This window comes from Mauremys mutica, chromosome 12, assembly GCF_020497125.1.
Source record: "Mauremys mutica isolate MM-2020 ecotype Southern chromosome 12, ASM2049712v1, whole genome shotgun sequence".
NCBI classification, from domain to species: Eukaryota; Metazoa; Chordata; order Testudines; family Geoemydidae; genus Mauremys; species Mauremys mutica.
In genome coordinates, this window is record NC_059083.1 from 63,154,779 (window position 1) to 64,308,211 (window position 1,153,433).

A 1,153,433-nucleotide genomic window follows, 5' to 3' on the forward strand; every position below is an offset into this window, starting at 1 on the left:
ATTTGTTTAACCACTTTGGCTGACTCTGGGTGGTTTGGTGCCATGACCTGGGACACAGAGATAGGACAAGACAGTTTAGAGGCCTCGGCCAGCAAGCACACACCAGCCCACTAAAAAGATGCCCCTCACAGCACCTGCATAATTGGACTCACAAGCATGGACTCCCCACATAGTCCAGTGGACCCCTACACACAGACAGATTTGTGACAGGCAAATGAAATAATGAATGGCATAGAGACGCTAAATCAGATTATCCTATTTACCTCTTCTCATAGAACAGGGGCAAAAGGGGGTCTCCAATGGATGAAATGCAACAACTGCAGAACAAATGGCCAAAGGAAATACTGTTGTGACACAGCTATTTCATAATTAACCTTTGGAACCTACTGCCACAAGATGCCTTCTGTGTACCTTAGATACTTGATGGCACCCATTTCCATCATATCTGAGCACCTCACAATCCTTAACATATTTATCCTCACCGTGCCCCCAAGAGGTAGGGCTGTGCTATTATCCCCAGCTGTAAGATGCAGAAGCGAAGCACAGAGCAACCAAGTGACGCCCCAAGTCACACGGGAAGTCTGTGGTGCAGCAAGGAATTGAACATAGATCTCCCAAAGTCTATCTGACTGTAACTGAAGCTAAACAGATCAGGAGGATGGGAACATAGATGGGGGAGCCCCTGCATCTACAGCTAAGAACACCCACGCTTGCATAATGAGGATAAAATAATGGACAAGGGAAATTCATGCTTGGAGATAGACCCCAAACACTAACTGGGGAGTGTTAGGAAGAAATTGCCTCTATGCACATGTTATTATAGGACTACCTACTGCAGGGGTTCTTCCATTTTTGTCTGAACCAGCTGGTTCAGGTCATTGTCATGACAGGATGCAAGCCTATATGGACATCTGCTCTGATCCAGACTGGGAATTTCTATAGTCCAATAAGATATCCTTTGGGTCTTTGAATTTTTCAGTTTAGCATTCCAAGAAGTTATCAAGTGAGTGGGAACTCTGTTTCTGCAAGGTTGTCCTGATTGGTTTCTAGCACCCTGTAATGCATTGCTTGCTTGATATTGGCGATTACATTTCATATTTGAACATTACTCTGAAATTTGATATTTTGCTTAATGAAAAAAATGGTACTTTTTTCTGGAGGAAAAAAAGGTACCCTACTAATGAGATAATCATCTCAGCTGGCAACCTGAGCTGGGGCTAATATTTTATTTGTCACTTTGCTTGACTTTTTTTTTTTTCCGGTAGCCAGAACTTAGATTTTTGTGAAAAATTTGCAAAAAAGGCAACCTGGGTTAATTGATCCTCTTCCCATTGTAATCAAAAGTAAAACTTTAACTGACTTCAATGCGAGTGTAGTGGGGTGGTCACCTGCTCCTGCCCTGAAGGGCTTGAAATCAGCCCTGGGACAGGGCTGAGGCTGCGTGAGGGCTGCTGCTAGGGAGAGCAGCAAGCCTCGGCTGATTGGGGAAACAGCCACCGCTGTGGCCACGCCCCAATCAGACCGTAGCTGGCCTTATAAAGGCCAGGGAAGCCAGGAGCTGAGGGAGAAGGGTCTGGCTGCCTGCCTGGAAGCTCACAAAGGTACCTAGAGTGGAGCAGGGCTGGGGAGAGGCTAGAGGAGCTGGGGAGCTCTGGCCTGGAGAACCCCCAGGCTGCGGCCTTGATAAAGGCCAGAACTGGTACTGGGGCTACAGAGGGGTAGCCTCGGGTAGGCAAAGGCAGCAGGTCCAAACCCCACTTTTCCAGTGATGAATGGCGTACACTGTAGTCCGCCCCAGTGATCAGGGGCTAGATGGTTACTGGCAGTAGCCATATATTGAGGTGAGGTGGGGGATAGGGGTTTGGGGGTTCCCTGGGGAGAGGATACCCAGATCTGTAGGGGTACTGCCAGGGGGCAGCACCCAACGTAAAGGGGCACTGGGGTCCGGGAGGGACACAGGGGCCAGCGGCAAGCAGGACATCGGCCAGCAGAGGGTGCTCCGGAGCTGGAAAAGCTTATTCCCTTGACAACCAGCAGGACGTTCCGTGCCGGTGTATCCTTAGTTTAGCATCCCTAAATGTGCATGGCATACAGCTAAACTGATTTACACCAGCTGATGATCTGGCCCACAGTAAGGGAATGAGCTGGACAATGACCCTCAACCACTGGAGGGAATGGGATGGATCAATGATCAGAGGCACTAACAGGTTCCAAAGGAACCATGTACAGATCTCCTAGGCCCATAAGATAGCAACTGCAAAGGCGGAGAGCTGAGTGTGCAAACAGGGGGTCTTCTGGGTTTCGAGTGTGGTACCACTCATCCTGCCTTTTAAGGGTTGTCCTTTGTGCTGTGTTTGGTAGCTTGTGGTTCATACCCAGTAAGGAACTATTAAGAAGCACTGGATCAGAAAAAATGGAGGGCCAGATTCTATGCTGATGTAAATTGCTGTCATTCTGTTCAAGTCCACAGAGCAAAATCAGTTTACACCCGCTGAGGATCTGGCCCCAGGCTTTAGAGCAACACTGCATGGGGTCGCGTGCTGCAGAACAAAGGCAGGATTTGGTAGCACGGGTCAAGCGTTGCTAGAAATCAGCTCACTCCCTCCTTTTTCATGGATTTGCCCTTTCTTTCTTTGAGATGCAGGTGGTCACCCTGCCTTTAACAGGAAGGGGGAAGGCCCACAGAGGTGAGGGAATTGGTGAAACTCAATCCGCACAGTACACAGAGCTGTGCACTAAAAGTTTGCTCCCTTCCCATTTATCAAGCATTATAACATCTACAAAGGTATTTTCCGGAAGGCTGGGAAATGCATCTCCTGTGAAAGCCATTGAGAATAAAGCCCCACACTGATAACTACCCCTCTCCCACCGTGCCCATATTAAACGGAGACTGTAGTCATCTGCAATCCATTTGGATGATGGCTGCCCTCTCTGTGGAGGAGCACAGCAGCTGCCACAGGCAACATAGCTTTGGCTGATGTAAATGTGAATCTCTGCTGACACCTTGTGGTGAATATGCATAGGATAATTGAGTTTGATTTCAAGTCTGCTAGGCCTTTCTCCCATACCCAGTAGCATCTCCAAATGAGATGGGTGTAGATTCATTAGAAAGGAGTGTCTTTGCTGTCATGGGTTTGTGTCCCAAACTTAGGAACATTCCTGGGTCATCATAAGATGTTAGATGCATTATTTCGAGATGCTCAAAGTGTTCAGGCAGAGCTTTTACTCTATACTCTGCATTAAATCCTGGCTCCATGGAAGTCAATGAGAGTTTCTTCACTGACTTTCATGGGGCCAGGATTTCATCCTCTCTGTCTGGGTTTCTCTTGATGGTTGCTCTTCAGGGATTCTCTGGGGTAAACACTGGTTGTTCCTGGGATTGCATATTTCCATGTAGATCAATATGAAAATGTGTGATCCCAGAAATGTTTGCAAAAGACAATAGTCCATAGCTTTGCAGCATCCAAATCCAGATGTTTTTGGTGAGAAAGAAATAGATGACCTGGGAATTAAACCCAGGCCCCTTGGCTCTCCTCCAGATGTTCTACCAGCTGCTCACACCAAGTCCCCTCTGGTCAATTACTTTACTTGATGCTTCTAATCAACAATATTATATATGTGATGCTATAAACTTTTGTATTTAATATTAGCTCATAACTCAGCATCCAAAACCAGATGTTTTTGGTGAGAAAGAAATTGATGACTTATCAGAGGATTGAACCCAGGCCCCTTGATTAACTTCCAGATGGTCTACCAGCTGAACTGCAAAGCTAACTGGTTACCGCCTCCTCCCTCTGGTCAATTTCTCTTCATGAAAAGAAAAAAAGGCTTTCAGATCTCCCAACCCAACTTACAAAAATATGTGAGAAAAGTTTTTATAATCACTTCTAGAAACAGGAAAACATGGAGTTGTGTTGAGGCAGCACAAGGCATCACCCTTTGAGAAGACCATTTCAGTCCATCACATCCCCTTCCTTAGTGCCTTAATTTCCAGGCAGTGTGGAGGTTTCATATAGACATGTGACCTGGAAAAGCATAATGTAAGATTAACTTGAACCTTACCATGCTGCTTAATCAGCATCTCTTTGCTCAACTGTATAGTTACAAGGCTCTCCATAAAGCTGTTGTTGGGAGCCCAGCGATATGCATGATACAGCAAAGTAAAGTACATCTACTACTACAGGCTTTAGACTGGACTTCTGTGGAGCTGGAGCACAGAATGCCGTAGCTTTAGATCTAGAGGAATATTACAAGCCCCAGTTCAGCAAAGCACGTAAGCACTTGTTTAACTTTAAGCAAATAAATACTCCCATTGAAATCAATGAGCCTGCTCATAGGCTTAAAGTTAAGCACATTCTTAAGGGCTTTGCTGGATTGGTCCACAAAGAGGGAATGCTGTGCAGGCTCTTCTCATAGCATTGCACTGTTGCTGTGGTTTAGAGTCTCACATATGTTGCTGTATCATAGATGTATCCATCAGTTTGTTCCGGGATACATAACAGATTTCACATGGGGTGGGTTGGTTTTTAAATCATAGATGCAAAAATTTGGTCAAAACCTTCCATGCCAGGAAAGGCCAAAGCACCAGAGTCTTAAAAGCCTTCTTCAGCATTAAAGGGGCATCATCCACCTCAAAATCTCATCTGTCTCTAAAAATGGTTGCCCACTATTATTAAAGACAACACTTAAAAGTATTATCTCTTGAAGAAATTAAATTGAAAGATTTTTTTCTTTATTTCTAGTGTTTCTTTTGGGCATTTGAGAGAGCTTTATAAATAATCAATTCATGGTTTCCCTGACTAGCTAGTCAGTTTGTATGCATGTTCCACGGGACAAACAGGGAAAGAAAAACATTTTTTAAAAAACAGCAAAATGTGATTGTAAAAGTATAAGAATTGGCAGTGCGGACTCAGGGACAGACATATGACCTAAAATAACTTTAAATTAATTTTGTCATTTAATTGACTGGATTTCAAGATGACAGTGTCTCTTTAAATTAATTTAATTAAAAAAAAAAAAGAGGATCCTGAATCTGTTTTTGTAAACTTCAGGTAGATGTGACAATTCCTCTCAATTCAGTACTCTTGAGGCCATGTCTGGAGTATTGCATCCAGTTTTGGGCCCCCCACTACTGGAGAGAGTCCAGCAGAGGGCAACGAAAATGATTAGGGGGCTGGAGCACATGACTTATGAGGAGAGGCTGAGGGAACTGGGATTATTTAGTCTGCAGAAGAGAAGAGTGAGGGGGGATTTGATAGCAGCCTTCAACTACCTGAAGGGGTGTTCCAAAGAGGATGGAGCTTGGCTGTTCTCAGTGGAGGCAAATGACATAACGAGGAGCAATAGTCTCAAGTTGCAGAGGGGGAGGTCTAGGTTGGATATTAGGAAAAACTATTTCACTAGGAGGGTGGTGAAGCACTGGAATGGGTTACCTAGGGATAGGGTGACCAGATGTCCCGATTTTATAGGGACAGTCCTGATTTTTGGGTCTTTTTCTTATATAGGCTTTTATTACCCCCCCACCCAGTCCCAATTTTTCACATTTGCTGTCTGGTCACCCAACCTCGGGAGGTGGTGGAATCTCCTTCCTTAGAGGTTTTTAAGTCCTGGCTTGAAAAAGCCCTGGCTGGGATGATTTAGTTGGGGATTGGTCCTGCTTTGAGCAGGGGGTTGGACTAGATGACCTCCTGAGATCTCTTCCAACCCTAATCTTCTATGATTCTATGAATTGTGTGTGAAAGCACCAGATTCCTGCTACCATCAGGAATTTGTTTGGCCTGAACCCTATCAAAACTAAACCTAGTCAAAAAAATTGAAGGTCTGTCTCATGGTAAATCCAAGATTTTAAATGTTGGTTTCATTCCAATTTGGAAAGTCAAAATCTCAGAATTTTTTGCAAATATCCCAATATATTTCGTTTTGTCCCTATTGAAATGTCTCAATTTGACTTTATCATTTCAATTTTTGTTATGTTGTATTATTTTTGGAACATTCAAAATAACAAAGTCAAAACTAAAACACTACAATAATTTCTCATAGAAAATTTCAAACACCATCAATACATTCCTCTGAAACATTTTGATTTGGCAGAATCAGCACTTTCCAGAACATTGTCCCATTGGAAAATTTTCATTCAGCTCTAATGAAAACATTCTCCAAAATCCCACTGAGCAGTTTGTGATCACACATCTTAGCAAGCGTGTTTACTGAGCGGAGAGGTGAGAGAGGAAGCCTGCTGGTCAAGGGGTGATGGAAGAAGGGACAGGCTGGTGAGCTTAGAAGAAAAAGAGACCAAGACAAATACCAGCAGGAACAAAAGGTCAGAGAAAAGCCCATTGAGGCCACATGCCCAGATCCAGCTCACTTAATCAGTGTCTCAGGTTGCGACAGATCACAGGCAGAGCAAGAGTGAAAGCTCTGTGAGTTGCATAGTATCATACACATTTATTCTTTTAATAGTTACAGAAATCACAATGGGCATGTGTCATAAACAGATAGTTAAGGGTTAATGTCTTTTTTACCTGTAAAGGGTTAAAAAGCTCAGTAAACCTGGCTGACACCTGACCAGAGGACCAATAAGGGGACAAGATACTTTCAAATCTTGGTGGAAGGAAGTCTTTTGTTTGTGCTCTTTGTTTGGGGGTCATTCGCTCTCGGGACTGAGGGACGGGACATCAATCCAGGCTCTCCAAATCTTTCTAAATCAGTCTCTCGTGTTTCAAACTTGTAAGTAACTAACCAGGCAAGGCGTGTTAGTCTTATTTTTGTTTTCTCAACCTGTAAATGTTTCTTTTTGCTGGAAGGATTTTTACCTCTGTTTGCTGTAACTTTGAACCTGAGGCTAGAGGGGGTTTCCTCTGGGCTATATGAATCTAAGTACCTGTAAAGCATTTTCCACCCTGATTTTACAGAGATAATTTTTACCTTTTCTTCCTTTAATTAAAAGCTTTTATTTTTTAAGAACCTGATTGATTTTTCCTTGTTTTAAGATCCAAGGGGATTGGGTCTGAACTCACCAGGGATTTGTGAGGGGGGATGGTTAATTTTTCCTTGTTTTTAGATCCAAGGGGTTTGGATCTGTGTTCCCCAGGGAAGGTTTTGCGGGGACAGAAAACGTGCCAGACACTAATTTCTGGCTGGTGGCAGCATTACCAGATCTAAGCTAGTAATTAAGCTTAGATGTGTTCATGCAGGTCCCCACATTTGTACTCTAAAGTTCAAAGTGGGGGAGGAAACCTTGACAGCATGATCCTGTGAAGTGCTGAGCACCACTGAAGTTAATGAGCGCTGAGGCTCCTTGGCGCTTCATAGGTTCACTCAGCACCTGGCAGGATTAGGTGCAGCATGAATACCGTCCAAACAGCTAAACTGTCTCAAACACAATGTAGCAATAGGACTATAGTTATGGGGCCCGACATGCCAGGACACAACCAGAGACTGGAAGAGAGAGAGAGAGAGAGCATGAGCACTAACTGGAGTCCACTGGGGAAAAGAGGAAAATGTGTAGTGTAGATAGAATGACATAGCAAACACATTGATTGAGTTGGCGTGTGAAGTTCACCCCCAAAGCCAATGGATACACAGGGCCATCCACATGGAACAAAAAGTCACTAGATGGTTCCCAAGACATTGGGAAACATGAACCTGATTTCCCTGACCAGACCAATTGTCTGCACAGGGAATATGGTTTCAAAAACACAGCGAGCTTGGTTCTCCTAACACTTACGCTTTTGTAACTCTATTGACATCAGTGAAGAGACTCCTGATTTGCATTGGTATAAGAGATTTTAGCCAAGTATTCCTTAAAGAATTACACCAACAGCAAGCATGGTGGTCAGAAGCTCATAGTTAAGGCTAAGATTTTGTCAGGGATATTTTTAGTAAAAGTCAGGGACAGGTCATGAGCAATAATGAAAAATTCATGGAAGTCAGGACCTGTCCCTGACTTTTACTAAAAATATCCCTGACAAAATAGGGAGCTCAGCTGCGGGTCCCCACACCACCTTCAGAGGTTGGGCAGCTGCAGGGGCCACTCTGAGCTCTGGGGGCCCCTCTCACCACCTGCAGGGGCTTGGAGCTCCATGGTCCCCTGGCTCAGAGCTCTGGGATACCTCCACCACCCACGGCACCCGGGAGCTTTGAAGGACCGCCACCCCTGCCGCAGCTCAGAGCTCCGGGGGCCCCGCCGCACTTGGCGGCTCAGTGCTCCGGGGTACGCCCGTGGCGGCTCAGTGCTCCCAGTTTCCCCACCCCCCATGGCAGCCAGGAGCTCCAGGGGACCCCTGCTGACCACAGTGACCAGGAGCTTCAGGGGGGCCTCGCTGCCCACAGCAGCTCAGAGCTGCAGGGGGGCTCCCACTGCCTGAGGCGGCTGGGAACTGCGGCCCCACCACCTGCATTGCCCAGAAGCTGCAGGAGGGGACCCCACCACCCACCACAGCTCAGAGCTACGGGGGGCCCCCACTGCCTGTGAGAGCTGGGAGCAGGCAGCAGGGGGCCCCTGCAGCTCCCGCCCAACAGGGCTGAATTCACAGAAGTCACTGGAAGTCACAGATTCTGTGACTTCCACAACCTCTGTGAAAAAAATCGTAGCCTTATTCATAGTCAACAGTGCCTTTCAATTCCCACTGCTCCTATTCCTGACCTAGTCTGACAGATGCCAGCCAGGCTCAAACTGTCCTGTTTTAAACAAAGTCAAGTCAATGGAACTATGCCCAATTTTAATACAAGTATGTGGCCCTATATTTTACTGGTATACCACAACATTGCTGGAATTCTTCTCTCCAAAAAAAAAAAAAAAACCCAACAAAAGACAAAAAGAGGCCATAAGAAAGTTGTCGAAGAGTTGACTCCCTGCACTCCCTGCTGAGGGTCATTCCAGTCCCACCATCACCTGCCTCATCTCACAACTCAAACTTCTGTTCAGGTCGTGTTTTAGTCCCACCCTTCCCAGCGTAACAAAGTCCTACACAACCAAAGTCCAGTGTCCTTTTGTAACTCTGGGTCCCATGGCCTTCATACCCTTCTCTCAGGATTTTAACTCACCTTCTCAGGGGGCTCACACCACCTTCCCTAGTGGCTGGTAGGGGAACCCAGCCCATCCACTACAATGTGCTCCAGGGATCCTATAACCACCAGCCAAGGGCTGCTCCACCAGACTCCTTGCTGCTGCCTCCCTGAACTACTTCCTACCATAGCCTGTCAGCAGGCCTCTCCCACAGCCTCTCAAAGCTCATCCTTCTCTCAGGGCCAGGACTCACAGGGCTGTCCCCTGGGGTCCCCTGTCAAAATCCCTAATTAAAAGTACAAATTGAATCCAACTGCTGCCCTCCTCAGGCCTGACCTTTCAACCCGCTTTGTTCCTCCACTGAATCCCTCTCAGGGCTCTCCCCCCAGCAGTTTAGATGTTGCCCTTTTATCAGGGCTCACCATCTGCACTTACTCCTTGTCTCTTCTGGTCTTCTGCCAGATTCCGCTCCTCAAGAGAGGGCCCCAGGGCAGGCCAACTCTCCCTCTGGACTTCCTCCTTGATGCCTCAAGCCTCTCAGTTCCCCAGTGCCAAGAGAGGGACTGCAGAGTTCTTCCCTCTCTCTCACCAGCCCCCTTCTGCTCCCAACTACCTCTCTTTCTAGCAACCACCCAGAAGGGCCTACTCCGTAACTGGACATGGCTCATCCTCCAGGGTCAGCCAGGTGAATTAATTGACTTCTCCCACTCTAGTTAGCTCTTTCAGAGCCAGGACAGGGTATACATCACAGAAATCTAATCCAGGGTGCACCCAATCAGTGGCGTGGTCAAATGGTTAGAGCAGTGAGCAGCAGCCTTGGCTCCATTTTCATTTCTGCCACTGACTAACTGGTTCAGCTCTCAATCTCTCTCTGCCTCAGTTTTGCAGTATGGTAAAATGAATATAATAACTCTTATCTCCTAGGGGAGTTGTGACTCTGGGTTAATTCATTGTTTGTAAAGCTGTTCAGGTGCATCTTCACTGCAGAATTAACTCAAGCGATCCACACTCAAGTCACCTCCCTTGTGGTGCGGACTACCAACCCTCATTGTTGTGCCACAGCACGAGCCCGAATCCACACCACAGCGTGGTCCTGTTAGCAGCTGACAAGGTGAGCTGACTTCACGCCTGTGCTATCCCCCTTCATGCTGGCCAACTCGCCTTACTACCACCACACATGAGTAAGAGGGCTTTGTGTGGAGATGGGTTCAAGGTAATGGCTATAAGACATGGTAATTCACTAGTGAAGCCAAGCCTTCGGAGTTCCACGTGCAGAACGCTCTATAGAAGTACACAGGTACCAGGTCACAGTGGGCAGGTCTTTATTTGCTGCATGCACCAACAGGAGTGAAGTAGTTAAAGCAAACTTGAACCTTTTTCGGTTGCCTTTGGAGCATGGCACCTTGCAGTTGATTAGCATTTTGCCCTCACCAGTACTTCCAGATTAATCTGCTAAAATTGTTGCAGGAGCTGGGAACATGTGGATAGTTCAGCCAGCCAGAAAGACATAAAGAGAATTCAAGAGAGAAATCACGCTGCTGGTAAACTTTGTTAGCATCCAAAAGCAGGCAGGCCCTGTCCAATCTACGCAAAGGCCTCTGTTGAGCTCAGTCATTCAAAGCCCATCAACAATATGTTTCACTGTTCTCTTCGGAAATGCTGCACTTCCCCGTGGTGGTGTTAATATCTCTACGTCCAGGGGATTCTCTCACTGTGGGGGGGGCACTCTGCAAAATGATGATCCCGCCATACCTGAGGCTCAGCTCTCTGCTGGCATAACTCCGTTGAAGTCAGTCTTCCACAGCAGCAGAAAATTAGGCTCTTCTTCATCTTTGCCTTTACATTGCTTTGGGCGGTGGCTTCATTTTCCTCATGCACTGACCTGGAACTTGGAGACTTCCTCAGTGACCACAAATGGAACAAACTTTTGCTCAGAAATACTATCCCCAACTAGACTCAGCTTCCGCATTATGGTCAGACCCAGGGATATCAATCCACACAGGCCTCCTGCATCACTATGTCCAATGATTAAATTTCCCACATTCCTTATGGTGTCTGACAGGTTCTTTTTGTTTTTCATCAGGCCTTTGAGGAATATAAGAAACATGGGATGTTGCTCTCCTAGATTAGACCATTGGTCATCAAGATCTTGCAATAGTGGCCATACTCCTGGTGCTTCAGAAGAAAAAACATGTACCTAGCCAATTGAGCAATGCTGGGAAAGGGAGATATTTCTTCCTGACCATCAATGTGTAATCAGCTGATGCCTCAAAGCATGAGATCTGACTGTCCTGGTGATGCTTTGGGGTTCAACCCACACCAGGGTTGTTACCACCTGCCCTGCAGCTCTGGGTGCCTTTAATGCTATGCAGCTGTAGCTCATAGCCCTGACACCAACAGCCAGCCTACAAGCATGCATGTCACACCCTGGCATCCACTGCCCAGGGTTTTTTGGGGTTTTTTTTGTTTTGTTTTGTTTTGCAGCATGACCCCAACACTCTCCCAGTCCAATTTCTCCCAGTCTGCCCTGTGATGTCCATCCCTCTCCTGGAACACTCTTTGCTGAATCATCTGCTAAGCAAACGTCACCAGCTGCTGGACCCAGCTCAGTGGTTTTCTCCTAATGATGCTCACCCAGCGTGGGCCTGCAGCATGGGTAGGACCATCTGGAGTTGCTTGCACTGCCACACCCCATGATGGCTGCAGACCAGAAACACAGAGGCATAGCTGCCGGCCCATATGCTTGCTGACACTTCTGTGCCTTGCTGGCCTGCACTAACTTCCCCGGCCCTGCTCTTCTGAATGGCAGATCCTGAAACTTGGATTGCTTGGCGCACAGCAAGGCAAAGAAACAGGACTTTTCGGGAGGACTCCATCCCCTCTTCTTTCATGCACTGTGTCCCTTTCCTCAGTGTCGTAACAAGGGCGAGGCGAGTGAGGCACTTGCCTTGGGCATGCAAAGCGGAGGGGCGCAGACCTACCACAATCGGCGGCACTTTGGCAGCAGCTCTATCGCCGCCACTTCTTCTGCGGCAATTCAGCGGCGGGTCCCTGAGTTCCTGTTGGACGGAAGCACCTGCCGCCGCATTGCCAGCGCCACTTCATTCATTCTTCGGCAGCAATTCAGCAGCGGGTCCTTCTTTCCATGAGGGACTCAGGGACCCACCACCGAATTGCTGCCGAAGAATGAATGAAGCAGTGGCGGCAATTCAGCGGCAGGTCCTTCCCTCCGACAGAGACTCAGGGACCCGCCGCCAAATTGCCATAAAAAAGCCTGGAGCCAGCCCTTGCCTCGGGCGCAAAAATTCCTTGTTACGACTCTGCCTCCTACACGGTGCTGCTGATGCTTCTTGCAGGCACTGCTACTGTCACTCCCATCAGTGTTGCCAGCTGCCCTGGCCTGTGGTCCTGCATTCTCTGCAAGTTGATATTTGCACTTGCCCTCCTCCCGTTCTTCTATCCCATCATGGGGCACAGTAACGTCCATGCCACTAAGACAAGAATCAAAGATGCCTGCTCCAGGCACAAGCTGCATAAATAAAAATACTTGGCCCTTGTACAGCGAGATTGTATCTTTGCAGTCTGCTCTGACTAAGGACAGCATGGAGCTGTGCTGCCCAGGGAGAAGACTGAGGGTGTGCCTGTATCACAAGCCCTGCTGTGCTTCCTCCTAAAGCCAGGGCTCCTCTCACTCCCTGTATGCCCTACACACTTTCTCATAGCAGGAAGTAGTACCTGCTCTGGCCAACACAACCAGAGCCACAATCGAAGCAGGGAAGGTCTGTCCCTCATTCCCCAGTGCAGCAGAGTAACAGTTGTTTGTGCCTTTCATATGAGGACTGCAAAGCTCTTTGCAATACACCTGTTAGGTAGAGCAGTATTATCTCCATTCTAGAGATGGGGGGAATTGAGGCACAAAAAGATAAGTGACATACCTGAGACCAAACAGGAAGTCACTAGCAGAACTGGGAACAGACCCAAGGAGAGCTGATACCGCTTTGTGTGCTTGAGCCATGTCTCCACATTCTCTCTTTGGTTGAGTGAGACCTACAGTTTTACAAAACACTGCATGGCCTTGTTTAACTACAAGGAAATACTTTCTCAGATGAAGACAAGAGTCTGCACAGTTGACCAAAGCTCTGCTATATGAAGGGAATGTCTAATGAAAATCAAAGAGCTGGCTCCATTCTAACCAGAAGGAGCTTAGCTGCAGCTTCTGGTTGCAGAAAGATGATACGCAGCAATGAAAACAAGCAAATGGAACAGGATGAGACTTGGAAACCAACCAGGAGATGTCTGAAGGGGGGAAAAATGGGCAGCTATAGGGGATTAAAATATGGACAGGTTGGCAGCTGCAATTTAAAAGCAGAGATATGCAGACACTTAAGACCTGGGTTCTATTCTTCCCTCTGCCACTAATCAGTTGTGTGACACGGGGCAAGTAATTTCACCTCTACTTCCCTTTTTCTGTTTAGACTCTAGACTGTTAGGGGCAGGAATAGTCCTTTATGATGTGTCTGTACAGCCCCTAATGCAATAGGACCCTACCCTCAGTGAGGCCTCTAGGCGCTAACTGCAATACATATTGGTAATAATAATAATTTGGGAATGGGAAAAGCAGGAGGAAAATGCACTGGGCTCCAGTCCCCCCAGTCTAACTCCTCCGAAGGCATAGGATAAAAGCACCTACTTGGCTTAGGAGCTTAAGTCCCATGGACTTTCATGGGACCCAGGCTCCTGAATGCCTATGTCTCTTTGGACAATAGGACTTAGGTTCTTCAGCCAGTCAGCTGGGCCCTACCTGTGGCACTGCGATTCCATCAGAGTTGCACCAGGGATTAGTTTGACTTGCTTGCTTAACCGAGCTGGTAATTTTAAAAAAGGAAAGAAGCAAAGAGTGGGGAAGCAGCATTCTGATGAAACAAGGAGAACCAGGCACGTGTTGTGCCTCATTTTGCCGTAGCGCTGCTGCCCACTCCTGAATCCAAGAGAAGAGCTCAGAGTGAGAATGGCAAGAAACAGTAACTTCTTCATGACATCGAAGTGCTGGGGTGATTTAAAAAAACCATCAATAAAGGAGAGAAGCAGCTACTTCTCTGGCATGCTAGAAGATCGTATTTTTGACCCCTGACACAGGCAGCGATAGATTAACCATTTGATTGCCCTGGCCCAATTGAAGTGTCCCCATGACTACCCACACCAGCCAATCGAAAAACTTGTAAGAAAAATCTCACACTCTATACCCCAGGTGACCTTGCCTCCAAGTTCTCGGACAGCCTGGTCCCAAACCATCCAGGACTTCGTAGATCAAAGTCAATATCTTGAGTCACACCAGGAAGTGAAAAGGAAACTTGCTCATTCACTAAAGAACTGGTATAATTTGTTCACTGAGATTAATTCATCATACTTATATTATTTACATTACATTCCTGTCCAACTTTTCTAGGCACTGTCCAAGCATAACTCCGGTGGCTAACCTACCTAACAGGTAGGGCAGCTGAATCCTGTCCCAGCTGGTGCTTCTGTGTGAGTCTTCAAGTGTAGCTCCATATAGAGTGTATTGCAATAGTCTGGAGTTCATAAAGCATGGCTCTCAACAGTGGGGTTTTCCAAGGGAGAGGGTACTTGACTGACCATCAGGAGTCATTGGGTCTGTTCCCAGCTCTGTCCCCACTATATTGTGTGGCCCCAGACAGATCACTTCACCATTGGGCATCGGTTTCTCCCTGTCTGAAAGGGATGTTTCTCTTCCTTTGTAAAGCACAGATGCAGTCTCTGGTTTACTCTTGTCATGGCTTTGGCCCATTCTATCCATGGGTTAATACATCACTGGGTAAGGGTGTCATAGTTCAGGGCAACCGCACCTGTATTTCCCCTCAGTGGTACAGCCAGTGGATCCACACTCAGCTTCCAGCTGCCCAGATGTTGCCTCTCTCAAATGTCTCTCTTCCTTCTGACCAGGGTATTTCCAGGCTGGACAGCAGCCTTTCCTTCACTGTGTCATTCCCAGCATACCCAGGTTGCCCTAGGACACCTGCTTGCTACCTTTTCAGAGTCAGATTACAGTGCAATTGCTACAGACAGAACTCACCATACAACTCTTTCTAAGCAAGCCGACTTTATTCCTAAGCATCACAGAGAAAATATTAAAAACAATAAAAGAACCTGCACACATGCTAATAAACTTACCAGAGTTCATCTCAATTCTCCCATGGGCTCTGGCAGGAGCAGTCTTTTAATACCCTACCCTTGGGGCATCCTTATGGTTACAAGTTCATCAAAACCTCAGCTCAGAACAAGCCCCCAGTCTGATGAGGCCCCAATAGGCCAAGTTCTGAGATCATCCATGGGACAGGAGACCTGTCCATTCGCTGCACCAGGAAGAAGGCCCTGAGGCAGGTTCAACCCCAGACTTTGCACCTGCCTCCCTGGAACGATACACAAACACTAGTTCAAACTGGAGTCTCCAGACACCAGCAGACTTGTAACCATAAGGATGCCCCAAGGGTAGGGGCAAGGGTTTAACTTAAATCAGTAAAGTTTATCTTACTTCCCTAACGTTTGTTCAGTATATTACAGGATGTTGCCAGTCTGTCACAAAGGGCAGTTTGGAAGAAGTTTATGGTGTGTCTCTGATCCCGTTTCAGTAAAACATCTTTATTTGAGGTTTTCTAAAACAAAAGTGGCAGTACTACCCCTGTTCCCCATGGGGACTGTAAAGGCTTTTCCATGGATACCTCAGTCAGGAAAGCTACCACTCCATGGACTATTACACTGAAAATACGCACAGAGACAGAAACTCAGGCAAGCCGTATGCTAAGCCCAGCAGCCCAGTTAACTCATTCATACATCCTCCTTCCACACCTCTGAAACATACCCCCAAACACCTGCTCTCTTAAAGGTCTCACCTCAGGTCTGTGGTCTACAGATGCAGCCTGGACCAAATAATCAAATCCGCTTGGTGCTTTATAATCCCTTGAATTTTTATCATTCGCAGCAAGGACACCGGCCAGAGAAGAACAGCTGGAGACACAGCTGCAAAGCTTCGTTCATGTGACGCCGCATAATCATAGTTGATATATCAGAAGTATTCTTTGGAGAAAGAAATCATTTTGGGAGATGTGTCCTAATTGAGTGGGGCTCAGCACTTCCAGATTGCTAGCATTCACTGAGAGCTTCTTCCTCTTCGTACGCTTTCATTTGGTGAGCTACTGCTGAGAACTGGAAGTAGACTCTTTCACCCAGAGAAATGAATTAACATGATGGGAGGACCCTTTAAAAGACTGGAGAGTCCTGGAAGCCCAGACATTAAAAGGACAAATGTGCAGCTTATGTAAATGGGTGAAGCTCCATGGGACTCCATTTTGTCCATTGTTTGTGTGTTAGAATGAGACCAGCTCATGTGCAAGAGACACTAAAATAGAAACACTGATCTCAGAGCAGGCCTAAGTCCAAACTTTGCTGCATCAGGGCTGCAATGGCAACTTCCCAGGAGCCTGAGGGAAATGTACAACTTGCATATAATTTACATAAATAATTCCGAAAGGCATGTAACCATCCTTTTTACTTGGGCTTGCTTGTTCCTTGGATAGAAATTACTTGTTGTTGGAGTTTACCAACAATAAATAAAGATGTGCTTTTGGCAATTTTGTCCTCATTCTGCACTTACAGGGAAAGCATGCACCAGTGGGCTGCATTTTAGGGAGTCTGGATCTCAGACCCCAGTTTTGGTATCCCTCTCTTCGTGGGGGGGGGGCTGTCTTCCCTAACAGAGATGACCTCAGCTGCAAAGTTTAGATCTATGTCTGAATGTTCCCAGATTTGGGGAGTACTTGGAGATGTCCTTCTGGGTGTCAACAATTATGTAACGTTGTTATATAAATATGTACATGGGAAACATACATTTAATAATGGGCTCTTCAATCTAGCAGAGAAAGGTCTAATACAGGGGTAGGCAACCTATGGCATGCGTGACAAAGGCGGCACGCGAGCTGATTTTCAGTGGCACCCATGCTGCCTGGGTCCTGGCCATCAGTCTGGGGGGCTCTGCATTTTAATTTCATTTTAAATGAAGCTTCTTAATAATAGGTAATAATAATAATAATTGGAGACATACCAATCTCCTAGAACTGGAAGGGACCTTGAAAAGTCAATGAGTCCAGCCCCCTACCTTCACTAGCAGGACCAATTTTTGCCCTAGATCCCTAAGTGGCCCCCCTCAAGGATTGAACTCACAACCCTGGGTTTAGCAGGCCAATGCTCAAACCACCGAGCTATCCCTCCCCCAAGGGACATTTTTAAAACCTTATTTACTTTACATATAATATATAACTAAACTATTTTTGTAGACTTATAGAAAGAGACCTTCTAAAAACGTTAACATGTATGACTGGCACATGAAACCTTAAATGAGAGTGAATAAATGAAGACTCGGCGCACCACTTCTGAAAGGTTGCCCATCCCTGGGCTAATACAATCCAATGGCTGGAAGTTGAAGCTAAACAAATTCAGACTGGAAATAAGACATACATTTTTAACAGGGAGAGTAAATAACCATTGGAACAATTTTACCCAGGGTTGTGGTGGAGTCTCCATCACTGACAATTTTTAATCGGGACAGGATGTTTTTCTAAAAGCTCTGCTCTAGGAATTATTTGGGGGACATTCTCTGGCCTGTGTTATACAGATGTCAGACTAGATGACCACAATGGTTCCTTCAGGCCTAAGAATCTATGAATATAGACTATCATATCAAAATGTGGGTATCTGCAAAATATGGATCTATGGTTTAGGTTAGGGTCCAGGCTTACGTATATACCTGCATACACATATGCACAAAATCTATACTTGTATGCTTATTTTAAACTGTTCCAAGGACATCAGAAAAAAGAATCTGCCTAAATATTGCATTATGATGATTTGAAGTGTTGGCCTCCATGAAAACAGATTCCACTTCTCCCACCAAGAGACAACCCCGGGCACAGCAATTTGTTCAAGAACAAAAGGGATAGGAAGGTGAGGTAGCAATTAGAACATTCGCCTAATCCGTATTGTGATGGCTGGAGCCAAGCCAGGATGCAACACAATGGCAGCTACAGCAGAAGAGAGCAAATGCATGGTGAAGAGAAGAGAACATGGCTTCGAGGAAAGGCTCTGCTGTAACTCACCATTCCCTGATTTGAGAGAGCAAATTCCATTGAGATTACTGGCACTGCTTGCCTGGAGAGACAATGAAAGCAGAGCTGAAGTGTAACCCTTTGTAGGAATTCAACTGTTCTGTGGCTCCCAGTTCTGAAGGCTGCATTCGAAGGAGAAATGAAGCTTTAACAGGTGAAAGAAGGAAGATCACATGATATCTCTGTGCCAGGTTAAGAGACAACATACCACGCACACTCTGCTTTTCGTGAAGAAACTCAGCTTCCCAGGGCATTGATGGGATGTTCATCTAAGGTACTTATCTGGCCCCCATTACCCTCGTAACTGAGCATCTCACAATCTTTAATTCATTTATCCTCACAATACCCCTACATAGTAGGACAATGCTATTATCCCAATAGGGAGCTAAGGCACAGAGAGATGAAGTGATTTGCCCAAGAACGCACAAGAAGCCTGTGTCAGAGCAGGGAACTGAATCCAGGTCTCTTGGGTCCTAGTGCTCTAACCATTGGGGCAGCCTTGCTCCCTGTTCAAAAGCATTAATGTTTATTTTATGTTATTGGAACCTGATCCAAACATGGAAACAGTCCCATCAACTCCAGTGGGCTTGGGACCAAGCCCTTAAGCCATCTATTGCCTGTCTTTAAATGACTCATGCAATCCATGAAAATAGGCACCAATTTTGGAGAATTACCTTCTCTGAAGGGCCCAGTTGCAGGTTAATTTTTTTGGGGGGGGGGGGGGGGGAAGGCTGCAGCGGGGAAATCTGCTGGGGGGTAATAAAATTGAAGTTTGCCAAGCCATGGATGCCGGGAGTTTTATGACTGAAGGTGGGCAGATAAGCTGCAGTGAATTGTTTGCTAGCAGAACGTAACCTCTTTCCTGTCCAATGTCTGTGGGTAGCCTGTGATTTCCTTTGGATTTAGTCCTTATTTGAATGTAGGCTACCCATGTTTTGCAAGTTTTTGTTGGTGATGTCATTAAGCACTGGCTCTTGCTGTGCATTGTTTATGCAGGGGGCGAAATGTGTGTGATTAGTGTGAGGATATGTGTAATGTTTCTTTAAACCTAACGAAAAGCTAGACTGAAGGGAGCTGGGAAGAAGCTGCACAGTGAAGCAGGGAGAGACAGAGTAGTTTCTAGGGAGAACACTGGCTGTTCTCCACGTAGTAAAAAATCTCCTGGTTCAGCATTAGAAGAAAGCAACCTCTTTGTGATTCTTGACCATTGTCACGTGGCACAAAGGGCGGAGAAAGGGGGTGACACTAAAATTCAATTTACAGGAGTTTCCAGCTGGAATAAGCTTGTAGTGAGGATGTTTTCAGCAGCAAAGCAGGTAGGGGAAATCCCCACTTAGACTGGGCACGGATGTCTGCAAGCAGACCGTTTCATTCCCTCTAGACTCCTTATCATCAGCCCAGCGCGCTGATGAAAGAGCTCCTTGTGCTTTGCGACTGCTTTTTTTTAAAAAAAACTTGTGTAAAAAAAAAAGTACATTTGTTCCTCAGAAGCCTCTGAACATCAGATGGAACCAATTAAAACTAGGTGGGCTCCAGGGGGTGCGGAGAGAAGAAACACAATTTGGTTTTCAACTTCAAAGTGGTTTAGAAAAATTAAAAAGCCCAGGCCCTCGAATACAAGTGTATCCCTAGTAGGGGGAGGGCAGAGAGGGGGCACTTCTAGCATTCTCAAGTGCCCCTTTTCTTCTCCCACTTCATTCGCCTGACTCAAAAGGAGCTGTGTTTGGAGCCCCTGCCAGCTGATTAGGCGATGAAATGAAGGTTAATTGCCACGATTCTTTGTGTGCCCTCCCATCAGTTATCTAAAAAGGTGGCACTGGGGGTGGCATCTGGCGAGGCATCAGCGGCAAGAGCCCCGCTGGCGCGTGTCACACGGCTACACACTCACTCCCACACAATCCCTGCAAACTGCCTCTTGTGCCTGCCATGCTGTCTTTTCAAGCTTGCTGTTCCATTGAAAAACACAATCTCAGGAGACAAAACCATGCTCGCACAAAGGGATTTAGGAGCTTACAAGTCACAAGCAGATCGGCTGTGGCAGCCAATCCAACGAGTATCACACTGGAGTGGAAACACCGGTCCTCAGACCCTTCTCTTGGGCCCTGCAACCAGAATGATGCAGAGGTCTCATACACAGGCCAGTGGCCCTGTGCCTGATGTACTGAGGGTATTACAGCTGTTACAGACCCAGCGAGAGAGCCCGGCTTGGTAGCTCCAGCTGTAGCAGTTTGTGCTTTTTATTTATTTATTTAAGCTCTGGAGGTCCCTGGTTTAATTCCTGGCGTGCCAACCAAGGTGGCAGCTGTTACAGGGGCACACAGGCTGCAGCATGCCACATAGCTGATTGCTGCAGGCAGCCTCATAGGATGGGCTTGGATTTGTCGGACGGGGGAGACAGGCCAAGGATGTGCAGGAGCAACAAATAGCCAAGTATCCATCCAAAGGGATGGGTGGGAGGATCTGTCCCAAGTGGTACTGGTGGGAATGGGGTTTGGGTCAGTGCTCATTTGACCCAAACTGATCTGCCCTTCAGAGAAGGCCACAAACAAATACAGCTGTGAGTGGCACTCAGCTGCAAGCACCGCTTCGGGTAATGGCAAATCTCCCCTGGACCCTGCCTGTGGACTCAGAGCCCTGTGTCTCTTTGACAGATGCATTCCCTGCAGTTTGGGAGCTAGTGGCAGTAGGAAGGAGCCTTGTCATTGGGTGTTTTTTGTTTTAGGGAGATTTTCAAAGCACCCGCAGGATTCGGGAGCACAAGTGTCATTGATTTTCTTGGTGGCAGAATGAGAAGCCAATTTTAGGATTAGAACAATTTCCTGCCCCTGGCGGTCAGGCCTGAACTAATTTGGGGACCTTTTTCTTATGAGAAATCAAAGGGTTTTTAGACCTATTTCAACTTTTCTTTAAATGTGCAACACGTCCCATTGCCCATGAAAACACGAGGCTGTGAGCATTGTCTTAAACCACATACACTGCAGAGACTTGTCAGTCAAGCTTCTCCCATACCGCTCTGCTGATTCCCAGCACCCTTTGCTCCTGCAATCACAGGCCCTTTGGTGACATGGACTAATGGGGACCAGCTTTGAAACTGCCACATTTATTTTCACTTGTGACCGTGTTTGAACTCCTCATTCTCCTGAGATGTTCATCCAATTCTTGGCCTCTCTGCTGAAGCTCCCAGCGGGGTTGATGGTTTATGCAATGTGGATACTTGTCTGGTAGGGACTGGACCTGGAACACCAACTCATTTCACACAGGTCACCAAACAGCCACCTGCCGGTAATGACTTTCAGCCACTACTAGATGTGAACCAGTGACCTGGGGGTGAAATGCTAGTCCTAAATCATGCTCCCTTGAGCTATCCCGTCTCCCATTCACCTGGCACTGGCTTTGTTTGTTCTTTTGTAATTTCATGTTGTTGGGGGAATGAGGGAGGGAATCAATAAAAAAATAAATACTGAACATAAATAAGAAATCACTTGGCTGCTTCAAAATGGCATCAAATAAAGTACCCCACAATGGCCTGTAAAGGATCTCTGGGCACATCATCCATCACTGATCCAACAAGTCCTACCTCTCAGCCTAATATACTCACTATTTTAAAAGACATAAAACCAGACTTGCAAATTGAGGGGAAAAGATGAGTTGCATTTTCAATGAGGATTCTAATGGGCCTGATGCTGCTTTGCTTTTTGGTTGGGCTGAAGCTGTTGGAGCCAAACAGAGCTGGATGAGACGCAGGAGAATTCAGGTTCCTCCAACTCTGATTTTGGGTTGTTAAGACAGAGGAGCCCTAGGCATCTGAACTTAAGGTCTCTGTGATCTCTGTCAGGACATATGCCCAAGTCAATATGGTGAAGGGGGGGATCATTAGAGTCATTATGGACTTTTATTTACCTGATTGCTCTCAGTCACCTATTGCTGCTGTCCTCAGAGAATTACCTGTCTGCATCTCCCTGGCTACACATGCGCCGCACGCTCTGAACATACCATATTAGGGGACAGGAGCCTCCTGTATGGTTGCTTCACAGCCAGACACGAGCACTGAGGTGCATTATCAGAATGGAGTGAGAACCCAAGCATGGAAAAGCAAGAAGCACTGCAGGTTAGGATTGAGGCGCGTTAGTGCACCTAGGTGAGGTCCAAGACTGCAACAGCTAAGAGCCCTCCAGGTCAAGTTTGAGGAGCATTACTGGAGCTGCATGGGTTAGCATCACCAAACATCTCCACGAGCACTAAATCTACCTGCCTCATCAGCAGAAAATCAGACACTATGCTTTGTGGAGGAGAAACCAATCACATTGGAGAGTAAAGCCTCCAACAGGCCAATTCATGAAGGAAAGAGCAGCAATGTCTTGTCACATTCCCAAGCTCAATGTAGGCAAAGCTAAATCATCTCCAGCTTTGAGTCTCCCAGGTCCACGTATCTTCCCAGTACCTGCTATTTTCTGTGCATCCCTTGTGTGTTCCTTTCCTGCCACTAGTCTCCTGAGACTGCTAGCATTCATCCAGAGGGCCCTTTGATTGTCCACAGTTAGGCTTGTAGCTCCTCCAGGGTTCTCCCTTGCCCAAACAGCCTTCCCGAGTTTCCAAGCCACGCACTTCCTTGTCAACAGTCAGCTTCTAAATTAAGCTGCCCAAGCGTCAATGGGATGAAAGGAGCATGTAAGTCAATAGGGTAAATTAATTGCAGCTTTCTTCAAAGATTGTGTGTTGGACAATGTGAGTTTTGATGGCAATTTACAAATGTTCAACACAGTGCTTCTCAGTCATAGTCCATTGACCACCTGTGTGCCATGGGACCCACAAAACCCATCAGTACTGACAGGCACTGTCATTCCATGTCAGCCCTGTTGCCAAGTTAGCTACCTCAGGCTGGGATCTTCCCAGTTCTTGAGACCAAGGACACCTGCAGTCAAGTAAATGTATACATTGCCATGTCCAGTGCCAACAAGTGCACCAAGGCCCCATTCATTGCCAGAGTAAGCAGCTATTACTAGGCAGACTTCAGGGGAACTGCCTCCACTTACACCAATGATTAATTTAGCACTCAATCTCTGTGCTAAATGCAGAGAAATCTACCTGAAGCCTTCATATAGAGAATCACAGGACACTTCATGGGCAGAAGTGTGACACTGCACCCCATATTCTTCATAGTGATATTAGTATGATACAATTATATCATAATGATGATGTATCTCATGCAAGATAAGGCATGTGAGGTGTCATTGGAAAGGTTGAGGTTTACTGAATAGGATTATCCTATTTATATGCATGTATCATTTTTATTTCCAAAGCTATGAATATTGACTCTGTATCTATTTCACATAGATACAAAACCCACTAGGTAAAATGCTCTCTGTCTAGATGGCTGGCTGGGAAAGGCCAATTCAGGTTAAAGAGGCATTGGGAAGAAACAATAGGCCTTAGGAGAAGCTTAGCTCCCACCTGGTGAACCTTCCTGTGAACGTTCCAAACAGCCCATGGGGGATGGCTGCTGTGACTCTACTGAGACACATGACCAGGTCACCTGGTGCTGGACTCCATCTTGAGATGTCAGCATATTTTCCACAGACTGATCTGGGAACCAAGCTTTGAAACAAAGGGTTCCCACCATATGCAAAAGCTATATAAGGCAGGGGAGTGACATAATCTGGGTTCTTCACTGACAACCCACCCAAAAAGATTCCTGGAAACACCTGAGGAACAAAGACTGAACTGGGGGAAGTGCTGGACCCAGGCTAAAGGGATTTCTAGCTTGTGTATGAAACACCTGAGGATTCCAAGCAGTAAGCAAATGCAGCTTGCCCCTTAAGACTCTGCAGCCTGCTTGTATCATCACTTAGGGTGAGAATCGGCTATTCATATCCAATCTATTTAGTATATTAAGCTTAGTTTGTGTTTTTTGTTTATTTGCTAGATAATCTGCTTTGATCTGTTTGCTATCCCTTATAGTCACTTAAAATCCATCTTTTGTTAATAATTTTTTTTTTGCTTTGTCTAAACCAATGTGTGAGAATCATAGCTCTGGGGCAGAAAGCTGTTGCATATTCTTCTCCACACTGAGAGAGGGTGAATTTTATGAGCTTATGCTGTACAGTTCCCTGTGCAGCACAAGATGGCATAATTTTGGTTATTAGGGAGCTGGGAGGTGCCCTAGCTGAAACCTTCCCATGCAGGGGGTGGTCAGAGAGCCTGCCTGCATGTAAATGCAGCTGGGTATGTCCCTACCTGTATGTATGCTGGTGAAAGTGCAGGCAAGACCGGGCTTTGCAGCTTGTCACAGCAGTACAGTGTGAACGGGAGCCCAGGCTGGTGGGTCAGGGGGGCACAGTGGTACCCCAGTTCCAGGTGGCACCCCGGGGGGAAACCCATCATACCAGCATTCCATTTATTCCAGAAATATTCCTTCCCCCCAAGGAGGTCCTGAGTGGCCCTATTAAACCACTACAAGAGTATCCTATTCCCCCCACTACACACCCCTCTCCTAACCAAGGCCAAGCAACACGGCTACCCTGCCTTTGTTTTTTTAGGGATAAGGAAGTGAGGCACATAGGCAGAGCTGTGAGAGGACTGACCAAGACTTCTTTGGGGATTTTCCAATGCAATTACTCAGATGCGAGGGTTTCTACTGAGCAACACAAGGACCTCCATCTCCCTGTTAGCCCCATGAGCTAAGCAGGCAACTACCAGAGCACTCCTAGCAGGGGCAGCTCCAGGCCCCAGCACGCCAAGCACGTGCTTGGGGCGGCATGCCGCGGGGGGCGCTCTGCCGGTTGCTGGGAGGGCGGCAGGCAAGCGGCCTTCGGCGGCATGCCTGCAGAGGATCCGCTGGTCCCGCAGCTCCAGTGGACCTTGTGCAGGCGTGCTTGTGGAGGGTCCTCTGGTCCCGCGGCTCCACCGAAGCCGGGGACCAGCGGACCCTCCACAGGCACGCCTGCAGGAGGTCCACCGGAGCCGCGGGACCGGCGACCGGCAGAGCGCCCCCCACGGCATGCCGCCATGCTTGGGGCGGCGAAATGTCTAGAGCTGTCCCTGACTCCTAGTGTCTGTCTCTCTGCTGTGTACAGTAGCAGCTATTAGAAAAGCAGCACATCTTTCACCCCAGCAGCAAATAGGGTAGGGAAAGGTTGACTACACACTCACAGGAAGTGGGGGGTGGGGTAAGACCATAAATAAAGATGAGCATAAGTGTGCCTGGTTAATAACCTTCTCGTTTTACTCCTCTGGTTCTGCACACTATCACTTGTAGCTGCTGCATGAGCAAAAATTCCAAGCACGGAACCTCGTTGGCCAAAAGAGCACAAGCCCTAATCAAGTGATTTACTGGGATGGTTACAGCTGCTTTCATTGCAAATTGAAATACTCCTTTGGGTGTAGGAGAGATTGCTGGGGAGCACAGAGCTCTGGGCAGAGTGGAAAGCGGCACCTCGTGCCACTCCCAGCATCGACCAGATGCAGAAAATAAATGGGTTACACAGCCCTAAATGCTCTACTGGTCTTTGAGCCAGCAAGGATGAAGGAGGTGAGTAGTGTTATCCCAGAAAGAGGAAGGCCAACATTTCCCAACTGGGATGCCTAATGGGAGGTACCTGCATCCATATAACAGCACCTATATGTGGACTGTTTCTTTCCAGAGATGCAGAGCATCCTCACTTCCTGTGCAAGGCTGGTCAGTGCCATCAAACTTTGCTCCATGTGACTGGCTCCAAGGCCAGAGAGTGAGTCAGAGCCAGGATTAGAACTCAGGGGTTTCTAGCTCTCACTCCAATAGTTTGGCTTCCTAAGGGTCAATGCAACATGCACCTCCCAGTGCACAGGGAGAGTGGGTAGCACTTCCTGTTCATCCCATAATTATCCCCTCTGGAACTCCCCCTGGGGTGGCCCAATTCTCTACCACATCACATGCATGAGCCAGGTCAGTCACATATTCTGCCCCTCTGAGTTATTATTTCCCCTTCCCTTGACATTATAGTAAGTCCTTTCCCTCCCCAAGATAAAGAAATTAGGGCACTACTAATTCAGCTGGGCCTGGGTGTTTAGAGAGCTGGTCAGGAAATTACTCCCCCACCCCAACACACACACACACTCTCCCTCCTCCCCAGTCAAATTTTGCTTCGCAATTTAGTAAGAAAAAAGATCTGATTTTTTTGTTATGCGAATGGACATTTGCTACCAGCTCTAGTTGGGTAGAGGTGCTGCTGGTTTATAACTGTGCAGTGCATTAGCCTGCATTTCTCTCTCTGGGATTCATTATTTCAGCTCCTGCGACTGCATCTTTAAGATCTGACCTGCCCCTTTAAATCCATGCTGCTCACTTTCCCATTGGTCGACACTTCTACATACAGCACATTGTTCTGGTAACTCAATCTCCGCCAGCACAAACAACTTTTCTTTTTTAATTTATGGAGGGTCAGGCTTGTAATTGTGCCCCCTTCTTTATTCCTTCCTACAGATAAATCATGTACATGACAGTTTAGCAGAATGCTGGCAAATTGGACATGACATTCTTATCACCACCGGTTTAATAATGTAACTCAAAGGGGGAGTTGCTGTATTGCATCCTGGGAGTTATAGGAAGTACAGTAAGGACACCCTTTTCTAGCAGAGTCATTCTGAATGCGACAGGCACGTTGCACAGCCAGCCTTGCATTCTTGACTTTTGTTTTTTAATGTAAATATTAATTTGTGCTCATAAAAGTGCCAGATCAATTCCCTCATTTCCCCCACCCCCACAGAAGAAAAGCCTGCTTGGCCAGTAAAAGGGTAAATATGAGCACACGTCAATTACTTCAATTACTTGGGCCTCGGACCCCAGTTCCACAATGGGAGGACTCCAACAACCTCACTGAAGTCAATAAGGCTCCATGTGGGGCATCTATACAGACTTCATTGCAGGGTCGCGGCCTTACACTGGGGTGGAAGCAGGGGCGGCTCTACAAATTTGGCCGCCCCAAGCAATCATGCCCGGGAGGCGCCCCCGAGCCGCGGGAGCAGCGGACCTCCCGCGGGCATGATTGCGGAGGGTCCGCTGGTCACGCGGCTCGGCTGGACCTCCCGCAGCTGCGGGCGGTTCGCTGGTCCGGCGGTTCCGGTTGAGCTGCCGCAGGCATGCCTGCGGGAGGTCCAGCCTAGCCGCGGGAGCAGCGAACCGTCCGCAGTCATGCCTGCAGGAGGTCCACTGGAGCCGCGGGCTGAGCGTCCCCTCCGCAGTCATGCCTGCGGCAGGTCCGCCGGCCCAGCCTGCCACCCCCCCCCCCCCCGGGAAAGGGCCGCCCCAGGCGGGTGCTTGCCCCGCTGGGCTCTGGAGCCGGCCCTGGGTGGAAGCGGCATTGTAGTATTCTTGACCCTACGCTGGAGGGACAATCTAAAGGCAAGGGGAGATGAAGGTGCTCAGCACCTTGCAGGAACATGCCCATTGTTACCATCTGATGGCTCTTCAGATGAGTTGTTGGTTTCAGCGCAGTTACCAGTGGACATCACCACCCTCATGCCTTCTCCTATAGCCACCAACTGGCATCGTCATTAGCGCACAAGGCAAGGAGACTCACCCTCTCGCTGCAGGAGGTGGTGCTTCTAGGCCAGGTGATTCACAGTGTGAGGCGTTGCTTCCTGTGGCTCAGCAGAGGTCGCTGTCTGGAGCTCTCCATCCGGCACTTTTGCCAGCACCGAATTGCTCTGTTAAAAAAAGCAAACCAGACTTTCACAGGTGACACTTCAGAGCACACTCCCTCCCCAGTCCAGCACAGCTGCTCCCTAGCAGTCGGATCCAAAGCAATGGGAACCTTTCCAATCATGTCAAGTATCAGAGGGGTAGCCGTGTTAGTCTGGTTCTGTAGAAGCAGCAAAGAATCCTGTGGCACCTTATAGACTGTTAGTCTATAAGGTGCCACAGGATTCTTTGCTGCTTTCCAATCATGAGCTTTCGTGGGTGAATACCCACTTCGTCGGATGCATGTAGTGGAAATTTCCACCTGCCTCTGGAAATTCCCACTACATGCATCCGACGAAGTGGGTATTCACCCACAAAAGCTCATGCTCCAATATGTCTATTAGTCTATAAGGTGCCACCGGACTCTTTGCTGCTTTTACAGATCCAGACTAACACGGCTCCCCCTCTGATACTTTCCAATCATGTCAGCAGACTTGTAAAAGAAGACACGCTTTGTGGCTGGGCATGGCATAGCAGGCTCTCCTCTCCTTGTCTAGTGCCCCCTGCTGACAGCTGGTCCGGCCCTGCAGTGGTCTGCCTCATCTCGTAGCTCAGCCTGGCAGACAGGTCACGTTTAGTCCCACCCCTCCCAGAGTAACGGAGAGTCCAATATGCTAAACTCAATCAAACATAACTCATCACCCCTACTTGTGCTCTGCAGGGTTGTCCTCCTGCCCTCGTACAGGGCAACAGCTCTCAGGGCTTTCTCCCTGGAGACCTGGCTCTAAACTCAGTAGTCCTCCCCCTTATTTCAGGGGGTTTCCTCACCACATTTGCCAGAGCCCTCCCACTCCTCTGAGCTCCAGGCCAGCAACCCTTTAGTGAGCAGCTCAGATCTGCTCCCCAGGCTCCTCACTGTCTCCGTGTACGTTGGCCTTCCTTCAAGCCCTTCCCCCAGCCCCACCTTGGGCTTATGATATGCCTGCCTCTCTCTAGGCCTTTCCTCCACTCTCCAACAACCAGAGACGGACTGTAGTGTTCTTCTCCCTCCAGCCCCTTCACCTCAGGGCTTCCTCCCTTTATACCCACCACCCAGCTCCTCCCCCAGCTGGGCTTCATCTTCAGTTGGGCCTCACCTACCCTCCAGGTGCCTTAACTGAGCTCCAGTTAACCCTTTTACTGCCAGGGTGGGGTATATGCCCCACCACAGGGTCCCTGGAAGGTTAGGGCTCAGAGTCTAGTTAAAGATTGGGGGAAAATCTTCAGCACCTGCCATAACATCAGCCATGTCCAGTGCCAGGTGGACATGATCCTTGTTTCAGCTCAGGTCATTGTGCTGTTCATGTCACAGTTTAAATTAATTTTATTTTTATTAGTTTACCCATTGGAAAGAAAATGGTTCTTTGCCTTTCTGTGAGCATAAAGACAACTGGGGTTGTGACAAGAACATCATCAATGAAGGGGCAGCTGGAGGTCAGATTTGACACACAGCTCATTGCATCCCTATAGTCTCACACTGAGTGTTGTCCACATGATCCTTGGGGGCACTTCATATCCCAATAGGGGGCGCCGTGGTAGGGAGCAGAAGGTCACACAGATGTCAGGAGACAAATCAGAAGAAAAGCACCACAGATAATTTGCTGCAAATAGGTGAAAATTGCCCATCTGTGTGTCTCCAAGTTCTCTCCTTGTGTATTATGTCCCTGAGCTCAGATCCAATTAGCTGTGAAAAACATTTGTTTCACGTGAGAGACTTTGTGAAAGGGAATATAGAGAAGAAGTTAAAATAAAATACATGGAATCCAGGATTGAAAAAGAAAAAAAAGTAGTGTGTGAGTGCACGTGTGGGCGGGCACATGCATGTTAATGTGTGTGTGTGCGCGCGCGCGCATGAGCATGTGTGCCCACACACTGCCTGTGCCCCCTGTTTTTCCTCAGGCACTGTTGGTGGAGGGGAGGTGATGCACAGATGGACTAAGATGACAGGAATTTCATGGTTGTTGTTCGAGGAATGGGGACTTTTAGGCTATGGCAACACGACAAGGCTTTTAGCAACCCGGCTGTGCCACTACAGCCGTGCCGCTAAAAGGCACACAGTGTAGCTGCTGTTTGTCGGCAGGAGAGAGCTCTCTGGCTCACAAAAAAATTCCACCCCCACGAGCAGCAGGGGGGTTGATGGCAGGAGAGCGCTCCTGCCAACAAAGCACTGTTCGCACTGGTGCTTTTATCATTCGGCGGGGTGTGGGGGGGTGTTTTTAACACCCCTGAACAACAAAAGTTTTGCCGACCAAGTGCCAGTGTAGACAAACCCTTAGCGTTTATTTAAAAGACAGAGGCTGTGAGATGTTTTTTGGGGCTGTCTTCATACTGAGTGTTTTGACAATGAGCATCTTAGGGTTTGTAAAGTGCTTAGAGCCCTCAATATGTGGCTTTTAAATTTAAATGTGAAGGAAGATGTTAATAAAATACCTAAGGGGTCCCAGGGCTCCAGCCCTCCCCAGTGGCCCTCCATCCACACTCACCTGTATGGAGCTCAGCTGCTTGGCAAAGGTTCTGTGCCAGGAAGACGGAGCTGCATGTTGGAAGCATTCGCTCCAAGGATACATTTAAGGAGCTAACCATGCCCAAGTAGGAGAGAAACATGAGTTTAATGGGGATTGAAGGAATGTGGGTGCAGCAGAGGAGGGGAGGAAGGACATTGGAAACATACTGGGAAGGCAAATGAGTGACCATTATCTTATGGCACTGAGTACGTCTACATTGCAATTAAAACCCCCTGGCAGGCCTGAGCCAGCTGACTTGTGCTCAGGTTAAGGGGCTCTTTAATTGCGATACAGACATTCAGGCTCCAGCTGGAGCCCAGGTTCTAGGACCCTCCAACTCGAGCTCTAGCACCCTGCAAGGTAGGCAGGTCCCAGAGATCAGGCTTCAGCCTGAGCCCAAATTTCCACACCACAGTTAAAAAGCCCCTTAGCCCGAGCCCCACCCCAAGCCCAAGTCAGCAGGTGTCTAATTGCAGTGTAGACACACTCTTAGTTGTCCTCTCCCTGCCATCGCACAGTGTTAGTAACAAGGCTGGTACAGGATGGCACATGGGCAAACTGTCCATTAGGTGGCACAAGCTGTTCAAGGATGGAAGGAGTATGTGAAAGGGTAACAAAGCAGAGTTGTCACCTCCTCCCCATCACCAGGACAGTGATGATCTCCGAGCCCCAGTCATGTGCCCCTCAGGAAAAACTGCCCCAAGCAGCAATTTATTAAGGTGATTTTTCAACATCCAGGAAATTTGCTCAGACTACTTCTTAGAGCACCCAAAATCATAATCTAAGGGACTCCAAGGAACCCCTTTGCATTTTGCAGCCGATAATTGTCCTGCAACAAAGCCATATGTCCTATAGCCTTCCAAGCAGGATGTATTTTGGCAGGCAGAGAACAGAAACTGTACTTTTCTAGCAGAGGCCAAGGGATTTTAACAACTTGTGAAATGAGCAGTTCAAAAAATGGCAGCTAGACAACTGAATTCCACTGCAGAGAGCAAGAAGCCCCAGTGCTCAACACCCTCTGAAGCATGGAATCCAAGATTTGGCAAGCTTCAGAGATGAACAAAGATCAGTCTGTCTGTGGGATATGTACGGCCAGCATCAGTCATGCAGACATCCTTTTACTTTGAAAGACACATGAGAGGAGAGGCAGCTAGAGTTCTGGTCTATCAACAAGGGGCCACAGACAGACAACATCCTACATGTGGAGTTTCAACAGATCCCACACTACAGCTGATGAGTCTCTGATGAACCAGGCAAAGCCTCCTATGGGCTTACCATAAGAACATAAGAATGGTCATGCTGGGTCAGACCAAGGGTCCATCTAGCTCAGTATCCTGTCTTCTGACAGTGGCCAATGCCAGGTGCCCCAAAGGGAATGAACAGAATGGGCAATCACTAAGTGATCCATCCTCTGTTGCCCATTCTCAGCTTCTGGAAAACAAAGGCTGGGGACACCATCCCTGCCCATCCTGGCTAATAGCCATTGATGGACCTATCCTCCATGAACTTATCTAGTTCTTTTTTTTGAACCCTGTTATAGCCTTGGCCTTCACAATATCCTCTGGCCTTCCCAACATCTTTTACTACTCACTCTGCTGTTGGGATATGGGAACAATTGGAAAGAGAGACAGAGAGAGAGAGAACTATGTTATAAGAATGTTAAGGTTGCAAATTTAAGCACTCAAAAGATAGGAAATGCCAGAATTAGGATCGCTTGTGCAACCTCAGTTCTGCCCCACTGTGTATGTACATTCTGATACAGTCTTTTGTTACAGGATCAAAGTGGACAAAAGTTTGTTTTTTTTTAAAGTTAGAGAATGTGGATATTTTTCCTCCACCAAAAGGAAACTTTGAAAATCAAATTGAAAATTTTCATTTAAAAAAAATGACCAAAACAATTTTTTGTGAAAATTTAATTTTGGTTGAAAAGGCATTTTTCTGTCTTAAAATATGATTTATTCAAAATATTTGATCAGCCCTTAAGTCAAGAGACCTGGGCTTTAGTCCTGTCTCTGCCACTAACCTCTTCTGTGACCTTGGGCATGTCACTTCACCTCTCTGAGCCAGTCCCACCTTCATCCTATCCTGCCTTTGTAACTTGTAAACTCTTTGGCCCCAGCACTGTCTTTTACTCTGTGTTTGCACAGTCTCTAGCACAATGGGGCCCTGATTTCAACTGGGACCTTTAAGCACTAGTCATGTAAACAATAACTTTGGAGTGTGCACAATCCTCTCTGAATTTTACATTTCCAGCAGTGCTCTGGTATGTTCAACAATGGACATACGAGAGGAATAAAATAACCATCTTCTTGGGTGGTTGTAGGGACCTGAACTTTGGCCTCCTAGCTCCTGATGCTTTTGAATCCTACTGGTCCCCCTGGTATAATCACACACCTTGCCATGTGTTATTGCTGCCCTGTACCACTGCCACAAAGACATGTCAGCAGAGAGGCACGCATTACAAATGAGGTGAAAAAAGAGCCAAAGAGTCTTTCACTGGATTACTGCCGCCTTCTGCTGATTAGGTGAGAGGTGGTAAAACAAGCCCCAGCTATCGGCAAAGCCAAGGGAATGTAAATATTTGCAGGTCTAGGTCACTGGATCATTATTTACTGCTCAGTCAAATGCCCCAAGTTTTGACTGAAGCCTCATTTCGCTCTGAGTGTCACTTGCTTTCTTGTCAATGAGGTAACTGCAGAAGGGAGGGCAGCTCTTTAAATATCCCACACATGCCAAACAATGATGCTACTATGAACCTGGCTCATTAATTACAGATTGCTGGGTGACACGAGGTGTTGGGTGCTATGAACCAGAAAGAAGTGGCCGTGCTTTCTGAGCTCCCGCCTTGCGCATATACACCTCCTTCACGAGGCAGAGCTGCCCACTCTCTGCTATTATCATTAATGATGGGACAGACATCAGCTTCGCCTACTGATGAAAATCTAGGTGAGGGTAAGAGAGACATCTACTGGCAGAGCCAGGCAACTTCTCTCTGAGGCTCAGCTTCGGGAGCCACAAGCTGGCTGTGATCTGATCTCTGAAGGGCTCCTGTCCTGATATTCAAATTCACACACTTACCTTCCCTATAATTTTCAACCCCCTTCAGTGGTTTATTCCTTTGCCTTCTATTCTCTCTTAAACAGCAACCGAAAACAGCTTGGATGCAGAGCTGTAGCCAGCCCAGTTTTTGCCCGGGAGGAGGAGATGAAGTTTAATCTAACTAATATTCATTCTACATTAAGGGGACACGTAACCGTTCTGGTGACCACAGGCCATATTCAACCCTGATGTCACCAGGTACAATCCTGTTGGCCTCCCTGATCTTCCATCCACTTATAGCAGAAATGAATTTGGCCCAGATTTGCATCAAAAGAAACAAGATGCACCCCATAGACCCAGGAGAGTGAAAACCAAAGCTCCAAGCCTCGCTGTGGAACCAGGAAACTAGAATCAGAAGCAGCCAGAGATTTGGAAATGCAGAAACAGAAATGCCCTATAAAACTGGGAAAGGGGAAACAAAAGCCCCTTATGGAAATTATAGCCCCTACCCCACCCCATAGGCTCAGGTGTTTTGAACCAAGAGTCCTGTAGAGAAGCAGAATCATAAGCCCTTCTAGAAGAAGGGCTTAATTTATACTGCCTGGAAAAAGAGAAGATTAAGTGGGTGGCCTGATAACTCTATAAATACCTTCAAAGGAGGAATGGGGATTATTCAAATGATCTGTAAGTGGTAAAACAAGGAGCACTGTGGCCTGAAGCTATGAATGGAAATGTTCAGGCAAGACATTAAGAACGAGTATTTTAGCAATAAGGGAGATTAGGCACTGGAGCAGGTAAGGCCTTATCAGTGCAGGTATTTGAAGAGATGTGCATTAGTGGGAAGGATGAAGGGAAATGTCCGAGGAAGGGGGTCAGATTAAATGACCTAAAACAGGCCTTGGGCAGCCCTGACAGCTAGATTCCATGTTCTCTCTCATAGAGATCACTTGCCCCTTTAAAGCCTACAAGCAGGGCTGCTAGCTAAACATTTTTTAAAATCTCATATATAGGGCCTTATCAAAGTCATAGCAATGAAAATTGTGTCACAGACGGTTAAATCCAATCTCCCCTGTGAAATCTGGCTAGTGTAGGGGAGGGTCAGGGCTGGAGGCTCTTACCATGTGCTGGTCTCCAGATGCTCATCCCAGCTGGACTGGGGAGGGACAGGACTTCCTCTTCCCCCACAGGGGCCGTTCCTAGGGCTGGGTCAGACCCATCTCCAGAAACCTTCCCCATCTGCAGGTAGCTCCACAGCTGCTGGCTGGGAGCCCAGCTCTGAAGGCAGCGCCACCGCTAGCAGCAGTGCAAAACTAAGCGTGGTAATACCACGACTCCCCTACAATAGTCTTGTGATACCCCCTCCAGCCCCCTTGTGCGTCAGGATCCCCCTTGGTTACACCATGAAATTTCAGATTTAAATATCTGAAATTGTGAAATTTATGATTTTTTAAATCCTATGACCAAGAAATTCACAGTCCATTTTGGTCAATTTGATAGTGTCCTACTCATATAGTTTTTAATCAGTCACCAATCATTTGCACACCAGGCAGCCCTCTAATATCCTGCTGACTGAACAGCAGCAGTGTTACCTAGTGGTCTGAGCACAGCGCAAGACACTTCTGAGTTCTAATCCTGCCTCTGCTACTGAGTCCATATGTGAGTTTGGGTAGGTCACGAAACCACTCCCATCTTAAAAGATGGCTAATAACCCTTCCCTGACCCACAGGGGTGCTGACACAACGGATCAGGTGCTGCTCTTCCATTGCATTGTAATGGAGCGTGTGCTGAGGGTGCAGGCATTAGCTAGAGAGATGTCCAGAGCCCCAAAACTCAGAATTTGAGGTGTTTTTAATCCAGCCATTGGACTTGATCCAAGTTTTAATGCTCTTGGTTAGTACTTTTTTTCCCTGTTTTCATGTGCCAGAGCTACTTGCCAGGTCAGAAGACACAGGGAGAGGGGTTGGATTGTTACCTGCCCCCCGCCTCAAAACTCCAGGACCCCTCTCTCTTATGGTCCCAGCCCAGCTTCCATTGCAGTCAAGAGGGCTTTTGTCATTAACGTCACTGACAGCAGGAGCTGGCTCTTAAAGTGACAGGCAGTAAAAACTGCTGATCGGAGCTGAAGCTCCAAACCTCTCTGGAAGTTCAGCTGTCACTGGACCGGCTCGCTCTGGTGTTCAAATACAACTCATTCATAATCAAGACTTCATGTATCAAGCCCGTAGAGTTCTAGGCTCAGCATCATCTTCTGCAACAACCCCAGGCCATAGGTGCTGGAGCCAAGGGTGCGGGGGGGGGTTCTGCTGCACCCCCTGACTTGAAGTAGTTTCCATTAGATACAGGGTTTACAGTTTGGTTCAGTGGCTCTCAGGCTAGCACCCCCACTCTACAAATTGTTCCAGCACCCCTGCCCAAGGCCCAGTTCAGCCCCAGTGTAACTTCACTGACCGTGATGGAGTTACACCATCACATATTCTCTCTGTCTCAAACTTCCTATTACTAACAGCCTGGGATATCATCCAGTTTGTGACATCAGCATCTCTCACTAAGTACCGGCTCGGTGTGTATTATAGCACCACACGAGGCCGCAGAAGCCCTTGACCAACAGCTTTGTGTTATGCAGAGCTGAGCCGGAAACAGTTTTCTCATCCCATGAAAATTTTCAAGATTTTGAAAACATTCCTGTCCCAAATCGGGACAAAAAGTCAAAATCTCAAAAAAATTTCATGAACCAAAAAACAGGAAGAAAAAAAACCAACCCAGTTTGGGCCAATTGAAATGTTTCATTTCAATAATTTTGAAATATTTCATTTTGATTACTATTGTTTTAATTTAAAAAAGAATTATTTTACTAGTTAGCTTACTCTTCAAAAGAAAAGTCATTTCAAAGCAGAAAACCAAAATTTTGTTTTGAAAATGTCAATCATCAAGATGAAACATTTTTTGATACTTTTTTTGGGACCTGAAAAAAGTTGGAAATAAATGTTGGTTTAGATGAATCTGCATTTTCCAATGAAAAAATGTTTTTCAAAAAATTCCCAACCAGCTCTAGTGTTATGTAGCCTTGTATCAGGGCTGGCTCCAGGCACCAGCATTCCAAGCAGGTGCTTGGGGCGGCAATCTGCAAGGGGCAGCAGTCTGTGTGTTTTTGCCCCCAAGCAGCGTGACAAATTGCCACCGCGGATGGCAGGGGCAGTCCGTGTGCCCTTAGGGCGGCACACGTGTTTCTGCGGTGGCAGCAATTCAGCAGCAGCTTCTATGTTCAGTGGTCTGCGGCGGCGCAGCTTCTGTCTTCTGGCTGAAGACAGAAGCTGCCGCCGAATTGCCACCACCGCGGAAACACGCGTGCCGCCCTAAGGGCACATGGACTGCCCCCACCATCTGTGGCAGCAATTTGGCACGCTGCTTCAGGTGGCAAAAAACAGTAGAGCCGGCCCTGCCTTGTATTAAAACAATCCACCCTACATGAATAATCAAGTCTGTTTGCCTGCCTGGTCAGGGCAACTAAGAACAGCAGCACTGGTTGATTGAGGCCTATTTATATTCTGGCTCATCTTGGCTTACTCAGCAGTTCTTGACTTTCCCCAAGATCCTGGTTTGCAGTTTGATAGCATGTAAACTGTAATGTTGTTATGAATCCATCCTAGGTTTGTTACCACCACCACCCTCTCTCTCCTCCTTTAGCTCTTCTTCCTCATCCACTCTCCTTACCTCCAACATAGCAAAACAAAAGCCTCTTAAGCTATGTGCAGATTGTTTTCCTTATCCAGTGTGTCATTCCACAAAAAAATATTTCAGCTGGCTCACGACTGTATGACTTGGCAGGACAGGGCAGCCAGTTGATGAGTAAAACTGAAGCTGGCTGTGTGTAATTAAAAGCAATATATTTTTATATATAAACGGTGTGTTTTCCATCCCAAAGGCTGATAAATGTCTGAATAAAAGTCTTCTGCAATCATGTTTTATGTAGCAGTAGAGGGGAGGTGGGAGGGAGGAAAATTACAGGTTTTCCCTTCTATTTAACAGGCAAATAATGTAAACACTTTTCTGCTAAGAGGAAAATTCCATTTGATTTGCACTAAATCCTCAATGTTAAAAGCCATCAGCTCCATCCAGGAGGCCCAGATACTGACATGGACTACAGCACCTGTTCTGGGAATCTCCCGCTATAGATTGCAAGGCAAATCAAAACAAAAAAAGAGCAGGAGCCAAAGAGCCATGACTTTCCCTCGCATAGGCAGCCATCAATCAATCACAGTATCATGTGTTTGCTAACCAGAACAGCCATGGGCTGAAGTCCTGTGACAAAGTTCACAATATTTTTTTGGGAAACGTTCTTTTCCATTTTTTTGACACACACAAAACTAAACCCCCAAAAACCTTTATATTCAAACAATTTTGACCTGTTCTCATTTGGACACTAAAGTTAGGTGAAGAAAAAGCATCAGAAGGATATGAACTCTTAAGAAGCTGTGGTAATCCTGTGTCCATGCAGAAGTCTTTGGCCAGAAAGAAAGTCACAGAACAAAATCCCTTCTGAAGAGAAGGGATATGTCCCCAAGATTTCTGCAGTGCCTCAGCAGCTCTTTGAAGTGCTACCAGATGTTCTTATTGGGTTACATATGGCAGAAACAGAGCCTTTAATTTGTAGGAAGCTCACTCTATCCATGCCAAGATTTTGGTTCAAAATGTTTACACTTGAGCATCAATTTGCCACTCTGCTGTGAATGGCACAACATGGCTATTTGCTGTCAGCACAGCTGCAGCCAAGCTGGTGTCACCAGACCAGAATTGAGTTACTGATGATTAATTACTAGTTAAAGGACATATGCTGCAAACCCAGGTGCTACAGATCCCTCCTCCCAGTCTCCAAAGGTTAAAGCAACTGTGTAACTTGAATTTGGGCTGGGCATTTAGTCATGTCAGCCATCCTCACTTGCCCCTCTGTGTACTCAGTCTTGTTCCTCAGTTTGAAGTTACATGGAATGGTCAGTCTGTGGAAAAGTGAGTGTCTTATCGCAGAGAGAGTCCATTTTGCATGAAGCATGTGGTGCTTTTAAACATTTGTTGTTTACATTTTTATTGAAGACATTATATGGAAAGTGTTATTGACATGCTTCTCCAAAAATATTGATTTACTACTTCAATAACATTTTCAACTGAAAAAATAAATCCAAAATAAAGTTGGTGAGAAATTGTGAAATGAGTCATTTTCAAACACTGCAATGTGAAAACATTCAAAATGTTGACTTTTTTGGCAAATACAGGTTTTTGTTTTTAAATCATCTCTAAAGCTAACTACAGTTTGTACTGTTGTGTGTGCTTAGCTGAACTTGGCTCTGAAAAATCTTAAGTGGCTATTTTTTCCTGTGGCCAGCCTTAATAAATGCAATACAGTACCCGCCTACCTGATCTCTAGTTCCCTGAAACTCTGTAACTGAAGCCTGGTTGTGTCTCCTGTAGTGTTTAGGGATCAATCAGTGCTTGCAAGAGAGCTGCTTGATTCTGTGTCTGATTCCAACTGACTGTGCATAACAGCAAGACCTTCATAGCCCCACCTAGACACTGTCTGAGATCTGGGAAGCTTATCCCTTAAAGGCACAGACTTTCCCCATACCACATCCCCTGACAGCAATTTGTAGCATACATTACTCCCTGTATTATCAAGCTCTGCAGGGCACTGTGGTCTAGTAGTCCAAGCACAAGCTGCAGCACCAGCAACTCCTCAGTTCTAATCCTGGTGTGGGTGCTAACTCTGTCTATGGCAGTAACTTCTCTATGCCTTAGTTTCCTTATCTGGATAATAAAATTCACTCTCCTTCTAGGGGAGCATTGCTTAAAGGGCTCATGCTCTGCACCAGCTGTGCTCCCACCCCAGTGCAGCACCACTGCAGGTGTGCTGCCTGGGACTTGCCAGCATGCCTTGGAAGGAACCACCCCTTAAGGGTGGTTTCCCTGCACAGAGGGACTTCTTCAGCTGCTGGCAGTCTGAATTTTCCTGAGTACTCTCTGTAGGGTCATTGTGAGGATGAAGCATGTTTTGGAGAGGCAGCTGTTCCCCCACTTACACCCAGGCAGAGGGAGATCTTCTCTGCACATGAGCCTGGGGGGAACAATAGGGTCCATTTTCAGTGAAGGTCAGTTCATGATAGCAAGCCTGAAAATGCAGTGAGCCACAGCAATCTGCACCGACTTCCTCCTCTCGCCAGGCTGTGGAGCACATAAAGGAGTCCAGGCTCTCCTTTTCCCCACCCCCCAATGATTGTTGCCCCATGCTGGGTTTGTTGGGCTATCATTCTGGGACATCACAGCCACTGGGGAATTCTGCTGTAGCCCATAACACCCATAGGGCCCCAGGGAAGTCATGGGCTTCTTCTGTCTACTAACAGCCTGTACTGCAGTCACTGGGAGAACCCCATTGGCCCCGGATCAGACCTATGGGGTGGTTTTCAGCTGCTCTCTCCTCATTACTAAATGTATAACTGCCTGGTGTAGTGGGGGACTCGCTGCAAGGTTTATGAGGTTACCCCACTAAGAGCTCACTTCATGGCTCAACCTCCGCTGAGCAGATGTATGTACCTCATGGGTTAGCTGTTCCCCCTGGGTACACCGATTGCTGATGGGCCCAAATTCCATCCTCACTACACCAGGATGAAGCAGGAACACCTCTGCTGACTGCAGTAGGAACCTGAAGATATCAAGGGGAGCTGGGAAAATAATTTGAGCATTTTTTGCTATAAATATTAATACCTTCATGTATATCATTTTTCATTAGTACATCTCAAAGCACTTTGCAAAGGAGGTAAGGATAATTAAAACCCCTGTTTTATAGGTGGGGAAACTGAGGCACAGAGTAGGGAAGTGACTTGCCTAAGGTCACTCAGGAGGCTAGTGGCAGAGCTGGGAATAGACCCCCCATCTTCTGAGTCCCAGTCCAGTGCACTAGAAACCAGCTTCTGAGTCCCACTAGGCCCTAGTGCCAACCTGAGTTAACTGATAGTATTATCCTGTCCATTTTGTACAGTGCTTAACACAGTCCTGTTCCTTCAAGGATTGTCACAGCTTTGGTCAAGAACATCATGGTTCCCTGGGGGCCTTAAACTCAACATGCACATGGACATAAGGGGCTCGGAGATGTGGACACAGCGTTGTCTGTTCTAAACTGCCGATGCCGTGCAGGAATTAAATCACCAGTTTCCACCTCCTCAACCCCACCAAGCTGTATATCTAATATTGTTCCTTCTTATCTCCATTTTTCAGCCTGGCATATAGTAAGTGCTCAGTCTGCCTGTCTTGCATTTCTCCCTAGAAACCTGGATGGCAGGTTAAATCGTTGTTACTATTTATCTGCTGCAGTACGCTATCCAAACCATGCTTCCCTCCCAAGCACAACACTGGCTGCTTTTAAGATGCCCACATATGAGGTGACGTGTATTTTCACCCTTGTGTTTCTATTAGACACTAACAGCAGCATTTGGAGAATACGGCACAATCATTTCCTTAGAAGAATCAAAATGACTTCAGAGATACCTCCCTAGTTCTGTAAAACAGAGACAAAGTTGTACCCCATCCTCTAATCAGATGGACAAAAGAGAGATCACTGCTACACACTCCTTCATACCTCTGGCTCTCTGTCTAGAAGATTGTTATTAGTTAGTTGTATTTACAGGCCCCAAGGGAGATCAGAGCCCCATCATGTTAGGTGTGAGCATACACATTGTAGGAGGCAGTGCTTGTCCCACAGAGTTTACAGTCTGAACAAAGAAAGGAAGTGTCATCCCCATTTTACAGATGGGGAACTGAGTCAGAGAGGGCTAAAGTGATTTCCCCAAGGTTACTTAAGCAGCCGGTGACAGAGCCAGGAATTGATCCCACCTCTCTCAAGGGCTGTGGCTGCAAGACCATTCTTCTCAACAGTGACAAGCCACAAATCCCTCCTTAAAATGGACCAGTGTTCCATCTGGCCTGGGATTGACACTTTGGCCAGGTCCATAAGACGACATACCCCCACCCCCACCCAAGCACCTAGGTACATTATTCTATATTAGCTTGGAGGAGATTTCTTCCTGACTGCCACGGCTGATCATCTTATGCCTTGAATCAGTAGGAATGATAGATCCTGTCATTTTCATTTCCCTTGTGAAACGGCAGCAAATGCTAACCCTGGCCAGCTGCAGCAAATACAGCAATTTTTTTTGCACAACACAATCCTTTGTCAAGTGCGTCTGCACCTATTGCATTGCCCAACCATGATTGCAGCAGTGCATTCTGGGAAAAATTGGACAGTTTTACCCTAGTGCTTCAGCAGGATAGAGAGTGCACAGGGGGCATGCAATGCACTCTGGGAGATCCTAATGAGATGAGAGCAAGTAGGAAGGCATCCTAGTGAAACAGTGCACAGACATGGTTTGGTGTCCCATTGGTACATCAAAAAATGGTGTTAGGACCTAGTCAAAGGAAGCTAGAAGCTGGTAGTCTTGAGCCGAAATAGCTGGCTCCCACACCGCCTTCCCCCCATTGCAGGGGGCACACTGGGAGCAATGAGGAATACCCAGAGGCAGGGTAATTTCCAGCTGGCACAGGTTAAAGGCAGGGTGACCAGACAGCAAGTGTAAAAAATTGGGATGGGGGTGAGGAGTAATTGGTGCCTACATAAGACAAAGCCCCAAATCTCAGGACAGTCCCTATAAAATCGGGACATCTGGTCACCCTAGTTAAAGCAGCCCTGGGCTGCTCTAAATTGCAGTGGGGCTGAGCAAAGAATGGAAGAGTTGTGACCATGCCCCAATGCTCTCCCCTTTCCTGTGCTGAGCAGATCTCAGTGCCGGAGAGGATCAGGGCCATAGACAGCTATTTAAGCGTCATTATACCATGTATGTGTGTACCTGTGTTGTTGTACCCTGCAGCTGAGTAATAGCTCTTCAGGCCACTGTGGATAAATGGAAGAGTCATTGGAGCAGGGGTGTTGCCCTCCATTTGAGGGCTGTTTGTACCCCCAGAAAGTGATCATGCAAATCGCAGCCATATTATGTGCATTCAGCCACCATAAGTTAATAAAATAGAACACCCCGTAGTTAAGAGTTAATTTGGAGACAGGCTTTCAGAAGCAAGGTCAAAATATAGTTGGGGCAATTTCTGCTAATCAGAATGGGAGGAGGGAACAAACAAGTAAACAAGATGAAAAACCTTGGTGGAGGGAAGACCTGAAGTCTGGGCTCCTCTAATATTAATTTTTAATAAATGTTGAATAAAGTAATAATCCTGTAGAGGTCATTATATCCTGTGTTTTATAAAAATGAGTTCTAAAAAGTTAGCCGATAAAGTGCACTTTGAAGCAGTCCTCTAAAGCCATCTTAAGAGACTTTTTCCTGACACCTTTTCTCCTCGGCAGATGAGCAACTGGACACTGCGAACCTACTGTTAATTACTCAATACCTTTCCAAAGGTTAGGTTTAGAACATTTCAGATATTTACCTATTGCTTATGTACGCATGTGCTTAAATCTAAAACTGCAGTGTTAGACAAGGGCACACTTACTTGCATTTAATCCTTCATCAAACAAAATTGCTGTGTTCCTATTAATTTATTCCTGACACCGCCTAAAGTAAAATAGTTAAGTTACCCCAGTTGGGAATTCTAAAAGCCTCAGGTAACTGGGGACTGGAGCCTGGATCTTCATGTCCTCCGTGCCCTACCAACTGGATCTAGAGTCTCTCTCTCCCTCTGGCAAGAAACATTTTAGGTGTCTAAGCCACCTGCTAGAGGTCCCTGTTTGAGGATCACTAGCAGGGACAGGCGCCTCCCTGCAGCTCAGACTTGGGTGCCTACTTCCAAGAGAGGGACAGGGCTTAGCACACACCCCCATCAGCAGCATCTCCCCTTGGCTAGTTTAGGCAGTTCCCCACCTAGCAGGCTGGCTTTGTGGACCTCATTCTTAGGCACCTCTCTCTCCCTGTTCATTGTACAGGGAGCTGAAGCACCTAACCCAGGCCTTGTGGATTGTAGTGATGTCCCTGTGATTTTTGTAGGTGCTGTGATGCTGAGTGTTGGGATGCCTAAGACCTGCAACCACTTGTGCTCATGAAAGATCCCACAGCACTTTTCAAAAGGAACAGGGTATTATTAACCTCAATGCTGAGGCCGCATTCCAACAAGGCAATCTTCCCCTGCACTTTCAACTGGAGACAGTATTCTTCACTTTCTGCCCTAGCTTGTTAACCAGGCCAGGAGGTGAGAGCATCTGGTGGACTGTTAAACAGTCAGCATTCCACCCCAGAGCAAGCTGCCTTTCAGAGGTGAGTCAAGTGATCCCATGAAGGACCATATCAAACGTGAGCTATTCTAGGATGACTTTATCATGCTACTGAACAGCAGCTGCCTTATCCCCTTTCTGCCTGAATAGGGCATGCATGCTTCAAAAATCAGAGAAGAAGTGACCTCCAGACATAAGCCTCTTTACTCCGTGTGTATGACACCAGTGGTAATCCAGTTGACAGCACATTTAGCAAGCCACGAGTCTGCACCCACATCTCCTGAGGCAGAGAAGCTGGGAAAGGAAGGGGTTGCTGGGATTGGGGTGGGGGGAATGGTTACAAAACAAAACCTCACTGAAGGGGTAAGAAATCAAACTGGGCCCTGTAATGGGGATTCCACTCACCACCAGCACAGCTCCTTGTGTCTGGGAATTCATTCGCACTGCATCGGGACCCGCTTGCTCTGCAATAGTTTTTCTTGTGGTAACTTGGCCTCTGGCCAGGTCACTATTTAGTCCACCCCTTCCAGGGGTGCAGAGTCCAATAAGACATTTCTCCAAATGCTATTGCCAGACAGTGTTTGGCCCCAGCTCAGGCCCTGTGTCCCTAGACCAGTGGCTGGCAGGGGCACTGGGCCCACCCAGTGCACCAGGTTCTATCCCAGGGACCTTATAACCAGCAATCCCAGTCTGTCTAGTCCCTGTTGCTGTTTTCCTGGGCTCCTTCCCACCAAGCCTTTCTATCTTTTCATACCTGCTTCGGGGGTCACTATGGGTGCCTACTCTACCCCTCATAGCAACTTCACCTCAGAGCTATCCTCTTACCACCCTCCTCACTCCAGGTCAGGGTCCCAGGGCCTACTCTCCCCGTGGGTTCCCACCTTCCCAGGAAATAACAAGCAGACTCTATCCCCTGCCATTCCTTTTGCTTGCAGCTTCCTGGTTTTATAGAGTTGTCCCAACCCTCCCCCAGCTGGACTTCATTCTCAATTAACCTTGGCCCGCCTTCTCTCAGGTGATGCCAGGTGTCCTAACTGGCCTCCCAGGTCCTTGTTAAACCTCTCAGGGTTGATGTGGGCACAACCCATCACAGGCCTAAAGCAGCCAAGTTTGATTTCAGCCCTAGAATGGAATTATGACCCCCTCAAAGGCATTTGGTGGTGTGCAGATCCAGGGGTTCAGTTTAGCCTGTATGAAAGGACAGGCTGGTAGTTAGGGAACTAGCCTGAGACTTAGGAGACCTCATTTCAATTCAACACTCCATCACAGCCTGCCTGTGTGACCCAAAAACCGCAAGAGAGCCCACTTCAATAAGGGGGGGGACCCTCTAATCACACAGCCCTAGTTGTCACCTATCACCCTATCACCCCACACTGGAACCCATATGGGGTACCATTCTCAATGGGGACCACATCCTGAAAGAAATCTTCCCTGAACTCCATCTTCTGGCCTTCAAACAACCCCCAACCTCGCCAAGCTCATCATCAGAAGCAAGCGCCCCCTGGACCAGGACACACCAACTCAAAGTGGCACCAGACCCTGCCAGAAGAACAGATGCAAAACCTGCAGACATAGCTCCAATGTGACAATGATCAACACCCCCCACAACACCCACAGGTCCTATGCACACCTATCACTACATGGGGTGTACCTCATCCAGTCACTAAATGCCCCAATAACAATGATGGGGGTGAAACCAGACAATCACTACGCTCTCAAATGAACTCACACAGAAATACGATAAAAGACCAAAACACCCTATCACCTGTGGGCGAACACTTTTCACAAAGCAATCACTCCACATCTGGCCTCTCAGTCCTCATCCTCAAAAGAAACCTGCACAAGACTTTCAAAACCTACTGATGCTAAACAATCTCTTTCACCTTGTGTTTGGTTGTAAATAGGATCCGGTGAGGTGGGAGGTCCCAGAGCTCAGTCTGCAGCTCGGGCAATTGAACAGCCCCTTAGCCTGAGCCCTGCAAGCCTAAGTCAACTGGCACGGGCCAGCCACAGGTGTTTAATTGCAGTGTAGACATGCTCAAAGTCTCTGGCCCAGACCCACAAAGGCACTTAGGTTCCTAACTTCCACTGATTTCCTAAATACGTTTGTGGATCTAGGTCTTGGAGCCTGGGTTCCCCATGCCCGACTTCACTGGGGTGTTGTGTGGATAAATACACTAAAACATATGAAGCAATCAGGTACTGTGATTAAGGGAGCACAGAAATGCAAGACCCTGATTTAAAGCTAAATGAGCCATTATCACCACGTTGTTCAGATATTACAGTAACGAGGATGGTACAAGAATTGGTACAGCATAGAATCTGCTGAGACCTCCTGTCTATCAGAGTGCTTAGCATTCCACCTGCATTGGAGAGAGCTATAATTCCCACTACTGAGAGATGCAGCAGCTGTGACATTTGGATTTGTATGTGGGTTCGGATTCACCCAAGGTTCAAGGGACTCCACACCCAGGAGTGTGGGTTAGACCCAACGCTAGTGAACAAAAGCAAAACAATAAAAGAAAAAAGGGGGAAGATGAGGAGGAGGAGGAAGGCTGTTGCTGGCCTGTCAAAGACTGTCTGACGTTTGTCCCTGGGGGGTGACTAGCTCCCTTCAGCAACAAGCTCATCATCCTGTAACGGGAACATTGCCCCAGTCCATCATATAATAGCACAAACACTCCAGCCAAGGGTGTTTCAATCAAGCTGGGATGGTAAATTACAGTTTAAATAAATAACCGAGTCAACCACTGATGAAGGCTGTTGAGGACCAAAATCCTGATTTGGCCGAGTTGTGCTTCAGAGCAGAGATTTGGCTTATACAGCATTAAAAAGCAGCTGTCTTCATAAAAGCTAATAAAATACACGGGGATAATTAAAAGCCTTAATTAAAAATGCAAGGTCCAAATAGTTTTATATTACCTACAAAATTTGTTTAGACGGCTGAAATCACTGCACAAGCTGAATTCCCTGGTATTCTCTCCGGGCCTTAGGAGTTTGGCTGAAAATGCTTCCCCTCTCAGTCCAATAGTGTGGTATTTGCAGGGGCTGTGCAGTGACACTGAGGTGGTTTGTTTTATAATTTAACTTTAAATAATTACAATCTGCCACAGCGATAGGCTCAGTTGCATGGCGATACCCAGAATGCTTTTTGTGAACACATAGCAGGGATCCATTGTCCTTGCATTCTGGGAATAAAGAGATTTCTATGCACAGGCAGCAGAGCAGAAATTAGAGATGAGCACCAAACTGAAACTTTCAGATTGAGTCTAGGGTGCAGATTTGACTCCACAAAGTCAGAGATGTTCAGAGTCAAGATTCCATTATAGAAACACAGCTCCATTGAGCTCAATGAGACTGCACCCTGGGATAAAGTGGGGACAGAACTGAGCCCATAAATCCTGGGTTCAAGTCTAGATCTGGGTTCAGGTTTAGGTTTTAACCCAAGTTCTGGCCTATCTGGATTTGGGCCTCTCGCTGCAATAGCACTTTCCATTGCTGAAGTAGTAGGGAAGGGTTTGCTGCATCTCAGTTGCCACACCTTCTTCTCAGTGTCTGAGTGGAACCTTCATTCTGTCATCAACTAAATGAAATTGCACTTCTCTGATGGGGAGGCTGAGGCCAAACTGGGTTAAAACCAATGATGTTGCCCAGCTGGAAACTGAGGGGGAACTAATCCCTGTGTGGTTCAGGAATAGAGGGACTTCATCCAGGGCCGTAGAGGAGGCAGTTTGCAATTTCCTAATTCTAAAGTTACAGGAGACCAGTTCAATCCCCAGTGCCGGTTCTACCCTTCCATGACCCCTGTAGGTTTTATGGCACTCGGGGAACAGATGGGGCATTGAAATGTTTTGACCACGCCCTCTCCTATGTTGAACTGGTCCCGGAACTGGGAATCCTGTGCTGGGGTCAAGCCCTGGATGGGATTTGCAATCCCTTTGCGATAGCTATGCTAAGAGTGAATAGTTCTGAGATACTATGGTGATGAACATCACAGAAATACCAGTCAGTCAATCATATCCTGAGGATTAATAGATTTTAAGGTCAGAAGGGACCATTATGATTGTGATGCTGGCAAACTAGGTGCTAGCTCATGCCAGAGCCCCAGGTATCAACTGAACACTGACAAATACAGAGCTGGAACCAGTCTAGCTCACCCATGTGTTAGTATTCTTAAAACAGGCATTAGAGTTATAAAAATGCGTTTTGTGTTTAGATTTCATGAAATGCTTGTAAGTTGCTGCCTGCAATAATCTCTCTTATAATACCTGTATCCCATGTTATAGGGCAATATTTAAGTGTTTGCTTCTGTAACTATAAATCACCTCAACACCAGATGCACCACTGTGGAACATCAGAAGATGAAAGGATTTGTGGATCGTGCCCCCCTCCCCGAAGAGGAGATGTGCAACTGAATTCCTCCCAAGAGCTGAACTTGCAACTTGAAGCAGAAGGCGAATCTGTATCTTTTATGCTGCTTGGACTCTGAGGGGCAAGGATTCCTAAGCAAACGATCCCCAGTGCTTAGCCTGGATTAGCCCTACAGGACATATAGAGCTTGCTTACTGTAGAAGCTGCTATTACCTTTTGAAACTTAAGACTGTAACTCATTGGTGTGGGTATGTTTACCTGCTTTAACCTTGTAACTAACTCTCTTATGTGCTTTTCCACGTTGAAAGATATTTAATTAATTTATTATAGGATTGGCTACAAGCGTTGTCTTTGGTGTGAGATCTAAGGTGCAACTGGTTGGGGTAAGTGACTGGTCCTTTGGGACTGGAAGTAACCCAAATATTATTGTGATTTTTGGTGTAAGGGACCCTCCATCACAAAGGCAGGCTTGCCTGGGTGACAAGATAGATGGGAGTAACCAAGGGGCCTGTCTGTGACTCCATGTTAAGGCTGTTATAATGCTTGAGGAGTTCACACTTGTTACTGGGTGGATGAAATCTAAGTATAGAACACACGGACAACTCAGGTCTGTGCCCTGCTTCTTAACAGTCTGCCCTGAGGTTGCTACTCATGCCTATGAGCCACTGCAGGACAGCTTGACAATGATCATCTAGTGCAACTTCCTGCATCACACAGGCCAAGCCATCTCACCTGAGCTAGAGCATCTTTTTTTACAAAGATAGATTTCAAGAGATGGAGCATCTACCATGTCACTTCTAAGTTGTTCCAGTTGTTAATTAACCTCAGTGTTAAAAACATGCACCTTATTTCCACTCCAAATTTATCTAGCTTCCAACCTCTGGATCTCATTATGCCTTTTTCTAAAAAGAAAGAAAAAAAGAAAAAAATTCAATTCAAAGTTAAACAAAACATTTTGTGTTTTGTTCCATTTGTTGCTCTTTGTGTGTGTGTGTGTGTGTGTGTATATACACAATTTTTTTTAAATCATGAAACATTCTGACATGAAAAAATAAGTTTTTGCAGGAGAGGGTTCAAAAATTTGCACAAAAATTAAATTCTGGTTTTTGACCTGCCCTGTTGTTAAAAGATCTGAAGTCAAGGAATTGCCACAGAGACAAGACCCTGGAGATTGTGTTCAACTACCCCCCACCCCCAGCCAGCCAGGTAGCTTCCATTCTTTTCCTTGCCTTTCCACCTTAGGTTTTGACACTCATCTTACTCGGTAAGGTGACTTAGCAGGTCAGCTCCCACGCTGGATGTTTTCAATCCAAAGAGGAGCAGAACTCTTTTCCTTCTTTTAGGCAGTGTGATCTAAAGGATAAGGCACTGGGACTCAGGAGCCCTGAGTTCTATTTTTGGCTCTGCCCCTTGCCTGCTGGGTGCCATTGGGCAAGTCACGTCCCCTTTCCGTGCCTCAGTTTTCCCAGCTGTAAAATGGAGATGATACTGACCTCCTTTGAGATAAAGAGATGAAAAGCATTAGATAACAGCTAGGTATTCCTGCTCTGCTTGTCAGGCCACATCTTCAGGTGGGGTAAAGCTGTCAGCACCGATGTCAATGGGGCTCCAAAGATTTACTCCAGCTATGGATCAGGCCCATCCATTCTGAAAAGCAGGCAGGGGGAGGGGGGACTCTCACTGCCCTTCCCGACCATTAGTGAATGGTTTTGGCCACAGGAACGAGGGGCCTTTGCCAAGCTCCCTTTACAAAAGACAAGGCCAAATTAGCACACAGCTGCTCCTGGAAAAGGCCGTCTTTGCAGGGGTCCTCCCTACACACACCTGCCCCATATGGCTTCTTATCTCTATGCTCCGAAAGCTGGGCTCAGTAATGATTCCTTAAGGCAAAGGGAAGTGGAGGGGGGAGGCTAGGTGACAGGTGGCAGGTTGAAAGATATCACTGAAGTGGAGAAAGCTGTCAGCCGGACTGCTAATTAGCATAGGGCCTCCTGCTAGGTGGGAGGGCCAGTGTGCCTCAGTCCGGCAGCCTGTCAGGAGAACAGGTTCAATTAGCCACAGAGGGAGGGGAGGTGCCAGGCTTGCTATATAATTAGAAGCTGATGTCTTTTTCCCCTGGGAGGTTTCTGGTAACCCCCCAACCCCCGCCTTGGTTCTAAAGAGTCTGAGTGTGAGGACAGGGGGCAGATAGGAAGCCCCTTTCCCAGCAGGTTTCTTCCTGTCCTCGCACACTTTAAAGGGATTGTATCATGGCACCGAGGGCTTGGGGCTCAGAGAACTGGCAGCTGCTCAGAAGGCCTCTGGGGGCATTAGAAGGCAGCCAGGGGACATCCTCAGTGTCTCGGTGTGCCTGCTCTCCCCCAGCTGATCGCCTTCATGCTCAACTGGTCCATCTAGTCTGGTATCAGATCTCCAGGAGTGGCCTTCATGATATCCGCCTGACAAATTGGGCAAGGCATAGACCATATTCCCCCCACATCAAGAGAGGCAACTGGGTTACCCCCAGAAATCTGAGACCTGCTTATCTCCATCACTGACTTTGAAGTGCTCCCTTTTAGCTCCCAGCCTTGCTGCCTTTAGCAAGTCACATTAGTAGACTGTTTTCTCTCCATCTTTCTGTGAAGGGTTTTCCCTTCCCAGGAGCATTTCAAGACCTTTTTCTGTTGTGGGAGGAAGGTTCCTATGCAATTCCCTCTCCCCAATCCTGTAGGGCTGATCCCTTCTGTGCCCACTAACTCTACTAGTTCAGCCAGAGAGGACTGCTGGGGTGTGACATAAAATGCTCGATTCCTGAGAGAGGAAGCATGTTAACTCCACAGTCCTGCCACCCCAGAGAGTGGGTATCCAGCCTCTGACCCTCTGCATGGCCTGGTCACTGGGCTGGTGCTGAATATGCCTTGGAGATGGTTTCATTTAATGAATATGCCCTCAGTTCTCTCTGACAGCAATTATAGCCCCTGTGCAACCAACACAAAAGAGAAGACTCCAGCCTTCATTTCTTCCTGCTTTCCTTGCCCCTGCCTCCTCCTTTTAGTCTCTTTGTTCATCCTTCCTTCTTCTTTCCTCTCCCCTAGTTCTCAAATGCCTCTGCATTCCCTGGGCAGGGAGTGAAGTAACATCCCAGCAGGACAACCCAGCTGTTGCTTTGCTGTGGAGCTGCGTGATGAGGTGAGGGGGCCTCGTTATAAATGCCGTGATTTCCCCCCCACACACACACACAATCTATTTCTGCTAAAATGAAGCTCTTTTGCTAATGAAAAATCGGACAGAAATGGAGAAAACGCCAGCAAGAACTGGATGCTTTGAAGAGGGAGGGAGGCACAAAGCAAATGATAAACAGTTTGGTTTTTATGTGGCACTTTGACCTGGTTGTCTTATTCCATTACTGGAGACAGCACCTAAGCTTCCTGCTGAGGTAGCCCTCACAACAGAGTCAATATTACCCACATTCAGCCTTGGCGTGACTCCACAGATACATTCGGCCACAGGGGGTCTTGCAGGGACTCCAAGGACTGCAGCATCAGGCCCTTCGGTATTGCAAATGTTAATGTACAGTAGTACCATCACTGGTCTGATGGTGCAGCAACCTCCTGGTGGGACATGAATGTATTTCGTTCAATGGGAACAGCGTACAAATAAAAACAATACTTTTTCTGGGCTTCCCTCTGCCGCTCTGCCAGTGTTTCTCAGTCCTGACCTGCAGCACCTCTGCTAGTCCCATTCTGGGGGCCCGCACAGCTCTGCTGAAGAACCTCACTTGTGACCTGCCCCACCTCCTGATACGCTAGCCCTGAGCTTCCACGCCACTCTGCGGATGCATCTTCAGTACTTCACTTCCTATCCAGGCCCTGCTCCTCTAAAGAGCAGGAATCCCCAGTGGTATCAAAGTTTACTACTTTTTTTCCCTGATGTGCTGTGATACCCCATAACTCGCAGGAGGCCTGTTTTTCATGTGGGCATGTGACCCAGATAGGAACCTCGGCCTCCACAGGCAAACGCACTGACCCAGTACTGGGGGGCTCTTCCATACAAATTCCTTCCACAGTGACAGGCTTTCTGGTGGCTTTCTTTATTTATTTTTAATCCACACAGTAACTTTCTTGCTCCCACAGCAGCAATGGCAGCTTTGTTGTGGGAGAAGAGTGCCCTCTTGTGGCACCACCTTCATTCTAATTCTTCTTTTCCACTCTCCCCCTATTAGTCAGGATCTCCTCTGCACTCCCTGCCCTTGTTTGTCATTTCCCTGGGGCAAAGGGTAGGCTTTCCTTTTCCCTCACCAGGCTTTTCTATCATCCTTGCTTTTATCGTTTATTTATACTGCTTTCCAAGATCGACGTATCCAGCGGGTCATGATTTTATCACTTGGATCCTTTTCCCTTTGAAATTCTCTTGTATTTCCTTCCCCACATTTTCACTCTGTTCCAATCATTTTCTCTTTTATTTCCTCTGCTCCCAGTTTCCCCCCCACCCCCACCCACTCTGCTCACCCAAAACCTTCTCCCCCTGCTTTTTAACCTCTCCAATTAACACTGCACATCAAATTCACTTCTTTGAGCTGCTTCTGGATTCTCCCCTCCTTTGCACCATCATCACTCCATCAGCCCCGAGCCTTGCTTCTGCTGAGCTGCACTTGGTACAGGAGTTTGAGAGGTGAGGGCACCCTTTCTGCTCCCAGACTCCAAGCACTGGCTTGATCCCCTAGGTCTGGGGGTCCTGAGACCTCTATCTAAAGAAGAGGTGCAGCAGAGGAAGTTTAATACAGGTCTCATCTGCACTGCCTCTCTCTCTGCCTCCAGCTACAGCTGCAAGGACCACTGCTTGAGCTGTGAGAGCAGGTAGTTCAGGACTCCAGTTTCAGTCAGTCCTGGCCTGTCAACCAGGATGTAATGTTGGCTTTGTGAAATGGACACTTGCCCATAGGGATAGTACAGAGACCCAGACACACATCTACCCCCATAGACCACCAAGCAGACACTAGATTCAGGCTGGCAGCCTAGGAGAGGAAGGTTATGGATTCCAGTACAGTCACCTGGAATATCCGGGCCCACAACATGAAGGGATTAAGAAATAAATCTCACACCCAGGATGCGAGTCATCCTCAAAACGCTTTCTCTGTTCAGTGGTGTTTATCCCAGGAACCAGCCTCTATCAGTCTCTGTATTTCCAGAGCTCGTTCCTTGTTTTTTATATGCAAGCCCTTTGTTCCTCGCACTATGCGGTGAATGCTTCACTGGCAGGGGACCATGGGTGCTCACCCTCCCCCGAGCCAGGTAGTGTGGTATTTACCATTCATGCCCCTATGCTATGGTATGGTCTGCTCCATCAGACACTTGCTGCCATCTCTCAGGACTCCTTCCTACCATTAGCTTTTGTGCTGAGTGTGAGGCTCCCTACAGAAATCAAGATGGCTTCCTCTTTGCCATGGTCCTGGCTGGGGCACATCCCAGGCTCCACATGCAGAAGCCAGTGTTGCCAACGCTTGTGATTTCATTGCAACTCTTGTGATTTTTAATGTTTCTCTTAAAGGCCCAGCTACTGGAAGCATGATTTGCATAAAAGCCTCAGCTTTCGTATACAAATAAAGAAGTGTCTAGCCCTGCAGTTAGCAGAGCAAAGCTTGAAAAATGTGAAGCAAGTGTACCTGAAGCATTCAGAAACCAGGAGGTCAATGAAAAGAACCCAACTTTAAAAACATGATTTTTTTTTAAGCCAGACTCATAATTTTTGAAGGTTTGTAGTTGGCAGAATGAGGAAACCCCATGTTTCCCCTAATTTAGGATCACACCCCAATATCCCTATATAGACCTGACCTCTCCCTCACCCCTCTGTCTGGAATAGGGGCAGAACAGGAAGGGAGATCAAAGGCAGTCTTACAGCTTGCTGCTGGAAGGCCAACGCAGATGGTATCACAGCGTATGTGGGAGCACTGTGCTTTGGGTTCACTAACCTTCGCTCCACTAATGCGTGTCTTGTAAAATGGCTTTGTCTATATCAGCATGTGTGCAATAGTGGACTCACCACTGGGGCTGCCCCTCACAGCTGGGCATGGGAGAGCTGCTCTGTAGTGTCCCCACAAGTGGTCCTCCTCTTCTCGTAACTCAGCACTGCAGCATGGTCACGGTTAGGGTCACCTCTTCTGGGCTAATAGAGTCCAACAAATAATTCCTTGTCAGGTCTCTGGCTCCTGACTCTGGGCCCAGTGGTTTGGAGACACTTCTCTCCAGGCTCTGACCTGTCCTTATCCCCCTACATCAGAGGGGAATCACCCCACCCTCCCACTAGCTGGTAGGGGACTCCAGTCCCACGCTGGGTTTCAGTCCAGGGACCCTAGGACAAACAAGCCAAGGTCTGCTCCATCAGACACTTGCTGCCATCTCTCAGGACTCCTTCCTACCATTAGCTTTTCTTTGGGCCTTTTTCACCAGCCTGTTCCTGGGCTCTTTGTAACAAGCAACAACCTCCCAGGGCTTCTCCCTAGAGTCCTGGTTCTTGAGTCAGGGTCAAGCGCAGGAGCTTGCCCCAGTCCTCTGTCTTCTAGGTATCTTCCCTCCTTGAGCTTCCTCCTTGCCCTGCAGGCCTCCCTGTTCCCCACAGCACCATCCCCTCTCTAAGGCCAAGAAAGTGGCTGGAGAATTCTTCCCTCATCCCCTGCAGCCCTTCACACTCCAGTCCCAGATACCCCTTAGGCTTCACTGCCTCCAGCTTCCTTCTGGCTCAGAACAACCTGCCCCAGATACCCAGGCTTCCTCCTGACTGATAACTCTCTAATTCTAGCCCCAGGCCTCTTTCTGCCTCTAGCCCAAGAGAGGAAACATCCAGCTACCCCTCTGCTGAGTATCCTCCCTAGTGTCTTTCCCACTACCCTGAGCTCCTTCCTTTATGAAAGCCCAGCTCCCTGCCAGCTGGGCTTGCTCACCAACTAGGCCTACCACCCACTCAGGTGCCACCCAGTGGCCTAATTGGGCTCAGGCTCCTGTTAACCCTTTCATTACCTGTGTAGGGTACACACCCCATCACACAGGGCTTCAAACAGTATCAGGGTCATGGAGCAAAACACATCATGGTGCTGGCCTGTGTACTGGTGCAGCCTTATTGAAGTAGTGGCATTCTAAGGGAGTCCTGGGATTACTGTGTATAAAGCACCATATATTTGCCTGGCACCCTGCAAACACAGGGTGCTTACAGTCACCAATAGAATAAAGACACAGGACAATCATTCAGGTGGAGAGATTTTTACTGAGGAAAACAAGGTAGGCAGGTTTCAGGAAGAAGAGAGTTTGAGGAGGGTTTCAAGTATTGTTGGAAGGAGGTATTTGGAGGACAGGAAGTGGAGATTTATTCCAAATGTAGGCGAGAGCATGACTGAAGGTACAAAGCTGCCAGTGAGACAGACAGAAAAGGAGCAAGGAGAAGACAGGATAGGGAGTAGATGGGTAGGGGGGTAGAAATTCAGAGATTTAGACAGGAATAGGATTATTTAAAGGCATGAAGGCAAAGACAGAGTTTAGATTAGATGCAGTATGAAACAGGAAGGCAGCACACATGGGGCTGGGGTGATGGGCTGAAGTGTAAAAGAGAAAGGTGGTTTCAGTAGAAGGCTAGATTAGGTAGAGAAGACTTGAGGGATAGAGAGGAAAAGAATAATAATATTTAGTTATATAGCAATGTGCAATGCAGCACTGCGCTCCTCTACCCTTTTTTACAATGGTGGGCAAGCATCTTTATCCCCATTTTACAGATCAATTAATGGAAGCACAAAGATGCCCAAGGTGACCCATCAACTCAGGAACAGAACTCCTCCCTGCCAGTCCAGTGTTCTACCTAAGGTGCTTAAGCACTCATCACCGTAGTCTTTGAGCATCTCAACATCTTTTGTGTGTTTATCCTCACAACACCCCTGAGAGGTAGGGCAAGGCTATTATCCCCATTCTACAGGCAGGGAACTGAGCGACTTGCCCAGCATCACACAAGGAGACTGTGGTGGTGTAGGCAAGTGAACACTGGTCCCCCCATACCCATGATAACACTCTAGCTGCTGGACCAGCCTGCCTGTCCACTGACCTACTCTGCCTCCAATGAGACCAGGTGTAACAGAATGAAACTGAGCAAAAGAAATTAGGAATATTGTCCATAGATGAGATCTTGACCTATTAGTGTCTGCTCCTCCTCTCACACAGGTTGTACACCAGTGTAACTCCACTCCAGATCTCCAGCTGGGATAAATCGTCATAGCTCCATGGAGTTCAACAGAGCTACGCTACCTGCAGATTTGGCCCCAGGCTAACTTCCATAGAGTCACACCTGGTTTATGCCACTGTAAGCGAGTGCAGAATCAGGTCCCTTGAAGCTGGAAAAGTTTCCCAAGGGAACTGGTGGAATACCCACCCATCATGTTGAAATAAGGTAAAATCCTACTGAACAAAGCATTCAAGAATATATAGCAGGAAACAATCTGCACTGACCCCTGGGAGTTGGATTACATGACCTAAAAGGACTTTTCCATCATTAAGGCATAGGAAGCTGAGAACCAGCTTCATTTATGGACTCTCTTATTAAAACCCCAGTAGCATGTATTCCCTTGCTGCCTCTGCTGCCACAATACTAATATTGATCTACAACCTAAGTACTGGCCAATGCTTCCACCTCAGACACTAAACGTGTGTTGGAAGGAGCAGCTTCCTCCGAGGAAGAAGAAAAGGCAGGAGTCTTCTCATCAGCATCCCCTGCTTTGATTATTCTGATGGAGTTTTCTTTCTTCGAAAGCCAGAAAGCAGGGTACAGCGGCTCAGCAAATTCACACTCAAACTTGTGTATCAGAGTCATGGTGTCCGAAGTGACACCATAGAAGGACAAAGTGCCCTTGGGGTAATCCAGATAGACCCCTATCCTGTTGAACGTGTCTGTTTTCAGTGGGATCTCCACATCACTGTGCCATGCAGAGAACCCCTTGCCATGCCACTGGATGCTCCAGGAGAAGTTATTCCCCGAGATGCAGCTGTTGCTTTCTGACCCCTTCCGGTCAATGCTTTTGTACGTCATACCAATGTAAATGCCGGCTCCGCTTATTTCAGCCTCAAAGTAGTAGCGACCCATGTACAAGCTGTTGTCTGACAGCACCTGGCGCCAGTGCTCAAATCTTTCAGGGTGATCTGGGTAGGAGTGTTCCCAGGGTGTGGTGTTAGTCACTTTGTGGTTGTCCTCCAAGAGCCTGAGATATCTGTGGGCTGTGACTGGGTCAAACGTTAACGGGCGTGAGTCTAAATAGAAAAGAAAATTGTTACTGAAATGGCTAAGGTGGCCTCTCCAGTGGACACTCTCCATGTTGGTTAGCCCAAGATATGAGCTATGGATCCTACTCCACTACTATACACACTCCATTACCAGAGCATCACTGGGCAACGGAATACCTTTGTACAGCCCAGGCAATTTTCACCGGGATTGAAAGAAGCTACGGCCATGCTCATGTTTCAGCCGATAACAATTAAGACAACTAAAATACCGATAATCCAAGATAAATTACAAAACCAGATCACGCTCTAGAAACTTCTTCCAAACTCCCATTCCCCTCTCCCCCAGAGCCTCATCTGCTTTAGAGTCATTAATTCCAATACTTACACTTGAGAAAGTCACTCCTAGTCTCTGGATCTGGAGCCGATATGCGGTGCCTGGATGGTACAATTGCAGACACCATTGTTTTGATCCCACAGTCCTCTTCAACAACAAAAAGACAATTAGCATTCTCAGAACTAACCCTGCGAGTTTGTTCAAGGTGGTATACCAATAGCATAGGGGAATGGAGCATATGCTCCATGCCACTGCTGTCTGACAGAGGGATAGAATATAAGAATGGCCATACTGGGGCAGACCAATGGTCCCTCTAGCCCAGTTTCCTGTCTTCCAGCAATGGCTGGTGACAGATGTTTCAGAGGGAGTGAAGAACAGAACAGGGGAATTAGCAAGTGATCCATCCCCCTCATCCAGTCCCAGCTTCTGGCAGTCAGAGGTTTAGGGACACCCAGAGCATGGTGGTGTGTCCTTGACTATCTTAGCTAATAGCCATTGATGGACCTATCCTCCATGAAGTTATTTCATTCTTTTTTGAGTCTGGTTATACTTTTGGCCTTCACAATATCCCTCAGCAATGAGTTCCACAGGTGGACTGCACACTGTGTGAAGATCTGTTCTATTACATTGTTATCAGGATTAAGAACCAGCAGTCTGGCTCCACAGGCATTTAATTTGAACAAATAGTTTCATGAGCACACAAAGACATTGGGCCCAATTCTGATCTCTCACTGCTAACTCCATCCTTTGACTCCCTGCACTTTGGGGTCAGAGCAGTGGAACAGCCCCTACCAGAACAGGACCTGGAATGGAGCCTCTAGGCATTACTACAGTGGTTTTCATTTGCAGACCCCTAAACATTTTCAAATGGAGGTGCGGACCTCCTTGGAAATCTTAGACAGTCTGACCCCCCGAGGTCCACGGACCACAGGCTGAAAACCACTGCACTGCTGTAACACAAACGACAATCAATAATAACGTCAGTGTGAAGCTGGCGTGGGTAAGATCAGGATGAGGCCCACTGAATCCTGGCCTCCTGGGACTTTGTGTAAGCAGTAAGAGGAAACACGGTGTAGAAGAGTCAAGCACAAAATGTCACCTGCTGAGCCCTGCTAGGTGGCTTGCAGAGCTACATCTGTCTCAGCTATGACCAGGGAATACTCCTGGTAAGTTACTCCAGCCTAAAGGCAGTAGCCGGATTGGGTAGTTTAGTGCCTCAAACACACGAAAAGGGCTGCACTTAACCCCACACCTCCTCAGACATGCCTAGTCTTGGTGCCTGCCTTGCCTCTTGCACTCAAGTCTTAGGGAGTAGGGACTTATTCAGTGCAATGGACAATGCCTGGTGCTTGATTGTATTTGTGCAGGCACATGCACAGCAGAGTGCAACAGCCTCACCATTCCTGCTGCACACCACCCTAGGAAGGGCACTCCTGGCTGGTGTGGCACAGTCCAGGACATTTTTAGGGCTTCGTGATGTCTCTCTGATCAGCTAAACTCAAAACACAAGACCCACTCTGTACCCTAGGCAGCTGCTTCATGTCCTTCCTTGCCAGGTGTTTCTCTGGCATAAACCCAATCATACTCAAGCGTGCAGAAACGGAAGGGAGAGCAAACCCAGAGGAGAACAGAATCAAACTGCAAAGCAACAGGTGGAGATGAGAGTCGTCAGGGCTGCAGGTCAGTCCCAATAAAAGTCCTTCATTCAGGGAGAGTCAATGAACAGCAAGATAGAAAACAGGAGAGATGAGACTATAAGAAATCAGCAAGAGCTATCAGGTTGTACCCACTAAAGGGCAGGACTGAAATCATGGGGGAATGGGAGAAGCAATAGCTTGAGATGACAGAGGTAAGTTTCCATGCTGGGGCTAGGATGGGCATCACCAGCCCTATGCCACAGGTATGAGGGAATCCCCATGTGCCTGGTTAAGCTGGCTTTCTGGCTGCTTTGCACTGCCCGAGTGTCACCAAACAGCCAGCTCATGGGAGGATAATTGTGGGCAATGTTTATAGAGCATTTGGAGATCCCTGGATGGACAGCAGTAGAGAAGGACAAAGTATTATTATTAAATTGCAGTATTCATTGATTCCAGGAAAGAAAAAAAAACGCATTTGCTGTAAATGCTACAACTCATATGGAGTTAAAACCAGCTAAATCACCATGGATTCCACAGCTCCCTCCCCTATCCATATGTTTCTCAAGGAAATAACTTCAGTCCCCAGGTGGCTGAGTTGATTCACACTGGGAAAGAGCCTGGTTTCCTTGCTGTCACCTCCAGCTCATAGCTGACTTTGTGTCAAGACTGCCAGCAAGGCAGGATTGATGCTGTGGCCTCCATACAGCACTAGCACTTAATAGCAAATAGCCTTTGCTTTGCTGGGGAAAGCAGGAGTGACTACATATAAACAAGTGGCATTGCCGAGAGCCAGCTGATAATGTTAATGCATGGGAGGGTGAGGAATTCAGCTGGATCCTGTCAGACTCATATTGCTTATCAGATTTCTATTGTGGACTTAAAAGGCATTAGGATGCAACCTAGGTAACATCCAGGCCTTTTCACATAGTAAATCATTAACTGCTGATTGCAATGGGTTGATCATTTGAAAGAAAGACTGGGACAAAGTTAAATAGTGAGGGGAGGGGGAAATAACTGGGAGGTTTATACATTCTGCTTGCTCTCTTTTCTAATCACAGTATTGTGCTTAAATAGACACATCACCCCCAACCAGGAGCAGCGCCAGAGTTTCTGGTGCCCTAGGCAGAATCGGGGGGCGGCATTTTGTGCGATCCCCATGGGGTACGCGGGAGCTTCCGGTTCCGCTCCCATCGCGGCACCGAAGAAGGACCCTCCGCCTAAATGCCGCAGGCGACAGCGGCAGTCATTGAGCTGCTCAATTGCCTGCCGCTGTTTTCCACGGCACGTTGGCAGAAGGTCCTTCTTCGGCGGCTCAACAGGAATGGAACCGGAAGCTCCCGTGCGCCCTATGGGGAGCGCACAAAATGCCACCCCCCGAATCCTGGCACCCTAGGCGACCACCTAGGGTCGCCTAATGGAAGCACCGCCCCTGCCCCCAACACACACACCCCTTAATCAACCCACTTTCCCCTCATGCTTGGACATCCAGTAAAATCACAAGCTTTACATTACAATCTGTTACCATAGGGATCAGTGTGTGATGTTGCAAATCCAGCATGATGATCTCATTGCAGACAGGAAGGATTGTCTGGTGGGTTCTATTCCTGACTCTGCCACTGTGACCTTGGGATTGGCAATTCCTGGGACCCCGGGAAGCATGCATTTTATCAGGGCCTCACTTTTGCCATTTGGTGACAGCACTAAAGCGTTCGTACGCACACACGGAGAGCTGTGCAAATGTACATTTAAACAGCTGCAAGGCAGAGGATAAGACTCACCTTCCTTTGAAAACTCCTGGAGCTTTTCCTTATAGGTGGTTTGTACAAGCTGTAGCAAGTGTTCTGTTGACTCTGAGATGACCCTTCTGATCCCTGACAGTTTATCTTTGAGTCCAATATAAACACTGGGAAGTGCATCATCCCCTGTGTTCTTCTTGAGCTCACAATATTCCTGCCAAAAAAACAATTCTATTTTTGCTCATTTTCCTCATATATTTGGCTGTTTTTGTACCAGATCCATTTCACCATGAAGTTACTAGCAAAATCCCAATTGACTTTAGTGGGAGCAGACTCTGACCCTTAACAGTCCATTGCAGGCCTGAAGAAGTTAAACTCAGCTGATACAGGAACCTGTATTTTGGGAGATATTTAAGATCAGCTGAATATGAAGTTCACCAGATAAACTTTATGATTGTAAAGCTAAAGCCGAGGAACAGCAATCTCTGGACCTCACTACAAGCTTCCCTGTACTCTGACGGCATTAGAAAAAGACGACCATGGTCATAAAATAATGAAGGAAACAACACACCCACCATTTATAATGAAATTACAATGTTGTTGGCTGTAGGCTAATAATGTATCTCAGCCAGTTCCAGAGAGAATGAAGAGAAGTCTTTGCCCTACACCTTTATCTCTAGAAGTTGCTAAGTTCTATCATCTTCACCCAGGAGTTTTGCACAGTTTAGACGCAAACAAGGTGGCCTTTAGAGGTCTGAAATGTTTTCCTTCTTTAAAAACAAAGATGAAAAAAATCTCCCTTTCTCTCTCTTCCTAGAAGATTTCAGAGAACTTTATGGCCGGGAGGCACTTTGGACAATCCCAGTCTTACACTCCACAGCCTAGGGAGGGCCAATCAGTTCTGAATTTGGAGTCAGAATCTCCATTTCAGGTTACAGGAGATGTTCTAAGGAGGCTTGGCACCATTTTTCAATTATAAAATGGCACAATGCAGTCTAATCATACTGCACACTTGACCTGAATGCCTCAAACCAAATGCTAATCTACAGACACACCATCCCCCAGGTCTTTATAATGGAAAGGCCTTGTCCATCATGGTACCTTAAGGAACAGGATGTCACTGGTGTAGAGGGCCATCTTCTCCAGCCTCAGTTTATTCTCTTCCATGACAGCACGCTTTTGCTCCAGATGGATCTTTATCCCATTGGCTTGATTCACCGCCACACGTTCCTTCTCCTCTAGAAATGCCAGTACATCCGAGTGGGCCATCTTGACGGCTTCCAACAGCTCCCCAAACTGCCCAGACACCAGGCTCTTCACTTCAGAGATAGAACTCTACAGGGACAAAAGCCACCGCTGTTGACTTTTCCAACCAGCCTCGCTGTGTCGCCACTGCACCTTCCTGGCAAATGCATCAAGATGTGCAAACAACATTTTCTAATCACTGTGGAGATGCCTCCATAGCACAAAGGCAGTGGCAGCAACAGCTAATCAGTGAATCCAAACCAAGGGACTGGAACCCATGGCCCCATTTCCAGCAGATCCTGGTCTCTTCCCCTATTCCCCAACACACCTCCACAAATGCACATACACACGCCCTGAGAGCAGTTGAGGGCTCTTGGGTTTTGACTGACTGAGGGTCATAGCCAGGGAAATACCTGTCTGTGACAGAAGGGTTAAGTGAACTTGACCTGTGGAACCACTGGATGCTGTTAAAAGAGCAACCTGTAAACCCAATCAAAGATGCAGCAGGTGTTGAGCTGACCCAGGAAGAGGATGACATTTCTTTTCAGAACAGAGAATTGGAAGGACGAAGGAAGCATGCCCATGTAGCACCGTGTCTTCCCTTTCGTTGTGTTATGGGGTTAGATCACAGTGGACCATAGGCCTGAACCAGTTATGCATTGCCCAGCTCCTGGCTATGGGGGGATTTGACACCAACAACCCAACAGCAAGCCTTCTGAATGAGTAAGGTGCAGTGCTGACACTCCAGTTAATCCCCGTCATTTCTTTGTAAGTCAGCATGGAAAGATTAGCTTTGTATTGGTAGGGGTCAGTAAAAATCGATTTTGCCATACATACCCAAACTGGTGAAAAAATATTTCCATCAACAATAATCAAAATTCACAGACAGGCACAGCAAGAAACATGCTGCCTGAGCACTTGGCAGAGTTTGAGTTGAGGCTAGTGACTTTGGCTATTTTGACATGTGATGCTGACCATTTGTGTGGTAATGGTTATCAAGCTTTAATTTGCTGAATCTCAGCATTCACTGTCATGAAATAATTATTGTTTGACCTCCCCACTGACTGACACTCCCATAACTTCCCACAACTGTAAACGTTTAAATGAATAAAAAATAAAAATGCTTAAAAATAAATCTGAACACAGTCGGCTGAAATGATAAAATAAAAATAAAATTCTGCCAAGCCTATTTATAAGGCTGGTGGCCAAGTTATAAAGCATTGAGACTTGCTGTGGAGGACTGGGGAGGTTTTTTTGGGGGGGGGAGAGGGAGGGCCTCTCAAAGTACCACCAGGGAGAGGAGAAAATCCACAGGAGGAATACCTCTGTTCCCACAATGAGCTTCCCATGTGACAAAGCAAAGTACACACAGAAACAGACATGGAAGCACTTCCAATGGATAACTGAGAAGGTAACACCGTGAGAAAACAAACAGGATCCCTTCTCATTAGTGAAGTAGGACAGGTATTGTGTGGCACAGAGGATGCAGCCCCACTTGCTCTGGGGCTGGAGCCCTGCTGCTGGAAATGGAAATAAGGCATAACTTCAATGAATCACAGGGTAAAATTCTGCCCTGATTTCTACTCAACAATCCCTGGGGGGAAAGTGCCATGTGGCCTCATGGAGAGGTTACAGGATCTCTCCAGCAAGATGGCTACAACCAGGCTGACTTGGATCCACTCCACACTTCCTTGTAAATCAAACAAAAAACCCTCATTCTCCCAGATTATCAGAGTTGAGGACCAGATCCTCAAAGTATTTAAACACCTAACTCCCATTTCAGCTCCGACTGCCTACAAAGAGGCGAGTCAGAGCCAGTGGCAGTGGAAGGTTGATCTGAAAATTCATCCAGAAATAGAAACTGGACTCAAACCAGCAAATTATCTAACAGAGGCTATCAGGAGGTAACAACTTTCCCCTAGATTTGAAGCAGCCACCTAGCAATGAAGGACTTCATAGCTCATCAGCCATGTCCTGGGGGTTGGTTCTGGAATTACCATGAATTGCCATGCAGAAAAGAAACATCAGAACAGTGCTAACCGGGGAAGCAGCTGTGGAGGCTGTCCCATGCAGTGAAGTCTGTGGGTTTACGTGAGTATTATTGCACCAGCACAGGGCAATTTCAAGAGGGTAACAATTAATACAATTAGTCACCTTTTCCAACTGTTTAAACATGGCACTGCTCTTTGGAAGCCCTGTGGAGATGACACTCACCAAAGATGCCTCGCACAGGCAGCTGGATGATATCATCAAACAAAAGTTCTGGGTGGATTCTCCACAAACAGAAGCCAGCACAAAGCTGATCCTGCCCTGGAATACTAAATCTTTTGGCACTTGCAAGTGTTCCCTCACGAGATGAACAAACCCATTCACTCAAAGGCAAAGCAGCCCAAAAATCTCCCCCACAATTCAAAACAAGCCTGAAATTCAGTGGAATTTTTCAGCTTTTGACAGTGGTGCATTTTAATTGTCATGTGGCCTCTGGACATCCTGATTCTACCCAGGCTAGGACACCACTGTCTTTTTATAGTCACTTTTCAAGTTAGAACTGCCCTTCAGGGCTGGAGGTGAGCTTGAGCTGTGACGTTGAGATGTGATCTGAGTTTGTCCAAAGAATTTGGAATTCAGTATCTCAGCGTAACCGCCAGATGAATGTTTGTTACAGGTCCCCTTCTGTGTGCAATACTCAGAGGAAATGAGTTAGTTATAGCCCCATGTAGGGAGCTTTAGTTGAGCTAGTGCAGCTCTCTGAGCTCCCAGTTCAATCTTTGGTGTCAAGCTGGTTTTTATGTAATAGTTAATGGGCTAGATTCTCAGTGGTATAAATCTCTCTATCTGAGGTAGATATCCGGCCCCCATTACTATCATGTCTGAGCACCTCACAATTTTTAACATATTGCTCCTCACAACACCTGAGAGGCAGGGCAGTATGATTCTCCCTATTGGACAGGTGGGAAGCAGAGCTAGAGGGAGACTAAGTGATTTGCCCAAGGTCACACAGGAAGACTGTGGCAGAGCAGGGAATTGACCCCAAGTCTCGGGTGAGTGTCCTACCCACCCTTCCATCCAACCTGCCCCATTAGCATGTTATTGTCCTGCTTCTCAGGGTTTTTAATGGAATGTGAGTAGCGGCTTGTGACCAGAGAGGGGAGAGCATGCCAGTGGCATGGAACAGGCATGGAGATGTCTGCGGATGACAGAGACATGGAGGCTGCATACACTTCACACATACAGGAGTGTAAGACCATTATCCAGGCTCCCATTAAATATCATACAACCATTTTCATGCCATTATTATGGGTTCAGTTTAATCTGAGGAGAAGAAATAACCCAAGTTCTGTCCTTACCACTATAGACTGTGTATTATTCTGCAACTTGACAATTGCGTTTTCAGCGGACTTCAGTTTCCAGTCGTACTCTGCTTGGGTCTGCACAAGTTCACTCTGTGAATGGATGAAGCAGGTGTTAACAATCCACTCTCTCAGTGATCAGACAGGATAGCAGAGAGGGGGTGTTTTGTGAAACTTTATAACTGATTTTTGGTTACCCAAAGCAGCCAGCTGGAACCCATGCCACTTCACACAGACAAGAGCAGGGCTCACAACACTCTGGACATTTTTATTAGCTTCTGTCTGATCTGGGGAGTGTGTCATTTTTTCCAGCAACACGATAAATTGGAAAATGCTGTCTCCGCAGCTCCTGTTACCTTCAGTACCTGGGAAAGCCTATGACGGCAACAGAATAATAAAACATCCTTGGTCACACATGGCTGCAGTAACTAAGCCCTAAGAAGCTTAGTCATCCAGAACAGTGGAAGGGAAGTGTCAGAATCCAAATCAATGAGTGGGGAAAATACAAGAGCCTGGGGTTTGGATTTTGCCTTGATCTTTCATACAAAGACTAGGAACAGCTGGAATGGTTAACAAATGTAAAACCAATCCCTCCACCCCACCCAAATCTTGGAACATTTCTAGACTCAAATTTGATGCAAAAATTTTCAAGGTTCTGAAAGAAGTTTCCCTCTCACTTCTAGGGTCTGAGTCTGCTCTCATTTATACTGGTTTTCACACTTGTTTAACTCCATTGACTTCAGTGGAGTTACTCCAGATTTACATCCATGTAGGTGAGAGAAGACCCAAGACCCTTGGTTCCACACATGGACTTGAGTCAGAATGCTAAAAATCTCACAAGAAAGATTGTTCTCATTACTTTTCCAGAGCAATTTTGAAGACCCCATAGATTCAGAGAAGGAGCCAAAATTTGGTTTATCCAGACCAATTCTAAACTCTAAATCTTCTGTGGTTCAGCCAGGACTAACAAAAACAAGAGGGTCTGATTATTTTAATGAAATGTATAATTACCTGTGGAACTCTCCACCACAAGATACCAAAGACAAAAAGCTTAGTTAAATTCAAAAGAGCATTAGACATCTATAAATAAGACCATGGGCAGTTGTTTGAGATTACTCAGTACCCAGCAGTTCCCACTGGTTCCAATGGGAGGTGTTAGGCACTTTTGAAAGTGTGACCTCTTCACTTAGGTGCCTGGATGGGATTTGAGCTCCATTGGAAATCTGATCCTATACGCCGGCAACAAAGCTGACCATTCCTCAAAGAGTACCCTGGGCGACTCAGAATTTGGTACCCCAATAAAATAAGCAATAGGGATTATTCACCAATGCATCCTGTCCTTTGAGTGTCTGCCAGGCCCTATGCATCAAAAGAGAAATATATTCCACAGCACATTCCAGGCCATGTATTTTGTCTTTGTTGCAACCAGTCCCCAGGAGGAATGGTATTGAGTGTGTGAATGGTATTGAGATTTGGGAGGCTTTAGATAAAGGAAGAGCGGGGAAAGAACCTGCTGACTGCAGGATAACAGAAAAGGGGTTAAATTCAGACTGGCTCTGAACCTTTTGAAGTCAATGGTGGAAAAGGGGAGCAGGAGAAGGGGGTTGGGGCTTGGGGCTGCTAACCGGAAACCTCTAACTTCAAGAATAGACACTGGCTGTCAGATCCCAGGATGGCATGTCAGAACAAGAGGAAAGGTTACTTCATAGATGCGGTAAGGACAACTGGGAACCATGTCTCCACCCAGTTTCTAAGCTATGATTCACTGCAACTGCCAGGACATATACTATACTCACAGCAACGGCCTAGTCACCAAGGGTGGATACAAAAGTGGGAGAGGAGAGAGGCTCCTCTGGCAGAATCAAACAGGGAAAATGGGTTCTCTTACCCACAGGTCCAATCCTTCCTCATGCAAGCTGTCTTGTATTAGTAAGGATGACACCTACAAGCAGGGACTGCAGGATCATGCCCCTTCCCCGCCTTATCCACCTAAATGTGTCATAGGGTAAATTTATCAAAAGCACCTAAGGAACTTGGGGCCCTAGGTCATAGTTTCAAAAGTGACTCATGGCCAGGTTTTGAAAGGTATTCAGGCACCTAAAGAGACAGGCAGATGCTTAGTGGAATTTTCAAAAGCATCCAGGCATCGAACGCCCACTGAAATCCCTCCCAACACCTAACTGCATCTTTAGGCCCCTAGATACCTTTTAAAATTGGGCCCTAAGTCACTTTTGAAAATGGGACTTGGGCTCCTGAATCCCATAGGTCCTTCAGAAAATTTTACCCATAACAAAAAGAGCAGAAATAGCCCATTTGATTCTCACATACCGTACCAAAGCCAGGTTGGTTGGGCGGGGGCACAGGTTATAGGCACAACTAGAATTCTCTTTATAAAGCTTACGCCACTGAGACACACCATTGGCTCATTTTAAACCAGGAAACCTTTAGCCCATTCACGGATGAATCAACAGCATTTTTAACAAACCTTCCCGTGCAAGTACTGGCAACAGCTACCTGCTCCTGGAATGGAGCCCATTTCCCCCCAGCTGGGAGTGGGAAGGGAAGGTAAACACAAGCTGCAAAGGGCACAGATTTGTATCTCACTCAGTGTAGGAAGAAAAACTCCATGTGCAGTGTAAATACTGTCTGCCCAGACTCCTCAAACCAGAGTCTTTCAGTGCTACACACTACACAGTGGTGCGCTCTAGGGTCAAATCCTGGAGCCTTTACTCCTTACTAAGTCAGTGGGCCCCGACATCCCCTCACCGGATTTCACTCCTTTGTCACTCTGTTGAGCCCAATTCTGAGCTCAGAATCAGAACAGTAGCGATTTATACCCACTTGGCACAGGGAGAAGTAGTGACACACGATCTTGAGCCCTGGAGAATCAGGCCCATTGATGTTAATGGGGTTACTCCTGCTTTACACCAGCATGAATGGCGGTTTTGACAGGGTAGAACCTGAGTAAAGACTTGAGGATCTGGCCCACAGCCAGGGACAACAAATCCCTCTTTGCTATAAAGTACAAGTAACTCATTAATGAAACCAAGAGCAGCTTCAATCAGGAGTAAACCCACTGACACCAACAGCGTAAGACCAGTGTATAAAGGCTGTGAGTGAGAAGGCCCTGGGCCCCACCCTGCCTCTATGCCCCTCTGCATCCTGGATCATTCTGTACCCACAATGAACACCAATAAATACCAGGCAGTGACATACCTCATTGTCCTTCCTGGCTGCCTCACAGGTGAGCAAGTTGTGCCCCTTGTGCTCTTCGGCCAGGCACTCCTCACAGACACACGCCAGGTCAGTCTGGCAGAACCACCCCAAGTGGCCTTTGTGAGTCTCACAGGTCTGCAGGTCAATGTCCTTTGCGGGGTTCATCAGCTTGTGGCTCCACAGCTTGCTGTTCTCCAGGTGAGGCCGGAGGTGGTCCTCACAGTAATTCACCATGCAGGTCAAACAGGACTTCACTGCCAGGACCTTCTGGGCCATGCAGAAGTCGCACAGGATCTCTTGCCCATCCTCCAGACTGTTCCCCTGCTCCAGAAGGCCAGGCTGGCCCATTGCCATCCCAGAGCCATTTACAATCAAACTGCCCTGCAGGTCAGGTCCTGGGCTAGTCGTTTCTGGGCTTTCACGGCCATTCAACTCTTCACCCTCAGTTTTCTCACCTGAGAAGTCATTGCCCTCACAGACCTGGTGCCCTTTTGCCTTAGTGACAGGGCCACCTAGTACCAATGCCTGGGGCAGCCCTTCTGGAGCAGCGGGGCCACAGTCAGCCATTTCTGAGCTCCTCTGCCTTCCAACTACACACACTGTAACTGCACAGCGCAGGGGGAATGAAAGAAAGTGACACACCTGAACTCACCCAACTGCCTGCAGCTGTTAACTCTTTCCAGTCTTTCAGGAAGTAGGAGTGCAATCAGAGCCAAGAAGCAAACAGTGAGTGAGTTCGTTCTGGGAATGACAGGCTGTGTGAGCTATAGATAAACGCTGCTCCTTACAGCTGTCAATCTTGTCTCTGTCCGTCAGTCTCATATCTACAACCTTCCACCCGGACTTGCTGTCCTCTGTACGTCCAGCTGGAGGTGGCTGGAAAGTTGTTTTTTTCACCCAAATGGAAATTTCAGATTTTCATCAGGAACCAAGAAAAATTCAGCTGAAAACTTCTGAAAATAAACAAAAATTTGGTTTTGGGGTTTCCAACAAAAAATCAAAAATTTTCAAGGAAAGGAGACCCTTTCTGCAGAAACTTCCATTTTGTCACATACCCCGATTCCCAATGAAAAAAAGTGTTGATGGAAAATTTTCAACCAGCTCTCCCTATAGCCTGAGAAAATGTACTATTAATAGTGAGCCAAACCCTAGTGTTATTCCATGGCACAGCTGTTGAAAGGTCTAAATCTTGATGCCCTGATGAGTTTTTTATTCAAATGGAATTGTGACTGAGCCAGGACTGACTAAAATCTGAGTGAGACTGCCCGGATTTGGCCCATTAATCATATTTAATTCTTGTAGGTAGGCACTTTTCATCTTGCAACCACTGAACTAGTTATCTCTGAGAGGCAGAGTTTCAGGCAGAGATTATTTAAATCCACATGCCCTTTGGAATCTTTCTGCACAAAATATTAGCTCATGTCCTTCATTTTGGCTTTTAGACCCTCCTTTGCTCATGGGCAACACAGCCAATACAGTTTAAGTCCCAGTTTTATTGTGTGAGCACTGGAGGAATTTGCTGCACTAAATGCAGATTTTTTTCCTGTGTTCCCCTTCCTCTGTTCAGAAAGGCATGGATGAAAAAATTGAAACTGGTTCTTCCAGTTGATGGTGGAGTTGTGAAATAAGGGAACTTCCACTCAGGTACCATCCCTTTTTTGGCATGGAGGAAGAAGATGGTGATAGGCATCTTTGGTGATTCCAGGATGGTTAGCATCATGCCTCTATATCTGAGGCAAAACTATTTAGGGGGTTGGGGATCATCCTTTGCTATTGTAAAAGACTCATAGACTTTAAGGTCAGAAGAGACCATCATGATCATCTAGTTTGACTTGCACATTGCAAGCCACAGCACTTCACCCACAGTACCGGGTTTACCATGGCGCCAGTGGCGCTGGGCCAACAATCAGCAGGGGCCCTGGCCAGCCAGCCTGATCTTCTGACCAGCTCAGCCGGCCAGGAAAGCTGCGCCCGCCCCTGCTCCGTTCCACCTCTTCCCCATGGCCCCTGCACCTGCTCCGCCTCTTCCCACCCCTGCTCCAGCCCAGCCCCGCACCCACTCCACCCCTTCCCCCCCAGGCCCCCGCCCCTGAGCTATGCATCCCGGGGGACTGAAGCAGGGGTCGGGCCTGCCCTGCAATCACCACGCGTCAGGAAGTGGAGCGACCCAGACCCAGCCTGCTCTGCTGGTGAGTGCTGGGAGTCGGTTTCCCCCCTGCCCCCCAAGCCTGGGAGGAGATGGAGCGGTGGGGAAGGGGCATGGGATGGTGAAGAGGAGGGGGCAGGAGGAAAAAGGCAGTGAGGACAAAAGGAGTGGGGGAGGAGGAGATGGGGCAGTGGGGAAGGGGGCGGGGGAAGTGGGGGCAGGAGGGAAGTTGTAGCCCAGCATGCGGCATCCCCTTGGCAGAAGCTGGGGCTTCCCTGCTAAGCAGGCCCATCGTACCCTCACCCTGACAAACCCCACCTCCCCTGCATCTGTACCACCCCGATGAGCCTCCCCAGACACCTTCTCCACTGAGCCCCAACCTCCTGCACCTGGACCCCCACCCAAATGAACCCCCACCTCCCCTGCACCTAGACACCCCTGCTGAGCTCCAAACACCTTCACCTGGATCCCCTGCAGAGCCCAACTGCTCCTGCACTTGAAACTTCCCAATGAGCTTCTGTGCATCCAGATCTCCCACTGAGCCACCCGTGCCCAGATTGCCCCACAGAGAACTCTCTTACCCCCACCTGGATCCCCCGACACTAAGTTCCTCTGTACTTGGATCCTGCTGCGGGGCTGAGCCTGCTCACCCACACCTGGTGTCATAAACATACAGCTAAGGGTAGCATAAAATCCCTCTTTACCCTATAAAGGGTTAATTCCTCGTTTGCCTGTAAAGGGTTAAGAAGCTCAGATAACCTGGGTGGCACCTAACCAAAAGGACCAATCAGGGGAGAAGATACTTTCAGATCTCTGGGGGAAGGTTTTTTGTCTGTGTCTCCTGGAGTCAACAAGGAAACAGGGCAGGGAAAATACATCTCCCTAAGCTGTAGAATATCAGGATTGAAGGGACCTCAGGAGGTCCAACCCCCTGCTCAAAACAGGACCAATCCCCAGACAGATTTTTGCCCTGATCACTAAATGGCCCTCTCAAGGATGGAACTCACAACCCTGAGTGTATCAAGCCAATGCTTAAACCACTGAGTTATCCCTCCCCCTATATCTAAACTAAGCATCTAGTCTTGCAAAAATAGTAAGTAATAGCAAAGCCATGCATTAGATTACTTTTGTTTTAGCTTGTGAATTTTCCCTGTGCTAAGAGGGAGGTTTATCCCTGTTTTTTTAACTTTAAAGTTTTGCCTAGAGGGGAAATCCTCTGTGTTTTTAAGTCTTTTGTTATTCTGTAAAGTACTTACCATCCTAATTTTACAGAGGTGATTCTTTTACCTTTTCTTTAATTAAAATTCTTCTTTTAAGAACCCCGATTGATTTTTCATTGTTCTTAAGATCCAAGGGGTTGGGTCTGTGTTCACCTGTACCAACTGGTGAGGATATTATTCTCAAGCCTTCCCTGGGAAAGGGGGGGGTGCAGGGTTTGGGGAATATTTTGGTGGAATAGGACTCCAAGTGGTCCTTTCCCTGATTCTTTGTCTAAATCACTTGGTGGTGGCAGCATACTGTTCAAGGCAAGGTGGGATTGGTGTCTTGGGAAAGATTTTAACATAAGCTAGTAAAAATAAGCTTAGGGGGTCTTTCATGTGGGTCCCCACATCTGTACTCCAGAGTTCAGAGTGAGGAAGGAACCTTGACACCTGGCGTGCCTGGCACAGGGAGGCAGGGCCCCCTGGTGTTTCTGGGGCAGGCCTGGCCCTTGCACTGTGTCAGGGTCGGGTGCAGCCTCACTGCCGAGTCCCTGTCCCAGGATGGAGTGGGGGGAGGCTGCAGGGTAATCTCCCACCTCCATGCAAGTGGCCTGTGCTCCCTGCTGCGATGTTGGAGCCTCCACATTTATTTATTGACAAATAAAATTTGCAGAATTTTAAAATACTGTCCACAGAATTTTTAATTTTTTGGTGCAGAATCCCCTCAGGAATATGGGGTGCTGTGCAGCTGTGATGGTGGGATTGTGAGGAAGATAGTGGGCAGTGGGGAGGTCTATGGGCGGGAGGCGCTGGGCGAGCAGTGTGGTGTGCAGCGTGCTGTGCAGTTGTGGTGGGAGGCCAGCAGGGGAGGTCTCTGGGAGGGGTGGGGGCTGGGCATAGAGATCTTCGGTGGGGGTCTCTGGATGAGGGGGCACTGGGCATAAGGGTGGAGCACTGGCAGGGGGGCAGTGTGGTGTGGGCCTACCCTCAAGGGGAAGGGGCATGCTGGCAGCACAGGGCTGGGCAGGCCAGTGTGCATCTGGCAGCTGCAGGTTTGTAAACAGTGCCCTCCTGCTGGGCTGCGCGGAGCGGGGCTGTTCCCGCCGTGCTGTGCATCATTGTCCCCACCCCGTCCTTCACTCTGGAGACTGACCATCCCGCCCCCCTGCCCCTTGCCCCATGGGGGCCCACAAATATGTTTGGCACTGGGCCAACAAAAAGTTAATCCGGCCCTGCTCACCCACTCACTCCTGCAATAGATCCCTAACCTCTGGCTGAGTTATGGTTTAATCATGGTTTAAAGATTTCAAGTTACAGAGACTCCACCATTTACACTAGTTTAAATCTGCAAGTGACCTGTGCCCCATGCTGCAGACGACAGTGAAAAAAACCCAGAATTTCTACCAATCTGACCTGGGGGAAAATTCCTTCCCAACCGCAAATATGGTGATCAGTTAGACCCTGAGCATGTGGGTGAGACCGACCAGCCAGACATCTGGAAAAGAATTCTCTGTAGTAACTCAGAGCCCTCCCATCTAGTGATGAGGGACAAACTCTCTTGGGAAGGGGAAATCATTATGGTCTGCAACCTGTTCTTTTCAAGGTTTTAGAGATTTTTTTAAAAAGATATTAAGATAATGTAGTGTGACTATAGGTGCGAGTGCTAAGATATAATATGATGCCTCTCGTAGTGGCTTGTAAATATTCTATATTAAACTTATACACAGGGATCATTCATCCATCACCAACGTGCAGCCACCTCTTGGGTGAAGCACAGCAGCTGTTTAACAGCTGCAGGCTAAGACAGGAAGGGATGAAGGATATTGAATCCTATGATAACTTCCCTGGGAGTTCCAGGAAGGAAGAATGTAGTTACCCAAGCTGGTATCTGGCTGAGACACTGGGGTTAACAACATTTCTACTCCTGAGAAAAGTGCTATGGGGCTGAGTCAGGAGCTAGGACTCAGTCCTGCCAAAGTGTGTCCAAATATGCAATACCTACTGATGGCTGAACTCCTCGAGGGATAGGTTAGACTAGAAACAGGGGGCCCTTAGGAGAGGATGAAAACAAGGCATAGCTGTGCCCACCTACCCCTATAGGGGCACAGCTTTGGATTTCCCCTGGCCCTTCTGTCCGCTGCACCTAATTCAGTGTGGGAGGGTTATGGATGGCAGTGAGGTGAGGAAAGCCACTGCGGGTTCAGGATACAGTTGTGCAGCTCATCATATACTGTGAGACTGGGACAAGACTGTGACTTTCCTTGGCTTCAGTGACTCTTTTCTTTACAGATGTTCGCTAAAGAGGCACTACAGGGGGCTCCCAGCTCAGGGAGAGCAAGAGCTGCCCTTCTTCTTCCATTTGGCCCAGGACAGAGCGAGTGAGACTCAAACCCCCTTTGCACAAGGAGATTCTCCAGGCTTTGGGGAGAGTGACCCTGCTTCCTTTTCACCCTGGGAGCTGCCGACTCTAACATGGACTCTCTTCTCCTGAGTGTTGCTCAGACCCAAAGCCCAGACTCCTGCCTCAGGGGAGGGATCAGGTGAAACGCTGGAGGAGCTGTGGTACCCCACAGAGAGACAAGCCATTGCTAGGGGTCGCTTGGGCCCAGGAATAGGCTCAGCTTTCTTGAAAAAGCTCTGGGTATGTCCACACAGCAAAAAAACCCCACGGCAGGAAGTCTCAGAGCCTGGGTAAACTGACTCAGCTCACAGGACTAACGCTGCAGGGTTAAAAATAGCAGTGTAGGCACTTGGGCTCCAAGACGATTCTCCTTGCCCGGTTTCAGAGCCCAGGCTCCATCCAAACCCAAATGTCTACATTGCTTTTTTTAGCCCTGCTGCATGAGCCCATGTCAGTTGATCCAGGCTCTGAGACTGGCTGCCGCGGGTCTTTGTCTGCTGTGTAGACGAACCCTAAGTCATGGAGCAGAAATGGGACCTTTATTGGGTCCCTGCTGCATTGAGCTGAATGGCTATATGTGCAACTCATGCCCACAGACCTGTGTGGCAACAGTGGCACTGGACTTCTTGGCCCTGCTGGCCCCTCTCAGAGGTCTCAGAGCCACCATCCTGAGGCCTGGTCTACACTACAAGGTTAAGTCGAATTTAGCTGCGTTAGGTCAATTTTAAAAGGAATGTGTCTACACAACCAACCCAGTTCCGCCGACCTAAAAGACTCTTAAAATCAACTGCTGTGCTCCTCCCTGACGAGGGGAGTAGCGCTAAAATTGACCTTCCTGGGTCAAATTTGGGGTACTGTAGACACAGCGCTGTGCAAATCGACGGTATTGGCCTCTGGGAGCTAGCCCAGAGTACTCCGATGTGACCACTCTGGACAGCACTTTCAACTCCGATGCACTAGCCAGGTACACAGGGAAGGGACTGGGAACTTTTGAATTTCATTTCCTGTTTGGTCAGCCTGGCGCGCTCAGCAGAAGAGGTGACCATGCAGTCCCAGAATCGCAAATGAGCTCCAGCATGGAGCAAACGGGAGACGCTGGATCTGATTGCTGTTTGGGGAGAAGAATCTTTGCAGGCAGAACTCCGATCCAGCAGAAGAAATGTTGATATATATGCCAAAATCGCATAGGGCATGGTGGACAGAGGCTACACCAGGGACACACTGCAGTGCCATGTGAAAATTAAGGAGCTCAGGCAAGCCTACCAAAAGACAAAGGAGGCAAATGGTCGCTCCAGGTCAGAGCCCGAGATATGCCGCTTCTATGATCAGCTGTATGGTATTCTAGGAGGGGACCCTACCATGACCCCACCACTGTCCGTGGACACCTGCAAGGTGGCAGCCTCACGCAACATGGAGGAGGATTTTATGGATGAGGAAGAGGAGGAGGAGGAGAATGCACAGCAGGAAAGCAGAGAATCCATTCTCCCCGGCAGCCAGGACCTTTTCATCACCCTGGAGCCAATACTTTCCCAGGGCGCATTGTTCCTGGACCCTAAAGGTGGAGAAGGCACCTCTGGTGAGTGCACATTTGTAACTACACTATAAGGGTTAAAAGCAATTGTGTTTAACCTTTGATTTTCCCTGAACAATTGAGATGCATTTGCAGCCAGTACAGCTACTGGAAAAGTCTGTTAACGTGTCTGGGGATGGAGCAGGACTCCTGCAGGGACATCTCCATGAAGCTCTCCTGGAGGTACTCTGAAAGCCTTTGCAGAAGATTTCTGGGGAGGGCTGCCTTATTTCGTCCTCCACGGTAGGACACTTTACCACGCCGAGCCAGTAGCAAGTAGTCTGGAATCATTGCAGCACAAAGCATGGCAGCAAATGGTCCTGGGTTTTGGTCACATTCAGTCTTTATCTTTCTGTGTCAGCCTCAGGAGAGTGATATCATTCATGGTCACCTGGTTGAAATAGGGGAATTTTTGTAAGGGAACAGTAATCCCCTCAATTTGGAGATGCCCGGCACATTAGACCCTGGTCATGCTGGGCTGTTTGCCCTTGGCTAAAAGGGAACATCCCAGAGAATAGCCACGCGGGGAAGGAGGGGTGTGCTACACATCCACCCCAAAACCACAGCCCCTCCTTTTAAATGACAAACCCAACCGTCATTGCTTGCTATGGGAAAGGAGGGTGCTGCACTTTGAAACCATTCCCACATGTTATGAACGCAGAAGAAGCCAACCCCGCATACCCTTTGGCTTACCATGTCTGCCTGGAAACTGAAGTTCATTGCCCAGTCGCGTGTGATGTGTCACCATACCGGCAGGTGCTCAATATAAAAGGCACCCTGTGGAGCTGCAGGAAAGGCAACTAGAGTACAGACCCCCACTGTGTCCACTGTGTAACTGCCTTCCCTCATCGCCAAGTTCCGTATCCTCCTCACCCAGACTCGCAAGAACACTGGGGGAGGAGGGAGAGAGGCTCCAGGTATGCAGCCACTCAACTCCAGGGGATGGCCCAAGCAACAGAAGGCTGTCATTCAAACAGCTTTGATTTGTAGTGTGGCTACAATAAGCAATGTGGCCTTGTCTGTCCCTCCTTCCTTCCTCCCACCTGGGCTACCTTTTACTTGTCAGCGTTGTCAGTGATCTCAAGTTTTTTTTAATAAATAAAGAATGAATGGATTCAGAACAATAAGGACTTTATTTCCTGTGCCAGCTGTGGTTGAAGGGGAGGAGGGGGGTTGGCTTACAGGGAAGTACCTTCACCAAAGAGGGCGGCTTTGCATCACAGAAAAACACACAACTATCACACCGTAGCCTGGTCAGCCATGAAACCGTTTTTCAAAGCCTCTCTGTTGCACAGTGCACCTCTGTGTGCTCTTCTAATCGCCCTGGTGTCTGGCAGTTCAAAACTGGCCACCAGGCGATTTGCCTCAACCTCCCACCCCACCATAAACGTCTCCCCGTTATTCTCACAGATATTATGGAGCACACAGCAAGCAGCAATAACAATGGGAATATTGCTTTCGCTGAGGTCTAACCTACTCAGCAAACAGCGCCAGTGCCCTTTTAAACATCCAAAGGCACATTCTACCACCATTCTGTACTTGCTCAGCCTATAGTTGAACTGCTCCTTACTGCTGTCCAGGCTGCCTGTGTACGGCTTCATGAGCCATCTGAGCAAGGGGTAGGCAGGGTCCCCCAGGCAGGGCCGGTGCAAGGATGTTTCATGCCCTAGGCGAAACTTCCACCTTGCACCCTCCCCCCCACCCCCCCGCCCTGAGGCACCCCCCCCGCGGCAGCTCCCCCCCTCCGCCCTGAGGTGCCCCCCCCGCCCCAGCTCACCCCTGCTCCGCGCACAAGCACGAGCACCCTGAGCATGCCATGGCTGGTTCACTTCTCCCACCTCCCAGGCTTGTGGCGCCAATCAGCTTAGGCGCCGCAAGCCTGGGAGGCGGGAGAAGTGAAGCGGCCATGGCGTGCTCAGGGAGGAGGCGGGGAAGGGGTGAGCTGGGGCGGGGAGTTCCCCTGTGTGCCGCTCCCCCCACTTACTTGCTGCAGGCGGCCCTCCCCATGCTCCCCTGCCCAGCTCCGTCCCCCTAAATGCCGGCGGCGACCAAGGCGGCCGAAGATCCCACCGCCGCCGAAGAAAATGGTGCCTCCCAAATGCCAGCACCCTAGGTGACCGCCTAGGTCGCCTAAATGGTTGCACCGACCCTGCCCCCAGGATAACTATTGGCATTTCAACATGCCCAACTGTAATTTTCTGGTCTGGGAAGAAAGTCCCTTCTTGCAACTTTTCGAACAACCCGGAGTTCCAAAAGATGTGAGCGTCATGCACCTTTCCCAACCATCCCACGCTGATGTCAGTAAAACGTCCCTTGTGATCCACCAGTGCTTGCAACACCATTGAGAAGTACTCCTTGTGGTTTATGTACTGTTTGGCAAGGTGGTCCGGTGCCAAGATAGGGATATGATTTCCGTCTATTGCCCCACCACAGTTAGGGAACCCCATTGCAGCAAAGCCATCCACTATGACCTGCACATTTCCAAGAGTCACTACCCTTGTTAGCAGAAGGTTATTAATTGCCCTGGCTACTTGGATCACAGCAGCCCCCATGGTAGATTTGCCCACTCCGAATTGATTCCTGACTGACCGGTAGCAATCAGGCATTGCAAGCAATACTATGTGGTCCCACCAGTCTGTGCTTGTTTGCCGGGCCCAGAATTGGCGTTCATCTGTATCAACCAGCTCCACTACTGCCATGATGTCCCAATTGCCACATCCCTTGCTTTCAGGAACATCTGCGTCCATGTCCTCCTCACAATGTTCCTCATCCTGGCGGCTCCTAGCTAGGCTCTGCACATAATGCAGGATAATATGCAAGGTGTTTACAATGCTCACAAAAGCAGTGTGCAGCTGAGCGGGCACCATGTTATGGCATCCGCACGGATAACCCAGGAAAAAAGGCGCAAAATGATCATTTGCCATTCCTTTCAAGGAGGTAGGGAAGGAGGGGAGACTGATGACATGTACCCAAAATCACCCGCGACAATGTTTTTGCCCCATCAGGCATTGGGAGCTTAACCCAGAATTCCAATGGACAGCGGGGACTGTGGGATAGTACCCACAGTGCACCACTCCATGAGTCGATGCTAGCCATGATATTGAGGACGCACTCCGCCAACATAATGCGCTTAGTGGGGACACACACAATCAACTGTCTAAAATCGCTTACTAAAGATCGACGTCTATAAAATTGACCTAATTTCATAGTGTAGACATGCCCTGAGGCTAGAATCAGAGACAGCAAGGCAGCTCACTCCCTCTTCCATACAGCCAAAGGCGCTATAAATTACCTCCCCAGCTTTTCAATTCTGCAGCTGGCTGCAGAGCAATGGAAGGAAGAGTTCTCAAAGATTCTACAAGCAACATACAGAAGAGCTAGGATTTAGTTTCAGGGACCAGTGCCACAGCAAGAAAATGTAATGCATTGTCTATGTCCTTACTCCCTACAGAAAGAGGAAGGCACATACCCACATCTCCCATGAGCTCTCTTCTAGATTAAGGAAAACAATGTGAAAGCACAAAAGCAAAGTTTCCATGAAAGCACATGGGGGTGGGAGGTTGTCTCCTCTAAAACAAAGTGCCATGAGTGCTGAGAACAAGATGGCTGCTGAACTCTGCACACAGAGAGCACTCAGTAATTTGAAGGATGCATTACACAGGAGACAAAAAGGCATCATTTTTTCCTAACTGCCTATATTTCAGATTACTTATTATATGGCACTCAGAATCCTTTGGGTATGAGTGTTTCAAAACCACGATTATGATTATTACAATCCATGAGAACTGCAATCAGAAGAGCAAGTACGAACAACCAAGGGGAAAATATAATGCTGGAAAAAGCTGAAGTCAGTTGCCAATAGGTGAATGACTCATTTTTCACCTCCAGAGACCTCCAGAGCATCACTTAAAAACTCCAGTGACTAGCCTACTCCACTCATAGCCTATTCCAGTTCGTGCATTCATTCAGCATTGGGAGGTGAAGAGGGGGCAGCCAGGATTTCTGTCTTCAAATCTGAACCATTCCCAGGGGATTGCGCAGTCCCCACCCACTCTCATCCATCAAGGCAGATGACAGAGATATTTGGCTAAGGCTTGTGCTGGAAGGAATTCCAATTTCTTGCCAGCTGTGTTAGCTTTAGTGCCTGCCAGATACATGGTTGTTTAATTAGGAAAAAAAAGAAGCCTTGAATAACATAGGCAGTTCTGTCTCATTTCTCAGCAGTGGGGTTCTCCAGAGGCTCCAGCCGGAGGGTTTGCCCGTATATTCCATGACCTTTACATAGGATAGAACAGAAGCTAAGTACAAACAGAGTGGGAATGTTTGTGAACGCTTAGGTGTGATCTACGATCATTACTCTCCTCACCTGTTGTAGATACACAGAGACAGATCCTTTCTACCAGGATAAATCGCTGTAGCTCCATTGGCTTCACCAGTGGAGAGTCTCTGGCCCATGTGCTACAGATGGCCAGGAGCCATTTGATAAAGACAAGAAGAAACACTTTTGTGATTATTTGTTCCTGGATCAAGCACAATGAGAGAGAAGTTCTGAATCCCTCCTAAAGAAACCACTAGGCGCTCAGGGGGAGGGATAGCTTAGTGGTTTGAGCATTGGCCTGCTAAACCCAAAGTTGTGAGTTAAATCCTTGAGGTGGGGCATTTAGGGATCTGGGGCAAAAATCTGTCTGGGGATTGGTCTTGCTTTGAGCAGGGGGTTGGACTAGATGACTTCCTGAGGCCCCTTCCAAATCCTGATATTCTATGATTCTCCTTTGCACTATCCCTGCTGCCCCCCAATTATTTGTTCTGGTTCACCAAGGCCTGGCAATTGCTATTAGCCAATATCTACGGATAGAGTGCAAGAAGGAATCAATAATATCAGTGTAACACACTCAGCAAGTGTGTCCTTGTCCAGCTCCAGTGCCTAGGCCACGTGGATAGTTGACATGTCCACTCCTGCCTTTAAGCTAAGGGATCTGGTTCTTTAGTAGAGCTGGGTGACACACAGAATTTCACTTCCACAGAAAATCTTGACATTTTGAAATTTCTATTTGCCCCATACTGGAACCAAAAAAAAAATAATCAAAATTTCCTGCTGAATGCGATTTTCAAACCAAGCGAATTTCAGAAATAGCTGAATGACTTTAGCAAAATGTTTCATTTCAGTGAAGCCAAAGCACTTTGTATATTATATTTATTCTATTATAAGCATGTCATAAAAAAGTCAAAGTGATAAAATCTAAACAATGTCAAACCAAAGTGCTTCGACTGTATCAAAACAAAATGTTTCAATAATTGTTAATTGAAAATGTTGATGAAATCAGTATGTTCCTGTGAAATGTTTCAATTTCATCCAATCAGCATTTTGCTAAAGAAAACTGTCCCACTGGAAAATTTCTGACCAGCTCTGTTCTTTGGCTCAGGTAGGGGAGGTTCATGTTGAAGATCCACAAACAGGCTACACAACGTTCATACCTGAAATGTTTGGATGGAAACTCTGCCAACTCCATCCTCTACATCCGTAAACTTTTCCACAAATATCTTGTGCTGGGGAAAAGGAAAAGTTTCCCATGCAAAGCAAACCAAATGGTGCAAAGGGTACAATCAATGAAAACTTCCCTTACACTTGGTCTGATATTCCCCAAGCACAAAATGGACTAATACCCCATTCATTTAATACATAGCAGATGGTCATCCAGGTTTGGATCATCCTGTACTTGACTCCACCGCTCATCTGGGAGTTCATTCTGTCTACTCTCTCCTCTCTGTGAAATGACTCTTTCTAAAATTCTCATTATATATGTACTCTCATAACATCAAGTCCCCCTCATTCTCGTCTATCCAACAATCTGAAATAGGTCAGTGACCTTAACTGTAGGGGCCCCATGGGAGTTTTGCTATTAACTTTATTGGGAGTAGGGCAAAAAGCTAAAGAGTGCTTCTAGAATATGCAGCCTGAGTTACTCCAGACAATCAACAGAAGATTCCAGGGCACCTGCCCATTCAGTTTCACAACTCTCCGTTAGGCAGGTGCAGTGTCCAGGAGGGGAAGGTGATGGGAGAGGGATGGGATCTGTAGAGCACAAGGGGAAAATCTGTATACAAACCTCCTGCTTGTGCTTCATTTCAGAATATGTTACCCTTTGTTTGCAAATGAGAGAGCCATATCCCTTGTCAGCCCCTCCACCCCACGCTGCCCAGTCCACGCACGCGTTTGGGAAGAGGGAGGACATGCCCAGCACACGGGCCCTCCTAAGTGCCCTACCCCTCTTTATAGATATCTTTCAAGAGGATTTTAATTCTGATTTAGCTGCCACTTGGGATTTCATGTACAGTTCTTACCTAACAGCAAGTGTGGTGTGAAAACTGGAATTAGCATTGCGGCATGCTCCACGCCCAGCCCTGAGCCTTGCAACTGTCCGCAAGTTCCTATTATTTCCACTGAAAACTCAGGCTCTCAAATCGCTCACAGAGCTCTCACTAATAAATAACAGCCCTTCACGTTTACTGCAGAGGGAAAGTTCTGTGTACTTTACAATCCTGGATTCATTAACCCTTGCAACTCCCCTCTGAGGTAGATGAGTATGGCAACACTCATTCTACTGATGGGTAAGTTGAGGTACAGCAGGCAAGTGACTTGCTTGAGAGTATACAACAAGTCAATGGCAGAGCCAGGAATAGAAGCTGGGAATCCCAGTCGACAGCTCTAACTATCAGACCATGCTTCTTCCCTTCAACCCGTGAACACAGCCCAGCACTCACATGCAACTCTCTTTTTAAAACACCATTTGTTTTAATTTTTCCCTTATATACTTTTCATATGTTTCGGTTCACATGCCAGAGCAAAAGAACAGGTTCAGGACAGGGCCAGCTTCAGGGGTTTAGCCACCCCAAGCAGCCAAAAAAAAAAGAAAGAAAAAGCCATGATCATGATCGCGATCTGCAGCAATTCAGCGGGAGGCCCTTCGCTCCAAGCGGGAGTGAGGGACCCTCCGCCGAATTGCTGCCGAATACCTAAAAGTGCCGCCCCGCTCCGGAGTTGCCACCCCAAGCACCTGCTTGATAAGCTGGTGCCTGGAGCCTGCCCTGGTTCAGGAGTAGTTGGTCAACATAATCCTTCATTCTTGCAGCCTTGCGAGTATACATTTATGCCTCTTCTTCATTCGTACCACTAGGTGTCAGCATAGCAACACGTTTGGCATTATGTACTATTGCCCGCCATGCAAAGTTTGGAGGTGGCAGTTTCCTGTCTCCTACCTGTGGTAAATTACAGTAGCGGGGAGGATGCCATTGTAGTTTCCCTTCCTCCCACTGTACACTAGCATAGTTTCATGCATGCATGTGTTGTACATTCCTGCCTGATAGCCTCCAGCCTGACAGCACAGCCCCAGAGGAGGTGAAGATCTTTGGAGGGCGTATGGGAAACTGAACTAAACTCAAGCACTCAGCCCCGTGCTGGATGATGCTAGACCTACTCCTAGAGCTCCGTTTATCCAGTGATCTCAGTGTGCTTTACATGGGGGGAGATGGTTTTACGGATGGGGAAAGAGGGAAAGTGACTTGTCCAAGGCCATGTAGCAATCAGTAGCTGTCAGGAAGGGAACCCATCTCTGCTTTAGCCAGTAGGCCCCACTGCTTCTCATCAGCCAGATCCTCAGCTGGTATAAATCATCACAGCTTCACTGAAATCAATGGCACTATGCCCATTAGCACCAGGGGAGGCTCTGGCCCAGTCTGTGTCGGAATGTTCTGTAACTTGAGTTTTGAGATCCTCATGGAGCCAAGATCACGACCTTTTCCCAGGTCAACTCCTTTGCATGGCATTCCTTTGAAAGGCTCACATTTTAAGTCACCACTGTCGGATCTAGGGGGTTGGAGCCAGCGCTGGGCACAATATTTGCATCAGATTAAGCCAGTGTTTGAGATTTAGTATGTGCCCAGACTGGGTCACACAGCACATCTTCAAACAGCGGTCCCTCCAGGTGGCCTCTCTCCTAGGCCTCATGTGCTCTCCCATATCTCACATCCCTTTAAGAAGGAGGCCAGGGCTCACTACAGTGGAGAGGGGAGAGATGTTTGTCAAACTGGTTTGCAAAAATTAGGTCACTTTTGATCCATGCGAAGCCAACTGCACTGCAAGATGCAATTAATTCACAATACCCACTGCAAACCAAGCCCTGCAATGTTTCCACAGCCCTGGTGTTAACCTCTCACATTAACACACATACACTTCTCCACTGTGCTCTTAGGACATGTTTGTCTTCAAAGTAGCCACCCCACCCTTCCCAAAAATCACATCCCACTGCCAATATAAACCAGTCTGTTCCTTTATCAGTTCCCTTAGGCGTCTGAGGAGGCTGCACTGTATGTGAAACAAGTCAATGGGTGGAGTGAGCTTTTAATCTTCATTTTGACTGGAAACTGATGATGGACCCCCTCCCATTACAATGCCCTGTACTAGCTACGCTGGTTTCATTGCTAAAAGAGGCACTTCTCCTTGGGTGGAGCTTGTCCTGTCTCCACTGAAGGTCTCACGAGACCCTAAATCTGGCGCTGTTCTCCCACTGCCTTGGCAGCGCCGCCATCCTTGTGCCCACCTGATGTTACAAGTGTCACCCAGACAGGGAGCTAATGAATTGGAGCATTTAGTGTCACCTGCCGTGCTGCTGGAAGTGAAAAGGGTTCAGATGCAGCCAGCAGAGCGGGCAGATAGCTGCAAAATTCATAGTATTTTCAGGTTTCTGAACAAATGCTTCAAAACGTGTTTTTCCAGATGTGGAAACACAGCTAACCCACTACCTGTGAGACCCGAATTAGGAGGCTGTGGGTCATTGTTCCTTCTAGTGACTGCATCATATGAAAGGACAAGAGCCTACTAGGGCCAGCCAGAGTGAATTAAGCAAAACCAAATTAAGGCCACTTTAATTCTGACTGAGAGCATCCTCAAAGGGGTTTAACGCTGTTTAACTAAGCTACTTTAAGAGTTAACTTGCATTAACTTTCCTGAGGATACCCATGTAGATAAGCCCTGGGGTATGTCTAGCAGCTGAGAGCAAGCCTGCAGGCTTCAGCTTCACATTAGCAAGTTTCAGAGTAGCAGCTGTGTTAGTCTGCATCCGCAAAAAGAACAGGAGTACTTGTGGCACCTAAAGGTATGTCTATACTACTCACTGGATCGGCGGGTAGTGTTCGATGTGTCGGGGATCAATTTATCATGTCTTGTCTGGACGCGATAAATCGATCCGCTAATCGACGCCCGTACTCCACCTCGGCAGGAGGAGTAAGCAGCATTGACGGGGGAGCCGCGGCAGTCAACTTGCCGCCGTGAGGACGGCCAGGTAAGTCAAACTAAGATACTTCGACTTCAGCTACGCAAATAGCATAGCTGCAGTTGCATATCTTAGTTGGAACACCACCACCACCACCCCGTGTAGACCAGCCCTTAGAGACTAACAAATTCACATTAGCAAGGCTCCAGCTAGTGCACTAATAAAAATAGCAGTGTGGATGTGGCAGCTTGGGCTCTCAAGCCACCCAACCCCCTGGGTCTGAGTTCGGGTGACGAACTCGAACCTCTGCCAGAGCCACAGCATCCACTCAGTTACTTTTAGTGTGCTAGCTTGAGCCCTGCTAGTGCAAGTCTGTCTACCCAGACTGGGAGGCTCACCCCCAGCTGCAGCGTAGACACATCCTTAGGATACATCTATACTACCCGTCGGATCGGCGGGTAGTGATTGATGTATCAGGGATCAATTTATCACGTCTCGTCTGGATGTGATAAATTGATCCGCTAATCGACGCCCGTACTCCACCTCTGCAGGAGGAGTAAGCGGAATCGACTGGGGAGCCACGGCAGTCGACTCGCCGGCATGAGGACGGCCAAGTAAGTCAAACTAAGATACTTCGACTTCAGCTATGCTATTCACGTAGCTGAAGTTGCGTATCTTAGTTCAAATCCCCCCACTAGTGTAACCCAGGCCTTAGTGTCTTCTTTAACAGCTCGGAGTGATGTGTTGGGTGCCAGCGATCACTAGGTGCCACTAAAAGGACAAGAAAGGGACAGAAAGGAAAAACTTTTGGGCAAGTTTGACCTGGCAGTTTCCATTGTTCTAGTAAAATTCTCAGCTAGGGAACTAGATGCTGATCAATTTGCAGTTGCACCAAGCACATTAGACAGCAGAGGGCAGCAGGAAACCGCATGGAGGAAACACAAAGGAAGTTTCTCTTTGTAGCAGGGAGGCCTTCCTTACAGCATGGCTGACGCCTTGTGTGTACACAAAAGTTGTGCTGTTTTAACTATACCAATAGAGCTGAAGCAGTGCAGCTCCCATCCTGGGGGCACAGCGATACCATAGAAACGTGCTTATTCTTGTGCAGGAAAAGGCATAAACTCTCCCAGCATAAAGCACCTTTCTACCAGTATAATTGTGCCCACGTTAGGGGCTGTTCCAGTATAACTAATATTGGTAAAAAACAAATTACACTCCTAACCCACATAGTTTTAGTGATACAGACGCTGAGCACAGAGCAGGCCTAAGACTTCAAAGGGGTGTGCTCCTGTGTCAAGGTGTTACCCTGCCCGCACCTCCACCTTTCAGATGTACAGCCAAGGCCCCCCTGCTCTCTGAAGGCCCCTTTCTACCAGAGCAGGAGTGGGCATCGTGATGTCCTGGGAAAATTCCAGTTCTGCCTCCCTGAAACTGCTCCTACCCTGCATTTTCAATTGGATCTCTGTAGGGCCAGATCCTCTGCTGGTGTAACTGACATAGCTCCATTGAAATCAATAAAGTTACACCAATTTGCACCAGTGGGGGATCTGGCCCATTGGGTGTAGTCTCTCTGTTAAACAGCAGCTATGTTTCAAAATCCAAAGGTGACTGCTCTGGGCCCTGTGCGTCAGTTTGCAGAGTCTGGTGAATGCTTTGAGATCTCTGACACTGGAGAGAATAAAGATCTGTCACTGTGGCAGATATTCCTCTCAGTCAGAGGCCTAACAAACACTTGTGCACAGTACAAGGTACCACCACCATTTCAGAGATGGGTCACCAGAACATCTCCTCCATCCCTGCCCCCCGGCCTCTCCCCTTGCACTCCAAATCACCCCCAATCTGGAACTAGTGGCCAAAAACTCCTCTTCCCTCCTGACTAATCCCCTTGAGAGTGATGGTTTCTGAAGTGCATCATAACCGATACTTCTCCCAGGCAAGGGGTTTCTTCTTTCCCAGGCTCTTGGATTTCAGGCTCCCTTTCTATCCAATCCAAGGTGTCTCCTCCACACACTGACCCTCCAGGATGCAGTTCAAAGCCTCAAAACAGGATAAGCAGGAAAAGCTGCCCCGGCTCTCCCTCCGTTGACATAGTTTCGGTCTAGTTCTTGGTGTCAAAGAAGGTATTCACCTCGCCGGCAATTTACAGGCCCCATGTGCTGGCTGCTGCAGCTGCTGAGGGGCCCCAGGAGGGAAAGAGAGGAAGGAAAGCCTCTGAGATGTTCAGGTGTGGCCTCCATGGCAAACAACCCTTTTCTGTTATTCTGGAGACTGAGACCAGCTTACAGCCCTGCGCCCAATGGTAAATCACAGCCAGGCTAGGTTAGAGGGCACCATCCCTCTCCCTGGGAGAAAGGAGCTATCTAAAGGCAAATTCCATGTTTCAGTTGAGTTTGGTATTGTTGCAGCTGACTGCCAAGGTAACAGCAAGCAAACACCAAGGGATTCGGGGTTTGAAACAGAAATATCGCCTGGGATTTAGGGCCAGGATATAATGACTCAGACCAGCCGGCACATCAGTGCTTAGGAAAGCAAGCAGCCCTGTCATGCTCAGCTTCACCTACAAAGGCCCCCAGCATTGTTCCTTGGACCAGGCCCTCTCTGTAAGGCAAGATGTACATGCCAGAGGCCTGCATTGCTACACTGGCACACTCCCAGTCCGAGTGCTGAGTGAGCACTGGAGCCATGAGAGCATCCCCATTTTAAATGGCCTGTCAGGAGGGGATCGGACCTGATGGTCTCTGGGGGAGGGTTGCCAACCCTCCAGGATTGTCCTGGAGTCTCCAGGAATTAAAGATAATGTCATGTGATGAAATCTCCAGGCATTCGTCCAACTAAAGTTGGCAACCCTATTCAGGGCAGGGGGGCCTCTGGGATTCAGGATCCCCAGTTCCTTGTTCCTTCAGGTTGCTGTTACAATAGAGGCCTCATCTTGTAGGTGATGGGCCCCTCCAGCAGACTTGAGAGCAGACATTCTGCAGCTAGACCAATGCAAGGTTTAAGGAAGGAGTGTAGAATATGTATTGAGGATGCTGGGATCCTTGAGAGGAGGATGGGCAATGGAGCCCACGGGGAGGGGAAAGGCTCTGCAAGAGGACACTCCCTTAGATGGTCTCTAACCTTCTGTTTGGGCTGCTGTGTGCTACTGAAATCCTATGGGGGCATCAGTGGAAGACTGGAACTTAGCTGGTACTTCCTGAGCTCTGCCCAAGTCCTTCTCCACATGGATCTCATTATGACCCTCTCCCACTGCTGAACCCAGGCCTGTTCTATGCCCCCTCCTCTGCTTTGGACAGCATGGGCCTGTCGTTGGTATTGCTCCTCAAAGCCCCACCCAATTTCACCACCTTTCCCATCTGGTAGTCTAGCTCCCCGAGCACCCCACACCCAAGCAGTCACCTCAACTTTCCTCTCAGCCACCACCCAGCATGCCCCAGGAAACAGCCAAGCTATGGCAGACCTTGTAGGGCAGAGCAGGGAGAAATGAGCACGCACTAAGAATGCCCTGCTGCCAGCTCTCTCCGGCGTGTGGAGGAAAGAGCTGCTGGTTCAAGCAGGTGATGAGGCTAGGTGTGCTGAGGAACTGGATGCTGAGCTGCAGCCAAGAGCCAAACCTGGGTGCCAAAACCCCAGAAAGCTGGATGCAAGCAGAGGTGCACTGAGAAAGGGCTGGAGGAAATGCGAGGACTGTGTGCTAGAGAGTCCTGAATGCCAAGGCTGAGCACTGCAGCACCTGGCTGGGATGCCAGGTGACCTGAGACATGGGTCTCTGTAGTACTGGAAAGCTCCATATATGTCTCCAGTGCTGTTCATTACTAATAATATCACCTAGAAGGCACTGTGGAGGTGCCGTTCCAGACTACCCCACCAATGGCAGCAGAAGGAGCTGTATCGGACAGCCTCAGCCACATCAATGGCAGCGAAGCAGATAAGATGTAATTCACTAGTACAGGGAATATGGAGATAAACTGGAGTAGGACAGTGAGAACAGCCCCATGTTTCTTCTCCCAATAGATTGTGTCTGTGCTTTGATTTGGAAACCTGTTTCTATCCCTCAACCCTCCCACCCCCCCTCCCCCACCTCTCGCCGCCAAACCAGGTCTGTCACCACCCAGGAGAATGATGATTTCAGATATCTCTTCATTACTGTCAGCAGTAACAGTCTATTAACCTCCTGCAGCCCCACCCAGGCCTCAGGCCAAGAGGCGGGCGAGCAAGTTATCCCCAGATGAAAGGAGATTGTGTTTCACACTGAACAGGTTGGGGCTGCCCTGTGTATGTCCCTGAGGCATTGACTTGCTGGAATGCGTGGGGCAGTGTCCTCCCCAAACACCTGTAGAAGGAACATGGGGGAGGGGAGCTGGTGTTTACACTCATTTGGATGTTGCAAGAACTACGTGACAAGTGGTTGAACTGCAACTGGGTGTGAGGGAAGCCGTGAGGGGAGTGGCACTGACCATACCAAGCCATTCCTAGGGACTCATTGAGGGCGCCTCAAATAGCTCAGCTCCCAGCATTACGGCTTCACTGTGAATTTTGTGCTGGTGAAAGGTGCCAGTGTGATGGATCTGGAGCCCCTGTTTATCCCTCAGAACAGGGACAGTAAGGGCAGGCGTCCCCACTGCCCTCACGTTGCCCTATTAATTAAAGGGGGACTGAGACCACCAGCCCCTCTGACTGTGTCACTGAATACGGTAACAACCCCCACTTGTTGCCAGTCGGAGTCAACTCGTGGAGCTGAGACCTAGAGGTGATGAACTGTCTCCTAGTACCTACCCCACCATTCACCTTTTGAAAAGGAAAACAGCTACAGTACACAGGAGTTACCCACCGCCGCCGAATCCCAACCAGTCTCCTTGAACTCACTTAACTCTACTGCTCAGCCTGACCTCTAAAGACCAGCGCCAGTCCCTCCCTCATACACTCAGCATGAGATCCCATCCTGCTGTGCAGCATGCCACTGACACAAGGCATCTTCAGTCTTAGCCACAAGGACCCAGCTCGTGCTCATTAGAGATGGGCGCTCTGCAGGGCACGTGACCAGCACAGCTGCTGAGCAGAATGGCTTGAGAAGTGCCTTTGAAGAGCCTCAATCCAAGTACTAATTTTTGGCTCCCCACAGACTAAACCACAGAAAAGATTTTCTCTAACGACCTCGTCTGGCAGGATTCTCACTCTTGGTTCTTAGCTTTCTAGCCCACAACAGGGAAACTCCCTGAGTGCTAAGATTTTAACTCCCGAGGGCAGATGTAGTGTGGAATAGGGAGCAAGTTAGGCTCCTTACTGCTGAGGCTGGTGCATGCCACACCTTACCTGTCTACCAGGTACAAATTCCACCCTCTCAATGTTCTAGTCAGCTCCTTCTTGGCTGCGGGGGGGGAGGCAAAAGTCTGGATCTTCCATGACTTTAGCCCTACCAGCTCTTCCCCACTTCTCCTTTCTGTGCCCTCACTCTGTAAAGTGGCTTTGTGGGTGCTCAGAGTGTGAGGCCCTTGCCTCGGTGCAGGGGCGCATTTTTTCTTTGGTGCACTGGCATGGCCCTTAAGTGCTTCAATGCTCACCCTGCACACCAGCCTAGTGTTTTCTCCCCACACTTTGTGCCCTCTCGGTGCGCCTATGCTCGCGTCCAGCTTTCTGGTTATGCCCACACCTCGTCCACTTAGGAGTGAGCCCATAAAGGCGCAAAGCTTGTCTACAGTTGTCAGCCCCACCTGCTCAAAAAAGTGGGGACCCCCTCTGCTTCCTCCTCAATGCACCCCAACATGAGGCCAGCTCCACTGGTGCAGACTCAGCCTCCCTCTTCAGGGCGCAGCAGGACAACACCGTGAACTTTACCACCATGCGGCCTTCTTCTAGCAGAAGGGTGCCAAGAAGGGATTCACTAGCTGGCTGTGCTGTTCTGTCGGTCATAAAGTGACATTAGCAATGGCTAGTTTCTGATTCCCATGGGAACGTGTCCTCATTTTGTTTATCTTGAATGCAATAAAATTAAATTAAATTAAAAAAAAAAAGATGGGGCATTAACAGTAGAGTAAACACACCTATCTCCTGGTTCTCATCACTGTCTGCAGCTAAGCAGCTCAGCTACCAAACTGGTCATCTCAGTGGGATTAAACTCAGACTCCAACCCCAAACAAGAACTGAAACCAAAACATAGTGCTGGAGACTTTAAACAAAATCCATTCACTTGTTTCACAGTGGCTAGGGGCAGGTATTACCTTGAGACCTGGAAGGGCCCTGGCTGATATCCTTGTTCTGCCACAGACTTCCTGTGTGACCCCAGGCAAGACACTTGCTCTGTGCGCCTCAGTTCCCCAGCTGTACAAAGGGGAGAACAGCACTGCCCTACTTCACATTAAAGTGTGAGGTGCTCAGCTACTACAGGAATGGGAGCCCCATAAGTACTTAAGCTAGAGCTGCTAAAGCGGCCAGGAAAGGCTATTTTCGTGGTATTAGTCTGCCAGACTAAGGCTGTCTGCACTTTGCAGTGGAGATGTCAATTCCAGCCGGAGCAAACATTCCCACACTAGCAATGATCAAGTGAGTGCACTAAAAATAGAGCATAGCTGCAGCAGGGTGAGCAGCAGGAGGGGCTAGCCGGCCCCAGGACATACACATTCGAGACCTGGTTTTACAGGAAGGGGATCTGGTTTTGCGGGATTCGAAGCCCCCCATGTCAGATGGGGCTGGGGTAGGGAGAGATACTGAATCTGGTGTTCACACGGACCCATGCCTAATCTGAGCCTCTGGGCTCTTATCTGAGCCAAACCTCAGCTGGTTTACAGGGTAACCTGTCACTCCCAGCTGCTGTATGAGAAGGGCAGCTGGGGATTATTATTGCAGAGACGGAGAGAGGTTTTTAAAGGCAATTTATTTTAAAAAGTTTTATTGAAACCCTAGTAAATGGACCTGGTGTTCAGCTGAAAGGCTTTGTAAAAATACCCTTTAGCGTGATCTATTCTCACCACCCCACTGTGCCGGGGGTTAAAGATTAACAGAGTCGCTTTATTACAGCTACTGAAGAGCCCAGAATGGCAAATACTGTAAACATGCCCTGTGCTACACATTTGTAACCCACAGTGGCTCCCAAGGTGTTTGTATTCGCCAGCCCCTCAGCGCCGCTCACCTGCTACCGGCCTGGCGAAAGGGAGAGTTCTGGAAGAATGTTTTATGTATGGGGGAGGGGGAAAGGTAGCAGAGCTCCTTTGAAAGGCTCAGGCCACTATTCTTGAGTTGCTTTTCCAGCCGCTGACCAGCTCTAAGGACAATGCCTTGGTTTTAATTAGAATATGGTAGTCCAGTATTTCTGCTTGGTGGACGCAGGGCCGCCCAGAGGATTCAGGGGAGCTGGGGCAAAGCAATTTCAGGGGGCCCCCTTCCATAAAAAAAAGTTGCAGTACTATAGAATACTATATTCTTGTCAGGGCCCCTGCAGGACCTGGAGCCTGGGGCAAATTGCCCCACTTGCCCGCCCCCGGGCAGCCCAGGGTGGACATACTTGTATTTCAATAGCCCAGAATAAAGGCCGGTTTCTCTCATAGCGCGTTGGCTCTTGCATGGCATATTGTCGGTAACTTGCTTGACTGAACTGCAGAAACGGTTGGTCTGTGAGTCTCAAGTGGGCTAAGAGTCAAGACGGTGTAACCCACATACTTATTCTAGAGCACTGGTGTTCAAGCTCTGGGGTGTGCCCCCGGGGGGCGGGGACAATAAGATTACTGGAGGGGGGGGCAGGGAGGGAGGCACAAGGTGAAGGTGGCCAGGTATCTGGGCCAGGACAGAGCTGGGAGTTCTCTTTATTTGAACCAGAAAAAGCTTTTTGACCAAATGGAAATATTCAAGAAAAGTTTCCAGGTTTGTTCCCCCCCTTCCCCCCTGCTTCACATTGGAAAAAAAAGCTAAAATTAAAAGGGGAAGGGGGACGGGCGAGCAACCAAAAGTCAAAATGTTCCGCTGGTTTTTCATTTAAATCCCAAATCTTTAAAAGAATCACAATGTTTATGTTTTTGTCAATTTTCCACACAGGGGGAGCAGGGGAGAAAAAAACCTTTTCCAGCCAGTTCTATGCCCCTTAAACATCCTTCCCAGCAGGTGAAATGAAGGGAGAGGGCAGGCGTGGAATGGCTGGTGCCTGCCCCGAGGGAAGGAAAGTGTTCAAAAGGCCGAATACTGCTGGCACAGCAGAACCTGAAGAGCCAGTAAACCCTTCGCCAGCCCTGCTTTCAAAGGTCTATTTAAATCCATGGCAACACAATTGTACTGGATCATGTAGGGAACCTTGTAGATCATTGATTCCTTCTGCAAAACCAGCAAACATCTCCTATCACGCCACAATACTGAGGATTGAAAAACGTATTCCTGGGAGTTATGTGGAAGCCAGCCTTGTATATTAGCAATAGCAGTCAAGGTAACACCATCTCCGAAGAGTCTACAGTCTAAGGACCTAGCTTCTTCCCTGGACCATGCTGCTTCTTATGGTTTGGATTAATTCTGATGAATTCCACGTCTCCTGGAGCTTGCCCATCTCGAGTAAGGATAATTGGGGCATAACCTCCACTTGTCCAAGTCTTTAGGGAGCCTCAGTTTATTCTCCCCATGCTGGCAGGTCGGTGCTGTAACAATCACAGAAACATATTTCCACACTAATCTCCATGCTAGAGTTAATTTCCATGTCAACATTTCCCTGATGTTGCATGGAAGAAATGTGCAGGATTTTGTGTCCTTCTCGCTGCAGGGCACGTAGAGGTTGTGAGAGTGAAATCAAGCGATGCAGCAGCATGTCACACAGAGGTAATAAAAACACTCCTCTGAGAAAGGTCCACTGATCAAAACAAAAATATCATGTAAATATTAGGCTGATGAGAGCCATGGAAGTGACTCTCTGCTGATGTTTGGGCAGGTAGCAGCCTCAGGTTCCAAACTAGAGGCAGCTGAGGGAACAAGGTCCCACGGACCATTCCCCCTCATCTTGCTTTGCTGCTCTCCACAGCATCATGTTTTCCCATTTTGCCCACGGTGTTTGCACATGCAGAATCCCCGATGCTGAGTAGCACTTATGCTGCATCACCCATACAGTTTAAATTTGGTATCAGTAGCATGGTGCTGAATGTCAGAGGAGAAAACTGGGAAGCAGTCATCCACATTTGGGATAACCGCCGCCATCACCTCTTGGGCTGATTATTTAACTTCCTGATCCTCATCTCAGATCCACAGCAGGACACAAGGCTGAGCAGCAGGACTGGGCAGATGCCGAGGAGACAAGGAATCCTCCCTGAGCACAGACAGCTAGGGAGGCAACTTCAGCCCAATTACTGGGATAACCTCCATGAGCCTTATGCAGCCAGCCCTCCTGCAGACTAGAACAGGAAGATACATGGAGCAGCTGATTCTCTGAGCTTTCCCCCTCTCCCATCCTGCCCATGCCTCAACCCCAGTCCCCCCGCCCCTCTCCCCACACACACACAGCCCATGCCTCCTCCCTCCACACCAAGCTGAGCTCTGCCTCCAAGAGAGTTTCACACCACATATATGCACCCCTTTACCTCCCCCACCCACCCAAACAAATGCCCGCTGGTGCAGCAGAACCATGGCAGTGCTACATCCTGGGAAGTCTCCTCACCCTCAGAGGAAGGGTCTGGTTTTACTCCTTTATTTTTGGTCAGAAATACCTTTAACCAGAGTATCACCAGCTCTGGGATATCTGCTGCTGGATTTCATCATGTCTGCAGGGACTGAGCCGGGGATGAACTAATCTGCCCCTGTATGATTGATTTAAATTCCATCTAAAAGGAGCACGTGCAGGAACTCGCCTGGCTCTGCTGCAGCTCCAGCTCATCGGGCTGCCAGCAAAACAGCACATTAACAGGAAACACAGGAGGTCCATGCCACTTCCAAAATGAGGTTAAGGGACGATGAAAATCATTAAGGCTGCTGCCCTCAATGCAACAACTTTAATTCCATTATGGGATGTGTGCCTCTCGTGGAGGAGCTAAATCGGCGTAGTGGGGCAGCTACATTGGTGGGAGAGAAATGGAAGCATGGAGACTCCCATAGTTAGGTCAATGCAAGGCAGCTTACAATCGACCTAACTCTAGTGTAGACCAGCCCTAAGGCCCTTATATGCCCCCATTACCATGCTTGCATCCGAAGAAGTGGGTATTCACCCACGAAAGCTCATGCTGCAAAACGTCTGTTAGTCTCTAAGGTGCCACAGAATTCTTTGCTACTTCCCATTACCATAGCATCTCACAGTCTTTAGTGTATTTATCCTCACACCACTCCTTTGAGGCAGGGCAGGGCTATTATTCCCATTATGCAGACAGGGAAACTGAGGCACAGAGTGGTTAAGTGACTTTGCCCAAGTCCCATGGGAAGTCTGTGGCAGAGCAAGGAACTGACCCTACACTTCCTGGGTCTGAGGCTAGCACCCTCACCACTGGCTCATGTTTCCTACTGAGACCGAGGGCCCCCACATGGTTACACTTCCATGCTGGCTATCTTGCCTCTTGCTATTGGAGGACTGGATGAAAAGACAACCCTCTGGGACCCCTGCACTCATCCTTCATTGTCCAGGTGTGCAGCAGGGTGCCGAGGGCTAAGCGCTCCATTTCTGCAGCACTCCCAGCCCATCACTTTGTCCTCGGTAATCAAAGGCTGCAACTGACGTTTGAACCCAAGTATCCTGTCTGGAATGGAATTCGTTTTTGGAAGCAATTAGTCCAAAGTACAAGTTTTAATTTTTAGTGTAGCTCTAAGGAATACATTAGCTCCAGCAAGACTTGCATCACCTTGTGGATGAAAGAAGCATGGAAAGTAAGCATGAGGTGGGGACAGATGATTTTCCTCATTCCACTGGCCATGCTAAAGGGAGGGAGTCGTCCTGAGAAGCAGAATATAAGCATGTGAGTGAGCAATGACCCCACTGATGTTATTTGCTAAAAACAGAACCATGTTAGAACTGCATGACCGATCTGCTGGGTATCCATGCAACAGTCCTTTGCACAGCCCTTAAGGTCACGTAGCCCTGAGGCGAAGTGATGCCACACACCTACGACATGTGCCATTCCCCTTGTCTGCAAGCCACAGAGAAAGACCGAGCTATTGTTTCCCTTTCCCATGACTACGGTCCCAAGAGAATCATAGAAAATACATCCCTGATGATAATTAATGTGAAAAGAAGTTAGGGAACACCGATTAAACTTCTTCTAGCACCAGGGATCATGTTTAACTGAACAGACAGGCCGCTTTGTAAAACTGGTAGACAATCCCCTGTGCGGGCTAGAAAGAGGTCTGGGTAGAGACAGAAACAGTTTATTATGAACCATGATCTCCTCACTGGGCAGCTGACATCCAGAATTCTCCCATGCATTGTGGGCACGGTCCCAGTGCAAATAATAAATTAAGTTGTGGCTTGGGTTAAACCTTGTTCTTTGAAGTTGGATGTAAATTCCACCTTTCAGTCAGGATGAATGTAAAGAGGTGACTGAAATAATAGTCTCCACACCCAAAACACAGGCACATGTCCCCGCCCAAAACAAAGACAAACCCCAGGCTGCCCAGAATTGTGAGCTGGGGAAGATTTTGCTGGGTAGTGAACTACTGGCAGGAGGGGCTGTATAAGAGAAGCAGAAGCCGGAACACAGATGGCACGTTTACACTGTGATACAAGACTCGGGGCATGACTGTGGCTGGCTTTGCTCAGCTGACTCGGGCTTGCGGGGCTCAGGCTGTGGCGTAGGGTAGACAGTCAGGTTCGGGGCTGGAGCCTGATGATCTCTGGGACCCTGCAAGCAAGGAGGATCCTAGAGCCCAGGCTCCAGCCCAAGCATTTACATGGCTATTTTTAGCCCCGCAGCCCAAGCCTGAATGAGTTGACCCTGGTTCTGAGACTCAGTGCCGTGGGGTTTTTCGTTGCTGTGTAGACATCCCCTGAGACAGACAACCTAGACAAGCATGGTATGTGACCCTGGGAGAAGCCAGAGATGGGGCTTCTGTGTCTGGTGCTGGCTGAAGAGGCATGGGGCTGTAAGCCAAGAAACTTTCTCCTGTTCTTTGGTTCCTCCTCTATGCAGGGAAACAGGACAGCATGTACATTCTTCGTAACCACATAAGATTGCACTGCACAACATGCCTGACTATCATCAAGTTTTCCTCCTAACCGGAACAACCCGTAACACCCTGCATTTCACTTGGGGTGATCACTCAGGTCAGAGGGGTACCACCACCACTACCAACATTAAGACACACTCTTGTCCTGCTTTCAGAGCTCTCCTTCTGCAGCTTTCTACCTGACGGGCAGGGCCAGCTCCAGGTTTTCTGCCGCCCCAAGCGGGGAAAAAAAAAAAACAAAAAAAATGTGGCAGCGCGATCACACTGCTCCACTCTTCGGCAGCAATTCAGCAGCAATTGCTCCAAGAGGGACCCGCTGCCGATTTGCCGCTGAAGACCCAGACGGGCCATTCCAATATCAGCCGGAGGGCCACCCCTTGGTATTGGCCGCCCCAAGCACCTGCTTCTTTAGCTGGTGCCTGGAGCCAGCCCTGCTGATGGGGTCCCTGATTGGCCAAGGAGATGCTGGACAATGATCCACTATGACAGTACCACCCAGCAGAGTGTCTACTCTGAAAAATAAAGAGCATGAGTGGGACTTTCAAAAGCGCTCAGCATTGGCCTAACTCTGCCCCCATGAAGTGAATGGCCATAGTGGAGTGGGGGAAGAGCAGGCCAATCCTGAGATCATGTGAAAATCCCTCTTGATGTACAAAAGATGAATAATAGTAACCAAATTAACGGTAACCAATAGATCCCTTCAGAGTATCTTGTATCCACTCAGCTTCATTTTGGTGGTTGTCACACCACTGAGGTACCTACCTATCTCAGATGTGCATGTCAACTGTATTACAGACATGCAGGGTAGTGGCATGGGTATAGTTAGCCATATGAACACAAGCACAGGACCCAGACTCACACACTAAATTTATCCTACCTATGGCAGAATTTAAGGCTATTACTACCATCGACGCCTATACAAGGTTGCTTAACTTGCGAGTCAGTCAGTAGATTCTGTTGCATGCATAATTCCAGCACGGCAGATCTGCAGATGGATCTGATTATATTTATTTCTGTTGGCACATGGATGATAGTAAATATCCTTTAAGGCCATATTAAATGACACCTTTTATTAACCTCTCAACACCTGCTTGAAATATAATCTGACAAAGCCCATAAATCTCCACACTCTGTTATTGAAATAACACTTGCCATCCTTAGGAAGAGGTTTCCAAGTAGATGCTACACAAGGAGGTGCTCGGCAGATGGACAGTGGGAAATCCATGCCAGTTTAGTAGCTTGCCACACACTACATAATCCTGGAACTCAAAGAAATAGCCCACTGAAGGATAAGAGCCCTGGAATTATTCAGCAGCTGAGTAATGGGGAATGACCCCACTATACCAGAAATACAACAAATCATCTCCGGAGGAACTGAACATTAAGATCTGTCAGTAAAAAGAGTGAGGTGAGCTAAACTCTGGAAGGTCACCAAGAACCAAAATGCCAAGGCAGTGATAATGCCATGTGCTGTCTGATAGTATGGAAGAAGGACAAAAAACACAGGGAGAGTAAAGAACCCGTAACCTGAGACCTGGCATGGTGTTGGGATGCTGAAGATTTCAGTCTTTGTGCTCATGCAAGGTAAGGAGGTCAGTTCAAGCCAGTACTATGAAGGTCTTTGAAGCTGACCTTCCACAACAGCTATATTCCACTGGAACAGTCAGCCAGAAAAGCTGGACAGAATTTCCTCAGCAGCTGGCACACGAATACAGAACTTGCTACCAGAAGAAATCAGATTCCTCTAAGGAATGGGGATGGGAAGAAACTTTACTGAAGGATTTCTGGCAACTTCCTCTGAAGCAGCAGATACTGATCACTGTTGGAGAGAAGATACTGGACTAGATGGATTTGTCAGATCCAGTCTGGCATTGCCTGTGTTCCTAGGCTGATCACGGACCTCAGCACCTGCAGAGCAAAATGCAAACCCACTTTCTTGACTTGCCCTTTCCACAATAATGCCAACAAAAATTCTAGTCCAGGGAGAGAGAGAGTGAACTCTATCATTATGTGGACAGTACACATCATTTTGTGAAGCACTCAGTCATGATGGGTGCTGGATAAGAAGCTAGTTGAGTGTTTGCCCCTTCATGCAAACCTGACCTCCTGTTACAATTACATACAGAGTTTAGATCATGTCTTAGAAGAATGATCCTGTTTCCACTCTAGTAGAGTAGATTATAGATGCTTCCTTCTTCATGAAAAAGGCTACTATAGTGCCCATCTTTAAAAAAGGGAAGGAGGAGGATCTGAGGAACTACAGGCCAGTCAGCCTCACCTCAGTCCCTGGAAAAATCATGGAGCAGGTCCTCAAGGAATCAATTCTGAAGCACTTAACGGAGAGGAAAGTGATCAGGAACAGTCAGCATGGATTCACCAAGGGCAAGTCATGCCTGACTAACCTAATTGCCTTCTATGAAGAGATAACTGGGTCTGTGGATGAGGGGAAAGCAGTGAATGTGTTATTCCTTGACTTTAGCAAAGCTTTTGATACGGTCTCCCACAGTATTCTTGCCAGCAAGTTAAAGTAGTATAGGCTGGATGACTGGACTATAAGGTGGATAGAAAGCTGGCTAGATTGTCGGGCTCAACAGGTAGTGATCAACGGCTCCATGTCTAGTTGGCAGCCAGTTTCAAGTGGAGTGCTCCAAGGGTAGGTCCTGGGGCCGGTTTTGTTCAATATCTTCATTAATGATCTGGAGGATGGCGTGGACTGCACTCTCTGCAAGTTTGCAGATGACACTAAACTTGGAGGAGTGGTAGATACGCTGGAGGATAGGGATAGGATACAGCAGGACCTAGACAAATTAGAGGATTGTGCCAAAAGAAACCTGATGAGGTTCAACAAGGACAAGTGCAGAGTCCTGCACTTAGGACGGAAGAATCCCATTCACGGTTACAGACTAGGGACCGAATGGCTGGGCAGCAGTTCTGCAGAAAAGGACCTAGGGGTTACAGTGGACAAGAAGCTGGATATGAGTCAACAGTATGCCCTTGTTGCCAAGAAGGCTAACGGCATTTTGGGCTGTATAATTAGGGGCATTGCCAGCAAATCGAGGGATGTGATCATTCCCCTCTATTCGACATTGGTGAGGCCTCATCTGGAGTACTGTGTCCAGTTTTGGGCCCCACACTACAAGAAGGATGTGGAAAAATTGGAAAGAGTCCAGCGGAGGGCAACAAAAATGATTAGCAGGCTGGAGCACATGACTTATGAGGAGAGGCTGAGGGAACTGGGATTGTTTAGTCTGCAGAAGAGAAGAATGAGGGGGGATTTGATAGCTGTTTTCAACTACCTGAAAGGGGGTTCCAAAGAGGATGGATCTAGACTGTTCTCAGTGGTACCTGATGACAGAACAAGGAGTAATGGTCTCAAGTTGCAGTGGGGGAGGTTTAGGTTGGATATTATGAAAAACTTTTTCACTCAGAGTGGTGAAGCACTAGAATGGGTTACCTAGGGAGGTGGTGGAATCTCCTTCCTTAGAGGTTTTTAAGGTCAGGCTTGACAAAGCCCTGGCTGGGATGATTTAGTTGGGAATTGGTCCTGCTTTGAGCAGGGGGTTGGACTAGATGACCTCCTGAGGTCCCTTCCAACCCTGATATTCTATGATTCTATGAGTGCTGTTACTTATCTAAGATTTGGACTGTCCACTAATTTTCTGCTCAGACACACACTTCACAGCAAAGTGCTACACTGCTCCTTGTTTGCCTTCATTCTCCTTTCTCTCTTTTCTTGAAGCTGGTGGGAAGGTAAGATCTCCATATTGAAGTTTCCAGGTCATCTAGAATAATCATTATATTTATCTTCATGCTCTTTGCGATGCTCAGTTAATCTGAGCTCACTGGTGTTTTGTACCATGGTAAACTTCTCAGTGTGTAATGCCTTCCAGAAGTTGCCTTGCAAATGACGAAACATTGCTTTGAACTCATTGAAGTTGAAGACTTTTTTCCTGCATGCAGAGCCTGTTCTTATAAAAATAAATGCTGCAGAATTCTACAAAGTTGACCCAAGGGTCGACAGACTAGAGATGTGATGATATGATAGTGGGGGTTATTATGGTACAATATTAATTGAGGTGAGTTTCTAGGATGGAACATCTCACAGTGATGCTACAAGAAGGGTCAAGAGACATTTTTAGACATTTAGACTAAAGCCATTTGGCCAGATTAGCTGATCAACTGGCAGCAATAGTTTCATTCTCCCATGACAGATTCTCACATGGTGTAAGTTGATGCACTGAAGTGAATGGCGCAACACTAATTTACCTCAACCGATGATCTGCCCCATAACTTCGCTATTCCACCACAAGCACCATAGCAAGTGTCGTTGAGATTAATAGTTATGCAAACTACAAGGTATGTTAGGGATCAGAATCCAGGTGCCAATTCAGCAATCCATCCATATTTAGCAAAGCACTTAACTTTAAACACATTCTTAAAATGCTCTGCTGAACAGAGATGGGCTTGAGTATGTGCTTAAATGCTCTGCTCAGTCAGAGTCCCAGTGCTTCCTATGTTTCTTCCTGTACATCTATTTTGCTGGAGTTTGCTCTTTAGAGTATAGTATTCTTTAGCAAACAACAACAATCTGTTGGAACAAAATCTAAGCTCAGCTGCCTACCTGAGGTTTGAAGAACGCCATATGGGTACCAACACAACTTACTTTCTGATTAACTTTCCCAGTGATAGTAAATACCTGGTACTGAAGCAAACAATTAGTAACCCATCTGCAACTGCATGTAATCCTTTAAGGATAATTAGAGAATCTGCAAAGATTTCCCAGTCAATACTCTCACTGCCAAATGCCCAGAGACTATATCATCCCTGGTCTGGCTATGGTTTTAGAAGGATTTTCTTTTTTTTCTTAAAGATCAAAAGCTTAGAAACTGAAGTAGGATTAGAGGTTAGAGGGGGCGTTGTTTTAAAGCTGTGCAATCAATAGGTTTACTGAGATCAAATTTCAGTCTAATGAAATAAGGTACTCCACCGGAGCAAAAGGCACAGGTGGAGTTGATGGGGAAGCGTCAGCTGTCAACTCACCGCGGTGAGTAGATCTAAGTACGTTGTCTTCAGCTATGTTATTCACATAGTTGAAGTTGCGTAACTTAGATCTAAGTTTAGTCCAGGCCTTAATGTTAAACCTGATTATCTGACCTCTTGGGGATGCAAACTTCTAGAAACCTCACAGGCACAGGTTCACTTTCACTTGGGAATAGCCTTCACACATCACCAATTCTGTGGTCTTACCCAGAAGTACAAACCCCCAAAAATGGAGACCAGGATACATACTGATACAAATCAGTATACTTCACGTATAGGCTTGAATTTGGCTCTAGAAATGAAAGATGCTTCAGCGGGAAGAGAGTTTGGTGTCTGGGAGGATATATGTTGTGAAATGATTTGTCTATCCCTATTAGTGATTCAGGTCAGTTACTTGTGCAAAATGCATATGCACAGTGCTCCAAGGAGCCAACCCTGCTCCAACTGAAGTCAATAGGAGTTTTGCTGTTCTTGAGCAGAAGCAGGATCAGGCCTCAAGGGAGTGACTATCATGAGCACCAGGACATCTTCACTCCCCTTCCCCAGGCAGACACCCGGCACACAGCACACAGCACACTGCAAGGCCATAGGAAAGAGGAAAAGGGAAATTTTCATCAAGTGCAGTGGGGAAAAAATGTGCTGTTGCAGAAAATGCTGTAGGATATTTAATGGCCACACGCGCGGAGCGGAGGAAATCTTGGTTTCTAAGCATTCATCTACATGCCCTGCATAGAGTTACTTGACATGGAATTCAGTTTATCTGTCAATGCCACTGTAATTTGAACCTATGGTTCCCGAGTGTCCAAACATTTCAAGCCCGAGACTTGGGTTACTAAGCAATCCAAAAAAGCATAACATTGCTGTGAACTCGGCTTAACTCCTCTGGGAGATTCCCCCTGTGAAGAGGAATTCTCCAGTGACTCCTATACCATCCTCTCTTGGTTAGTGGAGGGGGCATAACTAGACAAGGGGGCATGGCCAGAGACCCCCCTCCCCCAACACCTTCAGCTGCTGGATCAGCTCCCTGGGGCCATGTTATTATTATTCTTGTTAACCTTGGGACCACTGTGACCCCTGGACAGCCCAGGAGTGGAGGAGCCGACAGGTGGCTGAAAAATCAGACACAAGGCAACTTAAGAATTAGTATAGGGGTTTTATAGGGTTATTGTTTTTGTTGTTGCTAGTTACTCAAGCACAAAACACGTTAAACACCACACGGACACACATTCTTCCCCAAAGAATTTACAGGCCAGGCTTTAGACAAGACACCTTGTGCAATGGCAGACAGACAGATGGGATGAAAACAGTGGGAGGGGAAATAGTACAAGGCTGATGAAATAATACCATGTGATTAATCATGGTTGCGCTCAGCTTGTTGTGATGATTCCAGTAACTAAGCTAGTAAGAGTGTGGGTGGATATGCAGTGTGTGGACACACATGTACACCAACTCTTGGACACCATGGCACTAGGCCTTGCACATCAGGAGAGTCACGGGGGAAGAACTATCCAGGGTTCCATTCTATAAAACCGCAGAGCTCTCTTGTCTTTTCAGAGCTGTGTCTGTGAGAGGATGTGAATGCCAGGCTGGTCTAAAGGAACCGTAAGATTAAGGTTAGATAGTAAGGACCCAAGGGACATCTCTGGCTCCAGCTGCTCAACCATTTGATGCTAATGCAGCGAGCAAGTGACTAACTCACCAAAGAGCGTGTTAGCCCCAGTTCCAATCAGATTAGTAATTTTCCTCAGCAACAGCCAAGGGCAATATTAGTATTTGGTCTGAAGTAGAAATGACTGAAGCAGCTGGGATTATTTTTAATGCACAAGAGTTTTGTGCCAGAAACAGTAGCATATTTTTGGGTAGATAAATATACAATTTCTTAGTATTAAAAAAAAAATCACAATGAAAATAATCACATAGTTCAGTTTGTGAGGAGTTGAAATCTCTTCCTTCGTGGGACATACTCTCTTCTCACTGACCCTGGTGTAAGTCAGGCAGAATCCGATTGAAGTCAGTAAATTACATTGGAAGAAGTGAGAGGAGAACCTGACCTTGTTTTTCAGTGTGATCTCTGGGCCAGAGCCTCAGCTGGAGTAAACCAGGGTAACTCTTCTCCTCTTGCTGAACTGCTGTGGTGCATCATGCAAGCCCTTGTCCACAGTGTGCCATGGGAGATGCAGTCCAGTTGAGGAACCTTGCCCACAGAGCAGAATGTTTGCGTCCCTCAATCCTCCTTCAGCTCCCCAAGGGCACTGGGATGGCATTTCCAAATTGACACTTTTCATTGTTCAGATGTTCGGCTTGTCATCGAAAAGTCCAAGCTTGCCGCAGAAAGCAAACGCTTTTCGTGAAAAAGTTTGTTTAGTCGAAAACCAAATTTTCCAGCTAAAAAGATTTTAGGTGGAACACTTTTGACCAGCCAAAGTTGAGCCAGACTTGAGCATGGGCTGAGCTCCCCCAGCTCCAGCTGAACTCAATGGAAGCTGCAGATGTTCTGAAAATCAGGCCCACAATGTCTCAAACTGGATGTGCTGAGTCAGTGGACACTTGAAAATTTAGGCCTAACAGACTTGCCAATTTCACGCAGCTAATCAATAGCAGAGTGTGGAAGAAAGCCAAGGAACCTTGACTCTCATTCCCCCACAGTTCTTCCCTTATATTGTTTTTTCTCCAGTGCTTCCTTTCACAGGGAAGCTAATATAGCTGCACAATGCGTAATATTCTCTCCTGCTCGGTGCAGAAGAGCTGCAAGGCATCAGAGAGCCAGTCCTGGTCCCAGTGGCTGAAAAGCTGCTGCCTGGCTGCTCTAAACTGTGCTGCTGATGCAGGGTCCTTGACCCTGGACCAGTGGAGGACTGCTTTAGCAGAGCAGACAGCCTCTGCCTCTAGACATTGCCTCCTCCTGTCCTCAACGTGCCCTTATGCCAGGATGTTGAGATGGGGGCAGACACAGAGACCCAGCAGTGGCACAGTGTTCCCCACAAGTGAGTTCCTCTGGGCTATGGAAATTCTATTCTGGGCATTTTCAGCCAGATTAAAGCTTCTTTACATCAACTGAGCAGCACAATGGGGCTGTAGAGAATCTGGCCAAATGACTGAACTATCAAGGCCAAATTTTCAAAGAGTTCAGTGTCCATTTAGGATCTAATTATGGGCCAGATTTTCAGGTGATTTCAGTCCCGCAGCTCTGACTGCGACAGTGATGGCCAGATTTGCAAAGAGCACAGCACACAGGGTGAAAATTGGGCCCCTGGAACTAGCTGCTTCTCCAGTATTAAGAGGAACAACTTGGAAACAGCAGCATCTGTCTGAGCAGTGAAGACAAAACACTGGCCTCTTCAACAGGAGATGAGTGCATAGGCATCACCCAGCTATGACAGAGACAATTACCCATTTGAATCACAGGACGATTTATTTACTCCAACAAACACTGCAGGGTAATCAGGCAACGAGGCTCTAATGCTGCCTACAAAACAAATTCAAACTTTCTTTTGGGTTTGTTTTTTAGGGGGCTTATTTTAATTCCAAAAATTCTCCTCTCTCGTGCATGGCATTTGTTGGTTTTGGCTTAGCCCTGGTGTACTCTCTCTTTAGGGTTTTCTACCCTTTTGGCTTTGTACCATCAAATGGTGAGGAGCGGGGGGCGGGGGGAAAGAAAAGGGTGAAAAAACAAATTGCAAAAGTGGATGCCTTGAAAATGGAGACTGGTTGGTGCTCCAAGAGCCGCAGCTAGGGACCTGAGACTCGCCAGAGGACAGAGGCAGGGTATGTAGGTTTTTCAGTCAGTCAGGTCCCCTTTCAGTCAGGAACCGAAATACCTGAAGTTTGTGACTCACCTTAGAATTTACAAGTCAATTCCTCAGCAGCCTCCTGTTCATTAAGCTCTGGCATGGCTGACAGCCCTAGGCTAGATACCCTTCCCTTGCGTGCAACCCAATTCCTGGAACAGTCTGACCAGTTCAAGGCATGCAGCAGGAACAACCCTTACCCTGTATGTATGCAAGAGAACCTTTAGCCACAGAACTCCACAGTCTGGTCTACACACAATTTTTGTACCATTATCTGTTTAGTTCCTGGGAATAAGCTAAATGCACCTTTATCCCAATAATAACTGCAATGCATCCACATTAAGGGGGGTGTATTGCTTTAACTAAGGGCTTGTCTACACTGGCACTTTACAGCGCAGTGAAAAAACACCCCCGAGCACTGCAAGTTTCAGCGCTGTAAAGTGCCAGTGTAGACAGTGCTCCCAGAGCTGGTAGCTATTCCCTTCATGGAGGTGTTTTTATAGAGCTGGGAGAGCTCTCTCCCAGCGCTGGTGCTGCGACTACACAGCCATGTTAAAGCGCTGTCAGTGCTTTAATGTTGCTAGTGAAGACATGCCCTTAGTCAGCTGCTAAGCCAGTTTTGCTGCAGTAGTACAAAACCTGTGCATTAGACCAGCCCACAGTGCCTGATTCTCCACGCCCCTGCACCTTGTGGTGTCACTTACCTCTGTGCAAAAGCTAGGTGTAAAATACAACCATTCTGATTGGCTAGCATTTTACACCCACTCTGAACAGGTGCCAGTGATGACACACGCAGAAGAATCCAGTACAACCTGCTTTACCAGCAATTAAACCTCACAACACCTCTGAGGCAGGCACAGCTCCATAGCACCTGTTCTACACAGGAATACATTGAGAGCACAGATAGCTTGTGATCTGCCCCAGGCCACACAGAAAATTAGCAGGAGAGCCAGGAAGAAAACCAGCCAGTCCTAACTACAGCATCAGCATTAGGCTGCCTGTTCTCCCTTCTGTGATGTACCAGTAAGAAGCACTGGACTGGATTCAACAAGTTAATAAAGACCTGACGTCAAAGTGAGATTGCCTAATTATCGCCCCAATAACACATCAGCTCAATGCTCATTGAGCATGGTGATTCCACCCCGCCACCCCCGCATCCTTTAACATACAGACTACAAGGGCATAGGGGCTGGAACTAGGGGTGCTGGCTTGAAGTGGTTTCCATCATATGCAGAGTTTACAGTTTGGTTCAATGGCTCTCAGCACCCCCACTACACAGATTGTTCCAGCACCCCTGTTTAGGGGGCTTTGTAAGAGGCTGGAAAGCTCCCCCTAGCTAGTCTATCAGCATTTTCCACCACCACTGCAAGACCCAGACTGGATTCCACCTCCACTGTGCACTCCCAAATGCAGGAAAGACTGTACTTGAGCTTGTGTTACTGAGCTGTTCCCAAGATGCCTGCTTGCAAAGCTAGCTGAAGGACAGTGGTCCCTAACGCGGTGCCTGCTGGGGCATCTATGTGCGCTCGTGTACTGGCTGGCGGACAAGCATCCGCCGAAATGCCACCGAAAAGCACTTCTTGACGTTGCCACTTCTCAGCGGCATTTTGGCGGATGCTTGTCCGCCGGCCATGGTCCTCGGTGGCTCGTCGTCCGGCGCCCGCCACCCGGAAAAGGTTGGGGACCACTGCTGTAGGACATTTCCCCAGAATGATCTTCCCCAAACCGGCCAGTAGGTGGGGATGAAAGAACAGCCCAAGTACTTGACCAAGCAGATTTCAGAGTAGCAGCCGTGTTAGTCTGTATCCACGAAAAGAACAGGAGGACTTGTGGCACCTTAGAGACTAAAAATGTATTTGAACGTAAGCTTTCGTGGGCTACAGCCCACTTCATCGGTTGTCTCGGTACAATCTGGCTCTCCTCTGGTCTCCCACACAATGGATCAGACCTGTCAGGAGTTAGATGGTATAATCCTGTTTCTCTGGCTGCCTAGGTATCATCTGACAATCCAAGAGCCTGGGCATGGCTTAAAGACAACAGGGATTGTGCCCCTGGGCCTCAGGTCTTCGTCCTTAGGGCACTGAATAGGTGGTAGACTCTGAACTAGTTTTATCAGGTTATCCTGTGGTCCATTTCTCAATCCTCCTGCCAATCCAGGACTGATGAGACTCAAAAGGTTAAATCCTAGAACCACTCTGCAGCTTGAGTGGCCTGTGTGTAGAGGATCACTGTGGGAGGTGGGGAAGCAGTCTTCTTGCCGCAGACAGGGGCGGCTCTAGACATTTTGCCGCCCCAAGCACGGAGGGTCCGCTGGCACGCCTACAGGAGGTCCGCCAAAGCCACGGGACCAGCGGACCCTCCGCAGGCAAGCCACGGAAGGCAGCCTGCCTGCCACCCTAGCAGCAACCGGCAGAGCGCCCCCCCGTGGCTTTCCGCCCCAGGTACGCGCTTGGAGCACTGGTGCCTGGAGCCGCCTCTGGCCACAGATCAGTTGCAGAGCTGCTGCTGCAGTGTCTGCCATGGCCAGGGTGTTCTCCCCCGCTGGGGAGAATGGCCAATGGATCCAGCTAGTCTCAGATCCCCCAGCTCACTCCTGCCTGCCCCCCAACCTGCCTTCTACCACTGGGGTGCATGGATTGCCACTGGAACAGGACTTTGTAGTAATGCAGACTTCCCAAAGGTGGTCTCTACCACTTCTAACCTCACCAGTCTCATTGGGAGAAGGCCTAAAATGGTGGGGACATAATTTAGCCCAGAAGGAAAGATTCAGACCTGGCACATCTGAGGCTGCAGTGACAACTTCTGCAGCGTCAAACATCTCTCCTGAACAGAGGGCTTCTCTGCCATTGATGATTTGCTGTGACAAATTCCCACCTGGTGTTCTTAACTGGATAAAAACAGCTAGCCACTGAGGCTAGGCCATGAGTCTTTCCAACTGACCAAGGGACTTTAATTTCTGCAAAAGTATTGGTGATTTCTGACCACATTAACAGCATACAATGGTTCCTCAGTGGGAACTCAAAAGACACTCAGAAGCTAATTTGCTTTTGCTAGTGCAAAGCAAGCAAAGAAATATGAATGAAGAAAGGATGCTGAGTGTTAATCTGTCCCCGAGCTTTGCAATGTCAGGAACCCTCATTATACTGGACCATAAAGCTCTCATGAAAACAAAAATACAGTAACAAAAGCACACAGCACTAGTATGAGCATTCACACCAGAAGCCTGACTCCTAGGCCTTGTCTGCACCAGCATGACTATAGTGACATAGCTACACTCATGCAAAGTGCAAACTTTGGTGTTAGGCACACTGCACATGGGTAAAAAGTGACTTGCCCTGGTGCAATGCACCCCAGTTTGAAATCAAGCTGAACTCAACAAGTGCACGCCACTTTTCACAACAGCTTAGTTTGCCTTGCACTGGTTCAGCTACGCTGCTGTAGTGTAGTTACACCAGTGCAGAAAACTCTGATATAAACATGGCCTAGAACTAGAGTGAACACTCATCCAAACAAGAAACAGAAACAAGACCCAGTGATTTACGGGTTTGTGTCCATTCAGACACTGAACATTTAAAAAGCTCCAACAAGGCCTGAAATATGCAGAGCTCTGAAAACGGCTGTGGTGCATCACCCTCTCATACGCTCTGCTTTGGGATTTAATATGCAAGATGAAACCTTCATGTCCCTAGACACAAATGGAACAGTTCAGAGAAGGAATGTTCCCTGGAACTTTCGCTGCTCACCACATTCTCAACATATTCGCAACTTGAGAGCAACAAAACTATTGAAGGCAGCAGCCAAAAGGTTCTAATCTTATAACAGCATGGGAGGGCTGGCGGCTGGCTGGGACGCTTGTCAGTGGGCCTGTAGCATCTCCTTCCTCCATCCCATCAGTTCAAGTCTAGACTAGCTCTTTCATTAACAAAAACTGTTATTAATATTTGTATTGCAGTAGCTCCTAAAGGCCATGACCAAATTGGACCCCTTTGTGCCAGGCACTTACAAACATACCCAAATTTCAACCAGAATAGTTTTGGTTTTCAAATCAAACATTTGAGATTTAGTGGAGTTTTGTATCAGAGGGGTAGCCATGTTAGTCTGCATCTGTAAAAGCAGCAAAGAGTCCTGTGGCTCCTTATAGACTAACAGACGTATTGGAGCATGAGCTTTCGTGGGTGAATACCCACTTCATCGGATGCATGTAGTGGAAATTTCCAGAGGCAGGTATATATATGCAAGCAAGAATCAGGCTGGAGATAACGAGGTTAGTTCAATCAGGGAGGATGAGGCCCGCTTCTAGCAGTTGAGGTGTGAACACCAAGGGAGGAGAAACTGCTTTTGTAGTTGGCTAGCCATTCACAGTCTTTGTTTAATCCTGAGCTGATGGTGTCAAATTTGCAGATGAACTGAAGCTCAGCAGTTTCTCTTTGAAGTCTGGTCCTGAAGTTTTTTTGCTGCAGGATGGCTACCTTTAAATCTGCTATTGTGTGGCCAGGGAGGTTGAAGTGTTCTCCTACAGGTTTTTGTATATTGCCATTCCTAATATCTGATTTGTGTCCATTTATCCTTTTACGTAGGGACTGTCCAGTTTGGCCGATGTACATAGCAGAGGGGCATTGCTGGCATATGATGGCGTATATTACATTGGTGGACGTGCAGGTGAATGAACCGGTGATGGTGTGGCTGATCTGGTTAGGTCCTGTGATGGTGTCGCTGGTGTAGATTTGTGGGCAGAGTTGGCATCGAGGTTTGTTGCATGGATTGGTTCCTGGGTTAGAGTTACTATGGTGCAGTGTGTAGTTACTGGTGAGAATATGCTTCAGGTTGGCTGGTTGTCTGTGGGCGAGGAATGGCCTGCCACCTAAGGTCTGTGAAAGTGAGGGATCATTGTCCAGGATGGGTTGTAGATCCCTGATGATGTGTTGGAGGGTTTTTAGCTGGGGACTGTATGTGATGGCCAGTGGAGTTCTGTTGGTTTCTTTCCTGGGCTTGTCTTGCAGTAGGAGGCTTCTGGGTACACGTCTGGCTCTGTTGATCTGTTTCCTTATTTCCTCGTGCAGGTATCATAGATTTGAGAATGTTTGGTGAAGATTTTGTAGGTGTTGGTCTCTGTCTGAGGGGTTGGAGCAGATGCGGTTGTACCTCAGTGCTTGGCTGTAGATAATGGATCATGTGGTGTGTCCGGGATGGAAGCTGGAGGCATGAAGGTAGGCATAGCGGTCGGTGGGTTTTCAGTATAGGGTGGTGTTAACGTGACCATCACTTATTTGCACCGTGGTGTCTAGGAAGTGGACCTCCCATGTAGATTGGTCCAGGCTGAGGTTGATGGTGGGGTGGAAGCTGTTGAAATCATGGTGGAATTTTTCCAAAGTCTCCTTCCCATGGGTCCAGATGATGAAGATGTCATCAATGTAGCATAGGTAGAGAAGCGGCATGAGTGGATGAGAGCTGAGGAAATGTTGTTCCAGGTCAGCCATAAAAATGTTGGCATATTGTGGGGCCATGCAGATGCCCATAGTGGTGCCACTGATCTGGAGGTATATATTGTCATCAAATTTGAAATAGTTGTGTGTGAGGATAAAGGCACAGAGCTCAGCAACCAGTTGTGCTGTGGCATCATCAGGGATACTGTTCCTGACAGCTTGTATGCCATCTGTGTGTGGGATGTTTGTGTAGAGAGCCTCTACATCTATGGTGGCTATGATGGTGTTTTCTGGAAGGTTACCAATGCATTGTAGTTTTCTCAGGAAATCAGTGGTGTCACAGAGCTAGCTGTGAGTGCTGGTGGCATAGGGTATGAGTAGAGAGTCCACATATCCAGACAGTCCTTCAGTGAGAGTGCCAATGCCCGAGATGATGGGGCATCCAGGATTTTGGATTTGTGGATCTTGGGCAGTAGATAAAATAACCCTAGTTGGGGCTCTAAGGGTATGTTGATTTGTTCCGGTGCTAGTGTAAGGAGTGTCCTGAGTAGATGGTGCAGTTTCTTAGTGTATTCCTCAGTGGGATCTGAGGGAAGTGGCCTGTAGAATTTGGTATTGGAGAGTTGTCTGGCAGCCTCCTTTTGGTAGTCAGACCTGTTCATGATGACAACATCACCTCCTTTATCAGCCTCTTTGATTATAATGTCAGGGTGGTTTCTGAGGCTGTGGATGGCATTGCGTTCTGCACGACTTAGGTTATGAGGCAAGCAATGTTGTTTTTCCACAATTTCTGCCTATGCACGTTGGCGGAAGCATTCTATGTATAGGTCCAAACTGTCATTTCGACCCTCAGGAGGAGTCCATGTGGAGTTCTTCTTCTTGTGCTGTTGACAATCTCCCTGGACACACAATAGCAGATTTAAAGGTAGCCATCCTGCAGCAAAAAAACTTCAGGACCAGACTTCAAAGAGAAACTGCTGAGCTTCAGTTCATCTGCAAATTTGACACCATCAGCTCAGGATTAAACAAAGACTGTGAATGGCTAGCCAACTACAAAAGCAGTTTCTCCTCCCTTGGTGTTCACACCTCAACTGCTAGAAGAGGGCCTCATCCTCCCTGATTGAACTAACCTCGTTATCTCCAGCCTGATTCTTGCTTGCATATATATACCTGCCTCTGGAAATTTCCACTACATGCATCCGATGAAGTGGGTATTCACCCACGAAAGCTCATGCTCCAATACGTCTGTTAGTCTATAAGGTGCCACAGGACTCTTTGCTGTTGGGGAGTTGTATTTGAAAAAAAAATTCTAAGAAAAATGTTGACAAACAATTAAAAAAAAACTGATTTTTTTTCTAGGGGGGAAAAAATTCCCAAGCAGTTCAAGAGGTTGTTTGTGGATGCGACAGTGGGACCCCTAAAAGCCATTTCACACAGGCCTCTGAAAAGCTGAAAACAACTTTTAGATTGTAAATTCTTTGGGCCAGGGACCAACATTCTGACAGGTTTAAGCAATTTGCACAATGTCACAGGGAGTTTGTAGAAGAGTTGGGAATAGAATCCAAGAGCAGAGTTGTACAAACAACAGATGTTTTAGTTTGCCGGCAGTTCCAAAAAAATTAAATTAAAAAAAATTGCTTTAGGTTGAATCAGACAACATTTTTCAAAAAATTTGGCGAATTGAAAAGTCAGAAGGAATTCGTTTTGGGTCAAACAAAACATTTTATTTAGATTTTGAGCATTTTTAACAAATTTAAAAAAATTTTAAACCAAAAAATGACAATGTTTCATTTTAAAAATGTCAAAACAAAACATTGAAACTTTTTCAGATGGGGGGGGGCGTGTTTCCGACAAACAACTCAGAAAAACTGGCACAAATTCATTAAACATTTTGGTTGCTGAATCTGCATTTTTCACCACAAAAATTTTTGGTTGAAAAAAGAAAAAAAAAGTTCAATCCGCTCTTCCCAAGAGTCCTGACAAGGTCCCAAGGCTCTTGCTGTAACCACTGGGCTTCCATGGATTCTCTCTGTAGACCCAGAGTCCTGGAACAATGTTTATAGTGGGTATATTGAGAGCCATTGAACCAAACTGTAAACCCTTGAAGCCAGGGGTGCAGTAGCACCCCCTGCATTCTGAGGTCCAGCACCTGTGCTGTAGACTCTGATTACTTGATAGATAGATGGATGCCTCTTGAGCTCCAATTTCAAGTGATTTTCTGGTGTGTTACAATAGCCCTGACTTCTATAACACTCATTTGAGTGGACACAGTAACAGGCAGTATTTTAAGTTAGCTTTACAGAAAACATTTGCTTGAAACTGGATGCTGTGTGAAACTCTTGATCTCTCCTTTGCTTTCAGAGCTCCGGGCGGGGGCTGGAGAGGGGGTGTGTGGCAAAGATAGTGAATATATATATATATATATATATATATATATATATATATATATATTTTAATTCTGCTGCAAGTGCCAGTTGCACAGCTCTGGGGTGCATTGTGGTTCAGCTGCACAAAGCCAAAGTGTGATTCAGAAGCTGACAGCCTCTGTCTCTGCACCACACCCTAGGAGCTCAAAAGCTAGAATTGGGCCAGAGCCCTTGGATCAGACCCAGAGCACAAAACCACATCTCCCATGTGTCTCTGTAGGGGAGCTGGCCCACAGGCATGATGTCCTAGTGACTCAGCCTGTGCAGAAAGCACCGGCCTTTGCACACAATGGGGAGGACTTTCCAAAGCACATTGATGTTTCTCTCTTCCCTTGCAGCTATTAAAGGGCCACACATGGCTCCTGCTCATGGTGTCAGAGGCCAGCCTCCCCCAGGGCACTAATCACACTGGTAGTGAATAGGGGCCGCATGGGGATGAATACAGATGCAAACAAAATATTTGAGAACCAAAGGCCTGATCCTGCCAGACGCTGAGTACTTCCTGAAAGCTCAGAACTGAGACCAAGGTTAAGTGACATTTGCCTAGCACATGATGCTGTATCTAAACCCTCAGGGAGCAATCTTTAAAGCTACACTGCTCATGTTCCTTTAAGATATTGCAAATCTTTGCAGCCTCAATTGGTCCTCTCTTGGTCCATTCCATACCAGTCTGGTTAGTCTCCCCTTGGTAGATTGGCACCTGCTGGGAGTCCCCTGGTCCTGACTTGGCAAAGAAACAATTCAAACCCCCTGAATGCAAAGGCCATCCCGCCCCTGTGCTCTGTTTAAAGGGTCCTGAGTGCTAAGTCAAATAGCATTTCGGGGCAACATCACCTCTAACCTTTCCACTGCCCAGCATCTTGTCAGAGTCCTGCAGAGTACAGCATCACACAGCTGCTGCTTTCTGTTTGAGCTAGTTACCAGCAAGCCCTGCTATGTGATTTATTCAGACTAATTAACTTCTCCTTCCCCCCCCAGGGCTGATTTCCTCCATGACCCAAGACACAAAAGGATCCTCTGATTTACTGAGCTTGCCACAAAACGGTCTGTTTGAGGGGCCATCTTCTCTTGCACAAGAACAGCACTGTGCCCCTTTGCAGAAGGCTGGGACAGCTTATCTGCCCAAGTTCCCTACAGGACAGATGGGCATTAACAACACAGAGCTCTGCCCCTCCATTGAGATCAGGGCTGATAAAACCCTGCATATGGGAAACTGAGAGAACGGCAAAATTGAACTCTTGCCCCTTCGAGAACTTTGTAGGGGTTTGTCACTTGTTGTGTTTGACTTTTAACAATATTAATTATGGAAACAAAGCGTTTTCCATCTGATTTGCTTTCCATCCCCCGCTTTAGTAGGTGTCGCTCCTTTCTGTGCCTCACTCGGCGTGGCTGCTGTTACCCCTGCTGCTGTTGTGCATCCTCTAAAGTATTTGCAACTCGCAAGACTCTACAGATGGGGAAACTGAGTCAAAAGACCATAAGGCCAACATTTTCATTGTCAGCCGTTGATTTGGGATGCCCAGCATGGGACACCTTGGGCCTGGTGCTTCAGCAGTGCTAAATGCCCCTGATGCCAGCAGTAGTAAGTGGGAGCTGCAGGTATGCAGCAGCTCTGAAAAGTCAGGCCCTAGTTATCTCAGGGTATGCACCCAAAATCAGCAGCCGCATTTTATGATTTGGGTCTGAGTGACTTGCTTGGGGAACACTTTGGTTTAGAACACGAAGCACATGGCTAGCAGGCAGGAGACCTGGGTTGCAGTGCTGATTTAGACATCTAGGCCCAGATCCTCAAAGGTATTTAGGCTCCTAATTTCCATTGAAATTAATGGGAGTTAGGCACCAACACACCTTTGAGAATCTGGGCCTAACTCAATATGGAGCCCTGGTCAAGTCACGTAACATCCCTGTGCATCAGTTTTCTCTCCACTGAAATGAGAATCATACCATTTGCAGGGCAGTGAAAAAGGAGAAAACAGAAATCCAGACCTTCTAGTACTCATTGCTGTAGGCCAGAAGAAGGAGAATAAGAGTAGGAGGCATTTTAGTAGAGACCCCCAACCACTATATCAGAACCATGGGAGCTCCCCAGACTGTTTCTCCTCCCTGTGGAGTTCCTCTGTGTGCAGCCATATTTAAGTTTGCATGGCAGATGCATGCACTCATGGCCCAGGTGCATGCTTCAAAAATCATGCATGGCCCCGATGCAGACTTTGAGTATGTGAAACGCTATTAACAACAAAACATGCCTCTCCAAACTAGTTACAAGCACAAGAACTCACCAAATCTAACCTAGTAAGAGTTTGGAGTTGCAAAGCAAAGTCACCTTGGAGACTTGAGGAGCCAAACAAAAGGTGTCTCAGAAATGAAACCCAGCTCAGTGATCGGTCTCACAAACCTCCTAAATGCCCGGTCCAGTTCACACCAAACCTTCCAGAAAATATCTAGCCTTGGCTTTGATCACACTTGTCAGTTTGCTTTTGGCAACATTGGCAAGGATCAAAATCCATTTTATGAAGGGAAGCAAGCTACAGAGAGACTAATATCCCTCTATATATGCACTAAACAGGACCCACTGGCATGTCCTGAGGATTTGAATGGTGTTACAGGGTGGTGATGCAGTATGGGAAACATTCCAGGCACGTTGTTTTTAATTAGCTTTATGGAAAGCAAACGTATCATCCTCACAAACACATGGTAGGCACCGGTTTGAATCCAGCCCTTGTCAATAATAACCTAAAGCTGTTCCCATCTTCTGGCGGCTAGATAACCTGGCCTGAGCACTGTTCCCAGGGGAGGAGGGACCCACATGACAGAAACCATCACCAGGAGTAGGCAACCCTTCTTAGCAGGCAGAGGGCTGAATGAGGGAACCACGCTGCTCAGAGGCAGCACAGTAGGGTGACCAGATAGCAAATGTGAAAAAAATCAGGACAGAGGGTGGGGGGTAATAGGAGCCTATATAAGAATAAGCCCCAAAAATCAGGACTGTCCCTATAAAATCAGGACATCAGTGGTCACCCTACAGCACAGGCCAGTGGATTTAGCACTGAACTGGGACTCAGAGCTGGGTTCCATTCCATCCCCACTCGCCTACTGTGTGATCTTCTGTTTCCCCTCTCACTCTTTGTCCATCTTGTGTATTTAGATCATAACTGTGGGGCAAGGCCTGCTTCTCACTCTTGTTTGTGCAGCCCCCAGCACAATGGGGCACCTCCAGGCCAGACTGAGGGGGTCCCTTGCCAAGGCAGTGCCTGTCTACACTAGCAGTGTTCTGCGTGTAGAAGATTACGGGTTCAAGAGTGCTCAGCCCAACAGCATGCACCAGCGCTAAAAATCACAATCAGATTATAGAACCCTCTCCCCAACACCCGCCATCAAATTACAATTGGGAGGGTCCCCTTTGCAACACTCACTGCAAAAGACTCTCTTTCCATTGGTTCCAACTCTCTAGGGCCCTGTCTTCACTTAGGGTTTCGTGAAAGTCTCCCACCACTGTTGTAGCACAAGGGCCATCTCACTAATCCCAGCAACACAGGGAGTGCTAGCATAGTACACCCACCAGCCTGCTGTCTATGACACAGGCAGCCCTGGCATAGATGCACTGGTCCAGGTGGAAGATTTTCACAACAAGCTCAGTGTAGACACAGCCAAGGAAGCTAGATTCCTGAGTGAGAACTGGAGCCAGCTCTGTTTACAGTTCTCAGGTGTTCCAGTGTAAACACTGCAAGCTGTCAGCAAACTGCCTGGCAGCAAAGCAAGGGATTTGGCCAGGTGGATGTGAAAGAGTGTGTCGCAGGCCGTGAGATTAACAACTTCACCTAGGCTAGAGATTTGAGGGGAGGAAAGGTCTCTGATTTATTAGGGCTTGGTGAGCACGACTACACGCTTGTTTCTAACAGCAGAGTTCAGTCACTCCTTGTTGTAAGAGCTATAAATAGCTGCGTTCACTAGGGAACCACATACTATTATCTATAAAACAACTCACCCAGGAAGTCCTGGCCTGGCTGTAGGGATCCTTATCTCAGACACGGGGCAATAGAAAAACATTACTGCATCAGCAAAGAATTCAGTTATTTGATATTGCATGTAGCGTGTTTGGTGGGGAAATACATATGGAAGAGGCTTTATGATTCACTGACTTTGACCCGAATTCACAAACAGTTTCGGTGTCCTCAGAAATGCATTTCTGGCAAGCTTACTATTCGCTGGATATTTTTTGCGCAGCTCTAACAATCGGTGTCACCAGGACTGTCCCCCTGCTGGAAGGGTTGCATTGATTCCCCTTTCCCAGCAGCTAAGAGGCCTCATCACTGAGCAAGAGCAGAAATTGCCACCGCTGCAGAATTCCCAACCCGTACGTAGCAGCTCAGAAAACTCAAAGCAAGGTCTGGGATTCCAAGCACGGCTCTCCTATTTGGTCAGGGGACAGAGCTTCGAGGCTGCCTAGCCAACCCTTTGCTTTTAAACGTATGCACCCCAATTGTCTGGTGTTTGCCTTCAGACACCTCAAAGGGCTGGAGCCTTGCTTGCTCAGAGTCCAGGGTCTCTCTCTCCATCACCTACCCCGAAAGCTGCATTCATCAGGGGCTTTACGGTTCTGCCAGTGACCACGGTGAAACTTGCAGGGGTGGGGGTGGGGCACTGACATTCTTGGCAGAAGGATCCAGAGCTTCTTCCAGGAATCAAGTGGACCAGAATACCTTCCAAACCTCACTCCTTTCCAGTAGCCTTCCCGCAATAATGACCCAGAGGAATGACTCAGTGACAAACTGCAAGGAGAAACCCAACCCTAAGCTGCAGCATCATACTTTTAAGCCTGCTTTCCCTTACTAATGACTTTACCAGCAGCAGTACGTCATCAGACCCAGCTCTGATGGCCTCCCTTTCCTACCCAATACCTGCTATTCTAAATATAACAGGAAGCCAGGCAGGGCACTTTCTGAAAGCTAAGACAAGGCAGCTGCGTGTTTGCAACATAAGTGCCTTCATTGCAGGCCAGCCACACACAAGCTATACACCCCTTTTCACTGCACTAGTCAGCTGGCAGCATCAGTGGCTGTCAGAGGCGGCTCTAGGAATCCCGCCGCCCCAAGCAGGGCGGCGCGCCGCAGGGCGCGCTCTGGCGGTGCCGGTCCCGCGGCTCCAGGGGACCTCTTGCAGACGTGCCTGTGGAGGTTCCGCTGGTCCCGCGGCTCCAGTGGACCTCCGCAGGTACGCCTGCGGGAGGTCCACCAGAGCCGCGGGACCAGCGAACCCTCCGCAGTCATGCCTGCGGGAGGTCCCCGGAAGCCGCGGCTCCAGTGGACCTCCTGCAGGCATGACTGCGGAAGGTCCGCCGGAGCCGGCTGCCGCCCTGCCGGCAAAATGCCGCCCCAAGCGCGCGCTTGGCGCACTGGGGTCTGGAGCCAGCCCTGGTGGCTGTAGATTCACTGTGCTGGAGGCACTGGGAAGAGGGAGGAGTTTGCCAGGCCCAAAGTGGGGAGCCGTGTTGAACACAATGAGCAGGAAGCAACTTGGAGCAGTGGTTCTCAGCCATGGGTACATGTATCCCTGGGGGGGTACACAGCGGTCTTCCAGGGGGTACATAGACTCATCTAGATAGTTCCCTAGTTTTACAACAGGCTACATAAAAAGCACTAGCGAAGTCAGTACAAACTAAAATTTCTTACAGACAATGACTTGTTCATATTCCTCTACATTCTCTATTATACACTGAAATGCAAGCACAATATTTTTGTAAGCAAGTTGTTTCTAAGTGAGGTGAAACTTGGGGGTACGCAAGACAAATCAGCCTCCTGAAAGGGATACGGTAGTCTGGAAAGGTTGAGAGCCACTGACTTAAAGCACCTTGGTCAGTCCCCTTTCGCTCACCCCAGCAATCTCTGGCCCAGGTCAATTATTTCCATTTGATAATGAGATGAAAGATGAAAGGATGGGGCAAGGACTCGTCTACCGAGAGGCCAAATTCATTCAGGCAGAAAAACCCAGTTCAAAGGGTCATTATTTCTAGTCTGTTGCATTAGATGCCTATGCTCCTGTATCAGCTTAGCTCCCAGAGGCTTCGTAATGGATTTCTGATCTGGTGACTGTGTTGCGGTAAAGCCCGTACAGCAGAGTAGGTGGGCTGGACTGTCCTGTAAATAGCCAATTTAATTAACATCAGTGACCAGGACAGGCATTCGGTGCAGAAAACTAAGCCATTCCAGGGCATCATAACTGGTACTGCCCTTCAGGCATGCCCAACATACACCTGAGTGGAATAGCCTTTGCTCTGGGGTTAAGACACTGACTGCACTGGGACTCAGCGGGCTGGGTTCAATTCCTGGCTCAGACACTGACTTTCAGTGTGACTGGGGCGAGCCACTGAGGGTCGGACTACACTGCACTCGGTCCAGCACAGGTAGGCCTGCTCAAGTTCACGCACTTAAAAATGGCAGGAGGAGTTTGCCAGGCCCAAAGTGGGGAGCCGTGTTGAACACAATGAGCAGGAAGCAACTTGGAGCAGTGGTTCTCAGCCATGGGTACATGTATCCCTGGGGGGGTACACAGCGGTCTTCCAGGGGGTACATAGACTCATCTAGATAGTTCCCTAGTTTTACAACAGGCTACATAAAAAGCACTAGCGAAGTCAGTACAAACTAAAATTTCTTACAGACAATGACTTGTTCATATTCCTCTACATTCTCTATTATACACTGAAATGCAAGCACAATAAAAATGGGAGGAGTTTGCCAGGCCCAAAGTGGGGAGCCGTGTTGAACACAATGAACAGGAAGCAACTTGGAGCAGTGGTTCTCAGCCATGGGTACATGTATCCCTGGGGGATACATGTACAAGACAAGCCACTGGGGGCCCTGAGCAGGACTGTCACCGAGTGACTAGCCTGTGTTGCTGCAGGCAGCTATTGTTAGTTAGTACATCTACCCACACTGCCATCACACCTCCTGAGTGCTGTGTAGACATACCCTGTCTCTCGGCGGGCGTCAGTTCCCATCTACAAAATGGAAATAATACTTCCTTCCTCCTCCCCCCCTGTCCAGGGGCGGCAGGTTTGTATAATTTTTGGTGGTGCCCAGAATGGGTCCAAGTCCTGCCCCCCTCCCCCCCCACACACACCTGCCTAAGGCTTTGGGAGGGAGTTTGGGTGTGGGAGGGGTGCGGGCTCTGGGTGGGAGTTTGGATGCTGGGTGCAGGCTCTGGGCTGGGGTAGGGGGTTGGGGTGCAGGAGGGGGTGTGAGGTGCAGTGCTTACTTCGGGTGGCTCCTGAAAGTGACCCGCGCACCCCTCTGGCAGCGGCTCCTAGGCAGGGGGGCCAGAGGTCTCCATGCGCTGCTACCTGCAGTTCCCATTGGCTGCAGCTCTAGTGGCAGAGTTGACGTTTGAGGTGGGGGCAGCGCATGGAGACACCCCCTCCCGCAGGGGTCACAGAGACATGTCGGTTGCTTCCAGGAGTGATGCGCTGCATGGAGTGAGGGTGGGCAGGAAGCCACTTTAGCCCTGCTGCGCTGCCAGGAGATTTTAAATGGCCCGGGGGCAGCATGAGGGGCTGGGAGATGCTCTGGGGGAAGTGCGTGGGGGTGGCAGGTGGGACCAGGTCTCTCGAACATTGATGGAGCTGGGCTCCTGTGCTCTGAATATTCCTGGAGCACGGGCACCACGGGCCCATACAACTCGCTGCCCCTGCCCCTGTCCATTTAGGCTATACACTCTTTGGGACAGGAGCAGTCTCTCCAATGCGAATGGATAGCACCTCGCAGGGTGAAGCCCGATCTCAACTAGGGCCTCGGAGACTCACAATCACATTCCCATTGCTCACAACTCTCAGCCGGCTCTCCTTTTATATTTGTTTGCACTTATAACACCTTCAGGACTTAGCGATTTATCTGGGTGGCACTCGATCTGCAAGGAGGCTGTGTCCCTTTGGGATCTGCCATGATGATAGTGCTGTGTTTGATTTCAACTTTGGCTACGCTGGAACGGGGGGTGCTACCCTAGTCCTTCACAGTGGACCATGTGCACCAATTTAGTTTGCACTCCCTTTGTTGTCACAGTTTCAGAGTAACTGCACCGTACTCCCCCTTGAGAACACCTACTTAAGGCTTCCAAATCCTCAACTGTCACCTCCCTTGGGTGGAGATGCACATCTCTCTCTCACTCTTGACTGGGGGCTTTAAGGCTGTACACTGCCTTGCACTGTGATATTCCCAGTGCCTGCTCTTTGCTTTCTCTCGGAGGGCTTACCAACAGCATAGGCCAGCAGCTACAAGCTACCAGCCAGCTTTTTCACATTTATTCCTAAGGTGAAAGCTTTACAGAGAAAACATGTAAAAAAATCAATAGACATTCCTATGCTCATGCTAAAAGTTACTAGAGGTCACCAATCAGTCTGATGGGGCCCTACTAGGTGAAAGACTTTCCAGCACTTCCGCAAGGGTTGGGGCCCTTGGACAGCAGCTATCGTCCATTTGCTGGATCCAAAAAAAGGTGCCAAGTCAGTTTAAATGCAGCCTTCTAATGCCAACAGCCCTTTCTTGGTCTGGTCTTCGTAGTCACTGGAAATCCAGTTTGAACCAGAATATGCAAACTTCCCCAGAGGATGGTACTTCTCCGGAGGTGTTTACAATGTGAGTGATTGACTCAATCACTCCCCACTGCTTTAACTCCTGACAGAACTGTCATAATACATACAAGCCCACTGTGATACGTAAACTTTATACAATACGTTCCCCCAAAGATACTGCAGACGGTTGCAAAATTGTGACACCTACAACTCCCATCAGCCCTCCTGCATGCAGAGAAAAAGCTTGAAAATGGGACCCGAGAGAGTGCCCTAAAGGCTCAATAAACAGAAGGTAATTAAAAAGAACTACGTTTTAAATCTCATGATTTTTTAAGCTAAATATCAGGATTGGGTGGGAGGGAAAGGGTGATTGATGGTCTTTGAACACTTGGCATTGGTGGTATTGCTGCTAGGTTTGACTTCATCAATGTGGTTAAAGCCATGTGAAGCTTTGTAGCTTCCATGAACAAAGGCTTGGGTGAATTTTGTTTAATTTCTGCGTGTGCAGGTTTACACTCTCCTCCTGAGTTTCATTGTGTTTTTGAGCACGAGGGGCATGGGAATGATGTCTCTAGAAGCCCAAAAAGCAACTGAACATCACATGGAAACATGAAATGGACTCTACTCAGTAGGTCAAGTGGGAAGATTGACAACAATGCGCTGTAGATGGAAGCTCTCACCTCTGAGTCACCTGCTCCAATCTGGCCCCAGTCTGCAGTGATCCAAAGTCACCTAGGCAAAAAGAGTTTGGGAGCTACAGAACCATTCTTAACAAACAAGCCTCCATGCCACCGAATCCACCATCACAGCTGGCAACCTCAGATTAAATTAGCATGAAAGTTGAACCACCCTCTAGCCAGCCAGGGATCATCCATCCAGGGTAGGGATCAAGCACACAAGCACCTAGGGAGCTTGCACTGTACTTGAATTCCATAACTGCCCTCTCCTGCCCCCACACTCAGGAATGGAGGATGGGAGAGGTAACTCCCCAGAGTGACGGTGATGGCACTGCAGGAGGCATCAAGCCAGGACAGAAGTGGCAAATGGAAGGGATGGAGCTGGATCTAAGAGCAGATGATACCTCATCTAGCTCCAGCTCCAGCTCCAGCTCCACACCAGCATGGGCTGAGGATTAATTAACTTGCAAACTAACGATAGTATTGACATGGCCCTGTCCACCAGGGCCGTAGCTTCTCCCCAGCTCCAAAGCATGCAGTGCCATGCCCAGTCTCAGCCAAGTAGGTTTGTTTTCATAACAGAGGTCAGCCAACAAAACAGAACACAGTCCTAATTCAGTTCTTGGCCCCAGGCTTCAGGGCCACCTGCTGGCGGCTTCCAGGATGCAGCTCAGAGTCAGGACAGGTGGGGAGCCTGCCTTAGCCCTACTGCACCGCTGACCAGGAGCCGCCCAAGGTAAGCCCGTGCCCAAACCCAGAGCCCCCTCCTGTCATGGGGCACTGGGTTCAGTCAATCCACAGAGATTATCTGAGCAGTGCTATTATCCCCATTTTGCAGATGGATAACTGAGGCACAGAGAAACTAAGGCCCAGATCCACAAAGAGTCTTAGGCACTATGATCCCCAAAACTGCCAAATAACCCTATAGGCACCTAAACTTACTTGCCATGCCAGAGAGCGACTCTGCAGTCCAGCGGCTAGGGCACCAACATGGGAGACCCAGGGTCCAGTCCCCCTGCTCCGATCACTTTTCCATTATTTATCCACAGTGGGACAGCTTCAATAGGAGAGGTTGAGAGACCCCCACATCAGACTATCCCATAGTCCAGTGGTCCCCAACGTGGTGCCCGTGGGCACCATGGCGCCCGCCGGGGCATTTATGTGTGCCCGCCTAGTGCCCAGTAGGGGAGACAAGCCGCTGCCCCGTGCCTGATGGGGACAGAGAACTCCGGGGCTGCAGGCTGTGGGCACCGGTGTTCTCTATCCTCGCGGCTTCTCTCCGGCTTCTCTCTTCTCTGGATTCATATATTCTGTTATATTAAAGATGATGTTTTTCGTATTATTTAATGTACAAATACAAAATAAGCCTTGAAAAATTGTTGGCGCCCGCCACACTCTTCTGAAAACATGAATGTGCTTCTGGCCACAGAAAGGTTGGGGACCACTGCCATAGTCTGTGGTGAGAGTACTCTCCTGAGAGGTGAGAGACCCCTGTTCAAATCCTTTCTCCCTCTCTAGCAGGGGGGAATTAAACCTGAGTCTCCCACATCCCAGGTGAAGGCTCTAACCACTAGGCTCAAAGTTACAAGGTGGGTGGCAGCAGCAGCACCACCACCTCCTGCTGCTCATCATTCTTATTGTGGAGTGAAGCTGGTGCCAAATTCATTCCCTCCAGAAGTGGCTTAGGTGCCTAAGCTGCCTTGCTCCAGGTTCCCATTCATGGATCGCTAAGTAGAGATGGCTGCCTCCCTGCAGCCTGGGCTTAGGTGCCTGTCTGAGATAGGGGCCGGGGTTAGCGCACACACCTGTCATTGGCATCTCCCATTGGCTAGCTCAGGTGGCTCCCCGCCTAGCACGCTGGCGTGGGTGGATCACATTCTTAAGCGCCTCTATGCCCCCCAGCCATTGTATAGGGCACCTAGGGGCCTAACTCAGCTTTGTGGATTGTGCTGTTGTCCCTGTGATTTTCTAGGTGCCAGGACATTCAATGTTGCAACAGCTAAGTTCCTTTCTGGATCCCACCCTAAGTGACTTGCCCAAGGTCACACAAGTAGACTGTGTCAGAGGAAGCAAACCCAGGTTTCCTGAGTCGCAGGCTAGCACCTTAACCACCGGACCTTCATTCCTCCAGCAAGCTTATATAGAGATCTTTGGATAAAGAATACTATAGAAGTGCCGAGAATTACAATTACAACTATGCTGGTCCCCATTGCTACTCTCTGAGGTCAGGGAAACTCTTAAAGAGACGATGGCCTCCCCCTCCTTTCCCATTTCTCCTCGCTGAGCTCAGAGACCTGGGCAGGGCTAGCGCCTCCTCAGCACCACTACACCCTCCGGAACCCCACGCAGTCTGTTAGCTAATCACAGAGCACTTCGGCCCCCAACAAATTACAGGGGGATGAATCACTCACTGACCTCTGCCTTCTGGAGTGTTCAGTTTCTTCTAATTTTATGGGCTGTATCAACTGGGTTATTGAATCCAGATGTCTGCAAAACGCAACTGCAAAGCACAGAAACCCCGAAGGAGTGGAGTCAGTGGCAGGAATCAGAGCTGGTAATTCATTTTTCATAAACAACGGCCTAGGAGGAAGAAAGCCACCTATTCTCCCCCACTCACTACCTTCGATCCTGAAGGAGCAAGCAGCAGGTTATTATCCCCACAAGCAATTCCAGATTTCTCTCAACAGCTATCTTGTCCACTCACCCTTTCTGAATGGCTCAAACATTGGAGGCATGAGCTGCACAGTTATTCTCAGGCTCAGGTTGTGATGGCTCCCCCCTGGATGATATCCTGAAATGGCACCAGTACAAGTGTGGACCCAGCTTGGCTTCGGTGCTTCATTAGGGGCATCAAACCTTCTACGGGGTCAGCAACTGGGCAGGAACAGAGCCTCAGGGTTCTTGAGTTGTCTCCTTCTGTACAACTAAGTCATGGTGCGAGTTGGCCAGTGACGGGTATCAGCTGACAATGCTCTAGCAGGAATACATGGTTTGGGTAGAAATGCAGCTGAGTAGGAGACAACCAGTATGTAGTTGTCACAAGGAGCCAAGAATTAATACACCTCAAGCCCTGCTTAAACTACAAATAAAAGCATGTTTGTGACCCATCTACAACATGGTTGTCCCCAGACATGGGCCAAATGTGGCACCATCTTTGTAGCACCCATGGGATCTTAACTAGGGATAGCTCAGTGGTTTGAGCATTAGCCTGCTAAATCCAGGGTTGTGAGTTCAGTTCTTGAGGGGGCCATTTAGGGATCTAGAGCAAAAAATCTCTCTGGGGATTGGTCCTGCTTTGAGCAAGGGGTCGGACTAGATGACCCCCTGAGCAGGGCCAGTTCCAGGCACCAACTTAGCAAGCAGGTGCTTGGGGTGGCCACTCTGGAGAGGGGTGGTGCGTCCAGGTATTCGGCAGCAATTCAGCAGAGGGTCCCTCGCTCCCACTTGGAGCGAAGGACCTCCCACTGAATTGCTGCGGATCGTGGGTTGTTTTTTTTTTTTAATTTTTTTGGCTGCTTGGGGCGGCAAAACCCCTGGAGTCGGCCCTGCTCCTGAGGTCCCTTCCAACCCTGATATTCTATGATTCTCTGACTATGTCCCTGACCCATCCTAAAGCCTTGGAGGATCTATTGTGGTTCAGGGACATGGTTAAGGTCCTGTCTACATGACAAAATTAAGCCATACTTTACTTGCGTCAGGAATGACCGTGCTGTAACCGAGTCCCCAGCAGAGGTGTATTTACAATGTAATGTAAAGAACTAGCTGCTTTGCTGTTCTGGAACATGGTGCCTGACTGCTGTTTGGATTCTGATTGGTAGCTCTTTTTTTTTTTTTTTTTTTAAATAGAAGGACAGGACATCATTTCACTCTGGCCCTTGTTTAAGGCAGCAAAATTACTTGGAAAATAAAGCACAAATTTTGATGGGGAGACATTATTTCTATAATAGTCGGCCCTAGGAGCTCCAGTCAAAGATCAGAACCCCATTGAGCTAGGTACGGTCAAGTAACAAAGAGGGCTCTTGCCCCAGAGAGTTCACAATCTAGGTATCAGACAGGAGGAAGCAGACGGACGAGAGGCAAATGGGAGTGAGGCTGAGATAATAAAACAGCATGAAAGAACACGTCTCAGCTCCCTTCTTGTCCAACCTAAAACAGTATTATTTAAAAAGGCCAGTACTTGGCATGGTGAGGGTCTGAATGGGAATGCGTGTACAGGGAAAGTTAAAAAGTTCCTGGCTGTATGCACCCCAACAGAGGCTCCTCTGGGGGAGGAACAGAGAGGGTACAAGAAAGGGAGGACTGAGGGAGGGAAAAACACTTATTTTTTAAATAGATCCCTGTCCTTTCCCTTATCTGAGGCTCTGGCATGGTGAGCTGCTCTGAGACTATCTTAGCTGGGGATTTCAAAGAACTGTCTACAGATTCCTTGTCCCCTGAGAGGGGATTTTTCATCTCATACGTCATTGACAACTTTCTACAGAGATGCCAGAAAGCCAGCACAGGCCGTTTTTATACTGAGGACAAAAGGAGCTTCAGGAACACTGAAGGACTTGTAATAATTGGGGCTCCAAGTTTACCCTAATTGTGAGCTCAACTGTAAAGAGTAAATGTAAGTTCATAAGATGTCACATTAACCTATAATACGTTAATAGGAGAAGGTGCACGAGTGAGACAGAAGAAGTGAATTAGTCCAAACAAAAAGGCCTACCGATGTAACTCAAGGACTGTTAAAATCATGCCCAATAAACAAAAAGAGTAGAGCACCAGAATCAATTAATCAAAATTGGTGTGTCAAAATTGGTGGTCAAAATAATAATGGGATGGGCTATTCTGCCCATCACTTCCTTTTGGGGTCCTTAAAGAAACTTTGGGAGAAAAATTGGCTACTGGAGCAAACTTCACCCATCTCCTAGGGCCCAGAGCCTTCACCACCATGATCCTGACCAGACAGGGCCAGAGAGGGACTCTGATGGCTCCAGCCGAATCCCAACCGCCACCTGGGATGAAACAGGATTGGACTTTAACACTTCTCTTTTCCCCAAAAAAGGACAAATATCTTTGATACCAACCTAAGACTGTCAAACCAAGGGGATTTTCCTTTAAAAGCAAACAAACTCTACAACTAATGGGTTTGTCCTCTCATTTTCACACACATCCCTTTTCAATGATATAACAGAAAAAGGAAAAAACAAAAGGGGGAAGCAAAAAAATGTAAATCCCTAATTTTCTATAAGAGTTTTTTGTGAAAACATTCAAACAAATAACAAAACGTTCATTTTCAAAATCTGGAGCAGGAAAATAACTTCAAGAGGTGCCAACGTTTTGGGGAATTTTTTTTCCAGTTTCTCAGCCAGATCTACTGATGTGTAAGTCCCACAGGGGACATTCATCCCTGTGCAGACACAAGACATGCACCACTGGAACCCTGATGTCTTAAGTGGGATGAAAGTGAGGCATAACACTTGGGGCTGGCTCTCTGTACAGGGGTGAATTTCCCACGTCAAGCTCCTTTTCAATTTGTTGTGTAACCTCTATGCAACGTTATAACACCGGCCATCCAAACTGTACATCAAGGAGGAGCGTCACAGGGTAAGCGCCTGTTAAATTGCTAGCTTCGCATTCAAGTTCATTCAGCACTTGCTGCTCAGAACAGATGTAAGTTGCACTGTGGTAGAGAAGCCCACAAGATGCTTCTCATTTTCTGTTCAGTCCTTGGAAAGAATAAAACATGGTATAAAAAAAATAAGGAACAATACAAGATATGACCTTTACGTTCGTACTGGAGCTCATTTTATTGTACCTGGGTGGCTGAATCATTACTGTGCTTGGCTTTTCCTTTGGCTACCTCTGCATTGTAATAATGTCCCATTGTACTGGAAACTCAATAAAGAGCACTTGAAAACGAACTTTGTATCTGAGCCGATAACTTTTGTGCAACAGCAGCATGTGCATCAAGAATGTTCTGAGGACGCTAAGGGGGAAGAGTTTTACATATGCATGTCTTCATGCCAAGTTTCAGCCTGATGTGAATTGAAACAGCTGACTTCTAACACCCCCTCGAAAGTCAGAGTTTATTGGAAGGGAATCCCTGCCAGAAGAGAAACCATAGCAACTGCTGCAATAAAATAACATTTCTACATACAGCTATTTTTACATGGCAGTACCACTCGGTTTAGAGCACCTTTCTGAGCTTTGCTACCAGGCTTAGATGGATGTTAGAGTAGAGAGACAAGGTGAGTGAAGTAATCTCCTTTATTGAACTAACTTCTGTTGGTGACAGAGACAAGCTTTCAAGTTTATACAGAGCTCTTCCTCAGGTCTGGGATATGTAGCTCTGTGTAGCTTGAAAGCTTGTTTCTCTCACCAACATAAGTTGGTCCAATAAAAGAGATTACCTCACCCTCCTTGTCTCCCTAATAGCCTGAGGCCAAAATGGCTACAATAACACTGCATACAACAATGGATAATATCATAGCAGTCAGAGGAAGAAGCAGCCTATTAGATTGTCAAATACATCCTCCTGCAAGGGTAGAAAATACTACCCAAAGAAAATGATTAATCAGACGTTAGATTTATTCTATGCTTGATTTTGCTCACAAGACAATGTGTTAGGGCCAAATTTGGAACCCTCTAAAGTCAATGGGACTTTTGCAATTGACTTCAGCTGGACTACCATAAACCACCCCACCATTGGACTTGCCCTAAAGCCTGGAGAAGAGACTTCAAGCTAGCCCAGAAGGGACTGAGAACAAGCAACAGTTATTTCAGTTCCAATACTGAGTGCATACTAGTCTATTTGTAGAGAATTATTCTTTCATGCTAATTTGACTTGCATGAACTTGGTGCCTCTGTGAATGTGTAGGGCAGATAGCACTGACTAGAACACAGCAAAGTTGCCATCCTGGTGGTGCCAATGCTCCTCAACCATGACCTAAAGCATCCCTACTATTCCAACTTTACCCTCCTGACCTATAGCTTTGCCAATTCACATCACTTGTCACCTGTGGTATTTCCTGCGAGTCTATTCTTGGGCCCAGCAGACCTCTGCCAATGTGTCTCATTCCTAATCCAGAATACTCTCTGCCTAGAACTAGGCTCCTACTTTGCCAATAAATCCTAACCTGAAGTGGCTTCTGTTACAACAGCCGCAGGCTCCAACACTACTTTGTTGGTGCACACACTGTGCTGCATGCTATTCCAGTTATGAATCCCATGCAGGGCCGGCTTTAGGAAGTGTGGGGCCCAATTCAAACAGTTTCGATGGGGCCCCGGCAGGGATGACTAAAAAAAAATAAAAATTAAAAAAAAAATGTGGGGCTTGTACTCACCGAGCGGTGCTTCGAGTCTTCGGCGGTGGGTCCTTCACTCACTCCAGGTCTTCGGTGGCACTGAAGGACCCACTGCCGAAGACCCGGAGCCAGCGAAGTACCCACCGTCAAAGTGCTGCTGAAAACCCGGAGCGCCGCCGGGTGAGTAAAAATTAAAAAGGCGCCTCTAGCCAGGGAAGAGATTCTCACTGGGCGCGGGGCCCTCTTAGGCGCGGGGCCTGATTTGGGGGAATTGGTGGAATAGGCCTAAAGCCGGCCCTGATCCCATGCACAACTCAATGCACCTTGAGTAAAATGTATCCCTGCGCTGAAAGCCAACATAAGCCTTATGCACCACTTAAGTCTCCAAAGGACAGTTTAAGTGGGACCTAAGTGTTGGATAGACCTCTGGATGGGGTGAATTTCAGCTTTATTGAAGCTATGGACTATTGTGAATTCATAGCTCTCTCCCTTTTTACTACTTATAGTACAAAATGTGTGTAAAGCCTAAAAGGAATCAAAAGGTAGCCAAACTTTGCCAAGAGATTACCCTCTCAAGAAATCCTACAAAACTCAGATTTAAAGTAAGGCACTGCTCTCCACAGTTTGCAGAATACTCTCTGTGTTTGAGATCTGAAACAAATTGAGTCCAATAAACTGCTCCTTGTGGAGTCACGTTGTCTGTAAATAAGCACACCTTAGGCAGACTGAAGTAAGCAAACCTTGTGAGCTCCTAACTTAATATTTAGAAAAGATGTATATATCCCACCCGCTTAAGCAAATCTGTGTGTCATAAGCCTTTAAGAAAATGAAAGATAGAGCTTCTCTTTGGCTAAGTATTTACCAGAGTCATTAGTGCATGACTATTACATTAGCTGCACAAACAACCAAACTCTCCAGGGATATGCAGGTAGACGATGATCCATGGGTTCAAAGTATGTGTTGATGACAGGGTTGCCAAACCCTCCAGGACTATCCGGGAGTTTCCAGGAATTAAAGATTATATCATGTGATGAAACCTCCAGGAATACATCCGACCAAAACTGGCAACCCTAGTTGATGATTCAAGCTATCCAAGACCATAGGATCCTGTAAACTTCCTGGGCCTGATCCTCCATTGCCCTGTACCTTCTGTTAACATTTATACCAGCATGAAGAGAGAGTAAAAGGCCTCCTGATCAGAAGGGAAGTATCTTGCACCCAGTGGCATTGGCATAAGTGACTGCACAAGATGCCAAGGATACCAGACTCCTGCCTCTCAGGCTAGTTTTCAGTAGGGCACTATGGCATTAAGGAAAACAATCTGATGTTTGGACATTTGACACCAGATCCAAAGGAGACTGCTCAGGTTGTCTGTGCAACTTTTACTCAACATTCCTCAGTAAATGAGTCTTAAAATTGATCTGAGGAGAGCTGGGTACTCCTGGGCATGGGTAATTGACATTGCTGACTGAAACTAAACTGGACATGTCTGAGCCACCTGACCACTGATCTACCAGTTTGCCTCTTACTGTTCTGCCAATCCATCTGTCTTAATCCAGACCTTGTTCTCCCTTTCTTGGGCTTCTCCTCAGCAGACACAAATCGTCAGGCCAAAATATTCAGCAGTGGCCTATGATTCTGGTGTCCTCGGTTTTTGGGCACCCGGCTCAACATATTTGGGCCTGATATTCAAGAGTGCCAGATCTTACTGACTTCAACTCAAGTGGCAGGTGCTCAGCCCAGCAGAAAAATCAGACTCAAAAACAGAGGCACCCAGAATTAGAGACCACTCTTGAGAAGTTTGGCCTGAATGGGAACCCAATGAAAGAGGTTAAGTAAAATGTGGATAATCAGGCTTGCCTGCTTCTCAGGGAGTTACTTTGAGGATCTTTCAGCCAGTGCTTACACAGTGCTTTGAAGAGGAAAAGTTTTATTATGTGTTAAATTGAAACATGATGCGCAAGACTTCTTGGTGAGAAGACCCAAGAGATTTAAGCTATGTATCTAGCACTATATTAATATGCTACATAACTGAGCATATAAACATCAAAATGCAAAACAAACACTGTGGGGCCAGGTCTCCAGCTGGTGTAAAACAGCAGTATCACTTCCATGGATCTCAAAGGAACTATACCAGGGTCGGGACTCCTCAGGGGGTCATGAGGTTATTACATGGGGGGTCGTGAGGTGTCAGTCTCCCCCCCAAACCCCACTTTGCATCCAGCATTTATAAATATATAATTTATAAAGGGGGTCACACTCAGAGGCTTGCTATGTCACCAGTACAAAAGTTTGAGAACCACTGAACTATACCATTGTATACCAGCCGAAGACATGGCAGTGTCCAAAAAATTGGGCCTGTAACTCTGTCTTGCTAAGGTACTTATATGGCCCCCGTTACCATTATCTGAGCACTCCCTTGAACCCTGTGAGGTGGAAACTATTATCCTATTTTACTGGGGCCGAGAGAAACTACGAAACTTGCCCAAAGTCACAGAGTCTGTGGTAGAGCAGGGATCTCTCAAACTAGCACCCTAACCACTTTCTCTCACGCGCGCGCACACACACACACACACACTCTCTCTCTCTCTCTCTGATTTTACATGGCGGTAACTTTGCTGACTGATTTTTAGGCAGGGTAGATGGGAGCAGAATGGGGCACATTGTTTCTCCATGAAATATAACTCAGCACCCAGGCAGTTGGAGTGAGAATTACATTAATCAAATTAAAGATTACAAAAGACAGCTTCAATATTGACTTACACATAGTGAAAAAGAAAAGGTGCGTCAGCCCAGAGCTCAAAAATGTGACTGCAATCGAAAGGCAATTCTCCCCGCTCCTTTCTCTACTTTTCTGTGGTTTGCAGTATATTATTTGCTGGATATTTTACCTCATTCTGTTTACCTCAGTCTGCACCTCCCTGGCCTGTGTGTGAATTACTCCCCCTCCTAGAATGTCACAGACGAACCACCTGTTTCACCCAAATTTGAGCTGAGCTCTATCCCACGATAGCCCCAAACACTTGGCAATTTCAATTCAAGAGAGGCCCAAGACTGGAACTACTAGGAAATGTTTCAAGTCAACACTATGATTTAGATTGTAAGCTCTTCAGGGCAGGGACCATCTTATGGTTCTGTGTTTGTACAGCTCATAACACAATGGGGTCCTGGGCCATGACTCGGGCTCCCAGGTGCTGTGATAATACAGATACATTATAATGACTTCTAATCAGACTAGACTGTGCTGACAGAGGTGTGTTGAGAAGGAAGTTTGCACACCTCCTGCCACATCATGTCTGGCTCTAGCCAGGGCTATTTGTCCCTCACTTTCTTGTGTGCTAAATTCACTCACTAATTTAAAAGAGGCACAAGAAACAAAGGCAGAGCTGGAGTCACCGTATCCTCCACCTGGGAGCAGCAGGGGAGCGCTGTCCTGCCAGGAATTATTTTAACCTTTAATATTTTTGGCAGCAGAATGCCAGTCAAGTATTTCCTACTTGGTTTTGAGTTCTATCGGTGTGATAAGCTGGCAGGGCCCAGGAGGATCCTATTCTGGGAGGGAGGCAGGTTTGTTTTCCATGCTAATCGGCTTTGACTAGCAGAGGGGAGAAGCAATACAAAATAATAATGCTTTCATTTCAACATCCCAGAGAGAGAGAATCTGCTGCAGAACTAGTTTAGAACACAAATATCATAGCCAGTACAGTGCTTTCAACTAGCCAGCTACCCACCCAGAGATCGGGGAACTTTCTCCCCTCCCCACACCCAACCCAAGGAACCTCCACACACAGAGTCAGGTACAGGGGGCTCAACTCTATGCTTCACTTCACAAGACGAAGGGTTGCAGCTCTGGGCCTCTGGGCTGCTCTGAGGGATCAACATGGCACCCAGTGTAAATGAGACCAATCTGATGGCTAAACGGATTGAACAGGAGAGGGAGCTCTCACCACACCAGGTGGGAGGGGCAGCTCTACCTCGGACTCTAGCAGATGAGGAGAAGCTGTGCTCACCCCATCCCGCCTCCCTCCCCTCTTATTTTATCCCTTGGAACAGCCCAGATTGCTGGCCATAGCCCAGAGTAATAGGCAGAGCCCAAAGTGTTCTGGTCATGCCCCTTTCACCCTGACCCCTCACCCAGCATGTCCCACCACTAGGTGCACATGCACCCCTGGTTGCTGGTAATAGAGGATCATGCTTGCTAGTTTTTTACAACTACATCCATCCTGACTGGAGGTCTGTATAGCACTGATGGAGGACTCCCAGTCTGCACTCAAGACACAGGTTTATCCAAGGGCTAACAGCTTAGGTTGTTCCAAAGCCTAGCTCAGGAAGCTGGAAGGGAAGGTAGGGGAATCCTTCCAGGGTGTCACATGTGTAGCTCTACAGGAGGTTTTCATCTTTAGTGGCAATGGCAGACTTACTGGAGAACGGTGCCAGCTCTTCCTGTGCCTGGGTTCACAGGATCGGGCTGGAATGTGGTTGGGGGCATGGGATGGATAACAACAATTTCAATGCATGTGAAAAATAATGAAAGTGGTTTTTTGTTTGACTGGGGGGTTTCTGGGAGGGCGGGGGCGGGCTGTTATCTCATTATTTGACTCCAGATGCTGATCTTGGCTCTGGGAAACTCATTTGTCTTGACTTCCAATTGAGGAACTTTCTGAGCCAAAGGCAAACGTCTATAGATTTATGCCATTTGGAAAAATCAAACAGTTGTGAGCCAAGCCACTTAACGATTAAAACAAAAATCAATCCTGCAGGGATAATTCAAAGCTGACTCCAGAGTTCTGAAATGCCAAGCCAGAGATGACATGAGTTGTAATTTGCACCATCTCCTTCTAGTTCACTAATGCCAGAAACTGCTGGATGCTCAGATCCATGTAGACTGTGGAACAGGGAGAAGCCAGAGGGAGACATTTCTTTGCTTTTCTCTGGGCTGCTGTTTGTGCTAAAGAAGGCAAAGGGGTCTGGCAGGGCTGGAAACAAGCTAAGTTAGCCACATGGCCAAGAGCTGCGAAGACAGCCATAGTCCCTGTTTTTTCCATCCCATTGCGCTCTGCCAAAATACCCCATAGTGCTCTCTAGAGATGAGACACAATCCAGTCTTCCCGCTACAGCAGCTCAGTTATAGGTCTTTGCTTTTCCCCCCAAAAAAACGGTGACCAGCAATGAATCATTCCAAAGTAATTAGGGCTGATCTGGTTGGTTTAGTCTCTAATCCACAAGCCTCTTAAAATTTAGGCCTGCAGGCTAACCCCACTCAACTTCCCAGAGGTAGCCCATCTGTGCAGTGTTTTTAATTTGCAAGTCTCCCTACTGGCCAGGGGACTAAATGCACCATGGCACAATGCTGGACTCAGCTTCTTCCAGCATAATCTTCCTGATGTTGGTGTTCGTTCTGTTAGCACAATTATCAACCCGGTGCAGCAAAAGACGCAGTGGATGGTGCCCTTTAAAAACTGCTGAAAAAGGCAGAGATGGTGAAAGGAAGTTGAGAGGCCAGAGACAGGTTGATTGGCTGAGTTTCTGATAAGTAGGAGAGGTGTTGGGAGCACATGACAATGCAGCATTTTACTGAAGAGATGTGGGTTTTCATGGGTGTAAGGGAACCAAGTGCTACTGAAAGATGCCACATGGTTGCCCCTGCAGTGTTCACAGTGTAGCCTCACAGAATAGCCATGGCAATTCAAGCCTCCTCGGCTGGATTCCCTACTGCCTGGCATTTGTGTTGTCATTCACACCTGTGACAAATGAGTGCAAGACCTCCATTCTGATTTGGTAGTATGTTGGACAGGTCTAAATGACGACATAAGGTGCAAAGCAGTAGAGAATCAGGCCCATTGCGCTTGACCCGTGATGGGACAACCACTTGAGGCAACAGGGGAATTTAGATTCAAGGGACCATCTTCAGTCACTGGCTTTTTTGCCCAGACTCCCAGCAGTGGGGCCAAATTAGTGAGGTTATCCCTTCTGTAGATACCCACTGACTAGGAGCCTTTTTAAAAGAATGAACCCATTCCAACTAGAATATTGACTGTCCATCAAAAGATGATGTTCTGTCAACAGTGATCTTGGCTTTACTGGAATGAATGACCTAGTAGCCAAAGGCTCCATAGCCCATTAATAAATTCCTGAGCCATCCCATCCCTATATATCATCCCCCTACGTACAATCTCTCCATCAATTCTTATTGCCCTTAAAAAAAAAGAGAGAGACCAAGTGTGAATGTGATAGAGTGACACCAACTTGGAGAAATTCTCAGGGAGGAGGGGAGCCACAGTTAGGCTGCTTCTAGCTGAAGCTGGGTCACCATAATGCAGGGCTTTGAGGAGTAGTTCTTGGATGGAACAGTGGGTCACTAGGTACCAAAATAGTTGGGAAGGCAAAAATGTGACAGATTTCCACATTGCTCTTTGCAAAGTCCATCTAACTCTCTGTGGGCCTTCTTTATATTAAGCCCTTCAATGTTAGCAGCCCAGCCTTCAGATCCCTGAGAAAAGATACTACAATTTGCTACAGTAATTGACTAGACACTGCCACATAGCTTCTGTAAGACCCACTCTATTTGCCAGTATTCTGTGGCTGTTTTGGCACAACTCCTGTGGGAAAAGCTTCCCTAAAGTGAGTGGGGCCAGCCACCACAGGATGCTCCCAGAATAGGGGAATTCCCGGGATGCACTGAGTCATGATGGCAACTCCTACACTACCACGTGACCAGGGGGCATGGGTATGGCCAAAGAAAAGGATGCCTGGGCAAGATCCCTGCATCCAACTAGTGCTCAGCTGCCAGAATGGTTCCTGGGTATCATTGGCACCCAGCATAGGTCAGAGTAGCCTTCAGGCTGCTCTAATTTACACAGGGCAACTGCCCCATTGGTCAGGGGCCTCCTAGATCCACCTCTCCAGACTTGATGAGCACTCCTCTGCCAGGCTGAAGAATCTGGGCCATAGTGTCTAGACCAACACCTTAGTACTTCCTAATAAAGGGATGAGGAACCTCATAGTATCAAACTAATGTGCACAGCTCAACACCCACAAGCATTCCCTCCCCCCAAGCCCCTGAAATAACAAGTGTGTGTGTATATGTATTCGTTCACACCCATTGGATGGAAAATAATTTAGATAAGGAATAGGTTTTCATTTCAAGTCACTAATGGCCTTCAGGATCAATAGACCTTCTAATAGAACAGTGAGCTAGCAATCTACAGCCGTAACCACTGGTTGGGATTTTTGATCATCAGCATGCAGCTCTTGAAGTTATGTTACATTACTATGCACACTTCACGCAAAGCGTGAGCGGTTGAGATCACCTCTTTGTTAATCCTCCTCTTCTCCACATAAGTCCATTAGCAGATGGTAAGAGTCTGCCTGGGTTTTGCTGATTGCTAGCGATGAGAAATTCTGAACGGCTGAGCTTGTGACCAGAGCCATTGCCAAGTAAAATATTGGATTTGATGATGTCCTGACAATACAAAGTAGTCTGCAGCATAAAATAAACAATTGCACAGAGCAAAGCGAAAGGGATTTTATAACAACTGAAGATTTCAGCAGAAGTATTACTGAGCCTGTCTGAAGTTAAAGGCATCTTTTATGACAAAAACAGGTGTGAATTGTCAATCTTTCCATCACCTCCCCAGCTCCAACCAAGAAAGGGAATTGTTAGTTGCAATCAGCCAACATAGCTGGATATTTTTTCCAGGTTTCAAAAATTGCATTTAACAGTCATAAATAATAGAAACAGTGAAAATATGTTAGAGACATTCAGAGCATCTGTAAAAGTACAAATAGTTATAAATGTGGACATGACAAACAGGAAAATTAGAGGCTGCTCATGTGTTCTGCTAATATGCCAGGAGAAAACTGTACTTTGATCGTAACTCCAAAAACTAAAATCTCCATTTCAAGAACCAGCTAAGGTTATTTAGGACAACAGTGCATTGAGTAGTCCCATCATTTACAAAACACCAGCACATAAAAAACAAGGAAATAAATACCTGAGTATGCCAAAAATCTTACACTGCCCACATAATCAACAGCAGCAGAGGATTCTCATGGGGTAGGACTTTCAAAAGGACCCAGTGCCTGGTCTATCTCTGGCTCCCATTGGAGTCAGGTAAAATTCCACCTAATTTCACTGGGAGCAGAATTGGCCGAACACTGAGCATTTTTGAAAAGACATCACAGCATAGCCACTGTAATGCTGAGTTTGTCAGCGCTAAGACAGAAATCATGGCTTCTACTGCTTTTTTTCATAGGTACACAGGAATTGCCAGACTACATCAGACCCGAGGTGCATCCAGCCCCGTGTCTTGTCTTTGACAGTGGCTGGCACCAGACGCTTTAGAGAAAAGTGTCAGAACACCATAATAGTCCTATGCAGGGATCTGGCCCCTACTGAGGTATCAGCATGGCCTCTAATCGTCAGAGATCAGCTAAAGCTCTGAAGCACAAGGTTTAATATCCCTTCCAGAATTTGTTGTAGTTAATTATGACAGCTCTTGATCTCCATAGAAATAGGCAATCCTTTTTAGAATCTTGTAGTCATACAAGGCCATTGTCTTCCTCACCCAGCCCAGCACACTACTCAACATGCCTCTATGGGTTTTTTGGTTAATTGGGCTCTCTATATAACCCGCAAAGAGGAGTACACACTTGAAATGATTGTAAACAATTTTTGCTGTAAAAGAGTATTCATCTGACTTCTCACGATTTCCTAGGAGAAACAAGATTACAGTAATGATATATTATGTCCAATGGCTACTCCTTCTTTAAAAGAAATTACATTTTTGAACCCGTGAATATTTGCCATGATTAAAATCCATCTTTTCCTATTTTTTTAGGATGACAAACTATTAACCTTATGGACAAGATGGGGGTATATTCCCCGCTCTGCTGCCAGCTCTCTATGTGATCTTCAGCCAGGTATGTGACCTTCCTATGTGACTTTCTAGATTTTATGGCCAGAATTTAAACAGAGGTCAGCAGCACCCACAACTAGGGCCAGCACCCAACATGCACTTCTGAGCCCTTTTGCAAATCTGGCCCTTATTTAGGTGCCTAAATGGGAGCTGAGCTGTTTTGAAAGTCTGGATTGAAATGTGGTTTCTCAGTACTTGAAAGTTTGGCCCTCCTAAGCTATTTTGAAAAATTGACCCTATGTTGCTCCATCAGACCGTTTGGATAATGGGAGTAGTAATTTTGCTCCTTCCCTTTGGGCGTGGTATAAGCTCTCATTAAATAAGGATTGTGAAACAGGGTACATCTAATCTGCAATAAAAGATCCACAGCAAGGCCATGGCTAGCCTGGGTCAGCAGACTTGGTTAGCGGGGCTATAAAATTGGAGTGTAGTGGTTCAGGCTCAGGCTAAAGCCCTGGATTAGAGACCCTCCCCCATGATGGTGTTTCAGAGTCTGGGCTCCAGCCCGAGCCAGAACATCTACACCAATTTTTAGCCCTGCAGCCCACACGAGTCAGCTGGCCTGGGCTCCAAGACTCATTGCTGTGGTTTTTTTATTGCAGCGTAGACCTACCCACAGAGATATTTATTCAGGCTCTTCTATTGAAAAGGTGGACCTAGAGCTCAGAACCCACACCCATTCCCCTAGGCTAAGGGGGCATTTCGGTAAGGAATGCAAGAGCAGGAGTTGTTTTGCCAGGCCTTGGAGTTCTTTTTCACTTTTGAAAAGCTGCCTAGGTTGTTTCAAAGATTGAGAGTGAAAATATTCCCCTCTCTTGCCTAGTCTGCTTGATGGCGTTACGGATACAGAATCAGGTCCAGTTTTCAAATAGCAGCAATCTTTTAAAACAAATCACTATCCTTGCCCTTGAAATCAACCTGTTGAAGAGCGGACTCACCACTGGCGCATGGTTGGGTGTGGCATAGCCTGGTGCTTTTCCTTTGGCACCACCCACCAACAGCAGCTCTAGTTCAGTGGTGATCTACTTCTCCTCATGACTGAGCCCTCTGGCCAGGCACCTGTGGCCCCCCATTCCAGGGTAACCGAACCTTGTTTATTACCCAGCAGCTTCACACGGGATCTTCAGCTAAACTACAGACTCAAGTCCTTTCCAGCCTTTATTTCCATGGCCTCAACATGATTCAGGCTGGGATGATTTAGTTGGGAGTTGGTCCTGCTTTGAGCAGGGGGTTGGACTAGATGACCTCCTGAGGTCCCTTCCAACCCTGATATTCTATGAACATCTCCTTTGTCAGGGGGCCTGTAGGGAAACCCAAGTCCTCCCTCTGCTCTGAGTTGTAGCCCAGCTACCCCATAATAAGCAGCGAAGTGCTGCCCCACTGCTTCCTACCACAGCCTGTCTCTAGGCCTTTTACAAGCCCCTTCTTGGGCACACTCCTCCACAGATTCCAAAAGGAAAGCCCCCATACTCCCAGGGAACAAAGTAGATTTAGGAGCCCCATGCCAGGCCTACCTGTCCCTAAGGAGGCTCCAGGATCTAGTCATCCTCCAGCTCCAGTGAGGCATTCCTTCAGGCAGTCCTGGGATATACCTGGCATAAGAAGACCTCCTCTCCTCCCAGCCAGCCCCCAAGAGAGCTGGGTTTTTAACCCTTCCCTCCAAGCTTGTAATTTGGAGCAGGGCTTCACAGGCTCTCATTAACCCTTTTCTGCCTAATGTAGGGTGCATCGACCCCATCCCACAGCCTCTTTCATGAGACCACATTTCACTTTCAGGTTTTGTGGTGTAAGTCAATTCCTTTTAGCAGACAGAGGGACATGAAGCCATGTTAGACCCTTTGCAAGCATTTCAAAGACAAGCCCATTTTCAAGCCCTTTAGTTTATTCAAGCCAATCATAAATTTTCAGAACACCGTTGTAGCTGGCAATTCCTGGAGTCACAAAAGAAAACAAAAATCAGCCCTCAACAGCTACCAAATGAACCACAGTCCTGCAGAGCCAAGCATGAAACCTGGATCCTGGAGCTCCACGTGCATATGCTCATAGCCTGCATAGATGACAAGTGTTTGCCAGTGCTGTAACCAGGTTAGCTCTCCAGCCACTGACCAGTAGTTCTGTTGCTGGTGAAACAGTGGGAAATCTCCCCCAAAAGATAAAGCCCCACTCACCTCCCAACCCTTCAGAACAGGTATGATGTATGTTGGTGGGTGGTCGAGATGGTGTGTGCAAAGTTTGTCCTGTCGCTGCCTTGACTGTACTTCTACATGATTTCTATTTCAAAGGCTGTCAACTTTTCATGAGCAAATTTCCAATGTCTGTTGTAAGAGCAAAGTGACAGCATGTGAGTGGCAGGTTCTGCACTGTTTACGTTCACTTGGTCTCAAATAACTGCTTTTTTCGTGCATTTCAAGATGCTTGAATTAAGCAAAAGTGTGACATATCTCAGAGTGTAAAAAGAGTAACCAGAGCTTTAAAAGGCCACGAGGAAAACAATTCAAATTGTCCCCTTTCCTGAGCTCAGGCAGCTGAGGCTGATGTTTAAAATTATGTCAGCGACCCACAAGCAGTAAACATTTCTCTGGAAGACGTAACTGCGGTTTGCAGAAAGAGAGAGATGTGTCCAGTGTAAAGCAAAGTTCACTGCTAAGTGAGCACTGGGAATGTCAAACACGCTTCACCTCCAAATCAGCAAATAAGCACATTATAAACAATATGATTAATACACGCTGCTCTTGCTTAGGACTAGCAGCCTCTGTGTTTGTTTAACATAATGCAAACTGGTTAGACTGCAAATTGTTTCATGGCCCAACAATATTAAAGCAATATGTGGAATTTATTAATATAACTTCCTACTACGCTTCCAGGACACTGCAAGTTCTAGGTGGCATAGTTACCTTCTGGAAGCAGGACAAAGTGATGCAAGCTACAGACATCTGTAGCATCATGCTTATTATTTTTAACAAATAGATCTTTATATAGTACCTTTCATCCCAACGCACTTGGCCCATATAACCACTGAAGTTGTAGGTCCCATCCGAGAGACATACCAGTTGATACTATGACACAACAGTGAAGGAGAGAGGACATTTCAGCCCAAGACACTGGGGCAAAAGTATATGAAAAGAGTCTTTAATGTCATGCAGAGAAGACAGGGCCTCAGTTTCTAAGATCTCCTCCAAAAAGACCAGTGGACCAGATTTTTACAGTGTAAATCTGGGGTGACCCCACTGACTCCAGTGGAGTTAATTTGGATGTACAGCATGACAATGACAAAACTCACATTAGTTTCGATAGTTCAGGATTAAGCCCTTATAGAGTTCAATGTAACTCAGAGCAGAATCAGGCCCCATTAAAGACTGAAAGGGCTGGTCCAGTTTGCTGTGGTGGTAGGGAATCTAATATTTCAAAGCTGATGCTCGGGCCACTAAAGCTTCCCAAGTGACCTTGCTGCAGTGATCAGAGAACCAGACACTAAGAGTAAGGAATATAGCCTGAAAAAATGCATCAGTTAATGCCAGTATAGAAGGAGAACGCACAATGGAGGGGAACAAAAATTATAAACTATCAAATAGCCTGTCTTCCTGAGCAAATGAGTAACTGATGTTGGAAAACAGAGAGATGAAGAAAAGAACCAATGAGCAAATCAACAGTAGCTCCACAGAGAGCATCAGAAGGTAGGCACTAAGAAAGAAAGATTGTCCAGTGGTTAAAGCACTACCCTAGACTTCAATAAACCTGGGTTCAAGTCACTGCCTTGGCACAGACTTCCTTTGTGACCTTAGACAAGTCACTTAGGCTCTTAACTCCCCCTGAAATCAATGGGAGTTAGCACCTAAAGAGCTATGTGACTCTCCTCTCTGGCCCAAAGTTTTCCATCTGAAAAATGGGGATAATACTTCTCTATCTCACAGGGGTGTTGTGAGGATAAATATTTTAAAGACTGTGAGGCGCTCAGCTACTGCAGTAATGGGGACCACGTTAAGTACCTAAGATATGAGAAGGATGTGAAGTTCATGGACATTTTGTGTTTCGCTGTTGATTTGATTACTTTGAAGGATTGCCCATATCTAATGAGATGCCTTCAGTTTGGATAGATCCTCTGCATCAGTAAAGTCTCTTCCTCTTATGCCCCCATGACCTCAATTTTTATCATCCTCCTTTATCTTTTAACCACAGGGGGAAAAAACCTGCAACAGACTAAACACCTCCTTAGTCACAGAGACTGAGTGCTGCAACAGGCTCACCATGAAAAAAAAGAATCTGATGCTGAGAGCATCCGAGGAAATGAAAAGCAGATGAAGCTACAGCCTCCCTAAGCATCAAATACATTCAGAAAGGCATGTGAAAGGCAGCATGATGTGGAATCTGTGAGAGAGGACAATTCTCAATAGGAACTGGGATTTATATGCCGTATATATTGCACATTATTAGAACTGAGGTCTAAAATTTCCTTTCTGCCAGTGCCATTCAGTCACTGAAATGTCCTTCTCTCAGCTCGCCATCTGCCGTTGTGCTAATAAGGAAGTTACAGGGAATGAAGTATGTGCACTGGTGTAAAGAAAATAAACAGGGGAGTGCAAAACTGCTAAAAATAATCCCAGGAACTAGGGAATTGTGGTTTATGGAGGAGAACACAGATACTTGTTCCTCCCCCTCTGTCCACCACAATCAAGGCCTTGTCTGAACAGGTGGTGGGTTTTACAGTAAATCCTTAAAAAAAAAAATTCCTTCTTAGTCACTGCACTGGTCTGTCTGTCAATTTGTATCCATCTAGGTTCTTGTTAGGGGCAGTTTAAAAGAGAAAGAAAAACTTTCAAATGTTTCCTAAACAATTTCTGTTTCATTTTTCAAGCTGCCATGCAGGGCATTTATGATAGTGATGGAAATCACCCATTCATGCAACCCTAAAAATCCAGGAAGATGGTGGGGGATTCCATGTCCCAGCAGGCAGGCAATAGGAGGGGAGACTGGTAAATGTACCAGCAGAAAGGATCGGGAAATGGAGCAGGAAGCTGTTGGGTAGGGTGCAGTCTCCTCTGCTGGGGACCTTTTATGGAGAAGACTTCACCACCAAGGTTCCAGCAAGGATGGGAGATGGGGTTGGGTTAATGGGCCCAACTGTGGAGTCCATCAGGTCAGCCAATGCACATATCAGTCAGTTTAAGCAGGGAGTGGGTAGGAGGAGGCCGTTCCTAACAGCAAGGACATCAGAAGTATTGGGAAGAGGGAGCTAAGTTAATAGGCAGCAGGTTTAAAACTAACAAAAGGAAGTATTTCTTCAGACAATGCATAGTCAACCTGTGGAACTCCTTGCCAGAGGATGTTGTGAAGGCCAAGACTATAAGAGAGTTCAAAAAAGAACTAGATAAATTCCTGGAGGATAGGTCCATCGATGGCTATTAGCCAGGATGGGCAGGTGTGGTGTCCTTAGCCTCTGTTTGCCAGAAGCTGGGAATGGGTGACAGGGGATGGCTCATTTAATGATTACCTGTTCTGTTCATTCCCTCTGGGGCACCTGGCATTGGCCACTGTCAGAAGACAGGATACTGGGCTAGATGGACCTTTGGTCTGACCTAGTATGGCTGTTCTTATGTTCTTATGAATTTGATGTGACTCCAGAGCCAGCAGAGATTCCAAGCCAGACAAGCCAACTGCTTAGAAACTTGAGCACTCTGCTGGTTTTTCTAACTCTGGATTTGAGGCTCAGTGTGGGGTAAATTTCACAGGAAATCAGAGTGATTTGTGTGTTTTAAGAAATAGCCCTTGCACTAAAATATTTCAAAGACCTCTTCTATTTGTCTGACTTCTCTTCTAATTCACATTACCAAAATCCAAATATCCCTGAGTCTTTCACAAAATAGAATTCCAGGAAAGTATTTCTCTCTCTTTTTTATTTATTTTTTTAAGTCCACACTTTTCAGATTTCTCCTTTCACGCTATTTAAGTTTGAAATTTGCTATAAGAGATTTTAAGGACTAATTTGGCATTTTTTAGCTTGTTCCCTGATATCACAAAGCAAATTCTTTTACAGAAAAAAAAAAAGACGATTAGGGATGCATTTTGGTTTTCTGTCCCTGACTTTCTAACATGCAATCTTAAGATCAGACCCAAGTGGGGTAATTCTCTACTGTCATGCCCCTGGGGTCATCATTTACTCCTCTACAAAGTGAGTGCAAGATAGGTATAAAATGCAGCCACTGTGATGTGGTAACACTTTAACCTGCTTTGCACAGGTGTACTGGACTTATACGTCATCCAAAAATGTAGGTGCTTAAAATTAGTGGACAATTTTGAAGGCTTGGGCCCAAATAGACTTGCCCAAAGCTTGTAAGTGAGCCTGGGTTCCCAGCTCTCTCTTACTTTCAATCCAAAGTTATTTTTCACATGCTTCCATGTGGAAAACCTTCCAGTCTCCCAAAATTCAACATTTAGAAGGTACATAATCACACAGCCTGAGTTAGTGGGTGAAGAATTCGTCCAGCTCAGTACCGTCCACCCAGCAAGACCTGGCTGTTATTTGCCTAGACAAATGAAAAGCAACCTGCTGTTCATATCACCATCTTCCAACACAGGTGGGGTCAGAAAAGTGACTGAAAATAGCCTAGTGTTGCCACACACATTTACTCCCTATGGGTCACTATCCATGACCTCCTTGCATGGGTTGAATCACAGAACCCCCCTTGGGAGCTGCCACCTGATGTGCCAAGACTACTTCTGCCCCTGCTTTCCTGCCCCGTCAGCTTAGGACTTCAGTGCCCTGCCTGGTTTGAGCCAGACTCGCTAACCTGCTGCAAACCCAGACCCAGGTCTGAATCACGTCCCCTAACAGCTGTAGGTTTACCTGAAAGCAGCTTACAGAAGTGTTCTTGTCTTTAACACTCAAACCCCATTGGAAGTTGGGCATCTAACCCCAAATAAATCCGTTTTACCCTGTATAAAGCTTATGCAGGGTAAACTCATAAATTGTTTGCCCTCTATAACACTGATAGAGAGAGATATGCACAGTTGTTTGTATTAATACAGGGGGTGGGGGACAAACTTTGGGTTAATTAATAAGTAAAAAGTGATTTTATTAAATATAGAAAGTAGGATTTAAGTGGTTCCAAATAGTAACAGACAGAACAAAGTAAGTCACCAAGCAAAATACAATAAAACACACAAATCTATGTCTAATCAAACAGAATACAGATAATCTCACCGTCAGAGATGCTTCAGTAAGTTTTTTCCTCAGACTGGACACCTTCCAGGCCTGGGCACAGTTCTTTCCCCTGGCACAGCTCTTGTTCCAGCTCAGGTGGTAGCTAGGGGATTCCTTCCTCATGATGCCTCCCACCTTTGTTCTGTTCCACCCATTTATATATCTTTTGCATAAGGCAGGAATACTTTGTCACTCTCAGGGTTCCCACCCCCCTCCTTCTAAATGGAAAGACACCGGAGCCAGAATTTGAAGCTCCATGAACGAGGGGAAAGGAACTATAACAGGTGGCCAGAACTCCTGAGTATGCTCCTGCTTCCCTCTTCTCCTGCAACCCTCCTTAAGGGTGTTGCTAGAAATGCCACTTGTCCTGCTCTTGGGACAAGCACATGGGGTCATATTACTTTTCCATATACCAGTATTACATCTATCCCTGTAGGATCTGAGTCCTAGATTCTCAAAAGTATTTAGGCACCCAACTCCCATTGAATCTGTCCCTGAATATCTAAAGCCTGGTCTACACTACGATTTTACCTCGATTTAAGCTTGGACCCATCCACACGATGAAGCCCTTTTTTTCAACTTAATGGGCTCTTTAAATCGATTTCTTTACTCCACCTCCGACGAGGGGATTAGCGCTGAAATCGGCCTTGCCGGGTCGAATTTGGGGTAGTGTGGACGCAATTTGATGGTATTGGCCTCCGGGAGCTATCCCAGAGTGCTCCATTGTGACCGCTCTGGACAGTGCTCTCAACTCAGATGCACTGGACAGGTAGACAGGAAAAGGCCCGCGAACTTTTAAATTTCATTTCCTGTTTGGACAGCGTGGCAAGCTGATCAGCACAGGTGACCATGCAGAGCTCATCAGCATGATGTGCACATTGCCGGGTCAATTTCTTATTTTGATCCACTCCATCTGTCTTTTACATCTTAGGCTGGCAGCAGATGGTGCAGTATGATTGCTAGCCATCATGAGCTCCTGGGTGCTCAGCAGAAGATGGGAATGACCTGGCTGAGTCACTCCCATGTCTGCTCAGGCGCCCCTGACCGACCTCACCAAGGTCAGCTAAAAGAGCACCTAGGAATATGATGACAATAGCTACCAATTGTAATGCACCATCTGGTGCCAAAAGGCAATGAGCGGCTGCTGTGTAACAATGCAGTCCCACGTCTGCCAGCACCCAGGAGACGTATGGTGACGGTGAGCTGAGTGGGCTCCATGCTTGCCGTGGTATGGTGTCTGCTCAGGTAACTTAGGAAAAAAGGCGTGAAACGATTGTCTGCTGTTGCTTTCATGGAGGGAGGGAGGGAGAGGGGGGCCTGATGACATGTACCAAGAACCACCTGCTACACTGTTTTTGCCCCATCAGGCATTGGGATCTCAACCCAGAATCCTAATGGGCAGTGGAGACTGCGGGAACTGTGGGATAGTTACCCACAGTGCAACGCTCTGGAAGTCGATGCTAGCCTCGGTACTGTGGACGCAGTCTGCTGACTTAATGCACTTAGAGCATTTTGTGTGGGGACACACACAATCGACTGTATAAAAACGATTTCTAAAAGTCCAATTCTATAAATTCAACCTAATTTCGTAGTGTAGACATACCCTAAGTGTCTGATGCAAAGTACACATCCCTGCAGCAGTGCCAGGTGACTCTAGGCCAATGGAGTCCCACCTGCTTACACCAGTTCTGAATTTTCCCCCAAGCATTTAAATGTCCCCTAAAGAAATCGCAGCTGACCCAAGCCGTGCTGGAAGAGCTAAGAAGGCCTCTGACTATTTTTATCCTTGAATTTCATGTATTTCTTCCTTTTACAAATCATCTCTCTAGTGAATCTTTAATTTTTTTATTTATAGACATGGATAAATATGGAGTCTGTTCCAGCAGCATGAAACTTTCAAAGCCATGGCCAGCCAGTCTGTTCCTTTTAGAATATACAACAAAAAGAGACCGCTCTGGTGAAGTCAATGGAGCTGCATCAATTTACGGTAAGAAAGTTGAGGGTAAGAAAGACCGTATCTGTTGCACAGTTGCTTCAATTAAACGGTTGCTTCAGTTCCTTTCCTCTTCCTGTTTAGGATAAGAGAGTGCATCTCTGTAGAGAGGTGATGGCTGCTGGGTTCCACATTAGCAGTGTTCCACGTCAAACACAGGCACACCTCCCTCGCTTGCCCTTCTCCCCCCAGAATTCACAGCACATGACTCAGAGCAAGGAAACAGACAGTACAAAATACCAAACTAATTATTTCACTGTGTCAGCTTGGTAAAAACACTGTTATTTTGGGAGGAGGCCATGTTTTCTTAAAGAAAAGCCTTGAGAAAACAAATAGGAAAATCCCCCTCCTCAGCACCCTGACCTTGCTCCACTTTAGGACTGTTGAGTCATCAAATGCACAGGTGCCGTTAGAACCCTCCCACCTACAGCCCACAGAATTTGGCTGAAGCTAGGTTTTACTCCTTCATCTTTGACTGGGTTAGAATTAGGAGCACTCCCAGGTTCAATGCCTTGCTTTTCACCACAGATAGGACTTCAGGCCAGATCCTCTGCTGGTGTAAATTGATGCAGCTCCATTGACTTCACCAGAGTGGTCTCTTTTCGTTGTATGTTCTAAAATGTCACTTCCTTTGGTACAGAGAAAGAAGATCCTTATTTGTTAGCTAGTCCACTAGATCTTGTCAGCATTTGTACATTTCCTGCCTTCCTTTACAAACATCAGGGGAAAGCAAAAATACTTCAGTGCTGGATTGGTTTTAGGTTTTGTTCCCTATCTGTGTTGATATCCATTGTCTGCCTTGCTTCTCTCATACACAAAGCTAACACAGTGTGGTCAACTCTCAAGATTATATCATGAACCTTGCAATATTTGGTGGTTTTCTTAAAGCCTAGCTTCTAGAGGCATGTGATTAGTTGAGAATCAGAACTTAAAAAAACAAAAAAGTTTCTAGCCCTCATGGCTGTGGAGAAAAGCTTGAAAATGTGACCCAAGGGCACCCTAAATACTCAAATACTAGAAGACAAATAAAAAGGACTGCAAAATTTTTTTTTATTCTTTTTTTAAAATCTCAATGCAAACAACTCCCACTCAAGTCAAATGAGAGAGTTTCTGATCTCATTTGCCCCAAAATAAACCTGGAGTAACTCCACTGGAGTTAACAGGGTTAAATGAGATCACAATATGGCTTGAATTCTGCCTGTTACAGGATTATAAATATGGCCTAGTACCACTCACTGGAGCATATAGCAGCAGGACAGAGTTTGGCTTGATGTGTAACTTACAACACTGTTCAAGCCACATCTGAATTTGGCCAAGAGAATTTAATGGAAGCTTCACTAGGTCCACCAGGAGTTGTACCTATGTATCTGAGGGTACATCTACACAGGAGCTGGAGATGTAGTTGATTGAGTGTGTTAAAAATAGAAGTGTAGCCACTGCAGTGGCATAGCCTAGCCACCAAGACTACTCACCTGGGGTTTGGGATGGGATTGTACTCATGGAGGCCGTTACACTGTTGTTTTTAGTGTGCTAGTTGGACTGCAGCTAGTGTGGGAAATTATACCTCCCGCTCCAGCGCAGATATACCCTGAAAGTATTTTTCAGTCTTAAATTAGCACTACGTCCATTTGTGTGAGCTGCCACTAGGAGCAGAACAGTTCCAGTGAGAAGCATCAGCTTTTCTTTGTAATTACCAAAGAATTTCAGGTATTAAAAGATTCACGACCCCCTTCTGGAATTCAGGGGGAGCCTACCTTATTGAGGCAAGTGGTTCAATGGAGGGTTTACTCACATAGTAAGATGCTACTCCGTGTGAGTAAGGGCAGCAGAACTGAGCCACGTAGTGACCGCTTCTGTCCAGGAGCTCAGTTAACTGGCTTCTGTTTGATGCTTGCCTAGACCCTTTAACAAAATGATCTTCCACAATGGGCGTGAACTATCCAAAACTCCAAGTGGTGATAGAACTACATAGGTCAATCAATTCATTGCCTTGTTCTGCAAGAAGCAAGGATGGGGTACCAAGCTAGAGACTGGTTTCTGTATTCTGTGAAGCGCCAAAAAGCTATGAAGCCAGCTTCTGACCTGACTTGAAGCACTGTAGATCAGAAGTAGCACCCCTGAGTCAATGGAGCTAAACTACAGTAAAGCTGGTCTACATAAACAGAGAATAAGGGCTCTGGCTCTATTTTAAATATGTTCCGGACCCACGCCCATCCTTATTAAATCATAGTGCTACGGCCAGGTGTCTTATAAAAGAAAAATGAGTTGTGAGGGGGAGGGGACTAAGCAATTTCAGGCTGACTTTCTTGATGTAAAATGGCAAATGAACTGCCAACAACATCACCAATAAAGCAAGTCATTAAATCAAGTTTAATGGGGATCTGGATACAATTTTGGAGGAGGAAGAAATCTAGAGGTCCAGCTGTACGCTAGATTTTTTTTCTTAGTTTAGAGATGAGGTAATATGGTCAAAAATGTAGCTATACAAATTATCTTCATTATTTATTCTCTTCAAGAGCTTTTGTCTCACATTTCCTCAGTTTAAAGAATTTTTTTTATATAGCAACAAAGCCAACCTGGCATAAGCCAACCAGCCGTTTTTCTTCTGCTGAGTACCTCATCATTACGAAGAGTAATGACACTGATAGACCTGCAATACAACTGCAGTGCCCTTTGATCGATGGCATTCCCACCGCCCCAGAGGAAGTTGTGATTGCAAATTGTCTCATACGTTGCTATGCGCCCTTTATCAGGCAGTTTAGCTGAGAATGCATGAAACAGCCTAAAATGCAGCTGGGTTGATTCTGCAGTGCTTGGTTTTATCAGTAAACTAAGCTGCCAAGGATGGGAAAACACACAGGGCTACATTGTGCTTATTAGCCGCAGTCCCCCATTGCGGGATGGAAACAGGGTGTGTTAGGGATGGACTGTACTTAAGAGATGCACAGACCCTACCTGACCATCCTGGCAAGCAGTCTGCACTATCTTTTAGGATTCTTCTTCCCCAGTGCAGCCAGCTTTCTCTGAGGGCCAGCGGAGAGAAGGGTCTGGACACAATCCCTATTTTCTCCTCACTCTTTTTTTAAGGTGGCATGAGTCCCTGCAGTGCATGGAAGGAGCTGTCTGCGCCCTCTCCCAAGTGCAATGGCTGCAATAATTCCTGGCCAGCCACGGGATGTGGAGTGGGGGTGGGGACAGGCTCATTGCATCCCAGGCACCTATATAATTTTATAAAAATATGCTAATGTAACTGGAATATGCTTCCTACAGAAGATCTCTTGTAAAGTATCATTATAAAGCTTATAATCTACTGAGTGTGATCATCCTATTTGTATAAATGTACCACTCTTGTATCTGAGGCCTTGGCTACACTGATGCTTTACAGCGCTGCAACTTTCTTCCTCAGGGGTGTGAAAAAACATACCCCTGAGCACAGCAAGTTACAGTGCTATAAAACGCCAGTGTAAACAGTGCCCCAGTGCCGGGAGCGCGGCTCCCAGCGCTGTAAGCTAATCCCCACGGGGAGGTGGAGTACCTGCAGCAGCTCTCCCAGCGCTCTCACTTCAAAGCGCTGCCGCGGGAGCGCTCCTGCGGCAGCGCTGTACAGCTGCAAGTGTAGCCATACCCTCAAACTAGAAATGTGAAATATTACTCTGAGGGCCTATTGTAATTATGCAAAGTGTGGGCCATTAATGGTGGTTTGGAATCTTGATGGCTCCCATCAACCAGAACAATTGACTGTGGATGGCTCTGTTTGCAGGCAGCCTTCCTGTGAGTCAGGCTGGGAGGAATGAAGGCTTGAAGTCTTGCAGTGACACGTGATCATGTCACCTGAACTGGAATCCATCTTTAACCCGGTGTCAGCACATATACCACTGGTAGGAGCTCTGAATTCCTCAGGAGTGCATTTAGCCAGGTGGCTTCAATGAAGCTGGGCCTATTTATACCAGATCCAAATGTGGCCTTAGGACTTACTGCTACTCCCAATGAAGGCAGTGTGCCTTGACATAGCTAATGAAGTGTGAGTGTAATAAATCTTCGCAGGATCAGGACCCATGGGCTTAACCGGCCCTCTGTTCTCAGATTAATATCACTTCGCATTAGTACAGATAGAGATGAGACTATTCCCCAGGAGCCGCTGGGCCTTACTCTGAAATACCTTTGAAACAAATGGAGATAAAGCCACAATGAGCTACGGAGCTGAGGCTCTCAGAGAAGTGTTTAGATTGCACAGCAGCCAAAGCAAATACATTTGCACTGCAAGTTATAGAAGGCTGTTAATCAGCCATGTAACCAATTGCTTTAAGCCAAAAATTATCTTCCTTCTGCATCCTGGAGCCAAATACCTAACATGACCCTGATCGAGCTAAGCTCTATCTAAGGAGTTACACTATAACAGAAAGGGGAAATATTTAAAAACATTACCAAAAACATGACCTGTTCACACGGCTATTTGTTTTCACCCCGATCAATATTTGCCCTTCACTATTTGGATTTGGGCCAAGTTTTCCTCACAAGAAAGTAGGGGCAGATCTGCTGCTGCACCACTGATTTCAATGGAGCTATAACAATTTATACTAGGTGAGGATCTTCCCTCTAGTTTCTGCGCAAAGCCATCAATTAGTAGAGAAGGTTCAGCCATAAACTGGACCCAGGTTCCCCAAAGGGGTTGACAAAGCCCAGCGATGCTTCCATAGCACCTTGGCTGAGTTTAAAGTTCATACCATGAGCTGAAATCAGGCTAAGCTATCTGGGCTTTGAATTTTGTAAACTAAAGATTTGTGCAGCCATAACAGAGGAGCCCAATCTACTCTCTTATTTCTAGGGATTGATCCCTCAGGGTCGGGGATAAGGTAATCAGTGAAAGGTGGTTTCAAATGCCCATGCTAAATCACTTCTGGTTCTCGGGAACGAACAGCACACCGGGGCTACAACTACACTGGAATAGAAGACCTGCAGCACAACTACGGCTGGCCCAGGTCTGCTGAATCTGGTTTGTCGGGCTTAAAAAACTGCAGTGTAGATGTTTGGGTTCAGGCTAGAGCCAGAGCTCTGGGACCCTTCCCCCTAGCAGAGTCCCAAAACTCAGGCACCAACTCAAGCCCAAATGTCTACACAGCAATGTTATAACCCCAGAGCCAGAGCCCTGAAAGCCCAAGTCAGCTGACACAGGCCAGCCACAGCTATTTAATTGCTCTGTAGATGTACCTCTAGAGACCTGGGTTCAATTCCCCTCTCTGCCACAGATTCCCTGTGTGACCTTGGACGAGTCGCTTAATCTCTCTGGACCTCAGCTCCCCGTAAAATGGGGATAATGCTACTTCCTTGGTCTGTCTTGTCTCTTAAGACTGTGAGCTCTTTGGGTCAGGGACTGCCTCTTACTCTGTGTTTGTACAGGACCATGTCCCTCAAGGTATTTAGATACCTAATTCCTATTGAAATCAATGGGAGTTTGGTGCCTAAATACCTTGGAGGGTGCAGGCCTACATTGCTTAGCACGATGCTGGATGCTGCTGTCATACAAATTATAAAAGCTTGAAAGTTTTCTGCCTCCTCTTTTTGGCCCTTTCCATTTAGCAGGTGAGCCTGACCATTTTCTCGCTGGGTTTCTAATAGAGCTGAAGCCAAGTGCTTGCAGTTCCACTTGTTTGCTCAGTTCGGTCTGCATGCAGGCACCAATAGCAGTGCCACAGCACGAACAGGCTTAGCCCAGTGGAGAGGATTTGCTGCCTCAGTTTCTCCTTTATGGAATGGGAGTAATAATACCTACCTGGCTGGGTGGTGGTGAAAAAAAATCAGTCAAGGTTTACGAAGAGGATAAGCCCTAAATGCTGTTAGTTGAATGTATCATTCACAACATTGACACTAGGCTTAAGGGACCATGGGCCAGATTCTGCACTGCATCTCCTAAAAGACATAGTGCAGGGAAGGCAGAGGGGCTGCTCCAACTTACAGCAGTCTATCCTAGGCTGCCTAGGGGCTGAGGTGTGGCCTAGAGCAGTGGTTCTCAGACTTTTGGACTGGTGACCCCTTTCACACAGGAAGCCTCTGAGCACGACGCCTCCTTATAAATTAAAAACACTTTTAATATATTTACCACCATTATAAATGCTAGAGGCAAAGCAGGGTTTGGGGTGGAGGCTGACTGCTTGCAACCCCCCCCATGTAAGAACCACATGACCCCCTGAGGGATCCCAACCCCCAGTCTGAGAACCGCTGCCTAGAGTCTCCGTAGTACCAAGCACTATGACCACTCCCCTTCTGTAGCTCCACCTCCACCTGGTCCCCTGTACCCAGGCTTGCAAGATGGCAGCATGGAGCCACTTATGTTGTCCTGCTACTGCTCCTAAACAAGGGCTGTTCTCCCTCAGGCTTTTGCAGCCAGGGCTGACCCTAGACCAAATGGCACCCCCCGTCCATTTGTTTCCCATCAAATTTGCTCCTTGCTGCAAACTAGATTGCAGTTGAGCTTTTCACTTCCTATACTGAGCTCCTGAAGGCTTCTTCGGGGGCATCTTATTTTCTATAGGGGAAAACAGACAGTAGTAGGGAGACCAAAAGCTATGTTCCGCAGTCTTAGAAAGTCATCAAACTTTACATGTTAAAAGCATGGCAAAAGAAGTAACAGTATTTCTTTTAAATTGTTGCATAGATAGGGGTTCGATAGATATCTCTGGTGTCTCCTTAAATATGTCCTTTATTAGTCGTCCCTTACACTCTTCAAGTCTTAAAACACAAGTACACTTTCACAATTTGTGCAATAAAACAAGGTTCACAAGATCACAGCTGGGCTTTCACTTTACTTCGTTCTTATATCGCAATGAATGACTGGCGACGACCCGCCCCTTATATACCCGCGAGGGCATGGCTGACAACATTCTAGGAGGTTTGAGGAAAATGTAGATCTCAGAAAGCCTGGAAGGTTTCACAAGATTCTACAAAGGTCCAGAACATTCTAGGAGGCTAGTGAAAAATGAATCTACATGCAGAATATTTGAAACATGTTACTTCAAACATTCTATTTTCCCTTTTGTCCCTAGTAACAAAAACAGCACCCCCAGCCTGGCTCCCAGCACCCCAGGTGGTTGCCTGCCACTAAATCCTGCCCTGTTTGCAGCTCATTTACAGGCCACCTATGTCACTTGACAGCATATCAGTGCCTATGAGGGGCCGTAATTGGTCCCTTGTTTTTATTGAGCACTCTGCTTGGCATTGTCGTACAGCCGGAGCCTGAAAATGCTTAATACCCAGCAGAGCGCTCTCTCCTATGAGGAGTCCCATTGAAGTCTCATCTCCTGGGTACTCAGGAGTTTCATGGGATAGGTGCTGATTTTGGAATCAAAAAGCAAACAGCGCCTGTTTCTTGTTTTACACTCAGTGCCATTTTTAGGGCTTGTCCAACCTCCAGTTTCTTTCATTCATTGTTTACAGCACTGTCCTTACAGACAGCAGTGAGAAGGCGGGCACTTTAGCTTTGTCTCCAGCTCCATCAGACTCCCAGAGGCTCCCACTGCCATGGGCGGTGGGATGCTGTTGGGGTCTATGGGACTTTGCTTGCTAGTTAGCAAGGGCTGATATCTTTTGTAAGCGTTTGCAAGTCCCTTGTTCCGAGGTCCCCCTAGTGGAAATTCCTTCTGTCCCAGAGCTTGGCTAGCATCACAGTCCCTCTTTTATCTAATACCTCTGTGTCAGTGACCCTGGAGTCACCCAGGAGGGCGGGTATCAGTGTTTGCCCTTGTAAACATGTGTAGGAAATCTCCATTCATCACTCCCACTCCCCCTCTATTATTGTGCCTGTCTTCTGATGCCCCATTCTCTAGTGTGCTGCCTTTGTCCTGTTAGCTTCTCGCTGCCAGCAACAGTGGGAAAACATTGTGGAGTTAGATGCAGCTGGAGATGGAGCTAATGATAATCTCTGTGCTTCCCTGTTTGTCTTTCCACAACCGTCTGTAAGGGTCCGTCTACTCTGCAATGAAACACCCGCTGCTGGCCTGGGTCAGCTGACTCAGGCTCACGGGGCTCGGACAGATGGCAAGGCTATAAAACTGTGGTGTAGACATTAGGGCGGGAGCCCAGGTTTTGGGACCCTCCCCTCTTGCAGGGTCCCAGAGCTTGTGCTTCAGCCTGAGAATCTACACCGCAATTTTATAGGCCCGCAGCCCAAGTCCCGTGAGCCCATGGTTGTTTAATTGCAGTGTAGTCACCCCAAGAGAATCAGTACCCAGAAGAGCAAATGAGACATGTTTTACCCTGTTGCATGGTGAGAGGGTCAAAGGCATTGATTTCCTACCCACTTCCACCCCTGCCCAGAGGCCAAGCACAATATGGCTTGGGAGAGAAGGCACTGCTCTTGGTTAACACTCTCCAGGTTAAGGTCTCCACAAGCAGGGCCAGGGCCACACACCCCTACCCAGGGCCACCCCGGGGGAGGGGGGGAGCAAGTGAGGCAATTTTCCCCAGGCCCCGGGCCCAGCAGGGGCCCCCACAAGAATATAATATTCTATAGTATTGCAACTTTTTTTTTATGGAAGGGGCCTCCAAAATTGCTTTGCCCCAGGCCACCTGAATCCTCTGTGTGGCCCTGCCCCCACCCACCCCTCCTCACAAGCCAGAAGGGAGGGGAGCATAGGCTGAGCTCTCTGCTAGGGCGACAGAGCTGACACTGCTGCTTGTTTTCCTCTGTAGCCTCAAGGAGGAGTTCCCGCCCAAATACCTTCTGGGATTCCCACTGCAGCCCAACCCCTTGTAAAGCGCCAGTGTAGCCAAGGCCTCAGTCTATTTCTCAAGGAGGTTTTCTTGAGCTGTGCCCCCTGAGGGCTGTGTCACCATATGCTTCTCCTGAACCAGGCATGCAACTTCCACTGACGCCAGTGGATGCTCTGCAGCCAGACTGAGGGCAGGGTATGGTGCAAAGTGTGCTGCAGGGATTGGGATCTGCTAAAGCCACATTGTATGCAGAAGGAGATGCATGGACTGCTTTAGAGGGAGATTACTAGTGAAGTTCCTCAGGGATCCGTTTTGGGACTAGTCTTATTTACCGGTAATCTTTTTATTACTAACTTTGGCACAAAAAGTGGGAATGTGCTAATAAAGTTTGTGAATGACACAAAGCTGGGAGGTATTGCCAATACAGAGAAGGACCGGGATATCATACAGGAAAATCTGGATGACCTTGCAAACTGGAGTAATAGTAATAGAATGAAATTTAATAGTGAAAAGTGCAAGGTCATGCATTTAGGGATTAATAAGAATTTTGGTTATAAGCTGGGGACTCATCAGTTAGAAGTAACAGAGGAGGAGAAGGACCTCAAAGTATTGGTTGATCACAAGATGACTATGAGCCGCCAATATTATATGGCTGTGAAAAAAGCTAATGCGGTCTTGGGATGCATTAGGCAAAGTATTTCCAGTAGAGATAGGGAGGTGTTAGTACCATTATACAAGGCACTGGTGAGACCTCATCTGGAATACTGTGTGTAGTTCTGGTCTCCCATGTTTAAGACGGGTGAATTCAACTGGAACAGGTTCAGAGAAGGGCTACTAGAATGATCTGAGAAATGGAAAACCTGTCTTATGAAAATGAAACACAAAGAGCTTGGCTTGTTTAGCCTAACCAAAAGAAGGTTGAGGGGGGATATGATTGCTCTTTATAAATATATCAGAGGGATAAATAGCAGGGAGGGAGAGGAATTATTTAAGCTCAGTACCAATGTGGACACAAGAACACATGGATATAAACTGGCTATCAAGAAGTTTGAAATTAGACGAAGGTTTCTAACCATCAGAGGAGTGAAGTTCTGGAACAGCCTTCCAAGGGAAGCAGTGGGGGCAAAAGACATACCTGGCTTCAAGACTAAGCTTGATAAGTTTATGGAGGGGATGGTATGCTGGGATAATTGCCAAAATTAGACTAATTGATCTTTGACTATTAGCAGTAAATATGCCCAATGGCCTGTGATGGGATGGGATCTGAATTACTACAGAGAATTCTTTCCTGGGTGTCTGGATGGAGAGTCTTGCCTATATGCTCAGGGTTTAGCTGATTGCCATATTTGGGGTCAGGAAGGAATTTTCCTCTAGGGCAGATTGACAGAGGCCCTAGGGGGTTTTCACCTTCCTCTGCAGTGTAGGGAATGGGTCACTTGGTGGAGGACTCTCTGCACCTTTAAGTCTTTAAACCATGATTTGAGGACTTCAGTGGCTAAGACATAGGTTAGGGGGTTTTGTGGGAGTGGGTGGGTGAGATTCTGTGGCCTGAGTTGTGCAGGAGGTCAGACTAGATGATCATGATGGTCCCTTCTGACCTTAAAGTCTATGACTCTATAATTGGGTGTAGCTGGAAAAGCATTAATAGTAATTGTGCTTATGACTTAGGTCTTTTATCTTCAGATTACTTAGTCACCAGTGAATCAAGTTTAACTTGTCACTCTGGCTTCTGCTCCAGGGCTGTTGGCAGTAAACTAATTATTTATTATTTGGGCTACCATAAGCCCCAACCAAGACCAGACCTCCACTGTGCTAGGTGCTGTATAAACATTAAGCCAGTCCCTGCCCCAAAGAGCTCACAGGAACAATAATGTTGCGGTATAACCGGGCTACCAGCTACAGTGGAGGATTATGACCAGAGTCACAGCTGACCTCACAAGTAGCCTACAAGCCCTGCAATCTATAAATACATATGTTGTGTCAATGGGCCTCTGATATATTTGTATAAACAATTCCTGCGCCATGTGCTACTGTAATAGCAGCCTATCTTGCGATCCTAATCTCCATCAACAAACAAGTTCTAAATGCTAATTAACATCTATGCAGAATCTTGCTCGCTGAAACCCACACTCTGTTTAATTAGTAGGCAGAGCATTTTTACATAACATGTAATGAACCTGTGGTACTCATTGCTACATGATTTTATTGAGACTAACGCTTATCAGGATTCAGAAAGGAATTTATATGGATAATAAGAACATTTGATAGGATCCAAATTTATGAGGATTGTAAACCTTCCTGGCTTCAAGGCATAAACCAGCCTCTAAGTATCTAGGATTAGGAAGAACCTTCCCCAAATGGAAGACTATTCCACAGCTGGCAGATGGGGTTTCTTTCACCTTCCTCTGAGGCATCTGGCCACTGTAAAAAATAGATGGACTAGATGGGCCCTTATTCTGATCCACTGTGTGCCTAAGGTAAGACAAGTTAAAATCACGAACTCTTAATTTTGCTCCCCTTGATGATAGGTGCAAATAAATGGCAAGTATTGCTCTACAACAGTGCAATACGCTTACCAATTATTATTTATGGACCACATAATGAGGGTTCCTAGGTGCTATGGGGATAACAATAGTGATATTCACAATAAATGTGTGTTTACTGGTATTACAGTAGTGTCTAGAGGCCCCAGCCATCCTCGTCTGAAATTTTGCTTAGAAATGTAGGGGTCTATGGGGACAGAGCTATACACAATACCCAGCATGCAAGCGAGGCGTATTGACATTTTATCCAGCTAGGAAATGCTGCTTCTAGTGCCAGGGAATAGATTGAAACTTCATAACAGAAACATATATGAATAATTAGGGGATCCCCAGTCTACAGAAAATGACACGGTCATGGAGCGTAGTCAGAGACTGACAACTGCCTATATTTTAAATGCTCATCTCGTGGAATATATCCACAGGGCTCAGACTCTATATACTTTAAAAATAGATAGGGCCAGATTCTCAGCTGGTGTAAAGCAGCATAGCTCCATTGAAGTCAATGGAGTCTTATTTTACACTTCAAGAGAGCTACGACACTTTACACCAGCTATGTCACTTTAGATCTGGCCCATTTTTTCCCCCCTTTTTTCAGTGAATTTTATATTTCTAAGGGGCTGGCCTGACAACTCAGGGGAATGAGTCATTTTGCCCATTTTGCTGTGCTGCTCTTCCCATGTGCTATTGCTTTGATCCAGCCGGAGTACTTTTAGGAGTGAGACTGAACACCAATTTCCATGGATAATTCAATCCTTGGGTCTTCTGCATAGCCTGCCAAGAAGGCACTTAATGCTAATTGTGGGGATACGGACACTTCTGTACTGGCAACTACACCGAATCTCACCAGATTTGTTTTATAAAGGCTATAAAACAGATCCCAGATGGTGATGAGTTTGGGTCATTACTGATCTGGGGCAAAATCCTGCAAACAAACATGCCAGTGAGTAGTTTTGCTTGTGGGAGTAGTCCTGTGGAACTCAGAAGGAAGGAGCCCATCAGCTCAAAATCCCAGAGAATATTATAATGCAAGTCAAACTGAGAGGATTTTAAAATATTCTTTTACGGCAACTAAATTAATGACAAATCTCAGTTAAAATGGAGGGTCCTGGTGGTTTCCTCATATGCCTTATAATGTTGCAAAACAAAGTCTCCAGCCAGGGAAAGTCTCTGTCCAGAGCAGAGCCAGAACTGAAACAGCAGTGGTTACTATAGATCAAGACTCCTTTAATTTGCTAGAGCTCTGGAGCTCAGGCATTGAATAGCAGGGATGTGCTGCAAGGCTAGAATGAGGAGCATTGCCAGAGCTGTATGTGGAAAGCTTGTTGCACAGATTAATAATTACATTTTATTACAGTAGAGTGCACAGACTACAATCAAAATCAGGGCCCAGTTGTGCTAGACACTGTAGAAACACATAGTAAGAGAATCCCTGCCCCCAAAGATCTTACAATCTAAATAGCTCTATAACGAATCATGAGGGGAAAACAGAGGGTTGACATGACTTGTTGAAAGTCACACAACTGGTCAGTGGCAGAGCCAACAATAGAAACCAGGGGCTGCATCTTCTGCCCATGCTCCTTTAGTTGCAGTGCTACTAGTCCTTTGCTTTCACAAGCACTAAATTCACACTACAGTTACAAAAATAAAAAAAAACAAAGCAATTTAACTCAAAGTAAGTACACCATTGCATTCTATGCCGTCGAGGAGGAATTTAAAGAGGGAAAAAAACTCTATAGTCATTGAGAGATAGTTAACACTCAGTGGCAGCCTGCATATCCAGAGAATGACAGAAATACCCACTGAGTACTGTACACATGTGCACAAAGGAGGAACGGGGAAAATTGCCCTACATCATAGATCGAATTTCTTCAGAGGGCAGAACAAAAATTGAGAAGTAACAACATACATCAGAAACATTTATTACAAGGTTGAAGGAGCCTCGAATTAACAAGGCAGTAGATCAGAAGAACATATATTTGATCGCCCAGAAACAGGAGATGCTTTGGCAAGTTCAAGGGAGACCCAGGGGACTTGAACACAGTCCACATAGCTCAGTAATTTAACAAGTTCCAGGGACACTACAGAACAATGTATAGAAAAGGCACTTTGACACAAGCTGCAGGGCAAGGGGGAGGAGGAGGTGTTGCACCAATTAGGTAACCCAATGAGAGAATTTAGCCTAAATGGAGGGATTACAGTTTCAAGAAAGTGGTGTTGTGCCAAGAAACTGATTGTATCTAATTGGAATATTTTAGGCAAATGAAAGAAAAATCGTATTGGGAGTTTCAGAGTGTAAAGTTATCAGACAAAAAAATTCCCATATTTTGTCTGAAGAAGTAGCAAATGAAAGGCAGCCAAAAGCAGGAGCTTTTCAAACCAAAGGCCAGATGTAATACAAATTAGGCCTGGGTTTTGAGCTACAAAAGCCAACACAGACCTTGGGAACTAGACTGTTCAGGGGACTGCACATAACACAGAGCCGTGTGCTTCTAGGTCACCAGACCTTAGTTAATAGGGACTGAAACTTGATGATCCCAGCCCAGTTCCTAGTGGACAGGTGCCTACACCATACAAACAACTATTGCAAGGGCAGTTTTGTTGACGGAAACCACAACAAGATAGACATGGCTGGGACTCAAGGTGTTGGGTTCACAACGGCTTGGATTCATCTTTTCTTCAGTTCTGGCTTGTTTGGGCTGGAACCCAAAACTCACTGGAAAATTCCATCAACAGCTCAGCATTGAACCTGGTTTCTACACAAAAGTGAGTCCCAGAGGTTCACTCCAAACTGGGCCCAGATTTCCTCAGAAGGTTTGTAATCCCCAAGGAAGCTTCCATTGAACCTAGGATGAGTTAAAGTTTGTGCCAAAATCTGGTGACTTTAATATGGTGTGTAGGCTTGTAACAAAGGAGTTTTTTTACAGCTGTGAAGTAAGTGATTATCACACATGGTGTATTCTTAAGGGACAGGCTGGTGTGGGCATAGCTTCCATCCTATACCTGTTCTGGAGGCAGAGCACCAAATGTATTCAAGCAAACCCCTGGCTAAGCCACAGCCCAAAAGCCATTGTGTACTACTGTTCTGTGAGGATTCCTTTTGTTGATTCCCTCTTGGTGTGTCATGCAGGAAAACAAGTGGGAAAGTGACTTGAGAGCAAGGATGAAAGCAGGACCAAGAATAGCTTGATTCTAATGACTTGCTGTATTGTCCATTGAGTTTTTCCAAGGCAAATGGAACTCTAGGGAGTGTTACTTTTGCAACCACACATGATCCATGAGCACAAAGCAGGACCCAGGAATGACTCATGGACACTTTTCTAAGGCATCTTGATAATGTGGGAAAATGAAAAGAAAAAACAAACAATGTCATGCCACTCAATAGTTATGCGGAACTTCTGCAAAGGCCATCCTGGCTCCAGCTCAATGTTATGAGAGATAGCTTTTTAGGATTCATGATTGCATTTCTGAAATAAGACCTCTAGCTCTGCAAAGATATATAAATGCTGAGGCTATTCGAGGATCAAGAGCAGGATATTAATACAAATCAACAGCACACAAAATAAAGGTGCAAGGAGCATCCTGCAAGCAAACAAAAACAACCAACCACAAATGTTCTATTATGAGGTCCAAGTGTGAGAGAGTCACAGTGGCAGGGATAATTCTGTCAGCCTCTTGGATGCGACCCAATGTAAAGTAGAAACTTGAGACAAACACGCCTGATTGTTTTTATACTCCCAGAGTGCGGGGTGCTGCTGCCTCTGAGAGTTTTACCAGCACAATCTGCAGGGGGCTCAGTTCAGATCTGATGGAACTGTAACTCAAACTTGCGTATACATTTCAGTTCCAGAGTGGGGTTCTTAATTTACAGAACCCGCATCAGACCCTCAGCTGTGAGAGCCAGAGTAGCTCCATACTGATTGTGTAGCTCCCAAGTGCGGTTGTGGAATCCCCATCATTGGAGGTTTTAAAGAACAGGTTACACAAACACCTATCAGGGATGGTCTAGGTTCACATGGTGCTGCCTCAGCACTAGAGGCTGGACTGGATGTCTTTGAGGTCCCCTCCAGCTGTACACTTCTATGACTCTAGGATTTCAATGAAACTGTGCAGGTTTACACCAGCTGGGGATCTGGTCCTTTAAATCCAAATTGTCTCTCTAATCTGCTCATTCTCATCCCTTACTGCCCCAAGTGGTAGCTGAAGTCCTTTAATGCTAGTGTCCACACTGGGCAGCATTGTCTCAACCATTTAGCGCTTTTTTTTTTTTCCGGCCCATCTTGCCCCTGGTAGGCATCTTGGCAGAATGAAGGAATACATGTGTTATTGCTTTTTATCATGAGGAAAATTAACATGGGCACTAATATAGCTGAGAGCCATGTAAGGCTGCTACATTCCACCCTACCACCTAGGAATCTTTCCTATGGTCAGGAGAAAGCAATTTTGCCTGAGTATTAACTACAGGACCAAGTCCTTGTTGATGTTTCTTGCTGGGAGTTTCAGTACTCTTTGAGGGAATCTCAGCAAAGACATGGCTGAAAGATAACTAGCAAAATGAAATCCACTCCCTTCATAGGCAGATCCTTTGTTCCGATTTCATTTTTATTTTTGCCATAGAAGAGGAAAATCAAAAGGGAAAACTACTGAGTTGGCTTATTAGATACAGCACTGGATTGGGACTCATGAGACCTAGTCCCATCTCTGGCCTGATGGGTGACCTTAAGCACGTCACTTCCCCTCTCTGTACCTCAATTTCCCCATCTGAAAATAGAACTAATAATAAATAAATAAATAATAACATTGACCATCAAGGGCCAGCCTGTAGCAGAGCCAATCTCCTGGCAACCTAGTGAGTGCAGCTGGACCTGATAGAAGCTGTCTGATTGCCTACACCACCTGACTGGCTGCAGGAAACAGTAAGCTAATATTTAAGCAGCAGTTCAGTGACAGCTCAATATGCTTCTTGCCTGCAACTGTGCATGATCTTGTCCCTGCCTCTGCTATCTCTAGTCCTGCTCCAGTCCCAGCCTGTATCTGCTCCTTTCCCAGCATCCAGCTCCATTCTGACTCCCGGCTCAGATCCTCAGCTAGATCTCCTGACTGTGACCCTGGTTAACCCTTTGGCTTCAGACTCTTGGCTCTGACCTTTGCCTTAACTCCAGGACCTGACTGGATTCAGCTCTAACTGGTAGGCTGGACTGTTGCTCCAACCATTAGGCCAGCCCAGCCATGGCTCAGTCACGGACACTGACCTCTTTTGTAAAGCAATTTCAGCTCCATAGATGATAAGTGATAGGTATTATAGCGAGAGTCAACTGGCTTCCACTAATGCACCCATTTGTGTATGCAAGAATCCTCTTTGAGCAGACACATGCAAATCAGGTCATTAGACACACAGTTACCCAGCTGGCATGATTGCTTATGAAGCTGCATGGGTTTAGCAACACTGAATGGATCCAACTGCAAACCAGAATATGGAGGCTGGTTTTAAAATGTTAGGGGGCAAATTTTCAATCTGCAGCATAAAGTCCACATGTCCCCTGTAAGAATTCTAAGAACTTTGAGGTGTGGTGTGGAATTGAAGTGAATTGCAAGACTCCCTCTGGGAGAGGATCAGAACTTTACTGAGAAAAGGCAAAACCTTGAGAGGTCCTGAGCAACCCTAAGCCCCACTGAAATCAATGAGTTGTGGGAGCTCAGCTCCACTCAGGATTTGACCCAATGTGGTAAAGTTTCCTCAATGATAACTGATCCAACGGTTGAAAAGATGCTTCTCCTTTCTTTCGCAAGGCAATAGAGAGGTATGATAATGTAACAGGCTGCAGATTAGACTTTCATTGTAAAGAGTATGTGATCTGGGCCTGAACATCAGACCTATGTGGCCATTTTTTGCTTGCAGTTACATTTGTGCAACCCCTTCATGATCATAAGAATCCTAATATCATTTAAGGACACACTCAAGGAGCAGTTCCTGAAGGTATTGTCTGAAGTCTGTGGATTTTGGGTCTCCACGGAGGGAAAAGAGAAAAATCATCTCTACCAGAGATTTTAATAACCGTGAGCTGGGCCCCTGCTGGCAGACACTGTTTCTATAACATAAGAGCGGAGAGCATGCATGTGTGGATGCGTGCACACATGAGCAGGTCAGACTGTTTGAGTGATCATGTTTCCTCTAGGGGGTCAGGTCTAGTTTCTGTACCAGCCAGAGAAAATCTCCTACCTCCCAGCCTGAAGGAGCAAGTTTACACATAGGTCTCCATTTCTGATGGAAAGGAAAAACATTGCAGATTCTCCTCTCATTTATACCAGTATAAATCTGGAGCAATTCCTCTGAGGTCTAAATTTACAGTGGGGTAAATGAAAACATAAATCTAATCCTTTGCATCCTCAGCAGGATTGATCTCACCTTATGATCAGGTTCCATTTATAAATAGTTTTTAAAGGGTTAATAACCAATTAGTAGATGTTTTTAATAAGTGGTTTAATCAACTTACTTATTGTTATGGAGTCCGATAAGTTGCTTATAGCCTTATAACACTTCCTTACTGAAGTGTTTATAACCATCTATAACACCCCCTTCTCATGTCTATAACATATTAATCATTTATCAATCCTTCATAAATGGAACCTTAATAAAATTGCTTACACTTTATTCTTTGGGGAAAAACAGATAACCAAGTACAATTTGGAAATGAACGGGGGTGGGGGCGGGGAAGTGGCCACACACAGAGACAGCAAGTAAAATAAATCAATCTACATAGAAACACAGGAATTGCCTGACTATCTAGACCTTTATGCTGTTCAAAGTGTAGCCAGTAAGAGCTGCTTCAGAGAACGTAATTATGAGGTATTCATGCACCAATTATGGGGCAACAACCTGAAGCACAGGAGTTGTATCTCCTGTACTTTTTATCCTCTCATATACCTTTGTTTTTCTTATTATCCATATAAAAGTATGTATCATTTTTTTGAACCCTGCTATTTAAGGAGTGTGTCCTTAAATGTTGGCCTCAGTGATACTCTGTAGCAGTGAGTTCCATGAGTTGTGTAAGCTGTCCCACACACCCCATAAAAACCAAACACCAAAACCTCATATTAACTTTTCAAATAAAGAATTAGGAAGTGCCAGATTCGGATACCCTGACTCATGGTGAGTACTATCTGACTCGTTGAGCAAATCAGTTAATTCAATGGGACTACTCAAAGAATAAGGTTCTACTTAATGTGAATAAGTGTGTCAGAATCTGGCCCTGACTACAGAAATGCATCTTATTAGCAAAATGCCATTATTCATGCATGGCTTAAACACTGGCCATAAAGATGCCAGGCATAGACCCTTAGATCTGACACCAAACATCCTGAAGACATTTATCACTCAGCACCCTTATCATGGTTTTAAATTCCTAAGGCCCAATGCAAACAACTTATTGGTTCATTTTTCCATGCTTTTGTACATTTTTGACTGCCTTTCTCTTTCCATGTATTCAACAGCCTCAATTAGTTTCTTCATTGATTCCAATCTCTGTTGCTCCTATCAGTGCCACCATTGTTTACCCACAATACCTTTGGTGTCTGCCCCATACAGGCATGTCCATGCTCGGTTCCCATCAATTCCTGTGCAACTTTAGTGGTGCCATCTCATTCACATCTTTTATGTATTCTCTGATGCAGAGGCCCTAGTGAGTGCCCTGGGATGCCTTAGCATTTTAAGCAGCTCTCCCCAGAGCTGGTCAGCTGAAAAGCCCTTGCTTCTACAAAAGAGGGATGACATCAGCTAGTGCAGAATCACCATGACAACCATCCTGAGATCAGCAGGCCCACAACATGTTGTTTGAATAAGTAAGCAAAGTTTAATTCTCAACAAGTTTTGGGCAGGGCCTCAGGCTTTAATTGGCAGCAATGGTTCTGTCTGTGTTCCCAGACATTTTGCCTCTACTCCGGTCATTATTTTTATGAATGAAAATATTTTCTTCAGGTGTGGAGAAGGGGAGAACGTTTTAAAAATGGCATTTGGAGTTCAATCTGGAGGTAAGGCTAACATGTAAGCACCAAGTTACACTGAGACGGGAGGCCAGTTCCAGAAGCCCTTACTCAGCTCTCACTCAGGCAAACTCCCATTGAAATTGCTCTTTGGAGAGTTCTGTCTGGGAGAAGCATTGTGGGTTTGGCACATAAGGCCTGGTTCGCCATTCCATTATGGAGAGTCAGACCTATAATTTATATTCATTTCATTACTTTCATCCTGGGTGATTATAATAAGCGTTAAAACACTCAGGTTCTGAAACTATTGCGAATTGATTCTGATCCACAGCAAAACTGTCTCCAAAGTGACCTTTATAGGCTAAGCATCCCACATTTTAATCACACACACAAAAAAGGAGGCTATCCTCTGATAAGCAGAATTGGGAAGGAAGATATTTTAGATCCAGGAGGGTAAGTCTCCCAATTCTTCACTTTTAAAATGTGGTTACTCTCTGGAAAGTCTCACTCTGTTGTTTGCATCATTGTTGCTTTCCAGCATATAAACTCATTATTAAATTGAGTCATGCAAGAAGATTAGCTTTCTGGATCCAGAATACCGTCCTTTCTGATTCTTCATATTGGTTAGTTATAAAACATATGTATCCCATTTGGTGTGATTTAAAGTTTGCATAATCCATGAATGCTTCATTAAAACAGCTGCTCACAATCTGTTAGTATACATATTTTCCACCCTTATACTAACCGTAAAAAGGGGCCCAGCCAAACACCCTCAAGCCAAACACCCTGCACTTTCGGGGCATTCACAACTTGGGCCTGCATCCAAGTTTTGGGTCTTGATCTTATTTTTGATGCTAATATTCCAAGTCTTGGGTCTGTGCCGGCTGCTTTGCACCACTCTGGGTCACAGGGTTTGCCCATGGAGGGGGCATCCCAAAGAGGTGAATGCAAAGGGGAGCCTCACAGAGTTTCCAGGAACCTACATGGGTTTTTGCCATGTAGGGGTTGTTCTGTGTTCAGTGTCAACTCATTATTGAAGAAGGATGGTCATGCTGGGGAAGGCTCTCAGACACACACATCTCTTCCTGGAAATACAGATCCATTAGTCCTTGCATGTGTTTGTAATAATTTCACTTGAGGTGTTGGATAATTATCTGAGATCTTTGTCATTTTCTCTGACAGCCCTATGCGCAGGGTCCTAGAATCCAGGTTCCAGCCCAAGCCCGGACATCTATACTGTATATTAAACAGCCCCTTAGCCTGAGGCCTGCAAGCTCGAGTCATCTGGCATGGGCCAGCTGCGGTTTTTTAATTGCGATGTAGACATACTCAAAGAGTCTACCCCAAAGTGTTGAAATCCCCTCCCTTCTGCCTACTCTCTTCCTCAGCACTGATCAAAGACTTGTTTGCTGGCCCGCAAGGAATGTTTGACTTGGAAAGATTCATCATGCCAGGATGTCAGCCTCCTTGGCATCAGCAGGCCTAATTCTGCCTTTAAATCACACTGGTCTAATCTGGTGTAATTCCATTGGAATCAGTGGGGTTACAACAGATTTGTACTGGTGTGACTGAGGGCAGACTTAGGCCTGCTGATGCCAAGGAGGCTGACATCCTGGCATGATGAATCTTTCCAAGTCAAAGGAAAGGATTGGAGCACCCAGGAAAAAAAATAGTGGGTGCTCAGCACCCACCAGCGGGCCCCGCCCTCTTCCGCTCAGCACCTCCTGCCCACCATTGATCAGCTGTTCAGTGGTGGGCAGGAGGTGCTGGGAGGAGAGGGACAAGAGCGGGGGCAGGAAGAGGTTGAGTGAGAGCAGGGCAGGCTCAGGGGAAGGGGCAGAACGGGGAGGAAAGAAGCAGGGCAGGGGTGGGGCCTTAAGGGAAGGGTGGACTGGGACAGGGCCTAGGGCTGAGCAAGGGGTCGAGCACCCCCGGGGAAATGAGAAAAAGTCAGTGCCTGGATGAGTCTGATATAATCTTCAGGTATCGGTTTCATTCGCATATGCTACCAGATGACTTCTCTCAGAACATGGTCACAAGCCTTCTCCAGATCAGTGCCGCTATATGCAGGGTTTTCCTCTTTTCTCTATATTCTTCCACAAGCAATCTTAATGCAAGGATAACAAAACAGACAGGAGCACATCACTAAGGTACTCTGAATGGGGTTTGGGTGGAGCAGTGGTTCTACTGGCTGACATTAGCAGGGTTACTGTAGAATGCAGTAAGCTAGCTGCCTATGGAAGCTGCCTGGCAGGAATGGGGTTCCATTGAGGGATGGCAAAAGATAAACAAGGGGAAGATTTTTTTTAAATGACTTGAATATTTGAGGGCACAGCCAGGGGCTCTTGCTGTTTTAGTTTGGAGGAATTGCTTTTTGTTGTCCACTAAGTTCTGGGTCTGGTGGGGATGTGAGGGCTGTATTTCTCAGTGGGTTCCACATGAGGCCTGAGAGCCAACAGCTGGTGCCTGCACACAACACTGCCCATATTCCCTGCTTTTCCATTTCATTACAACATCATTCACAGACTCCAATGCTAGCAGGGGTCACACAGATTCTGACTTAACCACCCTTGATACTAACAGCTAATGAGTCACTTTCTTTTAGCAGAGAGCATCGGTAGGGAGGGAGTTTGGGTGAGGAAAGCTAGTATGACCCTAAAGAATGAGCTAGCTCCTCTACGTGCGTGTGTCTCTTTCCAAGCTCTTCAGTAGCAAAGGGACATAACACTGAGATAAACGACCTCTTCTCTATCAGAGCAATGAGAAACGTGGCACATAAACTTTTGTTTAATTCCATATTGGTTCACACACGTATGCACACACACACACAGCTTCTGATTCACAAAAACCACAAAGCCCACTTTAGCCAAAGCCACCATATTTTCCTTGATTTGAAGTAAAAACTGGCAAGTTCTGCCTGTTTTCCTCCTGACACTATCCATCAGCCTCCGCTTCACTCTGCCAGCACCTCAGTTTTGCTGAAAGGTTCAGAGACCTGGCACGAGTTTTGGATTTGTGATTAAAACTGTCAGATCTCAGGTTTGATTTATGAAAATTTTCATGCAGCAACATTAGCACTTAGAACTGCTTCCCGTAGCATATGTGGCTGTGGTTCATAGTGAGAAATTGGCCAGAAGGGGCCATTATGATCTAGTCTGACTTCCTGCATAACACAGGCCAGAGAATTTCACCCCGTGATTCCTGCATTGAGTCTGTATCTTGGACCAGAGATGGATCATGTATTTTTGCTGCAACTGTTCTGAGATTACAAATTTAAAGGTGCACTACACAGAGAGCAGACTACTGCTCTCTGCAAAAGGCTGCTGCCTCTGGGGAAGCAGAGTGATGCAAATGGTCATCACGGGGAAGGACAACTGCAGAGCCGTAACAAGGAATTTTTGCGCCCGAGGCAAGGGCCGGCTCCAGGCTCTTTGACGGCAATTCGGCGGCGGGTCCCTGAGTCCCTTTCGGAGAGAAGGACCCACCACCAAAGCACCGCCGATCGCAGTACAGCTGCACCCCTCCGCTTTGCGCACCCGAGGCAAGTGCCTCACTTGCCTCACCCTTGTTATGGCACTGGACAACTGCCAGGCTTTTCCTTTCTGGGGTTAGTCATTTACTCCTCCATGGCATTTAGCAGGGATGCTAAATGTGGCTAGGAGAATGTAAGAACAGGCAGCTGTTTGTATAACTGGGCTGGGGGTATGGAAACCCCGGGATCTTGTAACTGGAAAAGGGCCTGGGCAAGACGAGCTTTTGGCTTTGAACATGTAATCATGATATAGGTTTGTTTTTTAGCTGTAGACTTTAGTTCTATTCAGTATGATCATGGCCCTTATTCATTTTAGCAACATCTCTTTCTACACATTCCCCACCTTCCCTCCCCCGAGACATGACTAGCACACAAAGACTAACAAAGGCATGATGCTACACAGGATTCCTGATGCATTAGTAGAACTCTGTTGGTTTCAGGCACCTCCCTTCTCGGGGTAGAGGTCATGAATGCTAGTGTGCTTCACCAGCATTTGGGCTAATATCCAATGCACTGCTAGAGAGGAGCTGTGTGTTATACAGTCAGAGGAGTTGTTAAATTTAGATTCTATCTGCTCATCTCTCTGCTGTCCAGGTGGCAAGTCAAAAAGCCGTAACATTACAATTTGTTTTTAAAGAATGGGGCATCCTGGCCAACATTCCTTCTGTCCATAAAGCTAGTCTCTGGAGCCAAGCTGTGCGGGAGCTATTTCTGAGCGCACTATGGCTATTCTGTTTGCCTACACAGTCACTGCAAAGCCAGGATCTAACCCATAGATATACATTTGTGCTTTTCAAAACCAAAAAAGAATAATAATAATCCCACAAGGCAAAACACTCCACTGCACACACACATCTCCGCGGGAGAGTGGAGGAAAGAAAGTTTAACACCTTTAGTCACTTCATGCACTACTGCAAAGGCACACAGTTACTGCAGTGATGAGGCGAGGATGAAAACTTATTTGGAATAAAATAGCTTTGTAAAGCAAAATGGGAAAACTTGAGCATGTGAGTGTGAACCAAATTCTGTTCTAACCATCATGCTAGGGGGAAGCACCTGATGGTTGTGTGCTGCGGAACATGCACTGCTAGGATCCTGCGTGTGGACCCCCTTCTCCTACACCCAGTCTCTGAGTGATCTCATCCACTCACATGCCTTCACCTAACAATGACTGTCCACTAGCCCAATGGCTGCATCTCTGCTCCTAACCTGTTTCTAGAGCTGGCTGAAGTTTTTTTGTTTAAGACTTTTTCCCCCTTCAAAACTTTCACAAGTATTCCATTTTTCAACATTTTGGGGAGCGGGCATAGAGGTTGGACTCACCACCATAGTGCTTCCTCCTGGTCAGGTATGGCCTAGCAGTGCTTTCGACTCTAGCGCCCCCCGCTGACAGGTGTTCCAGTCCTGCGGTGGTCTGCCTCTTCTTGTGACTCAGCCCTCCAGCCAGGTCACTTTAAAGTCTTTCCCCTTGGGGGGTAAAGAAAGGGTCCAGTGACCTAAACTCAAATGAGCATAGCTTCTTGCTCCTACATGGGCTCACTCCTCTGCTGTTTCTTCACTCCTTTCTGAGCGCTGTGGGGTTTTCCTTCTACTCTTGTGCAGGGCAATGCCTCCCAGGGCTTTCTCCCCAGAGACTGGCTCGAAATTCAATAGTCCTTTTCTCTCCTTTGTGCAATGGTATTTCCATACTGCTTTTCCCGGTATCCTGTGGGGGAACCCAGGCTGTCCCTCTCCACTCAGTTCTAAGCCAGAGACCCTATAAAGAGCAGCCAAGGTCTGCTTCATCAGACCCCTTGCTGCTGCCTCCCTATACTCCTTACCCTACCACAGGCCTGTCCCCCAGCCTCTTCCTGGGCTCTTTATAAGGATCAGCACCTCCTCAGGCTCCTCCCCAAAAATCTGGTTCTTCCCTTTGGGTCAGGGTCAGTCACAGGAGCTAATTCCAAGCCTGTGTCTTCCAGGTCTCTTCCCTCACCACCCTCTGGGCTTCTTGGAAGGCCCTGGCAGGGCCTTCCAACTCTCCATAGGTATCTCCACTCTCTAGAGCCCAGAGTGTGGCTGCAGAGTTCTTCCCTCTCTCTCTCTCACTGCAACTCCTTTCTGCTCCCCACTTCCTCTCTTTGTAACACCACCCAGTTCCTTCCCAGCTGGGCTTCATCTTTAATTAGGCCTAACCCACCCTCCAGGTGCAACCAGATGGGTTAACTGGCCTCTCAGGCCTACATTAACTCTTCCACCACCTATGTAGGAGAGACATAGGGGGTCACCAAAAAAAAAAATCATACTTTTTAATACAGCTTTTTAAAAACAAACAAAAATGTTTCAAAATTTCCCAAATGTTTCAAAATTTGACTTATTTGCATTACAGTAGCACCTAGAGGTTCCAACTAAGACTGGGACCCTAATGTGCTAGATACATACCCTAATGTACATATAGGTAATGAGAGACAGTCTGTCACAGATTATTAGCTTCATCTTATAGATGGGGAACTGAGGCACAGAGAGACAAAGTGACTTGCCTGCGGTCACAAGGGAGTCTGTGGCAAAACTGGAAATTAAACCCAGATCTCCAGAATCCTAGTCCAATTCTTTTAACACAAGGCCATTTTATCCTTCAATGTGCAGCCAAATTACACAAACTGAGATTTCTTTTATGGGTGAATGTTAGCTTCTGAGACAGATTAGGGCTAGTGCGTATGGGAAAGGAATACGAAACAGTTACCTTTTGTCTCTGCACTCCATGGCAGACATAAAACCGTTAATTTCTTGCTTTATGAAGTGGCCTTTTAAAAAATTTTAAACTAATTCCAAAGCAGTCAAAGGCCATCTGCATCAATCAAGGGCGATTTACTGCCTGGGTTTCAGGAGCTGTCCCAAAGGCCCAGTTTGCAAGTTATATCAACACATTTTATTCCCAGTGTGTAGGGAAAGGGGGTTGTTTAGTAAGAGATGGAAGTAAATGCTGGCAATGAGTCAGGTGGTGTATATTAGTGAGATAATCAGTAGAGATAACATACTTGGCAATTGTTTTGCACTGTGGCTTCAGTTTATAAAACTCAGGTTCTCCTGTTTGGATTGCATACTTTCCCATGATGCTTTGGATGTCTTACTCTAAAAGACACGTGTACCATCCCAGCATAAAAATGTAATATAGATGAGCTGAATTTTATTCTTCTACTCATTTTGGATAAAACTCCTGACTGTATTGTGCATCAGTACAAGGCCTGTGAACCATTTAAGTCCCAGCCAAATCCTAATTTGAGGCATTAGAGGGTTTTAAGTGGTGCATATGCCTAGCAGTGGCTCCCTGGAGGGGGAAAAATTTCACCCTTTCAACAGGAGGATTCAAAATGTATATATTCTTGTAGGTGGTGGTAGGAGAAATTACAGACTGGAATTTCCACACAGATTAATTTACATCACAATACATCACCTGTAGGCCCAAAATTTATTTCCTGAGAAGATGTGAAGGAACAAAACTTGTCTCCTACAAATGTTTGCCGTAATACCATCCAAGTGAATTCACGGTTTTTATTACCATGAATGTCAGACGCAAATCCCTTTTTTGCCCCACATATTTGATATAGTTCTTCTGCTAGGACACCTCCTGGTGTTTTTGCTACACAGAGTAGTGTAATATACTGACTGGGCAATATCATCTCATTGTGTTAGTGAAAAACTAGGATAACATAGCCCCCCAGAGAAATCAAGCAGTGCTCTTCATCCGCACGCCTGAGAGTTTGTTCTCAACCTGGCTACCTAGATCAGAACACCAGTGAACAGAAGAGCAAAAAGCAGCTGAAAGGAGAAATCAGGAGATCATCAGCATTTTCCCTGCACCACAAAATAATTCAAATTATGGAACAAAAGCTGAGCAGGATCATTTCCTCCCTCACACAAAAGAGTAATCATTTTTTTTAAAGAGACATGGTCCTGATGTGGCAAAACACTATGCCATCCTTATTCAGCAAAACTGGATATCATAGAATATTAGGGTTGGAAGAGACCTCAGGAGGTCATCTAGTCCAATCCCTTGCTCAAAGCAGGGCCAACCCCAACTAAATCATCCCAGCCAGGGCTTTGTTAAGCTGGGCCTTAAAAACCTCCAAGGATGGGGATTCCACCACCTCCCTAGGTAACCCATTCCAGTGCTTCACCACACTCCTAGTGAATTAGTTCCCGCCCACCAATATCCAACCTAGACCTCCCCCACTGCAATTTGAGACCATTGCTCCTTGTTCTGTCATTTAACACCACTGAGAACAGCCTAGCTCCATCCTCTTTGGAACCTCCCTTCAGGTAGTTGAAGGCCGCTATCAAATCCCCCCTTACTCTTCTCTTCTGCAGACTAAATAAACCCAGTTCCCTCAGCCTCTCCTCATAAGTCATGTGTCCCAGCCCCCTAATCATTTTAATTGTCCTCCGCTGGACTGTCTCCAATTTGTCCACATCCTTTCTGTAGTGGGGGCCCAAAACTGGATGCAATACTCCGGATGTGGCCTCACCAGTGCCGAATAGAGGGGAATAATCACTTCCCTCAATCTGCTGGCAATGTTTGTACTAATGCAGCCCAATATGCTGTTAGCCTTCTTGGCAACAAGGGCACACTGTTGACTCATATTCAGCTTCTTGTCCACTGTAATCCCCAGGTCCTTTTCTGCAGAACTGCCGCTTAGCCAGTTAGTCCCCAGCATGTAGCAGTGCATGGGATTCTTTCGTCCTAAGTGCAGGACTCTGCACTTGTCCTTGTTGAACCTCATCAGGTTTCTTTTGGCCCAATCCTCCAATTTGTCTAGGTCACTCTGGACCCTATCCCTACCCTCCAGCATATCTACCTCTCCCCCCAGTTTAGTGTCATCTGCAAACTTACTTAGGGTGCAGTCGATCCTATCATCCAGATTATTAATGAAGATGTTAAACAAAACTGGCCCCAAGACCAACACCTAGGGCACTCTGCTTGATACCAGCTGCCAATTAGACATCAAGCCATTGATCACTACTCATTGAGCCCAATGATCTAGCCAGCTTTCTATCCACCTTATAGTCCATTCAATCCATACTTTTTTAACTTGCTGGCAAGAATACTGTGGGAGACCATATCAAAAGCTTTGCTAAAGTCAAGGTATATCACATCCACCGCTTTCCCCATATCCACAGAGCCAGTTATCTCATCATAGAAGGCAATCAAGTTGGTCAAATATGACTCGCCCTTGGTGAATCCATGTTGACTGTTCCTGATCACCTTCCTCTCCTCCAAGTGCTTCAATATGGATTCCTTGATGACCTGCTCCATGATTTTTCTGGAGACTGAGGTGAGACTGATTGGTCTGTAGTTCCCCGGATTCTCCTTCATCCCTTTTTTAAAGATGGGCACTTTATTTGCCTTTTTCCAATCATCCGGGACCTTCCCCGATCACCACAAGTTTTCAAAGATAATGGCCAATGGCTCAGCAAATCACATCAGCCAACTCCATCAGCACCCTTGGATGCATTGCATCCAGCCCCATGGACTTGTGCATGTCCAGCTTGTGACGTTTCACTCCATATTCTTTATGAAAATATGTTCATGATATGAATATGACATAACTGAAATGTACTTTATGCAAGATGGGTCTTGTAAGATATCATTGGAAAAAAGTTATAATTTACTGAATGTGATTATCCAGTGTGTATGCCTGTCATTTCTGTATCTGAAGTTAGGAATATTGACTATGTATCTGTATTTCAAATATACTACTTTGGGTGACACCCACTGCTAACATTTCAGGTACAACAATGAAAAAGCCAGATGGGGCTTATGGCCCATCAGCGAGGACAATGAACTGTGAAAAGGCTTGGCCTTCCTGCAGACACGCCATACTGCCACTGACTCATGGATGTTGTGATGCTACAGAGTCAGGTGGTCTTGTCACATGATACTAAACATTACCTGGGACTTCTTGTAACTTTCCACTGGAAGGGAGGGAGAGGGTCAAATTTGAAAAACAAAGGATTCCCGCCTTATGTAAATCCTATTTAAGGGTGGGGGCGGGGACAGAAGGCACCTGAAGGGAAGGCGGGGGGAAGAGTCCAGACTGAGACAGGGGTCCAGTCTGAAAAGAAGTATTACTGGAACTCTGAACCACAGAAACTTTGCAACCTGCCTAAAATAACATTTAGGGTAACATTGCAGCTTTTTTGTTTTTTGGTTGTTGTTTTTTGGGGGGGGTCAGTAATCTGCTTTGTTCTGTCTGTTATCTCTTATATTCACTTAAAATTCACCTTTTGTAGTTAATAAACTTTTTTCTTGTTTATAATATAACCCAGTTTATGTAATTTCTGACTGTGGAGGCAAGAAGTTGTGCATATCTCCCTCCATATTGAGGGAGGGGGTAAATTACATAAAACATTTGGGTTTGTACCCCTTAAAGGGAGTGGGCAGCAGAGTGTTGGGGTGGCCCTGCCTGTGTGCTTGGCTGGAAGAGGCTTGTGAACCTAACCCAGCAAGGTCAGGTAAAGGGGACCCAGGCTGACTCAGTGGCATCCCAGCACATCAGGTGACACCCCAAAGGGCCCAAACCCATCACACAGCTTTTCTAAATAGTCCTTATCCTGTTCTTTCACCACTGAGGGTTGCTCGCCTCCTCCCCATGCTGTGCTGCCCAGTGCAGCAGTCTGAGAGCTGAACTTGTCTGTGAAGACCGAGGGGGAAAAAAAAAAAAGCATTGAGTACTTCAGCTTTTTCCACGTCATCTGTCACTAGGCTCCCTCCCACATTAGGTAAGGTACCCACACTTTCCCTGAACTACTTCTTCTTGTGAATATACCTGTAGAAACCCTTCTTGTTATTCTTCACATCCCTTGCTAGCTGCAACTCCAATTGTGCTTCGGCCTTCCTGATTACACCCCTGCATGCTCGAGCAATATTTTTGTACTCCTCCCTAGTCATCTGTCCAAGTTTCCACTTCTTGTAAGCTTCCTTTTTGTGTTTAAGCTCACTGAAGATTTCTCTGTTAAGCCAAGCTGGTCGCCTGCCATATTTACTATTCTTTCTGCACATCGGGATGGTTTGTTCCTGCGTCCTCAAAAAGGCTTCTTTAAAATACAGCCAGCTCTCCTGGACTCCTTTCTGCCTCATATTAGCCTCCTAGAGGATCTTGCCCATTGGTTCCCTGAGGGAGTCAAAGTCTGCTTTTCTGAAGTCCAGAGTCCGCATTCTGCTGCTCTCCTTTCTTCCTTTTGTCAGGATCCTGAATGTGGCCATCTCATGATCACTGCTGCCCAGGTTGCCACCCACTTCTACTTCCCCCACCAATTCCTCCCTGTTTGTGAGCAGCAGGTCAAGAGGAGCATGGCCCCTAGTTGGTTCCTCCAGAACTTGCACCAGGAAGTTGTCCCCAACACTTCCTGGATTTAGATATGATTGTAAAATATATGCTATAGCTCAAGCAGAAAATACAGAAATTATTAAGTGAGATTCTCGGGCCTTTTGTTATGCAGGAGATAAAATTAGATTATTATAATGGTCATTTTCAGCCTTATTTATGAAAACACGTAACCATGTGCTTACACTACACATGTACTGAATGCTTTTCTGCAATGGGGCCTTTTTGCATAGTTCTAACTTAGCTGTACATTGGTCCAATGTCCAGTACTTATATTCCAAGGCCCATAGCATACTCCTCATTCCTTTTGTAGCTTTCTGAACTAGCCATGAGCCAAACAATTCTACAGTGTCTATGGTTCTGTGCATAAATTGTGTTGCAAAAAAAGGCTGAGGTTGATGGATTTCTTTTTCCGTATATCCATCACCTTAAACTCTCTAGCGAGGTCATTTCTGAAGTCTGTAAAAATATAAGCAACATTTGAGGCCGGGGGTCATGTTGTAAATTATATCTCCACAAATCCAATGGAGGTCAAAAAAAGAACTTGGATTGAATTGCAGAGCATCTCTGATTCCTTGCCACACTTGTGTATCTTTGGGCTTTTAAAAATATACAACCCTGCTGTTACAAATGGAACATTCTTTTCTTAAGCCAAAGTTCTCAAAGTCTAGAAAAACATTTTTATTTATTTTTGTTATTGTTAGTAAATTTCTTATCCCAGCAATTAGGGTGAACTAAGCTGGGACAAGTGTTACTGACAAGGGCAGCATTTCACCATGGCTATTTTTATATTGTTAGAGGTTAAGAATAACATCAGTGTTACTTCCTTCGCCATCTGCTCCAGCTACACAGCACTGAGAGTCCATTGAGCAGAGTTCATCCAGGAAAAGAATAAGATCAAAATCAAAACAGGAAAATAAATGGAGATACCATGAAATGCAGAAAAAGGTTTCACTAGAGGGTTTCATGGACTTAAATGCAGGATTTGGATTACATTATACCTTTGATTCCCTTACCAGACAGAAATAGCAACCAGAAAACTGCTCAGAGATATATAAAGGGATTGTGGACCCTATATAGAGAGAGAGCTAAAATATTTTCACTTTCATCAATGTAATCCCATTGACTGCAATGGGATTTCACTGGAGTAACAGAGCAACTTAGACCATAGGAAAGTGGGTATACATTTCTATTTTTTACAAGAGCTGTTAGTTGCTTACCTCCTGTTCAGCAGAGCACTTACTTAAAGTTTGGTATCAGAGGGGTAGCCGTATTAGTCTGGATCTGTAAAAGCAGCAAAGAGTCCTGTGGCACCTTATAGACTAACAGACGTATTGGAGCATGAGCTTTCGTGGGTGAATACCCACTTCGTCTATAAGGTGCCATAGGACTCTTTGCTGCTTTTAAAGTTAGGTTTACTTGTAAATCCCACTTCAATGGGACTTACGAATGCATGTGTTTAAATGCTTTGCTGAATCAGGACCTTAGGTGTTCAAGGCAGCAACTGTATCTTCTTACATGTGTACAGTGCCTCACCTTATGGGGCTGCGATCCTGATGCTACTGCAAGATAAATAAGATCAAAACAGCTTATGGATTTCTGTCTTCATCAGGACAGTAATTCAGGCTTTGGGAGAAAAGTAAAGGATAAGTTAAGAGGCAGAAAGAATGAATTCTAAGTATACCATGGTATAAAACAGTGGCTCTCAAACTTCTGTACTGGTGACCCCTTTCACGTAGCAAGACTGAGTGCGATTTCCGCCCCCCCAAATTAAAAACACTTTATATATATTATATACGCACACAACACCATTATAAATGCTGGAGGCAAAGCGGGGTTTGGGGTGGAGGTTGACAGCTCACAACCCCCCATGTAATAATCTTGGGACCCCCTGAGGGGTCCCGACCCCCAGTTTGAGAACCCCTGGTATAAAAATACAAAGTGCTGTCAATAGTTGAGGTGCCACAAAGTTACAAGACAACAAGGTTAAGCCACAAGGTTTAGGGTACAGGGAACAGGCACCTGGCCATGACTTGTGGGTGTTTGGTAAGTGTGCAAGTCCCTCTTCCATCTCCTGCACTAGGGTGATATCTTTTATTTAACTGAGATGAATGGGGAAAACAATCAAGCCTTGGCTAGCTCTGTAGCTGAACTTACTGAGTGGATTTAATGTCAAGATTCCAACAAGGTCCTGCTTCTGGGTTCCCTCTCTCTTCATTTGTTGAAGCTGCATTGTGAGAAGCCAGGCCCGCTGTGAATAAAGTCCCTGGTTCCATTTGCCTGGATGTAGGGCAAACAGGACAGCAATCAATTTGTGCTACATACAGTGATAGTTCTCTTCCCAACCAGATGGGCTAGAAGCTTTAGCTTTTTAATGAGCTTCAGTTCTTCCAGAAATCATCAAATCTGCAAACAGAACCTATATCTGCAACACCTAGAGCACTTTTTTTTTTTTTTTTTTAAAGAGTCCTGGCAACCTGGTCCTGAACGGTGGGATTTTCACACTGGTTTGTTATTGTAGGGTTGCTTCTATGCTGTTCACGGTGGTTTGTTATTGTAGGGTTGTTCAAGAGGCTTGGCTCCTGGCATGGTCTTTGGGTTTGTTTGAGATTTTTTAGATGTGCACTGAAGCCTGAAAAGAGAGAAAGAGAAAAAAAAAAGGTGTGACTTTAGAAAGCAGATGAAAGTAGTAAAAGATTTGGTCTCTTCTCATCCTCTCAAGTGGTAGAGTAGCTGACGATTTGTAGGCAGACAACAGAAGAGCCACTGCTGTGCTTCAGCTCAATGGAATCCTTTAGGGAGAGGAATTTTAAAAGTGAAACCCCTCCTTTAAAAGCAACAAGAGGATGAACTGTGACATCTGTAGTACTGTAAGCCCTGCAAGCCCCTCTTAGCACAGGCAAGAAGTCAGTGAGATTTGCTTTGGGGCTCTGTTGAGCTGTAGCAAGCCCTGAGTAGAGCTGGCTGAACATTTTTAGTCCAAATTTTTTTTTTCCCCCAACAAAAACTGACCTATTTGCTAAATGGCACATTTCACCCCAAACTGTTGAGTTTTGATTGAAAAACTGGAAGATTTTGAAGAAAATCTAAGTTTATCTAAGTTTTTGGCAGGAAAAAATAAGTCGGTTCTATCCCTGAGACTTCACCTTACTTTGGTGTGGGGGGAGGGGTCGTACCGTCCTTTCCAGACCTGGGCTGGCTGGTCTCTCTCTCTCCACCAGCGCGCTCACACACTCCTTTTCTCAGCCTTTCCTGACCACTTCCGCCCCCTCATATTGTGACTTTTCTGCCGAAATGAGGAACAAACGAAAGAAGTTGATTTCTCCCCTTTCTGAAGAAAGAATTCAACATGAGATCAAAGTACACAGACATTTAGCCCACAGAGCAATAAACGTCAATGAGAACAATGTGCTGCTGATGGAGGATTCATGCTATACAGCAGTTCCGAAGAAAGGGAAATGAAGCCTGGAAACTATTCACTGAAACTGAAAAGATGAGGCAGCGAAAGGGGGCAGGGGATTGTGGGTTTGGGTGTTTTTTGGTTTTGGTTTGGTTTTAGAGGGAGGTTTAAAAGGAGATTTTATTTTAAAAGGGCTCATGGTTAAAAAACCACAAAACCTACAATATCAACATTTACTGGGCCAGATTTGGCAGTCCTTTACTCAAGCAAAACTCCCATTGACTTAATAGGTACTTTGCCTTCCTAAAGATTGCACACCCATTATTATGCTGTTATGCTTTTTAAAATTAGGTTTCCATTCCCTGACGCTTTCTCCCACTTCCTGGTGATTCCTATATCCTAGTCTTTTGCCCTTCATCTCAGAGGACTCCTGGGTTCTATTCTCAGCCCTTCTGGGCTGTATAAATAGGGGCATTGCCAGCAGATTGAGGGACGTGGTCATTCCCCTCTATTCGACATTGGTGAGGCCTCATCTGGAGTACTGCGTCCAGTTTTGGGCTCCTCACTACAAGAAGGATGTGGAAAAATTGGAAAGAGTCCAGCAGAGGGCAACAGAAAAGATTAGGGGGCTGGAGCACATGACTTATGAGGAGAGGCTGAGGGAACTGGGATTGTTTAGTCTGCAGAAGAGCAGAATGAGGGGGGATTTGATAGCTGCTTTCAACTACCTGAAAAGAGGTTCCAAAAACAATGGATCTAAACTGGTCTCAGTAGTACCAGATGACAGAACAAGGAGGGATGGTCTCAAGTTGCAGTGGGGGAGGTTTAGGTTGGATATTAGGGGGAAAAAATTTCACTAGGAGGGTAGTGAAGCACTGGAATGGGTTACCTAGGGAGGTGGTGGAATCTCCTTCCTGAGAGGTTTTTAAGTCCTGGGTTGACAAAGCCCTGGCTGGGATGATTTAATTGCGGATTGGTCTTGCTTGGAGCAGGGGGCTGGACTAGATGATCTCCTGAGATCCCTTCCAACCCTGATATTCTATGATTCATTCACTGTGTAGCCTTGGACAAGTTGCTTCACTTGTTTTTTCCTCAGTTTCCCCATCTCTGAAACTGACACAACAATATTTACCTATCTCACAGGACGGTTATCGTTTGGTAAAATCCTGTGCGAGCCTTGTATGGTAGGAGCCAGGGAAGTGTGATAGCCTGTATTAATGGCTACATTTCCTCTGTGTCCCCATCAGTGCCAGTAGATGGCTGGTCCATTCTGATACTCCTTTCCCTGGATCACCCCATCCTGTGGTATTTGCCTTGGGTCAATCCCCTGACCATTCCAAACTAGAATCAAATAGATTTACAGTGGCCAGAGAAGAAACTGAATGAAATCAGTTATAGTTACATAACCCGCAACACTGCCCTCCCATAGGTAAGAGAATCAAATTGCATTGCACTGTTAAAAACAACATCAAGTCAACAAAGAGAATGACTCTTCTGTCCCCATCTCCAGCAAATGGTGTCCTCTCTGCTGTAAATGGTTAACTCCAAATGACTTTATCATATCTTGGGGAGGAGGGATGATTATTTTACACTTATCAATGTAAGCTAAAGGCTGATGGGTTAACAAGCTTTCTCTGACATTGTTAGGTTGGGATAAAGAACCCAAATTAGTCTTCAGCCTGCCATAGATTCCAGAGCTTAATTGTCCCAGAGAAAGTTCTCTTGTGTTCACCTTCACACTGCAACTTGTCTTGCAGTCACTCCAAGCATGTGGGGAATGGGACAAGTAAGCAGAGCTCTTGACGGGACAGCCATAGGCTAAAGGGTGATAATTAGATCAAATTATCAGTGTGCACATTCCTCACATGGTTACGGAAACAGCTGAGGTGTTTGGAAATGAAGAGGGAAACTCTGAGATAACTCAAATATCCGTCCTATTTGGGCACAGCGAATGTTGTCTGGTGCCCTGGCGCACCACTTTTGTAGATCCAAACCAGTGGATTAAAATATATGAAATAGCTAGTGTGGTGTGTGCGTATAACTCACACTGATGAGCCAATGCAAACACTTTTTGTGCTCTGTGAAATAATCCAGAGTTCAGGTTCCAGATACCGTTGTTTTGATCGAAGATTGGAAGCACAAATACCAAACAAAACCCCATGTTTGGTTTTGTTTTTATGATTTGGATAGAATTCAAGCAATTTCCCATTACACCCATGTGGAGAGGAACAGATGATTCTGACAGCAGCTCAGCAAACCAATGCTATTGCTAATGCCACTCACGCTTTGTGATCAATGTTCGGTTCCTGGTATGGACAAAAGCATCTGCTTCTGGCTAGATCAGATGAAATAACCTGTCCAAAGTTGAACCAGGCTCAACCCAGCCCTTTTCAGAGGTTAGAAAATGTCAAGTGAACATTTCTGGCCTTGTTTTATTTCAACATTTTTGCATGTCTCTGCTTTTCTTTGGTTTTGGCCAGTACCTGAAGTAGTAAAACCACAAGAGAAGCGGTTCTCATCATATTTCCACCCTGGCCAAACCAAAGGAGTAGTGGAAATCTGACATGAGAGGAATCTAACTTTGTGACATTTCCAGATCTCTTTTCATAGTAAGAGCTTCCGATGAGTTTGGATAAACTCTGGATAACCCTTTGAACCTTCAAGTGCCTCAGTAAACTGGAAGCAAAAGGTAGATCCTGGGACTTTCAAAGGAGCCTAAAGGAGTTAGGTGCCCATGAAATTCTGTGGGAGTTGGGGACATCACACCTTTATGATCCTTTGAAAATATCAGCCTGAACCTTTGAAGCTTTATTCATCACTAGAACTGACAAGGGCAATAGGCCGATCAAGTATCTTTCCAGAAACAGTGACCCAAATTCTCCTACTATATACCAGCATAAACCTGGAGTCATTCCAATGAAGTTATACTGAAAGCAGAATGGGGCCTAATAGGTTTAAATTAGATAGAAAGTTGAATGTCGGTTCCCTTGTTGAAAGGGAAAGATATTAACTCTTCATGTAGAACTGGTTTGTGGCTTTTGTCTTTGAGCACCATAACACTGCTTAGTAACCAGGTGGTGTCTGGTTTCGGTGAGGTCATGAGGCTAAGCATGACTATGCCTGTCTATCCCCTAAAGACAAGTTTGCTATAATAGAACATGATGTCAGGATAGCGCAGGGAGATGTAGAAAAGAAAAACAAACACACTGTCATGTTGCTAATTAAGCAACAAAGCGACTCAGACTTGGACATTTTCCTGCTCGATAGCTTCAAATCCTTGTACTTTTGGGAAGAAGAAAATACCACTTCTTAGTTTTACCTCTTCTTAAAGGTCCAGGTTAATAGATAACAATACTCAACAATTGTATTCAGTTCTGTTCTAGGCACCCATCACCATTGTAGAGTGATACCAGAGAGGGAATAAGAGAAATAGACACATGTTGGAAGGGTGACAAAATTATTGGATTGTACAAACATATGATATGGGAAGATTCAGATACCACAAAGATCAGGACAGGCTACCTATATGGATTGAATCTGTACAGCTGATACTGATATCTCAGTCATGAAACAAATAATTAAATACTTCCTCTGTTAATGGCTTATCCTGTCATCCAACTGCAGAAAAGTGATAAAGGGCAACAATCATTGATCCCATCAGTCAATCAGGGGATAAAAGATTGCATAAATGAGAATGGAAGATGCAATCCAATCTCCTTTGAAGTGAATGGGAATCTTTGCGTTGAGTTCAATGGGCAGTGAATCAGGCCCTAAATGCCCAGTTCTAGGTCAATAACAGTACAGCATCCCTGCACTGTGTCTGGTTTAGACAACTGGATTTTGGTACAACTGCCAGAGACAAGGTTCTTTAGGGTTAGCCTTTGTCAGGTTAGAAAGTGTTGTAAAAATTGACAGCTATGAGTTTTCAGGACCTGCATTTAAAATCCAGTATTTTAGCTTTTTTTGCAGCAATGGCAAAGCACACAAAGTACCAGGTATACTCTGCACTGAATGCTAGTACGTTGCAAGCTTATTCTCAGAAGTGCAGAGTTAAAGACCTGTGGTGTGTTCATGGAGAATGGGCAGGTCCCAGGAAAAATGAGTTTAGCATGCCAATTAGGTGCTTAGCTAGGCACTCCCATTTTAATCCTACTAGCAGGCAAGAATAACTTTCCAGCTGTTCCACATCCCTCTTGACTCAGGATCAAGTTCCTCTGCACTCCCTGTCCTCCTTGGCTCTTTTGCCTTTATGCACAATGCTCCACACCTCAGTTGCATAGGAACAAACCCTCTGTCTGTTTTCTGTGGAATTGTTAGAGATTAGCATGCCTTGATTCATGGGCTTCTTACAGGTTGTTGGGCAAGACTGTCCTTATATTTGAAATTGGGACAAAAAGAATATGGCATCATTAATCACGGGCCTATTGTTGAGGTATTTTTCTCCTGCTTCCTAGGCGTTGCCAGCTTGGGTTTCAACAAAGAACCAAACAAATGATGTGGTGTGTAACTTTGTTTATATGCAAGAAGAATCTAAATAACCTCTTCTGTACAAAAGTGTTGCCTTATGCTTCCCCCTTCCCCATATCTGACACAGATAACCACTGACTTTCTGCCATGAGAGAGGAGGGGATCAGCAGATCAGCCTCCCAACTCCATAGAACCCATGGATTCACGGGAATTCAGCTTTATATTCAGTTTGGCATCCCAGTCCATTTACTTTACATGTTTTTTTTAAACATGCACATGAATCAAGAAAAAATTGTGTCACCAAAAAATAGAAAATTTGACTTCCCTATTTAAACATGAAAAAAAATCCATCCAGAGTTTGGCTGGCTCAGAGAACTGGCAATACAATATGGAGCTATGACCCTATTGTCACTGGTTCAAATCAAAACCTAGATTGGGAGTGACTGAAAGTTATCACCATCTGACAGATGCTTGGGGACCTTCCTGAAATGAGTTAGTGGTTTTAGCACAGTTCCTAGTATATAGGAGTCGTACATCATAACTGGCAACCTGGCGGAGAGTTTGAAGTACTTCTTAAGAGCACAGAGCCTGGACCACCCTGTGGACCTTAGCAATGTTTCCTGCAGGCCAGGATTGAAGTGTTCTGGTCCCCAGCAGTCTGGAGATGCTTGAACTGCATCTGCTGTGAACAGCAGCTTTAAGGTCTATCAATGTGACACTTTTCTCAATTCACTCTTCAGACATTCCACTTAGCCTGACTATACTACTTCTTAACTTTCAGGCCCCAGAATTTTTAAATGCCTGAAAATAAACAGGCAAACCCAGGATTTATAATGATAAAGCTTTTGGTTATGGCACTAGTAGCATGATGTCTTGAGCTATAGACACCAAGCTCTGAAAGAGAGACCTTGGCTTTCTAGTCTTAATAACAGCCTTTAAAAACCCTAGCAGCTGCTGGAGCCTTGTCTTTTCTAGCTATCCCAATGCTGCTGCTGCCACCAATGGAGCTGCCCAAGGGACAGTAAAGCTATTTTTTGCAGATCCTCAGCTGGACAGTTCCAGTGGACCTATGACAATCTGCGCCAGATGAGGCTCTGCCCCTAAACTTCCAAAGTAGACAAGCCTGCGTGAGAAAGATGAAGAAACACCTCGGAACCACATTCCACTGGAATTTTCAAACAAGTTTAAGAGAGTTAGGCACGGCTTAGCAAAGTTGTGTATAGACCTGCTTCTGCACTTCCTGCTGGCTATGTTTGTCAACTAATCAATCAATCAGTCATGATGATAAACAGGCACAGCAGTTGAAATTGCCACTCCAATTACGTGGAGTAAAGCGATGCATGGAGCACATCCATTACACTGGTAAAAGGTGGACCTTGCACTCCATCAACTTGGCCAACCCCCCACATACACACTAGCATCCTTGCATATTTCATTCTCACTGCAGAGGGTTGTGAGTTTATCAGCATCCTTAGTCACACAGTGATGCTCCTTGCCAGACGGGGGTGAGAATATACAGAAACCTGCACTAAAGCACACCTGTTTAGCTTATCAAATAGGAGATCAAGAGGTGAGTTGCTCACAGTGGATAAGTATCTTAAGTGGGGGGGAAAAAAAATACCAGCTACTAAAAGGCTCTTTAATCTAGTGGAGAAAGTGAGAACAAGAACCAGTGACTGGAAGTTAAAAAAAAAAAATCAGACAAATTCAGTTTAGAGTTCGGCACAAAATGTTAACAATGGGGCTAATCAACAACTGGAACAAACTCACAAGGAAAGAGGTGGATTCTTTCAATCAAGACTGGGTGCCTTTCTGGAAGGGGTGCTTTTGTCAAACACAAGTTTTTGGGTTCAATACAGGACATCCTCTGGATGAAATTCCCCAGCTTGTGTTATAAAGGCAGTCAGGCTAGATGATTTAATAGTCCCTTCTAGCCATTAAAAAAGTTTCTATGAAACCTGACATACTAGAAATGAGTGAATAATTTGCAGTAAGTAGTATACCCCAATGTAGTTCTTTTTTTTTTTTTTTTTTTTGCTCACAGAAAGTCCATGAACAGATGGAGTAAATCCAAAGATTCAGCATTCACAGAGATTCACCTGTTTGGTTTTTTGAAAGGCTTGTTTATCTGTGGATTTGATCATGAACAACAGGACTGGGTAAACCCCACACACAATCACCACTAGTATAGATTTGAATTAGAAGATGTATTATTTTAACCACACTCTGGTCTTTGGAACCAAACCCACTGTCATTTAAAAAGTAATTTTTTCAAATAGTTTTCATATTTTCATTTTGCTCACCTTTGCTTGGGACATGCTCTTAGAAGCTAGAACGTAAAATATTTCTGTACTGATTTCACCCTGGTCCATTTTCCAAGCATTGGTCTTTTTCTGATTTGTTAATGGAGTTCGAAATAATAATGAACATGGCTTCTTGTTTGTGTCCTTATATGTGCATTAGCAATGATGATAACACAGCTGTGGAAACAGGGTCAAGCAATTAATTGCTCCTGCAGAACCCTAAGAAAGCAACATCTCTGGTTTATGTAGGTTCTACATGAACATTGTTTTTTTTAATTATTTCATCTTTTCCAAAACTGTTTAGTGCTGAAGAAATGGACTCTATAACCAGCTTATATGGGCTGGATCCTGAGCCAGTGCAAACTGGTATAGCTTCACACCCAGCAAGGATCTGGTCCTATGTGTTTAGCTTTAAAGTCTGCTCTGATTTACACCCCAAATGAAATCAAAGGATCAAATTCATCTTCCTGCTATAAATCCAGAGTTAACTCCATTGTCACCAGGAGAGACACCCCCACAATGAATTTAGCTTGATAGGGCAGAATTTGACCCTTCAAATCTAGATGTTACTCCTCAACAGATAAAATCACATTTGTATTGGACACTATCACACCTTTGCATTTCCTGAGGCCTTGTCTACACTACAAGACTATTTCGAATCTACTTAAGTCGAATTTGTGGATTCGACCTTATGAAGTCGAATTTGTGTATCCACAGTAAATACACTAATTCGAATTTCTGAGTCCACAGTAACGGGGCTGGCGTCGACTTTGGAAGCGGTGCACTGTGGGAAGCTATCCCACAGTTCCCGCAGTCCCCGCTGCCCATTGGAATGCTGGGTAGAGCTCCCAATGCCTCCTGGGGGAAAAATGTGTCGAGGGTGCTTTTGGGTAACTGTTGTCATTGAACCGTCAATCACGCCCTCCCTTCCTGAAAGCTCCGGCGGGAAATCTGTTCGCGCCCTTCTCTTGTCGGTTACAGCGCGTACGCCACAGCACTGCGAGCATGGAGCCCGCTGCGATCATCGCTGCACTTATGGCCGTTGTCAACTCCTCGCACCTTATCGTCCACCTCTTCCACAGTCAGCTGCTGAGAAATCGTGCGAGGAGGCTCCGGCAGCGCGGTGAGGACAGGAATTCACAGAGTGGCGCAGACCTCTCACAAAGCAGGGTACGCCGCGCAGTGGAGATCATGGTGGCAATGGGTCAAGTTCATGGTGTGGAACGGCGATTCTGGGCCCGGGAAACAAGCACGGACTGGTGGGACCGCATAGTGCTGCAGGTCTGGGATGAATCACAGTGGCTGCGAAACTTCAGGATGCGTAAGGGCACTTTCCTTGAACTCTGTGACTTGCTGTCCCCTGCCCTGAAGCGCCAGGACACCCGGATGCGAGCAGCCCTGAGTGTGCAGAAGCGAGTGGCCATAGCCCTCTGGAAACTTGCAACGCCAGACAGCTACCGGTCAGTAGCGAACCACTTTGGCGTGGGCAAATCTACCATGGGGGTTGCTGTGATTGAAGTAGCCCACGCAATCGTTGAGCAACTTCTCTCAAAGGTAGTGACTCTCGGAAACGTCCAGGACATCATAGATGGCTTCGCCGCGATGGGATTCCCAAACTGCGGTGGGGCTATAGATGGGACTCACATCCCTATCCTGGCACCAGCCCAGCAGGCCAGCGAGTACATTAACCGAAAGGGCTACTTTTCAATGGTGCTGCAAGCACTGGTAGACCATAGGGGACGTTTTACCAACATCTTCGTCGGGTGGGCGGGCAAGGTTCATGACGCGCGTGTGTTCAGGAACTCTGGTCTGTTTAAACGCCTCCAGGCAGGTACTTTCTTCCCGGACCACAAAATAACGGTTGGGGATGTGCAGATGCCTACAGTGATCCTCGGGGACCCAGCCTACCCGCTAATGCCCTGGCTCATGAAGCCCTATACAGGCGCCTTGGACAGAGAGAAGGAACTCTTCAACTACCGGCTGAGCAAGTGCAGAATGGTGGTGGAGTGTGCTTTCGGACGTCTCAAGGGGAGATGGCGGAGCTTACTGACTCGCTCGGACATCAGTGAAAAGAATATCCCCGTAGTTATTGCTGCTTGCTGTGTGCTACACAATCTCTGTGAGAGCAAGGGCGAGACCTTTTTGTCCGGATGGGAGGTTGAGGCAAATCGCCTGGCTGCAGTTTACGCTCAGCCAGACACCCGTGCCGAGAGAATATCCCAGCGGGAAGCGCTGTGTATCCGGGAGGCTTTGAAAGCAAGTTTCCTCGGAGAGCAGGGTAACCTATGACTCTCCACTTGCTTTCAAGAGAAACTGACCCTGGGCCTGTGTCTGTATGTGTCGATTTCGATCTGCGGTTACATACCCCGTTCTCCAAGTTTCCCCCACTTCCAAAGCACGTTTTAAATACAATTAATTGTTACACTCATTATTAATAAATCTTTGTTTTACTTTGCATTTCTGTTCAGGTGTTGAAACATGGACGCATACTGTGCTGGGCACGGTGTGCACTGATGTACAGACCGCTTGTTCCATAGAGGAATGACATCCTCCTGCTCCTACATAGGTCTCTGGGGTGGGGGACGGTTGCAAGTGGTTGTGCATGAAGGGGAGGGTTTGCAGGAAGGGGTGGGTTTGCAGGAAGGGGCGAGTGGTGCCTTCTTTGGATAGGGGTTTGGATGACGGCAGTGGGCTGCGGGTTTGGGCGTAGGAAGGGGTGAGGGGTGTGGGGGAAGGGTGAGTATCTGTCCGTGGATGAGGACTCTTGTTGGGGCTCAGGGCAGCGGAGAGGCTCGTTGCTACGGTGGAAGTGCATGGTAAGGGCAGCGTGCCTTAACATTAAGGGGGTGGCAGGCGCTAGGATCCTGGACAAGCATACACATCACAGAATGACCCGGGGCAGCATACACCACACAGAGTGACCCTGGTGCCTACTGACTGCAGTGTGTGTGTGCCCTGCAGTTGATCATGGCCCCAAGTCTGTACCCTGGTAATGTAGGCTATACCATGCAATTATAAATCCCCTCCCCCCCATACACAAAAAAATCCTCTGACACGAAAGACGTGACCGAAACAGTGAATAACAGCAAACAGCTTTTAATAATCTAATACACACTGGGGGGATGAAACTTGGATTTGGGACTGGGTGAGCCTGTAAGGGAAGCACTTCTACAAATTTATAGCATGAGAGGTGTGTGGTACATTAGCGCTATGCAGTGGTGCAGTGACAGTTCTCACGGCCCCTACCGCCCCGCCGTCTTGTACTTTTGGGTGAGGGGGGGGCAGGACTTCTTGGCGGGGGGAGGGCGGTTGCAGATACACTGCAGGGGGGCTCTGTCCTCCTGCCTGCGGTCCTGCATAACATCAACAAGGCGCCGGAGCGTGTCCGTTTGCTCCCTCATTAGCCCAAGCAGCGTTTGAGTCGCCTGCTGGTCTTCCTGCCGCCACCTGTCCTCCCGTTCGATGTGTGTGCGATGCTGTTGACATAGGGTCTCCCTCCACTGTCTCTGCTCTGCCGCCTCGGCTCTGGAGCAAGCCATCAGTTCCGCGAACATCTCGTCCCTAGTCTTTTTCTTTCGCCGCCTAATCTGCGCCAGCCTCTGCGAGGGGGATGCCGGGGCAGTCCGGGAAAGACCCGAAGCTGTGTGATGGGAAAAGTAACTGATTTCCTTGAACAGATACATGTTTGCGAACAGTGAACACAGTCTAGTCAGTTTCTCTGAACAAGACCATACAGGGCAACAAGTCTCACGAGATCTCAGGACAAGTTCGAGATTTCAGAATACGCTCTCATTGGCTGCGGCATTGCACAGGAGAGCGGACAAGTGGGGAGAGACAGCTGAATCCGTCTAGCAGACAGTCCTGGTAAGCCTTACAGTACATTCTGCTTATCAGTTAATGGATAGCTGTGCCCTCCCGCTAAAGGCAATCTGGAAATCATATACTCTGACCCTTTTCCAGCCACTCCCGCCAGTGCACGGGAAAGATCAATGTATGCTTTTCCTATGTGGCCTACAACACGTGGCTGTTAAGCGAGGGTCATTGTTATGCAAAGTAAAAGTCAACCATTCACAACAGTAACAATACACTAATTGCCCTAATTAGATGCAGCATTTCATGAACGAGATCACCCTGATGCGGGTCCCTCGGAGTCACAAAGAGCGGATGCTAAGGGAAGCCCTGCAGAGACCAGGACCATATGCGGCCATGCTTGTGGAGGCGATGATTCCCATCTACATAAGGATGTCCTGGTGCGGAAGAGTGTGCTTCCACGGAGCACCCAACAAGGCACCTCTCCCCAGGAACCTCCTGCGGAGGCTTTTCGAGGACCTAAATGAGACCTTTCTTGAATTGTCCCTGGAGGATTATTGTTCAATCCCTATATGTGTGGACCTACTTTTCATATAGTTTTTCATTGAAAATTTTATATATAGTATTTCTATTTTTTTATACCTGTTTTATAAAAAATAAATGTTTACATGTTTATAGCACTTACCGCCTGATCCTTCCCCTGATTCAGAGTCCGGGTTAACGGCCGGGGAGGGTTGGTAGGGGATCTCTGTGAGGGTGATGAAGAGATCCTGGCTGTCAGGGAAAGCGGTATTGTGTTGGCTGTCGCCTGCGCCGTCCTCCACAGACCCTTCCTCATCTTCCACATCGGCGAACATCGAGGAGGAACTGTCCAGGTTTACTATGCCATCCACTGAGTCCACGGTCACTGGTGGGGCAGTGGTGGCAGACCCACCTAGAATGGCATGCAGTGCCTCGTAGAAGCGGCATGTCTGGGGCAGGGCTCCGGAGCGTCCATTTGCCGCTCTGACTTTTTGGTAGCCTTGTCTCAGGTCCTTGATTTTCACGCGGCACTGCATTGCATCCCGGCTGTATCCTTTCTCTATCATTGCTTTGGAGACCTTCTCGAAGGTCTTTGCATTCCGCTTGCTGGAGCGCAGCTCCGACAGCACAGACTCCTTGCCCCACACACTGATCAGATCCATGACTTCCCGGTCAGTCCATGCTGGGGACCTCTTTCTATTCTTGGATTGGCCGGACTCCTCTACTGGAGAGCTCTGCATCGTTGCAGGTGCTGCGGAGCTCGCCCCGATGTCCAGCCAGGACGTCAGATTCAAAGTGCCCAGACAGGAAAATGAATTCAAATTTTCCCGGGTCATTTCCTGTGTGGCTGGTCAGAGAATCCAAGCTCGGACTGCTGTCCAGAGCGTCAACAGAGTGGTGCACTGTGGGATAGCTCCCGGAGCTACTAAGTTCGATTTGCATCCACACCTAGCCTAATTCGAGCTAGCCATGTCGAATTTAGCGTTACTCCACCTGTCGGGGTGGAGTACCAAATTCGAACTAAAGAGCCCTCTAGTTCGAATTAAATGGCTTCCTGGTGTGGACGGTTGAGCGGTTAGTTCGAATTAACGCTGCTAAATTCGAATTAAAGTCCTAGTGTAGACCAGGCCTGAATCATTTCTCTTTCACTCTGACAAACCGTGACTCCGGATTGCAATTTACACATAAAATCCGACGTGTAAACCCACTCCTTAAGGAACGTCTTAGAGAGGGGATGCTGTTTGTTTTAGACTTGCAAATGCCATGAGGTAAGCAGGTAGCAGCAATTATTGGTTAAAAACAAGGAGCTTCACACAAGGCTATAGCGGACAGTCAAGTTTCAAAAACGGAATATGAGAGTTCTTTGCAGTAAAAAGATCAAAATGAAAACAAACAAACTCCTGTCCCATTTCTCAGTGGAAGCAAAATATTATTTTCATCCACAAAACTGGCTTAGCACCCAACATTTGAGCTTCTCTGAAAAGCTGCCCATACTTAGTTTGGTGTCTAAATGGAGCAGAGCGATTTTGCAAAACTGGCCCATACAGATCTAAATGCTGATTTCCTTGATTTGGGCAAAACTCATTATGTCACATGGAGCATTTATCCAACCTCATCTGTGAAACTGTTAAAAAAAACTTGGGTTTATTTTTTTTTCTTTATTACTCAGAATGCTGTCAAACGATTTAAATAAATGAACTGTGTGTGGACCTTCTATGGCAACAGGGTTTCCATGGAAAAGCTACAGTTTTAACAACCAGGCTCCTGAGTCACTCCTTAACTACACACAGAGCTGGCAGTTCCCCTTGGGCAGCCACAAGGAGAGTACAATCACCACTTTCTTGCTTGCCTTCCCTTTCTGATTCTTAGAGGTTTATTTTCCTTGGCCTAGCCCAAGTAGAAATCTTTCACTCCTGATGTTCTTCACACTTAGGCATTCACTCCTGCAGCTGTTAAAGGCCGGTAGGAAAACTGTATCAAGTGCCATTTCAGATGGTGAGTGCAAGAAATCAAATAGTTTTCATTGCTTGAGCTTCTCCATATGCAAAGATTTACTGCTGCTAAATACTGGCGTAAGCAGCCCACAGCCTGGCAGGTGCTTCCTGCTGAGGGCAGCACATTTTTACTATAATCTTGTTCCTTTATTAGGCTTAGAACTATGTTTAAAATCCAGCTGACATGACTCAATTATTGAATCCACGTCGAGGCGTGGATTTATAGTTTATGTTTTGAGAGCTGCAGAAGCCAAGTTTAACGTGCTTTTTAAATGTAATATATAAGAGCTTTGATGATTGCTGTAAAGCCAAAAAGTCATCTTTTCCCACTGTTTTTAAGGCAGGGAGAAAACACGGTGCATACTACATGACACCTATGAAAGAATTCATATAAGGGAACTTTAATCTCCACTCTAGACAAATGGTGAGGGCAGAATCCTCAGACCAAAGTGCTGCAGCAAGAAGATTCAAATGCAGTGGCTCTCGTGTATTCCCAGTGCACGGGGGTTCCCACACCTCTGTTTGGAGGGCTTCACCCCAGCTCACGGGATTGGAACAAAACAAAGTGAGGAAAGGGAAGAGGCTCCATTTTAGCCATGATTAGTGTAAGGCTCCACTGATCACAGAGGAAGACTCCTACCCGTCATTCACCATGGATCATGTCATAGTCCATTCACTTGGGCTCTGCCCAGGTAACTGGATTTGGCCCATGGTCAATAAAGTATTTGAGCTTTTCTTCTGCTGTCTATTGGCATAATCCTACATCACTGCTTCCTCCTCCTCCACAAGGGTCCTGACTCTCTTTGAAATTTCAGGAAGTTCTGGGTGCTCAAGAAATGCAAGATCTGGCACCAAGTCCCCTTAAGCCAAGTCCCCTTAAACTCAACAATCTGCCCTCTTCTCAGTGCAGGTGAAAAGCAACCCAGGCAGACGCCTACCCCTCACTGCTGATATCGCTGCGAAACTGAGGTCAGGAACAAAGTGGAGCACACTTGTCCTATTTCAGCAGGGATCTCACACTAACAATCCATACATTGTTCTTATATGGCAACCCCCATCAGAGGATCTCAGCACAATTGCTAAACATTTAATTCTCTTAGTCTTGCAATATCCTTCTGCGGTGGGTCAGAATTTTCATCCCCATTTTTCAGAGTCAAAATGTAGACACAAGAGAAGGAACTGACTTTCCCAAGGTCACACAGGATGTCAGTTGTTGGCAGAGCCAGGAATATAATCTGGGATCTCTTTTGACTCCCACTCCAGTGCTTAACCACAAAGCTATTCTTGCTCTGTGAGCACCCATGTCTTGTAATGCAAGTAATCAATGTCCTTTCCATGGCAAGGAATCTAAAAGTGAAAAATGGCACTTTGCAAAACCAGAGGGGAGCCAAGGCCTGGAACCAGTATTTTTGTCCTGTGTGCAGAACTTTCCACAAAGAGACCATTGGATTAGTCTTGTAACCACTGGGTTAGGTTAGCATTAGAAAGCAGCAAGAAACATTCAGCCAATAATAATAATGCTAAGCAATTATATAGTGCTTTGTGCTGAACAAACACAAGCTAATTCATCACAGCCCTAGACCAGCTAAGTCCACCTCTTCTAAAACAGAATATGAGGCGCCTCAGGCAAAGACTGACAGACTCACCCATCAGAGAAAAGGCTGGGGCTGGGGAAGGGGAAGAATTGAATAAGAATGAAGGGTTTGTATTTAAAAAAAAACAAGTCTTAAAAGCAAAAGCAGTGCAGGGCAAATCATTACTCACTCTGAACTCCCATCGCAGTCACTGGGCCAAATTCTGCTCAGTCATGCTGGTGTCAACCAGAGTAACTTAATTGACTTCAGTGTCACTGAGTGCTGACCCAATAGCAGCTTTGCCTGAATAATGACTTAAGGCCAAATTCTGTTCTCAGTTACAGCTGTGCAACTCCATTGATTTCAATAAAGTTCCACAGGAGTGAAAAGAAAATTTGGCTGTGAAGCAGAACTAGAAGCCTTTATGAACACACACACACACACACTTACTTCTCCCCAAGCCTTCTTCTGTTTTGTCAGTTTAAAGCACACGCTTTTTGGAGCAGAGACTGTCTTATTCTATGTTTGTACAGGGCCTACCACAAGGAAACCCAACCATAATCAGAGCTCCATACAATCAATGGTAGGACAAATAATAATTATTACTGTTTATATATAAAAATAATACTGCATTGGGTGAATTTCACTAAGAGTTGGGCAACTAATTCCCTTTGACACCTTTGGAAAATCCTAGCTCAATAGCACCAAACACTATATTTTGCGATAAGCTATTATTGTAGCAATTATTTTTTGATAAGGGACAAGACTTTTAATTACAGATGGAGAAATTGGTCTGGATACAGTAAAATCCTTTGCCCAACACTCAAACCAAATTATTCCTGAGACTGGAGGATGTTTGGGTCACATTTCCTCTCCCCGGCAGTTTTCATTTTGGTGACCTCTGCACTTTTCTAACTGTGATCTGAGCAGAAGCAGGAAGTTCCAGAAATCTTTTGAGGCCCTGTTTCTTGCGCGGCTTCAGATTTTGCAGACTCCAATCCCATAAGGACCAGGGATTCCGGGTGCTTATCCAAATTGCACCTCCACATATTTTGGTTCACTCATTGCAGATTTCAGTGGGATTATAACATAGTCAATGACTAACATCTGAATGATTAGGTGACTTGTTCACCTTCCAGCCACTAAGAACTATGGCTTGGCTTCGCATTGTGGTTTCATACATGCCAGCCAGAATGTTACATGGCACCTTATAACTCAGTTATGAGTACCTCCAGGAACCTAGAACTGCATATTATATGGCACAGGGAGAGTTGCTGTCCTTAACCATTTGGTTTACATCTGAGCTTCAGCTAAAACAGAAAGAGAGAATCATGGAATTTTTTATTTTATTATTCATTTGTTTTTTTAATTGCTCCTTTGGTATTTCATGTGTTTGATCATATATCTTTAAAAATAAATACACACCATCCCATGGATTTCCAGAGGAGGAGGGCACAGGGAGGAAGGGGACTATTTTCTTTCACCATATCAGTTTTCAATGTGACACACAGTTCACTGCAAGAAACAACCAGCCCTAATGAGAACACTTTCACAGCTGTTGTACCCAACGTCAGTTACTTGGCTCCTTCAACTAATCCAAACCCCACTCTGGAAGGTCAGTGTTTAAAGGGCAACTTGAATCAGGATGCTTCCTTTGTTGCTCTTAGGTCACTCCCACATCAGTAGCAAATTGTCCTTATTGAGCCATAATTTCTGCACAAACCCTGCAATTACTTTTACACAGTAAGGGACTCACTCTGATGTCACTTACATCAGTTTTACACTGGTGTAACTCCAATGACTTCTGCATTTACACTAGAGCAAATGAGATCAGAATCAGGCCTGATGTCTTTACACCTGAAACAACAGCACAGATTTGGTCCAGATAAAACCCTGTTTTCCAAACCTGGTTGATGGAAGTGACTGAAGTGACTGAAAGCTCAGGATGCAAGAACGTTAAGATCTGAGATCAGTATAGAGAGCTCTCCTCTGCCTCCATTATCCCCTGCAGCCCTGACCTTCAGTAAGACAAACTGGTGAGAGGTGACCCAGGAATTGTTCAGTGTTTGAGCTTGGTTCTTTATTGCCACTCAAAGGTTGTATGTCGATCAACCAAGGTATAGCTGGATTCTCCAAATGTGCAGAAACAGGCTGGAAATGCCATGGGAACAGTCACGTGCAGTGTGCCTGGTGTCTTGCGGTGCCAGAAAAAGCAGGAGAGAAGACTTTCTGGCTGTATTTTGGCACATTGGAACCCAAGAGTGAGAGAGCTCAGCAGCTAAACCAAAACCTAATGAAAAAATAGTTAACCAAACTTTCTCAAACCCCACCACATGTTCTATTTGGGTTGCATTTGAGTTTTGGACCAATGTTGGGTGAGGAAAGCGGGGAGGGGTTCTTGTTTTCTCTGAACCACCCACAAATGGCTTCAATGGACAGACTAATCCAAATAGCTTTGCAACCATCCCACGGGTGAGAGAGGAGTGCAGCCTCCAGGCCCCATTCATTCCTTGGTCTCACTGCTGCATCTGCCAACAAGGAGGCCAGTTCTGATCATGGCTTTTGTGCTGTGGCCCCCTTACCACTAGGACCCAGCAATGACTAACTATCATAACTGGACAAGCCTTTGTTATGGTCTCATTTTAAGTGTTAAGGCCATCTAGGGCGCACGGTCCCTTTTTGTCTTTCTTAGGAGAGTTCATGAGAGGAAGGTTGGCCAGGAGGTTACGGCATTGGGCAAGGCTGTAAAAGACCCAGGTTCAATTCCCTACTGCACTATAGACTTGACTGTGTGACCTTAGGCAAGTCACTTAGCCTTTCCGTGTCCCACCTTCAACATGGAGATAAAGCACTGCCCTACCACACAGGGTCCCAGAGAGGAAACAGTCAACTTCATGACATGACACCCCATGACCAAGTCAGTTCTGGGATACTTAGACATTAGTAGTAGTAGGGAGGCAGTGTAGAATCATCAGAAGTGGGACCAAAAAAACCCCATTAACTGTTCAGCTTCTTTCCCTCTGTTCATTTAAGAAAGGACCAGATTCACCACTGCATACCTCCAGTTTTACACCAGTGTAATTTCATTGATCTCAAAGAGTTTACATAGACTGATGTAAAATTGGAGAAACACGATAGCAAATCAGGCTCTCAAGTGACCTTTATTCCACTCACAATGAAACAGCAAAAATCCTGCTCTCAGACAGAAGTGCGCTGCTTTCAGAGAAGACTACAGGAGTCATGCATGCAAAAACAGGATCTGTCCCAAAGGGCCTCAGATGCACGTCTCTGTTTTAGAAGCCTTAACTGTAGCAACCTGCATGGAACTTGGAAGGATGCGCACAGGTTGCAGGAGGGAAGAGGTAGAGAAAGCATCAGGAAGTCAGTCTGTGTGCACATGGCTAGAATGCTAGCTGCAGCATCTCTGTCTATAGTTCTCTTAATAAAGAGCCAGTTTAGTTTTAGTAACTTGGAGTCCTCATCTGTTATTACACACAGGAAACATTCAGAAAGTTATAAGGATAATAAGAAAGAGAGAGAAAGAAGCTCTCAGGGCCCAGTTCAGCAGTCCCACCATACACCAAGGCTCTTTCTTAAGCATATCCAATTGCCATGCTAAAGTCCCATTGACATGAGAACATGCTTAAAAGCTTCACTGAATAGAGATGGATTTTAGCTGATGCTTTATTGCTTTGCTCAGTTGGGGTCTCAAAGTGGAGCAGAGCTAGGAAAGTGCAAGTTGAGGAATCGTTCAATCCTATTTTGGTCTCATATCCCTTGCAGCATTAACCTGGCTCTTAAGCCCACCATACCCTTTGGCTTTACCAGCCTAACTGACCCAAGTAAGGCAGCAGACTGGATCTCTCTTTCATTCTTGTAGCAGCAGGGTCAGAGTTCATTCGGTGCTTTTCTATGCCTTTCCTTAGACAGAGCTCTTTTCACTTTTTGGCCAATAATCCCCTGTTCTAGTTTGACTGGGCTCATCTGTTATTTCCTTATGTATCCTTGTCTTTTATTTGCCCATCAGGGAGCTGACTGTCAGATTTCAGAGTCCCCTCAAACCTGTTCCTGAGGCTTTGAGAGTCCCCATTGATTCAGGGCAGGATCCCAGGCTGGGAAGACCACAATCATATCCTCATTCTTTATCCAGTTTAATTTACTTCTGACACCAGGAGTCTTAAGCTTCTCATCTTACCCTCACTGTGGACTCTGACCACTGCAACAGCCCTCCATGGCTTTGCTTGCACTAACCGGGGGGGGGGGGGGGGGGGAAGGGGATGACATCATGAGAAGCAGTTTCCACGGAGACAGACAGTGGTCATTACTGGTTCCCATGGTACTGGTTAAGACATGCACTGGTGTGAAGAATACACACCCGCCAGGCTATTTGTATCCCATGTAATCATCTTAGAAGTTAAACAGTTTGCCTTTATTCCCTGTATTTTCAGAGTCTAACGGACACAGATGAGCTAGCAGAACCAGTGGGACTGAAGGATCCTTTCTTCCCAGTGTTTTGCTGTGCCAGCACTTGGCTATGGACAAAGAGCTGAATAATTCTGTCCTGACCAACCCTGCTGAAGACTTAATGAATTCACTAGAGTTGCTCAGGTGTGGCCAAGGGCAGAATTTGACCTAAAGGGACTCCCTTTAGCTCTGCCAACTAGACCATGAATTTAACAACCCTGTCTCCTGGCAGTGCATGCCTGGCTCCTGTAGTCTGAGAAGTTACCATGCATTAGAGTAATGTAATGGGCTGCACCCTGGGACAATTCAGAAGCTGAAGTGTGTCCAGAATGCAGCAGCCTGTTTAAGAAGCTGAACTTTTCATGGGGTTCTGTGAGGTGTAATAGTGGCCAATGGGCTTATGGGTAGAATTCCAGGTGTTGGTTCTGACCTTTAAAGTTCTAAATGGTTTGTACCCCCCGTCACCTGCAAGACAGCCTCTCTCCTCATTCCATACTACCACAGCAGCAATCTGATCAATTGTCTCAATATAGAGAGGAGGGAGCTGCTGGAAGGGCATCCTCTGGAATATACTTCCCCTAGGATCCCTCGTTGCTCAGATTTGTTCCTTCCAGCCATGTTGCAAGGCTTTCTGTTGTATACAGGTATTTGAGGTGGGAATGGATGAAGGCAGGATCGGGGGTGGGAGTGAGTTATTAATGTATGGATGGTTAAAGGTGGGTTTTGGAGGTCTAAGATAATTGCTTATTTTTGTGTTGTTTTGACTCATAAGACTGGAAGGGACCTCAAGAGGTCATCTAGTCCAGTCCCCTGCACTCAAGGCAGGACTAAGTATTATCTAGACCATCCCTGACAGGTGTTTGTCCAACCTGCTCTTAAAAATCCCCAATGATGGAGATTCCACCACCTCCCTAGACAATTTATTTCGGTGCTTAACCACCCTGACAGGAAGTTTTTCCTAATGTCCAACCTAAACCTCCCATGCTGCAATTTAAGCCCATTGCTCCTTGTCCTTTCCTCAGAGGTTAAGAAGAACAATTTCGCTCCCTTCTCCTTGTAACAACCTTTTATGTACTGTACTTGAAATAGTGGAAAGGGGTACACACTAAAGCATGAGATGGACATTCCCAGTGAGTAAGCATTAAGGATACATGGATAAATCTAGCTACCTTACTGGCAAAGGAAGCTATATTCATTCCTGCTAAGAAGCTCACCAAAGCCCCGGAGACTTTACTGTCTAGAGTGATCGGTCATAGCCTCAGATGAACAGGGATGAGATAAATACTGAGCCTGCAGAGTTCAATACCAGAGCGTTATGATAATAAATAAAGGTTTGTATTAAATTAACCTAAGAGGAATATGGCATCCCATTTACTGACCAGTTCAATTCCAGACCAGGTTGACAGCAGCTGGAAGTCATTACCATTGGGTTCCTGTTTGTTGGCCTGTATGAAATAATTGGTCTATACTAGCCTTTTTAGTTGCTTTGACTGTGCAGCCCCAATGAGTAGCAAGAGCAGGAGCGCTAGTGTAGACGAGACAGTGGTGGTTGCTGACATTTCAAATACCAGGTCATCTAGACCTGCTCTGACACAGTGATCAAAACACCAGTGGGTGCTCTATTCTAGCTCTGCCCCCATTGGGACAATGAAGGAACTGCACTGGTTCCATGGGTGATGGGAAATTTTAGGGGTGGAAAGGCCAGTGCAGACCCAGCTTTTCCTAAACCGGGAATAGGATTTGTCTTTAGGTTAAAAAGTTTTCTCCTCTAAACTGATCCCTTCCTCCTTGGATTTTCAACCTCTCATCACCCCACAGTTCTCCCCACAAGTGGTGGAAATAAGCTACATAGGCTCAGCCTACCATAATTGAGTGATGACTGCAAGAAGATTAAAAGAATTAATCCCCATAATATATGGAAAGGATCAGGAGTGTTTCATCTCCTTTTCCCTTTGCAAACAATCTCAAGTTTCTTTGGGGGAGGGGAGGATAATGGAAATTCCTGTGGATCATTCCTAGGACCAAAGGGGTTTGGAGAGATTTTTTCAGCTTCTCCTGCCCTCCCCCATTGTAAATTATGATACAAAAGAAACAATCTTTGCAGAGCATGTAACTCACAATGGGCTGAAACATTATCTCAAAAACTATTTGCCTGCTTCCTGCTAACATAAACATATTAGACATGTGTATATATATTTCTTAAGCAGCTAAAAAAAAGTAAGTGGAGGTAGATGGTCTTTCATGCTTTTGAGCAGAATAGTGTTATAAACATGGGTCATATTTACAGCGGAACACTGCATGAAAGTGTGCCCGGCTGATATACATTTGTTAGTAGGTCTAATAGTCTTTTGTTAACTGCGGCAGAAATTTGCATTCCTTTGCCTTTACCATGAGACACAACGCAGCCTTCCTGGAGAAGAAAGAAGAGGCACCCAGCGTCAGTCTGATATCTCAGCACTTAATACACTTTCACAGTACTCAGGGTCGCAGCATACAAGGAGTTAAATCCCCATCCTAGTGAGCTGTGTGGGGTTAAATCAGAGAAAGCTGAAACCAAGGTTAAGGAAATGTTTTAAACCACCATCACCACCCACACAAAAAAACCCAAAGCCACCCTAATTGTAGAATCATCTGGGCTGGAAGGGAACTCTCCTGGACCAACTCCTGTAACAGCAACACCAGCCCAATGAACTACATAATCCACTCCAGAGTTTGATTAGAATAATACCCTTCACACTCCCATGGCGCCTTTGATCCAAAGATCTCAAAGTGCTTTAACCAATGGGTTGGTGTAATTTTCCCTGTTTTACTAATGGGGAAAACTGAGATCTAGGTAAGTTAAGAGTCCTGCTCAAGGTCAACCAGTAACTCAGTATCAAAGCTGGTAATAGGTCTTCTGACTCCCAGTTCCCTACCAGACTGAAGCAGCTGCCTGGGGGAACAGAGGACCAAATGCAGATGTATGCAAACCAGTAACCAGCTCTTCCTGCAAGCCCTCAGTAAAGCATTCATGGCTCAGCGCATCTCTTGTTGCTTTCTTGAAAAGGATGTTAAATCTCCTTGCACTGTGGCAGCGCTGACTCTATGCAACATGCTGAACATGGCTCTTTGGAACCGAACATTGGCACCACAGCTGAGTGTTGGTGTTCTCCGTACCTGGCACTGGGTTGGCCCATGATATCTGATCCAAGAAGGTGTCTGTCTCTCTCTGCTCCACACAATGAAGTCCCATTAGTCCAAAGACCATGGCTTCACAGCCCTAGCCTGCACAGACGTAGTGTGAAGAGCTCAGTCATGCATATATAGTATCATTTGATATGACTGGCGGAGCAGCTCCATTAACAGATGCTATTCTGTGGTGGTTGTGAATGGGGAGTAGCAGCCTGAGGCTTTGCTAGGCTTCTCAGCCTCTGAACATGCACCTGGGTGTTTCTATGCAGCTAATTCAAGGGAGCCAGATAAATTAGAGGGTTAGGACTACATCTTGTCCCCTGGGAGATGCCTGAGAAACTCAGGGGCTGGAAGGAAGGAATTCACTACCCTTTCTCCAGGCTACTGAACAATTGCTACTGCAGCCTTAGGGAAACTCTGGTGCTCCTGCACTCTCTGTCTTAGGCCTTGTCTACACTGGCAAGTTTCTGCGCAGTAAAACAGCTTTCTGCGCTGTAACTCCCAAGGTGTACACACCGCCAAGCCACTTAGTGCGCAGAAACTGCACAGTTGCAGCGCTGTAAAACAAACACTCCGAGAGGCGTACAGCTTTCTGCACCGGGGGTACAGTGCTGCAGTGCCAGTGTAGACACCCTGGTCGATTACGGTGCTGCAATTGGCCTCCGGGAGGCCACAATGCCTGTCCCACAATGTCCCACAATGCCTGTTCTCGCCTCTCTGGTCAACAGTTTGAACTTTACTGCCCTGCCCGCAGGTGACCAACCGTCAACCCTACCCCTTAAATTCCTGGGGAATTTTGAAAGTCCCCTTCTGGTTTGCTCAGCGATACATGCAGTGGTCTCAGCACATCTTTCGAGGTGACCAGCCTGCTCCACGCACCAGACGATCCCCCGCTTGGAGCAATGCCGAGCTTCTTGACCTCATCAGCATTTGGGAAGAGTAGGCTGTCCAGTCCCAGCTGCACTCCAGCCATAGGAATTATGATACCTATGGACAAATTTCACAATACATGACAGAAAGGGGTCATGACCGGGACACACTGCAGTGCAGGGTCAAAGTGAAGGAGCTGCAGAACACCTACCACAAGGCATGGGAGGCAAACCACCGCTCCGGTGCTGCACCCACAAACTGCTGGTTCTACAAAGAGCTGGACGCGATACTCGGTGGCAATCCTACCTCCACTGCGAAGGCCACTGGGGACACTTCGGTGGCTTGCGTGCCAGTCGAGAGTGGACTGAGTCAGGAGGAGGAAATCTTGGATGAGGATGTAGAGGGGGACCCAGATGCAGAGGACAATTCAGAAATCAGAGATGCATGCAGCCAGGAGCTTTTCTCTAACCCGGAGGATGCTAGCCAGTCACAGCTGTCAGAGCTTGGTGAAGCACAAACAGGAGAGGAGGCCCCTGGTAAGAGGCTTTAATTTTGGGAATCGCTGAAGCGAGATGTTGGGGGCAGGAGGGTTGCAGAAAGCGGGCTTGTGTCTGTATGATGCATGTACCTCCACATGCCTAGTCTGAGCTGCGGAACAGGGTGTTGATTGACTCCCTCACTTCACAGGAATCTGCCTCAGAGATCTCCAGGAAATTCTCATGGAGATACTGGACAATCCACTGCTGCAGGTTCTTTGGCAGAGCTGCTTTGTTTCTTGCCCCATTAAGGGTAACTTTCCCGTGCCACTGTGCCGTCACTGGGGGGGACCATTGCTACACACAGGCGAGCCGCATAAGGGCCAGGGCGGAAGCCGCAGTCTTGGAGAAGACCCTCCCTGGATTCCCTACTCACCCTCAGCAGCAAGATAGCTTCCATAATAAACACAGCCTGTGGAAAATGTGGGGACAGTAATGATCATAATGCTCCCCCTACTGGGTGCTGGCTCGCCCCAAGAGCATGTAAATATTGGGACATCTGGTCACCCTACCTATACCCTACTTGCACTGGGGTGTGCCCTGTGTGGGCTATTTCTGCTGCACTTGGGCAGTGGTTCTCAACCTTTCCAGACTACTGTACTCCTTTCAGGAGTCTGATTTGTCTTGCGCACCCCAAGTTTCACCTCACTTAAAAACGACTTCCTTACAACAATACAAAAGTGTCCCAGCACCCTATTACTGGAAAAGTTGCTTACTTTCTCATTTTGACCATATAATTATAAAATAAATTGATTGGCATATAAATATTGTGCTTACATTTCAGTGCAATACTTGAGCCTGATTTTCACTTGTGAGCCTTGTGTGAAGCCAGAGCTCTGGTTGGTAGAGTTGAAGCCTGAGTCCTATCACATGGGGCTGAAGCATGTAATTTACCTTTGTGGGGCACCCTGTGGCATGAGGGCCTAGGCAATTGCCCTACTTGCCACCCCCTAATGCTGGCCCTTCACTTGTGACCCCTCTGGAAGTCACAACCTCCAGGTTGAGAAATACTGATCTAGATGAGTTGAGTCCCCCTAGAAGACCTCTGTGTTCCCCCATGAGTACACATACCCCTGTTTGAAAACCACCACAACTGGGGCTTTTAGCAGCCCTGACAGAGGAGGATTTGCTCCCTCAGCTTTTCTCTTGCCTGTACCATGTGTGTCTCAGACTCCCATTCATTGGCTGGGAGTTGCACAGGGAAAGCAAGAGCATTTTCTGACAGAAGACAAATTCCTTGATAGGAGTCAAATGTTGGTATCATGTGAACTATTAATAGCGCATAAACCAAGGGCCTTAACCCTGCTGCCCTTGAGTTATCCCGTTACCACAGAGGTACTGATGTGAGCTGTACTGATGTGGGCTGCTTGTGTCCGCCTCACTTTATGAAACCATTCTACTCATAAATCTTTTGGGGTTTTGCAACATTTGATGTACCACAAATTAAAGCCATAAACAAAAATTCAGAGGGAAGCCATCACTGCCAATTAGATCGTCTGGATTTCACTTTTATCCAAAACAGACTGGGATAGAGATATAACTCTGCACTCAAAGGCAAACAACACTGTGACTCTACCTCTTGCTCTACTCCAATTCCTCAGCCCGTGGCACAGCAAGGCAAGGCCTGAGTTGGCATCTTTTCAGCCAGATCTAATGTATATTAACCACTCTCTTTGGAAATAAAATACACGCCAAGGAAGCAGCCCCAAGACTCCCCCGCCAGGCCTCAGCATGCTCTCAAGCTAAGTAATTGTGATGAGTCCTTTCATACTACGTCAGTCTCCTCACTTTATTTTGCAAAGAACATTTAATACCCATAGGCCCTCTGTAAGGGCTGCTGTCCCACAAGGGAGGGGAAATGTTGAGAGTTTCCACTTGCAGAATTCTCTACAAATTCTCCTCTCAGGATTTGACCCCCTTCTTCCCACCCTATTAGACATCCCACCCAAAAACCAATGGATCCCCAAAGGCTTTGGGCTTCCACCCTGCTTCCTGGCCCCCTCTGCTATCCCAGTGCCTCCAGTCACGGCTGCCAGGGGCGCTCCTCTACTTGCTTGAAATATCCCTTTCCCCTCAGGAGGAGAATACACAGAAAGCAGGGAAGTTATTGCAGACAGGTTCAGGTTTAATTTACCTACTTGAGTCCAGAAGGTTTCCAGGGGGCAGAGAGCAGCCATCCCACCATGCACCCCAAGACACCATCCCAGGCTTCCCCCTCCTTCTGAGCGGGTTTCGAACCTCACAGAAAAGACTCCAGGGGTGTCAAAGGAAGGTAGAGAAGGTCCATGCCATGGAGACAGCACTCTTCCCGTCTTCCACACTCTCCAGCTGGAATTCATTGACTCTCCAGCCCCTCCGTTTGTGGAATCTATTACCCTATGTAGTGACACTGGGAGATGGATGATATTTTTTCTGCAAATAGTAATTTTGCCCCCAAAAAAATGCATTTTGGAAGGCAGCAAAATTATCAGTGGATATGGAAACTAGTTTTGGCTCGAAAATAAAAAGAACACAAAAATTAGAGAACGTTGATTCAAATCGACATTTCAGATCAACCGGAGGGAAATTTTTTCTGGTTTTCATTTTAGGAAGGAAAAAAGACAAAACACAATTTTTTTTTCAGTTCAGCCACCAAACGGGGGTGGGGGGAGGAAAGAGGAGACCAATCAATCAATTATTTGTTCAGCTCTAATGATACTATCATTATATAGTGACTTTGATAGACTTAAGCCAGGTGTACCTCCAAGTGTAGATGTAGCTTATCCTGGTTCACTGAGCAAAATAAGCTATCCTGGCAAAAGCACTTTTATTGAATCTAGACTAGCACTTTTGCTGGTATAGAAATGTCGACGCCCACCCCCACAAGTCACACCCCTAACCAACATTACTATACTGTCAAAAGTCTCTAAGTGTAGACCCTGGCCCATGTCATAACCTTCTCATATGTGAGTGCTAGACGATAATTTTGAACTAATATTATTCATGACAGCTAAATCCAAAGCAGCAGGCTCAGGCTAATTATTCCTATTTGGTACCTCTCAGGCCTTTCCTTGTCATTCAAACAGCTATTGGCAATTAATTATGTAAAACAAAAATCTCAGAGCTGTAGAGCATTCCTCCTAAATGTTTCAAAGGTTGCCTGTGTTGGAACTTGAGAAAGCCTCATGAGTGGTTCTGTCATTGTGAGATAAAGCCACTTGCATTATGCTTTTCCCTATCATGATAGGCAATCACAGTTTCATTGTCTGGTTTGGATGCTGATTTGAACCCATGGAATTAGCCCCTCCCCAGGCAGCTCCTTGACAAGCAGTCAGTGTGCTAAGGCAAGAATCAAACAGCTCATGGTCTGAATTTGTGTCAGGGTTCTGGGTATGGAGAAAAAGTCAGAAGAATCTGCTGTGAGCTCAGGAGCAGAATCAATCATGGCAGTTTGCTGGGGATCCACATTGTTGCCTGAACACTTCCTGCTATGTCCAGCTGACTTATATGGGGTCAAATGGGAACCTCCAGGGCAGCAGCCATTCAGGTGTCTCTGGCGCGACTTCCCATAGTGTACATCTGCTGCAGCGTGCAGATCACAGGAAATAACTGGGTTACAGCTGGTGGTGTGGTGGTGTCTATTACCTGATGGCTCTCCTGACCTGTGTTCAAATCCTGTTAATCCTTGTGCAAGCCTCTTCCCCACAATTACCAAGGTTCCCCAAATTTTCCAAACCCTTACATTTGACAATTAGTGGCAAGGCCTAGCAGGACATTTGCTGGGCTTTGCAATGGCTTCTTTCAAACTTCCCACCCCAATATCTTTCTCCCAAGCCTGTATTTAGACTTGGAGTGATTAGATTATTGGTAAATGTTGGTAAACATTGATTTCACCATACACACATAAACCAGCAAAAATATATTTCCATTGATAATGATTAAAATTTATAGTTAGGCAAAGTGAGAAAAATGCTGCTTGAGAACTTAAGAGTCAAAATCCAGGGATTTAGACTTTTAAATTAGGCTTGTTACAAATGGGCTAGCGAACGAATAGTAAAAACAGGTATGATATATTGATTTAAGGATATTTGCTCTGGATATTTTGACATGTGATGTTGGCAATTTGTGTTTCAATGGTTTGCAAAGCTCTACCTTTTTGAATCTCATGTCTACTGTCATTAAATAATTGTCTGACTTCTCCCCCACCCCATAATTTCCTGCAACTGTGAAAATATACGATTGAAAACGATATACGATTTCTATAACGATTGAAAAAACTGCTAAAAATAAACATTGATACAGGCGTGTCTCATCTTACGCTGGGGTTACGTTCTGCTGTCAGCGAGTAAAGAGAAAATCGCGTATAGTCAAAATTACATTGAGTGTAATGGCGGGCGGAATCGCCCGCACTACAGATACAGTATTTAAATTGTTATTTTTCTCTCTTTTTTTGTTTTTGCCGACCCCGCAAAGCTGAATTTGCGCATGTTAAATGCACGTAAGATGAGACGTAAGTATTAGCTGTCAAAATTATTTTAAAAAATTGAATTCTGCCACGACTATTTGTATTGCACGCCTCTGAAGAGGAGATGCAAAAGATCTGAATGCCCTTTACAGGTTACTGTAGTCTTAATTGCAGCCAGAACTGCTCAAACCACTGAAAGATGATAAGCTATTTCTGTAGACTTATACTCTTCCTAATGCTAACTCAAATGCATACTTGTGGGCTGGGTTGACTATTATAATCCAGGAGCTTGTTATCCATAATTAGCCATTCCAAGTCTCTGAAACACAATGAATGCATTAAAATTTGGGCCAGCCGCCTTGTATAACAGTCTGATTAACCTTGCACATAGCGGCGGGGTGCAGAAATGGGATTAAAGCTCTTTGCATAAGATACAGACATTTCCCACCATTCTGTATGTGTAAAATTCATGAGTTTTGGTTGAAAACATTTTATTTTATTTGTTACATAAACCAGACTTAGTCTATGACCTCCTCATCAGCTATCACATCTCCTAAGCCCACCTGCCTGCCTCTTTGAAGCTCCACATAACGCCACCTTCATCCATGTAAATGTGCTTGGGATCAAATTTCCTGCTGAGGTTGCAGAATTCCAAGGAGCCCGAAGACTGTGGAATGAAATAGAAGTTTACACTGGAGGTGTTAGATCCACCGAGCAATTTGGGACCACAGTATTTCTGTTGCCTGAAAGGACAAAAGAAGAAGCTCACCTAGAGCCAGATCCAAAGCCCACAGTAGTCAATGGGAGCCTTAAATTGGGACGATATGGGAGGCTCACCAGTGTGCATGATGGGCGGTAACTCGGAGACCTGGGTGGCGACTGTCCATTCCTTGGGCATGGGGAACTGTGGAGGGAATAGAAAGCTGATCTATGCCCTTCTCTCATTCAGTTTGCGTCACTGGGCTTTAGAAAAGGCCATGTGCCCAGTTCTGCTCTTGGTGATATGCAGGTGACCCCACCAATTGTAATTCGTCATCCACACATTGGCCAGTCTGTTTGTCTGACACTTGACCTCAGCACGGAAGCATCTGTGTAACTGAGAGCAGACCATGGCCCCCTTCCATCTCAGGCAACGCGGCAGTAGGGACTGACGGGGATAGGTGGAGGCCATAGACAAACAAGTGGGCAGATCTGACAACCCCAAGGCTGGGTTCAGTCTGGTGCAGAGAGCCAGCATGGAGCCGATGAGCCATTTACTACCCATCTCCCAGCAGAGCTTGCTCCTGTGCTGACACTAGGGCAGCAGGCAAGCTGCTGGTACATGCTCTATTCAGAGTCCCCCAGTGGCTGGATCAGCCCTTGGCACAGGCCAGGGTAATGCTGAGAGTTGTCTTAACTTGTGCCCTTACTGACACAGTCTGTATCAGGCTTGCAGCAATAGGGAGTTGCAGGACAACAGGACCTCACTAGTCACACCTCCTCCCACGCCTGGTCTGCTCCCACCCCAGAGCACTCTCTGGGTGTTTCAGCAGGCGTGGTGCAGCGCTGGTGAAATTGACTATTCAGCAAGTGGCTTTGCACCTGCACTGTGGCCCTTTGTGCCTGCACAGGCCACAGCATAATGCTGAATCTGCCCAGTGGGGCTTTGGCTTGTCTACATGCAAAAGCTGCACCAATTTAAATTAAACTATTTTAAGAACCGATGTACCTAAACTGGTGCAAACCCCTGTGTGTGCACACACTCTTATATCAGTGTAAATCTGGCTTAGATCAGGTTAGGTTGTCCCTAAGTACAGTGCACAGTAGTGGAACTGTACTCTACCCTGTACAGTAACTGGAACTGAAAGAACTACATCCGTTTTAACTCACACCTTTGGTTACTTGGTTAGTTTGCGTGGACACTCATTTCAGATAAAGATCACCCTATTGCAATATAACAGAAATCATTAAAATATCAACTTCAAATAAATTGACATATGCATCCACAGGCTTTCCCCAGAATAACTACAGGTGTGAATCACAACCCATGTAAAAGCAGCAAAGAGTCCTGTGGCACCTTATAGACTAACAGACATATTGGAGCATGAGCTTTCGTGGGTGAATACCCACTTCATCGGATGCATGAGTAATGCAACCCATGTAGTAGTCAGTTCACTTCCAGTGACCATGGAGACACACCCTCACAGGTGCAAACGAAGGGTATGTCTATATTTCCAGCACTGCAGTGGCGCAGCTGTACCGATACAGCTGTGCTGCTGCAGCACATCTGGCGAAGATGCTCTATACTGACAGGAGCAGCATAAGGTATGTCAGCAGGAGAACTCTCCCGCTGACATAGCGCTGTGCACACAAATGCTTATATTGGTGTAACTTATGACACTCAGAGGAGTGGAATAGTCACATCCCTGAGCGACACAAGTTTTGCTGACATAGGCTGTAGTGTAGACGTAGCCTAAACCAATATAAGATGGGTTTAAACTGTCATTGCCATCCACTCACAAAGTTGCACCAGTTAAACTAAATCACCTGTTTTGTTAGACTGGTGCAGTTTTGTGCATAGACCAGGCCTTAGGAAGTGCCTAGGCCTCGTGTAGGCCCTCTGAAAAGGGGTGAATTTCACTCTAAAGAAGGATCAATGCATTTGGGACCTTCTTCACTGGAGTTTTGTAGAAGGGACATTCTATGCATCCGAAGAAGTGAGCTGCAGCTCACGAAAGCTCATGCTAAAATAAATTTGTTAGTCTTTAAGGTGCCACAAGTACTCCTGTTCTTTTTGCGGATACAGACTAACACGGCTGCTACTCTGAAACCTGGAATTACCGTATCTGTTGTTCTTCTGGGGTCATTTCCTGAAGGAGTCTATTTCTAACTCCCAATGACTTCTCATGGGGAAAGCATTTTTATAAAAAGGTCGCTGCTTATAGAAGTTGACAGCGTTGGAAACAGAAACTCTGTATGTAGCAACAGGCCAGGTACCACATGGAGAGCAGCAATTGCACAGGATATAGTAACACTTGAAAAACACACAAGGAAAGGCTGTTGTTTTCCCCAACCTGAGCATGGTAGTAGGAGAAACGAGAGCCTCCAGGTTTGGGGCCCTATTCCTACTTAGTGGTCAGAGTAAGGGAACTGACTCCTGGGTTCCATTCCCTGATCTTGCTCTGACTCACTGTGTGACCTTGGGCAAGCCACTTGAACCTTTCTGTGCCTCAGTTTACCAGTCTATACAATGGCTATGATCATACTTACCCGTCTCACAGGAGCGTTCTGAGTCAATAAATGTTTGGAAAGTGTTCAGAGATTCTTGGGTGAAAGCTGTTATAGAAGGGCAAATTATTACGAATAATAATAATCAGTGAAAGGTACAGAAACTTCTTTACTACACTTTCACAGTTTCCCACAAACAAGAACACACTGTTGCAGCTTCTTCAGTTTCTTTAATCATCTTCCTAAAGAATGAACTGCTGGCATAATTCAGAAGGAGCACGCCTTGGAAAGATACAAAATGTATGGCATTGTGTCCAGCCTGTGTTTGAAATGGTAGAAGACCTTGAATAAGCTTTTTATGGTCCCCATGGCTTTGCTTGACCATAATGTCAGCTTGTAATTAGCAACAGATACCACATCTGTCACTCGAGATGTTATCATCAGTCTTCTTGTGTTTCAAAGTGAGGAGAGGCATGTAAATTATGGGCAATTAGGTCTCTGAAATAGGCTTTATGGGGTTTGAAATGTTTGCAGAGGGACTGGGATGCCTGGAGTCTGTTGCAAAGATACCAGTTGAGAAGGCAGCGAGACAGACAGAAGAGCAGCTCTGAAACTGGTGGCAGGTCTCTTATAGAAAACCTACTGCCTCCTTTTAAGCCATTAAAGTAGGATTTCTATAGCTTTGCAGGTAAGATTTAAGAGGGTCTGTACATTTTCAGAGGAGGAGTGAATGGGCTAGGAGGTAACTGTTTTTCTGATTCTGAAACATTAAGTGATTTGCCCGGATTCATTCATAAAGCAGAAATACAGAAATCAGAACTAGGAAAAGACCAATTACCTCATACAGTTGATTGCAGCCCTGGCAGCTCTGTTTTTTTATTCCACATTTTTCTAGTGCCTCGCTAGTTTTAAATATCCCAACTAGGGCCAGTTGGAAATATTCTGTCTGAAGTTTTGTCGATGGAAAATTGGATTTTCAATCAAATGAATATTTTCACAGAAAGTGTCTGCTTCCCTCAAACATTTCCAATTTTTCATCCGGAAACCAAAAACATTTGTTTTCAACCAAAAGTTTTTCTGGTTCTGGTCAAAAATGACCTGTGTTTAGCCATATATTTTAGGTTTGGGGGTTTTCTGTCTTTCAACACAGTAGAAATTTTCCACTGAAAATTTTAACAAAAACAAATAAAAATCATTTTCAGCAAAATTTTCTGCAGAAAAAGAACATTTTCTGACCAATTCTAATCACTTCCCTTGGGAGCCAATCAGATCACACTGTCAGAGTCAGGTCTGTGTATCTGATTTCACCTCATTACCATATGCTCTGTTCCTTCCTTGTCTTGGCCTCCCACAGAAGAAGTCAAGTTGTCCCCATAACATCACTTCAGTGGGACTCCCAAGATGCCAGCTAGAAGAGAATTTGGCCCCATACTGTCTGTGTGGTGTCAAATTCTCTCCTTTCATTTGTTGAAAGAATTCAGCCATTGCTCCTCTGCTGCGATAAGGCAATCCGCCACTGGTAAAAACACAGCCAAAAAGATTATCTGCCTTCAAACGAAATTAGTGTATGTTTAGAAAAGAGTTAAATTTTGTTCCCTTTATGGTTGCAACCACATCTTCCAAGCTGTTAACCTGGAGCTGAACTTCAGATAATAAAACCCTAACCTTGCTCCTTTATAAGATCCAGCAGTCAACTGCTACTTTGTGTCCTCCCCAACTCTAGGATGGCTTGTTTTTCTTTTCAAGGGGAGACAGCTACTAAATCTAAACTCCCTTCCACTCCTGAGCACTCTTGGGCTTCTCCCCAGCTGCAATGCTCTTCCATCGTCCTTGCTCTCGGTTAAATAAACATTATGACACTTACTGATTGCTTTAACAAACTTCACTGTTCCATGTTCTCAAAAAAGCATGATTATCTTTTTACAAGGAACATTCTTTTCCTGTCACTATGCCTACTTCAGCATCATCCAGCACTATAGCCAAGATCTGCAAAAGTGACTAGCGATTTTGAGTGACTCCATGCTGATCCATCTTGAAACCCCTTGAAGAGGCCTGGAGCCAAATCCTCAGCTGATGTAAATTGTCATAGCTTCATTGACTTACTGGGGTACAACAATTTACACAAGTTGAGGATATGGTCCCTGATTTTCAGAGACTGCGTGCTCAGCATTTTCTGAAAATCTCCCTTTGGGACCTGAAAATTGACAAAGAAAGAAAGAAAGAAAGAAACTCCCATTATAGTATCAAGAATAGGAAAGGAAGGTTAGTTAGTTAGTTTTGATCCCAAATCCAGGATCCAGATTTGGTTTCCTGCAATTTGCAACTAAATTGCAGAGTCCATAAATATTTCTGGCAAATAAGTTATTTTAACAACCATTCATCAACTTCATATACTATTTCCTTAAGATGATAACCTGTGTTTTTAAAATTGCATGGAGAAGGGAAACTGCAATTTGCTTTAGCCAAACCAAAATAACATTCAGCCCAGCCATTCAGCATGTTGGCTGCTTCCCTGCTGATAAGTGCTTACCAGGCCAGCCTGTGATACACAGGCTCAGAGACTGAGCGTTTTATGGTAATTTGTCTTATTATTGCAAGAAATGAGCTTATTTTGATTCCCCTAAAACATAACCACTTTTCTGTTGGTTCAAACCTGGTGATGTCTCATCTTTTCACTTTTCTATTCTGCTAATCACGTCAGAACAACATGATTTCTTTTAATGACAAAAGTCCTAAGGAATGCTTAGTTTTCTCACTTTTCTCCACTTACAATTTTATACATCACAAGCAATAAAGATTTGGTTGCTGCTTATTTAAATATTCTACTGATGATGCTCAAGCTGGAGTGGAATCTAGCCCCCTCTCCTAGGGATGTACTGGCTCTGAGCTACTTACTAAAACTTATTTTAGCCAGTGAAGTCAGCAGGACTGACACTAAATATCCACAAATTTGATTATGGATATTGATTAAGGTGTCATTTTTGCATAGTGACTCTTCGGTTACACTTTATGTTAAGATCCCATTTCTAAATGATTAAGGATTAATAAATGATTACTATATGTTTAAATAAATGGTTAATCAATTGTTACAGAGTCCAGCAGGCTAGTGGATTGCTTATAACCATCCCTTACACCTTCTATTCAAGTGTCTATAACCATCAACAACACATTCTACTGATGTCAATGGCATGCTTATCATATCTGTTGATAATTTATTAGCCCTTTGGAAACCATTTATCAATGGAATCTTAATGTAAAGTCTGATTTTCAAAAGTGAATTAGGCAGCTGGGGTGGAATTTTCAAAAGCATCCAAGTGAGTAAGGTGCCTAGCCCCCATTGGAAGTCAGTGAGATTTAGGTGCCTTGCTCATCCGCTTTTGAAAATTCCAGTAGGTGCCTCTCTGCATTGTTACATACCTTTAAAAATATGGCCCTTCCTCATTCCACCATCAGATCATTAAATTCTCCCCTTCCCCTTTTTGCCCCTCCCTTCCACCCTTGCAAATTCCTCACTTTTCTAAAATCATTTGTGCCCTCTTGTTTGTTCTGCATGTGGATGTGGAACAAAATTTGCCTTTCACTAGTTTGTTCAGTTGCCCTCACCAATTTATGTCTACACCAGGTATGAAAGATCAAAGAAAACACTGGGCTTCAACAGCTCGGCGGCATGTTGCCAAAGGACTTGAATAACACTGATTGCCATTGACAGGGCACTTGCACAGGGAAATAGAGGGCTCCAGGAAGTTTGTTTTCAAATATTCTCATTTTGAATTTCACTTAGTTAATGAAACCCCTTAAATTTTATCCAAAATGTCCTTTGAAAGATGCATTAAAGGAGATTGCAATGGCAAAGACCAAGTGTGCCGATGCTCTTGTATCCACAACTTCAGGTGAACCAGATGTTCATACCAAGCTACACCTGGTTAAGTTTCACATCTCTGCAAGTTCAGCCAATCAGGATTCCAGCATCCCATAAATCAGTCTCCCATCGAATAACCAGCTGAAAGGGCTTTTTTCCAGAACTAAAATGTGTGTGAATCAGTGCTCATAAAGGAGCCAGTTAGCAGCTCCAGAGACTGAAGTCTTCTATTTATCCCTGGAACAGACACAACATCAGCAGTAGCAAGACAAATACACCCCAGATGGCCCCACCACTGAGCCTTGACCGTGACCTGGAGGGACCATGTTTAGGACTGGGAAAGGCGTTTATTCTTCCTGTCCATGTAATCAATCACTTCTCTGCCAATATGGCACGAATAGTGGAGGTGGTGAAGTTTGGGAGGGATGTAATAGAGGTAGGACACAATGGCCTTTTGCCAACAGTGTCTCTTGGTTTAGCTTTCTTTGGGTTTGTTTAGTTTAGGCGTTGTTTTGTTCTGGGGGAGTCTTTGCACTACTATTGCACAAAGACCTAAATTCACCCATGGTGTAGCTCTACTTCTCTTCTGAGATTAATTCCCCCTCTCCCCTCAAATTTAAAGAATAAAGATGGCAAAAGAGCCACCAAACTCTTCCAGACATGGAGGGGCAGCTGCCTTTATTCCTTTTCTTAAAAACAAAACAAAAAATCAGAACCACATTTCAGAAGGCACAGAACACTAAATGATCCTTTTGGACAAAATATACAAACAGGTCAGTCTTAACACGTCTTAAAAACAACAAAGCCATATGAGAAACTGGGGGAAAGCTTAACAAATGCATAAAGAGATTGAGCAATAAATGAGGTCACATCTATGAAGCAATGGTGAACTTGGTAGAAGAAGCAGACTATTTTTTGGCTTTTCTATCTAGCAAGAAGCAGGCTGCCAGAAGAGTCATGTAAATGAAATCCCTGAAACTGAATAAAGTGGTCTACCAAATGAGAGGAAAAAGAGGCAGTTGTTTTTCAAACACAACCAACAATTGCATACCGGTGAACCTGCCCTCGACAATCAGTCCAGGAGAATTTCTGTAGAGTGAATAACTTCTCTCTGTTACAGATGCTCCAGCAGAATCTCTCAGATGCCTGAGTTCAGATTCGATGTTCCAGAAACAATTCAATCACTTCAAAAGGGACGGGGGCGGGGGAGGGGTGGTATCCAGGCCCTGACAGCTACATGTTGGATCTTTACAAATCTCTTATTCCTGGGACCAGGAGGCAGCCAGAATGGCTGATGCTGAGATTCCAAATGCCAATGGATAGAGAAAAGGTAGCTAAAGAATGAGCTATAGTGCTGCACTAGCCCCAGTAGCTGGTGGTCTTCCCTCCATGGGCAGGATGCTTGTTTGACCCACATAATGCAGCTTCATTGGCCCTGCCCCTCATTGGCTGATGCCCCTACCCTATCCTCACCCTCAGCAACATGCTGTGGCACTGGAAGCCCCAGCAGAGGAGAGCTGCATCTCCCACCAGGAGGTGAAGAATCCTTAGCAGGATTCACCAGTCCTGCTGTTCTTCTTCAAGGGGCTCACGCTGGCACCTCTGGATCAGGGACTCTGTTGTTCTGCAGCCAGGGAGGAATTTGGTCCTTTGCACAAAAGGCAATTTCTTTCATAGTAAGCCCAAAGCAAAAGAAACTGTCCACCTGCAGCAGTGCCAGGGTTATCATTACATGTACTGACGTTGGTCATAACAGACAGAGAATCTGTGTATCAAATAGAGAGACCGGCATGACAACATTAATCCCTGCTCATCCTTAGTGCTTCAGGGGCATGTTGAGGGCAGAGCCATGGACTTGTCCCCTTCTGCACCACTGCGAGTATTGGCCCCACGCACCAGGAGCACTTGCTGTACCCTATAAAAGGGTGCCAGAGGCAGCACAAGGTTGTGTGCCCCCACACCTCGCATGCCTTGGGGCTGTGCCCTATGGCAGAAATCGACCGTGTCATAAAAGCTTACATGTAAGTAATAACTGAGGGGAATGTGGCCAGCTTTAGCTCACTTGCATCAAGTGTGTAGTGAAGCACAAGCTCAAAGGACAAAAGCCTTCATCCACCCAAGAATGGCAAGTGTTCCCAAGTCGCCTTGTCTCCTAGGATGCATTATTATTGGTTTGATTACAAACACGGCTGGGGAATGAGATGGCTACAGAGCTATGTGGCTCTAATAGACACCTGCACGTACTAATGCTTTTATAGACCAGGCAGATTCCTCCTTTCCACCAACCCATTTTGCTACTGTTATAATCTACAGGCGCACTCCCCTATTAGATTATTTATTAGTAGCTGTTGCCTGCTCCATGGCAAGAAAACAAATGATAGTAATTTGGGAGGATTCTGTGGGTTTGTACACTCTTCTCAGGAGCTCCCCCTTTTTTAAGTCAATGGATGTTGAAAAAAGACTTTAGTGATTTAACTCTTTCTAATATAAACAATGCCTCATGCATCAGGAAAGGGAGCTATCAAGAGGTAACTACATATGCCTGTTCCAAAGTAGCTTCTCAATTACAATGGACATTGGACTAGAGGCCATGCTTACTACCAACCTCCTGGCTTAAGAGACCTCCCCAAAGTATCCTCGACATATGGGTTACAGTTATGTTCCATCTTTACTAGTAGAGCATCTATGTTCAACCAGTTTGAGTCCATCCATAGAAACACAGGAAATGCCAGACTGGATCAGACCTGAGATCCATCTAGTCCAGTATCTTGTTTTCCACACTGGCCAACAGCAGACATTCCAAAGGAAGATGTAAGAATGCTGCAGTAGCAGATGGGAGATAATCTGCATTCTACATTGGGTTTCATCCTATTCTCTAACAGTTAGAGACTGGCTGAAGCCCTGAAGCAGGAGATTTAATATCCCTTCCAAATTTTTTCTAGCATTAACTATCATTCCTCTTGATATTCTTTTTATCCATATAAATGTCCAACCTCTTTTTGAATCTTGCTAAGAGTAGTCCCTTGAGTAGTTACTTAAAATGGCTCTCAGTGTACTTAAAACCTCCATAAAGGGCCTCATCCCACATTCCCTGCATTCTAGTTATTTACTCACTTAGCCTTTACCCCACAAACAGACCAGGTGATATCAATGGAAATCTTCTCACTGATTTCTCTGGGAGCATAATTTACTGGGAGCAAAGACAGTCTGGGCTCCATCCTCAGATACACCAAGTTTTTGATGCCCCAGTCCTGGGCCAGCCAGGAGATTAATGGATTCATGGATTCTAGGTTTGGAAGGGACCTTGAGAGGTCATCGAGTCCAGTCCCCTGCCCTCATGGCAGGGCCAAATACTGTCTAGACCATCCCTGATAGACATTTATCTAACCTACTCTTAAATATCTCGAGATGCAGATTCCACAACCTCCCTAGTGTTTAACCACCCTGACAGTTAGGAACTTTTTCCTAAAGTCCAACCTAAACCTCCCTTGCTGCAGGTTAAGCCCATTGCTTCTTGTTCTATCCTTAGAGGCTAAGATGAACAAGTTTTCTCCCTCCTCCTTATGACACCCTTTTAGATACCTGAAAACTGCTACCATGTCCCCTCTCAGTCTTCTCTTTTCCAAACTAAACAAACCCAATTCTTTCAGCCTTCCTTCGTAGGTCATGTTCTCTAGATCTTTAATCATTCTTGTTGTTCTTCTCTGTACCCTCTCCAATTTCTCCACATCTTTCTTGAAATGCAGTGACCAGAACTGGACACAATATTCCAGTTGAGGCCTAACCAGCGCAGAGTAAAGCGGAAGAATGACTTCTCGTGTCTTGCTCACAACACACCTGTTAATGCATCCCAGAATCACGCTTGCTTTTTTTGCAACATCATCACACTGTTGACTCATATTTAGCTTGTGGTCCACTATAACCCCTAGATCCCTTTCTGCCGTACTCCTTCCTAGACAGTCTCTTCCCATTCTGTATGTGTGAAACTGATTGTTCCTTCCCTGGCACAGAAGTTAAACTAACTGGTCTGTAGTTTCCTGGATTGTTTTTATTTCCCTTTTTATAGATGGGCACTATATTTGCCCTTCTCCAGTCTTCTGGAATCTCTCCTGTCTCCCATGATTTTCCAAAGATAATAGCTAGAGGCTCAGAGCCTCCTCTATTAGCTCCTTGAGTATTCTAGGATGCATTTCATCAGGCCCTGGTGACTTGCAGGCATCTAACTTTTCTAAGTGATTTTTAACTTGTTCTTTTTTTATTTTATCTTCCAAACCTACTCCCTTCCCATTAGCATTCACTATGTTAGGCATTCCTTCAGACTTCTCAGAGAAGACCGAAACAAAGAAGTCAATGAGCATCTCTGCCATTTCCAAGATTCCTGTTACTGTTTCTCCCTCCTCACTGAGCAGTGGGCCTACCCTGTCCTTGGTCTTCCTCTTGCGTCTAATGTATTGATAAAAAGTCTTCTTGTTTCCCTTTATTCCTGGCTCATTTTGTGCCTTTACCTTTCTAATTTTGCCCCTGCATTCCTGTGTTGTTTGCCTATATTCATCCTTTGTAATTTGTCCTAGTTTCCATTTTTTATATGATTCCTTTTTATTTTTTAGATGATGCAAGATGAAATGGACACTGGCATAGTTTAGAGCAGCTCCAGGGCTGCTTTAAATTATACCATTTGAAACCAGCAACTGGAGCAGCTGAATGTCTGCAAGAGCATCATATGCTCTGCAATGCTCCTGCTTGCCTCTGGCATGCCACTTGGTGCAAGGAAAGGGTGGGTGACATTATAGCCATCTATATCAGCTTTGTACCACCCAACAATTCCCTTGTGATAGGGAGAATCCTTGCCTGCCCTTTTAAGGCAACTTTACCACTACTTTTCACAGCTTCAGAAGTATAAAGCAGCCAGAGCTGGGTCCCATCCTTAGTGCTTCAGGGGCATGTTGAGGACACGGTCCCATACCTGAATGGTATTTGGGGAATAATACAGATTATTTTTGTATGGAATAATTATTTGAAGCATTAGGCCCCATCAAATTATTTTCTCAAGTGAGACACTCCCATTTTATGTTTGTTTTTAATTTGATACAATAATGTAACCTTCACTTTCCATAGAGCAAAGTCCTCCTCTGAGAGAGAGCATCCGCACAGATCTGATAGAGTTATTGCTCTCAGGTTATGAATGTCATTGTTGCTGCAATGTCCCCTTTAGTCACTCAGAGACAAAATTGCTCTGTCACCTTTTGCCAAGCCAACAAAAATACATACAGCAAGAATGGAAATCTCTGGATGATCATGAAGCAAATACCACATGCATCTCAAAGGAAATCACATTTTACATTCTACAATAGCAGGAGGCTCACCTGGTTTTGTTTAGTCCCAGTATGACTATATGCTATTGGCTTTCCTCCAATTTATCTCTTTCGATTTTTTACTATGTGCAAGTGGTTCTCTTTACTTATCTAAAGCATTCTGCATATTTGTTTTTCATTTAGGAACCCTGTTGATTTTTTTTTTAAAACGTCTGTTGTAAAAATTGTAAGGGAACTCAGCAGTTCATGCATTCCGATCTCTGTTCCCACAACAAGGTGCTTGAGATAAAGAAATTGGCTTGATGTAATTATTTGATATGGAAATGAAAGATTATATAGGCACTGCACATCTGTATCACAGCTACAGTTGATGGCTCTGAGTGCTGATTCATGTGCCAGAAATCAGGTGCCAAGGAAAATACATCTTTTTTTTATGTATAGCCCCAACATATGCTTATACAAGCCTTACCTAGTATGCAAAGAAGATGACTTGGAAAAAAAAAAGATTACAGTGGTGGAATAACACAGGAAATTATGCAACTGATACATGAACCTGAGAGCTGCAGATCCCATCTGGTAACGTCTATCTTTTTGCAAAGCTTTGGTAAAACAAGACAAATTATCCTCGTTCTCAAATCCAAACTTGTTGCTATAGATTCAAATGGATTTTGCATTGACGCAGCACACTGCAGTCTATACAAGCTGCACAAGGCACAAGTGATTCACTCCTCATTCTTATCCATTCACACAGACTGAAATCCACCCTGGTACAAATTTCCAGCTCATGGCCTCTGCATCACACAAGACCCACTGAAATCCACAGAGCTTAAATTGGATTTAAATGGCACATATACATTGTACTGTCCTTCCGCACAAGGGTTGATTTCACCCATTTTGTTTAGCATTCAATCAGGATGGATAAACCAGGTGGGATAAAATCTAAGCTGAACTTTTGCCAAAAACTTGAACTGATCCAAAGAAAGATTGTTTTTGAGAAAAGTGCACATATTTTTCCCATGTTATTTTCCATGTTTGCCTCTGAGGTATAGGAGGGTTGCATCCCTCTCTCTCTCTCTCTCTCTCTCTTCTCCAAGGAGCAATGTCCTGTACAGTGATCTCTGATCCATGTAGGTGACAAGTGTCACAAGACCAGGACATGGGTGATAAATGCCTAGTGGTTGGAGCAAGGAATCAGAGTTCATTGGCAGAGTCAAGAGTCACAGCGAGAGTCAGGAGTCAGAGCCAGAGTCAGAGGCTAGGTGCATGGTCAAAGGGGGAGTCAGCGGCCAAGTGCCAGAACCAATGGTCACAGCCAAAGTCAGGGGTAGGGTTGCAAACTTTCCGACTGCAGAAAACCAAACACCCCTGCCCTGCCTCCTGCCCCATCCTTTCCCAAGGCCCTGCCCCTGCCACAGCCCTTCTCTGAGGCTCCACCCCTGCTCACTCCATCCCCCCTCCCTCTGTCATTCACTCTCCCCCACCCTCGCTTATTTTCACCGGGCTGGGCAGAGGGTTGGGGTGCAGGAGGGGGTGAGGGCTCCAAAGTGGGGCCAGAAATGAGGGGTTTGGCGTGTGGGAGGAGGCTCCGGGCTGGGGCAGGGGATACGAGCTCTGGGCTTGGGGAGCAGGCTCTGGGGTGGGGCCATAAATTAGGGGTTCAGGGTGTGGGGGAGACTCCGGGCTGGGGCAGAGGTGCGGTGGGGGCGGGCTCTGCTCTGGGGCTGAGGGGTTTGGAGTGCAGAACGGGGTTCAGGGTATGGACTCCAGGCAACACTCACCTTAGATGGCTCCTGGAAGTGGCCAGCATGTCAACCCTGGCTGGGATGATTTAGTTGGGGTTGGTCCTGCTTTGAAGAGGGGATTGAATTAGATGACCTCCTGAGGTCTCTTCCAACCCTAATCTTCTGTGATTCTATGAGTAAGGCAAGGCAGGAGCAGGGCTGGGACAAAGTGGGACAGGCAGGGACCAAATGGGCTCAGAAGCTGTCATGGCTGAAGGTAAATGCTTTGGGCTGATTCCTGAACTGCTGCTGGGTTTAAGAGCTGATCTGCTGACTCTTCCAACCAATCAGATGTGTGGCCAATCTGGCAGCCTGCTATAGGCCAGCCATGCTTGTTAGGTTGCCCAGAGACTGGCTCTGCTGCAGGCCCTGACTCCTGACAACAGGTTCTTTAATGGATCTGGCACCATTTCAGAAAAGTTCTAGGGAGAGCAAAGTGGTGTCAGTATGTAGAACATTATGTAAGCAGAGTCAGGATGAGCCCCAGTCCTGCAGCCTCTAGCTCAGGGGCGGCAGCCGTAGCCTATGATTGGGCAAAAGCACTGGGGCATATATTGGAAAAGATTGTGCTGGCATATGCTACGTCAAACTCGTGTCGTAAGTTAAGGTTATTTGATGGGAAAGAGGAGTTTGAGCCCTGGTTGGAGCATACCACTGAAATGCTGCGGGAGTGGGCCATACCCGATTTAGAAAAGCGAAGATGTCTAATAGAGAGCCTTAGTGGCCCAGTGTATTGAACCCGGCCCTTGCTGCTATCGTTTCGGCTCGGCAGAAGGGTTACAATTATATGTGATTATATTACATCCTGCAGAGTTGGGGGGTGGGGGTTGAGGAAGGGAGTTGGAGATATAATGGAGTATATAGACCTATTAAAAGTCAGGAGCAACTGCTCCCCTTGCCCCAGAGCAAACAATCCCCCCGGTGCCCAGAAACTAACCTGAGAAAATAAATGAAAGTCACATGACATCCACACTAGTCTACTAAAAGTCACATGATCTGCAACTAACCTTGTACCGCATGATTGTGAGGGACAATCTAGTCATGGCTAGACAAGACAAATGCAGAGCAATCCACTGCCTAAAAAGCCCACCACCTCCTACTCAGAAGACATTCATCATATGAGGGAACACACTGATAGTTCACCAAACTAGCCAAAATGTTGGAAGCTTTTTTTTTTTTAATGTTTATCATTCATTTAGTGCTTGCAAAATGTACACCAGATGGAGAAGTGAAGTTTTTTGGGTTAACACAAAAAAGCACAGTATGAGCAACACCCGTGCAACCTCCACCCCCATCCAATTATGTCCATATGTCTCACTCATGACTTAGAAGGATCAACTATAGGAGTGAGAAGGGAACTAATTTTCTTCACTGAGACAGCAATAAAGGATGCCAACTGTAACACAGATATCCGTCCTCTACAAATCATTTCACACAGGCCACTGAACAGCTGCTCAGATAGTGATTTCTGGTGGCTACCAGTCTGAGTTGGATTCAAGCCAGAAGTCTAATGGTGAAAGATGACGTAACCTGTTAGCAAGTCCTGGAGTCATCTAGTCCTCTACAGTGAGCCTACCCTGAGAAAACTGTTTTGTAATGGAAACTTCCCTGCCTCCCCCTCCTTTCCTGGATGTGGAGGATATGCCAAAAAATGTCCTCCAGCTGAGACAAGCTTAGCTGTAATGCTTCTATCGGCTTGATCAGACAGGCTTGTAAAGTTCACTTGGTAGAGCTGCTGACCATGAGAGTCTAGTTTCAGCATGAGCCTTGTCCATTCACTGGCCAGCCAACACTGCTAATGGGTTAAGTCTGCGCTAAGCATGTGGTGACCAATTGGCTGCTATAGCAGGAGGGAAAAAGAAGGAAGAGACATATGAATCTTGTGGCCCACGCATATATCAATGGGAAGGAATCAGAGAGACAGGACCAGAGGGGTCTGCTTGCCCTGAACACAGTTTTTGTCCCTGTTTCCTGAAAGAAGACATCTGCCTTCTGAATGCCTTGAACATGAGAATCCCTCCATTAATATCACTATGTAAAGGAGCCAGTCAGAACACTGGAGGTTTGCACTTTAAGGGCTTGATCCAAAGCCCACTGATGTCAGTGGGAGTTTTCTCAATGACATAAATGAGGCCCATGTCTTTAATGTTGTTTGCTAAGCATCTGGCAGGCTACATATCTTAGGTATTTATATGACTCCCCCCATTACTGTAGCACCTCAAAGTCTGTAATGTGTGTATCCTCATGACACCCCGTGAGGTAGGGAAGTGTGATTAGCCCCATTTTACAGATGGGAAACTGAGGCACAAAATAAGTCAGTGACTTCCCCAAGAAGATTGCGCAGGGAGCGTTTGGTAGAGCCGGGAATCGAATGCAGAAGGAATCCTCCTCCCTGGCTGCTGGGGCTGCCCCATGGCCCTAGAGGGGCTCCTGATCCCTTGTTCTGCAGGGAATAGGCCTAAATAATCTCTGCCCCCACCCTCATTGTCCCCAACCGTGCAGAGGCAGCCTTCAGCAGTACAAGGGCGTGCACAGCAACCCGGATCCTGCCAACCTCCAGGCCTCAGAGTGAAACCACATCAGTTTTGCACTGTCTGGGGCCCTCCACTTGCACTCAGAGAGGGAGCCAGATGGGACCCTTTATGCTACATAGACAATAATGAAGGAGTTCTGTGTGCCATCCATTCAGAGAGTCTGAAGATAATGATGTCAGCTCACGAAACAAAGCACAGACAGACCCTGGACATACTGACACCCAAGACAGAGAGAGAGCCAAGGGGTTGGGAGAATCTTCAGCCATGTCTAGGAGAGGTGAGGCAGTGCTATCTAATCAGCTATGCTGGCTCATGAAAATGGTGAACAGATGAAAAACAGCTGCATTTCACCAGCTATTCTCCCATTTAAAAATCAAAAACTCCTTGGGAAGATTCACTAATGAGCTGTTATTTGAATTTACTGCCAACATCTGACTCACAGTGGGATCTTTCCTCCTCCTGAAATTTATGACCTGGTGTCTCATCATGCCATGACATCACCCAATGCAGTGGATTTTATAAAGACACACACAGGTCTCCTTGAAAGGACATGCAGCCCGCACCCCAGCACTCGTCCCTGGACTTCTGCATTTCTGAGAAATGGGTTGGCACATCTGTGACAGATGTGACCAGAGAGAGCCATCCTCCTCCCAAGTTTGTACTGCATTTAAGGCAGCTTGAGAGGAATTTTTATACACCACCAATTAAAAACAGCATTCACCCTTGTGTCCTCATGCCCCACCCTGACTCCGCACTTTCCCTCCAAGGCAGCCAGACAGTTTTGGGCTCATAAGGATGATTGATGTTGGTTTCTTTTGGCAGTGAAATATATTAAATCCTTCAGAGACAGGGCGGGACTCAGAATTGCCTTCTCCATCACCTGATCCAAGCTCCAAATCAAAAAGCCACTGGCTGCAGCATGGAGTATCTAACATATTCCCCAGTTAAGCTTGTAGGATGGGCCTTAAATGAGACAGGTCAGTGGTGATCCAGGGAGGTCCTGGATGACTGGAAAAAGGCTAATGTAGTGCCCTTCTTTAAAAAAGGGAAGAAGGAGGATCGGGGAACTACAGGCCAGTCAGCCTCACCTCAGTCCCTGGAAAAATCATGGAGCAGGTCCTCAAATAATCAATTCTGAAGCACTTAGAGGAGAGGAAAGTGATCAGGAACAGTCAAAATGGATTCACCAAGGGCAAGTCATGCCTGACTAACCTAATTGCCTTCTATGAGGAGAGAACTGGCTCTGTGGATGAGGGGTAAGCAGTGGACGTGTTATTCCTTGACTTTAGCAAAGCTTTTGATATGGTCTCTCACAGTATTCTTGCCAGCAAATTAAAGAAGTATGGGCTGGATGAATGGACTATAAGGTGGATAGAAAGCTGGCTAGATCATCAGGCTCAACGGGTAGTGATCAATGGCTCCATGTCTAGTTGGCAGCCCCAAGTGGAGTGCCCCAAGGGTCGGTCCTGGGGCTGGTTTTGTTCAATATCTTCATTAATGATCTGGCGGATGGCGTGGACTGCACCCTCAGCAAGTTTGCAGATGACTCTAAACTGGGAGGAGTGGTAGATACGCTGGAGGGTAGGGATAGAAGACAGAGGGACCTAGACAAATTAGAGGATTGTGCCAAAAGAAACCTGATGAGGTTCAACAAGGACAAGTGCAGAGTCCTGCACTTAGGACGGAAGAATCCCATGCACTGCTACAGACTAGGGTAGGGTGACCAGATGAGAGGAAGAAAATATTGGGACAAATGCGGGGGGGTCGGGGTCAGAGCAAAAAAAAAAAGTGGAGTGCCACCGGCAGAGGAAGAAAAAAAAAAGAGTACCACAAAATATCTGGATATCAGGATATATTGCGTGGGGCAAATGCTTAAATATCGGGACAGTCCCAATTTTATCAGGACGTCTGGTCACCCTAGACTAGGGACCAAAAGGCTGGGCAGCAGTTCTGCAGAAAAGGACCTAGGGGTTACAGTGGACAACAAGCTGGATATGAGTCGACGATGTGCCCTTGTTGCCAAGAAGGCTAACAGCATTTTGGGCTGTATAACTAGGGGCAATGCCAGCAGATCGAGGGACGTGATCATTCCCCTCTATTCGACATTGGTGAGGCCTCATCTGGAGTACTGTGTCCAGTTTTGGGCCCCCACTACAAGAAGGATGTGGACAAATTGGAAAGAGTCCAGTGGAGGGCAACAACAATGATTAGGGGGCTGGAGCACATGACTTATGAGGAGAGGCTGAGGGAACTGGGATTGTTTAGTCTGCAGAAGAGAAAAATGAGGGGAGGTTTGATAGCTGCTTTCAACTCCCTGAAAGGGGATTCCAAAGAGGATGGATCTAGACTGTTCTCAGTGGTACCAGATGACAGAACAAGGACTAATGGTCTCAAGTTGCAGCGAGGGAGGTTTTTCACTAGGAGGGTGGTGAAGCACTGGAATGGGTTACCTAGGGAGGTGGTGGAATTGCCTTCCTTAAAGGTTTTTAAGGTCAGGCTTGACAAAGCCCTGGCTGGGATGATTTAGTTGGGAATTGGTCCTGCTTTGAGCAGGAGGTTGGACTAGATGACCTCCTGAGGTCCCTTCCAACCCTGATATTCTATGATTCTATGAATGGCCACTGAACTGGTCAGAAGATTGACTGTAGCTCAGTAAAGTTTTCTGTGACTTTCTGTATCTGGTACAGGGACACTGATAAAAAAAACAGTTGGAATTTTTATGTGTTTAAGGAAATATCCAGATCACTTTGGGTCCTTTTGGTTTGTCTGCCTGGAGGGATTCTGTCTAGGCTTCATTTGATATAAGCCAAAAACTGTCTTCAGAAGGGAAAATTCCATCTGAGATGGAAGGCTCAGCTTGATAGACCAGCAAATGAATGGACATAGGGACTGAACTTCCCTTCCAGGTGGTGGTGGAACCAGTGGCGACACTGTCAAAAGAGGCCAAACTTAGACACATGAGGCCTGTCTTTACTTGGGGAATTCCCCCCCCCCCAAAAAGTTCTAACTGGTTTTTAAACTGGTTCAGCTAAAATGGTCAGAAAACTGATTGGAGCCATAGCGTAGACCGGGCTTGGGTGACCCAAACCTTTTTTGCTGAGCTGTAACTGAAACTGTTGCAGTAAAAATGGGGATACCCTGAGTATCAAAGTGTCAGGGCAGATGATACTAACTGTTCTGTAGATAAATAAAAGATTAAATTCTCTAGGACCCTCAGTCAGACTTTGATCAATCAGTAATGGTGCATGCCCAGCTTTGCATAAAAGCTCTCAATAAAAATAGTTAAAAAATAAATGTTGACCAGACCACTGGGTTTATCCCTTTATTTTTTTAAAAGTACCACGTGGAATCTTTAACTTCCATTGGATATCCATCATCAGCTTAACATTCCATTTTGAACCATCTCGTCACCATCACCACTGCAACCTCACTGATCCATCAGCATTGGATCAGGGAGTGAGATTTCAATCCCGCAGCCTTCTGGCCTAAATTTAAGAATGCTACCAAGCCATTCTCTCTGAGGGTTGCTCAACAAAATAAGCCAAATTCATCCTGCTGTAATACCCCCAAAGTCAATGGAGGGGTGAATCTGACTCAATGACTTCAGCAGTCTGACAGAAATGTTTGTCACATGGAATTCCTACATAAATATATGTAACGCATCTGGAAGAATTTCAAGACCACAAAAGAGTCTTGTTCTCCAAGGTCTTCAGAATACAGAGCATGGGAAAATTCTCTTTTATTTGAAGATCTGCATGTCAGGTTCAGAATTCCCCACTCAGCTGATGAGATATAAAATGTGTCTAGGTAGAGGCCAGTCAACAAAGAATTCAAGAAGCCAGAGAGTGAATGAACCATTCTTAACCATTTCCATATCATGACTGTCATGCTGTCTGGAGTGGCTCACAACTGTGAGTGCCAACCTCAGGGCACACTGTCCTGAAGCACGGCAGAGACCCCAAACTGCCTGTATGTTCTGTAATTAGATTTCACTGACCCAGTAACAAATGTGAACTCCTAAAGCATTACAGTAGTCTTGCCATGGGGTCACAGACAGTCCCCTTGTGGATTTCAGTCTATCTTGCCACGCAGGCAAGCTTGACTTAGTGATAGTTGGTTGCTATCCACCAAAGATCACAACATATTCAGGTTGCTTCCAGACCCAAGAGACCAGTCACTTACCCCAGGTCAATTTGTACCTCAGATCTCACCAAAGACCACACTTGTAGCCAATCCTGTAATAAAATAACTAATGATTTATTAAAAAAGAAATGAGAGAGTTATTACAAGGTTAAAATAGGCAAACATATATATACAAATGCATTATAGTCTATGGTTTTAAAAGATGACAGAGTTGTAGTAATCTGAGCTCTGAATGTCTTTTTGGGCTAACCCTGGTTGACCTTGGGGATCTCTGATTCTGTTATGTAGCTCCAGCCTTGTGAGTGCAAACAGCAAAAGAGATGACAAATTTTCTTGTCTGCTATTTTTATTTCCTTCTTCCAGAATTCAGGCTTATGGGATGAGCCCTTTTGCACTTTTCATGAGTGTGAAGGGTCAATTGATAAAAATCTTTGTATTGTGATGTCCCAAAATGGCACATTTAGTTTTGAAAGGCCTTCTGGATGAGCAAGAGATGATCCCTCCTGACTAGGTTTACCATTTCAGAGCAAACATTTTTTTACAGTTATAAAGCAAAAACTTAAATGTTGCCTTATAGCATGTGACAAAGATATTATACGTGGGATTAATACATGCAGCGATTTACAAGCATTTCATAAAGTCAGACACATTGTGAGAAGATCAATACCCAGCTTAACCATTCTGACACACAGGTGAAACATACTGTTTTCCAGCAATGAATTTGTCAGTGCCTGCCAGAGGCTTAAAGCCTTGGCAACAGCTGGCACTTGGTTGGCCAGCATAACAATGACCCCCTCCCTTTTCATAAAAGGACCACCTTGGGACCCCTTCATTCTAGACAGGATCTAGCTGGGACACTCCTCCATTTAATAATATGGGGAGCACAATGCAGTCACAACCCTCTGACACCTGTTCATGACCCCCCATGTTGAGAACACCAGGCATCTCCGACCCTATGGAGAGCAGATGGACATTCTCAGAAACACATAAACCCTGGATAATGGCTTAAACTGAACTATAGGAATGTTCATGAATCCTGGGCTGCACCTTCCGGCAAAAATGGTGTTGCTGCCATCTGCTCTGTTTTGTTGGTTGGATTCCTTGGACTGAGGATCAAGACAGATGCTCTCAAGTTCTGGTGATTGTTTCTGCAGTGTATGTGACTTTGCCTCAGTGCAAGGATCTCTCTGTCCTGTCATATTTGCTGGAGAGTTTTGCAAACAACTCACAGGCCATCTTAATGCAGCCATTGCTGTACAGAAAATCCACTTTGCCTGACAACCTTCCCTTGCACAGTCCTGTCTCCATAGTCTCTTGACAAATAATGTGTGCCTGTTTGCAACCCCAGGTTTTAATAAACATCATTACATTTCAGCAGAAGAAGATCTATTTGAGTGAATTCTTAACTAGTGTTTGACCAATAGTGTGACCTAATATACTGGCATCATTTCACAAAAGTCTCATTTTCTCATAACATGTGGGGCTCAAATTCAATGGCAAGCCTCATAGTGGGTATGCACTTTGGCTTGCTCCTGAAAAAGTAAATCTCATCAATGCAAAAAAATGTAAATGTGCATTTCTCCACAGCATCTCCCACTGCCAAGCAGATAACAAGTTTATGTAGGCTCAGAAAAAATTCCCATTTGAATAATTATTGTTTTCTTATAAATTAGCTCCACAGAACTGCACCACATGCAGTAAAACAATCTTACATTACATGGGCTTAAGCGGCAGGACTAGTATAATAAATCCTATGTTGAGTCACCAAATTCCTTGCATTCTTTGACTTCCCATTCTGTGTCAAATGTCAGATTTCTTGTTGGGGTAACACAAGCTACGGCCAGAGCCAAGCAGTTGTGTGGGTTTTAATTGTAAAAGCAACATTCTCGCAGAGAATGACAAGTTCATAGCCTTAATCCATGTCTTACTTGTCCTCTGGGTGGACTGAAGTAGCTGGAAAGTCTTGTCATCTCTACACAGTCTGGTTTTGTGTTTAAGCTCCCAGAGATCTAGCTGGGGGGTCTTAAAGACATGCAGTACCCAGGACACTAGGTCCCTGATCCTGGTTGGGGCCTCTGTGTGCTACTGGAATCCAAATAAAAATATTAATAATATGTTTGAACTTACTGACCAGGATGAGAACATTCAGAAACTTGGGGGCTGATTCACCCAATCAGAATGGTAGCATCTTACCGCCACTTTGCAGTCACTTTGTACTGGTATTGAACAAAGGTGAACTTAGTCCATAAAACTAGGTTAATGAATTCCATGTTTTATTTATTTACTTATTGTGACAGTCTGCACCATTATGTTCACCCTTTTTACAAGACTATGATGAATTTTGTATGCCTTGTGAGGTATCATTTAAAAACTCATAATCTGCTGAACATTATTGTCCTGGTAAAATATGTGTGGCAACATTGTATGTAAAGTTATACGGCTCTACTGTATAACATTGCTGTAACATGTTCCAGATTTAGAAAAGCAGGTCCAAACCAGTTCTTCAGAGACAAAAGACATACTGACATCCACCCCAAGTACCAGCATAATCAAATAGACTATCAGGGACTGTCACCTAGTTAAGCAGCCATTCTTTGGGAAAAGGGTGTGAGAGAGAACTTTACATACTGACAATTGAATAACTGGGGGTTTCCGTATAAACAGACTGGCTCTTGCCTGAATCCCAGCTGGAGATAATCCTCAAAGAGGGGAGAAAGATATAAGAATGAGAAAAAGAGGCTCCCAAATCACCTCTCTCCTCTAATGTCTACTCACAGCAGCTACAACGCTTGAAAGAAAAAGAAAGCATCATTGAACTGTGTGTGGGGAGGTCCTGGCTGAAGCAATCCTGACAGACTGCTGTAAGCTTATGGTGAGAAAACCCTTTTTGCTTTTAAATTCACTTAACTTGTTAAGTTAGGTATTATCTTGTGTTTTATCTTTTTATTTTCTTTGTAACCAATCCTACTTTTATGCCTCATTAATTGCAATCCCTTAAAATCTATATTTTGTAGTTAATAAACTTGTTTTATTATTTTATCTAAACCAGTGTGTGTTTGTTTGGGAACCACCACTTGAGATTACAGGGTTTGTGCATATTCTATTTCTTTGCTGAAATGACAGACTTTCTATGAGCTTGTATTGTCCAGAAGGAGAGAGCTGGGCAGTACAAGGCACACATTTCTGGGGATAAATCTGGGACTGGGAGTTGGCTGGTGTCGCTCTGCAGTGTAATTCAGGAGTGGCTTGCTAGAAGCATTACTATAATTAAGTTGGGAGGGATTTTTCATGCTAGAGGCTGTGTGAGCAGGACCAGGAGTGGTTGCTCTCAAAGCAAAGCAGTGTAAAAGGCATCCCAAAATGGAGAACCGAAGGGACACAGCTGTTCAGCAGTCCCGATTGTACCCTGGGTAATGTCACACTTATTTATGTATTTGCACTTAGATTGTAAGTTCTTTGGGGTAGGGACCATCTTTTTGTTCTAGCACAATGCGGCCCTGGTCCATGAGCTACTGTATTACAATACAAATAACAACTTTATTATTGTTGTTGTTGTTACCACACTTTTAGATCCTCTGGATTTCTATGCTATCCTAGTCCATCTTTCCTCTGTTAAACTGCTTCGGGGACATTGAAGCCGTTCAGACCACGCAGCTTCTGACCTGTAGCTCCCTTGATACCTTTGCAGTCCTCACCCCGATATGAGCCTCATAATGGATGAAATTCACCAGTGTAGAGAGCCAAGGCAAGGGTGGCCACCGACACATTCCCAGAACACCAGACATTCTGGTACTTTCAGGAAGGACATGGGCCCATCCTACCAGAGTGATCTGACCCCCACCAGCATGACCTTGCACGCATGGTGCGTGTGATGTCACACCATACAGAGGACGCCATTTTGAAGAGCCACTCTGCCCCCTGCCAGTGTGACTTCGCACCCCAACAGGGATGGAGTGGTGCACTTTTCAAAAGAGTGCCCCCACATCTGATTTTGTCTCAGTACCGGACAGGGGACAAAACATCCAAGAAGAGGATTGTCTGGTTTAAAACCAGATGAATGGCAAGGCCTATTCCAACTTAAGTTCCACTTAAACCCCAGTTTGAGGACATAAGTAGGATGTAAGTGGTGCCTGGGCCTGTGCTGACCCCTCTGCACCTGATATAATTATTTAGTATTTATTCCTGGCAGTGCCCACAGGGTGCTAGGTGCTTTTCTTGGGATCCAAAGATCTCTACGGAGCCGATTTGTATGGCTCATTCCCCAATCTCAGTCTTGTAATGATGGAGCATGGCAGTTCAAGAAACAACATGGAAGCCTGAAGGCACAAACATTTCATGATGCTATACAGCAAGCCTGAGCTTTTGGAGAGAAGCTTCCACTGTCAGAAATTGAGATAGCACATAACTGAATTATGCTCCTATAACCACTTGGAGTTTGCCAACTCATGAACCTCTGAACTAAGCCTCTAGGACTACCCTATGGACTACAACAATAATGGCTACCAGAACCCCCTGACAACATTTCCCAGCAGGTTTGGAGCGGGTACAGAATGGATTAGAAACTCCTGCTGATGCCAGTAGGGAGGATTCTGCATGGTGTAAAGTGCACTACCGGTTTGCTAGGCCAATGATGAGCTGCTGCTGCTCAGCCCCTCAGTGGGAGGTGACAGCCTGACTTGGAGGCAAAGAGACTCATTTTAGTTTCAGTTTTGAGCTTTGAGTTTGGCTTGGGATCTGAGCAGAACAGCTCAAGGAGACTCTGATTAACTCCCCCTCCCCACAAAGGGAGTCTTTGTACTGCTGTGAGATCTAGTGCATGGGTCAGGCATTTCTAGCCCTGCAGAGACCAGAAATCTGACCCAGCATCGGCTACTGAGAGCCAGCTGAGACCCGCACAAAATTCCAGACCAGGGAGCCAGGAGTGGACCCTGCCCCACCCAGAGAAGTGACACTCTAAGATGACCCATTTTGTTTGTTTGTTTGTTTGTGCAAGAAAGTCAGCGTTCACAGCTCTGCACTACTCATCTCTGGACTCATCCTCGGGGTATCATCTGCCTGGGAAGGTAGCGAGGAAGGAGCTGGGGATTGGGAAGAGTTGTGAGTGGTGGGAAGCAGAGGATTGGTTGATTTGTTGATGGTGCTAGTATCTCTTAGTTAATGCTAACCCTTTCCTTCCCCATATTCTATTATCCTACTCCCAATAAGTATCGCCCTTGTCATTTCTGAGCGTGTCATTTCTTGGGTGGGGTTTGTGCTGATGTACTTTATTGTTTCTTGTGTACAGGGCTATATCCTCCTTGCCAGCGGTGGTAGCATTATTCATTTTCCTAAGGGACAGCACCCTGTATGTCTTGGGCACAGTGAGGAGTCACCTTGGGTGGAGGCACGAGGCATCCCACAAAAGAACCCAGACCCCAACCCATGGATAAAGGGCAGAAGCGACTGAAGTAGAAGCCCCAGGGCGTAGGCTTGAGACACACCTCAGGGGAGGGGTTAAACTCCCATGAGCTATGTCACACCCGTAAACAAAAAGCCAAATGGCTCTTAATCAGAGAGTCTGCCTTGGTTCACTTCTGCTTCTGGTTAACTTTGTTCCAGGCCTAAAATCTGCACATCATGCACACACACACATCAGCCAATCACAGACCAGGATTTTTCATGTGTCTAATGATAGAGATCGTTCAGCCAATCACAGCACTGTTAAGTTGCTTCATACTGGGAAACTGGGACTCTGCTACTATAAGACAGAAAACTAAATTTGTAATATACTGCAATTGAGTGGCTTCTGCAGGCATGAAGATACAACAATTTTCTTTTTACTTTCGTCATCCCCAGTCTAAGCACTTCCTTCTCCCAGCCATCCCTAAAGCAAAACCTCCCACTGGTTAGACTACGATTCTTTAACACCAAACTTTGAACTTAGATCACAATCTTTTTTATTAAACTGTAATAGGTAGAGCTGGTCAGAAATTTTCAGGCAGAATTTTTTTCTGTCAGGAAATGCCAGTTCATCAAAATCAGAATGTTTTGCAGGACTGTGTCAATTTTGACAAAATTCCAGTGGAAACAAGGCAGGTTTTCTGCCGCCTTGCCTCCCTGGTCCCTTGACAGCCCAGCTCTCAGACTCCCCGAGCTGCCCAGCTCCCCACCTGGCAGGCTACTGGGGCTCTGGGAAGCTCAGGGAGCCTCAGATATTTTTCGAAATGAAAACTGCGAATTCCCATGTCACAGGAAAGTTCGAGGCTTTTTCTATTTCAGAATGATTTTTTTTTTAATTTCACAATTTCTGTGGAATGGGAATTCCAGTCTCCAACCAGCTCTGGAGGTATTTAGAATGAACTATAAGATGCCTGATTCCTAATCCATCCACCAAAGAGACTAAGCACTCTCTCCCCTGATTGGTATCCAGCATATGGGGCCATTGCAAGACCTTGTAATTTAACTTTAAAGACCATGGAATCACATAGAGTGCAACAGAATGAGCTCAGAAGAGCAAGTATGACACAAAAGCCCCTTGGCAAAAGGTCCTCTGTTCTTTGGAAACATCTCTCGTCTCAGACCTGACAAACTCACTACATCAAATACATTGCTTACAAGGCATTTGTCCATAAAGAGCAACACGTAAGGTCTCTACTGAAAGCTTGCAACTTGTTGATGTTCATAATCCTGGCATGACGTGTGTATGGATGATACTTAAGGAATAATGTAACTATATTGAAGTTTATGACCCTGGAGTCACCAGGGAGTAATACTACTTGATGACGGTCTATTCATGCAGGAGGGCTTTGCCATGCTTCCCCACCCAACGCCCCGGTCAGTAGAAAGGTAATGCCAGGCTCAATTGTCAATCATTGCCCCATCACAGAACAATTCATAGAAAACCATCAAAGACAACTGGGAACAACCAAAACACCTTGGAGGTAAAAAGGAACAGTATAACCAACTGGGGATCGCCCTGCCTCTGAATAGCCAAAAGACTGATTCAGTGTATGAAAGGGCAGAGAAAGACCCTCTACATCCATTCACTGAGAAATCATCTTGTGAGCAGGGTGTTTTGCAAGAAAGATTGGATCCATCCTGTTCCCTGGGAAGCCAGCCAGATCTGCAACACATTGAACTTGGGGTGTGTGAGGAGAGAACCTACTTTACTTAGTAGGAAAGGTGACTATCAATAAATGTAGGTCCTAGTTCACGTTTTATGATTTTGTCTTGCACTGTAATAATCTGTTTCCATCACTTTCTCTTGTCTCTAGTGAAACCTCTATTCTTTCTTAATAAGCCTTCTTCTGTGTTATTACAAGTGTGGTGTGTTATACAGGAGCAGTAGTTTAAGGTAAACCTGGTAAACCAGGATACACTGCACCAGTGGGGGCAGAGGATCTGGGATTTCTGTAATTACCAGTGCCAGGGGCTGGATATCATAGGGGAATAATTCAAGTGGATCAGGTACTGTGGAGCACCTATTGTTAACCTGCAAGGCAGACACGGCTGGCACTGCCCAGAGAAGAGTGCTGGAGTGGCTGAAAGACTGCTGGTGTTTGGGAGCTAACCCCTAGGTACCCACAAGCAAGACTCCCTCATGCTGGAGGAAGGGGGTAACAATGTGACTCATAGTTCTGGGAGCTCAGAGAACCATCACAGTAAGTCATACATGCTTACCCCTGAAAAAATGCAAATTGGAAAAGAAAAATACCTTACTTAAAACTGACACTGACTGTTGAGTGTGTGTGTGTGTGCTCACATGCGTCTGTATGCGTATGCATGCGTGTGTGTGTGTGTGTGTGTGTGTGTACACAGAGATGAGCCAGAGCCAGAATAATCAGATCCAGATTCCCAGTCCTTCCAAGGACCACTAATCTAATATTCCAGTCTAGCATTTCAGAAGGTAACGTGACGCACAAAGCCCCAGTGGAAGACATGCAAATTCCACACTTGCAATCAAAGTAAAAATACCCACAGTGCTCTGGCAAAACAGCCTGTTCCATTTCAGGTTCAAGTTCTTAACTTCAAATAAAGCCCAGGGGCGCCTCTGTCTCCTCTACAGGCTGGAGGAGGGCCGTTTGCACCTGTGAACGTTTTCATTTTCATCTTAATTACATGGCCTGGCGCCTGCAGTTTTCCAATGCTGACAGAAAGTGGTTTATGATGAAAGCAAGTGGAGCAGTTACAGCAGGATCCAGCTCATTCCTCCGGTGACCTCGCTGTGGCTTGAACCTACTGTGTTGTTCCAACTGGTCTGTATTTTAGCAGCTTTGGCACCGGCTCAGGAAGGAAAAAACCTGGTATCTTCCAGACAGGAGACATTTAAAAAAACCTGTAGAGGTGTGGCCATTGTTAGTCACTTTTTCTCTCATTGTTCCTTTTCAAGGACAGGGAGATAATATGAAGGTAGTATGCCAGGTACCCTTAAGCACCATAGGCTCCTGGACTGGAGAGGATCTGTTCCCTTTCTTTTTTTGAGTTCCACTGTTCAACTGCCTATTTTGCAGAAGCAGCCAGTACTGAACTTATTCTGTACATTAGTCTGATTCTGACAAGCCAAGGAAACCACAAATAAAGCACATGGATTTTGAGTCTAAAGACTCTTCCCAACTATGACCAACAGAAAACATCTGTGGAGAGAAGGAACTGTTCATTTACTATCTGAAATGTCAGCGAAACCCAGGAGGAAAGGAACTGAATACAGCCATTCCATAGACCTTGCATAGCCCTTAGTGCAGTAATTGAATGTAGCTAATTTGCACTGATTCATGGCAGCCTTTTCATGCTAACGGAATAGAAATGTAATGAAAGCAAGGGGAAAAACATCACCCCACATAATCGTGTTCTTCAGGCAGAGAAAAAACCCAGCACCATTTGAGGAAGAATCCAGCCAAAAGTGCAGGTATTAGAACAGCTCCATCATTACACAACACACTCATGTTTCATCTGGAGAATGAATCATAAAAATAGGGCTGTCAAGCGATTAAAAAATTAATTGCAATTAATTGTGCAATTAAACAAATTAAGCACTATTAATCACACTGTTAAATAATAATAGAATACCATTTATTTAAATATTTTGGGTGGTTTTTTACATTTTCAAATATATTGATTTTCATTACAACACAGAATACGAAGTATACAGTGCTCACTTTATCTTTATTTTTGTTTACAAATATTTACACTGTGTAAAACAAAAGAAATAGTATTTTTCAATTCACCTCATACAAGTACTGCAGTGCACTTTCTTTATCATGAAAGTTAAACTTACAAATGTAGAATTATGTACAAAAAATAACTACATTCATGAACAAAACAATGTAAAACTTTAGAGCCTACAAGTCCACTCAGTCCTACTTCTTGTTCAGCCAATCACTAAGACAAACAAATTTATTTACATTTGCAGGAGATAAATGTAAAATTTATTTACATTTGCTGCCCACTTCTTGTTTACAATGTCATCTGAAAGTGATAACAGGTGTTCACATGGCACTGTTGTTGCCAGCATTGCAAGATATTTACGTGCTAGATGCGCTAAAGATTCATGCTTCAACCAGCATTCCAGGGGACCTGCGTCCATGCTGATGAGGTGTTATGCTTGATAACGATCCAAAGCAGTGTGGCCCAACCAAGTTCATTTTCACCATCTGAGTCAGATGCCACCAGCATAGGGTTACCAGATAGCAACTGTAAAAAAACTGGACGGGGGTGGGGAGTAATAGGTGCCTATATAAGAAAAAGTCCCAAAAATGGGACTGTCCCTTTAAAAACAGGACATCTGGTCACTCTACACCAGCAGAAGGTTGATTTTCTTTTTTGGTGGTTTCGGTTCTGTAGTTTCCGCATTGGAATGTTGCTTTTAAGACTTCTGAAAGCATGCTCCACACCTTATCCCTTTCAGATTTTTTAAGACACTTCAGATTCTTAAACCATGGGTTAAGTGCTGTAGCTATCTTTAGAAATCTCACATTGGTACCTTCTTTGCATTTTGTCAAATCTGCAGTGAAAGTATTCTTAAAATGAACATGTGCTGGGTCATCACCCGAGACTGCTGTAACATGAAATATATGGCAGAATGCGGGTAAAACAGAGCAAGAGACATACAATTTTCCCCCAAGGAGTTCAGTCACAAATTATTTAACAAATTTTTTTTTTAAAGTGTCATCAGCATGGAAGCATGTCCTCTGAAATGGTGGCCAAAGCATGAAGGGGCATACAAATGTTTAGCATATCTGGCATGTAAAAACCTTGCAATGCTGGGTACAAAAGTGCCATGTGAATGCCTGTTCTCACTTTCAGGTGACATTGGAAAAAAGAAGTGGGCAGCATATCTCCCGTAAATGTAAATAAACTTGTTTTTCTTAGTGATTGGCTGAACAAGAAGTAGGACTGAGTGGACTTGTTGGCTCTAAAGTTTTACATTGTTTTGTATTTCAGTGCAATTATGTAACAAAAAAATCTACATTTGTAAATTGCACTTTCACGATAAAGAGATTGCACTACAGTACTTTTAGGAGGTGAATTGAAAAATACTATTTTTTTGGTTTATCATTTTTACAGTGCAAATATTTGTAATAAAAATAATAATATAAAGTGAGCACTGTACATGTCGTATTCTATGTAGCAATAGAAATCAATATATTTGAAAATGTAGAAAAAGCATCCAAAAATATTTAACAAATTTCAATTGGTAGTCTATTGTTTAACGATTAAAACTATGATTAACCACGATTAATTTTTGTAATCATGATTGTTTTGAGTTAATCGCATGAGTTAACTGCGAGTAATTGACAGCCCTACATAAAAGATTCCCATAAAGTTCTGATTTAATAACAGCAAAACTGGGTGGCATCAAGGAGGCCTTCTGCCCTTTTACCTGTAGAAGAAACCTCCAGTTTTCACAGAGTGAGTGGAACAGCAATAACGTCTTGATGTAAACAGTGTTCTTCCTAGTGAAACTTGGCTCACAAAGTCAGCTGGAAACTGGAAACAAGCTGTTTAACCCTTTAACACAGAAACATGATGTTAGTCATTGATGTAAAAATCCATATCGAAGCCCATTGCCAGGGCACATGGGCCCTCTGCATCAATAAAACAATCAATGAAACAGCAGAGTGTAATGGAGCCCCCTGCTTATTTGAAAAAAACCCTGATTCCCTTTTATAAACATCCGGTCAAACAAGGGGCCTTACACTATGCTCTGAAGTGCATCAAAATTGGCCTGTGATGGGCCATCAGAGGGGGCAAGTCCCAGAGTTGTGGCCCTCCTGCTGAGCACATCCTGTTATCAAGCCGGGAACCCCCAGAAGGAACAGTACAGAAGACACACCAGGTGGAAAGGTTCTGAGCCACCTTGCACCTTCCAGTTCTGGGCTGTCAAGTGGACCTAGAGTGCCCATTGACAGGAGCTGTACTCAGTACCTGTGGCAGAGGGATTCTCCCCCACCTTCTGCCTCTCCAGTTAACCAGCTGTTTGTGTAGCCTCCTCTCCCCATTCCCTCCCTGCTTCTTTTCTTCCTCCAACAAATATTAAAAGATTTAAAAAGCAAACAGAAAGCCCAGCTACGCCTGGTAGCCTCCCATGAATCGTGAGCTGGGCGAGGGAGAACCTCCTCAGGGACCAGGCAAAGGGGCCTTTTTTTTTAGTTCATGCGGGAAGATTGAGGATTTTAAAAAATTTTAAAAACCTTCTGTGTCCAAGGCTCATATTTTTCAGCAGCTGTAATTGTTTCTGATTCCTAATAAATCAGGTTGTCCTGGACAGCCAAGCTGCACAGCATTATCATTGTCTCAATACGTTTGCTGAAAGAAAAATAACACTGTGGCTTTGTGGGAGGGGACAGGATCTGCTCTTCCAACAGGTTTGTTGATATTAGTCCATGGTCTTGTCAGCTTCCATGTATATTCTGGATTCTAAAAGCTTTCCTGCATTCCCATCACCAAGATACAGGGAGTCACCAAACCCAAATATTACTCCGTGCAGCTCAGACCTCGAAGGGTCTTTCTTTATTTTCCTCCCCCTTTCTGTTTTCCATCAACTCTTTCGCAGCATTTATGTACATTGAGTTTACAGAGTTAAGTAGCTGAACTCAGGTCCGGGGTGAGCTATCTCACATCCATCCAAATAACAGCAAGTGTTTGCAGTATGCACAATTTACTCCAAGAGAGATTTTCCAGGGGTACAGAAGGAACAGAGCTCTCTGGCTCAGGGGCAGTGCTGGGGGCTGTACAGATCCTGTTATGTGAATAAACAGATGAATATAAAGGTTGCTACCGCTCTATGGGGTAAGATGTGGTAGTCCTGCTTGTACATACATATCATTTATTTCTGCTGGAGCTGCTGCTCCTTCGGCTCACAACTAGGGGCAACCTCCCACTTTACAGCTGATCAACCTGAGTTCTCTCTGCAGGGATGCAGTGAGCTGACACCCATGGTGTCTATTTATCTTGATGCTGCGTTTACATCCTTAGTTACACGAGGGAATGAGTCCGGGGGTTGTTTTAATACTCCCTCTAGATTCCAGGAGCTTTCTCTAGTGTTTCCAGGAGCCATGACATTTCAAGGGAAACTGTCCCTTATGTAAGGAAAAGAAGTATGTACAAAGAAGCACCACTGAGATTAGAGAGCAGGGAGTTTGAGTGAGCATCTTTCTGCTGTGTGCATGAGTGCTGCTAATCTGGGGCAGTATTGCCCGCCAGTCTCTATTAGTTCCCATCTGCAAAGCCAGACATGTATATGGTACAACAGGTATATATTGTATACATATATATGAACCCCATATAGGGAGGTCATGAGGCCCATATGGACATGGGTTTTACTCTCCTTGTTCCCAGCCTTCCATGGATATATCTCTCTACTCAGCGAATAATGTTGTGTCAGTTTGAATTCTTTGTTGCCCCTGTTAGCCTCAATCACAAATCTTCATAGACATCACACATTCTGCAGATTTTGCAATATTTTAAGAGCTGGATCCCTCAGCTTGTCCTGCTTTGCTAAATGCAATGCCCTCATCTCTCAAAAGACCATAGTTGCATGGAAGATGAGTCAAGTGAAGGCTAAAATTTTGAAAACGAGTTTCATGAGTGTTTTGTTCTTTGAAGTGCAATACAAAGAGCAGCTTTTCTCCTTAGTTTACTCCTACTACTTCTGCAGTAACTTCCCCAAAATGGGCTAGTTACACAAGCATTGCTTAACATCATCTTCCCTTCCCCGCTCATAATATGTCCTTATGTTAAGATTCAACAGCTAGAACCAACTTCAGCCCCGATGAGAAGAGGGGGAAAACTCAACTGACCTCAGTAGAAGTTCACTCTCTAAGTAGGTATCTTTTCTAATCTGCTCTGCAGTGTCCAAACTCTCCCTTTTGCTGGGTTTTGGATTTAACAAACAAAACAACAAAATAAAATAAAGATCAAGCTTTCTCCTCTGTTCCTCTGTTAGGCCTGCTCAGCCCACACCCTAGATCCTCTCCTGGGAGAAAACCGCCCACCTCCCTTATATCCAGGTGGCGTAATAAGACATCTGCCTTGGTGCGTCAGCAGAACCCACTTAACTTTTTCCCAGTAGGATCAACACCTTCTAATAGAGTATGTATTTCAGGCAAACACAGCAGCCGCATACACATCCAATTACACTGGGGTTGAGTTTGGCTCTCTCTGTGTTTGAATAGCTCAGTGGTGTCAGGTTCCTTCACTGTTCTCCTTATTGTTATTCTTTCCTGCCTTTCCAGCTCTCCTACCCCATACTCCAGTATCTGTCATCTATCACCCAACATGTACAGGAGGAGAGTCTACAAGACACACCTATTTGCAGAGCCAAAACATGGCACAGTACCAATAATGGTTCAAGATACCCTTCATGGTGAAAGGGAGTCACAGACTGAAGCGTCCACCTGGGGGGGAAGAAAACAGTTTCAGGAAAGGTGCACATGGGCCATACTTCGACAGGACAAATTTCATTAGATAGCGCAATGGCTTGTCCTTTTGCTGGGATTTTTGAATTTAAGACTCAGCAACGTTAGAATTGAACTGAATATTGACTGATTCAGGACGAGTTCTAAGGAAAAAAATTCCATGGAAAACCAATAACACTTCATAGTCAAAAGGAAAAACATTCCCTCATCTAGGCAGAGCTGCCCCACGATCCTTGCTACAGCAGACTTTGCACTTTCCATGTGAGCTTGGAAACCACACCTATATTCATCCCTGATGCTAGAGCAAGTGCACAGGTGCCTAATGCTGGTACTAGGGCTTGTTTGTGTCAGAATGATGTCTCCCTGTGTGGGTTACAGAACAGACAATGCACACACAGAATCCAATACTGGCTTTCTGTTGTCTGCCCAATAGACAGCCTCTGTGCAAAGTTTTGACAAGTTTCTAGGGAAATGGTTAGCTTAGACCATAATTAAAAAATAAGTTTGTTTGCATCTCATCTAAGTATTTGTCCTCTGCTTCAAACCACAATATAATTAATATCTGCTAAAGGAAAGGACAGGACAAGAATAATGTGCACTATCAGTGGGGGCTGCTATAGGGACTCAAGTTCATGGCGAAGATCCCATTGGCATCACTGGGACCAGGATTTGACCTTTTGAGCAAAGGAAGGGCAAGAATGGACTGAGGGGCACTGGCAGAGGAGCGATTGCACAGTGCCCATGTGCAGAGTGCTAGAGCTGCCAGACTCTGACTTGGGTGAGCTCTAAATCCATTCCCAAATGGAAAACACTTCCCAATCACTACTCCGGGACAAGGAACTTGATCTTACTTTTTCTTTTGCTTTCCATGCAAACAGAGCATGGGTACAAACCAGCTGGACTTTGATTTGATTCAGTGCTTTCCTAATTAACCGGAGAAAGCAGTTGGTGAGTCTGCGGCCGTTCACCATGCCCCCCTTCCCCTCCACACACAAACACACCTCGATTATAGACGGTTCTCAGACATGACCACACAGGGAAGCTGATGGGCATATGACCTGCCCAACAACTTCCCTTATTCCCAGCCTTGCTCTTCTGTGTTTAGTGCGGAGGCGTGTGAGTCCTATTGTGACAGGGATGGTGGCTACTCTGAACTCTTTAGCAATCCCCTACATCAGCAGGGACTCTCGCCACCCTTTCTCTCTGACCTCATATCTGCCTCCACCCTCACACACTTGTTCCAACCCCTCCACAATCCTGGCCTGCTTGCCTGCCCCTCCCCTTGGGTGGGGTCATTGCCACATCTGGCTGGAGATCTTCCCCCTGCTGTTCAATAAGTGAAAGAGAAAAGGAAGGTTTCATCTGAGACAAAGTGGCCAAGTCTCCCCTTTCCTCTAAGCTGCACAGTCCCTCTCCCTCTTTCAGTCTTGTACTGAAACCTTCCCTTTCTCTTAACTTATTATTATGAACCATGTTTACTGCGGTAGTGCCTAGGGATCCTTTGTGTCAGGTATTGTACAGAAAGCCATAGACATTTCCTCCCACAAACAGCTTACAATCTAAGTACACAGGGCAAAGGGTAAGAGAAAGCCTCTTCTTCCTCTCCCTTCATTGCAAAGCTGCCATTGCCATCAGAAGGACTGGGATTTGGCCTTTTGTGCACAGGAGGCTCACAGGAGACAGGCTGGTCACTGCCTGCCCTAAAAAGAACAGGAGTACTTGTGGCACCTTAGAGACTAACAAATTTATTTCAGCATGAGCTTTCGTGAGCTATAGCTCACTTCTTCGGATGATAGAATGGAACACACAGACAGGAGATATTTATACATACAGAGAACATGAAAAGGTGGAAGTATGCATACCAACAGGAAGAGTCTAATCAATTGAGACTTCCACCTTTTCATGTTCTCTGTATGTATAAATATCTCCCATCTGTGTGTTCCAGTCTATGCATCCGAAGAAGTGAGCTGTAGCTCACGAAAGCTCATGCTGAAATAAATGTGTTAGTCTCTAAGGTGCCACAAGTACTCCTGTTCTTTTTGCGGATACAGACTAACATGACTGCTACTCTGAAACCTGTCATTATGCAAGGCACTGCATTTAGCCATATGGAGTGGAAATCCATCAACTTCATGAAAAAACTCGTACAGATACAGACAGACATCATCTTCCTTTCCAAATGCAAACAGATGGACATCATACCAAAAGGACTAAAGGTAAAAAATCCATTACAATCTACATATCACATAGACTATGCTGACAGATTGTGCCACACACTCTCAAAGAAACTGCAAAACCACCTGATCAACATCCTATACAGCAAACAGGGGAAGATTAAGACTGAAGCTCATCTCAATTGATTAGACTCTTCCTGTTGGTCTTTTCATGTTCTCTGTATGTATAAATATCTCCCGTCTGTATGTTCCAGTCTATGCAGCCGAAGAAGTGAGCTGTAGCTCACGAAAGCTCATGCTGAAATAAATTTGTTAGTCTCTAAGGTGCCACAAGTACTCCTGTTCTTTTTGCGGATACTGACTAACACGGCTGCTACTCTGAAAACTGCTACCTGTTCATCATAACATTGAGGATGGGCTGCCTCTGGTGCTGCAAGATGGCTCAGGAACATGCTTCCATTTTGCTTCTCAGATATCCCCCGCCTCCATTGATTTTGCACTACCGCATATTGAGGATGCTACAGCAAATAAAATGTACTGTGCTACACATGTGGAAATATGAAACCTGTGCCTGTTTCCTACTGAATCCAAAAGATCAGCACAGGCTAGGCCAGCTTGATTCCAGTTATATTTGTGGCAATAAGTTCTACATGCTGGATGTTTGTGATTATTTTTTGTGAAGGATTCAGAACATTTTGCCAAATCTTCAGTTACTGTTCCCTAAGCCTCCAACTGCCAGAAGCTGGGACTGGACAACAGGGGCTGAATCGCTTGAAACTGCCCTGTTCTGTTCACTCTCTTTGAAGCACCTGTCACTGGTAACTGTCAGAAGACAGGATACTGGGCTAGATGGACCACTGGTCTGACCCAGTATGGCCATTATTGTGTTCACTGTCATAAGATGTGTCCACTCCTCTCCTCCCACCTCCTCCTCCACCTTTCTGATTCTCTCCAGTCAAGTGGGAATATTGCCTGGGATGCCCCACTGATTTATCTAAGGACTTTCGCTTGGTTCTGACATAGTCCTGAGCTCCAGGCTAAGAAGTCCCTTCCTTCCTGAAGCAGATCATTTTGGGAGCCACTTTCTCTTACTTGAGATACAGCAGCTATGAGGGGTTTCTGAGAGGCTGCCTCCCCCCGGCCCCACTTCCATTGCTCAGGCATCCAACACTTTGCAGCCTCATGTTACAAACTGCACCAAGCCTGCGATTCATTGGGATAAAAGATAGATTGGTATTTGCAATGGAAAACAGAGCAGCCCATTAGTATTTCATGTGAGGAGACCTGGGAAGTCTGATGTTGTCTCAGAGGAACCCTGGCAGAAAGCCTTAACCAAAACCCCATGCTCAGATACCACAGGGAAAGTGGCCAGATAGATTGGACAGGTAGACCGACTGACTGATCGCTTGATCTGAACACCCCCAAACTTTGTGCAAGGAGTGTTTCCAAATCCAAACCAAGCTCCTAATCTCAGATGGCCCTTATTTTTATAACAGGAAGAACCAAAATCCCAGACCTTTGCAATGATCAGCACCCCTGAGCTTTGCAATGCAGAACCGGATCTGAATGTTGTGGCTTGGATCCATCTCCAGTAAGAGACAAGGCCCAGGAGTGTGTTTATTCCTAGGCCAGTCATCCTCTCACAACATGCTCAGTGGCTCAGACTCAGGTATTCCTACAACCCTGTAGTTTTGCTATAACACGTGCGTGACTAGTTATACTGGAAACTCTCTCATTGGGTCAGAGATGCATTGTAAATCAGAGGGAGAACCTAACGCACTGATTCACCCATTTGCTGGGGGAGGTTACTACATAGGCTGTCGTGCTGTAACACCTGACCTGCCCCAATAATTACACCCAGGTGGATGGCATGTGTTCCACAACCAGACTGTAACATCTGCATAAAGAAGCAGCCCTGAGACCTTCATTTTATTTCTCGCCTGCTCCCTTGAGGCATGCAGGAGGCAGCCAGCCAGCCAGAGAAGGATCTTTGGCTCATCCCCACTGCAGCTCCCTCTGAATCTGATGCTGATTGCAGGTTTTTCTTGTTTCTTTAGAAGGAGCTAGTAACCGGCAGAACGCCTGAGTCAGCGCTTGGCAACAGCAGGAGAAAATGTTTAGTCAGCTGCCCCGGGAGTGCAGGCTGCTGCTCCTCTTCCTCGCTTTCTCCCCTTTGAGCACTTGCAGGCAGCCTCCTCCCTGACTCCAGTATCTTTTTAAATAACAACATCGCCATTTTGGTCAGCACACAGAGAGTATGCTGACCAAACGGATATAAACTGTCAGTCAGGAAATTTAGGCTTGAAATTAGACGAAGGTTTCTAACCATCAGAGGAGTGCAATTCTGGAACAGCCTACCAAAGGAAACAGTGGGGGCGAAGGACCTCCATGACTTTAAGATTAAGCTAGATAAGCTTATGGAGGAGATGGTATGATAGGATAACGGGCTTAGTCAATAGGTCAATTAAGTGCCACACTGGTAATTAGTACAATGGGTCAATGATAGGATATTGTTAGCCTTTTTCCAGAGGGTATGGCTGGAGAGTCTTGCCCGCATGCTCGGGGTTCAGCTGACCGCCATATTTGGGGTCGGGAAGGAATTTTCCTACAGGGTAGATTGGCAGTGGCCCTGGAGGTTTTTCGCCTTCCTCCGAAGCATGGGGCAGGGGTCGCTTGCTTAAGGAGTGGGTGGATCGGCTTATGTGGCCTGCATCTTGCAGGAGGTCAGACTAGATGATCATAATGGTCCCTTCTGATCTTGAATTCTATGATTCTATGATTCTATGAGTACCAAGGTGAGTGGAGTGTCCCCGCTTCCTGGGCTCTCCATAAATCAAAAAACCCTGGACACCAAAGAGAGCCCATAGCTGTGAGCCATGATGTGCCAATGAACATGGGGACACAGGGGAACATGCATGAACCTTTTGGCGGCTTGGAATCTGTCGAAATGGCAACACTTGCTAACACAGCAACATACCAGGCCTATGGAAAGGAACTATGCTGCTCTTTTGAATTAAATAGGAAACAGGTGCAGGTTTCATATTTCCATATGTGTAGCACAGTACATTTTATTTTGCTGTAGCATCCTCAATGAGAAGGAGTAACACATGACTGGTGTGGAGAAAGTAACTAAGGAAGTGTTCTTTACTCCTCATGACACAAAAACTAGGGGTCACCAAATGAAATTAATAGGCAGCAGGTTTAAAACAAACAAAATGAAGTATTTCTTCACACACAGTCAACCTGTGGAACTCCTTGCCAGAGGATGTTGTGAAGGCCAAGACTATAATAGGGTTCGGAAAAGAACTAGATAAATTCATGGAGGATAGATCCATCAATGGCTATTAGCCAGGATGGGCAGGGATGGTATTCCTAGCCTCTCTTTGCCAAAAGCTGGGAATGGGCAACAGGGGATGGATCACTTGATGATTACCTGTTCCATTCATTCCCTCTGGGGCACCTGGCATTGGCCAATATTGGAAGACTGGATACTGGGAGTGGGCTAGATAAGGTCTGACCCAGTGTGGCCATTCTTATGTTCTTAACTGAGTGTGACCTTACTTATACACAGCAGATATTTCCCCTTTAATATCTGCTGCAACACATTTTAATGGGGAAAGGAAGGGAATACCACAAAGAACCTCCTGCTAATTCAACCCACAGCAACCCTGCTGCTTGGTTATATTAGTCAAAGAGAAAATATCACTCAGTCTGCTACACTGGCTTCCCATCCAGTTCCTCATCCACAATGAGTGCTTATTTCTGATCTTCAGATTCAAGCACATCAATCGGCAGGGGCCCGACTGCCATAGGAGCTGGCTCTGTCTCTCTATAACATCATGATAGTTGTGCTCTCCTCTAGAGGTTTGTAAATCCTCACATATGCCAAAGCTGTTTGCCAGATTATTACATAGATAAAGCCCTGTATCTCTCCCACTAGGAGGTGGGGGGGAACAGGAGAGATTTATTTTAATCAGTTGATGAATAGGTGTGGTTCTTAAAATTACCCCATGATCAGCATCCCATGAGCATGGGTGGGGAGTCATGTTCCACACCCGATGAGGCTGAGAAGAGCCATCCCTTTAAAAATCACTGATTGGTCTCAGTAGAATTACTGAGGCATTGTCAACATTACAAAACAAGCAAGCCTGGGGACAAATTCCACAGCCCTGCCAGTAAAATGCAGAACAGTGGTGACACCACTCTGCCCAACCTGTACCTCCACGTTTTGCTGCCTGACACACAGATTAACGACAGGAGGTGCTGGGCGTTTCGGCCTCAGCCTCACCCACACAAAACACTACCATGTTGGGCAGCACAGGAAAAATAGCTATGTAGGAGCCCGAGAAGCTATTTATGAGCAACCTTATTTAACTTTCTGCCATTCTGCAGCCCCTGAATGCCGCTCGGTGTATGATCAAGGTAGACGGGTCCCTGGCAGACAGGTGGATGCGAAAAAGGAAAATGTTTTTCACAAGGCTGTTTCATTTTCATCACTGTTCCATATCCAGCCAATGCTTGGATCGGTGGGTCACTGTCCCCCATAGGTGCTCCACCATGAGATCTTCCAGTCAAGCTTCCAGTTTGAGCAAGTTTATGCTTCCATTGGGAAATTGAGGATACTGCTGAAAACACCAACTGCCTGTCTACACTAGTACTGCTGCTGTCACTGCTACAAGTGGAGCTGCATGGGAAGTAGCAACAGGGTGCGGTTTTAGGAAACAAGGCCTTGTCTACACAAGAAAGTTGTATCACTTTGACTATCCTGGTATAGTTATATCAGTACAACAACCCTTCTAGTGCGGATGCAGTTATATTGGTATAAAGGTGCTTGATAGCACTATTCTCTTTTCCATATAGGACAGGGAATAAGGCACCTTTATATCAGTATAACTGCCTCCACATTGGCGCTTGTATTGGTATATTGGTAAGAAACCCTATCCCCTAACTGAAATAGTTATATTGGTACAACATTCCAGTGTACACCAGGCCTTAGTCTAGCATAGCCAAGAACTGAGAGACAAAATGTAAATGTTACTTAGGTGAAAGCTGTTGAGTTTTCTTGTCGGTATCTAGCTAGGCTCAAAAGGCATTTCAATCACACTGTTTGCAGGCACACCAGTCACAATAGCATTCCTTCGCCTTCCAAAGTGCTTGCTACTTAAAGTAAGGAACAATTGCCCTGTCTACAGCAGGCTAGGGCAGTGCAAACTTTCCCACAAACCCCTATGTTCTGCTACGCCATAATACTCCAGTTAAGGGCACCTCCACAAATCTGCCAGCCCACCTACTGCAATAAGCTCCTCATGTCTGGTTAGAGTTTTACTATATTGGGTAATAGGCTCCTGTGACCCCCAGAACCTCAGTGACAACTGGAAAAGGGCTGTAGAGTGTTACAGCCTCTCATGGGTCTGGTGCGTACATTCTTGTTCACCAATGTCATGTGAGATCTTAAATAAAAGCCGGTGTCACTCTGGTCACTATAATCATCCTACAATTTATCTACAAATATTATGTAAGGAGCTATGTGTATATAGAGAAAATACGTTTTCAGTCTGTAGGTTCTAGTCCCTTGCCAAGGCAAAAAACAGGTTTTCTATCATATGAGATGTTTATTCATCTTCTGTTCACATGTAAACGGAGCAATCTTAACAGGAAGAAGCAAGTGGAGGGAATAACCCTCGCTGGAAGGAACACTTCAAATGTTTGCTGGACTATATCTAGGGGCAGAGAAGTCATCCAGCCTCTCTCTCTCTCCCTCCTCCCACAACTGAGGGAATAAAAGGAGAGGGCTTTTACCTCATGAAAAAGTGGTCTCAGCCAGGCTTGGTTGAAAACACTGAGGAGAAGTGTTGGGTAAGATAAACCTTCTTTAGACAGGAGGTTAACCTGTTAGTTTAGTCTCTAGAGAGCATATTACAGGGTTTTTTTAATCTGTAACCATTTGGTTCCAATATTCTTACTCACTATTGCTTGCATCTTGAATCTTTGATGCTAAACATATTCTTGTTTTCACTAGACATACTCAGTGCTGTGGTGTTAAGCAAAGGGCTGGTCCTGAGCTGGATCTTACAGGCTGGTGTGCACTGTTCCTTTGGGAACAGCAGGCCTAGGAGTTCTGTGGATAACGGTCTGGACACAACAGGCCATGTTCTGAAGACTCAGAGGTTTTGCAAAGAGAGAACGAGGCCTGGAAGCCAGTGTTTGTGGTTTCAGGGAGCTGATCCTCAGAAGGCACAGAAAGCCACTCCCCACTAAGAGCAGGTGGTAATGAGGTGCATCACAACCCTGGTTCCCCTGCAGAGCGTCACACCTCCTCACCACACCCCTTTGAAGATAAAAATCAGGAACTGTGAGGGAAGCCATTGACTTAATTTTCACTTGCAACCTGAACCATGATTTAAATGTAGGTTCCAGAGTTAAGATGCAAATGCACAAACCCCCTACATCACTAGTCTTATATATTGTGGGTGCCATCAAGCTAGAACGCTCTCAGCAAAGAAACTTTGCATTCACCATTCATTTATTACTGGGAAAGCAGCCAGGGATGACCTGGGCCTGCCAATAAGTAGGGAGGGGGGAGCGGGGGAAGGGAAGGGAGACAGGCAACCAGCTTCAGCGGCATCACTGAGCACACTCAGTACAAGCCAAGCAGCAAATCTGGGGAGCACGGAGACCCCGCATGCTCCTCCCTCCCCCCATGCTTCACTTTGGACAGCAGCAATGGACTTTTGTTAGGGGCCCACTCAGTGCAACAAAAATAACCCTTTACTCACAGAACTGAGGCTGGGGAACCCGCTGCTCTATTCAGCTGCCTCACAGCAAACTCAGCTGGTGGGAAAACTCCCCCTGATAAAACAGCAAGTAGGGGAGCAGTGCAGCATGGCTTCGTCCCCAAGTACTCTGGGTAACCCAATGAACCCCATGATGACCACTTTACCGCATCACCATGGACAATTGATTCGTTACTGTACTAGGTCTAGGTAACAAGGGGCCCTGTATCTTCTCCAGCAAAATATACTGGTTGGAAAAAAAATACTTTGCAACTACCTAATTTGTCCATGTTGACCTAGTAACCTGGATCATCTTCGTCCAAATCGTCCCCATTAGGTGGCAACAAATGTACCTCTCTACATTACAATTTGGCCTATTTGGGGTTAACTCAGCAGATTCAGAACCTAAATGGTAAGAACATTAGAACTGTAATTTCAGTTTGTGAGTGGACTCCTCCCCAAAAAACCTTTACTCAGCCTTCACTGAAGAGAATACATACCTATTACACACGCCTATATACGTACGTAAGCGGCAGCAGGCCAACGGGCAGGTGGAGCAGGCTGCAATTACACATGGTATGCTGGAAAGGCTGCAGCATGACTGGCTGTCTAACCTGGGTTTAAGAGCAAAACATTGCATAGAAAGGTGTTACTCCCAAAAAGCTGGGCTTTGTACTAAGTTATTGCTCATTCAACCACTCCCTTCACCCCCTTGTAATTTTAGCTAAGCAACTCCCAGTAGTGTGATGGGCATGTGCCAACTCAAAAGGCTTTTTCTAACCAAGCGTGTCAGCAGTTTACAGGAGAGGTGAGGCACAGCACAGCAGCAGGGGCAGGGAGTGCTGTGATTTCCGCTGACACCTGTCAGTAGCAGAAGGTGCAAGGAACTTTCAGGAGAATGCACTAAGATGTTTTAACTCAGCTGATAGCAGTGCTGCAATATAAAGAGGCGATGCACTCTGCCCCCTATGCTCCCAGCTTGAGGAATGAAGTGCAAGGGTAGAGAAAGGGAACAATCTGGGTTTAAATCCAAGCATTGTAGTAGGAGGAAGAGGGAAGTGCAGGGGATTGGTCGCAAAAATTAATCCACCGCCAAAGCCATGTTTTGAATAATAAAGTCTCCGTGCCTTGGTATAGAGTTTATTTATTGTTGCTGTTCTTACAAATGCTGGCTGAACATTTGATCCAATTTTCTCTCTCTAACAAGCTGCCATAAAAAACATCTATTGACTTTTTGTTACCCTTCTGGAAAAACCCCACAGAAATGAATAGAAAGGGATAGACTCAGAGATTGTGAAACATCCTGCAGGATTTAGTAGAGAATGATTATCCCACCGTAGAATTTTATAGGTTAAGAATTACAGAAAGGATATAATTCCATATATTCTGTGGATTAGATCAAACCTCCAACAATCTATACCTAGAGAGAAACCCCCACCCATATATGGAAATAGGGTGAGGCTCAGCTGCCCTTTTCAACACAGTTTCACCTTCAGGCACTGTGTAGAGACTCATCCACGTGGTCCAGCATCTGTACTGGAGGAGGGGGAAGAGATGGGTTAGGCTGATCAGCACATCATCCTCTGCCCTCCCACAAGCTCGCAGATATATCAGAAAAAGGTAACAGCACAGAACTATTTTTTTTCCTTCACTGCCCGGGACCCCCGCCCCCCACGCAGGGATCAGTGCAGGTCTCATACAGCCAAGCAGGTAAGACTGTCTACAGCCAGAGACTGTGAAGAGGTACAGGGCCTTTGTGTGACTAGCCACAGCCTCCAGAGGATCTCTTGCCGGGGTCTTCCAAGTGTGAGTTGGGAAGTGGGCCCCATGGCTTTCTCAACAGGTAAAGGGAGCCAAAGCCTGTGACGTGAGGAGATCTCTGCAAGAGGATCCTAGTGGGGATTTCCTTTCCCAGAATCCCCTCCGTACCCTGGCCAATAATTTCAACAGAACCCCAATGACTTCATTCCTATTAAATCCTACAGGACTTTTCCATAACGATAGTGGCCCATTTTAGAACCTGGGGAGGGGGAAGAGAATCACTATTGCCCACTGTAAACATGTCCAATCTTGGCAGCTAACCCAACTTATATGCAAAGGGGCAAAGCTAAACCTTAGGGAATAGTTCCCCTAGTTAAAATGGAGGTAAAGGAGATTCGCAAGAGAGGGTGAGAGGAAGGATTCTCTCTTAATGGAAGGTTTACTCATGGAAGCATTAGTGGAAGAGAGATGGTGGTGATGGGAAATATTGGGGTTGGAACACAAACAACAGCTACGCACCCTCAAAGTGGCACCACCAGAAAAAAGAGTTGAAGCAGATATGTAGCAACAGGTTATGTGGAATGTCATCGCTGCTTCAGAGGGAGCTACTGTATTGTCATTCGGACACCACCTCACTGCAAAGGAACCAACCTCTTGTTCATTTTTAAAGGGTTTTATTTTCCAGGTGAAATTGAACAGGAGGGGATGAACCTGCCTTGGCGACACATCTTCAGATGCAAGTGTCCACGTCAGAGAGAGCTACCACAGACCAGTTGAGGCTCTTAGAGAATCGAAAGAGTGGGGAGGGGGCAGAGGCCACTCAAGACAATCTGCACCCCAGACAAAAACTTCATCGTGCTGCCCCCCCTGCTGTCCCCTAGAATGGAGGGGTTTCTGGAGGAACGCGATGAGCCTTCTGATGGTTCAGGAGTTATGGCAGAAGGGGTGGCAGGATGGGGGAAGTGCCAGGTTGTAGCGCCACTCCCTCAGGTTTGGCCCAGCTGCCCCTCTATCATGAGTGGGTCAGGACCACTCAGGCTTGGCCTCACTGCCTCTGCCACTCTAGGCAGAATCCGCTCACCTGGGCAGCTGCCCAGTTTGCCTACAGCTAGAATGTGCCCTAGGTGGAGGAAATACTTGTTTTGGACTGGTTTCCCAAGCGACCTACCAAGGGTGAAAGCAAAAGTCATTCAAAGCTTCTTGCCTGGGACATGTTTCTTTAAGAAATCTCCAAAAATAGATCCTATTCCCCCTTTGAAAACCACTGCAGTTCCCAACCCCACATAGGCACTTGGGCTTCAGCAGCCACAAAATAGGCAAGCAGTAATCTATAGCATATGGACGCTTGATCCACATGCACATCTGGAGCTATGGAGGCTACTATTATGGAGAAGGAGAATAAAAGTCGTAACAATGTGGGTCAAATCCAGGGACCTTTATTTCTCTGGAATGGAAACTATTCGCCAGCCTGAACGAAAAATTGCAGGCGGTGATTGTACATTCTTTCAAATAAAAAAGAAGATGAATTTGGCTCCATAAATTTCTGTCATAAGAAACATCTTCGAATTGTACACCAAGCTTTTTACAAAGCATCAATGTTAAGATGATTTTACCATGTTCTATCACATTCTCAACCATTTATACAGAATACGCCATACCAAATGCTACATCAGCTTAAGACATTTTAAACATTAGTATTAAAAAGATAAAAAGGCAGGTTGGTTTTCATTGGGGTTTTTTAAGACATTGGAGTTCTCTTTTGCTTGTTTTCCTAAGGAAATTGCTAAAAAAAATATAATAACTTAGTTCATAGGGACAAGATGGGTTAAAAATCCAGCCTTGGTTGCTTGGCAGCCTTTTGAGCTCGTACCTCTGTTGCTTCCATGGACACGTTCCGCGTGGCTCTCACTCTGCACACCAGATTTCTCCATACTTTTAGTTAATTACCGTTTTGTTCAGAGCGTTCACCAGGGCCAGGAATTAGTTCCGGCCAAGCACTAAGAGCAATCTTCAGCCAAATAGGAGGCGTCAGTCTGGGCCAATTTCACATGGGTTTAGCCCTTTGTCCTTTGCCTCTTTGTACATCCTTTGGAAGTCTTTAAAACGAGGGGCACAGCCTAACCTGGCCTCCCCAAATTGCATGCGTCCCGTGAAGAGGAAGTCTCCATCTCCTGGTCTCACCCCACATTCCAGTGGGGTCTTTATTTGTCCCCGCCAGCTCCCATTTTCCTCTGTGGGCTGAAAGACTTTGCTCTTCTGCCTGTAGAGTTTGTTGGCGCTGATATCTATTACAGATTCTTGCTGCTCTGCCTCATTTGTTACATCTTGGATGGAACCCCTGACAACTAGGAGACAAACAAAATAAAGGGAGAGTTACATGAAACTGCTTTGGAGGCTTGGGTCCAAGATCAGCGCCGATATAAGCAGGAGTGATGCATCCACTTACATCACCTCTGAATGTGACCCAGTAAGTTCAAATGACTAAGTGGGGTATTTATAAGCTTTGCAGCCCATCTCCTGGACTACACAGGCCCACTTGCTTCTATTACTTTAAATTCAAGCATGAGAAAGTTGCATTAAAAATACTAATGTAATAATTATAAGAAAAAAGTTACACCACAGTCAAAAGCATGTTCAGAATATTCACGTTTCTCTTGGTCAGTACATTTTGCTTGTTGCTGCCATTACAACTATTAGCTGATCATTAACTTCCCCCTTCAGAAATCTGACAAGAAAACAGCTTTGGTCTTTTGTTAGTGGCCCATTTTAGGACATCAAGGGGAAAATGCTATTGCATACCCCAAGAAACCTTTGAACTTCTACCTCTATTATTGTTGCTAGGTCTCTCTTTGGCTTTGGCTACACTTACACTTCAAAGCGCTGCCGCGGCAGCGCTTTGAAGCGCTAAGTGTAGTCAAAGCACCAGCGCTGGGAGAAAACTCTCCCAGCGCTGTCCGTACTCCACATCCCTGTGGGGAATAACGGACAGCGCTGGGAGCGCGGCTCCCAGCGCTGGGGCTCTGACTACACTGGCGCTTTGTAGCGCCGCAATTTGCAGCGCTGCAGAGGGTGTGTTTTCACACCCTGCTGCAGCGCTGCAAATTTGTAAGTGTAGCCAAGCCCTCAGTCCTCTGTAGAAAGAGCTAGCCAAGTACAATGGCTTTAATTGAGGCCCTTCATGTCTCCTCCCATAAAAATGTTCTCTCTTGGTTCTTTGTGCGTCCCTTGCCCAGTTTGTTTACAGAAACTGGCGAAAGTTCCCTGTTTGTTGCAATTTGGTGTTTAAATTTAATCATTGTTTGTGGCGGTTTCTGTAGCCAAATCCAGCAAACACCATAGTAAGGGGGAGAGGATGGGGGAGCAGCAGCAGAGAAGAAAAAAAAAAAACTCACCGAAATCACTAGTGCAGACAGCCAAAAGGACTTCTGTATCACTGCAGGGACGGCAGGGAGCTAGAAAGAAAGGGGGCAGAGATAATGAGAGACTGGAAGACAAGTTGTGGGATTGTTTGTGTTAGTAAACAAGTGGCTTGCATTCAAATGACTAAACACTCAGGGTCCAGTAACCCAACTGGCTGAGAATGCTCAACAACCCAACTGAAGCTGGTGGCAACTGACTGTGCTCACTGCTCAGCACCTTGCAGGATCAGACCTTTAAGATTAATGTATGTTCCAGGAGGAATTTTTAAGAGAGTCACTATATAGTGATTATACTGTGTATGTAGAAACCCTCTTTAAGTGTCCAGGCATGCTTTTTTATATATATATTTTTATGCCTACACACTTAAAGAGGATTTATACAATACATATATATGTGCACGTGCAATTTATTATGGGTATGTTTATAGTATGATCCATTTTAGAATTCAAAGCCCTTGTAAAAGCTTTGAAGATCACATTGGATTTAAATTATTAGGGCAAAACTTCCTTTCTATAATTTATATAAGTGTAGTTGAGTTACTTCTCAAGCCATTTAGCCTAACAACAGATCAAAGATCCAGTATGTTGGGAGGAGGGAGCATATGTTTGAGGACATCAAGACAGAATGGAAATTCAAGCCCATATCTGTTAAAACTCAAGTAGTACAAAGCCCATTTCCTGTACTGCTAGAAATATCTGAGTATCTACACTAATCTAATCAATGCAAGAATGTGGCTCCTCTTTGTACTCAGCCAGCTACTTCTGAAGAGAAGGTACTGTAGTCGCAGTACAGATGTTTCTATAATACCCTATTGAGTGAAGGAATTTGCTTACTATCAGGGTCTACACTATCTAGCAATACTAATTAAGTCTGTTTGTTGAATGCTTGAGGATCAGAGCATGTTCTTGTTGCTTGATATTATCTTAAGGTTGCACTTGAATAAGAAAAATGAAAAATTATCAACTGTGCTATTCTCTGTGGATTATTACAACTGCTAAAACAGCTAAATGGAGATCACACGAGGACATGGCTAAGTGTTAAAAAGCAAAATTTAGTTGATCAGACTATCTGAGATTAAGGCAAATTAAAGTCACCCAAAATCATCATCTGAAACATTGAATAAGAAGATCTGCCAACTTTCAACCCTGATGGCAAATTCATCCATTGCACTAAGAGGTAAATTTAGACAAATATGAACAAGGCTCCCTAGCTAAGCTATTTCCTCAATGCTTAACTTTTATCCTTTTTTATTTTAGGCAGCATAACCGTTCAACATAAGACAGAGCAAATCTGTCTTGTTTTCAAAGGTCCCATCAAAGCCGTGATCCAAAGAGAATAATTACTACTACCAGTCAGATGATTAATACATCATGTAATACACTGCTTAATAGGATTAACTGGAACACAAAATGCACATTTCTGGGTAGGAGAGATTTGAGAGAATAACTCAAAACAGGCTGTGAAATTCTTGAGAGCTACAGACTAAAAAAATAGGCAAAGTGGTTTTGATAAAATGGCCCTGACCTGAACCTTTACCCAAAGACATGAACCAAACAGAACTTCTGAGGATTACAATTAAAACAATCAAACCCACACACACTTTCTCTTATCCAGCATTTTTGTGCTATTTTATACCATTCCACTTTTCAGTCAAGTTTGGAAGCACTGTACCGAACCCAGCCAGAACCAAAAAATAGTTGAAGTCTCACAAGAAAGCGTCAATGGGAGATTTCTAACACAATTTCTTTTGATTGGTATCCAGAACCAAACTTCCAAACCTTCTGATAGCTAGCAAAACTAACACAGGCTGATTTAGCAAAGCACTTATGCATGTACTTTAATTCCGTTGATTTTAATGGAACTTAAGCATGTATTACACAGTCTGCTATGGCCCCAATTCAGTGCATGTGACAAAGTTAGGAAGTCCAGAACAAAAAAAACATTTTATTGTATTAGGTTTTACAAAATCTAATAATGGAAAAGCTGTGATGATTTTTTAAAATGTCAATGAAAACAGTTGTGTGTTTAGATCCAGTTATCTCTCTGTAGCTCTTACAAACCCAAACAAAATTATCTGCACATGAGAACAACCAGCCCATTTTAGTTCTCAAAACAGAGTGCAATACAAGTAATAGTATTAGACCTGAAAAGCAAATGATACATTAAAGGTTCTTTTCATTTTAATAGTCTGTGGATGGGGCTATGCACAGCAGAGCCGCCTGGCCGTACCTCCATGTAGGAGGTGGAGGATGGACATACAGCTGCTTCTGGAAGCCATTTGAGGTAAGTGCCCTCCGGAGCCTGCACCTCCGTGCCCCAACCCTGATCCCTCTCTCGCCCTCCAAACCCCTCGATCCCAGCCCAGAGCACCCTCCTGCACCCCAAACACATCATTCCCAGCCCCACCCCATAGCCCGCACCCCCAGCCAGAGCCCCCTCCCACATCCTGAACTCATCATTTCTGGCCCCACCCCACAACCCCAGCCAGAGCCCTCACCCACTCCTGCACCCCAACTCCAATTTGTGAGCATTCATGGCCCGCCATACAATTTCAATACCTAGATGTGGCCCTCGGGCCAAAAAGTTTGCCCACCCCTGGTATAACACGTACGATGTGTTAAATTAGCGCTGACTTACACATATTACAGTACTTAACATCTGATCCAGGCTGCTGGCTGGCCATGTTTTCCCCATCCAAGGCCACAATGCCAAGCACACCCTGGTCCCATCCTACAATGCAGACAGATATTTATTTACACCAAAAAATGTTAAACACTTATTTTGTCCCAGGAGAATTAGGATCTGATTGAAGTTATTTTATGAAGAAACCTGCACAGTTATTAGAGAAGAGCATCACATTCACAGCAGGACGATATTCTCCCTACACTCCACACTGCATCCCCTGCTTACTGACTAAATTGTGTGGCTTACTAGGTTCTCTCACTTTCAACACTGAGCTATCGGAACTAGAGACAAAAGAAACCCCAAACTTCAACCAGTTTGATTTTTTAAAACTCATTAATTCAACAAGCCTTAATTCATGCAGCAGCAGAAGAAAAAAAGCAACATTTTATTAGTTCCCTCCAAAGCCCAGATGCCGGTAACTCAACTATAGCGCTCATGGCATAATGCCTGCATTGTGCATGTCGGCTGCCAAATCTATTGGGAATTCCTCTGATGGATTTTGACAGTATCCTGACCTGAAGTAACCTGAGGTAGCCCCCCCAGCCAGTGCCTCTGAAGGCCTCTCTATTCAATTCACTGCAGAGGGGGATGTAATTACATCATTCCTCACAAGCTAGCAGTCATGTCCCAGCTGCTTTGAGCGATTTGCCCTCTGAACCTGATGTTACTGAGGAGGACATGGTGATACTAACAATAGACTGCACTTGTTGGCCAGCAGACTTGTTGAACCTGTCTCTCTGTCCTTCCCATGGGGAGAACGAAAGGGGTGGGGCAGAGAGGGGGAAATAGACGGGGTAGAGAGAGACTGCTGATAAACAGCAAATGCAGGTGATCACTGCTTGGTGTTTCTAAGCTCAACGGGCTTCCCAACAGCATGTGCTGGAAAGGAAGTAAAGATGAATGGGTTTGGAAGAGATATCATTCGACACAGAGACTAGATTCAAGTGTGATTTTAATACACCATCTTGTGATAAAGAACTGGTGTTCCCACCATTTAGGGAGCCAAGAGTTAAGGGCAGGTGCTCGGGAACAACCTAGATGAATCCCTAAGCCAGCTTTTGGGATCTTCTAAATCTACAGCTGAGGCTTCCCCTCTTCCCCTGACATGTAGCAGAGTTCCAAAATGCATATGGCCATATGTGAGCTGCTGCTATCACCTGAAATTGAGGGAGAAGATGGTTCAGAAGAGATTACATTTTAAGATGAAATCCCTAATAACTTGCTTCCCTCCAGAATCCTCACACTGGCCCTTCAGAACACATACAACCCATATTACCTACAATAACGTACCATAAGTTTTATAAGTAACTATCCTCAGCCATCTCGACTTTCCCATGCCTTGCACCATAATCCATTGTCTACACCTGGGCAAAGTAGGTGTCAAATACTACGAGATCAGAATGTCTGCTTCATACCCCTTCAATATTGGGGCAAATAACTGCACAAGAAGCAAAATCAGTCCAATGTCAGGAATTTCCAAACCAGCATGAATAAGCAGAATCTTCAGCCACACTTGTATTTTTGTCCAACCATGCATCTTTAAACATCTTGCCAAGGCCAGGTGCCCAGTAGTGAAAAATTCCAGCTTGTCATGAGACATCCCCTCAACAAGCCCAAGACGTCTGGTTTACTGAGCGCACCTCATGCCATCCCTCTGCCCTATTACCATCAACAGCCTACATGTTGAAATGTACAAGAACCCTGCTGGTAGACAGCAGGCAAACAGGGTTCCCCTTTAGGCAGAAATAGAAAGGCTTAATGCAAAGTGTCTGCAGAAAACCGCGTTACTGAGGCATATCCTTTGGTTTCTAGGAGTGCATGCCTGCGGTGCAGTGGGGGGGTGGGGGCAACGGTGGTTTGTTTGTACTTCCCATTCCCCACAGAAGATGCCATTCTCTCACATTACAATCCTTCAAAGGATTATTTATAAATCAGATGAACACTAGCTTTAACTTTAAAACCCATTGGGAGAACCCGAGCCTGGTTGAAGCTCTTATCCCTCCTAACTAAATACAGACCCCCAAAAAACTATGGAACTAACCTAACATTTGCTGCCATCACATTGGTCATCACTCTCTTTGTGTGTTAACAGCCATCTTGTGTCTGTCTGGTCTATTTAGTTCACAAACTCTTCAGGGTAGGGACTTCTCTGCTCTGTGTTTGTGAAGTGCCTAGCACAATGGGGTCCCATTCTTTGTTGGTCCTTATGTGCTACCACAATAAACATGATTCCTAATAATGCCTATTAGTCAAGCTCAGCCCAGGATAACACTGTCACAACTGCCCTCCTTGTTGGCAGTCTCAGCAAACCGAGCAAGGACTGAAGGGGCCCTGGAGACCGAACTGTCCCTTAGGGTACGTCTTCACTACCGGCTGTATCGGCAGGTAGCAATCGATTTCTCGGGAATCGATATATCACGTCTCATCTAGACGCGATATATCGATACCCGAACACGCTCCTGTCGACTCCGGAACTCCACCAACGCGAACGGCAGTAGTGGAGTCGACAGGGGGAGCCGCGGACGTCGATCCCGCGCCATGAGGACGGTAGGTAATTCGATCTAAGATACTTCGACTTCAGCTACGCTATTCACGTAGCTGAAGTTGCGTATCTTAGATCGATCCCCCCCCCTAGTGTAGACCAGCCCTTATACTCCTAGAGGTGTTTCTTCCAGGTAAGGGTTAGTGCAACTCTGCACAGCAGTAATACGCACTGTGCTTATTTTGGGGCCACACCAGAGGGCTTCAGTCTCCAGGGAATGTCAGCATCAAATTCACATGGAACAAACTGCTTCAAAATATTAATCAATGATTCTTGTGATGTAAACTTAATTTTAAAATGCACAGATGTGGCCACTGATTAATATGCATTTCTCATGGAGTCATTTCTACTTAAGACTCAGCAAAATGAGTTCTGTCCCAATGATTCTGCTGGTGGTGGAGTATTTGAGAAACAAAATATTCCTATTCCATGGCCCAATCCCACTCTTGCTGCCTCAAATCAGAGCAGGCCCTTATAAGTTAATTTTCCCAAGGCCTTCTTAGGCTTCCTTTTGGAAGAGTTCAACATCTCCCCAGGAAATGAACTTCAGTCCAAAAAGCCACTATTCTGCACCAGTGGTAGCTGAGGTATCTGGACAAGTGTTCCATTTATCAGACTATGACTGTGCCTGCATCAACCAGAACACCACCTACCTTTCATTCAGTTTGGGGAGCTCTAACACCCATCATGTAGCTTGAGGGGTGGTGGAGCAGGAACACACAGGAGGGGAAATCTAAATCACTTATCACAGAAGTCTGAAGTGCTGCTCTAGATAAGCCTTCAACTCCTCTTCTCCTCCCATCAGCGTTCTGGATCTGGATTCTAAGACCCGCCCGACCCCATCCCAAAATGCAGCCTGAAATGGCATCAATGCACCTGGACCTGAATTGTGAAAGGACAGACATCTTAAATCTGACGCAAACAGGCTAGCTGTGACCTCATGTCAACAGAACTACATCCAAGCCACCTGCACTAGAGACCATACCTCCAGCCAGAAAAATCACATTTCAATCACATGATGGAGAAAATATGGAGGTCTAATGCAGAGAGCTTCTCCACAGCTGTGGCGGAAGTTAATGACTCCTGACCACATGACACAAAGGAGCCATCGCCTCACTCCCTTGCTTTATGGCATTTTCCTGTCTCTTATTTGGATAGTATTACATGACTCTCTGCAAACACTGCAACTTTCCTATACGAATGTTTTAGTATGAAAGGTCCAAACTGTATAACAAACATACAGCAGTGGAACATGTGCTCAGCTAAATAACATCAGGATGCAGGTTTGAGAATGACTTTGTTTCTTTGACAAGCAGAAGAGAAGAATCATGCACTTGACATACTGGGAAAAACTCTTGCATACAGAACTGTACTGCAATTGCTGGAGTCACATGTGGGATAAATTCAGCTCACGGTCTTTGTTGGGAGGTATTAGTGTCATTAAGCAGGGCGAAGCTGAACAGAACAGGTAACCTCAGAGCGTATATAAATGGCAACCCAAAACAAAGATCATGAGTGAGGATACTAAACACTATGCCTCCCTGCTACAGCTGGCCTATGATAATCTAATAGTGGCACACATAGTAGGTCAATGAACCAATGGTTGGGGCCTGAATCTTGTCAATCATGACACTAAAGCAGGAGTGGGCAAACTTTTTGGCCCAAGAGCCACATCTGGATATGGAAATTGTATGGCGGGCTATGAATGCTCATGAAATTGGGGGTTGGGGTACAGGAGGGGGTGAGGGCACTGGCTGGGGGTACGAGCTCTGGGGTGCAGGAGGGTGGAACTGAGGGGTTCGGAGGGCGGGAGGGGGATCAGGGCTGGGGCAGGGAATTGGGGCACTGCAGGGGGTCAGGCATGCAGGCTCCAGGTGGCGCTTACCTCAAGCAGTTCCTGGAAGCAGTAGCATGTCCCCCCTCCAGCTCCTACATGGAGGCACAGCCAGACAGCTCTGTGCAGTGCCCTATCTGCAGACGCCGCCCCTGCAGCTCCCATTGGCTGCAGTTGCTGGCCAATGGGAGCTACAGGGGTGGCACTTGGGGTTGGGGTAGTGTGCGGAGCTTCCTGGCTGCCCCTACACGTAGGAGCCAGAGTGGGGGACATGCTGCTGTTTCTGGGAGCTGCGTGGAGCCACGGAACACATGGAGCAGGGCAAGCCCCGGACCCCGCTCCCCAGCAGGAGCTCGAGGGCCAGATTAAAACGTCGGAGGGGCCGGATGTGGCCCCCGGGCCGTAGTTTGCCCACCCCTGCACTAAAGCAGAACAGTGTCTACACAAAGGGATCACTGCCAAAAAAGCAAATTAAGACAATATCTAGCCTTGCATTAACAGAATGAAAATGAGGGCACTTATCTTCTATAACAACAAAAGTACAGCAAGACAAGGTTAAAAAAAAATCAGCTCTGATTCCCTGGCTTAGCTCGCTTTCAATGTTCAGTTCAACACACAAATCTACAAGCCTTAGGCAGGAACTGGAACTATGGTATTTAATTTTCCAAGAGTAATTTAACCTGCAAATACGTTTAATGAAATTCAGACTTTAAGATGCTGTGTCATGGATTGTGCCCAGAGGCCTGAGTTCATTCCACTTCCTTCCCAGTAAAGAGAGAAAGGGTTGGGGGAGAACAATCTAAACCTTATTGTTGGAGACACAATGACCTCTGCACTCTGAGAAATATAAAATCCATGCGAGCTCCTAAATCAGAATTTAACTTTTAATAGAAACTTCTTCCAAGAGAGCATTAAAGTTCTAAGTACTGAAGAAGCAGGTTGACATCAGCAATTCCTGATAAAGGGATTTAGCGTTAGAGGAGCCTGGTTTTTAAACATCATTTTCAAAATGAAACTTCACTTGACAGAAGACATGATGAATTTCCAGTAGTATTTATTTTTAAAATTGGCAAGCTAACCTCATTCTGCTGTTCATAGCCACAGCACTCACTCCATTAAAACAGATCAAAGGCCAGCTAGATGCACACACATGCATTTATTTAGAAAACGCAGAACAGCTCTTTTATTCAAGCAGCTTTGTATAGGGCTAAATTGCACCTTCAGGCTCAGCCCTGAGCAAGGGGTTGTACACACCCACACCAAGAGGTTGTACACACACCAGGGAAGGAGGGCAGAGATTAAACTCGAATCATTCCCTATTCCTCTCTGCCCACCTATTCCCCGGGGAACCTTCAAAGAGCAGGGGCTGTGCTGTGCGCCAGCCTCAGACCCAGGCAGGCCTGACTCAGCCAAGCAGGGGCAGGGCTTTCCTGCCTCAGCCAGGCTGAACTACAACAGGGGCGCTCATTCAGATCAGCACGCCTGCACCACCACCATTCCTGTAACTCCTATTAAACCTGCCTGCAATGAGCCCTTTGGAGCAGAGTTGGCTGCACATAATGAATATTTTTCTGTGCTTAAAATCACTTGTGCAGACTGAATTTTTAGCTAAAGCCCTTGCATTTTTCCTACCCCAGAGGGCAGGACTTACCAGAAGCTTTTTTCCACAAAGCCAATACTATTTTGTTTCATTTTGCTGTAGAGGCAAATCTTTAACAGCTATTTCTCTGCTTCTCTTCCCCACAACTCCATTAACAAGTGATCCAAGCTGGTATGAATTGTTGCGTCTGTATGTACACAAAACACTGATATGAAGCCATAACTCCCCCCCCCCCAAAAACCCCATGTGTTTATTTATCCCACAGTTCAAGCCTCTCTGCTCCCCTGTGCATAGCAGCTGCCCTCTTGCAAAAGCATCATCTCCACACAGGTGACCTAGAGCAGCCCAGGCCTCTACCAATTGAATGGACAGAGCTTGTAGCTTTTACCAGTCAAAAGGCAGTACTTGCCTGAGGTCTATAAAAATTGAAGAGGGGGTGCTCCCACCAGCAGTGAGATCCACACGCAGTGCGCTGCCGAGTAGCCCAGCTAATCTTCCAGCTGCTGGAAAACAGAAGGAACAAAGAGTCCGGTGGCACCTTAAAGGCTAACAGATTTATTTGGGCAAAATCTGATAGTCTTTAAGGTGCCACCAGACTCCTTGTAGTTTTTGTGGATACAGACTAACATGGCTACCCCCGATACTGGAAAACAGAAGGGTGCTGGGACCAGGGCCGCCCAGAGGGGGGGGCAAAGAGGGCAATTTGCCCCGGGCCCCGGGCTCCGCAGGGGCCCCCAAGAGAAGAGCGGAGGCTCCCGCCTCCGCCCCTCTCCTGGAGCCTCAGCGCATCAAGCGCCGAGTCTCTGCCGGGGCCCCTGAGCCCCACTCAGAGCCGCGTGGTGAGGGGGCGGGGCTGGGAGCTCCAACGGGGCCTGAGCCCCGCCCCGCTCAGAGCGGCGTGGTGAGGGGGCGGGGCTGGGAGCTCCAACGGGGCCTGAGCCCCGCCCCGCTCAGAGCGGCGTGGTGAGGGGGCGGGGCTGGGAGCTCCAACGGGGCCTGAGCCCCGCCCCGCTCAGAGCGGCGTGGGGAGGGGGCGGGGCAGCTGCCTCTGCTCGGCGTGGAGCTCACAGCCCCGCCCCCTCACCACGCGGCTCTGAGCGGGACGGAGCTCAGGCCCCGCCGGAGACGCGCTCGGGTAAGAGGCCAGGGCCGGGGCCGGGGCGGGGAAGCGGGACCCGCCGCCGCCGAAGCGCAGCCCGGTCTTCGGCGGCGGGGGGCCCCTTCTGTTCCGGACCCGCCGCCGAAGTGCCCCGAAGGCCCGCGGCGGGGACCCCCCCCGCCACCGAATTACCGCCGAAGACCGGGCTGCGCTTCGGCGGCGGGTCCCGCTTCGGCAGTAATTCGGTGGCGGGGGGCTCCCGCCGCGGGTCTTCGGGGCACTTCGGCGGCGGGTCCCGGAACGGAAGGGCCCCCCGCCGCCGAAGACCCCGGGCCCCCGGAATCCTCTGGGCGGCCCTGCTGGGACTTCTACAGAGTATTACCCCTGGACCCAAATGAGCAATTCCATCTTTTATATCAGCCTCTGGCTAGTAAGACTCTGAGACATTTGAAGCTCCTCCATCTTTTAGCTGCTGGAAGGGAAAAGGAACATTCCACCCATAGCATAGCATCCAGTTTTCCTTCTTGCTTTCCTATAAACAAGCTCCACCACTACTCTTACCTTCCCTGAGCAGCAGCAGTGTGATATGGACACAAATCTTGTCTGTTCTACAGATTTCTGAACAGTAATAGTGAAACTGACCAGAGTATTAACTTTGCTCTTCCTTGCTGCATAAAATAGCCATAAGCAGCATCAGCGGCATTGGAGCAGTGTGTCTTCAGACTCAGGAAGACAGCTCACAAAGTTATCTTTATCATCAGAAGGACTGGAAAACTTATTTTAAAACAAGATGAAATTCAGCAGAAATTGATGACTCAGCCACTTCCCTCCCCTAATGAGTAGGTGTTGGAACATCTTGGGAGTAGCAATACGATTCAGTTTCCCTGAATGATGTGCTAGCTACAGGCTGAGGGAAACATGAAATTATGCATAAAATATTTTTTTTAAAAGCTGTTTCAGTTAGAAAGAAAGAAATCCTCATATAGGATGTTAATCTAAAGTTGACAGGATATGACTAAGGGTTGGTCTACACTTCCAAGGTATATTGGCATAGCTACACTGGTCAGGGCTGTGAAAAAAACACAGCTCCGACTGAAACACCTATGACAACAATACCCTCAGTGTAAATGCAGGTATGTCTATGGAAGGGGACTTTTGTCGACACAGCTAATGCTATTTCAGGAGAGGGGTGTTCCTACATCAACTGAAAAACTCCATTTGTCAATATAGGCTGCATCTACACTAGGACCTATGCCATCATAGCTATGCTAGTATAGGCTCTGTAGGGTAGATGTTCCCCAATAGGTCGCCCATTTCATGCTCCTGGGTTAATGAAACTATATGGTAAATCAGATGCTCAGCTCTAGTTTCAGAATTTCCCCATTGCTCTCTGGTATCAATATAATAAAAAAATAAGAGAGCTGGTACCTATTAACACAATTTGGATGCCTGCCAGGAATTTTTCAACCACCCTCCTGCCCCCCATATGCAGCATGGATCTGAGTGGAATGAAATTAATTGACAAGAAGCTGGTTAAAGTTAAACCTGAAAGTGAGGCAGTGAAAGATCAAAGATTAAGTGAGCCTTAAAAAAAAAAAAGACATAAGAGCCCTTTTTAAGTCCTGTTTCTAGCAGTGGAATTCCTCTGTGTGAGGGAGAACTCTGAGGTCTGTGTATGGAATTAAAACAAACAAAAACAAAAGCCAACAACTAATTTTTAAGACATTTCCTGAAAGATCATTGGTCTTGATGGACACATTTATTTTCCCCTTCAAAGTTACATGCTCATTTCTGATTGCAGGGCTTGACAGATTTATATACTAGAAAACAACACAGGATTCTTCTGTGTAGTAAGATCGTGCTTCTGTGCCAGATGGGCTAGACTCTCCATGCTACCTTGCACCTCTTATAGGCATTTACACCTGGGCAAAATGGGTATAAACTGCTATCATTAACTGCACAAGTGACTGGAAGGTTTAAGGCAGTGAAAGTCAGGCCCTAAACAAATTCCACGTATTTGTACTGTATTATATTGTATATTTTGTGTTTACTGTAAATAATGTAGCAGATTAAAGCTCAAGAGGTTTTCTACACTGCAATTGATTAAAACCAGATCCCCACATGTGAAAACCTGGCCCACATTTTAGTAATCAGAGTTCCTTCCAGAGAGGGGGGGAAATGCAATCCCCCCCCCCTCCTTTCTTTTACTACAGCCTCAGGAATTAGCAAACTAAACAGTTTTGCAGAGCAAGCAAGGAGCATTATTAGAGACTGCCAAGCAACTCTGCTGGATCCCAAATCTGTTTGTGGGGCTATCTTCTGCTATATATAAAGGTCAGAGCAAACAGAACCCCAGCTGCCTGCATAATATACCTGATTGCTTATTGGTTTTGATTGCCCACTGAGTTGAGAAATAAGTTAAGTGCATTCATGGTGAGTTTAGCAAAAATAAGCTATTTTCTTCTACCCTCTCCCCCTGCAGCTGTGTATTTATCATTACAACTCTATTGTCACCTCCTCCGCTCACTGAAGAAGCAGACTGTATTGCACTGGCAACATCAAAGGGCAGCCACAGCTGTATACTACACTGGAGTACAGGGAGTAAAGAAGAAAGGGGATCCAGTACCAAATTCCCTATATATTACTCAGGAAACATGAAAGCAGGTAATGGGGTGAAGCATTCTATGGGACTTTGTTAATAAAAAATGTCACACAACCATCCTTTTTGAAACCCAGGGTCTCCCCTCCAAAGTTTTAAAGGTGTTGATGCAAACAACTTTCCATTTTCTACCTTTCACTCAGGCCCTGCGAGCCTTCCTCCGCACCGCCCAGTTTAAATAGTTTAAGACTGTATATGTTACCACTACTTTGGGGGAGATCAGTTCTCAGCAAGGGGTTCTTGTGCATTTAATACTTTGGGGGAGATCAGTTCTCAGCAAGGGGTTCTTGTGCATTCAATCTCACCATCTCTGCCAACTACTGCAAATTTGTCCCAGATTTCCAGAGAGTCACATAAATGGTTCAAACAAGTTTCTGGATTCTCAAATCTAATCCTATTGTAGCTTCCCTGCTTAGATGAGCATGTACTTTACAAATGACCAATCAAGCCAAACTAGATGCTTGCCAGTAACAACAGCTTCACTGCAGCTCACACTAAATCCTCCACCTTCCAATTTGTGTTTGACTTTTTTTTTTTTAAAGTATGTGGTATTGGATTTTGCTTCATTCTTTAGCCATTAATTTGCATCTGGCTGGTGGATCTCATCTTTTGGGCACAGGTAATAAAAACTAGTTTTATTTAAGAGTATGTCTGCGAAGGGGATGAGAAAAGGGAAGAAAGCACAATTTTGTTTTACTATTAACCTATTACTCTTATCAGAAAATCTGCCTCAAAAGCCTCACAGCTGGAGGCAGCTCACTCACAAGCAATTGTTTCTGGGTGTAGCCTTGGTTTGGCTTGAAATGCAGCTTTATTTGTTTGAAGCCCATTATGCAATCAAACAAATGACTAGTGGCTAATGAAGTGCTATGAAACATATTCCACAGCTTTGTGTGGACACAAATGGACCACAGCAAGTGGTTCTTTCTTCTTGGCAAAACTGAGGCTATGTCTACACTACCACTTATGTTGCTCAGAGATGTAGGGGGAGGGACCAAAAAACCACCCCTGAACGACATAAGTTTCACTGGCCTAAGTGGTAGTGTGCACAGCACTATGTCGGTGGAAGATGCTCTCCTGCCAACATAGCTAGCTACACGAGCGATCTTAGGGTGCCGCTGCATCAGTGCAGCTGTAAACTTGCTAGCGTAGACATGGCCTTAATCCCAGAGACAGAGAATTTTTTTAATGCTTCTATTCTGAGGGTTATTTAGTAAAAATTAACAGATCTGACAAACAGATGATTCTAGGAAGGAAGAAATAATAATAAAAAGAAAATAAATGATTGATTTACAATAGTGAATGCTTTGAAATTTGAATGATTTGAAGTGTTTGTAGGATTAAAGCCCAACAGAGCAATGTTGCTTCACCGCCAACTGCTAGGCAGTGAACAATGCAAAATGCACCTGCCCTTTTAGGCAATGAGAATCAGCAACACCACTAGTCCAAGAGGCAGAAGGCACGATTGCTCCCAAATATAGACCAGAGTCGGGGCTTGTCTACACTGGCACTTTACAGCGCTGCAACTTTCTCACTCAGGGGTGTGAAAAAACGCCCCCCTGGGCGCTGCAAGTTTCAGCGCTATAACCTGCCAGTATAAACAGTGCACCAGTGCTGGGAGCTTCGCCCCTCGCACTGGGAGCTACACCCCTCATGGAGGTGGGTATTTTAGAGTGCTGGGAGCGCTCTCTCCCAGCACTGTGCCGCAACTACACAAGCCACATTAAAGCGCTGCCGCAGCCAGTGACGATGTGCCCTAGGGCACTGCAGTAACTGAAGGCTATTAGCATTTTCATAATGCTGGGGTGGAAGGGTGACCCACTTCTAGTGTCTTCTTGTCCCCCTTATAGTGCTCAAGGGAGGCACAGGAAATAGCTGACTCGGAGTTAAGAAAGCTTCTAAATATTTGCACTGTACCAACACTTTCTACCAGCTCAAGCCAGTGAATTAACAGTTTACAGGAAGTAGCTGGATATTGTTTTCAATTAGAAAACTGGATTTATCCAATATTTTTAAAAAACATTTGAATGTTGCACCTCAGTTATCTATAAACATTCTCAGCTAGCTACCGGGCATTAATAAAGGGAACTCATAAAATGGGTAGCAGAACCTGCATTATAATGGACAGATGTCATCAAGATAAAGAACGTTTCTGTTAAAGTTTGACTTTGCTAGCACAGAACTCTTAGTCACATGAATATTTTCAGTGAACTCCAGCAATCAAGTTACAGGAACATAACATACAAACAAGCAGTGATCATACTGGCTCAAACCAATCATCCATCTAGTCAAGCATCCTGTCTTCCAACAGTGGCCAATGCCAGATGCTTCAGAAAGAATGAACAGAACAGGGCAATTATCAAGTGACCCATCCCGTTTTCCAGTCCCGGCATCTGGCAGCCAGAGATGTAGGAAACCCAGAGCATGGGGCTGCGTCCCTGTCTATTTTGGCTAATAGCCATTGATGGAGCTATCCTCCATGAACTTAACTAATTCTTTTTTCAACTAAGTTATACTTCTGGCCAACACAACATCCTATGGCAACGAGTGTCACAGGTTGACTGTGTGTTGTGTGAAGCAGTACTTCCTTTTGTTTGTTTTAAACCTGCTTCCCACTAATTTTATTGGGTAACCTCCCTTGGTGCTTGCGTTATGTGAAGTGGTAAACACTTCCTTATTCAAGTTTGACTATACAACTGACATTGGGCTAGATACCAATATAAGTGAGGTGCTTCTCAACATGCGTATGTGAATCCAAACCTGGTCCTTACTCGACAGCTGTAATAGCAACTTTTTTTCGGCTGAAAATACCTCAATTCCCCCCGCCCCCCAAAATATCCAAGATAAGTTCTATATATTTTATCACTGTAATTTCTTACTTTGGATTATTTACTAAAAATCAGAGTCCTGAGGAGTAAAATGTCCTAAATAGACCTCCGTGCTTTTGCAAACTGAATGTATTATGTTGTTATGGTAGAAAATTTAGTTTTACTACACTTAAAAACATTGACCAGCAATAGCAATGTCAGTTAGGAGCGTGGAGGGGGGAAAAAAGTCCTATGGCCTAACTGACACTGCTGCGCCAGCAAAAGCCTTAATGAAGTAGTTTTAACAGTCACAAAAATCTTTTTGCTGGCATAGGCTGCATCTCCATTAGGAAGCTTTGTCAGTATAGCTACACTGGAAAATCCTTTCTAACGTAGTCAAGGCATCTATTGTTGGGCTATCGATGCTGGAGCACCCACGGGGAAAAAAAATGGATGTTCAACACCCACCAGCCACCCGCAATTAGCTGCTCAGTGAGCCCAACTGATCCGCTTTTCGGCAGTGGGTGGGAGGCACTGCAGGGAGGGGATGGAGCAGGGGTGGGACTTTGGGGTAAGGGGAGGAGTGGGAGCGGGGCTCTGGGGCGGAGCAAGTCGGCGCCTGTGGCTATCGGGGTAAGTGTAAATATTAAAAGAATCTCATCTAACAACCCAAGCAAATGAGATTTCTCCTGCTTCTCAAAGGCCATTGGCCAGAACGTCACAGTGCATCAATTCTGCAGTTGAGCAAACAACCTTCTAAGAACATAGGACCTCATCCAAAGTCCATTAAAGTTAATGGAAGGACTCCCATTGACTTAACTGAGCTTTGGATCAGACTCAATCATCCCAATGTAAAATGGATGAAAATTGCGTATCTAGGGGCTCAAGGCAGCAATGCTGCTTCACTGCCAACTGCTAGTGAGCAAAAATGCATAATACATTTGCCCCTTTAGACTAGGAGAAACAGCAATACGCTCAGCTACTACTTGATGTATCTAGAGGAGAATGTATGAAACAAAGTCGCCAAACTTTAACAAACTACATAAGGGCCAACGTAACCTTTCTTGGGCATAGCTAATTTGCATCAGATGGAGCCACTTGTTGTAGCTAGCCTCCTCTTTAATAGTAAAACCTGCAGAGCTTACAGGTCCCAGTGTGTAATGATCCGTCTGGCCTGATCTAAACTATGGCCTCTCAACGCAAACTGGAGCATAGCACCGTGGGACCTGTAGTTTATGTAGACTGCATCCACATATTACAGACAATTGTGGGATGCATTGTTTAATAAGGTAGTCCACACTTTTAGTCAATTCTAAATTAGAAACTTGGGGTGGCCAATCTTGGAAAACCTGTTTTCCTCACTAGAAATGTGGGCTCAAATTCATCCCCGGCATAAATGCATTCAAGTCAGATGGATTTACACCATGGATGCATTTAGCCTCTTATGTGCCACTTTTTTCCATTAGTTAAAAGCTCTACGGTATTTTTACAAGTGGTCACATGATAAAAATCACTAAAACAATAAAGGCCATGCTATAAATCATCCAGTATTGAATTAATGTAATCTGGATTACAACATGTCTCTGTACAACATGGAGACTCTACAGCTCTCCAGAGCAGCCTTAGAAAATATGAATGAAGCTATCGCAGATTTACAGACAAGGAAAGGGTTGAACTCAGATTTAGGAAATCTTAAAGCACAATGTTTTTTGACTGCTTTAAGCATATTAAGAAGCCTGTTCAGAATCTACATTTTTCACTGCATTATTTGCTACATTCCAATTAAATGAGAAAGAATGACGGTAAACTAATAAAACTCTGGATCTTCTAATTAAATCACTGGCACCCTGCCAAGTACTGCTGATTTATTGATGCACCCTGCAATGTGAGGCTTCTGGGGGCACAATAGGTCACTAAAGTATTAAACAGATGACTTGTGCTCTTTAATCAGTGCTGGGATGCCAGGTTCGGAAGAGAGAATAAATTCAACGGCAGAGTACAATAATATCACCAGAAAACCACAACACTATGTAGGAAACAGTGTACAGAAATTTTAGACCACCTGATTTCATTAAATATTCTGGCTTGAGGAATGGAAAGTGCAGGATAACTGCACCTGGGTATTTGTCATTTAAGTCTTTTTTTGTTTTATTTTGTTATCGTTCTTAATCTTTTAAAATACACCGCTTAGTTTAAAGCGCCTGAAAGTGCACTGGCTGGGTCCAGGAAACGGGAAAGCTTCCCAGTACTGTTTTGCCAGTGCATCTCAGTCTTGATCTGAAATAGCTCCTCTAGTCACAGGCATTTCTTCAAGTAGATACTTTCCAACTACGTTGAACTCTGCCAGACTGCAACTAGCAGAAGATCAGATTCACTTTTCCATTTGCAACAGTCGCGCAATCAGAATCCAAGCATGTGCCAAAGTAACAAACAGTCCCTTCAGCTAGAAACAGTCCCTCAGATCAGGCTCTCAATTTATGTAAGGTAAATGCTCTGGTTGGGCCTTTTTTCTCAGCTGAAGAAACGGTAGTTGAGAAATCAACTGATTGCTTATTAGGTTTCTGTTTGACTGGAGATAAGTTTGCAATCCAGTTAGCAAGCATTCAATCAATGGTTTTATAGAAAAACAGAATCAGCTACAGAAGAATGGCTAGTCCAGGATCTGTCAAGATATTCAAGACATATTGATCCATTACAGGTGTAGGCAGCTACTTATTTGGCAACTCCACCAGACATATAGGTATTCACAAAATTTAAATCAGGTTTATTTGACTGTTGGCAGGAGCCACAGAGGGTGAACACATATGAGCAGAATGCCTCCAGGGGTTAGGGGTTCCAAAATCAGACAACAATAATTTAAAATATAACTTGACGATCACTTGAGTTTGATCTGAAGATTTTGTCATGGGATTAGCACCAAGGGAAAAAAGTTCTTCCAAATCACGCAGACACTTATTGGCCCATCTAATGCATGCACGCACATAGGCCATGTCTACACTAGCACTTCTGTCGGCAAAACTTTTGTCACTCGGGGTGTGAAAAACATCCCCCCTCCCTGAGCGACATTAGTTTTACCACCATAAGCGCTCGTGTGCACAGTGCTATGTCGTCAGGAGAAGCTATTGCCACTTGCTGAGCTGGTTTTATTATGTCAATGGAAGAGCTCTCTCCCATCGGCATAACACACCTACACAAGCCATCGTACAGCTGTGCCACTGTAAGCTTGTAAGTGTAGACATGGCCTAAAACACATACGTATCAGATTGTTCTGGAAAACAGCACTGGAATTCAACCAGTGGCTATCACAATTAAAGATGCAGTAGTCTTAGAAAAAGTGACTGTTAATATCCTTATAAAAGGAAAAGAATATGATCACATACAGTCACCGGTTTGGCTTCTGGAAAGCTCAAGATGAGATCAACTCCGAATTCCTAAATATCTCCAAGATTTTAACAAACAAAATATTTTTATTAAGAACTAATAGCACTAACATAGCTAATTCTCCAAAAATGTAGAAGTTTATGCATTTAGTATATTTGGTCCTGATTCTGCAGTTTACAATATGTGGGTGAACTGCTACTCATACAGGAAGCCCGACTTCACACAGATTCAGCAGTCTGATAGTGAATTGTAAATGGCAGGATCAGGGCAATTATTTTTCATGTTCTAACTTTGCGTACATGAAAAATTAGCTTAAAAAAAGGCATAAAATGTATGGAGTGGTTTGTTACAACTTTGATTATATTTCCCACACCCCCAATAAAGACAGAAACATTCTCAGATTCAGTGGTTTTTAAACACCAGATTTAAAGAGTATTTAGAGTTAATGTTTTCCACAGGGGGATTTTACTATGCAGTTAACATATGCTGTTTTCAGTATATCAGTCTTTGCAGAAGAGATCTTAATGGAAACAGCTCCTCTGTGTATATTTAAGTGACTACATTTGTATCACTTTTAGCAATCAAGACTCACTAGATAATTCTCTGTAGACACAATGAATCCTAGACATCCAGCTATAAAATTGCACAAGTAACATAATGAAATAAAAGCATCATTAATAAAATTGCGTTAACTTTTTTGGTTTTAATGGCAAATGCGCCACCTATCAGTTATTATGGGTGTTGCATGACTTATAAGCTTACTATACTATTAAGCTAACAATTCACTACATCATGAATAGAGTCATAAACTAACAGCTGTATTCAGAGATTCAATATGTGAACTGACATACAAATACTAGAATTACTTGACAGCATAGTAAGAATTTACACACAAAAGAAAAGCAGGAGTCTTTTCTTAGAGGGTTTTTTCCTATTTGGCATAAAATCACTGCAGAAATAAATTATAAATGCAATCTAAGAAATATGGAGAATAAGAAAATGTAAGATCATTAGCTATGCCACCACTTGTTAAGTGGTGTCCTTCACTGGGGGCACATGACACCAGTGCCTCAGAATCTGTACTGACTGCCTATTGCTCTCAGGGTTGAGTAAGTTTAAGATGAGAGTTTTAACTTGTAAAGCCCTAAGTGACTTGAGACCTGACTACTTCAGAGACACTACTCTTTTCCTATGATACTGCCATAGCAGAGATCAGTTTAAAAGAGAGGGGGCTACCGGCAGGTATTCCCCATGGAGGTCTTAACTTTGGAACTTACTTCCTCATTTGGTACAAAATAACCTATATCCGCGGTCCTCCAGGGTACACTGCAAATCTCATCTCATGGGTTTTAGAAGGACAGGGAGCTGCAATGAGTGGTCTCGGTGGCCAAGAAATACAGGACTGACTCCTAGTCCTATGCTGTAACAGCATTATAAAGGTGTTAAAGTGCCCCACCATCTCAGCGTGATTAACTCCCTGTAAATACAAAGACAATACGTACAGCTCCAACTGAGGAAGGAGTACCACTCCCCTTGTTTAAAAAAAAAAAGAGTAATTAGTTGTTTGTACTGTTGTTGTAGCCCAGTTGATCCTAGGATATTAGAGAGACAAGATGGGTGAGGTAATATCTTTTATTTAGTAGACCAACTTCTGTTGGTGAATGAGATAAGCTTCAAGTGTTCTGTGTAAGCTTGAAAACTTGTCTCTTTCACCAACAGAAGTTGATCCAATAAAAGATATTACCTCACCCACTTTCTGTCTCTGTAAAGCGTAATTAGGTCAGCAGAGTAGGAGTAGCTGCAGAAAGAAAACAAAACAAAACAAAAACAAGGCATTTCTCCTTGTTAAAATGTTTACTATTCAAAACATGCAGCACTGGAGTCAGTACAATAAAACAATAAAAGCTGGGAAATAGTGTTAAGCAAGAATCCTGGAGCCTGATTCTGACTCAGGCTGGCTTTAAATGGGTGTAACTTCATTGACTTTGTTTACCACTATGACCTGGGCTACATTTAAAATTTAGATTAACCTTGTTATGTCACTCAGGGTGTGAAAAATTCACACACCCCAAACATTATGTTAAATTGACCTAACCCCCCTCCCCAGTTTAGAGGCAGCTAAGTCAGAATTCTTCCATCGACCCAGCTGCCACTGCCAGTCAGATAGACGGATTAACTACAGGGATGGAAAAAACAATTCTGTCACAGTAGGAAGCATCTACACTACAGCTACAGTGGCAACACCACAGCTGTCCCACTGCAGTGCCCATAGTGTAGACGATATGTGAGGGGAGAATCAGTCACTCTGTGCTGTTCTGGGTCAGTTCTTTGGAATTCAATCCATGTTACTAGCTTTCACACAAAACTATTCTCCTACATAAAGAAGAATTTATTAGCATGCCCTAAAAGTGGATGAAATTCAGACCTTGATGTGTTCCCACTTATTAACTTTACCATCTGTTATATAACTAACACAGTATATGAAAATGCAGCCAACTGCTCAAAACTCACCAGAAACTGTGTGCAAATCAGATGCCGTCCCCTTGTTTATCAATTCATATTGGAATCCTGTAATTTTCCGGCTAATGTCCTGCTGAGGGGTAGCCTCAATAAACAAGCCCCCTTGATCATAACCAAAGCAATACACTTTATTGGGGCTGCGATCTCCATCTCGGACCAACAGTTTCAGTTCTCCAGTTTTTTCCAAATAAATATTTGCTCCTGCGGAGTCCTTGAAAGGCTTTATGCAAACAGTCAAGTGTTTGTAAGAGGCAGATAATGTATTGGGTCGCAGATTGACTATGAGTGCTCCTGTGGGATACATCCATTTTATTGATCCTTCAGAACAGCGGAGGTAGACCTGTTCAACATCCTTCTTGTGAGACTCATGAGTTAAGCCACTAGGGATAGAGAGAATAGGGAAATTAGATGAGTAGCAGAACTATTTAAACATTGGTCATAATCTCAGGTAAACAGATAAATCAGCAAAACTCTTTATAGCACTATCCATTGTCATGGTTGACAGAGATCATCTTGCGATCAAGATCGTGAAATGTGTTGATATTTTGGGATGGGCTTTAAAACAGCTCCAGACAAATCCATAGGAAGTTAAATCACAATTCAAAATGAATTCAGAATTAAACCTTAACTTTTTCCATTGCCTATGCAAAACACCCCACAACAAGAACTGCAGCAGAATCTAGTGACATTGGAAAGAGACAAAAGGTGACACAAAAAGGAGAACCTAGAGTTAATTTCCAGTGAAAGGTAAATAACAGACTAGTATCTCACTTGCTTGGGAGCAGGCAAAGCCTACTGTCTGATCTGAGGAGCCTCAACTGCCTGAATGGGGCCTAAACTAAGGACAGCCGTAAAAGGTATCTACCCTATGTTACTGATGTACAGTCACCTGGTCTTACTGGATATAGTGCACAATCCTGAAAACCCGTACACATGTGAGTAACTAAAGGGTTTGTAAGATATAGCCCACAATATGCAGTACATTTCCAAATTTTTCAGCATTCAAAATGGTTGCTAAGGAAGTGTGTGGTCTAGTGGGAAAAGCACTGGACGGGTAATCAGAAAATGTGGGTTCTAGTCCCAGCTCTGCCACTAACTTGCCATACAGATATGGGCAAGTCACTTCAACTCTGTGCCTGGGTTTCCCCTCCCATGCTCATAAACTGCCTCTCCCTCTGTGCTAAGCAGCCTATAAGCACAGTGGGCCCATGATCTTAGCTGGGGCCCCAAGGCTCTCCTCTAATAGAAATAATTAAAAGTTTGGCAGTGAGATTTAAGAACAAAAACCACCATCTGTGTTTAATAATGTTTATTCTAAGGCAGTACTGCATAGGCAGAAAAATACAGTGAACGATCCTGAATATGCAAGATCATGAAACATAGTAGAGATCTAGTATTGAAAAAAAAAGTTTAAGAGCTTCAGCTTTCCTGTAGAGTTTCCTCCTTGGACGCCTTAAAAAAGTCAATTTCTGCAGCACATTCCATGAGAGAATCTCAAGAGTATTTTACAAATATTAAGTAATTAAGCCTCACAACATCTCCATTTTATAGATGTGTAAACTGAGGCACAGAGACTTGTCCAAGGTCACTGGCAGAGTCAGACACAGAATTCATTTTAACATGGCATAAATTATAAACATGAAATTCTGGTCTCTCAACACATATCTCCAACACACATCTCCCTCTTCCCCACTTCTTCAGTATATTTAGGTACAGAACAAACTATGCTGGATTTAAACTCAGTCAGCATTTAGACAAGTTACGAGAAGCCATGTATAAAAAAGGAAAAAAACAAACCAACATATGGTTTGCATTTACTGTTGATGTGACTCATTATTGTTAGTGTCAATGTAACCCACTTGATAGAGGTTACACAAGGAAGCTCAGAAAAACTCAGTTTTAATAATACTGTCTGCAAACATGTGCTTTTGAATAATCTTGAAAGCCACATCAAGAGCACTAAGGATGGGGGAGAGTGACCAGTTCCTGACCTTTATTCTCTTGCCCTCAGACACACGGTAGTACTTGAGCAGCAAAGAATCCTGTGGCACCTTATAGACTAACAGACGTTTTGCAGCATGAGCTTTCGTGGGTGAATACCCACTTCTTCGGACTTCTTGCATCCGACGAAGTGGGTATTCACCCATGAAAGCTCATGCTGCAAAACGTCTGTTAGTCTATAAGGTGCCACAGGATTCTTTGCTGCTTTTACAGAACCAGACTAACACGGCTACCCCTCTGATACTTGGTAGTACTTGACATATTCAAGAAACAGAAGTTTCAATGGGATATCTCATATTGACTGCCTATTTACATCTTGTCCACAAAAATCAATTTTTCAATACTGGTTTTGTGTGATGACACTCAGCCAAAACCAGAAATGAAGAAGTTGGTCTTTTGGGCAGAAGGCTTATGCATCACAGAGATATCAAATAAACCCAGAAACTAAGACTTAGGTGAAGCATAGGACTTGTGCTGGTTCTCTGCACCGGGGTGAATTTCACCCTAGAAGGATACCGTTAAAACATATGGGGAAAGGTGAGGGGGCAGAAAAGGGAGCTCAAACACAATAAAACTGCTGCAGCTGCTGTAGGTGATCCCAATATTGAGACTGTGAATTTTTGCATGGCAAAAATTATATATATATATATATATACACACACATTCATGCTAATGTTCAAATGAAAGAAAATGGATTCCAAAATTCTTACAGGTAGCCAATTATATCCCACAGGCAACAAAGTGATGCTGTTAGACAGATACAGTGAGTACAGGGAGTGGGGCTGTCTGCCCTAAAGCACCTCTCATTGGCCACTGTTGGAAGACAGGATGCTGGGCTAGATGGACCATTGGTCTGACCCAGTATGGCCGTTCTTATGTATGGGTACCTGCTGTATACGTCAAGCTCTATTATAATGGAGGACTCAGAAACTGAGCAGATTTCAAAACCTGAGGTAAACCTGCAGAATATTAAAGACCTAGTCCAAATGAAATGGAACTTTTATAATACTGCCATCTATCACCATATTGAAAGTTTGTTCAATTTCATTTTTACTTCTCAGTACCCAGTAATAAACTGTCCTACAGGAACATAATGCAGAGGCCATAAAAGCTATTTTTAAGTTAACTTGAGGTTTTTATTTTTTAAATATATGACATAGCAAGAGGTCAGTTGTTTTATGGTTGTGTTGATGAATAAGGCATCCTCCCCCCCAGTTGTACTGTTTGTTCTAGGTGTAGGTCCTAATAAACAATACTTCCTCCTACAGATCCCAAGAGACATATGTTGAGCCACTGCACTTGTCTGCCTGATGTTTAGCCTTCCTGAAGTCTCAAAGGGCCATATAACTGCATGTCTTGAAAGATCCATTACTGCCATTTGTGAAACCAATTATATATGAGAATGCAACAGGCGATGTTTATAAGAAGAGAATGTGTCCACCATAGCTGTGGGAAAGCTGGCTGTAATAGGAGCACTTAGCTCTATAGGAGCCCCTGTAGCTCTCACAGCACTTTTAAAAATGGGAGAAAGCAACATTATCCCCATTTTACAGATGGGTAAACAGATGCCCAGAGAGGCAATGTTACTTGTCCAAGGTCACACAGCCAGTCCATGGAAGAATTGGACTGGACGGAGGTGTCTTTACTCCTAGGGTTTGTCTAAACAAACACTTATTTAGTGGCAAGCCAAGATATAAAAATGGACCTCACACAACCCTGCCATACATTGTATCTGCGAAGCATGCTGCAGCACACTAATTGTTCCCTAGTGCACTTTGAAATACCCCGCTTTGAAATGGGAGTAGATCAAAGCACGCTAGGGAACTGTTAGTGCGCAGCTGCAGGCTTCATGCAGACACTTAAAGCACAGCAGGTTAGTGTGGGGTAGATTTACATCCCCGCTTGTCAAAAACTAAATGTTCATGTAGAAAAGCCCACAGTCAGAGTTAAAGGCTACACTGGTTAGGTTTCAGTGGAATCAAAGCAGCACTTTTCACTCAAAGAAAATGGGATATCTTTAGAATAAACAAAATAATTATGAATTCTGATTGGACCACACCATGGTGTAGTTTCTAATTTCCTCAGGGGCTTGGGGTTCTCCATTAGGCCTTTTAAGACCTTGCTAAAGACACATGCAGTGTAAGTCAGAGGTCGGCAACCTCTGGCACACGGCTCACCAGGGTAAGCACCCTGGTGGGCCGGGACAGTTTGTTTACCTGCCACGTTGGCAGATTCGGCCGATCGTGGCTCCCACTGGCCACGGTTCGCCGTCCCAGGCCATTGAGGGTGATGGGAAGCCGTGGCCAGCACATCCCTCACCCGCGCTGCTTCCCGCCATCCCCAATGGCCTGGGATGGTGAACCGCGGCGAGTGGAGCTGCAGTCCGCCGAACCTGCTGACGCGGCAGGTAAACAAACTGGCCCAGCCCGCCAGGGTGCTTACCCGGGCGAGCTGCATGCCAGAGGTTGCCGACCCCTGGTGTAAGTAATCAGATCATACATTATGGCAAACTTTCCCTGGCAAATCTGAGATACTGAAAGAAATCATGGCTGAGATGTTCAAAGATGCTTAAGTTATATGGACCAGGCAATTTTCATTAATGGAAAATGGGTGTCCAAAACATTAAGTGTGTAATCTCACCAACTGCAAAAATGCCTTGACACATCAGGTCTGCTTACCTGCATCTGGCAATATCCTATAACTAGTCTGTAAGAAGAAGACTGAACCTCCAATGGCACTTAGACACAAAGATGATAGGCACCTTATAAATTGCTAATGTAGACAGACAGCTATAAAGACAACTAATTGATTGCAAAATGCTATACTTTAAACAAGGAATTCCTTCCTGACCCCAGGGAGCAAATAGCTTGTGCCTTTAAGCATGGGATTTGATTGCTCTGTCTAAAAAAAAAAGTTAGTTTCAGTATCTATTTATTCTTAAGAAGCAAAATCATTTTTATGGATAGAGTGGATGACACACAAACAGTACCCATAAAGTGACAATTAGATGATAATTGAAGGGTATCAGTCCCAGGGTCACTACCTCTTTTCAGAAGGTCTAAGAGGTCAGCTTGAATCAATATGCAATTGCCTTTGTCTCACCCTGAGCTCCAAATTAATTTGCATTCTGGATATAGTAGTGACACATAAGCTGCTCAATATGGGCAGTTCCACCTATTTTTAAGAAGTCAGCCCTTCTGCTCTTGTGCAACTGGAAGGATCACCAAGGATGTGTCATTTCCTTAATAAGCAAAAATGGGGCTGACCGGTGACAATGGGAAATTCCAAGCCCAGGTCACCAATTCAGCTCCAAACTCTCTGTAGCAAAGAATGACTCACATTTCTCTCAACTATCCCCTTTGGCTGGCAGTCAAAAAACTGAGTGGCTCAGGACAGAGTCATGTCCAACCCTGCCTTGTCAGTGGGAGGGTCACCAGCTCAGACAGGAGGAGGGCAAGAGCCCTAAAAGAACTAAACTGGATTTTTGTGTGTACACAGATGACATTGCCATCCATGTTCTAGGCCTCATTTATGCAAAGTTGAAATGCTCAGGATGGTGCAGTAGAGATGACAGGCTCTGCCCCCAAACTATAGACCCACAGAGCTATGTATGAAAAGCAGATTGTTAGGAATTTGCTACTGAAATTGACAAGCAGGGCTGCCCAGAAGATTCAGGGGGCCTGGGGCAAAGCAATTTCGGGAGCCCCTTCCATAAAAAAAGTTGCAATACTATAGAATGCTGTATTCTCATGGGGGCCCCTGCAGGGCCTGGGGCAAATTGCCCCACTTGCCGCCTCCCCCCCCCCACCCTCTGGGCAGCCCTGTTGACAGGGAACTGTAGGCTTTGTCCCATATCAGTTGTACATTGCAAACACACACACCCCCAACTGGATTTATAGTTCAACATTTTACCAATTGCCACGAGTCACTAGAAGTTCATAAATAGTTGCCAATTGTATGCATCTTTCAGATTGTACAGAATAATCTGGACCAAGAGTATATAGCATAATAAATCCACATTTCTCTGCTTTGAACAATCTCCATTCCAAAAGATCCTTCCATTTCAAGTTAAACTAAACTCTTATTTTAATCAATTCAGATTAAACAAACACATACAGTTATTACATTAACTGTATTACATTGGTACCCCATTAAAAACAGGTTTAGCCAAACCGAAAACCAAATATATGCTACATGTGTACTTAATTTAGCAACAATTTTGATTGTGAATATAAATGAGAGATTTTTTTAGATTATAAACAGTAGAAGAGGTTGCAAAACCATGAAGACACATTAAAGTTATTATAGAGGATTAAAGTTTAGGAGCCAAACATTTTGAGCGTTCAAGAGGTTTCACAACTAGGGTGATTAGAATAGTTATGGCAGCCAAAGAACAATTGCCTAGAATTTGCCTTAAATGACTTTGGTGTAATCCAGAGCTACTGCATTGAAGTTACTCCACCAGTGTAATTAAGAGCAGAATCTGGCCCAATACCTTTATATATCTGTGGGTCACTGTGGGTGACGCAGTGAGTTCCATACAGGGTGAAAACTGAATGAAGCTAGGTAAAGTGTTAATGGAAACACACAAAGCGCCTGATTCTCCTCTCACTTACACCAGTGTAACTCTATTGACTTTAGCAGAAATATCCCTGATTTCCACCAAAGTAAGTGGAGAATTGGGCCTAAAATCTTTATCCTATTACAAACTATTCAGATGCTTTAAAATAAACATGAAAAATAAACAAGGTAACCACCAACAATTAAAACAAAATATCTGAGCCAGACAATTCCTTAATTACCTCTGTGTGTGTGTATGGTATAAATAGGATAAAGATGGTATACACACACACAGTCAACTTTCACCACAAAAAGGACTTGCAGGTGTATTGCATTACAACAAAGTTAATGCCAAGTGTAGGAGGTCACCAGACATGAGTTACAAAACGGGTTATTTCGGTATTAGGTTGCACAGATGTGGAAGGTGTTGTGGTCAGTAGAAATACCCTTCCCATGCCTGCTAAGGCTACCTCCCCCTCATCTCCCCATGGCACGTCTTTGGTAATGCTGATAGTTACTCCTGGAATGTTAATCAACCCCCTCCTCTCTATCCCGCCTCAAAAAAAACAGACCAAAAGAGGGGAAAGATTTTTGCTACAACCAAATCCAGATTCCACATACACACAGATATCTGGCACAACTCCTTCCTCCTCCATCAGGGACAAAACTCCCATTGAAGTCAATGGAAGAAGGATCAGGGCCTCTACTCCGTAAAATTTCACACAAGACTATGGAGAGAGGCACCGAGAAAGTGACTGGGGACATGTAAATCCATTTTATAGCTCCACCTCACCATATCTGATCAAGACCTTCGTGCCTTTTAGTTTCAATATCAGACTGCTGACAAAACACAGATATTGAATGGCAGAGAGACGGGGGGTGGGGGTGAAGGTCCGAAAGGAGGACCCCTCCCCCCCAAAGAAATAGTGTAAATAAGGAATCGGTCCACTGAAATCAGAAAGTGACATGGGGCAAAACTGAGGCAAGGAAGGGAGAATCAAGCCCGAAAACGTAACCTTTGGCCTCGTAGCTCTTAAACAACTGCAGAGAGGCAGAGGCGTTCTATCGACACAGTAGGAATGAAAAATTATTTGGAGGGGGAGCCGAGGGGGATCTCATTAAAAGGAAAGACACTGTTCAAAATCAAGTTGTCCCTTTTCTCTCCTTCAGCCACGCGGGGGGGGGGGGGGGAAAGAGTAGAGAGGGTGAAATCCTGCCACAGAGGGAACAGAGCTATCCGGGGGGTAAAATCTGCTACGGTCGGGGGCTGCCAAATTGTGACGAGTTCAGCCAGCTTTAAAAAGCGGGGCAGACATCCCGCAAAGAGCCCCCCGCTCCCTCCCTCCCACGGATGCCGGAATGTTAAAGGCGAGCCGCACATTGCATGGCTGGGCTGGACACTGAGCTGCCCCGGAACAAACGGAGAAACTGAACGAAGCGCTTTAAGAATTTAATCCAAATCCGGGGGGGAGACGGCAGCGCTGGCTGTCTCCTTCCCCCGGAGCTCGGGACATGCCCCGCTGGGGCTCGGGACATGTCCCGCTCGGGCTCCTCCTCCTCTCCCCAAACGGCTGGCGGGGCAGGGGGGGGGTGGTTCGGTCCTTACCTCCCCTTCCAGTTGCACAGGTCGCTGGAGTACTGCCCGGCGCCCCCCCGGCACAGCAGCGCCAGCCCCAGCCCCAGGAGCAGCGGCAGCAGCCCGGGCGCTGGAGCGCTCAGCATGGTCCCTCGCAGCAGCCCCTCTGCTCTGACACGGCGCGATGCAACGGGAGGGCTGGAGGGGAGGAATCCGCGGCGTGCAAGGAGGCTTCCCTACATGGTGGGGCCAGAGGGGGGGATTGCACGGGCAGCCTGCCGCTGGGAAAGGAAGCGCAGATGCCGGCAGAGCTGCTACCCCGTGCCCATCCCGGCGGGCTGCTCCTCGCTCAGCCGCTCGGCTCCGCTCTGAAGTTTCCTTCCCCCAGCTCTCCAGACTCCCAGCTGAGGGGCGGGGAGCTGCCTCGCCTCCCGGAGCCACCCACAAAACTCGGCTCCTCCCGAACGGGGGCCTGCAGGCAAGAGCTGGCAAAACCCGGCACCGGATTCCTTCCCTCGCACACTCCTAGCACCGTTCGAGGCCTTGCAGCACATGCACCGGTCTAGTCCTCATTGTGTGGCGTCCTGGCCCCCCACAGTGCTACAGATGTGTTCCCTTCCCCTAATAGGGCACATGCCAGCCAAGGTAACCCTCCTTCAGTATCACATTCGCCCTCCTGTTGAAAAACCACAGGACAAAGAACAGCCACTGCAAAGGTATCAAAATACAACGCGTGTAAAGCATCACCTTCAGACCTCTGCCTACTGCTGCCCCTGCTCATCTCTTCCCTCATCTCCACTGGCACCCACCAGCATAAGCCTCATCACCCCGTCTTCCGTTCTGTCCATTCCCATCTCTGTCCTTGCTTTCATATTACCCATTCCCCCACACCTGGCATCGCCACCCCATTAATAAGAGCCTTTACTCTACTTAAATCCTTATGCCACACTCATCAACTGGTATTCAATGCTTGACATGGTCTGAAAAAAGTGGGGGTCTCTTTCATAATCTGGGAGCAGCAGTGGTGTAAAACAGCACTTAGCATGCACCCCTCAGTTACCCAATTTGATTTAAACAAAAGCATTGCTGTTGGGTCTGCAACCTCTTGCCCTGCCCCTCCCCTCCTCTCTTTAAAAACTGGTGGTATTAGAACACCTTCCAGAGTTAAGTACAAACACAGAGACCAGCATCTACCATCTGAGGTTTCCTCTCTGTTCCTCTCCTGAGAGGGAAAAGTTACATTCAATGTGTTTTCTCCCTCCATCCTGCCACCCCCTTTCAACGGTGGGTGTGTATGAGGTTAACACATTCCACGTTGCTTAGCAGGAAAGCAAAGTTGAAGCAGCAACGTTTACATTTCTGTTGGAAAGACAAGAGGTTTGTTGTCACTCTAAGGGCCTGTCTACATTGGGGAAGTTGGGCCATGTGCAGCTACACTGATAAAGTGTAACACCGACAGACCCCTCTCATTGACTTGAACCAGGGATCTCAGGAGCTTAGTGCATGAGCCTCTACCGAATGAGCTAAAAGCCAACTGGCTCTTAGCTAAGGCTGTAGAGCAGACTCATTTTATCTCTCTCTCTCAGTCAGTGGTTCTCAAACTTTTATACTGGTGACCCCATTCACATAGCAAGCCCCCTTACAAATTAAAAACACTTCTTAATATATTTAACACCATTATAAATGCTGGAGGCAAAGCAGGGTGGAGGGGGTGAGGCTGGCAGCTCGCAACCCCCCCCCTCCATGTAATAACCTTGTGACCCCCTGAGGGGTCCCAACTCTCAGTTTAAGAACCCCTGCTCTAAGTGGTCTTGGTGGCACTAGATGGGACAGAACACCACATGCAGGAGGTGCTTGACCCACCTCTGCCCCTGGCCCTGCCTCCTCCTGCCCCAATTCCAACCCCTTCCCCAAAGTACCTGCCCCCTTCCTGCCCCTATTACAACCCCTTCCCCAAAGTACCTGCCCCCTTCCTGCCCCTATTACAACCCCTTCCCCAAATCCCCGCCCTGGCCCCGCCTCCTCCCTCCCAGAGCTTGTTACACCCCTCAGTTTTCCCAGCCTTGGAGCACCCATGGAGTCGGTGCCTATATGTCCCAGTGCAACTTACTGTGGTACCTTATTAGAGTAAGTCACATGGTTTATATTAGGGATTTATTTGGGCCAGGGCAAGTTTCCTTAATAGAGATAGGCCCTATCTTTCTGCAGCAGCGTTCCCTTTGTCTCCACTTCCAAGGAAGTACTCAAATCCCACCTCATTTGTAAAACTTTCAAACTCTAATGAGCAGACCACACTCTGGATACCCTCTTGTCTTGTTTGTAATGTCCCTACCTGCGGTGATTTTAGATTGTAAACCCTTTCTGATAGATACCCAGTTGATATTTGGCAAGTGGCTGAGAAAGAAGCCAGCAGCAGGGAAATACATTCAAGAATTTGAACACAGTGGCAAGAGAAGAACCAGGCCTGATAAAAAAACAACCGACACAAGAGGAGAAATGAATGCAAATGGTTAGGGGGAGAAACCTGAGTCTAGCAGCAATGGGGTGCTACACAAACCACTCTTTCATTCTTGAGGCACTGCATTTCTCTTGAATGAAACAGAAGCGGAGTGGCAGAATTATAATGTACTTCTATAGATAAGAAAGGGGTTAAAATATTTCCAGATCATTGAGCTTCTTGGTCTACTGTGTCCTTTAAATTATCAGTCACACAGATTTTGTGAAGCACACTACACAAGTTTTTCTAGGCAGCAGTTCACAGATAAGCATTAAACATTCAAATCTTATTTGAAATGTGGTATATCATTATTCTAGTGCTTTATAAAGCACTCTTCACAAGTGTCAGGGTGCTGTGTAAGGGGACATCAGACACAAACCAATATATTATAGTTTTGAGGTGGTCGTTCCATTCTGCCTATGTATGAAAGGTAGAATCTTTAACAGTGCATTCCCTTCCATTTCCATTCCATGTAGTTTTTGTTTTGTAAATTAGGGGTAGTTATTGTTGATTATAAAGTATTAACATAATTATTGTAATTACATCAAATGATGAAATGCATGCCAATATGTAATTTACATGCAGGGACAACATTGAGCAATGTAATAAAACATGCCATAATGCAAAATTCTTTATTCTACTGAGCATGTGCAGTAGCACAGACTTTAAAGTTCAGAACCTCAATTTCTTCTTTATAAGAAGTTTTTGTTTGTGAGGACATTTTGATTGCAAATAGTCCTGGAAAGGAAAGCATACAAAAACAGCATTGTATTCTTTTAGTCTTAAATTTGTCCCTCTGTGTACCTCCTTACATAGCCCCATCAGGCCATCACTGTAATGCACAAGTGCCTTTGTAATACATTCATTTCAACCCAGTGTGTTGAGGAAAAAAGAAATAAGATCAGGTAGCCTGTCACATAAGAACCTGGAGTAATGAGTGCTATTTTGAAATGCCCATTAGCTCTGGCTTTCTATCTTCGCTTACTTCAAAAATTCCAGTGGCAATTAGTTCTACAGACTCAATCACACATTAAAGACACGGAGGCCCAAAGCCCCACTTCTAACGTCCACGTCTCTATGGTGTTTGTGTTGTCCCCTATTACCAGCTTCACCTCTGCCAGACCAAAGCACTACTGCATGCTGATGGACATCAAACATGGGCAAACCAAGGATCCACGACTGCAAGCCACGCCTAAGTTAAGATTTTCCCAGTTCAAAAGTGCTGCTTTTCCAGTTCAAAAGTGACTGGCAGTACTAGATATAGGAATTCTGTAACAAAGTGGGATGCTTGGTGTGTTCATTTGCATATCAAAACCCAGAATGCTCTTCCGGCTACTCACAGCTAGTCCATAGTAGTGCTGTTGGCTGAGATCTGGGAACACACTCAATGGGTGAGGCAATTTTTGGATGCACTGAGCTTTTTTGTTTGAGCTGTGAAAAGCAAATATCGTTTCAAGAGAAAACATTCTGAACACTCATTTTCGCACTTATTATTTAGAAACAGCAATAAATAAGATACATTATACAATATAATAATGAGCTATAAATATAAAATAATTCCTATGCACAGCATACCAAGTTTTCAGCCGGAGCCATTTTATTTTTGGGACTGATTTATAAAACCCTAAAAACAGAAGTTATTAAGCGAAATTTCTGTAAAACGGAACTATAGTCTCCAGGGCTGCATGTTACGGCTCCAGGCCTCAGCACGCCAAGCATGTGCTTGGGGCGGCATGCCGCGGGGGGCGCTCTGCCGGTCCCTGAGAGGGCGGCAGGCATGCTGCCTTCGGCGGCATGCCTGTGGAGGGTCCTCTGGTCCCGCGGCTCCGGTGGACCTCCCGCAAGCATGCCTGCGGAGGGTCCACTGGTCCCGCAGCTTCGGTGGAGCTGTGGGCCCAGCGGACCCTCCGCAGGCACGCCTGCAGGAGGTCCACCAGAGCCGCGGGACCGGCGACCGGCACAGCGCCCCCATCGGCATGCCGCCATGCTTGGGGCGGCGAAATGTCTAGAGCCGCCCCTGCTACCTGCAGTCAGGCACTTAAGCAGATGTAAACTCTGTAACCTTCCATTGAGGGTCCATGTATGCAGAGCAAGTAGAAGGATCGAGGCCTAGTTATTGACTGGATGATACTACATTTTATTTAGATGAACTTGCTTGAATATTCACAGTTATGTATCCATGCCAAAAAAGGATTATATTTTTAAAAGATTCAGAGAATATGAAGCTGCAGAAAGGGGGATTATCTGGGAGGAAGATAAGCAATTTGTTGCAATACTAAAAAATAAAATAAAATAAAATCCACAGTTCAATTGATTGATTGATTATTGGTGATGGGCTCACACGCCGATCTGGATTTAAACTTTCTCCAAAGGATGTTGGTGTACTAGTGGATAGAAACCATAATAAGGGCACATTCAGATCCAGGATTTTGGTTTAAGTGCATCTCAGATGAACATACAAAGCTGGTGTAAACAGCATGACAGAGTGAACTCATTGAAAGGCCTCATTCAACACTGTTATTCTGAAGGAAATACATATGTAGGAAAATCCTTGAGAGCCATACTACTGATTACATAACCAACGGGCTCCTCGGGGCCTGTGACCATGAGTTTCGCAACCCCTACAACCAGATCTTGCTCTGCTGATTTGTTTCAATCTCAGACAAGGCATGCTATTCTCATTGGAGGAGGTAAATCCAGCCTCCCTCCCTGCAGGGAGACCCTTGTGCTAACCTGCCAGATCCTCTCTGGCCACTGTGGATAATCTTCAGTCCTAGATTGGTGTGACAGAGGAGGAGACCTGAAGGGGTGACATAAAGGGGGGCTTATTTTTCAAGGAAAGAGGAAAGAACATTTTATGGAGGGTCAAGGCCAGCACATAATGGCATGGAAAGAAAGCAAGAGAGGAAGGTGCAGATAACATAAGAAGAAGAAATGATATAAAAGCTAGAAGGAGGACAGAGGATAGAAATAAAAGGAGATAAATATTAAACAAGTAGGACTTGGAGAGGACACATACAGTGCACCAATGGGCAGACACTGAGATGCCAAGAGCTGTCTGTCCTTAGAGTGAGATTTACAACCCCAAAGAGTGAAATTCAAGGCCAAAGAGTGAGATTTTCCAGGTGGTGTGTTAGGTCATTGCTTAAGTCAGGGACTCTCATCTTTGGTGCTTGGCAACATCCAGTAGTTCAGAGTTTTAATACAACCAGCACTTAATAGCTTGTTATGAAATGAAACACTTAAAAGTCCTAATTCATATTAAAGTCTAGGGCATGTGAGAATTAGATATGCAGTGCAAACCAGTGGATTTTAATAAAAACAATTATTTGCTGGTTGGAACAAAAACCTGGATAATTGAAGATCCCTGAGGACATGGATTTGTCCTGTGTGGTTTAAATTTTGAACTGTATTTTGCAGAACCTGCAAACTTTCAATCAAGTTCTGCTCGTTTTTTGGGCAAACTCATATTTTTTTGACCTTTAGGTATTCACCCCCACCCCTGGAGAGCATCTTCTCGCAAACATATACAATGCTGGCCTGTAGCTCCATGGTTACCACAGAGTCAGACGGTACAGAAGCTTGGAAAGCAGCTTTCCAGGCTCTAAGCCCTGTACCTCAGGCCTCAGATCTATTGTTGTCTCTTGCAGTACCTGAGTAAAAATATTTTAAATCTATATATATTTACTCAAAATGAGGGAGATGAGCTTAGGAATGTATGTGAGAGTGTGAGATAGCATGTTAATGAGTGAGTCTCACACCCAACGAGTGAGACTTGACATATCTGAAGACAGGAGATGGTCTGAGAATAATGGAGTAGGTGGGAGATTCAGTGTTTGAACTGAGGGATTTGGGGCAGAGCACATCCTTGAAAGAGTTAATCTGAGTGGTGGGAATGAACTCAGCCAGAATCACATCTCTTGGATTACTTCTATCTGTCCATGTCTATTAGAAGAGCCCATCACCGGGGATCTGAGTATAGATCTGGTCACTCCTAAGCCATCACTGCCCATGGCTGACTTTTACCTTGACTCAAAGGTGTTTTTTAGAGCAAACTTTTTGCCTTTGGAATGTACCAGACTGCAGTAGATGACAGGCCTTGTATTTAAAAAAAAAAAAGAAAAGAAAAAGAAAAGAAAAAAACAACCAAACAAAAAACACCCCAAACTTTCCCAGGGGAGGATATCTTGACTGAGTGTCTGAGTTTATACTGAACTCCAGTTACAGGCATCACAATTTTTGGTGCAAGGCAATCAGTTCGGACTCTGCTGTTTAACAAGAGTAAGATGGTATTCACTAAGTGTTGAGGCCAAGGGAAAAACTGCTTTGAGCTGTGCTGCCTTGTCCCCCAGAACACACAGGCAGCATTCTTAGATAAACAAACAACTACCCACTGAACTGGCAGCTCATGCAACAAGCACAATTGAACTTCCGTCTCTGGATGTTTGAATTAGGATCGCAATCAGCTACCTCTAGAATCAACGGATTTTGCTGAGGACACAAGAGTGAGGCTTGAGTTTTAAAATCCAATTCTCCAATAAACAGGAACCCCCTGAAATTTCAATGTTTGGGCAAGCAAGTTACGAGAGGTAACATACCATAAACAATGGAGACACCCAGACTTGCGATGTAATAAAACCAGATGTATCTTAAAACATACATCAGCTACCAAACATACAACCCAAATGTGAAGAGTGGCACTAAATCTGAATGAAATAAAATCAGTTTACTCTGAATTTATAAAGGCAGACAAGACAAACCATTTGTTGTTTATAGAGACAAATATCTTTTATCATCTGCCTATCTAGATATTGGCATTTATACGACCCATTACCACCACTTCCATAATATTTGAAAAGCTCAAATTATTGTCATCTCAATGGATCAGTACCTGGTTAAAAGAAAGGTAACAAAAGCTAGGAATAAATAATCAGTTTTCACAATGGAAAGTGGTAAATAGCAGGGTCCCCCAAGGATCTGTATTGGCACCTGTGCTGTTTAACATATTCATAAGTGATCTGGAAAATGGGGTAAAGAATAGGTGGCAAAGTTTGCAGACAATACAAAGTTATTCAACATAGTAAGTCCAAAGCTGATTGCAAAGAGTTACAAAAGGATCTCACAAAACTGGGTGACTGTGCAACAAAATGGCAGATGAAATTCAATATTGATAAGTACAAAGTAATGCACATTAGAAAAAATAATATCAACTATACATACAAAATGATGGGGTCTAAATTAGCTGTTACCACTCAAGAAAAAGATCTTGGAGTCATTGTGGCTATTTCTCTGAAAACATCTGCTCAATGTGCAGCGACAGTCACAAAAGCAAACAGAATGTTGGGAACCATTAGGAAAGGGATAGAAAATAAAACAGAAAATATCGTAATGATACTATATAAATCTATGGTACATCCATATACATTGAATGCTGTGTGTAGTTCTAGTCCTACCATCTCAAAAAGGTTATATTAGAATTGGAAAAGATACAGAGAAGGATAAGAAAAATGATTAGGAATATGGAACAACTTCCATACGAGGAGAGATTAAAAAGACTGGGACTGTTCATCTTAGAAAAGAGACACAACCTGTAGAACCTGTTGCCATGGGATGTTGTAATGGCCAAAAGCATAACTGGATTAAAAAAAAAAAGGCTAAATTCACAGAGGATATTGACTGTTAGCCAAGATGATCAGGGATGCAACCACATACTCTGGTTATCCCTAAACCTCTGACTGCCAAAAGCTGGGACTGGATGAGAGGATGGATCACTTGATAATTGCCCTGTTTGGTTAATTTCCTCTGAAGCATCTGGCACCAGCCACGGTCGGAAGACAGATACTGGGCTAGATGGACCATTGGTTTGTATGGCCATTCTAATATTATCCCCATTTTACAAATGAAGAGCCGTGGCAAAGAGAGGTTTCATTACTTGGACTAGGTGATAAAGAAGTCTGTGGAGGAGCAGGGAATTGAAACCAGATCTCGCTAGTCCCATTTTAGTCCCCTAACCACTGGACCATCCATCCTTCCAGACTTCAGAGAATGGCCTCCATCACTATGGTATTGGAGTGAAGGGAGAGTGACAGTTAAAAAGTGATTAAAATGGCAACATGGGACAAATCCTATCTCCAGCCAAGTCTGAGAAGCCAGGCTTGGGGTCATGAAACCTTACTGTTCTGCTCCCACCACACATTAGGTTGCTGAGCTGCTCTGTAGCATCAGAGGTACAGGCAAGCACAGAACTTGCATTCCCCAATCACACTCAGCATGAAGGAGCGGGAAAGATAGTGGCAGTTGGACCTATATTCTCACAGTCAATTGCAGCTTCTACTGAATGGATCAAAAAAGTGACCCAAAGTTCAAAGGATGGGTGAAAAACCTAGAGCACCTCCCCTCCCACACAATGACACTGCTGCAGGGAACTGGGGACCCAGGCAGAAGATTTGGTGCCTAACCCTCCAAGGGTTGCACAAATGAAAACATGCTCAGATGTCTGGGACCTTGTACTATCAAAGCAGAAAAGGAATTTTTGAGAATAGATCTCAGTATATTGTTATTTGCGGGGTAGTTCTATGCATTTCATCCATGACTTTTAGTGTTTCCTTTCCTTTCACAATAACCTAGGTCTTTAATACATTTGCCAAAAAGTTCTCAGAAACACAGCTTTCAGGAAAAATTCTTTTTAAGCTGAAACTACTGAAGAAGAACACTTGTTTATTTCTACCATCTAAAACATTAATTTCCTGTTTTAGAAAACTTTTAATTTATGCCACTGGTAAAGCTGATATTTATCTTCATGTATATCCTCTTGGCTGGCTTACTTTTTCATTTTCTCCAGCCTGCACGCACATTGCAACCTGTGGACTCAGCATGTGGAAACAGCAATACTTTAAATATTATTCAAAGGTTTCTAATACACAGCATGAGCATATGACAGCAAAAGACAGGTCCAAAGCCATCCATAGTCACTTCACATAAAAACAAAGCTAAGCACAATATTTATAACAGTTCTCTAGAAATAAGAATCTATTTTCTTTTCTGCTTCAATATTTAGACAAAATAAATGTCACACTACACTGAACAAATGCAACCCTTGCCAGTATAAACAAACATTTGTAGTGTTGTTTGCTACATGCTTGTCATGGAACTAAGGCCAGGCAATGCATTTTAATGCATCTTTACTATAAATTGTGAAAAAATAATCTTGTACTGTGTATTCATTGCTAGGTTACTGGGAGGGAAGAAGATATTTTTTGCAGACTTGAGCTAACAAGGTAAATAAATCAGCTCAATAGTTTGCAAATTTCATATGTAATTTTCAACAGCAAGTCTTTTTGAGAGCTAGGATGAGATTCTGATCTCAGTAATACTGGGGTATTTTAAGAGTAATTCAACTGAAGTAAATGGAGAACTCAGATGAGAATCTCATTCTTTATAGGCAGCTGGAGAGCTCACAGATATGTAGCTTTCAGGAAGTATCAGTATTTTTAAGTAATTTTGTTACCCAGAATTAGCTAATGATAAGATATTTTAAAATAGTGTAGTATGATGATCACCAGCCTGAGGAAAACATGACCTTTATAGTACAAGGTGTGTTTGTGTACAAAGTGACCTAAATGTTAAAATGTGTTCATAGTAACAGGAAACTTCTTTGGTTCCTGCTTTTCAAATATTGTCAACTCTTATTTCTTGTCATTCCATTGAACACTAGTATAAGGGGAGTTCAGTGCCGTCATTTACTGTGCAACTTTTCTCTGAGCTTTTTTATAAGGGCTTGTCTATACACAATTTATACACTGATTTAGTTAAACTGGAGCTCCACTCCCCCCCAGCACAGACACTCAAACTAATTTAAAAGCATCTACAAAACTGCACCTTCTTAACTAACTTACTGTTATGCCTTAATGAAACTGGTGCAACTGTGGGTGTAGACCAGCCCTTATTGTCTCACTGGGACTTCAAAACATATAAAATCTTACTCTCAACATCCTCTTTCTTTACAAGGTGCCATTTCACCTCAGTACTTTACTATAGATTCAGTTCCATGGAGTCTTAATCAGATTCTTAATTTTCATGTTAAAAAATATCACGCCTATAGGCCATTCTTAGACAAAAACTATGCTTAGATGGACTTAAAGTTGAGAGTAATTTATAGGGTAACAGGATATTGTAATTGTTCTAAAATCAAGAATTGCAAACCTGGGAAATTCAGTTAAGGTTACAATTAAAAGAAATCCAAACATGTTAAAGTACAGAAATGCATGGTTAAGGCACCCACATAACCTTAACGTTGTCCTGTAGTGACACCATACAATAACAATATGATCAGAATTAAGGCATATTAGTGGCCGTGGTCCCAGAATAGATTAAATTGATTTTTAAAGTCAGATTGTTTTTCCCATTCCCCTCACGTATAGTATCACTACATATGGAGGATGTACTGGACATGCTGGACTTTTATATATATAACATTGGATCCCTGTCTTCAGTGAAAAATAGAACTCAACCTTAATTATGGAGTCGGGCCAGCACCTCCATACAACTAATATACAAATGGCCTCTCTCCTCTGTCTTTGTCCTCCAAGGATTCTGCAGCAGTGTGTAAACACAGTTAACCTGGTCCTGAAATCTTTCCACAATCTTTGTTTGGCAAAACTCCCATTGAGTTCTGTGGAAGTTATGCTTGAGTAAGAACAGCAGGGTTTGGCCAGTTCTTTCTAGAATGTTATCAGTTGTACTTGGATTTTCATTTCTTATTAATCTCAGAGACTCATTTAAAATCCATTTACTAAATGTAGGCTTGTGGGTGGAGGGTGGTGGTGCTTTTACTGGTGACCTATTAACAAACAACATACCATTAACACAGAGTGAGAGATTAAAGATTCATAAATACATTTTACATCTACAATCCAATCTTTAGGGGATGTGATAACATTCATCTCAAGGGAAATTTTGGGATTAATGCAGTTAATTATGGTTAAAGCAGGTTTAGGAACTGTATGACCAGCCAATTTTTTTAATGGATTTTCTAATGACCCCACATGTCCTAAGGCTGTTGGATATTTATAGAGAAACTTGCAGAAAAACAATGGTCCAGATCATGTAACAATGTGCCCCAGATCTGTGCATGGAGAGGCCCCTCCACACCTGTCCATGTAAGTAAGAATATGTGGGTCATGTTTATGGTAATCTACTCCCTTCCCTCAGACCTTGCAGAGGGACCCTGGTCTGGAACCTCATGTCTAGTGAGGAAGAGGGTGGGGAGGGGAAATTAGAGGATACATATTTTCCTCCTTCCTGGCCATAAGCAGTACATCTATTGGGAAATGGATGTGACTTTCAATCATTTTGATTTGTTTTAAACCTTGTCTTACCTACAATATCTTTATTAGGCCAAATTGAGCTCTTAGTTACATAGATGCAACTTCCACTGCAGATAGTGGTCCAATGATTAAGCATGGGACTGAGAATCAGTCATCCGGGGCACTATGCCCAACTCTTCCACCAACTCATTATGTGACCTTGGGCAAGTAACTTATTCTTCGTGTTATGACGTTGAATCAGGCTAATACAAGAAATTTCAAAATTCTTGTCTAGAAAAGAGTGATGCAACATTATGGTGACTTGCCAGTATATTGTGAGAACAGTGGTAAAGACAAGGCAACATGGAAGCCTGGATAGATTATATCAGGCCTTGTTGAGGCTAAAAGAGCATTAGTTGAAATGATAATGAGATCCCCAAGGACTGTAACTAAGTCATAGAATGTATAGAATCACCTAAACTCTCTCCTTTTTGACATTTTTGGGGAACAGTTTCTGGAGCAGTGCTTAGATACCGGGTCAACAGGCACTCTGGAAGTACCTAAAGAGAGAGGGAAGTCATTCTTACTATGCTTCTTCTGCTTCCTCAGCTTGGATTGTGGATGAAAGTCTGACAAGACTAGATCACGGGAAAAAGGACAAATCATGTTACTTCATCCTATTGCACCTTGTTGAGGGCAATAATACATTCTGGTTCCGGCAAAAAAATGGAGAACCTTTCCAGGTGTGCATCAAACACACAATATCCTATATATATATATTTTTTTTTTCAATTCAACTCCCACTGGATTCCAAGCCTCATGTTGAGGTCTTTAATGTTCCAAATGACTAAAAAACTGGCAGCCAAAATAGATGTGTCCACATTGAAGCTGGCATGTGAAAAAGGGCAGGGGAGAGGGAAAAAAATGCTGGGGTTCCAGTTAGAAACCCAAGGTGCAATGAACAATCAAGACATGCCTGATACTGACTTAGACAGGAAGAAGCATTGGTGAACCTCAGAACCCAGTATGCTTAGACTTCTGTTTTCAAAACCAAGAAGTCATCCTCCTTTCCCATTTCTCACTCCCTCTGCACCCTTCTGTCCGCATTCCTTTAATACTTGCGTAGAGAGCCCTCTGATTACAAGGAGGTTAACTAGGACTCTGATCAAAAAGAGACATGTTAGTAAAACACTTAAGCAAAAGGTTCATGAATAAAGAGACTCTGAATAAACAGAAGAGTAAAAGAAATTTAGAGGGTTGATTAAAATACTGTCAAAAGTATTGATTAAAAGGGCTGTTAAGCGATTAAAAAATTAATCACAATTAATTGCGTTGTTAAACAACAATAGAATACCATTTATTTTAAATATTTTTGGATGTTTACTACATTTTCAAATATAGTAATTTCAATTACAACACAGAATACAAAGTGTACATTGCTCACTTTATATTTATTTTTATTACAAATATTTGCACTGTAAAAAAAATTATATTTTTCAATTCACCTCATACAAGTGCAATCTCTTTATCATGAAAATTGAACTTACAAATTTTGAATAATGTAAAAAAACCCTGCATTTGAAAGTAAAACAATGTAAAATTTTAGTGCCTACAGGTCCACTCAGTCCTTGTGCTTGGTCAGCCAATCACTCAGAAAAACAAGGTTGGTTACAATTTGCAGGAGATAATGCTGCCTGCTTCTAGTTTACAATGTCACCTGAAAGTGAGAACGGGTGTTCACATGGCACCATTGTAGCAAGATATTTACGTGCCAGATGCGCTAAAGATTCATATGTCCCTTCATGCTTCAACCACCATTCTAGAAGACATGCTTCCATGACGGTGATGGGCTTTGTTCAATAATGATCCAAAGCAGAGCAGACTGACGGATGTTCATTTTCATCATATGAGTCAGATGCCACCAGCAGAATGTTGATTTTCTTTTTTGGTGGTTTGGGTTCTGTAGTTTCTGCATCAGAGTGTTGCTCTTTTAAGACTTCTGAATGCATGCTCCACACTTCGTCCCTCTCAGATTTTGGACGGCACTTCAGATTCTTAAACCTTGAGTCGAATGCTATAACTATTTTTAGAAATCTCACATTGGTACCTTCTTTGTGTTTTGTCAAATCTGTTGTGAAAGCGTTCTTAAAACAAACATGTGCTGGGTCATCATCTGAGACTGCTATAACATGAAATATATGCAGAATGACGGTAAAACAGAGCAGGAAACATACAGTTCTCCCCCAAGGAGTTCAGTCATAAATTTAATTGATGCATTATATTTTTAACAAGCATCATCAGCATGGAAGCATGTCCTCTGGGGCATACGAATGTTTAGCATATCTGGCGTGTACATACCTTGCAATGCCAGCTACAAAAGTGCCATGCGAATGCCTGTTCTCACTTTCAGGTGCCATTGTAAATAAGAAGCAGGCAGCAGTATCTCCTGTCATTGTAAACAAACTTGTTTGTCTTAGCGATTAGCAGAATAAGACATAGGACTGAGTGGACTTGTAGGCTATAAAATTTTACAGTTTTGTTTTTTAGTGCAATTATGTAACCCTAAAAAATAATAATCTGCATTTGTAAGTTACACTTTCACAATAAAGAGCTTGCACTTCAGTACTAGTTTGAGGTGAATTGAAAAATGCTATTTCTTTTGTTTATCATTTTTACAGTGCATATATCTGTAATAAAAATAATAATATAAAGTGAGCATTGTGCACTTTGTATTCTGTGATGTAAATGAAATCAATATTGAAAATGTAGAAAAACATCCAAAGATATTTCAATTGGCATTCTATTGTTATAAATGCGATCAATTGCGATTAATTTTTTAAATCATGATTAAGTTTTTTGAGTTAATCGTGTGAGTTAACTGTGATTAACTGATAGCCCTATAAAATACATAAAAGTTTTTTTAATCTGTCTCAAAGTTTTTCTGTCTTCAGCGTTCCTCAAGTGCTTACAGAGATGGGCTCAGATCCCTTCAGAATACTATAATCCAACAACAACAAATTATATATAATTGCTTATTATTGAGGGATTTTTAAAAAAAAGGAAAAATATCTTCAAGTTCCATCCTTTATAGTGAATTACAACAGTATCTCTGCTTCCTCACCTTAAAATGAGATGATTGCCACCATTGTAAACTGCTTTTAATGGATGAAAAGTTTTATGTTTTAGTAAGGCTTTTGACACTCTCTCATATGAGTTTCCCTAGCTTGTTTACGACAAATATAATCTAAACTACCCAACTATAAGATGGATGCACAACTAGTTGAAAAATCATACTCAGAGAATAGTTATCAGTGATTCACAGTTAAGCTGGAAGGGCATATCAAGTGGGATCCCACAGGGATCTGTCCTGCTTCTGAATCTATTCAATGTCTTCATAAATGATTTTGATAATGGCATAGAAAGGACACTTATAAAATTTGCAGATGATACCAAGCTAGGAGGGGTTACAAGTGTTTCAGAGAACAGGATTAGAATTCAAAATGATCTTGAAAAACTAGAAAAAATAGTCTGAAATAAACAGGATTAAATTCAATAAGAACAAATGCAAAGTACTACATTTAGGAATGAATAATCAACTGCACAAATACAAAATGGGAAATGACTGCCTAAGAAGGAGTACTGTAGAAAAGGCTCTGGAGGTTATAATGGATCAGAAACTAAATATGAATCAACAATGCAATAAGGTTGCAAAAAAATGAACATCATTCTGGGACATATTGGCAGTAATGTTGTAAGCAACACACAAGAAGTAATTCTTCCACTCTACTCAGGACTGATAAGGCCTCAGGTGGAATACTGTGTCCAGTTCTGGCACCACACTTCCGGAAAGATATGACAAACTGGAGAAAGTCCAGCAGAGAGCAACACAAATTATTATAGGTCTAGAAAACATGACCTATGAGAAAAGATTGAAAAAATGGGTTTGTTTAGACTGGAGAAGAGAAGATTAAGGAAGAACATGATAACTGTCTTCAAGAACGTAAAAGGTTTTTATAGAAAGGAAGGTGATAAATTGTTCTCCTTAACCACTGAGGACAGGACAAGAAGTAATGGGCTTAAATTGCAGCAAAGGAGATTTAGGTTAACCATTAGGAAAAAGTTAGACCAGGGGTCGGCAACCTGCGGCATGCAAGCCAATTTTTAGTGGCACTCTGCTGCCAGCCAGGGTCTTGGCTGCTGGCCCCACTCAGCCCGCTGCCTGGCTGGCTGAACGGAACCCTCGGCCAGCAGCGGGCTGAGTGGGGCCGGCGGCCGGGACTCCAGCTGGCAGGAGCTGGCAGATGGAAGGGGTCCCAGCTGCCGGCCCCACTCAGCCTGCTGCTGGCCTGAGAGACCGGCCGCTGGTCCTGTTCAGCCCACAGCCTGTCTGGGGTTCTGGCCACCGGCCCCGCTCAGCCTGCTGCCAGCCTGGGATACCAGCCGCTGGCCCCGCTCACCTCACTGCACTATTATTTACTTTATATACAACAATAGTTTAGTTATATAATATAGACTTATAGAGAGCGACCTTCTAAAAACATAAAAATGTATTACTGGCACGCAAAACCTAAAATTACAGTGAATAAATGAAGACTTGGCACTCCACTTCTGAAAGGTTTCCGACCCCTGGGTTAGACAAACACTGTCAGGGGTGGTCTAGATCAGTGCTTCCCAAAGTCAGGCTGCTGCTTGTGCAGGGAAAGCCCCTGGCGGTCCTGGCCAGTTTGTTTACCTGCCGTGTCCGCAGGTTCGGCTGATTGCGGCTCCCACTGGCCGCAGTTCACCATCCCAGGCCAATGGGGGCTGCGGGAAGGGTGACCAGCACATCCCTCAGCCTGCGCCGCTTCCTGCAGCCCCCATTGGCCTGGGATGGCGAACCGTGGCCAGTGGGAGCCACGATTGGCTGAACCTTTGGACGCGGCACGTAAACAAACCGGCCCGGACCGCGAGGGGCTTTCCCTGCACAAGCGACGGACCGGCTTTAAGAAGCACTGGTCTAGATCAGTGGCTCTCAATCTTTCCAGACTACTTTACCCCTTTCAGGAGTTTGATTTGTCTTGCATGCTCCCAAGTTTCACCTCACTTGAAAACTACTTGCTTACAAAATCAGACATAGAAATGCAAAAGTGTCAGAGCACCCTCTTACTGAAAGATTACTTACTTTCTCATTTTTACCATATAATTATAAAATAAATCAACTGGAATATAAATATTGTACTTACATTTCAGTGTATAGAGCAGTATAAACAAATAACTGTCTGTATGAAATTTTTGTTTGTGCTGACTTCACTAGCGCTTTTTATGTACCCTGTTGTAAAACTAGGCAAATATCTAGATCAGAGGTCAGCAACCTTTCAGAAGTGGTGTGCCGAGTCTTCATTTATTCACTCTAATTTAAGGTTTTGTGTGCCAGTAATACATTTTAACCTTTTTAGAAGGTCTCTTTCTAGAAGTCTATAATATATAACTAAACTATTGTTGTATGTAAAGTAAATAAGATTTCAAAATGTTTAGAAGCTTCATTTAAAATTAAATTAAAATGCAGAGCCCCCGGACCAGTGGCCAGGACCCGGGCAGTGTGAGTGCCACTGAAAATCAGCTCGCATGCCACCTTCGGCACACGTGCCATAGGTTGCCTACCCCTGATCTAAATGAGTTGATGTACCTGCAGAAGACCTCTGCATAACCCCAGGGGTATGCGTACCCCTTGTTGAGAACCACTGGTCTAGATAATATAGAGTCCTGCCTCAGTGCAGGGCATTGGACTAGATGACCTATCAAGGTCCCTTCAAATCCTATAGTTCTATGATTTCTATGTACGTGCTGACTATTATTATAGAAAGCAGAATTTGGCTCATTCGTTACTACTGTACACTAGCAAAACTACTTAAATAATATCTCCCCACAGGCTTTAATATTTTCCTTCTCCCTTGGTGAACTAACTCTGTATCTGGTGTTACTTAGATCTCAGCTTACAAATCTTCTGATTAGCATAGAGAGTACCTCTCACTCATCACTTAGATCAGACACTAGTTTTACATCTCCCTCCTTTTAGACTGCAGAGGACTGTTTTCCTGTAGCTCCACATGTTTGAAGAAGTGCTATGTCAAGGTTATCCCTGCCTCTCCACCAAGTTATCAATCTCTTTGTAATTTCTTCCTGTTCCCTATGAAAAACTAGCTATTTCCATGAAAGAGATGCTACCTTTATATCTTGCTACAAATGCTTCTCTCTAGTTCTATTTTGCTTTACACCTTCCTCACTCATTTCACAGTTATATACCCTTTGAATTGCCCTCTGTGATATCCAATACTTGCACTGTTGACCATCACTCGCTTATTCATTGCTTGTTGGCTCAGCTGGGCAGTCACACAATTAAGCCTTTGTTATGCTTTCAGACAGGCTGCAAGTCACAATACTGAAGCAGCACAAGGACTGCTTCCTCTGTTGGTATTCTTCTTCCATCATATCTAGAAAGATACAGTCCTAAATAAATGACATATATATATATACACATGAAGTGCAAATGTAATAATAATCCCTATTACAACACTGATTTATCTGGCTGCACAATGAAATGCTTTTTCTAGTGAACCAACTTGCACGTGCCATACTCCAACTGAACACTCATGCTCTGAAGAGGTCAATCAGTACTGCTTTTAGTTTTTCAAGTTGGTCAACTGGGGAAAGACAGTTTGTTTACTTTGCACATTTCACCTGAGTTCAGGTTTCCTGAGCAAAGCCTTAGATGGTGGCAGGTGGTGTTTAATGAGTTAGGGTTTTCAGTTAAATTCCTCACTCCATTCCTTTCTTTGGCCAAACCAGATGTAATTCAATCGTCTCACAATTACTAAGCAATAAGAACACCACATAAATCATGGTTGAGGAGGTGGAAAGGTACGAGAATGCACACATCAATGCTCTCAGTCTGAATTGTCAAAGTTCAATTTAATATGCAGAATAACCACAACTGGCACGTGGGTTATTGATTATACCTATAACTCAGTTAGTCCCTAGTGCTGGAAACACCTACAAATGTAATTTACACATGTGGAGTCATATTTAACTCAATGGGATTATTCACATGCCTGTACAGTTACTCATGGGTGCAAATGTTTGCAGGATCAAAGCCTAGTTGAGTGACTATTATACAACAAAATGAATGTTAAAACAGAATAAATCTCCATTAATCATAATTATTGACCCCTATGGGCCAAATCCTCAGCTGCTGTAATGAGATATAGCTCCACTGAAGTCAGTGGAATCAAGTCCCCTTACACCAGCTGAAAATCTGTCTCAAAGAGCTGGTCGTTGGACAAAACACAGGAAATCAAGGGACTTGCAGTCTAAGCCAGTGGCTCTCTACCTTTTCAGACTACTGTACTTGTCAGGAGTTTGATTATCTTGTATACTTCAGGTTTCACCTCACTTAAAACTATGTGCTTACAAAATCAGACATAAAAATACAAAAGTGTCACAGCATGCTCTTACTGAAAGATTGCCCACTTTCTCATTTGTACCACATAATTATAAAATAAATCAATTGGAATATAAATATTTGTACTTACATTTCAGTGTGTGGTATATAGAGCAGTATAAACAAATCATTGTCTGTATGAAATTTTTGTTTGCACTGACCTCTCTAGTACTTTTCATATAGCTTGTTTTAAAACTAGGCAAATATCTAGATGAGTTGATGTACCCCCTGGAAGACCTCTGCATACACCCAGGGGTACACATACCTGTGGTTGAGAACCCCTGATCTAAGCTATATATTATTTATAGTTTATTTCACTTGAAGTTAAAATGAGGCTTCCAGACCCTGTGATGGTGAAATTAAATGTATCTCTTGTAGTAGAAAATAAGAAAAACTTTATTTGGGAGTTTGCTTGAGAGAAAAGTGTCTCAGTGAAAGTAGAGTAGCTGGATTGATTATGGGAGGATTAGACAGTCACAGTGGGAGTAGATGAGTATATAGTTTGTCACAGGCACGGGAGCAGAAAAACCTCATGCATATCTTGTTTTACCATGTCTCATATCCTAAAGGTTTCAGAACTATGTAACCATGGAGTATCTACATAATTCAATCAATCATTTTACTGAATTCTCCATGGACCTTCATTGAAATAGTTTTGCTAACTAAATTTCACTTAGTACTAGCCTAAAAGTGGCCCTTAATAGTGTCAGATAAAGCTTGTGTTAAAGCAATGTTGCCACTGTTTCTTCATGTCATAGAGTGAAATAGATATTAAAAAAAATAATACAGCTATTGCAAACTGATGTGTACCAACTTTCAACTGATCTTTGAAATAGTTAAGATATATTAAGAATATAAGACCAGCCATACTGGGTCAGACCCATGGTCCATTTTGTCCAGTATCCTGTCTCCCAACAGTGGCCAATGCAAGAAGCTTCAAAGGGAATGCATAGAACAGGGCAATTATGAAGTGATCTATCCCCTATCACCCATCTAGCATCAGGCAATCAGAGGCTTAAGTCTGGTCTGCACTAGGTGTTTAAACCAGTTTTAGGAGCGTAAAACCGATTTAACGCCACACCCGTCCACACTAGGAGGAACCTTATATCGATTTTAATGGCTCTTTAAATCGGTTTCTGTACTCCTCCCCGACGAGAGGAGTAGCGCTAATATCGGGATTAACATATCGGAATAGGGTTAGTGTGGCTGCAAATCGACGGTATTGGCCTTGGGGCGGTATCCCACAGTGCACCACTGTGACCGCTCTGGACAGCATTCTGAACTCTGATGCACTGGCCAGGTAGACAGGAAAAGCCCCGCGAACTTTTGAAATTCATTTCCTGCTTCCCCAGCGTGGAGAGCTCATCAGCACAGGTGACCACGCACAGCTCATCTGCACAGGTAACAATGCAGTCTCCTGAGAATCGAAAAAGAGCCCCAGCATGGACTGCACGGGAGGTACTGGATCTGATCGCTATATGGGGAGAGGATTCAGTGCTAACAGAACTGCGTTCCAAAAGAAGAAATGAAAAAGTATTTGAAAGAATTTCTAAGGCTATGACGGATAAAGGCCACAGCAGGGACTCAGTGCAGTGCAGAGTGAAAGTTAAGGAGCTCAGACAAGCCTACCAGAAAACCAAAGAAGCAAACAGTAGGTCTGGGGCAGGTCGAAAAACATGCCGCTTCTATGCTGAGCTGCATGCAATTTTAGAGGGCTGCGCCACAAGTACCCCACCCCTGACCGTGGATTCTGAGGTGGGGGTTGTAATCTCTGCCATGTCTGAGGACTTTGCGGACGGGGAAGATGAAGATGAAGAAGAGGAGGACGACCTAGCAGAGAGCACACAGCACTCCATGAGCCCCAGCAGCCAGGAGCTTTTTCTCACCCTGACGGAATTACCCTCCTCCCAGCCCTCCCAAGCAACTATCCCAGACAATGACGCCATGGAAGGGACCTCTGGTGAGTGTACCTTTGCAAATAGCAAACATTGTTTTTTAAGCAAGCGTTTTTTAATGATTGATTTGCCCTGAGGACTTGGGATGCATTCGCAGACAGTATAGTTACTTAGAAAAGTTTGTTAACATGTCCGGGGATTGAGCGGAAATCCTCCAGGGACATCTCGATGAAGCATTCCTGGAGGTACTCCAGAAGCCTTTGCAGAAGGTTTCTGGGCAAGGCAGCCTTGTTCCGCCCACCATGGTAGGACACTTTACCACGCCATGCATGTAGCAAGTAATCAGGTATCATTGCATGGCAAAGCATAGCTGCGTATGGTCCCGGTGATTGCTGGCATTCAAGAAACATCCGTTCTTTATCTCGCTGTGTTATCCTCAGCAAAGTGATATCGTTCAGGGTAACCTGGTTAAAAATCAGGAATTTAAGTAAGGGGGATGGCCATTTTCCTACTGGGTTCGTGGACTGCAGCAGCTTAAAAAAAAACCTTTCCTGCACATAGCCAAGCGGGGGGAGGGGAGGAGTGAAATGTCGATGATCTTTTTCGTGTTTGGTCAGCGGGGATCTTTCCCAAGCTACCAGCCACGCAGTGGGTGGGGGGGGGTGGGAAGGGTGTTGATTAGCAGGGAGCTAGCGTGGTATTAGCCATGCGTTGGGGGGAGGGGTAAATCACTACAGAAGCCGAAAGACAGTGGCTTACCATGGCCGCATGCAAGCTGAATTCTGATGCCCGGACCTGTGTCTGTGAGATCTGTAACTCCAGAGCTGCAGGCACTCGGTATTAAGATGAAAAATGCGACCTTGTAGGGAAATCACATGTGCTATGTAAGGTGAATAGTGCTGTTCACTGTGAAAGAGTATAACCATTGTTCTGTAAAATGTATCTTTTTAAATATTTCTCTCCCTCATGCAGCTGCAAATTTTTCAAGCGTCCCTCCTCCATCCCAAAGGCTAGCACAGATAAGGCGGAGGAAAAAGAAGATGCGAGATGAAATGTTCTCGGATATTATGGAAGTTACACGCAAGGAAAGAGCTCATCTGAATGAATGGAAGGACGTGGTATCAAATTACAGGAAAGATGCCAGTGAACATGAGGACAGGAGGGACACCCGAGATGAGAGGTGGCGGCAGGAAGACCGGCAGGAAAATCAGCCCTGTATAACCACCCTCCCTCACCATGTTCCACATCCTCCTCACCCAGACGTGTAAGAACGCGTGGGGGGAGGCTCCGTGCACCCGCCCACTCCACCCCAGTGGACAGCCCAACCAGAAGGCTGTCATTACTGTGAAATTTTTTAATGGCCTTCTCCATCCCTCCTATCCTCCTCCCAAACCACACCCTTACTTCTCTCCCTCTTTTTATAATGAATTAATAAAGAATTCATGATTTTTATACTATAGTGACTTTATTTGCATAAGTAAGCTGTACTCGAAGGGGGAGGGTGAGTTGCTTACAGGGAATGAGTCAATCAAGGGGGGGTGGGTGTTCATCAACAAACACAGCAGTCACAGTGTACCCTGGCCATTGATGAAGCTCGTTTTCAAAGCTTCTCTGATGCGTACCGCTTCCTGGTGTGCTCTTCTAATCTCCCTGGTGTCTGGCTGCGCGTAATCAGCGGCCAGGTGATTTGCCTCAGCCTCCCACCCCGCCATAAAGGTCTCCCCCTTACTCTCACAGAGATTGTGGAGAATACAGCAAGCAGCAATAACATAGGGGACATTGGTTTGGCTGAGGTCTGAGCGAGTCAGTAATGTGCACCAGCGCGCCTTTAAACGGCCAAATGCACATTCCACCACCATTCTGCACTTGCTCAGCCTGTAATTGAACAGATCCTGACCACTGTCCAGGCTGCCTGTGTATGGCTTCATGAGCCATGGCATCAAGGGGTAGGCTGGGTCCCCCAGGATAACGACAGGCATTTCAACATCCCCAACTGTTATTTTCTGGTCTGGGAAGTAATTCCCTTGCTGCAGCCATTTAAACAGAGTAGTGCTTCTGAATACGCAAGCGTCATGAACCCTCCCTGGCCATCCCACGTGGATGTTGGTGAAACGTCCCTTGTGATCCACCAGTGCTTGCAGCACCATTGAAAAGTACCCCTTCCGGTTTACGTACTGGGTGCCCTGGCGCTCCAATGCCAAGATAGGGATATGGGTTCCATCTATCGCCCCCCCACAGTTAGGGAATCCCAGTGCAGCAAAGCCATTCACTATGGCCTGCACGTTTCCCAGAGTCACAACCTTTCGTAGCAGCAGCTTAGTGATTGCTTTGGCTACTTGCATCACAGCAGCCCCCACAGTAGATTTTCCAACTCCAAATTGATTCCCGATTGACCGGTAGCTGTCTGGCGTTGCAAGCTTCCACAGGGCTATCGCCACTCGCTTCTCAACTGTGAGGGCTGCTCTCATCTTGGTATTATGGTGTTTCAGGGCAGGGGCAAGCAAGTCACAAAGTTCCATGAAAGTGCCCTTACACATGCGAAAGTTTCGCAGCCATTGGGAATCGTCCCACACCTGCAACACAATGCGGTCCCACCAGTCAGTGCTTGTTTCCCGGGCCCAAAATCGGCGTTCAATGGATAGAATCTGCCCCATTACCATCAGGATCTCCAAAGCGCAGGGGCCCGCGGTTTGAGAGAATTCTGTGTCTACGTCCTCATCACTGTCATCGCCACGCTGCCGTATCCGCCTCCTCCTCGCCTCGGTTTGAAGGTCCTGGTTCACCATATACTGCACGAGAGTGCGCGAGGTGTTTAAAACATGCACGATTGCGGTATTGAGCTGAGCAGGGTCCATGCTTGCTGTGTTATGGCGTCTGCACAGTTCACAAAGCAAAAAAGGCGTGAAATGGTTGTCTGCTGCTTTCAGGGAGGGAGGGGTGAGGCTGTACCCAGAACCAACCGCGACAATGATTTTTGCCCCATCAGGAACTGGGATCTCAACCCGGAAATTCCAAGGGGCAGGGGAGGCTGCGGGAACTATGGGATAGCTACGGAATAACTACCCACAGTGCAACGCTCCAGAAGTCGATGCTAGCCTCGGACCATGGACGCACACCACCGATTTAATGTGTTTAGTGTGGCCACGCGCACTCGATTTTATACAATCTGTTTTGCTAAACCGGTTTATGTAAAATCGGAATAATCCCGTAGTGTAGACATACCCTTAGACACAAACAGAGCATGGGGTTGCATCCCTGATCATCTTGGTTAAAACCATTGATGGAACTACTCTCCATGAACTTATCTAATTCTTTTTTGAACCTGCATATAGTTTAGGCCTTCACAACATCCCCCAGCAATGAGTTCCACAGGTTGACTGTGTGTTGTGTGAAGTAATAGTAAATATCATTTACCCAATTATGACCAAATACCCATTTACCCAGCTTGTTTGCTTATTTTCATATGGAGCTGGAGACTCACAGATTAGAACAGCACATTAGATGGCCATACATTAGATGCCACTGCATTTGTCAGAGTACTCAAAGAGCTTCTTTAAGATCAGTTATGGCTAGAAAGGAAAATATGTAAAAATGGAATAGCATCTTTTTACTGAAACAAAACAGTTTTCTGTCTCTGTTTTGCTCATATCTGCTTATTTTTGTGGCAAAAAATAACTCTTTACTCCTGTTAACAATGCAGAGCCAATATAGCTACAAGAGAATGAGCTACATTTTATTGCGGCAAAGAGTTCTGTGGAACCTTATAGACTAACAAACGTATTGGTGCATGAGCTTTCGTGGGTGAATACCCACTTCATCGGATGCTGCATTTGTTAGAACTCTTTGCCGCTTTTACAGATCTAGACTAACGCGGCTACCCCTCTGATATTCTACATTTTATTCTGGCTCATGCATTATCAACAGAATTGTTAACTTAAGTTTAGTTGCAAAATCTTTATTACTGGTTATCCACAAACCTGAAAGAAGAGGGTTTGACTGTCAGATCCCAGGATGAGTTTGAGGAACAAAACCTTTAAGACTGGGCAGATCTGATATGGAGTCAGACACAAGCACCAATTTTGCCCCTGTTTAAAGTCCCTTTTCAGGGCAGAACCACACTTTAATAATAACAGAACAGATAAGCCATATATACTGAGGTGGAAAGATTTAAACAACTTACTGTGTTCCTTTCCAAGGAAGGTGGATCAAGAGAAGGTTGTATTGGTCTCTGGGGTCAGACAGTTTTTGGAGTCTCTTCTTTAGAGATCTATGACTAACCTATAACTCAAAATGTTATTCATTTTCCTTCCTGTTCATGTGTCATAAAAAGATGTGGCATCAAATACATTGTCTTGTGGATCATTGTATATTATAGATGTTCCAGTTCCTGTTACATTTCTTTGTAAGAGTATGATTTATTTCTTTAAGCACTCTCCCATCTTAAAATGTCAGCTGTTTCCTGCACTTATACACAAAAGTGTTTAACTTCCCAAAGGTACTGAACTTCAGGAAAATTTTGACTGTATACACTACACATTTGCCAATGACTTTTTGAAAGGTATTCAACTCCACCCATTCTCCTCAGCTCTCCAGCATAACTCTATTTTATGAGTGCTTTGCACTAAGGTCATTAAGAAGATCAAAAGGATGCATGACTATGAAAAACAAAGAACACAAACTGAATTTTCTAAAGATTTATTCTTACTCAAGGAGCAGCTTTGATTCTCAAGGGTTACCACTTGTGGCACACGGGATACTTGTTGAGAATAGGGAAATGGGATTTAAAGGCTAACTTTCAGCTGTCTCCACCAGCTGAATATTGCAGCCTTTTGTAAATAACATCTTTCCAAATAATTCAACCATTAAAGGATTTTTGCTAAATTGGGGAAACACTATTTTTACTTTAGTGGATTCAAGACTAAGTACTTAAGAACAAAACTATATTGCACTACCCCAGAAGGATATCCCATAAAGTGCTATCAATAAACTGCACAAAATTCTCCAATAAAAAAAGTCTTCTTAATGTCACTGTTTTTCTTTTAAAAAAAGATTAACTAAGTTATCGTGAAGGCATGTACCGTCCATCTGGAAGAGATCAACTAAGTATTGGTACAGTCTGATCATTTGAATATCCATAAGACTCCCCCACTATGGAGGACCCTATACAAAGAAAGACCTGTGGTGCCCCAGTGTAACTCCCTCAATATATCTTAATCAAACTTTAAAATCCCAGTTCTTTGCCTGCCTCTGATGCCATGGCCTTGGTGAGGAGGTAACTCCCTTCATTTGCTTGTAAGGCTTTGAATCAGCTCCTACGTGGATGCATCAAAACATTATAAAGGGAAAAGGTAACAGCAAGGAAATATATTCAACATCTTAAACAACAACCAGCTAAGACAACAGCTAAAGTGTGACAAAGGAGAACCACCTAAAATGATAGCTGTGCAATATATATTCAGAGAAGGACAACAAGAAATGAAAGAGTACTATTAGTGGGATGGTAGTTGGTGCATCAAGAAGAGCGTGAATACGGGTACTGGAATGAGTGGGGTCCTCTCCACCCACACAGGGGCCTAAGGTCAGCACTGCCGATAGCAGCACATTCGTGACTTTTATCAGCTCATAAAAGCAACCACAATCTTTTCAGGACTGAGTCATTTTTTTAAAAAAAGAAACATGTAACTGTGATGTATTCTATTATGACAGTGTAACGTATTAAATACAATTATAAACATATTCAAGTGTGGTTCTACTCTAAAAGGTGGCACTGTCTTTGAGTGATTTCATCCAAATTAAATGTGCTCACATTACAAGCAAAAATATGATTTACTTTACCTGCCAGCCTTGCAAGTTAATATAATACAAAGTAAGTGTTATACCAACACGACATGACTCCTCTAAGAAACTGTAATTGTTGTTATGTGCAACACTGCTTCAGTACAATGTTACTGCTCCTACGGTTTTCTGAGACAGTGTTTAAAGTAAAATAGTTCCTTCACTATCAATTGCCTTAAAGCTGGGCACACTATGTACTTGAAAGAAGAACTTGATACAGTTCATTATTATACCTCACTCCACTGTGATACATTAAAATAAAAAAATAAAACAAGGATAGAGTTTAAAACTATGTAACAAAAGGCTAGATTTGTAAAGGTAATTAGGTGTCTAAAGATTCAGAGAGGTATGTAGGCCTCTCCCTGCATCTTTAGGTACCTAAATACCTTTACAAATCTGGCCCAACCTTCCAATAGTAATTATAATAATTTAATAAAATAAAAGCTTTTATTATATATTTAGAAAGGTAGTTAGTTTAGCTGCCCTCTGTAGCTACCTGTGGAATATAACTCAAAATGCATCTCCAGTTGCCTTGTTTGGGTCTTCAGTTACTTAGGTCTGGTGTATACCTAAAATTTACATTGACCTAGCTACCTCGCTTGGTGGTGTGAAAAAATTCAGACATGTGAGATGGGTAGTGAATCCAAACTAAGCCCCAGTGTAGACACCACTAGGGCAATGGAAGAATTCTTCCACCAGCCTAGCTACTAGGGTAGATTAACTACAGTGATGGGGAAAAACCCTTCCTTAGTTGTAACAAAATGTCTACACCACAGTGCTACAATGGCACTGCTGCAGTGCCATAGCTGTGCCACCATAGTGTCTATAGTGAAGAAAAGCCATTAGATTGTAAGCTCTTTGGGAGAGGAACAACCTGGTCCATATTTGCACAGCATCTAGCACAATGGTGTCCTGGTCCACGATTGGGACTCCTAGGTACTACTGCAATCCATATAAATAAATAACAAACGTCAACATCTATTCTGGATTTAAAAAAAGTCAAGAAGGCAACAAGGAAGTATAAAGTTAGTCTATGTTATCAGATGAAAAAATATTACATTTCCCAACATTGCCCACAGAGTGGGTGGGGGGAAGTTGGACAGATAATTTTAAATTAATTCCAATGATGAATTATTATTGTTTGGCTGTCTTCCCCACATCCTCCACCCCTCCATATTTGCATGCCAACAAACATTTTAAGATAACTTTGATCTGTTTGCTTGTTGAACTGACTGTTTAATAGAGTCTTTAAATAATCCAGGGACAATTGGAAGATTTAGGTTGCCAAAGATGACTTTGTATTAGGGATGTAAAAGTTTAACCGGCTAACCGATAAGCTTGATGCTTATCGGTTTCTATTAATGATTAAACTTTGCCCAGGTTCCCGGCTGCCGGACTGCATGCCCAGAGACCTGGCTGCCAGCCCCGCACCTGGGGTCCCGGCTGCTGCCATGCCTGGGGCTCTGCTGCTGCCAGTGCCCGGCATCCTGATGTGCCTGGCGTCCCAGCTGCTGCCCTGTGCAGAGCCCCAGGGGCGGGCTGGCAGCTAGGTCCTGTGGTACGGGGCCGGCAGTCAGGATCCTGGTGTGAGCAGCAGAGCCCCAGGCGTGGGGCCAGCAGCTTGGACCCTGAGCATGGGGGGCTGACAGTGGGGATCCCGGGTGTGCTGGGCACAGGGCTGGCAGCAGGGATTCCTGGACGTGGGGCTGGCACGCAGGACTCCAGGAGCACTGGGATGACAGGTGCAGGGCCGGCAGCAGGGATCCCCGGGCGTGGGGCAGGCAGCAGGGATCCCACCTTAAAGGTCGGGGTGCTACAGCACCCCCTGCACCACTTAGTTCCCCAGATAAATGTTTAACTGTGTAACCAATAGAATTTTAATCGGTTACACATTATTGTTTTTACATGTTATTTACATCCCATTATTTATTTATACATTTGTTTATAAATATTTTATATTCTAAACCGCTTGCCATATAGGTCCCAACCTTGCAATCACTTATAATTGTGAGCTATCCTACTGCATAAATGTTGGCAGGATCATTGCTTTAATCAATAAGTTATCTTTACTGATGATATCATTAAGAAAATACAGTTTAATTGTTATTTTAAATAGTGATATTGGTTGCATTTGAAATACCAGTCCTTAATGAGACACAGTAATAGACTAAAGAGACATAGGGAGTATTTTTTAATTTTAAAAAATCAGAAGTTTCAAAGTGTCAGAACTAGATAAGCGGTAGGATGATTATAGGAACCAATGTTACTATTAAAACAAACAACAACATTTACATTCACAGCCACCTAAGCTTCGTTACATCATGGAAAGTAATATGACTGGTATATTTAAAGGCGTATTGTCGGGTGAAATAGGGTCGCAAATTTAGATATTGTAAAAACAGTGTTTAACAAAGCCTAGGGCTAATGAAAACAAGAGAATGTTTCCATGAAATTAAAGCAGTTTACAGTGGAAACAGCTTTCCTTACACAAACAAACAAGTCCCCTGCCAGATACCAAAGGCAACTTGAAAATCAAGCTAGAGACAATCACCCCCTACACCCCCTCTGTCAAAACCCCAAACACCACCCAACCCTCCCCTAAATCCAAGACCCACCTCTGCTGTCAATCACCAGTGAACCACAGTCCTCCACCCCCTCCCTCACCCTAAGTCTACAACCATCCAGGGATGCTGGAACAATTTTGGGGGGGGAGGGGGCAGGGGGTTGAGAGCCATTGAACCAAACTAACAACAGGGAGTCCAGTGGCACCTTAAAGCCTAACAGATGTATTTGGGCATAAGCTTTCATGGGTAAAAAACCTCACTTCTTCAGATGCATGGAGTGAAAGTTACAGATGCAGGCATTATATGACACATGAAGAGAAGGGAGTTACCTCACAAGTGGAGAACCAGTGTTGACAGGGCCAATTTGATCAGGGTGGACATAGTCCACTCCCAATAATATATGAGGAGGTGTCAATTTCAGGAAAGGCAAAGCTCCTTTTGTAATGAGCCAGCCACTCCCAGTCCCTTTTCAAGCCCAAATTAATGGTGTTAAATTTGCAAATCCATTTTGGTTCTGCTGTTTCTCTTTGAAGTATGTTTCTGACGTTTTTTTGTTTGAGAATAGTTACTTTTAAATCTGTTATAGAATGTCCAAACTGTAAACCCTGCATATGATGGAAACCACTTCAAGCCAGAGTCAGGGGCGGCTCTAGGATTTGCGCCGCCCCAAGCAGGGCAGCACTCCGTGGGGGGCGCTCTGGCAGTCGCCGGTCCCGCAGCTCCCGTGGACCTCCCGCAGACGTGCCTGCGGAGGGTCCGCTGGTCCCACGACTCCGGTGGACCTCCCGCAGGCACGCCTGCGGATGCTCCACCAGAGCTGCGGGACCAGCGGACCCTCCGCAGGCATGCCTGCAGGAGGTCCACCGGAGCCGCCTGCCGCCCTCCCGCAGGACGCCGCCCCAAGTGCGCGCTTGGCGCGCTGGGGTCTGGAGCCGGCCCTGGCCAGAGTGCAGCAAAACCCCCAGTTCCTGCACCTAAGCAGGACCGGCTTTACGCTGATTCCACTGATTCCCCTGAATCAGGCCCTGCCCCTAAGAGGGCCCCACGCCCAAGACCCGGTACGGCGTACTGGCAAGAGCCGTACCGGGGTTGGCCTGCTTCCCCAGGGGGCACTTTAAAGGGCCTCAGGCTCCCAGCAGGGGCTGGAGCCCCAGGACCTTTAAATTGCCACCAGAGCCCCACTGCTGGAGCCCTGGGGTAGGGCTGTGGGGCTCTGGGGGCTATTTAGAAAGTCCGGGGCTCCCGTTGCTTCTACCGCCCCGGCCCTTTAAATAGCCACTGGAGCCCCACCGCTTCCCCAGGGCTCCCTTGGCTATTTAAAGGGGTAGGGCGGTAGAAGCAGGAATTTTAAAAATTCCTCCTGGGAAAATACGGACGTATGGTAACCCTATTGGTACAAAAAATACATGCTGTGGCACATCCCTTATATCAGAACTTTTTATAGGGAACCGGTTGCTAAGAAATGAAAGGCTTTTTTTAAAATATTTTTTTTTAAGTCATCCCTGCCGGGTCCCCGCTGAAAATGTTCAGACTGGGTCCTGCACTTCCTAAAGCCGGCCCTGCACCTAAGCCTCCATCCTCAACCACCCCAGGCCCCCACACCTCCATCATTCCAGCCCTGCCCTCGAGTCTGCCACGGCTCCCGAACCTCCCACCACCGCACAATCACAGCTCCCGCCCCCTCCCCTTCCAAAAAACCGCGCTCTATGGTTCCCCCAGCTCCCTAGACTGTCCCCTTGCCGCCTCTTCATCTTCACTTCCGGCCGGTCTAGCCGCCCTGTGCACTCCTCTCCCTGGCCAGCCCGCCGGGGCGGGGAGTTGGGGATTCCCCTCGCGCGGCGGAGAGCGTTGGGCAGGGGGCCTGGCTCTAGTTCGCGCTGAGCCGCGAACGCCTAGGGGGCCGCGCGCGCGGTGGGGGCCAACCGAACGTGGGGGGAAGGTTCTGTGAAGCGGCACCACCCTGAGGCGGGGGGGAGGGGTGAGAGGAGGCAGCTGAAGCACCCGGAGGGGCAGGAGAGCAGCACCTTGAGGGAGGGTGTGTAGGGGGGGAAGCAGAACACCCTGAGCGCGAGGAGAGCAGCACTTTGGGAGAGGGGAGCAGCACCTTGAGGGCGAGTGTGTGTGTGGTGGGGAAGCAGGACACCCCAAAGCAGGGAGGGGAAAACAGCACCGTGAGGGGGGAGAGGGGGAGCAACCCCCTACGTGGCAGTGATTGTGCATTTTATGGACATAGTGGGTGCACTAACCCTAAGCATGGCCTTGACCCACCCAACCCCTGGTACTTCAGCCTGAGACCTGAATATTTTGATTGGTTCAGAGGCATTTAGCAGTAAACTCTGTGGTTTTCTCACATTGGCAACTGCCTGGAATGGGGCCTTCCGTCTCTTCTGGAACATAGGCTAGAACTGGACTTGTATCCCCTCTGCTCTCACTTAGGAGCCACTCCATGGAAGCAGGAATGAAACTGTTGTTCTCATGCTCTGGTGCAGTGCAAGGGCCTCTTTTACAGTTAACCGGCTGTACCCCCTTGGTGGTATACTTTATTCCTCTCCCCAGAGCTTGCCTTATGTGTGTCCAAGGGGTGAGAAAGAGAGAAATGTCAGAAGAAGTTGGGGCTTCCAGGAGCCCCTCCTCAGCAGCTGGAGGTCAAGTCCCCTTTGTGCACGAAGAACTGTGTGACTGTGATTCTGTACCTGCCAAGTGTAAATGTCCAGCAGCTCCATCACCTCCTGTACCAGACAATCCCCAGCTGCAGTCCAGAGCTTCATTGGACTCTATAATCGGGGAAGGATGTAGAATTCAAGTGGTATGTTTCTCATTGTTACACTTACACTCTTGAGTCTTCTATCCTTGGTGGTTATCCTAAGAATTTGTAAAGAATGATTCCCTTTGTGTCCAGATCCTTCTTTGCATACTTACATCAGTTGTATCTTTGAAGGGGAGATTACTCACTTATGGAAAGCAAGCAGGATTTTGGCCCTCTCTTTTTACAACATTTGTACTTGTAGAGAAAAGGAACTGCTCTGTTATGGCTGGACATACCCCTGTCTCATCACTGAATATGAAAGGACGTTGCCCAAAGTTTCTTATAGCAATTGTTTATTTTGTATTCTGTACTCTTCGTAAGGTGTTTCTTTTGTTTGTTTTGAAGGGGGGAAAAGTATTTTCTTTTATTGACATAGCTGTTTCGGTTAAAAAATAACAGTAGTTTGTATTTTGCTCTACTGAAACAAAACACAGTGCACTGGGGAAAAAAAACAAACAAAGATCCTTAAACATCTAAAAGCTCTTCTCCCCACTGATTCTAACAATGTAAAGTCAGATCAAATGTTGGGGCCTAAAAACCTTACTAACTTAATTTGTAATAAATGGGTATCCTGTGGAAGACATTTGCCACAAGTCATGTATTCTTGCCAAGGGTGAAGAACTGAAGTGGCTTGGAATACAGAATGTGTTAAAGAAAACCCATGCTTGTTTTCAAAAATTGACATTTGTTTCTGATGGGTAAAATTTTCAAAAGTGCCTGAGTGTCACAAAGTCAGGAGCCTAAGTTCTATTAAGTCAGCTAGGCACTTTTGAATTTTTACTCTGTTTTTAAATCTCTCCTTTTAAAGAGAGGATAGGGAGGGAAAATACCGCTTTTTTAATGCAGAATCAGGGGCATTTGAACAGACTGCCATTTTTTCAGTTCCTTTGCTTATCTTTGGTTTTATAAGAGGTGTATTATTTTCAGTACTCTAATTCATGAAAACATGACTTGTTTGGTTTAGTGACATTTTGTAGAAGTAATGGGGACTTATCATAATAAACATTTCGTGTTTTTCATCCATAGATCAAAATGCATTTTACAAGGAGTTAAGTTTCATTATTTTCATTTCAGGGATAGGAAACTGAGGTTTAGAGTAGTTAGAACCCAAAACCACACAGGTCCTTTTCCAAAACTTATTAAGTCAATGGAAAAACACCTATTGTCCTAAAAAGCTCTGGATAAGTCCCACATTGTATAAGTGGCAGAACTGGGTGTGAAACTCAGGTCTCTTGACTCCCAGTCTTGTGTCATGTCCTCTGGACTTGGTGTGAAGTTTCATCAAGCTTACAGGTCCTTAAAATACTCTTTTGTTGGATTCTGCTACAAATCAATGCCAACTAATGATGATATGTGCCCCTGGAGAGATGTTACCACATAATTACTTTGAAAGTGCATATAATGTATTCCTATAGCGAGGCATGTTAGAGCCTCTGAATGAAATTTGCTGCTTTGCATGGTTATTTTCTCACTTCAACTGAAGCACTTTAACTGGAACACCTCCTTTAGCATTTGTAGTATGGGGTCATTGCCAAATACAACTTGTAAACTAAGTTAAAAACTGAGAAAAATGAACTGAGGGAAAAGTGAAAGCTTTGGATTGTGATAGTTGTAATGTTTGTCTCTGGACTTGAGTGGGTCCCGAAAACCAGCAAACTGAGTAGGGATGATAGGACCTGGAGCAATGGCACAAAACCCCAAAGTCAGCAGTCACTGTGAACTGGTTCATAATCATGTATTGTGACAGAGTTCCTCCTCTGTCTTGGTGGTTCCTGCACTTATAGGCAGATTTGCTTGCCTTAGAGATTCACGGCAGCCCTCAGTTTGGCCACTTTTGCTAGTGGCTCAAACCTGCTGTCTACTCAGCTAACCTTATCACTGGCCAGCATGGAGGAAACAGAGAACAATCCCCACACTCTCTGTGCCCCACCTAGTGGGTCAGGAACAGGCCAGATCCTTTTCCCATTTAGACCTTCCCTTCTGGTGTTTCTCACCGACCAGGTCAATTCCTCCTGTGTGCAGTCAGGAGCTGGAGGGAACCTAGGCCCACTTTCTACATCAGGTTCCAGCCCAGGGCCCTGTGGATAGCAGTTGTCTACAATGTTTCCTGTATCAGCTGCGTGACAACTCCTCCTCCCTGGGCTACTTCCCAATGGCCTTCCCCAGCACCTTCTTTATTCTTACTGCAGGATCTTCCTCCTGAAGCCTGATCACACTTGAACTCTTCATTCCTCCAACAGCATACCTTCTCACTCCTTGCGCGTGCACACACCCTACTAACTGAGGCTATGGCTAAGTGTAGTCAGAGCTCTCCCAGCGCTGGGAGAGAGCTCTCCCAGCGCTGTCCGTACTCCACCTCCCTGTGGGGAATAACGTACAGCGCTGGGGCTTTGACCACACTGGCGCTTTGCAGCGCTGGAGAGGCTGTGTTTTCACACCCTGCTGCAGCACTGCAAATTTGCAAGTGTAGCCATGGCCTGAAAGTGGTCCTTTTTAAACCAGGTGTCCTGATTAGCCTGCCATAATTGATTCTAGAAAGTTCTTAATTGGCTCCAGGTGTATTGATTAGCTTGCCTGTCCTAATTGGTTCTAGCAGGTTCCTGATTGCTCTAGGGCAGCTCCTGCTCTGGTCACTCAGGGAACAGAAAATTGTTCATACAGTGGCTAGTATATTTGCTTTCTACCAGGCTTCTGTACCCCACTGGTCTGGGTCTGTCACAGTAGGTTCTCTCTCTCTTTTCTTTCCTGAGCCTTTTGTTCAAAAGTATCCTCAGGGATTCTGTGACTGCACTTAGTTTGGCATGCATCTATCTTGCTCTTGCTGTAGTGGTTCTGAGGAGAGGAAACTTGATCACAGTGATTTTTTTTTTAAATAGTATTTTAAAAACATTATAAACTATTGTGCAGAGCTCCAAGCACCTTGACGGTGCTGGTGGTTGTTTACAAATTTTGTAATACAGGCCTCACCATGAAAATGCTGCTTTTGCAATTTTTGCCTGTTCATACTGAATGTAAGAGTGCTTGGGTAATATAACATCGTGCCTTTCTTCTTTTGTTTAAACATAAAATCCAAGGAAAATATAGACAGATTCAGCTAATGCATTTTATGTGTATTTTTTTTTAAATATTCAAATTAGTGGTGATAGAGTAGTCAGCCAAACAAATTTTGTATTGAGGTTAGTTGGTTAGAAAATGTTTGAGAACCACTGATTTGCATGGATGTATTGTGGCTAGTTAATGTGACCACTAAGCCTATCAGAAGACTTGGGGAGAGTACTTTTCCTTTTTTAAAAATATAATAGCAATGGGTTAATGTGGTGTCAAAATATGAAGTTTTATTCTAATTGCCATCTCGGGAGTACTAAAATCCTTAGTGAATTGGATGTATTGACTGAGTCAGACTGTGTAGTGTAGCATTAGCAGTTGCTTTTGAAACAATCTCAGGTTACTGCTTATGTAGTAGTCTCAAAAGTACTAATGTGAAGCAAAACTTTTTAATCTCAAAACTTCATTTCTTAATTTGCATGCCATATAATTCTTTGTCTTCTATGTGATATTATTAATAATTTTATCAAAGCAGAGAACCAAACTTATTTTTCTAAAAATTTAAGAAAAGCAGAGATGGCATTATTGTGCAAACACAGCCCTCACCACCTGTTTGAAATACCACTATTCTCTAGTACAGGGGTCGGCAACCTTTCAGAAGTGCTGTGCCGAGTCTTCATTTATTCACTCTGATTTAAGGTTCCGCGTGCCGGTAATACATTTTAACGTTTTTTGAAGGTCTCTTTCTATAAGTCTATAATATATAACTAAACAATTGTTGTATGTAAACTAATTAAGGGTTTTTAAATGCTTAAGAAGCTTCATTTAAAATTAAATTAAAATGCAGAGCCCCCCGGACCGGTGGCCAGGACCTGGGCAGTGTGAGTGCCACTGAAAATCAGCACGCGTGCCGCCTTCGGCACTCGTGCCAGAGGTTGCTTACCCCTGCCCTAGTAAAACACCCTGTTGAAAACTAGGAGGTGAGTTCATTCATTCATTGATTCTCTGGCACCTGGGAACTTAAAATTAGGTTTAGAATATAAAGTCTGAAATGAATATCACTTTGTATTTTGCTATGAAATACTGGACAACTTCATATTTGCCAATCATAATATCTGGCCATACGCTTTATCAAGCCTAAAATAGATGCATTTTGTGCATATAGAGATGTGTGTATAGATAAACCGCCCTCCGCCCCCCATACATATAACCCAGACCATTGCTAATTCCATTTTAACATTTTTCTAATGTTTTTGCTTTCTTCTTAATTCTGATATAGTGATGACATGAATTAATATTTGAAAGAAACATGGTCTTGCAGTTAAATCACAGGAGGCTGGAAATCTGGATTCTGTTCCTGGATTCTTCCACAGACTTCCTGTGGGACCTTGGAGAAGTCATTCAACCTCTTTGTTTCAGTTTCCCCATCTATAGAATGATAAAATGGTGACAATACTTATTTCCCAGGAGTGATGAGAGGATTAATTCACTTATGTGGTAAAGTTCAGTAATTTTTGTTAGGTCTGTGGAGAGAATGTGCTAGTTAAGTGCGAAGTTATAATACACATGATTGTTGTGTAGACATATATTCAAAAAAACTACTCAGAAGTTAGGAATGCCAGAGTTTATTCAGTCCTCTTGTGTGTATTGCATTACAATACAGTCTTTAATTACATGATCACATACCGTTTTTTTCCAGAGGACCCCTGTCTCATTGAGTGCACAGAGTGAATGGTAGTCACTTAATGAGTAGCTTTTCAGTAATTTTGCTCAATTACTTATTTACTGCACACTATTCAAAGCATGGTTTGAAGACAGAATTATTAATTTCCTCGTAGACTTTTCTATGATGTTATCACTATAGTATCTGAATGCTTCAGAAACCTTAATATTCACAATGCCCCTGTGAGATAAGGGGGTGGTATTATCCCCATTTTACAGGTGGGGAACTGAAGCACAGAGAGAATAAGATCAAAAGTACCCACTAATTTTGAGTGCCCACTCTGAGACACCTAGGACCTGATTTTTCAGAGTACTTAGCATATAGCAAGGGCCCTACCAAATTCACGATCCATTGTGGTCAATTTCAGGGTCATAAAAAGTGACAAGGAGTCTTGTGGCACCTTATAGACCCACTTCACCCATGAAAGCTTATGCTCCAATACTTCTATTAGTCTATAAGGTGCCACAGGACTCCTTGTTGCTTTTTACAGATCCAGACTAACACGGCTACTGCTCTGATACTTCACGGTCATAGGATTTTAAAAATAGTAAATTTCATTATTTCAGCTATTTACACCTGAAATTTCATGGTATTGTAATTGTAGGGGTCCTGACTCAAAAAGGAGTTGGGGGGTCCACAAGATTATTGTAGGGGGGGTTCACAAGATTATTGTAGGGGGGTTGTGTTACTGCTGCCCTTCTGCACTGCTCCTGGCGGCAGCACTGCCTTCAGAGCTGGGTAGCTGGAGAACAGCAGCTGCTGGCCGGGAGCCAAGCTCTGAAGGCAGCGCCGCCGCCAGCAGCAGCAGCACACAAGTAAGGATGGCATGGTATGGTATTGCCACCATTACTTCTACACTGCTGCCTGTAGATCTGGGCCCTCAGTCAGCAGCCACCACTCTTCAGCCGCCCAGCTCTGAAGGCAGCAGCGCAGGAGTAAGGGTGGCATTGTATGGTATTGCCACTCTTACTTCTGCGCTGCCTTCAGGGCTGGGCGCGCGGTCAACAGTTGCCACTCTCCGGCCACCGAGCTCTGAAGGCAGTGCAGAAGTAAGGGTGGCAATACGCAACCTTCGAACCACCCGAAACTCCCTTTTGGGCAGGACCCCCAATTTGAGAAACACTGGTCTCCCCTGTGAAATCTGTTTCATATGGGGAAAAAGCACACACAAGACCACATTTCATGGCGGGGGGAGACCAGATTTCACGGTCCGTGATGCATTTTTCATGGCCGTGAATTTGATAGGGCCCTACATATAGCACTTTATATGTTAAAAGCACAGCTCCTGTTGACTTCAGTTGCAGTTGTACAGAAGTGCATGAACAATCACACCAGATCCCAGGGTCTCACATCAGGCACCTAGAAAGTGAGGAACACAGAATTAGGGACCACATGTGAAAAGTTTAGTCCAAGTGGCTTGCCTAGCATGACGCAGGAACTCTGTGGTAAAGGCAGGAATAGAATCCAATTCTCCAGGGCAGCATTCAACTACCTTCATCTCCTTTCTCTTCCTGCAATCCTCTGCCTCATCATTATATACCTATACAATTTAATTTCTCATCATTTGTAATTCACAGATCATTTAATTTTTTTTTAAACAAGTTCTACATTTTATACATCTATGGCCCACACATATAATAGTTGGTGCAATGAGAGAGGCAATTTTGTAACTGGTGGACTGAAGAAGTCTCTTTGATATGTACTTAGAAGCAGCCTCTCTCAACAGTACATTGCCCAAATATTGCAAAGGATTTCTGAGATGAGATATGTAAGTTGCCTACTTTACAGATAAAAAATCAAACAGGGTAGCTGGGATAGAGAAAAATAGAGGACCCCTCTGAATTGAGAGAAGATGGAGGTAAAATGGTGAGGTTGAAGATAAGTTAAGAGACTGGAGATGACAATAAGTAGTGCTGTGAATAAATAACTGGTGGTGTAGACATTTTGTTTCCTTTTTGTTCAAAGAATTTTCAAAGAAATACAACCACAGAAACTAACACATAATGGGTTTTGAGGAGTAAAAAAATAATAAAGTTTGATGGAGAAGAAATACCATTTACTTGTGAAGGAAAGAGCACTTTTCTTTTTTGTAAAAGCAGCAAAGAATCCTGTGGCACCTTATAGACTAACAGACGTATTGGAGTATGAGCTTTCGTGGGTGAATACCCACTTCGTCGGATGCAAGCTCTCTTGCATCCGACGAAGTGGGTATTCACCCACGAAAGCTCATGCTGCAAAACGTCTGTTAGTCTATAAGGTGCCACAGGATTCTTTGCTGCTTTTACAGAACCAGACTAACATGGCTACCTCTCTGATACTTTTCTTTTTTATGGCCAATGTACGTATTTGGTGAAAGGGTATGAAAGGATCAGGCCCTTTCCTTTTTTTAAATGAGTATTCTTTGGATAAACAGCAAGTAAACAAGGAGAATGGATGCTTTCATGTTTTATAATGTTTTTGTGTTCTCTGTTTGTTCATTGTAGTCTGTTATTCTGCCTGTTCACAATTCTGAATGTTGGTTGGATGAATGCTTGAAGTCAGTTGTGGAGCAAGATTTTGAAGGTACCATGGAGTTGTCTGCGTTTAATGATGCTAGTAAGGTATGTATATTTTATATTTAGTTTTAAAATATTATCTAAACTAATTCTTGTAAGAATTTTTATTTACTTTAGCTTACCTTATAAGTTAAAATTGCCTCTGTCATCACTTTCTCAGGACAATTCAATTAATATAATTGAAAAATGGAAGCTCAAGTTGGAAGATGTGGGTATTCGGGTTGTCATTGGTGGTCATGATTCACCTCAACCCCAAGGAGGTATGTTGTTGAATAGTGATTTTAAAGAATGGCTAAATAATTGGTTTGGCAGGCACACTTTATTGTTAGTTTAAGAATGGTCTCTGTAGTAAGCTGGAATTGCTATAGAAAACCATTTTCTGGAGATCCACATTCAGACGCACAGCCCAAATAAAGACAGAATTTGGCCCTACTTTTTGATGTTAGTGGAAGTTGTCTATACATGCAGGAGGGTGGAATATGGCTTAATATTTATGCTTTACTCAGCAAAAGTTTTTTGTTTATAATGTATTAACAATGTTGCCAACTCCTGCAATTTTTTATAAATCTGGTGATATTTGGTGGTGTTCTTAACATGCTTGGTCCTGGATACAAATGACTACATGAAAACAATGAGTCTGGTGGCTCCTTAAAGACTAACAGATTTATTAGGGCATAAGCTTTTGTGGGTAAAAAACATCACTTCTTCAAATGCATGGAGATGATTACACGAGTATCTCAGCTTTCATAAAAAAAAGTAAGTTTCTAGGCTGCAGAGTTGCAGAGAAAACCCTGAATATGTGAACTGAGTGTACCCAAAAGGTTTAGAAACCAGAAGCAAAAGTAAAAAGGACTGCAAATTTATTAGGTTTAAAAATCATGGTATTTTAAAAACTATCTCATGTTGTTTTGCAGCCAGACTCATGATTTTTAAACACTTGGGGTTTGCAGTACTGTATACATTTAGTCAGATGCATTGGATCTTATAATGCTGGGCAGTAATAAAGTTCTTTTAGTTAATCAGTTGAACTAATTAATTTTTTCAGTATGTGTTCTTGGGAACAAAGTCTATTTTCATGTACAATGTAATTTAATTTAAAGGCTTTGTTATGGGAGGGATTTGTCCTTTTCCACAGCCTTTGTTGCAAAGCATGAAGATGCTAGGCCTACTTTGTGTGTTTCATTCCAGTACTTGAATGACTCTAAATATGGTTACATTTGGATCCAAGTCAGAAATAAAGAAGTGGCTCTGAAGTAGTCATCAATGGCTAGTAAATAACAAATTAGCCTATATTCATTCTATAGTAGTCTGAGCCCTAGTCTGCACTACAGGGTTAGGTCGATTTTTTTTTTATAATGAATGTGTCTACACAAGTAACCCTGGTCCTTCGACCCAAAGGACTCTTAAAATGCGACCTTGTACCTAAAGCACATGTGCTGTCTCACAGTGAATCAAGCAATTCACAGCAAAGAGTCCCCTTTTGTTCTCAGAAATATATCATCTTAAATTTTACTCTCCCTTTTTATCCTCCCGGAGCTGCAAATGTTTCTATGCTCCCCCTATCATCTCCGTCCCTGATGTTATCACAGATTAGAAGGCGAAAAAAATGCACTCACAATGACACGTTTTCTGAGCTCATGCAGTCCTCCCACACTGATAGGGCACAGCTGAATGCATGGAGGCATTCAGTATCAGAGTCCAGGAAAGCATTAAGTGAGCATGATGAGAAGAGGTAGGATCCAGTGCTGAGGCTAATGGAGGAGCAAATGGACATACTCAGGTGTCTGGTGGAGCTGCAGGAAAGCCAACAAGAGCACAGACCGCCGCTGCATCCACTGTACAACCGCCTGCCCTCTTCCCCAAGTTCCATATTCTCCTCACCCAGACTCCCGAGAACACAGGAGGGGAGTCTCCGGGCACCCAGCTACTGTACTCCAGAGGATGGCCCAAGCGACAGAACTGTCATTAAAACAGTTTTGATTCGTAGTGTGGCTATAATAAGCAATGTGGCCTTGTCCTTCCCTACTCCGCTCCTTCCCTGCCCCACCCGGGCTACCTTATCAGTTATCTCCCTTTTTTTAAATTAATAAAGGAAGAATATATGGTTTGAAAACAATAGTGACTTTATTTCCTTTGCCAGCTGTGATCGAAGCGGGGAGGGTGGTTGGCTTACAGTGAATTAAAGTCAACAAAGGGGGCGAGTTTGCATCAAGGAGAAATACACAACTGTCACACCGTAGCCTGGCCACTCATGAAACTGGTTTTCAAAGCCTCTGTGATGTGCAGCGTGCCTGCTTGTGATTTTCTAATCGCCCTGGTGTCTGGCTGTTCAAAACTGGCAGCCAGGCGATTTGCTTCAACCTCCCACCTGCTATAAACGTCTTCCCCCTTACTTTCACAGACATAATGGAGCACACAGCAAGCAGTAATGACAATGGGAATATTGGTTGTGCTGAGGTCTAACCTAGTCAGCAAACAGCGCCAGCGAGCTTTTAAATGTCCAAAGGCACATTCTACCACCATTCTGCACTTGCTCAGCCTATAGTTGAAATGGTCCTTACTACTGTCCAGGCTGCCTGTGTATGGCTTCCTGAGCCATGGGAGCAAGGTGTAGGCTGGGTCTCCAAGGATAACTATTGGCATTTCAACATCCCAGACCAGAAAATTACAGTTGGGGAAGTAAGTCCCTTCTTACAGCTGCTCAAACAGCTTGGAGTTCCTAAAGATGCGAGCGTCATGCACCTTTCCCAACCATCCCACACTGAAGTTGGTGAAATGTCCCTTGTGGTCGACCAGTGCTTGCAGTACCATTGAGAAGTACCCCTTGCCGTTTATATACTGTTCGGCAAGGTGTTCTGGTGCCAAGATAGGGATATGCATTCCGTCTATTGCCGCACCAAAGTTAGGGAAACCCATTGCAGCAAAGCCATCCACTCTGACCTGCACACTTCCCAGAGTCACTACCTTTGATAGCAGAAAGTCAGTGATTTGCATTGGCTACTTGAATCACAGCAGTCCCCATAGTAGATTTGCCCACTCCAAGTTGATTCACGACTGACTGGTAGCAGTCAGGAATTGCAAGCTTCCACAGGGCTATCGCCACTCGCTTCTCAACTGTCAGGGCGGCTCTCATCTTGGTCGTCTTGCGCTTCAGGGTGGGGGAAAGCAACTCAGAGTTCCAGGAAAGTTGCCTTACGCATGCGAAAGTTTCACAGCCACTGGGAAATATCCCATACCTGCAACACTATGCGGTCCCACTAGTCTGTGCTTGTTTGCCAGGCCCAGAATTGGCATTCCACTGTATCAACCAGCCCTGCTACCACCATGATGTCCCAATTGCCATATCCCGTGCTTTCAGGAATGTCTGTGTCCATGTCCTCCTCACAATCATCCTTGTGCTGCCATCTCTTAGCCAGGTTCTGTACATACTGCAGTATAATGCGTGAGGTGTTTACAATGCTTGCAACAGCAGTGGTGAGCTGAGCAGGCTCCATGCTTGCCGTGCTATGGCGTCTACATGGGTAACCCAGGAAAAAGGGTGCAAAATGATTGTCTGCAGTTGCTTTCATGGAGGGAGGGGAGACTGACGATGTGTACCCAAAACCACTGTGACAATGTTTTTGCCCCATCAGGCATTGGGAGCTTAACCCAGAATTCCAATGGGCAGCAGAGACTGTGGGAACTGTGGGATAGCTTCCCACAGTGCACTGCTCTGTGAGTCGATGCTAGCCACGGTAGTGAGGACGCACTCCGCCGACTTAATGTGCTTAGTGGGGACATACACAATCAACTGTATAAAATCGATTTCTAAAAATCAACTTCTATAAAATCGACCTAATTTTGTAGCGTAGACATACCCTTTAGGGTATGAACTGTAAAGCTTTTAAGTTGAGTTTTAGACCGAGCTTTCTTTTTCTAAGATGTGGAAGAAAAGACAGAGTAGTTACTTTCATGAGGAGGAACAGAACCAAATACCTTTTAATAAATGTCTTCTAAAATTTATCTGTTGATTTTGTTCATTAAGAAAGTTTTAACTTGTTAGTTAGGAATTCCATCTAATTTCACTAACTGTACATCTATAGCCTGTAGTGTAAATGTTTATAGGGTTACTGTGTATTCTCTGATTGATCTGCATATCTGTCTGTCATCATTGTTAACATGAATTAAATGTACACATTATGTAGGTGGGGAAGCAGTCTCCTAGTACTTTGTTTTTCTTTTACTCATACTGTTTTTTCACAGTTCAATTTTTTCCACACAATCTTACTTTTTGTCCAATTCTTATATTTTAAGCATGTTGCTGTGTGAGGCTTTTGGTGTACAGTAGAATCAAAGTTTGCTTAGCTTATCAAATACAGTTTTTAAAATTTGACGAATAATTTGTAATAAAAGTTAAGAATTAAATCCTCCTTAGGATTCCAGTTCATTGACAATATTTTCAAGATACATCTCTAACTTTCACATTTGCTGAAGAGGTTCTGTACTGCTTAGTTTGTGATGTTAAAATCCTAACATTGGTATCCACCCCCTTCCCTGTTACCCATATGCTCCCAGGTTACATCACAGTTGGAAATTAAAAGACTGTAGCTTTATTTACCGCAGACTGATGTTTTACAAGGTTTTTTAATAGAGCATTTACCCCAGTAGTGAAGTACTCAGTAGATACATAATTCATTCCTTTTGTACGGGGCAACCTTCTAGGTCCGCAGTTAACATCCAACTCTATTGAGTTGGTAAAAATTGCCATTGTTTATTTGCATGGCAAGCAGTAATGCCTTCCTCCCCCATTAATATAATTCTTAATTGGGTTTTCTTCCCTTTCCATTCTCATGTGTGATAAGTTAGCCACATTACCTGCCAAAGATAGATTGTTGTGTCACCGAGTAGAGTTTTTAAAACATCCCTATTCATTGCATCTGGATACTCTATTAGCGTATTGTGTGTTCTGTTTGGAAGAGATGCAGACACTGCTTAAGAAAGAAACAAAGTAATCCCATCTAATTATACTGTATTTAAATGTAAACGTTAATCATATCACCTGCAGATGTACCGCTCAGCCCTTCATCATCGTAGAATGAGACATTGATCCCTGCAATGCAGTTCACATCATTGTTACTCTTGGCAGTTCATTTCTCTTTCTGATCTCTTCTTCAGTTTGACTAACACACAAGAGCAGAGAACAAAGTGGAAGACTGGTCAGAAGAGCAGGGAGGAGGATGGTGTGCTGATAGTCTCTGTGGGAGCTGTATAGGCAACACCCCTGTAAGGCAGGATATAGTGACACGGTGGATGGATAGGGGGCTGGGGACAGAAAATTGACCTTAAACAAATGTCCTGCAATATACCAATAATTTGAGAGGCATAATTTTGGAACATTTTGAAACAGTTTCTACTTCCTTTGATGAAGCAACCTGTTTGCAGCCAAAAGAAACCTGTACTCATTCTAGGTGATACAGTCCAATTCAAGAAAGGCCTGATTTTATTTCAGGTAATTTTTAATTCACAAATATTTCCAAACAATTTTGGTGCCAGTATATGTAAATAAATAAAATTTTGTTTGTGCACTGAATTAATCTATGAATGACAAAAATTCCTCTAATTTTAGCAAACAAAATGTAAACAAAAGGTGTGTTCATGTGCATCACATTAAATAATAATAAACCAAAATACACTTGGTTTTAAAAAACAGGTTATTATGTAGGAATCAATGTTAGATCGCTATTCAAATAAGGACCTCTCTTGTTTTAGAGGTTGTTACATTTGGGGAGCCAGGATAGTTTGAAAACTTTATTATCCTTTTGTCTTCAGTGATTTATTTTGGTATGTTTATGAGTAGTTACAACTGGAAGGAATATTTCCTGTGAAAGAAGCTCCAAAACAGAAACAATGTGGCAGTTGGTATTCAAGTCTTGGACTATTTATATGGGATTAAAATTCATTTCTGATTCTTTCTTATCATGTAAAAGAAAAAGAGAGGGGGGAAAAAAACTAAAAAAAAGAGAGAGTCACTGGCTTAAAAAAAAAATCCTTTTTCTATCCAAGAGCAAGGAATGTTAATATCTCACTGAGGCTTAAGTTTTTACTGTTGTGACCATAGTAACAGGCTCTTTTCACCAAGTAAGCAGGCATTACAAAAGAGAGTTCTGGCACAAACATTTGATTTTCTTCAGTACAGTAATATTAAAGCAAATTCTTTGCTTATGCCAAACACAGGATTCATTGTGGGAAACCAATTTTCAATATATAGTTTCCCCAGGGAGTTAAATCTCTTCTTAAATCACAAAATTAACATACCTTTTTTATTCTTAAAAGACACTCTTGTTATAAGTAACTGTTTAATAAAATTCCAGACGTGTTTTAATCTAGAAAAAATATTTTATACCTTTTTTGACATAACATTTTATACTTCAAATTTTTTCCCTAAAAGATTTGATTTAAAAGCAGAATCTTAAAGATTTCAGAAAGTTCCTTATCTTTGAATCTTTTAACTTTCATCTTGAAGTTGAGTCATTTTGCCTTTTTTTTTTTTTCCTCCCCTTGATCACTGCTTCCTTGGACTTCACTCATTTTACAGTGATAACTGTTGAAATATCATATTAATAATGAATGAAATATGTATGTAGGCTTAGCTACAGCTGATCCTGGTAGAATAGGTATTGATCCAGTGAGGGAATTATGAGTGCAAGGTCAACTCCATCCTACTCTTTTTCCCTTTCCCTCAGGAGATAACTGTTAAAAACTATGGATTCGCCTGTTTGGCATGTCCAGACTTGCTAATTTGCTTTAGCTGTTTCTTACTGAAGCTGTGGATGCCAGAAATTCAACTCTAGTCTTGTGAGAGCTGTTGAATTTACCAACTGGTTTTGTCTTATGAGTTACTATTACATATATAAGGTGTTAAAAACAACTCATTTAGGTGTAATCTCGAGTGCTACTGTATTGTTGGTGGTTGGGCCAACGTGCTCCTAGGAGGTAGTGGAAAATGTAGACAGGAAATGATCTCTTCATCATTCTTCCTGAGCATTCAGAGTGAAGGACCTATCTGTACTGTACTATAATTGACTCATGGAAGCCTGTAAAAGCACAGTTGTTCCTTGATTGACTTTCAGTATCAATCTGTCTGTATTACTAGTTCAGAGCTCTAGCCTGGTTAGGGAAGGTATTTAAGGTCCCATAGAAAGTAATTTCTGTAAACACTGATCAAGGAACTTTATTAGAATAAGATGAGGTATTATCCTTAAAGATACTCTCTATCTGTGGTTCACTTTAAAGCTTCCCCACCCTTGCCATTACTGTCTACCTGCTGTAGATTTAAAGATAAACTACACATATCCTCTAGACTCTACGGTGACAACCATCTTATAACGAGGTTCCTGACTTAGCTGCACTTGTGACATAGATAGGGCCTAAATGACAGGTACAGTATTAAATGGGACTCGTAAAGTTTTTCAGGTTAAATTAGGTGCCTTTGTGCTTGCCTCCTATAGAACAATCTGTAGAAGGAGGAAAAGTACAGGTACCTGGCTGTTAACTTAAGCCTTGTCTACGCTGGAAAGTCATACCAGTTTAATTGAATTGGTTAAAATCACACTTCAAGTTAAACCAGTCCAACTTTCTCATGTAGACAACATCTTAGATGTTAACTCCTGGAGTTGTCACCACATTTGGCCCTTTGGGGAAAGGGTTTCCAAATGCTCAGAGACAGGCATGCAACTTTGAAACCCTATGGACTCTACTGATCTATGGAAGATCCAGTGCTATTCTTGTATCTTTCAGGGTATACGTTTTAAGCACTCCTGTGCTGTTCCTCATCCTCTCTCTTCCACCTAAGAGAGAACGCACTGAAAAGCCATGCTGTCCTTTTTTCTTCTCTCTTCTTTTCCAGGGGATGATAGAATTGATGACTATACCAGCCATTTGATGTAGCTGCTTCTTGGCTTCACCTCTTTTTTTGAAATAGTTTTGCTTATTAGTAGTACTTGTCTTCACATACAAGTGACTTATAAACAGATTTAGTTAATCCGGTGCAATAGGTTGGGTGGACACTTTTTATTCAGTTTAAAACAGGCTTATTTTGCTTTAATTTCATTCCATTAGGAATAGATTTAAGCTAAACTGAAATAAGACACTCATAAACAGAAATAAGAGTATCCACACAGGTTTTCAGTGGATTAACTAAACTGCTGAAAGTTTTTGTGTTGACAAGGCCTTAGGAAAAAATCAGTGTACGCTTTTAGAAAGAGCCTGGCTCTCCTCTCTTACAGCTGCACTGTTAAGGTGGGCACAGTGGATCCATGATATCAGCATTATAATTTGACTACACTTTTGTGTGTGTCTGTGTTTCTGTGGAGAGGTTTCCATGTAAGCATTCCATATTTATGCTCATTGTTACTATATGCCTTTTGATTTGCTCCCCTCAGCACTCCATGTAGCCCTGGATAAAGAGAATAACCAATATTATAATATTTCTTGTTGAGAGAGAGAGAGGCAGTCTGTCTGAAATAGTCTTTGCAGCACAGGAAATTTTTCTATTTATTACAGAACAGGCAGGCTTTTCTCTTATGCCTTGCTGGAGTCCTCTAAACTAAGAGCCCATACCACAGTCCAAAAAGATTGGCTGGTCTGCACATTCTTGCCCTTTTGGGGTGTGTTTTTTTGTTTTTTGTTTTTTGTCTTTGATTTATATTAGAATAGCATCTAGAGGGCCCAGATGAGAATTGAGGCCCTGTTTTGTGTAGGTTTGTAGAAACACAGTAAAAGTCAATTGCTGGTCTAAAGAACTTGCAGTATTGGTTAATGACAAAAGGCTGATGAAACAATAGGTGGGAATGGGGGAGGGAGGACAGTGTAACAATAATACCAGAGTGTTCTAGCATAGACTAGATGTGCATACAGTGTACACTTGAAGTAGTTCAGTATTTGCCTAGTTGTGATCAACTGGTGAAACTGCTAAATAAAGGTGATGTGTATATCTGTACACTAAGAACTGGACTGAGCCTACCAACCTAGTTCATGTAGGCCAGCATAAAATGGTGGTTATATGAGCCATAAAGTGGTGGTTATTTTGTACTCATTATTAATTTGCTTCTGGGTTTGAACTAGTATTGTAGCTTGACCAGTGTTTTAAACTAGTATTGTGATAGTCCATTACAGTCCCCATAGGTAGAGAGTACGCTATCCATGCTCAATCCTTTTTAAGACAAGGAAGATTATGAAAACTGTGGCTATTAAATTTTTTAATTTCTAATCAATACAACTGTAGTTTAAGTTAAAAAATCCCTGAGCATTCTTTTAACCCTTTACTGAAGAATCTAGATAGGACAGCATCAACAGTTACACTAGTTAGGAAAAAAATAGCGTTATCTTTTTCTTCAGAGCATAAGATGATCACCAGTCGGAGTCAGTAAGAAATGTTCCTCATGGTATGCTACTGTATATACTTTCTTTTGAAGCATTTGTCATTGGCTGTTGGAGGCAGATTACTGGCCTAGATGGATTAATAATCTTTTCCCGTGTGTCAATTTTTATTGTCTTAGGGTAAAGACAATGAGAGCAGCGGTTCTCAAACAGGGGTCTGGGAATCCGTGGGGTGGGGGGGAACAGGAGGGGGAAAGACTGCGAGCAGGTTTCAGGGCATCCAGCGAAATAAACCAGAGAGCAGGGCCAGCATTAGACTCAGTGGGGCCCAGGGCAGAAAGCCGAAGCCCAAGCCCCACTGCTCCGGGCTGAAGCCAAAGCCTGAGCAACTTAGCTTCGTGAGGCTCCCAGTGATGTGAGGCCCTGGACAATTGCTCTGCTTGCTACCCCTAACACTGGCCCTGGCTTTTAATCTACTGAAAAACGGTTGTTGTAGCACTAGTGGGCCATGGAATTTTTATAGCATGTTGGGGGTGGGGGGAGAAGTACCTCATAAGGAGAAAGGTTGAGAACTTCTGCTGTAGAGCAGAGTGTACATAGGCGCAAAAAGGCACCCATGTAAAATATGTAGTCAAGTTTGCATCCAAAGCTTATAATGTAAAAATAAATGTTTCTCTGCAGTCCTCTTGGTCTTCAACTTGAATAATAACTCCCCCTCCCCCCCCAAGAAATCCAGACCCCTCGAAGAGTCAAATTCCTAGCTGTCCATTTGATATTCAGAACTGCAAATTACTGTACAAACGATCCTCACCAAATCCTGAGGAAGTCACTTACACCCATAAAGGCAAAGAGTGACGTGTCAAATATTCTTCTTCCTTTAGTTGCCTTATCCTGGAGAAATATATTTTTACACACATTGGTTGACAGTCTAGCATTTGGTCATATAAACACTATAAAATACGTAATTTACAGGTGGGGGAAAAAAAGATTGCCCCACTGTTACTACTAGAGTACCTGTGGCTTGTAATTATGGAGCTGTATTGTTAACACTAGTAGTAGCAGTTTTCTCCATCAGACTAAAGAGGGATGAAATCTGTTTTAAAATGGGATGCTTCTCTAAGCAAAGGGAGCCATTCCATCACCAGAAACAGAAGGCCCAGAAGGAGGAGTGCAGGCATGAAGGACTTGGACCAAACTGTGGGCTCATTAAAGGTGGAGAGATCAAAATGAGGAGGATTGCATTCAGGAGTTTGTTTTTCATAGATGTTTTGTGTTTTTAAAGAGTAAAGTTGTGTTTGTTTAAGAAATTCCTTTGCTTTGCTTTTTGTCTCCTTGCTTTATGCCACATGGTCCATAGAGGGATTAACTAAAAACCTGAGCACTCACAGCCAGGTGGTCTCAGGGGAATGCATTCAAGCAGTTGGGGGCTTGGGTGGGCTGAGAGCTGAGCCCAGGCTTCCAGTGTCTAGGTGACCAGACTGCAGGATTCCAGTGCTCAAGAAGGATGTCATCAGGGCAGGCTTTAGGAAGTGCGGGGCCCAATTCGAACATTTTCGGCAGGGACCCAGCAGGGATGACTTTAAAAAAAAAAAAGGGGGGGGGTAAAAATGCCTTTCATTTCTTAGCAACTGGTTCCCTATAAAAAGTTCTGATTTAAGGGATGTGCCACAGTATATATTTTTTGTACCAGTAGGGTTACCATATGTCCATATTTTCCCAGGATAGCAATTTAAGAACCAAAAAGCCTGACATGTCCGGAAAATACGGGTGTATGTTAACCCTACCTAAAGTTCTTTTTAAAAAAGATGGGCCTGAACTAGAAATGAGCTCTGTTTCACGTGTGTGGATCCCCGCCACTCCCTGGGGGTGTGCTAGGGTGACCAGATGTCCCGATTTTTATGGGGACAGTCCCGATTTTTTTGGTCTTTTTCTTATTTAGGATCCTATTACCCCCTACCCCCTGTTCCAATTTTTCACACTTGCTGTCTGGTCACCCTTGGGTGTGCACATTTGTGGGACCCAGCTGCTCCCTGCCCCCCTCATTGAAGCAGGTGTGCAGGGTTACTGCCCTGGGAACTGCAGGGCACCAGTGGACATGGGGCTGGCTGGAGGCAGGGCAAGGTGTGCGGGGCTAGCTGGAGGTGGGTGTGTGGGGGGTGGGCTGGCTGGCTTCAGGCAGGGCCGCAGGGGTGTGTGGCATGGGTTGGCATGGCTGGAGACAGAGGAATGTGGGACTGGCTGGATTCAGGCAGGGGGGTGCGGCAGGGGTTGGCTTAGGGTGACGAGATAGCAAGTGTGAAAAATCAGGACAGAAGGTGGGGGGTAATAGGCACCTATGTAAGAAAACACCCCAAATATCTAGACTGGCCCTATGAAATCGGGACATCTGGTCACCCTAGGTTGGCTGGAGACAGGGCAGGGGGTGCGGGGCTGGTGCGGGCAGGGCAGGGGGTGCGGCAGGGGCTGGCTGCGGGGCTGGCTGGAGATGGGCTGGCTGCAGGCAGGGTAGGGGGTGTGGGGCTGGTGCGGGCAGGGGGTGCGGGTACAGGAGGTACTGCCCACCCTGTACGGTAAGTGCCCCCTTCTCCTCCTTCACCCACTGGGTAGCAGCAGCAACCCAGGGCTCGGGGGCTATTTAAAGGGCCCGGGGCTTGCCTGCTTCCATCGCCCCGGCTCTTTAAATAGCTGAGGGAGCTCTGGGGAAGCGGCGGGACTCTGACGGCGGCGGCAGGACTCTGGGGGCTATTTAAAGGGGCAGGGGCTCCCCTGCTTCTACCGTCCCAGCCCTTTTAAATAGCTGCAGGAGCCCTGGGAAAGCAGCGGGGTTCCAGCGGCTTTTTAAAGAGCCGGGGCGGTAGAAGCAGGGGAGCCCCGGGCTTTTTAAATAGCCCCCAGAGCCCCGCAGCCTTACCCCAGGGCTCCAGCAGTGGGGCTCTGGTGGCAATTTAAAGGGCCTGGGGCTCCAGCCCCTGCTGGGAGCCCCAGGCCCTTTAAATTGCCCCCTGGGGAAGCTGGGCCACCCCGGTACAGTGCACCGGCTCTTGCCGGTATGCCATACTGGGGCTTGGGCGTGGGGCGCTCTTAGGGGCGGGGCCTGATTCAGGGGAATTGGTTGAATCAGCCTAAAGCCGGCCCTGGATGTCAGACAGGGGGCCTGTGCCTGGGGAGTACACCTGAAGGACCCAGAACCAGGAACAGTGATCAGTCACTGCCCAGATCCAGTGATCTTAGCAGCATGTGAGATGCAGTGTTTGGATCACAGCACAACAGACTGGTGTCTGTTGAGAGAGAGCAGGACTGGACCAGGTAGCCACAATACTTCAAAGATTCCTGTTTAGGACGTGTAAAACAAAACATTTTTCATAATGTAGATCTCCACTTGTGTCTCATATTTAATCTTGACGACAGTATAATTTAAAAAATATGTTGCGATAAAAATAATTCTAAAGATGTGTAACATTATCTCTTTACTTTCTCTTCAGTTGGCTTTGCTAAAAACCAAGCAGTAATACAGAGTTCAGGGACCTACCTCTGCTTTCTGGATTCTGTAAGTTAACTCTTTACATTTTATTTAGTTTTGTCAACAAAACACTTACCGTAGATTGTTTTTAATATGGTGATTGATTTTTCTTAAGTCAAGTTGTTTAAATGTTTTCTTAAGTTGTTTCATATATGTTAAGTACTAATTACAACTTTGTATTAATCTTTCAACCTTGTATATAGCTGCAGACTTTACCTTCTTCTCTGATCCCATTAAATCCCAAGGCTGGGTCAGGTCAATATTTAGGCATTCTTTAGGAGTTCTCATGTCCCATGTGCTGCAGGAGAGATGGTATCGATGATTCAGATTGAATGTAGTCAAGTTTGCATTTGATTGAATTTGAGTTGGAACTGAACCAGGCCTTTGTGTAGTGATAGGGGCACTATGCTACTGCTGGAAGTGCAGTTTTTTGGGTACAACGTAAAATCAAAGTCCTGATTGCTTGTGGTCTTTATAAAAAGTGTCATGAGATCTTTTAAGAATGGAGATGTTAATGCTAGAGTCCTGGCTACATTTTTAACTCAGGTATTCACATTCTGATTCTATAAATTCCTCTTGCAATGTCAATTGGATGCATTTTTAAAAAATGTCTTATATTGAACTCTTCTTGCTAAATATTATTAAACAGGTGATATGTTTTACATGTGTTTATGGTCCAAGGAGTCTGCCAGTGATTTCTTCTCTCTGCCTTCCCATTCAAGAACTAAGTGTGGAATATGTTTTGCTGAAAGTAGCCTGCTTGACTAGTTGAAATATTGCTAATGCCATTAAGTACCGTATTTAGCGACATAGTTACATGTTGCCTGTTTTATTTAATTTCATTATATTAAGGTTTGTTCCAATTTCCCACCTAAATAGATTTTTTTAAAGGGAGTTTGGTACCTGAGGAAGGTTGTGGAAAGTGACTTTTCAGAATGTGCATGTCAAATATCACACATATATTCCAGAAGTGACAGTTTGAGCAGTCGGAGTTACAGATCTTATCTGAATCCTTGGGTGTTTGGAGATCTCACTTCATTCACATAGCACAAAGTTATTCATTTCAGTAGCTTGTACCCAAGTACAGTGCAAAAGTGTGTTTACCAGGTCTCAGTATTAGTTTCCTTACAGTTTCATTAGGAAGCGAATATTTAAAAAGTAAGTCTGAGGAGATAAGTTCAGTGTTCTAGATTTTGTTCACTTGCTAAACAACATTGTTTTTTAATCAGGTTATAGGTGTTTCATGTAAATTGTACTCATGAAGTGACTGATTAAGGCCTTCATCCTGCACGATTGCAGTCAATAGGAGTTTTCCAGTTGACTTTAGTGGGCTGTATGAATGTGGGCAGGTTCAATGCAAACTGCCCTATGCATAACCAAATCTTTTCCATCTTAACTCATGTGAGTAGTTCCATGAATTTGAGTCCTACTGACTTTTGGGGTTCAATGGCACTACTTGCATGAGTGAAGCAACCAAGATGTGACCCTAAGTCAGTTATTTGCAAACCCCTAGGTATTCCAGCCTTAGACAATTCCTCCATAATGTGTAGCGTGGTTAAATGCTGGGGATTTAGGATGAAAGCACCGCACCAATTTTTCTTGTGAGCTTAGCCAGCAAAAGCCCATGTCTCCAAAAGTAAAAAGTCTGTTGCACCATGTAGTGCAATGTCACGTCTGTGCAAAATACATAAATATGTGATTCATTGAAGTAAATATCAGAGAAGATTATTCTGCCTCTTCCAGTTCAGACAAATATAGTTATAAATCAGGCCATTACTTATATTTTTTATTTTCCATTGAAAAGGAGAGAAATCGTGTGTGTGTGTAGTGTGTAAATCTCTTTTAAATGTTTGAATTATTATTTACATGAGTGCATGTATATGTCGTGTACCTTTACACTGCTGTATAATTTCCCTTCACTGGTTAGCTCTAGAGGGTAAAGTAATCTGTAGCAATCATTCACAAATATTAAGGCTGAATAATATTTTTTTCCCCCAGATGTTCTAATGGATGGTTCAGATTTGGTGAAAGATTAATTTTGAAATGAATGTGTGCTGTATACATTTAGGACCATTTGAAGTGGTTCCAAACAAAACTTTTATGGTCCAAGCTTGAAAAATAATTACGTAGAGAATATTGGTTCTCTGTTTAATTTCTACATATTTGCACTAACAATTAAATGTTTCAAAAGTGAAATCATTCTGAGCTAGCAAAACTCATGTTCCTGTATCCTAGAAGTTGTACATCAAATGTGTTATTAAAGATAATGTTCTGCTATTTTTCTTTGTGGCTGCTATTGTTGGCTAAAAACCATTAATATAGAGGGGATAAAATAATTGCAGAAACGGCTACAAAACTAGGAATTGATCAGTATTCTGTCTGACAGTAGTTACTAGATACTATGCGGTAATAACCGAAACACAGATGTTTCCAGCTGTGTGACTAAGCTGTCTGTGTCTGCTTCCATATGCCCCCACACTTCTTAGGTTCAGTTCACCAGCCAAGTATCAAATTATTTAGAAAAGAATGTTGATATCAGGCATGTGGAATGAGCTGCATTATTGCCAAGAAATTGATTTTCAGATTTGCATTCATAGTTGCAGGTTCTGGGTTAATACACAGCAGGTTACATAATTCATTATGCATTTGGTGTATGTGAGGAGAGACTGTATTGTTTTTTAGGACTTCTTGCTTCTGTATCTTTGAGGAAGTATTGACTCCAGAGAGAACTGTTCACTTGCTATCTCAGCTGGAGTCAAGCTGCTTATATCTCGAAACACCAGTAGCTTTGTGATGATAGCGAATTGGGAAGAAACATGACAAAAGAGGATACAAGGCTCAAAATTTTCAGAATTTGATCAGCCCGTTCTTGTGTTTAGTGCTGGTTATTTGACTAAAAGCTAATATGTTTTTATTTTCCTCTATAACCATTGTTCTTCTTCGAGTGCTCGCTCATGTCAATTCCAAGTAGGTGTGTGTCCACTGTGTGCAGTTTCTGGAAGGTTTTTCCTTTAATGATATCTGTTGGGTTAGTCCAGGCATTCCCTGGAGTCGTGCCATCATGGCGCTGCATATATAGCCCTGCCGACCTGCTGCCTCTTCAGTTCCTTCTTACTGCCAGTGACGGTTAGCCGAAATGTCGTTTCTCTCTTGCTTCTGCAAGGGTTTCCCTAGTGGTTTACTTGTAGTTACCTGTAAATAGTTAAAATAGTTAGTTTCTTATTTAGTCTTAGTATACTTGTTAGATTAATTACAGCCCTGTTCATTGGGGGCAACCCTTCTTCCCCGGAACTGGGGTATGTCTTGGGGTTTAAACAGTACGAGGCTTGTAATAAGCCTATACCAAGGAGCTACCCTCACACTTCTTGTCTGAAGTGTCTGGGGGAATCCCATCAAAAAGAGTGCTGTAAGATCTGCAGGGGATTTTGCCCCAGAAGGAGAGGGACCAAAGATTAAAATTTCTCCTGATGGAGGCAGCCCTTTGCTCTCACTTGGAGCTGAGTTTGGCCAAACCAACACCCAGCATATCAACATCAGTGCGGCGTGCGGAGACCTCGGCACCGAGAAGGGACTCTAGCCCCAGAGTACAGCGACTCTCGGTACTGATAGGGTTGTCCGATACAGAGGAGCTCCACCCATGGCTCAGTCTGGCACTGCTCCCAGTCTCCAGTACCCTGTAAGAAATGGAAGAAGTTGGAGAGGGGGCGCTCATCCACGCCAAGAACAGGGCGAAATGCCCCGAGTGCATTGTGACCCGTGCAGGGCCACTCAGGCACTGCACTAACCAGCATGGTGCTGTTGACTGCAGCCCCAGCAAGGGGTCAGTTGAGTCAGGTGACGATGGACTCCCCTCTCTGCCTTCATGGCACCGGCTTCACCCTCCAGATGTGAGTCTGAATCGGGCCCCATGAGTGTTGGCACTGCAACCTTCCCCCCCCCCCGGCACTGTTTCATGGCAACCCAGCTATGGTGCCACGCTGGTCTCCTTCGCTATGGCACCACTCCTCAGCACGCCCGAGGTTAATTGGGCTATGGCTCAGCGATGGTTGCTTGATTGCTGGCACTGCTCCCTAGCACAGACTGGCACTGCTCCTCCCTGATAGCTGTGCAGTGAGTCCTACCAATCAGACTCGGAGCCGGAATCTTACATGTCCAGATGGAACTGACACGTATGGGAGTGGGGGCATGCAAGAATTGACATGGGTCAGCAATTCTGAACTGTGCCCTGGCCTGCGCAGTGGCAGTTACCGGTGCAGTGGCCTTTTTGGACCCCATGGACATTCCATCAAGCCCCAGGGTCTCGTTCCAGGAGGTCTCAGTTGGTGATCTCTGAGAGCAAAGCACATCCTCCGCCTCCCTCGGTGTAGGACCAGCCACACGGCACCAAACTGGCCACCATACCAGAGGAGCCGGCACTGCGAGACCCACTTGGTACAGAAGGTCAGGAGCAAGCACTTGTTCCCGTACTGACCTCATCACCAGATGAAGCTGTAGCAGGGATCTCTCTGACCCTGCACTCGAGGAGAGTAGTGTCCACCAATGGCTTTTGAGGAGAGTGGCCCAGAACCTGGTGCTCAAGGCCAAAGAAGTCACTGAGTCCTCAGACACTATGGTGGACACCCTGATTACTGGGCTTGTCCCGTATTGCTCTGCCACTAATTCAAATGATTCAGGACACCATCAAATCCCACAGACATACCCCTGCCTCACTGCCCCCGATGGCAAAGAGGACTGAGAGGAAATATTTTGTCCCCTCTAAAGGTTTGTATTAGAGCTGTCAAGCGATTAAATAAAATTAATTGTGAATCACGCGATTAATCGCACTGTTAAACAATAATAGAAGACCATTTATTTAAATATTTTGGATGTTTTCTACATTTTCAAATATATTGATTTCAATTACAGCACAGTAAGAAGTGTACAGTGCTCACTTCATATTTTTATTACAAATATTAGCACTGTAAAAAACAAAAGAAATAGTATATTTCAATTCACCGAATACAAGTACTATAGTGCAATCTCTTTATCATGAAAGCTGAACTTACAAATGTAGAATTATGTACAAAAAAATAACTGCACTCAAAAATAAAACAATGCAAAGCGTTGTTTGTCTGAGTGATTAGCTGAACAAGAAGTAGGACTGAGTGGTCTTGTAGGCTCTAAAGTTTTACATTTTGTTTTTGAGTGCAGTTATATAACACAAAAAAATCTACATTTGTAAGTTATGCTTTCACAATAAAGAGATTGCACTATATTGTATGAGGTGAAAAATGGTATTTATTTTGTTTTTACAGTGCAAATATTTGTAATAAAAAAATTATAAAGGGAGCACTATAAACTTTGTATTCTGTGTTGCAATAGAAATCAATATACTTGAAAACGTAGAAAAACATCCACAAATATTTAATAAATTTCATTTGGTATTCTATTGTTTAACAATGCGATTGATCGCAATTAATTTTTTTGAGTTAGAAATGTGAGTTAATTGCGATTAATCGACAGCCATAGTTTGAATCTTTATTTGCATCTGCCCCAAGGCTCTTTAGTGGTGGTAGCAGCAGCGAATGAATGCAAGCGTCAAGGGCAACAAGGGCCCTCACCCAAAGCCTGGGACGCTAAGAAGTTGGACCTCTCTGGGAGGAACGTCTACTCTACTGGGGTCTCCAGTTTCGGATTTCAAGTCTCAGCAGATATAGCTTCAATTCCTGGAGAGCTATGTCAAAGTTTATGGAGCTACTGCCATCAGAATCTAGGACAGAATTCTCCATCTTGGTGGAGGAGGGCAAGCTAGTGGCACGGGCCACACACTACAGGCAGCCCTGGATGTTGCCATTTCGGCTGCTTTTAGACCATGTCTTCGGCCATGGCTATGAGAAGGAGCTCTTGTCTGCAGGCCTCAGGACTCCCAAATGAGGTCCAGCAGACCACTCAGGATCTCCCATTTGAAAGCTTCTCACTCTTTTTTCTGAAAAGACAGACTCACAGCTACATCACCTTAAGGACTCAGAGGTCACACTCAAGTCCCTTGGCATGCATACCCTGGCACTGCAACGAAGGCATTTTAAGTTGCAGCCCCTGTCTTGATTTTTACCAGCCTCAGGACAAGTAGGAGTACTCTAGGAGGCCTAGCTGAAATCATAGGAGGAAGTCTCCTCCCATTATCTACTCAGGGCTCTGGCCAGGCAAAACAGCCATCCGGACAGATACAAGCCTTTTGAGGGTGCGCTCAAGGGCTGTGCACCAGTTCAAGTACCAGATTCAATTACGCCATGTTTTTCATGCTGACTATCTCATTTCTCTTCTGCCTGGGCCCAGATTATATCAGACCACTGGGTGCTCCACATGGTACAACTGGGATATTCCCTCCAACTCAGCTCTCCCCTTCCCCGGTCCCTCTTCAGGGACCCCTCTCATGAACAACATCTAATGCAAGAGGTGCAGATGCTCCGAGGAGTGGAGGAGGTTCTTCAGGAGCTATGGGGAAAGGGATTATACTCCTGTTATTTCCTAATCCCGAAAGTCAAAGGGGTTGGGGCGGTCAGCGAGCGGAGAACAGGGTGTTGAATGGGTCCCGGGGGGCCCACCAGGAATGAGAGGAAGGGTTGGATGGAGCGACGGGGGGCAGTCAGGGGCAGGGGTTCTGGAGGCAGTCAGGGGACAGGGAGAAGGGGTGGTTGGATGGGGCAGGAGTCCCGGGGTGGGGGGCGGATAGGGGGTGGGGGGGGCCTGCCCACAACCTCCTCCCCTAACTGGCTCTCCATACAATTTCCGAAACCCAATGTGGCCCTCAGGCCAAAAAGTTTGTCCGCCCCGGTTTAGAATGTAAGAGGTTAACCATATAATTTAAAACAATAAAAAAAGCAAACATTTAGTTCAACTATTTAAAATACTTTCTAATAATCTCATAGGTTTATAGATGTTTTTCAGAGCCTATATGAAGTTCAGTTTATTTTTAAGAACATATGATGAGGAGGATTTAGTTGATTTCCCCATATGCTAATTAGGCAAATTCAAACCTTATCCTAAATACTAAAATAAATGTAGGAGGCAAAACATAAAATACATTAATTAAACAAATGAAAGTAGTGGAATTTGTAAGTGACTATTTTAGCATTAACCTTTGGTTTCATTCTTAATTTAGCACTTAAAATGGAATTGTTCCTTCTTCATTAAGATTGACCTTGTATTACAAAACAGAATATATTTTACATGTTGAATTGCTATGTTCAGTCAAAAAAGTGGAGAAAAATTAAATTTTCAGGCAAATTCTTCAGCGGGTTAGCACTCTGTAGTTTAGTGCAGTTCAGACAGATTATGTATTGATGTGGCTAATAAATGCTTGTCATTATGAATTTGTCCAGACTGATTTAAGAAACAAATACTTAAACAGAGACAACTTTAAATAATGTCCTGAAGTTCAGACTTTTTCTTCTGAAGTTTTTCTTTTTTCTACCAAACAGTGAAATCAAAACATAATTCACTCAGTCAGCAATGTTTGTTTTGTTTTTAAGTGCAGTGTCTTTTTCTGTAAGGAAAACAGTTATCTGCTATAACTGGCTTTGGATATTTAGCAGCATCTGCAAGTGTTCTAAGCGTAAGAACTTGTGGAACTTGACTGAAGCAAGCCAACCTTCCTCGGAAGGGATATAGCTAATATGAGCGTGAGCAGGCAGAGTGCCTGTCTGTCTGAAAGGTGATGGAGATCATGGGCCCCCCAAAGGCAGAAACACATCTGGGCTAGTTTAGAAATCCCTGTTGGCTTTTCATGTGGAATAAAGACCTTTTCATTCTCCCATCTTTCAGCAAATTGCTTCTCTGCTTAAAATGGACTATGGAGAACAGGAAGCATGTTTGTAATCAACAAAATTCATATAAATTTTGGGTTATTTTGAGCACCTATTAAAGGATTCTATTTTTGGTTTGATGCCTTGCTTATTGCTACTTAAATAGTTATTTGATAGCATTTCTATTTTATATACCTATATATATTTACATTTACAATAAACCACATATTATCTGACATCTTTTCATTGAATTTGTCAGTTTGTTATATGTGATTCTTTTAAATAACTTTCAGATATTTATGTGAGACGTTTATTAACTTGTAGCAACCATTTTGTGAATATGTAATAGATCGAAGTATACACTATTGACATAATTGAAAGTTCAATGTCCCTCAGGGCTGGAAACTATCCTTTTTCTATTGTTTCCATTTTATTTGTTAAGAAACAATGTATAAATACTTCCCTTTTAGTGGGGAAAATTAATTTGTGAACTTTTTTCTAAAGTGTATGAAAAGCACTATTAGAATATTATGACTAATAGCTTACATTAGTAATATACATTTCATCCCAAAAGATTCCATGGTGCTTGCAAATTGGAGTTATTTAACTGAAATTCAGATCCATTCATGTAAAACGGGGCAGTTTGGTTAACGGCATGTAAGAGTTTTTAGGACAGGAAGTGAGGAATTGCACATCTGGTTGAAAGTGCAGGGAAAATTTAAATGGGTAGAATCTTAATACAAACTTTGACTATGACACTAGTTCCATTTTAGAAAAAAGAGGCTTGAGATGCTTAATGCCCACCAGTGATATTGTTGGATTTGATCACATTGGGCATCACATATCGCTTTGCTGAAGTAAAATATGACTGCAGTACAGGCAAGTCGCATCTTAGGTGCATTTAACATGCGCAAATTCAGCTTTGCACGGTCTGCAAAAACGGGGAAAAAAAGAAAAATAATAATATAAAAACTGCATCTGTAGTGCGGGCGATTCCGCCCGCCATTCAACTGAATGAGTGTTTCACTATACGCGGTTTTTGCTTTACGCGCTAACCGCGGAACAGACCCCCCGCGTAAAATGAGACTTGCCTGTATTTGCTGTGAGATTTTTCTCATAGTTAATCTACTCCTTGTGAGCCCTTACTGTTTTGAATCCATAACATGTTCTAAGGACTAATTTAATGTTTACTGTGATCTATGTATCAGTTTATGATCCAGTCCATAGCAATGAGAAGAATTTTACAGTGCTCCTAGAGCAGTATGGAGAGTCACAATCTCTCTTCCAGACTCCCCACCACTCTTTGACATGCTGGCATTACAACACTGCCAGGCGCGATGGGGAGGTAGGGTTAAAACCCCACTCCGTGCATTGCTTGCCTCCTTCTGCCCATCTTCACAAGGGAGGCCTGTGCAACTGTGCATATTCTGCTTCCTGTTGCACTCAGGAGGTGATGGTACAATGCATTGGTACAAGGAAGTAAAAGGGGTGCTTTATACCCTCTCTACTTCCTTGAACTCCTGCATGGGAGGGGCCATAATCTGGGCCAGTATCAGCAGAGAGCAGGTGAGCGGAATGCAGCGACTTGAATATGGAATGTAAACACATACATTTGGAAAGTGCAATGAAACTGTTGTCCTGGAGAGGATGAAGGTGCTTCTGTCCATTGTTAAATTAGTTTGATGTGCACAAGTCGGTTTAAAATCTTCTGGCATAATCATATAACCTAGGTTAAAACTGTTTGTTGAAAAACTGTTTTCAATGGCAACTCCAGAGGGGTAGCCTTGAAACTAGTTATCCTGTCAACAATTAGAACTGAATCACTTAGAGTATTGCATATAATTCAGGGTACCCCAGAACTGAAAAATGTCAGCAAATTGGAGGGAATTCAGAGAAATATGCTACTGAAGGGGCTACAGCAGGGGTGGGCAAACTTTTTGGCCTGAGGGTCACATCTGGGTGGGGAAATTCCATTCAGGGCTGGGGCAGGGGGTTGCGATGTGGGAGGGAGTGCGGGATGTGGGAGGGGGTACGGTGTGCAGGAAGGGGCTCAGGGGAGGAGGTTGGGGTGCAGGGAGGGGTGCGGAGTGTGGGAGGGGGGTTGGGCCTCAGGGCAGGGGGTTGGGGTACAGCAGGAGTGCGAGGTGCAGCAGAGGGCTCAGGGCAGAGTTGGGGTGCAGGGTGCAGGAGGGGTTTGGGGTGCGAGCTTTGGCCCAGCGCCACTTACCTTGAGTGGCTCTGGAGTGGCAGCGGCATGCAGTGGGGTTAAGGCAGGCTCCCTGCCTGCCCTGGTCCCGCACTGCTCCTGGAAGCGGCTGGCACCACGTCCCTGTGGCCCCTGGGGACGAGGGGGCAGAGGGTTCTGTGTGCTGCCCTCACCTGCCCCAAAGCTCCCATTGGCCATGGTTCCCCATTCCCAGCCAATGGGAGCTGCGGGGGGCGGTGCCTGCAGGCGAAGGCAGTGTGCGGAGCCCTCTGCCCCTCCCCCTCCCCCAGGGGCCACAGGGATGTGGCATCTGCTGCTTCTGGGAGCAGCGCAGGGCCAGGGCAGGAAGGGAGCCTGCCTTAACCCCACTGTGCTACGGGAGTGGCAATCCCGTGGGCTGGATCCAGCCCGTGGGCTGTAGTTTGCCCACCCCTGGGCTACAGGATTGACTTAGAAAATAAATAATGGACCATCAATGACGGATGCAGTAATGTCATTGGAAGGACATGAAAACCAGTATTTGAAGTTCGGAAACAGTCATGAGGAACAGGAATTGTTTGGAGTGATCTAGGGATATAACTAGGAGTAATGGGATGAAACTGGGCAAAGGAAATGTTAAATTGGCTGTAAAGAAAATATTTCTGAAAATGAGGTCTCAGACTGTGCAGTAATCTCTTAAGGAGTGGTCGAAGCCCCATCACTTAAGTCATTTAAATCTAAACTGGACAAACTGAAATGTACTGTAGAGAACAATCTTGCAGTGGTTGATGGATTTACAAGATGCACTGAGGAGTCTTTCCCATCTCTGCTTTCTGATCCTTTGAATGCAAATTTGGACATGATCACAAGCTCTTGGCTGCTTTAGTTGTACTTCTGAGAATCGCATAGATATCATGGTCTAGTGACTACGTAGACTAGAGAAACTAAAATATATTAAATTTTCAATTGAACTTGGTGTATGGATTAAATCAGAAAAAAACTGGTTTACTTTTTTCTGAAAAATTAGTTTGGATGCACTTTTTTTGTTTTTAATTGAAACCTGTTTAGTAATACGGATTGAATAATGTGGTCTAGTTTTTAACATAAAACATTATTTCTAAATTACACTTAAAATTATGTTTCTCAATGTCATTTATAAAATGCCCCCTGTAATGTGAAGTTAGGGTAAAAAATTAAGGCCTCTCTATTTAGTGATGTGATTTAAATTGTTATTTTTAAACAAAATGCACCTAACATAAGTGAAATATTTTCTTTAAAATATGTTTGTCCAGTCACTGCCTTTTTATTCCAAGTTTTAAGCCAAAAATAAAATAAAATCTAGTGTCTGTAGTTATAGAAACCAATCTTAAACAGCACATCTGTTATATTCATTATCTTAATTACTATATTTTTATAGGATTGTTCCATAACAATTCTGTAAATGTACAATAACTATTTTTGCATAAAGAAAATCTTTAGTATTAGGTAACTAGAATTTCCAAAGTTGCTGAAAATTCTCAGAACTTCAGTTTAGTTTCACTATTATAGTGTGTGGTACACAATGATTTCTGTTGTTTGACTGGATAGTGGAGAAAATTGAATGTATATGAACTGTGGAATAGTAAGAGAAATTTAATGTATTTAGTACTTAGTACTTTAGGTATTATTTGGACAGTAACTCATTTAAAAAAAAAAAAAAAAGAGATTGGCACTGACCAACCAAAGCACAAGGCTACCAAAATGATCCAAAGGCGTTCTTGTACTATTTTATTTTGTACTTCTCACTGCATGTTTTACGAACAAAAGATTGTACACAGTAAATGTCTAAGTGTTGAAGATGAGCAGCTGGGTTAGTTTCCTTCTCTATCTGGCCAAATACAGTCTGAAGAGGTGAATTTACAGAGAGTTCTGATGGTTCTGGTTTGGGGTTTGGTTTGTGGTTACAAATAGATGTACGTCATGTTGTTCTTTTGCTTTTTCCTGTCTGCTCTATTCTTTTGAACAGGCAAGATAATGACACGTAAAAGCCTCTTGGTCTAATTGTTTTGTGGTGTAATGCTACATTTCTGTACCTATCTCCTGTTCACAAGAACAGGGCAGGAGGGGAGAATTGAATTAAAGTGCATCATACAGCCTCATATCTGTGATAGCAAAAAACAAAACAAAACAAAAAACCCTCTTCCACTAGAGTTGTTATTGCAAGGGTCACTTAGGAGAAAAGTTTGTGTTTTAACCCTCATTTTGGAAGAATTTTTCAGCATCAGGACGGAAGTTTGAAAAAAGTGGCAGGAGTATTTTAAAATTGGGTTACAGTTTGAACCTGTCTCCCTGGGTACTGTCCCCTTTTAAACAAGCTAACATAGGCACTTTAATTAAGAATGTTGCTGACCTCTGTGAAGGCATAAGACAAAATCTGCAACCTGGTTCCTCTAACAGTGGGAAAAGGGGCACCTGAATGACATAGCTATCAGGTGAGGAACCAGTCATTTCTTGTTCTGCCACTTGTTAAACCATGCTAATACCATATATTCGTGTTGGGTTTGAAGTGATTAGTTGGGACGGACCCATTCTTCTTATGCCAACCATGTGTTTATTTTTCAAATATAAAAACTGGAAGGAATATATCAGGTCAGGTAGAGTTATGGATTTTCATTTTATTTGTCTCTTGGGTAATACTCTTGTTGGTACAGACACAAATGCTAAGACAGTAACTACATTTATATGGTTGAGATTTAGCTCATAGCATGTAACATTTGGGTACTATGGATGGGGTTTTCAAAAGCAGTCAGTGTTGGCCTAACTCTGCTCCTTTTGAAGTCAATAGGAATTTTATTATTGACTTCAGTTGGAGCAGAGAGAGGCCACCACTGAACGATTTTGAAAAACCAGCTCTATATCTGTAATTGTGCATTGTTGTAATGTTAATGAATAATTATTGCTACCACGAAGAGTCATGGAGAATACAGTAAGGATATAGACATGATGTACACCCACTTCATACAACTGTTGAGTTAGAAGTGTATGCAGGGGAATGCTATACTTGGGTTGACTGGTCCAATTCTAGCATGGGAATGGGCATGGTGGGGACACAGTGAGTGTATTTCACTGACAGAATGGCATGTGTGGCTTGACTGGAGACTGTTTCATGGCATAATTGGTAATTGGCACTTTAGTGGAAAATAGAGGACATGAGGGAATCAAGTGAGGCATTAGCCCAACAGAAACTAAGCTGGCTCTTTATATAAGCGGTGTGTGTCTGTGAGTATTGTCCTGTCAACAGTGCTAATAAAGTTGCAGCTTGTTACCTTTCCACTTATTGCACTGTATTTTTTCCTCATCTCTGGCATGAAATTGACATTAATTCAGTGCCGTTAGCAATTTAGACTGATGTGTCCCAGCAGTAATAGTATTAGTTTCAAATGTAAGAGTAGCTGAATTATTTATTGGTCCCTCCCTGCTGAATATAATCAGATTATTCATATAAAGGCACTTGGCAGTTTAACTAATTTCAGACCTGCATTTAGAATCCAAGATGTTTTTGGTATTGAAACCAAATCTCACTATGTAGACTTTAGCTGTCAAGTTATTAGTCTGATTATAAAAAGTTAAATCTAGTCATAGTTGATATATGTGCACAAGGCCATGCAATGTTTATCTGAATGGTTTTGTCCTTTGGTTTAATCGTGTTTATTTTATTTAGGTAGCCCATTTTTTCTTTTCTTTTTAATTTGAACGTAAATCAATCAATTTCTGTTAATTGTGCAGGATCCATATATAAGGAGTCACAAGCACTGAAATTGTTTAGAACAAGAGTATATGTTGAAGAGCTGAGAGAGAGAAAGACAGCACTAAAATTCCTTGCTTTTTAGTGGGTTTGTCTCTTAGCACTCTTGTTTTTCTTTTGTGTTTAACAAGTACTTAGTTAATAAGCCCTATATAATTCCAATAAGCAGTAGATTTAAAGATTAATATTTTAAAAATATCTTCTGAAGCCTCTGTAAAGTAAAATTTTGTATTAAGACCCATCTCTCTTCTTGGCATAAAGAATTAAGGTGATCGTTCTTTAGCAGATGAAATGAACAATCTAACTGAAGAGTGAACCCTGTTCTGTCATCCGTATAGTTTGCCTTGTGATTTAACAAACTTTGTTTCATGCTTGAGCCTACATTTGTTAATGTGCCTGTTTCCGCTCTCCTCCTCCCCAATTTATACCTTTTTAGTCAGGACAGTGGAGTAAAATTTTACTGGCACGCTTGCACAATAGTGTACCTGGATTCACTGGGACCACACTATATTAATACATGTGGACTAGGTGATATATAGAGCTGTCATACTTTCAAAGTATTTATGATCTATGGAGTTTCTAGTCTTCCCTATTTTTACTCCTGGAGGAATTCCTCACCACTGCGCTTGTGCAGAATGTATGCCCCCTGCAGATTTCTTTGCTTCCCTGCAGAAAAATGACTTTCTGATGGGGAAGCAAAGGGAAACCACAAGAGCAGTCATGCGACTCTCTCCCGTAGTTTTGGGTGTCAAGGGCACAGAGGTAAATCACTGTGGGGCATGGGGTGGGACTGGGGAAGACCCGGTTGGTGGCTACTATCCTGCGCCAGGATCAGCTGCTAGTCCTGGCTGGGCTGAGAAGGACAGGACTTCCTCTTCCCCTGGACAGCATCCTGGACCGTGTCCGACCCACCCTCAGATTTCTCCCCTGGCTGTAGGAAGCTCTGCAAACTGCCCTTCCCCTCTGCCCCACCCCCACCCCTGTGCTTCCTGCAACCATGGCTCCTCAGTTGCAGGGGGAGGGATCACTGTATGGGGCGTTGCTCCCCCATGCACCCAATCCCCATGCATCCAGACCCCCTCGCACCCAGACCCTCCTGCCGAGCCTCACTGCCCCTGCTACCAGAACCCCCCTGAGTCCCACTCCCTCTGCACCTGGACCACTCCAATGAGCCATACACACCCGGATCCCCACCCTACTGAGCCCCAACCAACTGTACCTGGATCCCCACCCCACTGAGCCCCACTCCCTCAGCATATGGACCCCCCACTGAACTCCCCATACCCAGACCTCCCTGCCGAGCTCTATCCTCCCACAAGCAGACCCCTCCCCTCTGAGCCCCAACCACCATCACTTGGACCGCCCTGCAGAGTCCCGTTACTGTTGCACCTAGAACCCCCTAACAAGCACCTGTGCATCCAGATCCCCCCTGCACCTGGGTCCCCTACTGAGCTGCCTGCACCCAGATTGCCTGACACAGAACCCACACCTGGATTCCCCCCACACTTAAGCCCCTCCACACTTGGATTGTGCCTTGATGAGCCTGCCTATGCACACCTGGTGCATCTGGCACAGAGGGCCAGGGCCCTTAGGTGTTTCTGGGGCAGCCCTGGTCCTTGCACTGTGTCAGGGTTGGGTGCAGCCTCACCGCTGAGTCCGTGTCCCAGGGGGAAGCTGCACAGTGATCTCCCTGTGTTCCCCAGTGCCATGCTGTAGCCTCCACATTTATTTGACAAATAAAATTTGCAGAATTTGACAGAATTTTAAAATATTGTGCACAGAATTTTTAATTTTTTGAAGCAGAATGCCTTCAGAAGTATATTTTGTACCACTTGGATTGTACTTAGAAGATTAAGAGTTTTCCCCCCAATGTCTTTTCAAATCAGCCATGTTGCCTACATGTGGTTGTAAAATATTGCCTAATGACTAAGTACAAAGAAATACAAAAAAATTTGTTAGACTCTAAGGTGCCACAAGTACTCCTGTTCTTTTTAAAGAAATACTTGTGACTTATGTATCTTATATTTTTTGGAAACCTGTGTGCATGTGATAAGAAACAGCTTCTGTTATTATTTCATTAGTTTATCTTTAACCTTGAAGTGCATTAATTAGTTGGATCCACTTCCAGGAACTTTTCAATTCTTGTTTTCATTTTTGATAAAGTACGGCATCACCCTTGTACCAAGGTTATTCAACTCCTTGGGTGTTAGTTAGATCACTCCTATTGGCATTGGTCTGACTTAAACTTTTAATGAGAAAGGAAGAAAGGTTGGTTGAATATTTGTTACTTGTTCTTAATAGAGATCTCTGAAAAATGACATTGCTGTATAGAAATGCAAGAGGATGGCAATTAGAGTTGGCCAAAACTTGAGATTACAAATTTGTTTGCATGACATTTCAATTGTGTAGGTCTGAAACAGCCCCAAATTAAACTTTTTAAAATTTCCCACGAACTGGAAACCCCCTGCCCAAATTGAGCTTAGGAAACAAAGACTGACACATGGTGTATGGGAAATAAAATATGCCACCTCAGACAGGCAGCTGTGGACTGAAACTGACATTTTTGTCAGTTTCACTGCTGAAGCCTGCCTGCAATTTGGGGAGGCTTGCTTTCAGGAGATACTTCTGGTTTGACAAACCAACATTTCTGACAAAACTCAACTTAATCAGAAAATTTCCAACAAGCTCTAATGGCAAGTTCTAGGACACAGAATAGGGATTCAGGGCTCCTCTGTTGATTCATACTTAGCTCAATTGCTAGAACTTCACATAGACAAGTGAAGTAAATACTGCTCATTCAGGGTGATAGGTGAGTGATCTCTTAGCTCCAGCCAACATATGAGAAAAGTTGGAATGTTTCTATGAAGTGAAGGGAACAAGGGGCTGGAACAGAGGAAACTCTACAGAATAGCTTATCTTGGAGAGAAAGCTCAGGCTAAAGTTTGATTTTATTAATATTTTAAAAACATTAGTACCATGCCCCAGGAAGAGGGTAAGTTTGGACTATGTAAGAGGTACTCTGTTCAGAGCAGGAAGGGAATTACCCCAGTTTTACAAGACTGCCTATCTTGTTTAAGAAAACACTGTCTCTTTATGCTAGAGTGGAAAGAAGAATGAATTCAAAATCTAAATGTATGGAGTATATTTTAAGTACAGTCTAATTGCTGATGCATTCTGTTTTAAAAGTCCTGCTAGTTAGTAATATTTTTGTAAAATAATGTTAGAGTATATGGAATGTTTGATGTTTTACAGACTCTGGGTTTCTTTTTAGTTTTCTTCAGTCTTTTTACAAACATGATTTTTTGTGATCATGAAAGATACTGCATGACAAGCTTGAAGATTGAAGTCTTTTACTTACCAACAAAACAAGTAAAGAACAAACAGGCAGCAAAGAACACTTCCTCATGCTGCCGGCATTTCTTAATTCTGACTTGCAGTGAGAGCCTCTCAGGATGAGAGGTTAGCTCATTCTCCTATTCATTCCTCTGCCTCTCTGCTGATATTCCTAATGAGGTTTCCAGTTGTAGTGGTGGTGGGTATTTTTAGGGGTGTAAGATGTGTAGGGTATCTACAGGAATTGTACTGAAGTGAAAAGACAATTTTCAGACAGTAACTTTTGGTCACTACTGACCTGGGATTCAGACTACTGACCTAGAAGTAAATAGCTTCATATCACATTATTACCACATTCCTGAATTTTGTTTTTTGTTGGGTTTTGTGTCTTTCTGAGTACTGGGAGCTTACAGACTCTGTGAAACCTCTTCACAGTTTTTTGGATTTCTCCTTCAGAATTAGATTGCTCTAGTGTTCCAGTAGAATATCCTTTGTTTGATTACACTGTGAGCAGTTTGTATTTCCATCACTGATATGTGGGTTGCATTGTACCTGTAATTATTATTCATACACACACGTTTCCTGTGATACTCCCCCCATAAGTCGATGGGAGAATAGACTCTCATACTTCTAATACTAAGAAAACAAAAGCCCTGTTCTTTGTATTTATTTGGTAACAATTCTTAGCTCACTGAGTTACTGACTTGCATGCTGAAAATACTGTAGAATTAGATTTTTTTTTTTGTAATGGGTTTTCTGGTTTTTTTTATATGAAGACTGACAGGTGCATGCTTTATATATACAAAATTTTAAAAAACCCAAGCTCCTATGTGTCATGGGACTACACTATCAACAAGGGGTTCTGTTGTTATCTTCAATTCTTGAAACCAAAGGTCAAGAGGCTTGTGTACTCACCAGACCCTCCAGGTGGAATTGTAGCTCTATGATTGCTATTTTTTTAGTAACACTCGATGATTTAGCCTTCTTTTCCCCCTTATTGCATCTGCCATGGAGTGACATCAACAGCTAGGGCACCTCAACTGGTTGAGCAGGAAGGCAGCCTTTTACTTTTATTCATAGATTCTTGTAAACCATGGGCATTTAATATTGCTGTTTTCTGCATGGGTTCTAGACTGTTTGATTCTACTCTCCATATATCTAGGGGTCTACTGTAGCTATCTATTGTACAAATATTCCTAGTATACGTGCTTACTAAGCTGATCATGGGAGTTGAAAGGAATTTTTTCAAAAAGCTTGTTTCACAAGAAAGCTGAGTTGGGTTTGCTAATAAACTTCATAAAGGTTTGAAAAGTTTGATAATATTGATTTGAAAAATTAAACAAATAAAACCACCAATTGCAAAATAGTTGCTATGGCTAAAGGCAGTCACAAAAATATTAAAGGCCAAATTCTAGACTTCTTTTCTTCTACAAAAGCAGTGCTGATTTGCACCTGCATTTTGGCCAGCCTTAGAGAACCCACGCCACCCTTTCACATCTGTCTGTGCAGAATACTCATGTCAGGAGCACAAATAATTTGACTTAAGTAAAGAGCAATAGTGTGCTAGAATCCTATGCAAAGTGTCTGTGCATTTAATGTATTATACCTACCACGTGCCCCTTGAAGAGGTAAAGCAGAAGACACACATTTTCAGGTAGTGTTCTGGGAGATTGCGTGTTTAAGCTATGGCTGGAGTCTGAGGGCTCAGAACTGTGGAGGGGCTGGTTAGTGGGGTGAATGGTCTAAATGCTCAGGAGAGGGTGGTAGATAGAGGATCTTCACTCAAGCGTGTTCCTAGAGTCACCCAAGAGAGGGATAATGCCTAAAGTCTAATTTTTAGTTCTGCAAAATTTAATTTGGTTCCTTTTAAAATACCTTTAATCTCTATGCTATAGTCCATTTAAAAAGAAACCAAACAGTGGTCAAAGTGGTTTTAATATTTGCTGCCTTTGTATTTTAAAAAAGGTTTTGTCTCAGGCCGGTGAAATGTTTGTTAACCTAACAACATATTCTAGTGTGTGTTTGAGAACTGTACTGTGACCCTTTTTCTGTTCAGTAACAGTATGCTATTTATTACAGGATGATGTGATGATGCCACAGAGGGTGAGACTGCAGTATGAAGCTGCCATTCAGCATTCAAATAGTGTGAGTACTACTTTCATTCTCATTAAAAAAAAAACAAAAAACATAAAACTGTGTGGCCAGATACATTTATTTAAAAGGATGGGAAAATTTCACTGGGCTGGTGGTGGCTAAGCATTCTCAACATACAGTTTTCCTTTAGCTAGAGCCTTGTAGGTAATAGTTACTTTGAATTTTCTTCTTATGCTTGTTTGCTGTTAGGCAAACCAAACCCCTTTTTTGACAGTAATATACTAGTTTCAAATAGGTTAGAAAGGTTTCTCCAAACTAGTATTAGAATAGAAAGTCATTTAAACTAGAATGCTTTTTAATGTAGCACACTATGTAATATGAAAAACTACAAAGGAGCATTTACAACAATGATTTAAACAACTGTGGTTAATGTTTACACGTCCTCAAACAATCAGAATGTATGTTCATTATATAAATTGTTGCACAAACCTATAGTTATATTGAAATTTGTTTTTTCCCCCAATACTGGCTCTAAAATAAAGTAGTCGTCTGTAGAACAACTGTTCTTTATTCCTGTGATATAAAATGTGTTTATTCAGTTAAATTAAGGTTTTATGAACAGTGTGGTTGTTAGAAGCAGAATTTTAAGTGTATTTCAATGGGTAGGACCAGCCGTAGAGGGCCATTTGAAGTTCTTATATATGTTCCACTTACCTTCCTGAAAATGATAAACTTGATGAACATGTTGATGTGTAATTTTATTTGTCCATATGTGGTTGACATGAAGAATTCTGCCTCTAAAAACTAGTTGTATCTCTGTCAAAAATATTTGGTAAAAATAGATTTCACAGTGCAATAAACCTCACAAGAGAAAATGTTAAAGCTTTGAAGGGAGCGTTCAAGGGATTTCTGTAAAGCGAAGGTCAATTGACTATCTGTCAAAAAGGTATTTACTAGAGGAGGTCTGGGAACAAAATAGACATTCTTAAAATTACCACTCTGAGAGTTAATCACCTTTGAACTTTCCCTCCCAAGCGCACACAGTCCAGAATAGAGAACATTGTGGTTCTTTCAGTTAAGGAATGTCTGCTAAACAACCTGTTGTTCAGTACGGGGATGTGCACCTGCTCTTCTCACCTGTGTGTGCCAAAGCTTCATGCTGTTAGATTTCTTGTGAAACATGATATTCCTTTCTATATAATTTGTGATTGGTGGGACTGCTATTGAGTAGTAGTTTGTACTACAAGCATACTTGAATAGAGATAAGTGGAAGATTGTGGGGGGAATTTGTGTTCTGATATGTAGAAATGAATATCATTTTATATTAAGATACCAGAAATTGAAAGATAAGTGTCACCTGTAAATTTGTTCTGGGCAAAGACTTATGAGAACTGTCTTGATCCTCTACTGAATAGACTTGTGCATGTTTAGACATTGATCTTTATTAGCATGATTACTGCCAAATAGTAGCTTGTAACCTAACTGTTTTTATAATCACAACACAAATTAGGAAAACAAGTCACACAAGAAAAATCAGTGTCTGAAAACATTGAAGTCTCTACAGTAGGGAGGTGCAACAGCTCTCAAAAATGAGTTGGGACAGAAGAGACAGGGCTTTTCTCATTTCTGGTCCTTTCCACTCCCCAGCCACTTGCTCTCAGGGTTTAGTATCTAGCAAGTAGACTCTGCTCTCCCTCCCCTGAGGCTGGAGTACAATCTGGACAGGGGAGTAAAAAGGCTTTGCTCCCCAGTGTTTTCATGGCTGAGCAAGGGCAGTTAATATGTGCCAGTGTCAGTCATAGCCTGTCCTTTGTAGCACAGTTACTTGCCTTTTCTCAAATGTGTATATGGTATATTTGACATTACTTATCAGGTGGCAAAACTGAATATATCGTTATCATTTTTATTTCCTCCGCAAGATTTGCAAAGTATTTTCCAGCTCTAAAAGCAAAAATTTGCCTAATTCTGTAGTTTGGACTTAGATCAAAAGTTGTAATGCCTAAAGCCATTTTTACACAATATTATCTCACTATATGAATGTGAGTGAACGCCAGCTTTATTGGTTATATGCATCTTTGATGATTGATGTAACCTTCAAATAGCTAGTGGATTGGGTGAATTAGAGTAATGCATTAGTTCATAACACCTCTGGGAAAACAGTTCATTTGTTGCTTGAACAATATTTGTTTACAGAACAGAGTTGTCTGAGCTTAATTCCTTCAGGCATGACTCCACACTGAAACATTACCATGCACAATTTGGCAAAGCATCTTTGTTCAAAAGAGGCCCACTAACAACTGAGCTCAAAAGTGAATTATTGTTTTTTATTCAGTGTTGGCAAATTTCAATGCATACATTTCTTCCTAACAGAAAATATATTGTGTAGTAGATAAATGTGTGTTCATGTTTTGCTCTGTCTAATTTTGCTTGTCTGGACCTGTTGTGTAATAGTGATATATGCCAGTAAGGATGGGATTGGCACAAAGGAAAGATTTTTTTTTTCCATGACCTTGAATGTGCCCTCATCTACTCCTTAGTCAGCAGTGTGCGTGTAGTTTGAATAATCCATGACTGACTTAAAGCTTCTCTCTCGCCTACTGCAGCAACTTTTTTCATTCCTTATCTGTGGGTAGAATTACTGGATTCCATTGCTTCTGATGTTGATCAGTTGAACATTGTAAAGGATGTTCACACTGCAGGAGAACCTCCATCTGGCTAGTTGTGGCATAACATCTCTCCCCCCCACATGGCACCATATGCTGATGCTTGCTCCATCGCTGCAGTGGTGTGTCTCTCTGTAACTTGGCCTTCTGACCAGGTCATGATTCAGTTGCCCCTTTCAAGATAACAGAAACCCCAACATAAAACAGTCAGATTTCTTGAGCCTCCCCATCTCCAGGCCCCTGGTCCTCACACCCTTGCCTTAGGGCTTTCCAATGTCCTTGTCCCATTCTCTGGACTCAGGCCACCTTCCCAGTGTCTGGTAGGGGAACCTGGGCCCATACACTACACCAGATTTCAGCCCAGGGAACCTATAACTAGCAGCCGAGGTCCACGCAGTCCTTCTCCTTGCTGCTGTTTCCCTTGGCTCCTTCTTGCCCAATATTTCTCAGGCTTGCCCTTTCAAGCTTCTTAAGTTCCCTTTACTCTGTTCCTCCACAGAACATCTTCCAGGTCTCTCTGTCCCTAGCAGTCCAAATCCTTCCCTTCTTTCAGGGTGCATCACAAGGCCTGCTGGACCCAAGTAGCTCCTTTATGTTTCCCTGGCAGTTTGCCACCCTTCTTCAGTCAGGATAGGGTCCCAGAGCTTATTCGTCTGCTTGGGTTTCCTCCTCACCACCTCTCTGTTCCCAGTGAGTGACTGCAGACACTCTCCCTGCAGCCCCTCTTCTGCTACAAGCTTTGTCTCTTTATACTAACCAGCCTGCTCCTGCTCAGCTGAGCTTCATTGTCAGTTAAGCCTGGCTCTGACTCCAGGTGCCAGGTAACATAATTGGCCTCTCAGACCCACATTAACCCATTCAGGGCCTTTGTGGGGTACACACCCTCACAAGTATCCATATAATTAATTTGATCCCACACCTGAGATTTCAAGTGAGAACTGAGGGTGAGTGAATGAAGGCAGGAAGGAAAGAGTATAAGAAGCTAACTGAATGCTGCTTCTTTGGAGATAATTAATATTAGAGCAACTTAGTGATGTGCCAAGTAGATATTAACATAAGATAGCATTTAAAAGCCCAACTTTCAATCTGGTACAGTAGAACTTTGTTTAACCGAGCCTCCATTTATCCATCTCTCCATATTAACTGAACCACCAGCCGCCCGGGGCTGACAGCAGCGGGGGCTCCCACTGTCCGGGGCTGACAGCGAGAACCCAGCCACCCATTTTTTGGTTTATCCAGATTTTTGGTTATCAGATCTGACCCTGATCCCAATTAGATCAGATAATTGGGGTTCCACTGTATTTATATGGCACTCATCACTGTAGAATCGGATCTCATCTAATTGCTTAAAATATGATGGTGTTTTCTTCCTCCTTTCCCTGCCCCTAGAAGCAGGATTAGGGGTTTTATATTTTATTTTATAATGAATGAATTTATGAGAATGAGGATACTATTGTGCAAAATACTAGGTGAACAGGTGGGGTTTACATTTTGCCCTGAATGCAGCAATATTAAGAGTCATTCTTATTTCATTTGGCAGTGAGTTCCATATTTTTGATGCACCTCTTGTGCAGGTTCTGTCTTCTGCAAACACAAACCTATTCCTTTTGGTTGGCAACATCATTATTCTAGTGAAACTCCGCTGTTGTGGGGGGACATGGTCATGGATGGAGATATGTGCTTTCAGATAGCCAGGATTGATTCTATGCAAGGTTTTGAAAATCAGAACAGTGACTTTGAACTGTATACAGTGGGGAGCCAATCCAGAGAATGGTTTGTTGGGGTCATGTGTTCCTGCTGAATAGTCAAGCTGCTGCATTCTGAACAAGCTGGAACTGTCCCAGGGCATGTAGTTTGCTTTCCAGTTATAGAGCAGTGATGCTCAACCTTTGCTTTACTGTGATTGCATGTTACAGTAGAAAAACATTTCAATATCTCCCTGCCATAGTTTCAAGACCCTGTTCCCACTAGCCACATAAAGAAAAGGAGGGACGTTGCAATCCCCAGGCTGAGAGCCACAATATCAAGAATTGCATTAGTTCAGTCCAGATGTTACAAATGTGTGAATCACTGTGGCCAGGTCTGCGTTCAATAGGCACCATTTTCTGGCCAGTCACAGATGGGTTGTTAGTGTCTTGCTGCTGTAGCTACTTGGTTATCCTAGTACCGTGCTGAGTCAAAGGGGGAAACCCAGGCTGTGACCAATATTACAGAGGAAATTTTTGATAAAAGTGATTGTTATGGAGGGGAAGAGTTCATCAAACCATTTCCCTCTTCCCACTAGCACAGGGGTGGGCAAACTACAGCCTGGGGGCCACATCTGGCCCTTCACACATTTTAATTGGCCCTCAAGCTTCTGCCAGGGATCAGGATCCAGGGCTTGCCCTGCTCCGGTGCTCTAGCCAGGGAGTGGGGTTGGGGACTTGCCCTGCTCCGTGCCTGCCGTGGCTCCACGTGGCTCCACATGGCTCCCGGCATGTCCCTCCTCCGTCTCCTACGTGGAGGCACGGCCAAATGGCTCCACATGCTGCCCCCGCCCCAAGCATCACCCCCGCAGCTTCCATTGGCCAGGAACCACGGCTAATGGGAGCTGCAAGGGTGGTGCCTGGAGACGGAGCAGCGCGCAGAGCCGTCTGGCCGTGCCTCCACATAGGAGACGGAGGAGGGACATGCCACTGCTTCCAGGAGCTGCGTGAGGTAAGTGCCACCCGGAGCCTGCACCCCTGACCACCTCCCGTGCCCCCACTCCCTGTCCCAGCCCTGATCCCCCCCCTCCTTCCCTCCAAAACCCTCAGTCCCAGCCCAGAGCACCCTCCTGCACCACCAACCCCTCATTCCCACCCCAGAGCCCGCACCCCCAGCCAGAGCGCGCGCGCGCGCACACACACACACACACACACACACACACACACACACACACACACACACACACACACACACACACACACACACACACACACACACCTACCTACCTACCTGCACCCCGGCCCCAGCCTGGAGCCCCTTCTCACACCCTGAACTCCTCATTTATGGCTCCACTGCAGAGCCTGCACTCCTAGCTATGGACCTCACCCCCTCCTGCATTTCAACCCCCAGTTTCATGAGCATTCCTTGTCCCCCATACAATTTCCATACCCAGATGTGATCCTCGGGCCAAAAAGTTTGCGCATCCCTGCACTAGCAGTTCATTCTCGTCCAGATTCATCTTCAGCCAGTTGCTCTTCATCCAGCTGAAGATCTCCAAAAGGCACTCGGAAAGCGTTGGAGATGGAGGTGTTTTCAGTTGACGTAAAGGTGATATAGAACCGGGTATTGTAAATATACTTGTGTTTTGGGTAATAATGTCTCACCAGCTCTCCCAATGGCTTCATGAAGGGAGGAAGATTTGAGGCTTGCAGGACCCCACATCTGGGGTGGGGGCGCAGAAGTCTGGAGAGGCATTTCTTTTCACTCCTGCCTACATTTAGAGCCCAAACAGAAGAGTTTGGTGGCTTCAAAGACTAGGAGAAGAACTGGCATGACAGTTCAGTGGTCCCCTGAAAGCATTTTGATTCTCCTTAACTGGTCCCAATTAGAAAAACAAAACAGAACACTTCTGACAACTTGGTATACTTCAAAATTCCTGAACTGTTTTAAAAAAATTAGCCGCCTTGTTGACAGACTGATCTCATGGACTAAAGATTGAATGGGCAAGAAGACTGCATTTCTTTTGCATTGCTAGAGAGATGTGAAATAATGCATTTGTCTGACTGCTACATCCATTTAATCTCAGATGGACAAGATTCCAAGCATTTGGAAATTGTCATGATATTATCCTAATGCGACAATCACACAGTAGAATACTGAGCAGTACCACAGAAACTTTCTCAGTGCAGCCTTCTGCTCAGCAGCTGTGTCACATTGTATCAGATGAATGTGGTATAACCTGCTTCCATTTGCATCTGTTGTTGTTGCAAGTTAATTGGAATGGAGTCAGGAGATCGTTTTATCTGCCTTGTGCCAGGCAGACAGCTTCATGGTGAAATGGAGTGTGAGATAAAAATGGGTAGAGAAGCAGAGAGTCAGGCCACCTAATGTGCTGACAACAAATAGTAATAATATTGGGGGATTTGCAGCCCAGAACCTCATTTTTTAATGATTGCATTCCACATGCCAACAGTGTGGTCACCCCAGTGTACGACTGAAAGGCTTTTGTTTGCTGTATCATATTATTACTACTCTAGCGCTAGAATAGGGCAGTAAATACAGGTCGCCATTTATGACACTCTTCTGTCTGCCCTTCAAACCACACACTACACCTCATCCATATATTTTGTCTTGGGGGCTGAAACAGTTATTACGTAGTCTGGTAATTACATTACTCTTAGACATAGATTTGCTCTAACAGTTTTCTGAACAAGGTAGCCTTGTTGCAGTGTGGTTAGAGTTGGCAAAATTGAGAATTTGTCTACCATAGCTATGTCCTGTTTTTAAAAATATCCTTCTCCTGTTTGTTCTTAATACTGAGTTGGAAGCAAGAATAGCTTTAGAACACGTGACCATATGAAGTTCCACACAGCTGGAGACTCATTTGAAAATTGAAGTCACACTTCTTCTTACCAGAAAGCATATAAAATGGCAGTTTATTAGATGTTCTAGTGTTTTATTGGTGTTACAAGACTTAAGTAAAACTTACTAAAAAACTTGAATAGTTTGAAATCTAACCATTTTGATGACCTTCTGTTCAATATGCTTGGATTTCAGTATGTTCTAAAATAGGGGCACCACTTGTGTCTCTCTTTTGTATGAAATGGCTTAAAAGCTTAGACCAGTTCTCATTTATTGACGGTAGCATGGTCCAGCAGATAGGGACCTAGACTAGGAATCAGTAGTTGTAAATTCTATTCCCAGCTCTGTGATAAATCTTCTGCGTAACCTAAGGTGGATGAGGTAATATCTTTTATTGGACCAGCTTCGGTTGGTGAAAGAGAGATGCTTTCAGGCTACACAACTCTCTTTTTCAGGCTACAACAACACTGCAAATAACCTTAGATGAGTCATTTCATCATTTTGTGACTCAGTTGGCTTATCTGTAAAATGAGGATAAGTATAATTATCCCCATTTGAAGAATGTTTTGAGATCTATGGATGAGATGTGCCGCATAGGTGCTAAGACAAGAGTTATGCCAATACCAAACTGTATATGCAACTTCCACTGAATTTCAGGGTAATTATCTAATTTTGGTTGCCAAAACATAATTGCCATACCTTGAATAGGAGAAACACCACAGGCTGCATGCAAATTGAAATACAAGATATAGTTGATCCTTACTATGGACAAATTACAGTAGAACCCCATAGTTATGTACACCTCAGTAATGGAGGTTGTCCGTAGCTCTGAAATGTTCGTAACTGAACAAAGTGCAGTTTGGGCTCCAGATCCAGCTGCTGACACGCCACACCAAGCTCTAGCAGTCTCTGAGCTCCCTACTCAGCCCCAGCATGAGTTTGCAAGTTTGTCCCCCTCCTGGCAGGGGTGTGTGTGAAAACAGCATGTCCCCCCTCCCGGGGGTGGGGGGTAAAAACAGCGCGTCCCCCTCTCAGCGGCCAGGGGCTAGGTATAGGAGAGGAGGGGTGAAAGTGGTGCAGACCCCAGCGCTGTTCCTGCTGTGCTGACTGGCTCCGGCTGCCTTGGGCTGGCAGCCCGAGTGTCTTTCTATAAGTGGGTGCCTCGCGTGTGTGGGTGGGGACAGGCAGCCCAGATGTGCCTATTTTTAAGATGTAATACAGGCACAGTATAGTATTGGGGGGGGGTGGGGAGGGGAAGGGGACTTTCTGCTGCTGCCTGATTGATTACTTCTGTTTTCACAGGTGTCCGGGTGACTGGTCAGTCCGTAACTCTGTTTTTTGTATCTTTGAGGTTCTACTGTAATGTGTTTATTGGATAGCTACCATGACTATATTGTAATGTGGCTGACTTTTTAGAATCATGTAAAAGAAAAATTTTCAAATACTGTTAGATCAAAAGATTGTTTCAGCCTTTTATTTTGGAAAATAATAAATGAAATTCAATATTTTGTATCTGACAATACACTTGTAACAAATGGTATCCTGTATACCATCTGATTCTTTCCATCTCTCCAATGGCCTTTGCCGTTCTTGAGCTGTCATTATACAAGTAATGTATCAAAGGGGTAGCCGTCTTAATCGGTGTCCACAAACACAACAAGGTGTCCAGAGGCATCTTAAAGACTAACAGATTTATTTGGGCATAAGCTTTTGTGGGTTTCTGAAGCCCAAATAAATCTGTTAGTCTTTAAGGTGCCACCGGACTCCTTGTTATATAAGTAATGAGACATCAGTTTCCTCCAAGCCTGATTTCCTTATTCCCAAGCAGTTACTCACTTTTCTGTGCCCTAGATAAGCCAGATTTTTTTTTTGTTTGGCCTAACTGAAAGAATGCAGTATCTTATGAATAACTTTATAGAAATTAAAAATGGAAGATGGATAGAAATAAGTAAGTCTATGCAAATACTATGGGAAGCATTGCCAGAGTGCCATTGAGTATAGTTATGGAGTACTGAAATATTATCTGCATTTGCAGCATGGTAGAAAAGTCCTTACTCTCCTACCTCCTAAACTTGTCCCTCTTTTCTGTGGCACAAAATGTTTGGCTGTGGGTAAACCTCCCTCATTTGTAACTTTGTTGGGTTTTTTTTATATTGAAGTCCCAATGTCCCAGGTCTCCCCTGGCACTTATTATGTCATCCTCTAATCAGTGCATACACATAAGCAGATTTTCTTTTTGCAACCTCTGTTTAGAAACAAACACAATTATAAATCTTCATGGGCTAAACCATGAGGTAATCGTTTCCATTTGAATTACTCTGTCAGCTGCCCTTTTGTCTCCCCTCCTCAGCAAGTTTTAGACAGACCTGAACATGTTATCGGGACATGTCCTGGCAGGCACTGATGTAAAGTAACATACTAAAAATTACTGGTAAGACTTATTCATATAATAGATATTGAAAGACATGAGCTAGATAATAAAAGGGCTTGAAAAAACCCACTTGTCTGCTTAACCACCGTGAGCAGAAACTTTGTCCAAGTGAATGGACTAAGTGGACCTGGGGAGCCACTGGTTTCTTCTCTTATGAGAAGAAAGTAGCAGAATGGCAGGAGTCAGTGTGCTTTTGCAGGAAGGCAGGATCAATGACACAGTTACCACTTCAAGAGGGAGGGGGGAGAGAGGGAGAAGCAGAGTGGCTAAAGCCTCTGTTTTTCCTGGAGGGGCTCTGTAAAGAACAGCATGATCTGGTATTCGCCTATTTACGAAAAGGAGAAAGAGCCCAGAATCCATTGATAGGCTGTGGAGTGAGCTCATATTTCACTGAAGAGGGGAGGAGAGCACAAAATTAATTTATTTTAGTGGGAGAATCCCAGATTTTACTAATTGGGGTGTCAGAGAATATGGGTTAGGCTGAAAATATGCACATTTCTCAGCTTGCAGAAAATCCAGTTCTTCTTCGAGTGCTGTCCCTGTGGGTGCTCCACTCTAGGTGATGGTGCGTCCCGGCGCTGTCGATCGGAGATTTTCGGTAGCAGTGCCTGGTTGGGGCGCACGCACCCAGATGGTATCTCCCGTCTAGTTGGAATCTTCCTGAGTGCGTGCGCCCCACACCCTCCTCAGTTCCTTCTCAACCGTCCTCGGCTGAAGACGGGACTCGGAGCAGTGCTGCCTTCTCTTCCCTGGTATCTATAGGAAACAGTAACAAAGAACATAGAAATAATTATTAATTACTTCCCAGTTGTTTCCCTTCCTTTAGTATAGTTACATAGTTAGTTACTTAGTTTAAAAAAAAAAAAATCACTTCAGACTTGTCTCTCACTGAGACACTCTCCCCTGCCATTTCTAATTTACAATGCCAGGGGCTTCAGGATTCAAGAGGTGTGTTTTCTGGCACGACTCCATACCAAGGTTGGATGGGCACTCACATTGTGTGAAGTACCTCGCGGAAGCCTACATCCCCGCAAAGTGCCTCTACTGTATGAGCCTCGAGTCGGGGGCTCGGCACGACAGGGACCTGCGGCTTAAAATGCTTCTCATGGAGAAATCCCCGCAGCCGCTTTCGGAGATGGGGAAAGTTAAACCCACTCCCACATCCTCCCCAGCCAGATCGAAACCGGTGGGGAGCGTTGCTTCACCCTCCCTGGAGCGGAGGCAAGAAGCAGAGCAGTCTCATAGGAGAGACTCTAACAAGGGTAAGGGGTCTCCTGGGAGATCCCTACCCTCTGTGCTGACAGCGCCCAAGCTAGGCGCCTCAGCCCCGGATCACGCCTCAACAACGGCTCCCACAGACCGTAGAGGCGAACACAGAAGGATTCCGCGGCACCAAGCGTCTCAGCGTAAAAACAGCCGCGGAGCCGGCTGCATGCTCTGTCCCGGTGCCGACAAGGACGTCGGCACCGCAAGCCTCAGGGCTAAAAATAGCCGCGAAGCCGGCTGCGCGCTCTGCCCTGGTGCCGACAAGGACGTCGGCACCGCAAGCCTTAGGGCAAAAAAAAAAAAAAAAAAAATAGCCGCGAAGCCGGCTGCGCGCTCTGCCCTGGTGCCGACAAGGACGTCGGCACCACAAGCCTGAGGACTAAAAATAGCCGCGGAGCCGGCTATGCGCTCTCCCCGGTGCCGACAAGGACGTCGGCACCGCAAGCCTCAGTGGAAAAAAAAAAAAAAAAAAAAAGCCGCGGAGCCGGCTGCGCGCTCTGCCACGGTGCCGACAAGGACGTCGGCACCGCAAACAGTGCTAAAAATAGCCACGGAGCCGGCTATGCGCTCTGCCCCGGTGCCGACAAAGCCGTCGGCACCGCAAGCCTCTGGGCGGAAGAAGGGAAAAAAAAAAAAAAAAAAAAAGCCGCAGCTCCGACCGCGTGCTCTGCCCCGGTGCCAGGTAGGACGTCGGCACCGAGCCTGCTTTCCACCCCTGCACCAACAACAGACCCCCTGCAGGGCACCAACAACCGACCCACTGCACCGCTCACACTTTCACTTTCGCTTCTTAACATGACAGCGCAGTCCCACCACCTGAACTGGCTACCTTCACTGAGCGCGAACCTGATCTACAACGGCAAGCAGAGTTCGCCACACCTCCATCTCCTCCCCCACTGGAGCCTTTTTCCACCTCAGGCTAAGGTCCGCAGCCTCCAGCCTCAGTTTCCCTACTTCGCTCCCTATAAATGAGGCACTCTTGGAACCAGCTGACGCTCCCTGCAAACTCCAGCTTCTTTATTACCAACCTGCAGAAAAGCCGAACATAGATACTATGTTCCTGCTAAGGACGCTGACTTCCTATTTTTTTTTTTCACAACTGAACTCTTTCATTATCAATGCAGTCGCACAAAGAACGAAACAGCCACAATATCAGTCCACCCCGCAGGACATGGACCGTAAACACCTTGACGTATTGTGTCGCAAGGTTCACACATCCTCCACTCTACAATTCTGGATCGCAAACTACCTTGCACTCCTTGCCAGGCATGACTTTGATGACTACAATAAACTTTTGAATTTGCCTCTTACATTCCAGAGGACAGGACACCGGGCTTTAAATCAATTCTGAGCGAGCGCCAATTGATTTCCAGAACAGCCCTACAAGCCTCTGTAGACACGACAGACACAGCAGCCATACAACTGCACCGGCTGTGATTATGCGCAGATCTTCATGGCTTTCTGCATCTGGCATCCCTAAAGACCTGCAGAACAAAGTGGAGGACCTCCCCTTTGATAAACATAAACTGTTTTCTTTAAAAAAATAAATAAATAAATAAATAAATACAAAACCACACCTGATGAACTACTTCATACGATGAAAGATTCTAGAGCGACACTGCGCATCCTGGGCATTCACCCATCTCTTCCCAGGGGTCAACGATATCAACCCAAACCTTACCACATAAATAGGAATCGCGCTAGACCCCCTAAGCGCAGACAAGATCAAGCTCAAGCAACCACTTCCCATCCATCTGGGAATAAACAATTTTAAAAGGTTGGTTCAGGATCTGTGCGACCACTCCTTGATTCCACAGCCTATTTGCCCATTTCGCCACTGCCTCCAGAGTTTCCAACATGCCTGTCAGCTAATTACACAGGACCGCTGAGTCCCCGAGATAGTTCAGTCCGGTTACTCTAGCCCATTCATATCCTATCCTCCTCCCCTTCCCCGTCCCTCTTCAGGGACCCCTCTCATGAGCACCTGCTTCGCGCAGAAGTTGCTTATCTTTTACAGCTAGGTGCAGTGGAGCCTGTGCCAATGCTACATCCAGGGAAAGATTTCTACTCCCATTACTTCCTGACCCAGAAAAGGACTGGGGGCTGGAGGCCTATACTAGACTTACGCCAACTGAACAAATTCGCGAGGATACAAAAATTCAAAATGGTCACACTGGGCACATTAATTCCTGCACTAGATCAAGGAGACTGGTTTTCAGCCCTCAACCCACAGTACGTCTCTTTTCATATATCAATTCATCCAGCTCACAGACGCTTTCTAAGCTTCACAATCGGTCACGACCATCTCCAATATGGAGTTCTTCCTTTCGGCCTCTCCACAGCGCCAGGAGTTTTTTTCCTAAATTCTAGCTGTACTCGTGGCTCACCTCCACAAACATGGGGTCACGCAGTTCCCCTACCTGGACGATTGCCTCATCAAGGGCAACTCCTATGGCGAGACACTCCAAGCTACTCTTTCACTATCGCCCTCTTTCACAGCCTAAGCCTCCAAATAAATGCCCAAAAATCCACCCTGACACCTACACAACAGATTGAGTTCCTCGGAGCTCATCTCAACTCAATCCAGAGCAGAGCCTTGCTCCCATATCACAGATTCCCCGCTATCACGCAGCTCAAACACACGCTCTCTATTCATCCAAGGACACAGGCAAGACTCTGCCTACAGCTCCTTGGTCATATGGCAGCCACTACCTTCATACTCCAGTACGCCAGGCTGCACACGAGATGTCTTCAGGGCTGGCTCAATGCCAATTTCAAACCCAACAGACACACCTTAGGGATGCTGTTAACTCCGCCTCCCAACTTTCTAGCTTCCCTACAGTGGTGGACAAGACCAGAGAACCTCTGCACTAAGGTTTCCTTCCAGAACTGATCCCCAGCACTCGTGCTCACCACGAACGCTTCCCTAATTGGTTGCGGAGCGCATTTAGAGGGACACAGGGCACAAAGCTAGTGGTCTGCATCAGAGTCGCACCTACACATAAATCTCTTATTGTTCAGAGCTGTGAGATAAGCGTGCTTTCATTTTCTTCCCCTCATAAAGAACAAATACCTGCGAGTCTTAACAGACAACATAGCATGTATTACTACATCAACAGACAAGGGGGAGCACGCTCACATTCTCTTTGCATGGAAACCATCCGTCTATGGAATTGGTGTATATAACGTCAAATACAGACCACCGCTTCCTACCTGCCAGACTGCCACAACACTACTGCCGACGCACTCGGCAGGCACTTCTCGACGGAACACGAATAGGAACTGCACCCCACAATACTTCAACAGCTCTTCTCCCTCTGGGGCACCCCGTCAGTAGACCTTTCTGCACAACCCAGAACTGAAAATGTCCCCAGTTTTGCTCCAGAGTGGGACTCAGAACTCCATCCCCAGGAGACGCATTCCTCATCCCACGGAACACCTCTCTCCTGTACGCCTTCCACCAATCCCTCTGCTACACGGGGTTCTTCGGAAGATTGTGGACCATAAGGACCGGGTCATACTTATTGCCCCGGCTTGACTGAGACAGACGTGGTATCCCTACCTACTCTGCATGTCCTCCCGTCACCCACAGGCTCTCCCCAACAGGCCAGATCTCCTTTTCCAGAACAATAGACTGGCTCTTTACCCTGAGCTCCTCAAGCTCCACCTCACAGCGTGGTTCCTTCATGGTTCCAAACCCATGAACTAGCCTGTTCTGAGCAAGTCCGATATGTCTTCCTGCACAGTAGGAAAGACTCCACTCATAAAACTTACCCACAGAAGTGGAAGAATTTCGCCCTCTGGTGCTTACGTAAGCACTTAGCGCCCAATATGGTAACCCTCCCTATCATTCTACGCTACCTCTTGGAACTAAAACAAGACAGACATTCGCTCAGCTCCACCAAAGTGTACCTGGTGGCACTTACCACCTTCCATGACCTCTTAGCAGGTTATTCACTCTTTACTCAACCTATATACTTACCTACTTTCTATCCCGAACCTCACAAGACTCCACAAGAGGCAACCCTACATACTCTCGATGTCAGGCGAGCAATTGCCTTTTATTTAGACAGGATTAAACCATTTCGCAAGTCTCCGCGACTCTTTGTTTCCATTACCGAAGAAAATCAAACGGTATGACTATCTCTAAACAACGTCTGTCCAAGTGGATCTCTGACTGCATCAGATCCTGTTACCGTGCGATGAATCTTCAACCGCCTGAAGGCGTTAGAACTCATTCCACTAGAGCCATGTCGGCATCCATTGCCTTCTTACACAATGTTCCCATTCCTGATATCTGCAAAGCGGCTACATGGTCATCTGAACACATGTTTGCAAAACACTGTGCTCTAACGCAAAACACCACGGCAGACACAATAGTAGGTCATACAGTACTATCTTCATTACTCCCTGCCGTATCTCCAAAGTCCCACCAACCGTAGTGGGTACTGCTATACATTCACCTAGAGTGGAGCACCCACAGGGACAGCACTCGAAGAAGAAGAGAAAGTTACTCACCTTGCAGTAACTGAGGTTCTTCGAGATGTGTGTCCCTGTGGGTGCTCCACTCCCCGCCCTCCTCCCCTCTACTTTGGAGTACTAAGATTACTCTCCACGGTAGAGAAGGAACTGAGGAGGGTGTGGGGCGCACGCACTCAGGAAGATTCCAACTAGACGGGAGATACCATCTGGGTGCGTGCGCCCCAACCAGGCACTGCTACCGAAAATCTCCGATCGACAGCGCCGGGACGCACCATCACCTAGAGTGGAGCACCCACAGGGACACACATCTCGAAGAACCTCAGTTACTGCAAGGTGAGTAACTTTCTCTTTTCATGCTTAATACACTGAAAAGTATTACTCAAGAATAGTTAATTTGTGTGAAAATGTTGCCCAGTAATGATGCCAAGGACAAATACGTAAATATAGGAATCAGACGAGTAAGTGCCAACCCTCAAGGATAACTTTAAGTGATGCAACTAATTTTTCCAACACTTCAATTAAAAAAAAAAATTATACGTTGCTTGTTTGAACCAGTACTCTCCCTTTTCTACCTTAAACTAGAGATGCGTATTATCCCATGTGAAACTGGAAAGTTGCCCAAATTGCTTATCAGGGTGTAGAATGAAAGCTGTTTGTACAGAAGCCCCACTTTTCAAGCTATTATAAAATCTGAGCTACACAGTTTGAATGCAGTATGTATTTAAAAAAAAAATTACAGGAAGTATAAATTGTGTGCTTTCTGGCTATTTCAGAGATTATGGCTTGGTGTACACTGAAAAAGTTTTACACCCAGTATAACTATATCAGTTAGGGGTGTGAATTTTTGAGGCAGTAATTATGCCAATGCAAATGCTTCAGTTATGCCAATATTGCTTATTACACTTACTGAACCAGAATAAGCTATATTGGTATAAGCACCTTTATAATGATATAACTACAGCCTGGTCTACACTTAAGTTTTTCTGGCATAGTTGCGTGGGTTAGGAGTGTGAAGAAAAACCCCTACCCAACATAGTTATGCCAGAAAAAGCCCCAGTGTAGATGCAGTTATAGTGGCAAAAAGTTATTTTGCTGGAATAGCTTATTTCATTTGGAGAATTGTATAAACTGGCAAAGAAACTCTTTTCCTGGTAAACTTCATCTCCACTAGGAAGGTTTTCCTGGGTAGCTATACAGTACTGGCAAACTCTTTCTAGTGTAGAGAAGGCCTGCATCCAGACGAGGTTTTAGAGGTGGTACTAGCCCATTGGGGCCCTAAGCAGGAATATTTGGAGGGCCCTCCTTACCCCGACCCACCCCCTAAAATACTAATTGCATTATTTCCACAAATCAGAAAACAAACCAGCATAATACATACTAACACACTTGTTAAAAAGTACATGTTAAATAAGATAAGTGGTAATACTAAATTGGGATCCCCTGGAGCTGCTTGGGGCTCTAAGCATTTGCTTAGTTTGCTTATGCCTGGCACCATGATTGTTAAACTAGTGTAAACAAGTCCTTATATGACTCTTTCAAGACATATATATATTTTTTAAGACTAAGGATAATCAGCTTCAGAAGTGAAGTTAATGCTGTCAGTTGTCCTTGGTCTAAGTTCAGTAGAGCTGGTATATTTAAGTTGTCTCGGTTAGCATTCTGGCTACTAGAACCTTAATTAAATGTACTTGATATTCAGTAATCACTTCTGTTATACCTCAGAGACAGACCACACTTCTATGACCTTCTTTATCTTTATCCAGCCACAGGTATACTGAGAATGTTTCTGGTGTTTCTTAAATTAAGGATATCCAGTTTGTGAAGCACCATAAGTAATAAATAACTGTGTCTGACCAGGCAAATGAATATTAGAGATTTTTAAATAATCTGTGAGGTTTCAGAAATCCTAGTTGTTGATGGTTGGAGAATGAAGCAGTGGTTATGTAAATGTGGTGTTCCAAAATGATGAGAGTGGAAAGTCATAAGAAACAGACTGATTCCTTTTTATATTCTGTAGGGCAGAGAAGGAAATACTCTCTCTGATGATGAAAGTACTGTTCTTATGACAGCTTTCATCAATTGGGCATTTATACATAAATCACTCTGGATATACTGAAGTTCAGCTGTGCCTTTGCTTTCTATTAAGCAGCTCCCTTATATATTCTTTTCAATTTAGTGTTTTTGAAAAAACGCAGTAGATTTTCGAAGCTATAGTGTTAGCTTAAGTCTGTTCTACATTTAATCAAACATCACAAATGAAAAACATCTCTACTTATACAGCTTTGTAAGTAAATGTATGTTCAGTATGGCCTCCACATGTCAACAACCACATCTAACAATCACTCTGTTATTGTGGCATGATATTTATGGATCCACAGTATCGTTGTTGTATAGACTTTAATAATATTTTATACTTTATGCAGAATAACTCTAGTCACAGTGTTAAATATTTGAAAATCAGTTTCTCTTTCTCATATATCAGACAATTAGCCATGAACAATGTAGGTAATGTGATATATTTTGCTGAAACAATGTGTGTGTAGTGTGTGTTTGTTTAGTACACACACACGAGCGCACGAGAGAGGAGAAACAGTAATACATATTTTTAATAATGAATTGTCTTGCCCCATTGCTCACTTGAGGGGCTTCCCCTACTTTGTGCAACTGAAGGGTATATTGGTATTTTGCCAGGGGCTCCAAAACCACATATAATTTGCATAAAATTGAGATTGCATTTGTCCTTATTTTTAACATATAAGTATAGCCTTTAGGTATTGCTGGTCCCAGCATGCCACAGTCTGTCTTGTTCTGAATGAAGGCTTCTCTGGTCAAGTTAGAGAATCACATTTTGGGATCTAAAGTCTTTGGAGCCTTTATGTGTGAAGAAAGGGGTAAACAGTGAGATGGCAAAGTTTGCAGATGATACTAAACTACTCAAGATAGTTAAGACCAAAGCAGATTGTGAAGAACTTCAAAAAGATCTCACAAAACTAAGTGATTGGGCAACAAAATGGCAAATGAAATTTAATGTGGATAAATGTAAAGTAATGCACATTGGAAAAAATAACCCCAACTATACATACAACATGATGGGGGCTAATTTAGCTACAACGAGTAAGGAAAAAGATCTTGGAGTCATCGTGGATAGTTCTCTGAAGATGTCCACGCAGTGTGCAGAGGCGGTCAAAAAAGCAAACAGGATGTTAGGAATCATTAAAAAGGGGATAGAGAATAAGACTGAGAATATATTATTGCCCTTATATAAATCCATGGTACGCCCACATCTCGAATACTGTGTATAGATGTGGTCTCCTCACCTCAAAAAAGATATTCTAGCACTAGAAAAGGTTCAGAAAAGGGCAACTAAAATGATTAGGGCTTTAGAGAGGGTCCCATACGAGAAAAGATTAAAGAGGCTAGGACTCTTCAGCTTGGAAAAGAGAAGACTAGGCGGGGATATGATAGAGGTATATAAAATCATGAGTGATGTTGAGAAAGTGGATAAGGAAAAGTTATTTACTTATTCCCATAATACAAGAACTAGGGGTCACCAAATGAAATTAATAGGCAGCAGGTTTAAAACAAATAAAAGGAAGTTCTTCTTCACGCAGCGCACAGTCAACTTGTGGAACTCCTTACCTGAGGAAGTTGTGAAGGCTAGGACTATAACAATGTTTAAAAGGGGACTAGATAAATTCATAGTGGCTAAGCCCATAAATGGCTATTAGCTAGGATGGGTAAGAATGGTGTCCCTAGCCTCTCTTTGTCAGAGGATGGAGATGGATGGCAGGAGAGAGATCACTTGATCATTGCCTGTTAGGTTCACTCCCTCTGGGGCACCTGGCATTGGCCACTGTCGGTAGACAGATACTGGGCTAGATGGACCTTTGGTCTGACCTGGTACGGCCGTTCTTATTGTCAAAGTTAGACTCAGGACTCACAGATTGTCAGACCACTCTGTTTTATTAGCACAGCGCTTCTGCTAATAACACCCAGATAATGTGAGCCCCATGCAAGACACAAACTATCTTATTTATACAGATAAAAGGATGAGAACTTAACAAGATAACAAAGGGAGCAGAATCAGATAAGTTTACCTGGGTTAAGCATGCATATTTTATTCCCTTACTAACTACTACCCATCTTCTGTTAATGTTTTGCCATTAGCACCATTGTTTATGCCTAATGTTTCTTTTCCTGGCACCTGTATTTCAACATTTCTTATTTCTGCTTAAAGGTACATACAACATTTCTTTAATCCATTCTTATTTTTACAATATAATTTATTCTACTTTCACAATCCCTCCTTTTGGTCAAGCTTACGCCATGACCAAAATTTTACTGGGTTTTACATATTAACCGTTTTTTTTTTATCTCTTTGTTCATTAGCAATATTTAAAATTATTGTATTAGCACTCTGTTCTGGGGCAGTTACCTGAGTAGCATGCCTTACACAATTTTGGGTACAACAGGAGACTAACTGAAAACATACAAAAATTATTAGGATTTCAAACAGGATAGTTAGGGCTTCCTGAAACAACCAGTTTCCTATACCACAGAATACTTAGCCACTTCCATAAAGAACTTGGCTTTTTATGGGGAATATATGCGATTTGTTCTAAGTGGCTAGCGTGATCTATTACCTTATTGGTATCGTCAGGTATAAACACACAACATTGTTTTTTTTTAATGAGAGCACAGGTCCCTCCTTTGGCCGCCAGCACTATGTACAATGCCTGACGTTTTTGGAGGGCCACCTGTCGGACCGCCCCTGTTTCTTTGGCCAGGGCTCTTAAAACTTTCTCCAGTTTTATTTGCCATTATTTTAACTACTTCTTTTAACCTCAGGAGCCTTTTTGCCCGGTGTATTACTCCCCCAAGTGGGTTAAAGGAACTGCCAATAGTCTCTTCCCAGGTGTCATTACTGTTCCATATTGTATTAAACGGACGAGGTCCTCCAGTGAGGTCTGGGGAATTGAGTGGGATAGCCAGGACAGGAACATCAGTTTGACAGTGGGCTGGGATGTGGCTGCAGACCCAGCATTTAGAAATATTAAGGGTCTGAGCTATCCACACTTGCTGCTGGATAAAAGAATTGTCATTGTGGACTCCCCCGACCTTCAGACACCAACAGCCGAGGAACAGGCACCACATGTTGGAGGCAGGGCCCTTCTGGTTCTGACAACCTCAACTGAGGGAACTGTAGTCAGTTTTATGTCCACCAGGCAGCAGGCGCTAGGCTCACTACTGCTTTTTCTTGGGCCTTGCTTTAGGTAGTCGTCTGCTTCTGGCAACCCTTACGAGAACGTAGATTGTAAGGTATTGCAGGCTGTTCCTCTACGTCATCTTCTGGAGTCAAAATTGACTCTGCGTGGTCCTGAGGTGATGATTGGTTCGCTGGGGTGGTGCATTCTTACACGGCAAAGCATGTATTCATGCTGCGGATGCCAGACAGTTTAACAGCAGTTTGGGTAGTAAGCAGTGCCTGATGATTCTTTGATACTCTTTAAGTCTTTTTGCTTCTTTTCTTGACTCTGGCTATAACAATGGCCTTCACACCTTATCTTTTCCTGATGCATTCATTCCTCATTCACACAAACAGATTGAGAATACAAACAGTAGTATTTTATATTGAGCAAAAAGGCATTGCAAATTAAACCTTGCTAAGTTTTACAATTAACCAAGACAATTTACATTGAGACCCAGGCCTTCAATGTTTCTCTAATTTACTTAACATAGACACAATAGAGAATCCTGTCTCTTACTACCTAAATCTTAAAACAAAGAGTTAGAGAGGGCCCAATTTGTAATGCATATGGGAAAACAGAATCTTATAGTCCCAGAGGGTCATTTCTTTCTGCTATTCAAAAAGGGTGGCTGGTAGGATGAAATCAAATTATACATTATAAAGTCCAGCTCCTACATATCCCCCTTTTGACACTAAGATTATCAATCGCCAGTGTCACTTCTTATGTAGTAAAATACTGGGAGGTGATTTGGGCCTGTGGCTTTAGCTGTGCATACATTTGTTTTATTTACCAGCATATTTTAAACATTTTAATTAAACACATACAATTTAAAACCAAAAACAATTAGGGGTAGTAACATTAGTATGCCAGTAGTTGTGGGAGACCATCCAGATAATATGAATGGTTCTGTTTCCCACATTGTTTTGTTACCTTTTTAAACAGATAATGGGTAACTGTTTGCCATTTAATGCCAAGACTGATAGAGAACTCAGCTAAATCAGTGCTTACAGTAAGCTGAGACTTTTTTGGTTGTGGCAAATAGTAAATGTGATTATTGGGAAACACAGTACTTACATTACATGTACATTTGTCTACTGGTGGGTTGCTAACACTTTTATTCTTTTAAAACACTTCTTTCCAAGAATTAACACACACATTGCCCGTTATACAATACTTTGGCCTAATTATTAATTTTATCCCACATACAGGATCCTAGTGAGGTGTCTTTACTACAGAGCTTTGGAGCAACAGGCATGGATAAGCATACCCACTTTTGAGGAGTTCACTTGGTACAACCTCTAGTGTCCAATAGTTTCCCTTCCTCCCCAGCCCACTGGCTTGAGGTTTGAGGTAGCCAGAAGGATCCCAGGTGCAATCTGTGGAGTGGGCTAACTTTTCATTTTTTTTGCTTCCAGAGCCTGTTGGTGTGCAATTTTAACAACAATTTCTTCACTTAACAAATTTTGTCTTACCGTACTGGAGACATACTGCATCCAGTTATATTGATAGGTATTAAACAATAATCTTTTCCTTTGATTTAACAGATGCATCAAAACCTTAATATTTTCTGATATTACCCAAAACATCTTATGTTCTAAATATCTGCATTTTAGTACATTTCATAGCTATTGCAGTATGTTTTTTTTTTTTTAACTTATTTGTTTTTGTAATAGGTTGTTCTGTAGCTGGTATTAGCTTTTTCTGATTTTCTGAAAGACAAAAATAACATTTTTCTACCCCTTTCAGGGTGGCATTGATTGTTGCTTAAAATATTCCTCTCTTTTACAAATACCCTTGCTGATTGCAGGCAAAACAGAGGAATTACCCCCATATTTTCCTGTGGTTTTTTTGTTCTATAGGCAGGCCAGGTTTTAATGGGTTCTACTTTTTAAGAGTTATGGGGAAATTATTCCACTGTTGAGGTATACCACCTCATGAATTTAATAACTAAAGTTTTTCTTCTTATATAGCAGACCAAGTTTGTAATGTTTTTCCTGCTGTGTTAAGCTTTAAGTTTATTCACAGGTAATAGCTGAGAAGCATTATTACCATATTACCTTCAAGGTTTTTTTTCAAAAATCATACACACTATACGTTGTTACAGGGGTACTTACTAACATTAAATTTATTTCAATGTTTAATATTAACAATAACATTTAGCATCAAATCTCTTAAAGGGATCTTGTTATACCATGTCTTTTATTTAGGCAATTTCTTTTGTGCTGGCAGTTTTTACCTTCCTTTATCAGTTAGGTAATTTGCATTAACACAGGCTTGGCTTGTGGATTCAAAGCCATTAGCAGAGCTCAGAGACTTTGTCTTAAAAGGGACACAATTAACTTCCACCAGAGTTTTAATTTCTTTCCACTTTCAACTCCTGCTTACAAAACACACAGAGATCTGAAAAAGAAAACAGTCTATTGCGGCTCTTTTTGGAGCCCTAATAGGATTTTAATTCAGTAGCATATTTCATTTGTATTTCTTTTACCCCTTTTTACAATATACACTGCACATGTCCTAGGGAAAAAGCACATTCCTTCTATATTACATCTTTTTTTTTTTTAAACATTAGCCATATCAATTTTTACATACGATGTAACTGTTTTTTTTTTTCTTACAGAGTTTTCATGTACCCTTATCAAAAGTGACAGTCTGATTACAGAGCCATTTTAAGGCTCAGTGTTTTTAACATTGCTTCTTTTTGTTTTGTGCACCTCACCTCTGCTGTTGCTTCAGAGGGGCACTGTTAAAATATTTTTTTTTTAATTCTTTCACTACAGCTCTTATCTGCTATTGTTACCAAAAAAAACCAAAAACAACCAACCAAACAAAAAGACTCCAGAATCTCTCCCTATTCTCCTGATTTTGACTGCCCTATTGCAGCCATGACTTGGTTTTTATTTAAAAAACATTTTAAATTTTATAAAGAATCAAGTTACCCCTTAAGGGTTAAATGCTAAATCCCAAAGCCAAACAACACTAATTACCTGTGTCTTGCAAAAAGGTCTGTCGGTTTTGCAACTTTGAATTAAGAGTCAAATGAATTTTTAGTGGCATTAAAAACAAAAACAAAACTAATTTATCTTACACCTACAAAACAGGAGTTTTACAAACCAGATGTGCTGGTTTAGATTCTTAGAACTTTACATATTTTCACAGACAACTAGATACATACACATTTTCTTTTTCTTAACATTCCTTTGCACTGCTTTGTTTTTACATAGCTCTATATATATTTGGATTATTTACAGGCATTCTTTTGGAAAAGGGCCCATTTTCCCTTCAGAATGGCTGCAAAGAAACCAAGAATTCTCTCTCTTTAACGTGGTCCTTTTTAACATTTTCACAAAGTTTAACTGCTTAATTCTCTCCAGCCCTTGTAGAGTTAACTTTTCACTCTCTTTCCTTAAATCACTCGTTTATCTCCCAAAATAACACCTTTATCACCTCAGATTTCACCATTTTAAGTATTGTTCCAGGGGTTCATGCCTGCACTTACTGCTTTTCTTACTCCTTACACTATGCCCTTAGGGCTTCCAACCTGTTTTTCATTTTTTTTTTGTTTTTTTTTTTTTTTTATCTGTTGCTTGCCTGCTTTTCTGGGCCCGATCCTGCTTTTTGTCCTTTTTACAATGAGATGGGAGTATTAAGGGGGTTGGATCGATCCGGAGTGGGTTTTTTTGAGAACGGGGTAAAGGGGAGCGCTCGGTCTGGTGGTGGGAGAGGAGGCTTTTAATAAAGCTTTCAACTTATTATTTGAATATTTGAGAGAGGCGAGTTTTTGATTTTGTCCAGCTACGATTTGCCTCTTCCCACCACTGAATGAAACAATTAACCTCTTCTTTAGCCAATTTAGTTTTAGGTTGGCCGAGTTTGTCCTTTAAGATGTCCACTCGGTCTTTGTTCCAAGATTTTAACAGTGGCCACTGAGTTTTGGGATCCCCCTGAGTTAGCCTAGACCATTTTTCCAGAAATTTACAGGAGTCCGGACCCTTCTTACAGGAGTCTGGACCCATCCTAAATACATAAAATGAGCCGGCGTTCGTTTAGGGAACTGTCCCTACTTAGACGTCTGGTTACCCATACAGGAGGACTTCACACACCAATCGCACAAGAAGGAAATTCGGGTTTGTCAGAGCAATGCCCAGTGCAACACACAAAAGGAGCCCACAGGCTACTGCCTCAATTGCCCTTGCTTTCACACCCAGGGTTTTACCCAAAGTGTGGTGCGGCTGCAATTGTGCAGATTCCACTCACTCAGACCGCAGGGACAGGAACCCCTTGGTTGGCCGATCCCCGGACGGAGATGGCACCCAGACTCAAACACTCCACAGGAAGACGGATAGACACAGAGACAGAACAGTCCTCAGTCCGGACAAAACACAGAAATAATTACCTGACCAGATTCCTGATGTCAGATCCCGGGATCCCTACCAGAACAGAGTGGGAACCAACAGGTTCAATGGCGTAGACTTCACTGTGGTCGTGCACCTTTCCGTTCTGGTGGAGGACCGCTCGGGCCAAATGCCCAGGTGCCGGCTTCCACGGTCGTCCTACAAAAACAGTCAGGAATCACACAGCCCCAGTGAAGACGGTTGCCGTCTCGGTGGGACCTCCAAATTGTCAAAGTTAGACTCAGGACTCACAGATTGTCAGACCACTCTGTTTTATTAGCACAGCGCTTCTGCTAATAACACCCAGATAATGTGAGCCCCATGCAAGACACAAACTATCTTATTTATACAGATAAAAGGATGAGAACTTAACAAGATAACAAAGGGAGCAGAATCAGATAAGTTTACCTGGGTTAAGCATGCATATTTTATTCCCTTACTAACTACTACCCATCTTCTGTTAATGTTTTGCCATTAGCACCATTGTTTATGCCTAATGTTTCTTTTCCTGGCACCTGTATTTCAACATTTCTTATTTCTGCTTAAAGGTACATACAACATTTCTTTAATCCATTCTTATTTTTACAATATAATTTATTCTACTTTCACATTATGTTCTTATGTTCATTTGCTGAAATGTGTAAGCTTCTGTGATTTTACCACAAATCTTGCAATATTAATATTTAGTTTATTTTTAAAGTTTCACATGGTCCCATGATTCCTGGCTTCAAAATCACAATTTTTCCTTTATTCAGGGTACTGAGCTGAAGCAAACCTGCCCACAGTTGAGATGGCCACTATTTGAATGCAGCTTGAAGCTGCCCCTAGTAAAGATGGCTGCCATCTCCCATTGTTTTAAATTAGACAGAATCCAGGGTGCCTGTTCAGAGCTAGGGACTGGATATGGAACATTGAGGCTGAAGAGGTGCATCAGGAGACAGGGAGTGCAGTGGTTGGGAGAAGGTGGAAGACTGAAGAGGCTCAGGAAGGTAGTGAGTGGTTTCAGTGGAACAGAAAGTGGCAGAGGATGTTTGTGAGCTGTAGACAACTGTAAATTAGGAGAAAAGTGTGAGCAGGTGGTTGTAAGCAGTGGGCTGGGAACAGGAGACTGTGGGAGAGTATCAAGGGAGAATAAAAGTGTAGTGGGAGAGACTGAGTTGGGTAGGGTAGGGAGGGAGATGGGAAAGAGAATTAAACAGGTTAATGGTAAGGAAGGGATGGAGGGAGAATGGCAACTCCCCAGCCCCTTAGTGAGGGTGGTTCTATATGAGCAGGGAGGCCTTCATTTCTGCATGTGTATTTAACATTGAATTTGAATCAATCATACATGCACTTTGGGGGTAGGCAGCTTTCCCCAGAAGGATTAAAGGCTAAAGGCCCTACATTAAATTGAAATGGAGAGGGGATAAGTAAAGGAAATATTTGGGAGAAGTTTTGTCTTCAGCAGTGGTTTGTTCAATTACCCTTAATGTGTGAGGGATCAAATCTGTTTAAAGATCTTGGTTAGATTATTACTGCGTGTGAGTTTCTTATGGTTTCTGATTTATGGTATGAATGCGGTGCCCAGCATATACTGAAATTCATATTCTTTGGCCATGTGTAAGGTTGCAAAATAAACCACTTTCAATCCTCCACTGCTGGAAAACAATGAATAGCTGAGTAGCAGAGGATATAGCTGCAAGAATTTTGAAAAACTGAGTAATGCCTATTGTGGATGCAATTATACTCATATAAAAGTGCTTGCTATACTGGTATAGTTAAATCCACATGCCTGTTGTTTTTAGCCAAGGATTTAGAGTAGAAACTGTGATAAATACCGGTAGTAGCAAAAATAAATAAATAAATAAGAAACTTATTTAGAAATGTATCTGTTAGTGGCTGCAGAATATTTTAGACTAGAGCTGACTGAAAAATGAAAAACTCTAGTCCCCTGAGAAACTTCAACTTTGATTTTATTTAGCGCGATCTGAAATTGAACCATTTTTGTCTTCAAAGTTTCTCATTAATTTGTTTTTCCTCCTTATCAAAAAGGTTATTGAAGGTTCACATTTACTGAAAAGTGGAAACCTAAACCCCCAATAATGTTTTTCCAGAGCAGAAAGGAGTTAAGGTAATTGGGCTGTCCACTTGGAAATTTGGGATACATTGTCTCTTCAGTTCTATGTTGATCTGTCAGTGTTTACAGCAAGGGAGAATGAGGTTAGTGCCTGCTATGGAGAACTGGCAGTTTAGTTTTTACTCTTGGTTCATCTTTTTTTCTACAGAATTCAGGTTTTAGCATGCTTCTCTCGTACTTTTATAGGGAAGAATCATAGTGAGAGCACCTGTGGTGATGCATAATTGCAAGTGTGTGTGCAAAATTGAGTATGTGAAAAATTCTTAGGGTTAACTGAAAACATCTCAGGAGCTCTGTAAATTCCTGTGAAGCCATGGGCTTTCTGAAGCTTGTTCTCATGCCCTGCCTTCTTCCAGTTCATATCTACTTAACTTCTGCTGTGAGAAGGGCTGAATACAATAACATTTAAGTGTCAGCTCAGGTATATAGTGAAAATCATGGGGGGTAATTTTGCTCTTACCACTCAGAAAGATGTGAAGCAAGCCCTATATCATGAGTTATACCAATATGTTTGAGTAATCATATACAAAGAGAAGAGGAGTTTATCCACATTTATTTAAAGCAGTTGTTAAATCAAATTCCTAATTGCAACAAACAGATGCTGAAATAACCATATTCACAAGTAGGAATTGAGCTTTTGTCACATTCTGGGGTGCAATCCAGACCAGTGAGAGATTGTCTCCACCTGCCCTGTAACCTGGGGTGCCTCACAATGCTTTTCTGTTTGGCTCACAAACAGCCAAACAACATGCAAGTCCACCCTGATTGGGGGGAGGGATAGCTCAGTGGTTTGAGCATTGGCCTTGCTAAAGCCAGGGTTGTGAGTTCAATCCTTGAGGGGGCCACTTAGGGATCTGAGGCAAAATCAGTACTTGGTCCTGCTAGTGAAGGCAGCGGGCTGGACTCAATGACCCTTCAGGATCCCTTCCAGTTCTATGAGATAGGTATAGGTATATCTCCATATATGAGTGTCTGTGTATAGCTATAGCCCTAGTCCAGCTACTCTGACCCCAGCAGCCTGTCAGCAACATTTCAGTCACACTCTGGCTTCCTTCCACCAGCCTTGGTTACAACTTGCAGGATGACTCCAGCACACTCCCAGTCCTGAATTTTCCCAAAAATGTGTTCTGCACTGTCCAGCCCTTTCCTGGACAGTTCAGATATTAGAGGTCTGTTGCCCCTGTAAAGCGTTAATATTCAACAGTTTGCTACTTTAACTGGAGTTACCAAACAGTTCAGTTCAAACCATAACACTGGATTAGTTTAGATTAAAAATAAAACAAGTTTGTTTAACTACAAAGAGAGAGGTTTTAAGTGAGTACAAGTACAAGGTATTAAAGTTGGAAGTGGTTACAAGAGAAATAGATAAACACTTTGTAGTAGCTAAAACTTAACAAGTTAGACCTATTTCCAGCAACAGGACTGACCAGATTCTCAGGTCAGGCTCTCCCCCATAGTCAAAGGGCTGGTTCCTTTGTCATCTTAGGTGAAAGAGAGAGAGAACCTGTGATATTTTTTGCCCCTCACTTTTGTAGTCCAGTCACCTTTTGAAATACATTTTCCTGAGCGTTACTCCTAGATAAAGTTCATTCCAGCTGTGAGGAAGGAGACATGGAGTCTCATGGTGAAAGAGGGTCCATGTTATTTTTTTGTTAAAATACAGATTGATCTATTCCTACCTCACCTTCGTTGCCAAAGAATGAACACTTGACAGGTGATTGCCAATCAACCTGGCTAGAGGCTTTAGCTTGTACTTTGTGTTTGCGAAACCAGTTTACTCCATCCCCAGACTTGTCTGATAAGTGCATTGTAGTCATAATTTAGGCTTATGCACATAACTCTTAATATGCACTTTGTACATACATGAGCATATTGATCAGTGTTACTAGTCTTTTCAGTGATACAAGGTATGTTTTGCACAAAGATTATTACAGTAGTTTGTAGGTGTGAATACAAAGGTGGTTTCAGTGACAGCTATAAAGTGTGGATCTGCATCCAAACCTCCCCAAAGTTTTGGATATTCATAATATGTGGTTTTGGTTCAGTCCCAGCTCTACAATCATGAACACAAAGCGTTATTCAAAATGGTCTCGGAAGGGAAGCTAGTATGTGGAAATTTTAGCACTTCCTTTAGTTTTTCTTTTGTTTTATCTTCAAGCAATACTTCTGAAACTCATTTAATTTGCATTCCATGATATTCTAATACAGTTTGCAATTTCATACTTCCCTATTGAGACTCATTGTATTGTCTCTTCAGTGATGTTACTTTACTATGGTTCCACTAAGTAGGTGGTGTTCCTGATTCATTATTTTTTTGTAGTGCAATGTTCTGTTTTTTTAGACAAACTTGAAGGCCAAATGCCCCACTGTGCACTTTTGAGTTACGATTTTATGGTTTTACATGTTTTCACAAGGTTTCATCAAATTAGAGCACTCAATTCAGTGTTTCTTAATTTTTCATTTTTTGTTTTTTTTATTTACTGAAGATACAAAATCTTGTAATGGCTCATTATTATTTCTACTGTCAACTGAATTTTTAACAGAGACTTCTTTTAATTAAAGCAAGGATTGTCCCAAGTTGAAAAAATCTGCAGAGTTGGGCATTGATTGGTGTTGAAAGACTTCTTAGAGGTCTCTGCTGCAACGTTTTCTTATGAATTTGCAAATATCTTCAAATATTCAGAGCAAATATATTATCAGAAAATATCCACTTTTGCTTGTGTGTGTGTGTGTGTAAAATATGATACACTTATTATTGCTAAATAGTGAAGGATTGAACTGGAGACTACATGCTTTTGTTAGGTGTGAAATGCTTGAGTTCATGTGGTGTTTTCCAGTGAGTACTTGTTCTCCCATTGAAGTGGAAAGAAGAGGAACTGTGTGCAGTCCTCTCTTACCACCAAAGCCATCTGTTGTGGGAGAGTGTGAACTTGTTTTGTTGAATATATTCCTTCCAGTCATCTATTTTATTTACATTGCATTAAATGATGTTCAGTATGCAGTGTTCCCTCTAATTTTTCCCACACATGTGTGGAATGAATTTTGTTATGTGCACCAATGTGGAGGTGATGTGTGACATATTGGTGCGCATAACAAAATTCATGTGGTGGGGGTGGGCCGAGGGGTTCAGAATGTGGGAGGGGGCTCAGAGCTGGGGCAGAGGGTTGGGGTGTGGGGAGGTGAGGGCACCGGCTGGGGATGAAGGGCTCAGGGCTGGGGATGAGGGGCTCTTGGCAGGGGGAGAGGGTTGGGGTTGTGTGTGGGGAGGGATGAGGGCTCTGGCTGTGGGTGCGGGCTCTGGAGTGGGGCTGGGGATGAGGGGCTCAGGGCTGTGGGAGAGGGTTGGGGTGTGTATGTGTGGGGTGAGGACTCTGGCTGTGGGTGAGGGGGCTGGGGCAGAGGGGCTCAGGGTTGGGGTGTAGGGGTTGAGGGCTCCTGCTGAGGGTGCGGGCTCTGGAGTGGGGCCGGGGATGAGGGGCAGAGGGTGTAGAATGGGGGGTTTGGGGTACAGGAGGGTGCTCCGGGGCTACAGTGGGGAGAGAGGACTCCCCTCAGCTCGCTCTCTCTCCCTGCAGCAGCACCTGTGCTGGGAGAGGGAGGGGAAGGCGCCTGTCCCTGCCGTGGCAGCTCCAGGGCTGGGGCTGCGGGATAGGTGCCCCGCCCCCAGCCGCAGCAGGTCCAGATGGGGCTGTGTTCGGGTCGCCCCTCCTCTGGCTGCGGCAGGTTCCCTGAGTGCCTGCGTGGCGGCCTGCGCCACTTACAGGGAACTTAGGTCAGTAGGATCCTGTTCAAAGCCACTTTACTATACCTTTAACCACTACCAAAATTCTCTCTTCCACACAAAAAACAAACTCTTTAGCCATTGATTGTATAAACAGATTTTAAATATGTTTGTAACTAGATTCTGAGGTTGTGCCTAGTGAAGGCACAGCCCAAAATGCTCATAGTGTGTCAGTGCAAAAGTCCCAGTGCTCAACTTCTTCTGTCTTACATAGATCTCTCTCTCTCTTCATTGGGTTCTGAGTATCTGTAGTTCAGTGGTTCTCAGACTTTTGTACTCATGACCCCTTTCACATAGCCTCTGAGTGTGACCCCTCCTTATAAATTAAAAACACTTTTAATATATTTAACACCATTATAAATGCTGGAGGCAAAGCAGGGTTTGGGGTGGAGGCTGACAGCTCGCGACCCCCTATGTAAGAACCTCATGACCCCCTGAGGGGTCCCGACCCCCAGTTTGAGAATCCCTGCTGTAGTTTTTGTTTCCTGCTGGTAACAACTGTATTCCACAAATTTTTCATTTTAGAGTTTAGGTAGTTTGTTTTACCTTACATCTTTTATTCCTAGTACATCCAAGCCGTTAATGTTTCTGAATTTAAAAAAATAATGTTGTAAATGGTTATGTTAATGTTTCCCCACCCACTAACATTATAAAAATAACTATAGGAAATCCTTCGAACAAAACGTCTGTAGTACATAAAATATGATATGGGTATAAATTGTGGGGAGAGAGAAAATAATTTTTTACTTTTGTTCTTACTATTTTCGCTTTTTGCTTCACTAAATTCCAAAATCTGTACCATAACTGGCAACTGCACATCAATAAAAGGTGTTCAGAACACTTGGAATACACCAAAAATAATATAAATAGGGTTTGAAAACAGCACAGAGATGACCCATCAGCCAAACAGGCTTTATTTTTCTCCCTCATACATCAAGTTTTAGTCAGAACTAGTCAATCCTGGATTTGAACATGTAGCATAAAAGTTAACCAACGTGGCTCAGGGCCTTTCTAACCTTGAAAATCCCCTGCTGTCTGTTTGTATTAGAATATGAAATGAAAAGATGTCTTGTGTCTCACATTATACATAATGCAAATTACTTAAATGATACAGAATTAGATTATGCATAAACAAAAGATGATTGACACAATTTTATTTATTTAATAGTTAGTGTTTTGCAAACAATTAATTCCCTTACATCCCATAGCACATCTGTGAAGAAGGCCATTAAGTAATATCTCTATTTTATGAAAATGGGAACTTAGCCGCCAAGACTTGCCCAAAAACATGCAGAGTCAGTAGCAGAGCTGGAAATACAACTCGTGAGTTCCTTCCTTTCAGACTTGTACTCAATGCATGAGGCAGTTTTAATTCTGCAACATATTTGAACAAATAACTCCCTCTTATCCTTACGTGATTTTTTTCTTAATCAACTGAAGCCAAATCTTATGTGTAGTAAAGTTGGTTCTGATCATTGTGCAGCTTTAATAAAACACAGAAATGGACCAATGGAGAAGTGCTGATTTACATCATCAAGACATATGGCCCTATACAAAGAAATCATAAATGACAGCATCTTAGTTCTGTAATCATGCTAATTAACATAATTAAGTTTTAACCCATTTCTGGTTAAATTATAAATGTACATGTAAAGGTCTGCAGAAGACTTAGAGGTAATTATAATGTTTCATATGAAAATTGAGTGATCTGACCAGTTTATGCTGAGTCACAACTGTGCTATTATAGTAAGGTAATTTGTACAAGTTTTATATCTCAAACTTATCTGAAAAGAGTTTATCATCCACCAAAAATTCCATTTGTCTGTTTTTCCTTTTATAATGACATAGATCCACTTTAAAATTACAATGAAACACATTGGGACGCTGCTGGTCCTGAATCATAGTCCTCTGTCTTGAGCTTCCAGTCTTCTCAGTAGAACTGTTGCACCATCATGCAGATTTTCATTGCTCACTTGAAGCCTGAACATTATCCTCATGCTTCTCCACCTGTCCAGCTGCTTTAGTTCAGTATGCACCTGATCTTTACCCCTTTTTTTTATTGGACAAGATTATCATGTATAGATTGAGGTTGCTACTAAGAATGCCAAGGAAGAGTTGTTCTGCTATTCAAGTATCATCTCCAGCTCCTTCACTTCCATCTTATGTTTTTCCAAATGAATGCAGAAAACCATTGAATCATATACAGTAAAAAACCACCGTCTGCAACACATTTATTAGTGAGCAATTTGTTTTTTTTAATTGATTCTTTTGATTTAAAAACATTGTATGAGGTGGGGGTGGGAAAATGCAGATATCATTTGTGTAAGTAAACAAAGACTCAATAGCAATAATTCAGAATGAGTAAGATAAGAAAATAAGGAAGGAAAAAGATATGATGGGGGTTTCCCACCCACTAACATTATAAAAGAAAATATAGGAAATCCTTTGACAAAACATCTGTAGTACATAAAATATGATATGGGTATAAATTGTGGGGAGAAAAATATTTTTTTATTTTTGTTCTTACTACTTTTGCTTTTTGCTTCACTAAATTTCAAAATCCTGTACCATAACTGGCAACTGCACATCAATAAAAGAAGTTCAGAACACTTGGAATACAACAAAAATAATAGAAATAGGGTTTGACGACAGCACAGAGATGACCCATCAGCCAACCAGGCTTTATTTTTTTCCCTCATACATCAAGTTTTAGTCAGAACTAGTCAATCCTCGATTTGAACATGTAGTATAAAAGGTAACCAACGTGGCCTATGGCCTTTCTAACCTTGAAAATTCCCTGCTGTCTGTTTGTATTAGAACACAAAATGAGAAGATGTCTTGTGTGAACAAACATGCATCAGAAATGATCTGCAGATAACACTGATGTATTCCTCTACATTATCTACTTAATGTGTGTTTACATTTGCCTAGTCTTACTCCCTATAAGACATTCAATAACCTGGGATCAGGCCTCATGATTGTGTTTGTTAAATGCTACATGCACTTACCTGGTGTATGATTAAGAGAGAGTTAATCATATACCCTTGTCGTAAATGTGCACAAATTTCCATTCTTATGTCTATTTTCAGGCTCAAAACACCAGTACACGTTTTTCAGTTAATTATGCTACAAGCTTGGCACATACACTGTGGGAAGCTTTGCTCTTATATAAAAGCCCTAGTTTCTAATTTTGCAGATCACTTAACAGTGTAGATTAGTGTAAGCATTCTGTTTTGTACAGGAGTTGTAAGTTTTTTTGTTTAAAGTAGGAGTAAATTTTCTCCCCCTCCCTGCTCTTAGTATCAATTAAAAAAATAAAGAAAAAAGGGACATCCAGAGCCATTTGAGAGAAGACTTGATTTCACTCTTTTATCTGTCATTATCTGCTTATTTAAAAAATAAAGTCAGCCAAAAAACACAAGTTGCCAGACTAGTGTGATCATGCCAGAAAAACATACTGTGTTTCCCTCAGTAGCACACAAGTATTAGGTGCGTATATGTATATCAACAACACAAAAGTTATCTTAGTCTGTGAATCCATTCCCGGTTTCTGTGGACTTTGGAGTGACTATATAAGTATAAGTTACTGTTTTGTATAATAGGTGTTTTATTTATTTTTTGTTTTGCGTTTCTCATTCATCATGAATGGACAATACCAAGTTTAATGAATGGAATAAATAAATCTATTTCCTGAAAGCCTAGCAGTGCTGTAGGTTTTCAGTATCTTAATTTAGCTTGTTTTATTATATGTGACAATAATTTAATCATTTACTTGAAGTAGTCCTGTCCCTCCCCGCACTCCTCCTAGCTATATTTTAACTCACTGGAACCTTGTGATATGACAGTGCCTATGCTACTGAAATGGAAAAAGTGGGTGTCCAAATGGAAAGGGGTGAGGCTCCAATAGGTAACCTTTGGTCTAAATTAAAGTTGGCAACCCAACCATGCACATGCTTTTACTTCTCCTAGGGCTTGTCTATACTGGCACTTTACAGCGCTGCAACTTTCTTGCTCAGGGGGGTGAAAAAACACCCCCATGAGCGCAGCAAGTTGCAGCGCTGTAAAGCGCCAGCATAGATAGTGCACCTGTGCTGGGAGCTATGCCCCTCGTGGAGGTGGTTTTTCAGAGCGCCGGGAGAGCCCTTAATCAGAGATAAACTCTGGCAGAGGAGCTGCTCAGAAGGTTTTTACTCGCCACACCACTGAAATGTGGTCAGCTACTCAATTGCCTGCTGTCCTCTAATGAGAGGAGTGCTTAGAGACTGTCTTTTTTTAAAGCCACACATGCAGTGTAAATGCATCAAGGTGTTCTTGTAGGATTCAGACATCAAGAAGAACATCAATGTGTCCATTTCTCTTTATTGACTGTAGTGTCTCCTAAGTAAAAGAACCTCTTATCAGATAAAGATATGCATTTCCAGCTTACATTTTAAAATATAAATATTCTAAAATGTTATTTGGGTAGTGCCAACACTGTTCTTGGAACTGTGTACTACCCTAAAATCCAGTCCCCATCTCACAGCACTAATAGTCTAAAGGGTGGAAACACAAGAGCCAGGACAGAAGGAAATGCAGAGGTGGAGGGATTACTGTGCATCTGCATCTTGGTTTTTAAATTAAGTGAAGCTATACATTCTTGAATGAAAAGACCATGGTGGCCTGGGAGACAGAATCAGACACTGTAGACGAGCTCAGTGCACATTACATCCAGTTGTTCAGGTTTCTTCCCAGAGCTCTGATTCCAATGCCCCAATGAAATAGCTGTGAACAGTAAAGGTATTCTGCTACTTGGATGTGCAACATGTATCCCACTTTGCATCTGGAATTTCAGTGTCCACTAAGGTCATGACCCATGGCTCTTGAAACTAAGGGAGGGTTTTCCTGGGCTGTCTGCATTTTTCACCCTGTTGGAGTTCATCTACACAACACACAAATGTGGGTTGGGATAGTTATTTGGGTCTGGAGTTGTCATAAACAGATAGTTAAGGGTTAATGTCTCTTTTACCTGTAGAGGGTTAAGAAGCTCAGTAAACCTGGCTGACACCTGACCAGAGGACCAATAAGGGGACAAGATACTTTCAAATCTTGGTGGAGGGAAGTCTTTTGTTTGTGCTCTTTGCTTGGGGGTTGTTCGCTCGTGGGACTAAGAGGGACCAGACATCAATCCAGGCTCTCCAAATCTTTCTGCATCAGTCTCTCATGTTTCAAACTGGTAAGTAATAGCCAGGCAAGGCGTGTTAGTCTTATTTTTGTTTTCTCAACTTGTAAATGTTCCTTTTTTGCTGAGAGGATTTTACCTCTGCTTGCTGTAACGTTGAACCTAAGGCTAGAGGGGGTTCCTCTGGGCTATAGGAATCTGATTACCCTGTAAAATATTTTCCATCCTGATTTTACAGAGATAATTTTTACCTTTCTTTCTTTAATTAAAAGCTTTCTTTTTAAGAACCTGATTGATTTTTTCCTTGTGTTAAGATCCAAGGGGATTGGAACTGGACTCACCAGGAATTGGTGGGGGAAGGGAGGGGGGATGGTTAAATTCTCCTTGTGTTAAGATCCAAGGGGTTGGATCGGTATTCACCAGGAACTTGGTGAAAAAGCCTCTCAAGGCTGCCCAGGGAGGGGAAGGTTTTGGGGGGACAGAAAGTGATCCAGACACTGAAATTTCTGGATGGTGGCAGTTACCAGATCTAAGCTAGTAATTAAGCTTAGAAGTGTCCATGCAGGTCCCCACATCTGTACCCTAAAGTTCAGAGTTGGGGAGGAACCTTGACAGGAGTCAATGCTTTACTTACAAATCCTCCTTGCCAGAGGATGTTGTGAAGACCAAGACTATAACTGGGTTCATAAAAGAACTAGATAAATTCATGGAGGATAGGTCCATCATTTGCTATTAGCCAGGATGGGCAGGGTGTCCCTAGCCTCTGTTTGCCAGAAGCTGGGAATGGGTGACAGGGGATGGGTCACTTGATGATTACCTGTTCTGTTCATTCCCTCTGTGGAACCTGGCATTGGCCACTGTTGGCAGACAGGATACTGGGCTAGGTGGACCTTTGGTCTGACCCAATATGGCCGTTCTTATGTTCTTAAAGGCACAGTGGCTCCAAATGGAGAGAGACTTCTGTTATTAATGCTTACAAAGCACACAACTCTGATTTAAAGCTGAACAGTAAAGCGATATGACTCAGTTTTACTTTGTCCCTTTACCATTTCACTTTTGATGCTTACTGTCTTGCTCATTTTTACTTATTGTCAGACCTAAATACTTAGTCACATGAGCGGCTCCTTTTCCTTCCTGCTTCTTACAGTCCACAAAATGGATTTCCTTCTGCCCTGTTTAGAAAGGAGGGAGAACTGCAGCACAGGCTATTGCCTTATGTGAGCTCACTATTCAGGTAAACCAAAGATCTAGTTTTCTAGTAAGGGAAATAGGAGGTTATTATTTTTTTGTTTTAAAAAAAACTTCATTTTTTTTGTAAATGGTAAAAGATGCAAACTTTAGATTTTTTTGGGTGCTTTGCTTTTTTTCATTTCACCTTAAAAGCTAGGTGCTGTGGCAACACTGGATATAGAAATGCTATAAACAAAATTGGAATTTTTATATAGTAGTCTGCATATTTTCCAAAATTGATATCTATTTCTCACAACCTTTTCAAGCTCTGGGAACAAATGGAAAGATGCAAGTTTATTTCTGTTGCAAACAAGAATACTATAGAGCTGTCCCGCTTTTCATCTTTGCAGCTGTTTTATGACTGAGTTGGACATTAAGGGCCAGATTTTCAAAAGAGCCCACCACCCTAAATCAGGGTCAGATTTTTCAAAGGGCTCAGCTCCCACTTAAGCACCAAAATAAGTGGCCAGACTTTCAAAAAAGTTCAGTATGTTGGGAACTGAGCCTTTTTGCAATCTGGCCCCAATTGTGAGTGCTGAACACTTGAAAGTCTGACCTTATCTCTTGACAATCTGGTCCCATGAGCCTAATGCTGATGTCGTTCCATGCATAGAAATCCCACTTCAGCTGACAGGTGGCTGGGTAGAGAATGCTGGCATATGACATGACCATAAGCAATAAAGTACAGATAGTTTGATAGAGCTGATGTAGTCTGTCTGTCTATCTCTGTGGTACTTATCTGACCCCTATCACTGTAGTATCTGAGTGCCTCACAATCTTTAAAGTATTTATTCTATAACACACCCTGTAAAGTACTATTGTCCACATTTTACAGATGGAGAACTGAAGCCCAGAAATGCTAAGTGCGCAGAATTCATATCTCCTGCAGATTTATTTGCTTCCCTGCAGAAAAATGACTTTGACAGAGAAGCAAAGGAAAACTGCAGGAAAAGTCACACACCACTCCCTAGCCACGCAGGCACATCATTTCAGGTACCCGGAGCAGCCAGCAGAGGCAAATCACTGCAGGGCTGGGGACACCCCAGCCAGTGGCTCCTACCCTGAGCCAGGATCAGCTGCTAATCCCGGCTGGGCTAGAGGCAGGAGAGGACAGGACTTCCTCTTCCCCTGCAAGGAGTGGCTGGGGCTGTGTCAGACCCACCCCCAGAAACCTCTCCCAGCTGCAGGAAGCCCAGCATCCTCCTCTGCTTTCTGCCCTCATAGCTCCTCAGCTGCAGGGAGAGGTGTCACTGTACAGGGATGCTGCTCCTCCATCCGCCCAACCCCCATGCATCTGGACCTCCCATACCCAGACACCCCACCAAGCCTCACCCTGTACATCCAGAACCCCCCTAGCTCTCCATACCCAAACTCTGCCTCTGGACCTCCCGCCCCCGCACCCAGACCACCCCCCACTGAACTCCCTGCACTCAAACCCCAACCCTGATGTACCCCACCCCCTGCACCACACTGAGTCCCCACATCCAAACCCCCATGCCACTGACCCCCAATTAGCTTCACCCAGACCCCCACCCCATCAAGCCCCACTCCCCCAGTACCCAGACCCCCCGCTGAGCCCCAACTACTTTCACCTGGAAGCCCCTGCAGAGCGCCATTGCTCCTGCACCTGGAACCCCTCCCCCAAATAAGCCTCTGTGCATCCAGATCCCCCACACCTAGACACCCCCCCCCCACTGAGCTGCCTTCGCCCAGATTGTCCCACATAGATTCCTCTCACCACACATCTGGATCCCCCCACAATAAGCCTCTCCTCATTTGGATCCTGTCTGGTTGAGCCTGCCTGCCCCACACCTGGTATGCCTGGCACAGAGTGGCAGGGCCCCAGGGTGTTTCTGGGGCAGCCCAGGCCTTGTGCTATGTCAGGATTGGGTGCAGCCTCACCACTGAGTCCATGTCCTCGGAGTGGGAGGTGGGGAGGCTGGAGGATGATCTCTCACCTTCATGCAGCCAGTGGCCTGTGCTCCCCACTGCCATGCTGGAGTCTCTGCATGTATTTATTGACAAATAAAACGTGCAGAATTTTACAATATTATGCACAGCATTTTTAATTTTTGGCACAGAATTTGTAATATTTTGGTGCAGAATGCTGTCAGGAGTAATTAGCCTAGGACTTGGTACACCTGGGTTCAAGTCCCTGCTCCACAACAGACTTGCTGTGTGACCTTGAGTTAGTCATTTAGTATTTCTGAAGCTCAGTTCCCCCCTCTATAAAATGTGGATGATAGAGTTGCCCTGCCTCCTGGCTGAGTTTTGAGGATAAATACATTAAAGATTGTGAGGTGCTCAGATGCTACAGTAATGGGGGCCACATAAGTACCTAAAATGGATAGACTGATTTTCCTGGTCTGTGGGGTTTTTTTTTGTAAGAAGAGAGGATTTGGCCCATAAGTTGATTCATGAGAGAGAGAGAGAGAGAGAGAGAGAAAAACATGTTTGTGCTAAAGAGAAGTGGAGCAATAAGAAATGCCACATCGGCATAATTTGTGTCATTTTTAATTGCTCAAAAGTTATCAAATGATTTAATCTTTGCTTCCTCCTACCTTGTTTTTTTTTCCACTTGAATGTGCAAGGGAAAATAAGAGCTGATACGATGAAAATCAGAAGTTACTCCCACTATGTATCATATTTTAAAAATTTCTTAGTGAACTATTGAAAAAGGTTATGGCACATAAGGCTTTAACTGTCACTGCTGAAGTGGCATATTCACCTTTATGCAAACCAAATATGCAAGGAAGTGATATAGATATACCCCTGTATTTCAATAAAATAAATTTCCGGCTTATACTGTGTGCTGTGCATTTTGTTTTTAAGCAACCTTACATAGGCAACAGCTCTTCATTCCCTGTTTTAACCCATTTTTATTTAAAGTGGAGGTCACTGAGTTAGTGGAGGCAGGTCACTTTAACCACCAGTTTTGAGTTAGCCTGGGTACTATCTTGAGCTGATGTGTGTTAGCAGCAAGTTAAGAATTTATAATACATGGACTGTGTTTACTAAGCCATAGTTACATAATTCACTGCTGTGTCTTTAGAACAGGGATGGGCAAACTATGGCCCGCGGGCCGGATCCGGCCCTTCAGGGCTTTGGATCCGGCCCGCGGGATTACCCCTGGTGGTGCTGCGGGCCTGGCGCTGCTCTCAGAAGCAGCCCCCGGGCCGGGAGGCAAAGGGCTCCATGTGCGCACGCAGAGCCCTCTGCCCCCCCCCACCCAGGGGCCGCAGCACTTCCTGGAGTGGCGTGGGGACAGGGCAGGCATGCAGGGAGCCTGCCCTGGCCCTGGTGTGCACCACTGCCACCCCGGAGCCACTTTAGGTAAGCGGCACCGGGCTGGAGCTCAAACCCCTCCTGCCCCCCGCCCCCCAACTTCCTGCCGTAAGCCCTCTGCCTGTACCTCGCACCCCTCCTGCACCCAACTCCCTGCCCTGAGCTCCTTTCTGCACTCCTGTGCTTTCCAACCACCTGCCCTGAGCTCCCTGCTGCACCCTGCACCCCGTGCACCCCAACTCCCTGCCCTGAGCCCCATCCTGCACTCCGCACCCCTCCTGTACCCCAACCCCTTTCCCTGAGCCCCCTCTTACACTCTGCACCCCTTCTCTGCCCCAATCCCTTGTCCTGAGCCCCTTCCTCCACATCCCGCACTCCACCCCCCCCTGCCCCGGCCCTGCATACAATTTCCTCACCCAGATGTGGCCCTCGCCCCAAAAAGTTTGCCCACCCCTGCTTTAGAACAATGTACTGTGACCATTTTAGAATGTTAGTACACGAAACACCTGATTCTCTACTCCATTATGTCTGTTTTAACACCACTGAAGTCAATGGAGTTGCAGTGCCATAAAACTAGGCGTAATGCAGTGGAGAATCAGATCTGTGACTTAAATTATTATCCTAATTAAAACACTTGGCCAGACTCCACTCTGTTACCCTGAAATTCAGGATTACGTCAGACCATGTAATAAGTAGGCTAGTATCTTTTCCACAAAATATGTTGCTGTTGTGTTTTTGTAGCATGAATTGGAATTTAAGATAGAACTGAATAAATATTTTGTGTCTTTAACATTTCTCACCCATCAGTTCCTCCTGTTGCTCTAAATTATAAATGATCTTTGGTGTCCTTCTGAGCTGGCATCTGCCACTTTGATGTTTAGGAGTTAAAGTACAACATAGTTGCCACCGTTTCTGCTGTAAAATGATAGATCTGGACTGTACAGTAACAGAAAAGATTTCTGTATTTTCCTTTCCTACTCAAAGTATCTTCTCTCCAACCTCTTTTCCCCATGAATTTCCATGGCCTTTTAATGTCAGCCAGCCCGATAAATGATTTGTTCCTTTTGCAGCCAACATTACTACCTCTTTGGGAAGTCAAATAATTTGTGCAGTCTAGTAAGTTTCCACCCAGGATCTGTAGTACATTGCATCTGTTATGTCTAATTCATTCTCCACTTCACTGGCAAGCCACTGGAACATAAAGTTACCATTGAAATGGTAAATAACTAAACAAATAAAATGCTTAGTCAGTTGGATTAAAGCTTGTATTTAAAAGTTTAGATTGTTGAAACTCTCATATGAATCAAACCATTTCAAGCAGGAAGGGAATGAAGTACTGTATGTGTTCTGACAATACTTAGTGGAATTAGGACTTTAAGTACTAAGACTGGTAATAATGGGTTATGTCTCTTACTTGCTGGGAGTCTAGTTGGAGGCAAACAAGGGATAGTGAGGTTATAATGGAAGGTGCCTTTTTAACACTAAGTAGTAAAAGCAGCTGTAATGAAGCAGGATTTGACTTGAATTTAACAAACTCTGAGTAAATATTCAAGGAAGTGAAAGGAGAAGAACCCTGGGGAATGCGGGGGGTGGGGGTGGAGAATATCAGTCACAAAATACTTGTATTTGATGCTGTGCAATATGATGAGGATGTAAAAGGAACAACTTATATTTTGCTTTAAATTAGCTCATTTTGATTGAATGAGAGAAAATAGTTAAATGGGCCACACTTTTTAGCAGGCAAGATAGAATGGCGGGGTTGGTTTTTCGATATCAGTATTGTTTAACTCACAGTTTATATTATTATTTTATTTATTATTTGTGTTCATCATAGCACCTAGAAGGACCCCATTGTGCTAGATGCTGTACAAACACAGAACAAAAAGACAGTCCCTCCCCCAAAGAGCTTACAGTCTAATTATGAAACAAGAAACAATAGATGGATTCAGACAGACGAAGGAGCATAATGAAACTATTGATCAGTATGGTAGGCTGTCTCAGCATACCCCAGGCCTTACCAGTGTGACATTTTTTCTTGGTGTACAAAAGGAGAGTTTTAAGGAAGGCTTTGAAGGAAGATAATGAAATAGCTTTGTAGATGCTTACGGAGTGCGAAGCATGAGCAGCAGCACGGGAGAAAGTAGAGAAGTGCATGTTTGAATATTTAACAATTGGAAATGGAGGCTGGATTCACCAGCTGATCAGAGTCAGGAGTCAATTTTTTGACAGTGAATGACAGATTGTAGGCAAGGTGGAGCTAGGCAGTGAAAGTCCTTGAAAATGAAGACAAGTAGCTTACGTTTGATGTGATAGAGAAGGGGGAGCTTGTGGAGAGATACAAAAAGAAGGGTGACATGGGTAGAGCGATAGGATAGGAAAATTATCTTTGGGGAGCTTTCTGAATGGATATGAGCAGGGCACAATTGTATTTTTCAAAGCCAAAGAAAAGGATGTTGCAGTAATTGAAATGTGAGATGATGGGAGCCTGGATGAGAGTTTTAAAAGCTGTGTGGATGAATAGGAAAGGTCTTATATTATAGATATTACGCAGAAAGAATCAGCATGATTTAGATATAGCCTGGATATGAGAATGTAGAAAGAGAAGGGGATCAAGGGCAGAGCCCTGTCGAACCCCACAGAAAGTTGGAGGGCAGATGAGGAGGATCTTCCAAAAGATACACCAGATGAGTGATTGGAGAGTTAAGAGGAGAATGAGAAGAGGACAGAGTCATAGAAGCCAAGAGAGGACAAGATTTCAAGAAGAGGAGCATGGCTGATGGTGTCAAAGGCAGCTGATAGCTCAAAGATGAGGAGGATGGAGTACTCGTTCTGAGCATTGGCTAGGAAGAGATCATAAGAGACTTTGGAAGCATGATTTGAGTGGAGTGCAAGGAGCAGAAAACAGATTGGAGGGGATTTAGGATGGGATTGGAGCAGAGGAGCTCCAGACAGACATTGTAAACAGCATATTCAATAAGCTTAGAGATGAAAGGGAAAAGGGAAATGTGGCAGTAGTTGGAGAGGCAAATAGGGGTCAAGTTTGTTTTTTTTCTTTGTTTTTTTTTCCTTGGTTTTTTTTTTTTTTAAAGATAGGAAAGACTAAGTGATGTTTGTATTGTGTGGGGAAGGAGCCAGAGGAGAGTGAAAGATTAAGAAGAGTAAAGGGGGGTGTGTGTGTGTGTGTGTGTGTGTGTGTGTGAGTGAAATCAGGAAATGAAATGGGACTGGGCAAGTTTAGAGGAGGAGAACAAACCAGAAACAGGGGAAGAGGAGGATAGAGTTGGAGGTGGGGTGAAGGTCGCAACATATTTTGTCAGCCTAGAACTAATGGCTGGGGCAGTTAGGGCAGTGGCACACTGTCATTGCAATGTCCTACTGCCAATAATGGCAATAGAAAATAGAATCTTTACGAATTAAAAGTAAAACAATAGATGCTTTGTCAGAGAGAAAAAATTACTAACCATGAAAACATTCTAAGGTTCTCTAGTTGAATGGATGCTTTTGTATAAAAATACTCTGTGCATTTTACTGACAGACACACTGCTCACCTTGGCTGTACAAAAGGAGGGCTGTGCCAGATAATAACAGGTGTCCTACCCTGAAAGGCTTATGTGGAACCTGTTATTTGTCTGGCATAAACCATTTATTGTAGAGCATGTGTACACTAGTGGCACTATATAAATAATATGACATGCTGACTCTAGGAGAGAAGTCCTGCCACAAACCTGCAATCCTTCAGCGCATGTGTGTTGTGCTACTGAGGTGACTAAGTCTCAAGTGAAGTTTTCTTTTTAAACTCTCTCAGCTTCCAGGTCTCTGTATTTAGTCTTCTGGCCAGTAGAGTTGTACTGATATGTCCAGATGAAAACACATTGGTAGGCCGGAATGTTATAAGACTAAGCTGTGACTTGCCTTTATGATGCTTTAAAATCCACAAATCTACCAACTGGTAATCATGAATTGTGAAAAGAAATCTAGAGAAGTATTCTTTACTTGAAAATCCCTTTATTAAATAAATATCCAGACAAACGCAAAATAATGGTTGTTTTTTGGTGGCCCTGTGTATTACTGTGCTGTAACCTGCAAGCTTGGAAAAATTATTTAAAGGTGATTTTTGTGAGAATTTAAGTTCTGTTTGTCTAAAAATGGTTGTCCCATTATTTTAAGCCGTAAACAATTATGAATATGCACTCTTCCCAGTGTACAGTACAGGACTCCCCTAATTTCTTCTATTGCCTCTGCTTAACCATTGAAGTATCAGGTACAAAGCAAATAAACTTTGTAGTACTTACAAAGAGAATCATTCAATTTTTAGCCTCAGACTGGACTTCTTGGTAAATCAGCCTATCCAGGATTTTTAAATGGAAGACAGCAAACTATCTAGGGAGTAACTAAGTACATCTTGTCTGCCTGGACTGGAATTCTGGTTGTCCCAAATGGTCAGATAGGATGTTTCATAGCCTAGCTTTTAGTGGTTAACTTGCCATTTCCATCTCTTTGTGAATCAGCAGTACTTCAGTTAAGTTTTTCTTGTTACACCAAGAAAACATTAAGTAGGGGAAAAAAGCAGTCTGTAAAATCAGAGATAAATTTATCATAGTAACTTCATATATTGGGTTTGCAAATTTTCTGGCAATGGAAAGGCAAAATATATTGAAATTTGCTGAATTACTTCTGAGGAGGCTACTTTGTGTATTTTCTTAAACTTCCTCACAGTGCTTGTTTAATTTTTTAAACAGGAAACCAAATATTGATTTTTTGAATACTTGCAGAGATTGAATTTATGCAGGAGATTTGTGCGGGCAGCAATATTTCATTAAGTGAGAAAGTGACCCTATGTCATATTTAAAAATGTGACTCACATTTTGGTTGACTTTAAATTCATAAGCAGAAAAAATGCAACATGAAAATTCATTGCTAAACTTGCAGCATAATTCATATTCCACAGAATTGTATCATGTCATATTTTGAAAGAAGTCTTTTTTTATCAATTCTCTCTTAGAGCAAAAGGGGAGAAAGAAAACAAATTTAATAGTTGTTTCCCCTCTTCTCCCTTTGCTTTTTGAAATTCACTATGACAGTGTTGAAGCTTAGGGATCAGATTTTCAAAATTACCGAAGTCCCATTTTCAAATCAGGCAGTCAACTTTGTCTGCAAAACTAACTGCTGTGATCACTGAGCAACACAAATAAAAGTCGTTGTGGCTTGCAGTACCATGGTTGCAGCCTGTGGGAAGCAAATCTGAGTTGTGTGTGTTAATTTTATTGTTTTTGAGGGTTTATTTACACTCTAGCAGAGGGAAAACTGAATGGAAGCTGGTATAAATTTCCTAACTTCACAATAAACTAGACATGGTTCCCTGTCTGACATCCATTTGTTTTAGATTTATGGTTGTTATTGTTCCCCCCACACACACATTTCATCGTATTCTGTGGCTTAGTTTGACATGTAGCTGCTAGTATTAACTGTAAAAGTGAGACAGTTTCATTTTGATCCACATTTATTACCTCCAATCAAAAAGTTATTGTTATTAATCTGACACCATCCTTGATAAGAAGAGGGAAAAATTGATTTCCTCTGGCTTTTAAGGGAAAAAAAGCATGAACGAGCAGTAAGGGAGGTCATAGATTCATTTTACCTTTACCAAAGTCAGTGTAGAAGGCCCTGAAGTGCTAAGGGCTTCACCATACTCTGATGATGACTTCACTCCCACTAAGGAAACTCGGTGGAACATGGAGCTGTCTGGTGTTGAGGGGATGGAATTGAGATAAGTTCAGTACATATTACAAAGTTGAGAAGGGAGAGGGATGAATGGCAAATACCTAACAATTTCCCCTCCTGATAGGTTGGTTTTGGTCATGAGCCTGGTATTGTAGTAGGTGGTGATGACAGCAGAGTATTCCAGGGGGCCATTTTCAGCTGGCACCAGAGATACCAAACTTCAAGGAACCTAAAAGTACAAAATAACTTTAAAAACAAATGAATATGCTGAATGACCCTTGCCTCTCACAATTTGAGGTGTTCATCTTAATCTTCTTCAGATAAGAGTTCTTATAATCTGATTTGCAGATCGTAATTAAGCTTGAAAGAATTAGGTTTTTATCAGTAAATGTCCATTTAACCATACACACACAAATGATGAAAAAATATATTAATCTGTAATGATCAAAATTTACAAATAGGTAAAGTAAGAAAAATGCTGCTTTAGAACTTTATTTAGAGTGAAAATCCAGTGTTTCAGACTTGTGAATTAGGATTGTTACAAATAGGCTAGTGAAGAAATAGTAAAAGCAGGTGTGATTTGTTGCTTTAAGGATATTTACTTCATGTATTTTGACATGTGATGTTGAACGATTTGTGTTTTAGGTAAGAGATTTTTCTACCTGATTCTCATTCAGGCACTGTAAATTACATTACACCCACTTTAAGGTCCCTTTCACACTCTGGCAGTGTATATAAAAAAGCCTTAGTGTAAATGACAGCCCCAGGCCCTTTGAGGATCCTGACAGGTATAATGGGGCAATGACAAATGAGAGGGGATTCAGGTAGCAGACTCAAGGCCCAGACATACATTTTAGAGCTGAACAGTTAAATTAACACTCCAAGACACATGTAAGGAAAATGCATCTTGTAAGACGTTGCTAAAATATATCTTGAGTGGTGCTGGTTCTGAAAATGAGAAGAAAGCAGGAAGTTGTGTGTGCAAAGCATTTCTGTCATGTCAGTGCAGAGAGAAGCATGAACATTTCACTTCTTACAAAATATTAACATTGTTATGAATTGGTTGTAATCATAATTCTTCTGAACATTTCCATTCTATTGTATATTGCAAGACATTTGTGAACAAAGAGGCCATACTCAACAACTGCTAGAAGAGGGCCTCATCCTCCCTGATTGAACTAACCTCATTATCTCTAGACTGATTCTTGCCTGCATATTTATACCTGCCTCTGGAAACTTCCACTACATGCATCTGATGAAGTGGGTATTCACCCACGGAAGCTTATGCTCCAATACGTCTGTTAGTCTATAACAGGGGTAGGCAACCTATGGCATGTGTGCTGAAGGCAGCACGCAAGCTGATTTTTCAGTGACACTCACACTGCCCGGATCCTGGCCACTGGTCCGGGGGGCTCTGTATTTTAATTTAATGTTAAATGAAACTTCTTAAACATTTTAAAAAATGTATTTACTTACAACAATAGTTTAGTTATATATTATAGACTTGTAGAAAGAGACATTTTAACGTTTTTAGAAGGTATTACTGGCACGCGACACCTTAAATTAGAGTGAATAAATGAAGACTCTGCACACCACTTCTGAAAGGTTTCCGACCCCTGGTCTATAAGATGCCACAGGATTCTGTCGCTTTTTACAGATCCAGACTAACATGGCTACCCCTCTGATGCTTAATTAGAGTTGTTGGTTGCCTGGCCCCGTTATAAAAAACAAACAAACAAAACACACATACACAAAACTGGACACACCTACTCTGCTGATTTAGTGAAGTGTTAATAGAAATTCCCCCATATAATTTCCTTTGCATTGGAATGATGATAAGAAAGAGCATTTTGTTCTAAGTCTTTGTAGTAGATCCACAAATAACATTTTAACTATTTTAGTTATTAAAGTAGTTATTTTCAGTCATTAAAGTAAATTTAGCTTTTGGAAAAGATGTCATATGAGCAATCATGCAAACAAGTCCTTTATCTGCAGAATGTACAGAGTATGGCCAGTGGCCCTACAAACTTTCCCCCGGTGCCCTGCCAGTATGCTTGATTCGTGATCTAGATTCTAGGGAGACTATCTCTGCAGCTAGTGCAGTCTCCAGGCAACTGCGGAGCCCCATTATATTTCATCAAAGGGGGTTAGACTAGACCAGTCGTTCCCAAACTTGTTCTGCTGCTTATGCAGAGAAAGCCCCTGGCGGGCCGGGCCGGTTTCTGTACCTGCCACGTCCGCAGGTTCGGCCGATCGCTGCTCCCAGTGGCCGCGGTTCGCTGCTCTAGGCCAATGGGAGCTGCTGGAAGCGGTGCGGGCCACTTTGTATAGTGTGGGTGCTGAGGGCCATTGAACCAAACTATAAATCCTATATATGATGGAAATCACTTCAAACCAGGGGTATGGCAGCACCCCTACTTCTAGCACTTTCATGGGTCCCTCATAGTTCTGGTGGCAGAGTCCTACTGGCCACATCTATGTAGTCTTTGGTTTCTCTACTGATTCATCAAAAAGGGTGAACTAATCTGAATTTGCTTGGAGGTGAATTTCACTAGTCTCTGAGCACTCTCTGCCATCATTAATAATGTTGGAGTAACATTGATCCATTTCATATTAATAATATAAATCTGTATTTAGTCATGAATACACTCCAGCCCATGCTAGAGAGGGGAGTAGAGATTTTTCTCCCCAGCAAATACCATGTGAGATGATTTCTAGTATAATTTCATTCATCTCTGAAATCAAGATTTTTGACAGCTTGCTTATGCATTGTGTTTAAATTCTAGTTTTAGAATATAAGAATGGCCATACTGGATCAGACCAAAAGTCCATCTAGCCCAGTATCCTGTCTTTCAACAGTGGCCAATGCCAGGTGTTTCAGAGAGAATGAACAGAACAGGAGTAATCAAATAATCCATCCCCTGTCGGTCATTCTCAGCTTCTGGCAGACAGACGCTAGGGACACTCAGAGCATGGTCTTGCTCCAGCCTCACTAGTAGTCATTGATGCACATATCCTTTTTTTTGAACCCTGTTATAGTCTTGGCCTTCACAACATCCTCTGGCAAAGAGTTCCCCAGGTTCACTGTGCATTGTGTGAAGAAATACTTCCTTTTGTTTGTTTAAAACCTGCGACGATTAATTTCATTTGGTGACCCCTAGTTTTTGTGTTATGAGAAGGAGTAAATAACACTTCCTTATTTACTTTCTCCACACCCGTCATGATTTATAAACCTGTATCGTATCCTGCCTTAGTTGTGTCTTTTCCAAGCTGAAAAGTCCCAGTCTTACTAATTTCTCCTCATATGGAAATCTGTTCCATACCCCTAATCATTTTTGTTGCCCTTTTCTGTACCTTTTCCAATTCCAGTATATCCTTTTTGAGATGGGGCGACTAGATCTGCATGCAGTATTCAAGGTGTGGGCGTACCATGGATTTATATAGAGGCTATATGATATTTTCTGTCTTATTATCTGTCCCTTTCTTAATGATGCCCAACATTCTGTTGGCTTTTTTGACTGCCACTGAACATTGAGTGGATGTTTTCAGTGAACTATCCACAGTGACTCCAAGATCTCTTTCTTGAGTGGTAACAGCTAATTTAGACCCCATAATTTTATATGTATAGTTGGGATTCTGTATTCCAATTTGCATAACTTTGCATTTATCAGTGTGGAATTTCATCTGCCATTTTGTTGCCTAATCACCTAGTTTTTTTTGTTTCACTGTGCTTTTCCTATATGAACTTAATTGCTGGAAGTTAAATTTATTTTGGTTTTTGTAAGATTTCCAGAGACTGCTAAATAGGGTTTATTTTGATTATCTGCTCATCTCCAAGAGATACTACAACTTCTCACTCCTGTTCGCTTACATGGTGCCAGATTGAGCTTGCTAAGTGGAAGTTTACTGATTTTTATGTCAGGATGTGTACCAAGGGAGTCATCTCCTAGGAGATTCTAGAGAGACTCCAGGCTAGCCTGCTGTGGCAAGTGGGGTGTGAGACTACCCCTGCCTGGGTCTAACTGTCCATGTGCATCCAGCTGATACATAAAAAGAACAGGAGTATTTGTGACACCTTAGAGACGAACAAATTTATTTGGGCATAAGCTTTCGTGAGCTACAGCTCACTTCTTCGGATGCATAGAATGGAACACACAGACAGGAGATATTTATACATACAGAGAACATGAAAAGGTGGAAGTATGCATACCAACAGGAAGAGTCTAATCAATTGAGATGAGCTATCATCAGCAGGAGAAAAAAAAACTTTTGAAGCGATAATTGAGATGACCCATAGAAGGTGTGTGGAGAACTTAACATAGGGAAATAGATTCAATTAGTGTAATGACCCAACCATTCCCAGTCTCTGTTTAAACCTAAGTTAATTGTATCTAATTTGCATATTAATTCGAGTTCAGCAGTCTCTCTTTGGAGTCTGTTTTTGAAGTTTTTTTTTTTGTTGCAAACTTGCCACCTTCAAGTCTGTCACTGAGTGGTTAAAGAGGTTGAAGTATTCTCCCACTGGTTTTTGAATGTTATGATTCCTGATGTCTGATTTGTGTCCATTTATTCTTTTGCGTAGAGATTGTCCGGTTTGGCCAATGTACATGGCAGAGGGGCATTGCTGGCACATGATGGCATATATCACGTTGGTATACATACATATATGTTAACAGTTTGTTAGGGCACTTTGAGCTAGTTCCCTTTCAAAGAGGACTAGATCAAAGTGACTTAATGAAGTGTTAACGGGCATCAGCAGGGTCTGTATGAACCGTTAGACCACGGCAGGCTAATACAGGGTAGATTTCCAGCGGTCTATTTGTTTGTGGAGACAAGACTTCTGACTTGGAAGATCTATATTGTGGGCATATAGGACAGTGAAAAGACTGTAAGATAAGCAAGTCCATCCCAGATAGCCTAGGGTATGTTTTGTCTAAATGATTAGAGTAGTAAACTCTCTTTTTAGTATGTTGGAGTTTAAAAAATTCTGATACTATTTTGTGTGTGTATTTGATTTTGAAACAAACATTTTAAAAAAACTGAATGTATCTGAACTCTGAGGCCATGTACTCTCTTTGTGGTTTAATAGTTTCAGATTTTTCTCCATGGACACAATGGAAGCAAAGAAGAAACACAAGTTGAAACAAATGTGTGAAATGGGGAAATTAAGTGATTTATACTGGAAAAGACTGACAGCTGCAAACTGTCACCTCTCCTTTACTTGGCTAAATCTGCAAAATCTGGTTCCCGTTTCTTGTTCCACTTTAGCATTGCAAAGTACAAATATTTAGTTCACAAACTGTGGCATGGGCAGGTTCCTACTAAAAATATGGGCCAAAACTTTCAAGTGACAGTGATTCTGGATGCCTCCATTTTAGGTGCCCAACTTGACAATTTAAAGAGGCTTGATTTTTCAGGGGATGAGTGATCAACGCTTTCTGAAATCAAGGCCTTGAGAAGATTGTCACCAAAAGTTGAAGCACTGTAATCTACTAGTCATTTTTGAAGCTCTTGCCCATGTTTCCGTAAAATGGCAAAGAAACTGTGGACCATTCTTTTGATTTTATAACATTTGTGATGTGTTAGATTTCTTTATGCATAGGGTTGTTTATAAATATTTAAAAATATTGTTATTAAGATGAAATAACTAAATGCCATACTCTGAGGACAGTAAAGTTCAGTATTAAGTTTGTTTTTATATGATTCTGCATGAAAAAATCTTTGAATGCTAGTATTCCATCAAATATATGCCAAGATGCTAATTTCTTATATAGATATTGCATTGCATATGGGACATATTTCTGGTACATGGTGGATGGGAAGGGATGGGAACTCAAACTGAGCCAGAAGGTGAAAGATTGGGCCGAGATAAGCAAGTTACATTGATTAATGAACACAGAATATAAGTATTTTTCAAGCACTTGGTTTGAAAGTTCAGGGAGCTGAAGTGTCATTAACCTTTTCCTCTGTATTTAAGGAAATGAGGTGGCAAAACCTTCCTTCTGCTTCGGACATGCATAGTTTTTTGTTCTAACCTTTCTTCCCAACTTCTTGAAAAAACATATAGGTTCCAGTACCATGAACATCTATCAGTAAGAGAGAGCTGTTAAGGTTTCAGCGGTCTATGTGTCAGGTTGGAGAGAGGATATTTTCTTGGGTTTTTTGGAGGTTTTTATTGGGGTTAGGTTAGAAATGAGAATTGGTTGTTGAAATACTGAGTTATCACCATATCTAAATCTTAAACGTACACACAGGACCTGCTACACTATCTGGTTTATATTTGTTAGTTTACATTTTGTTTTGGATTAACATAAACATATTGCGATAGCATAATGCATGCCCTGTTTTTACAGTCATTTTGTTAGGTGTAGTGCTTTGCTATGGATAAGGTTTAATGACTACCTGCAGCATAGTTTTCTCTTTTCTTTGTTTTTTGTATGTAAGGCTCTAAACTATTCCCGTTCCTCCATCTCTTGCAATTAGAGTAACTCCTCACTTAAAGTCGTCCCGGTTAACTTTGTTTCATTTATACGGTGCTGATCAATTAGAGAACATGCTCATTTAAAGTTGCGCAATGCTCCCTTATAATGATGTTTGGCGGCCACCTGCTTTCTTCACTGCTTGCAGGAAGAGCAGCTCGTTGGAGCTAGCTGGTGGGGGCTTGGAAGCAGGGTGGACCAGCAGCCCCCCATCACCCATCCCCACTCCCATAAGTTCCCTATGCAGCAGCCGCCCAACAGGCTATCAATTGCTGGGCAGTTCAGCTATCCCTCCCCACACTGCCATTTTCTGCTCCTGCCCTTTGCCTTGGAGTTGCTCCTGGGAGCCTCCTGCTTGCTGTGCAGGGGGGAAGGGGGAATAGGGGTGCTAATGTCAGGGTGTCTCTCTCCCCCCTGCTCCTGCCCCCCACTCCTTTACCCCATCTCCACAGAGCAGGGGGGGACACAACAGGGCTCAGGACAGACAGAGCTTACTGGCAGCAGCTGCTGTCTCAACTTGCTGATCTACTTAAAAAGGCAGTGTACTTAGAGTGGGGTCAGCATACTTAAAGGGGCAATATGCGTGTGTCTTTGTCTTTCTATGCCATGCTGCCTCCACTCGTGCTGCCTTGTAGAGTGTGAGGCTACATTAACAACGTTTTAACCCTTGAGGGCTCAGCCAAGTGCTAGTTCATCATTTAGCAGTAAGGCATTCCCTGGGAAATATCCCACCCTCTTCCACCCTCTGACTTCACCACCTCAAGCTTCATAATCATCATCATTTTGTACAGTATTAAATTGTTTAAAACTTAGTGTGTGTGTGTGTGTGTGTGTGTTTATGTATGTGTATATAAATAAATATATACATACTCTCACCCACCCACCCAGTGTGTGTGTGTGTGTGTGTGTATATATAATATATATATATATATAGTCTTTTGTCTGGCGAAAAAAATTCCCTGGAACCTAACCCCCCCTCCCATTTACATTAATTCTTATGGGGAAATTGGATTTGCTTAACATTGTTTCGCTTAAAGTAGCATTTTTCAGGAAGATAACTACAGCGTTAAGCGAGGAGTTAGCAGAACACGTGGCAGAGGATGAATTTCATATTCTGGGGCGGGTCCTGGTACCACCCATCTTGGTATGTAGGTGGGATAAGTTAACAGGGTTCAGAAGCCTGCCTTGGCCTAGATTCCTCAGCCAGACTTTGCCAATCCTTAGAACCATTCCTGAACCAAACTATTTTCAAATGAAAGTTCAAAATGTTCTGTTAAGTACAACTCTCTTGCCCATCAGGAATGAAGTAATTTGCTTTGGCAACTGTCTTTGCTTTGTTACAATAAGAAATAGTGAGCAATTCTTGAAACCTTGTTCTGTTTGTTGGGGGGATAAAGAATATTCTAGGCTAATATGATCCTTTTCATCCAAAAGGATCCAAAACATTTTACGTACCACTGAAATGGAACCAGCATTGGGGTGGGAGGAACGGCAGCAACCAACCATTGTACAGCACCCTGTATAGCAGCGTGGAAAGAAGGGGAAATTTTAGCCAGGGACACAGAGACAAACTTTCATTTTATGAAAAATGACATACATTCAAGAGAAGAGCAAATGGAGCCTCATTTTTAAAGGTTTCAATCTATGATACCTCCCCCACCCCTTCATCTCTCTCTCTCTCTCTCTCTCTCTCTCTCTCTCACACACACACACACACACACACACACACACACACACACACACACACACACACACACACACACACACACACACACTAAAGTTCATGGAACTCATTTTATCTGTCTTGGAAGAATAAAGGGCTGACGCCGTCCTGCTGAGAGTTGAGCCGGTAGTTCTGTGTAGCTTAGGGGTTTACATGTTAACCTCTCACCTTTATCTGAGAGCCTGTACCCAGCAGTGTTCCAGATTTAAGAAGCAGCCTTAAACAGACGGCACATTTGAGTGCTGCTGGTAATGGTCTGGGTGGACTGGAAGCAGTCCAAAGTGGAAATAATAAAAACAAAAAACCTGCCCTGCTCCTCTCTGAGGTTTCAGGCTGGATGGGGGAGATGACCAATTTTTCCTCTAATTGGAAACCAATCTTTTAGAAAACAAGTTTAGGCTCCCATACTAATCTCTCACCTCATGACAGCTGTTCATTAACTTGTATTTGTAGAGCTTAGGGTCAGGGTATTTGTGTATATAAGCTAAGCTTCCTTATCTTTCTGTTATGGAATACCTTTCAGAAAGGCAGGATTGTGTTAGCACAGCACTTTGCATTTTGTCAGCTTTCTTCTGAACTTCCACACACAGTTCTTACAATGCAAGAAAGATAGTCTATCTTGCCTTAATATATACTAGCAAAAGCCTCTGTAAATCATTAGCTTTAAAATAGTTTGTTTAAAAACAACCCCCTCTATAGAAAGATAGTGTGAATGTACTTCTAATCAACTTTTGTGACACATTTAAATATATGGAATGTTAAATACCAAAAAAACTTGGAAGTTAGAAAACTTCCATTCAATATTAATTTACAAAAAATTGGGATTAGCATTATTAAAATATCTAGAAATTGTAGCTTTGGTCCTCAGGACTCTTTATTTGATTGTGATTAAGGGGAAAGCTGACAGGAAGTTTTAAGCTTTATTGTGCTAAGTCAAAAGTAAAGTTGAAAAATAATTCAAATAGTTTATCTGAGCTTCTGGCCTCTCTTTCTGTGGGGTACATAAATCATGATTTTGTTACTTTAAAAAAAAATCGATTCATCACATTCTTCTGTGAATTTTATTAACTGTTGGATGATCGCCAACAGCCCTCTGAAAGTTTTCTGTGATCAACCAGTGTTGATTAGTTAAGATTGGCCAGAAAAATCACATGGTATTATTTCTGTTCTGGCTGTGCACACAAGCAATTCCAACCCAACCACTCGCATGTGTGAATTTAAAGATGTTTACATGAATATAAGAGTACCGAGTATTTAATATGGCATCAGTCCTCAATACGTACAGTTATATTTTGTTCTAGACATATAAAAAGAGAAGCGGCTTAAAAATATTCCCAGACTCAAACAAACAAAATCCTATCATCCCAACTCAATGCTTAGAATTCCTACTACAGCAATGTTGGTATTAATTTCTGGTGCAAATAATGATCACATCCACAGTGACAAGTATGTCAAAATCTGGAAAAGAAATGGTGCAGCAGATGTGGAATGTCAGCAATGTTGTTGGATACATAATTAATTAGTGGGGTAATGAGAACATTTTTGGGGGCTCAGAGGCCTACACAGATTAGTAAACTGAGAGGGCTGTCTGTCTGTCTACTTCTCCAACCTACTTGATTTTGTCAGGTTCTCTCACTGTCTTTATTTGAACAAGGATTTCTAAAGCAAACAATTTAATGATCACATGACATTCAATGGGATACACATTATTGCATGTGAAGATAATAAAAACTAAAAAGTGCCTGTAAAATTCTGCCCTCTACCTGCGCACTCAAAGCAAAATTTTTCTTGATATCAAAGAATTCTGCATACTTAACAAACTCATAGTATGCAACAGAGCTACGTAGTGGGAATCAGAGAAGAGAATGTTGTTCTAATGCTATGGGAATATTATACTTGCTTGAATTAACTGTTATAATTTATTAAAATACAGTATCTAGATTTTTTTTCTATATTGATGCTTTGATTTGCCTTGTTAAATTCACAGAGAATAGCCTCTCATTTAATATAAATCACTCTACATTACAGTATATAGGCAGGGTTAATAGCACAACCTATTATTAAGGTTGCCCAATACTCTCCATTATAAGACTCTCTTTTTGGTTGCCTATAGCTTTGGAAGACTTTAACTGTTTGGGCTGAAAGAGTTTTCTTTGAAAAATTTCAGCCAAAATTATTCAGACACGTCCAAGAATGAGGCTAGGGAAAACTGCATTGTTTTGCTTATGTAAAAAAAATGTCAGTGACTTTTTCTTTGAAAAGCTCAAGTACCCCCATGCACTGGAGCAGGAAGCTGAAATGTAGCAGGGGGTGACCTTTGTGGAAGAGCTATGTCTTTTGCCATCCCTGTGAAAATCCACCTCTATTTGGTCAACTTATAAGTAGGGCCCTGCCAAATTGACAGTCTGCTTTGGTCAATTTCATGTTCATAGGATTTTAAAATTAGTAAATTTCATGATTTCAGCTATTTAAATCTGAAATTTCACGGTGTTGTAATTTTAGGGGTCCTGACTGTTGTGTGGTTATTATAATAACTGCAAGGTTATTGTAGGGGTGCTTGCAGTACTGCTACCCTTATCTCCGCTGCTGCTGGCAGCGGTGCTGCCTTCAGAGCTGGGCAGCTGGAGAGCGGTGGCTGCTGGCTGGGAGCCCCATTCGGAAGGCAGAGCCACCGCCAGCAGCACCACAGAAGTAAGGATGATATGGTATGGTATTGCCATCCTTACTTCTGTACTGCTACTGGTGAGCCACTGCCTTCGGAGCTGGGTGCCCAGCTGATAGTTGCAACTCTCCAGCTGCCCAGATCTGAAGGCAGCACAGAAGTAAGGGTGGCAATGGTGCAACCCCCCCCCCAATAACTTTGTGACCCCCCCCTCAGCTCCCTTTTGGTCAGGACCCCCAATTTGAGAAATGCTGATCTCCCCTGTGAAATCTGTATAGTACAGGGTAAAAGCACATGAAAGACTAGATTTCACGGTCCATGACATGTTTTTCATGGCTGTGAATTTGGTAGGGCCCTATTTATCAGCCTTCGAAAAATCACAGTGTGCACATGCTCAGTAAAGACATCTTAGATTTTAACAGCTATGTTCCCCAAAGATTCTGTCCATATGGTGCAGGACTTTCCTTGCAGTTGCAGTTTTGGGCTGCTGCAAGCCATGCTTGGTCTGGGTACCTGGACTGGGAACATGGAGACTGCCTGTCCTGTGCTCTCCATGACACCCCCGCCCCGGTCCCTGCTCCCCCCGCACCACCCCCGGCCAAGCTCAGGCAGCCTGGAGGAAGAAGCTGCTTGAGTCGAATGCAGAGGGGACAAGAGCTGGACATGGGTGGGTGGGGAATAGATTGGGACAAGGAGCCTGGGAAGGAGAGGGTCTGGAAGCTGAGACTGGGACTGAGAAAAATAGTATGTGTTAACGTAAATTAAAGACTGTATCATAATGCTTACACACATGGGGGATGAATTTAGGTTGCAAGGGAACTGTAATTTTGGCATTTCCTAACTTTTGAGTGCCTGACCTTGCAACCTTAATACTGTGTAATGGAGGGATTTTTGTGTGTAATTATTTAACTTCAGGTGCTTTTACTGATGCTTGAATGTCTAAGGTTTGACAGTTTGTGATTTTTATTTTGCTTTAGATTATAGGTTGCCAAGTCAGGAGAGAGCCATTGGATTCAACTGAACGATATACTCGTTGGATCAATAATCTGACACCTGGACAACTTCTTACACAGGTATTCTTGTTTCAATTGTGATTCAATCTGTGATGCTAAAGCAGTAGACAGAGAGGCTTGTTTAGTTATGTTTTCCCATTCACTAATCATACTTGGAGCTGATCAGGGTTGTTCTTTGAGAAACTAAAGGAAAAAATACTTCAAAAAAACTCCACCAGATATTTGACTGAATGTAAATTATAGAAATATATTATTAAATCTCTTTTAATATACTCATTAAAAGTATATTAGTGCCTGTAATTGGAAAAAATTCCTTTGGAGCGTATGGTTATTGCATAGTGATGACCTTACTCTTGAGAAGGTTGAAGTTATTTCACTTTTCCTTTCCAGTATGCTTCATATTTCTCCTATACGTGTGATAGTTACACTGTGATTAACTTCATACCTTGTCATGTCCTAGTACTTAAATAAAGGGTTTTTTAGCAAACATATTTAAGTAAGAGAAAAAAATCCTCTATCCTGAAGAGATTTTAGTTGTAAACATTACTCCCTGATAATATAAATACACCGCTACCTTGATATAACGCCACCCAATATAACACGAATTTGGATATAACGTGGTAAAGCAGTGCTCCCAGGGGGGTGGGGCTGCGCACTCCGGTCAAGTTCAATATAACACGGTTTCACCTATAACACGGTAAGATTTTTTGGTTCCCAAGGACAGTGTTATATCGAGGTAGAGGTGTAATGTGTGTCTATATATATGTATGTATATATTAGTTAACTTTTGCTGGAGATATTTTAAAAATAGTATTTTTTGAAGGCTTAAACACAGGTTGCATTATCCTTGTTTTTAAGTACAACACATCTTGTGCAACTGAAGACAGCAGACTTGGCTTTAAAAGAGATTGTTTCATTAGGCGGGTGGCCAACACTGAACTAAAAGAGTCTTTGGCAAAAACAAGTTAAACTGTGGAAGAAATCAGTCCAGTCTGTAGAAGAATGTGTGCTGAGTATTATAAGAAGTCTAATGGGTGGTTAGCAAAAGATTGTCTTAGCGTGCATTAAAAAGCACATATTTTGGGCTTGGTTTTTGTGGTATTATAGCAGGAAGACATTTGTTTTTAATTTTGCTAGGTTTAAATGGCTCAAGAGATGAATACACCCTTGTTTGTTAGATTTCATATTGTAAACTCAATTGCATTCCCAACTGCCATAACCCTAAAGACAGACATACAGCGTTTGGAGTGGTAAGCATAACACAAAGAGGAATCCATAGAGCTCCTTTAAGATCTGCAGTGGAAACAGTTGAAATGCACAATAACAGATAATCATAGGTTTGAAATATGAAACAGAGTATTTTATTCTGAAGGACAATAATTTTATTATAAAGAACTACGAAGTAAAATGCCAGTGGTATCGTACATCAGCTTGTCTGAAAAAAAGATGCATGTAGATTGCTCAACTCTGTTTCGGAAGGGATGTGGTTATAGGGGTCATTCATACATGTTTGGTGGTCCTGTCCTGCAATAATAAAATGTTAGCCTCAGATTGTTAATCAAGTAAAAATGGTAAAAGAAAAACAGTTACCAATGGAATATTTGGTGTTGACGTTGGGTTTGGCAGTAGAAGAGGCTTATGGGTTGAGAAATACTGTATGCCTCTGACAGTTCAGCCACGGGATGTATGAACACAACACATAGTTGGAAATGATGGGGAAAAAGGCTCATGGCTTAAGGACTGATTCCACACCCGTTGAAATCTTTCCATGAATTTTGGATTGAATCCTTAATGAATTGGTAAAAAAGTTAAGCCCACTGCAACAGCCCAAGGAGTGTATACAGTACCATCATTTTTTTCAAGGTCTGATTGTGCTGACAGATTTTGTAACTAAATTATGATTATTGAAAATTGTGTCAAATTTCCTTTTATCTCAGGCCCTGATATTGCACCATTGACATGACTGAAATTTTTGCCATTGATTTCAATTAGAGTAAAATTAGGGCCTCAACATTTTCTCTCTTCGTATTGTTTTTGCATGAGTTTATAAGTTGGAAAAAGAAATGGGAAAAGCAAGCCAGCTCTTTTCTAATATTCACAGTATGATTCTGTTATTTATTATGGGATTTAATTTGTTATGCATGCCTTGTCTGTCTTTTGTTTTTATTTTCTTTGAAAAAGTAAATAAACTTCAAGAAAATTATAGTTTCACTTCTGGGCCTTTAGTAAGAGTTTTGTTGAATCTCTGAGATGAGCAATCCCTCAGGGAATTCAGGAAAATTGGCTTTAATTTACAGTATATTGTCTCCAGCAGTTTCCTATACTGAGGGGCTCTTTTCATCTGTGTCTGCGCTCAGTGCTCAGCACTTTTCAGCTGTTTCCGCTACACTACTGTATTTTATGGAGATGAACTAATTGGGCCATATATTGGGAAATTAAACCACTGAACTGCAAAGTGAAGGTCCATGCTGTCACTACCATGTAGTTGTCTGTATAGCATTCATGATTTTGAAAAAACAAACAAACTTCCTCTTTGAAAGCAATTGCTTTATCTACTCCAGTGCTCCACAATGATCTGAGTCCAGCTGCAAATAGATTGTAGATGTTTTATTAGGAGAATCTGACCTGGGTGGTTCAGATAAATGGTTTTGCTAGTCATGCTCATGATGAGAGAGTTGCAATTTTAATAGATTAGTTTTGTGATGGGAATTCTGAAATATGTTTCTGATCCATGCAAGCTTTGCCCATTAAAGAAATGAATCATATAGCATTCTAAATTCACGTGTTTATGTTAAAGGTCTGATTTTTAAACGGCCAAAAGCCAAGGAATTCAAGATGTAAGCTGAAATTCAAACTTCACCTCTCTCTTGTGCATGAGCATCAGCCGTTTTCATTTTGTATCATGTGAGTTAATCCCAGATTTCTGGGTTGAGTGCCCTCTCTTTTCAGTCTGATGAAGGCATTCAATTCAAAAATGCTTTTTCATTTTCATTTTTGTTTTCCTCTTTGTGATGTACTCTTGATTCACTAATTATATCCCACAGTGCATCATTTTGCGACATTCCAAATACCATAAATGTAATTGAATCCCAATATACTTCATGGTATTTATAATGTCACAGAATATATGTTCTGGGCTACTTTCAGGGAACCAGAGAGGAGTACCAAGAGAGCACAATCAATGGTGAAAAACACCTTTTAAAAGGTTAGTTAATATTTATTTCTTTGCTAATTGCCCCCACTGCCTCTTTAGTGGGGGTAGTCATCACAGAAATCTGGGATTAATTTAATTTTCATTTCTTTTTTTGTAGATCAGCATTTACTTCTGTTTAAAAGATATGTGTACTCTATTTTTAGTGTAATTTAAGGATGGAGATGGTAATTAAGGGATTAAATAGTATACTGTAGATATGCATTTTCAGACACTATTACATGGATTATAAACATTTATAGAGGGTTTTTGTAATGTTTCCTTCTGACCCAATAGACACCAAGTTTTTAAACTGTTATGGCCATATATGTAATTGCATCACACTAACAGCAACGGGATGAAACACATAAACAAATTAATATTAAAGGGACTTGGTTGTTTTAATATGCTGCTTTGGTAACAAGAAGAAATTGCAAATTAAAAAGAATCCCACAGGACCTCTAAATCTGATCCATTTATGAAATTTTATTGCAGTCTCATCTGGAGGTACATAAACTGAAAACTTTACTGAACCTTATAAGTCAAAACACCTATCTGAGTGGTTTTTACTGTTAGTTTATATTATGCAAATAGTCTAAGTAGTTTTTAAAAGTTTGTTTTTGACTCTGAGCAATATAGTTTAACTCAGATCCAAGCCTGTTCAACAATTGCCCGGTTAGATCTTTGACAGAACAAGCTATAATGGCTCAATCTCTACATGGACCCTAACAGCTCGATATTGCTCCCTGAAATATAATGCATATGGCTGCTTATTTTAGAAAATTCTTTCTGAGTTGGCTGGATTTAGAATCTTTTCAGAGATGACTGGTGGGATTGTAACTTTTAACAGTATATTCATACCACACCTGTGGGTACAATTTAGTAGTTTTCTGGTCTCTCTGGATCATCTGACAGAGGGGACGGATGTCGCACGTTGGGATTGCTTAACATACAACTGTTCCATTAGAGCCAACTGCAGGATTCACCCAACAGGTTACTAAAGCTGCCAATCTGAATCCAGAAGCTTTTTGTGCACCATCCTGCTATAGATCCTAGGGAGTTCTGAATTACTGTTGAATAAAAGTCATAGTGTGACATATTTGTGACAACTTTGATATTGGGTTGAATTAAAACATGGTGCCTTTATTTATTTAAGCCATTGTGTCTGTCTTAAATATGTTCTAGAGGTCAAGTAGTGGCTTTATTAATGATGAATGATTGCAGGTATGTCTTTAGAACCAGAATTGAAGCAAATGAGCTGAAAGCTTGAAAGAAAACATATAGCTATTCACAATAGGTGTTGCTCATCATTGCTAGTAAAGACTGAAGTGGGGTTGAGAAAGAGACTTTCTTATTGTAGATTAACAATGGTACTGTTGTTGAAAATTAGACCACTGTGACTTTCTCAGGAGAAGGCATACGTGAAGCAAAAACGTTTAACTTTGGCTTTCAGACAACTGCTATGGTTGGTCAGCTAAGGTTTTGTTTGTTTTTATTTTGTTCCACTCTGCCCTCTCCATTCTCTGATGTATCCAAAAACTAAGTTTATAGTGAAGTCCTATGAGTTTTGGCCTGGGCAAATACAGCTGAAGTTACAAACTGTATGGTTAGAATACATTGCATTAAACTGTCTGGGCCTAACTAAACATGTACAATAAAAGAAAATTATTTAGGGCATGGTTACACTTGCAGATGTAGAGCGCTGTCATTTAAACCCACCTTCGGAGACCACAGTAGGGAAAGCGATACGGTCTGTCCACACTGACAGCTGCTTGCGCACTAGCGTGGCCACATTTGCGGCACTTGAAGTGGCATTGGGAGCAGTGCATTATGGGCAGCTATCCCAGCATGCAAGTGACTGCAGCGTGCTTTTCAAATGAGGGGGGTGGGGTGGAGTATGACAGGGAGTGTGTTGTGTGTATGTGGGGGGAGAGAGAGTGGGTTTTTGAGAGCATGTCAGCAGGCTGTCTTATAAGTTCAGACAGCAGCAGACTCCCCCTCCCCCCGCCTCTCTCTCTCACACACAACATTCCACAGTAATCTGTCTCGGAGCACACTTATCTGTCTCGGAGCAGATAAGCAGCCGGCTGTCAGAAACGGAGCTTCCAAACGGCATATCCGCATTCCTACAGCGAGTTCAAAACAATGAGAAGAGTGGCCACTTGACTTAAGGGGATTATGGGATGTTTCCGGAGGCTGATCAGAGCGCAGTAATGCAACACCTCATCCACACTGGCTCCGCGGTGCTCCAGCAGGGGCGCAGCAAACATTATTCCACTCACTGAGGTGGAGTACCAGCAGCACTGTAGCCGTGGAGTCAGAGCGCTATACATGCCTTGCCAGTGTGGACGGGGAGCAAGCTAGTGCGCCTGGGACTGCTTTAATGCGCTGTAACTCGCAAGTGTAGCCAGGCCCTTACGAGCTTCATTTTTATTCTCACCTGCAGAGCAGCATGAAAAAAAGCGCACAGGATTGTCAGCGCATTTATATTTACTTCAGAAACCATACGTTCAAGGGGCTCTTAGGAGTCCTAGTGAGTGCAGAGCACGTAATGAGAAGTACTTACCCACATCTGTGGACTGAAAGCATAATTGGAGCTTCTTATTGAAGTGCTGTATAAAGGCATCTCCGGGTTAAATATTCTTGAACTTTTAGAAAGAGATCTGCAATTGCTCAAAATTATTTTTTAAATTTTCACTTAGCATTTCAGCATTTTTGCTTGGACCTAAAGATGTTCTACAGAGAAAATATGAATATTGCAAAATATTTTGCCTTTGTAAGGTTTCTTTGTTTATTGTTTAAAAGAAATCAAGTTATTTTCAGACCTGGTACAACCATTTGCAGATCCATTAACTTCAATTAGCTATCAGTTCTTAAACCAGCTTTGAATTTGATCTATAATTTAATATTTAAATGTTTATAATAGAAACATTGCACTATACTATGGAAACAACTCAATATAATCCCTTTACATTGTCTCCCCCTTCCGAAAGTTTCTTGGTAGTGGTGACATATTGGCGTGATGCATGATGTGAAGTTTCAAAGGATTATGATATGATATGATATGATATGATATATGATGGGGGAGCAGGGATAGCTCAGTGGTTTGAGCATTGGCCTGCTAAACCTAGGGTTGTGAGTTCTCTCCTTGAGGGGAGCCATTTAGGGAACTGAGATGTAAAAAAAAAATCTGTCTGGGGATTTGTCCTGCTTTGAGCAGGGGGTTGGACTAGATGATCTCCTGAGGTGCCTTCCAACCCTGATATTCTATGATTTTGTGATACTGAAATGTTCAGAGTCTATGGATCAGTTTATACCAACTGAGTGTCTGCCCTGGTATCTTCATATGTTAATCTTGCATAGTATAGAACCAAATAGGTTTACATTTTGTAGTGTTCCCCCCCCCCCACAATATTTTGGTGAATCTTTTGGAGCTGTGTTCTGGGGCAGTAGATGCTAAAAGTAAGGAGAAACAGACTAATTGTAAACTTTTCAAAAGTATCTACATCTCATTTGCCTAAATGATATGGGTGCTTAGGCTCAGTCTCAGTGAAAGTCAGTGGGACTTGGGAGCCTAAGGGCCTAAATTCTTTTAGGAAATGCAATTTAGGCTCCAAATTCACTTCTGTGGTTTTGAAAATGTAACTAAATGATTCAAAAACTGCAACAAGCTAAACTACTCTGAACATCACCTTCTAATAGGCCTAGATCTAGGAATGCATTACACCTTGGATGTTTTGTGAACTGAACTAAATAACTTACAGCTTTTGAAACATTAAATGTTACTGAGTGTTCATTTATGGTTGTTTGATCTTTCATACTTAGCTTGTTCATATGTTACCTTACAAATAGGGCTGTCAAGCATTTAAAAAAATTAATCGAGATTAATCACGTGATTAATCTCACTGTTAATCATAGAATACCATTTATTTAAATAATTTTGAATGTTTTCTACACTTTCAAATATATTGATTTCAATTACAACACAGAATACAAGTATCAGAGGGGTAGCCGTGTTAGTCTGGATCTGTAAAAGCAGCAAAGAATCCTGTGGCACCTTATAGACTAACAGACGTATTGCAGCATGAGCTTTCGTGTACTTGCATCCGACGAAGTGGGTATTCACCCACGAAAGCTCATGCTGCAATACGTCTGTTAGTCTATAAGGTGCCACAGGATTCTTTGCTGCTAACACAGAATACAAAGTTTACAGTGCTCACTTTATATTTATTTTTGATTACAAGTATTTGCACTGTAAAAAAACCCAAAATAAATAGTATTTTACAATTCACCTAATACAAGTACTATAGTGCAATCTCTTGATCATGAAAGTTGAACTTACAAATGTAGAATTATGTGTTAAAAAAAAACTGCATTCAAAAATAAAACAATGTAAAATTGTAGAGCCTGCAAGTCCACTCACTCCTACTTCTTGTTCAGCCAATCGCTAAGGCAAATAAGTTTGTTTACATTTACAAGAGATAATGCTGCCCTCTCCTTATTTACAGTGTCACCAGAAAGTGAGAACAGGTATTTGCATGGCACTTTTGTAGTTGGCATTGCAATGCATTTACGTGCCAGATATGGTAAACATTTGTATGCCCCTTCATGCTTCAGCCACCATTCCAGAGGATTTGTAGGCTCTGAAGTTTTACATTGTTTTGTTTTTGAGTGCAGTTATGTAACAAAAAAAAATACATTTGTAAGTTGCACTTTCATGACAACAAGATTGCACTACAGTACTTGAATGAGGTGAATTGAAAAATACTATTTCTTTTGTTTATCATTTTAGTGCAAATATTTGTAATAAAATAATGTACACTTTGATTTTAGTTACAACACAGACTACAATATATGTGAAAATGTAGAAAAACATCCAAAATATTTAATAAATTTCAATTGTTATTCTATTGTTTAACAGTGCGATTAAAACTGAGATTAATCACGATTAATTTTTTTGAGTTAACTGCAATTAATTGACAGACGTACTTATAAGTAAACAGACTTTAATCTTATTTTTGGGCTCTTATCCCATTGCCTCTGTAGCTTGAGGAGACTGATTTTTGCCTAACAGATAAGGAATGACTTAAAAATAAGTTTGTCTTCAAATGATAGTTGGAATAATAAAGTGATCCTAACATTTTTATCTTCAAAAGATAAAGCTATTGTAAATCCAAAAGTTGCCAAATAAACTGATGCTGTTTGGTTTTCAGTCAGTTCTCCTATGAGAGCCCAGTACAGATACACCCTAAGCTTCCTGTAATTTTCTTTCATCATGAGTTTGAAAGTCAAAATGCTGATTCCACAGATAACAGAAACAGCCTCACAGTTAATTTTAATGAAAAATGCTAGCTTCAGCCATGAGTTCACTATTTTTAATTTTATTGAAGCTCTCTATTTTAATTTGACTAAGAGGAAAAATACTTCATTCTACCTGTTGCAACCAGGCACAGTATAGTGCATTTTCTCACATTGAATAATATGCATGAATATTTAAAATAATTCGCTTTTATGAAAAATATCAGCCAAAAAACTGGTCTAGTTTCAAAGCTTCCCGCCCTCCCCGCCCCAAGGTTTCTGCATTTCAGGAGCCCAGACACCTAAGAGTTGGTTAGTGATGGTTAACTCCTTAGTGGAAGATGACTCATTTTCCATGCTTATTTAGTCTGCATTTCAGCTTCTGTTGGATAAAAATCAGTGGACCAGATTTTCAAAAGAGCTCAGTGCCTGGTACTTCCTGTATTTTTCATTAGAGCCACTGAGTGCAGTTGAAAAACTGTTCTGATGATTTTGTCAGCTCCTGCTATGTTGCTGCACAGTGTTTTTCAGCAAAGCTCACTGTTCTAAATTAAATTAGAATCACCAAACTACTTTCCTATTGAAAACAAATTTGGTATATAGAGACCTTTGTCTCAGCTTGTGTCTTCATAGATATTTAGCTTAAACTGTGGTGCCAATCACTATAATATCTGAGAGTCGGGAGCATCACTTGCCAAATTGGACAGTAGGTCAAAAAAGCAGGGATATCTGAAGTTGTTGAGTTGATTTGTAGCAAACAGTATTTTAGTTTCATACTCAAATCTTCCAAGTAGCCTCAGTTTAGCAGGTTTAATACGTGTCTTTGTAGTTCTCACTGTTTTTAATTGCTTGGCTAGTCAGGGTTGCTTTCTTTTAAGGCACAGTTACATCAATCTGTTCCTTACATCAGTAAGTACTAAGAGTTTAACGCAGTTTTTTTTTTTAAATGTACTTTTTTTTGTGTGTGGTAAAGAAAACAAGTTCTGACCCAGTCTTAACATTTTTGGGCACAAGAGCCTGGTCCTGTGGGGTGTTTTTTCAGCAACCCTAATTTCTTTCAATGTGAATGTGATCAGTACCATGCAGGGCTTGGATCAAGATTAATAGTTAAATTTCTGATTAAATGCAGCTGTGAATGCTGTGCCCTTTTTCCAAGGTGGTAGATATTTGTGTGTGTTAAAATATGTAGATAGCTTGATCTTAAGGATGATTAGCATACATTTAGTTCATCTAAAGTACAGCCTGCATATGCAGATCACATTTTGAGAACAAAGATGTCAGAGGAGGTGGGGCAGGCATGTGGTTAGCAGAAGGATAGCCAAGCCATGGCTCAAACGGAAATCTGAGCAGTTGCAGTGCATGGGGTGTATAACGAGGAAGGAAATGGTCTTGCATCTGGCTGCTAGTCTAACTCTTGATCCTTTGCCACCTCACTAGCTATGATGTGGGTGGATTTAACCTTTACATCACTTTCAATGCCTACCGCCTTCAAAGTTAAAAAAAGGAAGTGGGGAGAGAAGTGTACAACCGGCATGTTTCATTAACTTATTTTAAAAAATGATATCTTACCAAAATGGCTAATTTTGACTATGCTAAATGAAGTATCACATGTTAGTCTCTGCTGCTAGCTGCAGGGTTTTTTGTTGTTGTTAAAGATCTAGTGAAATAGAAACTCTGCAAAATGTTGAGAGTTTGTTTTTTAATTGACTGATTTAAAATGTTTTAAATAATTTCCCATGCTTTATGGCTCCAGGACCTGTTCGGCTTACTGGACTGGCCATAAAGTGCACCTGTTAACATAAAGAATGAATATTTGTAAGAGCCTATGGAAGGCTTTGTATGAGTGCAAAGTATTATTTCTTCTAGTGGGGTGTACACCCCAGTTTGCTCACAGGGTTTTCTTCACTCTTCATTATTCGCTAACTAGCTAAAGGCCTTAAAATGTGATGTTAAAACATTAAAAATTATAGTTGAATGTTTTCTACATTTTCAAATATATTGATTTCAATTACAACACAGAATACAAAGTTTACAGTACTCACTTTATATTTATTTTTTATTACAACTGATAACTGGGGAACAGGTTTCACTCCTTTGGGGGTGATGAATGGTGTGGGAGTGGGGAAGGGGAAAGTCCAAGCTTCTGGTAGTTCAGTACTTGGGCTAGACCAATTTGAGGAGACTTGGGACCTGAAGGGCAGTTGGTTTCACTATGCAAAGAGTAACTAGGCTGGCAAAAACCAGGGGTGAGACCTTTGTTTGTAGATTGGCTACTGGTGTCAAGACTCTGAGCTATAGCAGCATAGCATTAAGGCCCCCAAAGTTATACAGCTAGCCATGAGAGAACCCCTTACTGATCTGGGTAGTCCCCAAAAGTAACTCATTTTTGAAAATGGAACTTAAGCTCATAAACAACTTAAGCACATTTGAAAATTTTACCCTTTGTAATTAACCTTCTTTGACAACAGTTCCGTTCCCTAATTTTTGCTGTTGTGCTAAGTATGGGACACTAGACCTGCACTGACTTCACTTTGCCCTCCGTACCACATTTAAATTTCTCACCCTTAACCTTAAGGACCTAACATAAATGTGCTTTGGCATACTTCTTGAATCTTGTTTTTCATGTTTCCCACTCCAGTATCATTTGCTCAGCCAATGACAGCAGTCTCAGTGCCTATTTCATTTCCTCCTTTCATAAAGCTCTCTTAAGCATGGAATGAATTTGTGATCTCAGTGCAACAGAATCCCCACACTTCCATCCACATCTCTGCTAATGACCCACTTCTTCTGGGAGGACCACAAATGTAAATAATGAAATTGATTAGATTTGATGACTTAAAATTTATAATCTTAGAGTGTCTCAATCTGACAGCACACTTGAAATTAGAGAAACAGTATAGCTCCCAAGTGATAACTCTGGCAATCAGTTTTCCAGTTTTATTTCTTGTAATTTAAAGTAGAGTCACCATCCCCATGCTAGATGCCTGCCACCTGCAGTTCTACATGCTCACCCTTCAAGAGTAAGAAGTTTCTGAGTTCAGCATTGCTTCAGCTGAGCATGGATCAGTTGCAGTAACCCACAGAACTGCAGCCAGTGGCTTCTGCTACCATGGAGCTCCACCACAAATGGGTTGCCCCCGGCACTTAAAGTGTTTGAAAATGGTGATTATAGCCACTGCCAACATTTATCCAGCCACCTGATTTTAAAAGCTAGCAGCCAACAAAGCGGCTTGTCCCACCATGAATTCCATTTTTATGGTGTTTTTAAAAGAGTGTAAATCCTAACCTGTGAACAAAACGGGGTCTCTTTTAAAGTCTGCCTCAGATTACACGTGTGTAAAAAAGCTTTGGAGTCAGTAGGAGAGAATTTTTTTTGTCATAAAATTATTCATAGATCTGCACAGCAGATGTTGACAATTGTAAAGGGAACAGAGGCCGGTCTGTGGTCAGCCAGCAAGCTCTGTTTCACGTGGGTAGATCAAGGCTCAAGGCAGCAACTATTTCCTGTCAGCACGCTGGGTGACAGCAATAGCACCTTTCGTGGGTTATACCCCAGTTAACTTGTACAAAGTCACTTTTGTGAGGGTCTGGTTCTGTTTCATAGCTGAGAGGATAATAATGCTTAAAGGTTTAGTATCTCCTTTTAAAAGGTGTATGCCAACTGGTGCATAAAATATTATTGCTTTCCTCTTACTCTGTACATTTTTGTGTTTCTTTGCAAGATGACTGCTGTATGCCTTCACAAAGAGGGAGCATACTATCCTTTCATTACTATGCTAATTTAAATTCAGAGTGAAAGCCCCTTGTAGTGCAATCCAGCCAGAGCACCCCCTTTTGGTTGGACGTGGTGTGGCTGGTGAGGCCTGCCCCAAGTTCCCTCCACCAGAGTATAAACAAGTCCAGACCAGCTTCAGGTAATAAAGATCACCCTCCCTAAATGGTCTGCTTTATTGAACAGAAAATGTTCAACAGAAAACATCACACAGGCATACAGGACAGCTTTCTATCTTGACTTCCTGGCCAAGGGACTCAGTCTATCGGTCACTTGTATCGAGTTCAGTATTCTTTTCCATTGAGGCTCTCCATCTGTTGCTCTCACCTCAGGTCTCCTAATGCCATCTGAGTAGAGGCTTCCTCTGATGTTGGGGTCCATTGAGGTCTCTCAAGGGCTTCTCCAAATACTAGGCAAGCCCTGTGGGCTGTCTGTTGACAGTGACTCCACTTCTCTGAGGCATTTCTTCCCGGTTCTGTGGTATAGTAGGCTCCTCAGAGAGCTCTCTCTTTCCAGGCTCCTCCTTTAGGCTCTCTGCCCTAGGAGATTGTGTTCTGCTTAACCCAGGAGTCCTGCCCTAAGAGCGCAGCTTCTGTTGGACTCAGGCTCCCTGACTCAGGAGCACAGATTCTGCCTAGCTCAGTCTCCCTCCCTTGGGAGTACAGCTTCGTCAAATTCAGGCTCTACATCCTAGGAGCATGGCGTTTGCCTGTTTCAGGCTCTCTGGGAGCTCCCCTCCTCTGGAGTTTGCTTTCTTCTCAGGGGTCTCCCTCTAACTATGATCCGTAGCCTTTTATCGTGCCCAAGTGATTCCCTGCCTAATTAAGTGCCTTCCCTCTGACATTCCTTGTTAATTGCTTTGATTTAATCCCTATTCAGAGCACAATCTAAAATGGGGGAAAAAAACATGTTTTTAAGCAATAGCTCAAACAATGATTATTTTCTGTGAACTTAGTGCTGATTGAAGGTGATGGATTGACATGGCCTTTGGCCTTATCTATATTATCAGTTTTCTTAAAAATTCCCACTATTGCACATAACTGGTATAGCCCAACCGCTAGCAGCAAAGGCTGGGGTGCTAGTATAGGCAGCACCTCCCCACCAGTACCCTCAATTGCTGCAGGCACTTTAACCACCATGTAGTGTTGAAAGCAGAGTTAGATGGTCTGGTGTTTAGGAATGCCAGTGCATTGTCTACACTAGAATTCCTGCTTTGGTTTCTGCCCTTGGTAGTGCTGCATGGCTGGTGGTATAATGGTGGGAGATGTTATGATACTAGTGTAGACAGTGCTTTAGAAGCTGAAGTCCTTTAACAACAAGTACAAGTAGTGATGGAGGAAGCTTCCCTCACACACTGCAACCCTGCCATGGCCTTCACATGGAGAAGAGTAGAGCGGGGAAAGGTTAGTTCAGTGGAGTGGAAGGAGAGGATAGTTCAGTGTTCTTGGCCTATTCTTTCTGCTGTGACCACCAGCTAGGGTACTGATTTGTAGTGATAGGCTTGGTTAACTTTGGCAGTTTTCCCCCTCATTCTGTTTTGTTTCTTTTAAAAGGTAGTACCTCTAAAAGAAAATATTTCCTAGGTTGGGAGATATCCAGATTTAGAAAGAATGTTCTGTAGAACTGGTTGGGAATTTTCCACTGGAAAACCATTCAGATGGAAAATTGACTTTCTACAAAATTTCAGTTTTGCTGGAAAATTGATTTTTTTTTTCCATTGGAAAAACCATTTCCAGTTCTCTGGCTCCACTGCTCTTCACCAGCCCTGACTCCAGGCTCCCCTGCTCAAAGGCAGCAGGCAAGGCAGATCACATCAGTCATGGCTCCCAGCAGTTCCAGCCTCTGGGCTCATTGGCATCCTGCCAGGTGGTCTGCCCCAGGGGCAGGGCTCCCAGAGACTGGTGGGGCTGCTGGCGCTCTGAGCAACTCAGGAAGCCTTGGAAACATGTTAGAAAAGAGCTAAATGACTTGTTCAAAACAAAAAAAATGGAGTTTTGGCTCTGCAGGAAATGTTGATATTTTGTTCTGAAATTGAACTGTTTGATCAATCTACCTAGATTTTTTGCACCAAACCTATAACCATGGTATCTGAGACAATTAACTTCTGTCTAATAATTATATTAGGCTATGCATCTTTACAGTTGTGCAGAATAAGGTACCATATAGGGCAGGAAACAGTACTGATAAAATCTAGTGCAATATAAAAAGATTTCTTGTCATTTTAAATAACTGGTAGGGTATGCAGTGCCCGTGTATGAGAGTGTTGCAATAGCATGGACAGCCTCCCAGTATTCTGGGTAGCATCCACCAGGTGCTAGATATATCTCTTAAATCCTGCTGTGTTTGGGATTTTATGCTTTGGTTAACAATTGTGAATCACTTTGGGAGCTATGTAATAGAACAGGGGGCAAAAAAATTACATATTCAGTGGCAGGTATAATTTATTTATCTCACTTCCCTCAACTCCTGAGCTTCAGGTTCTACACTCAAATGGTTTAGCCTGTGAAAGATGCAGTGTAGAAGAAAGACTCATTTTGTATTAGATTTAAGGTGCTAGATAGGGGCACAAATGAACTTTCTTTTAAGTCGAAATCATTGAATGGCTACAGCCATTATGGCAAATTGCCATTGTTGTTACAAGGTTTGTACTAATTTGTCAGGAACAAAGGACAGGAAATGTTAATGTAACTTACCGTGTAAATACACAGATGCATGTGCTGGAGTGCAACGTTGGAACAGCTTACGCTGAAATGCTTACCTATAAGCCTGCTGAAAAATACTGTCATTCCAAATGTGTAGGTATATGCAGAGCTAAATATTAGACCATATTGTTGTATGTTATAGCTGACTAAAACAAAAGTTATAAACTTGTGGATAAATATTCTGATGAGTGTAACAGTGAAGACAGCACTTAGCCAAAACATTTTTCCGGAAAATTTAGTTTCTTTACCTGCATTCTTGTTGACCATTTTTAAGTGATAGCTGATACTTCTGTGTTACAGTGCTAGTTTTACAGATGAGGGAAATAAGGTAACAGAGGCTTGCCAAGGTCATAAAGCAAATCAGTGGCAGAGCTGGAACAGAGCTCAAGTTACTTGATTCCCAGTCTTCTGTTCTTCCTTCTGACATGTAGGGATCAGCTGAAAGCTGCACCAATACAGTAAGCAATGGCAATGCAGACCTGTGTATCTCAGTTTAGATTCTGCTCCAGCGTCAACCTGCTGTGAATTACACATTTAAATTTTTGGCGTCTGAGAACAGTAGGCCAGATGTCATGTTTTTGTCCTTCAGGGCTATATTGATCAAATATTTATTAAATTAATTAAAAATCATGTTTCTGGCCTCCTATTGCACTTTTTCGTTTCTTTATAATGATATTGCATAATGAACTACAGGACAGTTTTCTTTAAAATAGTTGGTAATTTTGGGCCACTTTTTTGGATAAATCTATAGCATGTGAATTTAAAATGAAAGGTACCTCTAGATATGATGAAAGAATGCCTATGGAATAATACTAATTTTTTTTTAGTGACACTATCAATTTTTGTTAAGGCAAAACATTTCTACACAATTTTAAAAATTCAGTTTTCAAACTCCAAGTATTTATTTATATTAAAAGCTTCATTTATTATGTTCTATCAATATAGCAATATCATGTACTTCATTTGAGGATCTCAAAACCCTTTACAAACAGGAATTAGGTAACTCTTCTAATACTGCTGTGATGAATTTGGGGCAATCATATTATACCAGTCTTACAGAAAGAAAAACTGAAGTACAGAGAAGTGAGGTGACTTGCCCAACAATAAACTACCACTCAGTGGGGCAACAGGAATAGCACGTTGTAGACTTAACTTTTACTCCTTAAACTTTGTGCGAGTCAGCAATTACAAGTGATATTCCAGTAACAAAATGGAAACAAGAAATCCAGTAAGTAACGTGAATGGATATTCTCAAGGTATATATTTTAAATCAAAATGTATATTTAGTGGGGTTTAAATAACTATGCACGTAAGTTATGCAGGTAACTAATGAAGGTATTGTTTATTAAATTATTTCGCGTTATTGGTGTCAAGACCTGAAGTCTTAAGGGTTCCAAACAGGCATCTGTATTTATAAACTGATTGCTACTCCCACTATTAAAAAAAACACACCCACACACACACACTCTCTCTCTCTCTCTCTCTCTCTCTCTCTCTCTCTCTCTCGGAAATGTTTTCGGTTTTGGAATACATGATGTATACCAGGGGTGGCCAACCTGAGCCTGAGAAGGAGCCAGAATTTACCAATGTACATTGCCAAAGAGCCACAGTAATACTTCAGCAGCCTCCCATTATCTCCCCCACCCTGCTCCCAGCACCTACCACCCACTGACAGCCCCGCCGATCAGCGCCTCCCCCTCCCTTCCCGCACCTCCCAATCAGCTGTTTTGTGGTGTGCAGGAGGCTCTGGGTGGAAGGCAGTGGAGTGAGGGCATGGCAGGCTCAGGGGAGGGCATAGGAAGGGTGGAGTGGGGACAGGGCCTGGGGCAGAGCCAGGGGTTGAGCAGTGAGCACCCCCCGGCACATTGGAAAGTCAGCACTTTTATCTCCAGCCCCGGAGTCGGTGCCTATACAAGGAGACGCACATTAACTTCTGAAGAGCCACACGTGTCTCCGGATGTGGCTACCCCTGATGTATACGGTTTGTAGGAAAAAGAGCAAGACTCTGTATTTACGTTTTTTAATGGTAGCACAGGATATTTGTCTGCTAATAGAATTAATCTTAGGATGAAATGCATAACTTTGGAAAGCTGCTCTGAAATGTCAGTGGAACATTATAAGGATTCTGGCATCTGTGCAAGAGGATTGATAGCTGTGACGACTTTGAGAAAGAGTTTGTGTCATTTGACTTTATATTGGTATGAGTGGGTCTTTCAGTGGCTGCCTGGGTGGAAGTGGGCTATTCTCAACAGTTGACAAGAAGGGGTGGAAATCACTTTTGTAGTGCTAATGAGGCCAATGTAATCAAGATGGCCCATTTCAAACAGTTGACAAGAAGGTGTGAGTATCAGCAGGGGGGAATTAGTTTTTGTAGTGACCCATCCACTCCCAGTCTTTATTCAGGCCTAATTTGATGGTGTCCAGTTTGCAAATTAATTCCAGTTATGCAGTGTCTATCAATTTTTTGTTGAAGATTAATTTTGTCGTATATACAGTTCCTTTGTGAAAATCCAAGGACTGTTCCTCTGAGCTGCAGAGCCTCTGGTAATAGTAAGCAGAATTGCTACTTTTCTTCCTTAACACACTATGTAATTTACCACCTTCTGTATGATCTTCTTCTTAGCATAGGCGCAACATGCTTCAGGGGGCATGCAACCAGGATTCATCACCGAATTTGGTCCACTTGTTGGATCATTATCTTCCCTGGCTTGGGCTAGGTACTGACGGGGAATGGGACATGAACGCTGTACCATGTCAAATTGCTGTGCTGTTTGCCCTTTTGAGAACTACGCATAGACAAACTTTCCAGAAAAGTTTGAATATCACCCATGTTGAGTCACTGCCAATGAAACATGCTTTCCAGGACTGTCTCTTAAAATGTGTTTTCTTTCTGCCTGCCTTAACTTGTAAGTGAGTTGTACGACTTGGTTTGCTAGTAGAAACCATGATTGTCAGTGCCTAGGAGAGTTCAGGATATTGATAACAAGGCCAAAAAAGACATAGTAGCTATAGGTGAATGTTCAGGGCTTTCAGTCCTAGAATCATGTGATTTTATCAGAATCTAAGCTTCCATTTTAAAAGGTTATGAAGAAAAATTTGAAAATGTTACCCAAGTGTAAGTACTGCTGTGATGTCTGCCTGAGTTCGCAGAAAGCGTGAAACTATAGCTCTGAAAGGTGTGAACTACCCCATTAATTTTAATGGGGATCTTACTAGCGTGGTGTGCCCTGCCAACACGACCCTCCCAGGATGAAAGGCAGGCACCTCTACTGCTATTTGAGGGTGGGGACATATGTGTTCCAGTTGCACAGTGTGTAGAGCTCAGGATTGCCTTAATTCATACCCACTGGACAGAGTGCATAGGTTTACTGTATGGAAGTCAACATTTGCTATTTCCTGCTTAAGAGATTGTGAATGGCAGGGATTTGCAAGTGATGAGAGCTCAAGGTTATTTTATTTACAGATGCACGTAGTACTGGATCCACCCACACAATCTTACATATTGTTCTTACAGGTATATTATCGTGTCTATTCTATTTTTATGTTCCTTTTTTGACCGTGAGGTTAGTGTTCATATTGTTTATTTTATGACATCATGGTGAACATAAATAAATCTTTGATGCTATTAGACTCCATTACATCTGAAGAAGTGGGTATTCACCCACAAAAGTTCATGCTGCAAAACATCTGTTAGTCTATAAGGTGCCACAGGATTCTTTGCTGCCATTACAGAACAGGCACACATTATTTGTACAGATATCAGAGGAAATCTTGATAGATGTTCTATCTCAAAAACTTTGTCACAGCTCCTTTTCCCTCGGTGAGGTCTATGATCACTGAAATAAATGTAGCTGTTTTGCTGTCTTTTTGCAATTCATTTAATTAAGTGCAACCTGTACTACTACTCTCACCGCCCCCCCCTTCTGTTTTCATGAATTTAAAGTTTTCGAGTCCAGTTTTCTAAGTGTATCAGAATGTTGAGGTGGCTTATATGTCTGTGTGGGTGGAATTTATAGAAGTTCACATGTCAGCAGCTGCTTGAAAATGAGAGAGTCTGTCTGTGAAGGGGAAAGGGTTGGCAAATAAACTGTACCAGAATGAGATTTGGAATAAATTGGAATTCCCATGCAGCCTAGACACTTATCAAACAGAGAAAAAGCAAGCTAATGTGAGTAACTTTACACAGCTGTTTCAAGTGAGATCTGTTGCCCATACAGTTCTATGTAACAAACTGATGCCAGAAGTAATCTTTAAAAAGTTTTTTATTTCTCTAGCCCGTTAAAATTAATTGAGAACATATAATCAGTTTCAGATGCTGAAAGACTTTTTCATTTAAAAACAAAGCAACCAAATGTTTGGCTCATCCTGTGCTTGCAAAATAACCTAGCTGAGTCACAAATGTATTTTCTGAATCACAGTGTAAACAAGAAGCTTATCTAGTCATAAATTGAAAGCACTGCTACTCTGCTGCCTTTTTAATTGCATGCAGGTTCATTGGTTACTGAAAAAATGGCAATTAGTACAAGCATGTTTTGTTTATTTTAAAAGATAATATATTTATATTCTCTCAATGCTAGATACGGTACAAGGTGAAAATGTCTGTTCTATGGCTCTGTTAAGCAGATATTTTGCTCCATAATACAACACACAATTTTGTTGTAGGAAGCAAAATAGTTCATTTATCACACCTGTAGATCTCTGGTTCCAGCTTTCTGCTCTGTTGTACCTATACAGAACCATGAGCTGCAATGCTCTGGCTATAGGTAACATTGATGATGATGGGATTCCAATGAGCATGTTGGAGTAGCTGTATAATGCCAGTAAGAGAATGAGTATACTGGTGAATATTGCAACAGATGCCAAACAGCTGTGGATCATCTGGAAGCTATAGTGGAAGGACTGAGAACCTCTAGGTCTCAAGTGAAGGAAGATTTTTTTTGCATAAAGCAAAATGGATTTCTTATACAGCCTTTTCCTGCATTTCAAATTACATTTGTTTAGCCAGTCAGCACTGGGTTAATAACTACCTGTTTAACTTTATATTGCCTCAGAGAATCCTGCAGATGTTGCTTTGTTGCAAATCATTGAAAACAAAGTGTAACTTGTTACTTAAATAGAGACAAAATAGGGATGTTCCTGATGTCACCTGGCATTGAGTTCACGCAAGCAGCTGACCTTTACACCTACCAGAAAGAGCAGCTTAGGTGACATACTCCAGCCTTGCATATGTAGTATAATTGGTATCGGTAGCTCCTTAACCACCAAAAAGCTGCACTCCTGCAGGAGTGCCTTTGCACCTTTTCTTGCCTTTCCTTTTCTCTCTTTCCTTTGTTCTTCTCTTGAATTAGTGGTATTAGCAGATAGGTTTGTTCCCCTTGCCCTGATGCTTCTCTTTCTTGATGCCTAGTGCTTCCTAGTTCTGACTCCTATTTTCTTCCCAATACCAAGGCCACTCCTGTTGGTTCTTTTCCATATGATTCACAGTACTTCCTGCCTGTCACCTTTCCTGTCCTTACTACTGACCTCTCTCTCTCTCTTCCCCCCCCCTCCCCCTTGTTGTGCATCCAATTTCCCTGTTTGCTGGCTGATTCTTTTCCTCCATAAGTAATGGCAGAAGAGTTTACATGTCAGCGTTTCAGCAGTCTCCACAGTGGTGACAGGTTAAGCATTTCAACAAGATATGGTAAGGCACAGGACTAATAACTTTAAAATACTTTACAATCAGCAGATCCTTTTTTACAGAATTTGGGTTAGTTAGGCAATGGAGTGGCCGAACCTCAGTCTTTCAGTGTTGGAATTAAAACAACATTTTTAAGGCTAAATATTTTCATCTTTCTCTGCAAGCATTAACAGGCTTCCTTCCCTCCCTCCCCAGCTTGGCTGATCCAATTGCAAGGTCTAGCAGTCTCTCTGCTGGGCCCAGCATGCTGTTTCAAATCCCCTGCATTAGACTTACCATAAGCACACAGACATGCTCAGGTACTTACAGTGGATGCCTCAAAGCATGTCAGATTTGAATGGAACAGTTCCTTACATCCATCAGACAGCAGAGAAACTGCCAGGTGCCAGACTAGGATAAAAAAAGTGTATATTGGGAGGGTCAGAAAAGGGGAAAAGGTTGGGGAACCTGCTGAGGAATTTGCACAGGTTTTCATATCATGTTGGGAGTTCTGGAATATAAGAATCATGTTGGGAGGGAGGAAAAAAAGAAGGATCAAAAAAGGGAATATGAATGCAACAGGATGAAGGGGTAAAATCTCCCAGTGTACTAGATAGTTTAGTTTAATCTTTGAAATCATCAGAGCTTTTCCACCCCTGTTAAGGTTTGTCTACCATGATGACTTACAAGGACTTGTTAAAATGGCATTACAGCCATGTTAGTACTCAAAGAATATATGAACTAAATGGGAAAGTGCATTGGACTGTAGCTGAAGAATATCAGTTGCCTCCAATCAAGAGGAGAAACTATAGGACTGTGTTTCATAGAATCATAGAAGAATAACAGAAGATTAGGGTTGGAAGAGACCTCAGGAGGTCATCTAGTCCAACCACCTGCTCAAAGCAGGACCAATCCCAAATAAATCATCGTAGCCAGGGCTTTGTCAAGCCAGGCCTTAAAAACCTCTAAGGATGGAGATTCCACCAGCTCCCAAGGATGCATTTAAATTTCCAGTATCAGAGGGGTAGCCTGAATCTGTTAGTCTGGATCTGTAAAAAGCGACAGAGTCCTGTGGCACCTTATAGACTAACAGACGTATTGGAGCATAAGCTTTCGTGAGTGAATACGCATGCGTCTGATGAAGTGGGTATTCACCCACGAAAGCTTATGCTCCAATATGTCTGTTAGTCTATAAAGTGCCGCAGGACTCTTTGTCGCTTTTTAAATTTCCAATCTCTCTGATTCTGTCCCTCATGAACTTCTTGAGGGTTTGGACCAAAGGACTTATGCATGAAAGAGAGATTATTGCAGTCATTGAGTTATGGTGGAATGCACTGGTTTGTGGATGGAGACCATAAGTAGTGGCCTTTATTTCAGAATTCTGCATATATAGTATTGTGATTTTTCATTTTGTTCAGGCCAAAAAACTAAGCTGAATAATTTTTTTAGTAAAGCTGGTTGAGTTTTAGGGGGTTTTTTTCCATTAATTTGGGCCCTTATAAAAACAAATATGCACAGCTGTTGCCTGTTTTATCTACTCCTGATTTTTTAATCCTATAATTTGCAAACTAGTGTCCACTCCTTTGGCAAAAATGCTCTTTATAGACCAGCCTTTATGATTTAGATCAGCAGGGAAAAAAACTGAATAGCTACTTTTGACTGTTGAAACATGCAATTTTTTATTAGGCATTGCATTTACTTAATTTCTTATGAGGTATTTAAAGAGAAATATTTATATTATGTTGCTTAGTTTGCTGAAGCCAGTAGTTTTTAATTTTGATTTTATATGTTGTCCTTGTTATGTGAGTACTAAGAATATTATAATACTAGAAAATTTCTAATAAACTTCAAAAATTGTCATCTCATAAAATAACATTTAGAAATAATTATAATGAGTCTCAGGAGTCTAGCATGGTATTATATTGCACATGCCAAGCTTAGTTAAGTCTATTTTATCTTTTTATGCTATGTAAGATTAATGTATGTATGTTGCATGTTAAAGACATACTATAGGGAAAGTTTAATTATTTGCTTACTATTATTTGCTTACTATTTATTTTTATTTGAAGATGCTGATATATTTTATATATCATATATATTTTTATATATCATTATATATATATATATATTCCATTTATCAGCATCAAACCATTAAAAATATGAGTGCATGCTTGCATGCTTTTAAATCCATTCTTATACTGCAAGTAGAGTAGTCCCTTTAGCATGTGGTAGAAAGGTTTTATTAGCACTAGATTAAGTAATTTTGAGGAAGAAATTCCACAATTGGGGGAAAATTTGGTGGTATGATAGCAGCTAAAACTGCCGGCTTTCTACTGGGAGCCCAGTCTTCACTGATTTTGTGACTTGTATAATGTGAGGACAAGAAGACTAAAATAAAAAACCTCCAATTGGAAATCCTAGAATTATTGTCAAACTACGTGTAAAAACACTCTTGAAACCAGCCTCAATTAAGCTACATTGCACATAAAAATATGATGTAAACTAGCCTCAGTATAACCAAAATGTGATTGTAGAACCATGAGAGTTACGTATATTACATAATAATATGGGGATGCCAACCTGGCCATATGGCCCACTGACCCCACAGAATTCTTCTCCACACCCGTGCCTGGTGGTGGTGTTTTGTGGAGAAGGACTAGTGTTTTGCTACACACTCTTGGAATCTTTGGTGGATGGTCCACTCACCTTTCCAGTGTCTTTGGAAAGTTTTTCAGAATTTTTTCCAGATTTTTATGAATTTTAAGAATTTCATTTGAACCAATCTTTAACAGTCCTTGGGTGAAATCCTGTCTCTGTTGAAATCAGTGGCAAAACTCTCATTGACTTCAGTGAGGCCCAGATGTCATCCAGAGTCTTTTTAATCATAGATTTCATGACTTGTCAGGAGAGGCCAGGTTATGTTTGTAAAAAAGGATGCTTAGTTGTTATCTGGTTAGAACCAAGAGATTCCCTACATCCTTCTGATAATTTGTAGTTTATGGAGAATAACACAAAAAACAGGTTATTTCAGTTCAGAGACTCTGCATGGATTAAAATGTACGTTCAAACCTGTTATGATCTATCTAAATGCGCACTCCCAGAAAGGCTTGGAGTTCACTCTACTGGGTTGCAGCAGCCTCTGCTCTTTGTCCCCAAAACATTTAGATCTCTGAAATGTGTACAGCTACCATTGGGAGCTTAATTCACACTATTACTCTCCAGCACCCGATTGGATGCTTGATATAGTGCAGGGGTAGGCAACCTATGGCATGTGTGCCGCAGGTGGCACGCGAGCTGATTCTCAGTGGCACTCTCACTGCCTGGTCCTGCCCTCCGGTCCGGGGGGCTTTGCATTTTAATTTAATTTTAAATGAAGCTTCTTAAACATTTTAAAAACCTTATTTATTTTACATACAACAATAGTTTAGTTATATATTATAGACTTATAGAAAGAGACCTTCTAAAAACGTTAAAATATATTACTGGCACGCGAAACCTTAAATTAGAGTGAATAAATGAAGACTCGGCACACCACTTCTGAAAGGTTGCTGACCCCTGATATAGTGCTTCAGTTTCTCTTCACCTGGCTCCTGAGCCACCTATCAGAGATTACTGCCATTTGCTAGTCTACCACAGTGGGGATGTTGAAAAGTAATTTAATAAAGGAGAAAATAAGATTGTTGACCCCATTGTGCTAGCATTGTACAAACACATAATAAGAAACACTTCCAGCCCCAAAGAACTTACATTCTAAATAGACAAGACAGACAAAGAGTTGGAGAAAAGAAGTATTATTAACCCATATGGTCCCTGGACAATTGTGGCATAGATTAAGTGACACATAGGAAGTGACAGAGCTAGGAATTGAATGGCCTTGAATCCACGATCTCTTCAATGGCCTTGTCTTCACTAGGAAAAAAGGTGTGTTCTTAATTTGAATTAACTAACTCAAGGTAAAATCTTAGTGTAGTCAAGACAGTTTGTAGTTTTCACACAAGTTAGCTAATTCAAATTAAGAACACACCTTTATTCCTAGGGAAGGTGCAGAAAATGGGGCAGCATCATGGCCTAAAATATTTTTAATAATAACTTTTCTCTTAGTGACATAATTTTTTTGTCACTTCAAAACAAAATTGCTTCCATGTTAACAGTGAAAAGCCTTAACAAAGGTACAGTGAACTTTTTATATGCACGGGATAAAAATTTAAAAAATAGGAGCCTGAAGTTAGCCTCCCAAACCCATATTTAGGCACCTTAGAGTGGGATTTTTGTAAGCACCTAAGGGACTGGGGAGCACGTGTCCCATTGATTCCATCCTACAAACCGTGATGATGAAGTATAGTTTGGCTGAAGCATTTAGTTTTTTTTTTTTTAACGTGTGGAGGGTCAGTATATTGGAAGGTGGTTTTGGTTGCAATGATAGTGTGATCTGTTTTCTGTAGGAGTTTGTGGTGTTAATGAGGCACTGAATGTGTCTTTTTCAGCATAGGATGGGCATTTTAAGTATGAAATTTGTTAATCTAAAAGAATCTCTGGGTAAAATCTGAAATACTAGTTACAATTAAGAAACTAATGAAAGAAACAAGTTCAAAATATCTACATCATCAATTTAGGGGAGAAAATAAAGTACTAGCAAGAAGTAAATGGAAAAAAATAAAAATTTTAGAAATCATAATTTACAGAAAAATCAATTTAAAAGTTTTTAAATCATGATTTTTGTCCATCCTGCTTAACCACAGGACCATTCTTCCACTGTCACTAGCTGGACTTCTCTGTTGCCTTTACATTGACTCTCCCTCTGTCTCCCTTCTGAATCTTTAAGCATTTGTTAGGAGGGAATGAGAAGCTGACAATTGGAAGAGAGGCAAGAGCTTTTATGCAGAGGCAACATAGAGAACTGATGTTTCTGCTAAGTAAACATCTTATCCCAGCAGACAGCTCCTCAAAATGGATGTGAAAGTGATGTTTATTAAAAAACAAAAACAAACCTCCCCCCCCGCATTATATCGAACTTGCTTTGATCCACCGGAGTGCGCAGCCCCTTCCCCCCCACACACACCCCACCCCACCCCAAGCACTGCTTTACCGCTATCGGAGAAAAACTCAGTTCTCACTTTTTGTTTGGGTGCAGCAGAGTCAGATACTTTATTATTTTTTAAGCAATTGCAATAGAGGGGGGGAGTGCCCTAGGACACAAGGTCGTCCCAGTCCCGCACAGGTCTCTCAACAGGTAAACAATTACAGCAAGCATTTATACCTTTTGTTACCATTCTGCTATCTTATTTTTCTTACTTTTATTTAAATGCCAGTCTACATATTTTGTTATTAATGCAAAATCACAACAACTTTTTACACAGTACTTTTTTACTCGCCTTACACCATCCTTTCTTCTACAAATTTCGTGTTATTAAAATTACAGCTAGCCTAACCCTTGCTAACAGCTAGCCTAACTCTTGCTAACAAACTGTCATGCATTAAAATCCCCTACAAATCCCTGTCAGTTCTTTCTTGACTTCCACACCGCGTTATATCCGAATTCGTGTTATATCGGGGTAGAGGTGTACTGACTGCACAAAAATATCATCATGGTAGGACATGGACATACCCCAGTTCATGTTGTGTACATAGCATCTGTCTGCATTCACTGTACATTGTTTTGTTATTGTAGGGCTGAATCCATTTCTCAGTCTATTTATTTTTACTATATAGTTGGCTTTGAAACTCTCATTCTCTCACTGCTGGGGTGTTTTTGCTTTTTTATTTAAATAAGAATTTTCAGCATCAGTGTATTTGTAAAAAAACTGTGACTTTTGAAGGTGCAGTGTGCCAAATTATGGGCTTACTTTATTTGAAACCATCCCTTTATAAAGGGGAACTAAATATATGCTGATGAAGGATTTGTGGACAGGAAGGAGGAACAACGGAACAGGATAAAAGTCATATTGTTTTAAATTCATGCTTATCTGTATCTTTCTTATTAAGGATGAACATTAGAGTTAACATACATCAGCCTGGTTTGAATAAAGTTTACCTAAAAGTGTGTTATTTCCTTTATATAAAACGTAATAGGTTCTTTCTGTCTTTTTGTTTACCTTCGTGTATGATGTGTCCACGCATGTGCGCTCTTTCTGTCTCTGTATGTGTATATAAATATAGTTTTTTTTTGCTTTATGTATCTCTTTATTAAACAGTCAGTGATACTAGACAGGGACCCGTTACACAGGAAAAAGAAGAGATGCCAAACCTTTGGGGTTTTAAACAATCCAACTATATTTGAACAGAAAACAAGATCTACACTTACCCATTTCAGTGTGGTGAGACTGAATTTATGGATACCTTCTACAGTTTAATGAGTTTTTGTATTTATACAAAGATGCTTTTGATAGGCTAAATTAACTCATGTAGCTGAATCTCCTAGTTGGGGGCTGCTGGTACAATACGTTGTATGGAGTCTCTGTGTCTTTATCTTTTGCGGGCATGTCTTCACTGCAGAGTTAACCCGGGTGATCAGAACCGTGGGTTAGCTAGCTTTGGTGTGAGTAGCCACACTGCAAAGCCAAACCTCAATGGTCCATGCTCTGGTGTCCCTAAACCTCTAAGTTCTAGCAGCTGGGACTAGATGACAGAGAATAGATCACTGGATAAATTGCCCTGTTCTGTTCACTCCCTCAGAAGCATCTGGTACCGGCCACTGTCAGAAGACAGGATACTGGGTGAGATGGGCCATTGGTCTGACCTATTACGGACATTCTTATCTTTTTTGTTCTTAATGATATGAGTAAAGCAATAGTAAGAATAAGGCAAATGACACAATATTCTATTCTACATGCTAGAATAGAATAGTACAGTAATATGGTCTAGTGGCTGGAATATGGGATTATCATGGTAATCAGGACTCCTGGGTCTGCTATTGTGGACTGTGTGACCTTGAGCAAAACACTTTTGTGGCTCCATTTACCTATTTCTGAAATGAGTTAATACTCATAGGGCTGTTTTTAGTACTCTGCTCTCTATACCTTATATATTTTCTTTCAAAAAGCCTTGCCCTGGTACATATTTTTTAAAAACACCTCTTCTGAGCTATAGATATGTCCAGTATTCCTGCTTCACTAATGCTACTGATGCGCTTACTTTTATCATTAGACTATGTTGCTTGCAATTCGGTCTGATAGTACGAGTACAGGAAAACATGAGCGATGTGAGATTTCAGTAAACTTCATGAATTAGTTCCATACAGCCTTTCATAAGCTTCTATTTTCATTGTATGATGTTAGAATGCTCTAGTATAACTTTGTAGACAAGTTATAGAATGACAGCTGAAACCACAGAATCCTACAACTAGTTTTCATAGAAGCATAGAAGATTAGGGTTGGAAGAAACCTCAGGAGGTCATCTAGTCCAACCCCCAACTCGAAGCAGGACCAGCCCCAACTAAATCATCCCAGCCAGGGCTTTGTCAAGCCGGGCCTTAAAAACCTCTAAGGATGGAGATTCCACCACTTCCTGAGGTAACCCATTCCAGTGCTTCACCACCCTCCTAGTGAAATAGTTTTTCCAAATATCCAACCTAGACCTCCCCCCCTGCAACGTGAGACCATCCCTCCTTGTTCTGTCTCTGCCACCACTGAGAAGAGCCTAGCTCCATCCTCTTTGGAACCCCCCTTCAGGTAGTTGAAGGCTGCTATCAAATCCCCCCCTCACTCTTTTCTCTTCTGCAAACTAAATAAGCCCAGTTCCTTCAGCCTCTCCTCGTAAGTCATGTGCCCCAGGCCCCTAATAATTTTCGTTGCCCTCTGCTGGACTCTTTCCAATTTGTCCACATCCTTTCTGTAGTGGGAGGCCCAAAACTGGATGCAGTGCTCCTGATGTTGCCTCATCAGTGCCAAATAGAGGGGAATAATCGCTTTCCTCGATCTGCTGGCAGTGCTCCTACTAATGCAGCCCAATATGCCGTTAGCCTTCTTGGCAACAAGGGCACACTGTTGACTCGTATCCAGCTTCTCGTTCACTGTAATCCCCAGGTCCTTTTCTGCAGAACTGCCGCTTAGCCAGTTGGTCCCCAGCGTGTAGCAGTGCATGGGATTCTTTTGTCCTAAGTGCAGGACTCTGCACTTGTCCTTGTTGAACCTCATCAGCTTTCTTTTGGCCCAATCCTCCAATTTGTCTAGGTCACTCTGGACCCTATCCCTGTTCTCCAGGGTATCTACCTTCCCCCAGCTTAGTGTCATCTGCAAACTTGCTGAGGGTGCAGTCCATCCCATCATCCAGATCATTAATGAAGATGATGAACAAAACTGGCTCCAGGACCGAGCCATGGGGCACTCCGCTTGATACCAGCTGCCTACTAGACATCGAGCTGTTGATCACTACCCGTTGAGTCCAACTATCTAGCCTGCTTTCTATCCACCTTATAGTCCATTCATCCAATCCATACTTTTTTAACTTGCTGGCAAGAATACTGTGGGAGACCATATCAAAAGCTTTGCTAAAGTCAAGATCTATCACATCCACTGCTTTCCCCATATCCACAGAGCCAGTTATCTCGTCATAGAAGGCAATCAGGTTGGTCAGGCATGACTTGTCCTTGGTGAATCCATGTTGCCTGTTCCTGATCACCTTCCTCTCCTCCAAATGCTTCAAAATGGATTCCTTGAGGACTTGCTCCGTGATTTTTCCAGGGACTGAGGTGTGACTGACAGGTTTGTAGTTCCTCAGATTCTCCTTCTTCCCTTTTTAAAAGATGGGCACTATATTTGCCTTTTTCCAGTTGTCCAGGACCTCCCCCGATTGCCACGAGTTTTCAAAGATAATGGCTAGTGGCTCTGCAGTCACATCAGCCAACTCCCTCAGCACCCTCGGATACATTAGATCCGGGCCCATGGGCTTGTGCATGTCCAGCTTTTCTAAATAGTCTTTAACCTGTTCTTTCACCACTGAGGGCTGCTTGCCGCCTCCTCCCCATACTGTGCTTCCCAGTGCAGCAGTCTGGGAACTGAACTTGTCTGTGAAGACTGAGGCAAAAAAAACATTGAGTATTTCAGCTTTTTCCACATCATCTGTCTCTAGGTTGCCTCCCCCATCCAGTAAGGATTCGACACTCCCTGACCACCTTCTTGTTGCTAATATACCTGTAGAACCCCTACTTGTTACCCTTGACTCCAGTTGTGCTTCGGTCTTCCTGATTACACCCCTGCATGCTCGAGCAGTATTTTTATACTCCTCCCTAGTTATCTGTCCAGGTTTTCACTTCTTGTAAGCTTCCTTTTTTGTTTAAGTTCACTGAAGATTTCTCTGTTAAGCCAAGCTGGTCGCCTGCCATATTTGCTATTATTTCTGCACGTCGGGATGGTTTGTTCCTGCGTCCTCAATAAGGCCTCTTTAAAATACAGCCAGCTCTTCTGGACTCCTTTCCCCTCATATTAGCCTCCCAGGGGATCCTGCCTATCGGTTCCTTGAGAGAGTCAATTTCTGCTTTTCTGAAATCCAGGGTCTGTATTCTGCTGCTCTCCTTTCTTCCTTTTGTCAGGATGCTGAACTCAACCATCTCATGGTCACTGGTGTCCAGGTTGCCACTCACTTCTACTTCCCCTACTAATTCTTCCCTGTTTGTGAGCAGCAGGTCAAGAAGGAGCATGGCCCCTAGTTGGTTCTTCCAGTACTTGCACCAGGAAGTTGTCCACAACACTCTCCAAAAACTTCCTGGATTGTCAGAGCAATACAGCAGTGCACACCCAGCAGATGTCAAGGTGATTGATGTCCCCCGTGAGAACCAGGGTCTATGATCTGGAAACTTCTGTTAGCTGTCCGAAGAAAGCCTTGTCTACCTCCACCTCCTGGTCTGGTGGTCGATAGCAGACGCCCACCACGACATCACCCTTGTTGCTCTAGCCTCTTAAACTTAACCCAAAGACTCTCAACAGGCTTTTCTCCAGTTTCATACTGGCGCTCTGAGCAATCATACTGCTCTTACATACATTGCAACTCATCCACTTTTTCTCCCCCACCTATCCTTCCTGAACAGTTTATGCCCATCCATGACAGTGCTCCAGTCATGTGAGTTACTCCACTAAGGCCTGGTCTACACTACAATTTTAGGTCGAATTTAGCAGCGTTACCTCGATTTAACCCTGGACCCGTCCACACGACGAAGCCCTTTTTTTTACTTAAAGGGCTCTTTAAATTTATTTCTTTACTCCACATCCGACGAGGGGATTAGCACTGAAATCGGCCTTGCTGGGTTGAATTTGGGGTAGTGTGGACACAATTCGATGGTATTGGCCTCCGGGAGCTATCCCAGAGTGCTCCATTGTGACCGCTCTGGACAGCGCTCTCAACTCAGATGCACTGGCCAGGTAGACAGGAAAAGACCTGCGAACTTTTGAATTTCATTTCCTGTTTGGCCAGCGTGGCAAGCTGATCAGCACAGGTGACCATGCAGAACTCATGCAGAGCTCATCAGCATGATGTGCACATTGCCGGGGCACATTGCCCGGCCCGTACTTTGTGAGAAGTCTATTTCCATGTCTACGTCCTCATCACTCTCGTCACCGTGCTGCCATCGCCTCCTCACCTGGTTTTGCCTTTGCAGCTTCTTGTTCTGCATATACTCCAGGATAATGCGTGTGGTGTTTACAGTGCTCATAATTGCCATGGTGATCTGAGCGGGCTCCATGATCCCAGTGTTATGGCATCTGAAACAATTGTCTGCCATTGCTCTGACGGAGAGTGGGGCAACTGACGACATGGCTTACAGGGAATTAAAATCAACAAAAGGGGTGGCTTTGCATCAAGGAGAAACACAAACAGCTGTCACACAGAATGGCCTCCTCAAGGATTGAACTCAAAACCCTGGGTTTAGCAGGCCGTTGATTTCACAAAACAAATCGGGTCAATTTCTTGTTTTGATCCACTCCATCTATCTTTTACGTCTTAGGCTGGCAGCAGACGGTGCAGTACGAGTGCTAACCATCGTCATCTCCTGGGTGCTCGGCAGAAGACGGAGCAGTACGAGTGCTAGCCATCGTCATCTCCTGCGTGCTCGGCAGAAGATGGGAATGACCTGGCTGAGTCACTTCCATGTCTGTCCAGGTGCCCCTGACCGACCTCACCGAGGTCGGCTAAAAGAGCACCCAGGAGTACAATGACGATGGCTACCAATAATAATGCACGTGCTGCCAAAAGGCAATGAGCTGCTGCTGTGTAGCAATGCAGTCCCACATCTGCCAGCACCCAGGAGACATACGGTGATGCTGAGCTGAGCGGGCTCCATGGTTGCCGTGGTATGGCGTCTGCTCAGGTAACCCAGGAAAAAAGGCGTGAAACGATTGTCTGCCATTGCTTTCACGGAGGGAGGGAGAGGGGGGCCTGACAACATGTACCCAGAACCACCTGCAACACTGTTTTTGCCCTATCAGGCATTGGGATCTCAGCCCAGTATTCCAATGGACAGCGGAGACTGCGGGAACTGTGGGATAGCTACCCACAGCTACCCACAGTGCAACGCTCTGGAAGTCGATGCTAGCCTCAGTACTGTGGACGCAGTCTGCCGACTTAATGCACTTAGAGCATTTTGTGTGGGGACGCACACAATCGACTGTATAAAAACAATTTCTAAAAAAACGACTTCTATAAATTCGACCTAATTTTGTAGTGTAGACATACCCTAAGTCTCTGTTATTCCAATTTTGTCATAGTTCCTTGACTTTGCCAGGACTTCCAGTTCTTCCTGCTTGTTTGCCAGGCTTCTTGTGTTCATGTACAGGCACCTAAGATAACTAGCCGATTGCCCTACTTTCTCAGAATGAATCAGTTTTCTTTGAATCCTCCTATCTCTCCTCCCCCTTCTCTCCCCCCAAAAAGATGCTTAGTTGGAAATATTTATAATTGGCAAAGGACATGTTTTCCCATTTGGAGCTGATGAAGGCCAGACAGAATAATCTCGATGCTTGAAACAAACTGTGTGTCAGAGGTTATATCAAATTATTTCCAAAGGAAACCTTTTCCTTTCAAATGTTTGTTTAAAAAGAAAACAGGACTTCACCCACAGAATGCTACACTGTGGTTAACAGCTGGTTGTTCTGGTGATCAGAGGAATCCTCTGCAGGTAATTTATTGTAAATCTCAGCAAAATGTATGTGTCCAAGTTAGCAGATCTGGATGTGATAAAAGAAATATCCATCAGGTAGGCCTTAGCAGCTAGTCTTAGCAGAGTCTGTCCCTTTCTGATGTAATAAATCAACAGAACCAGTCTTTCTCCCAGCCTGCTTCTGGATCCAGCCGCCCATCTTTTAGGCCCCTTTCTGGGTTGTAGTGCACTTTTCCACCCTTCTCCAGATTCTATCACTCTGTGGTCCCTCTTTCAGGGATCACTTAAGAACCTTTGAGTGACACTTGGGGGGACAGCTCCAGGCCCTTTGTCTATTGTAGGTTCCAGCCTAAAGACCCTCAGTATGCAGGGTCTTGACACCCTGGCAGTTATCTTCTTTCTTTGGGCTATTTTCTGCCTATTTTATTCACTCCCTTCCTGGTCATTAAGGGTATGTCTACTGCAATTAAAAATCTGCAGCTGGCCCATGCCAGCTGACTTGGGCTATGGGGTTGTTTAATTGCAGTGTAAACCTTTGGGGTCGGGCTAGATTCTGGCCTCTAGGACCCTTGGAGGTTGGAGGGTTTCAGAGGTCCGACTGAAGCCTGATCCAAATGTCTACACTGTAGTTAAACAGCCCCTTAGCCTGAGCCATCTGGCATGGGCCAGCCACAGGTGTCTAACTGCAGTGTAGATGTACGCTAAGGAGCACCCATACGTGGTCTTGCTTTGACTTTGGGCTCCTAGAGACTAAACTTAGAACATTTCTTAGTTATATACAGTCACATGATCTCCTAGCCACATGATCTTCTCTGATCATATGCTCCACCATTCCAGCATTCTTGGTATCAAACAGTCAAGGATCTGAACATGAGCATTTCGCAATGCGCGTGCATATCAAAGTCCAGAAACTTGTTACAGTTAGCAAAAAATATTGTTAATAAGAACATCTTAAATCAATAATAAAATTGCCTCAAAAGTGGACATTTGTGTGAAATATAGGTTGAAGTGAGCACAAAATGACGTCGGGTCTGGGATATCTAAGTCTGCTAAAAGTTACTTTGGGTGTGGTTTGGCTTTGGAAAGCCGTCATTATTTTAGGGCTAAATTAAATGGAAACAGAAAAGCAACTTCTCAGATCTGGCCAAATACAGCATAAAATAGCAGCAAGCCAACACTGGCTGAGTGGATTACATGGTTGATGTGACATTACCAGCGTAGTGCAATTCAAGTGGGACCTGCTGATCTGTGCTGGGGTTGGACCTTGCAGAACTTTAAGAAGAAAAGGCTGTGTTTTAATTTAATCACGTATAATAGTGAATGAATGCCTCTCTGGCTAGCTGTTGGTAAAGGATGTTGGAATTCTGTTAAATTCCTTTGCAAGTTATCTATCACAAGATGAGAGAGTGGGGTTGGAGAGGCAGAGAGTGATAGAATCTGTTTTAAACTGTCTATTGTCACTGCTGCACAGGAAGCCACATAGGAGTAATGGTGCTGTGATTTGCATGTTGGGTTAATTCTGAAGGATCTATCTAAACAAGGTACTTTGTAAAGGTTGGTGTACTTATTATGTTTCCTTACACATCTATTAGAAAATGTGTCAAATCCTAAAGCAAATAAAATACTTGTAGGTAAGGACATTAACTCATGCACTATAACCAGTAAGAGATCCTGAGAATTTCCTAACTTTCTTACCTTCATTGTTGCATGTGGTTAGGGTTAGAGTTAGGGTTAGGTCAAGCTGTGTGGAGTCCCTCACAAACATGGGTGCCAACATCAGAGCAGATTGCTACAAATCCCAAATTGGTTGTGTGTTCTCTACTTAGATTTCACCAACCAAGTAACAAGTGTGAACTCCTCAAGCACTATAAGAGCCTTAACAAGGACAATCCCCTTGGGCACTCAGGTCTATCTTGTCACCCAGGCAAGCCTGCTTTTGTGATAGATGGTCCCTTACACCATAAATCACAACAATATTCAGGTTGCTCCCAGTCCCAAAGTACCAATCACTTACCCCAGTTTAATTGCACCTCAGATCTCAAACCAAAGACAACACTTGTAACCAATCCTATAATAAACTAACTAAAGGTTTAATAACTAGGAAAAAGAAATGAGTCATTTATAAGGTTAAAGCAGGTAAACATACACACTCCAATGAGATACAATCTTAATTTCAGAAGATAATAAAAGCTTCTATAATAAGCAAGCTTTTATGTCCTTTAGGGCTAAACCAAGCTAAGCAACTGGGTTCTTTGATTAAGGGGCAAAGATTCCTAAACCTAGAGTCCAAACAGCATAAAGATAAAGTTCTTTCCGGTGAGACATTTTTTATTCCCTCCCCTCAGAGTTCAAACTGATGGGCAAATACTTCTACAGAGCAAATATTACTTCTAAGGTAGGATACAGATGTTATAAAGGCACATCTTCACTGGCAACGTTAAAGTGTTAAAAAAACCCACCTCCACGAGGGGTGTAGCTCCCAGCGCTGGTGAACTGTCTATACTGGCATGTTACAGCACTGAAACTTGCAGCACTCGGGGTGTTTTTCCACACCCCTGAGCGAGACAGTTGCAGCATTGTAAAGTGCCAGTGTAGACAAGCCCTAAGTGATATTAAGGCATATAGTAACTTAGAAGCATTTAATAAAGACTAAACACATTCTTATAACTCTTAATATATATTTTTACAAAAGTAACACACAGATGAATTAGACTGGTTTCCAGCTACGCAGTTTTAGTTTTCAGCGAGGCTTACAGGCCTTGGGATGAACTGTCACCTGGTTTGCCAGCATCACAACATCATATTTAATTTTGGTCATTTCCTGAGAGGGCATATGGCCCAGAGTACAATACAGCCAGAGCATTTATTGTATATGATGTACAGTGTATGTGATTATATATAGCTTCCCATTGTTACACTTTCTAGTGCAGAGACAACTGTAATTTGTTACTTTTGTAATCCATTCATGAACAGGATGGTCTTCTCAGGAGACATCTAGCTGTAGCTTGCCTCCTTAGCAGCAAAAGAGAAGAATAGTACATAAAATTTAATTCTCTTAAAATATACAGTATGTATCCTTTCATTTTTCCTGTTTCTTTCTTCTGTCAGATCCCTGCCTTCTCAGTATCAGAGAAATCTTTGTAGACAACAACTGTACTCCGTTGTATGGCCACTTTATTTATTTGTTTTCATCTTAGCAAAAGTAAAGAATGAACTTTAAACCAGAATCCAGTGCCATCTAGACTTTGGACATGATTCTCTGAATAGAGATCTAATGTTGCCAAGAAAAGAAATCTTGTAATAAATAAAAAATGGCTCACCATAGTTCACCAGTCAACCTCTCCATAATCACATAATGACTAGACACGTATAGTGTCAGAGTCAACAGGAATTTTGTACCTTATGGGATCTTTCCAAAAGTTTCCTTTCAGCTACTGCTGTGGCAATAAATAAAAAGCAAGACAACAAAGAGAAAAATAAAATGATTTACCATAAATTCTTTAATGAAATGATAAATTTATCCAGGTAAATCTGTCCAAAATAAAAGGTTAATTGAAAAAGTGAGCACCTTTAACTAAAGCAGTGGATAAAATATTCTTACCTTAAATTTTAGAAATAATATTGAAGAAGAAAAAAAATATGGTTATACTTACTGTCCATTTTGTGTTTTATTCGTCCCTTTGTGCCCTCTCTTACCTGAGTTTATTCTCTGTTCTGGAGATACCTATCATGTATCAATTAAGAGGTAATCTGTTTGGAGAAATGTGTGATAAGTCTGCAGAAAATAGTAACTATTGTACATAGGAAGAGTACAGTCTGTGCTTTCAGGGCATTTCCCAAGATAAATTTCCCTCATGAATAAGGCCTTCAGTAGTTAACTGTTAAAGGGAATCTAAAATAAAAGACTCTCAGGGTTTTCCAAGTTGAAAACTGCATCAGGGAATGCACTATTATGCATGCACATAAGATCAGCTGCTCAATGTTTAGTATTTCAGTGTCAGTGTTCTACAAGTAGTCATGTTTAGTCTTAATTCTGCCAGCTGCATAGAATTCAAAGCCAAATTAAAGATACAATGAATTTTAAGACTACAGTGGGTTTGTTCTATCTTGGGATCAGGTTTTCTGATAAATGTTGGGTGCCCTGCTTCATTCCTGTTCTACCAGCAGTTCAGAAAAGGGGTAATATAGGGAAGCTTTTATTAAAATGGAGTTCAACAGTAAGTTTTAGCCACATTCAGGCACAATACTAATTATGAAGTACGTTGATTAAGATTTTGTTTTTGGCAGTGGCACCAAGCCAGTTACTGTACACTATGTAATGAACACTGGAAAGTATGCAAGAATTTCATTTGGACTTCCATCCTTTACTTTATCTGACAGAAAGCAAATGTGATTTGTGGTATATTTTTTCCAATGACTTTCAGTTGAAAAATGATTGAGATCATACTTTTATAGCATAGACAATAACTATAAGGAAGTTTCAAGTGGAGTGACAAATATAATGAACTTCTAAACGTTTTGGCTTGTCATACCTAGGGAGCTGCTGTTACACTTCTGTTGCCTCCAGAGGAAACTGACAATAGTGGGCATTGGTTTGTCGGTAAAATACTTGTATCTATAATTAGGAAGGGAAAAAAGGAGCTTTTAGCTCAGTGTTGGGGTCCCTTGTTTTTTTTATTGTGATTTCCTGCAATGTACTCAATCATCGGTCATGTACTAATGATTTTTAAATTAATGTCATTCAGGTGCTACTTGTCAGGGCACTATCAAGACCATCTACTGGACATTTTACTGGTTAAGCGACTTCTGTGGTCAATCAGTGACTAGTGAATCAAGATCAGTTTGGTCTGTACCTTCACATACAACCAGGGGATAAATTAAGGCAGTGTTTTAGGTATGTTTTTTTTTAAAAGAGAGGAAGTATGCTAGCCTGGAGGGAGAGAGTGCTAGCATGACATTTAGGAGATCTGGGTTCAGTTGCCTGCTCTGCCACAGACTTTGTGTGTGACCTTGAAGAAGTCTCTTAGTTTCTCTGTACCTCAGTTCCCCAAAATGGAGATAAAAGTACTTCCCAACCTCACAGGGGTGTTGTGATTCTAAACACATCAGAAATTTTGAGGCACTTGGTATTATACTTTGATATTATAGTATATTGTGGTGAAGTGGTAATTTTCTGTAATATTTTTATGAATCCAAAGTGTGCCTCAGTATCCCTCTACACTTTGAATTGTTTAAAAAAAATTATTTCCTCCTAAAACACAGCTGGAGCATAGGGTATAGGTGGCACCTGGCTATTTGGGAGGAGTGAATAGAGCCATTAAACAACTGGCTGAACCGACCCAAATCAAGAGAGCATCCAGCAAGGCAAAGTGATGCCCAGTGACTAAACAATCAGCACCTAACAGCAGAAAAAACCTGGGAAGACAGGTAAGGGAGCATAGGTATTGGAACTAGGGGTTCTGGAAGTGCTGCCGCACCCCCTGACATGAAGGGGTTTCCATCATAGACAGGGTTTACAGTTTGGTTCAATGACTCTCAGCGCCACCACTATACAAGGATTAGAGAGAGGGAGCAAGGGATGTAGTCCATCACACCTTGGCTAGCTCATCAGGGCACTGGTTTGACCAGGGTGGAGTCTGGCTTAACTTCTGCCTCTCTGTGCTACAAGACCGTCCCTCATTTCTTTAAAGCAGGAAAGAGGGATTTTCTCTGTTGTTATGGAGGATGCATAGTTCTTTGAGTGCTTGCTTATGTAGATTCCATTCTAGGTGTGCGCGCCCACGCGTGCAGTCAGAGACGCCGGCTGAGGCACCCTCTAGAGTGCCGCACTCATGCCGAGGTATATCAGGCACCTCTGGCCCTGTATCCTCTCAGTTCCTTCTTAGCTCACAGGGTGGCTAGTCTCAGTGCCTCTCTCACTTGCTTCCCAAGTGGTTAGTGGTTTTTCTTGCCACCTTAAGAGCCATTTAGCCTTAGGGCTTTGTAAATATTTTAATTGTTCTTAATAGTTAGCTATAGTTGTAGATAGTTAGTAGTTAGAGTCCCAGTGGGACTTTGCCCCAGGCAGGGCATGCCCCAGTCCACGGGGTTCTAGCCCTGCACAGACTGTAACAGGCCTATGCCTGTTAGAAGGCCCCACAGCAGCTGTCTCAAGTGCTTCGGCGACTCGCACGTCAAGGAGATGTGCTGTATTTGTAAGAAGTTTCGGCCACGAACTCAGAAGGAATGGGATATCTATCTCTGAGCTCTCCTAATGGAATAGGCCCTTTGCCCGGTATCCAAACCCTCCCGCCAAGAATCAGTGAGCACCTCGGCATCCGTATGTAGTGCACTCCTGGTACCGGGCTCAGCCCGGCACCACTCAACATCTCTGGTGCCTAAGAAGAGGGCGCATTTAGCCCCTCACCCAGGTCCCACTCGTGAAATTGGGGCCCCGAGGATGCATCAAGGCCAGGTGGCCAACCCAGTAGCCTGATTGGGATACATGTGGAATGCCGGTCATGGCAATACTCCCTTCCCAGTGCTCATTGGCTGCCACCTCAGAGCAACAGCAGGCGCCCCTGGCAGCACCAGTGGCATTCATAGAATATCAGGGCTGGAAGGGACCTCAGGAGGTTATCTAGTCCAACCCCCTGCTCAAAGCATTGGTGGCACTGGTCTCGGTGTGTGCAGATTGCTCAGAGTTCAGGGTAGAGGAAGCAGTCCTCACCTCTAAACCTCCTTACCCAGTGGTGGACAAAGCCCCGGAACCCCCTCTGGTAACCCAGTCATTCTCATCATCCCTGGTCATGGTGATTGTGGGACCCTGAAGGGCCAGCCCACCAGATGACTTCAAAGGGCATCAGGCTCTGTTCCAAAGGGTGGCAGAAAATCTGGGCTTGGAAGCGGAGGAAATGGCCGATCAGACAGACTCGTTGTTTAATGTTCTCTTGGCCTCCACCCCTGCCCGCGTCGTTCTGCCAGTCCACAAAGGGGTCTTAAAGATCACCAAGGCCCTATGGCAGACCCCCTCTTCCATCCCTCCCACTTCCAAGAGGGCCAAGAGAAAGTACTTTATCCCAGCCAAAGGGTTCAAGTATCTGTATACCCACCCACCTCCGGGCTCGTTGGTTGTCTCTGCGGCCAATGAAAAAGACAACAAATTCACTCCTCCTCTGCTCCCAAGAATAAAGAAGCCAAGAGACTGGATCTGTTTGGGAGAAAGATTTATTCTACTGCCAGCCTGCAGTTCTGGGTGGCAAATCACCAGGCCCTCAAGGGCAGGTACAGTTTCAACTTGTGGGATCCTGTAGCAGGGTGGACCCCTGCTCCTGCCCTGAAGGGGTTAAAAACAGCCCTGGGAAAGGGCTGTGGCTGGAGAAAGCAGCCTTTAGGCCGGGGCAAGAAGCCTGGGCTGATGGTGGGAAAGTAGGCTCAGCTATGGCCATGCTCCAATCAGGCCCAGCTGGCCCCTTATAAGAGGCTGTGAGCCAGAAGCCCAAGGAGTCTCTCTCTAGCTGTAGAGTGAGATGGGCCTGGCTGCAGGGAGCTGGACAATAAGGTACCTGTGTGAAACAGGGCTGGGAAAAGGCAGAGGAGCTGGGGAGCTCCAGCCTAGAAAACCCCAGGCTGCGGCCTAGCAGGAGGCCAAGGGTACTAGGGGTTGCAGAGGGCAGCCCAGGGGTAGGCCAAGGCAGCAGGCCCAAACCCTCCTTTCCAGTGATGAGTAGGCTGATACTGCAGTCTGCCCCAGGGTATGGGGCTAGACAATGACTGGCAGTAGCCATATACTGAGGCAAGGTGGGGATAGAGGGTGGGGGTTCCCCAGGGAGGGGAGACCCTGAGAGAAAGGGGTTACTGCCAGGGGGCAGCACCCCATTTAAAAGGGCACCAGGTCCAGGGAGGGACACGGGGGCCAGAGGACAGGCGGATCACTGGCCTGTAGAGGGCGCTCCAGAGCTGGAACGAGCTAATTCCCAGGAGTCACCAGCAGGAGGCGCCACAGGGGTGAGTCCGGCCCGTCTACAGATCCCCTCCAGAATTTCCAGGAGTCCCTCCCACAGGGATTGGCCCAGGAGTTTGGCACCCTGGTGGAGGAGGACACCTTGGCAGCCAGGTGCTCCCTGCAAATGGTGGTCAGTGGTAAAACTCACATTGACTTCAGGGAAGCCAGAATTTCATATTATTATATACAGTCAATAGTAATTTTGTTTGAGTAAGGACTGCAGGATTGGGGCCAATGTGTTAAACCATGAAGATTTTTCTTTTAGCCTTTTTGTCCTAAATGTTCAAGCTGTTTCTACTCTTCAAACTATAGTTTAAATTTCCCCAAAAGAATAAAAAGTACCGGTAAGTAAAAATGAGGCATATGATGTTGAAAAGTAGAATAAAGAACTAGGGTAGAATAACTTTATTTCACTTTAAAAGTAATTCTCTGGCAAAGTTGTGTTGTTGGAACCACTTCTACAGTGGAAAAGAAACAGAAGATATAGTAAAGGCAACTCTTTACTCATGAAATTCCAGGAGAGACAAGTATCCATCATTTATTCTAGTGCAAAGCAAATTGATTGTCTCTATGCTCTAACTGTCTAAGTATTTCTTTGCTATTTGTATAGCACCAAGCACTGTATTGATATTATACACTACAGAAAGCAGGTTACCTTGTTTGGAAGTACGCAGAAGTACTGGGATGGTATTCAATTAATATTGGAATTAATGTGAAAACCCACAATGAAATTGTTTTGTAGTTATAAACATTGCCCTTTACAAGCGACTGTTCTTGTATACATTCAGTGTTGCTGAAGGCACAGTGCAGTTACTTGTGGTCTGCTGGCTGATATTTGCTTAAAATTAAGGATAAAGTTTTGTCTTCAGGAAATGGCTCAGAATTAGACTTCAGAATGGACGGTTTTATGAGACCTATAAGTGAATATCAGAAAAGCATGAAAAGTACTTGCAGTTTCTGAAATATGTTCAACTAAGTGTAACACTAGAGCAAAAACCTTGCCTTCAGAATGAATTTGATGCAGTTCATTCTGGTTTCCTTAAGAGAAAGTGGCTTTCACTATGAATGCGACTTGTTCTTTTAAATACCATTTATCCATTATATTTTTCCATAGTATCACTAAATTTGTTTTTTTTCCTTTGCAACTGTAATGTGCTACTGTACTTACATAGTGTGGGCTGAGCGCCAGTGATATCACTATAGAGCCAAATGTAGATCATACAAGTTAACCATTATTTTGTAGTGTACACCAAAGGCTGAATAATGAAGGATTGTTCAGATGCACTATAGTGTTCCCTTTACGTTGTTATCCAATGTAAACACTCTCTCTCTCTCTTTTTTTTTTTAATTTAAATGTATTATAAGTGGCAGAAGTATCAATGCCTACTTAAGGTTGTCTGACATGTCCCATTATAATACCCTGTTTTCAGTTGCTTATAACTTTACCAAACTTTAACCATTTAGCATTTCTGAGAACAAGGCTAGGAAAAAAATATATTGTTTTGCCTGTGATTAAAATAATAATCTTACAACTATCCCTGAAATAGGGCATACATGTCTCAGGCTGGCAAGGAGGGGTCTAATGAGGGCTTCTGGACTCTATTAGCCCCACCCTGTTATATCTGCAACAGATGTCTGGTATGGAGGGGGAAGTTAAGAGGAGAAGGCCCAGCTCAGTCCAGGAAGCCTGGTTTCAGCCAAGAGTAAGAGACAGCTTGCTCCAGGACCAACCTCCCAGTGGCTGGGCCCAGGGAGACTGGCCAAAGGACTGGCTGAAAGAAGACAAGCCTTGAGTAGAAGGGCAAAGTCCTGTCAAAGTCTGATCAGACAAATGTGCTTTTGCATTTGTAGCATTCTTGTATTTTTAGACTTGAATACCTTATAAGGGGTGGAACACAAGCATACTTATGGCAGGGCAACAGCTCACCAGCACGGTGCCTCCTGCTGGTTGTCCAGGGAATTAGCTCTTTTCCAGCTCTGGAGCACCCTCTGCCAGCCCATGTCTCGCCTGCCATTGGCCCCCGTGTCCCTTCTGGACCCCGGTGCCCTTTCTCTCGGGGTTCTGCCCTCTGCTGTACCCCCTCTGTCTGGATCTCCCCTCCCAGGGGAACCATCAACCCCCTATCCTCCCCTTGCCTCAGTGCTACTGCCAGTCATTGTCTAGCCCCCGCTTCCTGGGGCAGACTGCAGTCTATAAACCACTCATCATCAGGCAAGGGGGGTTGGACCAGCTGCCTCTGCCTATATCTGGGCTGCCCCTCTGCAGCCATAGTACCCTTTTGTGGGCCCTTAGCTTGGCCTGCGCCTGGGGCTTTGCTAGGCTGGAGCTTCCCAGCTCCCTCTGCCCTTCCCCAGCACTGCTCTACCCTAGGTACCCGCCTCAGCTTCCCAGGCAGCCAGGTCCTCCTTTCTCAAGAAAGCTAGAGAGTATCTCCTCCAGTGCCTGTTCCACAGCCCTCTTATCAGGGTCAGGTGGGCCCTGATTGAGCTGGCCGCACCTGTGGTCAGCAACATAGTCAACTTCCCCGAGCTGTTCTCACTCCCCTTATTTCCAGCTGCAGCCTTGGTGTCAGGGATATGCCTTTTGTTGTTCCCATGAAAGACTGCCCACATTTGACTAAGTTATATGCCTTTGAATAAACTGTTTGCACATGCTCTGTAGAGACTTGTTGGCCTGTGACCTTACAAAAAGGCGTGTGGGGGTTCTGACTGGAGAAGGGAGATTGAAATGGGGAGCAGGGAGATTCTGTGCCCAAGTCAGGGAGGAATTGGAGGGAACAGAGCAGAATGGGTCTGCCCGACTGCCTGATCATTTTCAGGAGCAGTAGGGGAACAGTGTTAGCAGTTTTAGGAAAGGAAATATTGGGTAAAGGAAGGAGGAAGAGCCCCATGCTACTTAGTTATTAGATTTTTATTTGGGAGGTCAGAAATGATTTTATCTGTTACCTATTTGCTAGCCTCACCCTGCCACATAGTTTGAGCACAGTCACCACTGTTCTTAGGTAACATCTATACATTGGAAATTGAAAACATGATCACAGAATCCTTTGTTCTTTACAACTTGGCTAAAATACAGTAGTGAAATATGATATTTCTGCATGTTATTGGGTAGTATCATTGTGGTATAGTGGACTATTGGGAACTTTCACTAACTATGGAAACTATCTCTAGCTGTTGTCAACTGACAAGTCATGGTGTACAAAAACTATATGACATTTAAAGTCTTCAAAAAAGCTAATGGCTGTCATCTATGCATTTGCTACCCAGAAGATAATTAGCATTATTGCTCCAGTATAGCTTGCCTGCGTTTTAGATCCCTTTTAGTCTATAGATGTGTGCGGCTTCTTCACCTGTTTTAACAATAAAGTGAAAGAAACGGGGGAGGATGCTCAGATGATTTCCAGTAAATGGTAATATTGAAACAAGCACGCAGAAAATATTCCAATCTTCACAGTTGAGTAAGTGTGAATATTGTGGGTATGACTGTTGTCTTTTTGGTTTTTGCCTTCTATTACTCAAACCAGGCAACATGTTTTTATTTTTAAGAAGCATCATTCAGCATGTTAGTGTCTTGCAACAAATATACATTTCCAGCTGACTTCAGTGAAATCTAGAGTCTGTTGCTTTAAATAGTTAATTGTTGCTTTTAAGCCTCCACTGAAGACAGATCAGAGGTGTTCAGACAATCTGACACACCCCGTTTTAGTTATCCAAGTTTGTGCAAACCCCTCTTTTCCCTGATGACTCACCAAACTGTCAGAGTGCCATTACAGCTGCCTCAAAAGGTTGCTTTCCCTTTTGATGGTTTCTCCAACTTCTCCCTCTTTCCCCCCTGCCCCCTTTAGAAAGAATCTATCTGTCCTAAATGGACATCAAGATAGGATCGATAAACTGGGGTTGGCCTGATAATTGCATTTTGACTTTCCTGTTTTGTATTTGATATTGACTATACGGCCCTTGTGCAAAAAATGACTAATACATTTAAATATAGATTTTGACTCATTATCTTATGATTGTATGGAAAGTTCTGCTTTTCTTCTTGCCTTATCTTGGTATATTGATATGTGTGGGTGGATAGCTAGGGTGAAGAGTAATCTCTGCATGGCTGAGGTACTTTCAGTTACAGAACAAATGCTATATTTACAACAAGTCCAAACCAAGCCAATTTCAAGATTTTTAACTTTTAAAATAAAATTTTAATGTTTAACAAGTAAGGGCTTGGCTACACTTACAAGTTGCAGCGCTGGGAGTTACAGCGCTGGTCATGCAGCTGTGGAAGGGCCAGCGCTGGAGTGTGGCCACACTGACAGCTACCAGCGCTGCAGTGTGGCCACACTTGCAGCACTTTCCAGCGCTGTATTGAGAGGTGCATTGTGGGCAGCTATCCCACAGAGCACCTCGTCCCGTTTTGGCGCCGTTTTGGCGCTGAGTATTGTGGGAAGGGGAAGGAAGTGTGCGGGTCATTCCGCTTCCTGTTTGCCAGCGCCCCGTGGTGCATCGCTTCACATCCCAGCATTCACTCTTTCCAGCAGCGTTTGGCGCCATTGTGAGTGTCTTTCTGTTACTCTCTGTGTGAATCGCGATTTCTGTGGCAAATGGAGCCCGATCTGCTGAGGACTCTGCTGATGAGTGTCACCAGCACAACACGTTTGGCAGTCCAGCTATTCCTTCAGCTCCAAAGTGACAGTGAGGATTCCGACGATGATATCAATATGGATTTGCCTGCCGCGTGTGACACTAAAGTGCTTGCGGCATTTACGGAAATGCTCAGCACCGTTGAACGCCGCTTTTGGGCTCGGGAAACAAGCACTGAGTGGTGGGATCACATCGTCATGGAAGTCTGGGATGACGAGCAGTGGCTGCAGAACTTTCGTATGAGAAAAGCCACTTTCATGGGACTGTGTGCTGAGCTCGCCCCCACTCTGCGGCGCAAGGACACAAGATTGAGAGCTGCCCTGACGGTGGAAAAGCGAGTGGCTATTGCAATCTGGAAGCTGGCAACTCCAGACAGCTACCGGTCGGTCGGGAACCAGTTTGGTGTGGGAAAGTCGACCGTGGGAATCGTTTTGATGCAAGTTTGCAAGGCAATTAATCGCATCCTGCTAAGAAAGACCGTGACTCTGGGGAGCGTGCAGGACATTGTGGATGGCTTTGCACACATGGGTTTCCCTAACTGTGGAGGGGCGATAGATGGGACGCATATTCCTATTCTGGCCCCCCCCCACCTGGCATCAGAGTACGTTAATCGGAAGGGGTATTTCTCTATGGTTCTCCAGGCGCTTGTGGATCACCGCGGGCGTTTCATTGACATTTACACAGGCTGGCCTGGAAAGGTGCATGATGCACGCATCTTTCGGAACAGTGGCCTGTTCAGGAAGATGCAGGCAGGGACTTTTTTCCCAGACAGGAAGATCACAGTAGGGGATGTCGAAATGCCCACTGTGATCCTTGGAGACCCCGCGTACCCGTTACTGCCTTGGCTCATGAAACCCTATACAGGGAAGCTTGACAGGAGCAAGGACCGGTTCAACTACAGGCTGAGCCGGTGCAGAATGACTGTGGAGTGTGCTTTTGGGCGTTTAAAAGCCCGCTGGCGTTGCTTGTATGGGAAGCTAGACTTGGGGGAAAGCAGCATCCCCGCGGTTATATGCGCTTGCTGTACCCTCCATAATATTTGTGAAGGGAAGGGTGAAACATTCAGTGAGGCATGGACCACCGAGGTTCAAGTCCTGGAGGCTGAATATGCACAGCCAGAGAGCAGGGCTAATAGAGAGGCCCAGCACAGGGCTACAAGGATTAGGGATGCCTTGAGGGAAGAATTTGAGGCTGAAAGCCAACAATAATGTTTGCTGCCTTGCATGGGAGTGAATTGCACTGCTTACACTGTTATTCTATTATCCATAATAATAATATGATTTGTAGTGCCTCTTTCTTTACTGGGCTAAGGTATCTTTCACTATCTGCTATAATAAAGACTGTTTTCAAAGCCAAGAATTGTTTTATTGAAAAGAAAAAAACTTCCTTGACAGACAGACAGACACACAACATTTCATGAACACAAGAGGGCAGGGGTGTGGGTTGGTGAACTGTACAGTCACAAGTTTGCATATGCCCTGTCTGGATTGCTGTTTAATGAATCCTGCACTTCAGGGTTCATATACTGCATGGTGATGGGGGTTGAATGCAGAGGGTAAGGGTGGTGGTAGGTATCAGGGCTGGTTGGGGAACATACAGGTGTTGGAGGCAGCTGGTGGTGGTAAGAACCTGGATGCTGGGGAAAGGTGGTTTGAGCTGACATTGGGGCACAAGGCACAAAGGACGGGGCGGGTGGGGGAGTAGCACGGTAGTGCTCTGCTTGCATGGCAACGAGTGACTCTATAGACTCCGCTTGGCGCTCCAGGATGCTTAGCAGCCGCTCCGTGGTTTTCCTCTTGGCCACTGCATTTCTCTTGCGTGTCCTGCTTTCTTTCTCTCGCCAATCCTTCAAGTCCTTACTCTCTCGAGCAGACTGATTAAGAACAGTTTTCAGCATGTCTTCTTTGCTCTTTCGGGGATTTTTTCTCAAATTTTGAAGCCTCTGTGATGTTGAACATCTGGGCAGTCCAGTAGTCAAGGTCACTGTAGAAACAGAAATGACAACATTTAACACGGGCAGCATTGTATCCACTATCTCCAGACATGAATTGTTACACTGAGGGAGTGAGTTCTTATTTAAGCATTCTTTTACCCACACGCATAACACTACAGAAGCCACGACATGGTGAGTGAGCAGTGCTTATATGGGGAGAAGTGGGGCTTGGGTGTAAGAGGGGAGCTGGTTGCTTCGGGTAATCTGGAGTGCTAGAGGGGTTGAGTGAAATGCAGATGCAGGGGTGATCTTATCTCCCTATCTCTTCACTAAAGAGTCTCCCAACATTTTTCACAGGACTTAATCCTGGAAGATGTTTCCCTACTGCGAGTCACTAGGGAACAGCGGGGGGCTCTTTTAGAGCAATGTGGATTCCGCCCGGGACCCTATGCGGCTTGCCTGTGTTCAGAAATGGTCCCCCCACCACTGGCAGAAGAGTGGCGCGGACGCGTCACCGTCACTGGGACAAGGGACACAGTGGCTCTGCCTATAAACCTGCGCAGGCATATTGCCCACGCTCTGGATGAAGCTTTTGCTGAGATAACTGAGGCAGATTACCGCGACGTGATAGACCACATCAACGGGCTATTCCACATCTAGAGGCTGGCATGCATGCATCCATAACCCCCCCTCCTCTCCAGAAACATTTCACCCAGACATGAAAAGCCGCTTACCGGTAACACGCTCCTCTGCTTGTCCTTCTGCAACTGCTGGCTGCTGCGATTGGGTGCTTTCCTCCTGGCTTGAGAAGAGCTCCTGGCTGCATGCCTCCAGGGAATCTGCGGTTTCTTCCCCCATGCCAGGAGCTTCACTCGCGGTTTCCTCCCCCCCCCACGCCTCCGCCTCCGCCGCCTCCTCCGCCTCCTCCTCCTGTCCCCCAGCCTGCTCAGAAGTGTCCATCGTTATCCTGGGATTGGCAGTGGGGTCACCCCCAAGTATCTCATCCATCTCCCTGTAAAAACGGCAGGTCGTGGGAGCAGCTCCGGATCGTCGATTCCCCTCTCGGGCTTTGTAATAGGCACTCCGCAGCTCTTTAATTTTCACCCTGCATTGTACTGCGTCCCGATCATGGCCCCGATCCAGCATGGCCCTTGATATCTGCTCAAAGATATCGTAATTCCTACGGCCGGAGCGCAGCTGTGCCTGAACAGATGCCTCACCCCAAACACTGATGAGGTCCTGCAATTCACCAGTGCTCCATGCTGGGGCTCGTTTGCCGCGTGGAGGCATGGTCACCTGTAACTGATTAAAACTGATTGCACTCCACACCTGGCTGCAGCAAACAGGAAGGAGATTTTTAAATTTCCCGGGGCATTTACAGGGCGGGTCACCTGAGCCAAGAGCAGTAGAGTGCAAACTGATGTGCAGAGTGGCTGAACAGGAATTCTGGGATACCTCCTTATTCCCTGGAGGACAGGTAAAGCGCTGGTGAGTGTCCACACCTGCTGGGCAGCGCTGGATCACCAGCGCTGCACTCCTTATACCCCTGCCGGGATGGGTTTTCAGCCAGCGCTGCAACCAGGGAGTTGCAGCGCTGGTTGTGCCCTGCAAGTGTGGACGGGGTGTTGTTGCAGCGCTGGAAAGCCTCCACCAGCGCTGCAACTTGTAAGTGTAGCCAAGCCCTTAGGCATCAACAACAATTCTTCTTCGAGTGGTTGTTCATGTCCATTCAAAGTAGGTGTGCGCGTGCTGCGTGCACGCCAGCCGAAAGATTTTCCCCTAGCAGCGTCTGTAGGGTCGTCCCTGGCGCCCCCTGGAGTGGTGCCACTACAGTGCCCTATAAAGGGGCCCGCCGACCCTCCACTCCCTCAGTTCCTTCTTACTGCCGGTGACAGCTAGCTGGAACTTCGCTTGCTGATAGCAAGTTTAGCAGGGTCCAAAAAAAACCCCTCGTGTATATAGTTAGTCTATCTAGATTAGTTGTACATAGTTCTTGCTGTTGGGGGCTCCCCCCCCCCCACCTACTTGTCACCCTGCCGGGGCATGCCCAGGTCTCCCGGGTTTAAACTCTGCAAGGACTGCGGAAAGTTCATGCCAAAGAGTGACGCGCACTCTGCTTGTCTGCGGTGCCTCGGGGAGAGCCACCAAAGGGACCGGTGCAGTATTTGCAGGAGCTTCCGTCCCAGAACTTTCAAAGACAGAGCACAAAGACTTAGCGTTCTTCTGATGGAGGCTGCTTTGCGGCCATCTTCGGACCCGGAGCCGGCTGACGCGGTGCCCAGCATGTCATCATTGGTGTGGAGCACCCGGCACCGGCATCAGGACTTAGGGCCCAGCCCAAATCCTCTAAAACCCGGCACCGGAGGGAGTCGGGTCATAAGAAGTCGGCCTCAGTGCGGCACCGCTCGCCCTCCCCGGTGCCAGCTAAGAAGAAGAGGTCGGTGAGGGAGCGATCGCCCCTCCAGGACCTCCACAGGCCGACGCCGTCCGCTGATACAAGTGGACAGGCTGGGCTACAGCCCCCAGCTGCTCCATCGACTCCCGCACCGGAGAGAGGGAGGTCGAGTCCGGAGCAACCATCATCCCCGGGCTTTAGCGGAGACGTGCGTCCCCCCTCGACGCCGGAGGCATTCGAGGCGGCCTCAGACCTGCTGAGACTCCCAGTACCGGCCTCTCCGCATCGTGGCAGGGAGTTGCTGACCATAGCTCGTCCCCCAGTACAGTCTAGGGGCAAGCCAGCTATGCTGTCGCCTCCCTCTCCATCCCGCGCCACCCGGGCGGCACCAGACTAGAGAGACAGCTCCCCGCCTCCGTGCCGCTCCCCCCAGGTCCTCTTATTCAGAGACCTCAGACTCAGAGGCGGACTCCTATCGCTGCAGCCGGTCGCGGAGCAGGAGATCGACTTCCGGGGTGAGCCACCAGCAGCACCCACCTCAGTGGCAGCAGCAATGGTAACCGCCCTCTCAGTGGCTGTTTTGGACCCCCTGGGCCTATCACCAGTCGGTGGGCCAGGCGTTTGGTCCTCGCTCCAGGTTGGCCTCGGTCTCCTCGGTATCGATGGCCCCGGCGCAGTTGCCTCCTCCACCGGCACCGTTGCCTCCTCCACCGGCACCGTCGCCAGGCAGGGGTGTGCTGCATCTAAGTTCAGCACCCCCTAGCCAGGCATCGACACCGGTGGCGACCACGGTTCATGCTCAACAGGTGCCGCCAGACACGCCAAGCCGTTCATTGGCGACCCCGGTACCGGCCGCGGTGCCGCATTTGGAACCAGCACCGGCCCCGCAACCTCGGTACCATGTGCCGCCGGACCTCGAAGGGCTGGGAGCACCGGAGGACGGTCCGATCCAAGTGATTTCCTCCTCTTCTTCCCCGGATGAGGTGGTCGCGGGTACGGCCACGGCACCAGCCCTGGAAGACACTAGGATCCTTCAGCAGCTGCTCAGGCGAGCAGCTCAGAGCCTCGCAATCCAGGCTGAGGAAATTGAGGTGGACGTAGATCCGGTAGTGGACATCCTGGCTCCATTGGGGCCATCCAGGGTGGCCCTACCGTTGATCAAGACCATAGAGGACACGTCCCGCACCTTATGGCAAATGCCAGCCTCATTGGCCCCTACTGCCAAGAAAACAGAGAGGCGTTATTTTGTGCCCTCGAAGGGGCATGAGCATTTGTACACCCACCCTTCCCCGGACTCCCTGGTGGTAGACGCGACCAGCCAAAGGGAGCATCAGGGGTTTCAAGGGTCGACGCCAAAGAACAGGGATGCCAAAAGGCTCAACCTCTTTGGTAGAAAGGTGTACTCCACGGCAGGCCTTCAATTACGAATAGCCAACCAACAGGCTGTCGTAAGCCGATATGATCATAACACATGTTCGGCCATGTCGAAATTTACCGAGCTCCTTCCCCAGGATTCGAGGGCAGAGTTTTCGGCCTTGGTGGAAGAGGGAAAGCTCATCTCCCGAGCCTCCTTTCAGGCTGCCCTAGATGCAGCGGACTCAGCCTCACGCTCCATGGCAACAGGTCTGGTCATGAGGCGGGGAGCCTGGCTCCAGTTCTCGGGCCTCCCCTATGAGGTCCAGCAGACTATCCAGGACTTCCCCTTTGAAGGGCAGACGCCGTTTTCGGACAAAACGGATAAGCATCTGCATAGTCTAAAGGACTCGAGGGCTATGCTTCGCTAGCTAGGCCTGCACACCCCGGCAACCCAACGTAGGCAGTTTAGGCCACAACAGCCCCGCCCCCTTACCAGCCTCAGAATCGTCCAGAGGTTGGGCGCAGACGGGGCAGGAACGGGCGGAGGCGCCACCCCTCCGGCCAGGCATCCGGCCAACCGAGGCCGTCGTTGGGGCCTAGGCCCCCTATTTGATGGTACGGTCGAGGACGGCCTACCGATCAGGACTACGGATCCTTCTTTCCCTACCTTTGGGTCACGTCTGTCCCCCTTCTACCATGCCTGGTCCCGAATCACGTCGGACAGTTGGGTGCTTCGCACGGTAGAGAGGGGATATTCTATCCAGTTCTCCTCCCTCCCGCCCCACCAGCCCCCCTCCTCGTCTCTCTTCAGGAAGCAACTTCTAATTCAGGAAGTGCGGTCCCTCCTCACAGCAGGGGCAGTGGAGGAAGTTCCTCAGGAGCCCAGGGACAGAGGCTTCTACTCCTGGTATTTTCTAATACCGAAGGCAAAAGGGGGCCTCAGACCCATCCTGGACTTGTGGTGGCTGAACAAATTTGTGAAAAAGCTCAGGTTCCGCATGGTCTCCCTGTCTTCGATCATTCCCTCCCTGGATCCAGGAGATTGGTATGCCGCCCTCGACTTAAAGGACGCATACTTCCATATTGCCATAATCCCCCGACACCGTCAGTACCTCAGGTTTGTCGTGGCCAACACCCACCTGCAGTTCTCCTGTTTGGCCTATCGGCAGCACCAAGGGTCTTCATGAAGTGCATGGCAGTAGTGGCGGCCTTTCTATGCAAGCGGGGTATCCAGGTATGCTCCTACTTGGATGATTGGCTTATAAAAGGCCGCTCCAAGCAGCAGGTGGAAGCTCAGGTGTTTTTCATCAGGCGGACCTTCCTCGAGCTCAGCCTCCTCTTAAACGAGGCCAAGTCCACCCTGTCTCCTACCCAAAGGATAGAATTTATAGGGGCGGTCCTGGACTCAACACACGCCAGAGCGTATCTTCCGGAGTCCAGGTTCCGGTCCATGTCCGAAATCATTCTTGTTCTGCACCGTGCCCCAACCACCACAGCAAGAAACTGCCTCAAGCTGCTGGGCCACATGGCGACGTGCACCTATGTGGTGAGCCATGCCAGACTCCGGCTCCGCCCACTACAATCCTGGCTAGCGACGGTATACCACCCGGCCAGGGATCCCCTGGACTCAGTGGTGACCCTTCCCCAGGTGGTGCTGAGCTCTCTCCAATGGTGGCTCGACCCACAGGAGGTGTGCTTGGGTGTTCCCTTCGCCACCCCTCAGCCCTCCCTCTCCCTGGTGACGGATGCCTCGGATCGGGGATGGGGAGCGCACTTGGGGGATCTCAGGACACAGGGCTTGTGGTCGCAGGAGGACCTCAAGTTACATATCAACGTCAGGGAGCTGAGAGCTGTTCGCCTGGCTTGTCTTACCTTCCAATCCCACCTGGCCGGCAGATGTGTCTCAGTCCTCACGTACAACACATCTGCAGTCTTCTATATCAACAAACGGGGGGGTGCTCGCTCTTCTCCCCTGTGCAGGGAAGCCCTCACGCTGTTGGACTTTTGCGTTCAGAATGCTACCCACCTGTCGGCATTCTACCTCCCGGGGGAACAGAACGGCCTGGCCGACGCCCTCAGCCGCTCTTTCCGGGGCCACGAGTGGTCCCTTCGTCGGGACATGGTGCGCTCAATCTTCTGGCTCTGGGGTCGTCCCCAGTTAGACCTGTTTGCTTCAAAGGAAAACAGGAAGTATCGGCGATTTTGCTCCCTCCGGGGCCACAGCCCGGGGTCTCGGTTGGACACCTTCCTCCTGTCGTGGAAAGAAGGGCTGCTCTACGCCTTTCCTCCATTTCCCTTGATACACAGGGTGATTCTCAAGATCCGGAGGGATCACGCCCATGTAATCCTGATAGCACTGGCGTGGCCGCGCCAACATTAGTACACATCGCTCCTGCACATGTCCGCCAGAACACCTCTGACGCTGCCCCTGCTGCCGGACCTGATCACGCAGGACCAGGGCTGCCTTCGCCACCCGAACTTGCAATCTCTCCACCTCACAGCCTGGTTGCTCCATGGTTGAACCCGGTGGAGATGCAATGCTCCCAACAGGTCAGACAAGTGCTGCTCAGTAGCAGAAAACCCTCGACCAGGGCCACCTACCTGGCCAAATGGAAACTCTTCTCCATCTGGTCCAGTCGGCAAGGGCAGGAACCATTGCGGGCCCCGATTCCCGTTATCTTAGACTATCTGCTCCACCTGAGACAGTTGGGCCTTTCCCTCTCCTCGGTTCGAGTTCACTTAGTGGCCATCTTGGCTTTCCACCGGGAGAAGGGGGCACCTCGGTGTTCGCAAACCCGCTGGTTGGTCATTTCCTTAAGGGCATGGACAGGATATTCCCACATGTCCGTCAGCCAGCTCCTACCTGGGACCTGAACCTGGTCCTCTCTGCCCTCACGGGTCCTCCCTTCGAGCCCCTGGCTTCATGCTCTCTGCTGTACCTGTCATACAAGGTCGCTTTTCTTGTAGCGATCACCTCGGCAAGGAGGGTATCAGAGCTCAGGGCACTGACATCCAAACCCGTACACTGTCTTCTATAAGGACAAGGTCCAACTTAGACCTCACCCGACTTTCCTTCCCAAGGTCGTCTCCCAATTCCATATGGGACAAGATATCTTCCTACCGGTGTTTTATCCAAAGCCACATTCTTCCAGTAAGGAGCGGAGGCTGCATTCCCTGGATGTCCGCAGGGTCCTAGCCTTTTATGTTGAACGGACAAAGCCGTTTAGACGGTCGACCCAGCTCTTCATCGTGGTGGCAAATAGAATGAAGGGGCTCCCGGTCTCCTCTCAGAGGATCTCTTTGTGGATCGCGGCCTGCATACGGGAATGCTATCGTATAGCCAAAACCCCTATTCCTCCGGTTACGGCCCACTCTACCAGGGCGCAGGCCTCCTCCGTGGCGTTCCTGGCTCAGATCCCGACTCAGGAGATTTGTAGAGCTGCCACGTGGTCCTCCATCCACACGTTCACGTCGCACTATGCCATCACGCACCAGGCTAGGGATGGTGCCACTTTCGGTCGTGCAGTATTCTAGTCAGCAGTGAACTCCGACCCCACCACCTAAGGTTAGGCTTGTGAGTCACCTACTTTGAATGGACATGAACAACCACTCGAAGAAGAAAAAACGGTTACCCACCTTTTAGTAACTGTTGTTCTTCGAGATGTGTTGTTCATGTCCATTCCAATACCCACCCTCCTGCCCCTCTGTCGGAGTGCCGGCAAGAAGGAACTGAGGGGGTGGAGGGTCAGCGGGCGCCTTTATAGGGCACCGTAGTGGTGCCGCTCCAGGGGGCGTCTGGGCTGACCCTACGGATGCTGCTAGGGGAAAATCTTCCGGCTGGTGTGCACGCGGCGCGCGCACACCTACTTTGAATGGACATGAACAACACATCTCGAAGAACAACAGTTACTAAAAGGTGGGTAACCGTTTTTTATAGGAGATCATGCCAAGCTCTATAATACCTGAAAAGACTGACCCACATCCTCATGGCTTATTTTTATTTTTTCCACAGTCTCCAAATCCTGCTCTACCACCAGTTTCAAAGGAGATAACCTTAATATATATATATCTTGCCGTGCAGCTTGGACATGGCTGAGCTACAATATTGAAGGGCTAACTTTGTTCAGTTCATTTTTGTAAATAAAATTACCTGAACAATTTTGATAATGCCAGCCTGTGAATATACTTTAAAAAACATTTAATTAAAGGATAATGGCATTTAAAAGTGTATATGAAAACCAGATTTGTTTTGGTTTGTGGGTGTTATACAAATCATAAATACATACTGTTCACATTACACCAAGCTTCTGTCAGTTACTTCCACAACAAAAGCTGCAAGAATCCTTTGCTGTAGCACAAAATTCCCAAAGTAGGAATGTGAAGCAAATCACATGAATGGAGCTGGCAGAGAGTGAAGAGCACACTGTTCAAGAGCTATCTAATTTTGGACCTACCAGTGTCCTTTTAAAGTACAGTTCCACTCCAAAAATCGACTTTATAAAAAAGATATACCGGTAGTTGTGCTCCATGTCTGTTGTCTCTCGGTGACTCCAGATCAACTGTGCTCTCTTTCCTCATGGTTTTTGTAAAACCCACAGCTGAGAACTGATCCTATACACTGTAAGAATCAAGTTAGCTTTCTGTCTCAGGCACCATAAACAGCAATAAAGGTTCTGCAGCACAATTCAGTGCTTAGTTACAACTTTGCAATACCATTTTCTTCAAATTGTTCCCTTAGTGACACCCATGCAAACCCGTTTGCCTTTAGTAGATTTTCACACGAGTTTCTGATTGGAATTTTGTAAGCAATTAAACAATGAAAGGAAAATAAAGAGGTAAAATCCCTAGTTTTGTCACTTAAGCAAGCAGATATCACTCAATTTACACAAAGAGAAGATCTATGGACTAAGAAGGTACCATATTTCCATAATCAGTTTTCAGAGTAGCGCTACAGTTCATATGCAGTCATTGTTCAACTATGTGTATTGATGGCTGTGCAATAGAATTTCCCTCTAGCATGTGATTAGAAAAAAAATCCAAGTCCAGAATGAAGACGAGAAAGGAAAATAAGGGATGAAATAACAAAAACACAGATTTTACACATACCTACCCATGGGCAAATGAGCATTTTAACTTTTTCCCTTTACACTTGTGATTCCTGCCAACATTCAGGCTACTTAACAGTTGGGCTTTAGGCTGGGGCACAGTATAGGGTCAGCCCTAGTAACACTAAAAAGTTACACCCTCATGGCAGTGGATATCAGACACATCTAGGGCTGGCCAGAAAAATGCTTTTCTTTCTGGAAACATTTCAAGGATTCAGAATTGTTTTTATTATGCTACATGGTGAGAGAGCGAATGTGTGTGCCCTAGACTGGTGGCTCAAGTCCCTGCTCAAAATCAGATTTGATCCTGCATTTGAGAAGCCTTCCCAACAGAATTGTCAGTGAAAATTTAGGTGTGACATTGCACTCTATATGATTTTATGAAAGTATGCTGATGAGTGTGAATATAATGGAACTAAAATATGCCTCATGTAAAAGCTCTCTTGTAAGGTATCATTACAAAGCTTATAATCTACTGAGTGTGGTTATCCTATTTCTATAAATGTATCTAAAACTAGAAATATGAAATATAACTGTGAGGTCCTATTGTAGTTATGCAAAGTGTGGGCCATTAGTGATGGTTTGGAATCTTGATGGCTCCCATTAACCAGGACAATTGACTGTAGAAGGCTCTGTTTTACTTGCAAGTCTTCCTGTATACCTGTGTGCTGGCAAGTGGGTAAGGAAGTCTTACAGTGATATGTGATCAGTGGTTCTCAAACTTTTGTACTGGTGACCCCTTTCACATAGCAAGCCTCTGAGTGCGACTCCCCCCTTATAAATTAAAAACACTTTAAAATATATTTAACACAATTATAAATACTGGAGGCAAAGCAGGGTTTGGGGTGGAGGCTGACAGCTTGTGACCCCCCATGTAATAACCTCGTGACCGCCTGAGGGGTCCCGACCCCCAGTTTGAGAATCCCTGCCTGTGATCATGTCACCTGAACTGGAATCCATCTTTAACTTGGTGCTGTTCCATTGTGAAGGAGGGATGGGAACCCAGAGAGGGACAAAGGATTCCCGCCTTATGCAAAAGATATATAAGTGGGTGGAACAGAACAAAGGGGGCAGCCATCATGAGAAATCCCCTAGCCACCACCTGAGCTGGAACAAGGGCTGTACCAGAGGAAAGGATTGTGCCCAGACTAGGAAGGAGTCCAGTCTGTGAAAGAAATTTATTGAAACATCTCTGAGGGTGAGATTTTATCTGTATTCAGTTTTATTACTGTACTAGGCTTAGACTTGTGGGTTTTATTTTATTTTGCTTGGTAATTCACTTTGTTCTGTCTATTATTTGGAACCACTTAAATCCTACTTTCTGTATTTAATAAAATCACTTTTTACTTATTAATTAACCCAGAGTATGTATTAATACCTGTGGGGGAGGAGCAAACAGCTGTGCATATCTCTCTATCAGTATTATAGAGGGTGAACAATTTATGAGTTTACCCTGTATAAGCTTTATACAGGGTAAAATGGATTTATTTGGGGTTTGGACTGTTAAAGACAGGAACACTTCATAAGTTGCTTTCAGTTAAGTCTGCAGCTTTGGGGCACGTGGTTCAGACCCTGGGTCTGTGTTGGAGCAGACTGGTGTGTCTGGCTCAACAAGACAGGGTGTTGGAGTCCCAAGCTGGCAGAGAAAGCAGGGGCAGAAGTAGTCTTGGCACATCAGTTGGCAGCCCCAAGGGGGTTTCTGTGATCCAACCTGTCATATTAGGTTTCAACAAATAAGAGCATTTTTAAAGGAAAAAGTTTTAGTTGAAAATATGTTGACCAGCTCTAATACATCTCAGTGCTCATACCACTATGTGGCTTTTAACAGTTATCCTGAAGGTGATACTTACCCACTTAAATGACGTAGCAGGAATCAATGGGACAGCATTACAATGGCTCCAGTCATGCCATTGGGTCCCACTCAATTTTTGCATGAGACCATTTGGAGCAGTGGAGAGACATTACAGGTTCCAAAGCCAATGATACACTGATGGGACTTGTCTGTACATCCAATTCCTCACAGATTCCATTCTTGTGATGCCTTTGGTGTAATTCATCTGTAGGTGGAAAATTAATAAATATTTGCTGTTAGTGTCTCACTATTTGAAAATGTGTTTATATTGGTTCATTAGGTGTGATTTACAGTGTTCTTTAGTAATCTATTTGTCATTTCCCCCTTACTTTGTATTTTCTTTTCTTTTACCTTGTTGACAGTATTTTCCAATGATTATCTGTATTCTCGGTAAAGAATAATGCAAAGGACATTTAAATAAACATCAAAATGAAATACTTCTCTCATTGATTTCATGTCGACGGAATGGAGAACAAAGCAAATATAAAGTGTTTGCAAATGTATTGACTAATTGCACACCAACATTTAGGTGACTGCTTTGAAAAAGCAATTGTACGATTAGACAGTTACTATACTGTCAGGCCTGTTCTGCTGTTTCTTTTCTCTTTAATATGTCCAATTATTTCTATTAAGTGCCATCTGCTGAAAAGTGTAAAACATGTACAGCTGAATTCTTATTTAGAGTTGTAATTTTTTTCACATGTGTACAACAGACCTATTTTGTAGAAAATATTGTTCTGTATCAGCTGATTTTTATTATATCATATTTCCGAGTAGCTCTGTAGCTAGCTCGATAATTTACAATGCCCTTTTCACCATAGCATTTATTTTGTAGAAAACATCTAATTATTATTACAGTTACTATTATTACATAATTGGTCCCCTATTGTATTAAGCACTTTACAGACACATAGGAGACAGTTCCTGCACCAAAGAGGTTATAACTAGTTTAACACAAAGAGATGATAAGCTGGTGTAAACAATGATTGGAGGGGTTGAGAGAGAAAGGACATGGGTAAAGTTGATTGAACTGTGGTTACATAGAGTTGCTATGTATCAAATTAGCATTGCAAATGCTTTTCAAAGATAGAAATAAGAAATTAATTCTATTAATGCAAGTATTCAAGATACTAAATTATACTGTTTAAACACCAAGACTATACTTTTGTCAAGTAGAAAGAGATGATAGAAAACTCCACAGAGAGCTTTGCTGGCAACATGTCAGTGTCTCCAGATAAAAATCAGTGAGGTCACACTGTGGAAAATGATTTGTGGTGAAGGGGCTTCAGGCTGGAATTATGGATCAATGCACAAATAGTCTAATTACTTTTCAGCTTGAATACTGGGCCAGGCATATAGGTTAGCATGAGAAAAGATGCAAAGCCAAGAATGTGAGGAAGTATGGCAAGGGGCATCTAGGAGTATAGAGGAAATAAGAGAAGAATGTATAAGTGAGGGCGCAAGTTATGGTAGTCTTGAAGGTGAGGTTGTAGAGTTTGAGTACAATACAGTCTGGGAGGTCAGATTGAAAGAGGTTACATTAATGAAGATGAGACAGTCTTAGGGTGACCAGACAGCAAGTATGAAACATTGGGATGGGATGGGGGGTAATAGGCGCCTGTATAAGACAAAGCCCCAAATATCAGGACTGTCCCTATAAAATCAGGACATCTGGTCACCCTAGACAATCTGCTTATTGCAGATAGCATACACAGTAAGCCAAAACAATGCAAAAATATTGAAGTTGGTGAAACAGAAATCCAGACTTAACAGGCTACGAGGGGATTGCACTTTTCTCAGTGGACAGGATTTTTACTTAGACTGCTGTAATCGATAAAGTAAAACACTATTAAAACTTGGATGTACAACTTTACTCACGCAAGAGGTCCCATGTACATTATCCAAAAGTTTGGTCAAGAATTTTGTCGGAGGTGCCCATTACTGTTAGAATACATGCCATGAAAGCTAAAACCCCCTCTTCTAAAGCCAATATGGGAAAATGGAGAGAGCTCCATTTAGCAGATTCTATAGACATGCTACATTCAAATTTTAATATCACTCAGTCATTCTGCCTTTGGTTGCAGACCTACTCAAAGGTTTAGGAGGTCCTTTCAGAATACTGTGAACCTCTCTGAAAAATTCAGTCCTTGGGGTCTGCAATATTGGCTGCTTTAAAGCTCAACAAAGTGTTAAGTAAAAGCTATCATAGTATTTCAGATTAATATTGCAGCAACTAATGGTGGTGTTTCTTGGAAATCCCTGTCTTGGAATATTGTATTAAAAACTAATTTTAACCAAACATAAACTTTCTATATGATCTGAAAATTTGGAAAGTGCCTGATACTTGGGTCTGTTCTAGATACTCAGAGAAAGCATGTAAAGTACTATGTTCTATACATTGTCAGGGTATTCTAATCAGATGTGCTCTAAATTCTGTATAGGTACATGTAGAAATGAGCAGACGTGAGATCTTGCAATATAAGTTATAGGAGTTTTCCTGTTCAGAAAGACAGTATGACCATGCGAAAAGAAATTTCTTTGAAGGAAGTAATATTGTTAGTGGGAATGGTGCTAGTAATGGCAGTTTACATGACAAATTAAAGGAAACTGAAAGGAAAAAAAACTACTGGGAACTATCTTTATAGCCCAGGAAAACACGTGGGAATAATACGTGCATGTATGATTAATGCCGACTAAATATAAATTTAGCTGTCCTGCTGATAGTTGGGCTTACATCAGCATTAAGAGCAGCAACCAGTGCTGAGATCTTTTTAAGATGAACTGTTTTTCTCTTGTGTAATGCATAGACTTGTCTACAATGTAGATGTCCATTTACCTGATGCAAGAATTCAAGGAAAAAATCTAGTCTAGTCCAAATGGCTTCCTTTGTGTTTTTTTTTTTTTACTTTATTTTTATTTTGAGCTTAGTTCCTACCTTTTAGGAAACTCAGACAGTTTCTTCCAAGTGTAGTTGCTGATTCTGTTCATCCTTGATTAGGAAAGATTGGGAGAGGGAGGGATAGCTCTGTGGTTTGAGCATTGGCCTGCTAAACCCAGGGTTCTGAGCTCAGTCCTTGAGGGGGCCATTTAGGGATCTGGGGCAAAATTGGTACTTGGTCCTGCTAGTGAAGGCAGGGGACTGGACTCGATGACCTTTCAAGGTCCCTTCCAGTTCTATGAGATAGGTATATCTCAATTAAAAAAACAAATAAAAAAAGAAATGCAAGGCTGCTGCTGTCTTGTGAAATCAGAGACATCCTGCTCCACTAATTGGCAGCAGACGTTGTTGCTGATATGCAGAATATGAATCCTGTAGAACATAAAAATACCACCTTCACATTGCACCAAGTTCCTGCCAGCATGAAGATTAAGAATCTTAAGGTCACTGTGAACCAGGCCATCAGACTAGTTTGCTCAGATATTATTCTGCTACATTTTTTATCAAAATTGTCAAGCTATGTACTACTCTCCTCACTTCCCACCCCCTCACAGGGTCTCAGAGCCCAGGCTCCACCCCAGGCCCGAACGTCTACATTGCAGTTTTTAGCCCCATGAGCCCCAGTCAGCTGATGTGGGCCAGCTGCGGCCATGCTGCAGGGCTTCTATTGTCTTCCAGCATTTAACAACCCTCATACTAATCTGATGCAGAAGGACTCTTATTATCAGTTACTGGGGAACAAAATAGTAAATCTGGACAATACAGACAATTGCTTTGATTTTTCCTAGAAGGGCAATAAATTACAATGGGAGCTAAAGTTCTGGAAGATAGACTAGTACACATTAGATTTGGTCTCCATTCAATATGGTATCCCTTGATGACAACAAAAGCCCTCTCTTTTAAGAAACTTCTCTCAGGGAACTTGTATAATTTAGTTTGAAATATACATTTATAAAAATTAAAAGGGGAATTCCTTAGCAACTGTGAGTCAATCCTTTGGAAAATGTAGTATCAGAGGCTAAATCCAATTCCAGATGACTGTGTCAAAAGAGCCATTATTTGTGGTGTTGGCCTTGGTTTACAGAATAATCTCACAAGCCTGGAGTGTCAGCAGAACAGAAAGCAAAATGCTGCTTGCTTCATTTTTATAACTTCATTTTAAGCACTATTTAGATGTAAAAGGGAGGTGGGGCTTCTTAATCCATCTTTCTTTGCATCATGTAATGTTTTATTTGCTGTCATTCTTACTTCATTTAGCTCTCTAAATGTTGGAATTCTTGCTGCAGCATTTTAAAGCCCCGGAAGGGAAAACATGATTACTTTACAATATAGTTTATCCTTATTCCTGCCCTGTTTGGTTTTTATTTATTTTGTTTTCTCTATAGCTCATTTCCACTGAAAATACCTGGAAAGGTCATTTTTGTGACTTGAGCTGTAGTGAAATATGTTATGTTTGCCATGAGAAGAATTCTTTCTATTAGCAAAATTCAGTATTTTACAAGTAAGTAATTCCCCCTCCCCCCCCCCAAAAAAAACAAAAAACCAACCCCCCTCCAGAATATGATTTCTTGCACATTAGAGATTAGATTGATGTTTGGACCAAATAGGAAGAAGCCTGGGGATTTCAGCCATCTCCCACAAATTTGTGAAAACATGTATCTGAATCAAATCCTGATGGAAAATATTATGAAATGGCAGTGAGTGATAGGCCTCTTAGAATGACTTTCCAAACTAGTGGTGCGCTTTGCAAATCCTAAGGCTTCCCTGGTGTCCAGAAGTTACTTGAGTCATCAATATTTCCTTTCTGTCTGTAGTTCTGCCTCACAGGTCCAGGCTGTTGAAAATAATGTTGTCCCTCTGGCCTGAACAATTATTCAGTATTTTTGACCTTGCAGGGTTGTTTATGTTAGGAGGGGAAATTGATAATATGGGTCAGGTATGTTCTTGGTGTAATATTGTTTATTTACCAAAAATGTCACAAAATCCTATTTCCCTGAACACAGTATAAAGAAACTGCATGCAGTTTCCTTGGTCAGAAATCTAATCTATAAAAAGGGGAATAAAGGCAACCCGAGGAATTACAGGCCAGACATCTTAACTTCAGTACCCGGAAAAATAATGCAGCAAAAAATTAAGTAATCAGTTTGCAAACACCTAGAAGATATTAAGTTGATAAGTAACAATCAGCATGGATTTGTCAAGAACAAATTGTGTCAAGCCAACCTAATAGCTTTCTTTGACGGGGTAACAAGCCCTGTGGATAGGGATGGGGGGAAGCGGTAGATGTGGTATATCGTGACTTTAATAATGCTTTTGATACTGTCTTCCATGACTTTCTCATAAACAAACTAGGGAAATACAACCTAGATGGAGCTACTATAGGGTGGGTGCATAACTTGTTGGAAAACCATTCCCAGAGAGTAGTTATCAGTGCATCACAGTCAAACTGGATGGGCATATTGAGTGGGGTGCTGCAGGGATTGGTCCTGAGTCCGGTTCTGTTCAATACCTTCATAAATTATTTAGATGATGGCCTAGACAGGACACTTATAATGTTTGCAGCCAATACCAAGCTAGGAGGAGTTGTAAGTGCTTTGGAGGATAGAATTAAAATTGAAAATGGTCTGGACAAATTGGAGAAATGGTCTGAAGTAAATAGGATGAAATTCATTAAGGACAATACAAAGTATTTCACTTACGAAAGAACAATCAGTTGCACACATACAAAATGGGAAATGACTGCCTAGGAAGGAGTACTACAGAAAGGGATCTGGGGGTCATAGTGGATCACAAGCTAAATATGAGTCAACAATGTAACGCTGTTGCAAAAAAAGGATATATCATTCTGGGATATATTAGCTGGAGTGTTATAAGCAAGATATAATAATTCTTCTGCTCTACTCCACACTAATAAAGCCTCAACTGGAGTATTGTGCCTAGTTCTAGGTGCCACATTTCAGGAAACATGAGGACACATAGGAGAAAGTCTAGAGGAGAGCAACAAAAATGATTAAAAGTCTAGAAAACATGACCTATGAGGAAAGATTGAAAAAATTGGATGTGTTTAGTTTGGAGAAGAGAAGACTGAGGAGGAGGACATAACAGTTTTCAAGTACATAAAAAGTTGTTACGAGGCAGAGGGAGAAAAATTGTTCTCCTTAACCTCTGTGGATGGACAAGAAGCAATGGGCTTAACTTGCAGAAATGGTGGTTTAGGTTGGACATTAGGAAAAAATTCCTAACTGTCAGGGTGGTTAAGGACTGCAATTGCCTAGGGAGGTTGTGGAATCTCTGCCATTGGAGGTTTTAAAAGGCAGGTTAGACAAACACCTGTCAGGGATGGTCTAGCTAATACTAAGTCCTGCCTTGAGTGCAGGGCACTGGACTAGAAGACGACCTGATGTCCCTTCCAGTCCTATGATTCTATGTCTGTCTGTATCAAATCCCCAACTCTGCCACTCCAGCAAGCTTTGTAATCAAGAAGCTCCATCTCTGCTTCATCTCAGGTTCCCACTCAGACCTCCTTCCCCAGGCCTTCTGCCTCTAACACATTCAGCCTGTAAACTCAAAACTCCTAGCTCCCCTGTATTTTTGAGCTGGCATACACCTCAGCCCACATGTCTTAACTCTGATCTGCCATGTGACCCATTGCCTTGGGCAGTCTCTCCCCTGCCCGCCCTTGTTTCCAGTTGTCATTACTACATAAAAGGGCTTAATTGCTCATTCCAATGAGCCTGAAAGTGAGTACTGTACTTGATACACCCATTGGCTTTAATGAGGTCTGTGATTGTTGCTGGATCAAAGACTCACTTAGTGACAGCCAATATAATCTTTCATCATAACAGTAAGTTGAAACTTTCTGTGAATGAGGCCATGAGCCCTGTACCTCCCAGTGTGTCATTTTGTGTATCTCCCCCAGTCCTACACCTCTGCTAGATTCCAATTAGTTGCTTTAGTTACTTCCTACAATGTTTCTTATTTTCTTGGACTGGTGGCGGGGTGGGATAGAGTTGTCTTAGATGAGTGATTCTCAACTGATTACACATTGTGGGCCGCAGGGGCTGGATGGCAGGGCAGCGACAGCCCTGATCCTTGTTGCGTGATCCTGCACCCCGTGTGCCAGCTAGATGCCCAAGACCGCGGAGCTCACGGGGCCAGGCGGCTGCCCTGAGCCCCGACCCTACAGGGCTGGCCAAGAGCCCCGATCTGGTGGGACTTGCTGGCAGCCCCGAAACTGGACTCCTGCCTTAAGATGAAACTTTAAACAATAAAAGTTCTCCTAGGCCACCAGGGCACACCAGGAATTTGAGGGGCCTCTAGACACCAGGTATGATCTGTGAAGAATTTATGAAGTACATACAGAAGGTGCAGCAAAGAGTCCTGTGGGATTTTTGAAGGGCTCAGGCCCTTATTCATGCTGCACACTGGGTTACTTCCAAGAGGCTACTGACTATAACCAGCCTTTATTAAATAGCTGACTGCCACTTTTAATGCTATGGCTTTTAATGTTTCAAAACTTCACTTTGTACAATCGTGATTCAATATTTAAACTAAACCATTGTTGTTGCTTGCCAAAATATGAAGTGATTGAAACAAAGAGGTTATAGAATTAGCAAGTATGTTACAGTACTCTGTGATACATATCTGTGAATAAAATACTTTTATCATTTCAAATAGCCAAGCCATTAGATAAAAAGCAAAAGTTAATTTAAATAACTTTAAAAGTATTGCAAAGGCTTGCCCCAAGGTCCCCACGTGCTTTGAATTATTTTTAGTTTATGTATTTTGTGCAGTAGACATAAAATTCTGTTAAAGTCAAGGGCAGGAAAACAACTTTCTGAAGAAAAGGCTGTATTTGGAAAATAAAGGAGGAAAAGTTATACTTTGAGAGAGGGCAGAAAGTAGCAGAAACACTACAGTTTGCATTAATAATAGGAGATATACCTATCTCCTAGAACTAGAAGGGTCCTTGAAAGTTCATCAAGTCCAGCCCCCTGATTTCACTAGCAGGACCAAGTACTGATTTTTGCCCCAGATCCCTAAGTGGCTCCCTCAAGGATTGAACTCACAACCCTGGTTTAGCAAGCCAATGCTCAAACCACTGAGCTATCCTCCCCTCCCCCATTCATGTGAAGTGTTCTTAATTATTGTATTACAAGTACTTGTATTATACAGATTTATAAGGAGAATATATAAAGATGTAAGAGAAGGAAATACGTTTTAAAAATGTCTTCGCAGCAGGGGGTCCCATTATTTTCAGTGAGACTTTGGCTCCTAAGAGCTTCTGGCCTTGTCTACACTTAAGAGTTTGTCAGTATATATGTTCTGGTAGAACTATACCAGAAAGTCTCACTAGAGGAGACACAGCTTATACCAGCAAAACAATCATTTAAAAAAAGGAAAAAGTTTAACCAAAAGAATTTTCTGAAATGACTTGAATTCACAAAACATTTTAGTCAACCCAGCTCTACTTCTGATTCACTTAGGCAGTTTTAAAAATGTTATCCCTGATCTCTTATCATGTCCCCTTTATCCTTACACTCCACCAGTTACACCAATCTCAATGGCATACTTTTCCTGTGACACTTGCAAACACTGACCTATGTGAAACCTACCTTCACTCCAGTGTTACTTTAGGTAAGAGGAGAATGAAATCAAGAAAATGAAACAAAATACAAATGACCTCTGTAAGGTGCCTAAAGGAGTTAGGCACTCAAATACCATTGAAATTCTATGGGATTTGGGTGCCTAACTCTCAGGCACCTTTGAAATCACTACCTAAATTCCTCAAGGCATGATTTAGCACTCTGCATGATAGGTTAGGTTTCTGCTGTGCTGAGACCACTGTGTATCATGCTGACTGATACTGTCTTACTGTGTTCCTTGTACTCCCCCATCTGTCTGTATCCATCTGTTATCTCTTGTTTTATTATTAGATTGTATGCTCTTTGGGGAGTGACTGTCTTTTTGCTCTGTGCTTGTAAAGTGCCTAGTACCATGGGGTCTTGGTCCATGACTGGGGCTCCTCACCACTATAGTAATACAAATAATAAATACTCATCATATAGTGGTCTATACAGCTCAGCATTGCTGATGCTTAATAATAAAAATAATCCACAGCAGGTATAATTTTGCACCTGCAGACTTGGTTTTTTTCAGAATAATTGTTGTATGACTGAAATCTTGCACCATATTTCTTGCTCTGGAGTCCCAAAATGCATATAGTTTTTATAAATAGCCCTAGAAAAACTAATAGTCATAATATTCTGATTTGGATAAGACATTGAATAGCTTAGAGAAAAAAAATAACAGAAAGTTTGATAAAATGTTACTAGCAGCACAGACAGTGATGTAGTTGTGCAAAGACCTGGATTCACATTTTGGCAAGATAAACTAATGCCTTTTTTTTGTGAGCGCTGTAGACATTGACATTGTATGAGACAATGTTGGCTAGTTAACTGAAAAAAATCCAGTAATTTCTTCATGGATTTTTAAAAAATTATTTGCTCTTTTTTCTCTCTCTCAAATAAAACTATGGGTGTTGGAGGGGAGTCCTAGTGGACTGACCAAGGGACTGGGACAACCTTCGAAGTTCTACTGCCTAAGTCTGCCAGAAACTCAGTGTGTGACCTTGGGCAACTCACTTATCCTCTGTCTGTTTCTCCATGTGTTAAAGGTGCAAAAATAGTTCCAAGGTTGTTGTGAGAATTAATCAATGTTTGTAAAGCGTTTGGAAGACATGAAGTGCTATGTACAATAAATACTAAATGTATTATACTACTGTATAAAAGGTAGCAGGATCATTTGAGTCATATTTGCTTAAATAACCTTGACAACAGGTTGGATTGAAGACCTTCATAAAACAATTGCATGATAACTGTAATCCAGTAGTTCTCAGCTGGTGGGCCACTTGTAGCCCAGTCAGTACACAGCTGCAGCCCATGTGACATCCTGAGGGTCATACAAGTAGTACATATATATAGTGTGTGGATGTGGCACACATAATGCACAGAGAGCTGCATTTGCGGCCCACAATGGTAAATATTTTGGGAACCACTGCTGTAATCCCATTTTTGGGATTTGACTGTAAATCTTGTTTTCTGAGTCTTCGGACTCAGTTGGGGATGGAGCATGCTCCAGTCCCTAGGCGTTAAGCCCTGCAATTGTTGCAAACAGCCTATGTCCATCAATGATCCACATATCAGCTGCCTAAGGTGCTTAGGCGAAGGGCACATAAGTGACAAGTGCCGTATCTGCAAGTCCTTTAAACCTAGGATGAAGAAGGAACGCGATATCCGTCTGAAAGTGCTCCTAATGAAGTCTGCACTCACTCCGGCACTGGAGCAGCAGTCCGGCTCCGCACCGAGCACGACAGCCTTCGTGTGCAGTGCTCCGCCGGCGCCATACATGAGCCGGCACCCATACCTTAGCTCCAGGGAAGAAGCCGAAAAAGACTGTGAGGGGAAAATCTCCTACCTCCCGTAAGGGACAAGAGAGGGCTGGGGGTGAGCCACAAACCCATGCCAGGCAGCTCAACACACCCTTTGGAAGTCGGGCCCCAGCTCAAGTCAAGCAGTGCAGCCCATCCCATGCTTTGCTTGCGACCCCGGGTAGAGATGCAGGCCCTAGCCAGCTTAAAGTGCCGTTGACGCCCGAAGCTCTTTGAGTGGCTGAAGAGATCCTGACGCTCCCGGTGCCGCTCTCACCGGCTCCTGTGGTACCCCAGTCTCAGGCAAAACCTTTGTTGGGACCTGTGCGTCTGTCCCCACCTCAGCGGTACCGATCCCCATCAAGAGGGACATCCCACCAGCATTTGCCTGCCTGAAGCCGTCCTGCCTCAGGACTGGAGAGGCAGGCTCAGCAGAGCCCTCTTCAGTCCCCGCACCCAGGGCACCGATCGAGGGACTCGAGGCATACCTCGCTGGTAGATTGGCACAGACCCTTTGAGGCATGTGCCACCCGGCAAGAACTCCGGGACCAGCCCCGACCATCTCCAAGGGCCCGGGACCAATCGGACACCAGAGACCGCCGATCGCTAGGCTGTCATCACCTGTCTCCAAGAAGGAGGTCGCCCTACTCAGGACGATCCTCCCGGCAACCGGCCCATAGTAGCTTCCGGTCCCGTTCCACGTCCTGGTACTGGTCGAGTGGCATGAGGCATCGATTGCCGGATATCTGACGCAGATCTGCCGAACGCCATCGGTCCCCAAGAGCCCTCCAAGACAGTCTCGCTTGGACAGCTCAATTTCGGGATGCAGTGATCAGCACTGGTTGGACAAGAGCCACTGCCCTCCCCGATCCTGGTAATCAGGGACCGACCACTCCACTGGTAGATCTGGCTCGGAGTGAGGTTCCCTGCCTGTGGGACAAGCCCTGGTACCAGCAGTACTGTCTACATTATCAGCATCAAAACCTGTCCCATGGCTCCAAGTGCAGTAGGTTGCGCCATGGTATCCGTGGAACCCTTGGGGGTTCACCCAGCCTTCCCAGGCTGCCTGATAGGTGTCAGAAGCCTCGGAGAGGCCAGTGACCTCGGTATCCTGTCCCTTCCGGTGCTCAAGGCATTGGAGAGTAAGACCCCAAAGGTCCAGGAGGACCCAGGGGAGCAAGCTGCTGGACCACCAATAGCCGTGGAAGTTCCTGCGGCACTGGCATCATCCTTGTCGTCACTGGATGAGGCTATCACGGGGCCTCCTCACCCGGTTCCTCACGATGACACCAAAGTGCTCCAGGAACTTTTGAAGAGGGTCGCTTCTAACCTGGGCCGTAAGGCAGGGGAATTGGAAGAGCCCTCGGACTCTCTGTTTAATGTTCTCTGCTCCCCGGCTCCTGCTAGGGTGGCTCTACCCTTTCATGAAGAGGTTTCCAAAATCACTAATGCCCTGTGACAGACCCCCTCTTTCCTGGCCCCCATCTCTAAAAGGGCTGAAAGCAAGTACTTCATGCCGACCAAAGGACACGAGTACTTTTACTCCCACCAAGCCCCTAATTCCCTTGTGGTTGAGGCGGTTAACCACAAGGAGAGGCAAGAGCAACCTGGGGCCACCCCCAAAAATAAAGACTCGAGGAGGCTGAATCTCTTTGGACGTAAGTCTTCAGCTGAGAGTGGCCAACCGCCAAGCCCTCCTTGGCTGATATAACTTCAATATGTGGCAAGCCATGGCCAAGTTCGAAGGGTCGCTCCCCGAGGCTTCCAAGAAGGAGTTCCGAGTGATCCTTGATGAAGGCACGACTGTGGCCAGGGTGGCCATCAAGGCAGCGTCAGCTGCTGCTGCTGCTGCTGCTCACACTACGGCTCTTGGCTCCTCCTCTCTGAGTTGTCCACCGAGGCCCAGCAGTCATTGCAGGACCTGCCCTTCGACGGCGGGGCCCTATTTGTGGAGCAAACAGACAGCAAGTTGCATGGCCTCAAGGACTGTCACACCACCCTGAAAACCCTGGGTGTCTACATCCCAGCCCCAGCGTGTAAGCAGTTCAAATCGTAGCAGCCTCAGGGCCAGGGGAGCCAGCCTTAGCAGGACCAGTCCCATAAACAGGCCAAGGGTAACTAGCGCCAGCCGAGCCACCTGCCTCCACCCGGTCGGGCTCGACCCATAATAAGCAGGGGCCAAATGGTCGTTTTGAGGGTGCACCTGCGGGCAACCTACCAGACTATTCCCCGAACCCATCTTACCCAGTGTTCTCTGGTTGCCTTTCCTCCTGGTGTGGGAGGGTTCTCAGCACATTGGAACGGGGTTATACCATCCAGTTCCTTTCTAGCTCCCCTTCCCACCCGCCTTCCCCGTCCCTCTTCAGGGACCCCTCTCACAAGAGTCTCCTCGTGCAGGCGGTGAAGGGATTACTACAGTTGGGTGTGGTGGAAGAAGTTCCTCTTGAGTAGAGGAACAAGGGGTTCTATTCCTGGTACTTTTTAATCCCAAAAGCCAAGGGCATTCTACAGCCCATCTTGGACCTGCGAGACCTCAACAGGTACCTACAGAAGGTAAAGTTCCGCATGGTCTCTCTGGCTTCTATTATCCCCTCCCTGGATCTGGGAGACTGGGGGAGGGATAGCTCAGTGGTTTGAGAATTGGCCTGCTAAACTCAGTGTTGTGAGTTCAATCCCTGAGGGGGCCACTTAGGGATCTGGGGCAAAAATTAGTAGTTGGTCCTGCTAGTGAAGGCAGGAGGCTGGACTCGATGACCTTTCAGGATCCCTTTCAATTCTATGAGATATAGATATAGATGCATACTTCTACATAGCCATCTTTCAAGGATACAGATACTTCCTCCAGTTTATGGTGAGGCCCCACCACTACCAGTTTAAGGTTCCCCCCCACCAAGTATATGTCGGTGGTGGCAGCTTACCTCAGGTGCTGGGGTATCCAAGTCTACCCATACCTGCTCATAAAGGGAAGCTCCAGGTCTCAAGTCTGAAGGGATGTTGCGGTGCTTCAAGCCGCTCTCTGGCCCTACTAGTGAACAACAAAAAGTAGACTTTAGTGCCAGTGCAGAGGATAAAGTTAATCAGAGCGGTCCTTGACTCTACCTGCGCCAGTGCGTTCCTGCCACTGGAAAGGTTTCACACAATGGCGAACCTCATCGCTGAAGTCTCCGCGTTCCCTCTGACTACAGCCAGGGTCTGCTGGGCCACATGGCAGCGTGCACTTATGCGGTCCGCCATGCTAGGCTCCAGATGCGGCCCCTGCAACAATGGCTGGGGATGGTCTATTTCCAGTCCCGAGATCCCCTGGAGAAGATCATTACCATTCCCCAGGCAATACTTACCTTGCTGAGATGGTGGAACAACCAACTGCAGGACAGTCCTGGAAGGGGTATCCCTTTCTTGTATTGGAACTAGACTCCAGTTAGGCTTAATTCAGCACTGGTCATGGCCCCATCCCACTGTGGCTATTTGCTTTACGGCTTCTCTGAGGAAGTACATGCTACACTTGTTCTACAGAAGTAATTATGCTACTAGTGTTCCTACAGCTCCAGTGTTGCTGGGCCGGTGCCCTGGGAGCCCACCCAAAACATCTAAGACTCCTGGAGCCATAATTGAGCTATCTGTGAGGGAGTACTCCCACTCAGAACTAGCCAAATTGATCCATGCTTTTCACATGTTTTAGCAGTGTTGTGTTGGTTGAAGACAAAGAGCAGACTCATGTGGGTCTCCCTCCTTTTTTCAGATAGGGCATCATAATTTTCAGGTGGGTGAAGCAGATTATCTGTTGTTGACAGAAGGACTGTACAGCGGACTTGTCCTAACAAGCAGTAATTGTGTAATTAGGGGCTTTTAATCTAGTAAAGGAATCCCAATTCAGTCTTAGTCTTCAGTTTGTTGACAGTTAATGTCATCCTCATTGAATGAAATCTATCAATAATCCTTTGTTTTTCAAGCTATTTGCAAGTTGTGGTGGTGTACTGAAGCTCTATTGTTTGTATCTGTGAAATACAAGCTGTAAAGTCTGTAACAGGTCAGAAATTATCATTCAAAAGAAAATAGAATGCTCATCTTCTGAATCCTTGTCTCAGCAAATAGCCAAGTTTATTATCCTAGCTGTATCAATCTGAAATCGTTGGTTCAGTTTGAAGGGGACAAGGCTTTATTTTATTATGCTTGGGATTGCGTCAAATGTGACTTTTGGTCCCTGGGGGTGCTGGTGTTTGTGATCAAGCCCTGTGTTGTTTTCCACCCAAATGTTATGCCTAGTGTTTGGTGTTAGTGATTTTAGTGTGCAGGAGGGGTAATTGTTTATATGAAAATGATGTTTCTGTGGATTGTTCTGTAACAACTTGTGCAAAAGAATCCTTCTTGTGTTGCAAGCTGGATGATGATTGATTGAATTTAAAGGTTTTTCATGCTAAGCAGGGAGACCCTCTTCTCTTCCCCAGTTTGCATCCTGCTTCTAACCAAGGAGGAAGGCATCCTCAGTGGCCGCTGTTTTGATGAGCCTTTTCCCAGTGTGCTAGAGAGAAGCATGCTGCCACAGACCACACAAAACAATGTGTTGGCAGCACCTGACAATTGTGCACCTGATCTGAGAGGCCGGGGCTCACACAAGGAGGTGGCACAGGACCTTGGCTCTGGCAAGGGCAAAGTTAGCTCTACTGAACTATATAAATGGGACTGTACAAAGCGGCTCATTTTCAGGCTCCTAAGTCCTTCTTGTAGAAGTAGGAAGCAGTGGAGGGAGAATCAGAAAAAGAGAATAGAAGATGGTTCCCTTTCAGAATATAGCTTGTGTCTGTATGCCAGCTAGGAGACCTAAACTTTCTGCCCTTTCTTCTTTAGTGGAAGTAGAACTCATATGATGCTTGCTATCCATCACTCTGAATACGCAGTTTGGATGACAGTTGATGTGCTTCGTCATGCAGTGTGTCTTGTCTCTTTAGATTGGAAGCCATTTAGGACACAAGCTCAGGGACAGCTCTATGTTTTTTTGCCGCCCCAAGCACGGCAGTCAGGCAGCCTTCGGTGGCGTTTCTGCAGGAGGTCTGCCCCGGTTATGCAGATTCGGTGGCAGTTCTGCGGGAGGTCCACCAGTCCCATGCCTTCAACATACCCACCGCCAAATTACCGCCGAAACTGGGGGACTGGCAAACCTCCCGCAGAATCGCCGCCCTCACAAGGACTGGCAGGCTGCCCCCCACGGCTTGCCGCCCCAGGCACGCGCTTGCTACGCTGGTGCCTGGAGCCGCCCCTGCACAAGCTGGTTTGAAGGTTTCTATCACCACCAGAATACAAATTATAAATATGTAATAATTTACTTTTGCTCAAAGTTTACATTCATCCATAGGGATTGCTGCATCTAATGCACAGAATAAAACAAGTAAGAAATTACTCTAATTACCTCTACTAGGATACTCTGTTTGTGGTTTGAACTAAATATGAGATACAATAAAGCTTGTATAGTACTGAGTTAAAAGTTTGTTATGTCTAGTTTAATACTTGACCTTGCCTGAATAAAATAAAATACTTCTGATTGAAAAATGTGGAGGGAAAGGAAGGGCAAATCTGTCACAAATGAAATATAATTAATCGTTTGTATAAAAAAGAAATAAGTACATGTATAAAACCATTACAGTTAAACATCTACACTAAAGATGATTGAAAGCACAAATGACCAGCCCAAAAATCCAGATGCTTTCACTATGATTACACTGGAGAATTATTTTAGCTCTTTTGCCAAGAACTATTATGTGTTGGATAAAAGTTTAATTATACTGTAGTTTCAGCTTTTGCTGTACATTCATTATTGCATTAGTCAAAAGCTTGCTATATATAAATTAAATCTGACAGCATTTCTAAATGTTTGAAAACATCTATGCCCTGCCATAATTCCCATGTGATCATTTTTAAGTTGTAACTGTCTTCTTATTGTTGGTGGTTGTGTTTCATTCTAATTGCTGTACTCCAATGGGTTTCTGCCATGAAATCTTCCAGTGAGAGCTGTGTGTAAGTATCTGGGGGGAAGAAAACTCCAAATTATATCTAAGTAATTTCAAGAAATTAGCAGTGTGAGAGACTGCAGTCTGAAAAGTGTATGTTATATACCTGTGTTTTATCAACTCTTCGTTTTGCCTAATAGGTGTTAAGGCAAGCCCTAAAAATTTGCTAAACTTGAGTTTGTGGTGAAAAGTGAACTAGGAACATGCATAACTTCTAGCTAAAGAAGCTGAAAGAAAGGATAAAGATTATTATTTAGGAGGTTCTGCATTCCCATCTGCATTTATAGAAGAAAGGGAAGGGAGGTTGAAAGTTGAGAGCAATTTACCAACATAGGTAAAATAATGTGGTAAAACTGACAAACAAGTACATTTTTAGTGTGAGGAGATTGGTTTGAACCAATATTGATTTGGGGCTTTTTACATAAATTCATTTTAAACACTGGAGTTGCAGAATTTTTGTACAAGCTGTAGTTCCAAAAAAAAATGTGGAAAACAGCCCCAGAAACAAAACCATTGTGAATCATTTAGAGAGGATGACTGCTTGCTAAAGAGGCTTTTGTTTGGAAGCTGATCTGAAGAATTTTGCAATTTGTCCCTTGAAATGTGTCTAATTTTAAATTAAATCCTGTCCAATTTTCAGCTAGAACCAGGATAAATAAACATATATTTGAAACTAGTATTTCTTACAACTGTTACATTTCTTGGGACTGCTGGGACTCATTTTTTCTAGGACTATATTGTGGCTTCAGAAAAAGAAATTGCATAAAACAGCTCATTCAACTTTTGAGTATCTATGTAAAATAATTAAAGGGCAACTTGTTATTGTGTATCCTTATGTTGGGATGTCTGATAGACACCTTTCCTCTGGCTGAAACAACCCTACAACTACTTCTTTGAGAGGCTCTGCATATTCCTACTTATGAGATATTGCACCAGTTTGTGGTGCCTTGTGGTAGAACCTTCTCCCAGCAGTGTCTGCTAGAGTGCTCTCACACCCTCAACCCCTCCCCTCCATGTGATTGCCATTTTGAGGGCAAGGCTATAAAGGAGCAGAGTGCCCTCACCACCTCAGTTCCTTCCCATTACATGCCACAAATGAATACGAACCTCTTTCGTCTCCCTGGAGCTTCTTCTTTCTAACTAGTGTTCACTGTTAGTTTAGTCAGCTATTTAGTGATACTTTTTTGGTTCCATGTTATGGCAGAATTGAAAAATCAGAGACAGCCAGGATTTAAGAGGTGTGCTTCCTGCCTGTCTTTCTTTCCGGCATCCAATGACCACATGTGGTGCTTCAGGTGCCTGGGAGAACATCATTCACCATCTGGGTGTTAGATCTGCCAGACCTTTACTCCCAGAGCCCTATGGATAGGGAGAGTTGCCTGTAGCTCATTCTCCTCCTGAAGGAAGCCCTGCAGACCAGACCCCCAGACAGTACTCAGATCCAAGATCAAAAAGGCCAGTTTCAGCCCCTATGGCCCCTAACAAAAAGGATCTGAGTTCCAGGGGTTCCAAGAGGCCACATCCCTGATCAGTACTGAATCCATCCCCTGTAGTTCCCTCAGCTAAGCCTCTGAGGCACCACGTGACCAAACAGAGGACCACATGGTTGGATAACACTGCCCTGGTTCTGAAGGAGAGGTCGAGAAACAGTTCGGCCCCATTCGCTGGTGTCATACCTCGTACTTCACAGCTTTCCAACCCCAGCAGAACTCCTGCAGTTGCAGGACTGGGATCAACTTCAACCTCCACTTCCAGATCTAGGAAGATGGACTTAATTGCGTCGGAACTGGTGTCGGTGGTGCTGATTGTGTCAGCACCAAAAAGAGGCATAAGGACAAAGCAGCCACTGTTAGCAGTGCTGGTTCCTATGCATCAGAACTTTTGTATCCTTTTGATTCAGACAAGGGTGCTATGGCCCCAAAGTGAAGACTAGTTCTGCACTTAGCATCAATAGTGAGGGAGCAGCAAAGAATCCTGTGGCACCTTATAGACTAACAGACGTTTTGCAGCATGAGCTTTCGTGGGTGAATACCCACTTCTTCGGATGCAAGTGGTGGAAATTACTAATAGTGAGGGAGATAGACTTGAGTGTGGCACCAGATATGACAATGTCTCAATCCTTGGATCCATTGCCAGTTCATGTTTTGGCTTCCATGTTGGTTCTGACTCCTTCCTCAGTTCCAGAGAGATCTATCACCTCTCAGTGCGACTGTGTTTATCAGAGCTGAGTGTGAAACACAAGGATACTGGGAGCCACCTCAGAAATTTTTCAACTATCCTCTGCATGGATGGTAATGTCTCATCTACTAAGGACCCAGCATCCCAGAGACTTTTGGATCTAACTCTTCCAGATCCACCAGTGTTACAGGCAATGATGCCTGAAGTTTTGTCCAAGGAAGATGATGAAGTGGGCTCTCACCTATTATTTGCATAGAACTAAGACATTTAATAAATCATTTCAACTGTTTGTATTTCATGCAAAGAACTACATGGGTTACTTGGTTTCTTTCCATCCTGTTTTTCAAACTATGTATTACTGAATGCTACTGCTAACAAAAGTTTCTGTACCTGCTGCAATTTGATCACATTCCACTAGAGATATAGCTACTTCCCTCATCAGTCTTTAGCATGTGCCAGTCACTGAAATTTACAGAGCTGCATCCAGGACTTCAGTGCATACCTTCACTAAGCACCATGGTCTAGATTTGGCCTCAAGGGCAAACATTGGTTTTGGCAAGGCAGTGCTACATCTCTGCTCAGCTGGGATTCTGTTCCTGCCTCTGGGTTAGTTTTTAGCACTGCTTATTTGTCTGTCCTATAAGTGGGAATATGCAGAGCCACTCAAAGAAGAAATGAAGGTTACTTTCCTGTAACCAAAGTTTTTCGAGATGACTTTGCATATTCACGAGATGACTCTTCCCCCTCTGTCACAGTCCTTGTTTGTTCCATGTCTCTGGCTTTGCGGTGGAAGGAACTGAGGAGGTGAGGGTGCTCTGCCCCTTTTATAGACTCACCCTCAAAAAGTCAATGACTCAGAGGGGAAGGAAGGGAAGGGGGTGCATGAGAGTGCTCTCGCTGATGCTGATAGAAGCAGATTCTACCATAATAGACCACAAGATCCCATAAGTGTGACTATACAGAGCCATCTTGAACTCCAGTTACAGGTAAGTAACCCTCATTTTTGTAATGAAGTTTATTATTTTAGCTATAATAATTGGCATAAAAACCAGAAAGAAATTCTGGTGCGTTTACCATGAGAAACATTATATGAGATATGAAGGTTATTCTTTTTTCTTGCTCATCTTCTTTTCCACCTAACAGATGAGTTACAGAAACCTGAAACTTTGAAAGCACTGAGAAATATTTTGTTACTTTATTCTTTTATTTAGGGAATGTGTAGCTGTCATGGAATGCCCTAGTTTTCATCTTTTACCCAAACATCCCCGAAGTTTGGGAAAGTTCAGATCTAAGCTTTGTAGCTCAGATCCACCTTCCACCTGAATCTGTTCCAGAATTTTTGAAAAGTACTGAATATCTGTTTAGATTCATAAGGATACTGTCCAAACAAAAATTCAAAATTTTATCTACTGGTGTTTTTCTTACAGTTGTGTCCAAATTCAAGCTGTTCTTTCTGTTACCTCTAGAAGAAATGCTTCATTGCATCGAAGTTGTTATTACAGTTTCATAGATGCAACAGTGTTTTACGGACATGTAAGAAGATAGAAGAGTCTTTGGCTTGATCCTGCCTTCAGTTGTGTTCCACATTGATTCAGAATTCTGTTCATGCCCAAGAAATTGTAGGATCAGGACCCAAATAAGCATTGCCCAATGAAGGGAGGGCATGGAGGGAACCAACACAAGATAACTTTTTATTTAATCCTTTCCTATGTTCTATTTTTTGGGGTTGTTTATGGTTTTTAGCTTGATTGCTGCCTATTTGCCAATGTATTGTGTAACACCTGCTCAGATGCATGTTGTTAAATATGGGGATAGTTAATCTTATTGTACGTAACACTTTCAATCCTCACCAGCTTGCTCATTTTTTAACGTTTGTCCATTTTTCGTGTTGCCCCAGCCCTATGTGCTGTTTTTATTTTTATTTTTTTTAAATATCAGCAGCCCAGCACTTTTAAGTGACCTAACACTAGTTAGCTACTATCCCTGTGTCAAGGAGGAAAACAGATTTGTTAACATAATACACTTGTTTCTAAGGTCACGTCTTCTGTCAGGGAATCATTTCCTGCACTTTCCAGGGTGGTAGACTTCATGACATAATAGGTCTCTTCCATTTCTAACTACTATGGCTCTGATCCTGCAACTCGATTTCAGTCTCCATGTGAGTACAGGGGTCTGCCTGTGCAGTTGCAGGATTTTAAGAACATGTTATAAATTGTTATAGTTAGTAAGACCATGATTTTTAAAAGAATGAAAAACACCTTAATAAATTGACAGTTTAATTATAGTAAGTTCTAGGGCCTCCGCAGGATGAGAGCTGTCCTCTTTGCTTCCTAAAGTGTATATGAAGGATGCTCCTCTACACAAACTCCTAGGAGCCTGACATTGTTGAAAAGGTTTATGCATTCAGCACATAATGCTTCTCTATGAACATTTCTACCAGAATGTAAAGAACTGTGCACATAACACTTCTTGCTTTGAAGTTGGTTTCCAAGGCATACCCCTAAATATACCCCTAAATATTTATAATGTAGCATAATTATACTAAATCTACAGTTATGGCAGTTTCACCAGGTAGCATTGTTATTCATAGTCCTTCCAGTTATTTTTTGTAGTGTGATAATATTTAGTCTTAGAAAGACATGCTATGGTGGGGTTAATTTTCATTATACAAGGTTCTGTGTAGGAATTAGTGGTCCTTGGAGGGGGAATTGGGCAAGCAGCAGAAGGATTTTCCTTCTGACTATAGTTCATTCTTGAGGCAGAGTTATTCTTTGGGAACTGGTCATTGGTTTTGGGCAGATATTCCTGAAAGAATGGATTGCATGCATGCTGTTTGACCACCTCTGTTCCAGGACTGGTGTACATGTGTAAATAAAACAAATTACTCTTAGACTGTACCCACACTCTGTTATTGATTTCTCCTCTGCTGAGAAATCAACTACAAGGCCTTGAATCTTCTATTTCTCTGGTGTCAGATCAGGAGACTGGTGTCAGAAGAAGGGGCAACAATGCTGAATAATATTTCTCATAAAAATAAGAAGATCCCAGACTAAAACTTAATTAACTGAAAGTTAGCTGCTGCAGTAAATCAAACTTACATAGGTTTCATTGTTTTTCCTCAATATTAAAAATAAGGATGTGACCAGTCAATATCATTTATATTAATATTCTGTTATCCTTACAGTTTATAAATTCACAGATATGAAATTTGAACTTTCACATTCAAATAATAACCTTCACTCTGACCTATAAGGCAAAATTATGACGTTCTACATCACCAGTTGGGTGTGTGTGCGTGTATAATACTTTAGTTTCTGTAGCACTTTTGTATAAGTGTTACATCACTCACTGAAAGCAAACATTGCCACAGTAAGTAAAGTTTTTGTCTGGGATCAATTAATTACACCAAAAACTAATCATTTTCATTGTGTAGGAGGTCCAGATTGCTGTAGCATGGGGAAATTTACTTTACAAAATGAAAGCATATAAATTAAATATTGTATTGCAGACAACTCAACATCCTTGTAAGCTTTCAGGCATTTGGAATTGGCTTCTGGTTCATAAAAGTACTCATGGAGTGGGGGAGAGTTCCCACAGCTCAACAAAATATGGCCAAAGCTGCATAACAAAGGGGCTTTAACTCTCTGAATAATGCTTTCTCTAGGCAACTTGGTAGGTCTGGCATAAGTAACAACTTTGAACAAGATTTTCATTTCTAATCTCTTTTCCTGTCTCAGTACTGAGCTATATGCAGTGCTTTCAAATCATGCTTACAACAGTGTGACATAGAGAAGCTGCCAAAATCTACAGCCTGTAATCACAACATTGGATTGGTTATGAAGGGAAGCCATACTTTTGAGTTGACCTGGGCAAAGTTGTATATGAACTATTCAACTTGTGTGCTTCGTGGTAAATAATAAATCATGTATCTAATTTTTTGAAGTGAAATTGCCTTTTCAAGGTAAAGTATGTATTTCAAGCTGAATTTAAGCCAAAGAACAATTAGCTGTTTTAAAATATGCTGTCTCCTTTTCATAAAAATGATAGTAAGACTCTCTTGGCCTTTTTCTTATTTGAAAAAGAAGGCTGAGGGGAGAGATGATTGCTCTTTATAAATATATCAGAGGGATAAATATCAGGGAGGGAGAGGAATTATTTAAGCTTAGTACCAATGTGGACACAAGAACAAATGAATATAAACTGTACACTAGGAAGTTTAGACTTGAAATTAGACAAAGATTTCTAACCATTAGAGGAGTGAAGTTCTGGAACAGCCTTCCAAGGGGAGTAGTGGGGGCAAAAGACATATCTGGCTTTAAGACTAAGCTTGATAAATGTATGGAGGGGATGGTATGATGAGAGAGCCTAATTTTGGCAATTAATTGATCTTTGATTATTAGCAGGTAAATATACCCAATGGTCTGTGATGGGATGTTAGATGGGGTGGGATCTGAGTTACTACAGAGAATTCTTTCCTGGGTGCTGGCTGGTGAGTCTTGCCCACATGCTCAGGGTTTAACTGATCGCCATATTTGGGGTTGGGCAGGAATTTTCCTCCAGGGCAGATTGGCAGAGGCCCTGGAGGTTTTTCGCCTTCCTCTGCAGCATGGGGCACGGGTCACTTGCTGGGGGATTCTCTGCACCTTGAGATCTTTAAACCACGATTTGAGGACTTCAATAACTCACACATAGGTTAGGGGTTTGTTCCAGGAGTGGGTGGGTGGGTGAGATTCTGTGGCCTGCATTGTGCAGGAGGTCAGACTAGATGACCGTAATGGTCCCTTCTGACCGTAAGTCTATGAATCTGTGAATCTATGAAAAATGTTGATTGATAATCCTAGGGAAAGTGTACAGGTGTGTATATATGCACCCCACATGTATGGAAGAAAGATCCATGTGAATGATACATTTTATCATTAACATTTGATCACCTTACCTGTTCTCTGCTATTGATCCACTGAGATGTCATAAAACTATTACAATTCAATTATGAGCGGCTATCTACAGGATTTAAATGAGGGGAGCCTGCACTAGTTATCCTCATTTATAAGCATTATCACTAATTTTGAGCTAGATCCTGTAACTGTTACTTTTTTGTGTAAGAATAATTGCCAGGGCAATTCAGCATAGATGATTATTTGGATTTGTACTAACAACAAGGAGTCCTTGTGGCATCTTAGAGACTAACAAATTTATTTAGGCATAAGCTTTCATTGGCTAGAACCCACTTCATCAGATGAATGAAGTGAAAAATACAGGAGCAGGTATAAATACATGAAAGGACGGGGGTTGCTTTACCAAGTGTGAGGCCGGTCTAATGAGATAAATCAATTAACAGCACGATACCAAGGGAGGAAAAATAACTTTTGAAGTGGTAAGAGTGGCCCATTACAGACAGTTGACAAGAAGGTGTAAGAGTAACAGTAGGGAGAAATTAGTATTGGGGACATTAAGTTTAGGTTTTGTAATGACCCAACCACTCCAAGTCTGGATTTGTACTGTGTTTTTACTAAACTGAAGGATATGTGTCCAGTTGCTGTAATGCAATCTCACAAGGGGGCTTTCTAGTCTAGAAACATCTTAAACAGCGAGAAATAATACGGATTTAAAAATGAAAAAATTATATTATTTAATTGTTCTTAAAAATATATTGATTTTTGAGTAACTTTATTTAGGCCAGATCTTCACAGAAAAACTAGAAGTGTAATTGTCAGGGAGACATAAAGGGGCCAGGGGAAACAGGAGATAGGGACAGATAAAGTGAGAGAGAAAGTCAAGGGAGGGCAGATTACCAAATGGTATGTCAGTCACTCTTATCAAACTGGTGCTGTTGCACTCGCCACAATCAGCATTTTTGATGGCTCAACCTATAAAACTTGCATAGTATCTATCCCCATTATGAGCCTGCTCTTACTCCTGTTGGAGTCAATGGCAAAGCTTCTATTGACCTCAGTAGGAGCTGGAGCTGGCCCCATGCCTCTCATTTTCATGAGCATGACATTGACTCTCAATTTTTTTGGAAACAAAAAACAAAACAAAACCACAAAGGATAAACAGTTTTGTAAGTTGGCTCATATTAATTGTTTCCGAAAATTCAAAAATGGCACTTTTCCTCTAGGTAATTAGCAAATAGGCAAAGGCAGCTAGATTATGGCCAAAATGGAACATCTGGATGTGATTTTTCTACTTTACGCAAAGAATACCTAGAACAATAGAAATACTATACTGCTTTTTAAAACACTGTCTCTAGCTTCTAATACAGATTTAAATTACTGTATAATGTTTAGGTTTCTTGTTTTCTGTATATCCATGGGTAGGATCTTTTATCTGATAAAATTTCAATTATTATTTTGAAAGTAACTCTGCAAAACCAGTAAAATGACAAAAACATTTTAGAACTGTTTGGTCATATTACTTTCTCTCTCAAGCAGGAATTCTATGGGATTTCATTCCTTATCATAAAAATGCACATTTCCCTCTTCATGAAATAAATGAAATTTACATGAAATAGGAGTCTTTGTCATAGACGCTGTATTTTTATACAGTAAGGTGCATCTGAGTATTTTCACATACTGTATGTTTGCAAATGTATTGATAGTGAATATTGTTCCTCCATCCCAATCACTACTTTTACATGGTATTAAAAAGAAAAATTGTAAAAATATATTTAAACAGCTTATAGGCATGCAATCTCAGGTGTCAAACCTAGTTTTTGGTCATTGGGCCTATCTGATACGGGTGTGGTGTTTTTCTTTTTTTTGTTAATAAATATTGACTATATGCCTACGGCACTAGATGGATGGATTTTTTTACTAAATCAAAATAAATAAACCCAAAATGTAATTTCCAAAAAATTCATTTTGAAATGCATCCTCATAAACCATTTTTCAGTATGTTAACCAAAGGGAGCATTGCAACATTGTTAAAATCCCAGTTCCTCATTCCAGTGACCTACTCATAAACAATAGGGTATGTTGTCATGCTGTTTTTTCATTTTCTTTCACAGTTCTTTTCAGCATGTGGGATATTGACACTGACAGGAATCTGTTAAAACTCATTTTCTTGGGTTGGTTGTTGGTGACCTTCTCAGCTGAGAAATTGGCAAGAATGAAAATGCCTTACACCTTGTATAGCTGTTTACACCAAATATGTGTAAAGTACTCCCTAATCAGAATGGTAGTGTTTTACATTCACCCCTGGAGAATCAGACCCTCATCTGCTTCAAACAACAGAATTTCAGAAATTCATGTATAAACGTCCCTAATGGTACATATCAACACTACTGACGATAATGGTGCCTGCCAGTTGTTGATCAAACTGGACTGCTATGCTCCTAACTAGCTTGGTATCTTAATAGGAACAACCTGTGATGAAGTTCCTCTGGAGTTTGAGATAGATAGGAAATTTATTCAAACCATTCCCCAAAAGTTTGACCTGAGGGCAAGACCACCAAGCATGTAAATGAGTCCCCAGAAGAAATTTAGATGTAAAAGCTCTCCTTGACTTATTTTTAAAGCTCGTTTTACAACTGTTCTTGCTTTATTTATTATTTTATTTATTAAGGTGAAATGGAAACCAGTGCAAATGATGTTATGATACTTGCTTCAGAGCTAAACATTATCCTACACAAAGATCATTGCCAAAACTCTAGGACACAATTGGCCTGTTTCTTGCTTTGCATGGGTTAGAAGAGTGGATTAAAACATTTCTTAATAAATACAGTTTTTTACTCCCACTATTGTAAATCAGTTTGCATTTTAAATATTTTTTTCTTGCATTAATTTAAGGGCAAAGAACAATAGGTTTCTTTGGGGTCCTTGTAGATTAACTATCCAGCTCCTCTAAACTCCTCTGCAGTTGCTTCTAAATATCAGTTCTTAGAAAGACCAATAAAGAAGTATAAGTATTGGAAATAAATTACAAAAGTGACCACTTTACTGTATGTCTTCTCTCAGTGTGTCAGGTACCGATAGATGGAAAGGTCTGGCTGCTCTGAAGACTGAGATCAAAAGGAATAATAAACCTTATTTAGTTTAATGGTACCTGAGATTTATGGATCCTGTCCTGTTCATTTTGGAGTTGTCTGTTTTTTAAACCGTAATTCTAGATTTGGCAGGCTGTTTCCTCCACACAGGTCTGCCTGGTGTCTGGTAAAGCATGACTTGGCAACATACTAGGACGACAACATGCAAATGGGTTGGTTTTGTAAGTTAATTTCCATGGTAAAAATGTTGAATTAAAATTATCTGGTTAAGAAATGCTAATTTAAAACAGGGATGCTTGACATTCAGCTGTGGCCCAAAGAGTCATAACATGAAGCTTATGGCCTTTGTAGTCTGTAAACGTATGTGCACCACTTCTTCCCATTGAATGGAATGTTGACTTGAGCAAGTGTGATCATGTCAGCAGCTTGTGGCTTTCTGACAGAGGGTACAGGCCAGAAGAGATTCTTCTTTAGCTCTGAGTTTGAGAGCAGAAGTTACTGGGCTCTTTCTCAACGAATAACCATGAGTTCTCATGTGCAATCCATGCTATGTGAAATAGTTGATAGTTTTCAAGTCCGATTGTTACGTTATCTTCGCACTGCAGATGCAGAGTTAGGACAAAGTTGGTGAACTCAAACATCTACTTATATTAATCTATGAAGCGAGGTACAATTGTGAGCAGACAGTATGGCTGTATGCATTTATTTTGGTAATATATGCATATGTGTAGCCCTCTTGGTAGGTTGCTACTGCAGGCTTCTGAGTCAGACCAATGGCCTGTTGCTTAGTGTAGTATCCCTTCTCCTTAGTAGACATACGCCATACAGGGTCTGAGCCTTGAGCCTCAGATTAATTCCATCCATTGGTTGCATTCATGAAAAGATAAGCAGCTTCAATATGATTTTTTAATTAAACCTTTAATTTGGTTTCTTGTTTCCTATGTATCTACTCTTGTGTCTGATGAATAAATGTAGTAGAAGTTTAATGTTTGATACATCCCTTTGTATCAAGTTGGTAGACTCAACAGGATTTCCCATCTGTAATTCTAATGATCCTAGATCCTCTCTATAATACTAGTAGTACTGTGTGCTGTAGATATCTAAAATAACAGGACAGTGAAGTTTGTTTTTCATTGCTATGGAGGAGACCTGTAATCAATTTTCAGTCATGCTTCTCAGGCCAGCAGGTCCAGGTTATAACTTGCATGATTGTGTTGCATGGGACTAACTCATGCACTATTGGCAATATGGTTTTGTGTGATTAAGTTGTATCAAGTTCCAACACAATGCAAAGTTGGGCTTGCAAGATAAAGCATCTCCATCTCATAATCAGGATATTTCTGGATAAAACAGGACTAGCAGCAACCCTTAGTCAGGTATTAGGAGTGGTATGGAGGCAGCATACTCACAAGTATGGGCAGGAGGTGATACTTCTGTGCCTCAATAGCCACACCATCACTTCTCCTCAGTTAGTAAGTAGAATTGATGGATTTTGAAGGGAGTCATGTTCAGCCTAAGCTTGCAAAGTTGGTGGATGGGTGGTATAAAGCTGGAGAAAAGGTAGGACATGCTTAAGGATTTCCTTAAGGGAGAACTGCAGCCATATCAGGATTTCATGTGATGTGTAATACTATGGTGCTGTTATTGTGATGCACTTATAGAAGAACCAGTTAATAAAATAGCTTCACTATTGCTTCCTCTGTTAAGTGGAAGATAGCCTTACTAATACTACATGTAGGAGTGGTTCCAGTGCTGATGTAATTACTGACATATCTCTTTGGTACCGGTAATATTGCTTCATTGTGATGTCTCCTGTCCTTACAGAATGGTGATCATGTGCTACCTAGGAAGCGAGTAATAGGGAAACTGCTGACAGGTTAAAGAGGAGATAGGAGTTGTAGAGAAGAGACTCCAAGAAAGAACAAATATTCTGTAAAGTTTAAATTGTATTTCTGATTCTTTGAATGCACCATTCACTGTAGACATGGTTTTGGATTGTATTCCTTTTCACACAGTCTGAAATAGATTAGCTCTGCCACTGCTCTTGCAGTGCAGTGATACCAAGTGACTGACTGTCTATTGTGTGTTGCTGTCTGTGTATTTGGGCTCATGTATCATAGGCTGAAATGATTTTTCTAATGGAAGGAAAGAAGAAACTTTGAGGGAGTTGGAAAAGGAAGGAGTAGCATGGAAATAAAGAGGAAGGATGTGAGAGAAATAAGTATGTAGAGTGAAAGGCACAAATGTGATGGATGATAGAATATTATGAGATAGTTATGGGGGTGAGAATTGGATGAGGGAGAGGACACAGGTAGCAGGAAAGGGGTAGATGTAAACTTGTTGAAGTCAGTGAGATGGGAGAAGGAAGTGAGGTTGATGGATGAGTAAAGTTAGGTTAGAGGGAAAGGGTAAATTGTGGGGACTAGAGAGCCTAAAGGTAGAAATAGTGAATAAATGAAAAAAGTGAGATTGTAAAGGAAAGCAACAATGAGTAGGTCAACAGGACAACTATGGGAGGAATAGGTGGAGTATATGAGAAGGATTAGGAACTGAAATAAAGATTTGGCTCAGGTGGAGGAGCATAACGGGAAAAAGGAATAGAAAACAGTAGCTGAGCAGGGTTAAGGAGGGGTCATTCAGCCCAAGGATCAGGAAGAATTTTAAAGGGCCAGGATGTAAACTGTTCCTAAAGCAAATCTTTCTGGCACAACTCATACATTTTCATGTATAAGGCCTTCAACCTGTCAAGGCCCAAACTTATGGGATCAGTGTGAAACAAGGAACTCAACAATAATAGTGTCAGAAGATGCGAGGAACTATGCTGGAATATTTTTAAACTATCTTTTTCTGTAATCTTGTTTTAATGATTTAAATAATTTGTAATAAAAAAGGGAGATTAAATTATATTTGCATAGAAGGGAGATAAACTTGGACCTTCAATGTTGGGACAACTGAGTGATAGTCACATGTCTGTGACATTTTGTTGTGAATACTTGCCACAGAAGCACTATAGAATAGTCCTTTGTCTTCAGTGCTGTAGGAGAGCAAATACAATATGGAAACAACGCATTGTGCATAAGTATGGCATGATTAAAATAATGCCTATCCTTATTCTGAAGAAGAAAAGTTTTAAAACCGTCTTGTTTTTCTTGGTTCTCTTGTAGTTAGAGAACATGGGAAAAGTAACAGTTTGAGGGTTTGCTTAGCATTTGTATTTTTCACAGTGCAGAATTTAGTGTAGATTTCAGAAGGGGGTTATATTTTCAAATATCTCAAAAGAGTAAATGTTTTATGCAACTAAAATCACAAAGGGATGTTGAATTGGGAGACAAAGATATTTTGTGCAAGGCAAGCAATGAGTCTTCTTTTTTGAAAAGTTTCTATCTTGGAGCTTTCACTAGTCAGTCCTTTTATTCAGTGCGGTTCTGTACCTTGCTCATTAACTCTTGAAAAAATTTTCAAACTCATAAATTGTCGGGGGAAAAAAGAGTAAAAGCTTTACTAATGAAAGGGGATTAATTTTTGGAGAAGGATAAGTTTAAAATTATCCCATCCATGCGGCATGTATAACACAAAAACTGTAAAAGGCATTTTATGATCATCTTCAATATTTATTGCAGATAAGCAAAAGAGTGAGAAACCTTAGGAAAATCTGGTTTTGTTTATCTATGTGATGGACAGTGGTGGAAAAAGTAAACCCAACAGTAAAAATGTGTAGATTAAAATTAAATCCATATGTTTTAGTCTGTAAAAACAGACAACTATAAATTACATCAGCATATCCTGTTACTTTTGTTGTTCTTTAAGATGACTTCATGTGAATTAGACTCAACGGTAGAATAATGAGATGTGTTGGAACATATTGAAGGGTATTAGGTCTACACATGCATAAACATATTTATATCTGTGCATGTGTACTGTATAATGTATAGTATGTGCATGGGGGGCTGACAGGGGGTGTATATCAGTTATGTTACATTTTAATTCTCCTTCATCCGCCAATCTTTTAATTTATAATTCAGACCAGTTTGATACGTTCAAAAGATACTGATGTTTTATCTTTCTTTTCAATGGAAGAGGTAACATTTGTATTCTGTTTGAAGATGATTTAGGCCTGGTCTAGACCTAAAACTTAGGTTGACCTAGCTATATCGCTCAAGGGTGTGAAGAATTCTGCCAATGTAGCTACCACCTCTTTACTACAGTGATGAGAAAAACTTCTTCCATTGCTATGGTAAGTGTCTACTGTATGGCGACACAGTGGGGTAGCTGCAATGCTGCAGCTGTGTCGTTATAGAGCTTTTAGTATAGACGTAGTCTTAGTATCTTTCATTAGGTGATTGTGCTAACACAATCTTTCATTTAGTATCATTTAGTAGTATCTTTCATTAAGAAAATTACACAGTGATGTAAGAGGCTACTCTTTATTGCAAACAATGTTAGTTGTGATTTTCTGTTTTGAAGATTGAGACGTGGGAAATCTATCAGCAGTAGATGACGGCTTGTTACTTATTAGAGATTTAAGCACCAAATTCTGCTCCTAAGTGTACTCAGTGGGATCTGTTTTCTCCCTGAGGGTTAAATTTGGATCTTTTGTATATTTTAAACCAGATGGAGGCAGAGTCTTTTGCTTTCTGCCTTACAGTGCTTGCACATTAGTAATGTCATAGAATCATAGACGTATAAGGCTGGAAGGGACCTTAAGAAGTCATCAAGTCCAGCCCACTGCACTGAGGCAGGACCAACTAAATCTAGTCTATTCCTAACAGGTGTTGTCTAAATTGTTCTTAAAAACCTCCAATGATGGGGATTCCACAGCCTCTCCTGGAAGCTTATTCCAGAGTTTAACTACTCTTATAGTTAGAAAGTTTTTCCTAATATCTAACAAAAATCTCCCTTGCTGCAGATTAAGCCCATTACTTTCTGTCATATGAACACGCTTAGAAGAGAATGCCAGATATTACATTAAGTACATGGAATTTTCTTGTAAGAGACAAGTTCAGTCCTAGAGTCAACAGTGTTGTGCCCTCTTGCACCACCGCTGAATGTGACTGATTTAAATCCATTGGGAACAGATCTTAATTTACAATAAAAATACTCTGCAATTCTGTAGTCTGCTCATACACTTGTGGCCTGGCAAAGGTGCATCAACAGTTGTAGTAGTAATCCATTATTTAAAAAATCATAAACTCTCCAAATACAGAAAAGTGAGATGAGATCCTAAAGCTTAATCTTGTCTGTGAAAATCCCTGCTAAAACTTTGCTGTCTTTGAGCCCATCTTAAGGATTCTCACTAGGAGCCCTGAAATCCCCACAGTTGCTATACATTTTGTTTATTATGCTATTGGTGTTTTGCTTCATGTAGTTCCTCAGATCTCAAAATAGAAGTACTGATTACTGTTCTGTTTTGATGTGATGTTCCTATTTTTTCACCTCTTTCAAGGAGGAGTCTGTTCCCTCGGCCCAGGTAACCCTGCCCACAGAGGGATGAGGCTTCCAGTATCCCTGCCAAATATCCATGACTGCCGTCTTCCCTTATGCCTGTTTTGACATGCCCCACTGTCTCCCCAACAACCCCTGGTGGCCCCATGACACTGCACCCCATATTCTTCACAGTGATATTATTATGATATGATTGACATAATTATAATGTATTTTATGCAGGATGGGTCATGTGAGATGTCACTGGAAAATTTATGATTTGCTGAATATGATTATCCTATTTGTATGCATGTATCATTTTTGTATCTGAAGTTATGAATATTGACTATGTAACTGTATTTCAAATGTAGTTACCCTGGTTAACACCCACTAGACAAGATGCTTTCAGTCTAGATAATGGCTGACTTAGAACAATGCTTACTCAGCTCTTGTCCCCTTACGCCCCTACTCTACTTGTGCTACATTGATGATAGCTTCATCATCTGGACCCATGGGAAAGAGGCCCTTGAGGAATTCCACCAAGATTTCAATGATTTCTATCCTACCATCAATCTCAGCCTGGACCATTCCACCCAAGAGACCAACTTCCTAGACACTACAGTGCTAATAAGCGATGGTCACATAAACACCACCCTATACCGGAAACCTACTGACCACTATACTTACCTACATGCCTCCAGCTTTCATCCAGACCACATCACACAATCCATTGTCTAATCAATCCAGCTAAGCTAAGATACAGCCGCATTTGCTCCAATCCCTTAGACAGAGCAAACACCTACAGAATCTCTATGAAGCGTTCTTAAAACTGCAATACCCATCTGGTGAAGTGAAGAAACAGATTGACAGAGCCAGAAGGGTACTGAGAAGTCACCTACTACAAGACAGGCCCAACAAAGAAAGTAACAGAACTCCACTAGCCATCACGTACTGCCCCCAACTAAAACCTCTCCAGCTCATCATCAAGGATCTATAACCTATCCTGAAGGATGATCCCTCACTCTCACAGACCTTGGGAGACAGGCCAGTCCTTGCCTACAGACAGCCCCCCAATCTGAAGCAAATACTCACCAGCAAATACGTACCACACAACAAAAACGTCAATCCAGGAACCAAAACCTGCTACAAACCCCCGTGCCAACTCTGTCCACATATCTATTCAAGGGACACCATCATAGGACCTAACCACATCAGCCACACCATCTGGGGCTCGTTCACCTGCCCATCTACCAATGTGATATATGCCATCATGTGCCCCTCTGCCATGTACATTAGCCAAACCGGACAGTCTTTACACAAAAGAATAAATGGACACACATCTGTCATCAGGAATCATAACTTTCAAAAACCAGTAGGAGAACACTTCAGTCTCTCTGGTCACTCAATAACAGACCTCAAAGTGGCAATTCTTCAACAAAAAAACATCAAAATCAGACTCCAATGTGAAGCTGAAGAACTGGAATTAATTTGCACACTAGATACCATCAGATTAGGCCTGAATAAAGACTGGGAGTGGTTGTATCATTACAAAACCTAAACTTAATTTCCCCAATACTAATTTCCTCCTACTGTTACTCACACCTTCTTGTCAACTGTCTGTAATGGGCCACTCTCTTACCACTTCAAAAGTTATTTTTCCTCCCTTGGTATCCTGCTGTTAATTGATTTCTCATTAGACCAACCTCACACTTGGTAAAGGCAACCCCCATCCTTTCAGGTATTTATACCTGCTCCTGTATTTTTCGCTTCACGCATCTGATGAAGTGGGTTCTAGCCCACAAAAGCTTATGCCTAAATAAATTTGTTAGTCTCTAAAGTACCACAAGGTTGTTTTTGCTGATACAGACTAACACAGGCTTCCACTCTGAAACCTGTCAGTCTAGATAGTGGGTGGGGAAGGGCCTATTCAGAGCAATGGGCCATTAGGAAAAAACAATAGGCATTAGGAGAAGCGTATCTCCCACCTGGTGAGCGTTCCTGTGAACACTCCAAACAGCCTGTGAGTGATGGCTGCTATGACTCTACAAGGACATGTGATGAGACCACATGTCTCTAGACTTCATCTTGGGAAGTCAGTATCTTTCCACAGACCAATCTGGGAACCAAGCTTTGGGAACAAAGGGTTCCCGCCCTATGCAAAAGCTATATAAGGCAGGGAGTGACATCATCTGGTGTTCTTCTCTTCCCACACAAGAAGACTCCTGGAAATACCTGAGGAACAAAGACTGAACTAGGTAAGTGCTGGACCCAGGCTAAAGGGATTTTAGCCTGTGAATGAAACACCTTGGGATTCCAAGCTGTAAAGCCAAGAGCATCTTGCCTCTTAAGAATCTGCAGCGTGCTTGTATCATTTCTTAGGGTGAGAATCTGCTATTCATAACCAATCTATTTAGTATATTAAGCTTAGTTTGCATTTTTAGCTAGGTAATCTGCTTTCATCTGTTTGCTATCACTTATAATCACTTAAAATCTATCTTTTGTAGTTAATAAACTTGTTTTTGCTTTATCTAAACCAGTTGGAGTGAAGTGTATGGGAATCATAACTCAGGGGCAAAAGGCTGTTGCATATTCCTCTCCACATTGAGGGAGGGGGCAAATTTTATAAGCTTACACTGTGCAGTTCCCTATGCAGCACAAGACTGTATAATTTTGGGTTTATACTCCAGAAGAGGTGCATGCTTGAGGAGCTAGGAGTTGCCTTCCCATTCAGGGGCTGGTCAGAGAGCCTGCTTGTAACTGCAGCTGGGTGTGTCCCTACCTGTATGTATGCTGTTGAAAGTGCAGGCTGGAGGGCTTTGTAGCTTGTTACAGCAGTACAGTGTGAGAAGAAGCCCAGGCTGGTGGATCGGGGGCTCAGTGGTACCCAAGTTCCAGGTGGCACCCTGGGGTGAACCTGTCACACCCCCTACTAGCTCTGTGACTCCCATGCTCAACACTACCATTGCCCTTGAACATACTACCCACTCTGCTCCATTTTGAGTGGTTGTTGGAGGGAAAAGGGAATTTGTTGTGGAGAGAAGAGTGGGTGAGAGCACTTGGGCGGCAAGGCCCAGGAATTAAGGTTTGTCTGGTTGCTAGTGATGCCTTAGCTGGTGGTTTCCTAGATTTTTAATGTTCATATTAAAAGGAGGGGGGTGGGGAAAGGTGCACAGTCTAAACTCCAAGTTAACAAAGTTGTTTCTGAGGATTTTATATGTGCATATATATTGTATAGAAATACATGGAGGGTGTATATGTAATATGCTTAAGTAAAATATATTTATTCTATCAGCAAGGGAAGACCAATATTTTTGAATAATGGATGTCTTTTCTGACACATGACAGCAAGTTCAAGGGCTTGGATGATCAATCCTCTAGGATTTGGGAGTTAAAACTCTGTATGAAGTTTCATAAATCTCTTTGCTATTTTCGTCATTTTTGGCCATGTTTTCAAGTAGTGAATACTTGCATATTTTTCTCAATTCTAACTAGTGTTTTACAGAATTAAATTTCTCCTTCGCCGCCATTCACAGGGGTTTTCCAGATTTCCTTAGGATTTATATGTAACTTGATGTGCTGTCCTTCTAATGAGTAGTCTCACATGTTTAGAGACATCTTTCCATCTCTCTTTTGACTCAGATTTAATACAGGCCAAAGGTCTTTAATCAAATGGTAACTAAGGGTTGGCCCAGTTTTGTGTGTGTCTGTGTCTGCAGTAATATACTGCACTTCGGGAGATGTGATGGAGAGGACTGAACTCAGTTCAGAGGAGGTGTGATCATGCTATTAGGCATACCAATTTGTCTACAATGACTCAAGTCATGATCTTTTCTAGCCTAGACTTTTAACAATACTGACACTGACTTTTCATGAAGCCATTCTTCCTACCTTCTTGAGCAGTAGTAGTAAATAGCTGAGTAGTATGCAAGCTGAACATAGTAGAAGTATAACTCCCTTAATTGCTGCCTAATGTTCTGGCAGAGTGAGACATAATCTCTTGATTAATGTGGCAAAAAGTATACAGACTCCACTAAAAAGTCAGTATTCACTAATTATTACTGTGCAGTGGCTACTGAAGAATTAATATTTCAGATATAACTGATAATGTTTGGTTAAATAATGAGTTTTTAATGATATATAAATGAAAACACAATAGATAACTAGATTCCATTTACACTTAACAATATTATCAATAATAAAAGCAACACTTTCGAAAACTTTGCAGGTGCCATTAGGCCCCATTTTTGATGGCCTGCATATTGTTTTATGAGATAGTGGAATAACTCAACAAGAAAAAAATCAATTGTAATCAGCAAGGTCTTTGCTCAAGAGTTAATGTTTCTGATCAAATAAAATAAGTTAATGTTATCAGAATGTAAGTAGACAAACTCTTCAGTGTGGAGTTCAGGGCCAGTCCTATAACATCTGGTGTGGAGCCAAACTTTCCTAAAACATTGTGTTTTATTCTTCTGTCTCCTCAAACAGCTACCACTTGTCAATCTTCCCCTGAATACCTGGACACAGGACATGGTGCAACAAGCTGAAGTCAATCCATTCTGCGTCTAGAACCGTTCAGTGTCCTTGCACCCAGTCACATTATTCTTGTCATCTTTTAGCCTCGAAGCAACTGACCCAGTGGTCCTTTGCCAGAAAGGACAAATTATGTCTTTAAATATACATCATCATTAAGGCAAAGATTTTGTCATGGGTATTTTTTTATTAAAAGTCACAGACAGGACATGGGCAATAAACAATAAAATCATGGAAATGTGACACAGTAATGCAGTTTTCACTACATCAGTACAGAAGCTTTTAAATTGCCTATTAAACCTTATATAATTTTGACTTCTAACAAGATTAATTGTTAGAGCGTAAAATAGTCATTTACTAACAGAGCTTTCCATGATTCTGAAGCAGCATGTTGTACATCACCAGACTGTCATCTTTGATAGAGCATCTGTCTTCTTGCAAGATATCTTTGTAAGACAAAAATGATCTCTTACAATCTGCACTGTTAACCGGCACTGATAAAAACCTCAGAGCTATCACACCGGACTTGGAAAGCGATCTTTTAAGTTGCACCAAAATTCCACAATGTCAAGGCACTTCATTTTAGAAACTGCACTGCTGTAGATACAAAACTCGGCTTTTGCCAACTCATTGTCTTCAAACGTGGGAATAGACTCAAATACATTTAATGATGCAAGGTCATGAAGTTTGGCCTGATTGGGATAAAACACTTGGCAAGCTTTAAAAAAAACTGGCAGCGGGTTGACAAAACCATTCAGAACCAGTCATGTAGACTTTGATTTTATCATTTTTGTGAAGGGCTTTCTTAGGTAACAGGTTGTCAGTCATGCCACTGAATGACTTTGCCCAACTGGCAAGATCGACCAAATCATTTGCCACCTTATGCAATCTGATTTCTGGTTTTTTGTAAGCAGTAAAAATTGCCATTATTCTTGGTACAAACGCTTCAATTGCTGCAATATCTGCTTTTATTTCTATTGATTTACTTAACGTTACCACATCTTCAACAGATGAACTACAGCTTCGCTCCCACTGCTCGTCAAATCCACATAATCCAGCAGGTGGCTGGTATGAAAATGTATACCTTCAAACCAGCTGTTCCACCATGTGATTACCGGGAAAGGTGGAATTGCAGGCACTTTCCCATTTTCCTGCAACAATTGACAGAACCGTGCTTTGCGGACAGGGGAGGTAGTGAATGCATGTTTTACGGCAATGACAAGTTCATTTACTTTTCCAAATGTTTTTCTCCAGGTATCGCCCACTAAATTGAGAAGATATGCAGCATGCAACATGCACTGCAGTCAGAAAAAGTGCTTTGAGGCTTCGTTCCCAGGTTTTGTTCATATATGCAGTCAAAAATCAGTGATTTTAACCAGAAGGAATTCTGTATGTCTGAACTGACTGCCCAAGCCCTGCCACCCACAGCTGAAGTCGCAGGGGTTATGAAAAATCACGGAATCCATGACCAACTCTTAGCCTTAATCATAATTTCTGTAAGTCTTGGCAGAAGCATGAAGGATCCTTCTCATAAGAACATAACATAAAAACAGCCATACTGGGTCAGACCAACGGTCCATCTAGCCCAGTATCATGTCTATGACAGTGACCAGAGCCAGATGCTTCAGAGAGAATGAACAGAACAGGGCAATTTATTGAGTGACCTATCCCCTGTCATCTAGTCCCAGCTTCTGACAGTTGGAGACTTAGTGACACCTGGAACATCGGGTTGCATCCCTGACCGTCTTGACTAATAGCCATTGATGGAACTATCCTCCATATATACAGTGTTGTTGTAGCTGTGTCGGTCCCAAGATATTAGACAGACAAGGTGGGTGAGGTAATATTTTGTATTGGTCTGAAATGGAAACTCCACAACATGAAGAAGAAGGAAGCAAAATCAATCCTCCATGGACTTATCTAAATCTTTTTTTAAACTGTGTAGCTTTGGCCTTCAGAGAATCCTATGGCAACAAGTTCTTTTTAATCTCTCCTCATATGGAAGCTGTTCCAGACCCCTAACTATTTTTGTTGCCCTTTTCTTTACTTTTTCCAATTCTAATATATCTTTTTGAAGATGAGGTGACCAGAACTGCATGCAGTATTTAAGGTGTGGGCATACCATGGATTTATATAATGGCATTATGATATTTCCTCTCTTATTATCTGCACCTTTCCTAATGGTTCCTAAGATTCTGTTAGCTTGTTGGACTGCTGCTGCATTTTGAGCAGATGTTTTCAGAGAACTATCCACGATGACTCCAAGATCTCTTCCTTGAGTGATAACAGCTAATTTAGACACCTTAATTTTATATGTATAGTTGAGATTATGTTGTCCAATGTGCATGGCTTCGCATTTACCAACCTTGAATTTCATCTGCCATTTTGCCCAGTCACCTAGTTTAGTGAGGTCCCTTTGTAATTCTTCATAGTTAGCTTTGTACTTAAGCATCTTCAATAATTTTGTATCATCTGCAAATTTTGCCATCACATTGTTTATCCCTTTTTCCAGATCATTTTTGGATATGTTGAACAGCACTGGTCCCAGTAAAGATTCTTGGGGGACCACACTAACCTCTCTCCATTGTGAAAGATGACCATTTATTCCTACCCTTTGTTTAATAGATTTTAAGGCCAGAAGAGACCATTGTGGTCGTCTAGTCTGACCTCCTGCAGAATGCAGATCGCAGAACCTCAACCTCCCACTCCTGCAATAGTGCCATAACCTTTGGCTGAGTTACTGAAGTCCTCAAATCGATTTAAAGACTAAATGGTGGATTCTCAGTAACTTTTACCCTAGTCCAAACCAACAAGTGATCCATGCCCCACACTGCAGAAGAAGGCAAAAAAAACCTAGGATCTCTGCCAATCTGACCTGGGGGAAAATTCCTTTCCAACTCCAAATATGGCAGTCAGTTAGGCTTTTAGCATGTAGCACCAGCCAGACACCTCTCATCTCCAGCCATTGGAGATGTTTGCTAATAGCAAACGGAAAGGGGCATATGCCATTATTGGCAATCTCATCATACCATCTCTGCCATAAATTTATCAGGCTCTGTCCTAAAACAAGTTAGGTGTTTTTGCCCCCACTATTCTCCTAGAAAGGCTGTTCCAGAATTTCATTCGTCTATTGGCTAGGAACTTTCATCTAATTTCAAGCCTAAACTCCTTGATGGCCAATATGTATCCATTTGTTCTTGTGCCATCATTGGCCCTTAACTTAAATCATGTCTCTCTCTTCCTGGTGTTTCTCTCTCTAATGTAATTATAAAGAGCAATCATATCTCCCCATAGCCTTCATTTTGTCAGGCTAAACAAGCCAAGGTCCTTAAGTCTCCTCTTGTAAGGCAGGTTTTTCATTCCTCTGATCATCCTAGTAGCCTTTCTCTGCACCTGCTCCAGTTTCAATTAATCTTTCTTAAACATGGAAGACCAGAATTGCACATAGTATTCCAGATGGTGGGCTTGTCTTCACTACAGGGAGATAGACACTGCTGCAGGGATTGATTTAGCAGGTCTAGCGAAGACCTGCTAAATTGATGGCAGAGAGCTCTCCAGTTGACCCCAGTACTCCAGCTCCCCAAGAAAAGTAAGGGAAGTCGACCAGAAAGCATCTCCCATCGATGCAGCGCAGTGAAGACACCAGGGTAAGTTGACCTCAGCTACATTGACTCCAGCTATGTTATTCACATAGCTGGAGTAGCGTAACTTAAGTCGACTTATCCCAGTAGTGAAGACAAGGCCAGTGTCTCACCAGCGCTTTGTACAATGGTGAATAACACTTCCTTATCTCTACTAGAAATAGCTCGCCTAATGCATCCTAGGACTGCATTAGCCTTTTTCATGGCTCCATTACATTGGTGGCTCATAGTGATCCTGTGATTAATCAGTTCACTTAGATTTTTCTTCTCCTCAGTCGCTTCCAACTGGTAATTCCCCAGTTTGTTTCCTATCTTTTAACTAGTTACTGATTCATGAGAGGACTTGTCCCTCTTATCCCATGACAGCTTACTTTGCTTAAGAGTCCTTTGTTGAGGGACCTTGTCAAAGGTTTTCTGAAAGTGCAAGTACACTATATCGACTGGATCACCCTTGTCTAGAGGCTTGTTGACTGCCCCAAGGAGTTCTAATAGATCAGTGAGGCATGATTTCCCTCTACAAAAGCCATATTGACTCTTCCTCAATATATCATGTTAATTTATGTGTAATAATTTTGTTCTTTACTATAGTTTCAATCAGTTTACCTGGTAATGAAGGTAGGCTTACCAGCCTGTAATTGCCAGGATCACTTCCAGAGCGTTTTTAAAAATTAGATGTTACATTTGCCATCCAGTCACGTGGTACAGAGGCTGATTCAAGCGATAGGTTCCATGACACAGTTAGTAGTTCTGCAATTTCGTGTGTGAGTCCCTTCAGAAGTCTTCGGTGAATGCCATTTAGTGACTTTATTACTGTTTAATTTACCAGTTTGTCCATAAACCTCCCTTATTGACACCTCATTCTGGAACATTTCCTCAGATCTGTCACCAAAAAAACTGGCTCTGATGTGGGAATCTCCCCCATATCCTCTGCAGTGAAGACCGATGCAAAGAATTAATTTAGCGTCTCCACTATGTTCTTGTCTTTTTTTAATGCTCCTTTAGCATGTCGGTCATCCAGTGACCCCACTGACTCTTTGGCAGGCTTCCTGCTTCTGATTTGTTTTTTGGTTTTGTTTGTTTGTTTTTTTGCTGTTAATTTTTGTGTCCTTCGATAGTTGATTTTAAAATTGTTTCTGTATATTAAGTGGTTGCTTATAGAGCTGTAGTTCTTGAAACAGTGACTAATGAAGAGGCAGTAGGCTAAAATAATTTTGTAGCTAAAATTCAGAAAAATCCCAAATAAGTATAGTTGCATAACAGGAACAGAAATGTGGAGAGTAGTGTGTGCTTGCAACACCAAAGCTCTGTGTACCTCTAGATGCATGTCTTTCCAAGGTTATGATGTCAGTTCCAAATGAACAGTATTAGAATGAGAGTATGTATAAGGTACTTACATATGGATGCCCCTTTACAGGGATGTTTTCCATCCTAAAATAGTCAAGTAAAACACAGGGCTTTCCCCCCACCCCCACTCCCCCTATGAAAAATAGTATTGTTTGATATTCATAGCTCTGTTTCCAGCTGACATCAAATCTTTCCCACACTTCCACTGAACTTAGAAGGGATTTCAGATACTTTAACTCTTACAAATTAAAGACCGAATTCTGATTCCTTAGGTACATAAACTTCAATGGAAAATTTGCAAAAATAAGGACTGCAGGATTTGGTTTAAGCAACATGACAGCAGACTTCACTTCTTTAAATGTAGTCTGTAAAGATGATAGTTTGAAAGATAAAACAAACTTACCTATAGTGGATATTTCTCGGGTGGCCATAGTATCAAGGTGCCACATATTTATTAAAGATAGGAGAATAAAATGGAAATCTTCTACATGTGTGACATTGCAGTGGAAAATAAAACTTTCCCCAAATTCTAGTTAGTGAGGCATTGTGAAGGACCCAATCTATATTGTATGCAAAGGAGAGAATTGAAAGTTGCCAAGGTTTTCTGCCCAGTGTTACACATTGCTGCATATTATGAGTCTAGGGCAGGGGTGGGTAAAGTACGGCCTGCGGGCTGGATCCAGCCTGTGGGATTGCCACCTCTATGGCACAGTGGGGCTAAGGCAGCCTCCCTGCCTGCCCTGGCCCCGCACCACTCCCAGAAGTGGCTGGTACCACATCCCTGCAGCCCCTGGCAGATGAGGGCGGGCAGAGGGCTCCCTGTGCTGCCCTTGCCTGCAGGCACCACACCACACGCCCCCCCCCCCCCACAGCTCCCATTGGCTTGGAACAGGGAACCGTGGCCAGTGGGAGCTTCAGGGGAGGTACCCGCAGGTAAGGGCAGAGCACGGAGTCCTCTGTCCCCCATCCCCCAGGGGCTGCAGGGACGTGGTGCCAGCTGCTTCCGGGAGCAGCACGAGGCCAGGGCAGGCAGAGAGCCTGCCTTAGCCCTGCTGCACTCCACTGGCACCCCGGAGCCGCTCAAGGTAAGCAGCGCCGGGCCGGAGCCCGCACCCCTCCTGTGCCCCAACCCTCTGCCCTGAGTCCCCTCGTATGCCCCACATCCCTCTTGTGCCCCAACCCCTTGCCCTGAGCACCTTCTTGCATACTACACCCCCTCCCACACCCCGCACTCCCTCCTGCACCCCAACCTCCTGCCATAGCCCTACATTTATGGCCTTGAATGCAATTTCCCCACCCAGATGTGGCCCTCGGGCCAAAAAGTTTGCCCACCCCTGGTCTAGGGACCCCTGAGCTATGTAGCAGGAGCCCCAGAATTATGAAGCATTAACCTCCCTAGCCCTCCTCCATGTCACTTAATCCCTCAAGTTCAGTCTGACAATCAGCACTTTATCCCTTGTTTATTTTGATATTAAATTCTGTTTATTTGACACTGCCTCCAAATTCTCAGTTTTCAATGTGCTGCAAGATTTTATATTGAAAATACAATACATTGATAATTTTGTCTCTGGGAAAGGAATGCATGTTCCCTTTCCCTTTCTCTTTTTGGCAGGCCTGCAGATGACTTTAAATTTTGGGAGATGGTTGAATTACTTATTTCTCCACTCCAGCATAACCTCAACCTCAGCTAGCCGCCCCACTGCACTGAATTCTAATAAATGCCACTTTGTCCAACAATGATGGATAAGTACATTACATATAAAATTATCAGCAGTGGAATACTTAACATTTAAAGTATTTTTATTATAATTCAATGCTAACATCACATTGAGAACAGGCCAATTCACTCTTCTCTGAGCCTTTAGCATACTCAGATATCATCTCATCATTTATATTTTGAAAGTTATGTTCACAAACAAAAGCCTACAGCTTAATTTTTTTTAAATGAAAGCTTGGATTCTGAAGCACAATTGTGTCAATTTAAGCAGCCACATAAATCATGTGCATATGATACATGAGGCCCTAATAGTAGCAATACCTAACATCATACCATACATTCTATGTATGTTTTTAAAGGGATACTGTCTATCACTATTACTTTTTTTTTTAAATGCATCCATTGTCTCCTCGAGGAAGTTTGAAAATTAAGGTCCTGATTCTGCCCTGTCTTGAACATTGTGTCTTCATTTATAATTGTGCAGAATTAGTGCAAAATGAGTGTTAAACATTACCAAATCATAAACTTCCTTTGTTGCTAGCCGAGTTCTACACCATCTTTGCAAAGGTATAAATGGTGAGAGGGTGCCAGGCAGCAGAAAATCAGGCCTCAACATTTATTTTCTCATTTTACACACTTATCCCCTTTGTTTCTGCTAGAATTTGAAATCAACATGGCATTTCTGTTTACTTTCTTGGGTGGGCCCAGCAGTAAATTTCTGTTAGCATTTGTTAGTTGATTTATGCTCTGTCTGTGTTTTGCAAATGCAAGACACAACATTTCGTAGGTCTTACAAAAGCAGTGGTTATTTTTTACATTTTTGCTGACAGATTAATTTCTTTTAAACAAATATATATATACAGAGCCCAGAGGATGTTTTTCAGCAGATGATGATTTTAATGTAGGTCAAATTTTGGATGTAAACTTAAATTGTCCCTTTAAATATTTCCAGCTAAAATCTTTGTTAGTTTTGGTAAGCAGCTGCAGCACTGAGGGTGTTTTCTCACTACAGCTGGCAGGGGAGAAATGATGTTTAAATGTAGAGGGCTAACTGTTTATCTTAAAACAAGTATGGATGATTCTTGCTAAGCTAAAAAAACCCAAATTGTGTCTAGAAACATTTACAAATGTGTCTAGTGACAACAGATGGTATGCTTGGAAAAGTTAGTTAAACTGTAAGATCTTGTTAATGCTCTGTACAGTTTGATTTAAAAACAAGGAACAGTGAACCATTTTATTAGGAACACAAAGAATTTACTTAAAAGGGGAAACCTTTCTGTGAATTTAATTCACTAATAAGTGTAACTAACATTCAGAATGTTAGAAGCTCATGAAAATATCAGCTGTGTGATGTTTTTGGTGTCCATTCTTGTTTCATAACCCTTCTGATTTATGATAGGGTTTGTTTGTCAGTACATTATGACAAACTTTGGCTTACCTTCTCTTTAGTGAACCACTAATGGTAATGATAAACTAAATTCCAGTTTTTATTTAGTGTCATTTTTAGTAAATATGGGTGTGGGTTTGTGGAAAGAGAAGAGGAGTTGGTATTTTGAAACTTGTGGTCTTTCATATAAATGAACTACAGTCTAAGTCCCTGATAGCTATCTACGTGATGTTTTGTTTCTAGCTGAAAAAATATAAAAATACAAATAACTCCCCAAGAATAATAGTGTTGTTTTATTTAAAACATACACATTTACTGTAATGTGTACTGGCATCATACTGCTGCAATATGTACAAGCATTCTTCTGCCAAAAATGTTAGATCATAAGTACAATATTTTCCTTGAGCTACAACAAACATTTTGCAATCAAAAGAAACAATTAGCTTTCTGAAATTTGGCAAGAAGAGGGGTAGATCTGAATCATATGTCAAGGAACTGGTCTGAAAGACAGTTTTTCTGTTAACTATAAATTATTATTTATTATTTAATTAACTTTGTTTGAATGACAGGTTTAGGCAGGTTTAGTTGCTGCTGTGGAGCAACAACTATAGTAGTTCTAGAGCATATGTATTATGTTATTTGGAACTGTTTGACTGTTATGTAAACAAGTGAATAAAAATATTCAAACAGAATGCAAGCACCAAAACTAGAGCTGTGATGACAGCTCGGCAGTTTGCGAAGTTTCATGTTTTCTCTTTGTATCTGTAAGTTCTTAATTCTTTTCATTTACTTGTTTATTTTGTGTCCCAACAAACAAAGCCGAGAGCCACATTTTTCCTTTTTTTATTCTGAGTTGCCGGCACTGAATCAGTAATCCCGGTGCTGGGTAATTGTAAGAGCAAGTGTGCGTGACTGGACCAGAGGGTACATATTGCTCTGAAGAGAGCCAATGGAAGTATAGGAGCAGGATACTGAGAAAGGTATATGCAGAGAGGTTGTGAGATTCAGCCTTTTTCCTTCATAATTTTCAGTGGTCAGAGGGTCACGTGGGAAAAAGGAACAGGACTGAGTCAGATTAAGTGTTCATGGACCTGGCCATCTTTGCTTTCCACTACAGATGAAGGATATTGTGTGCATTTCTGATGAATATGTGTTTTTAAATTGCTTTACATTAACATTTTAACCAGTTTGGGATACTAACGCAAGTCTTACTGATCTGTAATGTCTAGGATAACTACTAGCACATTTTTAAGAGGGGGGTACAACATTTTCTACTTTTGTATTTTTGTGATTCTAAGTAAACATTTCATCCAGAAGGGTAGGCCTTTCCAACTAAGTAATGACTTCCTGTAGGTGAAAGAAAATGAAAGGCACCCATCACACCATTTCAATATAAAGTTGAAGGTAGTTAGAAGAAAGTCAGATTTTGCTTTCAGCTTAGTCCAGTGTATCTCATCTGATAGAAATGAGAATGCAAATGTATAGTGGTATTGCAGATAGAAAATCATGTAAAAACACATTCCTAAGGAAATCCAGGAAAGCATGGTATCAGTGCAAGTCTGACTATTGTTTTGAAAGGTAAATAGTAATTGTGGCAAAACTGGCAATATTGTGGACAAACCTTATGGAATTGAGATAAAATTTATGGAATTAAATTAAACTTTATTAAATTAAGTTTAACACCTTTGGGGTCCATTGAATTAAATATGCAATTGTGTATGCATGATTGTGGAATTGTATGTGTGAGGAGGGAGATGCTAATGTAATTCCTCTGGTTACCAGCCCGTTGAAGCCACCCCCTGAAAAGGTTGCATATACTAGTTCAAACTGGATTCTCCAGAGACCAACAGAGAAAGAAAGGATTTTTAAATAAATAGCCTGGTTTTAAACAGGCTCAGGGCCTTCTTTCTGATCCAGCAAATGGACAGGATCCCTGGTCCATAGAGGACCCCAATCTTTAGGGAACGTTTGGAAGGACTGGGCCTGAGCCCCATATGACTGCATGCTTGTTCTGAACTGAAGCTGTGATGAACTTTGAAACCACAAGGAAACCCTTTAGGTGGCGTGCTGAAGGACTGCTCCTGCCATACCCCATGTTAGGGTTGGAGTGATCTTGGTAAGCTTATTAGAATGCATGTAGGTTCTTTTAGTGATAAATAAGTTGTTTTCTCTGTAGTGCTTTTACCTTAAGAATAAAATAGGCTTGCATAAAAAGAGCTGTATTGTGTCTATGGCCATGGGCAGTTACGCTATTAACAGTCTGAAGAGAAAGCAAGTAGGTCTGCTTGGGCGGCCTGTCTCTGCTGGGAATAATATAGTGAAGGCAGGGAACTGTTCAGCTTGGAGCTACCCTAGTCAGAAGGGAGTGAGGCGTATGTCTTCACCCAAGAGAGGTGACGGCCAGGGGAGCTGGAAGCCTGAGAGTGGGTGCCCTTGTTGGCCCACTGAGGGTAAATACTTGTACATTGCCCTGGACTGTAACAGTAATTGAGTGGCTTGATGGCTTAATTTTATTATGATTGGGAATTGAGGCCAGACCTTCAGTCTGACATACAAAGATCACAATGATAATTAGGAAGAAAATTACCTACATCGTTTTTTGGTGGTGATTAAATTAACATTGTAAGGCCTAAAATTTATCATCTTTGCCTTATGTGAATGTTGTCTGAGTGTCATGGAAGGCAGAAAGTCTCTTGCCTAATCTTTTGTTGTAGCAGGAAAGCCCTATAATTAACTTTTTATTACTCAAAACACAAAACTGGGCTGCGTTCAGTTTCTTGTCATACTATAACTCATCTGTCTTGGTTTGTTACAGTGAGTGGCATGAAAATTCATGTGCTGTGTGTGTATTTAAATTTCCTGTTGCAACAAAGATTCAAAATAATATAGAAGCTTGAAGTCTTTCATGCAAGACCTTTTTGATGCCAATGTCAGTAGGGTAGGTCATTTTATGAGTCCTTCTACAGTATTTTTTTTTTAACTAAATGCACTATAGATCAGGAAATACAAATACTGGACTGCTCTCACATGCACCAGAATAACTCTACTGAAGTCTATGGAGTTACACATTCCCCTTTTAGCTTTAAAAAGAGTGGAGTACTTGTACAACATCTTGATGAAATTTTTTAACTTTACATTTTGCAGATACTGTACATAAACCTGGCTTATGTCTCTTTTAAGGGGCAGATGGAATAAACATGGAATAATCACATGGAATGAAATATGTGAGAAGTTCTCCTTGGAAATAAAGGGTATTAGAAGCAAAAAAATTTAAATTAAAGTGTCTGAAAGGTCACACTTGCTTCAACATTATAAAGCTGACACACCAGGAGCAGCGAAGCAGCTGGAGCATATATGTGGATTTAAAATAAGTACATTTCACTGAATGAATGCCTCCAATACTTACATTAAATGGAGCTTTTCCTCAGCCATGTGGGTGTTTTCTTACTTTGTCCTAAAAGGCAAAAGTACAGTACAGTACAAATAGCAGCAAGGAGGTACATTACTACATTCTTCACCTCTCACCAAAATTAAAATTTCTGACATAAAGTAGAAAAAGAAGTGGAACCTAATTCAAAAGATTAAATAGGATCATTTCCCTTTTCCAATATGACCTTTAAAGAACAAATTCCTTCCAACCATTGTCATTGGCAGGCTGGAAAGCTTTGCCACCCTGTAATTTTGTATATTTGCAAATAAAAAAGCATTGCTTAGTTTGAAATTTTGAATCCAGAAAATTGCTGCATGACATTCCTTTCTTCCTTGACTGATATTTCAGCAGCAGTATTGAGCTAGAGTACGTTATATTTCACTGGTCCAGCATGTCTGTCATTTTTTCATAGGGTTTTGGGTGAAGTGTGCCAGAATAACAAGTCCATTAGTTTTACAGCCGTTGGGGCAATATTTGAAGTTTTTGAGGGGGAGGAACATGTTTGCTATCATGGAACTCTGTGCATGACTAAAATTTTTCAGCTGCTTTTGAAAGGTTACAAATTGCTGTTCCTCCACATTCAGATTAACAACGGTGACCTGTAACAGAGAAGAACCAAGTAAACAACAGAACACAAATGTAGCTTTTATAATCAGTCATCTTATTTTAAAAAAGCTACTTTTGTAGATCCCACTGCCTTTCTGACCCTGTCCTATACCCTTCCAACCTCTTGATTTTGAAGTCTCAGAAGGATTTTGTTGGTGCAGGACAGGACTTCCTGTGGCAGGTTACAACTGCTCATAGATATCCCAATTCACCTAAAAGCTCAACATGTGCTTAAGTCTATCCCTATTCAAGTGCTTAAGCGCTCTGCTATATAAGGATGGCTTCCTGAATCAGTGCCAAAGAGATTATCCATTGGCCTTCTGTTATATTAATCTGTTGTATCTAATTTATCTACGGTATGGCCGCTGCTACTGTGGTATTGGAGCACTTCACAGTCTTTAGTGTATTTATCTTCAGTATACCCTGTTAAGATAGAGAAGTACTATTATTCCTATTTTACAGATGGAGAAGTAAGGCACAGAGAGACACTAAATTATTTTTCTCAAGGTCCCACATGTAGTCTGTGGCAGAGCAGAAAATTGGACCTGGGTCTGAGTCCCAGGTTAGCACCCCAGCCACAAGACAATCCTTCCTCTTTGTTGACTTTGCTTCAGCATTTATCAAGCAAGAAGAAAGCCATTTTTTATGACAATATTTAATTCTACTGAGATTCTATTTTAAGTATAACAAGATGTAAAAAGTAAATATTGTCTCCCCATTTGAAAATTATCTTCCAATTTTTTATACTAATATAGGAATTTTGGAGGAAATATGTATTAGAATATATAGATGTAGCTAGCAGAAAGAAAACAATGCATTTCATGGATGTTATGCCTCTGTGGGGGATTGTGTGTCTCTATACAGAACATATTGCACAAAGAACAGTACTGTTGGTTTTTTTAACTTCCGGAAACAGGAAGCTTAAAAGTATGTATAGAGAAGGATTTTCTCTTTGTTGTTGCTAGTCTGACCTTCACTAGCACTGAATTTATTATTACAGTTGCCCTGAGTCGCCATGAGTATTACAGTTTCCAGGACTTTGCATTTGAGACTATAGTGACACTACTGATGAGCGATGCAAGGGGAAACACTCATTTGTTTTTTATAATGTCAAACTAGTAGAAAAGTATCAGGTTAGAATTGTGATCCATAAAACAAGCTTTCTATCAGCAATGTATGCCTTCACTCATGCCTAGATGCCCAAAGGCTCTTAAGCAAAATAAGCAGTCGTGGGATAAGAGAGAAGGACTTCTCATGGATCAGTACCTGGTTAGAAGACAGGAAACAAAGGATAGGAATAAATGGTCCTCTTTCATAATGGAGAGAGGTAAATTGCAGGGTCCCCCAAGCATCTGTACTGGGACCAGTGCTGTTCAACATATTCATAAATGATCTGGAAAAAGAGGTAAACAGTGAGGTGGCGAAGTTTACAGACAAGTGGCGGAACAGGTTTGGGAACCACTGGGCTAGATAGACTATTGGTCTGACCCGATATGGCCATTCTTATGTTCTTAAATAAAAATCATGAACTAGCTTGGTATCTCAGTGGAGTCAGCTCAGGGTGGGAGATATGCATTCAATATCATAATAACTATTTAAAGAGATTATAGTTTAAATAGTCATTTACATGCCTTTTTGTATTTGAACAGCCCCAAGAATATTGCAGGTGCTTCTAGAAACAAACAATAATGCCTTATATATGGCTATATAATTATCTTAAATATGGGTTTCTAGTTTTATTTTTCCAGATAATCTATGGGAAGAGCCTATCAAAATTCACGTTATTTTCCTGTACTTAGATTTTCAGCAAATGAGTTTTGATGGGTTGAAAGTTAGCAAAGCTTAGTTTCTAGCTAAATGTAACAAGGTAAGTCATAATTGCCCCAGATTGTAATGGAATAGCTTAAATTGTTATTTCTTTCCAAAAATATTGATGATAAAGTTTGCGTAAAAGTTTTAAGAGAGGGAGCAGTACGAACAATGTCATAGCTTTCAGAACATGTCATTTAGAGATTTAAAGCCTCATTTAAATGGTAATCATTTTTTTTAGTAGGTTGTATGTGACAAACAAAGGTGTTTGTGTTGAATGACCCATGAAAGTTCTGAAGCTGTAAATCAGAAGGACTGCTTAGCAGATTCTTGCCAGCTGTTGCTCTGAGTCTAGTTGAGTTTAAATGCAACCAAAACTGCTGTTTTGTTTATAGTATTAAAATTAAATACAGGTCTACCGTATATTTTCCCTACTCTCCTTCAGCTTTTTAAGGGAGATTGAAAAAAATAGCATTTTCTCTTTTAACTCAATTATCGTCCATTTGACATACATTGAAGCTTTTTTATTTGTGTTTCTGAAGAAGTTGGAATTATTATTACAACTCTTTTTGTTTACTTCCATGTTTGTGCAACGTCATCACTGATTATATTAGCATGGTGTCAGTATAGTGGTAGTTAACTGCCTCATGTTGAGCATATATATTATCTATGACAGAGTGAGGTAGTGGTCTGATGGGAAAACGCGTATGATTTGCACATGCACAGTATAATGTCTTAGAAACTTGTTCCCCAATTCTCTGGATGTTCCATCTGCACTGCACTTGCTGTCATGCTCCATAGAGCCTGCTGAAGCAGCCACATGGACCAGAACTTCTGGGCAGGACAAAGACAAAATAACATTTGTTTCTTTTCCCCATTAAAATATGCTTTGGACTATGGGAAGATGCAGTAGACTGAAAACCAGGGAACCAATTCAAGTCTCATTTCTTTTTTGACTGGTGTTAATAACTCTGTGCACTTAATTAGTGGTATGAGGCACAGCTCAGTAATCAGTATCCTACAATGGAGGCAAGCATCCAGTCTCCCTATTTTACAGAAGGAGTAACTGAGGATGTTGTACAAGGTTATTTATGTTTAAACTGGGAATATGCTTTTAATATGAGAGCCCCAAGTTTTAGCCACATCACTTCATACAAAGAACCTGCCAAAACTATATGCTTGGGTACTCTCCTCGTGAAGAACTCCAGGGCCACCTGCCCTGCTGTTCAAGTCTTTCCCAAGCAACTGCATCTATCCTCTTCTTGTCGTTTCACTTCTTTGCACAGGATACTGATTTAGAGTCTTCAGCTGCTCCCGAAAACTACAAGCAGCAGCAGTGGTTGTTTGCAGACTCAGGAATACATTGCAACAGTAGTTCACATTTGGAGGGGCACATTTTTTAAATTAAATCTTACATTCTCTAGGGACTGATGGGCTCACTAAACAAAGCTTCCTACTCACCACTGGGCGAGTAGTTTTATCAGCCCCTAGAGTGCAGGCACACTGTACAGAATTTCATTTGATAAATCCACACTTGCAGACATTGTAGTCCACAGATATCCATAAAGTTTAGACAAATGACATTTAACAACATGAAGAAAGGGTTAAATTCTAATGATTGAATTTTAATGGTCTGTTTGATCAAATTGAAGTAGGAGGACTCTAAAACTAATGGTTATGAGCATCCTTTTGATGATCTCAAAGTATGGATATCTTCCTTCCGATCTCAGGATTTTAAGACTTCTGAAATGTTTTTTAACATACTCAGTTGATAGGTGAATGGTAAATAATTCAAGCCAGTGATAGGGAGCACCAAATGCAAACAGGATTAAAGCAGGAACAAAGAGTGGTCATAGTATGTAGACTCGAGCTGATTTTTTTGGACTAGGTGGTGTCTTCCAAGTTCTGTCCTGATGCTATGAGGGTTTTTGTGGTGGACTAAACAAATGTAAATAGCAGGATTCTTAATCAGGGTGCTGGGCAAATATTAGTGAATGAAGCTGCAAAGTTTAATCTTATGTGTAAACCTATCAACCTGTTACTTGGGAAACTAACGCAGGCAAGTGTTAATAGAAGAGAAAAACCTTTTATTCCTCTTAGCACTGTGTTTTTGCAGAACTTTACAATTTAATGGACACTTTAATGGACACTTTATTTTTATTTCCTGTACATTCACATGATTGGTTGAGGACTTGGAAAACTACTTCTGCTCTGTTGCAGAACAAATTACATCAGAGTGTTCTTGGCATGTTATATCATGCATACAGACACACACTCCTACCTTTCTTAAGGTGCTGATGTCTCCTTTCCCAACTTTTTAATCATCATTGTATGTATATTTCAGGGAAAACAATTTGAAACATAAACTGCAGAAGTATTGAGCTTTTCCCAATTGCATACAATTATAGTATCTGTTGCGGGGGGAGTATTTGTCTTTTACATGAAACCTGCTACTTTTTTTTATTGTGAGCCACCTATGTCATTTAAAAAAACTTAAGCGACTTTTGTTTTTATTTTCAATCTTTTCTTTGTTCTTGCAGTTATGATTTTGAAATGATCATAGAAAGTAAATTAAACTCCCTCGGGTCACTGTAATGCACACAGTACTCTGGCATCCCCTGAAGACTTGTGATAGAAAGACATCAGGGAAAGATTTAAGTTAAAGGTTGATTTGATTTCCTAAAGAAAACATTCTACTGGTGAGGTTACTAGTCAAATACTCAGAATCTAGAGACTCAGATCTGATCCTAATTTATTTATCTTCTGTAAATCCTAAAGGCCTTTGAGAGAAAATGAAATGTAATGCTATATATATTAAAATAAATTCAGCCAGGTTACATGAATGTTTAATGATTCTGCTGTGGATCTTTTGCATGAAATTTGCAAGTATTGTTTAGTTGGCCAATTCAATTTCACAAGTTCTATATTTGTCTGAAATATAAGCATTCAAGCCCAGGTCAGTTTTTTAAAATTATATGGTTTAACTTGGCTCTTATAGCCTGGCATGGGCTTCAGTGGTGCAAAAAGCCAATTTTCCATAGCTCCCAAAGCATTTACAAATGCCACATTGTGATCTTTTTATTTAAACTGAATTGGGCCTGAGATGTGCAAATATTTATTTGCAGAAAACCAAACATTTTCCCTTAACACTAGAAAATGAAAACATTGTTCATTGCTACTTACTTTTCTTGTCTTCATCCCCTAAAGACATTAGTTCACTGTTCTGTTAATTTTGTTCTTACTCAGGATAGGTAATATGTATTTATATCTGTATCTGTAGACTTTGAAAGTTCCCTTACAATAAGCTAGAAATAATAAAAGGATCCTTTAGAGCTAAATTCAAGGAATCAGGAATTTTGGGACATATAAATCTTGCACGTACCTTGAGTGTGGCTAGCAGCTGTTGTTCAGTTTCTGTTGCCTTGCATTATAGTTTTTCTATTAGCACCAATTTTAAAAAAATTAAATCGCTTCCCTTTAATATTTCCCCTTACCCTCCATGAATCACTCTAGTACTTCCTCTCTCTCTCCTATTTCTATATTGCAACTGATGTAACAATACCAAAAATAATTTAAAATTCAGAACCAATTAAACACATTACATATGATGTAAAGTGTTAACCTGACTCCACAGCCTAGTTAAAATCCAGTCTGTTGACTTTATAGTCTACAGAAGTTAACAAAGTCTGAGATTTTCCCAAGCAGTGCAGAGGATTTAGGTACATGTCAGTTGATCATTCATTTTAGAGGAATATGTAGGTCTAAATCCCCTATGTTGCTTTTAATATCTCATCCTATTTGTATGAATATCTGTGTCAGGAACAGTCTATGTGGGACTGTCCCAGATTCAGTTGTCGATAGAGGAGGTTTTGGAACAAATCGATAAATTAAACAATAAGAAATTACCAGGACCAAACAGTATTCACTCCAGAGTCTGAAGGAACTCAAATATGAAATGGCAGAACTACTAGCTGTGGTATATAACCTATCACTTAAATTAGCCTCTCTATTACATGACTGGAAGGTAGCAAATGTAACACATTTTTGAAAAAAAAAACTCTAGAGGCTATCCTTACAATTGCAGGCCGGTAAGCCAAACTGCAGTATCAGGCAAATTGGTTGAAACTATAGTAAAGAACAGAATTATCAGACACATAGATTAACACAATATGTTGGGGAAGAGTCAACATGGCTTTTGTAAAGGAAAATCATGCCTCACCAATCTGTTAGAATTCTCTGGGATGGACAACAAGCATTTGGACAAAGGTGTTTCAGTTGGTATAGTGTACTTGGAATGTAAGAGAGCCATTGACAAGGTCCCTCACTAAAGGCTGTTAAGCAAAATAAGCAGTCATGGGATAAGAGGAAGGACCTCTCATGGATCAGTACTGGTTAAAAGACAGGAAACAAAGGGTAAGAATAAATGGTCATTTTTAATATTGGAGAGAGAGAAATAGGGTTCCCCAAGGATCTGTACTGGGACCAGTGCTGTTGAATGAATTCATAAATGATCTGGAAAAGAGGTAAACAGTGAGGTGGCAAAGTTTGCGGATAATATACAATTACTCAAGATAGTTAAGCTGAAAGCAGACTGCAAAGAGTTACAGAGGGATGTTACAAAACGGTGACCGGGCAACAAAATTGCAATGAAGTTTAGTGTTTATAATTGCAAAGTAATGCACGTTGGAAAACATCCCAACTATATATACAAAATGATGAGGTCTAACTTAGCTGTTCCCGATCAAGAAAAAGATCTTGGAGTCATTGTGGAGAGTCCTCTGAAAACATCTGCTTAATGTGCAATGGCAATCAAAAAAGATAACAAAGTTAGGGCCTATTAGAAAAGAGATACATAATAAAACAGTAAATATCATCATGCTACTATACATAGCCATGGTACACCGACACTTTGAATACTGCTTGCAGTTGTGGTTGCCTGATTAAAAATATATATATAAATTGGAAATGGAAAAGGTACAGAGGAGGGATTAGGGGTATGGAACAACTTCCATATAAGGAGAAATTTAAAAGACTGGAACTGTTCAGCTCAGAAAAGAGACAGCTATGTGGGAGATATGATAGTGGTCTCTAAAATCATGCCTGGTGTGAGAAAGCGAGTAAGGAAGTGTTATTTACTTTTTCACATAACACAAGAACCAGGGGTCACCCAATGAAATTAATAGGCAGCATGTTTAAAACAAACAAAAAGATGTACTTGTTCACACAACACACAGTCAACCCATGGAACTCATTGCCATGAGATGTTGAGATGGCCAAAAGTACGATTAGATTAACAAACGAATTAGAAAATTTCCTGAAAGATAGGTCCATCAATGTCTATTAGCCAAGGTGGTCAGGGACATAACCCCATGCTCTGGATGTCCATAAACCTTTGATTGCCAGATGCTGGAACTGGATGACAGAGGATGGATCACTCACTAATTGCCCTGTTTTGGTCATTCTTTCTGAAGAACCTGGAATTAGCGACTGTCGGAAGACAGGATATTGGTCTGACTCAATGTGGGCATTCTTATGTTCTTCTGTGTTAATTTCCACAGTGTACTGCCAGATATATTCAAGAGGTTATGTATTTGCCAAATGAGGGACAGTTAGGGTTAATATTATTATGAGATTTTTGTTGTCCTTTATAACTATTTTATCATTATTAAAATTCATGAACTTCCCATACTAGTTTTAACAAAACGTATTCAAAACCTGTATTTGTTAGCTTTAAAATAACCATTTGTGTTTGGTCAACTTCTTATTACTCTCTTTATTATGTGTGATTAAATGGCTTTACTGAGCAGCACAATTAATGGTCTCATAAAATGATAGTTGATTCAAAATGGTCAAAATTAGCTGTGTACTCTGGAAAATAATAATTTGGCCAGATTCTGATCTCTTGTACATTGGTCTAAATAGAGAGACTCTTCAGTCCTACAGTAATGTAATAAAGACCAGAATATGCCCCATGCCTATTTTTATGTTGGGGTGTTGTTTATTTTATTTCACGTGGAAAGCATCTTGTATTCTGTCTAGTGGGTTTTCATTGTAACAGACAGGTTTTGAAACATGGTACAGTTGAGTACTCCATGAAATGCATAAATGGTGGCATCCACTTTTAACATCGTAGTAATCCCAGTTCATTGTGTCATACCTCCTAGAGTGATGACATTGTGTGAGTTGAAGAATGCAGAAAGGTGGGAAAACAATCATCCTTGATAGCACATAGTAATCTGATTAATAAAGTGCTCAGCTAACAGCAGCAAATTGTTCTCTAGAGTCTTTACTCTGGGCTGCAAGCTAAATATGGCTGAAGGGAAAAACAATGTAATATTTATTATTAAATACTTTAAATTACTTTCATTTTTTTCTTCTGTGGCCAGATGGCAAATGCTAGAAAGGAATAGGAGACTAAGGAAGAGATTTTCTTTGTTTTCGTTGCATGACTACACCTTTAAAATAACAGGACAGCCTGACCACAAAAATGAACACATGCAAAAGTTGGCAACATGCGCTTAATTTTCATGTGGCATAAACAGGTTTCAGAAGGGAGTTGAGGGGAGACCAGAATAAATGAGGAAAGATTTTCATAAGTTGTTTGATCTAGGCCTGATTATGGAAGCTGCACTGTGGGAAGGACTTTATATAAATATATACACACATTATAAAAAAGAGTGACAGAATATGAAAGGAATAATAAATGGAAAACCAAGAAAGAAGGTAAGCAAACTCCTGTAAAAGAAAACTTCCCCTTACCTTTAAAACCACTGAGCTCCTTTCTTAATTGTCAAGCTTGTTGGCCCTTAACATTAATCTAAAGTACCAGATAGTTGTCCTGTTTACTCTTGTTTTAATTATCTTAATCTTTTTCTAACGACTCCTTTCAGCAGCAAGATAATGTACAATCTAAGTAGTGCTTTCTTTGCTGCAGGGATAGTCTTTTTATGCTCTTTTATACAGCACCTAGCACAATGGGGATGTGGTCCATGTCTGGGGCTCTTATGTGCTATGATAATATGAATAATTAACAATAGGAAACACACAGTTGGGAATGACCCTGCACTAGCCAAAGATGTCCTGCATGACCAAGTAGGTTTCTTGTTTACTAATTTCTACTCCTTTCCCTTCTTTATCCATCTGCATTGAAGATTCCCCAATCCTTATCACAGAAGCTCTAAACCTCACATAGTAATGTAAGAATTACTTTGCTGGATCAGGCCAGTGGTCCAGTTAATCCAGGATCTTGTTGCAATAGTGGGTGGTACTGGCTGCTTTAGAGGACAATACAAGAAAAACCTGCAATAAGCAGTTAGGGGAGAACCAGTCCCCAAGGAAATGTTTAATCTTGTACCCCTTTAGTTAGAGGTTGGCATATGCCTTTATGCATGAAGGCTTATATCCTTTCCAAAACACTTACTGTAGAAAGAATACTGTTATAACTCTGGATATTTTTATTATTGATGTAGATATTTAAGCCTTTTTTGAATCTTACTAAGTGTTGTCAGAGTGGTACCAGTATGGTGCTCTGCTCTCTCCAATGTTGATATCACTCGGCTGCGTGCGTGTGTTCCCTCTGTGTGCTGCCCCAGCTCTGCGCAGATAGCTGACACAGCAGACCCGACGAGAACCCCCAATAACCAGAGAGTCTGGTAAGGTACGAAGGCACGTCGGCCAGGTTTATTGTCGAAAAAAGCACAGTCTACAGCTCCCTGGCAAACGTAGTCCAAGGTGCTGCTGCGATACAGCTAGCCAGTACATATGTACTCCCTGACAATGGACTCAGCTCAGTCAGTGGCGGGACTTTCCACTGCCCCCTCGGCTGGACCAAGGCACCTCCCCAGGGATGCATTCTTATACACAGATACAAACAAGTTACACATCACACCTGACGTATTGAGGGGCCACCTTTCTACGTAGCAAGGTACAACCCCTCTAAGTATTTAGGTGCCGCCTTCTACCTTGTACATGTTGGTTCGATCAAAACAACTCTATCCATCATTTTACCCTTTTGCCCCTGTCATTGGGATGGGTCGGCCTGTCCTCCTGTTATCTATGGAATGTTTCAGTATAGTGTGTTCTAGTGCTGTGTTTATGCTAGGTGAATATATGTTTATGCAGCATCAGCCCTTTTCATGCCAGCTTCTGTGAGCAGGGCCTACCTCTGGCTCACAGCTTAACTTTGCTTTATGTTAGCAAAGTCTTGACCATTACATTAGTTTAGGCCTCAGGACTCATACCAGGCCGCTGATACCAAGGTTTATATCTTAGGGCCTCCTCTTACTACACTAAGCTCTTGGCCTCAATCATATCTCATGCAGTGAGTTCCACAGACCAATTGTGGATTGTGTGAAAGCGCATTTCTTTTTATCAATGCTGAATTTGTCACCTTTCAGTGTCATTGAATGTCCTACAATTTGTGTATTATGAGATTGAGAACTTCTACTCACCCTACTTGCCATCTTTATATCATTCATTATTTTGAGTACTTTCATCATCTCCCCTATTCTAGATTCATAGCATTTAAGCCTGAAGGGACCATTAGATCATCTAATCTGAACTCATGTATATCAGAGGGCATTAAATTTCATCCAGTTACCCCTGTACTGAGCCTGATAACTTGTGTTTGACTAAAGCACATCTTCCAGAAGGACTTCCAGTCTTGATCTGAAGACATCAAGATGGAGAATCCACCACTTCCCTTGATATTTTGTTCCAATGGTTAGTCACCCACACTGTTAAAAACTTATGCCTTATTTCTAACTTTGATTAATTTCTAATTTGGTAAATTTTATTCCTCTCCTCTCTAGGGTAGAAAGTCCCAGTCTTTCAGTCTGTCTTCATAGAATTTTTTTTTCATGCCTGTAATCATTCTGGTTGCCTGTCTCTGAATCCTTTCTGTTTCTGCTAAATCCTTTTTGAAATGGGATTACCAGAACTGAATGCAATATTTTGATGTTATACCTTTAATTTATATAAGGGTAATATGTTGTTTGCAGTTCTGTTGTAGTCGTGTTGGTCCCAGGATATTAGAGAGACTCTCTAATAAGGGTAGTATAACATTTTCCATATTATTCTCCATTCTTTCCTATACATCTTTACATTTCCTCTCCTTTTTAACCACAGATGCATACTTAGTAGAGGTCTTCATTGAGCTGTCTACATGGATGCCCAGAACTTTTTCCTGTTGATACAATTAGGCCTGGTCTACATTAAATGGTTATATAGATGCAAGGCAGTTTACTTCAAGCTAGCTGTGGATGTGTCTTTACATAAATTTGGCTCCCATGGATGTAAGTGCCCCACTATGCCAAATTAATAACATCACCTCCCCAAGTGGCTTAGAGTCATGGTCAATGTATTTAGGTGACACAGTAATAATATAAACACTGCATAACTTACATCGACTGTTACTGGCCTCCAGGATCTGTCTGCTCCACACTGCCCCACGCTGACTGCTCTGATCAACTTTGTGAACTCCACTGCCCAGGGGTCAGGTAGACAGGAAACCATCCCTCCCCTTCAAAGCCCCTCAAATTTTTGAAATTCCTTTTCCTAGTTGCTCAGCTTGGCAAGCACACCTAGCAGCTCTCCATTGTTGAGTATAATGGCCCAGCTGACTGTGCCAGCTACACATTGCAGACATGCTCCTGCCTGGAGTACACAGGAGGTATTGGGTCTCATGTGCCTATGGGGAGAAGAGACTGTCCAGGCACAGTTCCGAGCCAGCTGTAGAAATGTAGTCATCAACTAGCAGATTGTTCGGGGGATGTAAGAAAAGGGCCACAACAGGGATAACTAGCAGTGCTGTGTAAAAGACAAGGAGCTGCAGTGGGCAGAAGGCCAGGGAGGCCAACAATCAATTTGCTGCCAAGCCACAGACCTGCCAGTTTTACAAAGAGCTGCAGGCCATTTTCGGCTGAGACCTCACCACCACCCCCAAGGGCACCATAGATACTTCCGTTGAGATTGAGTCACAGGCCCCTGCCGTAAACATTAAAGACAATCACAGCTTCATGTAACTGACCTATGAAAGCCACAGTTGGTGTCTGTATACCTGAAATGGAAATGAATGTTCTTTCTTCTCCATAAGATCAGTTCCCTTAATTTATAAAGTTTAAAAAAAATTTTTAATTGCCTGGTTCATGTTACAGAATAAAATTATATTTTTTGGAGCAAAATTAATCTTTATTAATTCAGAATATACACTGTCTGATGCTGAGCAGGTCTGACACCCACCGATTTCCTGTTACTTCACTTCGTCACAGAACCCATAATATCATTCACAGACAGTATTAATAGGTGCATTGAGAGTGTTATATTCCTACATACACGGCAATCACTACAAGATTCATTCAAAAGATTCATGCAAAAGAGCAAGGCCAGGTAGAGCACAATACAGCAACACACACTACTCTGGCTCACCATTAAAATGTTCTTTCAAAGCCTCCCTGAACTGTATAGCTCTGCACTGAACTTTTCTAACAGCCTTTGTATCAGCTGTTTAAATTCAGCGGACAGACACTCCACCTCCACCCTCACCCCAGCAGAAACTTTTCCCCCTTTGCTTCATAGATATTCTGCAGGACACAGCAGACAGTTATAAGCACTGGGATATTTTTCTCAGTGAGGTCCAATTTAGTAAGTAAACCATCCCAGCAACCCTTCAAATAACCAAAGGGACATTCAACTGTCATTCTACGTCTGCTGAGCCTATAGTTGAAGTGCTCATTGGTGCTGTCAAGATGGCCTGTAATGCCTTTGTGATCCGTGGGAGTAGGGGGTAGGCTGGGTCTCCGAGCATTACTCTTGGCATTTCAATATTCCCAGTGATAATATGCAGGTTGTGAAAGAAAGTCCCTGCTTGCAGCTTTCTGAACAGTCAGGTTTTCTTAAAGATGCACACGTCATGCATATTTCCTGATCAGCCCACATTGATGTCAGTCAAGCGTCCCTGGCGATCCACAAGTTCTTGCATTACCATAGAAAAGTAGCCCTTTCTGTTGATGTACTTGGTGGCAACGTGGTCTGGTGCTAAAATAGCGATATGCATGCTATCTATCGTGCCACTGCAGTTTGAGAACCCTATTGCTGCAAAACCATCCATTATGTCCTGCATGTTGCCCAGAGTGGCATCCTGCTATGCAGGATGCAATTAATGGCCCTGCAGATTTGCATAACAGTCCCTGCTGAGGATTTCCTTACTCCAGTTGCTACTGGTCAGTCAGGAATCAATCTGGCATTGCAAGTTTCTACAGTGTAATTGCCATTTGCTTCTTAACAGTCAGTACAGATCTCATTTTGGTGTCGCTGCACTGGAGGCCTAGGGTGAGTTTGGCACACAGATCCAGAAATGTGGCCTTGTGTAAAGACCTAGGGACTAGAATCCAGGTCTACAGAGCCTGGTGCAGCTGATATTCCCACACTGCCACCGGGAGGCTATACGGTGGCACAGCCAGGGAGCACTGTGAAGAGTAGGCCCTTCAGGAAGTACCACCCACAAGACCCTGAGTGACAGTACCTTGCGGCCCTCTGATTGGCTAAGTGCCCCTAGTAAACCCCAGGGGTTTCCTCAGGAAGTTATCTGGGCCACTACACAGATCTTGGCCTGCTGTGATGCCAGACTTCACCTCATCACCTGATCTCTGGTCTCTGACTCCAGCCTGACTTTGACCCTGATTTCTGCTTCTCAGTTTTCACCTGGTACTGCCTGCCTAGAGTGACTAGATGTCCCGATTTTATTTGGGGCTTTTTTTATATGGGCTCCTATTACCCCCCTCCCAATTTTTCACACTTGCTGTCTTGTCACCCTACTCCCATCCCTGGTGGGTAAACCTCAGCCCAGTTGTGACTGCTAGGCAAGAGCACCTATGACCTGGTCCATTACACATTCCTCATCTGAAAGTTCTGAAGCCACTGCTCGTCATCCCAAACCTGCATGACAATACAATCCTACCAGCCAATGCTTGTTTCTGGGGCCAGGTACTGGCATTCCACTACCTCCAGCTGCTCCATGAATGCCAACAACAACCTCAAATTGTTTCTTTCTCTGTACCACAGGAATCTAGCCTCCAAAGAATCATCGTGTTCCCTGTGGCTCCTCTTGTGGCTCTACATATACTTCAGGATCACGTGCCTTGTGCGTTCAAGGCTCATGACAATAGTGCAGCGCTGTGCAAGCTCCATGCTTCTGTCAAAGATAGCAGACAGTGAGGAGGGATGTGTAGATTTATGGGGATTTTGAAAGAAGGTTCAAAATATTATTGGATGCAGATAAATTATGGGTGGAGAACACTTCATTATGAGAAGTTGACCCCATGCTCCCAGTCACTCCTGCACAACTTGTTTCGGCCGCATTAGGCATTACAAAAACTTCCCAAAACACCCTGCCCTGGATGGTGACAAGTTTCACAGTGGGATACTAATTCACAATGCACTGCACTCTGCATCAATACGAATGCTTCTAGTGAGGATATGCATCACCAACACAAGGAGTCAAGTGTGCACACGCACAAGTGATGTAATAACTGTGGTGGCTGTATGCCGATATAACTTAAGTCTACATAATTTTGTAGTGTAGAAGATGGCCTTAGTTTAGAACCCAGTGTATGAGTAATTCAAGTTGTTCTTTTCAATGTGCATTAGTTTGCACTTGTCAGCAATGAATTTCATCTGCCACTGAGTTGCCCATTCACCATTATTTTTAATTAGTTCCAGCCCTCTTCCCTTGACGCTTTTGTTCCATCAATTACTTTTAGTTACTCATTTATATCACTAGAAAAGAAAATCTCTTCACCATTCTCTGTGGTGATGACTGATGCAAAGTAATTGTTTAGAGTCTCAGTCATGTCTTTCTCTTCCTTAATTGCTCCCTGTGCCCCCTGGTGATCCAGAAAACCCACCATTTATCTCCGTCTTTGTTTTTCATATAGTTAAAGAATTTCTAATTTATTTTTATACCCTTTGCTATTTGTTCTCCAAATTCCATTTTAGCCCTCCTAATTCCTTCATATATGTTGCCTTCTGTAGCTTGTGCTTATTTTAGGCTTGGAGTTCCATTTTCTGAAAGGTCTCTTTTGTGGCTTGAGTAAATTTTTGAACCTTGCAAGTTAGTTTACTTCTTGCCTACCTGCTTCCCTTTGTGTTGAGAAGTATGCATTACTTTTGAAACTGTTACTGTTTTCTTAAGCAGTATCCATGCCATATCTAAGGATTTTTATTTCTTTGCTTTATACTTTAGGGCCTTTTTGACTAGCTTTTTTTCCTCTCTCTCTCTCAACTTTCCCACCATCACCCCACTCAAAAAAATCTCCTTTTCTACAGTTTAGTGTCATCATGCTAGTTTCTGGTACTTTTCCTTCCCCAAGGATGTTGATTTTAATTATATTATGATCACTTACAAGTGGTGCAACTGAAGTTACTTCTTGAACCAATTCTTGTGTGTTAGCTAGGACTAAGTTGAGTATATCCTCTTTTCTTATGTACTGTAGAACTAGCTGTTCCAATAAGCAGTCATTTAAGACAATTGTTTTCAACGTTGTCCCTCCCTACCCCTTCAGAGTATCACCTAATACTACCAGTTCTCCCTCTAACATAGCACCGAAATCAGTCCTTTCTTATCTATATATTTCTGCACTGGTCATCTCTTGCCTTTAGTACTGTGATTTCCTTCTTGGTCTTCCTGCTTTTTAATTTGCTCTTCTCCAGTCTTAGTAAAAACTGCAGCTAAACTTATTTTCCACTCCTGGCACTCTGACTGTGTCCCCTTCCCTTCTTAAACCCCGTCACTTGCTTCCACTCTCCATCACATCAAATTCAAGCTTCTTGTCCTCATCTTTAAGGCAGTATGTAACTGCTCCTGCCTATATATCTGCTCTTAATTCCTCCTGCTCCCATCTTGACAGATGTGCTGTTGTTCTTCTTGGTATTATGTCAGTGCTTACTGCCAACAGGCCTCAGCTAAGATCAGGATCCCATTGGCTTTGCATTATACAAAGACTTACACTAGTATAAGTACCCTGACAACACTTCGTGCAATTAGTAGTAACTATCAATTATTCTAGAGCAGGGACTGTGTCGTACAAAACCATACTACCATTCCTTTTGTTTCCTACTGCCTCATCATCTTCTATAACATCACCCTCCACTTGGAATGTACTCCCTTTTATTGCTCACCAGACAGTCTCCCTGTCCACATTCAAATCTTTCCTTAAAACACCCTTCTTCCATGAGGCCTTTCAGTGGTTTCCCACCTAGTACTGAATCATGGCATTCCACATTTTATCTACTGCATCATGTGTGCTTTATGGAAGACTGTTGAAAGGGGAGCAAGCTATCAACTTAAAAAATTACACTTCTGTTTGAAAATGTTTTACTTATTATAGTTACAGTCGACACCAAAGATAATGAAAAAAGTATTTTTCTATGTTCTTTCATTTTACTCAGTTAATGTGACAGAACTTTACCTTGTTAGTTTCATTGTTTCTCCCCTAGTCATTCAGTTTCCACTGCTGATTATGTGGGTCTTTCACACAGCAGCAGCAGGAGAGAGAGAGATTTTTAAGAAATTGGATACTGTGATTATACAACCCAGAAATTAACAGGATGAACTGAAGGAGAGGTATGGTACCTTTAAAAGACTAAATTTAAGATTGATCCCTTTTAAAATGTTTGTACAGAGTTTTATTTGGACTCTGGCATCTATGGTGTGATTGCAGCATGTGTAGAGATACCCAAGTTTGCTTTGGTTTAGCTAGCTTGAGTAACAATAGCAGTGAGGCTGTGGCAACACAGGATAGCTGCTCAAGTACATACCCAGGATCCTGGGCAGAGCTGGACAGCTCGTGCTGCCACAGCTTTGTTACTCGAGCTAGGTGGATCAAAGCTGCAATCTCTGATTACAATGTAGACATGCCGTGTGTCTGATACGGATTGTATGCTCCTTTTGAGAGGGACTGTGTTTTTACCCCCAGTGTTTTGTACAGGACTGGCCTTACAATAGTACACTATTACATAAATAATAAATATCTGACAGCATGATTCACTCTAGGAACACCAGAGCACGTATGGTATGAAAGGGGATAGCATGTATGTAACAGGATAAGTATGAAGCTGTGGGGTTGGGTTTTTTATAATTAAGCACAGCTTCAAGCATAACAGTAGTTTAAAGAAAAACATATGGCTGTAACCTCAAAATAAGAGTGACTAAGTTAAGGCATCTGTAAATTGTAAAGGTCAACAGAAGTGTTACATCCTACAGCAGTTAGGTCCAATAGTATATAAAACATGACTGAATAAAAAAACATATAAATCTATTCATTAATGAAGAAAATTTAGTTTATCTTGTTCTTATTAGGCAGATTTTGTTCTAATATGGATACAAATGTCACTAGTCTAGGCCAAGCCAGGTCAGCTGCTGTGTATGTGGAAAGACATGGATTGCGGAGAAAAGACTATAGAGAAATCTTATCTAGTTATATGCAAAGAGTCAAGGTTAATAATGTTATTTTTAAATCCTTGCAGCACTGACAGTTCTTGGGATCTTGCCTTTCTTTCACCTACACTAAGATTGGTGTTCGTGGCTTGAGATGGGACTTTCATCTGATATCTTGTTGTATGTAGTGGTGGTGTAGCTGTGTTGGTCCCAGGACATTAGAGGGACAAGGTGGGTGAGGTAACATCTTTTATTGGATCAACTTCTGTTGGTGAGACAAGCTTTTGACCTTACACGGAGCCCTTCTTCAGGTCTGGGAAACTTGGAGTGGAACAGTTTGTATTTAACTGTGACACTCTGAGTAAGTTTCCCAGACCTGAAGAAGACCTCTGTCTGTGTGGCTCGAAAGCTTGTCTCTCACTAACTGGAGTTGGTCCAATAAAATATGTTATCTGACCCCCCCCCTTATCTTTCTTGTACACTACTTCATAATGTGATGCAGGGAAGATCCAATATAAGCACTTTGAGACACGGAATGTCTTTTCATTATATGTATGTGCAGTGACTGGGACAATGGGACACTGATTTCTGCTTGGGGATCTATGTGTTACTGCAATATAAATAATAAAAAATATGTCCTTCAATATAATGAGTTATGATAATTGTGCATTTCCCTATTTCTAGAAAAGAAGCACAATGTTTTAAAAAATGTTTAAAAAGCAGTGCATTAAGGAAGACTTGTTGGGGTGTGGGAGGGTGCTTTTGTGGTCTCAGAGAATCAAGAATTTTGGAGCATTTCTAAGGAGTTAATGCCAATGCTCTAATCCAGGAAAAGGACAAAAACAATACTGTATTTTGTTAGCCTGAAGGCGATACAATGTAGTTCAACTGAATATTAAAACACTAGCTTCTTCTGGCTGCAATATGTTGCAATAATATGTTGCAATAACATAGCTGGTATGGCACCTATCCAGAGTTCAGTGCTTACCATGCTGACTTCTCCATCAAGGGATGGATATTTTTAAGTCCCATCAGATTTTTCACGTTCCACACATAATAAAACATAAGGCCATTGCCATGGTTCATATCCAGACCTCAGTGCTACCATGTTCTGTTGATTTTGTGCAGAAATCCAGAGGATGTGTTTTTTTTCTCCCTGTAGTCCCATCAGACAATGTGTTCCATCACATAAATTATATTAGAGAGTTTTGTTCTGAGAAGTACCTTTAATTTCCCTTAGTGAAATTATATGTTTTATATCAGTATATTATATTTTGGGTGACAGTGTGAGATTTTTCTTGTCTTCACCTTCATTTGAAGATTTAAAAAAATGATTTGTGAAATTCCCATGATTGTGTTTGAGCTATATCTTTGACACATGTTAAAGGTCTGGCATACAGGAAGTAGGGATGGATAATTTACTGAAGAACCCCAAAAATGTCCACCATAAAAGATGGAAAACATTTTGTTTTCCAATCAGGTACATTTAAATTTCAATCAGGAATGTGTTGATGCCAATAAAATACAGAATTGTTGAGGTGCAATATAGGTGCCTTTGTGTAAGGAATGGGCCTTCTGAATCACATTGTGCTGCAGAATATTAATTCATGGATTGCTACAATGAATCTTCAGCTATAAATCTAGAAGTCATAGAAAAATTCAAAATAAATGGAATGGGCCAGCACAGATTTAACTTAATGCATCTTGGCTTAACTTGGAGCTGTTTGAAGTCAAGTATGTGATTTCAGAGCTTGGATGTATTTGTCTTTACAGTTCCTCATGAAACTTGCATTTGACCATGGAGCTCTCTATGAAGAAGCACAAAACAAATTTAAACAACGTTAATTACATACTTCTAGCACAGGCTCAGCATTTAAGTGAAATTAAATTGTAAATGTGTAAATATTTGCCTTCGATTTCGACTTCTCTTTTGTAACTTCAAGAGGCAATGATTACATCTCACAATTGGAGAACATGCTTCCCAGTATTTCAGGCCCATGGTAAATAGGTTAAGATAGGTGAAATGGGAATGTTCGTATTGAAATTTCATTTTTGAATATGTTTTAGAGCTCTGTTTAAAAACAAAGCAGTTTCTTGAAGTGGCAATTATAGAACGGTCCCCAAGGTGGTCAACTTGTGCATGAATCTTCTGATTTCTGTAGCCCACAGCATCTGATTGATTAAAAGCTTTTGTCCTTCTGTAACTGCACATAGAATTTTTTGGATAGCTGAGAGGCTTCTCATTTTTAAAATGCTCCCAGCTCACAAAACCAGTGCTGATAAAATATCTTTTTACCTTGCCAGAGGTGGATAGTGTTATGTTCACAGCGTCCACACAGAAAAATTAGACAAAGACATAAAATCCTCTTTGGAAGGTTCACTACATTGTTTCTTAGAATCCAGAATCATAACCGACAAGAACCAAAAACAGAGAGAGACAAAGCAGTCTGCTCCCTAAGGCAGCAATACACAACTCAGCCCAACTTGCTGATTTGCAGAGTGACTCAGATGATTTCACACTTTCCTACAGATCCTCCTCCCTGCAAACAGGGCCAGTAAACCCCTTATTCTTAAAGTGATAACTTGTAATTTTAACAGTACGCTGCGGAAGGTGGTTTTCCCCCTTCTGGCTGAACTTTTTATTTTTTTCTTCCCCAAGCCTAGCTTTTAAATAAAAGTTCACACTAGTCCTAGCATTAGTAGAAGCACATCTCCAAATCTAGATGAATGGCAGAAATGAACCTGTGAGTCAGCCAGGAAAAGAGCCACCCTCTCTATTAGAATTTCTTACTATCAGCCCCTCCATAACTTCACATCATTGGCAGATTGCTGTATAGGGAAATGAGACACTTCTGTCAGATTTGGTAGGCTTCAGACAATGAGTCAGTAGTACATATGGTATTGATGGGAGGACCAGAATCTTCAGTGATGACTGTTAGTTATACATTCCAAAGGAGAGATAACAGATGAGTATTAGACTAAGTGACTCTCAAAGGGTGAAATACTACTTATAAATGCTGTTGGTAGCTCCAGATGGTGGAGAAAAAATGTGTACTGTGGCTCAATCACTGGGGAGAAAGCCGGAAGTGTTCTGAGCATGGAGATTAAGCTTAATATATATTCATTAAATTCTGACTGATTTGAGAAAGATCACTTTATATGCTGTTCCTTTTTTAATATTCAGATCACATCATGTTGATCTGTTAAAAACCTATTGATAATAGATGGCTTTTTTGTTTGCACAGTTTTTGAACCCATGCTACATTTCAGTTAGGAGAAACATATATTATGGATTTTTCAAACCTTCATATTATTATCATTATTTGTATTGAAGTAATGTCTCGGAGCTCCATTCATGGACCAGGACTTCATTGTGCTGGGTGTTGTACAAATGCAGAATGTGACAAACTGGGCCATAGGTTCAAATCCAAGCCTTTCAGTCCTATGCAGTAAATATATTAAGGGTATGTTTACATTACGAAATTAGGTTGATTTTATAGAAGTCTATTTTTAGAAATCGATTTTATGGAGTCAGTTGTGTATGTCCCTACTAAGTGCATTAAGTCGGCAGAGTGTGTCCTTACTACTGTGGCTAGCTTCGACTCCTGGAGCGGTGCACTGCGGGAAACTATCCCACAGTCTCCGCTGCCCATTGGAATTCTGGGTTAAGCTCCCAATGCCTGATTGGGCAAAAACATTATCACGGGTGGTTTTGGGTACATGTCGTCAGTCTCCCCTCCCTCTCTCCCTCCCTCTGTGAAAGCAACTGCAGACAATCATTTCATACCTTTTTTCCTGGGTTACCCATGGAGATGCCATAGCATGGCAAGTATGGAGCTCACTCAGCTCACCGCTGCTGTTACGAGCATTGTAAACACCTCGCGCATTATATTGCAGTATGTGCAGAACCTGGCTAATTGACGGCAGCAGGAGGACGATTGTGAGGAGGACATGGACACAGACGTTCCTGAAAGCATGGGATGTGGCAATTGGGACATCATGGCGGCAGTGGGGCTGGTTGATACAGTGGAATGCCGATTCTGGGCCCGGCAAACAAGCACAGACCGGTGGGACCGCATAGTGTTGCAGGCATGGGATGATTCCCAGTGGCTGTGAAACTTTTGCATGCGTAAGGCCACTTTCCTGGAACTCTTTGAGTTGCTTTTCCCCGTCCTGAAGCGCAGGAATACCAAGATGAGAGCTGCCCTGACAGTTGAGAAGCGAGTGACGATAGCCCTGTGGAAGCTTACAATTCCTGACTGCTACCGGTCAGTCGGGAATCAATTTGGAGTGGGCAAATCTACTGTGGGGACTGCTGTGATTCAAGTAGCCAATGCAATCACTGACGTTCTGCTATCAAGGGTAGTGACTCTGGGAAATGTGCAGGTCATAGTGAATGGCTTTGCTGCAATGGGTTTCCCTAACTGCGGTGGGGCGATAGACGGAACACATATCCCTATCTTGGCACCGGACCACCTTGCCAACCAGTACATAAACCGCAAGGGGTACTTTTCAGTGGTGCTGCAAGCACTAGTAGATCACAAGGGACGTTTCACCAACATCAACGTGGGATGGCTGGGAAAGGTGCATGACACTCGCATCTTTAGGAACCTCCGGGCTGTTTGAGCAGCTGCAAGAAGGGACTTACTTCCCAGATCAGAAAATTACTGTTGGGGATGTTGAAATGCCAATAGTTATCCTTGGAGACCCAGCCTACCCCCTTGCGCCCATGGCTCATGAAGCCATACGCAGGCAGCCTTGACAGTAGTAATGAGCAGTTCAACTATAGGCTGAGCAAGTGCAGAATGGTGGTAGAGTGTGCATTTGGACATCTAAAAGCTCACTGGCACTTTTGCTGACTAGGTTAGACCTCAGTGCAACCAATATTCCCATTGTCCCAGACGTTTATGGTGGGATGGGAGATTGAGGCAAATCACCTGGCTGCCAATTTTGGACAGCCAGACACCAGGGCGATTAGAAGAGCACAGGTAGGCACGCTGTGCATCAGAGAGGCTTTGAAAACCAGTTTCATGACTGGCCAGTCTATGGTGTGACAGTTGTGTGAATAGGTGCCGACTCCGTGAGTGCTCTGTGGCTGGAGCACCCATGGGGAAAAATTGGTGGGTGGTCTGCACCCACTGGCAGCTCCCCGCCCGCTACCCTGCCCCAGCTCAGCTCTGCCTCCTCCCCTGAGCACGCCTGCTTCTCCCCCTTCCCTCCCAGTGCTTGCGCCGCAAAACAGCTGTTTTGCGCAGCAAGCCTGGGAGGGAGGGGGTAAAGGGGGAACGCAGCGCACTTGGGGGAGGAGGTGGGGCCAGGGCGGGGCCGAGTTAGGGCAGGGACTTTGGGGCCCGGGTGGAGTTGGGGCAGGGCCGGGGGTACTTGCAAAGAATAGGATTTATTTTAGAGTAAATGAAAAACAGACTGAGAACTGTCTAATCATGTGTGGACAGGAAATTTATTTTGTATCTGTTGGCTGTTTTGCTCATTTTTTTATTTTGTTGGCATTTGAACTATTGAAGGGGTCATAGCTTCCTTTTACAAGAGATCAGTTACTTTTTGTGAAAAGACTGGAATAAGATTTATCCATAAACATAGAGAATAAAAATGAAGCTATAGAATAAGTGACCCGAAATCTATTGTCATCCATCCTTATCAGCAGTGTTATTTCATCTGAGGACATTTTGAACCCCCTTGTTGCAACTCTCCTCAGGGTGTAAAGTCTAGCTGAAAGACCAATGTGATTTGGCAAAAGGGGACAGGAGAAAGATAGTTAGCCAATTCTAGTCCCCAGCCAACCATGCTACCAAGCTTGAATCTGCCAGAGACTTACTCCTGGTGGAAGTATAGAGGTTTTGTATTTGTTTTTCATACTTTTTGTTCCTGACTCTGTTTTTGCAGTACTGTCTCTAACTTTATGTTGGATTTTACTGACTCTCTAGTCCTGGTCAAAGTTACCTACAGTGACCCCCAGTCTCAGTTTCTGTTGGTCACTATCATTTTTTTTTAAAAGATATAATGGTTACATAATTCTTAAGTGTAAAAAATCAGCAAAATATGTGATTTTTTTTTAGTATTCATGATACATTAAATGCAAATAGTATTATAGTCAGACTAAGACTATAAAAAAATTCTGAATACAAATTATATAAATTAAAGCAGAATGACCAAAGTTGGCAAGTATTGCTTTGCTCGCCTTGCAAATAAATTCTAAAGAAATATATTATGAGTTTCATGTATAAAGAGTTCCTCGTGCTTTTACAGATTAACATCAGTAACTGAAAACACTGATTAAGACCAAAGCATAAAATGCTGTTTTTCCTCAGATATAGTCTCTCAGATCATGTATGATGATTGCTTTTTTCTAGATATTGCCTACTCTCATTTTCTACTTGTTTAGCAGTGTTCAATGAGCATCTTAATTCTGATCTCTCAGATGTACCCCTATATGTTGGGTGGTTACGCAGAACTCTCAGAAAATTGAAATATGGAGAGAAATGGTGACTTAAAAATCAATGATTTTTCTTCACTATCTATTTTCTGTATTCTTGAATGTTATGAAACCTTTTCCTGGCATAACCAGCCAATAAAAATACTTTTGATCAGTATAAATGAAGGTTACACAGTTTATTAGGTTATGCTTAGCAGGAATGGTTGCCACTGAAAAATCATCATTTGCTACGTCTGAAATTACCAGTTGGTTTGCTTAGCCCAGGAGACATCAGTGATGGCAGTTTATTTTGAATTACATCTCAGTTTTGCTACACTAAAAGGTTGTCTTCTTTTAGTTTATTGCAGAATAATTAATACAGATATTTAACATTGTGCACAACCTTGAACATTAGAATCTCTTTTACAGACAGAAGGATTGTGTACCAGGAATCCTGAGTTATCTCTTATTCTTTCTAGACAAGATATCAAAGGATCTTTAACTTTAATGTAAACATTCACCAGAGATGGAAAAGGAGGAATCTTGGTTTAAGATATCTTTTGAAAGACAGTACTAATAGAAAATCCTGAGACAATTTGGCCCAGAGATGAAAGTGCTACCAAATAATCTACACTGACACTTATTACAATGAAAAGTGTTGATTTGAGGTGGGCTGGAGGAATTTAAGCATTTTCCTTTTCATGAAACAGTTTTTAAAAATACCAACTTTCCCATGTAAAATGAGTTATTTTAACTTGAATCTCAGAGTGAGAGTTGAATCCCTTTTGTTTCCTGAACTTCCTCGGTCTCTGGGTTATGTCTTGGCACGCTGAAGCAGTCTGTTACTAGTTGTGTATCATTCAGTTCAGTTGAAAACATGAACCTGGCCACATACTGGATCTGCAAGGGTCTTTGAAAATTCTTTCATTACATAAAATTCCAATCAGCCTTGTGTATTACACTTAATAGTGGTGGATATTCAAATTTCTGATAGTCAGGATATAGTTTTGCTTCTTTTATTGAGACATATAGGAAGGGATTACAGTGATTTAGGAGTGCAAGCAAATATATGTGGAAGTGATGGCAAAGCTGTGATTGAACTCCTTCACAATTTGCTATAGTTTACTTTTAAATGGCTTATTCTTAAAAATTTGAGTGACTTTTCTTTCTTTCCTCTTTGATATACTGCAAGTAAATCACATGATATTTTTTCTGTATAAGCTGGTGCAGGTGAAAGACATGTATTGTCTCTTCCAAGCCATTTGAATGGCCTCAGCTTTTGGAAGTTATCTAATGTTATCACTGCAACTATGCTATCTATACATGAAAGGTTGATCTCCTTGCAAAAATTGTGTTCTTGAGAGGCCTGGCGTTTGAAGAAATCACATGTAAAACAGAGAACAATTAGTATGTCATTGGCTCTGAAGGGCTTAACAAAACAACCCTTTGTTTAAAAATTCCTTCTTTCCTCTCATTCAATATATACGATGAACAAATAAGAGATAGGTGGGATTCATATGTTCTCGGATTCCAAAGTTTAGCTGCAATTTGATTATTCTCTAAAAATCAGAATTTAAATGATTGGACATATGCATAACTGTTTATTACTTGATCAGACAGGAATATGATACATTGAGTATAACTGCTAGGTCTGACCTATGTGTATTTATTTTCTTCTAGTGGTGTTTTTATACTTTGTGTTTGTCCCTGTTGGCCTGTGTAGGGATATGGGGGAGCCAGCTATTTTAACACTAAAAATGTAATGCAAAATAAATAAAAAATAAACATTTTAAAAGTTACTTAAAAATAAAATACATTGCTCAGTAATGTGGTTTCAAGGCAGCAGCATTCAAAGACTTATACCGTTCCTTTAAATAAATCTTAATTATATGTAGAAATATATCAACTACATTAGCACATGTAGGTTGGCATCTTATTCTGTTGCAGTGCAAAACAAACTTCCCTTTTAACTACTGGATGCTATCCTTCCCCCCGTGGCTTATTTAAGCACACAAGAGTTTATGTACTCCTTGTGACAGACGGACAATATCCTGTAAGATCCTGGACAAATTTCAGTGAATTAAATTAAACCTTATTGAATTAAGTTTAACATCTTTGGAGTTCATTGTATTAAAAATGCAAATGGTTATATACTATTGTGGGTTTGCAAGGACCTTCAAGGGACCTTTTGAAACAATGTGAACTTTTAAGATTAAGGAGGTTTCTCTTGTCTAGGAGGAGGGGGTATATGCTACTTTAATTCCTCTGGTTCTCAATCCTGTGAAGCCATCCCCTGGGGAGGTGCGCATATACTAGTTCAAGGGTTCTCAAACTTAATTGCATTGCGACCACCTTCTGACAACAAAATTACTATACGACCCCAGGAACAGGGACCAAAGCCTGAGCCCACCAGAGCCATGCCACCCTAGGCTGTCGGAGGGAGATAAAGTCCAAGCCCCACAACCTTGGGTGGGAGGGGGAAAAGCCCAAGCCTAAGGGCTTCAGCCCTGTGGTGGGGGGCCTGTAACCTGAGCCCCGCCACCCAGGGCTCAAGCTGAAGCCTGAGCCCCGCTCCCCAGGGTTGAAGCTCTTGGGCTTCGGTCCCGGGCGGTGTGGGTCAGGCTTCGACTTTGGCCCGAGGACTCACCAAGTCTAACACCCCACTTTGGGGTCCCGATTCACAGTTTGAGAACCACTGTATTAGTCCAAACTGGATTCTCTAGGGACCAGCAGACAAAGAAAGGATTTTTGGATAAATAGCCTGGTTTTAAACTGGCTTGTGGCCTTTTTCCTACTCCAGCAAATGGACAGGAGCCATTCCATGTTTCCTGAGGTCCCTTAAGATTAAGTGCTTGTTCTGAGCTGAAGCTCTGATGAACTTGTAACCACAACGAAGCCCTCTTGGTTGGGGGGTTTGAAGGAGTGCTCCTGCCAGAGCCCATGTTAATTTGGAGTTAATTCTGGTAAGCTTATTAGCATGCATCTAGGTTCTTGTATTGATTTTAATATGTTTTCTCTGTAGTGCTTTTACTGTAAGAATAAAATAGGCTTCCATAAAAAGAGCTGTGTAGTAATTTATAACTGTTGACAATCACTCTGTTGTCAGTCTCTGAAGAGAAAGAAAGCAGGTGTGCTTGGGCAGCCTTCCTCTGCTGGGAATGATACACCAAAGGCAGGGAACTGTGCCGCCTGGAAAAACCCCATTCAGAAGGGAGAGAGATGCTCAGAAAGGCAATGGCTGGAGAGCTGGAAGCCTGAGAGTGAGTGGCCTTGCTGGACCTTTGAGGGGAAATACAGGTTCAGTTGCCCTGCACTGTGGCACTCCTTAGCACCACCTGTTGAGAAACTAAGTATGTGAAAGTCAGTTGCCTGTCCAATTGCCATTTTTACACAGCCTTTCATCAGAGGTGCATCCTTTTGTAAATCTAGCTCTATGTGATCTAGAATAGCTTGAGATTACTTACTATTTCAGTTATGAAAGGGATTCTGTCTGTCTATTTTTCATCATGCTAAGGTTGTAAATAACTATGTGGCCATGTTGCATAAAATGAAAGCAAGTCAAATATTAAGGCCATTCTTAAAGATTGATTACATAAACATTGGTCTTCGTGATGTCTTAACACAAAGATTTTTGTTTTGTTCTCCTTTACAGTTTGTCTGTTAATATGACTTTAAACATGTTCTTTTCTTTCCTTTCTGAGGCACAAGTCCAGCATAAACTGCAAAACTTCTAGAAGTTGTGTAGATAACCTTTAGGTACTGAGTATTTCATTTTACTGGATGGAATAATTCCTGTTTTATAAACACTTGACTCTTTAAGCACTGGAACCTTTCCAAGAATTGGAGAAGCTTGTTGAGGCATGAATGCTAAAAGATTACTTTTTAACAGTTTATTCAGGAAAATAACAGGGTACCAGACCTGTGATAGCTTCCTGAAACTATATACACAATTCCTTTTGCTAGCTGAGATTCTCTCAATTTCAGCACTAAGCAGTAGGTTAATATGCTATCATCATTCAAAGCCGGCTTTATTAGGGAAAGAGGAGGGGGAAGGAAGGGCATCTGCTGTTAGGTCATACTGGGAACATGCAACTAATTATTTGGATAGTCAGCAATAGTTTATTTCCCTAAATTAGTCATATTATTTCACCCTCCCCACCCCAAATGTTGGGGTTTGATATCCAACATTTTTACTGGATGGAAACTTCTATTTATGTAATATTTAAGAATCATCATACAAAGTGTTTGCTGTCCTTAAAATTGGTGTCCTAGGTTGGCATACTAAAAGGGTAATAAACAGTGAGGGACAAGAGAGTTTGTTACACCAACTGATACAAGCAAATCTCTCTCTGCTTTACCCTCCTACCAATTCCTCTAGTCACATAATTACAATGGGAAGTGCTGGGAGGGTCGGGGAGGAGAGAGACAGGGATTTATGTGAATGATTCATGCAACATGTCCCTCAAGGCAGTTGGGTTAGATATACTTAACAGTGTTAAAATGTACTTAAAATGTAGTGATCATTTTTCTTTTTAAACTTATAGCTTAAACTGCACATCAAGATAAAATAAAAACCAAAGATCAGCTTTTTATGTCACAATATTTACTGCTAAGAATAACCAAAGTTACTATATATGCTTGCAGAAAAATTCCATCCATGAAATGTAATAAATTCACCACTGCTTGCAAATTCCTATTTGCTGTTGTAAATAGTATCTAACTGGGATTGTAACCAACTTGAGGCAGCAACCCTGTCTTTTGTTTATTAATGGACATCTATGGCACTCTGTAAATAATCAGCAATGAGGATGATATTTTGTCCAATGCAGAGATATCATGTGGCTGAACCTGTGAATAGTTAAAGTTTTGTTTTATAGAATACCTTTTATATCTATCCCCAAGTACTTTACAAAGAAATGCCAACAATACTGTGTAAGCAAAAACATTAGCTGTAAAATTCTCAGCTATAGCTCACATACAGCTTCGGACATTCAAGCCTATTTTACTGACAAGGAGAAAATTGGCTAGAACAATGGTTCTCAAACTGTGGGTCTGGACCCCAAAGTGGATCATGACCCCATTTTAATGGGGTCACCAGGGCTGGTGGGGTTCAGGTTACAGCCCCCCACCTGGGGCTGAAGCCCTGCCAGCACGGGCAGGCTCAGGCTTCATTCCCTCCTGGGGTTGTGTAGTAATTTTTGTTGTTAGAAAGGGGTTGCAGTGCAATGAAAAGTTTTAGAACTCCTGGTCTAGAACATCACTTATCACTGACACAGTGCTATGGGATCTTTTAACTTTAATCTGGACAAACACCAACGATGGCCAGAAGGAGGACACCCCTCCATCTATGCCAAGCACTGGCAATAAGCCCTATTACTGAGGTCACAGGGTGGTACAGGTATAGGTCGCCTTGACTCACTTTTCCATTTAGTAGCAAAAGTAATAAAGACAAAAACAGGAGGAGCACATGCGAATGCTGCATCTTCAAACTGCATAACATGATGTGGAGAAAATAAATTTGTGTCACTAGGAAATCAAAATGGGTTTATGGAAAATATCCTAGGTAGTGGTAAATTTTGTGCAAATCAGGTGAAACAGCATCCAAACTGTTAACTGAAGCATGGGATTCATATATGATCTTAGTAAGGATAAAGAATTTGGCTGCACCTTTCTGCATATTGTCAGACACATAGAAAAACACAAACTGTTGAGCAATAGTCAACATGGTTTCTGTAAAGGGAAATCGTGACTTACTAATCTATTAGAGTTCTTTGAAGGGGTCAACAAACATGTGGACAAGGGGGATCCAGTGGACATAGTGTACTTAGATTTCCAGAAAGCCTTTGACAAGGTCCCGCACCAAAGGCTCTTATGTAAATTAAGCTGTCATGGGATAAAAGGGAAGGTCCTTTCATGGACTGAGAACTAGTTAAAAGATAGGGAACAAAGGGTAGGAATAAATGGTAAATTCTCAGAATGGAGAGGGGTAACTAGTGGTGTTCCCCAAGGGTCAGTCCTAGGACCAATCCTATTCAATTTAGTCATAAATAATCTGGAGAAAGGGGTAAACAGTGAGGTGGCAAAATTTGCAGATGATACTAAACTGCTCAAGATAGTTAAGACCAAAGCAGATTGTGAAGAACTTCAGAAAGATCTCACAAAACTAAGTGATTGGGCAACAAAATGGCAAATGAAATTTAATGTGGATAAATGTAAAGTAATGTACATTGGAAAAAATAACCCCAACTATACATACAATATGATGGGGGCTAATTTAGCTACAACGAGTAAGGAAAAAGATCTTGGAGCCATCGTGGATAGTTCTCTGAAGATGTCCACGCAGTGTGCAGAGGCGGTCAAAAAAGCAAACAGGATGTTAGGAATCATTAAAAAGGGGATAGAGAATAAGACTGAGAATATATTATTGCCCTTATATAAATCCATGGTACATCTCGAATACTGTGTACAGATGTGGTCTCCTCACCTCAAAAAAGATATTCTAGCACTAGAAAAGGTTAAGAAAAGGGCAACTAAAATGATTAGTGGTTTGGAGAGGGTCCCATACGAGGAAAGATTAAAGAGGCTAGGACTCTTCAGCTTGGAAAAGAGGAGACTAAGGGGGGATATGATAGAGGTATATAAAATCATGAGTGATGTTGAGAAACTGGATAAGGGAAAGTTATTTACTCATTCCCATAATACAAGAACTAGGGGTCACCAAATGAAATTAATAGGCAGCAGATTTAAAACAAAAAAAAATAAGTTCTTCTTCACGCAGCGCACAATCAACTTGTGGAACTCCTTACCTGAGGAGGTTGTGAAGGCTAGGACTATAACAATGTTTAAAAGGGAACTGGATAAATTCATGGTGGCTAAGTCCATAAATGGCTATTAGCCAGGATGGGTAAAGAATGGTGTCCCTAGCCTCTGTTTGGCAGAGGATGGAGATGGATGGCAGGAGAGAGATCACTTGATCATTGCCTGTTAGGTTCACTCCCTCTGGGGCACCTGGCATTGGCCACTGTCAGTAGACAGATACTGGGCTAGATGGACCTTTGGTCTGACCCGGTACGGCCATTCTTATGTTCTTATGTTATGTTATGTTCTTATATGCCAAAGCTCAGCATCAGGCTGAGACTACAGTGTCACAGTGTTGTTCCTAATATAGCAGAAGCCTTCACAACCTTACTAGTTTGCTGTTCAGAAGGTTTCTATCCTAGAGTAGGGTTGCCAACCCTCCAGGATTGGCCTGGAGTCTTCCAGAATCGGCATCAATCTCCTGGTGACTACTGAAAGCAATCCTGGAGATTTTAATAGGATATTTTAAGAAAATGACATTGTCATGTTGGCGGGACGGGGGGATCTCCCAGAATAGCTTCAGTCAGAGTTGGCAACCCTATCCTAGAGGCTACCAAAGAAAGCTGCCCGTAAAGGAGGAGTGCTCAGTTTCTGAGAAATTCAGCATAAAAAACATAGTGCTATCTCGTTCTCAACATCAGTAACTTAAAGCAACAGAATCAAACGAACTGAAGAGGCATCAGTGAGTAGTGACAGAAGGAGCTTTGTTCCATAAACATTTTTGCATAGCAATGTGAACTTACTCAATAGACTGATGCATACTGCACTGTGCCATTGAATAAAGACACCCACGCAAGTCTTTTAGAGACACGAGGCAATTTATCCATTTAGTTAAGAATGCTCTGAAACACCCTGTCAGTTGGCATTTTCTCCCCACAGCTTTTGGAAATCAAGCTGATGTGACTGACTCAAAAGCCACAGATTGCTAAAAGTATGACTTAAGCTTCCCTAAGGCAAGCCAGAAAATGAAGAATAAACTCATTATCTCATCTGAGAAGCCAGATCTGCACTTACAGCTTAATTTTTGAACCAGTTCTTGATGAGGTTTTACCAGTTTGTCCAGTAAATTTCAAATCTTGGCATTAATATGTGTATATGATCCTCTTCTCATCCCATGATCACCAAACAAAGAGAGTTCCCACCGAACCAGAGTTTGGCTGTAGAAATAGAAATATTTTATTGGCTGGGTTATTGTTGTCATGTGAAGTCATTCATCTTCACTTATAGTAGAAAAACACTACTACAGCAAGGAAAAAGGAAGCAGCTTACTTAGGACTGATAAGTGTCTTGATTATGGGGCTAACTGCATCTTTGTCCCCTGTCTGGTTTTTCATCACAGGTGTTTGGCCTCTTGCTCTTACCTGTCTCAGACGGGAATCTCAATTCTTACACTCTTAGACCCAGGTATGCTATTCTGTACCCAGTGCTTATCAAACTGCAATTCTGACGGGGGTTCGGGAACCTGTGACCAGTGATATTGGGCATCAGCCTCCTTAAAACAAAGGATTTTTATTTAGGAGTTGGAAGTAAGAATTAGAGAAAAGGAGACTTTAAAACAAACAGCCTACTTGCATATTTAATCTTATCTTATCTTATCTTGTACTTCACTACAGGCTAAGTTAGACATGCTTCCCTCTTAAGTTTCAGGAACAGAAAAGCAACCAACTTAAATTCTTCTAGCAAGCCCAAATCCTCTTATATCTGAGGATATCATAAGTCTGACTCACCCTCTTCAGACTGGTTTCAGTGCTCTCCATGAAGAGGGGGCTTGATTCACAAAGGGTGTGTCTACACTGCAGTTGGGAGCATGCCTTTCAGCCTGAGTAGATAGGCACATGTGTGCTCCGCTTGTGCTAGTGCACTAAAAATAGCAGTGTTGACATTGTGGCATGGATGGCAGCATGGGCTGTATGGACCCAGGAGATCAGGCAGGCTTGTACTTGGGCAGCTATGACCCCAGTCTCCTCTTCTGGCCTCTCTGGAGTGGCTAGTGCACTAGGGAGCAGTGCCTGCCCTTGGGAGAGGATGGGGACTGCTATTATGCCTGGCCTCTGCCTCTGAGTTGCAAGAGGGTAGGGGGAGTTGCTTACAAATTGAGAATAGTTTGCTTTGATTTAATTGAAATACCTGGGACTTGTGAGTATTCACACACAGCATGTGAACTGGAAATGTTCAACAAGAACTAGCTATTAAAGTCTACGATAAGTTGCTTATTTGCTTATATTGGAGAAAAGGACTGGCACACCTGTATGCAGAGTGAAAACTGGATCTGTGCATTTGCTGTCAAGTCAGAAATACTACAGGTCTTGGCATGGTGACTATACCGGAGTGTTCAAGATAATAAGCTTTATACAATGATAAATTAAAACACTGGTTTTACTGAAGGTAAAACTGATGACTGGCAAGTACCGTGATTTTCAAAAGCTTGTTTAATAAACAAAACTAAAAGCAACTTATATCTTGTATGAAACACCACACAAAAAACTTTTCAAGTTATCACCTTGACAACACAGTTCACAATTAATCTACTGCTAAAGTTGGGCATTACCAGCAAGATACTAAATGCCTCTGCTGGGGTACTGACTCCTGATGAAGTCAGTCCACAATTGGTGAAGAAGTCAGTATGAGTGATCAGTCTTCCAGGATCTGGCCCAAATTGGTTTCTGAAAGGGGTGGAGTGCTCTTAACTTTCACTGGCTTCGGTGTCTCTCAGGATAGGACGCATCTTTTTTGCTGTCTTCTCTTGAATTTTTGTATTAGTTTTGCTGACTTTTCCTATAATAGATTTATATTATTTATCTTTCACTGTCTCATGACAAATCACTTAATTTTCTAGTGTCTAAAAGAGAGAATTCCCCCCCCCCAATTGTTTTCAGGTTCACATAGTCTTGAGACTGAAGGATTAGTAGTGCGGACTTGAATCAAACCTGTATCAGGCAGTTGCTATATGCAGTACAAGCAACAGCTCTCCATATACATTTCAGCAGGCCTTGTTTCACCCCCTGCTGTTTCAGTCTGGGGCTTTTCTGGAACAAGGATTAACAGCCAAAGTGAAGCTAGCATTGGTTTGGTGATACTGACAAATGTCTGTAAGGAAATAGGAATGGGCAAAATCAGTTCAGATACCATAAGAACCAGGGCTGCCCAGAGGGTGGGGCAAGTGGGGCAATTTGCCCCAGGCTCTGGGCCCCACAGGGGCCCCCACGAGAATATAGTATTTTATAGTATTGCAACTTTTTTTATGGAAGGGGCCCCCAAAATTGCTTTGCCCCCGGCCCCCTGAATCCTCTGGGCAGCCCTGATAAGAACCAATTCAGGCCTCATTCTGCACAAGCCAAACCAAACTAGAATCACTTTTTAGGTTTTTAAAGCTTCAATGAACCGTGTTGTGGTTTTGTTTGATAAATCTTTGTTTTCCCTACTTCAGGGCAGGATGATGATGCGTGTCTGATTCTGGACATCAACACCAGACGTGAAAGGCTAGTATGCTCACAAGCTGGAGTAGTGCCTTAACCTCTTAAAGTATCAGAGAAGATCACTTTATTTTGTCTAAACCTATATATTTTTCACAAATGCTGGATGGCAGGTAGAGTTGCTGACTCAATATCTTACTCATGTGAACTTGTGAACTATCCTCCTGTTTCCTGTTTTGCTCCTGCATGAAAGAATTTGATAAAGTATCCCACCTGCTGCATTTATCCATTTGACACCTATATGTTGGATTCTGATCCACTAGGTAAGCAGATAATCCTTTCCTTGAAGACCACCGTAAACAGATGAACATCACTCAGAGTACATGAATTTATGTTTCTCATCAGACACTGACATCACCTGAAGCACACACCTCTGTGGGCCTAAAATCACATGTGATTTTATTGACAATTTTAATGTAATTAAAAAATATCATATGACCTATGTCCTCAATCTGGTTTTGAGGAATAAAACAATTTATGACATTTTCAGCCCTTGTTCCTAACATTTTCTTTTGGAATTGTGAGTGATTCCACTAAGAATAATTAGTGAGCACAGATCTGATTAAACTAAACCCAGAAACTTACTGCTAAGAACAAAACCTGTTGACAATACAAGATTGTTAGGTGTAGATGGTTTAACAGATTACTTCATTAAATTGTGAAGATTCCTGTACAATTATGTAATTTTCTGTTTGGAACTTTATGTAACTGGATTACAATTTGATTATGACAATGGTGCATGCAGAATCTTGATCATATTGCTTAGGAATTCTAATATCTGGTTAAGATCTATACCTTCACTGATAATTAACCTGTACCATTGTTTTTAACAAATTATTGTTTTCTTTTGGCCAGTTTATAACTAATTATAATACATATAATACATCCTAAATAACAGCAACTTTAGCTGATATAGAGTATAAATATGACAAGACTTTTGATGATGTTTGTGATAGAACACAAAGGCTCTGCTTGCTTTCCTGTAAGCAGGGAATTAACTCCTTATGTAGACCTCACACAGATGTGCAGGGTCCATTAGGGAGGCAGGACTGGGAACTGAGAGAATACAGGAAATTATAAAACAGCTGTTTGGTAAGCAGAAGTAGGCAGGGCTCTGAGAAAACCAAACCTAGTTATTATATAGCTCTGCTTTAACGAGACTGACCAAGTCTCCCAGTATACCTGGGAGACTCCTGTTTACAACCAAAAAACTCTCGCCTCTTGTGTTTGTAATTGTTATTTACTGGCAGAGGTAGCACCAAATCTCCTCTCTCTCCAGAGTCCCAACCCCCTGTCAACCCATCCAGTCCCTTTTTCCTTGAGCCCTGCCACTTTCTTCCCTGCACAGGTGCTGCTGTTACATCATTGTGTTTGACGGCAGCACAGGCACTTGGTGTGCGTGGAGCTGCTGGGACTCTGCTCCTAGTACCTGCATTCCTGATACCACAGGGGTGGCAGAAGCACAGTAACCCCGGACAGTCAGTGCTGCTGAGTAAATTCTCCCTGCCATCGGGGTCTCTCACAGGAGACCCCACCTATGCTTTCTTCACTGCAAGCAGCAGTGGGGAGGGATGCCAGGCTGTGGCTGCTGCTCAGCATGTGGTGCCCAGGGGAAACAGTCAGGAGAGGCACCCCGGGAGGCGGCACAGTAGCAAGTGGCATGAGACCTGTTGGGTGGTGGATGTGTAAGGAATGGGGGAACAGAGCCAAGGAGGAGTGGACAGCTCCTGGAGAGGGTGCTATGCTGCAGCCTTGGGTCGGGACCAACGGGGTCACAAATCTCTCTGACATTAATTTTATAATGTGTTGGTTAGTATGGCTGTAATGCACGCTGTGGAGATTTTTTATTGGTTAACATTCTGGGTATGATGAGAATGTCTTGTTTGTTTCTCTGGTTCCAACTATCGCAGTCTAAAAGAAAAAACAACAATTCAGCAATAAAACGTGGACCAGGTAACTTGCAGAATGTTTTTGTTGCAGACCCTATTAATCCATTCTACCAACTTTGCAGTGTTTCAACAAATGTACAATGACAGGGGATATGAAAAATAGTTTGGACAAATCCGGAGCAGGCCAAACAAAGGCTCTCGCATCTGTCTGAACCAAATCATAACCGAGTGTTCCAATGCTGCAGGAGATGTATATGTGAATGGGTAGGTCTTTAACTGCACACGGTAGGATTTCATGATAGATTTTTATTTTCTGAAGCAGGCTCAGCTTTCAGAACTTTGGGAAACACTGTCAGAACCATTGTAATGGTCAGTGGAGTCCTGGTCCATAACTAGGGCTTGCAGGGGCTACAGTAATAATAATTGCTACTGTGCTTTAAAAGGCTTTTTCCCCACCCAACTCTCCTGCCCAAAATTCTATCCTGGACCTGAGAATCCTTCCCAATAAAAGCTTTGTTGAAACTGGTACATTCCCACAAAACGTTTCTTTTGAGTAACTGGCAAAATTCCCAACCAACTCTAATTCTAGAGCACTACTTAGTTTGGGAAGGACTTTAGAGTGTGGAATTGGTTTATGGGGTCAAGGCAGGGAAAGCAAAAATGTTGTTTTCAAAAAACATCTTAAAAAATTAGCACTAAACTTAAAACACCCAACATTTGAAAATATGGAAATTCCATTATAAAGTACCCAACCTACTTTCAGTTGCACTCCAAGGCGACAGCAGCCTCCTATATCTTCCCTTCTTTACAGGTGTAGCATTAAAAATGTGCACCTGCAAGCACTGGTTTTATAATTGATTCCATAGCTACATGTCTCTGATCCAATGTAGGATGCTTTGCAGCCACTCTAACCTTTGTGTGCTGTAATATATCATCTGGACCTAATATTTAGCTCTTACATAGTGCTTTACACCCACAGATCTGAAAGTACTTTACAAAGGAGAGGTGTTCTCTCCATTTTATAGATAGATAAACTGAGGCCACAGGGAGGGAAGTGACTTTGGCCAAGGTCACCCAGCAAATCAGTGGCAGAGTTGGGCATTGAAGTGGCAGAGCTGGGAATTGAACCCAAGCCTCTTGAGTCTCACTCCAGTGCCCTATTCACTAGACAATGGTGCTTTCCTTACCTATGAGGGTTGTACATACTATCTCTAGCTAATGCCGCTGGCTCGCACAGAGAATCATAGATTCTGATCTTGCAAGGTACTGAGTATTCTTTCATTAATATGTACACATCCATGAGTGGAAGGGTTTACATTACCCATGTAAAATTTTGATCTAGAACTACAAAGGTCATTTTTTGGTCACTGTTCTTTACATTTGCTACATATCATCCTGATAAAGTTCCTGTGGGGGATAGGCAAGCATCTGAATAGTTTTCATATTTTTCTTATATATGGCAATAGTAAGTTTTAAAAACATTGCATTGAAATGTGTGCCCTTCAACTTGCTAGACATTTGTTCCATCATAACGCTAGACTTTCCTAAATGGCACCCACCATATGGAACAAAAGTTCAGCTTGTTTGATTTAAGTAAGTGATTTGATTTTATTTGTTAGTTTTGGATTTCTTTTTAAAAGCAGATACAGTGCATCAATCAGAAGTGATGTGATTCTGGTAATAACATGTTGTAAATTACAATGCATCCTTTCTGTTGCATATCATATCTTTTGTTTGAAATTGCTACACTATAATTTTAGAAGGTTGAGAAACAAAATATTTCAGTCTGTCATTTGGTTTGATGTCAGGTATTCAGCTTCTAGCTTTTAAAAGCACTGGAACAGAATGTTTTGGGTTGTGGGAGACTTTTATTGCTTCATAGTGTGCTAACATTTTTTTTGTTTGTTTATATCATTTTTATTTAAACTTTGTGTGCTCTGTAACTTTTAGCAGTTAAACTAACTTTATTTTCATCAAGCTGATTATATATCTGTGTCAAAATCTGTTCTACAACATGGAGCTGTGGTCTGTAACCTATCATTTTAATCAGCTTCTGTACAAGATGACTGGAGGATAGCTAACGTGAGGCCACTTTATTTAAAAAAAAAAAAAAAAAAAAAAAGGCTCCAGAGGCGATACAGCAACTTACAGGCTGCCAAGCCTAACTTCAATACAGGGCAAATTGGTTGAAACTACAGTAACTTCTCACTTAAAGTCATCTCGGTTAACGCTGTTTCGTTGTTACCTTGCTAATCAATTAGAGAACATGCTCATTTAAAGTTGCGCAATGCTCCCTTATAAAGTTGTTTGGCAGCCATCTGCTTTGTCCACTGCTTACAGAAAGAGCAGCCCGTTGGAGCTAGCTGGTGGGGGCTTGGAATCAGGGTGGACCGACAGCCCCCCCATCAGCTTCCTAATGCGGCAGCCACCCCGCAAGCTATCAATTGCTGGGCAGTTAGCTGTCCCTCCCCCCACTGCAGTGTGCTGCTCCTGCCCTCTGCCTTGGAGCTGCTCCCAGGAGCCTCCTGCTTCCTGAGGGGGGGGGAAGAGGGGTGCTAATGTCAGGATGTCCCTCTCCCCCCACTCCTGCCCCCCCCCCGCTTCTGTACCTTATCTCTGGGGGGTCGGGGGAGACATGACAGGGCTCAAGATGGAGGGAGCTTGCTGGCAGCAGCTGCTGTCTCAATTTGCTAATCTACTTATTAAAAAGGCAATGTACTTAGAGTGGGGTCAGTGTACTTAAAGGGGCAATGCGCATCTCTCTCACACACAGAGTGTATGTGTCTGTCTCTCTCTGCCATGCTGTCTCCTCTCCCTCCATTTATACTGCCTTGTAGAGTGTGAGCCTATATTAACAACGTGTTAACCCTTGAGGGCCCAGCCAAGTGCTAGTTCATCATTTAGCAGTAAGGCATTCCCTGGGAAAGTTCCCGCCTTCTTCCACCCTATGACTTCACCACCTCAATCAAACTTCACAATCATCAATGCTATGTACAGTATTAAATTGTTTGTTTAAAACTTATACTGTGTGTGTGTGTGTAGTCTTTTGTCTGGGAAAAAAAATTTCCCTGGAATCTAAGCCCTCCCTATTTACATTAATTCTTATGGGGAAATTGGATTCACTTAACATTGTTTTGCTTAAAGTAGCATTTTTCATGAACATAACTACAATGTTATGCAAGAAGTTACTGTATAGTAAAGAACAGAATTGTCAGACACATAGATGAACATGATTTGTTGGGGAAGAGACAACATGGTTTTTGTAAAGGGAAATCATGCCTCACCAATCCACTAGAATTCTTTGAAAAGGTCAACAAGCATGTGCACAAGGGTGATCCAGTGGATATAGTGTACATAGATTTTCAAAAAGCCTTTGACAAGGTTCCTCTCCAAAGGCTCTTAGGCAAAATAGGTGTCTTGAGATAAAAGGGAAAGTCGTCTCATGGATCGTAACTGGTTAAAAGATAGAAAACAAAGGATAGGAACAAATGGTAAGTTTTCAGAATGGAGAGAGGTAAATAGTGGTGTCCCTCGAGGTTCTGTACTTGGACCAGTCCTATTCAACATATTCATAAATGATCTGGAAAAAGGGGTAAACAGTGAGGTGGCAAAATTTGCAGATGATACACAACTGCTTAAGATAGTTAAGTGCAAAGCAGACTGCAAAGAGTTATAAAGGGACCTCACAAAACTGGGTGAGTGGGCAATCAAATGGCAGATGAAGTTCAATGTTGATAAATGCAAAGTAGTGCACATTGCAAAAACATAATCCAAACTATACATATAAAATGATGGAGCCTAAATTAGCTGTTACCACTCAGGAAAGAGATCTTGGAGTCATTGTCAATAGTTCTCTGAAAACATCTTCTCAGTGTGTAGCAGCAGTACAAAAAGCTAACATCATTAAGAAATAGATAAGACAGAAAATATAATATTGCCTCTCTATATATCCATGGTATGCCCACATTTTCAATACTGCATGCAGATGTGATCACCCCGTCTCAAAAAAGATACATTGGAATTGGATAAGGTACAGAAAAAGGCAACAAAAATAATTAGGAAGATGGGAATGGGCGACAATGGATATATCACCTGTTTCAGGGATGGCTCCAAGCACCAGCACAGCAAACAGGTGCTTGGGGCGCCCAACAGAAAGGGGCGGCACATCCGGCTCTTCGGCAATTTGGCAGTGGGTCCCTCAGTCCCTCTCAGAGGGAAGGACCTGCCGCCGAAGAATGAAGCGGCTGCGGTAGAGCTGCTGCTGAAGTGCCGCCAATCGTGGCTGCTTTTTTTTCTCTCCCACCCCCACCCCCTCCCCCTCCGGCCACCGCCGCTTAGGGCGGCAAAAACCCTGGAGCCGTCCCTGGCTGTTTTGTTCATTCCCTCTGAAGCACCATGCATTGGCCACTGTCTGAATACAGGATACTGGGCTAGATGGACTTTTGGTCTGACCCAGTATGGCCGTCCTTATGGAGCAATAATGCAGAGAATTAAAGAGCTAAGAACAAAAAATAGTTATGCGTCAGTAACTGTACAGCTTCCATGCAGTGATTGCTTGGGACAATTTCCTTCAGGATAATAAATAATAAAGTTCTTTGTCTCCTTTTCCATAGTCGTCATCCAACTCACTCCCCATTGTTTTCACTATGAATAACTTTACTGGCATGACCAGGTGTTGCTCAAGTTAATACATCTATCATTATATTAATTTTAGTCCTGTTCTCAATCTAACTCTGTAAAAATTATTTGCATCTCCAAAGAAAAATACAGAACATTGGTTTGTCCTTAAAATGTTGCTTGAATGCCCATGTAAATTGTCAGTACTGTACTTTTACAGTTCAGTGTATATAAATTGCATAAAAATATTGGCATTACTGTGCATATGTGAGAACAAATCTTTGCAAGAGATGCAAAGAACATTTTCATGCTCTGTCCATACATGTAATAAGGGATTTGTTTTGGCTTATAAATAAGGCTGTGAGTCTGTCACAGAAATCATGGATTCCCTGACCTTCCGGGACTTCTGCAGCAGCCGGTTCTCCTGGCCTAGGGGCCACCTGAGCAGCTGGGGCAGCCCAGGGCCAGCCACACTGGCTGCTGCTGGGGCAGTCTCGAGCCACCGTGCCCCCTTCCCCAGCAGCAGCAGGAGTTTGGATGTAGAAGGGAGCTCACTGCTGGGGCAGGGGGTTGGGGCACAGGAGGGGGTGAGGGCTCTGGCCAGAGCTTACCTTGGGGGAGCTCTCCGGAAGTGGCAACATGTGCCTCAGATCCTATATGGAGGTGCGGGCAGGCGGCTCTGTGCAGTGCCTCTGCCTTCAGACGCCACTCCCATAGCTCCCATTGGCCGTGGTTCCTGGCCAATGGGAGCTGCAGAGCCAGCGCTCAGGGCGTGGAGAGTGCGCAGAGCCCCCTGGCTGCACCTCCACCTTGGAGCTGAGGAAAATGTCGCCGCTTCCGGGGAGCCCCGTAGAACCAGGTAGGGAACCTGTCAGCCCTCCCAGCCCCCTCCCCCCCAGCAGCAGCAGGGGTCCCCAGGCCACACACACACGTATCTGCAGTGGTGCCTCTGGGCCGCCCCTGCCCCAGAGCACCCAAGAGTTATTCAGGGTTATATAGGACAAGTCATGGGCTGTGAATTTTTGTTTACTGCCTGTGACCTGTCCATTACCTTTACTAAAAATACCCATGACTAAAACATAGCCTTACTTATAACCAGTTTCATTAGGTGTTCTCTATGTTGTGATGAAATAAAACTTGTCCAAAATATCAGCATTAACCCTTAGGAGAGTGTTCTCTTTACAGAGCATTTAAGTATCTGATTAGTCTCATTGGAGTTAATTGGACTACTTGCATTGCTTAAAGTTAAGCACATGCTTAAGTGCTCTGTTGAATCAGGGCCTTAATGAGCAAGTGGCTTTTCCAGTCTCCTTCACCTTCAAATACATTTAGCATACCCCAAACAGGCTCAGGACTTGTCCCCCTTCTGGAATTTTGCTTTATTGACAAACAGTTTTCCACTCAGTTGCAGTCCAACTTTTCTTCCTAAGCTTTTTTCATCCTGCAGTTCCACCTTGGGCACTCCCATTTCCTTGGTATCCATGGTGGAGCTAATAAGTACTTGCAATAATGAGTCAGCTGATCAACACCTGCTAATCAATTGCCAGGCTCAGCATCTCCCATCAGAATCAACAGCTGCTAACAAGTTGTTTAACAGGAAAATACTGGCAGCATATTACACTCTTATACATATAAGCCATGATTTTCCGACTTAGGTGCCTAAAGTTAGGCGCCTAAATCCATATTTAAGCACCTAAATAAAAGTGGTCTGATTTTTCAGAGATGCTGAGTGCCCTTCAGCTCCCAGTGTCTTCACTGGGAGTGTCTGGTGCTTAGCCCCTCTGAAAGGCAGACCATTTCTGTTCAGCACAAGACTATTGACTTAGGGCTGGTCTTCACTATGGGGAGATCGATGCTGCTGCAATTGATGCAGCAGGGGTCGATTTAGCAGGTCTAGTGAAGACCCACTAAATTGATTGCAGAGCACTCTGCGTTCAACCCCAGTACTCCACCTCTCTGAGAAGAGTGAGGGAAGTTGACCGGAGAGTGTCTCCCGTCAACGCAGCGCAGTGAAGATACCGGGGTAAGTTGATCTAAGCTATGTCAACTCCAGCTATGTTATTCACAGAGCTGGAGTTGCATAACTTAGGTCAACTTACCCCAGTAGTGAAGATAAGCCCTTATAGTGGGACTTGTGTTACAAAGTCACTTAGATGTTTTTGAAAATACCATCCCTAGGTGCCTCAATACAGAATTAAATTTAAAAGATTTGAATCTGTGGGCCTAAAATTAAGATCCTAAACCCCTATTTATCCATCTGAAAAGAAAAGTGGCCTGAGGAACTGAGCACCCCCAGCTCATATTGAAGTTAATAAGAGCAACAGGTATCTAACTATGGATTCAGAAGGCTAAATTTATGCAACTGAGTTGGCGAATTTTAACTGCGGAGTAATATTAATTATTTCATCTATAGTATACTTTGAAATGATCTTCTGGAGACCAATATATTTTCATTAGTGATTGAAACTGGCAATAAATTTGTTTTTTATTTTTCTGTTTCCATAAACCTGCTTGTACAGGTAACTTTCTTTGGAGCTAGACACAATATGCCTTTTTAACTTCAGATTTCTGTTTGACAAGTTCAGTCTCCTGATTTGCTAGGTATTTTTCCTTGTAATAAAAGTCATAATTTGTTTACCTGACATAATCCGGATATTCTGGTTTATTTCATAGTTGTGTTTATGGCATGTTTGTTTAAGGCAGCAAAGGTTGATTATGTACAGTTCCTGGCTGTGTTGGTGCTAGTCACTGAAGCTGTGAGCATTCAAAAATTAAAAATAACTACATTGATGTTGTTTCTTTCCAAGACTTTTAGTTTAACCAGGTAGCATTAAATACTGTTTACATATTGTTCTGGTTTAAAATCAAGCTGTACTTCACTTTCCCCAATTTTCCACAGAAAATCATAGAAGATAGATCAAAGTTTGTAATTTTGTGCTTTTTGAAAGCACACTGGAGTCCTAGAGTTGGACACAGACTTTCCATCAGGGGAGTCTCTAGCTTTTTGGCCGCCCCAAGCAGTCATGCGCGGGAGGCGCCCCGGAGCTGCGGGAGCAGCGGACCTCCCGCGGGCATGACTGCAGAGGGACCGCTGGTCCCGCGTGGCTCGGCTGGACCTCCCGCGGCTGCGGACGGCTCGCGGGTCCGGCGGCTCCGCTTGAGCTGCCGCAGTCATGCCTGCGGGAGGTCCAGCCAAGCCGCGGGACGAGCGCCCCCTCCGCAGTCATGCCTGCGGCAGGTCCGCTCGTCCCGGGGCTCCGGTGGACCTCCCGCAGGCATGACTGCGGCAGGTCCGCCGGCCCAGCCTGCCGCCCTCCCCGGCGGCAAGGGACGCCCCCTAGATTTTGCCGCCCTAGGCACCAGCTTGTTTTGCTGGTGCCTAGAGCCGCCCCTGCTTTCCATTATATATGTACCTTCATTATTAAGATTAGTATTTTTAGTAAAACCAGTAGAACTTTCAGTTTTGGTGGATCTCTCAAAACTTGAATTATAGTTTCAAGATCTTTGGATTTGCTGTAAAACTTGCTATTACTAATAGGAACAGTCACAGTGCTACAGTATATGAAGTAGGAAATATTAGATTTAATCTCTTAGGCCATGATTCGGCAAAGACTTGTGCAGGTGCTGAACTTTAAGTACTTGAGTAGTCTCAGTGAATTTAATGGGGCTTCTGATGTGTTTTAAGTTCAAGATAAGGCTAAGTCTTTGCAGGACCAGGGCATAAGTTAATAAATGAAAATAAACTTTATTATCAAAGAGTGTATCTGTTAGGAACTATTCTTCCTTTTCACTAAGGTTGTTTCTTATCACATTTTTTCCGTAGGTGTTTACCTCCCATGGACCCACTGTGATCATGCCTACCTGGTTCTGTTCCCGAGAATGGTTTTGTCACGTGGGCAAATTTGATGAGGGTGGGAAGGTGAGTGCAACTGATAAAAACAAAATTGATACACCGTTCTTGATTCCGTTTTGTTAAGAAGTGTTAGTCAGCAGGACAATTGGTAGGGTTACGCTCTCAAGTGGTCTTTTCCTATTGCTATTAAATGGGCCACAGTGAAAAGTGTGTACAATTAGAATGCTAGTTCATGTGTGGATAACTAAACTGAAATACTGTAGGGGATAAAACTTAGGAAAAGCATTTCCTCTTCTGCCTTGCAAATTTCAGAAAAGACTTCAGTTCATCAACAAACACTCCTCCGTTTTTTTGCTATGTTTCTAGAGTTAAGGCTTTGGTGCACAGCACTGAAACAACATTGGTTACATCTATGCAACAGCTGAGGCTACGTCTACACTACCCGCCGTATCGGCGGGTAGCGATCGATTTTTCAGGGATCGATATATCGCGTCTCATCTAGACGCGATATATCGATCCCCGAACGCGCTTATATCGATTCCGGAACTCCACCACCGCGAACGGCGGTGGCGGCGTCGATATGGAGAGCCCCGGAGATCGATCCCGCGCCGTGAGGACGGGTAAGTTATCGATATAAGATACTTCGACTTCAGCTACGTTATTCACGTAGCTGAAGTTGCGTATCTTATATCGATTTTTCCCCTTAGTGTAGACCAGCCCTGAGGGGTGTGATTCCCAGCTCAGATAGACATACATGCACTAACTGTGCTCAAAGTAGGACCTAAAAATAGCAGTGTGGTTACAGTGGCACAGAGAGCAGCTCAGGCCAGCCACCTGAGTATAATCCTGCACAACCTCCTTGGTACAACTTGGGCAGTTAACCTGAGCTACTGCCTGTGCCACTGCGGACACACTGCTATTTTTAGGTGTTAGCTCAAACAGAACTTGCAATGTACGTATAACCGGGCTGGGAGTCACACTTCCTAGCTGCTATGTAGATATATCCTGTGTGATGGAAGGACATTCTGGTAATTAACAAGCACACTTATATTCCACTTCGTTTCTGAATTCTTCTGTCTAATACTCCCAGATGTAGCACTGCAGTACTGCTGAAGGTAATTCCTACTCTAATTTATGTACTACTTATTACAACACTAGATTATTTTCATTGCTGTTATTGAATTTACAGTACCACCTACTGACCCCAACTGACAGTGAGGCCCCATTGTGCTAAGCACTGTAAAAATATATGGTGAGGGAGAATCACTATCCCAAAGAGTTTACAGTCCACATAGAAAAGACGGAGAAGGGTGGGAGGGGAAATAAAGACAGAGTGGTGAAATGTTTTGCCTAAGGTCACACAGCAGGTCAGTGGGAGAGCTTGGAATAGGACCTAGGTCTCCTGAGTCAAACCAATGCCCTATCCAATAGACAGACCATACTGACTTTTCTCTCTCTGTCTCTCTCTCTCGCTTGCTTTACCCTGGGGTTGACTTTCCGTTTTCTGAAGAATACCCATTTGACTTAAATCACCTCTTGAACCTTGCCATGTAACCGTGCTGGTTTGGTTTGGGTTTTATGCCTTCCGACTTTTTTATTTTATTTTATAGCATATGTGCCTCCTGTGAGTAAAATGTGATCTGCTTAAATGGCATCAATGCCAAGTCTAAGGGGTTTTGGATTTATAATATAGATCATGCACATATAGCTCTAATAATTACCTGCCAGTCAATAATAATAAAAAAATCCTTAAATTTGGCCTCATTTCCCACAGTCTACTCCCTCCCCAAACTCCTGGTGGGGTACGAGTAGCTTTGTTGGGGTGTCCAGGAGGTCAACAAATCCAGGCTCTGGCAGACAGAGGGGATTGAGTTCTGGAGGCCAAAGAAAGGGACCTTCAAAGAAAATGCCCTGCTAATAGCCCCCTCATGTCTAAACCCAGGAGTCTTTCATTCAAACGCTTCCACTGCCCACAACTGCAGGATTGTGACAAGGGAAGAAAGCAGCAATTTTCCAAGTCATCTCATCCTTAACCATTGAGGTGGGATTTTCAGAAGTGCACAGCATTGGCTTAGCTCTTCCCTCTGGAATAAATAGGAGATTTGCTATACACATCAATGGGAACAGTGTTATTGGTCAACACTGGGTTCTCTTTGTGTGTGTATATGCTGACTTGACTCATCATCTGACTTGTTAATCACATCCCTCCACCTTCTTGAGTTAGTATTAATTATGCAATCTACAGGTGTCATGATGCTGCCAGTAAACAGAGAAATAGATCAAGAAATCTCTAGATTCTAGTCTTTCTATTTGCAAAACTGTTTCCATACCAAAAAGCTGCATTTCTCACTTGGAATTAAATCTGAACACCTGTTCTTCATATGTCAAATGTTGGAGAGGTTGTGATTTGAAGAACATAATCAAATGTTAACTAATGTGTAAATCCTTCTTATTGGTAAAATATATGTAATTGTTCCAATACTTCATGGGAAATTTAAAGCATTTGTTTACAAAGACTTCATTTTATTAACAAACTTCCTCTCCTTCAAGATGTTCATTCACTAGGAAGACATATTTTCTCAGTATTAGCATTATTACAATAGCCAAACAGAATTATAAATAACTTCTCTGAAATGGGACTTGTCTACTTGTGATTAAAAATCTTGACTGTACATCAAAGGCCAGAATTACAAATATACTTTGTGCACTATCTAAGTACAATGATAAAAATCCTATTACACAGTGCAAATAAGGAGAGCGGAATGGCTGTCACTATTATATGTATTTAATTATGTTTGTTCAGTTCAATTATATGTAAGTGAGGAGAATATTTAGTTATTTAATTACAAGAGCCAGGACTGAAATATTTTGAAGTAGAAAAAGCAAGTTATCCGGTAAAGCTGAAGTGATCGCTACTAACTTTTATATAATTGCCTTGCAAATAACTGATTTTAATATGTGTTCACAGTATACTGAGCTATATGGAATACCTCTGAAATCTAGGCAAGAGTGTAAAGATTTTAATGACAACCACTTTATTTAGGATAGTGTCCTCTCTACAGTACATCCAGAGGTAGGAGGATGGTGATGTAATGAACATATTTTTGAAGAACTTTATGAGAAAACTGAAGAGAGAGAATATTCCTGGAGTGCATCCATCACACACAAATTAAATGTAGAGACCTCTGTTATTGGAACATGTGGCAAAATTTTATTTACACTTTTTGAGCTTAGTATGTGAAAGTTTTCTGTTTGGGAAACTTGTGCGTGTGATGCCATCTAATTTATTTGATCAAGTCTGTGGCACCTTGCTTGTAAGTTTATTCCAACACATAGAAATGTTGTTAAAAAGCCATCACTGGCTTCACATATGTCACACACAGAGAATGAAGGGTTCCAGCCTTATGTACAGTTTCAGTGTATCATTAAATGACTGGTACATTTCAAAACTTGGGGGACAGAAAGCCTTGGCCAGGGACAGATATAGTGGAGGCTGGTGCTATGTGAAGTTTCCACTATATATCTTTATCAGAGTACCTCAACCTTTGGCCAACAACATCTTTTGCTATTCTAGTTATGGGTCTGCACATAGCTCTGCCTAAACATATCCTCCCTTCTTCAGATGAAACATTCGACTACAGAGCTTTGCCCTGTCTCTTGTGGACATCCAAGTAAAAATTCCCGTGGTGCTTTTGGAAAAGACAAATAACCTGCATCCTGGCCAACATTTTCTTAATTCTAATGTCTTGTGTGAACTATTTGTAAGTGTTTAATCGCTACACAATTACTACACTAAGATACCCTAATTTACTGCTGGTAAATACTTTTGAGATACTTAAAGCACATAAGACATAGGTAACACCAAAATCTTTTCTGGCCTGCCTAACCAGCACACTCCTCTTCTTTCTTCAAACTTCTACTGAACAAAGGAGAATAAAAAATGGCAGTTTGCATAATTGTGCTTTTATATAGACTAACTTAACCATGAGATTAGAATGAGAAACACCACAATCATTTTATCCCTGATTCCTAGGGCAGATCAGTGTAAAATATTTTCTGCTCTAACTAAATTCTCTGTCTATCCTGCCCCGCTAACCCCACCCCCAACCTTAACATTCCTTTTTAAGTGTATCCAGACTAGAATTTTACGCAAGTCTTGCCACTTTTTAAAACTTATCTAAAAGTGCAAACAAAGGGAAATTATTTTTAATGAGCCCCAGGTGTAATCATGTAGTGTGAGCAGCTAGCATTTCTGAATACAAACTGCAGTTCAGAATGCAGTGGCTGGCTCTCAGCTCTGATCTGTTCCTGTGATAAAGGGTCATGGAAAGAAGGAACTGAGGTGATCTTGATATACATCTTGGTGCACAGGAGAATGCAATGAATATTCCAAATGTTTAAAGGAGCTTTATAGCCTTTGTGGGGCTCGCTAATACCTTTCTCCATTTTTCTGGGCCAGAAGAGAGCTGTCAGAATTCCCTCAAGAAACCAAGCATTTATAATAAGCCCCGGAAGCTGAAAGGTTAAGAAGAAATTTGTGGGGTTTTGGAACATGAATTAGAATATTGTCAGGCTGTCAAATGAACTGTCAAGGTGCTCTGGGGAAAAATGAGGACAAAACACAGGCTCTGATATTCTTGGCATAGTATAGTTAAAGCTGAACAGAGATCAGTATTTGAGTAGTATCCAGGAAGAAAAGAAAGTGCTGGAACCAATGATAAATTATACTTACATAGTATTTGAAAACCCACCTCCTCCCCCACTTCTAAAGACATTTCTTGCTAGTGTATTATTAAGCGCCCTTTAGAATTCACCCCGCCCTGACCCTTTGGCTTTCACCTTTTCCTTGTTTAATTTAATTGCTCTTTGCCAGAAGAGCAGAAATGTTTTTCTTTTAGAAGAAAGAAAATGTGCAGAGTCTCTAGTAACCCTTTATTTCCTAAACACTGAAGCAAATATAACATTGTCACAGATTTCCTGTTTTATAATCAGGGCAAAATGATTTAAAGGCCTTATCAGGGTATGAGCAAAGGGACAGAGTCACAGATCTAAAGAAAGATTAAGGGACGTAAGAGTGTTTTGGATAATTCTGAAGAGAAGCCAATTCAAATACTACTCAGTGCAATAATTTAATGGAGTGGCTTCTAATGGGTCCTCCAGCCTATTTCTGGTGACTATCCTAATGGAAGTCAAACTAAGGGCGATTAAAAAAACAGTTTCATGAAGTAAAATTAACAAGATTTCCTTAAGACAGAAAAATTTAATGTAAAATTTGCAAAGGTAGAGTACCAAGCCTGTATCCTAGAGATTTCGGATTATGTTCTGTCGGTCAGTGCTCAGCATTAGCTCAGTGGTTTGAGCATTGACCTGCTAAACGCAGGGTTGTGAGTTCAATCCTTGAGAGGGCCATTTGGGGAACTGGGGCAAAAAAAATCTGTCTGGGGATTGGTCCTGCTTTGAGCAGGGGGTTGGACTAGATGACTTCCTGAGGTCCCTTCCAACCCTAATATTCTATGATTGAAAAAAAAATTCAGTGAATGCCCACAAATCTAGCTTGCTTGAAACATCTAAGGCTATGTCTACACTGCAAAGTTAAGATGCAATTGCAGCATGGGTAGGCATACCTGTGTTGGTTTTAGTGCAGACTTGGTGGCACGGGCTTCAGCACAGGCTAGCAACCAGGCTAGCCCATACTGAAGCCCATGATACCACATCTGTAATGCTATTGTGTCTATTGTGTTATCTGTGCTAGCTAGATTAAAGCTAACATGGATCTGCCTACACATGCTACAATCACACTTCTGCTTTGCAGTGTAGACATACCATAAGAAGCTACAGCCAGGTGTGCAAGATGGAATGACCCCAGATGGCATGAAATAACGGATGGCAGTCTGCCACAGTGCATGTGGTGCCAGCTGCTAGACCCACCAGACATACTGTAGTATGCAGTGTAGCTGTAGATCCATGGTTAGCTACAAACGGGACATAATTCCATAGATTCTAAAGCCAGAAAGGATCCGTGTGATTACCTAGACCAGGGGTGCTTTCAGAAGTGGTGTGCTGAGTCTTCATTTATTCACTCTAATTTAAGGTCTCTTTCTATAAGTCTATAATACATACAACAATTGTTTAGTTATATAAAGTAAATAAGATTTTTAAAATGTTTAAGAAGCTTCATTTAAAATTAAATTAAAATGCAGAGCCCCCTGGACCAGTGACCAGGACCCGGGCAGTGTAAGTGCCACTGAAAATCAGCTCATGTTCCGCCTTCGGCACATGTGCCATAGGTTGCCTACCCCCGATCTAGACTGACCTGCTGTATACCCCAGATCATAGAATTTCACCCAATAATTTCTGTCTCAAGGACGTATTTAGTGGTTGAGCTAGATCTTATATTTTAGAAAGACAGGCAATCTTGATTTGAAGACTTCAGGTGATGGGAAATCCATCACATCCCTTGGTAAATTGTTCCAATTCTTAATTACCCTAACAGCTACATTTAGGCAAGGTGCAATTTTTTATCTAGCTTCAACTTCGAGCCATTGGATAGCGGTCCACAAGCACACATGCTCTCATCAGCAGTAAACTTTAGAACAGTGGTTCTCAACCAGGGGTACACATACTATGGGAGTACACAGTGTCTTCCAGGGGGTACAGCAGCTCATCTAGATATTTGCATAGTTTTACAACAGGCTACATAAAAAGCACTAACGAAATCAGTACAAACTAAAGTTTCATACAGACAACTTGTTTATACTGCTCACTATACTATACACTGAAATTGTAATTACAATATTTATATTCCAGTAGATTTACTTTATAATTATATGGTAAAATGAGAAAATAAGCAATACTGTGCTGTGACACTTTTGTATTTTTATGTCTGATTTTGTAAGCAAGTAGTTTTTAAGTGAGGTGTAACTTGAGGATACACAAGACAAATCAGACTCCTGACAGAGGTACAGTAGTCTGGAAAGGTTGAGAGCCACTGCTCTAGAAGGCAGCAGTTTTAGCAAGAATATTCTTGTTGCTGATATGAGCCATAAAAAGTCCCTTTCAGTACAGTGTGTTGGCCTGAAGTGAGAGAACTTTCTTTGAGACAGAATGTCTCTTGTGCCAGATGTATATCCAGCAATATGCTGCTAACACCGCAGCACAGGCTGCTGCTGTAAGTTTAAAATTTAGCTCAGAACCTTCTATGAGATACTCTTGGGTCTTTCTAGGAATAAGTATTTTGATCAATAAGGATTTGGAAGTTCATTCTATAACTTTTTTGTATTATGTTATTTCCATTTAATCACTTGGATGGCTTTTAGTGCAACTCCAATGTAATATTACTATTGCAGTGTTTGGTTTTTAAAGGCATGGCCTACAGTAGAAAGTATGGAATGAATAGGTTTTAAAACTTTGGCAACAGAATCCTGCTAAAATACTTCATTAATCAGGTAAGTATGGAGACAAAAGTTATGTCCTCTTCCACTCACTCTTTCTCTCAGCACTTTGAGATTCCTCTGAGGACTGAGATAAATTTGGCTCCCTCTGGTTCCAGCCTTTTCCATCATACTCTTATCGGTAAGAAAAAAAAGTGTTCCCAATTACAGCCTGATTTCTCTTGAGAGTTCTGATCAAGAGACTTGGCTAGCTCTTCTCCCCCACAATTCAGATTTTCCTAATATATTAATAACATAGTTGTAATGGTAGATTAGCCTTTCTCGTCCTGTTTTTTTAAACAAGGAACGTAAAACCTAATTATAAAATCTATAGGGCTGGATTCTCCACTTTCGCCAGCTGGAGATTCCTCAATATAGGGCAAATTTCCGTCGGCACAAGGCTAACAGACGCAGCTCCACTGCCTCCCACACCAACTTTCCCACCACCACCTCCTACACTGGAACTATACTGCTAGGTGTAAAGAGGAAAGGAAGAAGACATAGTCAGAGGAAGCGGGGGATATGTCAAAGTTACGGAAGGGTGTGGATGCATCAGGGGAGGAGGGAGCATGTGGGCCTGATTCTCAGCTGGCAGAAGATCTTCCACCAGCACCTTAACTTAAAGCAGCCTTCTTGCCAGCTTTAGCTTATACTGGAGCCAAGCAGCTAAGAATTAGGGAGTAATGGTCAGTAGCACCCCTCCCTGCTGTTCACTATACTTATGTTTAGCTCAGGAACAATGGAGAATTGAGCCCAAAATGCAAGGTGGGCTTCTCTTAAAAGTTCTCTTAAAAGCTTTTAGGAGAGCGTCAGACCTATACTCAGTATTACCCTCTGTTGCATTTGCTCTCAAATAAAGGGAATACTTAATACGGTGGTAATGCAAGCTTCATTTTAATGGCAAGCACCATCATTCTTAGGGAAAGGTATCAATTTTTATTTCTTCATTTTATAAAAATGGAAGAGCAGAAAATGTGAAATGTGGCTGAGATTTTCAAAGACAGCTAGGAAATTAAGGTGCATTACTTCCATTAATTTTAACGGGAGTTATGTGGCTAACTCCCCAATTGACTTTGAAAATATTAACCAGTGTATGTGTGATGTGCCTATGGTACATATGTAGAGATATGTGATAAATTACAGAATTAAGTGTTTTATTTGCCTTCTTCATGCAACTTTGTCTGCCTCACCTCCCCTATACCCACTGATCCATCTTCCACAGTAGAGCCTGGAACACCTCAAGCACCTGAATGCCAACCGTTTTAAACAAAAATAGCCTGCCAGAAAAATAGTCCTTTCTGCTCCCCTTCAAATAAACAGCTTATCCCGCAAAGTATATTGCTCAGTGGCGTGAGGTGTTTCATCCTGAACCATTGGTATTTCTTGTGACATAGGTCTAGGAATAGGTACTTTATATGTGAAAAATCAGGCTCCAGGTATCTCAAGTTGGGCATCTGGAAACTGGGACTTTCGAAATTGGTTGACACTATTGAAAATATTGTTCTTTCTCTCTGCCTCAGTTCCCCATCTGCAAAATGTGGATATGAATAGGTCTCACAGGTGTTGGTAAAGATACATTCATTAATGTTTCTGAGACACTTGAAATACCATTGTGATGAATGCCATAGAGAAACCTCTGAAGAAATAAAAATATTATTGTTTCAGTTCAGGTTTAAGATGGTGTGCATTATGGCAATACATTTACCTACTTTTGGATTTTGTGTACTATCTGAAGCCTCTGCTGCTGGCCATTGTTAGAGATACTGGACTTAGATGGACCGCAGGTCTGATTCAGTCTGGCAATTCCTACGTTCTAGTAACTTAACAAATAGGGTTATACAGCAAATGATGAGAATAATAAGAAATATTGAACAGATGCCTCATTTAAAGAGTCTGAGGTCCTTTGAGAAAAAAACTCTCTTGTGATTATGTAAGTAAAGATTGTATCATAATGCGTATACATAGAGGCAAAATTAAAGTTTCTACTGTAATTTTAACATTACCTACCTTTTGAGAGCCTCATTTTGCAACCTTAATGGTTTTTTAATATAGTTTTGGTTTTGTATGGAATAATAGTAAATTTGGATAATCTGTTCTGAGCAACTGCACAGAAAAGCGAAGGAACATTCAGTACAGTAACTGCTATTCAGACAGGCTATAGGTACCATGAGTTCTGCAGCCAAAATTCTGTTTGTTTTTGTTTAGGTTTATTTTGAGTAGTTAAAATTCTTGAAGAGTCTAGATTGTTAGTTATAGAGGGTTTCTTTTCTGTTTGCTGTTGGAAAATTGTCCCCCAAAATGCTCTTCCTGATGTTAAATACCAAGATAGAGGTAAAGTGGGCGAGCCCAGCTTCTGTTGGTGAAAGAGACAAGCTTTCAAGCTGCATGATTCTGTTACTTTAAAACCCCTTTTGAACTAGTGTAGTGACAGGTTTCAGAGTGGTAGAGGTGTTAGTCTGTATCAGCAAAAAGAAGGAGGAGTACTTGTGGGTGCCATAAGTACTCCTCATTCTTTTTGCCTTTTGAACTAGTTGTTGCCTTATTTAATACATGAAAAAAGTGTTTTATTTTGTCTTTTGTGTAATTAAAAAAAATACACTGAAGACCTTTTATAAAGCATGTGAAGTTTCCTTGCTGATGATCCATTATGAGTGAAATTTGTGAAGCATGCTATTGAAATGAAAATCGTAGGATAATACATTATCTCTATCTTAGCCAAGGCCCTCCAGTTGCAGTTTCTGAGGCAAAGGAGAGAATTCTGCACTAGTTTTTATAGCATTTAAGGCTTTTCTATAGTGATCTGGAGTCTTGAGCAATTTTTGAATAGCAGTAGTAGAACTATAACAAAACCAAACCCTGCTAGAAGTAGAAAGGGCCATGGTGTGTGCAAGTCCAGGTGGAATGTTAGTAGTAACAAACTATTCTAGAGAGCACCTGGAGTTATTTTTTTGCTTATTTTCTGGGTTGCTGTTGCATATTTCACTGACTTGTGATACTGTCCTATTCAACTGTCTTTGTGGAGCATGAAAATTATTTGCAAGATACATTTTAGCTGCATTACTGTATATCTTATTATTCTGTACTTATGTCTAGAGCCATCAGTTTTCAAAAAACATTAAAAAAATATCCCTAGAGTGGTTGCAGATTCTTCTACTTTGAAAGGTGGTACCACTGTGAGATGGATTAAAATGGGAAATACAGCTGGAACTGATAATATCTCAAAATGGAAGAAACTGCTGTAGAGCAAGCACGGTACATATCCCAGAGTCCGAAGTAGTCCTATCCCTGCAGGACCCATGGCATAGTCAACATCTTTCCATCCCTTGTGAAATGTATGCATTTCCTTTGGCCATGCTGCTCCTTCGTTAGCTGCGACGTCACTGCTGAGCAATGCAAGGCATCTGCTCACCCCTTGGAACTGGGCACATTGCTCTGAAATGCCCCTTTCAGCAGAAGAAATAGAAAATAGGGTCCATTAATCAAATCCCAGTTTTAGAGGGATAATTTTATTTTGACAATAACTGTTTTAAATCAGTTTATGCTGAAATATGTTGCTAAATGTTTCAACCATAGCAGTTTTAAGCATGAAAATGAGACTCCACATGAAAATGATTTACTAATACTTGTAATGATATTTCCAAACCAGAATTTGACAAGTGCAGTACACTGATATTTAATAAAACCATGCACTCAGCCTGACTCAACTTAGTGTGTGATTTGGGGAACAAAGGATTTCAGTCTAAATGGTATTTTATTTTCTTTCTGATGGGAACAGCTGCTTTCTCTTCCTGCACCCTCACCCAGATTCCTTTAGTGACCTCTGAAGCATTAGATATCCATGTAAATTGCAAACTGCACAAAGCTCTGTGAAAGCTTGCTCCGGCATCTGAGCACTAGGATGAGAAAACTGGACAAGTGTCTCATAATATAAACATACCAATTAGAGATGGGCCATTGTCACCCAGAAATTGGATTTGAATCCACACTTCCCCAGAGTTTGAGAGTGGGATCAAATTCAGTGTTCCAGCACAACCAATTATAGAGAGAGACCTGAGTTGCAAAATTTAGAACTAGAGTCATCCTTTAGTGTACTAAACTGTTCCTCAATGGCTGCTTAGTCCAGGCCAGTTCTTAGGTATACTCTAAATGTGGTGACATTAACACATTAAACTGTGTTAGTCACTTTGGGAGCCAGAAGGCCTCTACTGCAGTAAGCTGTTCCACCCATGCTGAGGACCACAGAGTGAGTCTGTGTCCAGCAGCCTTCACCAGGAACCCCTTTTTTACTAATTGCAACCAAATTGTCTCTTCTCTGCTACAACAGACACTACAGTTCCATCTGTAATCATAACTTTACACCTCTCTTTCCCCACATACTACCAATAATGTGAACTTGAGTGAGGGGCAGGGTCCAAGGTTGTAGAAATTATTTATTTTAATTGTATTTTCTTAATGCTGTGAGGTTCACACAAGCTATGGCAATGGCCACAATATTTTTTATCATTTTATTTAGTGTATTTATAATTTTTTCTGTAGAAATAAAATACCTGCAGTAAATACATAAGCTTTAGGCTCTTTCTGCCTACCTGATGTCACCACCTGAGATAGTTAATGTAAATTTTTCTCTTTCTCTTCTTTGTGCTGCTTGTTATATTGCCTCTTCAGCTTTTATTAGGTGCCACACTCAAATACTGAATGAATATTCTTTGTATTGTATGTTTATTTGCATGGTAGTCACATGATCTCTCAGAAACAATGAGTGGGAGGAGAGGAAAACAGTGTTTGAAAATGTGTGTGACAATTATATATTTTAAACCATGTTTTACTTTAATTTTTTCAAATGGTTGCACCATTGCTAAGTAGAAACACATACTCTTCTTCCCATCCTTTTCAATGACATATAGAATAGGGCCATGCTTTTCAAGGTGGTTTTATAATCCAAGGTATGGCTGACATGTAATAGAGTACCACTGGCCATATCACTGCCCCTTTTACACTTTGTCTAAGGCATGAACTTTTTTTTTTAAAGTCTGATTCAAGGTTGTCTCATTGGTCATGTTTGACGTCCTAATTCAATCACTGGAGTATGGTTGGACTGCTTATGCAAAATTTATTGCTCTACAAAGCAGGTTAGAAATATTGCAGCTATTCATAAGTAAAGCAAAGTTTTTGTCATGGATATTTTTAGTAAAACTCATGGACAGGTCATGGGCAATAACCAGAAATTCATGGCAGCCCGTGACCTGTCCCTGACTTTCACTAAAAATATCCCTGACAAAATGGGCAGGTGGGTTCAGCATCCACTGCTACTGGGGCTCCTGGATCCCCCACCGCTGCGGTCACTGGGAGCTCTGGGGTCCCCCGTCATCATGGGGAGTGGAAGCTGTGGGGTCATCCTGCCTGCAGGGCTGGGCTGCTGCAGGATACCCTCGCCCCTGGGGCAGCTGGGCACTCATGGGGATCCCCCGCCAGCCACTGTGGCTGGGAGCTGCAGGGTCCTCCAGCTGCCCACCACAGCTGGCCAGCTGCAGGGGTCCCCTCCCCACCCACCATGGGTGGGCAGCTGTGGGGACCATCAGCCACCCACCACAGCTAGGCAACTGCGGGGAGTCCCCCCACCGCCAGCTGCAGGGAATCTTCGTCATCCCTGGCTGGACAGCTGCGGGGTGCCCCCACCAGTGTGGGGGCTAGGAGCTGCGGGGAGGAGAAGCTTCCTGGGAGCTCCAGCTCGGGGGCAGAAAATGTCATGGAGGTCAATGGAAGTCACAGATTCCATGACTTCCGTGACCTCTGTGACATAATCTTAGCCTTATTCATAAGACTTCTGATACTTCTTAGATGGTGTTGGTTCAGGAATTCTGGGAGAACAACTTTTCTTGCATTGCTTCAGCACTGCTGCTTCCAATCCTAGTCGGAAGTAGAGACCAGTTCATGAAAATTAAAAGGAAAGAAAACAACAGTAAAGGTTTGGTTCTCATTTTATTGGACCTGGTTAACCTGTCCCTAGTGGGGGCCAATATGAAAGTTTGAATGGCAGCCAACGAAAGAACTGTAGCTCTGTAAATAACACTATTATAAAGTCACACATTCCATTAAATAAGTTATTTGATTACTTAACGTTTTTGGTTTCATGAACTTTTAAGCAGTTAGGTTTGCCTCTTTTGGGTCTATCATCCATAAAGCTGTACAAGCCTGGTCAAAATGAAAAGACCTTTCTTTTGCCATTCTTGTCCCCTTTGTCAGTATTGGCTCACAGGGCTTCAGTTTCAAGCAGTGTTGACTGGTTTTCAACTAGCATTATCTTATATTTGGGTAAATTTCTTTAAAGACCCATTAGACAACTTTTGGGTCTACACAAAAAGAGATTCGGGAAACAAATTTAAAAACTATTTATTTGGCAAAAACAATGAAATATGCACTCTGTCACTTGTAATATTTTAATGAGGAATGCCAGCGGCTTTTGTATTGAATGAACTCTCTCTCTACAGGGTGTTCCAGAAGACTTGCTGTTCTTTTATGATCATATCCGAAAGGGTGGTGGAGTCTTTCGAGTTGACCAGTGCCTCCTCCAGTATCGCTACCATCCACAGGCAGCAACTCATTCTGTTCTAGAGTAAGTTGTATTTTTATAATAGATAAAACTTGCTTGTTTCTTGGGTTGTTGGCAGTGGAATTGAAGTGGTTAATCACTTTCCCAAGTGTAGATGGTCAAGACACTTATTCCTTTTAGCACTTTTATAAGGTGACTTAGTGACAGGATAATTAGCAAAAACTAGGCGTCAATGTTGCAATGATATGGAGAGTATAATGTAGTATACCGGTAATGGCATCTTCTAACAGTGGCGGGCTGCTTACCTTTTCTTTTCTCACTAAAATCCAGTTTGAGAGAAGTAGTGGGGATCTTGGTGTTTGAACTCTTGGGACGACTTGGGTTCTAATGCTGTCACTCATTCACTGCGTAACTTTGGCCAAGTCATTTAATCGCTCTGTGCCTCAGTTTACCAATTTGTAAAAGGGGGACAATTATACCTAGCCATATGAAATTATACTTAATTACTTAATCATTGTAACGTGTTTTTGAGATCCTCTAACAAAAGGTGCTCTGTAATTGCAAGGTATTGAATTGAATTAGGCTTTTATGACTAATCTTCTTTAATTTGCTTCAGATAAAAAGTTGGTACAAGAGTCCTGAAAAAGGAAACGAATAAGAAATAATTGAAATTTTAATTTAAAAAAGAACTACCGTACTTAGTATTGTGTTTTGTCATGTTAACAAAAAAGATGATTTAAAAAGGTAAAAAATTGAGCTGGCAGTGAACTTCTCATCTGATAATTTCATTGTTACTGGTCTATTTTCTTTCCCTCCCTCAAACAACTTAAAAAACTGATTCAGTTTCTGAAGTTTGAAAAACACATGATGTTGCGGAATAATTATTTCAAGACCTTTCTTATCAGTCACTGCATTTAGAGTGCTATTGTACCCTGAAAATAAATTCTGTAAAATGCTATTGGTAATTCCCTATATCATCTTACCCATCAAAAGATGATCTTCCTAACTGGCAGTCGTGTAAGCTCAGCCTGGGATCTGAGAAGCAAACTGGGCTGTTTCCATCATGACTAGTAGTAATCCATACCTACTAATAAAGGGCTCTGTGAGCCAAGTTATTTCTTCAGAGAGACCCGTTCCTTCATTGCGGCTGCAGCAGTACTCTAAATAATTTTGTTGTAGATACATGAAATAGAATAGGATTTTCACTCACTTGGGTTATGTCTATACTGGAAAAAAAAGTATGTTCTTAACTTGGGTTAGCTAACCCACTTTAGCTAACTTGGGTTAAAATAGGAGTGAAGACGTAGCAATTCAGCTTTTAACTAGGGTTAGCAGCTTGAATTCAGCTCCAGGCTCTCCTATAAGCTTTAACTCAAGCTACTAACCAAAGTTAAAAGCTGAGTTGCATGTCTTCACTATGATTTTAACCCGAATTAGCTAATGCAGGTAGCTAACCCAAGGGTTTTTTGTTTCTTTGTGGCAGTCTAAACATACCCTTAGTCTTAGCTGTATGGGCTCTACAGGGTAATTAGTAAAACTAAGAACTAACCAAAGTATGGAGACAAAACCAGGTTTTTAAAGAGTTGCTGATGGTAAGTTGTAGGGTGTAACTATATGCTATTTTTTAATATAGATAATAAACTCTGAAGCATCAGATAGAAAAAAAATGTTAATTTTGCAAATAAATATAATGTGAATGACTTCCCTTTTACTACTATTTAAATATAAGGGCTTTTCTTTCTGTTCATATGTATGACCAATTTGGCAGCTAGTTACAGACTTCTCAGCCATGCACCACAGGATGCTAAATCTTCTTGGAAGATTGTTGCTTGTTTCTGTGGGAAAGCATCTTATTTTTGGAAATGAGCATGTTCTGAATTTATTGCAAGCTATTGCTTATTCAAATGTGCAAGGTTGTGTGGCATAAGTATCCTTGATTACAACATTTACTGAGAATGTGGAACTTCTATAAACTGTTTCAGATGTGCAGTTTTAGGCGTCCAAATTGGCACCTTCCCTGTCTCATTTTTCTGTCTTGCTGTTTTTCCTGTTGGCTTCCCCACCCCATTATTATTGTTGTTGCTGTTAGTATTATTTTATGTGTTTGGTTTTTTTAACATGAAGTTGTGTAATATCTTTTTTCTTGGATGCCTACACTATGCTGTGCCAGAGTTGTAAATAACTTTGGGAACCACTTGATGTGGATGACCTCAAGGTGTGTTGTTGCAGAAACAGTGGGGGAAAAAAAAGTTCATTGTCATCTGCGCAAGAGCCTAACCTTATTAGTAACATCAAGTCTTCATAAGTTGCCTCACAATATCCTCCACCTCTTCTAGAAGCCCATCCCTCCATGATCCGTCTGAGTAGTTTCCTAGATCCATAGGGTATGCTATGCCTCCATCCTATATGCTGTCTTTCTGGAGTACCCTTCTTAATGACAGCCCTGGGCCTCTACTTTACTAAAGGGGATCCTCTTGGATACGTTAAACCCAGTCTGGGTCTGTGGCTCTTTCTCACTGTGGCTCCTTCAGCAGATCCTGATGAGCTTAGACTCCCGTTGAGATTTACCCTCTTAGAAGCTCTGCAACCAGCAGATGTTTTCAGAGACAAAGGACAGCCTTTTCAAAACAAGACTTTATTTATTAGTCAACTGGAACATAGTGACACGGTTTCAGGTTAATTGCACCTGTATCCCGCACGGTCCACTCCAAGAGTGCCCCAGTCAGGTCTCAGGTCTCCAGCCATCACTTGTCTCTAGGCAGCAACCCTTGTCCAATTCCTTTCTGACCCAGGTTTTTAGGCCGCACAGGTCCCTGCCTTACACTGTGACCGGGAGACTGGCTTGCTAGAGATAACAGCCAGTATCTGTGCATTGCTTTCTCTTCTAGGGCTATGAAGAGTGTATTGCTGGCAGTTACAAGTAACCACACAGCTCCTTCTATACAAGCTCATTTATTCTTAAGGTAAAAGCATTACAGACAAAACATCATAAAAACAATAAACAGATTTAAACACACACTAAACATACCTGGAGACACCCTTCAGTCTACTGGGGTCTTAGCAGGCCATAGCCATTCCAACCCTTCCGCAAGGGTTGGGATCCCCCTTTGGCTAGAAGGTCCTCTGTTCTCTGGATCAGAAATAAGGTCCTGAGTCAGTTTAAAGTTTATACTTTATATCAAAAGCCCTTTCTTTGTCTGTTGGTCTCTGAATAACCTAGTTTGAACCAGCATATTTAAGCCTCTCTGGGGTGTAGCTACCTCTCTGGAGGTGTTTACAACTTAAGCGATTCACCTTAATCACCCCACCCACAGTTTTTGGTTCTTGGAGGAGTTGTGGCAACCATCCCACACACCCGCCCAGAGTTGCATAAAGTCCAGGCCCCCTGTGATATATAAACCATTTGTAAACTTAATACTGTATGGTCCCCAAAGATATTGCATGGGGTTGCAATATCTGTCACACACACTATTTAGGGTTAAAATGATAAAGCAAAGCCTGAACAAATGTGTCTTGCCTAACTTGTCAGCTTTTCCTTGTTTAAGTAGGCAGGACTTATCTTGCACTCAACTTCCCTGGCCTTGCCCAACCATCCTGGATTGAATTGTGTCATCCCCTAAAACAGCAGGATTCCTATTCCCCTCTCCTAACACCTCAGTCCTTTGTCCCAAGTTCCACCCATGCTGTTTTCACATGTACTGCCCTCCCCGTGCATTCCAGTAGGGGAGGGTTTGTGGTCAAACAGGTAATTTGCCCATCCACATCCAAAAAGTCCCCTTGGCTGGAGTCATTAAAAGTTAATATTCTGGTCACTGGTCTCCATTGTGTCTCCAAGGTATCTCCATTCATATGTCAGACAGTTCTGGATAGTCCGTTCACACCAAACTTGACATGTCTGTGTGACCAACATGCAGTCAATTCATTGCTTTTTCCTGTTTCTGGAAAGAAATTAACCACTCATATGCAGTGGATAGCAAGACATAAGTGAGTGTGGTAACTGAATTACACATAATACTAATACAGAAATTTCCCAGGTTCTCCATAATACTATCCATCCCTCCATTCTTTTAGTGGTTTTCAGATACCAAAGAAATAAATGTGTACAATTAAATTATGAGCAAAGTAACCAATTGACTCAAATTTTAAAATTGGCTTGCAGGAATTGTCTATGGATTATCTGGGTTGGCATGAATTTTGAAGCAGTAAGCCACAAAACAAGAATATTTTTTTTGTCTGAGAGCAAAAAGTTATTTACAAGAGTTGATTTTTTTTTTTTTAGTACTTGTAACTTAGTCCCAGACTTCAAGAAGAAATAAATCTTCAGTACAATGAAGAATATGGTTTGTTTATGTAAAGGTGTGTCATCCAATCTTTCAGCAAAGGTAGCAATCGCTCTAAATCTTTCGTGGGGCTGATCACAGAGTGTGTGAGGCCCCTTTTTACCCTTCAGGGGGAAAAAAAGCAACATTTGCTGACTTTTCCAGCTCCCTACTTGTTACACAGAGGGAGGGGGGGGGAAAGCAACTGGCCAATGGCAGTTAGCCAAACATTTGATGATGTTTAACTGTAGGCATTAATGATCTTTTGTCACTTTCAATTATTAATATACTTTATAGTCCAGATGACTAGAGGGTGGAAGTAGCTGCGAAGTTGGGAAAAAAAAATCTTACCCTCTTCTATACTAGAGGCATCAGACTACATTATTAGATGTTTTGGTTCTTCTTTGAGTAGAGGCAGCCATGTATTCCACTTTGGTGTGCATGTGCCCAGTGCATCGGAGCTGGATTATTTTGCCTAGAGTACTCACATGCGGGTGGCACTTGCACCTCGTGGCCACAGCCTCTCCCCTGGCTATATGAGGTGGTGCTGCCCCGACCCGCCTCAGTTTATTTTTACCATCCGTGGCTGGAATTGGAGCTCTGTGTGGGTTTTACCTCACAATCTCTCTCTTTTCGTGACTTTTCTAGTTCTATAGAGTTAGTTAGCTGTAGTTTAAGTATTTCCCTGGTGATGCCCTCACCAGGGTTTAAACATTGTCTGTTGTGTGGGGGAGCGATCCCCAACAACAGTCCCTATACGTGGTACTTGCTGTGTCTAGGCAAAGCCCACATCAAGGAGCAGTGTTTGATTTGCAGATCGTTCATCTAATGGACCCAGGAGGCGAGGGAACTGCATCTGAAATTGCACTTGGTCGAACAGGCCATGCAGCCTGCTTCGGCACCAAGTCCCTCATCAGATCCGAGGTTGCCCTGGGGTTCTGAGAGAGTTGCCACTTCACCTGCTGGAGCTGGTGCCGCTCTGAAGAGACAGGGGAGTCATTTCCATCAAGTGCACAGAGGAAAAGATTGCATAAGACTGACCAAGGCCATTCCTGGTCGTGTGAGGACTGCCGGTGCTTGGGATGGAGCAGATCCCTTCAACCACTCCCTGGTACCATACAAGGAGGTCAGAGACCCTGTACCATTGACTCTGTGTGACGTTATACCCCATATTCTTTAAATATGCTTGTGATATGGATATGGCATAACTGAGATATATTTTATGCAAGATGGGTCTTGTAAGATATCATTGGAAAGGTTATAATTTACAGAATGTGTTTATCCAATTTGTATGCATGTATCATTTCTGTATCTAAAGTTAGGAATATTGACTATGTAACAATTACAACTGTGTGTGTATTTGGGAGACACCCACCAGACAACAGGCCATCAGCCTTGATGGGCCATTAGGAAGAAACAATAAGACTTTGAAGATACTAATCTCTCTCCTTACTAAGAGGTGTTCTGGAACATAGCTGTGACACTACTAAGTCAGGTGGTCCTGTCACCTGGTATTAAACACCATCTTGGACCTCTGGTAATTTTCCACGAAAAGGACGGGTAGGTCAAGATTGGAAAACAAAAGATTCCTGCCTTATGTAAATCTTATTTAAGGCTGGGGAGTAAGGCAAACAGGTCTCTTCTTCATTGCCTTCCTGCCCAAGAAGAAAGACTGCTGAAAATACCTGAAGAGACAAAGGAACTGAGCAGTGGTAAAGGTGAGGGCTAGGTCCAGACTAAGATACTAGTCTGTAAAGAGAAATAAGTGGAACTCTAAGCTACAGAAACACTGTAACTTGCCTAAAACAACATTTAGGGCGAGGAATTACTTCTTGAAACCAGTCTCTTTAAGATCTTAAATTTAGTATGCGTGTTTTGTTTTATTTGCTTGGTAATCTGCTTTGTTCTGTTTGCTATCCCTTATAATCACTTAGAACCTGCCTTCTATAGTTAATAAACTTGTTTTGTTTATTATTAAACCCAGTTTGTGCAATTTCTAACAGGGGGGCAAGAAGTTGTGCATATCTTCCTCCACATTGAGAAAGGGGGCGAATTTATGAGCTTACACTGTATAGATTTCTCTACAGCACAAGACAATATTATTTTGGTTGTACTTTCCAGAGAGGAGCTGCACTTGAGTGCTGGGAGATTTCCTAGCTGAGTCTTCTCATAGAGAGCTGTTTGCAGATTCTGTGTTATTCTATAGCTGGTGCATCCCTACCTGTGTGAGTGTGTGCTGCCAGAGGCCGGAGAACCTAATTCAGCAAAACAGCAAGAGGGAGCCCAGGCTAGTGGAGGAGGCAGGCTCAATGAAATCCCAGTCATCAGGTGGCATCCCAGAAAGGGGGTCCAACCCGTCACACTCTGATTTCCTTTGTCTTTCTGTTCCAACTTTGCCCTCGGTCCAGGACTTTGCCAGGGCTATGTCTTTTATACCCCCATTGGCTGGGTGGGCTGCTGAGTCTGTCATCAGCATACCCCAATATTTCCTTTTTGCAGTCAGGGGAAGTGGGACTGGTGCCAGGCTCAGCACAAAAGACCTCCCCAGCATCAGGAGTGTCTTCAGCACCCCATGTGACAGGTGCCACTGATGTTGCCCTCCACTTCAGCACAGTCAGTTAGCTCAGTACCGCTGCCAACTTTGAGGTTGACACAGCTTCCAGCATAGAGAAATGAGGGAGGCATACGCAGCACCATCAGTATTCTTTCCAATGTTGGTGCCAGCTCCCTTGTCATTCTGGGCTGAGAACAAGTCAGACTGGCTGGCTCCACTTTTATCCCCTGAAGCCTGAGACTCGTTGGCGTCCAGGTTGGGGTCTTCCTCCTCTCACTCTCCATCACCTGACCCACATCGGGGATCATTCATGGACCGCTATGGGTACCAGGATAAGGGCCCCTGGCCCAATGCCTACTGACCACCAGTGCCCTATCGGCACCAGCATCCAGGTCTGGCACAGTTGACGGCTTCATTTTCAGTCCTGGATGATTCCACGGTCCCTGGCTCTTTCTCCCTTTTGGTATTGGATGGTTATAAGGCATACTAGGACCTTTTGTGGCGTGTGGCTGCTTCTCTAGGTATTTAAGCAGAGTTCCTGCAGAACAACACCTACAAGTTAGTGGATATCCTGCAGCTATCTGCCCCCAGGAGAGTCACCCTCCCTATTAATGATGCACTTCTAGAGTCTGCTAAGGTCCTCTGGAGCGCGCTCACTCCACTTGCAGTGAAACATGTGGAGAAGTGCTACTTCATTCCAGTGAAGGGATTTGAGGGTTTTTACTCCTATCCAGCCCCAAATTCCCTGGTCTCAACTGCAGTGAATGATAGAGCCTGGCAGGGTAGGTTTAAGTCCTCTCCCAAGGATAAGGACTCTAAACTAATGGAGCTGATGAGCAGGAAGATTTACATGTCCTCTTCCTTTCCAGATGCAGATTTCCAACCAGCAGGCATTGCTGTCCAGAAATGACTTTGTGAACTGGATGGCTATGTCTGAGTTTGTTAGATCAGCTGCCTGAAGTCTCAACATAGGAATTTTGGGCATTTGTTACCAAAGACTGCTTGGTGGCTAATACGTTGTTGCAATTTGCACTGGACGTCACGGATGCTTTGGCCAGAGTGATGACTTTGGTGGTGACCATGAGAAGGGCTTCCTGGCTGCAGAATTTGGGCATTGCTCCTGATGTGCAGCAGGTCATAGATGATTTGCTCTTTGATGGCCAAGCACTGTTTTCAGACAAGACGGATGAGACTCTGCACTGCTTCAAAGACTCAATGGGTATCCTATGGTCCTTGGGGGTATACATCAGCAGTGCATGTCGGCGGTGCAAAGGCACCACTACCATGTTCAACAGCAGCAGTAGCAGAATTGTCCACAGCATATGTTTGGGCAGCCTTTACCTCTCCCAAGACAGCTGGACTATCCCAGAAAGGGGCATAGATCCAAGAGGACGAAGCAGTTGGGTCCGGGGTTCATCCAGTCTATACAAACTTCCCTGGTGCCTCACAAGAGCCCATCTGACTCCTTCATCCTGAGCAGTATTCCAGTCGCTCCTTTCTCTCTATCCCCTCCATTTGCGGACAGGCTAGCCCACTTTCACAATGCTTGGGGCTCGATCACTAACAACAGTTGGGTTCTAAACACCATCAGATCAGGTTATGCTATCTGGTTTCTCTCCATCTCTCCTCCCACTACCCCTCTTCAGGGACCCCTCTCCCGAGAAACTGCTCCTCAAACAGGTTCACTCTCTACTGGTTTTGGGAGCAATGGAGGAGATGTGACACTGGAAGACCAGGTTCCAGCTCTGGCCAAGGCTGTAGGCATCAGCTGAGCACTGACAAATTCATAGCTGGAAGCCAGATCAGCTCATCTATATATTAGTATTGTTCAAGATAGGTATTAGACTTGTAAGAATGTTTGTAGTGTTCAGACTCTAAAATGCTTGTAAGTTGTTGCATACATTAATCTGACTTGTAATGTCTATATCCTATGCTTCAAGGTAAAATATGTTTGCTTTATAACTGTAAAAGTGCCTGCTCTACTTATGAACCTTGGCAGGAAGAGTGGTTCCCCTGCCCATCAAGAAGGACTATCAAAACTAAATGGGCCATTATAAGACAAAAACTTTGTTGATTACCCCATCTGCCTATGAAGAAGTTATGTGCAGGGGCACTCGTCCAATTGATTTGAACTCTGGGGGAAGCGTATAGATGCTCATAAGTAGAAATAGCTATCTGTTTGTTGTTTGAACTCTCTCAGATCTAGAGACATTAAAGTGGAGCAGAGATCCCCAGGGTTACGTCTGGGTCTGTCCTGGAAGACATTTTGAATTGACAGCTTCCTACATCTCTGTCACCTCATTTGTGCATATATGTTGCCTGCTTTAACCTATAAATAACTCTCTCATTTCTTTCTCCTAGTTAGTAAATTCTTAGTTAGTTTACTGTAGGACTGGCTACCAGCATTGTATTTTTGTTGTGAGATCTAAGGTACAAATTGATCTGGGGTAATTGACTGGTCTCTTGAGTCTGGGAGCAACCTGAATATTTTGTGATCTTTGCTGTAAGTGACCATTTATCACTAAGTCCAGCTTGCCTGGGTGGCAAAATAGACTGGAGTGCCCAAGGGCACTGTCTGTGACTCCATGGTAAGATTGGAATAATGCTGTAGGAGTTCACATTTCTTACTGGGTTGGTGAAATCTAATTATAGAACATACCAGTTTGGGGTGTCAGCTCAGCTTTTTGACAGTCTGCCCTGAGGTTGGCACTCAGGGCTGTGAATCACTCCAGACAGCATGACAGGAGGTTCCTCCAGAACACTGGGTCACAACTTCTATTCCCAGTACTTTCTGGTGCCCAAATCCAAGGGAGCATTAAGATCCATTCTTGACCTTCGTAGCCTCAACAAATATATCAGATACATGAGGCGCTAAATGGTTACTCTATCGGCTATCCACCCCTCATTGTCTCAGAATGACTGGTTTGCTACTCTGGACCTTTAGGACATCTACTGTCAGGTGGCAATTTTGCCAGGTCACAGAATATTTCTTCAATTTGTCAGAGTGGAGTGCCATTTTCAGTGTACGGTGCTTCCATTCAGCCTCTCGGGTTTTTACCAAATGCATGGTTGTCGTCACCGCATATCTCAGAAAGAAAGGAATACACACCTTCCTGTATCTGGATGACTGGTGACTGAGGGATAGGTCCAAGATGAAGTTCTTGCTCATATTGACTCTATGCTGCACTGCTCTACACTTCACCATCTGAGTCTCATCCTAAATACCAGGAAGTCAGCTTTGGTTCCCACTCAGAAAATCAAGTTCAGCAGGGCCGTAATAGACTCCACGAGTTCAAGAGTATTTCTGCTGACCAACCATTTTCAGGCAGTTCACTTCCTTTGCCTCAGTCTGCATTCTCAGCCTTCCATGACAGTTCAGATGTGCCTAAGGCTCTTGGGTCACATGTCTACTCGCAAACATGTGGTCCAGTTTTCAAGGTGGCACCTTCACCCTTTTACAGATGTGGCTCAGGATGGTTTACTGTTGACTCTTCACCCCCTGGACAGACTAGTCCATCTTCCTCACCTAGTCTTGGACACTTTGCAGTGGTGGACATATCCAGAGAAGGTTTTCCAAGACATTTCCTTCATCCGGCCCTTACCAACCAGGTCTGTTGTCACCAATGCCTCCCTGATGGCTTAAGGACCACATCTGGGGTCATTGAAAGTTCAAGGTATGTGGTCAGAGCAGGAATCCACACTACATATCAATGTGTTGGAGATTTGGGCCATATGCAATGCATGTCATACTTTTGTGGACCATAACAGGAGCTCAGTGGTTCACATACTTACTGACAATACCATCACGATGTGAACAAGCAAGGAGGAACCACACTCCAGGATGTTCTGCCAGAAGGCAGTCAAGTTGTGGCAGTTATGCATTGAGGAGACCATCACTCCATTAACTGACCCACTTGCCCAGTATCCAGAATCATCTCACTGACCATCTCAGCAGGAATTTCCCCCTTAGTCATGAGTGATGTCTAAAGACAAGTGTCCTCCAGGTCATCTTCACAGTTCGGGGCATTCTGATGTTCAACGTTCTTGCTATGAGGGACAACAGGAAATCCTATCCGTTCTGCTCTTGAGAGGGCCTCGGTCCTGGCTCCTTGTCCAAAGCTTTCCATCTCAGCTGGCCTTTGGCTTTCCTGTATGTCTTTCCCCAGATCCTGATCATCCCGTAGGTCATCCTCAAACTGAAGGCGGATCGGACCAAGCTCATTTTCATTGCCCTGGTACGGCTGAGGGATGTCTAGCCTTCTTCCTGGACAGGACTAAATCATGTTGCGCTTTGCCTCACCTGTTTGTGTCATATGCCAGTTGTATGAAGGGTCAAGTGGTCTTTTCACTGACTGTCTCTAAATGGATAACATCCTGTATTGAGACCGCATATGAAATAGCTTTGGCTACGCCTCCTCAGTTGGTGTGAGCTCATTCTGTGAGAATGCAAGCAGAGGCACCGACTTCCCAAACTGCTGGGGGGTACTCGACCCCTGGCTCTGACCCAGGCCCCTCCCCCTCTCCATCCCTTTCCCTAGGGCCTCACCCCTGCCCGCCTCTTCCTGTCCCCGCTCCATCACCGCCCTGCCTCTTCCTGCTTCACCTCCACCCCGCCTCTTTCTGCTCAGTTCTGCCCCTCCCCAGAATGCACCGCGTCCTCGCTCCTCCCACTCCCTCCCAGCCTCCTGAGCACCACAAAACAGCAGGGAGGGAGGGGGCGTTGCTGATCCACGGAGCCTGCTGGTGGGTGGAAGGTGCTGGGGTGCGATTGTGGGGGAGCTGATGGGGAGATGCCAGTGGGTGCTCCAGCCCCGGAGCACTCATGGAATTGGCGCCTATGAATGCAATCAAAGTCAATTGCGGTGTTTGGCGACATCTCAGTATTAGACATTTGCAGGGCGACTACATGGTTGTCCATACATACATTTACGAACCATTATACTGTTACTGCATCTTCCAGAGCAGATATAGGTTTTGGTAGAGTGGTCCTGCAATCCTACTTTAGATAGGTGATTCACATGCAGTACCCACCCCAGGAGGCAGGGCTTGGAGTCTAAGTGGAATACAAAGTTACTTATTGTAACTGTGGTTCTTCGAGATGTGATGCAGACGTATAAACCACAACCCACCCTCTACCCCTCAGCATCAGAGCCTAGTTTCTAGGCATTCAATGTGAAGGAACTGAGAGGGGTCGAGGCAGTGCTGCCTCATATAGCCAGGGGAGGGACTATGGCCATGAGACACGAATGTTGCTCTATGGGTACTGTTAGGCTAATGTCTCCAGCTCTGGTGCGCTGGGCATGCACACCCCAGTGGAATACATGTCTGCATCACATCTCAAAGAACCACAGTTACAGTAAGTAACTTGCTTTGTGTAAGGATAGAGTGTGAGTGAAGTACAATATGCACTTAAAATATGTTGTTCCATTTCATACAGAAATAGCAACATGGTTATAAATGTTCTCATCATACTATCAACTAAAAGATATGGCAAACACATGCTATTTGTAGGAACAAGCAGCCAGGGCCATCCTTAGGCATATGCAGCATATGCAGCTGCGTAGGGCACCATGGAATTTGGGGCACCAAATTTCATGGTGCCCTAAGCAGCTGCATACGTGGCAGCACCAGCCCCAGCAACCAGCCTTATCCCTCGGCCAGCCCCCACAGCAAGGGGGAGGGCCGCCCCTAGGGGGAGTGTGGGGCCCCGGACAACTCCCTCTGCCCTGCCTCTTAGTCTTCCCCCCTGCTCCGCCCGTGGCCTGCCCCCATTCCACCTCTTCCCCCAGCAAACCCGCACTCACCGGCAGCAGCAGGAAGTGGAGCAACTCGGCCCCAGCCCATTCTACTCCGCCAGCACCCAGCCGCAGCACTCCGCTTCTTGCCGCCGGTGCATGCGAGGAAAGGCTCACCCCCCACACTCACTGGCAGCAAGAACCAGAGAGACGTGGCCCCAGCCCACTCCGCTTCCTTTGCCCCGGCCCCAGCCATGTCGCTCGGGTTGGGGAAAGGACTGCCCCTGGCTCTCACTGGTGGCGGGAAGCGGAGCACCGCGGCTGGGAGCTGGCAGAGTAGAGCGGGCTGGGGCCGGGCTGCTCAGCTTCTCACCGCTGCCTGTGAGTGTGTGAGGGATCCCTTCCCCCAAGCCCCCTCCTCTGAGCAACATGGCTGGGGCCAGGGCAAGGGAAGCGGAGCAGGCTGCTCTCAGCCCCCCACTAATCCCTCGGGCCACTCTGAGCCTGTGGGGCCTCCAAAAGTGGCCCCCCCACAGCTCCTGCCTCCCAGGCCCGGGGGGTGGGGAGCCCTGGGGCCCCACACAGCCTGCCCATGGTGGGGCTGCGTAGGGCACCCAAATGGCTAGGGAGGGCCCTGCTAGCAGCACAAGTTTCACAAAATTGTTCTTCAATGTTTCTGCAAAATTTAATACGTAAAATGTATTAAAATCCCACAAACTGCATCTCTGGGATCCAAACAGTTTTAGCTCTTATTGACATATATTCTTTGGTTATGTGTGCTTTGTGCTACAGAGCCAGGATTCTCCAATCTCATGGAATATCAGAGGTAGTTTATTAATGAGATGTATTGTATCTAGTAAGGCAGTTAAGGCAGTTTGTAAAAAGCATAGATTTTTAGCATGCCAAAGGGGAGAAAAATGAGCCATACCTTAAATCATTGAATTCATTGTGGAATAAAATCAGCTTAGTAAAAGAGAGCAGTAATAAAGCCTTACAATTTTCCTTTTCTGCAGTATTACACACGAAGACTGATATTTATATGTAAGGTGTTATTGTTTTTTACCAGTCTGAAAATTTTGATCAAGAGAAATTTCACTACCAGTGCACACCTTTTTTTGCACTGAAAAATGACAAGTCAGGATTTTTATCCAGAAACAATGAGACAGTTCAAAGCAAATGGTTTACAGTAATATCCAAGAATTTTCATGATATATTGCATGTTGAAAATGAAATTAGCTTTATAGATCCTGATTCTGGGCCCTTGAAAAGAAATAGGTATAAACAAATAACAGCTCTCAGAAGCCAATTGGATTCAGAGCCCATAGACTTACAGTGCTATCCAGGCAAAGGAAAAGAGAATATTCAGTACCAAACAGACATGGTTGGGTAGTTTTAGTGGTTTTCTGAGGAAGGGACCTCATTTAACTGATGATCATTGGAGTAGTTAGTTACCTCATTTCTTACAATACTATATTCATCCTAAAATAAAGAATAGCGCAATATATTTTTGCAGAACTGAAACAAAGTTGAGGTCAGTTACGTTTTTAACTTTCACTTCCACTTCTGCATTTGGCATTTTAAATACCATAGGAACTAATGACCTCATTAGTGTCTTGAAAAGTAGATGACACTAACATTCGATGGTCTGTGTCTTTGCTTAATAAGTCTTTCATGAAAAAGAGGCCGCACTACAAACTCTGTCTCAATCAATGACCCGTGACCTGATGATGAACTCAGACAGTAATAGAACCTTTTAACAGTATAAATGTAGTAACTCAGTGGGACATTAGAATCCAGCAATTAAATGAAGTTCACATGAAGTTCAACAGAACAAATAAACAAAAACAAATCAGTTCATCCACCAGTACAGTCATAGGATTCAACTGAGAAATGGGCCTTTCTGTGAGGTTAAGATCAGGTTCTGAACTTACTGCAAATCCTGGGGTGCTTGGATCCTGAGTCCGAGATAGAGTCATTCTGTAGTTTAGATTGAAAGGTGTTATTTTTTTCTTTCAAAACCTTACATTTAGAAAGGTCTCTCTCCAACCCTCGTTGAATTCTTTACACTTTTGGATTCATCTCTTTTATAGGCCTCTATGATTCTCTTCTGCATAAAAAGCCAGGCATCCGTGGGTAGACTCTTAGGCCAAATGTGGGACTTAGGTCTGTGCATCTGGTGGTATTGCTCTGTTGATTCACTTATGTAACCCCATCCAAGGGGTGAGTGGGGGGCTCAAACAACATGGAGGAGAAGTTAATCCAGCTCAGAGAAAACTTAAATCATATGGCTTTTATTGTCACTGTGTCTGCCATTTCAGACTAGAAATATGCTGCATAGAGCAGATGTTCCCTGATTCCTGCATTCACCCAGCCGGTCACTGCGCATTTTAACACAGAGCTCCATTGTTGCATTATTGGTGTGGATGGGATAGTTATAGCTGTTCAGGAGCAGAGGAACATGCTACATAGCTACATTACCACTCTGCATGAATGCCTCCACTTCACTCCTGCAAAATTTTGGCTCCTGTACTTCCGTCCATCCCTGATGATTGATGGGTACATAGGAGGCATAGCAAGAAAGATTGTGGGAAAATTATGAAAGACTTAGGAATAATTTTCCAAATGGAAAAATATACACTACCGACAGATTTTCAGTACAAGAAAGTCACCAGAAAATGAAAGAAACAGAAATAAAATCTAGTTCAGGAATTTGTCCCAAGATGGCAAGTTAGAATCCAGATCTGAACTTCACATTCAGGGATATTTGGATCCAGCCTTTCTGTTCAGGCTTGTCTTTCACAAATTGAACAAAAGGTAGGAAATGCAACTCAATGCCACTGGGAAAGCAGTAGCTATTTTGCTAGTGCAGCTTAATCCTTTCCATCACGGGAACCACAATTTGGCAGTAACTGAGCATAATCATACCTTGTAGTTGTTGCTGATGGCTATGAACATGTTGTAATGCAAAGACTGAAAATAACTGTGTGAGAATCTTTTCTGGGAGGTGGTTTGTATAGCTAAAATAATTGCTCTTAGTCTTATTCGTTTCAGGCACTTCCTTTAATTGCAGTTTGCAAGTTGCTACAGTTCCCTTCTATTGCACCTGCACTGGCTCTTGAAGTCTGGGAAAATGGCATTCCCTTATCACCCAAGGGAGGAATCCCAGCTACTTGTTCTGGGAACATCCCAACATAAGGGGCATCCTAGGTGAACCAGAAACCTAAGGGGTATAACTGAAATTATCTCTTTTGACACTCCTTAAGCTACATTTTGCTGAAATAGGTGAGCTACATTGTGTTCATTGCTGATTCACACAGACTGTCTTTAATTATCATATTGATTAGAAGTCATTCACACTCTTCTCCCCTTCAATCCCACATTCACTTAGTGTTCGTTCATATGATGCAGCCTGAAACTATTAAAGGAATCTAAAGGTTACACCACACAATGCAAACTCTCTGGCTTATCTTAAATTTTCTACAAATGGGCATGTAGGATATGGTGATGCCATGCAAACATTTACCTGTTTGCCTTGTCTTTTGAGGATCAGTGGATCTGCCTATAATAGTTGTTCTTTGGTAATGAATCTTCAAAAGATGCCATAAAAGTGATCTCCCATAAACTATGATGCAGACAAAGGGGATTATGGTTTTTATATTTATTCACCTTATTTATATAGCCTAAAATATGTATTAGAGAAAACATCTTATTGAGACGTCACTGAAGCTAGTTATCAATTTTCTTGTGTCCAGGACAATGATCCAATTAGTTGGGAATCTAATGCATTTTGGGATCTACTTGATTTAGTAAATGGTGCTATTCACATACTTTGAACTTTCCACACTTATCAATCCTGAACGCAACACTGATGTAGGGCAGTTCATAGCAAGCATGAAATTAAAAGAAAAGGACATCCTTGGAGTTGTGTTTTGAGAGATGCAACCTGGCAGGTGTTCCCCGTCCCCTCCCAAGTCTTCTGAGGCTGGCCACTGAGACCACTCCGATCTTCTGTCTTTGGGAATGGTCACTAAATGAGCCCAAGCACTATACCATGACAGTCATCAAAGTCTTTGGGAATAGGGCCATTTGCCTTTCTCTCACTGGTGGGGCATTGGGACAGCTGGTGCAGACTGAGCATACTGTTGCGTGTGCTTTCTCTGTGCAGGGAAATCCCCACTAAATATGGATGAGGATTCCTCAGCACAGAAGAATGCTGCCCAATAGAGAGTGGTATTTCCTTGAGCTACTAATCTACCTGTTTCCTCATGCCCCTGTCTCTGCTCCTCTTCTTTCCCATCCCGACTCCTTATATTCCCCACCAACCCTATATTCCCTGCCTAATTCTACTACTTTCCCACATACCACCAAAATTTCCTGCTGCCCTCCTTGCCTCCTGTTTCCCTCTTTCCACAACCCTTTGGCATCCCATATCTCCAGTCCCAGCTCCTCTCTTGTCCATTCCTCTCCATGCTATCTGTCCCCCCTGCAAATCCTGTCCCCATCCAAAACTCCTATATTCCCCCTGCCTGCCATCACCTAAGTAACATTATTTTAATGTATTGTTTGTATGTATAATATGTATATATTGTGTTTGTGGGTAGAGAAACAAAGTGAGGTAATATATTTTATGTGACCAACTTCTGTTGATGAAAGAGACAAAGTTGCGAGAAGTCAGTCCAATAAAAGATAGTACCTTAACCACCTTGTCTCGCCAATATTCTGGGACCAACACAGCTACAAAAGTGCATGAAACAGTGTTTGTATATAGATATATGCACTGTTCCTTTATGATCATTGCTGACTTTTTGCTTTTTATATGGTGTATAAATATACCATGTATCTGCTTGCCAGATCATAACGTCACTCTTTTTTTTTTATTTTACTATGAAGAATTTTAAACACAAAAATAAAATTTGACCCTGCAGTTGGAAGATAATTAGTTCTGTTGGTGCAGTGAAAACCAGCATTGACTCTGGCTTGCATTCGCTTTAGCTGGGTTGAGTCTTCAGTTCTGACAAGAGTAGAAATTTGTCTGTGTCACTAAAGTGAGGTCTGATTCTGAATACTTACAGAGAGCAGATCTGATGAGTTAAGAAGGGGCCATTTCTATACAGTCACTTTTCAGTGTAGAATCATTTAAAAAAAAAACTTTTCACTTAACCTATCTTTTTGAGAAACTAGCAGAAGTCTAGAATTTCCACTAACGTCTCATTCTGGAAAAATACTTAACCTTCATATTTCTCGCCATTAACTTTCCTTCTGGGGAATATAGCATGCTGTGAAGAATACGAAAAAGGCAAATGTCAAAGGATGACAGCAGCAGCTAAAGCCCTGCGTCAGGAATGTGCCTTTGTGATTGCATTAAAATATACTTTGTGCCAAATCCAAGATTCTTTTCATTTGCTGGTGTGGCTGTTGGGAGTATACCCCTTGGCCTTCAAGACATTGCTGAAATTTCATATGGAATGGCTATTCCTAGTGGGTTCATTTATTTATGGGTATGAAGTGTTTCCAAGTTATGACACCACCAGCAGTGATGAAGTGCTAAGTAGCCATATATGGGATTGGCTGTGCTCAAAAACTCATAGATGCTAATGTTAACTGAGCTCTCTGAAGCCAACTAATAATCCCCAGCTGAAATCCTCACGCCTCAGTGCTACATGTATTATTTCCGGTTTTAAGTTTCTCAGATCACAGGGCTGGTACATGATGAAGACTCTAATAAAAATACAGATTTCCCTAGTATTAAAGTTTAGAAAAGTTTATAAAAACAAAATGCCAGGACCAGATTAAGGGAAATAGTAGGTTCAGTGTAGTCTCAGTACATTAAAACTTTTGAGATTTTTTTGCATGTAGTATAACATTATCCACTTTATAAAAATAATTTGGAACAATTCAGTTCATATTTTTTGTCATTGTTATCCCACTATAAGGAGGAAAAGTTAGAAATGTTATGCCAAATTCAGGAATGAGGTTAAAGTTATATCCCCACACACATTCATGTAGACCTACTGACACCATTTACAGATTTATAAGTGAGTCTTAATTGCTATAACACACACTGAGAAGCAGAATAAGGAATAAAAACAAATCTAAGTTAAAATAGGATGAGAAATGTATCTCCTCTTCCAGATCTTTGGCATATTTGGCACTTACACACCAAGTGAACAGGGTCAGAAAGATGGTTGAAAATATGAGGTTTCAAAGATGAGAGGTAAGGATGATTTCTTGCGAGGAAAAGCTGGTTCTTCCCAAGATTCCATTAGGAATGTAGGGAAAACAACAGGCAGCTTGGGGATACGGTGAGCAAATTACATATTGTACCATTACTAAATCTTAACTACAATTCCAGAGAAAGATCTGACATTTCATACATGTATAATCGGATGATGAGTGTGTTACAAATACACCTCTACCCTCATATAACGCAGTCCTCGGGAGCCAAAAATCCTTACCGCGTTATAGGTGAAACCCCGTTATATCAGGGTAGTGGTGGCAGGGCTCCAGCGGTGATTTAAAGAGCCTGGGGCTCCGGCCGCAGGGAGCCCTGGGCCCTTTAAATCACCACCCAAGCCCCGCTGCCAGAGTCCCGGGGTAGTGGCGGCAGGGCTCCGATGGTGATTTAAAGGGCCCAGGGCTCCCCGCAGCAGCCAGAGCCCCGGACCCTTTAAATTGCCGCCCGAGCCCCGCTGCCGCAGCCCCAGGATAGCAGCGGCAGGGATCCAGCGGTGATTTAAAGAGCCCCGGGCTCCAGCCGCTGCGGGGAGCCTGGGCCCTTTAAATCGCCGCCCAAGCCCCGCAGCAGCCGGAGCCCCAGGCCCTTTAAAGCGCTGCCCGAGCCCCACTGCCAGAGCCTTGGGGTTACCGTGCTATATGCGAACCCGTGTTATATCGGGTCGCATTATATCGAGGTAGAGGTGTACTGTAAATTAGAACAATCTGGATTTCTCATAAATATATAGTAAAAATTATGGTAATGTTTTTAGGTTTTTGACAGTTAACTGTATATTTAGGCACACATGTTTTCCCACACATTTGTTTAAAACATTTCCGATCTCTGGGATACAATCCCCAGCACATATTCCCTACATATAATTTGCCTTGTGTGTGTGAAGCAGTATAAACGTTAATCCAAAACTCAGGCAGATAGAAGCATTGCCCATGTAACATGTTGATTTGTCAGGTCTGTGTAACTTGATAGAGGTGTCCATTTCTGCTGGTGCTCAGTCAGGCTGACTGATGTGAAAAAATAGCTAGTTTGGCTTTTTTCAGGGTTAAATCTGCAGGGTGTGCTAGTGAAACCATTTACTTTCACTTTTATATAAATTTAGCATTTTAAGAATTTGGGAGATTAAGGACAAGTTGTTATTAACTGTATGACTTTCTATTCTGCTGAAGCTAATATGAAATCTAAAGGGCATGGGGGTTTCTCTCAGATGTGACATTAAAATAAGTACCACGCAGCACTTAATTGCCAATGACTTTGGATTTTCAGCTCCAGGCATGTTTTTTTCATAAGGTGTAGATGAGAGAGCTCAGTGCAAAGGAAGTTAGTAACTGGTCTTTCATCTCTGGAGACCTCATGACATATCTTGATTTAGGTGAGTAAAAGGAAAGAAAAGAAAAAACATTTGGTTGTTTCGCACCCCATTTCCTATTTGTCCACATAATTAAAACACCAAATAATTTGGCACAATCAACATTCTCTGGTCACAAGAGGCCCAAGTTTAGCTAGGATGTAATCCCTAGGATGTGTCTACTACTCCTGATCAAAGCAATTTGCCAGTACTGTGTGTGGGTAGCTTGCTCATCCTTGTTCCATGCTGTTCCTGGTTCTAGATAGCACTCTTAGTCTCTCACTGGCAGAAATACAGTCCTAACTCAGGCAAAACTCTCAGATAAATTGGATTTTTTAAGTGTTAGAAATGCAGGTTTGAGACCTAACAGAATTTGCCCAATTTACTCCTAAGTGTGTCTCTATACTGAGAGAGGGGACCATTGCAAATTGTACAAAATGGATGGTGGTTTTGCTTGTTAAATGCAGTGCTTTACCACTTGCACACAGCAACAGTGTTTCTGACAACACTGGCACACCCACATGCTGTGAACTTTATAAGCATGTTTGTAACATTGTATTCTGGGACTCTTAAAGCACCTACCCCTGATTACCAAGCGCTGCCGCTGGGAGCAGAGAACTATTGTAAGTTCCCAAATGCTGTGTGCTACACTGTAGAATGGAGTTAAGAGGACCAATTGAACTATTGAGACTACAGTGCTTTTGACTCCCCATCCACGCTGGGGAGAAAGTCATTGTATCCCATATCAGGTCAGTCGGTCCTCAGCTAAAGACCGTGCTCAAGTGTTGCAACCAATCTGCATCACTAATGCTTGTAAAATTCCTGGCAGGGCTGCTGTGTATGAACACAACACCGTTTACAGACTTTGTACACTTACGGTGCTCCAGAATATGTTAGCCTAAGATGTGATCCAAAGCCCACTGAAATCAATAGGAGTCTTTCCATTGTCTTCAGTGGTCTTTGGATAAGGCCTCTTAGACAGGGACAATGTTTTTTTTTTAATTGTGTGAGTAACATTAAAGTAGTGCATGCTTTAATGTGCCAGTTTTCAACTGCCTTTATACTTGAGACATAAATTCACTAGAAATCAATTTATTGTACCTAGTAGACTAGTTATTTTTAAATGTGAAGTGGAATCCTAGTTTAAATACTAAAAAAATCTTGAACATAAACCAATGTTTTCAGCTACAATAAATTTTCTTTAAACCACTGTAAATGATACAGTATTTAATATTACACTATACAGTGGGAATAGTTGTTTGAAAAATCTAAGTAAAGTGATTGAAGACAGTACGAAATGAGAACAAATGAAAAAATTAAAGAAATTGTTGCAAGCACGAAATAGAAGTGATTCAGCCAAATCGGGATGAAAGGATCAAGAACAAAATGCCTGCCTTGGATCGCCTTTTCTTGTTGAGAATACCCTTTGAATTTGCTGAAATTGATAATCCCACCCAATCCTCAGCATTTACAGATGTTTCCTTGTTACAGTCCCACAGCCGTGTGGACTCAACATTTAGTATCAGTCTAACATTTGTTTACATTGTCTGATTTGTATAAATTACATTGTGGAATTTATTTCATATGTGCAGACACAAAAATGCACTCGAACACACAGACATTTGCTAGCTTGCTGATTTTATTTTAGAGCACATTTTTTAGTCATTTTGTCAGCCTTACAACTTTGTTTGAAAGGATTGTTTTTCCAGTGATTTCTTCCACTGCTCCTTTTCTTTTAATGTTGTTTGTTATAAATGTTTCCTTCAGAAAAAACAAACACAGAAAAAAACCCAACCAAAAACCAATAAAAAAGAGAGAAAACAGTTGATTTCTTGGTGTTACTCTTAAATAATCCATAGGAAGTGTCAAAGTTGTCACTTTCTGGATCAGTTTCCTTTTTTCTGGTGTGAGTGCACACGCACACTGGTTTGTTATTGTATGATTGATCATACCGATTTGTGGTTATAGGGATTACTTGTTACTGTTTGTCATGGCAGACTATTTTTTGTTGCAGGGCTGCTCATAAGTTCTAAGCTTTGCATACTTGGTTTGTTGTTGTAGGCAAGCTCATGAGCACCAGGGTGCAAATTGACTTTTCTTGTGTCACTGGGCTATGCACACTGGTTTGTTGCATTGTAAATGGATATGATTTTGTAATTCAATGGAAAAAGAGACATGGAAATTATTGCGTAGGTTGAGGCAGAAAGGGCTGAATGAAGGCTATAAAGAGTTAAAAGCGATGACATGTCAGTGTTTGGGTGTATGAGCAGATGAAGTTGGGAGGAGGGAGAGAGGATTTGTCTTGGGGTTGATGACCCATATGTAATGGGTGGGAGGCAGTTTGCAATTATGTATTTACAGTATTTGAGCTGTGAGTTTGTGGTCCAGTATTATGTTAGTATAGTGGTTGGGTGTAAATGGGTTGTTGATGGCTAGGTAGAGTGCTGGCATTGATTCAGAATTCCATGATTTTGAATCTTTTCTTTGTTTTTATAACTGCAATTTTCTAATCAGGCTTTTCTTAAATAAATGATTTTTAAATATAACCTTAATTCTGACTTAATGAACTTTTGTCTGGGAATTTCATTAGTGTTTTTAATACATTTGTCAAGAGAAAGTAGCAGCATCTCTGCTATTTAAATCTACTTATTCTCAAGAATATACATTAGATAGGTTAACTGTGCTAAATAGTTAAAGTTGTTCTTCTGCATGCTGGAATTGTAGCAGAGCTTTGTCTTCGAGTGCATGCATATGTCCATTACACAGTAAGTGCATGAGCATCTTGTGCACTAGTGCCAGAGAGTTTTCCGTAGCTTTACCCTTAGGGGTGTTCCCCCTTTTGAGGGATGTGCCTTGTTTTCAGCCAAAATGGATGAATTTTCCCGAGCTTTAAGGAGGTTCTGAAGTCCTTGAGTCTCTACACCCCAGTGATGAAGAGAACAAAATATTATCCTCAGTACCAGCCTAGAGAACAATACTAACTCTTCCATAAGGCTCACCATTCTAAGAGGAGACAGAGGCTACAGAGGAGAAGGCAAGTGCCTCGTTGGTCTCAAGGCATCCACAGGCTTCAAAGCAGCAGATTTCCTCTTATGTAAAGGACAGCTCTCTACCCAACTTGGCTCTCACTGCCCATTCCCCACCTTTCTGGAACAGGCTATCCCATTTCCCACGTGCGGGGCAATCCATCACCCTGCACAATTGGGTACTAAGCACAAGGGAGGGGAAGAGGGAGGGAGCAGAGAGGAGTAAGCAGCAGGCAAGGAGGCCTCAGGGGAAGAGGTAGAGTGGGGCCCCAGAGTGGAGTGTGGGCTTGGCCTCTGCTTGAGGAAGCCGAGCAGGGGCAAGACCCCGGTCCAGGCACCAGTGGCTCTTCCCACTTCTAGGGAGCTTCCGGCGCTCGCTCCCAGCTTCCTCAAATGTAAGAGTCATGCGCCACCTATGACTGGTCCCTCAACAGGGATATCCTACTTTGGGTATTCTGCATAGGAAATTACCCATAAATAGATGTCTGCAACTTGGCATAACAGGAAGTGTTCCCAGTCCTATACCAGAGCGTCACAGCCCCTGATGTTTATCAAACACTTTCCTATTTCCATGAAACAAGGACCTCCTCCGTGCATACCCACCAGTTCCCCTGATTCCCAGGGTTATTATCAAGCTCAAGCAAAGTCATGGCAGAATGATCCTTATAGCTCCCACCTGACTGAGACAAATGTAATATTCAGATGTCCACAAACTGTCTGCTGAAGAACGCTGTTACCAATAACCAGAGACCTCCAAATACAGAACCAGGGCCGGGTGCTGCACCCAGCTCCACAAATGCTGCACCTTATAGCATGATTCATTAGTGGTTGAATGCAAAAGAGGCACACTGCTTGGTGGCAGTCCAGAATGTTCTCCTTAATAGCAGAAAACCTTCAACAAAGGCTGCTTACCTTAGTGGAGACATTTTTCCATCTGGATGGGCTCTCACAGTGTCTTCCCCACCCAGTCTAATATTCAAAGAATTCTGGACTATCGTTTTGCAACTTAGATTCAGGTCTAGTCTTCAGTTCTGTTACAGTGCATCTGGCAGCCATCTTGGCAGTTACAGTGCATTGGCGGCACCCTTGCATAGAGGGGAGAAATATTTTCACTCACCCAATCATGGCCAGGTCCCTGAAAGGTTTAAATTGACTATTCCCACCTGTCAGAGACTCACCATCTTCCTGGGATTTGAATTTGGTGGTGTTTGTGCTTATGGACCCTCCATCATGTGCCTTTCTACATCTGTCAGCCAAGATAACCTTTTTAGTGGTCAATCACCTCTGCCACGAGGTTGAAAGAACTGAATGCATTGGTCATTCATCCACTAGATACAGATTTGTACAAGGACAAGGTTCAGCATAGACCATCTCCTAAATTTCTCTTGAAGATGGTCTCTGATTTCTACCTGAATCAGTCCATCTGCCTCCCAGTTTTCTTCTTGAAGCCACATATGTATAAGGACGAGTGAAGACTCCACATGTTCATCGAGCATTATCTTGATACCTAGATAGAACAAAGCCTTTTAGGGTTTCTTTCCAGCTCTTTGTTTCTTACGCAGAACATGAGAGGTCATCCAGTCACAACTTGGGGACTCTCAAAATGGTTCACCAGCTGCATTACAGTGCATTATGCTGCCGAAGGAATACAATTAATGCCTTTTGGCAAGTTTATGGCACACTCAGCCAGAGCACATTTGACCTTGGAAGTGTTTGTGGCAAACATCCCAATTATGAACATTTGTAGAGCAGCAATGTGGCCTTCGATTCATGCATTCTCCAGATATTACACGTTGTCTGCCGTATCAATGGAAGATGCCAGTGTTGACAGGGTAGTCCTACCGTCCCTCTTCTGATGAGACTCTGAGACCCACCACCTAGGGTAATGGCTTAGGAGTCACCTACAGTGTAATAGATACACACTAGCACTCAAAGAAAACAATGGTTACTTACCTTCTTGCTACTGCTGTTCTTCAAAATGTGTTGCATATGTCCATTACACACCCATTCTCTTTCCCTAACACCGCAGAGGCTATCACTGGTTCCCAGTGTGAAGAAACTGAAAAAAGGGTAGGGCGACGCCACCTTTTATTTCCCTCACTTTGAGACACAAGGAGCTTGGTGGTGTGTGGAGGACCCCCCCCCCCCCTTACCAGTATTGCTAGGGAAAACTCTCTGGCACCAGTGCACAAGAGGCGCACACAACTACAGTGTAATGGACATATGCAACACAGCTCAGGAAACAACAGTTATGAGAAGATAATCTTCAAGCTGAACTTCATGTCCTGCAGCCTGGCAGGTTTGGCGTTAGACTTTAAGGAATCATTGTCAGGCTGATCCTGCAGGTTTATCAAAGCACTTCAAGTTAAGCATATGCCTGGCAGAGTCTGTAGAGAATTCAGAGTTCCCAGATGTGCACAAAATGAATAATTTGAGAATTAATCACCGAGCCAACTCCCTGCCCCCCCCCGGCCCCCAAAAAACCCCAAACCAAAACAAAAAAAACCACTCCAGGGCATGAATTCTCATTGAGAATAAATGAACAAATCACAACTGCAGTTTCTAGATTAGGCCATTTTAAGATATGTTGGTCCTGTCCCTCATTCTCTCCCCCTCCCCCCCCCCTCCCCCGCAAAAGAACAAGTCACAAATTCATTGTCCAGTAAATATCAAAATTCATCTTCCCTCAACAAACAACAATCCACTCTCCTTAGGCAGTTACACATTTGAGAAATTTGGTCAGTCAATTTGGTTTTGGCAAAGTTGGGTGTAGTTCAAAATTGCACTTAAAACAGAAAATGAGTCACACTCTTAACTCAGGAAGGATTATGGTGTGGCTCAACTCTTCGTTGTAGATAATTTTAAAGAAACCATTTTAATGCAAGAAGTTACTGTGACTCTCAAGATATTTAATACTATACCACAGTAACTCACTCACTGAAACAGTCTAGTAACAGGGAACTGTATTTTATGACACAGAACATGTTCTGTTGGATCTCTCACTCACTCACACACACACACACACACACACACTCTCTCTCTCACACACACACTCACTCACTCACACACACACCCCTTCGGCCTCACTCACTTGCATTTAAAGAATAACATTGTAACTTTTGGGAATGACAGGCCTAAGTCCATCTTTTCAGATAAAGAGCAGAGTACAAGCACTAAAAGCTCCTTTGTCCCTCAGTTCTGCACTTCGAGATATTTTTGGACTTCTTATGGCTAAAATATCTAAAACTCTAAAATATAAATCCGTTAAAAGCCCTAGAAAATGTCCATGGTATTAACTTGTGGGAAACTAGTAGTTAGAAGGATGGTGTATTTATATGGTGCAATTAGTTCTGCTATATTTTAGCACTGCTAAGAGGCACAACATCTTGAAAGGCAAAGTTGAGGTTCTTATATTTTAAAAAAATACCAAGGATATGGTCAGGGCTAAGGAGTGGTTTTATATTTAAGTAACATGGAAAGAAATTATAGATAGCTGGAAAACCTATATATAACCAGAACATTTGACATCCGAGTCGTGTTTTCAATTAGAACATTTTAGGGTTTTAGGAAACTAGTCAAGGGAAATGTAGGAGTTTATTATTTAGAAGGAGTTTTATATACTGTAATTTTCAGGAGAGCTATCAACATTTCAGTTTTCTAAATATAGCTTTTCACTATCCAGATGTCTTTTCAATTATTTTGATTCAGCCAGGGGTGAAAGTAACTTAAATGTCTTACCAGTATGGGGGCCACGCTCTGGGCCCCTGGAAGGGGCAGGGCAGAAGGGGTGGGGCTGGAGGTCAGCCTCCCCCAGCCAGCCCTTCAGCGCTGCCCAGCCTGCGCCACCCGGGGCTCTGGCGGCAATTTAAAGGCCATGGGCTCCGGCCACGGCAGCAGAGGCTGGGAGCCCCAGGCCCTTATAAATCGCTGGACTCCAGGGCAGCTGCCCCTTTTGTGTGGCCCCCTCTCCCCCCAAGTGGCCTGTACAGCTTTAACATCAGCTGCGCATGGGCCCGTACCGGTGGCCACTTCCTACCGGTATGCCGTACTGGCCCACTTTCACCTCTGGATTCAGCTCAGCAATATGGTTTTCAAACTTGAGTATTCCTCATTGTAATAATTTATTAAAGATAGTAACATCTTTGTGAGCTGTCTTTAAAAAAATCATCTTATAAAAGAATTACCTCAAGTCAAAGTCTCTTGTTATTACTCCTAAAATTGTAACATTCAATGCTGCATAGAATGAGCATAGAATGACAGTAGGCTCCACTACCGGATGCTTTGAGACCTAGTTCAAAAAGTTTTGGACCATTGTAGACCTGTTTCATTTTACTGTCCATTGCCATGAGGAGCTGAGCTCTCTCAAGTGTAGTTGAAGGCGCTCAGATTCTCACAGGTTTGGGCCCTGAGTTAATTTCTTGGGAGAAGTGGGAGGCATTTTTGGAAGACCAGCTAACAATATCTTTCAGGACACAGACTGCATGTTCCACCCTCAGTTATTGAAGGAAATTGCCAAAAAAGGGGTTGGGCTGTGGTGCAAATAGGGAGGCTGTACAGGCCTAAGAACAAAGGGATAAGAATGACATGATTGCAGAAGTTTGAGATCATGGTAGTCAAAACCTGTCAATAACAACTTTACAAAATGTATCCTGACTTGTAGCCATGTAAGGGAATGCTAGTGTAGTGAATTGTTCAGACCCTGATTGGGAAATGCTACAAATTATTTAGGGTGACATTTTCAAAAGTGACTTAGATGCTTAGGAGCCTAAGTCTCATTGAAAGTGAATGGGACTTAAGCTCTTAAATCACATAGGGATAAATCACCTAAGGTAAAATTTTCAAAAGCGCCTAAGCAATTTAGGAGCCTAAATCTCATTGACTTTCAATGGGTCTTAGGTTTCTAAGTGCCTAAGTCATTAATGAAAATGGGTCATAGGCTCCTAAATCATTGAGGTGCTTTTGAAAATTTTACCCTTATAGGAATTTTATGGCAATGTTTTTCCTACTATAGTAACTCCTCACTTAAAGTCGTCCCGGTTAACGATGTTTTGTTGTTACATTGCTGATCTATTAGACAACATACTCATTTAAAGTTGTACAATGTTCGCTTATAACGTTATTTGGCCACCCTCTGCTAGTAGAGTACTTTGTCCACTACTTGCAGGATTCTCTGGAAGAGCAGCCCATTGGAGCTAGCAGATGGAGAAGAAGAAATGTAGGTTGTTCAAAGTTTGTTCAAAGTACTCTAGTTTGTTCAAAATCTTTCAATGTTAATTGAAAGAGCATGTCATATGAACTGAATACTGTAAATAGAACATAGTCTCCCACCCCCAGAGGCAGGGACAACAAGTTTAATGTTTAAACAAGAGATGCTTTTTCCAGCCACAGCATTAATTTCCACTGGAATTGTTGCTAGTGTGATCTTTCAGTGTGCTTTTTGCATTAAGAGTGAGTCTGTGTTGACAGTGCTATTTCTTACATTGTTAATGCATTTAGGGGCCAGACTCACCTCTTTTCCAATTCCCCAGGGAAACCATCTGGAATCACCGAGTCAGGTTTCTGGAAGACAGAGCCCTCAAGCACTGGACATCTTTCACCATTTGGAATGCTGGCAAACAGGGCAGGAAGCTCTATAGAAGCTTATCACCAGCTAATCAGAAAAAGGTGAGATGTCAAGAAAATCAAGTGTGGGTAAAAGTTGTAAAAAGAGCAGTTTCTTCTCTCCTTCCTTTGCCCACTAGCTCCTTGATGGTTAAGGTCATTGTAGCATAACGTGTGTCCCTAGCGTTTTTCAAAAATGTTCTTCGTTTCCAAGTCTGTGTGTCAGCTGTGCTGCTGTCTTTTTTTAAATCATGGTATTCATCTCTCTTCCAACTGATGTACTGTTATATTGTGTTTGCCTGCTGGTGACTGCATGTAATAAATTATCAGACCGTATGTCACAGCTCATGGTCTTGCTGCTGTATAAGCCTCACACCACCTCGCAGTTCCAGGTGAACTAAAGGAAAAGGACTCTCTGGATGGGACAGCACTAAAATATCTTGGCTTGAAATTTTTAATATGTGCATAATATTCATCTTTGTCCTGAAGTGAATACTGGACAAAGTCCTCATGACGTAAATGAATACTGGACAAGGTCCTCATGACATGCTAAGTAATCTGGTTTGTGTTATGTGGAATAAACGCCTTATATCCTCCCGTAGAAATCATGATTGTTAAACATAAAGGAGAAAATGTTGTACATGAATATAGGATTTAATTTATAACGCATTTCTTTCTGAACATGGTAGTTACTTAGAATTGGCAATGAAAGAATCTTGCTCAGGAGAGATTTATATGGGAATTAAAATACCTTGCTCTCATATCATTTTCTTCTTGTCTTATAACTTTGTAAGATAAAGGCTCCAGGGTTAATGTCATATGTCAGTTTCCTATAAATAGTCTTGAAACATTCATTTTAATGTCTTTTTATGAAAAATATGGGAAGAAGGCAGGAGAATGAAGACATGAGAACCCGATTAATCCAGTGGTCCTCAAACCACACACATCCAGTAAGAAAGTAAAACAAATGAATACACCCACAGTAGAATTCATTGGGTGGAAATGGGAGACAGTCACATAAGGAGTCTGTGGTAGCAGGTATTGAACCCCAATCTCTTGCCATCCTTCTTTATCTGTGAATGAGGCAGTGGGTAAAGTAACTGCAACTAATGAGAAGTTTAATGCTGGACACGTAAGAAAAATTACTTCAGTAAAAAGGACAGAACAGTTTGCTTCAAAGTGTTGAGTCATCTTGGCCCCTCGATGCAGTGTGCATGAGTCTGTGAGGTTTCTATAAAAAGGCACTCAGTATGTAGTCAGTATTTTGCAAAGTGCTGTGTGAATTCCCCTAACTTTCTCAAGTTCACCACACTTTCCAGCTGATGGCCCTTTTTGAATTAGGAAATAATTTCATCAGTAAGAGATGGGAGGGTGTTTAGTGACACTACCCAAGCAAGAACTTCTGAAATGAAAACCAGAAAAAGTCTGTGGTTTTTGTGTTGCAACCGATTGTGACGGGTTGGATCACAGAAACCCCCCTGGGAGCTGCCAACTGATGTGCCAAGACTACCTCTGCTCCCGTTTTCCCTGCCAGCTCAGGACTCCAGCACCCTGACTTTCTGAGCCAGACACTCCCATCTGCTCCAGCAAAGGCCCAGGGTCTGAGTTACTTGCCGCAAAACTGCAGGTTAACCTGAAAACAGCTCACAGAAGTGTGCTTGTCTTTAGCACTCAGTTGCCCAACTCCCAATGGGTTCTAAACCCAAATAAATCCGTTTTACCCTGTATAAAGCTTATGCAGGGTAAGCTCAAATTGTTCACCCTCTATAACACTGATAGAGAGAGATGAACAGTTGTTTGCTCCCCCAGGTATTAATACATACTCTGAGTTAATTAATAAGTAAAAAGTGATTTTATTAAATACAGAAAGTAGGATTTAAGTGGTTTCAAGTAGTAACAGACTGAACAAAGTAAGTCACCAAGCAAAATAAAATAAAATGTGCAAATCTATATCTAATCAAACAGAATACAGATAATCTCACCGTCAGAGATGCTTCAGTAAGTTTTTTCCTCAGACTGGACACCTTCAAGGCCTGGGCACAATTCTTTTCCCTGGTACAGCTCTTGTTCCAGCTTAGGTGGTAACTAGGGGATTCTTCATGATGGCTCTCCTGTCCCCCTTTTTTCTCTTCCACCCCTTTGTATATCTTTTGCATAAGGCGGGCATCCTTTTGTCCCTCTCTGAGTTCCCACCCCCTCCTTCTCAATGGAAAGACACCAGGTTAAAGATGGATTCCAGTTCAGGTGACATGATCACATGTCACTGTGCAAGACTTCATTGCCCACTTGCCAGCACACAGGTATACAGGAAGACTTACAGGTAAAACCCAGCCATTTGCAGACAATAGTCCTAGTTAATGGGAGTCATCAAGATTCCAAACCACCATTAATGGCCCACACTTTACATAATTACAATAGGCCCTCAGAGTTATATTTCTAGTTTCAGATACAAGAGTGGTACATTTATACAAATAGGATGATTACACTCAGTAGATTATAAGATTTGTAATGATACCTTACAAGAGACCTTTTGCATGAACTGAGCATATCTCAGTTACATTATATTCACTTATTAAATTTTTATAAAACCATATAGACTGCATAATGTCACCCATCACCTCCTTAGCTTTGTTAAATATGTATATAGACACCAATCTAAAATGCAGCTGGATTTAAGATAGAATGATTCTCTAACTCTGTGATGCAATTGACAACTACTTAAATATCCTGTGCTGTAGTAAACAGCGATAACTTGAGGATGCCATCACAAAGGAGATGAAAAGGGCAAGAAGAGTCTCATGGTATAGTTTGAGCTGTTTTGCTGCTGAGAGGGTAAGACTTATGTCATAAATAAACAGATCAGGGTTAAGGTCCCTTTTTACCTGTAAAGGGTTAACATGTAGTACCTGGTGACCACCTGACCAGAGAACCAATCAGAGACGAGATAATTTCAAATCTCTGTGGAGGGAAGCCTTTGTCTGTATTCTTTGTGAGAACTCTTTTTGGATCTAAGAGAGGACAGTCATGTCTCCAAGTTCTCCTGGAGTAGTTCCTACTAATTAATAGTGAGTATTAATTAGAAAGGCAAATTAGTCTTATGATTTGATTTCTATATTTGCAATTGTGTGTTTGCTAAAGGAAATGCTTTATTCCTGTTTGCTGATATTGCTTTTACTGAGAAAGGGGGAATTCTCTCCAGAGATTGATAAGCTTAGACCCTGTATTGTTCTATCTTGAATTACAGAGACAAGTTACTTTCTTTTTATTCTTTAATAAATTCTTTTCTATTAAGGACTTGTTTGGTCTTTCCTTGGGTGGATTCTCAGGGAAAGAGAAGGGGGAGGTATCCCTCTGTAGTTAGATCCCGGTATCTCTCCTAGGAAAAGGGAGGGGGGAGGAAGCAGGGGGAATGGTTTGTTTCTCCTGAGTGTAAGAACTCCATGGATTTGGGGCTCTTGGAATCCCCTAGGATTTTGGGGAAGGACTGTGTCTCAATCCACATTTCTTGATTGAGTGGTGGCAGCTTACTAGATCTAAACTAGGATTTTAGTTTAGAGGGAAACCAAGTCAGGTCCCCACATTGGAACCCAACAGCTCCAAGTGGGGGTGAGACCTATGACATGGTGGGCAGCGAAAAGGAAACCTACCCTAAGGGTTAGGGTGGGGGAAGAATACATGCGGGTCCCCATCTTTGAACCCAAAAGCTCAAAGTGGGGGTGAGAGGGGTGTCTCGATTCACCGAATTAATCGAGTGGTGGCAGCGAGAAGGAAACCTACCCTAAGGGTTAGGGTGGGGGGAGAATACCTGCGGGTCCCCATCTCTGAACTCACAAGCTCAAAGTGGGGGTAAGACCCTAGGACAACTTATCCCTTGTGCAGTATGGAGCATCCCTGCGTCAGCAATACTCTAGCACTGATGATGTGCTTCTAATTAACTGGGATCCTGACATTCTTTCCATCTGACCTTTGTATAATGTTTGCTTTGGCAATGCTTCAGACCATGATATTATTTTGCTTCTATCAAGGTTTTAATTAAGCATATTTCAGTATGCTGTACTTGGGTACTGAAACATGGCTTTAGCCATTAACCCATTGGTTACTAAATGCTATACCAGCTACATCTAGGAAACACACTCACCTGTTGCAGGTGTTCATGCCAAATGCACACCACTGTCTGATTCATTTCAGTGGTGTTCTGCAGAAAAATTCTTGTAAAATATAGTCATACCATGGCCGTTTTTAAGAGGGAGTGTCAACTAGCGATTAAAACAAAGTCTCTGTAGCAATCTCAGTTGGTTTCAGTTGCCATTGTAGAGTCTCAGCATGTTTAAAAATCAAGCCCTAGGTGTCTCAGACTGGGCACCCAAAATCAGTGGATGCTTTTCAAACTACGGGTCTAAGTGACTTGCTCAGGATCACACAGCAAGTCAGTGGCAAAGCTTTGGAACAAAGCCAAAGTCTCCTGACTCCCAGTGCCAAGCAATTCATACCATACGAGTTCACACTGCCTGCCTTTAAAAAAACAAGTTACTATAGTTTGCTATATCTGACTCAAAGCAGATCAGATTCTGTCTAAATCAAGAGAGAAAAATACCCAAAGTATCTGATTTTTACTTTTCCTCAGAAATCTGTCAAGTATTGCATGACTAATCTCTAACTGGTACCAAATACTTTAAACAACAAAATTCCACATGCTCAGAGGTTTTAAATAATTCTTGCTTCACCTTTTACAGCCTAAAATCATAAAATGATCTTGTCAGGGTGATATAGGGAAATTATCTTTACAGGGTAATCTGAAAGATATACTCTGGTTTATAGTAAAGACATGAAAGTGGTATTCCGTGTTCTTGAATCTACAAGTAGTCAGGTACTGAACCACAATACTAAGTGAAGGCCCAAGGACCCAAATGAAAATGTGTCACCTATTGAAAATAGCCTACTTTAGTATAGAACATTAACAACAAAATCTGTTGTACTAGACCAGTGCAACACCATTTTCTTCAATGAAGTTGTGTTAGCATAAATAGGTGTAGAATCTGGTACATCACTTGTACGCTAATGACTTTTAGACATACATGCTTAGGGCCTAAAATTTTACCCATATTCAACTTTATTACTGCTGTGTCCTATTACAATCAAAGTATTAGCGCCTCATTAAAAATTAGTCTCTGTAGTGCATAATTCAGTGTTGAAAATGGGACTCAGACTCCTTAGTCACATATGCACTTGTGAACATTTTATTTATAGATTAGATTCTGGTTGGAGCAATGCAAAAATCTAAATGTGTCTGACTTTTCATTATGGGGATTAATCGGTTTGGGCTGTCTAGTGGAAATCATAATGCAGCTTCTCCTGAGCTGTTGACCCTTTTGAAGCAGTGGATGTGTCTGATATACTTAGGTGCAGGATAGCCTATATTTATTAGATGTATATGAAGTATTTGAAAAGTATACTAATTGTGTACTTAACAGCACTACTGCTTCAGAAACAGAACTTGGCATTTTCTGGAAGCATCAGTCTTCCTTTGTTCAGAGATGCTTGCAAAATGTTATCCAAGTGTATTTTGAAAATTGCCTCAATTAAAAATTGCCACATTTCAGACTATGTTCTAAAGAAAAAGGACACCTAGTTAATATCCTCCTCTCCTCCCTAAGAATGTGATGGTGATTAAAAGAAATAATGTTTTGTCTCCAAAGAGTCCGGGCATGAATTCCAAGCTTAGTGTTTATGCTAGCCTGATAGTAACCTAGCAGGAACAACACTTGTTTAACTAGTATTTTTTTAATGAATTGATTGCCAGTATCTCAGTATTCTTAAGGAAATGCTGCTTCCTGACTGTACCCTTCTTGATTCAAACAGTTGACAGTGGGGTAGTGTTAGCATTTCTGCAAGAGTGAAACTAAACAGACCTTTTTTTGTTTAAAACACATCCGTTTTGTCTGTAATGTGCAGTTGAAGATGGAAACCAAATGTTTCTGGGATGCTATGTATGCCTAGAGGGAGTTTTTGGTGCTGTCTTGTCTATTCTATTGTTGTTTGTCAAACCTCAGCTAAAAGGAATACTTTTGCTCTGTTTCTGTACCATTCCCCTAAAGCCACAGCTGGAAATAGTGCTCCAAAGAGAACAGCACATAAGCAGCTAACTGAAAAACAGTGAGAGAAGCAATGAATAAGCGCTAGCTCTAGTTATGCTAATTAAGCTACTAGGGGATAGCATCTCTAGAAGTGCACCCATAATGCCATGGCTAACCCAACCCCATAAAAGCCTCTGTATGACAACTATTTCCATCAATAGCGTATCAGGAAAGTATCTTGTGAACCCCCTCTTTGTAGCATGTTATCGATCCACTTAATAGTTTTAAATCAAATGCTTGAGTCTGATACTGACCTTTTCTATCTGCAAGGTGCTATGGTTGATCAGTAACAGGGTCATCTGTCTGGGCTGAGACTACAGTCCTGTACCTGTACTACAAGTTCAGAAAACTTCTAACTTTTGCAGTGGTTTCAAAATATTTAAAATATATGAAGGGCCTCAGGGAGGGAAGATGGGAGAACTGAGACTCTAGAGACATAAGTAGAAGAAAGCAATCTTACACCCCTGCATTTAGTGAATCAATAAATTGCGCTGTTATGAACCTGTTTTACAGGAGAGCTCAAAGAGAGAAGGCAACAGGAAATAAGAGTGGGGAAGTCCAAGTTTCAGTAAAACCCAGGTGTAGAGAGCCTGTACATGGAGACTCCCTGCCTCCAACATCCACGTTATTGACTTAACAGAAATATGATTTATGAATTAAAGATAGCAAGGAAATCTCTTTGCCATTCCCGTTCTGAAAGCTATTATGTTCAGTACCTGAAGCACTTGCAGTACAGATGCTGCAGCACAGTGACTGCAGTTTATGCCTAGTCTGCAATTGAAAATATTACTGGCATAACTCTTGTTTTGGGGTCTGATTCTTTTACTGAACTAGTTCACCTTGTACAAGCCCCTCATAATCTGGATGCAGTTATAATTGTAGAAAGATACCTTGTGTAGCTTATTTCCCATCCCATATGAGAATAAGCACTTTTATGCCTGTATAATTGCACTCACACTAGGGGAGTTTTACCACTTTAACTGTACTATACTGGTACAACTTTTATGCTGGACAGACCCTTCCTGTATAGGGTAACATGCCTGTGTAGCCCAGTGATTAAGACCAGACCACGAGAGTGTAATTTTAGAGAAGGTATTACATCTGTTTCAAAGCATTTTAATCATTTTGGCCATCGCATGTCAGGCTTGGATTTTCAAGCTATTGAATCAATTAAAACAAACTAGAGGAGATGACAGAGGCACAAGCAATCTCAATATTTTTAATAGGAATTGGCTGCTAAAGAAATGACCAAAGGCCGTCCTCCATTTCTGGAGAAGAGAAACTTACAAGTGGATCCCAAGCTGTTTTCTGTGAATAGAGCTATTTGTTGCATGTAATAAGGGATTGTGTGTATGACTAGAGGTGTTTACATTGTATGCTGGCTATAACATAGGGACTGGATTCTGGCATTCAAGTGGTTTTGCAGCCTTCTGATGAGGAATATTGTTATATTTATGTGTATTGAAGGAAAGTAATGCTGTCCCTAACCGAGCAGTGTCTCAGATCTGATAAGTGAAGCACATGCTTGGAATTAAAAGGCACACCCACTTCCTGTGGTTCAGCAGTAAAGATGAACAGGTGGAATGAGATTGGCACTTTGATGCTGATTATGATCTTTGGATCTTCTGTAAGAATGGTCATGCTCATTAGCTTTGTGGTTCCAGTTGGGACAGACTGGAAGGCCTGTACATCTGACATGGTGTCTCTTTTTGTTTGACATTAACTTCACTTTCTCTTATTACACTATGATGCTTACACTCTGAGTTATTTTTTTCTGAGGTGTTTTGAAAGAATAGATTTTACTTTTCAGAAACGTATATTAAAATAATCCCTAGGCCTTCAAGCAACTATCAATGTAAAAAATTGGAACAAAGAGAAGGATTGTGAAGCTCATCAGAGATTTAAAATACATGAAGGATACGTGAGTCCAGGCAATGAAATCCCCTATCATAATTCTGCAATATATAGTCTAGGGAAAATGTGCTAGAGAGGACTTGGTAGGTGTTTTGTACAGTTTTCTAAGGCTTATTCCCATGATTCTAGCTTACAGTAAAGTATGCTTTTTCAAATAACAGCTTTACTGTATGTAGAGGTTCATTATAGCTAGCATTGCATTTTGTGCATCACAGTGTTTAGGGAGGTGGTAGAGAAAATCAAGTAGCAGAGTCATTGTACTTCATTGTAGAGTTCACTCTCTCAGTTTGCTATAATCCGGGTCCACAGCATGCTGTAAATCATCAGCCTACATGTAAAGCACATTGCAACTGATATCAAGCTCATTTTCAAGGTGAAATATAATCGTGAGGAAAGAAAATACTGTGAAGAAGACCCTGCTAACAAAAGTAGTATTCTTAGGTTGCTAAACTCTGCATAGGCCTTACCACTGGAAATTCTAATACAACGATGAGCAGAAGAGAAAGTGTAAAATGCCATTTCCTGTAGTGAACAAGAAATCAGAAGGCACATCAAGTATGAAATGAGCTACTGTTCCTCTTGTTACAACTCTTAGACACTTTCAAAAAACTAGTTTTGCAAAAATAATAATAAATAATATATTCCAAAGTGAATCCTCTTGATTTCCTGTACTGTATATTAGTATTGGGGGTTCCAGGAAGTGCTCTGTGTTGGCCTAACTCTGCTCCCGTTGAAATCAATGGTAAAACTCCCATTGACTTCATTGGCAGCAGAGTTAAGCAGTGACTTCACTGGAAACTCCCACCCTAGATGGATTTTCAAAAGCGGCTAGTGATTTGGGGTTCCTCAATTTTGGAGTCCCCAAATCGAGAGACTTTAAAGAGTCCTGATTTTTGGAAGGTGGGTGCGCAACACTATCTAGCATTTTTAGTCTGTAACTGTCTTCAAACAGCTGCTGTTTTTGTTAAAAACAACCTGCCAGAAAAATGTTTTCTTCTTCCCCAAATGTGGAATATCTCCCCCAGAGGGAGATTTGTCAGAGTTAGGATTTTGGAATTTGATCCAGATAGACTTTTTATTGTGAAAGAGTGTTGTATTGTTTTGGTTTGGTTTTAATGCTACATTTGTTTACATATTATGTGAGCCATGCCAATAAAGCACTGTTTCCCATAATAATTGTATAACTGATGACTTATGGGTAGCTGCAGGGATTGCGCTTTTCCCTTGCTGTATTTTAGCTTGGAAAAGTAGCAATCTTTTCTTTTGGCATTGTGAAGATTTGAGTAAAACAGTATTATCAAAACAAAAAATATTTTGCCACTTTTTCATTTTCTTACAACCAAAGAGTGATCTGATAAATCAATTACAGATACTCAGAAGCCATTGCAATATTGCATTCTGTTGTTTCCTAATAGTGGCTATTTGGCTTTTGAGCCAACTGAAAGCAGTAAATAAGCCTTAGAGTAACTAACTCATTTATTTACGATCTAGCGTGTAGTTCTAGTTGCAGCAAAGAAGCTTGAGAGTATTTTTCAGTCATTACATTATTTTATAATTCATAGGTTGCAGGTTACAGCACTGCAGACATGGATGGTCTTCATAAAAGACACAAGATTGGAATTAATTGGTGGAGAAAAATAAATAAGAGAGACTGTGTTAAGCCTATTAGTCTAAAGTAAACAGGTCATGTAAGCCTGATGCTCTGAGTTCTGCTTATTGCATAAACAATTGGGTGCAAGTTCTGTATCCAGTTTCCGGACACACATTTTTTAAATTAAAAAATAAATAGTGGTGGCAGAAAAATAATCAACTGTCTCATAGACCACCCACATGGCGTATAATCCGGTGGAAGAATTACCTATTCTAGGCTAATGTGTTTTACAGTAGTATAGTTATCAGGTTTAAACTGCCTGAAACCATTGGAAGTTACATATAAAGATACCTCTGTGTTAGGCATTCATTTTTCTGATAAGAAAACTTTAACTCTGGTTGAATCAACCCTATTTTCCAAGGGAAATTTGTCTCATATACTTACCTGCTATGTAAAATCATATATTGTATTTGCTTGATTCTTTCATGCTTTCTTTTATTGCCTTTACTGGGAGTTTCATATGTCACCTGACCTCAGGATTGGATGTGTAGAGTGGCCAACACATGGTGTTTATACTTTGCAGCAGGTAGTGGCCGTAGTTGGTACATGGGGGAGGTAATATGGTGGTCAAGGACCTAGTCATACAGGAAAGGTCATTGGGTACAGTCCATGGACAGATCAAGACTTTTTTATAGTTATTTAAGAACAAAATCATGCTGATGCTCAGCACAATAATGCCCGTCATCTCAGGGCCTGGAACTGAATTTTCAACTTAATTCCTTGGGAATTAAGCCTGGATAAAGCTTTCCCTTTTATCTTAGCTGAAAGGTGAACAGTTTATTCTTTGGTCACAAAGTTGGAAAAATAATTAAATAAGTTATCCATAACAACAGTGATATTGCTAAAAAGATAGCTCGGATCCTTGGAGCAGGAATCCAAGGTATTGTTTTATATTCCCTGCAAGAATTAAGTTCCTCCACCAATGACTTTTTTGCACTAGGAGTGGGAACAATAATGGGATAAAAGTTTAACAAACATGATCTGCTGCTAGTAATGGGGCATCTTTTATATCTGTTAAATGTTGTTTTACTATTATACCATTCATCATTGCCACGGATAGTGCAAAAAAGTCATTGGTGGGGGAACTTAACTCTTTCAGGGAAGTGAGGAGTTTGAAAGCAGGTAAATGCAGCATGCAAAGTACTGGTACAAAAAATGTGCATCCTAATTTTGGCAAGGAAACATTAGCCTGTTGCCACACAAACTGAGATGGGAAACACATAATTGTTCCCTACAAGTATTCTCCATTGGTTTGTACACTTCCATTTTAAATGACTCCTGTAATGGGGAACCTTAGAAGATTCTTGCACAATCAAATGGCTCCCATCCCATGGCTCGTCCGCATATATATACGTCAGAAGAGAGGCACAGAGGGAAAGTTTATGGTGCCACTACCATGCCCAATCCTGGCTCCCCTATAACGTGTAATTGACATGCTACAGGCTCTTTACATGTTGAAATATGGAGGAGTGTTTGGGGCAGAACTCACATGTTAATTTGTGCCATTTGAGAGAGTAACCCAAAGAGCTAGAATCTTAGTGTTTTGGCTTCAAATAATTGATCATGGTTATCACGTGCCAATGTCCTATCCACCCCTGTCAGTCACTGTGTAATTTTTTTTTTTTTTGCAGACATCAATCCCACTAGCTCCTTAATCGCTTCTACTTTACTCTGAGTTCCGTCCAGTTGGTTGATCTTTCTCTTGTACTGAGGTGCCCAGCACCATGTGCAATATTCTCAGTGTGATCTCACAACCAGCATTGGTGGGGGACTCTCATCTTGTTGGTCTGTGATGTGATGCCTCTGTACTTGCAGTCCGAAACTCCATTAGTTTGATTTTCCAGTCTCATCTAATTAGCAGTCCATTGTCACCCTCACGCTCTTCCAGCAGTCCTGCTTTCCAAGCACAAACATCTGCCTCCCCTGGAGTGTTTGATTAGTTTCCCCCAGATTTTAATAGCTATATTTTTCCTCATTGAGTCTCAGTTTGTTATTTTCTGCTCATGTTTCTAGTCACTCTGGGTTCCTTTATTATTGATCTTTTGTCTCTGTTCTTCACGGATTGACCTATACTAGAAGGGCTGATACAAGAGTGATTATACCTAGGGCTTGAAAAGAGCCCCAGCTGATAGTACTTGGCCTCCACCCCAAAGGCTTTTTGCACTAGACAGTCTTTATTTTATAACTGGAAAAAAAAGCTCGGTCTCAGAATTGCCTGAAGGCACTGAGGGCCTAGTTCTATTGCTAAGGAATTTTGCCCTGGCTTGGAAGAGTAGAGGGCTGGCAATCCCATATCACTTTTAGCCTTCAGACCAAGAGTAGATTAACAATGGGAGATAGAGTAAATCAGTCAGTCATTTATGTCACTCAGATGTGAATTAGCCACCCTGCTGAGCGACATCATTTATGCTGATTTAAGCACTAGTGTGGACAGTGATATGTGGATGGAAGAGTTTCTCCCTCCAACACAGCTGCTGACACTTGAGGGAGCTGGAGTAATTAAGCCAATGAGAGAGTTCTCTCCTGTCAGCCTAGAGCGGCTACACTAGAGTGCTTACAGGGGCGCAGCTGTATCGGTGCAGCTGCACCCCTGTAAGCTCTCTAGTGTAGCCATAGCCGATGGGACTGATGTAACTCCCACTGAAATTAATGAAAAGACGTTCATTGTCTTCAGAGGGAGTGGGGATCACTAGGTTAAAGGAAATGATTATCTTAATCATAGGAAGAAAATGAGGTGGCTGCTGCTATGAAAAGGATCCAGCCTTTTGCAACATTATGTGACTTTAAGAAATAAAAACCCAGCTGTCTGAATTTTCAAGTTTTCTAGTTTTTAAGTCTTGTTAATCAATTTTTAATGCAAAAATAAAAAGGGTAGAAAAATGTCACCCATCCCTGCACAGAATAATTGATTTCTCTGAGACTTTAACTAAATATCTACAAACAAATGATCTGCTTCATTCTGACAGGCCTGAGAGGGTAACATGAACAGGGCAATGGAAACCAAAGGAAAACTGGCTGCATTTGTAAAATTCTCTGGAAAATGTTATTGGCAACCCATGCTTTATTTTGGAGCCACCATATAACTGGGATCACAGGCATATTTGTGAGGAATGCAAATAAGGAAACATTTGAAATATTTGGCAAGTTTGCATCCAGAAATAATGCTTCATTACAGCGTACAGTAAGAGAAACCAAAGTATTTCTGTGGTAATTTACAAAGCTCCTTAAATCTGTTTAACTTGGCCATTTTTTACAAATCTGTTTGCATTTTGTAAGGCGGTTTACAGGTACATAGGTGTGTATGTACAAAACACACATGTAGAATTTAGGTGTAATATAAAATACAGGTAAGAATACAGGCTCCCCAAATTTTGGTGCACTGTGGTTAAGAATTTATTCTACTGTTACAGAAATGTTCTCAGGTATTATTGCAGCCATGTTGTACACAGGTATCTGGTGAAATATACAGGTAGTTTCTGTAGTGTTTTAACATATGTAGGTTAATGGATATTTAGTTCAGAATTGTTATACACAGATAAATGGGCAGGTATTGGTTATCCAGCATGTAAATGAGAGGTACATTTGTGTAGGGGTGTTATAGTGTAGTTTTAGCTCAAGGTCCTCTTGTTTTGCTTTTGTTCCTTGTGCATTACAAGTGACTATAAGGCACAACACTTCCCACCTAGAACTGAGACTGTCCAATCTGAACTATCGTCTGTTCTGTGTTTTGTATTTCTGGTCTATTGTTGAGCCACGTTGTAGCAACAAGCTTTCCTATTTTGAGCCATAAGGTTGTGATGTGCTCACTTGATGCTGCTATTAATATTCTTAATTGTCTTGTGGCTCTGAATGTGTGTGTTTGGCAACAGAAAGTCTCCTAGGCTGGATTTTTTTTTTTAATTCAGATGTATGTCAAAGATTTTCTGTAGCTTTTTTCTGTTTATGAGCAAAATGTTTGAAATCTCTCCCAGAAAATGTGTGTGTGCAGTGAACTACTAAATCACATTAAAGTAATCTTTAATAGTCTTTAATCTTTAATATTTAAACATTTTTTCAAGGAATGGTATAGAATGATGGATTTGTTATCAGCGAGATTTAACATGCTTCCTGTTAACTGACATCTCTCAGGGGACATTTAAGTTTTTCCTTTCACCATGCGCCTACATAGGAGGTTATTCTAGAACTTTAGAAAGGACAACCTGTTAGAACTTGACAATGCTTATACCAGGAGTTCTCAAACTTTTTCACAATGGGATGGTTTTTCATTCAGTAGAAAATCCAACTTTCCACTGGAGAAAAGTTTCAAACAGAAATATTTTGATTAGCTCTACTATGTAAGTAGAGTGCATGTCTCATGGATACCTTCCCTCCTACTGGCAATCACACAGAGCACCTGCTTTCCCATTCCGAGGTGCGTAACACCCCTGTGGCAAACTACAGCAATTGTCTGCCTCAAGAATAGTGTAGGGAAAGCTGTCTTTAATGTGATTCAGCAGCTCCAAGCAAGTAGGAGAGCCAGAACCATTGCCCCAATATTACACTCACTCGCACACGTGCTCAACTTTACTCATAGGAATAAGCATTTTCAGGATAAAGGCCCATGTAACCAGCCCGCACTCCTCCAAGTACCAGCAGTCACTGTGTGGACCATGGTGATTCATAGACAGTTTGAAATCCACCATCCTGCACTCTTTTCAGAATGGCTTGTGAGGAGCTGAAGATCAGATTCCTTTTGAGGGCTTTGTGAAGGTGAGAAAGGGACTAGAGGGGCAAGTTTAGTGGGGAAATGATAGCAAGTGAGACGTTTGCTGGTAGTACTGAGCTTTATTAAATCCTTTGTCTCCTTTTTCTGTTTTCGCCAGGTAGCTGCATTTTGTGATGTTGATGAAAATAAGATAGCGAAAGGTTTCTACACTTACCAAGAATCCAAGGTTAGTAATAACTAGTGTCACTTCCATTACTGTCATCTGGAATTGTGAGAAATGACATTCTAAGCTCATTAGACAAACAACAAAAAAAGTGTGTCACTAATTTTAAATATAGTGAAGATTTATAGTAAGCAGTCCATACTATATTTATTTAATTAGGGGTCTAGATGGCAGGGGATGGGTAATGGAATATGTGGAATTTTTCTTCCTATACAGTAGGGAGCCAGAATGACATTTAGCACCAGTTGTGATGGTGTTTTTTTGTAATATGAGAACCAAATGAGAGCAGCAACTCATTTCACATAGTGCAATAGAACAGATGGTAACAAGTTTTGGTCTGTTCCAACGCATGCTAGAATGAAACCATTGGCCTCTCTTATGTTAGCAATCCTGCACTCTCCAGTCTCCTCACCAATAGATATCGCTACATGTGGGGAATAAGCAGGCAGGAACAGACTCTTCAGGAACAAGGATCCTGTTTTCATGCAGATATCTCTAGAAATGCAGAATAAGAAAGGGAATTACGTGGGTGGGAGATTTATAGAAGCCGAATTATTTCCCTGAAGACTGTTTTCCATGAAGATTCAACTGCTCTTTAGTAGGAGAGGGGAAATGGAATGATGTGGGGTTTCATGACTTAGCATCTCCATCAATAAATTATACCAATAAAAAGCATGATCACAGCAAGCCTGTGTGGGAGAGAGGTCAGTTTCTAGATCTAAGGTAAGGGAAGTTTTTTGTACTGTAGTTGAGAGGGAGCCAGGAGCACACTGCAGTCACTGAAAATGTGGTCAGTTTAGAGGGGAAGAAAAACAAATGTCTTTTTAATGTAGTCTGTGTAGGGGGCCAAACTCCTGTTGAAGTGAGTTTGCTAAAATCTATGGTGAAAGGAAGGAAGAAAGAAAGAGAGAGAGAGAGAAAAGTTTAGTGGTTATTTATAGAGCTATATTCAACCTAGCACAGTATTTCTCTTTGAAGAGTCCAAAGGATAGATTGTAACATGCTCGCTAGGTGACATGTCTCTCACTAGCCCAGCTGGGAATCACCTGGAAAAATGTAGGCAGTAGGTTTTTGTGTTACTCAAGATAAAGGAAGAAGATATTTAAATGGCAGTAAATTAACCATCTAAAAAGAAAGTGTCATAGTCCTGGAGCAATATTGATTTTTATGGTAATAAAACAATTTAGCTCCACTCACGAGAATCTACTGTAAGCATAAGGCCAGATTCAGTGCTCTTGATTTCCCTGGGCAGTCAGACCCTTGGAGCCAGGGGCGGCTCCAGACCCCAGCACGCCAAGCGTGTGCTTGGGGCGACATGCCGCGGGGGGCGCTCTGCCGGTCGCTGGGAGGGCGGCCGGCAGGCCACCTCCTGCGGCATGCCTGCGGAGGGTCCGCTGGTCCCGCGGCTCTGGTGGACCTCCCACAGGCGTGCCTGCGGAGGGTCCGCTGGTCCCGCGGCTTCGGTGGAGCCGCGGGACCAGCGGACCCTCCGCAGGCACGCCTGCGGGAGGTCCACTGGAGCCATGGGACCGGAGACCGGCAGAGCGCCTCCCACAGCATGCCGCCCTGCTTGGAGCGGCGAAATGTCTAGAGCCGCCCCTGCTTGGAGCTCAGTACTCTGAGAAGCTGATGTATGCCATCTGCTCCTGCTGAAGGCAATGGGAATTGAGGGTGTTAGTAACTTTGTAATATCCAGGGTCTTCATTCTTGATGATACAGTTGAAATATTTGTGTAATAAGCTCTAGCCTGAAATAATGTGCGCATCTGTCTAAGGCATGTACACATCTCAAATCAGTGGTCATGTAAAAAAGTGCACTGGAAACAACATTCTGTAGATTGGAGTTAAGAAAACTGATTGTACAAAAGAGTAATGGTCAGATGAAATTAGTTATTGGGTGTTACAGAAAATAGTTGTTTACAGTGACTACATTGTATTTGAAGTGAAAAGCAAAATAATGAGCCATTCTAATACATGATCTTTGAATACAATTTCACTCTTTAATGCCAATCAACCCCCATCATTGAGCTAAAAATAACCCTTTATGTCTTCTAACGAAATTTCGCTGTTTGCAGGAGAGACGAAAACCCCAAATTCCCATACAACATTTCAAAGACGCAACCCCACCTTTCATTATCTGTGTAAAGTTGGTGAGTACAGTTTTTGGCATAAGCTAAATGAACCACATCTATATCTGCTAGCATCACCCTAATTAAGAATGTGCTTTTGTTTTATTATAAAACACATTTTCCGGTGGTTTACAGAAGTGTTTTTAGTAGTGCTGTCAAGCGATTAAAAAAATGAATCGTGATTAATTGCACTGTTAAAGAATAATAGAATACTATTTATTTAATATGTTTGGATGTTTTCTACATTTTCAAATATATTGATTTCAATTACCATACAGAATACAAAGAGTACAGTGCTCACTTTATATTATTATTTTTATTACAAATATTTGCACAATAAAAAACAAAAGAAATAGTATTTTCAGTTCACCTAATACAAGTACTGTAGTGCAATCTCTTTATCGTGAAAGTTGAAATTACAAATGTAGAATTATGTACAAAAAAAACTGCACTCAAAAATAAAATAAAATGTAAAATTTTAGAGCCTGCATGTCCACTCAGTCTTACTTCTTGTTCAGCCAATCGCTCAGACAAACAAGTTTGTTTACATTTGCAGGAGATAATGCATCCTGCTTCTTGTTTACAGTGTCACCTGAAAGTGACAACAAGTGTTTGCATGGGACAGTTATAGCCAGCATCGCAAGATATTTACATACCAGATGCTCTAAAGATTCGTATGTCCCCTCAAGCTTCAACCACCCTTCCAGATGACATGCGTCCATGCTGATGAGGTGTTCTGCTCAATAACAGTGCAAAGCAGTGGGGACCGACGCATGTTCATGTTCATCATCTGAGTCAGATGTCACCAGCAGAAGGTTGATTTTCTTTTTTGGTGGTTTGGGTTCTGCAGTTTCTGCATTGGAGTGTTGCTCTTTTAAAACTTCTGAAAGCATGCTCCATACCTCGTTCCTCTCAGTGTTTGGAAGGCACTTCAGATTCTTAAATCTTGGGTCGAGTGCTGTAGCTATCTTTAGAAATCTCACACTGGTAGCTTCTTTGTGTTTTGTCAAATCTGAAGTGAAAGTGTTCTTAAAACGAACAACGTGTTGGGTCATCATCCGAGACTGCTATAACATGAAATATATGGCAGAATGCAGGCAAAACAGAGCAGGAGACACATAATTCTCCCCCAAGGAGTTCAGTCACAAATTTAATTAGTGCATTTTTTTAAATGAGCATCATCAGCATGGAAGCTGGAATGGTGGCAGAAGCATGAAGGGGCATATGAATGTTTAGCTTATCTGGCACATAAATTCCTTGCAATGCTGGCTACAAAAGTGCCATGTAAATTCCTGTTCTCATTTTCAGGTGACATTGTAAATAAGAAGCAGGCAACATTATGTCCTGTAAATGTAAATGAACTTGTTTGTCTTAGCAATTGGCTGAACAAGAAGTAGGACTGAGTGGGCTTGTAGGCTCTAAAATTTTACATTGTTTTGGGGGTTTTTGAGTGCAGTTATGTAACAAAAAAAAATCTACATTTGTAAGTTGCACTTTCATGGTAAAGATACACCTCTACCCCGATATAATGCCACCCGATATAACACGAATTCGGATATAACACAGTAAAGCAGCGCTCGGGGGGAGAGGGGGGCTGCATGCTCCGGCAGATCAAATCAAGTTCGATGTAAAGCCGTTTCACCTATAACGTAGTAAGATTTTTTGGCTCCCAAGGACAGCGTTATATCAAGGTAGAGGTGTATTGCATTATGGTACTTGTATGAGGTGAATTGAAAAACGCCGTTTATCATTTTTACAGTGCAAATATTTAATAAAAAAAAATAAAGTGAGCACTGTACACTTTGTATTCTATGTTGTAATTGAAATCAATATATTTGAAAATATAGAAAAGTATCCAAAAATATTTAATAAATTTCAATTGGTATTGTTTAACAGCGCGATTAATTTTTTTGAGTTAATCACATGAGTTAATTATGATTAATCGACAGCCCTAGTTTTTAGTCAAAACTCATCCTAAAATGTAGAGGCCAATTTTGTGAATTTGTTTTTAGAGATTATTGCAGGGAGGGAATGGAAATAAAAGTAATATTAAGAGTAATAAAAAGCAAGGATATCTTTAAAGGGTCGTTAATCTGTTCTCCCTTTTTGACGTACCATTTTGTGGGCACAAATGTCCTTGCATGTTGCAGACATAGTTGGTCACTTGCCCTTTTTTGTACTCAAAATATTGCAACCATAACTGTGTTCAGGCACACAAACTGTGGGTGCAGAAACAAAGACTTTGTTTTATAAATCAGGCCCTTAAGTCATTGTGTGCAGCATGGCCATCCTTAAGCCTCTTCTGTGTTTGAGTACTGCTGAGAGTCAAAGACTGCAACTGCTTTCTCTTTCACTCATTCGGTTGACTCCTGAATTACTAAAAGATGAGCAGCAGATATTCTGCTATTACATTAAAATAACAACATAGCACAACACAAATAAGGAACAACACAAAAGCATCAGATCAGATGCTGAAAGGCATGATTGCAAATACCCTCTCATTGTGAATACTAAAAGTTACTGAAACTTGCAACTAACGCTACATATTTAAAAATCATATTGGCAGGTTTCTTTCATATAAACAAAGACATTTAAAACCTATTCAGTTTTTATGATTGTTTAGCTGAAACTCATCCCCTACAATCCCTTTTGACCTTAGCGCCCCCAAGGTTAGAGTCAGAACAGAGATCAAAGTACTTCACAGTAGTAAAACCAGACTGCAAGTACCCCAGGGCATTATCATGTAGACAGGTTGGTAATAAGCCTGACATTGGCTAGTAATATTGCAACTAATTTTTCATATGAAACATAACGGTAGGTGGAAGACCAAGGACAAAACAGCTGCGTAACCCATTATAAAGTACATCTGATTTCTGAAGCCCTGACAAGGAAGCTATTATACAATATCTTGTCTGCTCTGAAAACTCTGGTTTATGATTTCAACTGTAATTTTACAGTACTTTTCTCTATCAGTGACTGTATTCTGTGTGCAGACTACATTATGCTGCATAACACCTTTAAAGACAATGTTTTTGGAGCCACAATTTGGTCTACTTAGATGGAATCTTTGTGGAATGGTCTCTGGAATCTCAATATCTTTTAATCACCTTTCTGTTGATGTGAAATTAAGGCTGAAAATAGTCACAATTTTGGTGTCAAATACCCAGAGACCATGGCCAGGTAACATCCTCTTTTACACTTTTGCACACTACCATCTGAGGTGTCTTGTTGACTGATGGTAACGCTGATGTTACTGGAGCTGAGATTATAAATTCTGCTAGTGAGGCAGCATAGAATCATAGAATATCAGGGTTGGAAGGGACCTCAGGAGGTCATCTAGTCCAACCCCCTGCTCAAAGCAGGACCAATCCCCAACTAAATCATCCTAGCCAGGGCTTTGTCAAGCCTGACCTTAAAAACCTCTAAGGAAGGAGATTCCACCACCTCCCTAGGTAACCCATTCAAGTGCTTCACCACCCTCTTAGTGAAAAAGATTTTTCTAATATCCATCCTAAACCTCCCCCACTGCAACTTGAGACCATTACTCCTTGTTCTGTCATCTGGTGCCACTGAGAACAGTCTAGATCCATCCTCTTTGGAACCCCCTTTCAGGTAGTTGAAAGCAGCTATCAAATCCCCCCTCATTCTTCTCTTCTGGAGACTAAATAATCCTAGTTCCCTCAGCCTCTCCTCATAAGTCATGTGCTCCAGCCCCCTAATAATTTTTGTTGTCCTCCGCTCGACTCTTTCCAATTTTTCCACATCCTCCTTGTAGTGTGGGGCCCAAAATTGGACACAGTACTGCAGATGAGACCCCACCAGTACAGAATAGAGGGGAATGATCACGTCCCTTGATCTGCTGGCAATGTTCCTCCTTATACAGCCCAAAATGCTGTTAGCCTTCTTGGCAACAAGGGCACACTGTTGACTCATATCCAGCTTCTCATCCACTGTAACCCCTAGGTCCTTTTCTGCAGAACTGCTGCCTAGCCACTCGGTCCCTAGTCTGTAGCAGTGCATGGGATTCTTCTGTCCTAGGTGCAGGACTCTGCACTTGTCCATGTTGAACCTCATCAGATTTCTTTTGGCCCAATCCTCCAATTTGTCTGGGTCCCTCTGTATCCTATCCCTACCTTGTCAGCATATTTACCACTCCTCCCAGTTTAGTGTCATCTGCAAACTTGCTGAGGGTGCAATCCACACCGTCCTCCAGATCATTAATGAAGATATTGAACAAAACTGGCCCCAGGACCGACCCTTGGGGCACTCCGCTTGATACCGGCTGCCAACTAGACATGGAGCCGTTGATCACTACCAGTTGAGCCTGATGATCTAGCCAGCTTTCTATCCACCTTATAGTCCATTCATCCAGCCCATATTTCTTTAACTTGCTGGCAAGAATACTGTGGGAGACCATATCAAAAGCTTTGCTAAAGTCAAGGAATAACACGTTCACTGCTTTCCCCTCATCCACAGATCCAGTTATCTCGTCATAGAAGGCAGTTAGGTTAGTCAGGCATGACTTGCCCTTGGTGAATCCATGCTGACTGTTCCTGATCACTTTCCTCTCCTCAAAGTGCTTCAAAATTGATTCCTTGAGGACCTGCTCCATGATTTTTCCAGGGACTGAGGTGACGCTGACTGGCCTGTAGTTCCCCAGATCCTCCTATGGGCACTATATTAGCCTTTTTCCAGTCATCCGGGACCTCCCCCGATTGCCATGAGTTTTCAAAGATAATGGCCAATGGCTCTGCAATCATATCCGCCAACTCCTTTAGCACCCTTGGATGCAGTGCATCCGGCCCCATGGACTTGTGCTCGTCCAGCTTTTCTAAATAGTCCTAAACCCACTTCTTTCTCCACAGAGGGCTGGTTACCTCCTCCCCAGTGCAGCAGTCTGGGAGCTGACCTTGTTTGTGAAGACTGAGGCAAAAAAAGCATTGAGTACATTAGCTTTTTCCACATACTCTGTCACTAGGTTGCCTCCCCCATTCAGTAAGGTGCCCACACTTTCCTTGACCACCTTCTTGTTGCCAACATACCTGTAGAAACCTTTCTTGTTACTCTTAACATCCCATTGCTAGCTGCAACTCCAAATGTGATTTGGCCTTCCTGACTTCACTTCTGCATGCCCGAGCAATATTTTTATACTCCTCTGTGGTCATTTGTCCAATCTTCCACTTCTTGTAAGCTTCTTTTTTGTGTTTAAGATCAGCAAGAATTTCACCGTTAAGCCAAGCTGATCGCCTACCATATTTACTATTCTTTCTACACATCAGGATGGTTTGTTCCTGCAACCTCAATAAGGATTCTTTAAAATACAGCTAGCTCTCCTGGACTCCTTTCCACCTCATGTTATTCTACCAGGGGATCCTGTCCATCAGCTCCCTGAGGGAGTCAAAGTCTGCTTTTCTGAAGTCCAGGGTCTGTATTCTGCTTCTCTCCTTTCTTCCTTTTGTCAGGAGCCTGAACTTGACCATCTCATGGTCACTGCCTCCTAGGTTCCCATCCACTTTTGCTTCCCCTATTAATTCTTCTGGTTGTGACCAGCAGGTCAAAAAGAGCTCTGCTCCTAGTTGGTTCCTCCAGCACTTGCAGGAAATTGTCCCCTACACTTGCCAAAAACTTCCTGGATTGTCTGTGCACTGCTGTATTGCTCTCCCAGCAGATATAGGGATGATTGAAGTCTCCCATGAGAACCAGGGCCTGTGATCTAGTAACTTCTGTTAGTTGCCTGAAGAAAGCCTTGTCCACCTCATCCCCTTGGTCTGGTGGTCTATAGCAGACTCCCACCACGACATCACCCTTATTGCTCACACTTCTAAACCTAATCCAGAGACTCTCAGGTTTTTCTGCAGTTTCATACTGCAGCTCTGAGCAGTCATACTGCTCTCTTGCAAACAGTGCAACTCCCCCACCTTTTCTGCCCCTGCCTGTCCTTCCTGAACAGTTTATACCCATCCATAACAGTACTCCAGTCATGTGAGTTATCCCACCTCTCTGTTACCAAGTCTCTGTTATTCAGAGAAAGAGCTGAGAAAGAGGCCACTGCACAGGCTTTTAGCAATATTAAAAACATGAGAGAATACAATAGCGGCCCAGGGGACAAGGACTAAACTGAAAAAAGAAAGGGTTTCTTTTCAGATTTCTTTCTTCTAAGGATCTCAAATCGATTTGTACACATTAACAATGGGGCACTGAGAGCTTAAATGACTGTCCAAGGATACATAGGAAGTCTGTGGTAGATCCAGGAATTGAAACCTGATCTCAAGCCTCATTTATTATTAATTATTAATAATAATATTTGTAGTATAATAGTGCCCAGAGGCCCTGACTGAGATCAGAGCTCCTTGGTGCTAGGCACTGTTCAAATATATAGCAAGGGTTTGTCCCCCAAAGAGCTTGCAGTCTATTCAGACAAGACAAAGGATTGGGTGGGGGGGAGAAACAGAGCCTAAAGTCACCCAGCAGGTTCAGTGGTTTCCTGAGTCCCACTCCAGGGCCTTGTCCGCTGGACCATTCTGCCTCTCTTTTTTTTCCTCTCTCTCCCCTTTTGCCTTTGCAGGTCATCTTTATGTAGTGTTCTTCCATCAATCCCCCTTTCTGCCAACAATACACATAGCGTAACTTATGTTAGTATGACACCTTCTTGCAGAGGCTGCATGAGCATGGTTTAAACTGAAATCTCATTCTTACTGGCTGTGCTATTGTGGCTGGACTTGAATGACCACACCTTTCAGTAGTCATTTTTAATCTGCTCTGGAAAGCAGCCCTACACCAAAAACAAAACAAGCCTATAACTGACTGTGGTTTAAAACATTTAGGTCTTCTGTGTGGAGAAGTCCTCAAACTTTAGGCCTGACCACTAGAGGAAATGGTTTCTAAACTGATTGAAATCTGCAGAGATGTTGAACTTTCATTGATCTGTGATGATACTGTGCAGACTAAGTATAAAGCTGAGGATTCGGTCTTTGTTATATTTTTAGACTGAACTTTCTTTGTTTTCTGTGCAGCCCACATCTGAAAAATGAGCTGAACAACAAACCTACCTCACTGCTATTTATTTAAATCACCTCCCCCCAGAATGTGCTGTCAGGTCTGAGCTTTCACAATCCCATCTCTGCTGATGGTCACAAAGGAGTTGGTGTCAAGTATCAGAGGGGTAGCCCTGTTAGTCTGGATCTGTAAAAGCAGCAAAGAATCCTGTGGCACCTTATAGACTAACAGACGTTTTGCAGCATGAGCTTTCGTGGGTGAATACCCACTTCATCCGAAGTGGGTATTCACCCACGAAAGCTCATGCTGCAAAACGTCTGTTAGTCTGTAAGGTGCCACAGGATTCTTTGCTGCTTTTAAAGGAGTTGGTGGTAGCAGAGCAGCCTGTAGACACAGTTATGCAGCTCATCAAAAACAACGAGTAAACTAGGTGCAATAGCCAGAAAAACTTAATCAGTCATGGAATGGGAGGGGAATTAACACAAACTGATATTAAGGCTGATTAAATGAGAAGCCTTTTCCATAGTCATGGATATCTTTGGCATTGTAGTGCTTTTGACACAAATTAATCAGTCGGAACAATGCAAAAAAAGTGCTGATTTAATGAGTCACACTTCGATGTGAGGAGGAAGATTCTTTAATTTTACTATATTTGAGACATGAAATTCCTCTCTAAAAGAATACCTTTCTTGTACATGCCATATGGAAACAAAATGCGTATTTTAGAGAAATTTTCAAATCATTTGGGCAAATCATTTTGCCCAGGTGTGTGTTTCAGGTCACGCAGACAAATAAAACAACCTTACATGCCCTGTTCTGAAACGCTTAAGGGTAGCAGTTCTCAAATCTGAATATGTGCTCATGCAACAAGTATGACCCAGACAGATATTCCCTGCTGAACTTGTTACCTGCAATTGTCAGAGATTTCTGGAAGGTAGAATTAGCAACACATCCTCTCAGCTCTTAGACAAGTTCTTCTTAAATAAAAGTCATTAACAGGCTTCTAAACATTCTGGGCTGTTGCACCTATACATCCCCATTGATGGACATGATTCTCCCCCCATATATTTCTGTACAGGGTGGGCATAATATAAATTACATAACCAAATATGAAACAATTATCCCTACATAAAAAACTTGGCAGGACTAATCACCCGTTCATCTTACTTGTTTAGCATTCTGAAGCTAAGCATGTTACCTATCTATGATTCCTTCAGTAGCTCCTACAAGAGAGGTCTCACACTAACTAAAGGGCGGTTTTGTTCTGACGAATGACTGTGTAAAAGTGGTATCAGTTTGAGAGAATTGATCATGGCAAGGTCTCTGCATGCTGGGCTCCAATATCCTGTGCTCTGGGATGAGATGGCATTTCTCCTGAAGACTTGTCCTATTATTTAAAATATTGTACAAGAATGCATTCCATAGGCTTATTTTCCTTTCTTTTCCAATCCAGGACAAGAGCAGCTTGTTTTCAGTTCCAGTGTAGATTTTAAAGCTGTTGCGAAACATGCCTGGTTTGTGCCTGCTCACTTGAGAAGATTAGATAATTTAATAAATGGATTGTTTTTGTGGAACTTCCGTGACTGCCATTTATTCAGAATAGGACTTGCTTGCTTACTGGATTTTGCAGGCAGCATCTTTCTGGCTTATGCTGGCATTATTTGTCATTAACGTTTAAAATTAGTTCTTGAAAGGAAAAGCTACACTATGCAGTCCCTGCTCCATTTGTAAAAATCTTTCAGCGCATTTAGGCCAAAGAGCTACAGCTGCAATTCTGTGGAGGTAGAAAAGGGGGAGGGGGGTGCACTTGCGTGTTTTGCTCATTGTGAGACTAAAATCTTTGCTCTTGACGGTCCAAACCTTAAAACCTGCTTCACCTACAGCTTTGCATTCTTTATGTTTTCTCATTTTGTCCAGAGTAGGAGAGAGGAGCATGCTCTTTCTTGCTCCAGTTCTATTCCACAGAGTATTGTGGCTCAGGTTGGATTCCAAGTGCTTGAAGTGAAAAGGGCTTTTCTACTTTCAAATCTCAATTAAGAAGCCAAAAGCTAGTGTGTGAGAAATACAGTAGGTTTTCCTGGCAGCTTCTTGCATTAGTTCAGCTGTGTAAAGCCATGCCTCGTTTCAGCTCCCCAACCTGCTGCTCAGGGAATGATGGGATTCCTTTTAACCATGCTGCTTAATTTAGCATCTGAGTTTTAAAGAACAAAACAAAACTTGAAAATAAACCTACATTCAGAACTCTGACCACGTGGTGGGAGGCTCATCCCACTCCCTCTGTCCTGGCGTGGGAGAGGTGAAAACCATGGGTCATAACTTAGCCATACGTTGTTATGTAGAATTCCACATTAACTTGAGTGGGGGGTCTTGCACATAGACCACTGATGTATGTGGTCTCAAGTGAGTCACAAAATGAAGGCCCAGTCCATCGAACTGCTGAATGCCCTCAACTACCACTGATTGCAATAGGTGAAGTGGGTGCTCAGCAAATGAGAGCGTCAGGGCCCTGAAGCTATTGGTCTTCTAAAAAAAAGTGGGGTTTTGTGGCAAAGGGGAAGAGTCCACTCTGTTTATAAAGCGCATGCTGTGGATATGGGGACTAGCCTGTCTCCTGAGTGGGAGGAGAGGTGCTGTGGCAATTACTGGATACCAGGGGAAGGTGGCATGGGAATTAACTGTATCCTGTGCCTGGCTCTTACCTAGGTGTGCCAGGGGGAAGAGGGCACAGCTTCCCCCACATCTTGGGCTCCTTGTGCAAGAGACAGGCACACCTGCAGTCCCTGTAGTTTGGGAGGGGGGGGTGTCTCTCCAAGGGAATGGGAGATGGACAGAGCAGACACAAAAAGGGCCCTTCCCAACACCGTAGCTCAGCAGTCGCTAAAGAAACATAATGAACCTGTCAAACGGTTTTGAGCAATTGGGCGTTATTTTTGTAAAGCAAGGACTTCCTTGAAAAAGCTTCTCACTTCTGAAGTCTGCAGATTCTGTGTTTAGTGTCCATGTGTAAATAGCCACATTTCATTTTATCTCACACTTCCAGCTAAGTGTGATAGTCTGTACTTCCTGTCCTAAACGGTTTAGTGTTGCTGTGTCCAGCTGCCACATTCTGCCCCAGAGCTAGCAGCCTTTGGGTGGTGAGTGGCATATACCTTACTTAGGTATTTTGTTGAGCACTTTGTAAATTGCTTTAGACCAGTGGTCCCCAACCTTTTCGTCTGGCGGGCGCCAGACAAAGGACCGTGGCGGCGGTCGAGCATCGAATTTCGGCGGATGCTCAACCGCCGGCCAGGACGTGGGCACATTTAGATGCCCCCACGGGCGCCATGGCGCCCGCGAGCACCACGTTGGGGACCCCTGCTTTAGACTCTTTTGGGATGAAAGGTGCTATGTAAATTATGTATTAGTTACCACTATATCACTCTCAGGCACAGAAAGCATCAAAGTTCAATAAATACTTGCACTAGGGCTTGTGGTTACCATGTTGCTGAAATAGCACAGCATCAGCAGCAGCTTTCTTAATACTTTTTGCCGAGCAGACTAAAGTAGAAGAACCGAAAAAAGGTAATTAGAGCCATATGGTTTTGAGGCACAGTTCGCTGGGGTGGGTTTGAGGTCTGAAGCAATGTGCCTGCAGATGTTTCCTTTCATCTGTCAGTTCAAGCAGGAGAAAGAATGAAGAGTTGTTCTTTAAAAAGTCAGAACCACAAACCTGACCCTCTGAGAAGTGGAGGAACATGAAAGGAGGGAGTAAAACAGCTTTACTGATGCTCACAGAATCCAACATTTATTTCCCCAAAGGCAGCAATGATCCAGGTTGTAGACATGACATTAGCACTACTTGGATACTTTTGTTAGCATTCTCACATCTCGTGCTAAAGCAGGATTAGGGCAGTTCATTGTTTGAATGGGAGACCTCCAGGGAACACTCAGATGCTAAGGGAAGTCGTGTTTGCAAGAGATTCTGTTGATGGCTCTCTTCCTTGACTGAACCTCGTGACATGAGAAGCTGGAGATGTCCCAGCTGGGTGAGAAGTAAAGCTGAAGTTCTGACAGTTTGTGGTCATTAAAGATCCCACAGCAATTTTTTGATCAGATTTTGACCAGGACAGTTGAACATTCTGCCTCTCTGAATTCTTTTGGGCCATTTCAGTTGTACGTATTATGCTTCACTTCTTTCCTGTATGATTTCATAGTGGTGGTGTGTGTTGTTAAAACTCTTAACACAGCTGCTGTGTTTCAAGCAATCCTCGTTTATCCCTTACTTACTTCTTAGGGTATTGTCATGATTAATACATTATTTATGAAGAGCTTAAAGATTTGTGAAATTAAAGACTATAGGAGGGCGAAGTAGCACATCAGAAATGCTGAGGTTGGCATGTTTACCTAATGACATCACTATTTCACTTGAGTCTGTATCACTGGCTTTGCAATATTGTGCATGGAACAAAAATACAAAGTTTCTTGTCCACACAGTAAAAAGTATTTGAAGGAAACACCTATAATTATGGTTAATATGCCAGTTGCTTGTTGAAAGGTGTATTTTATCAGACAAGCACACTGTGCAAAATCCACAATTATTACTATTTTGTTAAATGGTATCCTCGTTCCAATCTCTTAAAATGTGTGTACTTAAAAAACAAAACAAAAGCACTCACACATAGTCCTCTGCAGAGCTGGTTTCAGTGCAAATCCTGTGTTGTGCTTAGCAGTTAGAATGAGCTGTTTGCCAGCAGTCTGAACTGGTGACCATCCCCCCTGGGCTATCTTGGAAAAGTTCTTGAACATGCCAGCTTTCACCCCATGAGCGGAGGATGAAAAGAGAGTCTGAAAGCTGCCAGTATTCCTCTCTGGAGCTACAAGGTTTTTGTTTCCAGGGGTTGGCAGGGGGGGTGCCTTGGGGGTTGATCCAGAACATGACCAGTTAGGGAAGGAAAGAACAAAACAGACTTTGAACTCAGAGATACAACTTTTTTCTTTTTCTTTCTCTATTCTCTTGAAATAAGCTGTCTAGGGTCATGAGTTTCTAAACTAATGCAATAATTTTAGAAGTGTGTGGGGGGATGTATGCACAGATAGATTTCTCAACTCTTTTTAAAATTAATTTTTAGATCAACAACTGGGCTTTTCTTCATTTCACCTGAATAAACTAACGCCGTCTCTTATCCCACAGGATCTGACAGGTGGAGGATTTGAAGAAAACTTGGCCACACTAGACTTGAAAGAGGGACTGGATTATTATCATTTCAACTGAACACTGAGGTACAGCAGTGAAATTGGTGCTTTATGTATCCTGAGTGATGTGTATGTTAAAAAAACTGTGTCCAGAGAGGGTTAGGTTTTGTAGTTAGTAATTTGAACTTCACTCAATGTCTCTCTTCTGATCATTTATTCTTTTCTAAAGGCAGTATAAAGTTATACCTTTGATATCTATATTTACCAGTTGTTAATATGGCACTTACTGGCTTAGCAGTCAGTTTATAATTGTGATTCTTCCTGCTTATTATCACAAAAACAATAGTGAAAGTGCTATTTTTGTTGCTAATTTTAAGTGTACAAAATTTGTTACTGCTGCTTATACTCTTGGTGTAAGTAGCCCATCCAGTATTATCCATTAGATTACAGAGCAAGCTGCTACCGTAAGCAAACATTAAAGCCATAGCAAACAATGTACACAGCAGTTTAAATGTTCACAACAATGAAAGTGTTTAGGGACCTTGGTGACTCAGGTTCTGTCCAGAGTGGTCAGGGGCCCCAAGCCATTCCCTGGAGTTGGTTAATCTCCTGCTACTGACAACAGCAGCTGGTGTTTCCTGAGGTAAAATCTTTGCATTACTGCTTTGTATCTATGTGAACTGCTAGTGCTGAGGGATTAAAGAGGCCCTAAATTATGGCATCCCTGTGATTCAGGCATGTTAGGAGTACAGTGTATATGGGAAGTGATTTGGAAGCCAGAGGGTAATGTATACAGATGCTCAGCATTTTCACTCAGCCTCCTATTGTGTATGCTTAAAAATAAGTAGATTTTTGCTAACATGGAAATAACCTTTTTCTTGCACTGAGGACCTCAAGTTATAACTTTGCTCAAGAAGGAACTAAACCTCAGGTCAGCTTCTGCTTTAGACTATCCCTCAAGTGAAATATGCCACTTAGTGGTTTAATATATGTGAATTAACATAATCAAGAGGTAATTTACTTTACCTAGGGATTCCGGGACCCAAGCTTGACACATTAGACGGGTCTGATTCTAATTGCATAGCACTTTATAAAACTTAGACTCCTTTAAGGTTTCTTAAGTAGGCCACCTAAAATCACTAATTATTTTGGAAAATCTCTACTCCGGTTAAGTAAGATATTTTGGTTGCTAGTTACTACTTATTTAATCACAGAATAAAGGGTTGTCTTAGTTACTGTTGTTCCCTTATCAGTATCTTTATCTTTTGTGTTCATCTTTCTTGTTCGTTGGGTGATTCTGACAGCCTGAGAATTGCATAGTACTGAGGGGCCATACAGTATACACTATCTTTTGACTTTTTTCTCTGTCTGCATGATACTAGGCTGGACACCAAGAAGTGTTGCCTACTTGAATGTTAGTTGGTCTGAGCTGGTGAAATGGCTCACAGCATCCAGAGCCACTCCCTATCAGGCTGTATGTTATACCATCAATATACTCAAATTTAATACAAAAATATACTAAGTTCAAATTCTAAAGAATTCCAGCAAGTGCTGTCACTCTGTTTAGTAAACTGCTGCTGCTGCTGCTCTTTGCTTCCTTTACCAGCTGTGCAGAATTTAATTATAAAATCTGTGTGGAGAAGAGTGCCTCCCCATCTCCAAAACTCCTGGTTAATAATGGTTCCTTTCAGAAGAGGCCTGTAACTTTGAGCCTGCCTCTCCATTTCCCTGCTACTGCCATGCATACCCTGTTTTGAATTGATTAATCATGTGCATCACTTCACTCTTGTTCCCAGGACCCCATCCCTGCTTCAGTGTTTATAATTCCATGTATAGATTATCAATACTGAGCCCCCCCATTCCATTGCCCTCCCCAGTTGCTGATCATGTTCTGTGTTTCTGATAAATATTTCTGATTTCCCAGTTACATGTAAAACAGCCTGAAATTGCAGCCTATGCCTACCAGCTAGAAGCTGAGGAAAAGGCTATTATAAATTGGCAATGTTTATCCTTTTCAGCTCAGAATGTAATATTTACATGAAAAAAGTGGCTGTAGCTTTTTTTCTAGAATAGTACAGAAAAAGGTGGTCTTGGCCTCTCAGACCACAGGATTGGTAACTAAACCCCTAAGGCCCAGATTTTCAAGAGACATTTTGCATTGTCAGTTTCTCAAAGAAAGATGAAATGGTTCAATTTTTATACTCATCCCACTGATCTACAGGTGACTGCACAAAAGATCTCTGTAACTGCATATTATTTAAAAGCAGATTGAGTACTGAGCTCTTTTGAAAATCTGTCTCTAAATGGCCATTTTAAATCCAGCCTGCTTTAGTAGTGGCTTTGTTTTGATCTCACTCCAATTAGCAGCATCCCTAACTATCATGCTGCAGCAGACTGGTGTCTATTCATTGAATTTCAATTGTGACCAGACTTCGTAATCTCCGCGAAGCTAAAAATTGTGAGAGCTATGGAAACCAAGTTTGTCACTCATATAGGTGGGTCCTGTTCAGCATTGGGAACTTTGTCCTATCATTTTCCATGTCGTACCTGTTCTGTGGATTAATACAGGGTTTTGTGCTGCATGGCTGTGAAGCCAACCCCATTTTGGGAGTATTACCTTTAAGATCCAATGCTGAGGTTCATAGCACAGAGAATATTTCTCATTTGAGTTTCATGTGACTGGTTTTTTATGTTGGTTGAATATTTTTTATACCACAATCTTTATAAAACTAAAGCTTCTGAAAGTGTGGCGATTCCATGGGAGCTTTATCCATTTTGACCTTGATCCACAGCTCACACTCCTACTTCGGAACATACTGTATAGCAAATCTTCCAAAAAAAAGTCCCATGCTAAGAATAGGAGTACAAGGATGAGAGTTGGTAATGAAACAGAAGTACAATAGGGGTTTTTTAGTCTACTTGAAAGGAAAAGTTAGAAACCAGGTTTATACAGCCACTTGCCAAACTGGGTTGCAGTTATTCTTACAGTCAATTATTATCTTCAGCTGGTACAATTCAAAGAGTGATTATACTACTTGCGGTTTTTTCCCAGTAAAAGTCTTTTCTAGATTCTAGTAATACAGTGCTCTCTAAAGGACTGGTTAATAATACATAACACAGCTGAAGATTTTATCATCAGTGGAAATGGTCTATAGCCATGACTAACTCTAAAGTGCCAAGTCTAAACATTTTAGTAATCTTTTTAGTTTAATTTTTCTGATTTAAATATATTTTGACACTTCTGTATTGATGTATTATAATCCATTTTAATTTTAAATGAATGAGTTCACCCTTTTGTGGGGGAGGAGGTCCTGTCTTGTTACTAGTAATGAACTATTCTGTCTTGATTTGGGCCAGTGCTGTTTTTGCACCAAGCAAGGAACAAATGTTGCTATATGAGCAGTAATGGTCTAAAGGGACCTTGACATCTGCACCCTTAATCAGTGAGATATAGTAGCCCATACACCAGACATAACAGTAGTTTCCAAACTTTTTGGAATGCACCCCCGGAATTACGATTTTTGGTTGCGCCACCCCCAACCCAGACAAAAAGAGGTGAGTTAGGGGATGGAGGTTGCGCTCTCTCCTCAGGCCCTGCCATGCTGGGCTGAAGCCCAAGCTGCACGTCATGGCTGCTCAGTTCTTCAGGGGATGCGCCCCCACGGTTTGAAAACCTCTCTTCTATAAGCTCCGGCATTTGAGGTGTGAGCCATTCCTACACCTGTGACGGTAGGGTCTCAAGGGCAGTGTGTATGTACTTGAGATATATCCCTAAGTCATTCTGGTATGAATATTAACAAAAGCTAGTTTCTGGGCTTGCTCACTTGTACAAAAGTGAAAATCATGCCACCCTAGCATTTCTCCTTCCCTTCTGCTTCAGGAAGAGAACAATTTAATACACTTGTCACAAATAATTCATATATTTAGCTTCCCTTGTGAATCTAGAGAAAGAATTAGCATAGGCTCTTTTGACTGGGTTTATATAGCATACTATCTTTTTGTTTGTCCTTCTATTGTTGTATGTCACATAAGCTTAAAAATCAGTTTCCACACATCCCTCTGTTAGAGCAAAGCATGCTGCAAGTGCTTACTGTATAGTGGAATAAAAGTGAGTGACAGGGTAGAGGTAGGTTTTCTCACCATCAAATGCAGTTAACTTATGGCTTTTTATAGTTGGCCTTTCTGTAGGGGAAAAAAAAATCAGCTGTTGTATCACTTCTTATTAAGCGCCTCTTTATGGCGAATGACTGGTTGCAATTTTGGTTTTGAAAATGCGGAATGAATTGATTCACTCTGTACAGAGAATAATGTAGTTCATCACTTTGTGTCCTGTGCTTGCACCCAGAAAAACAATGGGCTGTCTATTTTCAAATGATGTCACACCAGTTGCAAATTGCTAGTGGTAGCGTCAGTTAACAGTGGCCATTTCTCATCCACTTTCAGATCACCATGTTACCAACACTAGAGTCATGGCTTGGTGAGCCCTAGATTATTGTTTTAATTACCTGTGCAGATAAAAAAAAATTAACTGTATAGTTGTGATAGTGCTGCATGTATACCACAGATAAACAATTGGTTTGCATACACCACTACTGAGAGTTCATTTTAGTATGTTGTAATGCTTGTTTTGTGGAATTAATTTTTGAACATTAAGTTCAAAGCAAGTAAGTTTTGCACAAGAGCTGGCCAGGTTCTTGGATATGCGAGCTGCAGTTCTCCAATTATCACAACAAACATGGGTTTTTTAAATTGAACAAATGTTCATAAAGAACCATCTCTGATATTCAAAGTGAATAATAAATGTGGTTATTGTACCTGATAACCATGCCATATATGGCATCTCTGAATTTGGCTCTTCATGTTCAGAAATTGGCATAATGCACACATGAAGGAAGTGGAGTTTACATGAAACAACAAATAAAAAGGTTTACCTGTACTAGCCTGTCAACTCTGAATGTAGCCTGCAATCACTGATCTATTTTAGAGGCCCAGGGGGCTGCTGAGAGGCAACGTGACTAGCTGATAATGGACATTTTTAAAAATGTCCAACAGTAAGGGCAGTGGCTGAAGTACTGACCTGTCACCTCTGTACTCCGCATTTGGAAAAGTGAGGTTCTGCTTGATGTCTCTTGAATTCTACCTTATAACACAAAGTCACCACTCATTTACACTAGTCGACAGTCTCTGTTTATTTTAGGCTTTGACCTTACCCAGAACGAAGATTGTCTGCTTTTGCTTGCAGATTATAAGTCAGGGTTGAAGGCAATAAAAGAACGGTTTATTGAGAGAGGTATTACTATTAAGTATTACCACTCTGAACTGTTACATTATCATCTTAAATATTTGTCTTGACCACACACATTAGCCACAACTGTAAATGTATAATACACAAGTACAAGCGCAGTGATTTTAGAGGAGAGACACTAAGTCAGGTTTACTGAGGGGAATGCAAGACATTGGCATTCAAAAGCAGCTCACTTATGACAATGATCATGAGGACAAACTGCCATCTTGTGGCTACAGATAACAAATTTAAGAATTGAAAACAATGGACTTTTGTTGCCTTCTTTATATTGTGGTCAGAGATACTGACAGATAAACAGCCTGCTTTTTCAGTGGCATCTCTCTGTGTGATGCTTTTGAACACGCTTTTACTCATTACGTTAATTTTGCTAATCGTATTTTGTAGCTCAGTCTCAAACTCCAGTTTATCAAGATGCTGCAGCACAGATCACTTCCTCCTTCATGACGCAAGTGCCAGAGAGCTTCAGTTTTCAAAGCAACAGAGAACACTGACTGCTTTACTACGCTGCACTCTACATACAGGAAACAAAAAAAGAAGAACTTATGAAATTCCTTTTAGGTAGGGTACTCAGTGACTTTTAATCCAGCTAACAACTGAATGCATGATATCAACCAAAGCAAACTAAAGGCCTTTACATTTTAAAAGTGAATTGTATTTTAACAGATGGTAAATATCACAACTGCTAGATTTAAAAAAAGATTTAGTTGAATCAACGTGTAAAATATTATTCATCTGACACGTTTCGCAAAAGGATAAATAAAGTTCAAGTGGCTTGTAAAATGAAAATATTCAAATGTTATGCCTGGCTTTATCTAATCCAGTTTATTTTCCTCTACGTTTATGAAGTGAGCTCTCAGAGAAAGGTAGAATGTGCTGTGTATTTTTTCTCATACACCCCTCCCCATCCCTACTGACAAGTGTTTGTGTCACTGGAGTTCACTGGTGTGAAACTCCTCCACTAGTAATACAGAGTAGGTTGCAGGTGGGATTGTCATTCTTTAATATTAGCAAAAATGAAAATAGCCTTGCAGTTTACTTGAAAACTTCTATTTGTTCTAGCAAGTGTTTAATCAGCATTATTAGAAAACATGCAGAGGAAATATTAAAGCACCAAATTCTGCCCTGAAACCTTAATGGGATAGCAAAGGAAAGATTCGCATTATAGTATTTGCAATAATTTTTTCACAGACACGCACACAGGTGCATCATATTATCTTGTTTATATCAAAGGATTTACTTTTCTTTCCAATCTTTCATCTAAGTCTCCAAGTTTTAAGAATAAAACTCACCCAGCTCAAGACAATTTTCTTACCAATTATTTATACCCTCTATATTTTGAAATGCTTAATCATAAAACTGATGAAGCAAAGAGCAGTCAACACTGATAGTAAAACAAGATTCTTAATCTCCCACATCATTAAAACACCAGCTCTCACTTTAAGCAAGAGTGATTTACCAGATGAGAACTTTAAGAATGTTTCTTCATCAAATTTACAAAATTATCTGTTCCAGCTGCTGTACAAATTGACTAACTGTATACCAGGGGAGTAGGAATCACTTCAGCAGCTGGTTTTCTTGGCCCTTTTACTATCAAAGTTTTCAGAACAAAACAAATAATCATGTGACACATTAAGTCACAAAACCAGTTATTTCCTTTCTGAACCTGGCTGCTTACAGCTCACCACAGTTGCGTTGTATCTCTACTTACAAACACCAGAGGCAGTTAAGTCTTATCTGATGTTCCAGGGCTTGGCCACAACCCTTCCACCAGTACAAATACCTCCAAAACTATAGGAGGAAATTCTGCATTTTAAGTAAGAGCTTAAGTAGAAATTAACAGCAAATCCTTATTTCCCACAGTTTGCCCCATTTTAACACATTTACCCCAGTCTGGGGCATAGAGAGCAATAAAGAAGAATGAATAGGGATTGAATGACATATGGGACAGAAGAATGTTACCCTTTCCCAAAAGTAAGTAGTGTTAATCTATTTTAAATCCACAGCTGAGGTCATCCTTCTGCTGACATTTTCTTCTGAAGAAGAATGAAGGGCAAAGCATGCGAGGTGTTGATGGATGACCAGGTAGCCATTTTACAGATTTTTGTTCTGGCTGCTGACTATGGAAGCATTGAGTAGGCTCCAACCTCTTCTGCTGATGAATGTGCTTCAGCAACAGTATTTAATCTAGCTAAGAATGGATGATTTTAGATACTTTCAAGCACATGCATGTGACTTACAGGGAGAATAAAAATGATGTTTTACTAAGCTAATTGAGTCTATTAAGGAATACTTGAACTGCTCTTCTCAGATCTGCCACATGCATTGCTTTTGTTTTTCCCAAAATCTCAACACCAAAAGAAAAAGAATTACGCTAGAGTCATCTGTACTCAAGATTAAGACCAGCCTTGTCCTCACAGAAGATGCATTATGGGTAGTATCTGAGAATGAAGATTTTGAAAACTCTTCTAGCTCACGTGGTTGCAACGAAGAAATATATCGTTATGGAAAAGGAATAAAATGCCATAAGTGTGATTGTGAGAGTCTTTGCATTGTAGACAGATTCTAGCTAGGGAAGAGGTTTGACTGCTGGTTGGACACATATGCTACTCTGTGGAACCTCACTACCATTTGGTTATGTACCTAGAAATGTAGATGAGCTAGTGTGTTAAATGCAATAGAAAGAGGTTGCAGGCCAAGTCTAGGCCATCCTCTAAGAAAGTGGTTCTCAACCAGGGGTATGCAGAGGTCTTCTAGGGGATAGGTACTTGCCTAGTTTTACAAAAGGCTAGATAAAAAGCACTAGCGACATCAGTGCAAACCAAAATGTCACAGAGACAATGACTTGTTTACGCTGCTCTATATACTATACACTGAAATGTAAGTACATTATTTATATTCCAAATTATTTATTTTATAATTGTATGGTAAAAATTAGAAAATAAGCAATTTTTCAGTAATAGTGGGCTGTGATGATTTTGTAAACAAGTAATTTTTAAGTACGTAAGACAAATCAGATTCCTGAAAGGGGTATGGTAGTCTGGAAAGATTGAGAGTGACAGAATTTTGTCTCAAGTCTCACACAGGCAAAAGAGATGGAGAACCTGCAAGTCTTAAAAACCTAGCTGTCTGCAATGAGATGCAGCATACAGCTCTGGTGTAGGAAATCCTACCAATTAGGAAAATGGAGGGGAGACCTCTGTGGAAGCTCAACTAGGTCTGGGTATCCCAGCATTCTTGGTGTCCCCTGATCTTCTCAGTAGTTGAAGTGGGGAGAGGAGAGATTTGACCATCTGTGAACTAGAGTCTAGTCCCAGCAATTTTTGGTCCGCTTCCCTGATGAAGAACTCCACCTTTACATTTTGGCTGGATTATTTTTTGTTCAGAACCATTAGCTATACTACTTCAAGTATATGTCCCAACGCATGCTCCACCCTATTTGAGAATCTCACTGGAATATGGAGGTAAATTTCTGCTAGAAAGACTACAGTAGTCCTGACATGTGTTTTCTTCATCAGGCTGTTCATACTCTTGCAGTCCAAGACTCTTCCTGATACCTTTCTTCAATGATGATGGAACAGAGTCCTGGAAGTGCCTTAAGGGACAAGCTCTAGTGCTTTTGGTGTGGTTTGTTTCTCAGCTGTTGAAGCTGCAGAGCCTGAAGCTCCAGATGAATATTCATCTTACACTATCATCTCTCTGAACTGGATTGGAATCTGATGCCTGTAACACAGGAGATCCTAACCTGGGTTCTATTTTTTAAGGGAAGCAGGCCCTATCGCAGTCACTCTGTTCAGAGTGGAAGAAGAGTTCCATAAAATCCAAACTCTGAGCCCAGGGGTTTCTCCTGGAACAGGAAGAATCTCTACTCTGTTACTTTTGCTGTGAGTAGGACTGAAATGAGATTCTGCCCCCATCTCTGTCTGATCTCACAGGAGTAGGAAACTAATACTTTGTTCATATAATATGTTACCATCTTATCAAGCTTCCCCATGAATGGGATTACAAATAAGATACAGATAAATTTTACTTGACAGGGCTTAAGTCAGAGTTAGGGCCAGGACATCTGAGAGTCCATGCATCCTCTTTTTATGAATGCAGCAGCTACAGGTATTTCTTTAGCTATCAGTGAGCTCTTCTTTGTTCTGAGGGCAGAGGTTTTTAATTCATCACAGCAGGACACCGTAGCACTAGCAAGCATGTGCTTCCTAGTGACAGTAGGGCTGCTGAAGAGGCTGTGAAGTCTGTTCTAAGAATGGCATCTATCTTTGTGCCTGTACGGTCCTTTAGTAAGAAAACTCCCTCTGCAGTAATTACCTGTTGCATCAAGTTTAGCCAGTGAAGAGTGCAGCTTTAGGTGGCCTTGTAGAATTTCAGGGCCTGCCACCTGAAGCATGTTCCATGCCTCCCTAACAATTTGCATGAAGAAGGAATGAAGGGGGAGGACAAGTGTATTTAATATTTGTCCTTGGTTCTATTTAGCCTGCTTATCCTGGTGGCCAACATCTCCCTCCCCATTGTCTGACATATCTGGAGGAAAAGAACCTCTCTCATGCTTCTCTGGCTTAGGGTCACAGTGATCAAAACAGAGTTCTCCTCCTGTGGAGAATGAGCTGTACTCAAAACTGTGCTGGCTTCATGCTGCATACTTCTGCAAATCTGGCCCATCATGTGTACATTAAACTGAGTAAGGAAATTCTTTCCTAAGGTTACATGTCGTCACTTCTCAGGTTATTAGGTTTTAGAATATAACTTTTCTGAATCTTTCAATACCTTTTTTGTCCTAAATGCAGAATCAATTTATAGGAAGTCACATAAGTCATGGAATTTTAGTTTTGCTATTGAATTTGAAGGGGAAATTCTTACCATTCTTTTCCACAAAACACAGACACACACACTGTACACACAGGCATCTGTGCTACATTATTTCATGCTTGCATTGTCTCAGTAAGTTGAGATTTACACCAGAAGTCTGGAATGTTTTCAAGGAATGGGATTGGAGGGTTTTATAAAAACTGTTTTAGACAATTCCATACATTCTGTACTTATGTCTTAGGCTCATAGCACAATCCCATGGATCTTGGATTTCTAGATGTCATTAACAAGTACAGAATATTTAGTAAAATAACTGATGCTTTTAATTTTGTTTCTTCAGGAAAATTCTATAGCAAAAACTCCAAACTCTACCTTGGACACTAGTTGCGGTTTCGGCACTTTCATTAGGTCACAGAGATAGTTGCGCTTCTCTCTCACTAGTGGTAATTCAGCATCCCTACAAGGGAAGATAAGATAATTCCTTTTAATGTTCATGCTTTCAGTCCATCAAGAAAATAATTTTTGGAACTGAATTTGTAACATGCAGTGAAAAGAAAAGCTTAATGAACAGTTTGACAATACTATTTCCTGTTTATTCTTAATACAGTATCCCTTCAAAGTAAAGTGAAACAGATTTACTCTTAATAAATTCTGATTTGATTGATACAAAAAAAGTATAACATTTTTACTGCACTGCATTAAACCAGAGGACTCTTAACAGAATGTCTCCTAGAAGTGTCAATGTCCCCAAATGATTATTCGATATTGAAGGTATTTCCAAGCCTAAAATAAAGGGAAACCTTTGGTACCTCTGACACAACCCTGTACATAATTTTGATTTTGTAAAGGTAGCCATGGTATATAGAGTCTCATACCCAGTGACTTAATTCTCTGGGGAGGACAAAACTGATTCCAGTACTACAGAAAAGGGTGCACACAATCTAAATGTTGAATACCTCTGGCCTTTTTCAAAGATACTTGACAACTTTGGCAAGTTGCAAACTTGCTTTGAGCCAAAACAAAAGGCACATTTTGTTATATTATAAATTAAACAATTGTACCCTAAACCCATGGTAGTTCTAACAGGGAGACTATTTCAAACATGCATATCCTGGTTATTGTCTTTTTTACCAAATATTTGAGGCTGGTTCAGCTTCCTGATGTCAACACAGATTTATTTTAATTCAGAAGTATAAAGTTGTTCCTGTAGTGCCCAGAGAGTTTGAGAATTTTAACATACAATTGATGATCCCCTGCAAGGTGTCATAAGTCTTCTTTAATAAACATTATATTCTTCAACTGCTTTATCTACAAGTCTCCCCAGGTGAAACAAGCGCACACCAACTAATCTAGAACGCTATCTTAAATCTCAAACTATTAGACTTATATTTGAATTTGGGGTGTACACTAAGCACTGGACCAACAGAGAATAGAGCAGGCAGGCAGCCACATAATAGCATAGGGTCTGAGTAGAGAGTCTACATATCCAGACAGTCCTTCAGTGAGAGTTCCAATGCCCGACGTGCACAGGCAGAAATTGTGGAAAAACAACATCGCTTGCCTCACAACCTAAGTCGTGCAGAACGCAATGCCATCCACAGCCTCAGAAACCATCCTGACATTATAATCAAAGAGGCTGATAAAGGAGGTGCTGTTGTCATCATGAACAGGTCTGACTACCAAAAGGAGGCCGCCAGACAACTCTCCAATACTAAATTTTACAGGCTACTTCCCTCAGATCCCACTGAGGAATACACTAAGAAACTGCACCATCTACTCAGGACACTCCGTACACTAACACCAGAACTAATCAACATACCCTTAGAGCCCCGACCAGGGTTATTCTATCTACTACCCAAGATCCACAAACCCGGAAATCCTGGACGCCCCATCATCTCGGGCATTGGAACTCTCACTGAAGGACTGTCTGGATATGTAGACTCTCTACTCAGACCCTATGCTACCAGCACTCCCAGCTATCTCCGTGACACCACTGATTTCCTGAGGAAACTACAATGCATTGGTGACCTTCCAGAAAACACCATCCTGGCCACCATGGATGTAGAGGCTCTCTACACAAACATCCCACATACTGATGGAATACAAGCTGTCAGGAACAGTATCCCTGATGATGCCACAGCACACCTGGTTGCTGAGCTCTGTGGCTTTATCCTCACACACAACTATTTCAAATTTGCTGACAATATATATCTCCAGATCAGTGGCACCGCTATGGGCACCCGTATGGCCCCACAATATGCCAATATTTTTATGGCCGACCTGGAACAACGCTTCCTCAGCTCCCGTCCACTCACGCCCCTTCTCTACCTACGCTACATCGATGACATCTTCATCATCTGGACCCATGGGAAGGAGACTCTGGAAAAATTCCACCACGATTTCAACAGCTTCCACCCCTCCATCAACCTCAGCCTGGACCAATCTACACAGGAGGTCCACTTCCTAGACACCACGGTGCAAATAAGTGATGGTCACATCAACACCACCCTATACCGAAAACCTACCGACCGCTATGCCTACCTTCATGCCTCCAGCTTCCATCCCGGACACACCACAAGATCCATTGTCTACAGCCAAGCACTGAGGTACAACCGTATCTGCTCTAACCCCGCAGACAGAGACCAACACCTAGAATATCTCCACCAAGCATTCTCAAGACTACAGTACCCACACGAGGAAATAAGGAAACAGATCAACAGAGCCAGACGTGTACCCAGAAGCCTCCTACTGGAAGACAAACCCAAGAAAGAAACCAACAGGACTCCACTGGCCATCACATACAGTCCCCAGCTAAAACCCCTACAACGCATCATCAGGGATCTACAACCCACCCTGGACAATGATCCCACACTTTCACAGGCCTTGGGTGGCAGACCAGTTCTCGCCCACAGACAACCTGCCAACCTGAAGCATATTCTCACCAGCAACTGCACACCGCACCATAGTAACTCTAGCTCAGGAACCAATCCATGCAACAAACCTCGATGCCAACTCTGCCCACATATCTACACCAGCAACACCATCACAGGACCAAACCAGATCAGCCACAACATCACCGGTTCATTCACCTGCACTTCCACCAATGTATATATGCCATCATATGCCAGCAATGCCCCTCTGCTATGTACATCGGCCAAACTGGACAGTCTCTAAGGAAAAGGATAAATGGACACAAATCAGACATTAGGAATGGCAATATACAAAAACCTGTAGGAGAACACTTCAACCTCCTGGCCACACAATAGCAGATCTTAAGGTGGCCATCCTGCAGCAAAAAAACTTTAGGACCAGACTTCAAAGAGAAACTGCTGAGCTCCAGTTCATCTGCAAATTTGACACCATCAGCTCAGGACTAAACAAAGACTGTGAATGGCTTGCCAATTACAGAACCAGTTTCTCCTCCCTTGGTTTTCACACCTCAACTGCTAGAACAGGGCCTCATCCACCCTGATTGATCTAACCTCGTTATCTCTAGCTTGCTTCTTGCTTGCTTATATATACCTGCCCCAGGAAATTTCCACCACTTGCATCCGAAGAATTGGGTATTCACCCACGAAAGCTCATGCTGCAAAACGTCTGTTAGTCTATAAGGTGCCACAGGATTCTTTGCTGATTTTGATTTAAATATTCCTCTTTTAGTTTGATTACTTCAGTGACAAATTAATAAAGGGGAATCTACAATACAAACAACACTGTTCTCAAACCAGTTGCTTGTCTCAGCGTTATTTCTGTATATGACATAGCAACAGCCACTGCTCCCTCCCTTCTTCACAATTTATGGAGATGAAAGAGGGATTTCATGCCAAAATAGCTAAACAATCTTTAACTTTCTGAGTGAATATTGAAAGATATTAACACAGGAGGAGCAATTTCAAAAGTTTGTGGAAACAAATTATTTTAACTGTAGAGTTCACATGGTAATTTAACCAAAATGTAAGACATAAGACTGAAAAGTAATAGATTCTACAAATCTGAGAAAAGCTCATATAGTTGTTTTAATTCTGCACTGAAAGATTAAGAAAAGTAGTAGCAGCCAATCATTATACTTCTGACACATCATTTACTTTAAAATCGATCACCAGTCAGGAATTTCAGAGCAGAATGGGGAATTATTTTATGCCATAGTTTAATATCAGAGTTTCAGATCCAGCACCCTTTAGGTTGCCAAAAGCAAGCTGTGCAAACAGAAAATCTACTTAAGTTAATGCAGAACAATTATCCAAAATCAGTGACTAACGCCAGTGTGTTTTTACATGGCTTCAGAGAAACTGTGAAAGAGTGCCCTAAGTCTACTTGTTCCTTGAAGACATCAGAAGTCACTAAAATGGGAGAGTTTGGAAGTGTTTAAGTCATGAACACATCTATTGTAATACAACGATGAGAACATTACTTGTTGCATTCACAGAACTAAAGAAAAGGGCATCAAATGGTACTCAAATTAGTTCATTTGCTTTATCTCTTAAGCAGTGACACCTTTATCCTGCACCCTCTGTGGATCTAGAACTGTATAGTCAAAGCCTCTCTCTCTCCTCATGATTAATATTTCAGGCTCATTATAATACAACACTAAATAAAGCTGTGAAAATATGAACATTTAAGCATAAATATAATCAGCAGTTCTTATAGCATTCAGTTTTCTGTCATATGTTTCTATTCTGTTATTTTATTGCAGTGGTTCTCAAACTTTTGTACTGGTGACTCCTGTCACATAGGAAGCCTGAGTGCGACCCCCCCCTATAAATTAAAAACACTTTTTTATATATTTAACACCATTATAAATGCTGGAGGTAAAGCAGGGTTTGGGGTGGAGATCGACAGCTCATGATGCCCCCCCCAATACCCTCACGACTCCCTGAGTGGTCCCAGTCCCCAGTTTGAGAACCCCTTTTTTATTAAGAACACTGCTAGAAGTCCCTTTTTTCCCCACTAGGTGAATTTCAAGTGAAATCACTGACCCAAAGGTAGTAAAGTCTAACGCACTGCACCTGGCATGGACAAGACAATGTTGCCATTATAGCAGAGCATTTGATACAAGAGTTCTTCTAATAGAGTAACAGAAATGACTCAAAATCCTGGCAAGTAGTTGTGGTACATTCAGCTATATTAATTCACAAGTGCATGCAAGGCCTTCTTTCCAGAAAAGATTTAATGACAAAGATAACGGAAGGTAGTTTAAATTATATTATTAATGCAGTTACTTAATTGATACTACAATATGAAAGTTCCACTGGGGAATGTCAGACTCTGAAGGAGGTTTCAACATTTCTGAAGCCTATATTTCAGGGGTTGGCAACCTCGGGCATGTGGTTCGCCAGGGTAAGCACCCTGGTGTGCCAGGCCAGTTTGTGATACAAAAAAGAAAATTATTGTGGAGACAAAGAACTTCCAGGATTTCCTCCCCTTTTTCTTTATTAGAAATTATGGGCATTTTAGAAAACACCATTGGACAAGTAAAACTAAAACTCATAACACCTTTATTTACGACCAATATGTAATATACAATATACAAGCTTTCAGGGCAGGAAGGTCCCTTTCAGCAACACCTTTTTTGGCCTAAAAACTTGTATAAAGCGATAAGTGGATTTTGTTACAGATATCATGTCGTTTACAGTTCCTTTTCCACTTTTCCTCATGAACAAATATTTTATAGATATGAGAATTATTAAAATTGGCTTTATTATTAAACATTTCTCTGACAATGAATTCACTCACCAGTTGGTGTCACTAAGTACTGTCATGACCTCATCCAGAATATCAGGATCGACAATATCACTGTAGGTTATCAACATTTCATACACTTGACTGGCTGTTGTTTTTCTTATCTAGAGAGAAGGCAGAGAGATAAATTTTAGTTGCTGAAAACAGTGAAATTATCCAGACTGCTACGTGTTAGTTACAGTTGTTATTAACAGTACTTTCAGAATACTTCAGTGGAGAAAGTCGTATAAATGTTCAGAATGCAGAGCTGGGAGTGATATTCCCGAGTCTGCCAGTGATATGCTGTGGAACCTGGGGAAAGTGATTTCACCTCCCTACTGTAATTTGCACATCTATAAAATTGATATTCTAGCATTTCTTCTGTATCTCAAAGAAGTGTTGTGAGTGTAATGCTTATTAAATGTGTCATTTATTCAGAGATGGCTATTTGGTGATTTATGTTCTTCTTTAATACTTTGAGCTCCTCAAATGGAAGATGCTAAAGAATTGCAATGTGCTTTACAAATAGCACCCTCACAACAAATCTATGAAGCAGAGAAGTACATCCCTGATTTTACAGACTGGAATGCCAAGGTAGAGAGAGATGAGTCAGACAGGGATTTTTTTTGGCAGAACTAGCAATATAATTTGGATTTTCATATGAAAATATCTCCTTAATATTCCCTGTAGTTCCCCAAAATGTGGCTTAAAATTCTGAGTATTATATTCTATAGATGCATACTCACTTACTCATTGTAGAATATATCATGTTCTTCTCTAGCATGTTCATGCAATGTTGTAGGTCACTACTGTACAGACAGATATACTTACTTTTAGGGCACCAAAAAAAAAAGTTAATATTATTTGCCTTCTATTCTGTGCTGGCATATACTAAATTGTGGACAAATTAGCCAAATACGCAGTCAACAGTCTAGAAGACAATACATTTTTAGATAATCTAACTGTTCAGAACCATAAATACCTTATTTTCTACTACAGAAAACAGGGAACCTCCCAGCTTGTTTGGAAGTAATTATTGTAATAGGTGATGCTTCCCAATGTGCTCCATCCAGTATCTATTCAACACACACTGCCTTGCTTCATCAATGACATCCAAGTATTGATCAAGGCACCTGGAGATCCCTGTAACAGCTAGTCCCTATCTCCTGGTATGTGTAAGGTCCAAATTACTCCCTTTATGCCAGCACGGTTCCTCATCCATCTACTCTGGCACCTCTCAGGGCAGAGAACAAAAACGGAAGGATGCAATTTGAAAGAACTTTGAATTTCTTCACTTTTGACTTGCGTAACAACCTCAGTGTTTATGCAGAGGGATTTCTGCACTTACTTGCTTATTTAAATATTGACTAACTAGAGGCCACAAAATACTGTCTCGTGGGAATATGAAAGTGTTATTGCAATACGCTACTCTGGTGTACCATATAAATACCTGTTTAAAACATTTTAAAATCATATATTATTTACACAATAGATTATAATGACTCCTTTACAACTGTTATATCACCATATTCCGTGTACTGTAAATACAGATTTTGGAAGGTACATTAAGCATACATAGTAATATTACTTATGAAAACTACTTCCTGTGCAAACACAGTAGGAAGCTTTGTATGTTAAATGATTCAGGTGACTGTATTTCTGAGAATAGCAACAGTAATTAAATTTCTTTTTCAAAATCTAAGCCACTTTGGAGTTATGAGACACAAGATTACACTTGAATATTATTAACCTCATCAATTAAACAGTCTAAACTGATTTTTTTTTTTTAAGATTACCCTGGGCTTAAGATTTTGTAAGCTAAATTTCAGCCTACATTCAACTTTTACTGCTAAGTATTGTTTGGTGGGGTTTGTTTTTTTTTAAAACACTCTTTATTTATGTTTCAAAAGGAGTTTGTTTTTACAGGAAGATATATAGATAGCACCCCAATTCAGAACATTACCTAAAGCAGGTACTTAACTAAGTACATGAATAGTTCTACTCCATGCCAATGGGACTATTCACATGCACCATACTGAATGGGGACCTATATCTACAGAGAGATAAATAGGTAACTGACAATAGGCAAGATGGGTATAACCTGAATAGTTACTGATGATACTGATAATATGTTAATATGGTATTTAAAAATATGAGATTATAATGAACCTACTGACATACAAGCTGTGTGAGCAAGTTTCAAAAGTTCTCAGTGTTGGTCTAACGCTGCTCCCATTGAGGTCGATGAGAATTTGACCATCATCTTCAATGGCAGCAGACTTAGGCCAAAGGTGTGTGCTTTTGAAATCCCCATCTTATGCTGTATTTAACAGTTCTCACTGGAGTTGGTTTAGATTCTTAGATTTAGTATGGACTGTTTAGATTTTAAAGTTACACCAAAGATCCTTGGATGAGCGGCTTTATTGTATAGTTGCAGATCTGCAATTTTAAAAAAAGGCTTTTTTTTTTTTGAAATGTTGCCATATGAATTTACTTTCAGAAGGTGAATTAAAATTATGTCTATTTATTTATTTTTATTACAAAGGTCATGACAGATGTGACGATTAACCTGATTAGAAAGTTTGCAGCCCGATCATTTCCTTTCTGGGAGTGACTTCTCCCCTCTTGGAAATATTGGAGTTGCACCTCTCTTAGTTTTCTTTGATCAGGATGTTGGTGCCTTTTTCTGAGGACAGTGCTCCCCTTTGAGTCCTAACCCACAGGGGGCTTTCTGAGCAAGTCATTTGTCCAATGTGGAGGAAATATAGGGGAACCTTCCTGAGTGGGCTGAGTTGGGGTTGGAGAGGGCACCAGACTCCTTGCCAAGTGACTATTTCCCACTTGAGCAGATGTGAAGAGACAAGACAGTGGTGGGGGCTTCTGGATAGATTATTTAGGTTAATCTTTCTATCTACCCAGTGCTCAGTCTAGCAGATACCATCAGAGATGCTTAGTTTTGCAGTTCTCAAACTGTGGATTTGTGTCTCCAGAGATAACATGCTTGTTAACAGCAAAAATGTTTTTAAAGAAATAATATATAGGTGAGAAATAACAGACCTCAACCCTATTGTCCCTCTGCAAATTTGTGTACACAGAGTCAATCCCTTACCTCTCTCTAAAAGTGCTAAGTTTCAAAAAGTTCAATGAATAGAAGATTGTTGGGGGCGAAATAGATCTGGACAAGGAGAAGTCGTCTGGAGATAAATGTGAGAAGGGAGGGACAGGCAGTAGAAACAAAACTGGAACTGTTTGAGCAGCATATTCCAGAAGTCTTTCTGAGTGTAGCCTTCATTGATTTGAGATATACCATACCGTTCTCTCACTAGAAGGGAAAACCTATAATGGCAGCAGGCCATAAAAGAGACCCAGTTTGGGAATAAGAACCATTCAAGAAATATATATTTGTTGATAATATTTTAAAGAAGGTCCCACCAGTGAACTGGTGGAAGTCACTTAAGCACTTGGATTCAGAGACTGTTGAAGTGATAATCTCACTTTTAACAGCAGTAGCTTCTTCTGCCAGTGTAGAAAGAATATTTTCTTCCTTTGGACTAATTCATTCCAAATTAGGAAATCGTTTGGGACCTGAAAAAGCAGGAAAGCTTGTTTTTCTTTCCCAGATTATGAACAAACAGAAAAATAAAGGTGAAGACCATGGAGTTAGCTGCAGAGGCCAATATTTTAAGTTTCTCATGTTGACCTGGCTGACAGTCTACTTAATTTTTTTTTTAATATTTCATTTAACTATTTTAGTTAATAATTTTAACAAAAACAAACCTGATTTTAAAAAATTCGACTGCTTAAATTCAAAAATTCATATGTTTGTTTTGTTAAAATATTATATGTTTGCTGTTGAAGAAAAAAATTCAGAATACATAACGTTGTTGTTTTAGTTAAATAAAACAAGTCTGTCTGGTGATGTTCTTCTCCTAAAACAGCATTGCAAGAAAATCCTCCAAATATTAATGATTAACCTGTTGAATTGAGATATTTATGAAGTCATTGGGAGGTGAACTATCTGCTTCAATTACCAAACAATGATTCATTTTCTGATATTGCTGTAAAACTAATCTGAAAAGTTTTCAAAATAAATCACTTTTAAAATGTATAGTGTGTACCTTCTAAAAATGAAACCTACATCTATCTCTGAGTTGTGAAGAATATATATTAAGGTTGTAACAACCAACAAGCAGGGGCGGCTCCAGGCCCCAGCACGCCAAGCGCGTGCTTGGGGCGGCATGCCACAGGGGGCGCTCTGCCGGTCGCCTGGTGGGACCAGCGGACCCTCCGCAGGCATGCCTGCGGGAGGTCCACTGGAGCCGCGGACCGGCGACCGGCAGAGCGCCTCCTGCGGCATGCCGCCATGCTTGGGGCGGTGAAATGTCTAGAGCCGCCCCTGCCAACAAGTATGCACTTTTATGTAGAAATCATGATGAAATTGGAGTCTTCTTGACTAGTGATTTAAATCAAATCCACCCTGGAAGATAGCCCTGTCTGCTCTTGCAGAGAGGCCCCAAGGGAGCCTCGAGTTGTGTGGGGAGATGCAAAGGCCCCAACAACCCAGCAGACACAATCCCTTTCCCCTAGCTGAGCAACTGTCCCACATGCTGGGCACAGTCATGGCCAAGTTCTCTTTTTGGGGCTCCTGGGAGGACTGCTCATCTTCTGTATGCTCTTCCTTGCTGGGTGAGGAAGGACCACATAGAGGAAAGCAGCAGGGTGGGCAGTTCTGGTCTGGAAAAGCTCACATTTTTGCCTCCTGTAAAAGGGGGCGGGGGGGAGACAGCTCAGTCTTGCACCAAATTGGCTTTAGCAACTGGGGGGGGGGGAAGAAGGGGGAAGGACAGGAAGATGAGCTGGGCCCCGCTTTGTGAAGCTGATCAAAGAAAGAATTTGGAGAGGGACTGTCCACAGCATGGCAAAGATCGGAAGCCTTCATGAAGATATATGGAAAGGGAGGTGTAACACACATATCCCAGACAGAGGGTGGGATCCAGATCCAGATCTAAATGCTAGGTTGAGGTAGAGACCTTGGATTCTCCAACACGTTTTGAAAACTATCTTTACAGAATTCAATAATTATATAGAATTTTAAAGGATGTCTGTTAGGAGTTTATAGGTTTTAATGAAAAAAGCACTAGAAAATTACTGAAGAGTAATTAATTTGTAGCTCAGGAATTCAAAAATCCATTTTTAGAATATTCACTTTCTAGCCCCTTAGCATTCCTTCTCTGACTCTGTAGTGTGTGCTGTGTTTGTTTTTTGAGAGAGAGAGATCTATATTAGATGTAAAAAAGCTGAAATCTTTCCAGATTCCAGAAGACCAGGTTAACAGCTTTCCCAGTGGTCTAATCAATAAAACAAGTATGGCCCTTGTGTTCCACAAAACTGCATTCATCTTGGAATGTTTATGGAGATTTTGCATTCTCTCTCTCTCTGTGTATATATATACACACTCATATATATATATATACACACTTATATAAAATGCCAGCTATTATGTAAACTAAAGCTATATTCTGCTGTAAAATAATAAATTGCAAAGCTGTTTCTAAGGTGGCGCATGTGGGGTAGAGCAGAGGAAGTGATCACCACAGTAGCTGAAATGACTGCAAGAGAGCATACCAAAAACCTGAACACCAATGAAATCTTGAAATGTTTTGACAACATATAGATTAGCTCTGTTTAGCCAATAAAAATGAACATTTTCTCTTTTACTTTTGCTTACTTTTGAACTAAAGGTTAAAATCATACTATACTCTGCACAGTAAATACGTATATTTTAGGATCAACATTTTCAACTTGTGTTTACTTACTGGTTTAAGACTATATGGTGGTGGGTAAAAATGGAGCAAAAACTAGAGAGTTTGTTTCAATTTCATATTTTATCACTCTTATTTCATAAAGATATGTTGTTTTTACAGATGGGCACAGCTACTTTTTTTTTTTTTTTTAAAATAGCCTATAATTTCTTCTTTGCCTTCCTTTTATTATTAGACCTTCTTTGAAACCTGAATTCTTGCTACTCTAACTTTTCCCTTCTCGATTTGGCCAAAAAGCCAGCATGACTAGCTTACCTTTATACTCCCATGTGGACACCAGCATCATTGCTTGATAGCGTTCTGGGAAAAACATTCTTAACTAACTGCTTCAACAATCCACCATACAATACCAAGGATTTTATTTTAAATTAAAAGTAACCCCAACCACCCAAGCCAACATATTGTGTGACTCACCAAAAATAAGATAGTTAAATCATGAGCCCAATCCTATGAGACTAACACATTTTTGGCTTCAATGGACTAAGAATCTCTTAAGAACCTGTGATTTCCTAGTTTAATTTGAGTAACTATCAGTATTGTGAATATTAATAAAGATAAGGTTACTTACCTGTATATTTACTGGAGTTCTTAGTGATGTTTTGTCCCTATAGGTCCTCCACATGAGGATATGAGCGTGCCCATGCACTTTTGATCAGAATTTTTTGTCCAGAGTGCTCATGGGTCTGCGTCCTGTGCCTCTTGTGCTCCAGTATGAGGGCATATAGGTGATGGGCAGACACCACCACCACTACAGTTCCTTCTTAACCTCAAAGCCTAGCAGGATTCCAAAGCAGGAGGAGGAGGGAAGGTAGTGGAGCACCATAGAGACAAAAAATCTCCAAGAATCATAGTTATTGTACCAATTGAATAACCTCTCCTCCTTCAAGTTACTCTCCCTATGGGTGCTAGTAACGAGATTCCCGAGCAGTGCCTCAGTTACAGAGGAGAGGGCTGAGGAGCAGGTATGGTACAGACTGAAGAACAGCTTTGTTAAAGGATGCATCCTCTCTGGAAGCATATGTTGTAGAATAGTGTTGGGAAAATGTGTGTACCAACAGCCATCTGGACGCCTTATACAAATGTCCACGCAGGGTATGTTTTTAGGTAGGGCTATAGAAGTGGATTAAGCCTAGTGGAATGGGCAATTATCTGGAGAAGGGGGTATGCTCCCTGAATCCTCATAATGTGCCAAAATGTAACCTAAAATCCATTTTGACTATTTTTGGGTGGAGGAGACTCGCTGTCCCCTTCATTCTCTCAGTGACAGTAACCAACAGTCTGGGAGAAACCTGGAAGGGTTTGGTCCTATCTAGGTAGAAGGCAAGAGCATTTATCACATCCAGGGTATGACGACTGGCTTCCTTTTTCAAAGAGTGAGACTTGGGATAAATCACTGGTAACTGAATACCCTGATTGATATAGAAACACAATGAGACTTTAAGTAGGAAACAAGAATCGGGGCGTAATGTCACCTTATTGTGGTAGTACACTGTATGTGCTGGATCAGCCATAAGCACTTTGAAGGTCTCCTATCCTCCTGGCCAAGATGACAGCTATGAGGAATGAGGTTTTGAAGGACAGATGAAGAAACAAACAGGTCCTCATGGGCTTAAGTGGGAGGTTTCCTAAGAGAAGGCATTAAGAATTAAATTAAGGTTCTAACATGGTGGATGTAGGCTCTTTTACAGGAGGAATCAGGTTAGACAGACCATTAAGGAATCTTGTGGTTGTAGGATGTGTGAAAACCTGAGAAGCCTTCAACTCGGGGGTGAAAAGCTGTCATAGTGGCTGGGTGAACCTTAACCGAACTTAGTGACAAACCCAGAGTACTCAGATTCAGCTGGTAATTGAGTATGTTCAGGATAAGACACTTGGAAGGAGATATGGATTATTGGACGCAACAGACTTGGAAACACTTACATTTCTGTAGGTAAGTTTTCCTTGTGGTAGGTTTTCTACTACTTGTCAGTACTGTCTGGACATCAAGAGAACAATCTTGTTTTATATCCAAGAGCCATTGAGAGGACTCACACCTTGAAATGCAGTGATGAGAGGTTGGAGTGGATTATGGAGCTCAATTCCTGAGTCAGAAGGTCCGCTGTCAGAAGAAGGAAAAGACATGGACACAGAGGTAGGCATATCAGGTCTGGGAACCATACCTACATGGGCCATGACAGCACTATGAAAATGATCACTGCTCTCTCTTGTATCAGCTTGTTCAGAACTTTGAGGAGTAGCGGCGTTTGAGGATAAGGAAACAGCAGAAAGAGAGGCTGAAGGAAAGAGGATGTCTCCCAACAAGTTGTGACTGTTCTCTCCGATTGAGTAGAAGCAATGGCACTTCATGCTGGACAGCATCACAAAGATCTATTGCCAGAGAACATAAGATGAGTCAAATCTCCTGAAAAACGGAGTCATTGAACTTTCACTTGTGGTCCTGATGGAATTCAGCGAGTCCAGCAAGTAAACCACTTAGATGTCTATTTGATGGGATATGCCACAATTCCATATGTTTATTGACTCCATACATAAGGACTGGGATCTTGCTCCTCCTTGGCAATTTATGAGTACGTCCAGACTACCCGCCGGATCAGTGGATGGGGATCGATCTATCGGGGATCGATCTATCGCATCTTGTCTAGATGCGATATATCGATCTCCAAACGTGCTCCCATCTACTCCGGAACTCCACCAGGGCGAGAGGCAGAAGCGGAGTCGACGGAGGAGCCGTGGCCGTCAATCCTGCGCCGTGAGGATGGGAGGTAAGTCGAAATAAGATACGTCGACTTCAGCTATGCTATTCCCGTAGCTGAAGTTGCGCATCTTACATCGACACCCCCCCCCCCCAAGTGTAGACCAGGCCTTTGGCTACTCCGTTTTCCATCATTACTCTGACTGAGTGGACCCTGATATTGGACAGGAAGTGATGACAGTGCCATGACTGCCCAGAGTTCAAGAAGGTTGATATGGAGAGATGTCTCCTGGGAAGTCCATTTGCCTTCATCTGTAAAGTCCTGGAGATGAGCACTCTAATCTAGCAGGGAGGCATCTGTGGTGATGATCTCTACAGGGGGAAGATGCAAGAAATGAACTTCTTCACAGACCTTTTGGGGGATCCTTCCACCAGCTGAGGAAGTTGAGGACTCTCTATGGTGCAGACACTCACTTGGACAGGTTGTGTTTGTTGGAAGTACAGACATACTTGAGCCAGGCTTGAAGACATCAGGAGTGTAGTCTTGCAAATGTACAGTCCAAGTGGCCCAAAAATTGAACTTGCAGTGTTTTGTGGGCTGTGTTGCAGAGTGGAAATGAGGCTGGACATTGTGACAAACCTGTCTGGGCAGGTATGTTCTGGCTGTTGTGGAGTCTAGAGTGGCTGCATAGGTATCAAAGTAGACTTTTCCATGTTGAGACAAAGGGCAAGAGAGTGTAAGAGGCCCAGGGCCTTTTTGGTAGCTGACTGTACCTTGAGGAGCCAGTCAGCCAGATATGGAAGATTTCCCATCCAACAAAGGTGGGCTGCAAAGACTGAGAAGGCATTTGTGAAGACTCGGGGTGGTTGATAAGCCAAATGGTAGAACACAGTACTGGTAGTTGTTGCAAACAATGAATCTTAGGAAGTGCTCATGCAATGGCTGCATGGCTATATGAAAATAGGCATCCTGGAGGTTGAGAGCGATTAACCAGTCCCCAGGATGTAAAGATAGTATTCTCACTGCTTGACATCCTGAATCACTGTTTAAGGATAAAGGTGTTCAGAGTCCTAAGATCCAAGATTTGTCTCCATCCTCCTTTTTTCTTGGGAATTAGGAAATACCTGAAGCAAAAACCCTTCACGATGAAAACCAGAGGAAGGGATTCAATCGCCCCCAAAAGCATGAGAGATTCATCTCTTGCTTTGAGAGACCTTTGTGAGAAGAGTCCCTGATTAGTGATGAGAAGGAGGGATAGAGCTGAACTGGATGAAATAGCCTACTGATACCACCCTTTCGCTCCATCTGTCTGAGGTGGAAAATGGGAGGTGGTCTCTATAGGGTGGATGGGTTGCTGCAGGAGATCCAGTATAAGGAGCAGTTCATGATCCTCGACCAATGGGTCAAAATGGTTATTTGGAAGAGGTTCCCGACTGAGAGGTCATTGTAGACGACTGCCCATTCTTGTGGAACCTGTACCATATTATGGAAGTTCAGCTGGTCTTAGGAAGTTTGGGTAGTGGACTAGTCGAGAGTGCTGTGCTGTCTGTGCCTTGCTGTATTTTCTCCTTTTTGAAGGCATATAGATGCCAAGAAATCTGTCTTTGAGCAAGTGGAGAGATCTATGGCATCACTGAAGAGCTTAGGCTCATCAAAAGGGGGATTTCTCCACAGTACTGTGTACCTTGTTGGGAAGAGCAGAGGATTGCAGCCAGGAGTCTTGATGCATGACTACAGCAGTTGTCACAGAACATGAAGCTGTGTCCACCATGTCAAAAAACGCCTGTAGGGAAGCATTTCTGATCATCAGTCCTTCCATAATGAGAGCTTGAAATTGCTCCTGCTTCCCTTGATGCAAATGATTAATAAAATGTGAAAAGTTGTTGTAATTTGTAGTGTAATATTTTGCCAACCATGAGGAGCAGCCAAGAAGATTCAGGCACCTAAGTTCTTTATCAGAGTGTGTTGATCTGAATTAATAGTTTATTTCTTTCACTGACAGCAACAACCAAAGAGTTAGGGTAAGGGCGGGAGAATACATACTTCAAACTCTTGGCCTGCACACAGTACTTATCAACCTTTTTGCACGTGGGAGGGATGGTTGCTGGTGTCTGCCATACCATATAGGCTGGTGATAGTAAGGCCTCATTGATGTTTAAAGCTATCTTACCCTAGAGGAGGTACGCAATATGTCCACCAGAGAATGCTGAGGTTTGTATACTTCCTCCAAAGGGACCTGTAAAGCTTCTGCGCTATGTGTTTCATTAGGTTTTGAAAAGCCCCAAAGTCATCCATGTAGAAGGCAGAGGGGCATAACTGCCTCCTATGGAGAGGAGGAGGATGGTGACGTCATCTTTCTATCCTTTACTCCTGTTTCTTCAGAGGGTCTTCCTGGGGAAAAGGATCTCAAGGTGGCAGTTGATTTTGGAAGGTCCTTCTGTGTTAGAGCACCTATAAAACTGGTCACCATAAGGAGCTCAAGGGTTCCAAAAGGCCAAATGGAGTGGGACATAACAGAAAGTAGTGGGACCTCATGGATGTTCCTGTCAAGGCTGACAGGTCATCTGTCAATTGGTTCCTGGGGGGTCTTCTCTTCAGGAAATACCTGAAGGGAGGGAGAAAGGCTGGAATGGAATGGGAAGGCAGTGGACTCTTGGGATGCAGAATTCTGAGCCATCTCCCACATCCAGTGGATGAGCTATAGGTGCCCATATCAGGGCTTGTGTCAGCAGAGGGGCCAATGCAGATTAGCGACCATGTCAGTACCCTCGGTTAAGTATTTGTATGAAGACACACCAGCACTGAAAGGGGCTCTGAAGAGTATGTCAAGGAGGTGCTCCTGGTAAACCTCAGCAGAAGGGATTTGGGCTCCTCCATAGTCTGGAGATCCTTATGGGAGAAGAACCTGAACGGTACTGGTGAGCCTAGGTCCTGGGATAGTTCCTCAGGGTGAAGCACATCTAGAGGTACTGGAGATGGTAGAGCTGTGCGCTCTTCTTGGCTGTTGCCTTAGGGAGATGGTATTGAAGAAGCAGCTGAAGTGGATTTCTTCTAAAGTCCGCGTGTTTGAAGGACTCTGATCCTGGTACCAACAATGATGCCATGTGGAGGCTGCTTGTTGGAAGACTTTTAAGTACGTGGTTTACTTTCTTGGTAGTCCCAGTATCTCGGTACTGGGAAAGGTAGAAGCCTCAACAGGACTCGCACAAGGATGTGAAGTCTCCTGACTCCTTGGTCTTAGGGTGACGTTTCCCTCTTGAGCTCTCTCTCAGGGGAGGTGGGTCTTTTCCATTTAGAAAGCTTTGAAGAGCCTGAAGTTGCTCCATGGTCTCTGCTTAATGAAGCTGGTGCCAAGGAAATTACTGGAGTGCTCTGAGCTGGTGAGGCAGATTTATCAAGAGAGAAGAGGGTGTTGGACCCCGCATCTCTCTCAAGAAATGCTCCGTAAGGAACAGTTTCAGTCCATCTTTCCTCAGTACTGTTGATCTGTCCTTGAAGCTGGAGCAGACCTTACACATGGACAGGACATGGGACTCTCCAAGGCAGCAGAGATAGCTAGAATACCCATCACTGAGGGGGGAAAACCTATGGCAGGTCTGGCAGGTCTTGAATCCTGTGTTTTTTTGGCATAACCCACTAGGAAAGGCTGCAAGGCTGGAGGATCATGAAATAAAAGGGGAAGGTGTAACACTCCCCCCCCAAGCCAGTGCTATATAATAAAATATAAAGAAATACAAAATAAAATACTGCATCAGCTAGCAAGTGAAAACTATGATACTCCATCTTAAACCACAGGCGGTGGAGAAGTAACTGGAGCAGCGGTGGTCCACCCTTCCATATATTCCCTCACACCACAACATAAGAAGGCATAGGGTGCTGGTGCAGATCCAAAGCACTGCTAACAAAAAGCACACAGAGACACACACACTCCCTCACACAGAGCAACAGTAGGGCCAGTAACTCAAGGAAGAATTTATTATGGTGGCACCCAAATGGAGATTGGAGCCTTACTGTGCTGTACAAACAGAACAGCAGCAATTTCTAGATCATAAATGTTTTGGGGTAAAGACTCAAAGGGGAAAGGATATGGATACAACATACAAGCAAATCAATAAAGTAAAGAACTGGCAGGCACTAAGATTTCAGATGAGTAACATCCAGAGAAAAACCTATCCAAAAATATATGGTTTTAAAATATCTGTGAAAAAAATGTGTACATGTCAAATGTACTTTCAATCCCTTTTCACTTCAAGTAGTATTTAACAACATTATTTCTTAGTAAAAAGATTATATTATTTTCCCCAAAAGCCTTATGGCAACACCTCCAATACTTACCACAGGAAATGGATGGCAAAGAAGAAGAAACAGCTGAAATAAAACTCTCTCTCTCATGTCACCTTGAAACTGAATCATGCCACAAAACCTAGAAAAATAACAATGTATAGAGCTTGAGTGGTTTCCTTTCACTAGTCAGTCACAAAGGTACATTTTATTGTTGAGGTTAATAATAAAGATGGATAAATATGTATAAATAAAATAAAAGTTTTGCTTCCCTCAAAAAGTATCACTTTATTTTCCAACCACCGTGGGAAAGCAAACTGAAGGAAAGTATAGTAAAAATCATTAAGGGTTAGTAAACAATGTCTGGGGTGCCACACAGCTATGCCAAGTACAAATATGGTTTTAAAACTACTGACAGGCACCACCAAAGAATGTGTGTGAAAATCACCACAAAGCAAAACAAACTCTCACACAGGTAAATAAGGACACAGTGTAAGCTAATGCATGATTTGCTTAGGAGTAAAAGATAGTTTGGATATATGGCTTATTGCTCATTTTAAGCTTTCTAGAACACTTTCAAATACTGGAGTAGAAAAAGTGAACTAGTGGTAGACTAAGAGCATTGACACATTAAGTAAAGAATATCCTTAGCTGTATCCTCTGCTTTCAATAGAGTTACAACTGACAGTGTCATACCAACTTCTGCCAAGGAACATCAATCCAGACTAACATCACTGTTTCCAGCCCCATGATCTCACCCACCATCTACAATGCTTCTGAAGCACCTCAGTCCTGACTTGCAACCTCTCCCTGCTACTCCAGCTGTGGTTCTCTCTGGAGCAGAAACATCCAAATTGGTTTTGTGTTCTAGCTCACAAATAGGATCTAGGGTGATTTATTTAATTATGTTTGTTATCTGGCAAGCATTTGAATCAAGCTCTCCAGAAGTAAAAAGCTAATGATTTACCCCACCCCTTAGGGCACCAGCAGTTTAATCATTTGGGTTGGGCACACCTGGAATCAAATCTTTACTGATTCTTTGTGTTTTAAGAAAATCACACACACTTATAAAGATCATGGGAACTTTCAGTTCCATTCATTCACATGTGTTTTTTCAGATATATTTCATGCCAAATAGACAAAGGAGAACAATTCTCCAGTCACCCCACCGCTCTAAGTTCAGAAGTTGAATCTCCATTCCCTGAATTAAAAAAAGAAGATTTTTATACAAACTCACACTGCAATGCTGGAGCGAAGTTTTTGAATGTCTTTGGATTTCTTGATCTCTTCTTTGCAAAGAGTAAGTAACTTCAAAGAAAACGGATGGCTGAAATTTTTAAAAGTTTATTTTCGTTATTAATTTAAAAAAGCAAACAACTCTTTTAGGTTGACATTCTGTTAAAATCTATTTCTAAATGAATATAGTTGTCATGGAGGGTGCCAGATTAATAGTATTATTATAGAACAAATACAGAACAGACAGCAGTATAGGAAGCTTCCCCCACAATGCTCTGCCAATCTGATTCACCCCTTTCTCAAAGGACCTCCTGTCTAATGGTGGGAATTTACTTCAGCCTCAATGCTTACTCAGTCACTGACCTCTATATTGACAAGGGAGAAATAAATGCTAATTGTTTAGTGCTGCAGTTACCTGTCCACTGGGGGTGTGAACTATAACCAAATTCATTCCACATATGCCACCAAACAATTAGATGCCATGTCTTGTTACTACTACCAACCTGTGTTGGATCAGAAATGGCAAAGGAACAGAGAAAACATTCTATATCCACATAAAAATCTATTTATGTTATGCATTGCTATGTTACCTAGCCGTTAATCATCCCCTGCTGTTTTAAAATTAATTGAAAACTTTTTTGCATCAAGTGATGATCAATGCACTTTAAACTATTGTACTGTCATGATCTCTTAGTGATTCCTGGGACTGCAGTTCTCCAAAGTTTTACTGCTAAATGCAGTACAGTTTGACGCCATCTTGAAATATATTTAGCAAGTGTGTTTTTTCCACACACCCCATATGGGAAATGTGGTTCTCACAGTTCTTTCCCAGATGCTTACACAAACAGTGTTGTTTAATATTCTGTTTGTTCATATTTCATGGGCTCTTAGAATATATCCTTATATTTGCAGCATAACTTATTTAATCTTCTCCTCAATACTCCTAGGCATCTGATAAAAAAACAAACAGCAGAGTAATTTGCTGCGTCATAAACGTAGCATGAAACCATTTCATATTTATTTAGTAACAAACACTGGCAAAGAAATACTTTTATTTTATTCCTAGATTGTGCATTTAGGAAACCTCCACTGTACTACGTATGAAAAGCATAAAGCAAAATCCAGACATTTATCTCTGTTATGTTGATTTAAACTGTGGATCTAAAAATAAGATGAAGGTGTACAATATAATTTATCTATTTTGCAACAATACAAAGGTGATAGGAATGATAAGTTATAATTTCCATACAATAGGCATCAGTGTGCTTTACATTATTTTAAAAGGTAATTTCAGAAGAAATTATGTTGAAGTGGCTAAGATCTCTAACTCGGAGGCATGCAGTGGTAAGTTCTGTGCCACCACCACAGCCACAAGTCGCATCAGCTCTGCTCCAACCCTGCAAAGAGAGTGAGTTGGTGAGAAGTGTGCATGTGTGAGACATTTGAGGGGGATGGTGTACATGCATGCATGAATTTGAGAGTTCATGTGTATCAATGTCCAAGGGTGTATGTTTAGGCAGGTAGGTAGGTAGGGGTGTGTGTGTATTAATCCCCAGCTACATGTGTATGGCTGTATGCGTGGGGTGAACTGTGTGTGGTGTTAAATAATAAAGGCTGGGTATCTTTTCCTGGGCTGGCAAATTACACAAGGCTATTTTCCAGACTGGCTGAAGGTTACAGGAGTTTAATTACAGTATCTGCAGTGCGTGCCTGCCTTTCAGCACAGGATAACAGCAATATGGTGAATTAGGTGAGATTTTAAACTGATTCAACAATATAGACATTGCTGAAAAACAAAGCAACAAAGAGGCCAACTGGAACAGAGCATCTGGAAAAAATTTAGTACATGTGCAGCATTTGGTGTTTAAAACAGACCCACTTTCCTTTCTGTCATCTGCCAATTTTACATTTGTAATAACTAAACCTAACCTATGTGTGATCTCAGATGACTCAAATAGCTTGGCCTCTTTAAAGGAAATTGAGAAAATTCCTTCTTCTGTGTGGGCATGGTTCCAACAGAAACAGAATCAGTATCTGGGGAAAAGAGATCAGTCTGAAGTCTTTACATTATGTAAATTAGGCACACGTGTTCCTGCAAAAAGAATTTTTGTTTTAAGGTGAGCTGCATTTCAATTAGATCAGTCATGACATTACTTGGGGTGGTCTTGAAATCAGAGGACAGCCATGCTGTGCCCTTTTCAGTTTAGGCTCTATTAAGGAATGGAATTACCACTACTTAAAGAATCGCCTCTAGTATTACAATCTAAGAACCACATCAATAATGATACATGCCATCTTATGGCACTTTATAAAACCTTCTGCAAACTGTTATATCGATGGTTTTAGAAATGAGAGGCCCTAATAGCTGAACATATACAGTAATTCCTTGCTTAATGTTGTAATTATGTTCCTGAAAAATGCGACTTTAAGCAAAACGATATTAAGCAAATCCAATTTCCCCATAAGAATTAATGTAAATAGGGGGAGAGTTAGGTTCCAGGGAATTTTTTTCACCAGACAAAAGAATATATACACATACGCGCAAACACACCCACACACAGTATACGTTTTAAACAAAAAAACCAAACAATTTAATACTGTGCACAGCAATGATGACTGTGAAGCTTGATTGAGATGGGGAAGTCAGAGGGTGGAAGAGGGTGGGATATTTCCGAGGAATGCCTTCCTGGCTAAATGATGAACTAGCACTCGGCTGAGCCTCAAGGGTTAACATGTTGTTAATGTAGCCTCACACTCTACAAGGCAGCACAAATGGGGGGAGGGGAAACAGCATGGCAGAGAGAGAGAGAGAGAGAGATGCACATTGCCTCTTTAAGTACACTGACCCTACTCTAAGTACATTGCCTTTTTAAGTAGATCAGCAAGTTGAGACAGCCACTGCTGCCAGCAAGCTCCCTCCATCCTGAGCCCTGTCGTGTGTCCCCCTGCTCTATGGAGATGGGATAAGTGGGGGGCAGTAGTGGGGGAAACCCTGACATTAGCACCCCTTTCCCCCCCTTGCACAGCAAGCAGGAGGCTTCCAGAAGCAGCTCCAAGGCAGAGGGCAGGAGCAGCACATGGCAGTGTGGGGAGGGACAGGTGAATGGCCGGCAATTGATAGCCTGCTTGGTGGCTGCCGCACAGGGAACTTACGGGAGCGGGCAGCTGATGGAGGGAGGCTGCTGGTCCACCCTGGTTCCAAGCCCCCACCAGCTAGCTCCAATGGGCTGCTTTTTCTCCAAGCAGTGAACAAAGCAGGCGGCTGCCAAACTTTGTAAGGGAGCATTGCGTGACTAAGTGAGAAGTTACTGTACAGATATTACTTATGTGATGTTGCCAGGTGCACACTATACCAATAGAATGATGATTTAGAGACTATTCTGTTCAAACTTAGTAGGTACTATATGCAGTGATGAGCTGCCAAAATCTTAACAACGGGTTCCCTATATAAAGTTCTGATTTAACAACGGGTTCCCTATAAAAAGTTCTGATTTAAGGGATGTGCGACAGCATGTATTTTTTGTGCCAATAGGGTTACCATACGTCCATATTTTCCCAGGAGGTGATTAAGAACCGAAAAGCCTGACATGTCCAGGAAAATACAGATGTATTTTAACCCTACCTAAAGTTCTTTTTTAAAAAGATGGGGCTGAACTAGAAATGAGCTCCGTTTCACATGTGTGGGTGGTGATCAGGGACAGTCTCAATTTTTGGGTCTTTTTCTTATATAGGCTCCTATTACCCCTCACCCCCGTCCCGATTTTTCACACTTGCTGTCTGGTCACTCTAGGGTGTGCACATGTGTGGGTCCCAGCTGCTCCCTGCCCCCCCCCCCTCATTAAAGCAGGTGTGCAGGGTTACTGCCCTGGGAACTGCAGGGCACCAGTGGATGTGGGGCTGGCTGCAGATAGGGGCGTGGGGCAGGGCTAGCTGGAGGCAGGGAGTGACACGGGCTGGCTGTGGGCAGGTGATGCAGATGGGCGGGCTGCGGGTGGCTGTGGGCAGAGGCTGGCTGCAGGCAGGGGGTGGCTGTGGCAGGGGCTGCAGGCAGAGGCTGGCTGCGGGCAGAGGGTGGCTGTGGCAAGGGCTGGCTGCGGGCAGAGGGCGGCTGTGGGTAGGGGCTGGCTGCGGGCAGAGGGCGGCTGCGGGCAGGGGGCTGGGGCAGAGGGCGGCTGCGGGCAGGGGGCTGGCTGCGGGCGGCTGCGGGCAGGGGGCTGGCTGCGGGCGGCTGCGGGCTGGCTGCGGGCTGGCTGCGGCAGGGGCTGCAGGCAGAGGGTGGCTGCGGGCAGAGGGCGGCTGCGGCAAGGGCTGGCTGCGGGCAGAGGGCGGCTGTGGGCAAGTGCTGGCTGCGGGTGGCTGTGGGCAGGGGATGGATGCGGGCGGCTGTGGGCAGGGGATGGATGCGGGCGGCTGTGGGCAGGGGGTGGGGCAGAGGGCGGCTGTGGGCAGGGGCTGGCTGGGGGCAGGGGCTGACTGGGGGCAGGGGGCGGCTGGGGGTGGCAGGGGGCAGGGGCTGGCTGCGGGTGGCTGTGGCAGGGGGTGGCTGGGGGCAGGGAAGGCGGGGGAGGGGCGCAGACACTCACACGGGGGGGAGGGGGGCTGGGAGCAGCAGGACGCAGCCGGGGACTCACCAGGCAGCAGCAGGAGCCCCAGGGCCAGAGGTCCAAAGAGCAGGAGCAGCAACAGGGTCAGGAGGCAGCTCACATGGCTCCCGCAGCGCAGCGCCCCCCGGCGGCCGGGAGGAGGAATTACAGGCTTCCCAGCAAGAGCCCATCAAAGCTTCCCTCGCAGGGAAGCTAGTTAACAAGCGGTTCTAAAACCGCTTCTAAATTTAACAACGGGTTCGTGCGAACCAGTGCGAACCGGCTCCAGCTCACCCCTGACTGTATGCTAGAATACGTCTAAGTATTTTTAACTCCAGGAATTAGACACTTCATCAATGGAACTACTCCTGAGGGCAAGAGATTCACAATCTGGGCCTGTTGTATTACAGCCCAGTCCTGCAAGATGCCAAATACCCCCATCTCCCACTAAGCACCTTGCAGGACCAGCCTTCAGCAAGCATTCTGAAAACCCTGCCACACAGGGCCTAGACTATAATGGACTTTAAAACCACTGTTCAAATGTGCTAGCCTTGGCCTCTGCCACCATTCCTGACCAACTAACAGTCCAGCCAGAATTACATTATTCTTTAAAATGAAGAGGAATGGTGAAGAGGCCATATGGGTGAATATGAATTCCATACAAATTCACAATTTTTATTAGGTTAAAATTCAGAGAGTTTTATGGAACAGTGTGTGCCTCCACAGAGGAACCATTACACTTAAATGGAAAAGTACTGCAGCTATTAGAGGGGGGAAAAGGAGACTAGATGGTGAATGAGAAATGGCAAGCAGACTTTTCACCTTAATAGCACAGATTCAAACCTGGCCAAGGGCAACAGCGAATGAAAGTTGTTACTGCCAGCAGTTTGGTCATCTAGGGAAAGGGTTGGGTTATACCATTTCCTATTAAGCAGGTGTCCAAGGAGGTAATTGGCCTCCTTGTTGGCAACCTCAGCAGAGGTGCAAAGGACTGAATGGATTATGAAGATTCAGCTCCGCTCTCAACCTTACAGGTTACCAATCTAGTCAGGGTTGAAGCATACTGACAGGACAGTTCTGGGGAACCTGCCAAGTGATGCATTTGTCCAGTATATACTAAAGAATCCTAGCATTGTCAGCCCAGCACATTTCACGAGCACTAAAAGTCAGTTAGACAGAGCTATGAGAATGCTTTCCACTGTCTTTTCCAAACCCAGCTTTAGGGGGGCATCTTGTGAACAGGCAAGAACATGCATTCCAAGCTGTGTTCCTGTGAAGCAAGAATGACATCCAGTGGCAATTCAGGCTAATGCAAAGTATTTATGTCCCAAGGGGTATCAAACCATTAATCCAATCGCTATAACTTAACTATAGAATTCAGCAACAATTTGGATATTATTTACCTGCTCTGGACAACTAATATTTTTGCAACTACTGTTGGGAAAAAAAGGAAGTCTAGTATACTGTAGACAAACCTCTTTTTTACTGTAACAGAATAGAAATTTGCATTTGCAAATACTCTTAATAACGAATTTAACAATAGTCAGCTGAAGGCTAAGCAGTCATTGGCATCATAACCATAGGTACTGGAGCATTCTAAATCCAAGGGGATCATGGAAAGACGTAGTTGACCAGATTAAGAAAAAAAACCAACAAATAATTTCATAGGCTGATGTTCCAGGCTTTTGAGCAAGAGTTGCATATTCTATAGATCAGATGTAATGTATTGTATAACAGGACATTTTTCATGTTTAAAAAAAAAATCAACCAGCACTATAATATAATAATTCTTAGCTGATTTTTTGTGGAAGACACATATTGACATTAAAAATGAGACGACGGATTCACTTCTGTCTCCCCGCCACCTAAGCCCCAGCACTTTTTATATACATTCTAGCTCTGAAATTGTATGCTACATGTTATATAGGGCAGCGTGTCTGCAATTCATTCCGACTCATTCTGCATTATATTTTCACATCCTTTTTGGCACATTTCTTTGGCTGAGGGGGCATACAAGTGGTTCTGCTCAAGCAATCCGCTCCAGCAGTCACACACTCCCACATTCTTTCACACAAAAAGCAGTGACTTCCTACACTGTAGTGCAGCAGGCATCGGTGAGCCAGGGCCAGTATTTAACTATCTTTTAACTATCCCAAGAAGATTTTTCCAGAACAAACTATAATTACTGCAAACATAGGGCAGCACTCTGGAACTCTTTCTAGCTAGCTTAGGGTCTTCTATAGCACCTTTTAAGCTCTTCCCAGATAAATTAGATCTGCACTGCAAGATTTCTAAGTGAACTTCTTGGAGTCTTAATCCTCTAAATAAGGAAGGGAGAGGAATTCATCAGATTAATAGATGCTTTTATTTTGGCTGAGGGTGGTGATCGTTTATTAAACTTTTAATATTCCAATTTCTACCGTTTAGAAATATGTTACCAGTTTAAGAAATGTACCCTATACATATAATTGGAAATATTCAAATAATTAGTTAAAACTTTCAGACCAGTAGAAACTTTTAAAGTGCATCCACTGTGAGTGATTTTAACATTAAAATAAAGAAAAACTTTTTATAATAGATGCCAAATCCAGTATAAAATTGCATATAGCACATTGAGTGCTGTACAACTCTGCCAGGTATCTGCAGATGTGCAGACATACTGTTTGTCAGACTTCAAATGGAATGCCTATTCACATTTATTCAGTCCCAAGAATATTCAGTGCTTCCAGAATATTTAACTTGACTGGAAACTTTGGGCTTTGCCCTGCAACTCACAGAAGAATGTATTCTTAAAAATGATAGGCCAGCAGAGGCATTTTGCCTCAGCATGTCACACTGGGAAACACTGCCAGTGAAATGTACACAGCATGGTGAACAATATATATTTATTCCCATGAATATGTACAGATAGTTATGGCTATACAACAATTCTCAGCAAGTGTATGAATCTGTCACTGCCACACCTTCTCCAGATGAAAATATGCAGATTGAATCTAGTTCATTTGCTGGTCATAAAACAGTGATAAAGAGAGAGCTAAAATGGGTTAAAGGGTCTTAGCCCCAGTATTTGACCTTTGGGTTTGACCTTTCTTGATAGCTGCTCAATGGATTATTGTAACTTCAGGGGAAATTAAACAAAATTATTAAATTGCCTAATATACAGCGTAGCATGCACCTCAGTCTAAGGCAGCTGTTCACTGGCACTACCACTATATGTACATTAGTTTGTTGCAAGATTTAAAAAAGCACATCGCATATTGTGAAACCAAAAGTCCCCCAGCAATTATCATTATCAGAGTTTGTGATGCATTTTTTAACAGAAGAAAAGATCTTCTGAGAAAGGACCACTGACAAGGTAAAGATGATCAGATTTTGGTTTTAAGAACATTGACATTCAACTGGTAACATTCTCACTAGTAACACAACACAAACGTAAATTAGCTACAGCAGCAGCTATCCCCTTCAGTGTCCTCTGATATAAAACAGCAATTTCAAAGCAGAATAATTAGCACTTACTTCTCTTCAGCGGTGAAGATATCAAAGCAGCCATTGGCCAGCATCTGATCTAGCATCTTTAGCAAGGGCACAGACACTCTAATGTAAAAAAAGTACACACTCTAAAGACACTTCTTGGCACAGATTTCATTTATACACTTATTTTTATAGGAAGCGGGGGGGGACCTCCCATCTCCATACATCTATTTAAATTAGAATTCCACTCCACCCTAGGGGAAGGTTGCTAGGTAACTTCTGTGAGTTGGCTAAATCATTCTAGTTGGCTGAGACGGCTGCATTCTGTCGCGGCCAAAGGGAAGAGGCTGGTCAACAGCTAGTGTGGGTGTAAGCCTGTAGGGGCCTGCAAACCCAACTAAAACCTGTAGGATATTTTTTATGAATCTGAACGTACTTCACTGAGTTTATTAAAAGATGCAAAAATTTTTCATTTAGCCTAGTTATTGACTGGATTAGAGCACGTGGTGTGACAGCCAAAACAGCTACACATGTATTCCCAGCTACCACTGCTGAGTTATCTCCAAAAGTAAGACTGAAAATTCTGCTAAATGTCATGAACAGAAAAAATTCCCCAGGAAAATAAACTAACTTGCAAACATGTTTGGTAAGTGGGGTTTAGGTGAATAAATCTTGCTATGTAAAAAATCTGGTCTTTCAACTGACCTGTTTTTATGTTACAGAGTTACAATCTGCATATTCCTAAAGAAACCCTTCCTAAATAAATACATGGTGGATTGCACTACAAATTGCACATATGTTTATTTTATCACATCAATATCAGCTCCATTGGGCATGGTGGCACGCGCCTGTAATCCCAGCTACTTGGGAGGCTGAGGCTGGTGGATCACTCAGGAGTTCTGGGCTGTGGTGCGCTATGCTGATCAGATGTCGGGTGACACTGACAGCCTGGCCAGCAAGTGGCTGAAGGACTGGCTAAACAAACATGACTGACGTGTTGTGATCAGCGCTCTCTCTGTGCGGGCTGATTGACCGATCGATGAAGGTGAATATCAGCTCCTCGGAATCATAGAATCATAGAATTCAAGATCAGAAGGGACCATTATGATCATCTAGTCTGACCTCCTGCAAGATGCAGGCCACATAAGCCGATCCACCCACTCCTTAAGCAGGCGACCCCTGCCCCATGCTTCAGAGGAAGGCGAAAAACCTCCAGGGCCACTGCCAATCTACCCTGGAGGAAAATTCCTTCCCGACCCCAAATATGGCGGTCAGCTGAACCCCGAGCATGCGGGCAAGACTCTCCAGCCATACCCTCTGGAAAAAGGCTAACAGTATCCTATCATTGACCCATCGTACTAATTACCAGTGTGGCACTTAATTGACCTATTGACTAAGCCCGTTATCCTATCATACCATCTCCTCCATAAACTTATCTAGCTTAATCTTAAAGTCATGGAGGTCCTTCGCCCCCACTGTTTCCTTCGGTATACATGAATATATTACAGCTTATCACAATAAATTCAGTATCGCACTAAGGTAAATGCTTCCTTCTTTATATTCGATACCATACCATAATTCCATCTTTTTGGGGGGTTTTGTTGAAGGTATTTTCTTTCTTCCCCAATATCTTAAAACATTTACGTGGTACAACTTTAGACAACTGTTCATAGTCTGAAAGATCTGCTCAGTGCACATTGTTTCAACTAACTCCTTTATGAGAAAAAGATTACCTGTCATTCAGCAGGTTACCCTCAAAGACCTGTAGCAATGTCTCACAAAAGTTATTCATGGCACCTACATCATTTTGGATTTTCTTCATATAGTCAAACAGGCTCTGTGCAGAGTACCTGACCTGCAAAAGAGAAATATTTCAAGTGAAGCAGTGTGCAACACACACCTGGCTGTGGCTGAAATAAATTAAAAAGATAACATTCATGAACTGGATATGAATATGTTCATCCCTGACTATGTGAGCTGCACATTTTCACCATGAAAAGATACTCCTTTACATCATATCCAACAGTGATTGAGTATACAATTCACTGCCAGCATTTGACAGGAAGACAGCTATTTCACTTTCCATTTAAGCTGTATTGTTTTTTCCAGTTAAAGTTTTGCCACAGTAGTAGATTAACTAAAAGGGAAAAAAAAGATTCAGTAAAGGATTCACATTTATACCAAAATAACCTAGAAACCCCATTATTGTACTTCTACACTTCAAACACGTGCACAGCCTAACCTGCACAGAAATCAATGGCAGATATGCATGTGCGTTGGAGCATCAGGACTACAGTGTTTTAAATATTTATCCGACAGAATTAGTTTTCAAATGCTTAAGCCAATATGTAAAATAACACTTTTCTATAAATGTATTTTAACAGTAGTATACAACACATTAGAAATAGCATACTATTTCCCTCAAACTAGCAAAAGTTGTACTATCTACATATAGAGGTCATTCAAATTAAGTAGATAATTACTCATGTATGCTGAGTTTCAAAATCAATAATCAAGCTTTGATAGCACCTAGGTGTAGATGTTTGAAAAAGCCAATTGCCCTCAAAGAAAATTTGAACTGAATTGAGTAAATATTGTACTTTCATATGTCAAAAGTAATTTAAAGGAGTTTCTTCACATGCTGAAATTATACGGCATGCTTATGTTTAAGGTCTTCAGAGTATAAAAAGATTTACGGTACAAGACATTTACTGAAAAATTCAATACCCAAGGAATTATTTTATACTACATTATAAAGAAATATTTCCATTGACTTTTTGCAAAGGAAAGGAATGATACACAATTGCAAACAGTTCCCCTTTCTTTGAGTAAAATACAATTTTAATAAATCAAGCACTTTCCCTATCCAAATACTGCAGAGGGTTGACATAAAGAAATCTGTAAAGTCTCATGGAAATACAGTACCGTATTGTTCCGAGTATAGGCCGCTCCTGATTATAAGCCGCACCCTTAAAGTTTGGTGCTATTTTAAAAAAATTAAATTTTTAACTTAAAGAAAATATACACATTAGTAGAACAGTAAAACAGTATTTTATTTAATGAATAGGAAGACATGTACCAGTATTTTTAACACTTTTAACACTTTTGGTAGTCCTGCTTTTGACGGCATATGTTATATACTCAGAAATATTGAAAACTATTTTGTAGTTATACTGTAAATAAAGAAGGGAAAAGGAATGGACAACAAGGAGACTGATGGGAATAGTTCTCACCCTCTCCCCTGCACAACAATCAACAACATTAGCAAATGTTCTTAGGGTTAGGAATCATGCCCCCCCCCCGAACTCCTGCCCCATCCAACCCCCCGCGTTCCTTGACACCTCCCCCCACCCCAGGGACCCCTGCCCCATCCAACCACCCCTTCTCTCTGTCCCCTGACAGCCCCTGGAACCCTTGCCCCTGACTGCCTCCCACCGCCCCATCCATCCCCTGATCCTTTCTAACTGCCCCACCAGGACCTTTGCCCCTATTCAATCCCCCTGTTCCCTGCCCTCTGACCCCCCCAACCCCTATCCACCCCCCACCCCGAACTCCCCTGCCCTCTCTCCAACACCCCCTCCCTGCCCCCTTACTGCGCTGCCTGGATGTGGCTGGCGGCACTACAGTCCGGCCGCGGCTGGAGCCAGGAGCCCCGGGATGCTGGGCCGGGGCAGGAGTCACGCGGCCGGAGCCCGGAGCTGGAGGATGTGGCGGGAGCCGGACAGCCAGAGCCAGGTAGCTGGCCAGCCAGAGTAGGGCGGCCGGGAAGGGATGCAGGGCCAGGGCCAGGGCCGGGCGGCGGGGGACGCGGGGACGGGGACGGGCGATGCGGCGCCGGGGACGCGGCGCCGGGGACGTGGCCGGGGCTGGAGCCGGGCGGCGTGAGGCCAGGGCCGGCGGAGGCGGGTACGCGGGGCCGGGGCCGGGCGGCGGGGGAGGCGGGGACACAGCTGGGGCAGCCCAGAGCCCTCTGAGTCCCGGCCGCGGCTGGGATTTGAAGTATTTTTATTGTTTTTTTTTTTCAAGTTCCTGATTATAGGCCGCACCCCTAATTTAAAGACTTAAATTAGGGGAAAAAAGTGCGGCCTATACTCGGGACAATACGGTATTTCAAAAAGCATGTGTCTAACCATACATTTTTTTGCCACATTCCTAATTTATATTTCATACTGACTAATTTCCAGCTGTCTCAGATTACCACCATAATTTTGGAGAGAGCCAAGTCCCCAGATGTTTTTCCCTGAAAGTCTCAAAAAATTAACAATGCAGTTCCACAGAAATGTCGTTAAAAGACAACAGTTAGCAGAGTCAATATAAGCATGTAGAATAAGATAACAAAACAGAGAAATGCATGGAATAGGACTCCATAGAAATGGGGGAGGGCAGATTATGGAATCCACATTGACAACACATCTCAAAGAACTACAGTTACTATAGGACGGGGGTTCTCAAACTGGGGTTTAGGACCCCTCAGGGGGTCGCAAGCTGTCAGCCTCAACCCCAAACCCTGCTTTGCCTCCGGCATTTATAATTGTGTTAAATATATTTTAAAGTGTTTTTAATTTATAAAGGGGGAGGGGGTTGCACTCAGAGGCTTCCTATGTGAAAGGGGTCACCAGTACAAAAGTTTGAGAATCACTGCTATGGGCCAAGTAACCATTCTTTCTTCTTTGAGTGATTGTCCTCATTGATTCCATTCTTGGTAACTAACAAGCAGTAAAGTGTTTGCTTGGAGGTGGGTAAGAGTCCCCTCCTTTAAACAATTAAAAGAAAACTGGGAGGTTATGGTTCACATGGAATTCAGACCAGAGACAAAGCTGGGCAGGAATTTGGGATAAGGCCTGAGAGTGACCGTCCTTATGAAACACTGTGTAAGAGGGACTCGTCACAAGAGCCTGAGTCTCCCCTACCCTTCGAGCTGATGTAATGGCTACTAAAAAGACTGTCTTCATCAAAAGTGGTAAAGGGAACAGGATACACAGACATACCAAAAAAATCTAAAAATAAATGAGCCTTTTACAGTTTTATCAGAGTTGCTCCAAGTTACAATTTTCATATAACTGATATACATACATTTCATTGTACAGATAAAGACCTATTCACAGAGTCGGAACGTTCCCGCACATGTGCAGGAAAAAGATGAAATGTACATTAGGGTATGTTATGCTCAATAAATAGCACTGTTCCTGGCTCATTTCAAATCCTGACATATTTACTATACTTAAGTGGTAGCAGGGTGTTTTCCTTAGAACTAAAAAATAATAAAAAGTCTAGTAGTTAGTGAAAGTGAGCCCATGTCTGCATGGTTCTGCTCACAATACTTCTTTTAATACTCCCAATCTTCAAAGGCAAATAACCCTTCTGAAGTTCTATGTCAGGGACATTTAATGTAAAGTAATAAACAATTCACAATACTTTATTTTAAAGTTGCCTGAAATCAGTCTCAAATGCATTCTGCTTGATAAACTTGTAAATTCATAATATAGACCCATGGACCCACTCCTGCAAACTTTTCTAAACCAGTAGATTATTTGCCAGTGTAAAGCATTCTCTTCTGATTGTGGATTGCACTGTCAGGCAGCATAATTGGATATTGTAGAACCACATTTATTTTCTCAAATTTCAAACCATCTAACTATGTCCTTGCATTTTAATTTAGTAAAGAAACTAAGACAAAACTGTTCAAAGAGGCAGCAGTTTTTCCAAAGCAGCATAAGAAGTCACTACAGTGTTTGGCAAGCTCTGAGTCTATTTCAGAACTTTACTTTCAAGAAAGATTAATGCTCACGCACAATAGATTCTGTGCATACAGAACACTGACATAAATCTGGTGTAGTTACGATTTTTATGTTTTGTCATTTGACTCATTAACTTGCTTAATAGCTAGATAGATCCGGCAATGGCTGGTATAAATCTTGTTGCTGTACTTCAGCACAGCTCTCTAGAATTGTTTTATATTTGTGGCCAGGCAAAAACCTGCAGTCCTCCAATGACACTGTCTTACAAAATAGTATCTTCTTGAAGATATTATGTCTTTACTCATTAAACATCTATAACATTTCACACTGTACTTTTTTATTTAGTGCTGAACAAATCCCATAAGGACATTCTGTGATTTAGTGGAGACTGATAATAATCATGTAACATCATCATGCAACAGGCTTGAAATTACAGCTTTAGAGAACCGCAAAGAGTACACCATTTTGTTCTCAAGACCCCATACACCAGGAAGTTTTCTGTTACGTAGCCATAAGAAATATGCATTATCATAAGCCAGTTATACTATTAGAAGATTCTTTTATACAAAATATCCCTTGAACCAAAGGAATGTTGCAGAATGCCAAAACTCAAACCCCAAATGACAACTACTTTTTCAGATTACTTGAAATACTTGGGCTAAAATTATTTCAAAAGAAAACATCTGCTACCAAAATGCTTCTGAGTGAGACATATTCCACACAGTTCCTCTAAGCCGTCATCTTTAGTTTTCAAAAAATGAAACTGTAGCCTGTCTGCTCTATATGACAAATGTTACATGCTGATGCCATATTTTATTGTGCTCATTTCTGCAGAGAGAACAAACTTTTTTCTGTCTTATTTTAACTGCATGTGATAGAGAAACTCTCTTGGAAATCAAGTAAAAATACCACAACCAAAAGTCTCAAAACATCCCCATATGCACTCTCTATAAAGCTATTACTCATAAGAAACAGAGTCCCTATTTCCTTTCCCATCAAGAATCTCCTCAACTTGTGCTCACAAATAATTGATGGAAATTAAGTGAAGTTTTGCTACCCCTACCTACATATGAACACAGCACACAGTAGGTACACACACACACTCACTCCTGGGAGAAGCCACTTTAGTTAGTGGGAAAAATTCATTGTCTGCCTGTTTGCTCTTATGAACAGAGAAGAACTAGTCCAGGTGAATGGCTGCTTCAGAAGCACCCCTGCCAATGACTTTGCTGTACTGGAATACAGAAGCACCAAGAAGAGGCAAATAGGTGGCTTCTAAAAGCTGCCGCTTTCTCTCCTAACTAGGGTGGAAGCTAAAAAGTAGCACATTCCCATAGTTACCAACCACTCTTTTACTGAGAAGACAGGATTACAGTAGTTTCCCCAACCTCACCCCACCACTCCTCTCATCTCTCTGCTGCTTTGCTCATTGCCCCATCTCCTCTCCATCCTAGAGAGGTTGTTTAGACACAGGAGGTAGGGAGCTTCTTGGAGCTCTGCTTTGATTAGTTTTTTCAGCTCTGGAGCTACAGGCAGAGTAGCATAATTAGTTACATGGAATGAATATGCCCTCCTCGAGTGGTCTCACCCCAGGGACCTACCCCACAGGTTGGGAATCACTGCCTTAATAGGAAATATTAAAAACTTTGTGTAAAGAACTCATGGATGAGCTGAGTCTACCTGACAAATATAGCTTACTGATAAATGAAACATGTTCTTACCCTTTCAAATAAACTCCCCTCATTAGAAATGTGACCTTCATTCACAGCATACTGAAGTTATTACATTTGGACCCTTTAAACAGAGGGAAAAGTGGTACACGCAACATTACACAGGTTGAATATTTAATAGCTCTGATGATGAGCTGTGCAGTTATTTGAATGTTTTACAGCAGGAGTTTCCAGGTGTTTCATGATTCTACCAGGAACTGTATTTATAGCAACAATTTCTGGGAAGACTGGAGTCTCCTCTATACAGTGTATACTCTGAATTAACTAAATTTTCACTGACTGATCTCTCATCTCAAAAAATCTCATGGACTAAAACGTCAAGCACATACAAGTTATTTAGGTACAACTTCCAGTCACAAAGCAGTTTGAGAACCACACATAACTGCAAATGCAGTTATTCATTCTACACATAGGAAAAAAAAAAAAAGTTAGCCCCAAAATTGCAATAAGTGATTCCTGAAATTGAAAAAATATTTAAAACTGTTTCACATAACTGGAATAATAAGGTATTGACCCTATATAATTTTAGACTGGGTCAAGGGTAATCATCTTATGTAGGATCCAAAGCTAAATGTTGACTCTCTTTTGCATTTAAAGGGAAACACTGAGGGCTTGTCTACATTACCTGCTGGATCGACTGTCAGCGATCAATCCAGCGCCAGGCGATTTGCCTCAACCTCCCACCCCGCCATAAACGTCTCACCCTTACTCTCACAGATATTATGGAGTACACAGCCAGCAGCAATAACAATGGGAATATTGGTTTCACGGCGGTCTAACCTAGTCAGTAAACTGCGCCAGCGAGCTTTTAAATGTCCAAATGCACATTCTACCACCATTCTGCACTTGCTCAGCCTGTAGTTGGAACAGCTCCTTACTACTGTCCAGGGTGTCTGTGTATGGCTATGGCTTCATGAGCCATGGCATTAAGGGGTAGGCTGGGTCCCCAAGGATAACTATAGGCATTTCAACATCCCCAACAATAATTTTCTGGTCTGGGAAGTAAGTCCCTTCCTGTAGCTGTTCAAACAGACCAGAGTTCCTGAAGATGCGAGCGTCATGCACCGTTCCCGGCCATCCCACGTTGATGTCGGTGAAATGTCCCTTGTGATCAACCAGTGCTTGCAGCACCATTGAAAAGTACCCCTTGCAGTTTACGTACTAGCTGCCAAGGTGGTCCGGTCCCAAGATAGAGATATGCATTCCGTCTATTGCCCCACCACAGTTAGGGAAACCCATTGCAGCAAAGCCATCCACTATGACCTGCACATTTCCCAGGGTCACTACCCTTGATAGCAGCAGCTCAGTGACTGCATTGGCTACTTGGATCACAGCAGCCCCCACGTAGATTTACCCACTCCAAATTGATTCTTGACTGACTGGTAGCCAGGGGCGGCTCCAGGCCCCAGCACACCAAGCGCGTGCTTGGGGCGGCATGCCGCAGGGGGTGCTCTGCCAGTCGCCGGGAGGGCGGCAGGCAGGCTGCCTTCGGCGGCATGCCTGTGGAGGGTCCGCTGGTCCCGCGGCTCTGGTGGACCTCCCGCAGGCATGCCTGCGTAGGGTCCACTGGTCCCGCGGCTTTGGTGGAGCCGTGGAACCAGCGGACCCTCCGCAGGCACGCCTGCGCGAGGTCCACCGGAGCCATGGGACCGGTGACCAGCAGAACGTCCCCCCGCAGCACACCGCCGTGCTTGGGGCAGTGAAATGTCTAGAGCCACCTATGCTGGTAGCTGTCTGGCATTGCAAGCTTCCACAGGGCTATCGCCACTCTCTTCTCAACTGTGAGGGCTGCTCTCATCTTTGTATTTTTGCACTTCAGGGCAAGGGAAAGCAAGTCACAAAGTTCCATGAAAGTTCCCTTACACATGCGAAAGTTTCACAGCCACTGGGAATCATCCCAGACTTGCAACACTATGCAGTCCCACCAGTCTGTGCTTGTTTCCCAGGCCCAGAATTGGCGTTCCACGGCATGAACCTGCCCCACTGCCACCATGATGTCCAAACTGTCAGGGCCTGTGCTTGAGAGAAGTCTGTATCCATGTCCTCATCACTATCGTGATTGCACTGTCGTCGCCTCCTTGCCTGCATTTGCAGGTTCTGCACATACTGCAGGATAATTTGTGAGGTTTTTACAATGCTCACAACAGCAGCGGTGAGCTGAGCAGGCTCCATGCTTGCCGTGGTATGGTGTCTAAAGAAGAGCAAGAAAGCAGAGTTGCAGCGGAATCGGCGGATGACGACGGATGCCACGAAAATAGATATTTATACAGAATGACAAGAGGACCTGGCAAGGTGGATTCATGGCACCAGAAGAGCAGAGCTGCAGCAGAAGCAGTGGAGGATGACGGCTAGCACTGCGCACATTTCCTGAGGAAGAACACACATACCCGGGAGCCCATGACAGACAACATGGAGAAATTTCGCTATTGAGGCAATATGACAATGGTTAGCAGTCCTACTGCACCGTCTGCTGACAGCAGCACCCAGGACACAACAGCGGCGGTGTCGGTCAGCTGATCTGAGCAGGCTGCACACTTGCTGTGGTATGGCGTCTGAGCAGAAAAAAGGCGTGAAACGATTGTCTGCCGTTGCTTTCATAGAGGGAGGGGAGACTGACGACATGTACCCAAAACTACCCACGACAATGTTTTTGCCCCATCAGGAATTGGGAGCTTAACCCAGAATTCCAATGGGCGGCGGAGACTGCAGGAACTGTGAGGTAACTACCCACAGTGCAACACTCCGTAAGTCGATGCTAGCCATGGTAGTGAGGATGCACTCCGCCAACTTAATGCGCTTAGTGTGGGTATACGCAAATTGACTAAAATCGATTTCTAAAAATCGACTTCTATAAAATTAACCTAATTTTGTAGTGTAGACATACCCTCAGTTTTCCCTAATTTTCCTTACACTCAAACTCAAGAAGAAACCCAAGTTATTTCTTTTCCTCTTCCCCTTGTCATCCCAGAACTTCAGCCTTCCTGGTAATATGCCATTCTACCTAGAAAGCTCTCTGTCTCTTATTACCTGCTCCCTGTCAACCCTATCAACTGCTGAGCAACACCTCTTAATGTGGCTGTCTGGTCTTTATAGCAACAGTGCTAGGAAGACTCAGGCTCAGCTCCGCTCCCCTCAACCTCTAAAGCTAATGCAAGCACATGTCCTTACCACAACATTTAAAGATGGAGTGAACAAACACAAAGACTACATAAAACAGTGCTGCCCACCTTCACAACTGTGGAAGCCACCCAGAAATGTATACTAAGCATTGAGACAACTGGCTCGCTCATATAAAAGTAGCTGCTGATTGTCTGAAACCTTGTACATACTTCATTGAACATCCAATCATCCTTATGAAAAGCATAGATTTGGGTTATAGTCAGTTATCTTACTGCAGCAGGTTCATTCATGTAACCAAATCACCTATTCCCAATATTTTTTAACTGTATCATTCATGAACTCATTCTTTGCTCAGTTAAGGTTACTATTACACTCTTCATCTCTGTCTCTGCTTGGTAGGCAATCCTCCTTTAGTACAGCCTAGGAAGGTTGTGGAAGCTCCTTCACTGGAGCTTCCACAACCTCCCTAGGCTGTAGGCCCTCATGGTCATTTGAGTTTGAGACCCCTGATCTAAATCAACCCAGTGCTGTGTTTGAACTGGAATGATGATTAACTCCAATTAAAGCAACAACCAGCTGTGCTTTTATCTCTTTAAAGGAGCAACAGGCCTTATTACTTCTCTGGATGTTCCAGGAAACGGCTGGACATTTCAGGGCAGACATTTCAGGATACTGGGGGGAATTCAGGCCTGGGGAAAGCGTTGGAGTCACCATGGCCAGGAGTAATCAATACTGGTGGTGACCAGAGTATGTGGCTGTGGTGTAACAAACACGCTGCTGGAATCAAACCAGCTGAACCAGGGCTCCTTAACACACACAGTCTCAGTGCATGCTTGTATGATGGTTGGGAGCGTCCAGACAGAGAGCTACAGGAGCAAAGCATTTTAAGGCACTCAGGGTTACAGAACAAGCAGTGACAACCTCTCACTGGTCTGGGTTGAACCCCATAACATGACATGGAGAACCCCCCGAAAGCACAAGTTGTGCTAAAATAAAATAGGAAAATAATAAAATCGTAATTACAAATGCCCTAAAAAACAAACAAAAAAACAAACAAAAAAAACCAACCACATTTCAACCACACATGTACCTGTTAATTAAGCATTTAGAAAATAAGACAAGTAGTAATGGCCTAAAGGGTAAATTTAAGATAGAATAATATTGTTAACAGAACAATAGTGGCAGAGGAATAGACTACCAAAAGCAATGATAAATGTACTGTTTATGTGAATAATGTAGTGAGTGCAAAAAAGAAGGTCAGACTAGATAGTCAGAATGTTTTTGTTCTGGTCATTGTATACAGAATATGCTTTTTTTTAAAAATCCCAGATATTGTTTCTGGTTTTGAGAGACATCCATCAAAGACCCCAACCATACTGTCATCTCAGTGTCATTAAGGGTGAATCTTGGCCCCTTTGAAGTCTATGGGAGTTTTAGCATTGACTTCAATGGAATCTATCATCCCAGCCACAAAGAGCAGGAGAGGACTTCCTCCAATGCTCTTCAATGCTGTTGGTCAGATAGAGACGGCCAATACTGAGTAATCTCCTTTAGGTCTGACTGCACTACCTACCTGTGTGACATTCCTAGTTTCTGCGAGCCAAAGGAGTGAGTCACAGGTGTCCTCACTCCTTGTCTCCTGAATGCTCAATGGACCAAGAACATATTTATTTATAAAGTGAATATGCTTCCCAGACAACTTTTAAAAGCTTGTAATTGGAATTCACTAATAAAAGTACTACAATGTCCACTGAAAGTATGGATTTTAATCAGCATGTAGTTACAGGGGAATTAAACAACCTCTAGCAAATCAACAGCCTATGCCGGGGTAGGCAACCTGTAGCACGCGAGCTGATTCAGTGGCACTCACACTGCCCAGGTCCTGGCCAACGGTCCAGGGGGCTCTGCATTTTAATTTAATTTTAAATGAAGCTTCTTAAACATTTTAAAAACCTTATTTACTTTATATACAACAATAGTTTAATTATATATTATAGATTTATAGAAAGAGACCTGCTAAAAACATTAAAATGTATTACTGGCACACGAAACCTTAAATTAGAGTGAATAAATGAAGACTCAGCACACCACTTCTGAAAGGTTGCTGACCCCTGGCCTATGCCTTGATGTCTTACCGTTGTCTCTGTTAATCCACCGACAGACACCGTGAGACCCAGCAGTACATAATACTGATATGTTGGCAAACCCAAAAGCTGTGTGATTCGAGGGAAGGCTTGTGAGGGGGCATTCCAATTTAAAGTTACAGCCTCTGACCTGTCCAGAGAAAAGAAAATTATCTTATGTTTTTATCTTAATACCTCTCTGCATAGTAATTGGTGTTCTTTGAGATGTGTGGTCCCTACGGGTATTCATTGTGGGGTGCACATCCACTCCATGTGCCTGAAACCGGAAGATTTTTCAGGAGCCGTGTTCGCTGGTCCAAGCCTACGCCCTACACCACCAGCCCAAGGGATTCTCCAGTTCCCACTCTACCACAAATCAAGCATGATCTGAGCAGAGATGAAGGAGTGTGGGTCGTGGACTACCCATACAGACTACACATCTCAAAAACCCCTCATTACTGTAAGGTAAGTAACCTTCATTTCGTCTTCAAGTGCTGGCTCCTACAGGCATTCACTGTGGGTGATCCCCAAGCAGTACTCATTAAGGAGGGTGTGAGGATGTATGCTGCTCCACCAATCACAGGATCACTAAACCAAAGGACACATCCAAGGATGAAGCTTGAACCAATTTCTCAATCATCCTGTGAGCAGCCAATCGTTGAGGTAAGGGAATATCAGACTGCCTTGTTGATGTACACTGGATGCTACAGGACAGAGTACTTTTGTAAACGCTGTCAGAAGGCCAAAAGGAAGACCCCTGTATTGAAAGTGTTCCAGGGCCACCATAAAGCACAGGAATCACCGATGTGCTAGATTAAAGCCTATATGGAATCCTTCAAATCAAGGGCTGCAAAGCAGTTGCCTTCATTTAGGGAGATGACTGAGACCAAGATGGTGATCCTGAATCTTGAATGACATATGAAGACATTCAGCCATCTGAGGTCCAGGATGGATTTCCAGCCCTTCTTTTTGGGAACCAGGAAATATCTAGAGTAAAAGCCCTTGTCCCGGTGTTGCGGAGATACAGGATATATCACCCTTAGGTCAATTAGGGAGCCACCTCTTGTTTGAGAAATATCTCTGAAAAGGGGTTTTGGAGAAGGGGCAGAAAGGAATTCTACAGTGTACTCTGCCAAGATGGTCTCCAGAACCTATCTGTCCAATGTGTTATGCTGCCACATCAGAAGGAAACAGCCCAGATGGCCACCAAAGGGTGCAGTGAGTGGTTCAGTGGAGAAAGGTTGACTTCTTGATGGGAGGCTGGGAGTGAAAGGAGGATGGTGGTGGAGTAATTCTGCCTGCTGTGTGGTATCCTCTGGAACATCTTACGTGGTTCAAGGACCCTTTGATGATAGAAGGGCTGAGAGGCAGGATGGTTCCTATGAGAATCTGGCCTAGAATATTTCCTCCAGGATGCAGGGTGTGACAGGGTCAGGCCAGATGGCTACAGGAGAATGTTAGAAGGCAGATACATTAGTCCCAGATTAAGTAGATCCCTTTTCACTGGGTAAAGTAATGGGGCAGTTCTAGAATAAGCAGGAACTTGCTAGAACCAATTAAGGCAGGCAGGCTATTTAGGATACCTGGTGCCAATTGAGAAGAAACTGCTAGAATCAGTTAGAACAGGCTGGCTAATCAGGGCACCTGAGTTTAAAAAAAAAGCAGCAAAGAATCCTGTGGCACCTTATAGACTAACAGACGTTTTGGAGCATGAGCTTTCGTGGGTGAATACCCACTTCGTCGGATGCAAGTCACTTTAAAAAGGACCTCACTTCAGTTTGTAGCATGCATGTGAGGAGCTGGGAGCAAGAGGCACTAGGAGCTGAGAGTGGGAAGGTGTATTGCTGGAGGATTGAACAGTACAAGCATTATCAGACACCAAGAGAAAGGTCCTGTGGTGAGGATAAAGAAGGTGTTGGGAGGAGGCCATGGAGAAGTAGCCCAGGGAGTTGTAGCTGTTGCACAGCTGTTCCAGGAGGCACTTTAGACAGCTGCAGTCCACAGGGCCCTGGGCTGGATCCCGGAGTAGAGGGCGGGCCCAGGTTCCCCCCAAACCTCCTAACTCCTGATCAGACAGAGGAGAAATTGACCTGGACTGTGGCTTCTACCAGAGGGGAAGGTCTCTGGGCTGTTTCCTGACCCACATGGTGAATCTCTGAGGCAAGCAAATCCGCCAATAAGTGCAGGACCTACCGAGGTAGAGAAGGAACTTTGTCACAAGGGGGATATATTCCCAAAGAGCTGAGCATGCCATGGACAGTCCCTTAAAGCAATGGAGTGATTCACCGGTTCGCTAAACAGATTTTTACTCCTGAAGTGGAGATTTTCCACTGTTGCCTAGACCTTTCTGGGGGACCCTGAGGATTGCAACTATGATGTCCGCTCATAACTGAAATCATCATGGAGCATGAGCCGTATCCACTGCACTGAGTGATGCTTGAAGGGACAGTTTAGCAACTAGTTTCCTTTCATCAAGGATGGCCTGGGGTCTAAGCTCATGTGGCAGTTTATTAACGAATTATGACAGTTTATTGTAATTAGTAAAGTCATACTTGGACATTAATGCCTAGTAATTCACTATGCGGAAAAGGAGGCTAACAGATGGGAAGCTCTTTCTGCCAAAGAGATCTAGCCTCCTGGTATGCTTGTCCAAAAAAGTGGAGCTAGGTGGCATAGTCTGTTACACTCTGTGACAACCTGGGCCACGAGAGAGTTCAGATTACAATGCGAAAATTAATATTCCACCTCATTGGATGGAACAAAATACTTCTGTTCTGCCATTTTCAGGACGGGGTCACATGTAGTTAGGGTGTGCCAAACCACCTTAGCAGAGCCCAATATTGCCTCATTAATAGGAAGGGCTACCTTGTTAGGGCCTGTAATCTGAAGGATGTCCAGGAGCTTGTGTGTAGCATCTTCAATGTCCTACAATGGGATCTCAAGGGTTTCCTCCTTAAGAGATCCTAATACTGCCTATAATCATCTGGTGGTGAGGATGAGGCCAGCGTCATTTGCTCGTCTAGAGAGGAGGAAGAAAGAGCTGCTGATGGATCTGGCAGGACTGGCTGTTCTACCTCCTTGAGGTACTCTGGAGGGGGAAATGCGCTTACACTAATCCCTGGGAGGGGACCTCTATCCGTTGTATTGTCCAGAGTTCTCATCATCCAGGGGCCTACTGCAAGGGTCCCAGAGACCCTGTATGGCCAGTGGGCAGGATTGTATGGGTATGGCAGATGGACCCATGGGGTACTATTGGTCCCTGGGCTAATGTGCTCCATGGGGGATGAGATGGCATCTAGAAGGCTCTGAAAGCCCTGTCAGGGCATGTCTCTCATCTCTGGACAGACGGGGGAGCTGCTGATATTGCTGATGGTGATCACTGGAGGAATAAGAATCACCTGAGTCTACTGATGGAGCCAATGGTGCTATTCATCTTATAACATTCGGACTAGAGAAAGGAACTGGCGAGTAGCATACCAATGTCGGCACCTCTTCTCCACGACTTGGGGCTAGTGAGTGACATGACATCAGTGTACAGGTGTCCCTGGACAAAACTGGATCTGAAAGGCTCAACGATTCTTGATCCATGTAGATTGCAAGGTCCTCAAGCAGGGTATATCAAGGCTTAACAGGCGGAGGATGAGAGGGGATTGTAATATAGGTGGAACTGCCACTGCAGGTTTGGGTCCAGCTGTCTTCTTGCAATGCAGTACTGCTGCTTCAGAAGCTGAACAGTTCCTTCTGTCCTTAGATGGTGCAGGGACTGGTCCTGCCCGTTGTGTAGATGCTTTTGTAGTGTTCACCGTTCTTGGTACTGTCAGTGCTGGCACATGTTCATGAGCTCTAGACACACCTGTACCTGGGTGTGAAGTCTCATTTGGTACTGAGGGTAACAAAAGGGTGAAATCCCCCTCCCCCCACCAATAAAGAAAACTACCTAACACCAACAGTTAACTAAGAAAAAAAATATTTACATACATGAAATTTGGGCAGAAAAGCTAGCAAAAGCCAGGGACGCTGGAGGGTTCGGTCTCAAACCATGAGCAGTAGAAAGGAACCGGAGAGTCTGTGTCTCCCCTGATGCCCTCGCTTCAGAGCATAAGGAAGGCAGAGGGTGCAGACACGGACCATGGACATCGCTACAGAAAAACATCCTCTGGCTTCAAGCACATGGTGCGCATGTACATCCACAGTGAATGCCCATAGGGACCAGCATTAAAAGAAGAACTTCAATCACTGCAATATCATTAAGGATGCAACAAATTAAATCATATGACAAAACCAACACTTTTTGAGTTAAATGCCCATTTTATTTTATTTTGTCTATATTTCATATTTTTATACATTCTTTCAATCCTTACAATATATTCAGCCACATGCCACAATTTACAACTCCTCCTTAAATACGCTATAAAAATCTCAATGTGTATTTGCATACAGTAGCTAAATTAAGTAAGTTTTGATGTATATATTTTAAATTTCCATTGCCCATGGGAGGTGATAGGGTTGAATGACTAGAAAACCCTGCAAGAATCCCCTTGAATTATTTTCATAGCATCATTACGCAGAATGTGGGGTGAGAATGGCACCACATAGGCAGCTGATCCCTTCCCCCATACACATATAAATGCAGGGAGAGAGGAATCTGCTCCCGTAATTCCAGCTAAATTGCGTGGTCCACTGTATTTTTTTGTTTGCCGCTTGCCATATTGAAAAGAATAAAATCAGGAAAATTAACAGGATATATTATTTCAACAAAATTCCTCTCTGAAATTAATCGTATCTTTTCCTTCTCCCCTTCAGTATGGCACACCTCCAAGCCTTTAAAGACACAGCAGGATATGTAACAAACATCCCAAAAACCATACTGGTGTTGTCCCTATTACATATGCTGACAGCAACAAACAACCAAGTAGGTAACCTGGATTTAATTTTAATGCTGGTCCAGGACAGTTCAGTTTAGAACTTTCAAAACTTTCAATCTTAGAACCAACCACATTATAGCATAGGATAATTCAGTCATGATTGGCCAGTTTCATACTATACGAATAGAGAGGAAGATTTTTACTGCTCTAAACCACATATTAATTTATTTAAATGTTAAAAACAGCAAAGGATATACTTGGAAAGGATATACTCTCTCAACTGTTGACGCATAACCAACCTCTAACTATTGTGGGTTAGGCGGAAACTTTCCCTGGGGTAGGTTATCCAGAAACTGTTCACTGCAAGATCTGGAGCCAACTATTGTCAGAAGCAGGATACTGCTCTAGACAGACTACTGAACTAATCCCGTATGGAAATTTCTATGGGCTGGTCTACAATTGGGAACTTACATCAGCATAGCTACATCTCTCAGGAGTGTAAAAAATACACACACCTGAGAGACGTAGCTATGCTGACCTAACCCCTGGTGCAGACAATGTTAGGACAACAGAAGGTGTCTCAGGGAAATGGATTACCTACACTTGAACCGCTACAGCTGTGCTGCTGTAGCAGTTTAAGTGTAACCATACCCTAACGCTCCTAACCACCCGTTAGAGATATTAAATATCTGATGGATTCTAACAGACATTTACAATAAATACATTCCCAATTATTTGGAATATATTTTTCTATTGGCATTTACATCAATATCTTCTTTGGAAAAAAAATTGTTCTTAATTCTATTTAACTAGAAAGAAATCCTAGTTTGCTTGGGCGTTTTTACACACTGATTTATTCATTACATTGACGTAGACCAGGAAGGATTTTAACAGACAACCCACAAGCCTTCCTTAATAAATAAGAAGGTGATAAAGATCTAGATTACCTTGGAAATATCCTCTCCAATTCTTCCCGGTGCGGTATGTGTGGAATCGTAGGGTTGTCAAAGTTCAGAAGAGTGAGGAACACAGATCCTGCATGAGCACGAAATCTATCTATTTTTTCAGCCGATTGCTGGGCCACGCAGCACATAATCTGTTTACAGCTACAAATCAGGAGACAAAAAAATAATTCAATCCATCACATCACAATACATAAATAAATGTGTATACTTTAAACAGAAATTGCTTAAAGAAATGGTTAAAAATAATTTCTTGCACCCACTCAATTGTGGAATGGGATTGCCATTTTACTCTATTTGACTTTTTGTAGTGAACATTTAGATCAGGGGTAGGCAACCTATGGCACGCGAGCTGATTTTCAGTGGCACTCACACTGCTCGGATCCTGGCCACCAGTCCAGGGGGTTCTGCATTTTAATTTAATTTTAAATGAAGCTTCTTAAACATTTTAAAAACCTTATTTACTTTACATAAAATGATAGTTTAATTATATATTATAGACTTATAGAAAGAGAACTTCTAAAAACGTCAAAATGTATTACTGGCACGCGAAACCTTAAATTAGAGTGAATACATGAAGACTCGGCACACCACTTCTGAAAGGTTGCCGACCCCTGATTTAGATGATGCATGAATTACCTACTGTGGTACAGAATCTTTAAGAACAGCCACAAGTTAATTTATAAAACACCTCCAGATCCAAGCAACTAGATCAGGGGTGGGCAAACTTTTTGGCCTGAGGGTCGCATTGGGTTTCATAAATTGTATGGAGGGCCGGTTAGGGGAGGGGGCCGTGGCCCGGCCCCCACCTCCTATCTGCCTCCTGCCCCATCCAACTCCCCATGTTCCCTGACAGCCCCGCCCCGGGACCCCTGCCCCATCCACACACACCCCTCTCCCTGTCCCCTGCCCGCCCCTGGACCCCTGCCACCCCATCCAACCCCTCCTGCCCCTGGAACCCCTGCCCCTGACTGCCCCCTACTGCCCCATCCAACTCCCCCTCCTTCTTGACTGCCCCCGGGACCCCTGCCCCCATTCAACCCCCTGTTCTCCCCCCAACTGCCCCGACCCCTATCCACACCCCCACCCCCGACCACCACCCCGAACTCCCCTGCCATCTATCCAACACCCCTCCCGCTCAGTGCCCCCTTACCACGCTGCCTGGAGCACCAGTAGCTTGCGGCGCTACAGCCACACCGCCTGGCTGGAACTGGGCCATGCCACCACCGCCGCCACCACCACCACGCAGCACAGAGCACCAGGTCAGGCCGGGTTCTGCAGCTTCGCTGCCCCAGGAGCTCACAGCCATGCTGCCCAGAGCACTGTGCCGGCAGCAGAGCAAGCAAAGTGAGGCTGCGGGGGAGGGGCCATGGTTAGCATCCCAGGCCAGGAGCTTGGGGCCCAGACAGGACAGTCCCGCAGGCCACCGTAGTTTGCCCACCTCTGAACTAGACAACAGTAATATTAATAATACCTTGCACTCATGTAGCACCTTCCATCCAGAAAGATACCAAGATGCTTTTTATGGACTGGATGTTGGATACAGATCACCAATGAAATTCAGCCACCATTAAGGTGGGAATGTAGAAAAAACCCTGATACAACTGTGTTTCATTGAGTAATTACTTCACCTTTTTAATGTGTCTGTCCAACCCCACCTGTTTTTCTTCCCCCAACTCATGTATCTAGATTGTAAGTCCTTCAGGAAAAAGAACTCTCCCTTCTATGAGGCTCCACCATACCTTTGGGCATGGCACAAATTACAATAATAGTAAATGAGAGAGACAAGATGGGTGAGGGTAATATCCTTTATTGGGCCAGCTTCTGTTGGTGGAAGAGACAAGCTTTACAGAGCTCTTCTTCAGGTCTGGAAAAAGTAACCAGAATGTTACAGCTAAATACAAGATGAGACAGCTTGTTAAGCACAAGTGATTAAAACATGTTGCAGGAGACCACTTCAAATAAAGTGGGCAATTGACACCACTGCAATCATAGGACAAAGGAGGGTTAGTGGGTTACAAATTGCTGTAATGAGCCACAGAACCTGATACCATAACAAATGTGGAGAATTAGAAGAATTATTCCACAAAGTTACCACCACCCACAACTATCAGATCCCCACCAACAATCATAAGAATAAAGAATAATCTCACTGGACACCCCTTCTGGACAAAACTACACAGCTGATCATTATATCAATTGCTTAGGGAAAAAAATCGACTGAAATCCTTAACAGACCATCACATCCACCACAATCTCTCCACTGCAGATGGGACAGCTATACAGTCCCTGAAATCCAGACACCCGATAGCGATCAAACAACACACAAAGGGGGGAACCCATTGTAGCCTTCAATTATGACGACATCAATGAGGTCAACCGACAACTGTCAGACACCACCTACTATAAAAAACTCAAAGACCACCTCATACCTCAATTCACCCAGGAATGTAAGGATATTATCAAATCCTTCCCAAAACTTCAAAAGAAATTCTACAACCTCATCCCCGATAAACCCAACCCAAAGACCTTCTACATGCTTCCCAAGATACACAAACAAGAGAACCCAGGCAAACCTATCATGTCTGTCCATGGCACTCTTCCTGAAGTAATATCAGGACTCTCAGAAACCATCCTCAAACCACTCAGCACACAAAGGGCCAATTTCCTCTAGGACACAACTTATTACCTCCAGAAACTCCACAACTTTAACCATCTCCAGCAGTACCCCATCCTTGCTACCATGGATGTCCCCTCCCTATATACCAGCATCCCTCACCATGACAGCATTGTCTCAAATATCTACAAGGCAATAGACAACACTCATCTATCCAACCCAAACACATCGCCCCACACTTCCATTTCATCCCCATCTACAACAATTTTACATTTAACAACAAACACTTTGTCCAAACTATGGGAACAGCCATGGCTACACTAGGGTGGCTCTCCAATATGCCAACCTCTTCATGGGCCACCTTGAGGAAGAATTTCTGGGAAAAAACAAACAAAAAAAAAACCAACACACAAAACCAATAATGTGCCTGAGATATATTGAAGATATTTCCATTTTCTGGGCAGGTGACCTAAACTCCCTCATAAATTTCCACCACAATTTCAACCACCACTGACCCATCCATCAAATTATCTCTAAAACACTCACATACCACCACTGACTTCCTGGCTGCCACTATCAGCGTCAACAGTGGAACCCTACAGACAGCTATATAGAAGTAACCCACGGATCACTACACTTACCTCCACAGATCCAGTAACAACCCAACACACCAAAAAATCTGTTATCTACAGCCCGACACTCAGGAGCATATTCTGTGACATCTAGGAAAAAGTCTGGGATATACACTTAACACTCTTAAAACTACTTTCACCATACAAGGACACTCCACCAGAGAAGTAGATTGCATCATGGAATGGGCCACCCAAATGCCCTGAGAGAACCTGCTTCAATATGGGGGGTGGGGGTGACCCAACCAACCGCACAACCCTAGTTGTCCCCTACCATCCCACACTGGAAGCCACACGGGATATCAACAAAAAATTAAAGCCCATATTTGATATGGACCACATCCTGAAAAAAATCTTTCATGAACCACCTCTGTTAGCTTTCAAACAACCCCCCAACCTCACTAAGCTCAGCAGCAGCAGCAAACTCCCCACAGACCAGGACACACCACTCAAAGCAGCACCACACCCTACCAGAACAACAGATGCTAAATGTGTGGACATTTCTCCACTGCTAGACTAATCAATATCCCCCACAAGACCTTTCAAGATCCATGGGTCCTACTAATGCTTATCACAACATGTGGCACAACTCATCCCGGGCATCAAATGCCACAACAACTACGATGTGCATGAAAGCACTCTCAAATGAGCTCACAAAGAAAAATGATAAAAGACAAAAACACCCGGCCAACCCCTTCAAAAGACGAGCCTCGGAACATAAATGAATCACTCTGTTAAACACAACAAAGCATAAACTCAAAAAAGACACTGACTGCAGAGGTATTAATTGCTCACTTCATTTTAAATAGTCTCCTGCCACATGTTAACTCCTTATGTTTAACAATCTGTCCCACCCTGTATTTAGCTGCGACATTCTTGTTACCTTTTCCAGACCTGAAGAAGAGCTCTGTGAAGCCTGAAAGCTTGTTTCCTCCAACAGAAGCTGGTCCACCTTGTCTCTCCCATATCCTAGGATCAATATGGCTACACCACCACTGCAAACAGTAGTAGTAAATATAACTAGAATTACTCACATTATAGTTTAATAAGGACACCCGGGCTAACACACCTATTTTAGCAAATATGACAAGATTTTGTCATCTTCTGTCAAGCCATCAGGCTTACTGTTTTAAGTCTCATCTAAAATTTAACTTCTGGGACAACAAACTATTGCATAGAATCAGGTTGAGGCATATGATGAGTACCATCTCAAAGAGTTCACTTACTACAGCACCAAGAATTTTCTTTACCGGTCTCTCAATGAATGTAAATGGTGCACATATTTAGCTGACTGGTTTATCCACTCTATCCTGTAGATCCATATTGATTTCTAAAGTTCTTATGTAGGTTCTGCTGCAGGTGAACCTACATCAGCTCTAATGTCTGAATTCTGTGGGTTATTTAGACTACTACACAAAATAAATTAAAATATGGAGAGATTGTGTTTCTGGTTTGTATTTCCTTTTTCATGATATTAAAAAAGAAGAATTAAGGCAATACGAAATCAGCTATGCTCTCTGTCAAGTTCTAGGACCCTGGTTAGAGATGCAATGCTCTTCTAACAACATTCTACCAAGTTAGGTTCCAAGACCCTACATAGATATGCAAATCTGTTCTTTTGGCTCATCCCAGTGTCAGACCAGGTGAGTTTTATTGCCACCAAACCGGAAATGTAAATGGGTAAGAAAGTCTCTCTGAGGAAAAGAGAACTGGGGATAGGAACAGAGAGGTTCGGTAAGGAAATATTCGGGGACCAGTCTTCCCGAGGCCATGCCCCCTTCCCCAAGGCAGGGAGAGCAATACAGCAGTGCACAGACAATCCAGGAAGTTTCTGGAAAGTGTAGGGGACAATTTCCTGGTGCAAGTGCTGGAGGAACCAACTAGGGGAAAAGCTCTTCTTGACCTGCTGCTCACAAACAGGGAAGAAATAGTAGAGGAAGCAATAGTGGATGGGAACCTGGGAGGCAGTGACCATGAGATGGTCGAGTTCAGGATCCTGACACAAGGAAGAAAGGAGAGCAGTAGAACAGAGACCCTGGACTTCAGAAAAGCAGACTTCGACTCCCTCAGGGAACTGATGGGCAAGGTCCCCTGGGAGAATAACATGAAGGGGAAAGGAGTCGAGGAAAGCTGGCTGTATTTTAAAGAATCCTTATTGAGGTTGCAGGAACAAACCATCCCGATGTGTAGGAAGAAAAGTAAATATGGCAGGTGACCAGCTTGGCTTAACAGTGAAATCCTTGCTCGTCTTAAACACAAAAAAACAGCTTACAAGAAGTGGAAGATTGGACAAATAACCAGGAAGGAGTATAAAAGTATTGCTCAGGCATGCAGGAGTGAAATTAGGAAGGCCAAATCACACTTGGAGTTGCAGCTAGCCAGAGATGTTAGGAGTAACAAGAAGGGTTTCTTCAGGTATGTTAGCAACAAGAAGAAAGTCAAGGAAAGTGTGGGCCCCTTGCTGAATGAGGGAGGGAACCTAGTGACAGAGGATGTGGAGAAAGCTAGTGTACTCAATGCTTTTTTTGCCTCTGTCTTCACAGACAAGGTCAGCTCCCAGACAGCTGCACTCTGCAGCACGGTATGGGGAGGAGGTGACCAGCTCTCTGTGGAGAAAGAAGTAGTTCGGGACTATTTAGAAAAGCTGGATGAGCACAAGTCCATGAGGCTGGATGCGCTGCATCCGAGGGTGCTAAAGGAGTTGGCCGATGCGATTGCAGAGCCATTGGCCATTATCTTTGAAAAATCATGGCGATCGGGGGAGGTCCCGGATGACTGAAAAAAAGCTAATGTAGTGCCCATCTTTAAAAAAGGGAAGAAGGAAGATCCAGGGAACTACAGGCCAGTCAGTCTCACCTCAGTCCCTGGAAAAATCATGGAACAGGTCCTCAAGGAATCAATTCTGAACCACTTAAAGGAGGGGAAAGTGATCAGGAACAGTCAGCATGGATTCACCAAGGGCAAGTCATGCCTGACTAACCTAATTGCCTTCTATGATGAGATAACCGGCTCTGTGGATGAGGGGAAAGCAGTGGATGTACTATTTCTGGACTTTAGCAAAGCTTTTGATACAGTCTCCCACAGTATTCTTGCCAGCAAGTTAAAGAAGTATGGGCTGGATGAATGGACGGTAAGGTGGATAGAAAACTGGCTAGATGGTCGGGCTCTTCGGGGAGTGATCAATGGTTCCATGTCTAGTTGGCAGCCGGTATCAAGTGGAGTGCCCCAAAGGTCGGTGCTGGGGCCGGTTTTGTTCAATATCTTCATTAACTATCTGGAGGATGGTGTGGACTGCACCCTTAGCAAGTTTGCAGATGACACTAAACTGGGAGGAGTGGTTGACACGCTGGAGGGTAGGGATAGGATACAGAGGGACCTAGACAAATTAGAGGATTGGGCCAAAAGAAATATGATGAGGTTCAACAAGGACAAGTGCAGAGTCCTGCACTTAGGACGGAAGAATCCCATGCACTGCTACAGACTAGGGACCGAATGGCTGGGCAACAGTTCTGCAGAAAAGGACCTAGGGGTTACGGTGGACGAAAAGCTGAATATGAATCAACAGTGTGCCCTTGTTGCCAAGAAGGCTAATGGCATTTTGGGTTGTATAAGTAGGGGCATTTCCAGCAGATCGAGGGATGTGATCATTTCCCTCTATTCAGCACTGGTGAGGCCTCATTTGGAGTACTGTGTCCAGTTTTGGGCCCCACACTACAAGAAGGATGTGGATAAATTGGAGAGTGTCCAGCGGAGGGCAACAAAAGTGATTAGGGGGCTGGAGCACATGACTTATGAGGAGAGGCTGAGGGAACTGGGATTGTTTAGTCTGCAGAAGAGAAGAATGAGGGGGGATTTGATAGCTGCTTTCAACTACCTGATAGGGGGTTCCAAAGAGGATGGATCTAGACTGTTCTCAGTGATAGAAGATGACAGAACAAGGAGTAATGGTCTCAAGTTGCAGAGGGGGAGGTTTAGGTTGGACATTAGGAAAAACTTTTTCACTAGTAGGGTGGTGAAGAACTGGAATGGGTTACCTAGGGAGGTGGTGGAATCTCCTTCCTTAGAGGTTTTTAAGGTCAGGCTTGACAAAGCCCTGGCTGGGATGATTTAGTTGGGTTTGGTCCTGCTTTGAGCAGGGGGTTGGACTAGATGACCTCCTGAGGTCCCTTCCAACCCTGAGAGTCTATGATTCTATGAAGGCCCTGCCTCCCGCTCACTAAATGCACCCTCTCCTCAGTGGCTTGCTCTCCCCCACCCTCACTCACTTTCACTGGGCTGGGGCATGGGGTTGAGGTACAGGAGCAGGTGAGGGCTCTAACTGGGGGTGCAGGCTCCAGGGTGGGGCCGAAATGAGGGGTTCAGGGTGCGGGAGGGGACTCCGGGCTAGGGGAGGGGGTTGGGGTGCAGGAGGGAGTGAGGGCTCTGGCTGGGGATGCAGGCTCTGGAGATGAGAGGTTCAGGATGTGGGAGGGGCTGTGGGTTTGGGGGTGGCTCAGGGATGGGGGTTGGGGCTTCGGGCACGGGCTTACCTCCGGAGGCTCCCGGTCAGCAGCACAGCAGGGAGGCTAAGGCAGGCTTCCTGCCTGTTCTGGCACTGCAGACCACGCTGTGCCCCAGAAGCGGCCAGCAGCAGGTCTGGCTCCTAAACGGGGGCGGGCCAGGAAGCTCCATGCACTGCTCTCGCCCACAGGCACTGCCCCCACATCTCCCATTGGCCGTGGTTCCTGGCCAATGGGAGAGTGGAGCTGGTGCTTGGGGCGGGGGCAGTGCGTGGAGCCCCATCCCCTTCCCCCCCCACCCAGGAGCCAGACCTGCTGGCCACCTCCGGGGTGCAGCATGAAGCCAGGACAGGTAGGGACTAGCCTGTCTTAGCTCTGCAGCACCGCCGACCAGACTTTTAACAGCTCGGTCAGCAGTGCTGACTGGAGCCACCAGAGTCCCGTTTCAACCGGATGTTCCAGTTAAAAACCGGACACCTAGTCACCCTATCTGTGAAGGTGAATACATACACTTTTGTGAAAAGCTTTGTAATACTTGGTAAGAGGTATTACATACAGTATGCAGGCAATATTATACGTATGGTCACATACTCTCTTGTAGTGACTGGAAGTTACTAAACATGAACTCTCAGAACAGCATACAAAAAGTACAAACTACTTACATGTTAGCATCCAGCAACTCTGGCTCATTCTGTACCAACAAAAGTGTCACCTCCATTAAACTTGTCATAGCAGCTTCTCGTACCCTGTGGAAATGAAGTACAACAATTTTAAAATAAACGCACAGATACAATTCATCTAATTAAACAGATATGTTGTCAAAAAGTTCAAGCGTGGGTGCTGAAAGTAGGCACCTAAATAAATTGTATGATATTCAAAATGGCTGAGAACCCCTCAATTCAAAAAGAAGGGGCTCTCCCATTGACTTCTGCCAAAATATGGATTAAAATACCTAGCTTTAGGCACCCAATGTCGAAAATTGTGGCCATTTATAATTTTTAGTTTTAGATCAGTAAGCTTCATATATGTTTACGTCACTTCTATGAGTAGCACTTAATTATCTTAAGCTATTTGCAAGTATCTGACATACACACATGCCTAGGTATTATGGAATATTTATAGATAAAACCTTTCCTCCCTTCAGAAGGAAGGGGGAAAGTGTTTTAAACTTGATTATTAATTGTTTAGAATTTAAAAAAAAAATCAAGGAAATATAAAGTGATTTTTGAAGCATTATTTCCTTGTGTTATCTTTCTGTGGTGGTTGTCTTGACGGTGTATGTTTTATTGAAATCCTGGCTAATAGGCAAAGGGAAGTGAGCCTCTGTGATTCTATTTATCATGGAAGTATTTAAAGATTTAGGTGGGGGTTTGTGTATCAGTACTAAAATATAGTATACAGTCTGCACTATCATTTACTGTGTATTATACATCCCTAATATCCAGTGTAACCTTCATGGAAAATAGTGAGTATATAGGCCTAGTAAAATGTTTTAAACCAAAATATTTTGGCTGTTTCAATTCACCATCTTCCTGCAAACAGACTAACAGGCACATTCTCATTTCAAAACATAGGACTATCATTTGTATTTAAAGGATGCAAAGAAGTGTCATGTTCATGTAAAGTTCTAAGTTTAATCTTCTCAACTAGAAAAAAAATTCTACAATTCAAAACATATTAACTGCATATGAGCAGAGTTCTTTAGTTTTGTGGCTTAATTAGAAATACCAGAAAATAATTTTTAACAGATTATTATGTACAGTAACACTACAAGGCGCTTGTTTTATCTTTTCTATATCTTAAGTATATTGAATATGCTGTAAAAGTTCTCCACCTACATAATGATTAAATATGATCATTTCAATATAAAGGCTACAAGGTGAATAAGGTAACAATTTTAAAGAACAAAATGTCACACCATCTCTAAAAGTCACATCATTTTATAAACTCACAGGTATTGAAAGTTAACTTCTTTTCAGCACATGGGAAATACAGGGGTAAATCCTCAGCTGGTATAAATTTTAAAAGCTCTCAAGGACCACCTGCCCCATCAAATTTGCCACATCAACCCTCCTGGCAGCATCTTCCCTTCTCAATACAAAACTCATCATAATTCCTCAAACTTTATGAGAATTGCACCTGTATATTGTGAAGACAACATAGTCTTGTGGTTCTGTAGAATTTCCAAGGGCAATACAAGGTGATTGTGTATGAAGTCTAAAAATAGGTGATCCACTTATAAAGCGTTATAAGTAAGACAGTTATTCTACAAAGGATATATCTACACTACCCGCCAGACTGGCGGGCAGCGATAGATCCAGCGGGGGTCAATTTATCGCGTCAAGTCTAGCTGAAGTTGCGTAACTTAGATCGATCCCCCCCAGTGTAGACCAGGCCTTAGAAAACAAATGATTAAATTCAATATAACAGCTTGAAAATCTTTCATTGTGGGGTATTTTCTCTTGTTCATACAGTAACTTGCTATTAGATATTCATTATTAACATCTGGAGACAGATTGGACAAGTCCCAGCAAACAATCTGTCATAAGGAATGTTAAGTTTTCATATGAAAAGTAAAGTTGATTAACTTTCCCACAAATCCTTCAAAGAAAAAAACACACACTAAAGAAAAGGTCTCTTTCACGCAGAAATTGAGATTTTTTTTCCTACAGTTCTTCCACCGAAATCTATTTGTTTGAAAGAAACTAAACTGGAAATATTCAGACTTTAGGGGCCAGTTTTTCAAAAGTACACAGCTTTCAACAGTCCCCACTGAGAACTGCTTTCTTTAGTTACATGTTATTGTTGATTTTGGCTGGCACTGTTCAAAGGAGCTTTATGCGAGGTTAGCACCCAAATCTCACTTGAATTTCAATGACAGCTACATCCCTTAGGATCCTTTGAAAATCCCAAGCTCTATTGAAGATTTGATTTTTAATTAAAAGGCAAAAGTAGAGGGAGGAATGAGAGGAATGGGAAAGTTAATCAGGGTGAATCTACAGGGGTTAATTGACCAGAATAGCTACTGCAGAATACACTACTCTACACGGACACACTTATACCAGAATAAGAGGCTGCACACACAAGGAGCTATTCTGGAATATCTTATTCTGCAATAGCTATTCCAGTAATTGCCCCCTGTAGACACACCCAAGGAAGTAGGAGGGGAAAAGGGACAGGCCCAGGTTATCACTAACCTAAGTATGATTACCAGTCAGGGATTTGCAACATTACAGCAGTGGTGAGTCTTCAGGAGGTGTAGGAAGGAAGATTCTTGTTTGTTTCCAGTTGCTGTATCATATTTAATGCAGCACAAATCATCATAAAATAATTTCCTAATATTAATTTTTCCACATAAGCAATTAATGTAGTTGCCACACAGATGTTATGTGATTGTGAATGAGAAATAAACTGGTTCACAAGACAATCACTATGATGAGGTGTGCCATTCTGGGTGTGAAAAGCCATGTCCTAAACTTATGGCATTGAATTAAAATTGCAATGTTTGGTAAAACTCCTATTAAAATGTCTGTGCAGCTGCATTTACTATTGAATGTACTTAAAATGGCTTCTGAAAATTTCAGCACATTAGGAGGCATGTCGTAAATACTTTTGCCATAAGGCTAGCATATCAACAGCTGAATGGTAGATGCTGACAAAGGGAGGATTGTGTATGAGAAAATTATTTACTCTTAAACCTTCAGAAAAGAAACATTAGCAAATGCATATTTCTGGGATCACGCTCTCCTCACGTAAGTGGCAGGAAGTGGAGAGAGCTCTAAAGGCAGCTATTCATGCCATACCCTCAGGAGCTGCTACATTTCACCTCCTTGAGAAAGTGTAATAACCACCAGCATACAGCAGAACCAGAGTTATAACACCAGAGTTAGGAACTGACCAGTCAACCACAAACCTCATTTGGAACCAGAAGTACACAATCAGGCAGCAGGAGAGACCAAAAAAAAAAGGCAAATACAGTAGAGTACTGTGTTAAACGTAAACTACTAAAAAAAATGGGAAAGCCGCATTTTTCTTCTTCATAGTAAAGTTTCAAAGCTATATTAACTCAGTGTTCAGTTGTAAACTTTTGAAAGAACCATAACATTTTGTTCAGAGTTACGAACAACCTCCATTCTCGAGGTGTCCGTAATTCTGAAGTTCTACTGTATGTTAGTTCCTTTTCTGCTCAAAAGGTTCAAATATGCATCACCACCTTTGCCAGGAAGGTGGATGGGAGTGTGTAGACCTGTTATTACTGAAAAGCTCCAGGGATGGTCACTATAGTAAAATGAGCACCAGCCACAAGGAAAAACTATCAAATGCAGGTTATCAGTCACTGGTAGGCAAGCATAGTTTTCTAACTGTGACACAGCAATATCACAACTAAAATATTTACAGTCCTTACCATACATAGGACAGCCTTACAAATGTCTACTTGCCCTTTAATTTTTATTTTTTTTTCGGATGGTCATAAGTTATTTTCTTTCCCCTCCTTTCCATCCTCGTAAGGCGCACATACTGAGCCTGCAGTGGTAAGCTTTCACAACAGTTTGGAAGGTGAATACAGGAGATAGGAGAGCTGGGCACTCTCACCTCAGAACATGTATTGACAAACACAAGGAAACAAAACTGAATTTCAACAAGGAGATTACTAAACATTGTGACAGAGCATCTTGTAGAATTAGATCGGTCAATTAACAATGAAGCGTACTGACTCCATATTATCATGGCTCTCAAGGAAATATTGTCTAAAATTCTGCTTGTAGTTTAGGCTACATGACTTATTCTTCAATTCTTGACCTAAACAGAGGTGTAGTGTTATTGGACACTATTAAATAATTGCTGCAGGTTCATCCCAGAGATGGCTAGATCTCAGCAGCAAATTATATGATCCCTGTACACTGCTTGTATATGGCAGGGGAAGGTGGAAAAGAGAGTGGGTTTGTTCTTGTTTTAAACTGTACAGTGATCTGCTGGGATGAAAAGCACTATCATAATAATATATAATCTTACAAATAAAATGTGATTGTCATTCTCCATATCTAGATTATGTAGTTAGTTATAGGCTGTGCTACCATTCATGATGGCAATTACATATTTAGCTTAAGGCATCTGCCTTTGTGTTCAACCTAATACATTTAAGGTTCTTAAGGATGAATTTGATTTTTATTAAATCAGAACAGATTCTTGGCTGCTTGACAAAGTATGGGAGACAGACTAATGTTTATTTAGATAGCGTAGTACTGTAGGTTGCAAAGTATGGATGAGCAAAAAGATAGTTTGAAATGTTCAAACTACTTTCCCCTCATTCCTAATCATTGCCAATATAAATTTACATCATTTTGATATATTTTTTAAAAGCATGCTTAACATGCATTCTACATACTCCATGTTTTTGCAGCTGTAGAATTTGCAAATGAAACACCAAACTGGAGCAACAAGCCTTCTTTTTTATTTCAGATTTCTGCACAGGATTGGATTAGAACTCTCGGTACCTGGGTGAGGATCAGGTTTAATGGTCACAACATTCCCCCTGGAGCCACTCAGTTCCTGTAATCATCTCTTGCTGCTTTAGTTGGGTGCATCTCAACACACTATATATAGGGTCTTGCCACCCAAATCCACTAAATGAACAGGGAGATTTAGAGTGAGTTAACTCTGTGTATATGGAATGCAACCATAACTGAATAAACTGAAAATTGCTAACATACAGAGAAATATCGTACTTGGAACTGAATACTGTGGAAGTATCATGAACAGTCCATAACGAGAGTGAGCAACTTACAATATTTCATAACAACCTACTCCAGCTGACCCAGCTCCCTGGCTAGAAGTGCAGGTTAGCTTTACCCAAGACCTTTTAAAGGTGGGGATAATAGAAGGCGATCCCCAAAAGACGCTCAGAACCAGAATGACACTAAATTTCAAATCTGAATAACAACAAAGAAACAGAACTCTGTAGACAGCTTGTCAGACCTCTGAGGATAGTGCTTAGCACTTACCTGTCTACAGAATTCGGTTGTTTTAGTTATATTTAGGTAGACAGTAGTGGTGCCTTGATGCAATAGCTGAAGAGATGGCTTAAGAACTGACATGTATACCTGAACTCCAGCAGACAATTACATTAGCAATCTTGATTTAGGTATGCATAATTTGAGAGTATAATAAAGAATCCATTTAAGCCAAAAATAATTCTATGTGTATTAGAAAGACCCACAGTGAAAATACAACTCGCTGCATACAGCATTAACCTTATTAAAAAATACCTCCAATTCAATATAAGCCAGGAGACTCTTCCATAAATGTATCACACTATTTCAGACATGTATAAAACTTTACTAACACCACAAAGAAACCTATTAATAAAAAGTTTGTTACTTAAACAGAAAAGAAATAAGCTTTTATGGCAGAAAAGCAACAGAAGTTTTCTTCTCCCCTCTTTTAAAATTGCAGCTAGCAAAGGCTTACACAATACTGAACAACATGAGTACTGAGTTCAGAAATTGGCTGGCATTGTTGGGCTAAAGGTCAGCAGAAGCCAACCACATCACAGACATCAGTCTTCAAGAACTCAATCATCAGTGTTGTTGCAGATATCCAAGGACCAGTCTTGGGGGAGCCACTCGCCCACTCAGTCAGAAGTAAGGCTTTCAAACAACCTTTGAAGTACTTTTTTATTTTTCAGAAGGTATATAAAATGGAAAAATGCAAAAGAAAAAAAGCATTTCAGAACTATAATGTCCTGTTTTATAGCTGATCCACGTTTAAAAAAATAGGAACAGGCTGAATTGCAGCATTTTGTGTTATTTTAGCTCAAGTTGTTGGTGGGGTAGTGGCTCTGTATTTGAAAGAAAGCATAGTAAAAATCTTAAATGAATCAAATTGTACCACAGAATCTCTATAAAATTCCATGCATGAATAATAAAAGTTTAGCAGCAGGAATATACTATCGATCACCTGACCAAGTTGGTGACATGATTGTGAAATGCTCTGGGAGATTAGAAAGGCTACAAAAACAGAAAAACCAATAATAAGGGGGGATTTCAGCTATCACCAAATTGACTGGGAACATGTCACCTCAGGAAGGGATGCAGTGATAAAATGTCTAGACACCATAAATGACTGCTTCTTGGAGCACCTAGTCCTGGAACCCACAAGAGAAGAGACAATTCTTGATTTAGTCTATATGGCGCACAGGATCTGATCCAAGAGATGAGTATAGCTGAACCTCTCAGTAATAGTGACCATAACATAATTAAAGTTAACATTATTGGGGGGGGGGGGTGGCGAATACCAAAGAAACCCACTACAGTAGCACTTAACTTCAAAAAAGGAAACTATACAGAAGTGAAGAAACTAGTTAAACAGAAATTAAAAGGAACAGTCACAAAAGTGAAATGCCTGCAAAGCTGCACAGAAACGATTTATAAACACCATAATAGATGCTCAAAATAAATGTATACTCCAAATAAAAAATTACAGTAAGAGGACCAATAAAATGCCACTATGGCTAAACAATAGAGTAAAAGAGGCAGTTACAGGCAAAAAAAGCATCCTTTAAAAATTGGAAGTCAAATCCCTCAGAGGAAAATAGAAAGATGCATAAACTCTGGCAAGTCAAGTGTAAAACTATAATTAGGCAGGACAAAAAAAATAATTTGAAGAGCAACTAGCAAAAGGCAAAAACTAATAGCAAAATTTATTTTAAGTCCATCAGAAGCAAGAAGCCTGCCAAACTACCAGTGGGGCTGCTGGACGACCGAGGTGCTAAAGGAGCACTCAAGGAAGACAAGGCCATTGTGGAGAAGCTAAATTAATTCTTTGCATTGGTCTTCACTGCAGAGGATGTGAGGGAGGTTCCCACACTTGGCCATTCTTTTTAGGTGACAAATCTGAGGAACTGTCCCAGCTTGAGGTTTCAGCAGCAGAGGATTTGGAACAAATTGATAAATTTAACACTAACAAGTCACCAGGACCAGATGTTATTCACCCAAGGTTTCTGAAAGCACTCAAATATGAAACTGAAGAACTACTAACTGTGGTAGGTAACCTATCACTTAAATCAGCCTCTGTATCGGATGACTGGAGGATAGCTAAATAATGCCAAAATTTTAAAAAGGCTCCAGCAGTGATCTTAGCAGTTACTGACCATTAAGCCTAACTTCAGTAGCAGGTAAATTGGCTGAAACTATGGGTAGATCTACACTACCCACCAGATCGGTGGGCAGCGATCTATCCAACGGGGGTCAATTTATCGCGTCTAGCCGAGACGCAATAAATTGATCCCTGAGCGCTCTCCCGTCAACTCCTGTACTCCACCACCGCGAGAGGCGCAGGCGAAGTCGATGGGGAAGCGTCAGCAGTCAACTCACCGCAGTGAAGACACCACGGTAAATCTGAGTACAGCAACTTCAACTACATTATTCACGTAGCTGAAGTTGCATAACTTAGATTGAGTTACCCCTGTGTACCCCCCCCCCCCCGTGTAAACCAGGCCTAAAATAATCGGACACATAAATGAACACAATTTGTTAGGGAAGAATCAACATTGCTTTTGTAAAGAGAACTCATGCTTCACCAATCTATTAGAATTCTTTGAGGGGGATCAACAAACATGTGGACAAGGGTGATCCAGTGGATATAGTGCATTTGAACTTTCAGGAAGCCTTGGACGATGTCTTTCACCAAAGGCTTGTAAGCAAACTAAGCAGTCAGGGGATAAGAGGGAAGGTCCTCTCATGGATCAGTAACTACTTAAAAGACAGGAAACAAAGGGTAGGAATATTTTCAGAATGGAGAGAGGTCCCCCAATGATCTGTACTATTCAACATATTCATAAATAAACTGGAAAAGGAGGTAAACAGGAAATGGCAAAGTTTGCAGGTGATACACATTACTCAAGATAGTTAAGTACAAAGCTGGGTGACAGGGCAACAAAATGGCAGATGAAACTCAATGTTGATAAATACAAAGTAATGCACATTGGAAAACATAATTCCAACTATACATACAAAATGAGGGGTATAAATTATCTGTTACCATTCAAGAAAGATCTTGGAGTCATTGTGGATAGTCCTCTGAAAACATCCACTCAATGTGCAGTGACAGTCAACAGTATGTTAGGAATGATTAGGAAAGGGATAGATAATAAGACAGAAAATACCATATTGCCACTATATAAATCCATAGTATGCCCCCACTTTGAATACTGCATGCAATTCTTGTCACCCCATCAAAAAGATGTATGAGTTGGAAAAGGAACAGAGAAGGGCAACAAAAATGATTGGGGTATGGGACAGCTTCCACATAGGAGAGATTAAAAAGACTGGGACCGTTCAAGCTTGGAAAAGAGGCAACTAAGGGAGGATTTGATAGAGGTCAATAAAATCATGAATGAAGTGAATAGGGAAGCGTCATTTACCCCTTCCCATAAGAAAGGCTAAGATTTAATCATGAGTATTTTTAGTAAAAGATATGGACAACAAACAAAAATTCACTGCCCATGATCCATCCATGACTTGTACTATAAATACCACTGACTAAATCTTAGCTGCTCCTAGGGTGCCACTACTCTGGCGGTGGGAGTTAAGTGCCTTCGGCCGCAGCTGGGACCACTGCTCTGGCTGCCTCTGGGGCAGTCCCAGGACCACTGCTGCTGCGATGGTCCCCAGGGCCACCTCTGGGCCCACCCCAACAGCGGCCGGTGCGGCTGGCCCCGGGGACCACCCCAGCAGCTGGCCACTGCAGCTGCGGAAGTCACGGAGGTCATGGAAAGTCACGGAATCTGCAACTTCCACGACCTCCATGACAGTCTCGCAGCCTTACTCATGAGGCACATACACACTTACAGTGGAATCCATCCTGACACATATTCAAAAAAACTAAGCTAAAGGGACATGACCGCCTGCAAGCAGAAGCAGTCATGTAAATTTGAACTGGTTGATACTATTTTTTCCCCAATTCAGAGGACAGCTGTTTAATTCCTGAAGAATTATTATTATTTTGGGTCATGCACACTTAGGCCTAGCAAAACGACTTGCTTGTTTCTTTATTGGGTATCTATCCCGTAAGGTTCACATTTTACATGTTTTTTCGTCCAATACTTTTCTGGATTTCACAATATGAAGGAGAACAACATGCTGTCCTTCCCCTTTTTATTGCCCATTGCACTCAAGGAGCACAGGGATCTCCAACCAGTGAGTGATCTCATATCCCAAATTCTATGTAATTTAGTGTCTAAGTTCAAGTTCAATTAAGGAGAAAGCTTCTTACAATATCTTTGGCTTTTGTCAATTTAAAAAACAGACTTTCTGTCCCATCTCACTGAGGGAATAGCACAGAATCTTCTCTTTTCTCTAATGTAAATATATGTATCGAATAATTTCTCACCATGTTGTTACTCTGTACATGTTAGGATTTGAAGACTAAAGCACACAATCAACACAAAACTTTGATTAGTATACATTTAAAGTTATTATTTTTAGACGCAAAAGCTGAAGCCATTGAAACCCTAAAGTCAGTGTAGCCAAAGACTACTATACCTTTAAGAAATATACTATTTAATTTTTTTTAAATGAGTGTTTTAAACTCAATAATGAAATAGGAGCACTTAACGAATTATACAATGGCTCCATCTGCTGGTCAGTCGGCCACATATGAAGCTGTGATAGGAAGAGTTCCTATTCAGCTACTCTTTTAGTCGGAGGCATGACTAAGGCCTGGTCTACACTGGGGCGGGGGGATCGATCTAAGATACGCAACTTCAGCTATGAGAATAGCGTAGCTGAAGTCGATGTATCTTAGATCGAATTAAAATTACTTGCTTCACGTCCTCGCAGCACGGGATCGACGGCCGTGGCTCCCCCGTCGACTTTGCTTCCGCCTCTTGCACTGCTGGAGTTCAGCAGTCGACGAGAGAGCAATCGGGGATCGATTTATCGCGTCTACACTACACGCGATAAATCGATCCCTGATAAATCGATCGCTGCTCACCAATCAGATGTACCCTAAGAGCATATATGATATTGTAAAGTAACTATAAGCAGAAAGTAAATACTGGATAGATGTCATGACTTTAATTGTTCCTGCATCTGATGATGATACTCTCACAAGTGACTCTTATTTACCTTGATGCTTTATTTCATCACCTGGAAACAGAGAATGGTATAAGCCAGAGAAGGGCCCAGTGTGGGGTTGGTTTTTTTCTGAGGCAAAGGAGAAATAATTACTGCCCTCATTTTCTACACAATATTTATTTCTAGCCTTACTTGAATCTCCATGTGTCTGGCTATCTAATTTTTCCCTTCGTAGCTTTTGGAAAACCACTGAGTCTCAATGGCTCCTAATTACAGACTTAAAGTAGACCACATCAGTAGTAACAAGTACCAATAGAAAGAAATTTCATTTCTTTGTCTCAAAATATGTGATGCCTTACCATGCTCCAACATCTCCTCGGCTGTCTGTGGTATAGTCACTCATACCATTAAGTAACATCGTATAGATCTGAACAACATTATCTTTGCAGACAAATTCATCCTGTGGTCCATTTCTCTTCACACCAACTGTCTGACAAACTCTGTAACAGAGGAATACATAAGAAATTCTAAAGAAAAAGGACAATATCATGCCAGGTTGTTTTGTTTTGTTTACACTCTAGTATTTTGGGCATACAAACTTCCTTGCCATATACATTCAGAAAATGTCTAAAAATACCCATCACAGAAGGACAAAGACAGCATCCAGCATGATCCTCTGTGTGTGGCTGTTGCATTCTGATTTTATCATTTCTGATTCAACACTGAAATAGTTACATAAACAATATATTTGGAGGACTTAAAGTGACATGGCATCAAGGCTTGTAGGTTTAAACAAACTAAGGGCTTGTCCACACATATGGTGCTGCAGTGGTGCAACTGTGCTGATGTAGTGCTTTAGTGAAGATGCTACTACACCGAAGGGGAAGCTTCTCCAGTTGGCATATTTAATCCACCTCTGCAAGAGGCTGTAGCTATGTTGATGGGAGAAGCTCTCCCGCCGACAAAGTGCTGTCTACACTGGGGGTTAGGTTGGTATAACTGCAGCTCTCAGGGGTGTGGATTTTTCACACCCTTGAGTGACATAGTTATACCAATGTAAGTTTGTAGTGTAAACCTGGCCTAACAGATTGGTTTTTATTTGTAGGATAAATGCAAAAAGAAGCAGGATTATTTTACATCTCATCATCCTGACTATTTACTATAATGGATCAAACAGGTAGAGCAGAGGACCAATGTGATGTCTGTACACATGATCACAAAGAAATCCAGGGCCATGTATTTGATATTAATAGCTAACTTGGTTTTTATATGCATTGCACACCTAATTTACACCAAGGAAAGATGTAATAGAGTTATCTGAATCACACCAACAGGTTAAGAACATATAATATATGTGAATGATACTTTTAAAACTGGTAACATTTTGGACTCATCAACCTTGAAAATATCCCTTGAAAGAAAGAAAATGCAGGATATTTGTATTATTTGGGGCTTCATATGTTATTGAAAGTAAAATGAAGAAACTCAAATTAATTCTGGTTTCTAGTAGCCCAGGTTCATACCACTGAGCTGACTAACTTCCAGTTCATGAGAAGGGAGAGGTTCCCAACATACAATAGACATGCATTTGGCTGATTAAGAAACAATGCTGACAACTTCCAAAAGTAGTTCCATGCAGTGCTCCTCAGTCTGAAGAAAAGGATGACGTGTGGCATCAAGGATGGATTTAAGTGAGACAAATAGTGGGGATCCATATGACCCCATCAAGAATGTATAACCACCCCTCTAGGAGTGAATTTAACCCAACATCGCCAGGTTAGAATAGAAAATGACATGAACACTGAAAATCTTACATACAGTGGGGGGGAAGGATAACTCAGTGGTTTGAGCATTGGCCTGCTAAACCCAGGGTTGTGAGTTCAATCCTTGAGGAGGCCACTTAGGGATCTGGGGCAAAAATTGGTCCTGCTAGTGAAGGCAGGGGGCTGGACTAGATGACCTTTCAAGGTCCCTTCCAGTTCTAGGAGATTGGTATATCTCCAATTATAAAGTGATTTAAAGTCAGATAAAAATAAAGCTGACAAAACATACTTTGCAGTTGCTTTCAGGCCATCTCTTCTTGATTCTGCAAAGCTCACATCTTTGTGGGAAATGCAGATAACTTTTTTCAAACCTTCTAAAACCTGAAAAAAGACAAACACATACTTAAGACATGCTCACGATGGACACTAGATTTAAAAACACTAGAGAATTAAGTTAACGATATAACAAGTGCTGCACAAGCAATAGGTAGTGCAAGCTTCTACATGCTGCCCCCTCAATACACTTTACCTCCCACATGGACAGACAACTTCTTTGGGCAAAGGGTAAAGCGCTTCATTTCCATTTTTTTTTTAATTTCCAGAAATTTATCAGTGTTTATTACAAAAATTAAAATTTGCATGAAAATCAGTGCAAAAGATTAACTTCAGTTTTCCAGGTAAATATTGGAGTTAATATTGTGGGATGGTAGGTTGGGGGAGGAAAAAACAACAAGTAGAGAAAAATAAGGGTTTGTGAAACCATTATATCTAATCCCCATTACAAAACAAAGTGTCTTTTTAAAACCATTTACTGTTGGTGACAAAAAATATTACTTGAACAGAACCCCTATCCTCAAGTCATCATCTAATCTGTGACAGAGTTGGGATGCAGGAGTGGGCGCCAGGACAGAGCAGGGGAAAATGGGCAAAGGGGAGAGGAAGAGCAGGAGGTTGGGAGCCATGACAGAGAAGGGGACGAATGACCAGGAAGTAATCCTGCCACTGACACCCAACATTGCTCCCGCAGATCCAAGTCACACAGATCCTCTCTGGGTGGTGACACGTCCCCAGGGGTGAGCTGAAGGTGAAGCTACTAACAGGGGCTATTCACAGAGAAAAGTACTGATGGAGTGCAGCAGATTGGGAGGGAAAGGGTGCAACGGGCTGGGGTGTGCCCAGCATTCACTGGGATCTATGGGCGGGGATAAGGGATGCCCAGTACTCATCATGATGTAGTAGTTGAAGAAGCCTTCCACTTCCTGAAGGCCTGTCACTGCAGCGGTCAGATAGTCTTGGCTGCCAGGACCCAGCTCCCTGCCCATTTCTCTCCCCCAACTGAAGAACAGCAGCCATCAACCAGTAGCTACCCTACTCTGCACAGGTAGGAGAGAGAAATCAGTAAAACTGAACAAACAGTTACCTTTTCCGTAACTGGTGCTCTTCAAGATGTGCTGCTTGGTAAAACGTGTGAACAGAGGACCATGTTGCAGCCCTACAGATGTCCTGTATAGGGATGTGTGCCAGGAAGGCCGCCGAAGACGGCTGCACTCTCAAGTGGGCTCTGATCATCGGCGGTGGTGGAACCCCCGCCAGGTCGTAACAGGTCCTTATGCATGAGTTAATCCAATTAGAAATCCTTTGCGAGGACACCGAGTGATCTTTCATCCTATCAGCTGTAGCAATGAAGGGTTGAGTTGATTTTCGGAAAGGCTTGGTACATTCTCAGTAGAAAGCCAAAGCCCTCCGGACATCCAAGACGTGAAGATGCCTCTCCTCACTGGTCTTGTACAGTTTGGGACAGAACACTGGGAGGAAGATGTCCTGGTTCATATGGAAGGTGGAGATCACCTTTGGCATTTCCTGTTCTGTCTGGCAGCATACAGATCCACTCGAGGAGTTCCACACCTTTGGAAGATCATGCAGGCTACCTCTGGATGGAGTGACTACTGGTAGTGAGAGGAGAAGTCCCTGCTGAGCTGGTTTGCCAGTGTATTCTTGACACTGGGAAGGTGACAAGCTTCCAGGTAGATTTTGTTGCTGATGCAGAAGTCCTATAGACAAAGTGTCTCTTGACAGAGTCGACAAGCATGCTCCCACTTGTCTGTTGATGTAGAACATCGAGGCTGTGCTGTCCGTCAGTACTCATACCACCTTGCCTGACAGGTGGGGCAGGAAGACACTGCACGCTAGCCGGCCTGCTCGGAGCTCTTTGATGTTTATGTGCAACTTCGCCTCCTTCAGGGACCACATCACCTGTGTCAAGAGGTCACTGAGGTGCGCACCCCAGCTGAGGTCCGAGTTGTCCGACACCAACTGGATCAAGTGAGGGGGGTTGTCGAACAGAACCCCCTCCAGAATTGTCCTGCAGTCAGTCCACCATTGCAGTGAGGTAAGTATCGTCTGGGGAAGGGTAACGACCTTGTCCCTGGGGGTCTCTGGACTGGAAATAGAGCGTCCCCAGCCACTGTTGCAGGGGCCATAGAGTCTGGCATGGCGGACCATGTAAGTGCACGCTGCCATATGACCCTGGAGGTGCAGCTGTAGTCAGAGGAAACAGAGACTTCCATGATGAGGTTCAGCAACAGGTGGAACCTCTCCAGTGGCTGGAACGCCCTGGTGTAGGTCGCGTCAAGAACTGCTCCAATGAACTCTATCCTCTGCACCGGCAGAGACATTGACTTTTTGTCATTTACCAGTAGGCCCAGAGAGCGGCACGTGGCCTGAAGCACTGCAACATCCCTTTGGATTTGAGACCTGGAGTTGCCCTTGACGAGCCAGTCGCTGATGTACGGGGTAGATCTGAATACCCCGGCACCTGAGGTAAGCCGCCACCACCGACATGCACTCGGTAAACACTCTCAGTGCTGTCTCGAGGCTGAACGGGAGGACCGTAAACTCGTAGTGGTGGGGTCCCACCATAAACCAGAGGAAGCGTCTGTTTACTTGAAAGATCGCTATGTGGAAGTATGCGTCCTTCAAGTCGAAGGCGGCATACCAGTCTCCCGGATCCAGGGAAGGAATAATAGAAGCCAGGGAAACCATGCAGAACTTTAACTTCTTTAGGTACTTGTTGAGGTCTATGGTCCAGAATGGGCCGTAGACCGCCCTTAGCCTTCGGGATTAAAAAGTACCGTGAATAGAACCCCTTGTTCCTGTACTTGAGAGGAACTTCTTCCACCACACTCAGCTGTAGTAATCCCTTTACCTCCTGCATGAGGAGACTCTTGTGAGAGGAGTCCCTGAAGAGGGATGGGGAAGGCAGGTGGGAAGGGGGGGGTAGAAAGGAACTGGAGGGTATAACCTCATTCCACTGTGCTGAGGACCAAGCAATCCGAGATTAAAGCCATCCAGGCAGAGAGGAAGAGGGAAAGGTGGTTGGAGAACACAGGGAAGGATGGATCCAGGGAGTAGTCTGATAGGTTGCCCTCAGTCGCACCCTCAAAATGACTGTTTGGCCCCTGCTTATTACAGGTCGAGCCCAACAGGACAGAGGGTGGTGGCTGGTGGCTTGGGCAGCGCTTGTAGCCCTTGGCTCGTTTATGAGGCAGGTCCTACCAAGGCTGACTCCCCTGGCCCTGCAGCTGCTGTGGTTTGAACCACTTACATGCAGGGACTAGGAGGTAGAGACCCAGGGTTTTTAGGGTGCTGCGGGAGTCCTTGAGGCCATGCTATTTTCTGTCTGTTTGCTCCACAAATAGGGCCCGGTCGTTGAAGGGCAGGTCCTGCATTGACTGCTGAGCCTCGGTGGACAACCCCGAGAGGAGCAGCCAAGAGGCTCACCACATGGAGATAGAGGAAGCCATGGTGCGGGCAGCAGCCTCCGCCGCATTTGACGCTGCCTGGAGGGCCACCTTGGCCGCAGTCATGCCCTCATTGAAGATCGCTCGGAACTCCTTCTTGGAAGCCTTGGGGAGCGACCCTTTGAACCTGGCAATGGATGGCACATACTGATGTCGTATCAGCAAAGGCGGACTTGGTGATTGGCCACTCTCAGCTGAAGGCTGGAAGACAAATCAACCTCGCATGCGAAAAGATCCAGCCTCCCCAAGTCTTTATTTTTGGGGGTGGCCCTGGGTTGTGCCTACCTCTCCTTGTGGTTAACCACCTTGACCATAGGGGAATTGGGGGCTGGGTGGGAGTATAAGTACTCATGCCCTTTGGTTGACACGAAGTACTTGCATTCGGCCCTTTTAGAGATAGGGGCCAGGGAAGAGGGGGTCTGCCACAGGGCATTAGTGATCTTAGAAACCCCTTCATGAAGGGGTAGAGCCACTCTGGCAGGAGCCAAGGAGCAGAGAACATCAAACAGCGAGTCCGAGGGCTCTTCCAATTCCTCTGCCTTAAGCTCCAGGTTAAAAACAACTCTCTTCAAAAATTCCTGGTGCACCCTGTCGTCATCCTGAGGAACTGGGTGAGGGGGCCCCCATGATAGCCTCACCTGGCGACAACAGGGACAATGCCCGTGCCGCGGGAACCTCCACGTCCATTGGTGGTCGAGAAGCTTGCTCCCATGGGTTCTCCTAGACCTGCAGGATCTTACCTCCTGAATTTTCCAGCAGCACAGGGGGACGGGATACTGAGGCCGCTGGCCTCTCCAAGGCTCCCAACACCAACTGGGTAGCCTAGGAAGGCTGGGTGAACCCCCAAGGGTTCCATGGGTACCATAACGTTGGCCACTGTGCTTGGGGCCATGGGACAGGTTTCAGTGCTGCTGATGTAGTTGGCACCGTCAGTACCAGGGCTTGTCCCCAAGTCAGGGAACCTCGCTCCGAGCCAGAGCTACCAGCAGAGCAGTCGGTCCTGGGCAACCAGGATAGGGCTGAGCGGTGGCTCTTCTCTGACCAGTGCCAGTTGCTACGTCCCAAAGCTGACCTGTCCAAGAGAGACTGTCTTGGTCGGGCTCTTGGGGACCGACAGCATTCGGCAGATCTGCATCAGATACCCGACAATCAGTGGTCTCTGGTGCCTGATTGGTACTGGGATCGGTACTGGGCCCTTGAAGATGGTCAGGGCCAGTCCTGGAGTTCTTGCCAGGTCGCACGTGCCTCAGATGGTCTGCGCCAATCTACTGGTGAGGTATGCCTCGAGTACCTTCATCAGTGCCCCCGGTGCAGGGACCAAAGAGGGCTCAGCTGAGCTTGCCTCTCCCGCCAGAGACATGACAGCTGTGGGCGGGCAAACGCTGGCGGGACGTCCCTCTCAATGGGGAACGGTACCGCTGAGGCAGGAACACATGCATAGGTCCCAATGCAGGTTTTCCCTTAGACCGGGATAGCACAGGAGCCGGTGAGGGTGGCACCAGGAGTGTCAGGACTTCTTGAGCTAATTGAAGGGTTTCGGGCATTGATGGCACCTGAAGCTGGCTAGGACCTGCATCGCTATCTGGAATCGCAGGCAAGGCATGGGATAGGCTGCACCGTTCGACTTGAGCTGGGGCCCAACTTCCAGAGGGGCATATTGAACTGCCAGACACAGGTCTTAGCTTGCCCCTGCCCTTTCCTTTCCCTTGAAGGAGGAAGGAGAGCATCCTCTCACAGTTTTTTTCAGCTTCTTCCCCAGAGCCATGGATGGAGATCAGTGCCGGCTCATGACCGGCACCGGGGGAGAACTGCACACAGAGGTGACAGTGCTTGGTGTGGAGTCAGACCGCTGCTCCAGTGCCTGAGTGCGTGCCGATTCCATTAGCAGCACTCTTAGATGGATACCGCACTCCTCCTTCATCCTAGATTTGAAGGACCTGTTACTTATGTGCCTTTTGCCTAAGCACCTGAGGCAGCTGGGTATGGGGATTGCTGAGGGGCATAGGGTGTTTGCAGTGATCACAGGGCTTAAAGCCTGGGGACTGGGGCATGCCCAGATCCCCAGCGGGGTGCCGTTCAGGACTAACGGAGCGTTCGAGAACTACTACTAAGGGTAACTAAGAAAACTAATATGTATAACTATTTTACAGGATTTCAAAGTTTGCAAGAACAGAGAAGGAATCAATGCTAGCCAAAGCAGCAGACAGTCCAGCACCATCACTGGCGATAAGAAGGAACTGAGGGTGGGTGGAGACGGCACCCCTTATACCAGAGCCAGTCCCCTACAGATATTGCTGAGGGAAAAACTTCCAGCACTGGTGCATGTGGCAAGCACACACACCTAACATGGAATGGACATGAGCAAGCACTTGAAGAACAATGGGTTTGTTTGTTTTTTTGTTTTGTTTTAAAGCCAGGAATTTTTCAGGGACAATTGTTAAAAAAATGAAAACAAAGGGCTTTAGCAAAGAGATCGCTCATTCTCCATGCCCAGTCAGTCTTTGGCTTCTATACTAAGAGTGTGGAGAAAGGTCTCGATTTTAATTATCTGAATATACGTTAAGCCAAAGTCATTATGATTGACTGGGTTACTGTATTATAAACTAACCCCTTCACCCATGGCAATGATCCTCTATCATGTATTTGATTAAGCATTCAGATTTCACTCAAACTATTTCCTGAATCAGATAAAACTTGTACCCCCCACTTTTTGTGTGTGTGTGTGTGTGTGTGTTTGGGGTAAGGGCCACACTTTCTCTCACCTGCTGGAGCTTGCCTTTTAACAGAAATCTTGGAAGGGCCCCCAGGGCTAGCGAAAACCCACAACGAATCATTTCCTCTGTGTTCTGAAGTTCTGAAATATATTGCTGCAACAGTTCACCTAGAAAAATATAATTGCAAAGTGGAACCCAGCTACTGCATCATTACATTAACTAGGCTACTAGTAGAAGACCAGGGAGGCTGGATGAAGATTCTGTTAAATTCAATAACCCTAAAATGGAAGATATTCTGTTCTGTCAGAAAAAGTATTGATTTAACAAAAACTTTAAGAGTTGTCAGTTATAGTTCTCTGAATACTATTCGTGTAACAAAGTCAGTTTAGACTGATTTTTAACCCTGCTCTTTCCAACGAGTGACACGGGTTAAGTTTATGTAATATTAACGTTTCTGCGTGTTTTGGTTTTTTATCTAAAACCAAGGGCTTAAACAGAACTTATAATAAAGCAGGACACTCAATGCAGGCACATAGGGACACATTCTCTTATGCCCAACACAGCTTCAGTACCATAGATTCCAAGACCAGAAGGGACCACTGTGAACATCCAATCTGACTTCCTGTACAACATAGGACTTCCCTAAAATAATTCCTAGAACATATCTTTTAGAAAAACATCTAATCTTGATTTACCAATTGCCAGTGATGGGGAATCCACCAAACCCTTGGTAAGTTGTTCCAATGGTTAATTACTTTTACTTTTAAAAATGTACGCCTAATTTCCAGTTTAAATTTCTCTAGCTTCAACTTCCAGCTGCTGGATTGTATTATACCTTTCCTCTGGTAGCCTGAAGAGACCGTTATCAAATGTTTGTTTCCCATGTACGTATTTATAAACTGTAATCAGATCATCCCTTAATCCTTTCTTTGTTAAGCTAAACAGATAGAGCTTCTTGAGCCTACCATTATAAGGCAAGTTTTCTAACCCTTTATTCATTTTCATGTCTCTTCTTTGAATCCTCTCCATGATTCTGTCACTGCTGCTCTGATCATAGTAACCATCTAGCCACAATTTGTGTTAGAGATTTTTAAAAATCCATAGGGCTTCCTTGAGGAACAGAGTACATTCAAGATGGAAATCCTCACCCTCCAGAACTCAGGATCTCTATACTGCAGTCTGAAGAGGCAGGGACAGTAGCCTGAATGTGGGTGCATCTTCTCATTCCTCTATTATCAAACTGAGCAGAGGAACTGGCTAGATTCTAGGAAAGGGAAGGAAAAAACTGACTTGGAGAAAAACAGGATCCAACCAGAGGGGGAAGTGACATGCAGATCAAAATGAGGATAGACTAAAAAAAAAAGAGAGAGAACAAAGAAAATGGAGATAGGGAAGAGAGGTATGTGGAACCTCTGTGTTTTTATTGCATGTTGTCCATGCATAAAGAATACCATGTACTGCACGCAGCCTATTGCCACAATAAACTGTATGTGTAGGAAATGTGTTTCTTATTGTAGACATGGACCAAATGAGATGTTCTTGACTGACCAGATTTCAGCTACTGTCCCAAACTTTTTCTTAAATGAAGAGCAAAATATATGATCAAATAAAACCTGTGTAACTTGTAACTATGCACAACTAAAATACTTCTAAGAGTTGCAATTTACATAATCTCTTTTAAAAAAGAGTTAAGTCTCAAAAATAAGTAGCTTTACTAGATATATACTTTCTTTTTAGTGTTTGCAAGGGATACAGAAATCAGAATGGTTATGAAGATCGAAACAGTGAAGTTGCTACCTGTCATCTAAGGGTTAAATGATAAGGCAATATTTGCTAGAAGAAGATAGTTTGCCATAATACAATGCATTTAATCACAACTCTTGACTCCATTCTGTTTTGTTTTGTTTTTTTTTTACATCCCCGTACAGTCAGCAGGTCTTAACTACTGTATCTCATCAGGAAACAGGAATCTAGCTACCTATTCAAGAGCTAGCACATTTTCATATAGACGTATTTATTATTTTAAAACCTTCCTAACCACAGGCCCATAATAGAGAGCCCTGAGGCCATATGCAGATACCATGCTTGCGTAGGCACTCAGTGACAACATCTCAGACAATGGGGTTGAAGTAGCATTGCTATGATTGATGTTCATTTCAAACGGACAGTCTTAGCCGAATGATAGAAAATTCAGAAGTGACAGAAAGCAAACTAGCAGCTATTTACTGATAACTGCTAAGCAGTAGTAATTACTCTACCTCCAGCAATGTGACATTACATGCCCCCTACGGATGTGTGCTTGGTAAAATAGCACAGCCCATGAAGTTTCTACAATTTTCATTAAACAGGACCTGCAGCTACTGAGAGGAGATCAGAAGAGAAAAATCTCAAAAGTGAGCTGTAGGCATACAAGAGAAACAGAGTGAAAATAAAAACACAGAAGAAAGAAGAGATACAGCAGATGAGAAGTGAGAGTGCAGAGGAAAGAAAGTAGAAAATAAAAAGAAATGAAAGAAGTGATGTGATAGCAACATTGCAGGCTAATTAGGACTTCCTTGCTGTGAAAAAACTCAGATTTTGATCCACTAAAGTTTATGGTATTATTTAGCTACCACGCAGTCATGTAACACTGGCGCAATACATCAAAATCCCATTTGGTTAACCCCTCCATTGCTGCTTGGATTTAGGAATATCTATTATCATGGTACCTAATAGGAATATCTATTGTCATGGTACCCAGGCCGCTCAGTGGATACACTGTATGATATAGTCTCTGCCCACATAATTTCTTCAGGAATTCTGGGGAAGTTCCTAAAAATAGATTTCAGATCGTATGTACATGTTATGGGTAGTATAGAGAAAACGATAATTTCCACAGAAATATACAAAGCTCATCATACTGACATTTAATTTTAAAAAATGTTTACATTCTTGGTGCAATTTTTATCACCATGTGTATGGATGCCCAGAAAACCTTGGTAGACTACAGGTATTCCGATGCAGCTGCGCCGATGTAAGATCTCCAATGTAGCCACTCTATGCCAACAGGAGAGAGCTCTCCTGTCGGCATAATTAGACCATAATGAGCGGCAGTAACTATATCAGCAGGAGAGTTATACTGATAAGTGTTAGTGTAGACACAGCCAGTGTAGGAACATCTCTTCCCCGAATGACATTACCTACATCTATGGAAGCACTCTTCCGTTGACTAAACCCCAAAGTAGACGCAGCTATGTCGGCATCGCTATGTTGGTTGGGGTGTATTTTTTTCACATCCCTGACCAATGCAACTATGTCAATATAACTTTTCAGAGTAGACCAGGCCTAAGTCATCTGCTGCCCTCTTACTTTACCATGTCCACACTCTCCTTTCTGATTTTGACACCCTTCTATCTTCTTCTCCACACAGTCCCCTACCCTCATCTACCAAGACTTCAACAACGTTTATATCCAGTCTGGCCTATTAGTTCTCCTTTTTTTGACCTTCAACATTCAAACTTCCCACTTTCCAAAATGATCAAAACACTCTACACTGTCATCAGTAAACATTACTCCTTCCTTAATCTATCAATTTCTGAGCCCTCTTTGACTACCACTTCCTCTCCTTCAGCATTGCCCAAAAGACCCCATAAAAAACCAGTCAACTAATAATGAATTGTTTGAGGGGCAACAAAGTATATTTGACATGCATTTGTTTAACAAAAACAAAAGCCACAAAGTATATTTAATAACTGTACATTTCTTAAGTGCATCTCTCCTCTCTACTCTTTATATGCTGCTTGTATGTCCACTTAGATTGTATGCTCTTTGGGGAAAGGATGCATCTTCCTGTACAAGTGAGCAGTACAGCACATTCTGGGAACTACTGGAATGGAAAGAAATAATGAACTATGGTATTATAAATGTGATATAGGAATGACAAAGAAAATAAATATGGGGAAATATTCACATAATTCCTGTGCAAAATGTATGCAATTTCACTATCTCATTTAAATACAGGAATGTAAGAATTGCCATACTGGATAAGACCAGTGATCTATCTAGTCCAACAGCCTGTCTTTGATGATGGTCAACACCAGATGCTTCAGAGGATGGTGCAAGAAACCTCAGATTAGGCAACTATGGGATACATTGCCCCCCACAATGAATGTCTCACCCAAACCCCTAAGAATAAGTGATTGGTTTAAACCCTAAAAGCATGAGGTTTTATATTAAACAAATTAAGCACTAACTATACCAACTCTGGTTAACCTTGTTAAACTTGCAAGTCACCATTCCTTCTTTGAATCTTCCTACGTTTTTGGCCTCAACATCTTGTGGCAATGAGTTCCAAAGTCTAATTAAATGTTATGTGAAAAAGTGTTTCTTTTTATTAGTTTTGAATTTGCCATCTTTCAATTTCACAGAATGTCCCCTTATTCTTGTGGTCTGCAACAGAGAGAACAAAAGCTATCTGCCTTCTCTGTTCCAGTCATTATTTTGTACACTCATGTTCCCCTGTATTCACATCCTTTCTAAAATGAACATTTCCACTCTTTTCAATCTCTCTTCATCTGGGAGTTTTTCAGAGCCCTTAATCACTTTCATTGCTCTTCTCTGACCCCCTTTAAAGTCCCTTGAATCACAAATAGTCACATTCCATCATTTCTTTTTAGAAAGATTATGACCAAAAAAAAAAAAAGACATGTAAACTAGTTCTTGGGTATCTATGTATCTCTCCCTGAACAGTAAATTATTGGTATTTCTAACCACCTTGGTTTAATTATTAAAAGTAAAATGTTCAAATTACATGGAATTAAATAGAAGAAAGAGTATTTTCAGGAGTGCACACAAATGATGAGCATGTATACTGAGAGCAGCAATTCAAAAAGTAAATACCCAAGACATAAACAACATTGTCCTATACACATGCAATCTTTTTCTTTCATCCCTCCAAGGCATTTTTCCACATGGAGCATAGGGATGGTGTATATTAATTATATAAATATGTACCTCCAATTAAGTGTACTTTAAAATGGTACAGAACTGGGCTGGGCCTTCAGAATTTGCTAATCCACTGTGGTGCTTTTTAAACAACCTATTTTGCCTCCTATGAATCTCTTCTACCTGGACAACCAACATGAATAATTAAAAGACATTTGTTAATGAAAACAGAGACAATACATATGAATCATTACCCTGAAGAGCTGGATTGGCTTCTCTCTGTTCATTGATGTAATATTCATTACACAATGCAGCAAGTGCAGAGACTGCAGCTTCCTGAAATAAAATTGTAAGCTTTAATAAAACTTATATTTGATATAATATTTCTCTAAATGTCTACTCTAATATAACTGTGTCCAGAGATAGGATAATGGATAAGAAAATAGAACTGAATTCTTTATATTAATCCTACCTATAATTATTCTTTATACTATTCCCCATAATTATTGAAATCAACTTTTTTATTTTGATTAAACCTCTTGTACATTATCCTGTAGGAGTATCTTTAAACCAGTGTATCCTTACAATTGTCGTGTTTTCTTAAGACAACATTATGAATTATATTGATTATATAAATTCTATCCTAATAGATTATGCTGATTAAAATCTAAGAAATTATTACTGACTTCTGTGTACCATATTCCCAGTTCATTTTAGAGTTTTCTTCATGTACCTAGAAGTGTATGATACAGGAATCTTTCTTCTCTATTCTATAATCTACATTATTTCCAAATTCATATGTAACAACTGTTTTTCCCTCAAAAAAAATGTAAAATGAACTCAGAAATAACATCTAAGAAATTCTAAGGGGTATAAAATATTTAAAATCATGGAAACCAAATATACAGCACAGCTGTTTTTTTTGACAGTCCCTCAACATGGTTACATAATTTCAGTTTAGAATGGTGATGGGGAGCAGTACTGTACACATCAACTTCCATACCTTTAGACGACTGATCTCTGTGACAGGTGCAGCAAACAATTCTAGCACAGACATTGCTTGAGAAATAAATGGCAACTTTTCTCATAAAATTCACAGTAGAGCTTCATTTTTCAGCCAATAAAATAGTGACGATCAACATAATAACATTGACAGCATATAAAAAGAAAAGCAGCATGTACTCTTCATTCCCTGTTAATAATAATGATACTTTCATAATAACATAGGTGTTCTCAACTGTGAATACGGACTGGTAAGAAAAGAGTTTTCTCTGTCATCTTGCAATTCTATCCAAAAAAATATTTGAGAAATGAAACAGATCAGGTAATATCTTTTCATTGGACTAACTTCTGTTGGTGGAAGGTACAAGCTTTCAAGCTTGAAAGCTTGTGCCTTCAGGTCAAGAAGAGCTCTGTGTATCCTGAAAGCGTGTAGCTTCCACCAAAAGAAGTTGGTCCAATAAAAATATATGACTTCACCTCCACTCTCTCAAGTATCCTGGACCCAAAACAGCTATAGCACTATAAACGCCTGAAAAATATTCATCAGATTTGATCTCCATGCTGAGCCAGAGATTTTGAAGAAAATCGTATTTATTTTAATATTGCTGATTACTCTAAAACTCTGTATTAGGCAGGTATCTGGAAACATGAAAAATTATCTTCTCACCAATATGCAGCCATATCTTAGAGTCACATAAAATACCTGGATGTAAAAAAACATCGCTATTCACTGTTTACTTGCATGAAACTGCATTATATAAGTAAAGTAGATGTTCGCATGCCAGGAAAAAATATTAACACTCTGTCCTTGAAACATCTTTTTTTTTTTTTAAATCAGGGGAAGGATACTCACCCAATAGGCAACATCTAACTAAGGTTAGCTTTAAAATCAAGGGGTTTGGTTCAAATTCTCTTGACTTAAGTCTATGATCAATTGTCTATGAGCTCAGTATCAATTTCCTGCAATAAATCACCTGTCAAACTGCTTGGCTACATCTCTACAGTTTCCACAGGTAAATCAAGAACTCCCAAATTTCTGCTTTTAGATTCTTCTCCAGTGATTTGGATACCTTCCTGTCTTCTCCTCCTCTCCTGAATTTGTAAGTATTTAAAAAACTGGGCCACCAGTACCCATGCATTTTTGTAATTAAAAGGGGCTTTAGAAGGGAATTTTCTTAAGTTTGTCTATGGTTAGAAAAGTAGCCATGTGAAAAAACACAGTTACCTTTTCCGTAACTGATGTTCTTTGAGATGTGTTCCTCGTGTCTATTTCACAATAGGTGTGCGTGCTCGCCATGTGCACCAGTGCCGGAAATTTTTCCCCAGCAATACCCACAGGGGAGTGCCCTAGTGACCCCTGGAGTGGCGCCTCCATGGCACAGTATAAGGGGCACTGCCCGCTCCCCCCATCCTCAGTTCCTTCTTGTGAGACAACTCTGACAGAGGGGAAGGAGGGTGGGATGCGGAATAGACATGAGCAACACATCTTGAAGAACACCAGTTACAGAAAAGGTAACTGTCTTTTCTTCTTCGAGTGATTGCTCATGTGTATTCCACAACAGGTGATTCCAAGCTATATCAGTTGGAGGTGGGAAGGAGTTCACAAACTCTCGGCACAGAGAACGGCCCTGCTGAACTCAGCATCCTCCCTGGTCTGAGAGACAATCACATAATGCAAGGTGAACATGTGAACTGAAGACCACGTAGCAGCCCTACAAATGTCCTGAATGGGACATGGGCCAAAAAGGCAGCCAACGAAGCCTGCGCCCTAGTCGAGTGTGCCTTCACAATTGGTGGCAGAGGGATTCCTGCCAGGTCATAAAAGGTACCGCTGCACGAGGTGATCCAGTTGGAGAGCCGCTGAGTGGAGATCAGCCGACCTTTCATGCGCTCGGCCGAGGTGAAGAACAGTTGTGATGACTTTCTGAATGGCTTAGTCCGCTCCAGGTAAAAAACCAGAGCCCATCTCACATCCAGCATGTGGAGGCGGTGCTCCTCACTGGACGCATGGCGTTTGGGGCAGAGGATCGGCAGAAAAATGTCCTGACCCATGTGATAGGCGGAGACCACCTGAAGGGTGTGGGCGGAGCTGGACCTTATCTTTATGAAACACCATGTAGAGGGGCTTGGAGGTCAGGGCCCTGAGTTCTGAGACCCGCCTAGCCGACATGATTGCAACCAGGAAGGCCACCTTCCACGAGAGGTATGACCAGGAGCACACAGCTAGCAGCTCAAACAGGGACCCTGTGAGATGGGCCAACACCAGGTTTAGGTCCCACTGCCGGACTGGGGGCCTAACATATGGGAAGAGATGATCCAACCCCTTGAGGAATGGGCCAGTCATAGCATGGGAGAATACCGCGTGGCCCTGCACTGGTGGATGGAAGGCCAATATGGCCACCAGGTGCACCTTGACTGATGAGGGCACCAGGCCCTGGGCTCTGAGGTGAAGGAGGTAGCCCAGAATAAGCTGGATCGGGGCAGCCACTGGGGAAACGCCCCACTTGTCCACCCATCTGGAAAACCGAGACCACCTGCTTTCTAGGAGGACGTGCTGAACCCCTTCCAAGCACGTCCTTTCCTTCCTACCTAACCGTTGAGCAGCCATCCTGTGAGGTGGAGTGCCGCTAGGTTGGGGTGGAAGAGACGGCCCTCGCCCTGGGAGAACAAGTGCAGGCGGGATGGCAACGGCCATGGCGGGGCAACTGCCAAACCCATGAGGGTCCCGTACCAATGCTGCCAGGGCCATGCCGGGGCAATCTGAAGGACACGGGCCTTGTCCGTCCTTATCTTTTCCAGGACCTTGCCGATCAGCGGGAACAGGGGGAAAAGGCACAGAGAAACTGGCTTGACCAGGACAGGAGAAAGGCATCGGAGATAGCATCCTGTCCCAGCCTGCCCCCCGGAGCAGAACTGGTGACAGCGCCAGTTCTGCCGAGTCACGAACAGGTCCACCTGGGGAGTTCCCCACACTTGCATAAGTCTGTGCACCACCTCTGGGTGGGGAGACCACTCGTGCTGAGAGGAGAAGTCCCTGCTCAAGCAATCCACCCGCATGTTCCGGGCGCCCAGCAGACGGAAGGCCTGTAGGCAGATGTTGTGGGCTATACAAAAATCCCACAGCTTGAGGGCTTCGCGGCAGAGGATCGAGCCCCGCCTTGCCTGTTGATGTACAACATCAAGGCCGTGTTGTCTGTGAGGACCCTGACCACCCGGCCCTCCAGGTGTGAGTGGAAGGCCATGCACGCCAGCCGTACTGCCCTGAGCATCTTGACATTTATGTGGAGGGTCAGATCCTGAGCCGACCACAGGCCTGGGGTCTGAACGTTCCCCATGTCAGCCCCCCCATCCCAGGTCCAACGCGTCGGACACCAGTTCCAGCGACGGGACATATTTCTCGTGGAGGACCACCGCCATAGGGAGGTGATTACTGGCTCGGGCACTGTGAGGACTCTGTCCATCCTGTCCCTGGCCTGGGAGAACTCCGAGGCCAACCAGAGCTGGAGAGGCCTCATCCTGAGTCTGGTGTGACGGACCACATACGTGACCCAAGAGCTGGAGGCACGCTCTGGCTATTGTCACCAGAAACCTTGTGACCACGTCGATGAGCCCATTCAGGGTCTCGAACTTGTCCGGTGGGAGGGAGGCTCTGGCTGACAATGTGTCCAGGACTGCCCCGATAAACTCTATGCGTTGTACTGGGAGTAACGTGGACTTGGTGGTGTTTACCAACAGGCCCAAAGTGGTGCACGTGGAAAGAAGGAGCGCCACGTGATCCTACACCTGCGACTGGGAGCTGCCCTTGACCAACCAGTCTTCCAGATAGGGGAAGATCTGGACCCTCCCGCACCTGACGTAGGTTGCCACCACCGACATACATTTCATGAATACCCTGGAGGCAGTGGACAGGCCAAACGGGAGGACCATAAATTGCTAGTGTTCCTCCCCCACCATGAAACGGAGGAAGCATCTGTGCCCCTCAAATATATGAATGTGGAAGTACGCATCCTGCAGATTCAGGGCAGTGTACCAGTCCCTGGGATCCAGGGAGGGGATGATGGAGGCCAGGGAGACCATGCAGAACTTGAGCTTCACCATGTACTGGTTAAAGCCTCACAGGTCCAAGATGGGCCTGAGCCCCCCTTTGGCCTTCAAGATAAGGAAATAGCGGGAGTAGTACCCCTTGCCTTTGAACTCCCACAGTTCCGCTTCCACCGCTCTTAGGCCCAGGAGCCGCCCCACCTCCTACTTGAGCAGAGCCTTGTGTGAGGGGTGCCCCAGGAGGAATGGGGGCAGCGGGTGGTTGGGCATGGAGGAAGTAAACTGGAGGGTGTAGCCCTGGGAGATGGTGTTGAGGACCCATCGGTCCGAGGTCAGCCACGACCACTCCAGGGGGAAAGCACACAAACTGGAGAAGGGAAACTTTATTGAGGATGGATCCCTGATAAGAACTGGCAGGACGCCCCCGGGCGCCCTGTCAAAACCGCCTGTTTCCTGCTTGCTTGCCCTTGGAGGACCCAGGCTGGGGGGCAGGCCAAGACTGCCTCTATGGATGCCTTTACAGTCCCATGACTTCTTATATGCGGTCTCGTATTTTGAATGGGTGGCCTGAGCAGGAGTCTGCTGCAGCTTGAACTTTGGTTTAGCCGGAGCTGGAACATAGAAACCCAAAGTCTGGAGAGTCATGCGGGAGTCTTTCAGGCCATGCAGCTTTGTATCCATTTGTTCCGCAAACAGAGCTTTGCCGTCAACCGGGAGGTCCTGCAGGGAGGTCTGCGCCTCGCTGGACAGCCCAGAGAGCAGGAGCCGTGACGCCCTTCTCATGGACACCGCAGAGGCCATGTCCGCTGCATCCGAAGCTGCCTGCAGGGTTGCCCTGGCAGCCGCTGTGCCGCCCTGGCAGCCGCTGTGCCCTCCTCCACAAGCACTTTGAACTCCTTCCTGTCGTGCTCCTGGAGGGAGTCCTCGAACTTGGGCAGGGAGCCCCACAGATTGAACTCATACTGGCCCAGGAAAGCCTGGTGGCTTGCCACCTGTAACTGGAAGCTCAAGGACAAATACATTTTTCTTCCAAATGAGTCTAGCCTCCTTGAATCTTTATTTTTCAGGGTAGGAGCTAGTTGGCCCTGACATTCCCTGTGTTTGACCAACTTGACCACCAAGGAGTTAGGAGCAGGGTGGGGGTATAAGTATTCATACCCCTTGGCAGGCACAAAATACTTGCATTCCGCTCTCTTAGAGATAGGGGCCAATGAGGCATTTGCCACAGGGCATTTGAAATTTTTGCCACCCCTTCGTGGAGAGGCAAAGCCACCCTGCCCGGTGCCGAGGAGGACAGTACATTAAACAGGGACTCTGAGGGCTCCTCCATCTCCTCTGCTTGGATGTGGAGGCTTGATGCCACCCTTTTTAAGAGTTGGTGGTGGGCCCTAAAGTCCTCCTGCAGGACACAGGGAGGAGGAGCCATAATCGCTTCATCTGGGGAGGGTGAGGAGGCTGACACAGTACTGTGCGTGTCCACCGGCACCAGAGGGTCCACCACCTGGTTGGGCCCAGTGCCAAGGATGTACGTCCCACTGACTCCTTCCTCAGAGGTCTGGAGAGGGAGGCCAATGGTCCTTCTGAGGCTCCAGCCACCGAGTGAGCCCCAACCGGGGGCTGCATCGGGAACCACAGTGCCCACTGGTAACATTGGGCCGGCCACAGGGCCCGGTGCCACTGCTCCTGCTGTGGCACCAGTGGAGCCAGCTGTTTGGCCTGGCTGGCCTGGCCCATCGATGGACTACAACGAAGGAAGGCTGGGCTGACATACAACCTGCCACTGTCCCTGGACTGGGAGGAGTGGCAGCACCAGGAGCAATGCCAACCACGGGACTGCAATCTCGACGCAGAGGACCGATACTGTCGTTCCGCAATCAGCTCCAGTGGGCAGACCCGCGACGGCAAGACGCCAGCGATAGACGTCCAGGGCTGCAAAAGTGGTGCCATGGCAGGGTCCTGGAGTGCGACAACAAACCAGGACGACATCAACGTTTGTGCCATGACCGACTGCAATAGCCCCTCCGAGATGAGGGCCTTTGGCATCGTCTGCCTCAGTCCTGTCGGTGTTTGCTCCTCGAGGCGGAGCGGTGCCAAGAGTCTCGATCAGATGGAACCCAACTAGACAGCCTGGTAGGCATTGAGGGCGATCCACGTGGACTTTGCCCTGAATGGACACCGGGCAGCGAACGGTGTTGGGAACATTCCCTCGACCAAGAGTGGTACCGAGTCGGGGGTGACTGTGGAGATCCCAGCGGCGGCTTGCCTCTGGAACACGGGGCCAACATCAGCGGTGCCCCTGGTATCAGCAGGGACATAACGTCCCGGGCCACCTGCAGGGCCTCCAGTGTGGAGGGCATCCGGACATCCGGGAAGGCCAGCTCCAAATGCGCTGGGCTACTCCACTCAACTTGAGTCGGAGGCCTAGAGGCTGGGTCTAGCCTCTGTCCTGGGTTTACTCCGGTGCCACGGCGAAGAAGGCCTCTTCCTAGCCTTCTTGGCATGGCCCGTGGACAGGGAGCAGTGCCGACGGTGCCGAAGGGTCGCTGCGCACCAACACCACAGTGCCCGGTGCTGACTCGGAGCTGCACACTGCATAGATCATCTACAAGTGTCGTACAACTTAAAACCCAGGGCACAGGGCATGCCTCGGCCCGGGTGCTCTAGCTAAACTAAACTAAACTAACTAAACAACTAATTAACTACAGGTATCAGACACTGAACGAACAAGCAGTTTGGGGCATGAGCTACAGCAAAGCTGGAGCACAGCAGTTCTGAAGCACCTTCACTGGCGGCAAGAAGGAACTGAGGGGAGGGAGGGGGAGTGCGCAGCGCTCCTTATACCATGCCATAGAGGCACCATTCCAGGGGTCGCTAGGGCACTCCCCTATGGGTACTGCTAGGGGAAAAACTTCCGGCACCGGTGCACATGGTGAGCACGCACACCTATTGTGGAATACACATGAGCAATCACTCGAAGAAGAATGCTACCTTCTACTCAATGTAACGTGTGTGTTTTGAGTTATATTTGCTTGCTTTACTGACAAAAAACTGTTTTTTATTCAAGTTAGCACTATGAAGTCAACAAAACCATGTTCCAGCAAGCTGGATATTATTCTGCTTCACACATCAGTAACATTTTCAGAATGATGTTAGAGATAGAAGGAATATAGCTGGATTTTTACATCTCTGAGTTGGTAGTCCTGGTAAATTGGACAATCACATTAAATCTGATTTGAAAAAGTCACCAGAAGAGGATAATTGTGGCAGTTTTTACAGGACTTCCCTGAGGACCCTCCCCCATAATTCCCCAGTCAGCAAACTTTATTCTATACATAGCATAGATAAAGCAATCTCAAACCAGAGTCTCCTGGTATTAAGATGGAAAGACAAGTCTAGTGAAATGTCATCCTTTCTTCAATCATTGGGAAAGCAGGGCAGAAAGTTCAACACATACTGTTTATAACTGTACGCATAACAACATTGCATTAAACTGCCACTACCGTAATGAAAATTAAGACATACAAAATAAAACAGCAGGAAAGCCAAAGTGAAGCCCCTTAAATAAAATAAGCAAAGCAAGATAACTTCAAAGGCAATCATCAAATGGCAGATAGGTAGGAGACAACCGCTTGAAGCAATACTGTCAGTAACTGCCATTGTTAGCTCATGAGCTCTCTTCAAATGTGCTAATAAGAATACCTTACAATATCAACTCTCAAAGGTGGAAAGCATCACTCAAAAGATGATTTTTGGAATTTTGGAGTCTGGATCATTACAAGAAAGGAACTCCTTTAGCCAACTTAAGAGATGAACCTTCAGGAATCTCTCATATCCCTCAGGAAAAGAAAACGAACCTTTCACAAGGCAAAACACACAGACCACTTAAGAGCCTACAAAAGAGTTGTCTGTTTAAGTGTGCATGCAAACAAATACAATACACAGAGTATTAAGAGAAAAGGAGACTGGAGAACCACAGAATAAATCATCATGAAGGGGGAAATTTTACAAAAGTAAAGATGATACTGCTTGGTTTTAAAGTTCCGAAAACATTTCTGATAAATTCCACACAAGGCAATCCAGACAGTGAGGTTACTGAATTCAGAATTCCAAAAAGGACAAAACCATTTGGTCTTACTAGTCCTTTCATCTCCACTGTTAATTTCTGTTTTTTTTTAAACCATTAGTTCTCCTATCTCACATCAGGAAGTGAGAACTTCTAGAATAACAAAGGCTACAACACTGCTGAGAGCAACAAGGAAAATATATCATCAGGAATGTTTGCCTTCAGAGTATTTGTTTAATAAAGCCAAAGAGGATAGAATTACTGTACCTTTATTTGCTGTCTTGCAGTGCTTGAAATAAGAGGCAGACTTCTTAAACTGTCATTTATCAACCACTGCCAGCCATCTGGAGCGGTAGAAAAGATATTCAGTATAATTTTAGTGACATAGTCTTAGGTATATTGACATCTATTTATAGTGGTCAGCAATTAATTAAAACTACTTATTTTTTGTTGCTCTTTCTAAAATAACTAAAAGGTGTGAATTACAATGAATGTAGTTATTTTGTTTCAATTCACTGAATACACAAGCCATAGGGCTCAGTGTTCTTCTCCTGGGCCTGTAATGAGAGGAAGGGATAGGAAGAAACAATTTATAACAACTTATTCAGGACAGATGCTGCTAAGGGTCCAGCCCTTCTCAGGCCAGGTCTACACTACAATTTACTTTGGGATAACTTACGTCATTCAAAGGTGTGAATAAGCAGCAACCACCCACCCCGAGCAGCATAAGTTACACCACCTAAGCGCTGGTCTGGACAGTGCTATGTCAATGGGAGAGCTTTTCTCACCAAAATAGCCACCACCTCTCACAGAGGTAGATTTATTATGCTGACAAGAGAACTCTCTCCCCCTGGCATAGAGTGTCTTCATCAGACATGCTACATTGATGCAGCTGTGCCGATGTAACGCTTCTAATGTACACTAGCCCTCAGTCAAAAACAGTCATCATGATGAAGGACTTCGTAGGTGGGGAGTACAAAAACAGGGCATTTCATCAGGAACCCTCTATTTGAAGAAAAAATAATAAATGTTACTGACCAACCCTTAATCAGCAGAAATGCTGAAAAGGAGACTCTTATTTTCCCACTGCTAAATTTTATGATTTTCAGAAACTTTTTGACAACTTTAAGAGAAAGAGGCTTGTTTGGGGGTGACACAAACAAAAATTTTCTTAGTACACTGCTAAATGCAATATTTTCAACCACAGATTTGTGTACCTTTTTGAGATTTGTTAACCTACCCTAACTCACTAACATCTTGTTATCAAAACGTAGTTTCCTAGGATAACATCACTGGCTAGTACTATGTAACCTTAGAGAATTATAATTAGAATTATGACATAACATAAGACTACTGAAAGTATCACATACCGATTATGGGATCCTCTCTAAATGGCATTTTTGAAAGTGACAACTTTTCAATTAAAGTGCAGACTGGGGGAGAAAAAAAAGACAATTAGATCATTTCTGAAAATACTAACTTGCAATAATTTTGACAAAATGCAGTCATACCAGTACTGATGTAATATATGTGGTTATAAAAGAGTGTATTTAAAACAGAAGAGCAAAAAATGTTGCAAATAGAAATATTCTAACATTATAGCTCAAAAATAAATATGCAACAAGGAAACTGAAATGGAATGATGCTTGTGGTTCCAACATCAAAAAAGAACTTACGCTACAGTAACTTCGGTCTTTCCAGATGTGGTAGTCCCACTGTAAGGTACTTAGGCATGTGAGATCAGATTTTATTTTTAATAGCTGTGTCTGTTGGGGCCGTAAATGCATCCTGTGCCTCCTCATGCTCCCATGCAAGGACAAAGGGTGGAGGAGCCAAGAACCTCCCATAGTTCTCTAACAACTCAAAGTCCATCTTGGTTGAAGACTCCAAAATGTGGGGACTGGAGGACAGGTAATGGGATCTATGCTGACTACAATATCTCAGAGAAGCACAGTTACTGTAGGGTAAGTAACCATTCTTTCTTCTTTGAATGTGTGTCAGTGTGGACTTCATTGTAGGTGACTGGCAAGCAGTATCCCTATAGGACAGTGGGAATGAATGAGGAGTTTCAGTTGTATCAGTACTGCTCTCCCAAAACTGGCATCCAACCTATCCACTAAAACCAAGGAGCAATGTTTGATGAAGGCCAAGAGGATTACTCTACATAGCCACCTTATAGATTTCTGATAGACATGCCTGAAGCAGGCAGAAGATGTTGCTTGTGCTCTGGTGGAGGGAGCACTTGATGTTCAGTGGGAGAGGGACAGAAGCCTGCTAGTATCATGGCAAGACTTACTGTGTTATCCATTTCCATAGCTTTTGTGATGAGTGGTTAGATCTCTAGAACACCTGACTAGGGCTAAAAGTAGATAGGGGGAAAAATCTGAATGGATTCATCCTCTCACTGTAATCTAATGTGTGTAATTTCTTTTCCCCCATTGCCAAACATGGCTCCAAGACGACGACAGGCAGGCTGATTAACTGGTTTAGGTAAAATTCTGAGACAACTTTAGGAACGAGCTTCAGGTGAGGTCTCAGCAGCACCTTGTTCCAATGTCATATAGCAAGGTTCAGCCATAAGTGCCTGAAGCTCCCTCACTCTTCTGGCTGAAGTGATAGCCACAAGGATGGTCACCTTTCAGAGTGAAGTAATGCAAGGGGCATTCTGAGAGAGGTTCAAATTGGGGCTCCATGAAATTCTAGAGTACTATTGAGGTCCCAGGCAGGGGTGGGTTCTCAGACTGGTGGCTTAAAATTTGGTAACATTGGGTGAGAGAAGACCAAACACAATTGCACAGGTGCATGCCAAGCTGAAATTGCTGTGACATGGATCTTAATCCATGTTGAACAAAAGGCCAGCCTGCTATAAGTGCAATCAGTAGTCAAAGTGGACTTCCCATATCAAGAACCTCTTCCATTTAAAAGAATAAGTTTTCCTGCCCTGTATCAAGATTTCCTGGACCTGTGGGGAGCAGTCCTGGTCCAAGGTACTAAACACCCAACAGCCACATCTTCAGGTGCAATGACTTCAAGTCTGGATGAAGCATCTGGCCATAGTGCATAAGATCAGTTCCAGGTGGTTTGGGAGCTCTTTGAATAGCAATGCCATAGGATAATGCCTCAGATCCAGCTCTGGTGCCAGATGCCACCTCAATACCAATGAAGTCTCCTTCACTACACTACCCTGATTAATTTCCAAAGTGGTTCTACCCTGTGCACTGAATGAGGTAGGGGTCCTGTGCAAAAAAAAAAAAAAAAAGTGATCATATAATTAGATATGGTCATAATGCATATGATACCAGGAGCCAAATTTAAGATTGCATCGACAACCTGAATACTGGCATTTCTTAACTTCTGAATACTTGACTTTGCAACTTTAATGTTCTTTTAGTGTAGGTGGGTGGGTGGGTGGGATGTGCACAAGAGAGATCTTGTATATACAATGTTGATATTGCAAGAAAACAATGGAATGCTGAGAGATGCAAAAGTTGAGGTAAATAGAGTAAATTAACTAACATATATTTGATATTTTAATTCAATGAAAATAGCACCAGCCAGCTAACATGCAGAGGGACACCTACCAGCTGGTCTCATTAGTTCACCACCTAAACCCCTGGAAAATAGAAACAAAAAAGGTATTATTTTCAGATGACCAATTACTGTACACAATTAGGTATGCTGCTTACTAGAACACAAGAAGTTTTCAGATGAAAAGTATCCACAGAAGTTCAACAAGTAAAACTCAAGTCTTCCCAAGATTAAGTTTGTAATCCCTCCAATCTTATGTTTGACCAACTCTCAAACGGCACTGTACCATCTACTGCCTTAATTCACTACAAAATTCTTACAAAACCTTATTGTACACTCCATCTTTTCTTTCCAAAGAACACAGACCTAATTTCTCTAATCCTATTTGAAAAATAAAAGGCACTCAGGTTCATGCTTTTTTTTCCTGATAGCCTCACTTTAAATGTACTATGGCCCTGTGGAATTTACCACAGGATTTTTCAGTCACAAAATCTGTCACCATCCTAGAGTCTTTCCACTTGAGAAGCAATTGTTTGAAAATCTTTCCAAAAGATATTAGAACTTTATTCTCTAGTTTATACTTTTATAACAGAGCATAAAGCTTCAAAGCCTCTTTGTAATAGAAAAACAAAGTTTAAAGCTTTAGAATACAGATACATGCCTTCTACATAGGATGGATTTTTGGAAGAGCTCTCCTACAATATACCACTCAACACAATTACACTGGTAGTCCAGGCAATGCAGACCTGCCAAGCCTACAGGTTTTCCCATAAGTTATGGATTTGCAGACCTTTCTATGGGGAAATCTGCTATTTCTCATAACCCCTACCTCTAAGGAAGGGCAATCAATTCATTATTAAGCATTTCACTAAACTGACACAAAGTATCAACCTACTTTTATTTTAAGTGTTACTGTAGTGTTGGCACTTCCTTCTCTCCCCCCGCCCCCCCCCCCAAAAAAACCCACACACTATCTGCAAATTTCATGACCTACCTGAACGTGCTTCCTTCAAGGTTTATAGATCAAATTCAGACCTTAAACAGACTGCTGCAGTACCAGTTTCCATTAACCAACTACTTTCCATACAATTCTGGAGCCTTAAAATGCTAACTCAGTTCTACAGAAAGTGACTTTTTAATAGGAGCTCAGTGTAATTCAATTAAGTTCACACACTGGGGTAGGAAATCCCTTGCAGGAGAGTTGGAATGGTAAAGCTCCCAGATCTCAGACCTAATATTTATTTGAACATGAATGTTTACTTCCACTTTATTTAGACCCCGATTAGAACCAAGTAACAGTACTTTGTTTTTAATTTACATGCAAATTCAAATTACTTTCACAGAATTATTTTTAAAGTCTTAATTTTGAAAGAAGTTAGGAATCTCCTTTTCAAATTACAAGGATAATGTTACATGGAGTATTTTAGAACTGAACAGCTTCTATGGCATCATAAGCAGCAAGTGTTATTCAGGTGTCTGAATACATTCAATCTGGAAGTTTTCCAGAAAGCCAAGAACCTCTGCTGACATACAGTATTCCATATTAGCAGTAGTCTTGGATTAATGGTGATTTACATGGTCTTTGTTTAATGGAAACTATTAAACAAGTCCTGCCATGCTTTCACAACACCAGAATCCCAAGTAATATGCTTCCCCCTTCCCAAAATTTAAAAAACTGCTATCTGACTTCCAACTTTAGGTGCACGTATACACAATATCAAAACAGTTCATACTTTCATTATATAAAGCAACTGCTCACTGATATTCATATTATTTGTTGATTCCGTTTTGACTTTAGGCTACATTGTTAATGAACATCTATGTGGAAAAGAATTTACAATCTTTTCTTCACGTGTTACACATATTAGAATTTCTTCAGAGAAGTTTGCAGCTCACCTATTTGCTAACAGACCTAGAGTGCCAACTGAGGATAATTAAACATACTTAAATAATAAGTATTAAAACATTAGTAGCATTCTCATGTGCACAAATTCTTCAAGTGGTACAAAAACACTACCAATATATATGATGGTCACCATTACCTAAAAAATATAAGTATAAACATAAATGTACTATACTGAAAAATGTTAAGAGACTTATCAAGCCAGATTAAGACTGGAATCAAGCTTGGACATTTTAGCTCTGAAGTGTTATTTATAGAATAGGCAGAACAAATCTGACAATTAGAAATGCAGACAGTAACTACTTTGATATGAATCTCTTAAAACATAGGTTCATCACAAAAATAAATTATACACATTCAACTTCTTAAGGGACTTTGTCCACTCCAAATAGAATTACAGGAATATTTTAAGGTTTAGTTTATACATTACAGGACTGCAGAAATACAAATCAGTGTGATCAATAATATTTTCAGTGATCATGTCATCTGTATAAAATATTCCAAACTGAGGTGCAGGGAAAGTAGTTTTCAGTGGTCAGAATAGCTTAGAATCTGATGGATTTGTTATGCTCATCTTCAAATGATGTGGAAACTAAATTAGGCTCAACGAACACAGCCAACCAAAGGTCACTGAATCACAGACCTGGATTTGGATCATAGGGGGGAAAAAAACACTTTTTTTTTCCTGTAGACACAAGGCTATGGGTGAAATCCTGACTCTACTGAAGTCAATAGTAATTTTGAAAATGATGTAAACAAGAGTCCTCACTTTTTGCCTCCTTTTCAGAAATCTGACAAAAAAAATAGGTTTCCCTGAACACAAAGAAGATGAGAACTAGCTGATCTATATGCTAGTAGAGGGACCTACCTTTCATTGCTACTAAATCTATTTGCAATCAGTCTTCCTTCTAGCAACCACTGAAGTCTCATTAGACATTACCCTATTTCAAAACTTGAAGGCTGATATAAAATACTTTGCTTGTAGATATAAAATACATCACCACCATCTCAATATCAGTTTAAACAAAAAGTAGTTCTGGAAGACATAAGGAAGAACCAGTGTTGCTGGGTGTAAAATTATTTGAAAATTATTTGGATTTGTGGGAATTGAAAGAGCAATCTTTTCGCAAGACTGGAATTTGTCTCCCACTAAGTTTATATGCCTCAGTGTCTTTCACTGGGATGCATGCCAAGAGACATGCTTGCCCTGAAACTACTGAGATTTCAAAGACCTTTGAGGTTGTTAACAATGAGGCAAGCTTATTATCCTTAGCCTGGTACTTGCTGATACCTGCAGGCTGTCTTACCCTCTCAACAAGAAATATCCTAGACTTTTCATTGCAAGCACAGAGCTTTTGCAACACTTGAGCCATGTCTAGGAGGGTTGTTAGGGAAAAAAGGGTGGGATCTGGAATACTTGATTTGGAAGTTTTGTCACCCCAGTAATCAGAGCCATGATACATACTTATATTTCAACTCATTGCAAAACAGCTGTGCTTGATCAACCAGTTCTTAAAAGTTAGGCAAGTCATCACATTTTGTTGCATAAGGATGCTGCAACAACAGCTGAACACATTAGTTAACACATAAGGAACGATCCCAACACAGAACATGATAGTCTAAACTCAAAGTTCCATGTTTACCATATTACAAATGTGAAATACCTTCTTATATATGTAGCCATCTACAACATACAGACAGTCTCTGAATTCAAAGCAAAACAACATGCAGTATGTGGCAACAAATAACTCAAGGAAGTGGGAGTTGCTCTTCACTAAAATGGTTAATGGTGGCCAGATACTTAACATAATTAATATTAACAAGGAGGAAGAAATGCAAGCCAAAATTGGGAAAGAACAGGTTAAATTATATATAGATAAGATAGATGTATTCAAGTAGACAGAGCCGGATGAAATTCATCCTAGGGTACTTAAGGAACTAGTTAAGGCAATCTCAGAACCATTATCAATTATCTTTGAAAACTTATGGAAGATGGGTAAGGCTCCAAAGGACTGGACAAAAGTCAAACATAGTACCTATCTTTAAAAAAGGGAACAAAGAGGACTCAGAGAATTATAGACCAGTCAGCCTAACTTCAATACCCAGAAAGATGCTGGAACAAATTATTCAACAATGAAGTAAGCACCTAAAGGATAATAAGGTTGTAAGGAATAACCAACATGGATTTCTCAAGAACAAATCATGCCAAACCAACCTAATTTCCTTCTTTGACAGAGTTACTGGCCTAGCAGAAATGGGGAAAGCATGATGTATCTTGATTTCTGTAAGACTTTTGACACAATCCATGTGACATTCTCATAAGCAAACTAGGAAATGTGGCTAGATGAAATTACTATAAGGTGGGTGCACAAGTGGTTGAAAGACTGTACTCAAAAAGAGTAATCGATAGTTTGCTGTCAAACTGGGAGGGCATATCTAGTGGGGTCCCAATTACTTGAATAATGTAGTGGTGAATATGCTGGTAAAATATATGTATGGACACCACGCTGAGAGCAGTTGCAAGTACTTTGGAGGATAGGATTAGAATTCAAAACGACCTTGACAAATCAGACAATTTGTCTGAAATCAACAAGATGAAATTAAATAAAGATAAGAGCAAAGTACTTAACTTAAGAAGGGAAAAATCAAATGCACAAATACAAAATGGGGAATAACTGGTTAGGTGGCAGTACTGATGAAAAGAATCTGGGGGTTATACTGGATCAAATATTGAATGTGTGTCAACAATATGATGCAGTTGCAAAAAAGCTAGTATTCTGGACTGCATTAACAGGAATGTCATATGTAAGGCATGGGAAGTAATTTTTCTGTTCTACTCGGCACTGATGAAGTCTCAGTTGGAGTACCATGTCCAAATCTGGGTGCCACACTTCAGGAAAGATGTGGACAAACTGGAGAGAGTGCAGAGGAGAACAACAAAAATGATGAAAGATTTAGAAAACCTGACCTAGGAGGAAAGATTAAAAAACTGGGCATGTCTAGTCTTGAGAAAAGAAGACTGAGGAAGAACCTGGTACCAGTCTTCAAATATGTCCCCTGAAGATAGGACAAATAGTAATGGGCTTAATTTTCAGCAAGAGAGATTTAGGTTAGAGATAAGGAAAATCTTTCTAACTCTAAAGGTAGTTAAATTCTCCCTTCCAAGGGAGCTTGTGGAATCCCCACCATTGGAGGTTTTTAAGAACAGGCTGGACAAACACCAGTCAGAGATGGTCTAGGTTTACTTGGTCCTGCCTAAGTGCAGGGGCCTGGACTTGGTAACCTCTCAAGGTCCCTTCCAGCCCTACATTTCTATGATTCTATGATTAACACTATGCATCATGGCATATTCAGCACTGACTGAAACCTTGAAGGCCTAGTAAATACACTGTTAAGTAGTATAAAAGCCAGAGACAACTATCTGGAAGAGGCACAGCAACTTCAGCTTGTATTAATACTCTACTCATCTCTGAATTACCATGTTACCCCAGTCTTTATGGCAAGATATAAATCAGCTTCAGAACTGGAGTCAAGAAATGAGTTACAAGTTAACGTTCAGAATCTCTCTTCAACCTGATGTTTCCTCAAGAGTCTCAACAATCAGATGCAAAAAGATGCCTTTTAATGAAAAGGATCATTATTTAAAATGTAACTTTATTCAAAGCTTCTTTGATAATGAATGCTACTACAATGCCTCAAGTGCATTACAATAACATCCCAGCTAACAAGAAAAGGTATCAACCATACTTTTTCAAGATGAACACCACACAGAGTAGATTTAAAGTGCTTCAAATATAATAAGGCTTTTGGGCAGAATTAGTCAATACCATGTCTAAAGGAAAGGAGAATGTAGTCAAATACTGAATTTGTGTAGACTTAGTTTAACTTTTTCATGACACAATAGTTAATCTACAAAAACATTTAAGTAGGAGGTAAGGGAGGAACTAATGTATGAAAAAATGATTAATGAACCAGAGGGCAGGGAGATCGGTCTTAACAGCATATAAAAATAAAGATCTGATTACAGCAAATGTATTACACAATATCTCAATTTCTGAGACAATGCAAAATCTTGTTTGCATATTAAAAAACATGATCTGCCCTATAATTCTTCAGGCATAACTTAAGTCCACAGTTCATAATTAGGTCAGTCTTACTAATGGTAATCATTAATAAAAGGCTAATTTACATGTAATACTAGGTAAAACAATGCCCCATTTACAGCATTAGGACTTTTACTAAATCCTACATGGGAGATACCAGGTGTATGAAAAGACCTTGAGATATAGCTGACTAGCAAGTTCATAGCCTCTCATAATATACTTTACAGCTATTAAAACTTGTTAATTACCACTTTTTAAACACGCTACTCTTCACACTTTACCTTAACTTCATTTACTGGCAGGCCTTTGCAGTTTTATTGTGAAACTACCTTATTCAACATGTTAAAATTCATTAGCGTCAGAAAAACTAAATATTTTATTATAGTTTCACTTTTGTCCAGTATTAAATATACATTTATGACATTCATGAATGCATACAAAATCTTTTGAGGTAGTTTAAGTTTAAGAACCAGAAAGATGGAAATCAAATTCACTCAGGTGAAGCAATTTCATTTTCAACATTCTTACTGGGCCTTGTTATACCCTGAAGATTCCAGGGAGTCATTTCTCAAATGGAAAGCATTATGTGCAGTAATTACTCTTCATCAAACAAGTTCAACTTGTTCCACCAAGTGCTTGCCTAGTCATACCTAAGTCAAATTGCTGGTTTGCTTTTAGAACCTGAACCAAAGGTTTATTTTTCTTAGGCAATTTAAAAGAATTTTTTTACCCATAACAATAATATTTTTTAAATGTGCATTAAATTAGGCATATCTGTCTTGTATACAACTATTGCTTAGGGCCAATTATGGTTAATCAGGTATGCTACTTGACAGAGAATCAAATTTAGAAGCCTTATCTGCGATGAAAACATTAGTAGGCATCTTATAACACCAGTAAGTGCAAGATGTGCACTTTGTGACAAAAACAAAATTATACCCAAGCTCCACCCTGGCATTAAAGAATTTATAACAGCCAAAACAGCCACCCACAAAGCCACTGCTAACACGTAGCGTCAGTGTTATAAACTAAGGCACATTAAGCCATGAACTAGTAGAAGCTAGCTCAAATCAACAAGTACGACCTTTAAAAAGCAAATTTTAGTATCTTGAAACTGACAAATCCTAATGTGTTTTCATGGAATGGGAAACATTTTAAGTAATGTTACTGTCATAGATATCCAATCCTACACTACAAATGCACCAAGGGAAATAATACAGCATCTTGCAGTCAGATACTCCATGTCCAAAGAGCTCAGCTAGACAACATCAAGAACATACACCGCAGTTTTACTTAACACAAGTTGTTTATTTGGATCTTGATTCCCTTAGATCAAAGGGCCAAAACTTGAAGTCTGATTTCAGTGTTAACTCGCTTTTTACCCAAATTCTCACGCAAATTACCCTTTACTTACTAGAGGCTTTACTGAATAAGAAGTGAATGAAAAAAACCAAACAATTCAATAAAGCTTCCATCTGGCCCAAGAATTGAAAAACAGAATTGAACTTCTTGTAGCACTGCTGACAATCAATTAGAAAAGGATGCAGAAAGTAAAAATATAATTTGACTATAAGGCAACCTTTTGGCCATTTTAGCACTTTGTAGGATAAGGAGAGATTACAAATCACTTCTCTAGACTAAGTTCAGGAATGCAGAACTCAGGCATAGTAATCAGGAAGAAACAAACTACAAATTACTGAAGTTGTGGACTAGCAAATATGTGGCTTTATTTGGAGTTTTTTCCCCTCAGTCTTTGGCTCTGTCTGTCCCAATCCCATCTACAATACAGCATCAACTGCAGTTCTCACCACCTTTTAATTAGGATTGACCACATAACATGCATCAACAATCCCAATTCCAGCTCAACAATACTGGTTTAGTAAGAACGAAGTCCTAGGTATGGGCAGGGTCAAAAAGAATTTGAGTTTTCCCTTCCGTGAATTGAGGTTCTAAGGTATATTAGATGTAACATACCTATGTTACTCAACTTTTAAAAGCTGAATTTCAAATATTTATTGGGTCTAAACAATATTAATTGCCACAATGGACAACAAATGTTTTGGTTTCAAATTTCTTACCTGTACAACTGACGACTGCAAAGCTGCAATAAAACAGATGAAAACATTCGATTTATAAATTGAGCATTTTCTCCTCAGCCTAATGTGATTCTTGTGTAATACGTATTATGTAACAAAAGTGTTTCTTTAGGACTTGGGAATTCAAAGGCATAATTTGAAAAAAAAATGTTAGTATTCTTTCACAGAACTAATTTTCAAAAAAATATAAACTTTAGAGATCCAGTCAGAATTCATACTCAAGGTAAACAAATATAGTTCATTATTACCATCATTCCATAATCTGTTTGCTTCTGCATTTACACTGGCAGCTAGGTGCACTTTTTTGACACATTTGCGTTCAAAAATTTGGTCTTTTCAAATAAAGACTCCACATTGCAGAGTTTGAAAGAACACAGAAAAAAACCTCTGCTCCAAAGAGCTTACAAGGGACAAGTGGAAACAGGGGTGCACAAGAAAACAATGCTAGACAGCATTACGGGTTGTGGTCTCATCAAACCGGCTGCCTAACCACTGCCAAGTTTTTTTGGAGGCATCACAGCGAAGAGAGTTTTAAGGAGGGATCAGAAGGAGGACAATAAGATGGCTTCATGGGCAGTAATTCCTATGCATGAGGGGCAGCATACGAGAAAGTACAAAGGTGTTTGTTTGAAAATTTAATATGCAGGCAATGAAGGCTGGCTGTATTAGCCGACCAGAGGTAGGAGTTGATACCTCAAAGCATATGAGAGATGATAGATAGCATGTAATTAGGCTGTGAAATGTCCTTAAAGTAAAAACAACCAGCTTACATTTGATGCAATGGAGAAAGGGTAGCAAGAGGAGTGATGAAAAGAGGGTGAAAGCGATGAGCCAGGAAAGTGATTTTTGAAGGAGCATTACAAATGGATGCGAGTGGGACAAAATTACATTTGTCAGGGCCAGGGAAGAAAATGTTGCAAGATGATGAGAGCCTGGATTACATAAAGCTATGTGGATGGACAGGAAATGCAATATCCGAGAGATGTTATACAGAAAGAATCTGCAAGATTTAGACACAGCCTGGATGTGAGAATCTAGAGAGAGGCCTACACTGAAGATCAAAAAGGGAGGGCCGGGGGAGGGCTTGCAGGGAAGATTAGGAGATCTATTTGCCATGCTGAGCTTGAGCTAGTGGCTGGACATCCACAAGGAGCTATCGAAAAGTCAGGCCAAGATTTTAGTCTGGAACAGAAAGAAAGAAGTTCAGAATAGATGTAGAACTGTGAGTTGTCCTATGGATGACAGCTGAATGTATTTGCAAAGGAGATAACCCAAAAACAAGGTGTAGCAAGAGAAGAGAAGTAGATCAAGGGCAGTGCCGTGTGGAACTCCCACAGAAAGTTGGAGAGCAGATGAGGAGGATCCTCTGAAGATGATGCTGGAGGAGTAATTAGAGAGGTAAGAGAAGAACCAGGAAAAAAATGAGTCCCGGAAGCAAGGGAGGATAAGATTTCAAGAAGAGGAGTGTGGTTGATTATGTCAAAGCAGCTGACAGGTTAAAGAAGAGTAAGTCATTAGAGACTTTGGTAACAGCCATTTTAATTAAATGCAAGGGACAGAAACCAGGTTTGGAGAGGGTCTAGGAAGGAAGTGGAAGACAAGAACTCATTCAGTGAGCTTAAGGAAGAAGGTGGATGGGGCAATAGTTGCAGAGTCAAATGGGGTCACTGGTGGGTTTTCCATAAGATGGGAGAGACTAAAGCATGCTTGTGTTGTGAGGGGAAAGAATGACTAGAGAGTGAGAGATTAAAGAGAAGGGCAAGGAAGGGGATGAGAGTGGGTGCAAGGGAGGTGAGGAGATCGGATGGGGTCAATGGAGTAAATGGAGGAGGTTGAGGAGGAGAGCAAATAAGAAACAAGAGAGAAGAAGAAGAGTTGGAGAGGAAGGGCAAGAGGTGAGAGGGAAGGGAGAAGTTCATGTGGTATTTTGCAGATTTTCTTATTGAAGAAGTGAGAATCTGGGCAGAGAGAGAAGTGGGGGCAGAGAGGTGCCAGGGTGCAAGGAGGGAATCAAAGGTGGTGAAATGGCAGCTGAGATTTCAAATATGGGATTCAATTAGGATAAAGAAGTAGAGTTGCTTAACTAGGAAGATGGCAGAAGTCAAAGTGGAGAGAACAAATCTGTAGTGAAGTCAGTCAGCACGATCACAGGATTCCCACCAGACACACTCAGCAGCGAGAGAGCAGAAGCAGAAGAAGAGGATGTCGGGAGGAGGCCAAACATTTGCAGGATTTGGGGGAATTTTTCAAAAGGATAAAAAAAAACCTTTCAACATCCTTTGTATAAAATGAAACAACACACTTAAGATTCCAACAGCTATTTATACTTGGCACAAACCTCCAAATGGATCTGCTTAAGTCCCTCCAACGATTTTTCATTGAAATAATTCGTAACTGATCTGCAATGTTACAAAACGATTTTAAGTCCAAACATGGCAATTCCCTGAACTTGTACTCAGAAACAGCCCCCCTTAACAGACATATGTTGTACTTTTAAAGTGACAGAAAAAACTTAAAAGTTTATGACTAAGTGATTCTTGGAACAAATGTGTAACATTAATTAATGTTCATTAAATGGGTTTAGGAAACATACAAACAGCCTATTTTCCTACAAGCACTTAGAAGTATTATTTCTGCAGAATTATAAAATAACATTTTTGTAACAGAATAAGCCTATATGTAATGACATAATTCTAACATTTTTCCAATTTGGTTTCACCTTTAGGCAATAGCATTTTTGCATTCCCACTATTGTAATATTTAAATTGTCTGCATCAATTTCTAGTACTACAATTGCCAAATTACACTTTCTCTAGATTTTCACTTTAGTTCCAGACCATGAGACAGGTTTCTCAGAATCTCTGAGTAGAAACCATACTCCTCCAGAAAGAGGATTTTTTCCCACTCACCAGCCACGTTCCATTTTCATTGGTGGCAAACATAAGCCAGCTCAAGACTGATAGTTTCGCTTACTCTTTTAAACTCACTACCTTTAATAGATTTTCTTACAAAACATACTTAGCTTCTATGTACAATCATTACATTAATAAAATAATTTAATTAAGTACCACTGTTATACTGCTGACATGCACAAGTACTTTTCGTAACAGTGCGTCTGAACAACTTCAGGAGTCAAAAAAGCAGACCTATTTACTACCTACTTACCTCTTGTTCCCCTTCCTAAGTTCAGGTTCCCTGGGATACAAGAGTTAGGTTGGATATCAGAGCTTTGTTTAGTTTGTCTCATTTCTTCCAAACAAAATTCTGTAAATTCATTTGATTAATAAACACTTTAAAAATTTTACAGAATTTTGTTTCTTTACTTTTATTCAGATTTACATTCAAAGGCCTAACTATCTACTGCTTTGAATCTTGTGTAATTATTTATACCTATCAGTACAGAGTAAATTTAAAATGCTATTAACTAGTGTGAGTGAGTGGCAGATTACAATTGGGTAGTGTTTTACAATCATTTTGCACAGGTGTACACACCACCACCCATTCCAGTGAAGGCTGAAGAGAGAATAAGTAACTCCACCAACTAATTTATGGCAATCATGCTGGTTACATATGCTAAATTTAATATATATAAACTGCATTTCTGGACCAAAATTAAATAAGTGAAAAATTACATCAATCCAACTCAAATAGCAATGTGAGAAAAGGCGGAAAGATGCTTCATTCAGTAGTAGTCTGGCAAACTGTCGTGGTTAAACCACACTTTTGACAATGTCTTCTCTATTCTTGCTTGAGAGCAACCACAGGTGGTCTCACTTTCATGATTACTCATGGATTTAGATCTGAGGAATATAATCTCATCAAGTAAAGTGTGAAATCTTGGCAGCACTGATGAAAACAAACACAAATCACAACAGAAGAGAAGTTCTCTAAGATGGAGATTTTCATAATTATACTGGAGAGGTTTCTGAAAGATTATACATTAGAAAGAAACATGATAATTTAGATAATGTTGACTTTTTACCTATTATTCTCTGCTGCTAGTTTGTACAGTGCATGGGTGATCTCAGCACAGGCAAGAATGGCACCATGGCGAGTGTGTAAATCTGTGCCCACTGCTAATGGTAGCAGTCTTGGCAAAACTGCAAGAAATGAGATAAAAACAGTAATTACATATTACATGTAAACACTTCTGTCTAGAAATTAATGTGGAAAAATCATTTCTAGAAAAGTCATCTTCCCCAGAGCTGTATCTTAGAGAGATATAGAGCAAGAACATTTTCAGATTCCTAAATCTGAAAATCAGTTTTAAAAATGGGAATAAGATTTTCCTGTGTTATCAAAATACACCAAGAATTTCCATTTCCACAGTTAGATTTTTCAGTTTGGTGTAACAAAAATGGTTCCCCGCCCAAAGACACACTATGAGCAAATACTTCCTTTAGTTCTCTATTAGCCACATATTAAATGCATTGTATTATCTATCCTAACCACACATGTTGGAAAGATTTCTATAAATCTGTAGCTTGCTAGCTGCTACATGTGCTAGTCGAGATATCTTTGGATTTCAAGATGCTCTCAGTCATTTCTTGATTCTTTTTAGTTTATGCATAAAGTGGTTCTTCAGTTGCTTTAGACTGTTGTTTTAAACATTAGTCACATTACATTTTGGAGTGGCTTAAACCTGAACTTGAAAATTCTGCTGCCTTCTCCCCCTCCCCAAATTCCTAAATGTCACTGTAATTCATGAAAAGAAAGTTTTAACGTCATCAGAATTACAGCACCACTATACCCGGTTGTGGGGAAAATCTTGCTTAATCTCTTATTAAGCCATATTAACTTGTATTATGTTTAAGTCTTGTTTTCTTGGTATGTTTTTGCTATGTGCCCAGAGATGCTTGATATGGGGTGCTATATAAAACACAGACATATTGCTACTTACCCACATTTGTCATATACTCAGAGGCCTGTGGAGTGAGGTTATGCAGAGCCTTGGTTGACAGTTCTCGAATAACACTGTGGAGATTAAAGAAAGTTTTTTGTTCAGCTTCCATAAATCACTGTAGTATCAGTTACTGACTGCTGCTCTTCATAACAAAAACGGTTACATATTATGACCCCATCCTGCAACCAGATCTCCACAGACCAACCCCTGCACAGCACAGAATCCTGCTGAATTCAATAGGCTCCATACAGGCCTAGTAGGACACCCTTGTTTCAGGGCTTATTTCAGTACCTCAAGTTTCCTCTATCTTTTTGCGTGTGAAAGAATTTAACATTTTTCCAGCGAAGAAACGTATTTGCGTTATTAAATGGAGGAATGAAAAATGAATCCACTTCTCATATATTGTTTGAATGATATATATTGGGACGCTCTTCAGTAGATACTGTATCCCACACTAGCGCACACACACTAAAAGACCCTCAGAGGACACAAAAGGATAGAAATGTTGACTAAACTATAGGCTACACAATTATGTAAGAAACAAACATGCTCTGAAAAACCATGTTAAGGAAATCCACAGGTGCCTTCCACAGATAACGAGAAATGTTTTACCTTCATTTTTAATGTTGTTATTCTCCCTTGCTGATTACTACTCTTAATTCAGGGAGAGTCAAACTACCTTTTATACAGAATACTGGCTAAATTAATTTTTTCTTATGAGTAAGGAAATCAGAAATAAAAAAAAACATTTTGTTGCTGCAGATGTTTTTTGTCATGGTCTAGCAAAAGAAAAGGATAATTGTGGTCCCGGAGCAGCAAGACCATAGTTACAGCTTTTTAAATTTAAATTTACAGGTACCGAATTCTTACTTCAAATGTTGTTGGTTTTTATTTCTTTTTTTTTTAAAGAAAGAATATTGAAAAACCTAGTAAATAAGCTTAGACTCATTTTAAAATATGTATATCTAACAGCTCACAAACTCAATAAGATTAATCACAAAAGCTCTGTGTAACATATATATTATTAAATATACATTTTCACCACATCGTGCAATACCAATAATTACAAGTTGATGAATGGTGAGGGGGAAGTCAAAGGAAATCCAACATACACCAGACATGTACAAACTATTATTGCTTCACTTCTGTGTGTCATTCTATTTGCAAAAGAACTTTTAGCAGACTGTTTTGTGCAATCATTCTAGAAGAATAAACACTTGAGTTTGTTTTTTTTAAACATAATAGGTCAAATATCAGAAATCTTAATTTAAAAAAATCATCCATTCGCTCCAAGTATCAAAGATTCCATAACAATCAACATATTTTGTGCAACCTATTTTTAAAAATAATTCTTTACATGGAAATTAATCAACTAGTTTACTTCTCAGAATTGGTTTAGTCTGGGATTTCAAAAGGAGCCTAGAAGAGTTACGTGCCCAACTCCAATAGAAAATCCTTAGGCTTTTCTTAAAGATCAAGCCTTAAAATACACCCTCACAATTGTCTAACAGAAGTTTCTTCTTAGTCTACTTCTAACATTTCTTGATTCTGCAACACTTACAACACAGTGAAATTACAACAGAAAGGACAAACTTCTGAATTCTGAGTGTCCTATACAGACACATGTACGAACAAACATTTAATCAATGTGAACTTGAACAAAACCATGACTAAGACAATAAGTCTCACAAAGAGATAAATAGGTGCTTTGTTTTTTCCCCTTCATTTCTCCACGCCAAAACAAGAGATTTTAAGGAGAACACTGCTTAGCATTCCTGAAGTAAATTACCATTAAAAAATGTTTCCGATACTTAATTCAAATATCCAATCCAGTTGAGAGTTGTCATGTAAAAAAGCATGGCTAAAGTGTATGACTATCTATTTCCGCACCACAAATAAAGACACCACTCAATGTTATGGAATATGGCATTTTCCCCAAACATTAGTGGCCCAAACCAGGCAGCCTGCAGTTAGCTCTTGGCTACATGAATAAAAACTTAATGCTGAAAGAGACAAAGGGAGAGGAAAAGCAAAACAAATATGGATGGTAGCACCTCAGGGCTCATCCCAGAGCTTCCAGGAACATCATAATGAGCAGTAATAATAGTTTATAGTAGTGTTTCATCACATTTGTGTTATACATACACATTTCTATCTTCATGCAACAATGCAACATTTAACTTCACGTATTGATTCTACTTAATTAATGATAATTGTATGGTGATGATGTTTACACTCAGATGTACTATGTAATGTATTAAATAATGATGCGTTTTATTCATCTCCTAAAACTAGGTTTAAATGTCACGAAAACTAAAAACATGTTTTAAGTGAAGCTTTCCAACAGTGGGGAAGTGCCCACATTCACCTCCCTGTTGTTGAAAAAAATCAAAAAAGTGTTGGAATAATTTCATTATGTCCATGCAATCCATGATGTCATTACAGAGGGGGCAAATTTGAGTGCTGTTGTGACTCCATGAGTAAGTGAGAGTGCTCTTCATGCTAGAAAGTTTTGAGGCCCCTCCCCACATTGAAAACCACTGATGTAAGCCATTGCCTGCCCAATCAAATATATTAGCAATTCTAATATGTTAACATTTCTTTTTTAAAATGTTATCATTCATGAAAAAGAGTTATTACAAATTTCCAAGATTAAAAAGGAGCACAAATCTGCTAATACTTTTTAAAACAGTTTTCAAAGAGGCCTGTTTTATTTAAAAAATAATTACCATAATATGATTTTTAAAAGTTCTAAGGAATATGATTCAGTCCCTTAATCCCTGATTCAGGAAAATATAACTAGCTTTTGTAAGCCCCAGCACAATGGAATCCGATCCTGATCGAGGCTTCTAGTTCCTACCACAATACAGATAAGAACAAATAGACAACAACCACCCTTTCCCTTTAAAGAAAGATAACAAAAGAGTTCCAAAAAGTAAAATTTACAAAATATTAAGTTACGTGTTTGAAACATACCCATCCCAATGGTTGATCTTCATGTTAACCAGGTGGTCAATCATTGATTGTGTATACTCAGGAAAACTAGCAATGTACACACTGAAAAAGAAATAAGTACATCCATATATATAAAAGAGTACAAAATGTATATCAGTTTGAATTTTGGCACATACAGTAGAACCTCAGAGTTATGAACACCTCAGGAATGGAGATTGTTCATAACTCAAATATTCATAACTGAACAAAATGCTATGGTTGTTCTTTCAAAAGTTTACAGTTTGAACATTGACTTAATACCGCTTTGAAACTTTACTATGCAAAAGAAAAATGCTGCTTTTAACCATCTTCATTTAAATGAAACAAGCACAGAAACAATTTCATTACCTTGTCAATTAAAAAAAATCCTTTTTTTTTTTTTTTAGCAGCTTACGTTTAGCACAGTACAGTATGGTACTGGTGCTGCCTGACTGCATATTTCCAGTTCCAAACTGGTTGACTGGTCAGTTGGTAACTCTGGTGTTCGTAACTCTGAGGTTCTACTGTACTGCTTTGAAGATTTTGACCCCATTGTTTTTAATGCAATAAACAAACAAACCTTCAAAATGTACTACCTATTTGTCTATTAAAAGGGGTGCATAAAAACATGATATTCCATATTATGTAACATTCACAACACTTTTGTAAAATACTTTGAGATTATCAGTGAAAACCATTGTATACACATATAAAGAATTATATGATCAATAAATACTAGAAAAAATAAACTGCTTATAGATTTTACTGTTTAAATCCAATGATTAATACATTCTACATTTATAATTATTTTCAAGATTAGATTGGGGGAAGTGCTTTTTTTCCAAGTATATAGTACAGTATTATTATACTATATTGGCATAGTATGTGCATCATCCCCCTCTAGTGCTGGTGTACATGGAGGACAGTCTATTATTACTATGAGTTACTCCATTAGCTCAAGTGACCAAGATCTGTGCAGTGGATCTAAAGGTTCCAACTCTACTGCTGACCCACAGAGGTATCAAAAAAGTAAACTGAAAAACACCAACTCCATCATGTGGTATCAGGCTGACACCCACATACCTCTACAGGTCTGTCCACCTCCCCATTCCCGTTCCACTGGTTTCAGTCCCAGTCCTTTGCCCAGTCAATTCCAGTTCCCCAAGCTCCTCATCTGACTGCCCTACCTGCGGAATCCCATTCCCCAATCCCTGTTCCCCTACCTGGCTACCAGTCTCCTTGCCGAGCCATTCCCAATCTCCCATTACCCAGTCCCACTCTCCCTGACCAGCCAGGCCCCATCTCCTTGTTCAGACAATCTCAGTCTTTCCATCTCAGCCTCCTTGCCTAGCCAGTCTCAGACTCCCATCTACCCCAACTCCCAGTTCAGATACCCAGATCCAGCATGACCTGCATTTCACAGCTGCAATTGCTCACACCTGGGCTGGAACACACCCAATGCTGACAGAATGTTTGGGGAATTAGCTGCTAAAGTCTCTACTGAGTATGTATGAGGTGTGATTTTGTAAAGGCTTATAACTTGGCCAAATTTGGGCAGATTTTCACTGGAATGGCAAAAGGTACATCTCTGATACAAAGCCCCTCCCCTCCCCCGGCCAAATTTTAAGTGCCCGCTCTAAAGCATAGGTATCAGAGCTTCTCAAAAACAGTCACCAGATTTTTTTTTTTAAATGGACAAAACACTGTTTTTCATTGTTCTCAGAAACAGCTGAAGCATTACTACGGAAATTAGACATTCAGCATAGAAAATTTTCAGCCCAAATAGTTACGTTTAGCAAAGTTATAAGAAACTGAAAACTGGGTCTTTATTGGAAGTGTTGGGCAACTTTAATAATATGCAGGGCTACCAGCCCGTCTAATAATATAGTAAAAATTATAATGAGGCAATATCCATACAACTTTTTATATATGCTGTTGTACCTCTGAAATATGCCTTCATTAATGAAAATAGTCAAATGCAGAAAATTATTTCTATCAGTTCAAGGCATAGAACAATAAACACCCAAAGTTAGAACTTTATTAATGCTATGATTGCTCAAAGGAAGTTATGTACACACTTTTACACCTAGACACAGTCCCTTTATAGCTAATGGGAAGCTATGCAGGCATAGGAGTCATGTGACAGACCTCTGTGAAGGGCTGAGATTCTAAATCAGAACTATGGACTCTGTACACCATGTTACTGCTTTTTAAAACTACCTAAGCAATTATACCTAAGCAATCAAGGAGAGAGGCCCTGTCAGAGAGGTCCATTCTTCCATCTATAACGTAATGGTACATATTTTCTATATAGACAATTTAATATATACCTATCCCCTTGTGTTTTGATGCCATTCACACAAAGAATTAAGGAACTAATGAAGTATTCACCCAATTAATTACAGCTCAAATGGGATGACAAAACACACTTCAGGAACATAAACTTGTTTAAGAATAGTGAATATGGTTTCAAGGAATCACACTTTAGTAACTAAGTGAAATTCCTTTTAAAGTGATCAGTGCAGCAGCAATTAAGAAAAGAAAAGAGCAGCCATAGGATCTAGAGTGAGCTGTGAAATACTTTGTTATCAGCTTTGTAAGCAGGGAAAATAAAGCAGGACTTTTTAATTTAGAATATTTTTGCCCTTAAGCAAAAGAAACATTTTTATCACCTATGCTTAACACCACACTGAAAGTCACAATGAAAAAGACAGCTGAACCAGAGAGCTTGGAAGAAAAGACAACAGCATAGGCATCAACAAAATAAAACAAAAAGTGAAGAGAAACAAATGTCTCGCTACCCCCAAGCCAGAAAAATCTATTTCGTTTAAGGATGTGTACATTTGTAAAGTTTAAAAGTAGTAGGCCATATGCTCTGCGGGTGCAAATTGGTGCAGTTCCACAGACTTCAGAGAATATGATCAATTGCATTTCCCTAGTTTGGTTTGGTTGAAGGTAGGCTAGCTGGGGGATATAAGCAACATGTAAAATAAGGATGTGGACGAGGGAAAGGAAAGAGTAGGCATAAGGTGGGAATTATGTACAAACACAAAGAAGGATCAGTTAAATGAAAAAACAAAACAAAACACTATATAGCCCAAGCAAAGGGAATAGGATCACAACAAAATGACTGGGAAACATTAAACCTGTTGTTCTGCTTTGTGGGAATTAAAAAGCAGGTACATGTACAGAGAGTGCCGTTTCCCCATTTGTTTTCCTGGCATTTGGTCTGTAGCTCTATACTGTCTGACTGGGCATGACGCCCCCCATTGTTATATCTGTTATATTTTTAAATGCATAATTCCTTGCATGATGTGTGCAACAGCCATTCTTTTTCACTTCCCCTTACTGAGATAGAACAGGAGACTGAAACAGAGTGGGGGGAAATACAGGGTGGCCAAATCTGCAACATGCTTCTAACTTTAAGATGGCTCTCCATATAGTGCAACAGTAAAGAGGAGTGTAGTCACAGAGATAAGGGAATACTTAAATCATTACGCTGCTAGCTGAGTAGGCTCAAGTCAAGATACAGTGCACATAGCAGAGCAACACATCCTGAAGCAAATTCAAAAAAAAATATGCTCAATATAAAGAAGTTAATTGTCTACACTGCAACATAAGCCTGTGCTTGAGCCCAGGCTCAAGCATAGCCCCCATTGTGTCTACACGGCAATTGCACTATCCCAGGGCTTGGACCCAGGGTCCCAGGACCCTGCAGGGCTGGAAGGTCTGAACCTGAGTTAAGCCAGGACGTAGGGTCCAAGCCCTACTGCTGTGCTGTGCAGATGCAGCCCCACTTGACTTGAGTCCCGGGAGTCAGCCAGAAAAATCCCACAATTCCATGGGACAAGTTCCTTAGTCCTCTCTATCCCAACAATCTGCACCATGGTCCTAGGACTAGAGCGACCACTTTTGGGGGCTGGGGACAAAGGGGATGAGGCACTAGCGAATCTAGGATATGGTTACTTATAACTCAGGTCTGTGTATTGCAGCATGGAGGCCAGAGCCCTAGGTTCAAATACAGATTAGAAAAGTCTTAATGTAGGATTAAAATACAATGTAGATGCACAAGTCCAGGGCTTCCTAACATGGGTCAGCTGACTCAAGTCCACTAACCCTGGGCTTACATTGCAGTGTAGACATACCCTGAATCTTGCCAAACTCTTGGTCTTGATACCTTCTGGCAGTAAGTTCCATAAATTAAGTTTGTATTGGGAAATTAATATTTCCTTGTATCAGTTTTAAATGTGTTTTCTGTTTCACTGAATGTCCCCTTACTCTTGTATTAGGAGGAGATTAATAGGAGACCCTCTCTAATCCATCTCCTCTCTAAACTAAACAGTCCTGGTCTTTCAATCTCATTTCACAAGGAAGTCTCTGTGCTACCAGTCATTTTTATCACCTGACTTTGAAACCCCTCTATTTCCATGCTAGCAGTTTTTTTACATGGGTTACAAGAATTGAACATAGTATTCCAGCTAAAGACACACCGTTGATTTACAACAGTATTTTAATTATTTAAATATTATTCTCCATCCAATTCTTTATACAGCCTACACAACAATATTTTCTTTGCTTTTTCAACTACTGCTGCACACTGAGTCAAGATTTTCAATGAGCTGTCCATCATGATGCCCTGGTCTTTATCATTAGTGTTTACAGCTAATATAGAAATTATGGCTTGTCTATATGGCAAGCTACTGCACAGCAAGCCGCCATGTGAATCTAGATTACCAGCTTGCTGCACAGTAATCTCCTATGTGGACACTTCTACAGCACAGTGAAAGTCTCGGAATTCAACTTAGCGTACTGTGCTTTGAAGTAGTAGAATACTAAGCCACAGTCCAGGACTTTCACTGCACTATAGCAGTGTCCACACAAGACACTACTACACAAGAAGCTGGTGCGTTGCAGATTCACACACCTGGCTTCCTCACAATAACTTTCCACGTAGACAAGACCTCAGCAACTATTACTCCTTTCAACAGGCATTACCATGCATATGTCAGCAATGAATTTGTTCTCCCATCCTGCCACCCGCACACCTAGGCGTGTTAGATTCCCTCTAAGTCCCTCATAGTCTACTCAAATCTTGACTAACCTAAATAATTTTGGGTCACCTGCAAATTTTACCTCTTTCCTTGTTACCCCCTTTTACTGATCATTAATTAACACTGAAGAACATCAGACCCAGTTTAGAACCTTGGGCCACCTCACTCAAACTTTTGCCATGTTCTGAACATAATCTGTGTTCACAGATAGGAATAAGAAAAATTAGTTTTCTGTTTATTAAAAAAGATATTATAAGGTAATAAATTTCTATTAAATGAAGCAGGCACTTTAAGTGTAGGAAAACTAATGCATGGGAACTTACCTTATATTAAGGAAACAATTAACTCTGTTACCAACAGCAAAATAATCAGCTGCAGTCACGATGTCAATGCCATGTGGAAAAGTCCCCTATCAATATTAATAGAAGAGAAAAAATAATGACTGATCAAATTTTGCATTAATGGTCAACAACAGTTGAAAATATCACCTATACTAACAGGCACCACCTATACACACTAATTCCTGATTTTGTGGAAAGTATATCTACACAAAAGAGATATCTGATGTGCTGAACAGTTGACTCCACTTAAGAGGATGGCCAAGAGATAGAGTAAACAATAGCAGGCAGTAAATTTAGTAATATTAAAGTATCCTTTGAAATGATTAATTTAAAAATGTTTTTAAAATATATTTTGGTGTGGGTCCTCAAGTTTGGATGCTTCATATTTGCATTTTTATAGCTCATTTCCATGTTCCTTAAAAGTGGCATAATACAGCTTTGGATACTTGGCCAATTTCAATGGAAACCATGTGTGTATCCGAAATCAGAATAGAGCCCTAATTGTCAGTAGATTCACTTTGAGGGTGAAGGGCCTGCACCAGTATGTGGATTCATGATGTTTGTTTCCTTTGTTTTGTTACTCATCTTTTTAACACCATGTGTATCTATCTAGACCTATACCTCTAGCTACACTCAGAACAATACAGACATTGTAACAAGATGCCCATCACTTTATAATTTAAAATTTCTTCCCTAAACAACACTCTCAGATTTATCTACTTTCCCTGAAATAGGTTTATCATCTTAATCTTGCATTGTAATGGCATCCAATTTATCCATCACTGACCAACCAAGTATTTCAGACACCACTTCCATTTGGCCTTGGAGAAGTTTCCTTCCCCCAACTCACTCCCTATACCATCTGCGTTCATTATGATTTGCTTTCCTGGTAGCCTATTCACATTGTCTCTGAAGGACAAAAATAGTTTGTTTTCAGGAGGTTACAGTAAATTTCTTAAATAGTAAATTATAATGGAAAAGCTAACAGCATTACTTATTGTGGATCTACCTATTAACACTGCTATAAGAAATAAAGTCCCTCCATCTTCATGCTATATAAACTTCATGTGTTAAGAATGTGCTAAAATTTTTTACAACATCCAAAATGATTCTATTACAGCAAATTTAGTAACTTACGATGTGATCTAGGTTTCATGGCTAAGATAACATAGTGGAGAAAATATGATACAGTGACACAGAGCAGTTATATCACACAGATCAATGTGTAACTTCTTAGGATTTCTATCAAACTGGAAATGCCATAGTTTTACTATTATACTAAGTATAATCTGCATCAATCAGGATGCACAGTAAATAAATTCATATCAAAATGTTTGTGCTGAAACTATTTTTAGAAAAACAGTAGGATTGGAATATCCAATAACACAGAAAATCTCTTAAACACCTTCATCTCTGTAAAAGGATTTATTTAAAAAAATAGTCAAAGGTGGTATTAGAAATTAGGAACAATGGGCTCAATGTTGAGAGGCACTGATTGCCTCCACAATGAACTAAACACACTCATTCCTGTGTCATCAATTGGAATTGAGAGGACTGCTTATCACAGTCATGCCTAATTCCAGAAAGATAATTAACTACACCTTCCATTGTAATGAAGTGGTCACAGAAGCAGTGAGCATTATTAGATGGAGTAGATATTTACATTTAAAACAAATTTCATTATAAACAAGAGCTTTTCCTTCAATTACTTGTTCCACACTAGCAATATTTCGTTTCAGAGTAGCAGCTGTGTTAGTCTGTATCCGCAAAAAGAACAGGAGTACTTGTGGCACCTTAGGGTATGTCTACACTACAAGACTATTTCGAATCAACTTAAGTCGAATTTGTGGAATCGACCTTATGAAGTCGAATTTGTGTATCCACACTAAATACACTAATTCGACTGTGTGAGTCCACAGTAACGGGGCAAGCGTCGACTTTGGAAGCGGTGCACTGTGGGAAGCTATCCCACAGTTCCCGCACTCCCCGCTGCCCATTGGAATTCTGGGATTTCCCCCCAATGCATGCTGGGGGGGAAAACTGTGTCGAGGGTGGTCCTTGGTAACTGTCAGCATTCAACCGTCACTCCCGCCGGCGGGAAATCAGTTTGTGCACTTTTCCTGTTATAAGTGACAGCGCGGACGCCACAGCACTCCACTGCGATCATGGAGCCCGCTGCGATCATCGCTGCACTTATGGCCGTTGTCAACTCCTTGCACCTTATCGTACACCTCTTCAACAGTCAGATGCTGAGAAATCGGGCGAGGAGGCAACGGCAGCGCGGTGAGGACATGAAGTCTCAGACTGGCACAGACCTGTCAGAAAGCACAGGACGCCGCGCCGTGGAGATCATGGTGGCAATGGGTCATGTTCATGCTGTGGAACGGCGATTCTGGGCCCGGGAAACAAGCACGGACTGGTGGGACCGCATAGTGCTGCAGGTTTGGGATGAATCACAGTGGCTGCGAAACTTCAGGATGCGTAAGGGCACTTTCCTTGAACTGTGTGACTTGCTGTCCCCTGCCCTGAAGCGCAAGGACACCAGGATGCGAGCAGCCCTTACAGTGCAGAAGCGAGTGGCCATAGCCCTCTGGAAACTTGCTACGCCAGACAGCTACCGGTCAGTAGCGAACCACTTTGGCGTGGGCAAATCTACATTGGAGGTTGCTGTGATGCAAGTAGCCCACGCAATCGTTGAGCTACTGCTCTCGAAGGTAGTGACCCTGGGAAACGTCCAGGTCGTCATAGCTGGCTTCGCCGCGATGGGATTCCCAAACTGCGGTGGGGCTATAGATGGGACTCACATCCCTATCCTGGGACCGGACCACCAGGCCAGCCAGTACATTAACCGAAAGGGCTACTTTTCAATGGTTCTGCAAGCACTGGTGGACCATAGGGGACGCTTTACCAACATCAACATCGGGCGGCCGGGCAAGGTTCATGACGCGCGTGTTTTCAGGAACTCTGGTCTGTTTAAACGCCTCCAGGCAGGTAGTTTCTTCCCAGACCACAAAATAACTGTTGGGGATGTGCAGATGCCTACAGTGACCCTCGGGGACCCAGCCTACCCGCTAATGCCCTGGCTCATGAAGCCCTATACAGGCGCCTTGGACAGTGAGAAGGAACTCTTCAACTACCGGCTGAGCAAGTGCAGAATGGTGGTGGAGTGTGCTTTCGGACGTCTCAAGGGGAGATGGCGGAGCTTACTGACTCGCTCGGATCTCAGCGAAAACAATATCCCCATTGTTATTGCAGCTTGCTGTGTGCTCCACAATCTCTGTGAGAGCAAGGGGGAGACCTTTATGGCGGGATGGGAGGTTGAGGCAAATCGCCTGGCTGCAGATTACGCTCAGCCAGACACCCGTGCCATTAGAAGATCCCAGCGGGAAGCGCTGTGCATCCGGGAGGCTTTAAAAGCTAGGTTCCTCAGAGAACAGGGTAACCTATGACTGTCCAGTTGCTTTACAGAGAAGCTGAACCTGACCATGTTTCTTTACCCATTTACTGTTGACTCTCCTCTGCATTTAAAAACCTTTTCTTTAATTATGATTTCGCGTCAAAGGGTTGAAACAGGGACGCGGACTGTGGTGGGTAGGGTGTGCAGTGATGTAGAGACCACTTCTAGACTCTAGGAATGATAGGCTACTGCTCCTACAGCGGTCTCTGGGGGGGAGGACGGTTACAGGTGGGTGTGCAGGAAGGGGTGAGGGGTGTAGGCTTTGGGACGGAGTTTGGGTGCAGCCTCTGGGCTGGGGGTGGGGGCGTAGGAATGGGTGAGGGGTGTGTGGGAAGGGGGAGGAGGCGTAGGGGGTTGCGGGCTGTGGCTGGGGCTGAGGGTTTGGGGCATTGTGGAGGCTCAGGGCAACGGTAGAAGGGCAGGGTGATGGCAACCTGCCTTGCCATTTGTGGATGGCAGGCACTAGTACCCTGGGGCAGCAGACAGCATTTGTGCCAGTAGCCGCTCTACTGTCAGGTAGGGACGCAGCGCGGGGGGGGGGGAGGGGGGAGAGACGACACGCCGGGGGAGGGATGGCAGGTGGGCGCTGGGACCTGCTCCAGGCAGGGAATTGACAGGGCGGGGGGAGACCCGCGTGGGCCAGGGCCCGATCCAGGCTGGGCCGGGGGAGAGACCCACCTCCAAGTATACCTGGAGCAGGGCACCTGCCGCCTATGAACAGAACATTAAAAACACCTCACAGACTGACCAGGGTGCCTAGTGACTACACTCAGTGAGTAACCTGCTGTTGATCCTGCCCCCATGTCTGTACCATGTTCATGGTGACTGTCCTATGCAATTACCAAACCCCTCTCCCCCCTTCACAGAAAGTCTTCAGCAAACAAACATGACAGAAACAGTAATTAACAGCAAACTACTTTTAATACTCGACAACACAGTAAAGGTGAGAACTTTTCAAAATCTAGGGACTGAGAACTTTTGGGTAATTTAGCAGTCCGCTGTGGTGCAGTGACAGTTTTCACGGCCCTTGGTACCCCTCCTTCTTGTTATTCTGGGAGAGGTGGGTATTGGAGTGTGTGGCGGGGGAGGGCGGTTGAAGACACAGTGCAGGGGGGCTCTGTCCTCCTGCCTGCGGTCCTGCAGAACATCGACAAGGCGCCTGAGCATGTCCGTTTGCTCCCTCAGTAGTCCAAGCAGCATTTGAGTTGCCTGCTGGTCCTCCTGACGCCATCCGTCCTCCCGTTCGCTGTGTGAGCGCTGCTGCTGTGTGAGGTTCTCCCTCCACTGGCTCTGCTGGTCCGCTTCTGCTCTGGAGCAGCCCATAAGTTCTGCAAACATCTCGTCCCGGGTCCTTTTCTTACGACGCCTAATCTGCGCTAGCCTCTGTGAGGGGCATGGTGGAGCAGGTCGGGATACTGTCGCAGCTGTGTGAGGGGGAAAAGGGAGTGAATTGCTTACAAAGATGCCTTTTCTTAAAAATGAAACATAGTCTACTCATTGCCTGTGAACCAGACCATGGACAGCACCTATCTCCTGAGCACTCACTCAGGGAAAGTTCGATTTATCTGTATTCGCTTTCATTGCCTGGGGTATTGCACTGCAGACCAGACAAGCGGGGCAGGAAAGCTGAATCCGTGGAGCAGCCAGGCATGGTAAGCCAAAGGCTTTTGGCTGCTTAAAAGTCAATGTCCAGCTCTGTCCTCTTGCTGCAGGCAATCCTGAAAGCATAAACTCTGCCCCTGTTCCACCCCCTCGCGGTTTTCCCTTGGAAAAGATCCCTGTATGCTGCCACTCTGTAGCCTGCAGCACGTGGCTCTAAAGTGACGCTTCTTGTTGTTCTAAGGAACAGTGAAGCACTACCAATAGTAATAGTACACAAATCACTCTACTTCCATGCAGGAGTCTGCGCGCGAGATCACCCTGAGGAGGGTGTCACGGAGAGACAGGGAGCGCATGCTGAATGAAAGCCAGCACAAGCCAGGGCCCTATGCTGCGATGCTCGTCAAGGCACTGGTCCCGGAGTACCAGCTGAGAGCGTGGCGCGGAAAAGTGTGCTACCTCGGAGCACCCAATAAGCCAGCTCTCCCCAGGAACCTCCTCCATAGGCTTTTCGACTACCTCCAGGAGAGCTTCGTGGAGATCTCCGCGGAAGATTCCTGTTCCATTCCCCTGCATGTAGACCGTCTGTTCGCCTAGTCTATTTTCCTGTTCCATTAATAATAAAAGTTTACATGTTTAAAGCACTTACCGACTGATCCTTCTCCTGATTCAGGGTCCGTGGTAACGGCTGCAGAGGGTTGGGTAGGGGATCTCAGTGAGGGTGATGAAGAGATCCTGGCTGTCGGGGAAATCAGCGTTGTAAGCGCTGTCGACTGCCTCCCCCTCCTCATCTCCTTCCTTATCTTCCCCATCTGCGAACGTCGACGAGGAACTGGCCGTCGACACTATCCCTTCATCAGAGTCCACGCACACTGGTGGGGCAGTGGTGGCAGACCCACCGAGAATGGCATGCAGTGCCTCGTAGAAGTGGCATGTCTGGGGCTGGGCTCCGGAGCGTCCGTTTGCCGCTTTGATTTTATGGTAGCCTTGTCTCAGCTCCTTGACTTTCACGCGGCACTGCATTGCATCCCGGCTGTATCCTCTGTCTGTCATGGCTTTGGAGACCTTCTCGTAGGTCTTCGCATTCCGTTTGTTGGAGCGCAGCTCCGAAAGCACAGACTCATCGCCCCACACAGCGATCAGATCCAAGACTTCCCGGTCAGTCCATGCTGGGGACCTCTTTCTATTCTGGGATTGCCTGGACTCCTCTGCTGGAGAGCTCTGCATCGTTGCCGGTGCTGCTGAGCTCGCCCCGATGTCCAACCAGGACATAAGATTCAAAGTGCCCAGACAGGAAAAGGAATTCCAATTTTCCCGGGTCGTTTCCTGTGTGGCTGGTCAGAGCATCCAAGCTCGGACTGCTGTCCAGAGCGTCAACAGAGTGGTGCAGTGTGGGATAGCTCCCGGAGCTACTAAGTTCGATTTGCATCCACACCTAGCCTAATTCGACATAGCCATGTCGAATTTAGCGCTACTCCCCTCGTCGGGGAGGAGTACAGAATTCGAACTAAAGAGCCCTCTATGTCGAATTAAATGGCTTCCTGGTGTGGACGGGTGCGCGGTTAATTCGAATTAACGCTGCTAAATTCGAATTAAAGTCCTAGTGTAGACCAGGCACTAACAAATTTATTTCAGCATAAGCTTTCGTGGGCTACAGCTCACTTCTTCGGATGCACAGAGTGGAACACACAGACAGAAGATATTTATACATACAGAGAACATGAAAAGGTGGAAGTACCCATACCAACTGTAAGAGTCCAATCAATTGAGATGAGCTATCATCAGCAAGAGAAAAAAAGCCTTTGAAGTGATAATCGAGATGACCCATAGAAGGTGTGAGGAGAACTTAACATGGGGAAATAGATTCAATTAGTGTATTTGCATTCCTTCTCCACTGGGGATACAGGAATGCAAAATAATCTAGAAAGTGTCCATTCTGTCAAAGGATTTTTAAAAAGTGCACTTCAATATTAAAATTAATTTTGTTTAAAACAGTGCTTCTACTTTGATTTATTCTTAAATATATTCTAGGACTTTTTAAAGAAAAAAAATCTTTCACCTACATGGAATCTTTAAATCCACCATAACAGTGAACAGCAACATATTTGCTGTGGCATGCGCACATATACTTCTGTTACCTCCAGGACAGGACACATTACAGAGATGATGCAGTCAGGAACAAGAAAGCAACAAAACTGCACCTTTTTTTCTCATCTAATTATTAAAAGTATTAGTGCTTTGGATGGAGAATAAGTACTTTACTTCCCACCTACTGAAAGAAAGGAGTCTGTTGCATCATATTATACAGAGATAAAGAGATATAATGGGTGTATCTGATGGTTTGAAGTAGCCATTCTCCTAGGCAGCAAGAAATGGTTCACTACTCCTCCCACAGGAAGAAGGTGAGTCACAGATATTGTTCCATTTCACTGTCAGGTTCTGTGCCATGCTAAGTTACTATTTCGTTGTAGATCCCTCCAGAAAATGCCAGAACATATGCAGTATCTGTTGTCTGTCTGTGCACTAGCTAAATCTGTAATGAGTTCAAATGCAGACAGAATGTATCAACATAGGCCTGGCAATTACCTTTTTTGCCTATAGATTCATTTGGGATTGAACCTCTTTGACTGACCTATAAACAACCCTATAAATCTTTCATTGAATGAAAGTGTGTGGCAAAATATTGATTTAATTTGCCCACATCTTTAAAAACCAAAGAAATAATGCTAAGATTTGCAATGGGAACTCTTACTTTCTGGATGTGGCGTACATGTAAGATACATAAACTCTTTATTGAAATTGAAACTGTTTTAGTAAATTTAGTACTGGGGACATGAAAGTGTCAGATAGTGTAAGCTTGTGTGTAGTTCTCTTGACCTTCCTAGTAAAAGGGTGGAATAAAGTTGACATTTTCAGAAAAAGAAGAGCATAAATGAATACTTAACCTACAAGCCATTCTACAACAAATTGCGTGGATGTGTGGTTCTATCTGTTCAGCCTCAGTCGGTTATAATGTATTGAAAACATCTAGTTCTGATAGAGAATATCCTGAAATCTTGATATTATGGATAAGGCAAAAATAATTTTAGCCATTTATACAATCACTTCCATTATAAAATATGTATGTATAATCAAAATTATCATCTCACCAAGACAAGTATGTATTTTCTTAGCTTCTTATTTTTCTTTTCTTTTTTTTCTTTTTTTTTTTTTTTTAAAGCAGCAGTCATCCAAAGTTTGTTGGAATTTCCTGGACACTTTTGAGAAGTCATTTAAACAAACCTGGTTCATTCATATATATGCACGGCTGGCTTAAAACCTGCAGCATCTTTGGGCTGCACCCTACCTGGTATAAGCTCAAATCATAGGGAGGTGTTTTATTGCTTTATCCAGTACCACATGACATGGAGGCAGTGTGAACTGCTCTGCAATGACTAGACACTCTGGAGAATCAAGGAAATTGGGATGTCCTCCTGTTTTACCTCAGCCCTAGTTGGGCCACCATCACAAAAGATACCCACCCTTGAAGCTTTCCTCCACTATTATCCTAACTTCATCCTGAAACATACATCAGATCCGGACACATTCCTTATTGCCTCCCTCCCATCACTAGGGGAGTGAACACCCAGCTGGCGTGACAGAGAATTTGGGGCAGCTGGAGTGCAGAAAGCCTAAGACTGAAAACTGACCTTAGAATAGGGGCCTTTTTAGGGTGACCAGATGTCCCGATTTTATAGGGACAGTCCCGATATTTGGGGCTTTTTTTATATGGGCTCCTATTACCCCTCACCCCATCCTGATTTTTTACACTTGCTATCTGGTCACCCTAGGTCTTTTGAATAAGAACATAAGAATGGTCATACTAGGTTAGATCAGTAATTGATCTAGCCCAGTATCCTGTCTTCCAACAGTAGCCCATGTCAGATGGGTTTGCAGCCATGACCATATTGGCTAATAGTCACTGATGAACCTATCCTCCATGAAATTATCTATTTCTTTGTTGAACCTAGTTATACTTTTGTCCTTCACAACATCCCTTGGCAACGAGTTCAACAGGTTGACTATGAGTTGTGTGAAGAAGTACTTCCTTATGTGTGTTTTAAACCTGCTGCTGCCTATTAATTTAGTTGCATGACTCCTGGTTCTTGTGTTATGTGAAGGAGAAATAACACTTCCTTATTCAATTTCTCCACACCACTCACAATCTTACAGACTTCTATCATATCCCCACTAACTGTCTCTTTTCTAAGCTGCACAGTCCCAGTCTTTTTAATCTTCATATGGAAGCTGCTCCTTACCCCTAATTATTTTGTTGCTCCTCTCTGTACTTTTTTCAATTCTAATATATCTTTTTTGAGATGACGTGACCAGAAGTGCATACAGTATAATATGTATAATATGGATTTATGTAGTGGCATTATGACATTTTCTCTCTTATCTATCCCTTTCCTAACGGCTCTTAAATTACCCTTTTTATTATTAATTCCACTGCACACAGCAGATGTTTTCAGAGAGCTATCCACAATGACTCCAAGATCTTTCTTGTGTGGTAGCAGTAATTTTAGAACCTATCATTTTTTATGTAGAGTTGGGATTATGTTTTCCAATGTGCATTACTTTGCATTTATCAACACTGAATTGCATCTACCATTTTGTTGCCTAGTCACACAGAGTTGTAAGATCCTTTTGTAACTCTTTGCAGTGAGCTTTGGATTTAACTATTTTGAGTAATTCTGTATCGCCTGCAAACTTTATCACATCACTGTTTGCCCCCTCCCACTTTTAAAAGCGATGGCCCATGGCCCCCTGCCCCTCATCCCTGCTTCTGATGAAATCCAATAAAGGCAAGATGAGACCATCGTTAGCTACATGTTGTTTTGACCTTAATACAGCAGCCAACACATACCCAGTTCAGTATCACATTTACACAAACTATAAGGCCTCTTTACACTGCCAAAGTGGCATAAAAGAATCTTAGTAAAATGAGAATCAAGATAACACCATGCAATGAGGAAATACCATACCAATGAACACCCCAGATAACCTTTTAACAAGATACTGGAAATGTGATATGGTGAGAATGCAGAGTGCCAGGAGTATATTGGCACTACAAAATAGTTTAAAATCAGGTTTTTAAGCTTCTGCGCTTCTTTACCTACATGGCTTCACTAACACCTATATTATTGTATGGAACCCAGCTCCCTGCTCTGATGTATATGTCAGTGATGTCAGCCCTTTGAGGAGAAAAAAAATATCATGAGGGCCTGAACACAGACTCCTGCAGATAAGAAGCTTCTCAGATCACCTTTAAAGCCCTTGTTTGTTTTTTATACATCATACACCTGATTTGCAATCTCAAAAATTTTGTTAATGTATTTACACTATTTTAGCACTGTAAATGGGAAATAACTGCATGGCTAATTTTTTCTCTTTCTTCTAGACCTCAGGCAGAATCCTTAGCAGTTAGTGTATTCAGCACACAGATAAAGATGTTTTTAGTTAGTAGTTTTCAACCTGGGGTCAATGGACCCCTGGGGCAGTGTTTCCTATAATTTTTTCCATCCATGTGTGGAATGAATTTTGTTATGTGCACTATATCGAGATAATGTACGGATGCGCGCCACCAGTAGAAACCAAAAACCTATATATAATATATATTTTTAAGAAGTTACCATAGGGATAATTACTCCAGCCAGGACAGGTGGGGCATTTTAGAACTCACTACTCAAAGAATTAAATTTAAACATAAGAGAAAAATAAAAATTATAAAAAGCATAGACCAGTCAAAAAAATAACACACTTTGAAAGAAGTATCAAGAAGTAACAACAACAATAATACAAGTATGTGTTGGGAGGTGAGTGTGAAAAACAGAGTGAGTGTGTGTGAGAGAGAGAGAGAACGCTGCCCTTTTAAGTAGATCAGCATGTTCAGACACAGCAGCAACTGCCAGCAAGCTCCCTCTGTCCTGAGCCCTGTTGTGTACCCCACGCTGCTCTGTGGTGATCGGGTACAAGGGCAGGGGGCAAGGGAGACACCCTGACATCAGTGTCCCCCTCCACACCCCAACTCTGCACAGCAAGCAGGAGGCTCCCAGGTGCAGCATGGCAATTGGGGGAGGGACACCTGAAGTGCTACACCTGAAGTGCACGGCACTTGATAGCCTGCTGGGCGGCCACCCAGCCGTGCAGCTTAGAGGGAACTAAGCCCTGCGGGTCCGCAGACTATGTCTAAGATTTCCAACAGGGTCTGTCCCGTTTTTTTAGGGGTCCATAAATGAGAAAAGGTTGAAAAAACACTATTCTAAGTCTTTTATGCCATGAAATATCTGCCTGTCAAGTGACATGGAAATAAAGCAGACTTTTCTACTTGAGCAACTCATACTTCTTCAAAACTAACCAATTTCTTGGAAAATTCAGATTATAGTTTGAGAAACTGCATGACCTACTGGACAAAGCACAGGACCAGAAGTGAGGACTCATGAGTTCTAGTCCTAGCTATGCAATCAAATTACTGTGAGGCCTTGTGTAGTTCACTTAACTTATCTTAATGCAAGTTAAGGCATATTGTGTGACTTTACATCAAGGTTTTGCTTTTTAGAAGCAACTTGCTAAAAGGCTTCAGGAACTAATGTCCTAAAAGCTCACAATTAAGTTTAAAGGAGGAAAAAGTAAACGAGAACCTGTGGTTCAAATGATGAAAATGTGTTACATGATTGTTTTGAAACAGTGTTCCCCAAATTTGGTTGTTCTTTTACTCATTTGGTTTTAGGAGTTACATGTTACAATGTATCTATAAGAAGTTTGTTTAATGAAGAGTCAGAAAAGTTACTATACCTGTCTTCCAACATTCTCCTGGAAGGCAGCCTAAAGAACAGAGAGAACAAACATCAAAAATGAGTCAGTTTGCTTTTTGATAAACACCAGAGGATGAATTCAAAACAAACACACGGCAATATAAATGACCCATGGCTTTACTTTTCAAAATAAAGTCAGCTTTGTTAGTTGAATAGGCCCTGAAGGGTTGGGGGTTTTGGTTTTTTGTTGTTGTTTTTTTTTTGGAGGGGGGGAAGGGGGTCACTGATGCTTTATGTTCTAATGCTCTTTCAAATCTGTCTGTTGCATGACAACAGTTTAAGAAAGCAAGTTGACTAAAACAATCACACCCATAAGAATAGCCTTTGATTCCTAAGACAAGGCTTCACAGTAGAATCAAAAGTCAGTGCCCTTTGACAAAAGGAATCAGGACAGCTATGTCTTGTTTAGCTGCTTTAGGAAAGTTTCAGGTATCTTCCCTAAAGAATCTTAGGCTATGTCTACACTACAGACCTTGCAGTGGCACAGCTTTATGCCGATGGTAGAGAGCTCTCTCGTCGGCATAATTAAACCACCCCCAATGAGCAGCCATAACTATGTTGGCGGGAGGTGCTCTCCCACCAGCATAGCACTGTCCGCACCAACGTTTTTAATCAGTAAAACTTACGTTGGTCAGGGAGGTGCGGGGGGGGTTCCACACTCTTGACTGACAACAGTTTTACTGACAAAAGTGCTAGTGTAGACATAGCCTTAGATAATATCACAGTTATAATGCCTTGTTTATGTGATGTATAGGCTTGGAAGGATTTGTTTTATCAGTACATGTTGGTAAATGTCAGTTTCACCGAACACACACAAACCAACAAAAATTTCCATCCATAATAATTGAATTTTACAGATAAACAAAGAAAGAAAAATGATGCTTGAGAACTTAGAATTTGATTTAAGGATATTTACTTCATATATTTTGACATGTGATGTTGGCAATTTGTGTTTTAACAGTTATAAAGGTTTAATTATTTTAATCACAACATCAACTGTCATTAAATAAGTGTCTGACCCCCTCATTGCCTGACACACACCCCATAATTTTTCACAACTGTGAAAATTTAACTAGATATAAATAGAAAAAAATGCTTAAAAATAAACCAATATTATCCATCAAAATTATAAAAAATAAAAATCTAATTCTGCAAAGCTCAGTTAAATACAATACTTGGAGGCTGTTGAGAGCAGCATGATTGGGATCCTACTGCTTTAGCTGTTTATTCTTGAGTACTGAACACTGTTATTCGAAACATTCAAGCGTGAAAGCATGTTAAAATATCAGTCTCTGAGCTTGTAAAACTTGAAGGCATCTTAATTGATGTACACTTCTTATGCCTGGCAATAAACAGATCATAAAGAAAATAGAATACATATAATTAGAGCACTACATATATATCTGCATCAATGCAGTATATAGTTCCCCACATAGTATTTACTTTTTCCAGTATCTTTCCCCACACCCCCTACCCGCTAGTCTGGAGTAGCACTGTCCCTGATATATACTACATAACATTTTTTAAATTTCTTTTTTTTTTAAAGGGGCAATTTTGTTTCAAAAGTAAGAAGTACAAATACTGGTAAAGGTTTTCTAAATTGTTCGACAAAAATTAAGTATCACTATTATCTGGATACTAATAACTTCTCACTCATTTATGTAATAACACTACGTTTACAATTAATTTCTAGGAAGAGACAGCAGCAGCCAGCTGACAACTGATGTCAAACACAATGGGGAATTTTGGCCAAGAACATGGGCAAAAATCCTATTCTTATAAAAAAAATACCATGGGATCTTTGGATTGCCAGAGACAGAGCGCACCTGTTTGTAAGGTTCCTTCCAAAAGAAACAGAGCAAATACTCAACTCTGGAAAAATGAAAGTTTGAGTTAGCTTGCTTGGATTTGAACCTTAGTCCTGCGGGAATTTTTTGTCAAAAAATTAAAAATTTTGCACTCAATATTTTAAAATTCTTCAAAAATCTGCATATATAATTTGTGAAAATAATGCAATATATCATGCCAGTTTCAATTATTTTGGTAATTTATTTCAAAATATCTTTTAGCAAGTATGTCTAGAACAAAAAAGATTCCCCCAGGAGTAGAAAGTTAAAGGAACCCCCCATGACAACGCAATTTCAGTTTGTTATGCTTTTGTTGGGTGCCTCAGTCTGGATGTGTCACACGTGCCAGCTGGGCACATCTTGGGGGGAAATTCTGCCCCTCTGGTCTTTTAGTCCATTCTCATTTTTCATTCTGCCCCCGTAGGGTTACCCAGAGGTTCCCAAACACAGGACACTGCCGGGAGGGTGTGGGGAGTAGGAGCTGGAGGAGGGTGCAGTTGGGGGGGGGGGGTCCTGGAGGGGTCTGTGTGTATTGGCATAGGGTATTCAGGGGGTGCAGGAGGGGGTACTGGAGGTGTTGGAGGGGGTGCTGGAGGCAGCTGCACAGAGCCCCTCAGCCCAGACACCCATACCTCCCCCCGAACCCAGTTGCAGGCTCCCCCCAGCCAAGACCCCCACACGCCCCTCCAGAGCCCAGCCACAGGCTAGCCACCTGCAAACCCTCCCCTCAGAGATCCAGAGGTAGAAATAGCCTGATGCTGGTCAAACTAGGCTTGTATGGAGTTTCCTGTAGTGATTTCAGTGTTGGGCTGTGCAGAGCTGATGCTGAGCAGGGATTCCATCCCCGCTGGGTCGGGCGCTTCACTCATTGTGGGGCCACAGCCCATACATCGGCTCCTTCTTTCAGGGCATGCAGGGAACCTCCAGCTCCCCATCTCTCCCCCCGACCAGTGTCCTCTATTTGCTCACTGGGAAGCCAGGCTCTGCCGGGTCCAACAGCCCCTACTGGGGCCAGCAGTTCCTCAGCACCAGTTCTGCAGGAAAAAATGAAATTCTGCACAAAACATTAATTCTGCGCAAATTCTGCGCAGTGGTGCAGAATTGCACAGTGGTGCAGAATTCCCTTTGGAGTAACCTATGGTTCCAAGGAATCAATATAAGCCACACAACGGGTGAGAATTCATAGCACAGGGATGAGGTAGCAATCTAAGTGTACTGATGAGGCCCCCGGTGTAACTTCTTATAAAGCCCTGAAAGCACGTCTAGGTTATAGCGACTTTCCAGGGCAGGAACATGGGCTATAGTGCTGCCTGACATCTTCGCACAACTGCATGTTGTAGCCATAATATTGACAAGCTTCTTCCACCCTCAACCTCTCCTCCAGTAGGGATATAAATATTGTTTTAAAAAGATAAATGCTTAAATGATTAAAATTATATCATTTAACCATTTAACTACTGGGGCCAGGGCCACTCCAGCCAGCCCAGGGCTGGTATCGCTCTAACCGGCTGGCTGCCAGCCAGTGCAGCTGGGGTTAATGGTTAGGGCGATTAACTGGCAAGACTAATGCTTACCGGTTAACCTGTAAACCGTTTACTATTTTACATCCCTATCCTCCAGCATAACCCTAAGCCATGACCTGCAAGGATGTCCTCAGAAGACAACCGACAGCAGCCTCTCTCAGTGCCTAAATCAGGGTAATTCTTCCTGGTCAGATATAGAGCTTTTATAGGGCTCCTTTACACACTGCTCAGGCACTTTTCCCTGGCATAAAGGGTCTGCAACAGGGATATGGCTCTCACCCTTAATGCCTGCACCCCTAAGTGACTCAGCAATTCAATCACTGACCAGCTGCATTATGATTAGCTTAGGAAGTGTTTTAATCAAGTAAATGGCCAGATTATCCATAAATATACAAGACCAAATTCAGTAATAGCAGAGTTTGGGCATCTGTATTTTTAAGCTCTATAGTACTGATTTCAGACTGGCTGAAGTTTTTTTGTTTTATGTATAAAATATCTGCAATTAACAGCCAACCAGCATTCTAACTGTCTGGATAAGAGTCCATTCAGTGTAATATACTGTAGTATAACCATAAACTAGTCATTAATGGAAAGAGGAATTTTACACTGAATATAACACGTTAGCCAGATAGCTATTATAAGTGAAGCCTTTACAGAAAAACCATCCTTAATGTACTGTACGTTTTTACATTCTGCTATTGTTTTACTTTTGCATTTTCTATATCAGTTTAAAAACAACATACGGATGAAAATCTAAACAGAATTCACTAAAGTAAACATGGTAGAAACATCATTCATCTAACAAAGTAAAATATGCCTTCTATAATGAATAAATTGGTTTCATTAAATATATTAATTAGGTAAACTGAAAAGAAATGCCCTCAACAAAAGATAATTTAGTAAGAGACTACTAAATTTCATAAATGACTTACTAAGGACCAGTTCTGCCTTCAGGTAAACATGCACAATTCCTGCTGACTTCAAAAAGTATTCTTTTCATATTTCTTAGTGTAGATGTTATCATTAAGAGTTTGTTTTATTGTCCAATGAAACAATGTAACATTTCAGCCCAACAGCCTTTGAAAAAATGTATGTTTCAGTATATTGTACAAGCATTAGACTCTATAAAGATTACAATTTGTAAAATATCTAAACATTTGCTTTATTTGCCACACACAATTCAACAGCTCTTTGAAACTATCCATAACCGTAAGCTAAATTTGGTTAATACTATGACAGCCCATTTCATTTGCAGGGAGTGGTTATTTAGGATTAATTTTTATTTTTTATTATTTTGTATATGTGTCAAGTTGAACCTGTCTTAGCTTGAACTGTTGGTAAGTATCCAAAAAAGCCAATGAATACTTTCGTACCTGCTATCTTTTGTTAAGACTTGGGGAAATGTGACTCATTTTAATGAGAAAATACTGTCAAGAGAATTCAAACAAAAAAGCCAAAAGAAAAAAAGCCATGTTAAACAACGATAGTCTCCAGAAGTTTATTTCAACTTCATATTCAGAAACCACCTGGCTACTACCAACATTACTGCATGTACCTCTAAAATGAGCTTTATTTTTCACATCACTATGGTTAAATTGTGTCAGCACTTCCACTAGATAGCCCAATTTCTGGAGTTCTACAAAATTTGGACTTAAAAATTAAAACTTGGTATAAATCATCTCCCTTGGGAAATATTTTTTCATTTGTTTTTACCAATATTAAAATTAAGAGGGTCAACAAATCAGATTCTTTTAGATGCTTTTTTATGTTCTAACTCAATCACACCTTCCCACTGCTCAGCGGCATTCTTATAGCAAGGATCCACACGTCTATCAGCATGCATGACTAGGGCTTAAAGAGAGAAAAACATACATAGTATGGGTACACGTAGATACACATAAGGAAAGTAATGAAAGTAATGGACACACGTCATCCAATTCCTCATGGTTTTAAAACTATCCCTGTCTCCCTACCTAATTATTGTTTCCTTTTAAATTCCTATCATTTGCTTTTTCACCTACTCTTCCATTCCCAAGTTAGTTATTGGGAATGGGAATCTTTACCATCTCTTCTCCTCCAGCTTTCTTATCCCCCTATAATGGAAAAAATAAATCAAATTGCTATCAACCCCACAGAAACTTTAAAGCTCTAAATATCTAATATCCAGTGGGGAATCTTTAGGTCAACCTAGAAGGCAGCAGACTCCATATGGCTTCCTTCTCTTTAAGTTCAAAGCAGCTCCTGTTGCATCCTCCTCCTAAGGTGAGGGGTAGGGAAGAGCAATTTAAGACAAAAATTGAATTCCTTATGCAACAGTGATTCTAAGCAACAGTTAAATGCTCCATGTGACCACTCTCCAAATCTCCAGGATGGGTACTGACCTTAGGCTGGCAATGATTGTTGGCATGCATCTAACTGCATGATGAGCCTTAACGCGGCCTTGAAATGGTTCCATTAAGAAATAACAGTGGGAAACGCAGTCAGCCAACCATTCTACATATAATCTTCTTGAACACAATTTGATCTAATGTGTTGATCTCAAGGGAGACAAAAGGGGATGAATTAAGGGCTTTGGTACCCTTCAAATAAAAAACAGAGGTATCTTCATAAATCTAAATTGTGAAGTGCTTCCAAAGAATGGACATGAAGGTATTAGAAAAAAATTGGAAGAACAGGCCACTGAGCTGGGTATAGGGGGGCACCCAAACCACAGGGTTTTTTTTGTTTCGTTTTGTTTTGTTTCTTAAAGCCCACCACAGCCCAGCTCATGGCAAGGGATCCAGAGACACCAGAATCACTGTGTGTGGCGGGGGGGAGGCGGGGTTGGGAGGTTGCCTGCCTGCACACTGCGGTGAGACTCAAGGGACTAGAGTAGAGAACTGAGCCAGCTCTGCAGGACAGGAGACACTGCAGGATGAGTTTGAAGCAGGCTTGTTCTTCAATTCTCCCTCCTCCCCCCTGCTCAACCACATAAAGACTCAACCCCATCCTAGTACCTCTGACCCCCCTAGGGTCTGGAACTGACACCTCCCCCAACTTTAAATAGTGCTCCACAGCCACTGATTGGAAGGATTGCTTAAGCTCTGTGTAAGCAATTTAAGACAAACACAAAGCAACTATCATTATAAAATATAATTTGTTGCAAGTCACTAGAATTCTAAATTCTCTTATAAACAGACTTGAAGTCACTGACATCAGGGATGAAATCCTTCATATAAGAAACTGAATTTACAGGTATCTAGTGGGTGAAAGGGAGCTGAACCACAGTAGTGCTTCAGCATAGACACTTCCTACTCCAACAGGAGGGATTCTTCCATAAGGCGTAGGTAATACACCTTCCCAAGAGGCAAAAACTACTCTAACTGAAGCATTCTTCCTTCAATCTAGCACTGTCTATGCTGGGGGTTATGCCAGTTTAACTACATCGCTCAGAGGTGTGGATTTTTCACACCCCTGAGTAATGTAGCTGGGTTGACCTCACTTTTTAACATACACCAACACCTCTCTCACAAACAGAAGTTAGTCCAATAAAAGAGATTACCTCACCCACCTTGTGTCTCAAGAAAATATTTCTCAGCCCTGCTTCCAAATTCAAAGCAGAAAATGCTAACAGAAACGCCTAATTATAGATATACTAAAAAGCTATAACAACTATACGTTTCTAGTTCATGCAATAGAGCGATCCAAACAGTGAAATCAGTGATAATAGTCCTCCCTTAAACCAACCACTGATACAAGAGGAGGAGGAGAGCTAAGAAGTGGGTATTCACCCACGAAAGCTCATGCTGCAAAACGTTTGTTAGTCTATAAGGTGCCACAGGATTCTTTGCTGCTTCTTAAAAAATATTATGCCAGGTGGTATTATCAAGTCCCCAAGTTAAGCAAAAGAAATGGCCTTTTAATTACACCAAGTTAAAATTGGCAAGAAAATAACAGAAGTGGAAATATACAAGCTATGAATTGGTCATACTTTTTTTAAAAATTCTTAATTCAGCACACTATAAACGCAACACAATATTCTGAATGACTTTCTGTAGATACTATTTTTTAAATTGAAATAAATTTACAGAGCACACAGTTTAATTTGTTTTGAGAGAGAAATATGCTTCATCATATTCCCACATTCTTTACAGGGTTTCCAATTTGAATTGACATTAGTAACATACAAATCAAACCCACCACCTTATACACACGTTTTCAAAATAATACATTTGTATACTTTTTTAAACCCACTAAATTTAGATACTAAACAAATCTGTTGCAGTTGTAGTTCTGCCCTCAGTTTATTAAAGAAATTCAAATTATATTTATGTATTTGTTTTGTTGTTGGTTTGTTTTTTGTAAAAGCTTAAAAATGCAAGAGTTTCAAGAATCTACTTGATATCAACTAGAGCATATTCATAAAGATATTTACCGCACTGGGTGACTATTATCTACAGACTTCCTCTTAAAAATAGTTTCAGTTCTCTATGAGAAGCAATTCTTTGGTGCAATGAGGAGTGCAGTTTGGGTGGGACTTAACAGACATACCGTATGCAACGTTACCCTGCAGCTATGATTACAGCACAATCTGAACTGGGAAGGATCAGTAAGATTAAATTACCAAAGCCTTTGATTCCTTCAAATAGTGTAATCTTCCATCCAGAAACTAGCCAAAGCACAGCACAGAAGGTACACTTTACCACCAATAGACTGTAGCACTCCTTTCCATACCCACCTACAAAAACCACACCTAACCCAAGGAAGGAGATAAACAGCACACAATAAAAATGTGCCAAAGCCTTATATAACACACTAACTTTTTAGTGATGAACCACGTTAAAATCATGTTTTCAAACTGTCTGCTAGGTATACACGGACAGAAATAGCAAAAACAACCAAATCGTATTTTAATTTGTATGCATTTGAAATACAGAAAGGCAATCCACACGGAGCCTAATTAGTAAGTATTGTTCTAATCAGTATTAATTTTGGCACCTTAATTCATAGTAGAACTATCAGTTTTACTATTTAGACACAGAATCATAAAACTTAGAGCCAAAATAAAATACCATTAGAGTACCAAGCAAATCATCTGCAAGGACAGGGTACATACCCTGGAAAAAAATTATTTAAACAGCTTCACTTTACCCAAGGCTTATGTTGATCGGTTCAGATGTAGAAATGGCACTGGGAATCAATCTACAATCAATCAGTCAGTACAAAATGTTCTTTCAGAAAAGAATGCTGAGAATCACTTTGCTCTTGAAATTAGTTAATTAGTGGCATCAATGAATAAAGAATGTGTATGGAGCATTCATACACAATTCTTTTTAGCAGTGCACTCAAAGGGGCAGTCAGGTTGAAAATCATGTTTTTATACATGTTACAACTAATTCTTTGGATTATTAAAACAACATTTTAAAAATGTAATTCATTTTTCACCATTTATACTACTAGGTTTTTTTCCCCCTATATTTCTCAGTTTGAAAAATGAAATTTAACTACTGGTAATTAGTAATTAGTTTCTAGACAATTTTATTCTCAGTGCTTTTTCTTCATCTATGCCTGGAATATGTCTTTAGTTTCATACACAGACCTTACTGCAATAATTTGTGATTATTAGTCTAGTACAATGCACTCTATATGGGGCAACATGTTCTGACTATACAGAAGCCGAAACTAGGGCAGCGAGCGTAGCTGCCACCCATTTGTTGAGACACACATTACGCAGGGATCACATTATACCAGTACTCTGTGCTCTGCTCTTGTTCCTATTAACTTCTAGGTGAAGTGCAAGGTTTTGGTTTTAACCTATAAAGCCATAAATGGTTTGGGAATCTGGTCACACAGACAATTGATTCCCTCTTCAAGTGGCAATGCAGCAGCTTCAGTTAGCAGCTTGAGCTTTTAAATAGAGGGGGACTGTAAGAAACAGAGATGTTATCAGAGCATTTTCTGTGAGGAATCTTTCTTGGCTTTGGAATACATTAGCCCCATTAAGAGACTAGATTTCTTAACTTTCTGGGTACGCTACAGAGCCCACTGTTCTTTTGAGGCATTGGAAAGATGGTTCATGTGATAGGGACACATGGGTTTGTTGATGGGTATTTTTATGTCTTTTGTGTTATTTATATGAACTCTTCATTAAATATGTTATAGGTTTTTAACTTTTCCATGAAATATTGTTTGTTCTAGTTGTTGTAAGATTGAGACTCCTTCCTCAGGGCTAGGATCTTTATAAGTAAAAACTCCAATCTAATCAAGTTACATATACATTACATCATACGGAATTACATCCCCAGGCATAACAAGCCTCTCCTCTCCTCCCCTTCCCCCCCACCCCATTTGAATATAACAACTTCCCCTCCATACACTTCCTTCTCCTCAATAGTCAAGCTTTCTTCCTATCTTTTTGCCACCACCAGTGTCCTGCACACAGGGGTGGCTCCAGGCACCAGCACGCCAAGCGAGTGCCTGGGGCAGCAAGCCACGGGGGGCGCTCTGCCGGTCGCCGTGAGAGTGGCAGGCAGGTTGCCTTCGGCGGCATGCCTGCGGGAGGTTCACTGGTCCCGCGGCTTCGGCGGACTCCCACAGGCATGCCACCGAATCCGCGGGACCGGGGACCTCCCGCAGGTAAGCCGCCGAAGGCAGCCTTCCTGCCATGCTTAGGGTGGCAAAATACCTAGAGCCGCCCCTGCCTGCACAGAGTTTCTATAGGGCACACTTTGGTGTTTCTGGCCCTTCCTTCTTATCCTAGCCTAGATACTTACATAGGTGACTAACTTAAATGTTCTAGCTCTACAGAAAGAGCTTCATCTTTACAAGTCAACCTCTTTCCGTCTACATAAATGAATTTTTAAAAATTATTTACTGCAGTTGGAAAATGACAATGGACACGCAATGAGAACAGAACGTCACACTAGATGCCACATAGCATAGTTAAGATTCAGTAGAGTTTTATATATTAGCAGTAACCCTTATGTATATTACATAGTCACAGTATATTACTAAATAGCTCTTTATATAACATATATTGCACTATAGAAATGTGGTAACAATAGCTCAGATTTTAACTGTGGACCCATTATATGAAATGTAAAGCCATGTTTTTAATATGCACTCAGACCATATTCTTTAGGGGTTTAACAAAGTACTTACTGTTCATGACATACAACATTGTGTTCAAATACTCTAGCTCTACATAATTAGCTTGTATTGCAAGCAAACTATAAAGGAATTTTTAAAAAAGAAAGGCATAAACAAAACCAATAACTTACAGAGGCAGCTCTTCTGCAGTTAATATCACGATCAAACACTGCAGCTATTACTAATGCACTGGAAAAGAAAAATACAGCATATAAGTAATAAAATATAAAAATTAACAATTTACAAACAGCATGCCAACATTTAACCTTCCATTTGAATACTCAGTATTCCCTGGAAAGAAGTTACAATTTCTTAATGCAAATCAGAGTTATAGTTTATGTATTCATAGAATTGTTTCCCACATTTTTGGAAATTAAGGAAATGTGCAAGCAGCAAGCCCAGTTAAAGCACAGTTCACATTACTTTATAGAGAGTTGGCAAAAGAGAGTATTGACACAATCCACAATATGGACACATTATTGAACAGGTCTTGCAAACTTTTGTTATTATTTGTAGAATAGAGACATTCATAAAAGAATATCTGATAAGTAGAAAACCTTAAAGGCAACAGCATATCTAGTCAATTGGCAGTACAGAGTTGTTTCTATCTGCATACCGACAGCCAGAAGACTAGAGCATTAAAGACACGCTTTAGACACGTGGCAGCATGTAATCTCTGGAGTTTCATGAGGCTTCATTAACAAACAGTGTCTTGAGATTCTCAGATGAATGGAAGTTACACATGGACAGGACTATATTTTGAAGAGCGAACTTCCTTACCCCTTTTGATACACTGAATAAGAACAAATGCACAAGTGAATTTTATTTAAGACAGCTCGTTAGGAGGAAAAACAATCCAGAGACATGATTAGGCATAGTTTAATTCTCTGCAGCATAGGATATAATATTTCATAGTTCAAAAATAATTTTCCCACCCTGGCCAACAGACAGCAGGAATTAAGGGGAACACAAATTGAAAAAGCCAGAAACTGGCCTGCACTGGCAATTCTGATTAATGCTCATCCACAGTAGATACCGTCTATTTGAATCCACTGGGTAGCTTAAGGGTGATGGACCAGCAACCAACAAGAACTGTAACACTGTTAATATTATCCCATTGCTTTTTCCATACCAAACTTTTCAGTATTTTAATGTATAACCTTCACATTATATGAACAAATCTTTAAATATATTTATGCTGAAAATATTTTAATCATACATGAAAATAAAACTAAATTAGGATTTCAAGACATTTTAAAAAGACTAACTTTTAAATTCAATTAAAATCAAAGCTCTGTTTGTCATTGGTGTCAGTTCAATAGCATCTCATAATCAATTCTAGAACAAAGAATCAGATACTATTCTCAATGTAGAATCTCTACTGAGACATGGTGATAGGCAAGATTACCAGTCTGGAACATAAACTAATTACTCTCTGCTCTACTATGCTATGTTTTAGATTATAGAGCTCAGCAATTGGTGATTAATCTCCATCTTTCAGTAATGATTTGATAGAAGACAATGTTCCAATGTCTCAAGTCACTAAGATGACTTTTTTAAACAAAGTATGGTCCAATACACTTACTAGTATACCATTTAGTAATATCAAACACTGAAAACTAAACTACAATTGACAAAAATACAACTTTTGATACATTATCCGTGTGCATGTTCACTTACTCCCCTAATATGCAACAGATCTCCCACTCAATGCAAATGAATAAAGTCACATTGTATCAAAATATTTGATGAATAGTCTATGAATATACTCCTTTTTGTACTAAGTGTTGTATTTAAAACAAAAGTAAATCTATGTATTAAGCTGTCAATGGCAAACACTTAAAATTATACCCTGATTCTCTGATAAGTTTTCGGTTTTTTAACTTAGCAGGACATTAGGCTTGCACCCAAGTACCTAACTTATCTGGGGTTGGAATCAACATAGCACCTTTTTAAACAAATATTTAAAAAGTAATACATTACAAACTACCCCACAGGTCAACACAGCAAGTCAAATGTATTATGTAAGATATATGTAAAACAAACTGAAGTAATGACAACCATACAAGACATTGCAATAACATACACTACACCTTGAAGCTTAGGAGTTACAGAAACACAAGACAACATAAAAATTTGCTACAAAAAGCATGAGTAAATCATGCTCCCTAAAGACTAATTGCAATGCAAAATTGTAATATCTGAAAAGACAGTTACCTTCTCCATAACTGGTGTTCTTCGAGATGTGTTGCTCATGTCCATTCCATATTAGGTGTGTGTGTGTGCTCGCCACATGCACTAGTGCTGCAAGTATTTCCCTCAGCAGTATCCGTAGGGGTCCAGCTCTGGCTCCCTCTGGTGTGGCACCTGCATGGCGCGGTATGAGGGGCACCACCAGCTCCCCCCACCCTAGTTCCTTCTTGCCGGAAACTCCGACAGTGGGGAAGAATGGCGGGTTATGGAATGGACATGAGCAACACATCTAGAAGAACACCAATTACGGAAAAGGTAACTATCTTTTCTTCTTCGAGTGCTTGCTCATGTCCATTCCATATTAGGTAACTCCCAAGCAATACCCCTGGAGGTGGGTAGGAGTTCACTGATGTATAGATCGTAACACAGCATCATCTCTGGCCTGCTGAGTGATGGTGTAGTGCACCATGAATGTGAGAACTGAAGACCATGTCATAGCTGTGCAAATGTTCTGGGTAGGGACATGTGCCAAGAAGGCCACAGAGGACGCCTGAGCTCTGGTCGAGTTGGCCCTCACAATCGGCAGCAGTGGGACCTGTGAAAGCTTGTAATAGGTCTGGACGCAGAAGGTGATCCAGCTGGAAATCCTCTGCGAGGACACCAGAAGGCCCTTCATCCTGTCCGCTGTCACGATGAAGAGCTGGGTCGACCTGTGGAAGGACTTAGCACGCTCTAGGTAAAACTCCAGAGCATGTCTGATGTCCAGGGCGCGTAGCTTCCTTTCCTCACTAGTGGTGTGTGGCTTGGGACAAAACACCCAAGGAGGAAGATGTCCTGATTAACATGGAGGAAGACACCAACTTCAGCAGAAAGGCCAGATGGGGTCAAAGTTGAACTTTGTCCTTGTAGATCACCATATATGGAGGCTCCAATGTCAGGGTTTTAAGCTTAGACACTCCTCTCATGGATGTTATGGACACAAGGAAAGCGACCTTCCATGACAGGTGGGAGAGGGAGCAGAAGCCCATAGGTCCATGAGCCTAGAAAGAACCAAGTTCTCACTGTGGGACAGGGGCTCAGGCTGGTGGGAAGAGTCTCCCGAGGCCTCTCAGGAAGCAGACCGACATGTCGTGTGAGAACACCGTCTGACCTTGAATCGGTGGGTAGAAAGCGGAGATAGCTGCAAGATGCACCCTGTTGGAAGACTGGGCCAGCCCCTGGTTCTTAAGAAGGAGCAGATAATCTAAGATCGATTGTAAGGAGGAGCGTGTTGTGGGAAATGTTATGCTTAGATGCCCAGTGGGAGAACCTCGTCCACTTGGCCAGGTAGGTTGCTCTAGTGGAAGGCTTCCTGCTCTCCAAGAAGATTTGCTGGACCTCGTTAGAGCAGGCCCACTCTTTCGGGTTCAACCACGCAGCACCCACGTCGTGAGGTGGAGGGAGGTGAGGCTGGTGTGTAAGAGACACCCGTGATCCTGCGAGAGCAGATCCGGTCAGTCGGGAAGGGGCCAGGGAGCAGTCACCATCAGGTACATCAGCATGCCAAGCCAATGTTGGCGCGGCCATGCCAGGGCGAGCCTCATGACTTGAGCCTTCTCTCTCTTGATCTTTGACAGGACTCTGCTGACAAGCAGGAACACGTGTATCAGGCCCCCCGACCATGACAGGAGGAAGGCATCAGAGAGGGAGTCCTTGCCAAGACCCTGCAGGGAACAGAAGCAATAGCAATTCCTGTTCTGTCTGGTGGCAAACAGGTCCACTTGGGGAGTTCCCCGCCTCTGGAAGAGCATTCAGGCTACCTCCAGATAGAGTGACCATTTGTGGTGAGAGAAAAAGGATCTGCTAGTGTGTTCCTAGTGGAAGTGACTGGCCTCCAGGTGGACTGCATGCTCGATGCAGAAATCCCACATTTGGAGAGCCTCTTGACAGAGAGCCAATGAGTGTGCTCCTCCTTGCCTGTCGATGTAGAACATCAAGGCCATATTGTCTGTCAACATTCTCACCACCTTGCTCTCCAGGTGCGGTAGAAACACCCTGCAGGCCAAATGTACCACTCTGAGCTCTTTGACATCTCTGTGCAATGGCATCTCCTCTGGGGACCACTTGCCCTGGGTCTGGAGGTCGCCGAGATGCGCTCCCCAGCCTAGGTCCAAAGCATCCAATATCAGCTCGATGGCGTGACAAGGGCTGTCAAATGGAACTCCTTTCAGGACTGCCCTGGGGTTGGTCCACCACTGCAGTGAGGTAAGTATCATTGGTGGGATGGTAACAACCTTTTCCAGCGGCAAAGAGTCCTGTGGCACCTTATAGACTAACAGACGTATTGGAGCATGAGCTTTCGTGGGTGAATACCCACTTCATCGGATGCATGCGATCTCTGGACTGGGAATAGACAATCACCTGCCAGTGCTGTAAGGACCACATCCGGAGCCTGTCATGGCAGACAATATATGTACATGCTGCCATGTGTCCCAGCAGGCACAGACAAACCCTGGCCATGGTCAGGGGGAACACGGAGACTCCCGCAATGAGGTCCACCAATGCTTGGAACCTTTCCTGTGGCACAAACTGCTCTGGTGTAGGTGGACTCGAGCACCGCTCTGATGAACTCTAGCCTCTGCACAGGAACTAACGTCCACTTTTTGTCGTTTACTAGCAGGCCGAACTATCAGCACGTGGCCTGCAACACTATGACATCCCTTTGGACTTGCGACTTGGATCGACCTTTGACCAGACAGCTGTCGATATATGAGTAGATCTGGATAGCAGCTTACCTCAGGCATCGGGGTATTACCGACATGCACTTGGTAAACACCCCCAGTGATGTCACTAGGCCAAAAGGGAGGACTGCAAACTGGTGTGGTCCTATCCCACCTGTGTCCTTGGAAGATCACTATATGAAAGCACATGTCCTTCAAGCCAGGAGCGGCATACCAGTGTCCCAGATCCAGGGAGGGGATGATGGAGGCCAGGGAGACCATGCAGAACTTTAACTTCTTTAGATATTTGTTGAGGTCTCGTAGGTCCAGGATAGGCCATAGACTGCTCTTAGCCTTTGGGATTAAGAAATACCAGGAATAGAACCCCTTGTTCCTGTACTCGTAAGGAACCTCTTCCACCACACCCAGCTGCAGCAACTCTTCTACCTCCTGTGCGAGGAGACTCTCATGAGAGGGGTCCCTGAAGAGGGACGTGGACGTGGGGTGGGGGGGGTAGACAAACTGGAGGGTATAACCCTGCGCCACTGTACTGAGGACCCAGTGGTCTGAAGTTATGGTGGTCCATGCCGGGAGAAAAAAGAAAGGCAGTTGGAGAAAGGCAGGAAAGATAGATCCGGGGTATAGTCTGGTAGGTTGCCCTCAAGCGCACCCTCAAAACGCCCACTTGCTCCCCTGCTTATTGCGGGTCGAGCCCGATTGGACGGAGGTAGGTGGCTCAGGCGGCGTTTGTAGCCCCTGCTCTTTTTGGGGTGCAGCTCCTGATGGGGTTGGCTCCCTTGGCCCTGAGCTAGCTGCGGTTTGAACCACCTACAGGCTGGACCAGGAATGTACAGTCCTAGAATTTTCAGGGTAATGCAGGAGTCCTTGAGCCCATGCACCTTACTGTCCATCTGTTCTGCAAACAGGGCCTAGTCATTGAAGGGAAGGTCCTGCATTGACTGCTGAGCCTCTGTCGACAGGCCAGCGAGGAGCAGCCAGGATGCCCGCCGCATGGAGATGGCTGAGGCCATGGTGCGAGCCGCGGAATCCACTGTGTCTGAAGCTGTCTGGAGGACCACCCTGGCCGCAACAGTGCCCTCCTTGAGGATCGCTCAGAATTCCTTCCTGGGACCTTCAGGAAGTGAAACCTCAAACTTGGCCATGGCCTGCCACATGTTGTAATCGTAGCGGCCGAAGAGAGCATGGTGGTTGGCCACTCTCAATCAAAAGCTAGAAGACAAATACATTTTTCGCTCAAACAGATCAGGTAGGTTTGCCCTTGGTCCCGGGTACCACCAGCGTGGGCAGCACCGATAGCGTCAGGATCTCCTGCACTGCCTGCAGGGCCTCTGATGTCGATGGGACACCTAAATGATGGAGGCCCTCGTTACTGTCCGGGGTGGCAGGCATTCTACAGGATGGGCTGGACCGCTCAACTTGAGCTGGGGTCCGACTCCTTGATGGAGGCGTCGAGCTGCCTGGCACAGGTCTTGGCTCTCCTCCAGCCCTGTCCTCTCCCTTATGGGAAGTGGGGGATCATCCCCTCATGGGTCTCTTCAGCTTCTTGGTTGGAGATGGGGAGGGGGGATCAGTGCCAGCATGAAGATGGTGCCGGCAGGGCGCTCCACACCAACGCTGCGGTACTCAGGGCTGAGTCGGATCTCTGCTCCGGTGACAGGGTCAGCACAAACTCCATCAGGAGTGCCCTGAAATGGATGTGTGTCTCCTTTTTCGTTTGGGGTTTGAAGGATTTACAGATGCGACACTTGTTGCTTATGTGTCCTTCGCCTAGACACCTCAAACAACTAGCATGCAGGTCGCTGATGGGCACAGGCCGCTTACAACGATTGCAGGGCTTAAAGCCTGGGGACCGGGGCATGCCCCATCCAGGTCCAACTAAACTAGAACTCACATTAAGGGAACTATTAACTGTCAACTATTTTACAATTATTTTACAGGAAACATTTGGAAGAAACACTGAACACAACGCTATGCTAGCTGAAGCAGCAGACATTCCAGCACCATCACTGGTGGGAAGAAGGAACTGAGGGTGGGGGAGCCAGCAGCACCCTTACACTGCAGTATGTGCGCACTACTCCAAGGGCACCAGAGCCAGTCCCCTACATATACCACTGAGGGAAAAACTTCTGGCACTGGTGCATGTGATAAGCACACGCACATAATATGGAATGGACATGAGCAAGCACTCCAAGAAGAGTATTTACAATGGCACTAGCTGACAAAACAAAAGAGGAATCATTATGCACAATGCATCGTGATTTTGTACAGTTCAGTACCCATTCACATTAACAGAAGCTGGTGTTTAAACATGCCATATAAAGAGAGGTGTAAGTATATCCCAGAAGATCTAGTCTACATCTCTAGAAACCTACCTCCAGCATTCAACTAACTGCTTTGGCAAGTAATAGCCATTTCAGCAGAATCATTTAAGCAGAAAATTATTCCTTTCGGACTCTGAAATTCTTCATTACATTATTTATTGACTCAAGGCAAAACAGGAAATAAATATTAGCTGAAAGGTAAATACACAATGGCTTTGCTTCAGCATAAAGATATTAATTACACAATGCCGTCAAATCAATCTGTATTTAGAGTACTAATCGTTATCTGCAAAAATATACAGAGTAGTTCATCTTTTTTTCTAAGAGGATATAACTCTTACTGCATTGAAGACAGCTAAAGAAATATATTAAATACTTTCCTAATATTACTTTTCCATGTGCGCAAAACTGCTGTCACCACAAGGATTTATGTGATTACGAACTAGGAGGGGTGATGATCTGTATAACGATGAGTGGGAGAATAGGTGACTACAATATACTCTCTATTAAAATGTAGTCTACACTACAAAACAGTGTGAAAGTCCCTGGAATAGATAAACAACATTTCCCCATTTGGGAGACAAAGAAGGGAAACTTGAGGGATGTGTGTTTTTTGGTGCCAGCAACTCTTTAAACATAAAAGTGAGTATACACAATATTAGGAAAATATTATGCTGGTAAAGAAAGAGAACCAGATTTCTGTTTCAAGTTTCCAAAGGGTTAAATATGAACCATCCTAAGGTGAAAACATTAATTGTAAATTATGAAACATTTTGACAGTGTCCTTTTGTGACATGAACTATCCATGCCAGACAGTTCAGCATTACGTATGCTGTCCTTAACTCAACCGTGGGAGAGTTTTGCTAAAACAACAGTTACAGACTAAGTATCAGTTTTAGCTTTTAGTTATCTACCCTATCCTCAGTTTCTCTTTCAACAATGGTGAGATTAAGATGCAAAAAGCAGCTTCAATTAAAAATATGACATTTTATTCTCTCCCAATGACTTCATAATTAATATGCTGATCTTAAAGGTTAGAATCAAACATTACAAGTTTTCAGCTACTAGCTTGAGAGCAAGTCCTGTTCTTTCTGCTTTGTAATTAAAAGGGAAAATGTAAACTTGAAATCTAATCAATTCCAAAAATTGAATGCAAAATAGTTTCAGGTTACTAAACCTAACAGAGGCTCTGTAGCCAATTTTTGTAGTTTTACCAAATCACATTTTTTACACATTTTTCCTCTCCTCTATTAGTGTATGAAAGACCCACACAAAAGGGGAAATTGATCTACTGACCACACAAGAGAAACCATGAAGCAGACTATATACTATTTTACATGCTTAGAAGTGAATAACTCTGAGCAACTGTACAACAGAGTTTATTGCCCCTTCTTAACTGTTACATTCACAAATCAAGCCTTTTCTCTATGATCATAGTTGTGTGTTAATCCTTTTACTAAGAACATTTAAAACTCATCAAGCTGTGTTAACGAATTGTTCAAATTCATTTCATATTTTAAATAAGTGCATGCAGATACTCTGCTGTGATATGCAATGCAACTAGCAATGAGAACAGTCTTTCTAAGATGAAACATGTTTAAGGTGTCTTCTTTTGCTTTCATTGTGGGAGTTTATGTGATACAAACAATGTAAAGGAACAGCTCATGTAAAACAAAGTGGGATTTTTTTTTTTAAGGCAGGTAAAGAAACTTGTCTTGACTTGTTTGGGACTTACCGCACCTGATTTCTAACAGGTAGAGCAAACAATAGCTCACTCATTTGAGTCTCCAGGAGACACCTTTTGTAGTTCTAAGTATATTTAACTTGTTACAATACTGTACTCTCTTTAGCTTAACTTAATTTAACTATTAGAAAGAACTGTGTTGGAGTCTTTAATGATACTTTAGTCCCAAGCGGTTGTGGCAGCATACTAGAAATCATAATTTAGCAGTGTCTAACTTTTAAAAGACACCTCAATATTAAAGTAAAGAGATTTGCATCACTTCTTAAATAAAAATGTCAAGAGGCCATAGCAATGCCAGATATAGTATGTGAAAACTGTGTGTATTTCAGTAAATAAATCTTTTGAAAGAATACTATTAGTAGAGATCATAGTAATGGGGCTTAAACACAACACACTGTAAATGAATAAAAAAGAAAAAAGGCGACAGCATTTAAATTCAAGATTAACTTTTAGCAAACACCTTTACACTATAGAAAAGCAAGACCAATCATCAAACAGTGCAAATTCTATCCAACAACTCTCTTCTGAAGATAGTATTCAATCAACAAATCGATTTTTGTACATGGAAATTATTCTTTGTTTCATCCGGGCACAAGATGTAGCTCAGAGCAATGCTTCAAATTTCCTGATTCTACATGACAATCTTGCCCTGGAGCAAGCTACTTCAGTTTATCAGATAGCCACACCCTCTTTTTCTTCTTACCACAAACACCACACTACCGCAGGGAAGACTAAACTTCTTACACTCCTATACTGCACGCATTATTTGTATAGTACAATGCTATGCTGAACTGGGGAGGGAGGAGAAAGGGGAGAGAGTAGTCAGTCATCATAAGTTAACAAAAGAGGTACAAATGCTAAGAACAATTCATTTATTGTTCACTTGTGTCATTTTATTTAAGGACATGAACAGGCATTCCAACTGTTCAATGTAATAAATCTAGAAGGTTACAACTGAAGCACAATTTAGAAGTTACTCAAAAAATTCTATACAAATAGTAGAAGTGCATTTCCCTACTCTCTTTTTGCATAGTGGCTTTAGACAGACTGGCAGAACATCTCTACTTCGTAGTGCACAGCTGCTTCTTAGTCTAGAATGTATTTCTTTGGATTTTTTCTGGGGGGGAATGAGAACACAATTATCATCACATGCCTCACAGTTCTTAAACTACACATTATTTACACTCTTCTAGTACAGAAGAAACATTCACTAGTTTTAAGTTAAATAGTGGGAGGAGGGTTTAAATCAAGCATTATAAACAAATGGTGAATTACCTAAAAAATACTCCCAGTATGACACTTTTGGTACATGCAAATATTCCAGAAGATAGTAAGGCAGTCCTGCAATGAATTCAGCAGTTACTTAATTTTTAAATTATGCATGATCCCAACAATTTTCTTTTTGTATTGCATGTGGGCTTGTAGTTTGGATAGTGCAGGGAAGGGTTAGAACTACTGTTCCTTTAGAAACCAGTTAAACCGGACTTAAAAAAAATAAACACTCCAAAGGGCATTTGTGTTGGTTCAGATACCAAAATAAGGACAGAAATAATAATAGTCAAGATAAGTATCCAGATAAAAGTACTATAATTCTGAGGCAAAGACTTTGTTCATCTGCAATTTTGATTAGTTAAGAGTAGTACTGAGCTCAGAGTAGGAGTAAGTAGTCTAGGTCCTACTGGCACCTTAACAAGTTTGCCACATCAGTATGCTGAATAACACTTGTTAATAACACAGCACTTAGGCCCACAAGAAGGCTAAGGCAAGTCACCATTTTGTGAATCAAAGGATTTTTCCTTTATAGCAGAATACTTCATTATAATGGAAGATTATTTTATATTTTTGTTTAAAATAACATTAACACTTGTGAAAGATGATAAACCTAAATCCCCTATTTAACTACAGACCAGGTTCAGCACAGGAAGTGACTGAGCAAGCTGCCCTACCAGTGTAGAGTAGCTCAATTAAAAAGTTTTCCCTTTTTGCCAATTGGTAAGATGTTATCAATTCTATCAATGCTCTTCATTAGAAGTAAAGGGAATGCTTGTTCAAACCAGTAACGCTTTAGGTACCAGTGAAGGGTTAAAAAACCAAAAAACCCGCACTTTTGGTCTATAATCTCAATACCACAACCTGAACTGGTAATGGGGCAAAAATGTAGTTCAGTTCACATGCTGCTTCTCTCTCGAGACTACAAAATTTATATAGACATGAAATGGATCATCACTTAATTTGCACATCCAGTCAACAACCATAAGACAGTACCAACTTTTGGTTATTACCAGCCTTTCAATGCACTTACTCTATGACCACCACCTTGTCCTTCAAGGCTGATATAAAGGTAATAGGTAATAATTGGAAATATACCAATCTCCTAGAACTGGAAGGGACCTTGAAAGGTCATCAAGTCCAGCCCCCTGCCTTCACTAGCAGGACCAATTTTGGCCCCAGATCCCTAAGTGGCCTCCTCAAGGATTGAACTCACAACCCTGGGTTTAGCAGGCCAATGCTCAAACCACTGAGCTATCCCTCCCCCCATATCTACCTATGTTGCTACACTCCTCCCAGTACAGTAGTACGTGAGCACCTCCATCCAGTTAAGTAGTTTTAAAGAACCATGAAGGACAACTCTTTCAACCTTTGTTACCCAGACAGATAGTATATGTGATGCAGGGCTCGTATGTTTGAAAAGATTCAAGTACGGCATTTTAAAGTGAGTGCTTTTTTTTTCTTTAATTAAAAAAAGTAAGTTAGCCAGTGTTCTTTTTCTGTAACAATTTAGCTGCTTATTTTTAGAGACAGAGAAAGAACGTGTTTCTGCTGTGTAACCGAACCCACAATGAACATCAAGTTCTTTGTTCTAAGATGCTGAGTTTCTCATTTTCAAGTTAGACAACAATTTGCTTGTGGCTAAAAGTATGACTCTTCTTAAAGTAAAACAGCGACACACCTAAGGCTAGATTTAAAACAACAAAAGAAAAAAATGTGTGTGATCATTACATTGCATTGGCCCCTAACCAAAGTGTGCTGACACAGTAGGAGAAACTGTGTGTCATGCTGTATTTGAATACTTATTACCTGTTTCTACTCAGAGTGGCAACTTTATTTCTGAGAGAGCTCAAACTAAGTTAATATATTCAGAAAAGACACTGACAAATCTAACTACAAGAACCTTTCATCATAACTTTATTATGAGACTAGCACTAGCTGTATATACTCGATCATAAATCAGTTCATTTATAAGATGACCCTCCCAGGATGGATAAGTAAAAATGACTCATTCATAAGCCGGCCCTATAATTCAGGGGTCAGCAAACTTTGGCTCCCGGGCCACCAGGATAAGCCAATGGCGGGCTGAGAAGGTTTGTTTATCTCAAGCGTCCACAGGCACGGCTGTAAACCTAAGTAAACAAAGTGATCCGGAGTGCCAGCTGCTTACCCTGACGGGCCAGGACAGCAACTGGTGGGGAAATGTTTTCGGGGAGGAGAAGCTGGGAGTCAGGGGAGTAACCCCTGTGACCACCCGCCACATCACCTCACCCCTAGCCCAGGACCCCCCCACTCTCCCCATCCCATCCCTTCCCACCTTATCTGGGGAGGGCCAGGGTAGGATGTCTCTGGCCTGGCTGGAGCTGCTCCGGCAGGCTGGGCAGCACAGCCGCAGCCTGCTCCGGCGGGCCAGACCAGGTGGCGCAGCCGCAGCATGTTCCAGCAGGCTGGGCAAAGTGGCACGGCCTCACCATGCTCCGGCGGCCCAGTGTGATGACAAAAAAAAGCTCCCTCTCCCAATTCGTTACTTTGGGTGCACTGAGCATGCTCACCGGAACTCAGCATGCCCAGTAACCTTCGCTTTTGCGTGGCAGAAACCAACTAGTTGCAAAAGTGGAGGGTTGCTATTTGTGCCGCTACACCGGGCAGCGCGGCCGCAGCCTGCTCTGGGAGGCGGGACCAAGTGGCACAGCTGCAACCTGCCAGCCTCGGAGCTGCAGCTGCTTCAGAGGCTCGGGGAGAGCAGCGTGGCCAGAAGCAGAGAGACTCTGGCCCCGCCTCTTCTCTTCTGGCTCTGCTGGCTGAGCTGCCTCTCCTTGCTCCCTCTGTTGGGGGAAGGGGCTGTGTCCCATCTCTCCCTCTCTATACCTGTTCCTAAGCCAACCCCCTTCACTGGTGCTTCCCTTTTTTACTAACAAAAATTCAGCTTATGAATGAGTATATATGGTATACTTGTCAGCTATGCTAGCAAACTCAGTCTATAGCTATGTGTGCGCAATCTATCACTGCTCAAACCAATCCAGACCCTCAGGAATTTCCTCAACTGCTCCCACCCAGCTGAGGTTAGCCTGGGCTAGCATAATCTCATTGTTACTTGGAGTTAGTATTGTAGGCACAAAAGATGGCCTATTTGGGTCTGGCCTTTTATTAAAAGGGATACCTTTAAATCCCTTCTGAAACCGTTCCCAGAGACCTGAAAGCCAAAAAAGATGTTTTTTTCCAGTCTGGCAACTAGAGCTTACTCAGCCCCGAGGTTCTGCCAAACAGTTTCATGCCCTCAAATAGAGCATTAATCAGATAAAATCTTAATGGAGAATCTGCATCCCACACATAGATCCAGATATTGTTGCACGGTGATAAAGCAAAGGAGAAAATGGCACAAATACATGTCACATCACAGACAAAAGAAAAGTATGATAAAAAGGAAGACTGAGGAGCACTCAGAAGTTTTGCTATCATTGATTTTAGATTTGACAAGGGAGGAGTTTGTTGGAATCAGGTAAGAGAGATCCTAGATGTGATCATCCAGGCCATGAGGTGGAGATGGAGGCCTCAGACTAAAAAGCAATAAAAATTAAAAAAAAATAAAAATGATTGTTGACCAGGTTTTTGAAGAAGGCAGCACCTTTGACCAGGATCCTCATCTTTTTAGTTAGCCTTGAGAGTAAGAGGCAAATTTGACATACTGGTCTTTCTAGACCACATACCATTTGTGAAAGGTGCAGTTGGACCTTGTAGGTCTACATACGACACCCTTGGACTCAAGGTTTTCCCTCTGGGAGTCTGGTATGGGAAAGACCAGCTCCTCTATAGATTTCCATAGCTTGAAAGAGTGCCTTCTGGAGATGACTGCTTTATTCACCACCTCCTGAAAAACATCCATGAGAATTGGACTGTCTATCAGGCTTCCCCATAAGCATTCCTCTCATCAAAGATTCTTCCCTCATCAAAAGCATCCTACAAATTAAAGGAGCAGAAGATCAGAACAAGGTGAAACTTCCTTACGCACAAGGCAGTGACCCCTTTGATTTCTGAATTTTCAAGTGCCTTTTTTCTTTGCCTGGTGTTTTAGCATAGGAAATAAATTGGAGGAGATGACAACTATAGTTCATTTCAGTTGGACATTAGTACAGTAACCACAGGAATCCTGGAAGGCAAGCTGAAACCCAACTGGGCACCACTGCTTCAGAGCCCTAAGGACTAATGTGACTGGAGAAGGTATCAAGTAGTAGCAGACCAGGGCCAAGAAGGGAAGCCTAGGATTAAAGAAGCAGACACTACTTTTGGAGACCAATGCCAGCTGGTCAAAAGCTACTTCAGTGGAGACAAGAACAAAGTTGCTTGAGCTGTTACAGATGAGGAGCACTGGAAATTTGCCAGCAAGCCAAGAGGAGCTACCACTACAAGCTTATGATGCAGAGTAGCCATTAGACACCCCCTAAACCGCCAGTCAAGGGGCAACAGGGAGAAAAAACCTGCATCCCAGAGGAGAGAATCTCACAAGTCAGGCAGAAAGAAGACAAATGCAAAAGAAGGAAGGGCAAGAGTTGTAGCAGAAAAACAATCCCAGTAGTGGAAGAGGAAAGCTGCATTAGTTTCTAGTCTACTGCTGGGAAGTTTCTAGTCTATTTTATGCACCAAGGGCTGGGTCTTTATGGATACGTCTACACTACATCTGGAAGCGAGCCTCTCAGCCCAGGAAGACAGACTCACACTAGCGGGGTTCGGAGCTAGGATGCTAAAAATATCTGTGTGGCTATTGCAGCTCCAACGGAGACTTGGGCTAGTCTCCTGAGCTCAAGCGTAGGAGACCGGGTGGGCTTGAGCTCAGCTGACTAACCTAGTCTCTGCCAGAGCTGCAATGTCCATGAAGCTATTTTTAGCATGCTAGCTCAAACCCCATTGGCATGTCTATCTACCACACTTTGGGATGCTCACTCCCAGCTGCAGCACAGATCTACCCTAAGGAACAGGAGGTGGCACATTTCTCCATCCAAACCACAGAGAGCAGAGTTTACTCCTGTAGTGACTCTGGACTGGCAGAGGGCTATTCCATGAAAACAAAAGAACTGGAAGGCACAACATACTTTGCTCATTTATTTGTAATTTTGGTTTGGTTTCAATTATGATAAAGCTTCCTGTTACCAGTAGTAAAACTCTGCAGGATATTCTGCAAAAGAAATGAATTTTTACTAACACAAGACAACACTCAGTTCTTAAACCTTTCTGAGAAATGGGGAGAGACTATGGCTGAAACATGTAGTATATTAGAAGTGGATGGATAAACGAAGTGCAAATAAGTAAGATTTACTATGGCTAGACTATCATTTCTCCAGTTTCAATTAAACAAGAGTGAAATATTGCTGGAGAGTACTATGTAATTCAATCAGATATTTTAACAATATCTTCCAGTATAAGTTTTTCCAAACTAAGCCAGGTCTAGTATCTAAAGCAAAAAATCATCCCATAAAGGCTACTTAAGAAGCCTGCATCAGCTATTCTTCACAGGAATTTTTTTAACTGGACCACTCAAAGGAGAATCAAAAGAAATATTGGTATATAAAAGCCAAAAGGATCACTACATTAAGAGCAAGAATCCAGGTCTTCTAGACCAGTGCTGCTCCACCTGCAGGCTGCAAACTAGAAGTTGGTTGTGAGGGAGTGCTTAGTGGGTTGCACCTCACCATCTGGGAAAGCAGCAAAATCCTTGGATCACTAGAACTCAGTGAGTGTCTGAGAAAGTAAGGAGAAGAAGCAGCTTTATGCCTTAGCCTTCCCCTAGGCTACTGCTTCCACCTCATATCACTCTGCAAACCTGCAACCCAATTCTAGAACAGAATATCAGTTCCACCTCTCCTTTACTTTGATCTGAGGCAGAGGAAGCAGCACTGGTTTCACAGTCCCTTGGAGTGGCGCTGCCCTAGAGCTGAAAACTGGGCAGAAAAGCAGGAGAGATGGGAGGAGCCTCCACACCAAGCAGCATCGGTCCCTCAGTAATTTTTGCTTGTGGATTTCTTTAGGTTTGATCTTTGTTTTGTAACAACAGGGAAATATAAGAAAATCAGTCATCACACACAATAAGAAAACATGTAGGTCTATTAAAAATTGATTTAACAGTGTTCTTTGAAAAAAAAAAATCAAACAACATTTAGATTTCACTGATGATCCTTAAACTCTGAAAATCTGAAGGAAAAAGAGATGGAAGGCCTCCCAGAACTAAGGACCACACTGCTGCTGTACCTTGATTAAGATGTCCAGTATAATTGTTAGTACCACCAAGAGCAGATCATTTTTATGCCTTTTTAAAAAAAAAAATTCTGGACAGCCACAAATCTGTTCCACAGAATACAAAGATAAAGTGAGAATTTCCATAGCTCATCTAATCTCATTGACATCACCTGTGACAACAAAGCAATTTTTTAATGGAGAGATACTTCCCTGATCAGATGTTTTCCTCTTTAACAACATTAACAAATTATCCTTACTTCATTTTTAAAAGATTGCCTTAAAGTTTTTAGATGTGCAGTAATTGTAACATTAACCTATGTGTTAAGTCTCTGAAATCTCTATTAGCCGTCTTCCATTCTCTGTACTGTAAATAGCCTAAAGAAAAAAAAATGAATTCTCTCAGTTTCTCACTGTTGCAACCCACCTTGAAATTTGATGAACAAATGGCTTCAGTTCTAAGGGATCATAGGCACGAGCAAAGGCCCAGCAAACATAGCATGCTGCATCTCTTACGTTGGAACCCACGCTGCAGGCTCCTCGCTTCTCGTCATATGTCAATGCTTTTAAAATAACAGGAACAACTGTGGATTGAAGAAATTCACAAGAGTTAGGAATATGAACATACTTTAAATAACAAAAATACAAGGCCATTCAATAAGTTTTAAATGAAAAGACATAAGGAAAGGTACATATTTGCCTGTGTTCACTAGAACAAATTGAATGCTGTTCTCAGGGGACAGAGGCTGTGGTTCTAGGACTAAATTAAAAAAGCAGGATTTTGACTTAACATGGCATATTGTTTCTTGACTAATAACCTCTGTTTCTTTTCTCGTCCCCTTCAACTGTATTTCATTGTTCTCATACTCAAAAGTACATAGAAGGCAACACCCTAGATTAGCAAAGATTTAAGAGACAGTACATGGATTAAATACTAGTGAGTCCACATAAGGAATATCTTGCACTGTTCTACGTATCTTGTTAGAAAGGGGATATTAACAAAATAAGGAAGTACAGCAGAAAGTTGCTTCAAATGATAAAAAGCTTGATTCTCTAATCTTTTTACATTGCTGAAAGAAAGTTGATAAAACTTTACAGGTTTGTTTTATTAATTAAAATGGATGCTCAGACTGGTAGGCCTAAAATTGACATACTGTATGGCTTTTGCAATAACCTTTAGTTCCTAGACTTTCCTTTGAAGATTCAAAGTACAGTGTATATATTTTTTCCCCAACCTACACACACACCATAAAGACAGGTGTGGTGAGAGGTAAAAGATTTACTTATGGAATATAAAATAATATGCATGCTCCACTTTGACAGAGTTGCACTATACGTCATGTAACTGCACCTACTCCACCACCACCTGTGAACTACTGCCTGTGGTAAAAATGGCATGTCTGACATTTTGCCTTCAGATACCTAAAATGGCACTATTTTCATAGTATTGTAGATATATTTTTAGACCTATCATATTTGACAGTGTGGCCTAAATTGTACATAGAATATTGACTTAACATTTAACACTGAAGAGCTCAGGGTAAGCTCAAAAGCTATTATTTCACCCACCTTGTCTCTCTAATTTACCACTGAGTTTAGTAAAGTGCAAATTTGTATATACTCGATCATAAGCCGGTTCGTTTATAAGTCAACCTCCCACCCCCAACACAAGATGGAGAAGTAAAAATGGAATTTTTTTTATAACCCGTTCATAAGCCGACCCTATAATTCAGGGGTCAGCAAACTTTGGCTCCCAGGCCATCAGGATAAGCTGCTGGTGGGCTGAGATGGTTTGTTTACCTCAAGCATCCGCAAGCACGGAGGTAAACCTAAGTAAACAAAGCGTCCCGGCACACCAGCTGTTTACCCTGACGGACCGGGACAGCAACTGGTGAGGACATTTTTTTTTTGGGGGGGGGGGGGGGAGAAGCTGGGAGTCAGGGGAGTAACCCGTGTGAGCACCCCCCACACAACCCCACCCCAGCCCAGGACCCCCCCACTCTCCCCAGCCCATCCCTTCCCATCTTATCTAGGGACGGCCAGGATAGGCTGTCTCTGGCTGGCTGGAGCTACTCCAGCAGGCTGGGCAGTGCAGCCGCAGACTGCTCTGGCGGGCCAGACCAGGCGGCACGGCCGCAGCTTGTTCCAGCAGGCTGGGCCAGGCAGCGCAGCCACAGCGTGCTCCGGCGGGCCGGGCGGCATGTCCATAGCCTGCTCTGGGGGGTGGGGCCGAGCGGCACGGCTGCAGCCTGCCAGCCTCGGAGCTGCAGCTCCTTTGGAGGCTGGGGGGAGAGCAGCGTGGCCAGAAGCGGAGAGACTCTGGCCCCGCCTCTTCCCTTCTGGCTCTGCTGCCTCTCCTTGCTCCCTCTGTGGGGGGGAAGGGGCTGTGTCCCACCTGTCCCTCTCTATACACATTCATAAGCCGACCCCTTTCTCTGGTGCTTCCCTTTTTTATTAAAAAAATTCGGCTTATGAACGAGTATATATGGTAATCTTTATGAGACAAGTGACACTTAATAGTTAATGTTTTAAAAATACATCTACCAATTAACATTAAATTTCCAAGTTGCCATCCAAATGAACAGTTAGAACTATATGTATAAAATTGTCCCTAATTCCCCTAAACTTTTAGAAGTATTGAAGATGATCTAAATCTCTCTAAATAACCCAGACTAGCTTGCAACTATGGGGAAGGAGACTCACTGAAAAATTTATTTGCCGACAGAAACTCCACAAATTGTGCAATACCACTGAGAACCACAGAATACATTCTGAACAGTTTGCATGAAAACTCTGGGTAATGGAGAGTTCTATTTAGCAACTAAGGATCAATTTCTCTCTGCTTCTTGGCCTTTTAGCCAAGGTCAAGTGTATCTCATGTACCCTTTTTTGGAGGACTACATCGTACAATTTCAAGGTGGGTTAATGAGATCTTTTTAACCAATAATTACCATGATCCCATTTGTTATGGGAATTATGTATTAAACATTCCACAACTGAACATATTAACATTGCAAGTAATTCCTGTATAACATTTCTCTGTGGCAACAGCAGACATGTGAAACTGACAGATCTTCATCCAAGTCATTTATGCAGCTGCCAGATATATAGGAGAGAGAGACTGACTACTGAGCAGGCGCATACTGTGATCCACCTAAGTTGTTTCTTCAGCTGCCAGTACCATGAACATTCATACAAAATACACAGTTCCAAACACAATTTTACGACTAACTCTGGGATTTAATTTGCCAAACAGAAATGAAATTCTCTATCTACCCACAAGTTCTCTCAGCATTTTAGGTAAGAAGCATAGTTGGCATTTTCTCCTTCCCCCCTCTTCTCATCTGCCCTTCCCCATAGTTTTAATTCCTGCTGGTGTCCTTCATACTCCCTTCATACTTTTAATGTTCCCTCTGCTAGTTTCTGTGCATCTATTTTCCCCTTCCTCCATGTTTTCTGAATTTCACACTCTGCCTCCTTCTATAATTTCAGTGGCCATAAAGCTGCTTCTACAGCAGAGAATAATGAAATTGGATGTTACAAAGTATCATGGCTGTGAAGTTGAAAACATGCTTTAAGAATGATGAAACTATACAGAGTTTTAAACTGATGCATTCATTTAAGCATCAGGCATATACTTTTTTTTCTTTTATATGAGATTTTACAGTGGATTTTTACTTTTATTAAGAACAATTCTAAATACAATTTAGCAGTAGCAGGCATTAGGATACCGTACAATGTTTATTTCTTGCTATAGCACTGTCTATCATACTACAAAGTAATAGCTAATTCTTAAAAATAAATACTGGCTTGTGAATATTATCAAATAAAAACAATACAGTTCACCTGTGGTTGGCCAATATCTGTTGCAACAAGTGTTCTGAACTGTCTGACACTTTTTAATTAACAAGGGCTTTGGATCAATCAGAACACAAATCATGAACTGGATACTATATTGAGTGGATAGCCTCTGCATACAACAGAAGCCTGGTGAGTAGTTGCATTTTGTACCATTTGGAGCTTTTCCATCACGTGTGACTTCATTCCAAGATATAAGAAGTTGCGACAAACAGCATTGTCATGAAAGCACAGATCACCTGGACTAAACCATGACCAGAATATGTCCGCCAGGATAGAATGCAGATAGAAGCAGGTGGGGTTTTCTGTTTTTTGCTGCCATAGCTATTTGGGCTTCCAAGAGCACTACGGAGTCTAACAAGACACCTAAAACTGCACTGTAACATTGTGAGGACAGGGACCCTTGGTAGAGAGAGATGTTATAAAGGAGATAAAAATGCATTGAAGAATTTCTCTTCCTGCCAGCAATTTTGCCTCAGTTAGGATGAAAAATAGGTACTTAAAGCCTAATATTGATTTCAGCCAGGTACTGAAAAAAATGAAAGACAATCCTGTTTATGTTTGACATAAGAAAAATGTGGAGCCAAGTGTTGTCTGTCATTGTTGGTGCTTCGGTCCACATCCCCCCAGCTTTCAGAATGGCTTCACAGAAATCTTCAGTGTTAAAGATTAAGTCTTGTGGAGGTGGAGTGTATTTATCCACAACTATCTCTATATTCTGACACAGAGGGAGGACCTCCAGCATTTCAGTTTCTTTTCACCCATGCAGCTTGCCAGAAGCTAAACAGGAGTATTCGTTGATCAACCTTATCAAATGCCACAGAGGTGCCCAGAAGAACGAGCATGGATATACTTACCTTGTCACCACAGGGCTAACAAGTGCTGTCTCATCAGCATGTCCTGCCATAAAGCCTGGCAGAGAAATTTAGGACACCAGCAGCTACGTGTCGTCTTTGGAGACTCTTTTGCTACTTCTCAGTTGACTTTCTTAGAAAATGGAATTTAGACACAAGGCATTATTTAGCAAAGTCTCTGAGTTTCAGCAATGGGGTTTTTGTTTTCTTAGTATGGTCATACTACTGCATAATTTAGAGAGTGAGTGGTAGAGTCCCCTCATCAGAGGAGGTTACCAAGTGTTTTCCTTTTTTTCCAGGAAGGGCAGGGTTACAGGTAAGTGGCTCCTATTGCCATCAATGCTTCTGCAACTGGTTTGTGGGCAAAATTATTGAAAGGATCCTGTTGTGTTTCTGGTCCTGCTTTCAGCTTATTCTTCTCATTTATGAGGCCATGCTGATTGCAGGCAATGGTTTCTGTGAAATAAGAGGATTCCTGACAGCGTGAGTTGTGTTCTGGGGGTGGAGGGAGATAACCTGGGTTCAGAAAGCTATTTATGGTCCAGAAGTATTCTGCAGGACATTATTTGCTTACCTCTGGGGGCAGAATGGGATGGGGTTGCCTGTAGGGGCTTGTTAACTGGAGCAGCTCACTGTGAAGTTAAACCAAGGCTTCCTGATTTACTGCTGTCTGTGAGTTTCCAGGTTGAACAGAAAGTATTTGTTTTGACCTAGAAAGTCTTAAAAGGCCTAGGTCCTGACTACTTATTATACCACCTCTCCCCCTCTGCCATATTGCGAAGACACTCGAGCTAGAGCTCACTCAATATAAAAATGGGGACACTACATCCAGAGTATTCTCCATAAGACCCCTCCATCTAAACTTTGCAGCTCACCACCCTACCCCACACCCAACAGCCACAGCATTTGGTCCAAAAGAGCCTGAATTTGTTGACCTTCAGGGCACACTTAAAAGTTCATCTTGTTGCAGGGCTTTGTGAATGTGGAAGTTACGTAAGGCATAATTTTGAGAAATATGCACACTGTTAGGTTGTACCAACTATTCCTGGATACAGTAAAAATTGCTGCTGGTCTTATCTTCATGGTTATTGGTGGCTTTAGATAAAAGATGGTTACTCACCTGTAGTAACTGTTGTTCTTCGAGATGTGTTGCTCCAATCCATTCCAGTTAGGTGTGTGCGCCGCGCGTGCACAGCATCTCGGAACTTTTTCCCTAGCAACCCCGGCGGGCCGGCTGGGCGCCCCCTGGAGTGGCGCCGCTATTGCGCTAAATATATACCCCAGCCGGCCCGTCCGCTCCTCAGTTCCTTCTTGCCGGCTACTCCGACAGTGGGGAAGGAGAGCGGGTCTGGAATGGATTGGAGCAACACATCTCGAAGAACAACAGTTACTACAGGTGAGTAACCGTCTTTTCTTCTTCGAGTGATTGCTCCAATGCATTCCAGTTAGGTGATTCCCAAGCCTTACCTAGGCGGTGGGGTCGGAGTGAGACGTGGCGGAGTGTAATACCGCAGAGCCGAAGGCTGCGTCGTCTCGAGACTGCTGCACCAACGCGTAGTGGGAGGCGAAGGTGTGCACCGAAGACCAGGTGGCCGCTTGACAGATGTCCTGGATTGGGACGTTGGCCAGGAAGGCCAGAGATGAGGCGTGTGCCCTCGTCGAGTGTGCAGTGACACGGCCTGGTGGTACACGAGCTAGCTCGTAGCAGGTCCGGATACACGCAGTGACCCAGGAGGAAATCCGCTGGGAGGATATCGCATCTCCCTTCATGCGGTCAGCCACCGCGACGAACAGCTGGGGCGAACGCCGGAAGGACTTAGTTCGCTCAATGTAGAAGGCGAGCGCCCTACGGACGTCGAGCGTATGTAGCTGCTGTTCCCGAGGCGAGGCATGCGGCTTCGGGAAGAATACCGGGAGGAAGATCTCCTGATTGAGATGGAATGCTGACACCACCTTGTCCGTATGGAAGACCGTGTACGGCGGATCCACCGTTAGGGCGCGAAGATCTGAAACTCGCCTCGCTGAAGTAATGGCCACGAGGAAAGCCGTTTTCCACGAGAGGTAGAGCAGGGAGCACGTGGCCAAGGGCTCGAACGGAGGACCCATCAGCTTGGTCAACACGAGGTTCAAGTCCCAGGTCGGGGCAGGGCGCCGCACCGGCGGGTACAAGCGGTCCAAGCCCTTGAGGAAACGGGAAACCATCTGGTTCGAGAAGATGGACCGACCTTCCACGGAGGGACGAAAGGCGGATACTGCTGCCAGATGGACTCTCAAGGAGGAGACCGCCAGACCTTGCTCCTTAAGGTTCCAGAGGTAGTCCAGAATGGTAGGGACCGGTACCAGGAAGGGATTAAGACCTCGGTGATCACACCAGAGAGCAAACCTCTTCCATTTCGCCAGGTAAGTGGAGCGAGTGGAAGGCTTTCTGCTCTCGAGCAGGACCTGTTGAACCGCTGCAGAGCAGTCCCTCTCCGTGTGGGTTAGCCACTCAGGTACCAAGCTGTAAGATGGAGGGACTGCAGGTTCGGATGGTGGAGTCTGCCGAAATCCTGGGTGATGAGGTCCGGCCACAACGGAAGGGGGATGGGTTCCCGAACGAAGAGCTCGAGCAGCAGGGTGTACCAGTGCTGCCTCGGCCAGGCCGGCGCTACCAGAATGACGTGGGCTCTGTCCCTCCGAAGCTTCAGGAGCACTCGGTGCACGAGCGGGAACGGAGGGAAGGCGTAGAGGAGGCGATCCGTCCAGTGATAAAGGAAGGCGTCCGACAGGGAGCCTGGCGAGCGACCCTGGAACGAGCAAAACAGGTGGCACTTCCTGTTCTCCCTGGAAGCGAATAGGTCTACTTGGGGAAACCCCCACCTCCGGAAGACTGTGTGGACGACATCTGGACGGAGGGACCACTCGTGGGAGAGGAACGACCTGCTGAGATGGTCGGCCAGCGCGTTCTGCACTCCCGGAAGAAAGGATGCTTCCAGGTGAATCGAGTGGGTCACGCAGAAGTCCCACAGGAGCATCGCTTCCTTGCAGAGGGGGGAGGAGCGGGCTCCGCCTTGCTTAATCACGTAGAACATCGCGGTGGTGTTGTCCGTGAATACTGTCACATAACGACCTTGGAGGCGGGCGCAGAAGGTGCGACAGGCCAGGCGGATGGCGCGTAGCTCGCGAACGTTGATGTGCAGGGCGAGCTCCTGGACCGACCACAGGCCCTGCGTGTGGAGATTGCCCAGGTGGGCCCCCCAACCGAGCGCTGAGGCGTCCGTGGTCAAAGTAGCGGACGGCCGAGGAGGGTGAAATGGGACTCCCGCACACACAACGTCCGGGTCGAGCCACCAGCGGAGGGACTCGAGGGTCGTCCTGGTGACCGTGACCACCATGTCGATGGGGTCTCGATGAGGGCGGTACACCGACGCGAGCCAAGACTGGAACGGGCGGAGGTGGAGCCGCGCGTATGCTGTGACATACGTGCACGAAGCCATGTGGCCCAGGAGGCGGAGGCAGGAGCGCACCGTCGTGGTTGGGAAGGCGACGAGGTCCCGGATGATGGAGACCATCGTCTGGTGCCGAGCGCGAGGGAGGCAGGCTCTGGCCGTCGTGGAGTCGAGGACCGCTCCGATGAACTCCACCCGCTGCGTCGGAATCAAAGTGGACTTCTCTGCGTTGATGAGAAGACCGAGCCGCTGAAAGAGAGACAGGATCTCTGCCATGTTGCCCATCACAAGTTGCCGGGACTGGCCTCGAACCAGCCAGTTGTCGAGATACGGATAAACGTGCATCTGACGACGTCGGAGGGCTGCGGCGACCACCGCCATGCATTTGGTAAACACCCTCGGGGCGGTGGACAGTCCGAACGGCAACACCGTGAACTGGTAGTGGGTGTCGTTGAGCACAAACCGAAGGTAACGACGATGTGGAGGATAGATCGCGACATGGAAGTAGGCGTCCTTCATGTCGAGGGCGGCAAACCAGTCTCCCGGATCCAGAGAGGGAATGATGGTCCCCAGAGTGACCATGCGAAACTTGGGCTTGAGCAGGTACTTGTTCAGCTCGCGAAGGTCTAGAATAGGACGTAGCCCGCCTTTCGCCTTGGGGATGAGAAAATAACGGGAGTAGAATCCCCTGCCCCTTCTGTCCTGAGGCACTGCCTCTATGGCACCCACGCTCAACAGAGTCTGGACCTCCTGTAAGAGGACTTGCTCGTGAGAGGGGTCCCTGAAGAGGGACAGGGAGGGTGGGTGGGAAGGCGGGGGCGAAACAAATTGCAGGCGGTATCCCGACTGGACTGTCTGGAGTATCCAGTTGTCCGACGTTAACCGGGACCACGCCGAAAAGAAATGGGAAAGGCGATTGTGAAACAGAGGGGAAGGATCCGGTAGGGAGAGTGATGGGCCGTCCTCGAGCGTCCCATCAAAAGGCCTGTTTGGCCCCCTGAGGGGCCTTTGAAGCGGCCTGGCCCTGGTTGCGGCGGTTGCCGGACGATCGACGGCGATTTTGGGCCGGACGTCGGCTGTTGTAGGGCCGATACCGGGACTGGTAGGTCGGTCGGGAGGGCTGTGGTCTGAAGGGCCTACGCTGCGTCGCCGGCGTATGCATGCCTAACGTGCGTATCGCGATACGGCCGTCCTTTAAAGTTTGGATCCTAGAATCCGTCTTCTCAGAGAACAGCCCTTTAGTGTCAAAAGGGAGGTCCTGCAACGTATATTGGACCTCCGGCGGCAGGGTGGAAGACTGCAGCCAGGCAATACGCCGCATCGTGACCCCGGAAGCCAAGGTCCTCGCCCCCGAGTCTGCAGCGTCGAGTGCGGCCGAAATAGAGGATCTGGACGATCTTCGTCCCTCCTCCAACATGGCTGCGAACTCCTGTCGGGAGGCTGACGGCAGGAGCTCGGTAAACTTCGCCAGGGACGTCAGGATGTCAAAGACGTACCTGGCGAGGAGGACCATCTGGTTGGCAATCCTCATTTGCAGGCCTCCTGCAGAATAGACCTTTCGGCCCAGCAGGTCCATACGCTTCGCGTCCTTCGACATGGGCGCGGAAGCCGGTTGACCGTGCCGCTCCCTGTCATTAACCGACTGGACTACCAGGGAGTCCGGGGTCGGATGCATGTACAAGTATTCATAGCCCGTGGGAGGGACAGAGTACTTTCGCTCAACCCCACGGGCTGTAGGGGGCACGGACGCTGGTGTCTGCCAGATAGTGGTGGCGTTCTTTTGCACCGTCCGTACAAACGGAAGTGCAACCCTCACCGGCGTGTCGGCCTCGACCACATTGGTGATAGGGTCCTCGTCCTCGTGTACCTCCTCTATGGGCAAGGCCATTGCCGTCGCCACACGACGAAGGAGGTCCTGGTGAGCTCTTACGTTAATTGGCGGAGGCTCCTTAGTTGCTGCACCGGCCACCGCCTCATCAGGCGAGGACGAGGAGGACAACCCTTGGACGACCGGTTCGTCAGAGGGGTTCACCACCTGCCCGCCTGAGGGTGCGGGCTGCGTCTGGTCCTGGGATTCCGACGCCACAGCATCCGCCTCCTGTGGCGAAGGGGCCGGTCTGGAAATCGTCGCCTCTGGGGCTCTGCGCTCCGCCGTGGGGGGCCTAGGTGGAAAAGGCACCCCCTGGGCCTCGTACTGGGCCCATGGCACCCAAAAGCCCCACGGTTGCGCCCCTTGAGGATGGTCTCGTGGGGTGGGCGGCAGGAGTCCGTAGCCATGCGTGCCCGAAGCGACCGACTCGGGTCGAGAAGGCCAGGGCGGTGCCGAAGCACTCGCAGAGTGCGCTGCCGAATGGGGCAGGCCGTCCCCGGGAGGCAGAGAAGCGCGAGGTTGCTCCGGCCGGTATTGGGAAGGAGACCTGGAGTAACGTCCGCCACGGTGCCGGGAGCTCGACCGGTGCCGGGAGCTCGACCGGTGCCGGGAGCTCGACCGGGATTGAGATTGACGTTGCCACGAACGTGCGCGCGAGTCACGGTGCCGGGAGCGGTGCCGGGACGGCGATCTCTGACGGCGCCGACGCGATGGCGACCTGGATCTCGTGCGGCGTCGGGAGTACGACCGGTACCGCGATGACGAGCGGTACCGGGACTGCGACCGGCGTTTTGATGGCGACCGGTACCGCGAAGGTGAGCGGTGCCGAGATCGCGAGCGCCTGGATGGAGACCTGCCGCGGGACCGGGAACGAGACCGGGACCGGGAGCGACGTCCATGCTGCCTGTCCAGGGACGGTGGCCGGGTCATCCTGGCCGGCTTCCCCGCCGACATGACAGCCCGCACCGGCGGTGCCGGGGGCCGGAGGCCTGGTGCCTCTATCAGCTGGATCAGGTCTCTTGCGGAGGCGAATGTCTCCGGCGTTGATGGTAGCCGGGGCTCAACCGCGGACGGTACCGGGGAGCGTGGCGGTGCCGGACTCGACGGGCCTTGCGGCGCCGGAGTCAAGGGTCCGGTGCACGGTTTGTGCACTGGCACCGCAGGTGCCGCCGACTGCGCAACCTTTCTTGCAGAGTCCTCAGAGCGGGCCTGCGCTACTGCTTTCGACTGCCTGTGCTTCTTCTTTGGCGAAAGCGAGCGGTGCCGCGACTGCGTAGCCGCTTTCTGTATTGGCGGCGCCGCGGAGGTGGAGTGGCTCGGTGCCGCCGGTGCGCTCTGCACCGAGGCAGTTCGCGGTGCCGGCGCAGACGGTGCCGGTGGTCGAAGCGACGCTTCCATTAAGATCTGCTTTAGATGGATGTCCCGCTCCTTTCGGGTCCGCGGTTTAAAAGTCAGGCAGATTGAACACTTGTCCGTTCTATGCCCTTCTCCCAGGCAACGGAGACAGGCGTCGTGTGGGTCTCCGATGGGCATAGGCTTCTGGCACGCCGCGCAGGGCTTAAAGCCCGGTGCCTTGGGCATGAGCCCGCACCGGGTGAGGTAAAAAGGGGGAAACCCCCCTTTTTCACCTTATCTATACTAACCAACTATCTAAACTGTAAAACTAACTACAAAAACTAACTATATACAAGAGATGTAAACGCTAGGGATCGTGGAGAACGAAGAGCACTCCACAGTTCCAACTGGCCATCACGGGCGGTAAGAAGGAACTGAGGAGCGGACGGGCCGGCTGGGGTATATATTTAGCGCAATAGCGGCGCCACTCCAGGGGGCGCCCAGCCGGCCCGCCGGGGTTGCTAGGGAAAAAAGTTCCGAGATGCTGTGCACGCGCGGCGCGCACACCTAACTGGAATGCATTGGAGCAATCACTCGAAGAAGAACTGTTATATTCACTCAGTTTATGATGTGGGGGGTTTTTTTTGTCTGTTTTATAACATAAAATAAATAAATAAAACTATCAACATTAAAGTGTCAGTTTACTATAAGGAGCTGAAGTGTTCTGGCTTCTATTCTTGATTCCCAATCAGAATAAAATAAATCATATACTTTGTGCATGACAGCCACAGAAAAGTATTTTGCTTTCTTAGTCACATGGGAAAAGCAGTAACTACTGAGTTACAGTAAAACAGAAATCACCAAAGGGAAAGTCAAATGAAAACCCCAGAACCTAACAAGACTGGCCAAATGATCCTGCAGTCACCAGCAGTAATGTGGTGAAAATATGGTCGAGACAATGGGCAAGTGGAAACCTCAGCTCTGATGTCTGTGGGGGTCCCCATCACAAACAAAACTGGAAGAGATGATGCATCTTTTTCGAAACCATACTACCTCTATTATGTATGGGGAAAAAAGGCTTTTAAAAACAAATTTACAGCTCTCAGATCCTAATTTCACTCCCTTCAAGAATGAGGAAGCTTCAGAATACCTTTGAATGAAGCTTTTTACACAGTTCCTGTAACATACTGTCAAAGTTTGTCACATCTACTAAGTTTCCTGGAGGGCTTCCTTTTGGCAATGAGTGCAATAATATAATTTAAATACATTTCTCTCTAGACAGCATGTAATTTAATAAACTAATAACCCCTGCAGAAACAACAGCCTGTGGGGAAACAGAAGTAATTTAACGCTTAATCCTCTCTAAGATATCAGATTTGCAGACCACACTGTTTCTCATAATACATGAGGTCCAAAGGTCCTTATGGACCTAACTTTGTAAGTATCTATACTAAAATGTAACTCGCCCACTACACTGACTTAACTCCACCTCCGCAAGATGCGTAGCACTGAAGTTGATGTAGTTAGGTCAACGCATTATCAGTGTAGACACTGCATTGCTTACATCGACTGTTGTTGCCAACACAAGGAGCACACTGTGGATATGTAAAACCGGTTGCTGTGGTGGCTGTACGTCAACATAACTTAGGTAGACTTAATTTCGCAGTGTAGACTTACCCTTAGTGAATTACCCTTAGATCACAAGAAGAAAAAAATTGAATAGTAATTAATTAAATGTCAATATACATAAGAATCCTGTGGCACCTTATAGACTAACAGACGTTTTGCAGCATGAGCTTTCATGGGTGAATACCCACTTCTTCGGATGCAAGTAGTGGAAATTTCCAGGGGCAGGTTTATATATGCAAGCAAGAAGCAAGCTAGAGATAACGAGGTTGGTTCAATCAGGGAGGATGAGGCCCTGTTCTAGCAGTTGAGTGAAAACCAAGGGAGGAGAAACTGGTTCTGTAGTTGGCAAGCCATTCACAGTCTTTGTTTAATCCTGAGCTGATGGTGTCAAATTTGCAGATGAACTGGAGCTCAGCAGTTTCTCTTTGAAGTCTGGTCCTGAAGTTTTTTTGCTGCAGGATGGCCACCTTAAGATCTGCTATTGTGTGGCCAGGGAGGTTGAAGTGTTCTCCTACAGATTTTTGTATATTGCCATTCCTAATATCTGATTTGTGTCCATTTATCCTTTTCCTTAGAGACTGTCCAGTTTGGCCGATGTACATAGCAGAGGGGCATTGCTGGCATATATTACATTGGTGGACGTGCAGGTGAATGAACCGGTGATGGTGTGGCAGAACAGCCACACCATCACCGGTTCATTCACCTGCACGTCCACCAATGTAATATATGCCATCATATGCCATCATATGCCCCTCTGCTATGTATATCAGCCAAACTGGACAGTCTCTAAGGAAAAGCAGAGCAGAGGGGCATTGCTGGCATATATTACATTGGTGGACGTGCAGGTGAATGAACCGGTGATGGTGTGGACACAAATCAGATATTAGGAATGGCAATATACAAAAACCTGTAGGAGAACACTTCAACCTCCCTGGCCACACAATAGCAGATCTTAAGGTGGCCATCCTGCAGCAAAAAAACTTCAGGACCAGACTTCAAAGAGAAACTGCTGAGCTCCAGTTCATCTGCAAATTTGACACCATCAGCTCAGGATTAAACAAAGACTGTGAATGGCTTGCCAACTACAGAACCAGTTTCTCCTCCCTTGGTTTTCACTCAACTGCTAGAACAGGGCCTCATCCTCCCTGATTGAACCAACCTCGTTATCTCTAGCTTGCTTCTTGCTTGCATATATAAACCTGCCCCTGGAAATTTCCACTACTTGCATCCGAAGAATTGGGTATTCACCCACGAAAGCTCATGCTGCAAAACGTCTATTAGTCTATAAGGTGCCACAGGATTCTTTGCTGCTTCTACAGAACCAGACTAACACGGCTACCCCTCTGATACAATATACATAAGGTCAGTTTATGACCTTTATTTCAATCACTAACTGTTGGAAAACACTAAAGCCACAACAAATGAAAAGGGATGTATTCAAAACAACTTTTAAAATGGATTTTAGCCTGATAAATAATAGCCATAATCTGAAAAGTATTCAAGGTGTAATAGGATGACAAATATTACATAAAAGAAATATGGGGCATACAACCCCTCTTCAAAGGAAAATGGCACAGCAAAGTTGATATTTTGCTATTTTCTTTTCCATTTCTGAAATAAACAGCAATACCACCATCTTCAAAAATGCAGTCCAACTCGATTTGAAAAATGCTGTATTAACTGATGGAAAAATGGAATTAGCTGGTTCTACAAGAACGCTGAAACAGCTCCCAGAGGCACTTTTACAAAATTACTACAAATTTCCTTCAGCAAAGACTGATTACTCCACCTACTTTGGACATTTATGGCTGTCCTCCCCCTTTAACTGAACAAGACTAGAGAAAGGAAAAAGTGGCTCCTTAATCATCTATCTAGAATATGCAGAAAGAAAAACTGTGCAATTTCAAACTGGGGAACACATACTGGAAGTCTTATGATGCCAATAGCATTTCTAAAAGCAGCAAAGAGTCCTGTGGCACCTTATAGACTAACAGACGTATTGGAGCATGAGCTTTCGTGGGTGAATACCCACTTCGCCACAGGACTCTTTGCTGCTTTTACAGATCCAGACTAACACGGCTACCCCTCTGATACTTAATAGCATTTCTAGTGTTTCTACAGATTAGAGATGAGAATTTTCTAATATAAAACTACTTCCTAACACAAAGGTGTTCCCAGTTTGGGGAAATTCTATAATAAGACCTCATTCTAATGGATAAATATGAATTGATCATTGAATTAAAAATCGGTGCTTGCCTAGGTACAAGTTATTACGACTTGTTTACATTAATTATGTGCAAAGACAATACAATTGCACCTAGTAATACGGATACTTGGGGCCCAATTTCCCAAAGCTGAAAACAATCATGAGCAACTCTGACTGGAAGAAATAATTTAAATAGAAAAAGGAGAGAGATAATTGAGAGTCTAAGAATATTGCCGGGCCAGGCCAGAAGTGGGGATGAGGCCAGTAACGGAGCCACAACCAGGGGCCAAGATTGGGGCAGGGGATGAAGCTGGGGCCAAGGGCTGAGGGTGGAGTGGGGGCAGGAGCAGAGTTGGGGCAGCACTCCCTCCCCGCCCTCCATGGGGGCTGGCCACTGGGCCCTGCCGCATCTTCTCCCTGAACGTTCCTAAACACCCTCCTAGAGGGGAGCACCCCACAGGTTGGGGACCACTGCACTAACCCAAATGGACCAGCTGTCACCCAGCACTCAGACTCCAGCTCGGTTCTCTGAATCACGCAGCAGCAGGCTGTGATATGTGGCAATAGCCCACTGGGCATTCTGGGAGTTGCAGTTTTACCTCCTACATCTGAGCAAGATGGGGACAACTCCTCCCAGAAGGGAGTACAACTGTGTCTAACCCATTCTTAAACATCCCCAATGATAGGTATTCCACAACTTCCCTTGGTAACCTATTCCAGTGCATAACTATCCTTATAGTTAGAAAGTTTTTCCTAATATCCAACATAAATTTCCCTTGCTGCAGATTAAGCTGATTACTTTCAGTCCTACCTTCAGTGGACATGGAAAGTAACTGATCATTAGCCTCTTTATAACAATCTTTTATATTGGGGAGGAATGGGGCAGCTGAGGGGCTGAGGCCACTCTATGCGCCCAAGCTTTCCCGACCCGCTCGCACTTTGTTGGTGGGTCAGGTGTGAGCATGGCCGGCTCCAGGCACCAGCAAAGGAAGCAGGTGCCTGAGGCGGCCAATAGAAAGGGGCAGCAGTCCGTCCGTTGTTGGGGCGGCATGTCCAGGCCTGCGGCAGCAATTCAGCAGCGGGTCCTTCAGTGCCTCGCCTCCTCTTCGGCGGCACTTCAGCGGCAGCTCAATTGCTCCGCTCAATTGGGCTTTTCTTTTTTCGTCACTGCTTAGGGCGGCAAAAAAAGCTGGAACCGGCCCTCCCTGGATGGGGCCGGGGGGCGGGGGGAAAACAAGCGCAACAATGTGCTGAGAATGGGGATCCCTGCTCTTTGCTGCCACATGGGCAGGGGAACGCTGTCACCTGATCCCCAGTCTCCAACCTACCTGGGCAGCACAGACAGGGCCCTGCCCGCTAGCTCCTCTCCATCCCCTGGCTCCCCCCCAGCCTAGCCAAGGTTTCTCTCTGCCCCCAGCTCCTCCCCTCTCCCACCACTGGTTCCACCCCCTTCCTGATCACCTTTAAGGCTTAGCCCTCCCACTTTTAAAAATAATGCCCCCTCCCCCCCGAGGTTATTCTGGCGCCCCTTTTGCCAGGTATCCAGTTTTCAACTGGAAACTCCACTCCAGTAGAAAAGGGGACCTGGCAGTGCTGACCAGAAACTAAAAGTCCAGTTACAGGAGTAACCATATTTTATCTCATTCGCCCCCACACCCCGATCCCCACCCCGAGAGCAGGAAGAGCAGCTGCTGGAGGAGGAGCAACTCAGCAGGAAAGAGAGACAAAGAACTGGCTAGGACCAGCTCCAGCAGAGAAAGGTAGGTACCAACTCTGTGCGGCCTGGGAGGGGGAATCCTGTTTCCCCACCAACACCACCATCCTGCTGTGCTTACACCCGGCCCCTCCTTCGCTTCAGAGACTGACCCTCCCCCATGCCCCACTGTGCTCTTGCCCCCAGAGGTGCTGGAACAATTTTTATAGTGGGGGTGCTGAGAGCCATTGAACCAAACTGTAAACCCTGGATATAATGGAAACCATTTCTCGCCAGGAGGTGCAACAGCACCCCCCATACCCCTAGTTCCAGCACCTATGCTTGCCCCTGGCCCTTCTCTGGTTGGGGACCAATCCTCCCCACCATGCCCCACAGTGCTCTTGCCCCCAGCCCCTGCCTTGCTCTGGTCGGGGACCAATCCTCCCCACCATGCCCCACTGTGCTCTTGCCCCCAGCCCCTGCCTTGCTCTGGCCGGGGACCAATCCTCCCCACCATGCCCCACTGTGCTCTTGCCCCCCGGCCCCTGCCTCACTCCAGCCAGCAGGGATCAATCCTCCCCATCATCATGCCCCACTGTGCTTTTACCCCGAGCCTCTGCCTCGCTTCAGGGACCAATCTGGGCAGCCTCCTGCAGCCAGGCCAAGCCCTGGACTCCCCCACACACTCTGCCAGTGCCCTTCGCTCCCGACCCGCAGCCCTGAGCCTTCTGCCCACCCAACCCTTTCATTTTACAATCTTTTACAATCATTCCCCTTGGAGACCCACAAATATGTTTGGCGCTGGTCCCACAAAGAGTTAATTCAGCCCTGCATTTTTGTTGCTCCCTCTGGACCCTCTCTAATTTACTGATATCTTTCCTAAAGCATGGCACCCAAACCCTAACATAATCCTCCAGCTGAGGCATCACCAGTCCCAAGTAGGTAAGAAAAATTACCTCCCATGTCTTATGTACAACAGCCCTACTAATATACCCCAGAATATTAGTCTATTTGTAACTGCATCACATTGTTGACTTGTATTCAGTTTGTGATCCGCCATAATCCCCAGATCCTTTTCATCAGTACTATTAGTTATTCCCCATTTTGTAGCTGTGAAGTACTTTGCACTTATCTTTACTGAATTTCATTTTATTGATTTCAGACCAATCCTCCAATTTATCAAGGTCATTTTGAATTCTAACCTTGTCCTCTGAAATGCTGTACCACTAGGCCAGTAACCCTGTTAAAGGAGGAAATTAGGTTGTTTGGCATGATTTGTTCGCCCATACCTTTACATCTGCTTAATATGTTTTTGTTGTACTAGTTCTGACATTGTCAAAATTATGAAACATAACATAAAAATACCCACAAGATTACATAAATACATTACTAGATAGTCTTAAGTGCTTAGGACCCAATGCTACAAAATCTTCCATTTCTGTGGGTAACATATGCCACCTGATTTAGTTCAACAGGATTATTCAGGGCATTAAGCATTTGCAGGTTCATGATCAAACTTTAGAATAAATTGTAACGCTTGCATTAAGCGTGTTTTATCTTGGTATTCAAGTACCATAAATATCAACACACACCCAAACTACTCTTAGTATACTGAGGTACTTTTTAACCCAGGGTTCTAGCAACACAGAAACCACTCAAAGACTGGTGCCATAGCTGCTACGTACATGAGATTCCATATGAAGTTAACAGAGAGTAGTGTGGACAGAATATTTGCAGCATCTGGCCCTTTGTTCATAATACTGTTCCCCAAAATTCTTGATATTGTGCAGCTTGTTATTATGTGGTTATGTGGAGATTATTCACACTTCCCACAGGCACACACTTTTTTAAATTAATTAAATCTTGCCTAAGCTTTTTCTAAAAGTAAACAGATTAGGTTCATTCTCTCCTACAGCTTTGTTTGGCATGTTGAGCAGTAAAAGACTCTAGTGCTTTACAATCAGCTTTTGTATTTGATCAGTGATGTAATTTTAATTTGTTATGCAGTCAACTGTCAAATATTCTCTATTTTCACATTGCTGTGTGTATGTATGTCTACATTACTAACAATTTTCACAAATTCAAAAGAATTTCATTAACTTGTAGCTAAAATCAACTTCCAAAAGAAAAAACAAGAAGGGACTAGAAATGCAGGAGCTAGTGTGTTTCATCGTACTTTGAGAAAACTGGGAACATGCTAATTTATTTTGAGTAATTGAACAAATGTGGTTGAAATGAACAATTTTTGAATTTGTAAAATTGCTATGTATTGGATGTACATCATCTTGTTCAGATAGGAAACAGAATCCACTCTCAATCCAGTTATTAAAATAGTATCCACCTGTTGAGCTCTGTGAACGTTCAAGAAAATACAGTCACCTTTAGCTATAGCCTAGAGGTAGTAATAACCCTACCTAACCTAACCTAACAACATAACTGCAGGTTGCAACACAGCATTTTCTTCAGGTCCTGTGAAAAACAGAGAAACAACTTCTGTCCTCCCATCTTTACATAGATTAGAAGGTTCTCTCAAAGACTGTAGGGGAACAGTAATATAAAAAATATTTTGCTTTTTAACACAGGTTTTAGGCAAATAATACCTTATAACAACAACTTGCACAGAAAATCTTAAAACACTTCCTAATTAATGAAACTAACAAGCAATATTAGTCAAGTCAGACATTTTAATCTAAATGAACAAAAACGCCTCTAGCTTCAGTCTTTAAATCAACTGATTTTTCCAAAAGTGTTCTGCATGCAGCTGGAATATAGCAAGTATCATCAAGAATCACAGATGCACTTAGACCTCACTATCACACATTGCTGTGCTTTCCATTCATTGCAATGTTTAGTATATAAGACACAGGGATAGAGCAATTAAAAAAAAAATCTCCTTTAGCCTTAGGGCTTGTCTACATGAGAAACTTGCACAGGTTTAACTGATTATAAACTTGTGCAAACCCCTGTGTTGACAGACACTATTTTGGTTAAACCATGTTTATTTCAGTTTAGCTTAAGTCAGTTAGGAACTGGTTTAAGCTAACCTAAAATAAACCACTCTTTAAAAAAAATTACTTGAATTCAGCTGGTGCAACTTTCGTGGGCAGGTCTTTTTCTCTTACTTTACTTGAGATTATGTAATTCAGATAACCCAAATTAGTGTAAGAATAGTAAGCAAAGTTCCTAGTATTTTAGGATCATAAATAAGACGGAAATACTAAACAGATATATAATTATTTCCAACAAAAAGTTAGGTGGCTACTACTAGTAAAGTACTGTGTAAAATGCACTTTTAAAAAGACTATGCATGTCAGGATTATTAATGAATCACAAAGTATAAAAACAAAGCTGTAAACATAGGTAGGTAGAATTAATTTTGTTCAAGAAACATACTAAATTCATACATTTGAAGCACAAAAATACTACTCCCCAAAACAAACATATTGTGGATGTATCCTTAGGTGGGTTTAACTTGTTTAAGAGCCTAAGACAATAATGAGGAGTGAAAAGATCATGCACTCTTTGCAGCAAGTCAACATGCCACATTTTACATAGCATATCCATCATCATTACTCAAATGTCAAAGGAAGTGCTCTCATTTTAAATCATAAGCAATTTTAATTTTGCGATCAAGCAGTTTCAGAATTAAGACCAGAATTTTGAAACCTCGGTACCTAAAATTAGGCTCCTAAATACATATTTAGGCATTTAAAATTAAGAGGCCTGATTTTCACAGATGAAAGCATGCAGCTCTCAGTGACTCTGATGGGATTTGTGGATGCTCAGCATCTGTGACAATCAGGCCACTTATATTTATTTCAGTCACCTAGGTTTGAAATTTTCACTTTAGTGTCCAGCAAAAGAATGCATTTAATATTTATGTGCTGTGGTTACTTTTGAATATTTGGGTTTTAGGCCCAGATTTAGGAAAGCATCTTACTCAGGACAACATTTAACTATGTGCTTAAATGCTGTCCTGAAACAGGGCTTGGGGGTAGGGGATGGGGGTTAAAAATACTACAGCTATGAAAGCAGCAGCCCTCCCAGACCACTTCCTACCCCAGTCTCTGTTAGCATCACAGAAACTTAATCAAGTCTCTGACCTGTACACTCAGTCACCTGCCTTTCCTTTGTAGGTTTGTACAGGTCTGTGTTGTCAAGTCTTAACCAATGAGCTCCTGTAGTACTTTCCTCTAAGAGCTCAGAGCAGCCAACTGCTCTGTTCCACTGCCTGCCTACCTCCTCCCTTCTCTGCTTCCTTTTTAAAGCACCGCCTCCAGCACGTGCAGGCTTTGCAGGTGTGGCTGGGCAGGGCCACCTAAGCCCAGAGCTGTTCCTTAACCCCTCTTGCTCTCCAGTGTGGGATTTGTACATCCCATCACAATGCCCAATAATTTTTCCTCAATGTATTATTTTTAAAACCTTATATCATTTTTAAAATCCCTCCAAGAGTTAAAGGAAAGCTACTCTTCTGTAATTAGCCTTTGCAAGTCCTTGTGTTCTTTGTTTTCCTAATTAACATAATCTATCTTCCATTTCTTCTTTTATCATAGAATCATAGAAGATTAGAGTTGGAAGAGATCTCAGGAGGTCATCTAGTCCAACCCCCTGCTCAAAGCAGGACCAATCCCAACTAAATCATCCCAGCCAGGGCTTTGTCAAGCCGGGCCTTAAAAACCTCTAAGGATGGAGATTCCACCACATCCCTAGGTAACCCATTCCAGTGCTTCACCACCCTGCTAGTGATGAAAAGGATTAAAAGTACCTGGACACCTGCCAAAAGCCTCACAATGAACTAACACCACAAAGCAGAATAATACACCTCAGTAGCCTGACTTCCTGATGGGTTCTCTTTCCAAAAAAACTAAGGCCCTTCCACATGAATATTACGCAACCTACTCTCGAGGCTGAAAAGAGAAAGGAATCAGTACATATATATAGAACATATCATCAATTGCCATAAGAACAGAATACCACTCCATAACAACATCACCACTCTTGGCTTCTCATCCCAGTTCTAGTTTTCTTGCCAAACCATTAGCAATGTCCCCCTCCACGATCCTCACCCGAGTCCCTGTCATCTTCCTCTCTTTCCCCAGCCTCCTTGTTCCAGTCTCTCTGCTCAGCCAGTCTCATTTTCCATGCCACCTCTTTGTCCAATCTGTCTTCCTGCACCTACCCACTTCCGTCAACTGAGTCCCAGTCTGCCCATCTCTACAGATTCCTTATCCCAATTAACTCCCCACAGCCAGTTTCCTCCTCCATACTGTGTGGACACCAGCAGGGGGCAGTATTGAGAGCACCACAGACACTATGTTCTCAATTCTGGCATTCTGAAATCACATTGGCCCCTGGCTGCCAGGAGGAACAAGGGCAGGAAAAGTCTTCCTCAAGCCCTCCAGACCCAGGATGGAACATGCTCAGTACAGATGGAATCTTTGAGTAATTTAGCTGCTAAACTCTAACAAGCCTCTACTGAGCATGTGCAAACTGATTTTTCTAATATTTCTAACTTGGCCAAATTCTGGCATTTCTTACATTGGAACAACAAAAGACACATTCCTGACACAAAGGCAATCCCCTTAACAAGATTTCAAATCCTTGGTCCAAAGCATGAAGGTGCTATACCTTCTCAATGAAGCAGTTTTAAGAATTTTTTTTTAACATTCAACTCAATTGCCTGTAAAGACAAGTATATCATTATCAACAAAAACTATAATTCTCTTGGATTATTTCACTCTTGGCTCTTGCTCTCCTTGGCTACAGAGTCTGATAGTGACCTTGCATAAATATACACACATCTTGACACCAACTGCTGAATCAAGCTTCCTTCTAACATCAAGTGTCCCCATTCTGCGTACTACCAGATCAAAACACATGGAGGTTTGTTACGTTACCAACATCAACAAGTATGCTGGTATCTCTGTGCCTCAAACAGCAGCAATAAAGATTCTGCTGTTATCACAAGTCACAAAGGACATATCCACTATAATCAAATTAATAAGACCATTCACAATAGCTGAGAACTTTTGTATAATATAAACACAGAAGGTTACACATAAGTGGATGTTTCTTTCTGTTTCTGCCATTGAGATTAGTGAAACCTCAGCACAGCGATGATGGCAGCATAAAAAGCTCTCATTTCATGTATCTATTTAACTGGCGATGGATATGGTATACATTTTGGGAACAGAATAGAAATGAAAACTGAAAGGTGGCTGCAAGAACTGAAAGGTTGCTTAATTTAAATAAATCTTTGCTGAAATATTGGTCCAGAGTAAAATTTTCAAGAGCACCTAAGGAATTTAGAAGCACAAGTCCCATTGCCTTTCAGTGAGTCTGAGGCTTCCAAATATTTTGAAAATGGGACTGAGGCTAAGTCTCTTAGGTGCTTTTGATAATTCTACCCTAGATCTTCAGTTGGTGTAAACTGATGTAGTTAATGGTGCTATGCCAATTTATATTGGCGGAGGACATAGACCGTTCTTTTCAATATCTTACAGAAATATTTATTAGTGTACTTCTACATAGTGCATACCTCTATGCCTCTTACAGAAACAATACACCATGATTACCATTCACTGGAACATTTATTCCACTAAATCAGCACACTGGTCTTTTCTGTACTGACAGCATTAGATTCCATGCTCTTGTTTGGTTGCAGTAAAGCAAGGAGTCCCAAGGATGGAGCTAGTCCTGGAAGCTAGAAAGACTCCCTCCAAACAGCAACCTGAGCCATAGCAAGGGCAAGAAATGAGGTCAGCCAAGGTTACTCCTATATGAGATCAAGAGAGACATCAAGCCCCATGGACCCCTGATCCCAGCTACATGGAATTACAAAGGTAAAAACAGGCACTCCCAGAGGCAGAGCAAGCGATTGGAGGAAAAACCATTCCCCAGAAGCAGATGAATGTCTTTCTCAGTCCCTGGACTTTTCTTTTATGTGCTGTCTGTTTATTCTGATTGCTTTCCACCCTCATCTCTCATAGTCCCTCTCCTCTCAGCCCTCCATGTTCCACTCTTCCTTCCTTCTATCCTCTACCCCTTCTCCCCACCTCTTCTTCTCTCCCTCCCTCCCTCTCCTGAAAATAGTTGTTTCAGTTTGTAAGTTATTTCCCTCCTCCTACTATGCACTGAGTGCTAAAGAGGTATGCAAAGCATTCTCTTCCACCTTCTATATCAGAAACTGATTCTACTGCATCCATAATGTTCCCAGATCCCACTAGTTTGGGAGTGAGAAACCAAGTTTTGAACTGTCAGTAGCCTACACTGAACTGTCAGTAGCCTCTGAGCCAACCACATATTTAACTCTTTATGTATATCAAAGTGAGTGCTTTCCATATAAAATGCTGTATAAAAAGTAGCTTTCATTGTTAGACACAGTACAGGAAGAGAGATTAAATTTATCCTCTGCGAGTGAATAAGTGAGTATGAATGTGTAGGCTAGTTGACAACAAAAGTGTTTTCCTTACTGGAATCCTGCCAAATTAACACCAATCCAGTTTCATGTTCAACCATGCAAAGTCATTCTGCTGCGCCTCTCGTCTCCCCTCTGCTTCATTTCCTCTAATCTCCATGAAGCAACTGCTTCCAATCTTACTTTAACAATTAGTATGTTTAAATAAAAGAAGAGTAAGAATGTGCTTGGACCATACAGTACACTAGGCAAAAATTAAGTTACCTGAAAACATGAAATCAATTACAAAACTAACATTGACTTTAATAGGAGCAAGATCAGCCCCCTAATTTTACAGCTGCTAGTTAAATATAGCTCTGACTATCTGAAGTGATCAAGAAGCTGTGGAGACTTCAGTATAAACGCTTTTAATCTCACTGCTGGCATATTAGGAAACCCTTGGCATTTTAAAATTTATACTGTAATGTCATCAAAAGAAATTTTAATAAGGGCCTTTCACAAGCAAACCGGAAATTCAAGTAAATGAGGATTCTCTTGTTGATTTAGTATTTATCCCCACCCAATTAACTTTATAAAAAAAAAAAAAAAAAAGCTGAAGCCTACAAAACCACAAATACAGCAGCAAGACCAAAGAGATGTGAAATCATACAGCAACCAAGTTCGCATATTAAGATTTCATCACCTACAAATGCTGTACAGTAAGAAGCTTTTCATTTAAGAGAGCTACAATCCTCAGTGTAGTATTCCACTCTAGTTCGCCAATAATGATTCCTGGTATTAACATTTTAAATGACATCCTGAAAGAAACCATTCCTGAACCTCCTCTTTTAGCATTCAAACTACCCCCAATCTCACTACACTCATCAGAAGCAAGCTCCCCACAGACCAGATACACCAACTCAAAGTGGCACCAAATTCTGTCAGAACAACAGACGCAAAACCTGCAGACATACATCCAACTGTTATGATGATCAATACCTCCCACAACACAGTTTCAACATCCATGGGTTCTACATGTGCCTATCACAACTTGGGATGTACCGCATCCAGTGCGCTAGCTGCCCCAATAACAGCTATGTGAGTGAAACCTGATCAAAAAAATCACTGTGCTCTCAAGTGAAGTCACAGAGAATAATGATAAAAGACAAAAAACACCATGGCACCTCTGGGTGAACACTTTTCACAAAATGATCACTCCATATCTGACCTATCAGTCCTCATCCTCAAAGAAAACCTGCACAACACCTTCAAAAGACAAGACAGGGAGCTTAAATTCATAATTTTGCTAGATATTAAAAACCACAAACTCAGTAAAGACACTGGATTTATGGCTGATTACAACAATCTGTAAACCACTAACCCTCCTTCAGCCTATGACTGCAGAGGTCTTAACTGCCCACTTCTCCTCAAAAGGTCTCTTATAACAAGTTAACTTCTTAATTTGTTCCACCATATATTCAGCTGTGCCACCCTGATTACCTTTCCCAGACCTGAAGAAGACCTCTGTGAGAGCTCAAAAGCTTGTCTCTTTCACCAACAGAAGTTGGTCCAATAAAAGACACTGCCTCAACCACCTCATCTGTCTAAATGACTTCTAATAATTTTGCTTGAAGGAGTAAATTTTCAGTGTGCAAGAATTTAGCCTCACAACTACAGTTAAAGTTAATGGAAGTCATGTGGCTAATTGCTAACATGCAATGTTTACCTATACTTAAATATTTAGAGTAGATAACATAATATAATCAATTAGTAAGGACAGTACAGGAATTTCACTCAAAATCTTTTTCAGAAATAGGACAAATATCTTATTCAACTAAATATGTTTTAGCTGCTGATTTATGCGCTTTATTATTAAAGATTTCTAAGGCAGATAAGAAAACACACCATAAGAGATATTTCCTCTCTCCAGTGGAAAGTCTTTAAAAATTCTACCTAAATTTTAACTTATTAACATCTTTCAAGGAAGCAGAAGTCAAATTTCTAAGAGGAAAAAAAAAAAAAAAAACCCTATACCCAGAATCGTACTTGGAATATATCACATATAACTAATCAGACTAGCCCCTCGAGTTTAGCATTCTGACAGTGTCTAAAACAATTTTAGGTATAGTAGGACTGAACATGGAACAATTAAGGTATGTACATATTAATTCTAAATTAAACACTAGATAGTATATCAGCAAATGGATTTGTGCCAGCGATCCTAAGCAAACATGGAAATTGGAGCAAAATAAAAAACACAAGTGCCAACCACAAATAGAAGCAAGGCATATTTTGGTTCTCTGCTGGACTGGTACACAAAGAAAACAATGACTACTAAAACCACTTATTATAAACAGTCTATAACACTGCCCCAAGCATCTACTTCCAAAGTAACCTGCTTCCCCAATGCTGGTTCACTACCCAGGGGAGATGTTAGGAGCCAGCACAAGAATCATCCTAGTGTCCAATGCCAAAAAGGGAGTTACAATATAGGCCACAATAAACACCTGAAAATATCATTTGTAGTTTGGTGTTAAACTTCAGAATTTTAATATATTTTCTGTACAAATATGATGAACTAGTGAGCTTGGACAAATGGCTTATAAAAGATTGCCAAGCTAACATGCCCAGACGGATCTCCAAAGTCAGGAACTCAAAGTCGTTAGGAAGAACAAAGATGTCTCAAAAGGGGTTACTGGACAATTATTAAAACTATCCATCTGGAACTGGAAGAGGATACTTAAGAGGATATTGTGTAAAATCCATGCATGTTCTGGGGCACAGCAGGAGCCATAACACTGGAGTCATACCAAATAGATTCAAAGAAGATTCTGCTATTTTGGAATTGGCTAGGGTAATGTAATCCAAAGCATGCTAATTGTTACTGGATCTGTCAACACTTAACTACATCGACAGGTTCTGCAGTGGAAAGCGGGGACTTCCTGGACATGTGATTATTTTTTCAGGTAATATTTCTATTCTTAAACGAAAGCATCTGTAGTATCCAACCAGATGAGTTACATTACAGTTACCTGTTATGATTCTTTACATTATCTGTACTAGCTGCTCAATATATTTATACTTTTCAAACAACTTTAGTAGGATGCAGAAATTTAATGCTGGAGATTGCCATCTCTTTTGCAGCTCTGTTTGAGATGGGGATTCACAACTCCCTTTGCCCTGGACAAGATGCCTAAACTATTACACCCTTTTTGACTCTGCTTCATCTAAGGTGGGAACTCAGATTTCTGCTTTCAGAGAAGCCCCAACAATGGCAAACGCCAAAATGACCCTGGAGAAAAATAACCATCAGCAAGGTAGTGGACATTGTTACACAGACCTTGAAGGGTGGTGTTGTAAAATAAGAGAAAATTGGTGAGGGAAATTAAATGTAGATGAACAATTTGCTGTATTAAAAATAGTTCTTTACATCAAAGACAGACCAAAAAACCCTCCATGTTTTTAGGTGAGGAAATCATAGGCTGTTACAAAAATTCCCTACACTTTTCTCTGACTCAGCTATGGCTATACTTGCACTTCAAAGCGCTACCGCGGCAGCGCTTTGAAGCGCTAAGTGTAGTCAAAGCGCCAGCGCTGGGAGAGAGCTCTCCCAGCGCTGTCCGTACTCCACCTCCCTGTGGGGAATAACGTACAGCGCTGGGAGCCGCGCTCCCAGCGCTGGCGCTTTGACCACACTGGCGCTTTGCAGCGCCGCAATTTGCAGCGCTGGAGAGGGTGTGTTTTCACACCCTGCTGCAGCGCTGCAAATTTGCAAGTGTAGCCATGGCCTCACAGTTAACTATACTTTTGAGTCTCAGAAATAAAGGGATAAATTAAACAACATAGATCTTTAGCTACCTTTCTTACTATATATAGAGCACCTATACTCTAGTATTTAGGCATCTTAAAGAAAGGCTATTTGCTACAGTACAATTGTCAGAGGAAACCAACTACGGCCACAAGGTAACACTTATGTGATTGTTAGGAAGACTGGTCTAAATTCCATTTAAGATTCATAGGAATCATTTCCTAGCCTACAGAAGGGGCAGGACTTAAACTATAGACACAGACCTCTGCAGAAATAAAAGGCCATTTAAAACAACGATAAAAGGACAGCTCAGTGATAAACACCAGTGTTACATCAGTCCTGGAGTTTATACCATCTAATATGACTGTCGTGCTCATCGTCGTTTAAACGGGGTCACCCATCAGGTGACTGGCTAGGTTCATCTATTAATGATAGAAGCTGCAAGTACAATGAATTAACAAAATACAATAAAATAAATATTGGTTACCAGCTTTTATTAGGTCTTTGTGTTACTGGAATTTATTATTCCTAGCAGAGATTATAAAGGAGCTATCCTATCACTTCGGTTCTACCAGTTGGAATTTTCCTAAGGCTTTGGATTTCATGTCTTTTATACCTTATTAACATATACATAGTAGTACCTCCAATTTGTTTAGCTGTTCCCTGCTGCAGCTGTACTTCAGCCACAGCTGAGTTGGGCTGGCCTGCCTAACAACAGCCATTTCTAGGGAGCGGCTAAGTGTTTAATAGGCTCCATTTTATATCTGGATCAAGGCAGCAAGAGGACAGCACTTCACTGCCTCCCCCACACTTGCCAGAGCAGGACCAGAAAAACAAAACAAATCAAGAGTTTCTAAAACTTAACTGCCTCTCTGTCCCAGCTCAATAAAATGTCCCCCTGTATTAACAAAATACCCAAAAACTTCCTCAACTTCCCAAGTTTCCTTTAACTCTCAGAAGCTGGAAAGTTCTCTCAGGTACTTAAAAATATTTTATCAGAATCTATCCAGGAAAACATACCTCAGCTTCCCAAGAGCCAAACAGGCCCATCTCTCTTAAGGGAATAAATGAAAGACAAAAAAAGGTATCCTCTCATGCATGGAAAAGGGATGGAAAAAACAAACAAATGCTGCAAGTTTTAGAGAAGACACAAGGAGACTGGCAAGTATATCGTTCATGTTCCATTTCAGTCTCACTAGCACAAGAGAAAGGTTTCCTACAGTGGGAAAAGGAATACTAAAGGAAAACCTCCCAGATATTTGAGGAAACAAAGGACCTCTCCTTTCAGGAACAGTGTTTTCAGAAACATGACAAACTCCCCTGTGATTAAAATTTTCTTAAGAGTACAAACAGACTGACTCTCCTACCTACCTAAGGGGGTAGAGGGGGGAAATAACAGTCCTCACAGACAAATGGTGCAGGCAGAGCTTGATGGTAACACAATCTTGGTACTCCTTTTCAAACTGCTAAATTGCATTAAAAGAACCTAAAAATACGTTTTCCTAATGTTACTCCTCCACTGTAACTGCCGCAAAGATGCTGTGCAATTGAGAAAGGGAAGGGATGTGATCTGTGCAACTGTGAATAGAACTGGAGACGGTCCCACTAGAAAAAAAAAGTTTGAAAACTTCAGCTTTAGATTTTTTTTTTTAAATTACCTTTACTTTGTGCACAAGGTCCTACATCCCATACTAAGCAAAAACAGGACACACTGTGTCCCTTTTTTTAGCAATACTTGTACAAGGAAATCAACAGTTTTATATTTTGTATGATTTTTGTAATACAAACATAACGATGTCTGCTGGGCCTTAACATTTATTATTTATCTATATTGCAGTAGCACCTGAGTGCCTCAGTGAGACTCAGCACCCTATCATGTGAAATGCTGTGCAAACAAAGACAGACCATATCTAAACCAAACACCTTACTACCTAATATGAAATTAACTTGCACATGCACAATTCCAATTTTAGTCCATAGGAGACATTAGTGCAGACTGATAACAGGATTTGGCGCACAGATTTTAAACAACTATGGAAGGCAAAAATCACTGTTGGTGTAAACAAACAACTCCCAAAATCATGCTTGTTTATGCCAGCAGTGAATATGGCCTACACACTAAGAAACAGCATTTACAGAACAAATTATTGGTATCCATATTCCTGTTGTAGAGGCCTGACACAACACTCTTGTCAAAAGAGCTCCCTCAATGGCAAATTACCAAACTCATATTCATTCAGAAACATTCCCTCTGGTTTTTCCTTTCTTGAAGTAACACACCCAGCGAGAAAAACCCACCCTTCCCTTTCAGATCAGCAGAAACTCTTTCGAAATTCCACAACTGATTCTCACACTGGGGGGGGAAGGGGGGGGGGAAATCAGACTAAATAATCTGTGCCCCGTCTGAAGCTGACTGCCTGACTACACTATGAATTCACAGGGGAAATAAATGAAGGAATTTGTTAAACTAAATGTGGAGAGCTGTTTCATAGCCCTCTTTTACATGAACTTTGACTCTGCCTATATCAAGTTCTGACTTTCAAAAACTAAGAAATTTATTTCAGAGAAAATATGAAGCATCATAAAGACTTTTACAGGGATAGAATATAAGAGCTATATTCCCTCATTTATTAGCTTTGCAAAGTTAACTTTTAGATGTCTAATTTAGTTCTAGTAAACACGGTAATAAATTTGTCATATTTATAAACCTAACTAAAAGCAAGTGTTAATGCTAGCAAAGGGTTATAATTTGGTTTGCTCAACAGCCATAAAGTTAAACTGCAAAAGGAGTGAATGCGTGGATGTGATAATCAATTTCCTATTCAGGAGCCTCCTTTCCATTTACAGTATCTGTGCATTTGGCTGTCGATTATAAGCAAGCTTTGGCAGGTTCCTGTGGCAAGCAAGCTTGGGGTTAGCTGAGTCCCGCCTTCGCCAGAGAAGAGACTCATGAAGGACAAAGCGATTTCAATAAAAAGGAGAGAAAAAATATAATAAGCAAGTGTGTTAAAAAGCCAACCATACAAAGGCATTCATACAAAACTATGGTTTCTATAGAACTAAAACCAAATATTGTTTGTTGCAGCTTGCTGTGTTTTGCATGCAATTTTTTCTACAGTTTACCAAACAATCATTATGATCTGTGTCCCACCTAAATGGATTTAAAAGACCATAAGCTAAACACGCATCTACACCATGCTTCACCCCACTTACATAGTAGATCATTACGCAGTGGTACAAACATGACAGTCCGTGGGAACAGAGAAATGTGCTTGTTGGAGGGCACAAAAGTGACAAGAGTTTTGTTTGATAGCTCAGACGCTGAGGTAATGCTGAACGAAAGCAGTGGATACAAATACATGAATTGTAGCTTCAGGCTGGAGTAATATCAGGTGCATCTCTACACCCTGAGGGCTCAACTCCTACACTTTTTAAATCCCTCCCACTGAAACAGCCTCCTTCAGTTTCACTTAGCCATCAAGCACAGAACAGGTACTTCTCTCTCCGCACTGACAGCTACAGCTTAGCAACAGTGATCACCTTGAACACTTCAGCCATCTACGTATCTGGTGAGTACTTTTTTAAAACGTAAATTCAATTAAAGAGTAATGGTAATCAGACTGACACCCAATACAAAATGATCAAAATGTATTCCCTTATCATTCTTTTAGCATTTATATTTCACTATCTCTGTAAGCAAAATAACTCCTCTTCTAGCAGGTGCACTTATTGTATAGGAGCTTTATGATAAAAACTTTAACAAAACTTTTTAAGTAAAATAGTTATTTTATTTTGTGAGAAAGGATTTTTCTTCATTTTAGCTCCCATTGACTTTTTACATTAATTACTATATTCTTCCAATGAAAATATTTTAAGCACCTGTTTACCAAGCACATAAACAATTTTAACTGTAGTATAATTATGACAACAAAAATATTTTAGTTACCAGATATTCTTTTGATTATTCTCTAACTACAAAATATTAATAATTTGACCAACTGAAAAAATCGGTGCAAAATAAGATCTTGAGCACTTGTTTCAATTTTTTGTTAAGCTTCTAGGAGGTATATTCTACACAGTATGAAAGAATACAGCTGTTTTATTAGTCTCAATCATCTGTCTCTTTGGTTAATTAAAATGTACCATGATTAAGCACATACAATGTAACAACTTCAGTTTTAAATTATTTAAATATGCATCAGTGATTTATAAAAATGACTGAACTCAGTTTAATTTGATTAACTGAGGTCTGAAGCTATTAACCTTGTATTTACACCACAGATTTGGGGTACTATCTTGTGCTTCCTGGCTGAGCTATTCATGCAGCCTTAAATCCTTCTCTCCCCAACCTCCTAGGTCCTATTCTATTTACCCGCCAAACCACCCCTCTTCCTCCCAATCAACTAATAGTTGTGCTAACATTTATTTTTCAGTTGAAAAAGAACTGAAAGTCTAGGAGGGAGTGGCAGTTAATCACTGGAAAATCTCAACTGGAATAAAACTCACAAATCTTGTTCTTGCAACACGCAAGTTAGGTGACAATGGCATGTCCTTGAATTATGCAATAATGCCACATCACAATATTTTAATTATAGCATGCCCTTCAAAATGTTCCACCCCAATGAGTACTCCTGGTCAGTAAAATCAACATCAGCAAAAGGAATACTGCAACAACAACTGAGCATATATATTAATGTGTATGACAAACTGTTACACAACCTGTCATAGCAATGTCCTACAAAGAAAGATTATAATTACCACCACTGTTTGCAATAAAAGCAATTCTGGAACTACCCCTTTGGTAGATTAGACTTTTTAAATAACTTTTACCACTTAGAACCCCCATACCAACTATTTATAGTGACAAATTCACAATATTCTTTCTTGTAGGATTTGCTAGCATAGTATGAAAATAAGAGGCTGGTAACAGTTTTGTCTCTTTAAAAACCAGGACAAAAAAAACTTTTGGCCACCCAAAATTACAGACATCTAGGCTGAGGGGTAGGAGTGAGGGACTGTTATGCAAAAGGACAGTCTAGTACAGGGATATTCAACAGGCAGACACATGGGCCAAATCCGAACCACCGGACGCTTTTGAACAGACCTCAAAACCTTTTATATACTTCTTATTATTGTGGTTTGAAAAATGTTTCTCTGGAGTCGGGACCTTGACCAAGAAATTTGGACCTTGACAAAAAAAATAATTGACTACCCCGGTTTGCATAAAAAGACCTATCATAGACAAGCAATTCATAAAAGGCCAATGAACCTTTCTGTTCTAGTTTCACCAAACAATAACCAAATGCATTTTCCATTAAAAATACCAGCGAGGTTGGAAACTAGGGATAGGAACTTTGGATAATTATGTAATTATTATAACAATGTGAATTTTAAAAATCAGATAGCCACAGTAATAATGAAATAAAGTGTTACTTTAAAATTATGACTCTATTACTGAAGATTATGATAAATTTTAGATATTACATATGTATATTATTCAGATTCTAAGAAAAAACTAATTTTTTTCCCCATGAAAACATTGACAATGCTATTCTAAAATTAACAGTTTAACTTTTAAATTTCCCCAGCACACAAACATATAGTGCAGCTATGAGGTAATTATTCTTTCCATGTACTGCGCATACAGCAACTTTAAAAATTTACAGCTATTTTAGACCATCTAATATTTTTCCTAGCTGTATTTATTTTGTGAATAATTATTTTAAATTATGATATATATTCCCCTGCAAATATTGTTGGGTTTTACTTAGAGAATGGAACTGGATTTCTCAGTCTTTGCTGGGACCAGAAGCATTTTATTCTTGGCATTTTCAACCATAAGAGGTTTAGCTAGTGCTCCTCAGGGAAGCACTGCAAATAAGGAGAGGACAGATACAACAGGCAGACACTGGCCTAAAATTAAGAGGGGTGAAAACCTCAGAATAACCTTCAATGTACTTATTTGTTGCCTGAGGTGTAAGGGCATCTTCCTCTATAAGCACTACTGGCATCACGCCGGGTAGGTAAAAATCACACTAGGGTAAAATAAACTTTAAAAAATATATTTGTAAAGCTTTTATAGTTCTCGCCCTTTTATACACACATTGCAAAGACAGTGCCAACCCCTACAATCTGAATTTTTAGCTTTGAGAGGTTCGGCAATCCACTTACATGATTAAGAAAGGATAGTTAAAATATTATTCAAATTATTCCTGTTCAACAGGAAAAAAAACATACACAAAGAGGAAAGTATGAGAATTTACATTATTAATCAAAAGAGAAACTAATTATTAAACAAGAAAAACTAATTAACATTCTCTTTATAATAAATATTGTCATCTGAAATTAAAATACAAACTCAAACTGTTGATGTAAACTGCTCAAGTATGCATGCCCGGGGTAGTTTGTTTTGACAACACTATCTTCAAGCACAATTATTTCTGGTACTTTCAAGAAAGCACAAAGACTAACATGTCCAAACTGACAGGACCAAGTTATTATAAGCTCTCCACTTTAGTTATACATTAGTCAAAAATGCAGCAAACTTTATTTCAGTCAAAACAAGGGCAAATCACACAACTTTTTTTTCCATTTCTTATTTTAGCAAGAGCAATGCTTGCACATTTCATAGAGATTCTAGCTAAATTTCATTTATCTGGCAATTTATTTTCTGTGTACTGAATTATAATTCTAACAAGTGACCGATACTGACAAAATCTCAACATGCTGGCATGTATTTTACTAACATCATGCTGAGATTATGACGATCTATGTCTGAAAAAAACCACAGAGCTCTGAATTTTTTTTCCTGATGTAGAGAAATACATTAAATATTACCATGCAATTACTAGTTTCTAGTTATTTAAACTGTTGTAAAGCTATATATTTAAATCACATACTTTACCAAGTGTTTGTAAGAATCAAAACCAGGCTTATTCTTAGTCAAATCTAAACACAGCTTTTTTTTCATAAAGTGCTGTTGAATTTATTCAAGCTGCCTTTAAGATTACAATTCAACTAAAAGCAGTAAATACTTAAATTTCTATGATAGCAAAAACACAAAATATATTTTATATAAGAACATTTTTCTATAATTACTATACCTGTTCAAATAAGCAGCAATTTTCTAGCTTTGCCTTCAGGTTTCAATATTAATGTCTTGCACATAATTTTCTATTAATAAAGTGTCTGATTTGAGAAATGCAAGACATCTTGATACTTTAAATAAAATCTCAACAGCATGTAGTTACCAGTAATTATTTTCCTAAATCTAATATTTTAATACATAAAAGGTTGAATTAGAAGTAAGTAAAGCTTTTAGAAAAATATCAAACTACACTAGTCACTCACAATTAGTATTCCTGAAGTTTCGGGTAACACAATAGATACAGTACGTGGTTTTGCAACAGTCATCATTTTGATAATGATGCTTATAGTTCGTGATGAAATCATCATTTTTTAGATCTCTGCCATAACACATCCTATAAAATCATGAGAACTTGACTCTGAGAGGTTCTCACGCCTTCAGAATCAGTGAACATACTGGAACAAGCTGATACAAGCCCTCCTGACTTATCTACCACAAAAATCATCAGGCTATATAAAGTATCCACTTCTTTAGTTCTCTGAAAGAAGGCAAGTGGATCATACTCCTATAAATCAATGGCTGTCTGACACATGTTTGTACCTGAATATTACATATTGTACACACACACACTCAATCCGCCCCTTACCCCCCACAGTCCCCTACACAGATGAAGAATGTTAAATGTTAGTCAAGCAACCATTCTGCCATTAACTAGAGATTCTAATGTCCAAGTCTTTTAATTGAATTAAGTCCCAAAATGGGAGTTGGTTTTATCCTTGAGACACTAGCCAGTCTAACATACCCATTCAGACTGACCAGCTTTCAGACATTTGCTTAGACTGCCAGGAGATGCTATGCCAGGCAGGAGGGAGTTTTGGTTAGTCTTTGGAAAGACTGGGTCAGCTCTCAAAGGTGGAGCCAATCCCACTCTCCACCCTAACAACCCAGCTAGGGGAAAGAGGAGGAGGGATTACAGCTGGCCTGGCAGGCTTGCCCCATACCACCTGCTGCTGCCAGAACCTACCCCTTGCCTTCTTCCCCCTTTTCTTTCACCCCTCCCTACAGCTCCCCCTACCTATACTTTTTTGTCACATTTACCTTCTGAGTGAATGTTCCCTTGGTTTTCAGAAGAACTTTTTTTAGAGCATATCTAAAAAAACAAAACAAAACAAAAAAACAGGCCACTTCTTTAGGTGCCTAAATATGCACATGGATGCCTAACTTTAGGCATCCAAGTCTGAAAACTTTGACTTCAGCTTTCTATGCACCCACTTGATATTACATATGGGTAATACAGGTGCTTGACACATTTCAACGGGGAAAACTTCAGATGTGGTCAGAAGAATGCATTCATTTTTTATTTAATTCTTGTGTGCCAGCATATTTGATTTTAATTTTTCTGTTACAGTTCCTGTACTATAAGTTACTGGAGTGTTGATTTTTCCCTGACATCTTGCAACAGAGGAGCTGGCTTCAAATCAAATTTTCCTTTCTAATGTGAAGAAGAGATTCTTGAAACCTGAAAAACTTAAAACATCAACAGTTTGAAACTGAAGAAAACTGCAAAAATATTTTATAAAAGGAACATTACATATAAGCATTAAAGCAGAAAAATGAGTCTCCTCAAAGAGCGTAAACCAAAGAAACCTCACTATATCCCAAGACCTCCAGGAAAACCATTTAAATATAAGTGTTTTCAGTGCCCCTTTACTTGCAATGAGAAATCCCACCTTTTTAACCATATGAAGTACGGTCTCTGCAAAAACTCAATTACTTTAGTATCAGAGCAGGATAGAGTTATCAAGTGCCCAAAGTCCAGTTCCTTGGAGCCCAAACAGATCAATCAGATAGAACCTACAGCTAAATCAACTTCTAAATCTATCACAAATGGTCTATCAAATCTTGATTCTAAGCCTCAATATGCTTTTGCAAAAGATGATGCCAAGGAAAATGTAGAATTACAAAATCAGACAACAAATAGATCAGCTCAAGGGCAAAAGCTTGTAATACAGAAGGAATTAACTCCTGCCAGTACTACAGCAGAAAGTGTAATCAACATGCAGCCTGGTTTGGATGGCATTGTAAGGCCCTCAGCTTTTGTTCCTGTAGGAGAGCACAGACATAATAAAGGCCCAGAAACTAATGAGGTTCCTGAAATGATATCCCTGTCTAATTCAAACAACAAAAGCTTGCCTTTTCATGCAAAGTCTGCATTTCATGCTCCAAACCACCCATGGAAAACAGGTTCTACTTTTATCCCACCAGAGTTTCCACATAAAATTCCTCCCACAAAAGGCTTTGGTCCCATTCCACCTTACATGCATACAATAATTCCAGAGTATTCACCCCCTTTTTATGAGCATGGACTGGCTATCTATGCACCTTACTTGCTTCCAAGTAACTCACCAGAGTGTGAAAACTCTGTGCTGTCTGTCTATGGGACCCAAGATCAACGACATTTTCTTCCCCACCCTGGGCCACTCCCAAAGCCAATAAATCCATCATCATATGAGCACTACCGATTACTTCCACAATATCATTCCAGTCCCCCAATGCCATATGGATTTTGCAGACCAACAGATCCTCCATTTTATAGATTTCCACATGTAGCTGGTATTAGTAGAGATACAAGTTCTCATCTAATGGAGGAAACTACCTTGCTGTATCCAACTTCTTCAAGTCCATCTCAACAATACTCATTAAGCTCCCATAAAAAGCAGACTGATTATGAAAAAGAAATTCCACGGCTGCATGCCAAAAATCATTCAAAAGAAGACCCGAATGAAAGAGAGAATGCCAAAATGAGCCCCCGTGCAGGGAGTGCAGCAACAGGCTCACCTGGTAGACCCAGCCCAACTAACTTCACTCAGACAAGCCATGTTTGTGAAGGCCTGTTTGACCTCTCTAACAAATCGTCTTCCACTGTAACTGGGAAGTATGACCAACAGGAAGAAAACTTCTCAGCCTTCAGACTTGCAAGGAAAAGCATAGATCAATCAACTCTACTTCAAAACGTGCAGAACCAGCAAGATAGAGATTCATCTATCAGGTAATAAAAAACCAACCTTTGCAAATTGCTTTTTTAAGATTTACTAGGGGGAAACAAAGACAACTCTATTCATATTTCAAATGTCTAGTATATAAAATATTACACTGTTGGGATGTTTTAAATGTTTTAAAAAATTATATTTATATCTATGCAAAGTATAATACCAGCTCCCATAAAACCTGTAAGGACAGTGGTTACATAATAGAGCTTGCCAGCTTTCCTTAAATATATAACTTCATTACTATCCACATTTCCTGATACCTACTCTAAAGAAATATCTAGAACACTACCAAATCTGATATTAGCTACAGTGATTTTCACATTTAAAGGGTGCCCAATGTAGTTAGAGTTCTGGGCAAACTATTCTTCTCCTTCTACCCACCATCAGAAAATAAAAACTTAGTGAATTATGTTTTTTGTTTCCATTTCTTTCAGTGTTCATGTCACTGGGGAAGATACATATGTTCACACTGAAAGTCAAGCAAAGAATGAGGCCTCTCTGTCCAACGCAGAGGACGACACAGGGATAACGCCGCTTAATCTTTCAAAGAAGCCTGACACACACACAGGAGTTGTTCATGAACACCTGTACAAAAATGCTTCCAAAATGGAAATTCAGAGTTTTATTGAATTGCAAGACATGCCTCTGAATCTCTCTGTGAAAGATTCCTACAACACAATCAGCCTGAAAAATTCATTTCAGCATTCATCACATGATGCTGGGACTGCCACCACTCCAAACAATGAAAATGAAAATTCTGAAGATGTATACAACACAATGAATCCTAACAGTGCCTGTGACAAGCCTTCTTTCACAGCACAGAGTACTGAAGTCCAAGATTTAAGAGTAATTGACAATTCTGATGAACAAAAACAAACAGCAGCTGTTGCTCTTTGTCAGCTAGCTGCATATAGTCCTAGTAAACGAAGACTGGACAACGAAGAGCAAAGTTCTCAAGACTGTAGTACTCCATGTACAGAGCCTACCCTCTGTTCTTCAGATACTCAGGATAATCACTGCAATCACAAAGCAAAAGGACAAAAAAGGACAAATCAAAAAGAATCAGCAAAAGCACAGCAAGGGTCTAAAAGAGTAAGACCCAATGACTGCAGCAGAGTGTTTACTCTAAGAAAGAGAACACGAGTATCATAATATTATTTCACTTGCTAATGTATTTCGTTTTACATCATGGAGCAACTGTTAAACTTATCTGCTAGATTACACAGTTTCTCCGTACCGACTTCTTTTTTCGTTTGTTTGGCTGACTTTTTTTTTTGGACCATAGAAGCTATGTACAAACTACCATGTAAATAGAATGTGTTTATAATTTTTTACTAATGTTTTTAAGTAATTGAAATTTCCTATGTATAAACTCAGATTTTGATGAGTAAACCTTTTGCATTCATAACTTAAGCCAATCAAAATACATGAGAGGGATGGTTTTGGGAATTGCAATATGGTAAAATACCTTTTACATCTGCTTTTACTACAAGACTTATAAACTTTAGAAACAATATACTGCTCATCATGTGCTGTCATAACATATTTAACTTAATTTTGTTTAATTAATCTACTTTTTTTTTTGCTCCTAGCAAATAATTTTTCTTTAATTCTGCAGTAGTTTAAATTCAGCTTAAAATCTAAATTTGTTATTTAAACTTTAGTTTAAAAACTCTCTTTTGAATGTGAATATACCACAATGGTTGTACTGAGGAAACATTCATAAATTTAAGATCTTGGGTACACACAAGCTTGCACCAGTTTAATTAAACCAATTCTGTTAAAATAGTGCAAATCCCTGCATGAGAACTTTTATTCCAGCTTCAGAGGCTTACTTTGGTTTAAATTAAACCTGTTCTTCATCAAATTAGTCCTGCAGGAGAACACAGACATAGCAAAGGCCCAGAACCAACTTAGTCAGCTAAGAACAGATTTAAATGTAAACCAAAATAAGCCTCTCAAGTTGAAATATAAGTGCTCACACAGGGTTTGCACCAGTTTAACTGAAACAGTTTTAATTTACACCTTGAATTAAACTAGTACAACTCTGTGTGCAGACAAGCCTTAAGGCTGGGATTTTCCAAGGAGTTAGGTGTCCAAATTCCATTTAAGTTCAACAAGATTTAGGCACCTAACACCCCTAGGATCCTTTGGAAATCCCAGCCTAAAAGGATAGTTGTGCCAATAATTTATTTCACTTGGGGGAAAACACTGCTGGTGAAGGTTTCAATTTCAGTAAATATGTATCACTAATTCTGGAACTTAATGTGCTTTTGCAGACAAACTATTTTCTAATTCTATAATTGTGTATAAGAACTTCTCATTTTTCAAATAAAGCTATGTACTGTACTTTAATTACTAATTCAATATATGTTAATGATTAAGGAATAAATTGTCTATGTTATTATTGTTGGTAAAGTGTGTTTTGCACAAAAAATAATCAATAGCAGATTAAACATAACTATTTGCTTTTGAGCTAGCAATTAAAGTAAATCATGGCCTAGCATATCAGTCACCTATCTTATTATATTAAGATGAGTTTCCTTCACTGGAAAGCTACAGGTGAATGAATCTGCATACTGTACATCCCAAACATTTGGGAAATTACAGGCACTCCCTAAAATCCCACAAAGATGTTATCCAGACAAGCTTTGCCAAAGGTTTAACAAAAAACTGTACTACTTATGATTCATAAATAATCATGTTTGGACTTGTACAGCAGCTGCTAATGTAACTGATATTAAAAAATTGAAACTGCCCAGTTTGAGTAAAACAAAGGAAGATCAATCAAACAATTTAAACCACAGGTACACCTTTCACATCAACTAATTACTCAGATACAGGAAATCTCCATTTATACAAAAGACAGCAATGGCCATAAAATGCATTTAAAGAAGAACGGATGCTTTTCAATGCAACTGATGCACTTTAGGGGCATAATCTAATTTCCAGATAATATGGTATCTTGGGATAAGATGGATTGGCTACGCAAGGTTCTGCTAGATATAATATTAACTGCAGACTACATGAATTGGATGTTTGATAATTCTAACAACCGACACTAATAACTTGGTTACTAATTTACATTCTTTCATGGGGGGAAAAAAAGATTTCCCACAGATTTTCAAACAACAGAATACCAATTTGAGTTTGAACAGAGGAACTAGGCCAATGAAAGCCAACTAGGCCAAGAGAAGAGGCCAATGAAATCCAATTGTCATGAATTCAGGCTATTTCTGAATATGGTGTAAGATACCTATAGTGTACCTAACTGTAGAATATCAAATGATGGAGAGAGTAGGGAGAATTTCTCCCTGACCCCAGCTGGTATTCAGTTTAATTCCTTGAAGTATGAAGATAAATGACAAGGGTTACTTTATCCTTAGTACTGTACATACAATTGTTACTAGAGTCCAATTTTTTTTTTAAGCAGGACTAAGCCAACTGCATCAATAATATACCAAGGCAGTGAGTTCCACAGATTAGCTACACATTAGGTATGTCTACACAGCAATGCAAGCCCAAGTTTGAGCCCAGGCTAAAGCCTACCCTTGCATCCACACACCAACTGTGCTAATCTAGAGTTTGGACCTAGAGTCCCGGAATCCTGTATGGCTGGAGGGTCCAAGCCCATGTTAAGTTGGGACCTAGGGTCCTGAGCCCTATTGCTTTCCTGTGTGCATGCAGCCCCGGCTAAACTCAGGTCCTGGAAGTTCTCCAGATGTATCCCAGAGTTACCAGCAGAAGAGGAGCAGCGCTGCCAATGCTACTCAACCTAATGGTGGAGAGCCAATTCTCAGATTACATGTTAGTTTAGTTTAAAGTGTTCTCAAACTGCAGTCATTCTACTGAGACAGCCTCCAAAGGAGCTAATTATGCAGTTTATGTACTCATGTGCTTCTTATGGGCACCTGAATCCCATCAATAGCAGTAGCGTTTTCCAACAGTGCAACACATTTATAGGACTAGAGTGTCGATACCGTGGGGGGTGAGACACAGGCTGCTAGGCACTCTGGGATAGGTCTACTTTGACTCAGGCACTGCACCATGGACACCAGAGCCCTAGACCTAGGGTTAAAATACAATGTAGACTCTAAAGCCTATTGTTCCCTGACACAGACAGCTGACTCAAGTCCCACTAACCCTAGGCTTACATTGCTGTGTCAACATACCCAAAGATACTTTTTAAGATTCCTTGTACCCATTTTCATGCTTGTGCAAGCTTGCTTGCAGCTTTCTTCTCAAGTCCACTTAATGGAAAGGACAGACCTGAGCAACTGGCTGATCTCCTCCAGCCCATTCATTACTGACTCTTTTATATATTTTCATAGCCAAAATTCTTATTTTATAAAAACATGTTCTCTTACCACCATGCCTCCAAAATTCCCACTGCCCTTCTCAGGATCTCCTTCCACACTGAAAACAGTCTATTCTTACTCTATCTATTCTAATCCCAAGCCTTTTAAAAAAAAATCCATTTCAGGACTTCATCTTCCACCCACCTATTACTCATTTTGCTTAATGGCCTTCTGTGAGGAACTTCACCAAAGGCCATTTTAAACTACACCCACCAGTTCTCCTTTACCTGTTTCAATTTTCAGTAGTGTTCTGAGTTAAAAGAGGCATGGTTCATACTTAGAGGTTAAATTCTAGTTTGCCCACTATATTCAGACTGATGCTTTATAACTAACTAGCTAAACTTTTCTCATTTTTTTTCTTGTTATTTAAAGCAAGATTTACCAACCTACAATTCCCCAAACCACTATCAGCACTTTTGTTTACAATAGATGGATACAATGTTGACCCACCTTCCTGAAAATTAGTTCTTTTCTAATGATTAGTTCTTTTCTAAGGTATATGTTTTTCGTAAGTAGAACAGATACTTCGCTCCATAGATCATTAAAGCTCTTGTATAAAATGTCTTCAGCTCAGGGTGGTGTCATTTATTTTCTCAAGTTATTCTACATCTTTAATATCCACCCACCCTAGTTAGTGCCTTATCGTCAGTCCCCGTAAGGAGTCCTCTTTAAAGGCAACCTGGTGTAGTATAATACACAAGGGGTGAGACACAGGAACATTTTATGCATGCTACTAACCTCTGTATCAGATAAGTGATGGTGATTGCAGAATGTTGAGAAAGAGACAACAATCTACTAGACAGTAATAATGGGAAATTCAATTACTGGTATAAACTTACTGAATGTCATATCAGGACATGGTTTAGAGAAGTTATGTCTCCATATTATCACCTATTGCTTCGTGGAACAGTTTGTTCTGGGCCCTAAAAGAGGAGAGGTTACTCTTGACTAGAGCTGGTTGAAATTCAAGATTTCCAATCCAGGAGAAATTTTGACATTTTGTAGTTTTCTTTCATCCTAAATCAGAACAAAGTCGAAATTTTGAAATTTCCCACCAAGTTGTTTTGACAAGATGAAAGTGTTTCATTGACAGTATATCGAAACAAAAACTCTAAATGAAGTGTTTCAGCCTTATATAAACAAAGCACTTGAGTGATTTTTCATGGCAAATTTTTCAACCAGCTCTTAAGTGTGCTTTGCATCCTGATGTTTGAAACTGCAGTAGGTCAATGCACACTAGGGAACTTTTTATATGGCAGCAGAACAGTCCATATGGAGAGTTAGTGCACAACACACTGACGCAATGTAGATTTATATCCCAGCTTGCCGTGCAGTAAGTGCTCATGTACACATGCACTTAGTCTGAGTCACCCAGGAGTTGGTTCAGAAGTATGGTTGCACAAGCAGATCACAGTAGGAGTGGATGATGATACTCTTAAGCAATTCCATTCTTTACTCAACAAGTATTCACAGAAGGTGGGAAAGGACAGATGCGTCTTCCTCCTAAAGGAACTGTATGCAGTGCATCTTGTCTCCCTTGCCTGTGCAGTATGCATACAGGGAGCTGCTTAAAGGGTTACTGAAGAGATACAGAATCTGATATTTTCAGTATGCTGATAAACATCCAGTGCTGTTGAGTTCCTGGCCCAATGTTTGGGGGAAAGTGAGGCATCAAGGAGAGCTACCTGCCTGAAGCTTAAACCAGCTAAGATTGAGATTGTGACACTGATTAGTTAGGAGAAGCAACTGGAAGATATGGAAATTATAACATCTCTTTTAATTGAGGACATACCCTTCATTTGTGACTTATATTTGCAACCCAGAGGGTAGGACTGGGGCCCTAGTCGCTGTTAAATGATCAAATAGCAGCAGTGTCCAGGATTTTTTTTTTCTAATCTGTGTCTACCGAGAGATTGTGACCATTTCTTTCAGATGTAGACCTTGCTACCATAAGCCATGCTTTTTTCATCTCAAGACTGGATTACTGTAATGCACTCTTATACGGTAGTACACCTTACATCAACGTGGCAAGACAGAGCAGCCCACTTATAAAGCAGGATTTTTTGTGAGAAAGCATGACTTCTGTGCAGCATATCCTGCACTGGCTGCCTTCAGGGTTGAGTTTGAAAATGTAGGTTTTGATCTACAAAGCCCTAAATGGAAAGGAGGGGAGGAAAAAGGGGGTTGGTGTTGTTGTGAACCTGTTACAGGGCCCTGTTAAAGACCACCACTATATTATTTTATCAAGGTTCATTTTGAGGATATAGGTGTTCAATTGTTTAAATAAGAGTATCGTAGACAGAAATATAAAGACAACTATATCATAAGCAGGAATTCTGCAGGAGAGTCATTACATTCTCAGATCACAAAATGTAGATGTGCAATCCAAATAAACAGGTTCCTGCAAAGCATAATGTTTTTTTTCTTTCCATCTTTCTTTACCCCTCAGAATGTCCATGAAACAATTTGATGGTCAAAAACCCACAGATTAATACATATATAGCCCATGCATAAGATTTACTGATGTTTGTACTGTTAACATCTATGTGGAGGAGGTATAACTGTCATCCCCACTTCATACATGTTGAAAGCTGAGGCTAAGAGGTAAAGTGATGCGGCTGAATGTCATACAGCAAATTACTGGCAGAGCCAAGATTCCAACCAACCACATTTGATTCCAAACTTCCTGGAACCCCTTAATTTACAGTTGACATTCTCCATATTATTACTGAAAAATGTTGCATTATCAGATTCCAGATAAAAAAAAAGTTTAAGACTCCAATTCTATAAGGACTTACAAACATGCTTAACTTTTTGAGTTCAATGGTGCTATTCATGTACCTAACGTTAACCATAATATATAAATTTGCAGGACTGGGGCCAAAGTAATTAGGTAGTGGTGTCAGCAGAAAGATATCTGCATGGTACCAAGATTTTCTGTGTAGGAGGAAAACCTCAAATTATATAGAAATAAAAAAAAGGAGGCTCTGCCAATTTATGATAAGTGAACTATTTTAAGCAACGATAAAAGACCTCCTGTATTCCTGACTTATACAGCTTTGGCCTTTGTCATTTCATGGAGACAGAGAATGAAGAGGAGCAGTACTGAAATAAAAATAAAGAATCAATAGATTTTTCAAAATAGGACAAAAGATTGAGGCCATGAAGCTTTCACTGATGTGATACTGGAGCTTTTCTATACATATACTATGTACGGCCTTGAAAATTAACACTTTGTCCACTCTGTCTCAATCATATCAACTATATGGCAAATTACTTGAGTAGTGAGGCAAGACAATTATTTCAAGACAGTCCTCTACTCTAAGCAACTAAAATCAAAGTCTGGTGCCTGGAAATTTAGGCGAGTGCACAAAAATTGGTTAACGTAGAAAACTAGGCAAGCTTTTCTATTCAGCCTTACCTTTTTCCAGTACAAGTACTTCAACAACATCTGATAATCATTTTCAGCTGTTGGGTGGGAGCAGGTTGTTTCGTTCTCGGGGGGAGGGGAGGGGAGGGTGGGGGGGGGGGTTGAAGGGCAGTTTGTTTCAATTTGTATTTTACGTTTTCCTATATATAAACTCTGCCAAATTTCTTTACAACACTTGGTAGATTAGAAGAATATGGTACTTTTTAGTAGTTAAAATACACACAAACAAAAAGAGCGTCCTTATCTCAAAGTGCTTACAATCTAATACCCTTGTACTCTGCCCTGTCCCATGGTGCCCAAAAAATTCTTGCAACCATTACTGTGTATGAAATGCATGCAAAGATATTTCTACAAAATAACTAATGCCAATGTTACTGATTGCAGCAGTCAAATAATGACTAACAAATTACCAAAATTCTAATTTACACCAGGGTTTTCAATTCTGATTAAGTAGTACAGATTAATGCAAACTCTCAACCTAAATATGCAAGTTAACGTTCAATTAGTTAACTTGCGTATACACATAATTGAAAAGTAGAATAAATACAATAACAGACCTATAGTATATAAAACTATTATATACAGTCAAATTAATAAATCCTAGTAATTATTTGGGAGAGCAAATTTATTTATTTGGTTTTAAAGGAACACCCAGGACAATGAATTCTATTGACAAAGATGTCTTAAATGTCTTTCATGGATATGTTGCTACAGCCATTGCTAGTCCCACTTATGTCAGTGAACACAAGTCCCTTGCCAAATACATAGCTCTCATGCTATTATATAGTATTACTGTTTAGACTTATTGGGGTTCAAGAAACTTACCATCTGCGATTCGAGAAGGGAGTAACAACCCTCTCCTGCCTAATTCAGCCAGAGCCAGACATCCGCCATGCCAAGAATTGTCCGTTTCCTGGAAACTAATTTTAGAACACAGAAACACTGTTAAGTATAACTTGAGCTTTCCGGGGTTTATCATGTGTAATCCAAATCATTATTTGTCTACTGCAGTTTGTATTCACAGTACTAGAGTAGCCTTTTTTTTTTTTTTAATACAGGAACCACTGCATACATTTTTTTTAATGTTTGTTCTTTCCTACTTTAACTACCGTGTTAATGGTGCAACTGTTAGTCTGAATAAATAACATTGTGCTTAAACCATTTATTGATCTACTCACCCTCAGATACAAATAAAAAGTTCAACTTCAGATACTCATGTGCTAATTATGATCAAATCTCCTAATCAAAAAGAAAACTATTTTCAGAAACCTGGTGCATGACAAAAACCAGGAGCATAAAATGGCTAGGTGGTACAATGTGTTAAAAAAAACCAATGAGAAGTCCAAGATTAAACAGATTTATTTGGTCATAAGCTTTCATGGGTAAAAAACCACTTCTTCAGTATCTAAAGAAGCATTTTTTTACCCACGAAAGCTTATGCCCAAATAAATCTGCTAGTCTTTAACGTTCCACTGGACTCCTTGCTGTTTTTGTGGATACAGACTAAAATGGCTACCCCTCTGATACTAGAGTGTGTTAATGTAATGGCATTCTATCTCCGGAAAAAACAAGTGCTTGTCTACATCTGAAGTAAAATATGAGAGTGTAGACTTCACACTAATCCATAGCGGATTTATATCCACAATACAAAAAACATTGAACAAACTGGCAAGACCTGCAGTGGCTGATAATTAAGATCTAGAACAAGAATAGCAGAAGTGGTTCAAGATTTAGGCACATTTGCAGAAATGGCAGAAACAAATATTGGGGAGGGGGGCGGGCTTGTACAATGCATCATCATATTCACACAAACATTTTATTTTGTATTAAGTTAATAATAAGAAAGAAAACCTAAAAACTATGATACCAGTGAGAATTCTAAAATTTTCATTGGAAATCCTACAAATTTAAGATCCTCTAGGATCTTCAGTACATTCACTTTTAATGTTTTGTAATAGTCGATATTTACAAAGAGTAGTTTCTTTGAATGACACGAATCAGAGCATAAATCTAATTTTTTAAAACAAAAACAAAAATACATAGTTATAGCCACGATCAGAATATGCATTCTGGCGGAGATTGTCAAAGGTGCCCCAGGGAGTTGGGCACGGTGGCCTCCTCTGCAAATCCCAGCACCTCAGTACAGGTAAATAAATATCTGCATTACTCAGTGCTTTCAAATAAATACAAAAGTATTCATTACAAGTATCTTCAATCAGTAACAACTCAAATACTTAAATTAGGCATAGATAATGTGGATTATGGATCCCTATCAAAAATCTCACCACCACCATCATTCATCTCAAACATGTCTGAAAAACAAACTATAAGGTAGGCTCCTTTTAAAGTCATGTGTTGAAATATATTTTATCATATATCCGTGCAGTTTCAGAAAATATCTACAGATTATCTAACCATTTATTTTTACCTAGTTTTGTTTAATTTTTCTTATTATTCATAACATATTTCAAAATGACCCATTTTATATCTGGTAATAACTGGCATTAAATTTATAAAAGAGTAGGGCCAACCAAAATACAAAATTAAAATTAAAATCCCTATTGGTATTCAATTTTTTTAAGATGAAATTCTGTGCAAAATTCACAGCAGATTTCTATTTTCCTTGCCTACAATACATCCTATTAGTGTCTGTAAAAAAGGAAGTCACCTATTTATTAATCAGATTATTCATCACCCAGATCTGAAAAATAGATCTTTAAAACAAACAAAAAAATGAAAACACAGCAACTAACTACAGGCCTTTGAAGTGCAAGTATAATTTATAGAGTGGTATTGAGACCTGGTGTTTGAGGGGCTTCATCTCCTACAGAGAAGGGGACAGGCCAAACCTGAGTGGCGCTGTGACCACATGTGCCAGTTCGCAACACCTGGACAAGAGCAGACCCAGCCCTGCGGCACAGGAGCCGCTGCTGCACAGTGAGCTCGCTCTCCAACCCCTCCGCCAGGCTGCACCTTTCAGCACCCCCACTATACTTTTGTGTATGTTGATGAAATAAAAAGTACCTTATTTAGTGACCTTTCTGTGACTTATTTTTTTTCCCCATCCCTGATGTGAAAGTTTCCACGCCAAAATCATAACCTTACTAATAAGATATAGCAGAAGGGTGATCTAGTGCCAAGAATAGAACCAGTGGCTGTAACTTGACATTCCCTGCAGAACAACCTGGGGTGGGGAAAGAATACCCTATCAGCACTTGGTACTGCCTCCAGTAGCACCCTGAGCCACCAGAGGTCACTGCAATTGGTCGCTAATCTTCCCCCCTCCTCATCCTCTTGGTATGAGCTTTTGCTTCTACTCAGTGATTCCAGAGAAATTCCATTCAGGCTGATGAAAGACTAGAGAAAAAAAAGTGACCAGGATTTCAGCAGAAGTCTTTTAAAAGACTTCACTCCTTTTCAAGAGCAGCTCTTACAAACCCTGTCCCCTCTGCCTGTGCAGTCTCCACACAGCACCCTTTCTACACCATCCTATCTCATAGTAATCCTGGCCACCAGGTTCATCATCTTCAATCCCACAACTGCCTGAGCAAAGCCAATGCAGCAGCACTGCAAGCTTCTCTTTGTCAAGGAGCATGTGGCACCCCAGCAAAGACAACTGGAAAGAGGAGATGGAACAGCACATCAGTGGCAATTCAAAAATTTCTCTGTACTCAATACCAGGGCTGGAACTGCAGTTGATATGATGCTTCCTCATTAGCCCATGCCAAGGCAGACTGCAGTCCAATTCAGTCCAGATCAGCACCACTAGTACAATCTCTCTGATCCGTTTTCCAGCTAAGCATACATCTTGAAATCAGTTTTGACATGGATTTTGTTGTTTATCAAAGTGTTAAATAGCAACACTCTGGAATATACAAATTTGAATCTGTACGTTTGCACATTTCTCATGGAAATTCTTCATATTTCATACTGACTCAAGTTACTCTTGTCCAAGTAGATCAGTTCCATTCTCACTTCTGGGCTGGTCTACACTGGAGGGGGGGGTGGTGTCGATGTAAGATACGAGAATAGCGTAGCTGAAGTCGACATATCTTATTTCGACTTACCTCCCATCCTCACGGCACGGGATCGACTGCCGCGGCTCCCCCATTAACTCCGCTTCCGCCTCTCGCCCTAGTGGAGTTCCGGAGTCAACGGGAAGCGCGTGGGGATTGATTTAATGTGTCTAGACAAGACGTGATAAATCGATCCCTGATAGATCAGTACCCGCCAATCTGGTGGGTAGTGTGGATGTACCCTTTATGTACATAAACTAGAGTCTCTCATCTTTACTCTTCAATACAAGTAAATGTTTCTCCAATTTAATTTATTCACCATTGCCAGCTCATCACAAAATCCAAGATGGCAATCCTGTGGAGGAGAATCCAAGGAAGCAACTGAAGCTACTTATTACTTTGGATAGTTCTATGAATTTCAATTTACACTTAAGTTTATGAAATCTAGTTGTTAATTAGAATTCATCCAGACATCTAAAACATACAAACAGGCTGTGCTGAAATAGTAACTTAAAGATACCAAGCCTGAAGTTGGACTTATTGAAGAATTTTCTGTTCGGTCTACTTGCTAACCCAGTTTGCCTTACCTAGTGCTGATTTACAAGTCCTAGTCTCTCTGCATAAGGTCTAGTTATATCCTCCAGCACAAAATGGATGCATACTTACTGGGTGCTCCCCCATAGCACTTTCCTTGCTACAATACAAAACAGAGGAAGTGTTTGCCATGTGTCCGTTCTACACCAATTTCAGATGAGATCAGCCATGGAATGCTAAAATTATTGCCATTGCTGACTGAAGTCAATATTCCAACATTGTGTTAACCACCCTAAATAAGGGCATTTTTATTCTAGTGTTTTGGGAGAAGCCATCGGAGAATAATTGTGAAAAAAAGTCAAAGTAAAGTGCAAATTAGTAACTAAAATACATTTATACAATTAAGTCCAACTAACTAACCCTGCTTGTATTGTATTAATAGCGGGCAGCTGTAACACTGCACCCCAAGCCCATCTCTCTCTGAATTTGATTTCTGAAATGTTTTGAGGTTGCGTTTTGTAGCTTTAAAAAAAAAAAAAAAACCTTGAGGGAAGGTAAAACTTTCTAACCCTGGAGCAATGAAACATCTCATTGATCTAGTTCTGTGTGTGTTGACACAGTGTGGTTGCTTAGCCACCTAAGTGATTCTAAGTGAAACTGGTTCACATGCTTAGTATCACATTAATTCCACAGGCCCAAAAAAAAAGTCCCACAGAATATCAACTATGATGGTGGTTTTAAAAAAAAAAAAATGTTGATGGAGGGAAGGGGGAGAAGAATCACAGAATTTGTGACTCTCATAGAAAAAAGCAGCATCAATCATATGTATTAAATTAGTTCCTCCTCTTTTTTTTTTTTATTCTTCTTAGTCACTTACTCTCTGGTCTGAAGTGTAATATATAATGTGGTTTCCCTCTTCTTGAGCCAGACAAAAATACATTTTCTACCTATTTTGATTGACATTCTATGAGACCATTATTGCTAACAGTCTCTAAGTATCCTCAGAGATTTTAAAAAGGTACATCAAGTTCTTCGTCCCCAGAGTGAGATTATCTGAGTATAAACTATTTCCAAATCTACTCCAACATTAAAAAAATAAAGCAGATAAGACTCAGTTTCCTGCTACACAAAGGGAATGTCTATTTGGTGAGTTAGTGTGCAGCAAACTGGGGTGTAAATCTACAATGTTCCAGCCTGTTGCAGACTAACTGGCTGTGTATGCCCTCCTATCATGTGCTAAAGTTCCATACTGTCCTTTCATACAATCACAGAGTATTAGGGTTGGAAGGGACCTCAGGAGGTCGTCTAGTCCAACTTGCTGCTCAAAGCAGGACCAATCCCCAGATAGATTTTTGCCCCAAATCCCTAAATGGCCCCCTCAAGGACTGAACTCACAACCCTGGTTTTAGCAGGCCAATGCTCAAACCACTAAGCTATTCTCCCCCTCCTCCCCATTTTGAACTACTGCTGTTTCATTCTTAGACATTTCTTTATTTGAATACTCCCATTATAGGAAACTCTTACATATGTTTTATTTAGGTTACAAATGGTAATCTGCAAGCCAACATCTGACACACAGTTACTACACTCCTTAAATTGTTCCTGGGCATGCTAGAAGCTACATACAAAAGAAAAAAAACAAAACACGTATCTAAGGAGGAACATTTAATACTGACTAGATGCTTGCAAAGTTGCCTACATTGAGTAACAAAAGGTAGGTATGGATCCTGTATGCAATATGCTGATATAGTTTTTAGCAAGACAATCATGACCATACACTTCCACCTCAAGAAGCCAAGCATTACTTCTGAACGTTTAACTCTAGGACAAGTAACCTGTAAACCAAACGTACATGTACTCCTCAGCTTTTCTGCTGATTTTAAACACAATAGGCAACTTTGGATGGGAAGAAAAGGGTTTCATAGCAATTTAGTTTTCACATATGCAACAATTCTGCTCTTACATGTACAAGAAAACATTCCATCTTTCTTTTTATACTTCTGAATCAATTTTTCAGTGTTCATGAACACAATACATCAGCACTAGCCAGAGCCACAAACAGTGTAGGAGGACACTGTTCAAACTTTCCCACACTGCTCTGCCAAGGTACCTCACCCCTGACCTGAAACATGTCACATTGCAAATCACAGCAAATTATGCCTACATTATTTGCTGTGTGAAGAAATATTCACTAGATACTAGGATAGGAAAGACCACCAAGTTCAATTTCACATATAGCATGTCATAACTTGAACACAGATCTGTCATGAAAAAATCAGTGCACTAATCCAAATCACCTCCTACCACCCCAAAATTCTGTTCTATTCTTTCTATGAGACCCTAACAATGGGGTCCAAACTTGCATGAACATTAAAGTTCCAAAAATACTTTTCACACATGTAGGTGTTTGCCCGTGCCCTTGGCCAAAATTCAAATTCTCCTTATTGTTTCATATGTGCTCTGGGCCAGGTGCCTGCCTGAATGTTGCCCTCCCACTCCAGAAACAGCCACATGGCTGCTGTGAAATAATGTACACAGCACAGGAGAATATTGAGATACAAGGATGCAAGCCATTGCATAAATACAAAATAGCATTACCTAAAGCAGTCCAACAGAGACCCAACCACATCATCAGCTAACTCTTTTGGAAGCCTTCCAGTTATTCTCCCAATCCTGGGGGAAAAAAAAGAAAAAGAAAAAAGTGATTTGTTGTATAAATTACAGTAATTTAAGATACACGTTTACACTAAGATAACAGGATTCAAACTACAGATGACACTGCATTATTTCAACGGTGTCACACTAGGACACAAATGTCAGGCTACAAGCTAAAAAGCTACAAAATAACGTGCCTAACAAAGAAATAAGATTTTCAAATGGAAAAGAAGAAAATGTGGACTAGCCAACTGGGGAAAAAAACACTATTGCAAAAAAGCTCCAAGTAAAATCCTTTCACATCATTCCAATCTCAACCCTAGTTGAAATTTCCTAGTTCGCTGCCCCACGTCCACCTCCATCCAAGAACACTAGCACACATGGGGTCCATGTCATCACTTCTGCTACAACCATCATAAATAACTAATAACACTGAGAAAACAACATGCAATTATTTCGCCCTGGGAAACATTCAGGTGTTATGTTAATCTATTAGTTTTAAATTAAATAGAAGAAACCTACCCTTTTGCAGCAGACCATCTGACAATGGTGTCTTTGTCTTTCAATCCAATCAGCAATTGTTCTGTAGAGAATATTATTTTAAACAAAGCAGATTACCCCAAGTTCTTTAGAGCAATTCTCCTACACTGTTCAAAACTCACTTCCCTATTATCACAACCAGCTCTTAATTTAAATCAAAACATTTGTATCCATACTTCTTGTGTTTGTGACAAGAATGAAATTTGAAGCCACAAAAATCAAAGAAGTGGTATAAGTGCTTTCTGAACAGATAGTCTGTGTGCTAAATTACAGAGCTACCAAGGATATAGCTACTTTGCACTCAGGTGGTGCGACTGCAGCACGTGTAGCCATCCCGAGATAGCTTTGATCTAGCTAGCTTGGATAACAATACCAGTGAAGCCAGGGCAGCAAAGGCTAGCTCTTAAGTACATACCCAGAATGGGGTCCCAGGCAGGCTGGTACAGCTCAATCAGCTAGCCCATGATACCACAGTGTCACTGGTATTGCTACCCAAGCTAGATAGTTCAAAGATAGCTTGGGTAATGTCTACAGGCGCTTCAGCCATACCTCTGCTTGCAGTGCACACATAACCCTATGTCTGCTTTTGCATATCTTGGCTGAGGCCCTGAGGCAAAGGTGAAGGGGGGGGGACAGGACAGGGACAGGCACTCAGATGGAAGGCTACAATGTCCTGCCAGAGAGCCTACACAACAGTTAGCACCAGGCAGGCAGGCAGACAGACATAGCCTCTTCAGCACTAGCCAGAGAAGAATATGGCCAAATGATTCAGGGAATACAATGAATCCATACACCTCTCTTGCCTATACTGTCTATGCTATTACAGAACCCAGACCATAATTAAAAGCAGCTCCCACTATGCAATCTCCCAAAATACTACTGTCATGGAAGGTGCAGAGCCAATGGGGTTATCCCAGGGTGATGACTCCCAATAATGCATAGCAGGCTTTTGCCAATTGAGAGTCTATCACAGTCCCTATTAACTCTTCTGACTGTGATGGGGAGAGATATGATTTCTTGTAGTTCACAAGAAGGGACCTCTGGACAAACAAGAGGACGACATACTCTAGGGCTATCTCTGTCTCCTGCGGAAACCTGCCTCTGACCAGCCAATCATCTACGTACAGGTAGACGTGGATGCCCTGTTTCCTTAAGCATAGTGCTACCACCTCTAAACCATTTCATGAAGAATCTGAGGGTATGGCTACACTTGAGATTTGCAGTGCTGGTGGAGGCTTTCCAGCGCTGCAATTAGTAAGTGTCCACACCTGCAGGGCACATCCAGTGCTGCAACTCCCTGGCTGCAGCGCTGGCCGTACACCTGGGTCTGCCTGGGGAATAAGCATTGCAGCGCTGGTGATCCAGTGCTGGTCGTAAAGTGTGGCCACACACCAGCGCTGCTATTGGCCTCCAGGGTATTAGGAGATATCCCAGAATGCTTTTAACCCCTTTGTTTTGTTATGCAGCCTCTCTTTGTTTTGTTGTGAACACTCCGCTCGGGAGCTGCTTATCTAAAAAAACAAACACAGCTCCTGTTTGCTGTGATCAATCTGTGAACAATCAAATGAGATATCCCCCCTGCCTGCCTGATTCACAGGGGTTGAGTGTTTGCTTTTTGCTTGAGAAGAGAAACAGCAGCAAGAAAGGGAGTCGGCAGCTGCTTATCTGGTCTGCAGGCTGTTTGCAGTTAACACTAAGAGGTCGGAAAAAGTGTCTGATTTTGCAAAAGCAGGGAGCCGATTCACAGTGTCGGCTCCAAAAATCCACTCTCTCTCTCTCCTCTGCTCCCTGTCACACTACACTCCACCCCACCCTACCCCCCTCTTTTGAAAAGCACATTGCTGCCGCTTGAACGCTGGGATAGCTGCCCATAATGCATCACTCCCAACAGCGCTGCAAATGCTGCAACTGTGGCCACCACAGCCAGCGCTCCCAACGCTGCAACTCTCAAGTGTAGCCATACCCTCAGTGACGTTGAGAGTCTAAATGGCAGTACCTTGTATACTGGTAATAGTTGGGCCTCACTGTGAATCTTAGGTACTTCCTCTGGGTTGGGTAGAATGGCTATGTGGAGGTACATGCCACACACGTCAAGAGCCACAAACCAGTACTGAACTTGAAGAGATGGGGTGATGGAGGCAAGCATTACCATCCTGAACCTGAGATGGCTTATGTATTTGTTGAGTCTCCCCAGGATAAAAATATTCTGAAGAAGAACAGGTAAGAAAATAGCAGAAGCCTCTTCCCCTATATATTCAGGTGGCAGCTCTTCTATGGCTCCTTGCCAAAGCAACAAGGCCACTTCTATTTATGGTAGACTCTCATGAGAAGGGCCTCTGAAGAGGGAAGGCAAAGAATGGAGGGTAGTAAGGAATTAAATTGGATAGGGTAGCCATGGACAATGATGTATGTCTGAAGGTATAGCAGACCATACCCAGCACAATAGGATGAGGTAGCTTCCGAAAGTTACATGCTTGGAACTGGTTCTGATGCGGTTCCTGACAGTCCCATCAAATTTGTTCATGTGATGTGGAGGAAGGAGAAAGACCATGTGCCAGAGGAGGAAGACTCCTGCTATTTCTCAACTTTTTCTTGGAAGGATAATCAAGCATGTGTGACATGCCTGGTTCCTCTCTATCATCCATGGTTACTGTTGACAGTTTTCAGTAAGGGGGCTGGGTATAGTTTCCCAAGGAGCACGGCGTAGCTTTGGAGCTCAAGGAATCCAGAGCTTTGTGTGTTTACTAAACAACTCCTTCCCTTCGAAGGGTAGGTCTTCTATCATGGCTTGCATCTCCTTGGGAATGCCTGAAATGTGAAGCCACAAGGCCCTTCACATCATCACCACCCTTGTCATGGAAGTCATCAGTGTAACTGAACAACCTGAGAAACTTTTTAGATAACTGACATCTCTATTTCTAGATTGTCTTTTAGTCTCATAGGCAGATCTTGGAACATCTTAAAATCGTTCAGCATCAGTACTGGGGCTACTACCTCATCTGGTAACAAGGACAACAAATCTTTGGAAGGTGAAGTAGGACTGTGTTGCTCCTCTGGTCCCATGTCTCGTATTTCCTGGCATTTTTCCTGACCCAGTGACAGTAGTCTTGCCAGGGACGTCACCAGGCAACACAACCTCCTCTTCCAGGAATGCAATGGGGATCCGCTCCTGGAAGTACGTGAGGGAGGACCCCATGTGGCAGATTTTTGTTATTAATTTGCTTGAGGCATTAGGTGATTAGGCTGAGGCTACAGGATTGTTAGGGGAGCAGATGAAAGAGCACATCAAGGGTCTACATTTTAAAGCTTTATTAATAAAATTACAGCGGTGAGTGCGGGGGCTCCCCACGTCACTCAAAGGAAGGAAGAAAGCATTAGTGTCCATGCCCTAATCCACTTTCATACTCATACACGCACAACCCAAGGCTGGCCAAGCCTGGGTGTAACATAAGAAGAGGGAGGAAGGGTGGACGAGAATTCTGTCCTGTGCACAGGCCATCCAGGGTCCACTGTTGATCTTCGATTTGCTTTAGCTCTCGGGAGGGTTTTAAGTCCTGGGGTCTTTTGTGGGAATTTTGTTCAGAGACCTCTATCCCCCGTGCTCTTTGTACCAGTTCAAACCGGCTTTCTGTGGCCTCCTTAGCATTCCCAAAACACACCGGCTTTAGGGACGTAAAACAGTTGTTTTTCCCCTCGCTGGCCTTCACCATCTCCCTATCTTTTTGCAATCCCCTGCAATCTAGGTCAGCTTGCTTTTTTTTTTTTTTTTTTTTTACAATTGGCTGGGGTTAAATAAACTCCAAGTGCAGCTGCAAGCTTCTTAGCTGCATAAAATCTATTCAAGTGAAGTAACCTCAAACTAAAGCCAGCATCTTATCTTCAAACTAAGCTAAGGTGTCACCTTAACCCACTCTCTTCTTCCTTCCTCCCCCTTCGGCCTCTCGAAACCTGCAAAAAAAAATCTTCCACTCCACACTCACACCTTTAACCCTTCCCAAAACGCCTTGCAATGCTTGCAACAGCATTAGCAACATACAATGCTAATTTTCCTTCCCAGGGGACCCCCTAAGGGAGGGGGTCACTGGGTTGTAGCACCCACTGAGTCCAATAGGACTATGGTGGTATTCCAGAAGGGTACAACTGGCTTGTGTGATGGTTGCCAATCCAATACCAGTTCCAGAGGGATTGCAGTAGGGCCTTATAGGGAGAACTGCCTTATCTGTCCATGGTCTCACCTGCTGACCTCAGCGGAGAGGGTTCCCTGCTCAAGTATGTCCCAGTGACAAGAAGTTGTCTTGGTGCCAGGGTAATTTCCGACAGTCTCAGAACGACATGCGAGAGTCTCCAATGACATGCACATTGGTACCATTAGCAATTCTGCCAATTAAGATGATGCAGATGATTGCAGTCATCTGGATCAGAGGAGATGGGATCATGGTAAACTTCATGGGTGCCATGATAGTAGATGGCACCTTCTCAATAACCCTGGATTCACTAAGGGGCTTAGTGAGTTCTTCCCCAGAGGCTTTATGTGATCTCTCTCTATTGGAAGACACTGAGTTCCATTTAGAGTTTCTGCCCTTATGCTCAGAGAGATTTCTCTCCATGTTGGATTTCAGTACCGGCACCAGGCCTTTTTTCCATTTCCAGGATTTTCTCTGTGCTAGCCTTGGTTGTGACTCGTCTGCTGGAGGGGGTGTTTGCAGACATTGTTTTCTCCAATACCTGACTTCTTCAGTCCAAAGAAACCTTCACTGACTACACCAATAAGTGGAGCTTCGGTTGAGCATTCTGTGACTTTCAAGTCCTAGAAGAAAATGATCAGCATCCTAGGGCATCTTTCTGGTATACAAGTCTCACCCAAGCAGAACAGGCATGTGTTATACTCATCTGTTTGCAGGATTAGCCCATCAGAGGAAGTGCAAGGTTTGAAGCCTAAAGGCTTTGAGTACACCAGGAGTGATTGAGCTGCCTTGTACAGGGAGTCATAACTGTCCCACCTTTTATGTCCTTGTACAGGAGCACAAGGTGATACAGAGAGCATGCACAGGCTCAGACATGCCTATTCGAAAGACTCCAATTGTGTGAGAGGCTTATAAGCACCTAAAATGAGATCTACGTTGACACATACTCAAAGCAGAAGTACTGGTATTTTTTAAATAAAATATATTTTTAAACAAAATTTGGTATTTTGATTGGCTTGTTACATTGCCCAGTGCTGTAAGCCCTTTATTGCTGTTAATGCCTAGATATTTATAAAATACCAATCAATGAACTGAGTACTAAGTTTATGACCACACACCATATGCTAGGATTCCTAGGTACAATAAGCTGTCCCATTGGTGCTACCATAGCTTCAAATTTCAATCATCAGACCTACCACACCTTTAACTTTATTTTAACACAATTTGGACCTTTTTTAAAATCATAATAATGTAATCCATCCTGTCCCACTCCAAAAGCAGAAAGATCTGAATCATGTTAGCGGATAAGATTGGAAAAGTGTGTTTCAAAATAAAATAAATTGTTTTTTTCCTACATGGGAGTTTTTCATTTTTGTTTGTGGGAAAAGTGACATGCTGAAAACCATGACATAGTTTTACAAAATATGGTAAACCCTGTCCAATTATATACAGACACACCATGTTATAATTTTCTCCATTACTTTACCAGTGGTTTGTGTAACCATAATTCCTTGTTGCCAGTTGCAATGCCTGCTGGCTAAACAAAAATATTTCTATTTGGATCCAACACACCTATAACATTCTCAACCTCTCCTGGAATGTCATATTCCTCTTCATCATCAGCAGCAATTACTAGGTTCTGCACAACTGGAACCTGGGCAGAAAACTGCAGATTGGCAGCCAATGATCTGCAACCACGTTGATACCTGTACAAGAAACAAACAAAAAATTGCAAATAAATGTTAAGTTTGTGCCTACTAAGTTGATCCTGGAACACAGTATAAGCCATCCTCAAAACCTGCTCCCAGTGTAGTACAAGTTGACAGTAGTATTTTTTATCTACTGTGGAAAAACACTGTTCTAGTACACAAAGAACACCATATGTATGTTCATATAATAGCACTTGTGTTCTTACAGCACCTTAGGCTGTGAGCTATCAGATTTCATGTGCAAAACAGATGCACTTTGAAAAACCTTCTTGAACACCTAATTCCCTCAGAAAATATGCTGGAGATTCAGTAGGTAGCATCCTTCCTTCTACGGCTATATACACTATGAGCTTGGAGTGCGATTCCCAATTTGAATACATGTACCAGTGGTAGCTCAGTGAGAACTAGAACAAGTATAAATAGCAGCGTAGCCATGGTACCATAGGCAGTAGCAGAAAAGCTTAGCAATGTTGATTGCTAAATACATATCCACAGGTTGGGAAGGATTTGTATTCAGCACTGCTAAGCCGTGTCACCGCTGCCCATGCTACCACAGCTATACTACTATTTACACCCACAATAATTTAAGAACATGTATGGTAGCTGGGAATCACAGCCCTAGCTCATAGTGTAGGCATAGCTTAGACAACAAGAAGTCAATACTCCAGCACAGTATCAGGAAGTACTGTGCTACTGAAGGTATCATCTTTTGGACAAGATGTCAGTACACCTCTACCCCGATATAACACGACCCGATATAACACAAATACTGATATAATGCATTAAAGCAGTGCTCTGGGGGGGGGGGGGGGTAGTGGCTGCGCACTCCGGCGGATCAAAGCAAGTTCGATATAACACAGTTTCACCTATAACACAGTAAGATTTTTTGGTTCCCGAGAACAGCATTATATCTAGGTAGAGGTGTATCAGGTTAAATGTGCTAATTATTTTCCATCTTCAAATTCTAATTACTCCTCAAGTCCCTGCTTCTCTCTCAGCATATACTATTCCACATTTGGACCCTGTACTCCTCCAGTCCTGCTTTCCTTCACAACTTCATCAGCTTCATCAGTCAAGCTCGCTATACTTCTCCAAATCCCTGAAATGAAACTATATGCCATACAACCTCCTTCATCTCTTTCCACTTCCATGCCAGCTTAAATACATTTGTATATTTTAAAAAAGAAAAAAATTGAACATGCAAAGACTAGAGAATTTGAGCGCTTATAATTTCTCTCCTTTTCTCCTCCATTTACTTTTTAACTCAGACATTTATCTCAACTAGACTACGAGTCTCTTGGAAAAAGGGACCATGTCTTTTTTGTTGCCCGTAAACCACCTTGTACACTGAAAGTGTAGGATTCATAGAAAGAACAAACAGTAATTAAAATTAAGATCCCATGTCACCTATAGCAAGAGCAGGATAGTTAGTTAACACCAGCATCCTGGAAAAATTACAAGCTGAATGACTACTTTCTGCCTCAAATTCCCCATCTCAACTCAAGTGGACATAGTGTTTATCTGCACTTCCTGCACTAAACTGATGTGCACTGTAAAACAACTGCCAGATACTACCTCAGAGATAGCCCTAACTCAGCAGCAAATGAAGTGATTCCTATATGAGTTTTGTCTATCTGTTTACATTTATTATAATAATAAATAATAGGAGATATACCAATCTCCTAGAACTGGAAGGGACCTTGAAAGGTCATTGAGTCCAGCCCCCTGCCTTCACTAGCAGGACCAATTTTTGCCCCAGATCCCTAAGAGGCCTCCTCAAGGATTGAACTCACAACCCTGGGTTTAGTAGGCCAATGCTCAAACCACTGAGCTATCCCTGCTCCCTAAGTGATCAACATTTCTTTGGTAGGAAAGTCACTCAACAAATGCAAATCATTATTATAAAAGACCTAAAGAGACTCAGTACTTAGTTAAAGTTGAATTCCAAATTCAATTCTAATCTTTGTCAGTTGCTCACAACTTTCTGAAACAAGTTTCTTTTGGGCAGTAATTTTCCATGCTTGGTCTTAGCTGTAATGCAACTTCACTTATTCAAGCATATACACACACTTTTCTTTTTTTTTTTTTTAAATGAGAAATTTTATACTCCAATATCTCAAATAACTGAAGCTTCAAAACTCGGCTTGTTTTGTATTCCACAGTGCTTGAAAATCTTTACCTTTTTCTCACATTTGGCATGAACTGTCGAAATGTATATTAGAACTTTTCCATTTTAGTCACTGCATTTTATTACTATGAAAGGTTAATTAGATAGAAATTAGCCATGGTAAGAGCTAAACTGTAATATTAAATAATGAAGTTATCAAAGGCCAATATGATTACACACACTACATGACTGACAATTTAACTTTTTGTACACTCAAGACGTATACAACACAACAATTATAGATATTATTCTTCACATGAGAGCTAGGTTTGTAATTTATGTACATAAAACAAAGCAAATAATGCTACAACATCTGACACGTCCATTTTTTAAATGAAAAAAATTAGGGATAAGTTCTGCACTTACATGCAAATTCCCTGCTCCCATCAACCTCAAAGGGTGCGGTGAGCAGGCAATTTTTGACCCTTAACATTGAAAGCAAACTTTTAAGATTGTAAAAGGGAAAGACAAGAAAGGGAATTTGATTAACTGAAAGATTAAAAAAATATATTAGAGACTAAAATAAATCTGAAAATATAAACAGTTTTCCACTACTGCAGAGACTGAAATGGTTCAACTCTAAAAAACCTTCATAAAAGACAATTTACTCAAAGCCACTACTACCACCATTTGTGCAACTTAGAGAAAACACAATATACAATGAAGTGAAAGTATTCACCTTGCTAAACAAGAAGATGTTTCTGGCAGTCAGGAGGGAACATTCTACAACTAAAAAGAATTTCCTAAGCCTAGGGACTTTCTCAAAGGTGAAAGATACAATCCAAAATGATAAAAATAGCTGACAAGGGACCTGCAATTTTAAAATATCAGTGCGAGAAATCTGAAAAAGGGTCTGCCCTGTGGCAATAAATAAAACCAGGCACTAGAGAAAAGGTGACAATAGAATTTGACTAAACAGTTAAACTAAATAATGTAGGTTTATGAATAGTTTTTTTTTCCAAATAGGAATTACATTTGATCAGGGAGTAAAAATTCTGTAATACAGTATGGGTGTAACTTTTATACTACACTGAACTAAATCAAACTTGGTGATTAGGTCACTACATTTCCATCTTTGCAACATGTTAGAAAAGTTCTCCACTGTATATGAATATGTTTATGCTTGTGCCCTTTTTTTGTTACATATAGTATGTCACAGGACTTTAATTTACACTGAAATTTGCTATATAATTGCTAAGTTAAATATGGAACCCATTAACTCCAGGGACTGACAAAAAGTTATTCAAAGTGCAACAAAGAAAAAAAATTACTGTATTCAAGTAACTTAAATGAGGGATATCTAACTGAACATTTAAACTAGACAATCTTGTAATCAAATTAATATGTACAGTTTTATTACTCATCCATTGTATAAGTAAATCTGAATTGCAAAATCCAACACTATTGTTTAAAGGACTAACGCATGTAAGTTTGCTCTATTTCTTTTAAACTAACCTCCACTTTGCCACCTTTGGTTTTAGAAATGTCAATCCAAGTCGTTGAACAAGTTTCACCCCGAGTTTACGAAGAAGCGTCTGGTTACTTTCTGACAGCTTGCAATTATCAAGGCATTCAAGTACAGTAGAAGCTGTAAAAGAGAAAGGAAATGTGCTGAACAAAAATGCTTCTCTGTTAATGAAGTTCAGTGTATATCTAATCCATCTACCTTACAGTCTTATATTGCTGCCCATCAATATAAGGGGGGGATGGGATAGCCCAGTGGTTTGAGCATTGGCCTGCTAAACCCAGGGTTGTGAGTTCAATCCTTGAGGGGGCCACTTAGGGATATGGGGCAAAAATTGGTCCTGCTAGTGAAGGCAGGGGGCTGGACTCAATGACCTTTCAAGGTTTTAGAGGAGGAAAAATGTTTTTTGGTTAAGGGCCAGGACTGCACTTACGAGATCTAGGTTATATGCCTGGCTGCGCCACTAATTTCCTATTTGACTTTAAGCAAGTCACTTAACCTCTCTGAGACTCACATTCCTCATTTGCAAAAGAAAAGGATCACGCCTATCTCCCAGGAGAGTTAAGTAGCAAAATTCATGAATATTTGTGCTTTGAGATCCTCATCTTACAGTGCTATTCACGTGCAAATAACTTATTATTACTATTTAACCACACTGCAACAGTTTATCCATTGATAAAATGGGGGTAACATTATTTACATACCTCAAAGGGATATCATGAAGGATTCATTTTAAAAAAGTATGCTAAGAGCCTTGAACATGAAAAGCGTGAAATATTATGATGAGTGATCTGAGAACAGGACAGAGTCAGGAATTCTAATTCTGGCTCCAACACAGCCTCCCTCTGTGACCTTGAGCAAGTCATCCATTTTCCCAATATATAAATTGGAGATAATACCTACATACCTCTCCTCCAGGAGAGTTTTGTGAGGATTAATGTTTGGAAAGCACTTTGAACATGAAAAGTGCTATATATATTACTGACCAAAAGTATTGTTACAAGGTTTATCTTTAATCACTGACATACAGTACATTCATGTATCACAAGTTTCAAAACCTGGTGGAAAGTGAGAGCTGAGGGAGGCTCTTACCATAAATGAGTAACTCAAAACTCTCTTAGTATAATATTGTAGTATTAAAGGTTCTTGAGATGAAGACTCCTTTTTTGATTACAAATAAAAACAAAGTCTTTTGTATTTGCAACCTGAAATGATTCCTGAATGCTTTGATGTATGACCCATGCAGCTATAATTCTTAATAGGGCAGTCAAATGATTAAAAAAATTAATCACAAGATTAAAAAAATAGTCGTGATTAATCGCAGTTTTAAACGCACTGTTAAACAATAGGAAGCCATTTATTGAAATATTTTGGGTTTGGGGGATGAGCTGTCTCTTTAAGCAGAGCACTCAGGAGCCTGAACATTTATTTTAGTGCCAGGCAATACTCACTCCTGAGCCAGCAGCAACAACAGACAGGCTTCCCCTGTTCCCCGACCCCAGCTCAGCAGAGACCTTGGGTAGGGGCGAGGAGGACACCCACAACAGCTCTCTTGCCCCCTACTCCACTCTACACAGCAGACAGGCTCCTGGTCCAGAACAGCTTGGCCAGGAAGTCTCCATTGGAGGGTGGCGGGGGGAGAGGAGGCAGAGGGAGCAGCAGTGGAGCAAGGCAGCAGTAAGAGGGGCACTCCTGCCCCAGAGGCACACAGCAGTGCCCCCTGAGCATGATGCCCTGGTGTGCAATTAACGCTTGTTAAAAAAACAACACATTAATTAGTTTTGAGTTAATCACTTGCATTAACTGTAATTAAATTGACAGCTCTAATTCTTACAGAATGTGCTACAAGTGTAAAGATTTAAACATTACACTGGCCTAAGTGTTCTGCATCTTCTAATACTAGTCCTGTATAAAAGTGATTTAAAAAAAAGATACTAATCCCTTCACCTAATAGTAACAGTTTCAAAATCCAATTTGGAAGCCATCTACAAGTTCCTAACTTTCAAATGATATAAAGCATCTCTTTCTAGCCCTAGCAAATTTCAAAATAGTTTGTCTTAAAAAATACATCTTTCTAATCACTACCTTTAATTCTACCATGGTTTTAGTACAGTGGTTCTCAAACTTTAACAACCTGTGAACTCCTTTCACTAAAACGTCAAGTCTCGCAAACCTCCTCCTAAAAATTAATATTTCCAGGGATTTTCTTCTTTACCTTAGTATAAGTTATAAAAGCAGTGATCTTGGAAATATAAAATTAGTTTTTATGACATGCTTATTACACACTATTTATTATTAATCATTACAGTATTTTTATTACATTATGAAAACGGCAACTCTCTTCCAAGATCTCACTTTCGTAGCTTGTATCACTTTGAGTAAGTGTGTTATAAGACAAGGTTCCTATGATTTTCATCAAGGAGTATCAGATGTGAAACAGCATGAAGGTATTTAAGAAGCCAACTCAAAGAGTTCCTCCTGCACAAGTATTCAGGTCTTGAGCAGTCCAGGCAAACAACGCATGTTACAACAAAGCTTAAATTTGTTCTTCATAACAATTTTAGAAACAATACGAGCTGCCTATTTAATTTAAAAAACAGCAAAAAATATCCACCTCCCTTCCATTTCTTATAAGGAGTCTTGAAGTTTAAATCTCCTCAGCTTGCTTTGGTCTGCTTAGCTCTTGGAAGTCCAAGGGCTCCGGGCTGATGGCCCCATGCTGCCCAGGATCCCTAGGGACAGTTCTGTCCACCATTAGGGAATTTTTTCCCCAGAGAACCCCCTGTAACATTTCACGAACCCCAGTTTGTGAACCACTGTCTTAGTGGTTACTATTTCAGTTACATAAATTAATGCTTTATGCCTTCTGAAAGCCTGGGACCATTCCAGCTTTACAACTGAATTAACAATTCATCTCTAGCAGTTTTAGAATGAGAATACTGAATACTGTCAAAATTCAAGTTGGGAAACTCATAATGACAATTTTAAGGATGAATCTACCAAGTCTTTAGTAGCCGAACACAAATGTTTTCAAGACCAGAAAAATTTTCTCAACCACTGGTCCAGGATTAGTGATCCAAAAGAAGAGTATTTAATATTGAATTAAGAGGAATGTCTCTTATCCAGGCTGCTGTAAGCCTGCATAATACAGGAGCCCAAAAGCAGATCCAAGGTGTCACACTAAAAAGCACTGAAAGCAGACTATAACACATTTTTTTTTAATTCTCCTAACTACTTGAACTGATGATAATTCCCTTTAAGAATAAATATCACAGAGCATATAAGCCTTACCATATGGTAAACAATCGTCTCTCTTGCCATGTTTAAATAACTGCGCCTAAGAAAAAAATAAGGAAAAATGTTTGTGAAACATGGTAACATAAACTTTACAACTTATAAAGCACAATTTACCAAACCCATGGATCCAAAGCATTCCTCAATGTTCTTGCAACAATATATAGTTCTCACCATAATACATAAACATACAATATGAGATACTGTGATGTGCCTCAAAAGGTATGTCTATACTGCAATTGGAGATGAGAATGCAGCACATATAGACATACCTGACTTAGCTTTAATTTATCTATCTTGGATACAAATAGTAGTGAAGCTGCAGCAGCACAGACTTCAGCTTGGGCTAGCTTCCTAAGTACATACTCAGAGTTCCAGGTGGGCTTTGTACGGCCCATACTGAAGCCAGTGATGCCACTGCAGCACATATAGCAGTGAAGCCATCACACACCCAGATTGCAGTGTAGATGTATCCTGAGGCAAAGCACACATCTTGCAGACACAGGAGAGGCCTAATGTAGCTTTAAGCCACATCTGTGCCCTTCTGACACTGGGCTGGTATGGGGGCTGGAGAGGCCCAGGACCTAACTTAGGGTATGTCTACACTGCAATAAAACACCTGCGGCTGGCCTATGGGAGCTGACCCAGACTCACAGGGCTCAGGCTGAGAGGCTATAAAATTGCAGTATAGATGTTCAGGTATGGGCTGCATCTACACTGAAATTTTAGAGCCCCACAAGCCCGACTCAGCTGACACAGGCCAACTGTAGGTGTTTTATTGCAGTGCAGACATATCCTTAGACAGCCCTGGGCCTGTCTAAATTACACCAGTCACCCCAGGTCACTCAATGTGACACAGTGCTGTACTGAATCTATGCTGGTCTGTGTACTGCAGCCCCACCCCAAGCCTTCCCTTACCATCCCCTATATCAGGACTTGAAGGCAGTTTCTCACAAGCAATCTTACAACTAGCTTTCACGTTGCCTGCATCAGAAGAATTCTTCTCCAACCATAACCAAAGGTTTTTAGAACCCCTTTACACCACTCTGGCCCTTTTCCCCAGCATAAATGGGCCAGAGCCAGGGTGAGGATTTCAATCACAATCTCTTTCCAAGCGTCAACAAAAAGAAAGATATCAGTAATCCTGAATGCCTAGGAGATGAAAAGTTCCCCGCAGACTGCCATCTAGTTCTGGCAGCACATCATCTGTATATTCAAAGCACATTATACGTTATTGGAGTAATTTATAAAAATACTTTATCTTTCTGCATAAAAGACAACACAGCCTATATATTCCCACACACTCAAAATGCATTGTTTTCTAAACTTAATTTGACAATCATAGAACCTTCTCTCCCTGGATATATACTATGAGCTGAAATGGTGAAATGCGAGCTGAGGGCAGAGGACAATCTACAAAGGAAAACAAAACCTGTTATAAAAATATATTTCAGTCCACATTATGCCATCTGATATGCATGTGGGGCTCCCATTAAAGTTATGGGTATCAGAAGGCAGAATTCGGCACAGGATGCTCACTTATGGTCAGCTAAGTAGAATAAAGTCATCTCAAAACAAGGTGCTATGTCAAATGATGGGCAAAGTCTAAGTGTCTGGAGGACATAAGATCATTGCCTAATTACATTTCTTAACATTGTACATTTAATAGCTTACAAAGAGATACTGGAATATAAAATCCTACATCACTTATTAATTTTTTTTTAAAAACATTCTTGCTCTTCATCTTTTTTTGCTAGTAAAAGTAAGTTATTACAATGTGTTCCCTTTACACTTTCACTAACACCATATTAATCAATTCTATATTTCAGTATGTCCAGCCTTAGTATCTAAACTCATTACAAATTTATAATGACAACAAAAGCCACATGTATATTCAAACCCCATTAATTTTTTGTCAGAGTAGTGAACTTCTCCAACCTCTATTTAAAATCAGGAGATAGTTTTGATTTCTGAAAAAAAAATAAGGCAGGAGAGAAGCATCCCACTAGTTTCAATTAGCTACAATTTCCTTCACTTACTGTTTTAGACTGTTGCTATATTAAAGCTCAGCAACTGAAATTCATGAGTCTCTCACATAATAAATGCCACACGCTGCATGTTTCAGTTTTAATTTCTATGGGGAAGATTATCTTGTAGTGAACAGCAAGAGTTGTGGGTGGGCGGGGGGTGCCTGTTTATGCCCTTTATCACCTGTAACAGTTATCTCTATGTAACAACCTTCACTGTGTTACAGATCATTTTGGATGAATAGCAGACCTGCTTGAGAAAATTACAACTGAAAAGCTGGCCAACATGCACACTACAGTTGAACCCGGTTATGTTGCCGGCCTAGGGGTTTGCCAAAAAGCGTCGAGATAACCGATGATCGAGATAAACGAAAACCAATATGGCGGCAATATATTAACATGTGCTTGAAATTTCTTTATGTACATGATGTGCGTTAATAAATGAGAATGTACATGCACGTGTTTTTGGAGGTTTTTTTACACAACAGCGTTGCCGCGATTTGTTTGATGAAGCGATCGGCATGCTATAAAAATGTACATACATGTTTGCTAACAACAAAAGGCATATGTGCACCAACTAACAGCAGAGATTTACCAGTATACAATACAAACCACCGTCGATTCTCAATACAAACCTTTATTATATTCTCCAACATTGCAAACACAAAGATCGCTCACAAAATCACAAAAAACGTGCGGGGTGTAGTTCGTTTTTACAAAAAGCTAACCAGTGTCAAAATTAAATTCGCGAGTCATTTCACTCTGACACAGCTCTGAAAAGTATCGTACACGCGGTTACTATGGTTTCTTTACAAAGTCTAAAATGCTTTGTTGCTTTTTGCCTTTAACAGTCTGCTTGAAAACAAATGCTTCAATATTATTTATGCTGTCTAAAACAGTTTCATCTCCTACAAAAGAACCATACCGTCGAATTTTCTGTAGCATTTCTACCACCTCACCAGCTGAAGGAATTGGTTCCAAATCTTCGTCCGCATCTTCTTCATCTTCTTTGTCATTGCCGCATGCAGATGTGCTTGCCTGTGCTGACTGCACACTTGATACAATGTCTTCATCGGTGATCACGCCATCAGTAACGACGTCTTTGTCGATTTCTATGTAATCTCGGAATTCCTGGACAGTGATGGCTAACTCCTGTGCCTCCTCTTCCAAGATAGCATCTGTAAGGCTTGATTTTCCTGCCACTTCCGCGAGTTCTTCTGCAGCTGCACGGCACTGTGCCTGAAACTCATCATCAGAAATATCCTGAATGACGCAGTGCATCCAGCAGTTTGAGATGGTTTCCTTCTTCACGTCATTCCAGGCTGATCTCAGGAAGTTCATTGCATCTAGAAGGGAAGGGGTGTACTGTGCCTTCTTTTCATCATGGAGCAGGTATTGGTGCATCAACATTTTCCTGTAGTACACCTTAAGCACTTGGATTATCCCCTGGTCCATTGGTTGGAGCTTACTCGTTGTGTTAGGTGGGAGGTAAAAGATCTTAATGGCCTTGAGACCAGGAACATCCGGATGAGCTCTACAGTTGTCCACGATCAGTGCTACCTTCCTTTTCTCTGCTTGGAACTTCCTGTCCCACTTTTTCACCCATGCACTGAATAGATCTCCTGTGATCCAGGCGCTTGGCTGGCCATCGTAATCACATTGGAGAACTTTGGTCTGCTTAAAGCATCTGGGATTCTTGGACTTTCCTATAACGTAGAGCGGGAGTTTATGGCTTCCATCCATGTTAGCAGCAACTAGCACTGTAAGTCGGTCCTTCGACTTTTTTCCACCGTGACAAGCCTCCCCACGAAACGCCATAGTCTTGTCTGGAAGGCATTTCCAAAACACCCCAGTTTCATCATCATTAAAAATGTTCCGAGTCTCACAGGTATCCAAAATTGTGCGCATTTGAGTCTTCAGCCATGAATCCACTTGTTCCTGTTGAACCGCAGCGCTCTCTCCACAAATTGCTTTGAAGACAATGTTGTGCCTCTTTTTGAAATGATCCAGCCACCCCTGACTTGCTTTAAAGTCAGGGTGTCCTAGCTTTGCAGCAAGGATGTCCGCCTTCTCCATCAGCAAGGGACCATTGACGGGAAGGTTTGTTGCTCGCGTATTTGTGAACCATTGAAACAGTGCATCGTCGACATCTTTGTGCTCAGCCACTCTAAGTTTTTTTCTTGCTGGATCAAAGACAGACTTCTCGTACATTTGCTTTATCACGTCGGCCTTCTTTTTCCATCCTGAAATGGTGTTTGCTGGAATGCCATGCTGACGACTAAGGTCTGCCGGTTTTGTTCCTTTTTCTAGCTGCAGTATGATTTCATACTTTTTCTCTATTGACTGATTGTCCAGTTTTCTCTTAACACCTCCAGACATTTTTAGAAGGGAAAAAATAAACAGAATAGCTACAGCATGTTATCCTTCAGACAAGATCAACAAGAGTGAGTGAACTGGCATGGGAGTGAACGACCATACGGACCATGATCACGTGCTACGTGAACTCAGCACATGCGCAGTGAACCAAGTACGATCATTTTTATTTATATACTAATATATAAGACGCACGATTGGTCATGGGGATCGAGATAACGGACGTTAAGTGGCAAATTTGGCCCTCTTTTGTGCTCGAGATATTAGGGTACGACGACATAAAAGAACCGACATAACCGATGAGAAAATGCTAAGACAAAGAGAGAATTTGGCGGTTCCACTTCTAAAACGTCGACTTAATACGATTGGCAAGTTAACCGAGGTTGAGATAAATGGGTTCGACTGTAATTTCAAATGTGTGGCTACACCCACAGTGTTGTGCAATATACAGCTACAAGAATGAACACACACACACACACACACACACCTTCAGCCAGAAGAACTGTGGCTGTGTCCTGGGGCCTTTAGGGTGGTAGCACAGAAAAAGAAAGAATATAACCTCCTTGTATTTATTCAGCTTCATTGCTTTATTTTGGGATCCTCTATGTAACAAGTTATAGGAAACATTCTACCCACTACTGAAAGGCAGCTACTGTACATCTAGAGTGATATGAAGCAGCTATTAGCAGCTTACAGCAACACTACATAACAATAATCAAGGATCCAAAATGAAGAAAAATAGCATTTACCATAAATGAAGGATTAGTTAAGGTTTTAATAATCTATAACTCTTATACAGAGGTCAATTCTAGATAACAGAAAATGATGGAGTAACCAAAAACTTGAATCACTTCACAAATATACATAATTCACCTTCGTATCTTATCCTTTTGCCCACCCAGTCAATAATATAGATAAACCTTTTGAAAATCAGAACACAATACTGACCCACATAAAAATGAAATCTATTCTGGAAACAGAATTTGCTGAGAAATATTTAGAGCTACTGTTAAAAATCTCAACAGGTTTAGGCTTCAGTTAGCATTACAATCAAGAGAAAGCTACTTAAGCCAAACAAAAATGACTAAGGGTACCCAAAGAATTTCTCTGCACAATCTTTAAACGCTCCTCTAAATATGCAACAAAGCTACTGTATCGAGAACCTTATTTTTCCTTTGTCATTCACAAGGAAAGAAATCTCCAAGGTAAATATGGCCAGGAGTTAAAGTAATAGGAACACAGCCCTACCCTAGAAATATTTCCACACACACACCAACTATTTACATGCCTATGTCATTTCAAGCATAGTTTAAAAGCAACAAAAATACCCTAAGGCTATGCACCTGCTTTTAGTTCGTTATTACATTGCATTTCAGGATCCTAAATTAGTATTTCTGATCACTGTATTACAAGCTACATAGTGGGCTTTGAAGATTTATATCAGGTTTTTTTTATATTTGAACATAAGAGCTGCCATACTGGGTCACACTGTGTTCCATCTTGCCCAATATCCTGTCCCAGACAACTTACATTAGTACTAGGGAAATTTTCAACCATATGATTGAGCCCTAAATTACTTATGAAGTGCAAACGCCACAGAGTCAACTCTGGCCCTCAAAAAGGTAGTGTCACTAGCAATATAGTTACCATCATAAACTTCACTGTATAAAAGGTATCAAATCTGTATAAAAAATAATTAATTTTCAAATATACAGCCCAATTCTGCTCAAACGCCTATTACGACAAACTAGTTTAGACTGTCTCTATGTTTACTAAAGAAAGATCATTGCAGCAAGCTACTTAGGCCTATTTCATCGCCACCCTGGCTGTGTGGACACTTCTGTTACACCATCTGCCATCTACCATCAAGTTCACAAGTCCTGAGGAAGCCATTCTGCAGAATTTGGGGCAGATTACTAGACCAACCATTAACCACAGCACCATCTTCTACTCACCAAAATACACAACTCATCTAACTTTGTATTATCTTAGCACAACGTCCTTATATTCCGATTACAGCTTCTGGACACTACCATAACAGAAATACATTATTTCTGTGTGGAAATACAGGCAAGAGCAAATGCTGTTTCAAGCAATAAACTCCTACAGAGTTATAATGAGCAAAGGGGACTCAAGCCAAGGGCAGTACAATTCCTGCAGGAGTACAGATGGGCAGCAGTTTATGAAACTCTGGGGTTGCCCTTTTCCATGGATTGCCTTGATGTCTGGATTTTGGAGGACTACTTTCACTCTCATCTTCTCCACAGCACCCCTAAATCCTCCCATTTAAAACAATTTTCTGAAAAGTCCTTGAGTTGAAACTTGGATTTTGTAGTCCCTCCATTCTGGCCTCATCCCACAGGCTTCTCCATGAGAGAAAGTGAACCAGCCTTTAAGTTTCACATCCTCAGTGGCCACTGTGAGAGTTTTATCCTGTCCCCTCAGGAAACGCAACTAGAAGGTACCTTCCCCTATATAAACAAACAGCAGCAAGTAATTAATAGGTGAGCAATTTTAAGTTAGATAATATTTGGGGATAATGCTCTCAGGGCCAAAAAGAGAGAGAGACCCTTCTAGACATAAAAAGGAGGGCAAGGAAACAAAATATTTTAGAGGATTTTTTAAAATGATTCAGCACATACTATTTAAAGAAAACTTTAAAAAAAAGTTATTTTGATTTTCCTATAGCTAATTTAAAAAATTCAAGCTGACAGTTTCTCTGTAATGCTTTCCTTCGTATCATATTCTCTGAAAGGTGAACAGTGGAATAAAATATGCACCAATTTTCCTACAAAGATTTTACTACATAAATAAGCGCTGAACTACTTTATTCCCTACTTTCCGGTAGAGAACCACTCCAGCACTAGTTGCAGCAGTGAAGGAAGGCTTCTACTTACAGTATATACACTCAAGAGTTAATAAAAATCACTGAGACAGCTCTGCTGTAAAACTGTTAGTTATACTAAAAAACCTGACGGCTGCTGCCTCTTTTCAAAAGGCAAATTACACTAAAGATATGTCTACACAGCAATTAGATACCTGCAGCTGGCACAGGCCAGCTGACTTGGGTTCATGGGGCTTGGGCTAAGGGGCTGTTTAACTGTGGTGCAGACGTTCAGGCTCTGGCTGGAGCCTAAGCTCTGGCACCCTCACACCTTGCAGGCACAGGCCAGACGCTGGTTTTTATTTGCAGTGTAGACATACCCTTACACACAAATATTACTGTGAATGTTGAAAAGAATAACCCTGCATCTACTCTAAGTATTGAGTTATTGGATCATTCAGTAATAGGAAGTTAGTTCACTATAATTACCAGCAATTAATGGAATGAAAGAGTCATTGTAGTGGGTCTACAGCACAATGCGCTATATAAAGAACATATTTTTCATGTCAACTCCTATGAGTGGATCTTTCTATATTCTAATATATATGTATATTCCAATATACACTGCATATAATTATGTGCTCTACTTAGGGCTCCTTTTGAAAAGCATCCAAAAGTTCCTGCTGGTACATAATGCAGTGACTCACCTGCTTAATAGGGTTGGAGGCTTTGAGCACATAACACCAAGCTCCATGCTTTGCATTGGTGACCTACTCACTTCATGGAACAGTCTAAAAGGAACAGCTACGGTCTTTGAAGACCTAATGGTCTGGAACTAGTTATAGATGAGATTATCTGCCCATATCTTGTTTCATTTATTGATACTGGCTGGATCACTACTGCTATCAGTTCCTGAAGGCTTTAGGACCAGTGGCAGGGCACTCAAATTGGGTGCTGTACCTAAAAAATCAGCTTTCCTTGAGGTCCACAGCAGCTCTGAGTTTAGCAAGCTTCTGAACACAAGGCAAGGCTTCCTTCCAACCTCTTAACAGCACCAACACAAGTAGGCAGCAGTGACACAAGGCTGATAAACATTTGTTGTTTTTAATATAACTACAAGACAACTAGTTAACACTAGAGCAGGTGTTATATAAATGCAAACGTTAAACAAGACAATTCATTTTTAAAATCTCTGTCCACCTAAAGAAATCCCAACTTAACAGCTAGCATGTTTTCACCAGGAGATAAAATGGTCATGGTTGAAGAGATGCAGTAAGTCAAAAAGATCAAAAGACTTCTTTTGCACAACCAAAAACACAATACAGGGACAGATAAAACCTTCCACTAAATTATTATGCTCCTGTAAAAGATGTTTTAGATAAATGTGTCTCCTCAAAGTAAACGCGTCTCCTCAAAGTAAACGCAGCAGCGGCTCCAGGCACCAACGCTCCAAGCACATGGTTGGGGCAGCAAGCCGCGGGGGGCGCCCTGCCAGTACCTGCGAGGGCGGCAGTCAGGCAGCCTTCGGTGGCTTGCCTGAGGGAGGTCTGCCAGTCCCGCGGATTCAGTGTACCTGCTGCCAAATCCGCGGGACTGACAGACCTCCCGCAGGCAAGCTACCGAAGGCTGCCTGACTGCCATGCTTGGGGCGGCAAAAAAGCTAGAGCTGCCCCTGTGTAAACGAACACCCATATCACTTTCTCCCAGCAAATTATGTTTTAAGATGCCAGGTGGAGTAACAACCAAGTTGTGAGAACTCCAAATAAATGTGTTCTTAGATGCCCAGGAGATCTTCCAGAAGAGCTAGGGAAAACCTGACTTGATATTCCAGATATTTCTGGCATAAAAAACAAAACAAAACAAAAATTTCATGGTTTCTTTATACATTATAAAAAAAAAAAAAAGCAAAAACCAAGCACAGGCCCAATTTTTAAAGAAATCCTTTTTGTATCACCACTAAACTTTAAATTGTGTACATTTGTTTTCCAGGGAAAATAAAAGGGATTTTAATTGCATGATGGTCTCAAAAAAGTAGCATGCATATTTTCTCCTGGCATACAGGATTGGTTATTTATGTGTAAAAGGTATAGTGATGGACTCAGAACAACTCTGCAATCCTAAAGCACATATTGGATGGTTTTAAAAATTAAAAGAAGATTAAATGTGAAAGATTAAAAACGTGAAAAATTAAATTTCACTCCAATGAAAGGAGAATGGAAAAGAAAAGTCAGAGAGTAAACAGAGAGCAAATAAGATTATTTAGATTCAGTTTTCTTGCCTTTAAGCAAGAAAAACATCAAGGTACATCATTCTTAGAAAAATATGATACAAAGGAAACAATTAATATGCTTTGTTTTCCTCCTATTTAGAAAATTTTAAGGTCAGCAACAAATAATATTGAATGTAAAGAAGCTACCTATTGGATGCACCAGGTAATCATAAAGTTACGCCATGTTCCTTCCACTTTAATGAGAACATAAAATATATGCCAACTTAACCAACCTGTTGAAAGGTATGTAACTCCCTCTCCTTTAAGTAATTATGCCACCTACAAATTAGAGAAAATCGTTGCCATATAACCAATGATCTGACTGTCAAGTCTGGTTTTGTTGTTTTAGAAACAACATGGTGTAAGGTACAAACAAAAACTAGTTTTAGTAATCATGAAGAAAAAAACCACCACCATACACACACACCCCTCACCTTCCAATTGTCTACATATCCCATTTAGGCCCGGCCTTTATGAGATGTATGAATCAGTACTACCTCTGGGACATATTCCCTAAGCTATATAAATCATCACTATTAAGGGTGGCCTGACTGCTTGGCAACAAGCACGTCTTGCTGTCAAACAGGAGACACAAGTTTGAAGCTATCCTCCGGCTCTAATAAACCAAGATGAGGAGGGATAATCCCAACCTTCAGAGGGAGGCGAGGAAATAGAATATGCTATCACTCTGGAGCAACCCCTAGAGGTCAAGTGAATAATATCCAGAAAACTATCAGCTATGTCAGTCTCTGGGCTAAGTACAATAATGTAGACAAAACATTAAGATGAAAAACAGTCAGAATAATGGACCTCACCGAAACAAAAAGATTATTTAATGTAATTTATGATAAAGTAACTCAATCATGACCCTTTATTATTTTATTCCTCATATAATTTCTGTTTACATCAGATGAGAAACTAGCATATTTCATAAATGTGTTCCTTCAGTAGAGCATTCACATTTATCTCTATGTTATATATAGCTATATGTAGCATATTTGAACTTGCTGTTTAGTACATTGTCATGCAAACTTCAATATGTAGCATTATTTTATGCAGAGTGATCAAAACAGTTCAGTTGTCACAAGTTCTCTAAATTTTGATCCACTGAAAGCTAAGTTTGTATTCATCTACTTTCAAACTTTAGACTTTGTGGTTTTTAAAATCTTTGAGTTGAGTGGTCCTATACAAAGATTCCATAAGTATATAAGGAAGAGCTAGAGCTGTCTCATTACCTCCCAATAGCATAACTATATCAGACAGTAAAGCAAGAGAATAATTGAACCTTTTGCAAAAGACAATCCTTAAAATCATGTCCTCATGCAATATATTTTATTAAAGATTCTTGGTTTGAAGTATAGAAATATTTTAATACCAAAACTTTACCACCAGGAATTGCTATGGTCTGGCTCTGCACCACACTCAACATTGCATTCAAATTATTCTTGTGTGAAACTGCACAGCAACTATTTCAAAGGGTAATAACAAAGTATGCAATTACCTGCTTTTCATACATTAATAGGAACACAGGAAACAGATCCAGGGCAAAGCTGAAGTTATAGTGTGTTGTCCCCCACAAGAAGTTTGACGGTACAAGCAACATTTTAAAACCATTGGGGGTGGAGGGAATTTATCTGCCTAATTCACATCCATGTTAACTACACAGAGGTCAAGGGATGAGACTAACTGAGCACGTACAGATTTGAACGTCTACAACTTTAGTATCAGCAGCCCAAGGCAGCATAAAGGCTTGGCAAGAAATGAAGCAGGCTTCTGATACTTAAAATTCTGAACTTCAAACTAGTCACTATGAAAACTCCTACAAAAAGTTTAATTAAACAAATTGTTTATTTGAGAAAGAGAAAGGAGAAAAGTTGCAAAGGTGACACAATGGGAAATTGGAACATTGAAGCCCATCAAGAAGGGGATAGGGATATTATTGCAGTGAAGAGGCCAGTGGCCTCCCCATCTACAGGGTTTGGAAAGATATGCCCTTCTCTCTTCTCCCCGCTTCATTCTCCTTACATTTGTGCAGCTTTTTTTTTTTTTATAGCCCTGAACTAAGCAATTTTCTTTTAAAAGATAAAATCCCTAAGAGCAATAGACAGACCCAAAGTCACTAATTATCTGATAACACCAAAAATATAAAAAGACTTGGGCAATGTTTAACCAAATATTTATTTTTGTGCCTCTGGGTCAGAAAGGACAGTGTAGCAGAGCTGTCTCTTCCCTGAGGCACAATTCATATAAGTGTGAAACTATTACCAAGCAATCCTTACACTAGAGGCAGCTCAGGGAAATGCCCTGTTCTTAGATACAAATAAGCGTAGTTCTTAAGGTTCCCAACTTTCATCAAATCACCGTGTAGGGTGTTTCATTTTTAATTATTATTCACATTTGTATACTGAGTCACTTATAAAACAAATTAAATAAGATTTAATAAGTTTCAATGCCCTAAGCTACTTCAACATTATGTCATCTTTGTCACGCAAGAACTGGGAGTGCTACACCCTGCAGCAATAACTAAAAGGCTACTTGATATAATGGCAGGTTTAAAAGCAAACCTTCAGACCAAGATAATTTATAATGCAGATCCTTGAAATATGTTAGATGTTTCCATAAATTAAGATTTTATAAATAATTTCCTCATAATTCAGCTTTTGTGACCTTGCCTATTCTATAGAAGTAGAAAATCATATATACATACACAGTACATTTCAAAATGTTGCATTTTTAGTTACAGAAAGAAAAAAAGCTTTTAAAAACTGAGTCTGAAATACTACAAGCAGTGCTTCCTGCTAGGGCACACCTGTTGTGAAATGATGTATTACTGTCAGCAGGTGTAAAAAAACCAAGCCCCTCAGTGGAATTTAGATATGTAATGCATAATGCATGTTTCAACAAGAATCATGACACAATAGTACCTGCTCCATTTAAAATGCTGAGTTAGATTAAACAGTAACATAACCAGTCACTGAAATTTAAACCAATGAAGAAGCAGACTAACCAGAAGCAATGTAGAACTCCTGCATTTGTGTATGATCAGTGGAATATTCTTATAGCCAAGGTTTTCCAGCACACAATGAGAAAGTTTTTGCAGTAGGTGGAGGATCCACTATAACCAGAATTGAAACTTGCACTGAAACAATTTGTGATTTTCATTCTAATTCAAAACAGTCTTGCCATATCCAAGCTCACTAAAAGCAAGTTCCAAATTACATTCTTTGAATATCAATCTCAGAAAGCATTTCAATCAGCCCAGGGAAGGAATTGTCCCTCTCTCACCCTTACTCCATGAGCGTAATAAATTTCTGACCATCTCTTACCAGAATCAATTACTATCATGCTAATTCAGCATGATTGGGGTGTGGTCTTTGCTCATTTGTTTGGGATGGGACATACTCACAGTCAAGGGAGACTGTGCAGGTGGGGCTATCACCACAAAATAAGTACTATAAGAGTCAAAAGGGATAGCATAAAGATTTCTGGAGATTATTAACAAATCTCAGCGCTCACATGACAAGGCTGCATTTTGTTCCACATCACCCAGAAATGATTTATTGAATATCAGTTACACAAAATTCTAACTAGGGTGAATAGTACAATGTAATCCATATAGCCTCTCCAAGGGAGAAGGAAAATCTATATTTTAACTCATGATTTTACTTCAACAGGTGTGCAGTATAAAAAAAGTAGAGCTTCCTAAAATGAATTTCCTGAAAGAAATAATTACTCATTTTACTCCTCTACTTTTAAGATATTAATTTTTTTTTTTTATAAAACCTCTCTTCCTTTTGAGTCCATTTGTTTCTCATTTCTATAATTGATATTAAACCCTTCAGGATTGAAGGCAAGAAAAGGTTTAAGGGCATTTTAAATAATAACTTGAATGTGAGTTACCAACAGCAGAACACACAAATGACATAAATTTGCCAAACAGTTGCTCCCTTCCCACAAGGGGAAGAAAATAAATCATCATATCAAACCTGTTGCTTCCAGGGATTAAATCACACTCTGGTTTCGATTCTACATGTTAAGTGTTCACCTGTTTCGCTTAACACGCATTAATGAACAGGTGGATAAAACCAAAGCCAAACTCAAAGGAATGACAAAACACTAATGTAATATACACCCTGCAGGTTTCATCATGCACCTCAGAACAGTCTACAGTCTGCTTTTCCAGATCTGACAAGAAGATGATGAAACATTGTTCTCTAACTCTTTTGAAAAAGCACTGCAATGCATACGGAGCAATACTTCCCCTTTCTTGAACAACAAGGCTTAAGACAAGTTATTCTAAATGTAGCTCAGGGTCATTTTTTCTGATTTGGGGATGCTAGAGAAGACCAAAAAAAAAGTCAACTACAGCCCCAGAAACTTGCATCAATGTTTAGTAATGCACCACAACAAACATACAGCGCTGTTATTTGGGAGCGGCAAATTTATGCAAGTTATGGAAAGTCTCACTACATGTTAGCAAATCCTGAATCCAATAAGACTATGCAAGAATACACTTTATTTAATGGCACTTATGTTACTTCAGCTTTGATGAAAAACAACCAGCCAAAACAAAAGCACACTCCAATATATTTGGGCACTAAAAACATCACAATAAATGCCAGATACAATATATTATATATTATAAAGTGTTGCATCAAGCATGTACATCACCCTTAAAGTTATCTATATGTAATAAGGACAAACCACAAACACGATCTTATTTACCTATGACATCTTGGATATTTGTACATATGAAAGGGGAGTGCAATCACCCAAAAGATCATTGATGAAGAGAGTGGTTACAGTTAGACACGAGATGAAATTAATATACTATTCATAGGAGAAAAATTATTTTAGTCTTTAATGTCAATCTTGGAATAAACTTCTTTGACTTATGGGCTCCATTAGTACTATTTAATGCAAGCAATGTCACTGGAGGAAGCAACAGCTGAAAAACAGACTAATGCAAAAATACTACATAACATGTTTTGTTTGGGGGGTTTTTTGGATTATACAAAGACAGTCTAAATAAAATGGCCCATGTAAAATGGTTAGATCATTATTCCAGTTCAATAGAACACTGGGCCAAGACTTTCAGATTGGATATCTAAAATTGCTAGTGATTTGTGAATGATCTTACAAGGGATACAGACTTTTGAAAATCTTGGCCTTTCCGTTTTGGACATTGTCAGTTAATATCACTATTATGCCACTTTTTCAGCTTTTTGTACCAAATTGGAAATAAATGATGAATTAGGAAGTGACCAGTTTGTATTCAAACGCATATTTTAAAAATTAGGATGGGTACCAACTTTTATATTTTATTTTATCTGTCAATGGCAAAAAGAGTAATTCTCCAATGAGAGAATCTGCACTAAGGAAGTCACATATTTAGAAGTGTTCTAGTAAAAACCCAAATGACACATCATACAAACATAATTCTGTAAGGCTTAAAATTTTAACAGGAATGTGTCTTAGTACCAGCACATTGTGGAACAAAACACCATAAACGCATTAATTTACTTGGACTATCTTTTATAGTATCAACAGTGTTTACCAGGGCCTGAAGCATGCCATCCATTACAATAGTCCCCTCCATGGTCTGGAAGGAGGACTTAGATAATGTTGAAAGGGCCCAGTCCAGGAAATCTGCCATTCTTTTTTGTTTGACATCAGGGCGGATAATAAACCTGTCACAGAAAAACACATTGAAAGTTACCCATTCAGAGCAATCCAATTAGTAACTATTTTTGCTTGTTACCCAAACTGGTTTCAGTTCCTAAAGGCAACTGTCAAATGGACATTTCCCAAGACATTTTTGGAAGGAACATTCCAAACGTCAGATGTTTAACCCTACTATTTCCAAATGAAGTCCTAGCCTAGAATATTACATTTCATTTATAAATGCAGAGTCCTGTAACTGGAATTCTTAAGAAATTTATGAATTTAACTGTAGGGAAATACAAATTATTAAGCTTTTTCAGGAATCCCAAAAAAAAGATGCTTTCCATTATCTTTCCTGTTTCAATTTTATGGGAAGCCATTGCACTCAAACAAAACAAAAATAAAAATGATCAACCTCTGCAAATTTGAAGAATTTGCTCAAAAATTATAAGATGTGTCACTACTGCTCAGTGTTAATCACCAGCAGTTTAGTCATGTTAGTCTTAGATATTGCAAGGAATATATCTGTATTTGTTGCACCTTTATTTTAGCATATGAAAAACCTTTTATTATTTAATCCCTACCACATCCTGAGAAATATAGTAATATACCCATTTTACAGAGAAAAGAGACAGACTCAGAAAAGTTACAACAATTTTCCTAAGGCCTCACAGCAAAGTAGCCACAGTCCCAGGGAAAGATGGATTCCAGGGGCCCTGGTTCCCTGATCTGTACACTAACCATGTGATCAAATTCCCTCCCAAGTAAAATGTAAGGCAAAGAGTCACTGGAACTTATCGCCAAAGGATAATTTTGCTAATGTTACAACCTTACATTAAGAATCATAGATCCACTTGTGTAACAAAATATTTTCAGAATCTTCTCCAGCTCAATTATCTGGTATTTGTTATGAGTGCATATCCATATGCAAATTAGGTTTTAACTAAAGAGGTGGTGGGGGACTGACAACAAGGTGGCAGAATAGTGCCCTGTACAGAAACACAGGGCTTCTTTGTGGAGTCATCCTGTTAACAGGTGCTTGAAACTTACATTAATGTACAGTATTACTGGCAAGTCAGATTGGACATTAGATTCAGTCCAGCTATTAAACTTCTCTTTTCGTGAATAACTCATCTTTATGAATGCCTTATAGTAATTAAACTTACAGTACAAAGTGGTGGATGGAATTTAATTTGGGGGGGGGGGAGAGGGGGAAAAAAGAGGATAAAAGATGCAGATTAGCCCTTTTGAAGAGTTTGGTTAGGTTGGGTTTTTTTTGGGAAGTGGCAGGGTGGGAGCGCACATTAAAAACTGACTAGGGGTCGGCAACCTGCAGCTCCGAAGCCATATGTGGCTCTTTGGCCGCCCCCTTGCAGGCAACCGTTTTTTGAGGGGGGTGCAAGGTGCAGGCTCTGGCCAGGAGGCGCTTACCATGGGCAGCTCCCGGCCGGCAGCGCAGTGGGGCTCTGGCCCCATGCTGCTCCCAGAAGTGGCTGGCTGCTGGCATATCTCTGCACACCCCTTAGGGGAAGGGGGGCAGCAGGTCTCCGTGCACTGCCTGCCCCTGCAGCTCCCACTGGCCAGTTCCTGGCCAATGGGAGCTGTGAGGACGGTGCTGGGAGCAACGCGCTGAGCCGCCTCCCCTCCCACCAGGGGCATGCAGATATGTGCCAGCAGCCAGCCACTTCCAGGAGCGGCGTGGGGCCAGAGCCCTGCTGTGCTGCCGGACAGGAGCCGCCTGTGGTAAGTGCCTCCCAGCCAGAGCCTACACCTCACACCCTCTCCCACACCCCAACCCCCTGTCCCAGGTCAGAACCCCCTCCTGCACCCAAACTCCCTCCCAGACCCCACACCCCAGTCCCCTCCTGTTTATATTCAAATGGCAGAAGTTACATTACAAGTATTGATGAGTAGTAATAACTTTAATATGTTCAATTATTATTAGCTGATAAATTCTAATTCTACAAGTAGCTTTGCGTGTGATGCGGCTCTCAAAATATTTTGGTCAAAGACAAAAACAAAAAATGGCTCTTCTTCTTTGAAAGGTTGCGAACCCCTGGACTAGAACAAGAAAACTTGACAGGCTGCTGTCAGCACCAAATATATATCCACTGGCCTATTAGAAAGACAAGGTAGGTGAGGTAATACCTTTTATTGGACCAACTTCTGTTGGTGAGAGAGAAACTTTCGATCTTACAGCTCTGTGACAGAGAATTATTGTAACTTTGTTACTGGTAGGTTTATTTGGTGCTCAAACACGTGTAATGTAGGATAAGTGGTTAGGATGTTCCAACATCCTATGTCTAACTCACTTTAAGGCTTCTTTGACAATAATAAAAAACAAAGGAAATAGCAGCACTACTTTTTTGGGGGAGGGGAGAAGAAAGATGACAAAAGGACTGTTACACAGAATGAAATTAAATATTACTAGTCCATCTGCATGAATTTAGTGTTCCAAGAACATGCCCAATTACCAGAACTGAAGACAGAAATCCTCTCATAATCCACATAATATATTATGTGATCAGCAGCAGTAGGGAATGATTTTCCACCTTTTCTGAATCCTATACTAAAGAGCACTCCTTAAAGGCAAGAGAATGAATTTCAAATTTCATTTTTTTGGCAGTACTGATGAAGACTGCTAAAAGCATCAACTGTGATAGACACCCGTCCTCTCATAAAGAGAAAGTAATATGCTTATTTCAGATAGGCCAAACAGCTGCCTGATGGCAATGACTTTTCACCACCATATATTGGGGCTACATTCATACAAGTAAAGTATTCCATGTACTACTGCCAATACTGCAAATCCACCCAGTACTGCCAATAGAAATCTTTTCAAGCTAAGAAATTATAACACTTTCCTTTTTTGCCAAGATCAGCACAAGACTTACCTGGAAACCAGTACAGCAGCTGCATCTCGAGCTTTATCACTGACAACCAGGTAAGACTAAAGATAAAAAGAAAATTAACTATCAGAGTTTGCAGAGACAGAGTTAGTAAGAAAACTACACAACAGGTTTGAAAATATGCATTTCTTAATGTTTATTCTTATGAACATTGGACTAAGCCTACGAAAGTAAGAAGTTTAAACAATCTTCCATTTAGCAAGCCACATGCCAGAAATCAAAGTTTCCATCTCAATGTCTTTCAAAGTGGGATCATCTTTTCTGTACCATTGCATTAAAGCAATACAGACTAATGTCAATAACATCAGCTATTCATTTTTGATGCTGTTATAAAACCATCCTGAAGGGATTTGTAACTTAGCCATTTCATTTTACATCAGGTTAAACGTTGTGTGAAAGTTTATCTACACAGATGCTACTTTTCAGACAGATTTCAGAGTAGCAGCCGTGTTAGTCTGTATCCGCAAAAAGAACAGGAGTACTTGTGGCACCTTAGAGACTAACAAATTTAGTCTCTAAGGTGCCACAAGTACTCCTGTTCTTTTTACTCTTCAGACAAGCTGGCTGTACTCTGTTGAGCACTTTTTCACATCTATTTCATATATCATTGTTCGCTCTAGTCAAACTAATTTCCTTTGGGAGTGTAAGTTGACTAACCTGGGTTTATAGCATGAAAACACTAGCCATTTACTTCTGAAATCAACTAGTCTAATAAGATATGCATTTATACTGTATAGTGTCTTAAAATTAAATAGTCTACCAGTTTAGAAGAATGAAAAACTTAATTTCCTTTTAACATTAAAGAATGGAAAAAAACTGTACGCAGGATTTGTAACTGTGGGCTAAACACTTTCGTATTACACAAGCAAAATGAGGCCTGGAAATTAAGAGGTCAAAATGTATCATACATAATAAAATACAGTGAGGTCTTTGTGTAGAAAACCAAGTAGCACTTACTTTTGCTACATTGAGTATGCGATCCATTATTGGCATCCGAGTGCATCCTTCTTCAGAAAGGATATTTCCATCAAGACGAGCCAAATCAAAAGGTATCAGACATGTCATGGAGAGCCACAACAAGAGCATGTAGCGAGTCTCCCACGTCTAGGAAAACATTATAATAAAACCAACTTTATTTGTTTGCTCCAAGTATGCTGTTGGAACAAAGACACAGACCATGCTCTCAGGAGTGTGCAACCTAAGTATACAGGGAAAGCCATTCAGATGTGACATGCCCTAGAATATCACAGGAGATAGGAGTGTGGCAGCACCCAAATACTAAGAGCTGCTGTGACACTGAGTCAGAAGGGGTTAAGCAACTAGAAGGATAAAATGACCCAGATTCAACCTTTAGAGACATATTAATAGATGATTGTAATTTTGTGTGTGTTTACATTCATATTGTTAGATATTGACAATGTAATCAGATGGTTCCTGTCTGTCACTATGTTCTATTGATTCAAAGATCAAAAGGGAATATTAACATTTTGATGAAGTTTGAGTGAGACAATATCATTGTCTTTATTTCTCTTTGAAGTCTGTAGTAAACTACCTGTAAATGGCTGGAGATCGGAAGTTGCCTTATGCTAATCCACGCAGCTAAGTACCGGTGGTGAAGATGAAATAGGAAATCTTACTTCAAAGCCGCAATGCTTCACCCAAGGAATGCCTGCTGTCAAGAGGCTATCAAGAGGCTCCCAGAGAATTAGAAAAGAAACTCTAGGGCCCTGATCCTGTTATCTCAGATCTACTTAAGCTTTATCAGGGGAAGTTTCAGTCACAAGGCTGAGGTCTCCAGCTCCAGTCTGGATCACCCTGATATTGGACTATAACCTGTGAAACTAATTCTGAAAAAACTCTTTGCAATTCTAAAGCTCACCTAAGCTTTGACCTCAGAATGAAACTGACCTAAGAATTTTATTCATGTCTGTATGTATAATGATCTTTTAACCTATATGCTCTCTTTTCTTAATAAATTGTAGTTTAGTTAATAAGAATTGGCTGTAAGCGTGTATTTGGGTAAGATCTGAAATATTCATTGACCTGGTGGGTAAAGTATCTGATCCTTTGGGACCGATAGAACTTTTTATATGATGAACAAGGTTTTCAGTAATCCTCATATTTGACTTGGCTGTCTGGGTGGGAGCCCAAGGCTCAGTTGCTTTAAGGGAACTATTTCTGGCTTCTGAGTAACTAGTAAGGTATTGTAGAAGCTGTTTTGTTGCCGGCTTGGTGAATCTAAGTATTAGAATAACCACCAGTTTTCGGGATCATCTGCCCTGATTAAGCAATCTCAGAGTGCCCCCGCCTTGTCACAGCTACTATCAAGTTAAAGGGACCCTGTCAACTTGAAATCTAGCAAACTTATAAAAACTAGGTTTAAAAGAAGTGTCAGGTACCATACCGGTCCTGAGAGTCTCTGTAAAAAAATCATATAAATTAGCTATTGCCGTTTTCCTGTTTGTTTGGGTCTTTTTTAAAAAATCTCTCTCTCTATTCTTGTTGCACGAAAGACCAACACAAACAGGGGGAAACTGACTATACAGGAGTAAAAGCAAAACTTACTGTACGCATTGTCATGTGCACAAAACTAAAAAGAGAAATGAGTTCTACTTTAATCTCTTAACAGTATTTTTAGATGTTACTTGTAACAACAGTAGATAAAACATTTTCAGACAGGAGTGTGGTTTAAATTGATATGTCTCCTTAAACACTGAAGGGCAATTCCTACATACTCATTTTAAATTAACAACAAGAGAAAGCATCTGCAACTTTTTCATAACTTCTCATGGCTATGCTTCCCCAATATAATCACTTGAGAAATCAAAGTTTCACTGGCAAGCAAATTCATCCTTTATATACGCATTTCTACGGTCTGGAAAGATACTTATTCACAGATTAAAGTGTTCAAAAGTACCTTTGAATAATTTAGTAGAAATTGCCAATTTTGAGAGAAAATATTTCTTGTATTTTAATCAAAACATTGATATAATAAAAACCCCACATCTATGTTTGACCATTTTACCATTTGTGTGTTGATTATTAACAACAATGGTATATTGGATCATAGCATAGGCAGGAACAATAAAGGGTATTCATAATTAGCAACTGGCTAATGTAAATTTTGAGCCCCAACTGCAGTGCAATTCACTGTTTCATAATGATGAGCCTTGTTGCTTGAGCAGTATAGAGGAAGTATTTTTTTTTTTTAATTCAATCTCAATAAGACATTTGTATAGTTTTCCTAATTGAGTAGTCAAACACCACAAATTTTGGACTCAATCACCACCTTTAGCAGAAATTCAAGAACTACAGTTCACACCATGTCATCTTGTTGGATAGAAAAAAAAATATTTAAGCAAACAGACTCTCCTGCCTAGAACATTCTCAGCAATCTCAAACATTGCATCAGCTGGCTACATGGCAAAATCATTTTTTGCCTTTTCATAACAGTTTCATAACCCAGTCTCCTGAATTTACTCCTCAGTGAAAAGGCAAAAGGTGTCAGCAATTAAACAGTTTAATGTTTTGGGGTTTTTTTTACGACTGAAAGATGTAACTGATATGTTTTGCCCAGATACGTTATAATTTTCCTCAATGTCCCCAAAATATAACTTGTTTTCTGCCGGGGGGGCTCACACATTCCCGGACAAGAGTCCTTTCCACAGAGAGGTCTGCATCTCCTTTCCAGGAGCATGCAAGCCACTTGCACACACCTGCGTGAAAAGGGACAGCTGCCAGTGAGCCTGGTGCCCACTCCAGTGGCTGGGGCTGAGGGTAGTACACCCACACCGGAAGAGCTGCCTACACGAGACACTGGCTCCTGTGAGCAGCAGCCGCCCCCAACATGCTGCTGCTTTAGCTGCTGCAGTTCCAGGTAGAGCCCTGCAGCTCCGTGGATATCCGCTTTATATCTGCCGATATACATTTTGTATCCGCAAAGGACTTAAAACATACTCACTTGATGCCGAGTTGTCTGGACAGGAATTAAGGCCTTAAAATCTGACAGGACTGAACTATCCTGTCTTCTGTAATTTTATTTTCACAATTTTCCATCATTTCGATGTAACAAACTGTAATATAACCCCCTTTATCTGGGGAGATCTGGGATAGAAAGCTTTTTTTTTTTTAATTGTTCCTTAGTCCCTTGCATATGTTCTCTCTCCCCCCTACTTAATTTTTTTCCAGTATTAAATCCTTTCCTATTCTCCCTTTACATTTAGTTTAACCCTTGTCTGTTAGTTTATTTTTAGCCCTTGCATCTTCTATTGTTGTTGTTTACACCAATTTTACTAACACTCAAAACTCCCTACACATCTCCCTACTCCCAAAAATAAAAATGGAAAAATCCAACAGAACATCTTTTAGTAAGACCACATTTTCCCTCTGAAAAGGACACTTCAGAATGTTAAATCTAGCTATCCAGTTTGACATTTCTAAGTGTTTCATGATATGTAGTGACGTATAATAGATACTTTTATATCCAGTTTGAGATAGATTAATTGCATCAAGCTATGTTGCTCCATTTTCATTTCTACACAATACCTTCCTAGGCTTTTTTTCCTTTTAAAACAAACAGAAAGGGGGGCGGGGAATCTCACCTCATAGTCCTTAGGATTCTGATCTGCAAACATATCCAAAACAGGCTGTAGATCAGCTACTTCATGAGGAAACAGTCGGAGGAAAATTTTATACCCTCGTACCTACCAAAGAAATGACTCCATAATTTAATAAAACATGTTCAAGGAAAATAATACAAAGACGACTTTTGGAAGCATCTTACATATGATGTTCAGTACGTACAGTAGTGATATGAATTAACTTTCAAATAAACTGGTAATATCTTAAAACACTACATGTCACAAACTCTACTAACTAAAGCTGTTACTGGGTGACAAGCTGGGATATCTTGTCTTTTGATTTAATCACCAACTAATTTAGAGTCAGTGGCAGAATTTAACTAGCTCAACTTTAAAATATTAACTTCTAATAATTTGTTCAAGAAATGCCCAGCGCCCTCCTAATGCATTTAATGTTACTGTTGACACTAGTACTTCAGTAGTCCAGAAACTAAACAACCACATATGACGAAACCAACCATGTAATTTTGAGATCCACAACATTTTTCCATCATCCTTTCTTTTGCTCGATTTTATGACAAAATTTCTTCTCCATTCCACCCCTCTCATCCAGAACTATGAGAATACCATTACTGCCCCTCTGCTAATAAGATAGCAGGCAAACCGAAGAGATGAGCAGTCAGAACACTACCTACATGATATCACCCACTGAGTCGGTCTCTCAAGGTGGCTCTTAAATTCAAGTAATGGGAAGACATGCCACTGCCACACAAAATGGACACCATTCTAGAATCTCCAAATTCTATCCCCACTGAAGTCAAAGGTGAACGCCAAATGACCAGGATTTGGCCCTGACTGCTTCAGCATTAACTTAGTCTGCAACCCTACTCGTGAGAAAAGCATATGAATTACCACTTTGAGCCTCATGAGCAACTAACACTTTTGCTGAACAAAGGTTTTATATTTTGTCTTCTCTGATTTTAAGATCTTTCACTGCAATGGTTCAACACTGAGAGGTGATAGGTCACATGGTACCAACTTGTTATTTCCAACTGATTCTACAGTTGTCCAGTGTCGCCAATGCAAAGAAGAGTCAAGAGGCCTGTAAAAACAGGCAAAGTAGCAGGAAATGGGGAGGAAGAGCCTACTTAGTTCCTTGCATTAGGGGCCACAGCTAAGTAAAAGGAGGAAGAGAGGAAACAAAATTCACATGCTGGGACCAGATCCACCAATGGGACTAGAATGTCTGTGAGAGAAGGGTCCAAGCAGCAGAGAAACATATGCAGGGAGAGAAGAGGGGGGGAATGCGGCAAAAAGCATGAGCAAGGGTGAAGATGGAAAAAGAGAAACAGAACAGATGGAAACAAGAGATAAAAATGAACAAAAGCACACAGTATATGTATCTTTTTTCAAAAAGAGACTAAACATTTATCACATTTAAAAGACGTCTACATGCAAAGTGTTTAGATACATTTAGCTAACTGCTGCTGAAGCAGCCACAGATACATTATGGGACTGCAAATGGGGAAAGTGATCCTCATGGCCACAAATGGTAGAGGAGGTGCCCATAAGATAATCACTCTTTATTAATCTGTGATCGACACTATTGAAAAAAAAAATGGGTGAATACTTATACAATCTTTTAAAATCTATTTTAATGTGTTCTAAAATAGAACAGTGTAAGTCAGAAAGCTACATTGTGTTATTTTTAATTCAAAACTCAACTGCAATATTTTGAAATATAAAATCACTCCAAATATTTTAAAAAGAAAGTCATTCTTAACCAACAAATAAGTTGATGAAAGTTTCGACATTATTTAAAAAAAAAAAAAAACAACCACTCATTTATACCTTTGTAATGATGTAAAGAAATTTAAAAGCCAGATGTACTAGTGGAGAAGGAGAACTGTTATCCCGCACTATATCCAGCAATAAATCCATCATCCACTCTAGAGAAGGAGGAGGGAGAAATAAAACACAGGAAGCATTAGAATTAGCTTGCATGTTTCTAATCATGAAAAGTTAGGAAGTGGCTGTACAACAGTACATAGCATACTGTTTAACACCAGCCACACCAGGCTTACAAGGCAAACATGAATCATTTAAGTTTAGCAGCTTGTGTCAAAAAATATTCACAAAAAACGTACAGAGATGATGTTCCTACCTAGGTGTGAATCCAACAAGTGAGGTTGTTCCTGGTACTTGTCCATTATAACTGAAAAAAGAGATTTAAATTATTCAAGTGAGATGTCCTTAATTAGGCTAAATCGACACCATGAGGTAGGGGTGTGACTTCCACCTCATGTACACACACCTGTATAAATACTAGTGTAGCCGCAGTAGCATGGATAGCGGAGGCACAGCTTAGTTGTGCTGAGTACAAACCTGCCTGAACCCCTGGGATACATACTTAGCACCTCCCTGTGCTACTATGTGTATGTGAGCTGGGTATCATATCCTTAGCCCATAATGAAGACGTATCTTTAGAGTGAAGAAAGTGTTGATTTTATTTAAATATACTCCCTGCTACAAAACTTATCCATTAAGGTGGGAAAACTTTAATATAAATGCTGACACTGCTCGGCACTGCATATCAGAGTACCAAAGAGTACAAAATTCTCAAAGATGTTACCCTTATCATGCATCCTGTCCATTAATGTACTGTGGGGTTCATAGTAAAGACACCCACAGACCCATACAGTTTCCTCTAGGCCTCTTCCACATTGCTAAGGGAAAACCTATAAGCACAGAGATGAAGAGGTGTGAGTGAGGCCACTGTTATACCTCCCCGCCCTGTTTGCTGCTGTCCTCCACTTGCTGATCTCACTGTAGCTCTCCATTCCCAAGATCAAGCAGTCAGTCATATATTTCTGATAGAGCACTGCAAATGAAGGGCACCATTATACTGAGTGTGGACTGCAGCTGCTGCAAGTAGACCAGCCTTATCCTGCACCCCCAATAGCTCAGACTTATTCCCCTTTCACCCCTCCCATTGCTTGTCCCTTTGACATACTCCTTTTCCCACCCATCTTTAAGCTATTGCAATCTATTCTGTCCTTCACCACCAACAGCTGCTGATTCCAGCTGAAAATCCTCATACACAGACTTCTAGAGTTCAAGGAGGGTAGGAAAAAAGCTGCTGGAACCACTATCATGCAGATCCAACAGCAACCAATGGGTCACATTAGAGAGGCTACTCCAGTGCTGGGGAAGTGGACACAGGAAAGCAACCATGGAGCAGCTCCACCATTTCTTCTCTCCAGGGCTGAAGAAACTCTTCAGCATACAGCTCAGCTACTCTGGCTATGCGTTGAAGCCAGGATGTGGGCCTTGTGCAGTTCACACCTCTCTACTATTTCAAGCTGCCTGCCTGACTGCAGACTTCAGAAGACAATACTGCATTGTTTTGCATTTGGAAGGTATTCTTCACCAGTATAAGGGCTAGCATTTTTTTTTATTTTTTTTTAATAAAACAAAAGCTTAAACTTTTCTCAGAAACTGACAGGTAAAGCCACCACCCCGACTTGCCAGGGAAGTTTCCTACTCACTGTTGGAAAATGGATTTCTCATGTCCTGCCCGAACAGCTACAAACTGAAACCACCACAAAAAAAACTCTAAAGAACCCCTTTCTACAGTCAAATACTGTACACCTGCAAGAGATTTCCATGTCACCTACTATATCATGGTCACAGCAATCTATTTTTTTATTCAGGGAAATTCTGACTCGAAACCACCTGTACTATGCATTTTAGTATTTGTAATGCCAGGAATGCAACCTGTCACAACCTCTACAAAAAAAGCACTTTTAATTTAAAGAAGTCAAAACCAATCTAAAGAATCTCAAGCAATAAGAATTAAATTTCAGAAAAGATCATGCAGCAAAAAAAGTGTTGCATCAATGATAACCTGTGTCATTTTAGAAATTTACTCAAGTAGGAAAATGTCCTATCAACAATGGACCAAAAAAATCAAGATTAAGTAGTAATGGTATTGCCCAAAATGACAAGAAAAGCAATTAAACAATAGCAAGTCCCAGAAAAGCAAGTCCAAGCAACACTGGATCATCTCAGCAATAATGAACCATGCTGAGATGAAGATGTGTAACATATAAATATTACTATAGGACATAACTGCCAGGGAAATCAAGTTATAGCCTAAATGATGATGTTTTTCCCCTTCACTACAGTCTAACATATCCTCTCTTCTTTTGTCTGTTTCCTTCTCACCCCATCGGGTTATTCTTCTTCCTCTGTATCTCTTATCTTTCTTAGGAAAAACGTACTCTTTTTGTCCTTTAAAACCAAAGCAACATCCTTCTAACCCTTACTTTTTTTCTGCATTTCCATTCATTCCTATGCAAACCATTCTGCTCTTTATTTATTTGTTCCTCCCCTTGTGTTTTTTCCTCTTTTCACCATACCAATTGTTGGGACCCAGATGCAATGTAAGTTTAACAGCATTGTACTAAAAATACCACTAGATGGCACTATGGAACCAATTTAAACCAATCCACTAATATTGTTACAGGAATGAACATAACTCCACTGATATAGGTAACACAATGCTATCTATTAGCAACAATCACAATTCTCCAGTTCTTACAAAGGCCAATTTCCTATTGAAATCAATGGTAGCTTTACCTGTGAAGGGACTGTGTAATTAGATCTAAGCAATTGCAAACTGATGAACTCTATTGACTCCCCAAGGAGGGGATCAGGAAAGCACCTAAGCAGTCCCCCAGAGGGTTTAACTACAACTCAGACTATGGCTACACTACAGACCTTACAGGTAGCGCTGCTAGTGCAGACACTCTAAGTCAACAGGGAGAGAGTTCTCCTGTCGACTTAATTACTCCAGTCCCATGAGCAGCAGTAGCTATGTCGGTGGGAGAAGCTCTCCCACCGACATAGCGCTGTCCACACCAGCACTTAGGTCAGTGTAACTTGCATCACTGGGGGTGGGCTGGGGGGACGGGACACACACTTATTCACACCCCTGAGCAACGTAAAGTTATACTGTAGACAGTGGTAGCGTGTACATAGTCTCAGGACCCTGACAAATCGCATGCCCATCACTATCCAGCAACTTGAAATAAGCCCTAAGATCATAATGTTAGAAAGAGTGAACCGGGAAAATAGTTTTTTTCCATGCTAAAATTTCACTCTTTAGGGTTCAATAAATTAAACTGGTACCCTGGATAGATCTTCATAGGAATTCCCATGCCAGATTAGACTAGTAGCCCATGTAGTCAGTACCCTGCTTCTGACACTTTAGAGAAGTGGTTCTCTACCAGGGGCACATGTACTTCTGGGGGTACACAGAAGTCTTCCAGGGGGTACATCAACTAATCTAGATATTTGCCTAGTTTGACTATAGGCTACATAAAAAGCACTAAAGAAGTCAGTACAAACTAAAATTTCATACTGACAATGACTTGTTTATACTGCTCAATACACTATACACTGAAAGGTAAGTACAAAATTAATATTTAAATTGATTTATTTTATAGTTATATAGTAAAAATGAGAAAATAAGCAATTTTTCAGTAATAGTGTGCTATGACACTTTGGTATTTTTATGTCTGGTTTTGTAAGCAAGTAGTTTTTAAGTGAGGTGAACTTGGGGGTATGCAAGACAAATCAGATTCCTGGTAGGGGTACAGTAGTCTAGAAAGGTTGCGAGCCACTGCTTTAGAGGACAGTGTCAAAACACCCTGTAATGGACAATTATGGAATATTCTGCCCACAGATTACTGTATATACTCGTTCATAAACCGAATCTTTTTGGTAAACAACCGACACATCAAAGAGCGGGGGTCAGCTTATAAACGGGTCTACACCAAAATTCAATGATTTTAAACTCTATGGAATCATTGAATTGATATCCAATACATGGACATTTTGTTTACCTGGAGCATCTGCAGGCATGGAGCCCCTCAGCTCCCTGTTGTCCCGGTTCGCCATTCCCAGCCAATGGAAGCTGGGAACGGCGAACCAGGGCCACAGGGAGCTGAGGGGCTCCTTGCCTGCAGACGCTCCAGGTAAACAAAATGTCCCACCAGCGGCTTACCCTGACAGGCCGAGAGCCAAAGTTTGCCAACCCATTTATTGATGTAAAAGCAGCAAAGAATCCTGTGGCACCTTATAGACTAACAGACGTTTTGCACCATGAGCTTTCGTGGGTGAATACCCACTTCATCGGATGCAAGTGACGATTTATTGATGTCAATACTGCAGCCTTTTAAAGTTGCAAAGGCTTTGTTTAGTGGACTAGATTGGCTTGAAATGGACCTCATAAGTCTCGAGCCAATATGAAAATATAACATGCAGAACCGATGGAATCTCTAATAAAATTGAAATAGCCTATTATCCCTACAGACATGACAATCTACAGGGCTGCTCTGAAATAAAGAATAATAATTTGACAGTGATAAAGCAGGTGACATTCCTATATAAAGTCCTACAAAATCTATAATTACAATAATCTAATTTTCATACTAGTAGTTAAAATGAACAGTGAAATCAATGAAAAAGGTCTTCTTATCATGCAGCGTTCAAACTTAAAGTTGTTGAATATGCAGAAGCAAACCATAATTGTGCCGTTGCTCATGAATTCTGTATCAATGAGAAGCAAGTAAGAAAATGGCAAAAAAATAAAACACTAAAAGACATGCCAAGAAGCAAGAAAAAATGTCCAACGAGGTGCGCATCATTTCCTGAGCTAGAGAAATAGCTCAATAATTGGGTTGTTGAATGTCAACAAAATGGGTACACTGTCACTAGAACTGGAATTCGTCTGCGTGCTCTGCAAATGTCGAAAGACGACAAATACAAGTCATTAAGCCATCAATGTTTGTCGCATCAGTGGGTTGGTGTACTCGCTTCATGAACCGTCATGGTCTCTGTCTTCATCAATGAACAAAGATAGCGCAAAAGCTGCCTAGAGATCTAGAAGAAAAAAAAACTGATTCTTTCCAAAGTTTTATTATAAAATATGAAAAGGAATATGCATTTGAACTGTCACAAATAGGAAATATGGACTAAACACCAATGATATTCGATCTCCCGAGCAACAGAACGGTAACCAGTGTTGGTGAAAAAACAGTTTTAATTAAAACCACTGGCCACGAAAAAAATCCATTTTATGGTGGTTTTATCATGTTTGGCAAATGGATCAAAGCTCCCTCCTGTTATTTTTAAAAGAAAAACCTTGCCTAAAAACATGAAATTTCCTGCTAGTGTCATCGTACATGCACACAAAAAGGGATGGATGGATGAAAGTGGGACTACTGAATGGCTGGAAAAAGTGTGGAATAAGATACCAGGAGCACTTTTCAAGAAACCTGCTATGCTCGTTTGGGACATGTTCAGGGCACACAAGATGGATGAGGTGAAAAATGTGGCCAAAACTATGAAAACTACTTTGGCTGTAATACCTGGAGGCTTAACTTCAGTTCTACAACCACTTGATGTCTGCCTGAACAAACTCTTTAAAGACAAGCTATACAAAATGTGGTCTGAATGGAAGTGCTCAGGCATGGCAAAGTTGACAAAAGCCGGGAATCTTATGAAGCCCAAAATCAATCTGGTCACCCAGTGGATCAAGGACACGTGGGTGTCCATTCCCTCGGAAATGGTAGAAAAATCATTTAGGAAATGCTGTATCAGCAATGCACTCGACGGGTCAGAAGATGATGCCATATTCGATGATGACACAACATAGGCTGATGATAAGAAGGAATCTGACTCTGAAGACGACCCTGCCGACATCTACGATGACAATGCAGGTGCAGCTGTGACTGAAGCCGAGTTGGCGAATCAGAGACTGATTCAGACTTTGAAGGATTTTAAGACTTTTTAAAGTCTCATATTGTTCTGAGTTACTTGTTTTATATATCCATTTACTGATTTTAAATATTGACTGTAATTTTGAAGGTGAATACATATTTGTTCAGTTATTATTATAACAAGTTTTTTGTTAGATTACATTAAAATAATTCTAGCAAAACTTTTGAGTGTTTCTTGTGATGCCAGCTTTTAAAATATAGCAGGGGTCAGCAAACTTTGGCTCCCGGCCCGTCAGGGTAAGCCACTGGCGGGTCGGGATGTTTTGTTTCCTTGGAGTGTCTCTAGGCACAGAGCCCCTCAGCTCCCAGTGTCCACGGTTTGCCATTCCCAGCCAATGGGAGCTGCAAGAAGTAACTGTAGAAAATTCTCATTTTACACATAATGGTATCTAACCCATTTTTTAAACCTGCTGAATTCTTGGATTCAGTGATACCTTTTGACAGTAAATTCCAGATTATGCATTGCATAAAAAAGATATTTCCTTTTATCAGTGTTACGTGTGTTACCTTTCAGATTCACAGGACAACAACTTGTTCTTGTGATATGTTTTCTGACTGGCAAAGCACACTGAAGAGATATTTTCGCTGTACACAGTGATGATCAAGTCTTTTTTCCTGAGCAGCTACAGTTAATTTAGAACCCAGCAAGCATCCGTGAGTTGTTCTAGTAATTCCTTCCAAAGTGCATTACCTTTTATTTGTCAGTGCTGAGTTTTATCAAGTGGACTCACCCATTCTTCTGCAGGCTTCCTGCTTCTGATATACTTTGGGAATCTTCTATTTGTTTTTACAGTTTTAGCTACTGGCTCTTCAAAATCCATTCCAGTCCTTTAATTTTCCTCATAATTTCCCATAATGTAATTTATGTTCCTACTTGTGGGCTTCACCTGGATCAGATTTCCAAGTTTTAAAGGATTTGTTTGGCTTGAATAGCCTCTCAAACCTTGCCATTTAGCCACACTGCTTTACTACTTGCCTGCTTGGTTCCCATTTTGTTCAGCAATATGCATACCTTCTGAGGCTCTTCTTGGTTTGGTTTTGTTTTTTAAGTAGCATCCATGTCATCTCAAATATTTTAAAAAACTTCTTTTACTTTTAACTTCAGGACCTTTTTGACTAGTCTGCATTTTACTGAAGTCTCCCTTTCTAAAGTTTAGTGTCACTTTATCCCTTTTCATGGATGAAAAACTGGCTTTAGTTATCAGTCTTTGAATATCACAAATTGAACATGCATGGTAGACTTTTTGTAAACTCTTGAAATACACAGCTAAGTAAGATTTCACTGCATTTTCACACATGGATCACTTAGCTGCATACTTAGTATTTGTAAGATGCATAGGATTCCATAGAGCAGCAGAGTGAGGTTTCCCTCTCTGCACCACACAAAGCATGCAGTAACCCTTATTCAGTCCTCTCTACCCTGAAGGATCTATAGACAACGTGCCTACTCCCAAGTATACCGTACGAAGTTCACAAGTACTTGTGAAAATTTGCTAACACATAGTTAAGGAAATGATAAAATATCAGAAACAACATTATATACAATTAATACAAAAGATGATAGACTGGAACACTATAAAAATTAAAGTGATGTTTGTTGATTTAAAAAATTGAACATAACACATTATAATACATGTGCATCTAAGGTTGTAGACCTAGATTTTTTGTACGATACACTGTACTACACTGTCTGAAAAACAGAATGCAATTGTATAATTAGAGACTACTGTGACCCATATAAAGCAAAGTTAAGATTGCATACACACAACCTTAACTTGGGCATTTCTTGACTTGAGTACTTAATCACACAATCTTAACATTCTAATAATAAGTCCTCTTCCACGAAATGTATGTTCAATAGTAATTATGTCAAACAGCATACAACCTCAGGAATAATATTTTAAAAAGCCAAAAATATAATGTTTTCTTGACATTATCTAAATAATTGCTGGAGAAAATAAGTCACTTATTCACTATTTCCATATTTGTACAGAGCTGAATATGTATCATGACAATCTGGCCCACGCAATTGAGATCTCCCTCAGGTATCTTTGCTGCAGGCATCACCTTTGGTAACTATCACGTCTCTGTGATACTTCTCTTAACTTCATCACAGTAGCTGACTAATATACTCTATACACCTACAGGACCTTCTATAGAGGAATCTTAAACCATTTCACATACACCTCTACCTCGATATAACGCGACCCGATATAACACAAATTTGGATATAACATGGTAAAGCAATGCTTCGGGGGGCCAGGGCTGCGCACTCCGGTGGATTAAAGCAAGTTAGATATAATGTGGTTTCACCTATAACGCGGTAAGATTTTTTGGCTCCCGAGGACAGTGTTATTAGCAAGGTAGAGGTGTATAACAGTGATTTAATTTTCACAATACCTCATGACATACACCACTACCCCGCTATAATGCGGTTGTGGGGAGCCAAAAATCCCTACCGTGTTATAGCTGAAACCCCATTATATTGGGATGGGGCAGCAGGGCTCTGGCGGTGATTTAAAAAGCTCCGGGCTCCAGCCACTGCGGGGAGTCCAGGCCCCTTAAATCGCCGGCGAGCCCCGCTGCCACAGCCCCGGGGTAAGGGCAGCAGGGCTCCAGCGAGATTTAAAGGGCCCAGGACTCCCCGCAGCAGCCGGAGTCCCGGACCCTTTAAAGCGCCACCAGAGCCAAACTGCTATCACGCTATACGCAAACCCGTGTTATATCGGGTCACATTATAGTGAGGTAGAGGTGTACTTAAATATTAGTCATATTTTACACATGGGAAAACACACACAAGACGTAAAGCCTAAGTTTTCAGAAAACATCCACTAATTTTGGGGTATCTAATTTGAGTCACGGTTCTGATTTTCAGAATTGCTGAGCACCTACAATTCCTGTTGACGTCAATAGAAGTTGCAGATGATCAGCAACTCTTATTTACTTTCTCCACACTAGTCATGATTTTATAGACCTCAATCATATCCCCCCTTAGTCATCTCTTTTCCAAGCTGAAATGTTTCAGTCTCATTAATCTCTCCTCATATGGAAGCCATTCCATACCCCTAATCATTTTTGTTGCCCTTTTCTGAACCTTTTCCAATTCCAATATATCTTTTTTGAGATACAGTATTCAAGATGTGGACATATTATGGATTTATATAGAGGCAATATGATATTTCTAAAGGCTCTTTTCTAAAGCATATTTTTCCTTTTTGCTTAGCACAGCCATGAACTCTTACTCCCATGTTCTTTCCACCCTGATCTTTTATTCCTTGTTCATCATTTTATCTCTCTCTCTCATTATATATATATATATATATATAGACTCTATGCACTGAATTCCCACCCACTCCCCAGATATCAGGGCAACAACCCTTTCCTCAAATCCCTCCGAAAGTCCTACTTTTGTTAGGAATCAGCCCCCAAAACAAATGAACAGAATTTAAAGTTTGAGGAAACTTACCTAAGCAACTCATTCTTCAGGGCCTCACACTACCTACTTTCTATGCCCTTCCTACACTAAGGCCTGGTCTGCACTGGGCAGGGAGGGGGGGAGAGGAAATCAGTCTAAGATACGCAACTTCAGCTACATGAATAAAGTAGCTGAAGTTGACGTACCTAGATCTACTCACCGTGGTGTCTTCACTGCAGTGAGCCAACTGCTGCCGCTCCCCCATTGACTCCACTGCACCTCTCACGCTGGTAGAATACAGGAGTCAATGGGAGAGTGCTCAGGGGTTGATTTACCGTGTCTAGTCTAGACACGATAAAGCAATCCTCACTGGATCGATCACTGCCCGCAGATCCGGCAGGCAGTATAGACATACCCTAAGCTTTTCAAAGCACAGGTTGTCAATTGTCTTGTACAGTCACAAGCATGCTGTCAGTATTTGGCAGACAAGAATAATCTAATCATGATACAATTCAGTCAGCATAGTCTAGAAATAGGAATCAGGGAACAGCCACTGTCTTTGAGCAGTTGGTGTCTACAGACTGTTCTTGCTTAATTACCTCCCACCACTCCTGGTACAGTTAGCAGCTCTCGAAGAGCTCTTCCTGAAAAGAGGAGAGGTCTCTCAGGAATCCTAAAGTGACCAGCCCATTTCTGGTCTCCTATGCACCATGATCATAATTTCTGTAACTGTGTTCCAGTTGTTCTTTAGACCAGAGTTCCAAGCAGGCCACTGCCAGCCTTTGTCCACTAACCGAGAACTCCCTATAAAACAGCAAGGGCCCTTTAGCTAAGGGAGAAGTTATTGAACATAGTTTTACTCTGAAAAACTAGGGCCTACATGTCTCAATTTGAGCACACAAAGCTAGTAAACACATTGGATAATTTAAGCTTAAATTACTTGTCAACAGTCACACAGGAGACAAGCAGCTAAATTGGGATCAGAACTCAGATCTTCCAACTCCAAGACCTGTGCTTTAACAGCTAGATGGCAATACTTCATTTCATAAAACCAATAATCAAACAGCAGTATTACAAGCCCAGGAACTAACTAAAAAGGTCCACTTCCCGCTTGCATTGACTTCAATGCTACTAGGATCGAGCCCAAGGATAGATAATTCACCCTTAAAAGTCAATTATTAAAAAAAAAATATCTAAACCCACTGCTTGTTCATTCTGGAATGGTTTCCTTGATTCACTGAGAGGATCTTGTGTTATATGACAGTTCAAACAGCCAAGATAGCACTGTCTCCCATTATCACAACTAATAAGCTTGGTATAGCTATCTGGAAGATAAAGTCAATAAATAATAAAACTAATCTTCCTCTGAATAATTGTAAGAGCAAGAATTGGTCTAAAAACATTTGTTTACCCCTATCCTATGAGGTTATTTCAACCGACATAAAAATACACTCCCTATAGGCTGTACATCCTCAAACCAAGAAATCTTACCTATAAATTTTTCAATTGTCACCTCTCGTGTTCCCAGATCCCCATACACTCTTTTCAGGCTGTTAATTAATCCTCTAACTTCTTGACTCTCTGCAAAACTCTCCAGTATATTTCCCCTGGCAATGACATCTGGCTCCTGGCATCCACCTTCCTCTTGTTCAGAGCCATCCCCGTTCATCTCACTCAAAGCCATTTCCAAAGCCAGCAGCCAATTCTTCCCTGGTAACATAAGAGCAAACAAGCATTTACAATTTAATTAAATCCCACGAGGCAAGGTGAGATAAAAGAGGGGCTGCCACCACCCCAGACCCAACATTCCACACGAGGGAGTGGGCAGGACTGAAAGAGGGGTCACCATCCCCTGAGACCCAACATCCCATGCCAAGGGGTGGGTGGGACTGAAAGAGGGGCCACCACTCCGGGGTGCTGGAACAATCTGGTGCTGAACCCAATTGTAAACACTGGATATAACGGAATGTACTTCAAGCCACGGGGTGTGGCAGCACCCCTAGTTCCGGCACCTATACCACCCCCACCCTCCCGAGACCCAGCATCCCACAGCTGGGGAAGGAGGTTTGAAAGAGACGCCATCCTCCCCAGGGGCCATTCTTCTCCTTGCTGACTCCCGCTCCATCTTACACCAGGAGCCACTCCCACGCTGCAGGTCACTCTCTCGTGGACCCCTCCCGCCCGTCCGCTCCGACACGCGGGATGCGGATGCCCCACCGCCCCAGCCCCGCCCCGCCGCAAGCCCCCATCCCGCCGCGGCCCGAACTCCCACAGCTCGCCCCCCGAGGCTGGGAATCACTGCCGGATAGGAAGTGCCATCTCCCCCATTCCCCGGGGACTCCTCACGCCGTCCATACGCGGAGCTGCTGTACCCGCAGCCACGGGCGGGGCTTCTCCTCCCCGCTGGCTGGGGCAGTGCGGAACCAGGGGCCCAGGAGCTGCCGCGTTACCCTGGCAACCGCTACTCCGCTACCGGGGCCTCTCAGCGGACAGAACCTGCCTGTCCCGTGCTCAGCCCTGCCCGACTTGCCTCTCGGCTACGGGGCGCCGCGCGGGACAGAAGAACGTAGGCACGGCTCAGTTCCTGAACGCGGCCGTTCCTCTCCTTGCCGCTGCAGCCGAGAGGGCGGGGAGTAGGCGGGCCTTGCAGAGACCCAGTTCCAGGAGCTCCACTCACAAGCGTGGAGGGGGTGGGGGTTGTGGGAACAGCCTGCCTCATTAGCCTCAGATCCACAGTGGCTTGCCAGACAAAAGCACTGTGGGTGGTGTTAAATGTCTTCTCACGATGATACAAAGGAAAGTTCACAGAGTTCCAGGGTCTAAAATGTTGATGACTTTTGGGGAGGTAGCAGCCACTCCACTGCCCCCCATTAGCTATGTAGTCCTCACCAGTGAGAGTCACACTGGGTCTGTGTGCCAGGCAGGTGTTACTTACACACACACACACACACACCCCTCTTCGTCCAGCATTTGCTAGTTTTAGATGCCCAGTTTGAGATGCCTGGGGCCCTGTGCTCAAAAATGCTATGCATCCCCAACTCCATTTGAAGTCAGTGGGAGCTGCCAGCTCTGAGCACCTCAGAAAATCATAAACTTTAAGATCAGATCCTACATATTTCAAAGCTGGGTGTTCCACAATTCAACATTCACTCACCTTTTTGAAAATTTTGGCATATATCACTTGCTAAAGGAGGTCATTGTCAAGGCAGGCATTAGAACTCAGGTGTTCCTGGCCTCTAGCCCTGGGGGGCAGCACTTATACTAGGCGTTAAGAGTCATCAGTGAGAACCCTTCTTTGACAGCCTTTGGAAATAGGTACACATGCTATAAGAGGTGATTGAGCTAATCAGTTCTGACTAATACTGTTACACTCCAATAAAAAAAGACTGTAGTGTCTGCCAGACTAGTCAGCTGGTCGTCAACCTACTTGTAGAGCTTCCCTATCAAGCCTTGGATTTGCTCTGGGTGCATGTGACCTGTTTGCTATGCATTATTAGACTATCCAAAATTCATACTAGGATGTCTATGGTCCCAAGATAGCAGCTTTGTCCAGATCAGCAAATGTAGAACCCTGCTCATACCAGTAAGAGCTGCACTGAGTTTGTTTCAGGAGTCACTCTGCATAGGTTGTAAGCAGAATGGCTAGCAGACAATCAGATCACTCCATTTATGATCCTATTTCATGAGCAGTTGCATGTTGTCTGCATAGATGTTCAGGGCCGCCCAGAAGGGGGGGCAAAGGGGGCAATTTGCCCCGGGCCCCGGGCTCCGGAGGGGCCCCCAAGAGAAGAGCGGAGGCTCCCGCCTCCGCCCCTCTCCTGGAGCCTCGGCGCATCAAGCGCCGAGACTCCGGCCGAGCCCCTGAGCCCCGCCCCGCTCCGAGCCGCGTGGTGAGGGGGCGGGGCTGGGAGCTCCAACGGCTCCGCTCGGCGTGGAGCTCACAGCCCCGCCCCCTCACCACGCGGCTCTGAGCGGGACGGAGCTCAGGCCCTGCCGGCTACGCGCTCGGTAAGAGGCCGGGGCCGGGGGAAGAAGCGGCGGCCGGGGCCGGGCGGGCGGCCGGGGGGAGAAGCGGCGGCCGGGGCCGGGCGGCGGCGGGGGGGAGAAGCGGGACCCGCTGCCGTCGAAACGCAGCCCGGTCTTCGGCGGCGGGGGGCCCCTTCTGTTCCGGGACCCGCCGCCGAAGTGCCCCGAAGGCCCGCGGCGGGGACCCCCCCCCCCGCCACCGAATTACCGCCGAAGACCGGGCGGCGGGTCCGGCTTCAGCGGTAATTCGGCGGCGGGGGGCTCCCGCCGCAGGTCTTCGGGGCACTTTGGCGGCGGGTCCCGGAACGGAAGGGCCCCCCGCCGCCGAAGACCCCGGAATCCTCTGGGCGGCCCTGTAGATGTTTAGTCCATACAGAAACATGCAGTATATGCTTTAGCACAGAATAAGACAATGGCCAATCCTGAGCCAAATCATATTCAGTCCTGGAAATAAAATGAACTGTTTTCATACAGTCCTTCCGGGGGGGAGTGTCACTGTGCAGATCCTAAAAATGGCTGCTACCACATGACAGTGGTCACCTATGTTAGGAACATCAACACCTTCCACCTTGATGCCTGGCCCTATCAGGAAGTGCATCACCATATGTCCTATGCTTTTCCAGGGATACCTGGGCAAGAGGATACCAAAATAAAAGAAAAGAAAAAAAGGGGGTGGAGTGTTAGGATATAGATATTCAGGCCTGTCTGTAAAGGCCTATATTTTAAGAATTTAGGTACATGTTTATCATTAGCTAGTTATAAAAATATAAAAGAAAGAATCAAAATCACTGTCTGCCTGTGTAAGAGCCTTCTCTCACTGTGACAGTCTGAGGCCCTGTTCTTAAGCTAAGGCCTTTGGCTTAGCAGTGGGAGCAGCCATAAGCTGGAAAGTGTACGGTCACATCCAGACACATTTCAAACCAGTCATATTGAAATAAGCCAATCTATCACCTCCACATAAAGGGAAGAGCCTAGAAGATTTAGAAGGAAATTTAGTTTGATAGTTTTCTGTTTGGTAAGAACTCACTTAACAATAAACATAGTTGGGAAACCCTTATGTCTTTATAGATGTAGTTGTGAAATCCTCACTTCTGTATTGTTTTGTTATTATAGTTCCCACTTTGCTATTGTTTATTTGCATGGTCCCTGTCTGGTTCTGTGATTGTTTCTATCTGACATATAATTAATTTTGCTGGTTGTAAACTAATTAAGGTGGTGGGATATAATTGGTTAACTAATCATGTTACAACATGTTAGGATTGGTGAGGTAAATTTCAGTAAAATATTAGTTAACGTATAGCTAAGAATATTACTATATACATTAGGGGCAAACAGGAAGTAAGTTGGGAATCAAAAATAACTAAAAAGAAACTTGGATTTAAGCTTGCTGGAAGTTCACCCCAATAAACATCAAATTGTTTGCACCTTCGGACTTCGGGTATTGTTACTTTCTGTTCTCGTGAGAAGGACCAGGGAAGTGGAAGGGTGAAGGAATAAGCCCTCTAACAAGTATCACTGTGCAGATACTAAAAGTGGCTGCTATCACAATAGTGATCACTTATGTTAGGAATGTTTCTCTTCCTACTGGCTATTACCTATCCCCAGAAACTCTCCACCTCAGTTAATTCCAGCCCAATAGCTCACCCTCCAGGCACACTTCAGCTCTATTCCAGGACCTTATTCCCATCCACTGCTGTGTTCCCTCCAAGAACCTAGCATCCAATCTTCCACTTTCTCCTTCCTGCCATGTCTCCTGTTGTTGAGAGTCCCATTACCTAACAATTCCACCCCCTCCCAAATAACAGTCCCATCATTAGTTTCAACTTCACTAACCCAGAAAAGCTATAATCACAAGATATAGAAACATCAGAATCTTGTTAATGCAGTCCAAGTATCTAGATTTTATTTGATGTGCACATGTTAATTTCACATTTTACAAAGTAGTACATGTATTTTAGTTCACATTTTAGGTAATGCATTTAGCTCTCATGGACTTTATCATCTCAGATCTGGATTCTCAATCCAATAATTACATAATCAATTTAGTTATAAACAAGATTATTCCACCTTTCCATTTCAATCACAGAAGCATAATCACTTGAATTATTTGTGATAACTTAGCCTCATTTTAACTGAATTCAGAAGCAGTATGGTTTTTAATCTAACCTTCTGGTTCTGCCATTATATTTATGAACAATGAAACTTGATTACTGTCCCAAGTTTGAGACTTTAAAGTGAGATGATATAAATTAAACAAAATTAAAAACATACAAAAATAGATAAAACAAATCTATGTTGTTTCAATAGCTGCTGTGATTTATTTAATTGGAAGGATGATGTTTTTCAAGTTGTGATTCATAATAGCAGTGCTAACAAAAGAAAAGTGGCAAAGTTTATTTGATCATTTTAACTCTGTTTTACTCATTTGTCATTATAAATCTTTGGAAGCCTACAATTACAGGCATGATCCCTCCCAAAACACATATTCTTATTCATGTATGTGTTTGTGGGATTTTAATTATAACTGCTTTCTTTCCTTACCACTTCTTTTATTCCATTAAAAGGGTAATTAGGTTTGTTGTTATATGCTTGCTCACAATTCTGGGCTGCTAATACTACATCTATTTGGACACAAATCAGACATCAAGAATTACAACATTCAAAAACCAGTAGGAGAGCACTTCAATCTCCCTGGACACTCAATAACAGACTTAAAAGTGGTCATTCTTCAACAAAACACTTCAAAAACAGACTTCAACAAGAAACTGCAGAACTGGAAGTAATTTGCAAACTTGACACCATCAAATTAGGCCTGAATAAAGACTGGGAGTGGCTGAGTCACTACAAAAAGTAATTTTTCCTCTGTTGATACTCATCCCTTCTTGTCAACTGTTATGAACAGGCCACATCCACCGTAATTGAATTGGCCCATTAGCACTGACCCCACACACACACACACTTGATAAGGCAACTCGCATCTTTTCATGTACTATATATTTATACCTGCCTACTGAATTTTTCACTCCATGCATCTGATGAAGTGGGTTATAGCCCACAAAAGCTTAAGCCCAAATAAATGTGTTAGTCTCTATGGTGCCACAAGGACTCCTCATTGTTTTTGCTGATACAGACTAACACAGCTACCCCTCAGCAACCTACATCTATTCTGTTTTTTAAAGCTAAAGAGAGCAAGCAGAATCTATTTTAAAAGAAAAGCTACTCAACAACTTGAAAGAGTGCTAGGAACCAAGCGCTAACCCACCACTCTGGTCACTATGGTGCTAGCTATTCCCCCTGTAGTGGATTTAATTGGGAGAGGGTTGTTAATTAGGCAGGAGGCTGCTGAGAACAATCAACCCATCATCAGGGAATAGTGGAAGAAGAGGAAGGAAGTACAAGGGGAAGAGACAGGATACAGAATTAAGAGATCTCTCCCCCTTCCTCCCTGGAAAGCAGACATGGGGGAAGTTTATGTTCACATGTATGTTACTGCACAAAGATATACTGATGAACTGTTGGAGGGGACTTAATAAATAACACTCTGGTGCTTATAAATCTGAAAAGCATCCTGCCTGTTTGCAGTGCTTCAAAGGGTAGAGAAGGCAGCCCTGTCATAAACAATTACAGGGACTCTGCAAACAAGTATAAAACAATTACATTTTGGACCTCACCATTTTGACAGTGTGCCTTTACTTTAGTAAATCAGCAATGATGGAATATGGTAGTTTCTCCAACTATCTATTCAGATTAATTGTATATAACTTATATGTATTGAGTACCAATCAATATAGTATTTGGAATTGCTGATTTCTTCTTCTCAAACAGCTAAGACTGTTACATTGCAGATAATTTTTTAGTATGTTTTTTAAAAGGCTGGTTTAAATAAAATATATTGTTATCTACATCTCTTTTCTGTTTATATATTTCATTCTACAGTAGGCACAGAGACCTACTCTTAGGGGGTATCAGTTGAACTGAATTTTTCCTTTAGAAAGGAAAGTCATAAATTTTAATTTAAAATAAATGTAAGAAATACTAACTCATAGACTGCACTATGCAAATGAATTAGGACACAGTTCAACTGCCCTCAAAGCCAAAAGAGTTTCTCACTGACTTCAACAGATGTTGAAGCTGATCCTTTAGAAGGTAGGTAGAGGGGAACGGAGGAGAATAGAGAAAGAGGAGAAAAGTAAAATGGAAAAGCAAGAGGAGGAAGAGGAAGTGATAAATTAGTGATTACTTCCAATACCACAACCCCACAATAAAATCCTTATAGGGCAGGAAGGGCAAAGAGTGATGAAAGAGTGGGGAAAACTAGGTTATCCCATGGAGAATGAGATTAGGCTGTCAATCAAACTGCTTTCAACTGAATAACAGACTGTGCACAATCTCCTAACTCACAAGTGAGAATATATGCTAGTAAACTAGAACATGATGCAGAAATTACACAACCACTGCAAGCATTTAGTGGGCTCAAATGTGTACAAAGACCCCCTCATCTTTACATCTGCCGTGTGGGATTCTCATCAGTGTTTCACTCTTTCTAGCTTGTGTTGCTATCAACAAGTAGGCCACGTGAATTAGTAAGAGGCTGTGATAGATTCTCTTTGAGGGACACCCTCTAAATGGTTATTTTAAGAGCTTTCTCATTACATTTAGAGTAGATCCCCTGTACTCTGTCCCAAAATGGTTCCAGTGGTTTATATAATTAAAGAGCTGGTACAACTTGTTTCGTTTCTCAAAACCTGGAGCTTTGGGGATTTTACTGTGGTAGGCAGAGAAGAAAGAGCTGCTAAAGCCACCAAACATCCCAGCAATCGCTAAGTCAAATTCAGAATGGCCATAGAAGGAAGCAGGGTCAAAGACAATTGGACCAAAATCATCCTCGGCAACATTTCCTGCCCACAAATCCCCATGAAGAAGAGCGGGGACAATCTCCACATCACAGAACATCTCAGGAATCTTCAGCTGAAAAAAAGCACGACCAATCAAGCAAAAACTATAACATGACCAAGGAAAAAAACTAAAAGGAAATAAAGTACAAACAACAGAATAAATAAAAGTTACTGTCTCTTTTCAGTCATTATGAAGCCCTATTCAAGCTATAGTCAATGGATGCAGAAGCAGGTCAAAAGTGTTAATCAACAAGAATAATTCTGATTCACTTCAGGCAGAGTTTAATCTTTCGCTAGCACCCACATTCGCTATTGTCATATTGCTTATAGGCATGGACAATACAGGTTATCACAATAAATAAATAACAACTTCCTTTCATTAGAACAGTCCTAAGAAATAAACAAACTTTTAGCACCAAAATCCTGAGTCTCCTGTGCTCACTGATGTACCATTATGGAACAAATAACTATAAACTTGGTGCTTTAGTGTCAGAACAGAACAGTGATTCTGAAAACCAAGCAAGCAGCCACCTGGTCACTTTCTCATTTTAAAAGGCTAGTACAGTGACATACACCCTTTTTTCTTAACTCTGGCATCAGGACCTTAAGTGAAATTAGACCTGTTTACTAAAAGCCACATAAAGTTTGCCATAAGAATTGTGTAAAATTCCACTGACATATTTCTCTTGTATATTTTTTATAAGTACAATGGACCTTTTATCTCTATGAGACACACTTGTGTATTTACCTACCTTAAGCTGTGACCACAGTTCTCTTGCTTCTCGGTCTCCATAAGCTTTCTCAATCAAATCCAATTGAGCTTGGAGTCGGTGACATATAAAGAAAGTAAGCCAATCACTTTGCCATTCATTCACCTGGAAAATAAGATATCAAGATTCAGGTAATCATGATCAGTTGAAGAGGAAACAGCACTTTAAAGATTTTCTGCTGATATATCCATAAAATTAAACTGTATATTACTGATACTATGGCCTGTTGCCTTGCTACCTGGGTGCTTGTAAACTAAAGAGGGTCAAGGCCTAGTCAGTTCTGGGATGGGTGACCACCAAGAAAAAATTAAGATGCTGTTAAATATTCTGTTGATCATTAATTTAAGGCTATTCTTCCATCTGAGTCCACATTAAGGAGGAGTTATCTTTGATATGAGAAATAAACCTAAGGCTCTGGGCACTTGCAGATATTAAACATCTCTTAACCCTTTAGCCAAGTTATATTGGCTTTGTATGTTAGCTCTGGATAGCCCAAATTCCCCCTGACATTTCAGTGAGATAATGGTTCTCAAATTGTGGTTCAGGGACAACTAGTAGTCTACAAAGTCCTTCTCAATGGTCTGCACGGTTAAATATTTTGGTTGAAATTCACCCCTGTGCAGAGAGCCAGAAGAAGGTCCATGCACCATATAAAGCATGCTCTGAGGGTTTTAAGTGGAATTTAAGTGTTGCATAGACTTTGCCACTGGCCCTTTGGATGGGGGGAATTTCACCTTTTGAGAACTATGTAGAGGGTTTTGGGAGAGGATGGAAGTACGGTAATTTGTGAAGGAATTCTTTTCTTAGCAAGCGGAGAATCAATGAGTAGTCTTCACTTCCTGTCCAAAACTGCTGTGTAGGCTTGCTTTGTGCTGCCAGGTTCCACCGCAGAAGTGGCTGTATTTCAGTAATGGTTAAATTATTCATTTTTTGATGTGTATATATACACACACACACAAATAAATTACTTTAAAAAATAGTATTATTACAGTTGCAAAATTAAGCACTAAAAATATTAGGAAGCTCAAACAAAAGTTGGGAAATGCCAAATCTAAGAAAGCCCATGTAACTTAAATTCTTCTTCCTCATGCATATGCGTTAGGATCATGTAAAAAATTATATACTATTTTTTCCACAGGACTCCCACCTTCTTGACTGCACAGAATAGGCACTGCTCAGTGACTGAGACAGAGTTATGTAATTAATTTTTTAAATAGGAACAAAACCTTGTCAGTCCAAGAAAGTAACAGTCCTTTGCAGGAAAACAAACCCCATCTTTTCCCAAGTTGGAGGTAAAATTTATATTTTGTTTATACCTTAACTTTTAAGATTAAAATGAAACAGTGAGAACAAAAGTGGTGGTTAAAACAAGCCATTGAATATAGAATTTGTGTTTGATTTTAATGTGTAATAATAACTTTCATAGAGCTGGGACTTACCTGCTGTATAAAGCCACAGCATGTGACTGTATGGAATCCAAATTTATCCAGATATTGAGGTTCAGAATGTCCTGCACCTTTACCTAACAAACAAAAAGACTGACCATGTCCAAAGGGCAAACCAGTTTTTTCCCCCCTTCAATCCTGAACTTTGCAAAAGCAATAGGTTTATTAATCCAGTTCTGATATGACTAGGCAGAAAAAAAAAGTGGGAAAAAACATAATTAAACAATAGGTCAACTAAATAGTTTAAAACACTAATAATAATAATTCTGTGAATGAATATGTAGGTTTTTTCTTTGGGGGAATCACAGACCTATTCAAGATGGGAGTAATAAACCTGGGATATTTTTCAGCTAGGGAAACTGAGGTACAGTTAGGTTAATTGACTTGATGAAGGGCACAGAGCAAGTCAGTGGTAGAATCAGGAACAGAACCCCAGGTCTCCCAATTTGTACTCACCATTTTCTAACCACTTTACCCTGCTGCCTCCTAACCAAAACTTTTGACTGTGTGTCTCATACTGTACATTATTTCAGACAGATCAGCTATCTACCACCTCACTCACAAATATTGTAATTACTTGGTAGTAGGCATACCACTATAAGGCACATTCTGTCCTCCCCAGAAATCAATGGGACCATGCATACACAACTAGGTGCAAAATCTGGGCATCAGATTTGAACACTACTAACCCTGAAATAGCCAATGATCTTGCTTTGCTTCATGTGTTGTTCAGTGGGAATTGGATCAAGCTGTAGAAAAAGTCATTGAAAAGACTCCCATTGACTTAAGTGGCAACTGGATCAGAACCTTACTGAATTAACTTTGCCTTCAAGAAGAGCAGTTATACTCACTGGAACTAACTTATCTCTTTATTAAGCTAAGTATACATTCCTTTATTATTTTAATTAAAATGCAATGTATTTTACTGCACGTGTGAGTTGTAAAATATCTCTAGTGTAAGTAAATGTGAATTTCTGTATATTTTGTATTAAATGGTATTACATGTTATAATAACAACTTAGCTGTATCTGACCTATAGACATGTTTAATAATAGTTGTTTTTTTACTTTGTTGGTTCAAAAACCTTCAGGGGATTATATCTTGATAGTACAGGATGATGAAAAGCTTACAGGGATACTGAAAGGTAAATCTGACCCAAAATTTTTATTTTGTTTTTTAAAAAAAATCACAAAAACTAAAACAAATAGACATCTTTTTATTATTGTCATTTTTTATTATTATATTATTATTATTTAGCAAAGTAGAGGCAAAGTAAAGAGTTAAAAATTATTTCAGTTTAGTGTTCTATGGATCAAAAGATACTTTGTATGTGTGTATATATATATGTATATATGTGTATATTTGATATTTTAGCAGACAGTGGCCCTTTAAAGTGGTTTTCTCCATTCATAAGAATTATAATGCTACATGTGTTTAAATATTGTGTCATATCCAGAATCGATTATCCCAGTATTGCATTAGTACTTTAAATCTATACTCTACCAACAGTGTTTCCTTCCTTTTTTAATTTCTCTCCAAGTTTCTGGTTGTGAAGGTGAAGATCTGCTATCTGCTCTCCAAGCTTTGCAGAGTGTCTGTAAGATGAGAGAAACAAAACCATACATTCTTTATCTGTCAATTGAAAATATGCCTTTAAACACCATTTATTAAATAAGAGAGAATTCAAGATCAGAGAAAGCAGGGAGCAACTCTAAAGCAGGAGGCAATTTAAAAATCAGGAGAAAGAGAAAGCAATAGAATAGGTTAACTTGACAGTAGGCAAATAGCACCTCTCAAAGATAAGTTAATTGTCTGAGAAATGTACAGATACGTCGCATGGCTGCTATCTGTCAGTAAAATCAAATAATAAATAATATAAAATAATAATAATAATAATAATAAAGCTGCTCTGACAAATGTGAACAGTCAAATATAGACCACATATTGCTGAGAATTTGGCCTAGAAACTTGATTGTTGATTTTAATTTAACTTTTACTTTTTATTTTTACAATTATCAGACACACAAGTGATATTTGCAGAAGATAGTGAATAGACTCTTTCAGATTCTCACTGACACAACAGAGTTATAAGCAGAAACTCTCAAAATCACAGTAACAAAGGAAGTATGAAGTTCAGACATACTTGTTGAGATTTTTCATCTTCAGGTATTCCATGACAAACATTGCACCCTCTCCTGGAAGGTCAATCACTTTAATGGGCTGGGGCACCCTCAGGATGTTGGTTTTCTTGATAGCTTCTAAACTTGCCATTTCACCTTCAAACATTTTTCTAGCCTGTTCAGAAACAAGAATTTCGCTGGGGCAAATATCCTTGGGCTAAATTATGTAATTTCTGCAGTAGGTGTATTGGAAAATATTTATTGTTATAAATCTGAATCTATTCATCCTTCATAATAAAATTTAGCAGCAAATTAGCAAGGCTTCAGTCCCAGACAGGGTAGATTTGTTTGATTGTATTGTTATTGCTTTTCTTGCAAGTTCAGCACAGTACAACATGTTACACAACTTAGCACTGTAAATGCTCAAAGCATCTATGTGTAGTTAATCTCTGGCCAGGCCTCATACCTAGGTACAGCAGGGTTATCAGTGGGTTAGAACCCAAAACTTTCAACAACAAAAGTACAACCCCCTGCCACTTGAAATAAAGGAGTAAATCCTTAGACTGTGACTAAGCACCAAGCCCCTAGAGGGAGATTGATCACATTAATTAAGTCTGTGTACTGCTGAATAGTTTGACCTTCAAAGTGACAGTATTACTCTTTCCACCCATTTTTAATTGTATATTTTAGAATGAAATAACCCAGACTTATCAGTTTCCTGTATACTGAAATACAAATGAATGGCTGAATTTTTTGTTCTGCTTTTATTTAGTAACAGAAGAGCTAAGAGTATATGTCCTGGAAAATTAAAGCCTTTTCCTTCAAACATCCCACTGAGCAAAAACTGCAGCTCCCACATTTTCTTCTGTAAGGAAATTTTACCTTTCTGCTAGATGCTTGCTGCATAGCTGATTTCTGGGTTCAGGAATAGAAATCTCTGAGAACTTTTATGTTACTTTTTATTCTCTTTTAGGAAGATAAGGAAAGGGTTTGTCTGTCTTAGGTGCTCACATGCTCTTATTACCATAGTAGCTAAACAGCTCACAATCTTTATCCACACAACACTCCTGGGAGGTAAGGGTGTGCTAATATCCCCATTTTACAGATAAGGAACTGAGAGATTAAGTGACTTGCCTATGGTTACACAAGAAGTCTGTAGCAAAATAGAGACTTGAACCCAAGTCTCATAAACCCTAAACTATTGCCCGAGGCACTGGACCAGCCTTAATAACAGTATAGAAAGTCAGTCTCTTCCTTATTGTAAAATGCCTATGTGCCCAACCCTACACTCCTTACACAGATAACTCCCCATTGAGGTCAATGGACACTTTGCTTCAGTAAGGATTATAGACAGGATAAGGCCTTTAGTCCCCAATTCTACTACTTATTGTGATTGCCTTATTGAGGTCAGTGGGGATCCACACAGATGGAGGAACCCATTTACATGCAACAAGCTGCAGGTACAGGTATTAGTAAGGAATACAGAGATTGCATCTGCAATATAATTTGGGGTTTCTTGTTTAAATTCCTTGGGTTGTGGAAAGATTAATCTTTTTTCCTAAAAAGGAAGATGAAGAATAAAACAGGTTTCTAGATAGCCTGGAGACTTTTTTCCAATTATATTTCAATTATCTTTTAAAGAATTTTTAAACTCTTACTGGGTTGTACTGTGTTAATCAAGGTTTTTACAGCAATCAGCTGATTGCTGATTTAATTATCGCATGCACACACAGAACCATCTGGTAAACCTAAACAATTGGGATCTGATGACTTAGCCTTCTCAGACTCCTGGCGAAAACATTCTAACTCAGCAAAATGTTACCAACCGCTTAAAAAATCTCCTAAATGTGATAGAAACAAAAATCCCAACATGCACAATTAAACTGATTTCTTTCTCTTCTCCTGGCTGAGGCAGTCTTTCTATTTTTCTAAAGCAGACTCCACTAATGCGGCACCAATACCTCCTACCTGAAAGCAGGTTCCAGCAGATAGTAGTCAAGCACTTGCCCCTAGGCTGGATCTCCCTCATCTCCTCTGTGCATCTGGATTCCACATGTTTCCTCCTAAACTCCCATTTCTCAACTGTAAATTGACTGTCTTGTTCTGACTAGATGACCCAATCCACAAACATCACAGTTGAATGACAGTATTCCCAAACTTATAGGGTGTTTGGAGCTGGAGGTTTAGTTAAAGTTGGGGTTTTTTTAGTTTTGCCTTAACATGAAACAATTGTTTATTATTTTGGAATTGTACAAAACATAAGGGATACAAATGCAGGGCTCTAGGCATCCTTCCCAAAAGTGATTAGGTGCTATGAGTAAGTGGCAAAGCCTGAACCATATGTGTGTTGAAAAGGCCACTACAACTCTCTCACTCTTATCAAGGTGAGTGCTAACCTTCTCTCCTTTCATATCACACAATTTAAATAATTATACAACATAACAGTGGCTCGCATGCTCCCTTGCTTCTGTGAATAGAGGGTAGAAAAAATTAGAAGATCCAGGATGGTGGCTCACCAGCACCACAGCACACTCCCTTCTTCCTCCCCATGCCATGGGGAACAGACTCTATGGGTAGGATCAGAATGGGTGGAAGTGGAGTTTAGGACATAGTCCCTCCTTCTCCCACAACCATTCAAGGATTCCTAATACTGTCAGTATTAACATATTTCAGTTTCTACTGCATCAGGTGAAACCACTTTCTTAAGGGGGATTGAGGAGCAAGGATGGATACAGAAGCCAATGGGAGCATATCTCCTGTAGGAGTTATGTTGCCATGGTGCCAGGAAGCACTGCAGATGCTCAACAAAACCCTTTCCCCAATAAATGAATGTTTTCTGCTACTGGAAGCTCATGCTGTTCCCCAGCCCTGTGTGGGAATAGCCATTTCAGGGATGGTATTTGGCCCAATAACAAATTCTAAGCACAAGGGCAACTGCTCTGCTCTATGCTTTTTTATGCAGCAGTGTAAATTCTTTTGCACCTGGTATTGCAAAGGAATGTCAAGTTACTTTACAACAGCATTACAAATAAACATTAACTGAGCCTGCGATCTAAAATGTGCTTTAAAAAGATTTCAGTTCTTAAATGGAGAAAAAATACATTAAGCTTGAAAACACACAATTTACAATCATCAACAAACATCTCCAGACAATTATGCACATTGCAGTAAACATACAGTAATATTATTAGCATTAACCTGAGGCTTGTGATTGATTTTCACAAACACTCGCCCACTGTCAGTTTCATAGCTCTGCCCTTGGCTAATATACCCTCCTCCTGCGCTCCCAAATGCCTTCAGAAAGGAGGTCTTCAGTTCGGTTTTCAGGAGCTTTTCCATTGGCTAATTCCAGCCCGTTGCAATTGTTTCTTCTTAAATCCACTGCAAAACAGGATTAAAGGTCTGGGTCCTTCCTTTTTTTGCTGTGTCTTTGCTATGAGGTAGAAATTGACACACACCAAAGAGAAAAATAACAGTTGATAGAAAAACCACATCAGTTAATTCCCCAAATGTTTATTTCTGGAGATTAGAGCTTTACTTTAAAATATAGATATTTAGGAAATATTGAATTTGTTGGAATATCCTGGGGTCCTTCGATGGCTGTCCCGAGAGCTTCTGGTATTTGTAGTTCCTCTCGCTAAGTAATCAGTATGGACTGAACTCTTCTTTGCCTCCCCTCTGCTCACATGAGTACCAAAGAGATAAAGTTTAAATCATCAACCACCAGAGGGAGCTCTGCAATGAAAACTACACAGGATAACATAAACTGGTTGTGTTTTATGAAAGACTGTGCAAGAGGCAGAGTTTGGTGGTGGTGTTGTACGTTAGAGTGACCAGATGTCCTGATTTTATAGGGACAGTCATGATATTTGGGGCTTTGTCTTATACAGCCGCCTATTAACCCCCAACCCCGTCCCAATTTTTCACACTTGCTGTCTGGTCACCTGATTGTAAATGTTTAAGATCAGGAGACTCAAAGGCCTCAATATAACCACAAATCAGCAAACTGGGATATGGGAAAAGCGATGATCTTTCCCTGTTCATACTTGCTTTGTATAGACTAGGAACCATTGCGTCTCCATTGACACATTAGACCACATGCCTTCTTCAGGGCCTGGCCCTGCTCCCATTAAAGTCAATGGAAAGATTCCCATTGCTCTCAATTGGAGCCAAGTGCCACCAAACCCTTTTATAGACAATGGAGGTTGATGGAACTGAGCATTTTTCAGGAAATGCTCAGGATCAAGATCTTTTTTGAAAATTTAACAAGGGGGTAATGAAGGATGGCATCAGGGTGAGAGTTGAACTTTCAGTACTGAGTGAGAGATGTTATCCTCTGCTATGCCAGTGCTGGACCTCAACACAGCTCTGCCAATAAATCTCAACCTTAAAAGTTGCAACCTCTGCAGCTATTCCAGATCCTGGGTCCCCACAAAGCTCTGACAACACATTTCCATCTTGAGGGGCAGCAATCCCTGATATTTCAGTGCTGGGCCTCACCTGAGCAGAAACAGACAGTAGAAATTAATTGTTCCAAATTATGGAGAGGTTTTATGATGCTGACCAACATCCAACAGGGTCAACGGTTCCTGTTTACTAGAATGAAATTGTTCAGTGCAGGATGCTAGTACTGAGATCACATCAGTAGTGTTATTCTAAAAGATGTTTGTACTTTCAGACCAATAAAATTTAATAGTTTATTTTCCATTTCCCTGGATCCTGGACTGTTCCTTGTGAGCATTTAAAAATCACTTAGCTGTGATTTGTGACTAGTGAAGGGACAGTCTATTTGACTTCCAGGAGTGTGTGGAGACCCTGAAGAAGGCTCCACCACTGGAACAACTATGGCTTTTCCCTTACAGGAGGAGAGGGACCACAATGATATGGAAACCAAGTGAGTGTTTTGGGATTACTAAAAAAAAGGCAGGAATAGAGGTTATAGGGAAAAATAGGGGAAACGGTTGGGGACACTGAGCAGAGACCATCAAATGGTGCCAGTGAAAAGTGCCAGATTGTCAATCCTGGAGACTTAAATCCTCTCTCTATCCTTTGCTATGCCTATTCAGTGGATGCAGCAGGGCACATTTCACCCACACTGCAATGACTGTTCCTGAATGCTGCCCTGGACTTCACTTTCCATTTCCACAATCCAAATAGTCCTTGGCTTCTTTTATGAGATTTCTAACAAGGTTTCCAATTGCTACCAATTGTGGTGTCTTTTTGTGCTGTGGACCTCTATCCACTCAGAACTTGACTGAGATAATCCGATTATTTCACATAGGTTATGGAACAGCCATGAGATGGTATTTGATATTGACCTGGGTTGGAATTGAATGGATGACCTAGAGGTGAAAGGCTTCACAACCTATTATTAAGTTGTGTTGTTTTTTTTAATCAACGTTTAAATTATCCTGATTTAATACACTGGAAACAAACCAACTCAGAAATGTCCCAGATGGGTTTTTAATAACAAAAGTGCCTGAAAATAACCACCTTGGAGTAAACCCAGCCCTGTCCCATCAGTAGTTCAGCACCATGGTCAGATCACAAAGGCTAACATTTAAACAACAATGAAATATGAGGGGGAAATTAAAGGAGAGCAGTGAGGAGCTGCACTCCCAAGCTCAGAGTCTATCCTCTGGATTATGCTGCCATAGATTGGAGTGGAGTTAGCTGCAGGTAGGTACAAGCTGTTTTGTTTTCCTGCAAGTTCTGTAGCTCTGCAAAAATAATGAGGAGTACTTGTGGCACCGTAGAGACTAACAAATTTATTTGGGCATAAGCTTTTGTGGGCTAAAACCCACTTCACTGGACGCATGCAGTGGAAAATACAGTAGGAAGATATATATACACAGAGAACATGAAAAAATGGGCGTTGCCATACCAACTATAATGAGACTAATCAATGAAGATGGGCTATTATCAGCAGGAGGAAAAAAAACTTTTGTACTGATAATCAGGGTGGCCCATTTCCAACAGTTGAGAAGAAGGTGTGAGTAACAGTAGAGGAAAATTAGCATGGGGAAATAGTTTTTACGTGGTGTAATGACCCATCCACTCTCAGTCTTTATTAAAGCCTAATTCAATGGTGTCCAGTTTGCAAATTAATTCCAATTCTGCAGTTTCTCATAGGAATCTGTTTTTGAAGGGTTTTTTTTGTTGGAGAATTGCAACTTTTAGGTCTGTAATTGAATGACCAGGGAGGCTGAAGTGTTCTCCAACTGTTTTTTTTAAATGTTATAATTCTTGATGTCTGATTTCTGTCCATTTATTCTTTAGCTATAGTTCTGTTCATCTCCTATTGCTGTTGCCTATGATGTTCTAACTGGCACTGAACAGAAAACTGTAGCAAGGGTGGTGGGCCTTGGCTCTATTCAGTAGCTTGAAAGTCAGTTGATGATACAAACATGTGATATTACATCATATCATTCAGCTTACCTGAGAGATAGAAATCTAAAGGTTGCTCTGCAAATTATGATGCTTCATGATCAGTCACCAAGCAACCTGTTTGTAATGAGCAAGCGGAGGAAAAAGGCTTGCCAGCAATTCCCTGAGACGTGATCCAGAAGGGCCATGCATCTCTCAGTCAGAGCAGCCAGGAGCTATGTATACCAGCTGTTAATTATTCCAGGACAAAGAACTGAGACAGACAATGTGGAGAAGGGAAAAAGTCTCAAGGTATATTACAACACATTCCTTTAACCCCTTCATTGTTGTTTGTAGTACAGTGGAACATGGTAATATTCTTCTACATATTGGGAGTTCAACAGGGATGTAGAAAGGACACTCCAGTGGCTGCACCAGGGTGCACCTTGTTCATGTACCTGGAAGTTAGAGACACTGAAATAGCAAAGTATCAGCAGTTCACAAAGTCCAGGACTAAGTGCATGAGAGCTGGGGAAAGGCAGTCTCACTCAAAGGATCTGACTACGGAACAAACTCCCTAAAGAGATTATGTGAATCCAGAGTCAGACCAGCTTTAGGAAAACACTCCAGAACCTTCCTCTTCAAAAAGGCCTTTCTACCATAAGAATGACTTTCATAACAGTGATACATACCCCTTTTACTTCAAGCAAGCAAGCAAACTGCCCCTCCCTCCCTCCCAACATGTATTTACATTTCCACTTTGTTTGGCATTTATAAACAAAGGCCAGGTAAGAGGGGTTATTATTGTACAGTATGCACATACAATGACAGACTAAAACACACTAGCTTGTTTGAGATCTGGAGAGGCCCCAGTGCTGTAGGTTTTAATTTGCTACATAGGCATGTGATATATATATCCGCTATATGTGTGATAATGAGGGCAGTATAAGAACTTGAATAGAACTTAAAACACTTCATCTCTTGTATTTTGGCTCAGCTCAGATGAAATACCTTCTACTTAAGTAGTTTAGTTCCCCCCACCCTCAAACAAACATTTTGAAGCTTACATGTAAGTATTATGCCTCATAAGTGTATGGTAATCAGGTGAGAGGAATGAGGCAGGTGGCTAGATGCATAAAGCCAAATTGACATGCTATGGCAAAGGGGAAAAGACCCCCTCAGAAAAGGGAGCAGTTTCAGTGACTGCAAAGTCCAGGAACATGGGCTGCTGCCCAGAAGAGTGCTTACTTTCAGTGGTATTGGCTACAACCATTCAAGCTGACAGCTGAATCAGCACTCTTGGGGATGATTCCACTGAACTACATTTCTTATCATATTGAGAGAAATATTGGTTTGTGCTGGTGACCATTTCTGCCAATGGATTCATTCTAACAACATGGAGTAAGTGCCTGTAACAGCAGTGATGTTCCAGTGGAATAAGAGCTCAGTAGAAATACAAAAATATATTTTCCAAAGAGCTAAACCAGATCAATTTAATTTAATTTTGCCAACCTTTCTCAGATGCATATGTCATAATCTGGGATATATAGTGTCTCCTAAGTGTTGCTGGAAAAACAAACACAAAGTAACCTTGCAGGTTAGGATGATTTTGATATGGCTTACAAGGTCACAGAACAAGGCTATTTTCTTTTACATATAGCTAAGATATACATGAAATATATTCTTAAGGTTGCTGAGTGGATGTGGGAAGTATTTTCTGCACTGTACATTATAGATGAATACCATATTGTTCACTTATACCTCTAAATGCATGGGTGACTTTTTATTTTATTAAGATGTATTAATTAAAATATAATTACAATTATGAGATAAAACAGTGGCACAACATTTCACAAGATCAAACTGCAAACTCTGGGCCCAGCTGAAGTTGCTAGGAGTGGAGTTGCACCTGAATAAAGAAGAGCAGAATAGGCCAGCTCCAGACAGAACAGCAAACAGTAAGTCTAGTGGCTATCACTTAATGTTAGAAAGCAAATGGCTGCACTGAATATTAATGATTTGAAGTTTGCTGAATGACCCTTTAAAACATAAAATGTAACTTGTTTATATAGAAAGTATATTTTCCTTAAAGGCTGCTTTTGAAACTCATAAGTGTTGCTTTGCATTTAGATATATACTGTAGATTTTCACTATTTTATTTCTCTTCTCTGGTTGGGAAAATCACTACACTAACTTATCACTAATAAGCAGCAAATTCAGGGCCAGATTCTGCTGCCCTTACTAAGGTTGAGTAATACTTTGTCAGCAATCCCACTAGGGAGTAAGGCACTACTCTGTGTAAGGGTGGCAGAACACAATCCACTGTAAGAAACAAATAAAGGTATTATCATGGCTGTGATGGGTAGTGATATAGGGCCTGATTCTGATCTCACACCAGTGAAAGTCAGGTGTAATTCCATTCAAGTCTGTAGATGCAAGAGTGAGAGGAAACTCAGGACATATCCAAGTCATTAAACCACTTACAAAACACATTTCAGGTCTGATATGCCCTATTGCTGTGAACTTGTATTGTAGCCAGGTCTCTGATCAGGAGTAGTTGTAGTATAAACAGATTTACCCCAAACCCTCCATGCTTGTCATTTAAAAAAAATTATTTTCTAGCCCATCAAAACTTGAAACCTCTGCTGTGTTGGATGTATAGTCTGTGTTTATATTTAAAAAGGAGCCCCAGCCAAGAAAGGGTTTCTGATTTCCATTTGGTTTATAGGATAGAGAAGCCAGGAAAACATCCAGTCTTCAAGTCTATAGTATCTTCTAGTCACCTGCATAAACTAGGACAATACAATAAAATTAATCACTGATTGGAGAGGAATGGCCACTGTTTGAATTGCATGAAATTAATTGTCACACTACCAAGTAATGTATTTCAGCAGCATGAGCAACAGATACTTTCCTCTGATGCTTTGGTGTCTTTGGGAAGGGAGAATAGATTTTATGCATGAATGTGTGGCATGGAGGAAAGCATATTTTGTTCTCTATTTTCAGCCACTTCTATGTACATAGTACTGCTACAGGTTGATACGTTTCAAGAACTGATGCTCTCCAGACCAGCTGGAGTTTGCACAAATCCTTTTTAACTGTGGTGTTGGGGGTTTGTCTATTTTGCTGTTTTCCCAAAACAAAGCTCAAATGACAGGCCCAAAACAACTGTCTTTCATGTTCACTATTTTCATCCACATCTTAGCAGAGCCATTTTCTTTGCAACATTTGCCTAGTTGAAGTAAATAAAAAAACTGCCAATTTGATTTGAAGACATTTTTGTCCTATCAAGGAGCAGAAGATTAGGTACATACTGTAATCTTAGGGTATGTCTACACTACAAGAGTAGTTCGATTTAACTTAGGTCAAATTTGTGGATTCGACCTTATGAAGTCGAATTTGTGTATCCACACTAAGGACACTAATTCGACTTTGTGAGTCCACACTAACGGGGCAAGCGTCGATATTGGAAGCGGTGCATTCTGGGCAGCTATCCCACAGTTCCCGCAGTCCCCGCTTCCCTTTGGAATGCTGGGTAGAGCCCCCAATGCCTGCTGGGGGAAAAATGTGTCGAGGGTGGTTTTGGGTAACTGTCGTCATTCAACCGTCACTCCCGCCCTCCCTCCCTGAAAGCGCCTGCGGGAAATCTGTTCGCGCACTTTTCTGGTCAGTGACAGCGCGGACGCCACAGCACTGCGAGCATGGAGCCCGCTGCGATCATCGCTGCACTTATGGCCGTTGTCAACTCCTCGCACCTTATCGTCCACCTCTTCCACAGTCAGCTGCTGAGAAATCGGGCGAGGAGGCTCCGGCAGCGCAGTGAGGACATGAAGTGTCAGAGTGGCACAGACCTCTCACAAAGCACGGGATCCCACGCCGCGGAGATCATGGTGGCACTGGGTCACGTTCATGCTGTGGAACGGCGATTCTGGGCCCGGGAAACAAGCACGGACTGGTGGGACCGCCTAGTGCTGCAGGTCTGGGATGAATCACAGTGGCTGCGAAACTTCAGGATGCGTAAGGGCACTTTCCTTGAACTCTGTGACTTGCTGTCCCCTGTCCTGAAGCGCCAGGACACCCGGATGCGAGCAGCCCTGACTGTGCAGAAGCGAGTGGCCATAGCCCTCTGGAAACTTGCAACGCCAGACAGCTACCGGTCAGTAGCGAACCACTTTGGCGTGGGCAAATCTACCGTGGGGGTTGCTGTGATGTAAGTAGCCCACGCAATCGTTGAACTCCTGCTCTCGAAGGTAGTGACCCTGGGAAACGTCCAGGTCGTCAGATGGCTTCGCCGTGATGGGATTCCCAAACTGTGGTGGGGCTATAGATGGGACTCGCATCCCTATCCTAGGACCAGCCCACCAGGCCAGCCAGTATATTAACTGAAAGGGCTACTTTTCAATGGTGCTGCAAGCACTGGTGAACCATAGGGGACGTTTTACTAACATCTACGTCGGGTGGACGGGCAAGGTTCATGAAGCGCGTGTTTTCAGGAACTCTTGTCTGTTTAGACGCCTGCAGGAAGGTAGTTTCTTCCCGGACCACAAAATAACTGTTGGGGATGTGGAGATGCCTACAGTGATCCTCGGGGACCCAGCCTACCCGCTAATGCCCTGGCTCATGAAGCCCTATACAGGCGCCCTGGACAGTGACAAAGAACTCTTCAACTACCGGCTGAGCAAGTGCAGAACGGTGGTGGAGTGTGCTTTCGGACGTCTCAAGGGGAGATGGAGGAGCTTACTGACTCGCTCGGATCTCAGCGAAACCAATATCCCCATTAAGAACAGGAGTACTTGTGGCACCTTAAAGACTAACAAATTTATTTTAGCATGAGCTTTCGTGAGCTGCAGCTCACTTCCGAAGACTAACACGGCTGCTACTCTGAAACCAATATCCCCATTGTTATTGCAGCTTGCTGTGTGCTCCACAATCTCTGTGAGAGCAAGGGGGAGACCTTTATGGCGGGATGGGAGGTTGAGGCAAATCGCCTGGCTGCTGATTACGCTCAGCCAGACACCCGTGCGATTAGAAGAGCCCAGCGGGAAGCGCTGTGCATCCGGGAGGCTTTGAAAGCTAGGTTCCTCAGAGAGCAGGGTAACCTATGACTGTCCAGTCTCTTTACAGAGAAGCTGAACCTGCCCCTGTTTCAGTTACTGTTGACTTTTTTCTGCGGTTACATACCCCGTTCACCAGGTTTCCTCCCTTCCAACAGACGTTTAAAAATAAAGTTAATGGAACATTGTTAATTAACAAAGTTTTCTTTACTAATGAATTCGCGTTAAAGGGTTCAAACAGGGACGCAGACTGTGGTGGGTACGGTGTGCAGTGATGTACAGACCGCTTCTATACTCAAGGAATGACAGGCTCCTACAGCGGTCTCTGGGGGGAGGACGGTTACAGGAGGGTGTGCAGGAAGGGGTGGGTTTGCAGGAAGGGGTGAGGGGTGTGTGGGAAGGGTGAGTAGGTGTAGGGGGATGAAGGCTCTGTCTGGGGCTCAGGGCATCGGAGAGGCTCATGGCTAGGGTGGAAGAGCATGGTAAGGGCAGCCTGCCTTGCCATTTGTGGATGCCAGGCGATAGGACCCTGGGGCAGCAGACACCTCCCAGACTGACCTGGGGCAGCAGACACCTCCCAGACTGACCCGGGTGCCTAGTGACTGCACTCTGTGTGTGACCTGCTGTTGATCCTGCCCCCATGTCTGTACCCTGGTAATGGTGGCTGTCCTATGCAATTAACAAACCCCTCCCCCCCCCCCCACAAAGTCTTCTGCAAAGAAACATGACAGAAAAAGGAATTAACAGCAAACTATTTTTAATACTCAACTACACAGTTGGGGGATGAAACTGGGATTTGGGATTGGGTGAGCCAGGAAGGAAAGCAATTCTCAAACTTTAGGGAATGAGAGCTGTTTGGTACATGAGCGCTCTGCTGGGGTGGAGTGACAGTTTTCACGGCCCCTAGCGCCCCTCCTTCTTGTTATTTTGGGTGAGGGGGGGACAGGACTTTGTGGCGGGGGAGGGCGGTTGCAGATACAGTGCAGGGGGGCTCTCTCCTCCTGCCTGCGGTCCTGCAGAACATCCACAAGGCGCCGGAGCGTGTCCGTTTGCTCCCTCATTAGGCCAAGCAGCGTTTGAGTCGACTGCTGGTCTTCCTGCCGCCACCTGTCCTCCCGTTCGCTGTGTGAGCACTGGTACTGAGAGAGGGTCTCCCTCCACTGGCTCTGCTGGGCCGCCTCGGCTCTGGAGCAGGCCATCAGTTCAGCGAACATCTCGTCCCGAGTCTTTTTCTTTCGACGCCTAATCTGCGCCAGCCTCTGTGAGGGGGATGCCGGGGCAGGTCGGGAAACAGCCGCAGCTGTGTGATGGGAAAAAGGAAGTGATTTCCTTGCAAAGATACATGTTTGCGAACACTGAACACAGTCTAGTCTGTCTCTGTGAACAAGACCATACACGGCACCTATCTCATGCGCTCTCAGGACAAGTTCGAATTTTCGGCATTCGCTTTCATTGCCTGGGGTCTTGCACTGGAGATCAGACAAGCAGGGCAGGACAGCAGAATCCGTGTAGCAGCCAGGCCTGGTAAGCCGTAAACTTTAGGCTGCTTAAAAGTTAATGTATAGCAGTGCCCTCCTGCTGCAGGCAATCCGGAAAGCATAAACTCTGACCCTGTTCCACCCCCTCGCGGCTGTCCCCGGGAAAGATCCCTGTATGCTTCCCCTCTGCAGCCTCCACCACGTGGCTGTTAAACGACGCTTATTGTTATGCAAAGGAAAAGTGAAGCATTCCCAATAGTAACATTACACTAATTCCCCTAATTAGATGCAGCAGTCGCCGAGCGAGATCACCCTGAGGCGGGTCACTAAGAGAGACAGAGAGCGCATGCTGCGTGAAACCCTGCACAGACCAGGGCCCTATGCTGCCATGCTCGTGGAGGCAATGCTCCCACTGTACCTGAGGATAGCCTGGCGCGGAAGAGTGTGCTTCCACGGAGCACCCAATAAGGCACCTCTCCCCAGGAACCTCCTGCGGACGCTTTTCGAGTACCTCTACAAGAGCTTCGTGGAACTCTCCCAAGAGGATTTCTGTTCTATCCCCATATGCATTGACCTTCTTTTCATATAGTTTTTATTCCTGTTATTTAAAAAATAAATGTTTACATGTTTATAGCACTTACCGACTGATCCTTTCCCAGAGTCCGGGTTAATTGCCGGGGAGGGTTGGTAGGGGATCTCTGTGAGGGTGATGAAGAGATCCTGGCTGTCGGGGAAATCAGTATTGTAAGCGCTGTCGCCTGCCTCGTCCTCCACAAACCCTTCCTCATCTTCCCCATCCGCGAACATCGCCGAGAAACTGCCCGTCGACACTATCCCATCCTCAGAGTCCACGGTCACTGGTGGGGCAGTGGTGGCAGACCCACCGAGAATGGCATGCAGTGCCTCATAGAAGCGGCATGTCTGGGGCTGGGCTCCGGAGCGTCCGTTTGCCGCTTTGATTTTTTGGTAGCCTTGTCTCAGGTCCTTGATTTTCACGCGGCACTGCGTTGCATCCCGGGTGTATCCTCTGAGTGCCATGGCTTTGGAGACCTTCTCGTAGGTCTTTGCATTCCGTTTTTTGGAGCGCAGCTCCGAAAGCACAGACTCATCGCCCCACACAGCGATCAGATCCAAGACTTCCCGGTCAGTCCATGCTGGGGCCCTCTTTCTACTCTGAGATTGCATGGACCCCTCTGCTGGAGAGCTCTGCTTCGTTGCCGGTGCTGCTGAGCTCGCCCCGATGTCCAACCAGGAATTGAGATTCAAACTGGCCAGACAGGAAAAGGAATTCAAATTTTCCCAGGGCTTTTCCTGTATGGCTGGTCAGAACATCTGAGCTCGGACTGCTGTCCAGAGCGTCAACACAGTGGTGCACTGTGGGATAGCTCCCGGAGCTACTAAGATCGATTTCCGTCCACACATAGGCTAACTCGACATAGCCATGTCGAATTTAGCGCTACTCCCCTCGTCGGGGTGGAGTACCGAATTTGAACTAAAGAGCCCTCTAGGTCGAACTAATTAGCTTCCTGGTGTGGACGATTGCACGGTTAAATCGAATTAACGCTGCTAAATTCGACAAACTCCTAGTGTAGACCAGGCCTTAGTAAAACAGGTGTGAGATCATATTTAGAAATTTGGTTTTGACCTCTAGTAACCTCTACTTTGTAACTATTAGGGCTGGACAGAACATTTCTAACTAAACAGATTTTCATCAAAATATGTCATTTCATCAAAGCTGAAATGTTTCATGGAGAAATATAAATTTTGATGGGACAGTTTCTGAGGTCCAGGGTGCTCCGACTCCACAGAGAGACCTAAATAAAAAAACTGACCTTTTTGATCTGAAAACGGATGTTTCAACAATTCTGTTTTGCAAAAACTGTTGAAAGGTTTTATTTTCATTACAATGCAAAACAACAAATTTCAAAGCCTTGAAAGTAGTCACAAAACAGAACAATTGTCCTCTGGCCAGCTCTAATTACAATGACAGCTCTAGAAGTGTTTGCCAAAAGATTTTATCTTTGCAAAAGTCTCAGGGCCACTCAGAAAGAATGCAGAAGCCCCTCTACTTTCTATTTGAGAGGGGTGTGCTTTTCTTCCTGGGAATAACAAAGATCTCTAGAACCATAAGAAAGCGGACTAGCCATCAACACATGACTGAGAACAGTATGAGCCTATGGGGCAACAATTTCTCATTAGAAAATCCATGCTCATGTTGGAGAGCCTTTACAATTATTCATCTACGTTTTCGGGGCCAAATAAATCAGCACTCCTTTAATCCTGTAAAATCCCTGGACTTCACAAGAACATGGTAACTCTCTTGAATGTAAGAGACTATATTTTTGCTTTGTAAAAGAATAAAGAGAAGTTATTCTGGTGGCAGGATACAGGCAGTCTGATGTCATGAAGAAAAGGGTTTTTTTTTACCTCCTCTCATGAAAAGCATCTGGCAGACTAGCTCATTAAGCTTTGATTTAACCTGTCTTGCTTATTTCTATGAGAACAACCAGTGGCCAACAAGATCACTGAGTGGGATCCATTCTGAAACCAGAATAGTAGAGATGAAGGACATAAAGAAAAGCAGTATGGAGCTGCAAAATTTACCTCCCCAGGCAGTTTTTGCAACTGTGATGGTGGGTGAGGTCTGTGTGACTGAAAAGATCAAACTGAAAACCAGGGATAAAGATGAGTCCACAGGTCAGTGACCAAGAGACATGCACTCCTGGGCTTAGGGAGTGATATTATAGGCAGGACTTTCAAACACACTCAATACTGACCTCTCTCTACTTTTGACTTTGATTGGAGTAGAGAAAGGCCAATGCTGTTCTTAACAGCAACTATAAAAAAAACTTTCTAACTCTAATGGTAGTTAAATTCTGGAATAGGCTTCCCAAGGAGGCTGTGGAATCCCCATCATTGGAAGTTTTTAAGAGCAGGTTGGAAAAAAAACACCTGTCAGGAATGGTCTAGGTTTACTTGATCCTACCTCAATGCAGAGGCTGGACTTGATCACCTCTTGAGGTCTCTTCTAGCCTTATATTTCTGATTAATATATACAGTTAAAAGCCATCCCCCTGCCCACAAACTTTTCACACATCTGTTTGCCAGGGTCCCTGCATGACTCCACAATGTGGACATGTCAGTAATGGGACACCTCAGCCTGACATTTAAAACCATAGGCCTATTTTTAAACACACCTTATATATAGATATATATACTCCACCCTCACAGCCATGGTCTGCAGAACACATTTCACCCTTCTTTCAGTTATTAACACAAAGGGATAGCAGCTTGTAACCTGAGGAGAATGTAATCCTGGAGGCCCAGATGATTGACTGCTAGGCAGATTTGGCCAGTCCTGGTAGTGTTTGCTCTTTTTTTTAGTAACTATGTTAAACTGAAGATAGTGTGCACGCTCGCTGACAGCAGCTGTATACGATTTGCTACACTAATCATGATGCACATGGGAAGTGGGTAGTAAATGGCATTAAAAGCAGTCAGAAAATGCATTAACCACAGATTCATACCTTTTTAAATTAGCATCTCATTTATTTATTGCACTCCACGATCAGTTTATCTGTATCCAGCTGTTGTCTCGTCATATACTTACACTATAAACTCTTGGGGGCATTTGTTTTCTGTCTTTGTACAGCACCTAGCAAATTGGGGTCCTGTCCTTGACTGGGGGGGTCTTACATGTTACCCCACTATAAATAATAAAACCCCTCATTATTCATTTTTTCAGTTTATTCCTGCCTAACATACCCTCCTTTGAAATTTGTTTCCAGACAAGAAATGTTTTACTTTATAAGCCCAGTCTTCATTCCCTTTATAAGCCCAGTCTTCATTCCTCCACCATAACTTCCTCCTAGACTAGCTAATCTTTCTGCAATTGTGCAGATCACATCTCACCCAGGATGGAATTGTTCTAGGGAGTTTAATTCCAAAAATTCATTTTGAATTTTGTGTTTTGAAAATTTACTTGGAGTTTACTTTTTAAAAAAATTAGAAACTTTTCTCAGTGAATTTCCAAAATGACTTGTTCTCGAAATGCTGATTCTGTGTGGGTGGTGACCTTGCTGAGAAGCAACTTTTACTTCCAAAAAACAAACAAAAAATGATGGAGAGTGGATGTGAAAAGATAAGTTATTTTAAAGTGTACTAGTATAAAGAGCAACTTTCATACATCTCAACTGATTTTGTGTCTCCAGCTGCTGAGCAAAGTGGGCAAGGGCACTGATTGTAAACAGCCCCAGAAGAAGTGGGGGTATAGAACCAGGAAACATGGCGTGAGGGTAAAGACAAAATGAGCCAGGCTCCCTAGTGTCAGACTGCAGAAAGGCTGAGGGAAGCATGGAGGGAGCAGGACATTGATCAGGCATGTAGGAGGGAGACAGAAGGCAACAGGAGAACTTAGGAGCACGGGGGGTGGGGGGGGGCGTAGACGGTAGTAAAAGAGGGCAGGAGAGAGGAGAGTTATAAAACAGTAATGTAGAATTACACATTGGGGAAGAAAATATCTGATAACACTTTTTCACCTCATAGGACATAGCAATTTCTAAGAAAACCCACTGGCTGTCTCTCTCCAGAAGATGAGACCCTAGCCACCTTTTGGGACTCTGCCGTCACTTACAGGGAGAAGGAAGCGCTGCACCCAGGGACTGGTGGTACAGCAGAGCCTGATGCCACTTTGCATGTCATGTATATTCTTGTATAATATACTTTGGTCCTTAATTATAGCAAAATGTAAATTTAAAAAAATCAACCAAATGCTAGGAAAACGTTATTGCTTTCAACATGATTACTTCTATTTGCTCAATCTCCATTTCTATTTGCAATCTTTGTTCAGTGTCCACATACACTATAATAATTTTTTCTAAAATTCTGTTGTGTGTGGGAGGGCTACTCGCTCTGGAGAGTTTTATCAATCTGGAAAGTGACTGATCCAAAAATCTGCCAGTTTTCAGATCAGAGTTGACCTTCTGGTTGCAGACTACCAGTTTGAGACACTCTTAAAAAAAAAAAAATCCCAATTTGCTGAAGAGATTTGTAAACAAAACAGAGTGTTCAGGTTAGAAACGCGTTGCAGTGGAGTCCAGACAACACCCAGAAATAAAATGACCCTTAATATGAAAGTCTGGAAGTGCACAGTGAGGGCTCCAGCCACGTTGGCCACTGCCTAACCATCATTACTGCACCCCACCATTACCCAGGAAGCAACCAGTAAGTTTGTGTGGATGTTGTAAGCCAGCTGGAGTAACACAGTGACAACATATCACCCCCTTAGAAACAAACAGTGCAGGTGACATTGACCTGTCTGGCAACACGGACAGGCACTCCCCCAACTACACTCTATCTAGATTAATTTATTCAGTGACAGACTCCACAAATATGCTCTCTTTGAGCTTACTTCAGCTCCAACTGAAGTCAATAGGAGTTTTGTCCTTGAGTAAAAGCAGGATCTGGGTGTGACACAAAATCCTTGGCAAAGGGTCCCCTGTTCTGTGCAAACAACACCTCAGACCTGACAAACTCACTACACCAGCCACATCTTGCAGGATATTTATCCATAAAAAGTAATGTTTAAGATATCCACAGAAAGCTCATGTGTCAAGATTCATAATCATTGTGAAATCTACATACAGGTAATAATTGAGTAATAGTAGACTGAAAGTATGCTTTCTGGACTTGAAATAAAAGTTAGTCACCAGGGAACAATGTCTCTGCGATGCCACATTTAAGCAGGAAAGAGCTGTCGCCCTACCCTGGGTAGCGAGAACCAGCTGTCTAGCTTTGCTCCATCCCAAGATTTTAAATGGAAAACCGTCAGAGACAACTGCAAATAATCAAAACCATTCTGGGTAAAAAAAGGAAAATTACAACTGACAAGAGAATCACCCTGCCTATGAATAAGACAAAAGCCTCTTTCAGTACAACACAGGGTGGGGAAAGGCACTCTTGATCCTTTTATTGAGGAGACATCTTGAGAAGCAGGGATGTTCATGTGAAAAATTGGATCCTGGTTGCTATGAAGCCAGCCAGCTCTGAAACAGACTGAACTGGGAGTAGGGGGGCAGAAGCTACTTTATTAGATGGGAAAGGTTTAACAGTAAGTATAGACCCAGGTTCACGTTTTATTCTTTTGTTTTGTAACAATTTGTTTCCATAATTCCCTCCTTTCTAGTAGAATCTCTATCCTAAGTAAACCTCCATTTGTGTCATTACAAGTGCGGTGTGCTATACAGGAAGTGTACAAGGTAAAGCTGGGGTACACTGCCCCTTTGGGGGCAGAGGATCTGTGATTTCTGTGAGTAACCAGTGTCAGGGACTGTATAGCACAGGGGAACCCTTCAAAGAAACTCAGAGATTGGGGTGTTCTTCTTGCTAACCTGCAAGGCAAGGCCCACAGGAAAGGGCTTGAATGACAGAGATGGTGGTGTTAGGAAGCTGACACTCACCTTGGCACATGCAAGACTACTTCAGTGCTGAAGGAAGGAGGTAACACAATAACTCACTGTCCTGGGTGCCCCAAGAACCAACACACTGGGTTTTTATTAGGAAGGATATAGGACCTTCCTATTCTCCAGGAATTTAGAGCAGCTTCCCCAGTCAGGAAAGTAAGCCGCAAGCTATTCATACAGACAAGAGACAAACAACAATAATCAATTAGGAAACTAATATTTTATTTAAACAGCAGGAGATGAGTAACAACCTATGCTGCCAAGCAAGATTTGCAGTATTTTCCAGCCAACAAGTAACAGCCAGTGAAACTACTACTAGGATTAGGGGGGAGGAGAAATATTCAAATGGTAGTCACCAAAATTCGTATCAGTACTCACTGCAAAACCAGCGGTCAGAGAAATTCAGCACATCACAGTACCAACTTAAATCCAGTGAAAAACATTTTAGTTCAATAAAAATCACTCCCATATGCTTAGCATGCATGTAAGGAATCATGCATCTCTCTCACCTACCTGGTGTCCTTTTGTCGAAACATCACTAGAAGCCCACAACTAGACAGCAGAGCTATTGTTTTAGTGTTACTGTCCTGCAAGCACACATGGAACAGCTACTATCCTGCAACCTAATGTTTTCCTGCATTAATTCTTTGAAGAAATTTTAGTGATACAGGTATTAAGTGGTGAGATGCTCTTACGTGCATCAACAGTCCAAGTTTGACTTCCCTTGGTCTTGAATGTGCCAACAGCTAAGTAGTGCAGTTTGTGGGGCTCTCGGAAACACAAAAAGACACATCATAGCTCCTGCAGTGTGAATTCTGGACAAATTATGTGGAAACTACTCACTGATCTAATGGCACTGAATTGCCCTCTCTTTACTTGTGGGTGATGGCAACCACAAAAATGATCGTCGGTTGTGTGTGCCAGTCAGCAGCACCTCCCCAGAGGAAGTGTACATGCAGCCAGCGCTGTCTGAAGACATCCAGCAGGAGAGGAAACCCTATCAAACAGCTCCGTTCAAAAAGCAGGATGGTATCAGTTCTGAATAGGCTCTAGCTAGAAGCTGGTTGACTAGCAGACATGGGACAGCCTGGGAATGTGCCAGCAAAACCCAAACACATGGTGTCACACAAAACATGAAACATTTGAGAAGTCTGTACACAGTACTATGTAATAGGATGGGCAGAGGACTCCACCCATTTGAACCATATTAAAATTGTTTATGGGTAGCCCTGATCACTTTTTATTCCTTTCTGGATTTCATGTTAACATGCTATTGCTTTGGTACCTATATCTAGAAATGCATGGCTGAAAAGAATTTGGCCGAACAAGCAACCAGAAGGAAAAGTCTCAATGAGCAACTCCTTCAGCCATTTGCATTGGTATGTAAGGAAAGGCCTTCTTTCCATTTCACCAAGCTTTTCATGTTGATTTCTGAATCAATGTGCAAGTGCAAACACTTAACAATATGTGGCACGGTTGGTCTCTGTCATAGGACCTCTTCCAATTTATTTACACTCAAGAGTTTTCTTCTCTGATTCAATCTGCCAAAACAGAATTGTACACCACCACCCTGACCCTGCAAGTTCTTTTATGCAGCAAGTGACTATATCTTAAAGGGATGGAAAATGTCACAGCTGGGATCAGCAGGACTCTCTGATTCTAGATCTTTAGCTGTGCAAAGAGGGAGAGGGTCAAGTATCTGTTTTAATATTATTGTAGTTGCCTCACCAAGAAGTGTGGGTTTTCTTAAGTGGGGGAGTGAGATACTCTGTTTGAGGGTGAAATCATTTTACCAGGTTTCTCATGATGTTTAGAGAAGACCCTCTGTACCCTGATCCAAAATGGTTCCAGTGGTTCATATAGTGGAAAAGTTGGTACAGTTTGAGTCGTTTCTCAAACCCTGGAGCTTTGGGAATTTTACTGTGGTATGCAGAGTAAAAAGAGTTGCTGAAGCCACCAAACATCCCAGCTATCGCAAGTTCATATTCTGAATGACCATAAAAGGAGGCAGGGTCAAAAATAATGGGGCCAGAGTCATCCTCAGCTACATTTCCTCCCCACAGATCCCCATGAAGGAGAGTAGGAACGATCTCCATGTCACAGAACAAACTGGGTATCTTCAGCTGGGGAGGCAAAAGAAAGCAAGAGTTACCAGTGAGATGCCTCAAGATGAAGAATGGTGGGGTGTGAGTTACTTTAAACAGCAGATGTTGAAATCACTAGAGTAAGCATGCATACATACACACACACAGGTTACAAAATATGAATTCAACATTCTTAAAAATTAGCTAGTTAACTGCCAGTCAAAACAGACTGGTGCCTTTTGACATTTAAAATAAAAAATGTCAAAGGGGGATCAACATGGTTTCTACTTCTACAGAATCATAGATACTAGTGATTGAAGACCATAGTCATCCAATTGTATATCCCATCCCCAAGCCTGCAATACAGGGGAATGTCTCAGTTAAAGATTCCATCTTGTATTTTTGTCACTTCCTAACTTCAGTATGTGTCATAACCGCTTTTCAGTGTTATAAAGTCCAAAGTTAAAAATTCACTCAGTACGCCAAATTTAGCCAGTTGCAAACAAATTCAAAGATACTGCTCCACTGGAAGAAGGGGTAAGAATCCTCCTATTATCCATGAGTAGAGGATGGTGTCCCTAGCCTCTGTTTGCCAGAAGCTGGGAATGAGTGACAGGGGATGGATCACTTGATGATCACCTGTTCTGTTCATTCTCTCTGGGGCACCTGGCATTGGCCCTGCTGGAAGACAGGTTTCAGAGTAGCAGCCGTGGTAGTCTGTACCCAACTAAAACCTCTCCAGCGCATCATCAAGGATTTACAACCTATCCCGAAGGACGATCCATCACGCTCACAGATCTTGGAAGATAGGCCAGTCCTTGCTTACAGACAGCCCCCCAACGTGAAACTGATCTTTTTGTTGGAAGACAGGATACTGGGCTAGATGGACCTTTCATCTGACCCAGTATGACCATTCTTATGTTCCACAAAATAGTGAGAAAATAGCTAAAAGTGCATCCACTCAAAAAGATGAATGCAACCCTTAAATGAAATGGTAGTGCTATTGAGTAACCCATGGCATTCCCCTATGTGTGTTCCAGGTAGTAAGCATGTACCACTCCCAGGCCAGAGAACAGGAGATGTGAACTTGAACTAAGCTCTCTTGACTGGCAATGCAAAGCACTACCCAAAGAGCTAGCCTATAAGGATTTGCTTTAGATTATAGCATTGGGGGACACTGCATGAAGCCATTCTACCTCCACATAAAGGGTGTTGTACAGTCTTTGGGAATATATGTTCCTTTCTCACAAAATCCTAAAACATTCCAACAGAAGGCTGGAGCTAATTTCTTTATTAAAAGAAAAACCAACTAACCCACACCTAGCTATCAATAAATTAAGAGTCACAGGGAGCGCTTCTACCTGAAGCTGTGCCCAAAGTTCTCTTGCCTCCCTGTCTCCTGAATTCTTTTCAACCATATCCATCTGGGGCTGGATTCGCTGCCTGGCATAGAAAGTCACCCAGTCATTCTGCCAGTCATTCACCTGGAAAAGCAGGATCAGAGGTTAGGCACTGGACACACAGCATAAGACAGGGTAGCATTTTTTAAATATAGCCTTTGAGGAAATAAAACAATTTGTGTCTTGATGTCTGTGTAGTGCAAGGTGTTACTATTTCAGTTGTCTATTCTAGCCAGTGTTCAGGAAAGGTTCAAGTCTTCTTTAAAATCTCATTAATTGAATAAAAACAACAGCAGAGATATTACAGATACCCAAACCCTGTAGCTCCAAACCCTGTCTTGGGCTGTTGCTTTCCAAGCTATCTGGAACATATTAATTCCTGATGTAACTCCACTGAAATCAATGGAGTTACATCTAGAATAATCTTGACCCTTTGTATTTTCCAAAGCAAAGCAAAAACTCATCTCTTACAATCCAAACATTTGCTCTTCCACAATTAGAAAAATGTGTAGCAAAGTCTTAAAGTGTTACATTTAAATCCCTAAGAATTGAAATGCTAGTAGGTTAAATAAGTTCCAAGACTTAAGCAGAACCTACTTGTGGGAGATAGCCACAACAGGTGACCGTGTGAAAGCCAAATCGATCCACGAACTGGATGTCTGTTTGCCCCTCACTTTTACCTTGCAAACCAAAAAAATAAAAACAGATTACAAAGATTGTAAGTATTTGCAGTGTAGGTAGGCTTTAAATCAGATGGAGATACAGTAGTTTGCTGGTAGCAGACAGCTTACGCTGCAGTATCTTTATTAAACTGCCTTCAGTTAAACATTTTCTATCTTGTCCTAAAGTTAAGTTTTAATCTTAATCACATCATCTGGTGATATATCGCCTCTGAAACAAAGCTTTTGAGGTAATGATCTGGAATAAACAGTGGGGACAGCAAGTCTAAGAAATATTTTACCCACAAAAGAGATAAAGAGTTTTTTTGCTATTTGTGAATCTTGTTTCAAATACAAAAAGGAATGTGTTCCAAGTTTATTTGCATGACAGTGTTATTGGAGCCAAATAGATGTTCCTGAAATAACAAAGTCATTTTAGCAACTGCCTGTTTTACAGGTTATCTGTTAACTAGCTTAATGTTATTAAATTTACAGACAACTATATACTGTACCAACAGTGTTCCCCTCTTTCTTCAACTTCTCTCCAAGTTTCTGGTTGTGAAGGTGGAGATCAGCCAACTGTGTTCCAAGCTTCGCTGAATGCCTAAGAAACCAAAATAAGTTCTTTTAGCATCACTGAATCATATAGTAACCAGTGAATTCACATCTTGATATGCAGGGAATTACTCATGTACATTTGCTGAGAACTTTTCCGCATGCTCTATCTGGAAGCAAAGACATCCTTTTGAGGAGGGGAAAAAAGCTTAAGACCAAAAGATTCTGAAAATTGTATTTATTAGGACACAATGGCTATTTCTCACAATGTGACATTGAAATGAAGTGAGAGAAACCCTAAATACAAAGTAATTACTGCAATACAACATTTCTGCTACGTATTAGCTCTACATGAGGCCTGTACATTTAATAATCAGCCTGTGAGAAGATCATGCATCATATAGCCTATTAGTTTTTGTACCTCCAGCTACATTCTAGAGGCAGCGGATAGGTTGGATTTACTCTTTCCTGGGCTCTACCTCTGCTAAAGTGTCTATTCTTTTCATCATTTCATGCCTCATCTATTGCAATTTTATAGCTCTCCGAGACCTCAGCTCTCAACATCAGAGACCAGAATGCTAAAGCTAGACTGCTCTCACCCTCCAGGAAACAAGACCAAATCTCCTGTTGCACCTTCACTGGCTTCCTATCTATCTCCAAACAGAACTGAAAGTTATCCTTCTGCTTAAAACTCCATATGAATTTGCTCCTCTTGATTTCTGAGCTCATATCCGTCTCCTCTGCCCTCTCATTCTAATCCTCCATTCTTAGACTTTTTCCAAGTACAAGCTTATATTCTCTAGAAAATTTTGCAACTCCTCCCACAAGATAGAAGCCTACCACATAATACTCAAGATACTAGCCTCCCAAGTTATCTTATGTTCACTCTCTTAGTCTTCACTTGCCACATCATCTCCCTGAATCCAGTGCATTGTCATCTCTTCGCGTTGTTCCTGTTCTAACACGGGGCCTGATCATACCTCTGAAATTAGTACATCAAGGGTCATATTCATGCTCATCTCTCCCCAACTTTCACAGAAAGGGAGTTCAGCCACCTTTGCAGCAGGATCCCTTTGATTCCCTGGACTTCACAGCGGGCTCCCCATGAATCTGAGCATCCGCCAAGTTAGGAGGGGGCAAGAGGAGTGAGCAAACTGAGCAGACATGCATCTCCGTCTCCTGATCGCAGCACAGATCAAGGAGGACCTGTAGCACAACCAAACACTATTACATTTCTGCAGCCTTGCTACTTGATGGGTTCTCTAAGCCAGCTGCAGAAGCCCAGAGGGGTGAGGAGGGCACAACTCAGCTCCCTGATGGAACAACTGAGAACAACCTCCATAGTGGATTTTCTTCCAGGAAAGGGGACAATCAGGCCGTCAGATTTTAAGGTATCAATATTCAGGACACAAACTTTATCTATCTGGAAGTGCAATGTACACCCCTCCTGTACTATATAAGGAACAATAAATAGTGCTTCATATCCCCCAAAGGTGAGAATCACATAGCAAGATGATCTCGTAGTTCTTTTCTCTAACTCCCACAATTCTTACTCTGAAATCTTCATAAGAACAGCCATATTGGGTTAGACCAAAGGTCCATCTAGCCCAGTATCCTGTCTTCCGACAGTGGCCAATGCCAAGTGCCCGAGAGGGAATGAACAGAACAGATAATCATCAAATGATCCATCCCTTGTCACCCATTCCCAGCTTCTGGCAAACAGGCTAGGGACACCATCAGTGCCCATCCTGGCTAATAGCCCCTGATGGACATATCCTCCATGAACTTATCTAGTTCTTTTTTGAACCCCGTTATAGTCTTTGCCTTCACAACATCCTCTGGTAAAGCGTTCCACAGGTTGACTGTGCACTGTGTGAAAAAATACTTCCTTTGTTTGTTTTAAACCTGCTGCCTATTAATTTCATTGGGTGACCCCTAGTTCTTCTTTTATGAGAAGGATTAAATAAATTTACTTTCTCCACACCCGTCATTTATTTTCCAAGCTGAAAATTCCCAGTCTTGTTAATCTCTCCTCATATGGCTACCATTCCATACCCCTAATAATTTTTGTTGCCTTTTTCTGAACCTTTTCCAATTCCAATAAATATTTTTTGAGATGGGGTGACCACATCTACACACAATATTCAAGATATGGGCATACTATGGATTTATATAGAGGCAATATGATATTTTCTATTTTATTATCAATCCCTTTTCTTAATGATTCCCAACATTCTGTTCATTTTTTTGACTGCCGCAGCACACTGAGTGGACGTTTGCAGAGAATTATCCACAATGACTCCAAGATTTCTTTCGTAAGTGGTAACAGCTAATTTAGACCCCCATCATTTTATATGTATAGTTTGGATTATGTTTTCCAATGTGCATTACTTTGCATTTATCAACACTGAATTTCATCTGCCATTTTGTTGCCTAGTCACCCAGTTTTGTGAGATCCTTTTGTAGCTCTTTGCAGTCTGCTTGGGACGTAACTATCTTGAGTAGTTTTGTATCATCTGCAAATGTTGCCACCTCTCTGTTCACCCCTTTTTCCACATCATTTATGAATACCGTATTTATCGGCGTATAACACGCACAGGCGTATAACACGCACCTTCATTTTAAGGGGGAAATTTCAGGAAAAAAACTTAAATTTCAAATGCAGGGAAAAAAACCACTTCAGCTCCACACTGTATGTATTTTTATATGTATCAAAGATATAACTGTTTTATGAGTTAGGTTCAGTGTTCCAAGGTTGCTTCCTTAGAGTATTGTTAGCATGTCTACTGGTCTGTTAGGGTCATGCTTTCTGAATACTCATTTTCTTTGCCAAGAAAATACCACAGATGAATGTTACAAACAGCTATGTTAGCCAAAATTCACATCTGCACGCACTTAGAAATGCAGCTCTCCTCTTTCTTTTAATAATTTCTGGCAAACTTGAAAATATACACAAGCTTTGTATAGTATGTTACACCTGGCTGACTAGTGTTTATGCCATAAGTGTTGTTGATACAACCTATAACATCTGTCACCCTATTGTTGAAATTAGTCATTAGTGCAGCCCACACAACGGTAGTAAGCATCTCTAATGTATTTATTTTTTAAACACCCTATGTCCAATATTTTTCATACGTGGGTGTAACTTACAATGCAAAACAGTCATCATATGCTAGAATAATATAATCAACTGACACATAAAATATGTAAGTATGTAAATACGCCGCTCGGGAGGGGGGCGGGGGCTAGGGCGGTGCTCCGCGGGTTAGGGCCGCTCGGGGGGGGGGGACGGGGTCTCGGGCCGCTCGGGAGGGGGGCGGGGGCTAAGGCGGCTCTGGCCGGGCCGCTCGGGAGGGGGGCGGGGGCTAGGGCCAGGGCCGCTCGGGGGAGGGAGGGAGGACGGGGTCTCGGGCCGCTCTGGAGGGGCGCGGGGGCTAAGGCGGCTCTGGCCGGGCCGCTCGGGAGGGGGGCGGGGGCTAGGGCCAGGGCCGCTCGGGGGAGGGAGGGAGGACGGGGTCTCAGGCCGCTCTGGAGGGGCGCGGGGGCTAAGGCAGCTCGGGCCGGGCCGCTCGGGAGGGGGCTAGGGCCGGGCCGCGCCGCTCGGGAGGTGGGGGCTCACGCAGGCCGGGGCTCGGGGCTCAGGCCCCGCCGCTGGGGGGGGGGAGAGGGCGGGGGCTCGGGCCGCTGGGGGGGGGGGGGGGCTAGGGCCGCGCTGCTCGGGAGTGGGGCAGGGGCTAGGGCGCCGCTCCGCGCCGCTGGGGGGGGGGGCGGCGCTTTTCTTTTCTGCCTGGGGCAGAAATCCTAGAGCCGGCCCTGTTAAGGTTATATCGGCGTATAACACGCACACATCATTTGCCCCCTATTTTCAGGGGAAAAAAGTGCGTGTTATACGCCGATAAATACGGTATGTTGAATAGGACTGGTCCCAGTACAGACCCCTGGGGGACACCACTATTCACCTCTCTCCATTCTGAAAACTGACCATTTATTCCCACCCTTTGTTTCCTATCTTTTAACCAGTTACCAATCCATGAGAGGACCTTTCCTCTTATCCCATGACAGCTTTCTTTGCTTAAGCGTCTTTGGTGAGGGACCTTGTCAAAGGCTTTCTGAAAATTTAAGTACACTATATCCACTGGATCCCCCTTGTCCACATGCTTCATATAGTTTCGGAACCCCAATGTGGCCCTCAGGCCAAAAAGTTTGCCAACCCGACCTAGATGTCTCGAGAGATCCGCAACCTTCACACAAATGCAAGTCACCATATGCTTCTCCCGGTCATCGCAAACCCAAACTGAATCCCCCATAACTATTACTTCTCTTTTCCCAATACCTGGAGCTTCTCTTCAGTTTATAATTGATTCCCGGTATACAAGTATGGTGAGATACTAAGGGGCACTGTATACAAAGTGCAGCTTCCCCTCCTGTCCCAGATCTAGTGAAAAAAATAATATATCAAAATGGATTTTCATCCCCAAAACAAATCTAAATTTCTGGTCACAGCAAGAAGCAATGACACAATTAGAATTTACCTATTAAGACTCCTCATTTCCAAATGTTCCATCACAAATAGAGTGCTGCCTCCTGGCACATCTATAACTTTGATGGGTTTGGGCACCTTTACTGTCTGTGTTTGCAGGATGGCTGATAAACTTTCCATTTCTCCCTCAAACATTCTTCTGGCCTGTCAAATACAAAGAAAAAGCGTCACTCCCTTTGAATGCTCTTATGGCTAAATGAAGGTCTTTCCCCAAGTAAACATTTTAAACAGAGTAGCTTGTTTTTTGCTAGTGCAGGTATAAGATACCAGCAGTCCAGAGTTGTGATACCTACACTGCTAAGTCTGACCTATAGACCTGACAATAATTTCAGAATTACACAAGTTCCTATCCATAAATCTGCTCCTATAGAAGCAGTGTGGCTTCTAGCATTTTATAGGGTCAGGCAAATAACTCAACAATTGAATCAAAGCCTGGCTCACACATCGGAGGCTCCATCTCCATTAATGGAACAGAGTTCACATGCATACTGCTGACAAAAATACTGTGTTCACGTGATGTGCAGCATCTGAGTAGAAAAATGGATACAAACTTCAACAGATACATTAAAAGGACAGTGTTACGTGTTGGTATTCTGTGTAGCTTTGCACAAAATCAACTGTAGGTAGACTTTTAGGTAGACTAATATTAAAATAGCTGCTGCCATCCCTTAAGTTTGTGTTCACAGCAGAAATATAAAGAATGACTTTGTGGCTAACCTGGAGTTGTGATGTTCTTTCAAGTGAGAATCTAGTCAAGTTACAACTTTAGGTCCTGATTCTGCCAATGCCACACATGTTGAGTAGTACTTACTCTCCATTGACTTCAATGGGACTAATCACTTAAGTAAATACTACTCAGAGAGTGGTTTGAGTATTGGCCTACTAAACCCAGGGTTGTGAATTCAATCCTTGAGGGGGCCACTTAGGGATCTGGGGGGAAAATCAGTACTTGGTCCTGCTAGTGAAGGCAGGGGGCTGGACTCGATGACCTTTCAAGGTCCCTTCCAGTTCTAGGAGATAGGTATTAAATTAAATTAAAAAAAGGTCTCTTAGAGAAGCTGCAGTCTATGCTATAAGCACTAATGAAACTAATTAAATATAACTGCCTAGTGAATAAAATAGCAACAGAACAGTTTGGGGCCAGATACAGGACTTAAAGACACAGGACAAACTGCAGTGGGCATTGATTACAAACTCCCCAGAATGGAGGCAGGCAAGAATTCTTGGATTATCTATTAAGGAGTTTGATAATTTATGACTTATAAATGCCTACATTGGTTAAATAAAATTGTATCTCTGCCTGAAATATTAAGCCAGGCTTAAGCCAGTTGCAAATTTTGATAGAGTAAATAACCTAAAACCAAACATTTATAATACAACTGCTGATATAGCATGTTGCTGCATACACAGCATAGCATTATAATACAGTCAGGTGAAGTTTGCTTTCATCAGCACTCTGCATTTATAGACACATGCAAAAGCATAGAAAACAGTGGCCGACTGAATAGCAAATTAATCCAGGGCTTCTGACTTTTTTGTTTAAAAAAGCATCTCTCCTTTATTACTCAGCACCATCCTGCCCCTAGTTCTCTCAAGCACTCCCAAATGTGCTGAAAGAATTATTGCCAGAGTGTTGTATGTATTAACTGAGGCCCAAATGGAAGTACTAGGTTGCCATCACTATTAGGTGCTCTAAGTCTACTACTAGACAATAAGCCTTTCATCATCTTTCCAGCTGGGACCTCAGCATACTTGAGTGACATTGTTACCCTGCTGCTCATACCACCAAGCAGGAAAAGGTAGAAAGACTGGGAACAGACATAGCACTTTCTTTCAATTTTTTCCCCCCAAGCTGTTGTACTACAGGTAAATTGTTTGTGTTTTCTTCCATGTGCCCAGTGTTCTCCTTCCACCTAGGGTGTACGCTTAGAATATCTTCCTCTTATAATTTTCCTCACTTCCAACAGAAACACAGAACTAACATTCTGTATAAGACCAATATTCCATCGAATGCACTATCCTGTCTCACACAATGGCTTATACCAGATACTGAAAAAGAATATGCAAGAAACCCCATCAAACACAATTATGGAAAACCCTGCTCCATAAGGGAAATTTCTTCCTAAGTGCAGGCAGCTACAGACTGACCTACGTCCTAAAGAATCACAGAAATGTAGGACTGGAAGGGACCTAGAGAAATCATCTAATCCAGCCTCTTGAGCTGAGGCAGGACCAAACCATTCGCAACAGGTGTTTAACCTGTTCTTAAAAGCTCCCAAAGACTTGGCTTTCACAACCTCCCTTGGAAGCCTATTCCAGAGTTTAACTATCCTTGAAGTTAGAAAGTTTTGCCTAATATTGAACCTAAATCTCCCTTGCTGCAGATTAAGCTGATTATCCCTTGTCCAACCTTCAACCAACAGACATGGAGAACAATCATTCACCATCTATCTGCTTAATAATTGCCATTAACATATTTAAAGTTTATCAGGTCCCCCTTGGTCTTTTCTCAAGACTAAGTTGTTGTTGTTTTTTAACCTTTCCTCATACATCAGGTTTTCTAAAGCTTTTATAATTTTTGTTGTTCTCTCCTGGACTCTCTCCAAATTGTTCACAGCTTTCCTAAAGTGTGGCACCCATAACTGGACACAATACTACAGTTTAGGCCTCACCAATACCAAGTACAGCTGTCTTACATACGACATTCCTGTAAATACAGCCCAGAAGGATATTAGACTTTTTCACAACTGCATCATTGTTGACTCGTATTCAATTTGTGATCCACTATAACCCCCAGATCCTTTTAATCAGTACTAGCCGATTATTCCCCATTTTGTAGTTGAGCATGAGATTTTTAATTCCTAAGTGCAGTACTGAATTTCATCTTGTTGATTTTGGAGCAGTTCTCTAATTTGTCATGGTTGTTTTGAATTCTAATCCTGTCCTCAAAAGTGCCTGCAACTCCTCCCATCTCAGTGTCATCCACAAATGTTATAAGCATACTCTTGCTTCATTATCCAAAAATACTGACTAGTACAGGACCCAGGATTATTGTAAACAAGAGACGAGAAGTAATTCTTCCACTCTACTCCATGCTGATTAGGCCTCAACTGGAGAATTGTGTCCAGTTCTGGGCACCACATTTCAGGAAAGATGTGGACAAACTGGAGAAAGTCCAGAGAAGAGCAACAAAAATTAAAGATTAAAGGTCTAGAAAACATGATCTATGAAGAAAGATTGAAAAAATTGAGTTTGTTTAGTCTGGAGAAGAGAAGACCGAGAGGGGACATGATAACAGTTTTCAAGTACATAAAAGGTTGTTACAAGGAGGAGGGAGAAAAATTGTTCTTCTTAACTGCTGAGGATAGGAGAAAAAGCAATGGGCTTAAATTGCAGCAAGGGCGGTTTAGGTTGGACATTAGGAAAAACTTCCTAACTGTCAGAGTGGTTAAGCACTGGAATAAATTGCCTAGGGAGGTGGTGGAATCTCCATCATTGGAGATTTTTAAGAGCAGGTTAGACAAACACCTGTCAGGGATGGTCTAGATAATACTTAGTCCTGCCTTGAGTGCAGGGGAGTGGACTAGATGACCTCTCGAAATCCCTTCCAGTTCTATAATTCTATGATTACATCCCCAATACATCAGAAAGGATAAAGCAGTCTATTTCAGACCTTTGTAGTAAGGTGATGGGGCACAATAATATCTGTAGCGAGCATTACCATAATAATAACTGGAGATATATCTATCTCCTAGAACTGGAAGGGACCTTGAAAGGTCGAGTCCAGCCCCCTGCCTTCACTAGCGGACATTAAATATCTGTAGTCTATGGCTAGCTGATATTGCCAGGTGTCTGATACAGATACAGCTGCTCACCTTAAGGACCACCAGATGCTGCCACCCACCCTAGCAATCAATTAATTCCATCCCACCCAGATGGTGGAGTCTGTATCTCCAAGCATGTGGCGTAAGTCTAACCATGCCCCAAACCAGCTCTTGGAATAGTACTGCCTTAGGCAGGCTAGCAAACATCCACCCAGCACGGTCCTTCAAACAGGATTTTTTTTTTAAGCCAAGGCCCTGGTCAGAGCCGTTTATTTCAACATACAAAGTACAGGGATCTCAGGTTGCTGGCTTGGTAGGGGCAGAACTGGCTGAGAAAGGAGCCTAGTGGTTATATTGCTAACACAGTCGCCATGCGGTCACCACCCTCTCTCCGATAGCAGCATTCACTTGGGAGCCCCAGGGATTACTAGGCATTTTGCTGCCCCTAAGCAACCTCCTGCGTGGCACAGCCAGCTCTGCAACTACTCACTCTTACACCCGAGCCTAAGCAATGCTCTCTCCATCCAATCCTGAAAGGTGAAGCCAGCTCATTTTTAGCACGAACAGCCCTCCAATTAGTCCCATTACCCAAAGGGACCACAGGAGCACCCACGCGCCCAGTGAAACCCCGGCTCAGTATGCAAGCCCCCAGTGAAACCCCCTGCCACCCTGCCCAATTGCCCGCCGCTAACCCAGCCCCCAGGGGAGCCCCGGGCCCGCCGCTAACCCAGCCCTCCCCCACCCCCAGGGGAGCCTCGCCCCCCCTGCTAACGCAGCCCCCCCGCACCTCCGCCTTGGAGTTGCTCTTCACATAGACCCGGCCCCCGTCGGTGTCGTAGCTCTGGCCCTGGCTGATGCAGCCGCCGCCCGAGTGGCCCGTGGGCCGCAGCACTGAGGTCCCCAGTTCCCGCTTCAGCGCGGCCTCCATGCTGCTCCCCTGGCGGCGCGCACGTGCCAGGGCGGGTGGGGCGCGCACCGAGCAGAGCAGCTGCAGCAGCCCGGGCGCCAGGAGCCTCGAGACGCTGCCCTTGCTGTCACTGGGCATGCGCAGTGACAACCGCCTGAGCGAAGCCTGGGCGGTCACCGGCTGGATCTGAGTCCGCGGGAGGGCGCGAGGCTGCCTGTTCTGGGGGAGCGGCCAGGGCCGGGGGGCCACGGCTTTGCATTAGGGGAGGCGGAGAGGGACCGGGGGGGGGGGGAATCATTGCTTTGGGACAGAGAAGGGCTGTGGGGGAGGGGAATCTGCTTTGCATTGGGGGCAGGCAGATAGTGACTGATGCTGGGGTCAGTGCTTTGGAGAGCAGATAGGTGCTGTGGGGGAGGGGGTTGCCGCTTTGCAGACTGCATGGGGGAGAAAGCTGAACCCCAGAACAAAATGTGAACTAAAGAGTAGTCACTGCTTTGCGTGTGCCTCTTTTAATTTTGGGGGGGGGAGGGAGAGGGGGGAAATCGTGGCCCAGCAGGACAGGAGATAAGGACCAAAGAGGAGCCACTGTTTTTCCACATTCACCATCCCTCACCCCCTTGTTAATGCTGTGACTAGGCCAAATAATTCTGGTGCTTTCCCTGGTTGTTTGGTCCACACTGGGCAGGTACCCATGCTAGTCTAGTTAATATTGCCAACAGTTGCTCCTCTTTTGGAGTGTTATTTCACAAACAGAACGTGAAAATGGTTCTCTTTCAACTTGATTCCCTAGGGTGTGTTTAGAGTCTTTCTTAATATAAGTGCAAAGAAAGCACATGTACAGGAAAACAGTTTGTAGGGAAATGTCTAGTGTCAGTGACACAAGATAACAGCAAACTACTGTGCTTTTAAAAATATTTGGATTCAGTGCTTTCTGGTTATTACAGAATAATATATTAGATTTCTCCAACAAGAATATTTTGCTAATAGTAGGAACTAACCAGAGCAGCTATATCAATATGTTGCCTGAAATTATGCAGAATGATAATATTCTTTTCCTACTGAAATTGTTTTTGTTAATTTATTTCACAAAGAATTTTCTATGGCAACTAAGAATTGCCAAATTTAGAAGTGGAAAAGATCTTTTAAATCAGGTTTTCTCCACCCAGGACCCAAATTGGATCAGTGTAACAATCCTCATTCAGCACTTGGCCAGGAAGCATGGCCAAACAGTCAGGGACACAACCCCCATGACCAGCAAGGGGGAAGTGGGGAGGAAGAAGGGGTGGTTGTTAGCCTGGTGGAGTTGGAGGGCCTGCACTCCCCTCTGACCCAGGGTGGCCTGCCAGCCAAGACTGCTTAAGGTTCCCCTCTCTAGGCCACTTTCTAGAGAGGGCAACCTCCCCCTAGCTCAGTCCAAGGCTTTCCTCTGTTGGGGAAACCAAGAAAATAAATAGTCCGTTAAAATAAAGTCATCCATGCCACTGTCCAGGGTCCATATATAAGGGAGAGGGGAATACTTCCCTCTCTGACTGTTTCTGGAATAGGTCCTCCCTTTCCTCAGGGAGGGCCCTTTAGTCTAGTTTTATTAGAGACTTCAACCTTCCCACGGCAGGTCTACCACCAAATGAGCTGTTTCCTGGTCTTTTAATTCCTCCACCAGATGGAGCATTTGCTTCAGGTGTGGTGAAGCAGGACTGGCTGGGCCCAAATAATTCCTTATCCCATTGTTCCCCAGTCTGGGTTTTGTACTCCCCATCACAGTCACCAGAATGTCTCCCAGGGTCATGGGCACCTCCTGTCCCAGGGGGCTGGCTGGTCTTGCCTCTCTTCTCCAAGAAACAGCAACCTCTGGGGTCTAGCACCACTCAGGTTTAGCCTCGCTGTCATGATGACAGGAATCCAAGTAGGCCAAATTTGAGTAAGTGGCACTGCAACCCCATGAGCCAGGTCACAACTCCAATCACACAAATTTGGTCCAGTCAGTGGGGCAGACAAATCTGAGCAGCACTGCAACCTTGGAGGCTGCATTGCCTGGAGTGGAGACACAATTCCAGGCAGCCCAACAGCAAAGAAGCTGCAGGAGCCACCACTGTGGGGTGAGTGTCAAGCAGCACCCAACCCGCTCGGGGGGCAGGATTGGACTGAAAGGCCCTCCACTCCCACACTGTTTTCTGGGTTGCGACAGGCCATAAACATTTACAAATGGGTAATGAGCCCAAAAAGGTTGAGAACCACTGCTTTAGATCTTCCATTCATCTCCCTGCCAGTGCAGGATTGCACCCTTCCATTTATTTTCTAGTATTTTGTTTAGTCTTAAATATTTCAAATGATGGTATTCCCACTGCTTCCCTTGGGAGAGTGTTCCATACTTGACTACATTTTACTGTCATGATGACATGTTGATATTCAGCCTATTTTTCCCTTTCTTAATTTAATCCCATTATTCACCACACTAAAAAAAAATCCTTCTCTACTTTGTGTGAAAACTCTTCTGCTACAGTGTCTGTAGAAACTTACCTCCTTGCTTTGGACTAGCTTAGCTAAACTAGACATATTTAATTATTTTCATCTTTCCTATATTAAAGAGAGAATGTAATTAATGTTTTTTTAACCTCAAAGTTACTGGTATGTAATCTCATCCTTAGCAATGTTTTTAACCTGGTAATTTTTCTTTTAATTTTAATTTGGAAATGTTTATGCTCTTGGGGCCCAATGCAGGGGGAGCATGCCATAGTTTCTTCACAGCTTGGGGCCCTCTGCAACAAGGCTCTGGGGCAGCAGGAGCACTTGGCAGGTGGGAAGGGTACAGGGGTGAAAGTAACATTCAACACTTACTGGTACGGGGGCCAGCTCCGGCTCCCAGAAAGAGCGCAGCCTCGGGCAAAAAGGCAGGGGTCAGCGTCATCCAGACACCCCATCCGCACTGCTTGGCCCACGCTGCCCAGGGCTCCAGCGGTGATTTAAAGGGCCTAGGGCTCTGGCTGCTGCTGTACTAGCGGCAGAGCCCCAGGCCCTTTTAAATTACAGCCCCAGGGCAGCTGCTCTTTTTGTCCTGCCCCTCCTCTGCTCCCGGGCAGTGGCCGGGGAGGGGGGGGGGGCAAAAGGGGCAATGACATTAAAGCACTGCCACTGCTGCGTTTTAAGCAGGGTCATTTGCCGCGGCAGCACTTTAGCATCAGCTGAGTACGGGCTGGTACCAGCGGCCACTTTTTACCAGTACACCGTACTAGTGTACTTTCACCCCTGGAAGGGTAGCAGGGGTGGCGAGTTATATGGGCACGTAGTGCCCGAGCTCCAGCAAATTCAGGGCACAGGGGCCCAGCTCCACCAATGTTTGGGCTGGGTCTTTCTCTGCACACTTTCCCTGGAGCATCCCTGCCTGTGCCCTGGGCAAGCGGGCAGCCTGCTGCTGCTCCATGCTGTGCTCCCTTGCCGGCCACTGCAAGCTACAAAAGGGAGTGGCGCCGGCAGCAGGCTGAGGCAGTAGCACAGTCACCACCTGCAGAGGGAGGAGGCGCACACACCTGATAGCAATCTTCCCCCCCCCCCCGCACCCACCACGGGAGGCGAGGGGGCTTCCTGGACCTGAGAGGGGCCCGGCTCCTAGGAGCTCATGCAGTGATGGTGCTGGGTGAGTGTGCTGCTGCGGGGGAGAGGGCTGGGGGGACTGTGGAGTCCTCCTCTCTGGCCCCACCTCCGTCATTTCCCTCACCCCCAGCCAGAACCCTCACCCCCCCACACTCCAACCCACTGCCCTAGCCCTGAGCTCCCTCCCACACTCCAAACCCCTCACCCCCAGCCAGAGCCCTCATCCCCCACACCCCCCAAATTGTGCAATATAGGAACTGTTAAACGCTTACTGTTTCCAGTCCATTTTTACATTATCTACAAAAATATATATTGGCTTACAAGGCAAGTGTGGGGGGAATGGGACTTGGACCTGTTCTGGGCACCACCAAAAATTATATAAACCAGCCACCCCGAAGGGTAGAGATACTTCACTCCCCAGGAATCTGCTTCTTACCTTACCCCCAACTTTTTGGCAACCCCATAAGCCTAATTAGGATCATAAGCCTTGATGAGCCTATTGTGGAACATTTAATGGCTTTCCTAGATTTGGCGGCACCACTTTGATCATCTAGTCTGACCTGCTGTGTATCACAGACCAGAGAATTTCACTCAGTGATTCCTGCAGTGGAGAGAATTATGCTTCCCTGTTATGTAAGTGATGTTATCAAGCCCAACAACTTGCATTATCTCCTGTCCTCCCCATAAGCCACGGTAGGTTGAAGAGCCTACTGTGGTTTATAAGGAGTAGAGGAGATAATGCGGAGGAAGTCTGGACCCCCTGCATGGAGCATGGGAAACAGCAGGAAGAATGGAGGATGGAATCAGTCTTCACTCCCCTGGAATTTCTCTACAGAGGTCAGGGAGCAGTAGGAGGCATGGGGAAGTGTCTCCTCCGCAATCCACACATCTTCCCCTCTGCAGAATTACAAAGAATGGTACCAAACAAACAGGCAGGGCACTTTCCAGGATAATTTAACTAACTTGTACAGTCTGATCTCTCCCTATTCTCTATGGCTCCAAGCCATAAGGACATATGACCACTCAATAAAACTGACCTGAGAAACACCCAATGTCAAGTATATGAGGTGCTGTCTCTGTGTTTGACACTGGGAGCTTGAAGAACACATGGGCTGCAAAATTACAAGACTGGGGAAAAACTTAAACCTTGAGTAATTTTTATTTAAGTAGCACTTCCTAAATTCTCAGGGAAAATACCACTCATGCCTGACTTTTAAGCCAAGCAATTTGAAAACAAATTGGTTATGCCAACCAAAATTTAAAGAGAGCTAGAAAATGCAGCTTAGAATGGAAATTCCATTTAGTTTTGTGACAGGTGTACCAACCCTGCACCAGGCAGGAAGAAGTTACAAAGTAGCTTTGGGCTCAGACAACCCCACGCCTGCGAGACATGCCAGTCTTGGAAGAGGAGCCTTCAAAAGCGAGAAGCTCAGTTCAGAAAGCTCTAGTGTAGGGAGGGGAACAGAGTGTTCATCCTCAGCTCTCAGGAAGGAGTTTAGTAGAGCACCAAGCTAGCTTAGGTTGAATGCAAAAAACAAACACTAGGACACATGTCTGGAGGCTCAAGGTAGGACAGAGAAGGTGGAGCTGCTTTTTATTTGGATTAATTTAGTTTCTTTTCATTTGTTACCTTGAGGACTGAGACTAGGGGCTGAACTGTTGCTGAAAATATGAGCCCTCTGAGGAGAGGGTAGATGCGCTGTAGAAAGTAGCCCCAGGAAGAAGCAAGAGGTCTGACCAAACAGACCTTAATCACTTGCCACAAGGATTCTTGGGCTTGAACCCATGGTAGAGGGAGGGGTGGGTTCCCCTACCTCCTCACAGGGAAGACTAGCCAGAAAATCCCAGACACAAGAGGCTAGAAGCATTATTGGTCCTGGATGAGGTCTATCAATGCGTGTGAGAGCCTGGGAGTGCTAGATAAAAACCCTGATTTACCCCAAAAGTGGTGAGACCAAAGGTTTCCCAGCTGGAAGGCTGAGTCACAATGCAAAATAGGACCATTAGTGGACCTGAGCAGCAGGATACAGAGAACAAAACCCTTCAATGCTGCTCCTAGCCAGGAGGCAGTGCTCCAGCTTGTGTTGGGTCACTTTGCTGCCGGTCTTAATTATGGAGTTGTAATACACTCCTCCATAATGCCATCAGTAAATAATTGTATAGCAAGCTGTACTGGAGAATAATTTAATATTTAATCGTAAGGGATTGGAGTGCAGTTAGCTCAAAAATTGGGGGGACAAATTGGGTTGTTGTGGGTATAACAAGTGCTTGCCTATTGGACAAAGCTGTAGTGGTAACCTCATTAATTACATGTTGAAAAGAATCTAAAGAAACCATCAGACCATATCCCCAATCTTCTCATAAAGATGTATCAAAATAAATCTTAACCAAATACCAATGTTAAAGTAATACAATGCAGATTCTTCCTGCTGAGAAAGAGGAAGTTAATGATCTACAAGGCCATGCTGTGGAGGGAAAAGAGGCATAGGGTATAATCATTTTTTCCCTCTTCTGTAGATTGCTTGCTCCTGATTTTGAACATTTAAAAAAAACATTTGCTATAGACTCTTGAGACCACACCCATCCGCAGTGCTTAATTGGTACCAGGGCTGAGCCTCAGCACCTCTAGGCTTGGCAGTTGATATCCCTGGCACCTCTGGGCTTGCTGCATCAGTTATGAATGTAAACAAATGTATTCAGCTCTGGCACCTTTCATTACAAATTAAACACTGCCCTTCTCTAAGCCCTGGAGGGAGTTCTTCATCAAACCTTCTCTCTTTTTTTGATACATGTTGGCATTCCTGTGATGTCTTTGGTGGTTAACTTTCTGTTTAAAATAGTGTTTCCCTCTGTAGAGGAGAAAATAACTGGTACCCTGGGCTGTGAATTATTTGATGAGTCATCAGTTAATACATCCTGAATAAAACACTGCAGCAGCTGCTAATTTCTGTTTACTGCTTGACAGTATGTACAAAAAAAAAAAGGTAATTGGCATTTGGAGCTTTTTATTGGTTGGGTTGTATACACACACACATACAGAAAATGTTTTTTCAGACTCCAAGTATCTATTTGTGTGAATGTAAGGCAAATATACTTTGGGCTTCACTCCCCCACATCCATATATGGTGGTTGAGGAAGGATGTAGGAATTTCTATTCCAGAAAGAAATTATTTAACATGGTCACAGATTTGCTGTTAATGCTTGTTTTCATCATTCTTTAAGTGTAACTCATACCAAAAAAAAGGAAAAACCTGGTTTTAAAAAAAAGGCTACAGCTACATCACCACTTATATCGCTCAGGGGTGTGAATAAGCCACCCCCCTGACTGATGTAAGTTACACAGACCTAAGCACCAGTGTGGCCAGTATTACATCAGTGGGAGAGCTTCTCCCGCCAACATAGATACCACCACTCATTGGAGGTGGATTAAGTCAACAGGAGACTCTTGCCCGTTGGCTTAGAACCACTGCACTAGCTGTGCAGCTGCACTGCTGTAAGCTCTCTAGTGTAGCTATAGCTTCTGACTAGCTCTATGAGCAAACAAGAATAATTAAACAAGCAGAAAATCAAATGACTCGGCACTTACACCCTGATTCTGCAAACATACTACTCATGGTAGTAAAGTTAAGCAGATGCATAATTGTTTGCAGGATCCAGGCCTTAGTAACACTCTAACTCTCTGCAGCCTTCCAAAGGTATACTTTTGGCAGAATGTTAATGAAAGTGGGACTAAAGTCAGAAGACCTATCTTGCTGACGTGCAGTCAGTGCAGGAACTGGTGAGAAGAGAAATCACCTTGCCATCCATTTGTGTTCAGTCCCTGGCCCCCAGTCTAAATTAGAGTAGTTTGGTTTGGGCAGTGGTCTATTTCATATGTGGCAAACCCTGCCCCATTAGGTTCCATTCTTTCCAAATCACATTTTGGTGAGAAGTTTAGATAAAATCTTCATGGTCTGACTCACTTCTAATAGGGAGACTGCTGTTCTGAAACTGCACGTGGTAATTAACAGGACAGTTGTTTGAGTTTTTCATAACAAAAGGAAAAACAAAAACCAAAGGATTAATTGCAAAGCTGCCACTTTTGGAAACCAATGTTTGTGAGTTATTCCTTTATCTTGAACTGTAGGTAATTAATTTTTGGCAACTCAGACTTGTTCTGACTTGATCTATATATAAAACAATATATAATCTGGGGAATTTTTTAATTTCCTCTCCTGTTTTTAAAACCATTATTTTCAACTGTTACTAACCAGGCAATGATGATATTTTAAAGTGGATTAGCAGATACTTTTACATCTACTTGAACAACTAATGGGTTAAGGAACTGTGGGCGTATTCCTAGTCCACTAGTTCCTGTATAAAGTGTAACTATGAACTGCTCTGCAAAACAAACCTGGGCTTGTCCCAAGCATTTGTTCCTAACATGATTACAAGTAAATGTCAAAGGTAAGTGGAAATATTCAGGAAAAGGGAAACACTCCAGCGCTTCATAGTTTGATATCAAAATAAACATTTGAAAAGTGTAAGTTTTATTGCTATAAAATCTTCTAATAGGGAGACTGCTGTTCTGAAACTTCACATGGTAATTAACAGGACAGTTGTTTGAGTTTTTCATAACAAAAGGAAAAACATAAACTAAGAGTAAAAATCCAGTGAAGTACAATTTAACCATCAGTTCTACCACTTCAGGAATTTAGCTCCTGTCCTTCCTTTAGCTGTCTACCATAATGAAACCTAAAGAAATGTAAGGAATGAACAGATTACCACCAGCATGAAGGTTTTACCACTGCATGGTGTCAAGTATCAGAGGGGTAGCCGTGTTAGTCTGGTTCTGTAGAAGCAGCAAAGAATCCTGTGGCACCTTATAGACTAACAGACGTTTTGCAGCATGAGCTTTCGTGGGTGAATACCCACTTCTTCACTTGCATCTGAAGAAGTGGGTATTCACCCACGAAAGCTCATGCTGCAAAACGTCTGTTAGTCTATAAGGTGCCACAGGATTCTTTGCTGGTTTTACCACTATATATTTAAAAAAAAACCAAACTACACACACAATTGTTACATGTAATGTATATAATTGATCATAATTAATACTTAGCATTTGTATAACACTCTCCATATGAGGATCTCATTTGTGGTTTAAACCTCATACCATACCTACTGTAAAGAAGTGTTAAGTAATTTCTTTCCTTTATGTTAAAGATGGGAAAGCTGAGGCAAAGAGAACCGAAATGACTTGCCTGAGATCACAAAACAAGTTAGTGTTAGTAGTGGGATTAGAACACTAGTCTCTAGCTCTTCAGTGCTGTGCTCTAGCCAACACAGAATGTTGTTGCCTGCATAGCAAAAAGATTGAAAACTACCAAGACAGCAGTATATGTCAGTTAGCTCAAATTTAAAAATGAGAAATACATGATCTGACACATAGAGCAGCTGGGGGGAAAAAAAAGTACACTTCTCACATATACATATAGAAGCAGTAGTTCCAGCAACATGCTACTATATTATGAAGTTCCACGGTCTGCTAATGCATTAAGCCAAAGATCACATTATCACACCACTGAAACTAGAATGTATTGCAGAAAACAAATTCGCAATACTCTCAGAAGGACTTTGAGCTTATAAAGTAATTAATGGAGCACACAGAGCAATAACTATCATCTGAGTGATTACACTAAATGAAAATTCCTGATTTAAAATTAAAGGTAGGAGTGCAGTATTCTGTGCCATGTCAAAGACATTTGGGACAGAGGGATAGCTCAGTGGTTTGTACATTGACATACCTAAATCTAGGGTTGAGAGCTCAATCCTTGAGGGGGCTACTTAGGAATCTAGGGCAAAATTGGTCCTGATACTGAAGGTAGGGGGCTGGACTTAGTGACCTTTCAGGGTCCTTTCTAGTTGGAGAGGAGGAATAGCTCAGTGGTTTGAGCATTAGCCTGCTAAACTCCAGGTTGTGAGTTCAATCCTTGGGGGGGGTGATTTAGGAATCTGTTTGGGGATTAGTCCTTCTTTGAGAAGGGGGTTGAACTAGATGACTTCCTGAGGTCCCTTCCACCCCTGATATTCTTAAAAAAAATAAAGTACACCTCTGTCTTGATATAATGCTGTTCAGGAGCCAAAAAATCTTACCACGTTATAGGTGAAACCATGTTATATTGAACTTGCTTTGATCCACCGGAGTGCACAGCCCCCCCCTCCCCCGAGCACTGCTTTACCACATTATATCCAAATTCATGTTATAGCAGGTGCCGTTATATCGAGGTAGCGGTGTACATATATTAGAAACACAAATGTTTCTGGTTGTAGTATGTTCACATTGTGAATGACTCTAGACCATTCCATGACAGTCTTAGAAGTTCCTATGGAAATCTGATATATGTATATTTAAAAAAAAATAATTAAGTTTGAAAACAAAAGTTTCTGTGCATTTATGTTGGCTAGTTTTCAGACATCAGCTTCCAGTTGGGCTCCTCTGATTGGGACTGATAGCCACAACTTGAGCAAAGAGTGCTATACAGTAAACTATCTCTTTTAAATAATTCTAACTGAATGTTACTAACTGGAAAGCTGGTGAAATACCTCTGAATATTCCTATTTCTGCAAATCAAGCAACACATCTGCACATTTGTATGCACCTAGAGATTGACATGGATACAAACAGCAAGATACGTGTATATGCACAGTGAATTTCATGTACAAAAAGTTGCATGTTTAATTTTTAACCTGCTAATCCTTACCATTCACTAGTCTATATGTGCTATACAGATGTAAATCACCCCTTTCCCCAACACCTTTCTGTTCTCCTCTATTCCAAATGGGTTTGCTAAAACTTTCTCACTTACCTATTGGTCTATGTCACTCCTTTGAATCCTTCCATTGGCTCCATCTTTTTTACCACATCAAGTTTAAACTTCTCATCCTTGTCTTCAAGACCTTACAGAGCTCTGCTGTTACTTATATCTGACAGATTTAGTGTGTCACACACCTATCTCCTGTCAAAGTAGCTTAGATTTTTCTTTCATTTCAAAAGTTGTAAATTAGAAGTAAAATCCATGTAAACCAATTATTTACATGATTAGTATAATGGTATAATCCTATTATGTATTTACAAATGAAGGGTCCAGTCCTGTAAGATGCTGGATAGTTTCAACTTCCACCTTAATCAATGGAAGGTGAAGGCACTCAGCACTGCCCAGAAACAGGCCTAAATGTAGACCCTGTGCTCTTGACAAGCTGCTGTTTTAGGTGTATGTATGTGTTGCAAAGGTTGGGTGCATCTAATCCAAAGGGGTTAAGCAAGCAATTAAATAGTTTGGTTCAGGACTGGGGTGAAGCTTTGAAATACAGCTCCTATAGACTGGCTTTCTGCTATACCTAGGTGCACAGGATTTAGCAGTGAAGAAAGTTCTTTTGTTATCAGTAAAAAGTATGATAAGGGAGATGACCTAGAGTAAACCCTGACTGGCTGTATTTGCTGCTGCCCCAACAGCAATATGCTTTTGGTAAGGATGCTTAGGTTTCCAGCAAAACAGAGCAAAACAAGATTTGCTTGTTTTTCCAGTTCAAAGGGCCCTGTATGCTGTTATATTTTGTAGTTGCACAGCATTATGCTGTTGTGTTTACCAAAGCCCTTATTATGCTGTTGTGTTTACCAAAGCCCTTATTATCTTAATGTCACCTCTAATGCTACTGTATGTCTTCCTGCTTTTAAAAATATATATTTATATTATCTAGGCAGTTCTATATTTGTCCTCCATGTCAGAGAAACACATATTGAATGCTACTGGATTTTTTATGAACATGTGATTTATCTAAACTGTACTTATTTGCTATGAAATGCTGCAAACAAACCATATAAAACTACAATTTTAACAGTAAGTCTTTGTCTACTTCTGGTTTTTTTTTGTTTGTTTGTTTGGTCTAGTGACACTAATCTAGCTGCACTAATGCTAACCTCTAATGGTAGATGTGCAGAGTTTATATTACTGATGGGGGCAGGAGGAGGGTGAGTACTCATTCCACAGCAGAACACTTCCAATACCATACTGTCCTGTAGTACCTTGGTGAGATACGGGGTCAGTACTGAACCAAAATGAGTACTACAACCACTCTTTTCAGCCACACACAGATTTTGCTTGGAGGTCTCCTGGCTCATGATTGGCCCAGCCCAGCCTAAGAGATCTGACAAAATCACACTTCAAAGGAATATGGCTACAGGCAACATTAAACAACTTCAAATTTTTAAAATCCTCATTCCAATTTCCATTTGTGCCCATTATTATCTATGTTTAGTGCTGACTCTTCGGTGCCAGACCATAGCAATGAGCTAAACACCATTTTAGATTTGTTTGTTCCATGAAACCATTAATTTCTAACTATTGATTACTTTAGTGTACTGACAAACAGCATTAAGTCTAACTAATATTATTTTTTTTAAATAATTTACATATTATCCCAACCATTCTATTTAAGTTAGTGACACATTTCTGGTGTGTTCATATTGGATTGTATAAGATCCTACCAAGCAATCAGTTATAGCCAAAGATAAACATTTGTTGTGCAGAGAGACCTTGCTTATTTGTGTAAGGATCACCTACAGCACTATATAAATAATTAACAATTCTAGCCTCCAGGGGAATCATCTCTAGACAAACTGTTAGTGAAAAGAATGAATTTTTGTAATGTCTACTTTGAATTTTTAGATGGGCCTGATGCTACCTCTCCTCTGACTTCCTGCCTGACCTGGCTACATTGCTGCTCATTAGCCCTTCCAGTGTCCCTAGAATGGTAGAAATGTCTCTTGTGCTGACATCCCAACACCCTGAATTCTCACATGCGCTTTCTGAGGTGTGAGCCAGGAGAGCCATTGGGTCTCATTCAGTCCTGATGTGAGCAGGCCAGCAGTCTGGGTTACAGAGCCAAGATGAAAGCCTAGGTCTCCTGCCTCCCAAAACCAGTGGTCTCCTTGTTATGTTGTTCTTAGGGCTTGTTCATTGAAATGACCTGAGGATAGGAATCAGATAGCAAGTGTGAAAAATCGGGACAGGGGTAATAGATGCCTATATAAGAAAAAGCCCCAAATACTGTAATGGTCCCTATAAAATAGGGACATCAGGTCACCCTACCAGGGCAGGGGGGAATGGGGTAATATGTCACACTAGCGATGGGAGGCGCTCAGAAAAGTAGCCAGTACCCAGCCCTTCAGGAATTGACTCATACCCGCTGCACTGCCCAGCACTCAGAGTAGGGCTCTGTTGAAGCCAATAGCTGCAGGCACAAACCCCTCAGCTGCATGGGGCCCAACTTCGCTGTGAATGGGCTCAGCCTCCTGCAGCCTCAAATCGCTGGCGTGGGAATAGGCTGGGATCCTAGGGGTGGGGGCTGGGTTCGAACTCAAGGCCTTTGCTCCAGTTTAAATACTCCTAAAACTCTACTCTCAATGAAAGAGGCCGCCCCGCTCCTGCAGGGGGCGTGGAAATCCGTGATCGACGGGCCACAGCATCAATAGCGCGGGAGAACTAGCCTAGCAACTGAGGCGCTGTGCCCCCATGGGAACAAGAGGAGGCGGGATTCCGAATACTCTGCCCCCAATGGGAAAAGAGCAAGGCGGGGCTGAGGGTTTCGATCTCCCAATAGAAGAAGAGGCGGGCGAGGCTGGGAGACCCGTTGCCCAATGGCAAAAGAGGTGGGCGTGGCCCTTAGTGCAGTGCTGCAATAGAAGAAGAGGTGGGCGGGGACCAGGATCCTGAGGCACCAATGGGAGCCGAGTTGGGTGGGGCTGGGTCTGCTGTCACGGTGCTGCGTGCTGGGGCAAAGCGGGGGTAGAGACTCTGGGTCACTGCAGTGTCGAGCTCGCTGCGCTGAGGGGAGGCAGCGGGGACCTAGGATCGCGGCCAGGAGCAGCGCGAGACCCAGCCCCGCGCTTCGCTCGCGGCCGGAGGGATCGAGCTCCAGCCCGGGCTGGGCACCGACTGCCCCGATCCCCTGGGGAGCCAGGGCGGTGGCGCCGGGACGGGGCGTCGCGCACCTGCACTTCGGAGCCCCGCGCCTGGATCCCGCTCTGGCCCGGGCTTGTCCCGTGACCCCTCCGACAGCAGGAGCCTCCTCCCGTCCATGGGCCACCCCCCGCGGCTGCCCGTCTCCAGGATAGGTCGTCACCCCCTCTCCTGTGGCGACAGACGCCTGCCTCTGCTCCGTCATGACATGAGGGGTGTCCCCGTTGCTCAGTAACTACCCCCCGCTGGTGGACCCCCAGCGCCACAGAGCGCGCGTCCCCACCTCCCTTGCTGCTGCTGCTGCCTGTGTTGTGATACAGCAGCCAGCCCCCGTGCCTGTGTGAAGCTGGGCTGTAGCGAGTGTCCCCAGGCCCAGCAGGGTCGCGCAGTCTGAGACCGTTCCCGGGCGCCAGATGCGTTTTCATGTCGCAGTATCTAGCCCTGCACCACCTGTTACCTCCGCCCTGCGTGGCTGGTGCCCCCTGCCCCATTGCAGCCTGCCCTGAGCGGCGGTGCTGTTGAACATGCCTCTGTTTGTCTCCTGTTGCTGTTTGCTGCTGCTGCTGCTGCCACGGTGACTTTTTTCCTCCCGGGTTCCCGTGATGGGCGCTGGGAGCTGATTCGCCGGAGAGATTTTTTTCGGGGGGTAAGGAAAAAGAGGATGAGCCACGTGGGCAGCCCGGTGAAAGCCTATGACTTCTTGCTGAAATTTCTGCTGGTGGGGGACAGCGACGTGGGCAAAGGAGAGATCCTGGCTAGCCTGCAGGATGGAGCCACTGAATCACCCTATGGGTACAACATGGGTAAGTAGGACAGAGTGCTGTACCACTCCTGCAAGTGGTTTTCGAGATGGTAGCTCGTTTCCCACTAGTTCCCTTCCCAGCCCACGTTGTTCAGTGCTGCTAGGGTTCCCCTCCCTATGACAATGATGAACTTCTCTTCTGGAGCTTCAGTCTGCTGCTGCCTGCCTCCCTTTTAACTATGTGTGCTCAAAGGCACCATTAGGCTATTCCAGATTCCAGCCATCAAGTTCCATTGTGAATTGGAAAAGTCACAATTGAATGGGAGGCAGAGGTACTATCTAGTGCACCTAAATCCTTAGATTGACAGTTGACTGACACGTTTGAAACCTCTCCTGATATGATTGTGATGGTCCCAGGCATAGTTGGAATGGGAAGTGTGCATGGAAAGTAGAGGAGGTGTGATGTTTTCCTGTCCCTATGCTCTTGAAGAGGGGAGTAGAATCACGATTTATTTTGGTTTCAAATCCCATGCCAGCAAATCTCCACGTCAAAACTACTTTGGGAGCTAAGACTTGAGAGACATGCTTCATCAATGGCAAGTAGAGATCACTGCTCAAAGAAGTAGGGATCATCTTACCCAAAGCTGTCCTAATAACATTCTGTTCCGTGTTCCCTGTGACCAATAAGTAAAGAGGGGCATTGAGCATTGGTAGAGTCTTCTTTATTTATAAATTAGTCATTTGCAGCAGAATGTTTTTGGGGTGTTTGTTCCTCTGTGGAAGTGTTGCCATTAAAAGCAAACCATTTTATAGCCCATCCCTTAAACACTCTGAACCAACCTCCCTTTTACAAATTCATCAGATATTTAGCATGGTTGCATTTTGATATATATATTTTTAAAAAGTATAACTAAATAAGATGATGTATATTATTTCTTTTAGCTGCAAACCCAGTAACAAAATAAACATACAGAGTCAATATTTTAGGATTGTGTGCGAAACAGAGATTCAAGGATGTGCTCATTATAACTTTTGTGCATCACAAAATGTTTTTTTTAATTCTTATACAAAAATACTTATTCTAAAATGAATTGTTAGTCAGCAAATGATGCACTGAATGCAAAAAGCCAAAAAGGTGGATTGCCAATTTGAGTGATTTTAAAAGTAAGGGAGGAGGGAAGAAAAGGGTAATGTAAGACCGATAAGTTGCAATGAAATGTTACTTACCATACGTCAGTTTTATATTTTTGGTGTATAAAAAATTTGTGACGTCAGAACAGTGGCCCTCTAAGATGGGGTTTCTATTTGTAGTTTGTTCCTTCATTTAACCTTTTAAGGAATGAGACTGAAGAGCCCCCATCAATACCAGATATATTTGCAAAGCAGAGAATTGTGAGCTACATAAACCGACTCAAAACTGAATTCTGATGGGTTGTGTGTAGGCAAAATAGATGTCTTGTGTGGATTTTTTGTTTGATGTTTTGTTTTGATGGAACCCAACTCCGCTTCACAATTTTGCTCTTTTATAAAGCTATGTTATATGTTAGAACTGCAGTGGTCACCTTGCAAATTTGCTGACTGCCTTAAATGACTACCATTATCTTACCTCAGACCTACACTACAAACTTATTTCAGTATAACTACGTCACTCGGGGTGTGAAAAATCCACATCCCTGAGTGATGCAGTTATACTGACCTAACCCCCGGTGTAGACAGTGCTATGACAACAGGAGAACTGAGTATTTAATATCCCAGATAATATGGGCCTGACCCAAAATCCATGGAAGTCAATGGAAAGATCCATACAGACTTCAATGCTCGGTGTATCAGGCCTATACTAAGGGCTTGTCGTCTTATACAACACTGCGCCAGTGCAGTGTGCTGCTGTAACTCTTTTGTGAAGATGCTACTACACGGATGGCAGAGCTTCTCCTATCAGCATCATTAATCCCCCGGTGCAAGAGGAGGTAGCTATGTCAACGAGAGAAGCTCTCCCATCGGCATAATAGTGTCTTCACTAACATGCTACAATGGCACACTGCACTGGTGCAGCTGTACTGCTACAGTGCTGTACATGAAGACAAGCCCTTAGTATGGGCCTGATACACCAAGCATTGAAATCTGTATGGGTCTTTCCATTGGCTTCCATGGGTTTTGAATCAGGCCCATATTATTTGGGATATTAAATACTAAGGTAATAATACCTATTTAACCAAGGCAAAATCAGCATTTTTTTCTTAAGAGCACTCATTGTATACTGTGTCTTTACATACAGAAGGCCACACTGGGCCAACACTTCTGTCCCTGAATGTATCTTGGTGTAAGTAAGAGAGAATGTTGAAATAGCACCCAGGGTCACCAATCTTGCATCAGTCAGTTTTATGTAAAGCTTCCATTGATTTTGTTTTGCTGGTAAAAATTCTCTACATTTGTATAATATGACTAGCATAGTTTTCCTGTGAGTAGAGATCCTGGCAATCAAGTAATAAAAATATTCTCTTGAAGCATTTCACTAGCACTCTGAACACATTTAGAAATCTGTTTACGATTAATAATAATCATACACAAATGCACATAAGGCAGTAAGTTTACATATCACTTCCCAAACAGATAAGACACCTTGACAAAGAAATTACACTTTAAATTATAAAGATTAAACAAACACAGTGGTTTGTGCCCACACAAGGGTAATAAATCAGAAGGAGAGTGAAGGAATTATTGGATATAAGAAGCATAGAATGCTTGAAGAGGTGGGCCTGAAGGAGGAGTGTGGTTGATGATTATTAGCAACAACAAGGGGGAAGGAACTTAAACCAGAATAGGGAAAGAAAATATTAAAGAATATTTAGATAAATTAAATGTATTTAAGTCAACAGGGCCTAGTGCAATTCATCTTATGGTACAGTACTTAAGAAACTCGCTGAAGCAACCGTGGAACTATTTTAATGGTTATCTTTGAGAGCTAATAGAGGATGAGTGAGGTCCCAGAGAACTGGAGAAGGGCAAACTTAGTACCTATCTTTAAAAAGGAGAACAAAGAGGACCCAAGGAATTATAGAGCAGTCAGGCAACTTTGATACATAGAAAGATATTGGAAAAATTATTAAATAATCAATTTGTAAGCACCTGGAGTATAATAGGCTGATAAGTAATCGAGGTGGGTCCTATAACTATAGAGGTGGGTTATGAGATTGGATTTGAGGGAAGAGAGGTTAGCTGATGGATCAGCTCAAAGAGGGTGTTCCTTGGGTAAAGGTGGTGTGCTAGAAGGCATGGAGAGGTTTGCGTGAAGATGACATGGGTGGAAGAGGCTCACATTGATGGCAAAAGTAACAGAACAAAAAGCAAGGGAAGGGTATGGACAGAAAGGTCAAGAATTCTGTCTTGGCCATGTTAGGTTTAAGTTGACTGTGTAATCTTCAAGAGATGTCAGAGAGACAAGCTGCAGTCCAACACTTGATACAGGGGAGAGCTGTAAGTCATTGACATACGATTGTCAAAACCGGATGGGCAGATGAGATTGCCCAGAGAGCTTGTAAAATGAGAATAGGAAGGGGCCATATATCAAGTCCTGTGTGACTCATATGGATAGAGGAGGAGGGGACTCCAAATGGGACACTGAAGGTAAGATTAAAGAGGTAGAAGAAGAAGAACCAAGTGAGGACAAGTCATGATGGACGAGGGAAGACCAAGGTTTTAAAAATGTGATTAGCAGTGTCAAAAGCAGATGTGAGGTCTAAAAGGATGAGGATGGGAGTAGAGGCTCTGAGATTGGGCAAAATAGATAGAAATTCTGAGAACAGTTTTAATGGAGTAGCGAGGATAGAAGTCAAAGTGAAAGGGATTCATGAGTGAGCAGGAGGAAAGGAAGTTGAGGTATTGGTTGTAATGGCACATTTGATAAGTTTAAAGGTGAAGAGAGTTGGGGCAATAGTTGGCAAGAGAGGTGGGCTGAAGGGTGGATTCTTTAAGGATTAAGAAAATTGACATTATGTGAGCAGCCAGCTCTCTGCAGATCACCCATGGTCCATAGGTCAGCTAGAGCACCTGTAGTTAAGTAGTCATAGTAAGTTTAGTTTCCCTGTGGTCTGTCTTTGCACTTTGTCCTGAAGGACAGATGTATTGTGAGGCTCTGAGTTGCCTTAGCAGTATGTTTATAGAGGCATTCCATTTGTTTACATCAATCCTAAATGTTTCTCTCTTCATTAGTGGGGGATTTCAAACATAAAAACAATTCTAAAAGTCATGGTAGCTGTTCCTTTCTCAGTACTCTGAAAGAAAGCAAAGCTCTATTAGAACTGAACTACTTGCTGCTAAAATTGGGGGAGTAAATGCAAATGGTTTGAATGGTGATGATACATTACTGATTCTGCCTGTGCTGTATTAGAACTATCTTTGGTAAATAAAACTGCAGTGTCTTCCACTTATGTAACTAGCTTTCAGTTTATGCTCCTGAATTCCTATGAGCATTGCCTGGTGGGGTTGCGGATGCAGCCTGCTGAGTTGAGTTTAAAAGTTTTTCCAGGAGTGTGTCTGTGAGCAAGAAACTACTAAAACCGTTGTAAAGAAATCTTAGTCCACATGTTTATTTTTATTTTTTTAAATGACCCTTTTTATGTAAAGGATAGCTCCTCTGTTGTTGCCTAAACATCAATGTTCTTACACAGAGGGAGGCTTGCTCATGAACTAGTGTAAATTATACGTTGCTGATGTTGTAATTGGACAGTTTTTATGACTGACATTTTCAGCGACTCACAAACAAGTGAAAGGTTGCATTATGGGTATTTTAGGTATGACTCTAATACTCTTGCATCTGAAATGAGGGTTTATGAGGGAGAGCACAAAGAGAGAAATCCACTCATGAATGAATGTGGACCTAAGCCTTAATTTCTACAGAACATAAATCTTCATTATTAAAAAGAAGTTGGTGGGGCTGGGAGCAGTATGGCCATGCCGGAGGAGGTGCCGGCATGGGGCACTGACTCCTGGGAGCGGCAGCCCGACACACTGTTGCTTTTGCCCGGTTCCTGGTAGAGCCCGGCAGCTCTGCAGATACCAATTTATATCTGCGGATATACATTTTGTATCCTCACAGGGCTCTAGCGAAGAGATGGGAGCAGCAGGGGGGCTTTAGGGGAGGAGGCGGAGCAGGAGTGAGCCTCAGGGTGGAGCATGGTCAGGGTGTCGGGTCGGAATAGGGGCTGTGGCACCCCACTTCTAGGAAGCTTCTGGTGCTCCTGCCCAACCTCCCCAAATGCAGGAGTCACGCACCGCCTATGCTCCCAGTCCCAAGAAACCAGTCATATGCCCCAGATCAATTGGTACCCTAGATTTTACACCAAAGACAATGCCTGTAGCCAATCCTGTAATAAACTTTCTAAAAGTTTATTAACTAGAAAAAGGAAATGAGACATGTAGCAACCATGTAACAATTTTACATGGTTGCTACAATATGGGAAAACAGTCTAGTGCATGCAGGCTCTAATTCACGGTAGAAGAGGCTGGGGTTGGGGCAGGATTGCAAAATCCCCTTCCTCCCCTCCCCTCACAGCAACCCTGAGGCCGATGAAGGGGTAGAATAATGAAGAGGCCCTCATTCTGCACCTTCATATCAACCAGGGAGCTCTGGAATGGAAAGAGAAGGGAGCTTTATCAGAACCATACTATCAAAGGGTTGGCATGAAAGATGGAGCATGTAAGTATGGTCCACGAAGAACTCCTTGGAGAACTCCCATTCTCCCAGAGTCAGGGATAGTGAGGGCTAGTTAGTAGGTTTAATTCTTTGGGTGATACGTCTGGTAGATTTTTCCAAATCCTTCTTGAAATCAGAATTGCAATTCCCAGCAGACTGACTCTGCACTAGATTAAAAAAAGCAGTCTCATCCAGTAAAGAACTTAAGATAAATTCTATAAATTCAGGTTTATAGGGATTTAAATCTGCTTTTGAGTGTCATTAAATTATCCTTCAGAATTTAAATTTAAGAGAGATAATTGCCTTTAAACTGAAACGTGAAACCTCACATTTGCTTTTACTGGGTTGACCAGTATTTTGGTGTTTAGCATTTAGTTTTTATCCACTGTATTTTTAGTTTTTGCTTTCATACTAGAAAAGAGAAAACTGAATTTGCACTAAGGCTGCTTGGCATGGAAAGCTAATGTAATTCTCATCCAAACTTGTGTTCCTCCTAAATCCTTTTCTATGTGGAACATCAGATTTAAAATCTGAGCTTTGACTCTCTCTGCCTCTTGCTCTGTTCCCTCAGTCACTGTCTCCTTTCTCCTTAATTTCATATCACATTGTCTATTATTCCCATTCCCATAACCTCCATCTGTGCTTAGATCATGGGCTTCTTGGAGCAGGGACCATCCTTTCTAAATGTTTGAAAAGTGCCCAGCATTTAGGTGTCGTTACCATTAATAAATTATTGGTGCAAGCAGTTGGCACCTGCATGGGTTGGAGGAACTGGACGATGCTGAATGGGAACCTTAATCCAAACCTATCCCTGTCATTCTTCCCTGAGTTGCTACAAATTCTTTCTACTCTCAAAACAGGACTGGAATCTAGTTTGAAATTTTTTTTGTCATATTTTGAAGATTGCAGATTTTTTTGCTAATTCACTTTTTATTTCTCAGGCATATAACCTGATTGGTCTTTTCCAAAATTTGATATGCAGCAACACAGAGAGAAAACTCAAGATGTCCCAATTCCCAGAACCCTTCTTAAACCACTTAGCAAAAAAGGCTTTGGCATTTCCTCCAGGCTTCAATCAACATGACACAATCTATAGCTGTTATGCAGGTCAATAGACTTTACAGACCTTGTAACGGAATCATGTTTGTATCTTCAACTTTCATTACTAAAGGAAATAGAAGACAGACCTTCATCCTACTTAGGCAAGGTAGTCACAGGGACCCATATCTCTTCCACCCTTGTGCAGAGACTAGTTTTTTTTTTTTGTTGCTTCACTGCACACCACATTCTTCCCACTTTGACTCTTCTGTTGATCATCTATCCATCCTGACATGGTGTAGCTCAGGTACGTCGGTGTGATAGTATCTATCTGTTCCTCCAAACATTAGATGTATGCCCCAGCACCATATTTCAGCACAGGACAGGATCTTTAGACGACTGTGTCATAAACAGATAGTTAAGGGTTAAAGTCTCTTTTACCTGTAAAGGGTTAACAAGCTCAGTAACCTGATGAACACCTGACCAGAGGACCAATCAAGGGACAAGATAATTTCAAATCTCTGTGGAGGGAAGGCTTTGTCTGTGTCCTTTGTTTGGATTGCCGTTCTCTCTTTGGATTTGAGAGAGGCCAGACATATTCTTCAAGTTCTCCAAAGTTTCCTGAAGTATTTTCTTCTATTCAGTATAGTGAGTATTAGAAAGGCGAATTAGTCTTATAATTAATTTCTGCATTTGCAATTGTGTGTTTGCTAAAGAAATATCTTTATTTCTGTTTGCTGTTACTTGATTATTCTGAGAAAGGGGCGGGGGGAAAGCCTCTCCAGGTTTATAAGTTAAACCCTGTATTTTTGCATCCTGGTAAATACAGAGATAGTGTACTTTTTTTTTTCTTTCTTTAATAAAATCTTTTCTTTTTAGAACTTGATTGATTTCTTCCCTTGTTTGTTTGGATTTTCAGGGGAAGGGGAAAAAGTGAACCCCTCTTTGTTTGATTCAAGGAGTCTGAATCAAGGTATCTCTCCCAAGGACAAGGGGAGGGGGAAGAAGGTGGGGGGAATGGATTATTTCCCTTTGTGTTAAGATCCAAGGAAGTTGGGATCTGTGTTCCCCAGGGAAAGGTTGGGGGAACAGGGAGTGTACTAGACACTGGAATTTCTAGTTGGTGGCAGCGTACCAGATCTAAACTAGAATTTTAGTTTAGAGGAGCCTATGCAGGTCCCCATCTTGTGAACGCTAAAGTTCAAAGTGGGGAATAAACCTATGACAGACTGCGTCTCAGTCAAATTGATCAGTAGGCTTATATTGTCTGTACCCCCTTCAAAAACACGGTGGTTTGTTTAAGTGGATCATTTAAATGATTAACCTTTAAAATACCTGATTTTCACGAATATCATTTTTATGACTTAACTTACTTTTCCCCTATCTTACATTTTTCAAAATGAAATGTGTCTTTCATCAAATACATTCTACATGATGTAGTATTTTAGAAGAATAATGAGGTGCTAAAATCTGACACCGGTGTAGTGTTTCTTATTTCAGATTCTGTTACTAAGGCCTGCTGTACACTGGGGTGGGGGGAGAGATCAACCTAAGATAGGCAACTTCAGCTATGAGAATAGTGTAGCTGAAGTCGAAGTATCTTAGTTCGACTTATCTCGCATCCTCACGGTGTGGGGTTGATTGCCACGGCTCCCCCGTTGACTTTGCTTCCACCTCGTACAGAGCTGGAGTTTAGCAGTTGATGGGAGAGTGATCGGGGATCGATTTATTGCATCTACACTACACATGATAAATCGATCCCCGATAGATTGATCACTACCCACCGATCCAGCGAGTAGTGTAGATGTACCCTAAATTCACACAAGTGACTTTAATTTGCTATTATTACACGTAGCACCTAAGGTTATTTTAACTGAAAGACTAAAGAAAAATACAGTAGTTTTCTTTTTTCCCCAGTTTACTTTGTGCATTCAACATCTCTCTGCATGTAGCCAATTTCAGCTTTTGTCATGTGCAATCAGTCTCCCTGTTGCTTGTGAAGGTTTTTCACAGCTACAAGAGAGAGAAAAACATGGGGGGGGGGAAGCAGTTGTAAAAACACAAAATTGGAAAGGGGCTTAGGACAGGTACACTATTTGAGAGTATCTTGAACTTTTTAAAAATTAGTCAGACTTCAATCTGACTGTGTCCCATTAAACCAACTAGGACTGAACTCTGACTCAGGCTGAATGTGGGCCAGTGTATTGGCTAATTTTTAATGTGTTGCTGGAGTCTATTTGTTTTCAGATTTGAACTCTGAATGGAAAATATCTGAGATGATTTCTGCTTTTCAAGCCAATGAACTTACTAATGTTATGTCTTCACTAGCAATGCGGCTGCGCTTTAACGTGGCTGTGTAGTCATGGCACCAGTGCTGGGAGAGCTCCACTATCTACACTAAAAGAACAGGAGTACTTGTGGCACCTTAAAGACTAACAAATTTATTTTAGCATGAGCTTTCGTGAGCTACAGCTCACTTCTTCGGATGCATAGAATGGAACACAGAGACAGGAGATATTTATACATACAGAGAACATGAAAAGGTGGAAGTATGCATAACAACAGGAAAAGTCTAATCAATTGAGATGAGCTATCATCAGCAGGAGGAAAAAAAACTTTTTGAAGTGATAATTAAGATGGCCCATAAAAGGGGCTCGTACACCTGCACATCTACCAACATGATATATGCCATCATGTGCCAGCAATGCCCCTCTGCCATGTACATTGGCCAAACCGGACAGTCTCTACGCAAAAGAATAAATGGACACAAATCTGACATCAGGAATCATAACATTCAAAAACCAGTGGGAGAACACTTCAACCTCTCTAACCACTCAGTGACAGACTTGAAGATGGCAATTTTGCAACAAAAAAACTTCAAAAACAGACTCCAAAGAGAAACTGCTGAACTCGAATTAATATGCAAATTAGATACAATTAACTCTGGCCTAAACAGAGACTGGGAATGGTTGGGTCATTACACTAATTGAATCTATTTCCCTATGTTAAGTTCTCCTCACACCTTCTATGGGCCATCTTAATTATCACTTCAAAAAGTTTTTTTTCCTCCTGCTGATGATAGCTCATCTCAATTGATTAGACTTTTTCTGTTGGTATGCATACTTCCACCTTTTCATGTTCTCTGTATGTATAAATATCTCCTGTCTGCGTGTTCCATTCTATGCATCCGAAGAAGTGAGCTGTAGCTCACGAAAGCTCATGCTAAAATAAATTTGTTAGTCTTTAAGGTGCTACAAGTACTTCTGTTCTTTTTGCGGATACAGACTAACATGGCTGCTACTCTGAAAACTATCTACACTGCCACTTTACAGTGCTGAAACTTGCAGCACTCAGGGGTGTGTTTTTTTCACCCCCCTGAACGAGAAAGTTGCAGCGCTGTAAAGTGGCAGTGTAGAAAAGGCCTTAGAATGTTTGTTTTATTTGTGTCGGCTAACCTAGTGGCTGAACTTTGTGACTTTGTCCTCACCCACAACTATTTCACATTTGGGGACAATATATACCTTTAAGTCAGCGGCACTGCTATGGGTACCCGCATGGCCCCTCAGTATGCCAACATCTTTATGGCTGACTTAGAACAATGCTTCCTTAGCTCTCGTTCCCTAATGCCTCTACTCTACTTGCACTACATTGATGACATCTTCATCATCTGGACTCATGGAAAAGAAGCCCTCGAGGAATTCCACTGTGATTTTAACAATTTCCATCCCACCATCAACCTCAGCCTAGACCAATCCACACAAGCGGTCCATTTCCTAGACACTACTGTGCTAATAAGCGATGGTCACATAAACACCATCCTATACCGGAAACCCACTGACTGCTATACTTACCTACATGCCTCCAGCTTCCATCCAGGACACACCACACGATCCATTGTCTACAGCCAAGCTCTAAGATACAACCGTATTTGCTCCAGTCCCTCAGACAGAGATAAACACCTACAAGATCTCTATCAAGCATTCTTAAAACTACAATACCCACCTGCTGAAGTGAAAAAACAGATTGACAGAGCCAGAAGAGTACCCAGATGCCACCTACTACAGGACAGGCCCAACAAAGAAAATAACAGAATCCCACTAGCCATCACCTACAGCCCCCAACTAAAACCTCTCCAGTGCATCATCAAAGATCTACAACCTATCCTTAAAGATGATCCCTCACTCTCACAGATCTTGGGAGACAGGCCAGTCCTCGCTTATAGACAGCCTCCCAACCTGAAGCAAATACTCACCAGCAACCGCACCCATACAACATAAACACTAACCCAGGAACCTATCCTTGCAACAAAGCCCAATGCCAGCTCTGTCCACATATCCATTCAAGTGACACCATCATAGGACCTAATCACATCAGCCACGCCATCAGGGGCTCGTTCACCTGCACATCTACCAATGTGATATATGCCATCATGTGCCAGCAATGCCCTTCTGCCATGTACATTGGCCAAACCGGACAGTCTCTATGCAAAAGAATAAATGGACACAAATCTGACATCAGGAATCATAACATTCAAAAACCAGTGGGAGAACACTTCAACCTCTCTAACCACTCAGTGACAGACTTGAAGGTGGGAATTTTGCAACAAAAAAACTTCAAAAACAGACTCCAAAGAGAAACTGCTGAACTCAAATTAATATGCAAATTAGATACAATTAACTCAGGCTTAAACAGAGACTGGGAATGGTTGGGTCATTACACTAATTGAATCTATTTCCCTATGTTAAGTTCTCCTCACACCTTCTATGGGTCATCTTAATTATCATTTCAAAAGGTTTTTTTCTCCTGCTGATGATAGCTCATCTCAATTGATTAGATTCTTACAGTTGGTATGCATACTTCCACCTTTTCATGTTCTCTGTATGTATAAATATCTCCTGTCTGCGTGTTCCATTCTATGCATCCGAAGAAGTGAGCTGTAGCTCACAAAAGCTCATGCTGAAATAAATTTGTTAGTCTCTAAGGTGCCACAAGTACTCCTGTTTTATTTGTGTCAGGCTCTCACTCGGATTCTCTGGATTGTTTGTTTTCTGGAACTTGCGTTGAGAATTGTGAGGAAGAAATAATACTGGGTTAAATATTTACCCAATATGAGCTGGGTGTGTTTGCCTTAGGGTTTTTTTTTTTTAAAAGAACATTTGCACTTTTACCTGGTGTGGAGAATCTACTTATGTAATAGTCCCAACATGTTTCTTTCTGGTTGGCTATTGTGAAAACCACCTAGGTGGCTGAATTTTTCAATGGGAAACCCAAAACTGTTTAGTGATTAAGTGGGTTATACACAAGTAAATAATGGTTATTTCTCTCTTTTCTGTTTTCATCTGTTGTAATACATAAGTATGGTCTAGCCAACTAGTGTTAATGCAGAATTATAATTGAGAAGAAAACACTCAGTTCCAGAGTTAAACTTTCAGTCTTAACACTAACTTGCCCCGTATCCATACATCTTAATTATGGCTTATTTATTAGTATTGAAAGAAAAATGTTTAGTAGTATAATGTAATAATACAACCCATCAAATTTAATGCCCAGTCTTGCATTCAGTGCCATAAATTATAACCAAGTACATACTACTTTAATGTTTGGCTTGTTTAAATGAGATCTACAAAATTGGCTCTGCATAGTTTTGAATATGAATTGATAGCCTTTAAACCTTTATTTATTATAATAGTACCTAGGAGCCTCAGTGATGGACCAGGACCACATTGTGCTAAACCATGTATGAACACAGAACAAAAAGACAGTCTCTGGCTATGTTTACACTAGAGACCTTACAGCGGCACAGCTTTACCGCTGCAGATGCATGGTCTCCCATGTAGCCACTGTGTGCTGATGGGAGAGAGCTCTCCCACTGGCATAATTAAACCACCCCTAACATGTGGCAGTAGCTATATTGGCTGGACAGCGTCTCCTGCCGACATAGTGCTGTCTACACTGGTGCATTTGTCAGTGAAACTTATGTGGATCAGGGGTGTGGTTTTTTTTTTTTTTTTTTTTTTTTTTTTACATCCCGACCAACACAACTTTTACCTACAAAAGTGCTAGTGTAGACAGTCTCTGCCTCACCTTTAATTTGGAGGCTTGTGGCTTTAAACATGGGTGACTTTAAACTCTCACCTAGAATCCATATATGCTAACTCACAAAATGTTCCATCCACCCACTGCCACAATTTTCCATTTCTTCCACATCTCAGGAAAGAGAGAGTTAAGATCTCACACATAGTTAAACCATCTTAATACTTTACAACAGCTTGTGGTGGTGGACAAGAAGATGGTGCCTCATCTGGGCTGGGATAGGGAGGAGAGAGAAAATTGTGTTGGTAGCAGAATTTGGAGGAGCTATGTAAGCTGGATCCAATGTGCTGAAGTACAAAGGCCCTGGGCTATAACATGTACTACCCACTCTTGTATCAGAGGGGTAGCCGTGTTAGTCTGGATCTGTAAAAGCAGCAAAGAATCCTGTGGCACTTTATAGACTAACAGACGTTTTGGAGCATGAGTACTTTTTGGAGTAGTACTTGCTTCCGACGAAGTGGGTATTCACCCATGAAAGCTCATGCTCCAAAACGTCTGTTAGTCTATAAAGTGCCACAGGATTCTTTGCTGCTTTTACCCACTCTTGGTATAATTACATTCCTGTCTGACATGTTAATTAGGCTGTTAATCTGTCTGTACACTGGTCATGGGCATATATTTGTCAGCTGTCTTCAGCCAGTAGTACCGTATTGGTGCCGCTTTCATTAAAACATGGGTTTTAAACCAAAAAGGCAAATCCTTAGAGAACTGGTGAGTTCTCAGATACATGTAATATGGAGATTGTTGAGGTTGGTAGGTGAGTCTCTGCAGGGTGAAGAAGGTGAGTCTTTGGCAACCGTGACAGGGAGGGGCAAGATTTAGAAATGTAAATACCCTAATTTCCATATAAAAGCACCTTCTGCAAGCTCAATAATTTGTGATTGCTGTGTAGGCAGTGACACAGCTGTGATAAAAGGCGTTGAGTTTTGTTGGTGGGGCGGGCCAGGAAATGGGAGAGCTATTTATTTCTCATGAGAAATTGGCTTGCTGGTAATAGTATAACTTTAACACCTTGCTGCAACTTGAGTTGTTCACAGCTTTTGATGTTGAAACACATGGTAGAAGCAAATTCTCTCACCCTACGTATAATTAACAAATGTGACAGAAGTTTGAAATAAATGTAATAAATCAATTTCAAAAGGGGATGGTAACTAAGCAATAATTGGTGAGCCCAGGGTAGAAAATATACACAATTTAGGTGGACTCATGGTATTGTTTCAAAATCATAAGTGAACATTAAAATCTTGCCTGAGCATGAAGAAATCCTGGTTTCAAGACTGCTGGTAACCTACTCCATGAGGTGAAATGAGTGAGCTCAGAGTGATTCTTGTTGCAGAAATTTTATATAAAAGCTCTCCAAACAAGCAGCTAGGGTTGGATGGAGTGCCTGAATTGGGAGGGCTGCTATCCAACGCAAGGGTAACAAGACTCAGGGTAAAAAATGACTAGAGATCCTAAACCTCATAGACTTTCAATGGGACTTGGGTGACTATGTGGCTAGTTCATTTCTGAAAGTGGACTTAGGCTCCTAATTCATTTAAATGCTTTTGGAAGGTTTTACCTAGGTCTGTTCTCTTAGGGAAGAGCAGTATAAAATTATAATGAAATAAAAAAGCCACTTTGGTTTCTTTAATACAAGAAAAAACAGAATTTGATGACTTCTTCTGGAGCATTCAACATTGACCCAGAGTAAGCGGATGACTCGTTAGTTTGTATAGCTGTTCCTGTGATCCTAATTCATAAATGCACACTACATTAACGCAGCTTCAATATTGAGATTTTGAATACCCCCAAAGTCAGAAGATTGAAAGTTATGTTTCCCATAGCACCAGTAACTAGGGTCTCTCTTCACATATGCAGTATATTCTTATTCATATAGTGTGAACTTCAGTGCCTTAAATCTGCCTGTTAACCACAGTAGCTTCTGTAAAAATGCCATGCGCTCTTGCAGTGCAAGTAACTAACATACTTCTCTGACGTATTATATCTGCTAAGGGACAACCCATCCTAAATGCTCAATTACTAAGGGACAAACTACACTCATTCCTATATTTGCTTTCTACAACTAACTGCCTGTATAACTTTTCATGAGTGATGTACCTGAGTATTCAGTTTCTAATATCCAAAGTATATTGTTTAAATTTATCTAAATTGGGGTTATTGCAGATTATGTACCATATATATCCTATGAGTTTATCCATAAATACAAAGTTTGTTTAAAATTTAAGCACTGTACCCAGATGTACAGACACTCTTTTCTCAATCTGTGTATTATATAATTTTAACATTAGCTCTAATAAAAAATTTAAATCTGTGGAGAGACAACCTTGTCCGTCTGTCATAAGGATGGGACCAAGCCTGTATTATAAATCCAATTTTCACTTTGTTTATTGTAGGAAACGGAAAAGACTCTGCTTAAAAATGTGGGCGATTACCATTAGGATGGAGTATAACGTAAAAAAGGAAGTAATTAGATGGTTTTGAAGTTAGTAGTTAAATTAACTAACCCTTTTCATACTTGAAAAAATGGTTTTGGTTTTCAGAGTCCTTATACTTAACCTTTGCATGTCTAGATCTTAGTTGTCAAATGCCTGAACAAAGAGTTTTTACATCTTTAGGTATACTGTCTTAACTTATTTCTTCTAAGTAATTTCCCAGTATTTTTCCTAACATTGTTATTTATTGTATCAACCTTCACTTTAGCAACATTGGTTTCTGGGTCGGTGTGATTAAATATATGCAATGTGGCTCAGTTATGATTGCTGTGGGGAAAGCCAAATTTTCTGTAGTTCTAAAAGGACACTATAAACTTGAAAATCACATTTCCATCTGTTGTTGCAAATAGCATCTGAGATTAACAGAGAAACACTTCTCTGTTTTTTTTCACCTTTACTTTGCAAGTCAGCAGCGCTTGGTATAGTCAGTTTCACTGTTTAGTTGATGGTCAGTTGCATCGCCCTCATTCACTGCTCTGGAGTGAGGTTGCATGCAGGATATTCCTCAGGCTCTGTTTCCCAATAACAGCAGCAGTAGAACTGAAAAGGCAGCAGGTACATATGTGCACAGAAAGAAAATATTGAAAGTATTTTTAGTGGTAATATGGTTAGGTCTGCCCAGAAATCCTTGCTGGAAAAAAAACTTTAATAACTGCATGAGAATAGAAAAGTGTTACAAAACTTAATCCACAACTTGCTTGTCAAAGATAGATTTCAGAAAATTGAATTTTTTAATTAGTACATGAAAAATTAAAGTTGACCATATCCCTTTAAAATCTGTGACAACACTGTATGAACGTAACTTCCTTGTCTCTAAACAAAAGGGAAAAGGAGAGGTGTCTATATGTGTTCACAAACTAATCTAAAATTTCCCATGCATGAAATTTTGAAAGTCACAGCCACATAACTCCAGAAGGGATTCAACAAGTCTGTCAGCCTTTTAAGGGTAGATCTGGGAAGGGAGATACAAGGGGCTATGCAGTGAAGAGAATGATTGACTCAGGCTGGAGAGAGTCCTGTGGATGAAGACCCAGTGCACAGTTGCATCAGCAAGGAAAAATGTTTCATGTGCACCATAATTATCTCAATTATTCTTGACTCAATTCTTATCCAATCTTTCCTTACACTTACTAACACATACTTATTGAGGACTGCATACAGGCCAGCCTTGTCTCTTCAAACCACTTTTGAGTTACTGGTGTGCAAAAAATGCACGTGGATAACTTTTATTAAAGCATGAAAAATTTGATTTTTTTTTTTGTTTAAAGACTCAATTTAAATGGATTTTCTTCACTCTCTGGAAAAGTGCATCTCTGGACTGAGACAAAGTGTGAAAGATTTCAGCGTGAAGAATGTCTTTTAAAAAAAAGACGTAAAGCCTGTATATTCTAAATAGAGGCTGAGAATACAAACACCTCTTTAACCATAGCATTGCTAGTGAAACTCTATAATGCAATATTTTTCTTTTAAATATTAGTCTTTATCTCCAAGCAGGGTGTGTTTTTGCTTAAAGTATTTGAGAGAAGTGTAATTTAGTTGACAGCTACTATCTCATTTCCGCCTACATAGGATTTTTCTCCGACATCTGCAAGCCAGACAGTTGTGTAGAAAATTACATGGGAAATAATTATATGGTCTTTGATTGACTAAAAAGCTGCAATTCTAATAACTTATACTGAAGTCCAGCAGAACACAGACTTACTCATCTTTCTATTCAAACTGGAAACCAGTGTATTTAATTTAATTAAAAATCCTTTGGTGCAAACTGATTGGGGAATGACACAAATGTTTTGATAAACATTTACACTAGAACAGTGGTTCCCAATCTTGGGTTTGTGAAATGTTACAGGGGGTTCCCAGGAAAAAATTCCCTAATAGCGAACAGAGCTGTCCCTAGGGACCCTGGACAGCCTGGGGCCAGCAGCCCCGGAGCCCCTGGACTTCCAAGAGCTAAGCAGATCAAAGCAAGCATATCTATCACACTGAGGAGATTTAAACTTCAAGACTCCTTTTATAAGAAATGGAAAGGGAGGTGGATATTTTTTTCTGTTTTTTAAAATTAAATAGGCAGCTCGTATTGTTTTTAAAATTATTATGAAGAACAAGTTTAAGCTTTGTTGTAACGTGCGTTGTTTTCCTGGACTACTCAAGACCTGAATGCTTGTGTAGGAGGAACTCTTTGAGTTGGCTTCTTAAATACCTTCATGCTGTTTCACATCTGATACTCCTTGATGAAAAACATAGGAGCCTTGTCTTATAACATGCTTATTCAAAGTGACACAAGCTACAAAAGTGAGATCTTGGAAGAGTGTTGCCGTTTTCATAATGTAATAAAAATACTGTAATGATAAATAATTAATAATAAATAGTGTGTCATATGCATGTCATAAAAACAAATTTTATGTTTCCAAGATCACTGCTTTTTATAATTTATACTCAGGTAAAGGAGAAAATCCCTGGAAATATTCATTTTTAGGAGGGGGTTTGTGAGACTTGACATTTTAGTGAAAGGGGTTCACAGGTTGTTAAAGTTTGGGAACCACTGGCCTAAAAGTATAGGCTCTTTCTTTTTACTCCTTCAGATTGATAAGAGGTTTTGTTTAGCCAGAGGACAACACAGATCACTGTAGGAAAAACAAAACTGTGCATATTGCATAATATGTTCTCCAGTGCAGAGACCTCGGTTCTATTCAAACACAGTGCTTTATTTGATGGTGGGAGAATGGCAGAAGAGCAAGTTTACTTTTATGACATTTTCAGTTTTCTGTGTTTTCATCTATCTTGACACATACATAACCTTTTTCTTTTAAATGTTTTGAATATAAAAATACAAACCTCCATTTTGGATTTGAAAAATGTCTATTTTTACATAAGCCCCTAAAGTAGGATTCTTACTGGTAGTGAGAGACTGTTTATACACGTCTCTGTATAATGGGAAACTTTTTAGTTTTTCTGCCAGTAAATAACAATATTTAAACAAGTACTTGTAGTCTATGAGCTAAAGGTAGTATCTGTTTTTTCATGCAGTAAATGTCTCTCATAAGACTTCATTGCTTGAATGGATACTCAGAGTTTGTATTGTGATTAATTTTAAGATCGTGCATTGGTGTTGTAGACCATTTTCATTAACTTGCTCTAGAAATGTATGTGCTCGTGTAGCAATGATAGCCATACATGATTTTAGAGTTACCTTTTTCTTAGCTTGTAAAGCATTTTTAATATAAATTTGCATTAAGGCTTGTACGCATAACTGATTACACTGAAATTATTATCTTGCTTTAAAGACCACACTCTATATAGTTCCCAATACTTGTAATTGTTTTGCTGTACTCTTTTTTGAGATGTCTCTTGTATCTCACCTTTTTCCCCCATCCTGGAAAAGGCACATTCTCTTGGGCAGCATTATGGTTTCACTTAAATCTCTTTGGCTCTTTGCTTCCTAATAAATCTCAGCTGGTGTAAGAGAAAGACAGAACTATTTCTGTGCAGCAATGCTTTTGTTGTGGATTACTTGTGGATGCTAGGGTGCTGACATCAATGTTTCCTTCAAAGTTAAACATAGCAATGACAGCCGTGGCACTACACATTAAATGGAAATAACAACTGTAGGATTTGTAGTGGATAAGTGATAAAATTTGCTTTGGTAAATATATAAATCTGTTTATAACCTATTCCAACTAGGTGGGTCATGACAGGATATACGTTCAGTCCGCCAGGCCAGATTAACCCATTGAGTGCATTAAATGTTTTCATATTTCTGCTGTCTTTCACTTTCCATTGTTGTCTTTAAACCTTTTAGTTTTGATGCACTTCTGAAGTGGCATGTCAACATCCTGATGATCTTTCCACAAAGCCAAATGTCCTCCTCTAGCTCCGCAGATCTTCCCGGAGGGGCTTCTCCCTGTTTATAGTGCTCTCCCTACCCCCATTAACTCCAAGAGAGGATGTGTGTCTCCTTCACTGTGCATGACCACCATTTAGCTGCAGAAAAGTTGCCTCAAAATTACGGTACAAATAATAGTCATACAATGCTGGCAACTCTGAACTGAAGACTCAGCTTTTTACTGCTGCTTCTCTCTGCTCACTTGGCATCCTCTCCAAAGTCTCCAAAATTGCTGTGCATTAGGCCTGATTTCATGCACCTATTTGTTAATATGTCCCTGTAGATTCCAGTTGATCTGAGAGTTCCGTCCTTGATAGGAAGGATGACTTTGTTGTATTGGGAAGGGGTTGAGAGATCTACATATTGTGTTCCTGGTTCTGCCATGGGTTCTTCAGTATGATGAACAAGTAAACTAACCTGTATGTGTCAGTGTCATCAGAGTTGCCAGCATTGCATGACTATTATATGTACCATAATTTTGGAGCAGCTTTTTTTCCACACTGTCTAGGATCACGTGAAGGGCTGTGAGTAACTTGGATTTTCTGGTTTATTTGCCTGCAGTTTCTGCTGCTGACTTTGGTTCCATTTCCTGAGCAGGCAGCTCACTGTGGTTCCTGTGCTCAGAGTAGCTACAGAGAAGGGGAATATTGCAGAAACAACAGTGTGGGAGAGCACAAAGGAGCTGGATCTTTCTCCATTGTACTAAGGAAGGTTGGGAGGTAATCCATGTAGAATGGCAGGAAGTGTTGGAAAAGATACCTATCTTGCTTACTCTGTCAGGAGCAGAACAGTTTCGCTGGCAAGCTGGAGCTTGCTGGAGAGGGTTAAGAGAAACTGGGAGATCCAGGGACTGGAGTGTGAAAGGGGGACGATGAAAGAGAGTGTGTCACACCATAGGTTATGATAGAGAAGTCCTTGTTAAAAGGAGAAGCCCATTTTTTCCATGCATTTTGTGTTGCATTTTTGTCCTGAAAGATGAGTGCACACACTGGTGTAGAGAGGCTTTCTGCTGAAAGTTCAATCAGAAGCTAGAACAAATGCATGGGATTTATTGTATGTATGTGTGTGTTTCTGTGGGGGTCTCATGACTTTTGAACTCTGAGATTTGCAGGATTGTCATCTGTAAAGTGGGACAGCCAATTTTTATCCCCATAACGTTCCTTATGGGGTGTTTGAATTCATTAATATTTGTAAAGTGACTTAGAATCTCACATATTAGAAGTGCCAAAGTAGTTTTTCTACTGCGCTTGGAAACATAGAGTTTCTGGTGAAATCTCTGTCTTTGTAAGTACCAGCGCTGCATGGGTGGTGTCTCTGATTTTTCAGGACAGTAGCTTTTAGCCTGGGGAGTCCTGGTTCCAAGGTTAGATGCAAAGCTGTTATCTAGGGGTCATGAAACCTTCAGGGCATAAAGAAACCTCAATGGAGACTGAATCAATGACGAGGCTTACTGAATGGGACATGTGTGAATTAGGAATTCATCAATAAGAATTTGTTTGCTAGTATTTAGTTAAATGGCCTCTGTCTGTGTGTGTGTGTGTGTGTGTGTGCACTGACTGGGAATACCAACTTTGGCCTTCTTTTACTATAGAGGATGAACTTAATGTGCAGCTCTTTCAGGTTGAAGAAACATTTTTCAAATATTCTCTTCTTTTTGCCATTTGTGCCAATATATAGGTTCAGGAGAATGCTGTCATTATGACACTACAGCTGTACTTTGGATCTCCCTTTGCTCTGTCAAAGCTTGCTGCATTGTAGCAAAGGTCATCATGAGATCTGAGAGTGCTTGTGGTAGCACAGTGTAGATTTACAAAATACAAATTACGAAACTTGGCTGCATCTTGTCCCATTTCATAAACATGGCTTGATCTTTTTAACTGAAATGGGTTTGTCTCTTCCTTTAGGATCAGCTTCTTCATATGAGGCCTGATCCAAAGCCTGAAGAAATCATTGCAAAGACTCTTGCTGACTTCAGTAACTCAAGAGTACATGATTCTCTTGAGCCAAATATTTTAAACTTGTTTACTATTAAGTGCCAAGATGTGAGAGGCCATTGTGTTTTTCTTCTGGAATATGTTGCACAATGTGAAGTATTGCATCTGTTTTCAATATTATTTGAGTTTTGAAGCTATTCTCTAGTACAAACTCTGACTGTGTTTTAAACTTTGTGTTTTGAGAAGTAAGTAAACTAAAGTTTTGTAAGAACTGGAAAGCAGGCTTTATCGTTATTGTAACAGCTCTTTGTACATCCCTTCCAACCTTGCCTTAGTGTAAATGTACAACAAGAAGCTGAACAGTTATAGTCAGAGTTCCCTCTAATTTTTCCCCCACATGCAGAATGAATTTTGTGATGTGCATCAATATGGAGGGTATGTGTGACACATAACCTTCATATTGGTGCACATCACAAAATTCATGTGGCGGGGGCAGAGGGGTTTGGAGTGTGGAAGGGGGCTCAGCGCTGGGGCAGAGGATTGGGGTGTAGGGGTTTGAGGGCTCCAGCTGGGGGTGCAGGCTCTGGGGCCAAGGATGAAGGGCTCAGGGCCAGGGCAGAGGGCTGGAGTGTATGGGGGGTGAGGGTTCCAGCTGGGGGTGCAGGCTTTGGGGTGGGGCCAGGAATGAGTGATTTGGGGCGATTTGGGTGCTCTGGGGCTACGGCAGGGAGGGAGGACTCCCCGCAGCTCTCTCTCCCCACAGCAGCACCTGGGCTTGGGGGGGAGAGCCGCCTAAATAGCCTAAATAGGCTGCTAGGTGGCCATGTGGCTGCACAGCTTACAGGGAACTTAGGTTACAGTTATAGGCAAATGAGCAGTTATTACGCCTAAACAACTGGGCGTGCACATTAATCCAAAAGCAGATACTTAGGGAAGCTTAGATACGACAACTTTTCATAAAGTCATGGTACTTTTTTGTGGTGTCAGAGTACTTCGCATCTGCCAAGCGTCCATTTACTGTTCTTTCCTGGATGGGCAGAATGCCTGATCTTATGTTGTTTGCTTGAATTATGTTCATAGAGATTGTGTATACCACAAAAAAGGGGGCAGAAGATAAAGAGGTTGAAGTTGTGTGTGTTTCCAGTAAGACCCACAACATGCTAGGCACTATAGAAGCACAAAGAAGACAGACTTTGCCCCAGAGAGTTAATATTCTTTTTAAATTGAGGTTTTAGAATTGTAAGGCACTTTTACCGACAGACTTGTAGTATGCAGATGAACTAAAGGGGAGGACTGACTTCAGAGTGGAGTAGGATTGACAACCATCCCGGTTTCACCAGGAGCCTCCTGGAAGCAGACCATCTCCTGGAGGCTACTAAAGCCAAACCAGGAGATTTTAGATGCTAAAAATCCAGCAGCACAGCAGAGCTCAGGCAGGCTCCCTAGCTGCCCTAGCCCCATGCCTCCCCTGGAAGTGTCTGACAGGATCCTGTGGCCCCAGGGGGGGAACAGATCTCTTCATGGTACCCTGCCCTGAGCATTGATTCCGCAGCTCCCATTGGCCGGGAACTGCAGCTAATGGGAGCTGTGGGGGCGGCACTTACGAGTGCAGGCAGCGTGCGGAGCCCCCTGTCTCCCCCCCCCCCCCCCCGGGGCCACAGGGTCGTGCCGGCCACTTCCAGGGGCGGCGCGGGGCCGGGAGAAGCAGGGAGCCTGCCTTAGCCTTGCTGCGCCACTGACTGGGAGCTGTCTGAGGTAAGCGCCTCCTGGCCGGAGCCTACACCCCTCACCCCATCCTGCACGCCAACTTCCTCCCAGATCCTGCACCCCACACCCCTTCCTGCACACCTACCCCAGCCCAGAGCCCCCTCCTGCACCCAAACTCCTTCCCAGAGCCTGTACCCCCTCCCGCACCCCAATCCTCTAGTCCAGCCCTGAGCCACCTCCAACACCCAAACTCCCTTCTAGAGCTTGCAGCCCCTCCTGCACCCCAACCTCCTGCCCCAGGCTTAGCCCAGAGCCCCCTCCCACACTCTGAACCCCTTGGCCCCAGCCCAGAGCCCATACCCCCTCCTGCCCCAGCCGCCTGCAACGGAGGGAGCGGGGATGGAATGAGCAGGGCGGGGCCTCAGAGACGGGGCTGGGTGAGGCAAGGGTGTTTGGGTTTGTGTGATTAGACCGTTGGCAACCCTGGAGTGGAATTGGCTTTAATTTTGCCATTAAATGTACTATTGTGTACATTATTGTAGCTCCTAAGAGTCCTAGTCATGGACCAGGACCCTGTTGTGCTAGATGCTGTTCAAATACCGAACAAAAAGATCGTCTCTCTCCCAAATAGGTTGCAGTCGAAATATAAGAGACAACAGATGAATACAGAAAGGTCAACAGGGGAGTACAGGGAAACAATGAGACAGCATTAAAGGCAGTGGTTTTGGCACACCAGCAAATTGCTGGCATCGTTATTTTTTTTTAGGACAATGTGAACTAACTTGATGTATTACTCTAAAATGTGGTTACTATTTTATAAGTAACAATGACTTTAACTGGGACCATCTGGTATAAAATATATTAGTAGGCTGAGTTTCTATGTTAGCTTAAGGATTTTCTTTCTCTCTCCCCCTCCAAATCCTGTGTAAGTGTGCATATGTCCTTGTGCTTTAGCAAAGTGTATGGTGAAAGCACTGTAATACCATTTGACTAACATCGTTTGGAAATAAACAGGTAGCAGAGGAGCGTTCAGATGACAAGTGCAATACAGGAGGTAGGTAAGATCCATAACTTCACCTCAATTTTGTTACTCTTCAGAATGTTGTTGTTACTTTGCATTACCACACACACACCCCATTGTGCTAGTTGTTCTACGAACATAAAGCAAAACAGGGAACTGTGGTGTTTTGAGAAGTTGTTATATAAATGCCATCACTAAAAATCCCATGACCCTCCTGTTAAAAAGACAAAATATACCTATTGGCCTTCAAACTACTGCTACTTCAGTACAGTATTTGGCACTCTTATCATTGTGTTCAGTTGCTTGCAGATCAGGAATAAACTTAGTAGTCTGTCTAGCACTGACAAATTGTGGACTTCTTGTTTGTTTGCTGTTATGTAATAATGACTCTCTGAGAATAAGCCCCTTAGCATTTTGTGCATTCAAAGCCATTACAAATAACCGTCACATTCACTTTGCTGGAGGATTTAAAAAATAGAACACCATAAAAGCATACATGCGGGTATACACAGTGCCAAATTCTCTTTATACTTGCCCATATAGTTCCATATATCTTATTGTGTAAAACAATTTTCTCTTCTTCCTTCCTTCACCCTCTCCCAAGCTCCCCTCTCCCAGCCTATAGCAACAAATACTGGACTGTAAATTTACAAAAACAAAAATGAGCACAAAACCAGCCATTGGTAAAAGAGAAAAGGATTGAGACCTACAAATACTTGACAGTGTTAGTTAGAAAACCATTCCAAGGCAACACTGACACTCTCTCTTACATTAGATCTTGTATCAGTTTTGTGTAGGGGAAGAATTGCTGATTGAAAAATATTTTAAAAACCCCCCAGATAATAGGATTTTAAAAAAACTCTTAGATTTATAAAAAATCACATTATTTTCTCTAATTTGTAACATGTTCTGAAATAAACTTATTTCTCAGCATTGCTGACCAGAAGGGTAGCCCCAGCATGTCTGTCATTTTGGTGAAAGTAAACTGCTTTGGGATTGGCAAAACACATTTCTGTGGAGAGGCAGATAATTAGTGAAGAGTTAGATTCTCTGTTGGTGTTGATTTGGACACACACACACACACACACACACACACACTCTCTCTCTCTCTCTCTCTCTCTCTCTCTCTCTTATTTTTATATATATATATATATATATATGCTGGAGAGATTAACTTGGGGAGGGGATAGTATAAAATCCTGTGGTCATGACCATAAGCAAGTGGTTTCCCAGGGTAGAAGGTAGCCGTATCCAAGGTCTGTTCCTGCTCTCATGCTAGTCAATGGCAAATCTCCCAATGAGGAGCAGGCCCTGTAAGGAAACAGGGCCAACCTCCTACAGAATAAACTGAAGGAGAACCACCTCTTTCATACATTCCCTTCAAGGGGAGAGAAATACTATTTCTGTATAGTATCCTTTATCTTTCTAAAAAACAAATCTTGATGAATTTTCTGAGATTTCTGAAACTTGCAGGGTGATATTCCCTTCTGCTTTTCTGAAAGCCATGACTAAAATGCACCAAAATAAGGGAAGCATGTTTTTTTTCCCCCTGGTAATACTAATAATACTTATACACAATAACATGTTATATATAGTACCTTTCATCTGAGGATGCTAACTGAAATCTGTAGTAAACATTCAGTTAAGGAGCTACTGCCTGCCTCTGATATCCTTTCCTTTAGATGAACGGAGGAGAGGAAATGCTGAACTGAAGTTTGTAATTGATGCTTCCTTTTGAAGTGGAAAGTTTTTTGTTTTGTTTTTAGTTCCAATTCCCATGGCAAGATAAGTCTGTAGTGATATGCAGATAAAAACAGACTATTTCATCACTTACTAGTAAATATTAGGACAGGATAGAATTAAATGTGATTTCAGTTTGCTCTCTACTTCCTTTCTATTTATAGTGATAGGCATGGTTCACTGGCTGTTACTTCAGTTAAAAGACAATTCACTAGCTGATGCCAAATGGAGTTTCCTTCTTTTCTGAACAAATATTTTTCCTATGTGTTTAGTGTATTTAGTCATCTTAGATTACATTACTATAAACTGAATCTGGATTTTAAAAAGCATGTATACCAAATCCATGAAAAAATGTCTGGATTTGGTGTACAACATGACTATCAACAATTCCATTTTTCATCTAGTGGCACAAATAGTGAGAGGAAAACAAAAATAGTTGTAAGCACAAAGGTTTTATCCCCTTATTCTTTAAATCAAAGGTCTGTTTTTGTTTCAAATGGGGCTTTTTTGGTTTAGTACTTGTTGCTTTCTGTTTTGTTTTTTTAATGAAGAAAGGCAACTGATGGAAAATATACAACAAACTTTATTTACATTACTGGTTAGATATAGTATTGTAGTCAATAATATGGGTTAAAGCTGATGGGAAGTCTTCTGAAGGAGTCGCCAAAGTCTAAGTAACCTGACTCTTAAAGTTTATGAGAAAGGCAATGTAGGTGAGGTAATATCTTTTACTGGACAAATGTCTATTGGTGGAAAGTACCAGCTTTCAAGCTTCACTGAGCCCTTCTTCAGATCTTCACTTGACCTGAAGAAGAGCTCTGTGAAGCTCAAAAGTTTGTAGCTTGTACCACCGTAAGTTGGTCTAATAAAAGATATATCTTGCCTACCTTGTCTCTCTCATTTCCTGGGACCAACATGGCTAAAACAACATTCTTAAAATTTATGTAAGACGGAGCTCTAGCTACAAAGGAGCTTTTATCTAATGACTGAAGAACACCCCCTGTGAGTGTAGAATTTGTGTAAATTTCAATATTCTGGCTGTTTAGAGGGAATTAGGCAGTCAGAGTGAAAGGATGGAAAGAGTTCTATCCATGTGCCTGCAGCCAGAACATTGTCTTTTTCAAATAGCATCTGTTGACAGGTGGGTTTCAAAATGAGAAAATTGTCATATTCAGGAATCAGCAAATTGTGTATGATTACTTTCTTAATTGTGCTTTATGACTGAGTTAATGAATCAAAGAATACATTTAGGATTTAAAATATTGTAGATTAGTTTGTAATCTCAATTGGCCCTATTTTTCTTTATATTCTATTGGTTTTTTTTTCAAAATAAGGGGAAAATGGCGGGGGGGGGACGGGGACGACACAAAAGAACAAAAAAGTGAAGGAAGGAAGGGAAGCTGGGAGGGAAAAGGAGAGTGACATTACAGTTTCCATCTGCTAGAGATTAATCAAAGGTTTCTAAAAAAAAAAAATCAAATTTATCTGAGGTCCCTCTTCTCCAGAACATTACCCGCTTTTTAGCTGTCATGTCAGCCTTGTTGCTGAGCCAGGCTTCTCTGCCTGGAGCCAGCCTGCTCTTCCAGCTGAGGAATATGAATTGTTTGACTACAAGCATTGCTCTAGAGAACCAAGCTTTCCATGAGTTGGATAGTTTCTAAGATGATGGGCTGTATCTCAAAACACAGTTTTGGGAAATTAGTTTTAAGGCGGTATCCATTATCATAGTGATCATCCTACTATGTTCTGGAGCCACAGGACTGTCTGCCTAAGGATAAAGGCTGCATGATAATACTGCAAGTTGGGGAAATGGAAGCTTCTGGATGTTTTTGGGAGTTGCAATTTACACAAAGCCACTCTTGGTTTCCCACCCACTAGAGAAATGTTTTGTAAATGTCATTAATTTTCCTAAAATAAAGCTGACAAATAGTACCTGGGAAACCTCTCAGGATATGCAATATTCTGGGAAACACATTCATTTTAATAATACTAATTTTGCCTCAAAGGATTAGGGTTTACCATCTGCCCAGATCTCTTGCTGCCTCGGCTAAAATGTGCTCTAGATCACTTTTTACCAGACTCTCGACGTCATTGGGGATGAGCATCCCTAAATATTTCATATGTTTGGGATGCCACCTAAAATTCCAGTTGTCAGAAATTCCCTACTAGCATTTTGCTTATACCCAGAATTTGCTTTTTCCCTATTGATTTTATGTCCCAAGAGGTGTCCAAATGCATTTATTAGTTTTAATAGAATCTACAGGTTTGGATACTAGGCCAAGAGCATTGTCAGCATAAAGCATGATCTTGTGCTCTGTTTGACTTATCTTGATTCCATGTATATATTGTTTTATACAGACAGCAATAGCTAACAGTACTAGGGCTGGGTCAAACTGCAACCCTGTCGTGTACCCTGTGAATTGGGAATGGTTCTGAGATAATGCTATTAGTAACCACCCTGGAAAAGGGATTCATATAAAGAAGTTTAATCCAGAAGATAAATTGAGTACCAAATCTGAATGTGGCAAGTACGTTTAAAAAAAAAAAAAAGGGTAATGACAGTATAAACAGTCAAAGGCCTTCTCTGCATCCAGGGTCATGGCAGCAAGACGATCCTTTGACTCCCTCGAAACTGCATTGATGCTAATCATTTGACGCAACTGTCAGATCAATGTCTGTGATGGATGAACCTCACCTGATTTACATGAATAATTTGGGATAGGATTTTATCAAGTCTTTTGAAAGGGCAGTAGCTAATATTTGGGTGTCACAGTTGATGAGTGAGCTTCACCTTTATTTACCATGCAGCCTGGGATCTTTAGCATGTCAGGGGATGACTGAAACAACAGCTTCCCTTAAAGGGTGAGAGAGTGTATTATAATTCCTGGCTTCATTTTACATATCCAATAACTTGGGAACCAAGACTCTATTTTTCTCAGTATGTGTATAGTCTGTACACTTTAAACAGTAATTAAGTTTGACAGATGGGATTGGAAGTTAGAGAATGATCATTCTGAATGACAAGTATGCAGAAGGCAAAAATGGCTCTGACACTAAACCTGACCTTTGTTTTACATTAACGTTAAGAGATGCAGCCCTATTTTATTTTATTGTAATTTGATTTTTTTTATAAACTCTCTGTGGAATGATATTCATAAGTATAGGACTTGGTTTTTAACATCTTATTAAAGAATATTGTTCTTTTTTTCCCTAATAACCTACCTAAATCCAAGCAAGGGTGACACAATACTTACCCTAATGCATAGCTTTTTATCCATTTGATATTGCTGTAAGTCTCTTGTCTTGACATAATTGAGACACTTTCTGTGCCATTCTCATCAAAATGCAGCTGTGAGGATAATTAAGAATCTGTCCAGGCTTGTCAACATCAGCTTCATTCAGGAGGTGTCAAAGTTCATTTTCAAAACGCGGAACTGATTTGAGATTAGTTAGTGGCTGTGCCATAAAAACTGAAATGCAAAGATTTAAGCTCAAGGAAGTAGCAATCATTTTTTTTATGCAAATAACCACTCCATTCACACTACTTCACTGGGGTTGTTGTGTGACTACTTTAATACACCTACATAACATTTCATCAGGTTTTTTTTGTTTTTTTTTGTTTTTTTTAAGAAGCTTGCAAACCTGTGTCCTACAAGGTACTGGTTATTTGTACAATAAGGGTATAGGTAGTTATTTGCCTTGTACTCTGTCTTTTGTTCCTAAGAGGAGGATATATACTTAGCAGGCTTCTTGTACATTTTAAATTATAAATCAGTCTTGCCTATAAGGACAAAACAGGTGAGCTTTAAAAGAAAAGAGTCACACAATCTTTCTCTGTTGTTTGTGAACATCAATATGATAACCAATTTCCTGAACTTGTTTATGTAGGGTTGTCCAGCAGTAATGGAGTGGGGCTGTTATTTGAAATACAAGACTTAAAAGTACACCTCTACCTCAATATAATGTGACCCGATATAACACGGGTTCGCATATAGTGTGGTAACCCCGGGGCTCCGGCAGCGGGGCTCGGACGGCGCTTTAAAAGGCCCGGGCTCCCCACAGCACTGGAGCTCTTTAAATCACTGCTGGAGCCTAGCTGCCGCTACCCCGGAGCTCCAGCAGCAGGGCTTGGGTGGCGATTTAAAGGGCCCGGGGCTCCCCACAGCCAGAGCCCTGGAATCTTTAAATCACCGCTGGAGCCCTGCCGCCACTACCCTGATATAACGGGGTTTCACCTGTAACGCGGTAGGGATTTTTAGTTCCTGAGGACCGCGTTATATCAGGGTAGAGGTGTATTTTTTGAAAATTATAAATTAAACTTTCTTAGTAATGTTATATGAATGAAATGTGAGTATTTTTTTAAATTCACTCTGTGTAGAAAATGTTCATTGAAGAAAGTCAAATAATCTAATGTACCTAAGCAATTCTGCTGACGAATAGACTTTGGCGTATTCACATGAGGATATCATTTAACAGACAGTGGTGTGTCTCAGAGTGGCATTCTGTATTTTTATGTTTCATTTATTGATCAATTTCTCTTTACTTGGTGGTAATTTGTAAATATGACTTTTATTATCTTTAGGAAACTACTTTGTTACTGAGACCCAAAAGATATTATATAATGCATTTATATAAAAAAAGCTTGCTAGTAGCAACTCCTACACATTAATATTAGCAGCTGCACTGGTAAATGTATACGAGGCCAGTATTGAATATCATCAGAAATAGCCACAAACATTTTTATAGCTCTATACTTGGAAATGTTTCTTATGGCGTTGGTAATGACTGCAGTAATGCTAGTTCAGTTTATGAAGCAATGTTAGTCACACTATAGTTAAAATAGCAACTGAGGTTGTCCATTTGTAAGCCTGTTGGTTTTTTGGGAGGGGCGGTGGGTTTGCACTCCTTTAAAAGCACAAAAATCTCAGTGGCCTCACCATTGGGAGATTGGATCTGGGGCCAGGGTAAAACTTTTTTTTTTTTTTACTAAATTTGAAGTGAAATTGACAAGGGGCCCCTGAATTATAAGTTCCTAAACTTACAAGTGTTCTCTGGAGTAAAAAAAAGTAAAATATGCACCTTTTTTTTTTGCCATTTTGTAGCAGAAATCAGGCAAGAAATAAAACTTGCTTTATTGAATTTCCCTAGCAGTGATCTAGAAGATAACTAAATTTTGGTGCTATCTTAATTTTTCCTTCAAAAGGCTCATAAGTCTGTAAAGTGGCACAAGCATTGTAAGACTAAAACATTCTGTTCTTCATGATCATGGATAAAACGAGGTTATAGTTGAAGACAATAATATGACCTGATTTTTCTAAAGGTATCTCTTACAGGAGTGAAGTTATGATACTTGTTTTAAGTGAAGCCTTAACTTTGCTTTTCCTTGGTTTTATAAAAATAAAAAGTGTTCTTCAAAAGTAATATACTCTCAGACAACTGCACCTTTAATGACGTTTTATATGAAGAGACTAGTGCATCTCTTTTGTGCCATATTTATCAAACCATAATTGATTTTAGAGCAGGTCAAATTTTATTTTCAGTTCTGAAATGCTGTTTTGACTATGTTTGTTCTGCCTTGTTTGCTTTTGAAATAATTAACGTGACTCTTGTTTGGAGAGAAATGGCTAGTCTGTATATGGATACCCATGTTTGTATGTGAGCAAGGGCATTTGTGTGCAAACAGGAGAGTTCGTTAGTTATCTGATTTTTTTTTCCCCCTCTCTCCCTTTTATTTAAAAGTTTGCCATCCAGCCAAGAGCAGAAACAGTACATTGTAGCTTAAGTGATCTCACAGGCCACAAATAGTAAATATAGTATTCAAGTTGAGCAGAAACAACCCATTGGTTGAAAAATGTTGTTCCAAACTATCCGGTGAATAGTTACAAATAAATGTTAATTGAAATTGGGAGCAGTTCAAGTATGATTTACAAAAAGAAAGGGATACGTTTCCCACAAATAATTTCCTCAAAGAAATTGTTCAGCTGGATGTCCCAGTTCAGCAAGGTATATAAGCACATGCTTAACATTTAAGCACCTTCCCAAATTGGGTCCTTAATTTGTCCCTCTGTCAATGACCCTCTCTGATGCCCACATCTGTGAATGATATGCTTCACTTGAATTTTCCATGGCAGATACATTATAATTACTGTTCCAGACTCTCTCTTTACTCTTTTGCAGATGTAAATAATAATAAGGCATAATTACTCCAAAGTGTGACTTGGAGTTCAAATGCATTCTTTCACAAATTGGGCCAGAGCCATAACAATTTAGAACTTACAACAGATTAAAATGTTGTTCTTTAAAAAAGCAAAACCAAAACTCAAATATTGCTCCCAGCAGAGTTAAAGGATTTATTTTCTTGTTTTCTAATAATTTCTACTGAACCAATCTGCATTTATGTAGAACTCTTCTGTAATCCTTATTGTGTAATAGGAAGCTGAAGAAACCGATTACCTTATTGTTGCTTGCACTTACAGTAGGCTCTTGACACGAACTGTACCTTTTGCTCTAACAGCCTCATTCCTCTCCCTCTACGCCACAGAAATAGATTTCAGGTTGTGTATATTAAAGCTGAAGCCAGACAAAGCTATTCCATAGAAGAACATTATTCATTCAGAAGAACATTAGACTTCTACAACCACACAATTGACATCTATTGGTCTCATTGTTATGGTTTCATGCTGTTTCTGATGATTCATGGCAAAAGCCTTTGCCTTTCATTCTAAAAGTCACATCACCGTGACTAATTCTAACGCAGAGAAGTTCAGATTCTGTTATTAGCTGTTTGTATACATAAGCTAAATTCATACCTTAGTTTATTTTTCCTACATAGTCTTGTACAGCCAGTGTTCTGACCTGTTAGAGCAGGTCAAAATGGTATCTAGGTAGGCTTTTATAAATCAGAAATATGTAATATAACTTCATAGAGAATGCACTTCATCTCAGTTGAACTCCAGGAAGAAGACTGGAAAGAAGTCCATAGCACAACAAATTTAGAGATCCTAATGTCCCAAACCCAGATGCATGACTCCAGCCTTGGCTGGAATCTGATCAGATCTGATAGGAAAAGTAGTGTTGAGCGTAGTGAGTACTTGGATGCGACCAAATGCCAAGGTCGCAGTTGGCATTAGTTTAGTAGATGTTCTCTCTTCCTTCTGTGTAAAAATAGAAAGATAACTGATATCATTGCTTTAATTTATTATGATCTGTTATCTTCACCAATCCTTTGGACAGTGGTAATGTCAAGCTGTTTTCTACAGTTCTTACATTCTGCACTTTCTCTTCTGCTGAGTAGCAGCTGTTTGCGCCAATTCTTTCCTGCCTCTTCTTACAGTCACTTCACTTCAGCTTCATGCTATCTGCCTTCCATGCTTTTCTCTGTCCTTATCTCCCTCACTTAAATGTCCCCTCTTCTTTCTTTTGTTTCCATTTTACCTAACAACTTTTTTCTTCCCTCCCCACCCACTGCTGCCCTATAATACACAATGTAAACAAAAATAAATTTAAAAAAAAATCAAGAAAATCCCACACAAAACATGCAAAATTGATGCAGTCCCTGCACATTGCAGTTCATCAGCTCAGTCGATACAGACACCACATACACATCTGATAAACACCATACAGATTACAGATCTTCCCATAGATCTCCCCCAACATACACAAAGGGATACAGACAACACAACAAAAGGCTGTCCCCTCTCTGCCACAGGACCACATATAATTGTTACACCCCTTTCTTCTCAGGCCTGGGAGATGGATACACACACTAGGTAAGGAACAGAATGGGTGAGGAACCACTGCTCCCTTGCCTGCACACTCAAGTTCTCTGCAGTTAGGATGGAGGCAGAAGGGAACACTGGTTGATCCATATGCTGGGGGACCAGCTGTCCAGCACATGGAGCAGCTCTGATGCTCGTGCAATTGACAAGGTTGGGACAAGATGGCACTAGCCTCACAGAAGTGTTACCCATACTAGCTGTTTGTGACTCCTGGTATTTCCCTCCTTCTACCCATTCACAGAGAAGTACAGTGTGCAGTATTCCTATCCCAACACCCCCCCCCCCAAATAGTGCTTTATAACTGTGTGTCTAAGTAACTGGCAGATAACAATACTATATCTACCATTTTTTCTTCCTCTGATAAGGATTTACTGAAGATTTCAGCTGTGATAAACCCTATTCCTTGCATGTTTGTTTTTTCCACAGCAACACATTTTCTCTTCTTTTCAGTCTTGTTTCGCTTATCTAGTACTTTGCCTGCGGGTAATAAAATATATCATCTTTAGTCTTCATAAATATGAGTCAAGTCACATTTGGGTAAGTTCTCAGAGCTAGTCTCCACCGTTGTCACTGATTTGGAGGAATTCTTGAATAAGCACGTTGAATTAAATAGGAAATGACTGACCTACAACAAAGCCAAATGTTTAGAGAACACTTGAAGTGCATTTACCAGTGCTACTGCATGGTTTGGCTCAGTGGCCAGACTGTTACACATTTGTAAAGAATGTTTAATAATTGAATTTGAAAGATCTGTTGTATTTTTAGGATCTTTTAAGGTCCTTAACTGTATGCTTTGTAGATGTAGTACCCAAGCCCAGTGTTTGAGCACTGATGCTAGCTAGCATTATGGTGGGGTTTTGTAGTGCCACCCACAACCACATAGCCACTTCTGACTACTATTTTCTAAGCTAAAGAATTATGACTCTTACATTTCCCCTCCCCACCCCCCCGGAAAGTGATAAAGCTATGGCTTAATATTGTTGTACTTGGTCAAATTTTACCCCGAGGCCATTCCATCCAGGTTAGTAATGAACAAAAGGAGCAAACATCTGTCAGCCTGTTATGTCGTTCATGTGTAATGGAGTTGATGGTTTTGGTCCAGTCTGATCCAGTTAATAGCAGATTGGTGTCTGCATTGTAAACATACCACCACAAGTACTATTCATAATGTAGTCTCAGGTGCCATTGGGATGGAGACAGAGCTATCTCTTAAACCCCTGGAAATGGTAACGCACTTTTTTCTAAAAGATACGCTGTAACTCAACCAAAAGTTAAGGGCTTGATATAGGATTTGCTAGGTGGAATTGCCTGGTCTGTGCTATGCAGGAAATGAGACTTGATTAAAAAGGTCCTTTCTGACCTTAATGTATCAATAAGGATGTGAAAAGAGCTGGAAACAAGCTGCCAGCCCAGCTTCTTACAGCTGCTTTATAAGAAGAGAGAACATGGGAGCTGTCCTTGGAAACCAGAGCTGCCAGTGGGTCTAGAGCTACCATGGGAGAGTAATTTCCAGGGGAGAGATGAACAAGGCAGTATGTCCAGGGGAACAGAAGGAAAGGAATAGCATTTAGCTGGGCAGCATCTGCAGTTGGTAAGGAGGACAAGGTGGCAGCAAAGTCTGTGGAGGGCGATGAGGGAAGAGGACAGTGTCATCTTCTGTTTTTCAAAAAGGATGAAACTCTTTTGAACATACACCAGTTGCTTATATGAAACAGTGGAGATAATTGCTGCAAGAATGTTGCATAATCATGAATGGGAAGAGAGGTGGCCCATCAGATGGAGCTGGGAAAATGTGCTCTTGAATGAGGAGACCACACTCATACTTTGAGCGGTCTCCATAACTTCAAATCCACAGAATGTGTTTGACCCATACACATTGCACTAATGGAAATATTTTTTCCTTCCTGTTAACTTCTTTTAAAGATATAAATATCTAGACATTGTACTTAATGCAGTAGGTCTAAGATTCTAACTCTAAACAAAATTTATTTTCCAGGTATTGATTACAAGACGACGACAATACTTCTGGATGGCCGTCGAATAAAACTACAGCTGTGGTAAGTGTGTGTTTGTTCCATTGTTCTTCCTCAGTGCCTTTTAAACAATATTAGTCAGTGGACTGTAACTCTTCAAGGTAGGTAATGTCTTCTGCACTCTGAAAGCGCTGAGTGAAGCGATGAAGAATGGTCTAGTGGTTAGGATGCTAGATTAGGACTTGGGAAATCTGGATTCAATTCTTGTTCCACCGGAGGCTTCCTTTGTAACCTTCAGCAGGTCACTTAGTCGCACTTCCCCATCTATGAAGGGGGGGAGAATAATGCTTTCCTACCTCGTGAGGTGTTGCCAGGATAAATAAACAAAAGATTGTTAGGTGCTCAGTGCCCCTTATTGAGAACCGGTTGTATTCACATTCAGTTCCCCTGGAGACAGCCCTCATTTGCTTTGTTTTCTTTTGCTGCAAAAGATGGGCTTTTCTTTCATAAACCAGGAGACAATTTTGTTTTGAGATGAAGTAAGCTCAAGGCAGGGTGCTGTAAAATATATTTGACTAATAATATTCATATTCCTTATTTTCCACTACCAGTGGCTTGAGTAAGGCTTGGAAGTTCTTGTCCTCTTATTTTGATTAAGCTGAGCAACTCTCTTTTTAGAGCAGTGGTTTTCAAACTGTCGGTCAGAACCCCAAAGTGGGTCGTGACCCTGTTTTAATGGGGTTGCTAAGGCTGGCTTAGACTTGCTGGGGCCGAAGCCCGAGCCCCACAGCTCTTGGCAGCAGGGCTTAGGTTACAAGCCTCAGCAAGTCTTTAGCCCTCCCACCCAGGGCAATGGGGCTTAGGCAGTCTCTGGCTTCGGTCCCCCCGTCCTAGGGTCATGTAGTAATTTTTGATGTCAGAAAGGGGTCATGGTGCCATGAAGATTGAGAACCTCTGTTTTAGAGCAAGAGGTAGAACGCTAACACAGAAAGCAAGTTAGTGTGTAAATAACTGCAAAGTGCTGAAAAGCTCTTCTGTGTATTGATGGCTGCTACTGCCTAACAGATGGGAAGAGAGTGATGCTGTCCAGTTAATATGAGCTGATGTGTGTATGAGTTGCTAATAGCCAACTCTTAACATAAGAAGTTGCCCTGCTTCTCTTAATAGCCTGTAACTTACTTTGTTTAGGGATACATCGGGACAAGGGAGATTCTGCACCATATTTCGTTCCTATTCAAGAGGTGCTCAGGTAAGCTCAAAGCTATCTTCATTCTAATATATAATTGCTGGTGGGTGGATGGATGGATGGATGGATGAATGAATGTAGAGCTGGTAAAGATGTATCACAAGAGTAGTGAACCTTATTACACTGGCTCTTAGAGTTCACCGTATAAAGCAGATTCGCACACAGATACTGTAATATTCCTGAATACAACACAGGGGTTTTGGGGGGGGGAAGAAATGAGAGCAACCTCAGCAAAGGGACTGTATCATTTACTTTCTTATTAAATAAATGAAGAACAAGACTAAACTTAGAAGCAGCAAAGAATCCTGTGGCACCTTATAGACTAACAGACGTTTTGCAGCATGAGCTTTCGTGGGTGAATACCCACTTCTTCGGATGGCATCCGAAGAAGTGGGTATTCACCCACGAAAGCTCATGCTGCAAAACGTCTGTTAGTCTATAAGGTGCCACAGGATTCTTTGCTGCTTCTACAGAACCAGACTAACACGGCTACCCCTCTGATACAAGACTAAACTTAGGAAATGATAGTGTAATACACTAACTTGATGCATAATCTTAAGTGTTACTCCTCCCAGGAGGCCCCAGTCACTACAAAAACCCGTTATTGCCCAAAGCTAAAGTAGCTTTCCCTTAAGCTCAAGCAGTAGGGCAGGGGTTCTCAAACTGGGGGTCGGGACCCCTCAGGGGGTTGCGAGGTTATTACATGGGGGGTCACGAGCTGTCAGCCTCTACCCCAAACCTGGATTTGCCTCCAGCATTTGTAATGGTGTTAAATATATTAAAAAGTGTTTTTGATTTATTAGGGGGGTCGCACTCAGAGGCTTGCTATGTGAAAGGGGTCACCAGTACAAAAGTTTGAGAATCACTGCACTAGGGACTTGTACTTTTAGACCCTATTTCAATAGTCCATCCCTATTTAGTAAAGCCTGTGCTTAAAGTTAACCATATGCTTAAGTGCTTTGTTGAATAGGGATGGATTTAAGCATGTGCTTAAAAGAGGGGAAATTATAAGAAGATTGTAAATTTGCATAGCATGCAAAACAAGAAGATTAGCTAATGCCAAAAGAGGGGAACTGATCCCAAAAGGGAAGGTATGACTTGCTGTAGCAGAATGTCATTACATTGCATAGGATTTTATACTATAGGAGATAATCAAGTCCTTAGTCTGCTTTAATTTATCTTTGTTTTTTTCCTCAGACTCTCTCTGTTTAGTGTTAGCCTCACTTCAGGATCGGAACTGCCCCTGGGGCTTCTTTGAATCAGTTAAACTTAATTTAAATTCCAGTCCTTCCTCTGTGTTCCTAGAGTCAAAACTATCATCCATTACCTGATAATCTCCCATCTTGATTATTGTAGCCTGGTCCTCTTCAGCCCCTAGGACACCAATGTGGCCTCCTTCAGACAATTCAAAATGCGGTCACTAAAATGATCTTGGTTGCCTTTTGATCTGGCAATGTCACCCCCATCTTTGACTCCTTCTGCTGGGCCCTACCTTCACCCCCACAGCAAGTTTGAACTTCTTGTCTTCTCCTTGAAAGCCCTCTATAGCTCTGAGCTGTCTGTCTGTTGGGCCATCCAAAATATTTTATTGCACTACATTGCCCCTCCTACCCCAACTTCAGTGCCAGTATTGATGCACCATTCATCTGCTTCCCCCACAACACTCTCCATGCTGCCCCTATGGATAGAATGCCCTCCCATTTCTGGTCTTCTAATCTGCCACCCTTTCCTCATTTAAATCCCCCAAGGCTCACTCCTTCCACAATAGCCACAAGGCAAATAAATCATAATTATAAATTTAAAAAAAAATCATGATTTTTATATGCCTGACCTGAGTCACTGCCTGATCATATTGTTGTAAACACTGGCCTTCCTCCCCACTCCATAGTGTTGATGTAACAAGCCAGGATAATAAAATCTAATCTTGGGCCTGATCCTGCAAGACCCATGCAGATGAGCCCCCATTGACATCAGTGGGACTCCATCTGGATGCAGGGGTTCTGTCTACATGGTTTCCCTGGCAGGATTAAGGGCTTTGATTGTAAGCTCTTTGAGGTTGGAGCTATATAGTTCAGAAGAAGGGGAGTTTCTTCTAAAATGCCAGATCCACCTTTGGCTGCTATAAAAATACGTATAAATGTGCTGTATAAATAAAGCACTTTTGTAAGTTTCATGCTCATGTTGGTGTCCTACTTGTCATAATTTTGCTGTCTTCATTGAGAGGGAGAGTATCAGGCCTAACAAGATGCCACAATCTGAAGCTACAGTAAGAAAGGGAGGTGCCCTTAGAGGAATTACATGCCTAAGGCCTGGTCTACACTAGGCGTTTAAATCGGTTTTAGGAGCATAAAACCGATTTAACGCCACAACCGTCCACACTAGGAGGCACCTTATATCGATTTTAATGGCTCTTTAAATCGGTTTCTGTACTCCTGCCCGACGAGAGGAGTAGCGCTAATATCGGTATTAACATATCGGAATAGGGTTAGTGTGGCCGCAATCGACGGTATTGGCCTCCGGGAGCTATCCCACAGTGCACCACTGACCGCTCTGGACAGCATTCTCAACTCGGATGCACTGGCCAGGTAGACAGGAAAAGCCCCGCGAACTTTTGAAATTCATTTCCTGCTTCGACAGCGTGGAGAGCTCATCATCACAGGTGACCACGCACAGCTCATCAGCACAGTTAACAATGCAGTCTCCTGAGAATCGAAAAAGAGCCCCAGCATGGACCGCTCGGGAGGTACTGGATCTGATCGCTATATGGGGAGAGGATTCAGTGCTAACAGAACTGCGTTCCAAAAGACGAAATGAAAAAGTATTTGAAAGAATTTCTAAGTCTATGACGGATAAAGGCCACAGCAGGGACTCCGTGCAGTGCAGAGTGAAAGTTAAGGAGCTCAGACAAGCCTACCAGAAAACCAAAGAAGCAAACGGAAGGTCCGGGGCAGGTCGAAAAACATGCCGCTTCTATGCTGAGCTGCATGCAATTTTAGGGGGCTGCGCCACAAGTACCCCACCCCTGACCGTGGATTCCGAGGTGGGGGTTGTAATCTCTGCCATGTCTGAGGATTATGCAGACGGGGAAGATGAAGAGGAAGAAGAAGAGGAAGACCTCACAGAGAGCACACAGCACTCCGTGACCCCCAGCAGCCAGGAGCTTTTTATCACCCTGACGGAATTACCCTGCTCCCAGCCCTCACAAGCAACTATTCCAGAGAATGACGCCCTGGAAGGGAGCTCTGGTGAGTGTACCTTTGCAAATAGCAAACAGTGTTTTTTAAGCAAGCCTTTTTTAATGATTGATTTGCCCTGAGGACTTGGGATGCATTCGCAGACAGTATAGTTACTTAGAAAAGTTTGTTAACATGTCCGGGGATTGAGAGGAAATCCTCCAGGGACATCTCGATGAAGCGCTCCTGTAGGTACTCCAGAAGCCTTTGCAGAAGGTTTCTGGGCAAGGCATCCTTGTTCCGCCCACCATGGTAGGACACTTTACCATGCCATGCATGTAGCAAGTAATCAGGTATCATTGCGTGGCAAAGCATAGCAGCGTATGGTCCCGGTGACTGCTGGCATTCAAGAAGCATCCGCTCTTTATCTTGTTCTGTTATCCTCAGCAAAGTGATATCGTTCAGGATAAACTGGTTAAAAATCAGGAATTTAAGTAAGGGGGGTGGCCATTTTTCTACTGGGTTCGTGGAATGCAGCAGCTTAAAAAAAACACTTTCCTGCACGTAGCGAAGCGGGGGGAGGGGAGGAGTGAAATGCCGATGATCTTTTCTGTGTGGTCACCGGCGAGGCGATCTTCCCCAAGCTACCGGACAAGCAGTGGGTGGGGGGGAGGGGGAAGGTTGTTGATTAGCAGGGAGCTAGCGTGGTATTAGCCATGCGTTGGGGGGGGAGGGGTAAATCACTGAGACAGTGGCTTACCATGGCCGCATGCAAGCTGAATCCTGATGCCTGGACCTGTGTCTGAGATCTGTAACCCCAGAGATGCAAGCAGTCACTATTAAGATGAAAAATGCGACCTTGTAGGGAAATCACATGTGCTATGTAACGTGAATAGTGCTTTTCACTGTGAAAGAGTATAACCATTGTTCTGTAAAATGTATCTTTCTAAATATTTATCTCCCTCATGCAGCTGCAAATTTTTCAAGCGTCCCTCCTCCATCCCAAAGGCTAGCACAGATAAGGCGGAGGAAAAAGAAGACGCGAGATGAGATGTTCTCGGATATTATGGAAGTTACACGCAATGAAAGAGCTCATCTGAATGAGTGGAAGGACGTGGTTTCAAATTACAGGAAAGAGGCCAGTGAACGTGAGGACAGGAGGGATGAACGTGAGGACAGGAGGGACAACCGAGATGAGAGGTGGCGGCAGGAAGACCGGCAGGAAAATCAGCGGTGGCGGCAGGAAGATCAGCGGTGGCGGGATGCAACTCTGGGGCTGCTGCGTGATCAAACTGACATGCTCCGGCATCTTGTGGAGCTTCAGGAAGGGCAGCAGGATCACAGAGTGCCGCTGCAGCCCCTGTATAACCACCCTCACCATGTTCCTTAGCCTCCTCACCCAGACGTGTAAGAACGCGTGGGGGGAGGCTCCGTGCACCCGCCCACTCCACCCCCGTGGACAGCCCAACCAGAAGGATGCCGTTACTCTGAATTTTTTTTTAATGGCCTTCTCCATCCCTCCTTTCCTCCTCCCAAAGCACACCCTTACTTCTCTCCCTCTTTTTATAATGAATCAATAAAGAATTCATGCTTTTTAAATGAGAGTGACTTTATTTGCATAAGTAAGCTGTACTCGAAGGGGGAGGGGGAGTTGCTTACAGGGACTGAGTCAATCAAGGGGGTTGGGTGTTCATCAACAAACACAGCAGTCACACTGTACCCTGGCCATTGATGAAGCTCGTTTTCAAAGCTTCTCTGATGCGCACCGCTTCCTGGTGTGCTCTTCTAATCTCCCTGGTGTCTGGCTGCGCGTAATCAGCGGCCAGGTGATTTGCCTCAGCCTCCCACCCCGCCATAAAGGTCTCCCCCTTACTCTCACAGAGATTGTGGAGAATACAGCAAGCAGCAATAACATAGGGGACATTGGTTTGGCTGAGGTCTGAGCGAGTCAGTAATGTGCGCCAGCGCGCCTTTAAACGGCCAAATGCACATTCCACCACCATTCTGCACTTGCTCAGCCTGTAATTGAACAGATCCTGACCACTGTCCAGGCTGCCTGTGTATGGCTTCATGAGCCATGGCATCAAGGGGTAGGCTGGGTCCCCCAGGATAACGACAGGCATTTCAACATCCCCAACTGTTATTTTCTGGTCTGGGAAGTAAGTCCCTTGCTGCAGCCGTTTAAACAGAGTAGTGCTTCTGAATACGCGAGCGTCATGAACCCTCCCTGGCCATCCCGCGTGGATGTTTGTGAAACGTCCCTTGTGATCCACCAGTGCTTGCAGCACCATTGAAAAGTACCCCTTCCGGTTTACGTACTGGGTGCCCTGGTGCTGCGGTGCCAAGATAGGGATATGGGTTCCATCTATCGCCCCCCCACAGTTAGGGAATCCCATTGCAGCAAAGCCATCCACTATGGCCTGCACGTTTCCCAGAGTCACAACCTTTCGTAGCAGCAGCTTAGTGATTGCTTTGGCTACTTGCATCACAGCAGCCCCCACAGTAGATTTTCCAACTCCAAATTGATTCCCGACTGACCGGTAGCTGTCTGGCGTTGCAAGCTTCCACAGGGCTATCGCCACTCGCTTCTCTACTGTGAGGGCTGCTCTCATCTTGGTATTATGGCGTTTCAGGGCAGGGGCAAGCAAGTCACAAAGTTCCATGAAAGTGCCCTTACGCATGCGAAAGTTTCGCAGCCACTGGGAATCGTCCCACACCTGCAACACAATGCGGTCCCACCAGTCAGTGCTTGTTTCCCGGGCCCAAAATCGGCGTTCAATGGATAGAATCTGCCCCATTACCATCAGGATCTCCAAAGCGCCGGGGCCCGCGGTTTGAGATAATTCTGTGTCCACGTCCTCATCACTGTCATCGCTGCGCTGCCGTATCCGCCTCTTACTCGCCTCGGTTCGAAGGTCCTGGTTCAGCATATACTGCACGAGAGTGCGCGAGGTGTTTAAAACATCCACGATTGCGGTATGGAGCTGAGCAGGGTCCATGCTTGCTGTGCTATGGCGTCTGCACGGTTCACCAAGCAAAAAAGGCGCGAAACGGTTGTCTGCCGCTGTCAGGGAGGGAGGGAGGGAGGGGTGAGGCTGTACCCAGAACCACCCGCGAAAATGATTTTTGCCCCATCAGGCACTGAGATCTCAACCCGGAAATGCCAAGGGGCGGGGGAGGCTGCGGGAACTATGGGATAGCTAGGAAATAGCTACCCACAGTGCAACGCTCCAGAAATCGACGCTAGCCACGGACCATGGACGCACACCACCGATTTAATGTGTTTAGTGTGGCCGCGCTCCACCCGATTTTATAAATTCTGTTTTACAAAACCGGTTTATGCAAATTCGGAATAGTCCCGTAGTGTAGACGTACCCTAATACTGCCCTCTAGCAACCACTACATCTCTACCAAAAGAGGGAGCAGGATGTATATGCTCTACAGACATATCCAGTCCTTCTTATCATTACACCTCTGAATAGAGCAGTGGCTCTCAAACTTTTCTACTGGTGACCCCTTTCACATAGCAAGCTTCTGAGTGTGACTCCCCCTTATAAATTAAAAATATATTAAAAAGTGTTTAACACCCTTATAAATGCTAGAGGCAAAGCAGGATTTGGGGTGGAAGCTGACAGCTCATGACCCCCCATGTAATAACCACATGATCCCCTAAGGCGTCCTGACCCCCAGTTTGAGAATCCCTGGAATAGAGGTTGCAGTACAAGCTAGAAGCGTAATGGACGTTTGCTTCTTGACTAAAACTCCCAAGTGTACTGTATATGCTAAACTTTCTCAAATTGGGTGTAACTAGAAGGATATATAGTTAATGTAACTTAGTCAAGAATTGGGGGAAATTATAAATCCAGTTTATTACCACAGTCTCAGATGTTTGTGCAGCTACATTATCTTTAGTGTTTTTGCATTCTGACACATCAGTTTATTAGCTGCAGGTTGAAAACATGGGGTAGGCTCCTAAAAGTATTGCTGTAAATAGTGATAATGTGCATTGGTTACTTCTGGTAGTGAGGTATTTGGATTTCCATAGAATTTCAGGCCCTTAGCTATTGGACACTATAGTGTTACTGGAAGCAATATGTCTGTGTGACTTGTGATGTATACATCACCCAAACGTGTTCATAATTTGGTTTTATAGTTGAATTAACATTGACCACAAACTGCTAAATCTGGGCCTGATCCAGCAAGTTGCCGAGTGCTTTCCACTCTCCATGCACCCTTCCATTCCCAGTCCCATATTGGGACAAAGGCACTGATTCTGGAAGATGCTGTGAGATTCCACTCCATTCGGAGCATGCAGCATCTGGCAGGATTGTAAACCCCATAATCCTGATACAGATAATAGAATGGTGTTAGAGTAAGATAGTACTATATGTTATGCATTTTGTATGTGTTAAGTGAAATTCATGTTAATATTCTTTCACATAGGGGGTGATACTGGTATATGACATTACAAATCGCTGGTCATTTGATGGTATTGATCGATGGATAAAGGAGATAGATGAGGTAAGGTGCATCCTAAAATATCATTTATGTATAACAAGACTAGTGATTAGGCATGTGTTTTGCTCATGGTGTTTTCCAGTTACTGGTTTATACTATGTAACTGCAGTCAGAATTCATCACAGGAATCCAAGATGACAGTCTTGTATTTTTGTTATATTTTTAGACTGAAACAAATAAGTGAACCGCCCACTTATTAAAAAAGGTGTCAATTCTAGATGAAGGAAATGGAGATGGAGATCAAGATTCCTAGGTTCAATAACCACTTTTGCCACAGACTTGTTGTGTTACCTCAGCAAATCACTTTACCTCTGACTCAGTTTACGCTTATGAAAAAAAAATGCTTTCCCATATCATATGGGGATTATGAGGTTTAAGTCACTATTTATAAAGCCTTAAGCACTGTTATAGTGCATTCATCCGAAGATCTCAAAAGACTATCTTGGATTTTTGAATGCAAGTGACTACTTCTCTGATACATACAAGCTGTCTTAAATTAAAAGCAGTTTACTTGTATAATGTGAAAATATGTATTCTGTAAAAGAGGAAAACGGGCCTAAAATCCTGCACATGTGATGTGGGATTTTGATACTATAATAATAATGCTATTTGTCAACACTCGTAGTTCATAGAGTTACATATTATAAATCCAGAAGGGATCCCTTTGATCATCTCATTTGACCTCCTGCATAACACAGGTCATAGAACTTCCCTGAGTTAATTTCTGTATGAACTAGAGCATATCTTGTAGAAAAATATCTAATCTGACATAGCTGAGCCAGTGGTGTGCTGTCTGTTTATGCAAGGCATGCACTGCATGTCCCAGGATGTGGTGTGCCCAAGGGATGATTCTCTCTGGCCCCCAAATGCGCATGGAGGATACCATGTTGTAGAACAAGATTGCATCCTCTGCACATCATGATCTTGCACGCACCTTTTGTGCAAGGTCACACCATATGGAGGATCAAAGAATCATAGAAGATTAGGGTTGGAAGAGACGTCAGGAGGTCTAGTCCAACCCCCTGCTCAAGGCAGGACCAACATCAACTAAATCATCCCAGCCAGGGCTTTGTCAAGCCAGGCCTTAGAAACCTCTAAGGATGGAGATTCCACCACCTCTCAAGGTAATCCATTCCAGTGCTTCACTACGCTGCTAGTGAAATAGTTTTTCCTAATATCCAACCTAGACCTCCCCCACTGCAACCTGAGACCATTGCTTCTTATTCTGCAATCTGCCACCACTGAGAACAGCCTAGTTCCATCCTCTTTGGAACCCCCCATTCAGGTAGTTGAAGGCTGGTATCAAATCCCGCCTCACTCTTTTCTGCAGACTAAATAATTTCCTCAGCCTCTCCTCGTAAATCATGTGCCCTAGCCCTCTAATAATTTTCATTGCCCTCCATTAGACTCTCTCCAATTTGTCCACATCCTTTCTGTAGTGGGGAGCCCAAAACTGGATGCAGTACTCCAGTTGTGGCCTCACCGGTGCCGAATAGAGGAAATGTCATTTTCCATGCAAATGTAGAATTGCATGCCTGACTAAAAATGTCACAGCATGCCACTAATCTGAGCTAACTTTAAGCTAGCTAGTTTGAATATTGAGAGTAGTGAAACTGCGGCGGCACAGGTTTCAGTGCAGGCCAGCCACCCCAGAGTCCCAGATGGGCTTGAAAAAGCTTCACAGCTATTGGAACCTGAGCTAGCTAGATTAAAACTAGCTTGGGTATGCCTACATGTGCTGCAATCATACACCCTCTCTGCAATGTCGACATACCCCCAAAAGAGAATTCTGTCCTGAATTTAGCCACGAATATACAATACTTATGTTTTTAAAGAAGCAGCTTAACAATGAAAATTTATAATGTTTGTTCTCCTGTAATAAACTGAATGAGGAAGCTTTGGGAAAAGACAGGTTTCAAGGATGGGAGAAAATAACTACTGACCCATTTCTCAAGAACTAAGCATAGTCCCTTAATTTCTCATCCCAACCCCGTCTCTTGTAGGTATGAGGATGCTTCCTTTTCCATCATCCTTTTGCCGCTTGACATGCTTCATGAGTAGAGCATTGTTTCTGAATCTTTGTGAAAAGCTTACACATTTTATTGGAGGATGGGGTGAAGGGTTATAACACTAATCTATTATTGCGTCTCTTCACTCAGCATGCTCCTGGTGTACCTAAAATCCTGGTTGGAAACCGCCTTCATTTAGCCTTCAAGCGTCAAGTCTCCACTGAACAAGCACAAGCCTATGCGGAGAGACTAGGCATGACTTTTTTTGAAGTTAGCCCACTTTGTAACTTTAACATCACAGAGTCTTTTACTGAGCTGGCAAGGATAGTGTTAATGAGACATGGGATGGACCGGCTCTGGAGGCCAAACAAGGGTAAGGAAAACACAATATGCATTTGTTCATTCACTCTTAGAACTTTCAGACTGAACCTCCTAAAGCCTTAAAAGTAATAGTGAAAAGCTGAAAACATTGAGACATGTACCTTAAATGCGTTATTAATTTATTTTTGTTAAATAAAAATGTAAAGAGACTAGGTTTGCTAACAATGTTATTAGCTGATCTTTCCTTAAATGACATGTGCTGATGGTGAAACAAGGTGAATAGAACCTGAAAAAAATTGGGGTTTTTTTGTTTCTTGTTTTTACCCTAAATAAGAGGCAAGGATGTGATAAGTGTACAAAATAATTAATCATTTAGGGAAGATTAAATTGAGAGCTTCTGCTCACCCTTTCATAATTCCAGAACAAGGGAACATTCAATAAACTGAAAGGTGACAGTTTCAGTATTGACAAAAGGAAATACTTTCCCCCACACAATGCATAATTAGCCTGTGGAACCCATTGCCACAGGATATCACTGAAACCAAGGGCTGAGCAAGATTCAAAAAGAGATTATTTAGGAACAATAGGAATATGCATAGTTGTTATAGTAAATACTTTCAAAAAATGTTTTGGAAGGGATATAAACCCACATGCTTCAGGGCTTAAGCCAGCCTCCATGTATTGGAGGTAAGGAGGAAACTTTCCTTGGAGACAAATAATGCCATATTTACTTAATGGAGGGTTTCTTGCATTTTACTCAGAAGCATTCGGTAGTGGCAGCTGTTGCTGAGAGAATACTGGACTTGAGGGACCCATTGGTTTAATCAAGTATGGTAATTCTGTATTCCCATTACCTCATGATGATGAACTTCTTGTTACAAGCTTCTTTTAAAAACATCTGAAAATAATTGTGCAGTGACAGCCATCTACTGATTCATTTGGGTCTATTAAGTATTTAATTAAGTCACTGGCTTATATGATTCATTTTTAATAGCAATCAGACTGTAGAGGCCTGATCCTGCAAGGTGCTGAGAATCATCTATTTCCATTTGAAGTTAACGGGAATTGAGGATGCTTGGCATCTCGCAGGATCAGACTCTGTCTGAGGATTACTACGGTTTATGCTTTTGACAAAGTAATTTCTGGAACAGGTAAATTGTTAGATGACTCACCTCAGCTGATTCCAAGATAAAAAGCTTGGAAAAGGAGGAGCAGAGAAACAAACAAAAACACACATCACCTAAGACAGTTACACCATCTGTGGATCTGCCCCAAGGTTTTGTTTCTTTCATGTTGTTAAAATGTTTCCCCAAAGTGTATATTCTGGACCTTCTCACTATTCTGACACAAACAAGAGATTTGTAATAGAGCAATAAGTTTCTTGGATACAATAAGTATATAAGCAAATAGTGATGCAGTGCTGTCCTCACCCTCTAAATGTCTCCTATAGATTACCCATCAGTAAATGTTAGTTCTGGTTTTTTCTGGATCTTTTAGTTTGACCTGTTGTAAACTATTCTTGCAGTGTTGGAAAATTCTCCTTGCTCTCTCACCTGGAGCAGATGAGTTTTTTTTTCTTTATCATTGTCAAGGTGAGAGAGCAGACTTGGAACCTGGGCTGGTAGATTGTCATGCTATTTTTTTCACAGGTTGTACTGCTGTGAGGGATATCCACCAACCTACCATATAACTGATGTCTATAATAATGTCTTAAAACCTTTAAGACAGTTAATGAAAACTGGATCATAGAGTACAAATAACTGTTTTTCTAAATTAAAATGGGCTCAGTTGACCTCGTAGGATATCTAAAGAGGGTTTTTCTATTGGAATAAAAATTGGATGGGGTTTTTTATACAAATTGTAGCAAAATGTAAGTGTCTTTTAAAAGGACTTACTGGCTTTGAAGAAGCTTTATATTTCCCTAACTTAAGTAGGTACCCTACCAAAAACTAGATTAACAAACTGGTGTAGGTTTATTTTGATTTGTGCAGTATCACATTCCTTATTCACTTAAGCAGTAAGACAAGAATATTCCCCACAGCCTTAAAACAAACAAACAAAAAAAATGGACATCCCAAAAATCATACAAGAGCACCAGATCCCAAATTATCCCAATCTCTGAAGAAAAGCCTGGAGATGTATGAATGGGTTACAGCGGCAGGGAGTGGTGTTTTTAGGAGTTTGTACTAGGTGCTAAGCTTTAAGCCTTAGGAAGCATTGGGGCGGAGGGGAGGGGGTAAAAATATTAATCACTTCCAACGTTCATTCTTTCCTTGCCAAATGCCAACAAGGGATTTATCCAGGTAAAATGTATTTCCTGGCTCTGAGCAATTACTATGCAGCTAATTTAATTTTTTGAAAAATATAGATTGAAATGGTCTTTTGCTGGAGTTTGTAGTATAATTTAACCAGTAACATTTACTTATGAGCTTGCATGATTCCCTCCAGTTCTGGATGAAATAAGGGTACCAGAGTGAAAGATTCAAAGAATAGTCTTATTATTCAGATGGCATTCCAGCTGACTGGAAAGCAGTGCAATGAGAGTTCAGTATGAGTGTTAGGCAGAGTTGGGGTAAAAGTTTTCAAAATCTTTGACATTCAATGAGACTGAAATGAAAGTAATTTTTGAAAATGGCACTTAAGCTTCTAAGTCACTGAGGTGTTTTTGAAAATGGTACCCTTGGTTTATTCAACTTGGGTGAGAGGGGAACAATTTTGCAAGATCTCTCATTGAAGCCAATGAAAGTTCCATGTGTGTAGGGCTTGTGAGATTGGGCAGGTTAGAGTTATGGGCAAGTATCTAGTACTGGAGAAAGGGTATAATGAACTGTAAAGAGAGGAAAAATGAGAGGATTGGTTTTAAAAGTACAGTGGACATGCATGATACTGTGTGTGCTGCCACCAGGTGGCTTACAAAAGCATACTATGTATTATAATATGTTTGTTTGTTTTTTAAAGTACTGAGTCTGCAAGATCTCTGCTGCCGTGCCATAGTTTCCTGCACCCCTGTGCATCTTGTTGACAAGCTCCCGCTCCCCGTTGCCTTACGAAGCCATCTCAAATCTTTCTCTATGGCCAATGGCCTTAATGCCAGGATGATGCATGGACGCTCCTACTCACTCACTGCCAGCAACAACAACAAAAGGAACAGCCTAAAGAAAGCTAAAATTATCCGTCCCCCACAGAGCCCACCAAAAAACTGTACGAGAAACAGCTGTAAAATTTCCTAAACCTGATGTGGCTGAAAAACAAGGTTGACTTTCCTCACGTGGAGCCTTGACCACAAGGAGTCCTGTTGAATAGCTGAGCATGCTCCGTGTATCACATGACATTGACAAAAATAAGGAAAGACTTTATTTTACAGTGTGCTCACTATAACAATGCTGCTTTGGAATTAATGATGTGTTCTGTGCAACAGAAGTGGATGTGACACTTTGCTTTTGGACTTTTAGATTGGAATTTTTGATGTGCACAGTGCCTGTGTTTTGAGATGTTTTTTTTATAAAGGGAATAATTATCATTTTATTGAGTTGTTAATTACAAGAGATCTTGGAAGTGATTTGTGTAATTCACTAGATTAAAATCTGTTTTATCACAAATTTTATTTACAAATAGGCAAAAATTAGTGTGTCAGTTTGTAGATTAAAGCAGAGATTTTTTTTAAAATGCAATGTATTGTATACATTGTAAATTTTACAAATGGTGAGACATTCTATTGAAGTAGTGGATATGATTATTTTTTGTACAACTTCCTTGGTAACCTCGAAGCACTAATTTAACTAAGCTGCAAATGTGTATATAGAATATTATGCACAACATGTTTTTGTCCCATTAGTGTATGAAGCAGATTTGATAAAGTTTTTGCTATGTTATTTAATACTTCTGGGGATTAATCTGTGGTTTATATTCTTATTTTTCTGTAAATCTACATTTTTTGTACCAGATGTTCTACAAGGTAGTTCTAGGAAGAAAATGCCAAAGACAATAGTTGCAACAAGCAGTAAGAAGAATGTGACTGAAGAGCTGCTTTATAGGGAAAGAACAATATTATTTAAAAATAAATGTTCCTGGAAAAACAAAGCCTGTTCTTTATTCTTCAGTAGGTGACTTGCCCTCCTTGTATGGCGAGGCTGTTTCATAGATCATGGGGATGCTCTTCTTACAGCATAGATCTTCAAAAGTGGCATAAGAAATTTTGAAAAGCAGTATGAGTTAAATCCTCAGTTCATGGGGAAAGGTGTCTAAGTGATGGAAATGGTGTGATGCCATGCTCCTGGGCTCATTGACACGCAGAGGAGTGATAACACCAATTTCCAGTGCCCTTGGTGAGAGTGGTATGTAGCTTCACTGCAGCATTTACAAGTGCCTCTGCTGAAATGTAATTTGGTAACATCTTGCAGTAGCAATAGTTCTGAATCATCATAGATGTCCCTACATCTCCATAGCAACAGACCACTAGTGGCACAAGTCTATCAGGTACAAAATGCCAAGTCTATATTGGGATTCTAGCCAATAGGTTATGCACAACAAAAAGATTAATAAACGATAAGATGCAGATGTGTTAGAAGATCAGATGGTAACACTCAAATAAAGTGGGGCTCTGTTATAAAGATTACATTGTGGGGGGGAACACCCACCCTCTCTTCTTTTTGGGAATCATTACTTCTGAATGATCCTTGCAAGTGCAGCCAGAAACAGAGCATCCCAAAGCAGGCATGTGGATAGAAGCAAAGTCTCTATTTTGCAAGGCCAGAGCAAATTCTGCTAGAACTCCTACACCAAGGCAGGTCAGTTGGATTATTATTAGCTCTGACACTCCCTCAAGTTGACATTCTTTACTTGTGGTCCAATAGTAAACGTGTAAAATCTTCATTCTCTTAAAAACACCAAATGAATTTATAGTTGGATCCTGAAACACCACTCTGTCTCTACCCTCACTCCTCAGAATAAATAAGGGGTAAACAAACAAACAAGCACAAGAGGGAAATGGAAAGTTTGGACTGTGAGATCATTTTCCAGAATAAGATTTGATATGTAAAGCCAAATGCCCAAAGCAAACCCTAAATGGTAAGCAGTACAACTGACTTCTACTTGTATCTTTAGTAGTGTGTTTATTTCAGGGGATCAGTTTAAAGCATTATCTGAACTGGTAATAGATCACTTATCTCTGCATCTGACGAAGTGGGTATTCACCCACGAAAGCTCATGCTCCAATACGTTTGTTAGTCTATAAGGTGCCACAGGACTCTTTGCTGCTTTTACAGATCCAGACTAACACGGCTATCCCTCTGATTCTTATCTCTCATTGTAGTTTTTAATTACTGTACATAAGCAATTTGTGCTGTTGCCTTCTGCAACTGAAATAAAAGTTAGTGGAAGCCACAGTGCGCAACACCTCTGAAAACCATGATCTAGGTAGCTCAGACTGAGCATTCAAATGTAGTGGATACATTTAAAAAGAAAATCCCTGGCCAAATTGATGTGACCAAAGTCACAAACCGAATATTGCAGTGCTGGGCCTAGAACCAATTTTCTCAGCTTCTATACCTAATAAAACAGGCTGTCTTGCCTCAAATCAATAACAATCATCCACATTCTAGGACCTGTTCCTGCTTCCAATAGGTTCACTGCTGCCAGGCTCAAACTGCTAGCTAGATGTCCAAAACTATATTTGAGCATAGTGCTATGGAAAAGTCCTATATAATTTTATTAGTTCCATCCTTATTAGTACTGTAGAAATTATTCCAGCTACACAATTTAATAGAAAACAACTTTTTCCTGAGGTGGATTTTTTTTTAACCTTCCAATAAAACTCTATAGCAGAGATACAATTTTCAATTAAATGCTATGGACTGGCAAAAAAGAAAACTATAGAGGAAATTCTCCTTTTTTATTACATTAGACAGGAAAAAAATAAGTACTAGTGATGGCAGAATCCTTCCTCCACAAACCATCAAAGATAATTATTCTTTTATGTAGTGGCAATTTTATTATGTAGTGTGCATGTCACTTTATAGACAACCTTTAAAAAAGTTCCTTGTCCCCAGAAGCTTACAGTCTGAATTTGTTGGAGAACATAATGAGAAATTATGACAGACCACAGAGGTGGGGGGGTGAACAGAGTGGGGGTGGTGGTATTATCATCTCCATCTTACAAACTGTGGAACTGAGTCACAGAGGTTAAGTAACATGCCTGCTCCAAATGGCACCAAGTCTGAGGAACTCAGATCTCACAAAATTCCATGCTTTTGTCCTATACAAATTATTTCCCTTCAACTATAAAAAATTTTTCCCAAAACATGGGTGACTAGAACTCTTTTGCTCACTTTTTAATAAAAAAAAAAAAAGGAAAGTTATGATCCTGTTTGGAAAAACATTGACTTGCTCAAGGGTGTGTCTGCAGTTGGATGCCAAAGAGAAAATTAGCCACAAAAGAGCAAAGTTCAGTTTTTGTTCTCCTGCAAACTTTATACTTGTCTTAATTATTCCAAAGGAAGGGTGTTTCCAGGACATTCAATATCCTTATCTGTATGAGGTGTGTCTTGTGCGTCTCTCTCTTCCCTCTGCAAAGCTAGAGCACTTAGGAGAGGATTTGGCTGTTGTTCCACCTCCCAACTGTAATTTCAAGAAGACAGGGTGTGCTGGCTAGTAGGCAGAGAGATGTTCTTTGTTTCACAGTGCATGCTTATTCAAAAATATGTAAAATGCAACCAGTGCAACTTTGCTGGGTGTGTGTATGATATTTAACATAGATAACTCTTAAAAAACAAAAGACTTTTACCTAACCGCTCCAATTACATTACACACCAACTTATCCAACTTCATCCTACTCATCCAACTTCTATCCAACATTCATAGACAAACATCAGAGAAAAGAGGCTGATAGACCTTCCACCAGGCCATAAACACTAACAGACAGTTGAGTAGTTGGAGGGTGGAGGTAAGAGGATACAGTGGTTGGGGGCCGTTTACCAAGAACATCTTTTCCCTCAGAGATCTCAACAATGGCAATAGCCTGGGGGAGAGAGAATCTCCCAAAGAGACAGGGCTCAAACCACACAGGATGTTGAAGATCAAAGCAGGCATCCTGAATTGCACTTGGAAATTAACAGGTAGTCAGTGCAGTTTTTAGAGAAATGCTGTAATAGATTTTTGGCATCTACCACCACCAAACCTGTAAGCAGTCAGATTCTGCATTAGTAGCTCTAGAATGGTCTCTAAGGAGAGGCCTACAATAGAGCACATTGTAAAGGAAGGGTCACAGATGATAAAAAGCTCTTTCTGGGATATCCTGGGAAGCTGGGGGTCCAAAAGGCACTCTCTAAATGTGGATCTCTTGGGCAAATGGTAGCTAAAGCCTCTCGATAAGAGGGATAAAAATTCACCTTACTTCTCACGCTCTTGGTAAAGGCTGCCCTGGTACTGCATACTGTAGAGTCCATACATTACACGGCAAGGGGGCTGATATGGCATAGCAAGAGAATATACAAATAGGAGAGTATAAAATTAAATATGGGTCCCTCTTCTGCATCCTCAGAGTCAGATTTCTATTCTGCCTCTCTGTCAGTACAAAGGAACCATAAAGCCAGTGGATATGGCTAGCTAAGAACTCCTGTGTATGGGACATTGTTGAGGAAAAGAGTACATGGACAGAATGTCCCTGTGCTCAGGTGATCCCCAATTGGTATAATGGTCCTTTGTGGCTGCAGCAAAGTGGCGCAATTTAGAGTATAATCAATAAGGCCTGTGCCATAACTGCATGACAAAGATAGAAATCTTGAGTGGCCACCTCATTCAGTAAGTACTGTTCATCCTGACTGCTGAATGAGGCTGGGTCTCGGTGGAAAAATTAGTACATGAACATGTAAGTATAAGACTACACAAGGAGACCACATGCCCATGCCATTTTGATTCTGGCATTGTCTAACTTGAGAGCTTGACTTTATAGTCTCAGCCCTTAATTCTTCAAAAGACTCAGGTACATGCTTAATGTTATGGACTGTGAGCAGTCCTGCTGAGCTCACAGTGGCTTTGTTTTGGGAATATTCACAGTGTATAACATTAAGCATGTGCAAAAGTAATCAGGGCCTTAGTAACATTCTTTTCACTTGTGTGTGTGTGGAATAATAAATATAATGAGATCAGTCAAGCAAAAGTATGTTTTCCCTTCTTCCCCTTTGTAAATGTATTGCTCTGAATATCCTCAGCTGTAGCTATTTCAGGAGTGGTCATGTAGCTTGCATCCTCTGTAGTACACACACACAAACCCAATGGTAATATCTAGTAACAATAAAAAAACAGGCAGTGGTTACAAAAGAATAACAATGAAATTGAAATAGGCAGTGATTGTCTGAAAAAATGGTTAGAACAGTATTAGATGTTAGTGTTTCATCTTTTTGTTTTCCTATACTCATCCCCTTTCCCTCCTATTGTTTGTTACACTTACTTGTTGCACCTTGTCTTAAACTAGATTACAAACTCTTTGAGGCAAGAATTGTGTCTTTTTATGTTTGTACATTGCCTGGCACTGAGGGATTCCTATCCTGAATGGGGTCTATAGGCTGTACCTGAATAGAAAAAGTCAGTAGTAGCGAGGTCCTGAATGTGACACTCTTTCTTGAGCGAAGGGAGGCACTGTCACAACCTGCAGCCTCTGTGGGCTGCATTTCTTTATTAAAGATGAGTTTAGCTGCAGCAATCTGCTCCATTTTATATAAATTAAGGGTAACCCTTGAGGCTCCCATCCAAACTACTAACATGGCTCTCATATGAAAAGCTTTGGTGCCCCTGTGGCTATGTAGAAAGCTATGAAGGGCATGATTTATTTGGCAGAAAGTTCAAGTGACCACTGTGCATTCAGTTATGACTGGCCAGGCGATAGCACTCAGATGGCAATGGGGTATTGCACACACAAACCCATATTAAGATACAGCCATTGTTCAGATCAAGATGGGTGATGACACATCAGTACCTAGGGCAGAATTTGGATTGAGATGGGTCACAGCATGTTGGAGAGCTGTAGCAATGCCCAGGGAGAGAAGGGGATGTTCCATACCTGCCACCATTTGAATGGTGTAATCAGGGACATGGGGGGGAAAAAGTGAGGGCAACCCTTTATACAGTACTCCACTGAAATGTGTTGAGCTGGAGAGCACTGAGAATAACACCCTAGAAACAGAAAATTCCTGCCTTAGCACAGCTTGCCTGGGTGCTACACAGAGGACTTCTAGGTCCTCAGTGCATACCCAGATCCAGGCTCCACCTTTGCCAGCCCCATATGTGGGCCTCCCTCAAAGCAGCCCCAGAGGGAATCATAGAAGATTGGAAGAGGCCTCAGGAGGTCATCTAGTCCAACCCCCTGCTCAAAGCAGGGCCAACCCAAACTAAATCAGAGCTTCCCTCTAGGATGGTAGGAAGTGAGGCGAGATTCCTCAGGGGGTAGAAGACTCCCCAGGCCAGTCCTGGAGGGAAGGGGAGTAGATCCCCGTTCCAGCGCCGGGAGGGGGACAGTGGATCCCCGTTCCAGCGGGGGGGGGGAGTGGATCCCCCATTGCAGCCCCGGGGGTGGGCACTGGATCCCCCCATGCCAGCCCCGGGTCACCCGGCCCCAGGAGGCGGGCAGCGGATCCCACAGGCCCGTCCGAAGTGGGTCTCCGCAGGAGGTGGGGGAGGAGTTGCCCGTGCGGGGAAAGGGGGCGGCGGTTCGATTGCTCGGCGCTCCCCGGCCTGTCGGGTGGATGGTATCTGGCTCGGCGCGCGGCCTGGCGGGGTCGGAAACAGCCGCTGGCCTGTCCCTGTGCCCGCCCGCTGGCCGCGGCGAGTGTCGGCGTCTGGGCTGAGTCCGTCCGGGGCCGCGATGGTTTAAAGGCCCCGGGCCAGCCCCGCATCCGGCAGCAGCCATGAACCTGCTGCCGGCCAACCCGCACGGCAACGGGCTGCTGTACGCCGGCTTCAACCAGGACCACGGTGAGGGGCCGGGGCGAGCCGGGAGCTGCGGCCGAACCAGGGGAAGCGGGTGTGGGGGAGTAGGCTGGGTTCCTGTGGGTTTGTCTGGGGGTGTCTGGGGGTGGCGGGCCCGCGGGTGTGGGGAGGGGGGGTGTCTGGGGGTGGCGGGCCCGCGGGTGCGGGGAGGGGGGGTGTCTGGGGGTGGCGGGCCCGCGGGTGCGGGGAGGGGGGGTGTCTGGGGGTGGAGGGGCCGCGGGGGGCTGGGAGTGGAGGGGTTGTGTGGGGGCGGGGGAGGGGTCGGCTGGGAGGGCAGTGTGGGAGGGTGTTGCAGTGGGGAAATATTCCTTCCTTTTGTCCTCAATACTTCCCTTTCTTCTCCCTTCTCCCCCCCCCCAACAAAAGTTTTGGGACAACACAAACTAGGCCCCCGCGGCTGGGGAGGGAGTGGGGTTCACCATGAGGCAAAGTAGCCCCCCCTCTCCGACCTGTTGCTGGTTGGAGAGGGGCTGAAATGCCACTCCAGAGCAGCCTGTGTGTGGAAGCATATCCTCCTCGCCTTCCTGGTGACACCTCACTGTGCTGTTTCCCTGCAGCTCTAGGCACTGTCTTGACCTCTGACTCAATTCAGGGGCTGTGTGGCTTTACTCTAGGGCACCACAACTGTAAATCTTCAAATCCTAAAGCAGGTTTGGGAAGTGGTTTGTGTTTTGGAGTGTGACAGTGGTTAACCCTTCTAGCTTAAGTGCTGTTAGGGAAATTAAATGTCAGAATTAGGACCACTTCAGAGTGTGGCTTCTGCAATAATCATGTTTAGAGATACTTTCTGGCTTTTTGTATACTAGGAAAAATCTGGCATATAGTTCTATACATGCTAAGAACAGTGAAAGCTATCCCATCAACAAAGTGCCACTGTTTTTGCTACCATCTTGTGTACACTACAGTTTCCACTCTCGCTACTGCTGGTGGGGCATTATTAATCTGGATTTTAACAATGTAGATGCAGCTATTGTCCCTTAAAGTAGAGGGATATTTCTATGTGGTATTTGCAGTGCCATGCCCTCATTTGTTTGTATTTCTCTCAGCCATCAAGTCTGAGAAGAATGCTTTGGAGCCAAAGTCTGTGAACAGAATTTTCAAAAGTGGCTAGTGATTTTTTTTTGTTTAGGGTGTCCCTGCTTTTCAGTTGTCGGGTCCTTTGGCAGTTTCTGAAAATCAGGTTCCTTTTTAAATTTAGGCACATAAAATCACTAGTCACTGCAGTGAAAGATATTTAAGTTGTAACACAGCTTATGTGGCCATATGTGTCATTAGGAAAGAAATAATCGCCTAGTAGTTATTCTTAATGATGCCAATTGGGACAGAGAATGTTGTATATGCTGATGCAGCTTTGCCCCCACCCCTTGAATTTATTTAATTATGGTAGCACCCCAAAATGTATGAAGTAGTTGTACAGACTCTTAGGAAGATAGTCCCTTAGCTGAGGAGCTTCCCTTAAATGCATTGTTAGGTACCTATTCTAAATAAACTGGTAAGTTAAACAGACCCTTAGTTATATAGGCAAAGAAAGTCAAGGAGAGTCTGTTTGCAAGCTACTGTAACTCTTTCCAGTTATAAGTGGTATATTTGTACATTTAAAAAATAGCCTAACCAGTATGATACTTGATAGCATTTAGGATGCAAAAGTGCTTATCTGAGGGCTTGTCTACACTGGCAATCTTCAGTGCTGCAACTTTCTCCCTCGGGTGTGGAAAAACACCCCTTAGTGCAGCAAGTTTCAGTGCCCCTTGTGGAGGTGGGTTTGTTTGTTTGTTTGTTTTTAAGAGCACTGGGAGAGCTCTGTTGCAACCACACAAGCCATGTTAAAGCGCTGCTGCGTAGATTAGCATTGCCAATGTAGACTAGCGCCCCCCCCCCCCTCACTGTGAATGTAATTCTAAAAACAGTAGCTAGGAGGAAAATCTCACTACTTCTTCCATTTTCCTACTAACCAGAAATAGAAATCTGAGTCACTGGAGTGCTGAAACTTAGTGTGGGTGCCTGAATGTAATTTTGCAATAACCTCATTTCTCATAACTCAAGAATAGTCAATCCTGTACTCACAGGAAGATGGGAGGGATGATCTAATAGGGCTGGAAAAGACCTTACTTCTATGACTGGCATGTTTCATCTGCAGTATCAGAAACCCATATTTTCCTCTTATGCTTTGAGCAATATTACTACTGTTTTTTATATTGGATAACTTTTCATTGAAGTTTCATTATCTTACAGAAAAGGCTAAGTTCTGTCAAGTACTTCACAACAAAAAATTTTGTCAAAGGTTTTTATTAATTTAAAGTTTGATATAATCTTAATTCTAGTCACTTCTGTAGTGTTTTCTGTCCAAGGATCTCAAAACACTTCACAAATTAATGAACAAATGAAAGAAACCTCATAATAACTTTGTCAGCTAAGGAAGGAGTAGTTTCACATGCTGAGAGGGATTCCTCTCACGCCCTCTGCCCCCCTTGGTGTCACACTGCATATGACAGAGTTGGTAATAGAATCCAGAAATTGTCTGTCGGTCCTGTGTTCAAGGTATTAGGCTGTTCTCCCTTTCTCAAGTCTACCTAACAGCAAAACAAAATGGTTAGACCTCATGATGCAGAAATGACTTTGCAGCTGACCAGTTTTAAACAAAGTATGCAGTCTTAGGTAATGTGCGTAGATCAGAGGATGCTGTTAGACATCAATATAACAATACATCTATGTATCCTTGATCCTAAAGTAAAAAGATTTCCTCTATGCAGCATGGCGTTTCCTAGGGCAGGCATTTCAGCCCCTTCCAAGCCCTCCCTTTTTACTTTAGCACCACTGGGTCAATATGGGCAGTCCGTACTCATTCCACCAATAATAGTCAAATTCAAGTTGTAGTTGCAGATTAAACAATGTACTTTTTTCTTTAAATAAGAAAAAGGATAAAAGTAAAGAAAACAATACTTACGCTTATAGGTGTCTTTGAAAATTTTATACAGCATCTAAGTCCCATTGATGTTCTTCAAGGAGACGTAGTCTTCTGTATGCCTAAGCCACTGTTGAAAATGGGACTTGGGCTCCTAAGTCACTTGGCATTGTCACAGGAATAAGAGCCTACAGTAGGTTATGGAAACACAAGTTACAGAGTTGAAAGTGTAGTAGTGATACCTCATGTCCGAGTCAACATCTATATCTTTTGCTTGGTCCATTCTTTCATCTGAAAGGATCAGAGCAGCTTGTCATGTGAAGCAGAGATTGTCACCATGCTTCCATGGGTCACAACTGAGAATACCAAATTCAGGACAAGCTGCTGGGAAAAAGGGCGGACACACCCCAAAACCAGTGGTTATTCCTCCATGAGAGATACCAATCCAGCAACAAAAGTAAACTTCTGTCTTACCACACCAGCTAACAAGAAGTCAGAAATGCAGCTTCTTCAGGTATTCCCATCCTGGATTCAACACCCAGACACTAGACTTAACGATGAGTGGTTATTTAAAACCAATTTCCTCAAACAAAAGGGGTCTTCTGATCCCAAAGGACCAGATGCATACCCCGGTCAATATGCAACTCGGATCTTACCCAATAATCATGCTGTTGCCAGTCCTTCAGTATCTAATATCTAAAGGTTTATTTATAAAAAGAAAGGTGAGAGTTAAAATTGGTTAAAAGAATCAAATACATACAGTAATTGCAAAGTTCTTGGATCAGGCTTGTAGCAGTGATGGAATAAACTGCTGGCTTGTTAAATTTCTCTCCTGCTCAAACCTCTGCACTATGAACTTAGAGTCCTCTTGTCTTGCATAGTTTTCACTGTCAAGAAAAAAACAAAACCCTTAAATATGGAAGCTCATTCTTGTTTCCTTCCCTCTCCCACTCCAGCAACCTGCTGTACTGGTCTCTGAAAATATTCCTACACTGCAGCTTGGAGCATGCCTCCTAGCTCAGGTAGGCAGACTTACACTAGCTTTGCTTGTGCTAGTGCACTGTAAATAGCAGTGTGGACATTGTGGCATGGGCATCGGCTCCAGATTGGCCTTGGGTGGCTAGTCTGTTTGACCTCTTGGGTCTAAGCTTGGGTGGCTAACTTGAGCTGCTGCCCATGCTGCAATGTCCACACTGCTATTTTTAGTGAGCTAGGCCAAACAAAGCTCGTGGGAGTCTGTCTACCTGGGCTGGGAAGCACACTCCCAGCTGCAACATAGACATACCCTAAGTATATTGTGTTCAGTTAAGTTTCCTGGGAATGTATGAGCTTTCTTTCTAGTTCCCTTATCCTGGGGAGTCTGCCTTTGTAGAAAACATGCAGTGGCATTATAGCAAATTTTAATGTCTGCTAACATACAGTCTATTGGGTTTCTCATACTATGCTAGGTTTCAGAGCAGCATCCATGTTAGTCTGTATCTTCATATAATGCTGGTACTTCACTAATATTAAAGCAAAATTTAAAAGCCTTTTTTAGTATCTAACAATTTTTTTTAAAAGCATTACTTAATCACCACATTACACTGGAAATATATCAATCATTCTGTAGTGAGCCTCTCATAAAAAGGAAATTTTAATTTGCAAAAATAGTCTCCAAGAAATATCAGCTCTCATCCAGAACTATATCATCACCACATCATGCTTGCCATTACCTTGGAAAGAGAATTTCTCCCTTGTGGGGAAAACACAACAGAGCCTTAGAGCCAGTTGTAAGGTTTGTCAGATAACTTACCAATTTATTAACTCCATAGTTGCAGCTCATGGAACTAGCCCTTTGCTTTGTCAGCTTGATGTATGCTGCAAATCAATGACACCTGGCAAAATGAAGCTGTGGCTCTAACTTGACTAGAAGCCTCTCAGTTCAACACATTAAAGCATCTTTTTACTAACTATAAATTAGACTTTTTTGGTTGGTAATACTGTATTAGCCATTTGCCCTTTTCCATGTGTATACACTCTCACACATATGGAACTTTTTTAGAAACTGAGCCAACCAGAAATATCAAAGTCTAGCTTGAAGTTGTACTCTACAAACTAGTACATCAGTGCCTGTGAAGAAAATCATTGGCCTTTCTCTTCTATTCTGATGATTTTTGTACTACTGCAAGCAGATGCAGAGGTAGCTGCTTATGTTGCCCTGGGTGTCTCCTGGCAATGAGTGCTTGCAAAATAAAAGCCTGATACTACACCTATTGAAAATCAGTGGCAAAGCACCTGCTGACATCAATGTGAGGAGCAGTGCACTTGTTGTAATTGTTGCTTTCCATGAGCTCAGTCAGCAGGAATCCTAAGGACACTCCCAAACTTGCATTCTGTGGATGGTATAATGGCTCCCCTCCAATTAATCAAGCTGGTGGTTGATCATATTTGAGAAGAAACTGTCTCTTAAAGTAAGATGGCAATAAAACTGAGGAAAAGAGAATTAATACCCTAAAAATCCAGTGATTTAACAATTCAAAGTTCTCAGCAGAAACTTCAAATGTCATTTTCCTCCATCTCCTTTCCTTCAAACTTTTTTGTTGGCCTAGACTGAAACAGCTTAATAGGCTATTGGGTTACTTTAAAATTCTGGCAGTATTTCAGCCCTCTGTGAGAGGGGTAGGGATTTCTCCATATACCAAGTACTATCTTGACTGCTGACATGGAAGGTCCATGATATAAATACAGGATGCTGTCAATCCTCAACAAATTATTTTCCTGAAATTGATAATTTGCTGATGCAAGCTAGTTAAAATTTCAGGAAAAACAAAAATGTTGAATCCATTTGTTTTTCAGTGACTGTGCCATATCAACCATGCCTATCTTAAAAGTATCTGTAAAATAATTCCAGTATATAGTTGATAATCCATAGTCAAAAGAATCTGAATATCTTTGGTGCCATGCAGATGTTTCACCACATATATTTATGTGGCATAATGATCCCAGGGGCTGGCTTGCTGCCTTCCTAAACTGTGTCAGGGAGATCTCAGGGTCTAGTGACAGTCCATGGGGCAGTCATTAAGAAACACTGATCTAGAGTACCAGATATAATCATTTTGGGGATATGTCGCTTCATTAATTGTAGGTATCCATAATAAACATCTATAATATCATAAGATGTCTGCTTGGTATAAAGGGTTTACAAATATGAGAACAATATGCAGCCTGAACCTTCTTTCTAGGCTCTCTCTGCCATTCAGCTGTAGAACAACTAAGCTATTTTGACATGCAGGAACAATTGGACATAGGAATCTGAGCAAATAGTTTGGCAAGATGAAGGAAAGTGTGAAGTAAGGTTTTTATTAATAGTTTTATAAACCCCAAATTAATATCCACAACTCAGAGCATGACAAGGCCCTTGGTTTTTATTATTTTGGAGTAGATGTTTGTGACATTACCTGGGGTACAATCTGTTGAACAGCAGTTTCACCTCAATTTTTCCAAGCTGGCATGCCTTTTACACTGCTTTACTGTGAGAGCATCTACCTGGTCTGCTCACACACAGCCTCCAGCATGTAAATTACTCCCAGCTATACTGTGTGAATGCTATGGCTAGATACTCTTGAATTATGCTGCAGAGCAACATCAGCAAATTCCCAGTCCAAGACTTTCCCTCAAACATGCACATCTTGTTGTGTTCAGCCCTGTCCTGGGCAGCACAAGCTCATATAAATCTGTCATTTTATTAATAGAAATTACAGGATTTGTGCATATCATCTCAAATGGAGTTCCCCAAACACTTCAATCCAAGCACACTGGTTTAGATAAAACAAATTTATTAACTACAGAAAGATTTTAAGTGATTAAAAGTAACAAGGCATACAATTCATCATTGGTTACAGGGAAATAAAAGGTAAAATGCATGCAACAAGCTAAGTGAATCCAAAACAAAAGTCTCTCACCACATAATTCAGCAGTTTTACTTGCTGAATGCCTTTCAGACAGGATCCTAGGCTTTTTCTTTATTCTTCAGGTGTTGTGGCTGCTGTGGGTAGAGAGAGAGAGGAAGGAATATTTTGGGGCATCTATTCCCCTTCTTGTGCCTTTTCCTCTTCTTTAATTTTCTCGTGCTGGGGTTCAGGAGACATAGTCTGCGGGGATGGGAACCTCCAACTGTTTCTTTGCCAAGATATAAATTTCTCACTCATACCCTTTTTCCTGCCAAAGAATGGCCACTTAACCAGGTGATAGTCTGTTTGATTTAATTGACACCTGGCTGAGGTGTCAGTTTGCCTTTCCTCTCTGAGGAACTGGTTTGTGGCTGCTTCCCCAGATTTGGAATATGTCTTAGGGCTTGTCTGTGCTACAGGTTATCTGAGCACGACTTATGTCGCTCCGGGGTGTGAATAAGCCATCCCCTGAGTGATGTAAGTTACACTGACATAAGTGCTGGTGTGGACAGTGCTTGTCAGTGGGAGAGCTTCTGCCAGTGTAGCTACCACCTCACGTGGAGGTGGTTTTATTATGCCAACAGGAGAGAGCTCTCATGTTGGTATAGAGTGTCATCGCCAGACGCATTACAGTGGCAGAGCTGCACTGTAGCACTTCTAGTGTAGACTAGCCCTTACTAACATCATACGGTAGAATCTTATAACTTTACATACAGTGTTGCCACACACATTACTAGGACAATAAAGATCAGCAAATCATGAGTTTTCCGATGATATCTTGCGAGGCATAGTTTGTACAAAGTTTATCATAATCTTGAAAAAGGGGTGGACATAGGGATACAGAGTGTCACAATGTTCCTTATGGGTAGACACTTAATACACACGTTTTCAACTTTTGTATAAAAGGTTGTTTAAAAAAATTTCAGATCATTGCATAGGAATAAAATCAAACTTGTTCCAATTATTTTGTGACCTTGAATCTCAAAGTTCTTTATGAATTTTGATATGCCACTTGTAAATTGTTTGCTGTGTTGTAGTTGGATTGGGCCCAGGATACAAGAGACAAGGTGGGTGAAGTAATATATTTTATTGAACCAGCTTCTCTTGGTGAAAGACCAGCTTTTGTGCTACCCAGAGCTCTTCTCACTCACCTTGTCTCACTTTTAAATTGTGTATTTGTTTTATCAGGTTAACTTTTTTTCTATAACAATCTCTTCATGCACAATAATTACCACCTCTGAATGATTGTTAATGGCTTCTATGTGTTCTGCCTTAGTCCAATACTGGCAGGTAGTATGACTCACTACTTACTTGTGATAAGTGGAACCATTAGTATTTACTAACTTAAATCAAAACAGCAGAAGAACTCTCACTGGGAGTATGAAGGAATCTATTACAAAGGCATTTCTCCCCACCCCCCAATAGCTCAGAGATCTGCATAACCCAATTCTGGACTTCAGCTTAAAAAAATGATCAGATATGTAAAATCTCTGTCTGTTAAACTCTTTAGTTTAAAAGGTCAGTTGCTTGAGTTCCTCTAGTTCCCCACAGTTAATTGGAACTGATGGACTTCCAACTTTCACTATCCTGAAAGGGACTTCAGAGCGTGGTAGCTAAAGAACCATTCTCACCTATTTCAGGAATGAACATGTTAGACAATGTAGTAAAGTTTTTAATTAGGGATCTGAATATTTGAACTAGGACTCCCTTTTTTAGTACATGAAGTGAATATAGGGGTTTTATGTGCTAGCTATTACTGGGGAGTGTAAGTTTCAGTAAGAATACACCAAAACTGTGATTTCCTTTTCCCTGGTATTGACTCATGATCAAACTGCCTCCTATGTGATATCTCCTTTCCTTCCATTGTTTCTTCACCACCTGTTTAAACAGAACACCAGGGACTTCCAACCTTGAAACAAAGTGGGGGAAAAACCAACTTTACACCGTTTCAACTTACATTTTCTATTTTAAACTACTAAAGACACGCAACAGTCTTCTTGAAATTTTGTTAACATTAAAGCTCTTAAATAATGACCCCCAGCCCTCTGACTTACTCTGTTTTGCCTGTATTTCATAATTAATGCATATTTTTCATTTTGTGTTTTTAGGATGCTTTGCATGTGGAATGGAAAATGGATTCAGAGTTTATAATGCAGATCCCCTCAAAGAAAAAGAGAAACAAGGTGTGGGATGCTTTCTCATTTTTCTGTTAGCTCTGTTTTGAAAGTCCAGCCTACTTGTCTTCTCCACAGGGTTCTTGTCTGGGTTACTTTTTCTTCTTGCATTGAGCCCTTGTCCAATGACTTTCCTTCCAGCCAGGAAGGGCTCCACAGGGAGTCTCATTCATGCCATTTCTAGATCGGCAATTTAACTTCTGGTAATCCTCTACTGTCTGATCTAACAGACTCAGGTGTGTGATCTTGAAGCTAGCATCAGCCTGAAACCTCTGTGGACTGGTCACTAGAGGGGGTCAGCAACACATTGTAAGTGTGAAAGAACTCAGGTGGCTCTCTAAAGTCACAGCCTAAACAACAGGTTGGGGGTGTGTTCTATAAGGGAGAGCTCCACATCAAGTGGCTAGAGGACTAGGTTGTAATCTGTATTGGGCTTTTTCTGCTGATCCTGTCACGTAAAAACTGCTTTGGTGGTTCTGTTAAAGCCTATATAGTTTTTGCTCAAGAATAAAACTCGACAGAAACATAGTGAAAACCATTCTTCTAACCAGACTGCATCTGTTCTGAGAGGAATGGCTGTGTTTTCTGTACCTCAAATATAACCCCTTCTCTTCCCATATCCTCCTGTTTGACTGCCAGTGAGGCCTCCAGGGTTTCCTAACAGCCTCAGTGTTTTTCCAGTCATCTTTCTTAAGCATTCTCTTGTAACTTAAAGTAGCATGGAGGTCTCTGGTTCCAGTCCACACATCCTTTAATTGTCCTAAGAGGGATGTAGCTCCTCCTAACTGCTTAATCTCATCCCTGCTGAGTATACTCCTACCATTCCTATTTTGCTTCCCATCCCTCAGGCTCTGCGTTCTTTAATCTGTCCCATCCCTAGCCTTTCTGATCCCACTCCTCTTTTTGCTCCTTCTGGAATTCCAGGTCTGCCTTCAGAAAGCTCACTGTCTTTCTAACTTCTTAAACTCCATTTCCTCTCTTTCTCTGAAACCTGGGTGTCTGCTTCTCATTTGTCTTTTGTCTGAAACTTCCAAAGGAGAGGTCTCTCTTTCCTAAACCTCCTGTCATGAAGGCCTTGGTGGTGGTGCATGCTCCTCCATATCTATCTGTAAATTTGAATTGTATATAATCCAACACTGTTTTCACACTGCCCTCAAGCATAGTGGCTGTTTATTCCCTTACATTAAACATAGACAACACCGTCACTCTGGTTTCCTGGTATCTGAGTCAGAGAGAGACTTGGTTAAAAAGCAGCTGGTTGAAGCTTAATCTGTGCAAGACAGAAGTGATGTTGGTAACAGGGCTGGCTCCAGGCACCAGCGGAGGAAGCATGTGCTAAGGGCAGCATTCCGTCCATTCTTGGGGCGGCAGTCTGAGTGGCACTTTTTTTTTTTTTTTTTGTTGCTTGGGGCGGCAAAAATGGTAGAGCTGGTCCTGGCTGGTAATCAGACACTCAGTATTGGGGGTAACTGTCTAAAACCATGATGTTAGGGCACTTGTCCACTGACCATCAGTGTGATGCTGGACTAAAGTGTCCTTCTGGACTCCTACTCTTGGATACCCAAATGGCATTTTTAGCTAAAAGTTCCTTCCCATTGGACCAAAGCATTCATTATGTCCTAGTCCACATGGTTCACTGCTACTTGGGGATGGAAGTGAATGCCATGAAAAAGCTCCAGATGGATGTGCATGTGTTGGTTCATCTTCAGAGCAGAAGAGATTGAGCACATTCCCCCTCGATCCCATTGTTCTGCATGCTGTACTGGCTACCTCTCCAATACCAGATCCAGGTCAACATGCTGATCTACTGTGACCTGCCCAAGAGAACTTACTTACACTCTAAAAGAAGTATGTACCCTACCATATGCCAAGTAATGTTCCTTAGTTCACTAGAATTGAGGTGCTTATAGCACTGTTAAGCACAAAGCCCTGGTTAGTATTAACTGCAGAGACTGGAGCCAATAAAATTAATAGTTTTGAAAATGAGACTTATCGGGGGGGAGAGGACTGAATTTGAGTAGCTGCCCTACAACTATGGAACTTTCTTCCACCAGATATTGGTGACCATAGAGCTCACTGTGCAGAGTGAGGTTTAAGAACAGCTCAATTTTGCCCTTGAAGACTCATAGACTTTAAGGTCAGAAGGGACCATTATGATCATCTAGTCTGACCTCCTGCACAATGTAGGCCACAGAATCTCACCTATCCACTCCTGTAACAAACCCCTAACCTATGTCTGAGTTATTGAAGTCCTCAAATCGTGCTTTAAAGACCTTACAGGTTCAGAGAATCCTCCAGCAAGTGACCCAAGCCCCATGCTGCAGAAGAAGGCGAAAAACCTCCAGGGCCTCTGCCAATCTGCCCTGGAGGAAAATTCCTTCCCAACCCCAAATATGGTGACCAGTTAAACCTTGAGCATGTGGGCAAGACTCACCAGCCAGCACCCAGGAAAGAATTCTCTGTAGTAACTCAGATCCCACCCCATCTAACATCCCATCACAGACCATTGGGCATATTTACCTGCTAATAATCAAAGAGCCTAATTTTGGCAATTAATTGATATCCCATCATACCATCCCTTCCATAAACTTATCAAGCTTAGTCTTGAAGCCAGATATGTCTTTTGCCCCCACTACTCCCCTTAGAAGGCTGTTCCAGAACTTCACTCCTCTAATGGTTAGAAACCTTTGTCTAATTTCAAGTCTAAACTTCCTGGTGTCCAGTTTATCTCCATTTGTTCTTGTGTCCACATTGGTGCTAAGCTTAAATAATTCCTCTCCCTCCCTGATATTTATCCCTCTGATATATTTACAAAGAGCAAGCATATCTCCCCATAGCCTTCTTTAGCTTAGGCTAAACAAGCCAAGCTCTTTGAGTCTCCTTTCATAAAACAGGTTTTCCATTTCTCGGATCATCCTGGTAGCCCTTCTCTGTACCTGTTCCAGTTTGAATTCATCCTTCTTAAACATGGGAGACCAGAAGGATGATAGAATTTTGAGAACCAAAAAGTGAAACTGGCTAGAATAAAGTTTTACTTTTGTTTAGTTTAATTGCATAAACTGAGAAGAAAATCGAAAAAGTAAATGGCATAAAATAGTGACAAGTGCCTCTGCCCTTTTCTGACAACTCTCCCATCACATCTGATGCTAGCTTTGATGCCTCTTCATCTCCTCTGCTTTTTTCAATACTGCCCATAAACATGGCATGCCTACCTAATCTATATTTACTAAGCCACTTTTTCTCTCAAAATCCTTCCTAAAAAGCCTCTTTTCTTCAAGAAGTGTTAATGTACCATAAGAGAAATTAATTTTAATGGGATCATAGATTATATACATACCATAAATAAGTAACTTCAAGTATACTTCAGTATTTTGGTCGGGGGAGGGACATCATACTTTTTTGGCAGTCATAAACAATTTTGAATATCTAAGTGTCCTGTGTGGTTGTGGGTGTAGGTTTTTTTTTTTTAAATGTAACTTGTGGTCTCTGCTGAAAAAGCTGTTAATTGTGGCTAAGAGTAATCACTCTTCTTTTGATTCTCTTCGCCTCCTGTCCCCATCTGGATACTATCTCCACACAGTATCTTTCCATAGTGTAGATCAGGGGTCCCCAACCCCCGGTCCGCGGCCCGGTACCGGTCCGTGGCCTCTTACAAACCGGGCCGCGAACCAACCCAGTGGACCTCCCGCAGGCGTGCCTGCGGGAGGTCTACCCGAGCCGCGGGACGAGCGCTCCCTCCGCAGTCATGCCTGCGGGAGGTCCGCTGCTACCGGGGCTCCGGTGGACCTCCCGCAGGCATGACTGCGGACGGTTCGCTGGTCGCACGGCTCAGCTGGACTGCCCGCAGGCACGCCTGCGGGAGGTCCACCGGCTCCGGTTGAGCTGCTGCAGGCATGCCTGCGGGCGGTCCAGCTGAGCCGCGCGACCAGCGAACTGTCCGCAGTCATGCCTGCGGCAGCTCAACCGGAGCCGGTGGACCTCCCGCAGGCACGCCTGCGGGAGGTCTACCCGAGCCGCGGGACGAGCGCTCCCTCCGCAGGCATGACTGGTCCCTGGTCCTGAAAAGGTTGGGGACCCCTGGTGTAGATAACTGAAAGTAGCCTTAGTCATATACTGAAGCATTTTCTTGTGACAATGCAGTAAAAGGCCTGTTAACATGGGCTTGAACTCAGCTGTATTTTGCGCTTGTATAGTAAATCCTAAAATGTCACACTTTCTGTAAAGAAGAAAATGTTTCAGTGCTATCTTAGACCCATTCTGCTGTGAAATTAAGTGCTGAGTATATTTACAAATTTCATTATTTATTTTTGTTTTACAGAATTTCTAGAAGGAGGCGTTGGCCATGTTGAAATGTTGTTTCGGTGCAACTATTTAGCATTAGTTGGTGGAGGAAAAAAGCCAAAATATCCACCTAACAAAGGTACAGTGTTGAGCACTAAGGAACATATTTCATAAATATTTCTGGCATCTCTGCAGTGTCCAACAACAAACCTCAACCTAATTTTTTTTTTTATAGAATTCAGAAAGTTTGCATGTAGCCTTTGAGTTGCAACCTGCCTAAAATTGTTTTAGTATTTTAAGTTCAATGAATATGTATCTTCCTCTTAAGCCAATGGGAATTGTGCCTGCTTGTGAATTTGGCCCCGGACTCTATATCTCTATTTCTGTCATGCTTACCTTGGAATATCTGTGGCTCTTTCTACATCATTTTACTTGGTGAATGGCTTGCTCACCATTTTCTAAGATGTTGAAAATAGACACTAAAGAGACCTACTCCGGAATGCTTGCATTTGTGATGGTGAAATTTCACCATCGCTCAGTCCTGCATGCCAATAAAAATCAGCCATGTAAAAATAGAAAGGAAACGTGACAGAGCTGCAAGCCTGGCCAATGATTTGTAAATTGGCTCAAACTTCCTAATACATTTTAACAATTTAAAAACCTCTGTCTGAGCGGGCTGGGCTGGGGGAAATCTTCGCAGATTTCTTGCAGTAATGGTTTTACAATTCACTTTCAATCTTGACAATATTGGAAACTTTCCCAGAAGCCATAGTTATACTCATTGTGCCTGACATGTTTAGAGAACTTGACAAACACTAACAAAATATTAATTAAGCCCCTCCTCTGTGACCAAGTGTTTCTGAACTGGAGGACTTGGTGGTCTGAGATTAGGGTGACCAGATGTCCTGATTTTTATAGAGAGTCCACATTTTTGAGTCATTTTCTTATATAGGCTTCCCCCTTCTTCTCTCCTCCCCCCCCCCCCCCCATTCCGATTTTTCACACTTGCTGTCTGGTCACCCTATCTGAGATGCACAAAGACTGAAAGATTGGCACTTGGCAAACAATTGAAAAACCTGCAAAACTAAGGCCTTGTTACCAAGTCAGGGAAGCTGGCCTGCTCTCAGGGCTAAATTATAAGGTGCTGGCCATTTTAGTGTTTTTTTTTTAAATTTTTATTTTTGACAGTCAGATTATAATGAATGCTCATAATGTGGTAGCAGTGAAGTGGCCTGTATTTCATCATAATTGCTGCAACTTCAGCTATTTGCATTCATATATCTTTAAATCTGATAAAAACCATCAACACTGATGTACCTATTCAAACCAGTTGACCTGAAAGTGAAAGACTGTCTCTTCAATTAAGACATCCAATCCCCACATCTTAGTGTGAAAGAAAATGTAGAATCAAATGAAGTAAAAATCTTAAATGAATCCACATGTTCCATACTATCCGTAGAGATTCTAATTCCATGCTCTAATAAGAATATACCAGTAAGGATCTATTATCAACCACCTGACCAGGACAGTGATAATGACTATGAAATGCTAAGGGAGATTAGAGATGCTATGAAAATAAAGAACTCAGTAATAGTGGGGGATTTCAGTTATCCCCCTATTGACTGGGTACTTATCACCTGAGGACAAAATGCAGAGACAAAATTTCTCAATACTTTTAAATGACTGCTTTCTTGGAGCAGCTGGTACAGGAACCTACAAGGGGAGAGGCAATTCTCGATTTAGTCCTGAGTGGAGCACAGGATCTGGTCCAAGAGGTAACTAACAGGATCACTTGGAAATAGTGACCATAATATAATATTAAACATTCCTGTGGTGGGAAGAACATAGCAGCAGCCCAACACTGTGGCATTTAATTTCAGAAAGGGGAACTATGCAAAAATGAGGAGGCTAGTTAAACAGAAATTAAAAGGTACAGTGACTAGAGTGAAATCCCTGCAAGCTGCATGGATGCTTTTCAAAGACACCATAATAGAGGTCCAACTTAAATGTATACCCCAAATTAAAAAACACAGTAAAAGAACTAAAGAGCCACCATGGTTTAACTATGTAAAAGAAGCATCTTTTAAAAAGTGGAAGTCAAATCCTAGTGAGGTAAATAGAAAGGAGCATAAACACTGCCAAATTAAGAGTTAAAAATGTATTAAGAAAAGCCAAAAAGGAGTTTGAAGAAGAACTAGCCAAAAATTGAAAAGGTAATAACAAAATGTTTAAGTATATCAGAAGCAGGAAGCCTGCTAAGCATTCATGAATTGAGAACTGGTTAAAAGACAGGGAACAAAGGGTAGGAATAAATGGTACATTTTCAGAATGGAGAGGGGTAACTAGTGGTGTTCCCCAAGGGTCAGTCCTAGGACCAGTCCTATTCAAATTACTCATAAATGTTCTGGAGAAAGGGGTAAACAGTGAGATGGCAAAGTTTGCAGATGATACTAAACTGCTCAAGATAGTTAAGACCAAAGCAGACTGTGAAAAACTTCAAAAAGATCTCACAAAACTAAGTGATTGGGCAACAGAATGGCAAATGAAATTTAATGTGGATAAATATAAACTAATGCACAGTGGGGGGGAAAACTATACATACAATAAAATGGGAGCTAATTTAACTACAACTAATCAGGAAAGAGATCTTGGAGTCATCGTGGATAGTTCTCTGAAGATGTCCATGCAGTGGCAGTCAAAAAAGCAAACAATGTTAGGAATAATTAAAAAGGGGATGGAGAATATCTTATTGCCTTTATATAAATCCATGGTATGCCCACATCTTGAATACTGCGTACAGATGTGGTCACCTCATCTCAAAAAAGATATACTGGCCTTAGAAAAGGTTCAGAGAAGGGCAACTAAAATGATTAGGGGTTTGGAACGGGTCCCATATGAGGAGAGATTAAAGAGGCTAGGACTTTTCAGCTTGGAAAAGAGGAGACTAAGGGGGGATATGATAGAGGTATATAAAATCACAAATGGTGTGGAGAAAGTGAATAAGGAAAAGTTATTTATTTGCTCCCATAAGATAAGAACTGGGGGGCCACCAAATGAAATGAATGGGCAGCAGGTTTAAAACAAAAGGAAGTTCTTCTTCCACAGGTTGACTGTGCGCTGTGAGAACTCCTTGCCTGAGGAGGTTGTGAAGGCTAGGATTATAACAGGGTTTAAAAGAGAACTAGATAAATTAATGGTGGTTAAGTCCATTAATGGCTATTAGCCAGGATGGGTAAGGAATGGTGTCCCTAGTCTCTGTTTGTCAGAGGGTGGAGATGGATGGCAGGAGAGAGATCACTTGATCATTACCTGTTAGGTTCACTTCCTCTGGGACACCTGGCATTGGCCATTGTCGGCAGACAGGATACTGGGCTGGATGGACCTTTGGTCTGACCCAGTGTGGCCGTTCTTATGTTCTTAGTTTTCTTTTAAAGTGTCATAACTATAAAGGAAAGGGTAACAGCCCTCCTGTGTACAATACTACAAAATCCCACCTCTCCCACCATGTCAAAGTTCCTTTCCCGCTCTGAACTCTAGGGTACAGATGTGGGGACCTGCATGAAAACCAGATCTAAGCTGGTAGTTAAGCTTGGAGGTTCTCATGCAGGGCCCCACATCTGTACCCTAGAGTTCAGAGTGGGGAAGGAACCTTGACATAAAGTGTGAGCCTTTGTATTATATTCAGCAACTGTACCACCTAAAGCCTGGTCTACACTACGCGTTTAAACTGGTTTTAGGAGCGTAAAACCGATTTAACGCCACACCCGTCCACACTAAGAGGCCCTTTATATCGGTATAAAGGGCTCTTTAAACCGGTTTCTGTACTCCTCCCTAACGAGAGGAGTAGCGCTAATATCGGTATTACCATATCGGATTGGGGTTAGTGTGGCCGCAGATCGACGGTATTGGCCTCCGGGCGGTATCCCACAGTGCACCACTGACCGCTCTGGACAGCAATCTGAACTCGGATGCAGTGGCCAGGTAGACAGGAAAAGCCCCGCGAACTTTTGAATATTTCCTGTTTGCCCAGCGTGGAGCTCCGATCAGCACGGGTGGTGATGCAGTTAAAAATCAAAATAAAGAAAGAGCTCCAGCATGCACGATGCGGACGTGATCGCTGTAAGGGCAGGCAAATCTGTTCTATCAGCACTCCGTTACAGAAGACGAAATTCAAAATCATTTTTAAAATATCTCCAGACAGATGCCATAGCAGGGACTCAGCGCACTGCTGCGTGACAAGCGTAACGGAAAGCCAAAGAATCAAATGGACGCTCATGGACTGGAGGACTCAAGCTATCCCACAGTTCCTGCAGTCTCTGAAAAGTATTTGCATTCTTGGCTGAGCTCCAAATGCCTCTAGGGTCAAAAACAGTGTCCGCGGTGGGTCAGGGCATAGCTAGGCAATTTACGCACCCCCCCACCCACCCCCAGAAGTGAAAGGGAAAACAATCCTCTCTTGACTCTTTTACATGTCACCCTATCTTTACTGAATGCTGCAGATAGATGCGATGGTGCAGCACTCAACACCAACATCCTTGCTCCCCCCACGCTATGGATGGCTGATGGTACAAAATGACTGGTACCCGTCCTCATCATCAGCCTATTGGCACATGGGGCAGTGCAAAAGGACTGGTAACCATGCTGACTAGCATCTGTTAGGTCGATCAAGGGCGCCTGGTCCTAATTTTTCCTGGTAGATGGTACAGTATGGCTGATAACCATCGTCATCATAGCAACAGGGGGCTGAGCTCCATCAGCCCCCACCCTTCATGTGTAAAGAAAAGATTCAATTGCCCCTGAACTAGCAGAGGGATGCTGGGCTCCTCTCCTACACACTCCTTATGTCCTGTCTGGACTATCATAGCAGCTGGAGGCTGCCTTCCACTCATATCTCACTAACAAGTCACTGTGTCTTATTCCTGCATTCTTTATTACTTCATCACACAAATGGGGGGACAATGCTACGGTAGCCCAGGAAGGCTGAGGGAAGAACGGAATCAACAGGTGGGGTTGTTGCAGGAGCACCCCCTGTGAATAGAATACAGCTCATAATTTCTGCAGGATCTGACACAGAGCAGCTGTGCTCTCTGGTTCTCTGATACAGTGGTTCTCTAGTACACTTGCCCATATTCTAGGCAGGACTGATTCTATTTTTAGATACCAAAAAGGAGGGATTGACTCAGGGAGTCATTCCCAATTTTGGCTTTTGCGCCCCTGGCTAAGAGCAGCCAGGGGCACTTATGACAGCAGCAAATGGAACAGTGCAAAAGGACTGGTAGCCACGATCATCTTATTACCAATTTATGGTATGGTAGATGGTACAATATGGCTGATAACCATCTCTGCTATCATGCAAAAGCAAAAGCATGCTGCTGTGTAGCGCTGCTGAATCGCCTCTGTGAGCGGCATCTAGTACACATACGGTGACAGTCACAAAAGGCTAAACAGGCTCCATGATTGCCATGCTATGGCATCTTCCAGGGCAATCCAGGGAAAAAAAGCATGAAATGCTTGTCTGCCGTTGCTTTCCCAGCGGAAGGAGTGACTGACGACATTTACCCAGAACCACCCGCGACAATGATTTTTGCCGCATCAGGCACTGGGATCTCAACCCGGAAATTCAAAGGGGCGGGGGAGGCTGCGGGAACTATGGGATAGCTATGGAATAGCTACCCACAGTGCAATGCTCCAGAAATCGACGCTAGCCTCGGACCGTGGATGCACACCACCGATTTAATGTGTTTAGTGTGGCCGCGCACACTCGATTTTATACAATCTGTTTTGTTAAACCGGTTTATGTAAATTCGGAATAATCCCGTAGTGTAGACGTACCCTAAGACTTAACTAGAAAGCTCAGTCTGATGGGAGATGGCAAAAGAAAACACATGGTGATGCAGTAAGTGGTTTGAAGTGCATGGAGTTCTTTCAGTTCATGTTGAACCAATCCACAGGTGTTAGAATTTACTGTTGTACTGGAGATGCATCTTTTCAGATAGCATTTAAAATGGGGGTCTTGACCACTTGTCATTTTTGCCCTAGTGTCTTGGTTGTATTTCATTTCCATAATTAATCTAGCTACCTAAATCCTCCGTTTCAATTAGTTGTATTCACTTCCTATCCTAAAGTATTTTATGCTGGTGTATACTCTTAAACAGATGCAAACTATGGCCCTCGGGACTGTTCTGCCTGGCCCCTGAGATCCTGGCCCAGGAGGCTAGCCCCTGGCCCCTCCCATGCTGTTCCCCCTCCCCCACAGACTCAGCTTGCTCCACCGGGCTGCGAGCTCCTGGGGCAGTGCAGCTGCAGAGCCTGGCCTGACCCGGTGCTCTGTGCTGCACAGTACGTGGCTGGCTCCCACCGGGTGGCACAGCTGCCTGTCCTGGTGCAGCTGCGCCGCCAGCCGCTCATGCTCCAGGCAGCGTGGTAAGGGGGAAGGGAGCGGGGGAGGGGGGTTGGGGGTGTGGATAGGGGTGAGGGCGGGGAACAAGGGGGTTGAATGGGGGCAGGGGTTCCGGGGGTGGTTGGATGGGGCAGGAGTCCTGGGGGGCAGTCAGAAAGGAGAGGAGGGTGATACATGGGGCAGTGGGGGGCAGTTGGGGCGGGACAGGGTGATCTGGGGGTGGTCAGGGGACAGAAAGAAGGGGAGGTGGATGGGGCAGGGATCCGGGGTGGCCATCAGGGAACAGGGGGGGTTGGATGTGGCGGGAGTCTCGGGGGGGGGGGGGGCTGTCTGGGGTGAGAAGCAGGGGGGTTGGATAGTGGGTGGGGGCTGGGCCACGCCTGCCTGTTTTGGGAGGCACAGCCTCCCCTAACCGGTTCTCCATACAATTTCTGAAACCTGATGGTTTGCCCACCCCTGCTCTACAGAGTTAGTTGCATTTCAAAGATCAGTAAAGTGAGTTTATTTTTGTTTGGTTTCTACAGAGTTTGTACAGCACTCTGGAAACACTTGAGATATTAATGTTATAGTAATACCTTGACAATTGTGCTTCTGTCTTAATTCTTTACTACTTAATTTAGGGGGGGAAGCAACCATCCACTGCGGTAAGCCCATGCTGAATACAAAACCAGGACCAATGTCCAAAAAATAGCTCCTCTTGTCACTTTATCAAACTGATTCAAGTGCTTTCCAGTTAGGAAGTGATTGTGTCAAACTTTTTAGAAATCTGAAATGAAATATTACTGCTGTTCTGATGGGATCTTTTCCACCATTTTAGTGATGATCTGGGATGATCTGAAAAAGAAGACAGTTATTGAAATAGAATTTTCAACAGAAGTCAAAGCAGTTAAATTGCGAAGAGATAGGTAGGTATGAGTAAAAATGTATTCCATGTGCAAGGTGTTATTTGTCTGTTATGTGTAGAGGTGTGTTTGAGAGAGTCTCAGTTGTTTATAAAAGGAAATTCTTTAAAGCATATGTTTGCAACTAGAAATCTATTTAAAATGGGGCTTTTGGACAAGCTTTTTAAAGGGTGAGTAGATCAGAGCTCAAGTAGATTGGTGTATAGCTTACCACTGACACTTTCTGCTTTGCCATGTACAGAAGAGTGTTACAGGAGTGCCACAGGATTCTTTGTTGCTTTTACAGGAGTTCCTGTTGGTCTGTAGCAGGAATCCCTGCTTGTATATGTGAACAGCTGGCACCTATCTGCTTTCCGTCTTGTTAATTACTCTACAGCCATGACAAAGGGGTTTTGCAGGAACTGCAGTTACTGTTGGTTGGGAGGGTAAAAGTGTAAGAATCAAATTAAAGTATGTTGAAGGCATTGTACAATTGAAATAATTATGCATTAATAGTTCTGTGTGTATCTGTCTCTGTCCCTTTTCCCTGCTCTTGATTTGAGAAGACATAAGTGCTTCCCTTTTTATCTGTTTCAGAATTGTGGTAGTTTTGGACTCCATGATTAAAGTTTTCACATTCACACACAATCCCCACCAGTTGCATGTTTTTGAAACCTGCTACAACCCTAAAGGTTAGTAGTGTACTTAAAGTGGGGGAAGGTACGTGTTCTTTTTTGGCCCTTGTTACTCTTCTTTTGAGTCTGTCCCATTTTTATCATGACATTACTCATCTAGTTGGAAGTTCCTTGCTTTATTCATTTTCTGTTTAATTTCATTAACAATGACTTGTTTTGAAACATTACAATCATACACTTGTGGGATGATGCTTTTGTTGCAAACTGTTAGCATAAAGTCTATTTCACAATGCTTCATAACACTTCATTGCAGGAAAGCTCTCTCAATCTACGTTATTATCATACACGGATTTGGTTTGTCAAAGAAAGATGGTGCTGCCTTTTTGTTACAAATCTGTGCGCTCTGAAAATTGGGTGAGTTTTCTAGCACAGAATACTAATGATCAAGGATAGTTCCTACTAAAGAGACAGCAGTAGCTTACATCATGGAACAGGCCACCCAAATATCAAGAGAATCTGCTCCAATATGGAAATAATCCCCTCCCGACTGCACAGTCCCAGTTGTCACCTACCACCCCACACTGGAACCCATATGGGTATCATTAAGCACTTACAAACCATACTCAATGGGGACCACAACTTGAAATAAATCTTTTCTGAACCCCCTCTTCTGGCCTTCAAACATTCTCCCAACTTCTCCAAGCTCCTCACAGACCGGGACACACCAACTCAAAGCAGCACTAGACCCTGCCATAACAACAGACACACAACATGCAGACGTATCTCCACTGTTATGATGATAAATACCCCCCCCCAACACACCTTTCAAGATCCATGGGTTCTACACATGCCTATCCCAACATGTGGTGTACCAGTGCACTAAATGCCCCAAGAACAACTATATGGATGAAACGAGACAATCACTGTGCTCGAATGAACTTGTACAGAAAAATAAGACACCCTATCACTTGTGGGCACTTGTTCGTTTGTTTTTCTCCTCCACAAAGTGATTCCTCTATATCTGACCTCTCAGTTCTCATCCTCGAAGGAAACTGCACAACACCTTCAAAAGATGACCCTGGGTGCTTAAATCATATGCTAGACATTAAAAAACCTGGACTGCCTAGAGCTACTGAATTTATGGCTTATTTCAACAATCTACAACCCCTCCGTCTTTTTTTTGGCCCTCCTTTCTGCCCTATAGCTGGGAAGGTGTTAATGGGCCACTTAACACACATTAATCTACGAGACCTTTCAAGGTGAACTAATTACACTAAACCAGGGGTTCTCAGGACAAATTATTTGGTGGCCTCAGAGTGCAGCCACCAACTCTTGCTGGTGGCTGTTTTAACACTCCCCCCCCCCCCCCCTAAAATACTTAATTAGCTTTAGGAAAAACAAATATGCACAAATACACACATCCTAATATTGTAATTTATTTATTGCTAGTTAGTAAGTCTTTTGTGAAAAGTGATATTAACATACAAGTATCCCTTTTCACGGCAGACTTACTCAGCCCTGGCAAGTTTGAGGACAAATTAAGCCCTGCATGGGGGGGTTGGAGGAGGCGGTGTGGGCCAGGGAGGCAGCGGTGAGCCAGAGCCTGAAGCCATGCAGCCAGAGCCTGGGATCTCCCACCATGCAGCCAGAGCCCAGGGCTGGAGCCTGAAGCCCGAGTCCCACTGCCCCTCAGAAGGTAGGGAACTCACTAGCTGCTCCTCCAGTGTTGTGCCCCACCTGTCTTCAGAGGGGGGCAGGGCCCAACCCCTGCTGGTGGCTCCAGCAATCAACACCAAGGTGGTATATCCGGGTGTACCAGGGAGGGGGAGGGGCCACTCTTCCCCCTCCCCCCAAATAACAGTGCAGGAGGCCGTGGCCACAAGAAAAGCCCCTGGTGGTCACATGCAGCCAGTGGCTGCATTTGAGAAATGCTGCACTAAACAATCTCTTCCATCTTGTATTTAGCTGTGATACTCTGAGTACATTTCCCAGACCTGAAGAGCTGTGTGTAAACTAAAACACTTGTCTCTCACCAAGAGAAGTTGGTTCAATAAAATATTACCTCACCCTCCTTGTCTCTACTAAGAAGACAGCACTTAATTATTAGTCCTTTCAGTCTTTATAACACTGGTATTGTCTGTAATAGTCTCTCTCCACATACTCCTCACTCACTGGGAGAACTAAGTGCTCTTAAATCGCTGCTGAGCTTTTCAGATTAACTTTCCAAGTGTGGTGCATGCTATAGAAATACTACTTGGATCAGGGCCTCATTGAGCTAGGCAGTGTGCATGTACATGGAGGCATAGCCCTGTCCAAAAGTACTTAAAATCTATGCTACCATTAATAAGCTGGGATAGGGACTTTCAAAAGGCTGCCGTGGCCGCTGCTAATGTCACTGGCCTTTCTGGGTCAAACGTGTGTGCATGGTAGTGTAATCTGACGTGATGTGTGCATGGTAGTGTAATTTGCACATAAATTGCACCAACTTAAAGGCCAAGGAGTCAGTAGGTCTAAATTAGAGGATCTCCTATTTTACCATGATTCTTGTTACCCCTTCCTGTTTTTTTCCTGTCGGAATGCACTTCTGCCCCTCTGGTGTGACTTGCACCAACTTACCCCTTAGACTTAATGGGCCAAATTCAGAAGAGACATGTAAGTTCCATTTCAGTAAATAGGTACTAGCTTGAAGTCTGAGGGGGCCAGAAGAAGATGGGGCATCTTAGTCTGGCTTCGGATTTTTTATTTATTTATTGGCTTTGAGTTGATATGTAGTTGAAACTAATTTTGCCTCTCGAACTTCAATTTTATTCTAAAATATATTTTGTTTCCCTGTTTTTTAAATTTTGGCAAAATGATATTTTCTTCAGACTTCTATAGGCTTTGGAAAGCTTGTGGTAGCTTTACAGGTTTGATGTACTAGCTACTTGCTGAAAATGTCCAGATTCTTAGACAGAACATGGGCTATCCTGGTTGTACTGTAGGATGAACTGCAGTCCCAGAGATCACTCTGTTAGTTTGCAATGCTCCTTTTTAACACCCCCTCTCCCCCCATTTGCTTGTACATGCACTGCACTTACTGCTGGATAATATTTGGAGATATTGGAAGCTTGTCTAACCTTGTCTTCACTTTTTGTAGTAAACTTCAAAACTATTTCTAAATTTAAGATGTGACATTAGGATTTCCTTTTGTTAAAATTATTGTAGTGTATTGTAAGAACTAGTGTGTGGGGTATGGTTTTTTTATTATTATTTTCAAAGTCCTTTTTTAAAAAAAAAAAAGCTCCTTTTTTGTCAATTTTGTTTTTAGGTCTCTGTGTCCTTTGTCCAAATAGTAATAATTCCCTTCTTGCATTCCCTGGAACACATACTGGGCATGTGCAGATAGTGGATCTGGCTAATACAGAAAAGCCTCCTGTAGACATACCAGCTCATGAAGGAGTCTTGAGCTGTATAGCTTTAAACCTGCAGGGAACAAGAATTGCAACAGCATCAGAAAAAGTAAGCAAATAATCAAATGTTCTATTATCAGTGGCTATATTTATGAATACACTATATGGTCCTAATATTAGTGGAACGAATGCTTTGTTACACTGTAACTACTGGAAAACTAAGTCTTAAGGAACCTAGCGTGCACAGAATTTTTCCCATTGATCTTTACTGCTCCCTCAGCAAACCTGAATACTTCCCTAGATCTGGCATGACTCTCTAGCAGCCCGGAGCTGAGATATTACTTCATTCAGTAACCCAATGGGCTTATTCAAATTGAGTCCAGCTATCTTGAGCCAAGAACAGGCTTTGTTTACTATACTGGACTCATGGGCAGCAGGTGAACCACAGGCTGAGGGAGGCTATCCCCCGGCCGACCCACCCCTTCTGCCCAGGGCCCTGCCCCTCCCTTCCCCCACTGGAGCCCAGAGGACTCCTCCTCCCTCCAGAGCGCCCGGTTGGCAGGCAGCGTGGAGTCCCTGCTGCAGGTCAGCCCCCAGTAGCGCCAGGGCCCCCCTATGCGAGGTGGAGGCAAAAGCAGCCCCCCGCCCATGTCCCAGGCCCCCCGTCCAGGGCAGATGGAGGGACCCAGGCTTCCCCCAGCTGCCTGTGCAGCTCTCCCCAACCTGGCTTGGCCCAGAGCTGCAGCCCGGCCGTAAGAGCTGGGTAGCTGTGGGAGCCACGGCGGATCCTCCACCTGCCCACAGTGTGGAGGACCCAAGCAGCCTCTGACTCATGTCCCTGCTTCCTGGGTCCCCCACCAAGGGCAGGTGGAGGGTCCACAGCTGCCTGCAAGGCTCACTTCTGGAAGGGAGGGCATTCTACAAGTCTGTCAGGTGCTGTACTAGCTAGTCTACTATGTAGGCTTCAGTTCAGCTTGAACTTGATTTTTAGCTTCAGATCCAGGAACATATTTGATCACTACGTTGAAATGTTGGAGAATGTTTTCCAAGCTTTAGACAATCCTAGAAAATATTCTACAGCTCTACCAGACCCTTTTGAACTGCATAATTTAGAAGTTACTACTATAGGGATACCAATGGATTTTCATTTTTGGCATGATGCCAGGAATTCTGCTGTTGAGGACTGTCATCATTTCATTGTAAAACCTTTGTAACTTCTAGGACTGGAGGCCTGTTTGGCCATCCTCTTTTAATATTGGTATCACAATCAGAATAACTTGACTAGATAACAGCTAATCACTTCCTTTACTTTTTGGGTGTGGGCTTCCAAAAGTACCCAAGTGACTCAGAACTGTTTTCACTAAAAGTAGGATTTGTACTCCTGGATCAGTTAAGCTTCAAAAGCTCTCTAAAGTCAGCCAGTACGTGAGGCACATGGAAGCAGATCTCCACTGGACACTCTTCATGCTGTTATGTCAAGGGATGTCTTTTTTCAGAAGATGGTCGTGTATAGCTCTAACTTCGCAGGGATAACACTTTCAAAAACAGGAGCTTAAAGTTAGGACCCTAGAGCCACAGTGAGGCATCTCAGGGATGAGATTTTAAAAAAAAATGTTGACTTCAGTGCTTCAGATTCGCTTAAACGCTCAAATCTCACCTGTGGGCTCCTAAATACAGACCTAGGATCTTAACCTTAAGCTGCTTCTGTTTTTGAATACTTTGGCTGCACATTTCCTGTCATATCTCCGCCTTTGCTCCCATTTGTGGATTGTGCTGCTCTCTGTGGATTTGTGGATTTGCTACCTCTGTCTCCTCTGCCGTTTTGAAGAGCAGAGTGGAAAGAATGCAAGGCAGAGCGCTTCACAAGAGGCCCCATGTACATGGAGACAGCAGGAAGACTAAATACTGTCTGGTGAACTCCACTTTAGAGAAACTAGAGGAATGAAAAGCCAAATCCTAGCTATACTTTTTGCTACCTTTCCTCCTATCCTTCAACTGAAATAAGCTCTCAAACCACTGTCTTTTTAGAATCTTGGCTGTATTAATGTACATTCCAGTAGCGCCAAATGCTAAAAACTGGCAGTCTTTCCTAAATTAAGATTAAAAATCCAATCCTGTCCCTAAAGGGAAGGAGAATGACAGAGATGAAAAGCCAGAAGGACAGAGTGAGATGAAAGGTAGTGATTGAATGGAGACCAGGGTGGACTACTGTTCTCCTCCTCCAGGCTGAGAGCATGGCTCCTGAATAACTTTAAGTGGCTAATCCCATATGTGTAAACTGAGGTAAGAGCATATGTAAGGGACCATCATTAATGATCGATGAGGTAGGCAACCATTTCAAACTACACTGCTTACTGAATGTTCTATAAGCATTGTCTAAAAGTTAGTATTATTTACAAAGTTAGATTAACTTGATAAAAGGAGACTACCCTTTACTGATGTGGGCTATGAGAATTAAACACATGCAGTAATTTTGGCTGTAACTCCCATTTTCAAGGGATTGTATTGTGTACTAGACTTCCGTCAGATGAAAGTGATACAGTACTTAGAAACTAACTAGCACTATTTCTTCCCTTTTTAAAAGCAGTCTTATTGTACGTCTTTGAATTGGTCTGCTATTTAAGACTAAATACATGTTTACATAGAATCGGAGGACTGGAAGCGATCTCGAGAGATCTAGTCCAGTCCCCTGCACTCATGGCAGGACTGAGTATTATCTAAACCATCCTTGACAGGTGTTTGTCCAACCTGCTCTTAAAAATCTCCAATGATGGAGATTTCATCACCTCCCTCGGCAATTTAGTCCAGTGTCTAACCACTCTGACAGTAAGATTTTACTAATGTCTGTCCTAAATCACCCTTGCTGAAATTTAAGCCCATTGCTTCTTGCCCTATCCTCAGTGGATAAAGAGAACAATTTTTCTCCCCCTTCCTTGTAACAACCTTTTATGTACTTGAAAACTGTTATGTCTCCTCTGTCTTCTCTTCTCCAGACTAGACAAACCCAATATTTTCAATCTTCCCTCATAGGTCATGTTTTCTAGACCTTTAATCATTTTTGTTGCTCTTCTCTGGACTTCCTCCAATTTGAACATATCTTTCCTGAAACGTGGTGCCTTGAACTGGACACGTACTCCAGTTGCGGCCTAATCAGCACAGAGTAGAGTGGAAGAATTTTTTCTCATGTCTTGCTTACAGCATTCCTGCTAATACATTAAACATGGTTGTGTGTGGGTTTTTTTTTTTGCGTATCAGTGTTACACTGACTCATATTTAGCTTGTGAGCCACATCCCTTTCTGTAGTTCTCCTTCCTAGGCAGTCATTTCCCATTTTGTATGTATGCAACTGATTGATTGTTACTTCCTAAGTGGAGTACTTTGCGCTTGTCCTTATTGAATTTCATCCTGTTTCCTTCAGACCATTTCTCCAGTTTGTCCAGATCATTTTAAATTTTAATCCTATCCTCCAGAGCACTTGCAACCCCTTCCAGCTTGGTATTGTCCACAAAACTTTAAGTGTACTCCTCTATGCCATTATCTAAATCACTGATATTGAAAAGCACCAGATCCACAACTGATCCCTGTGGGACCCCACTCGTTATGCCCCTCCAGCTTGACTGTGAACCATTGATAACTACTCTCTGGGAACAGTTTTCCAACCAGATAAGCACCCACCTTTATAGTAGCTCCATCTAGGTTGTATTTTCCTAGTTTATAAGGTCATGTGAGACAGTATCAAAAGCTTTACTAAATTCAAAATATAGCATATCTACCACTTTCCCCTATCCACAAGGCTTGTTACACTAAGACATGAATGGTTTGACATGAATGTGGTATTCTGAGGGACTGGTTTGACTTTCTTATTGGGTCTCTTGAATGGCTTGGTTTACTGAAATGGGATAATGCTTTGCAATGGGGATTGCCTGATGCTAGGTGGTGTGAGAAATATTAGCTTGGAGAACAGTACTTAGGGAATCCTTCCAGAAGATTCCAACACAATAAACTAAACTTGTGGATTTTCCTGCTTTATGCTGTCTGGTCTTGGTTTAATTGAGAAATATGCAGAGTAGTGACTGAGGATGATTATTTCTGAATGTGAGAAATGGATGATTGGAATGTTTGCCCAGCTTATTGGAAACACGTTCCAATAAACCAATATGAGGACTCCAGTAACATTTCAGAATGTTACAACTAGTGATCTGTACATTGGTCAAACAAGGCACCATGCCATAAAATAGACCCGTGGTGTAAACTGAAGACTCCAGTACTTTCAAATCTTAAGCATAAACTTAATGAGGGATCCTCCTGGTTCATAATGGGCTAAAAATAATCCACACACAAGTCAGTTAGGACTTGATATTCTTAGCAAGATACTAGTGTTTCAGGATGTTGGATTGCATGGGATGCGCTTGTAGTACTTTATGAATACAGGATAGTTAAAGACTTCTTCCTCCTTTATTAATAAAATGTTTTGTTACTTTTCCAGGGGACTCTCATAAGAATATTTGATACTTCATCGGGGCATTTAATCCAGGAGTTACGAAGAGGTTCACAAGCAGCTAATATCTACTGGTAAGCTTAACATTTTTTCCCCCTTCTGAATGTACTTTCTCCATCTTTTGATGCATCTGGTATCTTTTTGTGCTGAGATTGCACAAAGAACTACAGGGAAGATTTTTTCAAAGGCACAAGATGCCTAGCCTAACTACATTTTGTTCCTTTTAAAATTCAGGTTGTGTGTGCAGGCCTAATTAGTGTTCGTGAAGTGCTAAGTGTTTTCTTTTTCTATCTAACTCTAGGTTAAATGCAATACATAGGCACCTTACAAATTAAGCTACTATAGTGTATGAAGACTAAATAAAAATCTATTGCAATTATTTGTGTCTACAGCATTAACTTCAATCAGGATGCTTCCCTAATTTGTGTATCAAGTGACCATGGCACAGTGCATATTTTTGCTGCAGAAGACCCCAAAAGGAACAAGCAGTCTAGGTAGGCTTTCATCCATTCTCTAGCCTATTGGTGTGAGTTTTAATTGTCAGTATTAAACACATACTAGCAAGACTGTTTCTCCCCCTCCCCCAAGTTGTTTCAAAATTAAGCTTTTTTTTTTTTCATAGTAGCATTTAATGAGGCAAAAACTCAGTTCACTGACATTGCAGAGTAATCATTGCTCTGTTGCATGAATAAAAGAAGATAAACCCAAGATATCTGTGTATTGTATGGTTTTATACTGCCACCTAACGAACAGAAATGTGAGTGCTTCCCAAAGAATCTATTTAGCACTAGTGGAGTCCCTAGTTGACCTCATGGTGTTTTTGGTATTCCTTTTTTTTGGGACACAGACTATGCTGGGGGTACAGGTCTTTGATGGGATCTGTACCATAGCAATCAAGGAAGTGGCATCAGAATCATTATGGTGGATCTTTTTCTTTTTTCAGTTTGGCCTCCGCCAGCTTCCTCCCCAAATACTTCAGTTCCAAATGGAGCTTTTCCAAATTCCAGGTTCCCTCAGGCTCTCCATGCATTTGTGCCTTTGGAACAGAGCCAAATGCTGTCATAGGTAAGTTATCTGAACTTCCCCAACGGTTCTGTTTGAAAAGCAAGCCCTGGCAAGCTCTTCCACAAGTGACTAGTTTTTTAGCTTGGTGGGTTTTGTTTTGGTTTTGTTTTAAATCTAATACTGTAAAGGATGACTGGCTAAAATACTGGAGCCTGTCAGTCTGAGGGAGGGATCATGGTGACAACTTTGACAGTGCTTGCTCACTTTTTCCAGACAGCAAACCTTCATCATGGGCCAGGCTTGCATAGGATCTGTGCTAATGAGAACTAGGGCAGGGGTGAGCAAACTTTTTGGCCTGAAAGCCATATATCTGGGTATAGAAATTGTATAGCAGGCCATGAATGCTCACAAAATTGGGGGTTGAGGTGTAGGCTCTGGGGTTGGGCCAGAAATGAGTTCAAAGTGCAGGAGGGGGCTCCAGGCTAGGACAACAGCTTTGGAGGGTGGGAGGGGGATCAGGGCTGGGGCCTGGAGGGGTGGCTTAGGGATGCACGCTTTGAGCAGCTCCTGGAAGCAGCAGCATGTCCCCCCTCTGGCTCCTACATGGAGGCGTGGCCAGGGGCCTCTGGTGTGTGCCCTGTCTGCAGGTGCTACCCCCACAGCTCCCATTGGCTGTGGTTCCTGGCCAATGGGAGCTGTGGGGATGGGGGCAGTGTGTGGAGCCCCTTGGCTGCCCCTACATGTAGGAGCCAGAGGGGAGACATGCTGCTGCTTCTGGGAGTCACACAGAGTGGCCCCTTACCCTGCTCCCTAGATGAAGCACCTAGAAGAGTGTGGCAAGCCCCAGACCCTGCTGCCTACAGAGAGCTTGAGGGCTGGATTAAAATAGCTAGTGGGCTGTAGTTTGCCCACCCCTGAACTAGAGGGTTGTGACCAATAATGTGGGCTTTGAGCAAACCGCAAAAGATTCCTTGCACTGATTGCTGTTTAGGACAAACATCTTATAGACAGTAACTTTCTCCAGGCTGCCAGCCAAACTAATGCTGAACAAGGTGTGTCCTACTGGGTTGAGAAGAGTGAGTTTCCAAAAAGGTGCACACTGAAGTAATGTGCTGGAGATACTAGTGCTTTTTAGGCTGTAAAACAAGTCTTTGTTTTTGTTTCAGCAATATGTGCAGATGGTAGTTACTACAAATTCTTATTCAACCAAAAAGGGGAATGCTCGAGGGATGTCTATGCTCAGTTTCTAGAAATGACTGATGACAAGCTTTGACTAAACTGAGGAAGAAAGTGTTTTGGTCAAAGTACTGCCTTGGTTATTCTGCTTCTTTAGAAGGACTGGGTATGTATGTCCAATACTGATCAAGATGTGTAACCAACCTCATTGAGAAGCTTGGCCCAACGTGAGCAGAACAAGCGCTGATGTAGAGGACTTCTGCCTATGTTAAACTCATGCTATTTTTTCAATATCAGAAAAATTGGGTTTCTGTCAACTCTTCAGTCTTCAAGAAATGGCTTTCAACAGCTTGTGCCTACAGGGTCTCTCGTTTTAGTTAAACTGTGAAATTGGAGTGCAGATGAGTGCCTGTCACATGTCTGAGGTGTTTTGTACAAACTTCAGGCAAGGATGTGAGAATTTATTTCAGGCATCATATTACATCACTTCCACTGAACCTCTGTGGGGGCAGGAAATAACTGTAAATACTAGGTAACTAACTAGAATAGTTATACCAGCAGCTTGCCTTAGAACAGGAGGGATTTATTTCCCTTTTCACACACCTTAACATGCAGAAGGAAGGAGAGGACACAAGTTGCTATAATAATCCCAATCTGAACTGCACTTGCCCTCTGGCCTGGAGTGTGGTGCAGTTGTCTTATGGCCATAGATTGATAGTTAGTCATGTACACACTGATGTTCTTGGTTAAGTTGAATTAACTATCAGCACTAATGTAATTTTCAGTGGTGCCAAACTCTATATATTAGACACACAGGCACATTTAGGTACTGCTGATGTGGTTAACCACTACTCAGCACATGAATTAAATTGCATAGGATACTGTGGCAAGTGAAGTTCATGTTTGAAGGGGAGGCTGCTGCTTCTATAATGAAACACATCCATTCTAGCTAAAAATTTAAGTTGGTGTAACAGATGCATTGGATTGCTTCTTAAAATACCAACTCTGGGTTTCAACCAGAAGACTTTACAGGCCACTTAACACATAGTTTAAAGTAGGTAATGTGAAGTACACTGTGTGATGACTCTAAATCTGCAAAGCGTTTTTGAAGTGTTGCATACTTTTGCATATTGAATAGTGTTTGCCTAGGTGCAGTTAGGTCAAATAAAATCACCTGACTTGCATCCATCTCTTCTCCCTCCCCATTTGATTTTTTGGAAATAAGGCATATACCATTTTCTTTAAAAACGTGAAATAGAACAAGTTCTCAATTCCTAGCACTAATTACATGAGGCATATTCCTACAATACCTCAGCTTTAATTTCACAAATGCTTCAAAGTTGAAGTCCTAGTTCACTCTTGATTATTTAGCTGAAAATTATCTAAATTTGGCAAGTGTTAGTATCTGGTAATAAAAAGGACCAAGGACTAGCTTTTATGCAGATTGTGTGGTCAAGTTTGCATGTTGCTTTTATGTGTATTTAATCATTTGTTTTGCACACTTATTTGTAATGTTTCTTTTAAATAAATGACTAATTTTGCTGTATTCATTTAAGGTAAGCACTGGATAACTTTTTTTAAATACACACACACACCTTTAACTTACCTACTGTTTGAGTTCAGAAATAACTTATGCAAATTAATAGCAAGGTTAGGCAGCAGTTATACTGTCCATCCCATAGTCAAGAACAGCTGATGTCCCTTTTTAATAACCATTTTTTGCCCTAGGCCCTTTAACTTTTTTTAGCTACATTTCATATCTTACAAACTCAAGTACTTCATATTAAAACAAAACAGAGGAACAGGCTCCAATTCTATGGGGAGGGGGCATTAGTGAGGCTTATCTGGCCCTCTGACTATTCACCCCAGAGGCACTAACATACTGCAAAGTATGACCCTGAGCAGGGCTCTAGTAGTAAGGGTGAAGGTCTCTAATCCTTCTGGGCAAAGGTAGGAGCCCAGGCAGAAACAGATGCATCATGGAGGTGAATGTCTAGGTGTGAGGGTGGCTTTAGCGTCCTTCACCAAGGGATGCTGTTCCAGGAAGGAGGACCGCTAACCAGAGAGAGGGTCCACCTTTCAAAGAGCAGGGAGAGCATATCTGGATACAGACTAGCTAACCAAGCAAGGGGGGCTTTAAATTAGGGTTCAGGGTAGGAGAGAAAAGACCACAAGTAAGTTAAATATGCAGAGCTGGGAGAAGGGTCAGACTCATAGCAGAGATAAAGAGACTGGGGGGGAATCAAATCAGTATCTTAGGCAAGAAGTATGGGGAAGAAGCAAGAACTTGAAATACTAGTTAATAAACATAACTATGCATAGTTGGCATAGACTTGGTGTGATAATACACATGATTGGCAGAAAAGGGTACAGCTTGCTCAGGGAAAAAAGGGGTCGCCTTATAGATCAAAAGATGTATACACTTGAACTTGCAGAAAGTCTCTGGATAAGGTAAAAGGGATTAAAAAACCAAGGGTGATGTCATGGTAGGGGTTTACTAGAGACCATGTAACCAAGAAGAAGAGGTGGATGAGGCTTTTTAAAATAACTAACCATCATCCAAAGCATAGGACTTGGTCATGATGGGAGATTTCAACTACCTGGACCTCTGTTGGGAAAACACAGTAGGGCACAGGTTATCCAACAAGTTCTTGGACTGTATTGGAGAAAGCTACTAGAGGAGAGGTTGTTCTAGATTTGATTTGGACAAATAGGGAGGAACTGGCTGAGAATTTGAAAGTCATCATGAAATGACAGAATGCATGATTCTAAGGAATAAGAGGGAAAACTGCACAATAAAGACAAGCCTTTTGAAATTCATTAGCAAATGCAGGGAGTTGGTAGGTAAGATCCCATTGGAAATAAGGCTAAGGGGAAAAACAGTTCAAGAGAGTTGACAGTTTTCAGAGAGACATAAGGGCATGCTATCCCACCACATAGGAAAGATAGGAAGGAGATTTTCAATGATCTGACCTAATTTCCACCTTTTGTGAGTTTCAAATTACAAAGGATAACTATAAACAAAATATATATAGGGATAAAATTAGGCACAAAATGAGATTAAACTAGCTAGAGACAAAGCGTGATTAAAAAAAAGTGCTAAGAGACTTCTTTGTTTCAGTTCTCACCAAAATGTTTAGTAGCAATTGGACATCTAACAATGAATGTCAGTAGAAAATGAGGTTGGGTCAGAGGCTAAAATAGGAATTAAAAATTACTCAGACAAATTAGATGTCTTCAAGTCATCAGGGCTTGATGAAATACATCCTAGAATACTCAAAGCTGACTGAGGAGATTATCTTCAAAGAGCCATGGAAAGGAAAAGGGCAAATATAGTGCCATTTATCAAAAAGGGAATAAGGACAACCCCAGGGAATTACAGACTGGGCAGCATAACTTCAGTACCTCGAGAGATAATGGAGCAAATAATTTAAGCAATCAATTTACAAATAAACCTCTACCCATATATAACATGATCCTCGGGAGCCAAAAATCCCTACTGCGTTATAGGTGAAACCCCATTATATCAGGGTAGCAGCAGCAGGGCTCCAGCAGTGATTTAAAGAGCCTGGGGCTCTGGCTGCGGGGAGCCCCAGGCCCTTTAAATCACCACCCGAGCCCCGCTGCCAGAGACCCAGGGTAGCAGTGGCAGGGCTCCGACCGTGATTTAAAGGGCCCTGGGCTCCCCACAGCAGCCAGAGCTCCGAGCCCTTTAAATCGCCAGCTGAGCCTCTCTGTCGGAGCCCTGGGGTTATCACACTATATGCAAACCTGTGTTACATCAGGGTAGAGGTGTACTTAAAAGGTGATAAGTAACAGTCAGCATGGATTTGTCAAGAAGAAATCATGTCAAACCACCTGAATAGCTTTCTTTGACAGAGTAACAAGCCTTGTGGATAGGGGGGAAGCAGATGCTGTGGTATATCTTGACTTTAGTAATAGGGGTCAGGATATGAAGTAATCAAGTGTCCAACACACTCACGTCTTTCCATTACCAGTTAATAGGTCTACTCAGTACAGGTTAAAAATCCAAGGTTTAAATTTAAGATTTTGAAAGGTATGAGGTTACTTTACCATAACTAATAGATCTTTTTAAGATTAAATGCTATTTAGATGGCAGAGCACATTGTCTAGTTAAAAGTAGCTATACTCCTGGTGGAATTCTGTGCCAAAGAATTAAATTCTGCATATTTTATTTGTCCAAACAATATAATCACACCAGTTTCAATTATTTTGGTCATTTATTTCAAGATACCTGTAACAGTACAGACAACAGAAAAGATTCAGGAAATGTTTTTTGACCAATAGATTCCTTACTTGGCATATTAACACAGAACTGAGTAATAATTCATTTAAACTACAATACAGAACCATATTTCCCACACCCCTCAGAAGCAGTGCAAAGGCTTGGGGGGAGTCAGGGGTAACAGAGGAGCAGAGGGAGAGGGAAGTAAATTACTGGGAAGGAGACTGGGTGTGAACTTGGAAGGTTGTGGGGGAGGGGGGAGTATGGAATAATTTTTTTTGAGGTGCATGGAGGGATTGTTAGGGAGCTTCCCCCATGCAGACCCAAGCTGACCCCTCACCTCTCCCATTCAGGCACATCTGCCTCTGTTCTAATGTGTTCCTGCACCCCCTGACATGTCCCCCTCCACCCACAGACACCCCATCCCCATGTGTCTCTGTGCCTCCACCCAGGCACTCTCCTCTACCACCTCCCCATCCCCACATCTGTGCCCCCACCCAGGCACTCCCCTGTCCATGTCACCTGTACCCTCTGCCCCTACCCAGCCACTCCCTGTCCCTCTGTAACTCTGCACCTCCCTCCCCCATCACCATGTGGACCTGCCCCTCCCTCCCCCACTCTGGCCCTGTGCCTCCACTCCCATTCAGCCCCTGCCCAAGTCTGTCCTCCCCCACTAGCCCTTATGAGCCCCCGTCTCCTGAACTGTCCTAAGGGGCACTGAAGAAGTCAGGCTCCCTTCCTGCACTGGCCAGGAGCTGCACCTTTTTCTGTCCCCTCAGCACCCTCTACTGGGCAAATGGTGGAACCGCAGCCGTTATTTTCAGCTGGGAGCTGCTGCTGTTCTTGCACCACAGCGCCCTCTGGTGGGGAAAAAGGCAGAACTACAGCAACATTTCAGCAGAAGCTTTTTTCTGTGCAAAAAGTATATCTATGGAGCTCACTAATTATGCGCACACACAGTAGCGCAGAATTATCCCAGGAGTATAGCTAGCTCATGAAGCCAATATTAATAGATTGAAGATAACGAGCCTTCTTGACTTAATGAGGAGCTTATGTATTCGTTGCCATAGTGTTGGCAAAACCTACAGATGTTAGTCTATTGCTGATCAAAACCACATGTATACTCTTAATCCAGAAGACATCACATACAACTTCAGAGAACAGGAAATGCTATGATATCATCTTGACTTTGGACATAGAGATTACCAGCACCTCCTCCTTTTGTGTACAATCCTAACATCTACAAGACAGTCCAAAATCCTGAAAAGAAAAATTATGTAAGCCAGTACAATAAATGCAGTAACAGGGCATTCCTAATTCAATTTCTTCCGTGAAATTTCTACACATTTGCTAACAGCAAAAGTCACACCATAAAAGGATCAATAAGAATTAATTTTCTTCAGAGTTGGGTACTCATTTCCAAGAGGTCTCCTTTCAAAATGAGTAGGTAACAAGGCTTCCCACACTCTTCAACTATGATGCCAGGAACACTGCTGTTTTTTATACAGTTTCAGCACAAGAAGGAAAGGAAATGAATATTGGCCTTGCGCCTCCATCAACGAACAAACCAGGGGAGATCATACTAATCTGATTTACATTTTAGAAATAAATTTTAAATTATAGCAACTTATATTAAGGTCTAGACTTATTGTAATCTATTGAAATCTAAATTAAAGAAAGCCAAACTGCTGGATGACACTGGCGAACACCTGGAATCAGGTTGCTGAAGCACTAATCTGGTTTTTGATAGCAGTATCATCTTCTGCAGGTTGAGAGAGAATGTTTTCATTTCAGTTCAATGACTAGTTCATTCAAAACTAAGAAAGCAGCTGTAAGTTAAAGCAGCAGGAAAGCTCATTTTTTCTTCCAATCTATGAATAAAAATGAGATATGAGGATAAGAACTACTAGTCCTATAGTATTAAAGGACATGATGACCAGAAACAAAATCAGTTCAACTCACTCACTACACATACATTCAAAAGATGTTTTGATAACCCTGTTTCCCCTTTTATGTCCAGCACATTTAAGATAGGTTTATTTAACTAATAAAAAACAATTTTAAGTTGCTGTTTATGTGCATTTTTGATTGAATTCCAACTTCCATCCACTTGCAGACTGACACAAATCCCAAGTAAAAAATTAATCTAGTAAATAAATGCATCGTTCACCATTTTGGAACAATTAAAAATCTGAATAAATGTACGTTAAGCTATATATCTGCTTACATAAATTTGTATAAATATGCTGTATCTTCTTGGCAAGCAAAATTAGTACCAAATTTAGTGTGAAGGCTCTGTTTAGTATACGTTTAATGGTTAACATCCAATGAGAATCAACATTTCTTTAGAAAAATAACTGAAGTACAAAACTGATATTTAAATCAAGATTTCCAACTTTCTGATTTTGATCAGGATTAAAATTGGTGATTTAAATAATTTCACTCTGGAACAAACAAAAACAATGAAAGTTGAAAAAACTCCCATCCCTATTTTCTCTTCTGTCTAGTTATCTATTCTGGAAAGTGATTTACTCACCCAAGCACTTTCACAGATATCCTTGTGGTTAGCATTGGCGGCTGTACCTAAATCAGTAAAATCAAGAATAGTGTAATAGTAAACTGTTGTGCATTTATGCAAAGTGGCAAACAGACAAAAATCTGTGTGAGGGCTCAACATTCAGATAACTTCACTTACTAGAAAAAAAATGAGTGTTTTGTCCCACTGTACCAGCAGTCCTTTCTGGTTGTATTGGGCTCTGAATATGGCTTTGCAGCACCATATAACAGATGAGAGCTGGCATCATATGGCCAGCACGAGGAGAGACCTGAGAACATTCTTGTTCCAGGACTAAAAGAGGATCCTATCTCCCAGGGGCTTGGGTTAAAATCTTGCTGTCTGGAGTGAGTGCCACCACCCACTCCACCCCAATTTCATTAAAGAGTGTCCTCTTTGGAGAGGTGGGGTTTTGGAGACATTGCCATGAAGAGTCACCTCACACAGGGAAGTCAGCATAAGAGACTAGCACTGGGTGCTAGTGAACACTTTAATCTTCCATATCTGAAGCAGCAAAGTTATAGCCAATTGTAAACAAGCTCTAAGTAAGGTGGGAAGTTATAAAATGCTTTGGTCAAATCCCATTTAGAGTACTACAAGCTGGGTTGCTTATATTAGACTCTTTCACAGCCTTTTTCATAAAAGCAGGGTTAAAAAGGAGAGATGGACACTGGAAGGAAGGTAGTGTAATACAGTACATCACAGTCATAGAGGCAATTGGATCAGAGGCCAATCAATATTAGAGGGAGGCCAAACCCCCACATTTATGGCACGTTTGGGGAAGTTTTTGGTCAGTCAAAGCAAAAGCAAGGTGGCTGTAAGATTCTACTCTGACTCAGTAAGGTCATCAGTACCATATCAAGAGAAGCACTGTTGTAAATACAGAATCTCACCAAACCTGTCTTACCACATGCATCATTGTATCATCTAGGTGCTTTCTACCACCAAACGTGTTTGACATTAAGGAGAGTATAATATATTAACCTACCATAGGAACAGTTCAATTTAAAAATAATCTGAAATTGTCAATTCATTTAGGTTTGAATTTTAAGTAGTTAAATCCTGTACTGCATCCGTGGAAGAAGTTAAGCATTTTTCACTTGAGTATTTTTAAAGATCGCTTGGAAACCCATACATTAATGAAGGCAACTTCCTGTGACAAACTCCATGTGGCTCAAAATGGTTTCAATCAAGATCTGCTACCAAATTTCCATTTGCAGAACCTTCAGGGTATAAAAGAGACAGGGCCAAATCTGTTCCGTGCTAGCAGGATCAGGAACAGTTTGCCAGCACAGCCTTTTTCTGCTTAAACATTCAGGACCAAGTCACCACTTGCTCTGCTATTAGCAGCTATATTGGCATTGCCAGTATAAACTGACAAGCAGTAGACCTAAGTGAACACTTCATAAACACACTTGGGAGTAACTGTTAGACTAACTTAGTGATATTTTTTGAATAATTTAACATTTATTAAAAAGATTTAACTCATTCACTCATTTCTAGTTGTGAACAGACTCACTTCTGAATAGAAACCAAGTTCTAATCAGTAGGTTTATATCCAACTACTGCCTTGATTTTTAATTAAATCTACATGGCTGTGTATAAATTATAAAGTGTCCAATAACAACCACCAGATTACTATCAAGGGATGCTTATTGTTCTCAAAAAAATTTTTAAACTCCCATTAACATTTCGAATATCATTCTGGAGTTTTACATCATGGATTTTTTTTAAATGCCTCTTATAAACTCAGCTAGTGTACAGTATTTTTCACAATTTTTAATATGTATTATCTGCATTGACATTGTAACAGCTCCATTTTGTGGATTAACATGATACTCAGTACAGATTTCTCAATTTGGTCTTCTGGTAAATAGAGTTTCCTAAAGCTGCCTAAATATAAGCTGTTTCAGTCCATCATGAAAATACAGATTTTTCTTTTTTGAAATGGAAAACAAATATTTATATAAATAATTGCATAATAACAGAAAGTAACAAACTGGAATTAAAAGTTTAAGCCCACTCTGCAGCCTTCACTCACCTCACTGTATGAAGGAACAAGACATTATGTGAATTAAAGACTGAACAGCAGCTTAAACTTTTAGTTTAATTTGGAAATGTAAGGTGGAATCTATTACCACAATTAAAGTGAATAATTACCAATACATTTTAAACTGTTCAACCGCAGAACACACACTTTAAAAAAAAACCAAAACTTTTATTATAATAATATGGTAGCCACTGTTAGAAAACCACAACAGCTACTCTTAATGGAGACCCCAGAGGGTCCGTGTATGACATCAAAAGTTTTATGGATAAACTGGTCAGATTAATTTCTACAGATGGATGCTTAAGCTTAAAAATACTGAATATACCTCTGACAAGATAATTTTTACTCTCTTTTTAAAAGGACTTGTGATAAAGAATTTTATCTTTTCTAAATGAAGAACAGTCTGTTATCTTAAACATACACAATATTAAGCGAGACTCTTGTTTTACTTCAGACTGGAAAAATATGCCAGGGACAGTCAAAGTCAACACAAAGTAACAAACAGCAAAAGGTAGCAAGAAAGAGAAACAGGTAAGTGCAGCTCTGGTCAAATTCATAGCAGTTCTTTACGTCAGTTAACGGCTCATTTACATTGTAATTTCTAATCAGTTACATGCAAGCCCGAAGAAGCATTTGATCACTACACATGGTAATAAAATTTGATTAAATTTATCAGGCAACTGCTAAAATATGAAAATTTGCAGATGTAATAAAGTAGCTTTATCTGAACTTTAACAGGACAGACAAAAGTAAATCATTCCATTGGTTAAAAAACCCCTACATTCAGTTTTTTACTAAACAAAATTTCACATGAAAAGTATTGTGTGATTCCAAAGTTTCCGGAGTAGAAATGGAGTGATCTGAAATGTCAAAGACCCCATTATTTTGCAAAGAAATGAAAATACACCTCAAAAATTTCTAATTCCACATGTGAACAACAAAATACTGCATATCTACCAACAACTGCATTGGGTAGGTCATTATGAAAGGCTAGCTGCCAAGATGTAGGACATGGCTCCTTGCCTCTGTTCCCTTTAAGGAATATACAATCGTTTGAAACCAGTTCACACTAAGCGCTTATCATGCTGCCGTTACACTGAGATACTCAGTCCTTAAAATAATCCAATAAAGATTTTATAAAGCTGCAGACCTCCCCAACTCTGGATTTCTCCTCGGTGTACACAGAGTTAGTTCAGTAGGGGGTGGGGAGGAGCAGGGTCACAGCCTCTGGAACAAGATGTTTTGCAGTTTGATTTTTTTTAAATTACTGAGTTTTAAGGCCACCTGTGTTGTTTTTTCAGTGCTGAAAGTTGAAGTCTGATCACAGGGCCCCTTTCCCCACTGCGTGAGAACATGTTCCAATGTTTTAGGTGTTATATTTAAGTGTCTCCTTTTGGCACCATGGAGTTGGATTCCTCCCCCCCACCCCCACCCCCAAAAAAAAAAAAGGAAAAAAGGAAACTCCACTACGCTTCTAGTTCTGGCTGCCTTGATCACTCACTGCAACAGATGGGGTGTCCACATTAACAGCTATGACTATGCTTTCTCCATCCTCTGTTTTGATACGTTTAAGTTCTTGTTGTTCTGACTGGTCTCCATTCTGGCGTTTTGTTGGAAGAGATGCTGATGCGGATGCATGGGTTGCTAACATATGCAAAGGACTTGCAGCAGCTGTAAGAAAGATAATGAAAAACTTCAGATTCCAAATTAATTTTGAAACAGACAATACAAGAGTCAAACTAGCATTGTTGTTAAACATCATGAACATTATTTGTTTTACAGCAGCACATTAGAGGCCCCAATCTGGATTCAGGGCACATTCTTCTAGTCACTGTACAAACATTAACCAAGAGTCCTGTGGCACCTTATAGACTAACAGACGTATTGGAGCATGAGCTTTCGTCTGACAAAGTGGGTATTCACCCACGAAAGCTCATGCTCCAAAACGTCTGTTAGTCTATAAGGTGCCACAAGACTCTTTGCTGCTTTTACAGATCCAGACTAACACGGCTCCCTCTCTGATACTTGTACAAACATTAGAATCCCTGCCTTGAAGCACTTACCATTTAAATAGTCAAGAAAAAGGGTGGGAGAAAGGAAGTATCTTCATTCTGTGGCCAGGAAACTAAGGCGCAGAGAGATTACGTGACTTTACCCAGCATCACACATGGAGTCTCTGGCACAGCTGGGAAGTGCTCTCAGATCTAGTTATTCCCCATTACTTTCTTTGGTAACAAGAGACTAGCATATTATACTGAAGTTATGTTTTTAAATGTATTTTAAAACTTCACTCTGTATTCCATTTGCAGATTTCCCCAATATACTGATGTAAGCGAGATGAACAGAATCTGGAATTTCCAGAAAAATATTTACAAAACCAAAACCAAACAACAAAACTCTCTGTTCTGAGAGCAGGGTTTGAATGGTGTACAAATAATGCAATGCTGGCCACACACTGAACAAGGATAAAACAAACTATTGAGTGGCTGTTCATTCAGTGAACACTGAATGAGGCTGGGGTCCTGTAGAAAAAGTAGTATGTGATCATGTAATTAAAGACCGTATCATAATGCATATGGAGGCTAAATTAAGGTTGCATGGGTGCAGTTTTTGTATGCAATAGTGTAATGTATACAGCAAAGAAAACACTGATGCACTGTAGTACAAAACCTATCATCATATTGCTTAATTCCTTTTTGAAAGCAGGATCTTTCCACAATTCTGTATAGCTAAATTAGGGGGTAGCTGATTAAGTGCACTGCTACAGTTTAGCAGACCGAACAGTTAATGCCACATAAAAGAAATTTAGCAAAGTATTCTGCACCATACTGAATACGTGAAATGTGTGTCTGGTGCCTTTTTTTTTTTTTTTTCCTTCTTATAAATGTTTTTCCTCTCAGACAAAGTATTTTAGGTCAATTTTTAGATTTAAAGGACAAGATTTGTTGACCTGGGCGAGCTGTGCAGAGCGAAGTATCATGGGACAATGGGGAAGACAGCTTTAAGTCATCTTTACTTCTCCCAAATCCTGAGACCACCTTTGGTTCACAGCGTAGTTACTGTGGCCTGAAAGCTGTGTAGCTGTTATCTGTTTGTGTCCCAAAGTTATTTTGGTGGAGATTTTGCTCTGTTGCATGACCCATGCATACTGAGAGGGGCCCGCTGAAGACTGGGGATTCTATAAGTGGCTGAACTGTTGCTGTGTAGTGTGTTCGACTAATCCAGCGTTTCCTAAAGTTTAGTCTTTAGGTTGGTGGTGGCTGTACTTGAGAAACCCCTAATTGTTACACATTATATTGTATTTCCTGTTGGAATATATGAATAAAAAGGGACAGAAGAGAGACCTAGCTATCCTAGGAGCAGTATATAAACCTCATCTGAAGTCATGTGGCCAGAGAGAAGCCAAGGTCCTAAGAAGCTCTCTCCCAAAGCAGTTATCCCTCTACTTGTCAGCATTTAGGAAAAAAAATCACAGGTCCTAGTAGTACTGTATAACGTCCCCTGCAAATACTACTAAAATACTATTATGTTAGACAATGAAATATCCGAGGACTTGGAAATGGTAGGTGAGAACTTTGAATTTAACAAGGACACCATCAGGCTACATAAAAGAGCTTCCTTTCTGCACTCTCACAGCTCTGATGAAAATATAATTTCAGTTAGGGGGGAGTAAATGTGACTGAAAAGTGCACAAGCCACTCTAATTTTATAGACACAATACACCTCTGACCTTTGTAAATATGTCTTGCAGAAAAAGGATGACATTATAAAGATGACAAAATGTAGATTTTTAGAAAACAGCTCATATTCTTCTTTGGTGTTTACACTACAACAATCAGAGAACCCAATGGCCAGGAATGAGGGCAATGCACAACAAAAAATAATTCTTTGGCCAAAAGTAGGATTAAGAATCTAAGGGCAATGTTTTCTGCAGCAGAAAAATCCAGCTACCAACCAGAATAAATTAATGGGCAAAGGAAAATAAATTTCAGCATCACCTTGAAAAGGAAGCTAGACAATATATGCCGCACCATGTTTTATAAAATCAATTCCTGTATATAGTGACTGAATCACCAGCATCTGGAGTATCAGCGTCAGTATTTTAGTCAAGAACAATTTAACATCCTGCAACACTGTAATTTAAACTAACAAAAGACTGTTCAAAGACTGATTTTGCTTTTATCCATTCAAGAAAGACATTAATGGTTGTAATGGAAAATGAAGATTTAACAGGGATGAGTGCCTATAGGAAATTTAACACTTTATTAAAAAGAGTTAAAAGCTACTTGTTCGTTCCAATAACAGAAACATGCATTTCTGATAGATACTCTGATTTTAAACTTCCTTTATGGAGCTCAGATTAGTCTGTTCTTACTAAACTATAGTAGAGAATTCCTGTTCCCAGTTATTTTATGTGGCCAGCAAACAGCTTGATACCATCTATACTGTCAAGATGCTTTTCTGATACAGCAGATACCTCACTTCATTCTTCTCCCAGTGAAGAGACTGCTTTCCTGTTGCATCTTTTTCGCTTGGTTTTGCGCAAATCATTTGCTTTCTAGTCAGCACTGTGATTAGCTCCTAATCTGATCTCTGAATAGCTAGCAAGGAAGACAGTTACTTCAGATGGAACAAAAGAAAAAGGAAAAAAAGAGATCACTGTAATTACAAAAAAAGCTGTTTTAAAACCCAGATGTTTAAAAAGTCTGAGCCTTACTTTAAAGATGACAGTTTCTACATGAAAAATCTCCTATGGAGAGAGTAATGTATTCTAAACACAAGCAACAGCAGGCGACTTCAGTCACCTGCATATAAGCCTGTTTAGAGAAGTAATCCCTTGATTCCATAAATACTTGCTTCTTGGAACAACTAGCTTTAGCACACACAAAAGAGGAAAGGCGACTTTGGATTTGGGGTAAAATTTTCAAAAACTCCTATGATTTAAGAACTTAAATCCCATTTTCAAAAGCGAAAACTAAGGGAAAACTCAAGTATCACAATGACAAAATTTAGGACACTCAAAAAAAGACTAAACTTCAGATGGACCTATCAAAGCCAGGCAAATGGACCCCATGATAGTAGTTGAATTGCAATTTGGAAATATGCAAAGTAGTGCACACTGGACAGAATAATTTAAACTAATAAACATTACAGCATTCTATTTTAACTGAAACCACTCACAAAAAGGACCTAGCTTTCAATAAAATACGTGCTCATATCGAGAATACTATCATGCCATTATATAAAATGATGTTACATCCTCATCTTGAATACTGCTTTTAGTTCTGGTCATCCTATCTCAGAAAAATTTAGCAGATACAGAAGGGACACAAAGATGATCTGCTACAACAGAGAAATGGAAAGGTTCCTATACAAGACACTGAAAAGATTAGGACTGCTTAACTAAGGAGACAAATAAGAGGAGGCATATAGTAAATTGTTCAGAAAAAATAAAACAGATGGTCCAAATTATTACCATAATTCAAAAGGATACATCCAATTAAACTAAATGTCAAACAAAAATTTAAACTGATAACAGGAAATGTTTTGTTTAGAAAATAAGGTATTAACCTGTGCAAACTACTAGCCACAAGACAAGGCAGCATTCAAAAAATGACAAGTCATATGGACATGACAGTTAATAAGAGAAAACATGACAGTTAATAAGAGAAAAATCTATGATATAAGCCCCCATGCTTCTGGGCATAAGCAAATACTTGGGTTAAGAACACAACTTCCATTTTGAGTAGTTACTCCAGAACTGTCTATTAAGGGGATTATTGCAGCTTTATCTGAAGCACCTGGTACAGGGCACTGTCAAAAATAAAGATGCTGACAATAAATGGATCACCTGTCTGTTCCAGAATGGCAAATTCAGGGTGGAGTAATTAAACTTAAGGCAATTTTAAATTATTTAAATCAAAGATTAAATCAGGTTGAAGCTTTGTAAAACTAATTGAAAATGTGCGCTATGGCAATTTTAGATTTAGATTTATAATGAATTATAAATGAAGCGGTTTTTGTTTTTAAATGCCTTAACTGAAAGGCTTCTATTTGAATTTTATAAAACTGCTGTGGGCAAAAAAAATGAAATATTGAAAATTAAGGTTCTGATTCTGCAAGTACTGTACATATACATGTAATTTTACTCACATGAATTGTACCACTGACTTCAATGGAACTATTCATGAACTTAACTTTAATCATGCATCTAAATGGTTATAGCATCAGGGACTAAAATTATATTTTGATTAAAAACTTCTCCTAGTGACATAAAATCTTTGTCATTTCAAAACAAAATGGTTTCAGTGATAACAGCAGAAAGTTACTCCGATTTTCAATAATAAAGTTATTGCAAACTTTTTTTTGTATACGAAGGCCAATATTTTTAAGAATAGAAGCCTAAAATTAGGTTCCTAAATACAAAGCCAGGCACCCAAGAATGGAATTTTCAAGAACTCTTAACTGACTTCAAATGGCAAACCTTGATGGAGGAATATAGCTTTGTTGAAGCATTCCAGATTTCTTGACTTGTGGAAGCTCATTATGTTGGAAGGAGTTGTTGGCTGTTTGCATTTTATGTTTGCGTTTGTGTTCTTCTCATAGTAAGGATGTTAACAAAGGCCTGGACTTGACTTTTCAAGCATACATGAACAAGTTAAGTAGGAAAATTTCTTAGAAAGAAGTTCCTATGTAAAATCTGAAATTCCAGGAACAATTAGGAAACTTAATAAAAGAAACGAGTATGTATAAACTGAGAAGAAAGCAAGGAATTAGCAACATGTAGATTAATCTTCTTTAAATAATCAACTGTAGATTTTTTTAATTCATAATTTTTTAATTCACCCTGGGCATATTTATTTAAAAGGGAAACTGTCAAAACAAATAGCCATGAAATTAGATTTATCAGCAAACCAAACCAAAAGCTGTATTTGATACAAATGTATGTTTGTCCTGCCATCCAATCAGACTGCCTACTCAAAAACTGAGACGTCAGAGGGTATTAAGACAGGCAAGAGGCTTTAAAAGAATCCTTTAGAATTCTTGTAAATTTTAATATTTTTTATTCTTCAGAAGCTTTGGAGAAAAGTAGAGCAGAAGAATGACCTAAAAAGCTGACCCACAAAGAAGCCTTGCACCCACTTTGTTCTTGACCACCCAGAGGACTGGTTGTCCATTTTAGTATTGCAGCCCTTGCTTTGCAGGAACAGAGTTTTCGAGAACTAAAAAAACCAACATTTTAAAAGTCATTTTTAGGTTGGGTTTAATTTGGCAGTTGTAATCCCTGACAGTGACCCTTTAAGAATTTCAGAGATTAAATTCCCATTCTGGTTACAACCAGTGAAAGGAGACACCAAATGTCTGTCTGTCTCTCTCTCTCACACACACACCCACCCACCCACACGCTGCAGGTTGAAAACTGAAACTGTATGTGCAACTCTAGTTGCTTTCTGTGTGAGTACAACTGAGATTTTACAATGAGAAACTGTACAAATTTGCTCATTCTGAAGGCAGTTCCTACACTGGAAATGTTTGTGGCTATAGGCAATATTGATCAAAAGCTTACCAGTGTTGCCCTGTCCTTGTATCGCTGTGGTGATAGGTACTATGTGTGTTCCATTCTGCGTTACAGTTTTTATTGGTAGCTGGTGTTGACCTAGAGGTGCCTGTTGCACTATAGTAACTGTCTGTAAGGGCGTGGTCTGAGATGTCTGAATGATACGACTAGCAGCTCCTATTGTAGCATGGCTAATAGCAGGTATAGGTTCCACTTTAACTGGAAAACAACAAAAATTATTTAATATGTTATGTTAAGACAAGATGGCTTAAAACAGAACATGACAAAAAGTGATTTAGTTACTTTATCCCTCCAATGAATATAATTAATCTTACTAATAACCTCAAAGCATCTGAAAAAGCATGGAATAAAAATTCTATTTTAACTAAGGCTGTTGATTAATCACAGTTAACTCCCATGATTAACTCGAAAAGCTTAACTGCGATTAAAAAATGAATTGCAATTAATCGCAGTTTTAACCACACTGTTAAACAATAGAATACCAATCAAAATTTATTAAATACGAAGTATACACTGCTCACTTTCTATTATTTTTTATTACAAATATTTGCACTGTAAAAATGCTGAACAAAAATAGTTTTTTTCCATTCACCTTATACAAGTACTGTAGTGCAATCTCTTTATCATGAAAATACAACTTACAAATGTAGATTTGTTGTTTGTTACATAACTGCACTCAAAGCAAAACCATGTAAAACTTTAGAGCCTGCAAGTCCACTCAGCCCTACTTCTTGTTTAGCCAATAGCTCAGACAAACAAGTTTGTTTACATTTATGGGAGATAACGCATCCCACTTATTATTTACAATGTCACCTGAAAGTGAGAACAGGCGTTCGCATGGCACTTTTGTAGCCGGCATTGCAAGGTATTCATGTGTCAGATATGCTAAACATTCGTATGTCCCTTCATGCTTCGGCCACCATTCCAGAGGACATACTTCCATGCTGATGATGCTGAACTCCTTGGGGGAGAACTGCATGTCTCCTGCTCTGTTTTACCCATATTCTGCCATATATTTCATGTTACAGCAGTCTCAGATGATGATCCAGCACATGTTGTTCATTTTAAAACACTTTCACTGCAGATTTGACAAAACACAAAGAAGGTACCAATGTGAGATTTCTAAAGATAGCTACAGCACTTAACCCAAGATTTAAGAATCTGAAGTGCCTTCCAAAATCTGAGAGGGATGAGGTGTGGAACATGGTTTCAGAAGAGTTAAAAGAGCAACACTCCAATGCAGAAACTACAGAACCCGAACCACCAAAAGAGAAAAATCAACTTTCTGCTAGTGGCATCTGAGTTAGATAATGAAAATGAACATGCATCGGTCCGCACTGTTTTGGGTCGTTATCGAGCAGAACCCGTCATCAGCATGGATGCGTGTCCTCTGCAATGGTGGTTGAAGCATGAAGGGGACATATGAATCTTTAGTGCATCTGGCACATAAATATCTTGCAACACCAGCTACAACTGTCATTTCTTATTTTCAGATGACATTGTAAACAAGAAGCAGGCAACATTATCTCCTGCAAATGTAAACAAACTTGTCTGAGCAATTGGCTGAACAAGAGGTAGCACTGAGTGGACTTGTAGGCTCTAAAGTTTTACATTGTTTTATTTTTTAGTGCAGTTATTTATTCGCACATAATTCTAGATTTGTAAGTTCAACTTTCATGTTAAAGAGACTGAACTACAGTACTTGTATTAGGTGAACTGAAAATTACTATGTCTTGTTTTTTTACAGTACAAATATTTGTAATAAAAAATAATATAAAGTGAGCACTGTACACTTTGTATTCTGTTATAATTGAAATCAATATATTTTAATATGTAGAAAATATCCAAAACTATTTAAATAAATGTCATTCTATTGTTTACAAGTGCGATTAAGCGTGCAATTAATTTTTTAATCGCTTAACAGCCCTAATTTTAACCATTTTTTTTCACTTGCACCTATGAAGTGATTTTTTTAAAGGTAAATAAGGCATTAGACAACCACACATATTTATATAAGACTTACTGAACTCAGCCAATTCTCACCTTTTACTTCCTTGTGGTCTCCATTCTCTTGAGGTTCTACCTTGGGCTGGGTTACCATTGCAGCTTGTGTAACCACTGCCTGTCCAGCTACCGTGTAAGTGTTTGCTGGTGCTAATCCAGTCACATTTGTGACTGACACAGCTGGTATCTGGTGAACAACATGAACTGTCTGAACTACAGGCTGCTGGGATGTTGATGTTGTCACAGGTGTTGCAACAGTGTAGGTGACGGGTTTAATAGTTTGTGGTAGCTGCCGTTGTACAGTAATTAAAACAGGTTGGCTAGATAGAGGTGATCCTATCAAAAGAGGCAAAGATAAATTAGACTGAAGTTTGTATCAAGTATATGTTTTTAGTTAATCACCCTTTTAAACACACTGAACACTGAAGCCTTGTAAAAGCAACAACCCTCGCTACTCCCTTTCACTGGTTGCTAAAAGAGCTAAAACATGGAAAATAAAGAAAGATTTTTATTGCACCTTACAATTACACCTTACAATTTTAGCATGTAGAGTTGGAATGATCAGACTGCTGTTGCTGACTCCATGCATCTTGTCACAAGACCTACACAGGCCTTCACTGTATCATAAGGGATATCATTAGGAAACTTGATAGCTAGAATACAAATAAAACTACCAATACAATACAGGTAAATATGGGAGAGTAGGGGGGATGAATCAATACAAAAGAAACATCCCACCATTCAACTCCTCAACCCTTCCCAATTCTGGTTCTCTTGCCTGCTGCTTTGGGTAAGAGCAAAATGGCTACAAATGTGTACTGTAAATAAGACATTTATTTATTTAGTACAGCAACCCTTGATCCAGGAAATCATGTTGGTTTTCACCAACCATTCTTAATGGAGCTTTTTATCCAAATTAATGTTCTGCGCATGGAGAATCTGTGCTGCACAAAAAGATATAATAGTTTTCCAGAAAAAGAAATGTCACTGATATGCCACTGTTGTCCTAACCGAGATAGAAGTACAGTCTCTGCTTACCAGAAAAGTAAGCATCTATCTGTGCTGGAATGAACATACATAAATACCAGGAAGGAAATGTATCGACCATATTAGCCATTTTCAGAAAATATTTCACACACCGAGTTTATGCACTTCTCTATGCTTTGCCTTAAAAGTTAATTATCTATCTGAAAACATTCACTGATTTCTTAATTTAGGTGTGAATTCCACCAAGACTGTTTCATGCAACATTTTACAAATTTTCCCTCATCACCCCACACCAAAAAAGTAGTTAAAAAATTCTCACCTGGGGCACTCTGTGCAAATCGTGCTTCTTGTATTACTGCTAATTTTGGCTGGATAGCACTAGGCTCAGGTTCCATTGGGACTGGAGATCCTTCCCTTGACAAACTCTCTGGGGTCTGTACGCCACTGGAGTGGGCAGACAACACTCCAGAATGATTAGGAGAAGCTGGGGCACTTCTGTATTTTAAGAAAATGAAAGCGGCAGCTGGTATGTTTTAAGTAATTGTGAAAGATGAGTGACCTTGCTTCTAAAAAAATTGTAATATATCTACTTTCCACAAGGGGGAACCCTTTGCCTTCTACCAAACAAGTACCCACCAAATCCATGATTTTGATTCTGCATAAAGTCTCTGTTATAATCAAGGGGAGAATTCAAAGGCAGGCTTTGGCTAAGGTTAATGTAATAGAAACATTTGGACATTTTCTGATGGAGTGTTTCCAAGCAATCCATGCAACCGTACAAATGTTTTTTCTAGGTGGGTAGAATGATGAGTGGCTCTAAGGGTAAGTCAAAGGAAGCCAGCAGTAGCAGAAAGGGGACACAATCTTTACATAGCTAGTAATAAGTCTATATATTTCACCATTAAGAATATTAGTAAAACATTATCAAACTAAACACAAGTTTTAAAGGCATGGGAAGGATAAAGTTAGCAATTAAAATTGTAATTGTGTAACACTGAAGTACAGAAAGCCCTTCATATGTTAACAAGCTAACAATTACTTAAGTAAACTGAGCCAGTAAATTACCACTAAAAAAGCAACAGAAAACAAACCTTGTGCCTGAGGGCAATCTTTACTGGTGTTTTAAATTAAATAACTCAACTTGTGATTTTAGTACTGTATACAAAACTATCTAGTTTGTACGAGCCTGAAGGTTAAAAACAGCCATTGTTTTTGGTTCTGTTATAGAATTATAGTTCAGTCTTACCGTATCAACATATTACTATTTAAAAGTACTGTTCTCTCTTACTTCCAGCAGGAAATTTAACATTTAAGGTAAACTTCTGAAAATCAAATGTCTTTTTGTTCATCTGTTTTTCCTTACCTAGAAGAGAGTGGTCCCAGAGGGGTTCTAAAGCAAGGTACTCCCCTAGGCCGCCTTTTCCTAAAAGCCTGCTCTATTAATTTGCTTTCAGAGGCAGGATCTATCCTCCAGAATGAGCCTTTGCCTGGTTCTTCCTGGGAACGTGGTACTTTGATGAAATAACGATTCAGAGAGAGATTGTGGCGTATTGAATTCTATGGAACATAAAAAAATATGTAGAATTCATATATATTTTTACTAAAAAGTCAGAATGTGGCCTAGTGCAGTGGTCTGTAGTACTGCAGACTCAGGGTTCAGGTCTCCAGTTCCTTAGGGTAGCAGGTCCCTGGTAGCGCTATAAAGGCAGCATACTAAACCTGGGGAAGGGAGCCTTGGCATTGCTCAAACCTCTCCAAGCAATTAAAGAACAATGCTAACAAGCTCCTAAGGGAATCTCATTTCAATCCTCTCGCAAGAAGGATAGTAGTCACAACTGATGGTTTCAGAAGTTGTGTGGACATAAAGCAGTGGATAAAAAGAAGAATTAGTAGTACCTGAAACACCATACCTTCCTCCACTGCTCAAATGAAAGTCAAAACTGTTCCCATTGGGCTGCTAAAACATGCTATATTCACTGATTGTGGTGCTGATCTTGTACAATAATACATTATTTCATAGTAAGGAAAGGAAAGGTTTTATTAGAGAAATTTCAGATACAGCTAGATACTTGGGAGTTCACCTTTCCTTAACAGAAGCCACACAAAAGGAGGAGGATTCTCTCGGCAACTTCAGTTCCCTGTCATTCTTCCCCAAAACTGGCAAAGATACCAATCACCTAACAGTCTGAACATAGAGGCCAAGGATTCAGTGAGCCTAGGAAAACTCTGAATGGCGGTAGGTCCAAATGCAGTTCTAGGGTGAGCATCATACCATGCTGTGGTCTGCATATTTCCATATGCCCAATATGCAGTGGCATGACGACTAAAATCTGTTGCAACTTCATAGAGGACTTGAATGGAAATGGATGAAGGTACCGATGTTCTAATGCAAGGGGAAAATCTATCATTGACTTTATATGCTTCATACACACACACACACCCCTCACACTGAGACCTTTCAGAATTTGATAACTCAGGTGGAGGGAAACAAATACAAACCATTCAAGATTGTACTAACTTTAACTGTCCAGTTCTGAGCCACTGAACGTTAGCACTGAAACATCTGGGGAAAATTTTCATAACTTTCCAAATCAACACTCTTCAAAATCCTCAAAATTTAATCCAATCCTAGTCACAGGTCAGCCTCAGATGCGATTCATGACCTTGACAGCAGGCTTAGAGAATTTAGGGCAATGTTACCCTTGTACAGTTTCTTCAATGCAATCTGATGCTAACAGAAGCTGTTTCCCCTGTCAATGACAAACAGAACTAGCAGGTGGTGTGAAGAATATAAGTTTATCAGTTGTATTTGTGTCTCCATCTGCTAGAAGAGAAGATTAAATCCAACTTTTCTAGACTGGAGGAAAAATACACGACAGAATGAGTCCAACATGATGGGCCTTCAAAAAAAGTTCTAGGATATACATGAATATATCTATAGCCTCATTAGGTATTGAAACAATTATCTAAAACATTAACCTATATGCTTCAGACTATTACCAAAATTGTCATCTATTGCCTGAAGCCAGAGGCTAAGAGTATGGCAATATTTTACATGACTACTGACCAAAACAGCCACTCAGTTTTATTATAATTTTCCTGTTGTTATGCATTAGTGTACTTTTTACTTAATTCTCTGAAACATAAGGGGTGTGCTGTGCCTGCCATTTTGTTTTTGCAAAGTATTATGCATCTAAGCATTCAGTGACCTAACACCTAATTTTAAAACTAGAGGCCATAATGCAGATCTGTATCAGCCAACTAGAGTCTATGGAAAACAAGAGTACAATACATACAAATATAGATGTACTTTAGACAAAATCCTGAAATATATCTTATACAAGGCGTGCAAAAATATTTTAAAAACCAATTACTATTGTTAGAATAGAACTGACCATATAAATACACACACACAAACAGAATACTATATTATGTGTGTGAAAGAGGGGGGGAAAACATACACAGTCTGAACAATTTACTAGACACCTTCTAGCCAGAGTAAGAGCTGAGAAGTGTGAGGCTCTTTGCCAGCCAAGTTCCTATTGAGAAGCCCATAAACCTGGTATCCTCAAGCTCATGGGATTGAAAAGGGTACTGGGATTCCTACCAGGGTGATCCATTATATACCCCTCTTGCTAATAGGTGATCAATCTGAAATGCCTGTCCGCCCTACTGCTGGGAGGGTGGAAACATTCTACTTGTTGTGAATGTGAAAAGTAACTCTTTGCCACTACCCCTCCTCAACCTGCATTGGTTGTCCCTTCCCTGAAAATAACTCTGGTACCTGCCTCTGTTGCAGATAACTTTTCTAAGCAACAGAACCTGTGAAATTGACATTATATAATTGACATGGTGATTTTAAAGGCATGCACATTGGTCAGTTTCTCTGCTGCTCTTCAGAACCTGTCCTGCTAATTGCTCTCTGCTGTCCCTTGGTAAAACTAAAAGCAGCAGCAGAGGCACTGGAGTTGTATGTCTGTGTACTTGGGGGAAAAAACAGTGCATTAGTTTATATTCCATTGGTTATCCTGGTAAATGTTCTGGTTAGAAATTTGTTTATTTAAAAGCTTAAAATTTTTCAGAAATAGATGGATTAGCCTTCCACACTCAGCAGGGATAGATTCTCATCAGCAGGTAAGTGGCCAAATGGAACTTTCTAGTCACCTGTGTGAGCACAATCAAAAATGAGGTAGTCAACAGTGTACACCTGTAGCTAAGGAGCTGTAAGGTCAAGACCACAGCTTTCAACAAGCTTGTATTCCGAGATTTTGGGATCTTGTTTTGGCTTGTTGAGGTAACACAAGCATGTTAACGCAAGCAGAAATTCTAATAAAACATTCATTCTTTTGTGGCAAAAACACACAAATCCATTTCTACCTATGTTTATATTTTTCTCCAATAGAAGGCCTGTAAATTCCCCTATTGGAACTCTAGGGAATACTAAGGCTAGAGAATGATGCCACCATAGTACACCTAAGCTCCTGCCAACCTAGAGATTTTAAGATTGGAAATCCATTACATATGAATTTATGACCCATTCAGTCCACCAAAAATCCACTGAAGGGCTGTCATGGTCACTAAATATAACCAGTATAAATAAAACAAGTTGACTTGGATTATTTACTATCATTCATTTATCATACTAATAGTCGTTTTTATTCATGACTTTTAAAAGAAATACTAGAAATGAAATTTACCTGCCAGCCCTTGTCTGCTGTCCTGTAGTATGGATAGTTTTTAGTTATGTGCGTATAAATTCCATTTAGTGTAAGCTGCTTATCAGGTGCCATTGTAATTGCTTGTACTATTAGTTGTGCATAGGAATAAGGTGGTTTTGAGTCATCCTATAAAAAAATAAAAGAACCCTTAAAATATTTGCCTCCATAAACTTTACAGTAGTATACCTCTTTTCTAAAATTACAAAATGCAATAATCAACTTCATTTTTTAACACTTCTGGATGACCTGAGGATTTAAAAAGGAAAAGTTAAAACCAAACTTACATCTTCCAATCAGGAGGATTTAAGATGACAGTAAAAATCAAAAGAAACTAATACAACATTTAACCAAGGACCATGAATCAAAACGTCTAAAAAACAATGAGCATGAAAGTAACTAAAAGCCAGTACAGACATGAAACTCTTCAATGGAGATCTATATTTAAAAAAAAAAAATTCAAGATACAAGGCACATTGAACCACAAAGATCTCTGGCTTCAATCTGTTTTCAATTTCTAAATGCCAAATCATGTCTAAGTTCATATACTTTGGATAACAAATTTGCAACATTGGTACACTGGGCTCAAGGCTTATTTTTATTTATGGTTTTAGTCTTTGCAACATTTACCTTTGGGCTATCACCACCCGATGCTTCCTTGTCATTTTCTGACTGTGGATTGTCAGCCATTAAATGTAGGTCAGATGGTATTACACGACTCATTTTGTACCCTGAAGAGCCTGCACCACGCGGGCTAGATGGGCAGGAATTTGCAGCACTGTAGAATATAAAAAGAGGATCCTACTATTTTGTTATACAGTATATCACCATGTTATGTCTAATCAAATAGCTCTAGCTGTAGGAAAACTCACTAGTGTTCGCAGACTGTCATTAAGGGTCTGTCAGTATTTCCATTATAAATGCTTGGAAAATGGGATTTATAACTCACTGTAAGAATCAAAATCACTCCAGGAAGAAACCTGTCAAATGAGGTTTCAGCCTCTCTCTTCAAAGAAAGAAGATTAACTGTTTTGTAGGCTATATTGTATTTATGTAAGCTTTGCTGACAATATGTCCATTTTAGTTGGAGGTTCAATCTACTAATACAACCAAATATTCTGGATACTTGTCTGAACCTCTGATCTGAAAGTTTTCAGAAAATAGGTTTACGTGAGATTTCCACCACATGCTTGTTTTTAGCTTTGTCAGAAACACTGATAATATGTCTGAACAAAACAGCGTGTTTGTGAAAATATAATAAAGTTACAAGCTACAAGAAAGAGTTCTGGATGATTCTTATTTAATTAAATATATACTTTTCAGGTAAACTGATTTAGAATTATATACAGACACCGAGCTGTATTAACACTATAAATCCTCATGTAACGTAATAATCGAAGAGGCCAAAGACTGGGGAGATGATGACATAAGTGGAAACGACACCAACAAATGATGGTAAAGGTAAAAGGTAAAATTTGATAATTGGCAGTTTGCTAAGGCTCATTAGTGTTAGGAAGGTATAAAATATTAAACTCTAAACTTCAAATGAATTTCTACCATATCTTCTGAAAGTTTATGTTTTTTACAATGCACCCGAATTATAGCTGTATAAAGAGCTATTCTTCCAGAATTCCCTTTTGTCCCTTCACAGTTGAGAAAGAGTCAGTAAGCAATCTTTTCACTGCTTACATATTTTCATGTAAACCAATAAGCCCCAAAAATTTTTACATAATGACAGGATTCAGTTCTGCCCTCAGCAGCATCAAAAAACACATATATGAAAATAAAAGCAGGAATCTGAGAAGTCTGCCAGGTCCCATCCACTAGCCTTGTTACAAATCAAAGATACTATTTTAGATTAATCAAAATATATAAAATTTAAAACTAAGGAAAACTAGAGTTAAGGGATACCATCTGGACTGGCGGGACAAAAAGTTGCATCTGCCAAGATTTGCTTTGCAAGCAGGCAGGAACATCTTGCTGAATCCCTTTGCAGTGCCTGCCATGTTCTTGTGTGTAGACAGAGTTACATACAAAAATACTGTTCTTGAAGAGAAACTTCTTATCTCCACAATTCCAACATTTGAAGTTAGCTGTTGGTGGACTGTCCAGCAGGGAAGATGGAATGTTGTTAAAGTTGTGCGGAACAGGCCTTGTTTTGACGGTTAAAAGTCAGAGGATCAGCACTTTTTAAAAAGTGTTGGTCACTGCTGTGCTATGTAAGTTTTGTGCATATCAACTGACAGTATCCCTTTACTTAGCTCACTGTACCATGTATTTACACAGCAACACATATCGTATAATCAAAGCAAGTTTACAAATCCTCCACACAACTTGGTGAATTAAAGAAGAAAATGTCACGCTAGTCAAATAGACTTAGAACTGCTGTGATTTTTAATGGTATAGTTTAACAGTTGTTTAGTAGCCTTGGGAGATAATTGCAACAGCCGAGATAATGCAAAAAGCAATGGTGAAATACTTCTTGAAATATTTATGAATGCAATCATTTCTTGGGGAAGATGGATTTTTTTTTATTTAAACCAGGAAAAATTTAAGACTGCTATACTATCAAATCACTTTTTCCAAATGTGCAAACACAAATACAATTTGCAAACACCATCACAAAACTGGAATCAAGATCTCTGCTCTTGTTGAGTATCAACAGATTTACCTCTGAATTTAAACTTCATAACAGGATCCAAATGTAAAGATCAACAGAATTAGATACACTCGCTTTATATTCCTTGAATCAAGCAGATCTACCAGAATCTACTAGAATCTGTGAGGGAAAGGTGGAATTTTCAAAAATATTTAAGTGACTTTGGTGCTTTTGAAAATTCTATTCAAAATGCTTTTATAATAGTTTGCAAGAAGAGCAATTAAGCTTTTTGTTTAATTGAACTTCAACCCAACAAACAAGCCAAATGATGGCTGCGAGTCTCTAATCAACACAGCTAAACTGACAGACCCAAATTAACTGCACCTACCAAAATATTTCTCAACACTATACTTCTCCTGGTGCTATATTGAAATACTATAAATAAGGAGCTTAGTTTACTGACTGTAGTCACTAGTCAGTAAGATACTTTTTCTAATCATTAGCTTTCAAAATAAGCATTGCCAAACTGCTAAAACATATTTTTCTGCTGACAAACTTACTGAGGACACTGGATTTTAGTCAGCTGCTTAAGAATAGCACTAACAATGGAAATAAAAATAGAAACTACATGAAAGTGTTGTCACACGTATAATGAAGACCAACAAAGGCAAGAAAATTGTAAGTTAAGATTGAAGCTTAATTCTTAAACTCACTCTAGTGTGTCCAAATATTTCAGCCACTGGGAAATGTGGGCTCATTCACTGCTCTAACCGTCCTAGAATACTAGGAACAAAAGGATGCATTCAGAGTACAGCCCTAACACAATTTTATTGCTTTTGTCAATTTAAAGTCAAACTTTAATGACAGTAACAGATTTGTATATTTATGTGAATAGGTAGCCACTGAAAAAACACAATGCTATAATTTTACTCCAAGGCTCATCCGAGGCTGCTCTGAGCGCCAACGTAAGCATTATTACATAAGGAAAGCAACATCAAATGAACTACATTTCTGTACTGATTCTGTAACCATATATTACCCTACATGCAATTTTGCAAGTTTTAAATACCTGATAGTTCCTGTGGGAGAAGGGAGAGGGCTGATCAGGTGAGCCATGTTGTCTGGAATGTTTATTGTTAAGGGAGAAATCTGGGGTTGCACAGGTTTCACTGGAGACTCTGGAGACTCCTGTTTTTCTCTCTTTTCATTGGACAGAGCTGTGAATGTTATCTTGATGTTTGTGCTGGGAAACCTGAAAGTACATCTGAAAAATAGAAACAAATATATATGCAATTTGTTTACAGGTAATACATAACAGACTTTTTTGCATAACTCACAAGCAATACTTAACCCTGATTAAAGTAATAAACAGTGTAGCTTGGGTAATGATTTGCAATTATCTTCATTTTACACACAGGCACAGAGATCTAGTGAACACTAGAAAGTAAATTTTAGACTTCAGAATACAAATATAATTGTATTAAGTATATAAATTATTTTAATGCTGTAGCTCTCTCTCTAGATTTCCTGTAGTCCATCTTGAGATTAACTGGAAATATACTCCAAATGCGGTATTATTTTGAAAACATCTGAACAATGACATCAGAAGGAATGGGTTTTGTGCATTAACTTGTAAATTGTTTTTTATAGTATCCCTAACAATCAGTATTGCCACAGAAAAATCTCAAACCTCAGTTCGTTTAAGTATACTGAACTGTCATTAACTACTTGAGAGCTAACAAGTCCGCCAACATCCATTCATTGGTAGCATTTTGTTCACTATGGCCCTGATCCTGCAAACACTTATGAAGTTACTTAACTTTACTCTCTGAGTAGTCCTATTGTGAAACTACTCAGAGAAGTAAAGTTAAGAAGGTGCATAAGCGTTTGTAGGATTAGGGCCTATGTAATTTCACAAGTATTAGTTCAAAGCAATTTTTGTTCTTTTTCTCCTAAAGCACTTTATTTACTATGCATACAGCAAAGCTAATGGTGCCTAACTGTAAAAGCAATAGGTACTACAGAAATGAACAGTCATAGCAAATGTAGCCTTAATTTAGACTCAGAAAAATAGACTGTTTAAAACAGATTTAACACAAAAAATAGTCACATAAACAAAAAGTTAAACCATAAGTCTGTATGTTTGCTTTAATTGTTAACTGTTTTAAATTTGATAAAATCCAGTTATATAAATATGCAAAAATTTTAATTTTTGTATATATTCATTAAAAACCCATCTCTAATGAACTTTTAAAACATTTCCTCTCCCCCCCCCATTAGGCAAGCACTACATCTTATAAAAATTAACCCAATTAAACAGGAGAATAGGCTATTTACAGTTTAACTGTACTCAAACAGATTGAACATACCTAAATTTAATTCTGTTACTAACCATAGCACCAACAAAAACCATTTCAGGTCATTCTACCTTTTGCTCATGATCAGCAATAATCTAATAAATGTTAGATGTACTGCTGCCCTCTCCTCCCTGGAAATCTGTCAGATATGCACAGGACTGAACCTATGTTAGATATGCAAAAGACATAATGCGTGATCATATTTACATGCCCCTCACTGAGAGGCTTTGCCAATGACAATCTACAAACTTTAGAAACCATATTGTGAAGTGATCCTTTTACACAGATCTACAGTAGAACCTCAGAGTTATGAACATCTTAGAAATGGAGATTGTTTGTAACTCTGAAATGTTCATAACTCTGAACAAAATGTTATGGTTGTTGTTTAAAAAGTTTACAACTGAACATTGACTTAATATAGCTTTGAAATTTACTAAGCAGAAGAAAAATGCTGCTTTCCCTTTATTTTTTTAGTAGTTTACTTTTAACATAATACTGTACTATGTTTCCGTTTTTTTAAATCTCTGCTGCCGCTGCCTGATTGTGTACTTCCAGTTCCAAATGAGGTGTGTGGTTGATTGGTCAGTTCATAACTCTGAGGTTCTACTGTAAAGGAAACAAAGCTGCTTTGGAACAGGTGCAAGCAGCATTTGTTCCAAGTGTCACTATAACTTGGCACAACATTTAATGATAGATGCATCTAATGCAAACATGGACATTCACTGCTAGTGACCATGGATCATGTTTTCCTACGTTACATGCTTAAAGAGGGGGGGAAAATGTGACTGTGACCTTCCTTTCAGTCTCATTTCATAAGGACCACGTCTGAGTATAACAGACAACTTGATTCTGAAACATGCTTGATGTACTAAATTGGGAACAGAATCTATGCCAAAACACTGCACATGGGTTGAGCAGGAAAGCAAAATGGACTAGACGCTCCCTCTTTCACTGTGCAACCCTACCTAATTGTTTTTAAACTAACAGCCACAATGAAGGACTGTAGCTGAGAAATGTAGAAAAGATTGAGTAAATAGTAATGAAGATATTACTGCTACACTATAAAGCTGGAATTCCTTGCTCTTTCTATAGAAAATAAAATTCTTTCCTCCATTACTTGTCTTTTCCTTAAATATCTGATGGAAGTAATAAAGTTTGTTTTGCTGGTCAAAGCCAATATTATCTCAACCAACATTTCTCTCAAGACATCACTCTTCAAGGGCACACAAATAGAAAGCAAAGGCATCCATTTTGTCAGCACAGAAGAACAAGGGAGAATGTTTACTTTAAGTAAACATTAATAACAAAAATTGACTAGCAATATTGTATGTTTGAGACCTAAATATCTAGACTTTTGTGGGATAGACTTTTCTACATATTTTACGTAACTATTTTCCAGATTCGAGTGTATTTACTCCTCAGTCTCAGTGACTGAATACCTTGTAGAGAAGACTCATTTCCACTGAAGAGCAATACAGAAGCGGCTGTGCAAAACTTCAACTGCTGATTCAGTGGTCAGACTGGTTATTGCATAGAAAAGGATACCATCTAGTAGTAAGCAGGCAATGCTCCAAAATGCTGCTGGGCTTTTACTGGGGGGTGGGAGAGAGGCTTCATAACCTAAACTGAAGTACAGGCAAATCCAAAGCCACAAAATGTGAATTACAGGTCAACTTCGGCACAAACCCCCTCTTCCTACATATCTATCTACACTCCACTAAAAACTCTCCCCTCTTGTGTTGCCATTCTATCTTCTGATCACTTCTTGCCCTCTGGCCATCATACACAAAGATACGGAACAGCGTCTCCCCTGCCAAGTCCAAGGCCCTGACTCCAAAAAACTATGTTTGAGACCATTATGGCTCTCAAGTGTTTGTCAAGTGTGAGAAGATAGGAGCTTTGGGTAATCAAAGCTCTGTACTGGATATTAAACTCTGGGCCAAGCTTACCATCACTTGTTACAAGCTAGGTACTATATTTATACTGTGGGAGCATTACCAACACGCTTTTCAACATTTCAAATGCTGGGCTCTGAGAGGATGGTGTTATAAGGAGGATATAATATGATTCCAGCTAAACTTCTAATCTAGTTAAACATGTGAACACCTAAATATTTGCATTTCATCTTACTGTACCACTGAAACCTTCCTGCTCACGCATGGGAAGGTACTGCAGTTCACAATGAGAAATCAAATGGGTACCTTTGAGATTATCAAAAACACGTAAAATATGTTAAAATATTTTCAAACCACAAGTTACAGGGTGAAAAGTTTGTGTCATATTTCTAAGTGGAAATTTCTAAGTATTTCCGAAAGCTACATAACAACATGGTTTTACCAGCTCCAAAATTTGTAACTGATAGCATCCACTTTTAGGTAATTTAAAAAAAAAAAAAAAAAAAAAAAAGACTGAATCAGGACAACAGTACTTGTGTTGTATTTATTATTTACACAGCTCGAAATGGAAGACAGATCCCTTCCCTAAAGCCCTTATCTAAACAGAAAACATACTGAGGACAGACTAGAGCAGGGGTAGGCAACCTATGGCACATGTGCCGAAGGCGGCACACAAACTGATTTTCAGTGGCACTCACACTGCCCGGGTCCTGGCCACCAGTCCGGGGGGCTCTGCATTATAATTTAATTTTAAATGACGCTCCTTAAACATTTAAAAAACCTTATTTACTTTACATACAATAGTTTAGTTATATATTATAGACTTATAGAAAGAGACCTTCTAAAAATGTTAAAATGTATTACTGGCACGTGAAACCTTAAATTAGAGTGAATAAATGAAAGACTCGGCACACCACTTCCAAAAGGTTGCTGACCCCTGGACTAGAGGGTGGGAGTAAGATGCAGCACACAATTTTTTTATTCTAAACAAATAAATCCAGAATGCAGTAACGAAACTGGGGAGGGCAGAGAAAAAAAAGTGAATCCACAGATTGACTGTTTCCAATCACTCCTTAGGAGCAAGGACTGTCATTTACTATCTGTTTGTATAGCACCTAGCAAAATGGGACTGGGCAGGCATTACTGCAATGTAAGTGTTAAATAAATAAAAATAATTTCATAAGCTGCTAGATAATGGTCTCATTAGACGAGCAAATGTGTACAGTATGGTTGTACTTGTCACATCCACATTTAAAGCATTCCCTCTTTGCTTCACCAGCTCTGTCCATACTGGGGGTGCGGGGGGCACAGAATTACTCACTTGTAAGTCCTCTTCTCTGAATTTATCACCTGACTGGATTCCCATTCCTGTCTCAGCACTCAAGCATGAAACAGGCTAGAACTCCTAGCTCTCACTGATGTGTCCTTTTGAGGCACCAGTATTTCAAGTCCTATTGTCAGGCCCAGTGCTTCAATATCCCCTAGAACAGTGGTTCTCAACCAGGGGTAAGCGTACCCCTGGGGGAACGAAGAAGTCTTCCAGGGGGTACCTTAACTCATCTAGATATTTGCCTAGTTTTACAACAGGCTATACACATAAAGCACCAGTGAAGTCATTATAAACTAAAATTTCATACAGACAAAATGAGAAAGTAAGCATTCTTTCAGTAACAGTTTGCCATGACACTTTTGTAAGCAAGTCTTCTTTAAGTTAGGTGAAACTTGGGGTACGCAAGACAAATCAGACTCCTGAAAGGGGTATAGTAGTCTGGAAAGTCATTGGATAAAAGGGAAGATCCTTTCATAGATTGAGAACTGGTTAAAAGACAGGGAACAAAGGTTAGGAATAAAATGGTAAGTTTTCAGAATGGAGATGGGTAACTAGTGGTGTTCCCTAAGGGTCAGTACTAGGACCAGTCCTATTCAACTTATTCATAAATGATCTGGAGGAAGGGGTAAACAGTGACGTGGCAAAGTTTGCAGATGATACTAAACTGCTCAAGATAGTTAAAACCAAAGCAGACTGTGAAGAACTTCAAAAAGATCTCACAAAACTAAGTGATTGGACAACAAAATGGCAAATGAAATTTAATGTTGATAAATATAAAGAAATGCACATTGGAAAAAAATAACCCCAACTATACATACAATATGATGGGGGCTAATTTAGCTACAACTAATCAGGAAAGATCTTGGAGTCATCGTGGATAGTTCTCTGAAGGCGTCCACGCAGTGTGCAGCGGCAGTCAAAAAAACAAACAGGATGTTAGGAATCATTAAGAAAGGGATAGAGAATAAGACAGAGAATATCTTATTGCCCTTATATAAATCCATAAGAAGCCCACATATTGAATACTGCATACAAATGTGGTCTCCTCATCTCAAAAAAGATATACTGGCATTAGAAAAGGTTCAGAGGAGGGCAACTAAAATGATTAGGGGTTTGGAACGGGGGGATATGATAGAGGTATATAAAATCATGAGTGGTGTGGAGAAAGTGAATAAGGAAAAGTTATTTATTTGTTCCCATAATATAAGAACTAGGGGCCACCAAATGAAATTAATGGGCAGCAGGTTTAAAACAAATAAAAGGAAGTTCTTCTTCACACAGCGCACAGTCAACCTGTGGAACTCCTTGCCTGAAGAGGTTGTGAAGACTAGGAGTATAACAGGGTTTAAAAGAGAACTAGATAAATTCACGGAGGTTAAGTCCATTAATGGCTATTAGCCAGGATGGTTAAGGAATGGTGTCCCTAGTCTCTGTTTGTCAGAGGGTGGAGATGGATGGCAGGAGAGAGACCACTTGATCATTACCTGTTAGGTTCACTCCCTCTGGGACACCTGGCATTGGTCACTGTCGGTAGATAGAATACTGGGCTGGATGGACCTTTGGTCTGACACAGTACAGCCGTTCTTATGTAAAGGTTGAGAACCACTGCCCTAGAACATTCAGTTTGAAGTTGTCTTGTAGTGATCAAGACATGGTTTGGCAACACCATTTTCCCCTACAGAACAAGTCAATTTCTTCTATCAGCACCGCCATTTTTCAAATGGAAGTATATTATGAGGACCTAGCACTGATAACCCTATGAATCATCCTTGTTTCAAAATCTTCAGGGGAGATTCCTTTTAGAAGACGTTGTAAATCTTTCACTAAAAAAAAATCTGGAAAATGGGTAGGAACAATAAAGGGATAAGGAATGGGAGTGACAAGGATCCTCTATCTTCCCCATTGTACTTTATTTCAAATAGAAATGAAATTAATCAACAAGAATCTTGGGTCACTCTGTAGGTTTTCACTTGGGATTTCTTTGATTGCAAAGTAATCACCAATAATGTTATCCACAGTCTCTCTTTCTCCCCTTCTATGATTGTTGAACTGACCAAGAGAGAGATCACAGTATTTCCCAAGATAAAACCATCCTTCCTCTGGAGTGTCATCTACATCATAACAAGGATCCCCTTTTCTTTTGGCTTCAGGATGGCTTCTCAATAATTTAGACTTTCATCCCCAGTTTTGATTCCTCTCCTCTTTTACACGATTTTCTTTTACCTTGTCTACCCTTCACTCTACCAGAAAACCACCATGATCTTCACTGAAGATTGTTTAGCCTACAAGGAAGCATGGCCCTCCAAAGGCACACTGTATATAGACAGCACTTCCATCACCGGCTGACAATGTTGTGTGATATACATAGCTGGGGGGAGGGTGTACCTGGAGATGGGGCAGTTGCTATTAAGATGTTCCAGTGCATGCTTGCCCACTTCAAGACCTGAACTGTTGTTCATTTATATTTTACATAAAGCAATCAACTGTTTCATCCAAAATAGTTCTATCAAGTTTGTAATGTTACACAGCATTTTATTTCTTCCATATTTTTACAGCAATATTTAAACTGTTAAGTGAAAAGCTTTGCTACCAAATTTATGATCAAGGTGTAGAATTGGCTGCCATCCAGTCTTACTTAACATTACAAATTTAGGAAGATAGGATTTTAAAACGTTTGTTAGCTGTTTAGATATTTAATTCATCATGAAAATAGTATATATAAAGAGCCACAATTGAGTCTTTTCTCCTTTTGCCGCTTCATTGATTATTAGTTTGATAGGAAAAGGCTGACAGAAAACATATTACATAACAAACAAAATACAACACCCCACCCCACCCCCCCATTTAAATTTTCAGTTTGGTACAGTGAATATACTGTTCAGTTATCACCTAAATTAGACCTGTAAGAGTAGAAGGGCTGTTCGGATTCAAAGAGTTGTGCTCAGCTTCAAACTCGAAAGCGAAGCATAAAAACCGCTAAGAAATCCCAGAAATGGGGTAAAGCACTGCATTTTTAGATACGTAAAAGTGATAAAAGTTTGTCAACTTGAGGAGTAAGAGGTCTATCCCCCAGGGAGAAAGGGATTCTGTTCCTTCACTTATCCTTACCACCAGTGCCATCCCACACCTCCAACAGAAGTAGGTATAAAACATAACATACCATCAGCTAAATTTTGTGCCATGGAACTTCAGGTTCATGGGCACTTTGCTTGGCATATGCAAACTGAACAATTCACTCCCAGAACATTTTGTAACATCAGCTTAAACAAGTTGGGACTATGTTTAAGAGAATTCCAAATTGACACATTTCACACCAATCAACTCAAACAACAGACTTCAAGAGCAGAGGAGTTTTTTGTTTGTTTGTTTTTGTTTTGTTTTGTTTACTTTGGCCCTCAATGGAACCAACATATATTAAATGTATGAAAAACAGGAACTAAGATATTATGCTTTGTTTTAGAGTTAAATTTACAAGATATTCTTAGCAAGATTTTACATTCTAGTATTGTTGCTTAGTTTACAAATTCTGCATTGCTTAAAGTATTTTGTTTAATATGATTCATATGTAACATGCAGAAACAATTAACTAAGTCACAAATACAGTCAGTCTTCAGAATAATGTGATCTTCTCTGGACAATGAAAATTATTTGTAAAAAGCAAAGGTAGTTTAAAAAAGTTTTGATTTAATAATGTAATGACTTCTATAAAACTGTTAAGGTAAACTTTAACACTAGCTCCAACACAGCTCCCAATTTAAACTATAGGTAGATATGTAAATCCATCTAGACAGTTCCATAAAATTACCGTATTGTCCCGAGTATAGGCCGCACTTTTTTCCCCTAATTTAAGTCTTTAAATTAGGGGTGCGGCCTATAATCAGGAACTTAAAAAAAAAAAACAATAAAAATACTTAAAATCCCAGCCGCGGCCGGGAATCAGAGCGCTCTGGGCTGCCTGTGGCGGCGGGGAGCCCAGAGCGCTTTAAATCCCAGCCGCGGCGGGGAATCAGAGGGCTCTGGGCTGCCCGCCGCGGCGGGGAGCCCAGAGCCCTTTAAATGCCAGCCACGGCGGGGACTCAGAGGGCTCTGGGCTGCCCGCCGCAGCGGGGAGCCCAGAGCCCTTCAAATCCCAGCCGTGGCCGGGACTCAGAGCGCTCTGGGTTGCCCGCCGCGGCGGGGAGCCCAGAGCCCTTTCAATCCCCGCCGCGGCTGGGATTTAAAGGGCTCTGGGCTCCCCGCCGCGGCGGGCAGCCCAGAGCGCTCTGAGTCCCGGCCGCGGCTGAGATTTTCTTTAAGTTAAAAAAAGTTAAAAATTTAATTTTTTTAAAATAGCACCAATCTTTAAGGGTGCGGCTTATAATCAGGAGCGGCCTATACTCGGAACAATACGGTAATTCAAACGATCCCCATTACTGTTTCAGATTTTTATCTCAAATTCCTCAGCATTAAATGTTTTTATTATGTTAATAACTGAAATGCAAGCTATTCAAAAGGTTTAAATATATTTAAAGAAAACAAGTAATTATTCAGAGATTCTAGTAAAAATTCCTTCTAAGAATATCCAAATAAGTCAACCACTAACAGTGTAAGAAATGCTATAATGGAGACTTACAGGGGGAAGGAGTACTCTTTTCTTGGAATAAAAAAAGGGAATGACATTGAATCTTCGCCCTAAATGATGAGGTTTTGGTGTATTTTTTAAGCTGCTTTTTAATCAGTACCATTTATACCCATGTGTTTCCACTAGAAATTCCAGCTTTAGGGATTTTGTGACTAAGTTGTAAAAATTCACATACGGTGTGAAGAGAGAGAGTGAATTTTTTTGTAAGATTTCACAAAATTTGTTTACTAAATATTACAAGTCAAATGCAAGAGTACTGAAACATGAAGATTTCAAACACTAACAGCTTTAAAAAAAGGAAGTTTTCATGCCTCTTCTATTTGCTCTAGGCCACACCCTTTGCTGGCAATGTAAAAAACTACCCAAGCGGGAGAGCAGTGTTGCTTCCTATAAACAGGAAGACAAATTTTGGATCAGGGTATGGGGTGGGGTTTTTAGTACGTGTGTTTTGTTTTAAATAAACCCTGATTTGGGTAATTTGCCACCAGTTTCCACTTCAATTAAGTTTGGCCATTTACTGATTATGACTCATTTTTCTAAATGAAATCATCACGAGCAGCTGCATGTTAAGTAGGGGCAACTAGTTGTTAGGGGAAATGGGGGGAAAGCATGTCCTCGTGGATGCTTCTCTCAACTACCTCCACATGCTAATATGCCTTAGTGCATTTTTTCTGGTGACCCAGTTGAAAAAAAAAACAAAAACCTGTTGATGCCCACGACCCAACAGAGCTGGGGATAAGGGGTATGGGAGGGGTCCTGGGCTGGGGCAGGGGTGTGGGAGGGGGTCAGGGCTCTGGGGTGCAGGAGGGGCTCTGGGTTTGAGGGGGGTTCAGGGCTGGGGGTTGGGGTGAGGGAGGGGGTCAGAGATCTGGGCTGGGCTGTGCAGGTTTTGGGGCGCAGGAAGGGGCTCTGGGTTTGAGGGGGGGCTCAGGGCTGGGGCAGGAGATTGGGATATGGGGTTGGGGGTACGGCTTACCTCCGGCAGCTCCTGGTCAGCGGCGCAGCCAGGGTGCAGAGGCAGGCTTCCCGCTTGTCCTGGCACCACAGATCGTGCTGTGCCCCAGAAGCAGCCAGCAGCAGGTCCAGCTCCCGGTCAGTGGCACAACCAGGGTGCAGAGGCAGGCTTCCTGCCTGTCCTGGTGCCGCGGACCACGCTGCACCCTGGAAGCGGCCAGCAGCAGGTCCAGCTCCTAGGCGGAGGTCCATGCAGCTCTCCCCCACAGGCACTGCCCCCCCTCCCAGCTCCCACTAGCCAGTTTCCAGCCAATGGGAGTGCAGAGCTGGTGCTCGGGGCAGGGGCAATGCGTGGAGCCCGTTCCTCCCCGCCCCTTGGAACCGAACCTGCTGATGGCCACTTCCGGGGCACAGCACGGTGTCAGAACAGGTAGGGACTAGCCTGCCTTAGCCGGGCAGCATCACCAACAGGACTTTTAATGGCCCGGTTGCCAGTGCTGACCAGAGCCACTGCGACCCACAGTTTGAAAACCACTGCCCTAGTGAAACTTCCTTCCAAGTTTCCATCATCTTTACATCTAAATTGGCAAAGGGCTGAAAGTTGCAAGTATATTCTCTCACCAATATTAGAGCATCAATGCCTCTGCAACAATCAGCTTCGAGATAGTTTGAGGAGCAAGAAGTCAGGACCATTAAATTGACAAGTAGCTCTTTTTTGCATGAGGAACATTTTTCCACTTACACATTTAAGTATTTTAGCATATGCTGTTATTGTTCACATGTGCTAACAACTATGAAAAAGAACTACCACAGTGTCAAATTTGTGATGCAAAAACTTGCATGTAAATTAGGACTCGGCACAAAAGGGGTGTCCCACTATGTCAAGATAATACTCCAGTTGCATATTTGCCCAATCTGGTCAACATAATTTTGCAGAATCTCAAGGGCAGGCACAGAAAAGTGCCAGTAAAACTATACGCTACCACACTGGAGATTCAAAGTACAATCTTGCAGCTTGAGTTGGGAAGTGAGCACCTTGAAAGTCTGTAGAGATCTCAGTACCACTTCTGAAATGGCTACTGACTACCTGCAGAAGGATCTGGAACTAGCTCTCTTCTCTACCAGAGAAAGAGGATGTCACTATGACACAAAGATACTGAGTGTGGCTAAGAAAGAGGGAAAAAATAAATATTCACAAACACGTTTACCTTTATCAGCTAATGCATACTTGGGAATGAATAAATTTCAAACATGAATATAGGTATTTAACACCTCTTTCCCTTTCAAGGGGTAATTAAACCACAAACAATATATGGTGGCATCCCAAATTTTCAGCCAACACCATAATTCTTCTTTTGCAGTCAGACATTTAATGCTCTTCAAGTATCAGCCATACAAAAACTGGCATTCATCAGTTGCAAGTAATACTGATGCTAGTCTACATTCTTGGAAGTGTGCTTTGCTTAATTAGAAATACATATACTGAAACTACAAATTCCCACCACAAGATCGTCTGATTCTGAAAAATGTTAAAGCCACCAAGAGGGTGGGGAAAGAAACAACCCTAAAGAAACCTAATACAGTAGCCCTGCACAGGCTGCAAGGAGTAGTGAAAGAAACTGGCCTGCAGGCAGGAATGTAGGCAGCAGTTACTGTAGAAACCAAGCTCTTCACTGCTTTTCTCTAAGCAAAAGAAAGAGACAAAAGAGCTGGAAAACAGCGATCGATGGGAAGCAGCTTATAAAGCTGCTTGTCACATCTGCTGCAGCAAAACCAGACACTAATTCATTAAAACTGCTCATGTAATGCCTCTGGAATTTGAGGCTCCCCAGTCTGTGAATACAAAAGAAACTCCGCCTATGGAAATACTGCATTTTCAAGTATTTAGCATCTCTGTATACAAAAGCAGTGTGCAGTCTGGTTGTGTGGTCTCCATCAGTAAATTTCATCCTAAACTGATAAAGTTTAATTCATTTCTTTAAAAAGATATTTAATATGCCCATACCTGTACCAGATTTACAAATGGCTATTTCAGCACCTTACAAGCCATACATCACTGCACTATACCATTGCTTCTAATTAAAAACAAAAAAAGTAAAATCAATTCCCATTTCTTCATACAGTTGCATTTTAGAATGATTCTCCTATTACCACCAAATATTTAAGCTTACATTTTCAACTGTTCTGACACACTTTAGCTTTTTTATAAAATGTGTTATTTCTAGTAAAAGGAAGTAGACACTATATAAAATAACAGTGCTATATTCCTGTACTATTGTGCAGGCTAGTCACAGATATCCACTTCAGCATTTCCCCCCTTCAGCACATCATGGGGGTACTGCTTGGCTGCAAAGGAACATGTGGAAACACCGCACTCTAGCAATATCATCATTCACTTCTAAGTAAACTGTCAGCAACAGATTTGCCTGCAAAACCCTATTAAAACCAATACTTTAAAACAGAGTACTTTAGTGTTGTAGTATCCCTTACAATAAAAACAGAAGGGGGGAGTAGAGAAAGAGTGCTGACATGAAATGTTGAGATGTGTGCATAATTATAAAAGGCATCTATGACTCACAGGTTAGAACAAAGGGGTATATGTATTACCTTCCTAGATACCCATATTCTATCACAAGTTATGCCAAAATCCTCTTATCATTAAAACAGCTACCTGAAGAGGCAAGTCTGCATATATGGGACTTTACTTCTGAATCATGATAATGAAGTCTACTTAACACTAGGGGTTTGTCTACACTATGGCGCTGCATCCATGTTGTTGTAGCACCACAGCATGTAAACAGCCGCAACAGCAACAGAAGTGTTTTTTCCATCACTGTATTTAATCCATCCCCAAGAGAGGCAGTAGCTAGGTCGACAGCTGGTCAACCTAATGATGTCTAATTTTTTATACTCCACAGTGACACAGCTAGGTCAACCTAAGTTTTATGTATAGGCCAGGTCTAAGCTTCTGAGAAGCCCAGTCTCTCTATCCTTAGTAATACTGTCAATTACCTCATCTGTTAATCCATGATTACTGCAGCCCACTGAAAAAGTGAGCCAGAGGCCACAAGTAGTATTTCATATTTAGCCTAACTTCAAGCAGACATGTTATTTTTCCTCTCTAGGTCAGCACTGGATGATCAGAAAACAGAACTTTGTCAGACTCCTCTCCCAGCTGCATCCCTGTTAGGTCTACTCCACAACTGGCCATGCAGTGCAGCGTGAAGTGCTAAAGGACATCCATGGTTTTAGCTGTGCTCTGAGCTCTATGTTTTTTAACATAACTGTACTGCTAATGGATGTGTTTAGATCAGTGGTTCTCAACTCGCAGGCCACTTGCAGCCCAATTAGCACACAGCTGCAGCCCATGTGACATCCCCAGGGCCATACAAGCAGTATATATATTGTGTGGGTGAAGCTGACATAACACAGAGAGCTGCATATGTGGCCAACAATAGGTAAACAGGTTGAGAACCACTGGTACAGATCCAAGTACAATGTATGGATTCTCACTCAGGAAACATGCCTCAAGAGAGGTCCTGAGAAGATACAACCATAAGTATGCATAGTCACAGTTCATAATTACAGTATGCGTAACAGGCAACAGAAAAGTATAATATGGGAAAGATTAATGAAGAGGAAATATATAGTAATCATATTACTAAATCTAACAAGACATTCACGTTATTGGAAATCTTTTTTGCACAGAAAGAATAAATACTACAGACGTAGATCCTTGCATTTGGGGATAATGAAAGCTCTTCAGAATACTCATTTTACAAATGACAAAACAAACATGGAAAGGTTAAGTAACTTGCCAATGGTCAATGGGAGAGTCAAAACCAGAACCCAGTACTCTGATGCCAACTTAAAACTTATCATATAGAAACCAATTCTTAGAGCTCTTAGTTTAATTCTTTGATTCTAATTATACCCATGAGTTCATGAAACTGAGAGGCCCTTTGCAGCCTGTGACCCTTTGTTCTAAGCTTTTCATCTTCACATACCCATCTTCTCTCTAAGACGGCAAAGTAAAGTTGTTAGAATCCATGACCAGACATCATGTCAGGTTATTTTAAAAACCATATTGTAAGAATGTGCTACATTCTGCTCTAACCATATGCTTGGAAAAGTTATGAGAAACTTATGCCTTGATTTCAGGAAGTCCAAGCTCCTAGAAATGACCAATTGTGAAAGGAAGTCTTCACTCTTGTTTACAGGTTCTACGCTCAATGCTGAACAGAGCCTAGTTACTTTAAGACATTTTAAGAATCACGCTTTCTTGGTCAAAGGCACTGTGAAGATGTTAATGACATGCAGTCACATCACTTAAGACGAAACAACCCACCCAAAAATACCTGGGCCAGTCTAAGCACCCGCCAGTAGCAGAAATCAGATTAAAGAATAAAATTTATAATCAAACTAAATTAAAGAGAAAAAATGAAATATATTTTTGATATACAACTATATACATCTACATACACACATGCTACCTTCTCTGTCACATCTGTGATGTAATAAAAACAAACATCCATTTACATTTCTATACCACCTCCCACCAGAGGCTCTCAAAGCACTACAAGAATCAGCATAATGAATTAAACCACACAACACACATGTAAGATGGGTATTAACCCCACATTTCAGATACAGGGAAGAGGCACAGAGAGGTTAGTGACTTGCCTGAAGTAGTATGCAGAAGAACTAGGAACTAGATTTTCCAACTCCTGGTCTTTGCTTTAATCCTATGATCATTCCCCTCCCTCCCAACCTCTCCCTGATGCCACTTTGAGGGGAAAACTTATCTACAGTCCTGCTAGCTGAAAAATTCCTTTAAATCAGGTTAAAGAATTTCAAATGTACGAGCTGACTGCATAGGAGCAGTAGAGTGTCTTAAAGCAGTTAAAAGTCGTTAGATTGTAGACAGCAAGGTGAAAAAAAAAATCTTGAAGTCAGAAGTTTGTAAGACCTGCATTTTCAGATCAATGGATTTATTTTCTTAGATTTGTTTCTGTGTTAGTAAACTACCTCTCTCACCATGTCCTTCCCAAAACCACAGCTGAGAGAATTTGTAGTCTCCTGCACTTCGCCCTCATGCAAAGTGAGCATGATGGCAAAGCTACATATCAGGTGCATGCATTCTCTTTAGGATCTGTACATACTCTGCTTGTGTTGTGGGGCTGTAGATGTTCATGTACAGCAGTTACATAGACATCTCACTTCTTACACATCTACTGGAGCTTACACAACAAATTTCTGGGAAATTGGGGAGATGACTACACACTGAATTCCCACTGTTTCTGCCTCTCTGAAAGAACTTCACTGCTGTAAAAAGGATGAACTAGAAATAGGATAAATTTGTCTGGACAATGAGAGAAAGCTAACATCAGGAACATCAAAAAATAAAAGTAGTAGTAAAAATTCAGGGCATCAGATTAAGACACAGCCATCAAAAACCTACTGCTTAAAACAGCTTTGATATTAAATTAAAATGACTAAAGAAACAGAACCTGCTTCTGTCAGGGGCTGCTAGCAATAAAGGAAAGGCTCATCAGCATTTAAATACATCTTTGGGTTAAATTACTCAATCTAAAAAACTTCGAGCTGACAGTTACTCCAAAAATGGAACCTTCTGCAAGACATCAAAATTAAAGTTAGTACCTCTAAGACTAGCTCATATTTATTTTAAAATGCAGTTATATCCTTAAAAGTAAATGTCTAAAATATTAGGGGGGTAGTATTACTCTTAACACACAGGTTGCTGGACATGTAACTGAGATCCTAACCACTTAGAAGTATTAAAGATCCCAGAACACTTTTCACAAGTCCAGTCATGTTAGACTCTTGTGTCATGGCTAAATTGTAATTAAAGTATTTATATTCTGCTACCTACATTCCCCCATATCTTTTCAGCTAGCTAAGCAAGTGATACTTGGTGTGGGAAGAAGTGAGGGATATGAAACTAGAACAGATAGACAAAAACAGAGCTCCTAGCTTGTCTTACATGGAAGGTGGAGATTTAACACTGGGATTCATTTGTTGATAGTATCTTTAAATAAACTGTTGTTCAATTCCTGTCGTAAATGACTGAACACAATTCACCATTAACTGTGTTCTGCTTCAGAGGCAGATGCATTTCAGTAGGTGGGTAGCAAGGTATACAGTGTTCAGAGCGATCCTCCAGGATGAAAGGTTCTATATGAAATCATATTCAAAGATAACATGTAGTCCAGTCAGACATGATGAATCCCCATCAGACATTTTTGCTTTAAGTCATACATTTTGTGCTCTTTTAGGAGCAGTTTCTTTTGGTTTTATTGCAGGATTGCCTGAAAAAAAAAATTCATACTGTGACTTAGCTTTGCTGATCCATTACATTCCCTTAAAACCCAATGGAGAACAGCATTCCACACTAGAAGCACTGAATTTCTACTGTCTCCCCTAAGGCATTTTGGAGGATCAGAAGAATCTCTGAATTTTAACCTGAAGGTGTGAGGATTTCCACCATTTTTAATCCATTTCCTTTAAATTCTTGTCCCTCTTCAGCAGATGCTAGACTTAATCCAAGATTGGAATTCCATTAAACCAGAGTTTAAAATTACGGGGTAGATGACAACTAGCCCTGTACTATTTAAAAGCTTCCACAACAGCAACTAACCCTGTACCACAGAATCCCCCCTTCCCTTCTGAGGAAACCAAGTTGGTATAGCTATTTAAATTGGTAAAATACTTTGGAATCCTTTTAGCAAGAAACACAATAAAAATGCAAGATACAAAGTTTACAGCAGGAAGGGCATCATAGCACCACTAGACCAAAGGGAAAAATTTTGCTCACTTACTCCAACACTTAAGTTGCCTCAGAGGAGCAAAAATTTGCAACGCTGCTCTAAATGTATTAGAGCTTGCTATAAAAAAGCAGCAAAGTTTGCTCAGTCAAGCTTCCCCAGCATATCAACTGGACCTTATTTTTCACGGAATGGGACTGTCAAACTGACATGTAAACCACTTGTTATCTTGAATTCTCAGACATAGTGTTCATATATTGTGAAATATCTTTTTCCTAACCTTTCACAGCTGACACCTGATGGATTTTAACCTTTTAAGAACAAACTGAAAATGTAATACCATTATTTAATTTTTTCCACACACAAATATTGGATAATATAAAAGTAACAGTTCATATTACTTTGTACTATAAACAGTGAAATCAAAAATAGATTTGCGTATTTAAAAAAAAAAAGTCACCTTTCATATGTTCTTTTCAAAATTCCACTGCAGAATTTACCTTTATGTCAAAATAGAGGAACATGGAAGCATTTTAATTATACTTTAAAAAAGTTTGTGCATATATTTCACTACCACTTAAACCAGAATTCCAGTCATTCTTTACAATATGCCGCACAACCACCATATTAATATAGTGTCATGTTTGCGCTCAGACATGAAGATGGTCAATGTCTGAATATTTAGAAAGCTTGATTTAGGTTTCAGCCAGATGCCATGGTGATGAGAAAATTTACACCTTAGCAATAAAAACTTCAGTTACTTAAAGTTTCCTAATTTCCAAGCTCCTGCTACTGTTCACTGATGGCAAAAACTTTCTATCCTGAAGACATTCCAGGAAAATAAAAACAAACAAAACCCTTACAATTGCTAAAGTAGGTGCCATTGAAAACTGGATATTTACCACATTATTTATGGCAGTTCTGTTTACGCATATCACAATACAGTGGCAAAGGTAAATACTACCAACCAATAAGTATCCATTTTACCCAGCTTTCCTCATTTTTAACTTATACTTCACAATGTATTTATACATTAAGATGATCTTAGTTAATATTGGTACCTGGAACAGTGAAAGACCATATACTATTTCTATTTGTAGACTTTACAAGAACTAGTATCAATAGAAAGTTGGGGGGGGGGGAGAGGGAGGAGAGGCAGAAATACAAAAAATAATAATGGTATGTACATATGTTGGTGGCACTTGTGTGGCTTTATCCAGTATTAAGCTATTATCTATGACCATATATATCCTTTCCAGCATTTACAGAAAGTGGTAACGGTTTTGAAATCAAATGGAAGCTGAAAAGGAAGACTACAGACACATGGAGTACTTAAAGCATTAGCCTGTAAAGACAATTATTTTAACATCTGTAACAGTATGTAAAACTTCAAACTTTTCCCATAGATCACAAACTTGCCATAAAACATGAACTTATTTTTCATTATTTTCTATACAAGTCAAAAAGTTTTAATTGATATTTTAAAACTAATTTTCCCTTCATGATCATCAGGAATCACAATCACTAAGAGCGCAGAACACTAATTAGCTCAGTTACAAAATTGTATCTTAAAGCTAATTTGCACTCTCATGAGATAATTCCAACAATTTTAGAAAAAAGTCATTGACTTTCACCTTTATTTAAGGGCTAGGAAGGTAGTAAGGGAAGAGACCACCAGATGAAGCAGAAGACTGGCAATGGGATATGAAGCCCTTCAGCTTTAGATCACCTATTCAAATCCACCACAGTTTAGTAGTGACAAAAAGTCCGTATCTACTAGCATTTTTGTTGGCCTATATGAAATCGGTTGTCAATCTAATTCTTAGAGGATCAGAATCCCCACTAGAAAGCTACCATACAATTTCATAGAACGTCTCAGCAAAGAGCACAGACTTTCTGACTAACAAGATTATTGCTGCATCTAAGTGTGAGAGGGGCCCCAGGCATAGCAGCATTTTGGAAGCTAAGGGAAATGCTACAATGCCTTGGAAAGGGTAGGATGTACATCATGTTTGCTCCTTGTCTCACTCACCATTTTCTCATGGAGTGGGATACAGACCCTGAAGGGAAGCTATTTCTCCCAAGACTGAACAGGTTTTTTTTCTCTAAGATTTCGGGGCATCATCTTCCGATAGTTGCAGGACTGTATGACTGTGGACTTTGATAACTCCTCACAGAAGCAGTATCATCAATGCACTGCCCCCTTCTCCAGGCCAGGAATGAGGAGTTTGGTGACCGGGACTACGAACAAGATGCCTCCCCCTAAACAAGTGCAGTGGGCTTGTTAATCACTTCCCAACTGGTAAGCCACAGAACTGTAATACTTAATACTTTAGCATGGCAGTGCGTTTATCTGAAACATCAAAGACTAGACCTTCCTTACAGTCTTTTCTCATGAATACCTTTCATGCCATGCCTACACATTTTAGTGATTGATCTAGGTTTATCAAGCATCTCCGTCTCCCCACAATCAAGTTCCTTCCCCAAGCCGCCATGGCTATAGCAGTTTGTCTCTCTTTGACACAAGACCATGAAAGGAATTAAGGGTCTGATTCTCATTTATTTTAAGACAACTTTACAGCACTCTGGCAGTGTACAATGGTTAAATGTCATTTACATCAATTTTACACCCCCCTTATGCTGCCAGAGTGGGGGGGAAGTGGCCTTAACGTAAATACTATCAGGGCCTCAAAGTTCAAGGTACCGAAGGTTGCCATGAAGCACTACTGAAGACAGGCAGGGACTGTGGTAGTAGTAGGAAACAGGTGGCAGTCTTGCTTTTGAAATGTGCTGCTGCTGGTAGTCCTCAGCAATGATTCCCTAGTGTGTAGGCCACTTTCATTACAAAGTTCATTGCAAAAAGCTAAACAGTAGAGCCCTGAAAATCCGTGGATATCCGCTTCATATCTGTGGACAATTTATGCAGATACAACCACGCAGTGCTCTGCTCACTGGCTGCGCTTGGCTGCTGCGTCTGGCTCAGGCAGCTGGGGGGATGCAGTGAGCTAGGGGCCAGCAGCTGGGGCTAGGCAGCAGGTTCAAGTCGGGGCTGTCCAGCACCTGCTCGCTGCGCTGCTTCCTGTCCAGCAGCTCAGGCCCTTCGGGCAGCGCTAGCATCCCCACCACAGCCCAACCCGGAAGCACCGGCCGCGCTCCCAGACCCGGCCCACTGGCTCCTGAGTGATAGGGCCTGCCCCTGGCCATGGGAATTGGAGTGGGCGGGGCCCCACCGCACCACCCCACTGTGATGCAATACGCACTGCTGCCTCCGTGTACCATCACTCGCAAGCCCTGGGAGCAGCATGTGATGTGACGTCCCTCCTCCCCCACCCCCTCCTCTGTGACGCCCCTTCTCCTTGAGACCCAGCCACTGCGCTGCCCCTTACCCCCAGTCCCCACCCTCGCGCTGCCTCTTCCCTGCAAGACCCTGTACCCCCCCCCGCTCCCTTCTCCCCCTCCCTCCTCCGTTGCTAGCCCTTGTGAGATGGCTTGCTGCTGTGGAAGCAGATACAAGTAAAAGACGGCTAGCAGATTGCGGGTCGATCCTGGCAGATGCAGATCAGATGCAGATACACATTTTTGTATCTGCGCAGGGCTCTACTAAACAGAGCCAAACAGCAGAGCTTAGAAAAGACAATAAGGTGACTCTTTGCCTTGGAAATGATTGGTGAACCTGAAGTTCAAAAGGATGACTGTACCACCTAAATATTTTTAAAATATGCTGCCAATTTCTGAATCACTTATGTTGTAAATGAAAAAAACAGAATTAAAAACATTTTATAAAAGTAATATAGTAAAGTACTTCAAGGAGACCAATTTTAATTATGATAAAATTCCATTCTCCTTTAGTGGTTAAAAGTAGTGGATCCCCCTCAGTTACAAATATCTCCACTGCTTGAACCTTCCATCAATTTTCTCTTTTCATAATGTTACACAGATATAAGGTACTACTCTTGAAGTTTTAATATTTATTGTCCTATTTAAGCAGCTAACTTAAGTAAGAAGAGAAACCCATAAATTCCCTGTTAAAAAAAACAAGAGGAAGAGAGTTTATAAACATAACTATTAAAAACTTAGAGGAATGAACTACTGCAGCAACACAATACTAGGAGCAAAAATGTATTCCCTTCAGGGTTTACCATACACAATTCAAGGAGTAACATGCACTACCTTAGCTGACTGCAAAATTCAACAGAATTGTATGTATTACAGCACTACCTGGAAGCCTCCATGTGCTAGACGCTGTATGGAGACAATGAGAGAGCGTCTTTACCCTGAAGAAGCTTACAACCTAAACAGGGAATACAAAGGATGAGAGAAAGAAAATATTCCCATTTCACAGACAAGGAATTGAGGTAGAGATATTAAATAATTTGCTGGAGGTCACATAGGAAGTATGTGGCAGCCCAAATGAGACATACAGGTCACTCAGCAGATGAATATATACTAATTTTATTTGGCTTGCCTGTTATTCCACAGTAACCCAAACAATGGCTTTGCGTGGCATGGATTCATTTGAAGGAGTTCTGTCAAATATTACGTGTGGCAGCAGTTAAACTAATTTCTACAACTGCTAGATTCAATTATATAAAATGGCTATTATAGTATCTATTGATCTCTGAGGCGATTGCCTGCACATATCCAGGAAGGGTGCATGAGCTATGAACTTTTGAATAGTAGTGATCTCTGGCTGGGCACATGACCTCCCTTTGTCCTTGTGCCCCCAAACATGACAATATAAAAGGTGGCACAGACCAACCATCAATCAGTTCACTCTTCTAACACAGTACAACTCCAAAATATTGAAAGAGCATGTGCAATACGGATACAACTAATTTCTGCAGCAATCAACTTTGTTCTTCAATATACATAACCAATTCAATCTGAGGCTGCCAGCAAGGGTCCTTGCCAGTTGATGCCAACAGTGATATGAACATGTGTCCACTGCAAATAGACAGAGATCACCAACTAGCCACCAGATAGTAACTTTTGATCATTTGGGCCCGTTCTGGATTCAGACTGATGAAAGGATCTGTTACCAATTCCCCCACATGATAGTATTTGAGTTTCACTTCTCTGCAATTTTACACCTTTCTTGGGGGGGAATCTACCTTTCCTATATAGATGTTTGTGATGTTATTGTAGCTATGTTAGTCCCATAAGATCACAAGAATGGCCATATTGGGTCAGACTAATGGTCTATTTGGCCCAGTATCCTGTACACTGACAATGGCCAGTGTCAGATGCATCAGAGGGAATGAACAGAATAGGGCAATTACCGAGCGATCCATCCCGTCATCCAGTCCCAGCTTCTGGCAGTCAGAGATTTAGGGACACCCAGTGCATTAGGTTGCAACCCTGACTATCCTGGCTAATACCCATTGATGTACCCATCCTCCATGAACTTAGTGAATGCTCTTTTGAACCCAGTTATTGTTTTGGCTGTCACAGCATCTCCTGGCAAAGAGTTTCACAGGCTGACTGTGAGGTGTGTGAAGAAGTACTTCCTTTTGTTTGTTTTAAACCTGCTGCCTATTAATTTCATTAGGTGACCCCTGGTTCGTGTGATGTGTGAAGGGGTAATTAACATTTCCCTATTCACTTTCTCCACACCATTCATGATTTTATAGACCTCTTATCTCCCCCTTAGTCATCTCTTTTCTAAACTGAACAGTCCCAGTCTTTTCAACCTATCCTCATATGGAAGCTGTTCCACATCCCTAATCATTTTTGTTGCCCTTCTCTGTAGTTTTTCCAATTCTAAAATCTTGAGATGGGCTGACTAGAACTGCACACAGAATTCAAGGTGTGGCTGTACTCTGGATTTATACAGTGGCATTATGATATTCTCTATAATATCTATCCTTTTCCCAATGGTTCCTAACATTGTTGGCTTTTTTGACTGTTGCTCCACACTGAGCAAATGACTTCAGAGAACTATCTATGCTCTGGTCCCAAGATATAAGAGAGATAAGGGTGAAGTAATATCTTTTATTGGACCAACTTCTGCTAGTGGAGGAGACAAGCTTTCAAGCTTCACAGAGGTCCATTTAGCATGTCTTCAAGCTGGCTAGTCTAACAACTTCTATTTTGGTACTATTATTACTCACGCCATCATAGTATTTGAAAACCTCACAAGTATTTAAAAATAAAAGCCACTCACAGAGAATAGACTTATTAGCCCCTAGTCTTTTCTCCTTATTAGTGCTCTTCAGTATGGCCCCAATCCTACAATTGTTCCTGTATAGTCAGGATCAGGGTCTAAATCTCCCTACAGGCTTAAATACATTCTCCTCCATAACACATCCACAGAAAGTTTGAGCAGGCAGCTCCTACAAAGACTAATAATAAGTAGGACAAAAGTGCATTAGTTTTAACACATCCAACAGCCAATGGTTCCTTAATCGGAGCCCAGGGACCTCTAAGTTGAAATGCAATGTCACTGTAACAGCAGCAACCCAACCCCCAAGGTATTTACCTATATTTATCTGGAAATAATTAGCCCTGCACTACTCAATCTTCCAGTGTATGAAATCCAACTGGAACAAGAAGCTAAATCCAGTATCAGAACCAGACTAACAACTATTAAAAAAAAGTTTTAAATCTAACAGAACATCTCTGAAATAGGGTAGACTTAAAACTAATACGAGAAGAGTCTTCTACATTAGTTACACATCTGGAATCAGTCACAGTAAATACTACTTGTAGAACAGTTTATGGTTAAAAATTTTTTTATTACATTAATTCCTCAAGAGCAGAGACTAAAGCAAACAATTTTGAGTTATTCCTTCACTTCCATAAAGTATAGCAAAAAACTGCAGTTAATTGTAACTTTAGAAACTCCAAAGTGTACTACTACGTGCAATTGTCAATTTTGGCTAAACTGCCAAAGATGATCATGATGAAATACTTTCTTCCTTGATTTGCTCTCCTCAGCCTCCAATCTGTCCCTTAGCTTTATACCTTAAATAGTCAAACCACGTTCTCTCTCATCTCACTACTTTTCTTCTCTATTATACACACTTTTTAGACTGTAAGCACCTCAGGGCAGGGACTGGTTTTGTTTCATAATGTACACCAACAGACCATCCTCTTTGTGTAGATAGGGTAGAACACTATCCCTCTTGGTCCCTGTCAAAGCTGCTCCTCAGGCCAGAGGGATTGCTAGAGATAATGCTCCCATACTCAGAAACAAAACCGCATTTTCTTTGATTATACTTTTACACTTCCCTTTGGGAGCTGAGTCAGCTGCATCAGCATGTGTGTTTTTGTGAGAAACAGACTTCTGCAACAACCATTATTTTTATAAAGGCTGATGTCTTGCTCCATGGAAAGCGAAGCAAACGCTAACAGCAGTAATAGCTAGCATCAGCAGCGTATATAAGGAACAACTTCTACTGGTTCTTTCTTTAGAGGGCTTAAAGGACATCCATTTTGGCGGTAACAAGGTAATATTTAATTCTCTCAAACAAAATTCCTGGTTACTTATTACTGCCACTCAGTCCTCACAAGATCAGCTTTATTTATAGTCAAGTACACCGCTACCTCGATATAATGCCACCCGATAAAACACTAATTTGGATATAACGCAGTAAACCAGTGCTCAGGGGGGCAGGGCTGGGCACTCCGGTGGATCGAAGCAAGTTCAATATAACACGGTTTCACCTGTAACGCAGTAAGAATTTTTGGCTCCCAAGGACAGCGTCATATCAAGGTAGAGGTGTAGTAAACTGGGGCTAGTGATCATTTCCAGACTCAGAAAAACAACACTTATAAGCAGGACTGTCCTACTGAGACAGAAAAAGACGGTTACTCACCTGTAGTAACTGGTGTTCTTCGAGATGTGTTGCTCCTATCCATTCCATTGTAGGTGTGCGCGCCGCGCGTGCACGGCTCTTCGGAACATTTTTAGCCTAGCAACTCCGGCGGGCCGGCTGGCGCCCCCTGGAGTGGCGCCGCCATGGCGGCGCATATATACCCCAGCCGGCCCGTCCGCTCCTCAGTTCCTTCTTGCCGGCTATTCCGACAGTGGGGAAGGAGGGCGGGTCTGGAATGGATAGGAGCAACACATCTCGAAGAACACCAGTTACTACAGGTGAGTAACCGTCTTTTCTTCTTCGAGTGACTGCTCCTATCCATTCCATTGTAGGTGATTCCCAAGCCTTACCTTAGGCGGTGGGGTCGGAATGAGACGTGGCGGAGTGTAATACCGCAGAGCCGAAGGCTGCGTCGTCTCGAGAGTGTTGCACCAACGCGTAGTGGGAGGCGAAGGTGTGGACAGAAGACCAGGTGGCCGCTCTACAGATGTCCTGGATGGGGACATGGGCCAGGAAAGCGGCCGATGAGGCGTGTGCCCTCGTCGAGTGTGCGGTGAGTCGGCACGGGGGTACGCGAGCAAGCTCGTAACACGCTCTGATGCAGGACGTCACCCAGGAAGAAATCCGCTGCGAGGAAACTGGCTCACCTTTCATGCGGTCGGCTATTGCCACAAACAGCTGGGTCGAACGCCGAAAGGGCTTCGTGCGGTCGATATAGAATGCGAGAGCTCTGTGGACGTCGAGGGTATGCAGCTGTTGTTCCCGAGGCGAGGCATGCGGCTTCGGGAAGAAGACCGGGAGGAAGATCTCCTGGTTGAGATGGAAGGCCGACACCACCTTGGGGAGGAAGGCCGGGTGTGGTCGGAGCTGCACCTTGTCCCCGTGAAAGACGGTATACGGGGGACCCGCCGTCAGGGCGCTGAGCTCTGAGACCCGTCTGGCGGATGTGATTGCCACGAGGAAGGCCACCTTCCAGGTAAGGTGGAGAAGAGAGCACGTAGCGAGGGGCTCGAAAGGTGGGCCCATGAGCTGGGCGAGGACGAGGTTCAGATCCCATGTCGGAGCAGGAGGACGCACCTGCGGGTAGAGACGGTCTAACCCTTTAAGGAATCTTGATACCATCGGGTTGGAGAAGATAGAGCGACCTCCTATAGCTGGTCGAAATGCTGACAGCGCTGCCAAGTGCACTCTGAGGGACGAGATTGCAAGACCTTGACCTTTGAGGTACCAAAGGTAGTCGAGGACAGTCTGGATGGGGGCCGAGAAAGGGTTGATACCTCTCTGGTCGCACCAGAGGGCAAAGCGCTTCCACTTGGCGAGGTACGTAGTTCGCGTTGAAGGTTTCCTGCTTTCGAGCAGCACTTGCTGCACCGCCGCGGAGCAATCTCTCTCTGCGTCGGTTAACCACTCAGGAACCAAGCTGTAAGATGCAGCGATTGCAGGTTCGGGTGACGAAGCCTGCCGAGGTCCTGGGTTATGAGGTCCGGCCACAGCGGAAGGGGAATGGGTTCCCGAACCGACAGCTCGAGCAGCAGGGTATACCAGTGCTGCCTCGGCCAGGCCGGAGCGACAAGTATGATGCGGGCGCCGTCTCTCCGGATCTTGAGCAACACTCGGTGGACGAGCGGAAACGGAGGGAACGCGTAGAGAAGAGGCTCTGTCCATGACAGGAGAAACGCATCCGAGAGGGAGCCTGGAGCTTGACCTTGGAAGGAGCAGAACCTGTGGCATTTGCGGTTGGTCCGTGAAGCAAAGAGGTCTATCTGGGGAAAGCCCCACCTCTGGAAGATGGAATAAGCGACATCTGGGCGAAGGGACCACTCGTGAGAGGCGAAGGACCTGCTCAGGCGGTCGGCCAACGTGTTCTGCGCTCCCGGCAGAAAAAACGCTTCGAGGCGAATCGAGTGGGCTACACAGAAGTCCCAGAGGAGCAATGCCTCGTTGCAAAGTGGGGAGGACCGTGCTCCGCCCTGTTTGTTGACATAAAACATGGCTGTGGTGTTGTCCGTGTAGACCGCTACGCAGCGGTTCTGCAAATGAGCCCGAAAGGCGAGACAAGCTAAGCGGATGGCTCTCAGCTCCCGGACGTTGATATGGAGGGAGAGCTCCTGGGGTGACCAGAGACCCTGGGTGTGACGGTCTCCTACGTGAGCTCCCCAGCCGAGTGCCGAGGCGTCCGTCGTCAGGGTGATCGACGGACGAGGCGGGCGGAACGGAACTCCCTCGCAGACCGTTTCCGGGTCCAGCCACCAGGTGAGCGTCTGGAGAGCGGGCCTTGCCACCGTTACCACCATGTCTAGGGGATCGCGATGAGGGCGGTACACCGACGCCAGCCACATTTGGAATGGGCGAAGTCGCAGCCTGGCGTGTGCGGTTACAAATGTGGCCGCTGCCATGTGACCCAGGAGGCGGAGGCAGGATCGTACCGTCGTCGTCGGAAAGGCCTGCAGTGCCCGAACGAGGGAGGCCAACGTCTCGTGCCGAGTGCGAGGGAGGCACGCTCTGGCCAGATTGGAGTCGAGGACCGCTCCTATAAACTCCACTCTTTGCGCTGGAACTAAGAGGGACTTCTCGGTATTGACCAGCAGGCCGAGAGACCGGAACAGATGTAGAATCTCGGTCACCTGATGCGCCACCAGCTCGTGGGAGCGGCCCCGAATAAGCCAGTCGTCGAGATATGGGTAGACGTGGATGCGACGACGGCGGAGGGCTGCGGCGACGACCGCCATGCACTTGGTGAATACCCTCGGCGCGGTGGAGAGGCCGAAGGGGAGCACCGTGAACTGGTAATGAGCTCCGTTTACCATGAAGCGCAGGAAGCGTCTGTGAGGGGGGTAGATTGCCACATGAAAGTAGGCATCCCTCATGTCGAGGGCAGCAAACCAGTCTCCAGGATCCAAGGAAGGGATAATGGACCCCAAGGTTACCATTCGAAACTTGAGCTTGCACAGGTATCTGTTGAGCTCCCGGAGGTCTAAGATGGGACGAAGGCCTCCTTTCGCCTTGGGGATGAGGAAGTATCTGGAATAGAATCCCCTGCCCCGCCTGCTGGGAGGCACCTCCTCGATGGCACCCACGCTCAACAGAGACTGGACCTCCTGTAAGAGGACTTGCTCGTGAGAGGGGTCCCTGAAGAGGGACAGGGAGGGTGGGTGGGAGGGAGGGGGCGAGATGAACTGTAGGCGGTAGCCGTATTGGACAGTGCTGAGGACCCAGCTGTCTGATGTCACAGATGACCACGCCTGGAGGAAGTGGGAAAGGCGATCGGAAAACAGAAGGGGTGGATCCTGATTGGAGAGAGGTTGGCGGCCCTCGGGCGTCCCATCAAAAGGGCGTCTTTGGGCCTTGAGGGGCCTTGGACGATCCCTGGGCTTGGTTACACCGCCCGCCCGATGGTCTGCGGCGGAAGGGGGCTGAGCGCCGATTGTTAGTCGGACGAGGTCTGTTAAACTGATAGGGCCGATAAGGTTGACGCCGGAAGGATCGCCTCTGGGTGGCCGGCGTGTGCATCCCTAATGTGCGGATCGCCACTCTGCCGTCCTTTAGGGTCTGAATGCGAGTATCAGTTTTTTCTGAGAACAGACCCTGCGTCTCAAAGGGAAGGTCCTGGAGCGTATATTGGACCTCCGGCGGCAGAGTAGAGGACTGAAGCCATGCAATGCGACGCATGGTTACCCCCGATGCTATGGTCCTGGCACCCGAGTCCGCTGCATCTACCGCTGCCTTAATCAAGGTACGGGAAGCCAGCTTTCCTTCCTCCAGCAGCGCCGAGAATTCTCGGCGGGAATCCTGCGGGGTGAGCTCTGTAAATTTCTCTAGGCAGCCCAAGATGTTGAATGTGTATCTTGAGAGCAGAGCCATTTGGTTGGCGATGCGGAGTTGGAGTCCGCCCGCTGAGTAAATTTTCCGGCCTAACAAGTCCATGCGCTTGGACTCTTTCGACTTTGGCGCAGCGGCGGGCTGTCCGTGTCGCTCCCGGTCATTGACAGAATGGACAACGAGAGAGTCCGGAGCCGGGTGAACATAAAGGTATTCGTACCCCCTCGGGGGGACCGAATACTTTCTCTCAACTCCGCGTGCCGTAGGCGGGACGGAGGAGGGCGACTGCCAGATAGCGGCATTGTTCTTTTGAATTGTCCGGATGAAGGGGAGTGCCACCCTCACGGGGGCCTCCGCTCCCACCACGTCTGTGATGGGGTCATCCACCTCCTGGACTTCTTCCACGGGTAGGTTGATGGCCTTAGCTACCCTTCTGAGAAGGTCCTGGTGTGCCTTGATGTCAAGCGGCGGAGGTTCCGACGGTGCCGCCCCTGCGACCGCCTCATCGGGGGAGGAGGATGAGGAAGGACCGGGTAGCACTTCTTCCGGTGCCTGCTCCGTATCTGCGGGAATAGGTGCCCGCGTTTCATGGCCCAAGTGCGTGCCGTGGGCGGCGGCCTGCGGAGTGGGGGACGGAGGCGGCCTGCTGACCGTGGCTACCGGTACCGACCGCACCGAGCCTGGCTGTCGCGGCGGAAGGGGAGGACCCAGTTCGTGTTCGGCCCAAGGCACCCAAAATCCCCATTGCTGAGGTCCATGCTCTGGTGGGAGGGACCCCGCCCGGAAGTCAATGGCGCTGCCCTCAGGGGACGCGACTGAGGGCTCTCTTGATGGCCAGGGGGGGGCCGACGCGGTGGCCGGGCGGACGTCCGGTGCCGGAGTGAAGTGCCCCCGCGGTGCCGGCGGGCGGTGCCGGTCGTCATGTGGTGTAGCCGGCGAACGGGACCTGCGCGTGGCTCGGTGCTGGGAGGTCGACCGGCGGTGCCGGGAGCTCGACCTTCGGCCTCGGGAGGTTGACCTTCGGGCCCGGGAGCTCGACCGGCGGCCCCGGGAGCTCGACCTGCGGCGTCGGGAGCGCGAGCGACGGTGCCGGGAGCTCGACCGACGGTGCCGGGATGCGGATCTGGACCGCGTGCGGCGGCGCCTGGAGCGGCTTCGTGACTCTCGACGCCTGTCACGGTGCCTGGAGCCGGACCTGGTGCGGTGCCGGCGACTGGGCGACCGGGATTTGGAACGTCGTCGGTAGTGCGACCGGTACCGCGACTGGGAGCGGTACCGGGACTGCGACCGGCGAGGGGACGGTGAGTGTCGTCTCGACGTGGATCGTCGTGCCCGGTGCGGCGGAGATCGATGCCGTGACCGAGACCGGGATCGAGATCTGGTGGCGGTGCTGCGATCAGCCCGGTCGGCCGGGGACGGGGGGCGCATTATAAGCGGCTTCCCCATAGATTTGAGAGTCCGCACCGGTGGCAACGGCAGCTGAGCGCTTGCATCAGCGGTAAGGTCAATCAAGTGTCTTGCCGTCGCGAACGCCTCGGGCGTGGACGGCAGCCTCAGCTCCTCCTCGGTAGGTACCGGGGAGCTGGGCGGTGCCGGACTCGACGGGCCTTGCGGCGCCGGAGTCGACGGCACGGTGCACGTTTTGTGCACAGCCTCAGCCTGCACCGTTACAGTCGGAGGCGGCTGGGCTAACGGTCTCTTGTGCTTCTCAGAGACCGTTTTCGGCACTTTGCGCTTCTTCCCCGGGGAGGGGGAGCGGTGCCGGGTCTTCGGTGCCGGGTGCCGAGGTGCATCGGTACCGGGGCGGCTGGGAGCGGTCGGCGCGCCGCTAGCTGAGGCAGTCTTTGGCGCCGTCGGTGCCGGTGCCGGCGGTTGGAGTGCCGACTCCATGAGGAGTTGTTTTAAGCGTGAGTCCCGCTCCTTCCTCGTGCGAGGCCTGAAAGCGACGCAGATGGGGCACTTGTCCGACCGGTGCGACTCTCCAAGACAGCGGAGGCAGGAGTCGTGCGGGTCACTCACCGGCATAGACCGCTGGCAAGCCGCGCAGGGCTTGAAACCCGCCGGTCCGGGCATAAGCCCGCACCGGGGCGGAAGAAGAGGGCTAACCCCTCTAATTCCCTAATTACTATTGTAACACTAACTATAGAACTATTAAGAAGACTTAACAACTATAATAACTATATACACTAACTAACGGAGAACGCTAAGCTGTGGAGGAAAGCAGATCACTCCACTGTTCCTACTAGCCGTCACGGGCGGAAAGAAGGAACTGAGGAGCGGACGGGCCGGCTGGGGTATATATGCGCCGCCATGGCGGCGCCACTCCAGGGGGCGCCAGCCGGCCCGCCGGAGTTGCTAGGCTAAAAATGTTCCGAAGAGCCGTGCACGCGCGGCGCGCACACCTACAATGGAATGGATAGGAGCAATCACTCGAAGAAGAACTAAACATACTCATGGACAAAGCAGTGTATATGAGGGTTGGGTTTGACTCTATCTAGTGGCAGCAAAGACTAAAGCCATTCCAAGTTGTCTGAGATTGGGTCTAGTAACTTTGGAATACTCTAAAGGGTTTACTGGGAAAATAAAAGTTACTGGAGAGCTGTGTGTTAAAGGCACTGGAAAGGGAAATGGGGGATCAGGGTTCTACCCTAATCTGGGCCAGTCTTCCTGTGTGATCTCAGGCAAGTTATTTAGCCTCTCACTACCTCAATTTCCCCATCAGAAAAAGGGTAATAATAGTTCCCTACCTCATAGATAGTGAGGCCAAATTAATTAACGTATGTGAGAAGATATTACATGATCACAGACGAGCCTAAAACTGAAAAAACTCTATAAATATAACTCTACAAATATTCATCTTCTGTGATTCTGTCATCAGAGATCTAAAATACTCATGCCCATCTCCACCAACTGATGCTCCTTCTGTACAGACCCCACACCCAATCAAGCAAGGAAGGACTTCCTTGAAGTGGGAAGAGTACCTGCCTTGATCTAAATAAACTGCCAGTTCCCAATCATAGAGGCAGAAAGCTTTAACAGGAGCTTATTACAGGGCAGGATATAAAGAGGAAACCGTACTAGGCTAAGAAATGTAACCTCTCTCCATCATGTCCAAGGAAGGATTTGATAAAGGAGAGCCTGGAACCAACAGGGACAATCTGAAACTTCTGGGGAGGAGCTACACAGCCCAACATCGTGATGACTCAGAGAAAGTGGACTTTACTGAAGAATGAAGCCAGTCGCAGACTATTTGGAAGTAATTTTCCCTGCCTCTGGAAACAGAGGTGAGTGCCTGCCTCGGCCCTGATAAAAGCAGAAACTGTGTATTGGGAACTTGGTCCCTGTTCCTGAGGGTAAGGGATTGCATTTAAGGGGGCAGTTTTATTTTAGTTTTTCTAAGAACAAGTAACTGGTAAATCCTTTAATAAATCCTCTATTTCATATTCCAAGCCAAGGCTAATAACTAATAAGACATAGCAAACATATTGGGTCACTGTTACTGAAACTCTTAATGGAGTGTCTGAAGAGAGTCCTGCATTTCCACCAGATATACAGTGTCAGTACTCTCTCTGTAGGGCATGACTGGCTGAATCATGCCACCACCTAACTGCCATTCCAACCTGCAAAAATTCCTGTTGAGAAGAAAAAGGCTCATCCAGCAAACATACTTGATCAAAATATAGTTTCAATAACATTTAAATATGCTGCTTCCTGGAAGATAGCTACGTTATTACTGAAAAATTGGACATTCACAGCTTTCAATATGGAAACGGAGACAATTTGTCAAACCCAAACAGTTTTCTTTAAACATTTTGGGTTTGACAAATCAGCACTTTCTGACTAAACTGTTTCTTGACCAGCTCTGTTCACTGCACACTTTGACATTGTGTTTGAACAATTCTGGGACATGCTTGGAATATGAATTGGTTGCATTTCTCAATCTTGTGAACAGGCCAGTACCAGCAACACTTTTTAAAAGCAGAAAGGTCTCCACTTCAATTTTTCAGAGAACAAACAACTGAAGCTCTTCTGTGGTTTTTACCTACTGCATCTCTTTCCTGTATGTTGCCAATGTGCTTGTTATTTGATCATTTCAACTGACAAATGCACTGTGGTTTTCAGGTCCAAAATCTGTTTGTTGGGATTATCAATATCTAGAAACCTGAATGAATAACTACAACTGAAAAGTCTACCCTAAACTCAAAACTCATTTCTGCCTTCATTTCAAAACATATACTCATATTGAAAAGGTAACTATTTTAAACCATAGTATTTACTCTTGATCTAGGTGATGTGGTTGCAAACTTGCTGTAAGGAAAAGGCAGTAACCTAGCACTCAATGACATCATTCTAAGTCAGATTGTATGACTGCGGGTTCCATAATTCAGGTCATTTTAATAAAAGTTAGCTAAGATTATATTACAAACTCTTCAAGACCAATACTGTTTCTTTATATGTATTTGTACAGCACAGAACACAACCGGATCAACATTTTGCCTAGGGCCTCTTGAGTTCTTCCATATATTAAAAAAAAGCAGCAGAAAAGGGAGATGGAAATGCTTGCACCATCAATCCTTTCTAGTTGAACAAAAAAGCATCCCGGGTCCATGCTTTTTGCAACCAGAATCTGCTGCAGTTGGTGACTGGCCCCAAGACAAAAAGAGGTGAACTGATGGCTGTGGAAGTTGGGAGATCATCCATGGAACAGTGTCACGGAACAGTGTCCCCCGATGGACCCAATCAGTCAGCCCAGAACATTCACACATCATACGAGATAGACTGCTTCCTTCAATAGGGCATTACTCTTGATGCATCTGAGGTATTTCATGCTGGCTACCAGCGCTCTGTGTACTTATGCTGACATGTCTGTGGAGGCAGCAAACTGCATTTAGACAGATTTTTCCCTACTGATTTACATTAAACTCCTGCTGACTTTATTTGCCAGCTTGAAAATCCAAAATCCTTTCATAGTAGCTATAGAAATGAAAGATGTTGGCTGATGCAATTTGAGCTCCCTCTAAACCAAAGATTTTTCCTAATTGCTCCATCCATTTTCCTGTCTGAAAGATCCTTGAGAGTGACACTACTCTCGCTCACAATGCAGTCGTCCTTAGGGTCTGCTAACCAGGTGTCCTTCAAGGACAAATTCCACTATAAAGCTTCTAAAATTTCTAGAGCATAGCCAAATCTGCTTCAGAAATGGAAGTCTGATTCTACCCCCACAGAGGGGTGTGGAAGAGGAATTTTCTCTTATTTTTCTTCCCTTCCTCACCCATGTAGAAGGTAAGCAGTGTTAATTCTTCCTGCAGTGTTAATTCTTCCTGCAATTTTTTTTTATTTTTTGTCCTTCAAGTGGTCCTGAAGACCCAAGTTATTCAAGACATCAAACAGGAATTCAGATGACAAAATGGTAGGCAAGCACATGTTATCTAGATCCAAACCATTTCAGCATCTTCAGGTATTTCCTGCAGAAAGTCAAAGGATGTGTGTGGCTCCTGCAGTGGAGGACACCAACCAAGCAGAAGTGGGTGAGGGGAGAATCCTAAAGGACTTCTAGAAGCTTCTTCCAGGTGGAGGACATGGATCCTTTCAGGAGGAGAGTAGGCAGGTGGCATAAACCTTATTCAGTCACCTGCCACGTAGGCAGAAAATCTCCCTTCTGTGATAAGTGAGTGTTCTGAAATAGAAACCAGGGCCACCCATCTCCTTTGCATCCTACTTCCTCAACAATTCCGGTAGGTTGTCATTTTCCTCCAGTCTTCAGTATGCTCAAGCACTATCTGCACTGGGGATACAGGATAGGTACAGGCCCTGGAGCATACCAAGATAACATGTTGCCATCATCTTGAAGCAGAGCCTGCATTTGAGCTAGATCTGCAATGATTTGGAGCACAAGGTACAAACAGACCCTACAACAAAGGGCAGTCAGTGGTGGTGAGTTGCAATCAGGGTACTTGTGCCTTTTCTTCCAGTGATCTTCTCCATGTATTTAGATTTAGGCCAAGATGCAGGAAAAATAGGTGAGAAGGTGCATCTCAGCCAAAGGCAGGAAGCAGCTGAGGAGCTGACCTTTGGGACAAAGGAGGAACAGTCATAAAATGTTCTTCTGACAATGCCAGAGGTAAGGAGGAACACACCCAGGATCTATGCTCCTTGCATTTCCTTCTTGAACTATTTTAATAGTCTAAACAAATATTTATAACCCTCATCACATTGAGAAGCTCTCCTTCAAGTGCTCGCATGACTTCACACACTGTTCTCTTGCATGGCCAACGAGCCTTCAATGGCTACTCTATTTTCCCTTGGTGCCTTCACAGCCTATCAGCAGCATCTCCTTTTGTTTCACCACACTTGCCTCATGGGTAAGCTTACCTGCTCTTATGGCTGCAGTTACCACCTTTATGACTGATGAGACTCCAGATCCTCCTCAATATTTCTTCAAATTAAATGTTAAAAACCAGAAGCCTCTTTACTCTCTTATAGGTTGACAACCGCACAGTCACTCAAGCTCTCATCATCTTCAACTTCTCCCCGCATCTTTACCTCTTATCAAATCTTGCTACATCTCCCTCTTGAACATTCCCAAAAATCCACCATTTCCACTCCAGTCCCAATGTAAAAATATTGGGCTATGTTTTTATCTTTATCATATGACTACTGCAACCTCCTCTCTTCCCTCTCTAATCCACACACACTAACCATGAGGCTAAAATCAACTTCCCTGTCTGATGCTTTTGTTATATTCCTACTTGCTCAAATTCCCTCTGCTGCTTATCAGCTCATTCCAAAGCAAGTTTAAACTCCTCATCCTCACATTCAGACTCTGCATGAGGATGTTCATTCTGAGCTGTCCTTATTTCTCACTACTTCCCTATTCATATTCTGTGCTCTATTAACTCCTCCTTCCTCTTCCCTCTCACATGTGACTTTTTTCCATACAGGCCTCTACACGTTAACACTCCCCCTCTTGTGTTCCAAGCTTCCTAGATCATCTCCTCCAAGCACTTCCTACAAAATCACTATTGCTTCATCCTTCACCATTCCTATACTCAAACACATTAACTTTTATTTACAAAACTAAAAGAAACGTAACACCTGGAACCAACATATTTGTGCAAGTCCAAATTATCTTATTTGTGTGCCATATGCCTCTTTTGTCTGATTTATACTGAAAATTTACTGGGGCAAGAGTTTTGTCCATAAAGCACCCCCATATTACCATATAAAATGACAAATTATGTTCCTCACTCATAGGCTTTATTTAGCACACTCAGTCTGGATTTAAGTCTTCAATGTCCTTAACTCCATTTTTAGTTCTTAAAAAAAAAAGCTGACTAAGTGCTTGTAGCTCCACAGCCATATAGAATTCTTAGCTGCAGCTTGGTACAGTAATATTTTATAACACAGAGATCCATAGCTTTAAAATATCAAAATTCCAGGTCCAAGTTTTTGCAGAAATATTTGTGCTTAAATGGCAATTTCACTTATCTTTTTCATGCTGTAGTAGTTTTGGATTCTTAATCCAATTACATATTATTCTAACAAACATTTTAAATCAAATACTCTATTCCTGCTCTCAGACACACAAATATATTTTTCTACTGACCTGAACAAGCTCAGGAAGTGATTTACGATTCTGAAAACATTGGTATTATAAATAAAAATGATTAGCATGTACATAGTAGTTTACGTGCTCAAAGCACTGTACATTCACCCCCTCCCCCAACACCCTTTTGTCGTAAATCGTTATCCATATTTTACAGATGAGAAAAAAAGACAAAAAGGTTAAACACATTGCCCACTGTCGCAAACAAGAAGTCAGCAGCAGAGCTAGGATTAGAATTCTCAACCCTGTGCTCATACTTCCAGATCATAATGCCTTCTCTTTTTAATTTTCTTATTTACTTTTAGAAAATCCAAATTTAATTTCCATTAAATGTGTAAAAAGAAATAACCTTCTCCAGTCTGTTTACATAGTGACCTGACTTACTACCAGTATCAGGACTAACAAAGGTTTTGGCCTTACCAGCTGTATTTCAGTTCAAGAATTTGCATAGGAGTTGATGTATTTTTATATGGTTAATAAGCAACTGATCTTTGACATTTATTGGTGTAAGCCAAATTACATGATTAAGAAAAAAGCATAAATTACCAAATTTGAATCTAGAGCAGACAAATATAGAGGCACACAGCCGTGCTCAGAAGTGCCAAACTAGATGTTATTTAGTTCAAGAATCACATGAAAAAGCAAGCCCAGCCTCAGTGCCTACTATTACTGGCAAAAGATATACTTCACTTTAGAGCAGTGGTTTTCAACCTTTTTTCTTTTGCAGACCCCTAAAACATTTGGAATGGAGGTAGAGCCCCTTGAAAATCTTAAAGAGTCTGCAGAACCACAGGTTGAAAACCAATGTTTTAGAGAAATACTTCATTATACCCCAACAGGAGATAATTAGGCAAGAATCTACTGCATTCTTTCATAGCTTTCTAAAGTTTAATGCCAGAAGCATTAGGAGCACCTAGTCTGAGTAGATCTACACTTAAAACACTGCAGCAGTGCAGCTGTGGTGGTGCAGCTACGCCACTGTGGTGCTTCAGTGAAGATGCAACTGTGCCAACGGGAGAGCTTCTCCCATTGGTGTAGTTCAGAGGTCTCCAAACTGTGGGGTGTGTCCCCTGGGGGAGCACCAAGGAATGTTAGGGGGGAGGAGGGACAGCTGGGGCACAGGCCGGCCCCCTCCCCCCCCCCCCGAGGGTCAGGGAGGGAGTGCCACCCAGCCTCGGGGGGGTGGGGGCACAGAAAAGGGTAAGGGGGCAAACAAGGTAAAAAGTTTGGGGATCACCCAATCCACACAAGAGACAGTAGCTATGTCACCGGGAGAAGTCCTGCTGTCGACATAGTGCTGTTTACACCAGGGGCTAGGCTGATACAACTGCATTCCTCAAGGATGTGGATTTTTCATGCCCCTTAGCAATGCAGTTATAACCATGTTAATTTATAGTGTAGACCTGGCCTGACATATCACAGGCCACATTTCACCCAATTACCCCTATATTGATCTCAATGACTTGGGTTTGTCTAAAGCATAACTTGCATTTGGCTAAAGCATATCTTCCAGAAAAACATCTAGTCTTCATTTGGAGACATCAAGAGATGGAGAATCCACCATTTCTCTTAGTACTCTGTTCCAACAGTTAATCACCCTCATTGCTAAATATCTGTGCCTAATTTGAATGTCTGGCTTCAGCTTCCAGATACTGGCTTCTGTTGTGTTTTTTATTTCTAAATTCAAAAACCCTTGAATACCTGGTATTTTCTCTCTATAAAGGTACTTATACACTGAAATCAAGCAACCTCTCAAAATCATCTTTTTCATAAATTAAATTCTTGGAGCTTTTTAGTCTTACCATAAGAGTATTTTCTCCAGTCCTCAAATCATTTTTGTGGCTCTTTCCTGCATCCTCAAATTATTCAATATCCTTTTAAAAACGTGGACACCAGAACTAGACACAATAGTCCAGTATCAGACTCACCTCCCTCCTCCCATTTATTACTCCTGTTTATATATTCAAGGAACAGACTAGTCCTCTTTGCAACAGTATAGCACTGGAAGCTTAACCACTATGACCCCTACGTCCTTTTCAAAGTCACTACTTTCCAAGATACAGTCCCTCATTACGTTGGAGTGGCTAGCATTCCATTTCTTATTTCTAGATTCATAACTCTGAATGAACTAGTAAAATGGTGATGTGTTGGTTTCCAACAGTGCTACAGAAAATAAACTGAATTTAATTTTGTTTAGTTGTTCATGAAGACATCTCTAATCTTATTTCCCATCCCTCACAGAAACCTAAACTGTGGAACAAACCATACTTGACAGTGCTTCTTTAAGAAGCTTATATACAATTTCCAGTATTGTAGCAAAAAGTACAAAATAGAAGCACATTTAAAAGCTGTGATACAAATAACACAACCAAATGAGAAGAGACTTAGATCTTAACTGTTCGAGCTAAAGAGAATTTTTGAACCTGTCTCTGCTACCTTGGAATGTGAGGTGCTACAAAAAAATCATTATTTCGTATACTTTGCTTTGATGATCTGCTGGGGTTCCCCGAAGTGTGAGGCACTGTGTACCCCTCTCAGCCTCAGCAACTGAGAGCTTTGGGGCAGCTAAGCAATGTGTCATCTTCCTGACACACCAGCTTGTCTGCCTTGCCAACAAACTCTTCAAGACTCTGCAAGTCCAAACCTTGCCTAGAAGATAATAATCAGTGAACTCCAATTCTCAAGTTCCTCATAGATGCTTTTCTCTGCAGTGTTCAGCCTCTCCTTACTGTAGCACCCACTAAACCTTAACAAGTGCACTGTTCCTTTAAAGAGACAGTACATAGATTATTAAGTGGAGTTGCCAAACCCTACACTTAAATCAAAGCACAGAGTTAGTTTACAGTAAAAGTAAAACAAGTTTGTTAACAAAAGGACATAGGTTTAAGTGACACCAACTAAAAGAAATAAGGATAGAAATGATTCCAAACAAAAGTAAAAATACACTTCTGAGGCTATGTCTACACTACCGCTTATGTCGGTCTAACATAAGTCACTCAGGGGTGTGAATAAGCCACCCCCAGAGCTACGTAAGTTACAACTATTAAAGCGGCGGTGTGGACAGCTCTGTCAATGGGAGAGCTTCTTCCACCGACTTAGCTACCACCACTCATTGGGGATGGATTAATTAAGTCGACAGGCAAACTCTCTCCTGTCAGCCTACGGCGGTTAAATTAGAGCGCTTACAGTGGTGCAGTTGCAGCTATCTACTGTAGCCATAGCCTGAGACTAAATCAAAACTTAAACTAGAATCTTTTGTTCAATGAAGTTTTTTTCATGACAATCCTTTCAGCATGGTCGGCCTGCTTTTTAGCCATAACCCCAACACACAGAGCTCAAAGTGTTTGGTTTATTTGATGACTCAGGTAAAGGGTAACTATAGGGTTCTTTCCCTTCTTCTTATAGTCCAGTAAACCTTTGAAATAAAGTTTCTCTCTCTTGCTGTGGTGTAGATACCATACTGCTTTCTCCCCCACGTCTTAGCTTGATATCTTTGTTTACTTTATATGTAAATATACCTTCACTGTCTCTGCCTGATACCCAGGCAGGTCTGAGAAACAAATACACATTCCTTTGTCTAGGTCAGACTGGTCTTATGCACTGCTTGCCAAACACATTTTAAGGATTTAATTTCAACACATTTATGACTTTTTGTACACAACCCATACATATACCATGCAATGATTTCCGAGACCAGCATATTACAGTTCGTATATGATACCTTATATGACACCTGTTAGACACAGATTATGACAACAGTGTGTTAGGTACAGTGAGTATGTCAGGCCTTCCAAGAATTGCTGACAGAATAGTGAACCACCAATGGGCCTGTGTCACACCCACCTATCAAAGCCATGAAACCCCAATTATTCCAAAACAGTAATGAAATCTCAACTAAGTAATATGACATTCATTTCCAATACCATCCAACAAGGAATAGTTGCAGAATTAACAAATTTACACCCCACCCCCAACTCCCAAAGCTACAACTAGGTTAAAAAACTCCTCAGAAGCAGACCATCACAGGAAACAACTGTCATTACATTTCAACTTTGTATAGTCAAAATAAGTGAGGCAGTTGATAAAGCCATCAACTTCTCAAAACACTCAGCATGAAATTTCATGGGAGATGTCAGCTAGTTATTACACTTAGTCCGCTACAAACTCATTAGATGTAGTAGAAAAGATGACCTCAGATTACTGCATGACCTAAAGGTTGAAGCTTTTTTTCAAAATGTATGCCCTTTCATTTTCTAATAATTATACACTTTTAGACAAGAAAGTTAGGATTAGGATTTCTTGAAGACATTCTTGTATTTTTCAATAAATGTAGTAGAGGCACAAGACAACTGACTTTCACACTTTGACTGGTTTAGTACTGGTATTGGTATGAGTTAAAAATATTTGTATTGTGCACTACACAATTACCACTTCCCAGAAGTACAGGATAGATCCCTACAATGTGATATTACTTCACAGGAGAGGACAATTTTCTAAAATACAACCTTGATTCAGGCTTAAAACTTACATGGCATGTCCTAATTACTTTGACATCTTTGGGTTGTGATATATTATGTACAACTGTTGATAATTGGCCAAAACTATTCTCCTGATAAGGCATAACAACCCAACAATACAATATTACTCCATTTTAGAAGGGAGAGTGGAAGATACCGCGGTGCTTATTTTCCCTATTTTTATCTTAAATTCCCCATATTAATCTTAGTAGCAACAGAAATAGAATGCAGAACAGTTTGTTACTCTTCTCCCCTCCCTCCAAAAACAAAAAAACCTCCACCACATTATGGCTTAATTTCAAAAGAGACAAATTGTAGGAAATCATCATGTTTATTATATGCACGTATTACACCATGTATGCAATTGTGAAGTAGGGATTTCAAAAGCGTTCTTGTATTTCTACAGTATGTTGGTCAATTCTGAAAGGCAATGGGTATTTTTCAGGCTTTATAAAACCGATATAAGATGTTTTCAATTTGTCTTGTAACATTTACTGCTTCTAAAGCAGGGGTCGGCAATCTTTCAGAAGTGGTGTCCCGAGTCTTCATTTATTCACTCTAATTTAAGGTTTTGTGTGCCAGTAATACATTTTAATGTTTATAGCAGATCTCTTTCTATAAGTCTATAATACAGAACTAAACTATTGTTGTATGTAAAGTAAATAAGGTTTTTTAAATGTTTAAGAAACTTCATTTAAAATTAAATTAAAAGGCAGAGCCCCTCGGACCAGTGGCCAGGACCCGGGCAGTGTGAGTGTCATTGAAAATCAGCTCTTGGCACGCATGCCATAGGTTGCGTACCCCTGTTCTAAAGCAAAAGAACATCTCTCTTCTCTCACATGATTAGAATCCTAATAGTGTGAGAGAAAAAACTACCAATTCTTGAATGTATTTCCTGGTTTTACTAATTCATGTAACAATGCAGAGAATATATTTCCTCTTATAGTTAACTCAGGTGTATGGCCATTAGTAAGCTTACTAAAAAAGGCAGTAAAACTCTCCTATGTAAAGTCATTTTAGAGAGAGAGAGATACTGAGGGCAAATATATGGCACCATAAACAGATTTACATATACAGAAAGTATAGCATCATATTAGTCTGACTGCATACTGCACTCCATACCAAGAGATTAGTGTCTGAACATTTATATTACTGTAAAACTTTAACCATTGATACTCAAATTGATAATCTCAGTGTTGAATTGTGAAAAATTTGTCTTTTGCAATATGCAGTATGCATAAAAGCCTTTATAGAAATATCACATTCATTTTTGTAGTCTCATTTCAAATAGCATGTGTTTTACCTTTAAGGTGCAGAAGAATGTGTTGTGAGTAATCTGTTAATGATCAATGCAGTGTGGTTTCACTGTGCTTGATGTTTGAGATTCTACTTCTGCTACACACAAGTTTAAAGTAGCCACAAACTCCAATTAAATATATTCCCAAATAATATTAGTCATTTTTGTCAACAGACAACGTTACCCATTCTAGAAAATAAACTAAAACATTCTGAAGTCTGATTCATAGGCCGCAGCCAAAACCTACATCTTTCTTAGTATTATGCTTAAAATTATTAAACAGATAAGTTACTTTAGTGGTCATCTGTATGAAATTCTCAGCCACCCCATCAAGCCCCAAATGCACCTCAACCAGAGGCTTCAACAATATTTCAACTTTGTGTCCCTTTCAAACAATTTTATCTAGGGCAGTGGTGTCAAAAACCCTGTCTGTATGTCAAATACAGCTTGCTTGAGGTATTTATCTAGTTGCTGTGACACTCGGATTTTTCAGAACATGAGCTTTTTGTAAAAAATAAAAGTATCCAGTTCTTATATTCATCAAGAAAGCCTTTAAAACATGAACTGAACATATGCCAAGAAAACTAGAAGAATTGTCTTTCTGAATCTGCAGACACTGGGCAACAGCTCCAGGAAAGCGAGGTTACCCTCCCATTCATCTCAATTGTTAACTCAATCCTGGTGACACTTTTCACCTCGCATGTGTGCAATTATGAACCTAATTTATACAATAACTGGACTTGTGCACATAAATCAAGCAATTGCATTCACTAGTGTCCAAATAAACAAAGGGCACTGACATAGTATTGGTTTTGGAGTGCCTCATTTTTTTTTCCCTAAAAAACTGATGCTGAACACAACAGTAACTTCACTAAGTAAAAGTTTAGGTAGTGTACAGAGCCTTGTTCTTTGTACAGAACCTCTTAGTTTTAATAAGTGGGAGAGCTGCTGTAATTTAATTGCACTAATAGAGCCCTAACTTTGTAGGCCTGGACAACATACCATAACTAAAAAGTGTAACTTAGTCCTCTCCACAGAATAAGTGAGACGCTGGCATATAAATATTTAACATTTGTAATTTTCAGAGTGGTGCGAGTTTGTATGGGGGGTTCTATTTCACAGTTGCAAGAGGAGACCCTGAGTTACGCGGTGTGCTGAATATCTGTACTTCTCCAGTGAGTTGGAAGTATTATATGTCTTGCTACATTATTTTCATACTACTATTCTGCATATTAAATGGTATTTTTTAATTAATTAATTTTTAGGATGCCAAAACCCATCAGTAATCCTTGATATATAAGTCTGTGGTTTAATCAAAATACCCTAATACCAGAGGTGGTGTATTAGGACACTTAAGGCCAAAATTTCAGGTGCCTTCGAACACTCAAGTGTGCATTACTGCCTTTCTAAAAAATAAATCCTAACTACTAATAGCAATATGAAAAAAATACTATAAAAACTTAACAGCATTGTTACCAACTGCTTCTACTCCCAGCAAAAAAAGATACTTTTCATTCTTCAAATGAACTGCTGAAATGCTGTAATCTACTTTGAGTTCTTATTGACCAGCTGACAGAAGGACTGAACTCGTGGCTCCTTCAAAACTGTGATTCATACACTCTTACAAGTACAACCACTGATTTTACTTCCTTAAGACACAAAGCAGCTATTACATCACACTTATTTCCAATGTCCTAGATGTGCTGTAGTTGTCCTCATCAGATAAAACAAAAATGTATACTGCACTATGGCGAAATCTACCCTTGTCAGGTGGAAGAGGTTTACTGTTATAGGTTTACCTTCTATTTCTGGTCAACATGAGAGGAAAAATGTATGTAATACATACTGTACTGTAAAGTTCAACTCTCCAATTTCATACTATTTATTGGCCCAATTTGGTTTCCAATGAACCGAGTGGGAGTTCTGACACAGACTTCAATTGGAGCCAATTCAGAAACTGTATTTAATAAAAAATGTCAAACTGTGGGTCTTTCAAAGGTAATTACAACAGGTTTTACTTAAAGCTATGCAAACAAGTAGTTTAACTGGTTTCCGAACACTTTATGTCATGCTTCAGAATGCTTAGACTGAGCGAAGCGCTATTTATTGTTGAGTGTAAAGTTACTACTAATTTTTTCCCCATTTTCTTCATCTAGAAAAGTGACATGCAGTCTGTGTATATGCAAATCTGTTAGGCCTAGGAACAAAAACCACACTGCTCCCACTAATATGCCTCCTGACTGAAAAGACATTTACATTATGATTGAAAGTTTCAGAGAAGTGTAATCAAAACAAAGCTACAGTGACTAAGACAGTCAACTAAACATCAGTAATTAAACATTATATGGTGTTCATCTTTGTAACCACTCTTTATTATTGAAACAAATATGCCACTTTGTTTACCAAACTGTCAAAGCTTCCCTTTTCCCAGATTCTTAAGGTTCGTATTCTGCAGGAGATTGACAAATTTTATTTCAGTTCCCCACTTCCAGGAACAGGTAGGACTGTAACATTAAAATTTTAATTATATCATGTTCAAATATTAATTGTACTGAAGTCAGAGGCCATGAACCTTGTAATTTTAGATGCTTAACAGGAACAGTGACAAAAATTAGACATTTCAATTATTTTTTCAAGAGTAGATGGGTTTGTGGTATTTAGTTTTTGTCTTAAGCTTCATTGTTTGCATGACCGCTGAGAAATTGGGAAAGGTTTTCTTTCATCTTTACTAATTTTTTTTTTTTTTTTACCACCAATTTGCCTGGCCTTTTACTGGAATTTGAAACTAGCCTGGATTTTTGTTTACTTCCTTCTTACTGCACCAGCACTTAGATGAAAACTGCTCTGGGAATAAGGTTGCTGAGTTAACTACTGCAATTGGTTGCATACACACAACAGTGTGTTCTGATCCTACAAAAACAGTGGCCACTAACAGCAAAAACAATCAACAAAAAAATCCCACACGTATATTCAGGAGATTATCCCATAGCATCCGAAAGCTTAATTCCAGAAGACATTCATATTCAGGTGTAACAGTTTAAATACAGGTAAACTTCCAGGCCTTAACTACTGGAATACCACTTTGGTGTAAAAATTTACAGCAATATTTTTTATCCTTATGAAATGCGTATCATACATCTACAAATACTTTTCATAACAATTAAAATTTAGGATTAGTCTCCAGCCTCTTAATTAGGTTGAGAAATATTTAAAAATTGAAACGAAGAAGGGGACAAGCAGGTTTCAGATTTGCTTAAGCATATTTCTGAAAATTATAGTTTTAAAACTATAATTTTATCACAAGCCAGGCATATTGCTGGCAATTTACTATTGTATTTTTTTTTAAAGTCTGAGTAATTACCTGGGCCATAGGTAGGAAGATATGAAACTCGCATCACTCACTTTGAAATTTTAAAATTAAAATACATAACTTGCTAATATATTTAGTTCACCTGGCCTCAAAGTAATTTTATTTTTATTTAAATCTTTGCAGATAACGTTCAATGTGTCAGTTTAATCCATAGTGAAATTCAGGGACATGGCTTCAATGAATAACATTAGTCATCAACATTTCATAATAATTACGTGGTATAAGCAATTGGTGTCTGCTTTGGATTTGCCTAAGCACTGCTGCAAAAGAACATTGCTAAACTTAGAAAGGTACAACTAACTCTACACATTTTTTGAAGGCTTAACTTCCACAAAAGTGGGCTTTTAAATATTTCAGAAATGATACAAATCATAAGCCATTCAACAGTATTTAGCAGAAAGTAGATTTCATTCAACAGCCTACTGGTGACATTATCAATTTTGCCTGCTCTTACAGTTTTAAAAGTTATCCTCACATCTCTCAAAGAAATCACAATCTACTTAGTGTAAAATGTTCTACAATTTCTGACAATGGCTGCAAGTGCACCCCCCTGTTTACAAGGCTCAACTTAAGCACATTCTGTAACCACGAAATATTACTTTAACCAACTTGCAAAGCTTAAAAAGTTAATGTTAAAAGAATGCAGTCCAAGTAATCATGCAAGCATTTGATGCAATCAATTTCAAACAAATACTAATTTACTTAACTCCGCCTATGCTCACAAGACAATTTAACCTTATGTAAAAAATTCCCTTTGTTCACTAAGCAAAATTTTGTGGTGTGTGTAAAATTACCCTGAACAGAAGTTAACATTTTCTGCCCCCATAAGAATTATGTGGCAAAATTACAGACTTAAAAGGATTAAAGCAAAATACAATTCAAGACCCACAATGATAAGGTAACAGGAGAAGCACACAGTAAATGTAATGTGTTTTGCTTCTTATGACCTTAGGTATTTAGTGGAAATTTGCTACCAGATTAAGTTGCTCAAATTAATTTTAAGTCTGTTTGCAGTACATCATATACAAATAAAGACTTGTTTAAAATTAAATACATAGATTCTTTTAAAAATAGTGCATTCTTGTGCCTGTATTTAACAAATATCCTTATATAAAAATAATTTAAAAGCCAGTTATAAAAGAAAGAAAAAATAGATTATCCATATGACAGACATGGTTATTACAATAGGGAAAAAAAAAAGCAAAAATAGAAGTTACAGTTGTTAGAGGTCAAACAAGTCATCCAACTGTATTTCGGATTATACAGCACTACACACACAGCCCCTTAACAAACCCTTTCAGAATTATAGCATTTCCTAGAAAGCACAGGTTTAAGATCGTATGATTTTTATAAGAGTATTGCTTAAACTACAACTCTACCCTGATATAATGCTGTCCTCGGGAACCAAAAAAATCTTACTGTGTTATAGGTGAAACTGCGTTATATCGAACTTGCTTTGATCCGCCGGAGCGCGCAGCCCTGACCCACCCCCCCGGGGAGTACTGCTTTACTGTCTTATATCTTAATTCATGTTATATCAGGGCACGTTATATCGGGGTAGAGGTGTACATAAAAAACATTAAATAGCTAAGCCACGCTCTCTGTCTCCAAAATAAAGTTAAAAACGTACACGGTAACAAGATTCTGTTAGGGACAGCATGCTTTCTATGAAACACACCCCTAAAACATTTCACAACTACTCTTCCGGAAACAATGAAAAACAACCTTTTCATATATTTTAGTTAAGATAGGCTATGTTTTTGAAATATTTGGGATGCACAGACTGTGACAAATGCCTCACTTTTCACACAACTCCTCAAAGGATGGAATGTATATTTGTAGTTCAATGCACCTTTAAAAATACCAGGCCTCACACACTTCCCCAGAAAAATATTCTGCAGAAAAAGATTAATATTTGCTAAAAGTGAAGGAATATATTGTTTGCAAACTTTCTCTTCACTGTTAAATTACCTAAAGAACTACATGTTAAAATTCTGAGTGTATGAATATTTTAGACATAACTCAATTTAGCTAACCATAAATATAAAACTAGTCTTAAACTACGCAGAAGATGCAGAAAATACTACAAAAACTTATTAAAACAGGGCAAATGGTACCACAAAATTTGCTTAGCGCTGATCTGAAATCCCAGATACCTGGATAAACAAATAACTGAGTTCTCCTTTGCAACAAACAATACGAAAGAGTGTATTCGATTCTGTTTACCAACAGTAATAGCTCCAAGCAGTGGTGCAGGCTGATTTATACCCACAAGGTACTATTACTGCACATTGTTATGTGCGAGAGAAAGCAGAGGGAGACGGGTTATCACTCGCCAAAAGACAGCCCCAATGCTCCTGTGATTTTATGCTTGCCACCTGTATCTTACAGACCAACCCAAAGGAAGATGAACGTTGGTGGAATGGATACAGCTCAGGGGCACCAGCCGGGGCACCCCGCGTGCTGGACAAGGAAGCAAAGACCCACCGCGAAGCCAGTTTACAGGGATGGCTGCAGCGAGCACCGGCTGGGTGTCGATGGGTGCTCTGGGGGACGTACGGATGAGATTCATGATGCGTGTCCCCGGCACCGAGAGGACTCCCCGCCTGTCATGCACCATGTGCCAGCAAAATGGAAACGGGGCAGCCGGCGTGCGGAGGCAGCACCACCCGCCCTCCAGCAGGGGGTCCCCGGGGAGGCAGGGGATGGCTCGCTCCCCGGGGCGGCCAGGCCAGGCCGGGCCAGAGGATGCCGGGCTGCAGCCGGCCCGCTCCCCCGTACTCACACTCGGGGCAGCTGCAGCGGGGGCGCCCCCCGCCTCTGGAACACGCCGTCCACGAAGACCCCGTTCTTGCCGAGGCAGCGCAGGTAGAAGTCCCCTCCGCCGCCGCCGCCTCCTCCCGCCCCGCCACCGGGGGCTGCGGCGTCCCCCTGAGGCAGCGGCGGCCCGTCCGCCCCGGCCGGTGGCGGCGGGGGGGCAGCGGTGAAGATCTCCAGGTGGCGCCGGGAGATGAAGCTGGAGTGGCCCATGCTCACGTCCACCGAGCCCTGCGACGAGTTGCGGCCGATGGTCACCGAGCGCTTCTTCATCAGGTACTCGAACTCGCGGCCCTCCAGCCGGGCCACGGCCGCCGCCGCCGCCGCCGCCATCTTAGCGAGCGAGCGAACGGGCCGCCCTCCCTGCGCCCCTCCGCCCGCACCGGCGCCGCAGCCGCCGCCAGACAGAGCAGGGAAGGGGACGCCGCCGCTCAACCCAACCTGACGCAGTCCGCCGCCCGCTGATGGACGGCCAGGGCGGGCCAATGCATGGCCCGCACGCCCATGGGGCTATGCCGCGCCGGCCAATGGCGAGAGGCGCTGGGGCCAGCGTAGCTCAACAAGTTAGCGTGTTAGCCCCAAGAACAAGGCAGACACCCGGAGGCCGGGAAAATGCGGAGCGGAGCGCGTGGGAGGAGCGGTGCCAGGTCCGGCCACACCGAGAGCAACGGCGAAGCGCTGTCTCTAGGGAAGGCAAGGGCCAGCCTTAGCCCAGGCTGCTGCAGGGACAAGGGAGCCACGCGTAGGCCAGTCCCGAGCCGCTCAAGGGCGAAATGAAACAGTCCAGCTAACAGCCCCTCACCCCAGCAAGGAGAGGGCACTGTGCCCGCTGCTCTCCTCCCCCCAAACCTTTCTCCTTCAGGCAACGGGACAAGTGCTTCAGCCCCGGAGTGACAGCTCACACTCGATGCCCATGAGGCATAGGGATACGCTAGCCTGGGCCTTAAAGGGGACTGCTGTCACCTGCAGGGACGCCATGCTTTACACACACCAGGACACTTCCAAAGGGATGCTGATGTATTTCTCCCAGCCAACAGCCTGGGTTGAGCCCCAGTCTGATGCTGGGGAAGCAGGGGGAGTTGCACAGTCCCACACAACCCCAGGGGGCTGACTACACTATCATTAAGCAGCCCTCCCCTGTCCTTTAGTACAAAACAGCAGACAATCCAGAAGAAATACTATCAACAATTTTTGAGCCTTTGTTATCCCCTTCCATGGATGCTTTCAGAAACAGGATGTTCTTTTTCACCACCACGCACCAGTAAAAGGAAATAAAACAAGAAGAATAGAAATACCTAAGCTATGTTTACTGTAGGTGCTATTTTGAGAAATAAGGTGTTGCCTACAGCTCCTAGGCTGTAAGGATGGCCACGTGCTCTAACAGCACAAATGAGTTTATTGTCCCAAGGAAAAAAAATAAGGTTCTCTCTCCATGCAAAAGGTATACAATGTTAGCTAAATTAATTTAGGTACTGATTTAGTTCATGGGTATAACCTTCTGGTGGACACAAACCAATTTAAGAGTGTCTACATAAGGCACTTGCACTACTTTCAGTAAGTTTCTAAACTAATGCAAATTAAATCTGTATAAATTTTAGATGTAAACAAGACCCAATTATTCCAATTTTACAGACAAGTACTAAAGCACAGAGGCCAGTGACTTCCTTGATCTTGCAACGACTGGATGAGCTAAGACTCCTGTGCACCAAGGTAATGATTCAAGCACAAGACTGCTGCTCCCCCTGCCCCCCAAGTCAGGCTACTACCAAGAACTACTTAAATTAAATCAGGTTTTTCAATTTCTGAAGACAGTCTATCTTGTATTGTACAATACATACACCACCATGAGCTGAAAGCCTGTCTTTACCATAGGATATGAGGTGATACCAGCTGCACCTCCCATATCGCCCAACAGCTGAAGGGCAGGATGGATCAGAGCAGGCCTAACAATATGACTGTCAGAGACATTCTGCAGCAGATAAGCCTCCTCCCTCAACACACTAGAGATTTTGCTCTCTTGGTTCCAGAGAAAGCTAAGTAGGGTGTGAAAGAGACTAACTTTCCTACATGCATCCTCACACTCAGGCCATGGTTTTGCCTGTAGTCTGTCTCATAAAGGAGTTACCGGTACTTCGATTTTTTAAAAATTCGTACTGAGGGCTCTGCTGTATCTTTAGGTATGTCAAAAGGATGCAAGTTTCTCCTACATATGTTACCACCATCTCTTTCCCATCTATATTTACAATGCAGATATCAGATGAACCATGACATTCGCTAAGGATTGTTCATGGTTTTAATATATTAGAGGAAGGACCTGAAATATAACAATATGAAAATATTAAGAAAGGCCCTCGCTAATTGCACTCAGTACTTTGCCTTCAAAAGAACACCACCTGTGTACTTAAAGTCTGAGACGTTAGATAGCAGAGCTATACATTTCTTAGTTTCTATAATTAGCAGCATGATGTTGCACACTGATGAAGAAGCCTATTTATATTTATACATAGATATAATTCCCACAAATACTTCAACAGAAGATCTTAAAAGTCCTCAAGAGATTTTTGTTTGGCTGTTAGACGACTCCAGTAGATACTGATGAAACAGTGGCTAACAAGTCATTTTATTTCCAAACCGAATGTCAAAGTGTTTAGAGACATAGGTATGCTTCTCTACAGAATTTAAAATACATTTGGAAATGTATTTTTTCATGTCCTAACCAAAACACAATTCACTTATTAAAAGGCACAGCAGATATCTAGTCCAAAATTTGAAGACTTGAACTAAAGTTTTTTTTAAGTTTAAATTAACAGGTATTTAAACTGTAAAAGTGGATATTAAGAATATATATTAACTAACATGCTTAAAAAAAACAACCATTGCATACTATGTGCAAAGTAATGTCAAGCCAATGTTCTGTGATCTTAGGATCAAATTCACTACTGGTGTAAGCAGGTGCTACACTTTTCAAGCCAATGGAGTTGCCTGCTTACACCAGCAGTGAATGAGTTCATTAGACACTCACATATGTTACTCTGTGATGTTCAGAGAGATATGTGCACTACCAGTTCCAAATAAAAAAAAAGTCAGACATACAGTAATATATTGCAGTAGGTAAGGGTTAAGCTCTTTTGATTAATCTTGCACATATTTTGGGATTTAAGGACAGATTTTCTCCTACATCAAGATATGCTAAGTACAGACAGAGCGGGAGCTTCAAGGAGGCAGTTATGACTCCTGATTCTCAACCTGCCCCACCACTGGCTCGGATGTAAATTAGAGCAGCCTAGGGGATGCTCTAGTTTACAATAGTTGGCTATGGTCCTTAAGGTAATACCAGCTGAGAGTTGCCATAAAGGAGCTCCACCTCCTCCTCACCACACCACCTATACTCAGGGATTGAGGGAAGAGGAAGGTTGGAATAGAAGCCAGGTAAATTCCCAATTGGCCAGCTGCAGCCAGTTCACTTTGCATTGCTCTTATACCTGCACTTTTCATCTATTCATGCTTGTTTAATAGTGAATAGAATTCACAAATTAAAACTGTTGAGAAAAAACATTAAAAAGCAGTTAGTATTCACATGGTGGAAAATATGAAATATACAAACTGAACTCAGTTTAATGCAATCATAAATTAACTTTTGAAATGTCCTGTAACCAGTTTGCTACTCTGCAAAAGAGTATACACAACATTCAGGAGTAAGTGTACTGATGTATTGGTAACAGCTATTTTAATGAGGCGACAGGAGGAGTTTTTCTGCCAGTGCTTTCCTCACCGAGGAAAAAATTCATCCCCCTTCTCTGTAGGGAAAGAGGGACCCATGACAACAGGACTCCCATTTGTGGTTCTGCATTCTATTCCACAAACGGGACAGAGAGGCTGGACGCAATGGCGCCATACCCTCTGCACAGAGCTCAGCAGTTCTGTGCTTGGCCTCTGTATAGATGGGGCCAAAAGATCCATCACTGCATATAGCCTCTTGTCGGGGGGGGGGCTACATAAGGGATCACAAATTATTCCACAGCTGCTTCACAGCCCCCGGGGGGGGGGGGGGGGGGAATTCATCTGTCCAATGCCCATCTTGACTATTTAGGCCAGGATCTGGGCTGTAGATATGTAGAATCGAATCTTTTGAGGGGACTGAGCATGTGTGACTCCCACTGAAGGCAACTGGAGTTGTGGGTGCATAGCACCTCACTGGCTTGGGCCTGATTTGCTAAACAGCTGAATGTAGTCTAATCCACTCTGACATATTATAGCAGCACCTGTTAGCATCACTGTAATTCAGAGTCTGTCAGCAATTCTGTTAAAGAGCCCTATTTTCAGTGTTTATCACTCAACCTTAAAATGAACTAACTGATACTTGGTATATAAGGTCTCATCCAAGAAGACACACACTATCCATTTTTAAATTAAAATAATTCAGATTTTTTTTTAGGATCTGGTTTTATACTCAACACACAATTGGTATAATTTACAATATATTTTCATAGACAGTTGGTATTAACTATAATACTCCAAGCCTGTATTACTAAGAGAAAAATAATTTTAAGAAAAGTTAGAGGATTTCTCTCAGGCATTCTTACTGTATGCACATGCCCTATTTATGGACAAAGTATCATTTTCTAGAAATACATATTTCCACGGACATGACAGAATGGATTATAGAGCAGCCCAATTGATCTGTGCATTAAGAGTCCCTAAAAGTACACATTGGCAACTGATGTTAACAGCTCCCCAAACCATAATGATCTATCAATAATCCCTGTGTTACAGAAGTCTCTCATATAATTCCACTGAGATTGTTTTTATTCACAAAAAATGTTGACATAAACCCACATAAGTAACATTATGGATCCAATTCAATACAACAAAATATTTCAAATTCAGAAGTTGCACTCTATCCTTCAAATTATACTATTTCACATAGTTCTCATTTTACAAAATATAAAAACATTCACACTGGCCTCATGCAGAATGTGGGTGAGCTGAAGAGAAACTTGATGATCCTGAAGTTGTCAAGAGCCCTCTTTCCTTAAATTATGTGAGTTTTTCCCTGAGGAGCACACACACATTTTCTCTGTTTATCATCTTGCAAGGCCATTGTAAGGAGTAATAACACAGGCCCCAGTCCTGCTGAGATTTATGGACACGTTTCATTTTAAGCATGTGAGTGATCTCATTGACTAATGGAACTACTCTCATGCTTAATTGTTTACGTCTTTGCAGGACTGAAGCCATAGTCTAATGGTTTGCTTTGCAAATGGCAGATTATTTTGGTGAAAGGCAAGATTTAAAAAAATTTTTAAAGTTAATATTATGGGTGTAATTCTAAACAAATCTATAAAAAAATCCAATGGGATGAGGTCTGATGTGGAAAATAGAAAATATTGCCATGTGCACACTTAAACATCTATAAGTTGTTGCAATTACTTGAAATCCAGCAAAATCAAAAAATGTTGTCATCCCAGAATAGTTATTTTTATTTTCAATAAATTAATTGTATACAACTTTCAAAAAACAGCACTTTTCTCTGAAGGCAGGAATTTTAGCCTTCACAATACAGATTTTATCTTAAAAAAACAGTACAAAAATCTTCATCAAAAGGTGTGATAATTTTTAGGCCGTTTTTAAAGTAATTTAAAATCCATAAACACACCTTCCTCCTCTAGTTTGCTTGCACACTCAGTTTCGATTTGTTTTTGGTTCTTTTTGGCAGGGAAGGGTTTTTAAACCAGACCCTCTAATCTGCGTCATGCTACTGTACTAATCTATTTGGTGCTGAAAACTACAACACAGGTGGAAAAAAATCTAAAATAAATTCCAAAAATATGTCATTAGTTATTAAAAAAAAAAAAGATCAAAACTAATCAGCTGTCTTTGATATGTAAATACTAATTATCATCACTAAACATTTAAAAGGTAAATATTATATGGTACTGCTGAGAATAAGGACAAGACAGATTTTCTCTGCGGTAGTTTATAACCCTAGGTTAGCTCCAGTCCAGCAAACTGAGAAATCCATGCCAGTTATTTTATCCAACACAAATGTCTGCAGTTGGTTTACAAACCATGTTACCCAGCATGCTCTAGGTACCAAGCTGCTTATGGAGGTTGCAACGTGCAGAGCAATAATCTCTGATTAACCAAAACCATGTAGCATGGGAACAGCGAATAAAATATATGCAGATGTCTGCTTCATCAGTAGGGTACAAGCTAAACCCCTGTCCCTTCAAACTGCACTTTACGCCACCCTGCTAGGAGAAATTTGCAAGCTTTGAAGCTGCAGAGAGACATGTGCTTTCTAGATGACATCATCAGCAATGTCTGGGCAGTGACCTAGGCAGTGTGTGTTTGTAAACAGTGAGAAGGGCCCTGGGGGTGGGGCAGGCAGAACAATCACCACCTGAGCATACACCAGACAGTTATGTCAATGAAACACTGCCTGCAGTTGCCCCAGAGACTGTTTCAGAGGCAATAGTATGTGTTTTTAGAGATTACAACAGTTTCTAATGCAAGAAACCATGTGATGCAGCAGAGCCAAGGGCAGCTCAAAGGAACACTGTCAACTTGAAATCTAGTTGTTTTTTTTTTAATAAGTTAAGTCGTTTCAGGTGCTATACCAGCCCCGAGTTCCTATGCCCCAAGTTCCTATGCCAATTTTTGCAGTTTTACAACCCCATTTCCCTGTTAAAACATTCAGACAGAAGTATGATTTTTAAATATGCAACATCCCCCACCCATAGAGAGTAATAACTGTGTTTAAAAAGACCTGCAGATCCACATAGGCACTCAAAGGTATGCAACAATAGGGTTTTTTAAAAACAATGTGCAGGATAATTATGTTTTAATTGGAAATTTTAACCGAACTGTTCATTACTTTTGTAGTTCAACCTAGTTTGGGATTTAAAATAATGTTTGCCAAATAAAGTGGCAATAGGATAAATTTTTCACTGTTCTGTTTTATTGTTGCTATTTTAACAATTCATTGAAGATGGGGATAGATTGTTCAGGGGCATTTTTAATCTGGTATTTCTTCCACTTCTACGCTCCATAAAACAAGTCTTAATATCACAGAAGCAAAACACACACTGATTGCAGCATTGCCTGTATTTAGTATTTATCATCGTGGTTAAGGTTGGATGCTTATCACAACCACTGACAAAAGTGAACTTCAGTGTTTTTGTTCATATGCTAGTCTTGTTCACACCAATCAGCTTGCTACTGAGCAAAACTTTTCTATTATTTTGTAACCATATTTGTCCCTTTATATTAATTTGGTGTTTTGCTAACTATATACATTTAATAATTATTATTGACACCTATGGATAAGCAGTTACTAAAATATTATGCCATGACTTTCTTTAAACTGAAATTATGACTTTCACATTTTTTCTGTAAGAATTAACCAGCCTTAATCATACTGTATTGTGAAAGCACTTCAAGGAAGCATCATATATTGAGACTTATTAAACAACTATTTTTAAATGTTTAGGCACTCTTTAGCATAATTTCTATATATCCTCAAATCAGTAAACTTGAGTAACATGGCAGGATGCACTACAAGAATTAAGAGTGGTTAGTCTTTCTGTATTAAACCCTTGATAGGATCTTCCCCCATTGTAACAGTAACCACTGGAGTAAGTGGGTGCTGACCCGGCCATGTGACAGGGGTTTTAACCTCTCATAACTCTGATCCATGTCAGGTAATAAAGTTTCAGTCTCTTATCAGCACAGCCTTATTACATGGGGTCAGATGTAAATTAAACCTTGTCAAAAAATGGAGTAAATGAAGCATACGTCACTCAGTCTGTAAGGGACCCTGACCGAATTGAAGAAAGAAGAAGTAGCGGTTGTAAGTTATATCAGTTTTAACCAATACAGTCATAGATCTACAAGCCCTAGTGTAGATGTAGTTATATTAGTACAGAGGTGCCTTATACCAGTGAAATTATTCCCCTTCCCACATGGGAAAAGCTATAACTTTAAAGCATCTTTATACCAATAAAACTGCCTTCACAGGGGAGTTTTATACCACTTTAGACTATACCAGTATATTAGTTAAAACAGTATAACTTCCTAGCATAGACTGCCCCAGTTTTCTTGGAAGCTAATAGTGTTAAAGAGAAACTAGATAGGGTGAACCCCTCTAAAACTGCTGTAAGTGGAAGGCCTTGAGGCATCTGAGATCTATAATACTTTTCTGTGGGAGCATGAAGAAACTACAAGACAGTTTAATAAAATCATTCAAATATTTGAAGAATACACTGATCGATGCAAGAATATCATCTGGGAAAGACATATTTTCAAAACCAACTCCCAGGTGAGTCAGTTGACCATTACAGGCCTATGTAGTAAAGCTAAGTCATGGCAGTGGTTCTCAACCAGGGGTCCGGAGCCTCGTAGGGGGCCTCAAGCAGGTTTCAGAGGGTCTCCAAGCAGGGCCAGCATTAGATTCACTGGGGCCCAGGGCAGAAAGCTGAAGCCCAATCCCTGAGCCCTGCCACCCAGGACTGAAGCTGAAGCCTGACCAATGTAGCTTCATGGAGGCCCCTGTGAAGTGGTGCCCCAGGCAATTGCTCTACTTGCTACCCCCTAATGCTGGTCCTGGCTTTTATATGCAGAAAATCAGTTATTGTGGCACAGGTGGGCCATGGAGTTTTTATTGCATGTTGGCAGGGCCTCAGAAAGAAAAGGTTGAGAACCTCTGATCTAGAACACTACTGACAGAGCTCCAGTTCTAGCAGATGTAAGAACCACTAAACACTAAAACACCAGGAGCAGCAAAGAGAAGCCAAGTATCAGATCACTCTCAGCAATCAGAGGCCACTGCAGAAGGAACTGTTTTAAAAACAAGAAATGCCTGTGTCTTCAGAAAGCCACTGATGTTCAAAGATAAGAAATACTGACAGATGTCCAATAAAAGACAGAATAATCCTGTCATTTTGCAGGAGTTCAAGTATTCTTGCCTGGCCTTCATTCTACCCACCTGTATTTGTGTACTGTATTAATTAAATTAATCTGTTATTTTTCGCTGGTATTATTGTATTTACATTTGATTTTCAAAAAGGAGACAAGATGCAACAGAAGCTGCTGGAGTCAGTAGATACTGACCCTGTCATGATTGGGGCCAACAAATAAAGGTAAGCAAGCAAATGTTTCACACATTTATTACACCTAGCATGTTCTGAAACAGTCCCCTGAGAACAGAAACTGCCCTTCTGGAGCAAGATTAAGCTGAACAGAAGAAAAACGTAGAGCAATTCACTTAAATTTGATTTTTAAAGGTGCTTCACTTTTTTAATAAATTGTCATTTAATTAAATAACCTTGCTACATGTAGTTTCCCATTAACATACATATATGTTAGAAGAAAAGTACCCATTTTGCTACACACTACAATCTGTGTTCACATAATGAAAAATCCTCCTCACTGTGTATAATCTGTGGAAAGTAAAGGTGGAGTGGAAACCTTAATTTAAAAAGGTACTCCACTCTTAGAAATGCAATAGCAGAAAAGATAGCTGCAATGTATACAAACTTCTTAGTTATGTTTGTACATTTGTTGTTTGCTATGGGCTTGTTGGTTAATGTCAAAAGATATCTGTGCAAATCCTGAGCTGAAATCTTGCTAATAAAAAACTTTTGCAGTTTTCCATTTGAAAATACAGTATCACAATTATAGCAACCGAGGTAATTAAGCTGGGTGAAACAGAAACTAATGTTTTCTGACTCAAGAAATAAGAAATTTTGAAGAAGCAAAAATGAAGGTTGATGTGCTATCTGCAGAATTTAAAATACTGTTTTTCCTGTTCCAAGCGCAGAAACTCAAAATCTAAAAAAGTCAGTTTTCACTACTAGCATTTTTAAATACAAACATTTCTGCAACACACTTCTCACCATTAGAACACTTTCTGGAACAAGATGGCAGTGAACAACACAAAATCTACACCAACGATTCACCACAAAAGGAAATCAGTGCAGTTCATGAAGCACAGGTGTGATTTTTTATGCTAATACATACTACCAAGATGGTGAGGTGCTGCATTTTATACTAGCTGAATGTTCCAAGTGGTCTTCTACCATAGCCCAAGGTAGAGCACATTGCAGTAATGCTCTCAAATGGCTCTCTGACTGTGTAGTACCCCCATAATGCTGACTAGATCTCTTGGTAGCAGTTGTGTTGCGATTTTGAAAGCTTTTGTCGTTCAACGTTTAAACGCTTAGAAATTGTCAAAATAGTGTATGCAGACCACCACTGCATGTACTGACAGTCATGCCACCAATTGCAAGATTTCTGTATACTAATGAAACAAACTAGCAGACCCTGTCTAGTAACAATAGGCTCCCACAGATATTCATCTTGGCATTATCACTCTTTAATATTTGTATCAGCAATATGCCATTGACCCAGATACAGACTTTTGAATAGTGGATGATCTCACATTCACCATCCAAGTGAGCACTTTTACCCAAACAGAATGCATCAGAAGCTCTGAAAACACTGGAGGAGTATTATTGATTTTGGAAACTGACCAAACCTTCACAAAAAACAACTGTCTCCGCATTCCATCTGAGCAACCACCATGCAAAGAAGCACCTAAATGTCACTTTCTGCTACATGAAATTTAGGCACGAGGATTTCCTGAAATACCTTGGAGTGGTTCTGGATCACAGCCTCACATACAACATCTGACAAAGACCACTGTCAAAATAAAGCCTAAGGATAATAAAATCCACAAATTAGCTAGGACCAATAGGGGAGCAGATGCTCACAGCTTGCAGACAGCCATCTTGGCCCTTGTCTTCTCAGTAGCTGAATACCTGTGCACAAGTATGGACAAAGTCCATATGAAACTTGTCAACATGCAATTGTTCACTAGGACACTGGGAATGGTCACAGGAGTGCTGAAGTCAACACCAACAGTCTCACTTCATTGCAAGTATCTCACCATCATCCCTCCAAAGAGGAGCAGCAATAATACATCACTATGACAATGCAATAAACAAACCCAGATTTGCCCATTTATGAAGATCTCTAAACTTGCCCCCCCCCCCAGCCCACCTGAGAATGCTGTCTTAGGTCCAGGAACCCTGTCTGAGTAGCAGCCAAAGCTCTTAAAACTTGGGACTGTCATCAAAAGACAACTGGCTGAGGCTGTGAGAAGACAGCAGGATCAAGAACAGATTATGGATATTACAGACCAACAACTTGGCTTCACCGTGCCATCTAAGATATGGATCACAGTGAACCATGTCAGAACTTCACACAGGTGTTGCAATTATCTACTATACAACTAGAAGAAGGAGGACAAACCACTATGTGAATGTGGAGAAGATATCCAAACTACAGACCACCTAGTTAACTGCTGTCCTTTAAGATCCTTCTCTGGAAGGACAACCTTGGTTCACACCATATCACTTTACAAGCCACAAAGTGGATGACAAACTTAAACGTCAACCTTTTATGTTGCTTTTCAAGTTGCCACATGAAAGAAAAGAATAAATCACTTTAAATCCCACTTTTATATTGGTTTAACAATCAGATCAAGAAATACAAGGTTGAATCTTGTCCAGTTCTCGGCTAGGATCTTGGTTGTGGCAGAGAGCTTTAAAGGTGCCAAAGCTAATGGTCAAAGTAGGGATCCCTAGGTATTGAGATCTTGTATCAACAGAAACCAGAGTACTTCCTGGGAAAACACTTTCTCAGAAGCATTTTAAGTCCGTCATCTTTGTGTTTCACAAGGTATGATCTTAATACATCACTATGGACATGTCTACACTGCACTGTAAGCCCAAGGTTAGTGGGACTTCAGTTGGCTGACCTGTGTTAGGGAACCCTAGGCTTGAGCATCTACATTATGTTTTAACCCTACATTAAGACTTCTCTAATCCATGATTGAACCTAAAGGATCTAGCATCCACACTGCAATGCACAGAGCCAACTCAAAGTAACCATATCCCAGAGTTCCTAGTGCCCTCCTGAAATGTGTCCATTCTAGCCCTAGGGCCACAATGCACTGTGGGAAAACTTTTCCTGTAATGTGCAGGGTGAGCAGTAGTTTGAGCAGCCCAACAATACAACCTGCAGAGTAGTCATTTTGGTTGGCGCACTCCCAGTTAGCAGACCCAGCAATATGAAGGAGGCAACTTTTGACAAACTTCTCTTGCTTGCACTTTCACTCCTGCGTCAGGTAACTGGCAGCATATTCACGAGGTGCTCGTGGACATTTTGACAGTGTTTTCTGTCCCACCAAAGGTACCTTACAGATTTCCTGAGGGAGCTGCAGGAGGAAGCAGAATACTCTGGCATCGCAGACTTGCACTGGCAGATTCTGATCAGTATAACTGGCATAGCCACTGATGCCCCCTACGTAGACTGCTACTACTGGCACAGGGCCACAAGCACAGCCTGGTGGGACAATGTTATCATGCAGACCTGGGAGGACCAGCAGTGAGTCCAGAACTTTCGCATGAAGAAAGCCACATTTCTGGAGCTTTGTGAACAGCTCACCCCCAACCCTCCAACGTGAAGAGAGACATCTGAGGTCACCCTTGCCAATCCAGAAGCGGGTTGCTATAACTATCTGGAAGCTGGCTACTCCAGACTGCTACAAGTTCGTTGCCAACCAGTTTGGGGTTGGAAAGCTGACTGTTAGTAAAGTAGTGGCAGAGGCAACTGAGTGGCTTACCCCAAGGTGGCATGCATTAAAGATATTCCAGAGGTAATTGCTGGCTTTGGGAGAATGGGGTTTCCTAATTGTGCTGGGGCCATTAATGGGACTCATGTGCCCATAGTTTACCCTCCTCAAGGAGCATGAGTACCTAAACTGCAAAGGGTACTCATTAGTTATGCAGGCACCAGTGGACTATAGAGGCAGATTTCCGAACGTCAGCGTTGTCTGTACTGGAAAAGTTTGTGATGCCAAAGTTTCTTGCCACTTTAGAGTCTGCATTGATGGCCACACTGGGATATTATTCCCACCAAATGACATTGACAGAAACGATGTTGCTTTCCCCATTGCTATTCTGGGGGACCCCACATACTCCCTTTTGCTTTGGCATTTGAAACCATTTCAGAGACCCTGGCAAAAGAAAGTTTAATTGCACACTCCGCACGTGTAGAATGGTTGTTGAATGTGCTTTTGGCAGATTAAAATCACATTGGAGGTGTCTACAATCTCATTTGGATGCCAGTGTCATCAATAATGTCAATTACTGTGGCTTGCTGTGCTCTTCACAGCCTTTGCGAAGCCTGAGGTGAGCTACTTCCCCCTGACTGGACCTCTGATAGCTAGGGGATACTGGATCAGTACCCTCAACCAGAAAGTACAGGTACCACTGTGGGAGCTGGTTGCACCGGGCAGCAGAAGTCTTTGCAGATGCAGATGCTTTGTGTGCTCACTAAGTGAACTCGCATGGCCCAAAGGATGAGGAGGAATAGTACCTTTAGGAATGTGCTTGTGGGGAAAAAGTGGCTTATTAATTGTTTTGATGGGGGGCAGCGCTTGGGAGGGGTGTAGGCTTGATTCACATGCAGTGCAAGTCTGAATGACATGATGAATAATGAACTTGGTTGTGAGGGGAGACCAGAATGGGTGTACAGCCAGTTTATTGAAATGTGAATTGATGTACCTTACCTAAATAAAAGAAGCATTGGTAAGCAAACCTATTAATTGCTCCTGAACATTTTTTAGCTTTACTATCTCATGCCATAATTCTATGATGCAATACAATATCAATAAGTGAAAATATAACATGCTTTATTTGTAAATATGTTCTAAAATAGTAAAACACTCACACAGCATTGAGCAGGCCAGCTGCCATTACAAAGCCACACACCCAAAAGGGCAGGAAATAGTTAGTACACGACATAATCCCTCTATCACTACATGTTCCCTGGCCCAACATTCTCTTGTCCCTTCTTTACACATTTTCCCCTCACTTAGGTTGATGGTGGTGGTGTGGGGGGTAGACATTTCCACCAGACGGGTTGAAGGCAGCAGGGGTGGAGGTTTCCTCCAGAGGGGGAATTGACGAAGGAAGGCTGCACAGGGTTTAGTTGCCCTGCCCAGCCACTCACGAGTCCTGAATGCATAGCCCACCCAACAGAATTATCTAAGTTACTGCTGGACTGAGGGTATGTTGCAGGAACATCATGCCATGGAGTTGGAGAGGCAGCTGGAGATGGTACTCTTGCAGCCGTTATGGACAGGAGTTGCTGAAACAGTTCTCTCTGTTGAGCTCTGTCCTCCTCCCTTAGCCTCCATTCCTATACCAGGCACAGCTTTGCTAGTGCCTGCTCCCTAGTTGAAACCTGTCCTCCACCTGGACAGCAAACCTCAGCCTGTCTTCCTGCCTGTCACCATATCATTGTTCCAGTCTTTTGTCACTTCTTCTCCTCGTACTGGACTTGCTGGTCTGTCCTCTCAAGAACATCAACTTGATCATGGAAACACTTCCTATGGAATGTGAAGGTGCGCTGAGTTCCTGAAGAAGAGCAGGCGGTATATAGGTTGAGGGTCCTGAAGTAGGACATGAAATAGAGGGTAATTGTCTAAGCTAGAGCACAGAATTAATTTTTGTGGAATCTCAAGGACAAAACGTAACATTTCTAAAGTGAACCAACACATAACGTGAAGGGTATGCTTCAGTCCTCAGACTGTCTCTGGATACAGCCTTGTTAATCGCAATCACAGAAATGCAGAAACAACCGTAAGTTTAAAATTATAACCCTTTTTTGTGTTTCATAAAATTTTCTTAATTTCCATGGGGGCGGAGGGATGGTGTATATAGTGTCCTTGCTGCAAAAGGCTTTTTCTGTCATTTCAGGCCTTTCCTATTGTGAAAGACAACTGTTCTTGTGGTACGCTATTGGCAGGGGGAGATGTTACTCCAAGTGACTGGAGGGAAACCTGCAGCGTATGCAGCTGAAGTATAGTGACCAAACAGAAGATCTGTTGTTGGAGTGGACTAGTCAGCTATACGGGGTCGGGGGGGGAGGCTAGAAAATACACCCTTCCCTACAATGTGATTGACTATCTGGAGTCCTGCTTCAGGAAAAGTTTGCAGCTATCAGCAGCCAAGATTGGGTCATAAGCCATGAGGGAATTAAGATGATGCTGTGTTAGCTCACATATGGCTTATTGTGTTATTGCTGCACGCAAACATTCTGAAATCTGCAGCTTTCCTCCACCCTGCACCCGGCATAGTTCTGGGAAAAACTGGCAGCCCACTCATACTTTGGAGAAATGATTTTGTGACCCACAGACTGCATGGATTACCTCTAGCTGAAATGGACTAAATTTGGAAATAGAATACTGTTTCCCAAATACTATACACTCAGTTCACTGTTTAAAGGCTGCTCCATGGACCCCGGAGGAGTGGTTACAGAGTGGCAAATTTATTACTGAAAGGAAAACATGAATGACCCTAGCAAACATCTGTGACTTAACAGTTAAAACAACAGCTGTTTATGAATGTTTGAAATTCCAAGTTGTCCTTTTGAACTCCACGTAGTGGTGGGAGTGGAGACACCAAGGCACTGTGATACAATCTGCCATTGGTAGCCGCACACTGCTAGCCGGGGCTTATCATTTTTGCATTGCTTCTTACAGCAGAAATCCCTCCCGCTACTGTAATAATAAACTGTACATTTCAGTCATACACTTACCGGGCTCTGGGGTGGCTTCTCTCTCCACCAGGTTTTCTATAGATTCGGCAACGGGCTGTTCCTTGAGGGTGGGGGGAATCAAACAGTTCTTCTAAGTAGGGACCAAGAATTTGCTGTTGATCCTGATCCGCAGCCTGCTCTCAGAATGATTTCATTAAAAGAGTCACTTCATGCTCCTTACTGGGAGCCTAATGCTGGCTCCCATCAGTCTCCATGCTGGATTCAGTGACCAAGAGGGCACCATCCTGATAAGATCTTCATGAAATACAGTTGGCTCTGTGTTGGGCACAGTGCCCAGAACCTTGTCAAAGTCATACTAAAGTGGGTATGTTGTTGAACAATTGCCCGAGGTGTGGTTCTTGTCCCTGGTCTTCTGCTACTCGCTCTTCAGCCTCTTAATGCGCTCCCTGCACTGATCACCTGTCCAGACAATCTGCAGATCTACCAGCTTTTTAGCTATCTACTAGTATGTGTAGTCATTTTTGGTGCTTTTGCTGAAGTCCACAGTTTTACTTGCTTTACATCAAAAATTCACCAAAATTTGGCTGTGCTCCCATGACCATGAAGCAGCTCACTTTGAAAAAAGCTTGATTGGCTTGCTTTTCATTGCAAACCTAGGAGGTTCTCTAATACTGTGCTTTCAGTTTGGTGATCAGAAGAGAATGGGTTAACAATTATCTAAGCTGCTGCCATTCACCAAGGGGTGTGGCTTCCATTTTCAACACAGTGGATTGCAGATTGTTGGGACTAAGAGAGGATTTAAGGAAATTGTCCCATGGAATTGTGGGATACTTCTGGCAGACTCCCAGGACCTGAGTAAAGGCTGCATCTACACTGCAAAGCAATAGGGCTGGGACCCTGGATCTCAGCTTGACTTGTACTTGGACCCTCCAGCCCTGCAGGGTCCTGGAACCCTGGGTTAGCACAATTGTAGTGCAGATGAAAAATGGATTTAGGCTTGAGCCCGAGCCCAAGCTCAAGCAGGAGCTTACGTTGCAGTGTAGACATACCATATAAGGTCTTGTGCATGCTACTGCAAGACTTGTGCATGCTTCCTTTCTCATTCATGCTCTGTTTTCATTAAACAAAAAGCAAAGAGATACAAATCATAAGAGCATGCTTACCATAGTTTTTACCCAGGACTCATTTTTGGCTACCTTTACACATTCCATTTTTGCTTTAGGATTTTCAGAACTTTTTATTTTTCTGAAGCTTAGACATACATATCATGTTCCATTATCAGGGGTCAGCAACCTTTCAGAAGTGGTGTGCCGAGTCTTCATTTATGCACTCTAATTTAAGGTTTTGCATGCCAGTAATAATTGTAACGTTTTTAGAAGGTTTCTTTCTATAAGTCTATAATATATAACTAAACTATTGTTGTATGTAAAGTAAATAAAGGTTTTTAAAATGTTTAAGAAGCTTCATTTAAAATTAAATTAAAATGCAGAGCTCCCCCCCCCCCCGACTTGTGGCCAGAACCCAAGCAGCGTGAGTGCCACTGAAAATCAGCTTGTGTGCCACCTTTGGCATGCATGCCATAGGTTGCCTACCCCTGTTCTATATCTATTATACACAAAATATTAGAAGCCCATCAGTGTTGACAGACCCAAAAAATCTAATATTAAAAAAAATCACCCCCCCAAATTCTACATTTTTAGAGATTAATTTCTCTTATAAGAAAGGCAGACTATTACTTCAAACCAGGAGCTGCAATAACTTCTCCTGGACCAGGGCTTTAATAAGCAACACAAACAAAACTCACTATGTACCAGGATCACAGATACATGCTACACCATTTATCACTTATCACTGCTGGCTCCATGATTCAGAGCCAGCAGGGGTCTGAACTTGGTAAGAATCTTACACTCAGACATTTGGGAAAGCAGGATTTTAGTCAGTTTCAGTTCCCTTCTGGTTCACAGGAAAGGAGCTGACAACAGAGAGTTGATGGACTATGCAATGGGAGTGCATTCATCTATAAACATCATCCTGGATTGTTATTGTCTGAGTTGCCCAACTCCTGATATGGAATGTTAACACTACTGTGACTTTTTTTGTGTGTGGATGTTTTTACAATGCAAGGAAGATATTTTAGAACAAAATGTGTCATTTCAAAAGGGGGGAGGTTGCAATTTGGAAATCATCCTACCTCTTTAAATAATAAATATCTAATTGACATTCCAATCTTAAAAGGGGATCTGGGAAGCTGAAATTAAAGTTGACTTAAACCCTAAAACATCCACTGAATTGCACCACTAACCAGGCCTTTTTTTGGGGGGGGGGGGGGGGAAGAGTGAGGAGAGAAAGGGTCATTTAGCACGAAGTGTTCATTAACTGAAGTTCTTTCCAAGAGCTCTGACTTCCCAGTTTAATCAAGACACTAAAATAAACAGTTCATTAACTTAATTGATACCAGAGATCCTGTGCAATTCATGATGCAGAATGATCTAAAGTGTCTTTAATGAATTAGTAATTGCCAAAGGATTTCAAGAGGCAGAAATAAAGGAATTACAAAAAAGTTAGCTAAGATATTTCTTTGCTGAACGCCCTATGCAACCTGGTTAATACAAGCTGTCAGCATTTCATCTGTTACTCATAATGCTCAGAAAAAGGCAGCATTATTCTTTTTATATCCTGAAGTTTGTCATTTTAAAATCGGATCCTTAATAGTACTAAGTTTCTACTACTATTTTTAATTGGTCACTGAAAGTTAGCGCATGTATTTGTCTAAAGCAGCGGTTTTCAAGCCGTAGGTCGTGATCCTGTTTTAATGGGGTTGCCAGGGCTGGTGTTAGACTTGCCGGGGCCGAAGCCAGAGCCCCACCGCCCAGAGCTAAAGCCGAAGCTCTTGAGCTTTGGCCCCCCATGCCCATGGCAGCGGACTCAGGTGGGCTCAAGCTTTGGTCCTCGCTCCTGGGGTCATGTCGTAATTTTTGTGGTCAGAAGGGGGTCCTGGTGCAATGAAGTCTGAGAATCCCTGGTCTAAAGGACCACAACAATACAAAAGTTACCTAAGCTACCGCGCCTTCCAGTTGTTTTTGTAAATGACTGAAAGGTCTGGAGTTAACTATCTTAGACTGGAATAACTAAGGGGTTTTTTATTACAAAAAAAGCATTATCTAGACAATGTTAAATAGCCATACTTTACCTTAAGACAATAGCTTGCATAATTACAGAGCAGATGCTACATGTAGTAGAAGCTTATAGAAATATTGTGCACATATGCAATAACAATATTTAAGATCAGAAGAGTGTACCCTGGAATTTTCTGAATGTATATTTCCACAGAACCAAAAAACCCAAGGAACTATATCAAGTGACAAGACAAAAATATCCTAAACTGGAATTATGGTTTAAAAAGAAAAGTAATAAAAAATTAAGAGGAAAACAATTTGGAGAGCACTACTGAATTAAAAAAAACGTGTAATGTCAAGAAGCAACAAGGTAAGGTTCAATTATAAGAAGTTTGACAATCTGGAAATGCACAGCTGGAGTCACCCAGACCACCTTTGCTCTATCCCCTATGACCAGCACTCTAGGCCCCCGCCATTTGTGGCACATGTAAGTTTGATATTTGTATCTCAGTTTGACAAATCCTGAGAGTCTTATACCTCAGGGGATTGGTCCTAGTCAATCTTGAAAGTGTAACTAAGGATTTTAAGAAGTTTGCCAACTCTGGATATCTTAAATCTAAACTGTTTTAAGACTCGCCCTGGAATTTTTATTAAGACTCAAGTTTGTGGTTTTTGCAGATGTACTTCTATTTAAGATACATGATCCTCACACATAGTGTCTGTGATACACCAGATTGTCACTATCTAATATTCTGAACGCTTTGATACGTCAGTTGTACTTATTTTCAGTCTTGTAAAAAGAGCACACAGAATTTCCTGTGGACATCTTAAATCCAGTGTATTTTCAACTACAGACTACTGTATAAAAAGCCTGAAAGATTAGTTATACGGATTACAGCACCACCCACTATGTAAGTGCTTTCTACACATACCTGAAGAGAAGTCAGTGTTCTGAAAAGCTTACAATTTGCTGCTACTGCAGCTAACTTGAACTAAGCAATATTTCATAGTTCACAAGCAACAATTAGCCAAGCTACTCATGTACAAAATTAAAGCTGAATACATCCACAGTTGTCAAACTATTAAAGTGTCAATACAATATCAAAAGATTCAGGATGTGGCAAGATAATGATCCAACTTTTTCATTTGGAATTGGTTATGCCCATGTATAAGGCATTCATATGGATTTCAATAGGCAGGATTTTTAGCTCTTCCAGCATAATCTGTGGATATATTAATATTTTAATGGGTTAATTAAGGACCATTTGGTGTGATATATTCTGCCTACATTATCAAAGCTTATTTTTGTGGATTTATAGTTCCTACTATTAGCATTGCAGCTGTCTGATGTTCAGGCATAAAGTTACATGCAGCGTTACACACATTTTTAGAATACATGCATGCACCCAGCACAGACAATACAATATAAATGCATCAGATCTATGCACATATTTTGTAGCTTGCATCAGCTCCATGTACGTTTATTAATGTATAATGCTTGCATTATGTGCCAGATAAGAACGCCACCAAAATCAAGCTGGACTCCCTCACCCTTTAAATAAGGGCTCAATTGTGGCATTAAGCCATAGCCTTGTGTTGGCACAGCATTGTAAAGCATTCTCCTAGACCTCTGTGGGTGTATTAGAGGGAGTAAAATCTATGACACCCCACTAAGCGGTGTGTCACACTCCTATCTTTCCCTCCCTCCCCTCTCCCATTAAGGCTGGACAGCAAAGCTAGCAGGCATGGATGGGTGCAAAGCCATGATCTTCCCTACTCCTCTCCCTTTTTGGGGGGGGAGCTTGCCCTAGGCAGAAGTCACTTAGCAATAGCACCTGCACACCCACCTGCATGGGAGCTGCAACTCTATCCTACCCGTGCAGGAAGTGCAAGGGGGAAAGAAATAACTTATGCTTCCAACCACACTGCACAGCTGCATAAGGGGCAATCTACAATCTAGCCCCAAAATAGAGCCTCCATCCACCCAAAAATTAGTCATAAGTGCTTCTCCCTTTTTGAAATTCCCTCTGATATTCTAATGGCTTTGAGCTATAAAGGAGGAAAATAAAGAAATTTCAACTAGTCAGAACACGCATGTCTCAAAAATGCCTTGGCCAGTTTCTCCTTAAACTACCTAGAAAGAGTTTTGTCCTGGCAGAGGATCCTGCATGCAAAGTTTCCACTTATTGTGGTTAGAATGTGATGAAACAATGTAAAGAGAAATCAACCTTCACTATGTCATTAATATTTCCATATCCATATAAATATGGAGATTTTATAAAAAGGTATGCAACCCATGCTCTGAGAGCCCCTACACAGTTTTCACAGTGATATAAATATGCACTAATCAATACACCAAATATAATTAAAAACAAAATAAGATGTCTCAACGACAGACGTATTCAACCCCAACCAGCGCAGCCCATGCCCTCCCTAAATGCCTGAGAAATTAAGGCCCTTGCAGTATATCTGAAAATTCATAAAAACACTTGTTACATATACTTGTGCAGACAGTTTGTTGTGCACATGCAAAAAAAGTATCTAAATCCAGTAATTTTTTTTTATACCTGCACAATGCAGACATCCAAACATGTTTATTTTAAGTTGAGAAAATAAAAGAAAACTACTCCTATGCGGACAAGTCATGTTTGTTTGGTTTTTTTTAAACTTTGTTACAGTAGTGGTGAAAAGGGCAAAGAGAAAAGAATATAATAAAGCAAGATGAGTAGACATGCTGCATCCTATTCTTTGTAAAACCATTCCAGCTTTCCAAAATAAAAGAAATTGAAGTGTGTTTATACACAAATAAACAAGCCTATCGTTTCATTGACTACTGCACATAAAGCAATATTAAAATGGCTGAATTTCACAAATTAATAACTGATTTAGTTCCATATATAAACACAACAACTTCAGAGGACAAGTGAATTTTCCATAATACTTTTTGGTCAAAGATTTAGTAAACTTTGGTAGAGAAAGCATTTCAACATAAACACTTGAGCCTTGTTACTAAAGAACCAGCATCACCACAAACTCCAAAATTCTTTTGCAAACGTTTTGATAACATATCACACGTAGAGCAGTTTTTAAATTTTACATCCAAGTTATTACTCTTATTCAATATAAGGTAAATTACATTTGAAAAGAAATGAAATGAGAACTGCTTAGATCCACCTGCTACTTTCACTCCTAGAAGTTGCCTAGTCTATTTCTCAGCACCCCAGGTGAATTCCACACATATGTCCACTCACCATAGACTCTGGGTATCATGGTGGTGAGGCAGAACTGGAGTTCTATTAAGGAGTGGAGGGGATGGGAGAGCAGTTTCTGGAACAGGGAGAGGAAGTGGAATTAGAAAGTAGCTGTGGCTTAGGACAAGCCATAAAAATATTCAGATTGCAGTTCCTCTTCTACTTCATCTCCCCCCCCACCAAACTGAAACCCCACTGCCCTCACAGAATGATCCCCCATACGGTCCTCTCCTTCCTTGACCCTCACACACAACTGCTTCTCCTCTCATGCCATCATTCATAGCCCCCCGACCCCTGTCCAAAACTTCCTACTATGCCAACTTGCCACTATTCCCAACACCAATCATTCCCATCCTGCCCTTGCAAAAAAAAAACCACAACCCTGCAGCCTTTCCCTCTTCTCTACTCCCTGCTTAACATTAACTTGTACTTAATTCCTGCATGCAAAAAAAATTTAGAATTTAAGAGCTCACTGTGATTAAGTAAACTGGTTTATTGCACAGCTGCAGTGCTGTCTCTAACCACCAGTTCTCCTCCATGCAGTCCATGGACGAACTTTGCAAGGAAATTTGTTTTAAAGTGTTATATGCAGCCATTCATAACAAAAATCCTGAAGGGCCTATCAAGCATACATTTAGAACATGAAAATCATTGACCAAGATTTTCAGAAATGACTAGCGATTTTCTGTGCTCAACTTGACACATTTTAAAGGGGCTCTTTTAAGGTATCTTGAGCTGGGTACAGAAAAAAATCAAAGTGAAGAAAATCACTAGTAACCTTTGGAAAATCTTGGCTTCCACTTCTACAATAATCATGGTTAGAGCTCAGCCTTATTTACTAAATACTTTGTACTAATGTGCCTTTCTTCTAAGGTTCAAAACACACTTGAACCTCACAATTCCTCTATGGTAGGTACTCTTCCCATTGCATCGATGAAGAAATGGAGGCACAGAAAGAAAACTGACTTCCACAAAAATCACCCAGCAAGTCTGTGGAAGAGTTTAAACTAGAACCCAAAAGACTTCTCTCTATTATATATCCTAAGTAATGTGCGTGACTAGTTTTCCCCTGTTGATTTATGACTGCATGATAAATCCTGAATATAGGCATTTATAATAGAAACAGAATTGTTAATGTCTCACAAAAAACGGATGTACATTCTATATAAAAAAACAATATTGATTAACTACCCTATTTCCTTTATTCTTTACTGTATAAAGGAATAGGCCTGTATTTCCCCAAGGTATACCTGCTCCCACTCCTCACAAGAACTATAATGTAGACATCCAAACATGTTTATTTTAAAGTTGGGAAAATAAAAAAAACTACTCCCATTCTATACAGACATCCGTTGTGATGTTACAGGGCTGATCATTCCACACCTTAAATAAAGGGCAAGAGCTAGTAGCTAGTAAATTTAGTAGTTATGAAATTCTGTATTTTTGTACTAAAAAATTTTTGCATTCAAAAAACCAACACTCTATAGCAAACCATTTTTTTTCCTGTTTAAAATCATACTGGTGGTGGCTATGCCCTGTAGCTAAATAACTGTTCATATGAAATGGAACACTTCAAATGTGTTTAGAAAAAATTCTGATGATCTATCCTGTGAAAGGGTGGAAGTTTTATCCATTTCTTAGGTACTTCAACTGTAAACTAATACCTAAGAAATGGATGAAACTTCCACCCTTTCACAAGTTCTCTGTAGTCTCATATCTACATTTAATGTTGCTGGAAGGCTAGTTACATATTGGCTCAAATGGCCATTTGCCCATGAATCTTTTCTACTTAATATACTGGTAGCATAACATAAGATTTTTTTTCCTCATACTTAAACATGTACTCGTTTACTGTTCTACTTGATGCATTGGGCCAAACCACTGTCCAGTATTCTACCCTCCAAAAGTGTTCAACTATGTATCCACTTCTAGAGATAATCACAGAATATTGTAACAGTCCAAAAGAAAATATGAAGCAATATCTACTCTTTCCTTCAACTCCAAGTGCATATTCTACAATAGAAATTTAAGAAAAATTGACCAGTAAGGTGAGGTAAAGTGTATGGACCATACTATATTCAGGTATTATCGGTCAGCCGAACAGCCATTATTTTGCTTGACACTGAAGATTTAATGTGTATGTGATTTTCAATGTATTTCCATAATAAGTTGAACAGTATAAATATTTCAATTATGTATTTATAATGCACAAGATCTGGAAAGAGCGGATGGTAGTTCAGTGCTCAGCCACTACATGGGGACAGAGTTCCCTGACAAAATTCTCTTTTATAGTTATGTGCACTCAGGTTGACCTTGTATGTTTTGCTTCAGGATGTGATGGACCACACTGAGTGTTGAATCCTTTGTCTATGATGCCACTTACAAAGTTAAGTTGAAGACTAAACCTTTCTTTAAGCTCTTTCATCATTGAAGTGACCGCCACCAGTAAAGATGCCATTTTTTCTAGGCCAGACTAAATCAGCAGTCAGGCTTGCATTACTGAACATCAGGCAGCCAGGGACAAAATTTTGAACGAACAGGGAGAAAGATATAATATAAAGTGCTAAAACATTCCTTCTCAATAGAAAGTTTCCAACAAATACCACCCCTTTCTATTTTATTTCAACAAGTTGGTGGCCCATGTAACATTTGACAAGTTATTTTGTATTATTCAATAAGACACAGAATTTCCTCAATGTTACCGTACTTCAAAGCCAGCAAAAGAAGAGTTAAAGAAAAAGGGGTAGCATTTGCTTTGTAACAGCTGAACTAAAGTGCCTTTTAAAAATAGCATATTTTGTGTAATGGTCTAGTTGGAAGAGTTTGTCTCTAAGGGCTTGATCCTGGTCTCATTCAAGTCAATGGAAAAGCTCTGATTGAAAGATGCAGGATCAACACCTAAATCCCCATGAGTAACTACACACAAACTCTCAATTATATACAGAATCACAACTACTCTATTGAGCTTTAATAATTATTGTGATGTTCAATGCTGATATGGCCTTTGTAACTGAAACATAAGTAATCAAAGCACTATTTTGGTTTTAATAAAATGAAAACTAATACATGAGTGATCAAAATAATTAACACACTGAAATTTATCGAAGTATTTGCACATGCATGTCATCACTAGCTATCAAAACTCATCATTCAGTGCACAGCCTCTCTACAGAAAATCCAGGCATGTATTGAACCTGCTCCGTAAGAAGAGGACTTTAGGGGAAAAAATTACAGGAAAGAAAACATGAACATCAGATGGTACCACCGCTTCTAGAATGTCATTTGAACATTATCACCACATATTTGAGCATGAATAAAATGTTCAAAGATTATAGAAAGTAAGCCATCATTCTCAAGCTGATCAGAAGTTATTCTACTAGTACTGGTGTAGTTTACTGTTTCTCTTTCCCATTAAAAAGCCATGTCTGACCCTGATGCAGTTTACATTATGGACTTCCATAATGAAATAGTACACTCCACACTCTTTATTAATGTTAACATACCACAATGACGTTTCAGTTAATGAATTTTAATTTGTTGCTTGACAATTAACATGGAATTTTATACTACAACTTACAATAAGTTCTCCATAATCAATAACATCCTCACAGCAAAACAAGAAGGGTTCAAAGATGTCTCAGCACCATTATGTAAACGCTTGATATTCTTCTTGTTGGCCAGCCTGAAAAG

At 42.8% G+C, this 1,153,433-nt stretch overlaps 10 protein-coding genes, 5 long non-coding RNA genes and 1 other non-coding gene across 28 annotated transcripts in view; 6 read left to right on the plus strand and 10 right to left on the minus strand.

Moving 5' to 3' along the window:
* Positions 1-51,420: 51,420 nt before the first annotated feature.
* LOC123345209 lies at positions 51,421-54,888 on the minus strand. Its single transcript, XR_006572752.1, has 3 exons — positions 54,867-54,888; positions 54,062-54,184; positions 51,421-51,633 (listed from the first exon to the last, which is right to left on the minus strand). It is a non-coding gene; the product is annotated as an uncharacterized LOC123345209 (long non-coding RNA).
* Positions 54,889-54,962: 74 nt separating this feature from the next.
* On the minus strand, positions 54,963-69,498 carry TRIM16 (tripartite motif containing 16). The gene is made up of 6 exons (XM_044981585.1): positions 68,792-69,498; positions 65,573-65,668; positions 62,082-62,315; positions 61,023-61,194; positions 57,659-57,754; positions 54,963-57,300 (listed from the first exon to the last, which is right to left on the minus strand). The coding sequence occupies exons 1-6, from the start codon at positions 69,356-69,358 to the stop codon at positions 56,663-56,665; spliced, it is 1,803 nt and encodes a 600-aa protein (XP_044837520.1). The 5' UTR covers positions 69,359-69,498; the 3' UTR covers positions 54,963-56,662.
* Positions 69,499-139,243: 69,745 nt separating this feature from the next.
* LOC123345017 lies at positions 139,244-144,352 on the plus strand. Its single transcript, XR_006572692.1, has 3 exons — positions 139,244-139,420; positions 139,528-139,609; positions 143,782-144,352. It is a non-coding gene; the product is annotated as an uncharacterized LOC123345017 (long non-coding RNA).
* Positions 144,353-257,332: 112,980 nt separating this feature from the next.
* On the minus strand, positions 257,333-289,000 carry METRNL (meteorin like, glial cell differentiation regulator). The gene is made up of 4 exons (XM_044984027.1): positions 288,627-289,000; positions 280,451-280,839; positions 259,305-259,364; positions 257,333-258,257 (listed from the first exon to the last, which is right to left on the minus strand). The coding sequence occupies exons 1-4, from the start codon at positions 288,740-288,742 to the stop codon at positions 257,941-257,943; spliced, it is 882 nt and encodes a 293-aa protein (XP_044839962.1). The 5' UTR covers positions 288,743-289,000; the 3' UTR covers positions 257,333-257,940.
* A 31,216-nt stretch (positions 289,001-320,216) lies between these two features.
* Positions 320,217-649,434, plus strand: B3GNTL1 (UDP-GlcNAc:betaGal beta-1,3-N-acetylglucosaminyltransferase like 1). 4 transcript variants are annotated; one of them, XR_006572924.1, is made up of 14 exons: positions 320,217-320,975; positions 328,227-328,343; positions 328,459-328,558; positions 341,138-341,202; positions 360,341-360,406; positions 418,521-418,616; positions 569,462-569,557; positions 583,410-583,534; positions 612,211-612,346; positions 626,845-626,913; positions 628,985-629,059; positions 641,205-641,293; positions 646,896-647,069; positions 648,515-649,434. XR_006572924.1 is itself a non-coding variant. In XM_044983307.1 (13 exons), exons 1-12 carry the CDS (start codon positions 320,616-320,618, stop codon positions 641,283-641,285), a joined length of 1,386 nt encoding a protein of 461 aa, XP_044839242.1. In that variant the 5' UTR covers positions 320,217-320,615; the 3' UTR covers positions 641,286-641,293; positions 646,896-647,299. The 4 variants fall into 4 exon arrangements, 3 of the variants coding, with proteins under 3 accessions (XP_044839242.1, XP_044839243.1, XP_044839244.1); XM_044983307.1 differs by lacking the exon at positions 648,515-649,434 and having other exon boundaries at positions 646,896-647,299; XM_044983309.1 differs by lacking the exons at positions 320,217-320,975; positions 648,515-649,434 and adding an exon at positions 323,600-323,695 and having other exon boundaries at positions 646,896-647,299.
* Positions 488,547-495,753, minus strand: LOC123346094. Its single transcript, XR_006572926.1, has 3 exons — positions 495,460-495,753; positions 489,808-489,914; positions 488,547-488,831 (listed from the first exon to the last, which is right to left on the minus strand). It is a non-coding gene; the product is annotated as an uncharacterized LOC123346094 (long non-coding RNA).
* Positions 504,881-513,092, plus strand: LOC123346093. The gene is made up of 3 exons (XR_006572925.1): positions 504,881-504,985; positions 507,157-507,287; positions 512,960-513,092. It is a non-coding gene; the product is annotated as an uncharacterized LOC123346093 (long non-coding RNA).
* On the minus strand, positions 645,967-912,817 carry TBCD (tubulin folding cofactor D). 7 transcript variants are annotated; one of them, XM_044983298.1, is made up of 40 exons: positions 908,714-908,771; positions 904,535-904,753; positions 893,946-893,996; positions 893,633-893,730; positions 891,803-891,904; positions 888,159-888,305; positions 887,187-887,242; positions 884,186-884,318; positions 869,133-869,178; positions 865,832-865,964; positions 862,073-862,206; positions 856,299-856,359; positions 855,720-855,794; positions 849,397-849,491; positions 802,997-803,153; positions 786,229-786,286; positions 775,580-775,609; positions 763,672-763,757; positions 758,301-758,381; positions 755,322-755,395; positions 754,404-754,521; positions 752,760-752,820; positions 750,404-750,426; positions 742,373-742,404; positions 740,162-740,224; positions 739,059-739,135; positions 729,940-730,021; positions 724,811-724,929; positions 718,538-718,629; positions 716,845-716,985; positions 706,073-706,156; positions 697,651-697,809; positions 691,851-691,989; positions 680,861-680,982; positions 679,173-679,250; positions 671,075-671,164; positions 669,892-669,979; positions 657,057-657,166; positions 651,696-651,780; positions 645,967-647,022 (listed from the first exon to the last, which is right to left on the minus strand). In XM_044983298.1, exons 1-40 carry the CDS (start codon positions 908,754-908,756, stop codon positions 647,011-647,013), a joined length of 3,654 nt encoding a protein of 1,217 aa, XP_044839233.1. In that variant the 5' UTR covers positions 908,757-908,771; the 3' UTR covers positions 645,967-647,010. The 7 variants fall into 7 exon arrangements, with proteins under 7 accessions (XP_044839233.1, XP_044839239.1, XP_044839236.1 ...); XM_044983304.1 differs by lacking the exon at positions 908,714-908,771 and adding an exon at positions 912,717-912,817 and having other exon boundaries at positions 645,968-647,022; XM_044983301.1 differs by lacking the exon at positions 908,714-908,771 and adding an exon at positions 905,574-905,728 and having other exon boundaries at positions 645,968-647,022.
* ZNF750 (zinc finger protein 750) lies at positions 839,347-842,098 on the plus strand. The gene is made up of 2 exons (XM_044983306.1): positions 839,347-840,782; positions 841,218-842,098. Exons 1-2 carry the CDS (start codon positions 839,347-839,349, stop codon positions 841,933-841,935), a joined length of 2,154 nt encoding a protein of 717 aa, XP_044839241.1. The 3' UTR covers positions 841,936-842,098.
* On the minus strand, positions 909,839-919,860 carry FN3K (fructosamine 3 kinase). Its single transcript, XM_044983310.1, has 6 exons — positions 919,498-919,860; positions 916,323-916,474; positions 915,683-915,774; positions 914,174-914,256; positions 912,717-912,839; positions 909,839-912,037 (listed from the first exon to the last, which is right to left on the minus strand). The coding sequence occupies exons 1-6, from the start codon at positions 919,636-919,638 to the stop codon at positions 911,699-911,701; spliced, it is 930 nt and encodes a 309-aa protein (XP_044839245.1). The 5' UTR covers positions 919,639-919,860; the 3' UTR covers positions 909,839-911,698.
* Positions 918,595-918,717, minus strand: LOC123347106. Its single transcript, XR_006573059.1, has one exon. It is a non-coding gene; the product is annotated as a U6atac minor spliceosomal RNA (small nuclear RNA).
* A 16,006-nt stretch (positions 919,861-935,866) lies between the features above and the next one.
* On the minus strand, positions 935,867-949,789 carry LOC123345851 (fructosamine 3 kinase related protein). Its single transcript, XM_044982911.1, has 6 exons — positions 949,508-949,789; positions 944,889-945,040; positions 940,314-940,405; positions 939,740-939,822; positions 939,104-939,226; positions 935,867-937,781 (listed from the first exon to the last, which is right to left on the minus strand). The coding sequence occupies exons 1-6, from the start codon at positions 949,763-949,765 to the stop codon at positions 937,443-937,445; spliced, it is 1,047 nt and encodes a 348-aa protein (XP_044838846.1). The 5' UTR covers positions 949,766-949,789; the 3' UTR covers positions 935,867-937,442.
* Positions 949,790-963,046: 13,257 nt separating this feature from the next.
* On the plus strand, positions 963,047-1,014,656 carry RAB40B (RAB40B, member RAS oncogene family). Its single transcript, XM_044982912.1, has 6 exons — positions 963,047-964,016; positions 999,333-999,393; positions 1,000,498-1,000,558; positions 1,008,172-1,008,249; positions 1,010,406-1,010,628; positions 1,013,535-1,014,656. Exons 1-6 carry the CDS (start codon positions 963,875-963,877, stop codon positions 1,013,804-1,013,806), a joined length of 837 nt encoding a protein of 278 aa, XP_044838847.1. The 5' UTR covers positions 963,047-963,874; the 3' UTR covers positions 1,013,807-1,014,656.
* Positions 1,014,657-1,020,312: 5,656 nt separating this feature from the next.
* Positions 1,020,313-1,053,394, plus strand: WDR45B (WD repeat domain 45B). Its single transcript, XM_044983700.1, has 10 exons — positions 1,020,313-1,020,542; positions 1,029,497-1,029,571; positions 1,033,881-1,033,982; positions 1,041,061-1,041,148; positions 1,041,722-1,041,816; positions 1,045,067-1,045,257; positions 1,049,635-1,049,720; positions 1,050,039-1,050,140; positions 1,050,590-1,050,711; positions 1,051,818-1,053,394. Exons 1-10 carry the CDS (start codon positions 1,020,476-1,020,478, stop codon positions 1,051,922-1,051,924), a joined length of 1,035 nt encoding a protein of 344 aa, XP_044839635.1. The 5' UTR covers positions 1,020,313-1,020,475; the 3' UTR covers positions 1,051,925-1,053,394.
* LOC123346355 lies at positions 1,022,969-1,025,216 on the minus strand. The gene is made up of 4 exons (XR_006572977.1): positions 1,025,172-1,025,216; positions 1,024,220-1,024,346; positions 1,023,502-1,023,647; positions 1,022,969-1,023,127 (listed from the first exon to the last, which is right to left on the minus strand). It is a non-coding gene; the product is annotated as an uncharacterized LOC123346355 (long non-coding RNA).
* Positions 1,053,395-1,056,049: 2,655 nt separating the features above from the next.
* Positions 1,056,050-1,153,433, minus strand: part of FOXK2 (forkhead box K2) — a 119,557-nt gene continuing 22,173 nt past the window's right edge. The window contains exons 1-9 of one of the 4 annotated variants that reach the window (XM_044981587.1): positions 1,127,715-1,128,110; positions 1,079,631-1,079,825; positions 1,076,593-1,076,740; positions 1,075,945-1,076,091; positions 1,072,611-1,072,804; positions 1,071,567-1,071,742; positions 1,070,300-1,070,596; positions 1,068,245-1,068,454; positions 1,056,050-1,062,348 (exon numbers count right to left, since the gene is read on the minus strand). In XM_044981587.1, the coding sequence (XP_044837522.1) occupies positions 1,062,152-1,062,348; positions 1,068,245-1,068,454; positions 1,070,300-1,070,596; positions 1,071,567-1,071,742; positions 1,072,611-1,072,804; positions 1,075,945-1,076,091; positions 1,076,593-1,076,740; positions 1,079,631-1,079,825; positions 1,127,715-1,128,079 (1,929 nt within the window). In that variant the 5' untranslated portion in view covers positions 1,128,080-1,128,110 and the 3' untranslated portion in view covers positions 1,056,050-1,062,151. Of the gene's footprint in view, positions 1,062,349-1,068,244; positions 1,068,455-1,070,299; positions 1,070,597-1,071,566; positions 1,071,743-1,072,610; positions 1,072,805-1,075,944; positions 1,076,092-1,076,592; positions 1,076,741-1,079,630; positions 1,079,826-1,127,714; positions 1,128,111-1,153,433 lie in introns of those variants that run through there. The other 3 variants (XR_006572696.1, XM_044981586.1, XM_044981589.1) reach the window with 3 other exon arrangements.

Excerpts from the sequence above, each read along its gene's own strand:
- TRIM16 (XM_044981585.1), bottom strand. The coding sequence starts at position 69,358 with ATGGCTGACTGTGGCCCCGCTGCTCCAGAAGGGCTGCCCCAGGCATTG. Across the intron at positions 62,316-65,572 it reads ATAATACACAGTCTATAGTG|AGTTCTATCTCTGAAGTGAA; the intron begins GTAAGGACAGAA and ends TTGTCCCTGTAG. Across the intron at positions 61,195-62,081 it reads GTGACATCCTGTTCCTTAAG|GAATATTGTGAGCTCAAGAA; the intron begins GTACCATGATGG and ends TTTTTTTGGCAG.
- LOC123345851 (XM_044982911.1), bottom strand. The coding sequence starts at position 949,765 with ATGCCCAGTGACAGCAAGGGCAGCGTCTCGAGGCTCCTGGCGCCCGGG. Across the intron at positions 940,406-944,888 it reads GAAATGAGGAGTCTTAATAG|GCATTCAGCGAAGCTTGGAA; the intron begins GTAAATTCTAAT and ends TTGGTTTCTTAG. Across the intron at positions 939,823-940,313 it reads GAAAGAGGGGAACACTGTTG|GTAAAAGTGAGGGGCAAACA; the intron begins GTACAGTATATA and ends TTGGTTTGCAAG.
- ZNF750 (XM_044983306.1), top strand. The coding sequence starts at position 839,347 with ATGAGTCTCCTCAAAGAGCGTAAACCAAAGAAACCTCACTATATCCCA. Across the intron at positions 840,783-841,217 it reads GATAGAGATTCATCTATCAG|TGTTCATGTCACTGGGGAAG; the intron begins GTAATAAAAAAC and ends CATTTCTTTCAG.
- TBCD (XM_044983298.1), bottom strand. The coding sequence starts at position 908,756 with ATGGGAATAAGGTCCTGGAATAGAGCTGAAGTGTGCCTGGAGG. Across the intron at positions 888,306-891,802 it reads AGAATCCTAAGGACTATGAG|ACGTGGGAGACTCGCTACAT; the intron begins GTGAGATTCCCC and ends ATGTTTTCCTAG. Across the intron at positions 750,427-752,759 it reads TTAAGCAGATCCATTTGGAG|CTTTGCAGTCGTCAGTTGTA; the intron begins GTTTGTGCCAAG and ends GTTTTATTGCAG.
- FN3K (XM_044983310.1), bottom strand. The coding sequence starts at position 919,638 with ATGGAAAAGCTCCTGAAAACCGAACTGAAGACCTCCTTTCTGAAGGCA. Across the intron at positions 914,257-915,682 it reads AAAGGAAGGAAACACTGTTG|GTAAAGGTGCAGGACATTCT; the intron begins GTAGAGTATAGA and ends TTTGTTTGTTAG. Across the intron at positions 912,038-912,716 it reads AACTGTGGTCACAGCTTAAG|CTGAAGATTCCTGAGATGTT; the intron begins GTAGGTAAATAC and ends GCTTTTTTTCAG.
- METRNL (XM_044984027.1), bottom strand. The coding sequence starts at position 288,742 with ATGCTGAGCGCTCCAGCGCCCGGGCTGCTGCCGCTGCTCCTGGGGCTG. Across the intron at positions 259,365-280,450 it reads TGATTTGCACACAGTTTCTG|CTCCCTGCCGTCCCTGCAGT; the intron begins GTGAGTTTTGAG and ends CTTTCTTTCTAG. Across the intron at positions 258,258-259,304 it reads TGTCTGCACTAGTGATTTCG|TTGTCAGGGGTTCCATCCAA; the intron begins GTGAGTTTTTTT and ends TTTGTCTCCTAG.
- WDR45B (XM_044983700.1), top strand. The coding sequence starts at position 1,020,476 with ATGAACCTGCTGCCGGCCAACCCGCACGGCAACGGGCTGCTGTACGCC. Across the intron at positions 1,045,258-1,049,634 it reads TTGCAACAGCATCAGAAAAA|GGGACTCTCATAAGAATATT; the intron begins GTAAGCAAATAA and ends TTACTTTTCCAG. Across the intron at positions 1,050,141-1,050,589 it reads AAAAGGAACAAGCAGTCTAG|TTTGGCCTCCGCCAGCTTCC; the intron begins GTAGGCTTTCAT and ends TTCTTTTTTCAG.
- RAB40B (XM_044982912.1), top strand. The coding sequence starts at position 963,875 with ATGAGCCACGTGGGCAGCCCGGTGAAAGCCTATGACTTCTTGCTGAAA. Across the intron at positions 999,394-1,000,497 it reads CGAATAAAACTACAGCTGTG|GGATACATCGGGACAAGGGA; the intron begins GTAAGTGTGTGT and ends TACTTTGTTTAG. Across the intron at positions 1,008,250-1,010,405 it reads GGATAAAGGAGATAGATGAG|CATGCTCCTGGTGTACCTAA; the intron begins GTAAGGTGCATC and ends CTCTTCACTCAG.
- B3GNTL1 (XM_044983307.1), top strand. The coding sequence starts at position 320,616 with ATGGAAGCAGGAATGAAACTGTTGTTCTCATGCTCTGGTGCAGTGCAA. Across the intron at positions 328,344-328,458 it reads CGTTTAATGATGCTAGTAAG|GACAATTCAATTAATATAAT; the intron begins GTATGTATATTT and ends TCACTTTCTCAG. Across the intron at positions 341,203-360,340 it reads ACCTCTGCTTTCTGGATTCT|GATGATGTGATGATGCCACA; the intron begins GTAAGTTAACTC and ends TATTTATTACAG.